The sequence below is a fragment of the Saimiri boliviensis genome, chromosome 8 (genome assembly GCF_048565385.1).
Source record: "Saimiri boliviensis isolate mSaiBol1 chromosome 8, mSaiBol1.pri, whole genome shotgun sequence".
Classification (NCBI taxonomy): Eukaryota; Metazoa; Chordata; class Mammalia; order Primates; family Cebidae; genus Saimiri; species Saimiri boliviensis.
In genome coordinates, this window is record NC_133456.1 from 54218741 (window position 1) to 55372173 (window position 1153433).

At 40.3% G+C, this 1153433-nt stretch overlaps 2 protein-coding genes, 3 long non-coding RNA genes, 2 other non-coding genes and 3 pseudogenes across 17 annotated transcripts; 4 read left to right on the forward strand and 6 right to left on the reverse strand.

The window, feature by feature from the left end:
* Positions 1-44451: 44451 nt before the first annotated feature.
* On the reverse strand, positions 44452-44666 carry LOC120367296 (small nucleolar RNA U3). The gene has a single exon (XR_005581706.1). It is a non-coding gene; the product is annotated as a small nucleolar RNA U3 (small nucleolar RNA).
* Positions 44667-64873: 20207 nt separating this feature from the next.
* On the reverse strand, positions 64874-460169 carry PRICKLE2 (prickle planar cell polarity protein 2). Of its 7 annotated transcripts, none has more exons than XM_074404501.1 (9): positions 460093-460169; positions 439053-439109; positions 183626-183809; positions 142021-142134; positions 138997-139134; positions 135642-135845; positions 131564-131750; positions 125245-126117; positions 64874-71050 (listed from the first exon to the last, which is right to left on the reverse strand). In XM_074404501.1, the coding sequence occupies exons 2-9, from the start codon at positions 439082-439084 to the stop codon at positions 70176-70178; spliced, it is 2607 nt and encodes an 868-aa protein (XP_074260602.1). In that variant the 5' UTR covers positions 439085-439109; positions 460093-460169; the 3' UTR covers positions 64874-70175. The 7 variants fall into 7 exon arrangements, with proteins under 7 accessions (XP_074260602.1, XP_010349218.1, XP_010349217.1 ...); XM_010350916.3 differs by lacking the exons at positions 439053-439109; positions 460093-460169 and adding exons at positions 435889-435974; positions 436743-436912; XM_010350915.3 differs by lacking the exons at positions 439053-439109; positions 460093-460169 and adding exons at positions 435889-435974; positions 436635-436912.
* Positions 142412-154341, forward strand: LOC141585293 (thioredoxin-dependent peroxide reductase, mitochondrial pseudogene; annotated as a pseudogene).
* On the forward strand, positions 436669-446635 carry LOC141585384 (uncharacterized). 2 transcript variants are annotated; one of them, XR_012518809.1, is made up of 4 exons: positions 436669-436819; positions 439817-439990; positions 441820-441936; positions 445663-446635. It is a non-coding gene; the product is annotated as an uncharacterized LOC141585384 (long non-coding RNA). The 2 variants fall into 2 exon arrangements; XR_012518810.1 differs by having other exon boundaries at positions 439817-439892.
* On the reverse strand, positions 460126-667971 carry ADAMTS9 (ADAM metallopeptidase with thrombospondin type 1 motif 9). Of its 4 annotated transcripts, none has more exons than XM_074404499.1 (40): positions 667824-667971; positions 666837-667237; positions 661647-661809; positions 639329-639618; positions 636682-636765; positions 636466-636581; positions 635467-635507; positions 635250-635355; positions 631595-631741; positions 630171-630312; positions 628023-628127; positions 621376-621521; positions 613568-613749; positions 613343-613479; positions 611657-611774; positions 611304-611399; positions 602452-602618; positions 602230-602359; positions 601165-601291; positions 597090-597300; positions 596453-596617; positions 594204-594368; positions 581598-581717; positions 578866-578970; positions 578561-578728; positions 576479-576748; positions 571368-571529; positions 568922-569098; positions 543264-543431; positions 536424-536597; positions 525784-525954; positions 521211-521405; positions 519769-519901; positions 519458-519552; positions 519252-519346; positions 519027-519160; positions 517111-517202; positions 511070-511174; positions 506470-506564; positions 460126-460210 (listed from the first exon to the last, which is right to left on the reverse strand). In XM_074404499.1, the coding sequence occupies exons 1-39, from the start codon at positions 667936-667938 to the stop codon at positions 506475-506477; spliced, it is 5808 nt and encodes a 1935-aa protein (XP_074260600.1). In that variant the 5' UTR covers positions 667939-667971; the 3' UTR covers positions 460126-460210; positions 506470-506474. The 4 variants fall into 4 exon arrangements, with proteins under 4 accessions (XP_074260600.1, XP_010349214.3, XP_074260601.1 ...); XM_010350912.3 differs by lacking the exon at positions 460126-460210 and adding an exon at positions 496384-500344; XM_074404500.1 differs by lacking the exons at positions 460126-460210; positions 636682-636765 and adding an exon at positions 496384-500344.
* Positions 495184-495290, forward strand: LOC120367245 (U6 spliceosomal RNA). The gene has a single exon (XR_005581668.1). It is a non-coding gene; the product is annotated as a U6 spliceosomal RNA (small nuclear RNA).
* Positions 502190-502308, reverse strand: LOC120367313 (5S ribosomal RNA; annotated as a pseudogene).
* LOC141585383 (uncharacterized) lies at positions 515909-521217 on the forward strand. Its single transcript, XR_012518808.1, has 4 exons — positions 515909-516308; positions 517033-517190; positions 518247-518363; positions 520256-521217. It is a non-coding gene; the product is annotated as an uncharacterized LOC141585383 (long non-coding RNA).
* A 34021-nt stretch (positions 667972-701992) lies between the features above and the next one.
* LOC101033645 (developmental pluripotency-associated protein 2 pseudogene) lies at positions 701993-703023 on the reverse strand (annotated as a pseudogene).
* Positions 703024-1068373: 365350 nt separating this feature from the next.
* On the reverse strand, positions 1068374-1080121 carry LOC141585256 (uncharacterized). Its single transcript, XR_012518652.1, has 3 exons — positions 1079986-1080121; positions 1079518-1079601; positions 1068374-1068422 (listed from the first exon to the last, which is right to left on the reverse strand). It is a non-coding gene; the product is annotated as an uncharacterized LOC141585256 (long non-coding RNA).
* Between the last annotated feature and the right edge of the window lie 73312 nt (positions 1080122-1153433).

Genomic DNA, 1153433 nt, shown 5'->3' on the forward strand with positions numbered 1-1153433 from the left:
AATTACTCTCCTTTGTGTACAAAATAAGTGTTTTTTTAGCTTCTTTACCTCTTGTGGTTTGAAAATGAGCACACAGCCATCTGTAGGGGGCTAAGGATAAAATCCTGGAAACATGATGTAAAAAATCCAGAACTGGCAACTGAACCATTGCAGCCATTGAGAAGTGGCCATGCTGCCATTTCTGGTAAATTGCCTAAAATTTGCATATCAATCATTTAACCTGTCATACCTCTAGTTCCACCCGCAGTCCTTCTGCAGGGCCGATCCTGGGTAGAAACAGGACAACCCCGGAAGCAGTGTGAACGGCAAGGGGACAACACCTGAAGCTTACGAAGGGTCCTGGCCTGAAAAGCTTTGTCCCAAAGGGAAGATCTGGGACACTCAGACTTTTACTTTTCAGAATTTGAATTAGAAACTGTAGTTAGAAACACCAGCTAGTAGTGGGTGTAGACACTATAGGGTTGTGAAATAGAGGGGAGGCCGCTGGAGGAGAGCAACCGGGGTAAGCCAGGGAATGATAGCAGGCTGAAGCCATGGGCAAGGAGGGGCAGGAGAAACACAGTTACATCCTACTGAGCAAAGGAGCTCGGAGGGGAACCAGGGAGAAGCAGACAGACAGAAAAGTGCCTAGTCCCAGAAAATGATGGCACATGGGTGGATCATCATCAGCCTATGCGGCAAAGGGACTCAGGTCAACCTTAGATGCAAATCTCGCGGTGAAACCATCCTTACAACACCAATTCGTCCTTCTATTCCTGCTCTTCCCAATGCTTTGAATTTATGCCTCTCGCCTTCGCTGACTGCCCTATTTTCTTGAGTCCTAATATTCAACTATTTTTAATCGCCTTTAAATTATCCTCACAATCAATACTAGTCACTTGCAGTCTCATCGGGAGTCTCTGCTCCTAAGAGGAACAATTTGTTGCAATTTAACAACAGTACCCAGGCATTCACCCTTTGAGCCAGCAATTCTGCTTCTGAGAACTTATCCTGAAGCTATGCCTCCAAAAATACAAAAATACACACGCACAGGGTTATTCATTGCATCATTATTTCAAACTGTAAAATACTGGAAACAGCTTAAATGCCCCAATACAGGCAAATAGTGTATAGATGGTGGTACATAACACACAATGGAGTATTACGCAGCTGTAAAAAAAAAAAAGAAAAAAAGAAAGAAAAAAATCTTTATAAGCCAATAAGGAGCAATTTCCAGAAATCAAATGCAATTATTTAACAACAAATAATGTTAAAGGGGACTAGAGAAGAGACACTAGAAAAGACATAAATTCAAAATTAACCACTGGAATATGGAATATAAAAAGAAAATTGAGTCTCTGAATGTAAGCAAACAAGTGAAACGAAGACACAGAGCACTATGGCAACACGGGCAGCAAGTACATTGCAATTTCTTAAGATAAACTTGAAGAAACTACCCCGGACACATTGAAACAGCATTGTCTGTACCACTTGCTGATGCAGCAATGCACACGAGCAAGAAAGTGAACACTGGGAAAGAATTGACTGGTAAACATTTAAGCAAGAGGTGTGGTCTAATAATGGGACAAGTCAGAACTGTATTGGACATCTTATCACTCATCTGTACTACTTACTACTGTTTTAATTTTAATTAATTAAATAATTAATACTTTTTTGGAGATAGAGTCTTGCTGTGTCACCCAGGCTGGAGTGCAGTGGTGTGATCTTGGCTCACTGCAGCGTTGACCTCCTGGGCTCAAGTGATTCTTCCACCTCAGCTCCCTAGTAACTGAGATTACAGGCGCTGCCACCACACCCGGCTTTTTTTTCTTTTCTTTTTTTTTTTTTTTTTTTTTTTTTTGGTAGTTTTTGTGGAGACTAAATTGCCTAGGCTGGTCTGGAACTCCCAGGCCCAAGCAATCCACCTGCCTCTGCCTCCCAACATTCCGGGATTACAGGTGTGAACCACTGCATCTGGCTTATGTTTACTTTGAAAAAAAAAATTTTTTTTTTCTTTTTCTTTCTTTTTTTCTTATCTTTTCTTTCTTTTTTTTTTTTTTTTTGCAAGGCACGCAGGAGGTTGGTGGGTGGGTGAGCTCGAGGGTTTCGGGTTACGGAAGTTTCGAAACCATCCCTTTTCTCGCGCTGCGATTTTTGCGTGTTCACAGCCCTTTACTCGGAAAAGGCCGCAAGTGTTTCAAGTGCTGACCAGCAGAGGGCAGCAGTGACCGCCGCTTTCCGCAGAGCACGGCGAGCGGGTGTAGACTGGCTCTCGTGCCCACTGAGCGATCGAGAATTCTAGGCTAGGTTGGGGCGGCGACGCGCAGCCCTAGCAGAGGGCAGGGGTGCACGACGGAGGTACTGGATGGTAACCACAGCATTTTCTAAATCTCACAGGAGAAAAAACTCAGAAAAAACACTGTCTGTCAGAAAAAACTCAGAAAAAAAGCTGTCTGTCCTTTGAACTCCTGCCCTGGTTTTAGTTACAAATGAAGCAAAAAATCCTTAAAGACAGATATTCCTAAATTTAGACATCGACCTCGATGATTGCCTTGGAAAACTTACAAATCATTATTTCCTTCATTTAGTCAACTACCTATTGATTTAACCCCCTCAACTCAGCATCCCTTGTCATGGGCAAAAAAGTGAATGGACCCCGACCCTTGAAAGAAACACATTTAAACTTGGCTGGAAAAAATTCCAAGTCAATGAATTTTAAAAAGTGAGTTAGCATCATAGCAATTTAGGTATTTTTAAAGTAATGTTTAATAAGCACGTGAATTTCTTAAACCACAGAAAACAGACTTTCCAGCTGTGGCTGTACATAGCACTTTGTGATTCCTTTATTTCTGATTTCCTTACTAAGTCAGTCAACCTTAAAGGGAAACTTTTTAAATTTTACTTTGCTATTTTAAATTAGCCTAATAATAATAATGGTGCCAAAATCTTGTATAGCACTTGTTATGTGCCGGGTACTTAAGCTTTCCATATATATTAAGTCACTTAATCAATTCAACATCTCTATCAGATAGATATTATATTACTCCATATTACAGAGGTTCAGAGAGGTTAAACAATTTGACCAAGGTCACACAGCTAGTTCATGACAGAGTAAGATTTGAACACAAAAAGCCTAGATTCAGGCTCCATGCTTCCAGCCACACTATCATACTTCTTATTATTAAATATTAACCACAGCATACTCTCCAGGAATAATGGCCTTCCATATAGAGCGAGTTCATGCTCCCTCCCTTGAATTCCCACTTTGAGCATTCTAGATTGATTTAATGCCCTGGTCTTCCCCACCCCCTTCCTTCCCTATGAAATGCCATGCCATGCCACATGAACCTTGACATTTAGAAGATAGAATTCTTTTGTTTGATTCAGGTTTTTTTTTTTCCTAAAAGAACATCACTCTTGATTCTGATCTTTTTTTGGAACTCTTTGTTGATAACTTAAATGACTGTTTTGTGACTTTTTATAGAAGCCTAATTAAAAATGCATATTTTAAAAATTAATCATCCAAGTACCCGGACTCAAAACATCTGTCATCCTCCCTCCCTTTTTCCCCCAAGGTAATTTTCCCAGGTCCTGTGGCTGCTTCCTCCTGTATATTCCATAAAATGTCTCCTAAATCTTCTTTCCCATTTCAGTAGCAGCTCCAAGTGTTCCTTACCCCCAGCCTGAGCTTTTATAACAACCTCCAGCTGGTCTCCAGACCCCGATCCATCCCGCAAACCACTGCCAGATGAAGCTTCTGAAAGCAATGCTCTGGCTGGGTTGTATTCATTGCTCTGAAACTTTGCGTAGCTTCACTTGTCTACGGAATTCAGCACTGAATCAATTAAGAGGTAGTCTTTTCACTGAGTTAGTTATACTGCTCCCTGGTACACAAAAATACTTCCTTCTATAGGTACATTCACGAAGACACACAAAAAAGTAGAACAGAAGTTACCAGGGGCTGGGGAAAGGAGAACGAGGAGTTAGTGCTTAATGGATACAGAGTTTCTGTTGGGAGTGATGAAAATGTTTTGGAAACAGAGAGTAGTGATGGTTGCAATTAATCCCTCTGAATTATACCCTTGAAAATGGTAAAAATAAAATTAGCCAGGTGTGGTGGCATGCACCTGTAGTCCTAGCTACACTGGAGGCAAGGCAGACGGCAGGAGGATGGCTTGAACCCAGAAGGCTGACGCTGCAGTGAGCCATGATTGCATCACTACACTCCAGCCTGGGTGACAGAGCAAGACACTGTCTCTAAAAGCTAAGAAATAAGAAAATGGTTAAAATGCCAAATTTTATGCATATTTTACCATAATAAAAAATTTAAAAAGTATACTTTATTCTAGCCCAAGTAGATCAATTTTTCCTTTCTTTCCGAACCCCACTGCCCTGCTTTATATGAAGCAGAAAAATATGGTCTCTCTTTATTGCTGACAACTATTTCTTGAACCTTGCAAGGCTTCTTGCTTCTTTCTTCTGGTCAGTGAAATATTAGAATAAAAATTTCAGAACATCTCTGGAGGCTTTCATTGCTTTTCCATCACAAGTTTATAGGAACATTCTTTTCTTTCTTCTCTGTGAGCATAGGCTTCCTAAAAGCATACAGAAATAGCAAGACAAGGCTATTTCATGGACTTCGCTTTCTAATCAAATGGTCTCTTGTGGAATATTGTCTCTGGGGAGGTCATAAATGGTAGTCACGCCATGCACTGTGGAGGCTTACCTTCTCCTTTCCAAGAGCAGGCTGCCTGGTAGGTTTCCTAGACCATCTACAAGCCACATTTTTGTTTGAAAATTTTAATAATCCTCCTTGTTAATAGAGAACACTGATTCCCACACCTTCAGCTTTATTTCAGGAAGAAATAATTTAGTGCCTAGCCTGTTATTTTTATTTCATTTATTTACTTATTTATTTAGAGACAGAGTCTTGCTCTGTGGCCCAGGCTGGAGTGCAGTGGTGCAATCTTGGCTCACTGTGACCTCTGCCTCCAGGTTTGAGTCATTCTCCTGCCTCAGCTTCCCAAGTAGCAGGGATTACAGGCACACACCACCATGTATGGCTAGTTTTTGTATTTGTAGTAGAGACAGAATTTCACCATGTTGGCTAGGTTGGTCTTGAATGCCTGACCTCAAGTGATCCACCCACCTCAGCTTCACCAAGTGCTGGGATTACAGGTGTGAGCCACAGTGTCCAGCCTAATTTAGCACCTAATCTGTTTAAAATGATGCTACAGTTATTGTACAACCACTTCATTGTCACTGAGAGAACTCTCAATTTGAGGAGCTCACCTCTCCAGAGGAAAAGTCATAAGCAAGCCCTGCTTAAAGAATTCTAGTCTAAGAGGGGGATGAGGGGCATTCTGGGGCCATGGCTACCCAAAAGCAACCCTCTTTGTTTCCATGCTCAGTTTTGTCTCTGCGTCTCATGAAGTCTTCCTACTGAGGCCCAAGAGAAGTGACGTTCAGGGGAGACCTTTAGCTTTCTGGAAGCCCAGGAGGAGAAAACTGCTGGAAGTATTTTTCCCTATAGGCTGGGCAAGTACCTGGAGACTAGGTTTCAGATAGCCTAGGATGAAGACAAGACAGTGGCAGATGCTGGAAAGAATTTGACCTGCAGTCATCCGTGACTCTTACGATAAAAGTTGATGTGCATCGTGCCTTCTGAAATTGTGCTTGGTGACACCTGGTTGACATTATTTTCCTCTCCTTCAAACCACTCCTCTCATCCCTAACACATGTATCCATACAGTGAAAAACTCATCAGAGTGACCTAAGACTTCTCAGCCATAACACTGACAGTTAAAACATGGTGGAGTCACATCAAAGAGAAGGACAGCAATCTAGAAATCCTATACCCAGCTAAGATATCTTCTGTCTGTCAGACTGAAAGAAAGATATTTGAAGATAAGCAAATAGAAATTACAGCATCCCAAAACCCCTTTCTGAGGGAATAATTAAGACTAAAAAACAATCACAGGTGAACAGGAAGAGGCATCTGAAGATGGAAGAAGATGAACAGGAGAGGTAAAAGCACTCAACAGGATGTAGAGGCCATTTTGGAACCACAGCACTGACAAAATATTTATGCACCAAACTGTAGAAGCCCAATGCCTCAAGCAAAAATATTACACATCCAAGGATAACTTGATACAATTACTCTTGTAATCAGGCTATGTATTTTCCTTAGCATATCAAGCAGAAAAAAAATGTAAGCAAGAATATAGAGGATTTAAAAATATAATCAGTAAACTAATGTAACTTGTACTATAGAAACTTACACCTATTAAATAGGAGAAATATACATTATTTTAAACGTCCAGGAATGTCTATAAAATGTGATCATAGGAAGTGATACAAATCCATAATTAAAACCTTAAAAACTCAAAAACATTCAGATTTTGTAAGTCATGATTTTCTAATATACAATCTAACAAAATAAGACACAGTAATTTGAAAAAGGCCAAAAATTTTACCCGTTTGGAAACTAAAAGGCAGCTATTGATAACCTTTGGATTAAAGAGAAAATCAAAAGAAAAAAATCACCAGCTTTCTAGAAAGCAATGAAAAGGTGTACACAGCATACAAAGCCCATAAGACACAATGAGACCCCGCCTTGAGAAGAGTTTACATCTTTGAATGCCTTCACTGCCAAAGAACAACCAAAAAGGTGCTAAAGACTCACTTTTATAGTTTTCTAGAAAGAACAACATAATGAACCCAAATAAACTAAGAAGAGGGATGAAATAAAAATAAAATACAAAAGTAATACAATAGCATATTTACAGAGAGATAAAATAAACCCAAATACTGCTTCTTGGTGAAGACCAGTGACCTCTACAGGTAAGTCCCTTCAAATCCTGATTAAGGAAAGAGTGAGCAAGAGAGATAAAGACAGTGTGTACAAACCAAACAGGTTAGGTTAGAAATGTGAAAGGAGAAATAACCATGGATATCAGAGTGATTAAAATAATTAAAATAATATAATAAGCAATTCTATGTAACAGTTTTCAAAACTTGAAAGGATGAATTTCTAACAATTATAAATTATGAAAATTGACCCAAGGAAAAAAAGTTTAAAATTCTAAATCTTCAAAGACAAGCTAGAGATATTAATAAAAGATCTCTCCTATATATTTTTAAAAACAGCCATAGATGTTTTGGAGACATTAGCAATATGAATATGGACTGTATATTAAATGATATTTTACATATTTGGGGATTATCCCTAATTTTCTTTGCTGTGACAAGTTAAGAATGACAAAGCCCTTGTTTTTAAAACTTGCATCTAAAGTATTTAAAGAAGAAATGTCCTGATGACTGCAACTTTCTCCTCCCACACACCCACATATCCACACACACACCCAAATATGACAATATCACTATAAAACTGTAGTGATCAAAACAGCATAATATTGGTGTAAAGACAAAGCATTCCATGAGACAGACTAGAGAATTCAGAAAGAAACCAAGACAGATATAGACAACTGGGTTTTGACAAGGGTACAAAGCCAACAAATGAAGGATGAATCACTTTTCAATAAATGGTACTGGGACAAACGATGTCAAAATGAGTGACTCGAAATCTCAACAAACAGCAGGCTATTGCCTTTCCAAAAGAGTGAGGATCAATATACCATATTTGCTACTTCTACTGTAGTTTTCAGAGTCTGATTCCACAGGCATTATATTAACGAGGGCTCTTCTGTGGTTGAAAGCCACAGAAATGGACTACTCTGGCAGGCTAAGCCAAAAGGAAATTAATTCAAGGGAGATATGGATGTTTACAGGATGTAAGTCAAGCCTGGAGAACCAGTTTTATTATGGTATGTCCAAGGAACTCCAGCCATTCTGCCACTTCCTTCAGGGAGCCAAAGCTGAGATGAATTAATTCTAGCATGTGTTCTTCCTTATACCACGTCTTTCAACATACAGAGTGGGGAGAGAGAATCCAATTGGTCCAGCTGGTTCCCATGCTTGTCCTTGGCAATGCAAGCCCCCTGAGTGACAATCCTCCAGGAGCATGAACTTTAGGGAGGAAAGTCACTGCTCCAAAAGGCATCAGGGTGTGTTGCCAGGAAAAGACGGGATTATTCTGGGCAGGGAAGAACAAATGTGATCACCACCGTCAGTGTTCTGCTTGGAGTCTTTACATGACTGAGTGATTAATTCTTCCATAGGGTGTGATCCTACTCGAGTTCCATTGAACAAGCTTGGATGTGAAGGCAGTATTAAAATATTATTAATTCAAATGATTTTGTGAATTAATAATAATAGTCAAATTATAAAATATCTTTCTTGGAATCTCTATCTCACTGACCTGGCAGGAACTCAGCTAAGTCATTATTGCACCCAGGGTTCAGGAGGTGACAAGGCTGGAGCCCTATGTCCAGGACTGGCCCTTCTCATGCCTGGAACAACGCTCTTCCAGAGCACTGAGAGGAAACAGTGAGAAGCCTGCACTCACTGAGCCCCAACAGCCCTTCTAGTCTTGAAGAATCTTCTCCACACCTCTGCCTTCTTCATTTCTGCCTCATCCCATCCTTGAAGAAACTAAACTTCCTTCCCTCTCCTTGAGCTAATCTTTTCAGTGAACTTAAGATTTGGGAGAAAAGTCAGGGAGGGAGGTTGTTTGCAAGTGGCTTCTACGTAAAGCCCTGAACACCAATCTCTTTGGTCAGTGTATGTGGGTCTGCTCAGGCTGCCTAACAAAATACCACAGGTTAAGTGGCTTAGACAACAGAAATGCATTTCTTCCCAGTTCTGAAGACTGGAAGTCCAAGATGAAGGTGTCAGCAGGGTTTTCTTCTGAGGCCTCTCTCCTTCACTTGCGGATGGTCACCTTTTCCCTCTGGTTTTAGAGGATCCCTCTTCTGTGTATGTCTATGTCCTAAACTCTTCTTCTTATAAGGACACTAGTCATTATTGGAACAGTGCCAGCTGATGACTTCATTTTACCCTAACTTATTTTGAGACAGTTATTCATTTTTTTGAGACTCTGTCGCCCAGGCTGGAGTGCAATGGCACGATCTTGACTCACTGCAACCTCTGCCTCCCAGGTTCAGGCGGTTCTTCTGCCTCAGCCTCCCAAGTAGCTGGGACTATAGGTGCACGCCACCACACTTGGCTAGTTTTTGTATTTTTAGCTGAGACAGGGTTCAGCATGTTAACCAGGCTGGTCTCGAACTCCTGACCACGAGTGATCCACCCACCTTGGCCTCCCAAAATGCTGGGATTATAGGTGTGAGCCACTGTGCCCCCCTACCAATTGCCTCTTTAAAGGGTTTATTATTAAGTATAGTCACATTCCGAGGTAACTGAGGGTCAGGACTTTAACATTTGAATTTGGAGTTGGGGGTGACACAGTTCAGCCCAAAACACAATAGGAACACATCATGAGAGCTTTACTGGAGCAGGAAAGGAAGAAATATGGCAAGAATCACACAAATTTATATGTCTTTATGAATTAACTAACTTGAATGTATTCTATGAGTGAGTCAGCAGTCACCAGCCTCCTGCCCCCCAACTTTTGAACGATTCTATATCCTCGTGGTCTTTTTCTGCAGCTTTAGCTAAGTTAGGGAACTGAGAGTGTGCCTGGCATGGTGGATGTGTATATATCTTGACCTTAGGGGTAGGTGGGGTTGCGGGAGGTCAGCCTGGAGGGTGTTACTAACCAATGTCAATCTCTATGCCCTAAGAACTCACAGAAATAATGTGCAAGTTAGTTCTTAGCCCCATTCAGTTACTGAGCCAGAGAAACTTGCCTTGGCAGCCCTCCACCTATGGGCGAACAACATAGCAAAGTGTCAGGAACACAGGCTGTGGGGTTAGACTGTCTGCTTTTTTTTCTCCCTCTCTCCCTCCTCCCTCCCTCCCTCTGTTCCTTCTTTCCTTCATTTTCTTTTTTTCAATGAGACAGAGTCTCACTCTATCACAAGGCTTGAGTGCAGGGCATGATCTCAGCTCACTACAACCTCCACCTCCAGAGTTCAAGCAATCCTCCTGCCTCAACCTGAGTAACTAGAATTACAAGCATGCACCACCATGTCTGGCTACTTTCTGTATTTTTAGTAGAGATGGAGTTTCGCCATGTTGTCCAGACTGGTCTCGAACTTCTGACTTCAAGTGATCCCCACACTTCGGCCTCCCCAAGTGCTAGAATTACAGGCATGAGCCCCCACGCCTAGCCCTGCTTTTGAATCTGGCTCTGCTGCTTATGGCCACTCTGTGGTCTTGGAAAAATGAACCTTTTTATGCCTCAGATTTCCTATCTGTAAAGTGGGTAATTATAATACTGCCCAATCCTCAGGGTTCCTGTGCTGGTTGCAGGTGCAGGTGATATTACATGAAAAGTTCTTAGAACAGGTTCTGACAATTACCAACTGCCCAATAAGTGATGATAGCTATTATTTATTATGTAGCAGCCAATTTAAAATCTTGCCTCAAAAATTAAGAATTTTCAGACGACTTGAAGAACAATTTTATCCTCAAAGTCACTACACAAATAGAAATCAATACCTCCCCAGCTATCTGAGTGCCAGGTCTCTGAAGACCTAATCCATTTAAATTGAACAGTTGAAACAGCAATCACGAAGCCCTGTACTTTATAATAGTCAATGGTCCTTGGACCATTACTTAGCTTCCATAGACTCTTGCTTTACCTACATTTCTAGCAGCCTTGCCTCTCAGGCTTTCCAGAAGCAGCAAATTAGGAAGTAAAGGAGGAAGGTGCTTAGAAGCAGGCACACTGACAGTAGCAAGAAGTGACAGCTGACAGCTTGACAGCCAAGGAAGAAGAGAGAAAATTAAAAAGCAGAGCAAACAGTCCCATGTGGTCCAGTTCCCTCCAAGGGCCTCCCAGCCAGGCACATGATTGATGCTCTTCAGGATGACCTACAGACCTGTGTCCCCAGCCAGTAATGGTCCTTCCAACCACTTGTCCGCCCGACCTAGAGAAATCAGCCTCGTCTTCAGATACTTCTCTTTCCTCCTTAAATTTAAGTGGTCACTAAGTGCTACGAATTCACTCTTAAATGTATGTGGAGGTTGCGGTGCCTGAACTCTCAACACACATTTTCCAACACTCTGCTATGAACTCTCTAGTAACGCCTGATGGGCAGTTGTACGAGGGACCGCTACCTGGTCTTCCTACCTTAAGTCTCAGTGTCTAAGGAAAGTATAATCATGGCAAGGATGGAGGTAAGAGACATACAGTAAGGGTTGCTGAGTGTCTGCTGTGTGTAAAGTAATAATATCCAGTGTTCTGTTCAAATAAAAAAAAAACAGCACCTCTTGACATGTGCCATTAAGACTATTAAAAGCTGCTATTTTAGGTTACTTTAGAAAATAAGACTAAGTGTATGTATTCAGAATGAATTAGAGAAAGCAAAGTGATAGCTCAATAATTCAGATGACGAATACCTGCCTCACTTCTTCCTTACCTCCTCTTCTTCAACCAACTGTACAGATAATTGAAGGAAACTAAGGGGTGAGAGTGTGTCACAGAGTATCCCTTGATTCTTCACTTTGGATAGCACAAGGTTTGGTTTTCCTTTTTCCGTTTCTGTATCTCATGTTATTCTTCTGTTCATACACTATCATGAGCTTGATGGAAGATTCATCTTGTTTTTTGTTTACCTACAGGCATAAAGCCTCGACACTGGCTCTCTTAATCCTTCCCATTCTGATTTGCAAATACAGATTTGCCTCCACAGTGGCACTGTGCCTACAACAGCTGGCCATGTTGCTGTGCTGGGTGTTCGCATGCGTGTGGGTTTGCTGGTGAGAGAAGGCTTGCAGGCGATAAACTGCTACTGCAGGAATCATTTGGTTCTCTGTACAGTAGGATGCAGTGTCCAGCACATATTTGGGGTTATTATTTTCCACTCACTTTATGTGAATCTGGACTCCAGAAGAGGCATTAACACAAATGCAGTAAAGAACTTAAGATCTGTATCTTAAGAGAATTCTTATTATTTTCCCTCTACCCCAAATCTGAGCTGAATGCAAATATGCTTTCCTGTCTTTAATGCAGGCGTTTCTAATAATCAGCATCCTCCTGATCATTAGGTAGATAAAGTGCCTTCCAATTATGAATCTTAAATGGAGCAGTTTGCCTGCTCTGAAGCAATTTGCCATTTAGCTCGAAAACCTTTTAGTAAGGATATTAGTTGACTCCATTTAGGCAGGTACTTGTTCTGGTTGCTCCAGGGAGCACACTTTATTAACAACTGTCAGATATTAACAAAATATTGCTATCAACACACTGTCATCATCTCCATTGCCAGCACATAGACAACTGTCCTAGATTTTCCTTTGTCATCTGTGTATGCACTGTAATTCCCCATTCTGGTTCAGAATCTCACTGATCTCTGCCATGCCTTGTCCTGAAATCAATAGCACTCAGTGTCTGTATTCTGATGAATCACTCGACCACCAAGCAGTGCCTCAGATGGCCATGTTGCATTGCCCTGGGACAGATTGCCCTTACACAGTGACATTTTCCCCGTGATGTCTCACAGCTCTGAGGTGTATGTCATGGAATGTCACAGAACCAAGTTGGAACAAAGGGTGGGCACACAAGTCATGCAACCAAGAGGAGATTTAATTCTTAATATCTATTCACCGCCCACCCACTCTCAGTCTTCCCTTGATTTCTCAGGATAATGCCTATTGAAACTCCAACCTTATTCTATGTTATTTTAATCTCTGATGTGTGCACACTCTGAGCAAGAGACTGAGAGGATGAGAACACTTCTGTTTTTTATTTTCTAACCCTTTGGACCAATTTTACATTCATGGAGAGTAGAAACTGATACAAATAAGATAGTTTTGGTTTGAATTGACAGGCATTGCTTTTATTTTCAAGTGTGGCTTTTGACCCAAATTGTTCAAATGATTGTATAAAACCAGCTTAAGATGCTCTCAATATTTTCAGACCTGCTTATATAATGACTTTTTGTACATCTCCATACGAAATTTAATTTTGATTTTTTTTTTTTTGAAATGGAGTCTCATTCTGTTACCCAGGCTGGAGTGCAGTAGCACAATTTCAGCTCACTACAACCTCCGCCTCCCAAGTTCAAGTGATTATCCTGCCTCACCCTCCAGAATAGCTAGAATTACAGGTGTGCGCCACCATGCTTAGCTAATTTTTGTATTCTTAGTAAAGACAAGGTTTCACCATGTTGACCATGCTGGTCTCAAACTCCTGACTTCAAGTGATCTCCCATCTCAGTCTCCAAAAAAAAAAAAAAAAAAAAAAAATCCTGTTGCCACTGTGCCCAGCCACCATTCACAATTTCTTTTCATCCTCATCCTTTTCTCTTTTTGTTGAATTTTCTCTTCTAATCCTTTAATAAACAATCTAGAACATATGTAATTGATGCCAGAGAAATATGTACTCCACCTCCTCTGAAAGCCTAGGAATACTAAGAAAATGGTTTCTGTGTATTCTTTATTAAAGAAATATTTTAAAAATAACATTTAACTTTTTCCTCATTAGACTTCTTGCTGTTGTACAAGATAAGAAAATTAAAACGGTCTGTAGTTCTACTTCTCTGATACAAATAATTACTGTTGACAACATGCATAGCCACCTAGTCTCTTACAAACAGAGAAAACATGGTAAATACTTTCTGCACATTTTAAAAGTTACATTTAATGGTCAAATGAAGTGAAGATTTGGTAGCAAATTGAAATAGCCTCAATGTCCGATAATAAATTAACTCAAAATGAACTTTTTTCTGAAAAGCTGAGGCCAGTCTAATGGAGCTGCCTGAGATTACCCTAAATACACAACTCTAAACTTCTAATTACGGTATGTGTGGTAAATGTTTTTTAACAAAGGTGAAAAGCTTAGTCACAAAAGGGCAGGGAGCCCAGAAACCTACAAGGAAATTGGATTTGTACATCAGAAGCAGAAACTTGTGTCCTCTAAAAAATGGCCCACTAGGGAATTATTTTTGAAGATCCTTCTTCCTTGTATTACCATAAAGCAATTTTTCTGTAGTTTTGGCTGATGTGTTTTTAAAAGTGGTTATGATTTTCTATTGGGAAGCATGTATACATCACCTTTCCTTTCAAAAACTAGAGAATGTCAAGTTTTCTTTCTAGCTATAATTTAAGCAACAACTTGAAATACGAGCACGTGGCCAAAATTAGATAGGAATGGCTGATTCTTTTTTTATTTTTACAGTTAGAGGAGGTGGAGAATGATATATATTTCTTTACAGCTGGGGGCTTTTCCAAGGATAAGCAAAGGTTTCAGCAGAGGTTCATTGACAAAGCAGTTTACATATACATATATATATGTTTGTTTGGTTTGTTTGTTTTGACAGAGTCTAGCTCTGTCACCCAGGCTGGAGGGCAGTGGTACGATCTCTGCTCACTACAACCTCCACCTCCTGGGTTCAAGTGATTCTCCTGCCTCAGCCTCCTGAGCAGCTGGGACTACAGGCGCCAGCCATCACACCCAGCTAGGTTTTGTATTTTTAGTAGATACAGAGTTTCACCATGTTGGCCAGGCTCGTCTCTAACTCCTGACCTTGTGATCCACCCACCTTGGCCTCCCAAAGTGCTGGGATTACAGACGTGAGCCACCGCACTTGGCCCCCAAATGTATTTCTTAAAATAATTTTAATTTCAATAATTTTGAGGGTACAGGTGGTTTTCGGTTACATGGATAAGTCCTTTAGTGGCGATTTCTGAGATTTTGGTGCACCCGTCACCTGAGCAGTGTACACTGTACCCAATATGGAGTATTTTATCCCTCATCCTTCTCCCATCCTTCCTCTTGAGTCCCCAAAGTCTGTTGTATTATTCTTATGCCTTTGCATCCTCATAGCTTAGCTCCCACATATAAGTGAGAACATTTGCTATCAGGTTTTCCATTCCTGTGTTAGAATAATGGCCTCTAGCTCCAGCCAAGTTGTTGCAAAGGTCATTATTTCATTCTGTTTTAGGGCTGAGTAGTATTCAATGGTGTCTATATACCACATTTTCTTTATCCACTCGCTGGTTGATATGCATTTACGTTGGTAATTTTTTTTTTTTTTTTTTTTTGAGACAGGTTCTTTTTTCATTCTTGTTGCCCAGGCTGGCGTGCAGTGGCTGCTATCCTGGCTCACTGCAACCTCTGCCTCTTGGGTTCAAGCAATTCTCCTGCCTTAGCCCCCAGGTAGCTCAGATTACAGGCACCTGCCACCACACCCAGCTAACTTTTTGTGTTTTGGCAGAAACAGGGTTTCACCACGTTGGCCATGCTGGTCTTAAACTCCTGACCTCAGGTGATCCACCCGCCTCAGCCTCTGAAAGTGCTGGGATTACAGGCATGAGCCACCTTGCTGGGCCAGGTTGGTAATATTTTTGCAATTGCAAATTGTGCTGCTATAAAGATGCGTGTGCAAGTGTCTTTTTCACAAAATGACATCTCTTCCTTTGCTTAGATACCCAATAGTGGGATTGCTGGATTGAATGGTAGTTCTATTTTTAGTTCTTTAAGGAATCTCCACAGTTTCCCATAGTGGTTGCACCAGTTTGCATCCCCACCAGCAGTGTAGAAGTGTTCTGGTTACACCATATCCACACCAACATCTATTATTTTTTGACTTTTTAATTATGGCCATTCTTACAGGAGTAAGGTAGTATCTCATTGCGGTTTTAACTTGCATTTCCCTGATAATTACTGAGGTTGAGCATTTTTTCATAGGTTTGATAGCTATTTGTCTGTCTTCTTTTGAGAATACTCAAATGTCCTTTGCTCATTTTTGATGGGTTTATTTTGTTTGTTTGTTACTGATTTGTTTGAGTTGCTTGCAGATTCTGGATATTATTCATTTGTCAGATGCATAGTTTGCAAATCAAATATCTTTTTAATGGGAATCATTAGCCCAGCCTGGAAAAGAATGCTGACATTTTATATAAATGTTATATCCCAGGTAACATTTATACCATTGGTCTATAGAAAAAAAATAAAGGCAAGGAATGTATTCCTCTGAATAATTTGCTCTTTCCCTAAAATAATTTGCTCTTTAGATCAGTGTCTAGGTAGAGACTGTGACTAAGTATTGGTTAAGTTTGGGAAGCTAGGAGAAAATAGTCTGTGTTTATCCAAAGAGGAAGTTTTAAGAGACTTACGGGTTTCTTTGACCTGCACCCATGTTTATTTCACACATTTATACACTTTGCGGCCTCTATGTAATGGCTATGCTCTTACTTAGGGCTACGTGGCTATGGCAATACCTCCCTCACCGTCCTGCAGAACAAGAGCATCCATAGATTTTATCACAAAATCCACCAGCTGATGCAGAACATGACCCATATACAACTGGGATCCCACATGGCTGAAGCTTGAGGTTATGCCACATTCAAAGAAATAGCAGTCTGATAGAAAATGAACATCAAAAGCCATTTAAATCTTTACTCAGTCTCACAAGAAAACCCTAAAAAGAAGAGATGATTTTTAGCGCAAAGTAAATTTCCTTTACAAAGTCTCCCAAGGTGACTCTCCACTTTCAAACTCTTTCACACTCTTAAGAGTGACTTCTTCCAAAACACTGTCTTCTCTCTCTACTCTTCTAAGACCTTCTGCCCAAATCCAGACCCAAAGGGCCCGTCCACCTCTGCCCCCATCTTCTCTCCCTTCCTTGTTCTTGACTCTGTGGATTGATGCACTCTTGCCTGCTTCTCTGTCTTTTGCTTTTGATTTCTTCCATTAACAGGATTCTGTGCAACAAAGTCTAAGAGCTGACCAAGCAATCAAAAAGTAAGAATTCAAGAAACTTTCCCTTTTTGATGGCATTAACAGGGACAAATATGATCAGCTAATGGAATTATAGGTATACCTGTTTCCCAAGAGCATGCCTATAATTTTTGATTATTTGCTTTTTTTGTGTGTGAGAAAGCCAACTTTCTTCCCATCCACCTCTTTGCTCCAAAGACCCTGTTCTCCAAGGGAAATTTTAAATGCCTTTGAAGAAGGCATTTGCTTTATGCCTACCCATCTTCTCCTGATTTCTACCTAATTCATTCAACACATATTTTCGAAACACAGTGCTATGCTGGACCTCATGTGAATGAAGTGTGTGTTACAATATGTATAAGCAATATGCCAAAATGGTTGACACATACACACACATTCTTGAGAACCTATACTATGTCCTTTATTTTATAATTATATTCAGAGAATATGGGTGATATGGTATGGATCTGGGGATCCCCACTAATTTTATGTTCAAATGCAATTTCTGTGGTTGGAGGTGGGGCTGGGTGGGGTGAGAGTTGTTTGGATCATAGGGGCAGATCCTTCATGAATGGCTTACTGCCATGCCCTTGGTGACGAGTGAGTTCACATGATATCTGGTTGTATAAAAGTATGTTGCACTTCCCACACACAGACTCTCTCTCGTCTGGCCATGTGAGTGCCTGCTCCCTTTTCAACTTCTACCATGAGTAAAGGCTCCCTGAACTCTCCCCAGAAGCAAAGCAGATGGTGGTGCCATAGTTCCTATACAGTCTTCAGAACGGTGAGCCAATTGAACCTCTTTTCTTTGTAAGTTACCCAGTGTCAGATATTTCTTTATGGAAAGCAAAAACCACCTAACACAATAGGCAAGTAATGTGTCAGGTACTCAGAGAGAAGGTGTATTGAAGGAGATGGAGTCTGAGTCAGAACATGAAGAACATGGGAAGGAAAGGTCTTGCAAGCAGAAGAAACAACATTTGCAAGAACTCTTCTTTAGAATATAAGGGAGAAATGCACAGAAGGTCACAGTTATTAGCTTCAAATACTTGGAGGGGACCCAGTGGAAGGCGCTTAAGGCTTGGTCTGAATGATTTCAGGGCTGAGAAATGGGAAAAACAGGTAGGAAAAAGAGAGGCCAGATTTACTCAGTCTGAAAATGAACTTTCTTATTCATGGAACAACCTGAATGATAGTGATGATAATACTAGCAATTACTTATATGCCACTTATTACATGCCAAGTACTAACTGATACATGCACTTTGTGAATAAATATATAAATGTATACTTCATATAATTTGTATATATGTCTATGTGTATATATGTATAAATATACAATTAATACTCATAACGCACCCTGCTACTATTATTCCTAACTTATAGGTACAGAAACCAAGGTATCAGGTAACATATCCAAGATGCAATCAGCAGTTGGTAGCCCCTGGATTTGAACCTTGGTAGTCTGGCTCTAGAATTTGTGTTCTTAACTACCCTTCTACACTGCCAATGGACTAGCACATTTCCTATCACTGAAGGCATCCAAGTAAAGGTTGGGTGGCCCTTTGGTAAGAATGTCTTCAAAGGGCTTCCCACATTGAATGGAAGGCTGAGCCATATCACTTCTAAGGCTCCTTTCCCCTTTGACCCTGTAAGACTGGTAACTTAATTCAAATTGTCTTCATACTTTTTTTTTTTTTGACAGCAAAAATTTCCTTTACTGAATATTTTTAAAAAGTAGACAATTATCTTTCAGAGAATTAGTCTTGAGAATCTTTCAAAATGGACCAGGCTGTTCTTGCCTGTGAGCTGTTTGTTCATCTGTGTGCCTCATCTTCAAGGAGAGTTGGTGGAAACAAAGCAACAGGCTTGTCTTCATACTTTTAAGGTTCATAACTCACAACTCATAATCACATGTCTTCCAGTCTCCTTTCTTCCTTCTTCCACTCAAACTGTGAAACTCTCCCAGTCCTAGCTGCACAATGTTCCCTCCACACACTCTTCCTGCTCTCTCCCAATTCTTGGTTATATAGGCTGGTCCAGCCTTTTTGGAAATGCCTGTCCATCCTCCCCTCCTGCCTCTCAGCTTCCTTCATCTGTTTTCTCTCCCTGTTCCCCTCCCGTAACTACATTACCAGGTCCAGCAGTTCATCCAGCAAAGATAGCATTTACCTCTGAGAGCGTGCAGAGGAGATGCCCAGGGAGGAAGCAGGTGGGGAGACGGCTGGTCAGACATTGCCTTTCCCATGGCAGTATGGCTTTGAGGCCACTTTATTCTTGTGACTAAGAACTTCTCAGGCTTAAAGAGCAAAACAAGAGGACAGAGGAAAAGGAAAAAAGTGAGCGTCTGTGTGCCAAGCCTGGCCACTCAGGCTGGAGGGTTTTCAGCTGAAGGGTCTCTCAGACTTGGCATGAAAAGAAGGTGCCATTCTCCCTGTCTCTATAGCACTGGGGAGACCTCAGACATTTCTGTTTGTCTTGTGAACAGCTGGTGACTCCTATGTGAATCTAATTAAGCATCTTCCTGGCTGCAAACACTACAAGTTCTATTTTTAAGATTAAGAACATTTTCCTAAAATGTATCTCATAAAAGATTGGCTTCAGACATTTTATCCCCAACATACCATTTTGTGGTGCAGGCTAAATCTCATTATAGAAATTACTCCAACTTGAAGCTTGGCCAAATCAATAATATTGATTGATGAGCTCAGGATGTCAACTGTCTCAATACAATGCTTCAGACCAGACCCGTTGTTCTTTAACCTTGTCATATTTGTGGTTAATGCCCCTTCCCCTGGCAGCCCCTCCTTAAAATAGTAAATGTCAGAGGAAATGCAAACCGACTGCATTTGCTTCAGTCAAATGAAGCAAGATGAAGCGGCATTTCAGTCTGGAATCTGTGCTACCAATGGAACTTGGAGGGGTTCATCTGGTCTATTCTGAGCTCTCCTTTAAACGTATTTGTGGCATGCTCTGTTCTGTCCCAGGCACTAAGACCTTCCAAACTTGACATTCCAAGCAAAGAGACATGCAGATACCGGGATGCCCAATTTGGGAAAGTAAAAGCCAGAGTCAAAGAAAGACAGTCACTGTGAGGTAAATTTCAGAGTTCCTGTTGAATCTGCCTTGATTCCCATAAATACATACTTATATCAAGCGGTCCCTCTTAGAACTCTGAGTCCCCTCCTGTTTGCTGCCACCATCATGAAAGCGTATAATCAGGTGACAGCCTCTGTAAAAGGGAGCAGAAATCAAAAACAGATTGCTACCTACCAATAATGTATTCTACCTTAAAAAACAATAGTAAAAAATAAAATAGAAAAGCAAGGGCTATAGAGTGAAATCACACACACACACACACACACACACACACACACACTGCCTAACGAAAAAGAGAGAGAAAAAAAGTTCAACGAATTCAGAGAGGAAGGTTGTATATCAGGGACCTCACATTTACCCAAATAGAGGATGGTGGGGTAAGGGGTTGCGGGGCGAGGAAAGCCTTGCAGAAATAGCATGGAGAAAAGAAAGCGACAGGATGACAACTCAGAGCCAGACTGTGAAAAGGGGGAAAGAGCAAAAGAGCCTGAAATTCTTCTTCAAGAAGTCTTTCTTTTCAGCTGAGTGGAGCCATGGTTTCCTGCAATTATCCAGTCATGTGGCCGGCATGGATATAAGTGGGGCTTCTCTTTAGAAAAAGGAGAGAAAGAGAAGGGTGTTGGGCCATAGCTGGGTCCTGTCTTGACAGTGGGGTAATTTCAGCAGACCTCAGTCGACAGCTCACCCAAGCCACAGCGTGAACTGGCCTCAGAATTCAAAGTTTGTTTTCAAAGAAAAATTCGAAGATACTGAGACATCCTCAGGGATTGCCAAAAGGCTTTTGGATGGGCAAAACAGTTTCCCAGCACCCAACCAGTCCATAAAGCAGAAAGGTTAGCATGTCATGCTGAAACATTGGCTCCGCCTTGGTCCTTGGTTGACCTAACAATACAGCCTCAGCTTCCTTCTGTTTTCCAAGTTTCTCTGCTTGTCTGTGAAAAGGAGCAGCCCCTGTACACAGAAAAAAGTGCAAAATGGAGCAAACCCTTCTTCCGGTGTAACGGCAGCTGAGTCCAAGAGGAGGAAGAGATCAACCAAAATGAGCCAAACAACAGGCGATCGAAATAAAACCCAGGGCCTAGGGAGGGCACTTCAAGGAGGCAGCAAGAAATACAAACATTGCTGGAAAAGAAAGGATGGTGGCCACTGAAAACTGCAGGCAAGAGCAGTGGTGGTGAGGAATTGGCTTTGGCTAGTGTAATAATCATTTTTGATACGTAACGGATGATTTGGCATCTTGAAATCATGGGCCAAACTAATGGCCAAAGTCGTTTGCATTCCTATTTCCCTGTGTCTTTTGCAAGCACTTGGAAATTGTATTACAAATTCCCTGGTCACATATTCCAACATCTGTGTTTTGCATTTTGCCCTGTGAGGGACATCCTCACCTAACAACTTCCCACCGCTATAGTAATAAATGGCATGGCCCAGGCGTTCTTATTGTTCCTTCTGACTCTTGACTAATCCTGGCTGTTCTTGTGGTCCCTGCATGGCACTGTGTGCCCCCTCCTCTTGGAACTGTGAGTAATACTTTCAAAAGCAATTGTCTCTGTGCCTGTCATCTTGAGGATGTGAACAGACACTTCTCAATAGAAGACATTTATGCGCCCAACAAACATATGAAAAAAAGCTCATCATCACTGGTCATTAGAGAAATGCAAATCAAAACCAAAATGAGATACCATCTCATGTCAGTTAGAATAGCGATCATTAAAAAGCCAGGAAACAACAGATGCTGGAGAGGATGTGAAGAAATAGGAATGCTTTTACACTGTCGGTGGGAGTGTAAATTAGTTCAACCATTGTGGAAGACAGTGTGATAATTCCTGAAGGATCTAGAACCAGAAATACCATCTTACCCAGCAATCCCATTACTGGGTATATACCCAAAGGATTACAAATCGTTCTACTATAAAGACACATGCACACATATGTTCATTGCAGCACTGTTCACAATAGCAAGGACTTGGAACCAACCCAAATGCCCATCAATGATAGACTGAATAAAGAAAATGTGGCACATGTACACCATGGAATACTATGCAGCTATTAATAAGGATGAGTTCATGTCCTTTGCAGGGACACAGATGAAGCTAGAAACCATTATTCTCAGCAAACTGACGAAGGAACAGAACTACCAAACACCATATGTTCTCACTCATAAATGGGAGTTGAAGAATGAGAACACATGGACGCGGGGAGGGGAACATCACACACTGGGGCCTGTAAGGGGTTAGGGAGGCTAGGGGAGGGATGCCATTAGGAGAAATACCTAATGTAGGTGACAGGTTGATGGGTGCAGCACACCACCATGGCATGTGTATACCTATGTAACAAAGCTGCACGTTCGGCACATGTATCCCAGAACTTAAAGTATAATAACAAAAACAAAAACAAAAAGCTGGCATATAGTAGATTTCTAACAACTTGGATTTCTAACACAACATGCTAGTGTTATAATTGCCAGTAAATCTTTTGCTTTAGGTCATTTCCTTTTAATTTTTAGGTAAGTAGAAAGTTATTAAAGAAAACAGAAATTTTAGATATTAAAAAGGAATATTCTAAATTACATGTAATCCTACCAGCTGGAGATAATAAAAGTACTTTTTTTTTTTGTATTAACTAACCTGTCAGACATTATAAATGTTATATATACAAATGTGTGTGTTTACATAATATAATTTTTTATAAAGAAACAATCAAAACTAGGCATATGGTTGTAAAATTTGCTTTAATTTATTCATAGCATACTATTACTGTATTTCCATGCCAGTAATTTTATATAGAGATAGCTGGGCACAGTAGCATGAGATTGTAGTCTCAGTTTCTTGGGAGGCTGAGGCTGGAGGACTGCTTAGGTTTAGGAGTTTTAGTCCAGCCTGGGCAACACAGCAAGACCCCATATCTTAAAAATAATTATACAAAAATATATACACACACATATAAAAATTATGTTTCTATATGTTTTTGACCTAACAGTTACATAAAAGTGCCATGATTTGTTTGACTATTTTACTTGCTTTCTTTTTTTTTAAGTATTATACATAATGTAGCACTAGATATTTTTGGATATTACTTCTGAGTACTTGGTTGACCATATAGGTAATTCTCAAAAATAGATGAGAAATGTGACTTCTCAGAGTTTCTCCTTTGTTGATTTCAATATTTTCTCTTCTTCCCTACACATCTGTTGACCATAATTTTCTCTTTGGTCAATTTCCTTTTATATAGTCTCACTTGAAAAATGACTACACAAATCTTTCATGGCAAAGAATTCCAAATAATGTATGTAGCTACTCTGTCTTCAAGGAGGGGGAACAGACATTCCTACTCCACAAATGTGCGCTATCCATAGTGATTTCCTTCCAAGGAATATGACATTAAAGGAGGAACAAAAGAAAAGTAACTTTACAGAGGAGCAACGTGACAACACCACCTCGTCCAGGTGATCAAGGTCAACATACAGCCATAAATCATGTTGATGTTACGTACTCCTGATAAGATGTGATGAAAATGACACTTTACTCCTGTGGCCTTCCCCCTTACTGCGCCCCTCACCCCCAGCAACCCAAAACAACAGTCTTATCATGAGAGAAACACCAGACAACATTTTAATAGGACATCCTACAAACATCTAACCAATACTCTTCTAAACCGTCCAAGTCATTAAAACAAGGGAAGTCTGAGAAACTATCACAGCCAAAAGGAGCAAAGGAGACATGACCAACTCACTGTAACGTGGTATCTGGATGGAATCCTGGAACAGAAAAGGGACAGCAGGTACAAACTAAGGCAATCAGAATAAAGTATGTACTCTAGTGAATAACAGTGTATCACTATTGGTTCATTGATGGTAACACATGCACCATACTACCAGGTAATGCGATATTAATATCCCTCTCAGATATTAATATCAAGGAAACTTGGCATTGGGTATATTAGAACCCTCTGTACTATCTGCTTGATTTTTCTGTGAATCTACAACTACTCTAAAAATAAAGCCTATTAAAAATGAGGATAAGAGCATCCTAAACGTGGGTAGAGTCCACTGTTTGCTCAGTGCTGTCTGAATGCCCGGCTGTAGACATATGCACTGGACTTCAGGCTACTGAAGTCAGGCCTAGTCTGTGCCTCTCCTGAATGGTGAGAGGATGGTCCACAGAGCAGAGTGCAGTCTCCGGCCAGATGGTGAGTTCCACGTGGAGGAGCCACCCTTATTATTTCTTCCTGTTGGAATATGTGTACCCATCCTAGAAGCCACACGTTCTTTCACTCCAGCAACACGAACAACAGCAAGAAGAAGAATTCTCAAAATCGAGTGAAACACTGCTACCACCAATCATATCAAGAAACAACACATCAGCAACGGCTTTGTCCGCATCTATTTAATTTGCTCTCAGACAAGCTGAAGGTTTCATAGGATGGAAAGTCCACCTGCATGACTAACTCTGCTGGAGGAAGCCTTGGACCTGGCCGGGTATGGTGGCTCACGCCTGTAATCCCAGCACTTTAGGAAGCTGAGGCGGGCAGATCACCTGAGGTTGGGAGTTCGAGACCAGCCTGACCAACATGGAGAAACCCCGTCTCTACTAAAAATACAAAATAATCCAGGTGTGGTGGCACATGAATGTAATCCCAGCTACTCTGGAGGCTGAGGCAGGAGGATTGCCTGATCCTGGGAGATGGAGTTTGCCATGAGCCAAGATGACGCCATTGCACTCCAGCCTGGGCAACAAGAGCAAAACTCCATCTCAAACAAGAAAAAAAAAAAAAAAAAAAAAAAAAGCCTTGGACCTTTAAGTTTCCCAGAGAGTTAGAAAAGCTGAGAGGGTGGCAGCAGGGTGCCACCAAGAATTCACTCTCTCCAAGAAGAACAAACAGTAGCAATAACGCTATTACCATTGCTAACTATGTAAAACACATATAAAACACAACAATAACTTAGAAATTTCTTGTTCACCAGTAATTCAGTTTTTTAAAATATGAATTACTTAGACTATTATTTGCTAATATTAATAAAATAGCTAATATTTGCTAAGCTGAGCATTTACTACCTGCAAGGTCTGTTTCAACCACCAAATACGTATTAGTTCATGTAGTCATCACAACTCTGTGAGGTGGTTATTATTATTGCCATTTTACAGACGAAGCTGAAAGGCAGAGGGGTTAAGTAGCTTACACAAGATCTTACAGGAGGGAGAGTTCACATCATAATAGTTTGACTCTAGAACCCAAACTCTTAATCTCTATACCATATAATAAGTAGCCTTACATACATATGTACACATTCATATAGGTATATATGCACATATGTTTGTGTGAATGTACATAGGCACATATCCTTAAGACACTCTAAAATTGGTAAATTCTTCATGATGTAAAGTTCTGTTTCAACTGAAATACAGAATAGAAAAACTATTAACTGTTTAAACGTTCAGAACATTTGTAGATGATACTGTACACAAATGAAACAGATACTTGATATTTGGAGATGAATTGGTAAATAAAATGCCATTTTTCATATCAGTTTTAGCAGATGAAACCTTTGAAGATTACTTGAATGCTACACAGAAGAAAGAGCTCTCTCTTAGGAGAACTGTTACCAGAGAGATAATACTTAAGTACAATTGGAAAATTCTAAATCCCCTTGGAGTTGGAGGGAAGTGGATTTCTCTAATGAGTGCTGCTTCCAATTCTCCTAAGAAAAATATTAAATGCCAGATTGATTTTCTCTTGGAGAGACTGAATAGGCATTTCTTAAATCTCACTCATAGGTAGCTGATCTCTGACTTGGTATTTTGAATCTGTAGGTCACAGATAGGTCATTTTCATGCATGCTTACATATGTAACTCTAGAAATAGATGATGCTGACATTTTGAAGCCTGGTTTTTTAATTATCATTTTTAAAATATATAATTTCAAATAACTTTAAGGTAGAGCAGAATTGTTTATTTCTGCACCAATGTCCTCTAAGTAGGGAAAGCCCCCATTCACAATAGCCAAAGAAAACTTGCCGAGAAGCATTTTTCAGTAGCAAGGATAGGGATGAGAACTGAAGCTCTGTGATCCTGAGGGAAGGCAGATTGAAACAGCAGATAGGAGGAAGATTAGAAGCAGCCAAAGATAAACAGAACCCATGAGATTATTCTGAGCATCCCGTGCTGCTGTGGTACACATGGTGGTTGAAATTCTCCCCAGGGGCGCGTATCATAAAGCTGCAGGTTTTCCCTCCATGATTAGGAGTACTGCTTCTGTTCACGTTACCATGGTGATACCAAGACCGATTAAAGGAAGTTCTCTGAGGCAGTGTGGTTCCTGGAACATGTATTCCTGTATGTGCATATGCTAGGGGTAACACACACACACACATACACACACACACACGCGTGCACAAGTCAAATCTAATTCTGATTCTTTTGTTGGGTGGGAATTTGATGCCAATATTTACTTATTTGGAATCTTAGTCCTCATAAGTAGGTCATCAGTTAGAGTTAAGAGAACATCCTGTTAAACAGAAATGATCATTCTAGCTATGAACCTTCCTGAGGCAAAGTTTTTCCTCTCAAGACCAAAGGTAAAATACAGTTTGGAGAGAGGTGCTAGAGGAAAGGTAAATATGAAGACAGTCTTAATAATTTTCTTCTTCTTCTTTTTTTTTTTTTTTTTTTTGGTAAAGTCTGTTGGAACCTTCTTGGGCAAATCAGGGGCAGCCTTTATGGTGTATTTAGGTGTCATGAATTCCTAAAAGGCAATAGTGTGATGTAGTAAGACAAATTCAAGCACTCTTACTTTGCATTTGGTTAATGATGTCTCCTGGGGGCCCAAGTTGACATCCTCACGTACCTGTGTCTTTGTCTTTTCTCTTGTTCCCAACACCCAGCCTCCAAATCCATCTCGTAGCCTCTTAAATCTAAGCTCTTTCCTCTCTCCTCACAATCTCAGCATTAATTCAAGCCTTCAGCATCTTTACTAAGACTACTGCAGTAGCCTCTGAGTGACACTCTCCAGCCCTGATGTTCCCTAGGCCACCACCCACGTGACCACCAGAAAGATCTTTCTAAAATGGTTGTAGTTTTGTTACTGTTTCATCAATACCTGTGCCCCCACACCCTACTCCAGCAGAGCATTCAAGGCAGTAATTACATTCCCAGGAATTTCTCCCATTAAAATCCTGAGGCCGGCTGAGGTCAGTATGCCCTTTGAGACTTAACCAAAATTTAGCTCACACTTGAATTCTGAGGAAGGTCTGAGATTCTCCCCAAAATTTTTCTTAATTCCTAGGGTTTATGTTCTCTTGGTCTAGCTTACTAAGTTGATTATGACCCTGCTGTTCTGTAGAGATGTAACATATTCTATGCTTATTTTATGGGTGGCATTATGGGAAATGTCTTACATATATTATTTCATTTAACCCTCACAATGGCCCAAGAAAGCTGACACTATTATTAATTCTATTTGCTGTATAAGGAAACTGAGGTTTAGGGAGACACACGTCTGCAGACACCCAGACTGTAAAATGGAAAGTTGAGTATTCAGTCATGAGGGTCTGAGTCTACACTACAGTGTAGTCTACCGTTCTACACTCCCTCCCTTTCTCGTCCCTCATTTCCCAGTCATTCATTTATACATTTACTCATTCATCTTGGAATGAATGCCTTTTGCGTGCTAGGTACTGTTCTAAGAATGAAGGTGGGTATCAGGAAGAATAGGAAATGATCCCTGCTCTTAAAAAGAAACAGAAGCATGCAGTATGTGGCGACAGCATTTCAGGAGCAAGGGCAGACCCAATGCAGAGTGCTCTGCACCAACCATGGCCCAGCTCAAGATTTTAAAGCTCCTCATTGCTCTTCAACTAACATGCAGGATCCTCCGTAACTTGCCTTCTTCTACCCACCTACATCCATCCTGTTTCTCCTCTCTCTTCCTCCCTACTCAGCCCAGGTTTTCTCTGCAAACATGCCAGATCATTCCTACCCTCTGGCCATAATCACCCCCAATGTTTACCTGATTAGAATGTTTTCTGCCTCCCTCAGTCCTATCTATTCTTCAGCATGTATCTCAAGTCCCACCTGCTCAAGGAAGGCTTCCCAGATGCCCCCCGGTGACAATGATTTCTTCGGCTCGTGCATTTACGTAACACCTTGTCTGTTTGGATCACTTTTTCTTCTTGTGATTTTGTTCCACTCCCAACCCACTGGTTTATTATCACGACCCTTTTTCTCCTCTTGGGATCCTTTGCAACATTTCCCTCCTTTTCAGTAAGAAGATGGCATGGCACAAGGCTTAACAATTTTGGCTGTCAGCTGAAGAAGTACGGTTTGAATCCTGACGCTCCTGTTTGTTACATAAATGTCTCAAGACACACAGCTAAGTCTTGGTTTCTTCCTCTGTAAAATAATGGCAGTAGTAGTATGTTATGACTGCATGTTTGTGTCCCTCCAAAATTCATATGTTGAAATCTCCAGTGTGATGGTACTTAGAGGTGGGGCCTTTGGGAGGTAATCAGGTCATGAGAGTAGAGCACACATGCTGAGCTTAGTGCCATTTTTAGAAGAGACGTGAGAAAGCTTGCTTCCTCTCTCTGTCTGCTCTCCACTAAGTGTGGAGATGGTTATCTGTAATAGGAATAGGGTTTTCACCAAGAACCTGGCCATGCTGGCACACTGATCTCACACTTCCAGTCTCCAGAACTGTGAGAAATAAATGTTTAAGCCACTCAGTCTATGGTATTCTGATATATCGGCTGGAACTAACTAAAACATACTGTCTACCTTATAGAGTTGTCATACATGCTAAAGATTATAACACTTTAGAAAAAGCCAAGAAACACACAAACATACACACACACACACACACACACACACACACACAAACACACACGCACACCACAACCAGGGAGTCATCTATAATGAGCTGTATTTACCATGTATATGTTTCAGATGAAGTCTAGTTAACATCACAGTCTAGAGAAATAGAACAAAGAAAAAGTCTAGGTAACATCATAATCTGGAGAGAGAACTCTGAACATAAAAACAAAGGATAAATGTACATAATTCAGATGTCAGCTGGGTCACCTTGCTTGATCCAGACATGCTTTTCATAGATATTTGAGAAGCCTAATGTTGTCTCCAAGATTTCTTTAAATTTCTTGCGGTCTTTAGGTGTTTGTGAATTACTCATGGCCTTGAGCTTTTTATTCTGCCAAGTAACTCCTCTGTGGTCTCAGTTTCCACACCTTGCCAGCCCTTTCTTCCCAATTTCCATTAAATGAATGACTCACACAAGCAGAGCATTTTCCTGAAAGTCTTGGGATTTCTGTTGCAGAAATGTAAACTGCTCAATATTTAATGCTGATAATTTCTGTTTCTTAAACACCCCCAGCCATTTCCTTCTCAGTCACCTAGTCCTTCTCTCACTTTTTCCCACCACCACGTTCACTGTTGTGATGTAATTCTTTCCAGTACACCAGCCTCTGCCAAATCTATGCTCTTATGACCTTATCTTCTTTCTTGGAATCTCATTAAGGTGATTTTCCAAGACAGTGTGTCTTCCTAAGAGGAATTCGTCTGTGCTATTAATACGTTTTAAAACTCTGCCACATTAAAATTATTACAATCATTCATCCTAATCGAAACACTGGCATCTCTGCCACTGACTATGGGCACAGCTAGGCCACTTTAGATCTACAGAACGAGGAGATGAACAAGGTGATTTCAACTGCCAAACCGTGTGTGACAACCGCATAGCTGAAAGACGTAAAACTCATTAAATTGGTCTGAAAGCAGTTAGGGAATAAGATGTTAGCTCAGAACACAAGTTCGAGGTTTAAATGTTAGTTATCAAGTTGCTCAAGAGGAAAGGTGAATGTGTTGTCTATCACTGTGTATAACACACTACCTGAAAACTTAACACTAAAAATTTAACAGTTAAATCAATGAACATTTATTAGGCCAGAGTTTTGTATAGTTGGAAAGATGGGAGTGGCTGAGCCGAGAGGCTTTAGCTCAGAGTCTTTAAGGATGCAGCAAAGCTGCTGACTGGGCTTGACATCAGGAGTAACTGAGGATGTCAACTTGGGCCTCCAGGAGATTCCATTAACCAAAGAGAAAAGAAGAGGGGTTGAATTTGTCTTGCCCCATCATAATATTTCCTTTTAGAAATTCATGACACCTAGACACACCATAAAGGCTCCCCCAATTTGCTCAAGAAGGTTCCAGTGGACTTTACAAAGCAAACAAACCATCCATAATATTTAAAACAGTCCTCATATTTATTTTTCCCCTGCCACCTCTTTCCAACCTGTATTTCACCTTTGAGGTTAAGAAAGGAAAATGTTGCCTCTGGAAGGCCCATAGTTACAACGAACATTTCTGTATAACAAGATGTTCTCCTGCCTCCAACTGATGACCTGCTTATGAGGACTAAGACTGACTGAGGCTGGAGGATGTGCTCCCAAAACAGCTCACTCATGTGGCTATTCGCAGGGGGCCTCAGTTCCCGGCTATTGGCAGTTCCTAGCTACACAGGCTTGTCCACAAAACTGCTTGAGTGTCCTCACATCACGGCAGGTGGCTTCCCTGAAAGTGAGCAATCCAAGAAAGAGCAAAGAGGAAAGCATGATGCCTTTTATGGCTTAGTTTCAGAAGTCCCACACAGCCATTTCTGCCATATTTTATTAGAAATGAGTCCATACCTCCAACTCACACTTAAGGCAATGGGAACTAGGCTCCAGGTTTGAAAGGGCGTGTCAAGGAGCATGGGCCTATTTAAACTATCACTGTGAGAACAACTTTAATCTCTTTGGACCACCTCAGGTGGAATGGTTTTGAACTTCGGGTGAAAACTGAATCGAGTATTGGAAAGTTTAGGGAGGACTCTTACTCTTTTCTGCTCTCTCCACAAGTCCTTGGGGAGTCCTATTTCCATTCTGCAGGGAAAATCTGACAGAGATGGATGGGAGGCAGCATGGAGCGGAAGAATATGAATGTGGAGCATGCCAATTTTTAATATTCGTTGCCATCCAGAATTATGTCAGAAGCAGAGTGAGATTAATTGGGGAATTAAGTTTCCTCTTTCCTTATTCTATGCCTTTCCCTCCCAAACTCTTCTCCTCAGCCAGGGAAGTTATCAAATGACACACAGAGTTTTTTCCTCCATTATTCTTAGCACTAAGGACCCATTAAGTAGCACCAATGTTTCCTGGGATCAAGCAATCAATCATTTCTTTCTCTGAAACGGGGACACAGTGATTACACATTTTGTTCTGCTTTTTAAAAGCTATGGCTAGGGAGCTAGCAGCCACATGATAAAAATACTTTCCAATTGATACACAGCTATTATTAGAGCTGGTATTTACTTAAATGGTTTGGCACCATATTGCATTTACTGTATTGTGTCAATGGAGGAATTTTTAACTCCACAAACAGATTTCTTTTTTTGATGCTACTTAACTGCTCTGATTTACATTTGCAATTTCTAGTCATGGTTTTCACCTCCTAGAAAATATACTCTTCTCCCCTTTTTAAATTAAAGTTTTCACTTAAGGCAAACAATTCCAGTTTTAAACGAAGTCCTAAATTCGGAACTCTTTATATGTCTAAAAAACTGGTCTGGCATAATTGATTAATTCATAGTTTTGCTAAAGACCTTTATTTAGTGTAACAATGTCTCAAATTACATGCAGCTGGCCAGAGGAGTATTCTTTTAAGTAATGGCTACTGTATAAAATTCAGTCATAATTTTGATGATGAACAAAACAGATGACTAACAGAATCAGGAAGCTAATGCTCGTATTCCAATTCCTCTTTTAGGTCTCCTCTTTCATCTCCAAGTACTGCATTTAACGCCATCTTACAACGGAGTTCGATGGTGACTTGCTAAGTCAAAAGATCATCATGTTGTCTCAGATGTGAAATCTCATTTATGATAATAGGGACTGACCCAGTAAAAATAACTCTGGATCACAGAAAAAGGAAAAAAAAAATTAAAGGAAAGAGCAAAGGACTTGTGTCTGTCTGGATCCCTTTAGTGAAATGTACCTGAGACGAGCATCTGCAGGGGAAATGAGAGTGCTGTGGGGACACCAGTAAAAGGAGATGACCTGAAGATGACAGCATGCTTCAAGCAGCCTTGAGCAGGATACCTGGCATGGTGTAGAGGCTCCTGAGATATTTTATGAGGCTCATTAGATAACTAGAGGGTCATTCGATATTTTGAAATAACTTAGGTCAATTTAGGAGAAATTAGAGTATTTGGGACCCAGATCTTGAAAGATGGATATATTGTTCTCCAAGTATAAATTAGCCATTTTGGAGAAATCTGTATTTCAGGAATTAAGGGTATATGTCATTACTACAGGAACAGTAACAACAATGTGGAATTTCACAGATTCTCCCCTTCTCACACTCCTCCTTCAATTTCAAGCTTTTAAAAATACGTTCATTATTTAAGGTTATAAATCTTCTGTTGACTCTTCAGAAAGAATTTGAAACACACATTATATATAATGTGTGTTTCAAATTCTTTCTATATATATGTGACCACCATAATGCCCTTATATAGGAACAGACATTGTAAACATTGTGGCTTATTTCTTCCCAGTAATTTTGTAAGCACATGGTTAGAGAACTAGGATGATACTGCATGTAAAGCTTCTTGCATCATGCTCTTCAGAATTTAAAAAATAATCACATTTTATTTGTGATGAAAAAGTGAATACATGTTTGTTGTAGAATATCTGAAAAAAAAAATCAGAAATGTATAAAGCAAGAACTAAAAAAAGCACTCTGATCTTGTCACTTCACAAAAGCACAGTTAATATTTTGGTGACCTTCCCTTCTCGGATTTGGTCCTTAACAAACCTGTAGAATTACTTGAGAGAGTTGAGGTCATTTCTTGAGTGTCCAATTACCATTTAACCAAGATATAAGTTAAGGACCCCTGGAGAAGTCAAGTAGCTTAATAAAAATTAAGTGGATTTCTTTTCCCATTTGACGTTTTTTACTATGACCCTTGAGGATGGAGGGAAGGTGCAGTACCATTTGGGAACAAAGATGCTTCATGAATTGTAACCTATCTGATCCTCCCAAGATGAAAGCCTTCAGCCTCCCTGCATTTAGAGGTGGGCTGGGCCAAGGGAAAGAACCATGGGAGACAAGAATGTATGAATGAACATTTTGGGGTTAAGAGGCAGCTTGAGATGTTGTGAAAGCCTCAATCATCAACTCTACCCCAAAATGTCTCTGCTACCAAAAATTATATTTAGCTCATAAAATTTATATTGAATAAAATCATACAAATCAATGGCCCCTCTTTTCCTCCTAGGGGACTTCTTTATTGTGATAAGCTAGGATCATATAGATTATTGCCAAGAGGAATGAAACTCAATGGTCTCATAAAAACAGAAGTAAAAACACACAAAAAAATCATTATCCTGAATCTTATGTTTCACTGAAAAATGATTTTATCAAGCAGGCTTCCAGGAGGCATGGTGGTATGGAACAGGCACTAATGCAGCTCTGCCACATATTTGTGTACGAACTTTGCCTCCTCTACATAGGTAGTGAGTGGCTCAAATTGGCTATCATGGGAAAGTGTCTCGCACCTACAAAGGAGACAATGTTTGTTAGTTCCTTGTTTTAAGTTCATGGACTGCCTCTCATGACAGCAAGTATGGTTGGTATATTATGGGGCCCCGGTTATGTGCGTCACTGTTTATTGTCATGGATTCATTTGAACATGGAGAATAACAATATTCTTTTTGCTTTTCACAGGTCTGCAGAATCAGAGACAGCAAAAAAGATTTGAGATATGAAGGATCTGTCAGTTATATACCTTGAGTAAAAGGAAAGTTTATGACAAACATAGCATACCCTTGCCATGAAAAAGTTAAACAATACATGAGTATATGAAGTAAATAATGAAGGCACTTCACCCCCATTGTATATACCACTATGGAAGTAACCACTGCCACCAATTGTATGTGCACACTTCCAGAACTCCTTCTATTCATCACATGTACATGAATACACATACTTGTGGTTTCACAGTATTTGCTCAGTTTTGTGGCAACTTCCTCGCGTTAGTGTACCGGGAGGCATCTCGTTTTTTAAAAACAGCTGCAACAGTTTCCCAAAACTTGGATGGACCATAATGTAACTGACCAGCCTTAGAAGAGGAAGAGGTGTAAATGCTGGTTCTTTGCATATTGTTGGAGCAACTTTGAACAAATACCTTAAGCGTTATTGAGGCTCGCTATCATCTGCATAATGGGCAAAAGAATAGCATTGCCACCCATGGGGTTATTGTGGCATTATCACATATCTCAAAGGGTTTGACAGACTATAAAGCAAAACCTGATGCTGCCTTTTATTTACTCCTGATTGGCGGAGGAAAGAGGAAGACTAGGGCCCACAGTAAAAGCAGACACATTTCAGCTGTTTATGTATTAATGTTTAATGCCAGAGCTTTGGGAAAGTCAGTGATGAAACATTTATGACAACTTGCTTGACAGCAAAACTACTTGCCTTGGAATTTTAATTTTAGTCAGTTATATATTGCTACAACTCCAAAGACCTTTGTTCTCTTCCTTTTTAGGGTGGTCCATTGTTCACTTAGGCAGAAACTATTGGATGTAGAGGGCTCTTTTTACTAATTTAAAGGAAACAGCAAGAGGGTATTTTCCTGTCTGCCTTATGAAGATAATACAGAAATGAAGCTGGGCTCTTTTTCAGTGCCCTTCATAAAGGTGGGCTGGCTGGGCATCTGGATTACTAATGAAAGTGGTTGATGCCACTAGGCAGTGGGAAGATAAGAGGCTGAAGGAACCATCACTATGGGTCAGATGAATAAAAGCCCTTTCTGTGCGCTTGCTCTCTCTCTCTCTCTCTCTCTCTCTCTCTCTCTCTCTCTCTCTCTCCTCTCTCCTCTCTCTTCTCTCCTCTCTCTCTCTCATACTGTGACATCTTGCTTCTTATTAAGATGAGGCTATTCCATCCTCTTGACAATAAGATAGTCTTGACTTCACCTCTAGAATGGCCAGCAGCCCTATCTCTAGGTCACCAGCTCTTTTGCAAATGACACCAGCTTATGCCATGCTGATGTTTCCTTCAACTTTTTTTCTTGGATGTGGCATTAAAAAAAAGATCAAGACACAAAATCAAGGCCTTTGATTTTTAGGAGAGAGGAATGGAAGTAGGGTGGGTGCTAGTTCCCCAAGTTACTAAGGAAACACATCCCCCCAGGATGCTGAAGATCCAGGATGGTAAGAAAGGATATTTACTGAGACTAGCTAAGACTGAGGCATTAATGAAACTCAGCATGAATCTCCACAACCACCCTCTATAAACTAAAGGTCAGAGTCAAGTGTACTTTTTGCTGAGCAGAAGGAATTTGGTTCTCAGACAGATCGCTCAGTAAATCAGTTGTCCTCTCAGTTCATTCAGAAATTTGCAATTTCTTTGATTCTACCTTGGATAATAAACCTTATTGCATAATTCATTGGCTCTTAATCAAAACACTGTGGATCTTCAGAATTAACCAAGTGATTCCCTTAACTCAAAGTCCCTTTTTTCCTCTACTCTGTTAACTAATGAGTGTTTTCTACTTAATAGTTGCTGACACTTGGGAAATATTTTGGAAATATATTTGGGTTTCTTTTAGAAAAATGTTTCCATGAGGAAAAAAACAGACCTTCTCATTTTGTCAGGAACAAAAATCCAGTTACCAGTGTTGTGCTAGCAGTGATGATATGCTCCTGCTGCTGCCCATAGACCTGGCTCTACTCCATGGTGTGTATTTTTTTAAACCAGGAAAGTTTTCCTTAACTGGAGGACTACACTGTTATCACAAATTTCAAGACTTTTCTCTGCTTTAATTCTCAGGTATGGTATTGTTTGCTCTGCCTCCTGGGAAGCAGCTTTCAAACTCATTATTCAAGTTCCCTTGGAATGAAGAAGACAAACCATCCCATCAAGGGAACAATAGTTTCTACTTAGGGGGAAAGTACATCTTGCCAATTTCAGTTTGCATTGTCCCAAACATGTTGTAAAACTCTACCCTGAATAATCTGTGATGCATACAGTATAAAGTTAAAACCCCACATGGAGTGACTAACAAAAGCAAATGCAAAACAGCTAACAAGAAATGCAAACATGAAGATACAACAGCATGGGTCAAATCCTATGTCAATCATAAGAAAATGTTGTTCACATCTAATCATCGAAGATTAAAGGCTGAATATTTAAGAAATGCAAAAGAGGATGCCCTCGACAAACAATTTAAATAAGGTGAGAAGGCCATGTGGTGGGTGGAACAGGAAAAAGAAATTGAAAGGCAGACTTGGGGTTCGAGGTTCTATCTCTTTGAAGTAGTTGGGTCAGGAGAAGTTAATCTAACTAGTTTCCAAGACTCATTGTCACCATCTGTAGAAGGCGACAATAGCAGCAACAACTCTCATCCCTACCTTGTCAGGGATGAGAAAGAATCCAATGAGATAAGGTACATGAAGTCATTATACAGTGCCATATAAATGCTTGCTTTTTTTTTTTTTTTTTTTTTTTTTTTTTTTTTTTTTTTTGAGGCAGAGTCTCGCTCTTGTCCCCCAGGCTGGAGTGCAATTGCATGATCTCAGCTCTCTGCAACCTCTGCCTCCTGGGTTCAAGGGATTCTCCTGCCTCAGCCTCCTGAGTAGCTGGGATTATAGGCACCTGCCACCACGCCTGGCTAATTTTTGTATTTTTAGTAGAGACAAGGCTTCACCATGTTGGCCAGGCTGCTCTAAAACTCCTGACCTCAGGTGATTCACGCACTTTGGCCTCCCAAAGTGCTGGGATTACAGGTGTGAGCCACCGTGCCCAGCCATAAATGCCTGCATTTCTAAAACAAAAAGTTGTCAGTGGAAAGAGCAATGGCAAGTGAGTGGATATGACCACAGAGTTGTGGAAGCAGAGAATGGCCTGCACCTGTCTGATCTCCCCTGTTTCCCTGTCCTTTAGGAAGGCCAGATCACCAGACTTTCTCAGGGGGTGTAGGAGGTACTTAGGGACAGGCCACTCAGCTATGGGGCTAAGCAAGGCTCTGGGACTTCTCTCCTGTTCACACTGGTGGTCCCCCCTTCACTAATTGTTTCCAGGGAAAAAATCAAGTGTGTCCTAGCTTGAAATAGTAATGATTGAATTAGCAGTAGTAGTTCACAAACTCAGTGATGCATCACGATTACTCCTGGGGCCTTTATTTTAAACGTACTGATGATTCTCACACTCCCAGCTCCCTGCTCAACTTAAAAATTTGAATTGTTGGGGCTCATACCCAGGAATATATATTTTTTAATTATTGTAATATTGAAGTATCAGATATTCAAGAAAAACAGTGTCCCCATATCCCAATCCAAAAACAATCCAAACAATTCAAAAATTTTTCTATTTTAACTTCGAATCCCAGCCTATAGGCATATTTAGTACTTTTCCTACTTTTAATAATATTGGAATATTTAATATTCTATAATTTTCATCAACATTATCTGATGAATATTTTCATATTTCAATTGTTTCCTTTTACCTCCCTAGACCCCTTCCAGACAACCACTGTTAAAACTTGTCATATTTTCTTTCCTATCTTTCTCTGTGCCAATATACACATGCACATTTTTGGCCACTGCTTCTCTTACAACATGTATCTTTATATCTTGCTTTTTCCACTTAATAATGCATCATATAAATCCCTCCAGGTTCCTAGATGTAGAGCCAACTCATAGGTGCATAATCATCCATGGTGCATTAGTCAGGGTTCTCCAGAGAAACAGAACCAACAGGAAGTGCACATAAATAGACAGAGAGGTGGATTTATAAAGGAATTGACTCATGCAACTGTGAAGGCTTGTTAAGTCTGAAATCTACAGGACTGGCCACAGGCTAGAGACCTAGGGAAGAGTTGCAGTCAGAGTCCAAAGATGGTCAGCTGGCAGAATTTCTTCTTGCTCAAGAGAGGTCAGTATTTGTTCTATTAAGGCTTGTGATTGAATGAGGCCCACAGACATGGAGGGTAATCTGCTGTTCTCAGTCTATGAATTTAAATATTAATCTCATCTGAAAACGCCTTTACAGAAATAGCCAGAATAATATTTGACCAAATATCCGGACATGTGGTCCTGTCAAGTTGACATATAATATTAACTGTCACACATCGTAGGGACATACCCCAATTCATTCATTTCCCAATTTGATTTCTCTATTAATGAACTTTTAGGTTTTGTTTTTTCCTGTATTTTTTTCTTCTATAAACAATGTTCACATATCAAAATCTTTTTATTTCCACTGCATAGAATCTAAGGAAAAGAGATTTAGGGGTTCAGCAGAATGGTTATTTGTAATTTTAATGATGCTGTGGGACCACTTCTGTAAGGAGTTTTTATTCTCAGGGTGACTCTGGCACAGATGGGTCAGCTCTAATTATTAAGAGTACAAATATGAAACTTTTTATTCTCTTTATTTTTTTGAGATAGAGTATCACTCTTGTTGCCCAAGATGGAGTGCAATGGCATGATCTCAGCTCACTGCAACCTCCACCTCCTGAGTTCAAGTGATTCTCCTGCCTCAGCTCCCCAAGTAGCTGGGATTACAGGTGCCTGCCACCATGTCCGGCTAATTTTTTAAAATTTTTAGTAGAGATGGGGTTTCACCATGTTGGGCAAGCTGGTCTTGAACTCCTGACCTCAAGTGATCTGCCCATCTCGGCCTCCCAAAGTGGTGGGATTACCAGCAAGAGCCATCACACCCAGTTGAAACTTTTTATTCTTATGCCGGTGTGAAAATGTTGGCATGAAAACTTCTCTAGGGCTGAGACCTTAAAATCTTTCTCACTGGAGTATGATGATAACTTAGGTGAACATATATGATAACCAATGTTAATAACTTCCCACCACCCATAGGCATGAAAGGCATAGCTGTGGGAAGAAGGCTTGGGGACTCCTGAATGGCCCACAGCAAGGATGGCACAAACTCCTTAACATGACTTCACAGCTGCTTTTGTAACCGCTGAATATTTTGAACATTAATTTATGTGATTTTTTTCCCTCCCTACTCTGTCCTACTTTCCCTATTCTTTAGTCAAGCAAGGCTCTCGGGAGGTTTATGGCAAAGAAGAAAGTAGAGGTGGCTTGAGAAATTTCTTCTCTCAGGACATTTCCTAAGTACCGAGAAGAAGAAGAGGTTGAGAAGAGGCAGAGTGGCAGAAAGCAGGGAATAGAGACTAGATGAAGGGATTCTCCCAGGCTAGGACAAAAGAGGAGAAAGTGCTATGGAACTCTGCTGAATGGAAAAGGAAGGACAAAGGGTCTCAGGCAGATGAGGCCTTGACCACCTCCCAGAAGATTCCATGCTTTCTCTCCTCTCCTCTCCTCTCCTCTCCCTCTCCTCCCTTCCGTCCCCTCCCCTCTCCCCTCCCCCCTCCCCTCCCCCCTCCCCTCCCCTCCCCTCTCCCCTCTCCCCTCCCCTTCTCTCTCTCTCTCTCTCTCTCTCTCTCTCTCTCTCTCTCTCCTGCCTCTCTCTTTCTCTTTCTTTCTTTTTGAGACAGTCTCACTCCATCACTCAGGCTGGAGTGCAATGGCACAATCTCAGCTCACTGCAACCTCCGCCTTCTAGGTAGGGTTCAAATGATTCTCCTGCCTCACCCTCCTCAGTAGCTAGAATTATAGACATGCACCACCACACCCAGCTAATTTGTATATTTTTAGTAGAGATGGGGTTTCATGTTGGCCAGGGTGGTCTCGAACTCCTGATCTCAAGTGATCTGCCCGCCTCAGTCTCCCAAAGTGACAGGATTACAGGTGTGAGCCACCACGACTGCCTAAAATTCCATGTTTTCTAAGCATAACACCCCTCATCTAACCTTGGCTCAGCCTAAGACCACAGAAGTGTGGCACAGCTCTGGGTCCAAACAAAACCAGCAATAATAACAGACATGAATCATTTTGTCAGAAGAATGGGAAGCTAGAAGTAGAAATCATGTTGATTTAAGGCAGGGTTTTTCAACCTTAGCACAATTGACATTTTGGTATGGATAAGTCTTTGTCTGGTGCATTGATCCATGCACTGCAGGTTGTTTAGCAGCATCCCTGGACTCTGCTCACTAGATGCTAGTGGCATCCCGTTCCCAGTTGTGACAACCAAAAAAGTCTCCAGACACTGACAAATGTCCCTTGGAGGGTAAAATTGCACTTGACTGAGAACCACTGATTTAAGGAATGTAAAGAAAGGTTATGTGTCTTGAGTTTATGGACAGATTCTTACCAGCTGGATGTACTGACTTCAATTTTATTATGTACTAAGGGAGACCAGCAAGACATTGTGTTTGTCCCAGATTTGCCACCCCGACAATATTTTGCTTGGGCTAATTGGTAAACATTAGCTTTCATTCTCTGAGCAACTTGTCAACAAAGGGATGGCATCCAGAAACAGAGGGACATGCATCTTAATTATACCTGCAGTGGTTAATGTGCCAGTGAGGCATTCCGGGTATTCTAAAACCTTGCTGACTTCTCCCAAGCTGGGGCCTGTCAGCTCTATCACTGTGCCAGACTGCAACGAATGCCAGTCCTGGAAACTCTGGCTGCCCTTCAGGGCCTTTTAATTTGACACTAATAAGCCTGATTCGGGCTTTGTATTATGGAGCAGTAATCAAATATTATTGCCAGAAGGGGCAAATAGCTGATGTCAGTGGTCTTTTCTAGGTAAGAAATGAACGTGATATTTTTCTCCGCCTCCTCTCTTCTCACTGAGAAGATGATTCCTGGAGATAATCCACTTGGTTATCTGTGGGCGTGAACATAATTTGGAGGCAGCAGTCATGCCAGATGGCCAGCTGAAGCTGGGAGTCCTGAGTTAATTTCTGATCCAAATTTCTCACTCCCTGGAGGAGCAGAGTGGAGGGTGTGTGTGAGTCCACGCTTTTCATATCTGGAAAAGAAGACTGGGAGAGGCCGGCATGAATGGCCACCGTCCTTGCCAAATCTGCATGGTATGACTTAGGTGAGTTGTTAAGAAAACTTCCTGACTGCCGATGTGGATGATCTTGGAACAGGCTGCTGAGGGCAACTGCAGGATGACTTTCCCTGGAGTTCACAGCTGCCTGGGTGGTTCCAATGCTTTTGCCCGACTCTGCTAGTCCAGACATCCTGAGTGATCTCTGAAGGTGTGCCCCAACTCACTGAGCCCTAGATCTGTGTGGGCTTCTGAGGGTTGGGGAAGACATGGGGCCAGTAACATAGAACTATGATGAACTGGTAGCTTCAATGAGTACATAAGGAATTACAGAGAAACTTAGATATTTGGGTGTACACCCCTGCTCACTGGAATAAAAGAGAAAAAAAAAAGAGAAGCAAAGAGAGGGAGAGAGAAGCAGAGAAAACCAAAGGGAGGATTTTCACAGAGCATTACTCACAGACAGTCTAGCAAAAGATAAATGAAAGCCATAAAGATGATTGCAGTGACATTTGATTTAATAGAGTAGGAAGGACAAAAGGTAGATTTCAGGATGATGGAATGGGACTGTTTCATCATATAAATTTTTAAAATGTGTATTTCTTTTTGATTGCTAATTTATTACTAAAATATATCAGATTTTCATCTTTTGTCTTGCAACTTGGGTCTTGGGGAAAACTCACTTGGGCTTTGGTCTTAGGAACATGTTTCTATTTTTTTCAATAGTTTGAGGAGAATTGGTATTAGTTCCTCTTTGAAAGTTTGGTAGAATTGGGCAGTGAAGCCATCCAGTCCTCAGCTTTTCTTTGTTAGGAGATTTTTTTTTTTTTACTGATTCAATCTCTGTATTCATTTTTGGTCTGTTCAGGTTTTTATATCTCTTTCTGGTTCAATCTTAGTAGGTTGTATGTGTCCAGGAATTTATCTGTTTCCTCTAGGTTTTTCAGTTTGTTAGTATATAACTGTTCATAATAGTTTCTCATGATCTTTTGTATTCTGTCATACGAGCTGTAACGTCTCCTTTTCCATTTCTGATTTTGTTTATTTGGGTCTTCTCTCTTTTTTCTTGGTTAATCTAGCTAGTGGTGTATAGATTTTGTTTATCTTTTCGAAAAGCCAACTTTTCATTTTGTTGATCGTTGTATTTTATTTTTAGTTTCTATTTCATTTAGTTCTGCTCTGATCTTTGTTATTTCTTTTCTACTACTATTTTTGGTTTTTGTTTATTCTTACTTTTGTAGTTCTATGAGGTACATTATTAGGTTGTTTGAAATCTTTCTTCCTTTTTGATGGAGGAATTTATTGCTATAAACTTCCCTCTTAGTGGTGCTTTGGCTGTCTTCCATAGGTTTTGGTATGTTGTGTTTCTGTTTTTATTTCTCTGTATTTTTTATTTCTTCCTTAATTTCTCCATTGACCCAATGGTTGTTTAGGAGCATGCTGTTTAATTTTCAAGTATTTATGTAGTTTCTAAAATTCTTCTTGGTATTGATTTCTACTTTTATTCCACTGTGGTTTGGGAAGATACTTTATATGATTTTGAGTTTTTAAAATTTGTTGAGACTTGTTTTGTGGCCTAATGTATGATCTATTCTGGAGCATGTTCCATCTATTGATGAGAAGAATGTGTAATCTGTAGCTGTTGGATAAAATGTTCTGTAATTGTCTGTTAGGTCCATTTGGTCTAAAGTACAAACAATTCAATGTTTCTTTGTTGATATTCTGTCTGATCTGTCCAGTGCTGAGAAAGGGGTATCAAAGTTCCCAACTATTGTGTTGGAGTCTTTATCTCCCTTTAAATAATATTTGCTCTATATATGTAGGGACCTTAGTGTTGGGTGCATATATATTTAGGATTGGTATATCCTCTTGATGAATTTATCCCTTTATCATTATATGACTTTCTTTGTCTCTTTTTACTGTTTTTGACTTAAAGTCTGTTTTATCTGGTATCTGTTCATTTTTGGTTTTCATTTACATGGAATATCTTTTTTTCATCCCATGTGTTTTTATATGTGAAGTTAGTTTCTTGTAAGCAGCATATAGTTGGGCATTTAAAAAAATCCAGTAAACCAGTCTATACTATTTAAGTGGAGAATTTAATCTGTTTACATTCAATGTTATTTATGATAGGTAAGGGCTCATTCCTGTCATTTTAAAAATTGACTTTTGGTTATGTTTCATAATCTTTGTTCCTTTCTTTCTCTCTTGTTTTCCATTGCTTATGGTGATTTTTTTTTTTTTTGTATTGGTAACATTAGAGTTCTTTATCTTTCTCATTTATGTGTCTGTTCTACCAGTGAGTTTATATTTTTGTGTATTTTCATGATGGTGGATATTGCTCTTTTGCTTCCAGATGTAGGAATTCCTGAAGCCTTTTTCTTAGGGCTAGCCTAGTAATAAATCTCCTCAGGTTTAGCTTGTCTAGGAAAGATTATATTTCTCCTTGATTTTTGAAGGATAGATTTGCGGTGTATAGTATTTTTGACTAACAGTTTTTTTTCCTTTATTACTTTCTCACATTTTTCCTTTCATCACAATCTCTCCTGAACTATAGGTTTCTGCTGATAAATCCACTGTTATTCTGATGGAAGTTCCCTTAAGTGTGACTTGATGTTTTTCTCTTGCTGTTTTCAGAGTTTTCTCTGCCCTAGTCTTTTAAACTTTCCTGATTTAAAATTTTAAGGATTTCAAAAAATGTGAAACCAACTGGTGTCCAAATAAAATATGTGATAGGGCTGGATATGACTGTGAGCTACCATTTTCAATCTCTGGCTTTATTTATCATATATGCTGAAATAAAAATAAAACTAGATAAATATATAAAAGCAGCAAGAACTATTAATAGTTGCTCCAATGTTTATTTTTTCTTTCTTTATTTTTTTGAAATGGACTCCTGCTCTACCACCAAGGATGTAGTATAGTGGCATGATCTTTACTCACTGCAACCTCTGCCTCCTCAGTTCAAGCAATTCTCTGCCTCAGCCTCCCAAGTAGCTGGGATTATAGGTGCCCACCACCATGCCCAGCTAATTTTTGTATTTTTAGTAGGGATAGGGTTTCACCATCTTGGCCAGGCTGGTGTTGATCTCCTGACCTCATGATCCACCTGCCTCAGCCTCCCAGAGTGTTGAGATTACAGGTATGAACCACTGCGCCCAGCCCCAATGTTTATTTACTTGATCAAATCATTCTGGTTCTTTAAAATGCAATATAATTACAACCTATTACTAAAAGCCTTCCTAGACATGCCCTTCAGTTTCCACTCCATCATTCCATCCCATCTACCACCTCTGTGATCCAAGCCATCATAATATCTTCTAATTATGACATGAGATAAGACAACTGCTAGATCTCCAGCCATCACATCTGCACTCCAAGAAGCAGGTTAGGGGAGGGAGGTGAAGTACAAAAGAGCCTCCTTCCAGATGAGGTAGTCCTTCTCAGATGGCTTTCAGAAGCCATACCCAAGAACTTCACTTACTTATATCTCATTGTCTAGTCCTTGCTGAAAGGGAGTTTGGGAAATATAATCACATCATCAACTGAAATAAAATCAGAGATCTGTGTAGAGAGGAAGACGGTTATTAGGTGGGCAATTAGCATTCTCTTCCATGACTTGTTTTCTTGTTTTTATTTTTAAAAAAATATGGAACCACTCAGACTGCAGTCTCCCCCTCTTACTCTCCCAGAGGAAGAGAAGAATGATTATCAATGGCAAATAACAGTTACAGCAGAGCAACACCAAGAGCTGGCTTTTCAGCCAGGAGCAGACCCTGTGTCTCCTTGTGGTTTTTCATGCTTTACACTTTCAGAGAAACTTCTCCTGAACAACAAATTATAGAAATGGTTCCTGAAAGTATAATCTTCCCCCACTTTTACCATTGTTCCCTACAATTCGTTCTGTAAACAACCATTGTTTCTAAATAGATTATGCTGTGTTTCCCAATTTAAACATCTTTAATGGCGTTTATTGTCCTTTGGACAAGGCTACTAATTTTAGTAAGACCTAGAATGCCTGTGCAACGCAGCACTGCCAACCTCCTTCCTCCTCCAAGTCCCATACCTCTCGCTCTCATTCTTGGCTTCACCTATGCTGGCATTACTTCAGTTGTTTGAATGTGCCAGGCTCTTTTTGTCCTTTGCACTGGCTGTTCCCTCTGTCTTGAACTGTCTGCCCCCAGCTGACTGCTACTGCCGAGTGTTAGCTGACATGCTGCCAGGTGTCAACTGAAATGTCATATCCTGAGAGGCCTTTCTTCATCATTTCAGTCAGAGCACCTTCTTACTGCCATTCTTCTTGGGCTCTACATTCTCACTCATAACCTTCCCACAGTTCAGGACACTGCATTGAAGCGTGTGATCACTTCTGATGGCCGGTATCCCTCACTAGACTCCATCTAAGGTAAGGACAGATGCTCCGTTTGGTGTACATAGCATGCAATCTAGTACCTGACAAATTAGAAACCATGAATATTTATTGCCTGAATCTCTAAAATAAATTACTATGTTTGTTTGTTGCTATGGTACTTAAACAGGTAAAGGGTATATGAGACCCAGTTAAATGTTTACAGGCCACCTTCTCTCCCCAGACCCAGCATAAAAACTTATGAAGCTAGGATTAGATCAAATCCTGCACAACTGACAACTTACTGATGACTAAAGCCACCCCTCCTTTTTTTTCCTCCTCCATTCTTACACAGAATAAATTTCTAGGCCTTCCTAGTTCAGTTGTTCTATGCTGGGTGATGAATGTGAAGTGTCTGCTCCTTTATCCTCAATTCAGTTATGTGCACTAATTAAGCATAAATAATTGAGCATTGGGTGGGGGAGAGGGTGCCCACTTGTTTACATCTTGGGAAGCCAGCTGTATTGCTCTAAAAAACAAAAATAAACTAATACAACCTCATGAAAGTATTTTCCTTTAAATCTTTGCCTCCGAAATGCAGGACAAAAAAAATTTTAAAAAATGAAAAACAAAACAAAACAAAAAAAAACCAGGAAGAAAATTCTTCTCAAGAGATGTATCACGCAACTTTATCCGAGAATGCAAACTGAAGGTGAATGGGGAATACAGAAACCAAAGAGCTGGCAATGTTTGCAGCTTGAACAGGGAGAGGCATATCAATTATTGATACTTTTCCATCTCTAGATGTGTGTGATTCATTCCATGCTGGCTCTAACATATGCAGGGGAGAAGAAGAGAGAAAAATATTAAGATTTTCTTTTTGGCCAAAGTGCTGACACTGGTTTTCTGCTCCAATTAAAGTGGGATCTTGAGAGTATGGGGATGATACTCTTTGTCCAGATGAACTTTGGCAAAATTGGAGGATGGGAGGCCCAGATGTGTGACCCAACAGCAGATGTCAACACTGGGATGGTCCAGCTGAGTGCACGTTTATGCCTTTCCTTCTCCAAGGGAGACCTCAGGAGATAGATAGTACCTCACAGGCTTACACCAGATGCTAATCAGATTATATCCAGATGCTCTATAAACATATGTCAGCAGTTGAAAAGACCTACCCTAATTGAGACAAAATTACTTTTTCCAATGCTGTAGGTAAAATGCACAAGTAAAAATATAACTCTGTGGTTGTTTAAATACACCCTAAGGTGCTTTATTTTTTTTAGCTCACAGAAAACCCAGGTTGAACAAATATTATATGTGCTTGCAAGAAGTCTGTTGAAGAGAGAAAAGTGGAGAGAGAAAGGAAGTAGGCAGCCTCTTCAGCTCCCTGTGCTTACAGATGCAATTTCTTAATGGTTTAGGATTCTATCATGCAATCTGAAAACTGTGCTTTAGTAAATTCTCTTTCTTCCTGCTGACTGAGGAGCTCCTAATGTTAACAAGTATAATTTATTACCTACTGAAGAATATCCAAAGTATCTTCTTATGTATTTAGTACAGAGCTTGTGTTTTTCAACAAACGCATCAACCACCTTTTGTTGAGGGCCCACTTTAGGCACTGGCCAGTGAGGAGACATCAGTGAACAGTGTTGTAGACAGCTGTGAGCTTTTAAGGAACTCAGAGTGTCATAGAGGAGGCAGACAAGTAAACAGGAAATTACGACACATGTGGAAACACCATGATGGGGAAAGCTTAAGATGCTATGGGAGCACAGAGGAAGCTTGCCAGATGCAGCCTTGCTGTGGAGATGGCTGAGAAAGCTTGAGAAAGAACAGACTGAAGGGGCTGGATGAAGCAGAATTAAGGGAATGGAACACTTAAGTCATGAAACATGCCATGCAAGACTATATCAGTGGCTATAAATTACACAAGTTCTGATTAGAAGATAAATAACTAAAACTGTAAAAATGAAATGGGCTTCCAGACAAAGCAGCAAGTTCCATATTATTTGGGTTGTGCAAAGACTAGATTAACAGTTAGGGAAATCGCAAAAATAGATTTCTGTCCTGGGTGGGAGGCCATACCAGCCGGGTCCATAGTCTCAACCTCAGAGCCAAGCCAAATTTCCAAAGGCAAAGTTAAGAAATGTGCATTTGTTTAAAAGCTTCCAAGTTAGTCCTCAGGCAAATCAAAATTACAATAAGATACCAGTTCAATACCATTAGGTGGGAGAAGCCATTACGCTCGTTATTTTTTTTTAAAAAAGAGATAACAAATATTGGTGAGGATGTGGAGAAACTGGAACCTTTGTGTATTGCTGATAAAAATGCAAAATGTTATTGCTGCTGTGGAAACTGTATGGTAGTTCCACAAAAGTGAAACAGAATTACCAAATGATCTAACCATTCCATTTCTAGGTATATGCCCGAAGGTATCGAAAACGGGAATTCAAACATATATTTGTGCATCCATGTTCATAGCAGTATTATTCATATATCCCAGAGGGGAAAAAACCCACAATTCCATCAACAGATTAATAGATAACCAATATGGTAGTATATCCATACAACGGAGTATGAGTTAGACATAAAAAAGAAGGAAGTTCTGTAATATGCTATGACATGGATGAAACTTGCAGACATTCTGTTAAATGAAACAAAGTCATGAAAGGACAACTATGTGATTCCATTTATATATGGCATCAGAAAAGGCAACAGAAAGTGGATTAGAGATCACCAGGGGCTGGAGGTGGGGAATAGTTGCTTCATTGGTTACAGAGCTTCTGTTGGGGTAAGAAATGGGTTTGGAAAAAGACAGTGGTGATACAACAATGTGAATGTACTTAATGTCACTTAATGGCACACTTAACAATGGTTAAAATGGTAAATTTTATGTTATGTATATTTGACCACCATTTTCTTTTAGAAGGCAAAAAGCTCTCTCACTGATCTTAAAGCAGTCTACAGAGCTTTTATTTTTTATTTTTTAATTTTTGTGGATATATTGTAGGTATATATATTTATGGGGTATAGAACATATTTTGGGACAGGCATGCAATGGAATAATCACATCATGGAAAATGAGGTATCCATCCCCAGGAATTTATCTTTTGTGTAGCAAACAATCCAGTTATACTCTTTTATTTTAAAATGTGCAATTAAATTACTGTTGACTCTAGTCCTCACGTTGTGCTATCAAATACTAAGGCTTATTCAGTCTTTCTATATTTTTGTTCCCGTTAACCATCCCCACCTCTCTCTCCCTACCCTTCCCAGCCTCTGGTAACCATCCTTCTATTCTCTGTCTCCATGAATTTAAATGCTTCGATTTTTAGACCCCACAATTAAGTGAGAACATGGGATGTTTGTCTTTCTGTGCCTGCATTATTTCACATAGTATAATGACCTCCAGTTCCATCCATGTTGTTACAAATGACAGAATCTAATTTTTATGGCTGAATAGTACTCCATTGTACCACATTTTCTTTATCCATTTATCTATTGATGGACACGAGTTGCTTTCAGTTCTTGGCTATTGTGAACAGTGCTGCAATAATAAACATGGGAGTGCATATAGCCCCTTGATAGGCTGATTTCCTTTCTTTTGGGTATATACCCAGCAGCAGGAATGCTGAATCATATGGCAGCTCTGTTTTTGCTTTTTGAGGAACTTCCAAACTGTTCTCCATGATGGTTGTATTAATTTACATTCCCACCAACAGTGTACAAGGGTTCTTGTTTCTTCACATCTTTATCAGCATTTCTTATTACCTGACTTTTGAATAAAAGTCATTTTAACTGGGGTGAGATGACACCTCATTGTAGTTTGTATTTGCATTTCTCTGATCATCAACGATGTTGAGTACTTGTCATATACCTGTTTGCCATTTGTATGTCTTCTTTTGAGAAGTATCTATTCCCACAGGGCAGTTTTGGGGAACCTCTGTACTAGCTAATCATACAGCTGTAGATGTTTCACAGGCTAAAAAAGCCAAAGTGTTTGCATGGTTTCTCCTGTACAGAGCAAAGCCAGGTGCAGATGATGTCAACCAGGAAGAACCTGAGCTGTGTTGTATAAATATCTGTGTCTTAAACAAAAAGACACTGTAGGATATACTTTCAGGATATAACTACTTGTGAGCACAGATAAGCTCCAAGCCTTTTTGATATCTGCCTGAGCCAATAAGAGGCTTCCCTCTGATAAAAAAAAAAAAACAAAACAAAACAAAAAAAAAAAAACAAAACAAAACAAACAAACAAACAAACAAAAACAAAACAGTGAAATCCAAGGTCTTTCTCCAGGGCAGGTGACAGACAAGGGTATAATTCAGCTCCTGTTGCCCACTTCCATGGATTGCTTACGGGTAATTTCATTTATTAGGGTCAGATAAAAGCCAACATATGCCAGCATTCGCTTCAGCAGATACTCCAAATTTCATATGCATATATGCACCTTGAATCTTCAGATTTGCACCAATCTCCCAAAAGTGAGAAAGGAGGAAGGTGGGTAGAGGTCAGTGTACTCAGTGTCCTACCCTGAGTTCTCTAAGAAGCAGAGCATTAGACAAAGGCTTGAGTGCCAGTAGGTTTATTTGGAAAGTCATTCCAGGGAGAAGTTGGGGAAGGGGATGGGAATGAGTTTAACAGGGAAGGAGAAAAGACTAGGTATACTAAGAGTTGTTACTTAGTTGGACATCTCAGTAGGCAATAAATAACCCCATAGGATATTTTGAGAAGCTGTATAACTAAGAATCCAGAATGATTCACTTAGGAATTGAATAGGGAAACTATTTATCCATCAGTTCAGTTGCCTACTGGTAGGAATGGCTTTGTGGGCATTCCATGTTTTGCCTTGAGTGTGAAAGGAGTCAGAGCTGACTCAGGACAGGAAGCAAGAAGGAAGTAGTCCAGGGCCAAGACCCAAGAGAATGCATTGTCAGGCACATCTACATGAAACTGAGGGCTGGGTTGACCGCAGGGGTGTAGCAGCAGGTGCAGTAAGAGGTAGGGCCAAGATGATGTGAAGTGATGTACAAAAGGGGTGTAATGTGGTAAGAAATAATCCTGCAATTCTAAGCAAGTGTGACACTACTGTATGGATCCAGGCTCTTCCCAGGGAGCTCCAAAGGACTGCCCACGAAGCTCCAGATCAGTGTACAGACATGTCTACACTCAGGGGGAAAAAAAAAACGGGTTTGACTGGGAGAAGAAGCAATACTGCTCATAAGGGGATCATTTTTGCTTGTTTCATTTATAACTTCAATTCCTGCAAACCACAGCAAATTAAACAAAAATAAGTTTTATTCTTTTCATTATTCACTTATCCCAGAAGGGATTCCTTTCCCAGAATTTCTGCTTAGTTTCTAAAATTAGAAGCACTCATTTGCTCGAGGTGGTTGCAAATTTAGTTCAATGGTTCTCAAAGTGTGGTCCCAAACTAACAGCATCGTCACCTGGGAACTTCTCAGAAATTTACATTATCAGACCCTACCCTGGACTCTTTGAAACACAAACTCGAGGGGGTGGAGCCTAGTAATCCAGTTTAGTGAGACCCCCAGGTGATTCTGATGCATACTCAAGTTTGAGAATTGCTATCTAGAACATTAAATAAAACTAAATAAAACTATCACATGCTTTCAGCCAGGTTTTTAGGACTTTGCATTAGAAATAGGGGCATGAAGTCATAAATCAATCTTCACTTTTATATCAGCAAACACTAAATATGCTTGTATTACATTTCTAGGGCTGCTAGAACAGATGATCACAAACTGGCTGGCTTAAAACAACAGAAGTTTAGTCTCACTCAGTTTGGGAGACCAGATGTCCAGAATCAGTGTCAACAGGGCCACAGTCCCTTTGGGCTCTAGGGGAGAATCCTTCCTTGACTCCTCCAGCTTCTGTTGGCTTTGACATCCCTTGGCTGTGGCTGCCTAAGTACAATAGCTGCCTTGTCTTCTCATGGCCTTCCCCTCTGTGCGTCTCTGTGTCTGTCTGTCTTTCTCCTACACCACCACCAGTCATTGGATTTAGGGCCCACACAGAATCCAGGTTTATCTCATCTGGAGATGCTTAACTTAATGCATCTGCAAAGATCCTATATAAGGTCACATTCACAGCTACTGCGAGGTTAAGACTCGGGACATACCTTTTTGAGGATCAAAACTCAACACACTACAATGTCCAACATGCTGGAATCCAACATCTTTATAAAATTTGTTATTAGCCTTTTTTTTAGACTAGTAAGCAAACAACATCCACAACCACTTGATCACTTTTTTGTCCTTTGTAGGCAACATAATCATATGTAACCAGAATGTCTATTCACAAGCTTGGTGTATAAACATTAGCACTCCACACTGATGTTCCAAAGTACAATGACTCCTCGTCCCTGACTGCTCAAATGAGCCCCTGTTCCTCCTTCACCCCATATGCTAAAGAAGCGTATTAATCACTCACACCAATGCCTGGTTGCTCACAGGTGATACTGGCCCCAGTGAAGCCGAAGATCACAACTACTGCCTCAAATACTCACTGCTGTGGAAACTGGCCACCTCTGCCCCAAACCAAGGGCTTGTTGTGTGCTGACCTTGTGTCCCAGGCTTGACTCCTGCTGCTTGTTCCACTGTCTTGCTCTCTGTCTTCCTTCAGGCTGCATTAGGGCTGGTAGGGGTTGGGGTGGGGGTGGGGGTGGGGATGGAGGTGGGGGTGGGGGTCTTTCCTCTACCACATCACCTAAGCATGGCTACAGGCTTTCTCAATTTATGCATAAGCCCAGACATACTCTAGCTCCTCCCGCTGAGCCACTTCCTTATCTCTGTGTGGCACAGGGCCACCCTGCTGTACAATTCCAAGGGGTGCCATTCACGTTGTATTCTCTGAGAATGATACCGTCACATACCATGCACAACTATGGCCCTGACACAGCCAGAAATCCAGTTCCTCCCATAGAACCCTGTAATGCCTCTTGGCTTGACTCACCTCCAGCCTGACTGTGGAAACAGATCTCTCTTACCCCAAGAGGGACTTACAGTCCAAGTTCACCAGCAACGGGGCCATCCATTCCCTTCAGGAAAAGGTCCACCCCAGAAAGGCAATTCCCCGAAGCTCTGACATTCTAAGAGGTCCCAAACTCAATGCTATTCAAGCTTTCCCAATCTTATTATCCTTGTCACAAGTATAATAATTAAGAGACATTTTTAGACATTAGACATTACAGTGTTGAGAACAAATATAGCTTTTTAAAAAAGGAAAGTAAACTTACTCATGTGCTTGCCAAGTCTCAATCAAAAGGTGCCATATGGAAATGGTATAAATACGATCGGCCTCCAGCACTGGCCAACTTCGAACCTCCCTGAGGCTCACAGATGGGATGCCACGTGGATTAGATCCAAAGGCTTGATAATTTGGTCCCCGTCCTTTCCTAGACAGTTCTCGCTGGAAGAGAGTGAGAGGAAACAATATGGTTTTCCACTGGAAAATAAATGGAAGCTTGTCCGTCTGCAGTGCAACGAGTGTTTCAAAAAAGACCTCCTCTTCTCCTTTCACACTTCTAAACTACCCCCAGCAGAGCTGGCTCCCAGTTGTAGAAGCAGGGTGGTGAATGTCACCTGAAAATGAAGAAGCTGACTAGGAGTGAGGACAGGAAGGAGAAGTAATCGGAGTCAACCACACCGACCCGTTTTCTTTCTTTCCTTAGCTCAGCCTTCTAGAGCTTCATTTGTATCCACTCACCTCTTAATAAAGGAACGCTTCTCTTTGCCTCTCAGGTGTCATATATTTTTCTATCTGGGGCCTAAAGAGATCAACAAAGCGTTCACGTGCACACAGTTGTCAAGAGGCGGAGCTAAGATCTGTAATGAACAGTCAGAATCTGTGGCAAGGTTCCCTTGAAAGTGACCCCGGGCTCCCTGAAAGCCCACAGCTACTGAAAGAGGCATCCCATTGAATGCCAGCAAAATACTTTCCGTCCTGGTTGGTTCCAGATTGTTCTTCCCTTTGCCCATCTTCAATGGTTTCGCCACCCCACCTCTTTTCACCACTCTTCCCAGCTTTTCTTCCCACATCTTCCCGTCTGATGGCAATTGTACTGGGCAAACGGAACACAAAACACTTCAGGATCTCAACTCTTGCTCAGATTGAAGTCACAGTCTCTCTGACCTCAGTATTCAGTTTTTTTTTTTTTTTCTACACGAAAATTATACTGCATATTGCTGCCAGGGTAAGCTTTCTGCAAAACGCATTGAATCCATGTGTGCTCCTGTGTAAGAACCGTTGAGGTTCCTCACTGCCCAGAAAATGAAGCTCAAGCTCCTTTCTATGACACCCAAGACCTTTTGCTTTCTACTCATCTTTCTCTTCAAGCTTATCTCCTAGAACCCGGGATCCAAGCCACACTCAAGTCACAGTCTTTCCTGAACACATCACAGCATTTTATGCCACTGAGCTCTGTCTTTTCACTCCATCGCCTCCCGCTGAACTCTTACACATCCTTCAAAAGAAACTCAAGGAGTTCCTTCAAGAAAGCATTATGTCTATTTCTCTTGTTAGATTGACTCATCAAGACTAGAGCTATATCCTTTTAAATTTGTCTGCTCTCCAACGCAATTGCTGGCACACAGCAGGCTCTTCATGAGATTTTATTAAAGATGTTTTACTGAGCACCTACTGTGGATCAGGCTCCCCACTAGGCCCCAAAGGTATAGAAATTTAATAACCAACACTCTTAGGATGCTCTCTGGGGCAAAATGAGGAATGTCCTCTCATATCACAGAACCCTTGCTTCTTTATAATTTACTCACAGCACCTAAGATATATTAGTGGTGGATGATACTTGCCTGTTTTTCTAGTCATATATTGCTCATTCTAGCCACAAGCTTGTTTCTAAGAAATGGGTAAGTGAGACCTGGTGCAGTGGTTCGTGCCTGTAATCCCAGCTCTTTGGGAGGCCGAGTTGAGTGGATTGCTTAAGCCCAGGAGTTTGAGACTAACCTAGACAATAATGGCAAAACCACCTCTCTGCAAAAAGTCCAGAAAAGTTAGCCAGGTGTGGTGGCACACATCTGTAGTCTCAACTACTCCAGAGGCTGAGGTGGGAAAATCACTTAAGCCAGGAGGCAAAAGTTGCAGTGAGCTGAGACAGTACCACTGCACTACAGCCGGGGTGACAGAGTGAGACCCTGTCTTAAAAAACAAACCACCACCAAAAATAAACCAACAAATAAACAAAACCCCAGAAATAGTAAATAAGTGAACTTTTTATAAAACTTTCACATAACAAGCCCTTAAACCAAAAATCTTGTTGGTGAACTTATTATAACACATTAAATCTATCTGCTTTGGTAGATATATACAACTCCTGAACAAAACAGATCCTTACAAATCTATAGCGAGCATATCGTGTGTGTGTATCCATGCATGCATGCAGACATGTTATTAACATTCTTTGGTGTACAGTGGGGCAGGCCTTGGGTCCAATTATGTTTCCAGGATCCAGGTGCAGCTGAATGCAGAACCTCTACTACACAGGTGTGATGCTTGGCTACTTAATTGTTAGACTGCTCTCCTTTGTGAACATCAGATGATGGATACGAGAGAGAAGGTCTATTCACAGCCAATGTTTCTTTCTTATGATACAGCCTCAGAGAAGAGTAAGAGGAGCAAAATCAAATATTCAATAGAAAGAATAAAATAGAATTGATCTCCCTACACATAGATTATTCCCTTATTTTCACTCCATTGAACATGATCCATACAAAAATTAACAAATGCCTACTGCTTAGAAGTCTGCCTCTTAGTGAAATCATCTGAGAAGGTTATAGAATATACTTGACCCAAACTGGAAATGTTTTTTTCCCATGCTGCAGTCATAATTGTTGAAAAAGACCCATTTGGAGGAGGCAGGAAGGTATGTCCTTTTCGGATTTCAGACTTGCAGACCCGTTGGTGTTGGGAACTGGAGGAGGCTATGTCCTCCCTCTTCTGTCTTTTCCCTCTTCCCTGTAGCTGACTCACACTCTCAGCTGAAATCTGGGTTCAGAAAGTTCTGCATGCTTGCCTTGCTGAAGGTAACACAAAGGCTCCTTCTCTAACACACTGTCAACATTTTGGAAGTGTTTTCACTCATTATTATACCTGTTATTTACCTGGATGGCCCAGCAGACAGAAAGAAGAACCCTTTGCCACTGTCCCCTGTGTGTCACCAGCACACGTTCAAGGCAGGGGAGGAGGAAGCAAGAAGAGGAAGAGGCCCCAGTAAAAGAACATACAAAGACATGGAGATCCCCCACCTCCCTGCTCTTTGGGATCCTATTTCTTTCCAAGCTTATACTGCTTGTTCTTTGCAGGGCACTTTACTACCCACTCTAAGGACTTTATCTGCAGCCGTCAGCATGCAAAGCTGAAATCTTGTTTGTGCTCTGGGTTGGTGTGCCCTGGGTTATTGTGCCCAGCTCTCAGCCTCAGCCTTTTAAAAAACAATTCACTTACAGGTTAGTTTGAATGACATTCATTTTCAGAACAAAGAGCTGGAAGAGGAAGAGGTGGAGGAGGACTGCCCTGATGATGTCAGGAAGACTTCTCTCTGGAGAGCACATGTTTCTAGGTGACACATATCTCCTGGGTGAGGCTGGGGCCACTCAAAATACTGGCTGAGCATTTAAGAGACCACAGGAGGTGCAAAGGCAGGAGTAAAGACTGGAGAACATCTCCTTCCATCCCAGCTCCTTGAGGGTGGTCAGCTTGTGTTTACAGCTGTTTGGTGACCCTAGAGGGGGCTGAGGGAGGAAAGCATTAGCAGGAGAGGGAGGTCATTAGTAACTGCATTTTTCCTGCTGCCCTTCTGAGCATTGCTCAATGCTTGGATACTGCTCTGTGTGGTCTCACACAGGGCTCTGAGCAACAGATCGAGGAGGAAGAAAACTTTTCTTGAGTCCTTTAGCCTGTTCAGTGCTGACTTAGGACTGTTGGGAGCATTTCTCTGGAGATGCGGTGACCATTTTGAAAATACTCAAAAGTTCTGAGCTCCTGGCTGAGGACGCTGAACACAGGGCAGGTTAGCAGTTCATCTCCAAACCACCCATGACAGAAAACAGCAGGGAGTGGACCTAGAAAAGATCAAGAGAGCTCTCAGAAGGAAGCAGTACAAATGCTCATTTCTTAAAAATGAGATTGGGCAAGGCAGGAGGGTGGGAGCCATTTGCTCAGTCAAACAAGAACTAGGGAGATGGGAGTGTCCAAGGGGAAGCAGCGGAAGGGTAAAGTGAGGCAGGCAGGTGCATCATCAAGGGTTCTGGGGAAGTGGGATTTGTTGAGGTGAAACATAGCTGCACTATGGACCCTCTGCCATGCCTTAACTTTTATGCCAGGTAAGTAGATATCTGGAAATTTTTTTTAGAGACCAAACTCTGGCTTTTTAAAAAGATATGTAAGAGAAGCAAAGCAGGGCTCTGCAAAGACAGATATATCTGACTTACTGTTTTATCTTCAAACTTAGAATAACGCATGCAGTGGGTTCTCCATAAATATCTGAGGAATGAGCAGGCCATCCAATGCATTCATTGCAGTGATTTTCTTTTACAGCCTCTGTTTTTCTATGAAAGGGGAAAGTCTTCCCCATCTTTCAAAGGGAGCGCTTGTGGTGACTAAGGGCTCTATGTAACCTACATAATCTTTGTATGGGTCATTTAAATTGTTTAATTAGTTATTTTATTCATTTCATTCAGCAAATATTTATTGAGCAGTTAGCTACTTGTATAGGTACTAAGCTTAGCATATGTGAATACAATGGTAAGCAAAATAGACTGTGAGCACCACACAGTCTCATAGACTGTAGTTCTCCAAGACCATCATTAGAATTCCAAGTTTAAATAACTGATCAGTTTATCCAAGCCCAAACAACCTACCAAACCAACACACAACAAGAAAAAGCTACATCCAAAGCACTGGCCCCTTTGACCTTCAGAACTTCTCATGAACATCAGGTGATACACATGACTCAGTCCTCTAGGTTAGAAAGAAACTTGAGAGGACATTTTAGGCTGGCCCTCATGTATTAGTCACAATAGGCTGGGTTATGCTGCAGTAACAAATTAACCCTGAAATTTCTCCAATTTAAGACAGCAAAGGTGTATTTCTTGTTTAAGCAAATCTCCTTATGGATGACTGCTTCCACACAGTGACTCAGAGATCTAATCTGCTTCTATCTAATGATTCAGCATCTAAACAAGTGGCATCCATGTCTCCATGACTGGAGATTAAAGATTGTAGGCAAATGCCTACAGGCTGTCCACTGTCTTAGTCTGGAAGTGACACCTTCACTTCCCCTCACAGTTCTTTGGCTAGCATTAGTCACATGACCCCATGCAGCTGCAAGGAGGTAGGAGGTGGGTAGGAACACATGGATATTTGATGAGTAGTAAATGTCTCAGCCACATGCATTCTTTAGACGAAATTCCCCCTGAATCATCATTCTGAAGAATTGAGAAACAACCTTGAAACAATTGATAGATGAGATTTAGAAAACAGATTTTTCAAATAAATGAGTCAATTTCTTTTCTAGGCTCTTTATCTGGGACTAATTTTGAAATTAAAGGAATATAGTAAGTTCTTCCTCTTTCTAGGTCAGAGGAATTCACTACTGACTTTTTTGTACATCCATCATTCTTCTATTTCTTTCCTAGGTAAGGAAAACTTTGTCTTATGCTGCATATTTTCAGGTGATAAGGTTTATTTTTTCATCCTGGTAAATAGAGATAGCACTCTAGATTGTAGAACAAGTATATTTGTTTTATTGTCTCTCAAAACTCTATGTTAGTAGCATTACCTGCCTTCTAAATGTTTCCTTTGCAGCCCTTTGTCTACTAGACTCCTAATTATAAGACATATTCACCTGATTGTGTCTGAAATATTAACATAACATTTGCTTTTTCTAGATTCACTTTTGTTACTGGATAGAAAGCACCAACTTATTTCTTTATGCTTCTTCTGCCATTGGGGCTTTATTAAATTACGTGTTGTAGCATCTCATTTATTTCTAATTTAGCTGCAGATTTCTGCCTAAGTGTACCCTGATTGTGTCCTTGCTTGCTCAGGCACATTCTTCAATAATCTACAGTCCTATAATTAGCACTAGACCTATGAAAGAACTATATTGATATATGATAATGTATTCCATTTGCTAATATAAGTTTATTCCTCGGTAGCATTTTTCAGAGCCACATGAATTTGATTATTCTTAAATCTTCACTTCCTAGTGATGGTTCTTTCATTATATTATATATCATCTGATTATAATTCAGTGGCATAAACTCTTGACTTTGTGTTTTCTTTTTTCTTTTAACTGGTAGTTGATAGTACTTGAAATGTTGGTAGCTTCATTATGGAATCCAAAGGCACTATTACTCCTTGAAATTGGAAAACGCTATTGCCTAACTGGAGTTTATTAGAAAAGAAACCAATTTGGGGGAAATTCAGTAATGCAAACTTGATCTCAGATGTAGCCACTAATAGGAACTTTAAGTGAAATTTTGCCTTGCAGCAACTTACCCGGAGAGAAGAAGCTTTCTCCTTGGAAGGAAGGCTGGAACTTTTTTTTTAGTGTTTCTCTCTCAAAGGTGTGTGAGGTTAAAGCCATACTCTCTCCACTCTCTCTGTTGCCTTTTAATTTACTGAACCAGAATTTTTATGAATTTTCCTTTTGACACTCATGCAAAATTTTTGGAGCATCTACTATGTGTTAGGCCCCAGAGGAAAAGACACCTGGGCTCCCTACCCCTATGGAGTACCGGTTCTAAGGAGGGGGAAAAGGAAACTCAGAATTACAAGATGTTGCTAGTAGATAATGCAGAGTCCCACAGGAGCTCAAGGCAGAGATCCTTTTTCTAACTTGTTGAGACTTTTCATCCTAGAAGCATGTCTACATGGAGACCTGAAGGATGAGAAGTAGTCAGCCAGGTGATCTACAGGTGGAAAGGGGAAAGTAGAAATGTGAATACTTTAAGCGGATGGAACAGCAAGTCCAAAGGTCTAGGTGCAAGGGAGAGACCATGGTGAGAAACTGAAAGATGGAGTTGGCTGGACATTCATGGCGTTTGTTCATTTTGTGCACATCAGCACATCACACAATGCTTTCCACCAATTGTGGTTTGTGTGAGAGGGGTGAAAACACAGAGAGAAGGTGCCAGACTTGTGACCTCATCTACCATAAAGGATCTTAGAGGGTTTTGACTATGACAACAGACACAACTTCCCCACAGACATCCTCTTACCTGCCACGATGTCACCAGCTGGATGCAATTCATACAGTCCGTGAAGTAATAGGAAGAAGACCTCTGTGGTCCCTGCAGCCTGGGAGAAAAGAACTAAAAGTCAGAAGCAACACAGTTCTGAGGGAGTCTAGGTATTGAGTGAAGAGGAGATGAAGACAAAACAGGACAGAGCGGTGAACTTGATTTACATAAGAGCAGGCAAGGAAGACTGGTAAGCGTGACACAAAAGACCTATGCACTGGGTGTTTGGGGGTGGAAGCTGAGAATAGGCAAGAGACAACTCAAGGGAGAAGCTGGTATCCACACGCAGGGTAGGGACAGGGGCAGCAATGGTGAGAGAGATGTTTTAAATGTCTGCTATGTATTAAGAATTTACCTCCTCCTTCAGTGTTTCCTTGATAGACAGGATAGATTTAAAATGCTGAATATAGACTTAGAATTCTTACTGGCTGTATTTGTATTTCTTTGAATGAAGTACTTGGCTGTGACCGGACCAGTTGGAGCCCTGGGGCTCCCAGGGTTGTAGAAACCTTCTCATGAGACTGTAGCTCCAACTAGTTAAGTAGAGTGCAGATGACTGCTTAGAAATAGAGCCAATCAATCATCTCAGTTCTTCCTCTTGGGTTATTACTAGGATAGTTCCTAAAGGAGATACATTTGGGGATATCTGCCCAGCCCATGACTTTCTGCATCCAGAAACTGTTCCCTCACCCATAAGAACTAGCACTCTCCCTGCATGCGTGCTAGCACCTAGCACTTCACCTCTGTTCCACCATTGGTTGATCCGACCAGGAATGAGTACCTGACCCAAACTGGACCAATCGGAGTATTTTCCGAGAATAAGAAATTAAATGAAGAAGATGGCAACTTGGAGCTGTGCAGAACTGCATATGTCCATGAGTTCCCCAAAGCTGAAAAAGTAAAGTAACAAAGGGAAAAGATTAAGCAGACTATGGAAGAGAGGCTGAGCTTTAAAATGTAGGGTAGAAACTTTCTGATGTCTTGGTGGCTTCCTATTTCGGGTTCCAGGCCCTCATGAGGCTGTTTCCCTTAGCTTCTTGCAGGATATGCGGGATCTTTCAAACAAACTTTCCTTTTTTTGTGGTCCAAGTTAGTTGGAAGTATGTTTTGATTACTTAAAATCCAAAGAACCTAGCCTTAAAAAATTACCCTTTATGACCCAAATTCCTTAGGTTATTCAGTTTACTTTCTAGTATTTCTAGACTCATCTGTTTGCGAACTTCTTGTATCTTAAGGACACAAGGCCGTCCATCAGCCCTGATGATCTGTTTTATCTTCAGAATCAGCCAGCAAAGCAGGGGAAATAAGTATCTGCTAGTATTTTGCCGAGAAAGCCCTTACATTATCTCATCTCCGGCTGGGTATAATTGTGTCATTTAATAGCTTAACCATTTTCCCCTAAACTTCAGCCTGTGTTTGCCTTTATTTATCTGTTGCATCTTCTGATGAGCTTTCCTTCTTGGGTTCATGTCTGGATGTCTGTCTCAGTCAAAATTAGCTATATTTCGAATTTAGGCTAGGATGGGTTTTCCAAAGGGGCTGATGTTTCTCATTCTAAGGTAAAAGTAAAACCAGTGTCAACTTTACGCATAGGGTAGATGAGTATTTGAGAAGCAGACCCTTCAACTCCAAAGCTCTATAATACAAACAGGACTGAGCCCTTAGCACACAAGGGCTCACCTAAGATAAAGAATTTCCCATGGTGAGAGGGGTGGCCTTAGATCCCCAAATGTTTATGAAAAATATGGTGACCCAGGCACCTGGTGAATCAGACTCTCTAGGAATGGGGCTAGGGATCCTGAATCTTACATAATCTATCCAGTTAATTTTGATATGTGAAAACCATTGGCTATGAGCCCAAGTTACAATTTTCAAATCTAAACATAATTGTTAGACTGTGTTCTACAGTTCTCACTCTCTTCTTCAGTGTAGCAGTGGTATACATCTATCATAAAAATTAAAGTCAATTGAAGGACATTCCTTTATTGAAGACTGCCACTCCTGAAAAAAAAGTGAACCCACCCCAGATCCTCCAAAATTGGATTAGAAACCACTGGCTCAAGTCTCTGTTCAGACCAGTGGGCTTGCTAGGTTGTCCTGAAGCATCAGGGACTAGGAGATGTTTTTGTTTGTTTGTGATTGGGGCAAGAAGCAGACAAATGTCTATCTAGGCAGATAGGTGTGAGTCTCCAGTGAAACCACACCTTCAAGCTGGAAACAATCCTGGGTAAATCTTTGAACTGGATTGAGAACCCACCTTTCACTTGGTAAGCTTTCTTCTGATTTTTTTTTTTTTTTTTTTTTTTTTGAGATGGCATCTTGCTCTGTTGCCCAGACTGGAGTGATCTCAGCTCACTGCAACCTCCACCTCCAGGTTTCAAGGGATTCTCCTGTCTTAGCCTCCAGAGTAGCTGGGATTACAAGCATGTGCCACCACACCTGGCTAATTTTTGTATATTTAGTAGAGATGAGATTTCGCCATGTTGGCCAGGCTGGTCTCGAACTCCTGACCTCAGGTTGTCCACCTGCCTTGGCCTCCCAAAGTGCTGGGATTACAGGCATGAGCCACCGTGCCTGGCCGCTTTCCTCTGATTGATTCCCCACCCTTCACCTATTTCACATATACCTACCCTTTCCTAACTGGTTTTCTACACTGTCATGCCCATCTTTGAGTGGTGCCTTCGCGTTAACTTTTTTTTTTTGCATACTCACAAACCAATCAGCATGCACTCCCTATTCTGAGCCCATACAAAACCTCAGATCCACTGAACCAGAACCTCTCTGAGGAGGACGAGGAGTTTTCAGTAAGTTCTGTGGGCATTTTTTATACATCGTAAAGATTCAGGCCTTCCTCAAATGTCTCTAAATCCTATTTAATGCTTACATTTAAAAAAGATAAGGGCATTCTTAGATTAGATATGGCTCAGTTATATTGAGAACTCTCCTGCCTTCGGGTACGGGGACCACCCCTGCGTCCCCTACCAGCTAAAAGCTGTTTCATTACTCAGTCGAACTTCTTGCCTCACTGACTCTTCGAGTGTCTGAATGCCTAATCCTTCTGATGGTGAGACAAGAACCGGGGCCTATGATATGGAGCAAAAATCCCGTATCATTTGTTTATTTGTTTGAGAGACTTGGAAGAAAACAAGAAATACCAAGGCAGAATTTCTTGAGCTGTGATTCTCAAACCACCTAGATCATAAAGATATAAAGGGCCTTGCTATAAAAGCAGATTCTGGGGCTCTACCTCAGATCCACTGAGCCAGATAGTGGTAAAAAATTCAGGCCTTCCTTGAATGTCTCTAAATCCTATCATTAAATAGGATTTATATTTAAAAAAGATAAGAGCATTCTTAGTTTAGTTACAGCCTCTCTCTTTGGGTAGAAGAGAAATAGTAATAGCAATAGCTAATGTGTTTTGAGCTCATATAATGACAGTTAGCACTAATGGCTTTACACGTATTATTTCAGCAAATCCACACAATAACCCAATAATGACTCTTCTGTTATTATCTCATTTAATAAATTAAGAATTGAGGCTCAAAGAGGATACAGACATTTCCCAAGATCAACAACTAGCAAGTGGTTGAGGTGAGATTTAAAATGTTAAAGGAACATGGGGCCAAAATAAAAGGTGCAAAACTGGTATTTAGTGCATATGGCATCCTTCATATGTTTTAATTGGGATTGCAAGGGAAGGGTAAGACTACTTACTGTTGCCGAGGTCTTGCCTAGTTTAAGTTTGTAAGCTCCTTTAAGGTAGGGATTTTTGTTTGTTTTGCATATTATTGTATTCCAAGCACCTAGAAGGGTTCCTGGCATGGAGGAAGCCTTTGACAAATATTTGTTGAATGAATGAATAGATGATATTGTAGCATCCAGCAACTCCCTAATGTTGTGGATCAGACATGGGGAAATTGAATTTACGTGCTGCCGTCGTCCTGGCTCCCAGTCAACGTTAATGCTACCCTAATCAGAACACAGACATGGATATAATTCTCCAGACAGACCATCTATTACTTGCTTAAAAGCAAACACAAATATTTTTGGGTCATCTGCTGGTTTCAATTCTTAATAATAACTGAAAATTAAGTGTGTGGCTTGGGTAGGAATCAGTTTCAAGAGTCCTCAAAGAACAAAGATTCCAAGAAGGCAATGCATTGAAACCAGTGGTTCTCCACAAGAGGCAATTCTGCCCTCAGGAGACATTGGCAATGTGTGGAGACATTTTTTCATTGTGGTTAAATAAACAATATAAAATTTACTATCGTAACCACTTTTAAGTTTTTTAGTTCAGTCGTATTAAGTTCATCTACATTGTTCTGCAACCCATCTCCAGAACTCTTCATCTTGCCAAAATGAAACTCTATACACATTAAATAATAACTCCCCATTCCCTCCTCCCTTCAGCCCCTGACAACCCAGTGACTCTTCTATCTTCTGTCTCTATGAATTTGACTCTAGGTGCTTCAGATAAATGGAATCATACACTTGCCTATTGTAGCGTGTGTTAGAATTTCCTTCCTTTTTAAGGCTGAATAATATTCCATTGTATGTATACACCACACCTTGTTTACACATTCATCCATCAGTGGACATTTGGGTTGCTCGCACTTTTTGGATATTGTGAATGCTGTTGCTATGAATATGGGTGTACAAATATATACATATATATATATTTGAGACAGAGTTTCAAAAGGCTGGAGTGCAATGGCACCATCTTGGTTCACTGCAACCTCTGCCTCCTGGGTTCAAATGATTCTTCTGCCTCAGCCTCTTGAGTAGCTGGGATGACAGGCACCTGCCACCATGCCTAGCTAATTTTTGTATTTTTAGTAGAGACGGCATTTCACCATGTTGGCCAGGCTGGTCTTGAACTCCTGACTTCATGATTCACCCACCTTGGCCCCCCAAAGTGCTGGGATTACAGGCGTGAGCCACCCTGCCTGGCCACAAATATCTGAGACCCTGCTATCTTTTGCATATAGCCCAGAAGTAGCATATGGTAGTAATTTTATTTTTAATTTTTTTGAGGAACTGCCCTGTTTTCCACAGCACTGCATGATTTTACATTCCCACCGACAGTGTACAAGGGTTCTTCACCCACACTTGTTATTATTTTTAATAGTTGCCATCCTAATGGGTGTGATGGGAGACATTTTTAGTTGTTGCAGTTTCCAGGGGCTGCTACTGGCGCCTAGTGACCAGAGGTCAGCGGTGTTGCAAAACATTCTATAATGCACAGGACAGCCCTCTGCAACCAAGAATTAACTAGCACAAGATGTCAACATTGCCGAGGTTTAGAAACCCCGATTTAAACAATCAGGTTCATCTTTCACAGTAAAACTCATCACTCCATGCCTGTGTCCTTTCTTTTCTTTGTTGAAATGCTCGAAGGCAGAGACCACCCCTAAAATCTGGAAAGCGAGGGAGGACTGAGAAGAATGGCAACATTTCTTTTATTCAAATTTTATTGGAAGTTTACAAATGTATTACAGACATCAGTAAAACATCATATCCATTTTACAGGGCACGGATCTCAAGCAAAGTGTTCAGAACAGTCTCTGGCAGAGCCCACACCAAAGGCCTGTAGCAGACCTTCTTCACAAATAGCTGGACACTCAACACGGAACACAGACTCTGGCCTGCCTCGCCTTCCCAGGCCCTTTGAGGTTTTGTTTATGCACTTGAAATGAAAGCTGGAGATGGGCAAAGCAATCCTGTGGAGGAAAGAATGAGTTTAGGAGAGGAAAGCCTGCCGAAGTCCTGATTTGCTGAAAAAAAAAAAATTAATTAAAAAAAAATGAAGGACTCATTGTCCTTAGAATGTCAAGTCAGGGTCCATAATAGAATCGTAACACTTTATGGAAAGGTACGAAAATCTATTAGGTAGGTTTGAGAACAGACCTTATTGGTAAGTAACTCTCTCTGAAAATTTCAGAAAAGCTTGGTCAGAGACCTGTTGAACATCAATGTCCAAATGCCGAGCAGAGTGAAGGGATATCTCAGAGAACTCTCAGAATAGAACAAGACGATTTTTCTCTATCCTATTGATTCATCATATTCAAAGCACAGAAATGTTTTCCTAACACTACGTGACTTTCCCCTCCTTTATATTCCCTTGAGGAAAGCTAGTTTTGTCAGCAGAAAGAGAGCTTATAAAATAATATGGCTCCCAACAGTGAGTCATGTTTCATGGGAGTCTTGTGTTGACTAGGCTACTACTATGAGACAATGGAAAAAGAATCCAATTTTTTCTTCATCTTAACCTTGAAGACTACTTCCAAATGGTCCTACAAATTAGCTCTGGTATCTGCTGAGGCCCCAGAGGGACAAACCACTGGAGACAAGGCAAAGGCCGTTTCCACTTCTCTTGTGCTTAAAGAAATGTACCTCAAAAGGTGGTGATCTGAAACTGCCTTCAAAAACTGGCAGTGGAGGCTGGGCTACTGAGTCCTGCATAAGCAATGCTGTCTGAAGAGCCCATTTTAAAGCCCTGAAGGTGCAAAACAGTTGCTAATAGCAACTGTCCTGGCATGAAGTATTCAGATAACTGGTTCAGTTTTCCACTTCCCTTTGTCATGGGTGGATCTTCCTTCTTAGGCTTAAGCATCTGTTTTCTGTTAGAAATACACAAAGAGCACTTCTCCTTGGAATATATATATATATATATATATATATATATATATATATATATATATATATATTTGTTAGAGGGTGGGATTAGATGAAGAATAAGATGAAGTCTTACCTGACCTCTGCAAAATGAAGACTGTCTATAGTAATTGGTAGAGAACATGAAAATGGCATAGGAGGTGAATGAGATTTGTTGTCTTTTAGCCTAAGAAGTCAGCTTCCTCCAGCCTCCACAACCTGGGGTGGGTGGGTGGTGGTGGTCGTGGTGGGGCAGGTGAATTGGAGTCTCTGAATTATTTATAAATATTGCTTCCTAAATGTTCCCAATTATGCTTCCTAAAATGTTTTTGTTCCAAGGCAAGAGAACCAAGGGTTGAAAGACAGATATAAATCAGTTTACAAATAAGATTTGTCATCAGACCAATAAGCTTAGTTCTGATCATCTCTGGTCCTGGCTGGTTGGAGTGTTGCAAAGATTTCTCAGGCTGCATCCACATTCTCAGCGAGAGTATACAGTGATGCATTGGTTATATCTGCTCAGCTTGTGGGGAGCGCAGAGCAAGTGCCACATATATGTCATCACGGGCCCCACCTGAACTCAACAGTAGCTAGTGGTACCCAAGAAGCAAAAAGCTGCAGCAGAAGGAAGAAAAAATGTTGTTATAGTGCAGGAGCATCCTACAGGAAACAAGGATTATGAAGCACTGCTTCCAGATCCTGTATTAGGAACATAAAATTGCTCATTCGCTCAGCTGGTTGGGATTAGAAAGCAAGGACTGAAAAATAAAAGGGGAAAGTGGAAAGAAGGTGTCAAACAACCAACAGCAGGACTTCTTCCTCGGACGTATGAAAAACCAGGAAACATGGTTCTGCTCTCCCTTAGCACATTCACCTTCACACTTGGTAGAGATCCTACAACTGTATGACGGAAGGAAAGGTCCCTGAATACCATGCTCAATGCCACCTGGCTGCCAAGAAGCCTTTTCACAGTACCAAGGGTGGTATGGATTGGCACAGCCACTCAGGAAACTGTCAATGACTTACACTTCCTGGGCCTGGGAACAAGCCAGCTATGTTGCTACTGAACTGAGCAGCAATAGGAAATGAACTGAACTCTGAAGTTGCAGTTGTAACCAAAAGACAGGAAGATCAATATTAGGGGTGGGAAAAAGAAGAACCAGGGAGAAGAGAGAACACTGGGAAAAGATTACTCTTCTGGAAACCAGTCTGAAGAGTAATCTTCCTCTTAGACCATAATTCCATCTTCAATTACGGAATCGAAGATGGAATTATGGTCTAAGAGGAAGTGAGTACAGGCCCCATTCACAGGAGGAACCTGGCCGATAAGAGTTAAAGGTTGTGATGGAGGAATTAGGGGAGGACCCTAAGTTGTTGCCTCAGGAAAGAACGCACTGGGAATGGGATTCTGGGATGTGACGTGTGAGCTATCACTAGCAGGTGGAACTCCAATACAATGATGTCCTGCCCTCAACAGGGCATTCACTTGGAGGTTCTGCCATCATTGGAAGAAACTGGCCTTCCTCATTCAGCATTCTCTGTAAGATGCCTGGCTGCATTTGGGTAAGAAGAAATCTGCAGTGGTAGAATAGAGGGAGGTCATCTTGCTAGTAGACGGTTTGACCCTGAAGCTTGAATCTCATTACATCCCAAGTTCTGAGTTCAGTCCCTGGATGCTTTCTGGGCATCTAGACTAATGCCTCCAGACCCCTTTGGGCACTGGTCATGTGGCAGTTTCTAGGCCACCTTCTTTCTGCTGATGGTGGTTGAAGCCTTCTTTGAGAAATGTAAGAGGTATTCTGAGAAAAACAGTTAGGAAGCAACTTCTACTGGGAGAATTTCTTTCACTGGCTTTGGGGCCACAGAGGACAGACATGTTTTCAGCCGTTTGCTAAGTTAAGTTGATCTACTTTTCCCCTTCTCTTTTCTTTTTCCCAAACTGCCTTTTTTAGTTTCATCAATCAAGGAACTTAAAACTCCAAATTGGACTCGCCCGATTTCTACCAGAAACCTGCCACTTTAGTAGCACGGTGTTGCAAATTATTTCTTAATCAGTTTGCCAAGCAGTTTACAAACTTACTATACAAACGTAATAGAGTTAATTCTCCGGAGGCTCGGATAATTAATGAAGCATTTAGATATGAAGATAGCATGCGGAAAACAGCCACAACCAACATGTGCATTGCTTTTTTAAAAAAAAATCAGTGACAATGACAAATGTCATATTAATACCTGAAAAGCAAATTATTTTAATACATCCCTAATGGAGTGCCATTGCCATGTCCTTTACAACCTTCCTTTCCTCAGACCCATCTAGGATGGTGTCTGAAATGCCGCTTTTGACGTACTCTCCATAAGAAATACTAGAAAATGTTAACTACTATACTGAAAAGAGATCACGCTCACCTCACCATGGCAGATGGCCACTGAGATACACCGGGCACTACATCGACAGTACATCTCACTACAGGTGGGTCCTCCGATGGATTATTTCAACTGCCACAATCCATTAAGGGGAGGAGGAGGATGGAAGAAAGAAACCAAGTGCTTCATTTTTAACTGAAGCAAGGTAGGGAGTTTTATTTTACTATAAACAGCACAACCGTTAAATGTCTTCATTAAGCAAACTCACTTTTGAGCCCATTTTCTGTCTGACCAACAGTCCTCAAAGTTCAAAATGGAAGTCCCCTCCCAACAAAGTCTGATTTTTAAAGCCATTGCACCACTGAAATCTCAGTAGCTCAACCTTCCTGGGTAACCCAGATACTCTGGTTACTGAGCTGGTTACACTGGATTCTTTCTACATGCACTGGGAGCTCTTCAAGGTGGTTGTCACCTGTCCTCTGTTTCACTTCCAGTTCTTCTTTTCCCTCACCTGTCTTCAGATTCTCCTTTAACTTCTACCCTTGACCTGCTTTCTGTTTTCAAACTGCCTTTCTCCTTCTCCAGGCATGACATGCTACACACCGTTCCTCCCAGAGCCCCCTCAGAATCCTTCCGTCCCTCAATCCCAAATGCGTAAGTTCATTTGCTTTGAGGACACCGGTTGTCAGGCTAAGGCAGCAGTTCTGTCTGCCTTGGTAAAGGAAAGCAGATAATACAATCCAGGAAACATGAGCACCAGAACATAATGCCACACTCAAAACAACGTCATGCTGACATCACACAACAGCACCACTCACAGTCACTTTTACTTTCCCCAAGGGATAGATCAACATTAAGTAACTTTAACATTCCCAGCAGGGATGGCATTTCTCACAGAACTTTACTGACACTGGTTGGTTTCTCTAATTGGCAAAAATTACATTTGCAATTAAAAAAAAAATTACTACCACTTTGTAGAAAGTAAATTCTACTGAGCGTGGGAACAGACTTAAGGATAGCTCCTTAAGATGGAATGGAGCATAAAAAGCTTTGGGTCTAATTATGATTATTATTTTTTAGCCACAAAAAGCCAAATTGAATATATTCCTTTGAAAAAGATCTCACTGACATGTAACAAATTTGTATAGAAAAAAAAAAAAAAAAAAAAAAAGGCGGTACCGGGCCACCTTTTAATACTACTCAAAGACAACGGTGAATGTGCATGCAAGTCCCCACTGAGTCCTACGATATAGAAATTCCTTTGATATTACAAAATACAAAAATATTTTATCAGAACTCTCATTTACATTGCATTTACAATGGACATGTAAATAACTTAGTCTTGGGTCCTGGCTAATAAACAAATTACTTACTGAAAAAAGGGTCCTAAAAGTAAGAGAACTAGAGAGGATAAAAGCGAGCGGGAGACAATTTGCCATCTTGTGAGACGGCAACTCAACACAGAACTGATGGGAAGGAAGTGACCAACCCTGGCCTCGATAGAGTCTACTGTGTTTCCAAAGTGAAATGTGCAAATAATATTCAACATGCCAAGAACGTGACTACCTATTGAGTCAATCTGTAACCTTGCCTCCATCCACTGACAGCATTTTCCCTTTTCTCCCCCATAAGCCACCCCCAAAAGCGCTTTAACATTTAAAACAGTGCAAGTTTCTGAATTTACATTCTTAGCTCCCAACTTCTCCCATTCCCTGATCCCAATCGTATTAAGAAATGATACAGTTTTTGCTCTTCTGTCTTTTCCTGCTGTGCAACTGTCCTCTGCCACCTAACGTGGAAGATTTGGGGAGGCCGTAGGAGCTGTATTTGTGCAGCAGCTCATCGCTCGTCACGTATCGCAGGCGCGCTGGCTGGGGGATGGGTTCTCCTAGGAAATAGCCCTCGTTGTCAGACTCTGAAGAGGAGGAGCAGGTGGAACACCAATCATACTCGGCAAAGTAGGGTCCCCATCGGTCCCCAAAGGCATTCTGCAAAGCCAGGTCCGACACAGTCCGCGGGCACTGGCCGTACAGGTCCCTCCGGGACCCATGCCCCATGCTCTCCTGGAAGCTCCGCTGGCGCATGAATTGGTCATAGTCCTCCCTGGCTCTCAGAGGGGGCCTATCTTTTAACCGAGAGATGGCCTCGCGTTCGCTGGCCAGGTGGAGGGCGTTGTCCGAGCGAGAGCGTCGGGAACGCCTGGACCTGTGAGGTCGGAAACGGCGGTTGTCGTCGCGCGAAGTAGCTCTTCTCCGGGTGCGTTCGCTCATGGGCTGGATCCTCACGCCCTCCTGCCCTGGCAGCTTGCTGCCCGGCATCCCTCCGTCGAAATCAAAGCTCTGATGCATCCTTCCGTGGGACTGCAGGTCTCTGTAGCCGATGGGGTTGCTGAGCTGGTGGAGGTTTCCCTCCATCTCCTGGTACTGCTGGGCAGAGAGTAGGCTGCGAACCGACTCTGCGCTCCGAAACTGCATGGACGAGTTAAGAGTGCCCATGTTGCTCAGCTTCTCAGACACATTCATTCCAGAGTCTTTGCTGAGGTCAGGCATGGAAAATCGGGAGAGGTGCTCCTGGCGCTTGGCACCACCATCGGCAGAGAGACCTGGGGGAGAGAGGAGGGGACCACTGAGATTAATACAAAAGTGCAGCAATGGGGATCACTGTCACTGCTGGTCATCTACCCAGGGTCATTACATACTGTTGTGCAGTTGTGTACTGTACAAGGGCTCTCTCAGGGCACATGTGCTTGTGAGGGGGCTCTCTCCACTCCACAGCAGAGCACTATCTACCTAGAGGGGGCACTTGCTTAAAATGCATCCGGAGATGTATTTTACCAGTTACTAATTCCTCCAAAGGCTCATCAAAGTTACTAAGAGCCCACTGTGCATCTTATGCATCATGCTTCCTCTATTTAGAGTTTCACTTTGCAAAGCACATTAATTACGTTTTTGATTCTAATGATGCACTCACTCTAAGCTCTGTAGGACAGATTTTTTGGATGAGGAAACTTTAAGCTATAGAGGCTGGAAAATGCCCAGGCTGTTTCTGGCAACCCTGAACACTGGTTCCACAATACTGGACCAGTTCACTTCTCTGTTAGCCTGCAGCAGTTTCCTGCTTTGCCTGCTGTCCCTAAGTGGCAGGTGGCTTCCTACCTAAAGTGTCTTGGATACTAAGAAACTCCCTAGGTATAGATGGAGAAATATTTACTCTCTCAGACCATTCAGTGAATGCTCTAGGGTAAATGGGTCCCTAGCAGCCAGAAGATGTGAGTGGGACCCCAGTGTACCCCTCTGTCTCATGAGGAGGGACGTTTAAGAGTAAAGCAGTGGCTCTGACGCTATGTAACAGCAGGTGCCCCGGCAATGGATCTCCATTTCCTAAGTGCTGTCAAATGATCTCCTGGCATCCCAGAGACAGAAACCATTTTGAAGGTAGTGAGAGATACTGACTTCAGTAACTTCCATTTTGCTCATCTTCAAGCAAAGCTCTCAAGGAGATGTTTAAGAATGGGCCAGGTGACGAAGTTTCAGCATTTTCCACTCATTATACATTGCAAGGATCAGCAATTTTGCCATTTCTGGTCATAGACAATATGTCTTTGAATTGCAATGGTCCATTATTGCCTCTGCCACTGATTATTCCTGCTCCTACTGGGGCCTCCAGCTTCCTCTTCCCCGACAAAACCTAAAGCCATGTTATGAGCCATGTTATTTGTAAAATTACTTGGCAATATCTATTAAAGCTAAATGTAAATACGCATACATGTATATGAATTATGAAGCTGCTCTGAATATCCTCATCCATTTTTTGTGGACTTATCCATTTCTGTTGGGTGTATGGCTGAGAGTAGAAACCCTGCACAATTCACCATCTTCACTCTTGGTTTTATAATGAACAGAAGTTAGTAAGAAGGTCCAAGAAATGGACAAGGGTATTCAGAGAAGCTTTCTTGTAAGAGCCCTGAAATGAAAAAAACTCAAATGTCAAATATCAGGAAAATGGAAAATACATTGTGGTTTTTCTGTCATTCCCCACTAAAGGCACCCAGGCTTTTTAGAAAAGTGGCCAACTCCAGGATAAAGGTAAGGACATTAAAAGAAACAGCATCTTGTTACGCCATAAGGAAAGAATTAAAAATAAGATAAGGTGGGGGTTTGTCAGAACACAGGGCCTAACTTGAAGGGGCCCCCACTGGCCAAATCTGAATAATTTGAGCATTAAAATCCTTAAGGGAAGTAATGATTTTTAAACTGCCAAAACAAATAAGAATTCCCGAATGCTGGGAAGATGGCCGCCTAAGAACAGCTCAGGACTTCAGCTCCCAGTGAAAGTGCAGAGGGTGAGTGGATGCCGCATTTCCAGATGAATTTTTATTGCCCACAGACCAGGAGATACCCAGGCAGAGGGGTCGCCAGCGCTGCAGTCCCGGCCGGTGCGGCTGTTTTGGCTCCCGCGGGGGGCCTGCGCGGCTGCTGTGACCACGCCCTGTCGCGGCAGTTCTCCGTACAAAAGCCACTGGTCTGGGAGCCTCTTAGCTGGCGATCGGAGCCCTGAGACGGCAGAGTTGCCCATTCATCTGAAATAGCGAGCCAGGCCAGGAGATTCCTAGGCAAAAAATCCGCCAGGAGCCGGCTCTGGTGTTTGAGCCGACTCAGTGAGTCGCAGCACAGGAGATCCCCACGCCTTTTCAACGAGTGACTGGAACGCGGGGTCGTTCAACTTAAAAGACTCTGAGTCAGGGAGCCAGGTGATCAGGCTCGGTTGGTCCCACCCCCACCCCAAACAACAAGGAAAACAAAAACAGTAATTGGAAACCCTCTGGGTTGAGCCCTTCAAATCAAGCACAGCTGAACCTGGGATGATCCGGCTTGGTGGGGGAGGGGTGTCCGCCATTACTGAGACTCTCCACCACTAGGGAGGCAGGCCACCATCGCAGAGGCAACCCGCTGTTGCCGATGCAACCTGCCACAACAGAGAGAGTCTGCCATAACAGAGGCGGGGCCACCGTTGCTGAGACAGTTCTAACTATGCCCATATAAACAGGACTGCAGGGAAGAGCACAGGGCAGCTGGGCGGAGCCCACAGCAGCTCAGCAAAGCCTCTGCAGGCAGAGAGTGGCTAGGCGTGCTGCTATCTGGGTGAGTCAGACCTGAAAGAAAAATCAAAAAAGGCAGTAGTACAAGGGAAACTCATAAAGCCCCAACCCCCGCCCCGGGACAGAGCACCTGGGAACAAAAAGTGCTTTATGAGTTCAGCTGCAGCAGACCTAAATGTACCTGCCCAGCAGCTCTGAACGAACAACGGAGCTCACAACTCAGGACTTAAGCCCCAATAAAAGATAGACTGTCTCCACAAGTAGCTCCCTGACCCCCATAGATCCAAAGAATCGCCTCATAAAGGAGAGAATGGACTGACAGTAGGCGAGCATCCTTCTGGGACAAAGATAGTGGAAGAGGAAACTGGTAGCAACCCTTATTGTTCTGCAGCTGCTGCACGTGATCCCCAGGCAAGCAGGGCCTGGAGAGGACCTCAGCAATCCTACAGCAGAGGGGCCAGACTGCTAGAAGGAAAGCTTAAAAAAGAAAAGAAAAGAAAAAAAAAAGAAGTAACTTCAGCATCCACGAACTAGAAGCTCACTCAGAGACCTAATCTGAAAGACAGTAACTACAAAGACAACAGGTGGATAAACCCACAAAAATGGGAAGAAACCAGCGCAAAAAGGATGAAAACTCCCGAAACCAGAACACCTCTCCTCCTAAAAGGGATCACAACTCCTCACCAGCAAGGGAACCAGACTGGATGGAGAAGGAGGGTGATGAAATGACAGAATCAGACTTCAGAAGGTGGGTAGTAAGAAACTACAGTGAGCTAAAAGAACATGTTCTAACCCAACGCAAAGAAACTAGGAACCTTGAAAAATGATTGGATGAAATGCTAACGAGAATGGATAGCATAGAGAGGAATATAAGTGAATTGATGGAGCTGAAAAACACAACACGAGAACTTCGTGAAGCATGCACAAGCTTCAACAGCCGAATTGACCAAGCAGAAGAAAGGATATCAGAGGTCGAAGATCAACTCAATGAAATAAAAAGAGTAGGCAAGAACAGAGAAAAATGCACAAAAAGGAATGAACAAAATCTTCAAGAAATGTGGGACTATGTGAAAAGACCTAATCTACGTTTGATAGGGGTACCTGAATGTGATGAAGAGAATGAATCCAAGCTTGAAAATACTCTTCAGGATATTATCCAGGAAAACTTCCCCAACCTAGCAAGGCAGACCAATATTCAAATACAGGAAATACAGAGAACACCACAAAGATATTCCTCAAGAAGAGCAATCCCAAGGCACATAATCATCAGATTCACCAGGGTTGAAATGAAAGAGAAAATGCTAAGGGCAGCCAGAGAGAAAGGTCGGGTTGCCCACAAAGGGAAGCCCATTAGACTCACAGCAGATCTCTCAGCAGAAACCCTACAAACCAGAAGAGATTGGGGGCCAATATTCAACATCCTTAAAGAAAAGAACTTTCAACCCAGAATCTCCTATCCAGCCAAACTAAGCTTCATAAGTGAAGGAAAAATAAAATCCTTTGCGAACAAGCAAGCACTCAGAGATTTCATCACCACCAAACCTGCTTTACAAGAACTCCTGAAAGAGGCTCTACATATATAAAGGAACAACCAGTACCACCCACTCCAAAAACACACCAAATGGTAAAAGAGCATCAACACAATCAAGAATCTGCATCAACTAACCAACAAAACAGCCAGGTAGCGTCAAAACGACAGCATCAAATTCACACATAACAATACTATCCCTAAATGTCAATGGACTAAATGCCCCAATCAAAAGACACAGACTGGCAAATTGGATAAAAAGCCAAAACCCATCAGTGTGCTGTTTCCAGGAAACCCATCTCACATGCAAGGATACACAAAGGCTCAAAATAAAGGGATGGAGGAAGATCTACCAAGCAAATGGAGAGCAAAAAAAAAAAGCAAGAGTTGCAATTCTCATCTCTGATAAAATAGACTTTAAAGCAACAAAGATCAAAAGAGACAAAGAAGGACATTACATAATGGTAAAAGGATCACTGCAACAAGAAGAGCTAACGATCCTAAATATATACGCACCCAATACAGGAGCACCCAGATACATAAGGCAAGTTCTTAATGACTTACAAAGAGACTTAGACTCCCACACAATAATAGTGGGAGACTTTAACACCCCATTGTCAATATTAGACAGATCAACCAGACAGAAAATCAACAAGGATATCCAGGACCTGAACTCAGACCTGGAACAAGCAAACCTAATAGACATTTACAGAACTCTCCACCCCAAATCCACAGAATATACATTCTTCTCAGCACCACATCACACCTACTCTAAAATCGACCACATAATTGGCAATAAATCACTCCTCAGCAAATGCAAAAGAACGGAAATCATAACAAACAGTCTCTCAGACCACAGTGCAATCGAGTTAGAACTCAAAATGCAGAAACTAACTCAGAACCGCACAGCTTCATGGAAACTGAACAACTTGCTCTTGAATGTTGACTGGATAAACAATGAAATGAAGGCAGAAATAAAGATGTTCTTCGAAACCAACGAGAATGAAGACACAACATACCAGAATCTCTGGGAAACATTTAAAGCAGTCTCTAGAGGAAAATATATAGCAATGAGTGCCCACATGAGAAGAAAGGAGAGATCTAAAATTGACACCCTATCATCAAAATTGAAAGAGCTAGAGGAGCAAGATAAAAAAAAACTCAAAACCTCGCAGAAGACAGGAAATAACTAAGATCAGAGCAGAACTGAAGGAAATAGAGACACAAAAAACTCTTCAAAAAATCAATAAATCCAGGAGCTGTTTTTTCGAAAAGATCAACAAAATAGACAGACCACTAGCCAGATTAATTAAAAAGAAAAGACAGAATAACCAAATCGATGCAATAAAAAACAATAATGGGGATATCACCACAGATTCCACAGAAATCCAAACCATCATCAGAGATTATTACAAACAACTCTATGCACATAAACTAGTAAACCTGGAAGAAATGGATAAATTCCTGGACACCTGCATCCTCCCAAGCCTAAACCCGGGAGAAGCCGAAACCCTGAATAGACCAATAACAAAGTCTGAAGTCGAGGCAGCAATTAAGAGCGTACCACCCAAAAAAAGCCCAGGTCCAGATGGGTTCACAGCCGAATTCTACCAGATATACAAAGAGGAGCTGATACCATTCCTTCTGAAACTATTCCAGACAATCCAAAAAGTGGGAATCCTTCCCAAATCATTTTATGAGACAAACATCATCCTGATACCAAAACCGGGCAGAGACTCAACAAGAAAAGAAAATTTCAGGCCAATATCCATGAAGAACATAGATGCAAAAATCTTCAATAAAATACTGGCAAACAGACTGCAACAGCATATCAAAAAGCTCATCCACCATAATCAAGTAGGATTCATCCCAGGGATGCAAGGCTGGTTCAACATAGGCAAGTCCATAAATGTAATTCACCACATAAACAGAACCACAGACAAAAACCACATGATTATCTCAATTGATGCAGAGAAGGCCTTTGACAAAATTCAACAGCCCTTTATGCTAAAAACCCTCAATAAACTAGGTATTGATGGAACGTATCTCAAAACAATAAAAGCTATTTATGACAAACCAACAGCGAATATCATACTGAATGGGCAAAAACTGGAAGCATTCCCTTTGAAATCTGGCACTAGACAAGGATGCCCTCTCTCACCACTCCTATTCAATATAGTACTGGAAGTTCTAGCCAGAGCAATCAGGCAAGAAAAAGAAATAAGGCGTATTCAAATTGGAAAGGAGGAAATCAAATTGTCTCTATTTGCAGATGACATGATTGTATATCTAGAAGACCCCATCATCTCAGCCCAAAATCTCCTGAAACTGATAAACAACTTCAGCAAAGTCTCAGGATACAAAATCAACGTGCAAAAATCACAAGCATTCCTATACACCAGTAACAGACTTAAAGACAGCCAAATCAAGAACGAACTGCCATTCACAATTGCTACAAAGAGAATAAAATACCTAGGAATAGAACTAACAAGGAACATAAAGGACCTCTTCAAGGAGAACTACAAGCCATTGCTCAACGAAATAAGAGAGGACAGAAACAGATGGAGAAACATTCCATGTTCATGGTTAGGAAGAATCAACATAGTGAAAATGGCCATACTGCCCAAGGTAATTTACAGATTCAACGCTATTCCCATCAAACTACCAATGACCTTCTTCACAGAACTGGAAAAAAAACACCTCAAACTTCATATGGAACCAAAAGAGAGCCCGCATAGCCAGGTCAATTCTAAGCAAAAAGAACAAAGCAGGAGGCATCACACTACCAGACTTCAAACTATACTACAAGGCTACAGTAATCAAAACAGCATGGTACTGGTACCAAAACAGAGATATAGACCAATGGAACAGAACAGAGGCCTCAGAGGAAATACAACATACCCACAACCATCTGATCTTCGACAAACCTGACAAAAACAAGCAATGGGGAAAGGATTCCCTGTTCAATAAATGGTGTTGGGAAAACTGGCTAGCCATGTGCAGAAAGCAGAAACAGGACCCCTTCCTGACACCTTACACCAAAATTAACTCCAGATGGATTAAAGACTTAAACATCAGACCTAACACCATAAAAACCCTAGAAGAAAATCTAGGCAAAACCATTCAGGACATAGGCGTAGGCAAGGACTTCATGACCAAAACGCCAAAAGCAATGGCAACAAAAGCCAAAATAGACAAATGGGACCTAATGAAACTCCATAGCTTCTGTACGGCAAAAGAAACAGTCATTAGAGTGAATCGGCAACCAACAGAATGGGAAAAAATTTTTGCAGTCTACCCATCTGACAAGGGGCTGATATCCAGAATTTACAAGAACTAAAACAGATCTACAAGAAAAAAACAAACAAGCCCATTCAAAAATGGGCAAAGGATATGAACAGATACTTTACAAAAGAAGACATACAGGAGGCCAACAAACATATGAAAAAATGCTCATCATCACTGGTCATTAGAGAAATGCAAATCAAAACCACATCGAGATACCATCTCACACCAGTTAGAATGGCGATCATTAAAAAATCTGGAGACAACAGATGCTGGAGAGGATGTGGAGAAATAAGAACACTTTTATACTCTTGGTGGGAATGTAAATTAATTCAACCATTGTGGAAGACAGTGTGGCGATTCCTCAAGGACCTAAAAATAGAAATCCCATTTGACCCAGCAATCCCATTACTGGGTATATATCCAAAGGATTATAAATCATTCTACTATAAGGACACATGCACACGAATGTTCATTGCAGCACTGTTTACAATAGCGAAGGCCTGGAACCAACCCAAATGCCCAACGATGATAGACTGGATAGGGAAAATGTGGTACATATACACCATGGAATATTACGCAGCCATCAAAACGATGAGTTCACATCCTTTGTAGGGACATGGATGAACCTGCAAACCATCATTCTCAGCAAACTGACACAAGAGCAGAAAATCAAACACCGCATACTCTCACTCATAGGCGGGTGTTGAACAATGAGAACACATGGACACAGGGAGGGGAGCACTACACACTGGGGTCCCTTGGGGGGAAATGGGGGAGGGATGGGGGGGTGGGGAGGTGGGAAGAGATAGCATGGGGAGAAATGACAGATACAGGCGAAGGGACGGAAGGCAAAAAACCACACTGCCATGTGTGTACCTATGCAACAATCTTGCATGTTCTTCACATGTACCCTAAAACCTAAAATGCAATAAATATATATATATATATATATATATATATATATATATATATACACATATATGAAGTTTAAAAAAAAAGAATTCCCAAGTCTCTACTGATAACAGATAAAACAAAATAAAAAAAATAAATGGGAGAAAAGAGAGAGCTCTGTGTATAGTGGAATGCTATTGGCAGAGAGAGTTCACAAGGAGGAAAGGGGTGCCCGATTTGCAAAATCATTTTATAACCATTGGAGGGAGAGTGCTTCATGCAAGAATCAAAGAGTATGCTAAATTTAGGGGGTAAAATTTGATGGGAGAGAGCGTTGTTTTAAAGTGTTTCCCTACACATTGCTTATTAGTTGCAAGGGAAGAATTAGTAACTAAACAACAGTAAAATCAGGCAACACCTTGACCTGGAGTTCAAACTTAATATCCCCGGTGAGATGCAACTACACCCTGCATGCCTCCAGGTGAGAGGTACTGAAAAGGGCACAGTATCCCTTAGGTAGTATTTTGGTCAAGAATGCATTTCCTGATTCAGGAGGAAGCATTAGACAGATCCCAAAAGGAGGAACACTTGTTAGAAAAAAAGGGACTGTAGTCTTAAGACAAGGCTGAGAGAATGTTTCAGATTAAAGGGTACAAAGGAAACATGACAATTACAAATAATACCTGATCCTGGACTGGAACCTTCTCTGTAGGGAAAATCAATGCTATAAATCAGGGGTTCCCAAACCGCAGGCTACAGACCACTTAGGAACTAGGCCACACAGCAGGAGGTAAGTGGCCCTCCTCACCTCCTGCTTCATCTGTATTTACAACCGCTCCCCATTGCTCCAATGACTGCCTGACCTCTACCTCCTGACAAATCAGCGTCAGCATTAGATTCTCATAGGGGTGCAAACCATACTGTGAACTGCTCGTGCAGGATTTAGGTTGTGTGCTCCTTATGAGAATCTCATGCCTGATGATCCATCACTGTCTCCCATTACCCCGGATGGGATCGTCCAGTTGCAGGAAAACAAGCTCAGGTCTCCCACTAATTCTACATTATAGTGAGTTCTGTCATTATTTCATATATATTACAATGTAATATGGAAATAAAGTATGCAATAAATGTAATGCACTTGAATCATCCTGAAGCTATCCCCAACCCCTGGCCCTGGTCTGTAGAAAATCTGTCTTCCACAAAACTGGTCCCTGGTGCCAGAAAGGCTGGGGACTGCAGCTATAAAGGATAATTTTTGGTCAACTGAAAAAAAAAAAAAAATGGAACATGGGTAATAGATAAAAGTATTCTAAATTTACTGTGGTTAATTAATAACTGTGTAACTATGGGAGAAGATCTTTATTCTTGGGAACTAGATATGGAAGGACACGGTGGTAATGGCCCAAATGGATGCAGCTTGCTTTCAAATGGTTTATAAATAAAACGTGTGTGTGTGCGTGCTCATGTGTGTGCATGTGAACGTGAGAGAACAAACGTGGCAAAAGGTTAACAATGGATCAATCTACGTAAAGAGTACATTGTAGATGTTTTTGTTGCATTTTTGTAACTTTTTGATGTCACATTATTTGCAAATAAAAAGTTTACATATATTCATGTGATATGATGGTTTTTAATTCTGAGGGAAATACGGAAACATCTGGACCCATTTTTGGTTGTCACTATTAGGATGGGATACTACTGGTGTCTAGTAGGTAGAGGTAAAGAGATGCTACTAAACATCCTACAATGTGCAGGATGGCTTCCTCCACTCCACACAGAAGCTTCCAAACCAAAATGTCAGCAGTGTCAAAACTGAGAAAACCTGATATAATGGAATATTACGCAATAATGAGAAGGAATAACTACACCCAATTACATGGATGTATCTCGTAGAAAATGCGTGGAGATGCAGAAGGAATATGTGCTGTATGATTCTGTTTATATGAAGTTCAAGAACAGGCTGAGGCTATCTATAGTGATACAGGTCAGGGAAGTGGGAGGGCATATGAAGAAGGCTCCTAGGGCATTGCATTCGTTCTATACCTCAATCTGGATGGTGGTTGTAAAACAATACACATGTATACAAATTATCTGAAGTGTAGTGTTAATATTGGTTTACTTTGTGTAAGTTATATCTCAATAAAATGGAGTAAAAGTAAAGCAACTTTTGGCCAGATGTGGTGGCTCATGCCTGTAATCCCAGCACTTTGGGAGGCCAAGGAGGGTGGATTACTTGAGCTCAGGAGTTTGAGACAAACCTGGGCAACATGGTGAAACCCTGTCTCTACCAAAAATACAAAAATTAGCTGGGCATGGTGGTGCATGCCTGTAATCTCAGTTACTCGGGAGACTGAGGTAGGAGGATCACCTGAGCCCAGGAGGTTGAGGCTGCAGTGAGCCGAGATCTGTACTGTACTCCAGCGTGGGCAACGGGAGTGAGCCACTATCTCCAAAAAATAAACAAATAAATAAATATAAATAAAGCAATATTTGTTAAAGGGCCCGTTTTAACATGGGATATGCCTATAAAGGGTAAAAAGGAAACATGGCAATTACATATAATACCTCATCATAGACTGGAAACTGTTCTCCAGGGAAAATAAATGCTACAAAGCAGGGGTCCCCAAACCCCAGGCTACAGACCAGTTAGGAACCAGACCACACAGCTGGAGGATATCTACAGTGATACAGGTCAGGGCAGTGAGCGGGGTAGGATGAAGGCTTCTAGGGCACTGCATTTGTTCTATAGCTAAATCAGGATGGCAGTTGTAAAAGAAATTATTCTGCCAAATATCATATACTCCAATAATTTTTAAATTTCATTCCTGGGGTAACTGTCAGGGCAATAGCAGCTGGGTCCGCCTACCTCTTGCTTACTCTGCTGCTTCTCTCTGACATCCAAATCACAAAAGCTGATTTACAACCACCTAATCACTTCCAGAGCCTCCCAATATGAAAGCAGAGAGGAGAGGATAACAATCTAAGATGATGAATGAGTGGTCTGAGTGGACGAACTCTAACAAGAAAGCAAAGAAAACATCTTCAAACTCAGGTCTAGAAACAAAGGTAGAAGCAATGATCTTGGCAAGGCTTTCCGCACTAGCTCTTGAGTAGAATTAGGGTCAGCACAAATAACTCAGCAAATACTATTAATTCCCCAGCATGCTGTTTTCTGGAACGTGTCTTTTATAAGCCCAGAAGTGAAATGTTTTTGAGAGCATCCTGCTTGTGAACAGATTCCTATTTCTGTGAGGAGGGGACCTTGAAGAAGAGCAGCTTCTATTCTGCTGGGAGGTGTACTGCCCTCTGGTATCATGCTTCTGCATCCTAGGAAAGCTCAGGATACCCTGAGGTGTCCCCTTGGAAAAAGAAAAGTGCTTGGTCAGAGTAGAAGGGCGCTGTTACACAAGTCTACTATCACTTTTACCTAAATGTAAGCTATTCATTCCGCTGGAGTATGTGCGGGTGGGACTGGAAATACTACCTGCTCACTCTAGAGAGGAGAAATGCTTCCCTTCTGATTCGTTAACTCAGATTTTCCCCTAGGGTCTTTTTGTATTCAGGGCATGAACAGAAAGGCCAATATTGACCAAAGATGAGCAATAATTGTGTACTTGCCTCTAAAAAGGGTGGTTCTGTTGTTAATTTCGTTACTGGCAAAATCCAGAGTCCTTATGCAGACCTGAAGGCCCTACGTGACTTGGCTCCCTTCTCTCTCTCCAAGATCATCAACTAAAACACTCCTCCTCTCTTAAGTCTGCTTCAGCTGTGCTTACATTCCTCCCCCTCTCCCCAAACCCAACAACAAGTTCATTCCAGCAGGCCTTGGAAAACTCTCTGGTTTGCATGCCTGACTGTTCGTTAATGTCCTGGTGTAGCTGTCGCCTCCTCAGTGGTGTCTACCCTGAACACTCCTTCTCGAGTAGCAAAGTTAGTTGTCAACCACTCACTCTTGCACTTGAGCTTTTTTAAAACTACCCACCCTGACTTATGAAGGTCATATGTAAGTTTGTAGCTGCATGAATCCCCTGGGAGCAGGGATCTTCTCCTGACTTTTCAATGCATTCTTGCAGAGCTGGCAGTGGCCAGCACCCTTTGGTACTCAATGCACACTTATGAAATAAAGGTAAATGGATTCTCATGTTATCCATAGCTTGGAAAGAAACAATCAGCCTCTGACCTGGAGGGGGTCAGTGCTATGATCTACATCAGTGAGATTCCAAACATCAGGAACAAAATACTGTGATTGCACCTGTCAATCTCCATCTCTGGTATTCATTATATAGCCCACCATCTGAGGTTTCTCCAATTTTAAAGTCAGAGGACATGTAACTTACGATGAGCTCCCTGCACTGCAGAAACGTTTTCTCCTTGTTAACCACAGCTCTGGTGATCTGTTCAAATTAGCAGCTGATAACGTCCTCAAGATGAAGCTGTACTGTCACAGGCCACACTCCAACTTGAGAAACACTCCTTCCCTCTAACTATGGACAGAACTGGAGAGCTACTTTCTGGCTGGGTAACTTGGGAAGTTTTTTGAACCTCTTGAGATGCATTAGTAAGAAGGGCATACTGACAGGGTGTGAGTACTGAAGCAGCAGTGTTGATTAGATGAGGAAAAATATACTTTTCCTTTTTAAGGTTCATCACGACTATGATCCTTTTGTGTAGTTTTTGTTTCATCTCTGTCTTCTTGATGGATCAGCAGCTCCAAGAGGGCAGAAACCGTGCTCCTGTTTGCTCACCCTGACCTCAGTACCTGGTATTCAGTATGCAGGAAGGAGGTTTAGTGAGGCCTACAAGTCTCCAAGGAAAGAAAGCATGCCTTGAGACCGTAAATGCCCTCCAGACATTTACAACTCATATCGATGATTTAGCTCCCTTTCAGTAGAGTCTTTCCTATATTATTTATTATTTATGTGCTGAGGCAGAGATGTGAAGAAAATGGAATTGTTTAGAACAGGAGTTTGCAAACTATAATGGCCAATGGGTCAAGTCCAGCTCCCTGCTCCCTGCTTGTTTTTGTAAATAAAATTGTATTGGAGCACAACCACACCTATTTATTTGCGTATTGCCAAGGGTTGTTTTCCAGAGGTGGGGAGTTGTGACAGACTGCATGACCTGAAAAGACTCAACTATGTAAAAGGCAAACAAATACTTGTTGGATGCATGATTATATGGATGAATGAATTTGAGAAACAGGGCCCGACACAGTGATGTTCACTTAAACACCAGCCGCTGTCTCTGTGCCTCCAAACCGTGGCTGGGATTCCTCCTCTACACAGATGAAGTTTGACTCTTCATTCCATTTGTCTGTGCTGAACAAGACACAGTGTCGAAATATTGCAAATCAATAGAGTCCAACCTAATGGGGCTCTAACATGCCTTTACTCTTGTGTTACAAACACATTTTTCTTTTCTTGTTGCTCAAGCCATGGTGTGTGTGTGTGTGTGTGTCTGTGTGTGTGCACAAGCGCATGCGTGATAGGGGAGGTGGGAGCTGCAAGCTAAATTTGCCAGAGAGATCTGGCTGAAGCGCATAGTCTGGGGCAGTATCAGTGCCCCCGCATCCTCTGGAGGACCTGGCAGAATAATCCCACCTAATGCTCAGGAGACACAGATGCCAGGTCATTTCCCCCTCAAGCAGAGTTCTGTTTTCTTAATTAACAGAGAGGGTTGTTTTTCCCTGCCAAAGAATGCAGGCTTTATGAGAGGTGCTCAGGGTGATGATAGAGTTAAAGGCAGTAATTTATCCATATCCGAAGGGTCAGTGTGACTGGGAGCTATGCAATCGTCCATGCACTGCAGGGGTACAAGTTCCCACAAGATCCTTGGCTGGGCTTCTGCAAAGAGAGGTCAGTATCCAATTCAGCCTGCAGTTCTCCACAGTTTATCTGCCAACATGAAGGTGCAGCAGGGGCATTCTATGATATGCTGGCATTTCTGACTGAGCAATGTTCCCGTCTCTACAAATAGGAGGTCTCATAGAAACTGGCGTCTGCAAGAAAATCAATGCCCTTCAAAAAATGCTCAAGGTCTGATGGAAGAGAAAGAAAATCTTTGCTGGCTCCCTTCCCCCATGTCTTCTGTGGGAGAAGGTATGCACACAAGTCCAGAAAGCAGAAAAAGCAGACTAAGATTGAACGGCAGACCTTTAGACACATCTTTCTGTTCCTTATTTATTGTCCTGTCTCATTCTACTCTGCACAAGAAGACAGAGAGCTATGTTTCTGCCAACTTCAAAGATACATTACCAGGCACGGTGGTTCACTCCTATAAGCTCAGTGCTTTGGTAAGCGGAGGTGGGAGGAGTTTCTGAGCCCAGGAGTATGAGACCAGCCTCGGCAACATAGTAAGACCCCCTCTCTACAAAAAACAACAAAAAAAATTAGCCAGGCATACTCATATGCACCTGTAGTCCCAGCTATAGGAGAGGCTAAAGCAGTGGAATCACAGGGAACTATGGTGACACCACTGCATTCCAGAACCTTTAAAAACTTTTTTTTAAAGCATTCACATTTCACATTTCTGTGCAGTAAAGTAAATAGCATCTACTCATCCATGCCCTGCAGACATTTACAACTCATATGATGATATAATTCCCTTTCATTAGAGTTTTTCCTACATGATTTTTGTTTTCATTTTCATTGGGACAGAAACATGAAGAAAATGGAATTGTTTAGAACAGGGGTTTGCAAACTACAGTGGACAATGGGCCAAATCAGCTTACTGTCTATTTCTGTAACTAAAGTTGTATTCGAACACAACTGTACCTATTCAATTTGGATGTTGTTGGTGGTTGCTTTCCAGAGCTGAGGAGTTGTGACAGACTGTATGACCTGCAAAGCCTCAGATACTCACTTTCTGGTCCTTTATAGACACAAATTGTCAACCTGTCGTTTAGCATGCAGCAGCGAGCCTGAACAGCCCCGAAGTCATGGTTGCTACACAGTCTAAGCCTCTCAGATCATGCAAAAAGTGTCCCAAGGTACATTTTTGTTTGTTTGAAGCCCGTGTGGGGTAGCTTGATCAAGTCCCTTGGGATCCTTTTTCCAACTAAGTCAATCGATTTCATCAACACCCTGAACTTCAAATTGGTAACAGCTGGAGAGATACTGTCATCTGGGCAGTGAAGCTTAAACGCTACCACATGTTTCTTGGTGACAGGGCATGGAATGGCTCAAACAGAGTATGACAAAGAAGGCTGGGGGTGGGGACAGAAAGAGGAGAGTGAGACAATATGAAGGCACTGAAAAGTGTGATCTGTGGACTGGCCAGAATGACAGCCCCTTGGGAGCTGGTTGAAACTGCACTCTCAGGCCCTCGTCAGACTTGCAGAATTCAAATCCGCATTTGAACAAGATCCCTAGTGATTCCCATGTCCGTGAGAGTTAGAGGAACACCAAGATGGTGGGAGTTTCAAGGACGATTTTCTTTGCAACACAAGGGTGCTTCTTTCTACTCCAGGAAAGAAGATCGTCATACTCTCAGAGACTCTAATTCAGGGTTTCCCAAAGTCAGTACTATTGACAGTTAGGGCTGGATAATTCTTTGTTTGGTGGGCTGTCCTGTGCACTTCAGGACGTTCAGCAGTATCACTGGCCTCTACCCACTAGATGCCAGTCACACATCCCTCTGGTTGTGACAACCTGAAATGTCTCCAAACATTGTCAAATGTCCCTGGGGGGCAATATTGACCCCAACTGAGGACTGCTGCTCTAACAGATCCTGTCCTTGACCTGCTGCTTGACCGTCAGCCAAAGGGAGGTCTGTTCCTGTCCACCTGTGTTGCAGTGAGTTAAACCTGCTCCATCCTCCCTGCAGACAGAAGCCTCATTACAATGGGGGGTTGCCGCCCTGTTCCTTCTTTCTAGAGCAGGATTAACAGGGCTCTGCCTGGTTAGGTGTAGTATGTCCCTGAAATTGGGGAACTTTACAAGTTATTTTCTCTTTTAACTCTTCTCAGAAAACTCACGCGCCTTTCTTTCAGTGGGTATCGAGAATTCCCCAGAGTTAAGTCCTTCACTGTCTAATTGCCCTGGCAGGTTTGAAGCTTTTGAAATCCTGAGTTTTCGATGCCTCTTTTTTAGGTCCTTACTCTAGTCACTGGCCCATCTAGCAAGTCTTAGGTGACCAGCAGGTCACAAGTTGGCTTTCAGTCAGTCACACATCTGCCATCTGCTCCGGTGCTATCAGAAGCAGAGCTGGTAGTCTAGGGAATGATTTCCTCTGCCAGCTGCACCGGGGAAGGGGGAGGAAAGGAGGAAGCCAAGCCCTGGGGCAGGAGTGGGGGGTGGGGGAGTGTGCAGAACGTCTTACTTCACACCCCCACCCTCCAGGCTTGCCTGCCTTCCCTTGGGCTGTTTAGGCCCAAGCTCAAGAACAGCCTCTTCACAACCAGCTGCTTCCAAAGAGGGCCGTGACTGATTTTGGTTTTCCCAGCAACAGCGGCTTTGTTTTATAGCAGCTTTCATTCTAGGGACTTGCCTTTGAACTAGAGGTTGGAGAGTGACAAGCATTATAATGGGACTAGAATCTCTTACAGACCCGTACGGTTACAAGGGCAAGTCGGATAAAAACTTGAATGTGGACTGGAAGATTCTTACCTTCTATCTCTTTACTTGCTCATCCTATTAACTTCCTGATAAACCAGTGACCCCAATAAAGATGGAGTCCATTTTAACGACTCCACTGGAAAAAGTGAAGGAGGAAACCAAGAAGGCACATCTTCCAGAATCACGTAGAGTCAATTTTAACTGCTGCCACTCAGCTCCACGGAGGAGTCTGGTTGTATTGCCACAAGGCGTATTGCTGATTGAAAGGGTGCACAACAAATTCAGACCAGTGGAAGACTGTTTGCCAGAGTTTGCTCTGGGTTTACACCGACCCCATGCTGCTTTCTAAATCCATTAGTCTGGGTCAACAAGCAGACCACGCTGTATTTACTTGGGAAACACTTGACTACACGGGAACAAAAGCAGTGGTAGAGAGTGGGCAGCCAAGAACCTGGAGACCCACTGAGTTGCTTCAAAGATCTTTGACAAAGCCCTGCTATTGCCAGACACTGTGAGCACGACTGTGAACAAGGCCCTTTAAGAGGACATCGTAGGAGGATATGACCTAGAGCAGGGAAAACAGGTAACTAAGTCAGCATAGCAACACCACCATTACAGACAATAACCACCAGGAAGGAAGTCAAAGGAATGCTTTGCAAGAGAATAAAGACTGGACCTACTTCGAGTACTGGAAAAGAACTCTGTATCGGTGATGATTGGGGGGAGACCTAAAGGATGAGAAGGAGCCCGCCGAGCCAAGGGCAGGGAAGAGTGTCTAAGCAGAGGGAGCAATAGTATTTTGTACTGGAGAAGGTGCCATGTGTTCTAAGACGTAGCAGAAGGGCAGTGACACTGGAGCGTTGGGAGCAAGGAAGACAGCAGCAGGAACCAGGCTCAGAAGGTGCACAGGAGTTGCAAGAAGATTCCTCCTACTCTGGGTTTCGAAAGTGTCTTTCATGTGCTGCTGGCAAAACTAAAAAAAAGCCACTGAGAGGTGGCCCAGGGGACTGGTGAAAGCACTGGCTTTGGAGTTCACCTTCCAGGTCTCTTGAAGCTGTGCCTTCTCAGGCAGGCCTGGACTGTTTTGTGCTCAGTTCCCTCATCTGTGAAATGGGAATAATCATACAACCTAAGGGAGAAGGTATTCAATGTGTTAATACACAAATTACTTAGAACAGCGCTGGTGCCAGGGCACCAGATGAAATGCTCAATCTGCTTACGGTCCTTCACTCCACATTTATTTCTCACTTTTAAAGCGTTTTTTATGCATGTTGTCATATATGAAATTGCTGGGCATTGTTGTTATGCAATCTTTCCAAGTGGGTAAAAGAGATCCAAGTGGGATAATTTGCCAAAGATCACACAGAAGCTACTTGAGAACTCTTCTCACAACTCCTACCTTTTACTATTGTGAATAGAAAAAGTAAAAGGAATGTGGCCAGAGTGCTAGCAGTCAGAGATCTGAGGGCAGGAGGCAGAGAAAGAAATACAGATCCAGTGACACTCCCCAGCTTCTAACCAGCAGCTGCTATTAAAAAAAAAATCCTTTTTATTAATGTATACTGTTCTACTGTATAAATATGAATTATATGCAAGAACATGGATGAATCTCATAAAGTAAAAGATACCAGACATAAAAAAACACGTACAGTATAATCCCATTTATATAAAGTTAAAATCCACCCCAAATCATCTATGCTATCGCATGTCAGAACAGTGCTTACTTTGGAGAGGAGGGAAGAGCAGTGACTGAGAGGGGCATGAGGGAGCTTCCAGGGTGCCGGTCACTGTCTATTGCTTTACTGGGGAGATGGTACCATGAATGCAATAATTCACTGAGCTGTCACTTAGGATTTTTGCATATTTCTACTTGTTATGCAGCTATATAATGTTCATGAGATTTTATCACTGAGAGGCAGGAATGCACTCATGATAATGTAAAAGGTAAATATGCAGCACTTAGGATCCCCTACCCCAATACACACACACACGTCCTCACAGCATGTCACTTACTCTAGACTTGGATGGCTAGCACACATGGCTACACTGGTGGCCAACACACTAAGCTTTATTTTTGGTCTCAAGGGTTAAATTTCCTTTTTGCCTTTTCTTCCCGCCCCCACCCCGCCCCGCTTTTTTTTGAGATGGAGTCTTGCTCTGTCGCCCAGGCTAAAGTGCAGTGGTGCAATCTCAGCTCACTGCAACCTCCGCTTCCCAGGTTCAAGCAATTCTCTTGCTTCAGCCTCCCAAGTAGCTGGGATTACAGGTGCCTGCCACCACACCTGGATAATTTTTTTTGTATTTTTAGTAGAGATGAGGTTTCACAGTGTTAGCCAGGATGGCCTCAATCTCCTGACCTTGTGATCCACTCACCTCAGCCTCCCAAAGTGCTGTAGGCATGAGCCACTGCACCTGGCTTCTTTTCCTTTTAAGTTGGGATACACCAGGACCTTTATCACCTATGCTCTTACCCCTGGCCAAATTTACACATTTATTTGCCTGTCCACACCCCGCCTTTCTCCATTAGACATATGCATTTCCCACTGGTGTCAGCCAACTTGATGGGGGAGGTGAGACGTTTGGATAAAAGTGGTTTATGGATTTAAGAGGCAAAATGCGATGTACTCTTTTTAGCTTGGGATATTTGCTTCTCAAGATCTCCCTTCTCTATAGCTGGGGGTTGACAAAGTGCCGTTTGTGACTTCATGTACAATAGAACCAATTACTAGATTGGCTGACAGATGAATGGGTACAACAGACAAGAAGATGGAATAATTTTTAAATGGAGAGTGTATGGTATGAAGGATAATAAAGGGTGGGGATCAACAAATGGAAGGATAACTGAATTAATCAGTGAATGGGTGTGACGGTGATGTATGTACAGGAGAGACAATGTTTTTGGCTCTTAAAAAAGGTTAACTTCCAAGTGGGACCTAACTGAACTAAAGAGCTTCTGCACAAAAAACCAAACTATCAACAGAGTAAACATTCTGCACAGAATGGGAGAAAATATTTCCAAACTATGGCCTGACAAGGTCTAATATACAGAATCTATAAAGAACTTACCTGAATAAGCAAAAAACAACCCCATTAAAAAGTGAGCAAAGGGGGAGAAGGCAAGATGACCAACTCGATGCAGACGAGTGGAAAAACTCCCACCGAGGGACTGAGAGGACTGGCACACTTTTAACAGATCTTCAGAAGGAGGGCACTGAGAATGGATAAGACAAGACACAGAAGCTTGGGCTAAAGGGGGAGAAAGCTGGAAACCGTGATGGGCTACCCTGCAGCAGGACTTACTTTTGAACCACAACAACTCAGGGGGAATGGGTGAGATGAACTGTCAAGGAGCAACTCATTCTCTCCGCAGGCCTCTGGACCCCCAGAAGGAGGGGACCCTCTGACTACCATGGACACTTGAGTTGGCAGGGAGAGCTTCTTAGACAAGTGGTAGGGCAACAAGCCAGCTGATGTGGGGTCCAGAGGGTTTTGGTGTGGGGGTGTCTGCAGTGCAGCACTGCCAGGGATGGCCATCCCCCTAGACTCAACTTGCTCTCTTAAGAGACTTTAGCCCTAGGAGAACTGTTGGATCTGATCTCTGCAGGGTAGTCTTGCACATCAGATGGAGCTGGTCTGATCTGAGCACCCCTTAGTCTGCTGGCCTCTCCTGGGGCTCCAGCCTGGCCACATCTGCTTAGAGGGCAGTCTTGGGTACCCTGGGTGTCTACACCATAGCTTCTGTGCCAGTGAACCTTGCCTGACTGGTGGAGAATTCCAGTGAGGTGGCCTATACAGCCATGCACCAGCCCATATGCTCACTCCCCTCACTGCAGCTTCTCCAAGGCCCACGGCAATGCTCTACATCACTTTGCTGACTCATGTCTGCCCAGGTAGGTTTTGCTTTCCTTGCCCCACCAGTACACTGGAATGCAGTTTGCAATCCCCAACCCCCAGCCACAATTGCAGAAGGAGCTTTGATGGGCACAGAGCAAGCAAATCTCGCCCCTGCCAGCATCCTGCCCTTGCACTAATACTTAGGAGAACAGCAGATCATCCCACACCCTGAGGGATCACTCCTGCTTGCAGAACACAAAGAAGGCACCCAGACCTACCCCAGACAGCACCCTGCCCCAAGCCAATACCACCTCCAGTACAACCAGGCAATAATCTCCAGCAGGGGCCCCCCACTCCACCCAGATGTGAACACCCACAAAGAGGTAGGCACCCCTGCATCTGTTAGCACTCTGTTACAGCTGCCACAACTTGGCATCCCCAGTGTAGTGGACTCCAAACATTGAGGTACCAGATAACAAAGCTGGGGCCCAATACAAGTCCCCCAGAGTAACAGCATATAATCTAGAGTTGGGACCTGGGTATTGGTCCCCTAAAATCTCCCCAAAATGAAGCCAGCCAGCTGAATCCACCTTATACCACAATCAAACCCTCAAAGTCATCAAACAGGATAAAAGAAAAAAAAAAACAAACCCATCCAAAGGTCAGCAACCTCAAAGATTAAAGGTAGGTAAGCCCACAAATATGAAAAAGAATCAGCACAAGAATGCTGAGAATTCAAAAGGCCAGAGTGCCTTCTTTCCTCCAAACAACCACATCACCTTTCCAGCAAGGGTTCATAATTGGGCTGATTGGTGTCCTTGAAAGGGATGGAGAGAATGGCACCAACTTAGAAAACATATTTCAAGATATCATTCATGAGAACTTCCCAGCCTAGCTAGAGAGGCCAGCATTCATAAGATATTTCAAAAGAATATCATCCCCAAGACACATAATCATCAAATTCTCTGAGGTCAAAATTAAAAAAAAAAACATGTCAAAGGCAGCTAGAGGGAAAGATCAGGTCATCTAGAAAAGGAAACCCATAAGACTGACAGTAGATTTCTCAGTTAAAAGCCTCTAAGCCAGAAAAGATTGGGGGCCAATATTCAACATTCTTAAAGAAAAGAAATTCCAACCCAGAATTTCATATCTGGCCCAACTAAGATTCATAAGCAAAGTATAAATAAGATCCTTTTCAGACAAGAAAATGCTGAGAGAATTTGTTACCACTAGATCTGCCTTATAAGAGCTCCTGAAGGAAGCACTTAATATGGAAAGGAAAGACCACTGCTAGCCTCTATAAAAACACACTGAAGTACATAGAAAAGTGACACTATAAAGAAACCAAATAAACAAGTTTGTGAAATACCCAGCTAACATAATAATGACAGGATCAAATCTACACAGATCAGTACTAACGTTAAATGTAAATGGGATGAATGCCACCATGAAAAGATACAGAGTGGCAAGCTGGATGAAGAACCAAGACCCATTACTATGCTGTCTTCAAGAGACCCATCTCGCATGCAATGACACACACTGGCTCAAAATAAAGAGATGGAGAAAAATCTACCAAGCAAATGGAAAACAGAAAAAAGGAGTTGCAATCTGAGTTTCTGACAAAACAGACTTTAAGCCAACAAAGATAAAAAAAAAAAAAAAGACAAAGAAGGGCATTACGTAATGGTAAAGGGTACAAATCAATAAGTAGATCTAACTGTCCTATATATATATGCACCCAATACAGGGGCATCCAGATTAATAAAGCAAGTTCTTAGAGACCTTCAAAGAGATTTAGACTCCCATACAATAATAGTGGCAGAATTTAAGGCCCCATTGACAATATTAGACAGATCATCAAGAAAAACTAACAAAGATATTCAGGACCTGAACTCAGCTCTGGATCAAGCAGACCTGATAGATACCACAGAACTCTCTACCCAAAAGCAACAGAATATACATTCTTTTCATTGCCACATGGCATATACTCTAAAACAGATCACATAATCAGAAGTAAAATTCTCCTCATCAAATGCAAAAGAACTGAAATCATATCAAACAATCTCTCAGACCATAGCACAATCGAATTAGAAATCAAGACTAAGAAATTCACTAAAAACCATACAATTACATGTAACTTGGATGAGCTGCTACTGAATGACTTTTGGGTAAATAATGAAATTAAGGCAGAAACTAAGAAGTACTTTGAAACTAATGACAACGAAGATACACCATACCAGAATCTTTGGGATGCAGCTAAGGCAGTGTTAAGCAGGAAATTTAAGCACTAAATGCTCACATCAAAAAGTTAGAAAGATCTCAAGTTAGCAACCTAATATAATAACTAAAAGAACTAGAGAAGCAAGTGCAAAGAAATCCAAAAGCTAGCAGAAGACACACACACACACACACACACACACACACACACAAAAAAAAAAAAAAAAAAAAGAACAAACAAACAAAAAAAACTAGGGCTGAATTGAAGGAGACTGAGACAGAAAAAAAAAACTATTCAAAACATCAATGAATCCGGGAGCTGGTTTTCTTGAAAAAAATTAATAAAATAGACCACTAGCTAGACTAATAAAGAAGAAAAGAAAGAAGATTAAAATAAACACAATCTGAAATGACAAGGAGGATATTACCATTGACCCTATAGAAATGCAAACCACCAGCAGAGAATATTATGAACATCTCTGTGTACATAAACTAGAAAATCTAGAAGAAATGGGTAAATTGCAGGACACATATATCCTTCTGAGACTGAACCCAGAAGAAACTGAACCTCTGAACAGACCAATAATTAGCTCTGAAATTGAGGCAGTAATAAATAGCCAACCAACCCCCCAAAAATCCCAGGATCAGACAGATTCACAGCTGAACTCTATCCAGTGACCAAAGAAGAGCTGGTATCATTCCTACTGAACCCATTCCAGACACTGAGGAGTAGGGGCTCCTTCGAGGCCAGCATCATCCTGACACAAAACCTGGCAGAGATACAACAATAAAAACTTTCAATATCCTTGATGAACAATGATATAAAAATTCTCAACAAATTACTGGCAAACTGAATCCAGCAGCACACCAAAAAGCTTAACCACCACAAGCAATTAGGCTTTATTCTTAGGAAAGAAGTTTGGTTCATCATACACAAATCAAGGAATGTGATTTCTCACATAAACAGAACTAAAGATGAAAACTATATGATTATCTCAATAGATATGGAAAAGATTTTGATAAAATTCAACATATTTTCATGTAAAAAACTTTCAGCAAACCGGGTACTTAAGGAACATTCCTCAAAATAATAAGAGCCATCCATGACAAACACATAGCCACCATCATACTGAATGGGCAAAAGCTGAAAGCTTTCACCTTGAAAACCAGCAAAAGATAAGGATGTCCTCTAACACCACTCCTATTTAACATAGTATTGGAAGTCCTGGCCAGGGCAATCAGGCAAGAGAAAGAAATAAAAGGCATTCCAAATAGGAAGAGGGGAAGTCAAACCATCCCTGTTTGCAGATGACATGATCCTATATATAAAAAAACCCCACAGTCTTAGCCCAAAAGCTTCTTCAATTGATAAACAATTTCAGCAAAGTCTCAGAATACAAAATCAATGTGCAAAGGTCACTAGCATTCCTATATACCAATAATAGTCAAGCCAAAAGTCAAATCAGGAATGAACTCCCATTCACAATTACCTTAAAAAGAATACATTACCCAGAAATACAGCTAACTAGGGAGGTGAAAGATCTCTAAAAGGAGAACTTCAAACCACTGTTCAAATAAATCAGAGATGACACAAACAAATGAAAACACATCCTATGCTCACTAATAGGAAGAATCAGTATCATGAAAATGGCCATACTGCCCAAAGTAATTTATAGTTTCAATGCAATTTCTATTAAGCTACCATTGATATTCTTCACAGAACTAGAAAATACTATTTGAAAATTCATATGGAAACAAAAAAGAGCCCAAATAGCTAAGGCAATTCTAAGCAAAAGGAACAAAGCTGAAGGCATCATGCTTCCCAACTTCAAACTATACTACAGGGCTACGGTAACCAAAGCAGGATGGTACTGGTAGAAAAACAGACACATAGACCAACGGAACAGAATAGAAAATACCTATCACTATCTGATCTTAGACAAAACTGACAAAAACAAGTTATGGGGAAAGGATTGTTTATTCAATAAATGGTGCTGTGATAACTGGCTAGTCATATGCTGATAATTGGAACTGGACTCTTTTCTTACACAAAAATTAACTCAAGAAGGATTAAAGACTTAAATGTAAAAACTCAAACTATAAAAACCTCGAAGACAACCTTGGCAATATCATTTAGAACATGGGCATGGGGAAAGATTTCATGAGGAAGACACCAAAAGCAATTGGGACAAAAGCAAAAATTGACAAATGGCACCTAATTAACTAAAGAGCTTCTGCACAGCAAAAAAGAAACCATCAACAGAGTTAACAGACAACCTACAGAATGGGAGAAAACTTCTGCAAACTAACTATCTGACAAAGGTCTAATATCCAGCATCTAAAAGGAACTTAAACAAATATAAAAGAAAAAAACCAAACCACCCCACTGAAAAGTGGGCAAAGAACATAAACAGACATTTTTCAAAAGAAGACATACATATCGCCAATAATCATGCAAAAAACTCAGTATCACTGATAATTAGAGAAATTCAAATCAAAACCACAATGAGATACTATCTCATACCTGTCAGAATAGCTATTATTAAAAAGGCAAAAATTACAGATGCTGGCTATTATTAAAAAGGGAAAATATTACAGATTAAGGTTGTAGAGGAACAAGAAACACTTCTACACTGTTGGTGAGGGTGTAAATTAGTTCAGCCATTGTAGAAGGCAGTGTGGCAATTCCTCAGAGACCTAGTAACAGCAATAACATTCAACCTAGCAATCCCGTTATTCGGTATATACCCAAAGGAATATAAATTGTTCTATTATAAAGACGCAGGTTTGTATGTTTATTGAGCACTATTCACAATAGCAAAAACATGGAATCTACCTAAATAACCATCAATGATAGACTGGATAAAGAAAATGTGGTACATATACACATGGAATACTATGCAGCCATAACAAAGAATGAGATCACATCCCTTACAGAAACATGGATGGAGCTGGAGGCCATTATCCTTAGCAAACTAAGGCAGAAACAGGAAACCAAATACTACATGTTTTTACTTGTAAGTGGGAACTAAATGATGAAAACACACGGACACATACAGGGGAACAATATACACTGAGGTCTATTGGAGGGTGGAGGGTAGAAGGAGAAGATCAGGAAAAATAACTCATGGGTACTAGACTTAATATCTGGGTGATGAAATAATCTGTAAAACAAACCCCTACAACACAAGTTTACTTACATAACAAATGTTTGCATGTAACCTTGTGAACCTAAAAGAAATGGGCAAAAACCATGAAAAGACACTTCTCAAAAGAACACATATGAGCAGCCAACATACACAGGAAAAAATGCTCATGTCACTAATCGTCGCAGAAATGCAATTGAAAAGCACAAAGAGATACCATCTCATACCAGTCAGAATGGCTATTATTAAAAAGTCAAAAAACTACAGATGCTAATGAGGCTATGGAGAAAAGATAATGCTTGTGTACTCTTGGTTGGTGGGAATGTAAATGAGTTCAACCACTGTGAAAAGCAGCTTGGACATTCTCACAGAACATAAACCAGCCAGGTGTGGTGGCTCATGCCTGTAATCTCAGCATTTTGGGGGGCTGGGGTGGGTGGATCATGAGGTCAGGAGATCAAGATCGTCCTGGCTAAGACAGTGAAACCCCATCTCTAGTAAAAATACAAAAAATAAGCCATGCATGGTGGCACACACCTGTAGTCCCAGCTACTCGGAGGCTGAGGCAGGAGAATCTCTTGAACCCAGGAGGCAAAGGTTGCAGTGAACCGAGATCTCACCACTGCACTCCAGCCTGGGCAACAGAGTGTGACTCCATCTCAAAACAAACAAACAAACAAACAAACAGGAACTTAAACTGAACTACCTTTCAACCCAGCAACCCCATTACTGGGTATATATCCAAAAGAAAATGAAGCATTCTGCCAAAAAGACACATGCACTCATGTTCATCACAGCACTGTTCACATAGCAAAGACATGGAATCAACCTAGATGCTCATCAATGGTGGATTGGATAAAGAAAATGTGGGGCATGTACACCATGGAATATTATGCAGCCATAAAAAAGAATGAGATCATGTCCTTTGTGACAACATGGATGCAGCTGGAAGCCATTTTCCCAAGTGAACTAAGGTAGAAACAAAAAACCAATTGCCACATGTTCTCACTTATAAGTGGGAGATAAACATCGGGTACTCATGGATGTGAAGACGGCAACAGGGCACATGGGGGCATTTAGAGGGAAAGGACTGAAGGGAGCAAGATTTGAATGCTCAGTACCTGGGTGACAGAAGCAATCATACCCTACACCTCAGTACTACACCCAGGTAACAAACCTGCACATGTACCCCCTGAATGTAAAATCAAAGTTGAAATTATTTAAAAAGTTAACCTCTAATAAAATACAAGCCATGGGATAAAGGTCTTAGGTAACAATTAAGTTTTCAGATAATCATAACTGTTTCTATTATTAACTTGCATTTATAGAGCTCTTCATACTTTTCAAGAGCATAAAATACACAGATGCTTCCAGAAATCTGGAAAGGACAGCAGATGGACCTTCGTTTGGCAGATAAGGAACTGAAAACAGAAAAAAGATGAGCACCTTGCCCAAGGTCATGGGTGAGGGTGGGAGAGAGTGATGGAAGCAAGAATATAACCAGATCTCCAGACTCTTAGGCAGCCTCTTCTCAAACTTCAGAAGGCATGCAAATCACCCCGGGATCTTCTTAAAATTAAAATCTGAATCCACTAAGTCTGGGATTCTGTATCTCTGACAAGCTTTCAGAAGATGCTAATATTACAAGTCCACAGACCACATTTGAACAGCAAGGGTCTAGGTGCTTTCCTTTAACTCATGAGTGTGGAAAGCAAGCCTGGCTCCCTTGTTTCTTGTAACACATCCAGGAAGGCGTGTATCATAGAGACGAACCTGAGAATGCCACACTCCTGGGCTTCTGGCCATGGAGCTAGGAAACCTCAGGAATAGGGAGAGAAAGTGTGGCCTTGCTCTATGCTGTGTCCTACTTCCGTCTTAAGGAAAAGTGAAGCTGCCACCAACCCATTATACTGTCTCTGCCAACAAATAGCAAAGCCAGGACTGGATTCTTGGAGAGCATAAAGACCTTGAACAGGCCCATGCTAACTTATTTTCCTGCTCTTGGTCTCCAATTTCTGTCTCGGCCAGCCTGTGCCCTTCGTCTGGCTTCCTGAGGCAACACACGTTTGGCTGGGCTCCCCCTCTGCACAGATGGAAAAAGCAGCTGCTTACCTGGCAGGAGCTGAGTACCTGGAGAGTCCTCCAGGGCCCTCAAATCTCTTTCCTCCCACCTTGCAAATCTTTATATCGATACAGGTCATGAGCTAAGGAAGCCTTTCCAAACTATCCTCTCTGGATTATGCAGAAACGATTGGGTTGGCAATTAGGTTTGGGAATTTCTACAGCACTTCTCAAAAACAGGCTTCAGTGCAGTAGGAATCTTCAGAAAGAAGATAGAAAATGCATTGTTTTCTATACTTTGGAAACAGAACTCCTTCTCTACCCAGCCCCACCATGACTCAAAAACATGTTTTGGGAAATACTGGTTTACCAACTTTGATTCCTGTTAAAATCCATAAATATCTGCTTACAATTTTTGTCTCAGTTATTGTAACTTGGCTGTGTTCAGCCAAACTGAAGCCTAAGGCAAAATAAAAAAAATAATCAGTAAAACAGATTCTGTCTTTATTTACAAATTGTATTTTGTTTGTTGGTCACAAATTTCTTGATTGAATTTTGATGCTTAAAATATTTCATTAAAATATGTTTTATCTTGGCTGGGTGTGGTGGCTCACGCCTGTAATCCCAGCACTTTGGGAGGCTGGGGCAGGCAGATCACAAGGTCAAGAGATCAAGACCATCCTGGTCAACATGGTGAAACCCCGTCTCTACTAAAAATACAAAAATTAGCTGGGCGCGGTGGCATGCACCTGTAGTCCCAGCTACTCGGGAGACTGAGGCAGGAGAATTGCTTGAACCCAAGAGGTGGAGGTAGCAGTGAGCAGAGATCACACCACTGCACTCCAGCCTGGGCAACGAGAGAGAAACTCCATCTCAAAAAATATACATATGCCTTATCTTGATGGCTGAGTTTTTTGGCACCCTTTTAAATTATGTAGCCATGGGGAGGGTGTTGCTTGCCTGCCCTGGTCCCAGCCTGGCCAGACAGGCCACTCCCCTTTCACCTTAGTCAAATCTTGGATTTTCATTTGTAAAGTTCCATGCATTGTATATTTGCTAAAAAATGTACTTTCTAGGATAGCAGAAAAGAATGACTGGCTTGGAAAGCAGAGCACACTAACGTAAATACCAGTGAGATCCTGAACAAATCAATTCTCTCCTCTGAACCTTGGTTTTCTTCTGAACCTACTGTAGATATGCTCCAAGCTCCTCCCAGCTGAGGGTCTGTGATTTTGACTCCAGATACAATCCCTTGTTAGATCAGTCTGGATTATGGTTCAGGAATATCCACAGAGTATCTTTGCAGAGGGAATGTTACCTGGCAGAGTAAGTTTTCATAAAGCGGGTAAAAGGGAGGGAAAGAAGAGCTGTGGAATGCTGACAGAGAAATCAGAACTGCAAACACTTAGGAGGTTCCTAGATAGCCAGGAAACATTTTGGTGAAGGCAGTTTGCTGACGGAAAGGAAAGTAAACGAGAGAAAGAGAAACCTAACCCTGAGATTTGTCTACCTCATCATCTGTCATCAGTCAAAACCTGCCACCAGGTCTCAAGTAGATATCCCTGCTAGTCCACACTTTGCCCCAGAAATTCATAACCCAATGGCCAGTGTTCACTTTGGGGTACAGTCTGGGAATCACTGCTGTGTCAGAATCACAGAATCACCTGGCATGCTTATTCAAATGCAAGTTCCTCAGCCCTGTCCCGGACCTAGTGAACCAGAACTTTTGGGAGCGAGCCCCGAGAATCTCCATTTTCAGCCAATTTTTCGGTTGATTTCCATGCCTTTAAAGATCCAAAATCACTGCTTTGAAGTCAGTCATGTGGGTGTGAACAAATGATCAGGTTTCCCAGCACAGCCTGCCCTCACTTGTGAGTGACCTTAGAATTCAGACTCTGAAAAACTGCCTGTTAGGTAACTCTGCCTTGGCAGTGCCAAGCAAAGTGTGAGGATTCTGTGACCTGCCAAAGCCCCAGGCCGCTGTCAGACGCAGGCTTTCCAGGACAATTTGTGTTTCTCCTCCCGCCAAATCCTGGCTGGTGAAGATTGATGACTTAATTCGCTACTCCTGTCACTAAGTGTGGTCCCTTTGCCAACCCAGCCAGGGAGGATGGTGACATAGCTCCCCTGGAAACTGTTCAGATGGTCGACACCTGAGAATCCCAACAGGATGCTAGAGACCTAGAAGAGAGGGAGGAACTTTGCTTGGTCTGCCTCCAACTCTTGGCCATCAGAGCTGTTCTCTGCTCTATGAGCACTTAAAACCCCAAAATATCAGAGCAGGTGTGTGAACACTCTGGGAATGCCCTGTGGCTCCTGTCCTCAGCAAGATCTGTGGTTCTGTCAAGCACCCAACTCAGAACTCCTACCCTTTTGATGGAAGGGCAACTGAGAGAGCCTTCAGAAGGACCATTTGCTATTATCTGTACAAATTTATAATGTGCATATTCCTTGATCCAGCAGTCTTCTTTCTAGGAATTTATGCTATGGAAAAATCGGAATATCCCACAAGAAGAGGTGGGTTAAAGGAATGGATACAATGGGATATTGTACAACTTCAGATGACTTAGAGCTATATTGACAAGCAGAGAAGGATGAACAAGGTACAAGCTGAGTATCTCTAATCTGAAATTCAAAATATTCCAAAATCTAAAACCTTTTGGGTGCTAATACGATACTCAAATGCTCATTGGAGCATTTCGAGTTTTGGGTTTTTGTATTAGTGATGCTCAATTGGTAAGTAATATGCAAATATGGATACCATGTTTTATTGTCACTTTATTGCATCTTCAGATACTGTTGTGATGCTTACGAATTGCAGGTTTATAGCAACCCTGCATTGGGCAAGACTATCAGCACCATTTTCCAACAGGCTGTGCTTACTTTCTGCCTCTGTCACATTGTGGTAATTCTCTCAATATTTCAAACTCTTTCATTATTATTCTATCTATTATGGTCATCTAAGATCAGTAATCTTTGATATTACTATTATAATTGTTTTGGGGTATCATGAATTGTACCCATATACGATGGCAAATAATATCAATAAATGATGTGTGTGTGTGTGTTCTAACTGCTCCACCGACCCACCGTTCCCCTATCTTTCTCCCTTTTCTAAAGCCTCCCTATTTCCTGAGATACAGCAACATTCAAATTAGGCCATTTAAAAACCCTATAACGTCTTCTAAATGTTCAAGTGAAAGAAAGATTTGTGCACCTCTCACTTTGGATCAAAAGTTGGAGTTAACGAAGCTTAGTGAGGAATATGTGCTGAAAGTAAAGACAGGCCAAAATTGCAGCCTCTTGTATCCGTTAGCCAAATTGTGAATGCAAATAAAAAGTACTTGAAGGAATTTAACAGACACTCCAACACATGCATGAAAATAAAGTGATCTAGCCTTATGGCTGATGCAGAGAAAGTTTTAATGTGCTGGATAGAGGATCAAAGCAGCCACAAGATTCCTTTATGTCAAAGCCTAATTCAGAGGAAGGCCCTAACTCTTCAGGTCTATGAAGGCTGAATGAGGTGAGGAAATTGCAGAAGAAAAGTTAGAAATGAATAGAAGTTAGTTCATGAGGAAATAAGACATCTCTATAACATAAAAGTGCAAGGTGAAGCAGCAAGTGCTGATGGAAAAGCTGCAAGTTATCCAGAAGGTCTAGATAAGATCATTGATGATGGCAGCTACACTAAACAGATTGTCATTGTAGACAAAACAGTCTTCTATGGAGAAGTTACAATGTGGCACCTTACTAGCTAGAGAGGAGTACTCAATGCCTGACTTCAAAGCTTCAAAGGACAGGCTGACTCTAGTTAAAGGCTCATGCAGCTGATGACGTTAAGTTGAAGCTAATGTTCATTGACCATTAAAAAAATCGTAGGGCCCTTAATAATAATGCTAAGTCCACTCTGATTGTGCTCTATATATGGAACAACAAAGCCTGGATGACAGCAAATAAGCTTAGAACATGGTTTACTAAATATTATAAGCCCATTGTTGAGATCTACTGTTCAAAAAAAAATTCATTTCAAAATGTTACCACTTACTGACAATGCACCTGGTCACTCGAGAGGTCTGATGGAGCTGTACAAGGTGATAAATGTAGTTTTCAAGTCTGCTAACACAGCATCCCTTCTTTAGCCCATGGATCAATGAATGATTTCTACTTTCAAGTCTTATTAATTAAGAAATAAATCTCATAAGGCTGCATCAATAGTGATTCCTCTGATGGATCTGGGCAAAGTAAACTGAAAACCTTCTGGAAAGAATTCACCATTCTAGACGCCATTAAGAACATTCATGATTCATGAGAGGAGGTTAAAATACACATAATAATAGGAGTTTGGACGAAGTTGATTCCAACCCTCATGGATAACTTTGAGGGGTTCAAGACTGAAGATGTAGTGGAAAGAGCAAGAAAACTAGAATTAGGAGAGGAGCCTGAGGATGTGACTGCACTGGGGCCATCTCACCATCAAACTTGAATGGATGAATTGTTGCTTTTTTATGGATGAGCAAAGATAGTGATTTCTTTCAATAGAATCTACTCCTGGTGAAGATGCTGTGAACATTGTTGAAATGACAACAAAAGATGTAGAATATTACATAAACTTGGTGGATAAAGCAATGGCAGGATTGCAGAGGATTCAGTCTAATTTTGAAATAAGTTCTACTGTGGTTAAAATGCCATCAAAGAGCATCACGCACTACAGATAAATCTTTTGTGAAAGGAAGAGTCGATCAATGTGTCAGACTTCATTGTTCTCTTATCTTTAGAAATTGCCACAGCCACGCCAACCTGCAGTAATGGTACCCTGATCAGTCAGCAGCCATCAATATAAAGACAAGACTCCTCGCTAGCAAAAACATTGATTCACTGAAGGCTTAGAGGATCATCAGCACTTTCTGGCAATAAAGTATTTTTAAATTAATGTACACTTGTTAGATAGAATGCTATTGCACACATAATAGACAAGAGTATAATATAAACAAAACTTTTATATGCATTGGGAAACCAAAAATTTGCATGACTCACTTTATTGTGATATCTGCTCTAATGAGGCATTTTGGAACTGAACCGCAATATCTCTGAGGTATGCATGTATTCCAAAATCTGAGGACAAAATCTGAAATACAAAACACTTCTGGCCCCTAGAATTTCAGATAAGGAATATCTAACCTGTATAATGTTAAGTGAAAAAACAAATTATAAAATATTATCATGAGTCTTTTTATTGGTTTTTAATTATATACCTGTCAGCATATGCCTAGAGACAAATACCAAAGGAATACTCAATGGAAGGAGAGTAATTGTGGACAATTTCGATTTATACATTATATATTTCTGTTATACATATATATGTATATATATGTATATATGTATATATATGTATATATGTATATATGTATATATATGTATATATGTATATATGTATATATATGTATATATGTATATATGTATATATGTGTGTGTGTATATATATATATAGTTTTTGTTGTTATTTGTTTGTTTGAGATGGAGTCTTGCTCTGTCACCCAGGCTAGAGTGCAATGGTGCAATCCAGGCTCACTGTAACCTCTGCCTCCCAGGTTCAAGCGATTCTCCTGTTACAGCCTCCTGAGTAGCTGGGATTACAGGTAACTACCCCTATGCTCGGCTAAATTTTGTATTTTTAGTAGAGACAAGGTTTCACCATGGTAGTCAGGCTGGTCTCAAACACCTGACCTCAGGTGATCTGCCCGCCTTCTCCTACCAAAGTGCTGGGGTTACATGTGTAAGCCACTGCACCTGGCCTGTAGTTTGCAATTTTTTAAAAGCTATTTTTGTTTGTAATTAGAAAAAACAATAAAATTTTATGAAAAAATTGGGGGCCCTACCCTTTTCCATCTTGTCCTATTTCCCAACAGAATTTGAAGCTTTCTCTGGGGCGAAACAGTCTGCAACAAGAATGTTTAGCCCAAATGTCTGTAATTTCTGAAACACTAGGAAATGCAGCAAAGAAAAATTCCTCCCCAAATCTTCTGCAAAGTTATTCATAGCTGTTTTGAACTGAAATGTATAAGTTATGGCAAGTATGAGGAACCAGGGCAGGTAGTTTTCAGATCTTGCAGGCTTCTTAAACTATCCCATCTTGACTCATACCTCTACCTCAAAGCTCAAAACCCAAAGTAAGGATCTACTTCCTCTGTAGCTGGTTTTAAGTGGTCATGGAGACTGGTGGAAACGACTCTGTATGATGATTAAAGGCTTTGGAGTCGGGCTGCCTCTCATTAGCCATGTGACTGTGGGTAGGTTTATTTATTTATTTATTTATTTTTCTTGAGACAGAGTCTTGCTCTGTTGTTTAGATTGGAGCGCAGTGGCGTGATCTTGCTCACTGTAACCTTTGTCTCCTGGGATCAAGTGATTCTCCTGCCTCAGCCTCCCGAGTAGCTGGGACTACAGGTATGCACCACCATGCCCAGCTAATTTTTGTATTTTTAGTAGAGATGGGGTTTCACCATGTTGGCCACACTGGTGTCGAACTCTTGACCTCATGATCCGCCCACCTCAGCCTCCCAAAGTGCTGAGATTATAGGTGTGAGTCACCACACCCAGCCTTGTGGGCAGGTTTCTTAACCTCTCTAAGCCTCTGTTTTATCCTGTAAAATGGAGGCTCACTCATTCGCAAATAGTTCTCATCTGTCACGTTTATCAAACGCCTACTGTGTCTCAGGCAGTACTCCAGCTGCCAGGGCAACAGCAGCAAAATAAAACCAGATAAAGCTCCTGCCCTTAAGAAGCACTTATTCCAGTAGGGGAGATAGGCAGTAAACAGAATAAGCAAAATATGCACTATGTCAAATAGTACTGAGTGTTACAGAGAAAATAAGGCAGGAAAGAAGTAAGGGGAGCAGTCCACGGAGGACTACATCCATGAGACTATGTGCAACATAATGCTCTAGGGAGAGCCTCCGTCCTAGAGTCACTACTCTGTAACTCATGCCATGACTACCACTACTATTACTACCACCTTTGTCTACCTTTGTCTCCCTTCTGCAGCCAGGGCTGGTCCTCTGTAAGTTTTCCTCTGTTGGTATTTAATGAGAGATACCATTGCAAATATCTTCCATGGTGGATGGAAGGCATGGTGCTGAGCAATTTTACATTGCTTGACCTCAGCTGTTCAATAAATCCACCCTGCTTAAGCCCCACTCTCTTGTCAAGGGTTCTGGTTTAATCAGTGCCTGCTGCCCTCTTCCTGTAAGGAAAAATGTTGAAGATAGACAGCTGACTCTTTAATTGGGAGATCCAAAATCACAAAATGGGACCAAGAGAGAGAAAACAAATCGGAATTTCACGTTTGCCTTTACAGGTTGTTTTGAGCATCGGGGCCCAGTGTAGCTCACCAAGCAGGAGGTGGCACCAGAGGGCACCGTGGACTGAAGGTGAGGCCAAGCAACCAGAGGATGTCCTCCCATTTTAAATGATCAGAAAGTTCTACTCTTTTTCACTGCCCTTTGCAGCAGTTGGGAGTTGTTCCCATGGAAGGAGCTCCCAGGCTTAAGGAGAGGATGTGGCCTTGGGGGCACTGGAGGTGGCACGAGGAGTCACGGTGTGGGCAGGAAGGGCTGCTCTGTTCTGAGAGTGCCCACAGTGGATTCAGAGGGTGACAGGCTCCCATCGCTTTCTCTACACTCAGAACAACTGAATTCCTGGAGCTGGGACAACATAGCAACTGAGTGTCTCTGAAGGCAAAAAGAAACTTCTGAAAACAGATTCAACTTTAGCTGTTAACAGGAAGCAGTGATTTTGACAAAGCCAAAGCCAGGGATTCTCAAAGTGGGGAGTGGAAAGGCTAAAGCTTCCCTGCCTAGAAGAGAACTGGAGAGCAAGTGGAGGGGCATGGGCATTTTAAAAAGCATATTGTGCCTGGCGCGGTGGCTCACGCCTGTAATCCCAGCACTTGGGGAGGTTGAGGCGGGTGGACCATGAGGTCAGGAGCTTGACACCACTCTGGCCAACACAGTGAAACACCGTCTCTACTAAAAATATGAAAAATTAGCTGGGTGTGGTGGTATGCGCCTGTAATCCCAGCTACTTGGGAGGCTGAGGCAGAAGAATTGCATGAATCTGGGAGGCGGAGGTTGCAGTGAGCCAAGATTGCACCATTGCACTTCAGCCCAGGTGACACTGTGAGACTGTCTCATAAAATAAAATAAAAATTAAGGCTGGGCGCGGTGGCTCATGCCTGTAATCCCAGCACTCTGGGAGGCCGAGGCGGGTGGATCACTTGAAGTCAGGAGTTCGAGATCAGCCTAGCCAGCATGGTGAAACCCTGTCTCTATTTAAAAAAAAAAAAAAAAAAAAAAAAAGTATATTCAATGTTAGGATACCATATTACATTTTAAAAGAAAAAATAACTGTTATTTTTATAATATAATATCCACCAAAAAAATTAGCTTAGTAGTTTGGGGCTATGGCAGGGATTTATTTATTTATTTATTTATTTTTAACCTCAACACTGTTGATATTTGGGGCAGGAGAATTTCTTGCTGTGGAGGCTGTCCTGTGCATTGTGGGATATTTAGCAGTATCCTTGGCCTCTACCCATCAGATCATAAGCCAGTAGCATCCTATTCTCTCTTGTGACAACCAACAATGTCTACAGACATTGTCAAAAGTCCCTTGGGGCCGGGGTTGAGGGTAAAATCACCCAGGTGGAGAACCACCGGATTATGGTTAAAAACGCAGGACTCAAGTGTTGAGATGCCTGGTTTAACCACTTGCTGGCCTGTGATCCAAACATGTTACTCATGCTCGACCAGTCTTGGTTTTCTTATCCATAAAATGGAGATGGTATCATGTATGTGCTTCACAGCATTAATGTAAAGATAAACCTAGATAATGATATATTAGTAGTTAACACAGTGTCCCACTTGGAAGGCTTCACAGCTGTTAGCTCTATGTATGACAGTAGATCTTTACCACTTTTGGGATGAAAAGAGGATGGTCTCTGGACAAGAGATTGGGAATGCAAAGAATCAGAAACTCCCTTCCACACTCTCTTGCAGAAGCCTGTCTTCCCTGCTAAACTCCATCTCTCTTTCTATTCCTTCCATTCAGTGGGGAAGCTGCTTTCCTCTCCTGGATTCCACCTGTCTGGATTCTCTCACTCAGTGTGAGAGTCAGTTGTTTCTTTCTCACTCCTTCTCCTGTTTCTCTCTCTAAATAAATCGCTTTCTACAACAAACAAACAAAAGAATCAGAAACTCTGGTAGGAATATCATTTTTAGTTAAAAAGAAGGCATTAGCCGGGCGCGGTGGCTCAAGCCTGTAATCCCAGCACTTTGGGAGGCTGAGGCGGGTGGATCACGAGGTCAAGAGATCGAGACCATCCTGGTCAACATGGTGAAACCCCGTCTCTACTAAAAATATAAAAAATTAGCTGGGCATGGTGGCACATGCCTGTAATCCCAGCTACTCAGGAGGCTGAGGCAGGAGAATTGCTTGAACCCAGGAGGCGGAGGTTGCGGTGAGCTGAGATCACGCCATTGCAATCCAGCCTGGGTAACAAGAGCGAAACTCTGTCTCAAACAACAACAACAACAACAAAAAACAAACAAACAAACAAACAAACAAACAAAAAACAAAAAACAAACAAACAAAAAAAGAAGGCATTAAAAAAAAAAAAAAAAAAAGACTTGAGAAACACCGGTCTCCACCACAGCTGTTGAAAGCAGAATTGCAGAGAATCTTGCTCCTACTTAGAGTGACAAAAGGAACAAGGAGAGGAGAGACCCACTGAGCCTTGGAGTTTAATCCTGCACTGGCAGCTACTGAGGTTGTTTGGGCTGAGCCTCAGCTTTAATATATAATCAGATTTATGTATTAGCTGAGGGCTTGTGTCCCGGCTGCTCGGGTGCTATAGGGGCTGGAGAGGTGTGAGAAAAGGAAGCAAACAAGGAAAGGGAGAGAAGATGATTTCTGAGGCATCTGTGGCAATCAGTGGACCCAGCTCATTTTGGCTTCATCTGCTCATCTCTTCCTGAGGATCCCCTTCCCATCAGAAAGACTTGAGCTTTGTGTCAAGCCCCTTTTATCAGACCAGATTAAGGGCTGATGTCACCAAGAGTTTTTGTTTTATGAAAGAAATGTGGAGTTCAAACTACAGGCGGGCAAACTGCTCTGATCCTCACTCATCCATTCACTAGCTGTGTGACCTTGAACTCTGTGATCCTTCGTTCCCTCATCTCCAAGATGGGGATAATCGCTGTCATTGTGGTTGACGTTTATTGTAGTTCACTTGACTTTTCCACTTCAGCCCTTAGCTATCGCAATATTAACATCTGGATGTCCTGAGAGTATTCCACATCACTGTTGACAATAATAACAGCTAATGTTTTTGAGTGTTTACTGTGATCTAGGTGTTAAGTGTTTTCTCATTTAATCCTATAAAAGAGATTTTATAGGTGGGAAAATTCAGGTTCAGAGTTTAGATAACTTGCCAATGGCCACAGAGCTGGTAAGGGACAGAGCCAAAAGTGAACAGTGGTCTATCTAACTCTTAAGATCCTCTTGAGAGTGGCAATGTAATGCTGCACCCTCTGCAATTTCTAGGTGTTTTGGGTGGATTTGGGTAGAACAAAGGTTACTAGAGGAGAGCATTTTGTATGTTCATAAATGAGCTCTCTTTTTCTTAGGATGAGTGTTAATTCTCTCTCATACACATATACACAGAACCAAACTAGGGCACTAGGAGCAGAACTACCCACAATTTACCTCAGAAGCTGGAAACACAGGCACTTGATGAAGAATTTGGTTTGGCCTTAATACCATGGTTCGATATCTTGTCTGACTAGTAGAATTATTGGACAATTTTTTAATAGTCCCTTACCCAGGCCAAATACCAGACAAGCTAAATTGGCATCTTGGGGGTGGGATCTAGGTATCAATATTTTTTTAACATTCTCCAGATGACTCCAATTGTGGCCAAAGTTGAGAACCAGTGCCTTAGTATTTTAGCCTCTGCCTTACATCTTTCCAGTAGCTACCCAATCCAACTCTTTCTTACAAAAGACGGAGAAGTCCTATTGACTGTTTAGAGTGTGAAGTATTCACTCTGAGGTTGGAGTTCCAATGAGATACTGTCTCCCTCTTCCATGTGAACCAGAGCAAAGCTGAGCATGGTGAAAGGCCTCAAACCTGAGATGGCTCTTGAGATTTGTAAGGTTGGGTCTTGGTCCCAGTCACTGAATTTGCTCCAAATTGTGAGCCTATTTGGTCTCATCTCCTGTTTTATCACAAGCGATAAGATTGTAGGAGGACAATATTCCATATGATTTCCCCCCAATAACGGAAACTCTTCCTGCTGAACTGCTGGACCTCAGCCTTAGAAAGGGATTTTGAGGTAGGATGGAAGGATCCAGATCTTTGAGAGACAGGTGAAATCTTTCTGTAACTATGGCAACACCCACCTGGAAAAAATGACGACTGTTCAGTCTTTCTTCTTAATGACCAACAGATACATCCAAAGAGCCCTGATAACAATCTGGCATGACTAATACTGAGTAATTGGTACAAGAGAAAAAGAAAAATAAGGGGATTTGTGAATCGACTTCTGTTTAGCCATATGTTTTCAAGGCTTACTGTTTACTTAAGGAATGGTTTTGTGCTTTAATCCGATTTACATATTAGTTGCTTGACTAAGCCAGGATACCTGGGGTAAAATTCAAATGTACAGGATATACCAAGATAGAAATCCAGGATATAACCAAGAGAGAAATCAGCCCTGAAAGGAAAAATAACCCAAAGCAATTAAAGATCAGTAGAAAGAGTTTGGAGATTTTTTTCTTCTGTTATAAACGGCACGTTCTCCGCCCTGTACTTCTCAATACACGTGATATTTCCTACCTACAGCCTTTTTGCAGTCTTGCATTTGCTTTCTCAATCCCCTCTGCAAGTCATCTGACTTTTTCTACTTTAAGACATCCCACTAAAAAAGGGGACCAGGGCAGTGTTCTCAGAGGGATACCAGGAGGCGGAATTTGAGCCAGCAATAAAATGTGAGTGCATTACCACTCCAAATATAGCTCTTTCCTCTGGACAACTATACTCTCAACACACTGGCCTCCTTTAAGCTCCTGGAACTGGACACACTCTCTCCTGCCTCAGGGCCTTTGCATGTCAGATAACTTTCCCTTCACATTCCTTTCCTTTGCAAGGCCAAGTCCTTCCCATCCAGGTTTTAGCTCACACATCACTTCAGGGAGCTTCCTTGACCATCCTTTCAATGCAGTTAACCCTCAATATTCGCTCTTTTCTTTGCTCATTTCTTTCTTTGCACCTTATCACAATCTGTCCTTCTCTCTGTGTTTGTATGTCCTCTCCTAGATTATAAGCCATTCCACCCTGCTCTGCCCTGAATGGCTCCCTTGCTCTCTGGCTGCCAGTTGGGTTTGACCCATGGGAAAAGATCAGGGGGCAGAAAGTGAGAGAGGTCAACATGTTTATTGCCCTGGCTCCCTCCTGCCAGGCTGCAGCTTGGCTGCAGCTTTCTACCTAAGGCCTCAGTTTCTATCTAGTGGTCCTCTCCTTCATTAGGCTTTCTTTAATTACCCCTTGAATATGCCATCTGTTTCCTGCTGGGGCCTGACCCACAGAAGGACTAGGTCTGATTTATTCACCAGTGTACACTTGGCAACTAGCGGAGTGCCTGGCACATGGTGGATACTCAATAAATATTTGTTGAATACATGAATACAAAACAATTCAGAATAAAAATTTTAAAAATATCTTTCTCTTCTCCATTCTTTTTGTTTCCAAGATCTTGATCAAACTCTGGTATAGAGAACAGATAAAACAGAGTGGCTGGGGTTGTGGGTGGATGGGGTAGCCCACCAGCACAGCCCCCTCTTAAATTATTATTCTAGAAACACAGCACATTAGAGACATATTTTGGGCAGATGCCGTGTGGGAGGATGTGGCATCTTACACAGTTTCTGTAATTGAGGTACACAGTATTAGGGGCTGAGTTCAGACTGAATGATATTTACAACTCCATATTTCCAGGAAGACTTTGAGTTCATCTTTGGAAGACAGTGGGGTTTCCATTCTCTGAAAGAATGGAAATGGTGACTTATGAACCCACTAAGAGGATTTAAAATTCTTTTGGAGCATTCCCTGGGCTCAGAGGAAGCTGGAATAAAAGATGTCCTCTGATTTGATGTGCTTCATCCAGTATTGCCAGATAAAGGTGTGTCATCCAGATTCCCCTACCCTAATGTGCCCCCATATTTAACAGCTTCAGAAGGCAGAAAGTGACAGAGGAAGCCACCTGCTTCTTAGGTAGTCCTAACTCCTGAGTAGAAAGAGAGGCACAATGGGTGACGGAGAACTTGGACATCTATGGCTCATGGTTCACTCAGGGATGCTGAGCCTTCGGTTGTATAAAGGGGAGCTTGATGGGAAGATCAGGCCAGGTTTGAATTTTTCTCCCGGCAGAGGAGCCAGAGCTTGAAACAGATCTGCAGCCAAAGGCCTGGCTGGGCTCGGTCCAGGAGCTCATAATGATCTCAGTGGAAAACTCCTATTGTTGTACTCTCCACATTGTCTTCCTCACTGAGGGCCCAAAGCTGGGCCAGTTCTCATCCACAGACTCAAAGAACAAATTAACTCCTCTAAGCTGTGGCAAATGGGAATTCTCTGTGAAGTTAATTGATACTGGGGTGGGGGGCCAGAGAGATCAGCGAGGAAGGCTGAGCTCTGTGAGCTGACAGTCTACTTTCTCACATGAGAAGGCTGGGCTCTATTAGCATTAATAGGTGCAATATGGGCATAATTAGGCCACAGATTCTGATAGCCTGTTTTAACTCAGACAAGTTTGGAAATCAGATTTCACGGAGACAAGGCTCATCCTTCTGGCTGCAAGCATTCCTGGAAATGCAAGCAACAGAGCTCCTCAGTTGTGGGGGTCAACATAGGTCTGGATCATTGACATGTACAAAATGGCCAAATCTCACGCTCATTCACTGATGCTGGTTCTTGCCTTCAATCTCTTTCTGTTTGAATGATTCCTGAGTTCTGGTCAATTTTCCTTCTCCCTGTTAAGCGAGCAATGGGCCGAGATAGAGTTAAGAGGAAGGTGGCAGGAGGTCGGGGTATCAAATAATACAAGTTACTCTCAAATAATAAGTTGTCCACATACCAAGCAGGTGGAGAAGTCTTCCAAGCATGTTACCCCACACCATCAACAGCCTCACTGCAGCAGACATTACATTTGCTCAGGAAGCTGAGGGATTGGGAATTTTCACCTGCTTGCCTAAGTCACACAGCTAGAGAGGTGGTACGGTTTCAACCATGTCAACTGGGCCTTCAAACACTAAGCGTGAATGTGTGTTGCAGCTAGGGTCAGATCAAGAAGCAAAAAAGGCTCTTTCAGCTGCAGACAGCGCTTCTGAAGCACCCAGCTGGGGAGGTCCCTTCCTGTGACATCATGCTTTCCTCAGATGTGGTTCAGAAAGACTTAGATGGGGACTAATGATTTCCAGTGGAATTCCCGGTTTCTAGACCAGGCTTTCTCAGTCTTGGCACTGCTGGTTTACGGGGCCGGATAATTCTTTCTTGACTGTGTAGGGAGATGACATTTTGTGCACTGTAGGAGGTTTAGCAGCACCCCTGATCTCTACCTATCAGAAGCCTGTAGTGTCCTGCACCCCCAGTTATTACAACCAAAAATGTCTCCAAACTTTGAAATGTTCCCTGGGCAGGAAAATCACCACCCCTAGTAGCCACCTCCACCTATTTCTGCTGAGAATCACTCATCTAGATCACTGTTTCCCCTGGAGTAATGTTTGTGTATGTGTGCATACCTTAGGCAAAGGGAATATCCCCCCTGATCTTTTTACGTAGGACCCATTATTCAAGTATAAAGAAAAAAAAAAGGGTGAGTTATTCTAGTCTGTTTTCCTCTCCTCTCTCATTTCAAGCTATGAGCTCAACCTGTTCCCCAAAGCAAAGACTGAACTGGACTTTGCTGCCTTTTAAAGTTGGCACCTTTGATTTCAGAGGCAGCCATTGGGAAGTCTGCTGCTGCCAGGACGAGAAACCCTAGCAAGGTATGAGCCGCTCACTGCTAGGCAGTAGAGTCACTGCCAGGAATGCTCTCACCAAAAGGACAAGGTCAGAATCAGAAACAATTCCCTACAGGTGTCCTTGGACTGATAACACCCTGAGTCGGGGGGCGGGGGGCAGATTTGAGTGGGTTGGATAAATGACTCGAAGAAGCAAGAATATGTAAGAATCTCTCAGACTTAGCATAGCTGAGAGTCAAGGATTTATTCCAAGGAAAGATCCAGAGAACAGAAATGCACAGAGGTACAGTCTCTAAACTCTGCTGGGCAAGAAGCAAAACGAACAAGTATTTTCCTCCATTGCTTGTGCATGGGAAAAAGAGAGAAAAGAGGAGACAGGGTCTGAATAATCTGCAAAGTAGAACACTAAGTCCTTGGGTAACCAAGTTGAGAAAGGCTATTTTCTAGGAGAGAGAGAAAGAATGGGAGAAATATGCCTGCTTTAGCTAAATGGATGGGGGAATTCTGCATGACATTTTTAAGCCAGTATAAGTTTTTGCAACTAGGAAAACTCTAGGTGTTTTCTTAATGACTTTGTAGTGGAAGACCCAGACTTTGTCTTCTGAACGGTGCCCCGCCTGTTTGCTCAGCCTGATTTGTGATAGCTGCCTTCCAGAGATGTGTCATGGTCTCATTTTGATTTGGGGTGGGCAGGCTAGAGGAGATTCCTGGCAGAGCAGGGCTGGTATTGATCACACACATACACACACACACACACACACACACACACACACACACACACACACACGGCTACCCGGGTGCTCAAGGTGATGCTGGTAGAAAACTGGGGAGAGTGAAACTTACTGGTAAAAATTATTCTAAGTTGAACAATCAAACTTCACCCTGTTTACTATACCAAGAGCTATTTGCCGTCGGGGACATTTCTGGAAATTTTGAGAGGAGATATAATTCACTTTTTATTTTGTCTCAGCAAGAGGCTAGACTCAGAGCTAAGAGAAGAGGCAGTGTAGGACAGAGCCAAGCTCTAAATACAGGTGAGCTCACGAGTATGGGACCTCACCCAGATTTAAGATGAAGAGTCTGGGTTTCCTAAGCTCAGTGGCCCTCAAACTTAGTGAACCTATGAGTTCTCTGGGAGAATGTTTTCAGAATGTTGATTCCTGAGTCTGAGCCCTGAGAGATTCTGTTTGTGGGTGTGGGATGGTGGCCAAGAATCTGCATAATTGACGAGCATCCCAGGTAAACGTAGTGTAAGTGATCCCTGGAATATGTGAATTGATGGAGTGGATAGTTTACTGTTTACATGGAGAAACAGACTCCCAATGCTAGCTTTAGGCTGCTTGTCCTAGGAAAAGGGGGTTTAGTCATGTTAGTTTTCCACTACTTTGGGAGGCACTTTACGTACAGGCAGACGAGGGGAAGTTAAGGCAGGTGATGGTCAGTATAGAACTGCTCATAAGTCTCATAAGAGCACTAGAACACTGCAAGGCAGATACTAAAGATGTTTTACCAAGTGGCTAGGTAGGAAGGTCAAGCATCTAGCCAGCCTTGACACAAGATATCTAGCAGGTTTATGTTTATAAAAAAGGAAGAGGTCAAAACTGTATTTTGTTGATGATAAACAAAGGAAATCAGGATTTAAATACAGATCATTTTTTAAAAATGCCTAAATGTCCAATTCTGGAGGTGTGGTAACATCCATTCAATTGAATATTAATGCAGTCATTAAAAAAGATGGTGACAAAAGCCACAAAAACAAGCTAAGGATACAATGCGAGTGAAGAAATGCAGGCCACAAACTATTCGGTATGTTTACAACCAAGTTAGGAAAAAATAATGAACTAATACATAGAGAAGAAACTTGAAAATTTATGAAAATATGAACACTGGTCAAGTGGTGACATTTGGGGTGTTTTTCCCTTTTCCTGTGTCCAGAATTTTTCTTTTCTATGTTTCCGTTACTCTCTATGTTTTAAAAAATAAATGGCTTGAGTTTTAAAGCCATTTCCAAGTGGATAAGAGCTTTCTCATTTCCCTTTGTGAGATTAACAAATTCAAAAGTTCCAAGAGAAATGTTCATACATTCTTTAAAAAATTCACTCTTTAAAATCCTGCACCAGTCTGAGGAATCCATCACGACGCACCACGCCCCAACCCCACCCCTGCCGGTCTCCACCCTGGAACCTATTTTCCAGTGTTGCCTTTTCAGTAATAAAGTGAATAAAATCAGCAATCTTTTCTCTCTGTCAGCAGCCATGGTTACTGACTGTGGGTATAGATGACTGCTCACACCCAAGGAGGTTATAAATAAGCCTTTTGAACGATTATCAAAAACCAGGACACTGGAAAAATTTCTCTGGACCCAGAAAATGTCAGCAAGACCATGATGATGTAGCAGGGGTCTATCGCCTGCTCTGGGCTGAGCTCTCTTCCAACTGCCCACTGATTCCCTGTTCTCCCATCTTGCTCTGACAATGTCCTCAGCTTCTCACATGCCAGGAAAGCAAAGCAGAAAAAGAAACAAGGGACAGATTCTTTCCGGACTTTCACTCTGCTGGTTTTCATCTGGCCCCTGGTCTGTGAGCTAGTGGGTCATGTTCAGAGTCATGAAATGCCAGCAGCAGGTCACAGCTTCCTTAGGGATGCATGGGACCAGGCAGAAGGTGCTCCTTACAATGTACTAACCATTGAGTGAGAAGGCTGGGCTCCATCCAATCTCCCCCTCCTAAATATCTCCTCATGGCCTGAAACCCCTACATTAAAATCACCACAGGCCACACCGCAAACGCCAGAGCTTTGTCTCCAGAAAACCATAGCTGAAATACATAATGGGCATTTGACGTTAAATTCAAATATGGTGGGGCTTCTGGAGGAAGGGATCAGGTAAGAATGTCAGTCCTGGATGGATGGGACACCAATGGTGCAGGAACAGACGTCTGTGGTTTTACCTCCTTGTAGCGTAACCCCTCTTCCTTTGAAAGCATGGTCTTGATTTCTCTTTCAACATCTACCTTTTCCATTGTCAGTCATGCAATTTTGATGGGTTTGACCTCATTACCTAGTTCCTGGGATGGGACATGACTCAGACCTGACATATCAGAGCTATCATTCTCCTGGCCATAATGGTTAGTTTAAGAATTGTTGGATGACCCAAGTCAGGCAAATGAGACTCAATTCTGGTACTTTGGGTGACACTAGTAGGGAACAGCAAGTCTTTTTCCTCTTCATCTGATGCTGATGGATGTTGGCCTGCAGCGTCTGACTGCCATCCCTGCTATCCCTGGGAAGAGGCTGCTTGAGAATGAAGCCAGTGTGCAGGGGACAAGAACTGAGAGATGGAAAGAAGCCGAGTCCTGATGCCATCATTTGGGCCTCTGGAACTAAAGATCTGTGAAGTTTGTAGTTACTTGATAAAAAAAAATTTTGTTTACACCCATTGGAGCTGGAATTCTGACACTTCCAAACAAAACAGTCCTGCAATACCAATGAACAAAGGCAATCTCCACGCATTTCCCCAGTATATCCCAGGCTGGCCCTGTGGTCAATGGGTAGGACTCAAGGTGAGTTCTAGGTTTTAAAATCTGTAATTCCAGACTGGACCACACATCTTCCCTACCGACAGGAACAAACAAAAAGATCTGGGCCACACAATTCATGAACACATCTGAGGTGTGGCCAATCAAGTCATGGGCACCAGCTGGTTAGGAGGTTTTACCCAATTATTTAAATAAAGAAATTGGGTTAGAGGATGGCTATCCAAGTTATGCAGAACAGTAGACCTGTCCCTTCCTTAAATTAAATATAGAAATGTTTTGCATTACAAGGATTAAACAACATTTCAGACATTCTCGGTAAAGTGAGTGATTGCAGTTGTTGCTTTACATCCTCATGTTGTTGTTTTCTGATGCTTTCCCAGTTTGCCAGCAATGCTGAAAAATTACGCTGTTACCTTGTGGCATTGCACAACTAAGTCTCCCTTGCCAAGGTGTGTAGATATGTGTTAAAGGCGTGGTCTTGACACAACAATGTGACACTCATCAAAGAAGGCAGGAAGCCCGTTCAGATTCCTGCTCCATGTCTCTGCTGATTCAGACCAGTGACACGTGCACTTGCAGCTGATGCTGGCCTGAGTAAAAAAATCACCGAGTAGGCAAACCTTTGTCTACTGCTAATGTTTTCACATCTATTTTCCTCTGTCTCTTAGGACCCACTCCCCTCGGGACATTGTAAACATCTGCCAATTTCCTCTCCTAAGTCACTGCCATATCCATCCTCTTAGTTTGGATTTTGCTGTTGACCTTCACCTCTAGACTGGGCTACAAAGCCCCAGCTTGCCTCCTAACAGGTCTCCCTGCATCAGCGCTTGCCCTTTTCCAATCAATTCCTCACACAGCAGCTGAAGCCATCTTTTCAAAATGCAAATTGGATCATGTCACTTCCCTCACTGCAGGGCCTGACATTTTAAGGGCTTTCCATTGCCCTTATTAGAAAGGCTACCCTTAATATAGCCCTAAATGGCTCCGCACCATCTGGCCCTTGCCTTCCTTCCCAGTCTTATTACTCTATGTGCTCACCCAGCCATGGGACCTTCTGTCAGTTCTTCATATATTCCTACCACAGGGCCTTTGCACATGCTACTCCTGCTGCCTGGAATGCCCCTTGCCTTATCCTTTAAGCATCACTTTCTCAGGATGCCCTTTGACTCAGCCACATCCCTCTTCGTAAGCCCTCCTAGCCTCACACTTAACCATAAATGAAATTTTATGTCATACAGTTGGATGGTTACTATCGACTTCACTAGACTAAGAGGTACAACAGGGCAAGGCCAATGTCCAATTCAACTCAGCATTGCATTCCCAGCACCTTGCAGAGGTGGCATCTACAAATACTAATACCAAACAGTATTCAGTGAGCACTTCGAGGGTGTTAGACACTGTTCTAAATTCTTTACATGAACTCACTCATTTAATTCACACTACAACCCTGAAAAGTAGGGTCATTCCATTTCAAAGATGAGGATAACGAGGTGCAGAATAGATAAGTTAGTTCTCCACAGTCGCAGAGCTATTAAACTGTAAGTCCAGTTTCCAGCCCTGGTATATTGGTCTACAGCCCATGCTCTCATACTATTCTGCAGTAACTCACATGGTAGGCACTCATGTCATGTTTGCTGAATGAATCAAAAACCAAACAGAAATGATTTTCCCCTTCCCTCACTCCGATCCTTACCTGAGGGGTCTTCCCATAGGACCCAGCTCTCTATGACCAACCGCCCCTTACAGATAAGCCCGCTGTGGAATGACAAGTCATGACCCTCAAGTCATGTTCCCAGGCTTGTCATTCCACAGTAGCATCCTTCACCAGGAACCAGCTCACAGTCTCCAGTTGTCCTGTGGTGTCGCCTCAGCCAGTTCCAATTCTAACTCTACTATGTACCTGGTCCCAGTGTGGGACTTGAGCCCTGACCTCTAACTGGCAACTAAAGCCTTGGTCCCCTCTGCCCTTGGTGCCTCTTGCCCAGGCACCAGCCCCTGGCCCATCTTTACCTGTCTGCCTGTCTTTCCTACTTCTGACCTCGGAGCATCATCCTGGACTGCCACTTCTGACTCCCATCATTCACACCTGTGCTTCTCTCTAGCACCATCAGAGTCAAACGAACAAATCACCAAGACAGCTGCCACAGGAGAGGAATGCTTATCCCTTCAGCTAGAGCCACTGTGCAAATCTTCTGACTGTAACTATGACCCTTCTGGTTAGGAGGTATATTAGACCAGTTAAGTGCATGGCTTTGCAGTTGCTCACACCTGGGTTCAAGTCCATCTGTAGTGACCATAAAAAGGTTACTTCTAGGAACCTAGTGTACCCATCTGTAAAATGGGTATAATGACCAGATTTATCTTGCAGCATTTAAAGAGGCATTTTACGTGAAGTCATTAGCACATCAGGTCATAGTCAGTGGTCTGTTACGATTATCGCCAGTTACAGTCACCATCAGCAGCAGCATTACATTTACCATGGTCATTCACATCGGCCACGGTATAATGTTGAAGGGCACAAGCTCTGGAGCTAGAATGTCCAAATTTAAATCCTGCTCTTCTACTTCCAAGCAACGCAGGCTTGGGCAACTCAGCCTCTCAGTGCCTCATGTATACCATTTGTAAAATGAGAATAACAACTTTGTCTACCTCATAGGGTTGCTGTGAGGACTGAGCGTGTTTCGTTCACGGAGAGTGCTTATAACAATATTCAGTCCATATAAACACTCAATAATGTTAGTTGTTTTTGATGTCATTATTTCTACTTCTAATGCTATGACTATGCAGGCTGCAAGCTGCTTTAGAGGCATGTTTAGGGACTGGCAGGGTTAAAGCGCTTTTGCAAGGCTCCTACATTGCAGTGGTAGAAATGGTGGCTATGCCTGCCTGACTCACTCTGTGAGAGCATAAGGGATGAATTGTCTTTTCCAAGGAGAAGGGACTGCACACTCCCAGTTCTAAACACATTGGGAGGAGCCAAAGCCCAGATCTGAGGCTGACAAGCCCCTGGAGCTATCTGTTTTTTCAGATCTGTTCTAAGGAAAAATGCTGTCCACAGAAAGATCACACTTCATGCCAGATTAAGCACTACAGACTTATTCAATAACATAAGTTACTGACCATGGAAGAAAAAAGAAACTATCATCTTGAAATCTAGCTTTATCTGAAGGATCAAGGTGTTTCACTAAAGCCTTTTGTGGCACATATCTGGTATTCAGACTGTGATTCTAGGATTTAAAGATATGCAGATAGCTTAGAATGCTATTAAAAAAAAAACAAAAAAACAAAAAAACTACTGAATTCTAGCAAAATTCAAATTTAACAGTGGGGTACGGCAGCAAAAACAGCAACTTTCCAAGTCTAGTCCTTGGTGTATGTGTGTGCAGCGTAGGATGTGAAAGGCTGTTTAGGGGCTGCTCCAATGACAAATGATGAAGCTGTGCTTAGAATATTAGCCACCATCTTTCTTCAACACTGTCGTATCTGACAGAACCATAGAAACACATGTAAAATGTCCCTGTTTTTCACGGCCTTATGTTAGTTAGGAAAAAAGGAATCTGCAGGAGTATTTTCCTTTTCTTTTTTTAAATACAGAGTCTTGCTCTGTCGAAAACCTGGAGTGCAGTGGTATGATCCTGGCTCACTGTAACCTCTGCCTCCTGGGTTCAAGTGACTCTTGTGTCTCAGCCTCCCAAGAAGCTGAAACTACAGTCATGCACCATCATGCCTTGCTAATTTTTGTATTTTTAGTAGAGATGGGGTTTTGCCATGTTGGCGAAGCTGGTCTTTACTTCTGGCCTCAAGTGATCTGCCTGCCTCGGCTTCCCAAAGTGTTGGGATTGTAGGTGAGAGCCACCAAGCCCGGCCCTTGCAGGGGTATTTTCAAATCTAAAATATAAACCTGCACAGCTGGTGGATGGTAGGAGAAGTTAGCAGCCACAACAGGTGTAGGGGCCAAAACTATGGATCAGTGTGTTTGGGAGGAGAAAGAATTAATAATAATAAAAAGTAGCAGGTAACTACTGCAGAGGGTCATATGTGTCAAAGACTATGTTAGTGATTTTAAGTGCATGTATCATTTGATCCTCATCAAAGCTATATGAAAAAAGTACTACAGGCACACCTTCATCCATTTATTCACCAAATGCCATGGATGAGGAAACTGAGTCTTGCAGAGTTTAAGTGACTTATTCAAGGCCACGCAACTCCTAAATGATGAAGGCTCGATCTCACCCCGGCAAGTGTGACTCCAGAACCAGGACTCCTAGCCATTAATTAATTAGGAAGCCAAAAAAAATCAGGGCTCATGTAAGAACTTCAGAGACTCATGATGGCTTAACGTCATGCCCATCTCCTCAGTTCACTTCTGTCATCTGCACCTTCTGTCAGGGTCATCACTAGCCATAGGAGGCTACAGAAATGTAAATGAATTAAAATTAAATAAAATATAAACTTCAGGCCATTGCTGTTGAGTACTTAAAATCTGTCTAGTGAGACTGATGGCCTGAAATTTTAATTTCATTTAATTTTAATTCATTTAAATTTCTACAGCCCCGGATGGCTGCCATATTAGACAGTGTTGATCTCAGGAATTTTTCCCCCTCAGTTGTATCAGACATGGTCAGGGTTGTTTCCCAAAAATCTGAGGCAAAGGGGCATTAGTTGCTTTGCCCAAGGATCCTAGAGAATTGGGAATAAATCTCCCATGTCGTCTTCTTTAGGAGTAGAAACTGAGTGTCTCCCTCACTCATCCTTTCCAACATTCCTCAACCTCTAGCCCTCCTGATTTCCTCATGAGCCACAATGTGAGGACAATACAGTCAGAGCAGACAAACCCAGGCACATCTGCTCTCAGACAATGGTGCACATCAGTCTAAGCAGAGATCTGCTTAACATGCAGCTTGCCGGGCCCCACCTCTGTAGAGTTCTGATGCAGGGGGCTGGGGGAGGTCCAGGAGCCTATGTTTGAATCAAGCACCCCCATGATTCTAGTGCAGGTGGTCTAGCTTTGAGAAACTCTGCTTCAGAGGCCGAAGTATATATTTATCTGCTGCCCTCTTAAATAATTATAGCACATAAATCTTTCGAGAATAACGTAACCTGGGCTGGAAGCCAGGCAGTCATCACTCAGCACTAATTGCTCACTTTTAAGACATCAAGCAAGGTGCTTAGTCACCAAGGCCTCATTGATTTTTTTTCATCTGAAACATGGGGATGAGGATATCTGTTTGTTCTGGGACAAATGGGAACACAGATCTGGACATATTTGATGGGGATCGAAGGTAAAACCCATTGCATGGACAACCTACAACTCAGAGCCTCGTTTTGTTTGTCCAACAGGGTTGAAATAGATTTCACATTTTTAACAGTCCAAATTTTTAACTTGTATGAAAAAAATGGGACAATCTGAAAGGATGGGGCTCGTATTAGATTGGCAGCCTGGTGTGATTAAGAGCAAGGTCCTGGAATCCTATGCACAGGTTCAAATCTCTGTTCTACCACTCTAAAAGCTGAGTGACTTTGGGTGAGTCCCTCAACTTCTCTATTTCTCAGTTTCTTCAACTCTGAAATGAGAATTCTAACAATATTCCTCCCTCACAGTGTTATGACAATGTAATTAAGCAAGCTAATATTTATAACTGCTTAGAACAATATTTGACACATTGCAAGAGCAATATGAGGGTTAGGTGGTTACATATATATCCCAGCACATGCCAACAAGCAGCTGGAGCTGAGCAGTGGCTGTCCCCTTCAGATGGGGCTGACATTATCACAGTCTCCATCCAGACACCATTGACTATGGAATCCTTGATGTAAGGGGCAGACGTACGTCTCCCTCCTCGGGTACCTTGCCCACAAAGGGGCAGATATACTTAGCGCATCTTAGAGCACTACTTCTCAACCTATCAGTGGTGAAGAAACAGTTTGTTTTTATTTTCAATCCCTAGTGACCCTGCTGAGATTGTCTGATACAGCACAAAGCACAAAGAGCTCAGCGTGTAAGTTATACAACACCCCGATTGGTCTATACACCCTGATCAATAGGACAAGCCCACTAAACGTGCACTTGGATGTCACTGCAACATCGAACTGCTGTAAGAGTTTCTAGACACTCTCAGTTTCAGTACTAATCTCGCTGCTGATGGGTGATAGTTTTCAGCCACCGTGATCCTCAGATTCTGCTTTAAGTAGCACCATCACAGAGAAGATTTACATTGGTCTATTTTTTTTCCTCATTAATTTTTTTTTTTTTTTTTTTTTTTTAGAGACAGGTTCTCACTCTGCCACTGAGGCTGGAGTGCAGAGGGGATCATTACTTATTGCAGCCTCAACATCCTGGGCTCAAGTGATCCTCCTGTTTCAGCCTCCTAACTAGCTGGGACTATATGGGCATGTGCCACCAAGTCCAGCTAACTTTAATTTGTGTGTGTGTGTGTGTGTGTGTGTGTGTGTGTGTGTGTGTGTGTGTATTTGTAGAGAGAATCTAACTATGTTGCCCAGGCTGGTCTCAAACTCCTGCCCTCAAGTGATCCTCCTGCCTTGTCCTCCCAAAATGTTGGGATTACAGGTGTGAGCCACCATCAGTCTTCCCATGCACAGAAAACCAGCTAGACAATGTCATTGGAGAGAGAAGCATGCAACAAGTCTCTCTGTCCACTTCTGTTCTTTTCAGCCTACCTGTCTTCTCCTTGTCTAGCCAGACATTTCTTATATCTTTAATTGCATTTTGAAGCCAGTTCCCTGGTGAGACACAGGTTCAGAACAGTCTCAGAAGCTGTCATAAATGCTTTGGTGACCCAAGCAGCACGAGGCTGGGGAAACTGGGCTCCAGGTGCTACAACTACTGCTATCAGCTCAGATACACCTTCTCCACCTTCACATTGTACAAGAGGCAACCAAGTTCCCTTGGGCCTTTTTTATAAGGGCACTAATCCCATTCATGAGGTCTTCACTCTCAGGACCTAGTCACCTCCCAAAAGGCCCAATTTCCTAACGCCATCACCTTGGGATTCAGGATCTCAGTGTAGGAATTTGGCGGAAAACATTCTGACCATAGTGTCTTCTCTCTTTAGTGCTGCCTTTGGCCAACAGGAGCTGCCTTGCCCCAAGCCCATATCCACAGTCTTACCCCCTCATCACTCCTCAGCAGCCCAAAGCTGATGACCAACTAATATGATGGTACAAACCATCAGACCCTTTGTTACAAGAAGCAATCGACTCTATAGTGCCACTCATCTATCAGAGCCCTCTATGGGATCAGGCGGAAGCCAGACCTCGATGGAGACACCAATCCTCACTTGGCTCCTCCCCCTGCCCTGTCCTCTTTCTCTCACTCCCCTTTTCCTGGGAGCACTCCCTCAGTACATCACAGGCATCCGGACCCCTGTCTCAGGCTTTGTTTACAGGGAATCCCACCAAAGATAGAAGCCATCCCAAACTTGGGTTTACCTTCCTTTGCAGCCTATTGGAAAGGGGAACATGGCAGAAACATTAAAATCCTGAGAACCGGGATCCAGTCACCCAGAGATTACCCCTTGCTATCTGTTTTTGAGATGAACAGAACCTACCTGTTGCATTAGACAGGGCCAGGGATTCCATGGAGCCCCGAGGCGTCTGCTCTGTGGGCGTCATGTCCTCTGTGTATTTCAGGGAACTGATTGGATGACGGGTCCGACACTGCTGACTGGACATGCCTCCTTCCTCCTCCTCCTCCTCCTCATATTTGGGGACTTGGATGCTGCTTCGGGTCTCATTGAAACTCTGACTAGACATATCGCTGTAGCTCTCCTGAGATCTCAGCCTCCCCGGGTAATAGTCTTCTCGGCATTCCTTGATGAAGCTGCCAGCATGCCCTGTCATGGCCAGTGATGCGCTCCTTTTAGGGTTGCTGAAGTGCTTGCCCCACATTTCAGGCTGGGCCCCAGCCCCCTGCCCTCCTGGACTGTAGGAAGTTCTGATGTTGCACTGGCTGAGGAGCTGCAGAGGGGTCTGGGACTGGTTCTGCTCCATCTTGTTCCCATAATGGTAGGGCTCTTCCCGGCTCCTCCAGATGGGGTCCCGGTTGAGGCTGGGCGTCTGGCTGGTCAGGCTGAGCATGTCCATCTGCAGTGACAGGGGGTCCACGTCGGCTGACAGCCGGTTGGAACTCACTTGCAGCTGGCTGTGCTGGTTCAGCATGGACTCCTCTGTCTTGCCTTTGTTCTTGCCGATTTTGGCACTGCGCCGGGACTCCTTGGCCCTGGCATTCTGGAAGGCGGAATCAGAGGAATCAGAACCATTGGGGTCTTCCCCTGCACTACAGGCCCGTGAGCAGAAAATCTGGCCCTGCTTTGGGAGGAATGGCCGCCCCAGGAGGGATTTCTTGCAGTGAGCACAGCAGAAACAGGTCTCGGTGGCATGCCAGTGTTGGCCATCATAGGTCATTTGACCTTGGTCGATACCTAAGGAAACGAGAGACATGGGAGAGGCTGATTAGCTGCTCAGAGCCCTGCACTGGGACGTGAAACACACAGCACCTTGGTTAGTCTCAGGATTCCAGGTGCGGCAGAATAAATTGCCAAAAAATCAACCATCAGACCCCTATCTAAATGGTATTCATGTCCTACCACAAGAACTCCTTCCTGTACCAGTAAGCACCTTCTTCACTCATTTGCTCCAAGCACAGAGACTCTACGTTAAAATGGCTTATCTATGAATCCTGCCTGGGACACATTTGCCCCTGACAAACAGCAACAGTAATGCTAACAAATGACCACGCACTGCTTTAAGAGCTTTATACATGTAAACTCATTTAATCACTCAGCTCCTTGAGCTAGGTTTCTAATATTATTTGCAGTTTTCACATGAGAAAATGGAGGCACATGAGGCTAAGTAACTTGCCTAGGATAACATAACTAGGAACCAGAGACGATATCAGTACCCAAGAAGTCTTAGTATCAACCATGACATTGATACTATCTCCTTCACTCCAGTTAGCCATCTGCTCAAAAGCCAGCTCCTCTGAGAAGTCTTCCTGTCCATACTAAAAGTGATTCTCCATTACTCTCCACCCTTACCTGCTAGAGTTTTCTTGACAGCACCAAAATTGCTTTATATTGCAACACTATACATGTGCATCTGTGTATTATCTCTCCCTTGTTGAAAATGAAACTCTATGAGGATAGACTCATTAAGTTTCTACAGCATCTCCAGGACCTGGAACATGGCCTGGGGTATGACAGGGGCTCTCTGTACATGGATGGATCAAGTGAATCCTATCACTAGCATGTGCTATTCCAATAGGTAAGTCATAGTAGCAACTCAGTGGATGCTATGGTGAATGTTTTCTCTCAAACTCCTAAGTCGAAGCCCTAATCCTAAAGTGTTGGCATTAGGAGATGGGGCTTTTTGAGAGGTGACTAGGTCATGAGAGTGGGGACCTCATGAACGAGATTAGTGCCCTTATAGGAGAGGCCCAAGGGAGCTTGTTTGCCCCTTCCACCATGTGAGGACTCTGCAAGAAGGAACCATCTAGGAAACAGAAGACAGACCCTCAGCAGACACTGCATTTGCTGATGCCTTGAGTTTGGACTTCGTGGCCTTCAGAACTGTCAGCAATACATTTATGTTCAATACGATACTATTCAGAAGCCACACAGTCTGTGCTATTCTGTTAAAGCAGTCTCAACAGACTTAGACAATGGGAAATAAAAATGTGGATTTCAACTTTTGTTAAGGAAAAATCTGCTTTTGGTAAAGAAAAATCTAGACATGGCATTGCCAAAGCTAATGCCCCTCTGGGAGCATGCGTACACTTTGCTTACTTTCATCAGGAAAGGAAGAGGTGCAATTCCCCCTGTCACAGGACTGTGCCAGGTTTATATAGCCTGGCCACAGTGCATACCAAGGGAGCCTCCCACAGCCCCCGGGGTTCTGCCATCTCATCATCCCTGCCCTCTTCTGGTTATAGGACTTCATTTCCCTGTGGAATACCATTTCCCTGCCATCTTCAGGCCATGAGCCTGAAGATGGGACAAAAGGTAACCCAGGACCCAACAGAGACCAGCCAAAAAAATCTGCTTTCCTGGCACCCAGGGACTGTTTCAGGAGTGGGCAAGTGACCTGCACTAAGCCAACACCTCTCCTTGCTTTTGCTAAGGCAGGACTTTTGCTAAGGCAGTCACACAGCAGGCTCTTTTTATAGCTGTTGTTAAACTGGCAGAATGGAAGCTGGGAGCTGCTGGGGCCCCCTCCTGTGGGGAGAGCCTGCTGGGAATGTCGCCTCAAGCTATGACTGCAGGGTGGACCAGGATGCTTGCAATCTCCTGATGCATAACGATACAAGGCTTCCCAGAAAGGAGGACTGATGTGGACCTTCATCTTCAGTGGCTGAGAGTTCCTGAGCCTGGACTTTCAAGGAAGAACTTCTGGAGACTTGTCTAAGGAGGTGGTGAACAAGAAACTAGGGAGAAGAGAATTGTAAGAACAAAAGGCCAGGGCCCAAGCAGCCTCTCTTTCTCCTCTGCTGTCTATCTCCTGGCTCACTTTTGTGTCTATGGAGCCCAGGGAGAGAGAGCCATGAGGTCAGTTCTTCTCTTATTAGCCCTTTCCCAAACTACTGGGCTCTCTTTTCATTTTAGAACCTGGCCTTAGGGACTAAGAGGGGATTTTTTTTTACAGGGATAGGAATAGCCACAAAGGTCACCCCAAGTGAGAAAGAGGAACACTATGTGAATCAACTGAATCAACTGCATCTCTTGATTGCATCTCAGCATCAGTGCTCTCCAGTAGACTGAGAAACAACCAGCTGGGGCGGGGCTCGAACCAGACAACCCTGGTTGTCTGTTTAGCTTCACAGACACTTCTTTCCCAGGTCCTTGGGAGAAAGCTGGGGCAGAGAGCACAGGGACACAGGACTCTGTAGTAGCTAAGCGTGAGGCTTCAGGACCCTGACAAACACAGGTTCAAATCCCAGCTCCATCCCATGGCAGTTGGTTATAAAGATGCTGAAAGCCATCTGCTTGGGTTCAAGTCTTGGCTCTGCTGCATTCCAGCTGTGTGACCCTAGGCAAATGGCTGCATCTCTCTGTGCTTTGGTTTCCCTAGCAGTATAATGGGGATAATCATAGTACTTGGTAACTGAGTTAATATGCATGGAGTGCTGAGAACTGGGACTGCTGACCACTCTTCTTTTATTTGGATTAGGTCACTGCCCAGATGCAGTCCAAGAAAGAACTATGAGGCTGCTGTGTCTCCCCTCCCCTCTCCCACCTTCCTTCTCCTCTTCCTCATTCCCTTTCTCAAATGCCAAGAGTGCAGGGAGCTCAGGATGGCATCCCTTTAAGGTGAGGTCTACTCAGCGCAGCATCCAGAGCAGCCACAGCTATCCCCATTCCCTGTTAGAGGTACACAGGAAGTCCAGTCCCTCTGGCCTATCTGCCACCAGCTGCTTCTCCATGTTTTGGCAAGGACACAGGCTCAGATGCAGCAGCAAGGGCCTCGTTCCTGGGAATGGGGGCCTCATGGAAGGATGGGCTCCGGTTGGGGGAGAGGAGGGGAGGATGTCATAAAGCGGCCTGGCAGGCAGCAGAACATGGTCCCCGATAAACATCAACGATGTCAGATGGTCCTCTGAACTGCTCCTGAACTCTAAACATCTGGAAAAGGGCTCTGCTGTTCAACATCTAAGCGTTCCTTTTTTATTCCTTCTCTAAGCCCTTTAAGTACTTATCGGAGGGTGTGTGTGTCTACTGCTGCCACAGCCTCGGTCTGTTTATAGGACTGTTTACTCTGCTGTGCGCAGGCAAAAGTACCGTTGCCCTAGCAACGGCTGCCTGACGCAGGGTCTGCTCTGAGTGGCTGTATAAATATGGAATATTTGTACAGTATGGTCAGAGGTAAAGCACCCAGTGACTGAGGTATGCATGCTATATAGAGCGTGCTCTTTCACTGTCACAGGAAAATTACGTCTTAGAGAAAAGTGAATTTAAAGCAAACCTTAGGGACAACATTTTAACTACAGCAGCAATAATACTGCAGGCCACCGTGGTCCCATTTTCTGATAAAGCACTGACACCTTTTTATGGATTTAGGAGGAAAGGAGGAAGCAATGCCAATAAATGTGCTGGACAGCCAAAGGGAGACAGTCAGAGAGGAAAGCTGAGGGGCCATCCGAGGTGTACCTGCTTCAGCAACAGAGAGATTTTTTTTTCTCTCTCAAGTACTGAGCCAAAATTTGAAGGGGCAGTTTCTGGAGAGGCTCTAGCCTCCATGGAAAGAAACAGAAAAAAAAACAGAAATACAGATGGAAAGGGGGTATTGTTGTGATGGGCCTGTATTCTACACATGGAATACGTGCTCTCACCTGAGCAAGCACGCGCTTGCAGACTTGAGTCCTCAGTTGGGCAATACTGGGTCAGGACATTGCACCATTTTCCCTGACACTGTCTTGCCTCTCCCCTTCCTCACACGTCATGCCACGTGTCGCAATTGAACTTCCCATTTCCTAACTCTTAGCAAAAAGGTTAATCTGTTTGACCACTTTGGTCTGGTGAGACATGAAAGCTCCTGGGTACTGAAGTGAGGCAACAGGCTGTGAGAGGGGTGAGGTTTTCAGGGGTTAGGGGGTGGAGAATTTGCCATCACCCAAGCCCCCAGCAGGGAATGCAGCTGAACAAAGGTCCTCACAGCAGAGCTTAAGCCTGGCCTGAGTATGTGGGACAAGAATGCCCAATGACAAAGCACTGTTGGGCACACAGTAGGTGTCTTGTTCACAGAGCCAGGATTTTTATCAGCACACAGGGCTCTCTAAACACTGGTCAATTTTTTATTTGAATACATCACTTCTTATGAACCAGGAAGACAAAGTTACTTTTCGTGGGTCCTAATGAAACCTTTGAGTGGGGCAAAAGGGGCTCAAAAATGGCTTATCTCGGCATCTCCTCACTCTAGGAAAGAAATTGCCAGCTTCTGAACAGACTTCTTAGGATTGCACAAGCCACTGGGTGATCTGGCTGTGATCTCACAGACATTCGGCCACTGCCAACATTTTTTTCCCCCAAGGTTGGCTCCTTCCCAAGGTGCCAGAAGAGGCAAGTTGAATGAAGAAGCCACAATAGAGTATGATCTGGAACAGCATTGCAGGGTTGAACAAACTGGTTATTTGCAAAGGGAAAATGACTTTCACCATCTCAGATCTGCCATTTATTGGGGAGTTAATAGTTTCCAAACTATTTAAGGTTTGTTTGCTTTGCATTTGGCTGGAGTAGCTTTTGCTAGTATTTTTTTTAAAGACATACTTGACAGAAGCCACTGGGTCTTCTTGACTGTCCCTCCCTCCCAAGAGGACCAATTTGGTTCCTCCCTCTATGGATTACCAACTTGTCCCAAGGAGGCTATGGAAAATATCTGTTTATATTTTGCATCTGAGCTTCCCCCACTGCCCTGACCCTTGGCTATGGGACTGTATGGCACATAGTCCCAGCTTGGAGGTAGGCCCTTGACCAAAGCAAGGCTGATAAAATTCTTATTTGGAAGGACTGACCTGAAAACTGAAAGAGACACAGTTCTTCTTCTTTTGAGAATGCAAATACTAAGACTAGTATCACTAGTGAATCATCTTGACCATTAGGTGGAGACAGCTTCTCCCAAATTATGTTAACAGAAGGCAAAGTAAGCTGAGATACAGAGAGAAAAAAACTGATTTTGTTTAAACCCTTGATCCACCCCTACTTGAAGTCAGTGTACTCCTTGGCCTTTCTAGTGTTGTGAATCAAGAAATTCCCTTTTTCAGTTAAGTTAGCATGAGTTGGATTTCTATCACTTGCAACTAAAGATATTTTAACTACACCCAAAACAAAGGTGGCCCAGTCACAGAAGGACCAAGCTGAGTGCCAAGTATTGCCTCACCTATATGTTGGGCACAGGTGTCACAATATTCTGCATACAACGACTCGAAGCAGTGGCAACAGTAGGGCCTTCCCTCCTTCATGATGTAGCGCTGGCCACCCAGCACTGTCTCACACTCGAAGCAGCAAAAGTGTTTCATGTGCCAGTGCCGCCCCTCAGCTTCTGTGCATTCGTCTGCAAAGATGATCTGGAGATGGGGAAGCCAAATGGTCAGTGTGTGAGACACAGCCAGGGGAACATACTTTAAAGGAAGAAAGCTATGGGGGTCCTGAACTAGAAAGGGTAAGAAAGCAGATCCCACTTATAAATAATTAAACAAAAATCCATAAGTTCATTCTATATTTTTACATATACATGTGCATATGTAAATATGTGGATTTACCAAAAGCATAATTAAACAGGATTTCTGGCCTGGCCAGTGATTAACTTAACCACATTTAATAAGAGAAAGAACATTATACTCTGGCGAATATAAGGCAGGATAAAAAACTGACAGCTCACAGGCACATTGGACACACATATCTGCTTCATTTGGCCCGTACAAATTTTTTTAAAGGAAAACATCATGTTAACACTTGAAATCCTGGTTTCTCTTTCACAAACACAACATTTGCAATGCTGAGTGCACATTCCTACATGGAAATAATAAAATAGAGCTGAGAAGAGGGGCTGCTGCTTTTAAATGAGCGGCAAGTTCTCCAGCTTGTCCTTTTCTTCGACCTTCCCTATTGCCTTAAAATAAGTCACCTTCATTTACAATACCTGCCAGGCCCTCACAAGCTTTTGCATTTCCCCCTCAAAAAGAATTTAAAATTTCAAAGCACAGATTTCAAAACTTACTATAAAGCTACAGTAATCAAGCCAGTGTGGCACTGGCATAAGGCTGCGCATACACATGAATAGGAATCCAGATTTAAACTCATACATGCATGGTCAATTAATTGTTGAAAAGGGGGCCAAGATCATTCCATGGGGAAAAGAATAGTCTTCTCAACAAACGGGGCTGGTACAACAGGAGAGCCTCATGTAAAATAATGAATTCAAATCCCTACCTCACATCATACATAAAAATTAACTCAAAAGGGATTAAAGAACAAGGGGCAATAAATAAATAAATAAATAAATAAATAAATAAATAAAACTTTTAGAGGAAAACACAGCTGTAAATCTTTATGACCTTGAAGTAGGCAATGGTTTCTTAGACATGATGCTAAAAGTATAAACAAAAAATAAAGTGAACTTCATAAAAATTAAAAACTTTATGCTTCAAAGGAGCATAAAGTTTTTAAGTGAAAATACAGCTATAGAATGAGAGAAAATATTTGCCAAACACTGAGTAAGTGAAAATATAGCTATAGAATGAGAGAAAATATTTGCCAATCATCTATCTGATAAGGGACTAGTATACAGAATATATACAAATCACTCTTACAACTCAATAATAAAAATAGGCCAGGACAGTAGCTCACACTTGTAATCCCAGAGCTTTGAGAGGCTGAGGTGGGCAGATCACATGAGGCCAGAAGTTTGAGACCAGCCTCGCTAACATGGTGAAGCTTCATCTCTACAAGAAATACAAAAATCAGCTAGGCATGGTGGTGCATGCCTGTAATCCCAGCGCCTCAGGATGCTCAGGCAGGAGAATCGCTTGAACCCAGGAGGTGGAGGCTACAGTGAGCCAAGATCATGCCACTGCACTCCAGCCTGGGTGACAGAGTGAGACTCTGTCTCAAAAAAAAAAAAAAAAAAAAAAAAGAGAGAGAAAGAGAGAGAAAACCCAATTGATTAAAAAGGTAGTCAAAAATTTCAAATTAAAAACAATTTCAGACATTTCTCTGAAAAACAAGATAGAAAAACATCAAACACATGAAAAGATGCTAAACATTATTAGCTGTTGGGGAAATGTGAATCAAAATCTCAATATGATGTTACTTCATACCCATTACGATAATGATAATGGAAAAAAAAAAAACAGATAATAACAAGTATTAGTGAGAATGTGGAGAAACTGGAATCCTCATTCATTGATAGCAGGAATGTAAAATGTCGTATTTGTTTTGGAAGACAATTTGGCATGCCCTCAAAAAGTTAAACTTTATTATTTATAAATTATCATATGACCCAGCAATTCTATTCCTGGGTATACACTTAAGAGAGCTAAAAATATGTGTACACGGTAAAACTTGTATGTCTATGTTTAGTGCAGCATTGTTTAGTGTAGCCAAAAAGCGGAAACAACTTAAATGTTCATCAACTGATAAATGACTAGACAAAATGTGATATATATACACACAATTGAATGTTATTCAGCCATGAAAAGGAATGAAGTACTTACATATACTACATTATGATTGACATTGAAAACATGCTAAATAAAAAAAAAACAGACTCGAAAGGTCACATATTCTATGATTTCATTTACGTGAAATATCCAGAACATGTAAATCCACCGAGATAGAGAATAGATTAGTAGTTGCCCGGGGCTAAGGAAACGGGGAAATGAGGAGTGACTGCTACTGGACACAAGAGTTTCTCTTTGGTTGATGAAAATGGTCTGGAATCAGCAGTGATGGCTGCACAGCTTTGTGAATATACTAAAATCCACAGAATTATATACTTTTTTTTTTTTTGAGATGGAGTTTTGCTCTTGTTACCCAGGTTGGAGTGCAATGGCGCCATCTTGGCTCACCGCAACCTCCGCCTCCTGGGTTCAGGCAATTCTCCTGCCTCAGCCTCCTGAGTAGCTGGGATTACAGGCACGCGCCACCATGCCCAGCTACTTTTTGTATTTTTAGTAGAGACGGGGTTTCACTATGTTGACCAGGACGGTCTCGATCTCTTGACCTCGTGATCCACCCACCTCGGCCTCCCAAAGTGCTGGGATTACAGGCGTGAGCCACTGCGCCCGGCTAGAATTACATACTTTAAAAGGGTGAACCTTAATGCTATATACATTATATCTCAATAAACAAAAATTTCAAAGTGTGTACTTCAATCATCATATCCTGTTTGCCATTAGACAATACACAGTTGTATTCTGAACACCAATTTTCAGATGTGGAAACTGAGGCACAAAGGTCAAAAGGTGGCCTAGAACCACAGGGTTGGACCTGAATTTAGTTTTCCAGCTATCTTTTTAGAGGGTCTCTCCAGAACATCACTATTAGCGTCAGAATCCAAATTAGTTAAGTCTGATCAGCTTCCTCCTAGAGAGTCCCTTGTAGGTAGTTTGTAAGAAAGAAATAACCATGTAACAGTAGGTTCTCTGGCTGAAACAGGGGAGTGTTACTCACCTCCCACGCTGCTATTTACAGGGAAAGATAGACCCAAAAAACTCCTTTGCACAGGAGGAAACCTCTGTCTAGGACTTTTACCAAAATGATTCCCATAAAAGTGGTCAGATTTAGAACATTCTTCTTTCTGCTCCCAACTTATAAAGCTAAACCAGGCTTTCTATTCTGTCAGCTTACACGATAGGGTGTGCTTCTAGCAGGGACAGAATGCCAGGCAGGGCCTTGTGTTCTATCCTGATTTCTTACACAGGGTACTTGTCAGAGCATGGGGCATCCAGATGAGGTATCCATCTACCTCCTGAATTTTCACTCAGAACTTCCATAAACTGTAGACAAATCAAATAATACTACCCATTTTCTTCTCTTTTCTAAATTTGCAGCACTGAATTTTGGAAAATGGAACAATTTTAAGATATAAGTGTTACTCCATTACTGATTATTCCATGAGATTAGGGTTAATACCTAAAGCTGCACAATGCATTTCTGTTTTGTTTTGTTTTTAAAGTACTGAACTTACTTAGGGCCAGTTATATGTCACTTGGGGATCTTCACAGATAAAGAAACTACCTTCCCAACAGGAGGCTATGAGACGCTCCAGGCTCAGTAAAGTGGGCCACAACCCCAGACATTCTAGTAATGGATGGGGCTTCTCTCCTTCAAGGGTTAATGCAAGAGAATGAAGTTGCCTATGGCTTTCTTCAGTGCAGAAAGCCAGAAGACCATGTGTTGGCTATGATGCAACCATGGGATGATGGGCAGGTAAACCTGCTGGAGTTTGCTCTAACCTCATCGCAGGCTGCACAGCGCGGCTTCAGGCACTCAGCGTGGTGCCTGCCACAGTATATCTTCCCATCTTGGTAAAAGTAGATCAGATCCACCAGGAGCTCATTGCAGACAGTGCACACGAAGCACGGCGGGTGCCAGCAAACGCCGTGGCCAGCCCGTGACGCAAACACAGCGATGTCTCCACCATTGATCTGGCCTCCGCACTGCAAGGCAAACAGAAACATCAGCAGTCACACCAGCCCCCATCTTCCAGTGCTGTGCATAAATGATCAAGGACAACCACCATTAGCTGGCTACTGAGTGCTTATGTTCAAAGTAGTCACTGTGCCTCCTGCTTTACATAGGCAGCAGGGCAGGTTTTTCTTGTCCTCCCTGAACTCTCCTTTCCTACAGCCTACAAATAATATAGAGATAAAGTCACTGGGAGAATGAGGAATCACAAAGACAGGAAGAAAGAAAAGCTCTTTTAGCACAGTAATGTACAGGAGCTCTGCAGGCAGGAGGCAAACCCGCACAGAGAAAAGCCTCATTATCTTTTAGATACTTGAAATTCCGTGTGGAGACACAGCCAGGTTTAACACCAGGAGGAGTGTCTGGGGAGGGTGGAGGGGGGAGAGGGGGGAGGACGGAGTTGGGAGGGGGTGGGGCCTACACTTTTAGATGGGAGAGAGGGTGGGTACATAATAGCATGTTCACCTTTAACTACCTTCTCTGTGTGCCTTTCAGGCACACTTTTAACCTGCTTCCTCTAATACCTTTTTACGTAGTCTTGACTGACAAAGCACCACTTCTTTTTTTTTTTTTTTTTTTTTTTTTTTTGAGACCAAGTTTCGCTCTTGTTACCCAGGCTGGAGTGCAATGGCGCGATCTCGGCTCACCGCAACCTCCGCCTTCTGGGTTCAGGCAATTCTCCTGCCTCAGCCTCCTGAGTAGCTGGGATTACAGGCACGCGCCACCATGCCCAGCTAATTTTTTGTATTTTTAGTAGAGACGGGGTTTCACCATGTTGACCAGGATGGTCTCGATCTCTTGACCTCATGATCCACCCGCCTCGGCCTCCCAAAGTGCTGGGATTACAGGCTTGAGCCACCGCGCCCGGCCTACACAGCACCACTTCTAAGGCGAAACTACGGAAAGGGTTTCTTCCTATCCCTTCCCTACCTTCTTACTTATTTTCTCAAGTTCCCTCTTGATCTTGAATGAAACAAGGCAGAATCACTGGCCACCTATGCTTACAGTGAGGTTGGGACAAAAAGAATGTGGTTTGAGGGCCTCTGAGGGAAGAATAAAGTGTGGCAAGTGGGTCTAGGGAGATGCTCTTGCTGACCACGGCATGGGCCATGAGGTTCACAGGGTGAGGCTAGTATGAGGATCCATAAGAGTGGCTGAGCGCAGGGGACAATGTCTAAAAAGCAGAGAAGCTCCCTCCAAATCTTTCCCATGCTATGGGTTGAAATGCATCTTAGAAAATGAAGTGAAGACCTCATCAATAGTCTCTGGGAGGTCATCCATGTGTGTGACTGGACAAAAGAAAGGCCATCATGTTATCCTTACCTTCTGTGATCATGTTAGCAGAGCTAAAGCATGCATACGTAATCCTATTTAACCCTCGCATAAGTCATCATTCATCCATTCTACAGATGACAAAACCAAGGAAAAGTATCACGATCAAGGTTGTCTGGAAGAAACATGACTCACACTTACGAAAGCTCCTTCTGCCTCCACACTCTTGGCACCATTCTATACAATTCTTCGGACCTGCCCACAAAATGCCCAACCTTCCTTTTTCCTTAACTGAACTTAGCTTGTCCGGTTCCAGGAGACTGATCTGAGAGTGGCAAGGATTCTAGCTTGCCTGGACTGATCACAGTGAATCTCACACCACAACCATTGACCACCTGAACCTTAAAGGTGGGCTCCTGATATGCTTTCAGGAATGAAGATCCCACAGCCAAATCGCCAGTCAAGTCGCTCCCCCATCTTACATAACTGAACTTTCTCACTCTGCCCTTCTGAAATCTCAAAAAAGGGCCTCAAATGACATCTGCTTCCCTTGGGCCGCATCTCACCTCCTCTTTGTCAATCCCGTTAACATATCTTCAGCACTCAAGGGGTCTAGGCAGAGCTTAAGGAGTTAGATAGGAATGTTCAAAAAGCTGTAGGACTCAGAGAAGTGCCAGGAATGACAATCAGCACTGGAAAGCCTGTGGTAGCTGAGAGGTGGGGAAAGGTGTTTTCCCACCCTGCAGTCTCTAAAATTCCTCTTCACCACAGCCTGAGCACTCAGCAGGAGCAGAGGAGACAAGGAAATCCAGAATCTTGAGCTCAGTGAGGTCCCAGGGAGAATGCCTCTTTACTCCCCTAAACCCATTCTCACCTGTTCACAAACAGCTCCTGTCCACAAGACTGGGAATGGCTTTATGCACTTCAATAAGGAACCCTCAAATCCTGGGAGAAGATCATTTACCTCCCCTTTAAATGGTTCTGGTTCTGGGATGATCCTGGGAGGGAGGCTGACCCTGGCCTGGGTCAACTCCATTTTCTTTTTTTTTTTTTGAGACGGAGTTTCGCTCTTGTTACCCAGGCTGGAGTGCAATGGCGCGATCTCGGCTCACCGCAACCTCCGCCTCCTGGGTTCAGGCAATTCTCCTGCCTCAGCCTCCTGAGTAGCTCGGATTTTTTTGTATTTTTAGTAGAGACGGGGTTTCACCATGTTGACCAGGATGGTCTCGATCTCTTGACCTCGTGATCCACCCGCCTCGGCCTCCCAAAGTGCTGGGATTACAGGCTTGAGCCACCGCGCCCAGCCATTTTCTTAAGGTCTACTTTTAAAATATGCATCCATCATGTCGCTGCTCTGCTCAATCCTTCCAATGGCTCACCCGGAACTCTGACTTTATCTGCTGAATTCTCTCCCTTCACTCCCTCTGCCTCAGTCCATCAGCCAACTCACTGTTCCTTGAACATAACAGACATCCTCCTGTCTCAGGGTCTCTGAGCTGGCCATTCCTTCTGCCTTACATTCCCTCCAACCTAAAGGCTGCATGACTCACTCCCTCTTGCACATCTGGTGCACATCTTTGCTCAGATGTTCTGAGTGGGGTCTTCCCTATCAACCTTCCTTAAAACTGCAGCCTCGCCACACATCCAGTACCTCCAAGTCCCCTTCATTGCTGTTTTTTGTTTTTTTTTTTTTTTTTTTCTATTTTGTTGATTACATTTATTGTCTGACTTCCTCCCCTAGACTCCGACTCCTTAGAAGGGTAAGATAACGCTTTCCCATGTTTTGTTCACTGCTGTATCTCAGGCACACAGCAGGCACAAGCCTCTTCACTCCCCTGAATCCACGCTCACCTGTTCACAAATAGCTCCTGTCATGGTGACTGGGAAAGGCCTGACATTCCCACGGCCCAAGTTTTCGCGTTTCCTCTGGCTGCTGAAAAGCTTCAGCTCCCTCTTCTCTTCTTCATCCAGGGAGTTGCAGTATCGAACCTGAATACACAGAGACAGCATGGAAGAAGTCACCCTTGCTCCTTAAGATTCCTGAAGCCCACGTCTGAGTTTTCTCGTTAAATGTGCTCTCGTTTGGTTTTATAGTCCTCACCTGAACTTTAACCGCAACAGCCTTGGAATGATTTAAGGTGAGTCTCTACTAAGATTGCTGACAGCCAAAAGAGCTTACCAAAGGCTCTGAATTCTGGAGCCCAAGCCTTGGGCAGGCTAAAGGTTCCGTGACTATTCCTTATCCTGACTGCCTCACTCCGCTCACCATACTAAGATCAAATCATCTGGGGTGGCTCAGCTGCCAGGAAAGAGCTGAGAAGTTCTTCTCAACTGTAGGTATGATACTTTCATCTCCATGTGCCCATGCAAGTGATCCCTGACATCAAGAATGACTCTAAGTAGGTGAGCCAAAACTGGTGTCCACGTTCTGGTGTCTCACAGCTTCCATTCTCCCGTTTCGTTTTGGAAAAAATAGGGAAACAAAGATGTGAGCGTCAGGAGTTGGTCCAGGCATCTTTGGTGCTACACAGAAGTCTCTACATGTTTATCTGTGTAGAGGAGGGAGCAGCCTGCCTCCTAGGCTTCAGCTGAGTTGACTTGCAAGAGACATTTTCCTATTTGTTAAATACAGACACAGAATTAAGGGAGGAACATTAAAGATATTTGGATCCAGTATCTCCCCTTATTTATGCACACCTTGGGAATTGTGCCATCTTCTTGTACTGTTATCTACTTAATGCTGTTTTTCATACTGACTCAGTTTTTTTGAAACTTAGATGCATTTATTTCAAAAGAAAGCATATTATGACTATAAATGGAAAACTAATATCACCTGTAAAAAAACAGAAGAAACCTAAATAAAAGGGGAACAGAACCATGTTGTTAGATTCTAGCTGGCCATTTTGCTTAGAGGAAATCCTAAAACAGAGATCCCTGATGCTCCTGCTTAAAAGTGGAGGCCAGTGTGAGTTAGAGAGACATGAGACACCTGCTAGCACTAAATTGAAATTTCCTCCTTGATGATTCAACCACTCTATCACATGGAATGAAATACAATTTAAAAGACAGTAACTCTCTCAATATGTGGTTTTACTTCATTTACTGCCACGTCCACATAACACTCAGGGTCATGCATATAACACATTTTGGGGAACACGGTCCCAATCCCATCTCCTGTCATACTTTGGAGTAATCTGGACATCAGAAAGGTTAACTGAATTGCTCAGATGATTTGTCATACAGATGGTTGAAGGGAAACCTTTGAACTAGGACTGTCACATCCTAATTTGAAAAGCAGTACAGCTGTGTATATCAAAATTGTCTTATCTGTGCAGGAAAAAAAAGGTCAAATATTTACTTTAGAATCACAATCACCCTTTGTCCTCAAAAGGGCCATTTCAAATAGGCTAAATCTGCCCATTGGGTCACACACACTTAGTTCCCACCAACAGGACGTTGTAATTTGAATGGTGTGTCTTTTCATAGAAGCACAGTTAACCATAAACACAACAAACCACTAAAATCAGAGAAGAGCCAATCACTTCCCTCTATCAAATAAAAAGAGTAAATGAAAAAAAAAAGAAGACTTCAGGTAAATGTACCAGAGAAAACTGCAGTGACCTGAACAGCCTAGAATATACGGTTACACCACTGACATTTTAGGGACATGCTTTCAAAGGAAGGCACACCCTTCCTGCTTGTAAAAACCCACATTTTCACTTCTAAATCAGTTAATGGGCATCAGGTTACAATGCTTGCTTTCAGCTTTAAAGGAAAACACATTGTTTATATTTGTTTTATGAAGTCTGAAAAAAAGCAGCAGGAAAGAGAATCATAGCTCTCTTTCTAGGGAATTACTTCAGTTTTAAAGTTTTTGTCCTGCTTACTCAAATGTATTTCTGAAGCTCTCAAATTATCCTCTTTTCTTCTAATGTGGGAAGATAAGACTGAAAAGCACTCACTCATTTCCCCTGGGATGGAGCTGCTAGGATCCAGCTTGTGGGTGGGAGAGTTGGTAGAAAGCTGGTGTCCAGCTCTCTAAAGGGGCCATTTCTCCTATCAATTTAGAATTATATTTTTATTTTAAAATGCAGTCAGAGTCAAGTAGACAGTTCAGTTCTGTAGGATTACTATCTTTAAAAACCAGATACCTGAAAATGAATTTTTAGCTTATAAACTGAGTCCCTTCCAGCACGATGATCTTTTAAAATCATGTTTACAAATTTCTCTTTATGATCAATCAGATTTCAAGCATAAGAAATGCCCACTTACAGTGCCACGTTTCTGGGTTCAGAAAAAAGGACCGTCTGCTAGTCTACACTTTCAAGAGTACAAAGAACGACCCTGGCAAGTCAGACTTCACCAAGACAAAACCACAGATGTTCAGAGCTACAAATCTGGACACGCAACCTCTCCTGCAGTGTAGTGTCGAAAACATGCACACTCATTTAATATGAAATGATGCTGAAAATTCAAGAGAGTCACAAAGTTTTTGTAGGGCTTGAAGTGGTCCGGGGGATCTCAATCATCTCCCCAACATACACAAGGCAACCCACGTGGCATATTCTTCTTCAAGTAAGAAAACTTGGAATCATAGCTTTCGAATTTTAGTGCTCCCTGGTTACCCCCACATAGCTAGTAGTGCCAGGCACAGAGGCCAATCCCATTCATAATGAGATTTTGCTTTTTTTAATAATACTCGCTAGAAGTAAATAGTTGGCCAGTTTATGTTGGCTTTAATTAAGGAAGCTAAAACCTAAAATAAGTTGCCAGAATTCTTCTTTGGCTATCTCATTGATCACAGATTATAAAAAAGGTAATAATTCATAGAAAATTCTAAGAAAATTCTGCATAAGCCCCCCTCTAGCCCCTCACCTCATTGTCATGTGGCGGCAGCTGGTGTAGTAGCTGCTTGATTCGCAGTTTCTCTCCAGGACTGTTGACATAAGGGACTTTCTCTTCTGGGAGGCAGCTATAGTACTGGTGAACCTGAAGGACAGAATGCATACAGATGACTTGCCCGTTACTCAAACCATGTGCCTATTCCCACTTCCTGGGAAGATGATGCCCCCAGCAGGATGCAACTGACTTCTGAAGTCCTGACCCTTTATGAAAGTCAACAGCAGATGAGTTTCCTATGGTAAGCAGAGAAATTCATCCTTAAAGCAAGGGTCAGGCAAATCATCCACATCTGGGAATTTTCCCTCTCTCTGTGAGGGAAAAACAAAGCCAGTCAATTTTCCTAGAAGCAGAGAATTCAGCAAACATGCTGGTGAACCAGAGGGTAGGGCTTTCTCGGCAGACTCCCCTGAGAGCTGGCTTTACCATTTTCTCTGTTAGTCTCCAGCATGTGACGAGCCTCTCTAGCCGAAGGGATATGTCAGCACCTGCCTTGGCAATGGAGTCAAAGCCCGTCTTTGGCACTCGGCAAACTCCTAGGTACCTCAGCCTCCACCTACATTTAAAGCCCTCCAGGTTTCAAGTCTTTTGTAAGGCAGGCAGCAGCTGACATCGGTCAGAAATAGACTCACTAAATCTGGGATACAGAGCGTGTAATTAAAAATTGTCATTAACATGAGGATTTTTGCACACCCTGGAACATTCCTATTTATGACTGTTAGGACATATTCTTGTACTTTATGAGGCTCATTGAACCTTAACAACAACTGGGGAAAGCACCAAGCAGCTAATTTTGCCTGAGAAAAGGAAACAGACATTCTACCATTCAGCCACGTGCAAAACTAGGGAAAGAAACAACTGGCTAATACAGAAGGTATGTCATATGGGAGCGGCACACACACACAAAATCCCACAAGCCCAGATGACATCATGGAAAATATTCTCAAGTATCTCTTATTTAGCAACATAATCACCTTTTGTGAAACAAGGCATTCATTCATCAAATGGAGAAGATGGAAGACTGGGGGTTCCAAATTCATCATATTTGGTCAGGCATGGTGGCTCATACCTGTAATCCCAGCACCTTGGGAGGCTGAGGTGGGTGGTTCACCTGAGGGCAAGAGTTTGGGACCAGCCTGGCCAACAAAGTGAAACCTTGTCTCTACTAAAAATACAAAAATTAGCTCAGCCTGGTAGTGCATGCCTGTAATCCCAGCTACTCTGAAGGCTACGGCAGAAGAACTGCTTGAACTTGGGAGGCAGAGGTTGCAGTGAGCTGAAATCGTACCACTGCACTCCAGCCTGGGCTACAGAGTTAAACTCTGTCTCACCAAAAAAAATAAAAACAAAATCAAAGACAAAACAAAACATACAAAAAACCCACCAACCAGATAAAAACAAATTCATCATATTTGTTACATTCTACAAAGTTGGTCTAATTTCCTTTGCATTTAAGGATCTGTGGGTATGAACACATGTTTTGGGAATGCTGGGGTGAAGAGTTGCGAAAGCTCTACTTTAATCTCCAGAAACTAAGTCATAAATGTTAGAAGAAGGGGTAAAAAGGCTTTGTAATGACGAGGCCTTAAAAAATGTGAAAGTTATCTTTATTTTCGTAACCAATGATGGTAAGGATTCACCATCATGAGCCTATCATCCTTTTAATCAAATCCCTGAGGCAACTATAAAAAGAATTCTTGTCCTAGACTAGCTAGATTTGCAAAGGCAGGGGCTACATGGCCCCTCCCTGTAGGCAGCTGGCAGAGAGCTATGTGCAGGGACAGGAATGAATGGCTCCGGGTTTTGAAGGCACCTCACCAGTACTGTCTGAGAAGAAGCAAAAGCCCAGATCACTAGTTAGTTTGGGATTAGAAGCTGGCAATTTGCCTATCAGAGACTGGCATAGCAATCCATCCTCAGAAGAGTCCCTGTGCCATACGCCTCATCAGACAAAGGCCAGGTTTAAAAAAGCAGGCCTAGTCTTGTGTCTTGGGGAATGGGCTTTGACTCCCAAGTCAGAAGATCGCTTGTAGAAAGGACTGGTTCCAACATTATCTTGTCATTCTCACATCCCATTGTCATTATAGAACATTAGGGAGAACTGCTAATATGAGATAAATTACTGTGGATGCTTGAAAGTGCAGAGTCTAGTTGCAGTTCCACTGACCCTCCTCTTAATCACCTCTAATTACTCACACACTCTCTGTCCATTGCCTAGAGCAGTCAGGCCTGAGAGCCCTTTTGAACCCGTACTTTGAACCAAGCCTTTCTGATACTAAGGCTGGCCCAAGTTGGAATTATCCTTGCACCCTTTTCAGCATGGCTGGTGGATCTGAACCCTGAGTCAAGACTCTGTTGTCTCCTCTCTCTGGGTTCCTGAGCAAGTTATGTGGCTCTTCAAAATACTCATAAGAGTGTGATGGATTAAATGAGAGTGTAGGCAAAGCATGCAGCTCTCAGTGACAATAAATAACATGAATACATGTCAATGGTTACACTATCAAGCCTGGCCTACTCTATATGGAACAATCCAGATGCTTCTTGGACAAGGTCTTGCTCTGCCACTTAGGCTGGAGTGCAGTGGAGTGATCATAGCTCCCTGTAGCCTTGACCTCCTGAGCTTAAGCGATCTTCCCACCTCAGACTAGCTAGAACTACCGGGACATGCCACATGCCTGGCTAATTTTGAAAATTTTTTTGTAGAGGCAGGAGGGTCTTGCAATGTTGACCAGGCTGGTCTCGAACTCCTGGGCTCAAGTGATTCTCCTGCCTTGGCCTTCCAAAGTGCTGGGATTACTGGTGTGAGCCACTGCATCAGGCCTACTTTTGGATGTGTAGCAACATTGCTGGCTTATAGAGTGAGACCAAACCCTGAAGCCACTTAGATTAGTCAAAGCAAGAAAAATAGGCTGCAAGGAATACAATGGTATTAAAGCTAGTTTGACTTCATGGGGAAAATGGCAAATTGTGCTTTTCTTTTTTTTAATGAAACCTTGCCCTGTATATAATAGGGTCTCATGAAGAAAGAGAATGTGCCACTGGAAGGTGATTGTACCAAGTTTCTGTTCTCTCTGAGCCCAGTGTCCTTTTACCTCTGCTTTCTTCCTGCAGATAACGCTTTTCACCTTCTGAAAGGTTAAGGTTTCCCAAAACACTTGAGTTTGCGCGGCATCAGTTCAACAGCCTGCCCTAGAGTGACTTGCTTTTCTCGATTCCAAGTTCCCCAGAGAAGGTTCCTGATTACCCCGTCTTAGGCAGTGTCCAGATTCAGAAATGAGATTAAAGACATTCAAAATACTTTGAAGACTGGAGAATAAATGAACCCCGATGTAACATGATTGAGTGAAGGTGAAGTGATAGAGAACTCTGGAGAAAGGAGTAAATAAGTTCCTTGGTATGCTGAGATCCATCCTAAAGACTGAACTCTGAAGTCAACAGAGGCAGTGATTACTCTTTGGGAACACAGCTCTGTCTTTCCTGGACATCTTTTGTCACCTTTTATAATTCAAGCCTACTGATAACTATTCAAAATTATTCCAGTAATTCCTCAAATATAGAATGTGCTAGCATAGCTTCTCACAAGGCTACTAATAATTTGATGGATGACTTAAGAACTTACCTACATAGCAAGACGCTCCATTTCTAAAATAAATCAGTTAATATTAATTAACAGCCTACCAAATCGCTCCCACGCCACATGGTAGGTCATGTGGCTTGCTCTGAGGAAGGAGAATGAGTTAGTCCTTTCAGGACTTTCAATCTTCTTCAAAGCCCATAGAAGTCCAGGTAAAACACGCATTCCTCTAATGTTAGCTTTGCATCTCCTCCTGGTGTTTAGATGCTGGACTTTCCAAGGTTTCATCAAGCAAAGAGGATTAACAGATGGACAGGAGTGAGGGAGAAACAGCTCTCCTCAATTCTCGGGCTGGATACAGGAACGCTGCCTGCATTTTTCTCTGGCATCCTCCACAATAAAACTACTGCATAGCCCAAAACAAACACCATGCAAACCAAGGGTAATGGGAAAATACTGAGTATACTTTCTGGCAATACAAAAATTGAATTTGGCACAATTCCTGAAAATCCTGCAGATTGTTCATTTTAGTCCAAACATGTTTCACTAGTTCATTTTTTTTTGAGAAAATAAGCAAATCCAATAGAACTTTGTCAATGATGATCATTACCAAGCTATTACCCATTATGCTGATAACTGTATTTTTCATCCTGTGTGTACTGAGCATGTTTCTTCAAAAGCACGTCTGTTGGATGTGCTAGAAACTTTGTTCCATTTAGATATTCCCAGATAAAGGCATCCTGTGATTCCACCCTGGCTCTACCTTTCCCCTAAACAAAAGCATTTTGAACACAATAAACTGGCTTATTAAAATGAAATCGCTGAAGGCTTTTATTTAAGGTGTAACTCTGCAACAGGGAAGGTTTGGCAGTAACTTCAGTGTATGTCAGACAGATCGCAAGCGTTTTCGTCAGTGCGCAAATAAAGTCTACAAAGCAAAGCCTCACCCAGCTGGAAAGATGAGGCGTGTTGGAAGGAACTGCACATTTGATAGCATTTCTGCCTGGGCAGAAAGATGGGGACTGGAGAATCAACGACTCTGTATTTGGGAGACAAGCATACTAAAAGTAAGCTCATTTTTTAAAAAGAAGTGTGCAAAACACTTTATTTAGAGCAATGGTTCAAACTATAGTTTGCATCAGAATCACCTGGAAGGCTTGTTAAAAGAGAGATGTCTAATTTAGTAGGCCTGGGGTGGAGACCTATAATCTGCATTTCTAACTCCTCTTCAGGTCCTGCCGTTAGTCCAGAGACCACACTTTCAGTTTTAGAACTGTCTACTGTTTGCCATCAACAAACAACTTTATGCAATTGCCAGGCCAATGGTAGGATTCCCATTTTCTTCAAGAAATCTAGGAAGCCCAGAAAAGGAGAGAGAACTTGTTGGAACTCATCCTTTTTTTTTTGAGACAGAGTCCCGCTCTATCACTAGGCTGGAGTGCAGTGGCATAATTCCGGCTCACTGCAACTTCCGTTTTCTGGTTTCAAGCAATTGTCCTGCCTCAGCCTCCTGAGTAGCTGGGACTACAGGCAGGCACCAACACACGTGGCTAATTTTTTGTACTTTTAGTAGAGATGGGGTTTCACCATGTTGGCCAGGATGGTCTTGATCTCTTGACCTCGTGATCCGCCTGCCTCAGCCTCCCAAAGTGCTGGGATTACAGGTGTGAGACACCGCGTCCCGCCGACCTCACCCAATTTTTCAGGTGTCTCCTTCCATATCTAGATATAAGATTCAGCAGGGGATTCCACCAGCTCTGGCAAGAACAAGAAATCCTAAGGGCAAAGTGCTCACATTTTTGGGTGGCAACATATTCCGTATCAAAAGCATCCTTATATTTTTAGAGCAGGAATCCACAAAGAAGTAGTTAGATTTTCTTGACCAATTTCAGAATCAATTGTTCTTTACCATCTAGATGGGGACGGGAGTCCAATCTTTTGGCTTCCTTGGGCCACACTGGAAGAAGAAGAACTGTCTTGGGCTACACATAAAATACACTAACACTAATGATAGCTGCTGAGCTTAAAAAAAAAATCCCCCCAAAAATCTCATGATATTTTAAGAAAGTTTATGAATTTGTGTTGGGGTGCATTCAAAGCTGTCCTGGATTGAATGGGGCTTGTGGAGCATGGGTTGGACAAGGCTAATCTGAATGAAGGAAGGGACCAAAGAACTCCTGACTTATTGAGTGACCCTAAGGCTTGAAGTATTTTAATATACAGTATTTCATAAACTTTTCCCACACCATGGAGGTGGGTATTTCACACTCAACAGACTGAAAATCACATAGTTAAAAAGTGACAGAGCCACCTTTGAGCTTGACTTCCCCATCCTCTCCTTCTGTTCTCTTTTATCAAGAAATAAAGAGACTGAAGAGAATGGCAGATCGATGGGAAAGACGGAAGAAAAAACCAAACCATACCCAGACACAGTAGATTCCCAATAGGTCTGCATGGCTGACCACAGAAAACGATGAACATATTTGCCTTTGGTATTCTTCATAACCAACATACATCTCCCAAATAAAGCCAAAATGAACAGACAATAAGTGAAAAATCTTCAAATGACACAGTTTTTCCACAACACCATGGCATGATGGTATAAGGGAGTTTTGGCAGAGAAGGTTTCCCACCTATATCTATTTTTTTTCTTCCTTAATAAGAATACCTCCATTTTACTGACAGCATCAATATACTCAGCTAAGAATGATATTTCTGCACCTCCTTAGTGGCTACATGTGGCCATATATATTCTGGCCGATGACATGGAAGGGTGTGATTTCTGGGAGAGCTCTGTTAAAGTAGGCCAGGCAATTGTCAGCCAGGACCATTTTTTTTTTTTTGCCCACTCCCCCATCTTTCATCTTCTTGTCTAGAATATAAACACCATGGCTAGACTTCCAGCAGCCATCTTGTGCCATGAAGTACCTTACAAATGGGAATGGAAGCTGTAACCTGAGAAAAGGACAGAAAGTTATGAGCCTGAACTTTAAAATTCTTTTATTTTTATACTATGGAGCCACCAGACCAACCCCGGATTGCCTCTTTCTGAACTTCTTTTATGAGTAAGAGAAATAAACTGTTTCTTTATATACAGTCTCTGTTGCTAGGAATGAATGCAATTCCTAAATGATACAGCACTGGTTTTCAAACAGTAGCATACTTTATAATCATCTGAGGCCTTTTAAAAGATAACTGCCATTTTCATCCCTCTGGGTTGAAAAGGGGGCCAGAACTGTGCACTCTTGACAAACACCTGACGCCACACCGGAAGAAACACTAGTTTAAGGAAAAGACAACCACAACCACAAAGTAAAGGCCAACCCTCCTGAAGTGTAATCTCAGATATGAACTGACACATTCAGAAGATTATATGAAAATCCAACTTAACCAAGGGACTAATTTGAATACTGGGCCTTTATATCATGATTCCCCCTCACCTGCAGTTTGAGAAGCTTGGAATCGTGTTTAATCTACCTCAATTTGGGGAGGTAATATCTAAAATGCACCTGAGCATCTCAGAAGGCAGGTTGTACAGAGAAGGGAAAGACGTTGTCTGAATTTGCTGCACGTGGTGGTTTTTAAAAAAGCACACAGTGGTTCCCAAATGGGGACCTGGGGGACCATCAGGTAGCATTACAGCTGTGAGTAAATAGGGATGGGCTGCTCGTGAGGGTCCCTGTGTTCATTTTGCACCTACTCGCCAGAATTTCATTACCCAAGCAATAGGAGAAAAGTGTCATTAAGTGGCATTTAAGAGGTGAAATTGTACCAAGTTTGGCTTCTTCCTTTTTCTCCTGGAGCCCACATTATAATTTTAATTGGTTTACTCAGGAAGCAATTTAGAAAACAACAGTCTAATGCCTAATGCCTAAACAATGTCTCCATCATGTTAAACTCCCCTAGGATTAGGATCAAAATAAGAAATAAAAGCTCATTTGCAGTATTTTCAAAGAAGAATCTTTCAAAGACGCCTTTCTTTTGTTCACTTGATGTCTAATTCAACAGCAATTCTTGTTGAATGTAGGTTCAAAACATGCAGAAGCCAGTCATTTTCTACCACCCCTGCCCGACCAGTCTAGCCATGACTTAAGTGCTCGCCTGAGCTCCTGCTGCGGCTGCTTCTGGACCCAGCTTTCATCTTTGTGCCTCTGTAGCCGAGTCTCCATTTAGCAGCAATAACAACTCTATTGGAATATAAACGAGGGTGTGTCACTGCTCTGCTCAAAACCCTGGATGGTTTGGGTGCAGTGGCTCATGCCTGTAATCCCAGCACATTGGGAGGCTGAGGCAGGATGATTGCCTGAGCCCAGCAATTTGAGACTGGCCTGGGAAACATAGGTAGACCATGCCTCTACAAACATTAAAAAAAAAAAAAAAAAAAAAGCCAGGCTATGGTGGTACACACCTGTGGTCCCAGTTACTCTGGAGGCTGAGCTGGAGGATCACTTGAGCCTGGGAGGTTGAGACTGCAGTGAGTGGCAATTGCGCCATTGCACTCCAGCCTGGGTAACAGAGATTCTATCTCAAAAACAAAAAAACGCCCCAAAAACTCAAAACCCCAAAAAACAACCTTGGACGATCTCCCACACCTCTATGATGCAAAGCCAGTCTTCACTGTAACACTATGACCCTGCCTCCTTATAATCTGGCTGACTGTGTCTCTTACCATAACCCTTTTGATCAGATCTTTTGCCCACAATGACCTCCTTGCTGTTTGTGTCACCTCATGGCCTTTATACCAGACATTCCCTCTGCCTGAGAGGTTCTTCCCTCGGGTATTTACATGGTGTCATCCTCTTTTCTTCTGGTCTTTGCTCAGTGGTCACCTTAGTTGCCTTCCCTGACTAGCCTAATAAATTAGCACTTCTATCCCTGAATCTCCAGCCTATTGCTTCTCAACTGGGGGTAACAATACCCTCCAAGAGATATTTGACAACATCTGTATCTAAAGATATTTTTGTTCTTTCAACTTGGGGAGGGGGCTGCTCTTGGCATATATAGTTGGTAGAGGCCAGGGACGCTGATAAACGTCCTACAGTGCATGGATCAGCCCCCACAGCAAAGGATGATCCCCGTCAAAATGCCAACAGTGCTAACACCGTCAAACTCTTAATCTGCGTTTTGTCAAAGAACTTACCAGGGCTGACAAATGATCTACTTGTTCATTGTCTTTCTCTTCCCTCTAGAATGCGAGTATTTGGGACTGTGTTTGCCATATACCCCTAGAAGAGGGTCTGGCATGTACTAGGTACTGAGTAAGTGTTTGTTGAATGGATGCATGCTGTATTCAAAAAACCTTATCTTTCTAGCGGTCTGGCTTATTAGAGGCTCTAGATGAACACGTACAGCAAGAGAATACATAAGTGAGGTTTCAAGAGGAACCAGAGTAAAACTCATTAAGCTTCTCTTTCATTTCATCAAAGCACTTGCTTTTTCACCAAAGATTAGTGCTGTGGGGTGGGTGGAGGAGATGCTAAGTGTAGGATGTCTGGAAAAACTGTCAAGGTACTGTTTATTTCAGAGGAAGTGGCAAAAGCAACACCCATTTGCATTTGAAGCCAGAGAATTTCTTTCAAGTTGAGTTAACTTTGTTTGAACAAATTAAGGAAAATAATTATGTTATGCCCTAAGCCGGTACTATAATTCGAAATCACATGAGTTGCTTTGCTTCTGTGCCTGTTAGCTCTCACGTGCCCACTCTTTCCAATCCTCTTAGTTTATTATTTAGAATATTAAACTTTAATGTTTAGTTAGAAAATACTTTCCGTTAAGTGCGGAGCATTATCTGACATTTATTTTATCTTGTCTCAAAGAAAAGGTTGCAGAAATGGAAGAACTTGGGGTTTGAACATTTTCTACTTAAGCTACACTTAAATTTAACACTCCCTCACCCTGATTTTACCAAGACATCCTTTGCAGATTGTGTACACATTTGCATATATGCCCTATTAAAAATTCCCCCAACAGTTGCTTATGCTTTTTGACAACAGTTTTTTCAGGATTGCCTTTTATTAAAAAAACAGGATGGCAGTTTCCTATACGGGTCATGTGTTTGGACTCGGGAGTCAGATTGTTTGGGTTCAAATACTGGATCTAACACCATCCGCATGTAGTTGGGCAAGTGATTTCATATCTTGTAGAAAGTTAATATCTCCATCCGTAAAATGGGGACAATAATATCTATCTTGAAGCATTAATAAGAGGCTCAAATGATACCGTGTAACTAGCACAGAGAGAGGCACAGGCTGAAGCCTCTATATTTCTTGGCTTTGAAGCAGTCTAATGCATAATTCATAAATGTCTATGTTATAAACAGAATCGTATACCCTCTGTGATTCACATGTCAAATCCCTAACCCCATATGTGATTATATTTGTGATAATATGTGATTATATTTGCAGACAGGGTCTTTAAGGAGGTAATTAAGGTTCAATGAGGTCATAAGCCTGGGGCCTATTCAAATAAGACTGTGGTCCTTGTACGAAGAGGAAGAGAGGAAGAGATAACCAGCAGCAGGCACAGAGAAAAGGCCATCTGCAAGCCAGGAAGAAAAAGCCTCAGCAGAAATCAGCGTTCCTGACACCTTGATCTTGAGCTTTTGGACTCCAGAACTGTGAGAAAATAAATTTCTGTTGTTTAAGCCACCTAGTCTGTGGATTCTTGTCTGTTATCTGTGACACATAAGCCTAAGGAACTGTTGAGTGCTTGTGGGGAAAGAACATACACATGAATAAGAAACCACTCTTAAGTGGAAAGAGGTTATGTTTGGCAGAGGGTATAAGATAAGTGTAAGTCAGGTACTGATTTGCAGCATTCGCCAATTTCCACAGGGTATGTGATCCCAATGTGATCCACATTCAAGCTACCAATGTGATGCCACTGGATTTGGAATTGGGAAGAGATACACATAACATCCCATGACACAGTACTCCCACCATACAGCTATATAGGCAAAACCATCTCAAGGGCATAGATAATAGTGGAATATGATAAAGTAATTAGGAAGTGATGAATTTCAAGTATTTATCATCTTTAAAAATTATAATGCATCTAACTAAGTTTATATAACTACATTTTCATAATGGCTATATTTAACAACTGATTTACAAAATTCCTGAAAATGGACCAAATGGCTCTTGCAAGGCAGTACGAGGCTGGCTCTAGCACATCACTGTCAGAAGCTTAAATGGTCAGTATCCTTGGCAAATTCTCTTTTAAAAAGTAAAAAGAGCAGTAGAAGAGCTGTAAAGGAGATTAAACTGCTAAAGAGCACTTCAAAGAGTCTGACGACCACTTATCTGTGGCCCAACTCTGTCCATCTGCAATAGTCCCAGCGGATCACACATTAAGCCAAGTTGTCTATCTCAGCTGACACATACTTCAGAGTAGTCACAGCTCTTCTGTCTCCAGGCTTTCTCAAATATCCAGAATTCTGCCCTTTCTCTACACTACGCTTTTCTTTTCCCTCTTCCTGTTTTCCTTCTAAACTCCCAGGCATAGTACAGAACTGATGAACACTCACAATCATTTATGTATTGGCAGGTGTTTTGTTTTCTCAAAGTAAAGACAATGTGAGTTAAACACAGTGTAGTTCCCCATGAAGAAGAAAAACAACAACAAAATCCCGACCCAAACCTTAATAAAACTCCTATTTTATGCTAGCATGTTGTTATCAAACTGTGTTCTGGAAGGTCAGTGGTTCTTAATAGAGAAAAAAAGATTCTCCACTTTTGGGGTAACTACTCCAGTATCAACTAATATTTACCTACAGCGTAGGAGAAAGAAAGTGCATTCGATGTTTAATGTTTGAGTCCTAACAATGACAAATTCTAAGTGTGCATCTTTGGCCAAGTTATCTACCTTCTCTGGGCTTCAGTGTCCTTATCTCTAGGGCTAGATTAATTGTATTCATCTCATAGAGTTATTGTGAGGATTAAAAGTGAGGAAAATATGACTCCTGCATGCACTGAAGACGGTGGCTGTTGCGGGAAGGTTGTTCCTGGCTCCAGTTGCCTGACATGTGCATACTATCCCGTCTCTGCAGTCCTTAGGCCTGCGGCTTCTGAGGAAAAATACGCTTGAGAAACACACTGCGGTCTGGTTCTGGTCGAGCGGAATTCGCCTTTGGCACCACTTATTCATATCATGCACTTGCTGTCACTCTATTTTAAAGGGACAGCCTGTCAATGGAGAGGTCAAAGATCGATGCCTTGATGATTATAAGGGGGAAATACTTGGCTCTTTTCTTCTGTCCTTTGGATTTCACCTTGTGCGTCCACAACAATTTCTTGCTTTTAGTGATAAAGACAATGAACTTTACAAAGTGAACTGTGAAGTTGTTGCAGACTCAGTGGATTCCCACTTTAGCCACCTTGCCTGGATACATGTACCAAGAAAGAATGGTGGTTTGGGCCACATGAACATCACACTTGTCAGATTTAACTCAACACATTTCCCAAGACTATGGTGTGCTATTAGAAGGTCATTGTCTTGTACTAAGAGGAGTCTTCATAATTGACCCCCAGGAAGTTACCAAGCATTTGAGTGTCAATGACCTACCAGTGGGCTAAAGCATGAGAGAGACCCTCTGCCTGGTGAAGGCATTCAGTTTGTAAAAAACCCATGGAGAAGTCTGCTCAGCAAACTGGACACTGAAGTCTCCTACAATCAAGCCAAATCCAACTCTTTCCAAAGAATATTTTGAGAAGGTAAATCAGTAGATCACCCCATGTGTATCTGCACCTTCTCACCCCAGAGAGGAACCCCAGTTAGAACCTGATTTTAGCATTTCAAAGATGATTATTTGTAGAAGGCAAGCAAGCTATTATGTGTATATTCATAAATATTACTCTAAATGTTTTATTTTTGTAATACTGACTAAGGTTTTTTAAACATGGTTAGTTGCTAGTATAAGGAGTCCTTTATTGAAAATATCTTGAGGGCTAGCTAGTTAGTTTCTGTAGAACACTAGTTAACCTATTTCTCAGATCATGTCTTCAATGAGAATACTCTTCTTTCTTAGCCTTACTTGAATCTTTGTCTACACCGAAGTGGTACAACAAGCATTAAAAGCTTCTGATCAAGGGTCTTGAAATTCTCTTCTTGAATTTTTTTTTTATGAAACTGAATTTTTTTAAGTTAACAGAGATCACAGCTTTAAGTTCCCTTAGATTCATAGTTTAGCCATATTGTTCATTACATCTACATACATTTCTAGATATTGATTGGTGTAATTGATTATACAGGATATTTAGCGAATTCAGGGATTGCATTTTGAATTATTACAATTTTTTTTTGCTGAAGTGTTTAAAATATAATAAAAATAAACACATTTTAAAATAAAGTGACAAAAGAATGACAATACACTGTGAACCATAAGGCTGTATATAATTGTCAGATCAGTTTTATTATTATTAAAAATAACAATAAAACTAGAAATTAAAATTGCTTCGGGCTACTAGTAATCATGACCTGAGAACAGTGGTCCAGGACTGGGTTGGCATTTTATAAAAACTATGAAGCATCTTGTCTCTTCCTATCTTTCTGTACCCACCATCCCATGTGTTAGTGATATCTATTCTCCAAATTGCAAAAGAGCTACTGGAGTCCCAACCATCACATTCATGTTCCAGGTAAGAAGGTGGGTAAGGTAAGAGGCAGTTGGATCAACAACATTTAAAGAGAATTACTAGCAGTTCTAATCTCCTATTTATAATCCCTTGGATAGGATTAACTGCAAGGGAAGCTAGGAAACACAGCCCTTAGCAGGACATACTGTTGCCCAGAATACGATCAGGTTCTGTTAGTCAGAAAGAAGGAGATGCTAATACTGGGTGATACCTAGCAATCTGTGTCTCCAAAGAACATCTGAATTTTGAGTTATCTCTACCTTATATGGAGTCCTTAGGAGTGTCCTACATGGTATCTTTTATGCATGTTTTAAATCATTGTTTTTGATTCTGCACTTCACATATAACATAATTAGTCCATTATCCCTCTCTATTATTAGTATTACTTTCACAGGGTTAGGCAAAGCCAGTTTGAATAGAATTTAGAAGGCAAACACAGAAGAAATTCTAGGACCAGTTCAAGTTTTCAAGTGTCAAAGGGATTCATAATGAAACATACTATAATCCAAAGAAAGAATTCTTTTTTCAAGAGACCAGAGCTTGCTGATCACAGGACATTGTTGGAAACCCATTTTAAAATACAGGTGACCTTTGTTTCAAGTCAGTTCATTTAAGGCAGTTTCATTTCTGCACATTAAATAAATGATTAATCACCAGAAAATATGAAAATCAAGGAACTCACTTATACATTACAAAGGATATGTTTCTTACTACCATGGCTACTTTCAGCCTGAGTAACTTGCCTTGCCTACTAACTTTCAAATGAAACAGAAATAATTGTGAGAGTTTGGTCTTTCCTGTTCCAAAACGTCAAAAGATCAGTGAAGGTAATACCTTGGACTGCGGGTTATAGATTACATATAGCCATAAATCCCTCAAGGGATTATATTATGCCACAGAGAAACAGACAGGAAAGAAGGTTTGGTATGGATGAGCTAGATTATGCCATAATATCTCAAACACCACCAAAATATCACTAGTTTCATACCGCATTGTTTTTTAATTAAAATTTTTATTGTTATATATGTAATGGTTAAAATGGCAAATCTAACACCATATAAATAATAATTCTCCATTTCTCCTTCCCTCAGCCCCTGGTAACCTCTAATTTACTGTCTGTCTCTATGAATGTGCCTAGTCTAGATACTTCATATACATGGAATCACGCAACATTCGTCCTTTGCGTCTGCTTATTTTACCTAGTGTAATGTTTCCAAGGCTAATTTCTGTTGTAGCTTGTGTCAGAACTTTGCTTGTGGCTATTATTTCACTGCATGTATATACCACATTTTGTTTATCTGTTTTATCTGTTGATAGAACTTGGGTTGTTTTTACCTTTTGAATACTGAGAATAATGCTTCAGTGAACACTGGTGTACAATTATATTCGAGTCTTTGCTTTCAATTACACTGCATATATACCTAGGAGTGAAATTGCTAGATGACATAGTAATTCTCTTTATCTTTTAGAGGAACTGCCAAACAGTGTTCCAAAGTGGCTGCATCGTTTTCTATTACCACCAGCAAGACACAGAAATTCCAGTTTTTCCACATCCTTACCAACATTTATCTTCCAATTGTTAAAATTATAACCATCTTCACAGGTGTGAAGCAGTATCTGACCGTGGTTTGGGTTGGCGTTATATTCATGACTAATGATGTTCGACATCTTTTCATGTGCTTATCAGCTGACTGCATATCACCTTTGGAGAAATGTTTACTGAAGTCCTTTGGTCATCTTTTAATTGAGTTGTCTTTTTGTTGAACTGTAGGCGTTCTTTATGTCTTCTGTATCTTAAACCCTTATCTATACCATGTCTTTTTTTTTTTTTCTGTCTCATGCTGTATCCTCCTATAGGTAGGCAGAGACCCAGGTAATGGGGGCTCCACATGGAGATTATGCCTCCATCATGATGGCAGCAGAGAAAAGGAAGGCTGGAGCTCAACACTGGCAGTGAAAAGCTTTTTCCTTGATACAATGCATCTGAGTTCAGTTCACATTTCATTGGTGAAAGCAAGTCTCATGGACATGCCTAACTTTAAAGGGACTGAGAAAGCACATTCCCACTTTGTGCCTGGAAGAAGAGGGAATGAACCTTTTGTAAATAGCCTTAATCCCTGCCACAGCAGGGAAAGAATGGAGGACTATGTGAGCAGGATATTACATTTTGCAAAGGTAAATACAAGGGATTCTCTCTATTCATGGCAGTTATGTGCTACAAAGTCACAGCACTGAATTTCTGACTACTGAACATTCCTTCTAGGAGAAATATAGGGCTAGGTTCCTATGAGCCTCTGGTCCCAACATTGTTGTTAACCAATGAATCCGTAACCTTGTTTCATGTGTGTTTCTGTTTAAGGGCAACTTACTTAATATGTATTGTTGATTCATTAATACTGAACTCATGGCCAACAGCACTATAACTCATGCCTGAAGATTATCCAACATACATATGTTCTCTATAAAGCACATCACAGCCTTCTTGCTTTCAGAAACGCTAGATGGCACTTCACTATGCTTAGGGCTATTTTAAACAGTGAAATCACCAACACAAAGCATAAGATGCAAAAATGTGGCCCTAAATAGACTACTTGTTGATTCAGTTTGTGAGCTGGAGTGAGAAGGCATAGAGTTAGCTATTCCACCTCAGCTGGTCATGTATGTACCGGGCAACTCAAATTTTTTATCACTCTGTGTATGCCTGTTAATGACAGTGAATGTTGCAAGTGCTTATTTTGAGATTATAAGCAAAGCCTGCAAATGACGATGAAAGTACTCCTGCAAGTATTGATTTTGGGGTTACAAATAAATTTTGGCAAGTAGGCACATTTGCAAATACAAAATCATGAAAAATGGGTATCAGCAGAATTATAAACTATTTGATCGCCGAGGAGTAAAGGGCTGAGCCAAGATTTACATTTAGGTCTGACTTCAAAGCTCATTCTCTATCCATTTCACCCCACTGTCTCCACAAACTAGTCAAAGGATTACACTCTGTCCTATGTGTTCGATGAAGCAATGAGCAGTGTGGTCACAGTTCAGTCTTTGAGCTTGCAATTCCTGATAAAACCTTAAATACTAAATAGGCCAGAGTGGCTGCTTAATCGTGAAAGTCACATGGATCAGTTCGAACTCCAAAGAAGGCAAAAATCAACTACATTATTGAGTAATGTGCATACATTGAATGCTTTGAATGTTATGTGCATATGTTATGCAATGAGGATTATGGGAACTAACTCAGGCCTGGTGAATTTCTTTCCCCTTGGGTCTGTGCAAGAGAAGTTAATGTGCCCACGTTCGTCCCCAGCCAAGGAAAGGCTATGTGGTCTTTGAAGGGACTGCTCCAATTCCTGAGAGCTATTTTATGTATGTAGGTGTTTATTTATTTTGTGGTAAAATATACAGAATATAAAATGTATCATTTTTACCATTTTCAGCAGCATTAAATACATTCACAGTGTTATGCAACTACAAGCACTGTCCATCTCCAGAACTTCTTTCATCTTCCTGTACTAAAACTCTGTACTCATTAACCACTTACTTCCCATTCTCCTTCCCCTCAGCCCTTGGAAACAACCATTTTCCTTTCTGTATTCTATGAACTGGATAATTTGAGAGTAATTTTTTTTTTTTTTTTTTTTTTTTTTTGAGATAGAGTCTCATTTTGTCACTCTGGCTGGAGTGCAGTAGCACTATCTCTGCTCACTGAGACCTTTATCTCCTGGGTTCAAGTTATTCTCCTGCTTCAGCCTCCTGAGTAGCTGGGATTACAGACACGTGCCATCATGCCTGGCTAATTTTTGGTAGGGACAGGGTTTCATCATGTTGGCCAGGCTGGTCTCAAACTCCTGCCCACGTTGGCTTCCCAAAATGCTTGGATTACACGCGTGAGCCACCATGCCCAGCCAAGTGTTTGGGATCAAATGTTTTTCTGTGGTAAACTTCTCTGAAATTATGGTGAAATCAAGGGGGTAAAAAAAATGAGTCAGATAATGTATCTATACATTTAGGTCCTTTCATAAGCAACTTTCCGTCTGTTTTTAATAAGACAATTAAGGATCACAGGGAAGATGCTGGCCCCAGCCATTAGAATCCATAACAAATGAAACAATTTGGGAACTCAGTTGTGTGTAGAATTTCCATTGAGAAGAACTAGGAAATAAATCACCACTGATAACCGGGCGAATTACAGCTTCTGAATTACAGGCCGTTCACTTTATTGTATTTTATAGATCAAGGAATTCCCTTTATATAGTACCTCTTCCTAGCTCATGAAAGAGTCTCCTGATTGCTCTACAAGATGGCATGAGAAGCAACTAAAGGTGCTATCCAGCAAAGAGACAAGAACTCAGTATCAATGAGGCTCAGACTTGAATAAGCAATTCTGGCAGGCACCCTTCCGCATTCCCACAGTCCTGACATCCAGTCTAAAACAAGGCTCATCCTCATACTGTTACAGGCTTCATCCTAAACCAGAAATACTGTTAGTTGGTTAGCCAAGAACAGTGCCCCACTCTATTAGTGCCCTTTAGTTTTGGTTTTCTATTATAATTATCTCTTTCTCTTTGTTGCCTGTAGAACGCTTTAGCCTTGTTTTGGTTATCCTACTGACAGCTCTTCTAGACCCTTTGTGAAACTAGGCAGAAAATTGATTGGGAAAAAAAAATCTTAACTTTCCTACCACACGTTTAGGAAGTAACCCTTGAAAATGGGAGTTTCAGAAACTGTTGTTATGTGTTAAGTGAAGGGAGCAAAGATGTGTGAAAAATAACAGGCGTAAAATGATCTTAAAATTCTTAGTATTCATAAGATTTTGTTTTAAAGAGAAAGTGTCCAAATTATACTTTACTTTGGTTTGAGTGAATACAAACCCAAGGTCTGGCGAATTGGTTCAGAAGTATACTGAGATGTAGGCTACTCCTCAAAATGGGAAGAAAGATCTTTTATGGGTAACCTAAGATGTGGTACCAAAGAGTACGTCTCAGATCACTAACATATTAAGAAGGATGACAGAAACACTGAATAACTGAAGCTTTGTTAAAAGTGAATGAGGGAGGAAAACAACACATTAAGTAGAGCAAGTGTAAAGGCATGAGGCAGGAGGAAGGCTGGGGTTCCTGAAGAGTGGCCCTATGGTTTGAATGTGTCCCCCTAGATTCAGGTATTGGAAACTTAATCCCCAGTGCAACAATGTTGCAAAATGGGGCCTTTTGGAAGTTGCTTGGAATTTGACGGCTCTAGTCTAATGAATAGATTAATGCTGCCATGAGAGGATTTGTGGCCAGTCGTGGCCACTCACACCTGTAATCTTAGCAATTTGGGAGGACAAGGTGGGAAGATCCTTTAAGTCCAGGAGTTAGAGACCAGCCTGGGCGCAACACAGTGAAACTCTGTCTCTACAAAAAATACAAAAAATTAGCTGGGAGTGGTTATGTTTATCCATAATCCCAGCTACCTGGGAGGCTGAGGTGGGAAGATCACTGGAACACAGGGAGGCTGAAGCTGCAGTGAGCTGTGATTGGACCACTGCACTCTGGCCTGGGTGACAGAGTGAAATCTTGTCTAAAAAAAAAAAAAAAAAAAAAAAAAAATATTTGCTGGGTTGGGTTCATCTCCTCTGCTCTTGTGTCATGTGAGACATAGCATTCATTCCCTTTCTTGCCCTTCCACCTTTTATCACATGAGGATGCATCAAGAAAGCCCTCACCAGATGCTGGTGTCTTGATCCTGGATGTCCCAGCCTATGGAATTGTGAGAGAATACATTTCTGTTCTTTATAAATCACCCAGTTTCAGGTATTCTGTTACAGCAGCACAAAACAGACTAAGACAAGTGGCAAAGGAGCCAACGTGGCTGGATGTTAAGAAATGGTGGATAATCACTACAAAAATAGAAATATATTCTATAGCTTTCCACCAAGCAAAGGAAAATGAAGAAAACTGGGAAGGCTTCATTAAAAAAACAGAACTCAGGTAAACAGAATGAAGCAGAGGAAAAAAGATGACAAATAGAAAAGAAAGTGGTAGGAATGATTATATGAGTTATCGTAATAAATTTAAATGTATTATACTCATCAATTAAAAGATGGATTATCAGTTTGGAATAACAGAAATGCAATATCCATCATGTGCTGCCTACAGAGTCCCAGTTAAAATCATAAGACAGAAAGAAAAATAAATGGGGAAGAGCTGGGCATCAAGATGGCCGAGAGGAGGGAACACCGGAATGCAGCTCCTAGTGAATGAGATGCAGAGGGCTAGAGGACTTCACAATTCCAAGTGAGGCACTGGGTTCCTTTCGGTGGGACTGGTAGGACATGAAAATAGCCCAGAGAAGGCCAGCCGAAGCAGGGTGAGAGCCACCCAGGGAAGGCAAACTGACACAGGGCGGGGCGCATCCCCACCTGGAACGTGCAGCCAGCTCGGACTGTCAGGAACTTCACCCCCTTGGTGCTCTGATTTGGATCCTGTGCTTCCCTCTTCCCTCCTGTAACCCACAGTCCATGGGAGCTCCGCTGGACTGACGGGTGCCATGGACTGTCAATGGAAATCTGAGCAATGGCTCCTGCCTGGTGCTGCAAGGTGTTGGCACAAACCTGGGAGGAAGTCTGGATTAACACCAGCAAGACGGAGCTACCCATCCCACAGAAAGAGGCAGAGTTGAAAGCAGAGAAACAGGCCATAAGGCTTGGCAGGCCCTACCCCCACAAAACTCAAACTGAAGCCACGCAATAGAGAACTTCACAGCGAATACACCAGTTTGACTCTAACCGGTAGATTGAGCTCAGGGAAGGAGAGATGCCATTGGGAAGGCAGGACTAAACTCACCTGTAAATAAACTCCAGGGGAAGACCAGAGAGAAAGGTTGAGTAACCCACCAAGGAAAGACCATCAGATTTCTAGCAGCTCTTTCAGCAGAAGCCCTGCAAGCTAGAAGGGAGTGGGGGCCAATATTCAACATCCTTACAGAAAAGAACTTTCAACACAGAATTTCATATCCAGCCAAACTAAGCTTCATAAGTGAAGGAGAAATAAAATCCTTTATGGACAAGCAATTGCTGAGATTTCATTGCTACAAGACCTGCCTTACAAGAGCTCCTGAAGGAAGTATTAAAATGGAAAGGAACAATCAGTACCAGCCACTGCAAAAATGTACCAAATGATAAACAATGATGCAATGAAGAAACCGTGTCAATTAACAGGCAAAACCAACAGCCAGTAGCAAAATGGCAGGATCAAATTCAAACATAACAATATTAATGTTCAATGTAAATGGCCTAAATGCCCCAGTCAAAAGACAAAGACTGGCAAATTGGATGAAAAGTCAAGACCCATCAATGTGCTGTATTCAGGAGACCCATCTCATGTGCAAAGACTCACACAAGCTCAAAATATAGGGATGAAAGAAGATTTACCAAGCAAATGGAGAGCAAAAAAACAAAAAAAGCAGGGGTAGCAATCCTAGTCTCTGATAAAATGGACTTTAAATCAACAAAGATCAAAAGATACAAAGAAGGGCATTACTTAATGGTAAAAGGATCAATGCAACAAGAAGAGCTAACTATCCTAAATATATATGCACCCAATGCAGGAGCACCCAGATACATAAAGCAAGTTCTTAATGACCAACAAGGAGACTTAGACTCTCACATAATAATAGTGGGAGACTTTAACACTCCACTGACAATATTGGACAGATCAATGAGACAGAAAGTCAACAAGGATATCCAGGACTTGAATGCAGACCTGGACCAAGCAGACCTAATAGACATTTACAGGACACTCCACCCCAAATCCACAGAATACACATTCTTCTCAGCACCACATCACATTTACTCTAAAATTGGCCACATAATTGGAAGTAAATCACTCCTCAGCAAATGCAAAAGAATGGAAATCATAACAACCAGTCTCTCAGACCACAACGCAATCAAATCAGAACTCAGGATTAAGAAAATCATTCAACTGCACAACTGCACAATCACATGGAAACTGAACAACTTGCTCCTGAATGATGAGTGGATAAACAATGAAATGAAGGCAGAAATACAATATACAATGTACCAAAATCTATGGGACATATTTAAAGCAGTGTCTAGAGGGAAATTTGTAACAATAAATTCCCACATGAGAAACAAGGAAAGGTCTAAAATCAACACCCTATCATCAAAATTGAAAGAGCTAGAGGAGCAAGATCAAAAAAACTCAAAAGCAAGTAGAAGACAAAAAATAACTAAGATCAGAGCAGAACTAAAGGAAACAGAGACATGAAGAACCCTTCAAAAAATTAAATAAATCCAGCAGCTGGTTTTTTGAAAAGATCAACAAAATAGACAAACTGTTAGCTAGAATAATATAAAAGAAAAAACAGAACAATAGAATAGATGCAATAAAAAATAATAAAGGGAAGATCACCACCAATTCCTCAGAAATGCAAACTACCATCAGAGATTACTACAAACAGCTCTATGCACAAAAACCAGTAAATCTAGAAGAAATGGATAAATTCCTGGATACTTGCACACTCTCAAGACTAAGCCAGGAATAAGTTGAAACCCTGAATAGACCAATAACAAGAGCTGAAGTAGAGGCAGCAATTAATAGCCTACCAATCAAAAAAAGTCCAGGTCCAGAAGGGTTCACAGAAGAATTCTACCAGATGTACAAAGAGGAGCTGGTACCATTCCTATTAAAACTATTCCAAACAACACAGAAAGAGGGAATCTTTCCCAAATCATTTTATGAGACTAACATCATCCTGATACCAAAACCTGGCAGAGACACAGCTAAAAAAGAAAACTTCAGGCCAATATCCATGATGAACATTGGTGCAAAAATCTTCAATAAAATACTGGCAAACCAAATCCAACAGCACATCAAGAAGCTTATCCATCACGATCAAGTAGGCTTCATCCCAGGGATGCAAGGCTGGTTCAACAGACACAAATCTATAAATGTAATTCACTACATAAACAGAACCAAAGACAAAAACCACAAGATTATCTCAAAAGATGCAGAGAAGGCCTTAGACAAAATTCAGCATCTCTTTATGCTAAAAACTCTCAATAAACTAGGTATTGATGCAATGTATCTCAAAATAATAAAAGTTATTTATGACAAACCCACAGCCAATATCACATCAAATGGACAAAAACCAAAAGTATTCCCTTTAAAAACTGGTACGAGACAAGGATACTCTCTCTCACCACTCCTATTCAATATAGTATTCGAAGTTCTAGCCAGAGCAATTAGGCAAGAAAAAGTAATAAAGGGCATTCAAGTAGGAAAAGAAGAAGTCAAATTGTCCTGATTTTCAGAGGACATGATCATATATTTAGAAGACCCCATTGTCTCAGTTCTAAACCTCCTTAAGCTGATAAGCAACTTCGGCAAAGTCTCAGGATACAAAATCAACATGCAGAAATCACAAGCATTCCTATACACCAACAACAAACAGCCAAATCATGAGTTAAATCCCATTTACAATTACTACAAAGATAATAAAATACTTGGGAATACACCTAACAAAGGATGTAAAAGACCTGTTCAAGAAAAACTACAAATCATTGATCAAGGAAATAAGAGAGGACACAGATAGAAAAACATTCCATGCTCATGGTTAGGAAGAATCAATATTGTAAAAATGGCCATACTGCCCAAAGTAATTTATAGATTCAATGCTATCCCCACCAAGCTACCAGTGACCTTCTTCACAGAACTGGAAAAAAACCACTCTAAACTTCACATGGAATCCAAAGAGAGCCTGTATAGCCAAGACAATCCTAAGCAAAAAGAACAAAGCTGGAAGCATCATGCTACCTGACTTCAAACTATACTATAAGGCTACAGTAATCAAAACATCATGATACTGGTACCAAAACAGAGATATAGACCAATGGAACAGAACAAAAGCCTCGGAAGCAATGCCACACATCTACAACCATTTGATCTTTGATAAACTGTACAAAAGCAAGCAATGAGGAAAGGATTCCCTGTTTAATAAACGGTGTTGGGAAAACTGGCTGGCCATATGCAGGAAGCTGAAACTGGATCCCTTCCTTACACCTTATACAAAAATTAACTCCACATAGATTAAAGTTTGAAACATAAGACCTAACACCATAAAAACCCTAGAAGAAAATCAAGGCAACACCATTTGGGATATAGGCATAGGCAAGGACTTCATGACTAACACCAAAAGCAATGGAACAAAAGCCAAAACAGACAAATGGGATCTAATTAAAGTTAAGAGCTTCTGCACAGCAAAAGAAACAATCATTAGAGTGAACCAGCAACCAACAGAATAGGAAAAAATTTTTCTAATCTACCCATGTGACAAAGGGCTAATATCCAGAATCTACAAAGAACTAAAGCAGATTTACGAGGAAAAAAAAAAAAAACCCATTCAAAAGTGGGCAAAGGATATGAACAGACACTTTTCAAAAGAAGACATTTATGTGGCAAACAAACTTATGAAAAAGTGCCCATCATCACTGGTCATTAGAGAAATGCAAATCAAAACCACATTGAGATAACATCTCACACCAGTTAGAATGGCGATCATTAAAAAATCTGGAGACAACAGATGCTGAAGAGGATGTGGAGGAAAAGGAATACTTTTACACTGTTGGTGGGAGTGTAAATTAGTTCAACCATTATGGAAGACAATGTGGTTATTCCTCAAGGATCTAGAAATAGAAATTCCATTTCACCCAGCAATCCCATTACTGGGTATAAACTCAAAGGATTATAAATTATTCTATTATAAAGACACATGCACACGTATGTTGTTGCGGTTCTGTTTATGACAGCAAAGACCTGGAACTAACCCAAATACCCATCAGTGACAGACTGGACAAAGAAAATGTGGCACATATACACCACAAAATACTATGCAGCCATAAGAAACGACGAGTATGTGTCCTTTGTAGAGACATAGATGAATCTAGAAACCATCATTCTCAGCAAACTGACACAGGAACAGAAAACCAAACATTGCATGTTTTCACTCATAGGTGGGTGATGAACAACACTTGGGCACAGGGAAGGGAACAACCTCACTGGGCTAGGTGGGGGAGTAGAGGGAAGGGGAGGGGAGGGACAGCAGGCAGTAGGGAGGGATAACACCTGAAGAAAAGCCTGATGTAGGGCGATGTGGGGGGGCGGGGCATGGAAACAGCAAACCACCATGGCATGTATGTACCTATGCAACAATTCTGCAGGATGAAGGATGTACACATGTACCCCAGAATCCAAAGTACAAAAAAAAAAAAACTGTAAGAAAAGGCTTAAAAGAATGGAAAAGCATAGTCTTGCAATTACTCACCAAAAGAAAGCTAGTGTGCAATGTTAATATGAAACAAACCAGAATTTGAACAAATATAATTTAGGCAGGATAGATAAAAAAGGGATGTTTTAATTAATAGATCCTTGGTCATTCCAAAATTATTAGTGATATAATTTATTGACCACTTTTATAATAGCCACAAGTTTGCTGCTCCTATTCCTGAAAGATATTATGTAGCTGTTCATAAACTTTTTAAAAGTTATTTCATGTTAAAATAAATTAAAAATAAGTAACACTTTTTTTATAAGGAATGTTACAAAGGAATAATCTATCAAAACTACAGTATAACCCTAGGTTATGTTATATACTATAACTTGTAGACACCCAAAAACATAGCCTCAAATGCATAAAGCAAAAACAAAAATATAAGGAAAAACAAATCTATAATTACAGTAAAAGATTTTAAGTTGCCTTCATTAGGCATTGATAGACCAGAAAAACAAAAATTATGAAAGCTATAGAGTAAATCAAAGCAATAGTAATGATTGTTCATGAACTCTATCATTTTTCTTCTAAGCATTTGGATATATTGCCATTTTTATTTTTACTTTATAATGGAACTAAAATATTTCACATCTTTACATTCCAAATGGGAAATAGAAGCTAGAAGATGCAAAGAAACTTGGTCAAGGCCACCTGACCTCTGTCTGAAACCAATTTTCTGATTCATGGATCTTTCTGCACTTGAATGTTCTCTGTTCTCCTATCTTCCCAGTCTACATTCCTTAGGTATTCCCCTCTGATGTCTTAAGAAGAGTGGTATATTAACTGCTCCGTAAGCACTGGCCCTATGACAATGAGCAAATCATGAATGTTTTCTGAGACTGTTTTCTTAAATATTAAATCCAAGGTTTGGGCTTAATGATTTATGTTCTGTCTTGTTTTGCCTATATCTTAGAATGCTACAGTCCTTACTCCCAATATCTACAGACAAGAACTTCAGACTTAGATCTCAGTCTTGTTTCCCCAGACAGGCCTTACCAAGAAAAGTGTTTTCAAAATAATTGGCCATTGTAGTCTGGAAAAACATACATTTCTCGAAATGCCAGATTAAGTGCTCTGTAAGGCAGGATGCATTACTGTCCTCATTTTATAGATGAGAAAAAAATGACCTTAACAAGGTAACACAACTTGCTCCAATCATAAGTATAGCTGGAGAGTGGCAGGGCCGGATCAGGTCCCAGCTGCATTTAATACCACAGTCATGGCTTTTTTTTTTTTTTTTTTTTTTGAGAAGGAGTTTCGCTCTTGTTACCCAGGCTGGAGTGCAATGGCACGATCTCGGTTCACTGCAACCTCCGCCTCCTGAGTTCAGGCAATTCTCCGGCCTCAGCCTCCTGAGTAGCTGGGATTACAGGCACATGCCACCATGCCCAGCTGACTTTTTATATTTTTAGTAGAGATGGGGTTTCACCATGTTGACCAGGATGGTCTCGATCTCTTGACCTCGTGATCCACCCATCTCGGCCTCCTAAAGTGCTGGGATTACAGGCTTGAGCCACCGCGCCCGGCAGTCATGGCTTTTAATTACTGTGCTTGAGAAAGACCATAGCAGGCGTCCCCAAACTACGGCCTGCGGGCCGCATGCGGCCCCCTGAGGCCATTTATCCGGCCCCCCACCGCACTTCAGGAAGGGGCACCTCTTTCTCTGGTGGTCAGTGAGAGGAGCACAGTATGTGGCGGCCCTCCAATGGTCTGAGGGACAGTGAACTAGTTCCCAGTGTAAAAAGTCTGGGGACGCCTGGATCATAGTAAATGGTCCTACTGACCGTGTTTCAGCAGAACTGTTTCTTTTACTTATGTTTAATTTTATTTTTTTAAGAGACAGGGCCTTGCTCTGCCACCCAGGCTGGAATGCAATGGTGCTATCACAGCTCATTGTAATCTTGAACTCCTGGGCTCAAGCAATCTGCCTGTTTCAGCCTCCTGAATGGCTGGGGCTACAGACCCACACCATTGACTGGCTGATTGAAAAAAATTTTTGAGATGGAATCTTGCTATGCTGCCCAGGCTGGTTTCAAACTTGTAGACTCAAGCAATTACTCAAGCGATCCTCCTGTCTCAGGCTCTAAGAAGCTAGGATTACAGGTGTGAATCACTGTTCCAAGCCAGAAGAGCTGTTTCTCATGCCATATTCACCATGCAGATGAATTCTTGACTATCTACACAGCAATGGGGCCTAAAAGGTGATGGATGTTTCAAAACTATGCTCAAGCCCAACCTCAAATTTATCCACATCATTTGACCTCTCTCAACACACGTAAATAGAGTTGCCAAGTAGTTGGCAAGCTTAGTTGGTTGGTATTGCAGCTTTTTTTCCTGGTTGCCTTTTTTTTTTTTTTTTTTTTGGAGACGGAGTTTCGCTCTTGTTATCCAGGCTGGAGTGCAATGGCGCGATCTCGGCTCACCGCAGCCTCCGCCTCCTGGGTTCAGGCAATTTTCCTGCCTCAGTCTCCTGAGTAGCTGGGATTACAGGACCTCGTGATCCATCCGCCTCAGCCTCCCAAAGTGCTGGGATTATAGGCGTGAGCCACCGCGCCTGGCCCCTGGTTGCCTTTCTAAGGCTATGATACTTGAAATAATTTACAGAATGATGGAAGAAAAAGGAGATTAGAAAAAAGGCCCAAATGTTAGGGCCTACATGTTAGGCAGAGATTAATTGTTCACAATCTTGATCATCAATCCTGAGAAAATAATTATCCTCTCACTGGATCTAGGGAGGATGGAGACACCACCTCTTTTTCCTAACACCCTTTAGCAAGAGACAGAAAGGTTTCTCCGGACCCCAGGACTGTAGGGAAGTTAATGTTTACCTACACCCCTAGGCTGCTGCTAAAATTTTTGGTATCTTTCAGTAAGTTAGGAAAAGATAGCCTCCCAACTAAGAATTAGAAACAATCAGTCCCCAAGATAGATTATCTGATAAAAGTAATGGCAAAAACATCAATTGCTTTTGTACCACTCTAATAAACTGCCATAGCAATAACAATTACAACCACCATTTACTGGGTGCCAACTACATGTTAGACACTGTCCTTGGGAGCTTAGAGATTATAAAATAAGCCAGTCTGTGGAACTGATTTTGTTAATGCTATATATCTGGATGTTGATGCATTTCTACCCCAAATGTCCTTTTCATTGTGGATGATTAATACTGAGCAGTTCTTTCTGACAAATGTCTTGGCAAAAGACTTAGTTACTTCCTGAGGCAACTGATGAGACCTTAAGAAGCCTCCACCATTGGCATGGGAGGAAGCCTGCCTTCCTGTTTGCTAAAGAGCAACTTCATTCATTCATTTATTCAATCACTTTATTGAGGCATCAACATATAATAAATCACATGTAATAAGTTTCAGTGTATTTATATACCCATGACAGCATCAACGTAATCATGACAGCAAATGTACCTATCACTCCCAGAACTCTCCTCGGTCCTTTTGCCATTCCTGCTACTCATTTCCCCATCCCAAAGTAACCAGTGATCTGCTTTCTGTCACTATAGATTAGTTTGCATCTTCTAGAGTTTTATATGATTGGAATTGTACAGTGTGTACTATTTTGCTTGGCTTTTTTCATTTAGAATAATGATTCTGAGATTCTGATTCATGTTGCATAGATCAATAGTTCACTCACTTTTATTGTAAAGTGGTAGTATACTACATGGATATAAGATGTTTATCCATTCACCTGTTGATAGAATTTGAGTTATTTCCAATTTTTGACTATGGAAAAGAAAACTAAAGACAGCCACTTTAAAACCCCAAATGCTTAAGGCATTGTTTCATTTAATTCTCACAGCTATGCTATAGTTAAGTACTGACATGCTTATTTTTCAGAAGATGAGATGAAATCTCAGGGAGGTGAATTAACTTGGCCAATGTTGGAAAGCAGAATAGCTAAAATTTGAACACAGAGCTAGTTATCATCAAAGCCTGGACCCTCAAACACTTATGAGCCCAGACAGATAGGTACTCAAAAGACAGAGGCCATTGGAGATCAGCACAAAGCCTGATGTCTGCATGGGTCTTCCATGAGACACTTTCTACGTCTACCTGTGTGTGGCTCCAGGCTACACCAAGCAACATATAAAGACTAGTGTTAGAAAGCTCCAGTTTTTTATCGGACCTGGAAAACTGCCATACTGAAATCACACCCATACTAGCAGCTTGCACATATGGGTACTTGATAAACAACTGTTGAACGAATAAATGGCTGAATGAACAAAAGAATGGATGAATGCACAGGCAGACAAATAGACTGAGGAAGGAAGTTAGATACTTGTTGATTTGGTGGTGGATTAATTCCAATTTTCCCATGATATTCCTAAATTATCTCCTGTGTTATAAGGCAGAGGAGATCATCTTGATAGTACATAGACTCTCACACCAGGTTATGGTGTAGACTGCCCAGTCAGCAGAAAGGGTGTGCAGCTGTGAACTTAATGCAGGAAGTCTAAGTCAGAGGCCAAGTCCCAAACTTTAGGACCCCAGAGTGAATTTACTGTAAAGTTTGGAGACATCTGTCTTGAAAGCTAGAACTCCAACTGCAGGTCTCTCCTCCCACATTTGCAAATGAGCGTTGGCCTCTCCAGTTCTCATATTCTGCGAGCCTTGACAAGTTCCTGCTGGTGGAATCTGGCCACAGTGCTGCTGACTTCATCTGGCACAGGCTCTAAAGCCTGGGAACCCAGGTTCTAGTCCCAACTCTGACAGGTCCATTGAAAACAAGTTTATTAACAGGCAGTTTTACTGAAAGCTACACACACAGGCATATTTCCCATTGTCATCCTATGACATCAGCGTATTTCTGGAGCCAAGATAAACACAGAATTATTCATGTGACTGGCTTTCCGAGAACAGTGAGGTGGACTCCTTTGAAGCCTCCTCCTGCCTCCTTCTTCCCTCCCTTCCCAACTCATCTCTTAAACTGCATCGAAAACATTGAGAGGAGTGACAGTGAAGGCTAACTAGGAGATGCAGCTTAGGGGGAATTTAATCCAATTCAGTTGGAGAGGCATGCATCTCCCTGCACCATGAAAAATTCCATTTTGATCTCAGCATGTGCTGATGGAGTAATGAAATAAAGACAAGACTCTGCAAATGGCTGGTGAGTCTAATGATGGTTTTTATGGGGGTTTTAGAAGGGCTATTAGATTGTGCATTCCTCCCCTATAAGCCAAAACCACCCAGCAGACCTTGAGAGATGAACCATTTTGTCATTCTTCTCTCCCTTCCCCAGCATCTGCCAGCCTCTGTCCCTCTCGGTATAAATAGCTTCTCACATAAAAGAGCACACTGTCAGTAGGCTGAAAGCTAACGGTAAAGCTGGACGCCTGGCACTGTGGCCCTAGCTGGGTGGCAGTGAGTCACAGCTGTATAATTCATGGTCCTGCAGTAAAGGAGACCAGCACATACTCTAGGTTAACAGGCCAGAAAGGGAGCTGAAGAAACAGGGCCAGTCAAAGACTTGTAAAAGCATCTTGAGTTTTCCTTTAACAATCAGCCTTGTATTTGGGGGATATCCAGGGCATGTCAGTCAAAGGCAAGAAGCCAGGAATGGGATGGGGTAGCTTCTGGGGCACACCCTCCATTACTATCTGCATGCAAAGCTGCTTCATTGTCATAGAGATTCAAATAATGATTCTGATGAGAACAGCAGCTACCATTTGCTGAGGACCTATTTTGCGTCTGCCTTCTCCTAGGATCCTTACAGAAATGAATTCACTTCTTCTGTGTTAGCTACTTTGGACTTTGGCAGAAGCATCTCTGTTTAATAGTGGAGAAAACTGATACTCAAGATGCTCGAGGTTATAGAATTAATAAGTGACAGAGTCAAAATGTGGCATCATCTATTTCCAGCAATGTGACTTTTCCATTAGCCAACGGTAATGGTTCTTAAACTTTGTCATTCATGCGAAACACCTAAAAAGCTTTGTTGAAACAGATTGCTGGGCCCCAGAACTAAAAAGTTCTGTTTTTTTAGGTCTAGGGCAAGTCCCAAAGGTCTACATTTATCAAGTTCCCAGGTGATACTAGTGCTGCTGGTATGGGGACCTCATTTTGAAAACCACTGGATAAGGCAGACCAAATCTGGGTAATCAAACCATCATCCTATACAATGACTCAGCTCAAATGTCACTTTTGCAGAGAAGCTTTTCTTAGCCATCCAATGTAAAATAGATAGATTCTCTAAACCAGGGGTCTGTGTTTCAAATCAGGGCCCCTTCCTGTTTTCGTAGGTAAACTTTCATTGTCACATGGCCACGCCCATTTGTTCACCTATTGTCCATGACTGCTTTCGCATTACAACATCAGAGCTGGGTATCTGCCACTGAGACTGTGTAATCCATGAAGCCTATATTTACTATCTAGATATTTACAAAGTCCATCAACTTCTTGCTCTAGATCACATCACCCTTTTGTATTGCTTTGCTAATAGACATCACTCTCTGAATGTGTCTTGTTATTCTTCTATTAAGTTGTTCTCATACTTCACAAAACCATCAGCTCCACAAAGGCAGCAGTACTTGTTTGCCTGTTCACAGTTGTCCCCTAGTGCCTAGGAAAGTGCTTGGCATATAGTTGGCACTTAATAAGTATTTGCTGAATGAATGTCACTATTGAGTTCCCAGGTATGTGACGCTGTCTGTACCAGGAACATGAAAGCCCCTGGAGGAAGTACAGTAAAGCCAGGCTAAGATAGTGAGAAGAGACAAAGATAAACAGAGATTGTTGATGGGGGAAAGAAATCCTGAAGGCAGGGCCATGCTGCTTCCTGCAGTGTGGGGAAACTGGAGGTGGGGAAAAGATGAATTCCTTAGTCACCAAGGTTGACCTCAGATTAGGAGCAATTCCCCACCCCGAAGAATGAAAGAGCCTGTATGACTCATGATGCTCCCCTCCTCCAACTCATACCAAGTCTGCTTTCTTGGATCTGATTCCCTGAGTGGAGCAATGTGCAAGCTCTTCACTGTGGATCAGGAAGGGGTGGAGAAGGAAGAGCCTACCTGGATATTGCAGTCAGACAGATAGCTGGTGTAAGTCCTGGCTCTGTCCCTCACTGACTGTGGCATCTTGGTCAAGTTTCTGATCCTGTGACCCTCCACGATTTCAATGGAGAAACAGGATTTTGTACCAAGGATTAAATGAGATTGTTTATTCATGTAAACCCTGTTTATTAAATGGCTAGTATGTGCCCAGCATTATTTCTGGCACTGAGCATAGAGTGGCGAATAAGGCAACGTCCGTCTCTATCTAACAGACTCTCATTTTGGAAGGTAGTATGGACACAAATAAATGTATGTAGAGTACTTGCTATGAATTTAACATATGGAAGATGTTACTTCTGTACGCAAACGGGGTCTCTCTGTTGCCCTATCTGCACCTGGGGCAGAAACATCAAGGGGTTGGGTGATCGAGCCCCTCCAATTTCCCAGGGGCAAGGAAGGTAGTGGGACTGTTCCACCTTCACATCCAGGGATGCCTTGGCAAGCACTGAGTACGGCATGGGCTCCATTCATTCTCCCCAAATAGTCTTCCAACACTCTCCCCAAATTCTTTGTACACAAAGTTGGTACTGATTTTATTTCACTTCTGAGTTTCAGTCCAACAAATACGTTAACTTCTGTAACAAATGAGATCTCCGCATAGTAGGCTCCTTCAGCAGCAGCTCAAATACTGCCTCCCCAGAGATGCCGTACCTGCCCCATCAGGCTAAATAAGCCAATCCTCCCAGCACCCTGGTCCACATCCATGATCTCAGAAGCACCCAGGAAAATGTCTGACACATGTAAGAGTTTTCTAAATATTTACATCCCTGTTCTTAACATCGCTGTGCTTTTTCTTTTTTTTTTTTTTTTTTGAAAAATCACAACCTAAAATTATCTTACTTGTTTTCTAATTATTTGCCTTTACTCTTCAGCTAAAACCTTAAGTCTCTTGTTTATGGTTTTGTTCCCAGTGACCAGAGCACTGCCTGACACATAGTAGGTATACAATATCCTTAAATAGGTGAATGAGTTGACAAAAAAGCCTGGTGGTCATCTCCTTTTCACCCAACTTTCTAGCGTGCTCTCAGATTCATTCCTTGGACGCTCATAGGGAAAATCAAGTGAAATCCTGCCAAGTAGCCTATAGCCCAGCAATTAGAGACAGGTACTAACAAGGTTCCGACCGGCACAGAGGCCAAATCAAGGAGCCTCTGCTGACCTGTTGATCCCCCAAGGGAGATGTGTAGAATATTCTTCTTTGAGGGAAGACTCCCTTTGCACTCTGAGAAGCCTACAGAAAATTCCCCAAGGACTCATTCATCCCAGGCCTGAGGACTGTGATGATGCAGGAGATCTCAGGCACCAAGGAAGGTGGGTGGCAGAGCTCAGTACTTCAGCAGATAGCCCCAAAGCCTGCTTGGGGCATTAGAGAATTCAGAATCAAGAGGCTCCATCTGGGGCCCTGAATAACTTCCTCAGGTTTGTAGAGCCAGAGAACTTCACTGGGACACACTTGTATCTTTATAACAATCCCACAGCAGAAGGCCTGGGCAACAGAAAGGTTCCCATATTGGCAGAATTCAAACTTACTTTATGAAAAGCTTCCGAGAAGGCTGAGAAGGACTCTAGGATTCCTACAAACCCTATGCTTAACTCACCTTCTCCATCTCCACCTAACTTCCCTCTTTTCCAGAAGCCAAACGTTCCTTCTGCTGCTCTTTGTGCTGGCTCAGGGCAAAAGTAATTAGTTAGTCACATACTACTGTTTCACAAGAAAGGTGAGAAGAAAACAACTGACTTATTGAGCAACTTCTATGTGCAGACAGAGGGCCAGGAGCATTACAAGCAGTCTCTCATCCATGGCCAGATCAGCCCTATGATCTCCAGGTCTAATAGTATTGGCTTCAAAGTCAGGTTGTCTGAGATTGTATCTGTTTCTGCTACTCATTAGCTGTGTGATCTTGGGCAAGTTATTTAAATTCTCTGAGCCTTGCTTTTTACTCACTCTACAATGGAGACAGGAAGAGTAATCAACAAATAAGGTGGGTTGAGTATTAAATGGGATAATGCATGCAAAGTGTTAAAAATGATGGTGGACCCATGGCAAGTGTTCAATGAAAGTTTAATAATTTTTCCGTCATCATCGTCATCTCCATCAAGAGGAAACTGAGGGTCCCAGAGACTGAATAACTTTATTGTGGTCAGAAAGTGATGGAGCAGCAGACAGATTTGCCTGACTCCAGAAGCAAAGGTCCTCCCACTGGGCCATGCTGTTTCCTCCTCACGCCATGGATCCTGCTGGGCTCCCCAGGTTTGGATTGGGACACAAATGATACCTGGGTTTGGATACACAGTGGGCTTCTGCCAGACCCACTGCTTCTCCCACCCTGCTCCAGACCCAGAGACTTGGAGTTGGAGCTGCCTCAGATTTGTTAAGTGCAGCCCTTGGCAAGATGTCACCCTCTCTGGCCTTTTTGCAACCTAAGAAAACTCTGGGGCCAGGTGCAGTGGCTCATGGCTGTAATCCCAGCACTTTGGGAGGCTGAGGTTGGTGGATCATGAGGTCGGGCATTCGAGACCAGTCTGGCCAACATAGTGAAACCCTGTCTCTACTAAAAATATAAAAAATTAGCTGGGCGTGGGGGTAGGAGCCTGTAATCCCAGCTACTCAGGAGTTGAGGCAGGATAATCGCTTGATCCTGGGAGGCAGAGGTTGCAGTGAGCCAAAGGTTGCAGTGAGCCGATATCGTGCCACTGCACTCCAGCCCGGGCAACAGTGTGAGACTCTGACTCAAAAAATAAATAAATAAATAAAAACCCAAAAAACTCTATAGCAGTTGGTTGGTTAGGGGAATCTGCTTAGAATACAAATCTTTAGGAGCAGCTGAGGGAATGGAAATAATTGATATGGAATAATCCTTTATGTTGAAAATAATGCCACAGGCTTTCATCTCTTCGGTGTGATGTGACCCTGAACATTTCTGGTTCTGCAGAGGACCCCTGTTATTGGCCTGTCTCTTAACAAATGTTTGCTGGGTGCTGGCCATGTGTCAGGCACTGTGCTAGGTGCTGGGAGGATTCCTAAAGAACAAAGCAGGCAAGATTCCTGCCCTCTTGGACCTTAACGCAAAGTAGGGAAGCCAAATATTAAACAAATAATTATACCAATAAGTATCTAATTACATTTTATAAGTATTAATAACAAAAATTGCAGGGTTTGCTACAAAGCCTGTAACTGAGGACTTAATCTTGTATTAGGGGCTACCCAAAGTTGTTCTTTGAGGAGATTCATTTAATCTGACATCTGATGGAGAATAATAGTCACTAAAGTAAAAGCCAAATAAAATTCTTTAATTCTATATACTCCCAATAGAGATATTCTAGAGTTTCACAGGGCTCAAATCCAACTAATTCACCCCTATCTCTGGGTAGTACTGGATGTCCTATTTTACCACTTAGGAGACAATGCTTTGGAAAGCCAACAACTAGGCAATTACACTTGGTATCTATTCTTTATCCTTCCTGCGACAGTTTGAAGCAAAAGTTCAGTGTTCTTCATGAGTGATCTAATTGCAACTTATTCTGTGCTAAAACACAGTTAAGGTCAAATTACTAACCTTTGGAGATATTCATATTTGAGAACCCTCCATGAACACTTGGGAGTATCCAAAACATCAATGAAAAACACATCCACTCGAGAGAAGCAATCTGATGGCCTCTTTCAGAATTTCAGCGATGAGGAGAACTAATACAAAATCCATGCACCCAATGAAAGCTATTCACCCACAAGGCATGCCCATTATGACCTTCTTGGAGGATAGTGAAGCATCATCAATCTAAAGCCTTAGAGAAGTGTACACATGACCACCACACCTCCAGAAATTGTGCTTACGGAGAGGAGCAGGCACATGTGTAAAACGCATAAGGGTAGCTGCTGCTGTCTTATAATACAGAGGAAAACTGCCAATAGTTACAAGTGGTCAAAACTAAACCCTCAGCTCCATGGTGCTCAATGATGGTACTCTTGGCATTTGGGAGGGGCCCATTCTCCTTTGCGTGGGATCATACTGTACTTTTTGGGATGCTTAGCATCTCGAAGCCCCGCCCATAGGTTAGTAGAGTCCCCCAATCATTTAGATAGTAATTGCTGCCTCCCAAACATACATTTCCAAATGCCCTGTAGAGGTAGTGATACCACTCCAGGTTAGAACCTACCAATAGAAAACTACTTAACCATTATAAAGGATAATCCAGATCAAAATATACTGATGCAGAAAAGTGTTCACAATACATGACCTAGAAAAAACAAGTCACTATAAGTGGAGAGCATCATCATATTTTTGTTTAAAAGCAAAAATGTACTCCTCCATACCTAGAAATTTGAATATAGAGGCCAATACACTTTGGGTGTGTCCCCAAACCAAATCTCATCTTGAATTCCCCTGTGCTGTGGGAGGGACCTGGTGAGAGATAACTGAATCATGGGGGCAGGTTTTTCCCATGCTAGTCTCGTGATAGAAAGTCTTACGAGATCTGATGGTTATTATAAGGGGGAGTTTTTCTGCAAAAGCTCTGTTTGCCTGTTGACACCCATGTAAGATGGGACTTGCTCCCCCTTGCCTTCCAGCATGAGTGTGAGCCTTCCCCAGTCACATGGAACTATAAGTCCAATTAAACCTCTTTCTTTTGTAAATTGCCCAGTCTTGGGTATGTCTTTATCATAAGTGTGACAGTGGACTAACACACAGGTAAAAAGGTTGAAACACAACTTTCCTTGGTTGATGGAATTATAAGTGATATTTATTTGCTTTCCTAGATGTCTCACGTTTTCTTTTCCTTTTTAACGAACAAGTTTTCCTTTTATAAAAGAGGAAAAAGTTGTTTTGGGTTTGGAGAACAAAAAGATGACCCTCCATGGCCAGCTGGTTATGCAACTCCAATTCTCACTATGATTTAGCAAAGATGGCAGGATCTGCCTCAGGGAGCCCCAGCCTCTGCTCAAGCAGCGTGAGAGCCCCACCTTTTCACTTTGCTCAGTACCTGACCATGTACCAAGGGAGCCGCTGTTCCAAGCTGGAACTAGAGCATGGTAGGTGCTCAACAACTATTTGCTAAATTGAGTCATCCTTTTTTTGTTTTTGTCTTGATTGGGCCAGAATTCTGCTAAGATAGGCTCCAGCTTTTAACATCACTTTCACCAGTGGTTCTCCTGTTCCGCAAGAACATTGGGTAATATCTGGAGACATGTTTGATCACCTCAAGTGGGAAGTGCTTTTGGTAGATAGTGGGTAGAGGCCACGGATGCTGCTAAGCACCCTACACAATGCAGAGGACAGTCACCACAGCAAAGAATTATCCTGTCCAGAATGTCAATAGTGCTGAAGCTGAGAAAAGCTGAGAAATCCTCTTCACCATTTGGCCTTCTTATAGCTTCTTAATTATTTTCTAAGTTCTTACTTTAATATTATCTACTGTAAATATATCATCCTAGCATCTCAAAGAGAAAGGGTATACACTATTCACTGTTGGAATTTGAAATTGAAGCCTTAAAAATGGCTTCAGACCAGGCACAGTAGCCCACACCTGTAATCTCAGCACTTTGGGAGAATTGCTTGAAGTCAGGACTTCAAGACCAGCCTGGGCAACATAATGAGACCCCCAACTCTCCAAAAAAAGAAAAGAAAAAAAAAAACTTTACAAAAATTAGCTGGGTGTGGTAGTGTGTGCCTGTAGTTTCAGCTACTTAGGATTGAAGCTAGAGGGTTCCCTTAAGCCCAGGAATTCAAGGTTGCAGTGAGCTGTGATCTCACAACTGCACTCCAGCCTGAGTGGCAGCAAAAGCCTGTCTCTTAAAAAAAATGACTTCAGAAGGTCAACTAGGGGCAGATTCCAGCCCTCTGTTCTGCTACCATGAGCTCTCCGGATGACATTAAACGCCTTATTTGGAGTGAGCAGAGGCAAAAGATCTGAATAACTTCTCTGATTAGTTTTCAGTTCAGTCATTAGAGATTACAAGATAAATGCCTTTCCTTTCTGGCATCATCTGTTATATCTATTTTCACACTGTTTTTAAAAGGTCGGGTTTTACAGCTAGTGAATTTTTATGAAATTAAATGCCCATATTCAAGAACACTTCCCAAAAAGCGAGGTGACTATAGTTTGCGTTATATTCAATTGAAGGCATTTCTCAGAAGAAATAGAGTAAGTAAGAATATCACCTGAAGGTATATTACCAGCCCACGACCTGGGAGGGAAATGAAAGGTTTCTAACAAAAATGAAAGTACATTACTCTCAACTCTAACTAGTCTGTAATATTTTGCTTCCAGGACAAAGCATTATTATATTCACTGTAACTTCTCTTGATAGAAAAATAGACTTTCTCAGACAACTAATAGAATATTAAACATCAGAATTTTTATTAGTGATTAGGGCATTTAGGAACTCAAATTTTTCTTACAGAATGGTAAACAGCTTTCTAAAAAAACCTTTAAATTCAAAAGCAGTGCTGTATGTAATAGACTTTAAAAGACCTAATTTAAAAATTTGAAGCCTATTTCTTCCATGCAATATGATCCCTTCGAACACTGTTAATATAGACTCATTTTATTAGGCAGCTATAGAATTCTTCAAATGACTTGAGAAGATTTTTCTCTCTCTGTAGAGCTATTTCCTTTTCTAATCATCTGTGTCATAAAGATTTGAGTAAGTGTAAGAAATAGGGAAAACGACCCAAAGAACAACAGAATTATTAGCGATGGGACTACCCTTTCATTTGACAGAATTCAAATGGCTTGTTTAATGGCACTATTAAGTTTCTTTCAAAACAAATCAAAGAAATTTAAGATTTAGGCTTCCTAAAGACAGTCATTTTTGGATGAGTCAAGGGACCTCCAAAAATACTATTAGTACTCACTTTTGAAATCATAAATTTAATCAAAACCCTAGCTTCTGCAATTGTCAGTTTTCTTGGGTCAATATGAGTTGAAAGTTTCCTCTGAATATCCATTTCATAGAATGATGTTTAATGGTCTTAGAGAAGGCTCTATGTAAGCAGGAAACTGACAAAACCTTAACCTTGGAAAATTCAGAGCCCAATTGAGCAGGAAGCAATGTCCTTCAGGTGAACAAAAGAACAATGGGCAGCTTAGAAGTTGTTGGAAATTAGGTTAGCAAGAAAATGAAACAAGCTCACAGGTGTACCTAAGTATGAAAATGCATTGTTCAACTGTAGAGTGGCAATGTCAAACAAAGTTATTCAGTCAGCCACTACCTGAGTGTCTAAACAAACTCAAACACTCTCATTCTTCTTAATCTAATTATATAATAATAAAATCTTTACTAAAACAGAAGAAACATGTAACTTCAACTCACAAATGGAAAAAAGCACTTCTTTCTTCTTGTTAATAACCCAACAGAGAATTACCTTCAATTCTCATGGAGATTATTTTCTGAGAGTGTTTCTATTCTAAGACATTTTCTCCCCTGTAGTGAGAATTAGAAGAGAGATCACAAAACTCAAGTGCCTGTAGGGTTTAGGAAGGTAACACAAAAGGATAAAACGGACTTTGTAGGGACTGGGATGATTTGGTATGATCAGATTTTGTCTAAAAGAGATGGCCATCACTCAACTCCAGCCAATTGTATCCTTCCACGAATGAGATTCCAGATCTTCAAATTTTTAAGACATACATATAAACTTTTACATGAAAAATCTCTAACTTTGAAATACTAGTAACGAATTAAATTTTAAAACAGTACCTTGCTGGCTAAACAAATCCTGTGTCCCTGATCTCATCTGTCAATTTGCAACTTCAAAATTAGATGAAAATGAGCAATTGTTAATCAATGACATTATATTAGTATCACTACTCTTAAGTTGTTGGTGAATTCTTGGGTTCTCCTTAATTATGAAGAATTCTCTCTATCCAGTCTGTCACTGATGGGGATTTAGGTTGATGCCATGTCTTTACTATATGAATAGTGCTTCAATGAATATAACATGTGCATGTGTCTTTATAATAGAAAGATTTATATTCCTTTGGGTCTATAACCAGTAATGGGATTGCTGGGTCAAATGGTATTAATGTTTTTAAATCTTTGAGGAATTGTCACACTGTCTTCCACAGTGGCTGAACTCATTTATGCGTTTACCAACAATGTATAAGCATTCTTTTATCTCCGCAACCTCATTAGCATCTGCTATTTTTTTGACTCTTTAATAATGGCCATTCTGACTGGTGTGGGATGGTATCTCACTGTGGTTTTGATTTCCATTTCTCTAATGATCAGTGATGTTGAGCTTTTTTTCATATGCTTGTTGGCCTCATGCATACCTTCTTTTGAAAAGCATCTGTTCATGTCATTTGCCCACTTTTGATGTTTTTTTTTTTTCTTGTAAATTTAAGTTCCTTATAGCATCTAGATATTTGACTCATATACACAATGGAATACTACGTAGTCACAAAAAAAGCACAAGATCATATCCTTTGCAGGAATATGTATAGAGTTGGAGGCCATTGCCCTTAGCAAATGAAAGGAGAAACAAAACCAAATACTCCATGTTCTCATGCAGTGGGAGCTAAATGATGAGAACACAGGGACACAGAGTGGGGAACGACACACACTGGGCCCTATCAGAAAGTACAGGCTGGGAGGAGGGAGAGGGTCGGGAAAAATAACTAATGGGTACTAGGCTTAATATCTGGGTGATGAAATAATCTGTACAATAAACTCCCATGACAAAAGTTTATCTGTGTGACAAACCTGCACATGTACCCATGAACTGAAAATAAAAGTTAAAAAAAATCTTAACAAAAAAGAATTTTCTCTAAAAGCATTATCACACCTAAAGTTCCTGAGTTAAAATTTCAATGGCTGTTTAAGCTCTAAAACGTGTTGACAGACACAGAGAAGATGTCCTGAGAAAGAAATTTTATGTGTCAGAGGAAGTCAACAGTGTTCAAACACTTAAGATTCTGGCACTTCAGATTCTCACAGGAAAGATAATGGAAATACCGAGTTTATAAAAGAGCTTCTTAAATGACATGGGGCTGGTAGAGGAGAAAATTTTAAGTACCAACAAATACAAAAAAAGAGGCTGTATGTCACTGAGAAAAATGTGGTATACCTTCCTTTACATGAAAAATACCTAATTTAAAAGTATTAGTAGTTAATTTTTTTTTTTTTTTTAGTCTTGCTCAGTTGTATAGGCTGGAGTGCAGTGGTGAGACCTTGACTCACTACAACCTCTGCCTCCCAGGCTTAATCAGTTCTCTGCCCCAGCCTCCCGAGTAACTGGGATTATACGCATGTGCTACCATGCCCAGTTAATTTTTGTAGTTTTAGTCGAGATGGGGTTTCACCATCTTGGCCAGGCTGGTCTTGAACTCCTGACCTTGTGACTCAGCCTCCCAAAGTGTTGGGATTATAGGTGTGAGCCACCATGCCTAGCGTAATCAAAAATTTAAATACTATCTTGCTGGTTAAACAAATAATACTTGGGTGGCTGATTTCATCTGCCACAAAGGTCTTTTCTTCAAGTCAACAATGTTTACAGCCTTTGGGTGGTGGTGAGACATTTTGGGAAATGCCAGCATCTTTCTTTGTAAAGTAAGGCCAAAAGCTTAATATTTGAACACAGCATAATCGCTAGGAAGAATAAGGAAAATTCGCCCTTCCTCACTCTTTTTTCTAAACAATCTTACTGTAAAGACTCAGAGCCAATGTAGAACTCTTCTTCTCCACCCTCAAAACCAAGGTTCACTCTCTAATGTTTTAAGGCCAATGTTTCTGAGACGTTTCTAGAGAATCCTGGTAACAGTTAATAATGACAGTACAGAATGAATTAGCAATGAATCACTCCTGGCTCAATTTTATTTCCCTTCATCATTTTCCATTGGGTCCCTGTCATCTTCAACTTGTTTATCTCCACTTCTCTGAATCAGCAAAGTCTACTCTTCCTACAGAACTGAAATGAGGAAAGGCCAGCAAGACAAAGTGAAACACCTAAACTGCCAGCATGCTCCAGTCCAGAATGGTACCTGTTCAGGCTTCAGACCCGGCGGGACCCAGGCATACTCTTCCAAGGCGCAGCCTGAGTCATCATCTGAGGTCGAGTTCCTCTGAAAGTCAAACATGAGTTTGCTGATGGTCTTCTCCATCTCCAGTGGCATCACTGTCACCATGTGCTCCTCCTGGGGACACTTGCAGTGCAGGCAGATCTTCCTGCAGTCAGTAAAGGTGGCAGGTTAGAAAGAAGGAAAAAGAAACCCTTTTTTTTTTTTTTTTCCAAGAGCCCGCCAGTCACCAGCCCTTGGATCCCAAACCGTAAACACATTTCTTGGCAATGGGCTTCAGACAAAGGCATCATGGGCAGTGTTCCAGAACATGCCTGTCTTTGCAGAAGGTGTGGCACACGCATGTGAAAACAGCATGAAAGGTCAGAGGCCACCAGGTAAGCAAGCTAAGGGTGTTTACATGTGGACCCCAGCCTTCTCTTCTAAATCAATACCCCAAGTGGAATGGTAATATAGTTTTTATTTTACTAAGTAGACCATTGGATATGGCCCATTACGACAATTTCCTTGATGGAAACACCAACTAAATATACAAAATACATATGCTAACCAGAAACATTACTTGTATATTTAACAAGTACTGATAACATACTGTTTTTATAAAAGGTTCCTAAGCCCTGGAAAATGGGGAAAAAATGGTTTAAAAATGCAGGTAAAATTTTCTTTAAAGAGAAGAGCAAACATACATATTTTTTTTTTTCTCATGAAACAAATCTGGCCCTAAGATCTCATAGGAAAGACAATTTCACCTCCACTAAAGATCCCTGTGGGTTTGGAATTCTAATTAGAAACCCAAATTTTCCCTATGTTGGTGGGTTTTTTTATATACAAGAAGATCATGCATGTGAATTATTTCAAAGGTAGCAGCCAAAGATAAAAATCTCCCAAACAACATTTCTCTTTTAAGGTTACCATCTGTTCTCTTATCCATAGATACAGAAATGATGAAGCAATAAATATGTTGATGTCAGCAACACAAAAGCATTTCTAGCTTCCACCAATAAAATAGATTAAAAAGAACAGAGGAGGAAAATTTTAAGGAAATAAAATATTTCATGTGTACTCTTTTTTAAATTATTAATTTCAGTAGCACCTTATAAAGGTGATATAAGAACCCAGAATTTTAATCCCCAGATATACCTGAATGTTTTGATAACAGCTTTGTTAAGATACAATGTACATACCATAAAACTCACCATTTTGAAGTGTACAATTCACAGACTTTTAATCCATTTAGAATTATAAATCACCACTGTTTAATTTTATAGCATTTTCATCCTCCAGAAAAAGAAACCCCAGGAGCATTGGCAATTACTTCCCATATCCCCTTGCCCCACAGGCTCTGACAACCATCTATTTTCTGTCTCTATAGTTTTGCCTATTTTGGACATTTCATATAAATGAAATCATATAATATGTGGTCTTTTGAAGTTGGCTTCTTTCATACAGAATGATATTTCAAGGTTCATTCAAGTTGTAGCATGTACCAATCCTTCATTCCCTTTTATTGCTGCATAATATGCCATTATATAGATATACCACATTTTTCATTGATCAGTTGGTAGTCCAAAATAGATTTGGACTATACTAACCTATGGCTTTTGTAATACTGCTCTGATTACTTACATAGAAATTTCTGTGTGGATACATGTTTTGTTTTGTTTTTTGAGACAGGGTCTCATTGTCTGCCAGGATGGCATGGAGTGATGCAATCATGGCTCACTGCAGTCTTGACCTCCTGGGCTCAAGTGATCCTCCTGCCTCAGCCTCTCAAGTAGCTGGGACCACACAGATGCATGCTACCATGCTTGGCTAGTTTTTTTGTTTGCTTGCTTGTTTGTTTGAGACAGAGTTTTGCTCTGTCACCCAGCTGGAATGCAGTGGTGCGATCTCGGCTCACTGTTTCCTCTGCCTCCCAGGTTCAAGCATTTCTCCTGCCTCCGCCTCCCACGTAGCTGGGACTACAGATGTGTGCCACCATGCCCGGTATATTTTTGTATTTATAGTAGGGATGGGGTTTCACCATGTTGGCCAGGCTGGTCTTAAACTCCTGACCTCGTGATCCACCCGTCTTGGCCTCCCAAAGTGCTGGGATTACAGGTGTGAGCCACTGCTCAGTCGTATATATGTTTTTAATTCTCTTGGATATATTCCTAGAAATGAAATTGCTAGGTCATATAGCAACTTCAGATTTAACATTTTGAGGAACTGCCAAACTGCTTTCCAAAATCTCTGCACCTTTGTACATTCCTACCATTAATGAATGAGTATTCCATTTTCTCCACATTCTTGTCACATTCGTTATTGTCTGTCTTCTTTTATTTTAGCTACTATAGTGGGTATAAAACAGTATTTAATTGTGGTTCTGATCTGCATTTCCCTAATGGCTAATGACGTTGAATAGCTTTTTATGTGTTTATTATGTATCTTCTTAGAATAGAGAAATGTCTATTCAGGTCCTTAGTCCATTTTTTTTTCATTGGGTTATGTTCTAATTGTGGGTAATAAGTATTCTTCACATATTTTCTGATACGAGTCCTTTATCAGATATATGATAGGAACATGTTTTTCTTCCATTTTGTGGGCTGTCTTTTCACTTTCTTGATGAGCACAAAAGTTTTTTTATTTTCATGAAGTCTAATTTATTTTTGTTGTTGCTTTTGTTTTTTTAAATAATTTCTAAGAAGCCATTGCATAACCCATGGTCATAAAGATATATTCTTACATTTTAATTTGAGATGTATGGTTTTGGCTCTTACATTTAGGTCTATGATTCATTTTGGGTTAGTTTTTGCATATGGCATGAAGTAGGAGTCCACCTTCATTCTCATGTGGCTATCCAGTTGTTTCAGCAGTATTTATTGAAAAGGATAATGTTTCCCCATTAAATTGCCTTGGTACTCTTGTCAAAAAATCAACTGACCAGAACTGTAAGAGTTTCTTCTGGATATTCAGTTCTATTCCAGTGGTCTGCAGGTCCATCCTTGTGCCGGTACCACACTGTCTTAATGACTGCAATTCTGTAGTAAGTTTTAAAATCATCAAGTATGTATGAGTCGTGCAATTTTGTTCTTCTCTTAAAAAACTGTTTTGGCTCTTCCTGCTCCCTTGCATTTGAATTCATAATATATGAATTTTAGGATTAGTTTGTCAATTTGTGGAAAAAAAAATTAAAAAGCCAGTGACAGTTTTGATAGAGATATGCTTTGTAGATCAATTTATCAATTTGAAGAGTATTGCCATTTTAATATTAAGTCTGCCAATGTATGAACACAGGATATCCTTCCATTTATTACAATCTAATTTCTTTCAATGATATTTTGTGGTTTTTAGGCACAAGGCTTGCACTTCTTGTAAGTTTATTCGTAAGTATTTTAGGTTTTTGATGCTATTATAATTAGAATTGTCAATTTCATTTTCAGATTGCTATTGATTAGAAACATAAATGATTTTTATATTGAGGTTGAATCATACAATCTTGATGAAATCATTTATTAGTTGTATTAGTTTAGGCACGTGTGTGTGTGTCTGTGTGTCCTTTCCTTTAGAATTTTCTATATATAAGACCACGTCACATGCAAATAGAGATAGTTTTACTTTTTTCCTTTTCAATCTGATGTCTTTTACTTCTTTGTCATGTCTTATTGCCAAGGTTAGAACCTCTAGTACAATGTTCATTAGAAGCAGCAACGGTGAACATCTTTGTCTTGTTCTTGATCTTAAGGGAAAGCACCCAGTCTTTCAGCATTAAGTATTACGTTAGCCGTGAGTTACTTGTAGATGCTCTTTATCAGGTAGAGGAAGTTCTCTTCTATGCTAGCTTGTTGTTTTTACCACAAAAGGGTGTTTGATTTTGTCAAATGCATTTTCTGCATCTATCAAGATAATTAGTTGTTTTATGTCCTTATTATATTAGTGTGTTGTGTGTGAATTTTGACATAAAAATGTACTTGAAACCAAATCAGTTTAGTCTAGCCAAGTTAGGCTTGTCAGATTCCCCCATTTCCTGCTTCTCATCAGGTCAGAAATATACATAGACAGAATACACACCTTGGTTTTGGCATCTCCATACTCAAAGAAGTTCCATCCAAACCCTGCTCGTCGCTTTTAAAAATAGTCAGAACTCATTTGCACAGTAAGTCTTTAATTAACCAGCTACTGTACAGCGGTCAGGTCTGTTGGGAAGCAGTCAGTTTATTTCCCCCAAGAAATTTTTATGCCAGTTTATGACTCAAGGAAAAAAAGTTTAAATGTATTTAAGGAAATTGAGTAAGCTTTTTGGTGACTAATGCTTTTTACTAGAAAGTCATACTTGAACACTGAAATGTAGAAAACCTTTACCAAATTCAGTCCCAATATATCCACCAATGAAACTCATTTATTCAGGGAATAATTATAGAGGGAAGAGCATGCTAATGCTAGATGGACATGATCTAATGAACTTAGACTCCAGGAGAAGAAATAAAAACAAGAAGAAAGCAAAGGAGGAATGCAGAATCATATCCAGAATGAGCATCAACAAGTAGAAAGATAAACAGAAAAGAGAAGGGGGTAGGAGTTGAAGCTGTATATGGTCATTCAACAAATAACTTGAGGTGGATGGATCACTTGAGGCCAGGTGCTCAAGATTAGCCTGGCCAAATGGTGAAACACTGTCTCCACTAAAAATACACACACACACACACACACACACACACACACACACACACACACAAAATCAGCTGGGCATGGTGGCGGGCACCTGTATTCCCAGCTACTCGGGAGGTTGAGGCATGAGAATTGCTTGAACCCAGGAGGTAGAGGTTGCAGTGAGCCCAGATCATATCACTGCACTGGGTGACAGAGCGAAACCCTGTCTCAAAACACACGCACACACACAACAACAACAAACCCAAATAACTGCCAAGCACTAACTAGGTACCAACGCCTGCTCTAGGTACTCGGGTACCTAACCAAGACAAAGATCCCTGCCCTATCAGCCTGCGTTCTCAGAGGGGAGAAAAATGCAATACATATAACAAGCCATTCAATCACATAGTATATTAAAGGCAGCAAGTGCTACAGAAAATCAAAAAGAAGAAGAGGATAGGGAGGGGGCACACGCAGAGCCATGTGAGTTGATTTATACCTTGCATACATGATCCCAGACTCTCCTATCAGTCCTCCAAGAAAGGAAATACTATCTCCACTTCCCACAGAAGAAAACAAAGGCACAGAGTGGTTAAGCGGCTTGTAAGCAGTTAAGCAACTGAACTGCTCAGAGCAGTTAATCGACCCTAAATAGTGAGCAGAACAGGGACTCAAAGTCGGCTCTATCTGACCACTGAACCAAAAAGTTACTTATAGAAAATCTATCTGATTCCAACCACAGAATACTCTTTTACTTCTGAACAACAACCACCACCACCACCACCACTACCACCACCTCACACACAAAAGCAAAACCAAGGAGGGGGAACAAAAGGAAAAAAAAAAAAACAAAACCCTAAATGCTAAATAGTAAATCAAAGCCACAAGGACCTTATCTGTTTTCCATGCTAGCTGCCTGCCTTCCACTCGTTTATAATTAACTGGCACTCCATGGCAAGCCATTTTTCTTTGTAAAGAATTTTCAACCTTTGAGTGATTCCATGACAGCCTTTGAAAATGGCTAATTTAATAACCTCCATCTAAAAATTGGAAACCCAAGGCCCAGACTCTCAGAAAGGGCAGAGGGTTAGAGGTAACACTAAGAAGATTTCTCTTCATTCCTGTTTATCTCCCTCTTTGGCAAAACGCACACAGCAACACCCAACAGCTCTCTTTCAACACACTGATTAAAGCTTTTCACCTGAATGAAACATATTCAGAGGTGTGTGGGGAAATATATGATTTGGAATTTTTTTTAAATAGACATTTATGAAAATAGAACCTGCTAGTAAAGCAGGATTTCATTAAAAAAAAAAAAAAAAAACATGCAAAGAGTGCATTGGTTTCATTCTGTCAGAGTTGACATTCTACCTGCACATAATTAGGTCTGTGAATGACAGGTTTCCGAGGAATAAGCCATGATTCAGAGAAGGGAGATTCTGCATTCTCCTCTACCCCAAAACAAACCCTGCAAATCCTCCACCCCAATGTTGTGGCATGAAATCATGGCTTCCTTATCTCAGAAGCCATAGTCGGCCCTTCCAAGGTACACACAGTATCGTTAGGTGAAGGCTCTCTGTTTAACTATTTCGAAGTAGCTTGGTCATCTGCACCAGTGACCATTATCATTTGGAAAATGACTAACAATTTATACCAATTAACTTGCCTGCCATTACATGAAAGGATTCATCATGAGTAGACTAGTGGCAGTGTTGGTGGCGGGAATACTTATCCGTGAGATTTTGACAGGTTATTTACAACACTGAATCCTGAACCACAAGGTCTTATTTTATGTGAGAAGTGATAGAATGAAGGGAAAAAAGGGATCTTCCTTTAGAACATGATTTTTGACAAGCTCAAGTAGCAAACTGTAGAAATTGAGATTCGAATGAGATTGCAAACATCATTAAGTCTTTTTTACTTTCCTTCTGTCTCTTTCATTCCCCTCCCACCCTTTTTTAATGAAAGGAAAATACATTTCGTAAAAGAACTTATATGTGGCAACTCAAAACAGAAAACAGGGCTGCCTGAGTTGCTATGGGAGAAGGCCATGAGTCCAGCTTCTCCCAAGCTCGACCTCCTCCCCCAACACCAGGCACATTCACAGCCTTGAAGTCCTCTAGGTTCCAAAGCCACAAGACTGAAAACCACCATACTTCCCAGACTCCACTAAATCGTTTCCAGCATGTGCCAAAATATAAATTAGGGTGCTTGATAATTTGCTAGATGGAAAGAAGAAAAAATACAGAGGCTGTTAATAGCTTTTAAGAGGTCATTCCTAATCATGAAATTCTTATATAAATAGTAATTTTAGTTGTGGGAAATGGAATGTCTGGTTGCCAAGACATTACATGGAGTTGCATGGGGAATAGTAGGATGTCCCAGTGACTCTAATTGGATCGGTCTGAGGCAGGCTCAGGAATCTGCATTTTCACCAGTGTGCCTGGTGATTGCGATGCAGCTGGTTCTCCAAGCACAGCTGAAGGCCACTCTTCTGTAGTAGCCTCCTAGTTAGAGAGGGGTGCCTCAGACTGTGGTTTAAAAACAGGTGTGGGTTTTACCAATACATTTGATGGTCTCAGCAACTCTGGGCAATGTACATTTTCAACTGTCCCAAAGAACCTATACCAGCCCTTCCTTACCACCATGTCTTAACCTCTTGCATGACTAGGCCCTCCTGACACTCAGCTGGGTACCCATTAGGGTGTGAAAGGGCACTGGTGAAAGGCAAGACTACATCAGACATGAGAATGGTGCCTCTTGTTGCTAGCCCTGCCATCTCTCTTGACTTCTGCCTCCCCTTGTGGTTTGGGCTCCTCTGTCCCAAGTCCATGGCCAGATCAGGTTCAGGGACAAGGGGCAAACTGCTTAAAGAGTGGTTCAGCCCCAATACAAACCAAGTGACTGAGAAGCTTGGGCAACAGGCTAACCCTAACCCTAATCTAGTGGATTCAACATGGCTAAGCCCAGGGCAGGCAAAGTCAGACATGGGAAAATACACTTTTGTTAAAAACAAAGAGCTGAAATAACCCAAAGCTCTCCATTACTTTCTGCTAAATAACAGATGTATCCTAGGTATGTAAATTATTCCATGACTCTAGCTCACTAAAGGCAAAAGAACAGGTTTTTTTTTTTTTTTGAGACAGGGTCTCTCTCTGTCACTCAGGCTGGAGTGGAGTGGTATGATCATGGCTTACTGCAGCCTCAACCTCCTGGGCTCAAGTAATTCTCCCATCTCAGCCTCTTGAGAAGCCGCAACTAAAGGGGTGTGCCATGATGCCCAGGTAATTTTTGTATTTTTCTGTAGATCGAGGTTTCACCATGTTGCCCAGGCTGTTCTTGAACTCCTGCACTCAAGCAATCCTCCTGCCTCAGCCTCCCAAGGTGCTGGGATTACAGGCATGAGCCATCGTGCCTAGCTCTCTTTTTATTCTTAGAAAAAAAAAGAGAGAAAAACATTTTCCTCCTTAATATACTGTCCTCCTTATTACAATGTAAAGTCATTGCTTCCTTACCCTTAAAAAGCAATATGCAACTAACGGCAGATAAGCAGTAAGAGCAAAAAATTTTCAAAACACTCACAATCCCAAAGATAATCACCATTAAACAGAAACAGCTGCTGGTCTTCTTCTCCCTTAGTGTTAAGAAACTAGAGACCATACTTTATTCTATGCATTCCCCATCAGCCAGAGCCAGGGGACAAGACTTTGGCCGGCAATGACAAGACACGAGCCAGAGCCACCCACACACGCACACATAACACTCTCAGCAAATAGATGTGCATTATCCAATCCAGATAAGTGGGTCTGTTCTGAACTGGTGTCCTGTAGCAGGATCAATAATCCACTTATGTAAAAGATATGCAATGTAAAAGATACCTCCAGCGTGGGAATTACATAAAACATATATTTAACGGGTATCACAGAGTTTAAAGTTAGGTCCTTTCGATAAAAAAAAAATCTGACAAGCAGATTTCACTAGCTATCAACTTGCAATTTTCTGTGCAAGTGGAGAGAGATGGAGCAGGGACAATTTAAAACCACTAAGACTTGGCTTTGACTGGTGTCTTTGTACACTAGTATAACCTTCAGTGCTGCAACAACTTACATCCCTTCAAACCATATAACAGATCTCTGGGAAAGGGTGACACAGGAGTTGCAGGTCAGGGGCTCGACTTACTCCATCTGCTCTGTGGCCCATGTTCCCTGAGTTTCCAATAAAAGCATCAACTCTTCACATGCATGCATGGCACCAGCCTAAAACGAACCAAATGCTCTTTTCAAGTGTACTGCCCTTTAGTAACACCTCCCTCAGGTTTTAGGAGGCATTCAGGTGTTTGGGTAAAAAGAGTTTTTCCTAGACTGCAGGCTGCCTAGAAAAGGAAACAAATGAAGAGACAGTGGTTGTTCTCAGCAAGAAAGTCGTTCCCCTGTGGTGTTTCACTGAGTCTGTAAGAACTGGAAGCAAGATCTGCCTGCCTCAAGATATTGCTGAGATAATCCTGCCTTGAACAGGTCAGAGTTGTTAAAACTGAGCTATCACAAAGAACACAAGCTACCCTCCTCAAAAACTGCATGGATCATGTGACCCACACACAGGGCTTCAGCTCTTACCTTATACATCCCTTGCAAAAGGGGTAGGTGGAGAGTCAGAAAGTCAGAAAGGAAGAAAATGTATTTGTAGAGGCTAGCCTGAAATCAACTGGGAATGTTCCAAGAGGTAAAAATCTGCTCCAAAGGATCAAGGGCTCCAGACGGCAGGTGTGACCTCCAGACCCCGAATCCTGTTGCTCTAGCCCAACCTGTGCTTTCATGGAGGATGGCAGGTGAGGGGTGAACACTGCAGTGATGTTCTGCTCTTAACATAATTGCTCATACTTACGAAGGTTTATCATATTCAATATTTTTCACTTAGTTTATCTCATTTCTCTCTCAGAAGTCCTATAAAGTTGGCATTTTTATCCATTTCAAAGATACACAAATTTAGGCCATAAACTCCTAAGTGACTTCACTGAAGTTAAAGGAGTATGACATCTGACTCTAAAACTGGTGCTTTCTCACTTTCTCCTACCTTGTTTTAGGTAGAGTGTCCAAATATTCCTTGTTTTATTCCATCTATATCCATCCATCTACCTGTCTATCCATCCACCCATCTATCCATCCATTCATATCCAAACATACATCTATATCTATCCATCCATCCACTCATCTCATCTGTCCATTCATTCATATCCATAAATATATACATATTCATCCATCCACCCATCTATCCAGCCATTGATATCCATATATACATCTATATATATCCATCCATCTATCCACCCATTTATATCTGTACGTATATCCATATCTATCCATCCATCCACCCATCTATCCATCCGTTCATAACCATAAATACATCCACATATATCCATCCATCTATCCATCCATTCATATCTGTAAGTACATCTGTATCTATCTATCCATCATCCATTCATATCCATACATACATCTGTATCTATCCATTCGCCAGCCAACCTACCAACCAACCAAACTACCCACCCAGCCACCCACCAACACTGACTGAGCAGCTACTACATGTTAGGCACTGCACTAAGATGCTGGGTACACAACAGTCATTAAGACAGACAACATGCCTGCCTGCGAGGAGCTTTGAGCCGAGTGAGGAAGAGAGTCAACAGCTAAGTAAACAAACAGATAAGCCTGCCATTTATAGATGGTGATAAGTGTTATGACAGAAATAGGGAAGTAAGAAAGAGAGGAATTGAGGACGGGTCAGGACAGGCCTCCCACTGAAGTAACATTAGAGTTGTGATGAGAACACTGGCTACGAGGCAGATATGAGAAAAACCAGAGTAGGAGTTTTCCAGGAGGAGGAGAAGTGAGCACACCAGTCCTGAGGTGGGGAAGAGCACTTCGTGAGCCATTCTCAGAAGGTGATATTGTGGCCTCCCTCCTCCCCGACCGCTGTCTGCATTAATGACAGTGACCAAACTGGCTGGGCCACTGCCTGTCCCAAAGCCCAAGCACAGATGTGAAATTGAGGGGATGGTGCCATTTTAGTGGGTGTAGGAAAGTTCTCCCATCCTCCATAACCCGTTTCTCCTTGGAATTTCTATATTCCTCTGTCTTGATACCCAGACGTCAGCATATCCTGTTATTTGCAGCCTTACTGGCTCCTTAAATCCCTGCCCCTAGCCACAATACTTTGTTTTCCCCCTTTTTTGGCAAACGCTCAGTCTGAATGAGGGACCCAGGCATGAACCTTGACACTTGCCATGTCTGGGAGCGAGATCTCTATCTCTGTGAGAAAGGAAAAATGGTTTCCTAATAAACACAGACGCTCAAGGGCGGAGACTGTGACGGGGCCAGCTGGGTATGAGGCTGGTGTGTGCTGAGTGCCAAGACCACACTGCCTGGTCCTATCCAACTCCCTCCCTTCCGGCTGGGCTCCAGCGGCTCTGGCCATCTGCACCAAGAAGCGCTTCTCTCTCCCAGGGGTTGCTGAAGTTGGTGCAGGGTAATTTTCAGGGGCAGTTGTCTCCTCTTCTTAATATGCCAATTAATGCTTCAATGAATTATATGTAGTGCCCTACTTTAGACTAATTTATCTTGTAAGTTCTGAGCAGTGGAAACGCCTTCCCTTTTTAAAAATAAGTACCCTGGCTGACTCTACTTGGAAACACATAATTTCAAGATCCCTTAAGGTACTTTGATTTGCAGGAATGATGCCTCTATCATTGAGGGGCAGCATTTTAGACTGGGTTTCCCCAGAATCAGACTCTCGGAAGGTGTCTGAATCTTGTGGGAGATGATCCCCAAAAGGCCTGAAAGGGAATGGAAGAAAGAAAGTGGGGAAAGGGTAGGATGCCAGTAGAGGGTAACTTAATGAACAGGTAGCAGCTTTGAGCAACCAGAACTCATTTCAGCTGAGGACCTGTGGGAGGCAGTACAGAACATTCCTCAGATACACTCCCCTTGAGAGTCAAGGAAGGAGGGGTACTTATCCACCAATTCTCAACAGCCATTGGTTGAAGACCACTCCTTGGGGCTCTCCTCTCCCACAGGCCAGACAAGCAGGCTCAAGCAACAAGGTAAGAGTTTCTACTGCAGTGGGAACCATGAGTCAAAAAGGGGCAACAGAGGCAATGCCGAAATACTTGTGGCAGTCAACTTCATTCATTCAACAATAATTCGTTGAACATTTACTATGTACCATGTATTGTGGTAGGTGTTGCAAGGGATCAAAAAATAAAAAATAAATCGGAGTTTCTGTCTGACACAAAGATATAGCCAGAAAGAGCTAGACCATAAATTTCAAAGTGGAAAGTACTTATAAAAAAGATTTATTTTATTACATTTTAGGTTTTGGGGTACATGCGAAGAACAGGTGAGACTGTTTCATAGGTACACACATGGCAGTGTGATTTGCTGCCTTCCTCCCCATCACCTATATGAAAAAGATATTTAAAAAAATGTTCTTGTTCTGAAGAGAAAGACACAGAAATATGTACAGATAAGGGACGAAGTTTGCAATTTATTCTCAGATGGTTCAACAAAAATTATTTTGTCTGTATGCATGTGTATGTGGAGAGAGAGAGAGAGAGAGAGGAAAAGAGAGAACAAGCAGCACAAATGTGGCAAAATATTAACCGAAAAATCTAGGAGGGTGTTTGGGACTTTGTTATACTATTCTTGTAACTTTGATCTAACCTTGCAATTTTACAAAATGAAAAGCTTTAATACAAAGAAAGTGGTTGGTACTGCATCTCGGTTGTCAGGCCATCATTAATGTGTCAGCCATGGTGCTACAGAAGGTTCCTGGTGAACAACAAATCAGGGAAGGCCTCTTTGAGGAAGCTGGGCCCAAAGATTGCTGTGTAGGGGAGGTTTCTAGTCAAAAAGATAATGAAAGAGTATTCCTAACAGGTGAATAAAGTCACGGGAGCGGGAGAGAACATGGTGTCATTGAGATATTGACAGGAGTCTAGGATGGTAACAAGATGGCAGCTGGTGAGCTCCACATACAATGCATGTTAAGGAGTTTTGCTTTTATTTTAAAAGCATGCACAAGCCAGTGAGGGAATATGTCTACCAAGCACACAGAGAGCTAATCTAAGTTCGTGATGAGCAGACGGAGTGAGGCCTCAAAGGAGAAAAGCTTAGCCACTGATGGTGTCTCCATGGCAACACAGCTACCTGCATCCCCACATCACTGTATCCCTATGCAAGGCTGTGGGATATCTAGAAAAGCTCTTATTTCCTTGGCTGCCTGTCAGCCCTGCTGCTCTGCAAAGAATAAACCAAGGTAGATAGAGCTGGTTACGCCTTCTAGATTTATTTCTCCATTTTACTTTGTCTACATGCCACCTATGATTTTATAGCATGTACATTTTTGCTTCATTGGACATGTATCAGAGCAAGTTCTAAGCGCCCTTCCTTTCAGGATAAATTCCTTCTGGGAACAGTTTGAGGAAAAGCATGAAAACTGAATTCTAACACACTTCACCTCCAAACTTCAAGGCAAGGATCAGAAGACACCACAAAACATCTCTGTTTGCTATTCTGTTCCAGGCCACCTGCTCTAACTTCATTGTGGACGGGATTGGTTAAACTTGGATAGACAAGATCTGAGGCATAAAATATTCTTAAGTACTTAAAGGCAGTACACTGCAGTGGGTTAGGACCTTAGATTCTGTGGTTACACTGATTTGGGTTCAAATCCTAACTTCACTGAGTTGCCATTAGGATTTAACAGCTTAACATATACAACACGCATAGTATAATGAAATTTGACTACATGTCAGTGTGGCTAGGTCCTAACCTATGTCTAGGGATACAAAGTCAAACAAACAAACAAACAAAAGTAGTTAGGGTTCTTGTTCTACAAAATTGAATCTAGACCCTACTAATCTATTCTAGTTAGGATGGAAAGAGATCAATGGAAAACAGATGGGTAGTGAACAGTTCATTTTGAGAAGTCTTACCAAATATAAGCATTTATATTAAGTGTATGCTTACAGGTATGCTGGACTGAGCAAGGTAATTTTATTATTATTCCTATCAAAGGATTATGTATCCTTGACCAAGTTTTAAATTCTTCAAGGTCATACTAATGACTTTTTTTTTTTTTTTTTTTTTTTGAAACAGAGTTGTGTTCTCATTGCCCAGGCTGGAGCGCAATGGCACAATTTCGGCTCAGTGCAACTTTCACCTCCTAGGTTCAAGCGATTCTCCTGCCTCAGTCTCCCAAGTAGCTGAGATTACAGGCATGTGCTACCACACCCAGCTAACTGTTTATATGTTGTAGAGATGGAGTTTCACCATGTTTGCCTGGCTGGTCTTGAACTCGTGACCTCAGATGATCCACCCGCTTTGGCCTCTTAAAGTGTTAGGATTAAAGGCATGAGCCACCTCGTCCAGCCATGACTTTTTATTCATACCAAGACGCAATAAGGCAGGCAGGTTAGACAGTAAATTAACGACCCGTTGGATGAATCAAGGAGTTTACAGTTGCCAAGACCTTTCATTTCAGGTAACTTTTAAATTGCCAATAATCTCTAAAATGTTAGTCAAGTGAGCAGGGGCTCTTTATAGATCAAGAAAGTGAAGTTCAGGAAAGCCAAGTATACTGTGCTTACTACCAAACGTTGGAGGTATCTGGAACTCCAAGCTTACTCTTTTTCCCCTGAGCCCAGGGGCATAAGGTCAGTTTGGCTTCATTTTGGGGGTATGATTTTTCTAATTTTTTTCAGAAAACACTTTCTGAATATGTGCCAAGCTCTGTGTCAAGCACTTTCCATGTCTTCCTTAGTTTAATCCTCAAACCACACCATGAGAAGGGAATTACTGTCATCCTTATCCTTTTACAGATAGGACAACTAAGGCTCAAAGATTTTATGGAACTTACCCAAAGCCCTTCACCAAACACCTGAATACCTTTTGGCGGCCCCTCTGGACTGACTGCACTGGTCCCTTAATCCATGTAAAACAAGTTGTGCTTTTTTCCCTGTTCACATAGAGGCCCCCAAATCACTGGCAAGTCATAGGAAATTCTTAAGTGGCTGCTTATTAATAACATTTTCAGTTTATATTAGGCCGCCTTTCATCCAGGGGAACTGGGCCAGCTCCATGCACAGGGAACCACAGAAATTCAGCCATCTCTGGTATGGATGAGAGCCAGCTGGCAGCGGAATCCCTCAGGGGCTTGGCTTGTGGGGATTCTGGCAATGGTCACACCCTTCGAAACTTGACAGGGGTCCTTTAATATCTGTGCTGAAGGGCTGGAGGCAAAAACTTCCCAGAAATCCATGTTGCTCAGCAAATGAGGCCAGAGGCTCCGGACGACCCCAGTGGACTTGCGAAACAAGAGAATCGAGTAACTGGAGGTTTACCAGACACCAATGCTGGATGTAAAGCCCCTCAATTCAGATTGAGTTAGACACAACAGGGAAAGACATTGTTTTCAGGAGAGACCTGGCTTTAGTCAAGTCCAAAGAAAGAAACAAACAAAACGAAGCAAAATTCTCGGAGTTTTCTATAGGAGGGACAGGCAGAACCAGTGAGATGCTGATTTCCCTGATTCGAGCTGGATTTAGGAAGAGGTTTTTGTGGTTTTGTTCTGAGCTACAACTCGCTTCCTCATTCTTGCAGCAGTGAAAGGAAGGAGGGAAGTACACAGAAAGAAAATAACATTTCCTGGTTTCCTGATTTTTTGGAAAGAAGCCCTCTATGAATTGGATTCACATGGTCTACGGGAGTAAGGTTTTGAAAATATTAAAAAATTTATTATACTCCGATTTGACAAGGTGCTGGTTGAAGGATGTATCCCTCCTCCATCCCGGCCCCCACACTGTGTCCCAAGCCTACTAGATGTAGCAACGCCCACACACTTTCAGCAGAGTTGATGAAATGAACAGCGAGGAGCACGGACTGTGGACTTCCTTGGTGGATGGGATGAGTCTTAGTCATTTATTCATTATATCTTTTTACCCCCTCTGTCTTTACTATCCTCGTCCAATTCACCATTACCTCCTGCTTGGGCTACTATAATAGCCTACTTCTTAATTTCCTGCTTCCACCTCTGCCCTTCTAGAATTTAATTTCCACCGCTGTTTGTTTCTTAAACAAAGATGATAACAGTCAGCTCTCTTGCTTAAAATGCACGATTAACTTCTCATAACAATGAGAATGAAGCACAAACTCCTTAACCATGGCCTACCAGACCCTAGATAACCTGGTCTGCTCCTCTCTCTCCAAATTCATTTTGTTCTATTCCATTTTCCCTCATGTTCAGCCTCAGCAGCCTTTATCTGTCCTTCGAATTTGCCAAGGCTATCCTTCTCCTAGGATCTTTGCAGTGACTGCTCCTCATCCCAGAATACCCTTCCCTCAGTGCTTCAGGAGCTGGCCTGCTTCTCACTATTCCCATCATCAACCAAAGACATCTCCACCAAGGATCCTATAAAAAACAGCCCACCTGCCTTTCTCATTTACTCTCTGTTTTAGTATCCTTTAAATGTTTTTTTTTTTTTTCTTAACATTTATCACTCTCAGAAACCCTTTAATTTGCTTTTGTGTCTATAATACACTTTTCCCATTATAATGTAAATTTCAAAATCCTGTATCTAGAACAATACACATTCAATAAATAGCTCTTTGAAATTTTGACTCTCTAATGTCCAAAATCTAGCTGCAAACAGTAGGCTACAAACAAGATCTGACCAATGTTTCAATTTTATTTTTTATATATATTTTTTACAATAACTGAAAATGCATATTGCTAAAATTATGTCAAAAATGCAGAGTGTGATTCAACTACATGATGAGTTGTGTTTAACCAGTATCACATTAAAGGCCTTTGTCTTCAATTAAATAAAAGTATACAAAAGCTTAAGATTAGGTAGAGAAAGAAAATATTATTGTTGAGAATGTACCGTAACTATAGTGGAGTAATCTAATTCTGTTACTGTACTGCAAAATGTAAAGTATTTGAAAGAATGCCTCAAGTACAGAAACACTGAAAAACTGGCCTAGCCCAAAGCAAATGTTCAAAAAGTTGTTGGACTGTTGAGTGAATAATAAAAAGCATGTGAGAGATAGAAGGAACAAGAACTCCTGTGGCCTTGGCATCTGAGACCTTGACCCTCAATTTATTCATCTATAAGATGGAAGAAAATCAGGTAACTCTCTCCTTCTCACTCCACAGGGTTTAACTTTAGATCCTAGGTGATCATGTAGAAAAATGTTGCATTTCTCTGGGGCAGAATAATTTTTTTTTTTTTTTTTTGCAGTCACACATTAACCTGTAGAGACTTCTCTGGATGAGTTTACAACAACCTACCCCCCAGCTTAGCAGTTCTTAACCTTTTGGGTGACTGGATGCCTTTAAGAATCTGATAAAAGCTGGATCCTCTCCCTTAAAACTGGACATATACACACAGAAAATTCTGCATTAAATTTCAGAAAGTTCATCAATTCTGTCTGGTCGTTTGCTGTCCAGGGATCTCAAGCTAAAAACATCTGGTTTGGAAAACTGGTTAAACGCAAAAGACCGGCTGTGATATTTTAAACTACCCACAGGGCCAAAGTCAGTGCCTTGCAACTCACAGATGCTCAATTGCTATTTCTCACTCTCTGTAACATTCTTTTAAAAATTCAAAATAGCACATGATATCATAGTTACCATTTAGGATGCTGCATCTTAGCAATTCAGTGGTGCAGGATTTAAAACCATTTTTAAGCATTACAAGGGCAAACAACATGAGTGTTTAGGCAGCTGGTTAGGCAGCCAAATTGACACAGTGAAAAGAAGGCAGGTTAAAGCTTTCCGATCAATCAAGCCCCATGATTATGCTGTTTTCTAGCTATTCCCCCTTCAGAAGCCAGTCTAGCAAGAATCAAAGCTCCTCTTGTTGAGAGAGGAGCCTGTGAATTATTTGCTGTGCATTTTGACCCTCCTTCCTAATAGGCACTTCGGAGTGGCCCAACCTGCACAGGACGCAAGGGTAGGGGTGTCATCCGTCCAGTCCGTGGCAAGCTTCTAGCCTTGACAGGCTTTCCTGGCAACTTCTGGGATGATGCACTAAAATGCAAGTAATAGACTCAGGCAGCAATTTAAATGAAGTTCTGACTTCTGATGGATAAGCTGTCAGGGGAAAGGGAGAGCTTTAGCTGAGGGCTCTATGTAGTTGCTGAGCCAGGAACAGACACTTCATGTGCACTGACTACCTAACCAATGGCTTGACTGCCGGGAGGATGCCTACAGGAAACAGCCCTTGTAAAGGAGGTATTCCTCTGACAACATCACAGCAGGCGACCTGGAGAAAGACCCTACATCATTGGTAATGAAAAGGGACAGGAGCGCTAAGAATGGCCAACATATTAATCAGAACAACAGGATGTCCTACAGAGAAAGAAAGGAAAAAGACTATTAAAACCTTAATTTACCAAAAAATAAAACTTTCTTTTAAATTAGTATAAATTTAGCGGATACAAGTGCAGTTTTGATACATGGATATACTGTGTAGTGGTGAAGTCTGGGCTTTTAGTATATCCATCACCTGAATACTGCACATTGTACCCATTAAGTAATTAACTGAAACTTTCAGTAAGTCTGCAGAACATCCACATTCCTAAGAACAAATAAAATACAGAGTAAATGGAAAACAGAGTTTCATTTCAGCACACATAGGCTATTGTTAGGTATTCAATATATATTTACTAAACTGAAAAGAGAACCAACTTCCAGGAAGTATCCAAGGGTAGAGTTAGCATGTAGGATAAATCTCCTGGGCCACCTGTAACTCATGGGTACAGGCTGCCTCCAGCACTGTGTTGAGAAGGACTCTGAGGATGCATTGGGGCTTGACAGAAAAAAATGTGTTGATCATCTCTGAGGTCTGAAGTGGCCAAAGGAGACGTGGGCATAGTGATATAGGTGCCAGGTATTTGCCATACTAATCATATGGTCAGGACATTTATTACAGTGAAGTCCTAACAGCCTGGTGTCTAGTGAGGTGACAAATATCAGACTGAGATAATGTACACCATCGACCTCTTTTGGCTTCCTTATAAAATAGGATCACTGGGAATTTATTTTCAGGACAATAATTTGCATGGTTGCCATAGCCTGAATCACAAGATAAACTCAGTTGAGCTAACCCTGCTCTTCCTATTAAGGCAGAAAAGGGATCTGTCATACTGTCCAAATTTATAAAACCAAGATGGATAATGAACTGGGATTTAATTTAAAATAGCCAAAAACTCAGTTAACCAGAACCTTCAATTCCTCAGAATGTTCCTCTCATGTACCACTTCCTCCCCACCCCAGGTGACAACGGAGCGAACACCTGTGCTCTTTGAAACTTCATAATGCATTTTACTTTGATTTATATAAATCAGAACTTTTTTTTACTTAAAAACAATACAACCTCATCTGGGAAACATCTACTTCTTACAATCTCAAGTACTCAACATATTTGTAATTGTACATATATAAATAAATTACACATACACTCACACAGTAAGTCCCAAGATGTTTCACATCTATCATATCTATAAGTTGTGAAGGTTCCAAAGTCAGATGATACAAATTCAAATCCCAAGTTGGCCGCTTATCAGCTGTGTGACCTTGGTCAAGTTATTCAATCTCTCTGTGCTTAGTTACTGCAGAATGCAAATGGTAACAAAGCCTGCCTCCTAAGGCGAGGATCAAATAAAATACAGCACATAAAACAGTGAACACAATGCCTGGCACCCAGTAAGTAATCATCAAATATTAGCTATTGTTTTATTACTCTGCAGATGGAGATACTGAGTCATGGAGCAGCTGAATGATTTGAGGTTTACTCAAGCAGTAACTGGAACTAGACTCTAGACCAGGCGTCCCCAAACTTTTTACACAGGGGGCCAGTTCACTGTCCCTCAGACTGTTGGAGGGCCACCACATACTGTGCTCCTCTCACTGATCACCAATGAAAGAGGGGCCCCTTCCTGAAGTGCGGCGGGCGGTAGGGGGGAGGCGGATAAATGGCCTCAGGGGGCCGCATGTGGCCCGTGGGCCGTAGTTTGGGGACACCTGCTCTAGACCTTCTGAATTTAGTCAAATTTTCTTTCTTCTACTCCTATTATAAATGTAGTTTAGAAGGAGTAGCATCAGCATCACAGGGGAGCTTGTTAACAATTCAGAATCTGCATTTCAGCAACATCCCCCCCGCCGGTAGATGCACATTAAACTTGAGAAGCCTTGGTCTCTGGCACTCTGTAGGATGCTTATTAAGCCCTGGAGAGCTTCTGAAAGTGAATGACCACCATCAACACACTGCCCACTGCCACTCCTCTTCACTAGTGCAAAGCATCCAAAGGTCAGACGTTCTTCCAGGAAGCTTCCCGTCATTCTCTGGGGGTCTACCACTTCTCATCTTCCAGCACATATTCACAACACAGATAAGTCAGATTCTGATATAAAACCTGACCTTTTAGTTCCCCACCAAGAGTGGCCGATGGAGCAAATTACGCTCCTTCCCTGACGAGGGTGAATTCATTCTGAAAGTTTGCACTCATCAAGGTCATGGCTGGACGACAATATACTGATCACCTGATTTAGGACCCTCATGTTCAAGATGAAAGAATTGAGGCTCGGAAACATACATTTTAGTTAGAACCTGATGTGCATACAACTGGGGATCAAGAGCAACAAGCTTGGGCTTCCCTCTCTCCAAACTCCCATCAGTCTGCCCACAGACACAAGTTTAGACCAGAATTCCCTATGTTCTCTGTAGTCCAGCAAAGGACTCCTTCCATCTGCCTGCAGTTTTTACTTCTTATCTCAGTGTGTTTTCTGACTTTCCAACCAATCACACTTTCATTCTAAAAGCTACATTAAAAGTGGAAGGTGAAGACACCACTATGTTCTGTTTCATGTCTGACATACTCTCTTGGGTGTTTCCAGCTTTAGTGAAGATCAGCCAAAGAGATTTTAATTCAATGGCTAAATAATGACGTGTTTCTTAAATGAGGGATTCATAAAGGAGCTATATAAGAAAAAAAAAAAAAAAAACAACAAGATCCCCCAGGGACATTATAGTGAAAAGTATAAAGAAGCCTAGTATGGTAGACAAGGTTTGGACTCTGATTATCCTGGGTTCAAATCCCAGCATTATTCCTTACTGTCTGTGTGAGCTTGAGCAAATTACTTAACTTCCGGGAGACCTGGTTTCTCAATTATTAAACAGAACCAATAATAGCTAGCTGCAAGATTGCTGTAAGAATTTACAAGCAAGGTACGTACAGCATCTTTCAAGTTAGCAAGCACTCAGTAGGCGCTCAATCTGACAGTTATTATACATCCACATCAACATTAACCACAGACTATACACAGACACATAGACACCCAAAACATACATTGCCTTTATATAACAGTTACCTTAAAACCATGCCAGATTTTGTGACCACAGAAAATATGGCTGTTTCTTCGTTAAGTCTTGGAACTTTCACGAGCAGGCATCTCAAAGGACTCATAACGGATGAATGGATGCCAAGAAAAGAGCTGGAAAAATGGCATCTTGCCCAGTTGAAATGAAATGCTAAAAATTTCTGCCCTGGCTACCTTTAACCCTGGATGGGGCTGAAAAATATTTACAAGGTTTGATTTGAAGGTGTCAAGGAGAGGAGGGTGACTTGAGGCCAATAGCACTCCTAGCGTGAGAGGAATGGAGGCACTCAAGTCAGCTTCCCATCATCCGAGGAAGGCTGGGTGCTGGGTAGGAAAATGTCCTAATAGGAAGTGATTCTTGCTCAATGTGCTAAGAGATAAAGAAAGGGCTCCCGTGTTGCCTCAGTGCCCCAGGCCGGTTTACAGACAGCAGCTCAAACACTAGCACCAGGAAGAAGGAGCTATCAGAGACCCCCCGCTATTGCTTCCTCCTGCAGGTTCGCTCTGCTGTTCTCAGTGAGCATGACTCTGGTAATGCTTTGTTAAATGATGCCAGTCCCGATTTTCTTCATGCCCCCAGTTCCAACAAGTAATGTCTCTGGATTCTGTGCCCCCTGGAGTGCTAGGTTTCCTCTTCCAAGTCAGCACTCATAGCTGAGTGCTTAGTTCAGCCAGTTTGATCTTTACAGACTTCATGGCCAAACATGCGCTGAAGTTTACCCTCTACACCCATCAGGGAAAGGCAGGCTCATATTGTAGTTGAAAATCTGCTCCTTTTAATTAATGTACTTTTAAAAACGGTCCATGGTGCTCTAGTGGAAAACATGTGCTGTGCTTAGTCATAAGGAGGGTTTTAAGATTGAAAATGGCTTCACTGTGAGTTTTGTAGGACAGATGGGGAGAGGAGTTTTTAGCTAAAGGAGAACAGAGTTGCCTTCTGAGTTGCAACTTCACCCAAAGGGAACCTTCAGCTTTGCACTTTCATGGTGGATTGGCAATTGCTCTGATATTCTCCCAGCTGCTTCCCCATTCTGTCTTCCTTTCCCTCCCCTCCTTTTAACGCTCCATCCAAACTCACACACTCACTCTCCTCTCTCCAGCCTTGCTTTTTTCTCCTCTGCCTTATCCCCAGGGAAATAACACAACAAGCAAGCTTATGGTTTTCAGACGCCAAATAATAAACTGCTTAGACAACAGGCCAAGGAAAAAAGAAAACCAAGTCTCCAAACTCAACTGACTCAATCCCCAAAAGAGATCTTTGCCCCTGCTTGATTCAAACACACACACACACACACACACACACACACACACACACACACACAGACACACACGGTATAAAAACCAGGGCATTTCATTTAAAATGTTTACAGGTTAAGACACAGCAAAGGGGCAAACGTCACTCAAAAGCATCAACAAAGAAAGCAGATTTAGCCAATACCTCATCCCTAGGCTTCTTAGTTTGCAAATAGCTCATGGTCACCAGAAGTACCACAATCAAGAAGGGATTGAACAGAGAAAAGTTTCAGTGGGTCTCTAAGCACAGAAGAGGTCTTTATCCAAATGCCACCCAGAATTCCTGTCTGAGGGACAGAGTCTTTTGACTTCCGTGTGTTTAGGGAGAGCAGAGAAGAAATGACCACAGCTTGGGGGTTACTCAATAAAAAGGTTTCTGCTAATTCGACGCAGACAGTACAGTTTGGTTATTGAGTCCTTCTCAAACTCAGAGCGTTTGGAACCTATGTTTAGTGAAAGCAGCACTAGATGGGGTACTGACAGACACTTGTCACCTGCTGTGTCATTTTATTTGGATTTCTCAAATACCTTGTTGTTACTGATTTATAATTCAATTCTATTGGCCTTCAGTTTCTCTGTTAAATAAATATTAAAACTACGGCGCCCTATCGTTCACAGATTGGGATTAAGTGGGAAACATGCTCAACATCTGGTGTGTACCAGGAATTGGGCAAGGGCATTACAACCAACTTCCCAGCAACCCCATGTGTTTTTCAGGGGACCTTATTTCCAATATTCATATGAGGAAGCCAAAGTTCAGAGAGGTCAGGCAACTCTCCTGAGATCACACATCCCATCAGGAGGTAAAAGAGGTGGCCTATGGTCAAGATATAAATATTATTCTCCGTGCAAAACCCAACTCTACTAAAGATCATTAGCAACCAGGAATGACCGACTGCCAGTTCTGAGTTTTTTGAGAAAGAATTTTACGGCAGACTCCTCTGACTCTTCCAATTCACTTTTGTCTTTCAGACCCCTGCATCAGAGTTCCAATTCTCCTAAAATAAATAGACACTGGGAGGAAAGGGACAGCAGTCCAGTTGTGTGACTGAAGTAGGCCCACCAGCATGAAGGAGTCAGACCACGAGCCTGGCAAAATTGTGCCAAGGCAGTGACACAAAACAAAGGCAGACAGACTAGGTCAAGGGCAGGCAGGCAGGGAAGGCCTATTCCTTTCCCTTAGCAGCCAACCCATAAGCTGAAGCCACCCAGATGGTGGCAAAAATTCAGTCTTGGAACTTCTGAGGAGTCGACCAGCAGGTTAAGCATATATTCAATGGCCTCCCTGGATAAAGAAGAAAACGCTCAATATCTGCACCAAAAAGAATGAAGAAAGAAAAGGACTGTCTCTCACATGCATAGCTGGAGCAGAAGAGAAATCCAGAAATGTACTGATTCCAACTGGGACCCCACAGCTTTCTACATGTGATGTGCCAGCTGCCAAAACAGGATGCCTTCTTTAAGCCTGCCTGAGCCCCAGCTAGTTCTAAATGATTTTCATGATACCAGCCGGTCACTTTCAGTTCTGCAAAATACAGTAGTTTTGGATAATATGCTTTATTCTGTCAAGTCAATCGATAGGGAGGAAAGTTTCTTTGAGTGGGAATCATTTGAATATAACAGTACCAGAGATGGCATCTTTTTTGCTAGCAAAACCTCTCTGCAGGCAAATGGATGTGAACGTGTTGCCTTTTTCATAGACTATTATGTTTTTAGCAACAACACTGATGATGATAATGTCAAAATGGTAACAATGACAACAACAACGACAACAACAACAATAATAGCTAATATTTACCGAGTATTTACTGTGTGGCTGCCACAGTGCTTTTCAAAGGTCATCTCATTAAATCCTTGAACCTATCACCCTACCTACAGATTCCATTGCCCTCTCCACTTCACTGGCAGGAATGGGGAGCTTTAAGTATCTTCAGCTCTTTCTGACTACAGAGTCTGAGCCCTGGATAAAGATCATTTCATTCTGTCTAACCTCTAAGTTCCCTTCTCATTCCTTAAGCTTCCATAAATCCATCTTTCTTCCTGTATTTCTATTTTTTCCCTCACATTGCATGGGTAAATTTTTATAAACACGCCATTTCGAACAATGCTATTTTACTATTTCTGGCTGCCCCATGACTCTTTATAGACTGCGATGCCCGACGGAGCCAGTATGTTTTAATTTTCACATTAAAAACAGAATTCCCGAGGGGAAAGTGCAGTTGATGGAAAGGCAAAACCTTTACAAGCACTCAAGGAGGCATTAAAATCCAAATTTCCAAAATATGGTAATTACGTCAAAGTTGTGACTTACTCTGGAGCCCTTGGGGACACTCATCCTGACCCATCTGTGAAAGCCATCAGCAGGCAGTAAGCCTTCTGAGGAGTGGGATTATAGCAGCCAATTTGGCCTCTAGCAAATAGGTAAGGCTGCTTCATTTAGTCTAAGTCTTCACTGAGACGGTTTAAAACACTCTTTGGGAAGAGATGTGCAGGCAAAGCAAATCACAGCCTTACCAGCTGCAGATCCAGTACACGGCAGCCTATGTCTACATATTCATGGCACACTGGAGCCCTCCCCTGACTGTGCTCATACATGCATTGATATGGGAAGCAGAACTCTCTCACTGGGGAAATGATCTATGTGCCTAAGTTAGACAAGAGCCACATTCAGACCAGTGGTTGGCATCACATCTGGTACGGATAGCTAACCTCGGTGCAATTTGGCCAAGCCCGGATTATTTATGGTTCATAAAAGTCCCACTGGACCCCCGCATAGTCCAAGACCATGTAACAAAAAAACACGGGATTAAAAATCTGTCTTTCATCGCAAGACCTCCAGGGCAAATTAGTAATGCTATGATTGGTTTTCAAGAAGCCAAGAGTGAGGATAACTAACTATGAACACTCCTTCAAGAAATCCAGCATAGAGGGCAAACCAAATCATGTGTTTCAGCCAGGCTATGCAGTCGTATTCTGAAGCTCTGTCACCATTTTTATTCTGAAAGCAGTGTCTAAAATTAAACCTAAATAATTTGAGAGCCATTTCTTTACCTGGAAGTCTCAGCTAAGTCCTTGTTCCTCAGATCCCCTAATGGTTTCTGACATCATGTGCTGAAATGACAACTGTGTATAAACACAATCAGGTATTTGGTCTGTTATCCCCCTTCCCCATATTATTATTGTTTTTTGAAGAAAGATGCACTTTTAGACAAACACTGCTTCTTAAGTACCAAGGTTTAAGCGTTTCTTCAGGACTGCCTAGAGCTGTGACATAACACTTTGCAATCGAGCTTTCTAATAAGCATAGAAAAGGCAAAAGGGGTCGGAGGACTACCAAAAATTCTACCTGGCCAAGAAAATGAAGCCCCAATATCCTCCCCCAATGCAAAGTCCCTAGATCTGGCTTTCTAATCAACCTTAGAAAAATACACTGCTGTTTAATTTGTGAATTAGAGCAAATTTCTTACCCACCTCCAGGGAGGATGAAATGCCCAGTCTCCGAGGAAGCTTCTGCCAGACCCTTGGAGCTTGTCAATTGTCACAGTTCACTTTCTCCCTGGGTCTGACTTCTAAGAACGTAAGCAGGACCTCAGGCAGGCAAAGCATCGTCTCAAACCCCCTTTTCAGTCTGAACCCTTCCTATAGCTGGCAGCAGACTCTAGCCGAGCTACTCTGCATTCCCTCGGGGAAAACAGCACTGCTGGACCCAGACCCTGCTGGGGAATTCACCAAGCAGGGAAAAAAAAAAGTCTGACTTCTACTCTTCCTCTGGACCAGCCTGAGTGCTCGGGTCGCCTTCCCGAGAACCCCCCGTTTCCTCTTAACTCCCCTTCTTCACGACAGTCTGAAGGAAGAAGTCACAGACCCCAGCCTCAGCGTCACCAGCTGATCCTGAGCCAGACCCGGGGCGACTAGTCAGCTGCTCGCAAAGCCCAAGCCACTGAACCAGGAAATGTGCTGCTCCGTCAAAAAATAATAATAACTGTCGGCGGCGCTGCTGGTGGTGCCTGAGAAGTCGCTGTTGCAGTGCTTGCATCCTCCGCATGCTAATGAAGCTGTGATGTCAGCAAGTCAGTCACGGCATCTGGACGTCCCTTCCCGCTGCCCAGCACTGAGATTTATTTACATGTAAATTAGCCTTGCCTTCCAAATCAATAATCCCCAAGCCAGGGAGAGGGGAAGAAAGCCTTTGCTGGATGCAGAGGCCCAGCTATGCAACGTCCAAATGAGCACGAAAAATATCACATATAAGAAGAGAGGCTTTAAAGACACATGTCTATTTTTTCCTTCTTAAAAGCTGTGCTCTTACGTGCCAGGGATCAAATCCGGGCACAATTATCAACCTGAGTGCCTGTTTCAGATTATATGCTGTGCTAACCTAGGAGTGGAATCAGAGCGCTTTTTAAATTAAAAGCTGTGTCGAGCCTTCAAATGCGTCTCTCTCTCTCTCTCTCTCTCTCTCTCTCTCTCTCTCTCTCTCCTCTCTCTTCGACTTTCACTTTGGGGTGTTGACTGTTTTTTTTGGCCTGAGACTATGTCACCTTTGAGTTTTTGTGCACCTTGAAATAAAGCACAAATGAACCCTTTCCTCACGTCCTTGGGTGGTGAGTTAGTCACCTGCCCTCTAACCCCTACCCCAAATCCAAGTGCATGCAGAAGAAGACAAAGCATAAACCTTCCCAGGGGCACTGAAGACCCTTAGACCCTCAGAGAGCGTTGCTTCCATCTCCTCATTTTACAGATAAGAAAATGGAGATGTAAGTGGAGAAAGGACTTTTCTAAAGTCACACGAGGATTTCAGCAAGGATGGGTCAGAACCCACATTTTCTAGACCTCAGATACAGTTTTTGTTGAATACCTTTGGGGTCTCCAATCTCCATTTTTTCTACACCACTAGGCAGCTCAACCAAGCAATCTGAAAGAAAGAAATCTATACATCTGGAGAGGCCTGGGTTGAAATCCTACCTTTCCTTCCTGCTAGCAATGTGATCTTAGGCAAGTAACTTAACTTGTAGGATCTTCAATAACCTCATCTGTACCATTAAATATTTACTGAGCACATACTCTATGCCATGCACAGCTCTAATGACTGAGTGGAAAAGTGTCTGCTTTCAAGGACCTTATGGGCTACTGCAACTAAAGAAAGTAAAATATTGAAGATTAACACAATGTCACATACCCAATAGCTATTTCTGATATTTTGAATGAACTCAGAAAAATTCACCGAGGCATTCCAACCACTAGGCTGATCACTGTTTCTATCATCTGAGTATTTCCATGGTCATCTTTAATTGTTTAAAATCAATATTCCTTCAATGCTACCTGAGCAGTATCCTGAGTCAGGTGAGAGGTAAGAGCCAGCCAATATTCTGGACTCTATGCCTGTGATAGGAAGCACTGCAGGTGAAAGTGAAGGGTGAGGGAAAGGTTGGGGAGGCTGGGAGGGAGGAATATTCCATCATACACGGAAGCGTCCCCAAGGACAAAGCAGCTAGCACGGCTCCTTGCCCACATTCCCCCGCCTGGGGAACCCACTCTGATGAGCTCTGCCCTTCCAGCTGGAGTTCCTGAAGCTTCAAATGAATTTCTTTGTTGGATGTAGGGAAGTTAAATTATGTCTTTTGTTGTATGTAATTGTATTAATAATGCTTAATAACTTCTTTCAGAATGCTTCTCTCTAGTTCCCAGAAGATCTTTCATGGTGAAAATCATGAGACCTAGAATAACTTCCCACTAAGAGAAACAGAATATAAGCAAATGAATAATATTCAGCCTTCGTTTCCATCACACAGAACTCAGAGCATGTGGGGAGGCAGATGGTTTCCCCAGACCTCAATATCCTTCAAAAAGTGCATTAAGAAATCTAAGAGTTTGGGGCCCCCAATGGCCAAGCGAAAGCAGTGACATTCTAACCCAGCGTAGCCACAAACAAGTCACTTCAACTTTCCATGCCTATTTCTTCCTCTAAAAATGGGTATACTACTCTCTCAGCTACTCATGATCAGCATGGTCATTTGAGAGGCAATTCACAAGTGATCAATGATGACACAAGAAGACAGCTGGAACACAGCAAGAGATTAATCTTCACCTGGAACAGATGAGACACATGACTACCAACTTCATAAGAATCAACAACATAATATGGAATCTAAATGGACTGCCTGGAGTCAGACTCTGGCTCTGACCCTTGCTAGCTCTATGACTTGAGGCCTGTGGTCCCTACCTATAACACAGGGCATAATGATAGTGCCTACCTTCGTGGGGCTGTTAGGGGATTCCAATGAGAATTAATGTGAAACATTTAACACTGAGCCTAGCACATAGCAAACACTCAATAAATGTTAGCTATTGGTAATATTAATAGAAGCAATCATGCTTCCACCATTAACTTCAACACAAATTAGTTAACTGACTAGTTAAAATTCAAAAGGTGGGTGAAAGCAGGAAAGGGAAGACTGCAACATCATCTTTACTCCTAGGGCACATCTCAAAGTTCCATCTAATGTGGGTGAGCCACCGATAAGCCATTTTCCACATGGTACAACACAAATGCTCCAAACTGCTTGAATCTAGGAAAGCAAGCAGTAAAAATGACCAAAAGGTGGGCCTCCTCTTCTGAAATTATACACCAGGACCAAACAACTATATTTTCTGGATGAATACAGGCTTCATCCATTCATTCATATATCCATTCACTCATTAAATGAGCTCCTACTCTTTGCCAGTCACTATGCTAGGGTCTGGGGACAACATGGTGACCAAGATACACATGGATCCTGCCTTAAAAGAGCTTGGCAAAGACAGAGAAAATAATTAAGTAGGCAATTAGAATAGAATGGGATGTGTGTTACAGTAGGGGGCACGCAGAGTCCTCAAAGGCCTAATTGCATTCAAGAGAGGGAAGGCACAAAAGCACACTGCCCGAGTCCCCCTGCCAGCACATGCTCTGTGAGCTCAGCTTGGTGATGAGAAAGCTGGATATCTACGCGTCACACTTACGCACAATATTAAAATTATAAAATCCACAGATCGTTAATTCCTTGCGATTATTATGTTCATTCTAATCAGGATTTTTAGAAAATATCCTGTTAGGTATTAGACAAGGTGAGACAAAAACTACTTTGGAAATTTCAGAGACCTGATAAATAGGAACAAAATTCATACTGTTTTTCTAAAACACAGTGAAATTTCACATTCATAACAGTAAACTTCGTGGTGGTAAGAGCAGGCAAAAACAGGCAATACGTGTGAGAAATTCAACCAAGTATTTATTAGGGATTTGTGAAGTGGAGGACACTTGTCAGGAGACAAGGATGCAACTGCTGACCTTCGGAACTTTCTATTTAGGTGGAACGATAAGAGAGTTACAAAAACGACTGTAATTGCATACAGTATACAGGAGAAAGGACAAAAAAGACAAAATTAATTGTGGCAGAGGGGAGCCAGAATCAAGAGAAGTATGATCTCGGTCAGGCCCACGGTCAAAAATGCTTTTGCTTTTTTTGGAATTAAAAAACAATTTGATAGCAGGGGGAAGGCCTCACTAAGCATGACACAAAATCCAGAGTACAAAAAAAATTTGACTAAGGTCACATTTTAGCTGCTAGAGAAGGTATTCCAGGGAAGAAGAAAAACATAAATAGGAAGGAAAATTATAAACACAAATGCAGAGTTAAAAGACATCTACATGGACACAAGACAGCAAAGCAGCACCAACATGACACTGGCAGGTAATAACAAAGAGGCAGCTTCATACATGCTGGAAAATCAGATTGTCTATCCATTCTAGCCAGCTTTCGGCAGGATCTTGTTAGAGGATTAAGGGGAAAGGTCAAGTGCATCTCTACTGGTCAGGTTACAGAAGGGAAGGGTAAGTGACAGCAAGGATGGTGGCCTCCTAGATGAAGGGCTATAATGAGGAAGGCTGCAAGAAACAAGTTTTGAATCTCTGTTTCTATGGGTGTAAAACAAGAAGGAAAACAAGGCCCTCCCAAAAAGGGTCCGAAATCTCTCTTTAGGTCATTTAAAATCTTCCTGGAACCTAAGGAAGATTTTTGAATACTGAGAAAAGAACTGACATGGGTCACTCAGGGAAATGACAGTGTTTCAGTTTTTGGAGAATTTTAAAAAGGTAGACATCACTCATCCTAGCTCATTTAGATTACTACCTTCTGGTCCTTCTATTGAGAAATTCTAATTGCTGTAAGGGATATTAACAAAGTTTCAAACCACTTATCTAATAAGGTTTATTTAAGTTTACTTTTTCAAATGTATACATTTGTATGTGTGCATGCTTTTAAATATTTTATTCAAGAGTAATCCAGACATTTAGATTTCAAAGTCCAATAAGGTAAATGTGGGAGAGGAGGTTGAAAAAGAATTGTCACGTCAGTCAGTCTAGCATAGATGATGATGGAGTAACATACGATCCTGAATGTCAATGGCTCACCACAAGAAAGTTTGATTTCTCTCTTCGGCAAAGTTGGTTGGAAGCCCAGAGGCTTTCCAGATACTCCATTCTAAGTAGTGACTCGGGGATCTACTCTGCTTCCTTCTTGTGCCTCTGTGATCTCAGCCAATAATTTCCCAGTTACCACAACACAGAAGAGAGAACTGAGGAGGCTTTTAGGCACCTCAGCTTAGGGATGAATGGTATCATTTCTAGTGGTCAAACTAGTCCCATGACTTCGCCCAGCGGCAAGGAGGCTGGGAACTGTATGCTCACAAAGAACAGCGAAAACAATGGAGAACTCCAGGAATGTCTGCCACAGATGTCCATTTTAATTTGTGCTATGTAAAGATATTAAACAAAACAAAATGCAATCTACTAAACCCTAATGTCTTTAAACAAAGAGATGCTTAAGATTTAAAAAACTGATAGTCCTAACTGAATATGAGAGATCAAAGTTGCATCTGTTTTTTCTTAGAAGGGAGAAAAAGAAAATATTGCATATTTTAATTAACTTTCAAGCAACAACATGTAACCTGAGTAACCACATAGAAAATAAATGTTTGAAATATGTGAAGCTTCTGTAATGTAGGTAAAGATGCAGGAGGCACACACAAAGGTGGAGCTGCATTCGTAAAAAAGAAATGCTCAAAAGAGTTATCCTCAACAGTTTCTACCCACTTTCTAATCCATACTTATAATCTGCCTCCGATTGTCATTGAATAAGTCCAGCAACAAGACCTGAATTCAAATCTTGTTCTATTACCTCCTAGCAGCATGACCTAGCAGATGACAGCTACCTCACCTCTAAGCCTCAGTTTCACCATCTGTAAAATGGAGATATCGCTTTATCAAAGACTTTGGTAAGGTTAGATGAACTGAGGTATAGAAAGTACTTTGTAGAGTACCTAGCATACAGTACGTGTTAAATCAATATTATTCTCCACTTGCTTCCAAAGAAGGCAACAGGAAGGAGAGCTACAAACATAAATGATAAAATTGCTCATGATAACATAAGGACAAGCACCCCCTCAAGCCTTCTGTCTTGTCCATTTGTGAAGATTCCATATCATAAACACTTCTTATCCATGGACATTTCTAAATATTGTGAAAAAATCATTTGGAACACTTTAAATTCAGAAAAGGGGTCTTCCTTTTTCCCTATCATCTTAGGAATCTGTCACATTTCATACATTTTAATTATTCTTGATCCCAATAATCTAACACACAAAATTTTAACACAGCCTTTTATCCTCTTTTAATTACATTAATTAAAATGAGAAATACGGACAGGCTAGACTGTGCACATCAAAATGAAAGAGTGCTAAAGGTTTTGCTCCCTCTCCCCAAAAAGATTAAGGATTGCATCAATGATTTCACCAGGCATGCCATTGCACATTTCTATGAAAATATTGCGAAACTGCCATGATGTGCTAGCAAATGGTTTTTCTCAGACAAAGAAAGCTGCACTTATTATGGCAGGTTTTGGGAACTACCAATTTTCATTAAACAGCTGAATTGAAACCTGAATTTTCTTTACGTAAAGGACTAGGAAGGAAAACAACAAAGAATTGTACAGGGATGCTTTGGTTTTTCAGTATTTCCTAAATACAGACACTCAGGTTCCTACACATTTCTCTTGGAAGAGAACATTGGCAAAATGAATGATGTCCTAGAAAAAGGCTAAAAACTCTCCGCCTCATAAAGTAGCAAACTGGCAACAAAGATCTGCTCAAGAAAAATTATTATTACAAAATGTCACAGATGTACAAACTCACATATTGCTTTTCTAAGAAAATGAGGAGGACTGGATATACCAGACATTTTGCATACTTCATCTCATTTGGTCCTCACCAAAATCCAAAAATGTAGCATTTATTAACCCCTAACATACGAAGGAAGACACAGAGGTTCAAAGAGGATTAAAGAATGATATTGGGGTCTATAGCTGAAGTTTGGTCTTCAGTATGATGACAATGCCTATATTCCTTCCTCTAATTCAGAGGATCACAACTTTCCTCTAAAAAAAAAAAAAAAAAAAAAAAAAACAGGCATGTTCCCATTAGGGTATGAAGTGTGCAAAATAACATATTATTAAAAACAGAAAAATACAGAAGTTTCTCTGGGCTACCAGATTAGATCAATTCCTTTGTACAGAGGAAGAATACCTAGTATTTCTCTCTTAGATGTATGTCCTTTCCTTAGAACTCTCATTTTGGTTCACAGTTCTACATCCTGGGTTAATTATTATGAGCCATCCTTGGTCAACGTTAATGATAATCAACTTCTTTCTCTTACTAACCGGACTCTATGTGGCCTATGAGCAGAGACCACACCTTTTGTGGCTCACCATTCTATTCAAAGGACCTACCGCTTTGTGCCTGACAGCTAATGAACATTTCTTGAATGAATAAAAAGGTTGACAATGATTCTTCTAATGTAGACGTTAGAGAAAATTCAGGATTATTCCTGTAAGAATATCTCTCTGTTCATTTGCATTTCAACATACTGTTGTGAGTGGGAAAGGAAAGAATGAAGTTCAGCTTGCTGAAACACTTCTTAGCTTTGTTTCAGGATGTCACATTCTCCTGCTTTCCCTCCAACCCTCTGGCTACTCCTTCTCAGGCTCTTTTGCTGGCTCCTGCTCATCTCATCTCCTTGACAGCTTAATGCTGGAGAACCTGCAGCTCAGTCCTGGGACTCCAGGATATCTGCATTTGCTTCTCTGGTCTGGGGAAGGCTCTTAAACACACCTTTAGGCTGGTGACTCAAGGCCAGACCTTTTCCATGATCTCAAGACCACCTGCCTATGCCACATCTCCATCTCTTAATTCTCAGTTGAGTCCACACCATATCCCCCATGATCTGCTCCATCTGTAATCTTTGCTGTCTCAGTGAATGGCAACTTCGTATTTCCAATGGATGAGAACAAATATCTTTGAGCCATCCTTCACCCCTGACATCTAATCCAGAGGAGGTTGGCAAACTACATCTCACAGGCCAAATTTGGTTTGCTTCAGGTTTATGCAAATAGTTTCATTGAAACACAATCATGACCATTCGTTACGTGCTATCTATAAGAGCATTCATAACAGAGAATATAGAGCCTGCAAAGCCTAATACATTTACTCTCTAGTCCTTGACTGAAAATGTTCCATCCCTTGGCAAATCCTGTTAGCTCTACTGTCAAAATATACACAGGATCCAAGATCTTTCCCCCATCTTCACTATTATCACACTGGTCCACGCCACTGCCATCTCTCTCCTGGATGAAGTTCCAAGTCACCATCAACTTTTACCTCCTACCTGGCCTAGTATTCCTCCCCTTCAGTCTATTCACAAAACTGCAGTCATGATGATTCCCTGAAAACAAACATTAGAGCATGCCACGCTTCTGCTCAAGACTACATTGGTGATGCTGCTCATCTCAGAATAAGTCCCTGGAGATCTAGGTCCTATTGCTTCTCTGACACTATCTCCTGCTACTCTCTCCCTTCCTGTCACATGAAAACTGGCCCTCAAACATGCCAGGCACATGTGTGCCTCCTGGTCTTTGCACTTGTCTATTTCCTCCTGCAGACAGTCATGTGGCTTGCTCTGTTACCATTTCAAATCTAATGTCATCTTGGTGAGGTCTAGGTCTTTCAATCCCATCTGAGATTGTCATCCCTCCTGCATCTTCCTAACATGACCAAACCATTCCCTACTTTATTTTTCTCCTTAGATTCTTTTAAGAAGAGTTATATTGAGGCATAACTAATATACCATACAGTTCACCCATTTAAGTATATTCATACGGTTGTACGACCATCACCACAATCTAACTTTAAAACTTTCTTCAACCCAAAAAGAAACCCTCTAGTAAGCAGTAGTTACTCCCCACTTGCCCCACTGCTCCAGGCCTAGGCAAACACTCTATTTTTTGTCTCTACAGAGTTGTCTGTTATTGACATTTTATATTAGCAGAATCATATAATGTGTGGCCCTTGGTGCCTGGCTTTTTGCTTACTATATTTTTGGTTCATCCTGTAGCTTATATCAGAATTTCATTTTTTAATGGTTATTTCACTGTACTGATATACATCATATTCATCTATTCGTCAATTGATGAATATTTGGTTTGTTTCTACTCTCTGTTATGAATAATGCTGCTATGAACATTCATGTATAAGTTTTTGAAGGGGTGCATATTTTTTATGTTTTCCTGAATACATACCTAGTAGTGGGATTGCTGGGTCATATAACTCTACGTTTAACATTTCATAGAAAAACCGAGCAGTTTTTCAATGTGCTACCACAATTTCGTATTCTCACTAGTGATATCTGAAGGTTCCCATGTCTTTATATCTTCACCAAAACTTGATATTGTCTTTTTAATTACAGTCATCCTATCAGGTATGAAGTAGTATCTCATAGTGGTTTTGATGTGCATTTGCTTATTGGCTAATAATGTTAAACGTCTTTTCATATGTGTGTTGTCTATCTGCATACCTTCTTTGGAGAAATGTATATTCAATTTTTTTAAAAATTGGGCATGTATATTTTTAAATTAGTGAGTTGTAAAAGTTCCTTGTATATTCTGGGAACATGTCCCTTATTAGATATGTGATTTATAACTATTTTCTCCCATCATGTGGGGTATATTCTCACAAAGAAAGAGAATATACCCCACATGATGGGAGAAAATAGTTATAAATCACATATCTAATAAGGGACATGTGTCTTCAAACATAAAGGTTTTTTAACTCTGATAAAGTTTATTTATCTATTTTTTTTCCCTTGTACTTCAGTTCTGCTTTTTAAGAGCATTCTTCTAGATCTCTGCCAGAACTACAAAATCAACTGTGGTTCCCTTGTATGTGATGAGTTGTTTTCTCTTGCTGTTTTCTAGATTTTCTGTTTGTCTTTCAACATTTTGATTGTGAGGTGTTTGAGTATGAATCTCTTAGAGCTTACCCACTTGGAGTACTTTGGCTTCTTTGATGTGTAGACTAATATTTTTCATGAGATTTGAGAAGTCTTCTACCATTATTTCCTCAAATATTTTTCCAGCTCCTTTTTCTCTCTTCTCTCCTACTGGTACCAGTAAGTGTATGCATATGCAGGTGTGTTTAATGGTATCTCACATTTCTCAGAAGCTCTGTTCATTTATTTCGCTCTCTTTTCTCTGTTCTTCAGAGTACACAATGTTTACTGACCTATCTTCAAATTTGCCAATTTTTTCTTCTACTAGATTAAATCTACTGTTGAATCCCTCTAGTGAATTTTTCATTTCGGTTATTATACTTTTGACCCCAAATTTTCATTTTTATAATTCTTGTCTAACAATTTCTCTTCATTGATATTCTTTACTTGATGAGATGCTTTCATCATTCCTTCCTTTAATTGTTCAGAGAGTTTCATGTAGTTCTTTGAACACATTTATAATTGTTGCCTTAAAGTCTTTGCCTGATAGCTCCAACATTTGGACCCTCTCACAGGCAGTTTTCTTCCTGTGTATAGGTCACACTTTTTGTTTCTTTGCATGTCTCAAAATATTTTGTTGAAAACCGGACATTGTAGATACTGTATTACAGCAATTCTGGATACTGACTGTGCCTCATCACCCTGCCCCTTTTCTGGAGCTTTTTGTTGTTGTTTGCTTATTTGTCTAGTGACTGGGTAGGTGAGTTGAGTAAAGTCTTTCCCTAGCAGTGTGCAGCTCTGATGTTGCTCCCGGGAGAGCCTGAGCCCAGTTTTCCTATTGGTATCACACCCAACTGTTAACCTCTACTGATTGCTAGCTGATTGTTCTATTGTTTCCACAATTCCTTCTGGCATCAATTATTCCACAGTCTAATATGATGAAAGCTGGGCTCCTTTGCAAGGGTTGGGTGTTGCCAGTCTTTCAGGCTGCCCCTCCCAGGGTGAAAGCATAGCCCTGGACTAGGAGCTAGGTGGAGAAAGAGCCCCATCTGTTTGGCTGAACACACTTAGAGTAGAGTTTTCGTCATACTGCTCTGTGTGGTGTGCGGTGGGGAGTGAGGGGCAGCATGTGGCAGGGATACATGGAGATGAGAGAGTCATGGTTAAAATGCCACAGACTCGCAGTGTTCTTACTAAGATTTTGATTTTGTGTTTTTCCATTTGCTGTATACCCTTGGGACAATTTCCAGAAACCTGAAATGGTGGCTTATATTTTAAAATAATTTTCAGCAAATGATTGTTTTGCTGATTAAAGAGTCTACCATGCTCCTCACACTGCCATACTGGAAGTTGATGCCTAACACTTAGCACACTTAGATCACTCTATGTTTTACTTGTTTATTCTGCTTTATGTCAGTTTTCTTCATCCCTCTGTCCCCAGGGCCCAGAAAAATGCCTGGAACATAGTAGGCCCTCAATAAAAAGGCCTACTATTCATTGAATAAAGAAATGAATGAAGAAATGCCATGACCCACAGTCTATCCTAGGTACACGATAGCCAACCATAAACTGCCACAGGTGATGCTCTTTATTCACGGTTATGACAATTACTAACCCAAGCTAATCACAGCACAGGGACACTGTTACACCTGTGAATATCATCAGCCAGGTGACTGACAGAAAAAAAGAGAATGAGGAATGCAGCTACAGCACACATATCCCTCAAACTATTGAACTGGATTCTAGCTCTGTTCCTTCTAATCTTAAATATTCCACAAGACCTATAAATAACTTGCTATAAAGGACATCTTATTTACATTGCTTTGAAAGAAAGTCCTGCTAAAATGGAACTCACCCTGGTATTAGAATTAAGAAGTCTGTATTTGATTCTTGGGCTATGGCTCTTGCTGTCTGTGTGATAATGGACAAGTTATTTAACCTCTCTGCTCTTCAGAATCCTCCTCTGAAAAACGTGAATGATGGTGACAACTGCAATATCTTTGCAAAGCACTTTGTATGGTATCAAATACTCCAGGAGCACTCAGTAAGCGTAAGGTACTATTATTATCTGCCAAAGAGTAATCATAGATCTGCCCACTTATCATGCTAGGGTGATCTCTGCAGCTAGTGAAACGGGATAGTTCCCTTAACTCCTTTGCGGGACTCATGAAGGGATTGACTCATTTACTCAGCCCACAGCTCTCAACCCCTCACAGGAAGGGGAGCACACAGGTGAGTGGGTTCAGAGGCCAGGACAAGCATTTCTGGGCAACCAGCAGGAGCAGAACTCTGTGTAGGCCTGTGGCAATGTTTGGGTATCGTCTATGAGCCTCAGAGCTGCAGAGGGCATGTGTTACAGTGTGCTCTTGTGGTTTTGCCATTTGTGGATGGCTTAAGTGGTAGCTCAGTGGATGATCAGTGTGACAGCCTCTTGCGCCTGCACCCGGGTCCTTGTCTGGTGTCCAGGAGGAATCAGGTTGCACAAATGAATTGAAGATAGTAAATGTGGAAGATTTTATTGCCAATGAAAGTGGCTCTTAATGGGAAAGGAGATTGAGTGGGAAGGTAGTCTTCCCCTGGAGTTTGGCTGTTCCTGGCCAAACTCTTCTCTGAGGTCCCACCAAAAAGCCATCCCTCTGAAATCAAGCAGATTATCTCTGACATTCAGCTCATTCTCTTCTCTCTTTCCCTGCCTCTCTGCCACTCCACCTCTCTGCCCTGCTCCTCTGCCAGTGGAGTCTGGGTTTTTATGGGTATAGGATGAGGGGTGGGGCAGGCCAGGTTAGTTTTGGAAAAGGCAACATTTGGGCGGGAAAACAGGAATACATATTCTCACTTTGGGCCATGCGTCCAGGCTTGGGCGCAGGGCTTCACCAGGGACCACACCCTTTTCTGCCTAGCATTTCCCTGCCTCCTGTCCATACCATAAGGAGACAGTGGCCATGAAGGTAAATTCTGTGTGACGGATTGTACAAAAGTTACCTTCCTAGAACTGCAGAACTAAGTCCTCCTGGCTTGCCAGGTTGAGAAAAAGCCTCTTTCTTGTTTGTCTGTCCATCATTCTCCTCCTGCAAGTCTGTCTTTCACTCTTCCACCCCTAGGCCAACTCAAACCCTATGAGAGGTGACTGGGAATTCTGCCTGAAGACTGTCACTTTTCCTCAGGGCAGGAAGTTCAGTGGACAAGACCATCATTTTTAAAATGGCCTTGCAGCCACCATCTTGATCAGTGGATGACCCAGACCAAAGCAGAGTTCAAACTGTAAGAAGCAGGTATCGGAACCTGAAACAGTTGAAATGAGCAGCAAAAGACAGTTAGTTATGTGCCACAATGTACTTCCTTTTAGAAAACTTGGTAGTATTAGGACTAACATGTAAGGGTCTGAACCACCAAGACAGCCATTGTCTGGAAGAGGGAGAAAGGGTCCCCTGTTGCCAGGGACCTCTGGATATCAGGCACTGTGTCAGGCAGGAGGCGGGCTAAGGCAAATTCTGTCCCTGCTTCTTCTTATTAGCTGTGCGAATTGGGACAAGTCACTTTCTTTCTCTGAGTCTCATCTATGAATCTCTGCCACATGCGTTTTCTGAATTATATGAGGTAATGCAGGTAAAATTGCCAAGTACACAGCAGATGCTTAATAAATGTTCATCAAGTCTGAGAGTAAGCACACCATCAATTGTGTTCTGTACAGTCAGGGCCTCTGAAGCCCTCTGATTTGAGTGGCCAGCAGCAGACACTAATCAGGCCATCCAAACCAAGGCCCATGGAGACCCTGACAGCCAGGGCAGTTTTCAGGCTGCCTGTTTATTCTTCTAGCTCCCTGAGATGCCACAGCAAGCAGGAGCCCCGCTGGTGCATCCTCAGGGTCACCAGGGGACAGCCCCAGATGGATGTCAGAGCAGACTGCCTTGGTGAATTATTTAGCACCCCTCCTCTGAGGGGGCCAGGCAGCACCTCACAGCCGGCTCCACACACCGCGAGGTAGCAGCCTCTGACTCATCCGTCAGGCACCACATTCCTCTTCCCTTAAATGGAGCACACAGAGCCTTGCTGGGGGGGTGGGGAGCTGGCGGCATCTTCTCTGCTCTACTCATTACAGCTGGGGCAGCTGTGGAAGGAAGAGCTGTTAGGAGTGTGGCCAAAATGAAGATACACAGAGGAGGTTCAGCTAGCTGGGATGAGGGGAAGACATATTCTGGCAATAAGAAACACCAGGAATGAAAGAAAGTTACAGTCAGCCAGTGGCTGAAGATAGCTGCCCAGGGAACATGGAGATGCTTCCTGAAGGGATCCTGTGGCAGAGCCAAATCTGAGCCACCAGGTGCTATCCACAGACACTGGGAAGACTGTGAAGGCTGCAATCCTTCGGGAATCTCTAACTAAGATAATTGCTATCAGGCGCTCCCAGCCACAGAGACAAGGAAAGGGAGATGATTTATAAGCCAGATTTGTAGGTGACATTTACTGCATACACAAATCAATTTCAATCCTTACAGGAACCCTTCAAGGTTATAACTATAGTCCCTTATCATAGATAAGAAAACTGAGGCTCAGAGAAATCAAAAGAATTATTGAGTGTAAGCATCCATCTAATTTCTGAACCTATTTCCTTTTTCTTTTATTTATTACTGTTCTTAAATTTTCCAGTTAGGGCTGAGTGCTGTGGCTCATGCCTGTAATCCCAGTACATTGGGAGGCCAAGGCAGGTAGATTGCTTGAGCCCAGGAGTTTGAGACCAGACTGGGCAACATGGCAAAACCCCATCTCTACCAAAAAAAAAAAAAAAAAATTAGCCCAGTATAGTGGCATGTGCCTGCCACCTATTTGTGGGGCTAAGACAAGAGGACTGCTTGAGCCTGGGGGGTCAAGGCTGCAGCAAGCTGTGTTCACACTATGGCACTCCAGCCTGTGCGACAGAGACCCCATCGCAATAAATAAATAAAATTTCCATTGAACCTGCTGAATCTGTTCTTTCCATTCCATCCTAGGTTTGAGTCACACCTGATATAAGGGACACTTGGGTTTGGCCAGTTACATGGCGAGGCCATGATGCCACCCAGAGATTGACCAGGCCAAGGGAAACAGTTGGAAGAACAGGTACTTCAGGACTCATCAAGTTTCTTGTGCTTGTCAGAGAATGAAGAATTAACCAGCTATAGCCCCTTTGCATAGCCACACCAACAATAGGAAATACTGAATATTTTATGCACAGTTAATGCCTCTTTGCAAGCTAAATGAAGTTGGGCCTGAATGGAGCCCAAGGGATACTCTTCAAATTTAGGAAATATAGGAACTCTGCAGGACTCTGGGGATCCACCGAATTCTTTGCTTAAAGTCCCTGTACGGGCTATGAAATGCCTCAGTGGATCGGTCCCTGGCGCCTACAGAATTAATTCCTCTCCTCTGGCCAACTTAGTCACTTGCTTGGTAGGCCAGGTGCTTTGACATATCCCCCACAGCATGGAGTGTCTGAGCCAGCAGTTCTCACAACGTGATCCTGGACCAGCAGCCTCAGTATCACCAGGGAACTCGTTTAAAGTGTGGATTCTCAGGCCCTACCCAAACCTACCAAATCTGTAACTCTGAGCATGGAGTCTGGTCATCTTATTTTTCACAGGCTCTCCAGGAGATCAGGCATGCATGTTTCATTTAGAGAAGCAATGGTCTAAATAATACCCAACAACTGCTTTTGAGAGCCAAGAGGAGGAAGGCGTGAGCAATGGCAGAGGCTAGAGGAGCCTGTGAGGGTCCAGGATGGCCAGGTGGTGGCCTGCAGCTGAAATTTGGCCCACATATGTGTACTACTGGGTCTACATCAGAGGTCGAGAAATGCTGTAAAGGGCCAAGTGGTATATATGTTAAGTTCTGAAGGCCCTTCAGTCTCTCTTATGACTACTCAACTCTGCTGTCATAGTGTGACAGTTGTCACAGACAGTACATAAACAAATGGGTGGGGCTATACTCCAATAAAACTTTATCAAAACAGGCGCCTGGAAGTTTGTAGGTTCCCAACTCTATACCTATACAACGTTTCCTCTTAAGACAATGACAGCAACAACAACTACCTCTGGATACACTGACCTTGAGCTCCTAGGTGGCAGCCACTAGCTGGGGCTGACTGGTACAACCCTCTTTTAGTGGGGACACATTCTACACTTTTCCATAGTCCCCAGTGCTTCTCTCTGAAACACCAGGGCAGAGAGTCAGTTCACATTTATTATCCTGCTCATTTCTTATTCATCTATGTATATGGACATAAATGCACATGTGCATACACAGACATGTATATATGTGACATGTTTATGTACTTATGTGTTCATGTATGTATATTTTAACACCTACCGGCTTTCGGTATTTTATACTATATGGATCCCCACCCTCTCGCCTCAATTATTTCTAAAGTGTTTTAATATCACCATGGTATGGAGCCTGGTTTAGAATTCAGGGATGAGGGCCACAGCTCTTGATCTGTCCTTACTTTGCAACTTGAGTAAGACCTTGACCATCTCAGAAGCTGTTTCTTCCTGTGTCCAGCTGTAGAAATCATCCCTCTCCTGCCTCCTTCACAGGACTGCTGTGAGAGCACATCAGAAGTACTGTCTGGGAAGGCAACACAAAAGGGCCTGATTGTCAGCGGCCCCAATTATGCCTTCAGCATTGGCCAAAGCAAGGGGAAAGGTTTTATTGTGTTTTGTTTTCTTACACCAGCTATCTAAACACATCCTGAAATTAAAATGGATAATAGTCTACCACATTAGTCCTCTCATTCTCCACCTCATACCCTGCAAATGAGAGATCGTGGAGAGAAATCCCTCCATGTACATTATTTTGCTCAGATTAGCTGAAGGGTTCTTTGGGAAGCTCGGGATGTCAGGTGTGCCTTCTAATTATCTTTTCTCTTCTGCAAGCAACTTAAGGGATCAGAGGTCTTATTTGGAGCCTTCCACCTTCATCCTGTTCTTCTTTCCTCTTCTTCTGTTCCCACACTAACCCAAATAAATAAATAATGTGCATATAATAATAATGATCTTTTTCTCAAAGAAGGAAAGGGCATATTTAATGTCACCTTCTTAACAGTCTAGCTGGAACCTTGCATTTTAACTTACATCTCATGAACTAAGTGCAGCATATCCAACTGCACATTTTCTTGAGAGTCTTTCCATGAAGGAAATTCCTCCACCTAATCACTTCCCAACCCCCTTTCTTCAACTTACACCCTCTTTCCCACCCTGTATATCCTAGAAAAGGTATTTTAAAGGAAAACAGATAAATCTTCAGCTTATCTGGGTGGTATGCTCCACAAAGAATCACAAAGATTGTTTGATTGGTTACACAAGTTAATTTTCCATTTACATTATAGAGCAACAATTTATTCTACAATAAAACTAGCCAACCCTGAGAGTCCACTTCAGTGGATGCCTGGGCCAGGGGCCAAGATTTCTGGATTCTTTTGCTTCTACTGCTCCTCCCCCCACACTCGCATTGGGCCATCATTGCTTTACAGCTGCTTCTCTTTGGGTACACTTCACCTACTCCAGCTCCTGTGTGTCTGAGACACTGAGCATCTATCTGTGAATGACAATCTATGCACCCTGCCAGCCTTAATGTTGGGGCCAAGAGCATACCTGGGCATCTGTAAGAGGAGCACAGACTGACTGAGATATTTACAAAAAGAAAGAGAGTCACTGCTGAAAGAAGATAACTATTTATTGAGCACTTACTATAGCTTAGTCATCCCAAGATAGGGAATAATAATTTCTATTTGAGAGATAAGAAACAGGAGGCCTAAGAGTTTAGGTGATGACCCCAAAGAAAAACAGAAACTGAGAGAACAGGGATTTGGATTTAGGTCTGTCTTATACCAAAACCTGTGGCTCTTAAATAAAACCATGTACTGAGAGTAGGACTATGATGTGCACGTGTGCAAAAACTCTTAAAACAGGAATGTTATCCCTTGAAGACAGCTTTTAAAAAAATCATCTTTGGATAGTAGAAAGCAGAAAGTTTCAATGATGTACCCATTTTTTTTTTACTGGGCCTAGAGCAGCAGTTCTCAACCTTGACATGATGGACAATTTGTGCCATTTCTTTGTTGTTCAAGGCTGTGCCATGCATTGTATGGTGTTCAGCAGTACCCATGACCTCTATCCACAAGATGCCACTAGCCACCCTCTCCCCAGCCATGAAAATCAAGTATGTCTCCAGAAATGGCCAAATGTTCTCAACAGACAAAACTGCCCCCCTTGGGAACCAGTGCTCTAGAATCATTTTAGAAATCCTATCTTGTCACATGCTACTTTGGGGTTCATATAAGGTAGAGAATGAGAACAAAGATTCTGGTATCAATCACAGCTGAGTAGAAATCTCAGCTCTGTCACTTACTCGCTGTGTGAATTATTCAACCTCTTTGAGCCTTTCAGTGTAAAACGGGGACAGATAATAGTATTCTGAGGATTAAAAGAGATTATGCAGATGAAGCCCTTAGCAGAGTGCCTGACACACAGTAATAGTGCTATAATAATGTCAGTTATGATTATTAAGAAAAACAGATGTTAGAAGGTGTCAGATTTAATCACTTCATCTCAGAGATGAGTAAACTGAGGCTCAGAAACAAGATTAATTTTGGTTAGGACCCAGTCTCCTTCTTCAGGAAATATACATATTTGATCACTGTTCTCAATGCCCTGTCTCATTTCACCTAAAAAAATGTATCTGTGAGCCTCCTAGTATGTTATTTCTATACTACTCATGCTCTTTCATCTCATAATTGTTAGTATTCTAATTTGTGGCAGCCAAATTATGGAATGGGAAGAGTTGTATCTTTCAGGGAAAACCTATCACCCATTTGATGCCATGATGAAACAAAGACAATAGAAAAACTAACAGGATGAATAGAAATGTGAACTTGCATGGAATCAAAGCAGTGGCTCACAGCAACCCTTACAGCATTTGGGAAGTTACAGTATTTTGGCCTTGATAGTCTGCCGAAATCAACCACAGTCCTGGAACACCTTATGTTTAATTTTGCTCAGTGAAAATGTCTGTGCTGCCACTGGTAACCAAGGCTGGACATCCTGGAATCTCAGTTCAAATGCAAAAACACCATCTTGACATGCTCCAGTCTGTATACTTATTTGTGTCTTATCATTTTCAGGGAGGGTATAAGATGGGCTAACTGGCAGAGGGAGTTACATAGTAACTGATGCAATAATTAGTCTCTCACTTGAAAATGTTGGGGTAATTATCAAGTTATATTTTAAAAAAGGAGCTCTCCCTGGCCAGGGCTGACGTTCATTTACCCTGGATTTAGTGGAAATATACTAGACATTCTGATGTTGGCCACTAGGTGATGATGATAAAGGAGAAACTATAGACCTAGAGGAGAAACAGTAAATGACTGGTGCGTGCGTGCGTGCGTGTGTATGTGTGTGCACACTTGTGCGTGACAGCGAGAGGGAGGGAGAAAGAGAAAGAAAGAGACAGAAAACAGGAATGGCTGTATTCATACATGTCACAAAACAACTTAGCATGAACTAGGCTTCATTTGGTCATCAAGATACAGCAGAAATATAACACAGCAATTGGTTCAAATGCCTCATAGCTCAAAAAAGAACAGTATTATTACGTATACAATACATAGGTATGAGTCTACTGTGGTTGTGGGTAGACCAATGGTTCAATCGGTGTGTCATAGCACACAAGGTTGTACCCTGAATCTTTCAACCAGGCTGCCAAGTTTTGATCTGTGTGTGTAAATTATTTTTTCAATCACAGATGTGTGCCATGACATTGCTACCAACCTAAAAAAATGTGGAAATAAGTTACTTAGCCACTTGGTGTCAATAGGGTAAATTATTACTCATAAGAGATAAGAGGCTCAGAAAATTTCAAGTCAATTTTTCTAAGAGAAAAAAATGTGTGTTCACTGGATAATGCTAGATTTTTTTTCCCATTTTTCCAAAGCTTGATTTAAAAAGAAAAAATAAAGCTCAACTCCAATCCCTTAAAATGTCCTGCCAAAAATTGTAGTGTTTGAAAGTCTTCCACAACAAAAAAGGTTAGACGGATTAGATCAGGAAGAAATGGAAAGCTATCTCTGGGAGAATATGAGGTTTTTCAGGCTGGGAAAACTGGAAATACTGGATTAGAGGTCTTTTTTTTGGTAGTCATGGCTATCTCAATGCTAGTGGCCCTCACCTCTCACTCTCATCTTTCCACTTTTACATGGAGCATTCAGAGTACTCTGAAACCCATATTCTACACGTAGATTGCTGCTTTTATTTAGAATCCATGTCCACCCTCATATGAACAGAAGATCTTAAAGGAAAATGATAACCTTGAAGAGGTAACATATGTTCCAACATACTTTTAGGAGGTTGCACTGAGCACTTCTGGGGCTTCTGATCAGGCAATGTAAGTATTCCTATCTGGGCTAGCCATTCAAATCCAGAGAGGTGTGGGGGAGGATTCCTTTGTTGGTAGCAATGGATGATTCCTGAGAAAGTTTTAAATCCAATGTAACGGGCAGCTAAGCATTGTTCAGCTGAAGATTCAGGGTTTGAAGTCCACATTTAGTCTCAGAGCTTTTAGGTTTAAAAGAAGGCAGGAGTGAAAGGACCAGATATCTGAATAACAATTTGTGCTCTCAATTTGCCAATAACCTAGTTATTTCTGCAAAGATGGGGTTCTCTCTTATTAAATGATAGTTCACTGAGACTCTTCTAATTGGTTTGAGTTCTCCTGAGTATCACTTAAAAACTACCGGTATGGTGGCTCGCACATATAATCGCAGCACTTTGGGAGGCCGAGGCAGGTGGATCACTTGAGGCCAGGAGTTCGAGACCAGCCTGGTCAACACAGCAAAACCCTGTCTCTCCAAAAAATACAAAAATTAGCCCCGTGTGGTAGTGCATGTCTGTAGTCCCAGCTACTTGAGAGGCAGAAGCAGGAGAATAGCTTGAACCTGGGAGGTGGATGTTGCAGCAAGATCATGCCACTGTACTTCAGCCTGGGTGACAAAGCAAGACTATGTCTCAAAAAAAAAAAAAAAAAAAAAAGTCCATTCTATGTACACCTCTCTTCCTTGGAAAACTTCATTGCTATAGTTATCATTTCAAAACATTGTCCAAGGGATCTTGATGATGCTATTAAAAACAAAGACCTGAAGCTGGAAAAAACTTTAGTGATCTTCTCAGATAACCCTGATCCAAACTATAGCACCCCCCTACCCCTACCTTCCAACATAAGAATAAAATTCTCTTTTCTTTCTTTTTGATCTTCGTATTTCCCTATTTGATAATGCCTGTGGTCTGGGTTCAGTTAGATCAGTGTTTCTAAAATTTTAGAAGTTTTAAAAACTGTAATGTGCAACAGAATCATCTGGAGGGCTTATTAAATACAGACACTGGGCCCGGGGCCCAAATCCCAGTGGGTTTTTCAGTGGATCTGAGGTGGGTGGAGCTGCCATTTTGCATTTCTAATGAGTTTCCAGGTGCTGGTAAAACTGATGGGGCTGATATGGGGATCGCACTTTGAAGAACACTAAATTAGATGCTTAAGCATGAAAGGTCAAGATATGTCTGAAGCCCGAGGTGCGGTTCACAGCCAGTTTTAGTTTCCTACGCTACACATCTGCCTTCATTTCAAAAGTTCTTGGTAGAAAGTACCGTCATAAAGGTCTCTGGTTCCCTGGACTATCCAGCCTTCCAGTATACTGAGGAATCCTAGAGAAGGAGGGGGCATGATAAGGACACATTCATTCGTTCCAGGGTTCAGCAACACTTACTCACAGGAAGCTCTGAAATACAGCCTCCATGGTTCAATCTGAAGTTCATTTTGTAAAAATCACATTTAAGCATTTCATTTTGTAGATGAAAATCCTGCACCAAAACAGGTCATGAGACTTGTCCAAAGTCACGATGCTGGTAGCGACTGGCAGAGCTGCCCCTAGAATCCAGGCTTCTTGCCTGGTCAGCTTCTCGTAAAGAGTCCTCTATCAGGCCAGGCTCCCTGATTAGATGTCACATTTTAATAATCTATATCATACATTTTCCTCATTTGAACAGAAGACTCCTAAAATAAAGCTTGATAATAGCAGCTATTACAATGCATGCATTTTAATGTGAACAAAAGATATCAGTGAGGTTTTTTTTTTTTTTTTTAAGCATCACCATCCTATTTATACTACCTTTCCATGTATTTATAGGTTACAGATTATCCTTAAGCATTCTGATCTTAAAAGAGTAACCAACACTCTAAATGACTATTATTCTCAGGGGATAAAGACAATTCATTTTGTAATCTTTTTGTCTTACATCATACATAACCTCCTGTATCTTACTGAATCAGGCTTTAATTGTAGGTGGATTCTTTTGAATCTATTGTTTAGCTATGCAAAATTTTTTTAGCAATTAGGAGCAAGGCAAAATGTTCCTTCCCCTTACTTAATAAGACATTATTTCAAAAGAAGAAGTGCAAAGATTGAAGTACTATAGATCCTAACTTAACCTGGGCTATGACTATGACATATGAGAATGTTAACTACCCCCACCCCCCACCAAAGTTTCCTTAGCAATGCACTGAGATACAAAGACTTCATGACAACTTAAATTGTTTCTTAATGAAGAAATTAATTTAATTAGAAGTTATAACATGGAATTTCATTTTCTAATGGGCCTCAAACACAAGTGGTTGTAAGAAGTCATCTTGAGATCAAAATGACTTTGGGTCTGGACTGGTTTTCGCCAGCTTGTTACCAGCTAAGAAATCAGCCATTTATTCCTTAGATGGGTCAGAAAAACTAACATTCTCCCCATGCTGGGCTCGTCCCAATCCACAAAACGTCAAAACCCAACCATCCTCTATAAAACTTATGTAACTGAAACTTTACTTGCTGAAAATTTTTGCAGGAGAAAGTTGAATATGTAAGGTTTCAGTTGTAAAAAGGCAGCCCACTAACTCACCAGATGAAAATGTAAATGCATATTAGAAATAATTCACTCAACATTAGTTAATTTTTGTGAGTCATTCTCACTAACTTCTTGCTAATGATCTGTCTTGGCAGCAAATGGTTCCATCTAAACTCCTCTTCAATGCTCCTTTATTCATTTCAAGGAAAGCATTTAATAATGGGCAAATGGCAAATAATTAGGCAAAACACCAAAAACTTGCCAGTCAACTCCACAGAGAAATTGCCTCCTTTCCCCAATAAGTTTCCAACGAGAAAAGGATCAGAGAGTTCATTAATGTGTAACCAGCCTGCAGATTCCGGGACACCCGCACATGCAGTAAGTTGCAGGCTAATGATTAAAGTCCACCTCATAAACCAAAAAAGGTCAGCCTTTCTAGCTGTCGAGAAGGTGGTGACCTGAACCACAGATCAATCACCATTCACATCAAAGAAGACGTGAAGCCAGTAAGACAAACCCAGCTGGAAAAACCTTGTCCCTTCATTTGATATCACCCATTAAAAACAACAACAACAACAACAACAACAACAACAAAACCCATTACTTCCTTTCGCACCTCATTCCATATTGCAAAATGTAGCAAATATTTTACCCTAATGAACTTTCTTTGGAAACCAAATCAAACAATACCAGACTTTATACAAACCATGATAACATACTACCTGTGCTAGTAATGGATCTGAAATGAAGCTGAAAATGGGACGAGAACTTGACTCTTAAAGGAAATTCTTTAATTCCTCACCCAAAGCTGTAATTTAAGCCTGTGATTTAAATATCTTTGATTTATTAAGTTATTTTCACTAGTAATTACTACTTTTAAAACTCTGACAATCTTTTCATATTACATAATGTAAAATAAATACATTAACAATCTGTATTAGTCCATACACTGCTATAAAGATCTACCTGAGACTGGGTAACTTATGAAGAAAAGAGGTTTAATTGACTCACAGCTCTGCAGGCTTAACTGGAAGTGCAACTGGGAAGCCTTAGGAAACTTATAATCACGGCAGAAGATTAAGGGGAAGCATGAACCTCTTACCATGGCACAGGAGGAAAGAGAGCGAAGGGGCAAGTGCCATACACTTTTTAACTATCAGATTTTGTGAGAACTCACTATCACAAGAACAGCAAGGGGGAAATCTGCCCCCATGATCTAATCACCTCCCACCAAGCCCTTCCCCCAACATGGGGGGATAACAATTCTACATGAGATTTGGGTGGGGCACAGAGCCAAACCACATCATAATCCAATTTGGATGATAGCTGCCACAGTAACTATAGTAGACTTGCAAGATAGTAACAATCATTGTCTTGTCAAATGGAGGCTCAGTGCAAAAGATTAATATGTGCCAATGAGTGAACCACACAGCCAACCATTCATTACCACATTGCTCAACCCCTAAGTGGAAGAAAGTTACAAAATAAATGATGTGAAGACTCCACAGCCCTTTTCCTTGAACTCTACTGGTCATCTGTTCTATTTCACTTCCAGAACATTCTGTCATCCAGGTCTGAATCCCTCCCACCTTTTAAAGGCACTTTTCTACTTGCCGTCTTGTACTTCATGTATGTTCCTATCTCCCAGACTATAATAAATGCTCCTTGAAGGCAGAGACTCTTTTGTGGAACAAACATTGCCTAGCATAGCACACTGTATGTAATACATTTACTAGGGAGCATGCCTCGTGTAGCATATCAATATTGCTTTCACATGGAGTTTCTAATTCAACCCTCCCAGAGACTTGGTGACATGGTTTGACAAAAGCTTAATGATTTCCTCATGGCCTGAAAACTCTTACAGAGCAGAGGTAGAACTGAATGTAGGACTTCAAATGTCACACTCATATTCACTGACTTTCCATTTACCACCAAAGCAAGCACTGGTCTTACCTCTCAAGCACAGCATCACCTATCAGCAAGCTTCATGGAAGGCTATGAGAATCAGCCTGTTATCAGGTCTGCACCACACTCTCTTTTGTGGACCAATATTCTCATGGTGTTAGATCTGAGTCTCTCAACCTCAGCACTCTTGACATTTTCCCTGGATAATTCTTCGTTGGAGGGGGCTGCCTTGTGTACTGCAGGATATTTAGCAGCATCTGTGACTTCTACCTATTAGATTCAGGTAGTGGCCTCATCTCCCAAATTGTGACAATCAAAAGTGTCTCCAGACATTACCTAACATCTAGGGGAATGGGGCAGGTGGGGAGTTCAAACCAGCTAGGAACCACTGGGCTGTTGCAGAGGCCAGGTTTACCTATCATGGGGGTGGGCAAACAACCCAAATTGTCACTCGGAGCATCCAACACTCTTCCCCACTCCCTGATTAGTCCATGAGTATATGATATCAAGGCAGGGCTAATCAGTAGGTGTTTTGGTGGAGAGGGCATTGATAAGAACATTGGAAGAGTGAGAAAGCCTCACTCATGAGATCATGGCACTTTGTAGTTTGGTTTATACTGGTTTGACTAAAGATGTTGAATCTTGCAACCCAGAGAAGCCTGATAATCTATGCACTGCATCACTGTAACACACAAGGTCCAACATGGGCTTCCTTTCCCATGAGTGAAGCACAGAGTGAAAGCCCAAGTCCTTTTCCAGATCAGCATGATCTTATATACACTGGCATTTCCTGCCTCGTGCTAATATAAGTGCTGGCCTCTCTGCCAGAGATCCTCCCCCAATGCCAGCATGCCTCACTTTCTCCAGTTCTAAATTCAATGTGGCCCTTCCTGACATTCTCTTTGCAGGAACACTCCCAGCCCACCTCCAGTAACACAGTAGTCACCATCTGACATGCTACATATTTCCTTGTAGTCTATCTTCACCCATTAGACATTATCAGATCATGAGGGCAGGGACTTTGTCTCCATTGTGCACATGTTGGGCGTGCAAACAGATGCGCAATAAATATATTTTGATTACATGAATGAATGAATCTATCAATCCAAGATGTGGTTTGAAGCTGGTTATCTTCATTTCCATGAGCATAAGGCTTAGCAATTTCAAATATTTAAAGACGAGTCAAAACCATCTCTGTTCCAGGTAGTTCCTCCCGTAGGCAAACACAAAAGGATCGCAGTCCACCTTGAATCAGGAGAGCATGTGAGTGTCAAAACACCAGGAGCTCACAGTTCCTGCTCTGTAACCATTTCTGCATGTCCCCTCCCCCCTCCCACTCCCCACCACAGTAGACTCCTCACTGGTTCTTCATCAGTGGGACAAGGAGGCAAGAAATCCAAGTTCCAACGAAGCAATCATACTACACCTAATCAGTATGCACAAGATGACAAATCCTGATGCAGCCAAATTTGACAGAAAAGGGAAAATTTCAGTATGGTGGGAGAGAGCCAGCCATGAGACTCCCCATCACATATCGGTTGAGAAGCACACGGTTCATTTTGCATTCAGGGTACAAGAGAAGCATGGACAGACATCAGAGTTTGGGTCTAGCTCACGTCTCTTATTCAGTGCCTTTCATCTGGATTTGCCAGTCTTGAGTTTTCCATTTCTGAATCTGCATCTGGGCCCCTTCATCCAGGCTGGGTTTTCCCTTGCTGCACAGTTATCTAGTTATATTTGGTGACTTAAGCTAAGAACATTTCAGATCATGACTCCTTGTTCATCAAATACTCAAAAAATATTTACTTAGCTCCTACTACAGGCCAGGTTCTGTTCTAGGCTTTGAGGAAACATCAATGCACATGGGAGATAAATGCCCTGATATACCACCTAAGAATGGGGGTCTCTCACCATTTTGCATGTGGACATCATTTACTGCCTGTCTGGTCAGACCTTCCTATGAGTGAGTTAACATTTTAGTGGAACAGACTGGAGGAAAAGTGATTAAGAATGCATTTCAATCAACCCAACATGGTCTAAAAAAAAAGTAATAAGCATAATCTACACCCATACTTTAGTACCTGATAAGGTTGTTGGGAAGATTAAATGAAGTGCTTCAAATAGGAAACTAAAAATGAAAAATTTGAGGCAATCACCATGATTAGATGCTCTGAAGCAAAAAAGTTTATGCAAATCACCCCACAACCCCATAACGGCTCCTGTACCAACTCTCGTTTCTCCCAGGAGAGTTCAAACTTGGTCACCACTGAATATGTCCGCTCAGGTCAACCACCTGCTACAGGAGCCAGTTGGAAGCATAGCCCCTCTACATCCCTTGGGTGAACTGTTGGAGAAAACTGAACATAAAATCAGAAGCTCTTAGCTGATGTAGTAACAGAGTGGTGGGCATGAGCCAGCATCATCCCAACATTAATTCTTTACCTCTAAAAAGTGGTTTTCTCCAAAGCAAAACTGGTTATTTGGGGTCGATAGCACTTTTGCCATGGTTTTCAACACACAAGCAGCAAGAGCTTTCCCCTATGCTTCGTATAACTTCTCCCTACTAAACCAGGACCCAGGAAGCATGATGGTGGAAAGAGGCATGGGAGTCAGAAACTTTTGTGAAAGACTTGGTTATGTATTCTGGCAAGTCATTTCCGTTCTCTGGATCTTGGTTTCCTCAGGGGTAAAACCCCACTGGATAAGATCAGGGGTCAAGAAATGTTTTTCTATTAAGCGTCAGACTAAATATTTTAGGCTCTGTGGGCCATATTAGTCTCTGCCATGACTATTCAACTCTGTCCTTGTACTGTGACAACAACTGAAGACAAGACAAAGTAAATGGGCACGGTTATATTGCAGTGAAACTTTATTTACAAAAACAGGATGCAGGCTGGATTCAGCCAGAGTCATAATTTGCATACCATTGGATTAGATGATCTGTGAGTACCTTCCAGTTCCAATTTTCCATAACTCGATTGTATAAATTCATTTCCCACTTGACCTTATAGAAAGTCTTAAAGGCTAGAAATCCTAGGTTAAAATTAAAAGCTCTGGAAGTAACAGCTATCGTTTATTAATTGATTGCTGGGTACCAACTATTATACTAATGGCTTTAATGTGGTTTATCTCATTTCATTCTCAGGGCAATTTGTTGAGGTAGATATCATACTTAATCCATTTTATGGGTAAAGAAGCTGAGACTTCAGCAGTCGAAATCCATTCTACATCATCTAACTGATAAGTAGCAGAGCTAAAACTGGAACGGATGCCTGACTGCTGAGTCCTTGTTCAAAAGTATTAAACTAAGGGACTATCACACAGCTGTTCAGACACCTACCTCTGCTGGTCACCCTACCCCCTTCTCCAGTTACGCTCTCATGAACCCTCAACAAGTTCACATGAGAAATCCTTTTTCTGCATGTCACACACATTAAAAGGCTGGCCTAAAAATAATACCCAAGTTCACTACTCCAGATGATGAATTGTTTTTTAAAGCATAATAACTGGTTCTTTGACTGGCTCAAGACCTTATGGTGGCTAGAATACCTTCAACATGCCTTATTTGGAAGGCATCCACCAGACAAGAAGTGCTGGATCTGCTGATGGAATCTGCAATCTCTCATCCAGGCAATCACAGCCCTATTTAAAGAATTCTTTAAACTAAGAAGGCCTGGGGGAGAATCAAGGACTTACTTTTTACCACAGTTTATCACAGTTAAACTAATCATAAACAAAACTCTCAAGAGACAGTGACCTTGAAAAAAAAAATCAAAGGGCAGCATGGAATGTGCATGAGATTCTCTGGCCAGTGTCATGGGAGGCATTTCAAGGTGAGGCGCCTGCTGGAGCTCCATCAACGCCTGTGCACTGTCTCACTCTCTGAAACCTCAACAGAGTTTCCCCGTGAGATGAGTGATTACTAATGCCGTCTCTTTGGGGCCTTCAGATGGATGGAGGTTTGTAATAATACAGGTATATATTTCGGCGCAGCCACAGCTCCCTTCCTCTTGCTTGGTGGCAGACGCTGCAATCTCCAGAGAGTTGTAGTGTCCACAGCAAGCACAGTGAAAATGTTAATGCAACAATTTGATAAATATTTAATGGCTCTCTCCTTAGCTTGCTGATGTGATTAAGCAGGAGCCTCATTACTAAAACCTACTTTTGCCTCCTCTTTTATTTATGAGCTTGATTCCTTTACACTAACACACAGACAGGTTTGGACAAATCGAAGTGAAGAATACGGTGGGAAGAGGAACCAACAACTCAATACCAGACCATCAAAGCTCAGTGCAAGTCAGCTTCTGGCAAGAGGCATTGTTCCTGTCTCCCAAGGCGACAGACAAGACTGAAAGGGAGCTAGACAAGAAACCTCCTAGATGAGAAGCAGCCCCAGGAATACAGATGAGCTGTTTTCCTGGTGATGGTGATATCTGGAAGGTGAGCAAAAGGACAGGGACCCTCAATCTATTTCTCACTTCCTAAGACCGGGACTATTTATTATTAGGGTATATTATATATTTGACCAACAATAATTTCTCTTCATGAATTTTTGTACTTCCCACCCAAGTGGTCCTAGTCATTTTTCCAGTGCAGCTCAAATGTCATCACCTCTTGGAAGCTTTCTCAATCCCTCTCAAGTCAAATTAATCATTCCTTCTCTTGTAAACCCATGTGTTTTGCTGATAAGATTATCAGCTTTTCTCTCACAGTCAGAAATAATACAGCTGAAAACGAAGACTTGAGTCCAACTACCTGGGTTTACCACTTACCAGCTGTGTGGTCTTAGGCATGTTGTAAAACCTCTCAACACCATATTTACTTATCTTTAAAAATGGAATGATGATGATGCTCCTACAGGACTATAGTGAAATCACCTGAGATAAATCCTTCAGTACCTAGCAAGCATTTAGATACTCTCCCTAACAGTTAGATACATACATGCAAATACATATGTAGAAAGAACCTGAAAACTCCTATCTACCTCCTGCATCTTCCCATTTAGGATAAAAAACTGTGAGCCATGTTGGCCAAATTTCAGGCCAGAGTAATGAGTAGGGTCACTTTAAAAGGTCACATACCCAGATACTGCGTTCTTTCCATGTCTCATGTCTTCCCTCCATGCACAAGTTTTCTCTCTGTGTACATGCCTGAGCTTGTTGGTCACTGCACTTACTTCTCAGTCCACGTGACTAGAGAAAAAATCTGGTAGAATCTCAAAATTTGCATTTATATTTAGGAGAGATTAGGAGGCCGTATGTAGGTTTCAACCTCAGCCACGTGTCCTGATCCAGCTTTTGCAGGGCCCTCCACTAAAGGGGAATGTTGTCATTCTTCCTTATAGGTTCTTTGGAAGCATCTTTGGAGGGAGCAAGGGTTTACAAAATCAAACGCACACTTCATTCTTAACATGATGCATGTGGAACTCCTCATAGCGCTAGAGGGCAGATGCAGGGAGAGGGAGAGGAGTTTGGAGTTGAGCTGGCCTCAGTTCAAATCTGTTTGCTGGCATAAGGCCTCAGGGGAGATGGAAATCTCTCTGGCGCTCGTTTTCTACCTTACTGAGTATGACAGAGAACTCTAGTTACTTATCTCAGTATCTCTTCTTCCTCCTCAGTAGCAGGATTCCAGTTTTTACCTAAGCACACTCACAACTTGAGTAAACAACTATATTTCTCAGCCTCTATTGCGGGGATGGGTGGTACTATGTCCAAGTTCTGGCCAAGGAGATGGTAGTAGTATTGGATGTGGCAAGGTGAAGTCTCCTTAAAAGAAAGTATCTGTGTACTGCTTGCCTGCTTTTTTTCTTCTTGCTGCCTGGAATACAAACATGGCGGCAGCAGCTGAACTATGGAGCAACTCTGAGGAAAGGAGCCACATGCTGAGGTTGGCAGGGTAGGAAAAAAGCAAGCTGAGTCTCTGTGACATAGTGAAGCTGCTAAACTAGCCCTAGACAGACACCTTTAAACTTCTTTTACAGAGAGACACATAAAGGCTTGACTCACTTATGCCACTATGGAGGTTTTCACTATTCTGTGCAGTCCAACTCAATCATTACTTATATATAAGCCTCAGCCAGAATGTAACTAGAACTATGACCTGCAAGCGAAGTCCAGCCCACAGCCTGTTTCTGTATGGCCCATGAGCTAAGAGTGATTTTTATAGATGAACATTTGCAATCAATTTGATAATAGACAGTAACTATAAATCTCGCTTCCTCAAAAATGAATTCAATTCTTCTCATTAGTAGATCTGTATTTTGGAAAGATTATACTCAATTACTATTATTAAATTTTGAATTTTGTCAAAAAATCTGTGGAAATTTGTTTTCTCATTATACAAGTACCTACATACTAGTCTTTATTTCACCTCTTGACTTGCATAACCTAAAACATTTACTATCTGGCTCTATACAGAAAAGGTTTGTTAACCCATGATGTAGAAAAGTCTCCAACATGCTGCTGATCATAAAGAAAATACTCAACGAATGACACCTACTACTATAATTAAATCTCCAAAAGAGCCTGGCATGAAGCTGCTCAACTATTTATTCATTTTTGTGAGATATTATAATCCTATAGAAAAGTATGGCTTAACTCTTTGTTGAACTTAGAGATAAAAAGTTTCCAGAGTTGACCTCACCCCTTCCGGGCATCTCCACTTTCTTTCCTACTTCATGGTCACTAGGCAAGAAAACACAAACAGGACAGCATAACAAAGACACTTAGAATGCACTGTCTCCCATGTCTCCCTCCCCACCCCATCTGTCACATGAGCATTTTAAAGGCCACTTAACACAAAGGGACAAAATGGATATGACAAAGGGGTTTTTGGCACCAAGCCTAATTTCATTTAAATTTCTCTGGAATGGTTTGGTAACTGAGCCTAATATCCATCATATATTTTCCCAATAATTCCAGAATTGACATGTGTAAGTTGCCAACCTGGTACCCATTAATGGAACCCTGGGCAAAGGCACATACATGATTCTACCATTCAACACATCATAGCAATGCTTCATCCAGGACCAAACTAAATTTTATGATCCAGAAAAAGTCTCTCACACATGTAATCACTAGGAGCTGTTGAAACATGAGTTTCAGCCTTCCCCCATTTAAGAAAAATTATTTGGCTGAGTTAAAGCAGTGGTTCCCAACCTTTTTGGGCAATGGTGCCAAGATTCTAGCTCATATTCATATTACTCTGCCAGTCTTTGCCAACTCCTCCTTTCTCCACCCTTCTGTTCCCAACCCTCAGTTGGACATGCTCTAATCTATAAGACAGTTTGGGCTGCTCCAAATACCAGGGCTGGGAGTATGAAAGAGGAGTATAGGATCAGTTCAGTGAAGGCCAGATGAAGAAGAAAAGGGTTATGTGCAGGCCATCACGTCTCTCCTTAAGGCAGCCAGGGAAGAAAAGGCTGACTTGGCACCGGCAGTGGGGGTGTGAGCAAGTGAGTGAGGTGGCCCTGAGTGGGATGCAGAAAGGTGGAGTTGTGTCTCTAGCGGGGCGTTTACTCCTTCAAAATTTCCACATACAGTCCCAGCCCACTGGAAGGCAAGCCAAGGGGAAAGTCTTACAGAAAGAGTGGTGGCTCAAAAGATTGCAATACATCAAGAGAATGGAGGCATGGCCAATGGCTTGAGAAGGCAGTGGGTGGCCCAGGGGATGAGAACCATCCCTATTAATCAACTATTATCCTTTGCCATGATTTGAATGTTTGTGTCCTTCTTTCTCAAATTCACAGGTTTAAATCCTAACCCCTAAGGTGACAGTATTAGAAGATGGAGCTTCTGGGAGGTGATTAGGTCATGAGGACAGAGCCCTCATGAATGGGATTAGTGCTCTTATAAAAGAGACCCCAAAGTGCTAGCTCTTCCCTTCTGCTGTGTGAGGACACAGCAAGAAGGCACCATCTATGAGCTGGAAAGCAGGCTCTCATCAAACACTGAACCTGCAGGCACCTTGATCTTGGACCTCAAGATCCAGAACTGTAAAAAAATCTGTTGTTTATTAGCTACTTAGCTTGTGGTATTTTGTCACAGCAGCCCAAACAGACACTAAGGTACCCTTGGTTATAAAAAGCTCTCATGTTGCAAAGCATCTGAAGCAATTAGCGGGTGGGGGTGGAAGAGGTCTTGGATGAAAGTATTGTGGATTTTGTCCCAGCATTGCATGCACTCCCAAAGGATATGTATTGGAATGCCTGGAACAGGACTTTTTATAATAGTCTCTAACTAGAAACTAACAAAACTCCCAGCAACAACTGAATGAATACATTTTGATCTATTTAACAATAGAACCCCATAAAACAACTAAAATGAAGGATCTACATCTATACACAAGAGAACAACTGGATCTTAGAAACAATGTCGAGTGAAAAAACCCAGGCATGTAAGAGTACAGATTGTATAATTCTCTTTATGTAAGGTATAAAAACTGGTAAAATCTATGATGTTAGAAATCAGGAGAGTGGTTAGAATTAAGGAGATGGAAGGGTGAGTGCAAAAAGGGCTTGTGGGGCACTGGTAATATTTTATTTCTTGATTCTGTGTGCTGGTAACATTGGTATATTTAGTTTATGAAATTTCACTGACTTGAACACCTATGATATGTTTACTCTCGTGTACGGATATAATATACTTCGGTGAAAAAATCTAGAAGATATAATGTGGCCTTTGAGAGACCTGGAACCCTCAGTATGCTAATTTTGAAAGGACCCCTGACTATTCTTGGCCAGAGTTAGGCTTCATCACTTCATTTGACAATAAGACTCAAAGAAGGAACATGAAAACAGTGGTAGCAACACAGCAGTACTAAAAATATACAACAATAAGCCAATATTTACTCGATAGTCACTTGTGATAAGCACGTCACAAGTTTTATCTCATTTAATTTTATAATACACCTATAAAGTATTCAGGTATATCCTGCTTCATAGCTGAAGACACTGGTTCAGAAGGGTGAGGAAATAGGCCTGACTCCTGATTTAAATACCCTTTCTGCCTCTTTATGGGACTGACGAGTTCATGGCTAAGCCAGAACTTCATCCAAGTCTCTTGATGTTTGAGTCAATATGCCTCTGTGGTACGCTGCAAAATGGCCTCCCAAAAAATATGTCCATGTCCTAATCCCCAGAATCTCAAAATTATAACATATTTGGGGAGGAAGCCCTTGCAGATATAATCAAATTGAGGATTTTGAAATGAACAGATTATGTGGATTATGCAAGCGGGCCCTCGATGTCATCTTAAGCATCCTTGGAGAGGCAGAGGGAAATGTGACACAGGCACAGAGGAGAAAGCAATGTGAAGATGGAGACAGATACTGGAGCGACGCAGCTGTAACCACGGAATGCCAAGGATGGTTTGCTGGCAGCTACAAGAAGCAGGGACAGACTCTTGCCCAGAGACAGCCAACACCCTGTCTTTCAAACTTCTGGCTTCCAGAACAGTAAGAGAATAAATTTCTGTGGTTTTAAGCCACCAAGATTGTGGTAATTTGGTACAGCAGCCCTAGGAAATGAACACTCTCCCCATTATCTAAGCATCACACAGCAGCATCTGAAGAGCGCTCTACAAAATGACAACAGGTGTCCTTGAAAAACATCACAGATTCACACAGGTTTGGGAAACAATGTTAAGTGAGTTTCTTTATGATTGGACTTTTCAGGCCTTTTGTCATGCTTATCGTCCTTACATATCTTTGAGAGGGAGATATGGTACCACAAGACTTTTCCAAACTTGACCAGCCTCAGAACTCACTTGTGAGGCTCCCCTGGCAGGTTCTCAGAAGTGCTGCACTACACTACGCTGAATGCACTGACAGGACCCAAGAGGGAACAAATGCCTGAAAAGCTAAGAGTTATGACTTTGCAATGCTCATGATTATTCTTCTAAAGCCCCCTAACACAGTGCAGTAGCTATGAGAGCAACAGTTGGACTAGATAATCTCCATAGTGCATTCCAAATTGAACATTCTCTCCTTCCTTATGTACAGCAACAGTTCTTGCCCATGGCAGACAGTGCTAATCAATCGCAGCACTATTTCCCTAAGGTCTGAAGGGGCCGCTTTAATCTATTAAACCAGAGCTGCAGGCAAATAAAACCTCTGTTCTATTCCTGTCTTGGTAACTCAATGTACAGTCCAAATAAATAAACCATGGCTTGTGGGTTTTCAGAAATGCCCGTATTATTCTCTTCTTGTCCAGGGAAGGACATCCTCTTCCCCACCAATATTTGTTGATGTTTTTTTCCACTTTTAGAACATGCAACACTTTGCTCTAATTTTTAAATTAGTACTCCACCAATAACATTCAGTGAGAGGTTGTGGTTTTTGGGGCTAGAGAGAAGAGCAAGTTTGGGGCACTAAACATACAGTTCAACTTTTGTTCTCTGGGAAAGATTCTCTCTGACAGATTAAAAATATATATTTATTTACTGCATTCTGAGTTCCAAAGCCATTTGTGGGAGTTGTAGTGGATCTTAAAAACTTTTGGATCTCAAATCAGTTCCCAGAACAGCTGCATATGATCAGACTTCCTAGACAGGAGAGTTCAGAAGCTTGGGATCTTCAGAGAAAACCATTAGCTGGGGGGTGCAATTTTTAAAAGGTGATGAGACGCTCAGGCCTCGCTTGTACTCAGTGCTGAAATAACGCTTCCCTCCAAGGGGTTTACAGACCTCCACAAGGGGCAACTATCATTGACCTGGTTTACGATTTAAAAAAAAAAGGAAGGCTCAGAAATGTGAAGCTCATGGACTTAGCAGCGTTGGGAAGCACATTAATCTTTACATCCCTCAGGAAGTACGAGGGAGATGAGAAAAGGAGAAGAGTAATAAAAATCATTTTAAAATGTTTAATTTGCTAATAATTTTCTTGCAGTTGCTTTGTTAGACACTGGCCGAGGTACCAGTTAATCAGTCGGCCAAAATTTATTTAGGGAACCCCTCCTAGAAGGAAGATACTGTCAGATGGGATTTAAATGATGCAGTCTTTGCCTTTAAGGGACAAGGAGGAATAGGGACAGGCTTGCCATACTGAAAATAAAATATTTTTGATTTTGAAAAGTGCTTTGGAGAACAGTTAGTATGACAATGTAGTCAAGAAGAATGTGGGCTGTGAAGTGTAGACACGGAGCAAGGCTAGGCAGGAAGCACTCTTGACAGAAGGACATTTAAGCAAAGACCTCAATGATAAGAAGATGTTAGGCAGTCAAAGACCTACGGAAGAGCATTCCAAGTAGAAAGAACAGTAAGTACAAAGTCCCAGAGGCAGACAGAAACTTGGGCTGGTCTGCGGCTGAAGCACGGGTGCTAGTAGCCAGGTAGGGAGATGCCCTGGAGGGCCAGCGAAGGGCTAGAACTTGCTAAGGTGTGACAATCTCACAGGCCATGGATAAGTGTTTGAGTTTTGTCCTTATTGCAATGTGAAGCCGTCTAAAGCTGTTAGATAGGGTACTGTTATGATGTGATTTAAGCTTCAGAATCACTAGGTGTTTGGGAAGGTTGTCTAGTAATCAAGGTGAAAAATGATGGCAGCATGGACTAAAGTTGTACCTGTGGAGATTGGAGATACATATATTTTCTATTATATTTTTTTACAGAGTTATAATTTACATATGGCAAAATGCATAGACCTCATATGTAGGGTCTCATCAATTTTGAAAAATGCCTATATCCATGTAACCCATATTCTATCAAGACATCAAACATGTTCAGCACCCCAGCAAGTTACCTCAAGCTCCTTCCTAGTCAGTCCTTCCTCCCTCTCACCGTCACCTGCTACAATTTGGGGTGTATTTTTGAAGTGGCACTAAAAGGACTTATTCCCATTGGATTGGATATGGGAGAGTAAGAGAAAGAGAAAAATCACAGGTGCCAAAAGTTTTTAGCTCAAACAACTGGGTACCTGGAGGTGCCATTTGTTGACACAGTCAAGGTTTGAGGAAAGGAAAAAAGCTAGCACTATGTTTTGACACAACAAGTCTGAGAAGCCAATAGGAGATCTAATGAAGATGCTGAGAAGAGATGTGTACATACGTCTGGAGCTCGGGAGAGAGGTCCAGGCTGGAGATGTGGCTCCACTAGTCAAGAAGTACAGTGTCACATGAAGCCATGGGCAGGACGATGTCAACGAGGGAGCAATAAAGTTGAAAAGGACATGAGCAAGCAGGAAGGAGGCAGAAGCGGCTGACCTGGAAAAAACAAAAACTAGAAGACGAGAAGGAGCAGCAAAGGGAATGGGGAGATAGGAGGAAGATAAAGCCAGGAGGAAACCCAAAGTTACAGAAGGAAGCAAGAGGAGGGAATGATCCACTGAGGCAAACCATGCTGACAGGCAGAGGGTGACCTTGACATCTCTTAGCATATTTAACCCTCACTAACACTCTGTACGGTAGGAGTCCCAATTATTTCCATTTTACAGACAAGGAAACTGAGGTTCAGAGATGAAAGTGACTTGTCACATGACTAATAAGTGGTGGAGCCACCATTTTGAAGATCAACAGCTTCCCCCAAGGGTGTTCTGCAGCACATTAAGAGGTGAGGCTGAAAGGAGGTTCCAGGGTCACATTAGCACAGAACATGCAACATCAAGGCTAAACAGGTTTCTCTACTCCAGGCCTTCTTAGAGCCTTTGAATTGTGATTGCTCAAGAGGGAGATGTAAAATATCATATGTTGCACACACAAAGCACCTTTTTTTGTTTTCTTTTTTAGACGAGCAATTAACCAAACAGGTGTTCCCAAGATCACAGTTAGAGAACCACTGCTAGAGACCACATGAACAAGTTTTCAAAACGTTTTTAAACCAAGTCCAAAGCGCCTCTCTAACATTGCATCACTTGTAACCAAAGGAGAAAGGGTCAACATGAGCATACCATTTTACGGATAATGAAGGCAAAGCTCATGAGGTTAAGTGGTCTGTCCTGTATCCACGATCCTGCAGCAATTAAGCAAGAAAAATCAGTCCTGGTCCATGTGCCGCAAAGAGTGAGAGAAATCAGGTCAGGCCAAGGGAGAATCGGGAAAGCAACTTAAATCAGGCTTCTTTCAGTCTCTGTCTCTCCTCTTTACAGTATTACCTTTACATTCACTTTCCATAGGATTCTACCCAGAATATGGGGGTATACAGAGAACAGAGGAAGGGCTGTAAATGGGCTCAGCCCATGAGCATTAGGAAATGGTTTCAACTTTCTTGGGCTGTGTAGGGTGAGGTCTTGTGAAAGGATCTTATGAGAGGCATCATGGATTAGAGGAAAGAAAGCGGCACCTATATCCAGGTGGAAGGGGCCCTGGATGGCAACAGAACTGTCTTAAGAATTCCAAAAGCTGGGGAGATTAAAAGCACTTCACAGCCAACCAGCCTTGCCTTGGGTCATCTTGGTTCAGCACCTAAAGAACCCAAGGCAAATCAGCTGGACACTCCTCAAGTTGTTGCCACAAGGACTTCCACCCCACGTGGTCTCCCTCAATTCTGTCGTGGTGGATTGTCTAAATGGGAACCTCGTGGACTGCTGTCTACAGAGGGCCAGCATCCTAGAAAAGCAGCCTTTGGCAGAGTGGCACCAGGGCAGTGGCAAGGTGGATATTAGGTACAAATCATAAAAAGAAGACCGCCCTCCCTCTAATTCACCAAGAGCAAATGCTTGAGAGCACAGACTGCATTTAAGAAGCATCGCAGCACTGTTTACAATAGCAAAGACCTGGAACCAACCCAAATGCCCAACGATGATAGACTGGATAGGGAAAATGTGGTACATATACACCATGGAATATTACGCAGCCATCAAAAACGATGAGTTCACGTCCTTTGTAGGGACATGGATGAACCTGGAAACCATCATTCTCAGCAAACTGACACAAGAGCAGAAAATCAAACACCGTATATTCTCACTCATAGGTGGGTGTTGAACAATGAGAACACATGGACACAGGGAGGGGAGCACTACACACTGGGGTCCGTTGGGGGGAAATGGGGGCGGGGCGGGGGGTGGGGAGGTGGGAAGAGATAGCATGGGGAGAAATGACAGATACAGGTGAGGGGACGGAAGGCAGCAAAGCACACTGCCATGTGTGTACCTATGCAACAATCTTGCATGTTCATCACATGTACCCCAAAACCTAAGATGCAATTAAAAAAAAAAAAAGAAGCATCCCACGCAGATGCTTGGAGTTGGACAGTTGTAGGTGCAAGTCCCCTGCATGGCCACTTGGGAGCCTTGTGTCCTAGGGGAGTTACTGAACCTCTTTGACCTTATCCTTCCTCATCTGTGAAATAGGCTGGCTAATGGCACCAACCCACATAGGGTTGTTGTAAGGATTTTTCAATAATAAAGAACAAACAGCAAAGCGCTTCTCAAGAAAGAGTCCACGGTTCCGCCTCGGTATTTCTTAAATGCAGATTTCAAGTCATGCTACAGACCTGTGAAACAGACTCCCTGAAGGATACCCCTATGCACCGTAAAGTCTGAGAAAGACTGGTAACACATTTAGTCTGTGCTTGGCAAAAGCTCAGTAAGTTAACAGGCATCATTCTGTTTATTGCTGTTATCATTTATAATATGTCAAGATGAGATCTCTTCTGCAGCCTGGACAACTTAGTGTTTAAAATTAGAATTTATCCAACATCCAACTCAACAGATGTTTGCTCATCCCCAGAAGCCTGAACAAAGCCTCAGTCATCAGAAAATATAAAATAAAATCAGTGACTAATTACAGCAGCCTGGGTGAATGCAGAGTAATCTTTTGCAAATGTTTCCAAGAGATCAAATAGTAGTTGTTTTAAAGAAAAAGGAGTAAGAAGCAAACTTCCAAAGATGTGATAAGCAATGTCACGTACACAATCCCTGTGGATTGGCATCTTGCCTGGGAAGGTGCTTTGTGAAGAGGGAGACCCTAGTGATAGGTACAAAGATTTCTCTACACAGGTTGGCTGTTAAAAGTCAAATGTGAAGCAATTCTCAAAGGCCTCTGGGCTAATCTTACGGGGAGATCACTAATGAGTTTTCCCAGACATTGAGTCCCATAGTACCTGCGTCTGTTACCTCTGCTACCCCTACATCTTCCATTCTTCTGGCAGTTGTCCAGATTACAATCTTTGCAAAAATGAACCTTCCTCTGTTGGTCACACAGAAGAGCAGGATATGAAAAAAGAAATCACCAACCAACAAAACAAAACGAAGCAAAAAGAAAACCAAAAAACTGCATGGTAATCAAATGCTAAGTATCCCAGAAAAGAATCCCTTGCCATTCAGATTTTGAGAAAACAAAAAATATCAAAGAAACTTTTTTGGAACATCACATTTAAACTCTCAATACAATTTCCATAAAGTCTCATTTATATTCAACTAGGATTACCATTCTGTGTTTTAGTAGCTAAAAAAAATTATTCCCTCTGCTTCCTTTCATTGACATCAGAATATCACACTGGATTTATATTCACCCAGTGCTCTCCTATTTTATGATAGTGCTAGGAAGTGCTTAATGTGACTGAATACTTTTCAGGAAAGCTTAAGAAAAATAGCTTGGGGAGCATAGCATCTCTGAGATTTGGTTTTCCAAATTATTTTTAAAAACCCACAGATCTCTGCACACAGAACACAAAGCAGCATGAGTGTCCCTCGATTGCCCCTTACCATCTTTTCATTGCCCATTTTCTGTACTGTTGATGCACTTGAGGGCAAACCCAACACAGAACCACTTAGCCTGCTCTGCAAATAGCTCTACAAAGACCATAAATGTCACCACCAAATTGGTGAGTGCTAGTTCAAACCTTTGCATCTTTCTCATTCCTTGAGACATCTGTGTCCCTAAGGATAACAATTCTGGCTTAAAAGAAATCTTGGGAAAAGGAGCCAAGAGTTTTTCCTGTTGAAGCTAAGTAGGAGGAGGCTAGCGGGGAAGTGGGCTTGACAAAACTGTCTCGAAAATAAGTTCCATCTTAAGAAGCTCACAAAGGGAATGAGAGAGTTATTTCAGTTTCTTAAATGGAAGTACAACCCCAAACATAAAAAATAAAAGGCTTGTTGATGGAGAGGCTTGAAAACCTCTGTGAGACTGAGGCTATCACTGAGGAAAGACTGCCTTGTAACAGAGCTTTCTTGTATTACACCCAAAGCTGTGTACCATCTGAGGCTGATTCAGGAAAATACTCAAATCTCCTGGTAATTTCCTGCAGACAGGACATTTAATCATCTCGAAGCCTCCACCGCAAAAGGAAAAAAAAAAAAAATCGCTAAACCAAATGATTCACACTCTTAAAACGAATCTGCCTTCGGAACAAGAACCGTTTTCTCGTCTTGAAAAGCAGCCACGATTTGTTATTCTAACAAAGTGTTCCTTTCCTCCAAACAGAAATAAAAGTTGCTCAAGGAGGGCTTGTCCTGATTTCTGTTCTGCATTTCTTGAAACTTCCATCCAGTCAACAGTTTCTCCTGGCAGGTTCTCAGAAATCCAGGGAGAGCTGGGTAGGCAGTGACTAAGAACACAGGATCATTTTTTATATGCCTCCCTAACCCCCACTTTTTGGCTCCATGGGAAGATGTTTTATTGTAGGATGAGCAGAATTAGCTGCACATATAAATTCTTCACTGGCCAGCTCACTTGACACCTTTATCTGAATTGCCCAATGGGCTGGGAAGATTTGGCAATTGATGATTTGAAATGGAAAGGCCAGATCTTCCCCAAGCGGTATTTGTTCTGTCTGTACAGACAGGGCCATGTCCATCTCTGTAATTACTCAACTAGCTGCACAGATAAAAACATCTGTGTACAGAAAACAGGGAACTCAAAGTATACAAATGATTCACACCACCTAAACAACTGCAAATGAAGGCCAGCCCAGCAAAATAAGGGCTTCTAGAAGCCAAATAATTTAATTTGGGCGGAAATGGAATTTGGCAATCCACACATCAGACTCTGCACAAATTTTGGAAGGCATGTCTTCCAGCTGCCTCATCTTACAGGAAAAAAAAAAAAAAAAAAAAAAAAAAGGTAAACTCTCATCTTCTGCATTCGATTCTCGACCTCTTGCTTAGGTACACACAAGTGAACAGATGGGTGGGGGGAGCTGAAACCACGTCTTTTAAATCTTACCCAGCACCTTCCCACAATCTTTCCTGATTATTTTTGTTTTAACGTTTCCCAGGGCATGGCTCCCCAGGCACTCCAGATTTGTGTAATCCCAACCTTCACCAAGTCCTAACTCTTTCAGCATCTGAGAGGGTGCATTTGGTAATCTGGAGAGTAAGAATTAACCCTCTCATCACCAAACTACACACTCCCTCATGTAGAGCTAAGAAGGGCCTGGAGAGGGGACCTCTCCACCTATCCCAATTCAGAGAGAACACGTTAACAAATCCAGAGGTGCTTCCATTACTGAAGTCCACCAAAAAGCAAAGAAATTAATTTTTAAAGTTCTGGGAAAATAAACAACTTTTCTCTTTTCGGGGATATAAGCTCAAAATATAAAAGTATGTGGGAAGAAGTAAATAATGTTTTAAAGTAGATCTTTCTGGAGACTTTAAGAAATATTTTGAATAGAAAACTAAGTCATTAACAGTAAATACCTTTTAAATATTTAAGGGAAAATGAATTCTAAGAGAATAAAGGGTATTTAAAAAGCAAATCCAGGGATGTTTTCAGGTTCCCCCTTAAGAAGTCCTAATACAATAACACCACCATCCCCTCGTGATATTATGATTACCACCATTGGTTAATACAGTGGCTGCGCGAAAGGTGACCGGCAGTCAGACCCTCGACACTCAGTTCACCAGGTCCCCACCGCGGGGCTCCTGACTCCCCAGTGTCTGGGTGGCAAAGCGCATCTCTCCCAGAGCTTAGTTTCCAGCTGCAAGGACCCTTTTTTCAGAGGAGTTCCTGAAACCTGGAGCAAATGTGCCCCTGCGCCCCTCTCCGCGCTCCCCGGCTATGCGGGGGTGGGGGGGGGCACTTACCCAGCTTAGCCTTGCATTGCTCCAACGACGCTGCGGAGCCTCCGCCGGCCCGGGAAACTGGGGCGGGGGTGAGGGGGAAGGCGGGGGAAAAGGGGGCTGGAGACTCAGGGGCAGGAGTAGCCTCAGCTAAGGAGCCCAGCGGGGCGTCGGCCGCCAACTGCCCGGAGCAGGAGGGGGCCCTGCAGGGGCTCCGCACCAGGGGGCTGACATTCCCGGAGGCTTCTGCTCTCTGCGCAGCTCCGGATCCTGCAAAATCACTCAGGTCCTGGGGAGAGGAGCTCCAAGCTCTCTGGGCTGCCTCCCGGCTGCTTAAAGGGACACCTCCCCAACTCCCACTCCGCTTATTGGTGAAAATCTCGAGCCACAGGCCAATCCTAGGCCTGTTCCCAAATTGAGATTTCAATCAAGGGAGCTACTACTTTAAAATTAGAAAGGGCTGATGGAGTGCTGAGCCACCTTTCAAAAGCAGAAGGACAGAGGCCCTCTGGCCCTCAGACCAGAGGTCCTGAGAGCTGGCAGTGGCTGGAAGAGAGATTAGACTGCAGTGCACACAAGGAACAGGGTGCACACTGGTCTCCTAGGCTTCACCCATCCTGTGGTCCTCCCCATCCAATGCTGTCCTTCAGTGAGGCTCACCCAGTTTATCACAGACACTGGAGGCCTTCTCTGCTCTTGGTGCTCCTAAAGCCTTTGCTTATCTCTTCTCAGTCACTCATCACATTTTCACGTTTTTGCTTAATCTGTCACTCCCTTTACACTGTAAATTTTACCGAGGTAGGGATATTTTTATCAAGACCTATCACTCCCTACCTGGAACGTGTTGAGCTCTCAGTAAATATTTGTTGATTGATTGAATGAATGAATACACCAAAGAACGAACAACGGAAATATGTCCACTGTTGGCTGTGACAGTACACTGTTAATTAAGAGAGCAGTCAAAAGGCCAGTCACTGATTTCACACCAAGCTGTGTTCAATTACTAACTCTGCCTCTTACAGGTAGGTAACCTGCATTTTAGTTTCCCTGTCTGTAAAGCATGATCATGAAATCTACCATCTCATAGGGTTGTAGTAAAGATTGCATGAGCTCATGTTTAGACTACAGGAGGTACTCGGTCAATAACCCTGGACAAATGAATAGTCAATAGCTGTTATTACTGCAATTAAAATACATTTGCTGGAGATTTGGACTGAGTCTGACTGCTGATTTGACTTTGTAGTGAGCAGTTATTAATGAAACAAATGTGAATTTAGTGCCAACTCAGTGCTAGGCCCCATGCCAGGTATTAGGATCATCAAGTCATTGACCACAAGGAACCCACGAGTGGGGGATGGGGGTGGGAGGATGGGAGACAAGGAAATAGACAAAGTGAATTATGCTAAATGACATATAAGCAAAGACATATGTAAGGGAATGTTTATTGTAGGAGAGTTTATAATATCAAAATAACTGAAAACATAATTATCCAATAGTGGGGGCATAGTTAGTAAATTATGGTACATCCATATAATGGACTACTATACAGTCATGAGAAAGAATCAGAACTAAGTGCAGCAGTATGCAGTGAGTGCCACAATGCATTGCTAAGTACAGTGCAGACAGTAAAAAATTCTGCTTGCACAAAACATCTTCATGTATTATGTGCACATATGTATGCTGTATATGCAAAAATTACTTCAAGAACTATGATTAAGAAAATGGTAAAGGCCACTACTACTGACAAGGTGATTTGAGGTCTAGGCAGATCTTAAGAGGGTAAGGACACTAACATTTCATCATATGTCCTTGTATATTATTTGAAATGTTTTACCATGAGCTTGTATAAGGTCCTGGTTCTGGAAAAATGGCAAATGATGACAACCTGAAAAATCCAACCCTTCAAATATCCAGACATGCTAGATAAAATATAACACAATGCTTAGCTGACTTTTGAATGCTTAGCTGACTCACAATAAAGGAAGGCAGGCCGGGTACAATGGCTCACACCTGTAATCCCACCTTGCAGGGCCATGGCAGGAGGATCACTTGAGACCATTAGTTCAAAATCAGCTTGAGCAACACTGCAAGACCCAGGAGGCTGAGGTGATTTGTTTGGCCCAGGAATTCAGGGCTGCACTGAGCCATGATGGCACCAATGTTCTTCAACCTGGGTGACAGCCTGAGACTTTATTAAAAACAAAACAAAACAAAACAGGAAAATACCAAGAAATAAAGAGGGAATTAAAAACAAGAGTAAGAAGCATGCAGTCATGCTGTGGTTATGAGAGAGAGGGAAGAGTGGCTGGTGGCAGACAAAAGGCTTGTCTTGGTTCCCTAGGGGCTAGGATTGTACTGTCCACACAGGAGAGAGACAGGGCCTTGGAACAAAGAAGAGCAGGAAGTTCTTATTTGTAGAAAGCCAAGAATATTCACTGAGGGCTGCACCTTCAAATGAACAGATAGACTGGAAAAATTGACAGCCAGCTAGGTAAAACTTGTCTGCCTCTACCTATATTCTGGGTGAGAGGGAAATGTTTTAACTGAGAGTGAGAAACCCTAAGACTGTGCCTTTCTTGAGATATTAGGAATAACAAAAGTCAAAATCAAGAAGCTCTGACTGAAAAATTAATATTAAAATCCGTCCTGTTCATGACATGTCAGGAATGCCTGATAGAAACAAATGAAGATTTCCCTGGCCACTTCCACAGCCCAGACCATAACCAATATGACAAGTATGTGTTCCCAACAGTAAATTATACAACATCTAAGAAACTGATTTTACATGTCAACAAATAAAAAGAATAAGAGGCTCAAGAATTACAGGTCATAAAACAACTGAAATTCTGAAAAGGAACATGGAATGAGAAAGTTTATAAGGATTGAAAACACTGAAGCTAGAATTGAAACCCTAAAAGGAACGACATGATGACTATTTCTCTCCATAGATCCACTAAAATTAAAAACTCAATGGATAGATTAAGTAGACACTACTGAAGAGAGAAATGCAGATCTCACGACATTACAGAATTAAAGCACAAAAGGACAAAGAGTTGAAAAATATCTTAGAGATAAAGAGATATGGAGACTAGACTGAGAAGTCCCAATCTATGTATAGTAGGACTCTCATAGGGAGAGACCAGAGAAATCAGGAAGAGGCGATTACTGAAGATATATTGGCTGAGAATTTTCCAAAATTTATAAAAATCATGAATCCTCCCATTCAAGAAGCACGAGCCATCTCAAACAGGGTAAGCATAGAACATTTGCAAGTATTAATTATTCAGAAACAGCAGTTAATAAAAAACAGAAGTGGGGAAAAATGAAGCAGTGTGATAACGTAATGACAGTGGTAAGCAGCAGATGGCAATTTGTAGTCCAGAAGAGAGGCAGCTTCTGCCACCCCACATATGAAGATGGACTCTATTTTCCTGAATCATCTTGAAGACTTAGCTGTATATTTTCTATAGCGTCCAGGTGTGCAGGGCAAAGTGGCAGAGCTCTCCTGGGAAAGATGCAGCCATCAAACAAAAGCAGCAAAACCCAGAAAACAAAACAAAAAAACCCAAGTCCTTGTCACCAGGGATCTTACTCTGGTAGTAGAAGCAGCTATCACAGAATAGAGAGCATCATAACAAGGGAATAGAAACTATGGAAACTCAGAGGAAGAATGTTTCAACTAGCACGGCAGGGAGAGGTGGTGGCTCAGGGAAGGCTTCTTGCAGCAAGTCACATCTGCCATGAGGGACCTGTTGTCTTTAGGGGAAAAGACTTTAGAATCAGGCCTGCCTTTACGTCACAGTACTGCCACTTACTATCTTGTGACTCTGGCTGGGTTGGGTATATTCTCCAAGCTTCACTTATCTCATCTGTAATGGAATTCATATCACTAGTCCTGGGGCTGTTTTGAGAATATTTATTAATCATGTAGCAGAGTGCCTAGCCCATAATTAATTTCTACTAAACAGGTATACAATATTATTATTAGATAAAATTCAGTGCCTGGGTAGAAAAAAAAAAATCCCTTCTGTTTCCAAAGATGATTCTCTTCTAACAGTTAGAGACTTCAGTCTGTTTTCATAAAACTACCCTGAGAAATATAAATTGTTTACTGAGTATCTACCATATGAAAGACATATCATTGTCAAAATAAAGTTATCACACCTGGTCTTTTCCATATAAGAATTTAAAATCTACTTCCAAAAATACAACTAGTAAGGGCTACATATGTTAAGTGTCAAATAAATAATTTTCTCCAGTGTTAAATATTGAATCTGTGACAGAATTCTTGTTCGTATCATTAAACCTTCAGATTTCCAATTACACAACAAGTTGAAATAATTCAGAGTCAAGCAGGAGAAGTATTAAATGGACCCTCCTCAGAATTTTTCAGTATGTTTGTGAATGATTGGGATGACAGATGGAGAGGAAACTTGTTAAGTCCAGCCAATCATTGATGGGCAGTGCCAATGCTTGGTGGAGAACTCAAAGCTATGTAGCTAACCTGAAGGAATGGCCTGAACTAAAGTGAATGAAACTCGGTAGTGGCAAAAGTCATCCCTGCCCTTTGGAAGAAGCACTAAACTGTACAGTCTTAGAGAAGAAAGAATTGGACAAGGACATGCTCTTTCATTAATTTCTTCATATACCATTTAACAAACATTTATGTAGTATCTACTATGAGAACTAATTTACCATGTAGGCTGGGTAGACATAGAAAAACAAGACTAAAACACAATCCCTGCCTTCAAGGAGCATAAAATGTAGTAATCTAAGATCCTCTTTACTTGAAACAACAAGGGCCTCTGCCATTCTTCCTTCTGCTGTTCAATGAGTACCTAACTTTTGTAACCCTCTTGAGTATACTCCAGGGAGTAAACACCACTTGTTTCACAATAGAAATAAATCTCACGTCGTGGGCTAGCGTCAATTGATTAGTAGTGGCTTCCTGGAGTGCTGACTTGACAAGAAGTCATCCTGCATTGGCAGGAAAGCACGCTATGATTGGTTAGTGATGTCTGTCATGTGGATAGATGAGGAATGACAGTATTAATGCTATAAATTTGACATCTTCCATCTAGTCCAACCCCCTCATTCCACAGATGAAAAAACAGAACAGATCTTTCCTTTTTCCTGTGGCATTTAAATTCAGCAACACTAGCAAGGGCAACCGAGGAGAACCTCCATATCTGAAATGTTGCTGAGAGAGAAAAAAATCTATAGCTTAGAATATTTCTGATGAGCTTTTAAGATATGAACTCAAATCCTTGAGCAGCCTTTGTATTCTGTAACAAGCTGACTAAATGGAGAAAGCTAGCAACTTTGATCTCCCTATTAGCTACAAAGTGCATCTCCCTCCACATATATGAGATTATATTAAATATACATAATTTGAGGATGCTTGAGAATTAAAAATGCATTGAGGGACAGAAATGTCTATAAACTGAATATATTTCAGAAACACAAAATGAATAAATACATAAAACAGCAATTAACATGTTATGTAGCAAAGGACAAAGATTTTTATCATTTTATTCTATTAAATGTTATAGATATCATCAGTCAAACAAAGGGAAAGAAAAGCTCTTATTTCTTTTCATACAGACACTTTATATCCTGGGGACTCTGTAACAGTAACTAAGGAGATAGGGTTTGTCCCCATTCAGCAGGTCTACGCCCAATATATCAACACTTACAACCATCACCCAGTCCAATCACAAAGAATCCAGGCTCCTTGGCTGCAAAGGACAGAATGGTACAAATGGACAACAGATAAGCAGTAAGTCCAACCTCAGCCTCACTCAGATACAAAGAACAAATTGTAGCATTTGATTAATATGCCAGCTCTTCTTTCATGCCAATTACAAAGCGAATTTTCTGGAAAACCAACTCCTTGAGAAATAGATCTAATTAATTCAGTTATATAAACTCCAATGAAATATTAGGGGGAAGGGACAGGAGAGAGAAAGTGAGAGAGAAGGCTAGGAAGGAAGAGAAAAAGGAAGGAAGCAAGGAAGGAGGGAATGCATCAAAATAAGTGAGGAGGTTATGAAAAAGGATGCTCTGGAGATCCTGGGTTATTTTAGGAACCTGAAAGGTATATTCTGACTTAAGATAATAGAAATTATACTTATATTTCAATCAAATGCCCTATTGAAGGTATGGATAAGAAATTAGAAGATGGCCTACTCAAACAACTCTGTAATGCATACATTTGTTAGACTAGTTTTTATCCCCCTCAAAACTCAGCCATTAGCATATCACTTTCAATGTATTTGCTAAATCTGTGTTCACTAAGTACCATGTTTGTCATTTGTCTTATTGACTATACCTTATATTATTATTTACAATAAACAAATTGTGGCTCATTCACACAATGAAATAGTACTCAGCACTTAAAAGGAAATGAATACGGATGGGCGTGATGGCCCACGCCTATATCCTAGCACTTTGGGAGGCCAAGGGAGGTGGATCACCTGAGGTCAGGAGATCGAGACCAGCATGCCCAACATGGCAAAACCCTGTCTCTCTCTACTAAAAATACAAAAAAATTAACCAGGCGTGGTGGTATGTGCCTGCAATCCCAGCTACTCAGGAGGGCTGAGGCAAGACAATCACTTGAATCTGGGAGGCCAAGGTTGCAGTGAGCTGAGATCATGCCACTGCACTCCAGCTGAGATCATGCCATTGCACTCCAGCTGAGATCATGCCACTGCACTCCAGCTGAGATCATGCCACTGCACTCCCAGCCTGGTGGACAGAGTGGGACTCTGTCTCAAGAAAAAATAAATAAATAAACAAAGAAACAAAGAAAGGAAATGAATAGATGCAATGAGACAGATGAAATTCAAATATTTTACACTATGTGAAATAAGACAGACTGAAATGGCTATATACTGTATGACTGTACTATGTGACATTCCAGAAAAGGCAAAATTATCAAAACAGAAAGCAGATCCGTAGTTGCCAAGGGTTGGGGATGGCAGGTGAGGATACTTGAGAATTTAAAATGCACTGTGGGGTGGGGGTAGGGGGCAGAAATTTCTGTAAACATACAGGTAGCATGAGAAAATCTTGGAAGGTGGTAAAACTGATTCGTACTCTGAGTGTAGGAGTGGTTACATGACAGTTTATTACCCTATGCATACAGTATATTACTGCATGCATAAAGTATTTGCAAGTATAAACCTAAGAATACATTTTATTGTATGCAAATATAAAAAGTGGAAAACAAAAACAAACAGACAAACCCCCAAAACTTAAAATCATCCCTTGTAACATTTTGGTTTTAATTATTCCTGTATAAAGTATTTGCCTGTTATCTTTTGTTTTTGTTTTTGTTTTATTGCATTTTAGGTTTTGGGGTACATGTGAAGAACATGCAAGATTGTTGCATAGGTACACACATGGCAGTGTGGTTTGCTGCCTTCCTTCCCCTCACCTGTATCTGTCATTTCTCCCCATGCTATCTCTTCCTATCTCCCCACCCCCCATCCTGCCCCCATTTCCCCCCGACAGACCCCAGTGTGTAGTGTTCCCCTCCCTGTGTCCATGTGTTCTCATTTTTCAACACCCGCCTATGAGTGAGAACACGCGGTGTTTGATTTTCTGCTCTTGTGTCAGTTTGCTGAGAATGATGGTTTCCAGGTTCATCCATGTCCCTATAAAGGACACGAACTCATCGTTTTTGATGGCTGCGTAATATTCCATGGTGTATATGTACCACATTTTCCCTATCCAGTCTATCATCGATGGGCATTTGGGTTGGTTCCAAGTCTTTGCTATTGTAAACAGTGCTGCAATGAACATTCGTGTGCAAGTGTCCTTATAATAGAATGATTTATAATCCTTTGGATATATACCCAGTAATGGGATTGCTGGGTCAAATGGGATTTCTATTTTTAGGTCATTGAGTATTTGCCTGTTATCTTACTTGCTTTTATAAAGATGTTTAATGAATTGATCAAAAAATAGTTCACAAGATACTGTTGCTTGCTAAAAACTGTGAACCTCAAGTTGCTCTTGCTTCATTAGAAAGGGAGATGATGAAATTTTAGAGGTGTGGCAACCCTAACTCTCAAATGAGACCTCCTCCTTGATGCCTTACAAGGTTTGGAAGACTGAAAGAGAATGTTTGTAACTACATGTAACTCAATGTTAGTTACTGAATTGACCCTGCATTCCCTCACCCATCTCACCCTTTGGGAAACAGTGCTATAGATCGGAAAATCCATGAGGGAAGGGATGGCACCCGTCTTACTGTTCACATCATCCTCAGCATCTACCATAGCAGGCACTTGATAAATATTCATAAAATGAGCATGTGACACCTCTCCGCAGTGTCTCACATCCACCCTCCAGGTGAGAAAACTCCTGAGGTAGCAAGTTTCATCACCAGCCAGCATTCCTCCACTGCCGGTCACAGAAAGCAAGTCCAGCCCCTCTTCCACTCACTATCCTTCCAATCCTGAGCCTTGTCTTCTAGCAACTCAGTTCTGTTAACTGCTGCTTGTGGGACGTGGTTTCAAACCTTTTCACCACCTCAGTCACTCAAGATGTGACATCCAATTAAACAAGAACAAGGACTTAGTGTCAATAATGTCAGGTGAGATGTGGTTAGGTAAGAAAAGCACATCCATGCTTTCCAGAAAATCATGTTTAAATATGTAAGGCTAAAATAACACAACATCTGAAATGTGCTTTAAAACATTTAGGAAGGAAGCAGGAAGGTAGGATGGAGGGAAGAAAGTCAAGCAAAAGGAAATTGGAACATACGAATAAAATGTAACCAGATTTCGATAATCATTAAATCTGTTATGCGGAGATGCATTGTACAGGTCTCTCTTTTTAATTTATTTTAGAGACAGGGTGCCACTCTGTTGCCCAGGCTAGTTAGAATACAGTGGCATAATGATAGCTCACTGTAGCCTCGAACCTCTGGGCTTAAGCCATCTTCCCACCTCAGCCTCTGAAGTAGCTCAGACCACAGGCACATGCAACCATGACTGGCGAATTTTTAAAATTTTTTGAGAAACGGGGTCTGGCTATGTTGCCCATGCTGGTATCAAACTCATGGCCTCACGTGACCCTCCACCTCAGCCTCCCAAAGTACTTTGTTTACAGATGTGACCCATGTGCACCTGGCCTGTATTGTTCTTTTGATTTTTCATTATGTTTGAAAATGGTCTTAGCAATAAAAAACCTTCAAGCATGATTTGTCCAAGGCAGCGTGGAGTGGGTTTATGCTCTCCTCATTCCCAACACATGATTTCAATACCATATTAATTTGATAAACACTGAACTGTTGACCAAAACCTGTTAAAGATTAGTTGTTTTTAATTTGTGTGGTTTTTTTTTTGTTTTTGTTTTTGTTTTTTCTTTTTTCTTTTTCCTCTACATATCTCTCACTACATTCTGGCTATTCTACAGGGTAATTGGGCATCTGACTTCAAGTGTAGTTCTGTTCATTTTTAAATTTTTCATTCAGTCTTTCAATAAACAGATCAGTACCAAGGACAAGTACCTAGATCATCCCTATTTGTGCAGATATTAGGGATTTGCATTCTGCTTCTTACTGCCATATACCAGCCATTTCATTCATTTCTAAATGTTTGACTATGACTGTCTACATAAGAACCACCCAGGGAATTTGACAATTCTGTAGATTTCTGGGCCTCACTCTGGGAAATTCGAATTTATTATATTTGAAACAGGATCTAGGAATTGTATTTTTAAAGCTTTCTCAAAACCAAACTAACGTATTTATTACTTTTCCACTACATGATCAAGTAGGTTAGTAAATTGATAATGAATTCTAAAAACTGAATAGAATCTCTTGGCTACATTTGAGGGAGGGAGGGAGGGAGGAAATTGAAATATTTATATTATCTAAGTTTCACTGCCCCTAAATTGAAAAAGCAAGCGTTCCAGGACAGAGGGGAAACAGATGCCTCTTAAGCTCTTATAGTATTTCAAGAAGAGATAACTTTTATGTATAGGGAATCTAGGTATCAGTATTTGCATTTGCTGGGCCTAAATATTGATACCTCTTTTCTTGGTAGTTGAGGAGAGAGTTTTTGGCCCTCTGTGTTAGGCACATTACTCTGGAAGTGTACACCACATTTGGTCAGGCTGATGGGCATCCACTGGCTCTCTCTTGTGTGCGTGCTCGCGCTCGCTCTCTCGCTCTCTCGCTCTCTCTCTCTCTTTCTCTCTCTCTCTTCTCCCATTCTCTCACTCTCATAACCTGCTGCCCCAAACACTCTCCTTTATGTAATGTCTCATGTTGGTAAACTACTATCTGGTCTACCATTTGAATATCTCCTGAATGGTTGCATGACTTTTTGTTTTGTGGGGGCTTTTGTTTTTAGGATCTTTCTCCTCCCCTCCCCCTGCAAAAAGCAGCACTAGGAAGATAAAGGTCATATCTTCAAGGCTCTCTAGAATTTCTCACAATGCCTGTAAAAATGCTAAGCTAATTATAGACACTTAGTCAATTTTACTAATTGATGGCCATAGATTCCCCACTTACACTCTGAATAAGGGAAGAAGAGGTATTGCATGTTACTGTCAAAATTCACCTTCAGATTGAATGACTTTGAACAACCTGCTAGCATTCAAGAACTATTAATATATCAGTAGCTACTTACTGGAGAGTACTCTCTCTCAGGGTCAAGTGATGATCAATTACCACAAGCTGCCAATCACAAAGTCTCAAAGCTCTTCGCATTTTATACTCGTTGCTGCTCCTCCCCTCTGGATATAAAATTTGAGGTTTTCACTTACTTAACTCCTAGTTAGGAGACCGAATTTGGGAGGTTTCCAAAAGAAAGCCTTCCATTACCATTGCCCACTGAACATTCTGCCCTCTGGAAGAGCAATAAAATAATTTCAAGAATTTGCCTTTCCGAGAAAAATGATCAGCAGAGATAGAGGAATGCAGAGCAACTAATAACTAAAATATGTTAAATCCAAAGACATCATTTATCCCTACTGACCTGATTGATCTTATCCATGGAATTGAAAATTTATAATTGAACACTTTTAAAAAATCTATTTATAATATGAAGGTTTTACCTTCAGATTTATTGTCCAAGATGAATTCTAGAATTGGTGCTTGTAAGACCTGAATTTACCAGCTTATGTACAATTTCTTTTCATTTCTGTGATTATCAGCAGGTCAATTTATATGACTGATAATTGCAAGGTGTGGGGTTATTTCTCAGAATTATCTATTCTAAATAATAAATAATTACGAACAAAATTGAAAGCCTGAACAAAATTGAAAGCTATGGAGTCACAGCTTTCCTGGGGTGGCATAAAAATTATCAGGCTATAAAAAGTCAACCTTCAGTCTGGCCTAGTTTAACTCCCTAATGAGTTATGCATGCCAATGAGACCAAACAGAGGTCCACAAGTTACCAAGCAGAGTATCAGAGTCTTGGGAAGGCAGAAGTCACATCTGGTAAACATACACTGTAAGAGACAGAATACACATGTTTCTGGAAAATTGTTACTCATAGTAACTCATTTTCTTGATGAGGATGGCAAAGGTTATGACACCACCCAGGTCCAGCTTCCACAACAAATACCACTACATGATCACAGAACTCTTTCCAGCTGTGCCTAGAATCAGCCTCAGAATGTTTCTCAATGCAACTCTCCTATAAAGGAAGCCCTTATTTGGAACGGGGTGCAGTGGCTGAAGCCTGCAATCCCAGTACTTTGGGAGTCTGGAGGCAGGCAGATTGCTTGAGTACAGGAGTTTGAGACCAGCCTGGGCAACATAGGGAGAACCCATGTCTACAAAAAATACAATAAATTAGCCAGGTGTGGTGGTGTACATGCATCTGTGATCTCAGCTACTTGTGTAGCTGGGGTGGGAGGATCTCTTGAGTCCAAGAGGCTGAGGCTGCAGTGAACCATGACTGTGCCACTGCACTTCAGCTGGGGCAATGGAGTAAGACCCTGTCCCTAAATAAATAAATAAAACCCTGGTAAATTGATCCCAACAGGCCTGCAAGATGAACTCCATTTGCCTCCTGCTGAATTAAATGTGGTAATAGTCATCCCTCTTTTCCTGTGCTCTAAAGCCACACTTGCAGTTGGCTGAAAATTTCTTTAAAAGCAGGGGGGAAAAAAGAGAAAGAAAAAAGAACAAAAAAACCTGAAGAATATGTATATGCTTAACTCTGTCCTGCCCACTGATTTTAGAAATCATTAGGTCCTCAAGAGCTACTCTGTTTCGGGTCCCTGAAAGCTCTAAATGTTTTGTCATTCAACCTCCCCATTTGCTCTGAAGATTCTCTCAGAGCAAAGAGAGGAGGCTTCTTCTCAGTTTTCTTTGATGGCTCCTCTTTCTCTGTCCTTCCTTTTCAAAGAAGTTTCTGCCATGGGCCTGTATCTTCTCAGAGCCTCCACTCTCCAAGGGCAAGCTAATTTTGGCTCCTTCTCTGCAGTGGCATCTATCAGATTCTGTCTGCTGATTTAAGTGCCAGGCAATCACTGTTCTAAGTGTTGAGGATGTGGCTGTGAACCAAACAGACACATTCCTTGTTTGCATGGAACTTAAATTCTGTTGTGGTGTAGAAAGAGAATAAGCAAATAAGATAAATACTAAGGGTAAATGAATCTCAATGAGGAGACAGAGATGATGGGGAATGCAAACGGGTGCTAGAGGAGAGAGTGTTACTGAGCTCAAATTTCATCTCCAGCCCAAAAATCTCTCCTAAGGTCCAGACTCATGTGTCCTAATTATCTTCTGGGTATATCTGCTTGGACGCTCCACAGGTGCAAAGTCAACTTGTCCACAGCTGATATGTCATCTTCTTCCCTCAAAGTTCTCTTCATCAGGGGAACCATCTACTGAGGCTCCCATGTCAGACACCAGATGCCATCTTCAACTCTTCTCATTCCCTCCGCATCCAAACAGCTTCCATGTATCCTCAATGTTCTTCGTTTCTCTATTGCCCTTCTCTGTTCTTGACGCCATGCCCTGCTCCAGGTACCATCATCTCTCTCCAGCACTGCTGCATCGGTTTTACTAACTGGACTCCCTGCCAGAGATCTTGCCTCTCCTCCCTTCACCCCCATCTCAATCCTATTTTATATACTGTGGCTGCAGTGATACTGCTATATGACCCATCTGATCATGTCATTCCCCACTCAGTCTTTTCTGTGACTCCCTTGTGCTCTCGAGTAAAGAAACCCAACTCACAAAGCTCTTTGAGATATGACTCTTGCTTACGATGCCAACTTTCTTTATCAAAATTGTCCTGCAGATCCTGGTCTCTACACTCTTGCTAAACTGAGCTGTTTGCAGGTCCTCTGGGTTCTTGCTGTTACTATGACTGCTTCCTGAAACACAGATAAGTTCTTACCCTTGAGAAATGCCTTCTTATATGCCAAGTCCTACCTTGCACATGTGGGAAACCTTCCTGTCTGTGGACTAACATGGCAATTAGCATGCTGTCTAGCAAACAGTAGGCATATAATGAGTATCTGTTGAATAAATGAATAATTCAATTGACAAAAGCAATGAAAATGTCCCCAAAATAGAGTCTTTTGGAAATTGAATCAACTCATGTAATTGTGGCCAACTTATTTTTGGTCTCACAATTCTGATTCATGGGTCCTCAGTGATCTAAGCCTTTGAGAGAAAGACTTCCCATGTTTGGGGCAAGTCATTTATTCTCTCTGTGCCTCAGTTTCCTCATTTATAAAAGCAGAAAAATAATTTCCGCTTCAGGCACATGTCATGATGAGGAATTGAGTGTGTAGAAACACCCAGCTCACTGCCTGGTTCACAGTAAATAGCTCTGCAAATGATAGCTCTTATTATTTAAAAAAAAAAATTCTGCCTTCAAGTCAGGCTGGGAGCAGAAACACTCTGAGACTGGTGTCATTTTTCAGAAGTCATCACACCAAGGGGAAAATAAAGAGGATGAGGGAAAATGTATCCTCTTTATCAAATGCCCTCCTTTCCTTTGAAGATCTCCCCAGCACTTTGGACTTGCTATTCTGTTTTTATTCTGAGTTCATTTAGCTTTAAGCTCACAGTCTTTATTTTAATACACACTGCATTTTAACAAGTAGGTCAAAGCCATTTTATATTTGCAATATTATTACCATAGTAATCGCTGTATTTTATAACCTGCAAAATGCTCCCAGGGAGACCAGTAGGGACAGCTACAGTTTGTAACAAAAATAATAATTTCAGCACTGCAGAATAAGCTCCTCTTAAAAACTCTCTTGTCGCAAGTATTAATTTTTGAAGCTCCCAGAATATGTGGAAACAGCAAACGCTAATGACTAAAGACTTAGTCAAGAGCAGTTAATTTCAGTAGCTTTATGTTTGGAAAGATGATAATAATAGTAATAGTAATAATAATAATAGCAGCTAATGCTTCTATAGTGTTTGAAGTAGATTATCTGCAAAAATTGTCTAAGTCCCCCACCTGTATGTGCGCTCTTGAATAGTTCCCTTCCATAAGGAATGTGGACTTGGCTATGTAACTTGCTTAGACCAGTGGAATATCTGCAAATGTGAAGAAGCAGAGGATTCAGAAGCAATTGTGCATTTCAGTTTGCTCTTTTGCTGCTATTGAGAATCCTATGACCACAGACATGGGAACAAGCCCATTTGCTATTAGCCTACCTGCCATTATATTAATCATGTAAGCAAAGCCATGTTGGACTATCTGGCCCCAGCCAAGGCAGCCCAGATGAGAACAACTGCCCAGCCAACCAAATCATGAGAAATAATAGATGTATGCTTTTTAAAGCTACTAAATTTGGGATGTTTTGTTATTCAACATAAGCTAACTCATAATAGTATTTATGTCATATAAGGTATTCCTCGAAGGGCTGTAAACAAAGTCATTCATCTCTCTACAACAAAACTTTGGGGGCAGTACTATTACCTCTTTCATAGATGAAGGAACTGAAGCACACAGATTTGGTACTTTGACCAAGGTCATACACAATTAGAATGTGACGGAGCCAGAATTTGAACCCAGTTAGTCTGACTCCTAAACTACACAACATTGACTCTTAACATATTCATTTTTATCCTATAGAAATATTATTTTATACAATAGTTATAAAAAACATTGCTTAATGTCAACAGTTATGTCAATAATCAAGAGCACAAAATCCTGTTGTGCCCTATGAAAATCTCACAGGAATACAGTTTGGACTTTGAACACAGACCAAAAGTGTGCCCAGCCATCCACACACCAAATTTCATTAAAAGATTTCTCACTGATACATGTGACTTTCAGAATTAACTTCAAAAGATAAAGTGAGTAAGGTTCAATCGGACTTTATTAAGTTTTTTAGGTCATACACTTCTTGAATTCTTTATACATTTTATTTCAGTCAATTAAATTACAAAACAATACAAGCTTTTTAAATTCAAGGTCTAAAAATATATAAAGTAATAGTGATTCCCTCTCCTTCTGTTCCCCTTCAACTTCACCTTGCTAATGTAACAAACTTAATATTTTAATGTGTATCTTTTTATACTTTTCCTCTAATTATGCAAACACTTATTAAAGGCCTATGAAGTTACTGTACTTTAACATTGAAAATTAAAAAAAAACAAAAAACAAAAAAAAACAAAAAACCAGTTGGCTACAAACTCAAGAGCTTATTTAACAATCTTGTCATCCAAAGAAATTTTATAAAAGCCTTAGTTCATTATAATCAAGTATCTATATTAACTGTATTTTAATTCTCAAAAGCAACAATTGTTCTTTCACTTTATACCATCAACAGAAAGGTTAGCTTTCACAACACAAACAAAAAGCCAGTTTTATGCTCTATTTGGTCTAAAATCAAATTCTTAACTGAAAGTTCACTAATATGCCTTTCAAAACTGAAGTCTGATTCTCAGAAACGGCCATGCTAGAAGGCATCACAGGAGGTCCAAAACAAGTCACTGAAATCACAAATAACAATAGAAAACCCAGCACATGCACAAATAAAAAATGGGAGACTATCCCACTTCAGGACAAGAAAGTGTAGCTGAATGGAATAAATTCGCTTAGAAGACAAGAGTATCAATATATACTGCATTTAGATAATAACTATGAGATGTCAGCTTCTATCAAATGATAGCATCCCAAAAAATCCCATTGTAATTTTTTAAAAATCCAACTTATTTTTATTTGGATCAAAAGGTTTTACCCCAGTGACAAATAGTCTGTATTAGTCTGTTTTTTTATACTGCTGATAAAGACATAATTGAGACTGGGTAATTTATAAAGAAAAAGAGGTTTAATGGACTCACAGTTCCATGTGGCTGGGGAGGCCTCACAATTATGACAGAAGGCAAAAGGCACATCTTAGATGGCAGCAGGCAAAAGACAATGAGAGCCAAGCAAAAGGGGAAAACACTTATAAACCATCAGATCTCATGAGACTTATTCACTATCACAAGAACGGTATGGAGGAAACTGTCCCAATGATTCACTTATCTCCCACCAGGTCCCTCCCACAACATGTGGGAATTATGGGAGCTACAAGTTAAGATGAGATTTGGGTGGGGTCATAGCCAACTCATATAATAACCTTTCTAAGGAACATATAAAAAGTCAACAGTAACATAGGAAATGTTATCTTTGTGTCTGCTTTGCTCCATTTTCCTTCTTCTTAAATAACATGCTATTTTAACAGTCTATGGATAAAGAATGTGTTCAGGGCGATGGTGAAGATTCAATGCAGATTTCCCAAGTATCTGTGTAGATTAAGAAAGAGAGGCATCCTGACTCTTCTATTTGAATAAGATAAACATGAAAGTGATACATCCCAGTCTTTCCATAATGGAATATACACTCCATCTTTAAGGGCACTAGAGCCCCATTAGAATTGAGGGTAGAGCTAGTGAGCGCTCTGTTAGAATATATGTACATATACATAATATATATGATAGGTTTTTTTTTTTTTCACTAAGTCCGTGATTAAGCCAGGAGTCTCTAACTTGAATAGGTAATTAAAGGATCATAATGAGAGAGGCACTAATTTAACACAGGAGCCACCACTGAACTCTTTGCTTTTACTAGTTCATCCATTCAATATCAAATGTATCTTACTGAGCATCTACTATATGCCAGGACATGGGACAAGTCCTAGGAATTTAAGACCGAGGGGGACATGCAATGGAACAGAAGATATACCCCAAAGGTATGGACAAGAAGCTAAGAAGATGGTACAGCCGCAGTGGAGCTACAGAAGGAATTTTCCTCCTAACAAGTCTAATTAGAGTCTTCAAGTTAACATGAAATGTTTAATAATTGCAAATATGGAATTTCTCAGAATTAATTCATTCATTGAACACTCCTACGTGACAGGCACTCTGACAGTGCTGGAAATAATAAAATAATAAGACATGGCTTTGCCTTCACAGGGTCTTCAAGTCAACAGATGAATATGACTAAGAGCATGGTGGTACGAAGTCACAGAGGAAGAACACATAACCTAGTTTTAGGGAGGTCTCCCCACATAAGGTACATCTAAGCTAATATTTTAAGCCTGAAGTTCTCTTTGGACTTTAAAATGGAATTCCATTAAAAATATTTCTAGCCAATGATGAAAAAAAAAAAAGCTGCTTCTTATATTGAGTGAGCGAGTACCTCCGTAAGACCTCCAGTACTGTAATTCTCAAATTTTAATGTGCATAGGAATTCCCTGGGATCTCATTAAAATGCAGATTCGGACCCAGTAGGTCCTGGGTGAGACCTGAGATTCTGTATTTTCAACTAGCATCAGGTGATGCTGAGGCTGAGGACCACACTTGGAGCAGCCAGGCTCTAGCACAAAACAGCCCATTAGCCAACAGATGTGTTGTGTTTGGCCCAAGCAGTGTTCCATAACATCTCTATTAGTCGCCAACTTTTTTAAATTAAGAGATTTCATGTAAAAAGCAGAATTTCCAGCTTCTTTTGAGAAATTCAAGGTCAGACAAACTGGGCCCTAAATTTCCACAAGGTGATAGTAAGCCAGACACAGGGGAGGAGTCCTGTGATCTTTGGTTTCTACAGTTGCTTCTACTTTCACGGGAGCTCTTGCCTCTATGGACTTTGCTCCTAATGCCTTCTTCCCTCTTAGGTATCTGCATTTGTAACTCAGGTTCTAGCATCTTGAAAGTGTTAACAACCCACCAAACCACCCAAACATTCTTCCACAAGTAGTCTGCTCACCTGGCAGAAATTGGCACCATTAATTTATACTAAGAATGCACCTATAATCTTGTACAAAAACAGCACAGCTCTCTCTTGCCAAATTCACTTGGCTTGGCAAATGCCGGAACTGCTCCAAGGTGGTATTTCAGGATACCCCATAAAGGAGATAACGGCATTTATGGAAGGACCTGTGTGGACAGTGAGATTGCACAGCCAGATCCTAAGGGCCCACTCTCATTCTTTAAGATGTCAGCAACTGAATGCATCTAGAAACACTTCTCAAACATGAGTCTTGGCTAGAGGTAGGGGAGGGACTCCACCTGGAGAGGATGTGTTTGTCAGCAAATGTGTGAGTGGGCACTGGCAGACAGAGTGCACATCTTTTCATCGTGGAATATTAATCTGTGCACTGGCACTTGGCTATTTTTGCATTTGAATGATGTCTCTTCATTTGGACAAGATAGAAATGCTCCGCTTCGTGGTTCTGGCTTCTACAATTGCCAGACACCCTCAAGAGACATCCCTGCCATCCACATATTAACAGACAAAGTGAAATGGACTGATAAGATTTTCAGTATCAATTGATGAAAAGTATACCAGAAATCACTTATTCTCCTATGCTTCTGATGCCTGATGTGTCTGTCATGTCCTATGATGAGCAAGATCTATTATTACAGTGGTAGGACTGGAATTAGGGCTTGTAAAAAAGAAAATCAGATCAGTTTCTTCTGTTTGTGCCTGCCACCATATATCTTGTTCATCATTAGTTTTCTTTACTGGGGCCATATTTATGAGCCTTTCTAGGGCTTGAATCTATCTTTACCTGTCACTGCTGAATTGTTAGACTGAAACAGCATTTTCACAGAGTCAGTGGTATGAGGTAGAGTGAAGTTTTTTTATAAAAAAAGAAATCATTGACAAGAAATAAATGCTTAAACCTGAGCCAAAAAAAAAAAAAAAAAGGAGTTTAGGGCACATGAATATTAATGTATACACATGATCGTGCCACACAAAGACACATTGATTTTGTGACACTAATAAGAATAAATAGGGAGAACTCATATCCCCTTGACACAAACAGAGGTGGGGAATATTAGGATAACTCATAGTACTTGTGTTTGTTGGCTGATAGTGTTTAAATTTTAACTTCTAAAAACTTTCCGGGACTGAACATTGGCCTAAGTGAAAAACGTTTAAGAAACTGCTCTAAAAACCCATTAGCAAACAATGCAGAGAAGCCTAAATGGAACTAAGTGGATCTCAGAAGTTCCTCTTCAATGACTACCAACAATTGTGAAACATACAATTTGTAAGTGAATGCCATTGTACTAAGCACAATACAGTATTTGCACATCACAGCTGTGGCTAAATGATCCCATGGTTATCTGTTCCATGCTGGTCTTCCCTTCTAGAATATAAAACCACAGGATAGCAGGGCACACACTGATCCATCACACCAACCCTAGATCCAGCACAGCACCTGGAACATAGAAAGTACTCAACTGAATGAACAGAGGTGAAATTAGTGGATTAAACGAAGCTAGGAAACTGTTACTGCTGAAGGAGTTCAGAAGATACTATTGTAAATACGTCACTTTGGTACGCTGATGATTTCAAACTGAAGGCACTTGGGAGACAGTAAATATGAAGGGACTTGCTCTGGGCTCCTCTTAGCTGTCTGAAGACAGATACTGCAAAAAGGAGTCAATTGTCATGAATCCCCTCCCAGGGAATCTCACCAACCAGGGAACATTGGCTTACAGGAGAAGACACCGCTAGGTGACACCATACCCAGACAGATTTTTGTCACAGTCTGTGCTTTGGAAGGCCCATTCATCTTTCCCAAGAATCACTTACTTTCCTAAGTTGCCCACCTCCTCTGATCCTCTTCCCTAAGGAAAGGGTAGATAAGCTTCCAAATATCACTGGGTTTGGGATATTCACTTTTCTTTCACGTGGTGCCCTCACTCACACGCATATCTTTATTTTTGTTAATCTGCCTATTGTCAGTTTATTTTATAAACTCAATTATTGGACCCTCAAAGGGTAGAAGAAAGACTTCCCTCCCTGACACTGTTCTTAGGAAAGTATCCTCAGAATGGGAACTTACTCAGAAAAATACAGATTTACTATTATTACCTAAAATATTAAACGGTGGCACTGATGACACAGCATAGAAGATAGATCAGAGCAAGTAGATCAGAGAGGATTCTGAGAGACCGTAGCTAATAGGAAAGTCATTTCTAGTCTAGGATCTAAGAACTAGAGTGAGATCCTAATTATCACCTTTGTGCTTTTAAGTACCAAATGCTAACTTGGGAACTTGAGTTTGAAACTCAAGTCAAAATGAAAAGGTTGACCTCTTTTTAACATTTACTAAATCATTCCTCTTTATTTTTTTTCCAGCTGCACTTCAATTGTTTTTTAAAGCTCCCAGAGCTAGAGAACATTCAGACACTCTGAGCAGCAATGATTGTATCTAGAACCTTAATGAAAATTTTAAAGGTTGGTTTTGTTCTCAAGGGCTTCAGTAACAACAAGAACAACACTGAGGCCCAAACAAGAACTCAGGTAGGGTAGAACAAAATTCAAATGCAATTCAAATGCAATTCAAATTAAAGGTAGATGGATTCCTGAGAAAGGGAGAAAGTCAAGTGTCTTGGCATTCTACACAAATTTACAAGATGTGCAAAACAACTCTGCCTATATGATTTGAAAGAATCTTTCACTGCATAAAATTATCAATTGTGGATAAATGTGTTGCACAAAAAGATAAAGAGATTGACCAAATCACAGCAGTTATAATCCTAACCATGAACAGAAGATAATGGCTTCATTTCTTTATTCTTTCAAGGAAATAGGGTTGTTTTTATTACCCATAACATTGACAGGTTTAACTTCTGGAACCACCAAACACAAATGGCTAAAAACTTTCTTTTACTCTTAGCTACAGAATAAATCCATACCCAGCAGGGAAAGCTCTGTTAGGCAAGAGATACCTAAGGGTGAATTCCACACAAAATTTGGCTTGCTTTTGGTTGCAGAGATGGGCCCTTCTTAGGTAAACATCATGGCAAGACACAATCAAAGTATTATTTCATTGGAAAGACTTAGCTTATAAAATTATGTATCCGTGAAGTAAATTTTTATAACAAAACTGAACAAATGTTACAATGTGTACCTGAAGTTCAACTCAATTCCAGAAAAGCAGTTTTCAGTGGTAATATCTAAGTCAGGTACCCAATCCAGGCATTTTTCAAACGGCCAAAACTGGAATAAAACCATCTTTTACATAAATATCTTTCAAATGAATTATGGCAATATAATCTAAGACCTGCTCACATTTTCAAATAATAAAATATAGGCAGCAATTTAAATAATTATCTTGCATCATTGCTCTCATAGAAATTATGACAATTGTCTACAGAAAATTAGGATGAAAAAAGGAGGTTGTAGAAGGGATTAGTCTCCCAAGCCAAGATTCAACCACTTCATCTAATACAAACCTGGGCATATGTTAGGTCTTTTCTGACTTTGACCCTGAACTGTGAACATCTGTCTTTTGTCTTCTTTAAAATGAAAGAGTTAGATGACATAATCTAGACAGTTTCAAACAACTGTAACTATAATACTTTTCCACTGTATAATTAGGACAGACTAAGACACCACATGGATAATAATGAACTGTTGTGACAGTCGTCAATACCAAAGGAGTTTAACAATCTGGGTCAACTCCACTGGCAGAAAAATCTTAAAACTTGTGACCACATGTGAGTCAAGATATCCAAAGTTAAACAGGTTCTCGCTTTAATATCTAGAAAATGTGTGGCCCTAAGAGAGAAAGTTTTTGAAAAGATGCCATTTTCCAATAATCTAAAAGATCCTTAGAGTTAGCTGGCATGACATTTAGATACCTTACAAGACAAAGAAATGCAAATCCCATGCAGGAAATACAGAACAGCCTGCAGTGTGCCAGACATCTACAACGTCTAACTTAAATCAAAGAGTCACAGGATTTATGTGACCACTCACTTTATTAATTTATGAAGTCAACAACATAGTAACTATAAATAGGACACGGGGCATTCCAACAGCATCAAGGACAAGAATCCAGTTTGTACTGCACCTGAAGTTTTCAATCATCATGCAATCTCAATCGGCTGACAAGGTATCCTTAGAAGACAAGTGTTTCCTTAGTGAGCAAGCACCTTTTGACCTTGGACAGATTTACAATGAGGTACAGACATGTTTAAGAGAAACAAACCTGCCGCAAAACTTTATATTGTTTGTGTTATGAAACCTTTAAATATTTGGCATTTTAATCATTTTAAAATTTAAAGGAATTTGGCCCACCCAAATTACCAGTTGTTCTTGTTATTTCAACTTAAAACATCTTGTTATTCCAATTACTTGAGTAATGAGTACAGGCTTATTTAAAACTAAAAGAAATCTCATAAAATTTCCATAGAGTCTTAGGATATTTAGGTCAATGTTCACCACATTTATAAGTTTGAATTATGAGAATTTTAAGAATTATTAAGAGAGACAGGAAAAGGTGTTTTCCTTGGGATAGGAAGGAACCAAGCCAGATGATTTAAAAAGAAACCAATTACTTTGTGTTTATGAAAGCATCTCAAAATACAAAGAATTACTTACATTTGTAAACACATACTGAAGACTTACAAACATGATAGAATGGTAAGACTGAATGCTGAACTTGAGAATACTTAAATGAAGGTTAATTTTTAAAAACAAAGCCACCTGTAAACAACCTTTCCTTTAAATAAAAACTGTCCTCCAGGGGCTCAGAAAACTCACAGAAAACTCTGCCTGGTGGCCTCCAAGGGCTGATGTGAAGGCCACAGTAGGGATTGGGGCTGATTTCTATATAGTAATATAACATGTCTGAGAGTAGCCCCAGTATATTAGCTACCAGAAACTACTAAATCCATGCTGTAGGCCAGGCCCTGTGCTAAGCACTTTGTAGAGAGCACCTGTCAGCAGCAATCCAAAGCTTAGGGACATTAGATAACCTGCCACAGTGACAGGAATGGGACTTGAACCCAGTGCTCACAACCAACACCCATTTGCCTCCTATAAGAAAATTATCGCATCAGTCCAATGAATTTCTAGAACCTTGCTACTCAAAGTATGGTCCAGGGAATTGGCAATGCCTGGGAGCTTTTAGAAATGCAGATCCTCAGCCCTACTGAATGAGAATCTGCAGGTGATCATGGGCACATTAGAGTCTGAGAAGCACTCTTCTGGAGCAGTGATTGGTAGAGTTTTTCTGTGAAGCCACAAAGGAAAAGCATGTTTGGCTTTGTGGGCCATGTGGTCTCTTGCAATCACTCAACTTTGACATGGAAGCAGGCATGGACAACACACAAATGACTAAGAATGGCTGCGTTTCAGAGAATCATTTTTACAATAATAGGATGAGGGTCAGATTTGGCCCATGGGCCACACTTTGCCAACCCATGATCTAGAGTACAGTGGCTACACTGCTGACATGGATATGTTTTCTGATTTTCTAGAAGAAAACTGAATACCTTTCCACCTTGGAAGGGAAACCCAGCCAATTCCTCTTTCATTGGTAGCAAGCAGCAGATTCACAGTAATACCATTTGCCAACCTCGTCCAATACTCCTTTTTTCTTGAGGTCAGAAGACTGTGTCTCAATTTTAACATCATTTTTAAATGGTGGCCCCAATATCGAAGGGAACAGTGGAAATTCATGCCCTTCCCCAAAAAAGAAAAGAAAAATCCTTTTGGTATGAAGAGATTGAATGTAAAAGATATAAATGCAATAAGATCTTTGGGGAGTTAAAAAAATTGGCCTTGTTTTTCAGTAAACACAACTGCATAAATGTAACCGGATTTAGCACATTAACAGACCAGAATGCCTCAATATCTCAAGAACTTCTGAGCCAATTCCTACATGATGATTAAATGTGCTGGACAGCCGTTCTGTAACTGGACTATTTTGCTCCACAGATGAGCCCAGTCTTGCATTAGGGGGCACCACATTTATTGCTCAACTCTGAGTAAAGACCATGTATCCCATTGCAAAATCTCAACTTTTCCATTAGATGTTCCCACAGAAAAATCTGAATACAAGAATTAAATCAACAGGAATTGCATTATTTGCTTCTCTTTCACTTTTCCTATTATAAGCAGGAAAGGGGCTTCTCACAATTGGCAGGGAACTCGACAAAAGAGGTTTAAGAACTGGTTTTGTGAAGATGCTGTAGCCAAGCAGTTTCATGTCCTCTGCTTATTCAGGAGAATTTGGAGAATATAAAAATGATGTAAACCAGGCAACTGAGGAAAACGGTGTCGGTCATCGACATTCACAGAGTGATTACTATGTTCAAGGTGCCATGTGCTCAAGCCTTCATGAGAAGTATCTACCCTCATCTCCTCACATTTCTACATGTGTTCTGAAGGAGAACCAATATAGAGAGGAAGAAATCAGGGCATGGTGAGATCCAAGGTCACAGAGCTAGTGGAGACAGTGCATGGATTTGAACCCATGGACCCCAGAACCTAACTTAATCTGCATTAAACGAACTCAAGTACTGTTCAACAGTTTTGCAGTGCCCCCTTCAACTTATGCTTAGAGAAGAAGCCTCCAAAGTCTCCCCTTCTGCCCCAGCCAAGGCAGCATTAAGTGCCTTCTTGTGCTCCCAGAAGGCATTTGACCTCAACATGCCTTATTCTACACTGCACTGTCTGCTCCTCTGCCTTCCTATCCAATGGATAAACTATGGCTCCTCCACCTCGGCACTATCAATCTTTGGGGCCAGAACATGCCTTGTTGAAGGGTGCTGTCTTGCAGGATGTTTAGCAGCCTCCCTGGCTTCTACCCACTAGATGCCAGCCAGCAGAAACCTTCCCTCTAACCCACCACCCTCTAATTGTGACAAACAAGTGTATCTCCAGACAGTTGCCAAATGTTCTCAGTGCAGGGAAGTATGGAGGAGGCAAAATTGCCCCTGGTTGGAACCACTGTTAGAAAACCTTTGAGGACAGGATATTTGTCTATGTCATTGTTTCTTTACCACCTAACAAAGGAGATGGCACACAGAACTCTTTAATATTTTATCTCCAGAATAGCTCTCAGCCCTATCCTACTGTTCCAGTGCCAGCCACCTTCATCTTTCATCTGGACTAGCAGAGAAGCCTCCTGACTGGTTTCCTGGTGCCCTCCCTGGTGCCCCTTCCATCTGTTCTGTGGAGATACAAGAGAGAAGTTTTCAAGGCCCAAATCTATTCATCTACTATCTTGCTTAAGGCTTTTCAATAGTCTTCAATTGCTTATCAGACAAGACTTCTCGACATGACCTATGGAGCCCTCAATGGTCTGCCAGTGTCTGCAGCCTCCTCCTCTACTTGTGCTACAGTTCCTTGAAAGGTCCACATATCACTGCCCTTTGGCCTTTGCATATGCTGTTCCACATGTGGGGAACACCACTTTCCCTCCATTTTCCTGTACTGCCTATGGACCTCAGCATGGGTGTTCCTTCTTCCTGGTCTAATTTAGGTTCCTTTGTTCAAGGTCTCCATGGAACCAAGTTTCATTCTTTCCTGGCCTTCCTCAACATGACCATTTATCACAAAAGAAAGAAGTCACCTTGTCAACTTTTCTTTACCATTGTAATTTCAGTGCCTAGTGTCTGGCCTCTAGCGAGTATTCAGTGAATGTTTATTGAATACACACGGATAATCAGTAGCTTAACCGAGAGACACCCTCTCACAATATAGAGGTTTTTGCCGATGAGGTGCCCTGAAGGAAAATGGCTAAGTATATGAATTCTGGAATTAAATTGCTTGGGTTCAATTCCAGCTCTGCTATTTCATAGTTGTGAGACCTTGGATAAAATACTTAGTCCTGTCCCTCAGTTTCCTCATTTGTAAAGTGAGGAAAGCAGTACCTACTCTCATGGTATCTCTGTCTATAAGGTATATAAAAATGTATAAAGTCTTCATTCCGTGCTTGGAACAGAAAAAGTGCTATGTAAGAATTTACTGCTAATATCATTAATAGTAGCAGTAATATTTTTATTTATGCATGATGGCTAAGGTAATGGGGTCATTTTTTTTTTCCTGATCTCAGCACAGGTGACAACAGTAGATACAACTGATTTCTTCCAAGTCCTATGGGAGGAGATCCAATTTTGTATTCTACAGACTCCCAGGCCATCCTTAAGGTCCTTATAGGTCTGAAAGCAGCTTTGCAAATGGTCCCTTGATCAGGTTTCATAGAATCACTTCCTGAGTTTATGACAATAGCCCTGCTCCATCAGCTGGGCACCTCTGGAGTGGAGTGGAGGGTGCTAAGGGACTATCAGAACCTTGGCCAGTAGACTAATAAAAGATTGGACTTGTTTGCACTGCTGATTAAAATCCAGACTTCCTGGAAAGTCAAATCCACTCTGTGGTCCTTTTTTCATTCAGAAACTATGGAAAAGCAAATCAAAGTTGTTTTTAGTCTCTTCTTCATTCAACAGATATTTCCAAAATGCAAATTGGGTGCCAGGGGCAGAGATTGGCAGCTACCATTTATTATAGGAGCCTGAGCCATTGATCATATTTTGATGAGTGGCTTTTACTAATCTCCTATATACTTACAAGGATTCATCATGTTATTATATGGCTGCTCCAGTTCACTGAAAGCATATTTCAGAGAAACTCAAATAAGGCCTTTTACTACTTGCATTCATGTGCAAAATCACCATTCTCAAAGCATAATTTCTGATTCCAAATATAACTGCAGGTCAAATTCCATTATGAAAAACTTCTGATGCATATGTAGGCATAAGATTTTGTTGCCTGCAATAAGCAGACTATTGTTTGGCTGAGATTTGGAAACCCTGTTGTCATGCAAAGATTCTACTGCGTTAAGATTTGTTGTAATGGAATTTAGCCTATAACATAACAGGAAATTAGCAAATGGACACTATTATTTTGTGAATCCTGGTGCCAGAAGGTACTGGTGTAAGAACCAGTTTTCTCCTAATGAGGCAATTAATACCTCAACATGGTTCTTCTAAAACATATTTCACTGTTTTGCTCCTCAGGAGGTAAGATAAGTAATAAAATATCCAAAGATGGTGAGATAAACATTAGGGTAATGAGGAGTAAGCTTGCTGACAAGAGGTCATTTTCATTCTCCCTTTATTTAATGAGAAAAAGTACATCACAACTCAAAACACTTCTTAACAAAAGCACTAAAAACACTCAGATTCTCCTTATACATCAAGACGTCCATCACGCTCTAATCTAACCCAACTAGGGAGCATGCATGCTATAATTTAGGATGCCAAGTCCTTTGGCTAACAAATCCAGAAAGGTAAGTCATCCTGCTACAACTCACTGGAAAAAGAAAAATATTCAAAAGGAACAGTTGAAAAACGAGCCTTTCAAATACAAAGAAAGGCCATAGCCATTCAAGTTGATACCTGGTATAGATGTCATGTGTCAAATGACATAAAACTTCTGTTTGCTCATCTACAAGCTATCCAAAAAGTTTAGACACTTTGGCAGGGTGGTGGGGAGATAGCATATTCATCATCATCTTTCAAATCAGCAGTTTGCCTTACTGCTTACAAGTTAGGGTTACACCATCTAAAAAGATGTCAGGAAGGTACAGAAAAACACATTTAAAAATATAATTAACACACAGTTTTAAAATTAGTTTATCTTGTTTCCCAACTATTCAGATACTTTGTGAATATTTAGAGCCCTTTAAACTAAAGAAGGACAAAGAATGAACCATAAAGAAAAACACTTCCAACACCAGCATGAGAAAAAAAGCATAAGTTCTTAAGATTTAAAAATAAATACACTATGCTAGCTATCAACATAAACCTTTGAGCTAGTAAGTATACTTCAACAGATTTAACTGCCCAGCTGATTTATATACACTAAGAACTGTGTCCAGTAATAAGTCCTGGACCACTACTGGTAGTAGTGAAAGCTTGAGGGAAAAACCCTAAATTTCCATCAACAATAAATCAGGAGTTTTTCAGACAAAAGGAACACTATACATTCATGAAAATTTAACTCACAGAAAAATGTTTCTTGAAGTGTGGTAAGTACATATTGGCTACAAATGTTCTCTTGATGATCTTGAACCAGTAGGGAAAATATTAAAGCACTTCTTGAATTCTTTTACACAAATTACTTGCAATCCTATAGCCTTCCGCCTTCATTCAAAACTAGGTCTTCAGAGTACTTATTAAGGATTTACTAAAATCTGTGCTCATAACTTAAAATTGGATTGCCTGAGGAAGCAATTCCAGAATGGCAGAGTGAATACCTCCCAAAATGCATTCCTCTATAAAAGCAACAGGAACACTGGCAAAATTGTCAAAATTAACTTTTTCAGAACTTGGAAAATTAAAGGCTTGCAACAAGCAGAGGATCATTTATTTGAGAAAAACAGCTGAATCTCAGCAAGAATAGCAAGCTTTGTGGCATTTTAACTTGCACTATTTTCATCCTCCTCTCCTCAGCTCAGCAACAGCCCTGAAAACCAGCAGTCTGGCAAGAATGGTAGCTGTTAAAAAAAAAAAAAAAAAAAAAGAAAAGAAAAGAAAAGAAAAGAAAAGAAAAGAAAAAAACAGTAGCCTAGCAACCTCTGCAAGGGGACAGAATGGGCTGAGTCCCCAGAGAGTCCCATTCCCAGATAATTGTCACTATTAGACTAGTCTGGCAGTTCCCTGGAAATGCCCCATGAACAGAACTTATTTCAGTTGGCCTGACTCAGAGCAGCTCAGGAGGAAAGGCTCTATCCCCAGGTGTTTGCTGAAAACAATTAGCAGCAGTTGTTTAACATTGCAGGTACCTGAGGCAACAATACCATTTGGGGGCAAACCTAAGGCTGGCCAAATTAAAAAAGAAAAAAAAGAAAACTTAGAAGTCTAGAGAATGAGATGACTAGAGAGAGCTTTGTAAAGTTCCAATATACTCCTAGGGACTTAGAAAGTCATGAGTATGTGAAAGACTGTGCACATGCCCATCAAAAGACCTAAGGTTCAAATCTCTTACCTCAAATCTGCACAAGCAGGAAGTGGAAGGCAATGTAGAGTTGTAAACTGCTTGAGCTGAACACTGAAGATGTGTACCAGCACACATGCACACATACACACACATGCAGGCATGCACATGTGCACGTGTGTTCACACACACACACACACACACACACACCCCTGGCAAAGGGAAGACTGACTTACTTGTCTTATGTATTTAAGAATATATCTGTCCAATTACTAGCTGACCTCTATGGCAACTAAACAAAGACCTCAGTGGATGTACATGACAAAGAATATACACGTAATAGAATTCATCCAAGTAAGTCACTAAGCAAACAGACAACAAAATCACAACAACAGATCCTTGGCTGGGGAGTAGATATAGTTTCCAGGGTTGTAATATTATATTTTTTCCAACATCTAGATTTCATTCCAAATAATGAGACAGGAAAACAAATAGAAAAGTATGGTCAATACACTAAGAAAAAAGCACTCAATATAAAGTGTGCTTGAGGAAGCACAAATGTTGGATTTATAAGACAAAGGCTTTATTTTAATTTTTTAAACTTTTAAGTTCAGGGCTACATGTATAGATTAGTTACATTAGTAAACTAGTGTTATGGAGATTTGTCATATAGATTATTTTGTTACCCAGGTATTAAGCCTAGTACCCGTTAGTTATGCTTCCTTATCCTCTCCCTCTTCCCACCCTTTACCCTCAGGTAGGTCCCAATGTGTGTCATTCTCTTATATGTATCTATGATTTCTCATCATTTAGCTTCCACTGATAAGTGGGAATGTGGTTATTTGTTTTTCTGTTCCTGTGCTAGTTTGCTAAGGATAATGGCCTCCAGCTCCATTCATGTCCCTGCAAAGGACATGATCTCATTCCTTTTTAATGATTGCTTAGCATTCCATAGTATATATGTACGACATTTTCTTTATCTAGTCTATCAGTGATAGGCAAGTAGGTTGGTTCCATGTTCTTACTATTGTGAATAGTGCTGCAGTGAACATACACATGCGTGTGTCTTTATGATAGAATGACTTATATTTCTTTGAGTATATACCCAGTAATGGGATCTCTGGGTCAAATGATATTTCTGTCTTTAGAGGTTTTTGAGGAATCATTACACTGTCTTCCACAATGAGTAAACTAATTTACACTCTAACCAACCATGTACAAATGTTTATTTTTCACCACAACCTTGCCAGCATCTATTATTTGTTGACCTTTAAATAATAGCCATTCTGATTTGTGTTAGGTGATATCTCATTGTGGTTTTGATTTGCATTTCTCTAACGATAAGTGATATTTAGCTTATGTTTTTCATATGATTGTTGGCCACATGTACAGGACAAAGACTGTAAATCAACTACTATAAATATGTTCAAAGAACTAAAGAAAACCACATCTAAAGAACTAAAGGAAAGTTCTCATGAACTCATTGTTTTCATGAACAATGAAATAGATGGAGAATATAAATGAAAAGATAAAAACTATAAAAAACAAAACAAGCAAAAAAATCCAAATAAATTAAAACCCTTGAGTTGAAAAGCATAATAACAGAAAGAAACATTATACCAGAAGGTTGAAGAACAAATAAGAACTGGCAAGCTGCAGATAGACTAGATCATCTCAACTGGTCTAAGAAACAACAAGGAGGAAAAAATACAGAAAAATGAACAAAGCCTCAGAGACATGTAGAACACTATTAAGTACACCAACACATACGTAATGGGAATCCCGGAAGGAGAGGTGAGAAAGAAAGGAGCATAAAAAATACATGAAGAAGTAATAGCCAAGAACTTCCCACATTTAATGAGGAACTTTAATTAATCTACACATCCAAGTAGCTCTGCAAAATCCAAATGGGATGGATGAAAAATACCTATTTCTAGGCATAACATAAACTGTCAAAAGACAAAGACAAGGGTGGAAACATGAAAGCAGCAAGAAAGAAATAACTCATCATGTACAAGGGATCTTCTATAATAAGAAGAGCTTCTTTCTTCCTTTTTTTTTTTTTTTTTGGAGACAGAGTCTCATTCTGTCACTAGGTGCCAGGCTGGATTGCAGTGGTGTGACCTTGGCTCACTGCAACCTTCGCCTCCTGGGTTCAAGCATTTCTCCTGCCTCAGCCTCCTGAGTAGCTGGGACTACAGCCATGTGCCACCAAGCCCAGCTATTTTTTTTTATTTTTATTTTTAGTAGAGACAGGGTTTCACCATGTGATAGTCAGGATGGTCTCGATCTCTTGACCTCGTGATCCACCTGCCTTGGCCTCCCAAAGTGCTGGGATTACAGGTGTGAGCCACCGCGCCCGGCTGAAGAGTTTATTTCTTATCAGATATCATGAAGGCCAGAAAGGAGTGGGATGTCATTTTTAAAGTGCTGAAGGAATAGACTGTCAACCAAGAATCTGGCAAAACTATCCTCATGAACAAAGAAGAAATTAGGAAATCCCCAGATAAACCAATATTGAGAGAATTTATTGCTAGCAGATATGCCCTACAAAGTGTCCTGAAATTCACATGCAAAAGAATGAAGCTGAATCCTTTCCTTATACTGTATGAAAAAAATTAACTCAAAATGAATTACAGACCTAAATATAAGAGCTGAAACTATGAAACTCTTAGAAGAAAACATAGGAGTGAGTCTTCATGATCTGGCATTAGACAATTTCTTAGATGTAAAATTAAAATCATGAACAACAAAAGAAAAAATAGACAAACTGGATTTCATCAAAGTTAAAAAACTTCTGTGCTTCAAGAAAGTAAGAAGACAACCAAAGAACAAGAGAAAAATATTTATAAATCATGTATCTGATAAGGGACTTGTATCTAGAATATAAAAAGAACTCTTACAACTAAACAACAGAAAGAAAAATAATCCGATTAAAAATGGGAAAAGATTTTAATGTGTATTTCTACAAATGAGATATACGATTGGCCAATAAACATATGAAAAGATGCACAACATCATTAGTCATTAGAGAAGCATAAACAAAAACCATGAGATACCACTTCACACATACTAGCATGAGATAATGAAAAGACAAGAGTTGCTGAGGATATGAAAAAATTTGAACTGTCACACATTCTTGGTGGAATTTAAAATGGTAGAACTGCTTTGGAAACCATTTGACAGTTCCTCAAAATGTTAAATCTGTTGTTACCATGTGACCCAGCAATTTCATTCCTAAGCATACTCAAGAAAAATGAGAACATACATATACACAAAAATTTGGACGTGATATTAACAGCAGCATCTTCATTATAGCCAAAAGTAAAAGGAATCCTAATGTCCATCAGGTGATAAATAAAATATTATCTATCCATACAAGAGTATATTATTCAGCAATAAAAACAGATGAAATACTGATAACTGCTACAACACAGATGATCCTTGAAAACATTATGCTAAGAAAAAGAAGTCAGTCACAAAGAGACACATAACATTCCATTTATATGAAATGCCCAGAAGAGGCAAATAGAGAGTCAGGAAGTGGGTTAGTGGTTATCGGGGGCTGGAGGCATGGGACAATGGAAGAATGACTGTTATTAGACACAAATTTTCTTCTGAGGTGATGAAAATATTTTGGAATTAGATACTGTTGGTTGCACAACTCTATGAATATCCACTAAATTGTACATTTTAAAAGGGAGAATTTTATGACATGTGAATCACAGCTCAACAAAACTCTTTTCAAAAAAATCTGGTAGAAATGTAGGGGAAAAAAAACAGATTGCCTGGATTCTGCAGCCAGACTACTGGATTAAATCCCATCTGTGTGAACTTTGTAAATTATTTAATTATTGTGTGGTTAACTGTATGTGACTCAGTTTCTTCATCTGTAAAATGGACATAATGATAGTACCTACTTTAAGGAGTTGTGGATATTAAATCAATTAGCTTTTTTTTTTTATTTTTTATTTTTTATTTTTTTTTTATTATTATTATGGGTGGTTGTTTTCAGGCTTTCTCAGACCTTATGAGAAAGAAGCAAAAGGGGAGCAAGGTGGGGAAATGAAGAGGCAGGTATGTCTAGAATTGGAAGAAAATGAAGTTGAGGATATCACCCATGAGTACTTCTAATTTTTTATGCTTAAGGAAGGATTGAGTGGGAAAGAAGGACCCATTTGAAGACTCAGCATGGCAAAGCTGACAAGTAGAAGGGAGAATCAGCTAAAATAGGAAACCACATATGTGTAGGAATGTTGTCCACATGGCTGAGAGTCTTCCCTTAGAAAACATGGCAACACAAGATCAATAGCATAAAACAGATGGAAGGACTTTTCCAGGGCTGTTGATTGATTGAGGCTGCGGGCAAAGAAAAATGGAGTGAGAGAAAAATGAATATGCCCAGAAATGTCACTGAGGGATTGGCAATGGAGTCACAGCTGAGAAGAGAGGAAGACTGTGTTAATGGAGCCAAGAATGAAACAATTCCATTAAATTTCTCAAAGGAGATGGTTAGTCTGAAACAAAACTTGGCTACACAGTAAAAAAACTATGAATCTTTAGCCTGGAAATTAGAAAAATCAATCATGACATGTGTTAATTGTTTCATTGATTTTATTTCTTTCAACATTTTCTCCCAGATCCTACCACTGGCAGATTCTCCTGTTGAAAACTGATTTTATTCCCAGGCTCCCAAGGTGATGTAGATTTTAGTGGAGGTGATCTGTTTGAAACAGATCTTATTAAAGAGAAGTCTTCAGTAAAAATGAAAAAATAATCCATGAACTTATTTTTTTTTTTTTTTTTTTTTTTTTTTTTTTTTTTTGAGACGGAGTTTCGCTCTTGTTACCCAGGCTGGAGTGCAATGGCGCGATCTCGGCTCACCGCAACCTCCGCCTCCTGGGTTCAGGCAATTCTCCTGCCTCAGCCTCCTGAGTAGCTGGGATTACAGGCATGCGCCACCATGCCCAGCTAATTTTTTTTGTATTTTTAGTAGAGACGGGGTTTCACCATGTTGACCAGGATGGTCTCGATCTTTTGACCTTGTGATCCACCCGCCTCGGCCTCCCAAAGTGCTGGGATTACAGGCTTGAGCCACCGCGCCCGGCCCCATGAACTTATTTAACACTTTGGCCCAAAACCCAGAATAATTTGTTATAATTTATCCTATATATTCCCTAGGGCAGCATTTGCTGCCTTATCATCTGCAGATTTGGCATTCCTTGAAATAAAATTTCTAGTAAAAAGTATACTTTAAAAATCAGTATAAACTATTTCCCTTTTCAGATATCTACAGTGAACATTAGCATGTTAAATGCTCTGAAAAGATCTGCAGTGAGGATAACTATTGTATTTCTTTCCCAAATTCATTTGACCATAGAATCTTCCCTCCTAGAGAGCCTTTCACAACATAATTCAAAACTGGGGGCCTGTGAAACATACTTCGAGAAATATTACTCAGTGATAAGGCAGAATTATCTATTAAGAACAGATTGGCAACTAGAATCTAACACACACACACACACACACACACACACACACAGAGAGAGAGAGAGAGAGAGAGAGAGAGAGAGAGAGAGAGAGAGAGAGAGAGACAGAGGAGAAGCTACTTCTTACAGTAGAGTAACGGCAAGACTTCCTAGAGTTTTCTTCCTTTTTGTTCTGCCAACTCAGTGAATTTCCCCAGGTACAACCCATGTGAAATGTACTTATAACCAGCCACCAGACAAAAGATCTACTAAAACATTTCCCTCAATGACATCAAAGCAAGCAGATATAACAGATTACCAAGGGGTCTTGGGTACATGGAGGCACAAACATGAAATGGCATCATTGTCACAAATCTCAGTATTCAACTGTGCTGTGTCAAACTACCCTCTCCTGTTGGGTGAATGGCTGTCTCAACAAACATCTTAATTCAAGTCTATTATTTTTTAGTAACTTCCAGTTATTGGAAGTGGCTAATTCTGGTTTTGCAAAGCTAAGCCCTGGTCTTTGTAAAACTTCTTTTTGCACTTTGATCAACATTACTTCCCTCACCCCACCATTATGGATGGCCCAAAAGCTTAGAGTAGACTCTGGTCTTCCTTCATGCATACCCCTAAAATTCCTGCTTCCTGCTCTGATATTAGAGACAAGGAAGATGATGAGATGTGCCTCTTTCTTGGCCCCTGTGGCAGATTAGATGATTGATCAAGAATATACGTTCTTGGCCAAGCACAGTAGCTCATGCCTCTAATCCCAGGAGTTTAGGAGGCCAAGGTGGTCAGATCACTTGAGACCAGGAGTTCAAGATCAGCCTGGCCAACATAGTGAAATCCTGTCTTTACTGAAAATACAAAAATTAGCTGGGTGTGGTGCCTATAATCCCAGCTACTCTGGAGACTGAGGACTGAGAATCACTTGAACCCAGGAGGCAGAGTTTGCAGTGAGTCAAAATCACACCACTGTACTCTAGCCTGGGTGGCAGAGCTAGAGTCTGTCTTAAAAAAAAAAAAAATGTTCATTCTCTCCAGGATACCTCCTTAGGAAGATTACTCTCTACCTCACTGATGTTGGGCTTGACCATGTGACTCATTTGGCTAATAGGATGTTAGTAGCCCTGACAGAAGCTGAGTCTTAGAGCACGCATCAGGAGTGCAGTTTGCTCTCTTATACTTCATTCCCTGCTATGAGGAAAAATGTCCCTAGGTAGTTGCTGCCCTTGCAGCTTGGGCAGTTTAATCTGCCCTTGCAGATTAAACACACAGGAGCAGATCAGAAGCCAACCTACATTGTGAACAAGCGTACCTCAATTCACACCTTCAGACAGAGCCCATCGGCCAATCCATCCTAGAGAGGCTGACATAAAAAAGAAGAAAGGATCATCATTACAGGCCACTTAGGAGTGGATTGTTAGGCTGTATTATTATAGAAAAAGCTAATCCACATTTGAATTACACTTATAACAGGGAAAGCTAATATGGTTCTCTTCTCTGCATTTGGTATAAATAGATGGCACCCAGCTGCCTCAGTCACTGATGGTTCTCTTGAGAGATGTCAGCCACATCTCCTGGCTGACGCCCACCTGGTGGTCATGGGCCATTCCTCTAATGCATGTGCATTCTGCCCTATGCAGCATTCCCGAACAAGTCTACAGTCTCCATCTCATCTGCTCGCTCTGTTTTCCAACTCCAGTGCCTATAGGCAGAGGGGGGCAATGTCTATACTCTCCAGAACCAGAAGGCACCCTGGCCCTTTGTGCCTGGCCATCCACTGCTCAGCTATCATCTGCCATTTTGCCACATCTTTTTGCTATGCTTCCATCAGGTTGAAATCCTCAGGCCCTGACTTGGCTGGGGGTGGAGAGGAATGATTGACAGTTGGGATATGTTCAGACTACCAAGAACTCTCTTTACAAACAATACTCTTCCTTTGGCTTTGGGAAGATGCAATGTTATTATGACTGTAATTTACTTAAAAAAAATCTGTATAATAATTATGATATCATGTATATGCCAGTTAGGTTAGCCTTGATTTTAGGGGTTGTCAGCTAACATATTACCAAGAATACACAGACCTGGCAAGGTCAGTTACCACCCCACTGGAAAGGGCTACAATCCAGGGACAGCTACCATATGCACACTTCTTTTAGCCTAGCTTCATCAATGACCAGCTGTTGTTAATTAGCATCAAGGTTCTTATTGGTGAAACTGACTTCTTAATTAGCATGATGTTAGAGATAGGGTCTGTCTGGTGAATTGCAAGGTATTTAGGACGTGTGAAGCAGCTCAAATAGTCTGGAGACACCTCTTGCCCTTGCATGAACTGGAAATAAGAATCTATATGAACCAGTACCTTGTACCCCTTATGATGATACCCATGACTTAATTCCCAACACTATGTCCAGGTAAAACCAGTCGGTTTAGGTGGTTTTCTGACTGAAGACTCCTGAATAGAGGACTGTGATGTTGCTGGGTTGGCCTTAAATGAACTCTTCCTATAGGGTGTGGTTGCAGCCTCTAAAATAAGAGTTCTCAACCTTGGGTGAATATGAGCATGGCATGCAGAGCTTTTAGATGAACAGCCAGACCTCACCCAGGCAGGTGAAGTGGAAATCTCTCAAAGTGGGACCGGTATCGGTGTTGGTTTCTTTTTAAAGCTCCCCTGACGATTCCAGCATGCAGCCCGGGATGAGCATCACTACTCTACAGGACAGTGAGCTGGGATGGCATCAGGCTTGCAGAGCGGGCTTACGAGCTGTTTTGAGCCCGCTCTGCTAATGAATATTCATTTAGTAAATGTCTGTATGTGTAGGAGAATTTGGTCCGAGGCCTGCTTTCATTAAAATTGGAGCAAGGTTAGAGAAGAACAGCGAACACTCACCAGCTCTAACTTCTTCAGCAGCTTCCAAAAGAATCTAAGAGGGATGGGGTCAGATTGGCTTTGGTCAGCCCACAGCAAGTGGGCATCTCACTCACTTCTCTTATAGGAGGATAAGAGAGATAAGAGATTTTGATAAACACTCTTCTCTCTAAGAAGACTACCTTTCTTTTCCCCCTGTTTGGTTCTAATATCAGCTTGAGTTGGGGGTGAGGATAGCAAGGCCCATTCTCCCTAAATAGCACAATGTGGTAAGTCCTGGATGGCCCCAGCTTCCAAACTTAGAATGGGATACTTGTGCTCTCTGTCCCTACTTTGGGCCCTGGCCCAAATTCTAGAGCAACAGAAGATAACTTTCAGCAGGTCCCTAACACCATTCTATCAGAAGTGCATAAACAAGTAGGTATATACAGGAATATATAGAATTAGAGGCCAAGGCCAACTAATTACCTAGGAAAATGCCTTGACATACTTAACTCAATGGTAAAATAATGCTGGTGGCCTTTTCTCCCCAGCTTCTGGATAAGGACTAGATTGCTGAACACAAGGCTAATTTCCACACTAAGCAAACCTCCTCACCCTGGGAATTCGCCTCTGCTATTACCACTTCAGGGCCCGATCTACTTTAATAATAAGCATCTATCAGAAGAGGTCTGTGAAATAAACAGGCAGTTACAAATAGGACAGGCTACATTTACAGAGAAAGAGAACAAGAAGGATGATATTCCATTTTTTGTGTGTTTTTAATCTTGCATGTCATTCTCACCAGCTGAAATAGTTTACTGTATCCTTTTTCCACCCACAGCATGCTTGCTGAGTTCTCATAGCAGAGATCGTGGTAGACAAGAATGCCACATATATTGGAAGCACAGAAAAGACGTTTATTTTAGCCTTATTGAAACAAAAAAATATATGTAATAATTGTTATGGACTAAACTGTGTTGCCTCCAATTTCATACGTTAAAGCCCTCACCTCTAATGTAACTGTATTTGGAGATAGAGCCTATAAGAAGGTAGTAAAGGTTAAGTGAGGTCACAGGGGTGGGGCCTTAATCCAATAGGACTAAGGTCTTTATGAAAAAAGGGGACAATCAAGATCCCTCTCTGTGTATGTGCATGGCCAGAGGAGAGACCCTGTGAGGACCCAGCAAGACACTGGCTGTCTACAAACCAGGAAGAAAGCTCTCACTAGAAACCAGTGTTGCTGGCCCCTTGATCTTCGACTTTTGGCCTTCAGAGCTGTGAAAAATTAAATCTCTGTTGTTTAAGTCACCAATTCTGTAGTATTTTCTTATGGCAGCCCAAGCTGACTAATATGATATTAAAATTACTTTTTTTTTTTTTTTTTTTTTTTGAGACAGAGTCTCACTCTGTCACTAAAAGTACTTTCTAAGCAATGAAGAAAATAGGTCTCCATTTTATCAGGTGGAGTTCTAGCAGCTACAGTGTGGGTACTTTAACAAAATTGGTGGTGGTGAAGTGGCGGGCAGTGGGTGATAGAAGCTGAGGGGGAAAAGCTCCTAGTACGTGCCATCAGGAGGCAAGTTGTGAATGAAAAGTCCAAGTCAGTTCTTTTTGCTGACCTCATTCGGGACTCAGAGTGAAAGTGGAGCTCGGGCCAATGCATGTAGCATAGTTGTTAAGCACCAGACTCAAAAACCTGGAAATAAAATCTTCCAACTTGTTGTAGAAATGCCAGTTTCCTCTGTTGTTTGCACTGGAGCAAGTATTACAATTGTTAAGCAAGAAATTTCGATCTGTGTATGTTTGGGTTGGAAAAGGGAGCTTTGGAGGAAACAACCCCTGGAAATTTCAAAGCAAAATCTTTAAAGACTAACTATTGTCTGAATAGTTACCTGGACACCAGTTGCTGAGAAAGGTACACATTGATTCAAAATGAGTCGTTTTTGACTCTTGAAGATATCTGATTTCCTGAAGCTAGGTTAACAGCTGAACAGTTTTCAATAAATATAAGATACACATTTTTTCTTTCCTCCTTAAAGCAAATGCATCCCAGCAGGTCACAACATATGAAATGCTTAAAATATTTTAAAAATGCCTTTTAAAAAGAAATACTACATTGTTAATTAGCATCTTGGTTTAATAAGAGTTTTCTTTTAATGCTGCTTTTCCTGCAATTTACCTGCATGTAGTCACAAATTCGAGCCTGTGGCAGTTTGTCGGTGTAAGCATTCCTGGGTTCCCTGATTCCAACCACAATCAACCATCCAGTCTTCTGGATTATACCTCTTTCTAGTGAAAACAAACACCACCCCAACAAGTTGCTCTCTTTTCCCATTCACCAAGGGGCAATGTCTGAAGAGTTACCTGGACGCCAGTTGCTGAGAAAGGTACATGCTCATGTGTGAGGGCAGAAAAGGGGAAACAACAGGGATGGCATGCTTCTCGGGTTCTCTTTGGACCTGAAAACCCTGTCTAGAAAGTCAACACCAGCACCGGGTGATGTGGGAAGGAGGAAGCGATTAGTTTTGTTGAGTTTCTGACTGCCAACTCATATCCTATCAACTTCAACACATTATCTCCCAGGAAGAGTGAAAAAGACTTCAGAATGCTATTTTGCAAAGGATAGACAAGTGTATCTATTACCATGTAATTTATACATCAAAGATGCTTCTCTGCCCCTAATTTCTGTCTTGTGATGCTCTATACAATCCCTTGGCTCACAGACATTTAACCTGTGCTATGATTTCATTTCCATATTCTAATCCATTGCTTGGTACTTATTTTTACAGCATTTTGTGTGCATGTCTGATTTGTCTTCAAAAGAATACTATAGGCCAGGTGTGGTGACCCACACCTGTAATCCCAGCACTTTGGAAAGCCAAAGCAGGTAGATTGCTTGAGGTTGGGAGTTCGAGACCAGCCTGGTCAACGTGATGAAACCCCATCTCTACTAAAAAATTACGGAAAATTAGCTGGGCATGATGATGGGTGCCTATAATCCCAGATACTCATGAGGCTGAGGCAGGAGAATTGCTTGAATCTGGGAGGCAGAGGTTGCAGTGAGCTGAAATAGTGTCACTGCACTCCAACCTGGGCAACGAGAGTGAAACTTCATCTTAAAACAACAACAACAACAACAACAACAACAACAGAATACTATAAATTTCTTTACAGCAGGAGAACAAAGAACATTCTGATATAACCACAGCATTCTGTAATAGCCATATAGAATGAGAAATGAGAAGAAAAAAGTCAACAAATTCCATTTATGGTATAAGCTCAAAGGGTATGCATGAAAAAATGGGACCCACTGTGGACATTTATGGGGTTTTGCCTGCTGAAAATCCATTGTCCTATTTTTTTGTAATGAGTACCCCAGTTTTCATTTGGGAACTGCCCCCTGTACTACTCTTAAAGGAGGTAATTGTGTCTAAGATAGGAGTAGATAAATTTGATCCTACTACTCCCTCAGGCTCCAAGGACTGGCCCCTGGCCCTAAACCTTGCCAGTTGCAGCCCTCTACCTCTTTGGCCGAGGAATTGGTCCAATAAAGACTTATACCCTAAGTGGCCCAATGAGAGTCTTCCCCAGAAAGATTTCAGAAAATCTGAAAACAACAGATTTTCTTTTTGCAAAATCAAACAGATTCTGCTATGGTGTATCTCCAAAATTCATATGTTGGAACCTACTGTCCAATGTGATAAGATCAAGATGTGGGGGCTTAAGAAGTAATTAGGTTGGGAAGGCTTCTCTCTCAAGAATCAGATGAAGGCCCTTTTAAATGAAGCTTCCCACAGCATTCAGTTCTTTTCTCCTTCTGTATCCCACCATGTGAGGACACAGCATTACTCCCCTCTGGAGGATGCAGCAACATGATCCCATCTTGAAAGCAGACAGCAGCCTTCACCAGACACTAAACCTGCAGGCACCTTAATCTTGAACTCCCAGCCCCAGACTGTGAGAAATAAATTTCTGTTCTTTATAAAGTACCCAGTCTCAGGTATTTTGTTATAGCAGAACAAAAAAACTCAAACACAGGGGTTTCTAAACAAGTCAGATAAAGCCTAGAATTGCTAGGGTCAAATCTTGCCTGAGAATAATGCCAACTGAGAGGGAAGTCAAGCCCAAGGGATAAAGAGAGAAAATATGAGCTCTGAATTAGTTAGTTGAGCCCATAGATCTAGTTGTGCCTGAACTTAATCTACCACTTGCTTTTGCTGGCAAATGTCCTTTTTTTTTTTTTTTTTTTTTTTTTTTTTTTTTTTGGTTTAAACAAGGTTACACTGAAGTGTTGTCACTTACAACCCAAAGTCCCAATTAATACTGGCCCCACTCTCATAGTGGTCTACATAATGATGTAGTACATCAACTACTTCCTGGGAAATGGCAGGATGAGCAGGCAACTGTGGATTCAGAAGATATGGGTTCAAATCTTAACTCTACTGGGTGTCTTTGAGTAAGGCTTAACCTTTTAGTCTCATTGTTCTTAACTATAAAATAGATATAAAAATATCCCTTGGGCCAATTAGGTAAATTAAATTAGAAGCAGTAGGTGAAATTTGACTGTACCAGTCATTTCTGTATTTCATTTAGTGGCTTAGAAATAGCTCCTCATACCGATCCCCTTCCCTTCTTTAACTAGATCATAACCTTACTAGAAAAGCAGGACAGAGTAGACAGCGATCTTCAAAGTACAGTCTGGAGAACCCCAGGAATCCCCAAAGTCCTTCCAGGGAGTCCATGAAGTAAAAAATAGTTTTATGACAAAACCAAGATGGTATTTGTCATTCTCATTCATTCTCCAATGAATGTACAGTGGAGTTTTGTAGAGGCTAAATGACTTGCAATATCATAACAAATTTAATGCAGAAGCAGATATGATTACTCTATCTTTTATTAAGCTAGACATCAATATTTTAAACAGCCTGTAATCCCAGCACTTTGAGAGGCTGAGGCGGGCAGGCCACTTCAGGTTAGTAGTAGTTTGAGACCAGCATGGCCAACATGGTGACACCCCATTTCTACAAAAATACAAAACTTAGCTGGGCATAGTGGTGCATGGCTGTAATCCCAGCTATTTGGGAGGCTGAGGCAAGAGAATTGCTTGAACCTGGGAGGCAGAGGTTGCAGTAAGCCAAGATGGCGCCACTGTGCTCTAGCCTACGCAACAGAGTGAGATTCCCTCTCAAAACAAAAAACAAACAACAACAACAACAAAGTCATTGTTCACACTATTTTTTTGGGGGGGGGGGCTTTGGAAAATATGTATGTTAACAAGCAATGAATTTCTTACTTTTACATATTAAATATTTTTAAAATTAGGTTGAATGAAAGATCCAAAGGAAAATGAACATATGTCCTCAGTTCAAAAAGGCCTGGAGAAATCACAATACACCCACCTTTAAAGATCTCCTTTCAATATTGGAGGCTGTAGAGACATGAAGAATATAACTATTCCTGGCATGGTGTGGGGTACAGAATAGTACTGTAAATGTGAGAGGTAAGGCCAGTAATCCATTATTCAAACACACACACACACACACACACACACACACACACACACACACACAGAAATGAGCCATATTGTACCTCTTTATAGTAGGAGGGGCATGCTTGTTTGGGAGGGGCATTACCTGCTTCAAACAATGCCTGTGAAAGAAAAAGCTATTCTTAGATAACACTAGAGAAAAGCACCAAATAAGATACTGAAATGTCACACACAATTTGTAGCCCAAATTATAAGCTGCTTATCCTTACTATACAATCTTTCAGAGAAAACGAAATGTGCCCCATGGGAATAAATAATAGCCAAAGCCAGCCAAAAATATGGCCTTTAGAAAGAGAAACAATAAAGCATCTATTATTTTTAGTAATTCCTCATTGTTTGTCTTGGGAGGGTGGCTTTTTGCTTTTTTCCCCCTTCTTTTTCTCAAAAGATTCATTTTCAGATTAGTCATAGAGGGCTGGCAAAATGCTGAGAAGTTGAAGGTATTTCACAGCCGTCTTCTGGAGCAATGCTCCAAAGCTTTTCAGGGAAAACGATGCCACCCTAGCCTAGAAATCAGTGGGAGCAGCAGAGCCTGAGTGAGGCACAGAGCAGATACCTTGGGTTATTGACCGTTGCCATTTGGCTGAACTTGGAAGGGAGGAGTTTCCCTAGTAATGATGAAAAACCTGACACAAATTAAATTCTCTAGGACAATAAATGCACATGGAAACAGAAAGGAAGAAATCTTTTAAAAGAAAGTAAAGAAAAAAATGTGCATTAGAATATGTTTCAGCAGGGAAAAATCCCATAAAAGTGGTAAACAGAGCTATATTGTAATACTGTGGATTGTTAAATAGAGCCCCCTCTCTATAAAATGGTGCAGCTGCTGTGGAAAACAGTATGGCAGTTCCTTAAAATAATAAACATAGAATTACCATGTAATCCAGCAATTCCACTTCTGGGTATATACTCAATAGAATTGAAAGCAGGAACATTTGAATGAAGAGATATTTGAATACTCACATTCATAGCAGCATTATTCATGGTAGCCAAAGGACAAAGTTGTCCAAGAGTACACAGGCAGACAAATGGATACACAAAATGTAAGGTGCCTAGGTAGGTTTTACTGATAGCAGTCAAATTCATAGAGACAGAAGGTAGAATGACGGTTGCTAGGGACTAGGTGTAGGGGAGAGGAGAATGGAGAGACATTGTACAACAAGGATTGAGTTTCAGTTTCAGAAGAAAAGAGGTCTGCAGATGGATGGTGATGGTTGTACAATGACGTAAATACACTTAATGCCACCAAATTGTTAGGCCAGTTGTGTTGGCTCACACATGTAATCCCAGCACTTTGAAAGGCTTTATTAGTCTGTTCTCACGTTGCTATGAAGAAATACCCAAGACTGGGTATTTCATAAAGCAAAGAGGTTTAATTGACTCACAGTTCCACATAGCTGAGGAGGCCTCAGGAAACTCACCAGCAGGAGAGAGAATGAGTGCCGAGCAAAGGGAAGCCCCTTATAAAATAGTCAGATCTCGTGAGAACTCATTCATTATCACAAGAACAGCATGAGGGAACCCACCCCTCTGATTCAATTATCTCCACCAGGTCTTGTCCTTGATGCATGGCAATTATTACAATTCAAGATGAGATTTTGGGTGGGGACACAGCCAAACCATATCAGAGACTGAGGAAAGAGGATCTCTTGAGGCCTGGAGTTTGAGAACAGCCTGGGAAACAAGGGAGACCCCATCTCTACAAATAATTTTTAAAATTAGCTGGGCATGGTAGTGCCTGCCTCTTTTCCCAGCTATTTGGGAGGCTAAGATTGGAGGATCACCCGAGCCTGGGAGGTCGAAGGTGCAGTGAGCTGTGATCATGCCACTGCACTTCAACCTGGGTGATAGAGCGAGACCCTATCTCAAACAAACAAACAAAAAATGGTAAAATGGTAAATTTTTTTATGTATGTTCTACCCCCCCCCCCCAAAAAAAAAAAAAAAAGTACACTGAAAAAGAAAAACAACAGTCCTCTCTAGCCCTTCCCCTGAATTGGGGCACTTTCTGCAATGTGACATTGCTGAGCCATACACTAAGAGGCAGAGTCCATCTCCCTGGCCCTCAGATCTGGGTTGGCTCTGGGACTGGCTTTGACCCACAGACTAGGTTGAAAGTGACATTCTGGGATGTGGGAGTTGAGGTCTTAAAAGGGCTTTGAACTGTTACCTGCATTCTGGGAACCAGATACATGTAACTAAGCCCAGCCTAGCTGGCTGGAAAGAGAGGCCATATGAAAGAAAGGCCTTTTCAGGATGAGAGGCCATGTGGAGGAAAACCAAGGTACCTCAGCTACCAGCCAGCACCAGGAACCCAGTCACGTGAGTGAGGCCACCATGGATTCTCCAGAATGGTGGAGCTGCCCCAATCAACAGCAAATGGAGCTTTCATTTGCCTCAATTTCTGATGGTAAGCACTGGTTCAGTTGTTGTTCTAGGTTATTACATTTTGAGGAGGTTTGTTTCACAAGAATAGATAACAGAAACAATCATGCAAATATATGTCCCTGAATAGAGATTTTTCTCTCATCTTATTCTACTCCTACTGTTTATTACAAAATATGAGAAAGCTCATATTTTAAAAGGAGGGGATGGCAGTAAATAATGAAGTAGACAATGTATGACAAAGGAAGTGCAACAGGAAAGGAAACAGTAGAGCAATATTAAGGACTGGCATCAGAAGGAATAGAGATACATGCATTTCTACTTAGTGGGCTTGTACCAGGTCTCTTCTGCAAAAAGATAATTCATCTTTTCTTTCTTACAGTTTTTGTTATCTGACCTTTTCTGATGATGCTTTAGTTTTAATTATATGTAATCACTGTGCTGATGGAAATAAATATTGGCAACTCAGTTCATTATCTTGATTACAGAAAAAGAACTACGTGTTCTCTCACACTGCTAATGCTATTTTAAAGAAACTTCATCTGCAAGCAAAACCTTGAGGAAAGACCTGAAGATCCAAAAACTGCAGGATTCCCATCTCAAATCAAAAAGGGCTTCTGTGGATGTTCTATAGTCTTCGTGCTGAACTTGTATCTAACATTGGCATTTATCATGCTTAATGATTTAACTGCTCACAGTCTATGCGTTTTACAAAAATTTGTGGTTAAGAACACAAGCTTTGGCATTAGGCATGCTTTGGTTTGAGTTCAAGTTCTATCAACCGCAACCTGGTTGACCTGCTCTGTAAGCCTCAGTTTCTTGATTTATAAAATAGGAATAATTGGGGAACTTCTGCCAAGATGACGGAATAGGAACAGTTCTGGGGTACAGTTCCCAGCAAGAGTGACACAGAAGATGAGTGATCTCCGCATTTCCAACTGAGGTGTGAGGTTCATCTCAATGGAACTGGTTGGACAGTGGGTGTAGCCCAAGGAGGGCAAACCAAGGCAGGCTGGGGTGCTGCCTCACCCAGGAAGTGCAACAGGCCAGAGGTCCCCCCTCCTACCCAACGGAGGCCACTGCAGACTTTTCCAACCACTCCGGTTAACAATATTAACCTTAAATGAAAACAGACTAAATGCCCCAATCAAAGGACACAGACTGGCAAATTGGATAAAATTTAAGTTTCAATAGCCAAATCAATCAATCATGCTGTATTCAGGAGACCGAACTCCTGTGCAAAGACACGCATAGACTCAAAATAAATACATGGAGGAAGATTTACCAAGCAAATAGAGAGAAATAATAATAATAATAATAAATAAAAAAATAGCAGGGGTTGCAATTCTAGTCTCTGATAAAACAGAATTTAAACCAACAAAGATCAAAAGAGACAAAGAAGGGCACTACAAAATGGTAAAGGATCAATGCAACAAGAAGAGCTAACTATCCTATATATGAACCCAATGCAGGAGCACCCAGATACATAAAGCAAGTTCTTAATGACCTACAAATAGACTTACATTCCCACACAACAACAGTGGGAGTCTTTAACACTCCACTGTCAATATTAGACAGATCAACAAGACAGAAAATTAACAAGGATATCCAGGACTTGAACTCAGAACCTAACAGACATCTACAGAACTCTCCACCCCAAATCAATAGAATATACATTCTTCTCAGCACCACACCACACTTACTCTTAGATTGACTACATATTTGAAAGTAAATCACTCCTCAGCAAGTGCAAAAGAATGGAAATCATAACAACCAGCCTTTCAGACCACAGTGCAATCAAATGAGAACTCAGGATTAAGAAACTCACTCAAAACCGCACAACTACATGAAAACTGAACAACCTGCTTCTGAATGACTACTGGATAAGTAATGAAGGCAGAAATAAAGATGCTCTTCAAAACCAATGAGAACAAAGACACAACATACCAGAATCTCTGGAACACATTTAAAGCAGTGTCTAGAACGAAATTTATAGCACTAAATGCCCACATGAGAAGTGAGGAAAGATCTAAAACTGACATCCTATTATCACAATTAAAAGAACTAGAGGAGCAAGATCAAATAAATTCAAAAGCTACCAGATTACAAGAAATAACTAAGATCAAAGCAGAACTGAAAGAGATAGAGACACAAAAAGCCCTTCAAAAAATCAACAAATCCAGGAGATTGTTTTTTGAAAAGATCGACAAAATAGATAGACCACTAGCCAGACTAACAAAAAAGAAAAGACAGAAGAATCAAATAGCTGCAATAAAAATGATAAAAGGGATATCACCAGCGATTCCACAGAAATGCAAACTACCATCAGTGATTATTACAAACAACTCCAAGCACATAAACCAGTAAATCTAGAAGAAATGGATAAATTCTTGGACACTTACACCCTCCCAAGACCAAACCAGGCAGAAGTTGAATCCCTGAATAGACCAATAACAAGCTGAAGTCAAGGCAGCAACTAATAGCCTATCAACCAAAAAAAGTCCAGGTCCAGATGGGTTTACAGCTGAATTCTACCAAACATACAAAGAGTTGTTGGTACCATTCCTTCTGAAACTATTCCAAACAATACAAAAAGAGGGAATCCTTCCTAACTCATTGTATGAAACCAACATCATCCTGATACCAAAACCCGGCAGAGATTCAACAAAAAAAGATAATTTTAGGCCAACACCCATGATGAACATCGATGCAAAAATCTTCAATAAAATACTGCCAAACTGAAGGTAACAGCATATCAAAAAGCATACCATTACAATCAAGTAGGCTGCATCCTGGGGATGCAAGGCTAATTCAACATATACAAATCTGTAAACGTAATCCATCACATAAACAGAACCAAAGACAAAAACCACATGATTATCTAAACAGTTGCAGAGAAGGCCTTCAACAAATTCAATACCCCTTATGGTAAAAACTCTCAATAAACTAGGTATCAATGGAATGTATCTCAAAATAGTAAAAGCTATTTATGACAAACCCACCGCCAATATAATACTGAATCAGCAAAAATTGGAAGCAATCCCTTTGAAAACTGGCACTAGACAAGGATGCCCTCTCTCAGCATTCCTATTCAACATAGCATTGGAAGTTCTAGCCAGAGCAATCAGGCAAGAAAAACAAAGTTTATTCAATAAGGAAAAGAGGAAGTCAAATTGTCTCTATTTGCAGACAACATGATTGTATATTTAGAAGACCCCATTGTCTCAGCCCAAAATCTCCTTAAACTGAGAAGCAACTTTGCCAAAATCTCAGGATACAAAATTAATTTGGAAAAATCACAAGCATTCCTATACACCAATAACAGACAAACAGCCAAATCATGAGAAAACTCCCATTCACAATTGCTACAAAGAGAATAAAATACCTAGGAATACAAATAACAAAGGATGTGAAGGACCTCTTCAAGGAGAACTACAAACCGCTGCTCAAGGAGATAAGAGAGGACCCAAACAGATGGAAAAACATTCCATGCTCATGGTTAGGAAGAATCAATATCACAAAACCCATCATATGGCCCAAAGTAATTTAAATATTCAATACTATTTCCATCAAGCTACCATTGACCTTCTTCACAGAACTGGAAGAAAAAACACCTTAAATTTCATATGGAACCAAAAAAGAGCCTTCATAGCCAAGACAATCCTAAACAAAAAGAACATAGCTGGAGGCATCATGCTACCTGACTTCAAACTATACTACAAGGCTGCTATAATCAAAACAGCATGGAACTGGTATCAAAGCAGAGATATTGACCAATGGAACAAAACAGAGGCCTTGGAAGTAATACCACACTTGTACAACCATCTGATCTTTGACAAACCTGACAAAAACAAGCAATGTGGAAAGGATTCCCTGTTTAATGAATGGTGTTGGGAAAACTGGCTAGCCATAAGCAGAAAGCTGAAACTGGATCCCTTCCTTACACGTTATAGAAAAATTAACTCCAGATGGATTAAAGATTTAAATGTAAGACCCACCATAAAAACCCTAGAAGAAAACCTAAGCAATATCATTAAAGACATAGGCATAGGAAAGGACTTCATAACTAAAACACCAAAAGCAATGGCAACAAAAGCCAAAATAGACAAAAGGGATCTAATTAAACTTAAGAACTTCTGCACAGCAAAAGAAACGATCATTAGAGCTAACTGGCAACCAACAGAATGGGAAAAATGTTTTGTAAGCTACCAATCTGACAAAGGGCTAATATCCAAAATCTACAAAGAACTAAAACAAATTTACAGAAAAAAAAAATCAGAAAGTGGGCAAAGGATATAAACAGGTACTTTTCAAAACAAAAGACATTTATGAGGCCAACAAACACATAAAAAAATGTTTATTATCACTGGTCATTAGAGAAATGCAAATCAAAATCACATTGAGATACCATCTCACACCAGTTAGAATGGTGATCATTAAAAAATCTGGAGACAACAGATGCTGGAGAGGATGTGGAGAAATAGGAATGCTTTTACACTGTTGGTGAGAGTGCAAATTAGTGCAACCATTGTGGAAGACAGTGTGGCGATTCCTCACATATCTAGAAATAGAAATGTCATTTGACCCAGGAACCCCATTACTGGTATATACCCAAAGGATTATAAATTGTTCTATTATAAAGACACATGCACACATATGTTCATTGTGACACTGTTTACAATAGCAAAGAGTTGGAACTAATCCAAATGCTCATCAAGGATAGACTGGATGAAGAAACTGTGGCACATATACACCACGGAATACTATGCAGCCATAAAAAAGGATGAGTTCATGTCCTTTGCAGGAACATGGATGAATCTGGAAACCATCATTCTCAGCAAACTGACACATAACAGAAAATAAAACACCACATGTTCTCACTCATAAGTAGGTGTTGAACAATGAGAACACATGGACACAGGGAGGGGAACGTTACACACTGGGGTCCATTGTTGGGTGGGGGACTAGGAAAGGGATAGCAGGGTGTGGGGAGATTGGGGAGGGATAACATTAGAAGAAATATCTAATGTAGATGACAGGGTGATGGAGGCAGCAAACTACCACGGCATGTATATACCTATGTAACAATCCTGCAAGATCTGCTTTTTGCCAACTTCCTTGGTACCTGGGGCACAGGCATGATCAACTGTGTGAACATGCAGTCTAGAGTCTGGGTCTAATGGTAAAGAGGTCAGGGATGGGGGTAGATACTGTGGGTCTTTCAACTGATCATCACATGGGCTTCCAGAACCAACAAGGTAGAGTCCAGGACAGCACACCAAGGTATGTGAGCTGAAGCCTCCACCATTGCATAGTGCAGCGGCGTCCATGTGGACCCATTCTTGGGCATGATTCTGGCTGTCTGACTCAGTCGAGTGATTTTTTCTTTAACTGGTCTTCACTCAGAGCCTGGTTCCCCAGGCTTCCTAGAGATTCAGTGAGCTTCACAATATCCTTTGAATAATTATCTTCCTGCTTAAATCAGTCTGACTTTGTGACTGTACTGTTGCTTGCAGCTAAGAAACTTAAAACAGCTACCACTGGGTGAATGCTGACCACATGCCAGAAAGTGGACTTGGCATCTCATGTATGGTACCTTAATTAATTCTTACAACCACACTGCAAAGAAACCACGCTTGTCTCTATCTGAGATGAGGAAACTGTTACATGGTGGAAATAGAATTTGACTTCAGGGCCCTCTAGTACAAAGGCACACTCAGCTAACTTCTAGGTCATCTTCTAACTCCAATCCCTTGTCATCCAGGTCTTCAGATCAAGAACTTCTATTGTACCTACTATATGCCAGGAACTGTTCTAGGCACTGATGAAAAAGCAGTGATCAAAACAAGCAAAATTTCATGCCCTGATTTATGCTTACATTACTGACTGGTTTTCTTTGATGATCCTATGATCTGTTTCTGACCCCAGCCTAACAACTTAATCTAACTCCATATAACCTCACAATCCTAGCTCAGTAGAAAGAGCCCAGACCAGCAATGATATGTATATGTTGTGGCAAACACGAAGTTGCTCCAGACATGGTTGACCCATCACAGAGCTTGGATGCAGTCAGAGTCCTTCTCAACACAGCTCCAGGCACTCCAGAATGATCAAATTTGCCATGAGAGATGAATTATATCTGACATCTCTATTAGATTTTAATCGCTATACAACAAATTATCACAAATTTAGCTGCTTAAGGCAATACCATTTAGCATCTCACAGTTCTGTGAGTCAGAAGTCCAATGGGCTTGGCTGGGCTTTCTGCTTAGGGTCTCAGAGGACAAACCAAGCACTGGCAGGCTGGCCTCTTACCTAGAGGCTCTGGGGAAGAACCTTTGAGGCTTTTGGAAGAATTGACTTCTTTGGAGTTGTGAGACGAAGTCCCATTTTCTTGCCGGTTGTCAGTCAGAGGTCACTCTCAGCCCTGACAGGCCACCCTCAGGTCACTGCATGTGGCCCCTCTATTTAGAAAGCTGGCAACAGCATGTCAACTTCTTGTACTTTGATTCTTTCTGACTTGCCCTTGTCCTGACAAGCAGACACATCTCTTTGCTGGTTACTCTTTGCTTTCATGATTGGATCAGGCCAACCCGAATGATCTCCCTTGTGCTTTTTGCCATGTAACATAACATAATCATGGGACTAACACCAGGGATGAAGGTCACAGCAGTCACTTAACATTCTGCCTACCACATTACCCTTAGCCTAGGCCTATTATATAGCTATAAATTTAAATGGTTTGGACACAGCCAACCTCACTGAGTTGGGTTTTATGTGTTCACTTAAAAGCAGGGCTATTCTCAAAGTGACATGAGAGCAATGGCTTGAAGGACACAAGCAAACAAGTGACATAGGTGTGAGGGGGAAGGGCATTGCAAGGAGAGGGAGAGGGAGCTACGAGAGCAAAGTCCTGAGGCATGAAGTCAGCTTCCATGCTTGAGGAGCAGCAAGGAGGCCAGGCGTCTGAGGCAGAGTGAGTGAGGCAGGCAGTGGACAGTAGGAGACACTGTTGCTGAATCCATTGGGGTTCTGAATCACACAGGCCCTACGAGGGCCTTGCAAGACAGAGCAAGGAACTTCAGTTTTAAATCTGAGAAAAGTGGGAGGCTCTGTGGGACTGTGTTCTGAATTGCAATCGGGAGCATCACTCTGGCTACCACGTTGACACGAGACTGCCGACAGGCAAGGTAATAGCTGAGAGAGCAGTTATGGGGTTGTGGGAATAATTCAGACAAGAAATGATGGTGGCTCAGATCAGGGTGGGTAGCAGAGGGGCTAACTTAAAGTGGTCACATTCTGAAAATATTTTAAAGGTGACACCCACAGGATGACAGAAAGACAAAACAAAAGCAGAAAGGATTTTGGAGTCAGTATGTTCTGTTTTAAATCCTGGCTTTAGCATCTGTAAGCTATGTATCTTTGGCCAAACCATTAGAACGTTCCATACTTAGGTTTATTGGGTGGTAAAATAAAACAGGGCATTCATATAGACCTCATGGGTTTTTGTGAGAATTGAATATGCTAATATGTTCTGGAAGTTAGCAGGTGCTGGAAAATTGTGTTTTGTTTTCCTAGTGACTTTACAGAGCATGCTTGCTGTTAAATGCCAGATCCCTCCGCCTCTTATGATAACCTTGTTTCTCTTTTTTTCCTAGCCCTGCTCTTAAGCAAATACATAAAAACAACTCAGGTTACAGTTATAAATGGGGAGGGGAGGACCAATACAGATAATCTGTCGCACTCTACAATTGTTTTTCTTGAACTTTGAAGTTCAGTGGTATATGTGCAAAATGTGAAGGTCTGTTACATAGGTAAACGTTTGCTGCACAGATTATCCCATCACCTTCGTATTAAGTTCTGCATCCATTAACTATTCTTCCTGATGTTCTCCCTTCTCCAACACCTCCCCAACAGCTCCCAGTGTGTGTTGTTCCCTCCAATACATCCATGTGTTCTCATCATTTAGCTCCTGCTTATAAATGAGAACATGAAGTGTTTGGTTTTCTGTTCTGTCGTTACTTTGCTGATAATAATGGTTTCCAACTCTTTCCATGTTTCTGCAAAGGACATGATCTCATTCTTTTTTATGGCTGCATAGTATTCCACACACACCCTACGAATTAATCAAGGGGTAAATAAGGGTGTGAAAGGCTCAAAGAAGCTCCCAAGCAGGAAAAACATCTTAAAGCTTCGGACCAGTGGGTGTAAAAATTGAATTAAAAAGTTGGTCTTGTGTAGGTGCAGTGGCTTGCACATCTAATCTCAGCACTTTGGGAGGCTAAGGAGGATTGCTTGGGTCTAGGAGCTTGAGACCAGTCTGAGCAACACAGCAAGACCCTTGTCTTTACAAAAACATTTTTTTAGTATACCTTAAATTCTGGGGTACATGTGCAAAATGTGCAGGTTTGTTACATAGATATACACATGGCACGGTGGTTTGCTGCATCCATCACCTGGTCATCTACATTAGGCATTTCTCCTAATGCTATCCCTCCCCCAGACTTCCATTCCCTGATAGACACAATATGCGACATTCTCCTACCTGTTTTCATGTGTTCTCATTGTTCAGCTCTCCCTTATGAGAACATGCAGTCTATTCTTGTGTTAGTTTGCTGAGAACGGTGGTTTCCAATCAAAAAGTCAAGAGACAACAGATGCTGGAGAGGATGTGGAGAAACAGGAAAGCTTTTACACTGTCAGTGGGAGTGTAAATTAGTTCAACCATTGTGGAAGACAGTGTGGCGATTCCCCAAGGATCTAGAACTAGAAATACCATTTGACCCAGCAAGCCCATTACTGGGTATATACCCAAGGATTTTAAATCATTCTATTATAAAGACAATTGCGAGAGATCCAAGATGGCTGATTAACAGCAGCTCAGGATTACAGCTCCCAGTGAAGGTGCAGGGAGTGAGTGGATGCCAGACTTCCAGATGAATTTTTGTTGCCTACAGACCAGGAGATTCCCGGCGAGGAGCCCCATGGGTTGCCAGTGAGACCCTTTTGGCCGGCACAGCTGTTTTGCTGGCATCCCAGGATGTTGATTTTCAGTGCAGAGTACGCGGGACTGGGTGCTCTTTTAGTTGGTGTTTGGAGCTCCAGGAAGGCAGAGTTGCCCATTCAGCTGATTGAAAAGGGGACTGAAGCTGGTAGTCAGACAGGGAGATTCCCAGGCAGAAAGCGCCACAAATCTCAGAGCTGCTGTTTCAGCCTGCAGGGTCACCACATGGGAAATTGCGTAGATTCCAGTGCCTTTTCAGTGGGTGACTGGGGCACCTGGGAGAGAATCAACCATTCAATTAGGAAAAGAAAAAAAGGGGGCTCCAAGGCAGGGAGCCAGGTGATCGGACTCGGCTGGTCCCACCCCAACAACAACAACAAAAAAAAAACCAGCATTGGAAAGGCTGAAGGTTTAGAGTTTCACAGCAAGCACAGCTGAACCTGGGAAAGTCCAGCTGTGTGGGGGAGGGGTGACTGCCGAAGGAAAACAAACAAACAGAAATAACATCACCACCACCAAGCCGTACGTCCACTCAGAGACCCAATCTGACATTTACAAAGACGACAGGTGGATAAATCCACAAAGATGGGAAGAAACCAGCGCAAAAAGGCTGAAAACATCCAAAATCAGAATGCCTCTCCTCCTTCAGGAGATCACGGCTCCTCATCAGCAAGGGAACAAGGCCTAATGGAGAATGAGTGTGATGAACTGACAGAATCAGGCTTCAGAAGGTGGATAATAAACTTCTGTGAGCTAAAAGAACATGTTCTAACCCAATGCAAAGAAACTAAGAACCTTGAAAAAAGGTTTGACAAAATGCTAACAAGAATAGACAATTTAGAGAATAAGTGAATTAATGGAGCTGAAAACACAATACAAGAACTTCGCGAAGTATGCACAAGTTTTAGCAGTCGAATTGATCAAGCAGAAGAAAGGATATCAGAGATCAAAGACCAACTCAATGAAATAAAACAAGAAGACAAGATTAGAGAACAAAGGGTAAAAAGGAATGAGCAAAGTCTCCAAGAAATATGGGACTATGTGAAAAGACCTAATCTACATTTGATAGGTGTACCTGAATGTGACAAAGAGAATGAATCCAAGCTGGAAAATATTCTTCAGGATATTATTCAGGAAAACGTTCCCAATCTAGCTAGGCAGGACAATATTCAACTCCAGGTAATATAGAGAACACCACAAAGATATCCCTCAAGAAGAGCAACCCCAAGGCACATAATTGTCAGATTCACCAGGGTTGAAATGAAGAAGAAAATGCTAAGGGAAGCCAGAGAGAAAGGTGAGGTTGCCCACAAAGGGAAGCCTATCAGACTCACAGCAGATCTCTCAGCAGAAACCCTACAAGCCAGAAGAGAGTGGGGGCCAATACTCATCATCCTTAAAGAAAAGAACTTGCAACCCAGAATTTCATATCCAGCCAAACTAAGCTTCATAAGTGAAGGAAAAATAAAACGTTCTGTGAACAAGCAAGTACTCAGAGATTTCATCACCACCAGGCCTGCTTTACAAGAGCTTCTGAAAGAAGCACTACACATAGAAAGAAACAACCAGTATCAGCCATTCCGAAAATATACCAAAAGGTAAAGAGCATCAACATAATGAAGAATCTACATCAACTAATGGGCAAAACAGCCAGCTAGCATCAAATGGTATTATTAAACTCACATATATTATTATTAATCCTAAATTTAAATTGACTAAATGCCCCAATCAAAAGACACAGACTGGCAAATTGGATAAAGCCAAAACCCATTGGTATGCTGCATCCAGACCCATCTCACATGCAAGAATACAGAAAGACTCAAAACAAAGGGATGGAGGAAGATTTACCAACCAAATGGAGAGAGAGAAAAAAAAAAGCGGGAATTGCAATTCTCACCTCTGATAAATAGACTTTAAAGCAACAAAGATCAAAAGAGGCAAAGGAGGACATTACATAATGGTAAAAAGATCAGTGCAACAAGAAGAGCTAATGATCCTAAATATATATGCACCCAAAACAGGAGCACCCAGATACATAAGGCAAGTTCTTAATGACTTATAAGGAGACTTAGACTCCCACACAATAATAGTGGGAGACTTTAACGTCATATTGTCAATATTAGACAGATCAACGAGACAGAAAACTAACAACGATATCCAGGACTTGAACTCAGACCTGGAACAAGTAAACTTAATAGACATTTATAGAATTCTCCACCCCAAATCCACAAAACATACATTCTTATCAGTACCACATCACACCTACTCTAAAAGTGACTACATAGTCGGAAGTAAATCACTCCTCAGTAATTGCATAGGATTTTACAGGTTTAAATGAAATATTGGCTGGCTGCTTGTTTGTTATTTTCCCCCCTTATTTCTTCCTGTCTCCACTGTTAAGCACAATTATTGGCATAAAGAGGTTTTCAATATCCATTTTTAGACTGCATTCTAGCCTGGGCAATAAAGCAAGACTCCCGTTCTCTCGCCCTCTTTTTCTTCCTCTTTCTCTTTTTTTTTCTTCTCTCTTCTTCCCCACCCCCCCCCCCAAAAAAGTCATAGTATGTTGAAAAAATGAGAAAATAGGTAGAGGAACAAAACAGCAGATATGAGCTCTAAAGCTGTTCATAATTTAGTAAAACATTTTGGCTAAATAATGTATAGAATGAATTCATAATAGAGAATATGTCTGTTCTTTCTTATTGAAATAGCAGAGGACACTATTCAGCTATAACCTAATAATTGCTAAAATGACATCTGTTAATCAGCATTCCAACATATAAGCCAGATTTAACTAAGAAAAAAAGACAACTGCACATGTATATTTATTGCAGCACTGTTCACAATAGCAAAGACTTGAAACCAATCCAAATGCCCATCAATAATAGACTGGATAAAGAAAATGTGGCACATATACACCATGGAATACTATACAGCTATACAAAAATTTTAAAAAATTAGCCGGGCATGGTGGCACATACCTGCTGTCCTAGCTACTTAGGGAGCCGAGTTGGGGGAGAATTGCTTGAACATGAGAGATTACGGTGATTTGTGATTGTGCCACTGCACTCCAGCCTGGGCAACAAAGCAAGACCCTGTCTCAAAAAAAAAAAAAAAAAAAAGCTGTTTTTCCTGATGGGACACTCTCCGTCTATTAGAGTATATCTGTAACATGGAGTAACAGCTCAATTTAAATGAACTGTTTGTTAAATGTGAACAAATTGAACACTTGTTAAATGAAAATATTAAAAGATCCTTAAATCTTACGTGTGGGGCTTTGATATTGGGGTCTTTATCACAGATTTTCTGGGTTCCAATAGAATGAATCCTACTAATATAGTAGGAGGCATTAAGAAATCAGGCACCTGCTACTGATGTGGCAGAAGTGTTAAGGTCTTTATTATTACATTTTTCTTACCACTTAACTAGTTGTGGCACTTTGGACAATTAGCTTGTTCCTCATGTAATTACTGAGCAGATAAGTGATATATGTAAGATGTTGTATAACAGTGCCCAGTACCTAGTAACTAATCAATAAATGGTTAACTATAATTATTATCAACACTTATATTAATAAAAATTGTTTCTGGGCATGGGGCTTTCACTCGGAGCCTCGCTCACAGATGCACAGCTCTATTTTTTCCTTTTTCTTCTCTCTCTCTGTTTCTGACATACGAAGTATCAAATTTAGTACACAGATCCAAGAAAAAACTTGAGACCATTTCATAGAAGGCCATTTAATAACACTGCTACCCCCAAGTTTGACTTCTTTCTGGTTCTAAATATACGAATTCCTTTTTCTTTCCCTACCCACTGCCACCAGCAGGCACACTCTCCGTTGACCCGTCTGAGTGACTCACAGTTTGCTGTGATGCATCTGGAGCTTTTCAGATTCCTGCCTGCTCCCAAACCAGCACAGATTTGTGTCATCAGCAAATTCCACCAACTTGCCAGTGAGAGAGCTGACATTTACGTAGCCACAGCTTCAGGCAGCAGTGACCAAGCTGGTGAATTTCTAATGAGAAAGGTGTGGGTCTTCAGGAATAAATATTTGACAAGTGAAAGTTTCCAGAGGAGAATTAATCATTTTAACCCATTCTCAGTCATTTTCCTTTGTTCTTTGTGTTTCTTTTACCTTCCACTTCCTTTTTCCTGGCCTATAGAGCTATAATTTTTCTTCTAAGGGACTAAACAGGGTGGAGGAGGGGAAATGGAAGGGGGTAAGTAAATGGTTTATCAGACAAGGCTTGTTGTAAGATGGGTGTCTGTAGAGGGAAAATGGCAGAATGCCTTGCTATTCAAATTACTGAGCATCACAGACAATAATTTACAAAGATGCAGGGTGATGCTAAATGAACAGCAATACTATATATGCTGTCCGACCTCCTTTGCCTCTTCTGGAAGGAGCAGCCAAAGTTTCCCTTGGGAACATGCTCCTTCCCCAGTTATTGGTGGGAATATCAGTCAACTTCCATCCCTCCTCGCAACAAGGCACATAGCCCCAGTGAAGCCCATTTAGTTATTTCTTGTGTGATTAAGAATTCTAGGCAGAGGCACGAGATGGAAGAAGTTGGACCAACAAATAGTAGTTCCTACTTCCTTGATCCTTAAGCCCTGTTCTTCTGAAGTCTGCATTTTCTGCTTTGCCTTTGAAACTGCGAGGCACTGTTTCCTTTTTACTGAAGTTAGCAGAATCCGTTTCCTTATTTGCAATCAAAGAATCCAAAATGGTATAAGCTCTGAACTAGCCTTTCCAAAGACAGCATATCAGTTCAGAAAAGGAATAAAATGAGCATGATGGTATTTACCAGGTGTGCACTATTATTTATGGCAGGCAAGGAGCTATTTTCAAGACAGTAGGAAAATTGGCACTTAGGCTCTCTGAGGGTTAATAACTCTCATTCCTTCTGCCAGTTACTAGGGAAGAGTGGAGATGAGAGGGAAGCAGAAGGGCACAGATGTAACTGATAGACCAGGACTCTAGTGGGATTAATTAAGCAAAGCTTGTGGGTTTTTATCAGCATACAAGAAAGGAACAATTTGAAAGAAAAAGGGATGTATGTCAGAACTATATAGATATGGATTTGCAAGTGTAACATAATAGATATCTTAGTCAAGGATTAGGTTCTGAAGTCGGACTATAAAGCAAAAATAATGTAGACTTAAAATTAACTTACACTATCTCTTGAATCTTTAATAAGGTACAATAAAACTGATGATTCCACACAGGATATATTATTATAATAGTATTACATAGACCAAAATATACAGTGTGTATAGGAGTACATATGCAGAGTATAACTTTACATTATTGTTAATTACATAAGACAGACAGAATCTGAAACACATGAAATCACTTTGAGAAGCAAACTGGTTCCATTAGACTCCACGCACCTCTCCTGTCTCACACCCAATGTGGGTACAAACCTTTTGCATAGAATGGTGGGCTGAATCACCCAAAGTACTGTGTTATTTTTATTTTGGGAGGCAAGTGAATGGCCAAGTATCTAGATAATGCAAGTTAAAAGAGTATCTAACATAATGGCTATGATTTTAAGAAGCAATTTATTTTATCAAGGAGACTTGGCTGCAGTTAGGTAAGCTACCACTGGTTTGCATAACATTGGAAATTTCATGAGGTCTTCACAAAGTTAGACTTCCTGCAGGCCTTGAACACTAAGAGATAGATTATTCTGAAATTCTTTGCTTGTTTCTGCCTCCCTTAATAAAAAACAAATATAATTCTATGAAAATAGTTTGACAAAATGCTAAGAGAAAATTCTGAACGGGATTAAAAACACAATTTGAAGAAAGAGATGTACTGGCAAAACGTAGATACAATAATGTGAATTACTAGTTGTAGCATCAAAAATAACTTAGGCCTGAAAGAAACCTTAAAGATAATGTAATTTAATTTTTTAAACCAAAATGCCTAGTGCACAGAAGGTACTCAGAAAAGGCCTGTTGAGTGAATAACTTGCCTTTTTTTTCCTTCGAATTAGGAAACAACAATGACTAAAATAATTCTTGAGTCTGCAGGCATAATAAAAAAAAAAAAAAGAAAAAGGCAAGAAAAAATAGGGAGACAAAAATATGAGAAAATAAATAGTAATGCTCCTCTCAACAGATAAATGTTGGTTAAGAAATATAGAATGAATTTGTATTCATTATTTTTGGAAAATTACCATTTTGCAAGTCCCAAAGTAATATTTTACTTAAGCTAGAATTATCAATGAATACTACAAAAATTGGGTGGAAGGTTTTTAGAGAACAAGATTTTTTTCCCACACAGATTATTTGTTAACTATAATTGATAAAAGTTACCTCTGCAGTGGAGAGATCTGGCAGAAATCCCCATAATCAAGTGATGAAACTAAGCATTACCAATTACAGGACAAACAGATATTATGTACTTGCAGCGACAATGTAAGGGCAGTACACAGCATCACCCATGCCATATTCTTGCCCCAAAATATTTATCCAGATTCTAATCATAAGGCAAACAGACAAATCTAGAATGCAAGTCATTCTATAAGGTAACCAGCCTGCACCCTTTAAAAAGTGTCAATGTTACAAAAGAGAAAAAACGGGAAATTTTTCTGGTTTACAGGAGATTAAAACATGACAACCACATGTAATATGTGAGCCTTGAATGAATCATGAGGTGGCTTTTTTTTTTTTTTTTTTTTTTTTTTTTTTTTTTTTTTTGCACGAAAAGAAATTGGAGGACTACTGGGGAGATTTGGATATACACTAAATTAGATATTATAGGATATAAAATTTCTTGGGTGTGAAAATGGTATTGTGGCCACCTAGAGAATATTCTGGTTCATAGCTTAGAAATGCTAAAATTCCTCATGCTAATGAGTCAAAATGTCTGCATATTACTTTTAAACAATTAAGCTCTGAGAAAGTGTATACATACATACATACACACACACACACACACACACACACACAGAGAGAGAGAGAGAGAGAGAGAGAGAGAGAGAGGGAGAAAGAGAACAAGAAGGCAAATACAGCAAAATGTTAATGATTACTGAATCTAGGGGAAGAGTATAAGGGTATTCTTATCAGGTTGTTTCATTTAAGTAATTTTGACACTTTTTTAAAATTAAAATTTGAGGAAAAATAATCAAGTTCAGAGACATCTTTAAATGATACAACCAAGTTGCTGTTTATATTGTCAATTTGTAGCTTAACCTATCCTTTGGTCTTCCCTCAGATTTTAATAAGAGATATCCTCATTAACTCAGAAGCTGTTGAAAATGAAGGCCTAATAAAATTCCAAGTACCTATTTCAAAAGTGTTTGTATCCAGAATATACGGAAAAGGTATAAAACTCAATAATAGAAAGACAAGGAATACAATTTTTTTTAATTGGCAAAAGACATTTCTCCAAAGAAGATATACAAATGCCAATAGACACATTAATAAAATGTTCAATATCATTAGGCATGCCAGTCAAAACCACAAAAGATATCATTTTCCACACACTAGAATGGCTGTAATTAAAAAGATAATAACTAGGGCTGATGAGGATATGGAGAAAATGGAACTCTTATTCATACATAATGGGAATGTAAAATGGTATATTTGCTTTGGAAAACAGTTGGGCAGTTTCTTAAAAATTAAGCATAAAGTTACCATTTGACCTAGCAATTCCACTCCTAAAAATACCCAAGAGAAATGAAAATAGTTGTACATACAAAAACTTGTACATCATAGTCACAGTGGCATTTCTTCATAATAATAAAACAGTGGAAGCAGTCCAAACATCTGTTGGCTGTGACATATTTCACCAATGGAAGATTATCTGGCTTAGATAATAAAAATGAATGACCTACTGATATATACTTGATATGGTTTGGCTATGTCCCCACTCAAATCTCATCTTGAATTCCCACGTGTTGTGGAAAGGACCTGATGGGAGATGATTATGCAGCAGGTCTTTCCTGGGCTGTTCTTTTTTTTTTTTTTTTTCCTTCAATTGTAGTTTAGGTTCTGGGGTACATGTGCAGATCATGCAGGATTGTTCCCTAGGTACTTAAATGGCAAGGTGGTTTGCTGCCTCCATCAACCCATCACCTATACCTGGCATTTCTCCCCACATTATCCCTCCCCAACTTCCCCACTACCCACTGTCCCTCCCCTAAGCCGCCCAACGGACCCCAGTGTGTGGTGCTCCCCTCCCTGTGCCCATGTGTTCTCATTGTTCAACACACACCTATGAGTGGGAACCTACAGTGTTTGATTTTCTGTTCTTGTGTCAGTTTGCTGAGAATGTTGGTTTCCAGATTCATCTATGTCTCTACAAAGAACACAACTCACTGTTTTTCATGACTGCATAATATTCGATGGTGTATATGTGCCACCTTTTCTTTGTCAGTCTATTGTTGATGGGCATTTGGGTTGGTTTCAGGTCTTTGCTATTGTAAACAGAGCGCAATGAACATACATGTGCATGTGTCCTTATAATGGAATGATTTATAATCCTTTGGGTATATACCTAGCAGTGGGATTGCTGGGTCAAATGGAATTTCTATTTCTAGATCCTTGAAGAATCACCACACTGTCTTCCACAATGGTTGCACTAATTTACACTCCCACTAACAGTTTAACAGTGTTCCTATTTCCCCACATCCTCTGCAGCATCTGCTGTCTCTAGATTTTTTAATGATTACCATTCTAACTGGAGTGAGATATCTCAATGTGGTTTTGATAAGTCTCACGAGATCTGATGGCCTTATAAGGTACAGTTTCCCTACACACGCTCTCTCATATTTTGCCTGCCATCATTCACAGAAGATGTGATTTGTTCCTCCTTGCCTTCCACCATAATTGTGAGGCTTCCCTAGCCATTTGGAACTGTAAGTCCAATTATATGCAGATTTTTTACTGTCTAGGGGTCACCTCTTTCTTTTGAAAATTGCTTAATCTCAGGTATGTCTTTATTAGCAGCCTGAAAATTGAGTAATACAGTAAATTGGTACAGTAGAGTGGGGCGCTGCTAAAAGGATACCTGAAAATGTGGAAGTGACTTTGGAACTGGGTAACCTGCAGAGGTTGGAACAGTTTGGAGGGCTCAAGAAGAAGACAGGAAAATGTGGGAAAGCTTGGAACTTCCTAGAGACTTGTTGAATGGCTTTGCCCAAAATGCTGATAGTGATATAAACAATAAGGTCCAAGCTGAGGTGGTCTTAGAGGGTGCTTGTTGGGAATTGGAGTAAAGGTGACTCTTTCTATGTTTTATCATAAAGACTGGTGGCATTTTGCCCCTGCACTAGAGATTTGTGGAACCTTGAACTTGAGAGAGATGATTTAGAGTATCTGGTGGAAGAAATTTCTAAGCAGCTAGGCATTCAGTTTTATAAGGGAGGCAGAGCCTAAAGGTTGCAAAATTTTGCAGCCTGACAATTTGATAGAAAAGAAAAATCTATTTTGTGAGGAGAAATCCAAGCAGGCTGCAGAAATTTGCATAAGTAATGAGGAGCTGCATGTTAATCCTCAAGACAATGGGAAAAAAGTCTCCAGGGAATGTCAGAGGTGGCAGCTCCTCCTATCACAGGCCTGGAAGCCTAGTAGAAAAAGTAGTTTCAGGGGCCTGGCCCAGAGTCCCTGTCCTGTGTGCAGCCTAGGAACTGGGTGCCCTGTGTCCCAGCCACTCCCGCCATGGCTGGAGGGGCCAACGTAGAGCTCAGACTGTGGTTTCAAAGGGTAGAAGCCCCAAGCCTTGGTAGCTTCCACATGGTATTGAGCCTGTGAATGCACAGAAATCAAGAATTGAGATTTGGGACCCGCTACCCAGATTTCAGAAGATGTATGAAAACACCTAGATGCCCAGGCAAAGCTTTTCTGCAGGGTTGGGGCCCTCATGGAGAAGCTGTGCTAGGGCAGTGCAAAAGGGAAATGTGGGATCAGAGCCTACACGCCGAATCCCTACTAGGATACTGCCTAGTGGATCTGTGAGAAGAGGGCCACCATCATCCAGATCCCAGAGTGGTAGATCCACCAACAGCTGTAGACATGCAATGCCAGCCCATGAAAGCAGCCAAGAGGGATCCTGTTCGCTGCAGAGCCACAGGGGTGGAGCTGCCCAAGACTGTGGGAATCCACCTCTTGCATCAGTGTAACTTGATGTTAGACATGGAATCAAAGTAGATAATTTTGGAGCTTTAAAATTAGACTGTCTTGCTGGATTCTGGACTTGCATGGGGCCTGTAGCCACTTTGTTTTGGCCAGTTTCTCTCATTTGGAATGACTATATTTATTCAATGCCTGAACCTACACTGTATCTAGGAAGTAACTAACTTGCTTTTGATTTTACAGGCTCAAAGGTGGAAGGGACTCACCTTGTCTCGGATGAGATACTAGACTTTGAACTGTGTATTTCTGAGTAAATGCTGAAATGAGTTAAGACTTTGGGAGACTGTTGAGAAGGCATGATTAATTTTGAAATAGAAGGACATGAGAATTGGAGGGGCCGGGGTGGAATGAGATGGTTTGGCTGTGTCCTCACCCAAATTTCTTCTTGAATTCCCAAGTGTTGTGGGAGGGACCTGGTGGGAGGTAACTGAATTATGGGACAGGTCTTTCCTGCACTGTTCCTGTGATAGTGAATAAGTCTCATGAAATCTGATGGCTTTACAAGGCAGTGTTTCCCTACACACACTCTCTCATTTTCAGCCTGACAACATTCACATAAGATGTTACTTGTTTCTCCTTGCCTTCCACCAGGATTGTGAGCGCTCCCCAGCCACTTCGAACTGTAAGTACAATTACACCTCTTTCTTTTGTAAATTTGTCAGTCTCAGTTATGTCTTTATCAGCAGTATGAAAACGGACTAATACAATACTACAATATGGATGAATCTGGAAAACATTATGCTAAGTGAAAGAAACAGATAATAAAAGACCACAGATTGTATAATTCCACTTACATGAAATGTCCGTAACACACAAATCTATGAAGATAGAAAGTAAATTAGTAGTTGTCAAGAGTTTGGAGGAGGAGGAAAGTGATTGCAAATAGATATGAGGTTTCTTTTTGGGGTGATGAAAATATTCTAAAATTAGATTTGTAGTGATGTTATTCACAACCCTGTGAAGATGCTTAAAAAACAGAAGTGTATACTTCAAGTGTGTAACTTTTATAAGTGAATTTTATCTAAATAAGGCTGCCTTAAAAATAGATACAGTTGACCCTTCAACATCACAGGGTTTAAGGAGGCTGACCCCTAGACAGTAAAAAATCTGCATATAACTTTTGACTCCTCGAAAATTTAACAATTACCTATTATAGGCTGGAAAGTTTATAGATAACAAACAGTTGATTACCACACATTTTATAGTTATATGTATTATAAACTATATTCTTACAATAAAGAAAGCTAGAGAAAAAATGTTATTAGAAACTCATAATGGAGGGAAAATATATTTACTATTCATTAAGTGGAAGTGGATCATCCTAAAGGTCTTCATTTCCTTTGTCTTCACAGTTGAGCAGGCTGAGGAGGAAGTGGAGGGGTTAGTCTTGTCTGAGGGGTGGAGGAGGCAGGAGAAAATTTTCCCATAATGTGCACAGTTCAAGCCCATTTTGTTCAAGGGTCAAGTGAATGTGTGAATGTGTGTGTGTGTGTGTGTGTGTGTGTGTGTGTGTGTGTGCACATGTATACAATTACATCCAAAGTGTTTGCAGGAAGCTTTTCTCCTAATTTTTTATCTTTCTAGCATGAGATTTCTATGTGCTGCAATTCAGAGATAAGTCTCCATTTTCCCTTCTAACCTTTCTACTCTAGACCTCTGGCTTAGTAGATAGACAAAGAAAGGAGATAAGAAGCATCACTCTCCTTCCTCCCAGCATCAGTTAGCATCAAGTCACTCTGAGTTCCTTCCTCCCACACTGGGAACATAAGCGCAAGGCACTGACTGATCAGCCAGGACCAAATTGTCCCTGGGCAATGATCACACGTACAGAATCAGGCTTGAAACTGCTCTCAGAGGCAGCCTGCCTCTGAAGCATCTGCTTTCTTAGACGAATTGGGAGTTTCAGATGAGGAAAGAAGACACCAGGTTTTTAAAGGGATAGAAAGGGGTTTATGTGCTGCTGAGGAAAAAGGGGGAAAGAAGAGAAAAAGGAGAGAACTAGAACAGGCAGGGAGGAGAAAAGGGATATGTACAGGAGGCAGGAGTAGTCGCATGATGATTTAGCCTGTCTAGCATCCTGTCCTATTCCTGGAAATAGCTCTTTGATTTTCCAAGGGAAAATGCTCTTTCTCTCTCTATCAGTACACTTGGCTTGGGTGGGGCTGAAGCTCAGCTCCAGGGGAGGTCCCATGACCCTGGTCTCAGCCAATCAGCGCACTCATTCTCTTTGACACAGTGATAAGTTCAGGGCTGAGCACATGACCCAAGAGGCCAGTGAGATTCAGGCTCAGGATTTCTGCTGGAAGTTCAAAGAAGAAGAATCTACCACGATTTTAAACCCAGAGCAGCTATCAGCAATCTAGCTAGCACAACAAATTACATGCCTGATAATGCAGATAAAACAGAGGTTTTTATCCCATGGTATCACATGGGGCCCTGAATCTAGAAGCTAGAACCCCTGACAGTTTGAGCTACTGAGTTCGTAACTCCTCCTGTCCTTCCCTTTGGCTTAAACCAGTTTGTATGAGTGTTCTGCCCCTTGCAATACAAATAATTCTGACGAACATGGAAGGCAATCAATAGCGTTCTGCCAGTGCTTCCCTTAATGGTCACCCAGTGATGGCAACACAATCTGTGATGGTTAATTTTATGTGTCAACTTGCCTTGTACTTGTCAACCACAGTATCCGGATATTTGGTCAAATATTATGCTACACGTCTCTGTGAAAGTATTTTCTTTAGATGAGTTAACACTTACATCAGTGGACTTTGAGTAAAGCATACTATTTTCCATAATGTGTATTGGCCTCATCCAATCAGTTGGAGCCCTTAACAAGAGAAAAGACTGATCTCTTAAGAAGAGGGAATTCTGCCAGTACTACTTTCAGACTCAAACTACACCTCTTCCCTGGTTCTCCAGCCTGCTAGCTAATTCTGCAGACTTTTTACTTGCCAACCTCCATAATCACATGAGCCATGGGTATCCTTCCCCCTCATGACAGCAGCAGCAGTTGTTACCACACACATGGCATTGCCATCCCATCTTTATGACATATGCCATATCTGCAGACCACACTTAATATTATGTATTGAGCACAGTTTTAACTGGCTTGTTTTATTAAAATAAATCTATTTGAATAGAAAGTTTTATGTAATAAGTTATTACATATGAAAACTATTTTTACTTGCCATATATAAAAAAATATATATATATAATAACTTGCAAAAATTAAATTTTGATAACATATTCAATTTTTCTAGACACCCCTGGTTATCAAAGGCTTTGGGCCTGTGGTTCTCATTTCGTTTTTTTACAAAAGGAGATTACAAGTAACAGAGAGTTGTTAACAATCTTGTAATTCTAAATCAAGATCAAACTAAAGGATGCATTATTTGAAAAGGCTCAAGAGTATATGAATCACTTTAGTTCAGGAACCCTCTATTGAACACTTACTTTATGCCATACCCTGTGCTAGTTACTGTTGACAAACTATTATAGCCCAAGTTCCATCAGAAATGGTTAAATAAAAATATTTGGCATTTAATTCAATTATGTTTCCAAATAAAGGAAAACCTTTCTAGATGCTCCTATTTTTAAGTGCCAATTTAAACATGGAATTTCTTTTCCTAGTTTGTTTACACCAGTCTCTTAAAAAGACACCTTCAATTAATGTAACTAAAATGAATAATCTTAAATATTATGATTGCACTGGAATTTATGTAAAAAGAAAAAAAAAAACAACTATCAGCACCAACTCAGACTTTCCTCTCAGGTTTGTGGGAAAACTGAAAGTATATTAACTTTTTGCTATGTACTTTGTTTGATTTAATGCAAAGTTTTTATACCAACTACAACCACCTTCTTCACCATCTAAAATCATCTCAATGCCATATAAAATCACCTGGGAGCTGCTGTGACATGTGTTCCATATTTTGGAAACACAGATGAAAAGAAAACAAAACAGAGTTTGATTCTTGCTCTGCCATGTACCAGCTGTGTGGGTTTAAACAAATTATTTAACCTCTCTGAGTCTTTAGTTCTTCATGTTTGTGAAGTGAGCATAACAATATTAACCACGTTGAGCTGTTGGAAAACAGAAATGAATAAAGTATGCTAAGGGCCTTGTGCAGTATTCACAGTAGGCACACAATATATGTTACTACTCTACAATGGGTGGATATGGGAGTCATTGCTGACAACTGAGCATCCCAGCTCACATCAGGGATGACAGCAGGGATAGGAGGAAGGGAAAGTGTAACATACCTCTATCACAGATGAAAAGTAGACAAAAAGGCGGGTCACATCAAAAAGGGAAGCATGCTGGATGGTGTCCTAACAAAGTGGCAATCCAGCAAAGGCTCCATCTTAAAGAGGCACCTGCTTGCTAAGGAAGCCTCAGCTGACGTTAACAGAAAACAACCTTTGCTATTACTCTAAGGGTCTAGGGATTTTACACGTATAAACTCATTTAATCCTCATAACCCAAGCAGGAATGTCCTATTATCATTCCCAGGCTATAAATAAGCAAACAGAGTCAGAGTGAGATTAAGCACTTTGTCTGACCCCACACACCTATGAAGTGACAAAACCAGAACTGAAACCCCGACATTCTATTTCCAAAGCCAATCAGCCCTCTTTATCCACTAAGGCCAATGAGTGGTTTTCAAGCTTTAGGGTGCATCAGAATCACTTCAAACGATTCTGAAGTGATTGTTAAAATAAAATTTTTGTGTGGAGGGTTTGTTAAAATAAAAATTGTCAGGGCCACTTCAGTAAGTCAGTAGAGGAGGAAGGACTGAGAATATGCATCTTTAAAAAGTTCCCAGGTGATCCAGGGACATTCTGAAAATCACCATTCTAGGCTATTCTTCCTCTCCTAAGGCTGGTCCAGTGTTCTAGATCTTCTGACTGAATTACAAGAGGAGCCAGAAATGTAGTCTTTTGTATGAGGGCTCACTATATTTAAACGCTGGCCACTAATTCAGTATTTTTTAAAATACTATGCAAGTCCAGAAAAAAAAAAAACCAAAAACCAAAAAACACACAAAGAAAAGAAGTTAGCAAGCCAAATTTGGTCCCTAGGCTGTTGATTTGTGATTTCTGCTTTGTGTGTCAAAAGTATTTTTAACACATTTTTGCAACAAATGTTTATTGAGCACGTGCTACTTGCCAGGGGGACATACTGGGAGCTGGGCATACAGAACTGGAACAAGACAGATGAGAACATCTCTTTTTGTGGAAGTTACATTTGGGATGATGGAATGGAGGAGCAGGGAGAAGACCAAAAAAAAAAAAAAAAAAAAATCACTAAACAAATCACGAAGATCTTTCCAGCTATGATAAGCTCTCTAGAAAACAAATGACAGAGTAATAGGCTTGCTGACTTCCTTGGTTATTTACAGCTCTAGGAGGAGGAAGGGAAAGTGTAACGTGCCTCTATCACAGATGAAAAGTAGACAAACAGGAATTGAATTATGCACCAGAGCCGAAGTCCCTCAGGCTGTGAAGGTCAGAACAATACTACTGCCTGATTTACCCACCAATACCAATTCTGTGACATCATTCCACCACCCATCAATTATTTACCTCATCCCCAAGTGTGGAAGGTCAAAATCCCGGTATTTTGCAGTCTGCCTCTGTAGGTGAAATTTAGCTTTAATTGTCTAATTGCTACTCTGGCAACGGGTGCCACAGACTCATTTTTGAACTCAGCACAGGTGCGCTCTGTGGCTGATGTTCTATTTTCAAGGACGAAAGGAAGGAATTAGAGAACCTGATGTCTTCTGCTTGAAGAGTTAAGAGGAAGTTATTTTCTTCCCCCAATCAAGTCATGTTATCTCATTTCAATTTTCCAGAGTGTCTTCTCATCATAAATTAAACTGGGTTGCCAAATCCCAGAGCAACAAAAATGGAAAGGTAGTTGGGAGGAAGAGAAAAAAAGTTTGGAGCTTATTAAAGTAAAACGTTTCTGTGTCCTTGAAGTACGGTCATGATGTAAAGAAGCTGTATGTGATGATAATAACTAAAATGAAGAGGATGATGATGGTGACAACGATGATGCTACTGCTGACCATGTCTGCAACTTACCAAATACAGTATTCCCTAATTAAAGCCATTGGATTCTAGTCTGAGGTAAGCAGCTGTAGGCCTATCTTATATATTAAAAAACAGATTCAAGAAAGTCTAGGTGAATTTCTTAAAATAGTTACTGCATGCTTGATTCCATCAGCCAATTCAATTTCAAGAAAACACCTCCCCCAACGCTTTTTTTTAAATACTTGAAAGACAGATACACTGATTTTACATGTGCTTTAATTATTTTCAAGCCAGCACTAAGGAGATGAGCTGTAGCCAGTGGTATGTGCTTTTACAAACTTGACGTGTAATGGAATGAAAATGCCAAGGCACAGAGAGTTCAAAAAAGAATGTCAATAAGTAAATTCCAGAGCCCTCTACTACATCAGGGTCCATTTTAGAAATCGGTCAAACTTTGCACCTGAAAACAAAACAGCCTAGGGTACTGGGTGTAAGAGATGCAATCCATCAAAATGCAAGGTGCACACTTGGCCATTAACAACATGGCTTTGGGTTTTCTGATTGTTTTGAGGTGGATGAAGGCAGCATGGGAAAAATTTAAGATTTGGGCATTAGTTGCACCGGTCAAGGTAGAAGCCTTCAGCGCCGCCGTCTCTTTGCCTATGGAATGGAGGTGATAATGAGAATCACAGCTCTGTCTGCTCTCCTCAGGCTGCAGGAGGATAACATATCATAAACCACACTGAAAACTAGAAGGTGACAATTCCAAAGACAAACTAAAGAAAGGCTATTATTATCACAGTCTTCTTCCCAGCTGGACTTATGAGCTACTATGTAAAAAGAAGACGTCATCTTATGTTTCTTTCTACCTCTTACCACATTGTAACCACATAATAGTGTCAAACAGAATACAGGCTTTGTGGGTGTTGTCAGTTTGTAAAAATATTTGTCCTTCTACACAAGAGTTCACCTAAGGTTTTCTTTAGTCAACTCAGACAATACATTTAAAATATTATCTGATTGCTCAATAAATAGAAAAGCAGCATTTCAGTTCCAGAATAGAAACAGCATCCCTTTTATTGAAATCTTTGCATTTATTTTCGAATCTAATCTTCGCAGTAGTGCTTCAAGGTGGATATAACTAGCCCCATTTTTGGATGAGGAAACCAAGACTCAGAGAATTTAACTTGTCCAATTTTTCACAATAAGTAGCAGAGACAAGACTGGACCAAATCCAAAGCTCCCCCATTTCCCTCTAAGTGATGCAAAGCTTGATTGGTTGATGGTCATGGCTGTGGATCTAAGTGTCCATTATAGTTTAAGTAACTTTTTAACTTACTTGTACATATTGTAAAAAGACTCAGTTCTTTCTATAACTATTTCTTACAAAAGTATTCCTCTTGCTGGGCGTGGTGGCACACGCCTATAATCCCAAATACTTGAGAGGTTGAGGTGGGGGGGATGACTTGACGCCAGGAGTTCAAGACCAGCCTGGGCAACATAATAAGACCTTATATCTAATAATAATAATAATAATAATAATAAAATTAGAAAAACAAAGTATTCCTCTTGCCAAAGAGGCATGGCAATTCTTTTGGTTCAGTATTCAAAATATAAGTCCAATTTTCAATCCTGTAAGAATGCCAGAAACACTTCCTATTCATTTTTCAAATTCTAGAACTTGACTGGGGAGATGTATTCAGGGGTGGAATATTATTGCACAGTGGCAGCTAAGTCAGACCATGATTCTCCAACTCTAACTTGCTTTATGTGCATATGCCTTGGAAACCTGTTAAAAATGGATTCCCAGCCTCCCTAGCAGCTCGTTCTGATTCAGCATGCTTAAGGCAGAGCCCAAGAGTCTAAGTCTGAACCAGACTCCGTGGTTATTCAGATGCAGGTGAGTCTCAGATCATATTCTGCATTAAACATGTCCAGGAGAATAGGCAGGGAATCGGGAACCAAGAGCTTAGCTTTGCAGCGCATTTGAAGGCTTAGACAACTTCACCAAAGTCTTCAAATGTTTACATATGGAAAGCAATTCTACCTTTCTTGGATATCCCTGGCCCCCATTTAGGGGTAGTTGACTGTATTTCATTTTGCTTCAGACCTTCGTGATGTATAACACTGTCTTTTGTTGTGTGATCATTGCACCAACTCTTATTCGCTGGGATTGCCATGTGCTTTAGATTTTGATTGTAGAACAAACTTCAGATAAAAGACTAAAGCTCAACACTGTAAGGAGGACTAGGCCCATTCCAGCATTTCCCTGGCTCTACTATAATCAAAGCCATCCTTGAAGGGCAGAGCCACCAGAAATGACTAGACATGTAGCTAACTTCCTTCTACTAGTGTTTAAGTGTCACCCTCCCTGACAAATATATATCAATAATAAGGCATTACAAAACCTGCTTCTTAAAGGGGGATGCCTAACATCTAACAAGTAGGGTCCTTCAATATTGGCAGTACAGGGAAGACTTTGCTAGAGACTGACCTGCTCCCCCATGGGGCTGTAGTTCCCAACACTATCTGTGCATTAGAATCAACCATGGACTTTAAAAATCCAAATACACTCTTGGGCCCCATACCCAGAGATTTTTATTTAAAGGGTCTGGGGAGTTTCAGTATCAGTATGTTTAAAAATCTCCCCGGGTGAATCTATTGTGAAACTTCAAAGACCCCCAAGTGCCAATCATCAGGCCAGCATTAGGAAGGTACACAGCCCTTCCTCCTTCCGGCAAAGGATCCTTCCATTAGCTGGAGCACAACTCAAGTATAACTCAAATGTTTAGGATAGTGGTCTCCAGGGTGGACTAAGTAGCAACATTAGAGTTTTTCTTTAATTTTTACCTAAAACTTAATGATTAGACTTTAATCCATGGCTTGATGCTGAGGTCTTCACTTGATTTTGCTGTCAGATGGCCATGTAGCACGCCTTGACAAAGGGTGGGAGTCCCACATTATGGGCTAGGCAAAGTGGCGACACTGAGGATTAGATTTTAGTGCTCTGTGACATACTGTTGAGTATGCCAAGCTAAGTGGATTTATGCATTTGGAACTATCTGATATCACTTGGAACTTTTAGAAATAACCTAAACAGATTGCTACAAAAAAAAAAAAATCTTTAGACAGGGCATTTTTTTATAATAACACAAGCACTAGAAAATGAGAGGGGGTTGACTTGATGCATTTTTTACTCCTAATATAAGCTCTTTGAATGACACATTATGAAGTAAAAACAATATCAAGAAGTAGTAACCATAATTTGGCAAAAAGAAAAACTCGAAATTTTCAAGATGGCTCTTAAAGTATAGATTTTACATACGATTACTGACTATGAACCTTGACTTAGTATTATGTCACGCTTTGGAAAAGAGACAGTCCTCACTGTGCACAGTTCCTATATGTACAAATTTTAGTTACCCTAGTTTAGTTAAATAACACCAGTCTCCTAGCCTGATTCAAATTTCAGTTTCCATGCTATTTTAACTGGGAGTAATTTGCATAAAATACAACCTTCACTGCTTCGGTACACAAATTGTTTTGTAAATAACAAATGTGGCTGGGTGTGGTGGCTCACATCTGTAATCCCAGCACTTTGGGAGGCCAAGGTGGGCAAATCATGAGGTCAGGAGTTCAAGACCAGCCTAGCCAATATGATGAAACCCTATCTCTACTAAAAATAGACAAGCCATGTGTGGTGGTGGGTGCCTGTAATTTCAGCTACTTGTGAGGCTGAGGCAGAAGAATTGCCTGAACCCAGGAGGCTGCTGTTGCAGTGAGCCAAGATCACACTGCTGCACTCCAGCCTGGGACAGAGCAAGACTCCGTCTCAAACAAACAAACAAATGTATATTGTGACCAGTGACCCGTCACATTCCCTTTCTTCAAAGTCTGTCAGTGATTGGTCACTGCATATCTGTTATTTGGTTCGCTCTTGGACAGCAAAGCATGTAGCTGTGCTGCATCTCCCAGTGATATACCTATGTGACATTTTTTAAAAGTAAGTGAAATTTAAAGTACAGCCAAAAAACAGAAAGTGATCATGTTGGGAGTGAGAGTCAAATAGTAGATAGAATTATAGAATTCTATTTATCTACTAAGTAGAACATAACTATTCTATTTAAATAAACTAATAACTATTCTATTTAAATAGAACATAATAAACATATCTTTGTTACATTACTAGTCAACAGGGTCTGTATATGCATGCAGAGGAATGTAATAAAGCAAACTTATCGATATAAATAGGAAAGTGATTGTGACAAGCAGTCACATTTCAATATCTTGAAATTTCTCTGGACGTTTCATAATGTAGAGTTTTTGGTTTTTGGTCAGTGTCACTCCCTCTGGTAAATTCTTAGAGGAATTTCAAGATACTGAAACTACAAAACATAAAATGTTGGAAGCTAATCTCAACTTAAAAAAAAGTATGACAATTTACCAAGTTACAGAAAATATGCCTGCTCTGTATCATAAATACATGACAAAGAGAAAGATAAGCACTATTTAACTAGTCTTCATACCTCTTTTAAACAAAGAAATAAAACATTCTAATTTTCAGTGTTTTGAATTTTAAATTGCAGTATACTAAATATTCATTTCACTATTTTTTAAATTTCCTTATGCATGTATAACCAACAGTAAGAAAATTTTTAATGGTTTGAAAAAATTTTTAAAGGTCACAGTACAAATTTAATTTTTCTCCACAGCTTATTAAGTTTCTTTTTTTTTTTTTTTGGCAAAGTTTTGGCTTGCAAGGTTATTTTTGTGGTTCCATACTGCCATGCAAAGCAAGTATTGCTTATATTAGCTAATAATAGGAAATATATATATATATATATAATTTTATATATATATAAAATTTATGGATAAATAAATACACATGGATTGGTAGTCTATGTTCAAGCATTTTCTACTGAGAGAGAGTATAATTTAAAGAGTTTGGGACCTCAGACTCAGGCAATGCTTATCAAAAAATGCAGGAGGGCAAAAGGAAAACTATGTCAATCACAAGGAACTGAAAAATCCAAGTCTCAAGGTATTGCTTTCTCACCTTCCATTTGACTCAAGCCTTTCTCTCATGGCCTCTAGTCCGTGACAATGGCAGAGGCCAGCTGGAACACATCTTACCTGGGTGTACCACCAGGACCTCTACCACCTGACTGCTCAAAGGGTAGTCCTCAGACTGGCATCACTCAGCAGCTTGTCAGGGACATAGGATCTCAGGCCCCACTCTAGAATCTGCATTTTTTTAAGTTTCCCAAGTTATTCTTATGCTCTAACATTTGAGAAATGCTACTCTCGATTTCTTAATGTCTGAGCTTAAAAGGAAATTCAAGGGCAGGCAGAGAGAAGGATTTCTATGTCATACAACCAAAGACTATCAACTGAAGTCCATATTTTGTATAAGGACTTACTGCTTCTCAAGATGACTGATACCACTCATGAAAACAATGATAACAGCAACAATTAACATGTATCAACTGCTTACTATATGCCAGACAGTGTGACAAACTATTGACATCAACTCACTTAAGACATATGGTCTGTAAAATGGGAACAATGATACTACTCCCCCACATCTGCAATACCAGGGTTGTGTGTTCCTGGTGTTACCCAGGTGACAGAGAAGATAGATGAAAATTTGGACCTACCTGCATGCAGGAGGCTGAGAGGTATGTGTGCGTGTGTGCGTGCATGTTTATGTGTGCATGTGCAAGCATTAATCTTAGCAAGAAAAGGCAGTTGCTTATCGTGAATCTTCCATTTTCTTTAGGCTTTCTCTGGACAACCTGCCCAAGTTCCCACCCTACAGAAACAAATTTGGGACCATCTTAAATTTGGGGCATAGGTGAAAATACAAACTGATTTTTTTTTTTTTTGGCAGAAATTGACCAAATTCATATGGACATTCAAAGGACCCAGAATAGCCAAAACAATCTTCAAATAGAAGAGCAAGACAGGAAGAGTCACATTTCTTTATTTCAAAGCTTCCTACAAATCTAAAAACAGACAGTGTGATACTGACATAAGAATAGACATATAAATCAATGGAATAGAATTGATAGGCCAGAAATGAACCCATATATCTGTTGTCCATTGAAGGTGCCTAGATAATTCAATGGCAGAAATAATAATCTTTTCAACAAATGGTTTTTAGATAACTGAACATCTACATGCAAAATAAAAAAGTTGAACCCCTTTCTCACACCATACATAAAAACTCAAAATGCTTTACAGATCTAAATATAAGAGCTAAAATTTGAACATTTCTAGAAAAAAAAAAGGACTAAATCTTTCTAATTTGGGGAAAGACACTGGTTCCTTAGATATGACCCTAAATCACAATTGACAAAAAAATGTAGATCACTTGGACTTCATAATAATTAAAAACATCTGTCCTTTAAAGGATACCATCAAGAAAGTGAAAAGATAATCCACAGAAGGGGATAAAATATTTGCAAAGCATATATCTCATATGGGACTTGAATCTACAATATACAAAGAAACTTTAAAACTTAGCAATACAAAGATAAATGAGCCAGTTAAAAATGTACAAAGAATCTAAACAGACCTTTCTCAGAAGAATAAGATATATAATGGCCAATAAGTACGTAAAAAGATGCTCAATATCATTAGTCATCAGGGAAATGCAAATCCAAATCACAATGAGATGTGACTTCACACCTACTAGGATGGTTACAATCAAAAGAGAAAGAAACAAGTATTAGTGACAAGACAGAGAACTGGTAGCCTTTATACATTGCAGATGGGAGTATAAAATGGTACATTCACTTTGGACCAGTTTGACCCCAAAATGTTATAAATGGAGTTAATATATGACCCAGCAATTTTACTCTTAAGAATATATCCAAGAGAAAGGAAAATGTACGTTCACGCCAAAACCTATACATGAATGTTTATGGCACCATTATTCATTACAGCTAAAAAGCAGAAACAACCCAAATGCCCACTAACACTTGAATAAACAAAATGCAATATATCCATCCAATGAATTATTATTCAGCAGTAGAAAGGAATGACATATCAATATATGCTCCAACACAGTTGAACCTTGAAAACTATGCTAAATGAAAGAAGCCAGCCATAAAAGACTGAATACTGAATGACTCCATTTATACAAAATGTCCAGAATAGGCAAATCCATAGAGAAAGAAAGCAGACTGGGGATTGCCTAGGGCTCAGGGGAACAGAGGCAGAAGGAAAAGTGAATGCTAATCTTTTTTATTTTTTCTTTGAGATGGAGTCTTGCTCTGTCACCCAGGCTAAAGTGTACTGGCACGATTTTGGCTCACTGCAGCCTCTGCCTCCCAGATTCAAGCGATTCTCCTGCCTCAGCCTCCTGAGTAGCTTGGATTACAGCGCCTGCCACCACACCCGGTTAATTTTTGTATTTTAGGTAGAGATGGGGTTCACCATGTTAGCCAGGCTGATCTTGAACTCCTGATCTTGAGTGATCCACCTGCTTAGGCCTCCTGAAGTGTTGGGATTACAGGTGTGAGCCACTGAACCTGGCTGTGAGTGCTAACCACTGAGTGATAAAAATGTTCTGGAGTTAGTGGTAACAGTTTGAAAAATCATGTGAATATATCAAAAAACGATGAGTTGTTTACTTTACCTGGGTGAGTTGTATGGTATGTGAAATATATAATATCTCAATAAAGCTGCTGTATAAAAATAAGGGCCTAGGGCCACTTCCATTATTGACCCATCCTAAACACAGTTCTGATGAGTCAGGTCAGAGGTTGGAGCTCAGTGGCTCCCTGTAAGCCTGGCCCAGCCCCACTTCTGTACCCGCCTGCTGTTAAAGACAGAAATATTTTTATTCTTGAGGAATAATGAACATAACGATGAGTAGCCAGGCAATGAGGTCCCTCCAGGCCCTGGATTATAATTAACACAGACACCAGCTCAGAAGCCAGTTCTCTCTGGCATTTTCTAATACTCTCTGGAAGAGTCAAGCTTCTAATCTGGTTCCCGTTCCCCAAGGGGGCAGGGAAGCCAGAAAGGAAACTGAGCTTCTGTCTTGGTCTCTAAATAAGAACAATTCAGCCAAAGGAATATGGTTGGGAGAGAAGTGACTGTTAATGTGGTAAAAGTGTGACACTGAATTTCTCTCTTTCTCCTCAACTAATTAGATTTTCATTTTAATTAGGCTGACTCCATCTACCATCTCTTCCTAAATCCATATACTAACAGAACATGAGATTGCATCCCAATCCAAACTTTCTATCCGGATGGGTTTGAGCAGCAAATAATTTAGAGAAGTTAGACTGTGAAAGGATCTTACGTGTCTAATTAATAACTTAATTAGCCAAGATAATACGGTCAATTTACATTTCACTGATGACATTCCCCCTGCATGAGTTAATGAAGGAGAAGAGTGCTTTAGCAAAACACTAGGAATGACGTTTTCATATACCCCTGAGATTCCAAGGACATCAGCTCACCAGGAAAAGCCAGACAGAAATCTACATGCATGACTCAAAAGTACTCAATTCCCACTGGTAGTTACTCATGTTGCTTCGGAGGAAAGAAGACTCTCAAATATCGAGTTTAACATAAATACGTCTGTTCCCTGCGTACTTTCCAAACTTTAAATGCTTCAAGTTCTTTCCAAACCTCTAGCTAAAAGGAAAAACAAGGTTAATTGTTCCGACCCCCGCAAAAGACTGGTGCAGACTAGCAAATACGTACATACACAAACAGGCACACACAGAGCACCTTGCTCTAATTGTTTTGAGGGGTGCAGATTTCTCATGCACAATCTGGCAAGCTCACCTGCTGGGTTCCATAGCCACTTCCAACCCCATAGACTTCCCCTCTCATTCTTTCAGTCAGTACGTAATTTAGACCTGCATGGATTTAAACTGCAGGGCTATAATTTGTTATAATGTGCGTTTCTTTACTTTCTCTTCCTCTTTTTCCTTTTTTTTTAAAGACAGTTCTAAACTTCCATGGCTCTTATGAATTAAATGAAGATGTAGTAAAGACCTTAAAATGAGGCCTAAAGAAAAAAAAATTCTTCCTCCTCCAGCTCCAGTTGGAGTTCCGAATGACTTCCTAATCCTGCTGTTTCTGGGCCAACCACCCCCACCTTTCTCTATTCCCTTCCTAAGAACCAACTGCATCTCAGCCTGTTCTCTCTTGGCTCTGCCAGAACGGAGCCCTCCTGCATGCCTGGGACCACCCACAGACTGCTGGCTCTGTTTGGACAGGAGGACCCAACTGCAAAGAGGGAACATCTTGCCTGTTTCCAAAAGGGGCGGGAGGTGAGTCACCTTGGTTCAAGCAGTCAGCTCTTAGCAGCAGTTACACACCCCTGCCCTCACCCTGATGGCCTTACATGGCCAGAATCTGGGTGGCATCTAGAATAGGGGTGTCCAAGTGACAGCTGACAGACCAATGCTTGGCTGACCAGAACATAACTACCTACTGAGGTTTGTGACATACACAGATTTCCAGGGCCTGCCCCCAGAGGTTTTGACACAGATGGTCCTGGCATGGCAAAGGACAATCTGTCCTAGGTGGCTCTGATGGACAGCAAGGCTTGAGATCCACTGGTTTGGAACCAACATACTCAACGTAAAGTTCTCAGGAAAGTGAGATGAGGTGGAAATGTGGGAGAAGATATGTCTCTTAATACCAATATCATAGGAGCCTTTCTGGGTACCTTTTGAAAGAGAACCCACATCCTGGGGTGTGTAGAGTTGGTCAGAATAGGGTTTTTTAAAAGGTGAAAACTTTGAAACTGGACAGACTTGGCTTCCACTTTCTCTGAAGCTGACAGACCCAACTTCCAGTTCTTCCTCTCCTACTGGAGTGCTGGGAAATCTTGAACAAGTCCAAGTCTCAGTTTCCTCAAATGATAAATGGGGATGGTGAGGCTGAGAATGCTAAAAGGTCACTAACAATTACATCGTGCATACTTTGTGCTGGCCACTCTTCTAATATTATAGACACCCATTTGCTGTGATGTTGATCATGAAGTCAGCTATTTCATATGACATGCTCAGCATACTGCCTTACACATTGTTAAAGAGAAGCTACTGTTATGGTTTTATAGCCTGATTACGGTTTTATAGCCAGAAAGATAACTGCCCTTACTGTCTCTTTAAGCAGGACCCAAACTTCCACACCACTCCAGCCAACACCTTCCTGGCCATGCAGCCCCCTCTCCCACCCCTCCGTTCTCCAGTTTCTCATGCCATTCCTATAACATACATCTTAAGGTTCTAGCATGAAAGGCCCTGGTTAAAACTATTCTTATGGAATAAAATACTTTCCTCTTAGACTTCAGATATAAGACTTCAGATATAATTTATTTTTTAGACCAATTACTTAGCAGGATCCTAAAGAGTTTAGGATAAAAAAAGAATACAAGGGAAAGCAGAAGTCAAGAGTGTAAACTGGGGTAAAATTTGCATATCCTTTCAAGTTAAGGATCTTCATCTTAGGATCACAGACACCTTGGAAAACCTATTATAATCCATGCATTCTCTCGCCAGAAAATCGTATGTGGGCATGTGCAGACATAAAATATTCTGCATATAATTTCAGAGCATTCATTACACTGATGGCCATCAATGAATACCCTTGGGAAATTGTGGCCTATACATTAAAAATCCATTCTTTCAGTTCAAGGGTTAGCAAACTCTTTCTGTTCAGGGTCAGATAGTAAACATTTTTAACTCTGGAGGTCATACTCAGTCCTGCCACTGAAACATAATAGCTGCCACATGTCATAATGATACAAATCACATGGCTGTTTTCCAACAGAACTTTATGTACAAAAATAGGGGCTACAGTTTGCTGACCCTTGCTTTGAGTTTTGGTATGCCACCACAAGTCGTTACCCATTCAGGGAACATGTAGGGCCCCAGGCTTCCACAGAGTACAGTCTGACAGGAATGCTTTCTTCCCTGCAAGCTCCCCCCACAACCCCTTCCCACCACCCCAGGCTTGGCTAAATACCTTCACAGCGTAGTAGTCTAGATTTCCAGGACCCTGGCAGCTTCAAGGAGGTCTTGCTTCTCTATCATTCAGCTCTCTCCCAAGACTCTCAAAGTATCATGCCCTCTAAGCTGTTATCATCAAAATCTCCTTCCATATAAATAAAGCAAACGGTCTAAAGAGTAATGTTTTCATTCCTTGAAAATGCAGCTGCACATACATTTACAAGATTCAAGTGGAAGTGATTAACCTAGGGGTACTGGTTCATCCCAAGTAGGTCTTGAAGGGAATAAAAAAAAAGAATAACATGGCCTAAAAACCTAGAGCAGGCCTGGGTTGCCCTAAGTAATTACATAAATTACTTAAGTGGGGTTACCATAGGTTAGAAAATTGCCTTATTAGTTTTGACAAATTTCATCAGAAAACACTGCATCTTTAGATGCGGCATGATTAAAACATAATCTGCAGATGGCAGGAAGAGAACAGCCACTCCATTTTCCCCTGTGGTCATGTTTTTTTAAAGAACCTTTTAAATAATAGACACGGCTGTAATCAGATGCTATCCAAAGATAGATATGACATTATTAACCACGGAGAAGAGCCTGTTTCTCATCCCTCCTCTGCTAGAATGCACAGGATATACATCTGGGCTGATAATTAAACATGTTTAATGTTCATCGTAGCTGTTCTATGGAACGTGTTGCCACAGACTGCCTTTTGTATCCTGAGCTTGGACTTACTCTCGGATGAATGTGTCAGTGGGATGCAGGTGACGCCACCTTGCCAACCAGACAGAAAGACAAAAAAATCACTCGATTCAAGAACCGTCTGCAGTTTTTCAGCCCAACTCCCAGCTCTTTCTTCATTTCCTAGGAATCTTTTCTTAATGTAAAATATCTTCCTGTTGACATGAGAGGGAGGGTGGGGGGAAGGCTGGTTTTCATCCAGAGAAAAGTGTTAGCTAAAGAAGAGTAACTTGAAGTAGAGGAGTCTGAACCCAAACCACAGATGTCAGGATGAGCACATTCAGTGTCCCGTTTAGTCTGTGATTCAGACGTCTGAGTTACTCTTACAGATATCTTCTCAGCTACATCATACAATCAAAAAATTCCTCTATGACCTAACAATGATAAATTCTCGAGTTCACTCAATTTTAAAACCTTCCAGGGAGCTTCATTGTGAACAAGAGGCTATTTTTATGGCACCCTCAGGCATGCAAAGTGTTAGAAAAGAGCATCATCCACCGTGGGTCCTTTAATTTAGAGGTCAGCTATCTCACCACCTGAAAAAAAGTATATTTGTCTGTCCTGCAAGCATTTACATTTACAGGCAGGCATTGCCCAAACAATGCTAAACAAAGGAAACTCTTTACCTGATAAATATTTGGTCTTGATAAAGGAAGTTCTCTTTTCCCAGTGGAAGCAAATCAAAATGCCACTATTAAATGTTTTCACAGGAGATGAGCCTAAGAGATGCCTTTGAGACACCAGCAATCTCCGTGCAGCAGGCTTTGGTATTTAACAGAAGGGAAAGGCTCTTTGCCCTGCAATGGGAACCCATGTTTGGTTTTGTTCTTAGAGATCTGTCCGAGTTTCCTAATTAGGAAGACGCCTGGAGAACATCAACAGGTCAAATATTTATTCTCAAAGAAGAGGCCAGGCTCGCCTAACATGCTCTCCCGAAGTGTAGGTGAGTCACTTCCAAAGGCAGGCAGGATTATAAGCTGCTGAGCTCACAAATGGCTGCCAACCTCAGGAGTTGGGCCTGCTTCCTCAACTGTGTATGCACTGCAGCTCACCAACCTACCTGGGGGCTGAGCATGGCACATAGGCAGGGCTCCTGCTCCTGGGGAGGTCAGCTCCAATCACTGCCATTTCAGAAAACCCACGAATGTTTCTCCTCCAAAGAGCAGATGCATAAGACCAGTTGACCTGGAAAGGTTATTACCTTGAAGAATACTAGGAATCAGGAAGACAAATAACTGCACCTATGATGCTAAATCCTCATTTCCTTGGTTCCAGAATGTTATTCCATCACCCACAATCTGCTCCTTTTCTATTCTCTGCCTCTCCTTCCCTCTTCCTCTCCACCCCACCCCTACACTTTTACATCAAATCCTTAAGTTCCTTTGAATAAAGTAACATAGCCTTTCCTTCTTGGTCTTTCATCTGTCACTAATTGGGATCAGTATTTCCCAGTTACATAAAGAGTGTCTGTGTGGCTTTATAACATATGCTGACCAATCATTTGGCAAACACTTTCTTTTGTTGCAACAAACTACACTGTGGAGGACCGTAGCATTGGCAACCAAATATGTACACTCTTAATGAAGCAACAGAGATAAGAAATCCATCTTGACGCTGACTGCAGGCTCTGGGGAGCCAGAGTCATATGAAAAAGGAAAATAGTGATCTATTATATAGGATGGATGTTTTTTGGAATGATTTCCAGATGGATCCAGGAGGCTCACGAAGAGAGGTTACTAAAGAATTATGTGAGGTTCACATGGAAGGTGCTGTTAAGTCACAATTTATTTAGGAGGAATTCGCCCCAGCCTCATCAATGTAATTAAAACCTTATAGAGTGCTTCCTAAAGCAGGACAGTGTGCCAGGTTAAATGAGAGTAAGAGAGTAGAATCACTCCATCTTGAGAAGATGTGATGCTTCACTCATTAATTCAACAAAGATTACTGAGAACCCACTATGTGCCAAACAATGTTCTAGGTCCTTGGGATACATCAGTGAATACAAAAGATTCCTGACCTTGTGTATAGGGAGGGAGGGAGTGACTACATTTAGCAGGGGCAGACACACAAAAAATAAATCAGTAAATGAAATATTAGAAAGTAATAAGTGCTTTTCATAAAGAAAAGCAGTACACTGGGGAAGAACTGAGCGCACCAGGGTAGGAATGTTAAATTTTAAATAGATCGTCAAAGTAGACCAAGGAATGACTTGAAGGAAGTAAAGGCATTCTAGGCAAAAGGAACAGCTGGTGCAAAGGTCCTGAGGCAGGGGCATGCTCCAGGAACTACGAACAGCCCAGTGTGGCTGGAGCAGAGTGGGCCTGAGAGAGTACAATACTAGATGAGAAATGAAAGCAACTGGGGGTGAGGAAAGGAGCTGTTGATCACATGGTGAGTGAGGAAGATGGGTGAACCACTGAAGGGTTCTGATTAGAGACCTGACATGCATTCCAAGGACCCTGCTGGGGGCTGGGATAGAAGGGATGCCGTTGATGGAATCTAGCAAGAGATGACAGCGACTACAACCAGGGTGGTAGCAATGGAAGTGATGGGAGATGGTCAGGGTCTGTGTATATTTTAAGAGTAGAGGCGGGGTGTGGTGGCTCACGCCTGTAATCCCAGCACTTTTGGAGGCCAAGGTGGGCAGATCACGAGGTCAGGAGTTTGAGACCAGCTTGGCCAACATGGTGAAACCCTGTCTCTACTAAAAACACAAAAATTAGCTTGGCGTGGCAGCACGCAACTGTAGTCCCAGCTACTCAGGAGGCTGAGGCAGGGCAATTGCTTGAATCTGGGAGGCAGAGGTTGCAGTGAACTGAGATTGCACCACTGTACTCCAGACTGGCCAACACAGTGAGACTCCGTCTCAAAAAAAAAAAAAAAGTAGAGCCAACAGCACTTCCTGGTGAACTGAATGTGAGGTGTAAGAGCAAGAAAAGAGTCAAAAGTGACTCCAAAGTTTTTGGCCTGAGAAAAATGAGATAAATGGAATTGTCATCAATTGCTATGGATGGAATGGGATTTGGGAAGAAGACCGGGAGTCCAATTTTGGCCCTGTTAAGCTTGAGAAGTCTGGTAGCCAAACAAAAGGAGACACTGGGGCAGCCATTGATTATGCAAGTCTGAGTTCAGGGAGATGCCAATCTGGGAGTTTGGGGCACATGGAGGATTCAGAGCCATGAGAAGGGTGAGGTCACCATCATAACAAGCATTTGTGCACGAAGCTCTCTGAATCCAGAAAAGGCTTTAGATTCTCCTAACTACCCACTTCTGAATCAGAATGTCCCTTAAACCAATGCAACAACAGACAGAAGAGGAGAACCAGCAAACCCTGGCCCACATCCATCACAGCCTTGGTCAGCTGAGAATTCAGTAAGATACAGAGTTATGTGAAAGCTTGTGAGAGCCTTTCAGAAAAAGTAGGGTGGATGACTCGCAATTATTTTGAAAATTATACGGTACTCCTAGAGAAAGAAAATAATGAGAAAAAACAGCATGAAGTCTAGAGCTCCAGTGTGCGGTCAAAACAGGCAAAATAACCAGTAACCAGAATTAAATTCTCAGTTGAATTCATATTTCCTGTGCCTACTAAGTGTTTGGATCTCCCTTGGAGAAGGCTCTCACCTCTCCTCCCTGCTCCCTAGGGTTACAGAAGCTGTGGGAAATACCTCCATCTTTCATGCAAGAAGCACTTTATTTATACCTCTCACAAAGCTCTTCTCTTCACATTTTAATATATTGATTGATTGATACTTTGTCTTGTTTCAGGGAGAATTTAAGGAAGCTTATAAGGATATAAAAAATACAAGATGGCATAAATTAAAAATAGGAACAAAAGGGAAAGAAAAATGAGGACGGGAACATGAAATGGGTCCAAGAATGAGGCTAAATTGCATACCAAGAAGACGTATGGGCCACAAATTTGGTTCTAAGTTTGTAGCAGCCAATGTGGAAAAGGAAAAATTATACAATTATACAACTTACTGTGTCCAAAAAGTAAAATCAGTCCAAGTGCTCTGGGAAAATTAAAACACTCAAATGCATCCTAAATAACATCATCCCTTCTCCTCTTTGGGTTCTCAGCTTATGTCCTGTCTACAGGAGCTATTCAACAAATGTCTGTGGATAAGTGAATGGATAATAAAAAACATAAACTCAGTCACCCATTCATTTGTCATTCATTCATTCTCATCCCATAAATATTTCCTGAGCATAAACCATGTTGTTAGGCACTGAACTAGCTGCTGGAGACAGGTTGGTGAATAAAACAAAGATGGTCTCTGCCTGCATGTTTTTTACATCGTGGCAAGAGAGTGTGACAAAACACAAGTACGCCAACAAACAAAATTATTACAAAGCACTATGAAAGAATAAGATATTGATAGAAAGTAATACACGTACTTGGATGGGTGTGGTCAGGAAAGGCCTCTCTTAAGAGGTAATAATGCTTGAGACCTCAAGTAAGAAGCTGTTGCCTAAACAAAGAGCTGGGGATTCTTAGAAGGAGCACTGTACAAAGGTCTAGAGGCAGAAAAGAACCCAGCCTAACTGAAGTACAGCCCAATATGGCCAGAGATCACTGTGGCTCAAACACAGTGGGCAGGGCAGAAAGTGGCATGAGGTGATGCCTTTGGGATCACAGCAGGCAGGGCCATGTAAACCATGGGAAGAAGATGGTTTACCCTAAATGCAGTAAAGCATTTTAAGCCAGGGAGTAGTACCCATTGTACGTTTGAAAGATCACTCTGACTGGGTCTTGGAGAAAAGTCAGGAAGGGGAGACGCAACAAGATCAGTGAAGAGGCCGATTGTTGTCTACACAAGATGGAGAGTGGCATGAACCAGAGAGGTGAGCCTGGAAAAAAGGAGGGGATAGGTTATAGAAAAACTGAAGATTTGAAATCATCTGGATTTGGCCAGTAGATTGGATAATTAGGAAATAAAACAGGGAGTCAAGAACAGCCCAAAGTTTCTAGGACAGAGGTGGCAACAATGCAAATGTCAACACCAGCTAATGGAAACCGAAGCCACGTCTATGCTGGGCTCTGTGCTAAGCATAAGGTTTGAATTATGCCACCATCTCAACAGCTCTGTGTGGTTGGTACTATTATTATCATCATTTTACAGATGGGGAGATACACAGATCTGAAGCACACAGAATCACAAAGCTCCAAAGTCCCTAAGTATCATGTCTGAGATGAGAAGAGAGAGAGAGAGACAGACAGAGCATGTGTGTGTGTGTGTGTGTGTGTGTGTGTGTGTGTCTGTCTGTGTGTGTTAGTCACAGTTACCTGGCACTTCCTCAGACTTCCTGAATTCACAATCCAGAGTTAGGACCCAAGTACTCATCTTTCTTAAGATGCTGCAGGGGTAATTCAGGTGTGCTCTGGCTGATGAAGTACCATAGACCTCTGTCCAGCCAGGTGCTCAGTAATTAAAAACTTACACTCAAAATAGTCTTAATTTGCTGACAACTAAGAAATCATTATTTCTTGCTTTTGTTTTTGCCTCTGTTGAGGTCTTAAGTGCGAAAATTTAGCCAACTGTTTCTCAGATTCTGCTTTTAGCATGTGATGAGAGGAGAGAGGGAGGAGGGGTAGAACCATTGAATCGTTCCAGAATCTTTCTTAGAATCTGAGAAGGCTTGGCACATCACAGATTATTCAAGGGTAAAAGGGCAAGGTTTAGCATGCTTCCCAAATTTAGAAGTCTTACTCCAGATGGTCCAGATGAATGGCTTTCTAGGTTTTACCAGTCTCTAAGAGAGGCGATTCTCTCATCTGCCCTGGCAATGAACTCTCACTGTTTGATAGCTTTGTGTGAAAGTTCCTTCTTATATCTAACTTAAATCCCAGGGGCTGCTATTTAAACTCATTTCCTCTTCAACTGCTAGTGGATATTCAAAAGAGTTGGCCTTGATCTTTGAGGCAATCCTTCATATTGAATAATATGAAAGACTTTTCTGTAGTTGTTAGAAGAAAAAGAAAGGAATATATAAATTCAGCAAAAAAAGAAAAAGGAGAGAATTACTCTAAATTTCATTCCCAGGAGTTGTCTTCCAGAGAAACATAAATTGATTTATCACATACATATGTTAGCATCTGGAGTGAAACTAAGAACTATAATTGTGATTTGAATTGTTGAATTTTGGACTTGGAAGGAAATGAACTGTAAAATATCTACACTTACATATAACATCCACTGTAATTTAATTAGGCATTCTCATTTCATTCTCTCAGTCATCCTACAGGAAGGGGTTACCATGCCCTTCTGAACACAGATGAGGAAACCAAAGCGCAGAGGAGTTATAAGATGTCCAAGGTCACATTGGCCTGCTGTGGCAGTGACAGGACCCAGAAGTTCTAAAAGAGACCTAGTGGGACATTAGTGTGGTGGTTCTCAACCTGGTACAATTTTGCACCCCACGGGACATTTAGGGGTATCTAAAGATATTTTTGGTTGTTGCATGAGGAAAGTGCGTGGTGCTGTCACCTAGAGGTTAGAAGTCAGAGATGCTGCTACCTTTACTGCAACCTACAGGAGGGGCCCCACAACAAAGAATTCTCTAGCCCAAAAGGTCAAAAGTGCTGAGGTTGAGGAATCTTGCTTTAGGAAATTCCCAGTGGAAGCCTTCATTACTGATAGACTAAGAAATAGAAGCACAAAGATTTAGGTACAGAAAGATATTAATTCTTCTCAACTTAATAACTCATTTAATTATTCTCTTGAGCTACCTAGAGAGAGTTAAAGCATATATCGGATTCACTTTGTTTGGCATTTCACAGAGCTAGTGAAACTTTAAAAAAAAAAAAAAAAAAAAAAAAAGGCCTGGTGCAGTGGCTCATGCCTGTAATCTCAGTACTTTGGGAGGCCCAGGCAGAAGGATCACCTGGGGTCAGGAGTTTGAGATCAGCCTGGACAACATGAAGAAACCCCTACTAAAAATACAAAATTCGCTTGGCATGGCATTGTAGCAGATGCATGTAATCCCAGCTACTCTGGAGGCTGAGGCAGGAGAATTGCTATAACCTGGGAGGTTGTGGTGAGTTGAGATGGTGCCATTGCACTCCAGTCTGGGCAACAGGAGCAAAAAACTCCATCTAAAAAAAAAAAAGCATTCAAGGAATAAGCATGATTCATTTCATTCCAAGGCCAGAGTGAAACCTTGCTTTGAATGTGCACAACTATTACTGTCTATGTCTTCTTAAACGGCAGGCTAGACTAAACTGTGGAAATGATAAAAGGATTGCTACTTGGGAAATTCTTCAGCTAGTGGTTAAGAGCGAGGGGTCCAGAACCAGACAGTCTGAGTTTCAATTCCAACTCTATCATTTTTCAGCTGTATAACCTTGGGCAAGTTACTTAAACTCTTTGTACCTCATTTTCTTAATCTACCAAATGGGGACAAAAGTTTGAACTTCATAGGGTTAATTGATAATGAGTAAAATAGCATGGTTTTAAGTATTTGCTGCTGCTGTTGGTATTATTGTTGTTCTATTAATAAAATAGGAGAATGGTAGGAACTTTTGGGTTTAAGAAAGATTTTACTGGTAAGAAGAAAAAAAAAGCTGTAAGTTGTACTCAAGTTCAACTTTGGGCATGACAGTTTTTGAAACTTAGAAAGCATGCAATGTTCAGATGGATGACTGATACATGGAACTTTTGCAACTGTTCTAAGGGCTATATGTGCCAAAGGATGTCTTAATAGATGAACGCTCAACTCCTGATTACTTACTGTGTGCCCCACGCTATGCTAAGCATCACGTTACAACACCTCATTATTGTCCCAATGTCATGATGTAGGTACTTTTAAATATCTTCCTCTTACCAATGAGGAAATAAAGGCTTCCCAAGGCCAAGGATCATGCCCAGGGGCACTCAGCCAGTTTATGACAGCACCAGGACTAAAAGGCAGGTGCACTTGACTCTGGTCTGACTGCTTAACCACTGAGTTATATTGCCTCTGACTTTTATCTTAAGAACAAAAACACAGTATGAGCTGAGGATGTATGATGGTGAATGAGTTTCCCTCTAATGAAGTTGAACAACACTCACTATTCTTGAATTTTCTTTTTTGGCTGCTGCCTTTTCCATCTAGGCTGTCCACTAAGACCTATAGCTTGAGGAAGCCTAAATAAAGCACACACATCCAAGGACACCTGCTGAGATGCCTTCTGGAGAGCATTTGGTCTGCCCAGACCCTGGAGAACAAAGGAGAAATTGTTTAAACCCCATTCATCTTAGAGGTTCCAAAACAACACATTCATACAAAGGGTGGCTCCTGACAGACTGAGCAGGCTGCCTGCATGGGAGTGGTAAGTCCAGGACTGAGTGAGGTGGCGCCCACAACTGGAACTCCTTCTCTCCAAGACCAGGCATGCCCACCAGTAGGGAAGCCTCGCTTAAGCCAGCCTATTCCACCCCTATTTTCAGCTCTGTATGCAACACCCCAATGGATGGACATCTGACGTTCAAAGCCAGTGGCTGTGGGGACCTGGCAGTCCTGTTCCTAGGTCCTAGATGGATGCTCTTAAAAAGTGGAACTGGCCAGGAGCCATTTTACAAGTGGATACGGGTGTGTCTGCTGCTCACTGTTGAGCACAGAGGTCCTACATCATCTGAGAGCTCTGTGGGGTTCTAAGGAATTCGCAAATCCTCAGCACAATCTCCAAAGCCCAGACAGGTGATGCCAGGCTCAAGTGCCAAGACGGAAAAACTATGGAAAGAGCAGTATGTCTCTCTGTTTCCAGGTAGCACATAAAACACTGCGATGTGGTTTGCATGAGACACTCTCTGGCATGGAATCTTTTCTTTCTTTTCAGCACAACATAGAATGGGGGCTAAAGAGGCCCAAGACACTGTTAAATTAGGTTATTCCTGCTCCCTCTATCTTTATATCATGCTCTTATTCTTTTATTACTCTAAAATAACTTCTCTAATAATATGTCAATGCATAAAACTCTGAAAAAAATGCCAAAGAAACAGAATTATATAACAGAAAAATCATCCATAATCCCACTACCCCTGCATCACCTGTCTTTAGAGTTTACTTTACATATTTTTCTATTAATTTTTCCAGAAACATATTAAAACAAAGAATGGTTTCAAATGGCACCTATTGTTATATAGGCTAGGTTTTCCTCACTTAGCAATGTATTGTAAACCTGTGTTCTTTTCAGTGCACTGTCATAGTCTCTTCAGATTCTTAAAGTAATCCTATGGAATAGAGAGATTAGAAAATTGAAACCAAGTGTAAAGTAAAATGGCTAAGGAAATAAGCAAGTTTGGTAGCAGAGTTAGAACCAGAGTCATGTTCCCATATGAAAACCTACCTTGAATTTACCGACAACCAGAATCAGCCCTTTCTCATAAAGGGCCAAGAAGAAAATATTTTAGGCTTTGCAAGCTGTACAGTAACTGTTGCCAACTGCAGGCATGAGCTTTGTAAGGCCACTTTGGTTGACAGTTTACTTGTTCAACGGTGGTCTCATGAGATTATAATATCATGTTTTTACTATACTTTTTCCATGTTTAAATACACAAATACCATTGTGTTAACAATTGGGGTTGGCATATATTTGCAAAGTAAGAGGCTACAACACCAACTTATTTTATCCTCCTAACAATCCCTTGAGACTTAAATCATTTTCCTCATTTTACACATAGAGAAACTGAGGCTCAGAGTGTTAAGAAACATGCTGATGTCACAAAGCTAATAAGTATAGAGCTGAAATGTAACCTCAGATAGTCTAACTACAGAATTTGTATCCAAATCCCTAGCCTCTCCTGCTTTTCACAAACACTACACAGATGTAAAATCTGAACGTTACCTATGAATAGTTATTTATTACTACCACCATACTGACCAAAATAACGTAACTATGATCCCATTAAGTCAAATATCAAAGATTATCTAAGCTATATCTAGACATACGCATATAACACACTGAAGGATGTGCCAGAGATAGGCGCCTTTCTGAAAGTAAAAATATTTAACTTACCCATATAAGCAAGACTTGGAAAATTATAATTTTACAAAGTGCAATCCATGAGATAGAATTCAAATATGTTTGAATTTTGTTTTTTTAGAAAAGTACTTCCTAACTTCTAGCATAACAGAAGAGCTTTGGTATGACAAGAGGAATGTGTAAAGGAATTCATAATTTAACGTAATGACTTTGGGGAGATGTTCACATGAAGCAAACATCGGATGAAAGAGAAAGGAAGAACACAAACAGCCATTTGTAGAGTTGCTCCAGACCTGTGGCTGGGGGTTTCACGCCTCTGTCTATCACAACAATTGAATCAAAGAATGCCTGATGACTCATTATGACAACAAATACTCAAAACCCTACAGCCATCCAAATTTTTTTTTGGTCATCAAAGACCACCTCTGTCTTCTTTGCTAAGGATAGCCCCATCAGATACATGTATCTACCCATTTTGATTATTCACTTATGCTAGGTAGGCAACTGGCTAAGTGCCTCACAAAAATGCTCACAACTCTGAGTTAGGCATTACTGTTCCATTTTACCAATGGGAAAACTGAGGCTTAGAAATGTTAATTAATTTGCTCAGGGTCACACAGCTAATAAGAAGCAGAGCCAAACTCGAATCCAGGTTGCTCTAATTCCAAATTCTGTCTTTTACAGTGCCTTAGGAATCAAGCCAAAAGCTCCTGTGATATAGCAGCAGCAACTTCTGGCCATGAGTTACAGATCCAAACAAAACCTTTAATCACAAAGAGATGGCATTATCTTTGTGTGTGTCTAAGTTTCTAGATCTTCAGTCATCACAAAGACAAAAGTAACAGTGGCTTAAAGAGGAAAAAGCTAATTTATTTGTTGTATAGCTGTCTGAGTATACACATACCAGGGCTGATGTGAAAATTTCACAGTTTCAGGAACCTAGTCTCCTTCATCTTCAATGCACCACACCAGTACAGTGTTACCATCATCCACAGGTCAGTGGTGGCTCCCCGGCACCATAGCCACATTCCGGCTGCCATGAAAATGGAAAGAAAGGAGGAGGGAGGGCTTGCTTCTCCTTCTGAGTGCACGAAACAGCAGCTTCAGTCATCCACCCTTGAGAACTGATGGACGAAGCCTCCCTAGCTGCAAGGGAAGCTGGGAAATACAGTCTTTGTCCTGTGCCCTCCTAAATTTCAGCATAAAAAAAGACAGGAAGAAAAGATATTGGAAGAAGATAACCAGTGTGTGCCACAGTGGGGGAAGAAATAAGGTCCTGAAAGTCTTATCACGTAAGACAAAAAGAGAATTAGTTCTGCCACTTTTTCTTGCTGAGTGTCTTCTTTCCAGCAGCCCAGAGCACAAGGAGAAAGGAAAAGGTCAGAGTGACAGGGAACACTCAAAGAACTGCAGAGTAAAAGGTGTGAAAGTCACAAGAGAAGGGACAGAATGGAGTTCCACTGTTTGTCCACCTATTTCCAAGTAACAACACTGGACACCAATCTCCTGCACAGAAGTGGGATGTGCAGAGTTAACAGGATGATGGCTTAGAAGGAAGTGAGCCCTGCTGAAGGTGGAGGGGAGGGGCTCTCACTCAGAGCAACCACAGCTGAACTGGGTCTTGTGGTATCCCAGGCTCTCCACAGGATTTCAGCCCCAATCCACTTCACCGGAGCGCTGGCTTTATTGCCAAATATCATCACTACCATACTGCTAACAAGTGATTCCTTCTTTCTAAGTACAGGCTGTTATTCCTGCTCTTACTTTCACTAGAGGTGAAAAGTTACCTACCATAGGGCACTGTTTAATCAAATGTTCAAAAGCTTTTCAATAAATGCTAGGAAGTGGTCAGATCAGAATTGAGAGGAATTTCAAAAAGGGTTTCTTAGGGAATCCCATAAAGAGAAAAACAATGGTAGCCATAATAAGGTGTGTTATTTCAACGTGCCAGGCACCATGTTAAAGTAACATAGATAATCATTATATAAACATATAAATTATTAAGTACGTATGTGTGTATGTATTCTTTCCTACTCAAATATACTTTCCTACTCACACAAGTCCATTTTACCAAAAACAAAACAAAATAAAAACTCAGGCCCAGAGAGGTTGTGCAGGTATCCCAAAAATGCACAGCTAGAATATGTAAGAGCCAGGGTTTGAACTCAGGCTTCTAAGGCTCCAAAAACATTAAGCAATTCTAACACCTACATGCACTGCTACCATTTCACCCTCCCCAGCATTGCCATGCTAGTCATGGTGCCTTGAGCAACAGAAACTATTTAAAAGCAGGAGGACCACAGCCTGTGTTATCAGAGGCATTTCTAAGAAATTGCACTAAATTCAAGCCTTTATAAAAGAACAATAATTTAAATGAGCTCATCATTTTAGGGATATTCTGGTAAAGCCTTTTGCAAATATGAGAATTCTTTTGCACAGTGTGTCCTTGATAACGTTTTGTACATTTTTTTTTAATTTTCAGACATAATATTCCATTACTTTTAAAGAGGGAATGGGGGAAAGGAGGAGTTATTTACATGTGTAGCACTTTTAATTCTATTGTCACTGTGGTTGCATCACTATTATTATATTTAGTGTTTTATTTTTATTTTATTATTTCTTAAATACATATTTTATTGCGTTTTAGGTTTTGGGGTACATGTGAAGAACATGCAAGACTGTTGCATAGGTACATACATGGCAATGTAGTTTGCTGCCTTCCTCCCCATCACCTATATCTGGCATTTCTCCCCATGTTATCCCTCCCCAACTCCCCACACCCCGCACTGTCCCTCTCCTAGTTCCCCCCACAGACCCCAGTGTGTGATGCTCCCCTCCCTGTGTCCATGCGTTCTCACTGTTCAACATCCGTCTGTGAGTGAGAACATGCAGTGTTTGATTTTCCGTTCTTGTGTCCGTTTGCTGAGAATGGTTTCCAGGTTCATCCATGTCCCTGCAAAGGACACGAACTCATTGTTTTTTATGGCTGCATAGTATTCCATGGTGTATATGTGCCACATTTTCCCTATCCAGTCTATCATCAATGGGCATTTGGGTTGGTTCCCAGTCTTTGCTATTGCAAACAGTGCTGCAATGAACATTTGTGCGCATGTGACCTTATAATAGAGTGATTTATAGTCCTTTGGATATATAATCATTTGATAACTGACTGTCCCATTTATTTCATTATCCAAAAGGTTGAATTTTCCTTTCAAACTGAGAATTAACATTAATAAGGGAGGAAGGTCAGAGGCAAATGCTCTAACTGAAAGGGGCAACAGGTACTGAGCTCCAACCAGCCTTGTAGTGCTGTAGGCCAAATGTGAAATTGCCAATTTCTAAACATTAGCAACTGACTCTATTCTTTAAGAAAATTTCTATGGGCCAAACAAACACATTTGCAGGCATACTGTTGTTTGTGACCGCCATTTTGGTACCATTGTTTGAGTTAACCAAGGCTTGGGTATTTTGTGAATTTCATTGATCCTGGTAGGAAAACAGTAGAGAGAAAGAATGTAAATGATGATTCAATACACAGATATTAGAGTTTACTAGAGCTGGACTCTACTCTTGGCTCTAACACTTGCCATTGATGTGACTTTCCAACACTTCTTCACCTATTTAGAGCTCTGTAAGATGGATATAATGGTATACCTACCTCACAGTATCCCTGTGAGAATGAATGATGACAAAGCATGGCATTTAATTTACCAGAGTCCATGTAGTAAATATACTTAATTTGAGCTCCAACTATTTGTGGAGGTATTAAAAGCTCATGACATCTAAAAAAAAGATTCTCATGAGGTGACTCTGCTTGATCCGGCACCCAACCACAGTTATGGAAGTTTTACTTATACCAGGAGAAACATGTTAATTCAAGGGCTACTGGCAGAATAAGATCTGGTTCCTTCTCTTGGAAAGTTGAGAAGATCTCCAGATAACTCATATTGTACCACAAAAACACTGGAAGTTAAGAAGCTCAAAGATCACTTTCCAAATCCCTTACATTATGGATGAGGAAACTGAGGCCAAAGCAGCTGAGGATCACCCAAAGTTAGAACAAGGCCCATACCCCAAATGTATATTCACAGAAAAACTCTTTCCAGGTGACATGGTGATTTCCCCAGATCCCAACCAGGTGATATCTACAATCTACAAAATCATGAACTCACCTAACCCTTGAAAAATTGTAAACTCACCTAACTTTCAGTTTCAAAACCACACTTGCCTAGCAGGTCTGAAGCAACTTCCTGAAACCAGAGTGTGACACTGAGAGTCCACTGGAAAAGCACTTTCTTCTTTTTGTCTGTCCATTTCCTTCCCTTTCTTCCTCTCCCTTTCCCTCCAACCCCTTCTTTCTCTCTCTCTCCTTGTCTCCTTCCCTGTCTCCTTCCCTTCCATTCTTCCTTCTTCTGTTCTTCCCTTGTTTTGAAAGTATGTAACCCCGCTCCTCAATAGAAAAGTCATGTGCATAGCCAGTTTTAGCAAATTTGGGGTGTGTGTGTGTGTGTGTGTGTGTGTGTGTGTGTGTGTGTATATATATATACTCACCATGTTTGGAACAATGCATTCCTTTTCCAAACTAAGCAACTTATACTGGTTCCTTATAGCTCAGGATTTATGGAGACACAGCCACTTATACTGGATCGTTATAGCTCAGGATTCATGGAGACAGAGTTCTGCATCAGCACACTGGCAACCCTCCTCTGCATATTCCAAGCCCTCAAAGCCATGTCATTTCTCTAGGTATATTTTCTCATGCTCTCCACTCAATTTTCTACACAATGATTCGTTAATCCTTCCAGTTGTGATGTTCATGGTACACAACTCTCCCCACACCCCTATCACCAGTTGATTTTCATACTGCATCCCTGGCCACTTCCTAAAGAGCAGTTTCCTGTAAATTTCGCATTTTTGACATCTATCATTTATAGGTTTCCTTGGCTTCTTCAAGGCACCTTTATCACTATTTTTTGCAGGCCCTTTCCTGATACCACAGGGCCACATTGTCATGAGACCATGCAGCAATAGCAGAGGAGGAGGATAGAGAAGTCACAGACTGACAGCACATTCGTACTGTGGAAAGCGTAGAAGGGCTGTACTGAATGCATATAATTTTATGTTGCCTTGGCATCCATTCTAAATATAAGTTTAACTCTCTCATGCCAGAAACAGAGCTCAGTGTCACTTCTGACAGTTTCCAATTCTGTATCACACCCAAATGACTCAAGTAGCCAGAGGTAAGAACTTAGCAGAGATAAGAACTTAGCCCACCTAGCAGACTGGGCTCCCAGCTTTCCCTGCCGTTTCATTTACATGGACCATTCAGGGATTTGCCTGTAAACTTAAAGTGACCCACATCTATTTCCAAATATGTATAATTGGTTGCCACATTCTCTTCTCCCTCTCTGCCTGGGCTCCCTGAATTCCCTGTGTGTGGCCTGCAGGCTAGCCACGTGCCCCTAGGGTCTGTAAGTGATAAAACCTCTTAAACTTTCACATTGTGATTGTGTCATTGAAGCCATGCAGCAATCAGACCCCTGAAAGTCAGGCCACCGACAGGGACCCATGCAGGTGGATCTCCTGCTGGTGAGCTTTTGTCCCCAGGCTGCTGGGGACAGTAGCTACCAGCTAAGTTGATAGAGAAACTCAGTTTCATTCAAAACAAGAGCATATTAGTCCTCATCAGCTGAAACACACTCCACTGAGCAGTCATGAGAAAGCAACTGGCAGTGCTATAACCAGTTTATGAACATACAAAACCTAAAAAACTTCTAACACAAATAGAGCTATAATAAATCAATGCTGACACGTAATTGGCATTTAATCAATATTAATTTTTGAAAAACTGCTGAATAGAGCAGAATTAAAGAAACAAAGCATGCACAGAAACAAAAAAAATAAAAGGCGGGGGTGGAGAGTTTCTACCCGCCAGACTCGACCATCATTAGAATTTTGGTATATTTTCTTCCTGTGTTTTTCTAAATTTTTTTAAATAATGGGAACAAACTAAATACACAATTTTCATTTATCAATATATCATGAACTTCCCCATTTCATAAAACTCTTTGTAAACATTACTGTTAATCACTATATTAATATTCTAGTCCCCATTGCTAGACTATTTCATAACCTCATTGCTAAGTATTTTTGTTGTTTCTAATTCATAATTATGAAAAATAACATTGCTATAAATACCTGAGTGATACAGTTTTTTTCTTTTTCCTTTTTTTTGGATTATTTCCTTATCAAGAATTCCTGGAAATGACAAGGTGGAGTCAAAGGACATGAATATATTTTTCAGGTTTTTGATAATGCCTTGCCAGAAATTTTTAACCAATGTATATACCCAGCATCAAATGTAGGAAGCTGTCCACTGCCTGCACCTCATCGGCACTGAGCATAATTGTTAGCAAATCAAAAACCAAAAAAAAAAAATCTTGCTCACTCGAAAAACCTTTGCTGGCTTAATAGGTAAAACGTCGTCTCACTTTTTCTTGAATTTGGACTGCACTTAATTGCTCATGAGCTGAACTTTTCGAATCCCTATTTATATGTGGACTCAGCTTCTCTACATTTTATTTCTGTTCATTCATGTCCTTTGCCCATCTGGAAGGCACTTTGAAAGCACACAACCATCATTTATGAAAGAGAAAATAGGTTCTGCTCCCGCCTTTCAATCTTTGAAAAAATTTTACATCTTTTTTACTACTGACCTAGCACTTTAAAGTGAACTTTAATGCCAGATAATCCACTTCTACTTACAGAAGAGAGACTTGGCACTTCCTCCCCAGGTTAGAATACAATTATTGCTGGACTGCTCATCCTGTGCCCTAACGTCCTTCTCATCCCTTAGTACCCAGAGTCCACAGATACCAGTAGCAAAAGAAAACTGCAAGGGCTCAAAAGGGGACGGAAACTCAATTCCCACAAGATGCACCACTGAGAACTACCTCCAACGACAGCTTCCAATTAGAGAGAAAAAATTAGAGATCTGTCAAAACCGATCTCAGCATTCATCACTTCCCCTAATCTGCTTCCCAAGATGCATGGAGACTGGTGCTGCCAGACGCTGGCCCCCACCATGCTGATTTGCCCACTGAGCAAGACACCTCAGGAAGCTGCTGTAGAACAGAATGGAAACACAGCACTGAGGAGCTCAGTGGCCTGAGGAAACAGCCGCCTGTCAATTCTATAAGTCAGTGATAGCCTTTCCGAAAAATTCTTGGGGTGTGTGTGTGTGTGTGTGTGTAAGGAGTAAAGTATTTCTAAACTTGTCCATGAACTATTATTGTAAATGGGTAAGAAATATGTACACGTGTGAAGAGAAACAGGAAAAGACGATGGAAGAAATATATTTGGCATATGACCACACAACATGACATCTGAGTAAAAGCACTAAAGAGAATGTATGTATTAAATTCCAGTCACGGTCATTAAGCAACCAAGCAAAAATCACCAGTGAAGTCTAAACTGGGTGGGCAGAAGTATGATGAGAAACAGGATATTTGCAGTCTTACAAGTATCTCCCCACAAGATACATATTAATTACAAAGAGAAAAAGAGTTTTGCAGGGGAGGAGCCTAGTAGACAGTACCTTCAACCAGTGATCAAAGTGAGTGTCACAGTAACAAGGCACGCCATGTCACCTACCCCCAACATGCTGCACTGAGAAGAGCACAACATTGCTTCCGTGGTTTTGTCAAAAAAGGTACAGTGGCTCATGCCTGCAACCCCAGCACTTTGGGAGGCCAAGGTGGGTGGATCATTTGAGGTCAGGAGTTCGAGATCAGCCTGGCCAACATGGTGAAAACCCATCTCTACTAGAAATACAATAGTTAGCCTGGCGTGGTGGCACATGTCTGTAATCCCAGCTATTTGGGAGGCTGAGGCAGGAGTATCACAACTGGGGAGGCAGAGGTTGCAATGAGCCAAGATTGTACCACTGCACTCCAGAGCCTGGACAACAGAGTGAGACCCTGTCTCAAAAAAAAAAAAAAAAAAAAAAGGCCAACCTCAGTATAATCATGCAAACATATCAGAAAAACTCAGATCAAAGGAAATCTAGGAAAGACAATGACAGGAACTGCAGCAGACTGGAGGACGAGACTAGCGGAGACAGGACAACTAAATGCAATGTGAGTTTCTGGCCAGGATCCAGGTCCATGAAAAAACATGCATGGGAAAGCTGCTGGATTTTGAATAAGGTCTATAGTTTTGCGAATAGCCTGCATTAATGTTTATTTCCTAGTTTTGATATTATACAATGATTTTGTAAGATTGTAACCCTAGGGGAAGCAGGGAGAAGGGTGTATGGGAGCTTTCAGTATTATTTTTGCATTTTTCCAAAAGTTATTTCAAAATAAAAGTATTTACAGACTAGTGAAGTTTAGTTATCTAAAAATAAAAGTGAACAAAAGAGTTAATATTTTCTTTCCTCTTACACTGAACCATTGTAAGTATGTGCGTTGGAGATGAAAGAATGGGGTCAAGGATGGCTGGGGAAGATGACTAAGTCTCCTATGGATAGAGAGGTGAGCCAAGCCTTGAATGTACACAGTTTAATTATGGAGCCTGACATAGAAAGAAATGCATCACTTTAATAACCGAGGAGGACTACTGGGCAAGTGATTATAAAATGGCAGAAACAATCCTGGATTTTGAGTCAAAGGCATGGATACTAATCCTCAAGCGTTGGCCCCAACACAATAAAGCTTTGAGATTTGGAGTCAGCCACTCAGGATCTATGGAAATGGGAATAAACGTTATTGCACAGGACTATTTCGAGGGTAAAGAGAACAGAGGTGTCTGAAAGCGTTAGGTAAATGGGAGAGCCCTGCCATGACAAGGTTGTTAAATTTACCAAGAGTAACAATAATATACATGTAGCCAAAATAATACTGCAGTTTCACTCCTAAGCCACAGCATCCTAGCATCTAATGGTACCTATCCCATATGGAAGCAAATCTGTCTTGCCTTCTGCCTGACCTTGGAGCCTGGGGCCACCAGTCTTCATGTGTGGTCAGTATTAAGCACCATCTGTCCTGAGTTAACACAACTCCTCCTAGTTTAAGCAATGAACACAGGCTGCAATGGCTAAAGTCTAAATAACTTCAATATGAAGAAACCCTTTCTCACCCTGTTTATCACTGGGGATGTGTAGCGTTCACCTCCCAGGTGTTTACCCCTCTAAATTGTGTGGCAAAATGTCTTTTGAACACTTTTACAAGCAATTAGATGCAATCAAGTTCTCTTCTTGCTTAAGACTCCTCAGCAAAGAAGATATTTAAAAGAACAGTAAGTGGCTGGGCTGCTTTGCAAATCTTTTCCTGCTGTACTTAATTCCTTGCAGTCGCCCTACCTCGCTCCTCCATAAAAAGCCCTGATGATTATGACATTCATGATCTCTAGTGGGGTCGTTTTTCTCATTGCTCATCCGTATGATAATATGAGATGAAAAGGAAGCTGCATGCTAGGGCCATCTGTTCTTTAAGTCTCTTCAAGATCCATTCCCCCTTCTGGTAATAGCATCTAGGTTTTCCTCTGGGGGGACGGGGGTCTGCCTGCCTCTTACTCTCAGTCCATAGAGATTTGAGTAAATTCGGTAGCTCCCATGGCAGTACAAATTAAGCCAGAATTGGCCAATCAGCATAGTCTATCCTTCTACGATCAGAAAGTTCAAGGATTGGTGTCTGCCTCACTTCAGAGCAGGAAAATCTCATGAGGCTTGCAGGAGTGTCTGGAAATGGAAATCTCTCCTTTCCTGGGGTACTATGTTAACAGAATGTAAGCTTAGGGCTGCTGAAGGTCCTCCTGTAAGCAAAAGAAGGGGGCCTATCAGAAAAGGTAAGACCAGGGAGAACAGGAGAGAGAGGAAAGAGCCCTGATGGGTGGGGAGAACTCTACCAGTAGGTCTAAAGCCAGTGCTATGCCTGCCGTGTCTCCCCAACCACTGACTGCTCAGTTAAATGACCTAATATTCCTTTTTGAATCTGTCCCTTTAAGTTAGGTTTCTGTCCCTTGTGACCTAAAGTGATCTGACCGTGAAACCAGGGAAATAAAAACACTACCTTCTGTGAACACGGAAGATGTTACCAGCATACATATGCAGTTTTTTGGGCTACCGGGGCTGGCTGCCCAAAGTGACCCACATCATCTTACACACCTCACCTTAGGGTCATGGGAAGTAAGTATTATTTGCAACCAGCAGGTTTAAGGAGCCATCTGAAATAAGGGAACAGAGATTTTCTGTGTTGAGCTAGCTCATATCACATACGGCCCACAAAAACCCAGTCCAGCCTCATGTATCTTCTTCTTCCCAAATCTCTGACATTCCAGTCACACCGGATGCCTTCCTCTTCCCTAATTCACAGTGTGCTGCTTCATGCTGCCACACTAATGCACTGGCCCTCAACTCCAAGTTCCAAGCTCAAGACCTCCAGTGGGAAGTTTCTCAGGACTTTTCCAGATGGAGTTGGTGGCCATTACTATGCAATCCCACAGCATCTTGTAAGGTCATACTGCAGCATTAGGTTCAGGTGACTATGTGAGGAAACAAATATTGATACACAAATGTTCTCACCCTTCCTCACCCTATGGATGCAAGTCCTGGATTTGCCCAGCTGGTGTCTTCCCTCCCTGTTCCCCGACGATGAAATCTGAGGACTGAGCAAGGGCTGCATTCTCCAGAGGACTTTGTTTAGGTCTCCAAAAAACTGAAAGGAGAGAAAGTGGGAATAAAGGAAGAGAAACCGGGAGAGATTGAAGGCTAGGGCTGAGGGAAGAGTGTTTTCTGAGGAACTTGCAAGAGAAAGATAGACAGGAACCAACGACAGGTGAGGGAAGTAGACAGGTGGGGAAAACAGTGTTTCTGAGTATCCCTTCATTATGTTTGAGAAGAGCGAGAAAGAATGGATGTTACTTTGCAGTTACCTTCAGTTGTCACGTGTGCTTCTTTGATCACAACACCTCTCTTAAACACTCCAGTTTCTGACATACATGCACCAAATATACACACAGACCAAAATGCATTGCCTTCATTGCAACATAATTTTACAAAGTTCAGGGGGCATTTCCTGAACTATTAAAACATGGCTTTTAGTGTTCAGTACACAGTACCTCCATGTAAGTTCTTTTTATGGCCATAAATGCATCATTTCATTGCCAAAATACTGTGAGGAAAAGGATTTTATAGATGAGGGAATAAGGATTCAAAATCAGCAAGGACTTGGAAAAGGCCAAAGAGCCAGGAAATAGCAGGGACTACAAACCATTTGACATTATCTTTCCAGCAAACCATTCTGTGACCTTCTACAAATATTCCTAGAACCTGGATAGTACTAAACACCGTGTAGAACCCAGCGAGGTCTCTATCCAAGGCTTTCTCAGATACCGTAGCCGGGCAATTCTTTATAGGTTAATCACAGAGGTGGTTAAAAGTCTGTATACTTTCTTTGTTTTAAAACGGAAGCTGGGGGCTGGGCATGGTGGCTCATGACTGTAATCCCAGCTCTTTGGGTGGCCGAGGTGGGAGAATCACTTGAAGCCAGAAGTTCAAGACAAACCTGAGCAACATAGTAAGACTTTGTATTTACCATTTTTTTTAAACAAAATTAATTGAGTGTAGTGGTGTGCCTGTGGTCCTAGCTACTTAGGAGGCTGAGGCAGGACTATCATCTGAGCATTAGAGGTTACAGTGAGCTATGATCCTTGCACTCCAGCCTGAACACAGAGTGAGACTCTGTCTCTAAAATAAATAATATAAAATAAAACCTGGGGCCAATTTTGATATTAAAGATACAGCTTCTTTCCTTTGCTCCTGCTGGTAGTAAGACAGCAAGCACATCAAAAGTATGGACCAGCAGACCCCCAAAGCCCAGCACAATTACTGGTACAGAGTAGGCATTCAAGAAAGACCAAATCTTTCAAGTCCAATGTAGACTTAGGTCCCAGTCTGTCCTATATAATGTCTCCATCCTTCTAAGAGTTTTTGTCCAGAAATGACTGCTTAGATGTTTTTCCCGCCATCCCTCAGCCAGGGCAGGGCCCACTCTTCAAGGTCATAGCAAAAACTGAACCAGGAGAAAGGAACCATTAGCTTCTCTAGTAAAAAACCATAAAATAGACACAAATTGAGTCATGGACAGCAGCTGGGACAAGAACCAGAGCTCATCTGAGGACTGGCTGTTATTTTCATGTGGTTTCTGGCTAGCCCTTAATAAAACTCAGTACCTAGCTGACCACCACCAAGCTGTCTTCTTCCAAAACACACACTCAGACAGAAGGCCAAGGAGGGTGCCTAGGTTTTTGAAAGCCCTAGTCACACGGGCACTATCTTCCCCCGTGATTCAGCTGGGCACTTTGCGACACAATACAAAGTACTCAGTGTACTGGCCTGCCTCCCCACTGCTTTCCATAAGCCTGGCAACATAGCAAGACCCTGTCCTTATGAAAGTCAGGTTACAAAGTGTGCTCACCTTCCCACAGTACATTGGAGCTGAAACTCTATGTTGGCATGGAGCAAATCCAGAACCCTCAATGTTTCTGCCACACTCATCTCACTAACCAGGACCAGGCAGGGGCTGCCCAATATGCAAATGGCTACATACGACACACCTGTGAACTGTAAGTTGGAATGTGTTTCCCATAGTGTCGAGGACTTAACAATTAAAACCACCAAAATATTTCAATTCACTTTATATATCAGTTAGTGTTCTCCAGGGAAACAGAACCAATATGATATATAAATATTATATATATATATATATGTGTGTGTGTGTATGTATATATACATACATACATAAAATATGCTAATATACACACAGAGAAAGAGAGAGAGAGAGACAGACAGACACTGATTTTAAGGAGCTGGCTCATGTAACTGTTAGGAATGGTAAGACTGAAATCTGTAGGGCAGGCCAGAAGCCTGGAAACTCAGGAGCAGGAATTCCAGGTTGTAGTCTGGAGGTAATTCCTTCTTTCTCAGGGAACCTCAGTTTTTCCTCTTAAAGCCTCTAACTGATTGGATGAGACACACTCGCATTATAGAAGGTAATATGCTTTACTTAAAGTGAAATCACTGTAAATGTCAATCATATCTAAAATAACTTCACAGCAACATATAGACCAGTCATTGACAACTAAAGCCACTGTACACCATGGTCTGAGTTGACACGTTAAATTAACCATCATACCTTAATTCAACACATATAATTTAGCGGTTTTTAATCTTCTTTGGACTCTGGGGACATGCAAAATTCACCCATTTGAAGTGTATAAATTGGAGATTTTAGTAAGTTTACTGAGTTTTGCAGCCACCCCCACAATTCAGTTTTAAAATACTATTACCATTCTACTAAGGTCACTCATGTATGTAGATCCTTTTGAAAATCCGATCATTCCGGCTGTAACAAACAGGCACAATCCTATAGGTTGTTTACACCCAGCACCCAAGTCTTACCATTATAAAAACTTGGAATAATATTTTGCGTATTGCATAATTTTAGATGAAATTTTAGGGATATACTCCTGCAGGCTTAGCTCCAGATCTAGATTGAAGCTCCAAATTTAGACATCCTTCCATTCAGCCCTTCCATTCTATTTGACCACTGCCTGTGTTCAGACCTCTATCATCTCACACCTGGAAAACTGCACCCTCCTTCCATCATGTCTCCATCTCCAACATTATCTCCCATCCAACCATCCTCCATCCTCTGATAAGAGGGGATCTTCTAAAATACAAATCACCCTTCACTCAGAGCCTGTCCAGGTCCCCTCATAACCTGTGGTATCAAATTCAGAGGTAGGCCCTACTATTCTCAATAATATACACCAGGCTGGCCTTCTCTGATCGGTCTTTGCTCTGATATTCTCCAGCTCCATCTCTGGCCACTTTGTGCCTAGGACACCTCACTTGATAAGCATCTCTTCATCTGGTTAACTCCATAGGAGCACCTGAGGCTTACATGGAGTTAAGTAGTTGCAACTTCTCTCTGTCCCACATATTGAGCATATTTCTATTGTTGAACCTGCCATGTCACGTAACACCAGGCTTCAGGTTCTTTCTATCCCAGTGGCTCCTTGGAAGCAGCCAGCCAACCGGCATTTACTAATCCGGGGAAGCAGAAAGCCAGGTTAAATGCTAATTGCAACTGTATTCTTCCAAGGTATGATTGTTATGGCCATGTAAATATTCTGAAATGCTTTTCGTGGTAAGTGGTTGATACTACACTACAAATTACTCTACAGAAGTAACAACCCAAGTTCAAAAGGGCACATGTACAAAGACACCCATTGCAGTTGTTTCAGATAGTAAACAAGGGTACCACAAGATGCTTATTCAAGTCATCTTGGAGGGAAGAAAGAGTAAGTGTCCAGTACAAGGGATGTGGTGAGATAAATCACAGTAAATCATGCATAGAATATAAGGCTGTTATTAAAACAGCAATGTGGATACATATTGATCTTGGGAGTTATTATTTGCTATTTATTTAAAAAGTGACAAGTTATAATAACATGTTTATAGAGAGGTACGTGCATTAGATATTTTATATAAGCAGATATGCATGTATACACACATATAAATATACACACCCACACAGAGTTTAGAAACCAAAAATTTCCCAGTGGTTAGAATTATGAGTGGGTAGGTAGTAGAATTATGAGTGATCTACAGGTATATTTTTAAATTTCTTTTCCCCATCCCTAGTTTCTAGTTATTTACAATGAACATGTGGCACTGGTCAGGGAAGACAGAACACTGTGGTTAAGAGAAAGGGCTGTGTAGTGCAGGTCTGGACTCAGCTGCTTCCTAGCCATGTGACCCTGGGTAAAAGAATCTCTGTCAGCATCAATCTCCCCATTTGAAAAAGGAGTCTCAAAATCATGCTTTTCTCTTGGCACTGTTGTGAGGTTGACGTGAGCCAACGAACATTAAGTGCTTAACCCAGATACTGACTCACAGTCCTCCAATAAATCGATAACTTTTAAACAGAAGCAGATTTAAGGAAATGAATGTATCAGTAAACAGATATGCACACAATGTTCTTTCAGATGACATTGCCAGAACATATGTGCACTGGTTGCTCTCCAATATCTGAACAGTAAGAAAGCCCCAGCTGCGTGGAGTGAATGAGATGGAGAAGGGATAGCCACTTGCCAAAACATCTGTGCGATTCCAAACAGCACTAGGATCTGCTCTGGAGGCATCTGAAACACCACATGTAAGCTTGTGCCCTGCCAAGCACATGACCCAGAAGCCACCGCTGTCCTCCCTCCTTCCCAAGAGAATGTGGGTTTGTCATTAATGGGCCCCAGCAGACCCAAGGCTCCTGTGTGGCTTTGGACCTCATAAAAGCTCATTCCTATAAGTTGGGGAGGGTGGTAGGGAGGGAGAGGAAAACTGGAGCAAGAAGAGAACTCAGCTTCTACTCTGAGTCTGAAAAGGAGAGAAATTAACTCAGAGCTTAAAGAATTGATGTTTTCCCTTCTGCCCTGTGCCAACAATGGAGAAGGAGAAATCTGGTGTAACGCCAGAAATCTAGTTGTCAGGCCAAAATACAGGAAACAATACTGACTTTCTCCAAGGAATTCATTCATTTATTTTGATCATTTAACCTAAAATGGGTCTTCTCCAATAATTAGTTCTCTTCTAGAAACCACAGTTTTGCTGTACTTTCCCTCCATGATATTTATTGAAATAAGCAATTAATAATATGTATATTTATTAGTTTACTTCCTTATCTCCATCTGTAATGATTTGGGAAAACTAGAAATGGAACACCACAGACCTTATGACAATCACGCCCCTAAAGAACATTCTTCCCCTTTAAATGTCTGTCATTGAGGCACTATAAAATTTACATTATAACCATTCTAATGGCTCCCTTGAAATATCTACTAACTAGCCAAAAAGATGATAACACGGTCCATCTCCTCATCTGCATTTTGCCCAAGGTGAAATATGCCTTCCTATATTTTAGCATGAAAGTCAGATCCTTTGATAGCCTTTAAGCCGGTGCTAATTGCTTTTATCAATATCAATTAGCTATTGATAAAAGCTCATCCTCTCATCCTCATACTCTCATCCTCCCTGCCTTCCTTCTGATGGTGTCAAGTTGTATCAGGGAGAGAGCTCGGGGAGATGGAACACTGGAAAGTTCAGCACACAGGCTTTTGAAGTATTTAAGCAGCCTTTCTAGCTTGAGACTAATTTTAAAGCTTCATATCTTATCTCATTACTTATAAAACTTTGTATTTGAAGTCCAAGTTATACATTAGAATTCAGCAGATATTTAAGGAATGCCTACTATTTACTAGGTACTGAGCTGAGTGTTGCCCATATGACCTTATGTAAGATAGATGAAGACCCTGACTTCATGGAGCTTCCATTCTATGGGGGAGATGGACAACAGACATGGAAACAATAAATGAGCAAGGTAATTTCAGGTTGGGGGCAAGTACAATAAAGGAAACTGAGATGGCAGAGCACTTGAGGTGGGGTAGGGGTATAGCAAGAGACCTGAAGGTTTAAAAACAGCTGCCATGTGAAGAGCCAGCGGAATGGTCATTGGGGCAAGAGAATCAGCAAGTACAAGGGCTCTGAGGCTGGAACAAGCTTGGTGCTCCAGAAACAGAGAAGAGGTCAGTGTGGCAATTACATGCAATTAGATGGACCAATATCCATGGGCATTCTACATGTGCCCAAAGGAGTGCTTCTCCAGAGCCTAGCTTAAGTCCTGCAGAAATAGCGATCTGGCTTAGCCCATCCACAAACCAGGCAAAAATCAACCCATCTTAGATCAACAAGGCAGAAAGACAAAAGCCATTAGTCCCGATTTTCTAGCAGCTCTGCACAAGGTTCTGCTTACCACCCACATACTCTTTTATTAAGCTAAAATAAGCCTCAGATGAAAACTGTTGCCATAGGTGAAGCTTACTTTAACATATGGTTCATCCAACTGAAGAAAAACACTTTACAAATGCATTTTTTAAATCCCAATTTGCTTGTAGAATGGTTTTGTAAAAAAACGTTTATCATGTGTCTGGTCTACTGATGTGTTCCAAATTCTGGGGTACACAGACACGTGTACTTGTTGAAGGGTTTTGGTACACTGATAATGAAGGTGCTCTGTCCCCAGTGCCTTGGCTTTCAGGTTTTGATTTGATGCAGTTTGCCAAAACATAAAGCGGTAACCTGTGGTTTTGTAAACTTGCTAAGGGCAACGTGTTTCTGGCTTGGAAGCTGGCTAGGATGTTTCGGCAGGAGAATGCAGCTACTCAAATACTCTCCACTGAAGAAAGCTTTTCCTCTCTCTCAGAAGGGGGTACTTTTCTAGCAGAACTCTCTGCTTGGAAAGGTGAGCACCATGGGCAGAGAGAAGACAGCAGCTGCGAGATCAAATTGGGATGGGATGGAACATGGGGAGGGATCAGAGCTTCCTCTTAGCCGTGATTGAAATTGGCTAGCAGCTAACACACAATGAGCACTTGGTTTGTGTCAGGCAGTATGCTAAATGCTTTTCACATGCCTATCACCTATTCCTCATGACAGCTCTATGAAGTAGATCTTGCTAGTAACCATCCCCATTTGGCTAAATTAGCAAACTGAGGCACTGATGCCTCAGATCACAAAGCTCCCGAGAGGTAGATGTTCTTTGGCAATGCAGCTGTGTGGGCCTAGTAGGCACTCAAGGTTCCCTCCATTCTACTCTGATGATGAAGTCTTTCTCTTGATCAGTCTAGACCAAGGATATCTACCAACTACCATTTCTCAAATGATGGCCATTTGCATTCAGCCATGAGGCTATCTCCTTTCTTTGTAGCCCATCACCAATCACTGTAGCAATGTCAACCTTTTCTATACACATCACCTTTATTATTTGTATTTACTATTAAGCTTATTAAATTTTTATTGTAATACTTTTATTTTTCAAGACAGAGTCTTGCTCTGTCACCCAGGCTGGAGTGCTATGACACAATCTTGGCTCACTGCAGCCTCCGCCTCCTGGGTTTGAGCAATTCTCCTGCCTCAGCCTCCAGAATAGCTGGGATTACAGGTGCTTGCCGCCACACCTGGCTAATTTTTGTATTTTTAGTAGAGAAGGGATTTCACCATGTTGACCAGGCTAGTCTCAAACACCTGACCTTGTGATCTGCCCGCCTCAGCCTCCCAAAGTGCTGGGATTACAGGCATGAGCCACCATGCTTGATGAAATACATTGATTTTAAAAGGAAACTTTATATTCCCATAGAAAAAACAACACACATTGTTATAAATGGAAACTGACCATTTACAAAAACTACATGAAATATGCAGAACAGGCAAATCTATAGATAGAAAGTAGATTACTGGTTGCCTAGGGCTATGGAGGAGAGGGATTGGGGGAATGATGGTTAAAGGTTACAGGGTTTTCTCCTGAGGTAACAAAAATACTTGAGAATTACCATGAGGGATGTATAACTCTGAATATACTAAGAGCCACTGAATTATACATTTTAAATGAATGAATTATGTAGAATGTAAATTATATCTCAAAGAAGTTTTTTTTTTTAAAGTTAATATAAATGCCCTCAATTTAAAATGGAGAAGAGGAAAGTGACTTGTTATTAAAAAATGTAAATACATTAAAAGTCAAAATTCTCCTTAGACCCTATAATCTCTCTGCTGACATCTGTGAGGGTCCACCTTCTCTGTTAAAAATGGAAATACAAAAATGAACTCACTTTCACATACACTCAAAGGGCTACAGTAAAAAAAAAAAAGACAGATAATAACAAGTGTTGAAAAGGATGTGGGGAAACTGTAATCCTCATCACATTGCTGGTAAGAATACAAAATGGTGCAGCAACTTTGGCAAACAGTTTGGTGCTTCCTTTATATTACAGATTGAATTTTATGATCCAGCAACTCTTTTTTTTTTTTTTTTTTTTTTTTTTTTTCCCAGATGGAGTCTTACTCTGTCACCCAGGCTGGAGTGCAGTGGCACGATCTTGGCTCACAGCAACCTCTGCCTCCCGGGTCCAAGTGATTCTTGTGTCCCAGATGCCCGAGTAGCTGGGACTATGAGCACATTCCACCATGCCTGGCTATTTTTTGTATTTTTGGTTGAGATAGGTTTTCACCATGTTTGCCAGGCTGGTTTTGAACTCCTGACCTCAAGTGATCTGCTCACCTTGGCCACCCAAAGTGCTAGGATTACATGTGTGAGCCACTGTGTCTGGCCAGATCTAGCAATGCTACTCCTAGGTATATATCTAGGGGAATGAAAAACATGTCCACACAAAAATATGTACACAAATATTCATAACAACATTACTCAATAGCCAAAAAGTGAAACCAATCTAAATGTTCATCAATGATGAATGAATAAACAAAATGTGGTGTATCTATATAATAGAGTATTATTCAACCACAAACAGGAATGGACTACTGATACCTGCTACAAAGAAGAATCCTGAACATATTTTGCTAAAGCAAAAGTAAGCAGACACAAAAAAACCAGACACTGTATTATTCCATTTGTAAGATATGATCAGAAAAGGCAAATTTATAAGAGACAGAAAGTAGTTTGTCTAGGGCAGGGCTCTGAGATAGGGGGAAATGGAAAGCAGCTGCTACTGTGTATGAGGTTTCTTTCAGCAGTAATAAGATTGCAGTGATAGTTGCACAACTGTGTGAATATACTAAAAAATATTGAATTACATAATTTAAATTGGTAAACTATATAACATGAGTTACATCTCAACAAAATGGTTAAAAATACAATGAAAACTTAAAACATGCCATTGCCAAAAAAAAAAAAAAAAGTATCCCAATAAATTCACTGTGACTTAATAGTAATTGCTGGGTTGTACACAGTGGCTCACACATGTAATCCCAGCACTCTGGGAAGCCAAAGCAAAAGGATCACTTGAGGCCAGGAGTTCTGGACCTCATCTCTACAAAAAATAAAAATAAAGAATAGTAATTGCTATAGTTTGAACTTGCACCCAAAAAATATGCATTGGAAACTTAATCCTCAATGAAACACTGTGGCAGGGTGGGGGAGGGGGCGGCTAATGAGAGTTGATTAGCTTGTGATGGTAAAGTGAATAATGAATGCCAATATTGCAGGAGCGGGCTCATTAGAAAAGGGGGAGTTTGGCACCTTTTATCTCTTCTTTCTCTGTCTCTCTCTTGTTTGGTACCCTTCTGTCATTCCACCCTCCATCATTGAAAAGCAAACAAAGAAGGCCCTTGCCAGACACTGTTTACTTGATCTTAAACTTCCCAGCTCCAGAAATGGGAGCCAATAAATTTCTGTTCATTATTATAAATTACCCAGTTTCTGTCATTCTGTTATTGAAGCAAAAAACATACTGAGACAGAAATGTCTCATCAATTAATTATCTAAAATATCTTGCACACAACAAATAGCAATTATATATTTTATAGTTGGACAAACATTATATTAGACCTGCCAGGGTTGGAGCTTTGAATGAGAAGTTCGAATAAGTTAAAAACCCAAGATTCTATATAGTAAGCTTCACAGAAAAAACGGAAGTCCTTAGCTTTTTTCTCAGAAGTCTAGGGCATGATTTATCTCTCTAAACTTCAGTTTCCTCATCTGTTATAGGAAACCATAACTCTTAGAATTATTTTTTATTCTATAAACTGCCATTTGTTAATTCCTGCCATTAATACTTATGATGGAAGGCCATAATATGAGCCAGACACTAAACCAAAATTATACAAAGGTGAATAATTCAGCAAGGTCCCTGTCCTTACAAAGTTTATATTCTAGAAAGGAAACCTTTTCTGCTAGAGCTAATATATTATTAAACATTACAATATGATGACTGAGGGCTGTGAAATATTAATGGGGTAAATGGGATAAACTGAAGGTGAGGGATGAGGGAGGGCAGGCTGCTATTTAACAGAGGACGATCAGGGAAGTCCTCTTTGAGGAAGTTAATTTGAGGAAAGCCTAAATGAAACAAGAGAACACATCATGCTAAGATCAGAACGGCAGGAGCCAAGACTGGAGGATGTGGTATACTCAAGGACTGGGTCAGATGAGAGCAGAATACACAATGGGGAGAGTGGAAGGACATAAGGCTCATAAAACGGGAATCTGGGGACCAAAGGCCATGGTCATGAGGTCTTAGATTTTATTGTCAGCCTGAAGGGAAGGAATCAAAGCATTCAACAATGAACAAGTAGATTTTTTAAATATAACATATACACGCACACAATGAAATACGAGTCTTTAAAAAGCAGGAAATTCTGTCATTTGTGACAACACAGATGAACCTAAAGGGCATTAGGCTAAGTGAAATTAGCCAGGCACAAAAAGACAAATCATGTGTGGTCTCATTAATATGTGGAATCCAAAAGAGTCAAACTTCCGGAAGTAGAAAGCAGAATGGTGGTGACCAGAAGCTGGGGGCAGAGAGGAGCAGACACAGAAAGCGGGAGACATTGGTCAAACGGTATAAAGTTTCACTTTTACAGGAAGAATAAATTTTGGTGGTCTATTGCACAGCATGGTGACTACAGTGAATAATAATGCAATACAATATTATTTCAAAATATGTAAGAAAGATTTGTAAATGTTCTTACAACCAAAAAATAATATTTGAGGTGACAGCTATGTTAATTTCCATGATTTGATCACTGCACAACCTACACATGTATCAAAACATCACATTGTACCCCATGAATACATAGTTATCATTTGTCAGTTAAAAACAAAATGAATTTTTTTTTTTACAAAGAGACGTCTGAACAACATAGCAAGACCCTGTCTCAATCACTCAATCAACTGATCTATATAAACATACAGACAGACCAGGAGAGAAGGGGCAGGAAGAGCAGAGAGAACCACACAAGAAACAAGTATGATGCTGGGTATGATGGCTCATGCCTGTAATCTCAGCACTTTGGGAGGCCAAAGCAGGATGATCACTTGAACCTAGTTCAAGACCAGCCTGGGCAACACAGCAAGACCTTGTCTATACAAAAAATGTAAAAATCAGCCAGCCATGGTGGCATGAGTTTGTGGCCCCAGCTACCTGGGAGGCTGAGGCAAGAGGACTGCTTGAGGCCAGGGGGCTGAGGTTACAGTGAGCTGTGTTTGCGCTACTGCACTCCAGCTTGGGTGACAGAGCAAGACCCTGTTGCCAAAAAAAAAAAAAAAAAAAAGATAGCAGAGGGGAAGGGAAGGGAGGGAGAGGAGCAGAAAGGAGGAAATTGGAGGGAAGGGGAGTGAAGTGTAGCGGAGGGGAATGAAAGGAAGGAGAGAGGAGAGGAGAGGACGGGAGGGGAGGAAAGGGGAGGGGAGAGGAGGGGAGGAAGAAACAAGTACATGTAAAGGAAAGCTGCATCCAAATTAGATCTGCTCTGGAGGTGCATAAAGTAAAACGTTGACACCAGGCATGGTGGCCCAAGCCTGTAACCCCAGCACTTTGGGAGGCTGAGGCAGATGGGTCATGAGGTCAGGAGTTCGAGACCAGCCTGACCAACATGGTGAAACCCCATCTCTACTAAAAATACAAAAATTAGCCAGGCGTGGTGGCAGATGCCTGTAATCTCAGCTACTTGGGAGGCTGAGGCAGAAGAATCGCTTGAACCCAGGAGGCAGAGGCTGCCATGAGCTGAGATCATGCCACTGCACTCCAGCCTGGGTGACAGAGTAAGACTTCGTCTCCCAAAAAAAAAAAAAAAAAAAAAAAAAAGTAAAATATTGATCTATCATGGGATGTTAACCAAGTTACCGGGCCAAACTCATTTCTTCCACCACTTCTCCCACCCATCCTCCTCCACACATATTTATGTAAGCCTCTTTTCATGCTTACAAACTCTTCAGAGACCCCTGTCTTCCAGACTTTTGCCTGGCCACGTCCTAGTCCAATCCTTCTCTAAAACATGTCCCTCTGTCCCCCAGTCCCACAGAGCCTGATGCATCTTTCCAAACTCCTGGTATGTACGTACAGAACATTCAAGTCTCAAATGAGTATTTCAGTATCTACAAAACTGAAGTGATATACCCAACACCAGCATTAACCTACAGCGGGTACATTCTATAAAATGAATCCCTCCCCCAACCAAAATAAGAGAGAAGCATGCACAAGAAACCTCCACTTTCTTTGGACTGAGCCTTGATGGTGAGATACAACTATTTACTATTCTAGCAAGTTCTAAACATATATCCAGCTGCCTGTAAGCTTTTAGAAACCCATGGTTTAGCATTTATTCTCTAAACACTGCAATGTTATATAATATGATTAACCTTAGAGTCCCAGTAAAAAATCCTAGAACAGAAAGATCACAGAGCGAGAATGGACATTAAAATGGAAGAGTCCATCCTTCTATCCCCAGACAAAAAAGGTTACGTCTACCTAGTGGTAGGATAGATCAAGAGCATCTTCCTTTGCACTTTATTTATAAAACACTAACTTGCTCTCATGAAATGCTCACGACTTGTTTTCGAAGTAGAAGACAAGCTGCAGACACTATTTCTCTGTCTCTGGTCAGTGCCATTTGCTTAGTTTCCTATGTTAGTGGTCAATGCACTGTAATCATTTTTAAAAAGAGAGCAAATCCCTTTATCTAGGATCAAATCCATGCCAATATTTTGGGGACCTGTCTGAGTGTGGGGAGGAAAGAGAAATGATGACTTTTATCCAGTGAACAAAACTCCTTATAATTAGGTTGGTGGTTACTATGGTAACGAGGAGCTGACTCTTTTATTTGAAATAAAAAATAGCAACACTCCAGCTGTCCTTGCCGTCCGGATGCTCCAAAGCAAATGAGAGATTTGATTTCACATTTGCTAGGACTGTTGAGGACTTAAAACCACGTATTTTACTTGTTGTCAAGTTTTGGCGAGACACTAAGTCCCATTCCTCTGAGAAAACAGGTGTGAAAAACAAAGTAAAAAACGACCAAAACAAAGTAATTTTCCCTCTCTGCAACCAATATGCTGTTTGTTTTTTCTTCCTAATTGTCATTTTTGAAAAATCAAGCCCCTTCCTTGAAGAAAACTATTGGTGGCTCATCATGAAAAACTATTGGCAATCTCCAAAATATATTTCTACATTTACAACAATAGCATCCTTTCTTACTGGAGGCTTTACCAGGTGCTAAGTACTCTGCCAAGGGCTGTCTCTGCATCACCTCATAAAATGCTCATAGTGACCCATGACGGGTCCTCTCATCATGTCCATTTTAGTGATGAGATTTAAAAGGTTAAGTAAATTGCTCATCGCCAGTAGGAGCTAGAAGTCCATTCCAATTCTAACTGATGGCAAAGCCTATGCTATATAGTGGTTGGACTAAACTACTCTGCTTTTACTTCCGCTATATAATCTAGACCAGATATCACTATTTATTCATTACCGGCAGAGACTACCTTAGAAATGCCCCACAGATGACTGTCAAACTTAGAGGACTCCTTGGATGGTTTCTGGGAAAAGCCACTTTCCTTCTTTCCTCCCTCCATTTCACATGGTGCTAGAGTGCCAAGAAATACAGGAAATCATGACGTCCTCTCAGGAGGATCAGCCTGTGTGTAATTCACACACAGCAGTCAAGAAGGGCAAGGGGGATGCAGACAGTTACATCACCCGAAGGTTAAACAATGTCATGGTGGTCTGCATAGGGTGCTGGGGGAATGAGGAGGAAAAGCGAGGTATTAACAAGATTAGTAAGGTCTGTCAAGAAGGTGACACTTCAGCTAAGTCTTAAAGGAAAATTAGATGTTAGTCAGGTTACAGTGAGATAGAGAGAGCCTTTTGGGCACAGGAGAATGGCTATAGAGAATTTGAAAGAAGAAACAGAATGGCACCTTCAGAGCATCTTGGCAGGAGGGCATGGCTCAGGTGGGTCAGAAGAGTCCAGCAAGGCCCATGATATAAAGTGACTTGCATGTCTGAGTGGGCTAAGGGTGGTTGATGAGAGAAAAAAGAAGATGGTAAGTATTGGTAGAACATACGCTTCTCCTTCATAGTCTCCTAGAAATGTGAACTAGTTTGAAATTGCTTTGGTTGTACACAGCTCTGGGGACCACATGATCCCATGGACCGCATGGGATTATAACCATTATCTTTGATTGTCTGTTTCCGTGACTGTCTCCACCAAAAAACCACAAATTTCTTTAATACAGGTATTTTATCTTACTCATCTATATGCCATGTCTACCAAGGGGCCTAGCATATAGAAAACATTTAAAAGCTGCTAAATGAATGAACGTACATAGTCAACAAATGCTTGCTCTTTTAAATATATAAATATCAATATTAATTGCTGTGTATCAGCCCTAACTATTAGCCAGCTGCTGTGCAGAGCACTGTACATCCATCATCTCATTTAATCATCACACCTGCTCTGTGTGGGAGGTGCTATGTTAGCCTGATTTTATAAACGAAGAAAAGTAAGGCCTAGAGGGGCTGAAAACTTACCCACATCTACAGGGCTAGTAAATGGCAGAGTCATATTTGGAGCTGTGTTTCCCTCATCTCAAAGCTCATGTTCTTAGCAGGCTATGGTGTAAAAACCAATTTGACCAATTATTGCAAGAACAGATGCTTCATTGATTGAACAGTCCTGACACACAGTAGGTACACAATCAAATTCTATTGATTGGAACAATTATTTAAAAGCTGCTGTGTGCAATAAAGTAGGCTATGTTCAAAAATCAATACGGTGTGCCCTCTGCCTATAAGGAGACCCACCCCCCCCCCCACCTCTACCGCCATCTACACTTTGGAAGTAGGGGAAGGGCTGTGTTTCTCTGGCAAGATTCAATCTCAAATAGAAACAGAAAAATGATTCCTTTGTAGGTTTTAAAAATGCCCCTTTGAAGTATTCTGCTGAGTCAGCACCCTTCTTTTCCTTTCAGTTATAAATTGACCTTAAATTAGTTTTGGGATGCCTTCTCTCTCCCTTCTCTCAATGCAAGCAGTTTGGATAAGGCTGCTCGCATATCCTGATCCGGGAGGATCTGTGACCCAGATATGGCAAATCAGAGCATTAAATCTCCTTGGCCACACTTCACGGGGAAGTTCAGAATCCCAGAAATTTTTCCTGGAGCTATCTGGAGAGCCAGGGTCTTCTGATACCTCGGAGTGCTGAGAAGACATTTAACAATGACTAGCCATCTGACCTACAAGGGTGCAGACAGCATGAGTGTGGAGTTAATGTGAATGAGAGAGCTGTGTCCTAACAATGCTACTTGAGACTATGGATGCAGCCTTGCCTGGATATCTCAAAAACCTCAATCAAAACATTCTCATTGTTTTACTTAAGCCCCTCTGAGATTTCTTTACCTGCAACACAGAGTCAGCAAATACAGTTCCACTGTAAGGGAGAGATGGAGAATGGGTACATGTGTTGCACCAAGACAGGTTAGAGAAAAACATGAGAGTAGAGGGTATATTCAGTTACTCCTGATTATTTGGGACATTACGGCACATTCCACAATGTGACATTAAAGCTCACACTCACTTCCTCCACATACAGCATTTGCTTAATACTTAATTACTGCCTTAGTGAACTAGAGCCAGTCCCCTGGTGATCAGGAGGGGTTAACGCAGCTTCCAAGGAAGACAAACAGGAAAGAAATTCATTCATTCAATAAATATTTATAGAGTACCTTCTATGTGCCAAGTACTAAGGCTGAACATTTGCTGAAAAATTTTATCTCATCTACGTCAAAGGGGACCTCAGATATCTTTCAAGTTAAATAAACTTCACTGATCCATAAGATAATCAAGAGGAAAAAGAACAAAGACACCCTCCCCTCCATCTCCGGCCTTCCATGCACTTAAAGGAATAGCTTTCAAGTATAAGCTAAGAGTTGCCCATATCTATTTGGAAGTACATTAGACCCTATATAGTGTGTGGAAAAAAAGGAGAGTGGGAAACGAATTGTATTACTGAGGAATGCTTTCTGGAAAGAGCAAAGATATGCCCAAGACAGTAGAAAGAGGTCCTGAATACCGATGTCAAAATGGAGAGGAAAGGTGGTAGAGGGAGACTGTGAGAACTATAATAGCTAACGCGTTTGGTGCAGAGAAGCTATACCAGATGCTCTACTTCAAGGAGCAACCCCTAGGAATCTGCATGTTCGTCAGGGTCACCAGGTGATTCTTCTGCCAACTACAGTTTGAGAGCCACTATTGTAGTAATAATGTCCCCTGTCCCCCAATACATATGTTGAAATTTAATTTCTACTGTGACAGCAATAATAGGTGGGACCTTTAGGAAAGTGACTGAGTCATAAGGGCTCTGTCCTCAAAAATGAGATTAATACCTTTATAAAAGAGATGGAGGGAGGATGAGTTTCGCCATGTGAAGATGCAGTAGGAAGACACTATCTTTAAGGCAGACAGCAAGTCCTCACAAGACCTTCAATCTGCTGGTGCCTTGCTCTTGCACTTCCCAGCCTCCAGAACTGCAAGAAATAAATTTCTGTTGCTTATAAATTACTTAGTCCAAGGTGTTTTGTTATAGCAGCCTAAAAGGACTAAACAAGAGTCAAGATACCAGGCCCTAAGGCCCAGACAACCATTCTGCTTTCTGGCTTTGTGGAAGAGGCAGCAGAACCCTGAACCTGACAAACACAGGCAGTGCTATCAATATACCATGCCTAAGTGGGCACCTGAACACTATGTAGAGTCATTTAAAAACAGCTGATCTGAAAAACAGACTGGGCTGTTTACAAACCTCTTGGCATATAAGTGAATGCTATTGTCTAAAGAATTCAAATATCTGCAAAGGTGGCACCGACCCCTATCTATTGGGTAAGAGTCTTAAGCTCCAAAAAGGTTCTTTTCTGGGGTGTGTGTGTGTGTGTGTGCGTGTGTGTGTGTGTGTGTGTGTGTGTGTGTTTTGAGACAGAGTCTTGCTCTGTCACCAGGCTGGAGTGCAGTGATTGTGATCTTGGCTCATTACAACCTTCAGCTCCTGGGTTCAAGTGGTTCTCCTGCATCAGCCTCCCGAGTAGCTGGGATTACAGGGATGTGCCACCATGCCTAGCTAATTTTTGTATTTTTAGTACAGACAGGATTTCACCACATTGGCCAGGATGGTCTCGACTTCCTGACCTCATGATCTGCCTGCCTCAGCCTCCCAAAACGCTAGGATTACACATGTGAGCCACTGCACTCAGCCTTTCTGGTGTGTTTTTTTGACAAATTCTACTTGTTTCTGTGATGGTTACAAATAAAACACATAAACCTTTTGCCTCACAAATGTAACATCTGAGAGGCAATATTTTATAAAAGTGCTGTCCAACAGAAATAAAATGTGAGCCACATATGTAATTTTAAATTTCTACTGGCCATATGGGAAATAAAAACAAATGGCATTAATTTTGACAATACATTTTATTTAAACTAGCAGATCCAAAATGTCATTGTAATATGTAATCAACAAGAACAATTATTAATGAAATAGTTTAGATTCCTTTGATCACATAAAGCCTTCTAACTCCAGTGTGTTTGCTAAGAAGAGCACACCTCAATTAGAATAAACCACGTTTTGAGTGTTCTATAACCAAATGAAGAGAGTGACTACTGTGTCAGACAATACAGATCTATAGAAAGGGGTGCTAAAATTTCAAGTCAAGATCTAAATGTCCTAACAAGAATTCCAAGATGAACATATTAGAGGAAAAAGCCAGGGAAGGCAAGGAAACCGTGTTGCAATATTGCTGAAGAGCCAGCCAGTACTCACACAGATATTTTCTATTACATATTTTTAAAAGAGCTATAAAAACCATTTTTTATAAAAATCACCTCCATTACAAGTGGAAGGAAACTGGGCTAACACCCACCTACCCTCTCTCTATGGATTAACAGAATCAAGGACTTGCACATACTTTCGTCATACCTTATATTTCAGGTTCCACTTGACTTTCATGCATTATTTCCTGAGCAAAACTCAAGGCAAGACATTTCCTCCTTGAGGAACACCTCAAGTTGTTGAACAGATGAAACAGGCCATTAACCTCCACGGGTGAAAAACATTCAGTCCCTCAGAGACAGCCTAGATTAGAAGAGATTCAAAGCCAGACATACCAAGGCTAGAATCTTGTGTCTACCCCTCCAACCTGGCAAATAAGTGAATTTAAGCAAATAAGTTCTCAGTGCCTTGATTTCTTCATTTCTGCAGTAGGAGTAATCACTGTACCTACTTCGGGCAGATTTCATGAGTCAGTGCTCGTAAATGTTTCCCATGGTACCTGGCATAGGAGCTCACTATAGGATAAATGACATGAGCAACATTATTAATTATAATAATTTTATGAAAAGCACTCGTGTAGAATTTATTACCAGGCCTGGGACCGGAGGAAGCAAGTGAGACACTAATCTTGGGTGCGAAATTTAAGAAACACCAAAAAACTTGGTGACCGAGAAAAATACTATTTTATGCAGTGTTTTTAAAGATCCAAATTAATGATAAAAAAAAAAGTCTACAATGAACAAAATATCAAACATCTTAAATAAATCAGGGTTAGTATGACTTTTTCTTTTCTTTTGGCTTGGGCTCCGATAATGGCACTGAACTGCACTGTTAATGTCCTGTCTTTATTTAGAATTGATTTAATTTATGTAAACCTTTGATATGTTGTTCCTCTGCCAGAAGGGCGGCGAGAGATTCTTGCTTGCACTCATGGGAAACTGGGAGGCTCTTCATCACCCAGCCTCTCATGTCACCCTGAGGTGTGACAAAGGAGACCAGAGCCCCAGGACAGGAGCCTGCGGAACCAAATGAAAGGCCCAGCTGGGAGGGAAACAATGAACGTTGTGTATTTCATATGATAAGAACAGTCCTGAAGGCGCACCCATCCATCAACCCCCAGAAGAGTGAGAGGCACCAGACAAAGATTGGAGTGCACAGCTAACCCCTCCTCCTCATTTTGAATTTCATCTGCCCCTCATTCCCATGAGGCCTCCTCACACAATAGGCCTCTCTGAAGGGACCTGCCTCCCCTTTGCCTTTCCTTAATTCACAACAGCCGAGATCAGATGCTGCAGAAACTGAATCTCCTCCAGACAACGATGATTTAAATGGCAAATAAATACAGTATGTGGGAGTAATCAAAATCAGCGAGACGCAAGCCTCATTTCAGGCCCAGATTATTTTAAAGCATGAGCAGAATTGTCAATGAACTGTAAAAGAAAGAAGGATGGAAAAAGCAAAACCAAAAACCCACCACCAGCCTGGCACTGTTGAGATGGAAAGATATTTCACATTTTTTCTAACCGGAGCTGAATTGTTGACCATCAGGGAGACGGCCGCCTTGCTTCCCTAGCCTTCTGTGCGGTCTTACGTTTCAACAACGTAACTGTGCTACAGTCATGCTTCAGAGGTCAAGTAGAATCAAAGAGCTGCTAAACACATAACCTCGCTGAGGATAAATGCACTCTTCTTTCCACACATCTGTTTCTCTTAGAGTTCATTTCAGAAGACTCCACTACACTTTCACGTGTGGTGTTAGGGAAATGTCTGACTTCTGCTGGCTCCGCATCTGATACAACAAAAGAAAAGACAAGAAAAACGCATGCAACACTCCAGGGTGAGTTTCTGCATGACGGCTCCCTTGCTCTGTGGATGCCGAATTCCATCCAGGTTCTTTTGACCTATGGGATTTTGAGAGTCGTGACCTTTTCTTCTTTGACTGCCCTTGGTCTAGTTGCCTGCTCTCCAGCTATATCTCGCTTGGGTTCAAGCATCACGGCAAGCCCTAAAGCCCAAGAACTGACCACAGTTTTGGAGGACTCCACCTCAAAACTGAGGGTTCTTCTTTTATGATTACTTCTTTTAACTTTGAGTTTCTCTTTCCTTAAGTAGATCACCTTCCATCTGAAGCTTTCAGCTGATTCAATGCCAGCACATACATGTCAGGATTTGATTGTCTCATTTTTTTTTAATGCTCTTTCCAACTTCCCAAGCATAAAGAAAAACAATTGATTTCAATAGTTCAGATCATTAAACTCTTAGGTGATGAAAGAAAATTCAAATTCCTTTTTCTATGGGGCCAAGATTTAAAATATGACAACATATTTTGAGGACACTTTTCAAAATGCTTTCCTACCAGGTAGTGTCCACCATGAGCTATGTTCTGATACTCATTAAATTATTCACAATAATACATTTCTATAACATAGCACAAGAGATGCTCACATTCTAAGCTGTGGAGGAAAACCTTTGGCAGAGAAAAGTGAAATTTGTTCCCGCATCATGGAGAGTCAACAGGTGAGACTAGGTAGAAGCTAAGCCTGTTTTCCTTCTAGCCCCACATTCTATGCTTTCATCTATGCTTCTTAAAAGGTGCTTCATCTATTTTCATTTTTGAGAAGTCAAGAGACAGTCCCTAAAAAAAAAAAGAGAAAGAACAAAGCGGTTCTATGGCCAAGTAAGTTTGGGAAAATATACATTAGATCCCCTTCTAGAAAATGTGTGACACATATGAATATATTTAAAACTCTAAGTCCTATAATAAAAAATAAAGCAAGCAAACAAATTGATAAATTCTGACCTCTCTTTGACTCAGTATAATGTAATATTTTCCAAATAGTGGAAGTCCACCTCACGGTATTTTCCACTTTGACATTAGCCACATCTCTGTCACATCTAGATGATAATTTTCCCATAGAGATGGTTTCAAATGGGCACCCAAAGATACCTCATGTAGGGGAGGGACAGTGAGGGATGGGGAGTTAGGAGTGATTACATGGGACGAAATGCCAGATACAGCTGATGGGGATGGAGGTGGCAAACCACACTGCCATGTGTGTACCTATGCAACAATCTTACATGTTCTTCACATGTACCCCAGAACCTAAAATGCAATTTTATATATATATATATATATATATATATATATATATATATACACACACATATATAAAATACAAAAAATAAAATAAAAAATGGTGATAATTTAAAAAAAGATACCTCATGTAAAATGAAAAAGGTATAGATTACACATCCCCTTTTCGAATTTAATGATTGCTTCTATTGCTTCTTTTAACTTTGAGTTTCTTTCCTTAAGCCTCTGTTTCCTCAATACGAAAATGAGGATAATGAATTTCATCGTGTTAAAGTTATGAGGATTAAATGAGATAAACCAGTTAAAACACAGCATGTTAAAGGGTGATAGCACCCAATAGTAAGTTAGTCACCATTTCTACTACTATTACTACTACTACTTTTTATGAACTTCTACGATGGTTCAACAAAAAAATGCTCATTGTGCCAGGCTTATTGTACACTGTGCTTAGAGCTGTCCGCAGAAATTCTGCTACATATAGAACTGCTCCCTCATTCTCTACCTTCTTCCTTCCCCAACCTCTCACTCTGCCCTCCCTTCTCCATACTGAATTATGCCTCCTTTCCCAACCAATACCATTTTTTGTGTTCAATCCGCCAATAACCCCTACTTTCTTCTATCTAGTCCTCAGAAGCCTTCAATACGGACTTTGAGAATAGAAATCAAGAAGTGGCTCAGAACCACAAGAGACCAAATAGGATCCAGAAAGGGTCTCTCCCACTTTCAGAAGAGGAGCACACTGAGCTATATTACTTGTCAAAGGCAACACTCTCCATTTTGCTCAGTTGACATGTTTCTTTTACTGAGGCTTTGATTTGTGACTGAACAATTATTTGTTTAAAAGTTATTCATGGGCAAGCCCAGGCACAGTGGCTCTCCTGTAATCCCAGCACTTTGAGAGGCAGAGGAGGGCGGATCACTTGAGCCCAAAGAGTTCAAGACCAACCTGGCCAACATGGCAAAACCCTGCCTCTATAAAAAATACAAAAATTAGCCCAGTGCAGTGGCGTGTGCTTATGGTCCCAATTACTCTGGAGGTCAAGGCATGAGAATCACTTGAACCTGGGAGGCAGAAGTTACAGTGAGCTGAAGTCATGACACTGCATTCCAGCCTGGGCAACAGAGTGAGACCTTGTCTCAAAAATAAAATAAAATAATTTTTTGGGCAGAGTTTCAGCAATACATATCAATAAAGACTTGATTTTACTAAAATCACCAAGTTGTAGAGGCACAAATTTCTGTAAGGCAGATAACAAACTAAGTTCTTTCCCCTAAAGTCATGAACAAAAATGTCTTAATGATTTACCACTCGGCAAATGTTTGCTAAACAGTCCATTTTGTAGTTCTGTCATCTCAGGCACATTTTTCTTTCAAATGCTAATGTGCATTTAGGGGCTATGATTGCGATCAATACTCCTTTTCGGGTTCTCATTTGAGTTGTTGATGATTATTAAATAGACCGAAAGGCATCCATTTCTACTATGCTGTACTAAGAAGCCATCTTAAAACAAACCAGTGAACATAAATCAAACACATTTATGGATTTACAGTATCCTTTTTGCACACCCAAGGCACTGGGCAAAAACACTCCTACCAAGCTGGAGTAAGAAGAACAGATATCAAAGCAATTATAGTATTAAACACACAAGAGCCAAACAGACATCTGATGTTGCGAAGATTCTCAAGACCGAAATTATTTTGCTGAAGAAAACCAAAAGAAAATCTCAAAGGTAGTAATTTGTAAAACAAGAGTGTCAATCAACTTCAATAAGCTCTGTGCATGCATGTATGTGACCACAAAATGCTACATTGGACAAATGTTAGGGGCTTGCCTTGAAACCACAGAAACAAAAACACTAAGCAGCAGGACTGGGAGTAGATTCCCAGACAGTCAGCTCCCTGTAAGTGATCTGGCCCTGGGGAGGGTGGAGCCACTTTTTAAAAGATACGCATGAGCTTGCATAAAAAGGGAAAGACTAGCACTGGTGCTCGATGGGAGAGAAGCCACTTTGTTTAGGTCTAAAACTCCTTACATCCTCATTAAACGTGTATGTGATGTTTGTCCTGAGATACACGGACCCATTCTTTCCAAATGCAGTTCCATGTAGCTCGTGTGTCGCTAACAGCACCTAATGAGGCCATCTCGCTGACGGGCTGAAAATGGCAAGCCACCTGGCAGGACAGGAGTCTTAAACAGGGCTCAGAATTTAATGACCTGGGCAACCTTTTCATCCCTGAAAAGGGAAGGTCACAGGGACCCACTGCCTTTCCATGGTGAGCATGAATAACCATACCAGTTGTTAAAATATTAAAATACTTATTGACAAATAGCCATTTCTCTGGCACCTTCCCTGAGGCAACCCCACCATCACCAAAGCGTTAATTCATGGCTTCCAAAATCCGTTTGCAGTGTTATGGCCAGTACTGGTTGCTAATTTCAGGTATCTGTACCACAGTATTTATTAAATAGCCTGAATATTAAAATATGTTGAATATTTACCTGACTATGAAATAACTTCAAGTCTCCTTTTCATTCCCCATCTTACTTCGAGGGTGAGAGGAAGATAAACCCATCAACTAAGATCTTATAGAAGTAAATGTTGCTTTATAAGATCCCAGATAAAGGAGATCACGTTCTATTTCTTCTAGGAGGGGACGGAAAGGTAAGTGGGAGTTCCCTGCCCAGGCCTCTGAAGCGGAAGTGTTTATACACCCTGGTCTGCCTACAAATGCGAGCTCCTCAAGGGCAAAAACTGCATCCTCTTCCCTGTCATGCCCCTAGCACCTATCCCAGTCCCCAGAACAGTGCAATTATTATGCTAAATGAAATCATTCAGGGCTGCTGTGAGTCTTAAAAGGCAAAGGTTAGGCTGGGTGGCAAGTTAAATGTTCAATCATTATTTTTTTTTAAGTAGCCCTTTATACTTTAAATTTATATTTGTAAGATGTTCACTATTTCTGTTCAGCTAATCTCACCGGGCTTCTCCACCAAGGACATTACTGTGTACCCCTCTCCTACCACCCTTCCACCAAGAACATCCGGAAATGTATGGGGGCATTTTTTGGTGCTATGTGTATTTAGTGAGTGAAGGACAAGGGTTTTCTATGTGTGATTCAGTTGTGTACCACAGAGAACTGATCCAACTCAGATCCCTCAGAAACACAGATTCTCTAATTAACTTTTCTAGAAAATGAATTTCTTAACGGAAACTCTCTCCAATTTTCTCACTCTCTTTTACCTGTATCTGGACATCTGGTCACAGGCTAGGTGTTTCTAGCCTCTAAGTTATATTCCTCATAGATAGGCATGGATTAGTCACCTCTGAATCATTCCTCTTGCAAATCCATGCCTGTGAAGTTGGCAGCCAGGGGTGATAATTACAACATTTAGTAACAAGCACCAAGCAATCAGAAGAGAAGTCTACCTAGACTAAGGGGCTAGACTTTCTTCCTGCATACTGGCTATCAACTATAGGAGTGGTATCCTTTGGTTAAAAGGTAAGAGGTGGAATGTGGAGTCACTTGACAGTGGTAGGCAAGGGCTCAGGGAAGTCACATGTTCAAAGGAGGCATCCATGGGCATATGATGGCATATTATGGTAACCAACTCACTGTCCCACGGGAAGACCACTCAGCTGAAGAGGGAGGTCACTAAGCCACAAAATAAAGTTCAGTCATTTGGAAGTTTGGGGTCTATACTGATTTATCAAAAGCATCTCAGGTAGGATGAACAGGAACCCTTTTCCTTGAGTGGCAGAAGAAATAAAAATTTAATGATGATGGTCACTGTAATTCATTAAGAACACTTAAACCTAACCCTTATAATATACTACCTTAAATGACCATCCCCCAAACCTTCTAAAGTAGGAATTATTTTTCCATATCACAGATGAGAAAGTTAAGATCCAGAGAGCAAAATATCTTTCCTGAAGCTGCAATATAACTAAGCAGCAGTGTCTGAAATTAGAGTCCAGACACAGTCCATGATCTTTTATGAGTGGTGGCAATAAAGGAAAGAAGTGGAGAAAGAAATAGAAGGAGAAAGCAGGAAAAGGAACCAAGAAGGTATTCTGTAACGTGCTCTATCTATTTGGAAAGTAAGAGTAAAATCATAAGGAGTATAAGAAATAAAGCAAGGCTTTCTCTTCTATATTCATCATTAGGGGAACTGTCTTCTTTTTTCTGCAAAGCCAATGGCAGCTCCACTTTCCTTACCAAGTTCTTCCAGATCTAGGTCCACAAAGCAAGGCAGATCTGTACCTTCTCAGAATTCCTTGAAGACCCAGAGTCTGTGTCACATAATTCAGATTTTGTCAAAATCTCACCCACTATTCAAATGCCACCTACTTCTTAGTGTCTCTCCTTAGATGTCCTCTTTTCTGCCCACTCTCTGCCATTTTATGGCCCCCTCCGCCTTTCCCAGCTGCAGTACCTTCACTCCCACTGGGACTTTGTCTTTCTCGTGGTGATGTTTCCACTCGATGCTGGCAGATGGATTCTCTTTGGAGGAAATTACGTCTATAAGCATAATTTATAGTATCAAAGTATAAATGCCATCAGCATCATCACCACCACCACCGACTTAGTATTAGCCTTCTACAGTGTACCAGGCACTATGCTACATCCTTTAGACCTCGTTGAATAACCTTCATTCCAACCCTGTGAAGCAATGACTATTATTATCACCGTTTACACATGTGAAAACTAAGGCTTCAAAAGATTATATAGCTTGTTTGGTATCACACATGTCTCTTTCACTTTTTGCAGTCATAGAGAGCAAACTAGCAACCTGTAAATACTAAGTGGTACATAATTCATTTATCCATTTGCTCATTTGTTGGTTCATCCATCCATTACATGCCAGACAGTTCATAAACAGAAAAATAAGACCCACTCGCTGCCCTCAAAGTAATCATAGTCAAATGAGAGATGCTCCCTTTCCCCCAAATAAGCGCTTAGTAGAAGGTACAATAATGGTCAGGCTCAGGTCCCTAAATAGCTCAGAAAGCAGGCATCCCAAAGGAGGTAGATCAGATGGTCATGAGTGTCTTCCCCTGCTAAAGACCCTGGCAATGGGGTCTTCTGGTGAATGTCCCCAGTCTGTAGAATAATCAGGGCAAGAATGACTTGTCCTTCAGTGCTCCCCTGTATCCTCAGCAGCAGAGCACACAAAAAGTCCACATCGCTCCCCTGCCATGTAGAGTCACCTCCAAGAGTTTCCTTTGTAGTGATTTGAGGGTCTGAGCTCTCACTACTCTGAGCAGTTATAAGTAGAATCCTGCAGAGAAACAAAGTCCCCTTCCTCATTTTTACAGAGGATTGTTTGTGGCACTTACAAGCAGCTTCAAATGAGTACACAGGTTTTATTTCCCTGCAGACTCTAACGACATCCTGCCATGAGCTGAAAATCTGGTAGGCATTCCTGAAAATGTGCCAGCTTGCAGCTACATTCCCTTTAAGGCTTAAACATATTTGGAAAACAAAAATTTTTAAAGATTTTTTGAAAAACCCAATACTTTTGCCATGGAAAATACTGACCACCACAAAACAAGCCTTCACGCCTGGTGTTTAAGTTACCTATGACAATAACCACGCCAAATGCAAGACTTTTGCAGCAATTATTTTCCATGCATCTACAGAATTCAGCCTATCTAGGCTGCACGCCCTCACACACCTGGGGGTTGGCTGACTAAGCCTCCGTCTGGCCGGTCTACTCTGCTCTACTTTCTGTGCCTCTCATTCTGTCCCTGGACTGGTCAGCTCACTAGGCATGTCTTTCTGGTGATGATGGGGGAGTAGAAGAGTGAGAGTAGAAATATGTCTGCATTTCCTCAAGCCTCTGTTTGTCTCAGGTTTGCTGATATCCCATTGACCAAAGCAGTCCCATGGTCATGGGTGAGCTCAGAGTCAGAGTGGGAGGGCAACACAAATAGCAGGAACAGGAGGAGCAGGGAAGAATCAGGGTGACTGATAAAAGAGCACACTGGCCTTGGTAAATTAGACAGTAGCCATATGTTCTAAAGCCTACAGTAGGCTCAACTAGGATTTTTATGTTCTTCTGAGTGAAAAACACATCCTGGGAAGAGTAATCTAGATGACAAAGGATGGACATTCTGAGATGTGTTGCTGGTGTATTTGAGGTGATACATGAGTTACGTGGAAGAATACAGTCAGCCATTCGTATCCGTGGGTTCCATATCTATGATTTCAACCAACTGAGGATAAAAATATGTTTAAAAAAAACAATAAAGTCCGGGCACAGTGGCTCACACTTGTAATCTCAGCACTTTGGGAGGCCGAGGTGGACGGATTACCTGAAGTCAAGAGTTTGAGACCAGCTTGGCTAACATGGTGAAACCCCGCCTCTACTAAAAATACAAAAATTAGCTGGGCACAGTGGTAGGTGCCTGTAATCCCAACTACTCTGGAGGCTGAGGCAGGAGAATTGCTTGAACCCTGGAGGTAGAGGTTGCAGTGAGCCTCAATAATGAGAGTGTAACTTTGTCTCCAAGAAAAAAAGCAATAGAAATAACAATACAGTAATAAAAAAAAAAAACAATTTAAAACAATGCAGTGTAACAGCTATTTACACAGTATTTACATCATATTAGATATTATAAATACTCCAGAGATGATTTAGAGTATGTGGGAGGATAAGTATAGGTTATTTGCAAATACAATACCATTTTATTCCATGGAATTTAACATCCTCAGATTTTGGTATCCCCAGGGGTCCTGGAACCAATCCTTTACAGACAATGAGGAACAACTACATTTATAAACTGGGACTGCACTGAGAACAAAGAGGGATATCACCAATAAATGAAATTATTAAAGTACCTCCAAACAAAGGTTGTACATTTCTCACAAAGCTAGTTTCTTTACTGTCTGTAACTGCTTAAAAACAGCAATAGCAACAATAATTACATTTATTCAGCAATTAGTATGTCTTCAGCATTGTGCTAAGCACATTCTATGCATTATTCCTCTTAATTTTCCAATAAAACTATGTACACATACTCTATCTCTCTTATATATAATGATTATATCAATTTGACAAGTGAGAAGACTAAAGCCAGTGGTTAAACAAGTGGGCCAACAACTCAGAAACAGTAAAAGGAAGTGTGAGGACTTGAACCCACGTCTCTCTGATTCCATGAGTTTTACTGCTCTGCTATATTATCCCTTTTTTTATTCACATGAGCCTCAATGGGCTTGTCATGCTGCTTTCTTTATTTATAGACAATTCCAGAGCTTCTGAATCCTCTTCAGTTACTGACAGAAACTCTATTCTGTCTAAAAACGCCTACATTTTACCCAATGCCTGACTAGTCTAATTTAGTGTTTCTTCCATTTGTACATTAACTAAGACAGTTTCTAGGGAGAAGTTAGGACAAGACTCAAGACATGAGGTCTGACTGGCTACTGCCAATCTGTGAATATAAATTGTGCAGAGAGGAAATCAACAAAGCTTCAAGGAGCAAAATGGAAGGGAAAACAGCCCAGCATTTGGCATCAGACATCCTCGGTTCCTTTTCTGTAAAATGAGATTATTCATTGATTATATTCCAAATATTAAACTTAATATAAATTGGTATATAAACACATACCAAAATGTAAAATGGGTTCTCTTTAATTTTGTATGTAATATATGTGTGTACATTAAAGTGAGCTGTTGCCAGAAACTGTCATTTGATATAAGCTGTACCACATATTCTGTATCAAATACTTCTAAGATTTTCCGAATCATTTGTTGACTTTGAGATGTGCTGGCACCTTCTTTTGTTTGGTACAGTTGTCACTGGTAAATGATGCCCTTTTTTTTTTTTTTTTTTTTTTTTTGAGACGGAATTTCGCTTTTGTTACCCAGGCTGGAGTGCAATGGCACGATCTCGGCTCACCGCAACCTCCGCCTCCTGGGTTCAAGCAATTCTCCTGCCTCAGCCTCCTGAGTAGCTGGGATTACAGGCACACGCCACCATGCCCAGATAATGTTTGGATTTTTAGTAGAGACGGGGTTTCACCATGTTCACCAGGATGGTCTCGATCTCTCGACCTCGTGATCCACCCGCCTCGGCCTCCCAAAGTGCCGGGATTACAGGACTGAGCCACCGCGCCCGGCCGCGAAGCCCCTTTCTGAACCATAGCTGGCATAGGGAACCACACTAAATTCTTTCAAGGACATTCCATCACTAGTCATTAGGACCTGGATCCTGGCACTTTGTTGTGACCAGATGCTACTGTCGCATCTTGGCCAATGACTGGGTATCAGCTCTTCTCGCATGACCTGGATGTAGGGACCCAACCTTGGGCTCTAGTGACATGCACACCACCAACTGCTCCACTGCTTCCTTCTCGGAAGCCCCACCCAGTACTGGCCACTCTGAAACAGAGGGCAGGTGCAGCATTGGCCCCACCTCAGTCCACTCAGCTGCCGCTATCTGAGACCTATCAACCTCTCTGTTGGTGCTACTCCCAGGATGTCTTCACCACCACATTGCTTTGGTACCAATGTCAATCAACAGTGTAACCATAGTACAGCTATTCTGGGACCCAGTGACTAAATCACAACTCTGAGAAATTCTTGTTTTTGCATACTGTATAGATTCCTGTGCTGTTTAAATGAGCTAATGTATGAGAAGATGTCTTCTAAAACAAACAGTAAATATTGCCTTAAACATGATTTTTAACCACCAAATGTACATTTGATAAAGCAAAGAAAATTTTGAAATGTTAGTCCTTCATTCTTCTCTTGGTGCAGCAGTGGGCAGCTATAATCCCAGCCAGTGGGGAGGCTGCGGTGGGAGGACTGCTTGAGCCCAAGAGTTCAAGGGCAGCCTAAGCAACATAGTAAGACCCCATCTCTAAGAATCTGCAAAACATGTAAAATAAATCAAAAGGGCTAAGGTGGTTAGCGCACTGCTACTATGCAAGGCAGAGTTTAAGTAGTTAATAGAATGGCGTGAAAATAGTCCTTCATGGCCTGCATGTATCATCTGATAAGGACACCACTCCCAGGATAGAGGTCTGTGTAGTAAATGTGAATATTTTCACTGGATATGACAGTCCCAAGACTTCCTCTCCTGTTGACGCTGTCCCAGGACAAATGGGCATCTCCTGTGTGCAACAGATAGATCATATCAGGACAAGGCCTTTGAAGTTCATAGGAACAGAAAGGCAGATGGTATAGAAGAACAGCAGAAAGCATTTATTCATCAGGATCCTCTACAGAAACAGAACCAACAGGCAATACAGACTTAACTTAGAGAGATGGAGATAGAAACAGAAGTAGAGATACATAGAGAAATGTAAGAAATAAGCTCACACAATAATGGAAGCTGGTAAATCCAACATCAGCAGGGTGGTTCAGGAGACCCAGGGAGAGCCGATGGTCCCGTCAAAGGCCAGCAAGAGGCAATATTGCAACTGAAGTCCAAAGGCAGTCACAGCAGCAGAATTCTCTCTTACCGAGGAGAGGGTCAGTCTTTTTGTTCTAATCAGGCCTTCAACTGATGGGATGAGACCCACCCACATGCTGGAGGGCCATCTACTTCACTCAAGTTCCAGTGGTTTACATGTTCAACTCATCCAGGAGCAACCACAATAATATAGGACCAAATATCTGGGCACCTCAAGGCTCCCAAGATGACATAAAAAATTAACCATCATAAGTCACCCCAAATCAGGCATAGCTTAACTGTCATTGTTTCCAGATTAGTGTAGAAGTTTCCATGTTCCATGGGTCAAGAAAAGTCCAGAAGACTTAAGAATTCTGGAGATTTTACAGAGATGGATTTTCTAGCACAAAGAAAACTCCACTAAAAGGGGTAGGGGGTTGAGGAATAGAGAAAAACCACAGGGGGAAACCATTAACAGATAATCATCATCTCAGCCTAGCAGCTCCTGCTGCTTCCTCTCACAAAATAGCATCTTCACCAGGCAAGGTTATCTGGGGGGGGAGGATTCACTCATAAGAAACGCTGGAACCAGGACTTCTAACTGTGTGTAACTGTGTGTGTGTGTGTGTGTGTGTGTGTGTGTGTGTGTGTGTGTGTGTGTATACGCGTGCACGCACACATGCGCGCCTGTATGTGTATATTAATCCTCCCTAGCAGAATATTTAACCAAGGACACCTTTTCCCCTTCTCTAATTCCTTAGCCCTTCCTCCTCTGTAAATCCTCTAAATATTGCAAAGCCTCAAGCTTTGAGCCGGCCCTCAGTGCTATCTCCATTCTCTCCTTAAATGATCTCACTCACAGATTTAAATACCATCAATATGCTGATGATTCCTGAATTTATTTTTCCCAGCCCAGACCTTCCCTACCAAAGAGCAATTTCATATGGTATGGCTTAATATAGCAACCAATAAAAAACCTCTCGCTCATACCCATTTTTTTTTTTTTTTTGCTCTCTTTAGAATTCCTTCTGGTCATATGATTTGTAAACCCCCTCAAATCATTTAATAATCACCCACTGCCATGTTATAACCTGTGTGGATCAGTGATCAGTTTAGATGCAATCAAAGTACACCCACTGGTATTTCAGAACCACTTGTGTGGCTTTCTCACTCCTGCCTCTATCCTACTTGTGCTAAATAGCACCCAGAATCCAGGGCCAGGCTGGGGATGTATGAAGGAATATAAAAAGATTAGAAACCCGGCTCAGAATAAGTCTTCTGACAGTTGGTTCTTGCTTGGGAGAATAAAACTTCCATCTAACAAGACTGGCCACCAAAAGTTCTTTTGTTTCCTTTTTGGACTTTTTTTTTTTTTTTTTTTAAGAATAAGGGACAAGTCAGGTCATTTTGGTAAGTTTCATTGGGAAGAACAAAACGAGATTAATCTCCTTGGTATAATTCAGTACATTCACAATTCGCCTCTGCATTTCATGGAAGAGCAGAAGCATACGCTAAGTGGCCAGGCTTTCAGAGCCACTAACGCAGTTCCCATTTTAACATGCCTAGGGAACTGAAGCAGGTTACTGCTAAAATTGGACAAGGCTCAGCATCTTAACGTTTATGGATGTTAAACCAAGCCAGTGCTGGGTTTCCAACATGCCAAAGGCTCTGCTCAAGGAATTTTAAACCAATGACAAAGCATGGGACTGGTTCTTTGTCAGTAACATCAACACTCCACCCCCAGATAATCCCACTGCCATGGTAAGTCTGGCTTTAGTGTTTTTGATTTTATTTTGTCCCAAGCCTAGAGAAAATAGGGATGGTGGAAGCTACTTAATCTCAATGTGTTTGTTTTACAGATAAACAAGGCCCAGAGGAGTCCAGTGACTTGCTCATGGTCACATAGCAAGTTTCTCAATCTCGCTGTCTCAGTCTCCCCATCTGTAAATGACAATCACAAGCCAATCTACCTTGGAAGGTTTCTATAACTATTAAATATTGTGTCAGACAGGCTCAGCAAAATCCTGACACAAAAAAAGCAAAACATATGTTTGGCAGTAATAATCCTCTCCAGGCTTATCCTTTGTAAGCGGGGAGGCTGTCAAGATTGTCTGAGAAGGTTGGGCATGGTGGCTCATGTCTATAATCCTAGCACTTTGGGAGGTCAGGAGTTCAAGACTGGCCTGGCCAACATGGCGAAACCCCATCTCTATCAAAAATATAAATATTAGCCAGACGTGGTGGCGCGTGCCTGTAATCCCAGCTACTTGAGAGGGTGAGAAAGGAGAATCATTTGAAACTAGGAGGTAGAGGTTGCAGTGAGCCGAGATCACACCACTGCACTCCTGCCTGGGTGACAGGGTGAGACTCTGTCTCAGAAAGCAAACAAACAAAAAAAGACTGAGAAATCAGCAAGTCTGGCTGCAGTGTTCAAATGTCTCTACCATTATGCATATTTAGTTTTTTTAAAAAAATCAGAAAGGCTGCTCTAAAATTAACCCCCTTCTATCTTTGAACTTCACAAATGAGACCCAACAGTGGGGAAATAAGGAGAAGAGGGAAATCTCTCCTTCAAAAACAAAATGGCCCTTCCTACAGACAAAAGATGGCTTCTAGGATGGCAAGGGATTTGTATCCCCTTTATGAAGCCAGCCTAATTAAAGAAACTTTTCTATCGGTTCTTCCATTAAATACACATCTCCACAAAGGAAGCCTTGTTATGCATGAGAGACTGCCCTCTACTGTAGATTTTCATTAGTGCAGTAGGTGTTGGTTTGGAGACCTGGGCCAGGCAGAGGATCTAAGGACCATGAATCTGGAAAGACCTGTGTTAGGACACGGACTTGTTCTTCAAGCCCTGCCCCACCAAAATGGAAAAGGGCAACCCTAACGGTTCTCAACCAAATGAAGAATTCTAGGGGTGCAGCTGAGATTGAGAGGATGTTGCTACAAACTGACAACACATATCCCTGCTCTCTCAACCATAAGGGCAGTTAAGGACTCACAAGTAGAATAAAGGCTAATCAGCCCCTGAAGCATCTCTAAGTTTCAGAGAGCGAGCGAGTTGTTACAAACTACAAAGTGGAGGGCTTAAGGAAACAGCCATAGGCATATGAAAGTAAGTCTGCTCTTTCCATATTTAAAAGCGCTTGGAAAATTCTAAGACAGCCGCTGGTCTGATGTGTCTTATGCCACAGCCACGGGCGGAGGATTTCAGACTGACATAAGAAAGAATGATCCAGTGGTCACAGCTGACCAATGATGATGAGCTTCCATCTGTCAAGGTAATCAGACAGAATCTGGATGATTCCTTAGGGGTGGAGAGAAATCTCAAGATTCCAGCTCCAGAAGGAGAGTTGGTCTGCACCAGTGGTTCTCAGAGTTTGAGATTTCACAGATGAGAAAAACATCCAAAATAATTTTTGGAAATTACATAGGGTTTAAAAACATTTATAAAATGATTATTTAATGTGACTATGTCTTATTAGAATAAAAGAATGTTTAAAACAAATTTAATGGCCAGGCATGGTGGCTCATGCCTTAATCCCAGCACTTTGGGAGGCTGAGGCGGGTGGATCACTTGAGCTCAGGAGTTTGACACCAGCCTGGCCAACATGGCAAAAACCTGTCTTTACCAAAAATACCGCCCCCCCCCCAAAAAAAAAAAATCAGCCAGATATGGTGGCGGGTGCCTGTAATCCCAGCTACCTGTGAGGCTGAGTCAGGAGAATTGTTTGAACCAGGGAGGCAGAGGTTGCAGTGAGCCAAGATCACACCACTGCACTCTGGCCTGAGCAACAGAGAAAGACTACATCTCAAAACAAAACAAAACAAAAACAAATAAATACAGGCATCATTATTCTTTACATTGAATGAATGGAATTGAATGCACTTTGAAACACTTAATCTTCACATTTTGATAAAATGATCAAAGAAAATATTATAACGGAGCAGCGCTTACTTATCCATTACCTTTGCAGAAACTTTCTTCAATAGTCAAAAATGTTGATAAAGCTACTTTCATGTGGGAAAAAAAAATAACAGGTGCTGATTCCAGCAGAGCAGGTTTCGAGAAGGGGGCAGAAACCGCACCGCTGTCTTACCTTCCTGCTCTTCAAGAAGACAGTGCTCCACCCAGGGCAGCACTCCCCTGCAGGATATCTTAACTTGGGCCCTGTGTTTTAACTTGAGACTCCCTGAAAACTGAAGGCCAAATTAGGGGCAGACCACATTTCCTTGAGCATGTGCAGAACTTTCATCAGGTTCACAAAAGGGGCCATGAACTCAGAAATGGAAAACCACTGATATGAAAGGATGAATGCCAAAATACCTGTTATTGGAACCTGTAGTAGATTGCAATATTGGTCCCAGTTTTCACATCTCCCTGTATCCACACCTTTACTCATCATGGCTGTCGTTCACTGAGTATAATTTCCACTCCTTCCTTACCTTTAACTTGGCCTCTTGACTTGCTTTGGCCAACAGCAAATGGGTGGAAATGACCATGTGCCAGTTCCAAATTTAGGCCTTCAGAGAGGCCTCCTGTTGTCTGGCTTGCTCTCTTGTGCCTCTCTGTTCCTGCCAAGAAGGTGAGCATGCCCAGGCCAGTCCCAGGAGGAGGATGAAAGAGACAAGAAGCAGAGCCACTGGGCCAGTCCACAAACTCTCAAGTGAGAAATAAGTGCTTAGTTTTGCACACCACGGATATTCTGAGATCAGTTGTTACACATCCTTATGGTAGCAAGAGCTAAATGATACAAGACCCAAATTCCAGAAGTTTCCTAGAGTAGAAGAGGGTGAACTGATGCCATTATGGCAGAGTAGAAGATGGTGATAGGAGATGCAATGCAGCTTCTTTCTCCATCTCATTCCCACCCACTTTAATGTAAGTTCTCTGGATCTTTTCCTACTCACTGGTTCTAACAGAAAGTTAAGTCCTTTCCTCAAGCAAAGGAAAACAAATGAGCTGGGTCCTCATATTCAGTTATTTTGGTCACTGAACTCCAATAGATGTGTGCATTTTTCAAATATTTGCAGATTATCTTTTTGAAATCCACCTTTAATCATTTTTACTTATAATTGTTCCAGATATTTTATAGCCTTGCCTACCTCAGCAAACAGAGCATATAGTACACAGTTCTAATTTTATTTTAGAAGGGAACGTGGAGCATAGGCTGTTAAAATAAATCTAAACTATACAACTGAATAACTTTTGGCCTTGTACAAGACACTTTGCCTCTCTGATCCCATTTTTTATCCACAAAATGGGACTCTTACTTAGAGAGTGACAAAGAAGATTAAATGAAGTAACGTATACATTACTTGGTTATGGAGGGTGCCCAGAAAATCCCATGTTGCTGTGCTTTTCAATATGGACTTGTGTTGCAGTATAGAGACATCAGATGGGGCAGGGACAAGAGCTCGGGTTTCAGAGTCGGAACTGGATTCTTATCCTGGCTCTGCCATCTACCAGTTACACTGAACAAGCCACTCACCCTTCTGAGCTTTGGTTTCATCTTTTGAAAGTGGTAATTTTAATAACCAAAACCAAAACCAAAAAATTCCAAGGTGTTAGCATCATAAAATAATATATATAAAAATTTTTAAACTGTAAAGAACCAAGAAAATACAAGGTTATTCTTATTCCTGGATAGGCCACCTGGACATGTTCAGGGGGCACTTCTGTCTTAATGGTGCTTTAAAAATTATATATATATACATATATACACATGTACATAGATATATCTATGTATGTGTATGTATGTGTATATATATATATACACACACACACACACACGGTGGGGGGAGAGAGGAGGGAGGGAGGGAGGGAGGGATCTTGCTCAGTTGCCCCGGTTGTAATGTAATGGTGTGATCTTAGCTCACTGCAACCTCCACCTTCCAGGCTCAAGTGATCCTCCTGCCTGAGCCTCCCAAGTAGCTGGGAATACAGGTGTGTGCCACCACACCTAGCTAATTTCATATTTTTTGTAAAGATCAGATTTTGCCATGTTGCCCAGGCTGGTCTCCAATTTCTGGGCTCAATCGATCAGCCTGCCTCAGCCTCCAAAAGTGCTGGAAGCGTGAGCCAACATGCCCAGCCAATGGTGCTTAATAACTGAAATTTAACTAATGGTGCTTAATAAAGGATACTTAATAAATACAACTCAAGTCTATTTATGAAAACCCCTATAAACTTAAATGAGATCCATTTATTAAGAACTGGCCAATAAAAAGAGAAAATGCAATTTAAAGAAGTATTATAAGAGAGTGAAAAAGTATATAGCTCTATTATTTGCAATATTATGATTAACATTCCTTTTGATGTGAGAAGATGATGTCTACAAATGCACATCCTAGAACATAAAAGAGTGAATACAGGATTCAAAGTTTCCTCATTATATGGGCACACAGAATGAGTGAACAGTAGCAGGGAGAGCAGCTGCCCCACAGAGAATCAAGCTCAGTGAATCCCCACTCTGAAAACTAAGAACCACAATCTCAGTGAAGCCTTTATGTGGCTTGTAATCAATCCTGTCTCTGGTTCACATACTGAAATTTGTTAAATATATGGGTCATCTTTTCGAAAAAATGCTCAACTTTATTATTTCTGCATAGCTGTGAGCTGATGTTGCAACCTCTCCAACTGGGCATTGGCAGAGGTGGGATTCAAAAACATCTTTGCAGCATGGACTCTGAGGTCTGTGTGCAGAAACTGGGCTCTAGGATGAATGTCACAATTAGTTCCATGTGGGAGAAAGGGTGAGCTATTATACATCTCTGCATTGTTCCTGCTACATTTCTTGTTCTTTTCATCGACACATAGTTTTAAATAGCACTTTTGTATCCCTGCTGTGGGATTCAGATTCCCAAGGATAAACGAAGGGGCTAGAAACAAAATATGTAGACACACTGAGTTTATCAGGACCTTGGTATCAAGAAGTAAGAAATAGCCTAAAATCAGAGGATTCATCTGAATATGGACACAGGAGACTTTAGGGGGAAAAAAGTTAACACGTAACTAACAAATATCATCTTTTCCTGTGGTAAGAATAGTCTGATTCAGTCAGGGTGAGAGAGATCAGGGGGGAAAAAAAGGAAAAAAAAAAAATTCAGCCAGCTAGAAGAACTTCTTCATATTACAGGGAAGTTGCAAGGGCCTTCTGTGTTAGCATGGACTCAATTTCAAGAGCAGCAATCAGGCACCAATCATAATAGCTAATAATACTTTCAGCTACTGCCAGACACCATGCTAACGCCTTTACATATACCACACATAATTTAACCTTCACAATAACCTCATGAAATAAGTATAATGAACTTCAGCATACTGAGAGGGAAATGGGCCTTAATGAGTTTCAGTGTCTTGCTCACAAACAGGTATCAGAAGTACCAGAAATTAAACCCAAGCCTGTCTAAAACCAAAACCTCCCCCAGATAATATCCACAAAGAGATTTGAAACATCAATCTCTGTTCATCCGGAATCAGATATCCTAAGTACAAAATCCATTTTTGTGAGAGAAACCAAACTCTTAAAGGAGAAAGGTCTCACACGGCGCCCTCATCTGCTCAGCCCTCTCACTACCACCTGCCAGTCTCCGCCGGCTAGAGCTTACTTTGAGAGAAACGTAAGCGACTGATACCTTATGCAGTGAAAACACGGATCAGCTCTGAACTGCCCATTATACAACACAAGTTTTATATGCAGAACTGGTAAAATAATTTTTACAATATTAATATTTTAAAATGATCTCTTCTTAATTTTCAGATGACTTACACTCTTAGTTTGAAAAATACATTAGACCCAGATTCTGGTCTCAGCTATGCCACGAAATATGTTTCCCTTAGGAAGAGTCACTTACTTTCCCTAAAATTCAGTTTTCTTTACTGGGTACACCAGGTACTTCCCAAGAGTATTCTAATACCTAAGATTCTAGTTAAGTCAAAGAAAAGAAAGGTTGTTTTCTCCGAAATTATTTAAGTCATATGTTTTGCTTATCACAAATTGAGCAACAGGGTCTGGGAAGAAAGGAGGTCGTAAATCTAGAAATTTCTCGAAGTACTCTTGAAAGATGATGCATAGTCAAAGAAATTTTAATGAGCCAAAATAGAGTCTAAAGGTAACAGGGGCAATTGTTATTTAAAGACTAATGACTTTCTCACCAGGAATAGCATGTTCATGAAGGCTGACTATGGTAAAGTGAGTTTTCTAAGCTTGAGGCACCAGTATCTCAGGTGGTGACAGTCAACCTCAGAGGCCTCAAGGAGGCCCCAGCATGCTAGCCAGGTGAGCTGTCTCAGAGTCACACTGGTGACTGCTTTGAGAGAAGGGCAGCATTCAGCTAACTAGCTTAACTGCAAGCAGGCAAGAGATGAAAGAAACTATTAGTACCATCCTGTCTCTTGATTTGACTATATCCCACATCCTTCACTGAAAACTAAAGCTGTGGAAGATATACCAACATGTCACCCCTCAGATGCTTCACTTAGACTCAATTGTCTTCTCTTCAGATCAACCTTATAAAAGTTTAACAAGAGATATGAACTGACATTTATGGAGCGCAGGTGAGGCACACTGTACAGGTCACCTTAGTTAAGTTTTACACATGGGTGTCCATAGGAAAGCTCTGGAAGACCAGGCCAAGCTCTTAAGCCAGAAGGAATCTCTTAAATGCCAGCCTCACGATTCTGACTGATGGCCAGGTTCTCAGCCCCTTTTTTGAAAACCTTAACCCAAACATACAACAATGAAGATAAGTACGACCCAACAATAGTTGTTATTTCTTTTTATACAGTGAGTTCCGGAGACAAAAGGATGCTGCCCTGTTAGGATAAGGATGTTGCATAAAGGAAATTCCCCTCGTTTTCTATAATACACAGAGATCTTGGAGAAATTACCCTGCTATCTGGTGACCCAGGAAATCGCTGAACACAAAAGCTGCTGGCAGCTGGTTTAACTCATGCACTGCATTTCTCGACATGGTTCTCAAACATTGTGGAAACGAGAATGCACGTAACAGATTTGCCTGACCTTCATATTTCCCTTCTCAGTTTTCCTCAGGAGCCTCTCCCAGTGGCCTGGCTAAATTCCAGAAGCAAACAGTATCCTCAAAGTTTCCCATCTCTTTATTAACTTCTACAGCAGCAACTTCAGATTCCTTGTCATGCCCCCATGTCATTAAAATCTGTCCATCAAGAGAAACACGGAGTCGCCCACATTTGCCCTGTGCCCATCAGAGGTTTTTGAACTAGGCCAGAAATTCAGCTCACATATTGTGATGATTTTTTCCAACAGAAACTCTCCAAAGGGGAATTACATGTTTCTGGAAAAATTGTGAGCATCTCTCTGAACTGACTATGAAATGGCTCATTACCAAAAGCATGTGAGAGCAGAATGGAAAGGAAACTGATGAAAACCACTTTTAAGTGTCTCTGGAAAAACAAACAAACAAACAAACACACAAACAAAAAAAAAAAAACACCTTGATCTTTATATGTCTCAAAGATGATGTACTTGGTCCTATCACGTGACCTGGGAAGAAACAAACAGCAGGAAAAGAAACCTGAGATCTCATCTTCTAAATCAACATTCCGCTTGAGTTCCTCTATTTTATGAACAAATGAAGATATCCTAGAAGCTTCTCTTTTCTTTGCCTCCCCAAGTATGCCATCCTTCGATTCTCAAGCTACGGTAAGATGGATGTAGAAGTGAAAAGAAGATTCTCATCTACACATATTTGGACAAAAAGAAGAAGACCAACAATGCCAGCCCTCATTTCTAGTCAACCAATAGAGAGGGGAAAGGAGCAGAGTGGAATATAGAAACGGAAGCTATTTTGAAGGTTTCCCATGGTTACAGCTGCTATGGAAATCATTTTCTTCTCTGGGGTTTTCAAAGATATCCAAGCCCAGCTTCAATCACGGTTTAAAGAAGGAGAACAAAGGTATAACACGGACAGAAATTACTTATTTTATTCAAAGTTTTAAAAGGTTCCAAATTGGGATGGTTGAAGGATGGGTACAGACACTAATGGTAGTGGTAACCTCAAAAGACTCCGTATCAGATTTTGTCGCAGCAGGGGACAAATCAATCCCTCATGGTCTGGAGAGAAACCTGCACTTTCTGGACCTAGGCAGGGACAGATGGATCTTTTTAAAGCACAAATCAAATCATGTCACTCCCTTGTGTAAAAGTGTTCGACAGCTTCCCGCTGTTCTTAGGATAAAATCCTTAATCTCCATGGCAGTCTGGTCCAGGCATCCTGTTCAATCTCATCTCTTTCTCTGCCTTGGTTCCTGCATAGCAGCCACCCTGGCTTTCAGCTCCTCAAATGTGGCAAGAGGCTTCCTGCCTCAGGGCCTTCCTGACTGTTGTGACCTCTGCCAGGAACACTCACACTCTGCCCATGCCATACCTGGTTACCTTTCAGTTCTCACATTCAATGGCACTTTCTCTGGTCCCCCCCGCCCTCACTACGGGCTTGCTCAGCCCATCCTGTCCTTCTCTGTAGAGCACCTGTTGCAATTTATTAAATCTATAATTAGATGCTTCAAGAGCACAAAGAAGTGGATTGGAAGCTTCATGAGGGTAGGGACTGTATCTCTGCCTTCCCCTGCTGCACCCAGGGCTCTTTCAGTGCCTTACACATGCACTCAGCAAATATTTAATGAATGAATGCTTTAAGAGAATGTCACAGGTAGATTCTACCTGTCTCTCCCTCCCCAATGGCAAGACATAGTATCTTTGTGAGCCCCAAACATCACATCTACGGCAGCTTTAGAGGAGCCTCATAAATATGGACTAGTGCTACAGCGTAGGTAGGTAGGGCTTAGATTTTAAAGTTAGCACACAACATCAGATCAAGTAGAGAGTGATCAACCAGGGGCAAATTGCCCCCGAGGAACATGTGGCAATATCTGGAGATATTTTTAGTTGTCACAACCAGCATCTAGTGAATAGAGATCCAGGAAGCTGCTAAATGTTGTACAATGCACAAGTGAGTTCCCACAATAAGAATGATCTGTCTCAAAGTGTCAATAGTACTGAGGTTCAGAAACTCTGGTGTAGAGTGAACATTCCTCTTAATAATCCATTCCAGAAATGATTTGGTAAATATTCCTCATGATCCATTCATGCCATCTTGAAGAGTGATAACCACTTCTTCTTGTCTACCCCAGCTGATTTTTCTCTGATGTTGAAACAGATACTACTGCCTCTCTAGTTGAAAACTAGAGAAAGTTGCTGGCTTGCACTAAAGAGCTATAGTTCATCAAAAAAATATGTATCTTCAAACACTAAAATCTCACTCAGTATGACAAGAAGCCCACACCACCAGAGGCATTAAAAAACTGAAACCAACTAGAACTTGGAGAGTCATGTACCTTCTGTCCTGCTCACTGGGGATAGGCGCCTTGAGTAGAATGCCAGGCAAAAATGTCCATACATATCTAAATTATTAATTCTCTCTCACTGTCCTTCCCACAAGGATGAGTTGATTCAATGAAAACTCTCCTGTCACAATCTTGCAAAAAGAGCCAGCTTTCTCTCCACTGGATTCCCTCTATCCACATCTCCTAAATGCTTCCCACTTTCATGTAGGTGAAAATTCCACTATTAGAGATGCACTCCTTTGGATCCACCATTTCTCATATAAAATGAGCCTGTTCAAATGCAAATTTTCTTAGGAAATATAAATCTGAAGTAATTTTTATTTTAAAAAGGGTGAGCAGTACCTTACCTTTAAGTAGAGAGGAGCTTCTTTCAACTTGAGCAATGAATTGGTATAAGAAAACTGGGCACCAAAAAATGAGGGACTTTATAGAAGGTGGGAGGTTGGGTTGTGTATGTGGGGCACAAAAAGAAGTAAAGAGTATTGAAAATAGTATCACTAGCTGTGTGACACAAGGCAAGTGACTTAACCTCTCTGTGTCTCAGTTTCCCCACCTATAAAACGGATATAGCAGTGCCAGCCTCCGAAGGTTTTAGGTGAAGATCAAATGCAGTAATGCAGTAATACAGAACAGTTCTTGACCAATAGTATTCAATGAGTAGTTAATAATTTTATTCAGGGCTGGCTATGATCCAGTTGAAAGAAGACTTCAAAATAAGGAGAAGAAGCCTGTTGGAGGAAGAACTATACATTGTGGGTACAGGTGGCATTCAATAAGTATGTGCCTAATGTGTCATCCATTCATTTATTCATTGCTTTGACCCAAATGCCTTAAACGGAACGCTAATTTTATACTCAGGATGGCAATAAATGTAGCTCAACTTCATTTCCTGATCTCCCACACAGATGGTCACGTGACCACATTCTGGCCAGTGAGGTATATATAGAAGACATGGGTGGATCTCTGTGAAAGGATGATGACTCAATTGAAACACTGCTTTCCCCTTTCCTTCCTCCTTTCTTTCTGCCTCAAACACAGTATAGTGATTGCACAGGGTGGGGGGATGGGGGATGGGCAGGAAGAAACCATCTTGTCCCCTTGAGAATGAGAGGACACACTGAGGATGGATGAACTGAGAGAGAGAAGCGTGGGTTCCAGGGGAGGCATCATCAAGTTGGCATACAATTCCTGAATGCTCAACGGGCTGGGTGTGGTGGTTCACACCTGCAATCCGAGCATGTTGGGAGGCTGAAGCTGGTGGATCACTTGAGCCCCAGAGTTCAAGACCAGCCTGGGCAATATCGCAAAATCTTGTCTACAAAAAATACAAAAATTAGCCTGGTGTGGTGGCACACACCTGTAGTCCCAGCTATTAATTCTTGGAAGGCTGAGGTGAGAGGATCACCTGAGACCAGGAAGTCGAGGCTGCAGTCACACCACTGCAGCCAGCCTGAGTGACAGAGTGAGACCTTGTCTCAACACACACACACACACACACACACTCTCTCTCTCTCTCTCTCTCTCTCTCTCTCTCTCTCTCTCTCTCTCTCTCTCTGTCATTTCAGCTACCCTTCGTTTTGAGGAGGTGGGGGTCTGTGCCACTTGTAACCTGTAGCCAATAACTATACTCTTTTTACTTTACAATAGTCTATACCATTTTCTGGTCATGTTTTTCTCACGACTTCAACTACCAATCCTATGTTGTCTTAGTCTGGCTTTTGGTGTCAGAATACCTGAGGTGGTAAAGATAAAGAACAGAAATTTCATTCCTTACAGAAATTTCATTCCTTACAGTTCTGGAGGGTAGGTTAGAAGTCTAAGATCAAGGCACTGGCATGTGGTGAGGGAAAGACAGGGAGAAAGAGAGGAAGAGGGAGCACACGTGAGCAGCAGGGGGCCCAACAACTGTCTCTATAAAAAATGCTCTTCTGCGAGATGGTATTAATCCATTCACAGGGCAGCAGAGCAGAGCCCTCATGGCCAAATGATCTCTCATTAGGTCCCACTCCCAGCACCACTGCATTGGGGATTAAGTTTCCAACACAGGCTTTCTCGGGGGAACACATTCAAACCACAGCAACTACCCAAACACGAAGGACTCTAATACTTTTATCTCAGGTCCTATCCATATTCCTTTTTTTTTTTTTTTTTTTTTTTTGAGATGGAGTCTCACGCCATTGACCAGGCTGGAGTGCAGTGACATGATCTCGGCTCACTACAACCTCCATCTCCCAAGTTCAAGCGATTCTCCCATCTCAGCCTCCCTAATAACTGGGACTATAGGCACCTGCCACCACACCTGGCTAGTTGGCCAGGCTGGTCTCAAACTCCTGACCTCAGGTAATCCACCCACCTTGGCCTCCAAAAGTGCTGGATTACAGGTGTGAGCCACTGCGCCGGGCTGCCATGTTTTTAAACTGATCTAAGATATGCCTCCAGAATATCTCAATCAGAATGTCTATAAGCCACTCAACCCCATCTTATTCAAAATAAACTTTTTCTCCCCTCTCCCTATCCACTTTCCTCCTCTTCCTAGCTTTTCTGTTTCAGGCATTCAGTATCATTCAGCTTCCTAATGTAGAATCTTTTCCTCTCATTCAATCCCTCGATCTTGAATCAGTCACCGAAATTTCAGGATTCTTATCCTGAAGTGGCTCACAGATTCAAGCCTCACACTGCCCCAGACTCAGCTATAAAAGGAGACAAGGGGTCAGAGGAAAGGGCAGATTCCAACAAAGGCCTTCACAATGCTGTATTTTCCAACAAGAGCTTCAGGATCATCATTTTCTGGAGCTGACATTGGTGCCTGAGGCATGACTTTCAATGAAGGGCAGTACAACTGCCATGTTTCACATCATTCAGCCTTTACAGTCAAAGCAAAGTAGGTAATTAGTACAATTATCCAGTCCATTGAGTCTAATATATTTTTCTATTCTAAATTCCTTGGGTACTTGATGGTGGCCTTGAGGTGTGACCACATATTTTGGGGAGTATTTTGGAGACACTTACATCCTCCGCTACCCAACCAGAGGACCTCATTTAACTGGTAAATTAACGCTATAATTTGAAAATATAGTTTTTCTGTTTCTCAATTCATACTTTTTTTTTGAGACGGAATCTTACTCACTCTGTCACTTAGGCATGATCTTGGCTCACAGCAACCTCCACCTCTTGAGTTCAAGCTATCCTCCCACCTTAGTTGTCCAAGGAGCTGGGATTACAGGCATGTGCCACCATGCTCAGCTAATTTTTGTATTTTTAGTAGAGACAGGGTTTTACCACATTGGCCAGGCAGGTCTTGAACTCCTGACCTCAAGTGATCCACCTGCCTTGGCCTCCCAAAGTGCTAGTATTACAGGCATGAGCCACCATATCCAGCCTTAATTCATACTTTATTCCACCAGGATGAAATAAAAATTCACAAGGTTTGTCTAAGGTCCAGTTAGGTTAGCCATCAAGAGAACCACTAACAGCACAGTTTATCAGTCAATGAAGAGGGACTTTCCATGATGCAGATAATACTGCTTCTGCTGCCATCTTTCCGAAATACCAACTGGCTTCTGGTACTAGACTTGCATTTGGGAATAACATCAATCCATCTCAGCTAATTTCCTCGTGATAACTTCATGACTATTTATGTGAAACTTCAAAGGCTAAGAAATGCCAAATAAACATGGAGACAAGTTGCTGAAATGTTAAACATTGGCCCTGACTGACCTCACAAGATTTTGCTTGGGGAATTCTTCTAAGTCCATGTAAATTATCACTGGAAACCAAATGTGATAACATCTTTTTTAAAAAAACAGTTTCATCCTAGGCCAGACTGAGGAAGCTTACAAACCAACACAAGATTATTTTTAGAATGTTGGCTACTGCAGAAAGAGAGAGAGAAGAAAAAAAACAAGAATATGATTAGAAAATAGAAAAATAAAACGTAGATCACTTTTTCCTCCAAAAACTGTCTTGACTTTTTCTATTCTAGCTTGGGAACTTTGGGAGTTATAAAAAAAAAAAATCTAATTAAAAATCACTGCTGCTATTTCAGTTTAAGTGAAAGTAATATGCTTTCAAATTTTTTAGATGAATACATTTCATTTTTCAGGACTAATCTTTCATAGTAGTTTAAATTGAATGTCTTACTGTTAGTTTTTCTTTTTCTATGTGGATGATGTTAAAATGGCTTTCTCAAATACCACTTTTTTTCTTTTAATTTTAAGTAGCTAGGACAGGTGTGAGCACCAGAACAAGAAAAAAGAAATCACAACCTTTAAGAAATGAAATACGCAGGGCCCTTTTCACGGAATCCATACCTACTGTGGCGAAAAACAAAAGCTGAAAGTGAACTAATGGTTCAGTGAAAGGGTAGATGGGTAAAAAGAGGTTCCATTCTTATCAGGCATCACCATTAAAAAAAAATTCCCTTTGGGAAGCCAAGGCAGGTGGATCACGAGGTCAAGAGATCGAGACCATCCTGGTCAACATGGTGAAACCCTGTCTCTACTAAAGTTACAAAAAATTAGCTGGGCATAGTGGCGCGTGCCTGTAATCCCAGCTACTCAGGAGACTAAGGCAGGAGAATTGCCTGAACCCAGGAGGCGGAGGTTGCGGTGAGCCGAGATCGCGCCATTGCACTCCAGCCTGGGTAACAAGAGCGAAACTCTGTCTCAAAAAAAAAAAAAAAAAAAAAAAAATCCCTGTGCAATTAGATGTTTTATTAGATGTTTTAGGCCCAAGGAGTGGCCATTACCAAATAACATTAAAGACATACACTCAATAATGAGATTGAACAAAAAGCTCTGAGCCTACAAGGTTGACAACAAAAGTTAATGTTTATTAAATATCTCTATTTGTCAGGTGTCATAATAAGCATTTCTGGAAAAATTTAATATGTGCAAGATACTTTTCCAAGCTTAATAATGTGTATTATCTCACTTACTCCTTGCAAAACTCCATGAACCTCATAGCGTTCCTCCTGCATTAGATCCGATAACAATGTTTTTGAGGAAGGTATCTTTGTCTTCATGTATAGGAGAAGCAATAATCATCAGGAAAGTTAATCGACTTGTCCCAGCTTTTTAAGACCAGACAGACCTGGGTTTGAATGCAGGTTCTGTAACTCACCAGCAGCATGAGTGAAGCCGATACCGAGACTCTGAGACTCAGTTTTACCCTCTGTAAAATGGCAATCTACCTTGTAAAGTAGTTGTTAGCACTTAAGGGAAGGCATATTAATAAGCACCTACCACAGTAGCTGCCACAAAGTAGGAGTACAGCAAACATTCGTTCTTATCCCTTTCCTTTATGTTTGGTTGTGTTTCTTTCTTTGCCTAATGGGGAAATTTGGGGCATACACTTGGCCAACTGTCCTTACTTATTTCTGGGCACTTCTGAGGAAAGAGCTATTCAACCCTTCTCGTTGCTACAACTGTCCTAAAAGATTCAGAGAAATAGACACTCACAAAACACTTGAGCGAGGAGGACAAGCCTCTGACCAGCAAAACACTTTTCTTTGTAAAAAGCAAAGTTTGATTTAAAAATAAAGACTACTCAATAGCGTGGTTGAGAAAAGCCAAAACCTGCCTGTAATCCCAGTACTTTGGGAGGTCAAGACAGGCAGATCACTTCAGTTGAGGAGTTCAAGACCAGTCTGGACAACATGGTGAAACCCCAAGTTTCATGATTCCAGCATAAAAAGAAAGTCCCTACTAAGTGGATTATGCCCACCCAATCTATTCTTCTGAGTGTCTTCTGAAGTGTGGCACACATATCGTTGAAGAGAGCACCATGTAGCAAGGCTGGTAATGTTTCTTAATCCAAGCCCTGAGTATTCAATTGGGGGGAAAAAATTCATCTTGTACACTTATGACTTGTATACTTTTATCTATGCATGTTGTATTTCAGTGCAAAATTTGTGAAAAGGATGCCCATGCTTACACATCCCTTGGAAGAGTCTTTATTATATGCCATTGGATCCAATCTCCTAATCAAATATTAATACCATGCCTTAAAGCCCCCAATCTCAGCCCCTGCCTCTTCTGGGCTTCCATTCCTTTAGGCTCTTTCTTAAAGCTTGTCCTTAGGCTTCAACTCACCTCTCCCTCTTCCCATGACCCTTTACCTTGGCACCCCACCCCAGTTATAGACCCTGTATTGCTCGACTTCTGCCCCTACCCTCTCTAACTCTTCATCCAACTTGTCCTTCCCCAGCCTCAAACCCCAGATCTCTATGTAGCGTCAGACACCCCAGGTCCTGCCAGGCCTCCTCGCTCCCACTGCCTCTCTCACCACAGGCACTATATCCAAGCCCACCCTTTCTAACTGGCTCAGGAATTTCTACTTCCTGCCCTTGGAGTTCAACCCTTTCTCCCTGAAACATTGCTGCTTCCTATTCTTGTACTTGTCTTTTTTTTCCTACTATTTTCCTACTATTAGGCACTAGTTCCCTATCTAAATTAAGCTCATCTTGATTTTTAAGCGCCAGTTTTAAAGAAAATGCTAAGTCAGGAATCACTAATTTTGATAGCCAATGCTTACTGAGTACTTATTATGTGTCACCCACTGCTCTCAACCAGGTTCGTGTATTGACTCACTCAGTCCTCCTAGCAACCCCCTAAGGAAGGTACTATTCCAGTCCCTGCTTTGTAGGTAGGAAAACTGACAGTGAAGCCTGGAGAGGTGAAACAACTTTCCCAAAAACATACAGGGGCCCAGGAGCAGATCTGGGCGAGAAATCCATGCAGTCTGAGCCCCAAGCCAGAGCTCTTAACAGAAGCATAACACAGACGCTCCTCTCTGCGAACAGTCCTTAGACATGGCAAGAGGAATGGAGAGGGCCATGAGTGACTAGGCTTGGGAAGAAATGTTCTAAGCAATACAGCCTGGGAGAAAAAGATGGAGATGCCAGGCCTGGTTTCTTTCCAAATGGTACACGGCAGTTTTTTCTTAATGAGGAAGGTGTTTGTGGACGGTTCTGGTGATGTCCTGGTTTTGCCTTCTCCTCTCTTGGAACACTGATTAGGAGGAGGTTTGGCAAGACAATGCTCATTATGCAGTGAAGGGAAGAGGAAGGGAATCCTTAGGGCACGCGTGTGTATATTACGTGGTTGTTAGTGAACAGGAGGAATGGGTTGGTTATTGGAAAAGGTGGAAACACACAAACGTCCTTTAAGAAGCTCCAACTCCCCTCTGGACATTCTCATTTTCACTGTCCTAAAAGATATGGAGAAACAGATGCTTCACAAAACACTTGTGTGAGGAGGACCAGTCTCTGACCAGAAAAAGGCTTTTTCTTTTTGTAAAAAACAAAGTTTGATTTAAAAAATAAAGACTCCTCAATTGTGTGGTTGAGAAAAGCCAAAATCTGCCTGTAATCTCAGCACTTTGGGAAGTCAAGGCAGGCAGATCACTTCAGCTCAGGAGTTCAAGACCAGTCTGGACAACATGGTAAAACCCAATCTCCACTAAAAATATACAAATTAGCTAAGCATGGTAGTATGGGAGGCTGAGGTAGGAGAATCCATTGAGATGGGAAGGTTAAGGCTGCAGTGAGCCAAGATTGCGCCATTGCACTGTAGCCTGGATGACAGAGTGAAACCCTGTCTCAAAAATAAAAATAAAAATAAAAATTAAAAATTAAATAATAATAATAATAATAATAATAATAAAGGAAAAGCCAAAACAATGGCAAATCATCCATTCAACTGTGTTCACAGACTTCTAAGGAGAGGCAACAAGAAAAATACCAAAGGCCTATCCTCCCACTCCCCCCTCCCACCCCTGAACTCCTCTCAGCATTCATCTTTTCTGATCCTTAGATGCCTTTAGGCACCTGGTAAAGCCTGGGAATACCTTATCAAAGTAAAATGACTGAATAAAATATATCAGATTATAAAGAAAACCAATTGCACTAAAACATGATTATTCAGTTCTTTAAAAAATGTGATGCAGCAGAAGTCCTGGCAGGAGCAATCAGGAAAGAGAAAGAAAGGCATTCAAACAGGAAAAGAGATCAACGTGTCTCTCTTCACTGATGCTGATGCTGTATCTAGAAAAATCATAAATACTCCACCCAAAGGCTCCTAGAACTGATAAATGATGTCTGTAAAGTTTCAGAATACAAAATCAAGGTACAAAAATCAGTAGCATTTCTATACCAATAATGTTTAAGTTTAGAGCCAAATCAAGAATGCAATCCAGAACTCCTGACCTCACCAACATGGTGAAACTCCATCTCTACTAAAAATATCAAAAAAAAAAAAAAAATCTGGCTGGGCATGGTGGCATGCACCTGTAAACCCAGCTACTTGGGAGGCTGAGGCAGGAGAATCACCTGAACCCAGGAGGCAGAGGTTGTAGTGAGCTGAGACTGCATTATTGCACTCCAGATTGGGCAATAAGAATAAAACTCCATCTCCACAAAACACACACACACACACACACACACACACACACACACACACACACACAAAGAATGTAATCCCATTTACAATAGCCACCCCCCCCCCATGCACACACCCCCTAGGAATACATCTAACCAAGCAGGTGAAAGAGCTTTACAAGGGCAACCAAAAAACACTGCTAAAAGAAATTATAGATGACATAAACAAATGAAAAAACATTCTGTACTCATGGATTAGAAGAATCAACATCTTTAAAATGGCCATACTGTCCAAAGTAATCTAGAAGATCAATGCTATTCTTACCAAACTATGAACGTTGTTTTTCAAAGAATTAGAAAAAAATATACACCATGGAATACTATACAGCCATAAAAAATGATGAGTTTGTGTCCTTTGTAGGGACATGGATGAATCTGGAAACCATAATTCTCAGCAAACTGACCAAGAACAGAAAATCATACACACATGTTCTCACTCATAGGTGAGTATTGAACAATGAGAACACGTGGACACAGGAAGGGGAGCATCACACACTGGGGTCTGTTGGGGGGGTTCCAAGGGATGGACAGTGGGGGGGTGGGGAGTTTGGGGAGGGATAACATGGGGAGAAATGCCAGATGTAGTTGACGGGGGGATGGAGGCAGCAAACCACATTGCCACGTGTGTACCTATGCAACAACCCTGCATGATCTACACATGTACCCTATAACCTAAAGTACAATTTTTAAAAAAAGAAAGAAAAGCTATTCTAAAATTCACATGGAACCAAAAAAAAAGAGGTTGAATAGCCAAAGCAATCCTAAGCAAAAAGAACGAAGCAGGAGGCATCACATTACCCAGCTTCAAAGTATACTATAAAGGCTACAGTAACCTGAAGAACATGGTACTAGTACAAAAATAGACACATAGACCAATGAGATAGAATAGAGAACCCAGAAATAAAGTCACACACCTACAGCCATCTGATCTTGGACAAAGTTGACAAAAAATAAGCAATTGGAGAAAGGAATCCCTATCAATAAATGATGTTGGGATAGTTGGTTGGCCACATGCAGAAGAATAAAAATGGACCCATACCTTTCACCATATAGAAAAACTAACTCAAGATGGATTAAAACCTTAAATATAAGACCGCAAACTATAATAATCCTAGAAGAAAACCAAGGAAACACCATCTGGACATCAGCCTTGGTAAAGAATTTATGACTATGTCCTCAAAAGCAATTGCAACAGAAACAAAATTTGACAAGTGGGACCTAATTAAAGAGCTTCTGCACAGCAAAACAAACTATCAAAGGGTAAACAGACAATCTACAGAATGGGAGAAAATATTTGCAAACTATGCATCCAACAAAGGACTAACATTCAGTCTCTATAAGATCTTAAACAATTAAACAAGCAAAAAACAAATAACCCATTTAAAAAGTGGGCAAAAGACATGAACAGACACTTCCGTAAAGAAGACATACAAGTAGCCAACAAACATATGAAAAAATTCTCAACATTATCGATCATTAGAGAAATGCAAATCAAAAACACAATGACATAGCATCTCACACCAGTCAGAATGGCTATTCTTAAAAAGTCAAAAAAAAAAAACAAACAAAAAAACCAACACCACATGCTGGCGAGGCTGCAAAGAAAAGGAAACACATATACACTGCTGGTCAGAATGTAAATTAGTTCAGCTATGTGGAAAGCAGTTTCAGAATTCTCGAAGAAATTAAAAGAGAACTACCATTTGGCCCATCAATTAAATGCTACAGAAAACAAATCATTCTACCAAAAAGACACCTGCATCCACACGTTCAATGCAACACTATTCACAATAGCAAAGACCTGGAATCAAACTAGGTGCCCATCAGTGGTGGACTAGATAAGGAAATGTGGCACATATATACTATGAAATACTGCACAGCCATAAAAAAGAATAAAATCATGTGCTTTGCAGTAATATAGATGCAGGGGGAGGCCATTATTCTAAGTGAATTAACACAGGAACAGAAAAGCAAATATTTCATGTTCTTATTTATAAGTGGGAGCTAAACATTGGGTACTCATGTAAAAATGGGGGGAATTAAAACTGAGCAATTGGTAGCAGCCTATAGGTACAAATGACCTACGGGGGTCAAAATAGACACAGGGGAATACCGGAAGTGGGAGAAAGGTAAGACCTAAAAAACTACTTATTGGATATTAAGCTCATAACCTGGGTGGACAGGATCATTCATGCCCCAAATATTAGCATCAGGCAATATAATCATGTAACAAACCTGCGCATGCACCCTATGAATCTAAAAGTTGAAATTGTATGTAAAAATGAGCATAGGATGTAGTAATATATGTCCTTCTTATACATTAATATAAAGGGTAAATGCATGTACATGCACACTATATAACTTGGTATATTGTATATCAGTTGTATGTATTATAAAACATTATATAACATATAACTCAGCACATATGGTAATAATATATACTATTATATATATTATATATATATATATAAAAATAATGTAACTTAGTATAAATGGTTACATTTGTTAGGCCATGATATACAGAGATCTACTCACAAGTCTAGTAACTACCATAATTTCCAAGTGGTAATGGGCATAAACAATATTTCAAGGTAACTGCCACAACGTTATGTGTTAGGAAAACATCCAGGGTTTTTGTTGGTGATGAAGCCACAGGTATTGCTGATGCAATTACTGTGATCTGTTGTCTTCTTCCTTATTTGAGGGAAATGCTAAAGTTCACACAGAGGTTAGTAGAAACAAAGATAGAATTATTTTCCCATCCCAGTCTAGGGGTACTCTGAGTTTTATCTGTCGACTCTCAGATTAAGAAACCCTGTTCTAGAAGGATGCCAAGAAAAGGTCAGGTCTGAAGTGGGAGGTGTGGTGGTTATGGGGGTAAGCAGCCTGAGAACAGATTTTTTGCTTCGTTGGGTCACTAATTACAAGGCAGCCTGCCCGTCCTTTCACACTAAGCTGACTTTTCACAAAAAGGCACTTCCTCCTAGCTACAGTCTTCAAGAGAACCCACCAGGTCAGCAGGGAAGCAAGGCCACGGAGAGCCCCCTGAAGCCTCTCCTCCTGCCGGCTTGCAGTCTGGTGACTGATGCTGGGACAGCTCTACTCACTTTTTGCTACTTCTTGCTTCATTTTCTTTTTCTCTTTCTCTCTTTTTTTTTAATTGCATTTTAGGTTTGGGGGTACATGTGAAGAACATGCAAGATTGTTGCATAGGTACACACATAGCAGTGTGGTTTGCTGCCTTCCTTCCCCTCACCTGTATCTGTCATTTCTCCCCATGCTATCTCTTCCCACCTCCCCACCCACCCTCCCTCCCCCATTTCCCCCCAACGGACCCCAGTGTGTAGTGCTCCTCTCCCTGTGTCCATGTGTTCTCATTGTTCAGCACCCGCCTATGAGTGAGAACATGCGGTGTTTGATTTTCTGCTCTTGTGTCAGTTTGCTGAGAATGATGGTTTCCAGGTTCATCCATGTCCCTACAAAGGACGCCAACTCATCGTTTTTGATGGCTGCATAATATTCCATGGTGTATATGTACCACATTTTCCCTATCCAGTCTATCATTGATGGGCATTTGGGTTGGTTCCAGGTCTTTGCTTCAATGCCATCTGTACCTACAGACTGCTACCAATTGCTCAGTTTTAATCCTCCCATTTTAAATTATAAGTGATTAAGAATGTAATAAAACAACAAAAATGACTTGTACAACTTTTTTAAAGAGCTGCCGCTTTACAAAGAGTTTAATTACGAGAGGTTTAAGATATCTGAGTTATTCTCACAGTGAGAAGTAATGGGTCTAAAAAACACTAGGAAAAAGTTCCAAGATCTGGTTCTGAGCCCAGTTCCAAGTAAATAACTCTGGTAAGTCAACTTCCTCATGTATAAAATAAGGATAAGTCAACCTTTACTCACTCATGTATTGAATAAGGATAACAGTTCTTTAAAGGGGAAAAACAGATTTGAGAACTTCTCATGTGCTAGATACTATGCCCAGGGTTTCATTTTCAGTACCACCATTTCTCCAAAAGAAACCTGTTAGGTTTTTATACTCCCATTTTACAGATGAGAAAACTGAGGCACAGAGAAGCTACGTGACTTGCCCAAGTTTACAGAGCTAGTGGATGAGCAAATAGACTCCAGCCTGAGCCTATTATATACCCTTTGTATGGCATTACTGCTGCTGAGATTTCATAGAAATACTGGGCACCAATCAATTTTCTTCCAAATCAATTTGATAAAATTATATGTAAGAAAATGATTTGCTGGCTGTGAGAGACTATGTAATGTAACTATGTAATCGTTTATGCCTTGTACATTTCATTCTTTATGACAGCAGTCTGGGTACCTCCTTGCCTCAATTCCTGGTACCTCAAACGGTGGTACAGCATCTCCATGCAGTCTGTTGAATAATGCAGCTGTACTGACCAGCTTCAAACATGCTCTGCCCTCAGCCAATGTGTTCCCGCCAAGGACTTAAAGAATCCACTTCCCACCAGCACAGGCAGGAAAACAGAAACACCCATAAGCAAATTTGGATGTCCACAATGGGAATATGGGCTCTTGAGTAAAATGTTGTCGGGCCTCCCATCTAGGCTCAATTACTTTTTATGTTTTTCCACATTTTGATGCCTGGAATATAGGTTAATTCTATGCTCTGAAAGCATCCTCACTCACCTCCTTTCTTTGGAGACTATCAAATCTACAAGTCCTGCTTATTTATGCTCTATTTATTCATTTATTTCATCTAAATATCACCTTTAGTACTTAGTATTGGAGGTGAAGGTGTGATGTACTTTGCTCCATCAAAGTAGATTAGCATCTGCACACCTTCAAAGAAGCCTTCAGATACCAGCTCCATCATGAAACTGCCTTGAAGCCAGGGGCAAACATGGAGTGAGTTTCCTTTAACTTTCTCGTGTCCTTCTTTCCTTTCACTGGACCGGGGGACTTCAGGCTGGAAAGGACCTGACTCACAGCCACTTATTCATTTCACCAATTATGTCTTGAGCATCTATCAGGTGCCTGCTGCAGCTCTGGGCCCTGGGGGATACAACAGTGGGGATACAATACAAACAGACAAGCCTCTGCCCTCCTGGAGCTTACAGTCTTGGGGCAAGGAGGACGTGGGTCAGATAAATGTTCCAAGAAGGTGGCATTTAATCTGAAATCTGGAGGATGGGAGGATAAGTAGCTGCTACTGGGAATAGATGGAGAAAGGACATTCCAGACAGAGAAAGCCATGTGTACAAAAAATTGAAGGGAGATTTGACAAAATTAAGTGCAAGTGAGAATGAGAAGCAAAGAGAATCTTGCCTGCTGTTGGGACTACAGACTAACATAGCCCCTCTGGAAAACAATGAACCCTTATCTAGTAAAGTTACAGGTACACGAAGCATAGCCTGGCAAATCCACTCCTAGGTACATGCTCCAGAAAAGCTCTTGCATGTAAGTCCCGAAAGAACACGTGCAAAACCAAACAAAATACCGTTAGGGAGAGATACTTTTGGCAAAGCTATTAAGCAAAGCAAGGACATAATAAATTTGTAACTCAAGATGAGTGGCACACCTCCAGTGGAGGGTAGGGAGGTGAGAAGAGAATGGAACCAGAAAAGATAATAACAAGGTTATTTTTCCTAAAGCCAGGTGGTAGGCTCAGGGGTGTTCATTATATCAATATTGTTTATGCCTTATACATATTTTATCAACATTTTTGTATCTGCTCAATATTTCATAAGAACCACTTCTTTGAATCTGACTGCTTTATGGGGAATGGATTCGAGGAAGAGAAGGGCAGAAGTGGAGAGAACTCTTTAGGAATTGAGGGCCGTTGTTCAGGCAAGATGTAATGGAGATTACAGCAGTGTTTTGGTGGGAGTGGAGAGAAATGGATGCTTCCAGACACATTTATTCTGTGATTTCCCAACTGGGTGCAAGGTTTAATTTAAAGAAACATTTCTGGAGGGTGTGATGGGAAAAGTGAGGGAGAAGGGTTTTATTTCCTAATCCACTTAACCCCATGACTTTTACAAATGTGTAAATCAAGACCCAGAGATGAGATGAAAAAACGAGGGGGCAGAACAGACCAGTACCGAAATCCTTAATACCCAGCCCTCTACCTCATTCCACATGACCTTGTGGCAGAACACAAACACACTGAACACAAACTCACAGTCTGCTAACACCAAAATTCAGTAGCTGATTACATTAACAAGAGTTAAATGTTGACAGCGTGTTGGTCACTATCTACGATAAGAATGTTAGGTCTTATTTCCTTAGAGACTCTACCAGGATAAAATTATTTAATAGTTTCTATCTTAAGTACAAGGGGGTGAAATCCAATTTAGTGGTTTTGCAAGAATGTGAAATTGGCAAAAGAAAATAATGAATAAAAATGACATTCCAGTTATGTAAATTTTACTGAAATAAAAAAATACATTTTAAAATGCATTCCAAAAAGTTTGAAGTTAAGTGCTCAGCCATTTAAAAGTATCCAGTCATGTACTGAAATCCAAATTGATAGGTCCATACATTTTTAAAAACTATTTTTTTTTCCATTTAGCAATATTCACCTAATTAAAATGCATATACCCTTTCATTCCATGATTCTACTTCAACAAATTTATCCTACATATATTTTCACACATAGAGACACGATGATGTGCAGACAAGAATGTATACTGAAGCACCATTTGTAATCTCCAGTAACTTGAAACATCTTAAATGATCATCAGCGGAGAACTGGCAAAAATTAATTATAATAAAGCTATAGAAAGGGATATTATATGGATGTTTTAAATTTTTTATTAAGAATACTTATGTTGGCCAAGAGCAGTAGCTCACACCCATAATCCCAGTACTCTGGGAAGCAAAGGCAGGCGGATCACTTGAGGCTAGGCGTTCAAGACCAGCCTGGCTAACATGGCGAAATCGCGTCTTTAAAAAAAAATACAGAAATTAGCCGGGCATGGTGGTGCATGCCTGTAATCCCAGCTAGTCTAGAGGCTGAGACACGAGAATTACTTGAAAGCTGGAGGTGAAGGTTGCAGTGAGCCAAGGTTGCACCTCTGCACTCCAACCTGGGCAACAGAGGGACACTCTGTCTCACAAAGAAAAAAAAAAAAAGTTATGTATGCTGATATTGACATCTCTACAAGATCTACTGTTAAAGATCAAAAAAAGGGGAAGTATCTGGGTATACCAACATGTGTTTAAAAAACCAAGTATATGTATTAATACATAGACACATACATACATACTGATACTGGCATTAGTATTATATATATATATACACACATATATATATATACACACACTATATATGTATCAAGAAAGGCCATCTACCTTTAGATATATAAATTTACTATATCAATATTACAGGATTTTCATGGTATATGAGACCATAGTAGGCAAACAGTACATTTTCTTGAATAAATCAATTCCCTCTAAACTCCTTATAAATTTCTCAATGTGTTCCCCTTAACTTGTGAAAACTTGACCCCAAAATGTCATTGAACTTTTCTCAGATATTTTTTTATTACCAATTTAACACTCTTCAGATAACCTGAGAAAGCTGTCGGTAACAACCATCAGAAAGATAATTCCAGCTTAAAGACTTTCACACAAAACTACCCAGGGACACAACCAACGAGATCGACTTTCTAGCAAGAACATTTTTTGGATGGTGATTATTTAATTAAGAGGTTAAAAAGGCACATGCCGTTTTGTGTTTGCACAAAGGCTATAAGCTTTCAGCCCTCACCCACGCTCACATACAGTAGCACTGTGGCATACTTCTCCACATATGTAATGTGAACTCAATCTCTCTGCTTAGTCTGCTGGTAAAATGATAGGGGCTATCAAAGGAATTAATCATATTCCTTCATTCTCTACCCTTTAATCCTAAAATAAGCAGTTCTAAATGCATTACAAAACAGCATATGTGCTTTCTCAGATGGTGAAATCAGCTTTACATCATGGCATTCTTGAAATGTTCCAGGTTATTCCTCGATAGATAATGACAAATTTACAAAGAAGTTGAGCAATAAAAAAAATTCTTCAATATCTATTGTATCTAGTAACTTATGAAAAGTCCAAGTTTCTGATGAAGTCATTGTGCTTCAAAACAGTGTATTCTACAATAGCACACTTGCCCTTAGCAAGTACTCTGAAAATGAAAAGAATGATTTGGAATTTTCAACCATTGAGAACATATTGTGTGTCCTATTGTTAGAAATGACTGTTCTAGCAAATCTTTTGAAGTAGTCAAAATTAATTCTTGACCCTTGGGCAGTACCTGGTATGACAGATCTTCTTATCTAATATAAGCAACATCTGTAGTCAGTCAGTTAATTTAAAAAATCCAGTTGGGATAAAATTCAGCTGTGAACAATTGAAAACAGAAAATAATAGTGGCTTATACAAGATAGAAAAGAATTTTCTTCCCATGTAAATATAGTCTGGAATTACACAGTTCAAGGCTACTATGGTACCTCTAAGTATGGTCATCAGAAACCCAAGAACTGCCTATTTTGTTATGCTTTCCTCAACACAGGGCTTCCAATGATCACATGCATATTCTTGGGGGCAGGAAGCAGGGAAAGAAAGGTACATGCTTTCCCTTGAAGAGCACTTCCCAGAAGTTGTACATACCACTCACATTTATATTCTTTTGGTTAGAAGCTAGTCAAATGGCAAGCCCTAGGAGCAACAAGGGCTGGGAAATATTGTCTTAATTCTCAGGTTATGTGCCAGACTATAATTTGAAAGTTATATTTCTTTTCTTTTCTTTTCTTTTCTTTTTTTTTTAATGAGATAGAGTTTCGCTCTTGTTACCCAGGCTGGAGTGCAATGGCTTGATCTTGGCTCACTGCAATCTCCGCCTCCTGGGTTCAGGCAATTCTCCTGCCTCAGCCTCCTGAGTAGCTGGGATTACAGGCACGCACCACCATGCCCAGCTAATTTTTTGTATTTTTAGTCGAGACGGGGTTTCACCATGTTGACCAGGATGGTCTCGATCTCTTGACCTTGTGATCCACCGCCTCGGCCTCCCAAAGTGCTGGGATTACAGGCATGAGCCACCGCGCCCAGCTGAAAGTTATATTTCTAAGGAAAAAATAAACAATGGATGTGGCAACAACTAGCAGATCTGTCACATTTAGGACTGAAAAAATATACACATGTTAAATCTTATATATCTTTCTTGAAATACATAACCATACATTCATTTTATAGTAGGGAAGGAGCTTTTGCCCTTGAGTTTACAGATTAGAGTACCTTACGTTTCATGCATGAAACACACATATAATAATGCATTCTTTTTAATATTCAAGTCTAAAAGATTTCTAAGAGCAGTGTCAGAACTTAAAGGCACTTTTTTTTTAAATCCAGGTTCTTTTATAATTTCTGCCCCATTCCTAATCTTTTATAGTTGTTTTTCTCAAAACCTAATTCAACTGTTTGTTTAGCATGTATTTTTGAGACATTTCCAAACATTCAGCTGAGTTTCCAGAGAAACAACAATTCTTTCTTTTCACATTCATATTTCATGGGTTTACAAAGGTAACCTATGTAATTACAGCAGCAGGTATAACAGCATACACAGATTTAAGAACAAACACAACTCACTCTTGGTAAAAATACAGCTCTACAACTATAACTGCGTATTTTACAAAGGGAATGGAGATTTCCTTGTTTCTCTAGCAAGGGGGTTAAGTAAAGAAGTTCTGTTCTCTTGAATTTCTTCTTGCCAAAGTCTTTTTGGTCAGCTATCTCAATATTAAAGCCCAGCAATGCTACCACTATGTGCTAATGATGTGGGAGCCCATCCTGATTGTACAATCTAAGTCCCTCAATTTACAGATGAAGAAAACTGAGGTCTAAAGAAGTTAAGCTAGTTTCTACCACCACAGGCGTACTGTGCGCTTCCCAAGGGATTTGCTGCCGGAAAGAGCTTCCAATGCATCTCCATGAATGGGGAGTTGCCACTGGCATTTGGGGCAGGACTACCTTTATTGTGGTGGCTCTCTCTCAGATTACAGAATGTTTGCTATCAATACCCAGCCCACTGAATGCCAGTAGCACCATTCTAAAGTAACATGAAAAACAGAAATGTACCTCTGGGTGTCCAAATGCCCAGGTCTCTAGATATAGAAGTGATTTTTTTATGTTGTAGATGTTCTTGTTTTATAGTTATTTTCCTGTCTTCTCTTGGGTTTCACTCTCACAGCTGTCGATCTTGTTTACACCCAAGGGAAATTCCAAATCCTAAGGAAACTTAAGAGGTCTTTTAATCTTCTTGACAGAAGTGAAACAAGCTCAACCAAAACAGGAGGGTATGCCTACTATTCCAATAATTTCTAGAAAAAAACCAGGTGAGGTAGCTAAGGCCAGACGAGATGGCTCACACCTGTAATCCCAGCACTTTTGGAGGCTGAGGTGGGAGGACTGCTTGATCCCAAAACCTTAAGACCAGCCTAGGCAACATAGCAAGATCCCAACTTAAAAATAAATAATTTCTAGGAAAAAGATGCTATCATCCACAGAACACAGAGTTCATCGTTCTATACATATTATCTAATGGATATTTAGATTGGCCTTGTAAATAAATAGAAACATTAGAAATGGTTACATCTTTGTTAAAAACAACAAATGATAATTTCTCATACATCTGCCTGCTAGGATACTTTCTCAATTTTCCAATGAGCCGTTCAATGTTTATTTTCATTTTTATTAGAGTTGTTTTTATATTTTTAAAATATTGGGTCTCTCCATATCAAAAGTTTCCCAAATAATTTTCTCAATATGTTTTTTTTACTTTTGACAATTTTCAAGTTATTCACGTTAAAATAATTCATCTTCCTTTATGATTTCCTGGTTTCGTGTCATCCATTCATCTACTCATTCATTAAAAAAATTCAGGATTTTTGCTAAACAGCAGGAGGTTTTCTGGGTGTTAGGGAGCTGAATCAAAGAGACAGGGAACTAAACATGCTTATGAGATTTAAATTCTTGTGTAGGTTAGATTCATTAATTTTAAGGCAGAATGAAAAGCAATCCACCAAAAGTATAATGTCAGGCATAAGTGGTGTTACGAAAAAACAGAAAAGATGGGCCGGGTGCGGTGGCTCAAGCCTGTAATCCCAGCACTTTGGGAGGCCAAGGCGTGTGGATCACAAGGTCAAGAGATCGAGACCAACCTGGTCAACATGGTGATACCCCGTCTCTACTAAAAATACAAAAAATTAGCTGGGCATGGTGGCGCGTGCCTGCAATCCCAGCTACTCAGGAGGCTGAGGCAGGAGAATTGCCTGAACCTAGGAGGCGGAGGTTGCGGTGAGCCGAGATCGCGCCATTGCACTCCAGCCTGGGTAACAAGAGCGAAACTCAGTCTCAAAAAAAAAAAAAAAAAAAAAAAAAAAAAAAAAAAAACAAAAAAAACAGAAAAGAGAAGAAGAGTAAAGGCAGTGAGTAATTAAAGCATTACGCTACAGGCCTAGGGGGCAGTGAGGGAGCAAACTTTGTGGATATCTGTGGCAGGTGCTCATTAGAGCAAATGCCCTGAGATAGGGCTGTGCCTTCTGTCTGGGGCACAGCAAGGTGGCCAGTGTGGCCAGAGGGTAGGAATGTTAAAAGGAAGAAAAAGTAAGAGAAAATATCTGAATTTAAACATGCCTTTTACTTACTAAATTTGTAAAGGCATTCATCCATAACACAATTTCAATTTTTTATTTAAAAATTTTTTATTCATCTCTTAATTACTTCAACCATTTATTGTACTTTTTTCCAGGGCTTAGTTTTTTTAATAGGTTCAGGAGGTACACATGCAGGTCTGTTACATGCATATACTGCACCATGGTGAGATTTGGGCTTCTAAGCTGCCATCACCTGAATAATGAGTGTTATACCGAACAGGTATTTCTTCAACCCTCCCCTCCTCCAACCCTCCGAGTTTTAGGATCCCTTAGTGTTTATTATTATATTTCCATCTCCCCAGGGCTTTTAAACATCATCTTTCTCATCTACCATTGTCCCATAATGACTTGGATCTAGTTTTGAAGATGTTCTAGTCTGTCACAGGGATCTCTCCTGATGCAGTACCACACCATTTTGATTTGAGTAGGCTTGCCCTGTATTTTACAATTAACTCTCATAACTCTAGCCATTTTCATATACCTTGGCTGGTTCTATTATATTATCCATCTGATGAAAGATCCTAAAGATCATTTACTAAACTCCATGATCTCTAAGTGATAGTGAAGGAGAAGAGTTGAAGAACATACTCAAGCTCAAGGCAAATAAATTCTCCTTCCAATGCAAACTCCTAGCCTTCAACATCTACCTATTGTTTAACTGTAATCTAAATGATTTTGTGATAAGAAAGCTTCTGGATTGCTGAACTGAATAGTCATTTAAATCATTTAAGCCATTTATGTTTATCTGTTTATTTGGTCTCTCTGATGTGACTATTAAGTATTGGAGGGCGGGGCTCAGTTTTGGACCAGTGGTTCTCAATCAGGACCAGCAGCAACACCTGGGAACTTAGAGAGATACAAATTCTAAGCCCCAACTAAGAATTAATAAATGGGAAACTCTGACGATGGCAAGCAACCCTTCAGGTACTTCTATTGTATATAAAAGTGTTAAAAACCACTGATTTAGTGTCTATGCCATCCCTGAAAAGCCAGGTGTATTACATGAGCCGGAAGTCTGTAGTCAGAGTCCTAAGATCTAATGTTAGTTTCAACACCAACTAGCTGTGTGACCACAGCAACACAGGGAAGTACAGGTGTGCCACAGTTTATCCCACTTTCCTTTACTGCAGTTCACAAAAACTGCATTTTTTACAAACTGAGGATTTGTGGCAACTCTTTGTCAACTAAGTCTATCAGTGCTGTTTTTCAAACAGCATGTGTTCACTTCATGTCTGGGTCACATTTTGCTAATTCTTGAAATATCTCAGGCCTTTTCATTAATATTATATCTGTTAAGGTGATTTTCGATCATTAATCTTTGATGTTACTATTGTAGTTGTTTGAGAGAGGCACAAACTCTGCCCATATAAGATGGCAAATACAATTGAAAAATGTGTGTATTTCAACCACTCCACAGACCAGCCATTCTCCGTCTCACTCCCTTCTCCTCAGACCTCCGTATACAAGACAAAAATTAGGCCAGTTAAAAACCCTCCAATGGCCTCCATGTGTTCAAGTGAAAGGAAGAGTTGTACTTCTCTTACTTTAAATCAAAAACCAGAAACGCTTAAGCTTAGTAAGAAAGGCATGTCAAAAGTTGAGGCAAATCAAAAGGTACGCCTCTTATTCCAAAGAGCCAAGTGGTGAATACAAAGAAAAAGTTCTTAAAAGAAATGTAAAATGCTACTCCAGGGAACACACAAATGATGAGAAAGCAACACAGCCTTATGGCTGATATAAAGAAAGTGTGAATGGTTTGGATAGAACAGCAAAGCAGTCATAACATTCTTTCAGGCCAAAGCCTAATCCAGAACAAGGTGCCAATTCTCTTCAAATCTATGAAGGATCGGAGAGGTGAAAAAGGTGCAGAAGAAAGGTTTGAAGGTAGCAGAGACTGGTTCATGAGGCTTGCAGAAAGAAGCCATCTCTATAACATAAAGATGTAAGGTGAAGCAGAAAGTGCTGATGAAGAAGCTGCAGGAAGTTATCCAGAAGATCTAGCTATGATCTTTGATGAAGTTGGCAATACCAAACAACAGATTTTCAATGTAGATGAAATGTTCTTCTATTGGAAGAAGATGCCATCTAAGACTTTCCTAACTAGAGAGGAGAAATCAATAACTGACTTCAAAGCTTCCAAGGACCAGCTAACTCTCTTGTTAGTGGCTAATGCAACTGATGACTTTAAATTGAAGCCAACTCTCACAGACCATTCCAAAAATCTTAGGGCTCTTAAGAATTCTATTCTGCCTGTGCTCTATGAATAGAACAAGAAAGCCTCAATGATGGCACATCTGTTTACAGCATGGTTGACTGAATATTTTAAGCCCACTGTTGAGACCAATTGCTCAGAACAAAAGATTCCTTTCAAAATATTACTGCTTATTGACAATGCACCTGGTCATCCAAGAGCTCTGATGAAGATGTACAAGGAGATGAATGTTTTCTTGCCTGTTAACACAGCACCCATTCTGCAGCCCATGGATCAAGGAGTCATTCTGACTTTCAAGTCTATTATTTAAGAACTAGGCTGGGCATGATGGCTCTCACCTGCAATCCCAGCACTATGGGAAGCTAAGGAGGGCAGATCAGGAGGTTGGAGGTTGGAGATGGAGACCACCCTGGCTAACGTGGTGAAACCCTTTCTCTACTAAAAATACAAAAAATTAGCCAGGCATGGTGGCAGGCACCTGTAGTCCCAGCTACTCAGGAGGCTGAGGCAGGAGAATCACTTTTACCTGGGAGGTGGAGGTTACAGTAAGTTGAGATTGCGCCACTGCACTCCAGCCTGGACGACAGAGACTCCATCTCAAAAAAAAAAAAAAAAAAGGACTACATCTCATACGACTGCCATTGCTATAGTGATTCTTCTGAAGGAAAAGATTCACCATTCTAGTCGACATTAAGAACATTTGTTATTCATGGGAGAAGGTCAAAATATAAACACTAAAAGGAATTTGGAAGAAGCTGAGTCCAACCATGACTTTGAGAGTTTCAAGACTTCAGTGGAGGAAGGAACTGCAGATGTGGTAGAAATAGCAAGAGAAACAGAATTAAGAGGGGGGCCTAAAGATGTGAATGAATTGCCGCAATCTCATGATCAAACTTGATGGATGAGGATTTGCTTATTATAGATAAGCAAAACAAAAGTGGTTTCTTGAGATGGAATCTACTCTTGTGAAGATGCCATGAACACTGTTGCACTGACAATGAGGGATTCAGAATATTATACAAACGTCACAGATAAAGCAGCAGCAGGGTTAGAGATGACTGACTCCACTCTGAAAGAAGTTCTACTGTGGGTAAAATGCTATCAAACTGCACTGTATGCTACAGAGAAAACTTTTGCAAAAAAAAAGTCAGTTGCTGTGGCAAACTTCATTGTTGTCTTATTTTCAGAACTTGCCACCACTACCCCAGACTTCAGCAACTACCACTCAGGTCAGCCAGCAGTCATCAACATCCAAGCAAGAACTTCCACTAGCAAAAAGATTACAATCTGCTGAAGGTGCAAATGATTATTAACATTTTTAGCAATAAAATTTTTATTTTATTTGTTTGAGATAGGGTCTCACTTGGTCACCCAGGCTAGAGTGCAGTGGTGCCATCTTGACTCACTGCAATCTCCACCCAGGCTCAAGTGATTCTTCCATCTCAGCTTCCTGAGTAGCTGGGACTACAGGCGCACACCATGGCTCCTGGTTAGTGGTTTTTTTGTTGTTTTTTTTGTTTGTTTGTTTTTTGTATTTTTTGTAGAGATGGGGTTTGGCCATGTTGCCCAGGCTGGTCTCAAACTCCTGAGCTCAAGTGATCCTCCTGCCTCAGCCTCCCAAAATGCTGGGATTACAGGCATGAGCCACTACACCCAGCCATATTTTAAAATTAAGGTATGCACATTGTTTTTTCAGATACAATGCTACTGCACACTTAATAGACTACAATATACTGTAAACAGAACTTTTATCCATACTGGAAAACCAAAATATGTGTATAATTCACTTTATTGCAATATTGCCTTTATTGCAGTGGTCTAAAACCAAGCCCTCAATATCTCTGAGGTATGCCTGTCACTGAAACTTGCAGTATCCTTTCCTCATGAGGACAATGTGAATACTGGTGTCCATCTCATAAATGGTGTTAAAAATTACATAGAATATAATATTCTTGGCACACTGTAAATGTTCAGTTAATGATACCTAATATGACAATAAACTCATAATTTACTTTTATTTTGTTTCAGATAATTTACTCTCCTAAATCTAGATCCTTTCACATTGGATCTAAAATAAATCAGAGAATAGGATGGTACAATTAACATTTTTTTCTGGTTGTGTTGGCAGAGAAGTAAGGGGTGGAGACAAAATCTCTGGTAGGATTTTGTGGAGATGGGACCCATTTCTAAAATTGCTAAGAACTTCCTTTTCTAAGGATGCCTATTTTTTCCTTTGAAAATGAATTATATAATAGACAATAATTAAAAGTCCCAAGGGCCAAAAGCTCTTCCCATAAATAACTGTCCACACACCATTAGTTCATTTCCTATACACTCCCCTGGCAAGGCCCAACAAAAGCTAAAAGAAGATGGATGGACTTTGTAGGGTGACCTGAGGGTCAACTGATCCAGGGAGCTGAACCCATCAATGCAGGCAGCAAATTCCATCACAGAATTCCATCTACTATTAGTAGCATGTATTAGGTTGGTTAAAAAAAAAAAAAAAAAAAGTAGTTGTAGCTTTCGCCATTACTTTTAATGGCAAAAACAAACATACTTTTGCACCAACCAATACAAATCTTTCCTGTTCCAAGCATTCAATTGTGCCTTAAAAAGTCAAGCATAATGTATTTCTCACAAACCTTCCCCAAAGTCAAGACCCAGCCCTTCCTTGCCACTGTCGTTTTACAAATAACATATTTAGAACACAAATACCTAATGCATGCGGGGCTCAAAACCTGGATGACAGGTTGATGGATGCAACAAACCACCATGGCACATGTATACCTATGGAACAAACCTGCACGTTCTGCACATGTATGCCAGAACTTAAAATATAATACACTTTTTAAAAAAGAACATAAAACTGCATATGCTTTATTACCATAACTATGATGGTGGATTAAATGGTGTTCTCTCAAAAGGTAGGTCTACCTCTAAACGTAACTTTACTTGGAAAAAGAATCTTTGCAGATGTAATTAAGAATCTTAAGGTGAGATCATCCTGGATTAAATCCAACAACAATAGGTCCTTGTAAAATAAGGGAAAGGAAATGGAATACACAGGCAGAATGTCATGTGATGATGGAGGCAGAGATAGAAGTGACGCACCCGCAAGCCAAGAACACCCAGGATTGCCAGCAGCCACTGGAGGCTCAGACGGAGGCTTAAAACAGTCTCCCTCAGAGCCTTCAGAGGAAACCAACCCTGACACCTTGATTTTGGACTTGTAACTTCCAGAAAAATTGACTAATCACAGATTAGTGCTAAATTTACTAGTGATTGGATTATAAAGTTGTGCTCCTTTTTTTTCATAAATCACTTGACATTGCTGCATTTTTAAAATTGTCCAAATTGTCAAACTGCATATTATCATCCAACAATTTGATCAAAATTAATTTAGAATAAGAAATAAACCTGCCTTAAAAATGTTATTTTCAAGGAGACACTGAGGACTACTAGAGGGTGGAGGAGAAAAAGGAGGACAAGGGCTGAAAATCTACCTATTGGGTACTATGCCCACTACCTGGATGATGGGATCATTTGTATTCCATTCAGCGTCATGTAATATACCCATGTAAGAAACCTACACATGTACCCCTTGAATCTAAAATAAAAGTTGAATTTTTTGGGGAAAAAACCAAACTTCTAAATAAAGACCCAAAACACTTCTAATATTAAACATTGAAATAAAATGGAAGCTATGGGTACACTTAAGAAAGGCTAATTTAAAAACAAGATAATTAAAGAAAGACAATTATTTACCTAGTTTGTGGTAAGTCAGTTGAATGATGGTGGTCACAATGGCGATGGGTTAAATCAAGGAATAAATGTTTGCAAATCAAAGGTTGTAAAGAGCACCTCCTACCTCGAAGCTCAAAAACAATTAAAAAATACACAGCAGTCTAGCAGGAAAAAAAAATGCTGTTACTACCAAAAATATACAAAAAAAAAACAAAAAAAAACAAAAAAAAAAAACCATACTTCCACCTTCCAGAACCCAGGAAAACATACGTATGTAGCCTTCTCTGTGGCTACAAATATGCAAAGCCCAAAAATGAAGAATGCATTCCTCAGTTATCTATTGTCTCCAAATTTTTGGCTTCATAAAGATGATAGGAGCTTGTCATTGTGATTTCCAAACAACTCACTAAGTTGCTGGAGGAGTTTCAAAGGCCCAGTCACCAAGGATGCAAATAACAGGGAGTGCTCCTGGGTGCCTGACTGTGGAGTAAAAGACTTTGGAAAATTATATTATTGGAGTGATTTTATAGTGTTGTTGAAGAAAGCAAACACGTGCATTTTTTTAATAAGTCCCCTGGAGGCCTAATTCCTCAGCACTCAAAGTAGAAGAAGCCATTCTGGGTGTTATAGGTACATATAATGAGCCAGTTTTTAAGAATTGTGAAAGCAGTTTTTGCATCACCAAGTAGCTTACCAAACTTAAAATCAAATAATGCTCTCATTAAATGCCTTCCAACAGTCAAATGTGCTTGTGTCCGTTTTGCCAGCGTGACACCAAAGGTCGCTACATATATTCAAAAGCCTAGGTCCAAAAACTGGATAACAACCATCTTGTTTTATTTTGATGCTTGTTGACTTATAGTTGGCTGCTGAAAGGATGTACTGTACATTCCCTCCCTTGACTGATCCTTTTTGTAGAGTTTTCCCCTAGGAACCATTACGCAGATGGAATTTTTAAAGATGCCCTTCCCCCACAAAAACTCTCCCAGACAGGCCAATTTACACCAAAGTTTTTAACAAGCTGAATGGAGCCCCATTTCATGTAGTCAGATTTGATTAGAAAACTGCAGGTGCCCTCCTATGGAACTGGAAGTCACATTGCATTCAATTCCACTTTTCTCAAGGTGGCACCTTTCAGACACCTCAGTAAGCTCAACCCCACAGTCTCTAATTTGAAGGAGTTTCCCTCTTAAGACTCTCACCCCAAATAAACCAACTAGTCCAGGGTTCTTCAAATATTTTATTCTATCATAGACACTAGTCACATCTCATCCCCAGGACATAGAGAATATAAAACTGTTTTCCCCAAGGTACAGGTATCTATTTAGACCAGAAGAATCAAATGCCAGAGCTAAACACTCTCTGGATTCAAAAACTTTTAATCTGGAGCCTCAAAGACCTGGCTTCAAATCCTGATTCCATTACTTATTTATCAGTATGAACAAGTACATGCTACCTACCTAACCTCCCGGCATCCTCATATTTAAAAAGTGGAAGATAAAAGACATGCCTCAGGAAACTGTTTTGAGTATGGAATTAAGTGATTCATGAAAGAAGCCAAGCACACAGCAGGCCCTCAATAATGTTTGCTCCTCCACAACTCCATTTCCCAGGAAGGGAGGGTGTAGCTGCAGAGATGATGTGCTTTGCACAGCTGCCCCTGCCAGGTAGTGGCTTTATGCCACCCACCATTCATTTCATCCTTCCCGTCATGTACACTCACTCACCAGTTTCCTTCAAATCAGTAGTCACAAAATCTGATGCCTGCAGTGGCCAACCAGCAACGTAAATGAGCAAGGCAGGCCAGGTGTAAGACAATGGGGAATGGTGGAAACTGTGAAAAAGTTAAACACATGTTTCATCTTAAAGTAAAAGGAGAGATACTAGACTAGTGTTGCCAGACATTTTCATCTTTCCAGAGAAAGCCAAAATCTGAATTTTTATACAATATCTTAAATGTTGGCAATTAATTTAAAATTTAAATCCTGTGCAATGCTAACAAAATATACCTACAGGCTAGATCTAATCTCAGGAGTTTCCGGAGTGTGATCTCAGGTTCAAATTTTACATAAATATCCTTGTTTCTTATGCTTCAGAAGAGGGAGCTTCTACTTAAGGACTTGTGAGCATGTAAATGGAAATGTTTAATGTGGCACAACAGGAGCCAAAAAAATTCATACTTATTAAGCAGGCTAGGGGGAAACTGACTAAGTATTGCCTTGATGATGTGTGGTTTTCATCATGGACATGAATTTTCATTGTTCAATTGGTGGGACACAGGGTCTAAGAAAGGCACCCTATTATGTACTGACCCCAGGGGCAGAGTTTGAAAATTATCTTTGTTATAGTTTGCAAACTGTTTTTATAAATATCATATTCATAATTCACTTAGGCAAAGTGATTGTGAGGGGGTAGGGTCCAATTCTATCAAACTCCATTTTACACAAAGTGAGTGTATAATATGCAATATGAATCTACTATTTTATCAGAAGTCTCATTCCTTTGGAAACTAAAATCCTACATAAGGGGGCCTTCCATTCTATTTCTTCTAAGCTTAGCCCATGAGACAAGAATCATCACTCCTGTTCACCAAATGAAAAGCTTTTACTCATAGTGGGTGATACGGTTTGTCTGTGTTCCCACCCAAATCTCATCCTGAATTCCCACATGTTGTGGGAGGGATCCAGTGGCAGGTAATTGAATCATGGTGGCAGGACTTTCCTGTGCTGTTCTGTTGATAATGAGTAAGTCTCCTGAGATCTGATGGATTAAAAAGAGAAGTTTCCCTGCATATGCTCTCTTCTGTTGTCTGCTGCCATGTGAGACGTGCCTTTTATCATCTACCATGATTGTGAGTCTTCCCCAGCCACGTGGAACTGTAAGGTCATTAAACCTCTTTCTTTTGTAAATTGCCCAGTCTCTGCCAGGCACAGTGGCTCACATCTATAATCCCAGCACTTTGATAGGCTAAGGTGAGTGGATCACTTGTGTCAGGAGTTTGAGACCAGCCTGGTCAACATGGTGAAACTCATCTCTATTAAAAATACAAAAATTAGCTGGGCATGGTGGCATGCACCTGTAATCCCAGTTACTCAGGAGGCTGAGGCAGGAGAATCGCTTGAACCCAGGAAGCAGAGGCTGCAGTGAGACGAGATCATGCCACTGCACTCCAGCCTGGATGACAGAGCAAGACTCAGTCTCAAAAAATAAGAAAACAAAGGCCAGTCTCAGGTATGTCTGTATACGCAGTGTGAAAACAGAATAATACAGCAAACTGGTACCAGTAGAGTGGGACACTGCTGAAAAGATACCTGGAAAAGTAGAAGTGACTTTGGAAGTCGGTAACAGGCAAAGGTTTTAACAGTTTGAAGGAAGAGAGAAAAATGTGGGAAAATTTGGAATTTCCTAGCGACTTGATGAATGACTTCACCCAAAATGATGACAGCAATATGGACAATAAGGTCCAGGCTGAGGTGGTCTCAGATGTAAATGAGGAACTTTCTGGGAACTGGAGCAAAGGTGACCCTTGTTATGTTTTAGCAAAGAGACGCATCATTTTGCCTCTGTCCTAGAGTTACGTAAAACTTTCAACTTGAGAGAGATGATTTAAGGTATCTGACAGAAGAAATTTCCAAGCAGCAAGGCATTCAAGAGGCAACTTGGGTGCTATTAAAGGCATTCAGTTTTAAAAGGGAAACAGCATAAAAGGAAAATTTGCAGCCTGATAAAGCAATAGAAAATAAAATCCCATTTTCTAAGAGAAAGTCAAGCAGTCAGCAGAAATTTGCATAATTAACAAGGACTTGAACGTTAATCACCAGTACAAAGGGGAAAACATCTCCAGGGCATGTCAGAGACCTTTGCGGCAGCCCCTCCCATTACAGGTCTGGAGGTTTTGGAGGAAAAAATGAGTTTGTGTGCCGGGCCCAGAGTTCCTGTACTGTGTGCAGTCTAGAGACTTGGTGCCCTGAGTCCCTAGCCATGACTAAAAGAGGCTAAGGTACAGCTTGGGCTGTGGCTTCAGAGGCTGGAAGCCCTAAGCCTTGGCAGCTTCCATGTGGTATTGAGCCTGTGGGTACACAGAAGTCAAAATTGAGGTTTGGGAACCTCTGCCTAGATTTCCGAGGATGTGATGGAAAGGCCTGGATGCCCAGGCAGAAGTTTGCTGCAGGGGCAGGGCTCTTATGGAGAACCCCTGCAGGGGCAGTGCAGAAGGGAAATGTGGGGTTGGAGCCCCCACACAGAGTCCCTACTGGGGCACTGCATAGTGGAAATGCTCCAGACCCCAGAATGGTAGATCCACTGATAGCATGCACCGTGTGCCTGGAAAAGGTGCAGACACTCGATGCCAGTCTGTGCAAGCAGCCAGGGGTAGGGCTATACCCTGCAAAGCTACAAGGGCAGAGCTGTCCAAGGCCATGAGAGCCTACCTCTTGCATCAGCTTGACCCAGATGTGATACATGGAGTCAAAGGAGATCATTTAGGAGCTTTAAAGTTTTACTGCCCCCCAAGGATTTCAGACTTGCATGGGGCCTGCAGCCCCTTTGTTTTAACCAATGTCTCCCATTGGGAATGGGTGTATTTACCCAATGCCTGTACTCCCATTGTATCTAGGAAGTAACTAATTTGTTTTTGATTTTACAGGTTCACAGGCAGAAGGGACTTGCCTTGTCTCAGATGAGACTTTGGACTGTGGACTTTTGAGTTATTGTTGAAATAAGTTAAGACTATGGGGAACTGGTGGGAAGGCATGATTGCTTTTGAAACGTGAGGGCATGAGATTTGAGAGGGGCCATGGTTGGGAATGATATGGTTTGGCTGTGTCCCTACCCAAATCTCATCTTGAATTCCCATGTGTTGTGGAAGGGACCCAGTGGGAGGTAACTGAATCATGGTAGCAGATCTTTTCCATGCTGTTCTCATATTAGTGAATAACTCTCACAAGATCTAAGGGTTTAAAAAGGGACATTTCCCTGCACAATCTCTCTTGTCTGCTCCCATGTGAGATGTGACTTTCACCTTCCACCATGATTATGAGGCTTCCCCAGCCACATAGAACTGTAAGGCCACTGAATCTCTTTCTTTCATTAATTGCCTACTCTGAGGTATGTCTTTATCAGCAGCATAAAAATGGACTAATACAATGGGGAAGTAACCTCTTATCTCTTATATAACCTACATTTTCCAGGGACTTGAACCCAGATATTCTTCCTCCTCATGTACTCTATCTTCATTAAACCCTTTTGAAACCACAAACATATATCAAACCCAGGTTACAGACTATGAACAGTGAGAGGCACATTATATGCATTCCCCCAACCGCAACCTCACCAGACAAGTAACAGTATCCCATTTTTCTGATGAGAAAAATCAAGGCTCAAAAATATCAAGTCTCTTGCCCAAGGCTATTTACCTAGTAAGAGACAAAGCCAAATCTACAATTCCAACAATGTCTTCAAAGTCAGTCCCTTTAACCACTCAGATATAATCCTTTCATATAACCCCTTACAAGCTTCATAGGAGTTTAAGTGAAACTGTCTAGAAATACTCATCCCCCCCCTCCCAGATTGGTCCCCATGACCCTTCTATACACAGGCAGGTTCAATCCCTTTGATCTCAAAAAGCTCAAGATCTGGAAGTCATTCCCATTAGGGAATGCTTCCTCTCTCCACAGGGAAATCCCTCTGGGATACTTATTAACAACTGGGTTAAAGGATAACCTTTGAGTTTTTTGAACCAAGAGACCACAAAATAACAAATTTATTAGGTTCTCCCTCATCCCAACAACCTTAAACTACACAGGCATCAGGAGGAATGACAACCTTTCAACCGAATGTGGGTATTACTTTCATGGTTAAAAACAAAATTTATTTTGAACAAAAGATGACTGACATCAGTGCTCTGTGTTTTCTCAGTAGACATCAAGCACAAATTGTCACTCAGGGTGATTAAACAAGGATTAATTACCAGGTTGCTATACAAGCTGAGATGTTTCAAAGTTTCAGCCCAAAGAGCACATAAATGTACTCAAGTTTTTAAAAGAATGGGGGTGGAAATTGGCACCATCTTTTCAGAGGACAGTTTGGCAAGAGTTCTTAAAATTTGAAATGTTAACCTCCTCTCACCTAGCAAATTCCAATTATACCACAGAAACATAAAACTGAGTAAAAACACACAAGCATGTCTGTAGCATGAGAAAAGCTGTTGTTACGTGGCATTTAATTAGGAACAATGGAAAACAACCACAGTGGCCATGAAGAGAGCAATTTTGACTCACTGATAATCCAAACAATGGATTCTGAAAACTAATAAATATATTAGATGTTTTTGACTTTTATATACTGACACGGAAAGATGTCCAGAAAGTATTTCTAAGTACGAAGAAAGTAAGCTATAAAAGACAATATGTAGAATGTGTATTTTCTGTTAAAGTAATATTAATAACCTGGATGAACCTAAGGAAATAAATACCAGATAATAAACAATATACATGTTTAGCTTAGAGGTAAGCAAACTGATTCTGTATAGGGCCAGAGAGTAAACACTTTCAGTTTCGCAGGCCATAAGGGCTGTCTCAACTACTCAGCTACTGCAAAAGCAGCCTCAGATGTTACTAAATGAACAGGCATGGCTGTATTCCAATGAAACTTTATTTATGGACTCTGAAATCAAAATTTTGTATAATTTTTACATGCCACAAAATGTTATTCTTCTTTTGATTTTTTTCAACGTTTAAAAAAGTAAAAACCATTCTTAGACAGTAGGCCATACGAAACAGGTAACAAGCTAATTTTGTCCCAGAGGCTGCAGTTCGCCAACCCTGGGTCCAGAAGGTATGATTAAGAAGGGATTTCCCCTCCGTGATATGTATTTTTTATGTGTGTACATATGTGAGATATTTTAACATCTTTTAAAATAGTTATATCTATTTCCAAAAACAGATAATACAAATATATTGGCATAAATTGATATTTTCCTGGAAAGAATAACCCTGTAAGGTATTTCAACTTCCATCAGGTGTATTATTATATACCAGTGACATAAAGTGAGCCAACTTGCAACCTTCTTATCAGCTAAGTAGCTTTCCCTGCCTTGGTGTTAGGCATAACTCAATCTATGCTTCCCCCCTCCCTCCACGCACCTTTCCTTGCTTTCCCATTTCTTGGCACAACAGCGACTGAAGGAAGTGTTTTCCCTCTGCAAGCAAAATAATCAGTGGGAACCTATTTCTTAGCCAAATTACAATCCATTAACGGAAACCAGACCGGCATCACCCCAAATTGCTGCTTCAATCAACACAATCGCCCAGGCAACTAAGGAGAGATGCTTTTCAAGGCGCAGTCTTGGCTGGCACAGCAAGTGCTGCCTCTGGAGCAACTGCATCCAGGCCAAAGCATCCTGGCTGGAAAGGCAGCCGTTGTCTGGAGACAAACAGCTCTGCATAATTATAATGATCTCACAACACTCCCCCTGTATTGGGCATTCCATGTCAGTTACCCATGAAAGTGGGACTCCAGGAGGCTTGTTAGGAAAGCCCGTCTTTTAATGCTGAAGTCGAATCTACATTTATCAGCAAAGCTGAAACGTTAAAGGGATTACAAGGGGCTTAGAATCCACTGGAGGTTCATTGATCTTGTCTTGCAAGCCTCATCTCCACATGCCCTTTAGAAAATGCTTTGGTCTGTTCCCTAGTTCTTTGGTTGCCTTTGATTTTACCATGATTCTCATCTAGGTTGGAAGGGATGTTTCCCCTAGCCCTGATTCCAAAAGATTCTCAGGTTCCTTTATTCTAAATTAAGAGACGCTATGTGCATGTTCCCCTCGATAGTGATATAGATGAGGGGTCAGCAAATATTTTCTGTAGAGCTCCAGATACTAAATATTTTAGGTTTTCTGGGCCGTACAAGCTCAGCTGCAGCTACTCAAGTCTGCCGTTGTAGCACAAAATCTTGCTCATTCAGGATTTGCAAGCTCCAATCACTTCCAGTCCCTGACAGGTAACCTAAATATTTGAGCCATAGATAAGATGTAAGTAAATGTGTATGACTTTGTTCAGATAACACATTTTTCTGGGTACCAAAATCTGAATTTCATGTAATTTTCATACGTCATGAAATATATTCTTTTGATTTTTTTCCCCCCAACCATCTAAAAAGTAATTCATGAGGCATACAAAACAGGTAAAGGGCCACATTTGTCCAGTGGACTGTATTTTCACTAACGCCAACCTAGCCCTTTGCTATTCAAAGTGTGGTCCCTCAATCAGCTTCACGGCATCATCTTAAAGCTTAGTAGAAATATAAAATCTTGGGCCTCACCTGAAACCTACAGAATCAGAATCTGAATTTTGAGCAAGAGCTCTCAGTAATTTGTATGCAAGTTTGAAAAGTCCTGGCCCAGAACACAGCCTTTTGATGTCAGATAGGGACAAAATACCATTAAGCAGTTGGCTGTGTAACCACAGGCAAATTATTTAATTTCTCTAAGACTCGGTTTCCTTACTATTATAAGGCATGTAAATAACTGCCCTTACCTTCTAGGGCTATCATGAATGATAAGGTAGAAAAGATGTAAAACACTTTCCTGGCATTGTCACACTTTAAAATGGTAGCAGATAGAGCAGCTTACTTTCCTTTTGGGGAGATGAGATTGCTCCTTCAGGATTTGCAAGCTTCAGTCACCTCCAGTCCCTGACAGATCACTAAATATTTGAAGAGTTCCCTGAACTCAGCTAGATTGTTGGAGATAGTGAACTGAGGTCACACCCATCTAAGAGACAACTACTCAGCTCCTGCCGGTTACTGTCGGAAATGCAGACGAGCAGCCCTGATGTTACTTGATCTTTGGATTTTTCAACAGAAGCTGGAAACCTGGGCTTTAATGTTAGAAAAAAGCGTCCTTATTTAATATGTTGTATGGATCAAACAAAACATATCTGCAAGCTGGATTTGACTCAAGGCTTCCAGTTTGTGAGCGCTGCCTTAGAACAAGTAACAAGAGGCCGTGAATCCCAAGAAAACGAGCCAAATTTGGTTTTGGAGCCAAATTCCAGCAGCATTCTCCCTAGCCAGGTGACCTTGGGTTAAGTTACTTAACAATCCTCAGCCTCAGTTTTCTCACCAGGAAAATAATCACATCTACTTTATAGGGTTTAGTAAGGATTAAATTAAAATGTATGTAAAACACAGAAGCATGATCCTGGACAAAGCAAGCACGCGTTCTTTTGCTGATGCGGTTTTCTTATGACTGTAATTATTACTATTATTATTCATCAGTTCTTGGCATGTAGATAAGCAAATCTTCACTGTAAAAATGACTATTTTTCTCTCCCTGTTCAAACTGGTTGCAAACAAGCAAGGCCAATTAACCCCTACACAGAAAGCTATCTTGTAGCAGGGTAAGCTAAGTGCTTAGTTATTAATGATTTTGTTCTGGCTGCAGTCCATGAAGATGCCCTCATCTTCCTTAATGAAAATTCCCTCGGCAGCCCAGCCCTGCAGAGTCTCCCCTAGGCCACGCTGAGGTGATGTTTCTTCCAGGATAGGTCACCTGCAGGGAGCACCATGAAGTAGCCACCTTTGCTCCCCAGCTGCCTTACATCAGGTGGAGCAGAGAGGCCCCGCTGACCATTGCGAGACCTTTGTACTCTAAGACCCATAAATCCCTGTTTCTTGGAGGTTTTTTCTGTTTTCTTAGAAATTCTAAAAAAAAAAAAAAGCCCCACATTTGCTACCTCAAGGTGTGGGTGATAACAAAAATGGAAAGAGCGTATGATCACTCAGGATAATCCCCATAAATATGCAAGACTTCAACAGGAGCCTGGGCATCTTTCCTGACACAGAGGAAGACTCAATGTAGGAAAAGCAATTTGCCATACACAGTGCTGGATGTTTTAACTCAGTGCTTCACAATCTTTAATGCGTACAAGCAGCAGCCAGGGATCTTGTTCAAGCTCAGGTTTGGATTGAGGAGATCTGGGGCAGGGCCAGAGACTTTGCATTTTTAACAACCTCCCATGAGATGCTGATGTTGCTGGTACCTGTACCAGGTGCGAATAAGCACCATCCTCTTCCCTTGCTTCATTTAGGTCTCTGCTCAGATGTCTCTACTCAGAGAATCCTTTCCTGACTACCTCATCTAAAATGCGATGATTAGTAGAGTAAGGGCAAGAATCTTGTTTTGTTCTTTACTGTGTCACCAGAGCACCTGGCACAGAGCAAGCCCTCAAATATTTGTTCAGTAGAGACCTGCCAATTTGACAGGTGAGGAAAATGAAACTGGGGGAACCTAAGTCATTTGCTCAAGGTCACACAGACTGCCAAAGCCATTGCAAATGCCAACCCTGCCCTGTCTGGACTTCAAAGTCCCACCATGTCAGAGGGAAGCAAAGTTTGTTTACTTCCTCCCTAGAACTTTAGCGCCGTCATGCTGGGAGGCAGTAACACAATTCTATCCTGTTTTTAAGAGATGCCTGCTGTGTGGACATAGTACCGGAAGGGGACCAGGATGGAAGCAGGGGGACCAGGGTGGAAGCAGAGGGACTAATGAAGAGGACGATGCAGAGAACAAAGGCAACAAGCAATCATCTTAGGGTTCTTTGGTATTTGGGGTAAGGAGAGTTCCTTCTCCCTGGGTCAGACCAAAGCCAGCATTCAGCCTCTTTGCCAGGCCAGCCTTTTCTTCCTAGCCTGGTCCAACTCTCTCTTCCAGGGGCTCAAGCTTGCGCCAGTGAGAGGTATGTAAAGTGGATTTCAAACTGCCAAAAAGAAGACCGTGTTGTGTAACCCAGAAATAGTTATCTCCTCCAAAAGGCCACCCAAAAGTATGCCCATGGGGAAAAGGAGGGGGTAAGAGCAAGGAGCTGGTGGTGCCTTTCCCACAATAGGTGAAAGTGCCATAAAAATCCTGTTCACAGAGCCAAGGTGAAGTCTTTCTGCTGGGGGTAGGGAAATTGCTTCAGCACGAAAATCTAAGTCTGTGGAAAGGGTCTCTTTCCAAAAGAGTAGTAGAATAGTTCAATAACGGGCTAAAAATAAAATACCTGTTTTCCCTTTGCAAAATCAGCTAGATTCAAACAGCTTAAAATTCTTCATAAAGCTGTGATCATGAAGGTCTAGAGTGGCCCTGGACCCCTAGCATCCCCAGATGCACTAGTTCTATAACTCCTCCTGAGCAGCGGTTGAGGGGAAGCTAAAAATCATTAACAAAACTAGCAGATATTTATGATATACCTGGGACTGGATGAAGCATGTGTTTTCAAGATGTAATTTAATCCCCACAATCATGTTCTGCATTAAGTGTCCTTATTATGCCCACTTACCAGTAGAGAAACTGGGAACTAGGGAGAGTCAGTGACAGGTGACAGGGATCACACAGGAGAGGAGAGGAGTCAGGCTACACACCCACCCTGCACCACTGCCACACAAAGGCCCTGTTGAGAAGTTGACACAAGGGCTGCAGAGTAGGGGAGGAAAGTTGGAAATCACTTACTCTGCTGTTCATTACTCTGCCTCTCCCACCCCCATTAGAGCACAAGATGAATAAAAAGGAAGCGCTCAGTAGTTTTATCATTCTGGATTTGGTTAACAAAATCAGGCTTCTACACCTATTTTCATGTTTTCCTCCATGTTCATATTTGGGATGCTCAAGGGGCTGGCCTATACTTGGGCTACCACATCGGTACCACTGATTAATGCCTATGGTCGCCAATTACATATTTATAAGGTCGCCTGCCTTGACTCTGACACAGAAGTTATTAAATGCTCAGGAGCTGTAAGGGTTGCGTTCAGTGCCCTGAAACAAAGGCAAAGAGGCTGCCAGACCCATCTGAAGCAGGAACAAAAGCATTTAATTTCTGAAGGAGCGGGTTGGGAGTTTTCTTATAACTGGGGAAAAGTGTAGATGCACTAATGGGGGTGAGGGGATCAAAGCAGGCTTTTCTGCCTAGTATCCAGAAATAGCCCTCTTCAAAAGCAGCTTGGGTGGTAGAGAAAGGGGGAAAGATGCACTAATCCAAGAGAGAACGTGTTATGATATTGCACAACTCTCTCCTGTCACCAGTTTTTTTCTTCTTATGAAGATGCCAGGGAGGATTCATCTCTTGCTTGAAATCAGCAAACTGACAGCTTGTAAGCCTGCACCCCAACTTTTTCCAACCAGAGCCCCAGCAGACAGATGCATTGGGAGGGCACCCAGATCCCTTGTCTCCCAAACGTAATCATTCCAATCCAAGCTGGGGCTGCCTGGAAGTCAACATTCAAGGCACATTTAATAAGAAACATCTGGCCACCGAAGAGGGCTGACACGGCGCAGTCGGGCAGCGATGGATTTGTGGTTGGGACCCAGAGTTACAGGCGCTGAATTAAAAACACAATTGGAAAACACCAGCTAGTCCAGGGGATCCTACACACACAGCACTGTGGCACTTGGCAACACCGCCAGGCCCAGGGTGAATTGTTTTGGAGTGAGTTACCTAGACACATAGTGCCGGTGCTAGGGATCCACAGCTCTCACATCAGGGAAACGCAGTCTGAGCTTGGCTCTCCTGCAGCCCCCGGTGTCTGGCCACCACTTCCACCTCCAATATTTGTAGCAGATGTAGCTCCGCTCTTAAAGGAGCAGCCTTTGCATTCTTTCCATGTGACTTACAAGTGAGATTTAAGGCGGGGGGAGGGGGGAGTATATATATATATATATATATATATGTATATTACATATTGCATATTTTTTCTCGCTGTAGTGTTGTGCATTTAAGGCTTCCTACCTCCATTTATGCAAGGCGAACCCAGGGCACTGGTCACCACAGGCGTTACATGGCTGGCCTCGCTCTATCCGCCCCAGTCCGGTCAACTTCAAAACAAAAAGACAACACACGCATGTCTCCACCACGGGGCCTCCCTCCTCCACAGCCCCACTCATGTCCCAGGCAGGATGACCTGCCCCTCCCACCCCACCTTCTGTGATTTGAGTCAACTGTTCCTCTTCTGTGTAGGGGACACGGGGCGGGGCGCTGCCGGTGCCCCAGGGGTGATTTCCCTCCTGCCTGGGGAAGGGTGCGCGGACTCAGGCAGGCTGCCTCGGGCTCGGGCACCAAAGCACCGAGAAATGGCCACGGCTGGGGCTTTGTCTCCCCCAGACACCTTGGTCACGGGTTTCTAAGAAACAAAAGCAAGACCCTTCAGTTCCCTGGAGTCCGCAAGAAGCTAACCTCGCACGCCCTGGACCGGGCTGGTGCTCCCGGAAAGAGGGCAGCAGAGGACACCCCAAAAGACAGCCCCAAAGTCCAAGTCCCCTCTAGAGCTCCAAGTGGCTGGACGCTGGAGCTTTAATGCTGGGATTCCGGTCTGCCTGGAGGGAGGGGAGCTTTCCAGGGAACCCCCAGACCCTGACACTGAGGGCCAAGGTTCAGGTCACACTGTCGCCCAGCCTGGGGGTCGGAACTTAATCCCTCCCGCGCCTTGGAGCGCTCTCTTGCGCCCCGGACGCGCCCCGCCCGTGGGGCCGGCTTACCTGGGGCCACAGGTGTGCGGCCGCGGGACGCAGTGGGGCTGCGCGCGGGCGCTCACGGCCGGCTGGAGGTGCCCGGCGATCGGCCCCGCTGGAGCGGGGGACACTCACCGAGCGGCTGGAGAGTCTTTTCCGGGAGCTCCGGCTGAACATGGCCGGGCGCCTCCTGCTCTTAGAGCTGTCCGTCGGTCCGACCGCGCCGCGGCCGGGAGGGCGGGTCGCCTGGGCGGGCAGCCTCGGCGGCCGCTACCCTGGGTGTCTCCGCCTCGCAGCCCCCGGCTCGCTCCGGAGCGCACGGCTACCCCTCCTCCCTTCCCTCTGCCTTTCCCTCCCCGCCCCAGGTCCCTCCCTCTCTCCCGGCATCCCCCCGCCCTCCCGTGTTCGCCCCGCGGTCCACGAGCTCTTCCCATCCCTCCCCCGCCCAGCTGGGGCCACTTTCTCCCTTTCCCTGGCTTCCCGGCCCACTGGGCACAACCACCGGCGCTCACCTGATCCCACCCCTGCAGGCTCTTCCCTCACCCTTGTCCCCAAGCAAGGGACAGGGACCGTTTCACACCCCCCTGCCACTGTAGCTGGGGTAAGGGAGTGGAGATGGAAGGATGAGGGTTGAGTTTTTTTAAAAGTTATAATCCACATACAGTAAATTCACCCTTTTTTAGTATACAAATTCTGCCAGTTTGGCCAAATTAGTACAGACCCGAAACCACCACCACAACCAAGATATAGAATAGCCATATCACCCCCCGAAAATGGATTATTTTAAAAGATTTGTACCATCCCTAGAATCTGGCGTTCATTAGGTGTTGGGAGAGTAAGAGGCAGTGGAGGAGGAGGAGAAGGAATTACGCCCCTATCTAATTGCGCCTATCTAATTACAGTGCCTAGAATATAGTAGATGCTCATTAAGTAACTGATGAATCATTGCATTCAAGCTTTGAAGCCATTGCACCTTTAGTTTCTTTCTTCCCATTACCTTTTCCACTAATTACTAACTGGTGATCTCCCCAAATTAATTAACCTCTTTGTGCCTCTGTCTCTTTATCAACAATAATTTTTTAAATGATATAACAAGAGTCCTTATCTCACAACATCCTTGAGAGAGCTGAGTTGGGACATGTATAGTTATTAAAATAGGCACAAACTAAGGCTCATTAAAGATTAGCTGTCATGGCCTTGGCATGGCTCACACCTGGAGTCCTAACACTTTCAGAGGGTGAGGCAGGACAGCCTCTTGAGGCCAAGAGCTCCAGACCAGCTTGGGCAATCTGACAAGACCCCATCTCTATTAAAAGTAAAAAATTAGCTAGTCATGGTGGTGCACACCTGTAGTCCTAGCTATTTGGTAAGCTGAAGCAAGAAGATTGCTAGAGCTCAGGAGTTTGAAGTTACAGTAAGCTATCATGGACCCACTGCCCTCCAGCCTGGGTGTTAGAGCAAGACCCCGCCCCTTAATCTTAAAAATAAAGATTAGCTGTCAAAGAGTGAAAAAGGTAGTAAGTATGAGAAGTTCAGGCCACATGCCTGCTTATCATTATGTTTCTACTCAAATATCATCTTCCCTGAGATACGTTTCCTGGCCCCCTGTGGTAACATCTCTCGCACTGATAGGATCTTGCACACACTAATATGATGTGTAGCATTCGTTAAAGTGATCTTATTTGCTTATTTATTTGTCCTCACCCAAACCCAAGTTGTACAACAGAAAGAACATTGTCTTCTTGACCTCAGTTGCCCTATAGCCCGTAACAATGCCTGCCTCTGGTAGGTTCTCTGTAAATATTTCTTGAAAGAAGACATTCTTCTCATTGTCAAAAAAGATAATTGTCCAAACTTAGTGTTTTACAGATAAGACACTGAACTTTGATGAAGAAAAGGTGTTTGTCTGGAGTGGCACAGCAAATGAGTGGCAAGCCCAAACCACCTACACCCCAAATCCAGAAGAATAGGGTGACACAACTCAGACACATCCAGTGTATCAGTGTCAGCTGATTGTCTTCACTGCTCAGACAGTACAGTTTGGTTTGGTTTCTGGGCTGGAATTAGGGTTAGGTAAGGAAAGGCTTTACCTTGAAAGCAAAATGTATTGGGATGCTAATAAACTCAGTAACCAAAATAAACTATGTTTTTACACAATATTCTAAAGAATTAAAGTTAACACCAAACAACAACAACAACTCCATGACGAACAGAATATCATTTTAAATAAAGACAAGATTCTACCCTATACTTATATAACCCTGTCTCACTCACCTCACTGTAATCCTGGCCCTGGTAAAAATGTTCTAAAACTAAGGAACATTAAGGATAGACTTCTTTATATTGCTTTATCTATGTTACTCAACACCCACTATCGCCATTCGATGATATACTCACAGAGGGTAAACGCCCCTGGGTATAGTCAGTTCCAGGGCTGGTTCTTACCTGGCTTTCTCTGCAGGGCACCACACACTCATCTCTGTACTGCCTGTGGCCTCGAATCTGAAGGAAAAGGCCAGAAGGTTAGGGAAGTGCTCACATTTTGATTGTGGATATCACCTATTAGTATTTTAATTATGAGCATTTTTAGCAAAGATCAGTAACAAAATTAGCACAAGTTTCCAACAGATGGAGGGTGAATAGCTTGAAGAAGCGGTGCCTTATTCAAATTCCCTCAAAGGAGCGCCAAGAGCTAGGAGCAGGTGTCTTGCCTCAGGTGTGGCTGGTGGAGGGTGCAATGATAACGTCATTGGGAACATGGGTCGAGTGTTTCTGGTCTTTAACTTTCGTTGCGTGGTCAAAGAGGAGATGCCAAGAAGATGTCAGTGGACTTTAAATGTTGTATGAATAAGCCATGCGCATGTGACCCAATCCCACCCCACACACAGAGCTCCATGGGTTTCTCCTGATGCTTGCCATAAAAAGAACCCACTCCTAAACCCATTCCCCATTGCTCTATTTTCTCTGAGTTTGAACCAGTAGTCTACGGACTTATTTACACCTGCGGTTCACGTATGAGAGGTAGTATCTTCTTTATCTATTCAACAACCACTTTATCTTGTTTAGGAAGACAAAGTTTAGTAACCCAGGAAGGAAATAACATTCTTGCTGTCAGCTGCAGGTGAATAGTAGACAATTTTCTTTTGCTTTATCACTGCATTTGCTGCTCATAGACATCTTTGATGTATGTTCTTTCTTCATTTCTCAAGGCAATACAGTTACAAAAGGAACTTGAAGAGATCCTCATACACAATTGTCAACATGGGAAGACGCCTTTGCTATAACGTAAGGTGGAAAAACAAAACCCGAACAGACTGTTTGCCTGTAATTGGTCCTAAAATATGCATCAAGAAACTGGAAGGAAATACATAACACATTAAAATGTATTAATCATGAAATTATAAGTTTTTGTTTCCTTTCTCCCTCTTAAATCTCTTTCCTATAATGAACATGTGTTCTTTTAATAACCAGAAATGTAAAAGTATTTATCTAAAATTAAGAATTGTGCTCTTGTTGCCTGAGGCCTTTTTACATCAAATATGGATCAACTGCAGTGAGAAGCTCTGTGTCTCCCCCTCTCTTGACCTATATATAGGTTCCCATCTTGTGCAGCTTGGCTTTTCTATTTTTTCTTATATAAATCTGTGACTTTTAAGCGAGGCGAAGCTTCTGGCCCGCTGTTCTTACATACCTGCGGGAAACCTCAGCAATGTGTCCAAAAAGTGCTTTCTAAACTGGGGAAGAACACAGCCGCTCAGAGCAGCCTCACCCAGGTGCACACTTATTTCTGTGACCTACCAGAAACAATTCTGAATGTGGCAAAAGGGGTAAAATCTCCCTGAATAGTAGTCAACGCTTCGCAGCTCTATCAAAGCGTCCTCTGAGTCAGAAGTCTACAAATGGTAATTTTAAAAAGAGTATTTAAAGCCATGAGTGGTGGGGGAGTTGAGGATGACTAGAAACATGATTTTCTCTTAGTGGTGGGATTATAGAGGGGCTTTCCTCCTCCTTCCCAGTGAGCAGTCTTCTGTAGTCCATACGATTTCTTGTCTTGGCATGAATTAGACATGTCATCAGGAAGAACTAAATCAGGAGTTAATAGGAATAAAGAGAGTGCAGGTGGGCTATTTCACAGGATGTAAATAATCCTAAATTTACAAATACATCCTAATATGTTTAAAGCAAAAATATCTGAAAAGATACAAAGTACTACACTAAACAGCATAAATCTTTCTCTTTGAAAAGCCTTGGAAACTTTCCAGTTTCTTGGAATTTTTCAATGCCATGGGCTCAGCTTATCCTGAAAAGTAAATTAGAAAAAAAGCACAAATGTAGTTTGAGGGACACTCCCCACAGTGTTGTTTCTAAGACAAAAAGAAAAATCACATGTGATCTAAATACCTAACATTAAAGGATCCGTTAAGTAAAAATAAATAATGGTACACTCTTCCAGTGGTATTCTGCCTAGATGTTAAAAATGATGTTGGATATGAGAAAATTTGAGTGAATATTGTTCCATTTGAAAACCAGGTTACAAAATAACAATATGAATTTACAATTGCAAAAGATCTAGGGTACCTCTTATGCTTTCAAAAATACACACATATTTGGAAAAAAGAAGTCCAGCAACTATAACAAAATATGTTACTGGTTAAGATTATTTGTTTTAGGGGATTGAATTTCAAGTGATTTAATAGTTTCTCTTTTATCTAATTTTTTTAAATGAATGTGTTTTCCTTCTATTAAAAGTGAAAATATAAAATAATTACTTAACTTTTTAAAGTTCTTGAAGACTAAGAGGTATCTTTAGATGATAGAATATAGTGGGGTTTTGGTTACTTTTCTTACCTATATATTCTCAATTTCTGTAGGAAGCAAGTATTGTTTTGAATTAAGAAACACTTTGAAACTGTTAATATATATGGGTTCCAAATATTCATAATTATCTTGTAAGACAAATACTAGTTTTCTTTAGAAAGAAAACGATTATTTTACTTTCTTGTAATTTTCTAGAGTTGTTTTCCCCATGAACCCATGTCTTTTGTAATAATAATAAAAGAGGTATATTTTTGGCACAGCTCTTCTGTCACTCCCTTTAACCAGGGATTTGAGGACTTTTGAGCACTGTGCTCCCTGTTCTCCACCAATACCCCTAAACAAGCACAAATATGCGAAGCTGACTTTTTGATAATCCCTTTCACTTGTGTTCCAGTCTACTGTTTGCAGAGCACATTCAAAAGTATTATATTGGGACTCAAACCTCACAGTGAGGTCAGAAAAGGAAACGAACATTCGCTGAAGCTGTGTGACTTCCCTGACATGTATGCTGGTAAGAGAAGGAGCTTTTGGAAGGCATGAAGCCTAGGTTTGTTTTCCCAGGGTTTCATGATCCGTTCCTGCCTTTGGGGATAGCTTTCTATGAAGATACTCTCTCTTTCTCCCACACATGCAGACACACACACGCACACACACACACACACACACACACACACACACACACACACACGACTGCCCTGCTGTGCATCTGCTGGGTGCACCCAGTACCCCTTCACACAAAAATGCATTTGAAGGACCAGTATGGGTCCGAGGTAACAGCATGTTTTGGGGCAGCTGAGTGGACTTTCTCTTGCTCTTGGGGCAGCTGAGTGGACTTTCTCTTGCTCTTTCTCCCTTGACTGCATTTGTTTCCCCTTAATCCCCGACCACTCTCTCCAGCTCACTTGGCAAAGCTGCTCCTTTCCCCGAGCTCTTCTCTAGCCTTTGTATCTTGTTTTTGCATTGGCTGAGTTCATCATAGCTTCCATCAATTAAATAGAGACTATGAAAAGAGAGGAGAGGGAGTTTCCACGCACACTATTTCCCCTATTTCCCTAGTCTATCCTTGAGCATCATCGAGAAACCAAGGTTATTGGTTTGCCATACAGAGCTGATTTTTCTCCTCAATGTTAACTTAAAAATAATTTTTTTGACACACATGCGCGCTTGCACACACACACACACACACACACACACACAGAGAGAGAGAGAGAGAGAGAGAGAGAGAGAGAGAGAGACATTTAATGGCCTCTTTGTCTCACTGAGATTCAGAATTACTGAGTAGTTCCCAACCTTTCTGTGCTTATACTTTCCAATGGCAGAATTTTGGAGAGTTCAACTGAAGGGATTAGAAGACTCAAAACAAAACTAAACAGATCAGCAATAAGGACAAAGCAATTGCAATGGCAATGTAGGACTGGGTGTCCTTTTCATTTGCCCTTTAGCACTAAGCCTCTTTAGAACAATGTCTCTCAAATTTGGCTGTGTATCATGAATGACTTGGGAAACTTTAAGAGAATTCTAATGCCCAGGCCAATTAAATCAGAATCTCTGGGGAGTACAGCCCAGCCATCGGCATTCTAACAACTCCCCGTGTGATTCCAGGCTGCAGTTGTGCAGCAGAACTGTGGACTGCATGACCTTTTAGGCAAAGGCTTCCCATGGCCCTGTTCTTTGGCTGAGATTTCCACCTGCTATACTTTCTTCTTCTTACCAGAAACTGTCCAGCTTGACACCCACTGGAAGAACCTCATCGGCCCCAACAGTTTATAACATATTTCTAAAGAGGGTGGGCCTGGGTTTCTGAAGGGCTTTGTGTTTGCCATGCTCCACAAATATGGAGCCCCTACAACAGAGCTAAACTCAGCTCTGTCTTGTAAAGGAATAAAAGAATGGGTAAGGGCTAAGTGGGTGACAAAGGAGAATCACCTTATTGGCTGTGCAGACAGGGAATCAGGGGAGAGATGTGTCCAATGGGGATTGCTCAAACAAAATGTTCAGTGCCTAAGCTGGCCCCATCCCAGGGCGTAGGGAATCTTCTGTAAAACCATACTATTTTCAGATGCTTGGCATGCCTAGATCTTAGGGAATCCTGGAAGAGGGCTGAATTGTGTATTGACGTTGGCAAAGGGCCATGTCTGAGCTGGCTTCTGGTAACAAGAAGGAGGTCTACACATGGGCTTCAAGAGTGTAAAGTCAATTACAACAAATTAATTATGTTCATTGGTCAGAATGTGTTGGTCTCTACAGGGGCTCACGGCCCCTTTCTGATTCTTTCCATCTGGGAAAGTTGTCCCTTTTGTCTAGCCCAGCAGTTCTTAACCCTGGCCACACACTAGAATAATCCGGGGAGCTATTTTCTTTAATATGTCATGTCTGGCCCCATCCTAATCAATTAAATCAGTATTCCTGGGGTGGGATCAGACAATGGACAGTTTTCTTCAAGCTCTCCAGGTGAATTTAAAATCTAGTCAGGATTGAATGCCTCTATTCCATCTCTTTTCCCATGATTTCTTTACTCATCCGCCTAGATTTTCCTTCTGTATGCTCATGCTACATTATCCTCATCCTTCCTTTGTACCTGCCTTCTCACTACGCAAAGTGGACAGTATATCTCTTTTACATAGATAACAGAAGAAGGAGATAGATCAGGTCTAATTCCTTGCTTCTCAAAGGTGATGCTGGAGACCGGCAGCCATGAAATTATCTGCAAGCTAATTTGAATTGCATAATCTAGTAACTCAGGATACGCATTTAAACAATATCCCTAAGTGATATGAATGCACATTGGAGCTTGAGAAGCACTGTTCCCCATAACATATCCTTCTTAAAGAACCATCCTGCAGCCCGTCTGTGATTTACCAGAGTGGAACTCTGTGGTTCAAACCCTCAGTCTCGCCAGGTATTGGCTCTATATGAAGGCCTATTTTAAATGCTTCTATAGGCCACCATTCATTTTGACCTTGCTACAGCTCTGTGGGGCAGGCTTACTATTAATCCTAATTGGAAGAAAACAAGGCCCAGAGAAGAGCAGTGACTTGTCCAAGCTAGTGACGAATTCAGGATTTTAATATAGAGGTTCCATTTGATTCCAAAGTTGGTTCTCTTTACAGTAAAATGTACGTCAGAGTGCCTCATCCAGAAACAGGTGGGCACAGAGTAGGTGAGATAGCTGGTACAGTCCTAGCTCTTCTTGCCTTGGATTGAAACTTGCAAGACCTTTACTCTGCTTCTACCAATGAAAGAGAGACCAGTTGTCCTGCTTCAGCAGCAAGTCAATATCTCACCTTGGAAATGACTTAAAAAAAAAAAAGAGTGGTTCTCATCACCACTGAGAACTCCCCCAAGAAAGCATAGTCTGTTTGGCCTCTTGGCAGGATCATTTTAGATATGTAGTTCATTTCCTCTTCAGCAGAGAATCGGGTCTCTTGAGTATTAAAACGTATGCTTTTCTTTTGTGTTCTCTTCTTCCAAGCCGAAAATCATCCAACCAGATGACCCTTTCCCTGTCATGTATGGGACATGTACAATTTTAAATGGTTGTAAAACAACAACTGGAACTTCAGTTTAAATGGGACCAAAACTTCCTACATAGCATGCAGCTGGGGCCAGTAAGGCCAAGATGTTAAGTGCCCATGAAGTCACCTTTTTTGTCTTTTAGACAGGATAATCAATGCCATAGAGTAGGTTGAAAAGTAGATCCAAGCAGAGGCCCCTCACATTCCTTGGGCATATAAAATAGACAAGTAGTAGACTGAATTGTCATTTCTTCATAAAAGTCATTGCCAGGATTTGGGTCTGTATGAGTCAGAGCAGCCTAGCTAGTCCAATGAACAGCAAGTCTCACAGGCCTATCAAAAGACCGCTTCATGCTTTTGCTCAAATCACAGTCTGATACAAGGGAAGCGGCGATCAGGGTCGGGGCGGGGGGGGGGGTGGGGTGGGAGGAGGGGAAGAGTGAGTGAGAAGGTGGTGCTCTGCTGTGCCCAGACATTCAGGCCTATGTTTCTTCTAAGGGCTACATCTGCCATCTTCCAGACCTGAGATGTCCAATATGGCAATCATAAGTCATATGTGACCATTAACATTTAAATGAATCAAAAGTAAAATTCACTTTCTCAGTTGCATTAGCCACATTTCCAGTGCTCAATAGCCACATGTGACTAGATACTGGATACAAAAAATAGAAGATTTCTGTAATTCCAGAAAATTCTATTGGACAACTTTCTTTAAATTTCAGAGTGCTCTACTGGATTGTCTGAATCTGACCTGCAGACAAGAGAAGGTAAAGAGTCAGTGAGGAGTGGTAGACATATTTTCCCCCAGTTTCATTGGCACAAGCTTGAGACATGGCCTCCTTTACTGCAAGAGAACTGCGAAGCATCAACTAGCTTTGTGCCTGAGAAGAGGAGAAGCACAGACATGTATGAGCCCTTGGGCATCTTTGTCCCAGTGGCCTTATCAGAACTGCAATACTATCTCACACTGCATTCCTTGTATTCCTAGTAGAACTAGCCAGGCTTCTAAAGAACATAATCTTACTTTTGATTAGGCCTCAGAGATGTTAACTCTTGCTCTTGGTAAGGGTTGACTTAGATGCAGAAACTCTGACAATAGATAACTACTTCACTTGAAAGAGAAAGTCTCATATGACATTCATCTCGTCAATGGCAAACTATGAAAAAGTGATTCTGTTTTTATATTCTAAATCAGGAGTTGGCATTTTTTTCTATACAGGGTCAGACAGGAAATATTTAAGGCTTTGTGGCTCACACAGTCTTTATTGCAACAACTCAACTCTGCAATTGTAGTACAAAAGTGCCATAGATGAAGGAGCGTGACAGTGTTTCAACAAAGCTTTATTTACAAAAGCAGGTGATAGGTCCAGTTTGATCCAGCATAGTTTGCTGGCTCTTGCTCTAAGTCTTTCACCAGGTTCTCTTCACTTCCTAGCAGACTCACCCTTCTCTTCTTCCTGTCCTCTCCACAAAAGGAATTGTATAAAGAAAAATGGAAATGTTGGTGTATGTAGAGAGCCAACATTTTGCAGTGCTAAGCACTTTACTCAAGTTAATTTAATTCTCACAACCCCTTGAGTAAGATTTTTATGGTTGCCCATTTACAGATAAGGGAGCTGACAGAGAGATTATGTGATCAGGTTTAGCTCATTCAGAGGCTAAGATTCTAAGTGTGATGGTATAATTCACTATAAGAGAGCTTAAAAGACCAAGTGGGCTACTCTTGGAGAGGTTTAGGGTTGGGGCTGGGGTGGTTAATGAGCAGCTCTGGTATAACTGAGAAAATCAAGAAGAAAAGGGAAAAATATTTGAGAAACAACACTACCATGGGTTATCAATTGGGCCCCTTATAACATTCTCTGAGTATTGTAATTGTAGTTGCCATTGTAATTATTTTCATTTTGGAAGATGTGACTCTATGCAGAGATTGGACCACATGGGGCGTCAGGATTTATTTGGATTACACTAGCAAAATGCCTCTATTTTTTGCTCCCTGAATTATTGGAGGAATACAGATTATATGCAAAAAAAAAAAAAAAAAAAAAAAAAAGAGAGAGAGAAAGAAAGAAAGAAAGAAAGAAAGAAAGAAAGAAAGAAAGAAAGAAAGAATTACAATGGCACAGCAGTCCAAGAATGAAAAAGGCTAGCTCTTGAGGTAGAAAATTCTCCATCTCTACAAGTGTTCAGGTAACCACCTATTGTGATATTGAGGAAGGAATGCAGGAACCACAGGGAAGTGGGTTCCTCAAACTGGCTGAGCATCAAAAGAATCACAGCTTTCACAATCCACAGCCCCAGGCCCCTTCTATTTCTGTCACGTTGTGGAGTGCTGACCTTTTACAAAAGCTCTCCAGGGGATTCAGAGCTTTGGGAACCAATGATGCCAAGAGCTGGGCAATGTGATCTCCACTGCCGCTTCCAAACCTGACAGCATTATCCTCCACAAACCTCTCCTTTGTAAAAACATAACATCATAGCATTATTTAGCCAATCAAAGCACATTCTATTAAAAGGGAAGTGTGCTTAAAGGATGTCTCAAATAAGTAAAGAGAAACAGAAGGAACAAAGTCACTGTGAAGTTACATCCTGCTTCTTTTTGGGTCTCCTTAGATGATATTTTAAACACATTAAACTAGTTCACTGATTTATTTATTTTTAGGGTTTTTTTTTTTTTTTTTCCTGGTCTGTGGGACTCCACCCATTCTCTGCGTTCACTCCTAAAACTTCTTTATCGAGAAAATAGAGCCAGGTGGAAAAACAAAAATAGAGAAGAGGTTCTCAGGCCAGTCACAAAAATTATTCTAGAATCCAGGTAATTGTAGCTAAGAGCTGTATCTGGAAAATGGTGAGTAAATTACATTTTTGTAAATATAGCCCTATGTGAAAAGATGTGAGGCAGCTCCTTACGAAAAAGGCTAAGTTAGAGGAAACTTTCTATAAACTGAGTGGATTTCTTAAATCTTAAAGATTTTTATCTTTAAGATTTTCCCCTGAATTGCAAAAGTAATACGTCTATTTTAGAATATATGAGACACACACTTAGAAATACCGAAGAAAAAAAATTAAAGGCCACATAATTCCATCACTGCAAGAAAACAATTTTACATATTTTGGAGTATACCCTTCCAGATGAACACACATATACACACACATAATATACATAGGAATATGTACCTGTAATAAACCTTTTTTGAAAAATTGGGATCAAACTATACCTGTTTATTTGCAACCTGCTTCTCCCCTCACTTCAGCTGTCATGATTATTTTCTCACACCAGAAATACTTTCCACAGCAGTTTCCAAAGGCTGCACACCATTCTATCCTATTAAACCCTATTGTTGGACACTGAGGTTGTTTCTAATTTTTGACATGATAAATAATGCTTCTCGTCTACATCAGTATTATTTTAGATGAAGACACACAGATATAGTCAGTGATGCCAAATAAAACGGTGCCATTGCTAAATGTGATCTCATGTTTTATGCATTCTGAAACATTGAAGCTGTAGTTTGGGAACTGGTTAACTGTGGCTGCAGTGTGCAAATACACCACCTTCTTCAGGGGCTGAGCTGCAGCCAGCCAGGTCACCTTGAGGGGTGGGGGTCAGGAGATAAGCACCTCCCCTCAGGTGTTCCAATTCCCTGGGCTCAGGAAACCCCTCCCTGTCCTTCCAATAATAATAATATGAAAGGACAAGAAGTGAGGGGAAAAATTTGATGGCTTCTGTTGCAGGGTGAATTATGCCCTCAACACCCCAAATTCGTATGTTGAAGTCCTAATCCCCAACACCTCAGAATGTGACTGTAACTGGAAATACAATCTTTAAAGAGGTAAGTAAGGTAAAAATAGATCATTCAGGTGGCTCCTTACCCAATATAACTGGTGTCCTTATAAGATCAGGGAACACACACACACACACACACACACACACACGCACACACACACGACCGTATGAAGACGCAGGGAGAAGACAGCTATCTGCAAGCCAGGGGGAGAGGCCTCAGAAGAAATCAGCCTTGATCTTGGACTTCCAGCCTGCAGAATTAGGAGAAAATAAATGTCTGTTGTTTAAGCCACCCAGTCTGTGGTACTTGGTTATGACAGCCCTAGCAAACTAAGACAGCTTCCTAACACATCTTCAGAGAAATGTTGCAGGTGAGTCAGACTCCTAAGAGCAGGCAGCTGGAGAGTTAGAGTCAGAGAGATGAGACTTGAAATGGAGGGTCAAGGACTAAGGAGCTACCTGATCTTCAGCATGCCCTTGTGGGATCCCAGCCTCAGCATCCTCATCTTTATACTATAGACCAAACTCCTGTGATAAATAACACCCACTGTATTAGTCCATTTTCACACTGCTGAGAAAGAAATGCCTGAGACTGGGAAGATGAAGAGGTTTAAACGACTCACAGTTTCCTGCATGTGGGGAGGCCTCACAATCATGGCGGAAGACCAAAGGCACTTTGTACAGGGCGGCAGCAAGAGACAACGAGAGCCAAGTCACAGCAGAAACCCCTTATAAAAACATCAGGTCTCATGAGACTTATTCACTATCACGAGAATAGTATGTGAGGAACTGTCCCATGATTCATTTACCTCCCACTGACTTCCTCCCACAACACGTGGGAATTATGGGAGCTACAATTCAAGATGAGATTTGGGTAGGGACACAGCCAAAAGGTATCACCCACCTTTCAGAGGATTCTGAGAATGCCAGATGTGAAAAGTCCATGGCACCGTGCTTGGTATGTGGGAGGCATGGGATAAACTGTGTTAGCCAGTGGCCTGCACAAGCTCATCTTCACTCCATCAAATAAAGTGAGTCTTAATTAACTATATAATATGTACAAAGAGAATTATACGTTTGGAACTTTTGCTTTAAGGCAGAGTCACTTTGTTTAGCCCACACAGTGCTTTTTAAAAACACTTCAAATTAGTTGTCAATGTTTTAACAATAGGAGATTCTATACAAATTCTGGATTTCCGGCTATTTGAAAAATCAACAGATCTGGAAGCCCTAGGACCCCATTCTCAGGCTCACTGTGGTCCCAGACAAGGGATGTAGCTGCTGGGCCATGTAGTGTTGAATCTGTAACCTACACCCTCATGTATAAACTGATTTTTATAAATAAAAATACATACATACATACACCAGAGAATAAATGTATATGTGTGTGTGTGTGTGTATTCCTTAAGTCCCATGTCTCTTCACTTCATTATTTCAACACCTTTTCTTTTTTAAAAAATTCACTTGGATTCCAGATTCATGCCTTTGGTGTCTGATTCAACAAAACTGATCTAAAAGCCCTATTCCCCCATACACCCTAGAAATGTGGATGAAACTATAATTCCCCTAGTTTGACCTCTCATTTTACTCATGAGGCAATACACCTAATATATGGCCAAAAATTTTAGCCTTGAAAAAAACCTCAGAAATTAGCTTGTCTTGGTAAAAGTTTCATTGTTGCTAGAAGCCTTAGAGATTTAGAGAAGGTTTTTGTTATTTGATTTAATTTTTACTAAAAACAAACAAACAAAAAAACCCAGGAACAAAAACAAAAAAAACAGAGAAATTCAGACATTTAATTAGTCATGTGAATTTGTTTTCCTCTCTCTCCCAGTAATCTCCAGGCATTACAAAAATGCTTCCAGGTATTTCCTAAAACAGGTTTACCTCCACCCAGCCCTGTGAACTTCAGTGTCCTCTTGTATCGGTTGCTAGGTAACTGAGGAAGATTTATGCACATCTATTGTTAATTTTAAAGACAATTTTCAGCTCTGCCATAAACATCACTAGAAGCAGACACCACACTTGCACTGAGACATTCCTCTAGCCTTCCCTGAGATGGGGCATTCCAGGGCATGTCTACAAAATCCAAAATATTCTGGTTAAAAAAAAAAAAAAAAAAAGGATAATACTGGTGAATTCCCAGCTGTCTATAAAAACAGTTCAGCAAATTTGAGACATTTGGGCCCATCTCCAGTACCCTCTTGTGCCAAATCTATTATAAGTTTTATTCAAAGAGTATCATCTGCCCTCCCAGTTTGCATGCATTTAATCGTGCATTTCAAATTTGCCCAAAATTTAATCTTGTGCTTCTCTCCCCCTTTCTTTCCAGCAGCACCAAAATTTAGTCCTCTGTATCCCAGAAGCATCTGCAAAATTATTTCTCAAGCCAGTGGTTTCATTGCTTTTTAAAAGATACTTGTTAAATACAACTATCATTTATACTGGTTTTGATGCAATGTATGGATTTTACTGCCACTGTTTGAGTAAGTGATGGGGGGACCCAGTTTATATGATGGGCACCCAAACCAGTATTTTATAGAGTGATCATAATTATAATGACCCTTGGCTTGTGGGAAGCAGTTCATGTTTTACTACAAGCTTCCTGGGGCATCCCCTCATCAGATTCTCACCACAACCCCGTAAGAAGCCTGGTTTGTGGCATCGTCATTCTGACTTAGATGACTTCCTGACTTCAACACTGCTAGCTGGTGCTCTGGTCTTGCCATCTCCTCACTCATCCTCTACACAGTCTTCAGAGAGATCATTCCAAGTGGAAACCCAACCATGCCAGTCTCCTACTTAAAATCAGCCATTGACGTTTCATGGCTTACATTTGTAGCATGGAAGACAAGGACCTCTGTGATCTAGCCCCTGTCTGCCTCTTCAGCCTCATCTCCCATCATTTTTCCCTCACATTTTGCATTCTAGCTGTGCTGCCTTTTATATAGTTCCCCCGCGCACCATGCTGTCTTCTTGTCCATGGGTCTTTGTTCACATGGCTTCCTCTGCCAGAGATACCCCAACATCTAAATATATTACACCAATGCCCAGTACCAAAGCATTCTCTGACCCCATCTCTGCCTCACACCTGAAGAGTTACGTGCCACCTCCCTGTGCTTCCAGAATACTCAGTGCATACCTCTATCAGTGCATCCATGGAATTGCTTTAAAATTCCATAGATGCTGTCCATCTGTCTGTCTCCTTCTAAACCTAAAATTAAATGTTTGAGTTTTTTCTTTCCAGGGAGTGCTTATATCGTCTTCTTCCTCTGAGTATCTCCCCAGCCTAGCACAGTGCCCAGCACATCATGAGCATTAGTTTGTGGCAGGGAGGGAGTACAAGGGAAAGGGAGGGAGATCATAAAAGGGAGGCCAATAGCACCACTGGCCTGATTCACAGATAAAGCATCCTAGTCTCCAAGAGATTCAGTGACCCAGGCAACACAATTAGCAAGTGGAAGAGCCAGCATTTGAACAGGGAGAAAGATCCTTAGAAATAAATGAATACATCTTTTCTTATAGTGGAGAGAGCTTCCGCTTGCATACCTACAGGGGTGGGCTGCTCACTGCCTCTCTAGGCAGCCATTTCCATGGCTGATCAGCTAGGCTATGAGACAGTTCATTCTCTGGAGGTGCCAAAGCTAGTTTCCCCATGGTTCCCATTAGCCCAGTTTCCTTGTCTCCTGCTGTTAGACATTTCCTCTTGTCAGAGCAGAAACCTCAGACTTCATATTCTGTGGCTCAATCACCCTCAAATTGCTCCCGCCTTCCTCAATCACCGTCAAAAAATGCAAAAATAACCAGATTCTTAGCCTAAACGTAAGTAGTTTCCTTTTCCTATCTAATCCAAACATCCCCAAAACACAAGTTTAAAAACATGCTGGAGATCACATAGCTAAAAAGTCACAAATCAAGCCTGGACCACAAGAGGTCTAACTCCAAGTTCATGGACTTAACCACCTCACAATACTCTTGCCTGTCTGAGCCCTTTAGCTATTCGGCAGTGAAAAGCTAAGCAGATTAAAGGCACATAATTCTCTCTCTCTTTCCCTCTCTCTCTCTCTCTTTTCCTCCCCTCCCCCTTCCTCTCTCTAATACTGGGTTTATGAAGACCTAGCAGACCTCTCTCCTCTGAGGATTATTTTTCAAAATGAGTTTCTTTCTCTTCCCCTCCTCCCACCCCAACCTCCATCTGAGGAAGAAAGATTGCTGGGTTTCTGGCTGTGCACATACTGTGTTATTCACGGCGTACACACCAGGATGGGCAAGCTCATTAGTTTCAAAGCCTCAAATTAATTTTACATTACTGTCCCTGGAGGTGAAAGGTCATTTTTTATCTTCTTAGCCTTATCCACCACCCGGGACGAAATTGGATCTTTAGGAAGGAGGGGACCGGGTTCCCTATTGTACCAGCTGTGGATGCTTCCCTTCTTTGTTGTGAGTGAAATTGTAAACACAGAGCTGAGATTTTTAAAAAACCAACAAAACAAAACAAACACAATAAAAACAGACACCAGAGGTGGTTTCTGTTTTTTTTGTTGTTGTTGTTGTTGTTTTGAGACAGGGTCTCACTCTGTTGCCCAGGCTGGTGTACAGTGTACAATCATAGCTCACTGCAGCCTCAAACTCCTGGGCTCAAATTATCCTCCCACCTCAGCCTCCTGAAGAGCCGGGACTAGAGATGTGCACCACCACAACTGGCCTACTTTCCATTTTTTTGTAGGGATGGGGTCTCACTATATTGCCCAGTCTGGTCAACATGGTGAAACCCCGTCTCTACTAAAAATACAAAAAATTAGCTGGGCATGGTGGCGTGTGCCTGTAATCCCAGCTACTCAGGAGGCTGAGGCAGGAGAATTTCCTGAACCCAGGAGGCGGAGGTTGTGGTGAGCCGAGATCGAGCCATTGCACTCCAGCCTGGGTAACAAGAGAGGAACTCTGTCTCAAAAAAAAAAAAAAAAAAGCCTCAAGCAATCCTGATACCTCTCCCTCCCAACGTATTGACATTACACATGTGAGCCATTGCATCTGGCTGGCTTTTTTTAAGTAGGAAAATTATGTAAATCGTGGAGCAGAGTAATGATTAAGAGGCTGGTACTGAGTATGCTGAGAAAGCTAGAGACTGACACAAACTGCTATTGCCAGGATGAAGCTGATGGGAACGAGAAGGTGAGAGGCCCTCTTACAGCCTCCAACTTTGCCATCTCCCTCTGGTGCCTCCTAGAGGCAGAACCAAATGTGGCACCAGCTGGTGGGGAGAAATGGCAACCCCAGCCATTGCATCACAAAACAGCGGTTGGTGGGTTTGGGTAAAGGACAACAGCCTAGTAATTGGTTCTTGCAATCATGCCTATATCAAAGATGTGTCTTAATAATAGTCAAGCTGGTGTGTGGAAGCTATGGTGGGGTGGGAGTGGCCCACGATCATGGGATGTTCTAAGCTCGGTCCCAATAACCTCCCAAATGATTAGAGGAGCCACCCCCGACAGAGAGAGGCTTGGTTTCCAGGTTGGGCTGTCCCAGTTAGACTGAAATTCCTCCAGGGTAGCCCTGGCTGGATCAAAATTACATTGAGGAGGGGAAGAAAGCAGCATTGAACTCTGACTGCTCGTATTCACAGTAGCTATTGTCTCACCCAAAACAGTGTAATCAGAGTGAACACACTGACCAGTGTTTGCTTTCCCCCTCCCCAGCGTTCCCCTAATATTGTCTCCCAGCTCCCTAAAGAGGGTTGGGATTCAAACGGGGGAGGGTGTGGAGTACAGCAAGAGTGATGGGCGACCCCTGGGAGTAGAGGAAACAGAGCCTTCTCTTCATAGCTCCAAATGCTTCCACACGATGGACGCCCTGCAGAAGGGATGAGTTGCCATGCAGCTTTGGAAGATGATACTGTTACAAAGAGGCAGAATCATGCCCTTTCCCAAAGCAATGCCATCAGAAATGCCCCATGAATATCTTGGAGCCAAGCGGCATTCCTTAAAGACAGCAGCTGCCTAACAGCAGGAAAAGGTCAAGGTAGAAAGGTGGGATTTGGGAGAAGAAAGCAAAATAGAGCCACTGCAGTTTTAAAAATAAGTTTAATTTTCAATGATATTCACTAGGAAGTTTAATGACCCTATGGAGCAGGGCAAAAGGGTTCTATTTATTGCATGTCATGCTTTCAATTCAGGTCTGTTCTTTCTCAAGGACAGACTTGGTGGGACACCCACCCCACTAGAGATTAAAGCCCCAGAGTACAGCTAAAGCCCAGAGGTGGCAAAGAAAAGACTGCTCTAAATCAGGACCCAGCAACCATTCTGCCCACAATGTTTCTGAGTTGAACTGGCCTTGCAGAGAAGGGCAGTGACTTACTAAATAGCAGCATGCTAGCCTAACAAACCCCGCTTATCCATTCTGGCCTGGAAAGGGAGAAAAGTTAGGGGTTAGGTCTTTCTGATTTTGGTGGAGCACCAATCACTATGTATTGGGCATCCCTAGCTGGCCAATTGGTGACTGGTTCTTAGCTCTGGTTGAGCTCTGCCCTATACACCTGGGTATAGATGTAAAAAGGCTGCTTGCTGGCTTAATATGGGATACAGGTTCCAACAGCCCCTTCAAGGATGACGTAATGAGAACCTGTCATTTTGGCTTCTCAACATTTTTTATATCATCTTCTGGTAAGCGCAACATGAATTCCTGTGGGGAACCATCTCTTCTTCACTTTCAGTTCTATAACTAAGTTTGGTGCATTGAATTGGATTTTAGGATTTTGATTCAAACCATTAGGAAGAAAATAAAACTCTTTTGGTGGCAATGGAAATAGTTTATGCAACACTCCACTATGGTCACAACAATGCTATATAATGAATGCTCACATAGCTCACCCCATATATGAGAAAGTATTTATGATCATGCTAACAATTCTTCAGATTAACTGGCATGCCTCTGCTTCCAGCTGCACGTCTGCATTCAACTGAGGCAGCTTCCCTCAAAAGCCTTTTTTTTTTTTTTTTTTTTTTTTTTAAGAGGCTACCTACAGGGTATCCTCATGGTAATTCCAGAAGCACAAGAGAAAGCATATGGAAATAGGCAATTCCTCTCAACACCTAGGCTCAGAACTGGCACAGTCATTTACAACCACATTTCTTTGGCCAAAATAGAGTACATGGCTACACCCAACATCAGTGAGATGGCAAACGCACTCTAGTGGTGGAAGAGACTACAAAGTCACTGGCAAAAGGCAGGCATGCAGGATGGGTGATGAGTCGGGAAAAATCATGCAGTCACCCCCACTGTGTAAGCTGCCTTTGCTGGTAGTCGTTTTGCTATGGGATGGGAAAAGTCTCCCTGAATGAGGCCAACAGGAAGGAAAGCAGAGGCAAGAGATGGAGACCGAGACTTAATAATATTGCTTGAGTCTTTGAATCCTGCTATGTTCTGACTTTTCAATTAAATCATTAAGTCTGTTTCAACTGGTGTCTGTCATTTGCTACAAAAAGACACCTGATCTACTGTATCAGCCAGGAAACAAGGAAAGTCTAGAGGGGCAAGTCTGAGTGCCACAGCAGGATTCAAAGGGAAGGCAAGACAGAGAAGCGGGTCATGCACGAAGAGTCTAGAAAGGTGGCCAGAGGCTACTGGACATGGGTTATGGAAATGTTGCTGTGAAAGTAGCCCTTAGAAAAACCAGGTCATGTGAGGGAAACATGGAAAAGACACTGCATCATTTGAATACTCCAGATCAAAGGAATATAAAGGCTCTTATTTCTCCAACATCTAATAGATACAAAGAACACCAGAATAGTCCATTCTGACATGGCCCATGTTTCACAACCCCAAAGTCAAAGCATAAGTTCTGGAAAAGTGACAAAAGACTTCTAGAAACATAAATTCTAGAATAAGTCCTTGATCTTGGGATCATTAAAAAAGAACCAGAGGCTGGGCACAGTGGCTCATGCCTGTAATCCCAGCACTTTGGAAGGCCGAGGCAGGTGGTTAACTTCAGGTCAGGAGTTCAAGACCACCATGGTCAATGTGGTGGTCATCTCTACTAAAAATAGAAAAAAAAAATGGCTGGACATGGTGGCATATGCCTATAGTCCTAGCTACTCAGGAGGGTGAGGCAGGAGAATCACTTGAACCCAACAGGTGGAGGTTGCAGTGAGCAGAGACCACGCCCCTGCACTCCAGCCTGGGTGACAGAGTGAGATTCTGTCTCAAAAAGAAAAGAGCCGGAGTTGGGCATGGTTGGCTCACACTTGTTAACCAGCATTTTGGGAGGCTGAGGTGGGAAGATCACTTCAGCTCAAGAGTTTGAGACCAGCCTGGGAGCATAGCAAGACCCCGTCTCTACAGAATTACGTATTAAAAAAAAAAATTAAACTTGGCCTGATTGTGTGCACCTTGTAGTCGTAGCTATTCAAGAGCCTGAGTTGGGAGAACCACTTGATCCTATGAGTTGGCGTCTGCAGTGAGATATGATCATACCATTACACTCTAGAATGAGACCTTGTCTCTAAATAAATAAATAAATAAATAAAAAGAAAGAACCAAAGATTTAAGAGGAGCCAAGGAGACTTTTGGACTAAGAGGAAGAATCTCCAGGACTCAAACATTTGAGTAGCCTCAGCAGCATTCCTACAGCCATTACCATGTAGTGAGAACAAGCTATGAGCCAAGCACCAGCTTGAAGATTCGCCATGTGTTAAAGCATGCAATCCTGCCAATAAACCACGGAAGTAGGTATTTCACGTACATTTTACAAATGAGAAAAATGAAGTCAAGGAGGTTTCAGCCATCTAAGGGCCCTGAGCGGAACCTCTCTCCTGCCCGAAAGGCTTTGCAGTTGTCAGGCTAGTAGCTCCCTTAATGGATAATTCTTTGTTCTGTCTGACCCTAGAGCCTGGCAGAGACCTTTTAATTAGTACTTCCTTCCTTTGCCCTTTTAATAGCCTTCTGTTCTTTGAAATTTGGGGCCAGCATCAGACTGGAGAGAAAAATATCCTCTCTGTCCAAAACTTTTCTACAGTCTCATTGTGGAGAGCAGTTGTGGCTTCCCCTGCCCGGCACCCCATCTCCCTTCTTCCGGTAAGAGCAGCCAGGTTTCCTTTGAAAAGTCACTGCCCACAACCATCAGTCTAGGTGACTGAGGAGGGGCTGACCCTGCAGAGCTGATCCTACACCCCTGCTTCTCATCCCAGGGGTAGAGATCTGAGCCACAGCTGCTGATCAGTGCAGTCCATGACCTCAGACAGGTAAACAGTGTAGTGGTTTGGGGCTGAGTGTCCTCAGATGCACACCTTATCATTTCTGTGCCTCAGTCTCTTCACATGGGCATACGGCATGCCTGTCCATGGGACTCTTTGCTAGGATTCTATTGTGACTACTGATAACTTTCTCTGTTGGGGGTGGTGCACTGTGGAATATTGGCTTGGACCTCTTAGTAGAAGGAAGATCTGACGAGTCCAGAGACAGATTTTTCTCAGCACTGTGTGAAGGCCTGGACCTGGCTGTGCCTATGGTTACCACTCGCCTGGGCTTTTCAGTAGCATGCACCGGTCATTCCCTTTTGAGGGAAGATCGGTTTTTAATGGGGTCAGGACAGGGGCGGGGCAGCAGAGTAAAAAGAGTGAGAATTGTTGGAACGTCTTCAGACTTCAGCATCTGGCTTTTCTTTCCTCTTCTAACCTATGAGACACGCTAAGTAGTAAACTAGGACACGGAAAGAGAAAAGGACGAACCTTTATGGTGTGATTTTCTTCCTCCTTCCCTCACTTGCATTCATCACGCAAAAGAACACAGCTACTGGGGTACTATACACACCTGGGCGTGAAGCTCAGCTCAGCCACTCCCCGATTATAAAAACATGGACAATTTTTGTAAGCCCCTGGGCCCCTGGGAAATAATAACATTGTCTTTCAACCTTATGAAATGGACATTTTAGTAGACCAAACAAATTGTTGAATATTGTGAATTTCACATCACTCTAACAGGGCCAACCTTATCTAATTTTATCAGCATTAAATGAGATGATACACAGGCAGTTCTGATCACGATGCCTGGCTGTGAGCTAATGACCAGTATTAATTGCTAGTGCTACTGTGAGGATGATGATGACCATGATTGCTAAGAAGCCAAAGCACAAACCGAAAGGAAGAGAAAGGGCAGCCAGAGGCTTTCAGCGCTGGGTTTTGGACTTCATTGCCAAATCTGTGTGTTTCCTCTCAAATCTTGCCTTTCAGGTTTTTAGTTGTTATTGCCTCCCCCAAGACAGGGAAGCCAAAAGTTCATAAAGGTAAAACAGAAAACGTAATGCCCCAGTGGCTCTATTTTCCTTCTGAAAAGGTGCGGTGGGATCCCTGAGCTGTCTAGAGTTCTGATGACTGGGGAGGAGGAAGAGGGGAGGGAAGGAGGAAGGGATGACGTTAGAATTCCCATGCATATTTTTAAAGATCTTGATGTCAGTAAAACAGTTGCCAATTCAGGGAACAACTGGGGCACTTGTTGTGGTCATGAAGGTTTCTCACCCACCAGCCAGTTATTTTGGTTAAAACAGAAGAGCATGTGTTTTCTGAAATTAGGCAATTTGACGAGTATTCTCCTCCTTTCCCAAGGCTTCAAAGTGTGCCCCTGAGTTATTCCCACTATTCCTCAGAAGCATTTGGAAATGTTCTTCCCTGAACCCAAACATTCGCCCCTCTTTTCTTCACCTGGTTCACCCCTCAGTGTGCTGAGCTCCAGTGTGACTTTATGATAACTTTTTAGACACTCAGCATTCACCAACCCTTCGGTTACATGAACTCATATCACTTGGCCATTTTTCTTCACAGCGTGTATCACATTTGCAGTCTTACTGTTTTGTGTGAACTACTTATGGAACATCCATTGTCCCCACTGGACTCTAAGCTCCAGGCTGGCAGGTACCAACTGGGTCTTCTTTATTTTCCACTGTCCCCAGGACCCAGCCTGATGCATACCACATGGTTAGTACTCAAAAAACATATTATGTTTATAAATCCATCATCCAGTCATTCATAATGATTAAGCGAAAGCCTGCATCAGTGATAGAGGCTTGGACCTTCCCCATTGGAGATGAGTATTTGAACTGGGGTACAGAAGATACCTGGTTCACTCTATAAAGGAGAACAAAAGGAAGGAAAAATCCCTTGACTGTGAACATAATTCAACTTATTGTGAAGTCTGGAAAAGGCGAATGAAAGACATACTAGCATTTCATTAAAAATCCTGCACATGCAAACATAGACTACTGAACTTCAGACACGACCAACATCCCAGGATGAATGAGACATGTTGGTGATTAGTTTGATGTGAACAACAATACAGAATGGAAGGAATTCCAATCAGAATTAAATGGGGGGACACTTACCCTGTCGCCGTGAGATGGCACTCCTGATCACAGATCCTTAGCTGGTGGCAGTGCTGGTGTTTACCGTCAGGTTTTCCAGAGTCATTGTGGTTTGCGAAAAGGAACAATCACAGCAGATCTAAGGAGAGAATGTTTTGTTTGGGTTACGCTTGTCAATCAAATAGTAATTCATCTATTGTCATTACTATCTCCCCTGATAGAGAAGGAACCTCCTAACTAAGAAACTGGGCCTTATTTTACCACTCAATTTTATCTGGAATAAATGCCTTTGCATAAACAAATGAATGATTACTATTATTGGCATATAGCCTCTATCACTCACAAAAAACTACAATCCAAATTCACAGATCAAGATAATTCTCACTCCATAAAACATGAATTAACATGAAATATTTATTGAATACCTACAATGTACCAGGCAGTATAATACCCATTGAAAGGCACACAGCAACTACGTCCTCAAAGAGTTTAATTGTCTGGTTACAAAGTAGCCAGTGAAACCCTCTCTGGATCCATGTAACAGAAACTCACTCAATTTAACTCAAGTAAAAAAACAAACAAAGGAAAAAACAAAAAAAAAAGGAGGTGGAATCCAAGACATAGAAAACATAGGTACTGGAACTAGAAAACCAAAAGTAGGGGCCACGTCACTGTCTCGCTTAGGCTTGTACGTCCACTTCCTTACCTTTCACTTGACCCGAGATGGTGGTCAGTCCTAATACAACACCATGACCTCAAAGATCAAGTGCTCATCATAACTGATCTACCGTAGCTGGGGAAGGTATGGGGTGGATCATGTGATTTGCTGCCTACTTACTTGGGCTAAATGCAGATTGCCCTTAGAAGACACGGCAAATGATGGCTGGCATTTAAAATACAGGCAAAAAAACATTCACATACATGAAAAAATAACAGAGGAAGGGGCAAACTGCAGAGGGCATAGAAGTCCCTGGAAAGGAAGAAATAATGACAGGTTTGATCAGTAAAAAGATGGCAAAATAAAATATAATGGGGCCAAGGAGTTGGTCTCAAATTCCAAACTTCAGTACCAAGAAAGAGTTTGAAATCTCCTCTCCCATGAGTCCTGGCTGTGATTGTTCTATTGCTAGAATATCCCAGATGGTTTTGTTAGCAAACTCAGATCCTCTAACTGCTTGGAGGTGACATTTCAGAAAAGTCTTTTAAAATTGTCTTAATAGTACCATAGACTCCCATGACCTGCGACTCTGGACAAGAAGTGTCTTGCCTTCTGTGGTATTTGCACAGCATAAATGACACAAGTAGGCATAAACATTAATAGTACGTAATAGGCACTTAGACCTTAGTGGGTGCCAGACCCTGTTCTAGCTTCTTAATGCATATTAACTCATTTAGTCTTCAGAGCGTTTTATTTAGGTGTCAAACATTCATTGAGTTCCTATTGTTTACAGGGCGGTTTGCTAAAACCTATTGGAAGTCTCTAGCCTGCTTCTCCTCATTCTCACTGAATATTTCCTCTTGTTTGTTGTAAAAGACAAGATGTGGCAGAACCGAATGGAATCAAGAGTGCGAGCTGCAGAGTCAAGAGGCAGGTAGAGTTTGATCTTCGTGTTGACACTTCCTGCTTAGAGACGGTAGCTAAGTTTCCCATCCTCCCTGAGCCTCAGTTTTCTCGTGCAAGGGTAAGAACAGTGCCAACCTCAAATAGTGTTCTGTGAGGATAAAGTAGAAAATGTACTGAAAGCATGTAGTATAATCCTCTGCAGAATAAGCACAGTCAACATTAGCAGTCAGCTTTTGCTGTTAAGAAATCCAAAGCAGAATGTCATTGAATAGCTGAGGTGGATTTACAAAGGAGAATGCGGCTAAGAAAGACTGGCTTGGAGGAGTGGAATGGGATAAGGAGAAAGGAGGCACGTGGAAAAAAATGTTTCATTACAATCTGAAGGTGAGTACAGGGCAGAGTCTGACCTCCTCCTCCTGTTGCTCCTTATTTAAATACAGAGGACCCAGGCCCGCTGCATTTCCAAATGCTGCATTCCCCCTGTGGAACCCATTTCTTGATGTGTTAAATAGATAACTATCTAAGATCTTACCAGCATACAAATTCTATGAACATGGTTTTAGAGAGATTTTCCCCAATTTTCTCTTAACAGTCAACAAATTATAAAATGGAAATGAAAATAAAGTATTCCCAACCACATATTAAGTTATTATCAATGATTCATCATACAAAGACAATGGACTTAAGTCAGCTCCCTACTCCCAAGGGAAGAACGAGACACAACCAGCCCACGGAGTTTTTCAGTTTGGTCTTGGGTGTTTTCCAAGAGCAGGAGTCCAGGAAAAACTACTATAGATTGTAAGAAATCAAGGAAAAAAATAAGCATACAATAATCCTACTCACTTGCAATGTGGACATGTATATAGATTTTAGGAAAATGCAAAGTAAAAGTTCTATAAAGACACACCCCAAATTTGTAACTTTCAGTAAAGAAGGTCATGATAAAAGGAGTAGCCCAAGGGCACTTTAGCTTCATCTGTGATGTGTTGTCTTTTTTTTTTTTTTTTTTTTTTTTTTAATAAGATAATGTATTTATCTCTTGCTTAGGTAATTAATTAAATAGGGGACCTTGTTTAGGAAATGGTTGTCCAGGGAACTTCAAGAAAAAGAACCTTAGGTGGCTGACTTCCCCAGGCCCGGTCAGTGTTTGGACACCCGCTATGTTGTCCCAGAACTTAAGAGGTGAGTTTGCCAACCTAATTATTAATTGAATTGAACGGATGTCAACACGTAGATGCCTTTTTATAAAAAAAAAAAAAAAACAAAAAAAAACAGCTGGTTGTGTTTTCTTAACTATTATTAAAGCAAAATTAGATGGGAAGACAAATGTGTATGAATTGCTATTTTGGGGGACTCTTGAGAAAATAAAAATATGAAATAAATGAAGCATTAAGAAAATTCATTCAGCTGTGGATATCACTGCATCCTCAACTCTTTCTCTGTGAATTGAACACCCACACACACATCTCCTTCGTAATCCCTTTCCTATAGTTCTCAGGAGTTTAGAAGTGAAAAATCATATAATCGACACATTTTAAAATGATTAATAGATCAGACATGTAATGGAGAATTTATAGGCAGAGAGTTTCCTAAATCTTCAAGCTAACCTTTGTTCTCAACTACTTTCTCTATAATCTTGATCAAATCCACTGGAAACCCACAAATACATCCATAGTCTCCACATGCAAAGCATTTTGTACTTTTCTTTCCCAGTGCCTATTAGGACTGGTGTCAAATTCTCCCTCCTGCTCTGCCCATCACCTCTGTAAGAAGAGCATTCCTCTTCGTGCCGTTCTCTATGGCATTCTGAATATCCAGTACTTCATAGGAGATACTAAAAGGAATAAGACAATTTAAAGCTCCTTTTCTTTTTATGTACCAGTAACTGTGGTGGTGGCGGGCGGTGGGGAGCAAATAAAAGTATAAGAATAGGTTAAGAGTTTGCTCTCTGTACTGGGCCTATGGAAATTAAGGATGCCTTTAAAAATCAGGGCTCAAAAGATCACTTCAGGACCATGAGAAGTATTGCAGGAAGATGCCATCCACCAGTTAGAGGTGCAAGAAAGAGAGTCTTTAGAAATCTAGATTATGATATTGGAGATTAGAGAGTAGCTTGGCACACAGAAATAATCAGTCCAGACTGTGCAGACACCTTTTTTTTTTTTTTTTTTTTTTGGAGACAGGGTCTCCCTCTGTTGCCCAGGCTGGAGTACAGTGGTGCAATCTAGGCTTGCTGTAACCTTTGCCTCCCAGGATCAAGTGATTCTCCTGCTTCAGCCTCCCATATACCTGAGATAACAAGCACCTACCACCACCTACCACCACACCCACCTAATTTTTGTATTTTTAGTAGACATGGGGTTTTGTCATGTTGGCCAGGCTGGTCTCAAACCCTTGGCTTCAGGCAATCCACCCTCCTCAGCCTCCCACAGTGCTGGGATTATACATATGAGACACCACGTTTCTGGCCCAGACGTTATCTTAAGATCTTGTTTAATCTCCATGACAATGCAATCATTGTCCCCATTTGCCAGATAAGAAACCTTAAGCTTAAAGGGGTGAGGTTGCCTAAGAAGCTGAGAATTTAACTAAAGCACAGTAAGTCACTAACGCTAGTGCTCTCTGGCACCACTATCTAGTAGGAAGGGAAGGCAGGGAGGGAAGGAGGCAAGAAGAAAAAGAGGGCAGAAAAGAAAAAGAACAGGTATTTGTTTAGTTCAAAGAGAGTGAAATTGAGAAATTCAGGTTTAAGAACAGCAAATATCTTGAATCCAAGTGATGTTTGGAAGGGGAGGTAAATCTTTGTTGTGAAGTTCACAGAGCAACCAGGAATAGAAACATAGCAGAACCAGAATGCGCTTGTATGCCAAAGGAAAGTATGTCAATCAGAGACCCGGTGGAAACAGCTGTCACATTTGAGTTAGACAAAATAGAGGAAGATTTATTTAGAAAGGGGGCATTTAGAGAGGTGCATGTGCAGGAGAACATGAAGGCAAGCAATATAACCCAGTGTTAGAAGCTGCAAAGGGGTCACCATCTTCAGGTCTAAGGGACGAGGGAAGGAAGCTGTTAGCAGAATCTTAGAGAGTTGCGCAGCTTGAGAGGAACAGAGACCTTAGTCTGGGGACACAGCCTGGCTGAGGAGACCTTGAAAGGAAAGGCATCCATGCTTTCTTCTCCCATCTTGCAATCTCCTGTGGGGGTTCTGCGTTAGTTGAACTCAGCTAAATGCCAAAGAGCAAGGGTCCTCTAGGCTAGATGGTCAGTCACTAAGGGCAGAGGGAGGATCTGGAGGGGGATCCAAGATACCCAGCCCAGAAGATGAGGGCAGCACTCTTACCTGGAGACAGGTGTGAAGTGGGTTGAGTAGATAAAGACTGAGGAAGGGGAAGGAGAGAGCCGAGGTTGCACTTTTGCTCTGATATTAACCAGTGATAATGTAACATGAAAACACATTCAGCCACTGGTGGGAACTGCTGTTTTAATAGTGGGTTAGCTATCACCTGGGTGGGGCTTCTTTGAGTCATGCAGATGTTTACCTAGTTGATACCATGAAACACACTGCCTTATGGGAGTGTATTAAGGGTTACCCAGGTTGCTAGAACATTGGAAAATGGCTATTTGGGAAGAGAGTGCCCAACCATTTCAGGAGCTGGGAAGATACACAGAGGTGAGAAGAGCCATGGAGAAGACATCAGATCCAATGGTCCCTTTACCACCACTCAAAGGTAGAATCATGGAGGGAGCCTCTTTATCCATACTTGGACCCTATTCGCAAGGGACCTTGATGGCAGAGTTGGGAATGAGCTATGTTAAGAAACAAAGAGCCATAAAAGACAGAAGAACATGTCATTCTGGCAGAAGACTCTCTGTGTTCCTGTAGGGCTTTGAGGCCTACTGAAGGAAAAAGTCAAAAATACAAAAAGCAAAAGAAGCTCCTTTCATGAGGCTGTTTGTTGTCAGAGCCATAGGTCTTGTTCAAGGACCTATGATCACTGGCTACATCAACTTGGTAGCTAGGGCACCCAGAGAGAGTGCAAGTCTTCAGGATGGTGAGGAACGAAGAATGGCCCTGCCCTGTACAGGTAGGAAAGGTTCTGCCTGGTATAGGTAAGAACTTCTGCCCTGTGAGCAGACCAGGATACTCTGGATGAGAGGGGCTTGTCTTAATTGAGAGAGGAAATGGACCAGCAGCCCAGGGTGCCAGTCCACAAGGTCCATTGAACATCACTGGGATACTTCAGAAATAAGGTGCCCATTAACTCAGATTTTCTTAAACCACAGGTGGAATGCAAATTGGTCCCAATACTGACAGCATAGAAATTGTCTTCAGGTAGAAGCAAACGCAGACCTATGCAGACCTACCTCTGGAGAATATTTTTGCCACTAGCTTTTATAAAATGCAAGATTCAACCACGCAATATGTGAGAATTGCCAACTGATCATCACTTAAAAACAAAATTTGGATAGATAAAATTATGGAAGTGAGAAATGCATAACATAGTGCTGCTTCCTGGGGCCCAGTTGTTTTGTTATATACATTTTGAGCCTTTAAAATCTTTTGGCCCAGCATGGTGGTTCATGTCTGTAATCCCAGCACTTTGGGAGGCCAAGATAAGCAAATAACTTGAGCCCAGAAGCTTAAGACTCCTGGGCAACAAGGTGAAACCTTGTCTCTAGAAAAAACACAAAAATAGGCTGGGCATGGTGGTACATGCCTATAGTTCCAGCTACTTGGGAGGCTGAGGTGGGAGGATCATCTGAGCTCCAGGAAGTTGAGGCTGCAGTGAGCTGAGATCTCACCATTGCACTCCAGCCTAAACAACAGAGTGAGACCCTGTGTTTTGTTGTTGTTGTTGTTGTTGTTTTTTAAAAAAGAGAGAGCGAGAATAAACTTTCTAAGAAGTTGTCTGATTTGTGAAATAGTTAAAAATTTTTGAAGAGAGGGGCACAGAAAAGGAGGAAGAGTTCTTTAGTCAGTGACTGAAGGAGGGGAATTTGTTTTGAACACACACTTTATTAACTAGAACACATTTCTTCTCTGTCCCCATTGAATACAGATTGAAGAAATATTTAGAGAATCTGGCTTGAAAGGATAAAAAACTAACAACCTTCCCCCCAGTCAGCACCACCATGGGTATTGAACTCTGGAAGATTTTGTTGGAAAAGTCTGAGAGTCCAGTCCCACAATTGTACACAATTTGTTAAATGCAAAACACTGCTTTGGCTTTGCTTACCAATTTTCCTTTCTCTTCCATTTCTGACAAACTCAGATTTACTGAGTACCTGCTATATGCTAGCTTCCAAATGTTGAACATAGCTTCTTTTGTTTCATACCCAAGGGGCTGTCAAGGACACACAGACTGTGAGCTCAGACACATTTTAAACTTGCACTGTCCAGTACGGTAGCCACTGGCCACATATGGTCATTGAAATTTAAATGTATTATAATGAAGTAAAATTTGAAATTCAACTTCTCAGTTGCACTAGCTAGGTATCAAGCATTCAGTAGCCACATGTGGTTATGACTATGCTACTGGACAGCACAGATATAGAACATTTCTATCACTGCAGAAAGCACCGTTCAATAGCACAGTTCTAGACCTTTCAGAGTTGTCTCTACCTCCTGTGAAGTCGTTTTTAAGCAGAAATGCTGCCATTCATTGAGTACCTCCTCTGGGCCAAGCAAGCAAGCAAGATTCTGGGTCAGTTACCTAAGATCATCTCACCACAGTTCACTGCCTCAGTTCTCATCCCATTTTAATTGTCTTTCTTTCTTTCTTTTTCTTTCTTTCTTTCTTTCTCTTTCTTTCTTTTTCTTCTTTTTTTTGTAGAGCTGAGGTCTCACTTTGTTGCCCAGACTGGTCTCGAACTCCTGGCTTCAAGCAATCCTTCTGCCTCAGCCTCCCAAAGTGCTGGGATTACAGGAGTGAGCCACTGAGCCCAGCCTCACCCCATTTTAGAGATGAGGAAACTTGAGCATAGAGAGTCCAAGCAGCTTTCCCACCATCACACAGCAGGTGAGAGGCAAAACCAAGGGGGTTTGACTTCAAAGGCTTGGCTCATTCTGGTGACCCCACCTTCTAAGGATGTTGCCCCCAAGCATGAGTGAAAGCACCACTGTGGACAAGAAAGAGCTGCTGGGGATCCTGGCCCTTTTGACAGGAAAAGTGGCCATGGGTCAGACAGGCTACAGGACCGAGTCTGGTTCTGCTAATAACCATGTCAGTGACATCGGACAAGTCACTTAGATCGCTGAATTTATGCGAAGCGATGGAGAGCTCAACTTGTAGAGCTATGAGGATTAAATGAGAATATACACATAAGCACTTGGCACAGTCTCTGGCACACAGGAGCCATTTAGTAAATGAACACGTGAGTATCACTTCCGGAGTGAATTCTGCTTAAGCAGCAAACACCATGAGTTGTCTTGCTCCCTGCAATGCACATTTCTGAGTCTGGAACGCCACCTGCTGGACACTCCTGGCTACATTATTCAGCCCCCCGTTCTCCCCAGAAGGGATGGTGCCCCTAGTGTTCCCAGGAGAACCGGCTTTAAAACAGGAACATCCTATCTGCGTATCCAGATACATATATTTATATATATACATACATATATATTTTGTAAAGTCTCGTTCACATTACAGGAGAATTTAGGATAAGCTTATATCTTGCTAACTTTGAGAAGATAGACTTCTTTGGGATCCTGTGCTCATGTTAGTCCAGGTTCCAAGGGTCTTGCAGCTGCAGGCTATCTTTAAGCACAGGGTCTTTACTATTATGGCTGACATTCCCTTTGATCTGATGCTGAGCAAAACTCCCACTTCCCACACCATATCCAATCAATCTAAAAGTCTTGTTGGGTTTTTCCCTCTTAAGTACATTTAAAATCTGTCTAAGCACCTTTGTATTCTCTGCCACCATCATCCCTCACCCGGACCGCTGCATTAGCCTCCTGGCCTTCTTGCATCTCCCTCCTCTCCCCTGCTGTCTATTCTCCACACAGCTGTGGTCCTAGCTGCTGTAGCCCTGGGGAACATTCAAAACCTACCGACACCCAGGGGCCAAACCCTGACTAATTATATCAGAATCTAGGGATCGGAGGTGGGAGTTCCGTCAACATTTGTAGTTCATGAAAGCTCATAGATTATTCTTTTTATTTTACTTTTTTGAGACAGAGACTCGCTCTGTCACCCAGGCTGGAGTACAGTGGTGCCATCTCGGCTCACTGCAACCTCCACCTCCCAGGTTCTAGTGGCTCTCCTGCCTCAGTCTTCTGAGCCGCTGGGACTATGTGTGTGCCACCACACCCAGATTTTTTTGTTGTTGTATTTTTAGTAGAGATGAGGTTTCATCCCATTGCCCAGGCTGGTCTTGAACTCCTGACCTCAAGCAATCTACCTGCTTTGGCCTCCCAAAGTTGTATGATTCTTTTGCGTAGCCAGGATTGAGAATCACTGAGCTTCCAGTCCAGACCAGCAGTAGCAGCATCTTCTGGAGGGCTTGTTAATACATGGACCGCTGAGGTCCACTCCCAGAGTCTGTGACTCATTAGACCAGAAGTGGGCTAGTAAATTCCCATTCCTCACAAATTCCCAGGTGGTGCTCCTGCGCTGAGGATCACACTTTGAGAACTACTGTTGTAAAAATACAAGGTGGGCCATGAAACTCCTGTTTAAGTGACTTATTACACTTATATATGCATATTTTAAAAATTCACCTTCTGTACCGTGGCCTGTCAGGCAGGGTGAGACCCTCCTAGCTCCAGGCCTCTGACTCGCTCTGCTAACCACCCACTGGCCTCCTATCTGCCTCTTGACCACCACAGGTAGTCACCTGAAGACCTTTGCGCCAGCTCCTCTCTCTGCTCAGATGGCGCCCCCTTTAACTCTTCTGTTGTCTGACTGCCTCTCGGCCTTCAGGACCCATAGAAATGCCACCGCCTCAGGGAAACCTCCCTGAATGTCACATCCAACTCGTGCTTCACCTTCCCCTCACCCCTTGTTCTCTATTTCAGCAACCTGTTTATTTCCTTCATAGCATCTATTACAATTTGCAATTATTTTGTGTCTGTGCACATTTACCTCTCTGCCAGAATGCAAGCTTTATGAGGGTAGAAGCTCCATCTTCTTGTTCACTGCCCGGCACATAGTAGGTACGCAACAAATTATTACCAAATGGAGGGTTGAATAGAAGCACAGAATCAGGGAGCACAAAGGCTAGAAGCAATAGTACTAACAGAAGGAAGAGCCGTGTCCTGCTGCCGTTAAGAACCCCGAGGGCTTCCTGTGTGCTCCTCTGTTGAAATTACATCTCTAATTCACACAACCGGGCAAGGTAAGGTCACATGCTCTTCAATTTACATATGTGGAAATGGAGACCTAGAAAGGCAGGGACCCCCTGGCTGAGGTCACACAGCTAAAAGTGGCAGAGCCGGCCGTGAATCCAGGCTGCCTGTATCCACATTCGTCCTAAGATACGGGAAGGAAGGAGAAAAGAGGCCGCAGAAGGAGAACTGGGAAAGTTCTTCCCTCAGGGCGTTTTTGATTTTGCTCTTAACTCTTAGCCAAAGTAAAAATATTAAAATGGAGCTGAAATCAAAGAACCCTTGCCCTACTTTCCAGCTCTCTGATTCTCCCAGAATCTCTTCAGAAAAGGGGGATCAAGCAATGATGGGTGTCTCAACTTTTAAGACTTTTCAAATAGCTGGCTCAGGGGCTTTGAAAGAACAGCACAGGTGGGAAATGGCGAGGCAGGACCTGAACCCAGCCCAGCTTCCCACACAGCTGCCCATGCTTCAGCACACAGCACAGAGAGCATCTCACTCCACTTCTTTTCCGGTGGCCCGCCTCCTTCCTGTACTGGTTAAGGTAATACTCTAGTTGCTGTAGCAGATAACCCGCCTCCTCCTTAAACTCAATGGTGTCACATAATAAAAGTTTCTCTTTCTCCCCCCCGGAAAGGCCAAAATCAGGGCTCCTAGAAAGCAGCCAGAGTTGTCTGCTCCAAGCAGTGTTTCAGAGACCAGCGTTCGTCCGTTGGGTGGCTTTCATACCTAGCAGGTGGCCTCCCATTGTGGCTAGGGAAGGGGAAGGAGGCGTATGGGATGGGCCAGGCCTGGAAGCAGTGCACGTCATTTCCACCCACAGGCACCACATGCAGAACTCAGTGGCATGGTCATACTTAACTGCGAAAAATGCTTGGAAATGTAACCTAGTGGTCGAGGCTATCTCACGGCCAATTATATTCTCATTTCTGGAGAATCTGATGAATTCCTACAGCGCCCACCCCTGGACAGCTCCTCTTACTGATAAACGAATTTCCAAAATTTTAGAGAATACTTCACATGCAACCAGGAGAGGGGCCACCTTGATCTTAAATGCAGATCATACAGAGGTAATGACAAGTCTCCAGGGTTCCCCAGAGAGGAGGCTGAAGGTTTAGAGAAGAGCAGGGGAAAGAATAGGTGGTTAAATGTACAATTTGCTCAATCCAGGTCTGGCTAAGAAAGGAAGATGCCTCTGTCCACCATTCTGGTATTGTTTACAAAGTCTACCTTGAGTTCAATTCTAGATATTTTAGAATTTCACCAATTAAACAAATATTTATTGAGCATCCAAAGGTTTGCCGACATAGTCCTAGGGATACTCCTTTGGGATATGAAATAGAATGAATGAATATGAGGTGAGGTCAGCTCTATTCCTTATCTGGTTGGGATTTTGAAGATACCTGTAATAAAAGTTTGACACAATTATGATAATACCCAATTATTATATTCACTGTATTCAACACTTGATATAAATTATCTCATTCAATCTTCCCAATAATTCTATGAAGTAAATACTATTATTACCCCCATTTTACAGAAGAGGAAACAAACCCAAAAAGATGAAACAGTTGTCCCAAATTTCAATGGCTCCCAAGAAGAGGCAAGAATGGTTTTTACTTTAACTACATGGCACTGCCTATATTATGAAATTACAATACTATCTGCACATGGACAGAGACAGGCATAATTCAGTTGACTTCAGATAGTAGAAGGAGGTTTAGCGTTCTAAACAGTTACTGGGCTGGGCACAGTGGCTCACGCCTGTAATCTCAACACTTTGAGAACCTGAGGCAAGAGGACTGATTGAGGCCAGGAGTTCAAGATCAGCCTGGGCAACATAGTGAAACTCTAGCTCTACATTAAAAAAAAAAAAAAAAAAAAATTAGCCAGGCATGGTGGCACATGCATGTAGTTCTAGCTACTGGGGTGGCTGAGGAGGAAGGATCCCTTGAGCCCAGGAGTGCAAGGCTGCAAAGAGCTATGGTTGCACCACTGCTGTCCAGTCTGGGCAACAGAGCAAGACCCTGTCTCAAATGAAACAAAATGAAACAAAAACCGAACCCAAGAACAGGTCACAACTGGGGTTAAGAGTCCCCTAAGTAATTCAGAAAGTGACTTTGGGGCCAAACAAGCTGTGTGACCCTGAGGAGGAGACATTTTGTCTCCCTAGTCTTCGGTTTCCTCTTCTGTAAAGTAGGGGGGCTGGTCTAGATGCACTTGAAGTTCCCTTCTTCCTCTGTAAAAGCAGCATGGCTAATGGGAAGGGCTGATATTTTCATCAACCAGATTCAGAGAAACTCTTTCTGCCTATCTGAGCCTCCATTTTCCCATCTATGAAACTGGAATTAGGTCGGATTTGCTAATTCTTCTCTCCCTAGTGTCTGGCTTAGGGAAGACAACAGGAGCTTAATAAATCTTGGTCACCCCCTTAATGTCCCACCTGATTGGAGATGGCAGCAATCCATTGCATGCCCAGAAGGCAGAACTGCATGAATAGAGGTCTACTTCTGAGCTCCCAGCTGCTTCTGAGAGCACAGGGTGTCAACCTCCTTCCTGTCAACCACAATGGCATTGTGGCCATTTTGGGAGCAGCTGGCTCCTGGCCCAGAGAAATGGCCTGCAGCTGAGGAGGCAGAGTGTAACATTTCACAAAGCCTCGCTTGCCACCTCTGCCCATACCCCACACCCCCTCCATCATGCGCACGGCAAACTCTGGCTCCAATGAATCTGGATTTCCACCATTCCCTCAGAATCCCCAACAGGCAGGTTCAGGACTTTGGGGCACAGAGTTCAGAAAGTGAGAATATTAGATGTCCCTACAGGCCTCCCCAGCAAGCCTTATTTCTTGCGATTACTTCAGGGATGCTCCCAGGAGCCTTGTCTGCCTGGCGGATATTGAATAAGGCAGAAGCCAGGGTGGACGAAACGCAGCGTCTTGGAACGGTTGCCAGGTTACTGGTGGCCTGGGTCACGTGGCCTCCTCCCTTCAGAGCGCGCCCAGGGCGAGCTGGGGAGGAGCTGGAGTGCAGAGGAGGAGCACGAGCTCCCGGGGAAGGCGGGGAGGGGCGGAGAGGCGGCGAAATCCAGCTCCTCTACACTGCGCTTTCCTTCCCTGGCAGCCCGACTGCCCACACGTCCGACAGGACAGGAGCACCGGGACACCTGGGTAGGGAACTGGCTCTCCTGCTTCTCAGGTGGAGGATGTGGCCAAGTTAACTCTGCCTATGGGCACCTGTCTTTCCTCACCTGTAAAATGAGTCTAAAAATAGTGCATGCCTCACTGGGTTATATATGACAAGGCTGCAAACAAGAACACAGGGGAAAAGGGCCCAGCATAGGGCCGGGAACGCAGCAGACTGAAGGTGAATACACTGGTGTTGCCCAGCGGGGCTGGGGGCTCCTGGCCAGAGCAACAGAAGTCCTGAGTCAGGACGGCTACCTAATGTGACAGCCCAGGGCACCGTGCAAACACACGCCTGCTGTTCCACAGGCGGGAGAGAGGAACTCCGGCCTAAAGCACCATCCCACTTCTGTGGCCCCTCCTGTGCTCTGTGTTTGCTATTTAATGTTATGCTCCTTTGGGCATGGAGCTACTGGAGAGGTGCCTGCAGCTCCCAGGCACCCAGAAGCCAAGGCACCCAGGAGCCTTCTCCAGCAGTGTGGCCCACCAGTGCCCATCTGCTGCCAGGTCCCCTACACTGAGGCAAGAGGAACCAGGGAAGGGGAGCCAGGCATCCGCCTTTCCCACGGACCCTTCTCCCCAGTCCATGGTGGACAGGTACCCCCACATCTTGCAACCTCCATGTCAGACACTCTAGCATAGGGGAAAAGCTTGCCCCACCAGTTGCCGCATGAAGGCACCATGATACCACCAACCTCTAGGGCAGGCGTGGGGGCAGTCATGCCCTACCCAAATTCTGTGGGCTGTGCACATCCACCCTCCCGTGCCAGTGCCCTGTAGAGAGCAGAGTGGCAGCTGTTGGGGCAAGAGAGGGAAGAAGGGATGTGAGGAGGGGACAGCAGGGAGTGGGGGAAGCTGGCACTGAGAACCCACCTGGTGGGAGAGGGGCCACACTGCACTTGAACTGAGGCTGCTAGTCTGTTATCCCACAGACTTCATTTACAAAGCACACATTTAGGGACAAGATTATGAGGAATTTCGAGATACCATAGTAGAACATTAAATCCCCAGCACAGGCTTTTGTGTAACTGAGCTGGTCGTGTACCATCTGACCCTGTCCTGAGTTCTTGCTGTGGCTCTGTCACTAACTCTCCCTCTCCAGACCTCAGTTTCTCCTTCTCTAAATGAAGTGGTAGAGCTGGATGGTTTTTAGACCCTCTTCCCACTTTTATGTTTCATACTGTGTCCCACTGATATGGGCAAGTCTCTTCCCTTCTCTGGGGATCAGTTTCCCTGTCTATAAATTGGGAATTTGGGAATCCTGATGGACCCTGTCAGCGTTAATGCTTAGAGAGATGCCTTTCCCCATCATCTCCTGTGTTTGGGAGACTTCTTTTGTGGAAGGAAAGACAAAGTTGCCTAGCAGGTGCTGGAGTGTGGGGCTGGATAGAACATTCCTTTTCTCCTTCTGATCACCCTGGTGAGCTTGGCCTTAGAGCAAGAAAGAAGGGAGAGAAAGCTCATTAAGAAACAGAGAGGCAAAGAATGATCACATGAGAAGGTAAGAAAGCAGGCAGCCCTGGGAGATGCTTTCATTCACTCATTCGTTCAGTAACAGTGAAACAGCAAAGGAACAGTCACCGTTTTTGTGTAACAGGCTTTTACCCATTCCTGTATGTAGGCTAGGATGATTTTAGAGCATTGAAATAATACACACAAACAGCAATCATGTAGTTTTAAAAGCTAACTCTGGGATTACAGGGAAAGTATGTAAACAATTATGTTTTGTTAAAGATCCATATAGATAATACACAAAAATAGCAATCACGTAGTTTTTAAAACTAACTCTGGGGTTGAAGGGAAAGTATGTAAACAACTATGTTTTGTTAAAGATTTATAGGAGCATTGTGACCTGACCAAGGACAAAGTCTTTCCCACCCTCCTCAGGCCCTCACTGGCACCCAGATGTCTGCAGTCCTCAGTTACCTCTTTGTCCCAACTCCCTCTTCTTCCCCTGCCCTTAACATAAAAAAGAGCCTGAAATTTTTACTGACTTAAGATGGCATTTTAGTACGCTAGTCTACCATCTTCTTGATTTGTTGGCTTTCCGAATAACCTGCTTTTCCTCCCACCAAGTCTCGTTTCTTGAGTTTTGACTTTCAAGCAGGGAACAGCTGAACCTGGGTCCGGTTACAATTCATTCATTTATTCTTTTTACTCAGGCTGGAGTGCAATGGTGCGCTCTCAGCTCACTGCAACCTCCACCTCCTGGGTTCAGACAATTCTCCTGCCTCAGCCTCCTGAGTAGCTGGGATTAGAGGCACGCGCCACCATGCCCAGCTAATTTTTTGTATTTTTTTGTAGAGACGGGGTTTCACCATGTTGACCAGGATGGTCTCGATCCCTTGACCTTGTGATCCACCCACCTCGGCCTCCCAAAGTGCTGGGATTGCAGGCGTGAGCCACTGCGCCCGGCCTCATTTATTCATTTATTCATTTGCCTGGACTGTTGCAGCAGCCTCTGCCCCCATCTCCCTGCTCTGTATTCATTCCCTTGCAATCTTATGCTCCTCACAGGGCCTAAGGGAGCTTCTGATGTGATAAACAGAACCATGTCATTCCTTCTGAAAGCCTCTATCAGTTAGAATTAGGTTTAGCTGTGACAGCAAATGCAACTAACAGTGGCTTCAGCAAGACAGATGCTTTTCTCTCCCTCCCTGAAGCATCTAGCAGCTGGCTACCTGAGACTATGGCAGTTCAGCAGAGTTAGGAATCCAGGCTCTGTCTAGATCAGGCGTCCCCAAACTGCGGCCCCCTGAGGCCATTTATCCGGCCCCCTGCCGCACTTCAGGAAGGGGCACCTCTTTCATTGGTGGTCAGTGAGAGGAGCACAGTATGTGGCGGCCCTCCAACGGTCTGAGGGACAGTGAACTGGCCCCCTGTGTAAAAAGTTTGGGAACACCTGGTCTAGATCATGGAACCTCCAATCCTGGTTTTTATTTCCAAGATCACTTTAGAGTCTGAGATGGTGCTGGGGTTCCAGCCATTTAATCTATACCACATATAGCAGCAAGGAGGGGTAGGGTCACACGACCCCCTTTCAAAGATACTACTCAGAAGTTGCCTGTGCCACCTTGGCTTAGATGCTAGCAGCCAGAGCTTAAATCACATGATCACACCTGCAAAAGAGGCTGGGAAAGTTGTTCTTCTAGGCAGGCACATGCCCAGTTCAACTTTGTAGATTTTATTCATGACGACAAAGGGGAGAATGGATAGTTGTGGACAATTGTTGATCTTTGACATACAGTCCTTCCACAGCTCCCTACTGCACTTGAAGTACAACCCAGACTCTTTCCTATGCCTAAAGGCCTTGGCTGTTTCCCCACCCTCTCTCTTCCCTCGTCCTGCTTCAGGCCGGCTGGCCTCTTCCTGGATTCTCAAAGGCCATGGTTGTTTCCCGTCTGGGGCCATCTGTCCACGCTGTTTCCTGGTTGGAATGCCTGCACTTCACTCTATGACAGTCTGTCTCTTCTCCTCTTTAGGCCTCAGCTTGCATATCTCCTCTCACAGAGCTTTCCCCAACCACCATACTTCTCATCATCATTCTTTCTTGGCTCTTTTTGTTTCTTTATAGCATCAAAGAGGCCTGGGAACTAGTTATTAAATTATCTGGCAAGCAAAGCAAAGCACAAATGCCCACATCAATGGTTGCTTGCCTTTTTGGGTTGTCTCTCCCATTCAAAAGGAAGTTCCATGGGGGAGGCTTTGTGTCTTGCTCACAACCCCATCCCTGGAGATTCTCTCTGCAAGTGTGTATTGTTCTCCCAGTGCGTGCCAGGAGCCCAAAAGACAGTAAGCACAATCGGTTTTCATCTCAGCTGCTGGGCAGCCAAGAGGTAAGCACTGGGGTTCACCTCCCGGAGAGGCGGCAGAGAGCTTCGCAGAGACAGGGATAAAGGAGACCAGTAAGATTGTAAGAAGAGGCCTGCAGTCACCTGGAATGGGATCAGGGTTTCTTTTAGCCCCATTGCTGGCACCATCCTATGTCTCCACCCTGATGTGAATGTGTTCCTTTTACCTACTTTGAATTTACATCAGACTATTGCGTGTTCCTTATCCTTCTAAGCAGCTTTGCATCCTTTCTGGAAGAGGGTGGGGGTATAAACAAACAAACAAATACAAGATAAAAATACAGAAGGTATTTGGGTGTATCTAGTTGCCAGGAATAGAAACATCCTCCAAGCAGTGACAGACCTCTCTGTGTTACAGAGCAGAGTGAGCATCCAGCAGTCTACTTGCCCTATATTCCTGGGTGTTCTAAAGGAGCTCAACTGGATATATCCAGAAAGCAACTCAGTCTCTTTCTGATCTTCCCCTAGTATTGGTAAACCAGTTCTCTAAGAAGCCTAGTGGCTACCCTCAGTAGGTAGTATTAATATAATGCAGCAATTTACAACAGGGTTTCTCAACCTGAGCACTACTGACATTTTGGCCTGGGTAATTTCTTGTCATGGGGACTGTCCTGGGCATTGTAGGATAGTTAGCAGCATCTCTGGCATCGATCCCTAGATATTAGTTGCACTTCAGCCCCAGCTGTGACAACCAAAAATGTCTCCTTCTAGAATCACTGGTTTAGAACTAGGACTTAAGCCTCAGACTGTGTTCACATCTCAGCTCAGACTGTGCGCTGTGGAACTCTGGACAAGGTATTTAAACTTGTTGTGCCTCAAGTTACTCCTGTATAAAGTGAGGAGAATCATAGTTCCTCCTTCACAGATTAAATGAGCTAATATATGTACAGCACTTAGGATGGTGCCTGGTACCATATTAGCTATTATTATTACTTTTGAATTACTCCTTACCTTCCCCTCATTCCTTAATCAAATCCATCATCATTTCTAGATAACTTTAATTCATGAGATAATTTTACTCCAAAATCCACCCACCTTTCTCCAACATCACCCTTGTCCAAACCGCCAGCATCTCTTACCTCTGAATAAGGCTTCCTACAACTCTCACTCAGCAGGGAAGCCAGTTTGATCTATTTAAACCCTTCTGTACTTAAAACCAGCCTGCCAAGTCCCATTGTTCTTAGGAAAATACCCTTCACCAATGGCCTAGAGATTAAAAAAAAAAAAAAAAAAAAAAAATGACCCAGGTCCATCTCTACAGCCTGTCTCCTGACTTCGTCTTGTTTGCTGTTTTCTACCATAATGGTCTCTCTCTCCATTTCTCAAAGATAGCATCCCCTCTCCTAATTCCAAGGCCCTTCAGTGTTTCAGATCCTCTGCTTGCAACCTCAGAGAAGGCTATTTTCAAAGCAGTGATTAAGGGCTTTTTTCAAAGCAAAGACCAGCCACTTCCTTGGAGAAGCAGAAAGAATGTAAGCGATTGAGCCAGGCAGGACTGCCTTGTCCACTGGGGTATTGTATGCACCGCACGGACAAGCTCAGCTAAGGAAAAAAGTGAGAACTGCAACTCATCCCTAGCTCCACTTTTCAAAACACACCCTGGTGCAGAGCCATCTGCTTCCCAAGCTGTTTTTGTGCAGAGCTGCGTTCTTTGAAAAAGGGTTACTTTTGCTAATTTGCAACAAAAGTGCCACACAGGCTAGTGGCAACCCTATAGTCAGAACACACGGTAGATTGATAGTAATGAAGCTATGTTTTAACATGTACATTTCTTGTCTGTTGTAGAGACATTAAAGATAAGAGACCCATTATGCAAACTGATTAGCTCTCCTGCACTCTTTCTTTCATAGTTAGAAAGTAAAGCTTGGTGTAGGGGTAGGCACTATTAATCCCAGATAGTCAGGAGGCTGAGGCAGGAGCATCACTTGTGCCCAGCAGTTCAGCTTCAGCCTGGGCAACGTGATGAGTCCGCATCTCTAAAAACTTTTTTTTTTTTTTTTTTTAAAGAGAGCTGTTCTGGCATCACTGGTATTAGTACAGAGCTGAGGCAGGCTTGAGAAAAACTGTCCCTTACTTAGAACACCGAGCAACTGGACAAATTTCAAGTCTTGGAGTGAAGCAATTAGCATTTTTCATAATTAAATTCATAATAAAATACCTTCTGGGAATTCAGTATCTTTTTAAATTAACTGTTCTTATTAACTTCATTCATCTGTCTCATAAAAAATGTAAACTAAGCCTAGCCATAAAGAACACACATCTCAGCAAATATAATTAGCACTAAATATTTAGCCTCACAGTTAATATACTTCTGAGCCAAAAGGGACCTCAAAGATCACCTCGTATAAATATTCACCTTAGCGGTAAGAAGCTTGAGGCTCAGAGGCTGAAAGCAATGTGCCCTGGATCACTGGGCTCAGAACTGGCATTGCTAAGGGTATACCCAGGTCTGCTGTTTACTGGGCCACACTAGAAAAAGAAAAAGAAAATAAAACAAAACCTCACTTCCTTACCAGGTAAGAATTATGCATGAAATCCGTGTTTCTGATTACTTGGTCTTTATACAAGGGATACATTTCCAGGGTATTGGTTGGTGAATCTGTGTCCAATCTAGTTATAATCAATTACAAAAACACTATTGATTATAATCAATAGTAGTTTTTTGACACAACATATTTAAGAGTCTCTCTCTCAGATGAAATACAGAGCCTGGGTTGCCAAAGCCCAGGCAAAGACAAGTTTTATCATTTTCATGTCCTTTAATAGGATTGAGGCTTCTGAGACTACCATATTTCAAGCAAACCTAAGACCGGCACGTGTAGATTTGCAGAATATAAAAGTGAGTGTTTCCCATATGTTTCCCAAAAAGTGTTGACCAGAAGATTCCAAGAATATTTTTCCTTGCATATTTAAATGAGAGTCAATTTTTTAAATCCATTTACACCCATTTTGAACTCTGCGTCACAGAATTATGCGCATGTGTGATGTCCCAGTGGGTACAATTGAGGAGTTGATGTTGAAGTGCACAGAACAGGGTATGCTGCAGGTGGGCAGACCCAGGTTTAAATCCTGACTGTGCCACCTACCAACCATCATCCCGTGCAAGTCACTTCACTCCTCTGAGGCACGGTGTATATATCCAGAAATGAGTACACTAATAGCTACCTTCCAGAGTCGGGGGGATTAAGTAATATAAGAATACCATATTATTTTTAATATGTTTTATTAGGGGAATGGGATCAAAAAGGCTCAGCTCACCTAGGTATGCTGAGCCTTTTTGATCCCTTTCCCCTAATAAAACTGTGAGGTCTTTGTTAGGCCTTCACCTATTATTTTCATCTTGGTGTCTATAATGCCAAATATGAGGTCTTATATAAAGCATGTACTCAATAAACGTTTATTGAATTAACAGAGGAGTGTGGAAATGGGTTATATCTTTCCGGTATCTTTCCTGCCACTAACCAGCAGTAGTGGGTTCAATAGTCCCCCTCTGCCCCCAAATACATCCACATCCTAACCCCTATAACCTATGAATGTGATCTTATTTGGAAAAAGGGTCTTTGGAGATGTAATTAATGTAGGATCTCCTGAATTATCTGGGTGGGATCCAAATCCAATGGTCCTTATGAGAGACAGAGGCAAAGACACAGACACAGAGAAGTCCCTGCAAAAATGGAGGCAGAGATGGCAGTGATGTAGCCACAGGAACACCTGGAGCCACCAGAATCTGGAAGATTAAAAGGAGAGACTGATCCTCCCTTAGGGCCTCCAGAGACAGCGTGGCCCTACACACTGGGTCTGACTTCTGCCCCGACTTCTGGCCCCCACCACTGTGACAGAATACATTTCTGTTGCTTTAAGCCATGCAGTTTGTGGTCATTGGTTGTGGCAGCCTTAGTAAATGAATACACCAGCACGTGAAAGGCGCTCATGCTTAACACTGGAACTTAATGTTTGAACACTGGGAGCAGTGAAGCCAAGGGATTCGGACACATGTTTTGACATCAAATCATTAGACTCTGTTGTACCCCCAAAGCATGTTACCCAAGGTGGCTCAAGTATGAACTAGAAATTTGGAGGTACAGTACATTAATCTTTGAAACTCCATTACAAAAGGAGCCAGAAATTCTGATAAGCCACTCAGACGACACTACTTATTTTCCTGGAAGAATACACCAGGGACTTCCTCTAGCCTGACCCGGACCAGCCACCTATGGCAGATAGTGCTAATCGGCAGTAACTGCTTCTTGCTGAGCATCAGAGATGCACGTAGACATCCTGATGGGGGCACCAAAAAGCAGCTGGACATTGGGTCTAGAGCTTAGGACAGATCAGAGTCAGCCCACAGCGTGGCTCCTCCCTCCAGCCTGAGTTCCAGGTGCATGTGTCCAGCTGCTCCTTGACTCTCCCCGGATGTCTCCCACCTGACATGTGTCTGACTGAACCCCTGATCTTCCTGACCCCAGTGTCCTCCATCGCAGAAACAAGTCACACTGTATTCTTCCAGTTACACTGTTCCCTTAGATTCCTCTCTTGGTCTCACATCCCTCAGCCAATCATGGTGGTACAGCCTTGAGAAGGCATCTGGAAGCCAGCCACTTGGCACAATTTCCATTGGCGCTGCAGACTGCTGTGCCTTCTGGACTTTCCTGTTTTTTATTTTTTTATTTTTTTTTTATTTTTTTTTTTGAAAGAGTCTCACTCTGTCACCCAGGCTGAAGTGCAGTGGTGGGATCTTAGCTCACTGCACCTTCACCTCCTAGGTTCTAGCAGTTATCCTGCCTCAGTTTCCCAAGCAGCTGGGATTATAAGCATACACTGCCATGCCTGGCTAATTTTTGTACTTTTTTTTTTTTTTGAGACAGAGTCTCATACTGTCACCCAGGCTGTAGTACAGTGGCATGATCTAGGCTCACTGCAATCTCAGCCTCCTGGGTTCAAGCAATTCCCTTGCTTCAGCCTCCTGAGTAGCTGGGACTACAGGCATGTGCCACCATGCCTAGCTAATCTTTTTTTTTTTTTTGCATTTTTAGTAGAGATGGGGTTTCACCTTGCTGGCCAGGATGGTCTTGATCTCCTGACCTCATGATCTGCCCGCCTCAGCCTCCCAAAGTGCTGGGATTACAGGCATGAGCCACTGCACCCAGCCAATTTTTGTATTTTTAGTAGATATGAGGTTTACCATATTGGCCAAGCTGGTCTTGAACTCCTGGCCTCAAGTGATCCACCTACGTTGGCCTCCCAAAGTGCTAGGATTATAGGTATCAGCCACTGCACCTGGCTTGGACTGGCCTATAGTTTTTCTGCTTTTGCCCAGCCTGACAACATTCTATTCACCAATAGGCAGACAGAGAATGCTTTTTAAAACCTAAGTCAAGTCAAATGGCTTCCTACATCATTCAGAAAGGAATTCAGGCCCCTTATCCTGGTTCCTAAGGAAATGTGTCAACCACCCCCATCCCAATATCCTGCCCCATTCTCCTCTGCTTTCATCTTTTACTACTTCCCCCTCACTCCTAACTCAAGCCCCTTGGCCTCCCTGATGCTCCTTGAAAATGCCAAGCCTGGGCTTGGCAAGGTAGTTCATGTCTGTAATCCCAGCAGTTTAGGAGGCCAAGGCAAGTGAATCACTTGAGGTCAGGAGTTTGAGAGCAGCCTGGCCAACATGGTGAAACCCTGTCTCTCCAAAAAGTACAAAAATTAGCCAGGCATGGTGGCCGGCACCTGTAATCCCAGCTTCTTGGGAGGCTGAGGCAGGAGGATTGCTTGAGCCCAAGAGGCGGATGATGCAGTGAACTGAGATGGCACCACTGCACTTCAGCCTGGGTGACAGAGTAAGACTCCGTCTCAAAAAAAAAAAAAAAAAAAAAAAAAGCAAAGCACACTCCCTCCAAAAGGCCTTTGCAGCTGCATCTCCTGTTTCCTCTACCTGGAGCACTATTCCCCCAGGCACCAGCATAGGCTCATCACTTCCATCATTCAGGATCTGACCCCATGGTCACCCTTGAGCACCCTATATAACAATGCCTTTTCTGTCACTCTCTGATCCCTCTGCTTTAGTTTTCTTTTCATACTGCATGGCTTGTCCATAGAATGACCTGGGACATTAGCCTTAAAAATTCCACACCTTCCTGAGAGATATCCACAATTTAATCTGAAATTTCCAAGAGCTCTGTGGCCTTTAGATTCTGAAGGGGGAAAAAAGCCAAATTCTGGTCAAGTTCATGTGTTCTGCATTAGTCAGGCTTCTCTAGAGGGACAGGACTAATAGGATAGATGTACATATGAAAGGGGAGTTTATTAAGGAATACTGACTCACACGATCACAAGCTGAAGTCCAACAATAGACTGTCTGCAAGCTGAGGAGCAAGGAAGCCGGTCCTAGTCCCCAAAATCTCAAAAGTAGGGACTCTGACAGTGCAAACTTCAGTCTGTGGCGAAAGGCCTGAGAGCCCCTGGCAAACCACTGATGAAAGTCCAAGAGACAAAGGAGAAGAAGAACTTCAAGTCTGATGTTCAAGGGCAGGAAGCATCCGGCACGGGAGAAAGACGGAGCCCAGAAGACTGAAACAGTCCCGTCTTTCCATGTCTCTCTACCTGCTTTTATCCTAGCCACACTGGCAGCTGACTAGATGGTGGCCACCCAGATGGAGGGGGGCGTCTGCCTCTGCCAGCCCACTGACTCAAATATTAATTAATCTCCTCTGGCAACACCCTCACAGACAGACCCAGGAACGATATTTTGCATCCTTCAATCTAATCAAGTTGACACTCAATATTAACCATAACATGCCTTTATCTAAGAGTGAAAGAAATGCAAAAACTAACAGCATGTGGCCATCTGACTGAGAAGTTATGAGTTACATGAATATAAAGAATGTAGGTGAAGCCATCACCACCTTCTTTAGGCTTCTCTCCATGCGTAGTCACAATGGGGAAAGAAGTAGACAAGGGCAAGACTATGGTAAGGACCTAGAGTTTTATTCTATTTTTGATGGAGTTTACAGAGTTTTAAGCAGGGTGGTGATATGAATAGTTAAGAAGGAATTCAGCTGGCCGATTAGACCCTCCAAGATCTAGCCATACCTTAGTCATTAAACTCAGTAAACCCCAAATCTGAAAGTGCTGATATAATTGCTTTTTTTTAAGATTAAGCATGTTTTAACCCTGGGGAAATTTATGATTATTAGAATATTTAGGATAATCAAGTCATAATATTAATATGTATATAAATATTTCATGTTAAAATGCATATTTTATGTACTTATTATATTTACAAGAATTTGGTCTATTAGAATGAACACATCAGCCAAGTAATACTCATTTCAAATATGTAATTGAGTAATAATTGATCTTGGCTTAGAATTTTAATTTGAGATCTTATTAAGTTTATCTATCTATTGTTAGAATATTTAAGACATTTAAAAAATTACATTTATTCTCTTATTTTAATAGACTTATGTAAATTACTTAGGCACCTAGGAAGATTTATCCATAACACAAATGAGCTACTAAACAGTGAAACTGAATACACACAGAATTTATAAATGTAGCTTAAAATGTTTGATAGTGTTGGAATTAATTGAGTTTGCAAATGAACTCAAACATTCAATCTTTAAAAATAACGGCTCACATTTTTGAGAATTACCAGTAGACATATAAGTTGAGCTTAAACCCTTGCTTTTTAAAAACATGTGCCTTTAATAAATTAATCATTAATTTCTAAAACCAAGATACATTTTGCAATGGTCTTTTCTGTACACCAAAACCATTGAGGATTTCAAACATTACTTATCTCTTTTATGCCTCATTAGAAAATAAGCCCCACAAGAATGGGGTATTTTGCCTGTTATTTTATTGTGGGACTCCCAGTTCTTAGGGCTGTTCCTGGCATGTAGTAAGTGATTAGGAAAATTTTGTTGCATGAAGGCATACACCCTTTATCCTGGGTCCTACAGGATTACTGGGCACATCCTAAAGAAACTAAAGCCCTGTGATTTCCTAGAAGACACCCAAGATTCTGAATCAAGTTAGATCTAAGGGCTTGGGGACAGTCCTAGGACACTGATTTCCTAGGCCTTCTGCTCCTCAAAAGCACCTGTGCCTGCTGCCTCCTCCATGAAGTCCTCTACCGTACCCAGTGTATGTTACACCATTTACATGACTCAACGTTGTAAGGTTACTTTTGTGCTTGTTTCATCTCCTCTCTTGGTGGGCTGAAGAATTCTACATTTCTTTATCACCCAACACGCTCACGTGCCTTTTGAATGGACACACAAACGGTGCTTTCATAAAGCATACTTTTATGCCTATTGCTCCATAGAGGTTAGCAGCCCAGGCTTCAGAATCAGGCAGAATGAGCTCAAAGCCCATTTCCGTGGCTGGTGGTATGTGACTTCAACCCCTGTTTATGAAACGTTGTGAATATTGCATGTTTTTAAAATAAACATTAACCTCAATCTGCTTACCAGGCAAGATAAAGGGAAAAGCTCAACTCAGGGCACCAGCGGAATCATTTAAAATTGTTTGCTCAAGATATGTCAATAGATACCTGCAGATGTGAAGGCTTACCAGGACACGCAGGCCTTTTGGAGAAGAGCTTCAACATGGTTTACATTTCAGCCTCAGTATTTATAAACAGAACAAAATCCAGAGGGAAGAATCCTGAGAAGATAAGCCGTTAGGTAAATAGTTCAAGAGGCACCAGAAGCTTCTTCCTGGGATGGGCCAGTAAGGCTTAACAATGGGGACCTGGGTGCAATTGGAGAGTAGGGTGAGGAGAATAAGTGGAATAGACCAGGATTTAGATCAGCCCTTCTTAATTTTTAAAATGTACTCAAATCACCTGGGGATCTTGTTAAGTACAGCTTTGCTAACAAGATCTCAGGTGATATTGATGCTGCTGGTCTGTGGACCACATTTTGAATAACAACGTTCTTTGGTATGAAAGCATTATACTTCCCTCCAAAAAGAGAAGTGAAGACAGAGCACAAACAATCTCCTCCCCAAAATACAAATAGTGGCCAGTGCTATGTTTTTATTCTCATCAGATTTGGTGTCTTAGAAACTATATCTTAACATAAACCATCTTGAAAAGATGCTGGTAAGATTCCTTTATTTGCTTAAAAATACTTAAATACCTGGGCGGCTTGTGTCAAATTTTTAGGGTACAATGGTGAGCACCCTGCCCTTAAGGAGTTTACATTCCAGTATGGGAGGACAAACTCATAAGCACATTTTGACATACACAAGCATAACTCATAAGCACCTAAAGACATACATAAGCAAAAAATAAAACTGCTTCAACTTGTGATAAATGCCAAAGAAAATAAAACAGGACTATGAGTCAGAGAGTGGCTTGGGAAGAAGGGCTTTGGGAAAGAGCTGAGAAGTAGCCAGCCACAAAAAGTTCTAGGGGGCGAGTGTCCCAAGCATAAGTGCAGAGTCTAAGTTGAGCGAGAGCTTGGCAAATTTGGGGGATAGTAACAGTGTAGTTGACGTGTAGTCACCAACGGGGAAAGAAGTAGACAAGGGCAAGACTATATGGTGGGAGCTAGGGTTTTATTCTATTTGTGATGGAGTTTACAGGGTTTTAAGCAGGTTTTTATATGAATAGTTAAAAAGATCATTCTGATCAATTTAAATATTATCAGTAGTGGCACAACCAGACATTATGTGCCTCCTAAAATTTGGAGGACACACTTATGAAATAGTCTTGCTAAATGTACTTAAGCCTTTAGACCTAACATCTAGTTTATGAGAAATACAGGAGTTAGTGGAACAAGTTAAAGTATATCACGAAAAAGTACACAGATAAATCCACAAGATGGGATCACTGGCCTCCTTTCTTTTCACCAAATTCATAGCCTGAAATCAGAGGGGGTGCTTAAGATTAGAAGAGAGCTAAGAGATACAACAATCGAATGTATGCAACATGTGGATCTTAATTGGCCCGTGGTTCTAAGAAACCATCTGTAAGAGACATCTGGGGACAACTGGAAACATTTTAGGATGGAAACAAGGACTTAGGAATTATCTTAATTGCTTCAGATGGCATAATGGCATTGTGGTTAAGTAGAAGAATGTCCTTATTTTTTACAGATGAATATTGAAGAATTTAGGAGTGAAAACTCATGATGTTTGCACTTCTTAATGACTTGCTTCTAATGACTAGAATGTGGCAAAAGGGGTAGAATGTCACTGATATGGTTTGGCTGTGTCCCTGCCCAAATCTCACCTTGAACTGTACTAATCCTCACGTGTCAAGGATGGGGCCAGGTGAAGGTAACTGAATTGTGGGGATGTATTCTTCCATACTGTTCTTGTGGTAGTGAATAAGTCTCACAAGATCTGATGGTTTATAAATGGGAGTTCCCCTGCGCAAGCCCTCTTGCCTGCCACCACGTAAAACGTGACTTTGCTCCCCATTCACCTTCTGCCATGATTTTGAGGCCTCCACATCCATATGGGACTGTGAGTCAATTAAACCACTTTCATTTTTAAAGTACCCAGTCTCAGGTATGTCTTTATTAGCAGTGTGAGAACAGACTAACACAGTCACTTCTGAGATTAGGTTATAAAAGGCTGTGACTTTTATATTGCTGTCATTGTCTTTCAGGCTCTTTCCCTTGCTCACTTTGAGGAAGCAAGTTGCCATGCCATGAAATGCCCTATATAGAGATCCAAGGGACTGAGGGCAGGTTCCTGGCCAACAGCCTGCAAAGAACTGAATTCTGCCAACAACCATGGGCTGAGCTTGGAAGCCAATCCCTCTCCAGTCAGCCTAGAAATGACTACAATTGCTGGCCAATGTCAGACTGTAGTCTCTAAGCCATACTTGGATTCCTGATCCATAGATACCGCGAGATGATAAATGTGTGTTGCTGAAAGCTGCTACGTTTCAGGGTGATTCGCTATGCAGTAGTAGATGATAAATACAACGTTATATAGGTAATTCATTTAACTAATCTACTATTAAGGGGCATTAGGTTATTTCCAAGACTTCATTATTGCAAAGAATGCTACAATACACTTCTGTTAGTCCTATTATATTTTAAGGAAATTATTCTTAAATTACACTTAAAAAATTATGATTTTGAGAATTACCAAATTGCCCATTGCAGAGGTGGAAAACACTTTTTTATTTTTATTTTTTAAGTTGGAGTCTTGCTGTTATCACCCAGGCTGGAGTGCAGTGGTGCTATCTTGGCTCACTGCAAACTTAGCCTCCTGGATTCAAGCCATTCCCCTGCCTCAGCCTCCTGACTAGCTGGGATTGCAGATATGCACCACCACACCTGGCTAATTTTTTTTATTTTCAGTAGAGATGGGTTTTGTCATGTTGGTCAGGCTGGTCTTGAACTCCTGACCTCAAGTAATCTGCCTGTCTTGGCCTCCCAAAATACTGTATGAGCCACCACACCTGGCCCCAGAGGTGGAGAACGCTTTTGCAAATACTGAGTACTACCAATTTTTCTCCTCATTTGATAGATGAAAAAAATTCTCACTGATCTTTTAATTAGTAGTTCATTGATTATAAAATAAATTGGGTATAATTCATTTCCTTGTCATTTCCTTCACATTTTCTAAAAACTATCTCTTTTCACATTTCTTTCTTTTATTCTCATTCTTTCTCTTTCTCCTTTGACTGTTCATTTTCTTCAGCCTTTTTTTTTTTTTTTTTAAAGCAGGTTGTTTATATTTGTAAATGGAAATAATGCCTTAATCTGGCAAATGCGTGGAGAACATTTTTCTCCCAGTTTAGAATTTATCTTTGGACTGTGTTTATGGATTTATTTTTTTCATATATACATTTTTTATTTTTATGTGGTTAAACTTTTAATTTTTCTTCTTTATAACTTTGGAGTTTTGCATCATTTCTAAAAAGATGTTCTTACTCAAAGATGCTGGCAATGAGAATGATGATGGTGATGCTAGAGGGAAGAAGAGAGGAGGATCATAAATACTTGTTTTGTATAATATATTATGTGCCAGTTTCTGTTCTATGAAGTTTTTGTGCATATTTCACTTAAACCCTGAATTACCCTATAAGGGAAGTACCATTATAACCCCAGTTGACAAATGTGGAAACTGAGGTCTAGAGAGAAATAAGTTAACTTGTCTAGATTTTAGAGGCTGTGCTCTATACTAGCATGAAATTGCAAAGGCTATTTTTGATGCTGTTCTTCCTTGATTTTATGCCAACACAGAGCACTTTGCTCTTTGTGACCGCAAAGCCAACTCCATTTCTTGGGTGCCAGGGATGATAATAATGCTTTTTCATGACCAAAGAAGTCTTTTATTTCATAAAAAAAATGGAGCCATAAATGATTTAGCACACGCAAGGAGGCAGAAATGGAAATCGTTGCTGAAAACCAGCTCTTATCTGAGCGACAAATTGAGGCTAGAACAAGAAGCGTGGCCTTTCAGAACTGCTCACATCCTATACCAATTAAGTGTTTGGGGACGCCGACAATGGCTTCCTGATGTGGAAATCACTTTGAAACATGTAGGCTGGGAGTTAAAGCCATTAGTTCCTCTTGGGCTTCAAGGACAACTACAAAGAAAATATTTTGTAAATTGTGCAAGCATGGATTTGGCAACTCCTGGGTTAGCTTGAACTGGTCAAGCAATTGCTTTTAATGCTTTATTTCCTAAGGGACTAATACCTGGTGGGGACATAGAAAACAAACCTCACTTCAGAAAGACAACATAGAGTTTCTTAAAAGCTACAGGTCTCTCCGCCTCAGACAACCATTAAGAGAAGAGCTAGGTTCTTTCCTTGGACAAAGAGTTTTTATTTCACTCTCAAGACAGGGGATGCAAATAAGCCCAGCACTTCCTGCCTGACCTTCCCTTGTTGAAAAGCTCCAGCAGAAAGCCCAGAAGGACACCTAGGTAGGCATTTCTACGTGCCTCGAAGTCATATTGAAAGTTGAGCTACAAAAAGCAAGAGGATAGGAGGCAAGTTGAAGTCACAAACTGGAAAATTGCCTTATCTTGAGTTCTCAGGGGTCTATGGCTCTTAACCAGTGGTAGCTAATACAAAATATCGTTGAGCACTCACCGGAAATGTTCCAGTCGGGACTAATTTTCTTTCTTTCTCTGCTTGCTCTTGTGAAGCAAGGTTCTAAATGTTCTCTGCGTTATGTGAGGAAGCTTGTTGGTGTGAAAAGGCAGCCTGACAAGAATGGAGGTGTTGGCTCTAGTCTCGGCACTGCTCTTTAACTAATTTAATGTCCTGGACACAGCTGCTTTGAGTCTCACCTACACTGAGCTATTAGAGACCCTGGGTTTGGGAGCTGATTCTCTTACCCCTTGATTTTCTCATCTTTAAAATGGTAATAAAAATAGCAGCTCCCTCAAAGAGCTGTCATGAGGGTTCCAGAAGAGGCCACATGCAAAGCATTTATACTACTCCTGGCATGTTTCAGCTCAGAGTGAATGGTGCCCTCTGGAGTTGCGCAAAGGATCAGCGCTGGACTGTCACATACTGCATTAGTCTAGGTCAGGGTTCTCCAGAGAAACAGACCTCCTAGAAGAGAAATAGAGATAGGTCTCTCTCTAGATTGACCTATCTATCTCTCCAAGAATCTATCAATCACTGTCTTTATCTAGCTGATCTATGTTATCTCTATCTATTATATCTATGGGGAGAGAGAAAAAAAACAGAGACTTTGAAGAATTGGCTCATGTGATTGTGGGGGCTGGCAAGTCCAAAATCTGCATGGCAGATGAGCAGGCTGGCACCCCAGGGAATAATTGGCATTGCAGCTAGAGTCTAAAAGCAGTCTGAAGACAGAACTTCTTTCTTGGGGGGTATCCATCTTTCTTTCTTAAGACTTTCAATTGTCTTAACACGATGAGGCCCACCCACATGATGGAGGGTAATATGATTTCCTCAGAGAGTACAGATTTAAATGTTAATCACGTCTAAAAAATGCCTTCACAGCAACACCTAGACTGGTGTTTGACCTAAAACTGGATACGATGGCCTAATCAAGTTGACACACAAAATTAACCACCACACATAGTAAATGGTCTTCTATGATCTAAATGTTCATGTCCTACAAGATTTGTATGTTGAAATACTTATACCCTGAGGTGATAAGATTAGAAGATTGGGTTTTTGGAAGGTGATTAAGTCATAGTGGTGGAGCCCTCATGAATGAGATTAACGTTCTTATGCATGATGCTTGAAAGAGACCTCTCACTCCTTATGCTGTTGAGGTTAGAATAAGACAGCTGTCCATCAGAAAGCAGGTCCTCACCTGACACTGAAATTGCTGACACATTGATCTTGGATTTTCCAGCCTCCATAACTGTGAGAAATAAAATCCTATCATTTATAAGCTACCCTATCTTGTTATAGTAGCCTGAATAGACTAAGGCATGGTCAATAAATGTAGTTACTATTTTTCTTATGATATAGTGATTATTTCTGTTGCTGTTGGTCTATCTATATGCCCTTTCCAGCCCCTTCTAGTCTTGATATCTTCTATGGTACAACATGCATCTACGTTTGGGGAAAGGAAACAGAAAGAACTGCAGTATTGTGCAAGCAAATGGAATCTGAGAAGGATACATACAGGAAAATCCAGTTTTCTCAACACTTGGTTATGAAGTTGAGATGAAAGTTGGGCCAACATCTTCTCCATAATAGCCTTTCCCAAACTAAAACACAGATTATAGGCAGCATTTGTATATTACATAACTCTTCAAATAGCCAAGAATTATTGAGTACTTACCATGTGCCAGCCAGTGTTCTGAATATTTCAAATGTCTTAACACAATGAGCTTCACAGCAACCATATGATGTGGGTGCCAGTGCCAATAATATGTTCCATCTCATTGCTGAGGACGGTGAGGCCAGGGAGTGTAAGGATTCTTGTCCAAGATCACACAACTAGGGAGTGGAGGGACCCAAAAAAGCCACTCTGTCCTGTTCTAGAGCCTGTAGTTTCTAAACACATGTCTAGCATGCAAAAAATTGTAGTGCTAGAGTAATGGGAATGAGAGACATTGCCACTGCCTAGAGACTCCACTGCTGTGTGGAAAGGACGCCATAAAGGTGGATCTCCCTCGTGTGCATAAAGGTCTCTTGGAGAGCCTGTTAAAAAGATGGATTCTCAGGTCCCATCCCTAGAGACACTGATTGAGTAAGGCTGGGGTATGTTCAGGATCCACACGGGATCCTACTAAGGTCTCCTGCTTTTTCCCTGGTCATGCCAGGGCTCAGAAGGCTCTCAGATATACATCCATTCTGTGGTATTGTGAAGCTGAGCAGTAAACACCACAGAAGTATCCCGGCTCACCAAGAAAGATGAAGATAGCACTGCTCTCAGGTATGCCCATGGAGGTTTCTAAACTTGATAATGGCTCATGTACTAAAAGGCTGTCATAAGAGAAGTCCTGTGAGCCTTGACAAAGCCACAAGAGACATCCAGAATTATGTATACCATCACCCAGCACTATAAGAATTCTATGTTCTAAGAAGTATGTGTAAGAATGCAGAATTCTTGTCAAGTTCAAAAGTCTTTGGATCAAAGCAGAAAGATTTGTATACGAGAGCCACATGCAAAATCAAGCAAGCAATAAAATGGCTGCAGACTTTGGAATGTAGACAGAAAAACTAGCCAATACATGGAATTTGAATCCAGGAACATGGGCTATGGGGAACATCCCCCAGTTGAAGTTAAGGGTCACTGATGTAAAGCCCAGTGTGGCTTGTTGGGGATTTGGACAGTCAGATCAGCATCTGGTCCTTACATGTTTGCAGAAGGAGAGTAGACAGAGTAACGGCCTCCCAAAAATATCCATGTCCTAATCTCCAAAACCTGTATATATGCCTTTATATTACCTTACATGGCAAAAGAGATTTTGCAGATGTGGTTAAGAATCTTGAGATGGGAAAATGATCCTGGGGTACCCGGCAGGCCCAATGGAATCACAATGGTCCTTACAAGAGAAAGACACATCGGTTAAAGCCAGAAACAGGTGGCATATGATGGAAACAGAGGTCAGGGAGACATATTTGAAGATACTATGCTGCTGGCTTTGCAGACAGAGGAAGGGGTCATGAGTTAAAGAATGCAGGTAGCCTTTAGAAGCTGGGAAGGGCAAGAAAACACATTCTCCACCTAGAGCCTCCAGAGAGAACGTAGCCCTGCTGACCCATTTTAGATGTCTGGCCTCCAAAACTATAAGATAATAAATGTGTGTTTTTTTAAACCACATAGGTTTGAAGTAATCTACTGCAGCAACATAAGAAACTGATATAGAAGGCTTCCCTCAAATTTACGTGGGATAATCTCATACTTTCCTTAGTTGGAGTAGAAAGAATTCCCCTGATTATCTTCTATTCCAGACCTGTGCCCAGGTGAACCTCTGGCTCTACAATAGCTTTATGAGCACACAACTTTTCTTCATGCCGAGGGTGAGATCTGAGACCTAAAAATCTTCAAAGACATCAGAAACATTAAGATGTTTGTGTTGAAGAACATGTTAAAACTTAGCAGTTTATATGTCATGATGTTAAAAATTTAAACTCTTAGAGTGGCAGCTTATAATGTCAATTTAAAATGTATCATTGAGTACTTGATTTAGATTTGTGATTTTAAATCAAAACCATATTACATTAATTTTCTATTCTGGAATATTTTAAAGAACTTTAAACCCACCGATTTACATAATATTCATTATATATATATAAATATATATTTGTGTATATATAATATATATTTGTGTGTGTGTATATATATATATATATATATATATTTTTTTTTTCTTTTTCTTTTTTTGAGATGGAGTTTTACTCTGTCAACCAGGCTGGAGTACAGTGGCACAATCTCGGCTCACTGCAACCTCCATCTCCCGGGTTCAAGCAATGCTTCTGCCTCAGCCTCCCAAGTAGCTGGGATTACAGGTGCCCACCACCATGCCTGGCTAATTTTTGTATTTTTAATAGAGATGGGGTTTCACCATGTTGGCCAGGCTGGTCTTGAACTCCTGACCTCAGGCAATCCACCCACTTCGGCCTCCCAAAGTGCTGGGATTACAAGCATGAGCCACCACGCCCAGCCTAAATCACTTAAGTATTCAGAAAAGTTGGTTAAGTGAGATAACTGAAGAACCTAAGACAGAAGTACAATCTATTAAATGTACAAATGTGGTATAAAATATTTCAAGCTTTTTAATTAAGTCACAAATGAGACAAACATTAGTCAAAAGGTTTCTTAAAGTAATTGAAAAAAACTAGGGTTTTTAAAAATAATTGAAAAAAACTAGGATAGTAAATAAAATGATAAAATTTGTAAGTTTGAATCAAAACTTAAGGAACAACTAGGCTTCTGGACTTATAAATGTAATAAACTGAGTATCAATTCTTTTTTACACCCAACACCATTTTTGACCATGCTGTGACATCTCATAGCAGTGGCCTATAAGGCATTTGATCCCAAGTCCAAACCAAGTGGCAGGATGCAAGTTACATATGAAGATGTACATTTCTGTACAAAGTCACTTCTTTTTTTCTTTCCCATTGTAATTGGATGCCTTTCTTATTAGCACTTTGAATATTTGTTCCTTTTATCCCTACCGGAAATCACTGAGGTGAATAATGTTGTAAAACTAGTTGATCGCCTACCTGGCAGATAAAACATGCACTCAGAGCTAAAGCAAAAATTGCCTTCAAAATTTTGTTTTGGAAAAATCAATATTTGATATTTAAAATAACAAGTAATAGTCATGGAAAAAAATTAACTTCCTGGTCTGGAGTTCTTGTTTAAAAGATGGGGTCTCGTTATGTCACCCAGGCTGCAGTGCAGTGGCACCATCATGGCCCACTATAGCCTCCAAATCCTGAGCTCAAGCAATTCTCCCAGTTTAACCTCCCAAGTAGCTAGGACTACAGGGATGTGCCACCATACCTGGCTAATTGTTCAACCTGTTTGTACAGACAGGCGCTTGCTATCTTGCCCAGACTGGTCTCAAACTCCTGGCCTCAAGCAATCCTCCTACCTTGGCCTCCAGAGTAGCTCGGATTAGAAGTCTGAGCCACTGCATCTGGCCTTGGAGTTATTTTTCATTTTGAGGTACATATTCGAGGGGAGCCATATTATCTTTTTAGGGCTGAGGACTTCTAAAGATCATAGGCACACTTCGCAAAATCACCTCTAAAGTGAGCAGAGCACTTGCATGGGCAGCACATATACTAAAACTGGGGTTGTACAGGGAAGATTAGTGGGGTCCTTGTGCAAGGATGACACATTAATTCATGAAGTATTCCATATTTAAAAATTTTTTAAAAACCAAAATAAGCAGATTATCAGTGCAATGGCCCAGACATAACAAAGCAAGACCTCTCCCGCCATCTATTGGTGATAGGTGGTTTCCCAAGCCCGCTGAGGTTAGTGGCAGGCTTTGATGGTGACCCACAGCTTTGCTCACAGCTATCAAGTTTGTAAACAAGCAATTTCTGACCACCCTATTTAAAACAGCAACATGCTTACCCCATGACACCTGGCATTCCCAATTCTTTTTCCCTGTTTTATTTCTGATACCTTTTACCTTCTGACACACAAGGTTTTGCGCGCTACATATTACTTCTGTACCAACTGAAGCATAAAGAAAAATCAACATGCCAAGGCAAGGCGAATCATGGCGTGTTGGCAAGCTCTGGGGTATGGAAGTTCTTGGTGCCTAGGGAATGCCATCCCATGCCATGATGGTAGAGGAGTGGCCATCACGGACAATATGGTCAGATTTATTACTGGAAAATAACTGTAGGGTGGTTTAGTTGTTGATTTGTTCATCTTCTCTTTTGTCACTGCCAAAATGTAAGCTCCAAAGGGAAAGAGATTTCTGTAGCTTTTGTTCACTGTTTGTGACAGAAGCAATAAATTTCCTCAGTAACAATTCTCCCCTTCTTCCTTATAGTAACAGACTGCCCACCTCCACTTGGCATGAGCTGGGCATGTGGTTGCCAGCTGGAAAGTACATTTCCCAGCCTCATTTGCAGCTAGGTGTGGCTATGCCAATAAAATATCGCCAATACGTTGTAAATAACAATTATGCTTTATCTTCCCTGTCTTGCCTTCAAACAATTGCTCCTTTCCTGCAGGCTAGATGCAGACATTGTGAACCATATGAGAACAATGCTTTTGAGAATGGCCAAGATACAAAACAGAAGGATCTTAGTCCTCTGATATTACGGAGTTGTTACCTACCAGGCCCAGAGTGCCTGCTACCTCTGGAAAGCAAGTAAGAGAAATAAATGTCTACCTTATTTTGGGTTCCCTTTGTTATAGCCTCTGCTGTGGACTGAATTCTGTCCTCAAGTCTTACCCCCAAATTCCTATATTGAAGCCCTAACCCTAATGTGACTGTATTTGGAGATGCCTATAAGAAGGTAATGAAGGTTAAGTCCTGCCCAGAAGGGCAGGACTCGAATCTGATAGAAATGGTAAGCTCGTTAAGAGGAGGAAGAGACACCAGAAATCTTTTTCTCTGTTCATACACACAAGAGGAGAGGCAATGTGAGGACACAGGGAGAAGAGGCCCGTTTACAAGCCAGAAAGAAAGGCCTCCTCAGAAACCAACCCTGACAGCACCTTGATCTTGGACTTCCAGCCTCCAGAGAGCTGTGAGAGAATACATTTCTGATGTTGATACCACCCTGTCTGTGGTATTCTGCAAAGGCAGCCCGAGCAAACTCACGCTATCTCTTAGCCTTGACCTTAACTGAAACACTGCTGCACCCAGACCCTAGGACAGTGCCTAAAAATTAGTAGATATGCAACGAATATTACTTGGTTAAATAAATGAAATGCAAAGACAATATTTAATTTGTGCAGTGCTATACAAATATAAATATACAAATACAAATGATTACTGGACTCTTATAGATTGTACATCTGTCTATTTGTCTACCCATCCATTCATCTTTTTGTCTCCCTGGTTGTATTTACAATGAAAATAAAATCTCACCTGTGAACTCTTACTGGTTCCTTTACTCCCACAGCCCATCCCAAATCTGTCAGTTGTCTGCTCCTATTAATTTTACCACCTGCATCTCTCTATAGTTGTTTTTTTTTCTACCATTAGAATGATCACCACTCTAGGTCCCATTTATCTTTTACTTACTCTGTAAATGCTTCCAAAACTTTCTCCAGTCTCTGCACTTGATCTGTTGCAGAGACTTTTAATTGCATCTTTCAAATTCATTTTGCTTTCTTTACTAGGAACAGATCCATCATTTTATTTTCTATGGCAATGTAGCACTGTGTGAAACAAACCCATTTCCCCACTAGTCCTACAACCACATAACTCAATTCTGGCTAAGGAGATAGAAGTAAAATTTGTTAGGTGAGGTTTCTGAAAAATTTACTTAAAAGAATAATAGAGAACTGAGACTATGCCACTTTCTATCCTTTCCCCAACTCTTTTTTTTTTTTCCTCCTGTCATCTGGAGTTTGGGAGTGATTGCTGGAGCTCTAGCAGCCATATCGAAATATGGAGGACTGAAGAAAGAAGGAGACAAAGAAATGAACTCTGTCCCTGATGAAGCTGTAGAGCTGCCATGCTAGTTCCAAATTGCTTACCTCCTACATAACAATGAAATACACTTTTACATAACAGTAAAATATACTTTTAAATATGTAAAAATATATTTTACATTGCAGTCAGATCTCTGTAATTAGCTGCTGAACACAATCCCTAAGTGATCCAGAGCCCGTGCCTTCACTGCTGTCAGCTTAAGCCTGCTGATGCACATTTTGATGGCAGCTATTTTGCCAGCACTGATGCAAGGCTTAAAGGGATATGTGAAACACTTTATCCTGGAAGGTAAGTGGGAGGACTATGAATAGCCTCATTTTACACATGAAAAAACTAAGGCTCAAGGTCATACAGTTAGTAAACACTAGAGAAGGGTGAGAACTGAGGCCTCACATAATGCTGAGTGATAGCAAGGGACAGGACTTTGGTGTAAACTCTGGGATTTGGAGATTGTGCACAGGCACATGCATGTGTTCTCACACACACACACACACACACACACACACACACACACACACAATGGGAATTTAGAGTGGATGCCCACTTTTTTCATGTCTCCATCCCATCTCCTCTTTTCTGATAACAACAAAACTTCTCTCCTGGGAACCAACTCTTTTTCAATTGAAGCTGTTGGTCACCTGACTCTAGATAGCCACTGGCACAGGATCCCAGCCCCCTTGATATTGTGATTGGTCTAGAAGTGGTCACTTGATGCAAACAGAGCCAAACAGAGTTCTTCTTTGGGAGACGACCACTTATTCAGTGTGTGTGAATGTGAGGTGATTTGCAACTCTAAGGCTCTGTCTCCTTACCATCAAATGAAGGCTAGTCTATTACCTGCTGTATTTTATGGTTGTGAGGATGAGGTGAAACAATATAAGTAAAAGGCCTGGCATATGGTGAATTTTCGGTTATAATTTGCTTTTAGTAGACTGACTTAGAAAGCTCTCATTTTTCCCTGGACACCACACAGGGTAGGAACTACTGCCATATAAAATGAACAATTAAATGCTCAAATCCCACCTAAATATTTTGTTTTGTTTTCTCATTTGGTTCCCAAGAGGGGTAGTTCCCAGTTTCCAGAAAAAACACTTTAACTGATTTTTGCATGATGAAAAGACAGATCTTATGGACAACCCCCATTCCTATCTGTCTCTAGAATGGTAATTGTAATAGATGAAATAAAAAAAATCTTCACTTCTTCTCAATCTGGAAACTAGAGACATTTTTACTTCAACTTGAATCAAGAGTCCAGAAACTATGCAAAACACAAATGGTTCCGGTGTGGTGATGTATTTATTCATAATATATTTTAAGAACATATTAATAATGGAGAATAACACTTATTCATATACTGAATATAAAATTTCCTGGACCACTCTAGAGCTTGCTTGGAGCTGGAGAATACTGCCAGGCTTTTCTTAATCTCTTTGGTCTTTGGAAGCGGGCAGGGTTTTTCAAACCAAGTGTCTTCCATGCGCCATTGGCAAAGGCTTCCTTTCATCAGTTTGGAAGGACAGAAAGACCATGGCTTCAGCACTTCCATTTTGCAAAGAAGTAACAAAAAAGGTGAATTAATGAACAATCAGAAAGACTCAAAGCATTTTGTACTCCACAGTTCATTTCTTCACACAAACATCCATTACTGCAGTGCCCATGAAAACTGGCAGGGTGTTAGGCTCACAGCCTGACAAGCAGTCACGTCACCAGCCAATGCTTTCATGCAAAAGGGGATCCTGATGATTCAGAACCTGATTCTAAACTTCTCCAGGTGTGCTAGTGAGCTGAAGGTCACACCCATTCTGTGCATCCTCTGTCTTGCTACTGGTAAACTTGGATGTCATTTTAGAGTATCTTGGCAAAATGGTGAGAGGATCTCACTTTCCCAATGTCACTCTGTAAGGAAACTGCTTGTGGGATCCTCCATTTGATTGTAGAGAGACCAAGGCACCGTGGGCTGAAGCAAAGAATATTAACACTAACAACAATAAGGACAAAGTCCAAGTCTCTTCTAAAAAAGGCATGTCCAAAAATAAGGGTAAAGAGCTGGTCTTATTTCATCCAAGTGATTCTGTGCACTGGAAATTGTCCTTCTGTTCCTCCCTTTCATTAAAAGTGTTTATATTTCTGAGTCTGAAGATCATTTAAATACATACAATATTAGCACCAAGGCAGCATATTTTTTTTCCCAGAGATCACATGAAACTGAATAGATATTTAACATAGTTAATAGTTGGTACAATCTGTGATATCATGAAATTACTTATTGGGTGATACTTGCCTAGAAAAGACAAAAATACTTTTTACATAACTCTCATAGCACCTTGATGATGGGTAGGTTGTTTTAAAAAAAATTCGTTTTAAAAAAGTAAAAACAGAACATTTACAGATGAAAAGTAAACAATAGTGTACCGTGATAATGAAGGATCACTTTGTCATAGTACTACATGCAAAGGCAGTCATAATAGAATCATTTTACGTACAAAAATATTACATCACAATAAATAATTTCAAACATAAATATTAAACTTTACATCATTAGGATATTCCACATATACACACACACACATATATATGTGTATATATGTATGTGTATATATGTATATATATGTATATGTATACACATTTACACACGCAAGCATACAAGTCTCTCTCACACACATAGACACACACATGCACACACACACACACACACACACTCACACACACACACACACATGCACCCAAATTAAGGTGGAGGTATTGCATTACTATCCTTCATCCATCCCATAATGGCTTCCTCTTCAGAGCACCTGAAATAAATAGACCAGAAAATATAAACCTTCTGCCTCAAAAGTCATAAGTTAAGAATGGGCAGCGGATACATTTTTACACACAGAATTTAAAATTAACACTTATTTTCTCTGGATTTTATTTTTATTTTTTCTAAGTCACAGTATCATTCTGTTACCCAGGCTGGAGTGCAATGGCATAACCATGGCTCACTGCAGCCTTGACCTTGTGCAAGCAATCGTCCCATCTCAGCCTCCCAGCTAGCTGGGTCTACAGGTGTATACCATTATGCTTATTTATTTATTTATTTATTTATTTATTTATTTGCAGAAATGGGAGTCTCACTATGTTTCCCAGGATGGTTTCAACAACCTGGACTCAAGAAATTCTCCTGTCTTAGCCTCCCAGAGTGCTGGGATTATATGCATGAACCACCACAGCTGGCCCTAGATTTTAAAAGTAATGTTTGTTCGCTGTAAAAAACATACAAGTTTCTGGGAAGTAATAAAGAATAAAATTTTAAAACCCACTAGCCTGAAATCTCCCCACCTGAGATAACTGCTCTTTATATGTGGGTAGTTTGGTATTTCCTTCTAGTCTTTTTTCTATAAATATATGTTTATATGTGTAAATATTGTATATATGTACTTATGCATAAAATTTACTGCATATAACATATATACAAAATTTATCTTCTTAGACATAAAATATATAAAGTACATATATAATGGTGATCTCTAGTGGATACCTGCTGACTTTTGCATACCTCCATCCCATTTCCCCATTTCTGATAACACAACGCCTTCTTGTACTTTGGAAACCATCCGTCTTCTAACTGAAACTGTCAATCATCTGACTCTAGGCGGGTACATGATCTCCAATCCTTAGATGCTGTGATTGGTTAAAAAATGATGATGTGACCTAACCAGAGCTCAACAGAGTTATTTTGCAGAATGTATGGTAGGAGATGAATATTTACTTGAATCATGCATTGTAAGGATGATATAATCCTTGAGCTGCCCAGGACCATGGTGTGGGGATGATGATCTGCCTCAGAATAAAGCCATTTAAGAGGCAATCATTGCTGATTAATAAAGAAAGAAAGAACATTGATGACTGTTTGAACTTCTGGATCTAGCCATGCCTGAAGCTAGCATACTTCTTGGATATCTCAGTTACTTAAGACATAAATTTCTTAGCTCTTTGCAACAGAAATAATCCTAAATGTCAAATAGGCACTCTTGTATCAGGATGTTCGAGAGCCTTACATGGTAATGGGCTACTGGAAGCTTGAGGGAAGATGCAGGAGGGTCATAAGAATTGGTTGAGCTCGGCCGGGCGCGGTGGCTCAAGCTTGTAATCCCAGCACTTTGGGAGGCCGAGGTGGGTGGATCACGAGGTCAAGAGATCGAGACCATCCTGGTCAACATGGTGAAACCCCGTCTCTACTAAAAATACAAAAAATTAGCTGGGCATGGTGGCACGTGCCTGTAATCCCAGCCACTCAGGAGGCTGAGGCAGGAGAATTGCCTGAACCCAGGAGGCGGAGGTTGCAGTGAGCCGAGATCGCGCCATAGCACTCCAGCCTGGGTAACAAGAGCGAAACTCCGTCTCAAAAAAAAAAAAAAAAAAAAAATGGTTGAGCTCATCCCTTGTAGCTGAAGGCACTGGGATGATAAAAAGAGTGACCCATTCAGTCCTTTACTCGGCAGAAGAATCACTTTCTGGCATTATGTACTTAGGTCAGGGACTGCCGAACTTTAACATGCATGATGCCTGCAGACTTTGTTAAAATGCAGATTCTGATTTCACAGGTATAGAGTTAGGCCTGACACTGTGCATTTTATTTATTTTTATTTTTTAAAAGCCTACGGCACCCAGTATTCCCAGACGGTCTCCCATCCAAGTACTAACCAGGCCCCACCCTGCTTAGCAGCGAAGATCAGATGAGATTAGGTATGCTCAGGGTGGTATGGCCATGGATGAACATGGCATTTCTAACAAGTTCCTAGGTGAAGCTGATCACAGTGGTCCTTGGAACACAGTATGAGTAACAGAGGGTGTGGCACATTGCAGAGATTAGGAACACCGGCTTTAGTATAGATCACTCTGGGTTCTCACGAGGGAATTTACGATTACCTTTTTATCTTTTTAATGTTTTTGAGACAGAGTCTCACTCTGTCATCGAGGCTGCAGTGCAGTGGCATGATCTTGGCTGACTGCAACCTCTGCCCCACAGGTTCAAGTGATTCTTCTGCCTCAGCCTCCTGAGCAGCTAGGACTACAGGCATGCACCAACACACCCAGCTAAATTTTGAATTTGTAGTAGAGATGGGGTTTCATCATGTTGGCCAGGCTGGTCTTGAACTCCTGACCTCAAGTGATCTGCCTGCCACAGGCGTGAGCCACCATACCCAGCTTCAGCATGATCTTAAGCAAGTTACTTAACTGTTTTGGGGTTCAGCTTCCTCATACGTAAAATAGCAGCCCCTCCACACAGTTTTGTTGTGAGGATTCAATGAAATATTACTCAACAAATGCCATTGTGGTTATTACTATTACATTCTTGGGAAGTATTTCTCAAAGAATGAGCTGTGATTCACTTGTATCAGAATTCCCTGTATTAAAATTACAGATCCCTGAATCTACCAGAGACCTAATGAAGTGGGACCCGTAGAGATGCAGCCCAATAAATAGCATTTTAAATAAGCTCTGCAAAGAGCTGGTACAAATCCTACTAAAACAATTAAAAAATAATCGAAGAGGAGATATTCCTTCCTAACTCATTCTTTGTAACCTGTATCATCCTGATACCAATATCTGGCAAAGACACAACAACAACAAAAAAGAAAACTACAGACTAATATGCCTGATGAATACTGAAGTGAAAATCCTCAATGAAATACCAGCAAACTGAATCCAGCAACATACAATAAAGATAATCTACCATGATCAAGTGGGCTTTATTCTTGAGAGGCAAGGATCATTCAACATACGCAAATCTGTAAATGTGATTCACTATGCAAACAATTAAAAACAAAAACGCTATGATCATATAAATAGATGCAGAAAAAGCATTTCATAAAATCCAACATCCCTTCATGATAAAAACCTACAAGGAACAAGATGTCAAAGGAACATATCTCAAAATAATAATAGCCATCTATAACAAACCCACAGCCAATATAATACTGCAGAGGCAAAAGTTGGAAGCATTCTTCCTCCTAAGAACTGGAACAAGACAAGAATGTGTACTCTCACCACTGGTTTGTTTTTTTTTTTTTTTTTTTTTTTTTTTGGTTGGGGGGGAAGGAGTTTCGCTCTTGTTACCCAGGCTGGAGTGCAATGACGCGATCTCGGCTCACCGCAACCTCCGCCTCCTGGGTTCAAGCAATTCTCCTGCCTCAGCCTCCTGAGTAGCTGGGATTACAGGCACGCGCCACCAGGCCCAGCTAATTTTTGCATTTTTTAGTAGAGACGGGGTTTCACCTTGTTGACCAGGATGGTCTCGATCTCTTGACCTCGTGATCCACCCGCCTCGGCCTCCCAAAGTGCTGGGATTACAGGCGTGAGCCACCGCGCCCGCTCTTATTCAACATAGTATTGGAAATCTTAGAGCAATCAGGCAAGAGAAAGAGAGAAAAGACATCCAAATCAGAAAAGAGGAAGTTAAATTACGTTCCTTCACCGACCATATGATTCTATACGGAGAAAACCCTAAAGGTTCCACCAAAAGATTCCTAGACCTGACAAATGACTTTGGCAAATTTTCAGGATGCGAAATAAATGTACAAAAATCAGAAGCATTTCTATACACAAATAAAATTCAAATTGAGAACAAAATCAAGAATGCAATCCATTTATAATCACTAAAAAAAAGAATAAAATACTTAGGAATACATCTAACCAAGCAGGTAAAATATCTCTAAAAGAACTATAAACATTGCTTAAGGAAATCACAGATGACACAAATAGAAAAACGTTCCATGCTCATCGACTGGAAGAATCAATAGCATTAAAATGTCCATACTGCCCAAAGAAATCTACAGATTCAACAAAATTTCTATCAAATTACCAATGTTATTCTTCACAGAGTTAGGAGAACTATTCTAAAATTGATATAAAACCAAAGCAGAGTCTAAATAGCAAAAGCAATCCTAGGAAAAGAGCGAAGCCAGAGATATCATCTTACTGGACTTCAAACTGTACTCGATGGCAACAAACTATACTTACTATAAGGTAACCAAAACAACATGGGGCTGGTACAGAAACAGACACATAAACCAATGGAACAGAATAAAGAACCCAGAAATAAAGCTATACATCTATAACCAACTGGTTATATATGCTGGGAAAGCTGGCTAACCATACATAGAAGAATGAAATTGAATCTCTATCTCTCACCATATACAAAAAGTAACTCAGGATAGATTGAAGACTTAAATTTAAGACTTCAAATCATAAAAATTCTAGAAGAAAATCCAGGAAACAGTCTTCCAGACATTGGCCTAGGCAAATAATTTATGACTAAGTCCTCAAAAGCAAATGCAACAAAACAAAAATTGATAATGGAGACCTAACTAAACTAAAGAGCTTCTGCACAGCAAAATAAACTATCAACAGAATAGACAGACAACCTAGAGAATAGGAGAAAACATTTTTAAACTATACATTTGATAAAGTACTAATATCCAGAATCTATAAGGAACTTAAGCAACTCAACAAGAAAAAAAACCAATCAACCCTATTAAAAAGTAGGCAAAGGACATGGGCAGATACTTCTCAAAAAAAGACACACAAGCGGGCAACAAATATATGAAAAAAATGCTGAACATCACTAATCATCACAGAAATGCAAGTCAAAACCACAATGAGATAACATCTCATTGTGACTATTCTTAAAATGACTATTCTTAAAAAGTAGAATGACTTTTCTTAAAAAGTAGAAAGATAACAGCTATTGGTGAGATTGCAGAGAAAAATGGACTACACTGTTGGTGGGATCCTAAATTAGTTTAACCTCTGTGAAAAACAGTTTGGAGATTTCTTTTTCTTTCTTTCTTTCTTTCTTTTTTCTTTTTTTTTTTTTTTTTTTGAGACAGAGTCTCACTCTGCTGCCCAGGCTGGAGGGGAATGTTGTGATCTCGGCTCACTGCAACCTCTGCCTCCCAGGTTCAAGCGATTCTCCTGCCTCGGTCACGCAAGTAGCTAGGACTACAGGCACATGCCGCCACACCTATCTAATTTTTGTATTTTTAGTAAAGATGGGATTTCACCATATTGGGGCAAGCTGGTCTCAAACTCCTGACCTCACAATTCGCCCACCGTGGCCTCCCAAAGTCCTGGGATTACAGGTGTGAGCCACCATGCCCAGCCCTGGTGATTTCTGAAAGAACTGGAAACAGAATTACCATTTGACCCAGCAATCCATTACTGAGTATATATCAAAAAGAAAATAAATCATTCAACCAAAAACACCTGCACTAACATGTTTATTGCAGCACTATTAACAATAGCAAAGATGGAATCAGGTGCCCATTAATGGTGGATTGGATTTTAAAAATATGGTCTGGATACATGATGGGATATTATGCAACCACAAAAAAGAATGTAACTATGTCCTTTGCAGCAATACAGATGCAGCTGGAGGCCATTTTCCTAAGTGAATTAACACAGAAACAAAAACCAAATACCATATGCTCTTGCTTATAATTGGGAGTGGAACATTGGATACACGTGGACATAAAGACAGAAATAATGGACACTGGCGACTCCAAACGGGAGGAGGGAGGGAAGGAAAATCTATTTATTGAATACCACGTTCACTGTTGGGGTGATGGGTTCAAGCGAAGCCTACAACTCAACACAATATATCAGTGTAACAAATTTGCACATGTACCTCCTGAATCTAAAATTTCAAAGTAAATAAATAAAAAGGCCAGCTCTGCAGAGGGGAACCCATATCTAATGGCAGAGAACTGATGGCTTCAGTCATGTCAGAACAGAGGAGCATAAGATAAAAAAGTAGAGCAGTATTGGGTCAGCTTCAAGATCCTTAACTATAACCCTGCCTGATCCACCCACATTTGCTCATCTGTGCTACATAAAGAATAAAAGACAGACAGACAGACACAGGACTACTTACCTTAGCTATAAAACTCGCACTTCCAGGCCAGTACCAGAGGATGGAGTGCATTTCCCACAGTAACCACCGCATTTCCCTATGACTCGGGTACCATCCTGCAAGGAGATGCATCATCTTAGGCTACCTGCTTGGTTAGTGTTTTCAAGGCCTGCACTAGCTTTTTGGGAAAATGTTCTTATACACACAGTAAGTGGGCCTTCTGAACTGACATGAAGCCCACCATACTCACCATGGTCTAAAGCAGGGGCTGGCAAACTTCAGCCTGGGAGCCAAATCCAGCCCACCACCTGTTTTTGTGTGGCTTGCAAGTTAAGGATGATTTTTATATTTTTAAATAATTGAGAAAAAGTAAACTAAAAATAATATTTCTTGACACATAAAATCATATGAAATCCAAATTTCAGTGTCTATTAATAAAGTTTCATTGGAACATAGCCACATTCATTTATTTACTTGATGTCTATAGCTGCTTCCATGCTGTAAAAATAGAATTGAGTCTCAGCTTCATACTGCTTCTTGGTGCAGAGCAAATCACACTGACATTGTTTTAATGTGAAAGTGTTTTGAGTGCTATGTGTATTACTAGATCATTATACTTTATGTGCTTATTACCAGTGTATACCATTATGACAAATCAAGAAAAGAAGAGAAATGTTGACTTTGAATGTTACACTTTTAAGGTATGATGGCACGTGGATTATTTTATCAAATTCAGATGACAAAGTATTGTGATTATTATGAAATGACACTATAGCTGTGCTAAAAGAATGCCATATTACCATCACCAATCTAAATACTCATCACGATATTCCCAACTCACAGGAAAGCAATAGTCAAAAATTTAGAAAATTTAAAATGGAATATCTCACCATAGCAGCCTCGATCACCAGGCGCCTCCTGACCTCAGCCTCCTGAGTAGCTAAGACTACAGGTGCACACCACCACACCCAGCTATTTTTTTTTTTTTTTTTTCTGTAGAAATTGGTTCTCCCTATGTTGCCCAAGCTGGTCTTGAACTCCTGGGCTCAAGCAATCCTCCTGCCTCAGCCTTTCAAAGTGCTGAGATTCTGGGCACAAGCTACTGCATCTGGCCACCTGCTTGTGTTTTAACAAGTCCTGCAGGTGATGGTGAGGTACTTGCAAATTTGAGAACCACTGCTTTAGAGGAACGCTGGTTCAAATAAAGTCACACAGGTTTCTTTCCTGTATGCTTTATTCCCCCTCACAAGCTAATGCCTACTGTGACTCTTCAGGAAGGACATACAACATACTAGCATTTTTTCCCAAATGTGTTGGGTGGTGGAAGTCTGTTTTCAGGAATCATCGCTAGGAGATGTTTTTCTATGAAACCACACAGGGGAAGCCAGGCATAGAGCAGTGTTTTTCCAGATTGCCGGGATCCAGACAGGGCTCAGTCACAGTTCCCAGACACTCATAAGGAGTACCTGACAGGCCCTGGAGATTAATTTTAAGCTCAGACTCTCTGAGCTGCCAAAATACACCAACATTAAAAAAAAAAAAAAAAAAAAAAAAAAAAAAAAAAAAAAAAAAAAAAAAGCCTGCAGGCAATTATACCCAGCTCCCTCCAGCCTAGGCATCTCCCAGAAGCCTTGGGGAACAGCCAATGTAGTGATCATTCTTTCCATAAGGTGGCGCTCCTGGCTTTAATTATTTTTAGTTTCCGGCTGAAACAATAATAACCAGCTAACAAATAGAATTATACTTCATGTTACGTAGTTTACCTAGATGGGTTTCCTACAATCACAGTTTTATTTATTTATTTCCCTATTTTTTTAACAGAGTCTCACTCTATCACCCAGGCTGCAGTGCAGTGGCACTAGACAGGCACATTTTTTGGTTCTGGGTCACTGAAACATACAGTATATTCCAAAACAGCATGTTGTACACAATAAAAATATACAACTTTTATTTGTCCATAGAAAAGAAACATAATGTATATATTTTGGAGGGAAGGAATTGGGGAAGAAAATTATAATTTCGGGGCACATTCTAAAGCTCATGCACTCTCTCTCAGCTATCTTTATTCCTTTCAGTGTAAGGAAAAATATTTAATGACTAATTTTTGCAAGTAATCAATATGGCTATTTAATCGGATCTGAGGTCACTGATTGGCTTCGATGGAGAAAAGACAGAGTGAGATAGTTTTTTTCACAGACACAAATTTACTTAATCCTGGTAACTAGAAAAAGAGCAGGTTTTCAAATCTGGGATGTCACAATTGGACATTTCTCCCATTTCTCAGGTGAGAAAGGCAGGTTGAACTGCTTTTTTACATTCTTATTTTGAGAATAAGTGGAAGTATTTGTGATAGCATTTCCAGATTTAGAAAATAAAAATACAGGATGCTTGATTAAATATGAATATCAGATAAACAACATATACATGTTTAGTATAAGTATGTCCCATGTAATAACAGTACACTTATAGTAAATAATGTTCATTGTGTACATGTTTGGTTTTGTTTCTGAGATGGTGTCTCACTTTGCAGTCAAACCTGGAATGCAGTGGCACAATCATGGCTCACTGCCCCCTCGACATCCTGGGCTCAAGGGATCCTCCCACCTCAGCCTCCAAGTAGCTGGGATTACAGGCGAGCACACCATGTCTAGCTAATTTTTAAAGGTTTTGCAAAACCAGGGTCTCACCACCTTGCCCAGACTGGTCTCGAACTCTTAGGATCAAGCGATCCTTATTGTGTATTTGAAATTCTAATTTAACCAGGTGTCCTGTATTTTATCTGGCAGTTTTGCCTTGTAATAATACGCTACTTTCCCAGCTCTCTTCTTTGTCTTCCCTTACCTACATTTCTGAGGCAACCCCAGGCAGGGCTCCTGGCTGAGGTGGGACTGGGGAAACAGGCCATGCTTTGGTAAACTTAGGCATATTTTTCCATGAGTCAGGTTTCTGCCCCAAGTTCTCAGGACTTCAGAGGGAAGGCTGTCAAGTGGCAGCGGTTTCTGACATGGCTGTACATTTGAATCACCGGGGAGTTTTGAATTCTACTTCTGCCAGGGCCGCCCACTCTCAGAGATTCCGATTCGGTTCACCTGTGTGGGAAGGACCTGGGCACATGCATTTTTTTTTTTTTTTTTTTTTTTTTTTGAGACTGAGTTTCGCTCTTGTTACCCAGGCTGGAGTGCAATGGCGCGATCTCGGCTCACCGCAACCTCCGCCTCCTGGGTTCAGGCAATTCTCCTGCCTCAGCCTCCTGAGTAGCTGGGATTATAGGCACGCGCCACCATGCCCAGCTAATTTTTTGTATTTTTAGTAGAGACGGGGTTTCACCATGTTGACCAGGATGGTCTCGATCTCTCGACCTCGTGATCCACCCGCCTCGGCCTCCCAAAGTGCTGGGATTACAGGCTTGAGCCACCGCGCCCGGCCGGCACATGCATTTTAAAATTGCTCAGGTGATTCTACTATACACCCAAGGTGAGAAACAGTACACAGTCAACATGCTTTTTGGTTCACAACGGGGTTATGTCTCAATAAACATTGCAAGTTGAAAATATCGTGAAGTCAAAAACACATTTAATATATCTCACCTTCTGAACATTACAGTCTAGCCTAGCCTACCTTAAATGTACTCAGAACATCTGCATTAGCTTATATATAGCAGGGCAAAATCATGTAAAACAAAGCCTATTTTATAATAGGGTGTTGCATATTTCATGTAATTTATTGAATACTGTACAGAGTGAAAAACAGAACAGTTGTATGGGTATTCAAAGTAGAGTTTCTACCGAGCGTGTTTTGCTTTGGAACCATGGTGAAGTTGAAAACTCAAGTGGAACCCTCGAAAGTTGAGGACTATCCGTACAGCATGGCGTTTCTCAAGCTGTACTGTGCCCATCACCACCTGAAACCTTGTTCTGCTGTAGACTCTGACTCACTTGGGTCTGGGCCCCAGAATCTGCATTTCCAACGGGCCCCGAGGTGACGCTGATGCACTTCATAGACCACACCTTAAGCAGCCAGATTTTAGAGTGTGAAAAATGATTACTGTGGGCTCTGTGGGGGTATCTCTAACTCTCCAGATAGATCACTTAATAAGTTATTTGTCTTCCAGCTCCATCTGTATTTCAATTTTTCTAAATAAAAAGAAGAGGGCATTTCCCCTCGGTTTACAGAATGAACCACAAGCTGGCTAACTGCAAGATGTTTGAGCCACATACTCGACAGAGGTTTCTTCCTGCTTTTACCTTCCTGGCTACGTGGTTTTTCTAATTACTAGGATGGTTCATGTCTCAAGAAAGAATTCACCAGGTGTGAAGAAGACTCTCACATCTTAATCACATGTAAACACTGCACCCTAGGTATATTTCCTAAATGGTCTTCCTGACACTGCAAAACACCTTAAGTAGGAAAGCACATTTGCTTGTTACTTCAGCACAACTACCACAGTTATAAAGACAGAAAGAAAGAAAGAGAGAGAGAAAGAAAGAAGGAAGGAAGAAAGGAAGGAAGGGAAAAAAAGAAAGGAAAGAGAGAGAAGGAAAGGAAAGAAGGAAGGAAGGAAAGACAGACAGAAAGAAAGAAAGATCAAAATTCATCTCCCAACCAATCTGTAGAACCTTACCGGTGACTTCTTGATATCAGAGACAGCATAATTCCCTTGTGATATCCATCTGGCAGATTCAGCTAAAGACAGGCCAGTTCCATAAAGGTTGATGCTGAAACGACCCTGGAATACACGGCCAACAAAAGAGATTTTCAGTCCACGTGATGTCCCCAATAAAAGCAAAGGCAAAGGTGATACAATAAAAGGTACTTCGGAAAACAGAAGGATGTTATTAATTGTGATAGCTACTAATTATTGATGGCGTTTTGTTTGTTCGGGGCCGGCCATTCTTCATGCATCATCTTAATCATCCTCAAAAGAGCTCTATGAAGGAGGTTTTCTTTTCAGGGAAACTGAGGCTTAGCAGAGGTGATTAACTTTTCCAGGATACGGTAAGAGTCCAACTCACATCCTCCTGACTTCAAAGTCCTTGCTCCATTCGGCCTCCCTAACACAGCAGTCCTGATGTTGCTCACAATTATCAGATTCCTTCAGGAACAAAATGTCACAGTGTAATTTTTCTAACAAGATCTTGGTGCCAAGCTTCCTGGGCTTTCAGCTCCCTGGGGTGATTAGCACACTGCATACTAAAGCACAGCAGGGCGGGACTTCAAAGACGACGCGCTTTCCCCAGGATGGTCAGCAGAGGGCAGGGTTGGCTTGCTCAAGACCACCTGGGCCTGTGGGATGTGGCTTCAGGAGTAAGGGATCTTCCAAACCCCGCCAAGGGTGCCTCGCAGAACATGGCGTCTGGTGCCTCAACATTATTTATAAAGAGACGGTGCAGCAGAAAGACCCTCTCACTACTTTCTCCAATTGTCTCTCTCACTCTGTTTCAAAAATGACTTCGCAAAGGCAACTGAAATACTTTGTTCTTGAGACTTCCTATTCCACAATGAGCAGTTTCAGAGCTAAAAATATTCCACATGAGCACTCCTGATGGCTTTCTGTCTCAACCTGATGAGCCAGTACTTTATCAAAACAGTCTTTTATAAAGCAAGAAGGGAGGCAAGGAGGTGCTCACAGCTGGTCAGACCCACTTGTAAATAAAGTTCTTTCACCTGTGATTAGATCCTGGACAGATTTTTTTTCACCTCTTGGAACCTCAGTTTGTTCATCTGTAAAATGGAAGGTACTAAAACTCTCTCCTCTCAGAGCACCGTACAGAGGACTAAATGAAAACAGCCATGTAGCATACGGCTGGCACTTAGTAGGCATGCAAAGAGATGGCATCTACCCTACATTTTCTAACTGTTTTCTAAGTATTCGTGTGATCTCTCCAATATAACAGTAAGCTTATTGAGAGCAGGGGTTTAGTATTGCTTTGTTTATTGAATCAGCTATGGTTTGTAACATATGACTCGTTACTTAAATATTATATTCTAGCTCCTCAATTTAGATTTCCAGGGCTAAGCGTAGCTTCGAGCCCTCTCAGTGCCAGTTCCATAAATATTGACTAACAAGAGTTTATAAACACCTCGGGAGCGCTAGATTCCACAAGATAGAGGTGACCAGAGGACTTAGTTTGGACTAAATCAGTGGTTCTCAACAGGGGATGATTTTGACCTGAGGAGAAATCTGGCAATGTCTGGAAACATTTTTGTTTGTCACAACTGTGGGGGACAAGGAGTGCTGTTGCTATTAGCATCTGGTGGGTAGAGACCAAGGACATTGCTGTGATGCACAGGATCGTCCACAACAGAGAATTCTGCAGCCTGAAATGTCAACAGCGCTGAGGCTGAAAAAATGTGTGCAAAGGGTGGATTCACCCTAGAATCTTGCTCCCCTCTTTACTTTCAGTGTGATCTCAGGCAAGGTACCTATTTGTAAAATGGATTAGTAAGACTTAAGCTGTGAATAGGCGGTGATTAGACAGAAGGCACAATGCATGTCACTCATTACCTAGCAGAGAGCAGGTAATATTTTAAAAATATTTTTGGGCCAGGTGCAGTGGCTGACACCTGTAATCCTAGCCTTTTGGGAGGCCGAAGTGGGTGGATCACCTGATGTCGGGAGTTTGAGACCACCCTGGCCCAACATGGTGAAACCCTGTCTCTACTAAATACAAAAATTAGCTGGGCACGGTGGTGAGTGTCTGTAGTCCCAGCTACTCAGGAGACTGAGGCAGGAGAATCGCTTGAGCCCAGAAGGTGGAGATTGAAGTGAGCAGAGATTGTGCCACTGGACTCCAGCTTGGGTGACATAGTGAAACTCTCTCTCTCTCTCTCTCTCTCTCTCTCTATATATATATATATATATATGACATTATTTTTATGACAATACAGAGATTTATGGCTATTGTGTGGCGTGGCCGCAATGCTCAGATGTTTCTGATTGTAGCTGCACTGAAGCCTCCTCAGACACTGAATTCTGTGTGTTGCATTATTTCACTGGCCATTTTCTTTCTCTTTTTCTTTCTTTTTTATTTTTTTGTTTTTGAGACAGAGTCTCACTCAGTCACCCAGGCTGGAGTACAGTGTTGCGATCTTGGCTCACTGCAACCTCTGCCTCCTGGGTTCAAGCGATTCTGCTACCTCAGCCTTCTGAGTAGCTGGGACTACAGGGGTGCACCACCACACCCAGCTAATTTTTTCTCTGGTAGAGACAAATTTTCACCAAGTTGGCCAGGCTGGTCTTGACCTCAAGTGATCCAACCTGCCTCAGCCTCCCAAAGTGTTGGGATTACAGGTGTGAGCCACTGTGCCTGGGACCCCATTTTCTTATCTTATTACAATTCCTGCCCCCAGGAGTGGGTCCCCAAGAGGGGCATTCTTGGCACTAGGATGGCCTGGGCATAATTCATAATGCCCCTCTTTTCTTCCTCCATTCTACTTCCCACTCAGACTGCCTATCCCACCTGTAATGCAGGAGCAAGGAGACCTGATCTTTGGCACTGAAGTTTTCAGGAGGTCCAGGCTGCTGACCTAGCTTCTTTCTGGACAATGCTCCCAGCTGATCTGGACGTCCAGTGCCTGAGCATGCTCAATACACATGTCTACATGGTCTGTCTTCCCAGAGGGGTTGGTGAACCCAGAAGCAAGAGGGGATCGTCCTCCTCATTCTCCTTCTGCCTTTTCCAGTTCAGGGATCCACATTTGCAGTAAATGTCCTAGCTGATTATTCGCACTCTAAAAGTTGAGTTCCACCAGAGAAGTAAAGACCTAATGTTCTTTCTGGCTCTATTCTGGTACATCGTTGCCGGCAAAGGCTTTATCTCCAGGGTCTAAAGGGCACACATATTGTAACTACTACCTCCTATTGCTGATTCTAAAGAACGGTGTTTAAGAGTTATACGTGTACTAGATAGTCCCTAAAGGTTTGCAAAAGATGTGCTTAGACCAAAGGGGAATCCTATTCTCTGTAGTACAAGAGCAAACATTGCAGAAATTTTGCTTGAAAACAGAATCAAGAAGATACTTCTACTATCATGGATATGAATTCAGATACACTTAGGATCAAATCCAGACTCTACTGAGCAGCAGCTGTGTAGGTTTGGGTGAATCTTCCCAATTTCTACTCCTCACTCTCCTCTTTATAAAGAAGGAATTCTCTTAGAATATTGTGGTGATTTTTAAATATATTAAAATATACATATATATTTATTTAAATGCTACATTGAGTAGACAACGCTGAGTACAGTGACTAATGTATAAATGCCTAATAAATACTAGCTATTGATACCATCAATAGTAACAGTGTCACATCTACTGTCATAAGGATAAGAAATATTCTGGGTATGTTTTGAGGTGAGGGCTGTCAGGGAACCCACTCTTATTAATAAATCCATACACAAAGCAATAGTGGTCAATGAGGTAAAAGAAACAAATTCTGAAACACAGCATCATTCTGCTTTGATTTCTGTGCAATCACTAGGTCAAAGGCTGAACCATCCCCTCTGAAGCAGTCTGCACAATCATACTTTCTACAAACCTTTTCCTGGAAAACTGATTTGAAAAACTCGTATCTTGTAACACTATAGCTGGTGCTCAACACATGTCTAAGTAGAGTTGAATTCTAAAAGTACTCAATATGGTTTGAAGAATGAGCTGGGAAAAAATACAAATTAACCTCTCACAAGCTTTAGGTTTTCCCATTTAGGAATTGCTTCATTGTCAGGAGTTAACAAATCAATCAGTTCATTTGTCTCTGAATTATTAAAATAAATGAATGCAAATTACTTTTCATTTGCTTAAGCTTCCCAAAGGATGTGCATATAGAAACAGGAAAATCCTGAGACATTTGAAAAAGGCAGGACAGGGCCAACCTATTAGCCACTAAAATGCAACAGATGCCAATGGGATTTTTGAAGCCATCAATTGCCCTAAAAAAACTGCACTTCAAAAGTTTTCGATTCCTGGGTAATGGAAGAAAGGCTCTCTTTACCATTATGTACTTTGTTTATTTTCTTTCTCCCCTGAGAGCTTCCTCTCCACTTCTCTAAAATGTTTAGCAAGGCTCTTCTAAAGCTTGAGGCTGAAAATACACTTCGTTAAAAGAACATTCAGATGTGTTTGTCTTTGGACGTTCTCTGTAGTTAGGGGTAAATCCATCCTATGGACACAGGCCTTGGGATTCTGAATGTATCATGGAGTCCCAGACATTTGAAAAAGGCAGGACTTTTGAAGTCTCACACGCAAAGTGAGAAACTCTTGACAGAGTTTAACAACAACTTTGCGAAGACCTCCTTCAAACTGAAGAGCAAACTGGCCAAATTCTCCTGTCCAGAATCACTGAATTCATTGTCCTGCCTACCAAGGGCAGAAGCTTCTTGCAAGGACCAACACCTGCTTTGCAAAATTAGCCTGGGCTGATTATGACAGCATGTTTCAAAAGGCAAGTTAAAACTTGCCACGCCTTTCTCAGGCAAGAAAGTGTAAAACCACAGAATGGGCAGAAAGATTGCTGCTGGGCAGCTCTGCTGAAAAGCCATCCAGGCAGAAGATGATGACTTTGCACTTCTGGCCGGAACATTTGCAAACTTTGTAGATCTGAAGAAGGGGTAACAGGTTGAGTCAATGACATCCACAGAGACCCAAGCCTCGGTCCCGGAGGATTTCTAGAATATATTATTATCTCATTGGTATTCATTGTCATGCTCTCCAATCGGCTATAAATTCCTAAAGGGATGAATGTGAGTCTCCAGTGAAAAGGATGATGCTGGGCACAAAGTGAGCACTCAAGAAATGTCAGCTGATTTATCACAAAGACGATTCTAGAGCCATTTCTGACTACTATTAAGGAATCAAAGGAAACCCAGGTAAGTGTTCAAAATTTTGAGATCTCTAGGTCCAACATTTAATTCTTTAAAAAAATTGGTTTCATGCTTATTTTGAAAAACTTAGGAAACCTGGCAAAGTTAAACTTACCAATACACCCCACTAATATTTTGAAAAAGTTCTTGCAGACTTTTTTTCTATTTATATGTTAAAAGAAAACACACATGGGATCATACTGCATGTACTGTTTTGTATCTTTTTTTCTGCCTAATCTCATAAGCATTTTTATATACCATGCAATATTCAGATTCATAAATGGCACTCACTTGAACTGGCTTTTGAGAGTCAATTGTCTGCATTCTTCCTAGCCCTCCATTTAGCGACATAATGGCGACAGCTTGAAATCAACTACGGGGAGAATATTTACACCATGGCAATTGACAAATGTAACAAAATAGGGCCTTTTTTTTTTTTTTTTGGAAGAGTCAGTCATTAAATATTTGCTAGCACTCTGCTGACTGTATAATAGTCATTTTTTATAACCATCATAATTTGTTTAACCAAGCCCTTGCCACCCAAAATCTAATTTGTTTTTAAGTTGATGCATTTCGTTGAATGCAGAAGTTAGGCATGTAGCTGCGATCATTTCCTTAGGACCCACTTTCAGGAGCTGAATTACGAGATTAGACTTTAGAGCATTCGTGAGGCTCTTGATAGAGGTGGCCAAATTGCCCTCCAGAGCAACTGTTCTAATCACATTCCCAGGAGCAGATGCAAATGAGGGTGTCCCTGGGGAAGGTAGGAGATGAATCCCTGGCAAGAGGAAAGGCACCAAGGACATACCTGTGGGCACCTGGCAGCGCTGTAGCAGTCTCCGGCTGTGGCAAAAGGGACAGGGTGTCCTTCGCTTGTCCTTGCAAACTGTAAGTCAGTGGCTGTGGGGTGGAGAAGGGGGTAAGGGCAGGGGAGGGTAAGAGCGGGAGAAAGGCAAGGAAGGAACAGGACATTAACAAGGAGACAGGAGGGAAGAAGAAGAAGAGGAAATGAGAGAGAAAGGAGCAATATGAAGTATTAGTGAGCAAATGGGTCCAGATGTTCGCTTGCTTTTTCCTCATTATATTTGTGGTTCTGAGAGCTTCGTTCCCTGGGCTTCATCAGCCCTGCCTGTCTGTCTCCCCCTAGTACGGAAGTCAAAAAGGGGGTTTCAAATGACTTTGGAATTGATTCCTACATAAATAAATAAGTGAATCACCTCGCTTAAATGTAGTGTAATTGGCTGGTTGAGAACCTCCTGTTATCCTGCATCGCAGGCTTCAGGCCAGGGGGAAATAAGCCAGAAGAGCAAGCATTTTCAGCTACTTAGGAGCAATTCCCTGAGGTTTCCTCTGTCCTCCCATGGCCTAGGCACTATTATTGCCAAAATGTGGAGCAATTAGAACCCCCATCTTGAAATTATTAATGGCAGTTTCTCAAGTTTGGGGCTAGCCTATAATTTTTTATTTTTTAAAGAGCCAATAAATACAAGGCCAACCCTAAGTGCATGTTGTTAACCCCTATGGTAGCTCCTGAGGTGAGCCCTGCACATGGAAAGGGAGGAGTTAAACTGAGAATCCTGCAAAAGCTGTCTGCCAGGGAGACTGGAGACCAGAGGCAGGTTTCATCTTTCTGCCTCGTCTTTCAGGAATGGCCTTAATCTTTCTGCAGTTCACTACATTTTGGTGAGAGGGAAATCGCAGTGCTCCATTCTGCAAGGAAAGGGGCCCTTGCCTGCTTCAGCATGTAGAACCCTTGAGTCTTAGCTGGGGTTTTTTTTTTTAAGTGGAGAAACTGCAGACCCTTATCAGTCTAGTTGAAGGAAATGTAAAGTATCTTGGTACAAATCACGTTTAAACCATCTCAAAAGAAAAGCAAAGCAATACTATGGGTAAAATGTTAATGAGGAAAAATTAATGATTATTTCTGTTTTTCCTTTATTCAAGGGAACATGTTGAGGTATTTTAGCTGTCCTTAACCACTCCTATGATTAATGTCCCCAAGAGAGGTGCAGTGTTGGTGAGAGTATGAAATCAGCCCACGCACAGGCTAGTTTAGAAAAGGTAATTCTGTGTTCCATTTTTCTTCTGCAAATTGACAATTGGCTAAAATTAGTTTTACGCCCGTGTAAGCATGTACACTGCACTGCTGACAGCTGGGGTGGGGGGTGGTGAATGTTGCCCATGAATTTCTTAGCTTTGGGGTTTTGTATCTGCTGTTTATTCTACTTTGAAAACTTCTGCTACCACCTCTGCCTTTCCTACACTGACCCCTGTGCCTGACCAACCTTAACTTGACCTTGAGGTCTCCATTTCGATGTCATATTTTCTGGAATGCTGCCCTGACCTTTCACATTTCAATGGTGCTTTTTTCATCTACTCCATTCATTCATTCCATTCATTCATTACAAATCAGAGAGAGCACCTCCCACATTTCAATGGTGCTTCTTCCATGTACTTTATGTACTTCATTCATTCATTTAATTCATTCATTACAAATCAGAGCGAGCGCCTGCCTTGTGCCAGCCACTCTCCAGACACTGGGAATACAGCATCGAACAAAAAGGACAAACTCTGCTCAGTATTGTCCGTATTGCAGTGTCAGCTCCCAGTCTTCTTCCTCTCCATACCCTCGGCACCTCCCCATCAGCCAACATGCAAGACGTGCTGGCTGTCTGAATGCAGAGAAAAATGCACACGTTCCCACAGGACACCTCGCTAACTTACTTATTATCTGCATACTAGTCAGGTCTATTCTGATTTTCTGAAAACTGGAAAATCCAGCCGCCGTATAATCCTTCCGACATTGGCAGTCATCGCGTCGGCTCCCGTTATAGGGACATTCCGTTGGGTTGTGTAACCTAAATTACAGAGAGAATGTTCTGGTAAAGATGGGAAAGCATTTGCAGGGATCTCCAGGCCTCTGGAATCTTCTGAGCGTGGCTCTCCTACCTGTGCCCATACACCTCGGAGAAATTCTCAGAGTCCCCATGCACCAGTGTCACATATTCTTTGGGGTGGTCAGAGTGCATCCCTGCGCAGAATATCTGAAAGACCAGAAATAACCCATGAAGAGTGGTTCAGAAATGAGGTGATGAGAGCAGTGATCACTCACTCTAAAAATATTCTTGAAATAATGCCTGGTATCTGACATTCACCTTCAGAAGCTTTCCTCTAATGATCAGGAAATATTCACCATCTTCACTGGCACCTTTGAGCCTTTTTACCTCCTTGCAATTCTGGGGTAACTCACCTAGAAAACAGAAATCACAAAAAATAGGGTGTGACACTCTGAGATGTGAATTATCTACCTACAGAATGAATGACATTGTTCACACTAAAACTTTTTAGCAAAGGGAATGATTTCTTCATTAAAAATTCTATATTTCTAAAAAGGGCAGCCAATCAAATGAACAAAGAGAGCCTGTTCTTCATGCTAAAGAAAGATAACTTCAGTTGGCCAACTTACAGTTATAGGTATTACGGCAGGTTTTTCGTTCTTCTGGCTTCAGATCAGTGTGGCATAGGTGGCTGGGTTGGTCCTCATTGGTTAAACATTGCACGGATCTCTGCATTACTCCAACGCCACAAGACACTGAGCACTGTAAGACAAATCAGAGTCAGTGGTATACCTATGGAATGTGGGAGGCACAGGCTTCTGGTGGAGCTCAGCACTGACATCATCATGTACAGGGTGTCACTTCAGACCCTGCGTCGCTGAATATAAATAGCTGCATTTACTGAGCACTTACTTTGGGCCAGTCTCTTTGCTAAGCCTTATAGATTCATATTCATGTATTTATAAAAACATATATATGTATAAAACACTTATATGTATGTATAAAACTATGTGTAATTTTATAAATATCTACACACACATACACACACAGACAATTTTTTCATTTAAGCCTCACAGTAGCCCTATGAGATAGTATTATCATTATCCTATTTTACAGGTGGGAGATTGGGGCTCGAATATTAAGGAATTTGTTCAAGGTCACAGCGGAGCCAGGATTGAAATCCTAACTGCTTTCAACTCTTCGCACACATTTTGCCTGCTCACTTTTCAAGACTGAGAGCTGCCTGGTCCAGAGCCAGGGAGTTGTGACAATCTTCCAGGGCAGTCCCAATTCAAAATATTCTGCCTTGTTGTACCCCAATGCAATGAAGTATTTCTTACATAGAACATGAAGATGTCTTAACAACATAAGCAACAATAACTAGTCCTTCTATAACTCTGATGAAGTGTCAGATTTTAAGTACTTAAAAAAAATTATTTGCAATAAAATATTAAATAAAACAGTTGCCATTATAACCTAAGTGCTTTGTATATACAGGCTGAATATCCCTTCTGAGTATTCCTTATTGGAAGTGCTGGGGACCGGAAGTATTTTACATTCCAGATATTTTTCAGATTTCGGAATATCTGCATTGTTACTAGTTGGATATCCCTAATCTGAACATCTGAAACCTGAGATGCTCCAAGAAGTATTTCATTAGAGTGTCAAATTAGCACTAAAAGTGTTTGGATTTTATAACATTTTGGATTTATGGATTAGGGATGCTCAGCCTGCATAAACTCATTTCATCTTCACAACTACCTGTTCGGCAGATGAGGAAACTGAGAAACAAAACTTATGCAAACTTGCCCAAGGTTGTTCACTTGGGAAGTGGCGGAACCAGGGTTCAGATCCAGACTGTGTGGCTTCAGAGCCCACGTTTCAAGCACCAAGCCACATGTCTGAACAGAAAGAGGTCCCTTTGATCCCTGTCAAACCATTTCAGCTTGCTAACTCCAGGGTGTCTCCTGGAAGTAGAGTTACTCAGGAGAGCGGGTTAGGCAGGACACGTTTAAGTCACGGGGTTGAGATCCAAGGGCTTTCAGATTTGAGCACTCAGCCTTCTACTTACGCTCCCCCAGTTTCCAACTCTCCAGGTGGCCGAGACAGGGCACTCCCTCAGGTAGCAGGGGTGGACACTGGGGGGCTGTGTGCCTGGGCAGTTGACAGTGGTTTGGTAGCTGTACTCATAATTCTCCTTCCCGGTGTAAATCTCGCTGCACGAGACAAGCCTTTGTTTGTAGCCTTTTCCACAGGTCACTGAGCACTGTGAAGACAGGGGTTGAGAGGAGAGGTTCGAGGAGTTCCTGGGGGCAGCCCACAATAGGCCCCTGACCTCCACACCAAGCACTGACCGTATGACTATGCTGCAGAAAGCTGCCACTTCATTAGCTTATTTATTCATTTCAAGTGGCAGGCCCTGAGCACACAGGAGACAGGCAACCCTACAGGGTGCCTCCGGGATCTGATGCTTCCACTGGCATCTTCTGGGCCCCTACTGCAGGTGGGGGTGCCTCAAGCCCCTTCTGGGGGTTTCGAGGGGAGGAGGAGGGGGAGGTGCTCCAGCTGTCATTCATTCAGTTTGCATCTTCAGCCCAACTTCGCAGGTTGGCAAAGTGCCCTTTTCTAAACCTACGATGACCAACAAATTGGGAGGGGAAGAGGATCCAGCAGCTGACCCATGAGTCAGCAATTTGAGTGTGAAATACAAGCACTGAGCCAAAGGGGACTCTGGGACTGTTTTCCTCCCTACTTGGTGCTGTTTGCTTTCCTACCTGCCCTCCACTTAATTTCCTTCTCTCTTCTCTCTCCCTGACCATAGATTTTTTTTTTTTTTTTTTTTTTTTTTTTTTTTTTTTTTTTTTTTTTTAAAGACAGTGCCTTACTCTGTTGTCCAGGCTGGAGTGCAGTGGCATGATCTTGGCTCACTGCAACCTCCACCTCCCAGGATCAAGTGATTCTAGTGCCTCAGCCTCCCAAGTAGTTGGGATTACAGGTGTGTGCCACCACACCCGGCTAGGTTATAGATCTTGACTGGCATGTTTCCTTTCTTCTTTCCTATCTCTTGCTCTGTATCATGCCCTCATCTATATTCTTTTATCCTAACTCTACAGCAGTTAAACATACTCAACCAACACAGAAATGGAGAAGAAATAAACATCTTACTAGTGTCCCAACTTTCAACCTCCTTAGCTAAGTTTTTTTTTTCTTTTTATCATTTTCTATTTAAAAAATAAAACTGAGTTACAATTAATTTAGTTTTGATGGTATTTTTAGCAGCAGCATCAAATAACTGGTCATCTTTTGTAAACATGCTTCATAAAATTGGGGTAGAGTGCCAGTTATTCTCTAGACTTAGGGTTCTTGGGCAAGGGTGGGATAAACTGCCCAAAACAGTATGCCACATGGGGTATATTATGCTTTTTCTGGGATGAGGGACCACAGCTTTCACCAATTATCAAGGGCAGTTAGAAGCCACAGTGTCCGCTCTGCCCTAATGTTTCCTGTTGCTTTTAGTCACATGGTTTTTATCTACTACAACTCTTCCAGGGAAAAGTTTCTCCTTGAAGAAACCCCAGAGATAGGAGAGAACAAGCCCAGCCAGAGGCATGCAGAGCATCCCTGGGCCTTCTCTTCCAGTTGGCTCGAGACATAGAAATGCTCTGCGTACATTTCTTCCTTCTTTGGCTGCTGCTGTTCAAATGTCTGAAGGCCAAGTTGACACTAGGCCAGGGAAATGTAAGGCCAGCCCGGAGTGTTTCATGCAGATGGCTAATAAACTCTGTCCAAGCTGTGGGTATCTCAGTTTCTTTTCTTTTCTTTTTTTTTTTTTTTAAGTAAATTTCTTTTTTATTTATTATTATTATTATTTTGAGACGGAGTTTCGCTCTTGTTACCCAGGCTGGAGTGCAATGGCGTGGTCTCGGCTCACCGCAACCTCCGCCTCCTGGGTTAAGGCAATTCTCCTGCCTCAGCCTCCTGAGTGGCTGGGATTACAGGCACGCGCCACCATGCCCATCTAATTTTTTGTATTTTTAGTAGAGACAGGGTTTCACCATGTTGACCAGAATGGTCTCGATCTCTTGACCTTGTGATCCACCCGCCTCAGCCTCCTAAAGTGCTGGGATTACAGGCGTGAGCCACCACACCCGGCGGTATCTCAGTTTCTAACCCAGTGCTTGCATGCATTGACATCAGTCCATACTAACTTAAACAAGACTGTGTGTTTGAGAGAGGCAAGGAATGATACCCTTGAACCCCACAAACCGGGAGCAAAAGCAGCCCCCTGGTTATTTGTGTGGGGATTCCAGTGGGAGTCAGGCATTTGCTGATGGAACTGAGCCCCAAATATGGTCAGGCTAAATGCAGATGCCATCACATCTCTAAAAAGAAGCTGGCAAGAACAGATGCTCTCAGCTAGCTGATATCAGCATTGTGAAAATGTTGACTGCTGCTGTTTTCCTTAAACCATTTCAGAGCAGAGCTATGAAGTATTAAGAAGCTTCTCTCTGGAGAGAGAAGCTCATACTGTAGACTCTGCATGCCTTGGTGTATGTGCTTGGTTCCACATGAGCATGTATTACTTTTCTAAATTGAAAATAGCAGCAAAGCAAAATAAAACAATAAGAATGTGGGCTCCCTGCATGAGCTGTACACTTCAGGCCCTGCTAGGAAAATGCATGTGTCAATCAAGACTGACAGAGCTCTTCTTTGCCAGTCTAGCTTGGGCTTCCTCAAATTCAGGTGGAGCAGAGCTCAGGGAAAAACATAAAGAACGCTCCAGGTAATAGAGGTCCCAGAGAGAAGGCATGTCTTCTTTTCTAGAGAGAATGCTGGTGCCAGTCCCTTTTGGCACCTCTTCCCTTCATGCAGGCTCCCTTCCCTGTGGTCCTTCTCTCTGTGCTAAGCACTGTTTCCAACCCTCTAGCTGTTGCCCATAAATTTACTGACTTTTCAATTCATAATGCACCTGCGAATTTACAGAAATATGGAAGGCTTCCTTTTTTTTTTTCAATCTTCTCCCTGTCTCATCTTTTGGGAGTTACAGTTATATGAAAGCTATAGGAGTTGTATGATTCAAGTCCTAGAAAAAGATCAAAACTCTGTTAGCATAATAAAAGTGCTACATAAGAGATAAGCTAAGATAAAATGTCAGCTTGGCCCGGTGAATGGTGAGATCCCCCTGCGTTGGGTTCTGGATGGGTTGGAACCTGTGCCTCAAACCCAACGGCAAGAACTATTCTGAACACTCATTTGGATTTCACATGTTCCTAACTGGCCAAGAGCAAATCAATTTCCTAAAGACCAGAACCATGTCTCCTCTTCACTCTCTAAGGGTGTATAGTACTATTCAGGGCATACCCAGAAGATGCAGGGTCGGGGGTCGAACAGGGTTTCTGAACCTCAGCACCACTGACATTTGGGCCAGATAATTCTGTATTGTGAAGGTTTCCCTGTTCAATGTAGGATATTGAGCCCCGCCCTGGTCTCCACCTTCCAACTCTGGCCAGTAGAATCCCCTTTCCCCAGTTGTCACAACCAAAAAAGTCTCCAGAGACTGCCAAATGTCCCCTCGAAGGACAAAACTCCCAGGAATAAAGGCTAGGGAGAGATAATAGAAAAGACTCTGGGATCAGCTTTAGTGCAGGAAGCAATTCAACACCTAACACACACATCATCTAAATGCAAATATTCATCTAATTAACATATAAAATTGCTGCCCTGTCAAACTTTGAAGAGACCCAGCGGCAGCAATCATATTACCTAACAATGTTCAGTACTTTCACCATGAGTCCAGATGCCTCCCTTTCAAATCTCTAAATTATCTGGGCAAATGACAACTGGTTTGAATGCTACAGATCTCTCATACAGATATGAACATACTGTGATGTTTGAAAATAATATAATCATGCTATTATTACTATTGGTTTATTACCAATAAAAAGGGTCTGGATAAACATTGTGTACAGAAGGATATATGAAACAAATGGTACTTGAGATACTTTGGATATTATAGAAAATTATTTCATTCCTCGGAAGCTGTTTGTTAAACAGGCAAAATATATCTGGTTCATGAAAGTGCTTTGTTTACCCCTTACAGTGTTTTAAAACCAAAAATTTGAGCCCCCGTTTTCAAGTTAGGAAATCTCACAAGCTAATCAGAGTTTTAGCCTCTCTTGAAACATCAGGTCTGGTAACACTAGACCACATTTCTGCATGGCCTCAGCTGGAGGAAAGAGATTCTGCTTCCTTCACACAGCATGTGCCCGTTTGTCACAGTCCCCACCTCTCCCTGTTGTCTCCCTGGCACTACAAAATTTTCTTGTATTTAACTGTCTTCAGGCACCTAAAAGCATCCCATGAGTTTGCAGCCCCTGCCGTAATTCCTTCTTTATGCCAATAGGACATCAAGGTGAATTGCAGAATGTGGACCTGAAGGGGCCTAGAGGCCATCTTATACATCTCTCCCACTTTGCATGAAGGAACTTGAGTTTGGGCAGGCTGAGGACTTGTCAGAGAACACACAGTTCACCGTGGCAGAACTGGGGGGTAGGCTCAAGTCTCCTACATTCCCGCACTCATCCCTCTGCCGCTCCCAGGCCATGGCTGAGCTGAAGACGGTTACGGGGTCCCCAGGATGGTACCTCTGACCATTCTCCTGTGATCCAGACGTACTCGCAGGGTTGCAAACTGCAGCTCTCTCGGTCCGCAGGCCGCTTGCTCACGTCACAGCGCACACTGTGCACCTCGCTCTTGTTGTCATCCATGCACACCACCTTGCGGAACCGGGAGCCTTCGCCGCAGGTCTTGGTGCACTGTTAAAGTCAAGCAAAAGGGAAGAATAAACGATGGTTCCTCATCTCCTATGACTGCAATTATGTGTTTACCTGTGTACATAGCCTTTAAGATCATGAGAGCCCTGAAGGCAGAGATAGCCAGAGAACCCCTCATTTTACCCCAGTTATCTAACAACACTGTTCCTGTCGTTCACCACCTGGCTCTCTGAAGGGAGGAAGGAAAGTATAAATGAGTCGGCCTCAGTTTAGAAAGGACCTTAAATCCTATTTACTACAAGCACCTACTCACAAGTGACTTGCTTTAACACTTACAGGCAAATGGTTACCGAACTGGTGTCTAAATGCCTCCAGGGTCGGGGACATCGGTACCTGCCCAGGCAACCATCTCATCTCATAACACAGAACTAAGTAAATCTCTTTGTATGTTCCAGGCCCTTCTCCTCATTTTCTATTCCAGAGAAGCATAAAGAAAAGTTTCAGCTCTCACAAGAAATCTCCTCCAGCTCCTTGAACAGGGCTTTCCTGCAGCCCCAGGAGCCTTTTCTTCTCCAGGGGAACTGCCCTCATCCCACATCATCCTGCAAACGTTCACCAAGTTCCTACTAGGTGTCAGACCCTGCGATCGGTCCTGAGTGAACAAGAGTGGACACAGATGGCACATTCCCTGTTCTCAGAGAGGATCTAATATGTTGGTAGCAAAGGCAGACAATAAAGAAGCTAGCTAGGTAGCGAGATTGAACAATTACTGTAATTCCATTTTCCAGATGAAGAAACCGGGACTTGGAGAGCCTAAGTAACTTGTCCCAAGTCACATATCTCTTTGTGAGGGAAATGGGACAGATATGTTTATTCTCATAAGCCAAAGGATGATTACAGAGCAAGTGGTAGGTTTCATTGTGGGATAATCTCTATACTGTCCACAGATTCTTACTTGTTTTGCTTTAACCCATAGCAAACCCATCCCTGAAGTTTAACCTTAGTGCTCTGCGTTGCTAAAAGTCACCCAAAGCATATTTTATCTAAAGCCTCTGTGTCACTCAACATTTCAAGATCTAGACTACATCGGGAAGCCCCAGTGAGCTAACTGAAACCTCTGCCAAGGACGGCTATGGTTTCTTTTAGGGCAGGGCAAATTGAATACCCTGTTGGCAACAAGCTTATCTAACAACTGTGTTTTTTTGCGGTGTTGCTAGCATGCTGTCTTTCCTTTTCTTCTTTGTTTTTTCTTTGAGACAAAGTCTCCCTCTGTTACTCAGGCTGGAGTACAGTGGTGTGATCACAGTTTGCTATAGCCTCAACTTCCCTGGCTCAACCCATCCTCTCACATTTTAGTCCCAAGTAGCTGGGACTACAGGCATGAGCCGCCATGCCCAGCTAATTTTTTTTTTTTTTTTTTTTTTTTTTTTTTTTTTTTGCAGAGATGAGTCTCACTATGTATGTTGCCCAGGTTGGTCTTGAACTCCTGGTTCAAGGGATCCATCTTCCTTGGCCTCCCAAAGTGCTGGGATTACAGGCATGAGCCTTCATGCCCAGCTAGCACACTGTCTTTTAAAATGTCTGATTTTAATCTCTTTACAGAGAACCATAGAAACCACCTCTCTTTTCCTTTTATCACCTGCCTTACCTCAAAGGTATTCGTGTTTGGGATTCAGCTTCACTCAGAAATGTCTTCTATGATATGCCCCATATCTTTTTTTTTTTTTTTTTGGTGATAAAATACACATAATATAAAATTCACCATTTTATCGATAATAAGTGTACAATTCAGTGGCATTTGGTACATTGCAATGTTATGCAATCTTCACCCCATCTGATTTTAGAATATTTCATCACTGCAAAAGGAAGCCCTGTACCTGTTAAGCAGTCACCCCCCATTTATTCCTTCCCACAGCCCCTAGCAGCCATCAATTTGCTTTTTGTCTCTGTAGATTTGCCTATTCTGGGTATTTCATATTTATGGAATCATCCAATATGTGGCCTTTATTACCTGACTTCTCTCCCTTAATGTTTTCAAGGTTCTTTTGCATTGCAGCATGTTATCAGTAGTTCATTCCTTTTTAAGGCTGAATAATATTCCATTGTATGCATATACCACATGCTGTTTATCCATCCCTCAGTTGATGGACATATGGGTTGTTTCTATTTTGGCTATTGTGAATACTCCCACTATGAACATTTGTGTACACATTTGAACACCTATTTTCCATTCTTTGGGGTATATATAACTGGGAGTGGAATTGCTGGGTCATATAGTATGCCCCGTGTCTTTCATGAGCTGTCCTGTTCCTTTTGGAAGCAGAGGGATATGCTGGCATGTCTTGGTAACCCCCTGTCACTTGCAAACTTAACTTAAAATCGCTGCTGCTTGGGAGCAAACCTCCGTATCTAGAATGTGAAGTCACTCCTCATTTTTCTGGAGCATAAGCATAACTTGAAACCACTGTGAGGTGAGCACAGAGGAGCAGAATCACTTCAAATTAGTGTAGGAGGCTGGCTGAGCTTAGGTCCCTAGCTCAACCCTTGCTCAGTGGTTTTGGGGTTTTCTATTTCCCTAGAGTATGCCTGGAACTACTGCAAAGTGATAACATTTTTTTTTTCATCATTGAAAAATTGAGTTAGAGAGCCACTGAATGTTCAAAAAAAAAGAAAAAGTTAATCTTCGAAGTGTCAATATATGCAGATACTTAACTACTCATAGAAAAAGCAATTCCTTAGAAAATTAGGACTTAGGTGACTCAGAGAAGATCCTAATTATTGCACAGCTAAACCTGGACTAAACCTTTCAGTATCCCAGTATCCTCTCTTGTTTTCACTAATCCACAAGGCTTTAATCTGCGTCAATAAGTAACAGTTCAGAGCAGAAATACAATGATTTCTAAATACTTTATGCTTGTTAAGCGTTTCTCTCTGAGTCTTGAAGAATGGTTAACTACCATAAAACTATTTTGCCAGCAGTGGAAAAGAGAGCTGGGAAAATTTACTTTGAACATAACTTTTACAAAATTAAAAATTAAACTAAGTAAATAAGTGACTTGCCCAGTGCTTCCTAATTAGTCAACAGCAGTTCTGAAAATCACATGGCAAGAGTTTTTTTTTCCTGGAATCTTAAATCCTAACTAGGGTATGGGGGCTGGGCAATAATAAAACAAATCTAGCCCAGGCTATCAGGTTTTATCAGCTTTTTGTAATTTGGCTTCCTCCGCAACCCTCCATGACTTATGACTCTTTTTCCCTGTCCTGGAATGTGATCTAGAACTTTCTAAAAAAAACTGTTGGAAAGATCAATCTGCCTCATTTTAATTTATAAAAGGTTTTCTCTAATTTCAGTATGGCTTTTAGAAAATTATCTATCAAAAGTAATACCACCAGCCTCCTTGCATTTCATCACATACTATAATTCAGAAAGAAAATAATCACAGTGCTGGACTAAATTGGGCAGCGTGCCTGTTGCTGTGCAAGCTCCATGTACCTTTAAATGTGCTGAAATTAACAGGGGGAAAAGAACTTTTCCAAATTGGCAGGTGAGGAAAACCTAAGGTAAACCCTGAAGGTGGTATTTTATTCAGCCAGGTAGGTTGGCCCCAGAGTGATGATCTAAAAAGGATCATTTAATGCAATGGGTAGAAATTGTCCTTAAAGATTATAATCATTTACTTTCAAATGTATCTTTTGCATTGCACGGAGGGAAGAAAATCACCTGATGTTCACAGGCCCTATCTTTTAAGGTTGTTGATTTTCTCCATGGATGAAAGACCTTGTCAGCTCTAGTGCCAGGTTACCACTGTTGCACAGTGTATGGACGGCAACTCACAGAACCACAGGGTTCCAGGGTTTTTATGTCATGAGAAGCAGCAATGACAAATCAGTTTATCTACCATTGCTTTAACCGGCAACAACAAAAAAAGCAAAGCAGTCCTTACTTCAAAGCTCATTTTAAAGTCAGGTGTATAGAATTTAGACATTTTTGCTCCCAAATAGTATATATCTGCTGAGGGTGGGGGTGGGGGTGGGGAGAAGGAGGGAGAAATAATGCGATGGAGACACTTTGTAACTTTGAAGTCATTCATTCATTCATTCTGTCAGTATTTTACAATGAACCAAGGTCTATGCTAGGCACTGGGAAGCAACCCCCATGGCTTCCTATTGTGCTTCTCTCCCTGTTAGGGCACCCAGGGTGGCAGCTATTCTCAGCTTGAGGTCTCATGCTTTAGCTCAGCTGGCTAACTGGTGACCCCTGGGGTTTAACACGTAGGGCTACCTTATGCAGTTTTGTAAGCAGATGTGGTTTTTGTAACAGAGTTTATTATTGAGTAAGAAGCCACCAGGGAGAGAAGAGGAAAAACAATGGAGCAATTCCTGTGATGCTGCAAAGCGGGGGCCCAGGTAGCAGCAGATGAGCAGGAGGAATAACGGAGGACATCAGTTCACTGGGCAGGGAAGGGAAGAGGACATTTTCAGGAGGGGCTCAGCATGCATGGTGGTTGGAGGTGCGAAACACCATGGGTGAAGAAGCAGGGGAGGAGAATGACCACAGCAGTTTGGGGTTTTCAGAGCAGATGACTTGTGCTTTGAGATTTTTAGACCATCCCTAATGTCTAATGCCTGTAACTTTCCAAGAGATTGATAAACGTTGGTTAAATAAATTAATAAAATGAGCAATAAAAAGTTTGTATCTGGCTCTGTGCACACATCAAAACCTGCTCATTCCCTACTGTTAACTTCAGAAAAATCTTTTAAATCAACTGACCAAGGACCTGCTGCTCATTTCTAACTTCTGTGTTAAGGAGATGAACTTGGGAATCATTCTACAGCTGATCTCAGTAAAAGTCCTCAGAATCCAATATGTGTCAGAGTGGCCCAAGCCCCTATATTGGACCAAATAGCAATGAGGTGAGCAGTTCTGCAGGGTTCAGACATACCTGAACACAGCTTGTCCGTGGCATTGTGACAAGAAACTAAAACAGCTGTTCTTACAGAAAAAACAGATTTGCTTGACTGTGCTTTTTTTTTTAAATTTTTTTTTGAGATAGGGTCTTACTCTGTCACCCAGACTGGAGCAGTGGCCTGATCATGGCTCACTGCAGCCTTGACCTCCTGAGCTTAAGCAATCCTCCCACCTCAGCCTCCCAAGTAGCTGGGGCTACAGGTGCATGCCACCATACCCGGCTAATTTTTTCTATTTTTTTGTAGATATACAGTCTCACTATGTTGCTCAGGCTGGTCTCAAACTCTGGGGCTCAATGATCCTCACATATTTGGCCTCCCAAAGTTCTGGGATTACAGGCATGAGCCACTGGGTCTAGCCTGCTGACTGTTCTAAAAGTCTTTTTAGAATGTCTTTATTCTACAGAGTGAAAGATGAAAGTCCATCAATTAGCAGGCACTGCCCTATGTCTCCATCTTTCTTTCTTTCCTTCCTTCCTTCCTTTCTCTCTCGCTCCCTCCTTCCCTCTTTGCTTCCATTATTCCCTCATTCCTTTCTCCCTCCCTTCCTTTATTTTCTTCCACCCATCCATTTTTTTGTCCCTCCATTTATTCACAGATTCATTCATTCAACAGGTGTCTTTGATGTTGTATGTACCATGTTAAATGATAGAGAAGATTCTGGTGAACAAGCTTCCTGACCTTAAATAACTGATAACATAGATGAGGAAAACAGGCAACGAGGATTCTGGATGCTAACTACCGGAGTACAGTAATTTGAGGGTACTGTAAAGAGCTGAGTGGAGGAGCATCTGACTCAGATTTAGTGGGGCGGTGTGATTGGCAGAGGCTTCTGAGAGGAAGTGACATCTTGGTTGAGACCTGAAGAATGAGAAAGGGTGACTGAGGTGAGGGTGGGAGCAAGGTGGCCTTATGATGAAGAGGTACCACAGGGGAAGAAAGTATTCCAGGTAAAGGGGACTAGGAACACGTGCAGGACCTGTGAGATCATTTCCTCAATGCTGCAGATTCAGAGCCCCATACAATCACAACTCAACTTTGATCAAAAGGACCTCTGCTGCTCTAAGTGCATTTCTTATGTCAGATTGTAATATTACGAACAGGTAAATCCTTTGTGATAATAATTTTCAAAAGAATTAAAAATGCTTAAAATTTTTTTTTCTCCCAAACAGCCTCATTATAATTCTAAAGTGGCTAAAGCTGACCACTACGAGGACAAATTACTCATCTGAAGCTAATGGTGGTATTAGAAGCCCAATGTCAAAAAGCGCAGGCCGAGTTGAACTGCTGTCATCACCACAAGCCTCCATCCGAAGGCCACTGTACTCAAGAGACGTCTATTTTGGGAAGGCCTAAAATGTGCTAGGCACTGTGTCGAATCCCTCTTGCCATCTCACCAAATCCTCACTGTGACCCTTGAGCAAAGTCTGCCATATAATTCCCATTTTGCAGATGAGCTAAGTGAACTCTAGAAATTCAAAGTCAACTTTTCAGAGCCACTTGCTGAACAGAATTTTGCTTACAACATGTTGTTTCTAGAGTGTAAACAAAATGAGACATGGAAGTGTGGACAGAGCATTTTTCTCTTGTCCAATTATTTTGCCCTATACCTGAAAGTCTAGGCTCTGCTCTCATGGCATTGGAAAGGTACCCTAATGCCCCTCTCCCCTGCACAATCAATGGGCTTCATGATGAATAGGGGAAGTCCACTGAGAGGCCCCAACATCATCAATACTCTGCCAGTAACATGGCTTAAGGTCTGATAGCCAACTGGACTGAGAATCTCATTCTTAAAAGGGGCTGGTATTATAACCCAGGAAAGGGAATGCACTTTGATAGCAACTCTCCAGTAAGAGACTTGGCAAGTCATTGAGAGGAAAATAAAGTAATTCGCTTTAGGCAAATTATTTTATGTTGGCATGGGATTAGTGAAGATAATGATTCAAAGTACAGGTGCCAGAGGTCAAGCTTCTGGCCTTTAAATTCCAGCCATATTATTTACTGAACACATGATCATTGATAAATTAAGCTACCTAAGCCCCAAGTTGCCCCTATTAAATGATGATAAAAATATAGATACTACATCAGAGAGTTATGGAAAGGGCTAGGTGAGGTACTTCATGTGAAAACATTCAACATAGTGCCTGGTTTGTAGCTTAGTAAAGAACAAACTTTATTATTTTTTGTATCGTCAGTATCAGGGCCATTGTACTCTACAACTCTAGGGGATGCTCCTCACATTATAGCCTATAAAAATGGCACCCCTCAGGGTTGTGCAGTGTACAACCTGTGTGGCTGTACAGAACATCCCTGATGACCATGCCATGGTAAGGGTGCAGAAACTGTGCTTCCCAATGCAGATGCCTGGATTATTTCTCAAAAAGAGGACAGTGCCATATGCCACAGGCCTAACATGAAATACACCTTGCCAACAAACTGGGAGATTTAATGGTCCGCAGAGGGGAAGCAAAAGGGAAAGTGTGCATTCAAGAAGCAGACAAGCTCTGAGGTGACGGCCAACCACTGCTAAGAAAGAAGGGTGTTTCCTGTAATGGGGGGCTCCCGCACATCCCATTCAGTGGGCGGAGAGGCTGCCCTGTGGCACACCTCTGACCTCAGGTCAAGGCATCACTGATGTGGGAGAAAAGTGGAAACGTGTACCTGCATCAGTGGATAGCAGGCAAAATGGTAGCCGAATAAATGGATGCGAGAGGAGGTGGGAGCAAGGAAGGAGGTGAGGGCCGTGACTTTGGGGAGCCTGAAGGATGCTGTATTAACAAGTGACCACCCACTTGTTACTGCTGAACAAAGGCACTTTTGATCACAAAAGTAGGAATAATTAATAATTACCTGAGGACTACCCCAGGCAAACAGGAGGCATGGTCACCCTTTTCCTGATTTGATCAATTAAGATAATTGCCCAGTTACTGTCATCCTTCACTCTCAGCCTTGCTGCTGCTGTGGAGACATTCTGAGCAGGCTGTCAGTAGGCCTTGCATACTTAGAAAACATAAAAACTTTTGGTGGGGCTTCTCCCAGCCTCCAGCTGCCCTGGGCCTCACTCTGCCAATGACAGGCCTTCTGTAGAATACCATAGGAATATCACAGGAGTATCTCATATTCCATCCACTCTCACCACCCCGGTATTCCTTCCTTAGACTCTCCACTTTGGGTGAAGGCAGATGAGAAAGCGTGTTCCCAGGAGGATGACTATTAGAGTCTACTTTTCTCATGACTCACAGAGTCTTTTCTCTTTGTGAAAATGGCAAACCTCTAGTAAACTTCTTAAATAGAGGCCCAGGCCAGACTATCTCCTGAAGCCTTCTATTCTTATACAGAATTTAACCACAATATTTGAGTGAAGTATAAAAAAGTTCCATCTGCGCAGCACATGCAAAGAAGTAAATTGTAGGCATATTTTGCGAGATCGGAGAAGCAGCATTTCCTTAGTGCATATGTGGCAAGGTTTTTCCATTCTTTGGGATGCAGAAGGAATTGTAAACAGAGCGTACATTTTCGTGATTGGCTCTAGCATTTTCAAAAGCTGGCTAAAGTGCGAGCAGTCAGCTTATATTCATTTTTGAACACTCTCACTTTCTGCTCCTGAGAGCAGGGTTGAGTTAGCATGACACAAAAGACGGAGAGGGAGAGAGCAAGTCACGGTAAGTCTGAAACAGGATCACAAAGAGAATCAAGAGGTCACACTGTGGGGGAGAGAGAGAGATGAGGGAGTCTCCTCTTCCTTCTATATCTGACATGGCCAATCCCCAAACCATAATTGATCATAGATAACACTATTATCTCCAGTTTTCTCAGAACAGCTCTGCAAAGTTACTTTATCCCCATTCTACAGATGGATAATCCGGGGCTCACAGAAACCAAGAATCCTTGTTCTAAGTCCCTTGGCTAATGTGTGGTGCTGGGATATGAACCAAGTTTGTAGAATTTTATAGTCTCTAGGGTTCCAAATAACTCGTGTGGCTCAAGTGCTGTTAAGCTGAAATATAACTGCTTTAGGCATTCTTCCCTGCCACTGTCTGGTGGGAATAAAAAAGTAAAGAAAGAAAACAACAAGACTGAGTAGATGGAGAGGGTGAGTTTCCTAAGAAAAGAAATTACTGCAAACAATGGAAGTAATCCATGAGGAGGCAAGGGAAGGGGGAAGACCGGGCTGGGTGGCTGAATCCCAACAGGGTAAAGAATGCAGCTCTACAACGAGAACACGCGGACACAGGGAGGGGAGCATCACACATGGGGCCTGTCCAGGGGTGGGCGTGCTAAGGAGGGATAGCAGAGAGACGGGAGGATGAGGGGGGACAGCATTAGCAGAAATACCTAATGTAGATGATGGGGAGATGGACGCAGTAAACCATAGCACATGTATATGTATGTAACAAACCCGCACATTCTGCACATATAACCGAGAACTTAAAGGATAAAAAAAAAAGAATGTCATTCTAGTACTTTACACTGGTTTAAGAGAATAAATTTAGCATCAACTCTTGCTTCTTCTACTAGCTAGGTGCTAGGTATGTGACACTTGGACAAATGATATAGACTCTCTGAACCTCAGTTTTTTCACCTGCAAAATGGGATGACGATAATAATAACACTCACCTCACCTGGTGGTTAAAAAGATGAAGTGAAGTGAACTAAAAGTACCCAGCACAGTGTCAGGGGTACAGTCTAACTTTTCCCCAAACCATACCCTTTCCTTATGTTCTGGAAAGCTCTTTCTGGTGGGGAATTTTCTGTCTTATTTTTCATTATCTCTGCACCTCAAACAGCACACATTGTGTTTTTCATGCCAGCATCAATGGATATGCTTTTCTTTCTAATTCCTTCCTTCTTTTCTACAATTTAATCTTCTGTTCTGGAAACAGAGGTTACCTCCTACAAAACCTCCCTGGCCAAACTTTTCTCCATGGACATAGTGTTTTCTTTAAGCAAACATTAACTTGAAGCCAGGAAAACAGCAAGTCTTGTCCATTTCTGCATCAACCATCAACAGAGCAGTTTCTTCAGATACCATCCTTTTTTTTTTTTTTTTCTAATGTTAGAAATCTTTCACTAATTAATCAAGGTTGCACATGAATGCCCATCTTCTACCTGACAGCCAAAGTCACAGAAAGAGGAAAAATATAGAGTACGTTCTACCTGAAGTCTGCCCTGTGGCTATTTAAAGGAATACAGAATGACCAACCCTGGAGACACATATTTAAAATATTCCTTCTATCTCCCCCCTCCTTCTGTCAAAGTTATCTGTATGCATTTGGCCCATGGCTTTTTTTTTTCCCCCCCCCCGAGGCGGCCAGACTGGGAACACTCAGGAACACAGACAGACTTGGAAATTGCTTAAAAACGAAAAGTTCTCCCACCTTTGCTGGAGCAAACGCTCGAGTCTGACAGTGAACCTTTTGGGAAAGAGCCAGCACTGTAACTGTGCTCGATGACTTCTCTGGCTTTATAGGGACCGAAAGTGATCATAGCAAGGGGCGCGCACGTAAAATGCCTGACAGGTACCCCTTTGTGGCTCTACTTACTTCTTGCCATTCCTCTGCCCTCCAAGTATAGAGAGGACACCGTGGGCCTTGGCAGTCGCGTTCCGACTCTGGTCTGGTGTACGGGTTGCACCCGGTCTCTCTGGCTATTTTGTGTGTTCCAATCTGACAGCCCACATGCCTCTGCTGTACGCCTCGGCCACAGGACACAGAGCACTAAGAAGACAGAGGACGTAAGTGGGAGCTTCGGCTCATTTATTTTTGGGGGGCGGGGGGTGTCGAGGGTCACAGAGGAGGGGAATGCCCTCCTAATCCAATGACTTTCATAGCTATCACATCGCTTTCTAATTTGCAATGAAAGGGATCCCAGAGCATGTCCTAAACCTGGAAACTCACTGCTTATCTTATCCACGCTAGAGAGTGAGGAAATTGCTCGAGTTTGGAGGAATCCCTCAAGTTAATGAAATTCTTGAAGGACTGAAGAGGTTGATAGAAATCATTATGAAACATTTAGCACAACCTAGAAATGGTGCTGCCATGAGAAATGAAAGTTGCAATGATTTCTATCCTGGAGGACTTCAGATTCATGAAAACTGGAGAGACAGTGTTGTACAGGAAGAATTTCTTGGCAGATTAAAAATACAACCCAAGGAGAGCAAACCACTGAATATTTTAGGACCTTCTAAGTAGAATTATTTTCTCCAGTCTCTTCCTTTTCTTGTTCCTATTCCTGGAGATAAGAAATATTTTTTTAACCACGGAATTCACTAAAGAATTTGTATCTATTTACAACCTCAGATGAATATATGAAGAATAAAAAGCTGACAGGAAAAAACATTTCCTCGAGTTTAATGTTTTCAGCCCTTGAAAAATATTGTTAATCATGTTGACCATTTTGTTGACCAAGTTGCAAAACACCGTATTAAATCTGCAATTAACTTTCCTCTAAATTAATTTTTAATGGTTTCCTCATTTCTAGGTTTCATAATCTCAATTATGGCCAACCCAAGAATTATTTTCTTAATTAAGATTTTGACAGTCAGAAACTAAAGGCAACATTTGGAAAGAATGGCATATTATTACTCTTAGCTATTAAAAATTGTTTTCAAATTTCTGTGATACTCAGCCTCCATTTATTGGTCTGGTGTTGAGAAAACAAGCTTAACATACATTAAAGCCACACTCCTAAGAGGAATTCTTCTTAAAGAATAGAATCATGCTCTTTCAAACTTGAAAAAAAGTATTTTCCAAATAACCTGTAGATGCATTCAACTTTCTCTGAGGCTAATAACGGAAATTTACTATCAAGAATCATACCCAAATGGATTCTGCTGAATGTTAATTTTCCTCCATTTCAGATTTTAAGAAAACAGGTAATGATATTTAGAAGGTAGCTTGGGAAATCATATTGTTTCAGATAAATCTATGCCAGAGAAGAGGACCATATGTTCACATTGAAGCTAGTTGAACAGAAGAAAACTTTTTGGATCAACACAGCTACTATTGTTTGGGTTCAATTGTATTAATTGGATTGAATGAATTTGTGACCCACAAGAAACCAGACTTTTAAAGTCATTATGTCCTGGGTGTAATGGGAGGGTTCCTGAACACAAGTGATGATCATATCTAGAGAGAATGGCTATTTAATGCTCATTAGAGCTACATGAATAATATTTCACATTGCTTACACTAGAAAAGAATGAACTGTAACATGGTAGAGTTACCCCATAAATGACAAAAATGTTCAAACATTATCATCATCATCAACAAACTAAAACCAAAAAGTCTTTTGACTATTTCAAATTGGGGTCTTAAACATAAAAGAGCACATTTCTGGAAAAATATATCCAAATGGAAATATAGGAAGAATATTATAAACAAATTGGAGTTTGGTATAGGGCTTAAAAATATGCAAAATCTTACAATGTTTTAATAACCTAAGGAAAAATGAAAACATATTAAAGACTTTTAGAATGTATAAAACTCTTCAGGCTACTAAATAAAGAAAACCTCTTTTTGATGCTATTGTCATTGAATAAATTACTTACGGTTCAACGAAGGCACGGTACAAAGAGCCTTAAGTATCCAACATTTAAAAAATCACTTTCTATAATGTTTGATAATTTTTCAAAAGACAGATTAAGATAGAGGAAGGTTCTATTACACAGTATGTCATTCTGGCTTCTGATTTTCATAATGTCGAAGCCAGATTTGAAATAACACATTCAGAAGTTTCTACATGACTTAAATGCTCACAGCAAGGTACAAACCTGCCTTTCTAAATAATACATTCACAGTAATCTTTGCTGACAATGAGGTGCACTGCACCAGAGTTGGTTTTCTGTGCTCAACTTTTCTTCCCGTGCTGTCTCAAGGGAGGCAACAGTTCGCATACAGAGCCAGCCAGGCTTGATTGGAACTGAGAGATTTGTGCAGACACCCCATGAATAAAACAGCATCAGAAAGACCTCTGTGTGACCCTGGAGGCAGGGATGGTGGTGGTATGTGTATATGTGTGTAAAAAGTTTTTTTTTTTTTTTTATTTGTCATGTTCAGTACACTCTTTAGTTAGTTTGCAGATAAAAACATCTGAATGGCCTCTATTAATGTGTTCCCCCCACAGCCATCTTCCCACCGTCACAGTCTATTCGTGAAGGTTTGAAAGTAGATGTTTTTCATCCGAACTGCTGAGCTGGGAGCTATGTTTCATCTCTGTCTACTCCCCACTGTGCAATGCTAGTATGCAGAACTCACCAGCTTAAAAGTGGAACCGGATGCTTATTTCCATAGAGGAAAAGAATCTCCATGGAACTTTTGATGTTTAGGAAATCATAATATATACTTGAAAACACAGAAAGAGTTTTATATACTTTCTTCCGGTATTGCTGCTGAAATTATGGTGATGACATTAAAGCAGCAATCAGTTTGAAAAATAACTATGTAAACCAACTTTTATAAGTAATAATAATAACAATAATAATACAAACTTTTACTAAGCACTTACTATATGCTACGATTTCTATACTACCATGCAGTATATGCTAGTATACTGGGGTTTCTCAATTAAATAATTCATTTTTTTTGTGGGGGCTGTTCTGTGCATTGTAGAAATTTTAGCAGTATCTCTAGTTTGTACTCACTAGATACTAGTTGCGGTCCCCCTTATCCCCCAAGTTGTGACAAACAAAACTGTCTCTAGATATTCCCAAATGTCCCATGGGGTACAAAATCACCCCCAGTTGAAAGCTTAGCTCTTGGCTAAGCATTTTACACAAAATACCTCTGATATGTCCCAATAAATCTTTTAGGCAGATACTCATAAATAAAGAAACAGAGATAATTACCCTAACTCAAGCAAAACCAAAACCAAAACCACAAAGTAGAATTTCTCTTAGACAATGTAGCATAGCTACTGTGAATGTGAATTTGTGATCCCAGTTTTAAATATGGTACTAATATGATGCAGTCTTTTGTACTAGGTCAGTGAGGGTGTGGGTGAGAAGTCTGTCTTCAAACAATACAATATCAATGCTCATGCTTCAAATAAAAACAAAATACAAGGAAAGCATAAAAGACGACAGTGACTCTAGTTCTCCTCACTGACCACATTTGGCTTCCTTAATTTCTCAGAGAACACAAGCTACACATTTGCCACATTTCTCCATTAAACACTTGAAGGACACTTCAGAATGACACCACAACCCTGCTGCTCTAATTGTAATTATAAGAAAAGTCTTAATCAAGAGGGGATGGTAGATTCCTAATGCAATTTGCCAGTTTCCATTTCAGCATTAGCACTGAAGAGCTTTTAAAAATTAATGCTCATTTCATCGACTGTAAGACAGCACTGATTGCAAGACACACCATCATATTTTGTAGTACTGAGAAAGACAATAAGGTCTGTTAAAGAAATCGTGACATTCCAGTTTGTGAAGCCCATCCTGATCTCAAAGGTATTGAACTGTGAAAAAGACCTGCATCTCAGAACAGATGAATGAATTGCCTGAATGAATTCATGATTGATGAATGTGTTGGTGTGTTACTTTCATTCTAATCTGATAATTTATTCCTTTTTTTAAAATCTTTATTTTAAAAACTCTACACAGATAAGTTTTAAAAAAGTTTTACTGTGCAATGCTTTTGTATCATGGGAATACAGAGTCTTCACATTTGTCAGTCTGATCCAAGACTTTGAGGCTGATTTTTGTCTTAAAAGTTCATAGGCATTCCTTAGCTCTTGATTTAAAATATCTAAACAAATTAAACATAACCTTTTCAGAGAGAGAAAAACCCTTTGAGACTTTAGTAAGGATATTCCCCTCCTTCAAGAAAAGCTGATTTTCTTTACAAAAAGATTTCAGAAGATGCAGAAATGAAATTTTCCACTTTAAAACTCAAAATATCAATACTGGGGGAGAAACTGTAAAGATTAGCATGGCTACAGTAGTTTCTATCCCAATATTCTATATATCACATTATCATCAGACCTTCGGATATGATGAGAAATTATACCAATTACTTTTTCCTACCTTGAAGACAGGATGACTAGGCTGTAACTACCAGCAGAAAACAGAAAGAGCAGATATAAAATCTTCTAAATATGGCTGCAAGTGGACAATCATTACTCTTGTTTAATATCACAGCCTTAGGGATATTCTTGTTTACTAGTGGATCATTAGGAAACCAATAACCTTTAATCATGCAGACCATCTTTCTCCGTCAACCACTGGGTCTGATTATTTTCAGGTACACTTCTAAATTGCCCAAATTTAATTTTACCCATGCAGGACTTTGTGTTGCCCGCTTTTATAATTCATTTCTACAAATCAAATTAGGGCATTATAAAGCTGGCCACAGACCATTATATAACTGTGTTTACTTGCATTTTCTAAAAAGGTGACTTGACTTTTCCAAGCAATCATTTTGAACAGGTGCAGTTTTTTTTCTGGGGAAGCATTCTGATAATCCTATTACCTTATGTTGGCAAAAAACCCCGGGGTTTAAACCTAATCATTCCAGCTTTGTAAGCAATTTCTGGCTTCCCATCAAGATCACGCGATGCTGGATTAAAACTCACTCTGTGTTTACCAATAAAGTCCAAAATATTCTTTTAATTATCCTTTGTGAATATTGGCCTTTAACATGAGCATCATTTCTATGCTCTGAACTTAATATTCAGAGATAAATACAAATAGATAAGTAGTAGCTAGGGAACATTAAAAAAAAGTAACAGGTCATGAAAGTCCACAAGAGGACAAGCTAATTAGCATGGTATCTTAAATAATGCTAGCTGCAAGCTTTCACATGGATTAAATAGCTCCAAACAATAAAAGGGCTGGAAGTTAACAGATGGCAAGGATCACTTAGAAAAACATTAAGAAGGATGACTGGTATGAAATACTACCTTGAATGTGATCCCTTAAGGAAGGCAAAGGAAGAACTAGCTATGGCTGGGTACAGATTTTTTGACTGCTAAATTAAAACAAACAACCCCCCCACACACACACCAACCCGTGTTTCATTATGATAAAGGCCTTGAGAGGGCTGAGGCCACTGCCCTAGGCAATGACGGCTGGAAGATATGGGGGGCAGTGATGCCAGATCAGGGCATTTAGAATACGTTTAGGTTTCTTGAGGAATTTTCCATTAGTCATATTGAAATGGAGGATTCTCAAATCCTCTCCATGTTAGTGCAACTATGTTCATATCTGCTTTGGGGCCTTAAGAATCAAGATCCTAGGCCCTGGCAGAATCCATTCTAGAGTCTGCCAACCTTGAACTTAGCTTCTCATCGATTCTCTACAGTCATCTGCATGATTGTTCACTGCATGGAAGTGCCAGACATGCAGTAAAACCTCATTGACTCAGATCAGTGGAGAGAAGGATCAGCATGAAATACAAAATATTTTAAAAGACGTTGAGCCCTATTAAAGTTAGCATCGTCAACCAAACTAAGAAAATGTGCAAGTGTGGAGTTACCAGATCTATTTCAAGGATTTGATGTGAATGGCTTTAGTTCACATATCCAGTGTTTATAGATTAAACAGAAGCTTCTAAAGTTCCTGTTTCAAGTTCAACAGAGAAACTCACACCCGGTTCCTGACTAGCTTATGAAATGTTTAGAATTAGTGAAGTCTAACCGTAATCAGTGTCTTGGGTACTCACCCACTTCTCCATCCCATACACACATCACACTCATCCAAACAAAATATTACTCTTGAGAGCCTACTAGATTCAAGACCCCTGCAAAGTATTCATGATTGCACTAAATCTTCATAAGAGCCTAAGTGTAGTAGGCTCAGGAAAGTTAAACAAATTACTCAAGGTCATATAGCTAGAAAATAACAGAGAACTCCCTGTCCTGTCCTTTACCTTTTGTAAATGAGCAAACAGGCAGAGATGTATTTTCTAATACTTTCGGTCAATAGCCCTTTCTTCAAGAACCTCCACAATATACTGAGACTCAGTTTCTGCCAGGTGACCACAGTCAGCTTCAGTGCAGTCTGAATTAGTAGTTTTCTATGTGCTGATAATTCAGTGCCATCCGTGAAGTTTTGAGGGACTGCTCTGTGCTCCACCTGACCCTTATTTCCACTTAGAATTCATCCTCACAACCACCCCTAATTATATGTATTATTCAAAGCTCCAGAGTCTGAAGCCCAACATCACACAGCTAATAAGTATCCTGACTCTCTAGGTAATAGCTAGTAAGAATCACAGCTAGTTAGTATCCTGACTATCAAGGTAACGATTCTTCCCTCCCAGTCCCTGAGCTCTCCTCAGTAAAACCAAAACAGTGCACAGAAACACAAGTGAACACACGGGTGTCAGCCATGTGGCCAAATGTAAGGAAGTAGTTGGTAGAGGAGAAGCATTGCTCACCTGACTCCAAGCGCCAGCTTTCCATTTGGGGCATCTTCCTCCTCGGCACTTTCTGTGCCCATGTGGCTTAGCCAGGTGTTTACAGTAATCACTTTCTAAAAGGCTTCCATCTTTTGCCATGCAGTAAACATTTCGTTGTTTATGCCCTCGACCACAAGAGACAGAACACTGCAATATAAAGCAATGGCAAGGTTGTTGTTGTTTTTTAGTCACATGGAGTTTGAGAAAAAACCTGCGTCGTGAGATGTTAAAACCATGCCTAACAAGAGTTACCATTCCCCTCTTTTGCAGCGCCAGTTCGGATAGTATCTCAAGGCTCGATAGGGAAGGAAAGTGGCATTGAAAAAAAAAAAAGTCCATAGCATTACAGCAGCAATCCTGTGTGGCATTTTGGCTCACTCAAGAGTGTGGGTAAATCCTGATAATTGAGGCCAAAAATAAAGCTCATGAACCTGAAATTACCATGAAATTCTGATTTTAAGAAGTTCTACTATGAAATAGTGAGCTATTTCTTCAACAAAATGAATTGTGATTCACTGATTGGGATAAAGGTACATTTCCAAAATATAACTATGTTCAATTTCTTAATTAAATGATTTAAGAATAAAACTCTTCAACCATTCTCCAGAGGATACGCTCTCATTTTCCCAGTCTGTTGGGAAGAGGTGAAAAAGGCATGTTAGAAACTGAAAGGTAAGCTAGCAGGTAAGTCTGTGCCAATTTCGGGAGGGAGGCATTACCTTTCAACTTTGATCTGCAGATTCACTGGACTGTTTTAAATGTGACCTTGTCTGACCACATCTGAGAAACTTGACTTTGATTTCAGATTAGGTTTCTCAGAAAGGTTTAAGAATCAAAGTGCCCATGGAGTTGGGACAAAAATTTGATATGACAGCTTCTTGTAAAACAGGCAAGAGGCTGGCCCCAGTGAGTGTGCTGAGATATGCAATGTCCATTGCCTCATTAGTGATTACAGAAGTCATTACCACTCGGATCATAAGCTGCTGGCTCAGGTTTTCAAGACACATTATTTCCCAATATAATGGTCTTGCTTTTTAGAGGGAAATGAGTTTAAGAATGAAGAACAAAATGTGAAAACACAATGAAAACAGATTTCAAGTGTCACTTCCTTCTATTCAATATTTCTTATTTCTCCCACTAACTTTGTGATTTTGTTAAATTACCAACATGCCCTTTTAGGCCTAATAAATAGCACCACATGAAATACGTAGCCTAATATTAATTCAACCACTGTTACCAAGCATGCTCACAGTTATACCATTCATAAATGTAGCAGACATGTTTTTCTAGTAAATGCAAACCACTATAAAAATTTCAGTAGTTCCTGATAGAGAAATGTAAGGCATGGGTATTAATACATTTGGCTTTATTTTTTTTAACTTTAGGAGGTAAAAATATTGCTGTCTTCATTTGAGCTCTAATCTTATATTATGATTTGAAGTAGTCATTCTGAAAACCTTAATAGAGAAGACAGGATGGCAGGAAGGCACCCAACTTGAAATATCTATACCAAAATAATAATATTCATCATTCAACCTACAGTGTTTGATTTATATAAAGACTTTGCAATATAATTCTAGAAGGCTTTTAGCATGAAATTCCTAGAAGTATCCCCACAAATCTCTAAAAGTGGACTGATGACTTGCACACAGAGAATCCCTATTAGTAGTGACCAATTTTAACATTTTAAAATGTCACTCCAACAAGAAAATAATATAAAGGGTTCAATTAGATTTGGAACGAATTAATGTATTTATTTAACAAATATTTATTGAGCACCTACTATGTTCTAGCAATTATGCAAAGTACTAGGAATACAGTGATAAAATTGACAGTCTCTGCCTTCATGGAGCTTACAGACGAGTGAGGGAAACTGACATTAATTAAGTGATGACAAAAATAAATATATGACTATTCATTGAGATGAGTACCATGAAACAAACAGGCTGGAGTGGTTGGAAGAGGGCTCCCTGAGGCACTTACTGGGGTCAGGCCAGGAAAGCTATGAGCTATAATTACGAGTTTGGATTTTTTTTCTACACAAGATGAAAAATCACTGGAGATTCAAGTCAGAGTAAGACATAGTCTGATTTTTGTTTCAAAAAATTTACTTTGCTGAATAGAGACCAAATTGGAATACAGTGTGAGTGGAAATGAGAAACTCATTCAGGAATGCTTGGGTAGGGGAAGTTGGTGGATTTAAGATGTATTTTTTTGAGGAAGAAATGATAGATGTTCTCTAGGTGGAGAGGAAAGGGCAGTATCAGGGATAACTTTCAGGTTTCTGGTTTGGGCAACTCAACAGACAGTGATGACACTTACAGAAATGGGGAAAATTGGGAGATACAGCATTGGGAGTCAAGGATATATTTATTTCTAGAAAATGAATTGAACTTAAAGGATGTAGAATTATGAGTGGTAAAATTTGTTTGCTTAGGGTGAAGAAACTTAGTTGTGTTAGGGTAATCAAATGAACATGGTGACCTTAACACAAAGTCTATCTGTAGGGATAGTCATTTCAATATACAAATAGTCCAAACAAGCTATCTTTTCATATAGAGGGGAAAAGAGAGTTGATGGAAATATTAATTTAGTAATCTGCTGTGATCATCAGATTATACAGCCTAAAAGTTGACAACAATCTGTAGAGGAAGAATTGGAAAAGGTACAACTCTCTCACATTTATAAGTCAGGCACTGCCCTATGACTTTATATACATCATCTAATTTAATCATCCCAATAACCCAGTGAAACTCAGTAATAGAGATAGGTATTATTACTGGAGACAACTGGTGTTTTCAGAATGGCATAACGAAAATGCTTTATATAGTGCTTCCCACATGACTTCAACACGAATGAATATATTTCTGTTGGAAACAATAACAGCACAATGAAAAATAGTTAAATTATAACCAACCTTACTGACAAAAATTCATCTGAGGTGTAACTGACATCTACTGCTAATGGAATGAAGGTGGATGAAGTAGCTTCTAAATTCAATAGCTTAAAAATCTTTTCACTATCTGAACTAGTTGCAACGTACCCATTCCAGTGTTTTGTTTTGTTTTGTTTTGTTTTGTTTTAAATTTGGGGACTTGAATGGAATTGACTTGGAAAAAAAACAATGCAGTACTCAGTACACATATTATTTACCTAATACTGTTAAGATCTAAAGGCAATTAGGAAATTCTCAAGGTATCTAATCTGATAGCAAACACTCTTCTTTTAATGTTTTCTAACTTACCAATGAAGAAAAGCAGCTGCTCATGGAAATGTTCAAATCTAACAGGTTTATTATTAGGTCTACTAGGACTTGATAGAGGAACTGCCATTTTGATAATCAAATAAACACAAGTTTCAGCTCTTCCATTCAGAGGGAAATTTCCATCTGATCATTTCCAGTCCTTTGCCAGGCATTGAATTTTACATCAACATGTGTCACTGAGACATAATAGTTAAATTTAGTGCATCACCTACTACATGCTATTTATTGGTTACCCATCTGACAGTTCTTGCTCTAGGGAATGTTTAATTTCTGAAATTTGCAGCCCAAAAGCCTCCTACTTTGCCAATAGGGTTCTAACATTTTTGTCTTGGGAAACAACCCAACTTTGTGTAACAGAATGATTTTCCTCCCAACTTTGAGCAAGATTCTCAGACAATGTCATCTCTGCTTGTTACTTAGCAGCACCAAGGTCAGCATCCCAAGTGTTTGAGCATTCAGGCTTTTGTTTCTGTGAGGTGGTTTGAAGGGGATGTTGAAAAGTGGAGCTTTGTTCAGATGGCATGTTAACACTTTTCACTAATTAAGGTCTAAGAGCTTGAAATCCTTGCATTCCAATTTATCTGGTGGAAAGGAAACTCAAGACATGGGCTGTCTGTTCTTAACCTCTATCAAGGGCTCTCTCTCAAGCAGTAGCACTGGATATAGTGCAGACAAATTTGGGTTTGGAGTGCTGTCTCTGGTTTTAGAGTGCTGTCTCTGGTTTTAGGGATGCCCTGCATTGGTCCTTTCACTTATACTGAGGAACATGGTTTCTTAGTTATTGAGAAGCCAGAAAACTGCCCAGGTATGTCTGCCTGAATGAGAAGGGCTGGAGAACTGAAGAGAATGGGATCCCTGGGGTTGCCAAGGTTGTCAAGGACCTGGACATCCAAAAGAAGATGGATTTCTATACAGAGTTGCTAAAGATACCATAGGGAACCAACAAGGAATAAGGTGGAGGTCAGAGGTGTACACAGGATCCAGTAAGAAGGAAGCTTCTCGGTGGGGCTGGAAGATGCTGGGGCTTAGAAAAAGCATTGGAAGGGGATCAGATAATGACCAGGACTGCCTGAGCTATAGCAGATGCCCGCTATGCAAGGACTAATGGATGGGACAGGCGGACAGCCCTAGCACAGTGTCTGGGCATAGTTCTATGCATCTAGGTGATTCCCATCTCCAAGCAGTCTGGATCAATGAGATTCTGTACATATGAAATATGAAATGGGGGATGCTGATCAACTAGTCCATATTTCCAACCACAGGACTGGCTGACAGCAGGTGAGAAATAGCAAGCACTGAAAGGCCAAGAGAACCATCATATACTAGAACCTATTACCAGGTTGTCTAGGCTCTTCTGATCTAAGGATTTTTGACAACAGATGGCTAACCATCCCACAGATAGGTGTTTTGAGACAGGAGACTGAATGAATTACTATTCGAGGTCCTTCCCCTGTGAGTCTACAGACTATGAAAATAACACCTAAATCACTTCATTTAAAAAATGTTCAGTTGTATCTTTTCATACAACAAGCTCTTCTTGATCCTACTCTCCTTTTAACTTTGCTTAACAAAACATAAAATCACACCTCATCTGGAAATTATGTCATCAGAAAGGATGCAACGCACGTGCCCCAGGTTCAGGACTGTCTCTGCCCATTACAGTGACAAATGACGTGAACACTGTATGAGCATTACATTGTTGTGGGAGGCAAAGGAGATGCCAGCCTGTACCTCCTGTTCCACTGAAGAAAGCATAAGCACAAGGATACAAATTTAGGGATCAAAGTTTCAAACACTGCTCAGTGGAAGGTCTGGAAAACCATGTAGGCTTGCCATATGGAAAAAAGATAGTAGCTGCAACTCACACGTTTCCTTGCTGTTTTCTACACTGTAGCCAATCAGTAAATACGGAAATGAATGAACATAGAAAAGCTATAGCCATCACAGAAGTGTACTATAAACCAAATGCCATGATTTTATAAAGGTCAGAAAGAAAGAACCACCTGGAATCTGACTCATGTTGCTAATGCTGAACTCATTTGGCACAAGTTATTTAGATTCAAAAAGGCCATCCTGAGAGCACTCTCTTTCAGTTTGAGCAGAACTCCTGAAAATCATACTAGCTACCTTTCATTGAGTTCTTACTATGAGCAGGATACTGGGCTAACAAACATTGGTTTCTCTCATTTAATTCTAACAACACTCTGGTGGCTCTGGCACTATTAGGATTTCTTTTATACCAATAAAGGGACTGAGGGTCAAAGAGGTGACATCACTTGCTCAGGGTCACAGCACCAGGAAGCAGGAGAGTTAGACTTTAAATATAGCATGGGCTGGTCACTCTGGCTCATGACTTTAATCCCAGAATTTTGGGAAGCAGGGGTGGGAGGATTACTTGAACCCAAGAGTTCGAGACTACCCTGGGCAACGTGACAAGACCTCATCTCTACGAAAAAAAGAAATGCATGGTGCACAGCTGTTGTTTCAGCTGCTTGGGTGACTAAGGCAGGAGCATGGATCAAACCTAGGAGTCTGGGGTTACAGTGAACTATGATTGCGCTACTGCCCTCCAGCCTGGTTGACAGGGCAAGATCTTCTCTCTAAATACGCACGCACACACAGACACACACACACACACACCCCAACCACTTTAATGCTTAAGTTACACTGGAAAAAGGGCCTGGTTAAGACAACCAGTTGCACCTCTGCTTAACCCATGATAACAACAGAAAGGAAGAACCTCAAGAAATGTCTCTTAAGGCTATTTCAGAGTCACCTGATTCCTCAGTCTCCCAGGCAGAGAGTAACTATGGAATGTTAATAGTTCTGACTTTAATACCTTTCTCACAACACCGTTAGTGCCAGTGAAGAAAGACACTACAAAAAGCAAACATACAATCCCATAAATAAAGGTCCACATTTTCCCATGGCTAAAGCCACGCTACTTTTCTCTTGGCCATTTTTCAAGGTTTATTAACTCTTTGAGGCCTGCCAGATGCCACACAGTAAATTACCATCACCATTGATAGGTGAATGGCTCTTTACATGGTGAAGAAAGGAAGGCTGCAGGTTGTAAATTTTGGCCCCCGCCAATTCTCCAAGGAAAAAATCTTTCGAATGTTCGATCTGCAGGCCATCTCAATGAGTATTCAGTCCATCTATTTATTTTACAAATTCAAGACTAGAGAGAAAGAGATACGTTGTGCCCAAGGGCACATAGCAGGGAAAGAGAAGACATAGGCTGAAGAAGCTTCTATCCTAGCACAGAAAGCTGTTTGGCTCCAGTTGCAACAGGGGCCTGGGGCTAGGTTCTGGTGTTGTTCAGGAACCACAGCTAACCACACACTCTGATTCTTTCTCATTCCCAAACAAGAGTGCAACAACCTCTTGTTCCAAAGCACCAAGGAAGAGCAAATTCCAAGGGGTGGCTGTGCTTGGGTGCTGGCAACACAGGAAATGGCAGCTAGGGTGGTGGCGAGGGTGCTTGTCTTCATTTTGCTCTAAAATGCAGCAAAGGTTTGGAAGTCAGACAGGCTTCGGCTGGAATCCTACCTGTCATTTGACCACGGTGCCACTGGGGCCAAGTGACTTAACCTTTCTCAGCTCAAATTTGTTCTCTGTAAGATGGGAGAATAGTACTATCTATACCCAATATTGTTGTGTTACAATTAAACGAGACAATGCTACAAAGTTCTTTGTGTTTCAACCAGACAACATACAAAGGACACATTTTTTTTTTTTTTTTTCATCACCACTACTATTATTTCTATTCAGTGGACTCTTTTAGAATATCTCTTAACATGAAATTTAACAGGTGAGTTTTAAAAACATACGTTTTTTAACTAACAGAGTCTAACATTCTAACAGAGGCATTGATAGGTAAAAGGGAGACTTTGGCAAGATCTCATCCCTGTGAATGGGCAAAGTGCTTTTCTTTCCAAAGGTCACAGAGAAATCAATCCACAGAGCAGTAACACATGTTGAAGGTTCCTTCTGTAGTGCCCTTTTCTCTCTTAGAGAGTATTACTTACCAATGGTGTCTCTTCTTACCAGAGTAAGGAGAGAAAAGATGCTATATCTGAATTTCACATCCCTCTTTTACTCCACCATTCCCTGCTCACACTTTTTTTTTTTCTCTCAAGAACTCCTGCATTTCCCTCGTCTTTTGTTATGTCATTTCTTTAAATGTCCTGAGACACAGAATCAGTGTCAATGATAACCATTATGGAATTCATAGTCACTCACTTCCCTGCCACGCCCTGCTCTGCTATCAGAGTTGTCACAGTCTTTTGTCAAAAACATATCTCCTTATTGGCAATGAACCCATTTAGGGGAGGTCTTACAGGGCTTCTCACACAACAAGAATGGCTTTGAACAGTGGCAGCGACAACCAAAATTTTGAGGAAGAAGGGAGAGAAAGCTTTATCAGGAAACAAGGGCTGTGACTTCAGGGCGTAAAGCCAGTGTTGACAAGGCCTGCCTGATGGCCGTTTATGTCTGGGACCACCCTGGTACTTATTACCATGAAAAGGAGCTGAGACCGCCTGAGATTGGCAGGGAACACCAAGGAAGAAAGCGGATGTGGGAGTCACGGTCATCCCAGCCAGATGGGGCATTAGGCCATCCTCCTGCAATGCTACAAAGGTCTAAGAAAAGGAACCAAGATTCACATGTCAACTCTTGGAGCACAGTCGAAGGCCGCTGTCAATATGACAGCCAAGTAGGTGGCCCTGCATATGCTTAGCAAGGGAGACGGCAGGGCCGAGCAAACAGAGGGAGACGACGAGGGGCTCACACCTTCCACTCCCACCCCGTCACCCCAGGAATATGGGGCACAGGGCTCCCCAGTCCCACAACCTTTGATCTCACAAAGTAACAACTTCATATTAGGGAGGAAAATAAATTTTAACATTAAGTAGAGCAGTATATGATATTAGTTATGCACACTATGAAATCCAAATTAGGGCTCTTTTTGTTCTGCAAGAGTGGAAATATTACAGTTCCCCATCACGAAAGAAATGAAAACCAAGGGCATCTGCAAATGTAGCGCCTGGCGAATTCTATCATGGCTGTATCCAGGGGTGCAAATGGGGACGTGAAGACAATAATCCCCAGGCGGTGTCATCCCTTGCATGGGTAACAGGGCTGTATGGCCCCTTTGATTCCTCATTCTCAAACACATCGCTTGTTTTTGTAGGGATTATTTTCCTTTTCAAGGTTTACCTGATGATTATTTGTAACCTGACATCAGCAGAATAATCATGTTCACATTTTTCAGGAAAGAGGTGAAGGTGACACACGGACCCCCTCTACGCCTACCATGGGATTATTTCTGAGAGCCATCTGGAAGACAGGGAGGGCAGTGGGTGAGAGATTTGTTCCAGAGGTGAATGAAGTTGTGTCTGAGTAAGTAATCGATGGGAAAGCTATGACTGGTGAGAACAGCGACCAGAGTTTCTTGGTGCTCTGAAAGTGGCCTGTGATTGAAGGCCTGGACTGGAGAGTTCAAGGCTACCTGGAGACGTCAGTCCGCTAGGAGATGCCAGTGCCGGGGCAGACCCACCTGACATCACTCATGCTACTGTCAAAAGCAGTCAGGGGACAGAGCTGGGAAGCTTAAACCACTTTCAGAAATGCTTCTGTAGAAAAGCAATCCATGTACCTAACCAATATCTTCCCCCTGGACCTTGTCCTCTTCCCAAAGAACTATCTATATGTCAACAAGTCATTTAGAAGACACCAGGACACAGTTCATTCAATTGCCTCCTCCAGTCTTGTTTTCTCTATCTGGCCCTTCTTCTGTGAGCTCGATGTGAAAGGAGCATCTTTGCAGGCCAATACGTCAGGTAGACTATACTGAAAATTTTAGGTTTTTGGGAAGCAGCTTATATAATTAATTTGCTTGTGGGTAGATATTAATGCCAACCCAAAACCAAGATATGCATACATATCTGAGCCTGTGTCCAGAGAAATGTATCTCAGCAGCAGGGATAAAGGTCATTTTAACCATTATTGAATTAGATGCTCATCCTCCAATTTTGCATTGCTCTACTGGGAATTTGTACAGCACATAGTCACTGTCAATATGCATTATTCAAGTCCTTTGTGGCTTTTCTTGTCTCCTCTTCCTGCCTTCCCTTTGGTTTAAAAAAAAAAAAAAGGCTCAAAAGTAGCACCATGAAATGATGAGACAAGAAGTAATAACTAGATAAAATATAAATGGCTCACAACACAGAAGACTTGGCATTGAAAAAGGCTGAAATTATGTTAGATGGTTTTCTGCAGATTCAAATGATTCTTACCCTACTCTGAGGTGTATTCAGATGGAAATGGAAAGATTGAGGCAGAAGAGTGTAGTAGTTATGAACACAGTGTTAGAACAGTCAGACCTGGTCTGACTGGAGAGATCTTTCTTCGTTATTTTTTGCAAGATGCTTCACCACTTCCAGCATCTATATCCAATTCTGTTTAACAGAGATATGAAATGATGACACATACACATCTCAAACTTAACATGTTCAAAACAGAAGTCCTGATCTTCCTCCGCAAATCTGTTCTTCCTATAGGCTTCCTCATTTTAATTGATAGCAGCTCCATCCTTTCACTTGTCCAGTCCAATAAACTTGGGAATCATTTTGACCCCTTTCTGACTCTTGTACCCCACAGTCAAACTCTCAGCTAATCCTTTGGCACTATCTCAAAAATTAATCAGAATCCTACCACTTCTCACCACTTCCTTTGGGACCATTATCATCCGAGCAATGCTTTCTCTCATCTGAGTTACTACAATGGTCTTAACATTCCCATCTCTGTTCCTCTTGTAGCTTCTGCTAAATTCAGAAGCCAAAGTCAACCTCCACCTACCCTTTCACTGCCAGTGCCTTCCTACGTCACTCAAAGTGAAAACAAAACTCCTTCCAATAGGCTAACCCTCTTCTTGCTCTCCTCGCCTGACAGTCTGCCTCCATGTTCGTTTCCCTCAGTTTCATCTCTCATTTCCTATCCTATGATTCACACCCTCTGTTCTAGATGCACTAGTCTCTCTTCTATCACTAAGAGATACCTGGCTCACTCTTACTTTCAGGCCATAACCTGTAATACTCTTCTCCCAGATACTGACAAGGCTTGCTTTTGTATTTTCCCCATCTTTGCTCAAACGTCACTTTCTTAATGGAGACTTCCCTAAACCTTCTTTAATTTAATTAGGCTCTAATTTAATTTGATCTAATTCTCACCTACTCTTCCATGCTATTTCTTATCCTTCTTTCCTAATTTACTTTTATCTATGGTACTTGTCGTCTTCATTCATAATATATATCTGACTTTTTTGTTTTGTGATTTGTAGCTTGCCTCCACACCTCACTAGAATGTAAGTGTAATGAGTTCAAACGTTTCTGTGTATTTTGTTCACTCCTATGTCCAAAATGCCTAGAATGGTGCCCGGCTTATGAAAAACACTCAAACATGTATGGAATGTACAAATGAATGCATGAAACAAGTGAATAAATAGTATCTAATAAAACCTGGAACCACTTATCTCACAAGAATAAAGATTAAGTAAACATTCTGCACAATGCTCAGTTTATTGTCAGAACCAAATAAATAACAATTGCTGTCTCCTGTGTCTTATATCCATTCAGTCCAAAACTAGCCATGTATTCTTGTGATTTAAATCATATCTACAGAACTAAATGTACAGGGGACATCTAGAGGGAAAATTATCTGAGATTATCATATAAAACAAGCAGACAACAGGCAGAAGCTAGGAATTCAGAATACTACACTGCCCTGCAAATGCAAGAAACAGCGACAGCTCATTCTTAGCCACTGATCCCACCACATATTCTGAGTGTCATATGATGGTGTTTCCCCTCCCTAAAGATGTCATCTTAGAGTGACATTTTTTCCAGATGGGTGGGAAAATGTACATATATAGACTAAAAACAGAATACAATGAAATGCAATACAGAAGAATGAGTTTTATCAAGGCCAGGCATTTTCTTTCTTCTGGCTGGAAACATCTATAAGCATAAAACTGCAGGTTCACTCTTCGGTTCTCAATGAGTCTCAGTGATCCTGATCAATTTTTTTTTAAGTTTTCTTTCATTTACAAAAAGGCTTTCAAAGTATAAGATATCCAGGACTCTAGAACCAACATTAAGCCCAAGATTTTATAACTGTAGAGTAAATTTGATAGAATGAAATCATGGCCACTCTTCTGCAAACTCTCTAGAGCCAGTCACCACCAAGTCAATCTCTTATGGAGAGTACCTGTTATCCAAATATTAGGATCAGGCCACGTCCAGAAAGACGAAATTTTCTTAGCTCAGTAGGACTTTTTCTTACAGATGTACTAATTTTCATCATTTTAGGATGCTGTAAAAGTCCAGCATTTTTGAAATGGATCAACCTCAGGCTGATCAATTTCAAAATTCTGGCCTGAGGTTGCTAGCTGACCCAGTCCAATTTTTGAGTTTCTTTCTTTCTTTGAAAGCCATTCAAAATCAAGTGAAATATAAAAAAGGTCCTATTCAGAAATGCAAATATTCAGCTATCTCTGACTTGTGATAAGAAAAATAAACAAAATCAGGAGTCCGGCTGAAAACCCTTGGGAAACATTCAGATCCCAAGGACTCAGCTTCAGGGACTTTTACAAAGCAAAAGAGGGCTGAACTGGTTTCTACTCAGGCTTGGTTCTTTTATGTGTCACAAACAAAAATTTATGTTTCTAGAAGTTTTGAAAGCCTCCCAAGAAAGGCAGTGGAAAAATATAGAGTTTTGGAGTCTATCAGGTCTGGATCAAATAATTACTAATTGTATGATTATTGGGAACCTTTCTTAACTTCTCTGAATCTCAGTTTTCCTATCTGCACAATGGACATCATAAGACCTATTTTGCAAAGATTATATGAGGATTAGCAATAATGCATGCAAAGGACCTGGTAAGGCCATGGCTCACATCAGATGTTTAATAAATGAGGGATTTTCTTAATATTTTCTGCTTCTAGTCAAATCCATTTGGTCAACTGCAAGTGGGTGCCTTTATGTGCCACATCAGGAAATGTAAGACAATTAATTGTCCATCAGCTGGTAACTACTAAAGTGGAGAAAATCATTCATTTAGAGCAGTGAACTTTTTTGATGGTGGTGGTGTGTCCTTGATTGTTTAGGAGAGATTTCTCTTTTTAAACATTTAAAAAAAAATTTAAAATTTTAATCAATTAGTTAATCAATTCAGAGAGCAGGCTATGAGACTGGATATATATTTTTGGTGGAGATGTGATTTCACCATGTTGCCAAAGCTAGTCTCGAACTCCTGGGCTCAAGCAATCCACCCACCCTGGCCTTCCAAACTGCTAGAACTGCAGGCATGATTCACCATCCCTGGCTGAGATTTCTCATTTTTTAGGGATTCTTTCCTAAAAAATTTCCCAAAAGATTCACATGTGCTCAATTTGTAGCCTAGAATTATATGTAGATTATATGCAGTCAAAAGTCAAAATTAAGTTTCTAATTATAAAGGGCTTTTCATAGCCAATCGGTAATTTAAGATTTCAATTAATTCTGAAAGGTAGCATCCACTTTCCTTATGGAAAATCAAGATCTCTTCCACATTAGGCACCAGTGCATAAGTCTGTTATTAAGTCTTAATAAACATTTCTTTGGTCTTCCATCAAATAAAGTTTGAACATTGCAGGGAAAATTGAATGTTTCATTAGAGCTTAGGTCCAACCATGAAATTTCTGAGGTTGATGATAGTGTCTTGGGTTTATTTTCTTTGCCTTCCCTCTACCAATAGATTTCTTCTCCAGTCTCAAAGCTTTGGAGTCACTACTAGTGTTTACAGCCATTGTTAATGATCTTTTTAAAGGAAAAGAACTGAGATTGATTTTCCTTCTGATACCAAGACATATCATCTAAAATGTTTTCTGACCCTCTGATCTCTGAGTTGCACCTTCCATTTTGAGTGTGTTTGTGTGGCATGGGGGTTGGGGTTGGCAAATATATAGCATTTGCCATCTACTAGAGGAGGAAAGATTTGAGGAGTGGAAAAGAAGAGGAATGGAGAGGTAGAACTGCAGAAACCTGCTTTCTCAGAAGTTAATGTACAGGAAAGCCCAGTTAATGCCACATATTTACAAAAGGTGCTCACTGCAACCTCCATCTCCCAAGTTCAAGCGATTCTTCTGCCTCAGCCTCCCAAGTAGTTGGGACTACAGGCGCATGCCACCATGCTCCACTAATTTTTGTATTTATTTGTAGAGATGGAGTTTTACCATATTGGCCAGGCTGGTCTCAAACTCCTGACCTCATGATTTGCCCGCCTCGGCCTCCCAAAGTGCTGGAATTACAGGTGTTAGCCACCGTGTCCAGCCCCTCTGATGGTTTTTTTAAAAAAAAAAAAAAAAAAAAACCCAGATAGAGTGGAAATGACTGTCTGTGAAAACCTGGTGATCTCTACAACACAAGGATTTCACTTCCCTGAGAGGAGGAAAGGAACAATTTTATAATCTCAAGGAATTCTCTGATTTAACAAATAGGGACTTGGTATCAAATATGTCTGGAAAATGCTGATAACTCTACCCATCTAATGCCCACAGGAATACGGAAAGATAAATTCTGCTGTGAGAAATTCATAGAACTACCTAGCGGAAGAGGAAGGGTGATATTGCCTCTCAGAGAACATTTGGCAATGTCGAAAGACATTTTTCATTGTCACGACCGAGGGCGTATGCTATCGGTATTCAGTAGGCAGATGCCAGGGATGCTGATAAGCATCTACAATGTCCCAAACAGTCCCCACAACAAAAAATTATCTGACCCCAAATGTCGACATTGCCAATGCTGGGAAACCCTGCTTCATACCTATTCACAATCCATGGAACACTTTACATACTGCCGTCTTAGTCCCTAACCAGAAATTCTCAGGTAAAATGCTCACTAGAATTAATCCTGCTTCTAGAAGAGTTCCCAAAAGGGAAACCTATATACTCAACTCTGACACTCAAATCTGACCATTCCTAGATACTGCTGGCCTATTACATATATGTAAATTCTATCATTGACATGGGAAGCTCTGTTTGAAACCTAAAGTTAAAAAGGAATCTCTGTATATGAACTATCAGTGCTATCAGACAATGCTGGCATTATGAACATCATGATAATATTACCCTTGTTTTCTTAGAAATGCCCACCCACATTTATGCCATTCTTTCAAAGTTTATTCTTCTTGCCAAAGTTGCCATGCAGAATGTCTGTTGATCAATTGGGCATATCTGTACATATTTACAGTATCTGCCACCTCTTTCAACCCTCGACCCCTCCCCCAAAATGAGTGATGGTGCTTGTTGACTTGTAGATTTACAGTTTGGTGAGACAAGTTTGTGACCTCATATTTTCAGCACATCCTTGAAAACCTTGCTTGCTTAGTTTTGACTGACCTTGATGGCTCCCTGGAATCTCCCCTGCATTTTATGGGAAATTCAACTTTCCAGAGAAAAGAGCTTTCGGATAGCTATGGGCTTGCAACTATGACTTTCAGCTTTCACTTTTGAATGTGGCTCCAAATGTCTCAATGGTGGCACTATTTCCAGATTTGGGGTAAGCCAATTATTTGTTGTTGCGGTTATGCTGTGCACTGTAGGCTATTAAGCAGCATTCCTGGCCCCTACCCACTAGAGACCCATGGCACCTGCATCTGCATCATAACTACCAAAACTGTCTCCAGACATTGCCAAATGTCCACTGGAGGCGAAAATCACCTCCCAATTGCGAACCATTGAATTACACTAAGGTTCTCAGAAAGACCTTCAGCAAGGTCTCAAAACTAAATTGATTCAAATTGACTTGGTGAGCTCAGGGCACACAGAGATTCTTTGTTGATGGGGGTTGCAAAGGGCCTGCTGAACATCCGTTCAATGAAGTCAGGGGCTACAGCTAAAAGGGTTGGGAAGACCCCATCCATAGAAAACATGCTGTGTACAACGTGAAATCAATTACCATGCACAACAATGAAGATCCCAATTACAATGAACAAACAGGTTCTTCTGAACAGCACTTCCTCCCTGACATCACGTCCATGACCCTGCACCCTGTGGGGTTCTCAGATATGTTACGTCTGATTCAAAGACAACCAGAAAGAAGGAAATAATGATTTCACCATGAAAGAACACATACCAAGATAGGAATAGGTAAGTGGGCTAGGTGGGGCTTTTATTAATCTCAAGGAAAACAAACAAAACAAAACACATTTTTGGGAAAATGCTTTCATTTTCAAAGGAATCCGAACATGGACTGGGTAGCAGTCGATAAAAAAGGGGGGAGTCTGCATATGGCCAGATATTTACTGGAATTTATTAGGAAGAGATGCAATGAAAGTCTAGATTTCCCTGGGAAAAGTGAAGCAAAAAAAATGTACCATTCCCAGAGGCCTTTCAATTTGGCTGCATAGGTAGGATGGGGAGGAGTGCGGAGGAGAAAAGACTTAGGAAAGAGAAAATTACGGGAAAAAGCCAATAGAAAAAGTAGGAAAGATTCTATTTCTGCTGAGCTCTGACTGCCACACCCACTTCCTTTTTTTATCAGGTTACGGTGCAGGTCTGAGATTAAAAACAGCTTCCTAGAATGTGTTAGAATTTTTAAAGTTGTGAAATAAATCCAGATCTTCTCTTTATTTCCTTATGAAGGAAAATACACATTCTGAACATATTTTTAAAGAAATTTGATAAAGTAACTTATTATGAAAATTTTCTAACTTGCAGAAAGATTGCAAGAATATCACAAAGATCTCCCTTATACCCCATCCTGAGGCCCCAATTGCCAACATTTCACCATATTTGCTCCTCCCATCTCTCTGTATATGTGCTATTATCATTTTGTCTTTAACTGAGCAATTTGAGAGTAATTTACAGACATAATGCACCATCATCTCTAAAACTGTTTCCTCAAATCAAGGACACTCTTTTACATAAATACCATACAAATCTCTAAGTCAGGATATCACTATAAATACTACAGCACTAAACAATCCTATGTCTTTTTTTTAATGATCCCCTTCTACGAGTTAGCTCTTTATTTCCATATTTCCGGACTAATGTGATAAGGAGTTCAGCTCTTGAGCAGCTAAGCTCAGTCATTCATTTCAACATTGTTTATAGTATGCCCAGTTTGAAAGAGGCACCCAGTTTGAACTGTGGGCTTCATTAGGCAGAAGGAAATTAAGGATTGGGGCAATTAAATGATTTGGGAAACAGGTTTCTCACTTAAAATGTGTTGGCTCTGTCTATATTTCTTCCTCTGTCCTAGCTAAGAAAAAGGAAGAAAACCCATTCTGCTTTTTCCATTATATTTCCCCTTGGTTCATCTTACCAAGTTGCCAAAACATAACTGTTTTATTATTCACCTGCCACAGGGACTAAGGAATACAAAGGTAGTTGTGAGAATGAGGGGTGATGAGAGGAAGAGGATGCAAGAGCAGGGTTCAAAGTGGTTGATTGTCCTACCAATGGAAATGAACAAGACTCAGCATTGCTAAAAGAGAATTCAGCTCCTGTAGCTTAATTTTAGCTCAAGAAATAGTTTGGAAGACATTTTGATTATCTTTCATGTCAACCAGAGACTTATTACTGTGAAATCACATTTTAGTAAATTTTATCATTTTTCTTAATTCATTTGTAAGTGCTAAGACATCTTACTTTCTACAAGGAACCTCATCACCATGAACATCTGTAAAATCACCTACCTGGCTCTAAGAAAATCTATCATCCTCACTATCTATATACCTACTAAGTAAAGAAAATACGTAGACTTGTCTATGGCCATACCATCCTGAACAAGCCCGATGTCATCTGATTTCAGAAAAATATTTAGATTTATTACCTCAGGTTATTCCATTTCTATAAAAAATGCCAGAGATCTCATCGAATATGTGCTTAATACTTGTTAGCTTTTTCTTAAAATCTTCTGAAAACCCCAAATCTTGCTCTTTTACTTGGTATAAGACAATTTTCTCGTGTTCTGTTCCAATTTTCTTTGCTTATCCACTAAGCAAAACTTGTAAATAGCTCAATTAATTCCAGAACATTTCAATTATTAATAGTTACACTCTGGTATAATACAAAATCTTACATTGTAGCCATACTTTTTCCACACAGGTTACGTTTTACCATTTCATCAACTAAACAATGATACGAGGGGATTAAATCTTGGCTTACACCAGTAGCTTGAAATTTAGAAAATCCTAAATTCAAATTCTGGTTCAGCCACTTCCCAAGAGTGAGACCTAGAGACCACTTCTGAGCAGTGAGATCAACTAAATAACTTCTCCAATGGTGCGGACTTCATCAAGTAGAAAAGATTAAGTTAGACAACATGGGTGAATTGTTCAGCATAATTCTGAGCACAAAGTAAACATTCCAAAATGTAAGTAGTTGTTATAATTTAAAAAAAATCAAAGTCTTCCCTATAATTATGGGAGGAAATACATAGTGTGAAAAATGAAGTGGGAAAAAATCTGCTTTCTCATGGGTAACTGAAGCTATCAATTCATTCACTTTCTGAGATATTTCTGATGAAAATGACTTAGGAAAGATTATTTGAACTATTTTTCATTTTAGTGCATAGAAAACCTGAGACTGAGCATAACTGATTAATCAAAACAGACCAACTGTTGTATTATCGTTTAATTCAGAATGTTGCCCTAAAGGCGGGGGGAACACTCTATCTCGCCATTGAGAAAAAAAACTGATGAAAATTATCAGTCAATTTGTAGTCAATGTTGTACATAAATTTAAATTTCTTGGGGCCTTCAGTATAGAGTAAAAATGTGAATGAATAAGAGGTTTTTTGTTTGTTTGTTTGTTTTTTGCACTATGGACATTAAGTTTTACAAAAATAAATGACTACAATTACAATCATGGAGGAGACATTGCCTCAACTCAGTTTCTTCTGATGTGTCTTTGAAACGGAGCCCTGCAAACCTAATGTGCTCAGCTTTCACCTACTAGGTTCAATGAATATGAAAAGCTGCCTTCCTGAAACTTTTCCTTCAAAGAGGGAATGATTTCTTGGAATTAAAGCTTCTACAACGTGTCTACCTGGTGTTTTCCACTTTTGCCTTCTCCTAAAAAGCACCAATCAAGCCTTGCCCTTTTAACCCACTGACCACTTAAACATGCTTTCTCCTTAACTGAACTTACTGCCACGATGAACTTGAACTCTGAGATGCACAAGAGGAGACTTTGTTTTAACAGCTGCTTTTACAATGAAGCCCTGGAGTTACTATTCTCAAGACCCCTGGTTCTGATAGGCTGTCTTTTTACTGTCCTCTGCATTTTCTAATCCCCAGCTGTCAGGGAACACCAACTGAAGTTTTCCAAACCAAAAGCACAAAACCCAAGAAAGGCAAGAGAATGCTAATAATTGGATGCATGGGCATCCTACGGTGGGACCCCTTACCTATGGAATAAGGTCTTTTTCTCCCCAATTTGTTTCATTAAATTTGATTTCTTTGCTAGTTTATTATTAATTATTAGAGATGTCCTATTGCCTGAGGTTGCCCTGTCCAACATCGTAGCCATTAGCAACAGGTAGCTATTTAAAGTAGTTAAAATAACATTAAAAATACAGTTTCCTTGTCACTTAACCACATTTCAAGTGCTCAGTATTAACCACATGTGGCTAGTGGCTTCCATAATAGAAGGCAAAAATAAAGAACATTTACATCGCTGCAGAAAGCTACTCGATTCTGCTGGCCAAGGCATAAGCTCTTCTTCATAGGAGAAAGGGGATGCAGATCTTGCTAAGAATGATGGATTTCTGCGTTCAGCCTACGTAAGTCATCTTCTATACCACCCCCCGGACATGCTTTTCTTGGCTGCAATTTTCTATTTTATAAATTTCTGGAAAGCGAGGTTACGGTCATTAAAACCAGTCACGACAATGATCCCACTTTTGAGAAAACAACAGCAACGAGCGAAGAAGATGGTGTGGAGATCCACATATTCCACATCTTTTAATTGGTACCCATTAAATAACAAAGGGAAAAAGTATCCTCAGACCACAACTCTCCACCTTATGAGGAGGCCAAAGACCTAGCAGGGAAAAGGCAGAAAGTCAGGTTCTCCGCTGATCCTGGCTCTTAGACCACTGAACTCACATTTGGTTCTAACGTAATGGTAATTGAAAACATATTCTCTGACAGGGGATTTTTATAAAGTTCCATGCCATCAGTCAGGCAGCATCTATCACTGAAAATGGCCAATTGCACATTTAAAAACAAAGATAAAACTACTAATATATACTTACTGAATAAACATCATCAGCAACCATTAAGGTACACACCCCAATAGCAACTTGTATTTTTATTTTTATGGTGGTGGTGAAACTGCCAGGAAAACCAAGCATCCGTTCTTTAATTACATGTGTTTAATATTCATTTAATACTAAAATTTCTCTTACTCCCTTAGAATGAAGAGCTATATCCTTAGCACCCAGAACAGTTCCCAGTAACCCCTTAAAAAGTATTTGCTGAAAATTGAATGATTTTTTTTTTAAAAGAAATGACCCAGAGTTTTTTTTTTTTTTTTTTTTTTTTTTATCCTTCTCCCACCTCCAACCCCTGGTATTAAAATAAATCTTCCTCAACTGCCATCACTAATTGCCAGGATTCCCTCCTAGCCCATTATGCTTGGACTCAACCTCTACCTCCCACTCCACATTCCAAAGTTTCTATTCCTTTCCATTCCTGAAGGGCAACTCCACAACAGGAGTCACTGGGAGGAGCTGGACTCCTCCTCAGAGCCCAATAACCCTCCTACCCTGGCTCCCCCCACCTCTGGATTTTTTAAATCCATGAAAATAGAATCTGTCAAGCTACCACAAAATAGTATCAGAAGGCAGGATCAGTCTTTCATAGGCATATAATCTCCATAAATAGTGAAAAAAAAAAAAAAGATTAAAAGCCTGCTAAGTTTCGTCTCTAGTGAAAGAGATACCGGCAAGCATTTTGGTCGTTCTGAACACATTAGAGATGAGTGCTATACAGAACTCAGGTAAACTTTGTAAATTCACATATTATAATATTTTGTTCCCCAAAAATCTATCTTATTTTTTATACTTCACAGTGATAGAGCCAAATAATGTGGCTACTTCTTCTTTAAAAATGCTAGCAATATGTTTAAATATGTCTTCATTGTAGTAAAAAATATATTTATAAAAATACATATGCATTTAACATGATATTCCTTAGAGTCGAAATCTTGATAACATCCTCCTAATCTGGCTAAAAACATATTTGTAAAATGAAAGAGGAATATTTTGCCATTCCCTAAACGACAGTCATTTGTAATCGCTGGTTGGGAATTTACCAATAACAAGAATGAATTTGGATTTTCTGTTGCTGGAGTCAAATGGACAATGCCACAATTAGCTAAATAATGTTAAGTCTGAATGAAGTTTGAGTTTTAGGCATATCCTTTATGCAATATAAACAGGAATCTAAAAGTTTATTCTGAACATAGGCTATTCTTTTCTACCAAAATGAGATTAATAGGCAATACCATAACAATGAGGTAGAATCACTCAAGTAGATTATCCCCTAGTCAAATGAGCTCCTAACAGCACCTCCCTCATGGGTTACAATGAGAGAGTTGATGTGATGTGTATTTGCTTAATTTGGCTTGTTACACAGTAAACACTCAGCAAACGTTACCTATTGTTATCTTCATTTCCTTTGGAGACATTAGCTTACTTCTTACCTTATTAAAAATAAAGTCTAACTTATATAGGGACCTCGCCCTTACCTTGCTCCTTTCATCCATGAATACCATGACAACCTATATAGCAAAATGGAGACTCAGAAGGAGGATGAGGTATCAATAGGCCTCCGGGTCATTTTTATGATTTAGACTTTTTTGAAAACGGTAGGATCTCTTGAAACTTCCAAGGTAATTGTTATAGTATTTTATTTTCCTTCAATAAGAAATGCTGTCTGAAATGTATTGCAAGTGAACAAATAACAAAATTGACAAATGTTGTAAGCCTTTTACAGTTATCTGAACACACAGAATGAAGTGTAATCAAATTTATGCACATTAGGTTTGGTTTTTCCTGTACCTAGTCGTCTCTTATGTGTTCAGAACCATGTCTTCCAATCACCATTTTTTTTTTTTTTTTGGTCTTGTGGCTATATTTTATCATTATCTACAAATTCAATAAATGGAACATGCATATTTCATAGTTGAGACTCAATAACTTAGGACAACAGTATTACAAAAGAAAAAAATACCCAACAAAATATTAAGCCTCATGTATTTTTGTTTACATATCTAAGCATCGTTTCCAACTCAGAAATTTTTTTTAAGTATCCCTTTAAAATACATACTTGAAGCTATCTAATTACACAAAGCTAGATACTTGGCTACTCAGATTTGAGGGAGGGGTTGTACAGGTTGAAGGGAATTTACAAAATTAAAATTGAATCTTTTTAAAACCAGAAGAAACATATACATTCATTTCTAATTCACAGAGCCTACTTGCCTTTACAGTCTGCTGACAAGCACTGAGTTATTCAACATTGTATATAAAATTAAATAACATGAAAAAATAAATATGCTTTATTATATAACACATAGAAATCTGTACTGCTCAAAATATTCAGAAAATTCTAGGCGTGGCTGCTTAAAACTGTGTTTAGAAAATATGGCAGTGATATTTACAATCTTTATTTCTTCTAGAGAAAGAAGCAGTGAGGTGATAAAATACTGATATCAAACATTTTCTCTTCCTACCTAAGAAGCTGCAAACTTTAATACAAAAATGAGGTAGACACAAATTCATAAGTTAGCCAGGCAGAAACAAAAGCACAGTTCCTTCATGAGCTCATAAATTCTCATTATTCGGGTCGACAAGCATTATTCCAATGCACCTAAAGCAAGGCTCAGAGAACATTTTTAGGTTTGTCATGAAAAACCCAAACAAGCAATTTCTCCTAAGGAGAAGCACAGTTTCCAAGGTGATCAGCAAGCAGGTTGACAGGGCAATGCACAAAGGAACATCAGAGACCCATCTTGGATATACGGTATCACCTAGCATACTTTTAATCTGTATCCTAGATGAATTAGCTTTCTCTAGAATGCTCTGGATTTTTAGCCTACTTTCTGCTGAAGTTTGACAGTATAGAGCTCTCTTTCCAATTTATTCCTCTATTCACAGGATGTGTGCATTGACTACTTAATGTCCTCCTGGGACTGACTGCAGGAGTTGACTGAAAGGCACGGGAGTTTAAGAACCTTATCTCAGGCTGGGCATGGTAGCTTACGCCTGTAATCTAAGCACTTTGGGAGACCAAGGTAGGCAGATCACCTGAGGTTAGGAGTTTGAAACCAGCCTGGCCAACATGGTAAAATTCCATCTTTACTAAAAATACAAAAATCAGCCAGGCATGCTGATGGGCACCTGTAATCCCAGCTACTCTGGAGGCTGAGGCATGAGAATTGCTTGAACCCTGGAGGAGGAGGTTGCAGTGAGCTGAGATCATGTCTACTGAACTCCAGCCTGGGTGACACAGCAAGACTCCATCTCAAAAAAAGAACATTATTCAAAAACAAACATTAGCAATAAAGAGTCCAAAGGCCCATTTTAAAAAGGATAGAAAAGGTTGAATTTCTGGAGGATATTTCTCACCAACATGATTCTTAAATCTGTAATGACTTGAGCCAGAACCAATGGCTGATCTAAGATGGGTACTTAAACCCTAGGTTCACAAAAGCTTCATTTTAGGGACTCTGGAAGGTATATATATAGCGATTTGGGGTTTCTTTCCTAAATACTGCTCTTTAGTAACAAGTGTTGCAGTAGGCTATCTCCATTTTGACCTTGGAGAAGGCTAATTCACACAACAGCAATTACTTCTTGACATTATCTACTGCATGGGAGTACTTGGAGAGAAAAGCAACCAGGCAGAAGGACTAATTGCTACCCTTGGTCTCTAATAAATCTAATTTGCTTTCTGTTGAAAGCAACATGTTAGCACCTCCAACATACTTTTTATTGTTGTTAGTTTCACTGTCAGTTACAATGATGAAGCACCATGGAAGTGGCTTTATGGCTATTAACACAATTACTGAGGTATGCTCACATTTGGACTTACTAAGATATTATACCAAAGCATCCACAGAAATAAACATACAATTAAAATCAAAATCCTACAGTAAGAATCTGAAAGACTGCCCTCTCACACATATATTTAGGAAAAGTAATATATTACAAAGATATCTATTTATAGAAAATGCTTTTGATTTAATTTTTTTAAATCACAAAAGCCTTGCAGAAGTGGTCTTGCTCTTTAGTAGAGGCTTTAAACAGATATTTGAATAATGATCACTTTATAAAGAAAGCACCGAAATCATGTAGGCAGCAAAATGATTTTAAAAATCCATGCACTTGCTTCTGTGCATACTAGAGCATTATAATTTGTCTCTCTTTCTTCCTGTTTCGGAAATCTTTGTGCAGACCCAAGGAGAACAACTACATGAAATAAACCTTATGTCTTCACTTACAATAATTAGCGATTCATGTTTTAAAATTTAAACACCTGTGCTCTTAAAATATCTGCAGGGGAGGGTAGTGATCCTGTGTAAAAAATTGAAGTGTATTTAGAAAGTGTTTAAGGAAGAGGATACCATGGAAAATAATTTATAATTCTCCAGGACTATAGGTTTTCCCCTCCATTTTCTCAAATAATTATTCCTGGAGAGATAAATATAGAATGATCAATGGAATTGATATGATCAATGGAATTGAGTGTGAGAAGGAAAATGCACAAGGAAAAAAATTCTTTTTTTTCACCAAACCACAAGAACATGCAACAAATAGGCTTGTGTATTCCTTCTTTAGGGTTAAAAGTTTTTTTCTTTCCTTTTTTTTTTTTTTTGGTCAAAATTAATGAAATACCTCTTTGTGGAGAGCTAGCCGACTTTCTGAAACATAACTCTGGCACTGGTGTTACTGTTGGTCAAGTAAACTGGGTGAAAATATAATGAGCTCAAGAGGGAATTTCATGAAAAATAATATGTAATAGGTGATGAGGGAAGTTGAGAATGTCAGAAAATGTTCCTGACATTCAAAAGTTGTTTCTGATCTTCAAAAATGTTCATGTGGGAAAGGTGCCATTTTATAGGCAAAATACTCCTAGTGAATTGACTAGAGGTACAACAAACCAGAGCTCTCTGACTCAGAGTGGCATTTCTTAAACTCTGGAAGACAATACTTACAGTCCAGCTAAATAGTACCAGTAGAGATAATGCTCCAAATTCTACTAGATTTCTACTTAATATGAAGTACAGTGATTATATAGTTAGTGTTATACCTGCAGACACGACCCCAGCCATTGAAACCCTTGACTCTTAGAAATGTCAATAGGTATTAACCATGTCACTTTACTTAATCTGCTCCTTAGCTGGTTTCAGAGATGGTTAAGACTTGTCAGAACCATACTGAATAAAAAACATTCTGGGTATGACTTAATATAATACTAAATTCAGCTTCAGTGCAATTAACGTATTTACAGGACCATTTTTACTCTATTTACATGAAACAGCCCTAACGGCTCCACAGCTTATGGGCACAACTCAGCCAAAGTATTGTTTCGACACAGCTGATCCTTCTGTTTGCCAAGAGCTGCCCCAAAGTTTGCATCGTATTTACAGTGGCAAACCTGTCTCACCATGTCAGCTGCTGGCTAAGCAGATAGCAAAGGAAGACTAGGACCAAAGCAAAAAATGGTCTCAAAGGAGCCTCCTGTCTCTGTGCAAGAGAGAGAACATTTCCGACATCATAACAGGCACCAGGTCACCTGTTTCATTTTTGGTCTTTTGTATTTTCAAAATGATGTTAGTATATTTTGTGGGCACAGCCTTTGTACAGATTATGTTGAGAGCCATACCCGAGTCACACAGGAAAATCAGTCACTGAAGAAAAATTGCTTTGGCCTCAATAAGCAGGTGTCTTTCCCAAAAAGTCAAAACTACCATAGCTTAGAAAAGGAAAGAATGTCTGCTATTGAGTTGTCTGCTAAAATCACTACATGTGTATGTGTCTGTGCGTATGTGTCTGTGCGTATTTCTGCTAAGAAAAGGCAGCTACTTCTTGGCACCAGGTCCTGTATGAGGTACACATATTCTGTAAAGTCACTTTGGCAATATCATAAAAAGTTAATTCTATTTTATGTCAATACGGAGAAAATAATAGACTATTTCTAGCAGAGTTTCTGGGATGCCCTTGTCAGGGTGATAATTATCTGCCGCAGAGGAGTGCCCAGAATACCTTGCAATTAGATAGTTTGTTTAACAAACATGAATAGTTAGGGCCGTACCGAGCTCCAAGGGCCAGTACTCCATGCAGCGTCGTGTGGACAAGCATGTGTGTTACACTGCTCACGATCGGGAGGTTTATCAAGAATTTCACAGCTCAAATCTGGAAACCGTTCACCATTGGACCGCTGACAGACCACCAGTCTTGTTCTCATGCCTCCACCGCACAGTTTTGTGCACTAGAAGAAGGAAGAGGAAGGTTGAAGTTATTTTGTCTGAAAGACCAATGACAAATTTTCTTTCTCCCTAATTTCTTAGCCAAAGTCAGTTATGGCATTGAGCAAGGTAAGCCTCTGACAGATGGAACCAGGGTGAATTACCAGTAGTGATACGTGAAACAGACCTAAGGCTCTCCCACCTTAATGGCAGGTATTAGTTATTGAGTGCTTTCTCTTCACTTGCACTGAGGGCTTTTGCATATATTATCTAATCAAGAGGAGTATAATTATCCCATCTTACATATGAAGCAATTAAGATGAAGGGAGGTTAATTAACTTGATCAAGGCCAATCTGTTAGCAAGTGTCAAAGATTCTTTGAGAAATACAAAACCAAACCAAACCAAATCAAGCCAAACTAAACCAAAACAAAAATAAACAAACAAAAACTACCTAATACCAAACAAAGGAGATAATAACCGGCTCAATTTTCTGGCAACTTCTAAGAAGCTGTCACCAATCCCTGGCTGTTCTCTGATTTCAGTCTCTATAGCCTTTTATGACACTAAACTATTTTACTGTATTTCTGAATCTGAGGACAACTATGACTTTCCCCTTGGATGAATAAACAGGATGGGTAAGGTTCTGACTCCTGGCTAGATCTAAACTTCTGAGGCAGGAACACGTTGTATTTCTTGGACAGTGCTGCTGTGCTCAAATCCAGCAACACTGACATTTGCTTTCCCTGCTGTGCCAAGGCCAGATCTCCCACAGAATTTGGAATGATCTGGTCTGTGCTGACAGCAAAGCATCTCAGCAAGTTCATGTATCCTTCTGGCCTAAATCCAATTACAGAAGCTTAATCACAGGCCCCACAGGACAGAACTTTGCGAGGAGGTTTTGGGAAATCCACAATACATGAGTCACAAAGGCTCATTCCCCTTTCTTTCCCTTCAACAAAGCTCTCCAGAATGACGCAACTGTCAATGAAAGTCAACAAAAACCCTGTTATGACTCCCTATGACTACTAGGTTACGTGGATGCAACCATGAAATGTGGACACGTGATTTCAGTTAGCCAAGGATGTGGACTAACATGCCCATCAGTCTCATTTGTCTTTTTCCCCCTCTTGGCACTGGGGCCTCCAAGGTGTTATTTCTTGTGTTTTATTTGATAAATGTTATAGTCAAGACAGAACAACTCGACAAACTTTAAATATGCGCTCTCCCTGTGGATTCAAGAATAGAGAGATATATTCTTAGTTAATTAAACACAAAACAATAAGCATCTAAGCCCTATGTATAATAGGGGCTAAAAACTCCAGTTAATCACAGTATTCTTAATGATAATACTTATTCTTAACATTAATTATTATTACATTGTAGTACCAGTTACTTGATGAAAGGCTACGGCCTAGGCATTTGACAGGTACTATCTCATATCACAGTCATAAATACTAAGAAGTTGGTGCTACTATTATCCTTAGTTACAGATGAAAATATAAGCATTTGGCAGATAGTACATTATTTGCTAAGGTAACAAAACTTTTAAGAGCCATAGCTGGGAACAGAACATAGTTTTCTCAGCTTCTAATACTGAGAAATATTATTATTTATTTTTTAAGAAATTTAAAATTTTATTTTATTTAATAATACATTTTTTATAAATAAAATTTCTTTATTAATTTATACATAAACAAAAATTTATAAATAAAGTTAATTTATAAATAAACTTAGTTGTTATCCCTTAGCAGTTGTCAGAGACAACTCTGAAAAGGTAGCAGCTAAAGAATTCCATATTTGAGAATACACAGCTAACTACTCACTTCCACAATAAAAACACATTATCTTTCACAGGAGTTATAACACCTATTCAATCTGGTTTCATTAGGGATTTGGAATATTGGGAGACATTATGCCATGGGAACAGGTCATAACACAAACACCACAAAACTATGAAGAGGGCAAGACTTCCATGGACTGATTTAATATATATTTTCAATCACTTTAAAAGCATCTGCTTTTATTCATCAGAGGTAAGCAAACAATTTATACTAGTATTGATCTGTATTCTCTTCTAATTTTCCTCACCTATATATCCAAGCTGTCTCTTAGTGGTAATAGAAGCACTTTAAAATAGTCCAGAATGTAATAAGACAGGTTTCCTAGTTAATCCCCACTCCAGAAGCTTCTATTAGAGCTAGTTCTTCTTCCTTAAAATAAAATCTGAATGACAGATCCAGTTTGGTTAACACAGTTCCTCTGTGTTTACAGACGGATAGTTCACTCTCACCTCTCCCCAGCTGCCGTAAGCCCACTGAGGGCAAGGGCCGGATTCACAGGCTCTTTGCTCATCGGGTTTTATTCTCTCCACGCAGTCGTTTGCGGTGTATCCATTTTCATCCTGACATACAACAACACGCCTCTGGGATCCGCCAGCACAGGTACTAGAACACTAAACACATCAGTTGACAAGTTAATCCCCACCTCAATCTCCATCTTAGGAACACAAAAGCAGCTAGTTGAAAGGTTAAGACAACTGTGCTGAAAAGCAATCTCAAGTCATCCACAAAGGACAAAAAGCAATCAGAACCCGAGAACTTCCCCATTGTGGGGTTGTTTCATGTACACATCTTATAGACACATCTGGAGGCAGCAATGTGGCTCCTCCTCTGGTGTGCCTCAGGCCCTCCGCAGGGGTTCCATAAATGCCTAATATGACTTCCAAAGCAGGCCACTTGACTTTCTTTATCCCCTCTGCACCTCTAAGAGGTACAGAGGTGTTGATGGACAACCACAGTTTATTTGGAAATTCTTTTCTTTTCAAAACTCCAAGTGCCTATTTAGAACCAATATTTGATTTCCCTTTCAACACAGAGGTCAACTCACATGCTTAATGAATTGCTACTTGTTGACATTAAGCTTCTATATGAACTCATTCAGTTACTCCAGGAAAACATCATGAAATGTCATTTAGACATCATTTCCTAGCCAATAAAATGTTCCTTTCTCTCTGTTTAAAACAGCCTGAACTTTGGTGGCTAATGGTAGCAAGATCTGTTTTATTTATTTTTTTACTTCCCCAATGAACTTAATTGAATTTCATCTTGCAGCCAAACCTTGGCTGCACTTTTCAGTCTAACATACTCTCTCTCATGGTTTGTCATGCTGTTATGTTTGCATTTCAGTTCATTTCCCAAGCGAGCTTCTCATAGCTCACTTATTTATTTACACCTGAAGTGTTTTCTTCTTTCTATAATTTCCTTATCTTTTTAAGGCCAAAATGTTTGCTAGTGTCCTTTACTCTGACCCTTGTGAAATCGGTTTGCCTATAAAATAACCATCTGGTCCTCAAAGCAATGTATTTCTCAAGATTTATCAAGACTCAAACTGCATTTGCAAGCATGTTATTAGTTTCAGGTTCTGAAGCTGATTTTTGCTTTCTAGCTAATCGTAGCTCACGTCAGCGTTACTTCAAAATAGGCTCCATCAGACATTGCTTCTTGCTGGTCATCTTCTTCTGTATCAAGATGTGAATATATTTTGTTGCCCATTGAACTGGACCACTATTAACTTCCCTGCCCATGCTGGCCAAATCATAAGTGTTTTAAAATCGGTACCTACATTTTCATTTTATATTGGGTTTAATTTTTTAATGTGGAGCCAGATAATAGATTTATTAGTTCCTCTTGAGAAACTACTTAGGTATTTTTCAAGTTACAAAAATTTTACCTTTATTCTTTGAGGATTCTGGTATACTTACTCTCAACCTTAAAATATTCATTTTCTACTCTTTTTTTTTTTTTTTTTTTTTTTTTTTGAGATGGGGTTTTCTCTGTCACTCTGTCACCTAGGGTGGGACACAGTTGTATGATCATAGCTTACTATGGCCTCAACCTCTCAGCTCAAGCCATCTTCACATCTCAGTCTCCCATGTAGCTAGGACCACCAGTGCACACTATCATGCCTAGATAATTTTCTAAAAATTTTTTGTAGAGACAAGGTCTCACTATGTTGCCCCAACTGATCTCAAACCCCTAGCTTCAAGCAATCCTCCTGTCTTAGCATCCCAAAGTGCTGGGATTACAGGAGTAAGCCACCATGCCTGGCATTACTTCCTACCTTCCTACTTTTAGACAGCTTAGTATAATTAAAAAAACAGAGAACTATTATTTTAATTAGCTTTGTTTGAGGACCAGAATTTAGGAAGGGCCTTTCATGGTATAAATGGATTTGTAATCTGTATCTTGGTCCTTGGGCTTTCCCCTTCATAATTTAATCTTGTATCATTCCTTTATTATGTCAGGGGCCAGCTTTATTGCCCCAGTAAAGTGGTAGGCTCCTTGAGGAAGGGCTTAATGTTATAACTGGTATCCCTATTATCTCCTATAGTGCTGGTCACAGGATTTGCTACCCGGTCCAGTTAAAGATTCTGGAAGGAACAGCTCTAGAAAGTACATGGTATTGTCTCTCCAATATGGCTGATGGGTGCAAGGAGGAATACCCGATCTAAGGTCAACCAATCCACTGGCCACCCAGGGAGCAACTGGATTTTTCCTACTGAGAATCCAACTGAAGTACTGGTGATAGTTCTCAGCTTGGGCCAGGCAGCGGCACTGCACGTTTTGAGCCTGCTTGGGTCTTTATACTCCCACAGACAGATGAAGTATTGTATTGTACATAACCCTTTTCCAGGTCTAATTTTGCCATTATTTAACAGGGATTCTTAGTTCCATTCCTCCATGTTGCAGACTTTCAGTCTGGACTTTTGTTAACAAAGTCCCTGACCTCTTTAAATGACAACATTTTCCTAGGTAAACATTTATTTAAACAAACCTTATATCTATTAGTGAAACGTTCATGAGATTTGTCATCCACAATGGAGAAAATAAAGGAGAACGGCCTTTAGAGAAGCGAAGAGTGATAGACATTTGTTTTTTTCTACCTGCTCAAATTAACATCCTTTCCCTTACTTCCGGCAGCACAATTTCCTTTAAGAAACCATTCCTCTCTACTGTAGGTGCCATCTTAGTCTGTCCATTAAGATGCTCTGTCCTATTGTGGTCAGAGGTGGGCAACCAGAGTTTCCTGGGAATCTGAATCCTCGGCAGAATAACTCAAGAGTGGCATACGCTTAAAAGAGATTCATTAAGACAGAAACTCTCTAAAGAAATTATCCCTTAGTTACTCCTCTATCTAGATCAAGGGTTGGCCAGCCACAACCCAAAGAGCAAATGTAGGCTACCAGCTGTTTTTAGAAATAAGGTTTTATTGGAACAGAGGCAGGCCCACTTATTTACACATTGTCTATGCCTGCTTTTGTGCTGCAACACACAGCTGATTAGCTGCGACAGAGACTATATGGTTCACACAGCTGAAAAGATTTACTATCTGGCCCTCGGCAGACAAAACTTTCCAGCCCCTGAGCTACAGCCCTGAAGATGCTCTGGTCCCTGTCCCTCCTGGGGCTAAACGAACAGCTTTGTTTTTCTTTCACTTGAAAGAGTCAATTTCTTTTCTTTTGTTTGCAAAATCCCTAATTGGTCACACACCCTGCTCAAGTGTATGGAGAAATGTATTGTAAAATGAAGTTCTTACTCCAGAAATCACTGAATAACTTGATTCCCATTCTCCAATGTTTGTAACGCTTTGCTGCCTTTTCTGCCATGGAAGGCAGGAAGACCACGTACAGATTGTGTACCACGCAATGCAGTGCAAAGATGATGCACATCCTTCATCCTCCTGAGAGGAGGTCAGACACATCAAGCTAAGACTGAAAATCACATTGTCCAGCTTCAGCCTCACTTAACTTAGGGGGAAAAAAAAAATCTCCAAACAAAAAACAAGCACAATGAGGAAAAGAATGGTATTACCCATCGCTACAAAAAGCTTACCTAATCCTCCCTAATTGGGAGCTCTGCCCAAGGCCAGAATCATTCAATCTTAAAGGAATGTATCATCCCCAAATGTAGTCCTAAATAAGCATGGCACTAAAATGCTCTCTTCAAATCCTAGTGCTATCACTAGACTACACATGTGTGAGTTCTGAATTCTGTCAACAAGGAAAAACCATGACACACTCAATGATTATTTCCCTGGATCACCCTTTACTTTCTCAGAACTGAAATCTCTTCTAACCCAGGCAAAGGCAGCCCAAAAGTAGAAAGCAGAAGAGGGGGATTGGATGGCTAGGGTCTTGGGCAACTTGGCAGCTGTTCTGCACACAGCCAGCACAGACAGTGGGCGCAAATGCTCATTGGCTAATTAGTATTCATCGGAGAGTACATCTAATTTACTGAAACATAACCACGGTGGGAAACAGACAGCTTCCTTCTAATTCTTTTTAGCCGAGAAACAATTAAACAGAATTAGCAGTACTAGAAGGAAACTAATAGTAAACAATTAAAAAGAAGACCCCTGAATAATTACTAAACACCTAACTACATCCCTACCCGGGAACCTTTAAAATCCTCCCCTTCCTGCAATTCCATTCAACATGTCTGTTATTCCACAGCATACTGTTTTTTTTTTTTTTTTTAATTATTTAGTAAAAACATTAAAACATCCCAAAGCATACTTTTCTTTTGATAGCAGGTATTTGTCAAGACCTTCCTAACTTGAAGGACAATGATAACGATAATAATAAAGACAACTGTTGACATTTATTAAGTTCTCACTCTGTGGCACACAGGGCGCAAAGCACTTTATTTGCAGCATCTCATTTAATTCTTACAACAACCCAAGAAAGCAAGAATTATTATTATCCTCATTTTAAAGATGAGGGAACTGAGGCTCAAAGAGGAGAAGGGACCTGCAGAAGGTACCCAGATTTGAAAGTGTGGATCAAACCAAGGCATCTTCCCTCAGGGCTTCTGTTGATAACTATTAGGGTATCTATCTTCTAAACACAAATCTTACCTAGACTATAATTTCCCCCTAATCCAGGACAATGATCTACCACTACAAATTATATAGCAACCATGCTTTGAGATTGTACTCTTCTGGAAAATAGTAGAAAGGAAAATTACTTTCATTAAGAATTCCCTTTCAGAAAAGTTTCTCTGTCTTCTTAATTCCCCTACTGTTATGAACTGCCTGTGGCCTCCAGGATAAATCATGATGGTATTCATGATACCTTCCAGGAGGCCACGTGATCACATCACCTAGCCGTGACATCCCCTTTCTCCACCCAATCAAGACAGCTTATAGGTACATGCAGGCAGTATCATCAGGGGCTATAATTAACACATTATGGGTTACTCAAAGCAAATGAAAATGCACAATGTCAATCCCTTGTAAAGAAAAAAATATGTTCTAAAGGTGTTTCTAGTCTGTTTTTCCCCAAACCAACCTCAAGTGAAAGAGAAGCAAGCAAACTATGGAAAGACTTCAGGGAATACTCACTGCTCCCCAGGGGCCAGTTCTCCACTGGTTTCCACCGAGCACGTGGGTGCGGCCAGGGCTGGCGCTCCGGGGACGATAGTCCTCATTTTGGAAGGGGTGCTGAGCTAAGCCACTGTCTGGGGTCCTCTGAGGACACGGTGACATGGAACAGTCCTGGTCGGTTTCCGGGATATAATCCTGGTCACACTCGCTCCGATCAATCACGTGGTCACTGTAGTTGACACACACTACTTGCCGGGTGGCCCTACCTTGCCCACAGGTCACAGAGCACTAGGTTGAATGTTCAGAAAGAGAAAGGGTCAGTCATTTGGTGGAGGGGTTGAAAATTCCTGAATGTGCATTTCTGTAAATGGCCTACCACTTTCCCAAATTGCTCAGGCCAAAAACCTTGGGACCAACCTTGTTTCCTCTCTTTTTCGCCCACCCCATTTCCATTTCAGTGAGAAATCTGTCAGCTCAGTATTCAAAATATATCCCCCAAATTCAGCCACTTCTTACAGCCTACATTATCACCTCCCTAGTCCAAGACATCACATTCCCTTGCCAGGACCATGCAATGGGCTTTCAGCTGAGGTTTGCTTCAGATCTGGACACTCCTCACCTTAGTCTGCTGTCTATGCATCACAGAACATAGCCCATTAAAACAAAAGTCAAATCCTATCCTACTTCCAGTGATTTTTCAATTCATTTAAATAATATCCCAAATCTTTATACTGATCTGCTAGGCCCTTTATGATGTAGCCACTGACTACCTCTTTGACCCATCTAATATTCAACACTCACTGCACTCCAGCTATGCTGGCCTTACTGATGCTTCTTGAACATGCCAAGAACACTTTCATCTGAGGGGCTTCATACCTACTGCCTCTTTTGCTATACCACTTAGATACCCATGTGGGTCACTCCCTCACTTCACTCAGGTCCTGCTGAATGTCAGGTCTTTTTTGACCACCCTGTCTAAAAGCACATCCCATCTTTCTCTATTCCATTTCTCCTCTTGACTTCTTTCTAGGATTTATCAGCACCTGTTGCTATATTATATACTTCCTTATTTGTTCATTGACTGGATCCTCCATTAGAATAATCTCCATGAGGGTAGAGACTTTATTATTCATTCTTCACTGCTCTTTCTCTAGTAAACTTTCACAAACTTCTGGTGACTGGACAGATGGATCTTAGAGAAGACGAACTGACAGATGGATGGACAGATGGATGAATGGATGCATGGATCAGTGTTTGAAAGCTCAAGGCGTGAGAGTGAGATTATCTACTATTTATTGAGTAGTACTTTTTTCTAGGCATTTAACATACATCATAATCTAAATCCTCACAACAACCCTGTATTCTTTTTTGTCTTCTTTCCCAAACCAGATTGCTCAAGGCCATGCAACAAGTAAATGACAAGGTCTGGGTTTTTACACAGGTCTATTTTATTGCACCTTTCAGATTTCTTTATGTATATTATCATATTTATTGAGATATGAATCTCCATTCTCCTTATGCCTTCTCCTCAACTATTCTAATCTATTTCCTGAACTCTGGGCTTTTTGTAGAGCAGAAAACAGAAGCTGCCTAAAGATAAAAGTTTTACTTTTATAAAAACTAATCGATGGTGCTTAGTGTACACAGCAGGCAGGTTCACAGCACTGGATGAGGATTCCCACTTCCCACTCTTGGCAGGGAAAACCAAGAGCCACTTGACTTTTAGGGATCACAGGATACAGGAGGAATCCAGACTCGAAGTAAGTGCCTCTCTCCTGATACTTTTGGTTCTCTACAAATATATTGCATACTAATGTGACTCAATGAAGACTGGGATTTCTGACCAGCCCAACAGGACGGGCACTCAAGCAGATTGTAAACAGATTCATCCATTTTTTTGAAAATATGCATTCCTTATACACTTAGCTAAGAGTCCTTGCACACTTGGCTAACTGCACATCAGTGGAGCAGAACAATTTAAATCATAAAACAAGTCTAGCTCTGAAATATTACCCATTGACATTTGCGAGTGGGATCCCCCCCACTCCACCGACTCCTTATCCCCCCCACTCCCTGATTCCAAATAATCCACCCGCTTACAGAGCTCCAGTCCAAGGCCTTCCACTGCCCACAGGGTGTCACAGAGCATTCTTCCTTTGCCACTGGTCTAGGCAGGGTAGCACAGGCACTCTCATCAGCCACAGAGCCGTCCTGATCTCGGCAGCTGACGTATCGCATCCGGGTGCCTTTCCCACAAGTGGCTGAGCACTGAGTGTTGGAGTAAAATCATGCGGTTACATTACTCGGAATGGCTGCATACTGGACAGTATCCCACTTTCTACAGTCATGTCAGAGAACATTAGCCCCCGTCCTGCCCTCCCCATTTCTCCCAGTCTATTTCTTACTGGAGTCCAAGACCCAAATCGCCATTGGGTTCTTGGTGCACTGTATGTGCTTCTCCTCGTTTCCGGGGCAGCTGGGGGAGGATGACAGGATGGTAATTCACAGTCCTACATGTAATGGGGGGGAAAAAAAAACAAAGTCACTTTCAAGTCAACGCACTTTCAAGTTAATGGTCATGGTGGATAAAAATGTAAAGGCTAAGAATTCTAAGGCTTAAGATTTCTATGTGAATCTGGGCAAGTCACATGATGTCTCTCAGTCCCAGTGTCTTCTACAGCAAAATGAGATATAATCTTCGTCCCTTTGTGAGTACCTTAATACAGGGCAGGGGTCAGTTTGATAATTTTTAAAGCCATATTTGCTCACCCATTTGTGTAAAAAGAGAAAAAATATTGTAAAAGGACACATAAGTCATGAAACAGCAGGATATCATTTTAAAATCATTAATTGTTGATGTTGTAAAAATCCGAAGGCCAAACTCTGTTCTCACATTTGAATTAATTTCTTAATCAGAATTTGCTAATCATGAACTTGCTTTCCCAGTTTGCCTAAAGATAACATCAGAATCCCAGCATGTCAAATGTAGATATAAAAGGTGTATCAATTGGCCAATGCCTGGAATTTATATAACATATCTCAATCATTCAGACGAAGTCCCTGTTATGAACTGAGGTCATCTGTATACAGGTAATATTCCAAGATATACAAACAGGAATAAAAGTACACACCTGTTTATATCACTCTCAGCCTCAGTGGTTAGCAACTACCCAGTGATTTAATGCATATTCATCACAAGCCTAAGAGTGCTGTGCACAGTGCAAAAGTGCTGGGGGTTGGTGTCAAATATGACTGAGACATCTTTACGTTAGAAAACTTAGGCGTGGAGTGTGAAATTTTGTTAACTTGGCTCCAGACTTTGCCTATTCCTTTGCACTTGGTCCAAAGAAAGCCAAAGATAACATTTTACAAAGTGAAGAAATTTTTCACATACTGCAACAGTAGGAGCCATCCCATAGTCAAATGGATATTATAGAATAACTTAAAGAGAAATCATATTTTGAATCTGAAAGGGAGCTGCTAAGTCCTCAATTCATGATTACTTAGATGTCATAGCTAATATCTTCCAGGCATTTATCATACTGTGGTTTGGAACATTTCAATAAAATATTTTTATTATAAGGCACGTGTTGGCTGGTTAATTTATTGATGATAACATGCACAGCACTGCCATATTAATTTCCTTTGTTAACACTTTTTATCCATCAACAACACTTTGAAAGGCAGCAGATTGAGGATGTTCAGAAGAGAGACAGTACATCAGCCATATGGGGCCTCACTCAAGAGTGCGAGTTCTGGGAATAGCCTGGATTCAAATGCCATTTTCAGCAATTAGCAAAGCTGCTATGCAAACCCAAGTGTTCTCTTTATATATTCTCTTTACATACATGATGCCAAAATCAAGGCCCATATAGAATAGTGTGCTGGCGAGTGGTTATCCACCAGCTTCTTGAGAAAAAAGATCTGTGTGTTTACAGATATTATACGTATACAAACACACATATTACATGCACGTACATATACATACATATGTATAAATATGTGCTTATTTATTGTAAATTTTACTGATATAAAGGATGTATAGCAATTTTGAAATAACAATAAAATTCCAGTTCTTTATTTTAAATTCCATACAGCAAATTAATTCTCACAGAATACATTTGATGATTTTTGCTGAACTTTTGAACCTGTTGCCCTCCTACATTTATTATTGCCAAATGAATGTAGTTCAGGCATGAATGTTAGTTGATATTTTGTTTATGTTTAAGGGTAGGATGAAAGTGGAATAATGAAGACACACAGTCAGAATTTGACCCACTGACCAATGATGTGGAAGATGTGTTTGCTGAATCAGATATTTTTCAGATATTGGAAGAATATTTCCACATCCTTTTGTTCTATTCATAGTGTAACTGCTACAGACACAAGACTCTTTTAAATTTAATCTGCATCATTAACATTTTCTCCATTACTTTCTTAAGTCTAAACAATCAACAAAATAATAAATTAAGCCCTGAATTGTAGCCCTTGCTGATTCCTGTGGTGTAAATACTCTCACCATGATCAATTTCAAGCTATGAATTTGATCTCAATGCACATAGAGTTGGGGAGAGATGTGTGGTAGCACACTCTTATATTGCACATCCACCATACAGACACATATGTACATTGTATAAGTTAAATTCTGAGTCTTTATCAACTTCATTTTTAATACCACATATTTAATTACAGGTTTATAGTTTTGGTTTTTAATAATAGTTGTACTTAATAATCAGTTTGCAAAACTCCTGCAAAATTTGTCAATTGGCTCTGTGAGCTGGTACAAGTTAGCTCCAGTAAATCACTGTCTGAATATGTGACACTAGTTACTGCATAGTACACTGAAATAATTTTAGAAACATAAGTTTAAAAAAAGAGCCCAAAATCCAACATTTATCATCCAATAAAAATCAGAAGAAAACTTACATATACTTCAAATAACTAAAGAACAACAAAACTGACACATCAAAATATTTGATTATAAATATAACATACAGGTAAATCTGGACAAGTTAATCTACTGATTGCTCTACTGACATACTTATCTATGAAAGGATTTCAGTTTTGTCCAAATAGCTGGGAAGTTTGGTATCTTAGTGCCCAAAGTCAATAACTGAGTTGGACAAAGGAAACTTACCTGGGTATCAGTTGGCCTAGTTGCTGCATTACAGTCATTGTCATCTACCACTGACATGTAAGTCCCAATGATGCATTTCACTGCTCTTAGCTGATATCCCTGTCCACAAGTGACACTGCACTGGAAGAAGGAGGACATAAGGTATATATTATTCAGCAAATCATCTCTTTCCCTTACTTTCCCTATAGCATTCTCTAAGAGAGAAATATTTCCATCATAGCAGGCCAGAGGGCTGGCACTCAACTAAATTAGGTCGAAGTGGGCAATCCTGCTCTGTACAAATTATACTGATTCATCATTATGATGACCCTTGGAGTTATTTCAGCTTCCCATTGAAATCATATTTATATCAGTTCAACTCATTAACTATGAACTCCTAGAAGGAGCAGACTGCATCTTCATCATTTTTACATCTTTCACACTACCTAGCAGAGTGCTGTGGCTAAAATAGGTACTTAATAGAGAGCTCTGTGACTTTATTTGACTTCTAGGAAACTATCCTGAAGAAATAACTGGAGTTTACTTTAATATTTTTGTACAGAATGGTCTTTGCAATATTACTTATAAGAGACAAAAATATTGGACACTATCAAAGTATGCAACAACAAAAAGTTCAATATCACAGCATATAGGTAGTTAGGAAAATAATGTAGCCACTAAAAAGCAATTTGTTAATTATAAAAAGCTGTCTAAAAACAGTAAGTAGCACGAGTGATGTCACAGACATGGCATATAGGTAGTTAGGAAAATAACGTAGCCACTAAAAAGCAATTTGTTAATTATAAAAAGCTGTCTAAAAACGGTAAGTAGCATGAGTGATGTCACAGACATGGCAAAGTAGGGAGCTCCAAGAATTGGTCCCTCCACTGAACCAACCATAAAGCTGGCAAAAACTGGAGCCAACATTTTCAGAACTCTGAAATTTAAACACAACCTTACAGAAACTAGGTGAGTGCTTAATAAAAAAAAAAAAAGAAGCCACTAAATTTTGATGAAAAAGTGTCACAGAATTTCTGATTACTCACCTAACACACTACACAATCCTCTCAAATGTATAGGGATCTTTCTTTAAGAAAGACCATATATTAGGCTGCAAAACAAGTCTCAATATGTTTGAAAAGAGTGAGATCCCACAACCGCAATGGAGTGAGGCAAGAAATCAGTAACAGAAGAAAAACTAAAAAATTCAAAAATACGTGAAAACCAAACTACATACTCTTAACCAATAGGTAAAAGCAGAAATCATAAGGGATACTAGAAAATACTTCAAGATGAATTAAAATGAAAGCAGAGTATAAGAAAATTTATGAGATGCAATGGAAGCAATGTTCACAGGAAATCTATAGCTGCAAATGCCTATACTAATAAAGAAAAAAATGAATGAAGAAAGATCTCAAATACTTTACTTTTTAAAGAACTAGAAAAATAAGAGCAAACTAAAACAAACAAACAAACAAACAAAAAACAGGAAAAAGAAGGAAAATAAAGATTAGAGTGGATATAAATGAAATAGAGAGTAGAAAAACAATAGAAAAAAATCAACAGAACCAGAAATTGATTATTTGAAAAGATCAAGAAATTGGACAACTCTTTAGCTAGAATGACTAAGACAAAATGAGACAAGACTCCAATTACTAAACATCAGAAATGAGGAGGGAACACGTCTACTGACCTTATAGTAATAAAAAAGATTATATGCGAGTACTATGAACAATTGTAAGCCAATATATTAGAGAATTCAGATAAAACATGCAAACTTATACAAATTGCCTAGAAACAAACAAATCACAAAAATTGACTCAAGAAGAAATAAAAATACGAGCAGACATATCAGAAGTAAAATGATTGAATCATTAATCAAAGGCTTCCTCAAAAACAAAAGTTTGTACAAATTCACTCATGAATTTTACCAAACATTTAAACAAACATTAATACCAATGCTTTTCAAATCTTCCAGAAAAAAATGAAGGAGGACACTTCCTAACTCATTCTATGAGGCCAGTATTACCCTATCACCAAAGCCAAAGACAACACACACCCATACCAGATTAATATTGCTTATATAGATGTAAAAATCCCCAACAAAGTACTAATGAATTGAATCCAATAGTATACTAACAGGATAATAATACATCATGGCCAAGTAGGATTTAGTCCAGGAATGTAAAGGTGGTCCAACATAGAAAGTCATTTAATGGAACAAAGGAAAAAAATGTGATTATCTCAACTGAAGAAAAAGCACTTGACAAAATTCAACACCTTTTCATGATAAAAAATATTCAGAAAGTTAGCAATAAAAGGAAACTTATTCAACATCATAAATGACACTTGGGAAAAAAAAAAAACCCACAGCTAACACCATATTCAATGATAAAAGAGCAAAAACTTTCCCCCACAAGATCAGGAACATGGTAAGGATGCCCACTTTCACCACTGCTACTCATCATGTACTGGAAGTTCTAGTCAGAGAAATTAGGAAAGAAAAAGAAATATTAACAAAAGACGTGCAAAGAAAGTGGGAAGGAAGAAGTACAACTAATTCTCTTTGCAGATGTCATCATGCAGTACATTGGAATCCCAAGAATCCATTAAAACTATTACTAGAGCTAATAAACAAATTTAGCCAACATTGAAGGATACGAGATAAACAGAAAAACCCATTGTATTTCTATACAACAGCAATGAACAATCCCAAAAGGAAATTTTAAAATAATTCAATTTACAACAACATCTAAACGAATGAAATACCTAGGAACAAGTTTAAACAAGGAGTTGAAAGGCTTTCTACATTAAAAACTATAAAACTTTGCTCAAGAAATTAAAGAAAACCTATATAAATAAATAGACATTACATATCTATGAATTAAAAGATTTAGTATTGCTAAGGTGACAACATTCTCCAAATTAACCCACAGATTCAGCAAAATTCCAATCAAAATCCCAATAGTGTTTTTGCAGAAATGGAAAAGCTGATCCTCAAATGCATGTGGAATGGCAAGAGACCCCAAATAGCCAAAATAATATTGAGAAAGAAGAACACAGCTGGGGGAATCATACTTCACAATTTCAAAACATACTATAGTGATCAAAACAGAGTACTGGCATAAGAATAGATGTATAGACTACTGACATAAAATTCTGAGTTTAGAAATAAACCCATATACCCATGGCCATGGCCAAGTGACTTTCAACAAGGGTGCCAAGACCACTCAATGGAGAAAGAACAGTCTCTTCAGCAAGTGGTGCTGAGACAATGGGATATCTACATGCAACAGCATCATGTTGGAGTCCTGTCTCATGCTATATACAGTAATTAGCCCAAAATAGATCAGTGGCCTAAACATAAGAGCTACAACTAGAAAACTCTTTTTTAAAAAATGGCAGAAAAGCTTCATGACATCAGATTCGGCAATGACTTCTTTGATATGACATCTCAAACAAAGGCAACAAAAAAACAGACAAATTGTACTACAGCATAATTTAAAACCTTGTGCATTAAAGGATGCTATCAACAAAGTAAAAGAGCAACGCAAGGGATGGGAGAAATGTTTGCAAATCACATCTCTGATAAGGAATTGACATCTAGAATCTGCAACTCAACAACAACAAGAAAAATAAATAGATAAAAAAATAAGAAAAGGAACATTATTGAACCATACATTTAAATAGTTGAGACAAATTCTACGATGAGTTTATTTTACTATTTATGCCATTTATATTTTTCAAAAAAATTGGCAAAGAACTTGAATGACACGTCTCCAAGGAAGATATATTCAACAAACACATGAAAAGATTCTCGATATCTTTTGTTATTAGGGAAACACAAATCAAAACCATAGTAAGATAAATTTATCTTATCAGGAGGGCTCTAATTTAAAAAAGCGAAAATAACAATTTTGGCGAAGATGTGGAGAAAATGGCACCCTTGTATATTGTATTAAAAATGCAAAATTATGCAGTTGCTATAGAACATCATTTGGTAGTTAAAAAGTTAAACCCAGAATTGCTCCATGATTCAGTAACTTCAATCTTAGATACACATCCAAAAGAAGTGAAATTAGGTACTGGAATAAATGCCTGAAGTAAATATTCATAGCAGTACTATTCACAATAGCCAAAGTTGGAAACAACCCAAATGCTCATTGAGGGATAAATGGGTAAACAAATTTTGGTATATCCATACAACGTAATATTCTTCAGCCAAGTACTGATACATGCTACAATAGAGATGAATCTTGAAAAAAATTACAGTACATGAAAGAAGCTAGACAGAAAAGGCCATAAATTTGATTTCTATTAAATGTCCAGAATAGATAAATCCATAAAGATAATGGAAATTGATGGTTGCCAGGGACTGAGGGAAGAGTTGAGTGGGGACCAACTTTTTAGTTCAGCGGTCCCAACCTTTTTGGCACCTGGGACCAGTTTCATGGAAGACATTTTCCACGGATAGGGTGGGTGGGGGTGGTTTGGGGATGAAACTATTACACCTCAGATCATCAGACATTAGAGTCTCATAAGGAATGCACAACCTAGATCCCTCGCATGTACAGTTCACTGTAGGGTTTGCGTTCCTATGAAAATCCAATGCTGCAACTGATTTGACAGGAGGTAGAGCTCAGGCAGTGATGCTTGTCTACCACTCACCTCTTGCTGTGCAGCCTGGTTCCTTACAGGCCATGGACCAAAACCCAAAAGTTGGGGACCCCTGGCTTAATGTATACAGGGTTTCCTTTTGAGGTGATGAAGTTTCGTAACCAGACAAAGGTGGTAGTTGTAAAACATTAATATACTAAATGCCACTGATTTGTTCACTTTAAAATGGTTATTTTATATGATATGAGTTTCACTTCAACTAAAAAAAAAAAACAACTGGTAGAGTACAATCACAATATTACTTTAAAAAATATTCGAAGAAAATCGTAAACATGTTAGCAACAACTAATCTCAGTGTAGAGGTTGGACTGGGTTTGGTTTTTGTTTTGCTGGATTCCATTTTGCAAAATTTCTCTTACAGATATTTCTGACGCTTAAACAACACCTTTAAAAACCTGTTCCCGGACTTTCAAGATGGCCACCTAAGAACAGCTCAGGACTTCAGCTCCCAGTGAAAGTGCAGAGGGTGAGTGGACGCCGCATTTCCAGACGAACTCTTATTGCCCACAGACCAGGAGATACCCAGGCAGAGGGGTCGCCAGCGTCGCAGTCCCAGCCGGTGCGGCTGTTTTGGCCCCCGCGGGGCTGATTCCGCCCGCGCGGCTGCTGTGACCACTCCCTGTTGCTGCGGTTCTCCGTACAAAAGCCACTGGTCTGGGAGCCCTCTTAGCTGGCGAGCAGAGCCTTGAGACGGCAGAATAGCCCATTCATCTGAAATAGCGAGCCAGGCCAGGAGATTCCTAGGCAGAAAATCCGCCAGGAGCCGGCGCCGCGGTTCCAGCCGACTCCGTGAGTCGCAGCACGGGAGATCCCGGCGCCTTTTCAACAAGCGACCGGAACCCGGGGTCGTTCAACTTAAAAGAAAAGACTCTGAGTCAGGGAGCCAGGTGATCAGGCTCGGTTGGTCCCACCCCTCCACCCCCAACAACAACAAAAACAAAAACAGTAATTGGAAACCCTCTGGGTTGAGCCCTTCAAACCAAGCACAGCTGAACCTGGACGGTCCGGCTCCGTGGGGGAGGGGCTTCCGCCATTACTGAGACTCTCCACCGCTACGGAGGCAGGCTGCCGTTGCCGAGGCAACCCGCCGTTGCCGAGGCAACCTGCCACAACAGAGAGAGTCCGCCATAACAGAGGCGGGGCCACCATTGCCCAGACAGTTCTAACTACGCCCATATAAAAAGGACTACAGGGAAGAGCTCAGGGCAGCTGGGCGGAGCCCACAGCAGCTCAGCAAAGCCCCTGCGGGCAGGCAGAGGCTAGGCCTGCTGCTAGCTGGGCGGGTCCGACCTGAAAAAAAAAAATCAAAAAAGGCAGTAGTGCAACGGAAACTCATAAAGCTCCAACTCCCTGGGACAGAGACAGACAACAGGTGGATAAACCCACAAAAATGGGTAGAAACCAGCGTAAAAAGGATGAAAACTCCCGAAACCAGAACACCTCTCCTCCTAAAAGTGATCACAACTCCTCACCAGCAAGGGAACCAGACCGGATGGAGAAGGAGGGTGATGAAATGACAGAATCAGACTTCAGAAGATGGGTAGTAAGAAACTACAATGAGCTAAAAGAACATGTTCTAACCCATCGCAAAGAAAACAGGAACCTTGAAAAAAGATTGGACGAACTGCTGACGAGAATGGACAGCATAGAGAGGAGAATAAGTGAATTGATGGAGCTGAAAAACGCAACACGAGAACTTCGTGAAGCATGCACAAGCTTCAACAGCCGAATTGACCAAGCAGAAGAAAGGATATCAGAGGTCGAAGACCAACTCAATGAAATAAAAAGAGAAGGCAAGAACAGAGAAAAAAGCGCAAAAAGGAATGAACAAAATCTTCAAGAAATGTGGGACTATGTGAAAAGACCTAATCTACGTCTGATAGGTGTACCTGAATGTGATGAAGAGAATGAATCCAAGCTGGAAAATACTCTTCAGGATATTATCCAGGAAAACTTCCCCAACCTAGCAAGGCAGACCAATATTCAAATCCAGGAAATACAGAGAACACCACAGAGATATTCCTCAAGAAGAGCAACCCCAAGGCACATAATCGTCAGATTCACCAGGGTTGAAATGAAAGAGAAAATGCTAAGGGCAGCCAGAGAGAAAGGTCGGGTTACCCACAAAGGGAAGCCCATTAGACTCACAGCAGATCTCTCAGCAGAAACCCTACAAGCCAGAAGAGACTGGGGGCCAATATTCAACATCCTTAAAGAAAAGAACTTTCAACCCAGAATCTCCTATCCAGCCAAACTCAGCTTCATAAGTGAAGGAAAAATAAAATCCTTTGTGAACAAGCAAGCACTCAGAGATTTCATCACCACCAAACCTGCTCTACAAGAACTCCTGAAAGAGGCTCTACACATATAAAGGAACAACCAGTACCAGCCACTCCAAAAACACACCAAATGGTAAAAAAGCAGCAACACAATCAAGAATCTGCATCAACTAACCAACAAAACAGCCAGGTAGCATCAAAATGACAGCATCAAATTCACACATAACAATACTATCCCTAAATGTCAATGGACTAAATGCCCCAATCAAAAGACACAGACTGGCAAATTGGATAAAAAGCCAAAACCCATCAGTGTGCTGTATCCAGGAAACCCATCTTACATGCAAGGATACACAAAGGCTCAAAATAAAGGGATGGAGGAAGATCTACCAAGCAAATGGAGAGCAAAAAAAGGCAGGAGTTGCAATTCTCATCTCTGATAAAATAGACTTTAAAGCAACAAAGATCAAAAGAGACAAAGAAGGACATTACATAATGGTAAAAGGATCACTGCAACAAGAAGAGCTAACGATCCTAAATATATATGCACCCAATACAGGAGCACCCAGATACATAAGGCAAGTTCTTAATGACTTACAAAGAGACTTAGACTCCCACACAATAATAGTGGGAGACTTTAACACCCCATTGTCAATATTAGACAGATCAACCAGACAGAAAATCAACAAGGATATCCAGGACCTGAACACAGACCTGGAACGAGCAAACCTAATAGACATTTACAGAACTCTCCACCCCAAATCCACAGAATATACATTCTTCTCAGCACCACATCACACCTACTCTAAAATTGACCACATAATTGGCAATAAATCACTCCTCAGCAAATGCAAAAGAACAGAAATCATAACAAACAGTCTCTCAGACCACAGTGCAATCGAGTTAGAACTCAGAATGCAGAAACTAACTCAGAACCGCACAGCTTCATGGAAACTGAACAACTTGCTCTTGAATGTTGACTGGATAAACAATGAAATGAAGGCAGAAATAAAGATGTTCTTCGAAACCAATGAGAACGAAGACACAACATACCAGAATCTCTGGGACACATTTAAAGCAGTCTCTAGAGGAAAATATATAGCAATGAGTGCCCACATGAGAAGAAAGGAGAGATCGAAAATTGACACCCTATCATCAAAATTGAAAGAGCTAGAGGAGCAAGATCAAAAAAACTCAAAACCTAGCAGAAGACAGGAAATAACTAAGATCAGAGCAGAACTGAAGGAAATAGAGACACAAAAAACTCTTCAAAAAATCAATAAATCCAGGAGCTGGTTTTTTGAAAAGATCAACAAAATAGACAGACCACTAGCCAGATTAATAAAAAAGAAAAGAGAGAATAACCAAATTGATGCAATAAAAAACGATAAAGGGGATATCACCACAGATTCCACAGAAATCCAAACCATCATCAGAGATTATTACAAACAACTCTATGCACATAAACTAGTAAACCTGGAAGAAATGGATAAATTCCTGGACACCTGCAACCTCCCAAGCCTAAACCTGGAAGAAGCCGAAACCCTGAATAGACCAATAACATGGTCTGAAGTCGAGGCAGCAATAAAGAGCCTACCACCCAAAAAAAGCCCAGGTCCAGATGGGTTCACAGCTGAATTCTACCAGACATACAAGGAGGAGCTGATACCATTCCTTCTGAAACTATTCCAGACAATCCAAAAAGAGGGAATCCTTCCCAAATCATTTTACGAGACAAACATCATCCTGATACCAAAACCCGGCAGAGACTCAACAAGAAAAGAAAATTTCAGGCCAATATCCATGATGAACATAGATGCAAAAATCTTCAATAAAATACTGGCAAACCGATTGCAACAGCATATCAAAAAGCTCATCCACCATGATCAAGTAGGATTCATCCCGGGGATGCAAGGCTGGTTCAACATACGCAAGTCCATAAACGTAATTCACCACATAAACAGAACCAAAGACAAAAACCACATGATTATCTCGATTGATGCAGAGAAGGCTTTTGACAAAATTCAACAACCCTTTATGCTAAAAACCCTCAATAAACTAGGTATTGACGGAACGTATCTCAAAACAATAAAAGCTATTTACGACAAACCAACAGCCAATATCATACTGAATGGGCAAAAACTGGAAGCATTCCCTTTGAAATCTGGCACTAGACAAGGATGCCCTCTCTCACCACTCCTATTCAATATAGTACTGGAAGTTCTAGCCAGAGCAATCAGGCAAGAAAAAGAAATAAAGGGTATCCAAATTGGAAAGGAGGAAATCAAATTGTCTCTATTTGCAGATGACATGATTGTATATCTGGAAGACCCCATCATCTCAGCCCAAAATCTCCTGAAACTGATAAACAACTTCAGCAAAGTCTCAGGATACAAAATCAACGTGCAAAAATCACAAGCATTCCTATACACCAGTAATAGACTTCAAGAGAGCCAAATCAAGAACGAACTGCCATTCACAATTGCTACAAAGAGAATAAAGTACCTAGGAATACAACTAACAAGGAACGTAAAGGACCTCTTCAAGGAGAACTACAAGCCATTGCTCAACGAAATAAGAGAGGATACAAACAGATGGAGAAACATTCCATGTTCATGGTTAGGAAGAATCAACATCGTGAAAATGGCCATACTGCCCAAAGTAATTTACAGATTCAACGCTATTCCCATCAAGCTACCAATGACCTTCTTCACAGAACTGGAAAAAAACACCTTAAACTTCATATGGAACCAAAAGAGAGCCCGCATAGCCAAGTCAATTCTAAGCAAAAAGAACAAAGCGGGAGGCATCACACTACCGGACTTCAAACTATACTACAAGGCTACAGTAATCAAAACAGCATGGTACTGGTACCAAAACAGAGATATAGACCAATGGAACAGAACAGAGGCCTCACAGGAAATACAACATACCCACAACCATCTGATCTTCGACAAACCTGACAAAAACAAGCAATGGGGAAAGGACTCCCTGTTTAATAAATGGTGTTGGGAAAACTGGCTAGCCATGTGCAGAAAGCAGAAACAGGACCCCTTCCTGACACCTTACACCAAAATTAACTCCAGATGGATTAAAGACTTAAACATCAGACCTAATACCATAAAAACCTTAGAAGAAAATCTAGGCAAAACCATTCAGGACATAGGTGTAGGCAAGGACTTCATGACCAAAACGCCAAAAGCAATGGCAACAAAAGCCAAAATAGACAAATGGGACCTAATCAAACTCCACAGCTTCTGCACGGCAAAAGAAACAGTCAGTAGAGTGAATCGGCAACCAACAGAATGGGAAAAAATTTTTGCAGTCTACCCATCTGACAAGGGGCTGATATCCAGAATTTACAAAGAACTAAAGCAGATCTACAAGAAAAAAACAAACAAGCCCATTCAAAAATGGGCAAAGGATATGAACAGATACTTTACAAAAGAAGACATACAGGAGGCCAACAAACATATGAAAAAATGCTCATCATCACTGGTCATCAGAGAAATGCAAATCAAAACCACATTGAGATACCATCTCACACCAGTTAGAATGGCGATCATTAAAAAATCGGGAAACAACAGATGCTGGAGAGGATGTGGAGAAATAGGAACACTTTTACACTGTTGGTGGGAATGTAAATTAATTCAACCATTGTGGAAGACAGTGTGGCGATTCCTCAAGGACTTAAAAATAGAAATCCCATTTGACCCAGCAATCCCATTACTGGGTATATATCCAAAGGATTATAAATCATTCTACTACAAGGACACGTGCACACGAATGTTCATTGCAGCACTGTTTACAATAGCAAAGACCTGGAACCAACCCAAATGCCCAACGATGATAGACTGGATAGGGAAAATGTGGTACATATACACCATGGAATATTATGCAGCCATCAAAAACGATGAGTTCACGTCCTTTATAGGGACATGGATGAACCTGGAAACCATCATTCTCAGCAAACTGACACAAGAGCAGAAAATCAAACACCGTATATTCTCGCTCATAGGCGGGTGTTGAACAATGAGAACACATGGACACAGGGAGGGGAGCACTACACACTGGGGTCTGTTGGGGGGAAATGGGGGAGGGGCGGGGGGTGGGGAGGTGGGAAGAGATAGCATGGGGAGAAATGACAGATACAGGTGAGGGGACGGAAGGCAGCAAAGCACACTGCCATGTGTGTACCTATGCAACAATCTTGCATGTTCATCACATGTACCCCAAAACCTAAAATGCAATAAAAAAAAAAAAAAAAAAAACTAAACCAAAGTAAAACATTAAAAAAAAAAAAAAGAAAAAAAAAAAAAAAAAAAAAGAAAATACCCAGTAAATTTTTTTATCATTATCATCATTATTGTCATCATCATTATTAGTGCAAAATGGCAACTTGGGATCAGATTACAGAGAACCTAAAATTGTTGTACTAAGAGAAAAGGTTTATTATTCAGAAGATAATAAAAAGCCATTCATTTTTCAGAAAAAAAAAAAAACAAAAAAAAAAAAACCTGTTCCCCTGAACTGCATGTTCAGTTAAAGGAAAAAAAGATCTTTGATTGTAAGATGTGTTAGGAATGGCCTGGTGTAAAAAACAGGACTGTCAGTTCCAATAGATGTTATATTCAGATCTTGACAGTGACCCTAAGCTGTGTTCTCCTCCTCTTATTATTCTCTAAAAGTTATACAGATATAGATAAAAAGAAGATGAGATTAGAAGTATAAGTGAACTCTCCCTATTAATTCAGACCTGATTGGCTATTTGGACTGTGGATGCTATGAAATGGGGGAAAATTCAGAAGAGTGTCCATTTCAGTGATAGAAATTGTAAGGGTGTGATAATAAAGCTGCTTCCATTTGTTGCATGCATATTTGGAGATCAAGATAGAGGCTAAAAGACTGAAGTGGCTGTGGCTGGTCAGGGTGATGGTAGGGTCATTCTTCAAGGGATTACATAAGTGACAGCAGACAGCTGTTCTACTTCTATGGAAACTCAGAGTGCTACTTAAATAGTACCCTGAACGCTTCTGCTTCTATATTAAGAAGGACTTAATTCCAAGAGTAGTGCTTCTCAGATGCAAGCCCAAGGGAGACATTTACTGTACTTTAAGAATGGCTCAAGTTAAAGCTGTGGAACCTAAAGATCAGGGGACCCGGAAAAGATTCTTTCCAAGCATGAGGGTTTTGCAACTTTTGATTTAATTAATTATGTTTGAAGAGTCTGGCTTATTTATGAGAGAAGAGCTTTGTAATTGTGACGCTGGGAGTCAAAACGTCTTTTCCAAATCTCATTCCAGAGCTTCTTGCCAGACACTCTGGTGCTGGATGATCTTCTGTAACACCCACAGGGGCACACTAGAAGATAACATCAACCAGACATGAAATCTGTAGTGAATTTGTTCAAATACTCCTGTGCTCAAACAAAAGGGCAAAGATAGGCACGTGGGTCTGTAAAAAGGGTAATCAGCTCCAGGAGGGCAGGCAACAATCCTTGAAAGCCGGGCAAAATCACCACCGAGTTACATGTGCTTGATCCAGTGCCACAGAGGTGTCCTGCATGCCACCTGGCACAGCAGTTAAATCCCTACCACTGGAATGCTCCTTTGTAAGCCCTCTCCAGATAAGAAGGAAAGAATGTAGTTAAGAACCTTATCGTTCAAAATACCTGTCCCCAGGGACCCGCCTGCCAGGATGCGCATTCCGGTTGCTGACAAGTCTGCATAGATGTTGGCTTGGTCTCAGGGTCACACATTCTATCGTTTAATCGATCTTCACCAAACTGACACCAGACCTGGCGGTGCTTATGCCCTTTTCCACAGGTGACCAAGCACTGTAATGAAAAGCAGATCGAGTCAGGGTCATTTCTGATCAATGTGTTGTGGTTTCTGGGGGATATTTATTGATGAGTAGGAACAGGTTTGTCCTTTTCCCACACCAATCCCTCTTCCATAGCAATTTGTAAATATACCAAGCTTCATTTTTCCTGTTGTTCGTTCATACATTCATTCATTCTATATTTATAGTCGCTGGGTCAGTTTCAAGCACAAAATAAACTCAACATAGCACCATGCTATGAAATTTAAAAAACAATATTCATGATTTTCTAGCATAGGAGTTAAATGTGGGGAACTATAAATCAGATCAACCTGGGTTTTAACCCTTATACAACCAGGTCACAAGATCAATTTTCTGATCTGTAAAATGAGAATTAGTGTCTACTGCAAAGGGTTGTGAAAACTAAATGAAACAAATCCAAGTTAAGCTCTGAGCATAATGTTCATTTAATAAATGTTAAAAATAATCATTTTATTCATACTTTTTGTAGAAAATTTGAAAACTACAGAAAAACATAGAAGAAAAAAATAATGATTCAAAATCTCATTACCCAAGGATAAGCATTATCGATATTTTGTTATTTTCTTTCCAGTCTTTTTTAGCAACTTTGGATTGTAGTGAATTTACAGTTTGATTTCCCTATCCCCGTTTTATCACCTATTGTTGCAAAGGTTTTTTACTTAGTTTGAAATGATACTTTAACTAGTATTAGCTATGGAAGTAAAATTTAAGCCCACTACTTCTTTTATCATTTTTAACCAAATACTAGAGATTTTTAAGCAAAGATAACTTGTTAATCTAGAACTAAAGCACTAGGTTTGTAGTTCATTTGTCCAGGAATCAGATACTGTTAATCAAATACACTGTTAATTGACTACCGTTTCAGAGCCTTTAATAGTATCCTCTTCAGATTCACATTTTATTTGATGGTGAAAATAAAATTGCACTCACAAGGATGGGATAAGAGCATGGATGTATGAGCTGTAGCAGGGAAACTTTTTCTTTTCCCATGTTCCTGACTTAGCCCATAAAAAAGGGCCAGACATGGTGGCTTACACCTGTAATCCCAGCACTTCAGGGGGCCTAGGTGGGAGGATTGTCTGAGCTCAGGGGTTCGCCACTAGCCTGGGCAACATGGTGAAACCCCGCCTCTACTAAAATACAAAAAATTAGCCAGGCACGGTGGTGTACGCCTGTAGTATCAGCTACTCGGGAGGCTGAGGCAGGAGAATTGCTTGAACCTGGGAGACGGAGAATGCAGTTAGTTGAGATCACACCATTGCACTCCAGCCTGGGCAACAGCAAGACTCCATCTCAAAAAAGAAAAAAAAAAAAAGGAGCTTCTGTTTTGTGTTTCTTATTTCTCTTCTTCCCTTTAAGGAAGGTGGAGTGAGTCCCTGCTTGATAAGAATCTCCTTGGGCTGTGTTAACCCTGGGCTGTGTTAATAGTGAGTGATAATACTATGCCATAAAAACAAGAAAGAGGCTACATCTTCTTTCTCTTGTTGTCCTTAGGGATCACTTGCACTAAGCACTGGAGGGTTTGTCTTGTGCTTCATAAAGTAAGAGATGAGAAAGGCATAAATCTGGTACTCAGTCTGGTCCATTTCTTTTTCCAGGTTTTTTTGTTTGTTTGTTTTTTACTTGCAGTTGGATGGGTAAGTCAGACAGGTCACTCCCTGGAGTCTAATTCTCTTATTTCAAAGTCAAGGAAATAGGAAACTAGATGTGAGCTAGTATAGCTTTATGATTAATAAATCCATTATTTCCTTTCAGTGACTTAGCTAGGGCTCAAAGAGAAGGGAAGGTGATGGACTGAAACTTCAAAATCACAATAGAAGCTACCAAAGTGAGTAATCCAGCTGGCCCAAAGTGCCTCTGAGGTCACTGGCAGACTAGTCACATCCAGTACTAGAGTCATAGTGCAGGCAGAGAACTGGAGCTGTTTTCTCAAGGGAGATAAAGGAGAAAGGGAGAGGTGGGAGAAAGGTGCCCAAGATTTAGCCTTAAACAGATAAGGAGCACCAGAACTAGAATATGAGAGATGACCTAGGGGAAACAATAGCCCTCCCATCTCACCTCTGACCAGTCTCCAGATTTCCACTGTGGACAAGGGAACTCATTGCACCTCTGAATGGTAACTTTCTCTTGATGCGTGCATTTGCTGTCATCCAGTACATCATTTCGGGTATTGACACAAATAGCCCTTCTCCTCTGGGTCCCACCATCACAGGTTTTAGAACACTGTAGGGGCAAAATATTAAATAAAACTGTTACTAAGTTTCTTATAAAGTATGCTCAAGATCCTGGCTATGTCATCTCTTCTAGCTCTTAAGAAATAAACACACAAGCTGGCCAATGCTAGTTGTTATTTTGGTGGAGATCTTTTCATGTTATGTTTGCTTATCAGGTTTAAAATTAAAGTCAATATTAGCTCATTGGCATGCAAAAATAAAATTGAAAATGGCTTGCGGAGTATGCAAAATAGATCAGTTGAGTTGTTCTACTTCTTCCAATTTACCGTATGTCATACCCATGTCAGACATTACAAATCAATTATGCTATTCTATTCTGCAAAGCTTGAATGGGGTCAGGCATTACAAGTCAATCATGGTCCTCTCTTCCACTAAGCCTAAATGAGGCTTACACACCTGCAAGGAGTCACCAACTAATCAAACAGCATCTGAGGAGACTCTTTGAGTGAAAGCCAACTTACTTCAGTCCAGGAAGAATAGCGCCAGCCGCCTGTGCTACATTCCCCTGAGCATTTTTCACGGTTGCTTGGTTTGGGATGACTGCTGCAAAAACTGTCATCAACCTTCTCGGTCTTCCCATCCAGCCTGCTATATTTGGCACAGTAGATGTCTAATGTGCGGTAACCCAAACCACACTGGGCACTACATTCACTCCTGCTGGCAACATGCCACCTATGCAAAAAAAAAATGGAGCAAAATCAACATTTCTGTTAAAACAAATATGCCTTATCTACAGTCAGCTAGTATTCATAGAAGAGTTGAGTTCTTTTCCCTTTCTTAACTTGAATATCATGAAGCCCAAAGCCACAGTCAGTTACTAAAATCTAATTTTAAACCAACATATCCATGTATTTTTCATGGCCGCCAATATACATGGAAGTCACGGAATGACAGCCAGAAGTCTTATCTTTGTGATGAATTTACCCAATACAGTCAATCTGAAATTCAAGCTATCAAAAGAAAAATAAATAAATAAAAACAAAACAAAACATTGAAACTCAACAGAGCAAATAAAGCAATTTTATATTTCAAAGGTTCATGCAATCCAGTACTTCATTTGGCTTTTCCCAACAGAAAACTGTTCTTGGAATCTCACCCTAAGATTCTTCCTTTATGTGGGTCTATACTAGAAGGTGTTCAATGAACATTCCATGAACTAATTAAAGAATGGATAATTTGGACTACAATTGTGAATTTCAAGTATATTATAATCTGTGTACATTATTATCTATAAATAAAGCCTCTTAAATTCCTTGAAGACATGGACTATATTTTACACAATTCAATTATATCCTTTAAAATTAGATTTGAACCTATAAATCTCTGTCACCTTTGTATCCATAGTACCTATAACGAGATTTTGGGGGGACACAGTGGGTTTTCAGTATGTGCTGGCCGACTGTCTAGTTCTTTTAATGCCCCAGGAATATGATCAGCAGTGCTTAAATTAAAAAAGAAAACAAATAATGTACTTAAACTAAATATTCTAAATAAATGATCTTAAAATGTATTTTGTTGATTACATTTAGAAATCCAAAAAGGGTGATTTCTTTATACTCTTCATTGGATTTTACTCTTGACTGTTCACTCTCTACTGCTCAGAAATTGAGTGGTTTGCTGGTTACCAATGTCCTGAGACTACTTCCAGGCATACCTGTTTAGGGTAGAACTTGGGGTGGCGGGCGGGAAGAGTTCTGGCCACATGCTTGTCTTGGAATTTCTCGTGAATACCCAAAAGTAGGTCAGAGTTGACCATCTAGCAAGTAAAGTGGGCTATGGAGATTTTCCGATAGAGTGACACTGTATTTGGAGAATTTTGTTCTAACCTGGAACATGTTCAATGAGGAATTGTAAAATAATGCTTTATCTCATCCTGTCACAGTCTAGTAGGGCAAATGCTCACTTCCTTCAGGAAGTGTGGCAAAAATGTGGCCCAATTCAACAGAAAGCATCTGGAACTTTCATCTGCCCTTTGATTCTTGGCTACCTTCTCTTTGCCTTCGTCACCATTTCCTTGTGGAAAGGTTATTTTCCATCCTGGATGAAGCAGGAAGGTATCCTGCCTCCACAAGAAAACATGCCAGCAGCTTAGCATGGCAGAGTGGCTTGAGTGCCCCCAACAGTAACATCATCCCCAGAATCTGAGCAGAGAACCTTGAAGAGTCTATGGAAAAGGCATAGCATTGCCTTAGAAAAGTTCTCAAGATGCTACCCCTTGCTGGCTAGGCACGGTGGCTCACGCCTGTAATCCCAGCACTCTGGGAAGCCAAGGCAGGTGGATCACCTGAGATTAGGAGTTGGAGACCAGCCTCACCAACATGGAGAAACCCTGTCTCGACTAAAAATACAAAATTAGCCAGGTGTGGTGGTATGTGCCTGTAATCCCAGATACTCGGGAGGCTGAGGCAGGAGAACTGCTTGAACCCAGGAGCAGAGATTGTGGTGAGCTGAGATCGTGCCATTGTATTCCAGCCTGGGCAACAAGAGCAAAACTCCATCTCAAAAAAAAAAAAAAAAAAAAATGCTACCCCCTGCTCCGTAGTCTCTCTCTGGATGGTGGTCTTCACTTCAGTGTTTCAAATTCATTTAGTTCATTTCAAAGGACATAAAATAAAATTGCATTTTACTATAATATTTCAGAAAATCGTATTCCAATGGGTGTGAATAAGTAGAAACCGTTCTGATTCAACCAGTGGAGAAAAGACAAGTAAGGGGCTCCAAGCAAGGAAGAGAACAGGGATGGGGCAGAAGGCTCATGGGAATTCTTTCTTTTCACAAAGGAAGAGAAGCTACACAGAAGAGAATCCGTAAGTAGCACTCATCATCATAACTGAATTAAGAATAAAAACAGCTCTCTCCTAAGGCTTAAGCATAGGATCTAGGTGCAGACAGACCACATTTATATCTTTGTCACTCCACTAACTAGTTGTGTGAGCTTGGGGACTTTGCTTAAAGACTCTCAGCCTCTATTTTTCCTTATTTGTACAATGGTAATAATATATATGTCATAATGTTGTTTGAAGAATTCGTAGGGCATTAATTATATTAATAGGTTAATAGATAATGGGATAATGTAAGAACTATAAGTAAAATAATATTAATGGGATAATATATAACTGTTAAAAAATAGTTCTTAATAAATGGTTGACTCTATTACCATAACCATTACAGAGTACTGGGGAATATAGCGATAATTCAATATAAGGCTACTCTGAAAATGTCGCCATTCCCAATTTATTAAGTTTGTGCCTCAAGGCACCTATCCACCAATTCAATTTTTTTCTCAAACTTTAGTGATTAATTCATTTTGGCAGTTAGCTAATTGTTTTTTCCTGAGGACTTGAACTTTAATTTAATTCAATTGACTGAAACAATGGGTTTGTATGGACAGTATCTACAACAATATTACTGCCTAGTATAAATGTCTTTTAATGTCTTCTTGTTTTTTCTTTTTTTACAATGACTTTTGTCAATATATTTTGGCAAGCCAATTTCACTAGAGCAATGAGCTAGAAAGTCAGTGACATTGGGTAGAGACTAGAAAGATCCTGGACTTTGAAGTCAGAGCCTTCAGTCAGGACTGGCAAAGATATGACACTCTTACCAGAACTGCCTCTCTCACTCACGTGGCAGACTTTACTACTCAATCTCATAACTCCTCTATTTTCTCAGAGCCTCAAGAAGGCCTTGTAATCTGCACTAAAGTACTATAGGCAGCCAATATCCTTTGATAGGATTTGGCATTGTAATGTGAAGCCTTCAAAATGCGTTAAGTATTCACTTTTCTGCTTACAAATGGCAAGACCTTAACACATCACCATACACTCTCCACTGAATTTCCTTCTTAAAAGGAGGACAAAAGAGCAACACACCTTAACGGCAGTTAACTGTCATGCAGACTATACAATGCAAGCTGGACTACTTAAATTTCAATATGACACAGTCAACATTGTCGGCAAGTGGAAAGGCTTCAGAATGCTCTACCCACTCAGTATTTCCTGCCTCAGATTTTATACTTTTCTTAAATAAAGAATTGTTGGAATGCTCAGACATCTGTATATACATTTTCTTGTTTCTTCCATGACACTATGTTAGTACACTGCAACTTCCATGTGTGTAGGAGTTCTTCTACTGGATGGTATACACTCTAGGTAGATACAGAACCTTATAGGGTACTCTGAGGGATGAGGTTCTCCCCTTCTCTTTTGACTTTCAAAACAAAATTTTACATATAATGTGACTCAATCATAATGCTAATACCTGCCCAGCAAGTTGTGAGGATCAACTGAGAATGTTTTTTGGCAAGTGCCATATTCTATTAGCTCTTTTTAATTCTTAGGTGAACAAGAAATCTGCTCATGTATGTCCTGGATAATCATTTACAGAGGGACGGGGAAATTGATTAAAGCTTATTTCACTGAAACACAAGAAAGGGGAACTAAAGACCAGCATCCCCTCCTTCCACTTCTCCTGCTGGGACCTCCTGCAAGACTCTCACAATTCAGTGGTAAAGACCTTGAGGAAACAGTAGCCCACCTCAGGTCACAGTCCGTGCCACAGGGTTCAGTAATGGGTCCAGGCTGGGGCAGCCGATCACATCTTTGATCAGAAACAGTAAGCTGATCAGATTCCCTGGTGCAAACAGGTTTTCGTTTCCGCTCCCCTAAGCAGAGAGGAGAAAAAAAAAATTATTCAGAAAAAGTAATCTATTCCATAAACAATTTAGACCCTAGATTGGCAAACATTTTCTCTAAAGAGCTAGACAGTAAATATCTTCAGGGTGTATGATCTCTGTTACACTATTCAACCCTGATGTTACAGGGCAAAAGCAGTCACTTACAGGCAATAAATAAACAAAATCGACATGGCTGTGTTCCAATAAAACTTTATTTATAAAAGTAGGTAGGCCGTGTGCAGTGGCTCACACCTGTAATCTCAACACTTCGGGAGAGTGAGTTAGGTGGATCATCTGAGGTGAAATCCCTTCTCTACTAAAAATACAAAAACCAGCTGGGCATGGTGGCATGTGCCTGTACTCCCAGCTACTTGGGAGACTGAGGCATGAGAATCCTTTGAACCCGGGAGGCAGAGATTGCAGGGTGCTAGGATTGCACCAGTGCACTCCAGTTTGGGCAGCAGAGCGAGACTATCTCAAAAAAAAAAAAAAAAAAAAAGGAGAGAGAGAAAAAAGAAAGAGAGAAAAGAAAAAGAAAAAAAAAAAGGTAGCGGGCTGGATTTGGCCTACTAACTATGGTTTGCTGACTCCTAATTTAGACAAAAGAAAACAAAATAAACAACATATGATATGACTACTAAAACCATGCCTCTGGAAAATTACAATGGCAGAAGTGATTTCTGCTTGGTTTTACAAATGTGTACAAAAATCTCTTAGGGTGAAGAAACCTAAAATTTCCTGAAGCCCTTAAAAAGTTCATCTTCCCAGCCAAAAATGACAACCAGACACATTCAAAGAAAAGAGATTAGAAAATGTATGCAGATAGAAGGGTTTACAGTTTGCATACATTTGGCTGTTATTAAAAAAAAAAAAAAAAGATAAAAAACTTCTCTCACATCCCCAGAATGCAAATTCAAAGCAGATACCTTGGCAGGGTTTGCTGCATGCTTGCCATGGCCCGTGACTGTTCCAGTAAAACTGCTGAGGTTTATCTTCAATCGGAATATTGAAAGAATAGCGTACGTCAGGGTTGTATAACTTTCCCACCGACAAAACCTAGAACGTGTGGACACAACAGAAAGGTCATGTGTGGGCTTGGTGATGCCCAGCAGAAGAAAAGGGTGGTGGGCTCACAGTCAAGTTTTTACCTGAAGCAAAAGTTCTTGCTCAATGCGATCTGTTGCATTTATTCTTTCTACGACAGTCTCGGATCCGCTGTACTCTACCACAGCATTCCCAATGCGGATTTCCCTTTTGGCCATTGTGACAACGAAGTTTCCATTTAGCAAGAATTCACCTTTACTGCTTGATAAAGCTGTGGGTAAGGAAAGACAACAATACGCTGATCTTCTGCCAATGACTAGCTGTTTGAACTATGAAGTAACATCTGGATAGGTAGAGAGTCGCCGTGCACAGAATAGGAACTTTTGAGCCAGACAGGCATGGCTTCAAATCCCAGCTTTGCCACTTGCCAGCTGTGTGGCCTTGGGAATCATTTTCCATCCATCTCCATTTCTTTATCTCCAAAGTGGAGAAAAAAGCACCTACTCACTTGTGGTATCTGTGAAAAAATAAAATGTAACCTAGGTGTCCTAATAAAAACTTATGAAATTGGTTCCTCCACAAATCTGAATATACTAGAATTAGTCAAGCCAGGTGAATCTTTGTTAAGTCTTCTTTGACGGATGTTGGAATCTGAAAATCCATGGTTAATATGATGCTCAAAGGTCTCCTTTTCAATGTGGCTTACTGTGGTAGCCAGCCTCAAATATGACCCCAGTGATCCTTGCCGCATGGTATTCACACTGTGTGTCATTCCCTCCCACGTTCAATAGGAATGACTGCAATCACTAGGATAATGCAGAAGCAACAGAGCATGACTTCTGAGGCAAGACCAGAGGGACTGTGGCTCTGTCTTGCTCTTCCTTAGACTTCTGGTTCTGGAAGAAGCCAGCTGCCATATTGTGAGGATACCAAAGAAGCCCACAGAGAGGCCTGCAAACAGCAAGGAAGTACTGATTCCTTCTGCCAACAGCCTCTGAGTGAGTCATCTTGGAAGTAGATTCTTAAGCCCTAGTTGAGTCTTCAGATAATACCACATTCCTAACTGCCATCTTGACTGCAACCTTGTGAGAGACTTCAAACCAGAAACACCCAGATACACTGTTCCCTAATTCCTTACATGAGACACTGAGAGATAGTATATATTTGTTGTTCTAAGCCACTATGTCCTGAGATAATTTGTCACACAGTAAAAGATTAATACAACTATACAGACTATTACTTCTAAACCTGCAACTGCTTCCCATTGTCAGCACGGATTACACACTTCCTATCTCCTTTCTCACCTTGATTTTTCTCCATAGCACTTTGTTTATACTCTCTTCCCAAACAAAAATGTAAGACCCATGATGGCAAGAATGGTGGGATCATTTTATTCACTACTATATCCCAGCTTCTGAAAAAGCACATGGCAGGTGCTCAGTAAATAGTTCCTTTGGGGAAGAATGAATGAATCTACTCCAGATCTCGCAAAAGATTAAAAAAAAAAATCAGTGATGCTGAAAAAGTGATATTGGAAAACTGCTTGAATTGAATGTCAAAATGTTGGCCAAATGAGAACCTGACAGAGTTCAAAACAGTCAAACCTACAGAAGCAGAGAGTAGAGTGGTAAATGCTCAGGAGCAAGAGGAAGGGGGAATGGGGAGATGTTGGTCAAAGATACAAAGATTTAGTTATGCAAGATGAATACATTCTAGAGATTTAGTGTACAGCAATGTGACTATAGTTAACCAACTATACATACTTGAAATTTGCTTACAGGGCAGATCATAATTGTTGAAAGAAACAGAGTAGGAGAGAGAAAGAGAGAAAGAAAGAAAAGGTAAGAGGAAGGAGGAAAGGAAAGAAAAAAGAAACAAAAGGAAATGGTAACTATGTAGATGATGGATTCATTAATTAGACTGGTTTTGGTGATTATTTCACAATGTATAGGAGTATAAAATCATTAAGTTGAACACCTTAAATAAATGCAATTTTTATTTGTCAAGTATCCCTCACTGAAGCTGAAAAATGAAACAAGAAAGAACGCTGACAAGGAAGATGAGACAACAGCTGCTTCAGAAGAAATTATTTATGAAAAGGTCAAGAGAGATTACTGGGAAAGTTAATAAATCTCTAGAGAACTTTTCTAAAATTAACTCTCTTTCAGATTTTACTGTTAAATTTAGACTTTCAGTCAAGAAGAGACTACTGTGCTATTATGTGGCTTGATATGAAAAAGTATGCAAAAATATTTGTCAATTGATTTATTCTTTCCAAAACCCTGGCATGATTGAAATGAAGATGTAATTTTGTTGATGGTCAAATAAAAATAAATTTATTTTCATCATTTTGGATTAATTTCTCAAGATAAAATCTCAATCATATCTTTTCCCTCTAGTATTTAATATAAATTTTTAATGGTACTGCTTTTTTCTGCCCTGGTACCACTGTTCCTTGAATATTAAGTCCTCCTGAGTATTGGGCTTGACATGAACCAGGTATTTGATAAATCAGAGCTATTACAAATTTGGGGTCTGAACAAATACTAGAGAAAGGTCCTCTTACCTTGTGTAATTTGTGCATGAGTAGCAAATTTTAGTAGTGAGGATGCCCTTGAAAGGTACAGGCTATGTATTTAGGTGAATAAAAGGAACAAGGAAATTTAACTCATGGATGGCAAATAATTTTCCTCCCCTGTGCCAGTGTCAATCAGTTGGTACCAGCTGCCTGACAAACCATGCTGAACATGATTCACTGACAGCATCATGTCTTAGCACCATATTGATGACATCCATCTTGGTTGTGGAATGAGGAGTGATGAAGATGTCTTAGGTATTAGCCAGATCCTAACTCATCTTTCATTGATGCAGGTCATCATCAATGTAGGTGACACATTATCTTTCACCACTCAGGAGAGAAGCAATGTGTACATAAAGAGGTTCCAAGGATTTGGGTTAAGTAGGTATTACACCCTCATGTGGAGATTAAAGAGGGCTGAGATGAAGCTCTGAATATTTGTGGTTCAGCAGCAGTAGGATCCCTATTTTCTTAGGCATGGGAACCTCACAGAGTTCATGCAATTGGACACTTTACTGGCTCAGGGCTACTGGTTCCAGGATTAGGAATTAACTGCATTGAATTCTGTTCCTAATCCAGTATTTCATTTACCAGAATTCTTACTCATGTAAACAAATTTAGCCCCAAGAGAAGAATAAGGTGCCTTTATTTGAAATGACTGGGAAGAATGTGGTGACACAGGGAAAAGTCAAGATTAGCTTTTCAAAGGATAAAATACCCTCCACCTTCTCGGCTCAAAATCCTTTGATAATCACCACTACCTACAGAAGACAGTTAAACCTCCTGAGTATAACCTCCCTGTAACTTTACAAATCTTACCCACCTATCTTTCCAGTCTCGCCATTCACTCCCACCAATAAACCTAGATTTCAAGTCCTGTATATGTCCAGGTAAGCCATATATCATTCTACATGGAGGCAGTAAAGTGAAGAGGTTGAGTGTGCAGCATCTGAAGTTAGGCTAATAAGGATTCCAGTTATTCCCATTTTCTATTTGTATCACCTTAAATAAATTACTTAGCCTCTCTAAGCCTCAGTTTCTTCCTGAGTCATAGGATTTTTATATGGATTAAATAATAATCCATATAAGCTTTAGTTCTAGGAAGATCAAAATACCGTTTTATGTACTGCCTTTTTACCATACCTCTCTAAGGTAGTGTCTATTTTAGGTGCCTAATTTATGGGTGAGAAAAGCGTAACTTAGAAATAGTTAATTTCCCAAGGCCCCATGGCTCCTAATCATGGAAATCTGTCTCCAGAGCCTATAAACTACCAAAATTTTCCAAGAAGGGAGCTAACAAACGTTTGTTAAATGACTAAATGAGTTCATTTGTCATTTGTTCTCTTGTATACAAATAGAAATGTTTGTGTTATAGATTTTCTTTCATGCAAATTGTTCATTTTGTTAGACTGCATGAGCCCTTGAGCAAAGCAGTAATCTAAAAATCCACTTTCTTGAATAATAGACATTGGAGACTACCAAAGGTGGGAGGGTAAAAGGGGGATAACGGTTGAAAAATTACCTGTTGGGTACAATGTTTATTATTTGTGTGATGGATATACAAAAAGCCCAGACTTCACCACTACCCAATATATGCTTGCAAGAAACCTGTACTCCTACCCTTTAAATACATAAAATAAAAATAAAATTTACTTTTATAGGCCAAGAAAGATCCCAACCCATAGTAGGTGCTCAAGCGATGATGCTGAAAGAATAAGTGATGGATGGAATCTGACACTCATGACGAGGATAGAGTACTTCCAGCCAAATGACTCTTTCTCAGTCAGTGTAAACCTCTGACAACCTTGTCTTGCCTGCAGCTCCTGCAGTGTGAGACCCCCCAGCCATGCAAGAGGCAGGAGTTTCAACGGGTCACTGACTGAAGCCGGTTGTTTCCGAGGCACCTCGGGCATCCTGAGGCTGCTCCCTAATGCGGGTCACTCACATGGTGATAGTGTGATATGCTGTCAACAAAATCACCCAATTCTTTCAGATGAAGTTGCATGCTAGCTACCCAGCCGATGTCTTGCTAAAAAGGAGGAAATAAAATGTCACATGCAGGTTCTGTAAATCAAGTGATAATCCAGTGTGGTCATATGCAAAGAGTGATGGTCTACTCTGGGTTAATCTGGGGGGTCTTTTCCAAAGTCTCCAAGCTTTCCTTTCATGCTTTGCTGACTCAGGGTATTTCACCCTTCAGTGCATATTCGTTATCCCAGTAGATGCGAGGAGGGAGAAAAAAAGAGCACAAATGATATAAGATTCCTCTTAAGATCTGCCCTGATAAGTGGTTTGGCCCCAGACATCCTTAAAATCATCAGATGAAAAAAAATATTTTATCTTGCCCAGCATCGATTCCCGTCTTCTCATTGCCACAATTGATCAAGAGCAAAGTGTGCTGGAGACAAATAAGTATCATAGAAATGGCCACTTTTTCTTCTAAAGAGATATGAATATGGTGGCCCTGGGTACAACTTGGCTTTAGCTCAACAGGAAGAAGGGGTCCATGTGAAAGGATGACCTTTGACAGGGAGGCTTTCTGCTTTGGTACTTTGTGAAACAAATAGTTTCCTGAAAACAAGAGCCTAATGCCCAAGCTCCCACTAATGCGATTAGGGGAGCTAATTTCCTGGGCTGGTTTCCCTCCCATTGCACCCATCAGAGCTGGGTTGCTACAAAAGGCCCTCTCTCCTGGAAATCGCTCCCTCCCTCCCAGAATACACAGAAAAGTATGGCTTGGCTGACATTGAAAAAAATATAAGGGATAAAGATGAAGATTGCTAAGCAATGGAACAGCTGTGACTGTACTCAACACAAGACTAAGTGTGGTTGTAAAACCTTCTCAGTGAATTTGCTCCATCTTCCCTCAAGCCAAGAGTAAACATTTACACATGCCAGACTTGATGACAACATCAAATTCTTCCTAACTTGTTGAGTAACCACCGTGAGGTTCAAAGGCTCTGAGGTCTCAACTTTCACACTCAGTGGACTGTGACGTGCAATGTAGGCTTGCACACTTTTCATTTGCTTCTAGAGAGACTTTTTTTATGCCAACAGGTGACTTTCCCATTCTATTCCATTAAAGGGCCATAACTGACTCAGACTGCCTGTCCCAGATGACAAATCTTCTTTAATTTTGTTTGCATTCTTTGCAAGGAGATTAAGAAACCTCCAGAGAATAATAAAAGGTTATCATGAGGTCCTCCCTGAATTCAGGCGCTTGATGTGCACTGATTAAGTTGAACTGAATTGAGGCCACTACTTGAAGGGAGATTATTTTTCCAAGAAAGGGAAGAATAGAAGAGAATCCTTCTCTCTTTCGAAGAGAAGAATGGAGCAACTCAACATGGCCTTCAGGTCTCAGGAAATTAATTTATAAAGTAGGCTGCATGCATATGATTTAATTAGGAAGTAGAAAGGACACAGCAGCCACATGCTTAAATTTATAACCAAATGTATGAAGAAAAACGCTTGCCCTATTCTGCAGCTGTGCAAGGAGAAATGAAGTATTTCCCCCTGCCAAATATTTTGAGAACAGTCCCCTGACAACTTTATTAATTGTTTTTTAAAGTTGCCACTCATTTGGATATTTAGGGTAGTGAAAAGCTGATGTAGTCATTGAGTAATTAATTCCAAGTAGGGCTTTATGGCCATTGAAAAAAGAGATGAATGTACATTTCCAAGGTAACCCCATTCTCCATCAAGTGCACAGTAGGTATTCAGTAAAAACAGTATGGACAATGGCTGTTCGACAATTCGGCAATCATTTGCTTTGTGTGTATCATGTGTGGGCTTCCTATTAGTAGCTGAAGATGTAAAGACCCTGCTCTACTTTAAAACACTAGTGGTTGTAAGGATAATTATGTAACTTGTCTTGTCATCTCAGTTGATGACAACTCCATCCATCCCATTGCCTAGGTTTTGACCTTGGAGTTTTGAGATTCCTTTGTACCTTTAACTCCTTTCTTTCTCTCACACACTACATTCAATCCATCAACAAATCATAATGGTTCCAAATTTAAAAGATATCCAGAATCTAACCACATATTGTCACTTTCACTGCTCCCATTGGGGCCAAGCCACCAGCATCTCTGTCTTGGATTACTGCAATGATTTCCTAATCAATGTCATTGCTTCTGTCCTGTACACACTTCCTCTATCGTCTCTTCTCAATATACCAGCCAGAGTGCTCCTTTGAAAACATAAATGCAATAAGATGTCATTCCTCAGCTCAAAACCTCCAGTGGCTTCCCATGTCTCTCAGGGTCCAACCAAAGTTCTTATAACGGGTATACCATCCTATAGGTCCTATATGATCTAGTCCTGTTCAACCTTACCTAGGAGTGTCTTCTGTGCTCATTTGGTGACAGCCACACCGCCTCCCTCTGTTTTTCCCTACTTCAAGGATTTTGCAATGGCTATTCCCTTTGCCTGGAATGCTCTTCCCCTAAATAGCCTGTTATCTTGCTCTATGATTCAAACATTTCAGCTCAACTGTCCACATCTAACCCTTGGTATCCCAATTGCCCTTAGGCTGCTCTGATTTCTAGCAGCACTTATCAGCTAAAGCAGTGTGGAGTTTGCTTATCTATCAGGTTACTGTTTATTGCCTTTTGTTTATTGTCCCTCTAAAAAGTAATATCCAAGAAGACGCAATACTTTTTTTGATCTGTTTTGTTCATTGTGCCTAGAACAGTGACTGGCATATATTAAATAAGTGAGTGAGTGAATGAATGGTGATAGCAGCAAATACCTTAATGGAGTCAGGTGTAAATATCATACTTGATTAGCATGCTTAGCTAAAGGCTCACTGTCTATCTATGCAGCTTCATAGAGACATTTCAAAATAGAGATAAAGGCTTTAATTTAGTTCAACAAATACTCATTTACTGGTTCAATATGTCCAAACGCTTAGATTAAGGGCCTCTACACAGGTTGAATTCAGATAGATAAATAGAGTTCCTGCCTGATTATTACAAGAAAGAAAGTACATTCATTTTTTTTTTAAAGATTGACTGCCCAGCAAGACTGCTCTAATGTATTCTAGATCTGAGTGTAAGGCATGCTGCTCTTCACAGCTGGGAGGACTTTTGTGTAGGGTGACCAGTTAAATCCCTTTCAGTCATGACTCTCCTCTCCAAGTCCTCTTTCTTTTAAATGGCAGTTAGGCAAATTTCACAATCACTTATAGCAATTTACAGAAAAATAAATTAAAGTGAGACTGGGCCAGGCATGGTGACTCATGTCTGTAATTTCAGCATTTTCGGAGGCCAAGGCAGGAAGATTGCTTTAGGCCAGGAGTCCAAACCCAGCCTAGGTAACATAGTGAGACATCATCTCTATAAATAAGAAATAAAAATAAAAAAACAACTAGCTGTGCATAGTGGTGAGTGCATATAGTCCCAGCTACTCAGGCTGAGGTGGGAGGATCTCTTGAGCCTAGGAAGTTGAAGCTGCAGTGAGCTGTTACATCACACCACTGCACTCCAGCCTGGGTGACAGAGTGAGATCCTGGCTCAAAAATACAGAGAAGGGAACAACACACAATGGGGCTTGTGCGATGCAGGATGTGCAGGGAAGGGAGAGAATTAAGAAAAATAGCTAATCCATGTGGGCTTGTATCTAGATGATGGGTTGACAGGTACAGCAAATCACCATGGCACATGTTTACCTATGTAACACAACTGCACATCTTGCACATGTACCCCAGAACTTAAAATTAAGAAAGAAAGAAATAATAAGATGGGACTAGGCTGAGAAAACTGTTGAAAATCAACACAGGGTCATCAGTATGTTGCGGTTTAAATATAGGGAATAGATACGAATTAATCACGCACCTAGGTTCAGTGAGAGGATAAAAAATCTGCATAGTATTGCTGTTCTAGTAATAATTGGAGAAAAATACATGTCACCATAGAAACTTTTGCAATGAGCAAAAACATACTGAACAAGTCTACCAGTGGTCTGCTACTGGTTAGAGCTGATAACATAAAAATTAAGTCAAGTAATGACTCTAATAAAACATTTGCAAGTCAGTTCCCCACAGGACAGCTTTTTAAGAAGACTCAATGAGAACAAGGATTTTATGCTAAACTTAGAGGATAAATACTTTCAAATTTTGACTTGGGGCCTTTCTATTTTTTAAGATCCAGTGTAACTCCCTTGATATCAAATAGTGCAGCTACATTACTTCAATCAATACTCTGAGGGCACATGTATGAGGGAGAAATACAATGATGAATTTTGAGATCCACTTATTTTATGAAAATCCATGCCATCTGAAAGCCCTCCCTCTACATGCAGAGCAGGAAGGAAGATACTAATCTGACCACTGCTTCATAGAACCAGAACTTGCAAGCGGTGGGTATCCCATCTCACCTAAATAGTTGTCATCGTCTTTTTCCCCTGAGAAACTGTGCTGCCGCACATCAATATTGGTAGCACCAGCTGGAATTCGGACCACAGTATTGTAACCTGAAAAGAATTTAGCAGAAATTCAGTACTCCATGGAATGGTTCACTTTTTCCAAGTATGGAATAAAAAATGGACAACAAAGGAATAGAATATAATTCTCATATAATTCTATTAGGTACCTTCTAGTTGATGGATAATCCACCATAACAAGACTGATTTTTATGCTTGACATTAATATTTTTACATATTTCATGTGGTTAACAATTTTCAAACTTGGACCATATTCCTTCTCATGGTTCTTAGGAGCAGATTCTTACCATAATGTACTGTATTAAATGTTCCTGCCACTGTCTTGCATGAAGAATTATCACCACCACAAACTCCACATTTATCTCTCCGGGCTTTTGAGTTTAAAACATGATCGCATCCAGCTTGCTTTTAAAAAGAAAAGATTTGAAATAAATGTAAGTATTAAAGAAATTATAAAATGGCAAATAATGTGTTTCTTTTAATCGTGTGCCCTGAAAATGACAAGAAAGTCAAGTCCCTTTAAACTTGCAAAGGTAGAGAACTGAAATTGATTACTGCCTTGCTACTTAAAATATGGTCCTTGGACCAGCAGCAATGGGTATCTTTGACGCGATCAGGAATGCAGAATTTCAGGACCTACCCAGATCTACTGATCAGAGTTGGCATTTAAATAGAATTCCACAGGTGCTGCATCTACAGATAAATGTGTGAAAAGCGTCAGTATGTAAGTAAGCACAGTAGTTTAAAAAAAAAATTGCTTAGGAATTTAAAAAAGAGGGCATAGGTGAGGACTGTATCTAATTAAAGAGCTCATCCCCCATCTTAAGGGAGCTGCTGCTGTGCACTCTAGACTATTGCTGCCATGGGAAAATGGGAGCCCTGTGTTGATATTTTTTCCCAATTTTCCAAGAAAAGCTGGAAAATTTAATTTTATGCAAAATTTCATGTTTAAATACTGGCTACAAATGCCAGCCAAAGTATGACATGAGCCTCCAGTGTGAGGCCTGAAGCTCCATTAAGTGGCCTCCTGAATTTCCCCCCATATTAACACAATGCAGTCGTGGACACTGAACTCTTGAAATACACACTGATGATGATGAGAACACCAGGAGAACAGAGTCCACACTCTTGCCCATTTTGTTTACTTGTGTGAACTAATCTTTGAGGAAAAATTCAACATGTTGCTGTGAAATGGACAGACAAGGAAATCTGCAGTATAAGCTGTTAGTCAGGAAGTGGGTGATGCCGTTGGGAGCTTTTTCAGTCAAATCCTTCCAACCAGGAACTCCAACTTGCCTTTGGACCACAGGCAAAAAGAAAAAAAAGAAAAAAAAGAAAAAAAAAAAAGAAAGAAAAAAAAAGAAAGAAAAAAAAAGGTATTATCTCAGAGCCCCACTGGGTTAGGAATAATTTTTGACTAACAACAACAGTGAAATGGTATCTGGCCCCTAGAAATCACTGCTCTGATGCGTTGCTGTTTGCCAGAAGTTTCTCAATTTCCCTTTCAAGAATAATTAATTAACAGGCATGTCTCAAGTAGACATGATCATGATTGAAAATGCAAAAAGGAACTTGAGAGAGGCCAGTTCTTCTTCCTAACGCATTTCTGGAACTCAGCTATGCAATCTAGAAAATTTGCTGTGAGGAACCATTTGCTTAAGCATTGAGGTTATAGCAAAGGAGTACGTGTGTAAATTGTTACAATAAATTCTTAAGGAGAGGTTTCGTGCAAGACCCCCACAAAGACTGAAAACGTCAAAGAAAATCCAAGGCAATGGTTCCCAAATTTTGGCACAACATGCATTAGAAAAAAGTGATATTGATGCTGTTGCTGATCCTGGGGACCACACTTTGAGAACCACTGTCCTGGCAATACTGCACAGATATTAGCAGTTGGTATTCAATCTAGGAAGCCACAAACCACAGCTTGGCAGTGGGAAAACACAGTGAAGAAAACACCATCTGGGACTTACCCGGCAAAGGCCCTGGACACAGATATCATTTGTGTCCTGGCCACAGGGAGTTCCGTCTATCACTCTGTCTCGGAGCTGATAGTAGGCTGTGTTCCCTGCCACTCTGCAGAACAACTTACACCGATCCTTCATCAGAACTAGAGAGAGAAGCAATACAACTTGACTTTTGTACCCAGCCTCGGTGCTGGTCTGCCAACAGTGAACACATACACCAGACATACTTACTTCCACTGTACTTAGGGACCCAGCGCACATTGGGAAGCAGGCCATTGATGTTAAAATGCTTCCCGTCAAAGTGAGCACACTGTTCATCTCGGAAGTCTCGCTTCTGCTTCAGGCATGGCTCCGTGTTGCAGGACTTAAATTTCATTCTACGTCCTACACAGTATTTTCCACCATTTTTTGGCCTGAAGAAAATGGAAGAGCACACACCCTGTATTATCACATATTCCTCCAAACATCAATCCCTCATTTGTGACTTCCTGTCTTCTAGAGAAGTAAATCTGTGGTAGCAAATGACAGAGGAATGGGCAAGAACTCTGAATCCTGGTTTTGCATCCTGTCTTCAATGCCATGATGTATATAACCTTGGGTAAGTCACTCGACCTCCACAAGCCTCCTTTACATTTGCAAAATGGGATCTAGCTATCTTGTAGGCTGTTGTAAGGATAAATGTTAGAATATACAGCTTAAAGTCTGAGATACAAAGCCTGACTCTGAATCTATGAGGCCACTTTTTGTTCCTTTTCTACTCAACATTCGCAGCGCTTCAATGTTAAAGATACAGAAGGTGAAAAGTACCCATGATAGTTGGGAATAATCCCTATCTTCCTTTTGTACCTTGATATATTTACAGGAGACCATCATAAACTTGTTCCCTCACACTCTATTCATCCTGTCTCTGTACACCCTGTCCTGACAACCATTGTTTTTGTTTGCTTTGTTTGTCAAATAAAGTGAAATAAAGGGAATGTGTTCATACTTTAAGTTAGAGGAGAAGCAGGAAAGAGCATATTGTTTTCATTAGTTTTTGTGGATGAGCGTATGCCATATGCCTTGCAAAGCATCACAGTGCAAATTTAATCTCGGCATGCAACCCCATACATGTATATTCCAGATGTGATCCAGAGAGTAAATTATACAACATATCTACCAGCAGTCAGCAGCGTTCTTCATGGAAATGGGAAGATCACAGAATCATAGGAAGTTGGGGCTCGTCAACCCAGGACTGAAACAGCTTGGGCTTCACAATTGCCCTAGAACACCCCCGAAACTGAAAGGATATTTTTTATCTTTTTTTCTTTAGAATGAATCTTTCAGAGTAATCCAGACTGTATGGGTTTTTTTGGTTGGTTTGTGTCAAACAGGAGTTTTGGGCAATGAGAAATATATCCCCACTCATGAAATATAGAATGAGAGGCAGAAGGAGCTCCAGGGTTGGATTGCAGTTCCAATCTGTCCCTATCCTCACTGTGTGGCCCTAGACTAAGTTCTCAGTCTTCTGGAGCTTCAATTTTCCCCTTCTCTAAAATGAGTGCACATGATAGATGCCAGAAAATGTTAGGTACTCTGATACTACAGTTAGCACTGCCCAATCTAATCTGATCCTGTTCTGCAGTTGGCCTGAGAACCCACTCAGAGTACTGAGTCACGACTCAGTGCTCCTGCAGGGTGTCCAAGTCCCATCAAGGCCCACCTAGGGAAGCTTGTCCTGCTACTGTTATAAATGTACTCATCTGATCAAATATTTGTAACATAAAGTAAGAGCGCAGGCTTTGCAGTTACAAGCTGGGGGTGACTTTGTGTAAGCTGTCTTGCCTCCCTGGGCTCTATCTTCACATGTAAAACAAAGATGATACTGTGTACCTAAAAGGCTTGCTGTGACTCTGAGGAATTTAGCCAGAAGTCTGATCAACATTCACCATTATTTATCATAAGAAAGACTGCATCTAGAGATGCAAAATGGCACAAAACACAATCATGTCTACACCTGTCTGTTTCTGCATTAAGCACAATCAACTATATACTGTATATCTGCACTATCCATTCAACTGGCAAAGCTCCTTCACATCTTGTCCAAGGCTATGGAAGATGAGGTGCTTTTATACCAAGTGACAGAACGTTTAGAGAAGTACTTTGCCCAAAGGTCAAACAGCTAATAAAAAAGCAGGGTCAGGACTGGAATCCTAGTCTCCCAGGCTCTTGCTCTGTGAGCATCTGCTACATTATCCACGTGCTATGGTTCAGTCTTCGTTTTCTTTTTAGGTGCCATTTAGAGATGCAGACTGGGTTTCCTGGATCCAAGCCCTTTTCTCAGTATCAAGGCACCCCAGTCTCATGCATAAAATATCACAGATTACCCATGAATAATACATCAGGACTGTCTACCTGTTCAGGTGTAACTTGTTTTAAATGTGCTACAAGGAAGACCCCCTTCAATTTTTTCCTCCAGTTGAAATTATCTTTATGGAGTCTTTGTAGATGTCCCAGCTGACTATGATGGATCAATCATTTATTTATTGCCTGAAAGTAACTCATATTTCTTTCCCTTTGAACACAAATTTTTAAAATTGATTTTTTTTTTTGGTTCTCTTATATAACAAGTCTTAGCTGATTCTTGAAATTTATCAAACGCAGTAGTTCTTTGGACTGCAAATAGTTATTACTTGTAGGTGGCTCCCCTTCAGATGGTAACAGCTTCCACCTTTGCTTGCTTTGACCAGTATAATATTACGGCAAATAATATTGTGGGATTTATGTTTATAAAAAACATTTTTTATAAACACACAAAAAATGCTATATGTGAGAGGCAATATTGCTGATGGTTAGAAACATGGACTCTGGAAACAAAGGGTTTGAATCTCAGCCATGCCTCTTAATGATGTAATCTTAGATGAGTTGCTTAATCTTGCCAAGCCTCTGTTTGCTTATCTGTAAAAGGGAGATGATACTAATATAGAGCTATCATGAGGCTTAACAAGGTTAATACATTCAAAGCACTTGAACAAAGTGTGGCTCACAGTAAGTACTTAATAAAAGTTTAGCTGTTACAGGATTTGGCAAGCTACCACTCTGTGGGCCAAATCCAGCCTGCCACTTATTTTTGCACGCTTGTAAGCTAAGAATAAGTTTTACATTTTAAAGTAATTGAATTAAAAAAAGAAAAAAAAAAACAGAAGAAGATTTTGGGATACATGTGAACTATGGGAAATTCAAATTTCAGTGTCCATAAATAAAGTTTTATCGGAAAATAGCCACACCCACATTGTCTATGTATGTTTCTCCCTGTATAGGGAACGTTAATTGTGAAAAATATTAACTATCTGGCCCCGATGGCAAAAGTTTGCTGATCCCTGGACTATTCTTGTGTCACTGTGCTACATTCCAAATTCTGTCACTGACTTTGCTGAGAGAGGAGGCCAGCACAGCTCTCTCTGATGAGAAGATCAAGACCTGGCCTCTCTTCCAGGCTGTCTCCCTTGAGACAGGCCTCTTTCCGTATCAAAATTTGGTCTGGAACTTGATTTGCTTGGAACTTTGATCTGCTTATGTAAAGGCAGGTTACAATTTCTTCCTTAATTATTAATATGACTTTAACAAATGTAAATTGCCCTTCTGAACTATATAGTGTTTCCTCTATCCTAGACAATGTGATTGCTGCCTGATTTACATGGACTATGTAATAGAGAAAGCTTTAGCCAATCAAACTCACCTTTCAGCATGAAAAATAATCATTTTATAATTTAATTATTTAGCTGAATAAGAGTATTTTTTTCTAGGTAGGCAAATATTGAAAATAATAGGAAATGCAACTTAAAAAAAATAGTAACCACATTTCCCAACTATTAAGATCCTTTTAAAGTATTGGAAGGGTTTAAGGAAATTGCTAGATGAATTACTATTTTGCATAGCCAAATTGGATCTCTCTTTCAAGCGCATATTAAACAGCCATGCCTGTTAACACATGGAAAGGAAGTTCAAGACGATGCATGACCAAAGTTATAAAGACATTTTTGCAGAGGTTATCACAGGTGCAGTCTATCCTCAAGGAAAGCTAAACTTTGGTCTACAAATGGATTTGAACAGAAATCTTAGCTTCTATGCTTATGTACAGTGAATTAGGGTAGGCAGATTTAGGGCTGGCACAAGACATTTCTAAAGATGCAACAGACAGCCCCAGAAGGTAGTGGGATTCCTGTGCTTAGAGGCTTTTAAGAAGGGGCCCGATAGCCAATTATAGAGAATGCAGAAAGGCTATTCAAGGATTAGATGAGATGGGGCGGGAGCTGGGCTAGTCCATCTTTAATGATCCTTCCAAATGGGGCAGTCTATGAAACTGGATTCTTTTATTTATTCATTAGTTAATGACTCTACCACAGTAACCAATTCTCAACATTTCGAAACAAATTCATCTAAACTGAGTACCTCAAAAAAAAAAAAACAAAAAAAAAAAACCCTTGGTGCAATTCCTTACAGCTAAATGAGAAATTCTTTCTCTCTTTTTTTGCATGAAATAGACATATGTTTTGAATATGTTTTTAAAGCAACATTTCATAAAAGGTTGCTATGGAGAGAGCCTAATGGGGAAATATCTAGTTCACAATCTTTTTCTTTTCTCAAATCCATGAGTTTATTATTTTTAAATTTTAATCTGTCTCCTAATTTAAAAGCAATACAAGCATTAGTAAAAGAAAATGCCGTGCCTTTCCTAAGGAACTGATATGATTTTTGTTTTTGATGGACTGTGACAATTCTACATACCATTTTGTTTTAGCCACCAAGAAGCCCAGAGCCAAATGTTGGGCACAAAACAAGCATAGGGACCAAAGGCCTGAAAATATATCTTCTAGTTCCAAAGCTCAGGTTGTTTTCTGGGTACTCTTATGCTTTGGTGGTTCTGATTTTAAATTTTACTCTATTACACATTTCTTACAGGCCAGGTGACCATATAATTAATTGCCCAATCAAGAACACTCTGAGAGTGAAAACGGAAGCTATTAATAACTTCTTCAGGGCAACAGATAGAAAGTGGGACTGTCCTTGCAAACCAGAACTATGATCGTCTTATCTGTAGAGCTGAAATAAAAATTGAGTTTAAAGCACTTCAAGACAAAATATGAGGGCCCCACCTGTAGCACCATATATAACAGTTGAGACCAAAAAAATCTTGTAACCAAAATTAGAAAGCATATGGTCTCTACAGCTTGCACATGGACTAGAGCATAATCTCGTGTACGTAACCAGGCTACTTCTCTTTTTTGAGTTTTATGCTTTTGGGGGAAAATAACTCCTAAGAATATACTATAAAGTCTCTGGATGCTAAATAAATACATTCTTGAATCAGACGAATACAGTGAAAAAAAAAAATCTGGTGTCCTTAATAGAGACATACCTTGTACCTTGGATTCCAAAAACAGCTCTCCATAATATTGTAAGGGTTCATGGAACTGACAAAAGGCATATTCCCGGTGAGAGGGCAGCTGTTCCCCTCCAACTCCTTGAGAAACAAGACGGCAACCACTTCTACGTTCTACATAATGAACCATCTGCTCTGTGAATTTCTCTGAACAAGCTTTTAAACTGAGATTTGGATCTGATTTTCCCTTTTCTATGCTCCTTTCTCTTTTCAAATTGACTCCCCCGGAGCCATTGTAACCTCCGTATTCAGAGGCAGTCTCCTTCCTCAATTAACAGGGACATCCTAAAGTGCAAAGAACTTGGAGGAGTTTTAATGAAATGATGTCAGTGCTGACACTCAACTAGGTGGATTGTTTTTCTTAAAAACACACACACACACACACACACACACACACACACACACACACAACCTCCCATAGCAAACAGCAGGGACAAGGACCTCTAATTAAGGTCTTTAATGATCGGTTCTTAATTTCTGAATGTGAGGATCTTTGTTGCACTTTGAAGCTCAAGATCCCTTTCTGCTGAGATCTTTACACTGGGCGATTTTCTTTGTGTCGCCCATTCCAATTATGGAGTGATTTATCTCCACTTTTCACATTACTTCTAGAATTGCTCTAAGACTTAAAAAAGCAATATTTTTTAAAAAGGCCAAACACTTCTTCTGAATGGAATATTCTTAAATCAAAAATGTTTAAAGTGCTTATAAAGTGGTCACTGTTTGCAGATCTATACCCTCATGATAGCATTTACTAAAAACTAATAACTTTGCTCAATGTAGCCACCAAGTCATTTTTAATTTGTAAAGAATTAATTAGTTGTTATGATACAAAGTTTTATTTAAAGCTTTAACAATACAAGCAGCAAGGATGTATAGCTGAGTTTAAAAAGCAGCATGAGCCTTCTTTTACATTATATGATACTCATCTCATATAATACATATTTGCAGCCACAATCTTTTCTAAAAGTCTGAAATGACACACATAGAATTATTTTTCAGTGATTATTTCTCACAGGGAGTTGGTAGGAAGTAGGAAAAGTGTGACAACTTCCAGAATACCTTATATGTTTGTGTCTGAGTTTTTTTAAAGTATGATTTAATATTTTAAAAATAAATTCAAAATATAGGCTATGTAGAAAATTTAAGGCTTATTCATTTTTATCCACAGCTACAGCATTGGTTTAATGGACCAGAATCTATATCTCACAGCCCTTTAGTTATCTTCCTTAGTGACCACTACATGAACATGAAATAAGGTTGAGTTATGAACAAAAATGAGTTAAAGTAAATTAATCATCATTTGTGATTTGTAGTACAGAGTATTTATTTAGACCAGGGCTTGCAAATCAGTTGTCTACAGCTATGTCCGTTTTGATTCACACAATTCAGATTTTTCATAGAAAAGATTTGGAAGCTTTGCCAACATTAGACTCTTTTCTTACCTCCAAACAATCAGCCAGACCTGAGTAGTGCCCTGAACTTGGTCTCTACAATACAACTATTGTACTACTCTAGCCTACTTAGTTCCTTTACTTCACCTGTTTGCTTCTCAGTACAATAGAGTCTGCTATCCATAATCTAAGCTGTTAAAAATAAATGAGACTGCTAGGGGAAATCATTTTACAAAATCCCAAAGCAGCAGAGCCTTAAAAACTGTTGTTGGTTTTTACATCAAAAAACTGTCCCTATAGATTTCTTGGTTCCCCAGCCTAAAGAGGTTTCATGGCAAGTCTGAGGAAGTGCCATACAAACTATTACTTACTTTTACTTACCTATTATTTTCTATTTCTTTTCAACTATATATATCTTAGATCTATGTAAAGTTGAATCTCATTTTTCATAATGAAGATCGTAATTTATTATCTATAAACTGCCTTCCCCATCCTCCACCCCACCCCACCCCACCTACGCCTGCTATGACAAATGCTGGGAAAAAAGTCCATGGACTTTAAACATGTCAGTCCTAACAGTGTTAGGCTGATATAAGTTGCCATGGTCACACAATGAGAATCATTCTGAAAGGCCAGAGACTCCCAATCTGTAAAATATCAGGTCGTAGAAAGGGGACCTCAGGTGTCTTAATGGTAATACAACTAGATTGATTTAAAAAGTAATTCCTTATCACAGAATACATTATTGGGGAAAAAAAATAATTCCTGATTTGGGGTCCCGGGTCCTATGAGGTCTGTGAGCCCTTCAGTGGCTAACTAAAAGGAAGATATTAGTCTACAAACTGGATGAAAATGTCCAATTTCTTTGTTTCCATGTGAAAATCTATCTAGTCACTCTATGAGTGTGCTATCTCAAGCTCTGAGTGTAGCAGGGAGAGTGAGATCTGCCTGATTGTCAACAGTGGGAAACAGACCAACCAAAAAACCATCAACTGTTTAGAAGATGGAATTTTGAATAACAAAGGATCTGGAGAGAAAAACAATATTATAAGCAGAAGTGCCTGGGAATAGAGTGGGTACCATGGGTCTAAGTAACCCTTGAAGTTTACATTCTTTCTAGCTCTCTCACTTGGACCGTACTCTTTATCCACCAAAATTACTCCCTTTAGGAATTTCTTGTTCTTGCCATGCCAATAATAACAGTTATACGTTCTAGTACTTACTCTGGTCTGTTGCACTCTCGAATGGCTGTTTTGATGCCCCCTCCACATGTTCTGGAGCAAGTTCCAAAGGGACTCCAGCTTCCCCAGGATCCATCAGTCACAGGGACCTCCATTTCTTTGGGAACACAAAATCCATACTTGCAGTGCTGTATTTAATAAGGGGAATAGTGAGGGAGACTTGACACTGTGAGCTGTTACAGGACTGGGTGTCCTTTTAAACACAACATACATTAATTCTTTTCCATGTGTGGGTTTGAAATGCTGCAGATTCATCATCCAGAGGAATAATGGAAATGATAGGGATTTTAATCTCACACTTACTGATTTTAGGCTGGGTCTTCCTTTACAGCTTGCTTGAATTAAACTGGCCAGTGACTGGCTCCAGGCTAACAGCGTAGTTCCAATGACAAGCAAGCTTCGAACTGCTCGATTAGTTTACTTGGAAAAACCAGGAGTGGAAATGGGAAGAGTGGTTATAGACAGGCCCAAAATGAGTTACAGGATTTGCATAGTGAATCCCCATCAACAAGGCCTAGAGAAGTTACAAGTCTGGTAAACGATAATGCTTTATTGCTCCCAATTTTAATTACACTGGAGAGGGGAAAAAAAAGCACATTACGTGATTCCTATCAACACTCTCTAGGAAAGCTGTCAGGATGAGACTAAAGCAAAACGAACACACTACAGAGAGCCCTAAACTTTATTACTTGTTTGTTACTACTGATTTCAGATTCTCCAGCCTGGAGCAAGAAGGCCATGATGTTTAAAAAGTAATAGTAAAACGAAATAAAACTCCTCAGCAGGACAAGGGAGGAGAGAAGCCCATTTCAACCCTGTACCATTGTTGGGGTGTGAAGCCCTGACACAAAGCCGAGGTCACCAAGCAGTGGACAAAGGAACAGTGGTGGCAGTGGCCACAGGAGGGTGATGCCCCGCAGCTCGCTCAGATCTCTGAAGCAGAGCTGGTGGCGGCTGTCGCCATTTATCCCCAGGGAGGACACAGCCGCCCAGAGGGGAGAGGCAGAGAGGTTTGAAGGCCAGGGGGTGGGGCAGTATGCAGGGAAAGTGGAAAAATAAGAGGTAGGCGAAGGTCTCAGTGGAAACAGCAGGCCCTACCCCCACACAAGGCTTGGTAAACAATTATTTAAACAGTGCAATTAAGCTTTCTCCAGTCTGCCTGGCCTCCTCCCTTGTAATTATCCTCTTACAGTATCTGAGGACACATCCCTTTCCCTGGGCTGTTTGGCTGAGGCTTAAAACATTCTGCATCTGAACCCTGGGTGACTCAGGATATGTGAAATCTACACCAAGGCAGTGGGGACCACATCACTCTCTGGAAATCATTTTATATTTGTCTCTACAGTGATTATGAACACTTCTTAGAAAATATACATATAAAAATAAATGAACAGAGGGGCAGCTTGGTCTAGAGTACCTCTGCCCAGTAGACACAAAACATGAGCCACATATATAATTTAAAAATTTCTAAAGTCACATTAAAAAAAAACTAAAATAAAACCTTAAATTAATTTTAATATATTTTATTTAGCCCAATCTATCTAAAACATTGTTATTTCTATGTGTAATCAATGTAACGTTACTAATGATACTTTTTTAACTTTTGAGACTTGGTCTTGCTCTGTCACCCAGGCTAAAGTGCAGTGGTGCAATCATGGCTCACTGAAGCCTCGACCTCCCAGGCTCAAGTGATCCTCCTACCTCAGCCTCCTGAGTAGCTGGGACCATAGGCATACGCCACTCTGCTCGGCTAATATTTTTATTTTTTGTAGAGACAGTTGGGGGTGAGGGTTTCAACATGTTGCCCAGGCTAATTTCAAACTCCTAGGCTCAAGCAATCTGCCCTCCTCAGCTCCCAAAGTGCTGGGCTTATAGGCATGAGCCATCATACCTGACCTACTAAAGAAATTTCTAAAATACTCACTTTTTTTTTTCCATATTAAGTCTTCAAATCCTAGGGTGTATTTTATACCTAAGCACATCTCAGTTTATGTTGACATGTTAACATAGCCACATGTGGCTAGTGGCTACCATATTGGACACAGTAGGTCTGAATGGACAAAACTTAACAAAACATAACAGGTCTCGCTGGGTGCAGTGGCTCATGCCTGTAATCCCAGCACTTTGGGAGGCCAAGATGGGTGGATCATGAGGGAGGTCAAGAGATCGACACCATCCTGGCCAATGTGGTTAAATCCCATCTCTACTAAAAATACAAACATTAGCTGGGCGTGGTGGCACATGCCTGTAGTCCCAGCTACTTGGGAGGCTGAGGCAGAAGAACTGCTTGAACCGGGGAAGCGGAGGTTGCAGTGAGCTGAGATCGCACCACTGCACTCCAGCCTGGTACCTGGTGACAGAGCTTGACTCTGTCTCAAACAACAACAGCAACAACAAAAAACAGGTTTCACCGAGACTGGTAACTCTTCAACAAAATAACTCTTTGGCCTTGGGTGTATCCCTGAAGTCTGTTTCCACAGCCGAAAAATGGGGACCCTCTGGTCAAAATTATTTGGAGTGTAACATGAGACAAAGTATGTAACACACTTAGTATACAACTTAGCACACAGGGGACCCCACTTAAATAATAGTAGCGATGATAATGGCAAACATGTACATGCACTTAATATTCATCAGATGCTGTTCTAAGCATCCTGTACACACACTTAGTCCTCACAACACACTATCAAGTAGATACTATTATTATTTCCATTTGTACAGAAAAGCAAATGAAGGGACAGAGGGATTGATGCCAGACATCAGTAAGAGGCAGAACTGGTAATGAAACACAGACAAGATTGAAGAGTACATATTCTTAACTGAGACACATGCTGCCTCTCAACTGTGAGCAAAGGGGGACAATTTCTGTCATCTACGTAAGGACTGAAATTTTCACCAAAACTTAAGACTAATGAGATGGCTAGGTGAGACTGAGACTCCAGATTATTTACTCAATATTCATCCTTCCCTTTATTCTTTGGTAGTAGAACCTATATTTTCCCAAGTTTCCCTATGGATAGAGGAGGTCAAAGAGATGTAAGCAGAATTCACTGGGTAGGATTACAGAAGAGGCCCTTTGAACTCTTTGGCTTCATTATGCTGGGAAGTCAAACTCCATGGCTGGAGCTGCCACAGCCATTTTGTACCTTGAGGACAAAATTTTCTGGAAATATATCTATTTTTCCCTCTTAACATTTCAGACTTCAGTTTCTGGATCTCTTTATTCTATAAATTTTACTTCCACACAAGAGCAAAGTCTAAATGACCACTCTTCTCATTAAGCATTACTATAAACCTCAGAATGAAACAAAGAGGTAGGTTTATCAAGAGTGCTACCATTTAGCCCTGCACTTAAATGTCCTCATAGTTGCTTTCTAAAAGAAAACTTCTAATTCAAAACTGATGTGGAAATTAAATATTTCTTAGTCAAATGACCATTAATAGGTGTCCAAAAGAGAGGAAGAACTTCAGAGGAATAGGAAAAGTATCTGATATGACAAAGGCTGTGAATGGAGGCTGTTTGGGAAACATGCCCTGAGATAATCTCTTTTACCAGGCAAAATTCTACAAATCATAATCACATAGTAAAATAACGATTACATCATAACAAAGCACTAAGTGGCTGGTGAAATAAGAGCCAAAATAAAGTCAGCCTTTATTACAAATGTCCAAAACCATCCAAATAACATTTTATACAAATGTATCTTTCTGAGAAGCTGGAATGGGGACTTGGAGATTGATTTTTTCCAAAGGAAACTTGAAACAAAAGAGTTTCAAACCTCAGACTCACAAATAAGATTAAAATGAAAATGTTAATGGACTTAAGAGAGTGGAGAAAATAGAGACATTAGTGAGTAATTCATCAAAATAGCATTGTGTCAGCAGCCCAAGATAGATTACTGCTGCAAGAGCAGAACAGGAAGACGAGAAAGAAAAAACATTAACCCAGCGGCCAAGGGAGGCAGAATGTGCTAGCATATAGAGAAAAGGCACATACTGCCAATTCTATGAAAAAGAAACAAAGGAAAAAACTCAAAGAATGTCTATGCCAACATATTCACCTTCTTTGGCATTTCTAGAATGTGTAAATACTCTTCAGGGTATTTAAATATACCCACATCTTTAATGAAAGCTGCTAGACATGACACTTTTCTGAAACAACTAAAAATGGACCTATCATTTTCTCTGCACAGTTCCTTCTCCAAAAGCATCCTGAGCCTGCCTTGGGAATGCTTTGGAGGCCCTTGCTCTTGCTAAATACAAGCATACCCACTTGCTTCTGTTTATTAAAAGCAGGGGCTGCTGAGAGCTCTCCCAAAGCTTCCCATCCCTCAGAAGATATAAGATTACCCTACAATCCCTCCTCTTCTGCTTCTGAAAATAAAACCAGAAGATTGGGAAAAGACACATCTGACATCCTCCAAGTTATTCTGGATTACAGAACTGGTTGGGTAACTATACTGCTATATGGAGCTTGATAGAACATTTATGACAATTTTACTAAATACAAGTCATTTTATCACGATTGAAAATTTTCTTTGCTCTGTGTGTGTGTGTTTTTTTTCCCAGCAATAACATGTGTCAGAAATAGACACAGTGGGTGGATCTATTGGGTTGAGAACCGCAACACAATACCAGCAATTTCACCGAGATCAAACAGATTCAACTGAAGTACAGGCATTGATCGACTTACGACCTATGCAACTTACGACCATTCGACTTTACAACCACAATCGCTAGCCACGACTGCTCCGCGTCTGGCAGCGCAAACGTTGTCCAGCTGGGCGTACAACAGTGCGGACCAGCTTCTGGCAGCACTACCATCTCCGTGTGCACCATTTCAACTGTACATATAGCCGACTCAACTTACGACCAAATCATGTTACGACCGTCCTGCGTTCCCGACCGTAGTCGTGAAGTCGAGCACTGCCTGTAATATAATAGGCTGGTTCTAACCCAAGCCAGCTAACCAAGTTGTCAAATAGGATCCCCCACCAGCTGGTAGCAGTTGTTTGGGTCTTTCTGTTTAGCAGGACTCTGAGGCCACATCTTAATTTTTTAAGAATGAGTGCCATATTCAATTTTTAATGGCTGCCATAGATTCTCAGACAAAACTATGACTTTGTAGCCACCAATGCACTAAGTTGCATGTCTTGCAAAGATTCACTCTTTGGCCAAAGAGCTATATTTCTCTTTAAACTAGTGAAAGCTCTAGAAGCTATTATACATGTATTTGTATAAACTTTTTGTTAGGTGTTATTGAGGAAAGCTGTATTCTCAATTGATGAGGTCCCAGCTATGAAGAAATGAGAACATGAGCTGACTTTGTTGCCCATTTAAGTCAAATACAAAAGCATCTTCATTATAATTTTTTATTTTTGCATTAGACCTTATATTTTTACAATAACTTTCATGTCCTGTCCACTGAAGAAACCACTAGGCTTCCTCTTTGCCCACCAGAAACGGGAGGAGCTTGAGTTAGGGTCACTCCAGTAGACCCTGCTGCCCCTTCAGACAAAGCAGTGGAGGAAATGAGTGTGCAGAGGGACTGCCCCACATGATCTGAGTGACCTTGGACAGATCACTCATTGTTCTCAGTTTCTTGTCTATAAGATCAGGAAACAGGGAGTTAAGTTTCATCCTCTCTTAGGACTTCCTCCACAGAAGCATTCTGGGTGGTACTGATTCTGTACAGTAAAGTGGAAGAAGAGGAACTGAGATGAGAATAAATTACTAAAAGTAAGTAAAAGTAAGTAAAATGGGCAATGGAAAGAAGAGAGAAAAAAAGGAAAAACATATAAGGATAACAAAACACTCAGAAATATTCAGGGATTGTATCCTTGGTAAGTGACAGGATGCCATTTTTCATGTGTATTTTTTTTAAATCAGGATTTATATGCAAAACTTTTGTATCTTAATTTTTGGGGTGAATATCACTAACATGCTACCATTTTTTAGAAGCACACTAGGTACAGAAGGTTAGGTTAATCATACTCCCAGGTGCGTGAGATACAGTTACATTGGACCGCATAAATAGCAGATTTTGTTTAGCTATTAACAAATAAGTAGGAACCATTATAACCAGCTCATGAGAACTTGGATTTGGATATATCCTGGATGACACTATAGCTCCGTAAAGGGAATAACAGCGGTTGCTAAAAGCCTGGTATCATAGCAGTACGTGTAATAACTGTACTCTATTTCTGTATTTCCTCGATTCTAAACTGTTCCATCAACTTACCAATAGCTTTCCAATACCACCCCCAAAAGAGAGAGAAGAAAAAGAAATACAATCTCACATTAGGTGTTCCCATAACTTGAAAAGCACACTGGGATTTTAGAAATGTTTAAATGAGAGAAAGTCTTAAGTTGAGAGAGAGTCTTAAGTTGAGAGAATGTCTTAATATTGAAGCAATAATGATAGGTATATTCCCTGGTATCAGCATTATGCTATAATGTTAAGTTTTTCAATTTTTAATAGTAAGCTAAACGTCTATCCTCTAAAAAGTATTATGCATGCTAAAATAGACTGCATTATCTTATATTCTAAATATCAGTGTCTGATCATACAGCCCAAATCATGCACATTTCTGCCTTAGGACAGAAGGACAGAGCAGGGCGTTACTTGCCTTTCCAGGCTCGCACTCCGTCCCGTCGGCCCAGGGTGTGTGCTGAGTCCGGCAACCTTTGTGTACTCCATCGACATTATTGCACCAGAGCCGTCTACACTGCATCTGCTCAATTCAATGGAATGACAACTGAGTGGCAAGTGATTTACTTGACAGTATCAAACAAGGAAAATCTTGCTTTCAGCTAATTTTTCACCAATGACATAGGGTAAGTGGGAAAGGACATTCTTTTCTTGGTATGATAAATGCTAAAATATTTCAAGAGCTGTAGACAGCAGCCCATATAACACATTTCTATGCCTGGTAATGGATACCCAGGTACTCACCACCAAGCTAAGGAAAGAAAACTTCACCAGCACAGCTGAAGGCCCTATGTACTCATCTGAGGTCCCTTTCCCTTCTCTTTCTTACCAGAAGTGACCACAGTCCTGAGGAGTTAATCACTTCATCATTCCCAACACTTTTATTACAAATGCATATAAATCTCCAGTAATGGACAGCATTTAAGCTTTGCAACTTACTACCTCACCGCTTTCCAGGCCAAAATTACTAAATTAGAAGTGCATAAATACTTGTGAACTTGGTCAACTTCATCAACAACTGTAACATACTGACATATCCTACAACTTGCTTTCTTCCTCCTGTAAACACTATGTTTTTTTAAAGATTTATTCCAGTTGATATATTTAGCTCTATTTCAGGGCATACTTTTAAAAGATTTTTTTTTTTTTTTTTTTTTTTTTTTTTTTTTTTTTGGCTGGGCATGGTGGATCACACCTGTAATCCCAGCACTTTGGGAGGCCGAGGCAGGTATATCATGAGGTGAAGAGATCGAGACCATCCTGGCCAACATGGTGAAACCCCATCTCTACTAAAAATACAAAAAAAATTAGCCGGGTGTGGTGGCATGTGCCTATGGTCCTAGCTACTCTGGAGGCTGAGGCAGAAGAATCACTTGAACCCAGGAGGCAGAAGTTACAGTGAGCTAAGATTGCTCGCCTGGCGAAAGAGCAAGACTCCATCTCAAAAAAAAAAAAAAAAAAAAAAGATTTCTTAAAATCTTTTTTTTTTATCTAGAGCCCTTGATAAATCATTTTTTTTTTTTACTTTTTGTGATTATTAAAATAAACCATACTTATAATAGAAAAGTTGTGAAAGTATTAAAAGTTTATTTTTTTTTAAATAGAAAAAAGTTTCAAACTACCCAGTCTTTTCTGTAGTTTTTTTCTCCCCTTTTAGAGTTGAGATCATACTTTATAAAATTGTTTATCTTGTTATCTTAGAATTGTATCAGGAGCATGTTCCCAGATGTAGATCACTTTCAATTGCTGTAAGAGGGAGACACTATAATTTGCTTAACCTTTCTTTTGCTTGGCATTTCAATGACTCCTAATCCTTCCTATCATGAATAACACAGAAACAAATATCACCAGGAATCAAGTTTACTCAAAATTTTGTTACTATTTCCATGGAATACTATTGTACTTCTCAATTCACCAGGCAATCTCTGAAGACGCTTCCAGCAAAAGAAACACACGCTGCCCCAAAGAGACAGAATGGGCCGCCCCATAGAAGCACAGTTCTGCTCATCTGCCACCTCATCTGCTGTATTCTATCACTGGCCCAAATATCCACAACACATGCATCAAATTATCACACAGCCACCCCAGCTGAGGCTCGACCAGAAATGATTTCAAGCCCCAGGTGGTCCCAGGACGCTACCTTGACAAGCTAAAAGACAGAAATATGTTTGTCTCATGAATTACTTCTGAGTCTAAAAGAGTTCCTATAATTCAGGACACCTGGACAAGTCATAGGGCATTAAAGGCCACAAGGAGAGAAAAAAGCTGAGCTCTGTAACCGTGCTGCCTCTGAGCTTCACTTTCACTTCTGAAATGAAAGTGATGATGGCATCTCCCTTTTGGGCTGCTGTGAGAGTGAAATGAGAACATTCAGATAAAGCACCATTTAGCACTGAGCAATAGTACTGTTGTGCCATCTTCATCATTATTATGATCATTAATAGTCAACTTTACTCACACTTTTCCTTGGGTAGTTTATATTAGAGTGAGAATCCAGTGGAAAACTATGAATAAAAAGAAGTGCAGAATTAACAGATGAGGGCGGAAGTGGCCCTTATACACTTACCATATATGGGCACACCTGAGAACCTGGTCCAAAAATCAATTCACATTGTTTATTCACGTTGTAAAGGATGCCTGGCAGCTGGACAGGCAAAGGATAGGGTCTGGATTCAGGTTCGTTCAGCAAACACTCGCCATAACCAGTGCTATGGAAACACACAGAAACACACAAATGGTGAGAACGGTGGCTGTCAAGGGCTCCGGATAACAATCAAGGCCTCCCCACCATTGTAACGGTAGAGATGACAGTTACTTTTTAACATGTGCTTTATTCTTTACATCTAAGATTAAATCCAGATGCTGAAGTTGTTTTTGCTGTCTACTTTGTAGAACCACATGTAATGAATACAACATTGCCAGTAGGAAATACACATCTGTCACAAAGTTGATCACACTTCACAGCAATTATCTGTTTATATTTTACTATCTTTCCCAATAGACTGTAAGCTTCTTAGGGGCAAAGACAGTGTGTTTTTCATCCAAGCACAGGGCCCTGTCCATGACTACAGGTGCTTAGTAAATGTTTGCTGAAGGGATGCATGAGCGAATCAATGACTCACAGAAAGAAAACACCTTACACCATCTGGCTAAAAAGAAAAACAGCAACCTTCTAGTTCTTTCGCTTTTCAGCAAACACCTCTCCTGGAAAATTCACACCCGGTGAGTTCTGATTAATAAAGCCTCCTCTTCCCTGTGGTTGCAGAAATATACACCCAGTAACTCTGGGACAATCACTTAACCTTTCATACTTCTGAGAGAGAAGAGCAATAAATCTGTGACACAGGGGCATTGTATAATGTAATTGGATCTTTGAGCAACCTCGCAGGAAGCTTAAAAAAAAAAAAAAAAAAAAAAAACCAAGAAAAGAAAGGAAATGGGAAAAATAGAGAAAAGGGGGAGGGAAGAGAGAGGGAAGAAGGGTGAGGCAGAGAGAGAATATCCTCAATTCAACAATGTGGCAGCCGCTACAATTTCCACTTATCCACAGAACCTGCTTTGGGATCATCTCACTACCCTACCCCTTTCCAGGCCAAAGTTACTAAATTAGAAGTGCATAAATACTTGTGGCCTTCGTCAAGAAATCACATTCATAGTCCCTCACCCAATGTTTGAACAAATCTCAAAACTTAACCCAAAAAAGCAGCAACATTTCCACATTCTCTTTAAGATTCCAACCTTTCTTTAGCTCAGTCTATAATCTTCTAAACTCTGGCAAGGATATAAACGACAGAGATATCAGAGAGGTGTTGTTTTTTTTCTTTTCTTTTCTTTTTCTTTTTTTTTTTTTTTTTTTTTGCCTCCTCTAAGGAATGTCAACAAAAATAACTCAAAAGGAATGTTTGACTTGGTATTGCCTTTCCCACAATTAGTTCACTACACGTAGGCCAGGCACTAGAATTTTGTGCTAAAAGAATGATCAAGTCTTACTCTAAAAACTCAGTGATGTATTTTCGACTACACTTTGACCACATCCAGGGGTTGGTGTAGAAGTTCAGTGTTGGAGCCATGACATGCTGGGGACTCTTAACTCCTTCTTCTTTGCATTTGTTGTTGTCATCATGAGGCATGTTAAACCTGAAGTCAATGAGACAATGATGAGAATGTCAATAAACACCAAGGGATCATACTGTTCTAATTGCTTCAAGAATGCATCTATCTAAGAGAAAAATAATTAACTGCATTTTGGATAAGAACCTGAATCCTGGTAAGCAGAACAAAACTTAAGACAATTCAAGATAGTGTGTAGATTAAAATATAATTCTCACCCAACTTAACACAAAGTGTAAATGTATAAAATGTATTTTAAAAGATGTGAGTCGGGCCATGTATTTGGTTTAAGTGTACTTTCTGGAATTGCAGAGGCTCTGAATATGCTGTAGTTGGTGCTAGAATACAGTAGCTGGAATTCCTAATACACTGTTAAAGAGCAATTTATAGAGTCAAGAATTTGGCAGGTTATGATAATATGAATATAAAGAGTCAGGAAAGAGTCAAAAATTGAAGCCAAGAGCTTTCTAATAAGAGGCTAACTATGGGTCTTGGTATCTCCTCCTTTTTGGATCAGGCTGACAAATGATATACCTGTGTAGGTATATCATTCTAAAGGCATGCAAAGTTTGTGTACAATAAAACCCATGAAAGGTACTGGTATGAATGGAAACCAGAGGCATGCCAGTTCAGCTGGCTTAACTCAGAGATGGCAAATCGTTTCATGCTTCATGCCAACAGCAATTGATTGGTATTAGCTTCCTGAAAAGCCAGGCACAAAAGGATTCTTAAATTAATCTAGATTCCACCTGTGAGAAGGCTGTGAAGGATTGCCAGTGTCCTCATGGGCCTGGAAGGGAACGCAGCAGCATGAACACATACTTGCCATTCTTGGCTTAGCCAGAAGAAGTGGGGAAAAAATAGGAAGTATTTCCTAAATCAAGAAACATCAATTCTGTGACCCACATGCCATTCTCAGCTCAGGCAATTGTTCACTGGGTGACAACCCCAGAAGGGTCACCTTCCCTGTTTCTGATGTCTATCCCCAATCACAGAATTGATGCATGTGATTAATTTAGCATTGAGAGAGAATTCTCTTCACTAGTTCACCTTGATTACAGAAATAAGTGAGTCAGACAGAAGCATGTAGATTTGCATCACGTAAAAGTTGGAGTAAAAGCTTACGGAGTCTATTCCATTGATTTATCACATTTTCCCCTTTTTCTTTAACGTTTATATCTCTTAATACTTGCCAATAGAGACAGAAAAACTCAATCTTAGTTGAAGTTAGAAATAGTTCTTAATACGTGAGACTCTTATGCTTAAGAGTCTATTTTCTTAAAAGAATGAATGCCTTGGTTTCTAGTTCCCCTGATGCATAATCGATGCAATACCTGCATCAGCAAACCCAAAACAAGTAAGGCATTCAAATTTTAGTGGTTTCTCGATAGTGGTGTTTATTTCCCATCCCCAGATGATGTTTATTCCCACCCCCACAGTAACTTGATAAAGTCAACTTTATTTCATGTAAATAAACTGAAAAATTATTTTCATTCAAATGTCACTCGCATTTGCTCACTGCAGAAGTTAAATAGTAATAAATACTTACTGGACACTTACAAACAATAATTACCAAGACTTTTCAGCCTTCACAGTACACCAGAAAATGTGCTAAATGCTTTAGAGGCTTTATTTTGTTTAATCACTTACTTCAACCAGTGAATACTACAAGTTGAGCATCCTTAATCTCAAAATGAAAAACTCTCCAAAATCAGAAACTTTTGATTGCCAACATAACACCAGTGGAAAATTCCACACGTGAATGCTTAACACAAACTTTGTTTCATGCATAAAATTATTTAAAAGTATCATATAAAATTACCTCTAGGCTATATGCATAAGGTATATATAAAACATAAAGCTCTTGTTTAAATTTGAGTCTCATTCCCAAGATATCTCATTATGTACATACAAATATTGCAAACATTGGAGACAATCCAAAACCCAAAACACTTCCGATCCCATGCATTTTGGATAAGAAATTCTATACCTGTAATCTTACTATCTGCATTTTGAAGATGAGGAAACTGAGCCATAGCGAGGTTTAATTATTTGATCAAGTCCCACAGCTACTAAGTTGGGCAAGCTGGAACTGGAATTCCCTTCAAAGCTTCCTTGAGTTTCACAAAGGTGCCTCAGAAACCACAAGGATAGAAAGGATACTGACTCAGCAGATTGGGCCTGCCACAAATGCTTAATGGAAAACTATACCTCTTTTGTGTTCTAAATATGGGGCGTCTGACTGTATTTCCTTCATAGAAAAGAAAAGGGGTATGCTCTTAAAATATGTTTGAAAGGTACTAGTTTAAAAACGTACTTATTATATATTGAACTAAATTGAAAACACCTGTGTACACACATCTTGCTCTGTGCCTGGTACACTACACTGCACATAAGGGACCTTAAATGTATGAATTGAAAAGCTTGCTTAATAGATGATGTTAGCTCTAAGTAAAGTTATAATCTGCCACACAAATTGATCTACAGCTATATTATATTAATAATATCCTTTTACTAGCTGGGTGTGCTGGCTCATGCCTGCAATCTCAGCACTTTGGGAGGCTGAGGTGGGCAAATCACCTGAGGTAAGGAGTTCAAGACCATCCTGTCCAACATGGTGAAACCCCGTCTCTACAAAAATACAAAAATTAGCTGGCCATGGTGTTAGGTGCCTGCAATTCCAGCTACTCAGAATGCTGAAGCAGGAGAATTACTTGAATCCAGAAGATGGAGGTTGCAGTGAGCCAAGACTGAGCCATTGCACTCCAGCATGGGCAACAAGAGTGAAACTTAATCTCAAATAAAAATAATATTTTTCAGAAAATTATTTAAAAATAGATAGTATAAGTAATTTAATCATTCCAGAAAGAAAATAATGCAGGTCAAAACTTAGAGTAATTTCTAGTAAATTTGCAGTGTTTTGCCCCATGTTCTAAGCATGCTCTGTGTCTCTAAAAAACAAAAAGGGAAAGCCATTTCATAATGGCCACTTAGTGACCATAATTAGGAAACGATTTCTTTTTTTGTTCATTTTCTTTCCTGAAAAAGGGATATTACTGTTCCCCGATGCTAAACATCAGAATTAGAGCTGTATATCATAGAATGAGGAATTGTCTGGATTTGTAAGAATCTTGGGGGCCAGAGTAATGATGGGGGATCCTCCTAGACAAAGGTGTTAAATCAGGAAAGTTCTCTAGGCAAATATATCCTCTGCTTCACTGGAAGAAATAGAATGACTCAATTTCTCCAGTTCACAGTAGGAAAGGAGACTATTAGACCTTATGTATTAAACTTGAGCAGTTAAACCAAAGACACACACAAGCTATGGCTGAAGAGAATGCACTGCATTTACTCAACTTTCGGAAGTCAAAGTCATTTCACCCAATTAGGTTCAAAGCTCTTCAACCCTGCAAATGCTACTATGACTCGGGAAGTGTCTTACACCCTCTAAAGTCAAGTAAATGCTCACTGATGCGAAGTAACGAAAGGTTTTAGGTCACTCTGAATTAAATGAAATTACTGAAAGGAAACTCACACATGGCCCAGCTCATGGGCGATTGTAAAAGCTGTACTCAATCCACTATCTTCACTAATAGAACAACTTCTGTAGGGATCACAAATGGTTCCCAGCTCAGCCAGACCTATTAGAAGAAAAAAACCAACAAGGATTTACTCTGAAAAGCAACTGTGGCTTGAAATAAAAACATGTAGCAAACTGTTTTAGCAACAGAGGTTATGCACAGAGGACTCACCTAAGGTATCACATTTGTCGTGAGCTCTGCAGATATCCTGCCTGAAAGCAAAGCAGACTTAGGCCTTGATGACATCAAAGATAAATGTCAATACAAGTAAATAGTTACGGATCTTCTAGGCATTCACAACAGCACACACTTCGGGGTGGGGGTTACAAAAAGCAAATTCCTAAGGCCAGAGTTTCAAAACTCAAAAACATTTCGAAATCGTTGATTTAAGAATTATAAATTACTATATTAAAAAGTCTTCTTCTGTGGCAAAGGTGGCCACAGAGCCATAAGAAACCTCTCCAACCAGTACTTTTCCCGGTGCCCTGGGATAAATGATTTTAGTTTTGCAAAGATTCTTTGAAAACATTCCTCAGAAGGTGCAAGATACCTTTCACTTACTTTCATTTAAGAGGATGTGCTCATGACCCACAACAGAGATGGCAGGGAGGCAGGAGACACAATTAAGACAGCACGCCTCTTTGTTGCTACAGTGTTTTAACATTTCGCGATGATAACTACCATAGAAGAACTGGGAGGTTTCACATTTTTAAAAGATTCATTTTTCTGGCTTTTGCAAAATCACAAAAGGGGGCAACACTGAACTCACACACTATGTGGCAACGCCTGGTCCATCTGAATAGCAGCTGCCCTTTCCTGTTACATAAGACATTTATTTTCAGGTCTGCCTAACACATTTATTCCTCACTTGGCATCTATGGGTTAGTGGCTCTCAACAAGGTGGTTCTATCATCCCCCGGGGGCAGTAGCAATGTCTGGAGACACTGTTGGTTGCCACAGCTGAGGAAGGGAATACTACTGATAGGTAGTGAGCAGAGGCCAGAGATGCTGCTAAACATCTTGCAATGTACAGAAAGAATTACCCAGCCCAAAATGCCAACAATGCCCAAGCTGAGAAACCCTCTACTAGCAGCTGACTATTAGTAATGTGTGACCATATCCCAACTTGACCTGAGGCTGAAAGATCTGAAGAGTAAGAAATCCAAATACCTGGTTAAGAGAACAGCAGTATCATGATGGATTCCACCTGGATGGTTCTTCGAATGCTGCCACTGGCAAAAGTTTTTTAATGTTGTCTGAGCATTAAAAGATATGGAAGGCCCATCCTAAATACAGAGAAGGATTATGGTTAATCTGTTGTGCCAATACCAATTAGATATGCCATTTCGGATACAGTTAGAAGAAAAAAGAAAAAAACTTCATTACCTGTTCATTATGAATCACAATTAAGTTCACAATAACAATATTAATTAAATTTCCAATACTTGGGTCTTTATAGATAGAGGCTACCTGCAACCGAGATAAATTTTTCAAAGTTAATTGTGAACTCTGTGTAAGCAATAAGCAAGTCACGTCTTACGTTGGGCTCCACCTCTTTACGTTTCTGGCAACATATGCATTTTGTGGTTGTGAATCTTTCATTCATTCAACAATGCTTTTTGCAAAGTCCCTTCATAAAATTCATAGATCAAGTTTTAGATAACAGTGAATTCAAACAAGTTTAAATTCCTCTGAAAATTGCATTGCCACGTGACTTAATGGTTCTCTGTACCAGAACAATGGATATTAATTTTCCATCAAGTTCTTTCCTCTCATTTGAAGTCCTATATTGCCAACTTATAGAATCTCACATTGGGTACACATTAGCCAACACTGCTGTTCTTTAATGTTTACTACCCATTTGTGTCCTTGACAACCTTGTTAACCTGGTGGGGTTTTAACTTTGCATTATTATAATTAATTATAAGAGCTAAGATTTACTAAATGCTTATTGTGAACTAGATACTGGCTGAAAACTATATACACACATGTATTTAGTCACTATACAGCAAAATTCTGGGCTGGGTACTGTTACAATCTCTGTTCAACAGATAAGGAAACTAAATCACTCAAAGAAATTAAGTCACTTGTCTGTGGCCACACACTGGTGAGTAGCAGAGTCAGAACTCTCAACCTAGAGAAATTTGATTCATAGTCTCTGTTCATAATCAAAATTCTTATGAGAGATAGGAAATTAAATGGTGAACACGAGGAGGTGCATGGGCAGGGCCTGATTAGATGTTCGCTTCTCTCCTGGACATGAGAAGGCTGGGGTATCTGGGACTGAGCATCATACGGGGGTGAGAGGGGCATGGATGCCAGGCAGGATTGGGGGGCAGAGTGGACCGGGTCACAGCAGTAAACGAAAAGGCAAGGAGTACCATAGGCCACAAGGGAGGAAGAAGAAACCCTAAAGCTATCCCCAAACAGGACTGCTTTTCACGTTCATCTGGGGGATTTATTAAAAATAAGTTTTAGTTCATGTCAATTAGGGCTCATCCCTTAAAAGGAATGTCATGCTATGGCTGAAAATGAGTAAGAGGAGGTCTATATGGGCTTTTCTGGAAACATCTTGAATTGTCAAATAAAATAGTAATATTTAATACAGGATGTGAAAATGTCTTCTGTGTGAAAAGGAGTTGTATATGCACACGTGTTTGCATAAGAAATACCTGGATGCTGCACTGCCCAACAGTGGCCACTCATCACGTGTGGCTACTGAGCCCTGGTGAGTGGCTTGCCCAAATTGAGATATGCTGAGAGTGTAAAACACACTGGATTTTGAAGGCTTAGTATAAAAATAGTCTTATTAATAATTTTTGAAATAATATTTGGATATAAAATAAATATATTGCTAAAATTCATTTTACCTGTTTATTTTTTACTTTTTTTTTTTTTTTTTTTTTTTGAGATAGGGTCTCACTCTGTCACCAAGGCTGATGTGCTGTGGCACAATCAAGGCTCGCTGAAGCCTCGAACTCCTGGGCTCAAGATATTCTCTCGCCTCAGCTCCCGAGTACCTAAGCCTACTATAGGCATATATAGGTATATGCCACCACACCTGGCTAATTTTTATAGAGACCAGGTCTTGCTCTGATGCCCAGGCTGGTCTTGAACTCTGAACTTCAAGAGATTATTCCCCATTGGCCTTCTCAAGTGTTGGGATTACAGGCATGAGTGACTGCACCTGGTCATTTTGTTTAAACTTTTAAATGAGGCTACTTGAAAATTTAAAATTAGGAAAAAAAATTAAAATACATTTGAAATTAAATATGTGGTTTGTATTGTATTTCTATTGCGCAGTGCTTGTTAGAAACACATACAAAAACTTTCAACAGTGGCTGCCTCTGGGAAGGGATCTGGAAGTCTGCAGAGAGAAGGATGCTTATTTTTTAGCAATAGTCTTTGGTTCTGGTTTTTTTAAAATCATGCAAATACATTGTGTTTTCAATTCAAAATGGGAGTAGAAAAATAGAATGAAAACCTTCTAGGCCTCACTGCCGAGGCTACTTAATTAGAAGCCTGGGGAAGAGGCTATTTTTAGGAGTTCCGCAGGTGACTATGGTTCACAACCAGCATCCCTACAAATTACTGAATCTCCACACCTGGCTGTGCCAAGTTCCTAAGTGAGGCAAAAAGCATTGGTTTTGGGAACTGGACAAGCTAAAGGTCACAGGCAGTAGTCCGAGTGATTTATTAGCTTTACCTGACCATGGGCAAGTGACCTAACTCCTCTGAGACTCAGTTTTCTTGTCTATAAAATGGGCATGACAATCTCACCTGGCAGAGTTGCCAGGAGGATTCAAATTATACCTTTTAAGTAAGAAGCACGTTGTCTAACAAAACATTTCACACTGATAACCATTGTCAGTTTAAAAAGGCAACCAAGAAGTAATCTTACGTTCTCTTCCGTCACTTGCCTGAATGGCTGAAATGCCAGCTCGGAACGGTCCTCCAAATCACTGAGTGGAAACCCATTCCCCAATGGCACATTTAGAGACCTCATAAATCACCTTCGTTTGAATGTACTTACAATTGACATTAAAGTTAAAATATAGTGCTGAAGGTTTTCTCCATGGTATGAAACCATTCTGTTGTCTGCCACCACCAACAACTCTACAAACCGTGGATAGGATAAAAAACGTTTTGTCCTTCTGTGGGTCCTCTTTTCCCTTGTGTTGTCTGTCTTATTACCATAGGCAGAAAATGCCTCTGTTGCTAAGCCATTGTTTAATGCTGCCACGTCATCAGCCAGGTTAATTCTTTCTCCCCATTTTCTTCTTCCGGTTTTCCTCTTGTCTTTCCTGTGACTATTTTTGTGTTCTGTAACAAATCAGATGGTAAGCATTACATTTCAAACCACATCTATTTTATATTAAGAATTCAATTTGACACATCATAAATGGATGCCTCTGTGGTCAATTTACATACAAAAGCAAGTCCTGCGTACTGTAGACTCTACAGATGCACCTCTTCTCTTACCTAAGGGACTAACGATTTAAGATTAGCTTCTCTGGGAAGTTTTCATACTTGCTCACTTAGGGTATTAGTAAATCAGGCCTGAGCTTACGGGAAACAATTGCATGTGATTCTTATTCTTTTCATTTGGTAACAAAACTCTTGTTGGGATTGAATCAAAGGATTCCACTCTTACTGTTATTTGTCATAGATATAGTAAGGGCCAATAACATAGCTAGAGCACTAAAAAATTAAAATAGAGGCTGGGCACAGTAGCTCATGCCTATAATCCCAGCACTTTGGGAGACCGAAACAGGTGGATTACAAGAGGCCAGCCTGACCAACGTGGTGAAACCCTGTCTCTACCCAAAATAAAAAAATTAGCCAGGCATGGTGGTCCTCGTCTGTAATCCCGGCTACTCAGGAAGCTGAGGCATGAGAATTGCTTGAACCTGGGAGTCAGAGCCTACGGTAAGCTGAGATTGCGCCACTGCACTCCAATCCAGCCTGGGTGAGACAAAGAGAAATTTTGTTTAAAAATAAAACAAAATAAATAAAAGAAAAGGAAAAAATATGGAAATAGAAATGTTTCATATATACACCACTTAGGTTATTCAATGAGATCTAATACAAAGAGGTCTGAGAGGTGGCCAGGCTAACGGATGGTACAAAGAAACTGTGGAAAATTCATAACCAGGTGTTCTATTGCCTTATTAGATCATTTCAATACTTAAAAGAATAGGATCACAGCAATCCCCTGTCTCTGAATTTTTAATTAAGTTGCTCCAGGGTTCAGTTAAGGAAATAAATTAAACTCAGAGAATTTGGGCAGGCAGCTGGGACCATGCTTTATAATGTCAGATTAGCTCTACTCATTTCCAACTCATGCCTAGGCCTCTTTTCTTGGGTTCTCCACAGTCTTGCTGCTCAAAGTAGGGTCCGTGGACCAGCAAAATTGACACCTAGAAGCTTGTTAAAATGCAGATTATTTGGCCCTAGCCTAGGCTTAAATCTATACTTAACAAGACTCACAGGTGATTGATATTAACAGTGAAATTTTGAGAAGCACTAGTCTCCAGCTTGGCTTGAAGTTTATATCGCTGATGAAAACACTGCATTTTCACACCATCAACTATATAATAAACAGAATAAGCATTAAAGTCCTTGCCAAAATACACTTTGAGTAAAAACAGGATTTAATCAGTTATCTTGACTATTAGATCATAAATGTGCTTTAACGCTACCAGCTTGTAGTAGAAATAGGCAACAGAATTGTACAATGCAGAAGTATGCTTACTTAACACATAATAGAATTTGTCATGTCAATACCAAAAGTAAAAATTAAAATTAAAAATAGTTAAATTGTAAGTGGTTTCATATTTGAAGGGCCTAAATATTTGATCATTATAATAAACTTCTAAAAGAATCAAATGAGGTCAGGATATGCATTTTGCCCAAGTTGAGTGTTTTGTCATTATTAAAATACAGTGGGCCCCCCTTTTCCATGGTTTCGGTTCCCTTGTACCTGCGGTCACCTCAGTCCTAAAATATTAAATGGAAAATTCCAGAAATAAACAATTCATAACCTTTAAATTGCATATTGTTCTGAGCAGTATGATGGACTCTGGCACCATATTGCCCCATCCTGCCTGGGGTGGGAACTCATCCCTTAGGCTCGCTATCTACCCTATATACACCTCCCACCTATTAGTCACCTAGTAGCCATTTTGGCGCTCAGACCAACTGTCAAGGTATTGCAATGCTGTGTTTAAGGAATCCTTATTTTACTTAATCATGGCCCCAGAGTGCAAGAGTAGTGATGCTGGTAATTCAGAATAAGCCAAAGAGAAGCCTTAAAGTGCTTCCTTTAAGCAAAAAGGTGAAAGTTCTCTACTTAATAAGGAAAAAAAAAAAAAAAAAAAAAAAAAAAAAAAAAAAAAAAAAACCTGCATGCCGAGGTTAAGATCTATGGTAAGAACAAATCTTTCCTCTTTGAAAGTGTGAAGAATGAAAAGAAACTGGTGCTAGTTTTGCTCTCACACCTCAAACTGCAAAAGCGCATAATAAGTTTATTTAAGGTGCAAAGACATTAAGTTTGTGGTTGGAAGACAGGAACAGAAACTTTCAGACTGATGGCAATTGGGTTTGGTACTATCTGTGGTTTCAGGCATTCACTGTGGGTCTTGGAACATATACTCCAAGGATAAGGGAGGACTAACGCAGCAAAATCTGTCCAAACTGTCAAACAAGTTATATGCTGTCCTGTTATAGATAATATCACTAGCCAAAAACCTGGTACATAAGATGTAACATTAGACGACTCTTCTAGTTTTTCTTTCAAGAACACTCATATGTATAACAATGCCAATGGGTATTGCCTTTTTACCAACTGGCATTGGTATACATATATGAGTTTTCAATATATGCATAACAGGGCCAATCAAGTTTTAAATCATCAAATGAATATAGACTAGATATTAATCAAACACCTATTACGTACCAGGCATTGAATTAGGCTCTTTATGTATGTTATCTTACTTAATCCTTTCAACCTAAGAAAATTAACCCTATTTTTCCAATGAGGAAAATTAGTCTCAAAGAAATCAGAAGCTTATCTAAAGTCACGTTGCAGGAAGTCGAAGTATGAGGGATCAGTAGATTTGCTCAGCTCCCTAAACTGTGCTCTTTCTGTCAGGCGAGCTTTCTCAACAGCTGCAGTTTGAAATGAGTTCACGGTTTGGTTGATAGCTTCCAAAAGAAATACGAATTGAGAAAAAGACAGTGCCTGGTGGATATTTTCCACGAAGATTTTTGTTTTTTACAACAGGTGTATGGGAAGCTATGTTGAAAATTAAATGTTTTTTAATACATTAAGAAAATATGTCACTTATACTGTGAAAAATACATAATCCTTGCTTAATGTCTTCTGTAAATATTATAATTTGCTTTATTATAGTAAGTAAAATTTTAGACATTTTAGAAGATTTAAAGTCTCTATTTGTTTTCTATTTCTTATTTGTTGATTTCTGCTCTAATCTCAATTTCTTTTCTTCTGCTTGCTTTACTTTTAACTTGCTTTTTTCTTTCTTTCTGATAACATAGAAGATTAGGTTATTGATTTGAGACCTTTCTTCTTTCTTCATAGAAGTATTTATTTCTATGCCATAAATTTTCTTCTAGAAGCCCTGCTTTAGCAGCATCCTGTGTTTTGATACATTGAATCTTCATTTTCATTCATCTTGAAGTATTTTCTGATTTCTCCTTTGAATCATTGTTCATTTAGGAGTGTGCTGTTTAATTTTCACATACTTTTGACCTTCTCATTTTTGTCTGTAATTGATTTCTAATTTTGTTACATTGTGATCAGCAATGTAACAAAATTAGAAACAAATGTAACCCAAACAGCATTACTGTTATCCTTTTAAATGTATTTAAATTTGTTTTATGTTCTTGCATCTGGTGCATGCTGGAGAATGTATCATGTGCACTTCAGAATACTCTGCTGTTTGGGGAGTAACGTGTCCTATAGATATGTTAGTAGCTGATTTATAGTGTTGGACAACTTTTCTACTTTCTTGTCATTCTTCTGCCTGGCTGCTCTATCCATTATTGAAAGTGAGGTACTGAAGTTTCCAATTATTGTTGTTGGATTGTCTTTTTGTCCCTCCATTTCTGTCCGTTTTTGCTTCATGTATTTTGGTGTTCTGTTATCAGGTGCATACATGTTTAAAATTATTATATCTTCCTGATAAATTGACCTTTTATCATATAAAACACTTTGATGGAGTTTATTCTACCAGAAAAGTAAAAGAAGCCAGTCACAAAAGACCACACATCAAATGACTCCAGTCATAGGCAATGTCTAGAACAGGTAAATCTACAGAAACAGAAAGTAGAGTAGTACAAGTTGGGCATCCCTAATCTGAAAATCCCAAATCCAAAATGCTCCAAAATTCAAAACTTTTTAAATTGCTGACATGACACCACCAAGCAGAAGATTCCACACATAAGTATTTAACAGACGTTATTTCATGCACACAATTAATAAAACTGTTGAATAAAATTGCCTTCAGCCTACGTGTATCAGGTGTATATGAAAGATATATGTTTTAGACTTGGGTCCTATACTCAGGATGTCTCACTATGTATATGCAAGCATCCCAAAATAAAAAAAAAAAAATACAAAATCTGAAAGACTTCTAGTCTCAAGCATTTTGCATACAGATGGAGTGGAGAGATGGGAGTGTGGTTAACTATAAAGTACAATCCTTTTCTCAAGTGATAAAAATGTCCTAGAATTGACTGAAATGATTATTATACATATCTGTGGATATACCAGAAAATAATTAAATTGTACAGTTTAAATGGGTGAATAATATGTATGAGACATACACTTCAATAAAGCTATTTAAAAAAGAGAGACTATATCACTGAGTTTGTGAAAAGTAATTCTTATTTAATGTTTTCTGTAAATATTATGATTTTATCTATTGGATTTACTTAAAGTGCTGCAGTGAGAAAAACACTCAGGAAATGTTGTATGTAATTCTTTTTTTTTTCTTTCTTTTCTTTTCTTTTCTTTTTTTTTTTTTTTTTTTTTGACCACTAAGGGGAGAAACAAGTGTACTATCAGAATCATCAGAGAGCACTTGGGCACAAGAAAAGCTGCTGATGAATCAAGGCCATGATTAGAAACAAAGTATATTAATCAGGTTGATGAAGGAATTAATCAGAAAAAGGCTACAATTTCTAACAGTGAACAACTCACAAACTGTACTATTTCTGGAGGACATTTCAGCCACAAGTAAGCTACGTATCAAAGAAATAATTCAGCACACATTAGGTGGCATGCAAATGCAAAACCCAAGTTGTTTCTTCAGGATTAAAAGCAGTATCTTCTAAAACAGAATGCTCCTCAGTCTTTTATCAATCTGACCTTTTCTCCTAATGAGTTAGAATCATATTTATTGACCTAATTAGCCCAACTAATGTCTATCTTATTAACCATTTTAGCAAGCAACTCTGAATTTCTCATTAAAAATTAGCATTAAAAATAAACACTATATCTTATATACCCACTCAACTTTCTTGCTTCTGAAGAGAATCGTGATAACAGAATAGTTTTCACCAATACAGTACACACCGTTCGGATAAATAGAAAGTCATCCACACTTCTCTTCTGTGAGCGTTTAGCATAAATGCTAAAGGAGGAACAGAGGCTAGGGTTTCAGGAATCTGCAGAGTCACTTTGCTTACAGTTTAATCAGAATGGGCTGCGTAATAAAATTTCACGATCCTGGAAAGCACTGTAAAAATGGTCTGTGTATTCTTGCTCTTCTTTTTTTCCTCATACAGAGTTTTACATTTATGATTACTTTTTAATAATAGTTTAAGATTATTTATATACCATACAATTTTCAAAGTATAAAGTTCAGTGGTTTTCAGGATATTCATAGAGTTCCACAATCATGGCCGCCGTCTAACCTTAGAATAGTTTCATGATTCCAAGGAGAAATCCCATACCTCTTGGCAGTCATTTCCATTCTCCCCTTTCCTCAACCCTGGCAATCACTAACCTATATTTTTGTATTTATGAATTTGCCTATTCTGACATGTCATGTAAGTAGAGTCATATAATATGTGGCCTTCTGTGACTGGCTTCTTTCACCTAACATAGTGTTTTCAAGGTTTATCTATGTTGTAGCATGCATCAGTATTCCATTACTTGTTACTGTTAAATATTCCACTGTATGGATATACCACATAATGTTTACCCATTCAACAATCAGTGGACATTTGGGTGGCCATTCAACCCAATTGAATAAGAATATTGCTGCTATCAACATTCACGTACAAGGTTTTGGGTGATATATTTTTCTTTCTCTTGTTTTGGGTGAATACATTTTTGTTTGTCTTGGGTGTGTACATAGCAGTAGAGTTGTCAGGTCACACACTAACTCTTCATGTAACATTTTGAGGAACTGCCAGATTGTTTTCCAAAGTGGCTGCACTATTTTCTTACTTTTTCTTGAAGTTCAAATAAGACACTTGGAAACAGGACATCATTTTTTCTTCTTTGAGGATTCCTCAAAAATGAATTATGTTTACTTAATTAACTAGATTATGAAAAACCTGGCCAAGTTCAAATCCTAAAACAGCATGTTGATACTTCCAAGTAGTAAATGCATGTTTGCATTTGGAGGCAAGTGTGATATTTAGCAATCCAAATCCCCATATGTGCATGTAAACAAATTTAGACATGTTATAAAAATCTCTAACTGGCAATTGCGCTTTTCCTATCACCACATCATAGATATTACAGTGCTCACAATTTTATTACAAGGACATGAGTTAATATTGGCTTTTGCAACTACTTTGGTGTTGATGCTCACAAGTGCTTACACTGCCACAAACAGCCAATGTTTGAAGAACGCGTGCAACGAAGGGAGTGCAGCCCAATTTAAGTCCTGTTTGACCTGGGGCAAATAACTGACTCTTTCTCACCTTCCATCCTCCCACTTACAATGTGGAGTAAGACCAGTACCTATTTCATAGAGTGGCTTTTAGGAATAACTGGAGATCATGCATGCAAAGTGCCAACACAGTGCCTAGTGCGTAGGAAGGAATGAATAAATATTATCACCTTTGGGCTATTTTTTACCAGTCATAAAGTCAGAAAGTGAGTTAGAACTACAAGGAACCATTTAAGGTAAAGTGACTAAGTGTTCTTAAAAACAATTTTTTGGCTTACAGTAACAATTTTAAACACATGAGCTATATATTCCTAGTGAGGCAAATCAGCACAGAGTGTGCCCGATTGCATTCCTGACACCCAACTGTACGATACTGTGAAAGAGTAGGAATTATAAAACCGGAAGTGCTGAGGGCTGGTCTTCACCCTACTATCTCATCTGAAGGCTCTTTCCTGAGTCACTTCTCTGGGCCTCAGTTTCCTTACCTCTAAATGGGCATATAAATACTTCCTTCTATCTTATGGCTATTTTGAGAATTAAATAAGAAAGACAAAATTCCTCATAAATTTATAAGTTAAATTTTTTAAAAATTCACTCCTTGGGCTTTGATTTTTGTGCCAAGTACTCGACTAGATAAGTTGAAATAAACAACAGTGATGACAAAACAAGAATAAAACGTGGGTCCAGTCTTTTAAAAAACAGTATTCTAAAAATGTAAGATGCTATCCTTATTGAAAAAAAAAAAAAAAACTCACAGCATAAAACTTTTTGCTGATTCGTTGGTAAAAATATTTTAAATGAGCCTCATTTCACATTGCAATACAATAAAATGCACAGTATGTTACTAAATAACTGAGATTATTTCAGCAAATACCAGCCAGGCCTTGTTATTCAGTGGTTACTCACTGAAGTGTTTCCCACCAACTGGGGTTGGGTGGAGGATATTCGAATGTTAACATTAACAGTTGGGAAGTTAATCATTGCTCTGTATTTTATAAGGTTTATCAAAATTTAACTGAATTTCCTCAAGGTGCTGGGCTACCTTGTGACTTCACACAGCACAGGACCAAAGGGAGGATTCAGGAGCAAGGCAGAACCCCTTTCTGCTTCACCCAAGCTCAACAGAGAGAAAGAAGTCTGGACAGGAATCAACTGTGGTTTTCCACTTGGATTCTGGAGCCAGGCCAACCCTGGTTCCCATTACTGCCCTAAAGCTACTCTAGTTGCCCTTTCCTGGGCTATTTCCTGCTTTAAAGCCTCAGTTTCCTCATCTGTAAAATGATGGTAGTAACAGCATTCCGCAAAAAGTAACTGTGGAGATTAAAAGATATAAGACACAAAATGCCCTTAGAGCAGGGCATGACACAGAGAACGGGTCCATTAAACATTTAACGTAAAAATAATTACTAGTGGTTATTGTTTTACTCGTAGCATGCAAAACATCTGCTCTTTATAAATTAGTATATTGACATTCTAAAACTAACCTATATTGACATTCTAAAACTAACAATTCTATTGAGAAAGAATTTTTGGTGGGGTGTAGTGGCTCCTCCTATAATCTCAAAAATTTAGGAGGCAAAGGCAGGAGGAATGCTTGAGGTCAGGAGTTCAAGGCCAGGGGTTCAAGACCAGCGTGGGCAACATAGGGAGTCCCTGTCACTGCAAAAATCAACCAAACAAACAATACTGTGAGCTGTCATTTTTTTTTGTTTTTTTTTTATTACTTTTTTAACTCATGTGCCCACTGTCAAGTAGTGCTACATGCACAGTGCTGACAGTAAATAAATACAGAGTGGTGGCAGAAGAGATTATGGCTAAGACTCATTTCGGGCTGGCCTGAACCTTTATAAACAATGTTTCCAAGAGAGCAGTTCATGGAACATTAGTCCCATAAGATAGTTCCAAAAACAAATCAATTAAGTTTGCAAAATATTTAACACAGCATTCAATTCTGGCACTTTCTCCATGCACATAAGCATTTTAAGAGCCCTGAGAAGTCTTGCAGAAAAGAAACCAGTTTACATGTGTTTAATCATGATTGCCAAACTTATGGATCTTTGCCTATTTAAGAGGCAGGTGATAGGGACAGCCCCATCACTGGGACTAAAACAAGATGCAGGTGGGATGTGTGGCTGGGCTTCCCTCTCAGGGAGAGACCGAGGTGCTAGTGGAAGGCAACAACTGAGAAGCTTCTTGGCTTTGAAGGGGCAGTGGGAGGCATCTGAAGGTCCCCTCACTACCTTCTAAGGGAGTGGGTGACTCCAGCTACCTGGGGAGTTAAATTTGCTGACTTGGGCATGAGAGCTGGGTACACTACCCCCAAAAGCCCTTCTGTGTCCTTTTCATTTTCCAATCCCACAGCTCCTTCAACTAAATGTGGTAACAATGATGACTACAGGCTATAATCGTACTGGCTAACGTTTGTTGAATGCTTTTCTCTGTGTTAGGCTAATGTTTGTTGAATGCTTTTCTCTGTGTTAGACACTCTTCTAAGCACTTTATATGGATTAACTTGACTAGTCCTCAAAGCAACCCGATAAGGTAGGAACTCTTACCTTCATTTCATAAATGAGGAAACTGAGGGACACTTGAAAGTACTTGAGAAAACATTTAAATTATCTCTCTGAAGTAGTAAAAGACGCTGAACATCCCAAGGCCTGTACTTTACTAAGAGACTATTTCGTTTTGCTATTACCATCCTGCAAAATACTCATTGGGAAATGTTGGTTTCAACTCACTCTGTCTCTTAGCAGTAGGGGGAGAGGAACCTTTCTGCCTGGCATGGTGCCAACTGCCCACAGCCACCCTGTCCTGGCTGCAGCGTGCTTGCCATGGCTGTCTCTCAGCCTGCCTCGTGCCACGGTTTGGGATCTCCCAGGTTTGCACTCTCCAGCAGAAATAAAATGCAAGGCACATGTAGAAGTTAGGAATTTCTAGTAGCCACATTTTTTTTTTAAAGTCAAAAGGAAAAGATGAAATTAATTTTAATAATAGAGTCTATTGAACCCAATTATGCAAAATATTATCGTTTTGACATGTGACACTAGCCACATCTCCAGGGCCTCCTGGTGACCATATAGAATGGTGCATTCTAGGTCGGAAGTGTTTGCAGAGCGGATACAGGGGACAATGTGGTGTGGGAGATAAGAGTGTGGGCTCAGGAATCAGAGAGACCCGAGTGTAAATCCCAGCTGCTCTGCATTCAATCTGTGTGACCGCTGGTGAGTCACTTCAGCCCTCTGTGCCTCAGTTTCCTCATCTGTGAAAACGGGATAATGACAGTTCATGCCTAACAGGGCAGTAGGAAGGATGAAATTCCTTTGTCTACATAAAGTGTCGCAAGAGGGTCTGGCGAGTAGGAAGTGCTTTGGAGGCACAGGCCGCGCTGACTCTCGTTACTTAGAATGAGCAGCCACTTAAGGCTGCTGGAATAAAGTGGCTCTCGGGCCTGCTGCTGGGATCTGCCTGCTATCTGACATTTCACTGCAGCGCGTGGGTGGCCCCGAAGCTGAATGTGGTGCCTGTGGTGGGTCTAGATATCATTCTCATATCAGAGATTAAAGCACAGTTGGGCTGGAACTCCTTAAAAAGGCATCTAAGCAACTCATAGGGAGTGTATCTCCCACATTCTTTTGATACACAGGTCTCCCAGTTTATAGGCACTGAGAACTGGTTTATACACCAGGGCCTGCAACTGAGACCCTTTCCCATCCCAATGTCCATGTCCCATGACTACGGAAGTGAGTGACCACAGGGCCATGCTGTACTCCAGTGACAGGTGGACCCCACTGGGCTTCCTCCCCAGCCACAGGCCACCTTCCCCTGTACCCTGGCCCAGCTCAAAAAGGCTTGATTTATTTATTTTAAAATCATATTTTGTTGCTGTATACTCAGTTCTAGATGTGACAACTTAGTCCCTTAGATGAATTAAAAGCTTTCTATCTTTCTCTATAAGCTTGAGACAACTTCTTGAGCATCTCACCAGTCATTCCTAATTATCCTTACACTTAAAATAATTCCAGTGGCACTTCCCAAAGTTCATTTGAGTCATACTTTTGAACATCCCCTTTCCAGGTACCCTTTTCCTTGTGTTACAGCCTAGAAAGAACACAGGACAGGGAAGTAAGAGGGCTGTGTTCAGGGCCCAATCTTGCCATTCATTCTAGCTCCAAGATTAGAGGTCCCTTCAAAGTTCTGGGCCTTGATCCTCTTATCCATAGAGAGAAGGCCTGGGATAGAAGTTCTCTCTAAACTTTCTTCCAGTATTAAAAATTTATGAATTCTTATATTTTATAAGATAAAAGTGAATAATGATTAAAAATAAAGTCCTGAGTTTCAAAAGGGGCAAAATCCAACAGAGATTCCCTCTGAGCCACTGTCACTCTCAGAAAGGGCATGGATGAAACAGTCAGCAGGGTAGCAGGGTAGAAGGAGACAGAATCACTCCAAAAGAGAGAGACCAACACAAAAGAAGTAGACTTTTGCTGATGTTAAATAATATTAAGGGGAGTACAGTCTACACAGCTCCATTACTCAATGGGAAAATTTTACTTTAGACCTGCTAAAACAGATAATAGTTTCTGAAAAACCACTTCCATTTTTTCCATTCTGACTCATTACAGTGAACTAATATCAAATGTGAGAATTAAGAAACTGGCTTGAAAGAAAGAAAAAAAAGTATACAATCAAAGATACCTCTGGAAAAACCTTTAAATTGTCCACAAAGCACAGAATGGAAACTTACAGGATTAATGGATTTCTCTCTCTTATCCCTCAGAGCATGTGGACATAAGGGCTGAATCTCACACTCATACCAAACGCTTCTACCTCTGCCTTTGTCTCATTGTCCTCTGGCTCCTTCTCTGCGGTCTGCGCACACGCACACGTGCAGCATACATACAAAACAACACTGTTGGATTCTCACCTATGCAGAGGTTCCTCTGGACCTGTTTTCGCCCATGAGCTAAGACAACACATTCCCATCACAGAGGACGCTGTTTGGACATGGAGAGTTGTGTTTCTGGGTACAGAATGGCAATAAAAATAACAACGTGCCTTTTCGCTTGGCCTAGACCATGGCTTTGAATAATAAATCCTAAACAAGCCTCTCCTATTCCATTTTTCAGACAAGCTCTATACTGTACTCTGCACTATACTTTCTTGCTGTGTAGTTCTGGGACTGCATGAAATCTACGGTACATGAAGTGTTGGCAATAAGATAAAGAAGCTATGTATGAAATAAGTATTTGCAAATTAAGATACCTTTTGAAAGACAAGCCACAACGTGGGAGATAACATTTGCAAACTATATCTGACAAAGGGCTTATATACAGAATAAAGAATTTTCAGACTTCAGGAACAAGAAAACAACATTCCAAGTTTTAAAAAATGGCTGAAAGATTTGAGCAGACACTTCACCATAGAAGATACATGGATAGCAAACATACATGTGAAGAAATGCTCAACATCATTAATCTTTAGGTAAATGTAAATTAAAGCTACAATGAAATTCCACTAAACACCTATTAGAATAGCTAAATTTCAAAAAACAAAAGTAGAACAACAAAATGTTGACAATATCAAGTGCTAGAGAAAATGCAGAGGAACCGAAACTTTCATACCCCGTAGGTGGGGCTACAAAAGGGCACAACCACTTTGAAAAATATATTGCGGCCGGGCGCGGTGGCTCAAGCCTGTAATCCCAGCACTTTGGGAGGCCGAGGTGGGTGGATCACAAGGTCGAGAGATCGAGACCAACCTGGTCAACATGGTGAAACCCCGTCTCTACTAAAAATACAAAAAATTAGCTGGGCATGGTGACGCGTGCCTATAATCCCAGCTACTCAGGAGGCTGAGGCAGGAGAATTGCCTGAACCCAGGAGGCGGAGGTTGCAGTGAGCCGAGATCGTGCCATTGCACTCCAGCCTGGGTAACAAGAGCGAAACTCCGTCTCAAAAAAAAAAAAAAAAAGAAAAAAGAAAAATATATTGGCAGTTTCTTATAGAGTGAAAGATAAATTAATCACGTAAGCCAGAGATCTTCCTCCTAGGTATTTATCCAAATGAAGTAGAACTTATATTCACACAAAAATCTGTATGCAAATGTTTATAGTGGCTTTATTTGTAATGGCCAAAAACTGTTGCTCAAGTAGGTAATGGATAAAGAAATGGTGGTATATCCATTCAATGGAATACTACTCACCAATAAAAAGGGATGAATTACTGATACAGGCTACAATGTGGATGAACTTTAAACACACTGTACTTAGTGATTATTTATAAATTCTGCAAAAGGCAAAACTATAGAGACGGAAAACAGGGGTGGGAGAGGGGCTGATTACAAAGGACACGAAAAACTGTTTTATAACTTGATGGTCCCATGATTGTATACATTTGCCAAAACCTGCAGAAAGCTATACACTAGGAAGGGTAAATGCTATAGCATGTAAATTATACCTTCACAGAAAAATGAAAGGAAAACACTAGGAAACACTAATGAAAAAAAGAGTTATCAAAAAAAAAAAAAGACAGAAAAATCTTAGCAGAAAAATTCTGAAGCCAATCACATTAACTTGAATTTTTTCCACACACCAACTGCATTTTTAACACTCTAATTTTAATGTCATATGAGAATTGGGAATCAATAAAAGGAAGACTTGTGACAATATTTGCCCCTTGTTTGACTCTGCTCCTTCTCAAAGCCCACCCAGTCACATGTGAGCACATCAGATCTTGCATTTGCCCATGCTCTTTTTTGTGATCTTCAGATTATTTATTAATGATTTTCAGTTGCACAGAACATCCATGCGGATATCTGGTCCAGAGGTAAAAAGTCAAATGAGAAAACTTACCCATAAATGGCTATAATAAAGACTTGTTAATGGTACAATTATAAAGAAACCAACTTTGGCAGATACAAAGGTACAAATGTGAAACCTCAATGCATGATAAAATAGCACTTTATTAAGCAAAGTTACCAAAGTACATGATAAAATAGCACTTTATTAACCAAGTGGGCTTAGTCCCTCATATGAAGAAACTCAAGAAACTTTGCCATGTCTTACTTTAAAAAGACAGCCCACTGAAGTCAAAGGTCTAAAGGGTCCTCAGATTGAGCAAGAAACAGGGCAAAATCCTAACATGGCACAGAAGGTGTAAAGCAGGCAGCCCTTCTGGCTGGGTTTGAATCCTGAAGCATGGTGGCTCCTGCCTGTAATCTCAGCACTTTGGGAGGTGGCAGCAGATGAACCACTTGAGGTCAGGAGTCTGAGACAAGCCTGGCCAACATGGCAAAACCCCATCTCTACAAAAAATATACAAATTAGCCGGGTGTGGTGGCGTACACCTGTAATCCCAGTTGCTCGGGAGGCTGAAGCACGATAATCACTTGAACCTGGAAGGTGTACATTGCAGTGAACCAAGCTCATGCCACCGCACTCCAGCCTAGACGACAGAGCAAGACTCTCAAACAACAACGACAAAAAGCTTTTGGGGAATAAACATATTTTGTAGGTCAATGAGTCCTAACCTCAGGTCCAAACCTAACTTGCCACTTTACATTCCTAATTGCAAACTGGCCCTTCTGGGCTTCAAAACACGGGTGAGGAAGATCCTTTAAAAACAGAAAAAGTAGCTTAAGTTAATATTTCAGTCAATGATGGAATGAAGATATGACAGTGGTCTTCTGAGATCATAATACTAAACTTTTACTGTACCTTTTCTATGTTTAGATACATAGGTACTTAACTTCATGTTACAATTACCTATATTATTCAGTATAGTCACAACTGTACAGGTCTGTAGCCTAGGAGCAATAGGCTATATACCACCTAGCCTAGGTGTGTGGTAGGCTATCCCATCTAGGTTTGTGTCAGTGCACTCTGTGATGTTCACAAAATGACAAAATGGCCTAAGAAGAATGCATGGGTCACACACACCCTATGCATGACAGTACTGTAAATTGAGGATCTTCCTACTGAGAGGAAAATCACAATAAGAGCTATCAAGGCACTTCAGACAAGGGGTCAAAAAAACCTCCCAAAGACACTGCCTTTTGTAATCAACTAAATCACTCTGAGAAGTGGCTTAATGTCCCAGAGGCTTTGCTCTGGCCTTGGAGGCTGGCCTTGCTCTTCAAATCCTTGCAACTGCAGCCTGACCTTATGACAATAAAAATGAAGCAAAGACGAAGAGCAATGGAAGGGAAATGGGGGCTATATGGGGCAAAGCTAAAACTAGAATGAAAATAGCAATTTTTTCTTTCTTTTTTTTGTTTTTTTTTTTCAGACAGAGTCTTGCACTGTTACTGGGCAGGGGTGCAATGGTGTGATCTTGGCTCACTGTAACCTCTGCCTCCTGGGTTCAAGTGATTCTCCTGCCTCAGCCTCCTGAGTAGCTGGTATTACAGGTGCCTGCCACCACGCTCAGCTAATTTTTCGTATTTTTAATAGAGATGGGGTTTCACCATGTTGGTCAGGCTGGTCTTGAACTCCTGACCTCATGATCCACCCACCTCGGCCTCCCAAAGTGCTGGGATTACAGATGTGAGCCACCGGGGGTGGCAGAAAATAGCAATTTTAACAATAGCAATGACGACAACAAAGTGAAAAGTTACTGAAGAGATAACAGTAAGCTGCATGCAATATGTGGATCTTGTTTAGATCACAATCTAACCAATGACTGTAAAAAGGCATTTAATATAGGTACTGTGTAGGTGATATGAAGGAATTATTGCTAATTTTGCTGAAATGTTATTTGTAATATTACTTGATACATGTTATGTATCAAATACGAATCATATTACAGTTACATAGGAAAAGATCTCTATTTTTCAAAGATTTATCATGAAATATTTAGAGATGGGTTTGCTTTAAAATACTCAGCCTAAAGAGAAATAAGCAAATGTAGAAAAATCTAAGTCATTATTAGGATTCACAGTGTTCACAGTGGTTCATTTTATTATTGACTTTACCTTTATGTATACTTGAAGATGTTCATAATAAAACGGTTTTTAGAAACAAAATGAAAATTTTAAAAAAATTAAATGAGTGAGTGGGAACAAATGAAAGAAGGTACAATTCCTGTGTTCGAAGTTTCTTTTTTACTACCCCCACGACTTTATTGAAGTACTGCACTATTAGTATCAAAGTTAAAAAAAAGGAAAGCAAAATTTTTATCTAAGTACCATTCAGGATATCAAGTTAAGGAAATAAAGAATTCATGTATTTAAAACTGATTTTCTAATAATTTACCAAGATTTTAGAGGTCCTTGTTTTTATTGACTGTTTATTAGACATAAAGTCATGGAAGACTATAAAAAAAAAAAGAGAAAAAAAAGTATAAACACTAACGAAGAACAAAAAGGGAAAAATGAAAGGAAATCAGGCTCAGACCATATATCCCAAATGGGAGTAACTATCTTTAAAACTTCATCATCAGTCTTGAGTTGCAATTCCAGCTTTTTCCTTTTCTACATGCTACAGACAAGTTCGTTCACTTCTCTGAATTCAGCTTTCTTATTTGTAAGATGGGAATAATCAGAGCATCTTCATCTTCCTCCAGTGAACTATTACAGGAATAAATGAAATAATCATAACCTGCCTCCATATTGCCGAGTACAAAGTTCCTTAAATGCTGCCTGTTCTTGATCTTTACGGGGCTGAAAGGGTCTAAGAATGCAGAAGGTGTGTGGTTAAAGTGCAGGCAGACCAGTTCCTAGCATAAGTCACTAATTAGCCACCAACCACTGACCTGCTTGGGGCCCAGGCTGGATTCTGAAGTCAGCCAAAGCTTTCGTCACTGCCTGGAACCCACAGGCTGTCCCAGAATGTTTTACTGAAAGCCCCCTCAGGGGTCTGCTCCCCAGCTCTGTCTCTCACTCCATTTGGGCGCCACTCTAAGGACAGCTAATCTAATCAGCTAATCTATGCTAAATTATTAATGGTATCCAAGAGGTTAATGTGTAACAAGTATATACTCCATCAAAGGCCTGCTGGAGACAGACATAAGGCCTCTGTGAGTCATTAGAGTCTTGGTGGGAATTTCAGGCACCAGGCAGTCTTCCTCAAATCAAATCAAATTTCAGACAGGCATTTAAAAATTCCTGCCCGCAAAAATAATTCATATATGAATGCAGTCAAATCAATAGAGAGGCCAAAAAAATATCCCCAGCTAGACCAGGACATAGGAGCTGAAGAAAATGGTATGTTTATGAGCTTTTTAACCTTGGGCAAGTCAACATTATGGACTTCTTGTGTCTCAGTTTTCTCATCAGCAAAACGGAATTTGAGGTTAAAATTGAAATATATAATCCATGTAAAGTGTCTGGAACAGAGCCTACCACATGATACACGCTCAGCAAATGTCAATTCTTATTAGCGTCATCTAGGGATTGGAAATTAGATGATAGTCAAAGAAGATGCTCTGAAAACTGAAGTTAAAAAGGGGTTTCTAGGCCAGGCATGATGGCTCAGGCCTGTAATCCCAGGGAGATCCTGTCTCTATAATTTTTGTTTGTTTTAATTAGCTGTGCATGGTGGCATATGTCTCTAGTTCTAGCTACTTGGGAGGCTGATGTGTAAGGATCCCTTGAGCCTCAGAAGTGAAGGCTGTAGTAAGCTATGATCATGCCACTGCACTCTAGCCTGGGCAACAGAGTGAGACTGTCTCTGAAAACCAAGGAAACCAAAAAAGGGGTTTCTAGATGGCAGTTTCCATTTGTGTTTTCAATGCAATTTGTCCCACAGTATAGCACACTGGAATCAAATCAGCCCCTCTTCTTCCTGGCTGTGTGACTTTTTGGATAAGTTTCTCAACCTCTCTGAGATAATTTTCTCAACTGCAAAGTAGGGGTAATAATACCTACCCTACAGTATTGATGAATGTATTACATATGATAATGTGTATAAAGCATGTAGCATACTGATACCATATGCACATAAAAGCCTAACAGATGATGACTTTAATTATCATCTTTCTTATGTTTTCCAGCCTTTGTAACTGCAGCCTTGAAATCCCAGTTAGAAAGTGATAGTACCTTCTAATGGGAGTGATAAATAGAGTCCCTAGTGCCTAATGGAGATTAAATCTTAATAATACCAGGGTCAGTACAATAGGCACAAGGCAATTTAGCTGCGTTGAATGAGAGATTCAACTTTAACCAGCCACAGATGTCCCAAAGAAATAGACACAAGGCAGGATTTTTATCTGTCTGGTTATTGAGACTGCCTCATTCCAAAAAAAAAAAAAGGCCTGTTAATCTCCAGTTCTAAGTTCCTAAGATCCTAAGAGACCAAAATTTGGCTTGGCTGTTGGTCTCCAGTGACAAGTTAAATGGGTCTAGCAAAATAAATCCATGCCACTATCCCCCACTATCCCCATTTCATTTTTTCTGTATTTTCTGATTATGAAACTATTATAAAAACATGGCAAAGGAGTCACACAATATAAGGATACAAAATTTCAAAAGTAAAGATTGCCTATGTTCCCAGTAACCATAAATAATCATTAATATTTCCATGTCTTTACATCAGATTTTCTGTTTACACGTGTCCCAAACATAGTTTATCATTAAAGAAAAAAGAGATCCTACCAAACATACTAGATTATCACTTAATATATATTTCTATGTTGGTAACATAAATCCAGGCCATCATTTTTAATGGCCACATAGGAATCCATTATATGCCTGCCCCATAATGTATTGATCTATCTCCCTCCTGAAGAGTGCTTAGGTTGTTTCTAGTCTTTTGCTATAACAACACTTTCAGTTTCCTTATCTGCACAGAATTAGAGTGTTGGCCTAGACTAGACTGCTACTGGATCTCGTTCATAAACACCTTTACAAAAGTGCCCAATTTTTTTTTTTTAGGCATAGCATTGATGGGTCACAGAGTATAATACAGTTCTTAAATGCCTTAAGAAACAAAAATCACCTGGCTTTGCTGAGACAGGAAAGTGAGGGAGAAGTTTTGGTTAGAGAAAAACACTTGTCTTTCAGGCCCAGGTAAACAAAACAGCCTTCTTCCCGGCCTTTCTCTTACCTACCTACCGGGAAGCACTGATAAGAACAACTAAATCCTGTTGTGCAAAATTCGGGGTCAAATAGCGAGTGTCTGTGAAACAGAACTTGGTATGTTATCCGGAAACAAGCAATGGGAAGGATCCACAGGAAGTGGCTTATAAAAGCAACCTACTGTCGGAGGGGCTCCCATAAGCCTTTCTAAACTCAGAGTTTTCACTGCAGTAGACTCCTTCTACACTTGCCTTTTTAACATAAGTAATCTCAGAATCCGTTTTTGAAAGTTAGGCATACCTCAAGAGTCAGAAATGACCAAGACATATTCCATCTGCACATGGAAGTGTCACAGCCATTGTGTCCTGCCCTGCTCCGACTCCCATGATCAGCAACTAAAGGGTTACCACTAGCTCAGCAGGAGGTCTCTCTCCCAAGGCTGGGGAAAGTTTGGTTGAGTTGGTGTTGAATATATAGGGTATCACTCCTGGGAGGAAGTATCTTAACTTCCTGTAACTTCAGTTTCTTTCTCTGCACAGAATTAGAGCATTGGACTAGACTGGGCTGCTAAGGACTCCTCCAGCTCAAATATTCTATCATCCTGTGAGAAGAGGAGATATGGAAAGCACAGATACGGAAAGTCAAGTTCACAGCAATGCCAACAGCAAGTGACAGATAATGACTACTGCCTTAAACCCAACTTTAGCAGGGACTCTCAAATTTAGCTAAACATCTGAACCACTTGGAGCACTATTAAAAACACTGATTTTTGCTTCATCACTTTTGCCTGGGAGAGGGGTTTGTTTGTTCAAGAATCTGCATTTGTATGAAGCTCCCAGGGTACTTCTAAGGTCACTCTTGGTTACCAACCTCTACTCTAGATTGGGAATTGGAAGGGAAGGTGAATCACTGAATCTGAATGGATTGCTATTGCTAGGCAACCCATTTTCTCTCTGGGAAAAGGAACTACTCTCACCCCAACCTACTTCTACTCCCTGTGCAAAGGCTACCTGGCTTCAGAAGTTTCCTTGACCTGTTGGTGCATTCCTCTGATACCTGCTGGTGAATCCTGCCATATTCCAAACGGTTCTGAGCCTCCTGCATCTAAATTAAAAGAAGGGATGCAGAAGTAGCTGGAAGAGGGTGGCACAGCCCACCAGCAACTTTTGGAAGAGCTGATCAAAAACTGCTGGGCTCCTGGTTCATCACAGAGGATGAACAGTGCACTGTATTGGTCAGCGGGAAGCAAATACTAGGAGAAAAACTAAAAATATTGGCACTGGTTATTTGGAAGGTGGTGCTTAAAGGGCCCAATCTTAATAATGACTGGAATCCAAATAAGCTTTAGGCATCTGCCATCATCCTTGAGCTTGACACTTTTAAGATTCACTCTGCTTTGTGTTTTTAACAGGATTTCACAATGACATTTTCTCCAGCCCAGAAAATCCAATGTCCATTGACTTGGACAATTAATATTTTAAACAAACCTTGAAGATTTCTTAAATGACAGTACTCATTAAGACTTTCTCTTTCTGCCGCCTCTCTCTTTTCCACACAGACTCCTGCACAGAGAAAATGGACCATGGAATAAAACAGACAAGCATGGGTCATCACTGTGGACTAGCTGTGAGATCTTGGGCAAACTACTTCATCTCTGTAAATCTCAGCTCCTTTTCCGGGTATTATACAATGGAGTTAGGAATGGTACCTACCTCATAGGTTTGTGATAAGGATTAAGCAAGGTAGTGCAGGTAAAGTGCTTTGCATAATGCATATGCAGAATAAAACCATAATAAATAGTCATTTTAAAAAAATGTTGACCTGTAGCCACTTTAGGGGAGAAGAAGATCATGAAGGGTCATTGGTCAATGAATTTATCAGTGAAAAAAATATTCCAAATGTGTCTTCTGAACATATACTAATAAGATCAAAGGGGGGAATCACAAATTTCATTTCTGTTTCATGTTATGTATACATTTATACAAACATCTAAAATGCGTGCTTGCTAATAAAGGTTTAGGAAGTCAACAAGTTTAGGCCAATGGTTTTACTACCACAGTCGAAAATGTGAATGTCCTATCCATTAAACTGGCTGATGGCTGGCAGTCTTGACTCTATACCGGCTGCTGAAACTATTGTTTTTGATGTATCTGAGTATACTTGCCCCTCTGCTCCTAACATCTCTTTGCTCTTTATAGTGTAATTGACAGAATGGTTCAATTATATTCCATCTTGTTCTGGTGGTAAAACACAGAACTGGATGGAATAAAGCCAAAAGACATATAATGCTATGACCTTAAATTTGGCTACTTCTAGGTTTTAAATGGTCAATGTTATCTTTTATTAAAAGATTCACTTTAGAAATAATAATTCCAGGAGAGAATAGGACACTGCATACTGTCCCACTGGAACAACGTGGTACAGGTACAAGGTGACGTAAGTGATGCCCTGAGGAACATCTGTTGGAAATCCCCTGTTGGTCTTGACTTTTGGCCTTGTTTGGAGATACCAGAAAGACCTGAGATGCTATTTAATTTGGAGAAGCAATTTTAAAAATAAAGAATAGAAAGAAGGGTAAAGTTTTAGAGACAGGAAGTCCAAGAATTTTTTTAAGTATTTTGTCAGACATCCTAAGACACAGGACCAAATTGAGGAATTATTTCATAGGATAACCTATCATCAGGCGGAAAGTAACCAGGCTTCTGAGACAGTAAAGTGTTGCCACAAGACTGCAGATGAAGAAACACAGACCAGGGTGCCCAGAATGACATATCCCCGACAATGGCCAAAGATGTCAGCATATAACCTCCAAGAATCTCGCTGGGATGGAAGGAGACTAGCAGAGGGCACATAGAATTTGACTGGTTGATTGATACTTCACAGTCTAACCCACAGGTACCTTCCTACAGTTCCTGAAGTCACAGAACATGAGCAAACCTGAAGTTTATAGGAAACATTCAATGAACACATACATTATGACGAGTTTCCTTTATAAGACATTTCTGTGAAACAAGAAAAACACCCAAATGAACAGAAGACGCCAAGAAAATACAAGCATTTGCTGCTGAGGGTACTACTATCATGACCTCAATGCTACTCAAGCTTAATTTTAAAAATCAGCAATTTCAACAGAAGAGGCAGCTCTGCCCATAGAGGGCATGGAGTCACTGCTTTGAGTTCAAATCCTGACTTTGTAACTTCTTAGCTGTGCACCTTGGACAAGGTACTAAACCTCTCTTTAGTCTCCACATCTCTACAATGGGGTATGTATCCCTACCTCATTTGAGGACTGAATAAAGAACAATGCACAGCATAGCACTTTGTAGACTGAAAGAGCTACATCTTCATAGTATAGTAATTTAGCCATCTCCAAGATCTGGGCTCTCTAATTTAGCAAGAAGCAAATACCTGAGGTGTCACATGCATGTCTTCCCATTGAGGGTTCTCTCTGGGGGGTGCTGCGCCTATAAATGATGTGGGGTTTGTTTTGTCCCTCTTCATCTTCTTGTTCATCCATGGACTGTAGTGGTTCAATAAAATAATCCCCATCATGGGACCGGAATGTGCCCAGCTGCAAATAAAGAGAGATGAGAGGTTGATTTAACATAACTCAGCCATTGGGGGAAGAAAAAAACCAAAAGAACATTTCTGAGTAAAGATGGCGTTATTTTACCCAGTCTCTTTTTCAGGAGGGTTGTTTAAACTGAAAATGTTGCAATATATGCAGAGAAGTGGTTTATTTTCACTCTGTCATACCAGAACATTTTCTAAAAATTATTTATTATTTACTATTCTTATTATTTTAGAAATAGGATCTTGCTCTCTCACCCAGCCTTGAACTCCTGGGCTCAAGCAATCCCCCACCTCAGCCTCCTGAGTAGCTGGGATTATAGGGGCGTGTGACGATGTCCAGCTAAATATTTAACTTTTTGTAGAGATGGGGTCTCAATATGTTGCTCAGGCTGGTCTTCAACTCCTGGCTTAGCCTCCCAAAGTGTCATATCAGTACCTTATTATTGATGTGACTCCAGTTGATTGCACCTGCTATCCAAATCTGTCTCTAAGAAATAATTCTTTAGGGCTCAAGTTCCAATCATTCCTACAGGCTGTTAAAAGAGTCTTGGAAACTTAGAGAGCCTGGAAACTTAGGGACAAGTATGCACTCCATCAGGAAAAGCTGGCCTATTGAAGTCTTCCCATTGATTCAAAATCAGGAAGCAAATGTTGGCCACAATGCATTCAAGGTGGTACCACCTGTAACACTGGCACATGGTCCTCTCATCAACCCTTTCGTTTGCAAAATAGGGGAGTGATGTCCTGCAAAGGTTTGAAGCCAGACTATCCTGAAAGTTCCAGTTTCAGCACCACAACCTACATATCCACGTTGGGCAAGTTTCTTAACCACTCTGAGCTTAAGCTTCCTTGTTTGTCAGTTGGGGATAAAGATACTTAACGTAAAGAGTTACTGTGCAGAGTAAATGAGATCATGATAATTAAGTGCTACACTTTGCAAAGGGTTAGAACTAATGAACGGTTTTTGTGTTGGTATTGCCAGTGTTAGCCTCTATCCATTAGGATAAAATTTGCTCTTACTAATCATTTGAAGCATCTTGCAAGTCACTTTTTCTCCTTTACCCTACACACCCAAGTTTTTGCAAGTGATAAATGATACCTCAAGATTGAACCATCCAAACCAAAAATTACAAGAACACCGAAAAATTCCTCATGCCATGCTGGTAAGTGGTGTTTACGAGGAGAAATCAAGCTCCTCTCTTCTCTTCCACTTTACCATTTCCCATGCTGGAAACAAAATCTGAAGCCTTCGATCCTTCTATTGACAGGAGAAATGAATCCCTGAATATCAGCAGCTGCATCCACATCAGCATCATCCAGGAGCTTATTAGAAATTCAAATAATTGTGCTCCACTCCAAATCTGATCTAGCGAATCAAAATCTCTAAGGGTAGGGCCCAATAATTGAAATGTTAATGAGCTCCCAGGGTATTCTTATGCATGATAAAGTATGAGTAGCACTAGGCTAAGACATTGGTTCCCCAAAACAGGTAGATTCAAAGTTGCCTGGGAAGCTTTTATTTGTTGTTGTTTTTAAATTAGATTTGGGGCATTACCCCTAATAGCAGATTCAGAATTTCTAAGGATGGATCTCGAACATTTATGTTTTAAAAGCTCTCCACGTGATTTCTGAGCCCCTGGTTTAAGAAGAGGGCAGCCCCGGTGTGGTCAGACTAAGAGACAGAGTAGCTGGTTGCCAGAGAAGAAGTGATTTAATAAATTTATTCTCTGCCTGTTTTCAATACACAAGTTGGGTGTTCTCTGAGCACAAATCAGAGGGCATATCATAACATGTGAAGCGTACCAGAGACAAATCCTGGGAAAGAGCCAGGGAGCTCAGCTGGTGAAGATTTGCCACCTTTGATTGGTAAATGGGGAAACCAAGACACAGAGGGAGGAAGTCTAACCTGACTTTAGTTCTGCGCCTTTTAGAAAAGAACCCTGAAGTTCTCTTTAGGAGCACAAGATCAGTCTCTGGCCTATGGTTAAGTGCACAGATCGGAAAGACTGGGATGAAATCCCAACCCTGCCACTTAATAGCGGTGAGACTTTGGGCAAGTATCCAGCTCAGCTCTCAAAGCCTCAGATTTTTTGTCAGTAAAATTCATTGTTTTGAGGATTGGATTCTTGGTGGATTTGAATGCGATAATACATACATAAAAGTACTTATTATAGTGCAAGGCACATATTAAGAGCTCAATAAATCAATATGATGCCAAAATTAATAGTGCTGTTGATTCACAAAGGTGGGCCTAAGAGTTATCTTTTCTTGGTTAAGGTGACTATTTATTCAAACATATTTACTAAGTTTATACAACATATAAAGCTCCAATACGGGAGAAAAATGAGTTGATGCTGACCCTGGTGCCAAGGAGAAAGGGAGAAGACATGTATGCCAAGAACCTTGATGTAAGGGAGAACAAACCAAAAATCATAAGAGAGAATCTCAGACGTGTCTATGAAGGTGGAGGGGAAGAGATGACTTCAGCCTTGGGGACTATGAAAAGGTCTTCTGGGGAAGAAGAGCTGTAAATTACACCTGCAAAGAAAGGGTAGGGTTTGAGCATGTGAAGCTGAGTGAGAAGACCAAGTAAATTCAAAGTCACAAAGGCAACGAAGACTAGGATTGGGGGTGGGATAGAGAGAAAGCAGTGTAAAATCCATGACCTGAAGCTGAGACTGGACATGTGGATATGAATGAGTACGCTGTAAATAGTCTTAAATGCCAAATGGAGTTAGCAGTGTGTGGCAAGCATCGAGGAGAAAGACTGGTGAAGCAGCCCCGTGTAATATTTCTTAGACATCAGTCCTAAGGAGAGAGGGGGAGAGAAGTGAAGGGGGATAGAATTAGGGTAGAGATGTTGAGAGGTGAGTGACACATCTCAGATGAAATTCAGAAAAACTGACAACTGACTAGGGGCAGAAGGATGGCACAGCCCACTCCACAGAGTGAGAAATTTCCTGGAAGACTCCTAGGCGAAGGACTAGCGACAAGACTAGGAAGACAAAGGGGCAAGGGTTTTGGAGCTAGATTAATGACTGAAGATACAAAGAGCCAGAGCCCATATCTTTAAGACGTAGGAGGGCCCCTTTCCCCAAAATAGGCAGATTGCAAATTAAATGCAATATAAATGAAGGGATCACAGTCCAAGTAGTTGTTTCTGAAACCCCAGTCCTCAGCTCCCTAAGAAACCACGTGCACGTTACCACCTAAAACTGCCAATGAAAATGAAGGTCCTGCGCAGTAAAATATTTATACAACTGCTGGGGCCACTCGGCTGCAGCGGGTGTGGAGGCGGGGAGAGAGGAGGAGTAAAGACTGTTTACAAACTTGACGTACACACGCAGCCCTATCCCTATGATCCTGGAACTGGGGGTTACCATCTTGGAATCCGGGGGCACTCCAGGCTATGGGCTCAGACTGCAGACTTCTGCCTACTCCGGCCTTAACCTTTCAAAGACCCGAAGGATTCCTGAGCTTTTTGCCCTAGGTGCTGGGGCAGCGATGACTCACCGCAGCACCCCCTCCCACTTCGCCAAGCTGCCGTCTCCGCCCACCCCCAAACAATCTCAACACTGCACTTCGGACGCCAGGGCTCCAGGCGCTTTGCTGGGGGCTAAAGGGATTTATCCCTTTCCTAGAATCCCAGCAGGAATTCCTAGAACTACCCCCTCCCAGGCTTCAAGCTTGCCACGCTCCCCACCCGATCCTTCCATTGCGAGGCAGAGAAGGATGCGCTTGGGAACTTGAAGACCCACGAACGACAGCGCAAGGAGAGAGCAGCCCAGTGTCCGGGGGGTGAGTATCCAAAGCTGCACTTAGAAAAAGGGAGGGAGGGACTGTGGGGGCTCCGGGAAGAGTAAAGGCATCACGGGGAACAGTGCCTAGGAGCCTATTGCGCTTATGGCGCCATGCGCTGGGAGAGACTGACCCGGGAAAGTTTCTGCGTCACACGCGCGTAGCAGAAACGCACGCCTTTTGGGAAAGTCAAGGACCACCCTCGCTTGGGCCAGAAAGGTACAGCAGCGAGTTCTCAAACGTCGTGGAGAAGTGGGGGACAGATGCCTTGTAAGACCCACTGGAGGGCACATGCAGGGGTCGGCAGGGAGTCGGGGAACCAATGTGGATTCCTTGCTAAATGCCTATTTGACAGCGCGAGAAGGTGGCCTCCCCGCCCTGCCTTGGTCCCTAGGGGAACGTGAGCCGCAGGCTCCCTCTCTCCAGTCACTGGAACTCGTGAGTGTTAGAAACCCCAGAGGAATCCAAATCACGTCCGGACAGCCTTTCCAGGCGGTCTCCCACTATTCCGCTTTTCCTGGCCACCCCGCCAGTAGGGTGCAGAGTCGGACTGTGCTGCACCCCCACTCTCGGTTCCACACCAATTCAAAGCGTCTGGAGTAGACTCCGCCTTCTCCCCCCGCCTCCAGAGCCCTCGGCCCACCCTTCCGTTCCTGGGACAGGACCTGCTCTCTGTCAATCCAGTTCAGCCTCAGGGTTCTTGGCGCGTGAATAAAGGCCCTGAGAGAAAGCGGGGACTCTAGATTACGCACCGCCCTCCACAACACACACAGAAGGAATTCTCTGTGCCTTGGGCCGGGGATCCTCAGCCCCACATTCCCGATGCAAGGCGCACCAATAAAGAGTCTGGTCCGCCCTGATCTCAGCTGCTTCGCTCCGAGGTGGCCAAGTTTGCTGCAAGGAATCTCAACTCCAGAAACTTTCTCCGAGTTTGGAAACTGACTTCCAGGCCGCCTCGCAGCGTTGGGCAACGCGCCGCTGAACCAAGTCCAAACTCCAGAAAGCTCTGAAACATCCAGAAGGTCCTGGGGGCGGGTGTGTGCTCTCCACGCCAGTGTACGCGCACGCACAGAGCTAGCTACCCAAACCATACGAGTTTCTAACTGATACTTAACGCAGGAGCCTCGTCTCGCCACAGTGAGGGTCTCTAGGCTTAGAGGGCAATTAAGTCTTCCAGAAGTGGGCGAGGAGGAGGAAGGGGAGAGGAGGTGGCGCGCGCGCACTTACCATTCCCGAGCAGAGGCTGATGACGGCCGTGTGCTCGGACTTGGTATTGACATAGCCTTTGTAGAAACAGTGCTTGAGTTCCGTTTCCTCTTCGGAATAAAACTTGGTCTCGTTCACCCCGGGCGTCCCGAGGAGGGTGACAGTGAACAGTGGAGCGATAAATCCGGCATTTGCGGTGAGATTAAATAGAAACTGCTGGCCGAAGGCGGAGAGGCGGTAATGTGCATGGGAGGAGGTAGAGGAAGAAGAGGAGGAGGCGAAGGCAGGCCAGGGGTCAGTGGCAGAGTTAATGCTCCGTCGCCTTCTTTTGAAGTGCACGTTCGTGGGAAAGGGTTCTCCGAGAGCGTTCACTCGGATGGGAGACACGATTTCGTATTCACTCAGGGTCTCTAATAATTTCACTGCGGAGAAAAGCAGAGGTATATGAACCAATAATTCATTTTCCCCCAAACTTTAATTTAAAAGGAAGGCGAGGACTTTGTCCTGACCTTATTTTCCAGCCCATTCGAGTCAATCCCTTCACCCTTAATCAGTGGACAAATATTTGCTAAGCACCTACTGTGTGTCAGTAACAGGACCTGTGCTAGGTGCTTAGGATACGCTATTCCCAGCCAGAAAATGAACAAGTCAAAACATATGTGATTTCAGATATTGATAAATAACCTGAATAAAATAAAACATGATGCTATCTGGTGACCCCAATTACTAAGTTACTTTAGTTTGCGACATGGGAGTGGGGACTGGGAAATATCCCGGCTAACAGCAAGATGGGTGGGTTGCCTAAATTCTTTTCCATAGTGTCCCTCCCTAGCAATTGGTTGGGGATGACCCAAAGAAGGGAGAGGCTGCAAAGCTGGAGATGATTCTTTCTAGGAAAAGGAGAGAGGCCTTAGCTGCGCTGTGTCTCCTCCCGGGAGCCAGGACCGGGAGGCAGCGACAGGGGCGGCAGGGTCCCGGGGGCCGAAGCCAGGGCCGGAGCCTCATTACCTTGCCTTGGGTGCAGCCTGTCCTTGCGCACGGCCGCCGCGGCGTCTGGGCTCCCCATCTCGGCCAGGTCCCGCACCAGGAGCGTTAGCAGTGTGGCCCAGGATACAAACTGCATGGTGCTCTACACCCCTCCCCCCGCTGCCCCCACCTCCTCCCTCCTGCCCTTCTTGGCTGCGGCGGCAACGCAAGGCAGCGGCCGTGGAGAGCGCGGAGCCCGGCGCCCGCCGCCAACTTTTGACTTTAGGAGTCGCTGAGGTCTCGCTGCGAGGGTCCCGTCTGCGCTCGGCTGAGCAACGCCGCCGCCTGCCGAGAGCTGAGCTGCTCGGGCCGCAGGAGGAGCCGGAGAAGCAGGAGGAGGAGGACTGGGGCTCGGCTGCTTGGCCGCATAATGTCCAGCGAGCGGGCAGGAGAAGGCGAGGAACGTGCGCTCCGAGGCGCGCCGGGCGCCCTGTGCTGGCCGGGATAGCGGGGCTGCTTCTTGAATGGGGGGCTGGGGGGGCGGGGGCGGGGGGGGGCCGCGGGTCCACAGCCTCTCAAATGCCCCCGGTGCACGCCTCTAAGAGGTGGAGAGGGGAGGAGAAAGAGAGGCGAACGGGGACCGCCTCCTTCCAGATCAAGTCCCCTCCTCGGCGGGCCCGTTCGGGACTCGCAGCCTGAGGCCCTGCGGGTTGCAAGAGGCGGAGGCCAGAGGCTTGGCCAGCGCCGGGCAGCTGGTCGTGGTCCCCGCCACCTCGCGGAAGTGGGGTTTTCTGAGACTCCCTGCCCCGGGGAGGGAAAGCAGGGAAAGTTCTCTCCCTTTCCTGGCGCGCGTGCAGCCACTTCCCCTCTCGTCTTTTTCTTCTCTCCTCTCTCCTCCCTTCCGAGTCTCTTTCTTCTTCTCCCCCTGGTCTCTGCTGCTGTGCCTCTCGGTCTCTGTTCTCTCTTCCCATTTTTCCTGTGAGGTCTGTCTTCTCCCATCTCACCGGGTCCCTCTCTGTTTCTCCCATTTCTCCTTTTCCTTTCCTTTCTCTTCTGTCCCCATCTCTTGCCACCAGTCCCCTTCTTTTGGTTTCTTACACGTGAAAGTGTCCCAGCGCAGGAATGCCTTCCCTTCTACATTTTTTCACTCGGAAGGAGATTTGGCACCTGAACTCCACTCTCGATTTAATCGCCCCAGGTCAAGAGTTTAAGAAATGGGGTTCTTAATCCTGCAGGTCAGAATGTGTTTCGAATACGTGGTCTCTTGAAAATTTCGCAAAATAGTTAAGCTATGCTTTCCACCAACCTCTGTCACCATTCACAGTGGGGTCCATAGTATTCTCTGGGTGCCTGCCCGCCCCCCCCAAAAGGTTTAGACTGAGCTTTGGCACTGAGAAGGGGCGGGGACTTCGGCGCCCCAGACTACCCGGGGATTTAGAGATGGGAGGGGAAGGGGGATTGGAGTGCAAAGTTGTAGATCCCTGGGGGAAGCACCAGTCCCTGGAGGGATTTCTCAATCACTTCCGCTTGCTTTCAGCCTGAGATGCTTGGAAAGACTGGAAAGGCTGATAGCCGATGCTTCAAGCTACACCTTCGCGCGCACGCGCGCGCGTGTGTGCGTGTGTGTGTGTGTGTGTGTGTGTGTGAGACAATTGTTCAATCCTGGGTGGTTCAGTAGTGCTTTTTCTTTAACCAGCCCTCAGGAAGTTAGAATGTGTTAATTTCAAGAGAAAGGACATGACATTATCAGTAACAAAAATATGACTAATTAATATGTATTTGTCCAAGTATCCTAGAGCCGGGATTGCAGTTCTGTTGCGTGGTAGGCTAGCACTCAGGACTAGAAATACCAAATCTTGCCAAACCAGGAACCAAATCGCAATATGCTAGTAATGTTAACTATTCTTGAAATATTAATTCGTATATTTCTTCTGACGAAGGGTAAAAATGACTTGGCAAGATGAATTTGCTCAATAATTGTTAACCCAAATTGATAATGTTACCATAGTCTAATTGTATTACTGGAATTTCATAATGGGTATGTAACATGTAAAGATGGTAAAATAACACCTGTACTATGCACAATTCGAGATTTCTAGAGAATGGCATTTAAACCTTGAACCTCCAAAATAATTCACTAAAATACACTTCTTCTAATACACAATCTTTCTTTTCATTATATAATAAAACTCCCCACAATCACAGTGTCTGGGAGTTGCTCAGAATTTAGTAAGGAACAGAAAAATATCAAGAAATCAATCTATTGGCTGATCCCTATGGAAAATATTCCAGTACTTCCGTTGTAAAATTACTAAAAAATATAGAACTTTTCAGTATTTTCCATTTTTTTTCTTTTTCAGTTCAAATCCTTCCTGATAGAGAGAAGTTAACTAACAGTATAGAAGTTATGATATGTAGGGACAGAAATCTCCTTTGTGTACTCTCCTTTGCTTTCTTTCTAGGACTTGGCTTGAAGAATTAACTTTGTCTACAGTTTTAAAACATTGATCCGCAAGAGCTGATAGGACAAGAAGATAAAAAATATCTCTTGGAGAGCTTCTGAGTGACCAAGAGCCTAAGTTTCTGAATTTCTCATCCTTAGTGAGTCTGCTCATCCTTTCCTCAATGTATTAGCTGACTTCGAATTTACATCTGTTAAAAAAAAGTCTTAACGAATCAGGAAGGCCAGTGCGGTGGCTCACACCTGTAATCCCAGCACTTTTGAAGGCCAAGGTAGTTAGATCCTGAGATGGGGAGTTCGAAACCAGGCTGACCAATGTCTCTACTAAAAATACAAAATTAGGCAGATGTGGTGGCACATGGCTGTAATTCCAGCTACTCCGGAGACTATGGCAGGAGAATTACCTGAACCCAGGAGGTGGAGGTTGTAGTAAGCCAAGATTGTGCCATGCACTCACTCCAGCCTAGGCAACAAGAGTGAAACTGTCTCAAAAAAAAAAAAAAAAAAAAAAAAAAAAAAAAAAAAAAAAGGAATCTTAGGAAAATGTCTTTTAAATCATGAGAAATGAAAAGGACAGTTGAGTTAACTAAATAATTCAAGGAAAAATCTTTTCTCTGAATAATTACTTTTTATCTGAATAAGTACTCTTATTGAGTACTTACCATGGGCTAACCTGTAGCATTTAATTTAATTCTCAAAACAGCTCTTTCAGGAAGGCAGTGTCAGTAATCTCATTTTATCGATAAGCATACCTAGATCTGAAAAAGTGAAATAATTTGACCCCCACTCCACCCATGAATCTAGTAAGTGAGAAACATGATTCAAATCCTGTTTCAGTCATTCAAGTTCATAACTATTATCATATGTCATGAATAAGTGATTAATCAGAAGCATTGTAGATGTTTGGAGAGTTGCGTTGCGGGAAAATGGCTGAAGTCAGTCATTCAGAAAATTGCCTCAAGCTTTTATTCTATGTATAACTTTTCTTTTGCTCTCTCTTTTTCTTCTGATGCTAAGTATTTAACAATAATCATGTCAGCTATTTCACTGATATTTCACGACTTTCTCCTAAGTAGTTAGAAGGGATCTGGCACATAGTAGGTATTCAGGAAATACTTCTTAAGACTAGGCATGCTGGCTCATGCCTGTAATCCTAGCACTTTGGAAGGCTGAGGTGGGAGGATTGCATGAGGTCAATGGTTCAAGATCAGCCTTGGCAACATAGCAAGTCCTTGTCTCTACAAAAGAAAAGAAATAATAAAATAAAATAAAATAAATTGGCCCCTCATAAGAATTTGCTCTGAAAGAAGCAAACCTTTTCAAGGTCACCTGGAGTTAATAGAGAGACAGTTATTAGCCCATTTTCTTCTCCTGGGGCTTTACTGGAATTGAATGTTATTGTAGGTTAAGTGGAAGTCTTCATTGGCTGATTCTTCACAAAAATTGGATCCCAGAGGAGTAATGATTGATATTAGTCACTGGGGAGAGATAATCTGCCAATGGAAATGAGAGTGATGACATCACAAATGACTCTGTTTGCCGAATGCCACTGAAACAGCAGGAAGGAGACTTGAAGCAAAGCCATCAATTTCCACAGAAAGGGGAAACTCACACCCAAATGGTAGGGAGGGCACAGGAGCCAGAATTCAAGTGAATAGTTTCCTGAGTGGTCAGCAGCATCAGGTGATTTGGGAAACAGATAAGCCCCTGGTACTTGGTAGCACTGCATTCTGGTGAGTGAATCACCAAACTGGGACCTGGTGGTGGCTGAGCTCTGTGAACTGGGCCGAAATAATCTTAGGGAGATGTATTTTATATCACAAGAAATGAAAAGGACAATTGTGCTAAATAATTTGGGTTCAAATATTTTGTCTGAATAATAATAATGAGAAACTTTTCTTGAGTACTTACTAAGTACCAGACCATGTATATTATGTCCTCTCTGGTCCAGTTTCCTATCTGCAGACTCTGGGGGTTAGAAACTGTGTTGTCTTTGCTTACTCTGTGAGTGAATGACCTTAGCGTATTTTTAAAAAGACTTCTAACTACTGACCTCAAGCAACAGGTAGTGTAGAGAAGGTAGTTTAGATCATTTTTGATAATAACAGATTCCCTTCATTGAGTTACTTGTGCTTATTGTTTAATCCTTACAGCTGTCCTGCCATCTGGGTTTTACACTCCCTGTTTTACTTATGATTAAAATAAGACTCAGCAAAATTAACTGACTTTGCCTGGCATTACAGAGCCAGAAAGTGCAGTTGGGATCTGCACTGGGACCCAGTTACCTCCAAAGCTTGTGATCTCCATTAACCAGAGGAGCCTAGTAACATAAAAACTTTTACCTAATTGATCTTGATCATTCAGCATTTATATTTGGCCTGATGAATACCATCTGTGAGAACATTATTTTTTCTTCTAATGCTAAATCTAGAGTTCTAACTAGCTTCTCTTGACCCTACTCTGAAAGTCAAAGTTTCATTCTGGAGGTGGCCAGTATATCTCATGACCAGCTTATAGTGGTTCTATGAAGGTGATCCCATCTTCAGCCTGTTCACTCACCAGGGGCTCAGCGTTTACTTGTCATTCTTGAAGACCATACTCACATTATTGCTCAGACTTCAAAACCCCATATGAATCCCACTAATATTTCCTCTGACTCTATTCTCAGGGCTTCAAATTCCTTTTCTCCTCCCTCTACTATCCTTGAAATGAGAGCTTCGCACCTGGGGTTCAACATCTTAACTACAAACAAAATTCAGAAATGCTAGGCTTTTAGCTTTGATCCAAACTCCTTCTAAACTGCAACCAAATTAGCAACACAATGTGTGGAAATACAATTTTATTGTTCTCTAAAAGTGATCATTTGATATAGACAATTGTTAAATATACGGCATCTTTAACTAGCAAGGAATCTGATAACTCTCTGAGTACTTTGAGACGTGCCACCGTGCTCTATGCTCCCTGAGTCTAGAACTTTTCCTGCCCTAGTTTGGTTCACACGTGTTGTGTTTTGGTGTCCTTTGTTAGGATTTAAGGTGCATTAGGGCAAAGGACAAATCTATTTCCTCCATGGTAACATTCTAGGCACTTCACAAATACGCCTTAAATGAGTGAGTTTACTATTGCCACTAATTTGGCTCTAGTTTTCAGAGCCAGGTTTTGTTTTTAATTTAGAAAAACCATTCTTTTACACACACACACAAATACACATACACACACACACACACACACACACACACACACACACCAGGAATGACTGACGTAATTTCTGTTTCTTACTGTGTTATTATTACTCTCGGGAGGCAAGTCCTGCTTTAATCAGAATCATCATGATTCCTTTTTTTTCTGGAATGAGACATTTCTAGAGCTAGACTTTCCTCAGTGGCTACTTCAGGATCAAGAGTAGCAAGGCACAGGGCCCCGGCTTAATTGCTCAGCACAGCAAGTGAGAGTTTCGCCTATGCTGTGGGCAGTTTCCATACCCTCTACATGCCCTAAAGAGGAGGTAATAATGGTTTCCTGCCTCATAGGGTTGTTATGAAACTGACTTGATCAATGAAAGTGTTGGCTCAGTGCCTGGCATAGAGAAAGTAGGAATGTTCAAATCAGCGGGCTCACTTGAACCCACCCGCTATTCATGGAAGGGTGGTTCCTGATTCCCTACCCAGAGGGGCACTGGCAGCCTAGCTTTCCTTTCTCAGTTAACTTCCCCCGACTCCATAACCAGTTTATGGGCCTTTCTCCTCTAAGAAATAATAGTAATAATAAAAACCCCAGCCATTTGTGTGCAAATGGCTATGTATTTTTTTCATCTTAACTCATTGTTACTGTTAGCCCTTCATCCCTTTTTAAAAATTTTAATTTTTTTTTAACAGATTTACTTCCTACAGTTTGCATGGATGACTAGTTTATATAGATTTAATTCAGCATTTTCTCAAGCACTGGACTTTTTTTTTTTTTTTTTCTGGCAGAATTTTTCAAAGGGCCAAAACGTAATTTTGTCTGAATATTTAAAAAAATTAAAAAAATGATTTTTACATGACAAATAATTTTTACACATACAAAAAAGTAATTTTTAAAAGTAAGCACTTCTGCCAGATGATGCTTGATAAGTATGTCCGAATGGTATTTATCTTAATGCTTACTTTCAAGAACAGTGGATAATACTGTATTCAGTTCTTCTGACAACCCCATGAAACAGGTAATGTCATTAGTCCCACTTTCCAGAGGAAATGAAGACACAGAGAAGATAAGTAACTTGCCTGAGGCTGCACAGCCAATATGTAGCTTAGTGGGAGTTTAGTGCTAGGCTGTTGAGTTTCACAGCCTGTCCTCCTAAACTGCTACATTATACTGACTCTCATATGTATTTATGTTTTATCAAGCTTAATATAAATTAGGATAAATTGTCATGCTTAGGGATGCAGCCTCAAAGAGTAGAAATTCAGACATTTCTACTCTTCAGATATCAGGACAATTGGGGACCAGGAGGCCAAAAGGGGGTATGGTTTAGGGAGTCATTCGCAGATGTGGGATTCTGGATATCAGGCCAACTGGAGTTGAGGAGAATGTCTTCCCAGCACCCCAAACCACCCATTTGCCTAACGATTAGACTGGCGCTTGGGAGCACTGTTCTTCATCGGTCTCAACTGTTGTCACAACTATTGTCACTAGCTCCCATTGCTCTCAGCTCAGCCCAAGTCTTTGTATTGTTCAGGCTGTGCTGTGGGCCCTGCTCTAAAAATAGCACATGGCAAAGAGGCCTGCCTTGTAGTTGCAAAAGTGTTGTAGGGTTTGAATTCCCCATGATGAGCTAATTTGGGGCCCACTATAAAGAAGATTTTCGGAAAACTTTTCAAAATATCTCAACTGCTGTGACTATCAAGCATAATGGCAAGGGGATGGGGGCAGAGAAGAATACCTTCGTGATACAAACTAATGTGCATACGTCTGAAATGCACAAAAATGTAGTTGTGTCACATGTGACGACTTGACCTGGTAATGAGATTCTGGGGCATCAAATCCATGCTAGTTGTAAATGGTGTATTTGCCATGTACTGCCTTTGGATTAATTGGCACCCATAACATAAAATAAGTTGTTTCCTGAAATGTAAACCTAGCAATTAGCGCTTCATCAAGTCCCTATCAGATGTTGGCAAAATAATTGGTTTTGCAGTTTTTTTTTGTTTGTTTGTTTTTGTTTTTTTACTCAAAACAGGTCTGACCATACATATTGGTGGCATTCACAGCAACATAACTGCAATAAACTTCAGCTGCTGTTGTGCTCTTTGTAAGTGGTTAGTTACTAAATCGAGAGTCTGGAATTACCAATTTCTTTTAAGCACCCTCTCCCGGGTGGCGAGCGTGCCTAAGAGGGTGCCTAAATCCTGGTTATAGTCAGTAACACAAATTATCTCATGTAAATGTTTTTAATCAGCATTTCTTATAGCTGATTATTCAGCTCATTAACTCTGAACATAAATCTGTACCTTGGAAAACTTAACATTTGTTTTACGTTACCTTTTTGAACAAAATGGTGGTTGAGGTAGAGAAACGACTTGTTCTCTGACTGGTGACTTTGGTCCCTGCATAAAGGAGTGGTAGAGGTCTTAAAAAAAAAAAAAGAAAGAAAGAAAAGAAAAGAAAAAGAAACCTGATGAAATTCAAGACCTTTCTCCCCACTGACCAGTTGAAAGGGAAAGGAACTATCTGGACACCGTAAATGAATACAATATTAGGTAATTGTTAAAAAAAAAAAAAAGAAGAAGAAGGAAAGAAAGAGAAGGAAAGAGCCATGTATTTAGCATGTAAATATGTCTAAAATCTATTATTCAGCAAGGAAGTCATAGTGTTGTTAGTCTAATTGTGTCCTACTGGAGTAAAAATGAAATGAAACTGCAAGAACAAAATCTCAGCCTGTGCTTAAAATATGATATATAGAGAAAAAATGTCTAGGAGGGTGAATATACATTAAACTGTCACCAGTGTTTCTCTCTGGAGTAAGAATTTTGGAGCGCTTTTACACTTTCTACATTTCAGTGACACCCACTTTTATATTGTTTGGTATTTTTACAACAAGAATATAGTAAATTTTAATGAGAAAAACTAAGTTCGTCAATATACAGATAATACATAAAAAATATATATGATGGTATCACCACCCTTAGGGAAAACTTTTCTCATAAATTATATACAGCCCTAACTTTTTCTGTAACATTTAACATGTGTTTCATTATTTGAAAATAACCTTATATATTTTGCATATATGAGAACAAATACAAGGAAGATATTTATGATGGTTGAGTCAGGCTTTTGAGGGAAACTTGTGACTTAGAAATATAAGCATTGGATATATAGTAACCCTGGATTTAAGACATAAATGGAGAATAATAGCTGATTAACAGGGAAAAATATAAGCTTTCCCAGCCCTTGACTAGTAAACAAGAAAGACATTTGTTTATTCATTCAATAAATACATTATTCAGACGCTTACCGCGTGCTATGCACTTTGCAGATAGCGGAGGCGTTCGCAGTCTGGTGGGGAAAAGCAGCACAAAATAAGCTAATATGTGAACAAGTATGTAATTAAATATTGTTCTAAGTATTATAAAAGAGATTAAAAGAGAGATAGTGTAGATCATATGAACAGAGAAAATCTCTTTGACAAGTAATAAGCAAATGGCAACCTAGAGAATAAGAAGGAGCCAGGCCCGAAAAGCACAGCAGGAAAAATATTCCTGACGAAGAGAACAGCAGGGCCAGGTCTGAGCTAGGAAAGAAGGTGGAGTTTTTTTGGAACCCAAGAAGCCCTTGTACCTACAGTTCTATGAATGAGGAGGAAATAATTTAGAATGGGGTTGGGCTATATTTCAAAATAACTAGAAGAGTGGAATTGGAATGTTCCTAACACAAAGAAATGATAAATGTTTCAGGTGACAGATACTACAATTACCATGATTTGATCATTACAGTGTATGGTTATTTCAAAACATCACATGTACCCCATAAATATGTACAACTGTTATATAGCCACATATTTTTTTTTAAGTTTTTAAATTTACAAAATAAAGAAACAGACAAACAAAAGAATGGGATTGAGAGAGCCAGCAGTCAGCTGATACAGGGCCTTTAAGGTGAGGAGTTTGATTTTATTTAGAGTAGGAGTGGCCATGGAAATATTTTAGGCAGGGTCGTAGCAAGATGTCCTTTACGTTTTTAAAAGATCGTTCTGGCTGCTGTGTGGAGAAGGGAGTCAAGGAGGCTATTCTGCTGTTCAGATGAGAAATCGAGGTGGCTTGAACTTAGGGTGGTGTTTGTTAGTAGCGGTGGCAAGAATCAGACACATGTAAAGTGTATTTTAAAGGTAGGATTAATAGAACATGATGAGGGACATTATGATGGGGATGAGAGTAAGGGAGTATCAGAAATGAATTCAAAAATTATAATACAGATATTGCTGTCTCCTGTATACAAATAACACCCAGATAAAGAATATAAGATAATAAAATCTCCATAAATAACAACAACAAAATCACTGGGAATAGAAATGACAAGAAACCCACATAGCCTATATGAATTATGTTTTAAAACACTAATGAAGACCTCAGAGGAGATGTGAGTAAGTGGAAAGACACTGTATACTTAGGATGACTGGATATGACAAAGATGCCTGTTCTTTCTAAGATGGTTTATAAAATGACTAGAAATAAATATACCAACAATTTATTTCTGTTATTTCATTTTGTTTGAATGAGACTAATTAATTCAAAATTTTATTTGGGAAGATAAAGAAAAACATCTCAAAAAACTTTGAAGAACAATATAGAAAATCTACTATTAATGCCAGATACTAATAGGGAATTTAGAGCCACAATAAATAAGTAGGGTGATACTGGATTGTAAATGGACAGAAAACCCAATGGAACAGAGTAGAAAATCCAGAAAGAGATATAACTGTGAGAATTTAGTTTCTGATAGGGATGGCTTCTCAAACTGACTGGGAAACTATAGACTACCCAATATATGCTATCAGAAATGAGTTGGTAGCCATCTGGTAAAACACATACCCACACAAATAATCATAAATTTGAATCTGTACTTCATACTTTAAGTACATAATTGACCCATAGCAAATGGATCAATAAATAAATGTAAAAAATTAAACCAAAACTGACTTAGAAGGAAATAGGAAGAAATAATTACTTTACATCTGTGGCATAAGGAAGATCTTCTAACTATGACTCAAAATTCACAAGCCATAAAAGAAAAAAAAATGTTATATTTAACTGCATTATAAAACAAACACATTCTGCATGATAAGAAACATGATGTCTTGGTCCATTTGGGGTTGCTATCACAGAATACATAGACTGGGTAATGTATAGTGATGGAAATTTATTGGCTTATGGTTCTGGAGGCTGGAAAGTCCAACATTAAGGTGCCAGCATCTTGAGAAGGTCTTCTTGTTGTGTCCTAACATGGCAAAAGGCCAAGAGAAGGGAGGAGGGAGAAAGAGAAGGGAGATTAAACCGCTTCCTTTTATAATGAACCCACTCCCTTGAAAACAGCATTAACTGATTCTCTCTGTCCTCATGACCTAATCCCCTCTCATGAGTCCCCACCTCCCAGTGCTTTTGCATTAGAGATTAAGTTTCCAACATATGCTTTTTGACAGACACATTCAAACGAGAGCACATCATAATCAAAATTGAGAGTTAAATGACAAGCTGAGGGAAAAATATTTTCAGTTCACAACACAAAGAGAGATTTTTCCTTCAATTTACAATAAAAACCTGCAAGAGATACTAATTGACAACTCACAAGAAAGGAAATACAGACAGTACACACTTGTGAAAAGGTACTCATGAAACTGTATCAATGTGAGCTTTTCAGGAACCAAATAGGCAACCTATAAAGTTTGAGAAACACAGTCAATTACTAAGGCTGTGGGGGAACTTACGCGTTGTTGAGTAAGTTGATATAACTTCTAAGGAGGCAATTTGACATTTATCAAAACTGCAAAATCATATACCCCTTGACCCAGCAGTCTGTATTATATATATCACATATAATTGCATGTGTGGAAAGTGGCATGCACAAGGTTCTTTACTGCAGTATCATTTCTAATGTCAAAAACAATGAAAATCTAAACTATAGCAGACTGATTGAACAAATCAAGAGTTAAGCAGACAATAAAATATAATGCATCTGCAAAAAGAATGTACATGTAAAAACTGGAGAAAAATAGTATTACATAATTTTATTTGTGTATGTATTCTAAAGAAACTCTGAAAGGATATGTAAGAAACTAAGGATGGTGGTTACTGTATGAGGAAGATGGGGAACTGGGAAGATGGGGTATGCATTAATTTGCGAAGGTTGTATATTAGGGATTAGTTAGGGTCCTCCAAAGAAACAGCCAACAGAGTGTGTGTTGTGTACTCACACACATTTATACACTTATATGTGTATGTGTGTGTGTATATATGTATATATGTTTTATTCTAAGCAATTGACTTACATGATTATGGTGGATAGAAAGTCCCTAAATCTGCTGGGTGAATTGGCAAGCTAGAGACCCAGGAGAGCTGATTGTATAACACCAGTTTAGGTCAAAAGGGCTGAGATCCAGGAGAGCCAAAGGTGGATTTCCCATCTGAAGGCTGGCATGCTGGAGACCCAGGAAGAAATGATGTTTCAGTTGAGTCCTAAGGTATGAAAAAGCCAATGTTTCAGTTTGAAAGCTGTCAGGCAGGAAGAATTCTCTTACTTGCAGAAGGCATAGCTTTTTCGTTCTATTCAGGCCTCATTAGGTGAGGCTCATCTACATTAAGGAGTGCAATCTGATTTATTCAGTCTACTTATTTAAATGTTAATTTCACCAAAAATATTCTTACAGAAACACCCATGACGGTGTTTGAGCAAATATCTGGGTACTCTGTGGCCCAGTCAAGTTGACACATAAAATTAACCATCACAGGCTACTATAACAGAAAAGCACTGACTAAGTGGCTTAAGCAACAGAAATGTATTTTCTCATAGTTCTGGTGGCCAACTCTACTATCAAAGTATTGGCAGAACTGGTTTCCTCTGAGGCCTCTCTCTTTAGCTTGCACACAGACACCTTTTTGTGTGCCCTCATATGGCCTTTCCTCTCTGGCTCTTCATCTGGTTATAAGGACACTAATATTGGATTGGAGCCCCACTCTTATGATCTAATTTAATCTCATTACCTCCTCAAAGGCCCTATCACCACATGCAGTCACATTGGAGGTTAGGGGTTAGAATTTATCGCAACATATGAACGCTGTGGGAAACACAGTTCAGTCCACAGTAGGGCATAAGAGTGGGAGAGAGACTGTCATTGTTCAGCTTTTTATACCTTCTTGGTTTTAAGCTTCCTGAATGCATTACGTATTTTAAAAGATCTTAAAAATGAACTCCAAGTTTCTGCTTCTAGCAGCTTGGAGGATGGTGCCATTCACTGGGATGGAGAAGACTGAGGAAAAAAAAGTTTGGTAAGGCAGGAATAGGGTGGAGATATTGTAGAGACACTGCGGTGGAATGTCAGTGAGGCAGCTGGTGTCAGGAGAGGAGTCTAGGTTGGAGGTGAGAAAAAAAGGACTTTTCTGCATGGTTACTAAGTCGGAGGAATGCATCAGATCACCCTAGGCAGTGGTTCTCAAACTTTATTTGGCATGCATCAGAATTATCTGAAGGGCTTGTTATAACATAAGTTGTACAGCCCCATCCTCCAGAATTTTTCATTCAGGAAGTCTGGGGCAGGGCCCAAGAGTCTGTACTTCTAACAAGTTCCAGGAGATATGAATACTGCTGGCTGGGGAGCTCTACTAGGAGAACCACCAGCCTAAGTCAATGATTCTCCGTTCTAGCCTCACTTTAATGTGACACAAAGAGTCTTGAGGAAAACAAAATATGATTATGTGCAATCCACTCCATTGCAGACCAGCTAATCAAGAGCCTCTGAAGAGCGGGTCTGGGCACTAGTTATATTCAAAAGCTCTCCCATTAATTCTGATATGTAGCTTGGGCTGAGAGCTTCAGACTGAGGGAAAGATGCCAGAGAAATGAGAGAAGGCCCAGAATAAAGACTTTAGGATGTCTGCCTTCTAAATCACTAGTAGGCAGAAAGGAACCAACCAAGAGATTGAGAAGTGGAAAGATATTGGGAAACCCAGGACCTATACTCTAGTGTCATGGGAGGCAGTAATTAACTCCCACCCACCTACGCTGGATTCTGGTGACACAGATACAAATGAGATCTACATAGCCTTCAAGAGCTTCCTTAGCGTTAAGGGCCAAGATGCTCTTTTAAAGAAGTGATGGCATAATCAATTCACTTCTTGATGTATGCCCTAGAGGGATACTTTCTTATGTGCTCAAGGACTCATGTCAAGGATGTTCATAGCAGCATTGCTTATAAGAGTGAAAACTTCGAGTCTGCCTGTCCTCATTCAAAGAATGGCTACATTATATAAAATGGCACGATCATATATTGAAACACTATACAGCAGTTCAAAAGAGTGAACCAGTTAGACATTAACTTTCAAGATCTCAAAAAATATTGTCAATGGTAAAAAAGAAAATTGCATTTTGATATGTATATCGTTTGTAGGCAAAATAACTTATACATACACGTGATTGTGTATAAAGATATAAAAAAGGTCTAGAAGGAAGTACTCCAGATTCTTAGCTGGTGAGCAGAAGAGAGGACACGTTTGCAAATGATAGGTAAAAGGCACTTTAGATTTATTTGTATAATGCTCTTAAATTGTTAAGCCTTTAGGATTAATGTACATATTTAATTAACTCAATTAAATATGTACATTATGTTGTACATAAATATGTTGTACTAATTTTAACTTTTAAACATTGCTTACAAATGTGAATAATACCTATCAACTCTAAAGTTAATGTATATATACACTAGAATTTTTGACTTTCTGTGGGTTTCTGAAATAATGTCATCTATATCCTCTTCTGATTTCTGGGTTATTTCCAAATCTTCACTGACCAGATGGAATGTATCTCCCAATCCCTTTCCTAAACTGAAAAAAGGGGCAAAAACTATAATTTAAAGAAAGAAGAAGAAAATGAAAACATTGCTTAGCCATTACTATTCTGTGAATTTGTCTGCAAAAAAAAAGTGTGTTTAAAATAGCATTTCAAAGATACAGACATCACCCTTTCCCCAGAGTCTTGACTGGCAGACATATTATAGTTATTTAGTCCAGGGGCTGCACTGAATTCAGCTCTGAAAATGTAACCAAGATTTATATGTTGAAGGCCTCTGCCTTTATACAGCAGGTAAATGATTCTGTAAGTAAAGATAAAGATATTCACTGAAGCTCACTTTATTCTGACCATACCTTTGCCTTTCTAGAAAGATAAATAACTTGGAGCTACCTGTATTGACAAACCTCAGTTGTCTCCTTGGAAAGCAATGACTTTTTAATTCTAATATTCATTTTCAGTGTGGAAAGACAATCTCCCCATGTACAAGTTCTAGATGAGCAAGGACCTTATCTGTATCACTGGTATTGTCTCCAGTGGCTAGCATAGCACCCAGCATATAGTATCTGCTCAGTAAATATTTGTGGAATGAATGCAGCCACACAAAAGAAAGAAAAAAATAAAATCATGAATGAATTCTGTATAATGCTGAATAAAAGAAATCAGACAGAAAAATACATCCTACGCTTTCCCTTTATGTGATGTTATAAAACAGACAGAATTAATTGATAGTGATAGAAAGTGGTTACTTCTGGGGGGTAGTGTTTGGGCGGGAATAATGGAGGCTAATGGGATGCTGGTCATATTCTGTTACTTGATTGGAGTGGCGGTTGCATGTATGTGTTCACTTTGTGAAAAGTCATTAAGCTAGACAATTTTGATTTCTGTACTTTGCATGTTATTTTTAAGGCTTATGTAACATAAATCAACTTTTTCTAGGAAAAATGATCACTGTCAAATAAAGGCAAGTAACTGAGGTTTAGAAATTTTGATCCTTTATGTTGCGGATGATCATATCTCTGGAAAATTATTTTCCATCTCTAAACATATTTTTATTTCATATTTCTGAAGATGTAAAGTGTGTAATCTCACCTCCAGGGCTTAAAGGCTTAGCTCTCTGTTCAGAGGCCTTTGCTCTTTTTTATCAGAATTCAGCTGATGGTAAAACAGCTCGTATAGGATTGGAGGCAGGTCTGCTATTAGGTTTTTAGCACCCATTCCTTTTCATGCCCCTAATCTTTTGAAATTTCCAAACACTTAAACAGACAAGAGAGAATAGTGAAAGAAAACCAGAAACTTCAGAGCTGTGCAATTTAGGAAAAATATGTGACATCTCCCACCATTTAAAAACCACCAGACTCACTAAATTTTCAAATTTTTTCTCTTTTGTCTCCTTTCTTGCTCACCCTCATTCCCTTTTTGATAAAATGAACAAAAACATTTTTAAAAGTCTTAAACCTAGTAACTCAGAAATTCAACACAGATACATGTGCAGGTATGCAGGTGTGCATTCACACACACACATACACACATGCACACCTGTCAGTGGATGAAGTGATATATTTAGAAGGTAATTCACAGCTGCAGTGTATGAATAGCAAAAGGTTAAAGGCAATCTAAATGCCTTACCCAGTCAAAAGGGGACTGGTTAAGTACATAACATTTAACAACAGAAAAGTGTACATCTATAAAAAAGAATGAAGAAGCTGTCTGTGTTCAAGATGTATGGATAAGTGGAATATATCTTAGATAAATGGAAAATACCAGGTTCAGAACACTGTATTTAGACTACTGTACATATGAATGCACAAATTATTCTAGGAGGATATATAAGAAATTGAGTATTTGTTTGTCTTCAGAGGGGGATTGTATATGTGGGCAGGAGAGACTTTCTCCTGTATACCCAGTGGTTCCTTTGATATGTGAACCATATTATGTATTGTCACACCAAAAGTAAAATTTTAAATATATATTAAATAATACTTTGGGCAAGAAACCCCAATTTTGCCAAGGATGTGGAATAATGCTGGCATAAACTCACGGAGTGCTATTGGAAGGGTAAATTCAGACAACATAACAAGAAGGTAGTTTGTCAAAACATGTCAAAAGCTTCCAGATTTTCCTTTTGAATACATATTTCTGGTTCTAATAATTTATTTTTAATAATATAACTTTGCAGTGAAGGTATGGCTATAATGGAGCACACTGAAGGCCTGGATTTCAGAAATACTGGGAAAAAACTAGACATATAAAATAAAGGTTCTACAGTGAGAACACATGGACACAGGGAGGGGAACACCACACACTGGGGCCTGCTGGGGGGAGGGCGTTGGGAGGGAGAGCATCAGGAAAAAATAGCTAATGCATATGGGGCTTAATACTTAGGTGATGGGTTAATAGGTGCAGCAAACCACCATGGCATAGGTTTATCTGTGTAATAAACCTGCACATCCTGTACTTGTATCCTGGAAGTTAAAATGAAAATAAAATTAACTTTAAAAATTAAAAATTAAAAAAAGTAAAATAGATGTTCTGCATAAATTATGGTACAGCTCTATATTAAAAATGCAATTTTTGAATATTTAATGACAAAATTGTCTATAATATTAAGTGAAACGTATACAGCATGTACATCATAATACTATTTGTTGCCAAAATGCATCTATATAACTGTTTGTGTAGGGCTCAATGTATAAAACCAAAATTTAACACTTTTATTCTAGGTAATAGAATAACAGACTTTGTTTTTAAATTTTCATTCTTATATGGATTTCCAAAAGGAATTATACTAGGCTTATGTTTTATGCTAGAAAATTTATAGTAAAAGAATTAGGCCAGGTGCAGTGGCTCACACTTGTAATCCCAGCACTTTGGGAGGCCAAGGCAGGCAGATCACCTGAGTTCAGGAGTTCAAGACCAGCCTGGCCAACATGGTGAACCTGTCGCTACTAAAAATACAAAAATTAGTTGAGCATGGTGGTGTGTGCCTGTAGTCCCAGCCACTATAGAGGCTAAGGCAGGAGAATCATGTGAACCCAGCTGGTGGAGGCTGCAATGAGCCGAGATCATGCCATTGCATTCCAGCCTGGGCAACAGAGACTGTCTCAAAAAAAAAAAAAAAAAAAAAAGAATTAATGAGGATATTTTCTAAAGATACTACAAGTAAATCCTGCCAAACTGTCCTAAGTGTGGTCCAGAAAATTCAGCTGCATAAAGAGCAGTACGGCATTAAATTGAGGTTGATAAAACGACAGAAATGAGACTTCGGAGATGAACAAGAGCCAGTCACTTTATATGCAAAGTGGTATTGTCAAGGGATGCGTTATCACGGGCACTGTCTCCATACGGAATGTGTTAACACTTTCTGAAAATTGTTACTTTCAGCCTGAATTATTTTCATTCTTTTTAGGAAGCATGTAAATATTTACCCCAAATCAAAAATAATACACGCACACATAATACATATATAACACCCACATATATATATATATATATATATATATATATTAGTGGTGACATGCTTTTAGAAACTGCTTCTAATCAAATTACCCCCACAATATTATCTTTTCTTTTTTATTACTTTTTTATGAAGATGAGATTCCCATAGCATAACATTTATCATTTTCAAGTGAACCATTTTTTAAGTGAATCAATAGCATTTAGCACATTCACAATGTTGTAAAACCATCATCTCTGCCTAGTTCCAAAACATCTTAATTATTCCAAAAAGACACTCTGCACACATTAAGCAGTGGCTTACTATTTCTCTCTTTCCCTAGCCCCCAGCAAACGCCAATCTGATGCTGCTTCTAGGGACTTACCTATTCTGGACATTCCATAGAAATGGAATCATACAGTATGTGGCCTTCTGTGTCTAGCTTCTTTAACATAGCATGTTTTCAAGGTTGATCTATATCGTAGCATGTACCAGAACTTCACTACTTTTGATGGCTGAATAATATTCCATTATATGAATATACCATAATTTGTTTCTCCATTCCTCCAAGATGGACATTTGGGCTATTATTTTGGCTGCTGTGAATAGTGCTGCAATGAACATTTGTGTATACATATCTGTTTAACTCCTTGATTTCAATTCTTTTGTGTGCGTGTGTCAAGGAGTGGAATTACTGGGTGATGCGGTAATTCTAAGTTTAACTGTCTAATGAACCACCAAACTGTTTTCCATATGGCTGATCAATTTAAAATTCCCACCATGAATGGTAAGTGTCCCAATAGTTCTACATTCTCTCCAACACTTATTTTCAATTTTCAAAAAATAGCAATCCTAGTAGGTGTGAAATGGTATCTCACTTCGGTTTTGATATGCATTTTTCTAAATGGCAAATGACGTTAACCATAATGGCTTATTGGCCATTTGCATATCTTTAGAGAAAGAGTTATTCAAGTTTTTTCCTAACTTTTTAGATGAGTTGTCTTTTTGTTGTTGAGTTGTAGGAATTCTTTATATATTCTGGATATTAGACCCTTATCAGACATATGATTTGCAAATACTTTCTCTCATCTCCAGGGTGAAAAAGGTTCTATGGATTATCTTTTCAGTTTCTTGGGAATGTCCTTTGATGTATTTGTTACTCATTTTTATAGAGAAATAATTCTTATTTTCTGTACTAATTTCAGCTAAAATAGTATATTGGACACATTTTTATGTTTCTACACATTATTATTTTATTAATGGGATTAGGAAGAATAGGAACCAGGTGGCTTTCAGGATTGCCTGAGTTTGTAGACTGCCTCAAACACTTTGATAAACTTGCCTCCTCACTTCTGGTTTCTTCATCTCTCATTTCAAGCTCTCATACAACATTTCAAGCCAGTAAGTCTCTTACTGGCTCAGCATGGGGCATACCCCTGGAGGGCCACAGTACTACACAGCCCAGATCCTCACTTCAGGACTGAGGTGCTCATTCTTCCATGGTTCATCAAGCTGTTCTTACAAATGGAAGGGATGGCTCATGGTCTACTGTAAAATATCAAGACTTTACAATTGTACTCCCCCAGGTAACACTTCAATGAACGGCTTCTCCTTTTGTGTTATTTCATTTGGATAAATCCTTAAGAGTCAAATTATAATAACTCCTTATTTGTATGGTGCTTTCTGGAGGATTTTGCCAATTAACAAAGTTACCAGCAATGAGCAAATGCCACTCAGAATTTTCAATATACCTGTAACTAAAAAGGAGACAGAAAGAGGTAATGTCACTGTGCTGGAAAATCTGTCCAGTAATTTAAATAAATCCTATGTTGTCTACTAACAACCATGTTCTCCTTCATCTCTAGTAATAATGATACTTTAAAAACCCATAATACTATTTGAGGCATTGCTGCTGAGAAAGAAGACTATATTTCTTAACTTCTCCCATAGATAGATATGGTCATCTATTAGACACATGATTACATTCTGTCCAATAAAATGGGAACAATCAATATGGAAAACGCTTCATGCCTTTAAAAGAAAGGAGCTTGCTTTTCGCTTTGCCTTTCCTCTTTCTATTGGTTGGAATAAGAGCACGGTGGGAAGCCATCTTGGACAATTAAAGATGAGAATAATCAAGGACAGCTGGCAGAACCAGAAGATAGAAGGAGACTGGGCCCATGACACTGTGGAACCACCACACCAGCTCCAGACCACCATGCCTTTATTTGTTACATAGAAGATAAAGAAAAATCTTTTTGGCCGGGCGCGGTGGCTCAAGCCTGTAATCCCAGCACTTTGGGAGGCCGAGGCAGGTGGATCACGAGGTCGAGAGATCGAGACCATCCTGGTCAACATGGTGAAACCCCGTCTCTACTAAAAATACAAAACATTAGCTGGGCATGGTGGTGCGTGCCTGTAATCCCAGCTACTCAGGAGGCTGAGGCAGGAGAATTGCCTGAACCCAGGAGGCGGAGGTTGCGGTGAGCCGAGATCGTGCCATTGCACTCCAGCCTGGGTAACAAGAGCGAAACTCCGTCTCAAAAAAAAAAAAAAAAAAAAAAAAAAAAAAGAAAAATCTTTTTTATTTAAACCATCAATATTATGGTCTCTGTGACAGCAGCTGGACCTGTATCCTAACTCATACACAGTATTTGTCTTCTCACTCCATCCTTTAGTGCTAGTTATTTTTGCTATTTTAGAAATTAAGAATTGGAGGATTGCATGTATTAAGGAATTCACCCCAGGGCTTCACATAGCAGGGAGGTCCAGATCAAATCCAGGTGCCTGATTGCAAAGTCCATGTTTTCTCAGTGTTCTTTTCCTGAAGCATTTATAGTCCTTTTCTGGAATATTTTCTAATACCTATAAGCAATTCTCTGATTCTATGGTCACCAACTGGGTGTACGACAATTCAGTTTAATTCTGACACTGTACTTGGAGTTAGTGTTAGATCCCATAAGTTAAAGGGACAGTCCTGTAAGACCATCCCCACTTCAGATGACAATTCCAAGTGCCAAACCTCCCTTACTAAGGACAGACCAGCTACGCATTGAGAGTTCCTTCAAATCCCGACTTGAGTTTGACAATTTGCTAGAATGGCTCACAGAACTCAAGAAAGAAACTTACCATTACAGGTTTATTATAACAGCCAAATGGAAGAGATGCTTAGGGCAAGGTATTGGGGAAGGGGCACAGACTCTCTCTACCCTCTTTAGTCGTACCACCTTCCTAGTATCTGGTTGATGTCATCACCAACCTGGAAGCTCATCAGATTTTCTTGTTCAAGTATTTTTTTTTTTTTTTTTTTTTTTTTTTTTTTTTGCTATTCATCCTTGTCTGATGGTTCAAGAGTTTGTATAAAGCTATCTCAACCCTCCCAGACGTCTGTGGGTGGAGGTGAAAGGTCTAATCCTCTAATCGCTTGGTCTTTGTGGTGATCAGTTCCATCCTGAGACTACCGAGGAAACACCATAAATCACCTCATTAGCATAAATTCAGGTGTGATTACCTGGGGCTCCTTAGGAATAATAAAAGACACTCCTGTTGCTCAGGAAAGGATTTTAGGAGCTGTGTACCAGGAATCACGGACCAAGACCAAATATATTTTTTCTTATACTTCACCTTTGTAGGAACCTAATTTTCAAATCTTTACCTTGCTGACTATATAGTGAGATTTTTATACGCATTATAAATCATTAGATTCACATTGTTGAAGATATACAAATAAATGTCCAAGGTTATATCTTTTCTACCTTTCCTGACTTGATTTTTTCTGACTTCTAAATGATATTGATATGAAAGCTATTCTTGGGTGATCAAAGTCACCCTTCTTTTGAGGCCAGGAAAACTTTAGAAATTTGGTGACCTTTAAGATGAATCCATAACTATGGGTAGAGTTTTACAAAATCAAGATTTTTACTTTCCAGTTTTTAGTGACAGAATCATAACTCAAACTAGTTTAAGCAAAAATGGAAAAATGTGTTGGCTTAGCTAATCGAAAAAGGGGTATCTGGTTTCAGGCACGGTTGGATCCAGGATACTAATGATGCCATTAAACACTGGTCTCTCTCCATCTCTTGACTTTTTTTACTCTGAGTTGGTTTTGTTTTTAGATAGACTTGTACTTGGTGGAAGAAAGAATGGATACTAATTCTACCAGGCTGACTTTGTTAGCAGATTTATGACTCCAGCAACAAACAAACCAACAACCAGTGCCTTTCTCCTGATAAATCCAGCAAAATATACAAACAGTGCTCCCGTTTGGCCAGGTCTGAGTCTCATGCCCACCTTGTCAAAGACAGGCCCAGCTACATCAAACCCATAGACTTAGCTTGGGCTGGAGTGGTTTTCCAAAAGAACAAAAGGGTGCTATAAAACAGAAAACGGGGAGAAATGGAACAACAGATGTCCCTTACAAGTTTTACAGGTGGTGCTGAAGAATGGAGAAGTTCCAAGTGAAAGCAACAGCCTGAATGAAGACCTGGAGATATACTAGTACAGAAAGTTCAGATGGGCAGAAAAACTGGGGAAAAGAGAAAAATCAAGCTGGAAATGTGCTGTAGAAAGTCTTGAGAGGTATGGTGTCTGTGGCCAATTTTAAAAACAATAGGGAGTTAAAGATGTGTCTAAAAATATCATCACATATTAAAAGTATAAAATATTATCAAGTATAATTTAAAATCAATTCATTTTCTTTATTTTCTTCAGGGTCTAGTATGTAGTTATGTGCTTCATTTAGAAGGCATTTATTTTCAATTAAAGTATATAATCCTGTATAACATACTATTGGGAAAAGTTTTATTACATTTGTTGAATGCATCTATCTCCACCAGTTTATTAAATTTCCTCTTGCCTGTAAACTTCAGGGTTTAGCTAAACTGAAAAATACATGTTTATATGGGCAATTCCAGGTGGCATACCAGGGGACTCTCAGAGATAAATAAAAAGAATTCAGCCAACCATGAATCCTTAGACCTGATGGGCAATTTACAACCTCACCACTTCAAGGCACTCATTTATTCTTCAGTTAAAGTTGCTCTCTCAACCTTAGTACAGACTTTGGAAAAAGAAATGTGTTTCGTTATAATAATGATTAAAAAGTCCCTTTGGAGGAAATAACTTGCTGATGAAGATTGATTTCCCCCTCCTTTCCTCTCCTATTTTATGTGTGTCTTCTCTAAAAACAAAAGCAAGAAAATGGTTGACCAGAGTCCAGAGTAATGGGCCATGAAATTCCCAATGGAGGTCAACTGGGGTTGACTATCACTTGGCTCTGGTGTCCTCTCTTCACTGTTGGCTTGAATGAGGAAAAGTCTTGCAGTTAGTAAAATGCCTCTTATGAGTTTCCTATCATTATCTCAATAGCCAGGTGAGATCCATAACTGCATTGCTTTGGTTCCCATTTTTACTGATAAGAGGCCATGATGACTGGCCCTTGACTTCTCCAACAAGACAGTCCCGGGTTTTTGTTATTTAACATGACTGAGTGTCCATAGCCTGATCTGTAAAATGGGATAATAAAAGTATCCCCTACTTAATAGGCTTTGGTGAGGATTAGATGAAATTAAAAGGATGAAAAAGCATTTAGTTCAGTGTTGCCACATGACCAACTCGTTCTAGTTTTCCTGGAGCTTTCCCAGTTTTAGTACCCTGAATCCCACATCTTAGGAACTTTCAATCCCAGGCAAACTAGGATGATTGGTCAGCCAAGAATCAGGAACTCGGACAAATCTCTCAGAAAGTATTAGCTATTTTTATTTCAGAGGAGAAAAGTGAAGATTAAAATACTTAGCATGATGTGAAGAACACATTTTAAAAACCATCTTTTATAATGAAATAATTATACCTTTTTTTTTTTTTTTTTTTTTTTTTTTTGAGATGAGATCTTGCTATGTTGCCCAGGCTGGTCTCAAACTCCAGAGCTCAAGCTATCTTTCTGCTTTAGCCTCCGAAGTAGCTGGGATTAACAGGATTAACAGGCACACATCACTGTGCTAGCTGCAGAATTAAACCTTTAAGTTTCACACATAAACCTTCAATATCCAAATCCTGTCATGTGCTTTTATTTGTTCTTTCATCGACTTCTTTGTTCATTCACTCATCTCTTCTCTCATAGAACTTACAGTTTAGAAAAGAACACATTTAATAAATAGTTATCTTACAAATGATTCAGTTTGCCATTATACTAAATAGATTTGATGGTAGTGGCAGGCAATCACTCATGAGTCAATTGATTTAGGGGTTTTCCTAAATCTGTTCACTGTCAAATGTTTCCACTTACGATCATGTTTTCTTGCCAAGTGGACACCTTGGGCTGTATAGTTGGGCAAGGGAGAGGAGAAAGCTAACTGGCCTGAAATGACCACATTTGGTCTGGTGATTGGCACTTCTCATTTTGTGTTTTAACATGATGAGCAGAATAGATGGCTCCTGATAGAAGGGGAGGCCACTCATGATCCATACAGATGAACCAGGTCTGCCTTTGCCTGCCCAGCTAACAAAATGTGGAAAGACCCAACAGTCTTACATTCCAGCCCTTTCTATCACCAACTGCAAGAAAAGGAAAATGGGCTTTCCAAATGTGTTTCCATTGCAGGATTGAGTAGTCTTTTATTTTCATTTCAGTAATGCCAGGAAATTCAGAATCAGTCACCTCATCCAAAATATAATAATCTTTTGGTATTATATTTATGATAACATATCATAGGGAAAGTGGATATTTCACCTGGGAACCAAGGCGGTCCCAGGGAAACTGATTTTCTTCAGCAGCACCATGTTATTATAATAAGTTTGAGAGAGCTCTATGCTGGGTTAAATGCAACTTTTCACCCCCACTGGCATCACGAACTAAACTGAACAGAGAAGCCAACCTCTAGCAAAACAGAATTAGATTTCACAAAAAGATATGGAAAGGAATACAAAACCTCTCACCGTGTCTCCTGCAAAAATAGAAGCACCTTCGCTGCACTGTTTCAATTTAAAAGTGACTGATTTCTTACACTGAAGTTTAGGTGGCTTCTTATTTAAGAAAATCTTAAGGAAGTTAGGTGTTTTATTTTCTGTTTTCTATTTAGGATGCATTTCAGAAAGGATTTTTGGTTGTTTAGATTTGGTAGGAAATCCTGTGGTTAGATTCCAGGAAGAAAACAGTGGTTAATTTTGGTCTGGGGCCCCACTGGGTCAGGCAGGCAATTAGGAGATTGTCAAGGTGGCAGCAAGTACTGGGGGGCTTGTTTAAAAGAATGGCCTTGAGTATGTCAGCAGCAGCATTTTCATTAGAATTTTATATTTCTTCATTTTTCTTTTTCTTTTTTCTGTGATTGCAACAAGTCTGTGGCTATTTCTTAAAATAATTTAGTGCAAAAGTTGTGCCCCTTGCTACTCTGAGATCTTGCCCAAGATTTGAAAACATGCCCAATGCAGATGAGATCTGATACTTCAAATGAAGAAAATAACTTCAAAAAAATATTTTTCTTGGTGGTGTAGGCTGGGGGAGTGTTAGAGAGAAGCCACATCTGTTTTTCTCCTCTCTCACTCTCTTTTTTTTTTTTTTTTTTTTTTTTTGGAAGATTCCTTGTTAAACATCCTAGCAGGAAAGAAAAAAGAAGAGATCTTGTCATTGTAATCTTGCAGAAGTAGTATAGGCTTGATTGTGTTCCTTTAAAGTTTGTCCTAACCCCTAGAACCTCGGAATGTAATTGTATTTGTACATAGGGCCTTTAAAAAAAGTATCAAGGTAAAATGAGGTCAAATGGGTGGGCCTGCATCCAGTATGACCGGTGTCCTCATGAGAAGAGGAAATTTAGATACAGACATGTGCATGCACAGAGGAAAGACCATATGAGGACACAGCAAGAAGGCACCTATCTGTAAACCAGAGAGAGGACACAGAAGAAACCAAACCTGCTGACACCTTCATCTTGGACTTTAGCCTCTGGATCTGTGAGAGAATACATTCCTGTTGTTTAAGCGACCCAGTCTGTAATTTTCTATTATGGCAGCTCTTGCAATCTAATATTCTAGGTCAGATTACTATTTTCATCAAAGGGTGTTTCCAGTGAGCCATGGTCACTCTTTGAGGAGAGAACAGCAGCTTGCTTTCTGTAGCTATTATCTGTACTTTCTTAGCTGTATTCTAAAGGTGCATAGGGAACTCAGGGAATTCAGGTTTCAGTAGAGTTATTTTTTGGTGAGAAGGGAAGCAAGAATGTTTGTCAGTCATATTTATTAATTTGAATGCATTTTAATATGCTTAATAAAATTCTGAATTGTGCATAGACTACAGGATAATTTAAAAATGAATATTAATATATTTTTAAAAAGGTTTTGACTTCTTTGCATGTCTTTTTATTTTTAACATAAAAAGACAGGGTTTTGTTTGTTTTTTGTTTGTTTAATTTTTCCCTCAACTGTGTAAGTTGCTTAAAATTTCCAGGCTCAAGCCCAGTGTTATTAAGACTAATACAGCCATAGATGGAATAAAATTCAATTTTGTTTAAAGTAACGTGTCATATCAAAAAGCATTTTTATGCCTTCTAATCAATGGTGAATTTTTTAAAAGCATTTTTAGTGTTTAGTGAAAAAATAATTTAAAATTATTGTACAGGTATGTATATTATTGCAATTATGCATAACTATGTAGAGTATATCTATTACAATTGTGCAAATAGGTTTTTAAAAAGCCTAATTCATAGAAAAATTAATGTAAGAAAATATACTGAGTAGTGACTACTTTTGGGGAATTGGATTATAACTGTCCTCTTCCCATTAGCTCATTTTCATCTTTGCTTTCATTTGTTTAATAAGCTTGAATTACTTTTATAATTAAAGAAAATTATCCACCACCAGTGTGAAAATATCTATGAGTTCTTTATACATTACTTAATAAATGACCTAACCACCAGGTATAAACACCTGGCCTAAAGCTATGTCCAGAGTATGAACTCAGTCAAGGCAAATTATTTCTCTATGCATAGGTCAGACTGGTTTCCAACCATACAGCAGGAGACAGGTGTCCCAGAGTTAGCTAATGATGGTACTACCAGACACAAAACTGGGACTCAACACAATTTTAAAATTTGGGTTAGGAGGTAGAAGAAGAGGGAATGTAGGTTTTAAAATTAGTAGAATTCAATTGTTGTCATGAATTATATTTTGTATTCCTCAGTGGTAGACTGGCAGTTTTATTAAGAATTTATCAGTTATATATTTTTGTGGAATTGCAAATGCCATGAATGTACCCCTTCCCTGCAAAAGATACTCTCCTCTGGAAAGATGGGTAGAAACGTAAATAATATGTTGCAAGTCAGAATACTATACAACCTTGAAGTTTCAATCAAAAAATATTCTAGGCTGGGTACAGTGGGGCACCCCTGTAATCCCAGCACTTTGGTACTGAGGTGAGTGGATCACTTAAGGTCATGAGTTTCTACTCTACTAAAAATACAAAAATTAGCCACATGTGGTGATGGGCACCTGTAATCCCAACTACTCTGGAGGCTGAGGCAGGAGAATTGCTTGAACCCAGGCGGTGGAGATTGCAGTGAGCCGAGATCACACTACTGCACTCCGGCTTGGGTGACAGAGCCAGATGGTCTTTAAAAAAAAAAAATTATAAAGGCATTGTAGGGTCTTAGTGTAAAATACATTTGGGACCATGGAGATAAGTAAGAGAATTGTTTCTTGGACCAAGCGGCCCTTGTAAGTTGACACAAGCACTGGAAGAATAGCTAGGTGCTATGAAATTGTTCAGCACATGTGGCTAATTTTGGTAGTAAGATTGAAACTAGGGCCAGTTTCAATGTTTTTTTAATCTTGCATCCCTGTTTCCTGATCCTCTTCCTTCCCTAGTGAGGAAAAATCCTTAAGCCACTTTTAGAACAGCTTAGGAAGTTGTGTAATGATGGGCAGGAAAGGCTGTTAACTCTAAGGAAGGAGTTTTCACTATGAGCTAACCGACTGCAGAATTCAGAAATTCTAGATTTTGTTTTTCTGAAATACTGTTGGGCCTAGAACCCTAGCAAAACATAAAATATATGGTAGTATGCAATTTGAAGTCTTATTTGTCATCCCTGCAGATGGATTAGTAGCTTGGTGATGATGAGGAAGGTCCCATGCTTGTCAGAGCTGTTTCTCTTCTTTTTCTTTGTTTTTTTTCTAAACAGGGTCTCCCTCTGTCACCCAGGCTGCAGTGCAGAGGTGTGATCATGGCTCACTGCAGCCTCAGCTTTGTAAGCTCAAGCCATCCTCCTACTTCAGTCCCCCAGTAGCTGGAACAATACACACACACCACCACACCCAGATAATGTTTAAATTTTATAGAGACAGGATCTCCCTATGTTAGCCGTGCTAGTCTCAAACTCCTGGCCTCAAGCGATCATTCTGTCTCGACTTCCCAAAGTTCTGAGATTATAGGCATGAGCCACTGCACCGAGCCTATCGGCATTGTTTCTTGTGTGACATAATTCTATCAGGTTCTCCGTGGAGTGGAGAAATGAGTAACGAGAAAAATCTCTGATAGTCTTGCCCTGAGACATGGGAGCATCGCAAATCTTTGATTTCCTAAATTCTGAGCTAGATTCTTAACCGAACAAAGTATTTTATTTTCTATTTTAATGTGAGTGGACCTAAAACTTTTCGGCCAGGGCCAAGTTACAAATATGCCCTACTAGGACTTGGCCTTGTTCACAGATTCCTAACTGGAGTCCCATTTGACTAAGGTCTAGCTGAACCTTACAACTGCAGGAGGATTTGCTGTAACAATATGAGCTTTCATAGCCCTGCTATTTAAGATTCTTTCTCTCAGACTAAATAAGCAAAACTGCTCCCAGACATCCATCATGAGTATCACAGACCAACCTGCATATCATGTAACTTCGAACTGGGTCGTTCGATTCCTTAGGCTTCCTGAGTTTAGTTAGCGGCATCTGCTAACGCTAGAAATGCGTTTTGAAGATACTGTATCATTTGGCCAAGAAAATGGAGGGCCAGATGGCTTTGAAAGAATATTAAATGGCAGAAGGCTTTTTTGTTTTGTTTTGTTTTGGAATAGTTCGTTGTTTCTGGAGTTCAAGCTTATATTTCTTAGTATCCTCTTTGGGGTAAAATTTTGCTATTTTTATCCAAACTAGAAACAATAAAGAACATGTATAATTTCAGGATAATTCCTAAGATAAAAACAATGAAAGCCATTTGCACAATGGTAAATTTAATTTTTAATATTTTGATGGCATGGTGGTTAGGATTTTTTTTCTTACTGACATATTCTGTTTTATTAGGGATGGCATATTTACTATTAGCTTTCAGTAATGTATTCCTATGTGGAAGGAAAATTTTTGAAAACTGGAATGATAGCCTTTGCTCTGTAACATGGAAACTTAAGTGTGTCATGAGAGGATTCAAAGAATGAATGCTGATATTTAATGTCCATAAAATTAATGTTGTGATGTACAAAAAATTCTTAGAATCATTCCTGGCTTATTATAACTGTTCAATAAGTTAAATTGCTCTTAAAAGTGAGCTCTAGACTCAGAAAGTCAGTTTCTTATTAGATGTCTCAACTTGGCCCTCTCACAGGTATTTCAAATTTTATACATTCAAAGTTGAGTTATTTAATTATTCTCTGTTCCAAATCTGGCTCTACCCAAAGCCCTCTTCATCTTAGTAAATGATATCCCACATTATTCAAGCCAGAAACCTGAAGCACCATACCTAATACCTTTCACTCTCTCAAGATTATATTCATCTATCACTAAGTCCTCTTTAGTTCTCATTTTTTAAAAAAAGTATAATAGAGATGAGATTTTGCTATGTTGCCTAGGCTGGTCTTGAACTTCTGACCTAAAGTGATCATCCTACCTCAACCTCCCAAAGTGCTGGGATTATAGGCTTGAACAACTACATCCAACCCTCTTCATTTCATAGTTCAAAAAATATTAAAATTATCTACTGATCTCTATCCCTATTGCCAAACCTCTATCCCAGGGCCGCTAACCTCTGTACTATTGACGTTTTGAAGCCAGACAGTGCTTTGCTGTGAGAGGCTGACCCAAACATTGTAGGATTGTTAGCAGAATTCTGTTCTCTCCCCACTGGATGCCAGTAATATTCATCCCAGCCAAAAATATCCTCAGAAATTGCCAAATGTTCCATGAGGGCAAAATCTCTTCCAGTTGGGAATCCTTTGTTCCAGTACAAATTACTGTCATTTTCTCCTTCAACTCCTACAAAGCTTTCTTACTGGTCTCTCCCCAGTAAGAATAAGACACTTCCTTTTTTTTTTATTGCATTTTAGGTTTTGGGGTACATGTGAAGAACATGCAAGATTGTTGCATAGGTACACACATGGCAGTGTGGTTTGCTGCCTTCTGTCCCCTCACCTGTATCTGTCATTTCTCCCCATGCTATCTCTTCCCACCTCCCCCCCCGCCCCAGTTCCCCCCAACAGAGTAAGAGTACCACTGAAGTCTTCGTAACATGTGAATTGCATCAGTTCATCTCTCAGTCTAAACACTTTACCTGCCTCCCTTCGTACTTAGGAAAAATACTTTCCACTGCTTTCATCTTCATGGAGTCCTGGTCCTTTCTTGTGCACCTCCTTCACTGTGCACCAGCCATGGTGGAATTCTTCCCGCCTATACCAAGCATCTGTGCACTTCAGCACCTTCCTACGTGCTGCTGGCTGCCCAGAGTGCTCTGTAGTCTGACTCAGAACTCATCCATGTAGGAGCCTCCTATTACTTTTTAATCAAAAGGCTGATTGTTTCCAACAATGCCCTAATCACAATTTTCAGTTGCTCATTTTGAACCTTAGTTTTTTTGTTTGTCTCACACGAGACTATAAGTTCCTTAAAAGCACAAGCAAATCTCTTTTATCCCTTATTCGATATCAGCACCCATCAAGTGTCTTGCACATAAGGGAAAATCAATGCATATTTGTAGAATGAATGAGTGATGAATGAATGAAACATATAAGTAGTTTGGGTTGGTAACTGCTTTCCCCATTTCTTGCACTAGGGGGTGCCAAGTGAAATAAGTAATACATATATTTAAAAATTTTTTAAACAGTATTTGGGAGATTTGGATGTTCCTTTCCCATGACACCATTTAAACTCGGTAGCTCAGAGAATTGTTCTTCTCATTCCACAGTAGTTACCAAGCTCAAAGAGTTGTGATAATTAAATGAAATATGCCTGCCAAGTGCTTAGTACAACTGTGCCAGGCAGTTAGAAATACTAAATGCTAATTCTTACTTTAATCTATTAAATTATGATAGAAAAATTCAGTTTATATCATCCTTATCACCCAAATGGTTAGAGGAAGTAGTTCAAAGCTGAGAAGTGCTACTAACTTACATTTCCCTTGAGTGACTCTATTTGCATTGCCCAGGTTTTCTTTATTTGCATTGAAACATATAACTTCTGACCCTTACCAAAATGTAATCACATGCAAAATAAAATAAGATTTGAAGAATATAGTGTTTAATGGAAATATTAGATTGACTTTAAGTTAATCCTTGATATTCTAATTCCTAAATAAAAATGTCATATAATGAGATACTTATCTGAAAATTGTCCAGACTCCATTTAAATTTATTAGGGTTTCTCAAAAGCCCCATTACTTTGAAGATATTGTGACACATTTCACTAAGTTGGAATGGCTACAGGTTCAGTGTATCCTTTTGCCAGGATAGAAGCCAAATCTTGAGTAGTGGTGTCAAAAGCGAACATGTTGCTTCGATTCTTTTCAGCGTATTTCAAGCTGCAAGCTATTTACAACCTTCACTTCATCCAGTATGCTGAAATTCTACCATGTAAGGGCATTAAAACCTCTTAGATGAAGTATATGAACAATAATGGGTGCCTTGAAGATATCCATTTCTTATGTACAGAGCAAGAGATACTGCAAAGAAGTTGTAGTTACAAAGCGGAGTAGTTTACCATTTGCTGTTCTCCCTTTAGATATTCAAATTGCCCTGACTTCTTTATTTTTCTGTGACATTTATATCTTTGTGCCCATTAGATCATCACACTGAAATGTAGTGTTTATTCTTAAGTCCCAAGAAGGTATGTTACTACCTTCCCAAGCCTTTGCCCAAGGAACTATTATAATTGGAAGAAAAATATTCCAAAGGAAAGTTTACTGAGGACAAAAAAAAGGACCCAAATAATAAAAATATTTTTGGCAGTCACTTCTATGGTAGAACCAAATAAAATAACCCAGAGACTAGTTTGGGATTTCATTCATCCCTCATGTCAGACTAGTTAGCTCAGTTGGGTATGAGATGATACCAGGAAGACACCATGTTATCCAAGATGTAGCACTTTTTGGGCCTTTTAGATTTGTGGAAGCAAATAACCATCTTGCAAGCAAAAGCTCTTGTTCAAAGGGCAGCCTGGCCTAGGGACTCTAGAGAAATAATTTCAAGTTTCTGTAGGAGTCAAAACACACTATTCAAGAGTTTTGTCCTGTAATAATAGGGTTCTATTATTTTTCAAGGCAATATATTTCTGTATACCTTTGTCTCCCTATGCATATATTAAACCAGACTTCAGGATAGCATCATATATGAGTTTGGTGCAAGAGTAATCGCAGTTCTTGCCGTTAAGTGTAAAACTGCAATTACTTTTGCACCAACCTAATAGTCTGGAGGGGTTGGGTGGGAGAGAAGGAGAATCGGGAGCTTATCAATATGCTCATCAACATATCATCTTGGTTGTCCTGTCCATCATCATTATCATCACCATCATCATCAATATCATCACTGCTCTCATGTTCTTATAAGGCAGGCACTAGATGATATTTTTAATGTAATCTTCCCAATCATTGTTCAGGTAGGCTTTATTATCCACATCTTATAGTTCATAAAATCATGGCTCTGAGAGACTATCCAAACTCATGCAAGAACACCCAGTTAGTAAATTCGAGAGCAAGGATTCAAAGCCAGGTCTCTCTGATGCCCAAGTTTATGATCTGAATGGGCACCTACAAGCGTATGCCAACCTCAGAGTGATGGGCCTGCCAGCTTCTGTTCTATGCTATCTGTGTGTCCAAAGATTGAATTATTTTTTTCTAACAAACACTTTATTGTGGAAAAGTTTAAAATTCTTTCTGAGGGGAAACTTACAGTATCCCGATTTCTCATGACCTAGATTCTCCCAGTTAGCTTATAACTAATACCCTAAAAAATACATTATGAAACACATTTCTCAATTCCCCTAATGAGTACACAGTGCTCTATGTCCAGGTACAAATGAAATGAAAGCTACCTCTTAGACATCTGACACTCAGCAATGCAGTAAAGATAAATTCTGCCTTTCTACGAGAAAAACCAAAAAACATAAGTCTTTAGGAATTTTCTCCCTCCCTCCTTCCTTCCTTCCTTCCTTCCTTTTTTTTTCCTCCTTCCCTCCTTCCTTCCTTTCTTTCCTTCTTTCCTTCTCTTTCTCTCTCTCTCTTGAAATTTATTAGGGTTTCTCAAAAGCCATACTGCTTGCCTGTCTGCCTGCCTTCTTTCCTTCCTTCATTCCTTCCTTTTTCTTTTTCTTTTTCTTTCTTTTTTCTTTTCCTGAGCTGGAATGCAGCAGCATGATCTGTACTCACTACAGTCTCTGCCTCCCACGTTCAGGCAATCCTCCCACTTCAGCTTCCCTAGTAGCTGGGACTATAGACACACACCATCATGCCTGGCTACTTTTTGTATTTTTAGTAGAGACGAGGTTTTCCCATGTTGCCCAGACTGGTCTTGAACTTCTGAGCTCAAGTGATCTACCTGCCTTGACCTCCCAAAGTGCTGGGATTATAGGTGTTAGCTACTGAACCCAGCCAGATTATTTTTCTAAGAGTATGTCCCTTATTTTTGCATGTAAGGAGGGGAGGTGAAGATTCAGTGGCTCTATTTCAGGGATGCTGTGAAGGTGTACTTAATAATAACAGTAGCTAACATTATTGAGAATTTGTACATGCTCTTAAGAGAATATCAGTCAATGATTTAATTCTTTTTCTTCACAGCTAAATATTTAATAAGTCAGTACTCAAGGCATCAGAAGACACTAAGGATGGTCAAGACACAGCACAGCAATGATTGGGATGCAAATCATCTACAGGCTCACCACCATTTGTCTTTCCTGGTAAAGAGTGGACAAGAGACTACTATAAATGTACTTCCTGCTTTTGAGCAAATAGTAGGAAGGCAGAGAGTTTCTCTTGTATATGACTCTTTTCAGTTGCCTCAAATCAGAATAATACTTATTTTGAGGTGGCATATTCTAGTGTCTTACATTGTATTCAAACAGGTTGTGGCTACTTCTCTATTGTCATTAATCTTTTCATCATCTTCTTAGTCCTCTTAGCACCGTTGGGGCATAACATATTATCTTCTGTGCCTGTGGATAGGAAAATGCAGGCAGCTAACAAGAAGGGGGAAATCATCCTCCTGTGAGTGGTAGGCATCTGGGCCTGGCCTGCATGAAACTGCAGGCATAACCAACCCTTTGTGTCTGCCGAAAAAAGTCTGTCATGGACCACGTACCACCTGACACCAGAGGCCTGCATCAAAAAGGCTTCAACAGCAGCAGGAACGGAACATGAATTCACAGCCTTAGGCTGAACAGCTCTTACAGCAATTCTTCCCCATGATGCCGACATGACTTGCTGTGCTGAAGTTATCACTTCAACTATATTAGTCTCTTCTGCCCTCTCATTCATCTCATAACTTTTCTGAAGCTTTGCTCTCGGTCACTGCCTTGCCTCTTTCCTCAAACATTGCTGTAATCTGGTCTCTTGTGGCATTTCAGGCATATCTTGCTTTTGTTCAGGGTAAGCATGCCAATGGAGCCTCAGATAAACTTCTATTTTCTTGCCATTGGTACCCAAACCGAGTTGTTGACACCAATCCCGCCAAGTGTCCTGAGACACCTTATTAATGGAAGGCAAAATGGTCAGCAAGGGAAGGGCTGGTATTTTGCATGTAGCTTTTTGTGGAGCTGTAAATTGTTCGTTTGTTTAAAGTAGATGACCTTGATTGTATTTCTTAGGCTTCTCCAGTTTGACATCAGAAGTTGAAGAAACACTTGGTTCAATTTTTTCCATATTTGGGTCATCTTTAACTGGCACCAATGTCAAAATCATACTTTCCTCATCATCTACTTCTGTTTCAAAGAGATTCTTGCTGCTATCCAAATTTGAGTCTGACATTTTCAGTAACACCTGTGTCTTGTCCATTTGGTGGTAAATTTTTTTCAAAAATTAGGCCGGTGCAATGGCTCACGCTTGTAATCCCAGCACTTTGGAAAACCCAGGAAGGCAGATTGCTTGAGTCCAGGAGTTTGAAACATGGTGAGACCCCCATCTCTACCAAAAAATACAGAAATTAAGTGGGTGTTCTGATGCACTCCTATAATCCCAGCTACTCAGGAGGAAGTGGTGGAAGGATTGATTTAAATGTTTTATGAACACATGCATATGATATAATTTTTGAGTTGACCTGTTTTTTATTTTATATGTGGGGATTCTAAGGGCAGCAATGATATTTGGTCCTCACAGCTCCTGTAGTCCTTTGTACATAACTACTTAGCCAATGATATTGACTTACTACTATAGCAGCAGACTAACTATAGTTTCTAGTTTACGCTCTTTACAGGTAATATCTTCTTTGATTCTTGCTATATGCATAGAACCCAGCACAGTGCCAAGAATACAGTAGTGACTCATTACTAATAGTTGATTGAGTTAGGACTAAAACTTACTTTGTAAGTATTTACTGTGTTCTGCACTGTATCAGATGCCTAGCATGTACTCAAACATATTTCATACATTCCAATGGAAATAAAATAAATTTCCGCTGGAAATTTCTAGACTGTCCTTTAGCTAAAAGAGTAAAGATTTGATCTTATTTGACTACTTGCTGTTCAGCTCCCTGGTAATGGATTTGCACTGATCCATCCACCCAGTTCCACTCTGTTACTTGAAATGGGGCTGCCCATGGAGTGGGGCTAATCATAGTAATAACATCTTAGACCTTGAGTAAAGGGAACTTCCCCCTACACAGATCAAAACCATCACCTTCACTTCTTTAGTTATTGCTATAGTAATATCAAAAAACAGTCTTGCAATAATAGAAGGATAAGTTCAGGAGCAAGTGAATACCATCTTGTCAGAAACTTTATATGAAAATGCTGGATGCGTCCCAAACCTGCCTCTTTGCACTCCATCAAATTAAGTTGTATTTCCTAAAATGAGGTCTGAGCTGCCAGGTGATATGTAGGGCCACTTTGTAGGCAAAGGCATTTTTTACTTCTCAGAAGCTAGTCTCAAAATATTCAGGTCTTGGGCTAAAACAAAAACAAAAAAAAAAAAAAATCACCCTTTTAAGTGAAGCTTAAAAAAGAAATTTCAGTATAGAATGACTTTGAATAGCAAAGCAGCCAGTAAAAGGAAGCAGAAAAATGAGCCTGTTATATTCAGGAATGTTGTTTTGCAGGCTTGTATCATAGACAGACTTGTATAGGAGAAAGACTAACAACTTGCTATTGGAAGACCTAAGTGTAAGGAGCAGTTTGGATCCTCCCTGTGTTGACCTTGAACAAGTGATAACCTTCCTGAGGCTGAGTTTCCCCATCTGTAAATCAGGGATAAATCTCTTGATCCAGCACAGCCATTGAACAAGTCTCATGTTTGCAAAGCATCTCAAATGTAGATATTTCACACAATCAGCAAATGAGGTTTTGTTTAATGTTCCTTAGAAAAACTAACAAGACAGAAAGAAGTTAATTATATTGCTTTAGATTTTTGTTCCATTGCTAGACCACACTTTTAATGTATGGTATACTAAAAACATATATATTTTCATAAATTCTATAATTATCTTGCTTTAGCATAAGTATGGTGCATGGCACTTTCCTTCTGTTTAAAGCATTAATCTGCTTAATGTAAATATTTAAGTATGTAGCTCAATTTTTTAGTCTGAGGCAGCTCTAGAAGGTCTTTAACTGATTTAGAAGGAGTGCAATGGGAAGCCTGGGCTGGGGGACTTCCTTCAGGTAGCATTTATGTAGAAGCTTGCTGTTTTTACTTGCATCATAATTTACTTGGAGGGGCTTTGGGCACACTGGTAGGTGTCATAAGAGTTAAAGCTATTGACTTCCACCCTGGCTGCAAGGTGTGTGCCTCATCCATATTTGGCATTTCTTCATTTAAAAAATGCTAGAGACCTCAAAACAGGAAAATGGCCTGGGCCCTTTTTGACTTCTGAGATGCTCTGTGGAATTCCTGTAGTGACTGAATATGACCAGAATGAGGTTTCTTTTAGAAACACAAAAAGCTCATTAGAAATGTAAGAGATGGTAATTAGCAATTCAAGTGTTCATCAACAGATGAATATACAAACAATGTGTGGAAGATACATAAAATGAAATATTATTTGGCCTTGAAAAAAAAGAAAATTCTGACATGTACTACAACATGGGTGAGCCTGGAGAATATTACACTAAGTGAAATAAGCCAGTTACAAACAGACAAAAATTGTATGACACCACTTATATGAGGTATCTAGAGTAATCAAATTTACAGAGTCAGAAAGTAGTATGGTGGTTGCCAGGGGCTGAGAAGCAAGGAATGAGGAGTTATCCTGTAGTGGGGTTTAAAGTTTCAGTTTTTTTACAAGATGGAAAAGTTCTGGAGGATGATGCTGATGGTTGCATACCAATGTGAACATACTTAATGCTACTGAACTGTACTCTTGAAAACTGTTAAGACGATAAATTCTGTGTTATGCATATTTTACCATAAACAAAAATTTAAAAAATTTTAAAAGGAAGTAATTGTTATTACTTATTTTAATCAATTAATTACCCAATATAGACCAGCCAATGGAAATAATGTAGAACTATAACTCCAGTTTGGAAACTTAGAAGAAAAAAAAAAAATGGAGCATCGAGATTTCCTTCCCTCCCTCCCTCCTTTCTTCCCTTCTACAATTATTTATTGAGCTTCCACTTGTTTATTGCCACTCTTTGAAGATCTGGGGAATTGGGACAAGAACAAAGTTCTGGCACTCACAGATTTTACATTCTAGTGGGAGTGTACAATAAACAGGAAAATAAATCAGGTCAGGTAGAGATAAATGCTGTGAAGAAAAACAGGCAGGGAAGGTCAGATAGACAGTTAAGGGGTAGCAGATGCTTCTTAGGGACCAAGGAAAGGCTTCTTTCAGAAAGGCCATTTGAGCAGAAACTTAAAAGAAATGAAGGAGTAAGCTTGCACATACTTGAGGGAACAGCTGTTTCGAGGCAGTGAAGACAGCATGTGCAAAGGCCCTGAGTTTGGAGAGTGCTTGGTATGTCCAGGAGACATTCAGGTCTCCCTAGTAGTAGAGAATGAGTGAGTAAGAGGAAGGATGGCAAGAACAAAGCTTGGAGATACAGCTAGGGGCCAGATTAGTTAGAGCCTTGTGGGCCATGTTATAATGTAGGATCTCAGGCCTAGAAAAAATATAAGTGACCAATTCTAATCACCAAACACACTGCTCTTCCACTCTGGAAGCTCCACCTGGAATTTCTCTTGACTATATAGAGTCATGTTACAAACCTGGCCCAATTCTTTTCTGGTTCATCTTGCTGAAACCCAAAGTTCAACATGTTAATTATACTGTATATTAAAGATGTTTCATTCTCTCTTTCTCTAAGTCTGTGACTATATAGATAGGAATGCTTTGGAGGAAGTACAGAGTCAGTGAGCTGAAGCTGAAGGACATTCTTTTGTTGTGATGGTTAATTTTAATGTGTCAACTTGGCTGGGCTCAGGGATGCCCAGAGTGCTGGTAAAATATTATTTCGGATTGTGTCTGTGAGAGTGTTTCTGGTAAGAGGTTAGCATTTGAATCAGTAAACTGAATACAGCATTTGAATCAGTAGGAATTACAGAAGAGCACTCTCACCAATACAGGTGGGCATCATCCAATCCACTTGAGGGCTCAAATAGAACAAGAAGGTGCAGAAAGGGCAAATTTGATCTTTGTTTGAGCTGGAACATCCATCTTCTCCTGTCTTGGGATGCTGGCATTCTTGGTGTGGACTCAACTGATACCATCAGCTCCCCTGGGGCTCAGATCTTCAAACAAACTGAATGACACCACTTCACTTGTAATTCATTTTGGAATGGTTTTTAAGCGATGTCTAAGAAGAATTTGATGAGTTATAATGTATACACTAAGGCAAGCTTAAGTTCTATATTTGAACATATTTTTAAAAGCTTTGCATATTAGATGCACAGAATTATACTTTCCATCAAATGTTTTTACATTTGCAAAACAGATCCCTAGCTAGCAGACTTTTGGTTTTCAGGTATGCTGTGTGTGTCTTTGTGCTAGTTACTTTGTTTTTTGAAACCAATGTTTTTAAGGTTATTATTTAGTATTGATTTCTACTTATGGACATTAAGGGCTTTTTTCCCCCCAGAGTTTTAAACATGCTTTATTTTCTAGCCACACAAATCAAATTCCAATCTTAAATGGGGCAGAGCTAGCATGCAATTACTCTAACTGGAAATTGCTCTGTGGTTCTGTAGCTATTTACAGATGCTTCCCCATCTGTGAATAGTGGACAATTCACTTGGCCCACCTCCCCACATTGTTGTTTGGTGAACTGAGAGTTTTAGAAGTAAAAGGGCCTGCGCAAATGCCAGGCATAGTTATTTCTGACCTGCATTCAATGGAAGAAGTCCTCAGCTCTAAAAAGCTCTTTGTGGCTGCCAAAAGTGCTGGGATCATGGTCTTCAAACACAGTTGTATGACAGCCTTCTCTCTGACTTCTACCCCATTGCCAGAGCAATCTTTTGAAAGCAAATCTTGATCCTGCCACTTCTGTTTTGAAATCTCTTCATTGACTCTTTAGAGCTTACAGGACAAAACCCAAGCTTTCCTTAGCATGACTGAAAGGGCTCTTTGCTGTCTCTTACCTCCCCTCCATGCACACCAGCCCTGGCTAGTGACTAAATGCAGCAGACCTTACACAGCTCAGTTCTTTGCTGTATAGCTTTTGGCCCCTTGGTCAGTATCTTGAAAAGGATTGGCCAAACACACAAGATCTCCTTCTTGGCTCCCTGTTTCTGCCTCCACTTTTTACATCCTGCTCTTATTGATCCTACAAATTACCAAACCCTCAGTACTAGTAGGTAGAGTAACTGGTGTTGAACAAATGTCTGCTGGGGTAGCAATGTTATTTTTTAAAGTGGGTATTTAAAAAACATTGCTGCTAGATGACTTTCGAATGTATTATACATCATGATTCCTCAGGCCCAGCACGGTTCTCAACTTGAGTTTACTTAGGTTATTGGTGATGCTGTTTTAGATGTCCTTGGTACACACCAAGAGAGTATCAGAAAGAGCTGCTCAGCAGTGTGCAGGAAACCCAGTGACTTCTTTGAAATGAAGTGTTTCTTCTCGCTAACTTTCAACATTGTGTTACAGGCATACAGTTAATGGGCAATCAAGGTCCTTTAAAATCATTTCTTCTTAAAAAATTGATACGGTCAGTGTAACTGTGCTATTTGGTGAATCAATATGCATTTATCACATTTGCAAAGTTATTGGTTGAATAATCATTCAAATGTAACTTATGCATATTAGAGTTTCTAAGCTGTTTTCTTCCTTGCCTGTTCTGTTTGTGTCTCCAGTGGCTTTATGTTCATTTTTGAAGGTATCAATGAGAGGACATAGATAAAACTCTTTGCAAAGTGCAAATCCCTATGCAAAAGTGAGAGTTTACAATTGCTGTTTAAACACTGGTTGTACAGTATCCTCTGCCCATTAAACTGCTTTTTGGTTGTTATGGATCAAGGAAATGACTTACTAATCTACTGACTTCTCAGCACCTTCCAGCTTCTTTAGAAGTTTTCTGGGAAAGGAAGCAAACCACGAATGAGGTCCACTCTTTACAAATCTGTCTCCTCACTCCATGCCCTGCCAGTCAGGGAATACTCAAAATATGGGCTTTAGCACAGATAAAACTTGAGACTCCTATTTCTTTCAGGGTGGAGTTGGGATCCCCATTTGTCACAGATCAGTGTGTGAACATGCACATGTTACTTCAACTCAATGAGCTTTAGTCATCTTAACTGTAAAATAAGGACAATAAGAATATCTTCCCTGCTTGTATCAAGTGAGATAGACTTGGTGCTGCATTTGTGTGATTTTCCATAGCAATCTTATAAGTTGAGTCCTTGTACTGCCTCATAGTTGAAGAAACTGAGGTAGGAAAAGATGAAATAAAGTGTTCATGATAATACAAATAGGATGTAGAAAATCTAGCATTTGAACCCAGGTAGTCTAACTTCAGAGTCTGTGCTCAGCCAATAGTCTATGTTTGATTTGCCATTTTCCCCACCCCACTCCATATTCTTTCTCCTACAAGTTGAAGAACCACCAGGGATGCTCTAATTATAGGAACTGACATTCCTGGGGCACATAGCATGTGGTGGGAATTTTTTTTTTTTTTGCCCCCTTTCTCCTTTTACATTTCTTTTTTTATGTTCCCATAAAACTTTATTTATGGATACATAAATTCCTCTTTTACATTTCTAAAAGTCCTAGGAGGGGAGGGAAGGCATTGACAGTGTTAACAGATAAGGGAACGGAGGCTCTGAGAGGCTCTGAGAGGTTGGATTGCCTAAAGTTTTCAAGGAGTTCTCTAGCTGCATAACCTAGACACATTCTATTTTCCACCACAGATATTCTCCAAGCATCTAACAGTTATAAGGTCTTGAAATAGATGTGTGGCTTTGCCAAGATACATGGCAAAGACTTTCTGTTCTATGATCGGAGAGCCCATGGCCAAAAACCATCCTAATTTCGTTGACTCAATGAACACTAGAATGAGTGAAAATATTTCCTTCTGAAAAGAATCAGTAATAACATTTGTAGCCAGAGTCAAGACTTTTACATCATGGCACCCTCCTAAGCTTCTCAAAGTGCCATACAGAGCCCTTGATGGTTTTCTGGTAGGAAATGTCCCCGACATTGACATCCTATTGCATGACAACAAGACAACAGTGGTAAGAAGGGGCTTTACTCCAAGATGTCATTGAGACATTGTCAGGTTCTAAAATAGTCACTTCCATCCAAAGTCTTCTAGGGTAATTATAGCTTTGTCATTATTCCTGGCCTGGCTATGATCCACGACTTTCCTCTCATTACCTCCTGCTGCTTCATCTTGGGTCTGATAGAGCCCTTTCATATGGATATGGGGACCAGCTGAACATTTGAGCAGGTTCTGCAGACCAGCTCTCCTTTAGACACCTCTGAATGTCTTAGGGCAAGAGCAAAGAGAGTTAAGGAGCTAAGAGAGTTAAGATGTCAAGAGCAAAGAGAGTTAAGGAACCAACCTTTAAACAAGAACAAAGGAACCAGAGCAAATGGAACATAATCTATGGGGCAGAAGTGTGCTGCTATTTTTTTCTCCAGGTTTGAGTATGTATTTATAGGCTGTTAGGAGGACTACTGGGTTTTAGGTCGATAAACTTCTCTATTGAAAGAGAAAGGAAAAGCATCCTCCCTGCCTTCCCCGCATTTCTTTTTAAGGCCACAGTTGAAGTTATGCTCACCTTCCACAGCGAGGCACAGTAATGTTTTTCTAATTGTCTGGAGTCAGGTCTGTCACACTTCCTTGACTGTATTCCTTCTTCCTGTCAGAGACAGGATCCTGTGGTCAGGCACGCAGCAGGCTCCAGACCAGCGTGCCAATTCAGAAGTCAGGAGCCACAGTGTCCCCCAGACATTGATCTGTGGCACGGGGCTCAGGCTTCTGAACTGGGACGTAACTGGGGAGACAGAATAAGCCCACACACGCCGTGGCTGAATTCACGGAGTCCTCTGCCTCTCTGCCGCCCTACAATGGTACAGTCACATGGCTCTAATGACAGGGACACGTTCTGAGAAATGTGTCATTAGGCAATTTTGAGATTGTGCCAACATCAAAGAGTGTACTTAACAAACCTAGATGAGGTAGCCTACTATGCTAATGCTGTAGCCTAATGTTACTAGGCTACAAACCTCTACAACATGCTACTCTCCCGGATACTGTAGGCAGTTGTAACACAATGGTAATTACCTGTGTATCTAAATGTATCTAATCATAGAAAAGGTGCAGTAAAAAAATGGTATTATAATTTTATGAGACTACCATCATATACATAGTCCATCGTGAACTGAACATCGTTATGTGGTGCGTGACTGTATTTGATTGCCCTTAAACAGTATTCTGGATCTTTAAAAGGGGCTTGGCCATGAGTCCACACAGAGAGCGGAGGCTGAGCTTTATCTCCCAGAACCTTAGTTTCCTAATCTGTAAAATGGGAATAATTATATCATGGGAAATGGTTGTGAGGCATTATTTGAAATAATGCTAGTAAAGCAGCCAGCACTGCTCATGGTAGTGCTGATGTACAGGTTAAGTATTCCTTATTCAAAGTACTTCGGACCAGAACTGTTGCAAATTTCTGATGTTTTCAGATTTTAGAATATTGTATATACATAATGATATATTTTGGGGATGGTAGTCAAGTCTAAACATGATTTTTAAAAATGTTTTATATGCACCTTATACTTTTTGCCCAAAGGTAATTTTATATAATATTCTTTATTGTTTTGTGCATAAAATAAAGTTTTGACTATATTTTAACTGAAGTCAGTTGTGGAATTTTCCACTGTGGCATCATATTGGTGCTCAAAAATGTTCAGGTTTTAGAGTATTTTGGATCTTAAATTTTAGATTATAGATGTTGAATCTGTACATCATCACTATCGTGAGCAGTGCTGACTGCTTTACTGGCATTATCTTAAATAAATTCTCAGTACTACTTCCTATAATATAATAGTTCTCATTATTCCCATTTTACAGATAAGGAAGCTAACATTCATGGAGATAAAGAAACTTGTCTCAGGTTACATGATATCTTGGTTTATATTCTGCCTTGAAGCAGATCTCATGACAAGGATTCAAGTGAAAAGAGTTTGAGATGTTCAGGAAGTACCAGTAGGCCCATGGGAAAGTTAGACATGGAAGAGAAGTTTGCTAATACAGGACATAATATACCAGTGAGCGTCCAGAGTGTCACCCCTCAGGGAAACTCTGGAAAACAGTGTAAGAACAGATACCCCAGAGACACCCCCTTATAAAGGATGAGGAATCTGGAATATATTTTTACACCAGCTTCTGCCAGTCATTGGTTAAGGGTGAGTGGTGTGGAAATGGTGTGTTCATTCTTCAGTTTGGACAAAGTTCCTACCAGGGCTTCCTAGAAAGCCCCCAGGCTGAGAGATCCAGATACTGGTAGTTGGAAGCCAGCTAGCCTGCACCAAAGTAGTGAGCCTCAAAGAATTTATTAAGAACGAGCCCTTCCTACTACATACACTTAATAGAAAAGCCAAGGCCACAGTACTCTTGGTGACCTCTTGTCACAGAATAACCCAACCCAAAACTTAGGGGCGTAAAAAAACCATTATATTTACTCATGAGTCTATGAGCAAGTCGGGCTGAGTTCAGCTGGACTGTTCTTCTTCTGGTCTCACTTGGGGTCACTCATGGGACTGTACTCATCTTGTAGCCTAACAGCTGCTACTTATTCTAAGGAGACCTCAGCTAGTACAGCTCCTCTGTTCATGTGGTCTCATCCTCCAGCAGCTAGACCAGGGGTTAGCAAACTTTTCCTGTAAAGTGCCAGATAGTATTTTCAGTCTTGCAGGGCATTCAATCTCTGATGGAACTACTAAACCCTGTTGTTGTAGCATACAATAAATAATAGAAAATGCATAAACAAATGGGCATGGCTGGGCTCCAATAAAACTATATTTACAGACAGGAGATATGCCAGGTTGGGCTCATGGGCCATATTCTGCTGATCCCTAAGCTAGACAAAACTTTATCACATGAGGCTGCACACTGAGAGAGAGTCAAAGCAGAGGCTACAAGACCTCTTAAAGCCTAAGCTCAGAAGTCAGACAGCATTCTGTTGGTCAAAGCAAATCACCACACCAGCCCAGACCCAAGGGTGGGGGGCAGTAGACTTTGCCTCCTGATGGAAAACTCTGCAACATCTTTGCAAAGGGATGCACATTCAAGGATGCGAGAAATATTTGTGTCCAACTTTACCAATAATGTACCCTCCACCCCAGGTCTGTTTTGGATTCCAGAGTCCTCTAAACTTAACTACCACATTCTCCTCCCTCTTTATTTTGTCTCACGTAACTCGTTGAGGGATGAGTTCAGGAAGCCCAGCAGATCCTGACAGCTTTATATCATATTCAGTCCAAAATTTAAACAAGGTTCTTGCTGCTCCAGGTAATGAACATTGCATCTTTGATGTGTTAAATCTCAACCTTAGAAATGTAGCTTCAAGGACCTAGCGACTTTTCTAGTCTAGTCAGTTGCCTCTTACAGGAAGGAGTCCACCCAGCAAAAGATCATTGAGAATCTGCTTGATGACCACATCGGACAGAATCTCATTACTCCAGTCTTTTTCTCTTCAGTTACCCATATGTCTCAGCCATCCCTCCATTAATTGAGTCATTCAGCAAGTATTTATTGAGCACCACCTGTGTACTAGGTCCTGCTTTAAGAGAGGTACAAGTAAACCTAGTAGCTTCCCTCCTGGAGATTATAGTCTGTTCATTTCCAGTGTGACATCTGTTTTCAAGTTTCTTCCTTAATCATATGATTCTTACTTTGTCCTTTATAGTCTTTGTTCTACTAGGTCTAGAAGAGTTGTTCTTAACTCACTGAGAATATTTAGAAACACTCTCCCCACCCCACCTTTACTGCCCTGAGATGAATTTCACATATACAGAGAAATCTACACAATTGCAAGGAAAAAAGGCTCATAATGTACTAGCTATAACAAAAGACGAACTTAAAGGAGAAGTAACTTATATTAGTACCATGCATATTTAATAAGTAAATTTTCTAAGATTAAACTAGATTAGGAACAGGAATAATTGGATGTTAGTATGTAGAATCACTGTTTATACAAGAGGTAGGCAGACATTTCTGCAAAGGATCAGATAGTAAATATTTTAGGCTTCGTCGCCATACTCAATTCTGCTGGTATAGTGTGAAATCAGCCGTAGGTAATGTGTAAATGAGTGATCATAGTGTGTTCTAATAAAACTTTATTTACAAAAAAAGATGATAGGCTGCATTTGGCCAGCTCACCATAGTTTGACTCCTACTGTATACAATAGCTACAGATGAAGACTGATAAGGATACATTATGTTATGTGGACATTCAAACATCATTGGGGCATTACAGTCAGTCATATGGTTTTTCAAAATGGAACCTTTTGGCAAAGTTCTGAAGAACACAAAGTAAAATCTTCTCAATCTACAGAGTACTTTCTTTTCTGGAAAATTTAACGTATATCACCCAGCCCCCTTTTAGGTAGCTTTAGATAATTATAAACAGGCTTCCCCCCTATATAAGTGTCCCATATGATATTTTCAAGGCATTTGGGAGACAGAACTATTTTTCATTGTGAGGACTAAACTGGGCACTGAGAGAGGTTTTGCCTCCTTGATTCCTGCTCACTAAATGGCTCTTCTGCTCCCAGTCTTTGTGCCACCAAAAAATACCTCCATCCCCAATTTCCTAACGCTTCCCTCATTGCACAGGAACATCTCCTACTGAGAAGCGTAGTCCTAGGCATGCCCCTCGATTAGACTGCTAGGGCTGCCATACTGATTACGACAGGCTGGGTAGCTTAAACAACAGAAATATATATTATCACAGCTCTGGAGGCTGGAAGACCAGGATCAAGGTGTTAGAGGTTTGGTTTCTTTTGTGACCTCCCCGCTTGGCTTGCAGATTGCCACCTTCTTGCTGCATCCCCACATGGTCTTTTCTCTGTGTGCATATGCTCCTGGTATCCTTTTCTCATCTTATAAGAATATCAGTTCTGTTGGATGAAGAGCCCATTTTTAGGACTTCATTTAATCTTAGTTACTTCCTTAAAGGCTCTATCTCCAAACACCGTAACACTGAGGGTTAGGAATTCCACATATGCATTTTGAGAAGCCACAATTTAGTTCATAACATGCCCCAACATCATTGCCTAGCCATCTTCTCATTCTCCCTTTTCTTCATGGTCCAAGGGAATTTCACTCTTCAATGCAACTTTCTTGGTCAATGGTAACGATAATAATAAAAATCCTACTTTATAGGTTACCTTACATTTGGCAAAGTACATTTTCCTAAATAGCCAACTGGCTTTTGAAATAGTCTGTTTCTTTTTTCATTTGATTTTTAAAAATTGTAAAGCATTTTACATAGATAGAAAAATGCAGAGAATCATTAAGCAAATACTCACATAGCCACCACCCAAATTTAACAACTGATAAGATTTTTGGCATATTTGATTCCGATTACTCTTATGAAATAAAATACTACAGGTTCAGCTGAAGTGACTTCTATACCATTTCCCAATTTCATCCCCTTCCTCATTCCCTGAAGTGGATGTGTTTCCTCCATATCACTGTTTTTATACTTTCAGTCTATATGCATGTATCCATAAAATATATAGAGTCCAAGTCTATGTATCTTAAAAATATTTTAGGTGGTATTATACTAAACACATGTCATTCCACAATTTCACTTTTCCACTTTATGGTTTCAAGAATTATCTATGTAGATCTAATTCACTCTTTTTCTTTTAATTTTTAATTTTTTTGGAGACAGGTTCTGGCTCTGTCACCCAGGCTGCAGTGCCGTGGTGCAATTTTGGCTCACTGCAACCTCTGCCTCCCAGGTTCTAGTGATTCTCCTGCCTCAGCCACTGGAATAGCTGGGATTACAGGGATGCGCCACCACACCCAGCTAATTTTTGTACTTTTAGTAGAGATGGGGTTTTACCATGTTGCCCATGCTAATCTCAAACTCCTGACTTCAGGTGATCCACCTGCCCTCGCCTTCCACAGTGTTGTGTTTATAGGTGTGAGCTTCCACGCCTGGCCAAGTCAACTTCTCATTAGTTGTTACATGATGTTTCATTGCATGAATATGCCACAGCTTATGTTTCCATTTCCCTATTAATGGGCATTAAGCTTAAGCTTATTTGCAAGTTTTCACATCATAACTATTTGTGTATGTCACCTTGTGACCATGCACAAAAAGAACTCTATGAGTGGATTAATGGCACATACTCTTCCTGACATAGCAATAGGTATCTCAGGACTGTCACAGCACTTGAGTGATACCAGAAGGATCCAGGTTTATTCCTTCTGTCTTCTCTGCCTTCTTTAACAGGTGCACTTTTATCATCAGGTTTGTTTTTTTCTTGGTCACAAAATAGTTCCAGCACCTCCAGGCATCATGTCCGTGTTCTCGTCAGGAATAAGGGAAAGGAGCAAAAGGCCAATGGAAAAGCCAGTCATATTGTCCTCGCAAACAAGTTTTCTTAGAAACCCCACTCAGTGAAGCAGAGTGATATTCACTTACACACCATTGGCCAGCACAGTGTCACATCATTCACCCCTCAGCCAATTATAGGAAACTTTCTAGAAGCCAGGATGGTGTACAAGAAAGCTGATTCAGTTGACCAGTTGTATCTGCCATACTACCCAAGGAATATTGGCTGGACTGCAGGATATTCACATCCCCAGGACTGCTAGATAATGCCAACATGATAGCCAATGTGGTTGACCCATCTTATAATGCTACTAAGTATGAAGTATAAAAGTTCCGGCTGGGCATGGTGGCTCACACTTGTAATCCTAGCACTTTGGGAGACCGAGATGGGAAAATCACTTGAGGTCAGGAGTTTGAGACCAGCCTGGGCAACAAGGTGAGACCTTCCTGCTATTAAAAAAACAAACAAACAAAGTTCTGCTTCCTCAGGTCAGAATCAAATAATTATGATTAATCTATTATTTGCATGATGCCAGATGAGGGCACGTGCAAAAAAAACCCAAATAAACAAAACCCTGAAGTGAATGCTTCCAGAGCCTTTAGCAGAGTGCCTAGAGCTTAGAGCCCACGCTAAGCCAGGCTTGTTGGATCCCTGTCCTGCCATTTACTGATGGGCGATTCTATGTAAGTTTTTCTGAGTCTTGATTTTCTCATCTGTAAATGGGGATACAAGCAGCATCTATCTCTATCTCCTAAAAATGTTAACGATTAAAGGGATAATGCCTATGAAATGGCTAACTTAGCACCAGCCATAAATGGAGGCTGCAGTCACTGTTTCATATTGAGATAAATGTCATTACCTGGAGATTGTATGCCATCTGTAGACCCACAGTATATATTTTTTTGAGTCTCAAATTAGGAAATGAATATGATACTTTTGAGTTTACTCATGGAAAAACAGAACATTTTAAATATGACCATTCTGAAGAATATAGAATGATTTCTAATATCTTAATATCTAACATTAAGATTTCTAATATCTCAACAGAATGTCATCTCTGCCTTCTATAACTTTGGTGAAAGTAGAGCTTGTTTCAAAATATAAGCCTCAAATAGGAAAAAAGAAATTGGGTAGACTAACTGAGACAAATGACCATTAACTGAATCCTTATCTTACTCCTCACTTTGTAGACAAACAGATGAGGACTTTTGTTGTTATATATATATATATATATATATATATATATATATATATATATAAAACATTCAACAGTAAGAGTTAAGAGATGAATAATAAGGAGAAGTGGGGAAGCAATGGAAATTTTTGATAGATTTTTATAAGGAAAAGATTAAGAAGCTGGTGTTATTAAATCCAGAAGAGTGAAAGTTAATGAGAAGTATCACAATTAGGCCCCTGAACATTATCCTCACAGGGAACCAAATGAAGTGGAATAATTTTAACTAATGGAAGAAAGAATTTTGGGGGTCTTTTTGGAGAAAAAATGTTCCAGAAACAAATACTGTTAAACTTCCATTATGGTAGTTGGTGACCTAAAAAAACAACTGCTGGTACTTTTCTGCAATTGTCTATATCTCTTTCAGATCAAGAAAAAATTGATCTTTAAGATTTTTATTACACAGTTCTGAATCTTAAAAGAAGTGGCATGCTTTGTAGTTGGCAAAGGTACCATTCAACGTATATTACCTGAAGTGTCTAATTATCTGTCAGGCACAAAGGTAGACTCTGGGACATAGAAGAATGCCTGCTGGATGTAGAACCTGCTGTCATGAAGCTTATAGACCATTAAAAGGCCCAGAAAAGGCAATAGGAACTGATAAAACATGATTGATACTACAGAAGCACAGGAGAAGCCACTACATCTTGAGAGTGGAGTGTGCATGGCGGGGGGTTGGGGGGGGTGTCCAGGAAGGCTTCCTGGAAGAAGTGGTATCTAAGTTGAAATTTGGTGAGTGAGTAGGAATCAGCTGTGTAAAACTGGAGGCTTGGGAAAGTTGGTGGTTGGAGGTGAGGAGCGGGTGGAGGCAAAGGTATAGCAGGTCTCTCATGGGGAGAGTGAGCCAGGGAGATGGGTTAAACTGGAGAAATGCAGGGCCCACACCACTGTTCCTTGTGTTTAACACTTTTAATCACGCTTCTCTATGGTTTTTCATTGTTGTCTTGGCAACTGTGATATCATCATACTATCCTAAAAAACTGTTGAGGAGGCTCCACTTTTGAGAATAAGCTCTGGTGGGACAAACCTCCCTTCAATTTTCTCTTTACCTACATGTAGGCCAACAAATCATTTAGTTGGGTAGGGGAGGGGAGGAAGAGCAGGAATGGAGACATATGGGCCTATCTTAAGGCATCTTGCCCCTTCTATTTAGTAGTTTATCCATTGGATTTATGACTGTCTCTCTCCTTCCTATGAAGCATTGTGGTTAAGAGAGGGCATCCTGCATGGGAATACTATGCAGCCACAAAAAATGATGAGTTCGTGTCCTTTGTAGGGACATGAATGAATCTGGAAACCATCATTCTCAGCAAACTGACACACAAACAGAAAATCAAACACTGCATGTTCTCACTCATAGGCGGGTGTTGAACAATGAGAACACATGGACACAGGGAGGGGAGCATCACACACTGGGGTCTGTTTGGGGGGACTAGGGGAGGGACAGCAGGGAGTAGGGAGGTTGGGGAGGGATAACATGGGGAGAAATGCCACATATAGGTGACGGTGGGATGGAGGCAGCAAACCACATTACCATGTATGTACCTATGCAACAATCCTACATGATCTGCACATGTACCCCAGAACCTAAAGTGCAAATATACATGTGTATGTATATAAAGAGAGGGCGTCTTGAAGCTAAAGTGTCTGTTCCCAAAGGAAGCACTGAGAAAGACTGAAAGATTGGCAATGTGACCTTGGGAAAGTAAGTTAACTTCTCTGGACCTTAGTATACTTACCTGTAAAATGGGAATAATAGCACTTCCTCATAGAGCTGTCATGAGGATTACATGAATTAAGGTAGTAAAGGTACTTAGAACAGCACCTGGCACATAGTTAACCTTCAATAGATGGCTAGCCATGATCACCATTTATTATTTATGTTGCATGGAAATAATAATCATTCTCACTGATGGAGCATGTACTGTGAGATATTCATTGTACTTCTTGTCTTGCCTTCATTATCTCATTTAGTATTCTAAACTACCTTATAAGTTAGCCACCTCTTTTTACAGATAAAGGAACTGAGGGTCAAAGAAGGTAATGAGCCCGCCCCCAGGACAGTGGTGGGTTGGGGATCTGAATCCAAGCCTTCCCTTCAAACCCAGCCTTGCATTACCTTCCTGAGGAAGATTAGATCCTGATTCTTTTTACTTCTACTCAGTGTCTTGCTTTCTTTGGAGCTGTGTTGGTAGACCTGTTTTAGAACTGTGTGGTCAGTCTGGAAGTATGATCGGCTCTTTAAAAAAAACCTCCTAAAAGTTATGTTAATAAACATGGCTTAGATAAAGTCTGAGAGTTGGCCACCATAGCCAAAGACCAGCCAAAGGAAAATTACTATAGTAATGTGTGTTCTAACAATCAACAAATGTGTCTGGATACATGATGAGTGTGCACGTGCCTCTCCTAGGGGCACAGATGGGAAGAAAGTATTCCCAGTCCTCCACTGTTCACAATGGAGCCCCAGAGGCCTACCCCAGAGAAGCAGAACTGACTGACTCAACGTGGCATTTGTGAGACAATACAACCCAGCAACCAAGAGCACTCCAACTCAGTCAGGTGTGAGACCTGATTCCCTCCCTTCTAGCTAGGTGAAAAAAGCCAATATTTTCCCTTTCTACGAACCCCAGTTTACCTCACCCGTGAGATGGGGCTATGAATACTTACATTCCAGACTCATTGCAGACATACTGTGAATATTAATTGATATAAAGGACACAAGGTATACAGCATGCTATGCTGCTCATGGTTAGCCATTATTCTTTAGGTCTATGACATCAGCATTTAACCAATGCTTTGTTTTTGGAAAGGGTACATTACTTCCCAAATGGGTTTTGGAAAATGTGCCTTGATGCAGAGACAGTGTAAATAGGGAGAAATAAATTCAGAGAGGGCAGAGACCTTGTGCAGAGTACTAATGGGATAGGCAGTGGGCTAAGAGTGGGATGCAGTGCGTTCTCCATACACTGTGATATACTGATTCCTTCCCAAGCTTAAGGGAGCCTCAAAATTTGGGGAAAGAATGCTAGTATTGGAAAGTGAGAGAAGATGGTTCCTTGGATGGGGAGTTGGGTGGTCTTGTCTCTCCTTCCAGACATAGATTAACAATGACTTAATTCCAGAAATATTGTCAGCAAGTAAAATAAATAGACTAATGACTGTGGGCAAATTGTGTGTTAATGTATCTAGGCATTGTTTCCAGTCTGACCCTTAAATATATGTTTAATCAATCTAGATGGATGAGCCATGCTGCTCTTAATTAATCTTTCTGGACATTTATAGAGAAACGGCAAAGTCTTTACAAAGACCTTATAAATGTGTTTAAGCTTAGTATGGATTTTTATTTATGTGCATAGCACGAGCAGTTGTTACTTCTAAATGATGGCTTGTTTTGAATGTTCTCAGACCGTCAAAATGTTTTATTTCCACCCTTGGGGAGGGAACGGGGGACGAGTTGAAAGAAAACACGTGATAGCCATTTTCCATGGCACAAGCTGGTTAACCTTTCTGGATTGTGCATGTTTGTTTGGTTTTTAGAGCATTACAAGTAAAAAGGCAAGAAGAAAGCGTCGGGTGCCCTGTCTTCAGGAGGGCTTTGTTGGGAAATGGTGCCACATTCTGAGATTCATCTCAGTTGGGGTAACCATGTGCTCAATCTTCTCTGCCACAGAAATCGTATTTCCCTGGGGCTTGAATGTCAGTGCTTACAACAAACACCATGGCAGTATTCAACTGCATTTGTTGTCATGGACTTGCAAATTCCACAGACATTGTTGGGGATGAATCATCTACTGTGAGTTTGGGAGTTTGGTTCTGGCGCTGTTTGCTGTAGGGATTGACTTAAATTGGAGTCGGTTGTCTAGGATGCTATGCTGTGTGTGTGTTGCAGATAAAGGCATTAGCATTCAGTCTTCAAGCTCCTTTTGTCCATTACATTTTTGTGCCCTAGGATCAATTACTTTCACTATTTTTGTGATCTAACCTTTAGCTTCTGACATTCATTTCTATTGAATGGTCACTCTGTAGCTGGCACTGTGCTAGGTATTGAGAATACAATGGTACATGCTATAGACTAAATTTCAGGACTTTATATCCTACAGGTTTAGAGTAAGCTGGAATTCCAGATATTGATAAATACCCTTTCAAAAAAAATGAAACAAGGTGCTGAGAGAAGGATGGCATGTAGAGCAAGAAGTAAATCCAGTGTGGCTAGAGGAGTGTGGACAAGGCAGGAAGGGCGTAGAAATGAGGCCAGTGATTTGAGCTAGGACCAGGTCCAGCTAAACTACTGATTTTTCTTTTGGTGTCCCATTTATTTATCTTGCTATTGATTCTATAAGTCCCTAGCACCCCAAGATATGACCACTATTTCCGTCACAATTCTAAGTAGCAATTATGGGTCTCCTGGGCCCAAAAAAGAGCTTGTGTTTTATTCTAATTGCAGTGGAAGCCAATGGAGGCTTTTAGGCAGGGCGTGACATGATCCAATTTAGTTTTCAAAGAAATCTTGTTGGCAGTTGTGTAGCGTTTCTACTCAAAGCTTGGTCTGCAGATGGATTCACAGCATGAGCATCATCTTTGAGCTTTTTAGAAAGGCAGACTTTTGGGACACCCCTCAGGTTGCCTGAAGCAGCATCTGCATTTTAAATAAAATTCCCAGTTTGAGAATTGCCCTTGTAGAGAACAGATGGGGTCAGGTGGGAAAAATAGCTTTACAAGCCCCCACTTTTACTCTTTTCTCAGGTGTAGGAAGTGGATTGTTCTAGACAGATTTCCAGACTTATCTTAAAGGGCTGGCACAAGCTTGCTTCCAAATTCCACCTTTTTTTTTTTTTTTTTTTTTTTTTTTAAAGAGAGGGTCTCACTCTGTTGCCCAGGCTGCGGTACAGTGATGCAATCTTGGCTTGCTATACCCTCGAACTCCTGGGCTCAATTGATTGACCCATCTCAGCCTCCTGAGTAGCTCAGACCATAGGTGTGCACCGTCATGCCCAGCTAAGTTTTAAATTTCTTTGTAGAGACAGGGTCCTGCTATGTTGTCTAAGCTGGTCTCCAACTCCTGGGCTGAAGCAGTCCTCCCACCTTGACCTTCCAAAGAAAGTACTGGGGTTACAGGTGTGAGCCACTGCACCCAGCACCAAATTCCACTTCCAACTGGACTAACATCGTTTTTTATTTGTTTGTGTATTTCCCCAATTCTTTGTTGACTCTCCTTCTTGCCTTTTATTCAGCAGCTGAACTACTGATTTTTCTTTCGGTATTCCATTTATGTACCTTTCTATTGATTCTGTAACTCCCCAGCCCCACAAGAAATGACCACTATTTTCATCATAATTCCAAGTAGCAATTGCATAAAATATCCATATCTTAAAAGAAAGGTAACAGGATCCCATTATAAGGGTGGTATAAGTTTGACACTCATATTTGTAGGCAGGCTGTGATTACTTAGTTGGTATTACTACCACATTGCCATGAAGGGCTTTCTGAATGCTGTTGGCATGTGTGTCCATTAAGATTAGGTTTGCCTTAAACTTTTAAACAGTTAATAATAGTTTACGCAAAATAGAAGCTTATTTCTCTCTCATGTCAAAATCTTGAGGTAGATTGGAATTGTTATAAAAGTCCTGCTTCACAAAGACCTCAGGTACCCAGACTTTTTCTATTTCTTTTCACTGTGTATAGCCTCCATTCTCAAGCTGACCTCAGGATCCAGGATGGCTGCTTTACTTCCTGCCATCTCATATAACATTCCAGCCATCAGAAGAGATAAAGAGATGATGCAAAACAAGCACTGTTGCACACCTTTTGGAAAGGCTCTTAGAGCTGGCACATGACGCTTTCACTTATAGACTGTTGGCCAGAATTCAGATGCCTGGCCCCAACCATGTGGTCTCCAGCCCTGAGAAGTCTAGTTTTCGTTTTGGGTGGTCAGGAATCCAGCTAAAAATCAGATGTCTCCGACTACAGAGGCAGTACTAGGGAACAACCAGCAGTTCGTAGCAGCATATTTCAGGGAATGTGATTTGGCATATGCTCTAAATACATATTGGTATCTCCCCATTAAATTTAATCTAGGCTGCATATTTTGTACCATCATCTCATTATGGTGCCTTGTAATTCTTTCCACTTTTCTTTCCAAAGGAAAAGGGGTGTCTGATTTGGCAAGGATGCATTTCTGCATTCAGAGTTGAAATATGAAGATAAAACTCACCCACTTGGAATAGGATAAAAGAAAATCCCCTGGATGGAGGGAAATATGCAAACAGTTCTATTACCATATGTATCTTTTTCTGAGCTGGGTCTTTATGCAACAAAGGAATTGGAGGTAATCCATGCCTCACCATGGAGTGTTTCTGAATCAGCAACCAGATTCCATCATCACTTGTACTATCAGAAGAATGGAAAAAGGTGCAAAGACTGGACTTTCAGAGGAATCTGGTTTTTTTTTTTTTTTTTTCCTTTCAAAGCTTGTGTTTTAAATGGATGTATTTTAAATACTTCAGCACAGTGACTAAGAGGAGAGGCTGTGGAGTCAGCTAGGCTCAAGTTGAGAAATGGCATTTCCACTTAAAGCTGGCTATTTTGGGGCAAATAATCACTGATCTCAGTATATATGCTAGTAAGTGCAAAAAAAAATGATACTATTGGTTGAGAATTTAAAAAAAATGATACTATCGTTTGAGACATTGCATACACAGCACCTAGCACAGTGCTTGTTTTACTGTAACTACTAAAAAAGTCTGGGTATTTCAGATTCAGCCCACATTTCAGAGAAAAAGAAATCTATATTTTTTCAAGAGACTTTTAAAGGATATTCTCGAATCATATTTATGATATTATTTATCACTTAGTTCACCCATTTACTCAGAAAATATTTGATACCTACTATGTGTCAGGTAGTAGCCAGTACTACTTGTTGGAGGGGACAGGAAATATACCAGAATGAGTAACACAGTGTCTGTCCTTAAAGGAGCTCATTGTTCAGTGGAAGAGAAAAGAACTAAAGAGGCAGATTAGTCAGAAAAATGGGCAGTGTAACATGTTATTAAAATGAGAAGAGAGAGTTAAACAATCAACATCATTAACTCTGTGGCATTTCCTTAAGATATCATGAATGATGAGACATCTTTTATTTAACATCAGGCAAAGGAAAACCTTTCATTAAAGGTATATAATGATTCTAAGTCCCATGTTAGTTTTAGAAACATGAATATGTAAAGAAAAACAAAAATGGAGGAAATCGTTATTGGAGGTAGTAAATTACTGGTATGTCAGATGAAACAACATTGGTTTGGTGAGCTAGCTACAGGCGTGGACTAGAGCCCCAGCAGGAAAATTTCAGCCGGGAATGTCTTTTTTTATCAGATGGGGAGCAATTCATTGCTATGGCAGGGTATGGTGCCAAGGAGGACTAGTCTCAAATTTTAAGGTGGTTTGTCTGTTTGGGGCTTCCTGTACCTGGAAGCTAACTTGTCTCTATTTTCCTCAAACCTGTAGTCAGCCTGGAGGATCATCATAGCCATTGCAGAAACTCTTTGGACTCGTGCTAAGGGTGTGAGATGGTGTAAAGTCTTCACACCTTTTCCAACAGTCTGTGATTGAGTGATGAGAACTAGGCATTTCACTTGTATCCCTCCAAACTGATCCTAATACTACACCTACCCTTCAATTTGTTGCTTCCTGTTACTCTTAAGATAAAGACCAAAACATGGCCTAGCCTGTGTAATCTAGCCCTTGAACATCTCTTGAGCAATTATCACTTCAACAGGGGATATCAGTTCCATAATCATTTTTCATGTCTATGTACCATGTGTCCTATACCACGCTTCTCACTCTCTCTGTTCCAGTTTCTGTTTTTTGTTTTTTTGTTTTGTTTTGTTTTGTTGTGTAATGTTCCAGTAATTACCTTATCATCTTTTTATTTGCTTCAGGAGCTCTGACTGCCAGAAGGGTCTTTCCTTCCATTCTGCCTTATTACTCAGATTTCACCTCAAGAGCTTCACCATTTTCTGAGAGCTTGCCTAAAGACTCCCATCCCTCCCATGGGTAATTAATATCTCAAGGTTTTTTATTGTTAAATGTTATATTACCAACCAGGTCAATAGACAATTTTCCAATCATTTTTCTTCTTGATTCTTTTTCTTGGAAATTCTTGAGTATTTATTTCTCTCTATTCTCTGTGGCAAGTTATTTTTCTTACTAGATTGCCCTGCTCATAAGCTCTTATAGACATCTTATTCTCTGCAAGAATCAGGTAGGTGAGGAGAAGAAAGATATTGTTAATAGTTAGCAGCTGACGTTTAGGGTCCCATGTCAACTTTGTCAGCAGGTAGCCATCCTGCCTGCCGGCTGGACAGCTCCCCACCTCCATACACTGTTAACATGGAGGTTCTGTTTCCAAATTCTAGCAATATCCCCTACCCTCACCCCCATCTTGGACTGCTCTAATCTGGTGGCTACAGGAATACCTGTTTTAATTGGCCGGGTTGAGTTTCCTGGCCAAGCACTATGGTAAGGGAGAGAGGATTACCGTATATTCAGTTCAATTGGGGGCCCATCCTGGGAGCCAGGCATGGATCACATCTGATTCTATGGCTGGTACCCATTAACACTTTGCATTTCTGCATCTTTTCCTCTTGGTGACAGTGTTGCAGGGATTAAAAGCCTACCCTCTACTAATTCCTAGTGCTAATCTCTAGTAAACAAAGCATACCGTAGTGAATAAACATACTATTAAGTTGGTTAAACTGCATTTAGCACCCGTATGTAGAAAGCCTTTTACAAGAGGTCTGATTATTTAGATTTAATTCCTCCTCAGAAAAACCAATCACTTCTGGCACACAGACATGTAAAACTCTGCTGGCTTATATCTATTCTAAAATCTTTCTTTCAAGGATGGCTCAATCTCATCCTACCAGCTTTCAGATTAGAAAAGTGAGGATTTTTTTCTTAACTTAGGAATTTAGTGAAAGAGGAAAAGAAAAGGTCGATGTTTCTCTAAGGTTTATTGCATTTACCTAGAGGGTTTGTTAACACAGATTTGGGGGTTCCACGCACATAACTTCTGATTTATTAGGTCAGGGGTCAGGCTTAGGAATTCATATTTCTGACAAGCCCCTCAGTGCTGCTGCTGCAAGGGCTGAACTTTGAGAATCACTGAGCTATAATGATCCTGTCTGATAATCTGGGGATGAGAATAGAATTTGTCCATAGTTTATCATGCTTGTTTTTGAAAAATCTGACCCCAAATTTGTAAACATTGAGAAAAGAAAAATAGCTCAGAGGAGTCTGAGTTATGTGAGCTATGCAAAATGTATTAGGCTCAGAGAGACATGAGTATGGGACTTCATTCACAACCCCCTCCCACACACATGCCTGAGAACAACTGTTTATAGGCATTTTGTTCCTTACTATTTAATAGCTGCCTCACCCATTATCTTCTTGTTCTTGTAATTTGCGATGCAAACAACAATGTATGTAGCCAACCAATGGCTTATGTTATTTTAATGTAAATTCTTCGTGAACAACTTAGGAACTGCCTCTTCATTTTTTCCTTAAAAACCCACTTATACCTAATGTTGCTAATGAGAGTGTATCTTCAGCGCAACTTGAGTCTATGCTCTGGGATTATTGTTCTCCATTAAGGGCTGAAGTAAACTCTGTACTAATTACATTTACTGAATCTCATTATTTAAGGATGACAACACTATTATCAGTTCAATCTAGGAAAGTAATTCCATTATCACTTTTAGTGCCTATGCACCTGTATTAGTCTGTTCTCATGCTAGTAATAAAGACATACCTGAGACTGGGTAATCTGAAATTACCCAGTGAATAAATCTGGGTAATTTACTCACACAGTTCCATATGGCTGGGGAGGCCTCACAATCATGGTGGAAGGTGAATGAGGAGCAAAGGCCTGTCTTACACCGCAGCAAGCAAGAGAATTGTGCAGGGGAACTCCCATTTATAAAACCATCAGCTCTCATGAGACTTATTCACTACCATGTGAACCGTATGGGGAAATTCACCCCCATGATTCAATTATCTCCCCCTGGTTCTGCCCTTGATAAGTGGGGATTATTACAATTCAAGGTGAGATTTGGGTGGGGACAGAGCTAAACCATATCAGCACCCAAGTTTTCTCTAAATCGTTCTCTGTATTAAAACCTAGAAATGCCCTCTCCTTCCTTCAGCAATTGGCAGCTCTTCTTTGCCCTCCTTTCAGCATCCAGTTAACCACAGCTGGACTGAAGGGCTCACTTTATGAACTGACCTGGCTCCCAGGGATTCTGAAGGGCACAGAGGTGTATAGGCAGCAGGTACTTGGCTAATGGCTTTCTGGCATTAAGGCATTTAGACCTTTCTGGCATTACGGCATTTAGACATTCCTGTGAGGGAAGGACTAATTTCCTACCTCCCAGAGAGGAAACTGAGGCTGAGAAGAGGTTACGTGGCTTTTTGTGGAGCAAGAACTCAACACAGCTCAGTCTGATTTCAAGTCCATGTTCTCCATAGCCCAGAGGTACTCTTAGGTGAAATTGTAAGAAGAAAGTAAACTACAGCAACTCCTTCCATCATAATCCAAAAGGCTTCTCTTTGCCCCTCAGACTCTGACCCTATGTACCCAGCTTTCCTCCTAATCTAAAGAAAACAGTGAAAGGGCTATGATTCCTGAATACCTATTAATCAGAGAAAAGCAAAAAATCCCAACCACAGCATGTTACTATTCATACCAGCATTGCTAGTAAGAAGTTATGCCATCCATTATTTTGATGGGTGCTAGAGGGAGGATAAGGATGAGATCAGCTCCAAACAGATCCAGAAATTATTGGCAAGTACAGTTGTGGGGTGTGTTTTGTACCATTATCAACCTTTCACAAGGATAAATAGCATATGACAGTAAGCAGTTATCTGTTTGAAAATGCAACCAAAAGTAAAAAGTCTTACAGGGGGAAAAATGAAGACGATCAGGAATGAGGAAGGAAGATGATAAGGAGTGTTGTATTTTTCTCCTTATCACAAAAATTCAATATTGCACCATATTTCTAGCCCACAAAATGACTGCCCCTCAACTTATTTCCAAACTTCTGACCCCAGGTTTTTTACTGAGTGGAAAAAAAATTTTTTGAAAAAACAACCCTAGGTTTGTCTGAATGCATTGCTAAAGGTAATCTTTTATTTTTAATTCCAGATAACTGTAGAAATCCTGCACCAAAGTTAGCTAAAACTGAAGCCTGGCTAAAAGATTGTTTATAAACAGTTGGGATGGAAAGACAAGAGCATGGTGGTTTTTCTTTACATTTGCTCCTGGAGAAGGTTGTGTGTTTAGATTTGCTCTGCAACCTGCCAGGTGGTTTTGGACTTGACTCTGTGTCTTTTGTATTTATTGTTTTAGAATCACTGGCTCCAGTAAATCTTCCTGTTCAACATGGGTTTTCAGTAAATGGGAAAGGCCCCTTAAATCTGTCCCAAACAGACTGGCCCAAAACCTTCACAATAACCATGGGTGGGCATTCATTGAAGGTCTCACTGTCATGTTTATTTACTCATTTCAGAGGTAGAAGGTTGCCCCTTACCTCTCTGGGGATGAATGTAGATGCTACGAGGATTAGCAGTTGAAAGCTAGTGCAAGCTAACTGGTTGGGCTTGCAGGAAGCTGGCTGGAAACATAACCCAGCCAAGGTCAGAGTGGAATGCTATTATTGCTGCATTAGCATTTTCATCATCACCGTTGCTTCCCAAATTATCCTTTAATGGGTCCAATTTACTTCAAGTCTGTAACTAAGACACAGATCACTTATCTTCTGTGCAGCAGCCATTAGAATTGTCTAGGGCAGATTCCAGCCTTTCCAGCTCTAAATACAATTTTGATCTTTCCCAGTGGTTACTCTGCTCCTATTTGTCTTCTTAAGATTGGCCATTAAACTTTGACTCATAGACTGTAAAGCTGCAATTGGTGTTTATATGCACTCAGGTTGCACGCAGCTTTTATGCTAATGAATGGTGCCTTTAAAAATACATTTTTTCAGTGATTCTATGCCTAGATATAAGGTAAAAATGAAATCAACAGAAATTTCCAAAATATCACTGCTGCGGGAATTGATTTTTCTCCCTTGATTTTAGCTCTAGGACTTGGCTTTTCTTAGACAAATTCTGCCTGGAATAATTATGAGTATTAAAAAAGGATGGAAGTAAACTATCTGATATCTGTCATCAATACAATTTAGTTTCCTTCCCACTATGCCCCTGTAACTGCAGGACCAGCCTAAACTGGCCATACTCTGTTGATAACAGAATGTTAAGTTACCTTGCCGGTATAAAAGCCAAGGCTGTAAGTCATGTAGTCAGAGCACATGCAGTAGAAAAAGCTTTAACCTCTAACAATACCCAGAACTGAGGAATCTCTTCCTGGAACCAAGAAGACGTCATGGAATCAACATAACTGGTACTTGAACTCTGGAACTCTTTCAAAAGTGAGGGCTCCATTGGCCCAGAAGACCCAGGGCTAAAATCTGCCTCAACAAATCTCACTGCAGATGATCAAATTTGAAGCCCTCCAATCAGACCCTGCCAAGCCAACATTTCTAAGTCCTTTCTCTTGTCCTCCAACTCCTTAAAACATTGTGAGGGATAGATTTGAGCTGTGCTTCCTGTCTCCTTGGCAACTGGCTTTGCAATACACCCTTTCTTTTCTCAAAAGCTGGTGCCATTGTTTTGGCTTCTGTGCACATTGGGCAGTGAACACGATTTGCTCGGTAACACCACCTTCACAGCTTTCATTCTTCTGATCTTAGAAGGTTTAAAATCCTTCCAAATTTGTGCTCTGACCTTAGAGTAAAAAGGAGAGTTAGTATTTACCCAGTTCTCACAATTAATGTGTTGACTTTCTTTCATTTGCCAACTTAAAAATCTGACACACAGAGTCCCCCTTCTTTTGTTGTTGTTGTTTTAAGACAAGGTCTCTCTCTCTCTCCAGGGTAATTTTTAAATTTTTTGTAGAGACAGGGTCTCATGATATCACCCAGGCTGGTCTTAAACTCCTGAACTCCAGTGATCCTCCTGCCCTGGCTTCCCAAAGTGCTGAGATCTCAAAGCAGGCAATAGGATATCTCTCTTGTATTAAATTCTTCTTACACTGTGAATCTGTCTAACTTCTGCCACCAGCTGGAGAAAACCCTGCTTGGAAAGAATTTATATGATTGAATTAGGCCCACCCAGACAATCTCCCTATTTCAAGGTCAACTGATTAGGAACCTCAATGACATCCACAAAATCCCTTTTACCATGTAACCACAGGAGTAACACCAATGGGTGAGCATCATGGGTTCATCTTATAATTTTGCCCATCATACCCTGTTATGCAACCTAAGGCGAAACAGCAAGAAAGAGAGAAGCTGAAGTTGGTAAGTCATTCATTTGCAGGTGATGGAAGAATTCAAAAGGGGGTTGGAATTTTACATTCAGGGACACGGTCCCAAAAAAGAGATGTTAATGTAAGGAAAGACCATGCTCTCTGATCCAAGTTATTTACCAGTTATAATTGTAAGAGCAGCTATCATTTATTAAGGGCCTATTATGAGTCAGTCACTTTTGAAGGTGGCAGTGCACTGCTGGCATTATTCTGAGTTTTAACAAAAGTATCCCAAAGTAAGTTGCACAAAAGAAGAAACCGAGACATGTAGAAGTTAAATAACTTGCACAGAGAGTAGTGATAGCCAAAATTCAAACCCACATCTGGGGAGTGCAAGGCCTGTGTTCTTTCCAGAGCCACAAGCTTTTTCCCTGGCAGGAGAGCCCACAGATGATGCATGACGTTATCTGCTGAAAGAACACCATTGTAAACGCAAGCTGTTCAATGAGATGATTCAGACAGCATTTTCTGATACAATTCAGTGGTTCCATAGAGGCTACTATGAAGTAGGCCTGCTAGGTTCTGTGATTGGGGAAATTATATAATCTTCTGAAAGTGGCACTGAAATGAGGAAGGCTGATAATAAACTCAAAATCAAATAGGAGAATAAATTTTTTTTAAGGAGGCTTAGAGTGGCATTCTGTGTTTAGATAGATAGAAAATATTTTGGACTATAGAAGTATAATAAAAAAAATGTGTACTACGTTCTGAGAGAGCAACACTGTCTCTAATGTCCATTACCATTGCTTAAACTCTGACTTATCGTTTGATGTCTATCCTTTAATAAGATGATACTTTGTCTAGAATAGTAAATTTACTTCTGACATGAGATACTTTCTTTTTTATTCCTTTCTTATTAAATCGGTAAATCAGTCAATAAACATTCAGTGAAAGCTGATTATGTTTAGGTATTGTGTTAGGTGTGGTAGATGGGACATCATCTCTGCTCCTCGAGAGCTTCCAGTTAGTCAAGTGATTGCTGTTCATATTCTTTCACCAGGAGATGTGCAAGACATAAAAATAAGATAGGGGTAATTAGTAGTGGTATTCAGAAAATATGGATGGAACTTGTGGAAATTGAGCAGGTCAAACAAGAGTTTTTGAGAATTAGTTTCAAAGTCTGATCTAATGTTGTCCAATAGAACCTGCTATGAAAAGAATGTTCTAGATCTACACTGTTCAATAGTCAGTAGCCACATATAGCTGTTGAGCACTTGTCATATGAGTCGTGTGACTGAGGAACTGAATTTTTAATTTAATTACTTGATAAACAGCCACATGTAACTAGTGGCTCCTATATTGGGCAGCACAGAAAATGTACACACACATCCAAAGCTTTTCATTCTATCAGTTATTTTGAAAACCCTCTACTGCTCCCTGACTCCGACTTCTCAGTGTATTTAATCTAATATCTGAGTTATTTCCTCGTGTAACTTAATCTTCTCAGATTAGTTTCTGGTATCAGTGTAAACATTCTGCAAACCAAACAATTTTTAGAGGTGGAATCACAAAGCAAACAATATATTTTTAAACAGGCTAAAAAAGATTATCAGCCTAAGAGGCATACCAAGGAGTGGAAAATAATTAGTTGGATCACGTTATTTTAATCCCATGTCTGGGTGTTCTCAGCAAACTCCTCTTGCCATTTGAAGAAAGTTGCCAACATTTGCCCTCCTGTCTTTTGAGGGAACATGCCAAATATGCTTTCGTTTCATCCTGTTTAGACAGTTGTTTTAATGCCCTTTTCTGATGTTATCCCTGAACACACAATGAACAGATTTCTGCTAAGATCCCAGCTGCAATGAGAATTGTCTGTCTGTCACTTGTGTGTTGCTTCAACCCTGGCTCATTTACATTGCTTAGCAATCAGATTTGATAACTTTAAGCTGTTCTGCCTGAACAAATGAAGGTCTATGGCATTTCAGTCCAACTTTTTTTTTTTTCATTTCCAAGCAACTTTACCTCTTCTGTTCTTAGTCTCCACCAAGCCTGCCATGCCACTCTTAATAGGCTGTGAAAGTTTTAAGGGTTTTTGATCAGTTTGCCTCTCTTAGGGCAATTTGATGCCAAAGACATCAGCAGTTCCTTCCCAATTCCTCCAGCCAACAGCTTGTCTTTCCTGGCTGCTTTATTAAATGGGTGCACATCCTTGGTAAGGAGCCCTGAGATTTTCTGGCATGATAAGATGGACTCTATATTGAGGCTTTTGTTTCAGATTCCAGCCGTCATCCACTCACGTTTGGCAACCCGATAAGAATGTGTCTTTTAGGTGTGGTTCTACATCTCCAGCACATGGGCTCTTCTCTCCCAGTGTCAAAGGAGCAATCATTTAGCCAAGCGAGGATTTTTGAAAGAACTGTCATTTTCTTCAATAGCATTTTAAAGTAACTTTTTTTTGAAAAATGTGTCATATATCATGTAACTGTTCACATATGAAATGTAGGAATGTGAAACAAAGCTAATAATGCATATATCCTGTGACCTAGCAATTTCATATTTGGGTAACCATCATTGAAAAATATTTATACATGTGCCGAAAGAGGCATATTAAAGAAAGACAATGACAACATTTGAGATTTGCAAAAGAGTTAAAACTGTCTAAGTGTTCATTCATAGAAAGATTGGTTAAATGAATTATAGGACATCCCTACAATGAAATAATTTGCAATCATTTGAAGATGACAATTTATAAGTGTTGATATTAAATGATAGTTAAGATGAATTAAGAAACAGAATCAAGTTACAGAATATTTAATTTGCTTCTGTTTGTGTACCCAAGAGGCTTATTTACATCAAGAAAGCCCCAGATGCCCACATATGTGTTTGTATGCACATAGAAAATACCTAAGGAACTGTAAGAAAATAAAATGGTTATTTCAAAGAGCTGGAGTTGTTTTATTTTGTACTTATTTGTACTATGATTTGTTTTTGAAACCAGGAACATGATTTAATTTTTTTAGTAAAAAGTTACTGAATGAAAAAGACAATAAAAATCATCTGTAAGCCCACTAGCCAGATTTTTTAATATTTTGGAGTATATCCTTCTAGACTTTGCTTTAACCTATATGTGACATATATTAGATAACATAGTGCATCCATTTTGTAATTTTTTTTCCCAAATAAAAGTCTCTCATGTAAGTAAGTACTTCTATCATTATACTTTTTTTTGTTGTTTTGAATAAACTTTATTGACCAAATGGTCACTTTGTAAAAAATGTGTCATACAGCATGTAACTGTAGCACATATGAAATATAGGAATGTAAAATGAAGCTAGTAATGTATATATCCTATGACCTAGCAGTTTCATTTTTGGGCATCCTATCATTGAGAAATACTTATATATGTGTCAAAAGAGTGATATTAGAAAAAGATGACAACATTTGAGATTTGCAAAAGAGTACAAACTAAGTGTTCATTCATAGGAAGATTGGTTAAATGAATTAATAAATTCTTAATAACTTATTAAAAATAAATGAACATATAATAAAATCAATACTTCTATAGTTTTACCTTTTTTGTTTTGACAAACTTTATTGAGCATAAAATGCACAGACAGCAAAATGCACCCATATTTAAGTGCATAATGTGAAGACAAATACAGAAAAATGTCTACGATATCATTTCTAGTGGCTGCATAGAACTGCTTCTTACCAAGCAGTAATTTCTGTTTTCCTGGACCTAGAGACTACTTTAGGGATGGGTCCATAAACCAAGTCAGCCCAAACTGAGCCATTCCTGAAATTTCTAGTGAAAATAACATGTTCGATTGACAATTCCACAAAGATGGATGCTTAAGATGTTTCAAATGTTGAATTGTTATAAATAATGCTGAGATAATGAACACTTTTGTAGCCAAGTCATTGCACACAGTTTTGAAAGAACTGTGGACTCTCTGGGGCCATTTTAAAGTAATTACTTTTAAAAAAAATCATGTAACATGTAATTATGTTATTTTCTTAGTCCAAGTGCCTAGAAGTAGAAATTCTGGAAGAATATAAATAATCTATTGCTAAATTTCCCCTCAATAAAGAATATGCCAATATATACTCTCCCATGCTCCAAACTGTATTATTTTATTTACCTCTACTTTTATTATTATTATTATTGCTACTCAGTAAGTACAACCAGACATATATTTGGGCAAAGCTTACTACTATTTGACCAAGTAGTTATAAGAATTTAGAATTCTAAGAAATTATGACTTCACAGAAGGAAGGCACGTTTTACAGCTTCTTCCATTTGTAGGACTGGTTCTCTCTCCTTCCTTAAGTAGGACATACTCCACTATCATCTTCTCAGTGAGGCTTCCCTTCCCAGCCTAGTTACATCTGTATCCCTTGTACCTCCTTCTTTGCTTTATTTTTCTTCATAATATAGCCTATCTGACTTAACATTTTCTGCTCTGTCTATTCTGTCTCCCTGTGCTAAAATATAAGCTTCACATGAGCATACTTCATGCATTGTTGTCTCTTATATGTAACCAAGCACAGAGCAGAACTCCAATCATTTGTTGGCTGAATGCAAAAATCCTACTTTCGAGATTATAAAGCACTGTTATCTGTAACTTATTACTTATTCATCACAACATCCCTGTGAGATGCAAAGAGCTAATTCCATTCCTTATCTTCCCAATAAGGAACTGGGTCTTCAAAGGATCAAGCAACTTGTCTAAGGTCATGCACACCTTTTCTGACTCCAAATGCATCTTCCTTTTTACCTCCCGTGGTACCTTTCTAAGCCTGAACACAGTGCACGATTCTTATCAAGGGACATAGTTGCAGGATTCTTATCAAGGGATGAGTCTGGACACCTAAATTCTAATGCTGGGTTAGCCACTAAAGGATACACCAGCTTTAGTAAACATTCTCTCCAGGGGTGTAAGTTTCCTTCTCTGTCAAATGAGGAGGCCAGACAAGATAGTCTGAGGCCTCTTCCAGTTTTACTATCCAATGACTTTAAAGGGAAATATTCATGATAAATCAGTGGAGGCCATTTCTGTCATATTCATTTTATTTTGAAATATGGTCTTACTATGTGGCCCAGGCTGGTCTGAAACTCCTGGTCTCAAGTGATCCTTCCACCTCATCCTTCTAAGTAGCTGGGATCACAAATTATATGACTATACCTGGCTCTAATTTCATGGACCCAAATTATCTTTGGCATGCAAGATAATGCGTCATCACTTATATGTTTGCTTATCACAGGAGGAGGTGTCAAAATGAAGTACTAGCCAACCTGATTGCAGAAAATTCTATTCTTAGAATGGGGAATCCCAAGCTTTTATAAGTTAGAACATTCCATCTTAAGTGTTTTGAGTATATAAACACTCCTTCTAGTAGTAATGATTGTTTTAATCACAAGTGCTGGAAGCCTGACTCTAACTGAAGCAAACATGGTAGTTTATTAGCTCACAATCTTGAAAAGTTCAGGGGGGATGTCAAGCTTCAGGTAAGGCTGGATCAGGGGCTCAGATGCCATTAGAACTGACTCTCTTTGTCTCTCAACCCTACATCCACCTATTTTGACCGAGTGGCTGCTGGTTACTCCTGACTTACATCGTATCCCCCTTCGTTCACTTAAGTTTTTCCAGTAGTCCCACTGAAAGTACCAAAAGCAGTTTAATGAGCCTGATGTGGGCCACAGGCCCATCCCTCTGAAATAGCTTCTCTGGTCAGGGAGATAGGACACACACTGATGAGGCCTGAATCATGGACCAACCCCTGGATCATAGTGTTAGTTTATCTTCTACAGACCTCATGAACTGTGAGAGAGAAGTAAAGCAGTGATTTCCTACATGGAAACAGAGGTACTTAAAGCAGAAAAAAAGGGGATGTGAACTGGACAGGGAAAAAGAGCAAAAATTCACCATCCTTTTGCCATTTTTTCTGCTCTTTCCCTCTACCTCTCCAAAGAGCTTTGGGAGGCGGTTTCTGTTATGGTGGTGGTAGTGTTGGTTGCTGAAGAAAGGGCATTTTAAAATTCATTTGGTTGTGAGCTATTGAGGGACAGACAGGAATCCTTTATTCCCTTTAAGGTCCCTGGAGATACCCAGGCATGTCCAAATACCATAGCTGGTTGTCACTGCTATAGAGAAACAGCCAGAAATGCCTGCCCAGAAGCTACCCAGGTTTGCCGGAAATTCAACAGGGTGCAATGGACAAAAATGTGTCTCAGCAAGATATTGGAGGGGTCAGACCATTGACAGCCCTGATGTGTAGGCCCAAAGAATGATACTTAGCAGATCCTGCCAGCAACCTGGGAGCTGGCAGGCCTACCAAGTAGAATCTGGAATCTTTTGAAGAGCCAGTTATTCAGGGCCTGGAAATTTGAAAGGAAGAAATTTCCTGTGCCCTTGCTTCCCCTTCAGAGATCACAAAACAGGCAGCTTCTTGCTAATCGATCTACTTCTCTTGTCTCTTCCCCAAATTCAAAGATTTTAGAATTTTAGAAAATACTAAGAGAAAGGACTGATTGTGGAAGAGGTAAGTAGTCATAGAAGATCAATTGACTGTAACTTCCCGTTTCTTCATCCACACCTGTGTGCACTCAACTGCCATTGAACATCATGCATGCGTTGGGTCGTCTGGGAGTGCAGAGATGACTTACTTAGTCCTTGTCCCCAAGATGACCCTGGTCTCTGATTAAGGTCATAATAGATTAAATCTTAAGAAACTATGAAAACCTAAAGTAGGGATTGGCAAACTACAGCCCATGGACCTAATTCAGCCTACCATCTGTTTTTGTTGATGAAGTTCTAACAAAACAAGGATATACGCATTTGCATAGGCTCTTGTACTTTAATGGCAGAACTGAGTAGTTGCAAGGCAAAGCCTAAAATATTTACTCTCTGGATCTCTAGAGAAAGTTTTCCTATTCCTGATACAGACCATAGGGCATATCCCAGAATAGGAATATGGTGGTGGGATCTGAGGAGGTACCCCAGAGGAGGCAATACTAAAGCTGAGACATGAGGGATGCATGAGAATTAACCAAACAAGGCCGAGAAGTCAGGGGAGGCCAAGGCAGAGGGGACTGCCTGTACCAAAACAGGGAGATAAAAGAGAGCGCAGTGAGTCCTCGGAACTGCAGGAACGGCCAGACTGGAGATGTGGTATGTGGCCATATTATGATTCTTCAGAAGTCAAGAGGATCCTTGAAAGTTTTAAGCAGAGGCAGGTCTGATTGCGTTTGCTTTCTTGAAAGTTCACTCTGCAGTGGAGTACAGTGGAGGATGGGTTGAAAGTGGACTGCTTCCTTTCCCTTCCATTTTCCCCTCCTCCACCTCTCAAAATATTTAGCTTCTTGGAAGCAGGCCAGTGTAAGTGTCCAAAACTGCCTGACCTTGCCCTGGTGGCCGGGGGATACCCACATGACCTTGTGGCCCTCCACTCTGCCACTGTCTGGTCCTTCCCCACTCAGGGCTGCCTTGTCCTATGCATAATGTAGGAGCAGGGGGAGTGGGGGCTTAGGATCCGATTTCTCCACTTGACACTTGCAGCCCCTTCAGCCTTCAGACAGAAATTTGAGTGGCAGTAATGGGATAAACAGTTTAATTTAATAGTAACAGAAGAACTGGGCCCAGTGCAAGGAATCTCATTGCTCTTTTCTCAGAGTGACTTTCCTTTCAATGCGTGATATAGCAGGGCCATTGAGTATGCAAAGAAATATAAGGGATTGATTTTGCCTGGCAAGGGGTCAGGTTGCAAGAAGCAAGTTTAATAGTCACGCAATGAAAGGGACATGGAAAAGGATAGAGATAGATCACACCTGGGGTAAGGGAAGTTAAGGAAGAGGCAAAAGGGAAAAAATATATTTTGTATTTCTGAATGTGACCTACCGTATACCTTTACAAAATAATTAATAGCTATCCCCTATGTTCAACGTATTTGGGGCTTTATTTTTGTTTCTTTATTCAAAGGAACAAAACTTTCTTGTTAGAGGCATATTTTTGGTTTCTTCACTTACAAAGTTACTAAATGTTAAGACTTGCTAAAATGTTTCCAACTTAAATTCATGAAAGTTACTTCTTTGAGATTTTTAACATTCTCATCTCCCCAGACAGAGACCTCAAAAGTTGGAGATTTTAATAACAGGCAGGCCACTGCAGCAAAGGCTGGTACAGGCAGGTATGTAGTACTTTCCCATGCCTCCTTTGCTCCCTCTTGGTCATAAGCCAGGCCTCTATTCAGCTGAATAATAGACAGAGTTCTGGTAATCCCTGTCAAGTGTTCAATGATAACTAAGGTATTAACCAATTGGATTTGAATTTTGTCTGGAAGATAGAATATGGTCCAAGTTTCAAGAAACAGGCATTCAGAGTGGATGGAGAAGGCAAAGATTTCTCTATGGTAAAGTTTCATAGACAGCTGTACACCTGGCTGACACTTGAGGCCAAATCCTGTTTTTCACAGTGCTGTTGGGAGTACCTCTGCCCTGTCAGAAGCTGAGAGAAGGTATATTAGGTCATTATTGCTGTAAAGAAAAACCTGAGGCTGGACAGTTTATACAGAAAAGAGATTTAATTGGCTCATGGTTCTGTAGGTGGTACAGGAAGCTTGGCACCAGCATCTGCTCTGCTTCTGGGGAAGCCTCAGGGAAATTTTACTCATGGTGCAAAGCAAAGCAGGAGTTTGTACTTCACATGGCAAAAGCAGGAGCAAGAGGGAGAAAGAGAGAGTGTGGGGGTAAGTGGGAGCGAGCCAGACTTTACAACCAAATCTCATGAGGACTCACTGTCTCTAGGACAACACCTAAGGGATCCACCCCCAAGGCTCAAACCCTTCCCACAAAGCCCTACCTTCAACAACAGAAATTCAACATGAGATTTGGGCAGGGACAAATATTCAAGCCATTCAAGCTATATCAGAAGAGATTTACAGATAGCTCTCAATTATACACTCAGAAATCACAGCAGTGGCAGGAAAAACCGTATGTAACACATCTGCAAATGGGGATGTGTTGCATGTGGTTGTTGCATGGAGATTACTCTGTAATACATTCTCCAGCACCTTTTGCCTTCCCACTTAGATTTCACGTGACAAACTTCAATTTTCTGCACTATTTTATTCACTAAGCAGCTGGAAGTGTATGGCAGCAATGCACGTAGGAACAAAACTGTCTGGAGAAAATGTGTGCATATGTGAGCCAGCTCTGGCACTTGCCTGAGGCTGATACTCCATCCCCCCTCTTTCCTTCTACCTTTGCTATTATCTGAATGTCTGTGTCTCCCTAAAATTCTTACGCTGAAACATAACCCCCAAAGTGATGATACTAAAAGTTGTGGCCTTTGGGAGCTCTTTTGGTCATCAGGGCTGCTCCCTCATAAAAGGGATTAGTGCTCTTATAAAGATACTTGAGGGAACCCTTTACCCTTCCACCATGTGAAGACATACACAGGTGTCACTTATGAGGAACAGGCCCTCCCTGACACCAAATCTGTTGGCACTCTGATCTTGGACTTTGTGTAGACTTCAGAACTGTGAGGAATAAATTTCTATTGCTTGTAAATTACGAAGTTTATGGCATTTTTGTTATAGCAGCCCAAATGGTCTGAGACAATCTTTCTTCCTCTGCTTCTGCTCTTTTTTTTTTTTTTTTTTTTTTGAGACAGAGTCTTGTTCTGTCCCCCAGGCTGGAGTACAATAGCATGAGCTTGGCTCACTGCAACCTCTGCCTCCTGGATTCAAGCGATTCTCCTGCTTCAGCCTCCTGAGTAGGTGGGACTACAGGTGTGCCACCACACCAAGCTAATTTTCATATTTTTAGTAGAGACAGGGTTTCACCATGTTGGTCAGGCTGGTCTCAAACTCCTGACCTAGTAATGCACCCACCTTGGCCTCCCAAAGTGCTTGGACTACAGGCATGAGCCACCATGCCTGGCCTGCTCTTCTTCTTATATACTACATGGGCGTAGGGGGTTCTTTAAGGACGGATCTAATTAGTACTTTGTTTGCTATGGAATAAAATATAATCTTGAAATAAAGCCATTATTTTAAGATTACAAGAACTCTGGACCAGAAGTGAGGTGTGCATAAGTACAGCTCCTGACTCCCTTGTGTATGATCTTAGAGAACTTGAGAAAATGATTTTCCCTCTTATAGCCTTATTTTCTTTTCACCTGAAACACCAAGAGGATTGTTCTTATTTCATAATGTTGTTGAGATTACTCAATGAAATTACAAACAGCAAAGCTTCAGCCTGTGGCTGGGTATTAGAATTCTGTTCCAAGAACCAAACATCGTACACAGTACTTAACAAGGTGGTCATGTTTACAGATCTGTGGGCACTGTTTCCTAATATCAGTGTCACCAAGTTGCTCCATCCATGTTTTCCTCAAATGTTTGTGGATCACTTCTTATGTCTAAACCATGGTAAGTGACAGCAGTTAGGAAGCAACCACGAATAGTTCATAACGTGGAAATGGAAAGGAAGGGAAGAGAAGTAGACTGTAGACAATTTTAATTCAATAAATGTTTACTAAACTCCTATCATGCGCCAGGGCATAATGATCTTGTGTACAGAGTCATAGAGGACACAAATATGATCCTTACCCACAAGGATGGACTTCCTATAATTAGAGTTTGGGGAAAATAAGAAAGTTTAGAAAGGATATTAGGATATCAAAAGAAAAGTCAGACCAAAACTAAGAAGTACACAGATAGAGAAGCAGGTGTATAAATTACACGCAGACATCCAAAACTTTTCTTTAAAAATCATGTTGCAGGTACATGTATGTCCTCTCTATTGTGTGAAATACCACACAATATCTACCTCCAATGCCGCATCCACCAAGGAGTCTTTCCAAATTATCAAAGGGTCACAGGAGGAACCTCAGTCTCTTTTTCCTTCTTTCTCTTCCCTAAATGTTAATATGTTATCTGTATATATGTATTTCTGTTCAATTATTTAGATTGGCTATCTATATGGGTTAGATTTTTGCTTCCAGTTTGTCTGCATGGACTCAGTGCTTTCTGGGTGATGGCAGCCACATAATTCAACCAAAGCATCTCAAATAGCATTCACTTACCAAATCAAACAAACACGTGTTTACAAACACAGCTGTAAAAAAAAAATTAGGAAGTCCAGAGCTGTTTACCTTTTCTTCTCAGCACATTACTGCTACATGGTTTTGATAGAGACCAAACAAGGGAACTTCAACAAGACACCGGGAGGTGCAGCTGTGTTTCTAAAAGCCACACGGGGTTTTAATAATTCAGAGTTTACGTTAAATACCTCTTAGTATTAACAAGGTGCAGAATAAACTATTTGCTGAGGATGCCCGAGCCTTCAGATAGGATGAACTCTTCTCAGTAGCTTATGTTTTACACTGGCAAAGCAGGCAGTTATAGTCAACACCCTTGGGGGCCTGAAATCACTTTATCTTTCTAAGAAACCGGGTAAAACCAGGCGTCTGAAGCTATTTAAATACAGTCTAGAAACAGGCCAAGTGCTTGACTTCCACCAGAGAAACTAGAATCTCTGCTCTCAATATGCAAACACTAAGGATGTTTGTTTTCACCTCTTTACTGGGAAGATAAATGTAGTTTACTCTTAGAAAAGGATCATCTGGGGCCATTTATTTCCTTTAACTTCAAATAGAAGCTACAGAGAGGGACCCACGGTGTTTAAAGGCTGGGTCCTTTTGTTAGTAAGCAGGCCTAATGCCATGTGCTAATGTTGTGAGGCCTTAATGAGAATTCCCAAGCTCTAGTCTAGGAGCCAAGCTGGGTCACCAGAGGCTGGCCACATTTACTGAAGAAAGATCATCACTGTGGATTTATTTCTGGGTCCAGAAAAGGGCATTTTGTTGTGATCTTCCTTGAAGTTTTCCCTGTAGACTTGGGTGGACTAGTAACTAATTTAGAGACAGCTAAGAATCCTCTTAGGTTGTGTAAGTTTCACTTCTCCTGCGTCTTTGTTTTTATTTTTATTTTTCCCTTTTGATACAGCAAGATAAAGACAACAGGTTCTAGAATTAATGCCTCATCTCTTAAGCTACGCTGGTGATATTTACATATAACTGAAAATTGCTATAAATCCTTCTTATTCTTTTTGTTGGTGAATTGTTAGAAAATGCTGGAATACTTTGTTTTGGCCTGGCCCCAGCTCCATTTAAAATGCCAGACACAGCAGGGCTGAATTTGTTCATGTTCCCTTGAGGATAGGAAAGCAGAGGAAGTTGTGTAAGGGGTTTGGAAATGGATGGAGTGAAGGAGTAGGGTATACAGAAGGCCACACCACAAATCTCCAACAAAAGAGTTAATTTGTGCTACCAAATTTGCCTTTCAGGAAAAGGCCATTTCTAACCTGCAGCAAATCACAACTGAGGGGAGACTGCAAAATAGAGAATTGCTTTGAATTTCAAATTCAGTGAACTTGGAGCATCTCATCTCATTGTTAAATTCAGCAAGGAAAAAGTCACTTATCCAAAGTTAAGATAAGTGAAGGGGAAAAAATAGGATGACCTAAAAATTGTATTCAAAAGGGAGTATTCAAAATAAATAGAGAACATTTAAGTGAAATTCATGTGTGTGTGCATGTGTGTGTGCATGTGTGTGTGCATGTGTGTGCATGTGTGTGCATATGTGAAATTTTAAGGCCTAGATTCAGTTCTTCAGTCTACTACCTACTAGCTGTGTGATTTGAGTAAGTTATAGCATATCTCTTAACTTTACTTTCCAAATCTATAATAGTGCCAACTTCATCAAGATGTTGTGAGAATGCAATTAAATACTACATGTAGCATGCCTGGCATATACTATGTGCCCATCAAAAGTCAACAGCTTTAAAAATTGTATTTAGCATTTTAATATCATGAATGGCAAATAGCTTTATTTCTACTGTTAATTTGGAGTAATTCATTATGGCTGCCTGATCGATTAATGGGAAAGTGTTTTTGCCATCCTGAATCTAGCATAAAGATCACAAAATGTCAGGAGGACTGGTCTCTTTGCCTCCAATTAGCTGGACAACATGAGAATATTTTTTATTCCCTCTGGGTCTCCTTTTCCCCAATATAAAGTAAATGAGCAAAAGTTTCTGATCTCTAAGGTCTCTTTGAACCTGAAAATTCTGATTCTAATCTCAAAAACAGTACCAGTGTTTTATAGGTTTGGAATGTTGATACATTCTTTTAAAAAACGTTTTTCATTAAGTTCATTTGTTTATGTGAAGTTGTTCTATGGTTGTGTTTTCATTAGCATTCATCATAACATAAAATGAAAGAGTGGACTGGTAAATGAAGTTATATTGGAAGCTTCCTGCTCACTGGCTGTGTGCCCCTATTTCAGTCAAAACCTCTCTGGGCCTCGGCTTCATCACCTGCAAAATGGAAGAAAAATGATTTCTGTCCCCTCCTACATCTCTGAGATGTGGAGTAAATTAATGAAGTCACGTTTCTACAGTGCTTTGAACTTGTCAGAAGACAGCTCTTATATGATGCTAAAGTATGAGTATTCAGATAAAAATGTGGCCCAGAAATTGCTCCCTGGATATGAAGCGTATTAATATCCATTTGATATACTACAGCTTTATTACAACACAGTAACACTTACAGAAGGAAAAAGAGATGGGTTAAAAAAAAATCCAGAGTCCATCATTTTTCTTTTAAGTTGAGTCTTGTCTTTCCTTAGTGTAAATCGCATGGTCTCCACTAACCTTAAAAACATAGAGCCGAAAGATGCTTGGTGTTGAAGTAGTTCACTTGGCAAAAATGGCCTCCACAGGGGTAGATACACGTTTGCTACTTAAATATGCTTAAAACCAACCTGCTCTTGAAAACCCACAAAAACAAGTCCACATAGAACAGAAATATCTTGGTCCCGTAAAGAGTGATGACAATTGATTATAGTGCCACAGTCTGTTCTGGGGGATGATATCAAAACTTGAAAGATGTCACACTATTTTCCAAAGCCAACATTCCAAGGATGACTGTATCAACAACAGGTGGACAAAGTGCCCTCAAATCTCACCCTGGACAGACTTACAGGAGAGAAGAGAAGATACACCGAGATAGGTAAATAGAATAATTTTGCTTCTTCCTGGTCACTTTTAGTCAACAACTTCAGCTATATCTACCTAAAGCAAGGAAATGGAAGACAATGGAAAGTGCCATCACTGGCCCCATTTGATCTTTCTTTACCACTTACCCATAGAGTCTAGACAGCAGTGACGAGAGTGGCAGCCACGGCTACATGATTTTGGAATGGAACGCTGTCTGAGTTTCAACTGAGGTGTGTCAGGAAGACAGATTCAAAATAACAAGGCGAGTAAGACAAATCCATAAAGATTTTTAAAGAGAATGTACAACAACAAACTGATCCAGTACTCTTGACAGACCACCCTTCACCCCCACTGCCTACCCTCCTAAGGTCTCTTTGAATCTAAAAATACTGATTCTAATCTGAAAAGTAGTGCCACCTTTGTAAAATAGCACTCAAGCTCCACCTTTGAGGATATCAAAAGAAGCCAAATTATGGAGAGTTGGATTCTGTAAACAGATTGGCAAAGCGACTTTGTATGCAAGCAGATATGTGCTGTGTTATCTTCCATTTTGCTTTTTGAAAGAGGGGTGAGAATACTATCATTCCTAGGGTTAGGAAACTACAGTACGCAGGTCAACTCCAGCCCTCGGCCTGTTGTAGACTCAGAATGACTTTTACACTTTTAAACAATTGGAGTGGGGTGAGAGGAATCAAAAAATATTTTGTGATGTGAAAATTAACTTTAATTCAAATTTCAGCATCCAAGAATACAATGTTATTTGATATAGCCACACTCATTGATGAACATATCATTTATGCCCACTTTGATGCTACAGAGGCAGAGTTGAGTGGTAGCGAGGGAGACTGTCTGGCCTGAGATATTGATCATCTTGATGTTTATAGAGGAAGTTTGCCAACTCCTGTTCTTATCACTAGCCTAGTGAAGAGGGGCTTTAAGGGGCCCCTAGAGAGCTTTGAATTGTACCCTCTGTGCTCAGAAGACTTACGTGACTGCTGTCCAACTCAGGCCTGAAAAGTCTGTGACTAAAAGAACTGTGGCCCAGGGACCTCCTCCTTCCAGGGAATTAAAGGATAAAGAAGGGTTGACCGGTTCCTCTGGTGCTAGCATGGGGAGAATGTTGGCATAGCTTGCATTTCCAGAATATGCTAGGGAAGGGATACATGAGCGTTTCCCAAGGATCAGATATAAGACAGGTGAGAGAAAGTTGGTGTGGGCTCCTCTTGGTTGCCTGGAGAGGTCTTCAGCAGGAAGAGGTTCCCACTAAAGACCTAGAAGTTGAGAAAGGGGTCACAGGGATCACCTGGAATAGCTGATGCTTTGCTTTCCTGCTAGCCCAGAATTTGCCCAGCCATGTACAAACCTTTTTATCCAGATAGCAGTTAACACAGAGAAGGTAATAAGGAAGGTAAGAGATATTGAGAGCCAGCCATGCTCTATCTATTCTCTCCAGCTTTTCCAAGACTACTTTCACTGATTCAAGTTGAAAGAGATGGTGAAACCAGAAATAGATCATATTTATTAATGTCAGGAGCCGTGTTCATCTAACATACGGCTTATACCATTCATCCAGCAGTTCCAATTACACCAGAGCTCTACATCCATGTTCTCATGTAAGTGTTCTGAAAACTTTATGAGATTGATATTAATTCACCCATTTTATAGGTGAAGAAATGAAGGTTTAAATAGTTTAAATGACATGTCCAAGATCTCGTACCAGTGAGTGGCAGAGCCAAGATTCAGCCTTTGTGATTCACAAATGCATGCCCTTTCCTGATACATTGGGCAGTTCTCATCTTTGGAGTGATACTTTTGGTGCCACATTTGTATCCAGATCCCATCCACCTCATAATGGTAGTGTTTATGAGGTGCTTTTGTTAAGGAACAAACATTATACAGATTATCGTATGATATGGGGGTTTAGAACAAGGACACACATTTCCCTAAGTCACCCAGGAGTGGAATTCACACCCTAGTGTGGTTGTTCCAAAATTCCAAGTTCTTATCCTGTCTGGATTGCTTCACAGTAATACTAAGTGTGTGGCAGTGGGGCAGTTCAGAGTTATCCAAATAATTTTGCACACATTATTTCATTAGATCCTTAGAGCAGCCTGCAAATGCAGGCAAGGAAACTATTATACTTATTTTTCAGATGAATAAACACAGGCTTAAATGGTCAAAAAGTAGCACTCGAGGAATATTTGTTGAGTAAATGAAAGAATGACTATACCACCCCCCCTCCGGTGTGTATATATGTAGATATCTAGTCACCAGTCTATGATAATTTACTTTTTAATTAGATGATAACCCATGGAGCCCCCATCTCCGTATCCTATATTTCCCAGCATAGTTTCCCATCCATTACCTTGTGTATAATGGATACTCTATGGATGTTAGTATAGAGTCTTGATACTCTGTAACAGAAGAGTCTTGTTCTGGGCACATGTTTTATACTAAGCAGCATCTCAGTGGAGGTCAGTGTAGCTGAGATACTTATTTACTTCAGGGCCAAACTTTGGAGTAAAAATACATAGATATATTCCTGTTGCTTTTATCTACTCTTGCTTTATTTTATTTACTTTAGAGACAGGGTAAGGGTCACACTGTCACCTAAGCTAGGGTACAGTGGCATGATCATAACTCATTGCACCCTCAAACTCCTGAGCTTAAAGTGATCCTCCTGCCTCAGTCTTTCAACTAGCTGAGAATACAGGCATGATCCAGGTAATTTTACCTCACTAATGTTTAAATATTTTGTAAAAATGGGGTCTCACTACGTTGCCCAGGCTAGTCTCAAACTCCAGGCTCAAGCAATTTTCTTTCCTTGAACTCCTAAAGTGCTGAGATTATAGATGTGAGCCACTGTACCTTCCCTGCTTTCATCTAGTTGACTATATTTCCATGAAGTTAGCAGACTCAGTTTTTAATTCCATTCTACCATTTATTAGCCATCTGACTTTGTATAAGGTATGACATAAAAACTGTAAAATGGACCTAATGATACTACCATATAGCTTTACTCTGAGCAGTAAATTATGTTTATTTATTTTTATTTTTGAAACAGGGTCTCACTCTGTCACCCAGGCTACAGTGCAGTGACATGATCTCAGCTCACTGCTACCTCTGCTTCCCAGGTTCAGACAATTCTCATATCTCAGCCTCTCGAGTAGCTGGGATTATAGGCATGCACCACTAGGCCTGGATAATTTTTGTATGTTTAGTGAAGACGAAGTTTCACCATGTTGGCCAGGCTGGTCTCAAACTCTTTAACTCAAGTGCTCTGCCTGCCTTGGCCTCCCAAAGTGTGGGATTACAGGTGTGAGCCATGGCGCCTGGCCTGTATTATTTAAATGGAGAAGCTAAACACCACATCTGGCTTACTTTAGGTACTCAATAAATGATAATCATTTTTATTGAAAGTGCCCAGCTGATGGTTTGATTTCCTGGGGTTTGCTATAATCTTGTCAGATCACAAAGTATAACATTTTGTTCATAGGGAAGGAACTGGGTTCTGCTATTATAGCCAGACAACAGAAGGCAATATCTGAGAATGTGCAGATAAACTATTTTGAGGGCCATAATTCAGGGCAACAGGTTGTCCACAAAACAGGCCAAATCAGTGAAATTCCCGTGATAGACACGACAGAATGATGTTTTGAGTTCCTTGTCTAACCTTGGAATTGGTAGATTTATTTTAAAATGTCCAATCCTGTCTTTTCTGCTGGATTAGTCTTTAAAATGTCAGGCATATTAAACTGAAAGGATAACCTTTCCTTTACCCAGGTCTGAACTCAGCCACTTTTGCCATTCTTATTTGAAAGCGGTGATTACTTTTGAAGGATGAAAGGACTGGATGATTGGAAAATAAGATTGCGAAAAAAGATTTTTTAGAATGCTCTATCCGGACACATTTCCTCCCAGATAAATTGAGCTCACTAAAGAAATTAGATCCAACTAAAGCATGATTTTCTTATTCATCAACTAATTAATCACGGATGCAATGGCTAAGGCAAAGTGATTTTACCACGTAGATATAAAGTGCTGTTTTGCAAGCAAAAACCACAACTTCTTTCAAAACACTTGATGAACATCTTTCATGGAAATGCCTCAAATATCTTTTTCCTGAACAAACAGGGTTCTGCTTTGGTCCACAATTTCTTTGTGCATCAGTTTCTAATTTTAATATAACAATAAATTGGGAATCCATATTTTCTTTTCTTTTTTGCTGCCCATCACTCTGGAAGAACCATGTTGTCATCACCATTCATACTTAAATTTTGCAAGCATTTCTTTCCCTGTTGATTGTCTGAATGGACAGAGTGCTCCTTGAAGGAGAATCTGCTTCTTTTTATTTTTGTCCTATTTCCACCCGTTTACCTAGCACATAATAGGTAAGTGATAAACGTTCTTTGAAATGGAATTGAATGGCTTGGGTATTTCCTGCTGAGAAAGGCCAACCTTGCCAGTATTTGAGTAACAGCAAATTAGGTGAGCAGGAAGGAGAAGTGAGCAGCAGTATCATTTCATGTGTGGTTAATCTGGGAAATTCACTTTCCACTAGTTGGAAGTATTTGATCTTCTCTAAGTAGGAAGCCCAGTTAGAATCTCCCACACTAATATAATTTCTCAGAGACTGCTTTTACTTCCTTAAATGTCACATTCTGCTTGGAGTGTCTCATGCCATAAAACACATGGCTAGGAAGCCTGTAGCAAATTGAACATTCTCCAGACTCTTCTTCCTCAACTTGTCCCTCTTTTCAAATTGTTTTCATGTCACACGTCTTCAGCATGAATGAAAGCATCCCCCAGTTACGAAACACTCACAGCCTACATGCTGAAGGGCAGGTACTTGCTTCTAGCCCAGGCAGACAGAGCTGCTCTCCTCTGGGCAGCAGTCTTTGCAATAACAGCAGCATGTTGCTCTTAGTATCATCCCAATCTGAACAGCCAATATTTAAAATGACTTAAACTTTTTCTTTGGGAGCCTGAAAGTCTGCAGAAGACCTTACATGGCCCCTTTTGAATGCTACAGTTTTATATTCCCTTTCGTTTTGGTCACCAATGCTGTTCCTTTTCAAGCACTGGCTTGGGAGATCATTTGGGTTTGATCTTGCTGGCCGGATACTGCATACTTGGCTGGCTTGGACTTCCTGGCTCTGATGATGATACTATACAGCAGGAACAGAGAATGAACCTTGGTAAATCAGTCACCATGTTCTTTGGCAATTTATAAGGTTCACTGTATAAAATATATATGTTAATTATATATAATTATATTATTAATATAATTAATTATAATATATATTTATAATATATAATTAAATGTAATATAATTAATGAGAATATATTATACCTAATTATATATTAATATAATTAAATATAATAATGTATAATTATATATAATATATTTTTAATATGTAGTGGTTCTTTATTATTCAGTGAACATGTTCCCAGACCACTAGCAGACACCTGAAACCACAGATAGTTCAAAAGTCTATCTATACTATGATCTTCTGATACATACAGTATCTATGACAAAGTTTAATTTATAAATTAGTTACAGTAGAGATTAACAACAATAATAGACTATTAACAGAACAATTATAACAAGATATGTCAATGTGCTTTTCCTCTCTCCGAGTGTCTTACTGTATTGTACTCTCCTATTTTCAGATTGTGGTAGCAGGTAACTGAAACTACACTGCAGTCCCTACAGACACGCAGACACTGTAGTATTATGTAATCCATATACAATTGACTTTTGAAAAACACAGGTTTGTACTGCCCTGGTTCACTTATACATGGATTTTTTTCTTCCAATAAATACAGTCAGCTCTCTGTATCCTTGAGTTTCATATCCACAACCAAATGCGGCTCAAAAATACAGTAATTGTGGAATGTGAAGCCTGCGGATACAGAAGGCTGACTTTATATACGTGGGTTCTGCAGGGCTGACTTCAGGACTGGAGTATGTTGAAGATTCGGTGTATCTGCAAGGATTCTAGGACCAATCCCCTGCCAACACCGAGGAGTGACTGCACATAGATATTTTTATTTATGTGTCTATCCATCTAACTATCATTTCCTACCTATCCCACTTCCAGGGGCCATCCTTCACATCATAGTTAGATTTGCCACCCCTGGAGCTATGTAGTATAGCTCATACAACTGTACACAACATCCCTGATCACTATTACCTGATGTTCATTGAACACATATTATATTGCAGACACTGTGCCAAGCACTTTCCACAGTGATTCCAGGAATTTTCCTAACAACTTTTTCAAGTTTTGCTCTGTGTCTTTTACATGGAAGGAACTGAGGTTCAGAAAGTATCTTGAGGAAGTTTACATAAAAGGTAATACATCAGGGGAAAGTAGAGTCTATAATCAACAAGCATTATTAATAAGCCCACTACCTGTGCTCCTCAGTGAGGGGATATTTCTTCCTAGGGGGGCATATCAGGCCCTCCTTTCCATGGGTGGGACAATGGAGTGAACAGAGAGGTTGTAAGAGCATCAATATTGTAGTTTAATAGTTGGAAACTTAAAAACAACTTGTAATTTTATAATATAATTGAGGGAAAGTAAAGGTTGTCAAATCTTGCAGTGTAGTGACAACCCTTACTTTCCCTCAATTATGTTATAATTGAGGGAAGATGAGTCTATATTCAGAGTTACGGTGACTTAACGGAGGAAGGGAGAAGAGGTGAGCCCCTCCCCACAAGAAGTATATATCAGAAAAGCTGAAGGTTTATATGGGATATTTAGGCTTATCTCAAAAAGGGCATGGGATGCCAAAGGCTAAGAACAGTCCATCTACACTGATTAAATGAACTCAATTATAACCCAGTTTCTATTACTTTGAAGTTATGTTGACCCAGCAAAAGCTAAACGTTGTATTTTCACTCCAGTTTCCATTATACAGGTTCAATTCACTCAGCAATGACTGAGTTTTTCATTTCCCTCTGTGAAGTTCTGGCTGAGATAAGCTGGGCATTACAATGGAATATATACATTCCCTGCTACGGCTGTGAAAATCAGGCCTTAAAACTAGAAGATTTATGTTCCTACCAGCAAAACCAGCACAGCAAGGCCAAAGAAATATTAGAAAAGAGGAATTTGGGCTGAAAATAGCAGTAAAATGCTGCTCTTTTCCTATGCATGGCTATATGGAATTTTTCTCCAAAATTGAGGATTAGATCTAGAAAGCCTTTAGAAACTACCTATGACAATTGCTGCATTTATAGGTAGAAAACCAAGCCTTAGACTGGGCATACCTGAGGATGCAGAGATAGATAGATAGATATATAGAGAGAGACAGAGAGAGAAAGAGAGAGAAAGAGAGAGAGAGAGAGACAGAGAGAGAGAGAGAGAGACAGAGATAGAGAGAGAGAGAGAGAGAGGGAGGGAGAGAGAGAGACAGAGAGGGAGAGAGAGAGACAGAGAGGGGGAGAGAGAGAGAGAGACAGAGAGAGAGAGAAAGAGAGACAGAGACAGAGAGAGACAGAGACAGAGAGAGAGACTGAGCCAGTACAGCCTGACCTCCAGTCTATTCTATCGTGTTGTCTGCCATGCTGACTGGAGCCCTCTCATCACAGTAGCATCGACCAACAAACTGAATGCTTATTTTACTGTGTTTTAAATGAATGGTGTCATTTGGCAAATGTCCTTTAAATTATGGCCTGCCTCAAATATGGGACGGGGGAATGTTTGTGTTTGTGTTAGATGCCTCAAACAGTCTTCACTTTATTTTAAGAGAGTATACAATCATAGTGCTTTGACCTTGGGTTTGAGGTTGGCGTGTAACCCACACAAGTCCAGTCAGAGACCTCTCCTAATATTTGTTGGAACCCGAAGTCTTTTTGATTCTGATCAGGGGACCTTGATGTAAGAAGTAGGGCTGCTGATTACAACAAACTCCACTTTGTGAAGAAGCACCGTGGCAAAAAATAGAATAAAGCCAGCATTCAGGGTTTAAGTGTCTTAAGTTCAAATGTTTGCACTGCCTCTTCCTGTGTGACCCTAGGGTACTTACGTAACTTCTATGAATTGTAGTTTCTTCATCTAAAAATAGAAATACCGAGATGAAAGTTAAGGTGTATTATGTATTAAAAGTACCACTTCAAGATTCCTGGGCAAGACGGCCGAATAGGAATGGCTTTGGTCTGCATCTTCCAGCGAGACCAACACAGAAGGTAGGTCATTTCTTCATTTCCAACTGAGATACCCAGTTCATCTCACTGGGACTGGTTAGACAATGGGTGCAGCCCACAGAGGGTGAGCAGAAGCAGGGTGGGGCATTGCCTTACCCAGGAAGCGCAAGGGGTCAGGGAATCCCTCCTGTAGCCAAGGGAAGCTATGAGACACTGTGCCATGAGGGATGGTGCTATCCGGCCAGATACTATGCTTTTCCCCTAGTCTTCATAACCTGCAGACCAGGAGATTCCCTCAGGTACCTACACCACCAGGGCCCCAGGTTTCAAGCACAAAACTGGGTGGCTGTTTGGGCAGACATTGAGCTAACTGCAGGAGGGTTTTTCTTCCCCATATTCCAGTGGTGCCAGGAATGCCAGCAAGACAGAACTGTTCACTCCCCTGGAAAGGGCACTGAATCCAGGGAGCCAAGTGGTTTTGCTCACTGGAACCTACCCCCACAGAGCCCAGCAAGCTAAGATCCACTGGCTTGAAATTCTCGCTGCCAGCACAGCAGTCTGAAGTTGACCTGTGACGCTCAAGCTTGGTGTGGGGAGGGGCACCCACCATTACTAAGGCTTGAGTAGGTGGTTTTCACCTCACAAGGTAAACAAAGGTACCAGGATGTTTGGACTGGGCGGAGCCCACTGCAACACCTCAAAGTCTCTATAGTCAGACTGCCTCTCTAATTCCTTCTCTCTGAGCAGGACATCTCTGAAAGAAAGGCAGCAGCCCTAGTCAGAGGCTTATAGATAAAACTCCTATCTTCCTATGACAGAGCACCCCAGAGAGGGGCATCTGTGGACACAGCTTCAGGAGATTTAAACGTTCCTGTCTGTCAGCTCTGAAGAGAGCAGTGGATCTCCCAGCACAGCACTCGAGCTCTGCTAATTGATAGACTGCCTCCTCAAGTGGGTCCCTGACCCCTGTGCCTCCTAACAGGGAGACACCTCCCAGCAAGGGTTGACAGACACCTCACAGAGGAGAGTTTTGGCTGGCATTTGGTGGGTGCCCCTCTGGGACAAAGCTCCCAGAGGAACAGGCAGTAATCTTTGCTGTTCTGCAGCCTCTTCTGCTGATACCCAGGAAAACAGGGTCTGGAGTGGACCCCCAGCAAACTCCAACAGACCTGAAGAAGAGGGGTCTGACTGGTAGAAGAAAATAAACAAACAGAAAGCAATAGCATCAACATCAATGAAAAGTATGACCATGCAAAAACTCCATCCAAAGGTCACCAATAGGAAAGACCAAAGGTAGATAAATCCACAAAGATGAGGAAATACCAGCTCAAAGGGCTAAAAATTCCAAAAACCAGAACACCTCTTCTCCTCCAAAGGACCAAAACTCCTCGTCAGGAAGGGAACAAAACTGGATGGAGAATGTGTGTGATGAATTGACAGAAGTAGGCTTCAGTAGGTGGGTAATAACAAACTACTCCTAGCTAAAGGAGTGTGTTCTAACTCAATGCAAGGAAGCTAACAACTTTGATAAAGGGTTAGATGAATTGATAACTAGAATAACCAGTTTAGGGAAAAATATAAATGACCTGATGGAACTAAGAGACACAGCACGAGAACTTTGTGAACCCTACACAAGTATTGATAGCCAAATCGATCAAGCAGAAGCAAGCATATTGGAGATTGAAGATCAACTTGATGAAATAAAGTGTGAAGACCAGATCAGAGAAAAAAGAATGAAAAGGAATGAATGAAGACGCCAAGAATTATGGGACTTTGTGAAAAGACCAAATCTACATTTGATTGGTGTACCTGAAAATGAGGGGGAGAATGGAACCAGGTTGGAAAACACACTTTGGGATATTTCCCAGGAGAACATCCCCAACCTAGCAAGACAGACCAACATTCAAATTCAGGAAATATAGAGAGCACCACAAAGATACTCCTTGAGAAGAGCAACCCAAGATACATAATCAGATTCACCAAAGTTGAAGTGAAGAAAAAAATGCTAAGCACAGTCAGAGAGAAAGGTTGGGTTACACACAAAGTGAAGCCCATCAGACTAACATCAGATATCTCTGCAGAAACTCTATGAGTTAGAAGAGAGTGGAGGCCAATATTTAACATTCTTAAAGTAAAGAATTTTCATGCCAGAATTTCATATCCAGCTTCATAAGTGAAGGAGAAATAAAATCCTTTACAGACAAGCAAATGCTGAGCAGTGTTGTCACCACTAGGCCTGCCTTACAACAGCTCCTGGAGGAAGCATTGAATTAGGGAAGGAACAACTGGTACCAGCCACTGCAAAAGCAAAGCAAAATGTAAAGGCCATTGACACCATAAAGAAACTGCATCAACTAATGGGCGAAATAACCAGCTAGCATCATAATAATAGGATTAAATTCACACATACCAATATTACCCTTAAATGTAAATGGGCTAAAGGCCTCAATTAAAAGGCACAACTGGCAAATTGGATAAAGAGTCAAGAACCATTGGTGTGCTATATTCAGGAGACCCATTTCACATGCAAAGACACACATAGGCTCAAAATAAAGGGATGGAGGAAGATTTACCAAGTAAATGGAAAACAAACAAACAAACAAAAAGCAGGGGTTGTAATTCTAGTCTCTGATAAAACAGATTTTAAACCAAGAAACATCAAAGAAGACAAAGAAGGACACTACGTAATGGTAAAGAGATCAATGCAACAAGAAGAGCTAACTATCCCAAATATATATGCACCCAATACAGGAGCACCTAGATTCATAAAGCAAGTTCTTAGAGACCTACAAAGAGACTTAGATTCCCACATAATAACAGTGGGAGACTTTAACACCCCACTGTCAATATTAGATCAATAAGACAGAAAATTAACAAAGATATTCAGGACTTGAACTCTGCTCTGGACCAAGTAGACCTAATAGACATCTACACAACTCTCCACCCAAATTAAACACAATATACATTCTTCTCATCACCGTGAAGCACTTATTCTAAAATTGACTACATCATTGGAAGTAAAACACACCTCAGCAAATGTAAAAGGACAGAAATCATAACAATCTCTCAGACCACAGTGCAATCAAAATAGAGTTTAGGATTAAGAAACTCCCTCAAAACTGCACAGCTACATGGAAACTGAACAACCTGCTCCTGAATGACTGCTGGGTAAGTAACAAAATTAAGACATTAATAAAAAAGTTCTTTGAAACCAGTGAAGACAAAGACACTATGTACCAGAATCTCTGAGATACAGTGAAAGTAGTGTTTAGAGAGAAATTTATGCCCACAAGAGAAAGTGGGAAAGATCTAAAATTGACACCCTAACATCACAATTAAAAGAACTAGAGAAGCAAGAGCAAACAGATTCAAAAGCTAGCAGAAGACAAGAAATAACTAAGATCAGAGCAGAAATGAAGGAGATAGAGTCATGAAAAACCCTTCAAAAAAATCAATGAACCCAGAAGCTGGTTTTTTGAAAAGATTAACAAAATAAATAGACTGCTAGCCAGACTAACAAAGAAGAAAATAGAGAAGAATCAAATAGACACGATAGATAATGATAAAGGGGTATCACCACTGATCCTACGGGAATACAAACTACCATCAAAGAATACTATAAACCACTCTATCCAAATAAACTAGAAAATCTAGAAGAAATGGATAAATTCCTGGACACATACTCCATGCAAGCCTAAACCAGGAAGAAGTCAAATCCCTGAATAGACCAATAACAAATTCTGAATTTGAGGCAGTAATTAATAGCCTACCAACAGAAAAATGCCCAGGGCCAGAGGGATTCACAGCTGAATGCTACCAGAGATACAAAACATTGCTGGTACCATTCCTTCTGAAACTATTCCTAACAGTAGAAAAACAAGGCCTCCTCCCTAACTCATTTTATGAGGCCAGCATCATCCTGATACCAAAAACTGAAAGAGACACCACAAAAAAAAGAAAATTTCAGACCAATATTCCTGATGAACATTGATGGGAAAATCCTCGATAAAATACTGGCAAACTGAATCCAGCAGCGCATCAAAAAGCTTATCCACCATGATCAAGTTGGCTTCATCATGCGATGCAAGGCTGTTTCAACATATGCAAATCAATGAACCTAATCCATCACATAAACAGAATCAATGACAAAAGCCACATGATTATCTCAATAGATGCAGCAAAGGCCTTTGATAAAATCCAACACCTATTCACGCGAAAAGCACTCAGGAAACTAGGTATTGATGGAATGTGTCTCAAAAATAACAAGTGCTATTTATGACAAACCCAGAGCCAATATCATACTGAATGGACAGAAGCTGGAAGCAGTCCCTTTGAAAACTGGCACAAGACAAAGTTGCCCTTTCTCAACACTCTTAGTCAACGTAGTATTGGAAGTTCTGGCCAGGGCAATCAGGCAAGAGAAAGAAATAAAAGGTATTCAAATCATCATAAAAAAAGAAGTCAAATTATCTCTATTAGCTGATGACATGATTATATGTTTAGAAAACCCTGTTGTCTCAGGCCAAAAACTTAAGCTGATAAGCAACTTCAGTAAAGTCTGAGGATATAAAATCAATGTGCAAAAATCACAAGCATTCCTATATACCAATAATAGAGAGCCAAATCATGAGTGAACTTCCATTCATAATTGCTACAAAGAGAATAAAATACCTAGGAATACAACTTACAAGAGATGTGAAGGACTTCTTTAAGGAGAACTATGAACCACTACTCAAGGAAATAAGAGAGGACACAAACAAATGGAAAAACATTCCATACTCATGGATAAGAAGAATCAATATTTTGAAAATGGCCATACCGCCCAAAGTAATTTATAGATTCAATGCTATTGCCATCAAGCTACCATTGATCTTTTTTACAGAACTGGAAAAAACCACCTTAAACTTCATATGGAACCAAAAAAGAGCCCACATAGCCAAGAAAATACTAAGGAAAAAGATAAAATCTGGAGGCATCATGCTACCTGACTTCGAACTATACTACAAGGCTACAGTAACCAAAACAGCATGGTACTGGTATCAAAACAGATATATAGACCAGTGGAACAGAAGAGAGGCCTCAAAAATAACACCACACATTTACAACAATCAAATGTTTGACAAACCTGACAAAAACAAGAAATGGGGAAAGGATGCCCTATTTAATAGATGGTGTTGGGAAAACTGGCTAGCCATATGCAGAAAGCAGAAACTGGACCCCTTGCTTATGCCTTATACAAAAATCAATTCAAGATGGATTTAAGATTTAAATGTAAGACTTAAAACCATAAAAGCCCTAGAAGAAAACCTAGGAAGTACCATTCAGTACGTAGGCATAGACAAAGGCTTCAAGACTAAAACATTAAAAGCAATGGCAGCAAAAGCTAAAACTGACCAACAAGATCTAAGTAAATTAAAGAGCTTCTATACAGCAAAATAATCTATCATCAGAGTGAACAGGCATCCTACAGAATTGTAGAAAATTTTTGCAATCTATCCATATGACAAAGGGCTAATATCCAGAATCTACAAGGAACTTAAACAAATTTACAAGTAAAAAACAACCCCATCAAAAAGTAGGCAAAAGATATGAACAGGCATTTATCAAAATAAGACATTTATGTGGCCAAAAACCATGAAAAAATGATCATCATCACTGGTCATTAGAGAAATGCAAATAAAAAACCCAAGAGATAACATCTCATGGGATATAGAATATCAAACATTTAAAAGTCAGGAAACAACAGATGTTGGAGTGGCTGTGGAGAAATAGGAACACTTTTACACTGTTGGTGGAAGTGAAAATTAGTTCAACCATTGTGGAAGACAGTGTAATGATTCCTCAATGATCTAGAACTAGAAATACCATTTGACCCTGCAATCCCATTATGGGTATATGCTCAAAGGATTAGAAAACATTCTGCTATAAAGACACATCATGTATGTTTATTGAACTACTATTCACAATAGCAAAGACTTGGAACTAATTCAAATGTCCATCAATGTTAGACTGGATAAAGAAAATGTGACACACATATACCATGGAATATTACGCAGCAATAAAAAAGGATGAGTTCATGTCCTTTGCCAGGACACGGACGAAGCTGGAAACCAACATTCTCAGCAAACTAACACAGGAACGGTAAGCCAAACACCACATGTTCTCATGCAGCACAGGGAGGGCAGCATCACACACTGGGGCCTGTCCAGGGTTGGGGGATAGCATTGGGAGAAATACCTAACGTAGATGACAGGTTAATGGGTGCAGCAAACCCACCATGGCACATGTATACCTATGTAACAAACCAGCACATTCTGCGTATGTATTCCAGAACTTAAAGTATAATAAAAAAATAAAATAATAAAAGTATCAGGCATGCTTTGAGTGCCTGATACATCGTAAGTGCTAAAAATAAAATGGAGGCTAAATAAGACTTCTGCTGTATTTATCTCTATATATTTTGAACAACTACCTTGCTCTGTGTTCTGCCTTATTTTATTTATGTAGTTCTTGGCAAAACTAATCCACAGTACTCATAATAGCTTATACAACAGCTCAGCTTTGCTACTCCACAGTGGACTGAAACTCGTTTCCCCCAGATTGGTATGTTGAAGCCCTAACACCAATGTGATGGTATTTGGGGAGAGTGCCTTTCGGAGATAATTAGATTTAGATGACATCATAAAGATGATAATTTCACCATGAGATTAGTGCCCTTATAAAAAGATACCCTAAAGAGGCCCCATTCCTCATCCCTTCCCATTATATGAGGATACAATGGAAGGGGTGAGGAGTGGGGATCTCTTTAGGGTATCTTTTTATAAGGGCACTAATCTGCATGTTAGGAAGAGTACCTCCCCTGGGAAACCAAGTCAGGCAACACCTTGATCTTTAACTTCCCAGCTTCCAGAACTGTAAGAAATAAATTCCTGTTGTTTAACCTACTCAGTCTATGGTATTTTGTTATGACAGCCTGAGCTAACACAAGCACATAGAGTTTCGTTTGCAGTAAATATAGCAAATAAAGTTTATATTTGTTAGGGCATACTGGGTAGGAAGACAGTGGAATGTCAGTAGTTTTAGTTAGCCATGGTCTGCAATTTCAGCTCTCCAAAAAAAGCAGGGGAAATAAAATAAAAAATTTAAAAAATAAAGAAAAGCAAAAGAAAGCAGGAATGGCAGGGGATGGAGAATGTTGTTTTCCAGCATCTGGCCTATCTTCTGTCTTTCTGGGAAATTGCAGCTGCTGAATTTTCAATACAACCCATGTCTGGGTTTAGAAATTTTTTATAGAGGTAAATTTAGACTTTTTTTTTTTTAAGCTATAGCTATGCAATACAACTCCTAAGCTTAAAAATCATGTGCTGTATTGCATTCATTCAGTAGTATTTATCGAGAGCCGTCTGCATGCTAGGTACTCTTAAAGTAGCTAGAGATATAGCAGTGACCAAATAGACAAACATCTCTACCATTATTTGTCTTTTCTTCATTGAGGTGAAATTTATGTAGCATAAAATTAGTCATTTGAAAGTGCATATAATTCAGTGGCATTTAGTACATTAATAATGGTGTACAACCATCACCTCTATCTGTTCCAAAACATTTGCATACTCCAAAATGAAAACTTGTGCTTGGGAAGCAGTCACTGTCTACTCCCCAAATCTGATCCCTGGTAACCACAATTTATGTTCGTCCTCTATAGGTTTTTCCCATAAATGGAATCATGTAGTAGGTGACCTTTTCATGTCTGGCTTTTTTCACATGGCAGAATTATTTTCACGGTTCATCTACATTGTAGCATGTATCAATACTTCATTCTTTTTTTAAGGCTTAATAATGTTCCATTGTATGTATCTATCACAGTTGGCTTATCCATTCATCTGTTGATGGACGTGTGGGTTGTTTCCACCTTTTGGCTATTGTGAACAGTGCTGCTATGAACATGCATGTACATGTACTTATCTTTTTCAGTTCTTGTAGGTACATACCTAGCAAAAGAATTGCTGGATCACATGGTAATGCTATGTTTAACATTTTGAAGAACTGCCAATTGTTTTCGATGGTGTCTGCACCACTTTACATTCATATCAAAAATGTATGTGGGTTTCAATTTCTCCACATCCTCATCAGTACTTTCATTTTCCATTTTTTGATTGTAGCCATCATAGTAGGTGTGAAGTAGCTCTCACTGTGTATCTGATTTACATTTTCCTTAGGCTTGGTGATGTCAAACATCTTTTCATGTGCTTGTTTGCCATTTCTTGGTTGGTATATTTTCTTTGGAAAAGTGTCTATTCAAGGCATTTGTGCACTTTTAAATTGGTTTGTTTTTATTGTTGAGTCGTAAGAGCTCTTTATTTACTCTCAATGCCAGATCCTTATCAATCTATGATTTACAAATATCCTATCATGTTTCATAGGCTGTCTGAATTTTCTTGACAATGGGCTTTTAAATTACAAAAACGTTTTTATTTTGGTGAAGTCTAGTTTATCTACTTTTAATTTTGTTGTATCATGTCTAAGAACCTATGGCCAAATCCAAGATCATGAAGATTTAGTCTTATGGTTTTTTCCTAAGAGTTTTATGGTTTAGCTTTTATATTTAGGTCACTGATACATTTAATGTTAATTTTTATATATTGTATGAGGTTAGGGTCCAGTTTCACTCTTGTACATATGGATATTCAGTATCCCCACCATTTTGGAGAAAAATTATATCGTGAAGATAATAAAAAGTAAATTGACATTGTTACAGCCAAGAGGAACCTAAGAACACACAAGAACTAAATGTAATATGGTACTGTGGATGAGATCCTGGAACAGGAAAAGGATGCTAGATAAAAACTAAGGAAGTGTGAATAAAGTATAGACTTCACTTTATAATAGTTTATCAATCTTGGTTAATTAGTTGTGACAAATGTAGTACCACACAAAGGTAAGATATTAATGTTGGGGGAAACTGGTTATATATTGGTTCCCATTTAGTATATGGGAATGCTCTGTGCTAGCCTCACAATTTTTTTGTAAATCTGAAACTATTCCAAAATAAAAAGGTTATCTTAAAGGTAAACCAAAAATTCCAGAATCTAGGAAGAAACCAAATGAAACAAATTCAAGATGTCTGCACTGAAAACCATTAAGCATTGCTGAGTGAAATTTAAAAAGACTCAAATAAGTAATGAGATATACTGTGTTCATGGATTGGTAGACTATCGTTTAGACATCAGTTGTATTAAATTTGTTTACAGATTTAGTGCTATCCTCGTCAAAATACCAGGAAATGTTTTTAAAGAAATTGACAAGTTGATTTTATAATTTATATAGAGACACAAGTGACCAAGAATAGCCAAAACAATTTTCAAAAACAACGAAGTTGGGAGACTTACATTACCTAACTTTTAGGCTTATTAAAAAGCTCTGCTCATCATAACAATGCGGTCTTGAAATAAAATGACATCTAGAGAAACGAAACAGAAGAAAATTCAGAAATAGACCTGCATACCCACCACTGATTTTTTGGAAAGATTTTAAAGTAATTAAATTGAGAAAATAAAGTGTTTTTAAAATATATATAATAAGTGATGTGGGAACAACTGGACATTTGTATTAAAAAGTTAATTTTGATGTTTTCCTCATGCCATAAACCAAAATTAATTCAAAATAGATTTTAGAGCTAAATATAAAAGCCAAAACTATAATATTTATAGAATACAAGATTCTTTTTTAACTTTAGAGGAGGCAAAGATTTCTTAAACATAAAAGATAAAAACAAATTAGACTTTATCAGAATAAAAACTTTCTACTCTTCAAAGGATATTATTAGGAAAATCAAAAGACAAGCCATAGACTTGAGGAAAATATTCTGAATACAGAACCATGACAGGGGACTTGTATCTGGAATACGTAGTTCAAAATATATAAAGAACTTCCAAACTCAATAATAAATGACAAACAATTCAATTTTTTTAAAAAGGTAAAAGTCTTGAAAAGGCACTTTATGAAAGAAGATATAAAGTTAATAAACACATGGGATACCCAATGTTACTAATCTTCTGGAAAATGCGCATTGAACCACAACAAGACGCCATTTCACAGTATTAGAATGTCTAGAACTAAAATGACTAATAACAAGTAGTACTGGCAAGGATGTGGAACAACTGGGACCCCCATACATTGCAACTAGATGTGTAAAACGGTACAGCTTTTTTTTTTGGAAAACATTTTGGCCGTTTTTTATAAAGTTAAACGTGCATTTACCTTATGACACTTCAATTTCACTCCTAGGCATTTAAGAAAGAGATTTCAAAATGTATATCCACTAAAAGACTAATGTTCACAACAGCTTTATTCATAATATGTAACAACTGAGAACAACCCACATGTCTATCAATAGCACAATGGAGAAACATGTGGTATACAGTTGACCCTTGAGCAACACGGGCTTAAACTGCATGGGTCCACTTATATGCACATTTCTTCAATACATATACTGGAAATTTTTTTGGAGATTTGTAACACTTTGAAAAAACTTACGGACAAACCATGTAGCCTAGAAATGTTGCAAAAATTAAGACAAAGGTATGTCCTGAATGCGTAAAATATATGTAGATGCTAGTGTATTTATATGTTAATTGACTGTTTATGATACTAGTAAGACTCCTCTGGCCAACTGTAGGCTATTGGGAATGAAGTTTTAGGGAAATCAAAAGCTATGCCTGGATTTTTTACTGCAATAGGGGTGGCCACTGACTCCTGTGTTTGTCAAGGGTTACCTGTATTCAAATGGTTGATACCATTTCCTAGGAGTATTGTTTGCAATAGTGAAACTAAAGATAATCCAAATATCTATAAAGAGGAAAATGAATAAACTATGAAATATTTACATAATGGAATACCATGAAAACTGAACATAAATGAACTTGAACTTCATGCACAAAAATATAAGTGAAAGAAACAAAATTTCGAAGAACAGATACAGTGTAATAGTAAAAGTACATAAATTGTTTAGAAATTCTCATATACATAGGAAAACTATGAGAAAGAAAAAGAGAATGAGGAACCCAAAATTCAGAATAATAGATTTTTTTTTCATAAAAGCTCCATGAGTTAGGGCTTCTTGTCTGATTTATTTTTAATTTTACTGTTTTCCAGTGCCCAGCACATTACTTAACACATAATAACATAATAATCACTCAAATAAATATTTTTTAAGAAATAAATAAGAGGAAAGGAAGACTAATATGGGCAGTTGCAGCAGGACTGGAAAGGTTTTATTACTTGAGCTGGATGATGGGTATACAAGATGTATGTAACAGTAGTCTGTATACTGCATGGATGTGAGTATGTAGACTTTTATATTATAAAATGCCTTCTTTTTTTTTTAGATAGTGTCTCACTCTGCCACCCAGGCTGAAGTGCAGTGGTACAATCATGGCTCACTGCAGCCTTGACCTCTTTGAGCTCAGGTGATCCTCTCACCTCAGCCTCCTGAGTAGCTGGGCCTACAGGTGTGAACCACCACACCTGGCTAAATTTTGTATTTTTTTTTTTTTTTTTTTTTTTGTAGAGACAGGGTTTCACCATGTTGCCCAGGTTGGTCTCAAACTCCTGGGCTCAAGCGATCCTCCAATCTTGGCATCCCAAAGTGCTAGGATTACAGGCATGAGCCACTGCATCCAGCCATAAAATGTGATAAATTTTAAAATTAAAAAATACATTGTTGAACTTTCCTATTGAACATATTGTCAAAGTGAGGGGAAAAAAAACAGACCTCCTTACTCCATTCCTCAGACCCAACTTCCTGTTGCCTCTGCCTTTGGTCTTATATTTGCTCTCATAGGAAGAGGGTAGAAGCCATGGGTATACAGTGGGTGAGTCACAAGGTGAGCCTCAGAGAAGTTGGTTATTTCCATGTTTTAGGAAAAAGTAAATCAAAAAGAGCATTTTACATTACAATTTAATCAAAATGACCATGTTTCTGTGTCCCGCCTTGCACCTGCATCAGAGCTAAAGAGAGAAAAAGAAACAGAGATGGGTAGGTCCATTTGGGTTGGACTTGAGGTCATGGAGTGCTTTTAAGATAGAGAAGCATTTGATTCTATTTCTTTCCTTTCTTTAGCTCCAGACATGTTTACAATATATATATGTCTCTTTCAAATGAGTCAGGAAAGAAATGCCAGTACCAAGATGTCCTCAAAATATAATCTTAGAAAAAGGGGGAAAAATGGCTCAATCTAATTACATGACAGCCCGCCAAAAACATCATTTTCCTAGCACCATGAGGATCAACTGAGATCAATCCTATTTTTTAGTTTCTTTTACACATTTTTTTTTTTGTCTTTCAAAAACAAGCCATCTGTTTAAACAACTTGGAGGGTGAATGTTCTTATTAGTTTGCCTGTTTCCATAGAGTATTTTAGTTCATTCCAGCAAGTTCTGGCTGAATGCCAATGATGTGCCTAGCACCTTAAGGAAGTGTGGACAGTAGTAGGTTCTAATTCAAAAGCAGCTCAAATACAGAAACCTCTACCAAAACCTACTTCATGAGTTAAGGAGCTGGGTAATTTCACTTACTGCCATATTATGCAAAAGTCTATTTAGGTATTGATGAATGCCATATATGAGGTATGGAGTTTTTAATATAAAGGATTAGGAATTGCATGTTTTTTGATTTGGAAAGAGAAAAAAAAAAAAAAACAAGCGAACTAAGCCTTCAGTGCTGATAAATGCAAAGATTTACTGCTAACTCTGAGATGCATAGCCTTATGATTGAAGTTCACCAAGGGAGGAGCTTGGAGCCAATGACTAAGCAATACTCTAATCCCACTCTGGTGAAACCTGTTCCTGAACTTTGACAAGCCTAGGTTTGGTTTTAGCATATGTACCATAAAATGAGCATCCTTAAGCTTTTACCTAGATCTCATATACTCTTTGCTTCTCTATTATTTTGTATCTTCTATACATATGCACAGTTCACACATACACACACACACACACACACACACACCCTCTTAGATGAGTGTCTTCAAATAGGGTTAGCAAACATTTCTAGAGGATCCACCTGAGATCCCAAACATAGAAACTCTGAGAGAATCATTTGAAATATAGGCTAATTGAATTATTGCATCAATAACTGAACTCATTCATTCAATATAAATTTATACTGTATGTGAAGACATGATTAGTATCTCCCAAACTTCAGTCATTTACATATCAGTATTATGAATTGTGCTATATACTGTGTATAATTTGTAGCAATTTAGCTTTTCTTTAAAATGTCTCATTTTTACTCAAATATAGTTTTAAAGCAAATGTTATATTACTCTTATAAAAAGAAAACCAATACTAGTTGGGAAATATTTCTTTAGGGAGATACAGTTAACTATAGAAGAACACATTGATAAATATGTATAGTAAGAACTTTCATTCATTAGGACAACTTAAAGATACTGAAAGGTAAATTACAGACTAGAATAAGATAATCTCCAATAGATACACACAATCTACAAATAATTAACATCAAAATATGTTAAAGTTACTAAAAATCAGTAAGAGTAGCACAAACAAGCCAAAAGAAAAATGGGCACAAAACAGAAATAGGCATTTCACAGAAGAGGTAAACACGTGTATGCAATAGATGCATGAAGAAATTTTTGGTATTATTATTGATCAGGAAAATAAAATCAAGATCAGATGAGAGACCATTTTATAGGTACTTGAGAGACCCAAATGTAAAAGGTTGACAATACCACGTACTGGAAAGGATGTAGAACCACAGGATTTCATGTTCGTTATTCATAGGAGTATGAATTGGTGCCATCCCACTGGATTCAGGTTTGGCAGTATCCATGCCCATTATCCCCTCTCCATATCCATTATCCGTTATTCCTATACTCTCTGACCCAGCAGTTCTACCCCAATGAAAAGCTTGCAAACACTCAGGAGACATGCACACAAGTATTCAGAGCACTGCTGCTTACAATGACCAAAGTCTGCCAACAACCCAGGTGCCCATCAATGGGTGAGTGGATGCATAAATTGTGGTATATTCATAAATGGAATGAAATATGGCAGTTAAACCAAATGACCTGCAGCAACATCAACAGTAAGGATACTATCAGCAACATATTACATGAAAAAAGTTCCTAAATATTGTATAAGCATGATACCCTTTTTACAAAGTATAAAACAAACATAAGGAAAAAAAAGCTTAGAGATAAATATAGAGGCAATTAACAATTTTAAAAGAAGGCAAGATAATGGTGAGCACACAGGGTCAGATAGAGGGATACAAAAGAATAGAACAGGTGTGGTATTGCTAGATGAATAGATGTCCGCTACTGTGATGATCTTAGTTTTTGTTTTGCATGGTGACTTTAGGGGTACTCATTATGGTATAAAATAACTAGCAAAATAAATACAAGTGAGTCATGCAAAGACCAATAATGGCTGTGTCATGGAACAAGTATTGTAGTTAATTCAATTCTGTGCATCTGAGGTTCTTGAAGAAAACAAACACCACTTGTTATAAAGAGAGTATGTATTTTTAAAAGTAGAACAATTCTTAAAATCTTTAAAGAGAGCATCTGTGAAATCATTCTCTGTACCATTAGTGCTGTACATTGCATGGAAATCACTGCCCTGTCATATGACAGTGAGTAAGAGACTGCTTCTTCTCTTAAGAAATTTATGGCTGGTAGGAGAGGCACAAAAGTGGGTAATTATAATAGAATCCATGAATTGATAGGATACTCATAAAGAAGTAAGAGCACAGGGCACGGGGGCATGAAACCAGCCTGGGCATGGCAGAAGTCATCCAAAGGGGATGTAAAATCTAAACTTACACTTCAAACAGACAGATATTTTAGGCAGGGAAACCCCATGTGTAAGAACCTGAAGGTAGAATATTTGAGTTGCTAAAAGTTGCTCCATTTGACTGAAGCATGGGAAACAGGGGAGTGAGAAGGGAGAGAAATGGGGCTTGGGAATTTGAAAGGGGCCTCATCATTAGGAGCCTTGAATGATGTATGATAGTCTTGGGGTGTTATTTTGAGAGCTGCGGGAAGTCACTGAAAAATTTAAGACAGGGAGTGATATAATTAGATGTAATCAGATATTTCACTTCACAAAAAGCAGGACCAGAGGCAGAAGCATCAGTTAGATGAGGTAGAAGCTGGGTCAGTTGTTCAGGTGAGCCATGGTGGTGACTCCAGTTATTGACAGTCAGGATGGAGAGAAGTAGGCAGATTAGGAAGTTATTGAGGAGGTAGAAATAGTAACTCAAAGACTGATTGGAAATAGGAATCAAATAAGAGGGGAATATCAAGAATAATTTTCTTTGTGGGCAGCTAAGGAGACAGTAGTGACAGACACTGAGACTTGGGCACATGGGAGAAAGATGCAAATGTTCTTAGATGACACAACCCATTTGGCTAGACATTGGTTCACAGTATCTCAAAGCCTTCACAGATGAAGCTGACATCTCTCCAGTCAAGTCTGGTTTATAAGCTCTAGAAATGACAGATATCCTATTCTTGTTTCTAAATGCCTGGACTGAATTGTTGAAAGACACTCCTCACAGCTACCATGTGAGAAGCCTTTAAATAAAGGTTTCCCAGATCCATGAGCTAACATTATAAAAGCTGTTTCACTTGATTTTCAAAGTAGTTCCCAGAGAATCATTACTTCCATGGCAAAAAGTTTAGGAGTATTGCTAATATTTGTGCTATTGACTTTCAGATTACAAAATATAAATATAAAAGGTCAGAGTTCCTCTGAAATTATTTTTCTTCTTTTTAAAAGCAAAATAATGACCTAAGTATGGCTATGTTGCACAGCAGCTAAGCAATGAAATCTTTTGCTTTGGGTGCAATATAAAACAACTGCACACTTTCCTTTCATATTATAGGCCATAAACATGTAAAGAAACCAACATGAATTTCCTATAAAATGATTGCCAAAATGAAATTTTCTGATCATTTGTTTAAAAAAGGGGAGTGCAAAGACCTATCTCTCCTGTAAGAGTACTATAAAACAGCCAGGACTAGGTTCATTTTTATAGATAATTCCAAGAAACCTTTAAAGCAAGATGGGCATGGAAGTGATACAATGCCAGGATGCAGGAAATACTGGCCCATTACCTCCACATCAGTCCCTGAGGGTTACTGTTCATATTTGGCCTTGGGGATAGGAGTCAATAAAAATTCTTGTTCAGAGTACTTTATATACTTACATGCAGGCAGAAGGAAGGCTAAGGGAAGTAGAAAGAGCTTATTACATGGCACATAATAAAGACCATTAATATCAGCTGCCAATTCTGACACTATCGATGTGTGTGTGTATGTGGATTGTAGTGTCATGTAGTTAGTAGGATGGAGTTTGGTGTTAGATTGAAGTCAAACTGTGGCTTTGCCACTTAAGAAGCAATGTAACTTTGAACATGTTATCAAAACTCTCTGACCTTACTTTCTTCAATGGGACAAGGTACCTCTTCCTTGAGTTTAAATGAGTTAATACGTGCAAAGACTCTAGACCAATATATTGTAAGCATTCAATAAATGGAGATAATGTAAGTAAAGGAACATAAATGCATTCTAATGGTTCCTGGCAGGCTAAAATCTGATATTAGATCTAGGTGCCCAGTGTAACCAAAACATTGTAAAAACACGCCTTACATTTGTGAATGGTTGATTTTTTTTTTAACATTGTCTGCAGTAAGAATAATAATATCATTTTTCATTGACTCCAAGATGTGTGTCTTGTATTGTTTAAGTGAGAAGTGTTGATTTTGCCTGCACATACATATCAAAACCTGTGGAAAGAATGACAGCAGGTTGGAAGAAAACTTTAGATCCAATAATAGAACACTCTTTTAAGAAATGCTACATCATCAATGATCTTGTTAACATGAAGAATGATGCTGTGAAGAGACAGACACTTGACTTAAAAAATGATTCAGAAATCCAGACTCCTCTACTTTTCTTTTCTTGTGCATAGCAGTAATGTTATATATATATCATATATAAAAACATATATACATATCATATATATCATATATCATACATATATTTATATATCACTAGAACAGTTTATTAGAGTACTTTTGATCAATATGAAATAAAACTTCTAGTGATAAAGCTCAGTGTTATAGTTTGCCAGCCTGTGTTTGTTGTACTAGCACATACACAATGGGCTGTTTTAAAATTGATGACAACTTAGCTTTATGGAAATATTGTAAAGCAAGAAAGTAAGGACACCAAGAGAATTTAAAGAAGTTAGAAAACTGAGTTGATAAAGGAAGACATACCTGGGTCTCATCTCAGCTCCTTCATTTCCAGTGATGTTAACTTTGGACAAATGACCATCCTTCCTAGTCTCTGTAAAATGATGATTTTACTTAAGTCATTGGGTAAATTGTGTAGATTAAATGAAATAATACACATAAAATGTTTAACATCATATTTGTGAAAGTATTTCAAGACCGCAATAAATGATTGTATTACAGGCTGAGTATCCCTTATCCAAAATTCTTCTGAAGAAAGGTGTTGTGGCTTTTGATTTTGGAATATAGGTATATATATATATATATTCATATTTGTATGAATTTGTATTTCATGCATGCTTCATATATACAGCAGTTAATTTTATATAATACTTTAAATAATTTTGTGCATGAAACAAAGCTTTGACTTCGTTTTGATTGGGACCCATCACATGAGGTCATGTGTGGAATTTTCCATTTGTGGTATCATGATGGTGCTCAAAATGCTTTGGATTTTGGAGCATTTCAAATTTTAGATTTTTAGATTAGGGATGCATAACAGATGATTATTATGGTGATAGATAATCAACTGTCTTATTTTTTAAAATCAAACCACTTTTAGATATTTTTCACAGCATCTAATGTTAGGAAAACTGTTAACATCTATCAACCGTCCACATAAAGCAAAATGATACGTTTAAACATATTAACATAAGACATTAATCAGTGTTTATGTTTTTGTTTAATCATAATATAAAATGAAACAATGGACATTCACCATATTTGAAAGGTACATTTATAATGGACTGATTTAAAATATAATTTAAGTACCCTGCTCAAAAATTTAAGGAGGGAGGCTGGGAGCACTGCAATGACAGGTGGGTATCTTCTGGTTCATACTGGTAAACAGGAGGAATAAATGACTGTCAATCAAAAAAGTAGGGCTCTATGTACTAGCATTCTTAGAAAATCATTGCCATTAACAGGGATTTCAAACAAGGCTTAACCTGGGAGACTTAAATGCACATACACTAAGCCCAAAATGTACAACTGAACTGCTTCATATGTGGGCACTTAATGAAGAAAGCTCTAGGGTGAATAGTGCTTAATTTAACAGTGGTTAATGAGATGCCAGTGTGTTACAGATACCCATGTCTTTCTTAAGACTCCCCTGCCCCCTTACTGATTTTCAAATCGGTAAGGTATCACAAACTTCTGGGATTACAGGTGTGAGCCACTGCACCCGGCATGAGCATGGTTTTGACTGAGCAAAAATTCCTTTGAAGGTAGAGAGTAGCGTGACAGATACCAGACACTGGGAAGTGTGTGGTTGAGGGAGGAATGAAGAGAGACTGGTTAATGGGTACAAACATACAGTTAGATAGAAGGAATATGACCTAATGTTCAATAGCAGAGTAGGGTGACTATAGTTAATAACAATCTATTGTATATTTTAAAATATCTAGAAGAGAGGACTTGAAATATTCCCAATGCAAAGAAGTGGTAATTACTTGAGTTGATGGATACTGCTAAATATCCTGATTTGATCATTACACACTATATGCTTGTAACAAAATATCACTTGTAGCTCATAAACATGTACAAATATCATGTATCAATTTTTAAAAATAAAGATGCTCACTTAGAAAAAAAAAAAAAGATTCACTTGAGTTCAGCCCATCTGAGACACTAAGTTGGGTGTGATGAACCATTTTCCTATCACGTTTTTTTTTTTTTAAAGTACTGGAAAAGTTATTCCCTCGCTTGACATACATATATTAAGTCTGCCTTGATTCTATTCTCATTATCCTGTAATAAATACCATGTAGTTCCAATGCAATCATAAACCTAAATGCAAATAAAGACATCACCATATCCATTGCTGTGTAACATTATCCATTGCTTTGTAACACCACAGTACTCAGGGGCTTAAGACATCAATCATCATTTGTTCTCTCATGGTTTCAGTGGATCAGGAATCCAGGAGTGACTTAGCCGGGTGGTTCTGGCTTGGGGTCTTTCATTAGGTAAGGGTCAGATGGCAGGTGAAGCCGAAATCACCTCGAAGTCCTTACCACTCACATGCCTGGAAGCTGGGGTGGGAAGATTTGGACAGCTGGAGCTCCTCTGGCTGTCTCTCTATGCAGTCTGTCCTGGTGGTCTGTGCAGCACAGCTGCTTCAGGAAATATTGATTTCTTATATAGTGGCTTGGGGCTCCCCAGGTGCATGCCCCCTGGGAAAACCAGGTAGAAACCGTGTCACTATTTCTAATCTGGTCTTGGAAGTTACGCAACACCATGTCTGCCTCATTTTATTCATTAGAAGCAAATCAGGAAGTCCTGCCTGCATTCAAGGGATGGGAAATTAGACCCCACCTTTTGAGCAGAGAAGTAGGAGAGAATTTGCAATATGTTTAAAAACTGTCATGCATTTTCAAATCAGGTGGCTATGTTCAATTTTAGGATGTCCTTCTGCATGATTCAGTATATGCTTATATCTCTTTACAAATGTCATAGGGAACTCACAGAACCCTAAGGAAAGGTAAGACAGACTCCAATGTTATGAGGACTCCAGTCTGAGAAAAAATCAGTTATATACCTATTACAATAACTAGTCTTTCTATAACATAGAATAGAGGTTTTAAATCATGGTGTAGGAGACAATGGGCTTAAGAAATAGGAAGAGAAGACAAGTCAAACTGGAAAAGAGTATTCTGTGAATTGGTAAAGCAGAAGAACCTGATGTGTATGTATAGTTGCCTTTATGCTTTTTCGGAATCAGACGCCTTGTCCCTTAGGCTACGCGGCCCCACGGGACTTTATGCTTTTTCAAGTGCCTTTTCCATATATTCTAATGATAGTGAAGAGATCTACTCCATAAACAGTCAGGGCTTGATGCTAAAATCTTGCAGAGTTCACTGATTACTCAGGAAATAATCACTCTGAAACAAAACACTCTGCTAGGCACAGAGGCTATAAGTAAGAGTGATGGAGTCTCAGCCCTCATGGGTATTACGGGACTAGATGGAGAACCAGGCATTAACCGAATAATCACAAATGTAATAAAACCTATAAAAGAGAAGCCACAATGTGCTGAGGGAATGCTCATTTAGTCTGGAAGGAGGGGCTGGAACAGGGAATGATATGTAAGCTAACATCCAGAGAATGAGAAGGAGATCACCAGATGGAGATGACGTAGGTGAGTTTTCTGGCTTTTCCTGTATTTGCATTTGACCATTGTACATTAAATATCTCTTGCTTTAAATGTTGTACAAGAAAGTGTGACTACCATGGAAATAGATTTCTGATTCATAAAAGAATGTCGTTGATGGTTGGTATACAAATATTGGTTTATATATGAGGATTAGTTGGTGATCTATAAAACCTGGTAAATTCATCTCCCCTGGTGAGACGTAGTGTAATGGGAACACATACTGAGATGGCCTGAGTCGGGCCTCTGCAAACTGTCTGATATGATTTGGCTCTGTGTCTCCACCCCAATCTCATGCCGAATTGTAATTCTCAGTGTTTGGGGAGGGACCTGGTGGGAGGTGATTGGATCATGGGGGTGCATTTCCCCTTCACTGTTCTCATGATAGTGAGTTCCCATAAGATCTGACGGTTTAAAAGTGTGTGACACTTCCCTCTTCACTCTTTCTCCTGCCACTATGGTAAGATGGTAAGATGTATTTCCTTCCCCTTTGCCCTCAGCCATGATTGTAAGTTTCCTAAGACCTCCCAGTCATGCTTCCTGTTCATTCTGCAGTACTGTGAGTCAATTAAACCTCTTTCTTTACACACTGGGGGCAGTGGGGGGTGAGCTAGGGGAGGGACAGCAGGGGGTGGGGAGGGTGGGGAAGGATAAATGAGGAGAAATGCCGGATATAGACGAAGGGGGAATAGAGGCAGCAAATCACCTGGTTATGTGTGCACCTACGCAACAACCCTGCGTGACCTGCACATGTACCCCAGAACCTAAAGCAAAATAAATTTAAAAAATAAAACCTCTTTCTTTATAAATTACCCAGTCTCAGATAGTTCTTCATAGCAGTGTGAAAACTGACCAATATACTATCATCTTATGAAGGCAAACCATTAGGCTCTAGTTGGTTTCAGACTGGCTGTCAGAACACTTGACTCACAGTGGGCAGTTTATGCATTAGGGCTTCTCTTCCACAAGCAATTCATTTCTTCATCTCTGCAGCTGGTCCTTGTCACTGGCAGAGCTGATATGTGTTTCTACTTCGCACTGACTTTGAAAGAAGCCTTGCCCTGCATGTCCCTGTGGCGTGCAAGCTTGGCTGTCCTTGTATTTCCCACTTGTCAGTTGAGCTCCCGTGACTTGAGGGATGGTTCTGCCATCCAGAAAGAAACAAGGAAGGTGAGAGAGACGAGACCTATCTTGCCTCCCATAGACAATTCAGACACCCTGAACTTTTCCTTTCTGCAGGGAGGGCATCTTTTAACCTAACACCTTTGAACGCTGCCTGGAAAAGGGTGGAAAGGCCTCCAGAGTCCCTGAAAGTCAGAGATGAACTTTCCCCACTCTGGCCTTCCCCTGTTGTCTTAGGCACGGTTAGCATGTTCAGCCTTTGTCTGCCTCTCGTATTTGAGATAACAATGTTAATGACTGAGATGTGGCCTGCAATTCACCCGTGATATTCCCATAATCTGTGCTGGCTTTTGAACTAATGAAGGACTCATATTAAAAATACTTAACTGAAACAGCAGAAGTGTTGACTACTTAGAGTGGCTGCTGGCCATGGGGAAGGAGCAGGGTCCTGGGGGCCCCTGGCGATGCTAAACATTACCCTTTAATTGATAAAGTGTGGAAAAGTCAGGAGTCCTGAGGGGAGAGGGAGATAGTCTCAGGACAGTGCAGTTTGCTAACTGGTCTGGAAATATTTTAGAACTTTAATACCTATGCATCTTAACTGGGGATGCCTGTTGAATAACTGGGTATGTGGTGTGGTGTGCATATATCCTAACACAATAGGCTGTGTGCAGAGAAAGAATTGGGGGACCAGGACCAGATTTTATCACCCAGTACCTTAACTTGCTGTGTGACTTTGGGGAAGTCATGTCATTCCCTGTCCTTCAGCTTTCCCATCATGCAAAGTGATGTTGAGGCTTCTTCCCAGCTGTAACATTAATTTTCACAATTCTAAAGCCATGATCCAGGCACTGTTTTTATTCTTTACTACAAAGAACAGTCAATATTGTGACTGAGCACCTGGGTCCTGCTACTTGGTCTAAGCCCTGCTGAGTGATCCAGGGCAATCTCTAAGTTTTCTAGGCCTCATTTGACCTACCACACAGGGTTGTGATGGGGGTTAGAGGGGCTAAGGCCAGAAAAGTACTCAGTACCTTGCTCGGTCTACTGACACATAATAGGTGTTAGTTCTTACTAGATTTAATGGCTAGAGTGGAATCAAGAGATGCAGAACATTGCTCTTCATCTTTCAAACCCATCCATGAATGCTGAGGTTATTTTTCCAGTGCAAGCAGCCCTAGCTCCTGAGTTTCACTCCAGGTGTTAATGGAGCATTGAGAGTGAGGGGGAGCCATGGCATTGGGCCGTGTCCTCAGAGCATGTGCCAGGCATGGCCCAAGGACCTATTCTCTGATGTCTCAATCTGTTCAGCAGGACTCTACCCCATGCCAACTCTGTCTAAGCCACAAAATGTTTTTGAATTCATGGTGTAGTAAGGTGTTTAACAAAGAATTCTATTCTGCCTTTTATTGGAATTTGGAAGTGGTATTTCTAGGGTTCTCCCTTTCACATGTTCTCTTTGTCCAATGGGAAGTGTGATTAGACCAGGAAGTGGTTGAGGCTCTTGACAGACCATCTCCCAGTTAGAATTTTCCTACTAAGTTCAAATCTGAAGGACATCAGCATGTAAAAGAACAGTGGAAACTTCAGAATTTCAATATAAGGGAGAATAAATGGACACATTGGTAAACTATAATTTGTTGTAAGGTAGTTGAAGGCCTAGGAATTTAGTGGCTCACATTGTTCAAGGGCCCAGGAAATGTGCTGACTTTAGACTTGGCCGGTTTCAGAACTCTAGGCTCATGTTTTACCAGTTTATTAATCCCAGCCAAAAAAGAACACTTCACATCATTCCATCAAAATCTCAGGGGGAATTGTCATGGGTCCAACTTGACTTATGTGTCCTTTTCTGATCCTACTGAGAGCAACGGGAAACAGTGCTCTGAGTGGCTGAGCTGAGGCCACAGACCATCTCCCTGGGATGATATGGCTGAACAGATGCAAATCCAGCAGCTCTCCAGGGAAAAAAGGAAGTTTTAAAAGGAATTATTAAATTCTGACTTCTCATACTGAGAATAGGGGAAAGGCTGGTTGCCCCAAAGAAAATTGGAGGGTTTGTTCCTAAAGAAGCCAGTCTAAATGAACAGATCCCATTACAAGCAAGGGTTGAGAACGAAGGAAGCCATCAACACACACAGTCCCACCGAGAAAATGGGTATCTGGAAACTCTAGCGAAAGAGCTGGATAAATCTGGTGTTGATTTTAACAAATAACCTTTCTGTGTTCTTTTTCTTACAGCAAAGTCCTCAAGGTTCATTCATTCAGCAAGCCTCTGTCCAGCCTTTACTGTGTGCTGAGTGAGAAGCTGAGGATAAGGAAAGAGCAAGACTCCCAAGAAACATGTCTGGCTGAAAGCCAAAACATGTCACAACTTTGCTATATTTCTCTCCAGCAATGATTTGTATATGTTCGCCTTCTCCTCAAGTAGCACCTGGACCTGCTCCTTTCCTTTCGATCACTAAGGGCTCAGTCTTCAAGTTTCGTTATGAAACAGGGTGTACCATCAGAAACGCAGGTAAGAAACCTGAACTGCATGGCCTCACATAAACCCCACCACACCTCTGTCCTGGGCTCCTTCCCTGCAACAGGTGTAGAGACAAAAGGCTCATTGTCCTTTGGAGCCTATAGGATAAACAGAAAGAACATGTCCTTGCCGATTAATCTGCCCATGATAAAGAGTATTGTTTTATCTCTTGCCATCTTCACGTTCCAAGGGATGAATTCTATTGTGACACAAACTCTACTTTGTCTTTCCAGCCCACTGAGATGTTTAAGTTGGCCTTTTGTATATTCCTTGGTTGTCACAGTCACAGCAATGAGTTGTTATAATGTGTTGAGAGAATCCTTCCCCCTCAGTAAGGAGATCATCATCTACAGAGAGGCTGTGATGTTGAGAAATAATGTGCTTCTCTTCTGCTTTAATTTTTTAAATTAAGAATTTTATTATTTGAGCAGTTATAGGTTTAGAGAAAAATTGAGGGGAAAGTACAGAGGACTCCCATCTACTCTTTCACCCCTTCCATCTCTGTTTCCATACATTTGTTTCAGTGGATGAGCCAACAGTCATACATAGGTTATTAACTAAAGTTCACAGTTGATACTACGTTTTACTCTTTGCTTCTACATTCTATGGGTTTTGTCAAATATATAATAACCTGTATTCTCCATTATACTACAATCACTGCCCTGAGAATCTCCTGTGCTCCTCCTATTAGTCCCTCTCTCTCACCCCACAGAGAACCACTGATTTATTTTTACTGTCTCCAGTTTTGCCTTTTTCAGAATGTGAGGAGTTGGGAGTCATATAGTATGTAGACTTTTCGGATGGATGTCTTTCACATAGCAGTATGCATTGAACTTTCTTCCATGTCTTTGTGTGGCTCAATAGCTCATTTCTTTTTGTTGCTTAAGTGCTTCTGCTTAATTTTTAAAGTGTTTAAGAAAGCGGTACAGTTCAGGTGCAGTGGCTCAAAGCCTGTAGTCTCAGCACTCTGGGAGGCTGAGGTGGGTGCATAACTTGAGCTTAGGAGTTTGAGACCAGCCTGGGTAACATGGCAAAACCCTTCTCTATAAAAAATACAAAAATTAGCTGGAAATATTAGTGCATGCCTGTTGTCCCAGTTACTCAGGAGGCTGCAGTGGGAGGACTCCTTGAGCCCAGGAGCTAGAGGCTGTAGTGAGCCATGATTGTGCCACTGCACTCCAGCCTAGGTGACAGAGTAAGATCCTGTCTCAGAAAAAAAAAAAAGGTGGTATAGTTGTCCCCACCCCTCATCTCCTCCTTTATGTGTATTTTCCTAACTATGAGATTACCTATGTTTTAAAAGGTGGCTTACTTTATGCATTGAGAGAACTAAATGACATTTCAGACCAGTTCCAAGTACCTTTTACAAAGCTAGAGGAAAAAAAGTGAATTCTAATATCTCAATCACAGTCTAAACGAGAAGGTCTGTTTGGGCTGCAGGCAACACTGGTGTTCTTGCCAATTTTACCCAGAAGAATTTATATTCCTATAATTAGTGTTGCCTCCAAAATTAATGATCTCCTGATTGATTCATTTTTTTTTTTTTTTTCCTAGCAGCACTGGAGGTCCCACTTACCTAGTTAGCAAGAACATTTGCTCTTAATACATGAGTCGAATGTTTTTCTTTCTTTTTTTTACATTTCCAAAACAGAATGCCCTGCAGGAAGAATGGGATGGCAGTGGGGGAGTTCCCACCTTACGTATGGTGTAATGTGGGAGGCAGGGATATGTGATAGTCATAAAGGGTGCAGGCTTCAGAATTAAAGGAGTGAAGTCACTGTCCCTGCATATGCTCTACTAGCTGAGTGTCCTTCAGGTTATTTCTCCTCTCTCAGACTCAGTGGACTGTTTCCTAAAGCGCAACTCATAACAGGCTCCACCTGGTAAGACCGTCAGGAATTCGGAAGATCTGTCACCTAGAGAGCAGTAAGCACGGTCTCAGCCACAAAACACTTCCTCAAACACAATGCAAGCCACACAGGGCATTTGTCCTGCATATAAAGGAGATGCTGAGGACAGTGTAGATGCTCATTAAATTAGTCCTGACTAATCAAGGGGTGAAAAAGCAGGTCAGTCTTACCATATGTGGGCTCTCAGAGAACACAGAGCTGTAGAAGGAAGCTGACTTAATTAGGGTCAAGTATGACGGAGGAGATTAGGAACCATGTGCAATGTAATGGACACAGATAGCACTTCTAGCACCTTTCCCTTTTGGCCCTGTCCCTGCTGAGACAGCGCCACTGCGAGTAACTCACATTCTTCTCTTCACCACTCTCAAAATGCCCATTTCCTGAGCAAGTATATGCTTTGATAAGGTCATTAGTGGTCAACAGGATTCCCAAGTTTAGTGAACAATTACTTTTGCATAAAACTGAAGAGTACAGAATCACTCTCTCTCATCCTGTCCTTATCCTACTTCTCACTTCCAATAAAACTTATCTACTAATTACAAAGACCTCAATTATGGACGAAATCCATAGCCTACCTAACATGAGAGCTAGCTGTATACCCTTGGCCTCACTTTTTATCCTACTTTTACTTTTTACTGATTTTCATTTACTGAACAAAGCCTCCTTTGCCAACGGCAGGGTAAATAAACTCAGTCACATCCTGTCTTCCTTACATCTTTGTTTATCCATAAACTGTCGAAGGTAGAGATGAAAATCCACTAAAGCATGTTTGAAGCGGTTACAGGAAGGCCAAATAAAATGGGAATGGAAAAGCTTGATGTTAAGGGAAGATGTCACCTAAAATGATACTGAGCTGACCCATGTAATGACATGAAAAAAAATTAAAAGATAAACAAAAGATGACTAACTACTGCAGATAGGAATGGACTCATTTGTGTAAAGAAGCAGTAATGAAAAAGACATTAACAGCAATATAAGAATGTGTCTGTATAGCCAATGGGAAGAAGATAAAGCTTAGTGGTTAAGAGCACAGATTGGGAATGAGAATAAATTTCCAAACTGGCTCCACCTTTTGCCTTTTTACCTTTAACTGGACAACTCACTTAACCATGCCAAACCTCAATTTCCACATGTGTAAAATGGGATAAATTTTACTTTATCTTTCTCAGAGTATTCTTTTTTGAAGATTTCATGACACGAAACATCTAAAAAGTACTTAGTGTTTGGCTCAGGTAGATTTTCATTGAGAGTTAGCTCTTATCTTTAATATATTGGTAAGGATCTTGAGCCAAGAGGAGAGCGTAGAGCACTATGCAAAATTAACCTCCATTATTATTATTTTTTTTCCTCCAGAGCACCCTGGGCGGTTAAGGTTCTGCTGAAAACAGTTTGGGAAATGCTGCTTTAAAGAAACAGAACTAAAGACTTTGGGGGAAAGGGGCTGTCTTGAATAGAAAATTAGGAGTTTGAAAGTGGTGCTCATGGCTATTCCTGTAATTGTGGGGCATGACATTTGGGGATAAGATTGATTGCAGCATCAGTACAGTCCTCATTTCTCTGGAGAATCAGATTACATTTATATCATTGCTACATAACAGCAGCTTTTCTGGGACCCAACTAAAACAAAGACTCCCTGCCCAAGTTGGTTGCAAACTTTGCAAAGGAAAAGTCTTCTTTTTTGACCTGTATCCAGGTGTGAGTCAAAATAGCAAGTATAAGAATGCAGGTTTTCTCATTCTGCTTTCTAGCATAATTTCACAAAGTCCTTGATTCTGACAACATGAAGCTCTCTGGAGGGATGATCTGAAGACAAAGCAGGATAGCGCACACACCCGCAACGTCTTTTGCCTAAGTCACCATACTCTTTGCGAAGTAAAGGGCCCTAGTCTTTGCTATTTTTTTTTTTAACACTCAAGATAATGTCCAGCTGAGTTAGTAATTATAATTCTGTTATCTATACCCGGATGTCCTCTCACACACAAGCCTTGCCATAATTTTGCACGTACTGAATATTTACCACCCATATGTGAACTACGAATCGAAATACTGTCCTATTATGAACTGAATTAATACCCAGGCTCAGTCTACAGTCCTCGTAAGACTTCTGAATAAATCTAACTCAAATTCTTTAAAAGCTTGACTTTCTTCTTTTGACCACAGGCAGCAGACCTCTGTCTTCTCTACCCTACTGCTGGGTCAGACTTTCCCCTTGTGTCCCATGAACATAGAATCCATCGCCTTTCCCCTGGGGAGGAACTATGAGCCTGGAAGAAACATTTTGAGCTTCTCTGGGGAAGAGTAAGCTGAATGTGAGGTTATGGGTATTTTATGATCTGTTACAGATGGATAATTCAAGGTGCAGGCTCACAGCTTGATTTTTTTTTTTTTAATCGAAGGTAGCTTAGCAGTGAAACTCATTTTCCACAGCTCCCAAAGTGGTATTGCAATAAATCTGTAAATTTAATCAGCCTCCTCTGTTGAGACAATCTCTGCTAATTGGGTTCTTGTGAGGGATAATGGACATGATGACAAAAATACTTCATCTATGGAAAGGAAGCCAGAGTTTCATGAATAATACTGATAATAAAGATTTCATCCTCCAAAGAAATGGAGCACAGGCCTCCAGTGCAACCCCCAGCACCGGCTCACCCTGTGTTAGGGAATATTTGCCTTTCAGATGATGATTCTGCCTCTCTGCTTCCTGCTGAGTAGCAGGAAAATTAAATCCTTGAAATGCAACTGTCTCCAGGTCCATATTGGCCAAGCAATTCTGCGAACTACTAACTGGGTTTCTAGAAGTATTCCAGAGGATTGCAACGGAGTCATGGGGAACTGCATCATGAAGATAACAAAGCTGGAACACCGAATTCAAACTCCATGATTTTGTTTCCTTTCCCTGTCTCCGGTAGGCAATTCCCACTCTCCTCTGTCATTCCTGGCAGTTACAGTGGGGCTTAGAGGGCCCCCTGTCAGGAATGTTACACACACAGCTGACGGCTGTCAGCTGACAACACAACCTGGTGAGGACAGGGGGTATTGGAGCTAGATGCCACCTGCTCCTCAACTGTTGGACAAATATGACCTCCAGATCTGGCTTTGCGTGTCCTAGGTGGGTGAGGTGGAGAGAGACAAACAGACAGCATCCTTGGAGGCTGACCTTTCCAAGCTGCTTATCCTAGTTAAAGGGTTTGGAGAGCGCTGACAGATACATCCTAGGTTTTTCTATCCTGGAAAATAAGAGAAGCAAAGCATAGTAACTGAATTAGAAGAAGGGAAAAAAAGAATTTTACAAGGCTGTCATCTGTCCCAGCCCCACTCAACTTAGCCTGACATTTTTTCTACCCTCTCTATTCTCTGTACAAAAACATTCTTGACACATCCTCTCATCCCTCATGGTCAGGCGCTGATGGTCAACAGATCACTTTGGTGATTAACACAGAAACTCACCTGTGGTTAGCAGCCGCCAGACCAAAAATGGAGGAAGAACTGTGAAAAATGTCATCTTTTCTGCAAAAAGCGCCACAAACACTCCCTGGTACAACAAAGAGCTAGTGTGTTTCAGCTCCTTAGCCTCAGGCCTGCACCAGCCTGTGAATAGGGGCACTGATGGGGCAGAAACGCAATAAAATCCCAGCTTCCCTTGTTTCAGTCCCAAGTTGTGGTTTTTCCGTTTCCTCCCACTGGACAGCTTCAGTATGAACTGCTCCCAAAACCAACAGTAAAATTTAACCTCCACTCCTTGCAGGAAAAGAAGATCCTCATCTCTTCGGGGAATTTGCTTTTGGTGCAAGTCTTACTGACCTTCTTGGCACGCCTCTCATGTACACAGAAGCTGTGGGGCTTTCCAGATGATGCTCTTATATACACCAGAGGCTCCCAACAAAGTGGGTCACTGGACAAGAAGCATCAGCTGCACCTGAGAATTTCACTAGAAATGCAAACTCCCAGTCTCACACAGCCCTACTAAATCCAAAGCCTCAGGGATTTGGCCCAGCAACCTGTGTTTATAACAAGCCTCCCGGCAATTCCAATGTACACTTAGTTTTGAGAACCACTGATACAGGCTGATCACTTCTCCTGTGGGCCTCACACTTTCTTTCTTGTGTATTTGGTCTTTTTGTTCTTTCCATTCAGCATGCTTCCTCCTTCTGTATCTGGCAGACTCCTATTCAGTCTTTAAAGCCTTCCAAAAAATATCCTCCTATTTGAAAGCATCCTCTGACACCATCCTCTCCACTTAAGCAGAATTAACTGCCCATTTATTTCTGCTCTGACAGTATTTTGGGAATCCATTGATACATTATGTTATAATCATCATGTATGAATCTGTTTTTCATACTAGGCTGAGAGGGTGAGAAAATATTTAATTCAGCAAATATTTTATATAAATTATCACAGGAAACCATCATTTTCAGCAAACTGATACAGAAACAGAAAATCAAACTCCGCATGTTCTCACTCATAGGCAGGTGTTGAACAATGAGAACACATGGACACAGGGAGGGGAGCATCACACACTGGGGTCTGTCAGGGGGAATAGGGGAGGGACAGTGGAAGGTGGAGAGTTGGGGAGAGATAGCATGGGGAGAAATGCCAGATATAGGTGATGGGGAGAAATGCCAGATATAGGTGATGGGGAGGAAGGCAGCAAATCACACTGCCATGTGTGTACCTATGCAACAATGTTGCATGTTCTTCACATGTACCCCAAAACCTAAAATGCAATAAAAAAAATAAAATTAAAAAAAAAATTATCACCGGTCTACCATTGGGTTAGTTCTGATGATGTCAAAATAGAATAATAAACTCTTATTAAAAGGTGGGACAGTCCCTTATTTGCCTAATTCATCATTATATGCCAAGTGAGATTTCAAATCCCTGACTTAAAGCTTCCCTCCTGACATATACTAGCTGTGTAACCTGAGGCAATTGAACCTCTTTAAATCTAATGCATAGCAAAGAAATGGTGATAATATTTCCATGTTCCATCATCATCATCACATCCTTAGCAACTTGCACTGTGCCTGATACAGAGAACATGCACGTAAAAGTAAACATTTTTTAAAAGATCGGAGTTCTGGACTGATCTACTATACTTGCATAAATTCACTCACCTTAAGCAAATCTGACTTTACATGAAATGTTTCATAGACATACAAAAAGCTGCAGAGAACTTTTGTATTGCCTCCCTAATTTGCCCAGTGCGAGGGTGATCAATATTGAGAATGCTGCCCGAGTTAATTTTGGTTGTGTTAGGTCTGTTTACTCCCCCATCTACTCTCACCACCTTTAAACTATGACTCTGGTTTGCAAACTTGGTTTCACATGAGATTCACCTGGGAAGCTTGAAAAACAAATCCTGATGCCTGTGTCTTGTCCCCAGTCAGATTTATTAACAATTAACAAGGGGAATGGCTTGGGGGTTAGCATCCCCAGGTGATTCCAATGTCCAGTCTTAGATTTTAACTATTGGGTTAGAAAACCTACAGGGAGACTCAACTGTGGCTCAGGATGAAAAGTTACATAAATCAACAGGTCTTGCTATTTTTGATAAAATTAAAGTATGATGAGCCTGCTGGTGGTGGTGTGATCATACTAAAACAACTGAAGTGTTCACAGAAATGTTTTAACTAGTGTAACATTCCAGATGGTTAGGACTTCTGGAATAGAATGATGCCTAAGTCAGCTAGCATCTACGTTAGTGTGTGGATGATTTTTGTAGCTGCTAAACTATCCTTAACTTTCCATTTTGTTTTACAGTCTACATAGCTCACCCCTCTTGCCCTCACCAAGCAAACTAACTTCATTCATCAACAATGCACTAAAGGACTGGAGGAGGATTCCCTTCCTGTCAGCTTAGACTTTTAGTTTCTGAAACTCCACTGTCTGTAGAAGCAAGGCCGACAGACATCTTGAGACTGGTATTCTCTCTTGGCTGCAATTTAGAGACTGTCTGTGATGACTGGCGCCAAGAACTCCATGGATTAAGCCTCCTTTTCTGGCTCCCCATCAATCTCTCCAAGTGTTTCCCCCTTTTTGACCTTGCTTCCCTGATAAAGCAGCCTGAGTATGATGGCAAGGAGGTGGCTTACTGGGATGGGGCTCCAGTGCCACCAGAGCAAGGCTCAAACCTTTGACTGTGAGCTACAGTCATTCTTTTCCTGAACTCTGGTTAGGACCATTAATGACATGTCTGGATAGCAGAAAAGAGTTTATTTCAATAGTAATTATGTAGGAGAGACCATCCTGGCTTTTAAAATGTGAATAATGCTCAAATTATTGGGGAGCAAATAAATAAATAATAAACAAGTCTATGGTAGACTTTATGTTGAAAAGAAAATTCCCTTTAAACACTACTTCAAGGACAACAGCTGCTTTGACTGTCAAACTGTTTTAAGTCATGCTTTCAGATAAGTACTAGCTCAGTCTTTTTTCTTTCTTTCTTTCTTTTCTGCTTTTTTCCTGTGCTCTTTCCCCATTTCTTCTTTTCTTTTCCAATCAGCATTTTCAGGGGCAAGGAAAATATATCATGGGACCCTCAGCAGAGAAGTGAAAAGGGGAGCGGAAGGACAACCAACGTTCCTTGACAGTTGCCTGCATGCCAGGTGCAGCATGTCACAGAATCTTCTTCAATCCACACAAAACCCCATGAAGGGATATTATATACCTACCTTTTTTTTTTTTTTTTTTTTGAGGAAAACTTGACTCAGATTATACAATACAGTTTTGCTAAGGAAGCATAGCTAGCCAGCATGAGAGCCAGGATTCAGATTCTGAGGTATGTAATTCCAAAGTCCAATTTCTTTACATGACACTAAGCTGGCTGGTAACTGCCCTCTTCCAACCAATGAGTGATGTATCTACAGATGGGGCAAAGGCCACTTGGGCCCCTTGGCTCACTAGCTTAGACTAGACCAGGCGTCCCCAAACTTTTTACACAGGGGGCCAGTTCGCTGTCCCTCAGACCATTGGAGGGCCACCACATACTGTGCTCCTCTCACTGACCACCAATGAAAGAGGTACCCCTTCCTGAAGTGTGGTGGGGGGCCGGATAAATGGCCTCGGGGGCCACATGCGGCCCGTGGGCCATAGTTTGGGGACGCCTGGACTAGACCATCAGGACAGCTCTAATTTCAGTTTTGATCTCTATCTTGTAACCTAACTCCCATCATCATCTTCTCAACAAGTGTCCATGCCTGTAACGCTGGGAGAACGAGAATGCATATGAAAGGTTATGGGTGGGATCTCCATGACCACATGGGAAGACCCACATAGGGGTTGAGGCTAATTCTATAGATTTAACAGCTCCTTTATTTCTCAAAGCAGGCATTTCCCACATCTGTAGGAGATGGAAGGGAGAGATTCAGAGAAAGAGGAGTCCCAGGCAAGCAAGAAGCTGTGGGACAATGTACAGCAATCAACTCAAGTGCCATTTGCTCATCATCAACTCTCCAACTCAGATCTTACCAGGCCAATGCAGGGATGAGAACCAATACCCAGTCCAGGGAAGTGTTTTGCTTCTGGCCAGGCACATTTCTACCCCTGGGAGGAGAGGACATTGCAGCAAAGGGAATTTTGAAGTCAGGCCCCACAGATAGGTATAAGATAGAACACAGGAAAATGAACAATTCTTCAGAACCCTTGAAGTTCTTGTGTATCATTACACAGTGATAGATGTGCTCTACCATTCACACATGGGAATAAATCCTAAAAATAATAACCTTTTCATTAGAAAGATAGACTATAATTTTTCCAAGGGTCAAACGGATACCATGCATATTTTTGTAAATCTCTGTGGGCTGTTGGACCACTGGTTTGGTGTTATAATAGGGGAAGGGTTTTTGCTGTATTTTTTTCTCTTCTTTCTGAGGTTGTAGTGGGCAAACAGGAATTCAATTTTTGCAACTCTAAAATGATACCCCTACTTCATGGTTTGGGGCTGTATTTCTGGGATCGGGAACAGATGGTGTTTCTGTCTCCTCCAGAGAATATTTTTGGATGTAAACTTTCTGAAATAAATTATTCATCTGAGGCCAAAATAGTCTCTGGAAAATAATCATATGTGAATACAAAATAAGAGCAGCCTGGAAGGGGCTGAGAAAAAAATGCAGCTGGTTTTTTGAAATGGTAATATTTGTATTAGGAATAGAATGAGACCTGGAATTGTGGAAGCAAGTGCTGTTTTACTCCAAAAATTTTATTCAGAAAAATATTTTCTTTCTTTTCCTTTCTTTCCTCTCTCTCTCTCTCTCTCTCTCTCTCTCTCATTAAGATTAGTGAAGAGTAATTAGTACTTCTGAAACTCTAATGAGCATATGAACTAACTGTGGATTTTGTTAAAATGCGCTTTGACTCCAGAGGTCTATAGATTCTTCATTTCCAACAAGCTTCTGTGTTTGGCTACTGTTACTGGTCTGCAGATCACACTTTGAGTGTCAAGTGCTGGAGGAATTTTAGATAAAGTATGTAATGGAGTAAAGCTATGCTTTGCCAATCTAGTAAATTAATTATCTCATTTTTCTTTTAATAGGTATTTACTGAAATCTGTTTTGTGCTGGACAACGTGCCAGGTGTTGGGGATTAAATGATGAGCAGACAGACCTTGTGCTTGTCTTTATTGAGCTTAGAGCCTAGTACATATGACAAACTTTAATCAAATCATCATATATTTAAATATTGAAACTGTAGGAAATCCAGTGAAGGAGTACAGGTGCTATGAGATCTTAAAATAGGTGTCTTCATTAGAGGGCTGGTAAAGGTTTCCCTGAGGAAGGGGCATTAAGCTATGAAGAAAATAACAGGAATCATTATTATCATCATAATGAGCAGCAAGTCATAATCCGAACGTTTCCTTTGGGCCAGTACTAGGTATGTATCTGTCCATTAGCTCATTTAATTCTCACAGCAACCCCGTAAGGTAGGTGCTGCTGTTATCCAATGTTACAGTAGACAAACCTGAGACTCAGAGAGCTTACACAAGGTCACACGGCTAGCACACAGCAAATTCATGACCCAAACACAGATCCACTTAGCTGCTTCCAGTTATCGTTCAGAACTTTAACCAGAAAGACTGCTGAATCAACTGTATCCACTACTTAGTTTCCTGTTCTAATAGCAGCCATACTGGGGTGTGTTCCACTCCTGCTGCTGTGATGTAGCAGTGAAGGCTCTGGGCAGGAATCAGGAAACATGACTTTGGGCCCTACCTTCGCCAGTGACTTGCTGGGGGATTGGACAGTGGTCATGATTGTGAATACTTTTCAAGTACTTTCTGTCTGCCAGATACTTTGCTAAGGCTTAACAAATGATTATCTCAAATTTTTAAGATAAGTTTGCAAGACCAGAGTTATATCTTAATATCTGCATTTTACTGGTGGGGCAATGAAACTTGGAGAAGGTAAAGTGGCAAAACTCGTAAGAGGTAGGGCATGGGTTTGAGAGGTTGTTTAGCGTGGTGCACCAGTTCTCAAAGTGCGGTCTGCAGGCCTTTTCAAGGGCAGGTCGTCAAAACTATTCTCATAGTAACATTAAAATGTTATTTACTTTTTTCTATTTTATTGACACTTGTAGTGATGACTCAAAAGCAATGGTGAGTAAAGCTGTCAATCTCTTAGCAAAATAATTTTTTGTTAGTGATGTTAATTGTGCACATTGAACTAGCTTTTTCCCTAGGTTTCTTTGTTTTGTTTTGTTTTGTTTTGTTTTGTTTTGTTTTGTTTTGTTTTGTTTTGAGACAGGGTCTCAGTCTGTTACCCAGGCTAGAGTGCAGCACTGCATTCTCGGCTCACTGCAACCTCTGCCTCCCAAGCTCAGGTGATCCTCTCACCTCTCAGACTACTGAGTAGCTGGGACTACAGGAGTGCACCATCACACCTGGCTAATTTGCTTTTGTATTGTTGTTGCTGTTGTTGCGACAGGGTTTCTTCATGTTGCCTAGATTGGTCTCTAACTCCTGGGCTCCAGTGATCCTCTAGCCTTGACCTCCCAAAGTGCTGAGATTACAGGTATGAGCCGCCAGGCCTGGCCAAGGATTTCTTATAAATACACTCACACAGAGAAAGTTTCAGAAGATAAAAACATAACTGCAACTGGAAAATATTGCCTGGAAATATATGATAGATCAATTACCATAAAGGCCTCTGGGACTGGGATGACACCCCAGAAGTAATTGTTGCCAATAATATCATGAGAGCTTTCAAGCAAAAATTAGAATTTTGGAAAACTTTAATCTGGTACCATGAGCTTGTCAACTTCCTAGTTCTTGATGCCCCTTTAAAATTAGAGTAGTGGTGACATTAACAGACTAGTTTTAAAAAAAATTAGGGGAAGGGAGAAGATCTATAAATCTCAGTAAACCAAGTGCTTCCAAATGTCCATTGTATAATGCTTAAAAATCATGCATGGGCAAAAGAACTGCTGAAAATAAAAAATGGTCCCATGGATTTTGGGTTTGGAAAGTTCATTGATATGGTTTTAGATTCCACATTACAACTAACTGTTAGGAAATATCACTTTTCAAGTTTTGTGAACAATTAAAGAAGAACAGCTACAATGATCTAAAAAAAAGCTATTAAACAGTTTCCCTCTTTTCCAATTATGTCTCTATGTGAAGCTGGATATTCTTCATCTACTTCAATGAAAACCATGTATCACAACAGAATGAAGGCAGTGCGGATATGATAATCAAGCTGTCTTCTAATTAAACGTAAAACAGTGCTGCTTTTTGTTTTTTACTTTCAAAAATATATTCTCTTAAAAATGTCCTCTTTATGTTAATATAGCTTACTGTTATTTTTAAATAAGTGAATGAAGAAATATTTTTAAACTTCTTAGTTTTAAGTTTGAATACAGTAAATATTAATAGTTATAATACATATAAATAAAGCTCTTTGGGGTCCTCAATATTTCTTAAGAGTGTAAGGGGTTCCTCAACCCAAACACACATCAATGACAGACTGGATAAAGAAAATGTAGCACATATACATCATGGAATACTATTCAGCCATAAAAAAGGATGAGTTCATGTCCTTTACAGGGATATGGATGAAGCTGGAAACCATCATTCTCACCAAACTTAACCCAGGAACAGAAAGCCAAACACTGCATGCTCTCACTCATAAGTGGGAGTTAAACAATGAGAACACATGGACACAGGGAGGGGAACATCACACATGGGGGGCTGGCAGGGAGTGGAGGACTAGGGGAGGGATAGTGTTAGAAAAAATACCTAATGTAGATGATGGGGTGATGGATGCAGCCAACCACCATGGCACATGTATACCTATGTAACAAAACTGCATGTTCTGCACATGTATTCCAGAACTTAAAGTACAATAGAAAAAAAAAAAATAGTGTAAGGGTTTCCTGAGACCAAAACGTTTGAGGATCCTACCTAGTGCATGAGAACATGGGCTCTGGAGCCAGGTCTGCCTGGGTGTATTCTATTATCTATATATTTTTTAAAACTTTTATTTTACATTTAGGGGTACATGTGCAGGTTTGTTATGTAGATAACAAAGTCATGTCATGTTGTACAGATTATTTTGTCACACAGGTACTAAGCCTATTAACCAATAGTTATTTTTTCTGTTCCTCTCCCTTCTCCCACCCTCCACCCTCAAGTAGGCTCCAGTGTCTATTGTTTCCTTCTTTCTATTCATGCGTATTTGGTTTTCTGTTCCTGGATTAGTTTGCTAAGGATAACGACATCCAGCTCCATCTATGTTCCTGCAAAAGACATGATCTCATTCTTCTTTATGGCTGCATAGCGTTCCACGGTGTATGTGTACTATATTTTCTTTATCCAATCTGTTGTTGATGGGCAATTAGGAAGATATGTTGGACCTTGAGCAAATTATCCCCACTTTGTCTGCATTAGTTTTATGAGTACAATAAAAGCAATAGTTCCTATATCCTAGGGGTTTTATGAATGATAAACAAGTGGTCACAGATCAGTTAGCTCTTGTCTAATTTGCGACTCAGTGTTCTTTCCACTAGATTCACTTTTCCAAGCTTTGCTTTCTATATGTCTGAGATTTTTGTTTTTTGAGACTAAGTCTCCATTGCCCAGGCTGGAGTGCAGTGGCATGGTCTTGGCTCTGCCTCCTCTGCAACCTCTGCCTCCCGGGTTCAAGCAATTCTACCTCAGCATCCCGAGTAGCTGGGATTACATGTGTGCACCATCACATGCAGCTAATTTTTGTACTTTTAGTAGAGACAGGGTTTTGCCACGTTTGTCAGGCTGGTCTTAAACTCCTGACCTTAGGTGATCCAACTGCCTTAGCCTCTCAAAGTGTTGGGATTACAGTATTGAGACATCATACCTGGCCATTTCTGAGATTTTTAAAAGCCTATTTACCTTAGCTATTACATGCTTTTGCAAATATATTCCCTCTGATTAAAGAAATTTCAGATAAATATTCTAGCTAGAGAAGGTGCCAGTATAGAAAACTCTATTTAGCCTCTGAAAGGAGTTTACTTGCACTGTATGGACAAAGGAAGTTACTTTGAAATTATCCCTAGTCTGCCATAGATTTGCTCTTTTGATTTGAACTTTGGTGTTTTTTAGAATTTGTTCTAATCAAGTATTTTGATTATGAAAGTTAGCAACAACCATCCAGTTGCATTCAGCTTTCCAAGCAAACATTTACGGAGCCCCTTTTATGCAACTGGCATGGTTCTAGGTGTGAGAATGAAACAGACAAAAGCAAACCACAGGAATGTATATTCTAGTGTGTGTATCATGAGAGAGACAAACAATGAACAAATAAGCAAAATATATAGTGTGTTGGCTGAGAAGAAGGACAATGAAGAAAAATAAAGCAGGGAGAGGGGAGAAGGCCCGGACATGAATGTGGGCTGCAGTTTCCCTTAGGACAGTCAGGAAATGCCTCACTACAGAGGTGATTTTGGAGTAAAGACCTGAGAGAGTGAACCATGTGGATATCTGGGTAAGAGAATTCCAAGAACAGGAAATCACATCTATAAAGACATAACCAGTTCTGCCTGGCATGTTAGAGGAACAGCAAGGAGGCCAGTGTATGGCTGAGTTGAGTGGGCAAAGCAGGTGTAGAAGATGTGATCTAAGGTGTGAAGGGCCACACTACATCATATCGGCCTGGACACTCTGATTTAAAAGCCACTGGAGACTTTTGAGAAGTGATGTGATCAGAGGGATCCTGGCGGTCAGTGTGATAGCAGTGCAGATTGTGAGACATAGTCAGATTCTGGATCTGTTTTGAAACTACAGTCACCAATATTTGCTAACATATGGGATTTGGGGTTTGAGAAAACAATGAAGTCTAGGATTATTCAAAAGCCTGGGTAACTGGAGGAATGAAATTCCAAGAACTGAAACCAGGAAGACTGAGGAAGGGGCAGGTTTCAGTGGAAGTATCAGGGAGGGGACTAGGGTTTAGATTTAAATATGTTCATTTTGGGGTGCTTACTAGGCATCCAGTTTTTTTCGTACTCTCAAGGATGAACTAAATAAAAACAGCCAGAATACTGCTAAAATTACTAAAAAAAAAAAAAAAAAAAAAAAAAAAAAAAAAAAAAAAAGTAGCTACATTACTTTCTAGAAAAAGAAAGCCTGAAATCTTACATTAAAGAATTTGTGTGTGTGTGTGTGTGTGCATCATTGTGGTGCTGCTGCAGAACTGAGCACCCTATGCCAGGTGCGGTCTTATTAAAGTTTTGGAAGAAAAGACTATCTGTTCTGAAACACAATGCCTCTACTTGTGGAACTAAAAATAGCTCAGCTCTAAGTCCCCAGGGCACGCAGCTCTCTAAGTGTCTATCCCCTGCATGTCCACATTGGTTTGACAAGCTTCCAAGGCTCACCTGTCCACTACTCACACCACATCTGGGTTTTTAGATCCGTTTTAATTTTACATAGCTCCTTTTGCCTTTGTCACAAATGTGACTTTCTCTCCTTCATCCTTCCCTCTCACAGATGCTATTGTTGGGCTTGGCTGCCTGATATATTGTTGTCCTTAACAATAAAAACAGCATTTCCCAATTTAGTATCATCTGTAGAATTCATTAACATGTTGTTTGCACTTTTATCTAGATATTTCAAAAGGATGTCAAATAATATGGATAATCACCTTACAAATCAAGTAAGGGAAAGGTCATCTTTATTTGGAGGAGAAAAAGGGGACATGTGTTCTGTTGTTTTCAATAGCTTATTTGCTCAGCAAACAGATAAGAAAAGGGGAGAAGGGATAGATTTTTTGATAAGAACGTCAATTCATTCATGGGTTGGGAAGAATTGTCCAGAAGCTTAACTGACATTCCTCTTCCACATCGTCCCACATATAATTTCAAAACAAAGACAAGCAGGAAATGCAGATTTCATAACCTAAAATCTCTTTAGTTTCGTCAAATGCCAATAAGCAACTGCAATGGCAGAATAAAATACACTAATGTGTTTTGACACAATCGTCTTGCCTGTTTCTCCTCAATGAGCCAGGCTGGGGATTTCCAACTTATAGAGGCAGAGAAAGGCTTTCAAATCAACCAGACATGCCCAGTGTGGATATCTGGGTATTTACTTAATGGGCCATCTGAATACTTGTCTACATGTCAGTGATGATGCAAACATGACATCTCTCAGCTTGAGAGTTGCTTTTGCATGCAGACAACTTTGTGAAGTTATGGGCTAACACTTGGAAAAGAATTTTAAACTGGGAATACATTTCATGGCTCAGCTGCAAGGCTGAAGACTGTGGAAGGAATTCACTTTCAGCAACTATGTGAATTCATGGAGTAGGTTCATGCTATTTCAGTTCTGCACAGCTGGCTGACTGTGAAGCTTTATTTTTCTCTTCTTAGAGCTGAGTGACATCTCTTTAATGGTTTTGAAATGACTGTTGCCAACTCTTCTTGATAATATTTGTTTTGTTTCTCTCAACTGGGATATTTCTTCTCACCTGGGTGATTTTCCATCTGAAGAATGTTTTGGCTAATTTATGAGGGGTTTTTGTTTGTTTTGTTCTTGTTGTTGTTGTTGTTTTTAATTGCCTAGAACAGACATCAACTTGTGTGAGCTTACTCACAAAATGTGGATCTGGCGTAAAGATACAAAGGTATTGCAATGGAAATGTAAGCAGAAATACAGTGAGGGTTCAGGAAATACTAGAATGGCCAACTCGAGGGATACAGAAGCAGGGAGTACACGTTCTTCATCTCTGCTTCTATCTGCACATCTACTTTATTTCTTTGTCTCAGCAGACTCACAATCTCTGCTCCTCATTCCGCATGGTGGGGAAAGATGCCCACCCACAGCTCCCCAGGCCATCTGTTAGGCATCCAACTACATGGAATGACAGAATCCATTCTGTTCTCTATCTCTGCTCTAATTTCAAATTCCAGGGGAAAAATGACCCAACTCACTTCAGGCTCCCACCCTTGGTCCAGTGGATTGGGAAAACTTCCAAGCGTAGCTTCTGTTAGTTTATTGCTTTACATTAGATGAAAACAAAAAGAATAATTATGAGCTGTTCAGATTCATCAAAAAGTATCTACTATTGTTGGGGGAGAATGCCCAGGGACAGATGAATTTGGGTAAGGGACAATAACAGGACATTAGAAAGGGAAATCCCAATTTTATTTTTCCTACAGAGTCAGTCTCCCAAACATTTTCTTCCACAGAAACTGACAAATAATCCATGGGAGCAGCTTAGCAGATGGGTTGAGAAAAGCAGCAGGTTCATCATCAGTTTTCAGCACCTTGATACATCAGGCTTGACCCTTGCTACCTCATGTATTATTAAAGCACAACACATCTCCCTCTGTGTCATAGGCTGGAAGAGAATGTGAAGTTCTGCCTGTCTTTAGCAAACATGTTTCAAGTACTGTCTGTCTGAAAACCAAATGGAAAAGGGTAAACCTGATCATCCACTTGATTTTAGTTTTAGGACCTTGATGCATGGGCAGATAGATGTCAGTTTGCAAGAATTCTGTGTAATTAAGGGACATTTTTTGAGCATGTCCAGTATAATAGACACTCTGTTAGGTAGTTGTAGTTAGGATTTTTTGGTTGTAAGTATCTGAAGGTGGAAATGTATCAGCTCATGTACTCAGAAAATCTGGGATAGTGCTGGACAAACCAAATGGTTCAAGCAAATGTCATTAGCATTTGGCCTCTTCCAGTCTTTTTATTCCTCTGTCTTCTGTGTCTGCTTCACTTCTACATAGGCTTTCTCTATGTGGTGGCTCCAGATTTTATATCATCTAGTTGACATTAAAAAAGAAAAAGAACTGATCTTTGACAAACCTGGCAAAAACAAGCAATGGGGAAAGGACTCCATGTTTAATAAATGGTGTTGGGAAAACTGGCTAGCAATGTGTAGAAAGCACTGGACCCCTACCTGTCACCTTACACTAAAATTAACTCCAGATGGATTAAAGATTTAGACATAAAACCTAACACCATAAAAACACTAGAAGAAAACATATGCAAAACTATCCAGGACATAGGCATATGCAAGGACTTCATGACTAAAACACCAAAAGCAATGGCAATAAAAGCCAAGATAGACAAGTGGTATCTAATTAAAATTCAGAGCTTCTGTATAGCAAAAGAAACCATCATTAGAGTGAATCGGCAACCAACAGAATGGGAAAAAATTTTTTGCAATCTACCCATCTGACAAAGGGCTAATAACCAGAATCTACAAATAACTAAAACAGATATACAAGAAAAAACAAACAACCCCATTCAAAAGTGGGCAAAGGATATGAACAGATACTTCTCGAAAGAAGACATATATGAGACCAACAAACATATGAAAAGATGCTCATCATCACTGGTCATTAAAGAAATGCAAATCAAAACCACATTAAGATATCACCTCACTCCAGTTAGAATGGCGATCATTAAAAATCTGGAGACAACAGATGCTGGAAAGGATGCGGAGAAATAGGAACATTCTTACATGGTTGGTGGGAGTGTAAATTAGTTCAACCACTGTGGAAGACAGTGTGGCAATTTCTAAAGGATCTAGAAATAGAAATTCCATTTGACCCAGCAATCCCATTACTGGGCATATACCCAAAGAACTATAAATCGTTCTACTATAAAGACACATGCACACATATAAAGACCTGGAACCAACCCAAATGCCCATCAATGATAGACTGGACAAAGAAAATGTGGTACATATACACCACGGACTACCATGTAGCCATAAAAAATGATGAGTTCATGTCCTTTGTAGGGACTTGGATGAATCTGGAAACCATCATTCTCAGCAAACTGACAGAAGAACAGAAAATCAAACACCGCATGTTCTCACTCATAGGTGGGTATTCAACAATGAGAACACGTGGACACAGGGAGGGGAGCATCACACACTGGGGGCAGTTGGGGGGGTAGGGGAGAGAGAGTGGGGGGTGGGGAGGGATAACATGGGGAGAAATGCCAGATATGGTATGCACCTAAAGTTAAATAAATTAAAAAAATAAAAATAATCAAAGAAAAAGAAAAAAACACCCCCTGCCCCCTCCCCAAGTTCCTTTCTCTTGTTCATTCTAGTAGAAGTCCAGGGTTCTCCTTGATTGGCTGTCATTAGGTCATGGACCCAGTACTGAGCTGATCACTGAGTCCAGAATGAGGTGGTGCTCTGATTGGCTGAGCTTGGGTCTCACGCCCAGTCCTGGAGCTGGAGTAGAGACAGCTCCAATCTAACCACAGGGATGGAGCATGGGGGGAAGGGTGGTTCCCCAAAGGAAACCCAGGATACTGACACCCAAAGAAGGAGGAATAGAGGCTGTGAAAGCAGAACTCATAAATGTCTACTACCTAGGCTAAGGAAAGAGAAACATACACAATTCACTCTCATAAAAACCTAATGGCACGAGGTGTTCTAAGTGAGATATTTGGAAAGTACAGATGAAAAGGCATCAATTCTGAGAAACGTAGGCATCAATGAGCGTTTTTAGAAAAGGCAACATCTATGTTGGGCCTTGAAGGATAAGCGGGGAGGCTGGGACAGAGCATTCTAGGCAGAAGGAGCAATGTGCAAATATACTCAGAGATTTCTAAGGGGGTGGTACATTCCGGAGAACATTAGACCAGCGTGTATTGAGGACTTGTAGGTTGATATAAATATGATATTTCTGACCTTTGAGGCCTGAAATGTTTCCCTGTCACTGATGTATATATGCATTTACTGAACATTCACAGATATAAGCCTTTAGGTCTCAAATTATATACAAGCATGGACACATTACATGCAATAGTGAAATCAGCAGGGATTTTGAATTCAGTCAGACCTGGTATGAATCCCAGCTCAGCCATCTACTGGCTGTATGACCATAGATAAGTAATTTAAGTATTTTAGCCTTCATGTATTTATCTGTAGGAGGGTGACTTATCCACTGCATAATATTTTTGTGAGAATTAATGAAGTTCACACATGAAAATTACCCAAAAATGGTGTCTGGGATATAACAGACACTCACTAAATACTACTTTCTCTCTCTCCCCTCCTCCTTTGTATATACCCATAGTGTTTCTAATAAGAACATGAAATTGATTTGTTTTATTACACACGTACTGACCACTTGTTGACCACAGCATTAGAAGCTCTGATTGGGCTGCATGCAACTATTCTCTTCTGTGCCCAGAACCTTAGGAGGCTGGCCATTTAGGATTTCAGTGACTGATTTCCATGCCCTTTACCTAACAGTAGGTTCAAAGAAATAGGTAGCCAGCAAGAGACGCAGGGAAGAAAGAGAGGCAATTTGGAGTTCATATGCCAAAAAATCCCTTCCTGTAAAGTTATCAGAGTTGTCAGACAGCCTTCTCCTTCCACCTCCCATTCTTTTCTTCTCTCCCCTTATCTCTCCTGATAACCTTCCTTCCATTGTTTCTTCAGGCTTAGAAGGATACACAGCACCCTGACCATTATTAGCTTCATGTCATGGCTCTATCCCTTGTGCTGTCCATATCCCCCACCCTCACCTTTGCTAGTTACTCCTTTATTAATTTCTCCTTAAATCACCCAATTTGACTATACCATTGTTTTCCTATTGGGTCCCCAACTAGTCCTGACATCAAGGATAACTTGATATCATCATTAATTTGATGAGGGCCCCTCAAAAAATCAACTGAGATAAATAAACCCTTAGTTCTATAGATAAGGGGGGAAAATCCCCAGATTGCATGGAGATGCTTTGTTTAAATGTAGCTAATGTTTAAGACACTTATCTTCTTAAAAAGACCTGTACTTTCTTCTGGAGTATGGTGGTGTGTCCTTCATTTGGGTTTCATGGATTATAAATGACCTGATAGTGAGCCCAGTACAAGAAACAGGTAAAGATTTTTTACCCCTGGGTTGGATTGGAGGTGGGGTAAATGGGCTTTTGATCGTTTTTGAGTCTCAAAATTGTTCCACGTAGGCCAGCCTTTTCAAAAGCAAAAAAAAAAAAAAAAAAAAAAAAAAATCTTTTTTAATAAATAATATCCAGTAAATAACCCTCCACTTTTCTCTTTAAATACTTAAATACTGATATCAAATCCTATAAGAAAAACTCTGTTACTTGTAAATGAAAGGTACATTGGTTCAGTGGATCAAAATGGAGAAACAGATCATAATGAGTCAAATGTCTGTGGCATAACTTTGAATAAGATCACTTTTATACCATCTAAAGCCATTGGATTTCAAGCAGACTACTAAACTAAACCACAAGGAATTGCTAAGAGTCTAACATTTTTTGACCTACGAAATGACAATTTCCTAGCATTCAAATAACAGATGATTCTTGCTCTTCTTTAAGAAGAGAGCATAACCTTCATTTCCTCCCCATTTCCTTGTGAGTATTTTCTCCTTACTTTAGTGGATGGATGCCAGACTTTCCTCTGACGGTTTCTCTGATGAAATATCTAACGGATGAGTAGACAAACTTTATCACAATATTTAGTTTTTTTATTTGTGAGTTAATTTTTTAAGTTGTATTGACTTTGTTCTCTATATTTTCCATATGGGACTTTGGGTAAACATACACAAATCAATATAATTCCAGAAGATTAAATCTGATTGCCACTGGAAGCTAATGCCTGGAAGTATGTGAACTACTAATAATCACAAAGCCTTTGCTCCAATACCCTGTTGGCTATTTAAAAACTATTCTCAGTTTAAAGTTTCTTTTAAAAAACACATCTAGTCTTAGTAATAAATACCCTTTTATTCTGACATTTACTTTAAATAACTGTGCTTTCTTATAAAACTAAGAGGTAGCCTAGAAATCTTCAACCAATACTACCACATTCTTTGCAATGCTGGGTTGCATATGTTTAAGATTTAAGCTTAAAAAGCTTTTTTTTCCTTAAGGTTAAAAAAAAATTCATCCAATTACATACAAGCCGAGATTATGCAATGCATTTGAATCTGTGCATGGGGAGAGTTATGAGAGACTCTTGCTATGGAGATTATTTGGGGTGTGGTTCCTCCAAAGGGAGTAAGCCTAGGTTTTAGAGAAAGTTAAAAAAAAAATCATTCTCTGAAACTAAAGCTACTAATGTCAACATAATATCACAAAATTAGTTCTTTGCAAAAGAAACATACTAAATAATAATCTATTTATATATTGCTTGTAAGACAAGTGTGTCCCCTAAAGGCATCTAAAAAAAAACTTATCAGCAAAAATTCCCTCTAAATATTTGTACAATACAATACAAAATATAGTCCACTTAACTGAAACATTATGCTACAAAAGGTGATTTTTAGACAGAGAATTGTGTGAACGCTCCAGGACTGTCTGTGTATGAAATCTTTTGTCCTGTAGTCATATCATGTGCCTAGGATTTTTCATTTTTATTTTATTTTTATCGATTTCTATTTATTTATTTAGAGACAGAGTCTCATTCTGTTGCCCAGGTTGGAGTGCAGTTGCCTAAGCTGGTCTTGAACTCCTGACCTCAAGTGATACTCCCACCTCAGCCTCCTATAGTACTGGGGTTACATGTGTGAGCCATTGTGCCTGATCTATAATTTTTTAAATAGGAAAATATAACTCCTGTTTTTATAAGTATATGAGTTTCCTGTGGCTGATTTAACAGATTGCCACAAACTTGGTGGCTTAAAACAGCAAGAAATGTATCCTCTCATAGTTCTTGAGGCCAAAAATCTGAAATCAGGGCTGAAATCACTGTGTTGGTAGGGCCTTGCTCCCCTAGGCACCCTTGGGAAGAATCTGTTCCTTGCCTCTTTCAGCTTCTGGTGGCTCCTGCACTGCATTCTTTGATGGTGGCCATGTCATGTCGATCTTCAACAACAGCATCGTCAAATCTCTCTCTACTTCATCTTCATGTCACCCTTTCTTTGATGTATTTCTGATCTCCCTTTGCCTACCTTTTTTAAACGTACATGTGACTGCATTTAAAGTCCACTTTGATAATACAGGTTAATCTCCCCATCTCAGGATACATATTTTAACCATGTCTGAACGTACTTTTCCCATATAGGGTGCCATTTACAAATTCCAGGGATTAGTTCATTAATAATATTGGGGGAGTGTGCATTTTTAACACTACTACAATAGGGAAGGTTAGATAAAGCAGAATAATGAGTTGGAAGGACTAGAAGTTATGAAACCAAGCTCATGTCCTTGAATTTGTCCAGGTTTCCTTGAGAAAAGTCAATTATTTGAGACTCACTTTCATTATCTATAAAATGGGTATTAGGTATAAGGAAACAGATGATATCCCTAAGTTTTTGTTTCAAAATTATATTAGGCATAAATAAGACAGAATGCCAGTATTTATCTTTCATTCTCTAAGGAAAGAGAGAGAGTTCAGGTATTTGGTGGCTACAAACTTTTTAACCACCAGAAAAATACAGATGATAGTGGAATCAGGTTAAGTCTCTAGTCTATATCATATATCCTGCAAGAACATTCAGAGATCACAAGCAACCTTCTGACTGTTAATTCTGGGCATCAAGTACCTTGATTTCAGGAAGTCCTGACATCTAGAAAAAATATATATCTTTTATTATAAATTGACAAATTGCCCTTCTGGCTCAGAAACCAGACTTTAGTGATTTCATTGGACCTGACCACTGCAAATTGAATTAATAAAGTGTAGTTCCTTAGTCCTCCAAATTTGAGTTGCATGGTGAGCCTTATTCTGAAAGGGCCTGACATTTATTAATGCATTTAACAGACACTTACATAATGCCAATAATATTAATAATAATACTGGTATTTCACATGCATTGAAGACTTACTCTGTGAAGCCACAGAGATAAACACTCTACATTGTTTCCTTTGCTGTCCACAATTTTCCAAAGAAGCCAAGTGTTATTCAACAAATCACTGAATACCTACTAAGTGCCAGGCATGTAATGGTGCTGTGGAATATAAAGATGAATAGGGGCCTTCACTCAAAGGAACATAATATCTAAAGGAGGAGACAAAAATTAAGCAAAGAGCCAACAGAAGCAAACATAACGTTTACAACTGCATTAAATGCTGCCAACCAACAGGAGGTACATGATGCTATTAAACTTGCTGCAGAGGAAAGGTAAATCATTTTGAGAGAAATTTTATGATTTGTTCCAGGTCACAACCTAAATAAGAAGAGTCTGACTTTTGATCCAGGACTGCTGACTTGGAAGCCCCATTGGTAACTACTATGCCATATTCCATGTCTGTTTTCTCCATCACTGTTTGAAGTTTAACATGCCCGTCTTTTCTGTTGGCAGTCTCTAAGCGGTCATTTTCCCACCATGACTGCTTGGCTCCACAGTTCAGTTTTATTGACTCTTTTGAACATTCCCAGTGTGTGGAAATTTTTAAAAGAGCCCTCAAGCCATTTCTGGAGTCTACGACACAGAGTTTAGATCTCATTCTATTAAGAGTTTGATTCCAAGCCCACTTCTGAAAAGTGAAAGTATGTACTCAGTAAATTCCTGAATTTGACAAGAACTCTTTGGCTATTATTCAAAAATGTCTAATACCATGAGCTAAAGTGGTGGGTTATTTCCGCACTTCACACACAACCCCTCCAACCCTTGAAAGTAGAGTGTTAAACTATGTTTATCACTGGGTGCAAAACCATTTCCCCTTGAAGATAATCTGAAACAATTTGATAATGATGGTGGATTAGAAGGCAGTGTTGATTCAAAATATTTAAATCCACTTTGCTTACATTTTTTAAAAGTGAACACATTTTGTATACAATAAACTATTCATATGAGATTTTTCAATTAAACTTCACATGCTGCTAACTAGTTATGACATTAGTAAATACAGCTATTTCCTCTTATATTAACATAGCTACCTTGAGTGTGAACTCATTTTTAGTTCTTTTCCCTGAAACTATAGTCAGTTTTTCATATATGAGCAATATATTTTTATGTGGGCAGGCCCAGAAAAAGCCAATATTCACCATGTATTTTACAGTTTCTGTAGATAAATACCAGTAGAGGTGTTGGCTTTCTATCCAGTTTAATTAAAAAAATTAATTTGGTTTAAAATATTTTTCCCTACTTATACACAATATTATCATATAATAGAAATTAGTCATTTAAAAAACTTTAGACATTTAATTTTTTATGGTTTTATGATTTGAATTAATGGCAAAAAACCCAAAAACTTAAAAGAGTTTCCCCCCCCCTGCTTTGGAATACACAATTAATTCTGAAGACCATTCCCTTGAGCTGCTAAGAGGCAAACTTGTTAGCAAATCAAGAAGTGACCCCATGGACTTACATAAACACCATGACACACCCAACAGGAAGGGTTGTGACCAAGTAAACTGCACAATTCAAACTTAAACACCAGCTATACAATTGTTCAGACCCATTTAAGTTGGTGACAAATGCTATTTAATCCCAAGTAACCGCTCTTTCATCCATCACGGTTCCCATGTATCTCTATAATCTATTGTAGCAGAAGATTCCTAAGAAATCATTTTCATTCTCCCTAGAACTGGTCAGGACTATTTTAGAAATCCTAAAGTAAATACTTATAATCCCTGTACTCTTTAAGTGATCACTCAAAGAGGACATGACATGTTCTTTTAAGGACCAAACAGCTGGTTCATTTCTCAATTAGGGGAGAGCACTGTAAATGGTAGTTCTAAATAAGTATATAATCTTCTGATAAAGACAATGTAAATATTTATGACAATTAGGGAAATGAACGTACATGTATTTGAATATTCTCCAGAAGATGAAATCTATCCATTGTAACATTTGTCAGAGTCACTTTGGTGGATTCTTCTCAGGAAGTTGTGTCACTTGGCTGTTTTGCTATTAAGCTGCCTCAGGCTCTAGAAGGGTTGTACAGGAGGGAGAGTCTTAAGAACCTTCTCAAGGATTATAAAAATGATTTTATGAAACTTACTGGTGTTTGTAAAATAATCTCAGGATGTGGATTAAAAAAAAAAAAAAAAAAGGAGCCATTTTCAGCAAATTGCCTTCCAAAATGGAAGCTGGATTCCTTGCTCTCATTATTTCCAATATTGGATGGGGTGAAACTGGATGGCCCTTGCCCTCAACCATTTGGTGAAATGCACTAAAGGACTGCAGAGGGAAGGACAAAAGACAGAATTTGCAGGGGCCTGGGCAATCTGTCATTCTAATTACATCCCTGTATTAGTTTTCACATACACATGGTAACCACAAACACTCAGAACAATGCTTCAGTTCAAGAATATTTTTTTTTTCCAACTAAGGTTGTATTCCTCCATAAGACCCACAAAATGGAAAAATAGAACACTGTACTACATATTACAATATTGCAACCAATTTTATGCAAGCCCTTGTTGAAATTTAGGTGACTTGCTTGGGCCTTAGTTTTCCCATCATTGAAAAGGGATAGTGCTATAGTCCTTTTCAGCTGCCTTAAGAAAATAGTTGGAACCACTGCATGTCCTCTCATAAGTGAGTATGAGAGCACATGGACACAGGGAAGGGAACATCACACACCCGGGCTTGTTGGGAGGTGAGGGACAGAGGAGGGATACATTAGGAGAAATACCTAATGTAGATGATGGGGTGATGGATACAGCAAACCACTATGGCACGTGTATACCTATGTAAACCTGTATGTTCTGTGCATGTACCCCAGAACTTAAAGTATAATAAAAAAAAATAGTTTGAGCATCCAAGCATTATATTTCAACTTAATAAAATGATGGACTATTCTCTAATTATAAAAAGAATAAGTGGTTATTGCCATACAAGGATGAATGAATAAGAAAACAAAAATAACTTCCATTGTCAAAGTTTTCCTCATGGGTGGGTGGGTATGCATGTGTGTGTGTGCACACATGTGTATAGACACACGTTACATGTATGGTTATGTACCACATAATGACATTTCGGTCAAAGAGAGACTGCATATATGATGATGCCATAAGATTATAATGGAGCTGAAAAATTCCTATTGCCTAGTGACACAGTAGCCATCATAACACTGTAGCGCAGCACATTACCTTTTCTATGTTTACATATGTTTAGACACATGGATACTTAGCATTGTGTTACAGTTGTCTACAGTATTCCCTACAGTACAAACATGCTGTACAAGTTTGTAGCCTGGGAGAAACAGGCTATTCCGTATAGCCTCGCTGTGTAGCAGGCTATCCCATCTGGGTTTGTGGAAGGACGTTCTATGATGCTCACACAACGTTTCATATCTCACATTTCTCAGAATGTATCCCTGTTGCTAAGTGACGTGTCACTGTGTAGACTATGCTGAATATTCACATGTAAATATTACTCTGTGATCTAGCTATTGCGAACATTGCTCCGTGTCATTAAATGCTTTGCAAACATATGACTTTTAGGGCTGCACAATACCCCATTAAATAGATGAGTCATGATAATATTTTGAGGTAACTATTGTTGAATAATTAGGTAGTTTATAATATAAATTGTCTCTTATAAAAAAGCATGTCCCTGTTGTGTTTTAGTCTTTCAATCTCTCTTTTATCTTTCATGGTAGATTCAAAGGCTTAGACTGTGAAGACAGGAAGACGCAGTTATAAATCACTGCCTAATACCTATTGGCTGTGTGATCTCTGTAGATATTTAACTTCTTGGGGAAATTCGGTTTCGTTATCTGCCAAATGGGGACCACAGCTCCGTCTTTCAAAGCCACTGTGAAGATGTGTTGATATGTATGTCATGTGCCTGCCACACAGAAGGCTCCTTGTAAGAATCAGCCTCCCTCTTTTTCTTTTTCTCTTTTTCTTAATCCAGGATTCCAAGATGCCCATAATTAGGTTTCCTTCTCTGTGAGAACCCTGGAAATTGTGTGCAAAATTTTGTATCTTCAGATATTTTTGGGAAAAAGACTTTTCACAATATAAGAATCACTACAAATCTGCTTTCTGCCTCTTGGCTTTCCATTTTGCTATAAAATGATGGGAGTGATATTTGTCCAGTCCCTAATGGCTGCTTTATTGGCTTGTATTTCTCTGTTAATATCTCCCTTATCCGTTGGTGAGTTTACTGTTCCATATGAACTGAGCCTGACATACAATCTCTGTGCCGAAATCCCAAATTCCAAGGCACACTTTGCACTTCCTGATACACAATAAGCACCCAATAAATGTTACTTGTTGCTCCTGTTATTATATACATGAGGAAATTTTTAGAAGAAGGCACATACATCTTAAATTAAATGCTATTTTGATTATGGAAGATATATTGCATATGAATGGATCACTCACTCTCTTTTTCGGTCTTTTATGACAAGACCTGTGTGGATTTGGCCCCATTCTAAAACATGTACAGGTTCCATTTTTCTTGTATAGGTTTATAAACACATCAAGCAGCCAGAGATTACTATTTCTTTTATATCGTAACAAAAGGATGTGTGGTGGGGGAGAGGAATTTGGCAATAGCCAAATATTAGTTTAAGACTTTAAAATGGGATGAGGGTCCATCTGTCTTGAGTAACTTAGACCACAAGTTGACTACCAAAGGGGAAACTGCTGAAATTCTTCCCAAGTTTGCAATTCTCTGATCTTACACATGTTCCCTTTGACAAATCTCTCTAAAGCAAGTACATTTTAGAATGTCCATTACATAGCTGGACTGCTGAGGTTAGTGGACATACCAAGGAAATTTCTCCATCTTGATCTCCCAGGAGTGGGTCACTGATGCCACTGCTTGCTGTTTAAATAACTGACTCCTAAAACATTTGACTTAACATCTTTCTTCTCACACCAATAGCACTCTAGACCTCACCCAAGAAAAAAGAAAGTTTTCTTTTGTTTTACTATGCCTCACAGGTGCTTTTGGAAATATCTGGAAACGAATTCAGACCCATCAGAAATGAATACTTATGGAAAATAGAGCCTGGACTCAGAAAAAAATGGCTGCATTATTCTCCTTTGTATTTTCAGAAGCCAAAACCAGGAGCAGTATCACAAGTCTTAGAGTCTGTTTCCTCTCTTCCACTACCCATGCTACATAGGTCAATTATAGAAAGTTTGTTTCAGGCCAGGTGTGGTGTCTCACGTCTGTAATCCCAGCACTTTGGGAGGCCGAGGCAGGTGGATCACGAGGTCAAGAGATCGAGACCACCGTGGTCAACATGCTGAAACCCTGTCTCTATTAAAAATACAAAAAATAGCTGGCCATGGTGGTGAATGCCTGTAGTCCCAGCTACTCAGGAGGCTAAGGCAGGAGAATTGCTTGAACCCAGGAGGCCGAGGTTGCGTTGTGCTGAGATTGTGCCACTGCACTCCAGACTGGGTAACAAGAGCAAAACTACATCTCAAAAAAAAAAAAAAAAAAAAAAAAAAAGAAAGAAAGAAAGTTTGTTTCTGCCATCTACTCTTGCCTACTATGGCAGGTTATTCATTATAGCCCCAAAAGAAACATGGCTATCTGCCTCCACGCTGTCATCTCTCACACTGAGCTTTGGCCACTGGGCAATCGGAACATGTAATGCAAGCAGAGGCTTATGCATTGGAACTTGTGTCTCAAAATGCTGTTACCATATGAAGAAGCCAGGGTATCTTTCTGGAGATATGTAGGCCAAGCTACAGCCTGCATCAAACGCCATACACATCAGTGGGGTCACCATGGATCTTCTAGCCTAAGAGATAACTGCAGTTGTGTGTGTGGTGCCAGAAGAACCACCCAGCTGACCCCAGCCCCAAATGCTGACCCAAATTAAGAGCAATTAAAATGGTTGCTTTAAGCTCAGAAGCTTTGGATGCAGCAATAGGTAACTGAGACACCTATGTTGACTTGGTAAAGACTGACAAATCCCATAACTGCTGACTGTTCACCTAATATATTCATGCAGCTGACTTTTGCCTATATATCATGAGGGGCTAATAGATTAAAAGACAGGACAAATGGATAAAGGAAGAAAAAGATAAGGTAGCATGAAAGAAAGAGATGGCTTTCCCTTTCGCAGATCTTTCTGTTCTCTGTTCAACTCATTTTTGGATGGCTATGGTGGGTTCTCCTTGACTGAGTAGCAGAGCAGAATGTTAAGATTAAGGAAATAAAACTTGCTTCTCAGCTATTCAAAAAATATATTTTTTTGAAAAACTATTTTTCAAAAGTTTTCTTTTCTCCTTCCTTCCTTCCTTCCTTTCCTTTCTTTCCTTCCTTCTCTGTTTTTCTGTCTTTTTGTTTTTAGAGACAGGGTCTTGCTTTGTCACCCAGGCTGGAGTGCAGTGACACAATTATAGCTCACTGTAGCCTCAAAATCATGGGCTCCAGGGATCCTCCCACCTCAGTCTTCCAAGTAATAAGTAACTGGGACTATAGGCATGTGTCACCATGCCTTGATAATTTTTTTTTTTTTTTTTTTTTTTTTTTTTTTTTTTTTTTTGTAGTGACAAAGTCTTGCTGTGTTGACCAGGCTGGTCTTGAACTCCTGGTTCCACCTCAGTCTCTCCTTACAGATATGAGCCACGGCATCTAGCTCAAAAGGTTTCTTGAGGGAGCCAAACTTACAGCTAATTGAGGTACTATATTTTAATGGAATGCCACTGTGTTCTGAGGCATGACATTAATATTATCATAAGCCAGCCTGTTTCTCACACTTGACATTCTGAAACATGAACTGCTGTCCTTGGCACAAGTATCAATGCCTGGCTTTACCAAAGCACATTTTGGGGTTTTTCTTTCCCACTTCAATGAGGATGTAAATAGTTACCCACTAAGTAATGTAAATTCCTTCCTTCTAACCTACAAAATTTAATATTAAGCTTAGAAAGTTATAGCTTTTAAAACCTTTTTTTCTTTAACCCATGGAACTGCTGTTTCAGGTCAAATGTAAATATGCATCGAAATTATGCCAAATCAATAAAATAAAATGATATCCTCTAGATCTTTCGGTTTTAATGTGTTTTCCAACACAGTTTAACTAAGGAATAATATCTAGGATATTCATCTAAAAAAAATAAATGTACCTCCTGCTTCCACATATCAAATGCCCTTGTATTTGTTTAAAATGGTATTCTGGAAAGAATAGAAAAAATGGAACTAGAAGAGTCCCCTGCCATCTTCTAGCCTAACTTTTATGTGATGAAGAAAAATCTGGAATTAAAAAGCTATTGTTTGTTAGGATTAACGGCTGTCGGATTGCTCGAAAGAATACTCCTAAAATTACGTGGATGGACAAACAGCCTGAATAAAGAAATGAGTAAACTTTCCCAAGAGTTTTCTTGGCTGGCTTGGTCAATGACTGGCAGCTGACAAGGTTTTCAATAATGTCGACTCAGCTGGTTCTATAATGCTGTGTGCTTCAAACATAATTAAAAGTGTTAAGACTTTTGTAGCCTTTATCAGAACATGTTCTCCCCACATGCCTTCAGTGACCTGGTCACAACTACTAGAGACAAGTAACTCTTTCATTTTACTCTGTGTACTAAGATCATTGTACCCTAGGCAACTTTCCTGACTGTATCTTCTCTAGACCTGGGAGACTCCAAAAGCTACCCAGACGAACTGTGTAGGGTCACTTCAGCAGCATCCCTTTTCTTTCTCAAGATGACAGCAAAAAATTAGGCCTCTTGGATATTTATGGAGAGGAGAAATGCATATGGTTTTGGTCATTTTATGTCAGCAACTTTTGTTAAGTCCATCCATACATTAAGGAAATGAGATAGGACTTGCAGAGTTGGAAGGGACTTCAGAAATCATCACGTTGCCCCTAACATTTTACATTTTGAAAGCCAGGGGCTGTAAATGTCAAATGGTTTATGAGCATCTGAGTCTTTTAATTGCTAGTGCACTTTTCCTGTGCCACACTATAAAAATGTAAGAGTCTGTATGTTTGCATCCAGAGCTGGAATAACCATGAAGACCACGCACATCAAATTTAGGGTATAAAAATAGTTATTAGTGACCAAGATGAGGCAATGCCAAGTATTCTTAAGAGATAAGAGTAAATGCTTATTAAGCACCAACATAACTTCTTGCATATATTTGGTACAAAGTAAATTGTAGTGATTATTTTCTCTGTCTTGCACGTGATTATAGATGAGTGGGTGATTTTAAGAGTGCCGTCTCTATCATTAGGCTGTTGGTCAGGGAGGATACTCTGCCATCCACCCTTACTGTGCCAGAGTAGACATCATGACATGATCTCAGCATTCTCTCCCCCTGATTCTCATTGGTGCCTTAGAACTCTTCTGATTTCCTTCCATCCTCCACTATCAGGTCAGCTCCAAATGAAACTTACCATGCTCAAAGATGAGGATCTGTATCTCATTCATCTTTATATCCCCCACCAGGACTTTCATAGTGCTTTGTGCATAATAGGTACTCAGTAAGTATACCAAAAACGTACAATCAGCTCAACACCAATAGGATAATTACAAGACTGCAGCAAGGGGAAAATTAGAGGTTGGGGATTGCTGTTTATTCTGAAAACCCCAATGCTTTCTAAAACCTCTTGCAGGGTGGCTGAGAGGAGTGACTCAAAAGGCCAGGTTTACACGAGGTCCTGAATCCTCAGAGCTCCTTTCATAGCTAACACAAGAGTGCTGTCTAGTGGGTCAAGGGGCACCTGGGCTTGAACTGAAGTCATGTGGTTCCACTTGGGGCTTCCAAGTCAGTGGCGCCAGTGGTGGTTTCTGCAATTATTTCAGACCAGCGTCTCGCTCTTGGCCTTGGTTCTGGATGTCTGTGGCTGGACAATCACCAACTCTGGCTTCACTTGAATAATCCAGGGAGGTGGCCTGAAGCTATAAGCTACTCCAGTGCCCCAGATCCCATCCCCTGCTCTCAAGTGGGCTTCATTTAATGGCACGAAGACTTAGGGGGAACACGGACTCTTTGAGATGAGTCACCATCTCATCCCTGAAATGAGGGAAGGAAAAGCAGTCCAAGGGAAGGGATGAGGACTTGTCTGCCCTGAAGTTAAGGAGACTTAAAGTAATCATCAAAATATGCTCACTGGTAATAAAATTAGAGATTAATCAAATCTAATTAGATCTGTGTAAGTCTGGTGAAATGGTTAATTAATCTTAATTGGCTACCTCTGCATGTCGCCTTGCACATCCATTTCTTAACACCAAATAAAAGCATCACAGCACAAGTCACAGACTATCTGCTGGGTGTCAGCCTGCATGGAAGGGTAAACACTACCAGAACTGATATAGCATTATATGTATTTAGAACAGGCATTTAAAACAAGGAACAAGATGGAATTCCACATGTCCAGGTGAGGAGTAGGACAAAATAAAAGCGTAGGCAGAAGTAGTGATAAATGCATTTCTTTTGGCTTAATCAGTGAATTCAATATTTGTACACTCTCCCGACCACTCAAAAAACTCATCTGCCAGCTAAATTTGGCTAGTTTGCATGTGACTTTTTAACACTGGATTAAGAGACTTCATATAAATGAATTTAAACTATTTTAAATATATATATCCCTATACTCCAATAATAGATGAATTGTTGGGCAGAGTGAGGTTATTTTCCAATTCTTCACTTTCTTCTGTAATCCCTAATCTGTCAATATAAAAATGGGCCAGTGAAATCTCAGGCAAATTCTATAGCTATAGAACGAGAATCAGGAAGGGGAAATACTGAAAATATTTAATAGGCAGCATAGTAGAGGAACTGGTCACTGAGAATAGATGCCAGCTGAAGAACTAGACCCTTCTTAGGAAGTCAGACACTTCATTCCTGAAATATGTGAAGGTTTGGAGGACACAGAGAAGGAGCAAGGGAAGCTAATGTGGTAGAGAGGGCAGTTTGGAGGGTTTGGGCAGTGGCTGTTCACCTTCTGCTAAAGACATATTTAATAGTTAAATTTAAGAATGCAGCCATACTAATAACCGGTGTGGCTGTATTCACCATACTTGCATATTATGAATAATAATAGTAACTGATTGGGTAGTTGGGGCATACACCCAGTGATTTTCATGTTCATACATGACAAGAGATAAACTCAATCATAGGCTCAGAGTTAGAGGTCTTAGATGATGACACTCAGCTTCCACTTCTGCTAAGGACTTTAGAGGAAAAAAAAAATAGGCTTGGATCATTCCATCTACCTCCACTAATACTATACGATTAACATTAAATTCAGAAAGAAGGGAAGTCTGTTGAGGGGTGAGCTTAAGCAAAGTTGACTCTAAAATCTGCTAAGGAATCTGTCCACATTTGTCATAACCCAAATGGCTAAAATGACAGAAAATACAGCTTGGTAGTTAAGATGATGATTTTTAAGATAAGATGAATGAATGTGGATCCCAAAGCTACTGTGGGATCCTTGAACATAGTAATCAACTCTAAAATGGGCATATAGTAACACAATTTATTAGAGATACTGTGAATATTCAGTAGGATAGTATATGTAGTGCTGCCCTTGGCATGAAGAAAATGCAGACCTGTGTAGTTCTGTAATATGAATGAGGCTATCTGTTACTATAATAGGGGAATGCCTTTCATATAATGCAGAAGTCATTGGTTCACATGTGGTGTTTTTCTCCTAGCAAGGGGAATTGGCCTAGCAGAAGTCCAGTTGAAAGCTTTAGCAAAAAAAGAAAACGTACTCAGTTTGGCCTGCTGTATTGACAGCAGGAGACCATTCAGTTGGTTTTGAAGAATATTTTAACACATGTCCCCACACCTGGGGCTCCTTCTCCAGAGATGGGCACCCACAGCCTTGCTCAACTCTCAGCTCATGGCAGGTTGTACTTCCTCCCATGCCCACCTCAATGGCATTACTTAGAGCTCCACCTCCATTTGCAATGGCTAGCCCTGCTGTAGCCAAGGCACTACCAGAATTCCCACTTTATTTGTGAGTGTATGCATGTATGTGAGTGTATTTTTAGGATCTGTTGCAGCAGCCTACAGCCACGATAAGTTGCCTGCCTGGGTTGGTCCCCAAAGAGTTTTTATAGTGGTCTGCTTACAAAGGTGGGTTTTAGTGGTCTGTCCTTAACCTTATAAAACATGATATTGGTTATTGTAAGGGCTTACTTTTGTCCAACAGAGGATTTTTAGGAAAGGATATGCCACATTATGAGGTGATGTGCCTGTGGACAATAGGAAAGGGAGGTTCTGAAATGACTGCCATTGATATGGGGTAGACCTGAGCTCATTCTCCAAAGTCCCCAGAAAGGAGAACACATTTACTGATGAAGCTTTCAGATAAGTGGAATGCTATTGAGCCTTTTGGGTTGTTTCCCAGGCATTTGCAAAATAGCTAGGTCTCAATAAAAATAGAAGGCCCAGCTTTCGTCTACAGTGGCAATGAGGGCATCTATTCAGTAGCACCTCCTGTGTTTCTACCGCTCACTCTATATACATTCTCTTATCAAAACCCTAAACTTAAACTGAAAACAACAACCCTTAAAATAACCCTAAACTTAAAATGACAAGGAATGTTTTTATGATCCCCAATTTGCAGATGAGGAAACTGAGGTTGTCAGAGACTCTGGGATTGACTAAGGTTTTTTAGCCATCAGAACTCAAACCCTAAGGCCTTCTAACCCCAAAGGCTGAACTCCTAAACACTACCAGAATCTCAGATGGAAGGGCAGGTTTGCCTGGCTCTTTGTTAAGCTCTGGAGCAGCTTTATCCAATAGAAATATAATGTGAGCCACACATGTGAGCCACATATGAATTTTTTAAAATTGTGATAAAATATGCATGGCATGAATTTTACCGTTTTAACTATCTCTAAGCGTATAATTCAGTGGCATTAAGTACGCTTTACAATGTACTACTACCATCTCCACTATTCATTTCCATAACTTTTTCATTACCCCAAACAGAAACTCTGTACCAATTAAACAATAATTCTCCATTCCCTTCTCCCCCAGCACACTGGGCACATCTGTTCTTTCTCTTTCTATGGATTTTGCCTATTCCAGGCACCTCGCATAATGGAGTCATATAATATTTGTGCTTTTGCATCTGACTTATTTTACTTAGCTTAAGCTTTTTGAGAGATGATCCATGTTGTAAAGTATTTCAGAATTTCATTCCTTTTTAGGCTAACATTCCCTTGCATGTATATTCTACATTGTTTATTCATTCATCTGTTGATGGACATTTGGGTTGTCTCACAAATGAATTTTTTTTTTGGGGGGGGGGATCTGATGAGTCTTTTAATAGAAGAAAATCATCATTATTTCCCAAGAGCTCACATTCCCATAACATTTGTATTAGCAGCCTCTCTTCTTCTTCTTCTTTTTATTGCATTTTAGGTTTTGGGGTAACAAATGAATTTTTAAATGCTTTAGTAGCCACAGTTAATAAAACCAAAAGAAAAAGGTGAAGTTTAATCAATCTGTTTCAATATTTTTAGATATATTCTAGATTTATAATGAAGGTGGATATAATTAATACAGCATGTCAAAATTATTTCAGTGTTATCTCTGAACCCAGGAGGCGGAGGTTGCAGTGAACCGAGATCACACCATTGCACTCCAGCCTGGGTAACAAGAGTAAAACTCTGTCTCAAAAAATAATAATAATAATAATGACATTTTACATCCTTTATTTACTACTAAGTGTGTATTTTACACTTACAGCACATCTTCATTCAGCCTAACTGCTTTCCAGGTGCCCAATAACCACCTGAAGCTAGGATCCCCATGCTGGGCAGTGCCACTCCAGAGATTTAGTTGGGGGCCTTCTTTTCTTATTTGTTTCAGACAGGGTCTTGCTTTGTTGCACAGGCTGGAGTGCAGTGGCCTGATCATGGCTCATGGCTCACTGTAGCCTCGACCTCCTGAGCTCAAGCAATCCTCCCAGCTCATCTTCCTGAGTAGCTGGGACCACAGGCATGCCTCCACCATGCCCAGCTAGTTTCCTGATTTTCCGTAGAGACAAAGGTTTACTATGTTGCCCAGGGTCTCAGGCAACCCTATTCACTTCCAGACCAATACTCAGTCTCCCAAGTGCTAGGATTATAGGCGTGAGCAACCATACCTGTCTGGGAGAGGTGAGGTGAGTGGGGCCTCTTAATGTTACTTTGAACCCCAAACAGCAGCTATATACATTTTCCATGTAGTCTCTGTGACATTTAAAGTCCCACTTTCAATAAGCCACAATTAATATATTTCTTTCTAACATTGGATATTGTGAAAGATATAGGAGAATATTACATGGCCAAGATTATGCCCAAGATATATGCACATAAGATAATTAAAGAATAATACAAAGTGGTATAGTATTCATTGCCAAAAAGCAAGCAAGGGATATATATGCAAGGGCTACTGTCTCCTGAGCAAATACAGTTGCAAAATTAAAGAACTCTTTCCTGATGTGTGAATTTTTAAATGCAGTTTATGACACATTAAAAATTTTACTTAAGCATTTAACATATTATCTTAATTGGAAAGAACTGGTTGAACTGTGTGATGTTATCAGTATTTGACTGTTTTTGTCCTATAAAACAGTCAGTTTCTTATGATTCAACCTAAAACACTGTTTCATCAAGGCACACGATTTTAGCAAGTCCTTATGAAAAAGAGGACTTTCAGAGGGATCTTCAAGACTGCATGCAATTTACATGGGCATAAAGGAAGGTGAGGTTGTTCCTAGGGGATGGACTCCAGCACAGAGAAGGAAGTCGATAAAACAGCAGCAGCAGCAATGATACTAGTAGCCACTGTTTATTGAATGCTTATAATGTGACAAACTCTGTGCTGAGGATTTTGTAAATTTAACCTCAGTTAACCCTTATTAGAAACCTTGTGGGAAAGTTCTTCTTGTTCCCATTTCAAGATTAAGATGCTGAGGTTCAGACAGATAAGTAAGTTGACCAAGATGGCACTGTTATATCTGACTCCAAAGCACCTACCTGTCATCCAGGTTTACTGGCAACTGAGGGGTTCCTGAAGCATGTGGCTTCCTGTTTTAAACAGAGGACAGTTCTGGGCAAATCAGGACAAGTTGATCACTCCAGTGCCAGAACTCTTTCTTATTCTATTATGGCAATTTGGGGCCCTTTGCCTGCCAGTCTAAAGAGGCCTTTTCATTAAGCATAAAGCAGACATAGCAGGTACTGATATTTTTCCAACTTTTCAAGCTTTCTCATTGTTGACCTAAGCCAGCAAGAACACTTTCTTACTGGACTAGGAATAGTTAGAACAAATGTTGGCAAGCACAGGCATCTCACAGTGAAGCTGGATATGCTGCTTAGAGCAGCGGCTTCATGGACTCTGTCACTCCAACCTCTATGTCAGGAATTCTCAACCTGGGAAAGAAGTTGGAGGATGTCCATGAACTTGAATGGGAAGAAAAAATTACATCATTATTTGCATTCATGTCTAACTGAAATCTAGCATTTCTTTCAATGATGAATGCAGGCAATAAACCACAGTAGTATTAGCTGTACCTGTGACTTAGCACTTCTATAATTTGTAGATATTCCCATATCACATTCTAACTGTTGCAGTCCTTCAAACTACCGTTTAAACTCATCGACACTTCAAAATTAGTGTTTCAGTCCTACTACTAGCCCTTAATATTTAATGTGTTAATAAATACGTGTATACTGACCTTTTCTTAAAATATATTTTTACAAATGTATTTCAGTCTAATTAGCTTCTTGGCAATATTTTGCTGCCTATTTTACGCAATTTAAAGCATTATTCTGAGGAATCTATGGCCCATAAGAGATTAAGAAATCTTGCTCCAGACCAAGGTGTGACAGACTAACTTCTTTAGATACATATTAACACTGTTTCTCCACCTGATGTCACTTTGCCAATCTAATGCTTCTTTAGAGGAACTAACCACTGTGCCTGGCTTACAAAATCTAATCTAAGACTTGCACTGAGTTCAGTGAAAAGGTATTGGGCCAAACCAACTCCATTTAGAAACTAAACACATCCACCATCTAGAAGTAAGGGACAGGGCCTTACTTTCAACCCTAGAAAAAAGAAGCCTCCCCTAACTCAATCCAGCCCACACATCCCTCCACAGCCATTTTAATTCCCTGACCAATTCCAAGTCCCTTTTGTGAGTAACATGTCTGGATTAGTTTGCTGAACAATTGAACAGCTGAACAATTCTCAGCCTCTATCCTTGCTTTTCTGAGTCAAAAATCCTTAATCTTATTTGAATGCAACTTAATTCCCTAGAGAGTTGAGTCTTTAGTCTCTTTGTTTTATAAAGTGAGTGCTTGGAGAAAATGCATGAGAGCCGACAAGGTGCTCCTTAAAAGCTAGGTCAATCTACCAAGGAAATAATTAGATAAATGTACCCTCCAATCAGGGAGAGGAAGAAGAAAACAATTTTGCCACAAATTACTTTTAGGACACTAGAGTAGAATTGAATTAGAATGTCTAGGGCCAGACGGCTCTCAGGAGGTCATTTGATCTAGTCCCCTGTTGCCAGACAAGAGCACAGATGTGAAAATCTAGCCCATACTTTAAAAACTTTAGAGAGGGGAACATTTTATTTCAGCAGGTCTTGCAAGGTGAGTCAGAGAACTTTATGGATTTATAGAAATATTTGTAAGGAATTAAATAATAGCATGTAGCTCATTAATTAGTCAATGAATTGGACATATTTTATTGAGCCCCTGCCATGCGTCAGAGACTGTCCTAGGCATTTAAGATATATCATTGAGCTTCCATTCCAGTGGAGGGAAATAGACATGTAATAAACCTAGTAAGAAAATTATATAGTATGTTGGAAAGAAATCAATGCGTTGAAAAACCAGAAATCAAAATGGAAGTGCTGAAGTGTGTGTAGAGAGGGATATCACCATAAACTTGTAAGCATAAAAGAATAAATACATGCTAAGAGCTTAGAATGGTGGCTGGCATGATACATTCTCAATAAAAAATATATATACACATAATATGTAGTCGTATGTTATATATGCAATGTATATATGACATTTTGCTTACTTGTTTATATGACATGGGGTTGTTTGAGTACAAGAGACAGACATCAATTTTGAGTAATTTAAGCAAAATATGATTTCACTATAGGGGCGGGGTAGGTAGCTCTGAAGGTCTAGAACAATAGAACTAAGCTCTCTGAAGAACATTCAAGAAGTGTATGCCTGCCAAGAACACCTCATGGTCTCACCTGCCCAGTCCAAGGCAGGTGCAAAGAGCAAAGAAGAAGACCGTCTTAGAAAGAAAAATGCTGAAAAGATGCTGCAGTGGAACTGAGGGATGAACTCCTTCTAATTAGTTATTATCTTCTGGTTAATAATGAATATTATTCACTAGTTATGGAATAATGTCAGTAAGATGGGTTTGGTTTCAAAATGAAGATATAGGAAGAGGGTGTTATACACTCTAAATTCCACCAGCCATGATCCCAGATAATGCCAAATTTAATTGGATGGGCTTTCATTTAGTAGCATATAATATGTACTATAATTTCCCTATCTAAAAAATTACCACATGTTGTTAGAAACAAACAGTCTACAACTTCAACAGTGGTTGTGGAAAGCACATAAGTGGATTCTGGAGAATAAGGTAATCTCTGATGAGGTAATAATTGTCCCAAAGGTAGTCGGCTAGGTAACAGATGAAGTTAAACCCAATGACATACATTCTCTTGACCTTGGAGCAGCTCTTCAAGCTGAACAAAACCAACATTGGATAAGACAGTGTGCCCAGCACTTGGCTCCATTCTGAATAATTCCTTTTTGCTGCCTTAGAATCGATTTGTCCACCCACTTACAATTCTGACACAGGAACTCATGTGTTCCCCAAGAGCAAAACCTGACCACATTCAGGCTGAGAGGTATAGGGGTTCAGTGGTCTATTAAAACTTGCTGCAGTGTGTCTGAGAGTGTAATTACCAGTTCACTGTGATTTGCAAAAACTTCCTCATGTGAGACATAATAATTAAGAACATAGTAATTGTCCTTGAATATTTTAAACACTTGACTTGTCATATCTCTCAACACACACTAAGCTGGAATCTATTTGCCACATCTCTTGTCTGCATGTTTTACTTTCAATCTCCAGGCACATCGGTTCTCTTATCCCGTGAAGCTTACTTTTGTCAGAAATCTCCCCTGTTTCAATGAATCATGCTTATTTTGGATGTCAACGTGATGCAGGTGTGTGAAGATTTAGAGAAAGGATTTGAGTCTCAGATATATGTGATTTGGTTTCAAATATGGTAGGTCAGAGATATTTTTTTTTATGACCAAATGGGATAGTAATATATTTGGACATATGGAATTCACATTATGTCGAATTTTCTTCAGTTTTCTTGGCGGAAAAGCCATAGTGAGAGAAACGGCTTTCTTTTCCCTTGTGGTTTTGCTTAAGCAGTGGAGAACCACCAACCAACATTTGCTATCACGTTGATCCTCTGCTCAGAATGAAGAATCACGAGACCATAACAATAAGATTATCTACTGTCAGGTGTTGGGGGTGTGAAAGGTGTGAAAGCTGTTCAAATACAGACCCATAAGGGACCTTACCATACTTAGGAAATACCTAGAGGGAGACAGTATTACAGTAATTTTATAGGAGGAAAAATCAAAGCTGGACACATCAAATATCTACTCCATGTATACAGAATTAGGACCTACATCTGTCTCAACTCCTAAAACACTTCAGATTCAAAATGGAATATGGATATGATTCAAGATGATGTGAAAGTGTGATATATTCACCCAAGTGGGTTGGCATGGCTTGCTTACTAGGTGCTATACTTTACATCTACTATCTCATTCAAAATCTCACAATAACACTCTAAGTAGATACTCACATTGTCTGGATGTTGCAGATGAGGAAACTGGGGCAAAGAGATGTTAAATGGCATGCTTATCATCACAAAGCTAGCAAGTAACAGAACTGGGATTTGGAGGCAGGCTGATTGGCTCTAGGTCTGTACTCTCAGCTCCTACGATTACTCTTGGTTTCACATGTGTTTATGTTGATGTGTATCTGAAGCAAAAAGATAACTAGCTATGACTGCTTCAGATAAGCCCAAAGTAAGCAGGATACTGATCTATCTGATACAGACATGGTGCCCAGATGTGCCCACGAATGGGTCAATCCTCCAGTGACAAGATCTTCAGAATGGGGACTATAATGTTTTATCCGACTAAAGTAAAGCCAACGAACCTATGTTAAATTACAGATTGATTTTAAATTGACAGATTTACACAGGTATACTGAATATCTGTGTGTATGATTTTATTCTTTTCAAAGCTATATTGAGGGAATATTTTCCCCCCAAAATGGAAAAAAAAATTTGAAGGCTGTGTAAGAAAGATTACATTTGGGAAACCAATTCTAGTCCAAATCTTCTATTTTACAAATGAAGAATTAAAATCCAGGTGGTAAAGTAAGCTGCTAAAAGCAGCACAGTCAATTGATGTGAACAATGGTTAATGCTTTTTTGAACACTTATTATATACCAGGTTCCATTTTTTTTTTTTTTCTCGCTCTGTCATGTGGCCTGGAGTGCAGTGGTACAATCTTGGCTCACTATAACCTTCGCCTCCTAGGTTCAAGTGATTCTCCTGCCTCAGCCTCCAGAGCAGCTGGGATTACAGGCTTATGCCACCATACCTGGCTAATTTTTTGTATTTTTAGTAGAGATGGGGTTTCACCATGTTGGTCAGACTGGTCTCGAACTTCTGACCTCAAATGATCTGCCTGCTTAGGCCTCCCAAAGTGCTGGGGTTACAGGCATGAGCCACTGCACCATGGCCTTGGGTTCTATTCTAAGTATTGTTGAGCCTTATACTTTTTAAATTAATTAAATGTAAATGTAAATATTTAAGGTAAATACGATTACCCTATTGTTTTTATACTCATTGTACAGATAAGAAAACTGAGGCTTAGCAATAACATGCAATTTGTCCTAAGGTTAAAGAGCTTGGAAGGGGTGGATCTGGGGCTCGGACCACAGTCTTCCTAATTCCAGAGCCCAAGATGTCAGCTATGCAACTCTACTTCCAAATCTTGTGAAGCATTAGCAGTAACTGCAAAGCAGCTTCCCATCTACATTTCTTCCAATGTCATACAGCATCCCACTGCCCTGTTTACTGAGATTAGCTACCATGAAATGCAACTTTTTATTTTATTTATTTATTTATATGAGATGGAGTCTTGCTCTGTCGCCCAGGCTAGAGTGCAATGGCCTGATCTCAGCTCACTGCAACTTTTGCCTCCTGGGTTCAAGCAATTCTCCTGCCTCAGCTTCCTGACTAGCTGGGATTACAGGTTCCTGCCACCATGCCTGGCTAATTTTTGTACTTTTAGTAAAGATGGGGTTTCAGCATGTTGGCCAGGCTGGTCTCAAACTCCTGACCTTGTGATCCACCCACCTCAGCCTCCCAAAGTTCTGCGATTACAGGCATGAGCCACCGCATCTGGCCAAAATGCAACTTTAGAAGGAAAAGGTGGAAGGTTTAATAGTGAAGTTTACCCTGGCCCTGAAAAACCAACTCTTTGAAGTTCCAAGCAGAAAGCTATTAACCTATTTGCCACTGTAGCCAACGTTCTTGATTTTCATGTGATGAAATAATGCCATTGGAATACACAAAATATAATTATAATAGTACATTCACAAACATTTTGTAATACCATGATGTTTTCATAACAGTACGATGTAACTTGTTAGAGATGAGCCTGATATAATTGAACTTCTCTAAGAATTCTTCCTCTCCACCTCCTCCTACTCCACCCCTCCACCTTGTTTTATGCTTTTAAATTTTACTAGACACTGATAGGACTTTAGCAACAAACAATAGCCTTTAGGTAAGTCTTTCATCAGAAAGAGAATCTCAAGGTTCCCTTTATAAACAGTGCTTTGATGAACCACCACCCTTTGGTGATGATCAAATGAAGCGAAGTTAATAGCATTCCACTCTCATTTCCCCTTGAGGACAGTGGCTGCACAAGAAATATCAGTGTTTTATTTGGAGACTGTCAAGTCCAATATTCTGCTGAAAAAGTGGAACCCAGTAGAGCAGAGCTGCTATGTAAGTATGAGAAAACATACTCCATGGAGGGCATGATCATACTTTCCTGGGCTTTCTCTCATTATAGTTGTACTCATGTTATTATCTTCATTTTATAGACTGGGAAAACTGAGCTGAGAGATGTTAAGCTTTGTTCCTGAGGCCACACAACCAGTGGGGAGTGGAACCCAGATGACACCCACATAGGTCTGCCTGTAAATGCATGCTCTTGCCATCATTCCACGCTGGGGCAGGAGGGTTGGCAACACACGAGGGGGTCCTTGGAACATAGGCATTCCGGTGGATGATCTCCTCCTCATTACTGCATTGCCTAAACATTTTGGGTGTGATTACAGAACTGAATTAATTACTGACAAGGCAGCTGGCCAGCACATAGAAAAGTCCTGCTTGGATTGGGTATGTTCCCTCTAAGCAGAGGGTTGGGTGGACTGTGGAACATGGTTTTGCTCTTCCTAGGAGAAATAGCCTGGACAATGGGCCAGTGCCCAGCAGCCTGGGATTTGGTTACAAATGATCATTGCCCCAATTAAGAGCTGTTAATCAGACCATCTAGCCTTCTCTCCCCATGAAATACATTGCACCAAGAGGTTTATCATCTGGAGGTAAAAAGTAAAAATCCCTAATAAAACATTTTTGTTATTGAATACCAGGATGTGTCACAGCTCAAAGAACTTTATTTTTTCCATCCATTGGAATGGGTTTAATAATGCCTAATCATAAAAAGGTATTGACTCTAAGACTTAAAACTACCCTCAGAATAGTGTCTGAATGCCGTACCATGGCCCAGAAGGACTTCCATGGTGTGCCCATCAGTTCTCTCTTCCCCCAAAGAGTCATGATCATTCCCATCTCAAAGCATTTGCTGTCCCCTCCACTGGAATACTCTTCCTATCATCTCCTCAGGGTTGGCTCCTCTTTGATCCTGTCTTAGCTAAAATGTCACCTTTTCAGAGTCTTTACTCCACGCTGGGCATGACCTTTCACATGCCCTTATAATTTCTTTCTTTTCTTTTCTTTTCTTTTTTTGAGACAGTGTCTTGCTCTCCTACCCAGGCTGGAGTGCAGTGGCATACTCACAGCTCACTGCAGTGTTGATCTCCCAGGCTCAAGTGATCGTTACACTCAGACCCCCAAGTAGCTGGGACTACAGGCATGTGCTACCATGATGGCTAAATTTTGTTTGTATTTTTTGTAGAGATGAGGTTTCATCATGTTGTCCAGGCTGGTCTTAAGCTCCTAGGCTCAAGTGATCCACCTGCCTCTGCCTCCCAAAGTGCTAGGATTACAGGTGTGAGCCACCACTCCCCGTTGACCTAATTAATTTCTCTTTATAGCACGGACTGCTGTCTGGATACCTGCACTTTGTTTTTCTGTGACATATCCATTGTCTTCATGATTAAAAGAAAAGCTCCTGGAAAGCAGGAATGTTCTCTGATCAGCACCTAGAACAGCGCCAGACATGTAGTAGGTGCTCAACAAATACTTGGCAGTTTAAAGCAATGAAACCAAGAACAGAAATACAGATTATGATTACTGTCTTTTGGGGACTTGGGGGCATTTTTTACAATAGAAGTACCCAAGTTAAAAGGGAAAGGAACACCTATAATGGAGGAGGTTATAAGTAAATTTATTATTAACTCAATCTCTTTTAGTCTGAACTAAATTCTCTTATTTCCGTTACACATCATAGACAAGCTACTTTTTTCCAGTTCTTGAACTCACTAATGGAAGCCATGTACCAACCTCCCTGCACCAATCCCCTCCCCATTTCTCCCACAGCTGCTTTGCCTTCTTCCTATTTGTTTTCACCAACCTGACCATGTTATTCCTTAGTTTCATCACATGCCAGTGACTTTAAGATAATTCAAATTCAATCCTGCCTGTGCTCACATCTCTAGCTTCACTGCTTGTCCCATATTCTCTTCTTCTCCAGGTTCCAGCCACTTTTCCTTCCATTTCCTGAAGTCACCATGTTCCCTCTTGATTCTGGGCCTTTGCACATGCTCTTCCCTCTGCCTGGAACACCCCCATTCCCACCCACACCCCCAGTTCAACACACGGACACCGATTCATGTTTCAGCTTTGAAGCAGAGGTCACTTCCTTCTGGAAACTTTCCATCCATCACCTGGTCTCCAGTCTGAGCTCCTCCTGCACCTTCACCCACTACAGTACTCAGACTACACAGTCGTTTCCAGCTTCCTAGCTTGCCTCTCCCATTAGACTGCATTTGTCTGATATACCACTAGTGTTGAGCATAATGTTGGAACTTGGTTGTCACTCAGTCATATTTTTTTAAGAGAGAAAGTCTCACTGTGTTGCCCAGGCTGGAGTGCAGTGGCATGATCATGCCTCATTGCAACCTCAAACTCCTGGGCTCAAGCGATCTATCCTCTTTCTTCAGCCTCCCGAGTAGTTAGGACTACAGTTATGTGCCACCACATCTGGCTAATGTTTTACGCTTTTTGATAGAGTCTTGCTATGTTGCCCAGGCTGGTCTCAAACTCCTGGGCTCAAGTGATCCTCCCACCTTGGCCTCCCAAATTGCTGGAATTACAAGTGTGAACTACTGCGTCTGATTTCAGTAATTTAAAAATAAAATAAAATAAAGGGATGCTTTATTTCGGAAATCTCTAAGTTTCCACTTCGAGACATTTCACTAGCTGTTGAGTGTCTGCTAGGCCCACCATGCCCAGATGTCACTTGGGCCCCCTTTCCTTGTTGCACGATCACCAGGAGACATTGTAACCCCCTGGGGAGTCTTAGCTCACAGACCCTGCCATTTAGAGTGTAACATAAGAAGGTCAGTTCTGGAAGCAACATTGTGCATGGTGGTACCTTTCAACCCAGCAAAAACTCAAAAAATAGGGTGGTCTCAGCCAAGGGTCAAATTGCAGATTCGATGCTTTATGTGTCTGGCAGCGCTCTAGAGACAAATACATTAATCATGGAGGTATGCAATCCGGTCGGAGAATTCAGGCCAGATAGAATGACACGGGGTAAAATGCACACACAAACACACACAACCATGAGCTCTCTTATTTGTAAAAACCACATTAATGGATGGCAGCTCCCTACCTCTGAAGTGATTTATAAATTAAAATAATTGCTTCTTTGAACTGTTCAGATATTAATTGACCTATCACTAATGTACGCACAGTCTCCAAACCATCCAAACATTACCTAAACATTTTTATTCTCTTTATTCTGGAAATCCAAAAAAACCACAAAATAGGCTCTTTGTTCTGGTGCCAAGGGTCATAAAGAAAAGCCATCATCTTTGATGACTTTGCAATTCTTATTCTGTTTCTTCATCAGATTAATTCTATGTGAAATAGTGAGTACTCTGAACTCAAATGAGTCTTCCCACTCCCCTCACTTCTTAACAATCTCATCACCAAGCACATGGATTCAGTTCTAGTTCAGATTTCTGGTAACAAGAGCATGGCAATTCATTTTTTTAATTAACCCTTGAGTTCATATCCCAAACCACCCCAGACTGTGGGCACCTCTAGGTAAAATGAGGCCGAAACTAAATTGGCTGAGGCTCAGATGTGCATAGGCTATGACAAGCTTGCCAGGGGTCCATTCTGCTAGGGTGATCTTGACCTGTATTGAAAGGCAGGCAGAAAAACGCAGCACTTAAGACAGGAGCTCTAAGGCCGGGGCTCTAAACCAGGAGTGACTTTGTCCCCTAGGAGAATTTAGTAATGTCTGGAGACATTTTTGGTTGTTAGAGCTTGGGGTAAGAGGAGAAGGTGTTATTGGCATCAAATGAGTAGGGGCAAGGGATGCTGCTAAACATCTTACAATGAATGCATAGTACCCCTCAAAAGACCACAAGATATCCAGTCCAAATGTCAGTGGAGCGGAGGTTGAGAAAAACCCTACCCTGAAGTCTGATATTCTTGAATTTACATATAGGTTTGCTCCTTAGTGGCTGTGTGACCTTGGGCAAGTTTCTTGATCTCTCTGAGTCTTAGTCATCTCTTATGGAAAAAGAAAATAGTGATAAAGCACCTACTTTGTTGGCATTTTGTCAAGCCTGGTGGTTGTGAAGGTTTAAACATATTTTCTATTTATATTAATCTATTAATATTAATGTACTTTAAATGAAAATGCCTATTGCTGTGAGTTGAGGGGAAACTCTAAGATTTCCATTTCCATTCCAAACCCAAATTTTATTTTCTTTTTAAATTAATGCATAATAGGATATAAAATAAATAATTCTCTCTATAAGATAGAAGGGATTTGAAAACTTTTCACTTAGTATGGCTAAGTAATATTAATTTCAAAATGTCAAAAACCCATTCTGTTACTAGGAAAAGATCAATACTTAATAATATGTACATTTACTAGCATCTACACGGAATCATGGTTGTTAAACTGGAAATATGATGATATTTACTTTAATTCAAATTGTAAAACAAAAGCAAAAACCCAGTTCCCAGTGGGCAAAAACGTATCACTCAAAAATGCCTAAGAGAATGGAAGAAAATGGAAATATAAGTCATATTCTGATATTTTTTATATGATGTTAATATGTAATGTCAGGTTAAGTGTGGGAATCAGCAAATATGACTTCTATATAAAACTATATAAAATTTAATATTTGAGTAAAGAAATCATGTTTATACCAAGAAGTTTCCTGAAATTGTTATTTAAAATAAGCATTTTGGCATCATATAGAATGAGTCTGCTAGTGTTGTCACATAAACTTAAAAAAATACTGTCCCAAAGTAATCTGATAAGTGAAGATCATGATCTCCCAATACTTCTTTTTAAAATTATTTTTATTTTTTTTATTGCATTTTAGGTCTGGGGGTACATGTGAAGAACATGCAGGATCTCCCAATACTTCTTATTGCCACAGCTCCCACTTCCTTGTGCTAGTTGTTATTTAATGGGTTAAAGAGCACAGTCTTTTGGTTATTATGCAAATATTTTTGAGTGCCAACTATCTCTTTCTAAAGAGATGGGTGTTAGGATGACAACTATGCTGTGGAACATGCAAATGGTCAGGAGGCAGGGCAGCTAGTGAATGAGGACTCGGAGAGAGGTGCCTTGACTTCTGGCTGAGCCACATCTTAGCTGGTGGCCCTTTGACCACCTTCTCAACCTGCCTCAAGCTTGGTATCCTAAGCTGTAAAAAAAAAATGGGTGGATAGAATCTTTCTCATCATTTTGTTGAGAGGATGCTGGTACAAAGTACCTAGCTTAGGCCTTGCTGCGCCCAAGGCTGGGCGCAGTGCCTTATGCTTGTGATCCTAGCACTTTGGGTAGCTGAAGTGGGAGGATTGCTTGAGGCCAGGTGTTCAAGATTAGCCTGGGCAATGTGGCAAGACCCTGTCTCTACAAATAATAATAATAATGAAAATGACATTTTAAAAATAAAAATTTAAAAAAATAATAAAAAAGAAAATTGCTCAAAAATAGTCAGCTGTATTAGTATGACCACTGTGTTATTTTTATAGTATAGAAATGTTCTGGCTTTGGAAAATGGAGGCTGTTTTTTTCTACTGGGAAATTTAAAAAGCATTAGAAACCAGACGCTGAATAACCCATATTTCCTTGCATAGTGTATATAAGCTTACCAAATGGAGCCAGCTGTCACAAAAACAATGCCGGGTTGCTATTGTTTTTTTCCTAAACTTCTGATAACCAACTGGCTGCTTAATCCAGTAGCCGGCTGACTTCTCTACATTGCATTGTTTACATATTTTCCTCAGACACAAGGTAGTGTTGGGAAACAAATCCCTCAGCATTCGCCAATTCAGAGCTGCTACACACACAGCTAGCCAATAGGAAATCTTAAATGTTGGGAAGAAAAAACACTCAAGAAGGTAAAAAAATTTTTTAAAAAAAGAGTAATACTTCATCTGAGTGGGGGACAAGGACCTTCTCTGTTGCCCAAGCTTGAGTGAAATGGTGTGATCTTGGCTCACCACAACTTCCACCTCTGGAGCTCAAGCCATCCTCCCACCTCAGCCTCCTTAGTACCTGGACCGACAGGCGCATGCCACCATGCCCAGATAAATTGCGTGTGTGTGTGTGTGTGTGTGTGTGTGTGTACGTGTGTGTGTATACACACATATATTGTGTGTATACACACACACACACACACACACACACACACACATATATATATATATATATATATATATATATATATATATACATACATACATATGTTTTAGAGACAGGGTCTTGCCATGTTTCCTAGGCTGGCCTCAATCTCCTAGGCTCAAGCAATCCTAGACTCTGGAGATCCTTCTTCCAAAGTGCTGGGATTACAGGCACAAGCCACCATGCTCAGCCTCCTCTTTTTTTTTTTTTTTAATACAGGTAGTATTTATTGGTTTTCTTATTACAAAAGCAGGGTATATTTCTCATTGAAAATACAAAAACACAAAAAGAAAAAAAGACAAAGATTTGCCTCTAATCTCAGTGTCCAGAGATGAGAATTCTTTGGTTTTGTTTTTCTTTTTGCATGTATATGTAAAGTTACTTTCCCTTCAACAAAACTTTCTTATTTCATTTAATACTCTTATCAGGATCACTAAATGTTAACATACTAAAGGTCAGCACATTTTTTCTGTGAAAGGCCATAATTTCATAAGGATTTTAGGCTTTGGGGGCCATATAGACTCTGCCACAATTACTGGACTATGCCATGTTAGCATGAAAGAAGCCATTGACAATCTGTAAATGATTGGATGCGGCTGGATTCTGCCCATGGTGGCCTGAATTTCTCCCCTGGCCTGTAGTTTGCTGATTTCTATACAATAGCACCATTAGTTGTTATAATATTAATAGTTTATTCAATATAATTATATTAGTGTTATCAGTAGTTGCATTTCATTATAATAGTTATAATGACTTTTTAATCCTTTGCATCTTGGAGACTTCTAGAAGAGTTGTCTTGTTCGTGCATATTTTGGGGAATTAGAGCTAAAAGGACAACAACCAAGCATTAAAGGAGAATGATTTTCTGGAGGTTAATTAAGAAACATAAGAACTCTGAGACTGCCCATGATTAAGTGTGTGCTTTTGTCCACCACCATAATTTCCTAAATTCCTAATGTGGTCTTGAGAGCAGCATTCTCATGCATTGTAGGAAAACGCTGCCTGGTACTCCTGGCTCTGAAAGAGCCGTTCTATTGTATTACGTGAAGAGTGTGACTCCAACCCTCCACTGCAGCTGCTACCAAGATCCCTTGCTTTCTCAAATTATAATGTTGGTTATTACTAGATTGTTCTAATGGGGAAAAGACACTCCTTGAATTTATTCCTTTTTGTTTAAGTCTCCTGAAACACAGAGGCATGGGTTACAGGTTATGTTCCTTAGGAAGTGAACTTTAGGACAAATATTAGCATTTAGGAAACTTATTAGGGAGTGCTCTGGGTCAACACTTGTGGATTGGAGTGGGATGGAGGTAAGATGGACAATGGGAGAAAATGGCCTGTGTTGCAGTCTCAACAAAGGCTTCAGCTGATCCTACAAAGCTCTAGAGCAGGGTGGCCCTTCAGACCTATCCAGAGTTGGAGAGAGGAAGCCTGGCCTTTATATACTGGTGTTTACTAGTTTTGGCTGAGGCTACCCCAAGAAGGGCAAGTCAGTTCTTTTCAGCAGTCTTTCTGCAAAGAGGGTCAACAACCAAGTGTTGGCTTCTGGTAACACTCTCAGTAGCTGGGAGAGTAAGCCCTTCATTCCTGCAGGGGTTTCTGGTTGGGGTGGCATGTCTACTATCTCATGGGTTAAGACTAGATGAGAAACTTGCTCTAGTCAATGCTCTGTTCTTAGTTTCAAAAAAAAAAAAAATCTGTGTAGTGATGTTTTGAAGCAGTGTGAAATTTTAAGCCTGGTTTAATTAAGACATTTGGGTTAATAATTTCATTCAACCGCCTTATGATTATCAAGACCTGCAAACCCTCTATATGTAAGATGCTGTTGTATGTGTGAGTTAGATATAAAGACAAATTCAAGGCACAAGTCTTGTAAGTCTTGTCCTCAGAGAGCTTATAGCATTTTGGGAAAATGCAGGAATATGAGTTATAAGGTAAAATGAAAGGTGACAGTGGGATGATACAGTGATGCCTGGTCCTAAGAAACCATGGTTCAGCAAACTCAAATGCATACAGAATTCTCATTTTATTTTTAAGCTGTTGCTCTTTAAAATAATTTATTAATAAATGGTATTAGTAATAATCATGGTCCAAATTCTGCTGCATGGAAGCCTGGAGTCCAAAACAGAATGTAGCTCTGTGGCAAAAGTTGGAGACTGGCTCCATGGCCAAAATTTGTTGTTACCAATAGACACAGAGTCATCTGAAGTCCCTTGCCTCAGTGAAGCCAGCTCTTGTACCATGATCTAGTACGTTCTTCTGGATGTCACTTCACCCCCCAACCCTGTGACTGTGTATAATTTACCACCTTATTGTAATACATTTCAGATATTACTCACGGGTCCCATGGAATAAAAATAGCACGTTAAAAAATGTACTTTGGCTCACAAAGGGAATGCAGCTTCAGCTTTTTCACCTACAAGTAAAAAATGAGGTCCTCATACAATTAAAAAGCCAAAGTGGAACTTTTTACTGGTGTCTGGAGGACTGTGAACCAAGTTCTAGTACATGAAAAAGTCTATTTAAAATTCAAATGGGGATAAAAGAGATCTCATTCAGAACACATAAAACACCAAGATAATTGCTTCTGTGAGACATAATGGGAGATACATACATGATGGCATAGACAACTGCCCAGGATTTTGTAGCTTTTAAGAAATACTGGACATCAAGTTTGGTTTTCCCCAGTGAGGCAATTCTGTACCAACGACCAATGGTTTGTTGTCATTCACTTATCCATTTATTTATTTATTTGTTCCTTCACTCAATACAGGACTGCTGTGTTATGCATCTCCCGGTAGAACAGTTCACATCATTGTCTATGTGGATGATGCCCCTGGAGGTGAGCAGTGCACAGCCTGCACAACCATATTCAATGACCTTGACTAAACAATATTTACTGGATGAATGTGTTCCAGGTGCTGTTCCAAGCTAGCCATTGAGAACAGAGCAGTGAACAACACAGACTTGATCTTGCCCTCATGGAGATTTATTTTAGATAAAGGCCTACAAAAAAATGAGTAATTACAAAAACCACACAAATATGAATTGAAATAAGTGCTATGAAGTATAGGGACAGATCGTCTATGAACCTCTGACAGTGAAACCTACTATTCTGGACTAGCAGGAAAGAAATTCTGAGGAAAAGTATTTAAGTTGAAGCCTGAAGAGTAAGTATTTATTTTTATGAGATGGAGCCTCACTCTATCACCAGGCTGGAGTGCAGTGGCGCAATCTCAGCTCACTGCAACCTCCGCCTCTCGGGTTCAAGTGATTCTTCTGCCTCAGCCTCCCAAGCAGCTGGGACTACAGGTATGTGCCACCAAGCCCAGCTAATTTTTGTATTTTCAGTAGAGATGGGGTTTCACCATGTTGTCCAGGATGGTGTCAATCTCTTGACCACATGATCTACCCACCTTGGCCTCCCAAAGTGCTGGGATTACAGGTGTGAGCCACTGCACCTGGCCATATTTATATTATGTGAATGCTGGGTTCAGGGAGAATGTTTCAGAGAGAGAGAACCATAAGCAGTCAGGTTGGAGCACAGGAGAGCCGAGGAATTCTGCTGGGGTGCAGAAATGAGAGAGGGAAGAGATAAAGCTAGAAGGACAGTCAGGCACCAGACGTTTCAGGGTTTTAGATAATGTTTTGACAATTTTGGTCTTCAACCTTAGAAAAATTCCAACACACTCGATGTCCTATGCAAGAGGATGCTTTTTAGCTAGGTTGCCACTGTCCGCATTACAGAGAGGGCATTTGGCATGTACAAGAACATACATGGTTGACAAGATGGAGGCTGTTACACTAACACAAGTGAGAGGTAGTGGTGGCTTTCTTGGGGAAATGTCAATAAATACGGTAAGTAGACAGATCAGAGAGATTTTCAAATGGAATGCCATTCCCTAATCTCACTCTGGTATTTATTGTCCAGTACCTCTGAGTTGTTTTGACCTTTGAGTGCTCTCAGGCAATATTAATTATCGAGTGTGAGTGACTCTGTGTAAGGCAGAATTGTATCAGTAAACATCAAAGACCATTGAAATCAAGTGTTGCATTTGCCTATTAATATACTACGCAGCCAATAAAACAGTCATTACTCTTTTATGTATCAAAAACCCATTTGTTAAACTCAAATTTAAGCCCTCTTTCCTCTTCCATAACATGTAGTACCTACCTAGATAGGATTGCTGTGAAGATTCCAAGAGAGAATACATTTAAAGTATTTTGCACAATGCCTGCAAGATCATACTTATTATTAACTGCTTTTTACTACAGCTATTATTACTCATATTCCTCTCTCCAAGGGAAGAGCCAATGAGGTGGCCGGAAGAGAAACATTGCTCCCATGCTTCTCCTTCCTGAGGAGTGGGGTGTGAAGTCTTCCCTCTCTGCTGAACATTGAGCAGAGGGAAGGAAAGGTTTACTTTCCCCATATTCTATCACTTAACATAGTCAGTCTCCACTGATCTGATCTCTGCAGCTCCCTGTCTCTACCTGGAGAGAAGGAGCTTTGTCATATTAATCAGTATATCCCTCCATTATATAAAGCCACACACTGCGCTTTGCAACCACTTGGCGCTCAAGCAGCACTTGACAGGCTTGAAGATGAGCAACTTTCTCTGATAGATTGTGTTCTAATCAGGTTAAATAGTGATGGGCAGCTGCCTGGTAGCAATATACTGGCCCTGAGTAGGAAGTGTGAATGCGGTTCCCCAATCTGCCCCCTTTCTCTGGACCCTCTAGCCATCTGCATCCTGATTGACACCCTGAAACTGCAGGAAAATGGAAACTAAAACTTTCTTAGTGCAGAGCAAACACTTCATACATTGGCTTTCCTCACTTGTACCTTTTTCTAGATCTAGAATGTTGGGCTTCTCTGGCAGGAGCAGAAACAAATAACTGAGGAAAAAGTTCATCATCAGATGAACACATTACGCATTGATTTATTTGTTCCTGCACGTGTATGCTCATAAGTTAGGTTTAATAAAATGTACAATATAGTGGAAGGATTGAGTGAAATATGGGATAGTGACTAGCCAAGATACTAGGAGTCCAAAGACATTAGTAGATAGGAAGATGAGTAGCTGAACAGAAAGCATTCACAAAATCATATTGAGTAAAGCCTAGCACTGAACTGTAGTAATAGTAATACTACAATCCTAACGTGAGTCATACATGTTTCCCTCATTGTACTTGTTATCCCCAAAATTATCATTATTTGTCTGTTACATATTATTCACCTCCTCCAATTGAAACATCTGTTCAATGAGACTTGAGCTATTTCATTGGTCTCTATAGCCTCCTGGCCTTGTGGCAGGGTTTGGCAAACTATGGCCAGCCAGCCAAATTTGACCCATTACCTGTTTTTGTAAATAGAGTTTTATTGGAACACTTCCAAACCCATTGGCTTACAAATTGTCTGTGGCTGCTTATGTGACAAAACAGTGAAGCTAGGTAGTTGTGTCAGAGACTACATGGCCCTCAAAGCCTATACCTTTTACTATCTGGCCTAATATGGAAAATATTTGCTCATCATCCTTGGCCTAAACCACTGACTGACAAATATTACATGCTTAATAAGCACTGACAGAATGAATGAGTGGAAGAAGAAATGAATACACGTGGATACGAAGTGTAAGAAAATGTAGATAAATCAAAACCATGAAAGGGATAAGACTGGGCTTATAAACATTTTTTTCTTTTTAAAGCCTGTTATATTATGTTTAACAATATAGGGTGAGTATCCCTGATCTGAAAATCCAAAATCTGAAATGCTGCAAAATCTGAAGCTTTGTGAGCACCACTCATTGGAGCATTTTGGATTTTGGATTTTCAGATTAGGGATGTTCAGCCCATAAGTATAACGTAAATATTGCAAAATCCAAAAATATTCGAAATCCAAAACACTTCTGAAACAAGCATTTTTGAAAAGGGATACTCAAACTGTGTGTGTGTGTGTGTGTGTGTGTGTGTGTATTTAAAAAGCAGAAACAAAATTTGAAAAGTAATACTACCACCTATGTAGATTACTGAGAATATAATTTGGAGGTCTTGTGGTTTAAGAATTGCTGCAACTCTAGATTACTGTGTGGTTTGTTCATGTTTTTGCTTTTAGTTCAAAAGCAAAGTGCCCTCATCACTAATTACCCTTCTAATTGTGAGTTAACAGTGGGGAAAGCAAGCCTGTGGGGATTACTTGCAAAGCTATTTTACAGCAGACTATGTGGGTTGTCCACACATGAATGGAACAGACCCAACTTGCGTAGTAATGTAAATAATATTTACGAACCTGGTCATTCATCAAAATTAAGTTGATATGGGGCCCCGTGAGGCTTGGTTGTCTTAGTCTTTCCTCCACACATAATATTTATCTGATAACTCACAGAGCTTCCAGACCAGTTCCATTCTCCTTAGCTTAGCTCTTCTTACTTTAGTCTTCAAAATAAGCCTTCTTTATTTAAAACCCCACCTATTAGTCAAGAAAAGAGCAATGAGCCTTTACGTTTTTAAAAGATGAAAAAAAGAAAATAGAAGAGACATTTTATTTGTTTCACACAAGGACAAAAATTGGTCTCACTCATTGGCTTCGTCTATCTTTATGCTCCTGTGAATCTGATTGGCTCTTTTGTACCTATTTGTTCATTTGCTTAACGGTCCTTTAGGGGCCTCTCCAACTAGTAGCATAAGCCATAGGGTAGAAGCAATCTATTCGCCAAAAGGGTGGATTTTAAAAAGACATTTTGCATATGCCATTTCACAAAGAAACAATGGTTATAAGAGTTCTGGGACATTAATTTTTCAGGCAAAATATTCATCTTAATGCATACGGCCATAGGTTCAAAAAGTAATGTTAAGCTTGTGTATGTTGGCCACAGTGGTGCTATTCAGAACTTCCTCCTAGTTCCCTGTTGCAAAAGACTTTTACCCCACTGTATGTGGTGTTTTTCTTTGCATTTCAAAGCCCTGGAATCAAATGCAATTGAGGTTGCATGCTGGATTTTGGGGGCATGTGTATGAATTTACATGCATCCATGTCTTTAATAAATATTAAAGTGGTGGTATTTTTCTAAAGCAACTCAAAACAGGGTGGAAAATTTGACTTTTCTTTGTTTTAACCAGAAGTTGGTAAAACAGATGAAACACCCCAGAAAGAGACATGGCCACTTGAGTGATTTTATTAAATATGACTACCCCATCCCTCTCAGAACTCTCTTTTTGTAGTTAGTCACTGACATGGCTAGGTTAACTAGCATCCAATTATGATGAAGGCACAACTTGCTCTTTTATTTGGAAGAGGAAATAAAAATGACTCTGAAGCTCAGGATGATACAGCTCTCTGTAAGGTCCACCTCATAACAGATCTTTCTTGAGTGAGAGGTAAAATGTCTTGGACGGAACAAGACGAGGCAGCAGCCCTGATAAAATGGCACTGATGTATATGAACATATAGAGAACAAAGAGGCCAACTGCAACAAAATGCCAACAGACACAAAAGTCACGCCGCCAGGAATAGAACAGAAATGCTGTTGATTAATCTGCTTCATAAAAGACATTTTTAAGGCCAATAACATATCTTTCTATATAATTTCACATGTACAATATCACTTAAGCCTCTTTTTGCTCCATATCTAAAGCTACAGGAAGTCCAGCAGCCGTGCACTGTGCTTTTGTTAGATTGAGTATATCCAGATGATTTTAATAAACTTTTAAAAGAACATTAGTTTCCTGCTATTTCAATGAAAGCCACTTGCAAGATGAATTTAAAGCAATAGATCTATTTCTTGTCAACACATGCCCTCTCTTTATGCAAATATGCCACCCTTTCTAACAGCCAACAAAACTACACAAAAACACAGTTATCAGCTGCATGTGACATGGGAGAAAAATACCATCCTCATAAATATTTAAGGATGAAGAGATGGTAAGAGTGACAGATGCCACAGTGTGCTGCTCAGATTCCTCCTAAATGACTGGGGTTCCTCTGACCCCCCCAACTACTGGAAGCTCAGAGTCTTGGCTACTGGAGTCTCTCTCTGGGAATTAGCATCAGCCAAATGGTGGCTTGTCCCAGGCCATGTGCACTCTCTAGAGTTCACAATTCAGTAACTTGCCAAAATGTGTACAGGGGTGGAAGGGAAAGGAGAGGTGTATAAAGACCTGGTCCCCTGATGTCAGTTGACCTGAGGGACCACCCTAGTTTCAGATCTTCCCTTGGGAGCAACTGAAGTCCTTGATGTGACTGGATCATAATTCAGCATCTCCTTTTGCCCAGTTCTCCTTCCTGCAATCTCCCATTGGGCTCCATCTCAAAAGAAGTCCTCCTCTCACCCCCATGCCCTCCCCATGCAAATCTCCACCTCAGAGCCAGAAACGTTTTGGATTTCAAATATTTTTGGATTTTGGAATATTTGCATTCTACTTATGGGTTAAGCATCCCTAATCTGAAAATTCAGAACCCCAAATGCTCCAGTGAGCATTGCCTTTGAGCACCATGTTGGTGCTCACAACGTTTCAGATTTTGCAGTATTTCAGATTTTGGATTTTCAGATTGGGGATAGTCAACCTGTATTGTTAAACAAAATATAACAGAATTTTAAAAGAAAAAAAAATTCTCAGCACAGCCCTATCCCTTTCACAGTTTTGATTTATCTGCATTTTCTTATACTCTGTATCCATGTGTATTCATTTCTTCTTCCACTCATTCATTCTATCAAATATTAAGTGTTATAAGTACTTAATATTTGTCACTCAGTGGTTTAGGCCAGGGATGGGCAAATGTTACCTATAATGGGCCAGATAGTAAAAGGTGTAGGCTTTGAGGGCCACACAGTGTCTGACACAACTACTTAGCTTCATTTTTTGTCACATAAGCAGCCGTGGACAATATGTAAATCAATGGGTGTGGAAGTGCTTTAGCAAAATTTTGTTTACAAAAATCGGCAGTGGGTCAGACTTGGCTTGTTGGCCATAGTTTGCCAAACCCTGCCACAAGGCCAGGGGCTATAGAGACCAATGAAATAGTTCAAGTCCCATTGAACACATGTTGCAATTAGGGGATGTGAATAATATATGGCAGACAACGATAATTTGGGGGAGTAAGAAGTACAATGAGGGAAATGTATATGACTCACATTAGAATCATTCCTTTATGGGGAGGAATATTCTTTACCATCTTAGGTTGGGTTTCCTGCTCAGACTTATCATGTCTTGGTGGACACTTTTCCCCTGGACTTTCTAAAATATTGAACCACAGTACTCAGACATGCATTATGGCTATCATTGACCCCTGAAATATAAAGAGCATAAGTTGGCAACCACTTCTCTAAATAATTTTTATGGTCCTTTTTTGCTTAAAAATTCTATGATGCTCTGAGATAAATCAAACTGTTCAATACTCAGTTCTTATATGGTTTATTCACCTTTTCTGTATGTGCTTATGCAGCCCATGCTATTGTTATGAAAGGATCGAAGACGTGAGACCCAATTTAGAGGAGCACACATTTCAGTCAGAGTGATGAGAAGGCAATAGGAGAGGAGGGTAGGAGCAATTATCTTGGCAGAAGGAACTGGCATATGGGACAAATTCAAGAATGATCCAAGAGGGTGTGATACTTTGGAGAACTCTGTATGTGTGTATGTGTTATGGGAAAGGCAAGGGCAGAGATGGAGTAGAAGAGTTAAAGCTGGAAAGGCTGAGCAGTAATTATGTACCAATAAGCCTTAAGGCATGTATCCTAAGGACAAAGAAGAACCAGTGAAGAGTTATAATTAGAAGAAATACATGATACATTTTACACGTTGAAAACATCACTCTGAAGCTTGGGTAGAGAATGGTTTGGTTTGGGGACAGAGAGATGAAATCAGACCTTAGACCAATCATCATTAGTATTACTAAAAATTGTATTAAAAGGTCAGCAGCAATTTTTTCAAAGTGGGTCATGAAATTAGTGTAATGGGGCATAACTAGTACTTTAAAAAAAGAAGAAGACAGGCCAGGTGCGGTGGCTCATGCCTGTAATCCCAGCACTTTGGGAGGCTGAGGTGGGCAGATTACCTGAGGTCAGGAGTTTAAGACCAGCCTGACCAACATGGTGAAACTCTGTCTCTACTAAAAATATATAAATTGGCTGGGCATGGGGTGGGCACCTGTAATCCCAGCTATTTGGAAGGCTGGCACTGGAGAACCGCTTGAACCTGGGAGGTAGAGGTTGCAGTGAGCCAAGATTGAGCCACTGCACTCCAGCCTGGGTGACAGAGCCAGACTCTGTCTCAAAATAAAAGGAACAAGAAAAATAAAAGAGCATAAACATTAGAGCACATTGCACAGGTAAGGGTATTGGTTCATGAAAATCTTGAGTATGTAGATTACTGTCTGAGTTTGTGTGGTTGTGTGTGCATTTTTACTCGGTAATGACTTAAAATGTATTTCTATATGTTGAGGTCAAAGAAGTTTGCCCAGCATGACTCCAGACCTCATGAAGCCTTACAAATGCCTGCTACAAGTCACCATGGGAACCAGGTGTCGGCCGTCAACAAAACAGCCCAAAGCCATCTCTCTCACTAGAAAAATGGGCTCACAAGAACAGGTCCTATTGCTGATACCTAAGAACCTATGGACAAGTTCAAATTTAAAAGATTTGCCTCAAATGACCCAGAAAATGGACTGCTATGAAAAGATGCATTGGTTTAATGTATTTCATGTTCTTCAATGGCAGTTCTGGGCCATCTCTGTGGTGTTTGATGTTTGTGGTCTCCTTGGCTTCCTGTGGTTCAGTCACTTTTTTGCTTAGCATTTACCATGGGAGAGCAGGGACAAGCCATCTGTGCAAAACTTCAAAGATGTGTTTTGGTTTACATTCTGTTACAATGAAGTCAATGCAAATTGTTTTTATGTTGTTTTTAAAAAATTTGTTATTTTCCTTGTTTTTGGAAGGGGGATTATAATAAGGGGAGTGAACAAGCACTGACCATGGTTTATAATATGGTGTGGCCTGACCTTAAAAAAAAAAAATGTCCAACAGATGTTAGTGTTGATTCATTGTTTTCAGGAGGCATCTACATTTTACTATTTTTCAAATTCTACTTGGATTCAGAGTTATCTTAGCAGGGGAAAATGTTAAATTTCCATTTAGATCTATTTGCTTTGCCAGTGGCAAGTTGCCATACTCTTCTCCATTTCTTTCCTAATTTTTTCAGAAATAGCACAAACACTTCCTTGAACTTGAGGCTGACCTGAGCTTTATTTGATGCCCTTTCAAAGGCCAACTGAGAGGCGGTATTCTTCATGGAGAAGGCACTCAACTAGAGTTTAGAGTGAACCAGAAGGAACCTTAGGGTGAACATAATCCAATTCCTATGAATTTTGCAGACGAGGCAGTTGAACTTCAGAGAAGTAATGTGACTTGCCCAAGGACATGAGCTCGCTGTGGGGCAGAGCTGGGCCTAGAAACAAGCTCAGGACTAGACAAGGCTCTGTCCCTCTGGCCTCACTACCACTTCAAATGCTTGGCAGCATCTCCTTCAGATGGCAATTTTGTGGAAAACACCAGCCATGCAAACCAGATGAAGGTCAGCATGAATTTTGTTACTGGCAAGAAAATTTCCAAACTAATTGATATTGTAGAATTAGATTTTTTAATATTCATTGGTTATTTCATTATCATAGTAGGAGTCTCCAGACAAAATTGGTAGTTGATTCCTGATACTTACTAGGCAGATAAGGTGGAAGAAAAATTTTCCTAAGAATAGTTAACGTTTCTTATCTAATCTGATATATAGAATATTTCCCCTTAGAATTATGATTATTGAAAGCGCATAAATTATATCCAGAGGAATTATTCAGATCACACACTAGAGTTGGAATCAAGGAGGGAACATTTCTAATAATTTAGAACAGGGTCCTCAAACTCAGCACTACTGACATTTGGGACCAGACAATTCTTTGTTATGGGGCTGTCCTGTGATTATAGGATGTTTAACAGCATTCCTAGCCTCTATCTGCCAGAAGCCACTAACACACCCCTAGTTGAGACAACCAAAACTGTCTCTAGTCCTTGCCAAATGTTCCTTGGGAAGGTGAAATAGTCCCAGTTGAGATTCACTAATTTAGAGAAGTTTGGATGTTTAAAATGCAAGGGATAATTCTTTTATTAAAGGTGGGAATATTTTTTTCTGATCATAAATATAACAAATGCTTGTATTTTTTAAATGGGGAAACACATTACTGAAATAATACCAGAATGCTAAGGTATTATTTTGCAATTTGGTACTTTTGAAAATGACTGTAAAGTCAGTCTCCACATGTTGTCACACTCAACAGAAGCACAAGTCTGACACCCAAAAGTCAATGAAAATAAATTTAACTTTCCTCTAAAATCTCCCTAAGAGATATGGAAACAGGAAATGTAGTTCATGACCACCCAAATGCCCTAAATTCCTTCTTTCCCTCTTCACTGTCTATTAATTGCTTTCATCACAGCAGACAGCAGTTGCTTTTTCACAGTCTCTCTTCTCCCTCAAACTTGATCCCACATTCTGATCCCTGCTAGCTGTCCTGTCTCCTCTGCCTCCCTATGCTTTAGCACCTGTCAACTCATTTCTTCTTCACATGGTTCTCTGGCCTTTCCAGCTAGATCCCTGTAACCTCTTTCTAGGTGGCTACCTTACCCATTACCTAGATCCACACAAGAAAAGGCCTGGAATCTCCCTTGGAATATTCTGAGATGAGGCAAATTGTTGACCTTTATATAAGACTATTTTTATCCCAATCATACTATAAGGAAAGAAATAAGAATCAGCAACAATTCTACTAACCAACCACACAATTAACAATTTAGTGATACCTAGGTAGGTGGTTTTGACACATGGAGACATAAGAAGGGAATCAAGGTGAAAGTAGGTAGTTTGCATTCCCGAGAAATGAAGGAAAAATAAGATAATGTGACCTTTTCTTCCAATCCCCCCCCCCTTTTTTTTTGAGACAGGGTCTTGCTGTGTTGCCCAGGCTACAGTGGCATATGTTACATGGCTCTCTGTAGCCTCGACCTCTCGAGCTCAAGCAATCCTCTTCACTTGGCCTCCAGAGTAGCTGGGACTACAGGCATGCACCACCACATCTGGCTAATTTTTTAACTTCTAAAGAGGCAATGTCTCACCATGTTGGCCAGGCTGGTCTCAGACTCCTGGGCTCAAGCAATCCCCGCAGTTTGGTCTCACGAAGTGCTGGAATTATAGGCATAAGCCACTGTGCCTGGCCAACATCCTTTGTTCCATAGAATTATGAGGCTGACTTTAGAATATCTCAGTTTAATGCATTTGTCATCATTATCATATAAATATTTACTATGTACCACATTATAAGCATTTTATAAGAATGTCATAGGTAACTTTGAATACAACTGCCAACACAGGTGCCATTAATAGTTACAATTGACAGATGAGGAGCTTGAGTCTCTCAAGAGTTAGGTAAGCTGCCCAAGACCACATAGCTACTAATTTTTACTTGCAAGGGCGAGAAACATTCCCATACTCAAGAATGTCTGGCCTTACCACTTCCTTTCCTGTGTGTTTGTCTTTGGTGTGGCCAGGTGAGGAGCATCCAGTTGCCATTTCCACTCATCTTTCATCAAACGTACACAGAGAGGGGAAAAAGGGCTGGTCCAATTGGCCATAGGAGACACTTAGCCCATAGTTTCTATGGTAAGAACGTATCTAAGTAGTCTTCCCCATGCATGTCCACCATGCCTGTGCTAGCTTGGCAGTGTCTCCAGGCCATGCCACTCACAGTGTGCTCCACTGTCCTGAGGCATCAACATCACCTGAGAATTTGTGAGAAATGCAGAATCTCAGGCCATACCCCAGACCTACTGAAAAGTTCCTGAGATGATTTGAATACAATGGTTCTGATACCTGAAAAGCTGGTCCCAATACAAGGATTCCACATTCCAATAATTCTCAAACTTGAGCATATATCAAAATCACTTGGAGGACTTCTGAAAACAGATTGCAGAGTCAACCCTTCCCTGTAGTTTTGGATTCTGTAAGTCTGGAGTGGTGCCCAATTATCTGCATTTTTAACAAGTTTCCAGGTGGTAAGGGTACCAAAGTTTGTGAACCATTGCTACAGTCAAATAAATGAAGGAACCCCTAAAAGCTAAACAAAATTAAGCTAGGGGATTTTCTAACAGATATCAGAGCTTGAATATGCAAATACTCAGTTTCTCAAACTCTTTGTCTCATTGAAACTATTTTTATCAAAATACCACTATAGATTAGTCTTCCACAAAATGATTTCTTGGAGACCATTGGTCTACAAACAATAGAGTCTGGCAATTTTGATTTAAAAAAAAAAAAGCTGGATGTAATAAAATGACCTCTTTGGTTGGGGGAGAGAGGGTTCTGGTTTTGGTGTCAGGTCAACACAGCTGTTGTGTCTTTTAGCAAATGAATAGCACATTTCTTCAACGGATTTGTACAGATTGAAAATAAATTCTAAATTATTGAGATTCACATAACATAAACCAGGAATGAAAAAGGGACAAAAATATATCTACAATGACATTTGAATTGCTGTTTCATCCTCCCTACTGAAATACAAGCCAAGAATAAAACATTGATTAAATAGAGAGCATTGACATTTTACTCCTGTGGTGCTGGATACCAGCCTAGACAAAGAGCCGGTTAAATTCAAAAGACAAAGAGTCCTTTTGTGAGGCAGTGAGTTCATCTGGGAGAAATATTAAGTGAAGTCTCTAAGGATAGAGTTCTCTAACGTCTTTACCTACAACACTCGTTGAGAGACAGTGGGTAAAATCACACTCAAAATATATGGGGAAGGAAGTTACAGGCATTTATTAAAGGATGGTTAGGATCCACAGAAAACTCAACTTTTGTCTCCAGTGAGGCCAATTTATAATAGGAAATGAAACTCAAAATGGCCAGTGAGAGATGAACAAGAAAACACGTTCTTCCAAACAAAGAAAACGTCAAGTGTCTCTTTTAGCACATTACGGGTAGGAGATACTGCAATGGATAAGATGGATATTTTCTCTACCCTCAAAGATCATACACTGGAATAATGAGTACAGGTCTAAAAATAATAAAAGAATATATCAAGTAAGTGTTATGTTTGAAGATAAACTAGGAGAGGAGATGGAGAATAACAGGTTTGGGTAGATGTTTTTTAGAAAGTGTGCTCAGGAAAAGCTGCTCTGATTTATTTGAGCTGAAAAATAAAGACAGAAAATGTGAGCCATATAATGTTTGGGTAAAGAGAGTTCTAGAAATCCAAAATACTGTGTAAAAAGACTACATCCACAAAGAAATAGAGATATTTACAGAACTGAAATGAGACTACATTTATTGAACATTTGCTTTGTACAAGTGATCATGCTGAGTCATTTGTGAGTGTGAGTGTGTGTAGTTGTGTGTGTGTCAGGATGGAGTATAGGTATATGATAGTTTTCAAGGACCAGTTAGACTTGGCCTTCTGTTTTGGGCCATTTCATTTCCTGTGATTCATTCACTCAGCCCCCAAATGGTACATGATGGTTTCTGCCATGTTAATACAGAACAAATAAGCCATTTGGCTATGTCCAGTTCTGCATGTGAAGTCATGTATTGTGTTCTAACCATTGTTCTTGCTAAAGGTTTCTTTTTGATCTCCTGCCTGTGGTTAAGAGCTCTTTCTTGACATTCAGTCTAAATTCAGTTTTTCACAAACAACTTTAACAAGTTGAAGGTCCTCAACAACTTTAAACATTTAAGGAGGCTTATCACTCTCTTCATTGTGGCGCTACAATGAGATGAAAGAGGACTTGGACCAAAATTGGAGCATGATGGTCCAAATTAATTCTCCTTGTATATTAGCGTAAAAGAGTGTCAAACAGATACTTTAGATTTTAAATATAAAGAGATAATTGAAGTCTTTATTATGGTACAGGTAAAGATTTTTTATTTTTTATTTTTTGAGACAGGGTCTCACACTGTCACTGAGGCTGGAGGACAATCACAGCTCATTGCATCTTTGACCTCCCCAGGCTTAGATGATCCTCTCACCTCAGCCTCCTGAGTAGATGGGACTATAGGTGCATACTCCCACACCCAGATAATTTTTTTGTATTTTTGATAAAGACAGATTTTTATTATGTTGCCAAGGCTGGTCTCAGACTCCAGGGCTCATGCAATCCTCCCACCTTGGCCTCCCCAAATGCTGGGATTACAGGCGTATGAGCCATTGTGCCCAGCCAGATAAAGACTTCTTAAGCCAATACTTAAAAAATGAGTATGCAGAGGCTACAAATATATGTAGAAATGATTTGGGCAAAGAATATTTTAGAAAGTGAGTATGTAGAAGATTATTTTTACATTATTTATTATTATATTATTATAACTAAAGTGAAAATGAAACACATGCAGAAAGACCCTAAAAGCTTGGGGTTAATTATCAAATCCTTTTCCTCAGTCACACAGGGCAGGGCATTTCTTCCTGAAAGATAGAAGGGACTGGCAAATAAATTTAAGAAAAACAAGATACCTTTCTTTATACAGCTCACACTGGTAGAAAGAATGCATTTATCTTTTCCTCTTTGATTTCTAATATTTTAAATCTGAGCATTTGCCTTCTAAGAAATTCCAATCTCTGATACAGAAACTTCCCCACTGTCATAGCAGAGCAGAGGCCATGTAATTGCTTCATCACTCCAAACTCCCAGGTCCTATATTGGCTTTGTGTTTCTAAGTGTCATCAAGTTAATCAAGGCTGGCTGAAATTATTCGAAGACAAGGTAAAAAATCTGCTTTGCTTTGCTTTTCTGCAATGTGGCCTGATTTTGTAATCATACCCACAAAAATCTGGCCTGTGTTGTTAGAAAAATTGTCTCCTCATTAAAAACAAATCTTAACAGGCCTAATTTGGAGCCTGCTTTTGTCTGTAACTTGATCAAGAGAGTAATGACTGAACCATGCTAAACAGAGGGAGAGTCAAAGGAAGTCACAAACATTCAACAATGCAGATTATAGTCACATCAGCATGATTTTGGTATGCAAATAAGGCACACTGGGCAACAAAATAAAATATAAACGGTTTGCTTCTATTTCAGTTCTTACACTCTTAGGGCATGTGGGAAAACCTAAGTCTCAATGAAAGGATTCACTTTGAGAAACATATAATTGCTCTTTTTGGGGCCTCTCTTTAGTTTCCTTAGTTGTAAAATGGGGATAATAATGTCTATAATTATTATAATAGGGTCGTTATAAGGATTAAGTTAGTATATGTAAAGCGTTTAGAATAGTGTCTGGGTTTCTAGTCCAGCACATGGTTAATGATAGCATGTACCATAAGGCCTAGCTGTTATTATTGTTTTTGTTATTATTTTTGGCTCCCCGCTCCACACCACATTCTGTATGAGCAGGAACACCAGGAATAGACTCACAGAATTTCAGAACTTTAGAGAATTGCTTCCAAAAATGTGTTCCGTGAACATCCACTGTTATTTAATATATCAGTTGTATGAAAAAGGGTTTCTTTGATCAATAACTTTTGGGAAATGCTAGGTTTAATAAAATCAAAACCTTTTTTTACCTTAGGGTCTTTCAGAGGACAGGGGTTAAAGAAAAGAATTATTTTTTCCTTGTACATCACTAGGCTCTTGACCAAGACACTTATAACAAGACAGATTAACAGAAGAAAAGTAAATGTAGCTAATGTCATGTATTTAACATGAATACATTTATATTTGTATTAATATAAATACAGGTTTATTCAATATAAATTTTATGTGACACAGGAGCCTTCAGAAATGAAGATCCAAAGAAACAGGGGAAAACCATGTATGTTTACGGACAGTCATGTCAAAATATGATTGGAGGACAAAAAGGTACAGTCTAATGGTAATAAATGGGGTAGGGGATCTCAGCAAGGCCTGTGTGTTCGTTTTGGCATCCCTGTGTGACTTCTCTTTCCTCTGGGTATAGGGCAGGATGCTCCTGTCACAGGGCCTTTAGGTAAGAAGGGAGGAAGAAGGCCAGAGAGTAACCTCCCTGGGTTTTATGGCCTGCTTTAGGGAATAAGAGCATCAGGAATTCAAGTTTATGTCCTGCTTGGAAGGGAGGGGAAGAACGTGGGGAGAAGGTCAGAGAGACCTTCCTGCTTCTGGGTTTTTTTTTTTTTTTTTTTTTTTTTCCAGTTTCTTTCAGCTTAAACTTCTTATATGCCAGGGGACTGTCTTTTGCGTTATTGTGCTCTGAGCCCCGTAAAGATCTTTTAATATGCAGTCCATATCAATCTCAAAGTGGGTGATATTCTATTCAGTCTTTCCTAAATTTGACCACAGAATGCATTTGTTCTAGAACGTCTTGTAACCCTTCAAGGAGCATTAGTTCTTGAAGAAAATTATAGATGAGAATTCAATGGTGCCCAAAGAAGAAAATAACTTCTAGGCTTTTAGCTAGTTGTAGGCAGAGTCCTGACTTAAGCTTGGGTCTCCTGCTTCCTCGCCAAACTTCTTTGCACAAAGTGCACAGCTTGCTCCGTCCTAGATTTCTGTAGAAAAGGATCTTGGGTAACATGAGAAGTCAACCCTACAGGTTAAAAACATAGTCCCTGAAGACATATGGGACTTGGGTGTAAGTGTCCACTTCCCACTGTATGATCTCATGTAAACTGTTTTACTTTCTGGGCTCCCCTTCTCTCCCCTCTGTAAATGAATATGATGATTATACTTGCCTTGTGAAGTTGTTGAAAACTAAAAAAAGAGAAAATGCCTGTAAAGCCCATACATTAATTATTAGCAATTTATTATTGTTCCTGTCACATAGCAAGTACTCAAAATATGTTGCCAATTATTGGTCAGTAGTGCTTTAAAAGTGAAGAAGATCAGGCTGGTAAGATGGCCAAATAGGAACAGCTCCGGTATACAGATTACAGCAGCATCAACTCAGAATGTGGGTGATTCCTGCATTTCCAACTCAGGTACTTGAGGTATTTCATTGGGACTGGTTAGACAGTGGGTGCAGCTCATGGAGGGTGAGCAGAAGCAGGGTGGTGTGTCACCTCACCCAGAAAGCACAAGGTGTCAGGGAACTCCCTCCCCGAGCTAGGGAAGCCGTGAGGGACTGCTGTGAGGAATGGTTCATCCCAGCGAAGATACTATGCTTTTCCCACAGTCTTTGCAACCTGCAGACCAAGAGATTCCCAGGGTGCCTACGCCACCAGGGCCCTGGTTTTCAAGCACAAAACTGGGTGGCCATTTGGGCAGACACTGAGCTAGTTGTAGGAGTTTGTTTTTATACCCCAGTGGCACCTGGAACACCAGCGAGACAGAACTGTTCACTTCCCTGGAAAGTAAACTAAAGCCAGAAAGCCAAATGGTCTAGCTCAGCAGATCCTACTCCCATGGATCCCAGCAAACTAAGATCCACTGGTCTGAAATTCTCACTGCCAGCACAGTCTGAAGTAGACTTGGGATGCTCAAGCTTGGTGTGGGGAGGGGCATTCATCATTACTGAGGCTTGAGTAGACAGTTTTTCCTTCACAGTGTAAACAAAGCTGTGCAGAAGTTTGAACTGGCAGAGTTCCCTGTAGCTCTACAAAACCACTGTAGCCAAACTGCTTCTCTAGATCTCCCCTCTCTGGGCAGGGGCATCTCTGAAAGAAAGGCAGAAGCCCCAGTCAGGGGCTTGTAGATAAAACTCCCATCTTCCTGGAACAGAGAACCTGGGGAAAATGGCAGCTGTGGGCACAGCTACAGCAGACTTAAATGTTCCTGCCTGCCAGCTCTGAAGAGAGCAGTGGTTCTCCCAGCAAAGTGCTCAAGCTCTGCTAAGGGACAAACTGCCTCCTCAAGGGGGTCTCTGACCCCTGTGCCTTCTGACTAAGAGACCCCTCCCAACAGGAGTAGACATACACCTTATAGAGTAGAGCTCTGGCTGGCATCTGACTGGTGCCCCTCTGGGACAAAGATTCCAGAGGAAAGAACAGGCAGCAATCTTTGCTGTTTTGCAGCTTCCACTGGTGATACCCAGGCAAACAGGGTCTGGAGTGGATTCTCAGCAAATCCAGCAGAACTGTAGCAGAGGAGCCTGACTAATAGAAAGAAAACTAGCAAACAGAAAGGAATAGCATCACCATTAACAAAAAGGATGTCTGCAAAAAAAGAAGAAAAAAAAATCAGAAGGTCAACAATATCAATGACCAAAGGTAGATAAATCCACAAAGAGGAAGAAAAACCAGCACAAAAAGGCCGAAAGTTCCAAAAACCAGAATACCTCTTCTCCTTCAAAGGATCACAACTCCTCACTTGTAAAGGAATAAAATTGAACAGAGAATGAGTTTGACAAATTGACAGAAGTAGTCTTCAAAAAGTGGGTAATAACAAACTCCTTTCAGCTAAAGGAGCATGTTCTAATTCAATACAAGGAAGCTAAGAACCTTGATAAAATGTTAGAGGAATTGCTAACCAGAATGAATAGCCAGTTTAGAGAAGAACATAAATGACCTGATGGAGCTGAAAAATACAGTACAAATACAGCACAAGATACTTGTGAAGCATACACAAGTATCAATAGCTGAATCAATCAAGCAGAAGAAAGGTTATCAGAGAGTGAAGATCAATTTAATGAAATCAAGTATAAAGATTAGAGAAAAAAGAATGAAAAGGAATGAACAAAGCCTCCAAGAAATATTGGACTAATGAAAAGACCACATCCACATTTGATTGGTGTGCCTGAAAGTGATGGGGAGAATGGAACCAAGTTGGAAACACTCTTCAGGATATTATCCAGGAGAACTTCCCCATCCTAGCAAGACAGGCCAACATTCAAATTCAGGAAAAACAGAGAACACCACAAAGATTCTCCTTGAGAAGAGCAACCCCAAGACACATAATTATCAGAACCAGAAAGGTTGAAATGATGGAAAAAATGTTAAGGGCAGCCAGAGAGAAAGGTCAGGTTAACCACAAAGGTAAGACCATCAGAATAACAGATCTCTCTACAGAAGCCCTACAAGACAGAAAAGAGTAGGGGCCAATAGTCACCATTCTTAAGGAAAGAATTTTTAACCCAGAATTTCATATCCAGCCAAACTAAGCTTCATAAGCAAAGGAGAACTAAAATCCTTTACAGACAAGCAAATGCTAAGGGATTTTGTGATGACCAGTCCTGCCTTACAAGAGCTCCTGAAGGAAGCACTGCATATGGAAAGGAAAAATCAGTACCCACCACTCCAAAACATATCAAATTGTAAAGACCATCAACACTATGAAGAAACTGCATCAACTAATGGGCATAATTACCAGCTAGCATCATAATGACTAGATAAAATTCACACATAACAATATCAACCTTAATTGTAAATGGGCTAAATGCCCCAATTAAAATGCACAGACTGGCAAATTGGATAAAGAGTCAAGACTCATTGGTGTGCTGTATTCAGGAGACCCATCTCACATGGAAAGACACACATAGGCTTAGAATAAAAAGATGGAGGAATATGTACCAAGCAAATGGAAAGCAAAAAATAGCAGGAGTTGCAATCCTAGTCTCTGATAAAACAGACTTTAAACCAACAAAGATTTTAAAAAAGATACAGAAGGACATTACATAATGGTACAGGGATCAATGCAACAAGAAAAGCTAACTATCATAAATATATATGCACCCAATACATGAGCACACAGATTCATAAAGCATGTTCTTAGAGACCTACAGAGACTTAGACTCCCATATAATAATAGTGTGAAACTTTAACACCCCACTGTCAATATTAGACAGATCAATGAGTCAGAAAATTAAAAAGGATTTCTAGGATTTGAATTCAGGTATGGACCAAGCAGACCTAATAGACATCTACAGCACTCTCCATCTCAAATCAACAGAATATAGATTCTTCTCAGCACCACATAGTACTTATTCTAAAGTGTACCACATAATTAGAAGTAAAACACTCCTCAGCAAATGCAAAAGAATGAAAATTATAACCAACAGTCTCTCAGACCACATTGCAATCAAATCAGAACTCAAGATTTAAAAATTCGCTCAAATCTGCACAACTACATGGGAACTGAACAACTTGCTCCTGAATGACTACTGTATAAATAACGAAATTAAGGCAAAAATGTAAGTTTTTTGAAACCAATGAGGACAAGGAAACAATGTACCAGAATCTCTGGGACACAGCTAAAGCAGTGTTTAGAGGGAAATTAATAGCACTAAATGCTCACAAGAGAAAGCAGGAAAGATCTAAAGTCAACACCCTAACATCACAATTAGTAGAATTAGAGAAGCAAGAGCAAACAAATTCAAAAGCTAGCAGAAGACAAGAAATAACTAAGATCGGAGCAGAACTGAAAGAGATAGAGACATGAAAAAAAAAAAACTTTAAAAATCAATGAATCCAGGAGACGGTTTTTGAAAAGATTAACAAAATAGATAGATGGCTAGGCAGACTAATAAAGAAGAAAAGAGAGAAAAATCAAATAGACACAATAAAAAATGATAAGGGGGAGATCACCACTGGTCTTAAAGAAATACAAACTGCCATCAGAGAATGCTATAAACACCTCTACGCAAATAAACTAGAAAATCCAGAAGAAATGAATAAATTTCTGGACACATACACCCTCCCAAGACTAAACCAGGAAGAAGTCAAATTCCTGAACAGACCGGTAGTTCTGAAATTGAGGCAGTAATTAATGGCCTATCAACCAAAACCAGCCCAGGACCAGGGGGATTCACTGCCAAATTCTACCAGAGGTACAAAGAGGAGCTGTTAGCATTTCTTCTGAAATTATTCCAAACAATAGAAAAAGAAGGACTCCTCCCTAACTTATTTTATGAGGGCAGCCTCATCCTGATACCAAAACCTGGCAGAGATCCAACAAAAAAGAAAATTTTAGGTCAATATCCCTGATGAACATCGATGGGAAAATCTTCAATAAAATACTGGCAAACTGAACCCAGTAGCACATCAAGAAGCTTATCTACCATGATCAAATCAGCTTCATCCTAGGATATAAGATTGGTTCAACATAGACAAATCAATAAACCTAACCCATCACATAAACAGAATCAATGACAAAAACCACGATTATCTCAACAGAGGTAGAAAAGGCCTTCGATAAAATTCAACAGCTTCTTATGCTAAAAACTCTCAATAAACTAGGTATTGTATTGATAGAGCATATCTCAAAATAACAAGAGCTATTTATGACAAACCCAAAACAAATATCATACTAGATGGGCAAAAGCTGGAAGCATTCCCTCTGAAAATTGGCACAGACAAAGATGCCCTCTCTCACCACTCCTATTAAACACAGTACTGGAAGTTCTGGCCAGGGCAATCAGGCAAGAGAAAGAAATAAATGGTAGTCAAATAGAAAGAGAGGATTCAAATTGTTCTGTTTGCAGATTACATGACTATACATTTAGAAAAGCCCATTGTCTCAGCCCAAAATCTCCTTAAGCTGATAAACAACTTCAGTAAAGTCTCAGGATACAAAATCAATGTGCAAAAATCACAAACATTCCTATAAATCAATAATAGACAAATAGAGAGCCAAATCATGAGTGAACTCCCATTTGCAATTGCTACAAAGAGAATAGAATACCTAGGGATACAACTTACAAGGGATGTAAAGGACCTCTTCTGGGAGAATTAAAAACCACTGGTCAAGGAAATAAGAGAGGACATAAACAAATGGAAAAACAAAACAAAACAAAACAAAACAAAAAAACATTCCACGCTCATGGATAGGAATAATCAATATTTTTTAAATGGCCATACGGTCCAAAGTATTTTATAGATTCAATGCTATTCCCATCAAGCTATCATTGACTTTCTTCACAGAATTAGAAAAAAAAAAGTTTGAATTTCATATGAAACAAAAAATAGTCCATATAGCCAGAATAACCCAAATCAAAAAGAACAAAGCTGGAGGCATCATGCTATCTGATTCCAAACTATGCTATAAGGCTACAGACACCGAATCAGTATGGTACTGGTACCAAACAGATATATAGACCAGTGGAACAGAACAGAGACCTCAAAAATAACGTCACCCATCTTCACCCATCTGATCTTTGACAAACTTGACAGAAACAAGCAATGGGGAAAGATTTCCTATTTAATAAATGGCGTTGGGAAAACTGGCTAACCAAATGTAGAAAACTGAAACTGGACCCCTTCCTTATGCCTTATACAAAATTAATTCAGGATGGATTAAAGGCTTAAAGATAAGATCTAAAACCATAAAAGCCCTAAAAGAAAACCTGGACAATACCATTCAGGACATAGGCATGGGCAAAGACTTCATGACTAAAACTCCAAGCAATGGCAGCAAAACCCAAAACTGACAAATGGGATCTAATTAAAGAGTTTCTGCAGAGCAAAAGAAACTATCATCAGAGTGAACAGGCAGCCTGCAGAATGGGAGGAAATTTTTGCAATCTTTCCATCTGACAAAGGGTTAATAGCAAGAATCTACAAGGAACTTAAACAAATTTACAAGGAAAAAACAAACAACTCCATCGAAAATTGGGTGAAGGATAAAAACAGACTCTTCTCAAAAGAAGGCATTTATGGGGGCAACAAACATGAAAAAAAGCTCATCATCACTGGTCATTAGAGAAATACAAATCAAAATCACAATGAGATACTATCTCACGCCAGTTAGAATGGCTATCATTTAAAAGTCCGGAAACAACAGATGCTGGAGAGGGTGTGGAGAAATAGGAACACTTTCACACTGTTGGAGGGAGTGTAAATTAGTTCAACCATTGTGGAAGACAGTGTGGTAATTCCTGAGGGATCTAGAACCAGATATACCTTTTGATTCAGCAATCCCAGTACTGGATATATACCCAAAGGATTATAAATCATTTTACTGTAAAGACACATACACATGTATGTTTACTGCAGCAATATTCACAACAGCAAAGACTTGGAACCAACCCAAAAGCCCATCAATGATAGAATGGATAAAGAAAATGTGGCACATATATACCATAGAACACTATGCAGCCATAAAAATGGATGGATTCATGTCATTTACTGGGACATGGATGAAGTTGGAAACCATCATTCTCAGCAAACTAACACAGAAATAGAAAAACCAAGCACCACATGTTCTTACTCACAAGTAGGGGTTGAACAATGAGGACACATGGATACAGGGAGGGGAATATTACACACCAGGGCCTGCTGTGGGGTGGGAGCTAGAGGAAGGATAGCATTAGGAGAAACACCTAATGTAACTGACGGTTGATGGGTGCAGCAAACCACCATGTCACATGTATACCTATGTAACAAACATGCACATTCTGCACATTTATCCCCAAACTTAAAATATAATTAAAATAAATAAAATTTTTAAAATTTTATTTAAAATGGGATGGAGATTGGATAACAACTGCTTGTTTGCTGAGATATTCCTTTGAAGGTTTGTCAGTGGAGGCTGCTCTAGAATGCTCTAAGAGAAAAGGAAGCTCTCTGTATTACTGAACCAGCCCTCAAACAAATCACCATCTCCCCTTTTATATCAGTGACATCAAGTAAAAAAAAAAGCTAATGATTACTGGTCAGGGTAGATGATTTTGGCCCAGGCTTGAGGTCTGCGGATTCTACTCCAGAAATTTCAAGACAGGAAGAATTAGAAGGGCCTCTAAACTAATACTTCTCAATCAGGCAGGAAGTGCTATATTGAGTCAGGGATCTGGGGCCCATCTGTCTACCTTCTGAAACCAGTCCAAGATCAGGTCAGCATAAACATTGAGAGTCTGCTTTTGGAAGCCTTTATAGTAATTTGCAGAGTAATTTTATGTCTGCTAGATCCAAATGATAATTTTTAAAATAGAGCCTATATTTGTATTACCTTTACATTATTTCACTTTTCTAGTAATTTATTTTTCTTGTATTTTACAAAAGCATCAGTTCAGGTCAGATTGAAAAATAAAATAAAACTTGTCCTTTATTTCAGAGTTTGAGAATTGATCTAGAAAAACGGTTCTCAAAACTATGTCCTGGGCCAGCAGTATCAGCATCACCTGGGAACTGGCTAGAAATGCAGTTCTCATCCCCACCAAGATATACTGCATTAGAAATTGCAGGCTAGGGCCCATCAATGTGTATTTTAACAAGCTGCACATGTGATTCTTATGCATACTGAAGTTTTAGATGTACTGACACCATCTTCAGGGTAAGTATACCTTCTAAATTTATTAGAACAAGAACAGGTATTATATCCCAAGCTCTGTTGTGCAAAAAAAAATTTAATACCATTTGTTTAAAATTAAATTTACTTTGAACTACCATCTATTCTGGTTGATAGTAATTTTAATCTCATTTATTAATAGAATTAGGTTCAACTACAAGTAATGGAGACCCAAAATAATAGTGGTCTAATCAATAAGCAGACTTTTGTAAAAAAACAAACAAACAACACACACACACACAACAACAACAACAACAACAACAACAACAAAAACAGGCAGCAAGGGTTCTCTTGAGGAAAATTCTGTTTTCTGCACTACAACTCAAACCCCATGAAGGAAGAGAACATAGACGCCTGCACATCTTCTTTAATAGTAAGAAAACTCAAGGAGGACCCAAAGCAAGTTTCCAAAGTACTTTTCTGCCCTGTCAACAATGGTATTTCATCATCCCCTATGATAATCCTGCAGCTAAATCAATACCTAGAAGGTTTAAAGAGGTCTGTTTTGAATAGCTTGGAATTTACACATTAGATAGGTTTATTTTCTCCTTTTCTCCTTTAACCATTGTCTAATGAAGTCTTTAAGACTTTCTTTATGGGTTTTGGAACACAAACGATTTCCTTCTTATCTTCACTGGTCTGTCAAGGATTCTCTCTTCTGTCATAGATTTTTATTTTCTTGGTACATTTCCTTGTAACTGAAACCCTCAAGGAAAAACAAAAAAAGTGGGTGGAAGCACATTTTGCAAATTCATTCTCATGTCTCTGGCATTGATTCAAATCTCTAATTGAAAAACTAGTTTCCAAGGGGCACTAATTCGTTCTTGATGCTGATGCTTTGGGCAACGTTTAGACTTTTTCCAATCTACCACATTGTGTAGGTTCCTTTTTTCATCATTTCTAGTTTGTAGCTAAGGGATTTTATATTTCTATTGGTCTGGGCTATGGGCAACAATTCTTATGCAGTGATTTCTTTTTATGTAAGTGAAAACGTTGGCACGTTAGCGTAAATGTTGACGCACTTCCAATACCTACTACTGTGTCTAATGAATTACGTAGCATTTTTCTTAGTGTGCTTGAGAACCAATTATATATTTGTTGTATATTCATTGGGTCATCAAATCCTCAAAAGGAAATATTCAGAAGACCAAATTTGATTTACTCCTGTTTATAGTCTCCAGTGTTATGTCTGTCCCATGATATGAATCTCCACTTTTTTTACTCTTCAAAGTCAAAAATCCTCAGAAGACATAAGCTTCTGAATTTAGATAAACTTGAAGTTGATCTTTCTTCACCCTTATTTACTTTTTTAGCAAATACTTTTAGAAACAAAAACAGGAAAAGGTAGAATCTTATCAAATGAAATATTATGTCACATTAATTTTATAGTAACAACTTGTGATAAAATATGGATATCAACCTCATTCTTTACTTTCTTTTGGTTTCATATTCTACTCTACATTTTCTATCATTTTTCTTAATTTTAAAGAGGAACAAAATACTTGCAATTCCATCTAAAAACATTGATGTTTGAATACTTTGGTTCATTTTGTTCTAACCTCAGAGAAAGGTCTCTTTTTAGAAACACTGTCTTTTAAAATATATTCATATGGATTTTATTTATATCTATATGAATTCTTTTTTCCCCATTTATAAAGTAACACATACTTGTTATCACAAATTCAAACCAAAGTGTATAAAGAAAAAAGTTAGCTGTGTTTTGTTGCCACGTTTTTGGGTCTAATTGCCTAAAGATCAGGCAAACTGGCATGGCTTCTGTAACTAGAGGTTAGCTGTTAGTGAAACTTTTTGCCAAATTACTGGCACAGTGGCACTCCCCTAGGGCTCTGGGTCAGTTGGATAGACCATTTTATGTATTTCAAGACAACATCTAAAATATATGTTGTTTTGCAACATCTTCTCCCTGTAAGTAGTACCAAAACTTGCTCCTCTGGCTTTGATAAAGTGAATTGCAACAGAGAAGCCTAGTTAGTTGACAGTGAGATTTAAATTTTTATGTTTTGATGTGTTTTTTTTTATTTATTTAACAAGATGCAGTGAACACTACAGTAGCTGTGAAACAGAATTTCCTTCAGCAGTCTCTTTGAATCACTCAAACCCCAATATATTTGCTCTTCTCTCCTGAGTGGAGAAAGAATGATGGATTCAGAATAGACAGGGGCCATGACTACAGAAGATTTTTATTTCTGATTAGATCCTGACAGCCACCTAGCTTGTTTCAAAAATTGAAGGAGAAGAAAGATTTTGTTTTTTGTTTTAAAGATATGGTTGAGAGGGAGGGTAAGAGTAGCTATATCATTTATGTTTAGCCCCAAAAGGGTGAATATATCACACACTTGATTTTACCCCTCTCCTGCCCTTGACTGACACTGCTAATCAATCAGGTCACATTTCCCACTGAGTTTAAATATAGCCTCAGGATTTTTCTTGGCACAGGCTTCTGGGCAGCTGCTACCAATCTATCTGGGTTGGCTTATGAGACTGATTTATGGAGTACATTATTTATTCATTTATTCAACGTTTATTGAACATCTAAACTGTGCCAGGCATGTTAAAGGCATTCAGGAGCAAGACATGAAACTTAAATTCCAATGAAAATCACATATTTTTATTGCCTTTTTTGGTCCTGAACATTGCTTGCCATGCAGTAGGTGCTCAACTTTCTTTTTCTTTTTTTCTTTTTCTTTTGGTCACATTGCATTTAATTGGCACGTGAAGAGCATTCAGGTATGAGTTGACCCAGCTGAAAGGTGAAGAGTGGCTATGGTTCTTCCTCAAATAATAAGAACATTTGTTCCACCTCAGTGCACTTCCTGCTCAGGGGCTATTAAAAACAAACTCATCGTCAAGATTAGTTCTCAACTCAGGCGGCTTTGAGGGGCAGAGGGAAGTAGCCATGAGAAGAATCAGACATAGAATCTCATGTCATCCCTTAAATCTGACCTCTGAATGTCTTTTGGATTTGCTGATTGGATTCTTGCTAGAACATAGTATCAGACTTCATCCTCAAAGGAAATAAATGATGCTGCACCACACGAGGACAAATGGTTGACATTGTGCTCTTGCTAACATCTTGTGTGCAGCTGTGAACAGCTGTGTTAGTGCCAGTTAAGCTGTGATAGCATCACTGGGGAGAGAGAGAAAGGGCAATTCATTCACAAAGCGCTATTTAAAGGGTCTCACAGGTGTCTTCTAAGGACCAGCTTTCTGCTCTCTCTCTTCTATCTTTCTAAACTGTATACTGACTTAAGGTGATTGGGTAATATAATTCTGACAAAATTATCGGTCATCTCCCTCCAGGAATGGTGTTTTAGGAATACATGCTCTGAAATTCATAAGCAAATAGGAAATAGAAAAAAGCATGTCCCACTTGAAAAGAGGATTAGCATCTGACTCTGCAGTGAGTCTGACCATTTATTCATTCCCTTATGAATAAGCCCCAGTTTTCTCCTTCTCTGGTATAGGGAAGTGCAAAATGTGCCAAGAAAGTGGCTGTTTTAGAAAACAGCCTTAACACCCTGATTTGCAATTTCACTCCAAAAAAAAAAAAAAAAAAAAAAAAAGAGGCTACCAGCTGTTTGTCCACTGACCACAAATGGTCAGCTCTTTTAGTGAACAAGAACAGGGTAAGCTACCAACTACCAGAGAAGGGGATGAAATGAGGTGAGAAAAGGCATATCTTGTGAAAATAGGTTGAAATGGCGTTTGTATGTTTTAAATAGACTTCAGTTTGTCAAACGAAGGGGAAATTGTGTGTATGGGATGTCCACTTGAAAATCTAAGCAAGAAGATAAAGCAGTAGCATTTAAATGGGATAGAAATTCTATGTCAATGTTCTAAATGCTGGCCCCATCCCTGGACCACATCCCCAGCTTTGCTGAGTGAACTTGTTAACGCTTGGGGTTCCCTGGTATCACTTTATGCAGAATCACTGGAAGCAGTGCCTGAGCTTTTCCAATGACTTCCCCAGATGAGGTTAGAGTATACAGCTAGATTTGGGGACTACTGGTAGATCCCGGGCTAAACAAACAAAAATATAGCAGATTAAATACCTAGGAGGAGAACACTGCAGACAGAACAAGAAAAAGAGATGGAAGGCGTGCCCCTCTGTCTGGAGCCAAACAGCTACAATTTTGTAATCAATAAACGGTAATTAATTGAAGATTTCTTACGCATTCAGTGCGGATCCAAATGCTTTCTATTCCTTCAAGCTTTTAATCTTTGAAGCATAACAAACTTTATAAGTGAGGTAGTATCCAAGAAGCCTCTTTCACATGTAAGACACACATAGTTTAAGGCAGATGGAAGATTGCACAGTTGGTAGGTAGCAGAGCCAAGCTTCAAACTCAGGCAGTCGGGGTCCAGAACCTGTGCTCTCAACTTCTGCCTCTACCTGATCCTGTCTTTCCTGTGCAAATGGAAAGCCCTTGGAGGAGAATATTATTAACAAGTCAGTGCCCTCCCTCTGGGAGCTCACAGAAATTCACAACATAATGGAGGCAGTGTGGTGTGCAATGTACAAAAAGAAACTCATAAGCCACTGGAGGATCACACAGGAGGCCTGACCCAGGATGGGGAGTGGACTTTCTGGAGGTGGTCATACCAGATCTGAGATCTTAAAGAATGAGTAAGAGTGAGTCATAAAAAGATTGGTGGATGGGAAGGGCGTTGCAGGAGGAACAAAGATAAAGTAGTTCCAGCCATCTCTCAGGAGAAGGGTGAGTGAATACAAGGTGGCAAGAATCAATCTACTCCATTACTGACTATAATTATTAGTGATTATGGTATAACTGGGACTACTTTTAATAATTATCACAATTGTTTGTAACATTGAGTGAATAGTGATTGTAGTGTCCCACAGCCTATTGCTGGGTAATGACTTATTCCAAAACCTAGCGGCATAAAACAATTTCTTATTATACTCCTGGAATTTATGGATCAGAAATTCTGACTACAAAGGTTGGATGGATTGAGTCTGCTTCTCTGCGTTTGGGGCCTCAGCTGGCATTAACTTGACTAGCTAGGGGAATGAACAATTGGCGCTGGAATGCCCACTTCCAAGCAGCATGGTCTATCCCCCTGGTGGCAATAATTGGAAGACTGGACTAAGATGGGACTGTTAACCAGAGGTCCTCCATGTGCCCTCCTCAGCATGGTGGCACTGGGGAAGTGGAACTTCTTCCAAGGTAGATCAGTGCTTCTAGCAAGCAAAGTGGGGGCTGATGTCTTTTTGACCTAGCTTTGGATGACACCTTGTCGTCTCCACCACACAGTGTTGTTAAAGCACTCACAAGCACTTCCAGATTCAAGCGGAGGAGACATAGCTCCAGTTTTCAGTGGGAAGAACACCAAAGAGTTTGGAGCCAAGTTTTAAAATTATCACATAGGATTAGCATGTATGGAGTACTTCCTATGTGCTGGACATTGTGCTAGATGCCCAAGAATTAATGATAGTCACTGAAAGCTCATCGCAACAGTAGGAAATATGCGCTATGATCACCCCAGTTTACAGACGAGGGATCACAGGGATAGGGGTATGTGTAACTTAACCAAGGTCCCCAGTGAGTGCCCAGCTTTGGAATTCAACCCAGATCTGTAGGATTTAAAAGCTTAAGCTTAAGATGTATTACTTGGTATTCTTTGTAACTCAGCCCCGACTTCTAGCTCAATGTGCATAGTAGGCTTATTGTGAGTGTTTGTGGGAAAAAAAGAATGTCTCAGAAACTATGTCTAAGGGACTCAAATGGGAACTTTGGTGGGAGGCAATATCACAATTAGCAACTCCCACATTCTCTTTTGCTCTTGGCAGACATGAAATCCTTAGGAACCAAGGGCTGTGTGGACTTTTGGCTTAATCTTTACATGTATAATATAATTGCTCAAATAATTATTTCTATAGTGGCCTCATCCCCAGAGACCTTGTGCCAGGATCCTGGAACTAGGTCAACTACAATTTGGTAAATATTTCTTTCAAAGTTCTCTGAGATTCAGATAAAATAAACACAAGTTGGAAGCATTATTTTCCAGGAACATGGAACGATTTATGAATATGGTGACTGCTTTTTACAGCTTATTCCAATCAGAAGAGTCATCAGTGGCATTTAAACCCAAATTAATTTCGTTTTCATTTTTCTGCTCATTCAAAATTCATTTGTCCACTCATTGTAGTGTGTTCCAGAAACTGTACGGAATTATGAAGACACCGTGGTGAACAAGACAGACATAGTCTTCTCCCTCACAGAGCTTATACTCTGGTTAGGGAGACAGATAAACTAGATAACTCTACAAATATATAATTATTAATTCTCAAAAGTGCTATGAAGGAAACTAATAAGGAGATAAAATAACAACAGGGCAGAGGGTGAGGTTGGAAGTCTCTAGAGGGGTGATAGCTAAGCTGAAACTCAAAGGAAGAGAAGAAAAGAAAGGCCATGATCCTATTTATCTTTATTCTGATTTCTTCTTTGGTCCGAACCTTTTTTCGAGTTCAAACCCTGCGTTCCAAAGGGAATTATGCTCAAAGAGTATTAGATAGAACATTGATGCCAGAAGACTCTAACTGGTCCTTACTCCCACATCAGGTTTGTACCCAGACTCATTATAGGCTGAGCCCCTTCCCTGACAAATACAAGCCTTGGGATGTAAAGATCGAGCTTATTTCCCAGCAGCAGAGATCTGAGTCCAGCTCCAAGTGCCAGCCTCAAAGTGCTCAATCAGTGGTGTGCCCACCAAGATCCTTTTGTCCTCATGGAAACGGTGTTGGTGGGCCATTCTGCCTGTCTTCCAGAGACACCTTCAAACTGCGAAACTGGGCTAGGCCTTCAGACTAGAAGCCATTGAAAGGTGGGCTGCCAGGCCAGGAGCGGTGGCTCACGCCTGTAATCCCAACACTTTGGAAGGCTAAGGTGGGCAGATCACAAGGTCAGGAGATGGAGACCATTCTGGCTAATATGGTGAAACCCTATTTCTACTAAAGCACAAAAAATTAGCCAGGTGTGGTGGCATGTGCCTGTAGTCCCAGCTACTTGGGAGGCTGAGGCAGGGGAGTCACTTGAACCCAGAAGGCAGAGATTGCAGTGAGCCGAAATCATGCCACTGGTCTCTAGCCTGACAACAGAGTGAGACGCCAATTCAAAAAAAAAAAAAAAAAAAAAAAAAAAGAAAAAAAAGTGGGCTTCTAGGAAGTTCACACAAGTGTTGCTTTTCAAAATCAAACCATATTTATATTTACCAAGGTATTGACATTTAAGGAAACCTGGTCTTGGTAAGATCCGGGGGGTGGGGGGCAGGGGGCAGACTAGCTAATAATTACCCCTTAATTTGTTAAAGTTTAGATACTCATTGACCTAGCGAAGAAGGTCCCCAGTATTTGAGCTCCAACTGTGGTAGTTGCAGGTGACACAGGGGGACTCAGCAGGAATGGAGACCTTGGGCTGGTGCATTTTAATAGTCTGTGGAATACCAAAACATGCAATTATTTTTTGAGACCATCCTTCAGAAATTGTTTCATTCATGTGTGTGTGTACATATAATATAAATATGTAACAGCATAATTGGTATGCACACGTGGACTTATCTAATTTTTAAAATAGCAGCTAATAACTTATTGCATGCCTACTGATCTCAGTTCTTAGAACAACCCAATAAAATTGTTATGATTATAATAACATTGCATAGGTGAGGAAGTAATAATATATCAAGTAAGACTTATCGTCCAACAGAATGCCCACTGGGTACATGGGGCTATTTAAATTTAAGTTATTTAAAATTAAATAAAATTACAGTTCTTCAGTCATAATAGCCACATCTCAAATGTCTAGTAGAACATTTCCATCATCACAGAAAGTTCTGGTAGACAGTGCTGGAACTCTAGTTTCTCGACTCTGGCACTAGACGTTTTGGGCTGACTGTTTGCTATAGGGACTTAGCCTGTGCATTCATTGTAGGGTGTTTAGGAGTCACCACTCAGTCACCAGCAGCACCTTCCTCTACTGTGGAAACCAAGAATGTCTCCAGACAGTGTCAAGCGTCCCCTAGAAAGAGGGAGCAAAATCATGCCTGGCTGAGACCCAGTGTTCGAGACTCAGCCTAGGAGTTATGAGCTCAGTGGGAACTCCAGGAAGGTGCTTTAAATACTTTTCTCCGTGGTAAAAGCAGCTTACAAAAAATAGAACATGTTCTCATGAAATTTTGTGAGGGTTAAACTACTGCAGGTTAAGAATTTAGTAGATAATAAAAGTGCATTTAAAAAAATTTTCTGACTCAAATGTCTTTACTCTGCCCTTAACTGACGTACAGATTAGCTGATGTGGCGATCTGAAGCCTGGAAACCAAGATTTCTGCTTGCCCTATCCATGAACTGTGGTTTCCATGGTTAGATAACTCAAGGTCTGGAGACAATGACAAATTTGATTGACATTTTAAGACAACAAACCCTGGGAACTTAGAAACTCTTTAGAAACAAACAAGACTCTAACTTAAAACCAAGTATCATTCTGCTTCACTGCTCAGGTTTTGTCGGAGTGACCTTGAGAGTGTATGTAACAATGAGGCAAGCAATTAATAAGGGAGGATTTTACATGTCTCTATAAATATAGGATGAAAAACTTAGATCAATTACAATGAAAATAACTAAAACAATAATTTGAACAACTGTCAGTAAATTATTTGAATTTCTCATCTCAACTGTCTAAATAGGCATTTGGACCTATTATATTCAGACTACCATGTTAGTAAGCTAGAAAGATAAGAAAATGAGTATTTTTAAAGTTGGTACTTATGTTTTCTTTAAAAAAACCAAATATAGTGGTTTATTGGGCTTACAGAGGAAACCACAATCAACTTATTTTTATCCTTGCTATTTTCCATGGTTTGTAGGATTGAGTTGGATGTAACTTTTTGAGTATAAAATTATCAGTCGATTGAACTATGTGAATTAATCTTTGACCTTTTTTACCTATTAGAAAGGAAATTCCATAAGATTTAAACTAATGCATTGAGCATAGGAGTAAAATAGTTTATTTCTTCAATTTATCTTTCATGATTGACACCTGAAAAGACATCTGTCACCTGGTCATTCACCACCCATTACAGTGTATCAAGCCCTAGGCTAAGAATTAAGTATTACATCATTTATCCCATCTAAACTTCATAACAGTATTACAGGGGAATTATTTTCTTTCATTCTGAAGATGCGAAAATAGGCAGAGAGGCTTTGCTAATAAGGGGTACAGCCAAGTTTCAGACTCAGGTCTACAAACTGTCAAAGCTTTCGGTCACCTGTCCAGATGCAGGTGAGCTGCAGATCAGTAGAGAAGAAGATATTCTTTCTGACACATAAATCCACACCTAGCTCTCCTCCACACTAGTATCTCTACCTGTTGCCTTTAAACAAGGGACATAGTATTATCCATGTATTTTGGCCTTGTTGATTCATTAAGCCAGATTATGAAAGAGTCATTCTTCACAGCCCTGTTACACAAAATAGATATTTTTAATATGATGAATCAGCCAAGTATCTCTAGGTAAATATATTCTAGGTTTCTTGTTCATCACAGAAAAATTTTGAGTAGCCATTTAAAAAATGGAAACAGGTCCTCCACAAATTGATCAAACCAGTACAACACCACCAGGCCCAAGAAAAGAAAAATTTTAAAAATGGTCTCAAAGAACGAACTCACTAATCTAGTTACTGAAGGGAATGAGAATTCTGAATTAATAAAATATCTTAATTAAAATATGAGTTAAAAAAAGAAAGTCATTATCTTTTTGATATTTGATGAATGAATGAATGAATCAAACTGGAGTGTGGAAAGTATAAGATGATATCAACTGGACAAAAATAGAACCATGTGGAGAACTCATTGGGCCTAGTTTGATGAACAGATGAGGGCTTTTTGAATATAGTTTTTCATTGACTTACAGGTCAAGTGGCTACTATAGTTTTTGGGGAAAATACTGTTCCTATAAGCTGGTGGACATTCCCCTTGCAATCTTTTTATGCTGTACTTTTCTTAACTAATTCTTTAAAATGCAAAGGTAATGAACTCCCCAGACTCTACCAAATAATAAGAAATGTTGAATCGTTGGGAGTGGAATTCATGAAGTCTTCTTATATAGTCAGATGTTTACAGCAGCACAATTCACAATTGCAAAAACATGGAACTAGCCAAAATGCCCATCAACCAATGAGTGGATAAAGAAAATGTGGTACATATATGCTATGGAATACTACTCAGCCAGGAAGAGGAATGAAATAATGGCATTTGCAGTAACCTGGATGGAACTGGAAACCATTCTTCTTTTTTTTTTTTTTTTTTTTTTTTTTTTGAGAAAGAGCCTCACTCTGTCACCAGGCTAGAGTGCAGTGGAGCAATCTTGGCTCACTACAATCTTCACCTTGTGGGTTCAAGCAATTTGGAGACCATTATTCTAATTGAAGTAACTCAGGAATGGAAATCAAAACATCATACATTCACTCTTACAAGTGAGAGCTAAACTCTTAGGATGCATACACATAAGAATGAATAATGGACTCTGAAGACTTAGGGGGGAAAGTGGGAGGAGGGTGGGAGATAAAAGACTCTATACGTTGGGTGCAGTGTACACTGCTTGGGTGGTAGGTACACCAAAATCTCAGAAATCACCACTAAAGAACTTATCCATGTAACCAAACACCACCTTTCCCCCAAAAACTATTGAAATAATAATAAAAATATATAACTTTATAAAGGACAACCAAGTATGGCTACTTCTATTTGAACTAGTCACATTTTGTTTCACCAGATTTATCACTTTTCTCATACCAGTAACATGGGAAACTAATTCCAATTTGATGTGCTGATATTTATTTTTGCTTTGGTAAAGCATTTAGTCCTATCTCCAATGTCTAAAAGAAAAAGACATCTAACTAATACAAAACAGGCAGACTAGCTTTATTATTCCATTCTTACACTGCTAACAAAGACATGCCTGAGACTGCACAATTTATAAAGGAAAGATGTTTAATTGATTCACAGTTCAGCACGGCTGGGGAGGCCTCAGTAAACTTACAGTCATGGCAGAAAGGGAAGCAAACACATCCTTTTTCACATGCTTACAGGAAGGGGAATAATGAGTACCCGGTGAAGAAGCAAACCCCTTATAAAACCATCAGATCTCAAGAGAACTAACTCGCTATCATGAGAACAGGATGGGTGAAACTGCCCCTATGATTCAATTATCTCCACCTGGTCCCTCCCACAACACATGGGGATTACGGGAACTACAATTCAAGATGAGATTTGGATGGGGACACAGACAAACCATGTCACTAGCTAATGAATGACAATAAATAATCTTGGAGAAAAGAAAAAAATATAGAAATTAATTTGAATGTATTAGATATCTATTGCTGATAACAATTTTTTTTCAAATCTTAGGGGCTTAAAACAACACACATAAACTATTTCACACTTTATGTGGGTCAGAGATCTGAAAGGACTTAGCTTGATGATTATGGCTCAGGGTCTTCTTATGAGGCTGCAAGGAAGGTATCAGCCAGAGGACGGTCATACAAGGCATGACACAGGCAGAAGAAGCTGCTTAAAAGTTCCTTCACAGGGCTGTTGGTCAGAGGCTTCAGTTACACACTGTGTGGGCATCCAGGGCACTATTCATAATATGGAAGCTGGCTTCCTCAAGAGTGTGTGATTTAAGAAACAGAGGAAAAAGGAGAATCCAAAGTAGATGTCACGGTCTTTTTATAACCTAATTTTGGAAGTGACATCCATCTGTATAAGTCCATTCTAACATTGCTATAAAGAAATGCCTGAGACTGGGTAAGTTTTAAAGAAAGAAAGTTTAATTGGCTGAGTTCTGCAGAAAGCACAGTTATACAGGAAGCATGGCTCAAGGAGATTTAGGGGCTTAATTGGCTCATGGTCCTGCAGGAAGCACAGTTCCACAGGAAGCGTGGCTCAAGGAGATTTTACTCATAGCAGAAGGCAGAGTGGGAGCAGGCATCTTCACATGGCCAGAGCAGGAGGAATAAAGAGAGGTCAGAGATACTACACGCTCACACCATGACAGCACCAAGGGGAATGATGCTAACCATGAGAAACCACCCCCCATGATCTAGTTACCTCCCACCAAAACCCACTCCAGCAATGGACATGAGATTTGGATGGGGACACAAATCCCAAACATATCACCATCAGTTCTGTAAAACTGAGTGTTAGAAACTAGTCAAGTAAGTCTGGCCCATGTACAAGAAGGAGGAAATAATTAAACAAGGTCACGAATACCAAAAGGAAAAAAATCACTGGGGCCATCTTAGAGGCTGCCTACCACCCGTAAGTTTTTATATGCTGATAGCTACATGCTATGGATTATCTAGAAGAAGTCATTACTGTAAAGCACGTCCTGGGGACACCAGAGGAGAATTAAAACAAAGAGAAAATATTTCTAAACCATGTTTTGGTGCTTGGATTTTTCCCCTGTGAATTTTCCCCCTAAGCCATTTAAGAAAAAAGACTTTATTCACATATATGATAACCTATCACCCAGAGTTGACAATGCAGAGGGGCAGAAATATTGATAACTTCCATGGTATAACTTGAGAAGAGTCAGAGAACCTCTCCTTTAAGAGCATCTTCTAAAAGAAGCTCTGTGATCCTTGGGGTGTAAGACATTATCAAGAGAAGAAGCACCATTCCTAAGGGGAAAAAATTGACTCATGGAGACAAAAAGTCCTTACTCTTAGGGTGTGATGATGAAAAGAAGGTGGATAAAAGCTGGTGTAGACAAGCCAGTAAAGAGAGCTCTAAGACAAGGAAGGCTTCGAGGAGGGAAGGCCTGGAAGACAGATTCAGCTCTGGATGAAGAGGGGAAGATGGAGTTTGGTAGAGTGTAAATGGACTGCCCCAGACATGTGTTGGGCTGTAGGTTTACTTCTCAATCTGACTTTACCTAACTTCTACCTTTTAGGGCTTCCTCACAGTTTATGGCCTATGGAGAGTTCCTTTCTAGTCTTGTAGCATACTTATGTACAAACTCACTTAAAATATGTTTTCTGGCATATCTGGAAGATTTGAGGTTGGTGGAACAGGTTGCAGCTTGTGTTTAGTTTGCCATCTTGGTATGAGAAATGTTCATTACAGAGCCAGGAAAAATTGCTCCATTTCCCCCTATTCCTCTTTCTTCCCACTGCTTCTGAATAGAGGTAGAATCTGCAATTTGCAGTGATGAAGAGAAAAGGACTAGATAATAGGCACAGGGTGTTTGCAAGAGAGTTAAGGAGAGTGAAGCAGCAATGAAACTTGCACCATCAGCCGCTCTATGAGGATCTGGTCCTAATACTCCTGGTGTATCTAGATTTGGGTTTTCTCATTTTTAAAATGAAGGGTTTGTATAAAATGATACTCAAGGATGACTCTAGCTTCAACAATATATAATCCCATAAAACATCATCTCTAGCTTCAAATATAGCTGTTAGAATTGTATGTTTGGGTTTAGGGCTTTGATTCTCCTCTTGCAATTCAAATACTTAGCAGACTAGTAAAAGTATAGCTGTTAACTTATAATTGTCACCTTTAAGTGAACTGCATATCATCACAACATAAGGAGAAAAGACTCCAAGTCTGAGGACTCTTAATGGATTCAGTATAAGAGTCAAGGATCAAGTCCTTTGAGGCCCTAGTCTAGGACTTGGAAGACCTTGAAGACATTTAGCCCAAATCATCATTTTACCTGAAGTCAGCCTATTACATTGAATCTCATGAAATTCTCATTTTTGTAAATCAGAACTTGTTGAATTTGGCAATGTTATATAGTCAAAATTAGAGTTTAGCTAGTAGAGTGATGTCCTTTAATGAGAAATACTGCTTTTACTAAATCACATTTTTATTTCTTTTAGGACATTTATGAAATAGTTGCCACTGATTATTTTTTGCCATATTCTAAATGCAAGGTGTAACTGAATTCACCTATTTATAATGAATTAGTCTGAAAAACGGAAAGTTATTTTTCTGGTTCGAGAGAAAGTTTGTTCATTAATAAATACAGTCAACCCATTTGCAGTTTTAAGACTATGCTTTCTCTTTCACTTTTTTCTTGTAGAGTTTGTAACAATTTCTAGTGGAAATGGCCCCCCAAAAGAACAAACTCCAGCTTACTGATCATGGAGAAAGCCATGGAGGCAGGAATAGAAAGAGTGATGGTGCACAGACTCCTCTGTTTCAGCCTGGTTTTCCCTAGGCCTCTCTGGGATTCTGTGAAAATCTATAGCAGATTCCATTTCTAACCGAGCAAATGAGTAAACTAGACATGGAGGTTAAGGCTTAAAGGGAATAAGAGAAGAAAGAAGAAGGGGAAGGAGAAGAATTAGGAGAATTAGAAGAAAATGGAGGAGAGTTAGAAAAATTGAGAGCATACAAAGAACTTTGAGAGGAAGAGAAGTGGAAAACAAGAAGAACTGAGAGAGAAGAAGGGAAAGAAGTGAAGAGCATTGTAGAAGAAAAACAAATGGAAGAGGAGGAGGATGAGATGGAAGAGGACATTCATGGTTTCTAATTCATGAACACTAGCTTGGTCACTATAAGAGAGAAAGGAAGTAAATGTTCTTTCTTTAATCCTGATTTTATTCCCCACCTCTTTCCAAAAGGATTTACAGTAACTAGGACAGCAAAGGAGCAACAGCATTCTAGAACTGCTTTGAAAGAGAGTTTATAGCTTTAACTTCTATTTCTTGTTCTTAATCCAGTGCTATACGGTGGTCCAGACAACCTTAATTAGCCAATTGAGAGTGAAAAAAAAAAAAAGTGACCGGCATTCTCTGGAATCCCTTTCTCATCCTCTACAGCCTACCCTTTGGGTACTTCTAGGTTTCTGGGAATTTTGACGTTTCTGGTAATCAATACGAATAGGCCATATTTTGAAAACAGATCGGAAATGTTGTTTGACATGTGGATTAGGCTGTGTTAACAAATAGTGTGGTCTGTCAGATATTCCACAAAACACTGCCACCTGTAGAAAATAAGTGGCTGTGTCTCATCTCCTGGCCTTCGTGGGACTGTCTCATATCACTTTCCATCACTTCTCATATGTACTCAGAGGTCTTACATATCACTTTTCAAGTTGTTTCCTTATTTACATATCACTGTGATCAACAATTCCCAGGACAACATAATAAGCTATCTTAACCAAGCCAATAAACAAGTCCAGTAAATAAATAAAAAATCCCGCTCTAGAGTCCCTCCTTAAGGTCTTTCTCTCAGAACTTACTTCTCTTCACAAGCAAACTCTAAGGCTGAAGATGTTATTTGTACATACTCTGGTTCATTGGCAGTATATATTTTCAATCTGCCAAAAATGTGGAAAGGAAGCATGCTGAATTTAGCTTCCCCCAGAGCTGAATTCAGCTGGATGCCAAACTTCCAGTAGGACTTGTAAAAGCTCCACTGTTGCTGGCATCTGCAGTGAGAGCAAAGAGACAGCTGTAAAAAGCATCTTCTCGCCAAAACGTGATTTGGGAAAGGTCATTTTATTACATGATTTATTTATATTGCTTCTCCATGGTACACAGCGTTCTGATAGGGATGCAGATTGTTTCTATGTAGACATAGAGCCTGGAAAAGGAGGGGAAGTATTTAAAGAAATCCTCAAACCCACAACTCAGAGGCACAATATGGGGCAAGGAGATGTTTGATGCATTTTCTGAAGGCTGTTTTCAGCCTCCAACAGGCTTCAGCTTTTCTGTGTCAATCAAATCAAAAAGGAAGTTCTATCATAAGATCGATCTCCTCCACTGTCCTCTGAGACTTCATCAGTAAGAAACATGATTAGAAGTAAGTCTAGTTTCTGTAGTCAGCAAAAATAATCAAGACATTCTTACCCTTTCAGAAAAGAAAAAAATAGCAGTCAGCTTAATCAAATTTCTAATGGTTTATCTTCTTTACATGGTATGTTGTCATTTTAAAAGGCTTGCATTTTCTCTTCTGGATTTTTTTCCCCAAAGAGGCATGTGTTAGTTACATTCTAAACAGACCTACAGTATTTAATATGGGAAGCTGAATATCTTTTTAAATGAAAACAGATGGACAGTTTTGTTTATCTTCACTTGGCTCTATCATTGTGTCCTAAACACGCGGGTGGGATTTTTAATACCAAGTTTGTAATGGTAACGACTGGATTTATTGGATACATACTTCTCTGACCGTATATTTTGTTTAACCTGACATGCAGTCCAAGCTAAATGTTTCTGGATTTTGTTTTTTTTGTTTAACCATTATTTCTGTTGGTTTACTGCTAGTATGTCTCAGACATGAAGGTCAGGTGATTGAATATAAGAACCAAACAGAGTTTTTATTCTTGCCTTTAGAGCATAGATAGTGTTGAGACTTTGTTAAAGCTCTTGCTTCACTTGCCTGAAAGTACTTTATATAAAAGAAGCAAAATGAGCCAAATCTGTTGAGAAAGTAGAGAATCTGACTTGGCTTGTAATGGTTCCCCTCAACCCAAACAGTCACAGGCATCTCTCCTTTTTTGTTTCTACAAATGTTTATATAGGTAGCAACTCTCAGTATCCTCTTGCTCATTTTAAGTTATTTGATAGTGCAGACTCTCACCTTATCGTCAAAAGTGGCTCACTAGGGAATGCACACAGTATGGATCATATTCTCTGATAATGTCTGTGGGTATGTTTGACTGATTTGCCTCTTAGATGATGAAGTCTGATTCTCTGTGGAATTCCATTTGAAAGCGATTTAAAAATTAAACATCATCAATATTCAGCAGTGCTTCCTGGAAGTTCAACTCCAAGTGACTTAATCACTTTCTCTGCAGTTTTCCTTAAAGAAGCCATTGTTTGAACTAGGAAGGCATGTTTTTTTCTAAATAGAAAAAAGTAAAAGCTAAATATCAATATTGCATAAAATAATCTCTTGACATGTTGAATTATAATGTCCTTAAAAAAATTTTCACCCTACCAAGGCCACTTTAAGAAAACAAGGTTATTTCTTAGTGACGTCTCTCTGCCTTCAGGAACATTGCATTAGAGTTTCCAAAGAATTCAGGGCCATGCAGAATTGATCTGCATTAAGTCTATTTTGCTCTTCTTTGCTGTTTGTCAGAAAGAAGAATCATAGGTCATAAAAATATCCCATTCAAAATTAGGAAGACCATTCCAACAATTGGGATAAAAATAATAATCTAGGAGGGGCAAATATATTAAGAAAAATTATCCCAAAATTAGATATAAAACAAAAAGATGACTGTGAGCCCTTTCAAAGTCATATACTAACTATTCTAATTAGCCCACCTAAACAGGTACAAAACAAACACCATAATAGACAATCTCAAAGGCTAGTGAAAAATTTATTTGGATTACTGAGTATTTGCATACTTTGTAATACAAGTAAGACAGAAAATCTCAAAGGCTAATGAAAATATTATTTGGATTACTTAATATTCACAAACTTTGTAAAAATAAGTAAGGGAGTCAAAACTGGGACCGGTACTAGAAGCTGTGAGTTGCCTATTTTATTAGCCAGACCACTTTTAATTGAGCTCCTTGTGGTAATTCAATAACTAGGCCGTGTTGGATCAAGTCCAAAGCCAAGAGGTCTTGTACCAATTTCTGTTCTATGGTAGATAGTGAGGCTTCCCGTCTATTATCTAAGCATAATATATTAATTAGTTAGAATGTAATTAACTACACCATGGAATATTACGCAGCCATCAAAAACGATGAGTTCACGTCCTTTGTAGGGACATGGATGAACCTGGAAACCATCATTCTCAGCAAACTGACACAAGAGCAGAAAATCAAACACCGTATATTCTCACTCATAGGAGGGTGTTGAACAATGAGAACATATGGACACAGGGAGGGAAGCACTACACACTGGGGTCCGTTGGGGGGAAATGGGGGAGGGGCGGGGGGGTGGGGAGGTGGGAAGAGATAGCATGGGGAGAAATGACAGATATAGGTGAGGGGACGGAAGGCAGGAAACCACACTGCTATGTGTGTACCTATGCAACAATCTTGCATGTTCATCACATGTACCCCAAAACCTAAAATGCAATAAAAAAAAAGACTCTGAGACCAACAACAACAACAAAAAAAGAATGTAATTAACTAAAGATGTCACTAGCTAATAAACATATAAAAGCAATAACATATTACATTTATTTAGCATTTTAGAGTTTGGAAATAATTTCTCACAATTCTCAGTACCCCACCTTTGGAAGGGAAGTACTATCACCCTCATTTGATAAATAAGGATGTAGATGCCTGGGAGGTCAAAAACTAGTTGGTCTGTAAAAATTCAAAGCTGGGAATGGAACTCAAGTCTTTTGTGAGTTGTGAGCAAGGCCATGTGGCCAAACATGTCTAGAATTCAGTTATGATTTCAACACTTACTGGTTGAGTAACCTTGTTAAGTCACTTAACTTTTGTGCACTCACTTTCTTCATCTTTAATAAAGGGAAACACTATTATCAAGTCAGTGTTGTTTTTGAAAAAAGGCATTAAAATAGATAATTCATTTAAAACATTTAACACATTGTCTGGGCCACAGTAAGCACTCAATAAATCTTAGCTGTATAGGAAAAGAAAATGAAACAACAGCACAAAGTTGATTTCAAAAGATTCCCCCAACATATTCAAGGGGAGATATTGGAACTACTTAGTGTATTTCAACCTCCAATTCCCAAAAAGGTAAATTATATTAAGAACTCAAGTGAAATTGATGAGTATGGTAATATGATGTTATTAAAAAAACATACTGTTCATCATGTTTACTGTAATTATAAGGCAGGAAGGTGAGTGAACACATCAGAAAGCTTCTGAACAACAGCACCGGACAATAAACTTATTTCTAGTTAGTCTTCAGTTAGCCTGAAAAAAAAAAATGAGTGGACATTGTGGTTTATATATGTTACATATGTTTCTATAGGCCCTTTTTAAGGACAGGGTCTTAAAAAATAATTAAAAGAGTGAAATTTCAAGATTATTTGAGAGCAACCAGGATTCCCTTTTCTGGAGCTTCTACTCCTAGTGATTTACAGCAATGTTTATTTGACCTTCCAGTAAAAGCTTCAGTTTATTTAGGGGAATGAGAAAGACGGGAAGATTAAAGAAATCATAGAGTCACCAAGGCTGCCAGAGTTGGCAAAGTGATTCCAAACTCAGCAGCCTTGTGCTTTAAGCCCCTTTCAGAGACAGGCTACTGGCAAATCCAGGGCAGACCACCAAGCTATTTGCAGGCAAGTTTCAGTGCAAAGCCAGCCAAACTTAACTGCTTGAATTGTGATGCTCAAGTGGCATTGAAAAGGGGGCATCGAAAGGAGTCCTTAGAAGTTAGCAGTGAACGGCTTTTAATTTAGGGAAGATAAAAATGCACTGATACAGCTGGAAACACAATAGTAGTACATTTTCCTAAAACAGAATTCACTTATGTCACTTTCTGAGTATGATAGAACAGGGACTAGCAGAGGGTTCTCAACTCTTTTTCTTTTTCTTTTTATGTTTTTTATATTTTAGACAGAGTCTTGCTCTGTCACCCAAGCTAGAGTGCAGTGGTACAATCACAGCTCACTGCAGCCCCGACCTCCTGGGCTCAAGCAATTCTCCCATCTCAGTCTCCCAAGCAGCTGGGACCACAGCCATGTGCCACAATGCCTGGCTATTTTAATTTTATTTTTTGCAGAGGCAAGTTCTCACTGTGTTGCCTAGCCTGGTCTCGTACTTCTGGGCTCGTGATTCTTCTGCCTTGGCCTCTCAAAGTACTCGGATTACATTCGCAAGCCACCATGCCCAGCCTTTTTTTATTTTTAAAAATCTTCATCATTCTATAGAAAGTTCTTCCAAAACGAATCAACAAAAATCCCTCTTGCATTGCCTTATTATAAAGACAACACATTTTCTTTAAAAAAATAGTTTGCATGAACCTATTTCCTTAATAAAGATGTTTTTGGGAACTTCATTGATAAGCAATTAAAACCTACTGACCTATTTATCCTGGAATCTCCTTCCCAGAAGCTCTTCCCAGCCATTACTAATATTAATATTATTAAACATCAACATTTCAGAACAGTTTATTCTGGGTTGTCCGCGAGGGAGAAAGGGGATGAGAACCATTTTCAAGGGCTTTTCTCGTGACATTTGCTCCTTTGCTCCTGGGGAGAACACGTCAGCTCCCTCCATCCACAGCTGCACATGTGTCCACCCTGATTGCAGTGCCCGGGAAATACGTCCTCAGCCCTCAGAGGGACCATCAGTGTTATCTAAGAGCTGGCAAGGAGCTGCCAGTAGGCAACAGTTAGTAAACAGATTGGTTCCTTCCTGGTCCTCACAGAAAAGAAAAATAAGAGTTGACGGAAGAAACTGTAAGAAAATGAAAGGGGTCAGGAAAAGGCCCCTAAACTTGGAAATCAGGCAGAAAGATTACTGTGAGTCTTTCAAAGTCATACTAACTATTCTAACAAGTCACATAAGGGTCATATGATGCTCTGGGCTGCACTGTTCATTATGCTAGCTACTAGTCATGCATGACTCTTTAAACCTGAATCAATTACAATTAAATAAAATTAATGCAGTTCCTCAATCACTCTAGCCACACATCAAGGGCTCAATGTACATGAAGCTAGTGGCTATCATATTAGGAAGCACAGCTAGAGAACATTTCCATCAATGCATAAAGTTCTGTTGGACAGCTGCTCTAATGAGAAGAAAGGTTCCTTTAAAATTGACTATTAATTAGAGCTCAGACTCTGTAAAGTTAGACTAACTGGTAGAAGACTGTTAATTGCAAATGACTTTTGTTCTCTAGAGATACAAATCATTTTTACCCAGAAGGAAAGATTACTTCTGGATAAAAGGTTACTCTTTTTCATTTTTTGCCTTAAAGGAAATTTACCAGTTTTATATCTAAATTTGCAATCTTGTTCCAGGATTTTCAACTGACTAAATATATTTATCAGTTTATTATGTCCTCCTTTGAACCACCTTTGTCATCCTGCTATGTTCTCTGTTCCTTGCTACTGAGTTAAAGAAATCCGGCTGGGTGCAGTGGCTCACGCCTGTAATCCCAGCATTTTGGGAGGCTGAGGCGGGGGGATCATGAGGTCAAGAGATAGATGGTGTAAAAATACAAAAACAAAAAATTTGCTGGGTGTGGTGGTGCATGCCTGTAGTCCCAGCTGCTCGAGAGGTTGAGGCAGGAGAACTGCTTGAACCTGGGAGGCAGAGGTTGCAGTGAGCCAAGGTCACACCACTGCACTCCAGCCTGACACCTGGCAACGGAGCGAGACTCTGTCTCAAAAAAAAAAAAAAAAAAAAAAAAAAAAAAAGAAATCTTTGACATGTGCTCACCATATATGTGAGAGTATCATGTTTCTAACTTTTTAAAAATTAGACTCTGACAAAGGGATTGAACAGATGCACACAGTAGGAATTTGATTTCAATAGGGTCTAAATTAAATATTGGACAGATTGTTCTCTTAGCAAAATTTATGTAAGTGCTTCTTGGCTTTTCCAACAACTCAGCAGTATGGCACAGAGACTGAGTCCAGACTTTGAAGAGCCATGTCAAGGTCCACAGAGGCTACTGCCAGGATGACACACGAGGAAGGAGTAGAAACGAACTAAAGGAGAAAGACTGGGAAAGGGTGAAAACGTTTCTCTATTTTGTATAATATTATATAGCTTCATTTTTTTAAAGTAACGAGCCCATAGAAATACATAACTAAAAATAAAAGAAAAGTTGCATATACATGGAGGCAATTTAGTATTGTGACTAAAAAGATTTTGACATCACACGTAACAAGATTAAAGTCAACACTCTACCACTTACTAGCTGCGGGATCTTGGGTAAGTTATCTGATTTCTTTGAATCCCAGTTTCCTCATCTATAAAATAAAATTCATAACAACTAGATTATAGAGCACTTGTGATGGTAAAATTAGATCATGTCTGGCACATAGTAAGGACTCTATATACACTAGTTCTTCTTGTTATCACTTCAGGGGAGCTCAAATTCCACAAAGTAATTCATTGAAAAGACAACATCTAACATCTCCCACCTGATCTTTAAAATTCATAAGAATTCTGCATTCTCCTCCATGCTTTATTTCATTTTAATTTGTTCATAATTTCCTCCAAAATGTATCCAGTAAAGATGTGCCATATTTATACTGACTTTGCCTATCCTTGGTAAGCTCAGGGTATCATCAGAAGTACACATATTCTAGACGGGAATGTATGGCATCTGTGATAGATGGTAGGCTATGGGTTCAATTTTTCTGAAATGGAATTTATTTAACTTTGAAGAATCAGGAGTATCAAATAAGATACACACACACACTCACAGAAACATATACATACCACTACCACCACCACCACCCAAACAATGACCAAACACTCCCCCAAACTTACCAGTAATTGCCATTTTGGACAATTATTGTTGGCGAAAGAAAGAAGAGAAAGGATTTCAAGAGAAACTGAAAGATGCTAGGATGGGAGCAGGGGAGCTGTTTTCTCTGCCTTCTAGTAGAATGCATAATTTAAATCAATTTTCCTGTTAGTATACAGAGAATCCCAGAGAAGGGAACTTCATAAGCAAACACCTCACCAAAGAACCCAAAATAGCCCTGAGAGGCTCCCTAGGAGAACCCCTCTCCCAGGCCCAGACCCCAAGGGACACATAACCAAGGTTCTGCTCCTTTGCCAGTGGTAGTGTGGAGATAACATTATGTGTGCCTGCAGGTTCCTCAAGAAGTTAGGAGAGGAGGAGAAACAGGCACATAGTAAATCTTTTAGTCCCATATAATTGTCACTGACTCCATTACTCAGAAAGAAGTCCAAGCTCAACAGGTCTGACAAGTCCCAGCTGGACTCTGGCATTCAAATGTCATAAGTGCTCTACCTTGTTGTCTCTGGACTCTGGCATTCAAATGATATCATAGTGCTCTACATCTTTTGAGCAGGCCCTCTTCCGGTCAGGGGAGGCTTGCATTGGACATAGCTACCACACAGAAAGAGCTGACCTGCTACCTGTGTCTATGCAGCCATATCCATCTAGCAAAGGACACTGATTGGCTCACCTTGAAACACACCCCAAACAATGAGCCAATCACCACAATCAGGAGAATCAAATACTTTCATTGGCCAGTATGGGTCACATGACCACCCCTGGGGCCAATAGTTGAAATCAAGCACCTCTGAACCAAAAGGACTGACCATGATTTCCAGAGTATGAAGGAGGAATCTAAAAGATGCTGAGCAGTCAAAAACACATGGTTCCCAAGAGAATGGAAAAAAACTATTTTGTACGAATGTACATAGCAGCATTATTCACAGTGGCTAAAAGGTGAAACAGTGCAAAAGGCCATCAATTAATGAATAAATAAACAAATTATGACATATTTATACAATGGAATATTGTTCAACCATTAAAAGGAATGAAGTACTGAATCTACAACATGGATGAACCTTGAAAACATTATGCTATGTGAAAGAAGTCAGTCACAAAAGGCTACATATACTTTGTCCACTTATATGAAATGTTAGATTAGACTAATCCATAGAGACAGGAAATAGATTGTGAGGGGCTGGGAGGAGAGAGAATGAAGAGTAATGCTTAAGGGGCATGGAGCTGCTTTTTGGGATGATGAAAACGTTCTGGAATTTGATAGTAGTGACAGTTGCACAATTTGGCAAATATCCTAAAAACCACTGAACTTCTATTTAAAAGGGTGAATTTTATGGCATGTGAATGATATCTCAATAAAATAAAAACACCATTATCCAACACTAACGTCTTCACCAAGTGAAGTGGTAGGGGGAATAGTGCTGGCATTGCCACAAGATGAAATGAGAGTAAATTCATAGCAAGTATCAAGTGAACGAATTTTTGCTAAAATAGTCCTCTTGTTCACATTTACCCAGTGCCCTTAAAGGATCCTTTCATATTACTTTTATTAGTCTCTATCCAGGCGTCCCCAAACTACGGCCCGCGGGCCGCATGTGGCCCCCTGAGGTAATTTATCCGCCCCCCCCCCCACCCGCCGCCGCACTTCAGGAAGGGGCACCTCTTTCATTGGTGGTCAGTGAAAGGAGCACAGTATGTGGCAGCCCTCCAACGGTCTGAGGGACAGTGAACTGGCCCCCTGTGTAAAAAGTCTGGGGATGCCTGCATACTATATTACTCAAAAGAGTATTACTATATTACTCAAGATTCCTTCCTTTGGACATAAAAAGGCTTTGGCTGTCAGTGCCCTTTAAATGGGATTCCCTATAGCCCATTATTTTAAGAAACTTGTTCAGCCTCTACTTCCTGAGATTCTTCCCATACATTGCTTAGCATACTGCGTGGGAACATGGAAGGCCACAGTAACTGCTAACTCCCAGTGCTATTATTACTGATCCAACTCTGGGGTTATCATAAAGAGGCCAATCCCTAGTATTGCTTAGGCTCCTTGGAGAAAAGCCAGTTGAGTCAGATCCCAGCAGTCAACAGGATGTATCACTACCTCCTTAGTTGGTTCAAATGGTCACTTGTTAAATTGAGGTAAGGGTCTGGCTTAGGAAACATACAGAAGGTTGCAAGGCACCCAGAGACTAACAAACGCAAGTACTCATGACTATTCCTTGGGCCGAAGATAAGGGAGGAAGTATTGTTACAGAATTTGAGGGAAGAAGGCAGAAATCCTCTGACTTATCTCTCTTTCTCCCACCCTTTGACTTCCTTGTCAGGGTCATTTTCTAGCTGAACTCAACTTGAAGCTAGCTGGCCAAGTCACTCCTGGGATGCGGTCTACAGGCGTCAGTCTCCTAGGGCAAGAGATAGGTTCACCGTTACTCTAGAGGATGAGTGAGAGAGAGAGAATAACTATGTTTTAAAAATATGGAGTCAAATATATGGTTAACTGTCTATTCACTCCTGATGGTTGAAATTCTCTTTATATAGGAGGCCTGTCATGGTTCTGAGTTCCGGCAACATCCTTCCCTCCATTAGTAAATGCTGCCATTAAAACAACAACCTAAGCAAGTCACAGGATAGGCAAAGGCAACTTGAGCTACTTAATTGCAAAGCTCCAGCTTTTTGAAAAGCATTAAAGTCTGTTTCTCATAGAAGGCAAATTAGTTCATTTCAAATGTGCTCTGTGAATATCAACAGACCACCCAAATGTTTACACATTTTAGACCGTCTTCCTAGTGCGTTTCAAAAAAATAATTTAAAACCCAGTTTGTTTGAGAGAAAAGGGGGGGACTCATGCATATAAATTGTCTGCATTAAGGGCCAGTTTCATATTAAAACAACATTAATTATTCATTTAGTGAAGGAGAAATATTTGCCTATCATAGAAAAGCCCCTAGGGTGGTATTGTTTTCCACAAACCTGATTCTAAGACCAATAACATCCCTAATGTCCCTCTTACTCAAACTCTCTCTCTATAAATGAGAAAAGGCTATGGAAAGAAAAACAACTGAGCACTTTATTGTTACACCGTGTCTTGGAGGTTGGTATATTCAAGTTCTCTCAAACCCGAAGGTCAGATCCAGAATTCCAGAGCTGAAGGGCTATGCATGGAAAAAAAAAAAAAAAAAAAAAAAAATCCCTTGCCTCTGGCTCTTTAATAAAGTCGAAACTTTGGAAAAAGTCAGCAGGGTCTGTTTCGGGGCTGGGATTTCGGGGCCTGGCAGAAGAGGACCCCCTGAGGAGGTGTCTAACACCTGGCTGAGTTTCCAAGTCCCCCTTCCCCACTCCCCGGTGACTTTCTGGAAAGAGAACAATCATTGTCCAAACTCAACTCACAGTAGTCCACCAAGAGAAAAGTCTCTTGTTCTGCCAACTGGAATGCTTTAGATTTTCAACAGCAGATTGAGGGCATGTCCTAGGGACGCGAGGAAGAAGAGTTTCCAAAGAATACATTTTTATTTGCTAGAAAACAACAACCTTGTTCATTTAATCATAACAAAGTCAGGGATCTGAATCTTTCTACTCTACTGAAAAAAACCTGCCCTTGCCACTCCCCTCAAAATACTATGGAATCATAGAACGGTCTTAAATAATTTTCATTGTTGTTCTGGTTTTGATGAACTGGAAAGTTTGATGTGTAACCTATTGTCACAAATCTTGTGTGTAAACTTTACATACATTATAGACATTGCTAAGGGTGCAGGGTTGTCAACATTTTGAGAATGGCACCTATCTACCTGGAGTCACCGAAGAAGCCTTGGGGAGGTCCAACAACCTACAAAGACCCTCCTGTCACTTGTCGGCATGGGCTAACACTTGACTTTCAGAGGTTGTTTATTTGCATCTTTCAACTTTGTTTTTTAAGAAACTCATATTCAAATGCAAACACCACTAAGGAAGTACACTTTTGGAACTGTTGGGATCCTTAGCCGCTTGGGGAAAGGTGGTAGAGGGCAGTAGAGTGTTGACGTGGCTTGAAAAGAGGGTATTGAAAGAGTGCTAAAAATACTTTTACCTGCTTTATAATTTTTCTGAAGATTTATCACTGTAGCCCTAATTTTTTTTTTCAAAAGAGAGAGGCTTAATGTTAGACAGTCCCACTTATTACCTGTGTAGCCTTTGTCAAGTCGCTTAAACTTCCTAAACCTCAGTTTCACCATCAGTAAAATGGGACAATAATGCATTATTAATTTTGTGAAGATGACATGAGGTAATTTATAGAAAGTTACTAACATGGTGATTAGGACATGGTAGGTGTTCAGTAAATGTAATATGGCGATGATGATGATGATGATTCCATCTGCTCTCTACAAATAGATAAACAAGGAAGAACATTTAAATGTGTACAGAGAAGGGGAAAAATAAGGAAGAAGCAGATGGCTGGAACATTTCAATGGCAGCTGTCTTTCTGTTTCACTACTTCTGTCCCTTGCTGGGAATAGTGAAGCTTAATAAAGGAACCCTCATTGCTTTCTGTACAGCTGATTGAATTTGGAGGAGAGAGGGAAACACAGGGGAAACCATAAATAGATGCAGCTGTCTTAGTCCTCAGGTCTGTCTTTGGGAGAATATTTATTTAGCTCCAAGGAAACAGTTTTATTTGGCAAAGTATGATTTTAAAATTTCTTCTATCTGAATGCTAACATGTCCTCTCTCCAACTAACTGCTTTGTAACTTTACTAATGTGGCCTTGTAGACAGCCTTTTCTGTAGCTACTAGTCTATCTAAAATTTAACTTGCTTGACAGGGACCTATCTCAGAACACATGCATCATGTAGTGATGTAATGAGAGAGAAGTTGAGAAGATCGTGGAAAACAGAACAAAAATACTATTAATAGATTGGGGTCAAACTGAGGCATGTGGGTTTGATGATAATCCTAATTTTCTCACCAGCAGGGTTTGCAATGGAAGGAAACTTGTGTGGATAGGGTTTAGGCCTCATGAAGAAGATTCAAAAGCCATTCCACTATTTTTAAGTGATGAAAATAATTTCTCAGGCACAGAGTTGTGAAAATCATGTATTCTTAATTATTATTATTTTTCAATGTTTATCTAATGGTTGATTTTGTGGTGGCATGTTTAGCATCTTTAAAGAGAAAACTTGTTTCATTAAATCAGTAATATATGTTTGCCATGGGCATGTGTGCGATCATCTAGGGAGAAAAGAATGAGAGAGGAGAAAGTGGTGTAGGACTGAGCTCTGAGGTTCACCAAACTGCCACCTCTGCAATTACCAATGGGGCACTAGGATGTTCTAGCTTTTCTGTCATTTTCATTCAATTTCTAACTATAGGAGCAAGCCCATCTTTCAAGCACTTTATCAGCTGGGCCCTAATGCAACACTCTGGGTCCACCATATCTCAGAGAAGGTCTGAAATGGACTCGAGACTTCAACTACAAGGTGTGACGCTGGACCACTGGCTGCCTCGTATCTGTCTATCTGTGAATGTTGTTTTAAGATCCACTTTACAGTTTCCTCTCCACCCAAATCCAGATCAAAGTATCCTTGTCTCTTCTTTCTCTTATATTTTCCCAGACATGTTAGAAATCCTCTCAGGCTTATCTAGGCTTCCAATGTACGTGGACCTTCAGGGCTACCAATTGCCACATGCATATCTCCCAGGAATGGAAATTCCTACAGACACTCTATACAAACACTAGTAACTTTCAGGCCAACAACCCCACTTGCTTGCTGCTATTGTTAGTGTTACTCTCTATCGTTCCTCCCAGTTCTGGTAATAAGAATCCGAAACCAAGTAAAATGTCTTCTTAGAAAAAGTTTGAGGTTGTTTTAGATAGGAAGACTAATTTACTCCTATTGTCTCAGCATTATTTCTTTTTAGCATTTGCATTATTTTTTTGATACCTAATAGGTGTACATATTTGGGGGATACATGTGGTATTTTGGTACATTCATGTAATGTGTAAAGATTGCATCCAGGTAATTGGGATGTCTGCCGCTTTCCACTTCATGGAAGTCTCCAGGTTAGATCTAAAATTCTGGGTCTCAAAGCAAGAGTATGTGTCCTTTAAGGAGATAAGAAGGTAGAAGGGCTGTAACACAAGTATCCCAGTGACTTAGTTCAGTTGTCTGCTACCTCCCAAGTATCTGGAACAGTATTCTACACATAGTAAACATTCAGTAAATATTTCTCAAATGAATGATTGAGTTTCCACCAAAGGGCACAACAGCCTATGTAAATGCAGGTCACTTGGTTCACATTACCTTCCCTGATAGATGGCCTCTTTTTCGGATGTTAGAGAAATTATTCAGCTGCTATTCATGGAGGCCTCTGCAGAAATTATGACATGATTTTAAAATTTCCAGTTGTCCAGTGGCCACCCTCTCCATGCTAAGCCCTGGGAGTCAAGAGCCTTTATCTCCTACAAGCCCTATTCAACAAACCAGGCCTTGGCCTCTGTGAACCCCTCATGAAGTGCAGACAAACGAAAGGGAGATGTGAAACTCCGGAGGCAGGCTTATCTCTCAGGGCTCTGCCCTCTCCCTGCATGTCATGGATTCTGTTCCTTGTCTCTAAGGCACCTGCTCAAGTTCTTGCCAAAGTAGGCTAAAGCCCCATGGAGTGGCAGGTCCCAGGGGAGAGAAAAGGGAAGGACAAGCTATTGTTCAAGAAGCTCTCCTGAAAGGGGGATCTTAGTGGTTGCACTGGGGTGTCAGAAAGGTGGGCAGAATGCCACCTGGCCTTTTCCTTTCCTTACTCTAAATGTAGTATTTACTAGTATAGAAATTTTACAAATACTATAAAACAGAAGAATCTAAAATTATCTTCATTCCAACATTGAAAGAGTAGTTTATTTATTTATTTATTTATTTTGAGACGGAGTTTCGCTCTTGTTACCCAGGCTGGAGTGCAATGGCGCGATCTCGGCTCACCGCAACCTCCGCCTCCTGGGTTCAGGCAATTCTCCTGCCTCAGCCTCCTGAGTAGCTGGGATCACAGGCACGTGCCACCATGCCCAGCTAATTTTCTGTATCTTTAGTAGAGATGGGGTTTCACCATGTTGACCAGGATGGTCTCGATCTCTTGACCTCGTGATCCACCTGCCTCGGCCTCCCAAAGTGCTAGGATTACAGGCGTGAGCCATTGCGCCCGGCCGAGTAGTTTTTAAATATTAGAATTGATACTTTAATGCTTAGAAGCATGCCTAGGCCCACAGACACATAAAACAGAATGATTCCTGTAGCCTACTTTTCTACATAATCAAATATTAGGAATATTTTGCATGTCATTAACTATGAGTCAACCAACTCAATTTAAATAGCTAGGTTTTGTTTGAAAACCGGTTTAAACAATTATCAGGATATAGTTACCTGTAAATAGTTTATTGTTTGAGGGGAAAAACTCTCATGCGGTGGCTTTGGTGTGAGTTTTAGGTTTAAGTCTTACCTTCTGGCATTTTCAGGCTGCATAAATTTGAGCAAGGAACTTAAGTATGTTGCCTAATCAGTTAAAAGAAGATGATGATAATATCTACCTCATCTATCTCTTGCAAGGATCCAATATAACTATAGTATTCCATTGATGCAAATATGCCAGGATATATTATTGACAAAGAAGAAAATAAAGTTAAGTCCAGTAGAGCACATGTCCTGGGTTATAAGCCTGACCAAACCCTCGTTGTGTACATTTCATAACACCAGCTAAGAATAATCTTGCTGCAGACTCAAGCTCTGCAGAGTCAGGAAGGATCTGAGAGCTGTGTCCCAATTTCCAAATCAGAGCTGACCTTGATTGTTCCAGGACATCACCCTTCACCTGCATACTCTGCTACTGGCACTCAGAAGAATTAAAATGGAAAACAGTCACGTTGCCCTGGTTGCTCCTGCTGACTCAGCAAGCAGGGGACTTCCCCAGAGAGCTCATGGTGGTTTGGCAGCCTGGGGCTCAGACTCTGCTGAGGCTCCAGCCTCCTGGGGGCCAGATGAGGGGAGGGCTTGTTTACACTGCATCCCAGACCAAACAGCTGAGGAAACCGTAACCCCTTTAATTTTGCCCGGCTGCCTTAAAGAGGAATTTGATTATACCACACAAGAAAGAAGTGTCTTTTTCTCCTTCTTTGTTTCTCTCTCCTTCCTTTCTTCCCTTTGACTTTTTTTTTTTCTTTCCCTCATTCTCTCCCCGCCTTCCTAGGTTTTTTTTACCCCTTCCTCTTCTTCTCTTTCTCTCACTTTCTTTTCCTCTTTTATTCCTTCTACCTTCTATAACAAAGAATTTTGGGGAAAAGTTCTAAAAAGAGAGAAATTCTTTATTTTTAGAGCCAGATTTTTTTTTTTTTTTTTTTTTTTTTGGCCAAAGATCTATTTGCAGCTGAAAAAACTAGTGAAATAAATAGGCCAAAGGCCTCTTTCTTATTCAGGCAAAATGTCCATGGAAAGTACTAAAAAGGCCAAACCTCATGGTGACCTTAGAGATTATATTCTTGAAAAAAGAAGATTGGAGTTTGTTTTCTACCCCCGCCTTGACCAGGCCTCCTTCCAGCACTCTGACACAGCCCCTCCAGTGAGGAGTTCATTCCTTCAAACAAAGGAAACAGTGGAATTCAAGAGAAGGGCAGCCCAACTCACAGCTCTATGTCAATCTGATAAATCTAAGTTCTACATTCTCTTCCAAGGCATTGATCAACATATTGCATGGGGTGAAGACCTGTGGCCTGCAATTAGAGCCCTCAGTTCAATCCCTATTTATTTATTGGAAAGGCAATTGAGGGTAGTGTAGTTAAACACACGAATCCTAACTCTTTTATTTACATGTTTTTGGTCTTCAAGAATATGACTCAACCTCTCCAAACCTCCATTTATCCATCTATAAAGGTGGGAGTAACAATGGCACCCACCTGGCAAGGTGGCACATTTAAAAGTCTTAGTGCAGTACCTGGCTTAGGCAGTTTGCAGTCATTGGTAGTAATTATTAATAATTCAGTTAGCTGTGAAGCCAACTCATCAAATTATCATCTAGCCCACGCTTTCCACAAGGAAAAGCACACATCTGTTTATCAAATGCTCCTGTAGGACTTAAAGTGCATGCTGTCTGGAATATTATATTGATCTATCAAAAATAAACTATTGAGAGAGGAAATAAAATTATCCCAGAATGACTTGAACCTCTGCACACTCCCAGCTGTCTCTGGCTGAACTCTTTTTCGTAAATGTTCATAGAATGTGTATAATAATCAAATTCTGAATGCTAGATGCATTGCCTTCTAGTTTTTAGAATCCACATTTTTCTCATTTTTGAAAACTGGAATAACATATTCCTGTCTCCAATTCCCTGGCCTTGCTCCCAGTCTCTGATTTCTCTAAGATTGCTGACAGTGGTTTTGTAATCACATCTGCAAGTTCTTTCTGTATTCTAGAATGTAATCCAACTTGAACTCATTAAATGTCTAGTTCCCCTTTTATTATCTCTTGTGCTATCTTGAGCTTCAATTCTCTCTTTAAAAACATTTTTTATAAAAGAATATGTATACATAAAAGTAATACATATTCATGGCTAAAAATTTCAGATACATGGTTAAACAAAATGAAGAAGTAGAAAATCATCAGTAATCGTAGCTTGCTGAGATAACAGTGCTTCCTGATTTGAAATAAAGGCTTCTAGTATTTTTCTTTGTAGATACAGATACACAGGCTGTTGCATAAATAAAGCATGAACATATTTCCATATAATTAGTTCTTTTTTTCCCAACCATATTTTTAATGTTAGCATACCATTTCGGTGTAGTAATGTGAGATAATTTTTACTGAGCTCAGCCCATTTGGTTGAGCATTTTGGCTTTTTGGTTATGAGCTGTATTATTAGTGTTACAGCGACTACTTTGATAAAAGAAGTAGGCATTCAGTAAATAGTTGTTGATATTCTTAAGTAAGGAGGCTCCAGAGGCATGAGAATGTAGACTTCACAAGCAGAGACACTGTGCCCTGATGCCTGTTGTTCACATGCTAGATGGCTGACCTCAGGCAAGTCACTCCACTCTTCAGGGAAACAGTTTTCCTTTTGAGAATTATCTTCTGTTAAGGGGTGGGGCTGACAAATAGTGGCTTCCAGAATGGGCTCTTATAAAAGTAAAGTATAACACTGAATATAGATGCCTGTAACACAGTGCTTGGCTCTTAGGAAGCACCCAATAAATGATAGCTGTTGTTACTAATATTATTTTTGTTATAAGATGTTATATGGTGCAAGGTCTATGTAGTTTGAAAATAAAGATGTTGTTAGAAGTCAATGAGTCTCTTAACTCAGGGATTTCTATTTCGAGCTCAATGCAAAGTATGTGGAATCTAATAGCACACAGTAAATAATATTAATATGAAGACTCATGCAGAGGCACTCTAATGAGTCTTCATATTAGAGTATAATATGTAGAATTAGCTCTGCTCTAACAAGATAAATGGATTCCTAAAAACCATCATGCTATGCAAAACAGTGCAATAAACACCACAGTTCTCATGGGAGATGAGATGTAGCAGTGATTTTCAACCACTCACAATCCTCCATTATTTTCTCCCTCTCCCAGGCTATATTTGGCAATGTCTAGAATCATTTTGGGTTGTTACACTGGGGAATAGCGGAATCAGGGCTATTGGCATCTACCTGATTGTAGATGCCAGGCCAGGGTGGCTTCTAAATATCCTACAATGCCCAAGACAGCCCCACTCCACTCCCTCAGCAAAGAATTATCCAGCCCAAAGTATCAGCATTGCTGAGGTTGAGAAACCCCAGGTTTGAAGGCACAAAACCCCAAAAATTGTCAATGACACATTAATAGAACTAACAGGAATAAACAACAGCAAAGAAAATGGTAGCACCATTTACCCATGTTAAATGGTTAAGAGATGCATAGATACAGTAACTATTACACTTTTCCTTATAAAAGACCTGGCATCTGCCTGTGAAAGTGAAGGTGGGAAGGGTTGCTGCTTTCCAGCTACTGTAAAGTGGTGGGAGGGGGTTATCTAGAATCAGAGAGAAGGTTGCAGCACTGGATGTGGACTGAGGTGGATTGTAGACGGTGGAGGTGTATGCATTTTGTATATTCCTATCAGGTGCAGTTCAGCTGGGTGCAGTTGCCTGCATTAATCTCGTGTTTCTGGTGGTTGAAATTGTGTGTAAACGAATGTGAAATCTAGTTATGTTCAAATTGTTCCCTAATATATCAATGCCTTTGAAACAAATTCATGATTTCAAAAGGAGCCTTATAGCAGAATAACTTTACATACTTAATTGCGCTAAATGGACTTGACTAAAACTATAATTTACAGCACCAGTGATTCTTAAAAGTATGGCAGACATTATTACCAAAGAGATTTTTAACCCATAGAAATTACCAAACAGAAATGTTTTAGGAAAATGAGTAGGGCCGTTTTTACACAAACTCTTTCACATGCCACTGTCACAAGATTTTTCCAGGACCCGACAAGTGGCCATACTATTTATAACCAAGTCTGCTTAAAATCTTGTATAATGCTGAACTAGTTAAGGGTAAAATTACATGATATGTAGCATTTGCTTCAGTATATGAGAGGTGCTAATATGAAACAAGATTGGCCATGAGTTGAATGAAATTAGGAAATTAAAACATGAGGCTTGGTTATCATCTTCTACTTCTGTGTAATAAAGATAAAAGAAAGAGTAGTCCACTTAAAATCATGTATAAGCAGTGAATTTGCAAGCAGGTTCATATAAATACTGATTTAAAAATAAAGATGCCATTTTTGAACATAGTGTTTGTGTGTCACCACCATAATGAAATATGCTAAAAACATGGGCTGTGCTGAAAGTATTTAAATCATGCTTACTTTCTTCAGGTTCTAAAGGATGGAATATGCTGAGTAGAGCATGATGTTTAGCAAAGGCAGTTGTCAAAGGGAAAAAATTAACATTCAAGTTAATCCTGACTGAGTCAGGATGTATGTTGATTCTTTCCATGGGAAACTTGACTAAGCAGAGAATCCTGTAGTTATGAGCATTAGAGCTTGACCTTGCTGGGGAGGCCTGGTTTCATTAAGTGGCCTTGGGCACTAATCTATTCACTATGAGAAACTTTGTTTCCCTTCGGGTTTGTAAAAACTGGATTCTCTTTGTAATGAAAAAAAGTGCAATGTAAATAAACAACATAATGTATGCTTGTGATAATAAAGGCATAAATTGGAATAGACTCATGAAAACTCCTAAGTGAATTTGAGTCACTCTGTAGAGGATCTGATGAAAACTAGAAATACTCTCTCCAGAAAAAATAAGTATGTTAATTCACAGAAAGTTTGCCTGTCTATGAATTCACAGACCCCTTAGTATCCATTCAGGACACTGGGTTGAGAACTGGAATTAGAAGCTGTGATTGGTCCAATCCAGAAGCCAAAGTTGCAGTGCAGGGCAAACAGGTTACATGTGCAGCTGCTTCTTCTGATGTATTTCTCCAGCCTGAACTATTTCTTCCACTCTCTGAATTCTGCTCCATTCTTTAAAGCCCCCCTACTTTGGGGATGCCTTTCTCAGCCTGTGCTATCTACAGAAGTTTTTCCTCTGAACTCACAGTAACTCTCAGTGTTGCTATTTTGGTCCTTAAGCACGCATTCTCTTAGAATGCTTATCTCTGGATGCCTGTGTGCGTGTGCGTGTGTGTGTGTGTGTGTGTGTGTGTGTGTGTGTGTGTGTTGCCTAACTTGACTGAAAGCAACTTGAGAGCAAGACCATTTATCATACTTCCTGCTCTATCTCCCCAGTATCATGTAGAGAACTAACAGATGGACAGACATGTGGTTATAAAGTAGGTTCCCATAAGATACGAAACAAATTGATCCATCTTCTACTCCTTTCCTTACTCCTTCCCCTAGCACTTTAAGCTTATGCTCTCTATCGCTTTTGTCTGGAGTACCTTCCTCTACCAGAAATCGGTAGGAAACTCCCATGGGAGTCCTGGGGATGAAAGCTAGAGCTCTCAGGGAAGTCCTCCGTCTTCCACTTTCTTCTCTCTGCCTCTGCCCTGCTTCCTGGGTCCATCCCATCAGCCTCTGGAAGACCTCTGTCAGGTATTTATGTGCAGCACACCGCATGGCAATGATTCCCTACGACACTGCTAGAATACATAAGGTGCATTGAGTACGGGGTGCACAGATGAACAGATTTACTGGCTTATTTATTTTAAATGTGCATGTGTAGCATTGTAACCATATATCCTGCTCATAATTTTCCAGAGAATATTGATTAGGATGAGTCTAAATTTTAAAATGAGAGAATAGATTAAAGAAAAATAGTAAGTAAATAATAGTTCACTTACTATAGTTTTACAGCAGAATTTGTGCAGGTGTGGTGAATACTGATGTTTTCTCAGCACCAGGCTGGCCATTAACAGGCATACATGTCTTTATGTCCTTCTCCCTTCTGGGAAGCAGCTCTAGGATGGCAGGGGCAGGGTATGAACCAGCCCTGTAACTCCTAGCACTGGTGCGCAGTAATGGTTGGCTGAATTGAGTCATGCTCTACTGAATTTTAAAATTATGTCTCAGCATTAGCTTTGCCCTCCTCAAAGCACTGTTTTGTCTATTCCCTGGAACAGAGAAATGCAGGAAGATGGAAAGGAAAATCACAGCTCTGCGTCTCTTCAATAGATGTCCAAGTGGTTCAGACAGACCACTACAGAAGCCTATCCTAATTAAATCCCACTGGATGCCCTTGTTTGGTTACGTTTCTTCCTTATTTTTCTATCCAGCTCTAAAGCCTACTTATGGATGTGTAAAGAGCTTTCTTTGACTTTCATACAATTAGCCAAGGACTCTCAGAGACTCTTCACCAAGAGGACAGGTTTCACCCACCCAAGCATTTGCTAATGTCAGAGAACAATGATGATTACCTAGCTAATGGTGGAGGGGCAGGGGTTACAGAAAAAAGCAAAACATCAAACTCGTACACAGGGAAAACTTAGCCAACTAACACCTGCCAGACAAGACTAGAGGGTGTAGCTGGAGTGAGCAGGTTCCCCGGGTTTTTCCCTAGGGGAGGCTGCTGAAACTTCCCAACTCTGAAGGTCTTTGTGTGAGAGGTGAGGGGTGGATGTGAGTGAGTCCTGCCTGGGAAGCGAACAAAGAAAGGAAAAGGGAAAGGCAAGGGTGCTTCCACTTCTCAAGGTAACAGACTTGAATGAATCCAACATTGAAAATTAGCCCTAATCACTGGTGATTCATTTTGAACAAATCACAAAGGGCCTTTCCCTCCCCCCACCCCTCTGTTTCCGTTTTAGGGATTTCCCAGGCTAAAAGGGCAGCCCAGTTTGAGTCACTGGTTTTAAGAATCCAAGAAATGATAACATGAAACAGATCAACTGCACTCCTGAGGGTTGTTAACCCTGCGTTTACAAAAATTATTTAAAAAATTATTTATCTACAATCAAATCTGAATTCCTGTAAGTCCATGTGCTAATGTGTCCCTGCCTTCTTTTTTGCACTTCACAAGTTTGAATAGTCAGAGGCTCCACCTAGAAAAAGTGACAAGTTCAAATCGTAACCAATTCTGTCTGTTACTTGTTACTGAGTATAATAAAGGTCAGTTGTCCTTTATGGGGTATGGTTAGGTGTCTTTAATGGAGAGATTTCACTAGAGCATCAATACAATTTCACCTTTATTAGACTAAAAAATTACAATGACCATTTTTGAGTGCCTAATATAATCTAGGCACTTAACATATATCATTTCCTTTATTTCTGACAAGAATCCAATGAACTAAGTAACACTTCCTTGCTGAAAAACTAAGACCTAGTTAATAAGTGGCAGAACCAAGATATGAACTTCAAGTTTCACCTGTTGTAAGCTACGTGTCTTTCCACTTCCCTTATTGCATTTCTAGAAACTTGATAGAAAAGACTTAGGAAAAGCAAGAAGGGGTGGGACTCAGCACAGCAGTCAAGGGAAACATGACTTATCACACATATCTGTAACATATGACTCATCTTTTGCTACAAGATAACTGACAAAACTTATGTCTGAATTCACATGTGCCAGTTAGTCTCCACCAATCTCCTTGGACATGAGCTCCAGTGTCCCCTCTGCATTCCCTAGTCAGACACCCTCCACCCACACTTGCATCACTGTATTTATATTTATCATCTTGTTAATAATCGGGAAGAGGGGAAGCAGCCATTTGGGGGCCATGCTTTTTCAACAATTTAATTCCTAGTATTTGTGAGCACCAAGAGCATAATGCTCAGCAATCGCTCATGAGGATCTGAGGTTCTGAAAAGAAAGTCCCATCATCATTGTGGGTTCTCTTTTATCATTTCCAATTCCAGGAGTTTCTCCTCTCACTGTGAAATAACTGAACTGCCAAAGTCAGTATGGGTAGAGAGAGAGAAAAAAAAAAAAAAAAAAGGAGCTGACAGGCTCAAAAGCAGGCAGAAGATTAGCATGGGAGAGGAAAGATGAGTCTTCCATGGGGGACCATTTTAAACATTCCTGCCATTGTGTTGCTTTATTTTCTAAGCATCAGTTTCAGTGCTTAATGATAATCTATGGGGATCATCTTTCCAGAAGCAACCTCCTTATTCATGGACTGTCTGAAATTGATTGCTCAATTTAGCTGTGATAAAAATAAAGTACAAGTGCTTCATGTTCCATAATTACCAGAAAGGAAAATAGCTTGGAGTCCTGAGGGCCAAGTCAGGTCCTGATGATGTCGCCTAACAAGTCCAAATCACATTTATTACTGATTGCCCCTTGGAGAGCCAGTTCCAGGAGAAACTTTCAACTTTCTAATATGCTGCCACACATGAACTTCTGAGCTCCATCTATTCCCAGGCCAAATACCAGGGCTAATGACTGCCCTTTGGTGATGTTGTCCAGACCCTCTTCAGCCCACTCTCACACTGCAGCACTCCTGGAGGCTGGTGGAAAACTGGAGTTGGGCAGACTCAGAAAAACAATGAATTTGCCGCCTCCTTAAAAATCCCATCCCCTCAGCATACTCTTCCTGGGAGGTTTCACATTCTTGGCATCTCCCAATTCCCCAGGCTTAGTACTGACCCTATGGTTTTTGTATGAGTGGAACTGAATTGAGCTAGAAAGGACACATATTGACATCATTTCCATTTACAGATGGTGAAATCAAGACCCTTAGGTTAAAGTCATTTGCCTGGTGTCACAAACGTAATTGAACATAATTGGTCAGGCTGGCAGCAGATGGAGTTCAAGGCTTAAGTAAAGAGTATGATAGTGGTCACTGGAGATACATTTTGAAGACATGGATAAGATTGGATGCTAGGTACCTAATGTATCAGGAGCCTCAAAAGATAAGGGATAGAGTGGCAAGAGGGGTGGTGATGTGAAGGAGCTGCGGATAGGACCTCTTAGAGCCATAGGCTATCAATGACCAAGTAAGTGAAGTCTGTCTTTGCCAAGCTCAGTTGAATGTGAGCTTTTAAGAATGTGGCTCAAATCATCACTAAATGTGGGAAGGCCGGAGAAAAGATATTAAATTTCTCTTTGTCCGACTCTCTGCATTTCTAGATAATCAGATCATCTAGATCAACGTTTCCAACAGTGGCACTATTGATATTTGGGACTGAGTAATTTGTTGGGGGAGGGTGGCATCTTGTGCATGGCAGGATGCTGAACAGCATCCCTGGACTCTACTTGCTACATCCTAGCACTGTACTCCACACTCTCAATTATGACAATCAGAAATGTCTCCAGATATTGCCAAGTGTCTCCTGGCAGCAAAATTGTCCCCAGTTGAAAATGATGGCTCTAGATAAAGGCCTTAGTACAGTGTTAGGCATGTAGCAAATGCTTAATAAGTCTTTTTATTTTTCACTTTCCTTTTTGCTCTTCTTTTCCTAGATGGTTTCATCCCTTTCCAGATAACTCTTACGTCCTTTGTTTCATCGGTTGCATTTAAAACTACCTCTGCAGAAGAAACCTGACAAGTGCGTTTACACTGAGAGCATTTTTATTTTAATATGGGAACATTACCCTAAGCCATGGATACCAACTCTAATGAGTTTGGTTTAGACACCAGTGACCTGGGTGAGGCATATATTATAGACACGTTTCCTTCCTAACCTCTAGGAAGACAGTCTATGCAAATGGTTCGTATGCTGCCCACTCTTAAGACATAAATGAGTCTTTCCCAAAGTATATTAGGATGTGAGTGTTATATACTAAAAGAGTTTTGTGGTTAAATAAATTCGAGAAAGTCTGAGTTAGTCAAAATTAAACAAGTCTCTCTACTTCTCAGGTTCTTCTCAGAACCTTTGAGATGCTAACATACACCATGAATATTCATGAAGGGATATGGTTTGTAGCTTTTTACAAGCTTATTTTTACAGGCAAGGGTCAACTACTGTCTGTGGGCCAAATCTAATTTTGTCTACTTTTATAAACAGAATTTTACTGGAACACTACCACGTCCGCTCATTTACATATTGTCTATAGTTCTTTCAAGCTATTAATACAATAGTAAGTTGAGTGATTGTTACAAAAACCCACAAAGCTTAAAGTCTTCATTATTTGGCTTTTAAAAGAAGAAATCTGTCAATGCTGTTAGAGGCAGAGTATTCCATTGAATACATACTAGGAAACACAAATTTAGAGAACCTCAATACTGGAAAAGATTTTGAAGTTCATCTAGCCCTCTGTGACTGTGTGACTTCACAATGACCATGTATGTTATGGTTTGACTCTGTCCCCACTCAAATTTATCTTGAATTGTTGATCCCATAATTCCCATGTGTTGTGGGCAAGAAGCCAGTAGTAGACAATTGAATCATGGGACAGTTTCCCCCATAGTGTTTTCATGGTAGTAAATAAATCTCCCAAGAGCTGACATTTTTATATGGGGAAACCCCTTTCACTTGGTTCTCATTTTCTCTTGTTTGCTGCCACGTAAGACGTGCCTTTTGCCTTCTGCCATGATTGTGAGGCCCTCCCATCCTCGTGGAACTGTGAGTCCACTAAACTTTTTCTCCTTTATAAATTACCCAGTCTCAGGCATGTCTTTATCAGCAGCATGAAAATGGACTAATACAGTGTCCTTAAGAATCACCTGGGGATCTTGTTACAAATGCAGATTCCTGGGATCCTGTCCTGACCTGCTGACTCAGAATGTCTAGTGGAAAAGCCCAGGAACTGGTATTTAACCAAATCACCCACCCATTCATATGCACAGCTAAATTGGTTACGCCTGATCTAATCCAGCTACTAACCCTGTACCTCAATTTCTCAGGTATCCTCGGCATGATCGTTCAGTTTCCCTCTTCATACCTCTAATGGTGGAAAACTCACTACTTACCAAACAGCCCCTTCTAATCTTACTCTACAATAATTATCAAAAAGTTATAATGTTGAACACAAATACGTCCTCTAAAAATGTCCGCACATTGGCTTTTATTTTCCTCTACTCCCATCTCTTGCCAGCTGTGAAGTGTATTTAAACAGGAAGGTAGAGGGCAAAGTTACTTAAACATCTACAAAGGAAGTCTTCTCTGGCTCTTTCAGACAGAGCTAAGCTTGTCCTGCCCTGTACTTTCAAAGTGCACTGGAGGTTCTCCTGTTTGTATATTCTCCACACTTCTGCTAGTTAGTGTGGTGGTAGAAAGTACAGGCATCTGACAAAGTCAGAGAAACTTGAGGCTCCATCCTAGCCAGCTGCTTCCTGGTTCTGGTCCTTGGATAGGTTATTTTACCTGATGCCTCCATTTTCTTATCTCGAAACAGGGTGTGATATTAACATCTACCTAGAGATAAGAGTTCTGAGGCTTAAATAAGATATCTCAGGTACAGGGCTTGGCACAGAGCCTGGTTCACAGGAAGTGCTCAGTGGGTGTCAGCAAGAAAGAGGATTTTGGTGATTTGCCCCCTAAGTGGTGGTAAACTTCTCCAGGGAAGGGGCCATCTCGAAGTAACCTTCCTTTGGATCCCCAGTGCCTGTTATACAGTAAATGCCTAATCTCGAAGTTACCTTCCTTTGGATCCCCAGTGCCTGTTACACAATAAATGCCTAACAAGAAAAGATTTATTAAAGGAATCATTAAAGACTGAAAGAGGGCAGATAAAACAGTGGTCAAGAGCAAGGGGACAGGAAGATCACTTGCCTAATTTCAAAGCCCTTTACCACCTGTTGCTTCCTGTGTGGTCTGGAGGGAAGAGTTTGGCTTCTCTAAGTTTTAGTCTACTCCTGAGTAAATGCAGACCCTCCTAGGATGGCTGTGAATATTAAATAAGAAAATTCAGGCAAAACAGTACATTTAAAAAAGTCCATTGTTATAATAATGATTATGAAGACTACTATTTATTATTAATAGTATTTTTCTCAGCAGGGTCTACTGGTAGCTGGGATAAGAGGCCTGCCTGGAAAAGATGTCTTTCTTTGCTCATGGAGGGGAGAAGTCTTATCTCTGTTTTTTCCTACTTCCTGTCCTTAGATTTCCTTGGGAGATACATAAGCAAGGGAGCAGCTTGAAATGTGAGACTAGGCTAATGGAGACCCATGCAAAGCACCCCGAAGTTATACACACAGAAAATTTGGTGGCCACATCAATCTGTACACAGTGAACATTTCTCTCAGTACCATAAACCAGATACCCTTCTACCCCCAGCTGTTTGTAGCAGACTTCATTAAACTCCTACAAAAGGAAACGACAGTACTCAAAGGAGATAGAGGAATGTCTTGTGTCCAAACCAAATAAAGGAGAAACCATAAATATGAGGGCTCTGAGACATTAACATTTATACTCAGAAGGCTCTTCCTACTACTAAATCCGGCTCCTTAATCCCTCAGAGATTTGCCCTTGATCTTCTTCCTCTGATTTGCTTATGGCCAAACCTGAGCACCTGGAGCTTCTACAGAGGTCAGATAAGTTCAATGTTGAATGCCTTACTCTCTGCTCTATGAGCTGAACACTATTCTAGGCCCTGGGAGTAAAAGGTAGACATGCACAATTTTTGCCCTTATGGAGCTCATAGTTTAGTAGGGGAGATAGACCTCAACCAAAGAATCACATGAATGAATGTAAAATTACAGTGAACAGTGCAATGAAGCAAAGATTCAGGAGTGCCTTGAGATCATGTCATAAGTTATTTGTCCTCAGGGAAAACAGGAAATTCTTCTATCAAGACCTGATAAAATCACTGGGCAGGAGATATGTAGATGAAGGGAACAAGGGACTGGTTTGGAGAATAATGTCAACAGAAGTAACAGCATATGTGAAGGCCCTGTGGCAGAAGGGAACGAGCTTGTCAGAGCAACTGAAAGAAGTCCTGCTTGATTACAAAAGCAAAGAGCCTGATACACAATGAGGCTGGTAAGGAAAGGGAGGTCAGACAGTGGAGACACACAGCCACCTGGCAAATATGGTCTTTACAGCAAGAGCAAAGAAAAGCCACTGAAATATTACAAGCAGCAGCTTTACAGAGTTTGTACTGCAAAAAGTACAGAAGAGACTAGATGGAAGAGACCAGGTGAGAGTCTGTTAGGCTGGCAAGAGATTGATGGTGGCATGGACCAGTGTTACGGGGACTGAAGGTAAAGAGAAGTGGATGATGAATCTGAGATATGGAACTGAGATGAGATACCAACATTTTGGGAAATGCATAATTTCTTTCTTCTCAGAAATAACTTGGAATTTACAGGCCTCCAAACAAAAAACAGAAGGTTATTCAGTCTTACTGGGCTATAATAATGGCATTTACAAATCTGTACTGCTACGTCATAAACTCAGCTTAATGATTATTGGGGGCTTTACACTAGCATCAGAGTCAGAAAGAAGGGACTTCAAATCTCAGCTGTCTCATTTCCTAGCAAGTGATTAGCAATGACCTTCATCCTGTCCCTCAGTGTTCTTATCAGTGCAATGGAAGGGATGAACCATGCTTTGTAAGGTCATTATGGGGTTAGAAAAAGATGAGGTGAGGATTACATGTGGGTCACGTGTATAAATTGCCTAGTACTGATGTACATATGTATTATCCCTTATCTTCATTAATAAAACACCCTCCAGTAGGAATGGACACAACAGAAATATGAAGGGTGGTGATTTTTGAAGATGAGAAAGTTGTACCATATCTCCACTTTTGAGCAGAATAAAAGATCATGGTTCACAGGGGCTGGTGTATTTAAAATCACAGGAGTAGAGCAATTTCTCAGAAGCTGAAACATAGGGCAATATGTTTCCTACTTTTTTGTACCACAACTCTCAGAAGGAAATACATTTTATGATGTGAGCTAGTAATATATTCAGCCTCAAATCTACTTATTTAGTTTCGTTCAGAAAAAAATCTCTGTTCATGACTCACCAAAATGATTTCCTCACCCTAAGGTCACAACCCACAGTCTGGAGAACATCAGGTTAGGGAGTTCAAATGCAAGTCCTTCCAGGAAGCCTTCCTGGAACACCCCTGCCAGCTGGAGGTTATTCCCACACTTCGATTTCCTTGGCTCTTAGGAATTCAGGCTCTGCCTCACCATGTATTCATAACTCTTCTCTTCCTACCCCAGAGGCATTCACTGTTGGTGTACCCTTCCCCTACTACTTCGTTACTTTATGTGCAAGAGACTTGCTTTGAGAAGCTGGGAGAGTTTTATATTTGTGCTGGGGGAGGTAGGGGCAGGCAGGGAGGAAAACTAATATCTCTTCAAATTAACCTGCCTTGGCTGAGTGGCTGCTCTGTGCCTTGCACTGTGCAAAGCTTATGAGGAGGATGGGACTTTTCCATACTCCCAAAGCCTTGGAGGCTGTGCAAAATCTCAGAGTGTGGGAACAGAGCCCACAGCCTTCAGCATGAAGCCTCTAAGGGCTCCTGGATGGAGGTGTGGCACTGTCAGACCTCTGCCCTGTACCAAAAAAGCATTCTTAGTAATGGAACAAGACTCCATCTGCATAAGGAGAGGAAGAGCACGGCTGTCCTTGCTTCGCTTTATGAAATAAATAATGTGTTTACACTCAAAGTTCATTCTCCAGTGTGAAGTGCACAGAGAATCAGGTAGCAATTCTATGCAGGTGCTTCATTCTAGCTGGCTGGAAAGGGAATTGATCTGTTTTCTGTTTAACTGTTTAAGCTTAGAGTGGACATCCAGGACAGAAGCAGCTGAGAAACTAGCCATGGGTTTTTTCCAACCATGATACTGTAGAGAACTACGACCACAGACTTGAGGCAGACAGTGCCAGATTTCAGTTTTCTTCTACTGTTTACTAGTTGTTGATTGGGAGTATGTTTCTTTACTTCTCTGAGCTTGTTTTCTGGCTAATAACACTTATAGAAGAGGGTTGCCAGGGGCATTAAATGAGATAAAGCCCCCACTACAGTCCCAAGAACCTCATAAGCCCTTAATAAATTAAATATGAACCAGAGTTCTCGTTTTTAACACTCAACACAGCGTAATTGAGGGGTTGGGGAGGGCAAACTCCCCAAAACAGCTTTTCCTCCACAAAGCCAAAAGGACATAGTTTCCTAGTGAGAAAGTTAAGCCCTGACAGCTCCTGGTACAGTAGGAGATGTTATCTCAGGAGGACCCATGTTAAGCTAATGAGCAGACACTACTTAGCCAGGGTTCACCTATTAGCACATCTGAGAACTCTATTTCAAGATTCATGTTGCCTGTGAGCACAGGCTGGAAAACATGGAAGGAAAATACCCAGGAGATTTATGCTCTCAATTGTACATAGAGTTCTGGTTTCCTTAGGCAATCCATTTGCCACTACTTACTTTTCAGAGTTCTCCAAACTTCTATGCATTTTGTCCATGGTTTTTGGTTATAATCAATGGGAGAAACTGCATGAAACGTGTTTATTCCATCTTAAATAGAATCAGAGTCTTCAGTGTTGGATACAGTGAGTTCTAAATTTCTCTTCAAAGAATCAGTATGTCAGTACGTTCAGTCCTTTGTCCTCCATTTAAAATTTTAACTATCTTGTAGTTTCAATAAACAACCTTCTCCACCAGTTCTAATCGATAGTTCCCATCTGCTCCCCTGGCCCCCTGCTCCATCCTGACTCATCCTGGTCACCTGCTCTGGTCACCTGCTTTGACCTAGGTCAACCCTGGCTATCTGGCTATCTGCTCTAACCTGCCTGTAACCATCCTTCCCACCAAACTACCTACCCCGCCACTCTGCTCATTACCCCTGCTATCTTTAAAATAGCCAAGTGGAATTCACTTAGCCTGTGTGGTCTAACACCAGCCAATAGGGGAACACAGCAGTAGGAGCAACCTCTGTCAGGAATAAGTACCCCTTATTCTCCCTTGTCCAGGTGTGAGCTTGCCACTGTTCCATCTGTGAGCCACACCCCTCTAAAGAAGTAAAATGCCTTGCTGAGGAAATTTACATTCAAGTGCTGCTTCTTTTGCCACACTGAAAATTTTACCTATAACATCAGGAAACAGTTTTTCACGGTGTTGTATTGCATTCAACCTCTATGGCATGTGATCATCCACAAATAGTATGTACAGAAACTTTAGAGTGGATTAACTAAAATACCATATTCCCTAAGCATGCCCAATATCCATTATTTTCACATTCATTCACTTTGATACAATGGAACAGAGCTACTTTTCGCATTGAGAGCATACACAAAGGGATTTCAATGCCTGTCCTTGAATCAGGCATGAATTGGGAATAATGACTGAATATTTCTTCATGAAAAGTGCAAACATCTATTAGCTCACATTATGGACTCAGTCACATAGTGTTTAACTGGGCAATGTATATTGCCTCCATGTTTTCAGGCTGCAATTTTTCAAGCATCCAACTTGACAAAGCAGCTGTGGGTTGTATTTTTGTGGAATCACTGATATTCACAAGAACAGTCTCAAGTTTACTTTTTATGGTAGAAAATCGATTTTGAAATTCAGTAATTAAGGGTATATTGTCAAGAAGTCTGTCCATTTATATGGATCAACTAATTTCTCAAAGTAGTGTCCATTTAACCAAAAAGGAAGTGATACACACTTCTAAAAATATCATTAGAGGGCCAGTCATAACTTCAGACACAGTATGTGCTCAAATTCACAGAGCTGACAATGTGCTGATAAAGATAAGCTAAATTCCAGAAACACTTGTGAAATAATTTGGTGGTTAAGAACATCAGAAAACAACAGAGTGATTGGAAATGATAATGTAGATATTTGCATAGTAATAGGTACTGAACAAAATGTTTTTATTCAGTTGATTATTCATTTTTTTTTTTTTTTTTTTTTTTTGAGACGGAGTCTCGCTCTTGTTACCCAGGCTGGAGTGCAATGGCGCGATCTCGGCTCACCGCAACCTCCGCCTCCTGGGTTCAGGCAATTCTCCTGCCTCAGCCTCCTGAGGAGCTGGGATTACAGGCACGTGCCACCATGCCCAGCTAATTTTTTGTATTTTTAGTAGAGACGGGGTTTCACCATGTTGACCAGGATGGTCTCGATCTCTCGACCTCGTGATCCACCCGCCTCGGCCTCCCAAAGTGCTGGGATTACAGGCTTGAGCCACCGCGCCCGGCTGATTATTCATTCTTGAAGTCATCATTTATTAAGTGTGTATAATATGTCATCACTTTACTAGATGTCCTCATAGTCATAATTTGCTAGTTACCCTAGCTGTACTTCAGCCAAATCTTATAGGTAAAATTCTGAATTAACAGAATTGATACAGTGAGACTTGGGCAAAAATTCATTGTTGAATTCTTAAAATAATACTCCTTAGGTATTTTCCATTTAATGTTCTGCAAACATTAAAAATATACACACATCTTTGGAGGACTATGGACCCCAAGTGTAAGGGGCAAGGGGCATGGGCTTTGGAGTCAGAAGCATCTAGCATCAAATCCTTGAAATGAATTTAAACCTGAGTTTTGTTATCTGTAACCTTTAGAAGATAACAGTACCTATGACAAAGGATCATGACCAACTATTACATGGTCTAACGCAGTTTTTGTTTTCAGTGAAACCAGACACATGGTAAACCCTCAATATCTCTATCTCCCAGTATCTAACCACCATATAACACAGGATTTATTTGCATGGCATATAAAATGAATTATTTCTCATTGGTTGATATTAGTATCAAATATATGAGTTTCTCCTATTACCTATGATATTTAAGACGAATAATTATATAGAGGAAAAAATTGCTAGGCAATATGCCAGCATTAACTATTTGAACTTTTGTGTTTTCACAACTTCTATTCCCTAAATGAAATAATTTTAATGTTCATCATATTTTCTTGGGCTATTTTAATCTTTAACACTGACTAAGCACCCACAATCTGTGGCTGAGGATATACAAAACTCATGTAAGACATAATCCCTGCTTTCACAGAGTTTACCTGCTAAAAAGACAAGATGCACTTTAAAATGGGGTCTTTGGGAATGGGGACTATTTTTGTGTTGCTAAACTGCCAGAAAGAAAGCAGTTCATTCTCTTATCACTTCCTGTCTTGTCCATTGAGCTTGTGGTTTTAATGAGATAAAACTTTAACCATTTTCTTGCACTTTCAAATGCCAATGAATCTTTCACTTGAGAGAGCAGAAAGCAAAGCTGAGATATTATCATACCAAGGAAGTTTAGGAAATCCATAATCATTGTAGCAGTAATTACTATTATTTGTTAAGCATCTTCTGAGAGCTGGGCTTTTTACTAGGTGTTTTCCCATTTCATCTACACAATAAAGATGTATTATTGCCTCCACTTCACTTTGGTGGCCAATGAGGCTTAGGAATGCTTAGTAACTTGTAGAAAGCAAAGCCTGGATTTAAATTTAAGGCTGTCTGCTTTTTCGATATGACCTTTGTTAAAGCAAATTTAAAATGGGGACCAGGCCTGAAGAATCCCTGAGCAGACAATGGCCTCAACCTTGCTTGATTTGCAAGCATACCTAAAACTTAATTTGAATTATTTCTTGTAAATGCCTATATTAGAAAAAAAATAGAACTTAAGTTCAACCAGTAAGAAGCAGCAAACAAACTTATGGTTATATAATTACAGATTTTTCAGGGGATTGATCAAATAAGGCAACTATATAACTGTAGCCAGTGAAGTATTTTCTCTGCTTTACTTCCATGTTCATCCTATAAAAGCTTCCCCCTTATATTCCCTTGGTGGAGTTTCTGAACCACTTCTGGTTTGGAGTTCCTGGATTCATTAATCACTATTTGTTCATACAAACTCTTAAAAAAAAATTGTATTGTGCCTCAGTTTACCCTCTTAATACTCTTTACTTCAATTTAAGAATATGGGATGCTATAGAATGCAATTGCCTGCTCCTCCTGGATGTCTTCTCTGTGATCATTTCTTCTACAGGTAAAGTTCTGATGATTAACACGTGGCACTTGAGCCACAAATCCCCTCACTTTCATTTCTGGTGGACATTACAAATTAATCACAGCTCTGTTTTTCAATGAAACTCAAGGACAGGAGAATCTGCAACACAGCATTCCAAGGCAGTCAGTCTCAACCAACTGACTACAGTTCACAGCCAACATCTATTTGCCATCTCTGCTACAGTACCATTTTTATGACTCTATTAATAGCACACATGACATTATATTTTAGGTATTTACCTCTCTTTTAGTTTTGACTGTGAGACTTCAGTGGCAGGCCCATTCATCTTCCTCAATCCAGCACCCTGTATGCAGTCTACCATGTAACACAATGGGCACCTAGTGAAAGTTTTGTTGGATCAAACGTAAGTACTTTTAGTTTAAACCAGTTTGACCACCGAAAGCCATACATCCATATGACTGTACCACTGCCTAAAACTAGCTTTCAAGAATTTTTCCAGTTGATCCCTGAGGTTTATTCCAAAGCTTTTCCAGGTAGTCATCAAGTGTCTCTCATTGTGTCTCTTTGGGTACACACACACACACAAATGAGAAATGAATTAATGATTAATATCCTGGAGAAATCTCTCCCTTTTTCTAGTTTATTTCAGCCAGAACCATCTTATGCTATATTCTGTGCAGCCTCTGTGAGAGGTGCTATGTGGTACAGAGAGGAATAAGACTTGTTGCCTACTCACAGGTATGTGGGGCGTCAGCCACATAATGACAGTGGGGTTGCCATGGAGAAAAGCAGGTGATACCTTGGGTCAATGAGGCTTTGTCCAAGAGAATCTTGAAGAGTGAAAAAGATTTATCCATGAGGGAATAGAAAGAAGAATGCACCACTAGGCAACTTAGTACTTTTGAGTCAAAATCCAGGCATTCCAGAGATGTGACTGTTGACTTCAAAGTTCTCAAGATACACCTTTTATCTGTCTCTCAAAATGCTTTGGAACCTTCCAAACAGAACTTCAGTAGATCTGCCCTGAATCTTCGGAGCCTGCCATTGGACATATGCTTTCTACACCGACACATGGAAACAGTCTTTCACTTATTTATTATTTTAATGCAGTGATTGATCATGGTTGTGGAGGGGGATCATGCATTTTTGAGGATTTCAGCACACCTTTTACATACCCTGAGGGTCCACCTTCTGAAATCAATGAATGCCTCATGAGCATATTCTTTCAGAACTGAAAGCTTCAAAAAGAGGCACATAATTTCCCCAGTTTCCTATGAAAGACATTATTCAAATGTCCTCAAGTGACGGATGGTCTAATAATCTGCAAAAACGTGCTCCTTACACTCTGAGGTCAGTCCTGTTTTACTTAAAAGTTTGCACTCATACAAGTACCATCTGGAGCCCACATCCTCTGTCTTAAGCTTCCAATAAATCCTGATTTACCTCAGAAACATTTGCTAAGAGTCTGTTTGCTAGAAAAATTACCAGTTTCTTCCCCTTTGAGACACGCAATTGCAATAAATGACACATAGTAGGCACTTAATAAAAGACTGCCTGTCGGGATGCTCTTTAGGATGCTAAAAAAGTTACCTGCTGGGGAACAAAGGTTGGGGAACTGCAGCTACACCTTTCTGTGGAGCGGAGGAGGGCGGATCTGGCAAGACTACACAATTTTTTTTTTTTTTTTTTTTTAAATCTGGGTCATCCTAATCCAAATTAAAGTTGCATGTGCTGCCTTGATGTCTGACTCAATACCACTGCAGTTTTCTTACCAAACATTTTTTAGGTCTCGGTCTGGGACACATTTTGATCTGATGTTGTATGTGTGTAGAAGAATGGATGGATGCTCGAAGATGGACTTCAAATCCCAAAGGGATCATGTGCTATTGTGTTCCTTGAAAAGCCTGAGGAATGCTTTATGTTTAGTCTAAACCACAGTCTACTAGTGGCATGCTTGCGGCTAACACCTTGCAAAAGGGAAATGGGGCCTTGGTGCTCATGTTTTCTCTCTAGGACAAAAACCAAGGTGCATGTATGAGTTCTTTAATAATTCTAAGGTGTTATCCAAGCCCAGTCCTGGGTCCAATACACTCTGAAAAATGCCTTAAGCATTTGAACTAAGCCACTGAGTAAGATGATGAAGCTAATCTAGCTGCTCTGTTTTTGTGCCAGCCAGTTAATCCACAGATGCTCTGAGCACTGGTCTGCTTGCCAGTACTGGAAATGGGCCACTCCTGTACTTTTGCATTGAATTCCCTTAAAAGTGGAAAAGTATCCCTTTCCTTTTAAAACAGACCCGGAAGCACAGTCAACTAGCCTTAACTCTTTTTCAAGCTTGATTCATAGTCTTTTAAATCAATTCCTGGTAGGAAGTGGGTCCTACATACACGTTTTTTTTTTTTTCTTCAGAAATGGGGAAATGATTAATTCCTAAGTAATGGGCCAAGAAGCTAAACCTGGAACTTCAGCAGGCTTTTCACCTTTGGGTGAAAAATCATGAAAGCTTTATTAAAGATTATTTTTTAAAAATCACCCACAATTCCATGATCTAACAACATTTTTAGCATTTTTATTTTTAAAAATCTAGTCTTACTCTAAACATTTTTAAAAATAAAACTGTGATTCACAGCATATAAACCTTTGCAGAATACATTTTGTTACTAAAAATCTTCTGACCATTTTTGTATATGCTTAACTCCTAAATATTTTTTAAAACTTAGGCTGTTTGAGGGTCACCAATAAACCACAGAATCTTCTTTGAGAAATTACATAAAATCAACCCAGTATATACAACATGGTAGTTAATAGGGGAACTCAAATTAGAAAGACCTGAGTTTAAATCCTGGTTCTCCCAGTTAATAAGCATGAACAACTTATAAGTTAATAATATACAGAAATAACATTTATTGAGCATCTGCTATGTAGCAGGCAATTTGCTAAGGGCCCTACATGTATTAATTTCACTTAACCCCCATAACCCTATGAGGTCAGTACTATTGTTATTCCTACTTTGCAGACAAGGGTATGAACAGAGACTAGGGAATGTTTAATACTGAACCTCACCAAGTAAGTACATTCACTTGATCTGGCCATGCCCACGTTACCAGACTGAGGTCCCACACTTTTCAACTAGCCTTTGGAAGTCAGGTCCCACTGGTCACTTCCCTGGAAGTCTCAATCCTTCCCATCCCCAGCCTTAGTGCTGCCTCACCACATTCACTCCTTCTCCTGAATGCCTCTTGCTTCAGGAACCCTTCCTAGTGCTCTTGACATATACTCTCTTGGCAACCTGCACTTTCATTTAGAGCACTTCTCAGATGGGGATTAGTTCATTTTGAAACTACGAGTTCAACACCCACCCAATCTTGCTGGAGGAAGACACCATGATACCATGATTCCCTCACATCCGTATCCCCCCTCCACAGTGTGAATGACTGACTTAATAGTGAATATTCTTGTCAATTCTTTATCCATTAATATGGTCTGTTCCCCTCAGCTCATTTCTAATTCTGTGGCTTTCAGCGTAACAAAGGGAAAGAACAAGAGATGAGCAAAATTTCTCAATTAAATTGTGAGTAACTTCGGGAAGGAAGGAGCTTTGAAAGCCTTGTCCATTCTGTGTTTCTTCTGAACAGAAGCTTGGATCTGTACATGTCATTTTTGCCAGGATAATCTGTGGATGGCTGTGGAAATAATGCTGTTGCATTCAAACTACTTTTTTTGACAACATGAAGCATCAAGTCCACAGAACTGTCCCCAAGTATACATTTTGGTGGAGAAATGGAATAAGTACTTCCTAAAGTGTGTTTTTCTAAGGCTCACCGATTCCACACACTTCCTTGTGAAAAAGGATACCATTGCTTCGATCTCCACGGAAAAATAAATAAAGGAAATGGAATTTCACAATGCATATTAGCACATTAGAGAAGTGTAGAGGTCCTGCAGGGGTAAAAAAGAAAAGAAAAGAATGTGACTTTGCTTGATTCTTTCTAAGTTTATTTGGCCGTGTTTGGCCGTAGAATGCTGTCTTATTCTTAGATTGTGCCAGAAGCAGATTCTGAGATACAGATTTAAGTGGAAGGAGTTTTATTTGGGAGGTGAATTTGTAGGAAGCACTATAAGGGGAGACAGAAAGTTAAATTGGAAGGGGCAGGACACCAACCTAGGATATCTTAATAAGTAGATTTACTTCTGTGGACATCTGGTACTCAATCTTGCTAGGGATGGTTGGGAAGAACACGCCTTAGAGGTGTTCAAAGGAGGAGTGAGGACACTGAGTATCCAACAGCCTTTATCAGTCATAAACTGAGGGCTGCTTCCAGGGGGGCTAACTCACTGACACTTCCAGTCTGCCCTCCTTGGCACCCCAAGAACAACTTTAAGCTGACACTAGCAGGTGTCAGCAGAGCAGCCTTTGAGTCATCATGCACAGGAACTGTGAGTGCTGAGGAGAGACTAATGGGACAATGTCTGTTGCACAGATGTCCTCCTCTGCCTTTTTGTTTTTCATGGGGGACACTCAATAATACCTGAGGAAGCAGTACTTGAGGAACGTAATTTGGAAAACAGAATGCCCAAGACATCTGAGCGGTTCCATGAATTTCAAGAAGCTATCATTTAGTTAAACACACAGAGCCAACATTATGCTATAGCTGGTCAAACTCCAAAAGGAATTCCTGTAAATGCCACCAAATAACAAACAAATAAATCTCAACGCTCAGCAGAAATAGCCTTGGAAAATCGTAACTTGTAGGATGCTACATCGAAAAGCCTTCTGAGGCTCCAAACTAAGAGTCAGGCTCCAGCTTGACCTGTGAAAGAGAAATGCTATCTTTCCCACAGCCAGAGGCAGAGAGAATGGCATAGTATCTGAGCCCTATGGATGGTGACGTTGACATCAAGCTACAAGGATCTTGCTCTTAAGGAACGTACATGTTAGTGAAGTCAGATAATGTCAACAAACCAATAGAGAAAATCATTGTAGCTGGTGGGAAGGATTATGAAGGATTATGGAGAAGATAATGAGGGAGAATGCGCCTGGGAGAGAATTACATTAGGTTGAATGATCTAGAATGGCATCTTTGAGGAGGTGAAATATGAGCTGGCACTTCCCTGATGCAATGGGTCGGAATGAAAGGCATCTCAGGAGGAGGAAACAGGAAGTGCAAAGGCCCTGCGATGGGAACAAGACCAGAATATTTGAGGAATCAAGAGAAGAACCTGCAGTATTATAAATGAAGGACAGGGTGGGATTAGAAAAGATTAGCAAGGAAGGCTGCAGCCAGAAATTATTGGGTGGAAAATGGACGTATTTTGTCTTTCATTTCCTTGATCTTCAAAAGAACAGCTTTAAAAAGCATCCAAGAACATTTGGTGAGCACCCAGTGATGCTCCCACATTCCTAGATGTCTCAGCAACCCTCGGAAGGAAATTCATCAAGGTCTTTCTCCGAGTGGTCATGCCAGTGGTCTCATCCTGTTCTTCAGCGTCTCCCACCAAGATCTCCAGTGGACTCACAAATTACAATCAGTCTATAAAAGCTGAATGTCAACCTGCTCTTCAAAGGCCTTGTGTCCCAGTTTCGAAAGGCATTAGTTTAAAGAAACAGGGCACAGTCTTGCTGGGGCCTACTTCTCTTTGGAAGAATAGCACAAAATCTGACCTTGCCAGGGGTGGCCTCTCTCCAGCCCCTCAAGGCATCCTCCAGGAGGTTCTCCTGTGCACTGCTGGTCAGGGATTGGAGGCAGGATTCTCACTGGTGCAGACACAGGCATCACCCGGGCCTGGCCCCTGAGGACAGTATTGAACGATTTGTGTTGGGAGTGCAATTAGTTCTGTATGGAAAAGAAAGCTGATTCTTCACTATCTGGCAAGATCAATGTCAGGAGAAGAGAGGAAGGAGAGGCCAACTCTCGGTCTTTGGAGAGACAGACATCCTTGTAGAGAGATCTGTCATCTATGGGATCACCATTGGGGACCTAGACAAACCTCAGTTTTATGTCACAAGAGGTTATTGGACCCCTGCTGTGTGTTGAGAACTGAGCTCATATAGGAATGAGTAAAGCACAGGTCCTATCCTGAAAATGATGTCTTGCAGGAGGAGGAAACATCTGACCACCTGGTAATACCAGGTAGAATGAAATCTGTGTCAGAAGAGACATCCAAACAGGGAACTTCAGGAGAGCAAGGAAAAAGCAATGAAAAGGCTCATTGGCTTTCTCTTACTTGATGGCAGTTAGGCCAACCAGAGGCATGTGGCACTGCATGTGTCCCTTGTCATGCTCACGAGTTGGGCTTTTCCAGGCTACAAGGAAGAGACTGCACTATGTCAGATGATGGAGTATTATGAAGAGGGACAGGGAAGTGAACAGGACAGGAAAACAGCTCATGAGGCACTGAAACAATGGGCCCTTGTCCCTCAGGCTGCAATAACAGTTCTGAGGGCTAGGTGTTTTGAAATCCTCTCCAAAGAAGCTTTGTTCTCCCATCTTCATTACCTTTGCCTTTGGCTTCAGCTGTTCCCTCTACTTCTAGGCTCTTCTCTTGGTATCTTTTCAACAACCCCCTAGACAGAAGCTCTATTTGAGTGTGAGCATCACCTCTCACTTAGGCTTATCGTGGGCAGATTGCTTCATTTCTGTGGGCCTCAGTTTTCTCATCTGAAAAAGGTGGAAACCAATGGTTCCTACCAGTGATGGATTTCATGAGAATCAAATGAGTTAACCCAAGTAGACAGGACAGTGCTGTTTTCATTAGGTTAGGGTGATTATCTCCCCTCCAACTGCAGCCAGGGTAGTAGGCTCTCTTGGGCAAACTCTGGTGGTTTATGCTGTAAGTAAACTGCTGTTCATTTTCTTGAAAGGCATTGTAGGCATTAGAAGTACTGTATCTCCTGGTGCTTGGAATCTCCTAGATCATTTCTTTCATATCAAAGCATCTCTCAAAATAAATTTTAAAATGTTTAGACCTTATAAAATAATATATGTTCATTAAAAATTATATTAAAATAGTCTAGCAAAAAGCAGATGAAAGTCACAGAATAGAGAACGTATGATCTCTATGTGCCTGCCTCCGTCTCTTGGGAAAAAATTTTGGTTACATAGCAATCCTGCTCAACCCACATAGTTTTTGTGGAGATGACTCAGATGCATGCATGGACCAATGGACCAGACTCTCCTCTGGGACTTTTGTTGGAGCTCCTGAAAGATGATCTCTTCTTTTGGAACCAGGAAGACATATGATTAACAAATTTGAAGCTTCTGATAGTGAAGAATAGAGAATAGTTTTCTGGATGGAGACAAAGAAGGGTGAGGAGTGAGAGATCCCCAAAGACAATTTGAAGAGCTGGATCTCATCATATGTGAAATTAGTAGCTTCTGTATATGAGCAAAAACTTACATAAGTGAATATACTTTCTCTTATTTTATTTCTGCTTAAACTAGTTCCAGTTGGCATTCTATTACTTGCAAATAAAGCAATTTTGGCCAGCCATCCAGAAAGAACGCCCCTTTCATTTGTGTACACATCCTTCCAGTCTTTCTTTCCTCTTATTTTCTTGTACAGTTGTTGTTTTTTTTTTTTACAATAAAAAGGGCCTTGATCTGCACATTTCAACACTTTTTTCCTTCCTGATTCTGTTATAAAATTTACTGCCTATGATTAGCATGCAAGGCTTCTGAGAGAGGAAAGAGAACTTCCTCTGCCTCCCACCCCCACCTCCACCATCCTCTGCCCCACAGGAAGAATTTCACCGGGCGAAGGTAAAATGCTTATGGAAAAAGCTGATTTTGGGGACTTTAAGAGGAAAGAGCTGTTTCACAGGGCAAGAAACTATCCCGTGACATTTGACAATTGTCAGCTCTTCCCTGCTCAGCTCCAGGCTGCTGGGCTGGACACCTTTAGCTTTGATAGACTTTGATCTTAGGACTCCTGCCTCGGAGCAGCCTAAGGGTCTTCAGCCCAGCAGCACGGAGCTGAGGCAGGGAAGAGGGCAAATGTCACGGGATAGTTTCTTGCCCTGTGAAACAGCCCTTTGCTCTTAAAGTCTCCCAAATCAGCTTTTTCCATAAGCATCTTACCAACTTTCTCTTTCTTCTTTTTTTAGATGGAGTCTCACTCTGGTGCCCAAGCTAGAGCGCAATGGCACTATCTCTGCTCACTGCAACCTCCGCTTCTGGGGCTCAAGAGATTTTCTGCTTCAGTCTCCCAGGTAGCTGGGATTACAGGAGCCCACTATTGTGCCCAGCTAATTTTTGTATTTTTAGTAGAGATGGGGTTTCACCATGTTGGCCAGGCTGGTTTCTAACTCCTGACCTCATATGATCCACCAGCCTCAGCTTCCCAAAGTCTTGGGATTACAGGTGTGAACCACTGAATTTGGCCCCCTTTTTCTTAAGTGAAAAGAAATTCAAGGATGGACTTATTATATTGATAGTGATCTAGAGACACACTTCATGGACAATAGTTTCGGGAATCCAAAAACAGATTCACAGAGCATGTTCAGCTGCCAAATGACCATTTGGAGTATGGTTGAACATTTAAGATACTGTAAGAACATGGTAGGAATTATACTTGTGATTTCTGAAGAAAATCGGAGGTGAAGTGGCTTTTGCTTTATAATTACCATGATGAGATAATGCAGGCTGTAGAACATTTGCTAACAATCATGGTGCTTACTTGCTCCCCTTATAGCTCAAAAATAACAGCAAAGTTTGTTTTGCTAATTCCTCCCCTGGATTTGCAAATTATTTGTTTTTATTAATTTGTAGATAAACTGGGTGGTGGGGGGGGGAATCCAACATGGGAGAATTTTTCTAAGACAGAACACTCAAGTTGTCTTTGGATGTGGATGCCACACTTAATTTAATAACAACCAAACCAGACCATGTGGAAGCTCTAACAGAGGAATGTGTTTATAATGAAGGAAGTGACACAGGTCAGAAAACAAACATGGGCTTTGAAGCCAAGGATGTTGGTCATACCCGCTACTCCTTATTCTGCTGGGTGACTCGGAGCAAGTCACTTCGCCTTCCTGGGTTCCGACTTCCTCACTGCTGCCTAGGGGTGACAATAATCCTTGTGTTGTCCACCTCAAGCATGAAGAAGAAAGGTGATAAAATGCTTTAGAATATTTAGATTTTTTGATAAACATGATGAACTATAATTCTAATATCCAGAAAGCATTCTCCAGAATTTACTAAATGCTCACACATCTAATAGATGCTATTATTGTTTACAACTCTTAGCCACTTTTCCTACCTCATAGATCACAGATCTCAGCTGCCCAGAAGAGTGGAAAGAGATTCCGTCTTAGAGTCAGATAGTCAGGGATTTGAACCTGAGCTTTGGCCATGTGACCTTAGGCAAGTTAGTCGCCTCTCTGGTTTTGCTTATGTCCTCTGTGAATTGGGGATAAGGTAACACTTTCCTAGTTGCCCAAAACTTTTCTGTTAAACAGCAGGTATGGATTCCTTTATTACAATACTCCTTTATTGTAATAAATCAAGGAGTATTATTCATTACACTTTATTACAATATTCCTTTATTACTAATACTCAAAGCTTAGGGCCAGCTAAACACAAGAATAACAATGACAGTAATATCGTAAGAGCTGTCATTTTTGGAGCCTTTCACTCTCTCAGGTGCTTTTCTAAAAACCTTCACACATATTAACTCAGTGGCGCTCACAATAGCCCTATGAGGAAGGGAATGTCATTCTTCCCACCTTCTAGATAAGGAAACTCAAGCATGGAGGGGTAAAGTATCTTGTCCTAGGTCACCCGGATAGTAAGTGGTCCCGCTGGGGTTTGGTGCAGGCTGTTTGACTCCAGAGCCTATCCTTGTAACCTTGATATGAGGCTGTCTCTCTAATTGCTAACATTTATCACATGCTTACTACGTGAATGTCACTCTTCTAAGCAGTTTATGTTTACAATCTCTTAATACTCTCACAAGTCCTAGACTACAGCTGCCACTTACTACTACTTTTTTTAAAAGGTTGCCTAGTTGAGTTTGATTTTCAAATAAATGACAATTAGTTTTAAAAATATAAACATGTCCCACTGATTATTTATCTGAAATTAAAATTAAAACTAACTGGACATCCTATATATTTTTTGGCAATCCTACCCTTAAATGATAAGGTAGGAACTAATCTAGTGCCTAGTCCTGAGTGGGCCTTAGTGAGTAAGTAAATGGTAACTTCTACCACTATTGTTATTTTCAGGTCTGGACATTTGTTTTCAGCTGCTCCTCTAGCCCAAGTAAATTCAGAAGTTACATGCATAAATAGAATAACAATTATGAAAATGTTGATGCCTTAGAATAATAGCATCTCTGTAGCTTTTTCACAAAGATTAGATTATCTCAGTGTAATTTCATGACAATCCTGTAAATTAAATATACTCATTTAATTAATGAGAAAACTGAGTTGCAAAGCCCGTACACAGTTTGCCCAAAGGGTACACACAACTAAAACAAAGTGGGTCTTCATCTGTATTGGGTGTGTGAGCCATGTTACTGCATACCAGGTTTTATAATGAAGAATGTGTTTGTCAAGGTAGGTGTTTGGAGCCTAGCCCCAACTTCTGTTAATAGCACATCCTAAAATTTAAGGCACAGTCACCTAGATCAGGAAAAGCAGTCTGTATCAAAAAAAGGAAAAAGCATCTTCAAAATCACTATTACATTTAGCAACAGGATCATCAACATACTTGTTTATTCTTTGGCCCTGGTAATATTATATGGTGCTATAACCCTCAGTGATATGTCTGTATAATTCCCATTTACTGAGAAGTTTTAATGTTCCAGACACCTTGGGAAGATCTTTACAATTCCACAACCTATTCTTACGACACATACATGCTACCATGCTCTTCACCCATGGCTGTTGCAGACGTTGCTAGTTGATTATGGAGCTGCTTCCCCTTGAGTCTGGAAATGACTGCAGGATCCTTCTATACACACCTTCTTTGGGCAACCACTACCCGTTGACTGCAGCTAATGTTCAATGTCATACCTAGTAGCTACTTGTAGCTAGGTATCTCCTCCAGCTCAATACCTTTATCTTTATAGCTACAGTGAAAAAATAGTCAACTCTGAATGCTGTGTGATTAATGCTACTCTATAAGGACCACTTGGTAACTCCCAGAAACGGAATCCATCCGAGATGTGATGGGTCAGAGGCTGCAGCCTAACTGCAACTTATAAAAAAAGAGGATACACTGTAAGGAGCCTGGAGCTCTCCGCCACCAAGCCAGTTGCAAAGCCACCATTACCAACATCTTGTGGTTGCTGTGATGGTCTGTTACTTCCCACAGGAGAAAAACTGCACACTATTCTGTACCAGCAGTGAGGCCTTAAGTCCTGCCTTTTCTTTGAGGCTTTAGGTTTCATTCTCAGACGGTGTTCTCAGAGGCAAAACGACTGGGTTGAGGCTGGGAATGCCCTTGGATCATGACACAGTACAGATTTAGGAGGGCCGTTACCCTGGCTTCCCAGTCTGTAAACCAAGCCCAGTGGGTTCACCTCTTTGTGCCCCCACTTCCCCTACCATCCCCCCACACACTCTAGCCCACACATAATGATGCTTTTCTTCTTTCTCTTTCTCAGGGAGAGGATTTAAGAGCTTCATGGACACACCCAAGGCATTGTTAGTGAAAGTTCAGGAGGAGACAATGACCTGGGTTAGGAATGAGCAGAATCAAAATTAGAGTAGGAGGGAAAAAAGGAAACATTATTCATTAAATCTACTGATTCCTAAGATAATAGGGCTTGTAGGCCTCATGAATAGGATCCCCAAATTGTATAAAGTCCTCAACTTCTACCCATCACTGTTGAAACCAGCCTAGCACCAGTTTATTAAGGTCAAAACACACTCCGAGAGAAGGGAAATACTATTCAGAGTACAAAAATAAAGCAAAAATGTAACAAGCTTGGGAAGGTAGACAAAGGGGACAGTAGATTGGAGGGGTACACAGGAGAGGAAAGGGAAACAAGTCAAGGGTCTAGAGCAGAGGCCAGAGAAGGTACGCGCAACTGTGAAAGGCATTAGTGCTATGTACTACTCTCAAGAGCAGGAGTTGGATTTGTAAATACTGACATACGTAGCAGCTAAGAGTTTAGACCCTGACATCTAATTGCCGGATACTGAATTCCAGCTCCCTCCTGTGAGTTTTGTGGCATCAGACAAGTCACTTAAATTCTCTAAGATTCGACTGCTCCACTTATAAAATGGGACCATTAATACTAATTGTCTCATGGTGTTCTTTTGAGAATTTGTCTAGCACCTAAATAAGGCAACAAAGTATGATGGTGCTATTATGTAAGTATATTCCCAATATATTGCTAAAAATTTGTAATTTATACAATATGATTAAATGATTCCATATATGAAAACATTTTCCTTATGCGTAAATACATACTCACACACACACAAAGATATAAAAGTCTAAACTCAAACTATTAACCATAGGAAACAGAAGTGATTTTTTTCTACCTTATATCTTTCTGTATTGTTTGGTATTTATCTTCATAATCATCAGGTATTATTATTATAATAAAATAAAGATACAACTATAAAAGGAACAAATCAAATGGCTACTGACCCTGAAGCATGGGCATAATGTGGGGTCTCTAGGAGCACAGGCTGGCTGACAAATAAACAGGTGCTCCCTGCCAAGGCAAGCCTAAAGGACAAAAAGGAAAATAAGGCTTCTTGCTAGAAGAATGAAAAATGAAAATAAAAAGGAGGCAGAAGTGTTTAGTGGTACAAAATGGGACAAAAGGTACAAGGGATGAGGCATCCACACAACACCCAACATTTTTCATGCCAAGAGAAGATGAGAGCCACCTTCCACTATTTTTAATGGAATAAGGTACTTTGTGTTGGCTTCCACAAAGATCACATTTATTCCTGTGTCCATGGCTGTGTCTGGCCTGTATTTGAGGTGATTAAAGTTTGGGAAAATAGAAATTTCTCTTGAAAGAAAGTACAGAGTCTATTTGCCAAGTGAAGAACAATTTATAGGGCCACCTTTGACTGAAGTGTTCTCAGCATTAGAAAATAATTGTGAAACATATAAAGACAAGCTTGCTGAATGGATTGAAGCTTTTGAACCTATAATTAATCCAAGAAGCTGGTTTTAACTGAATAGAGTGGGAAAAGAGAATTTATTGCATTATTCTGGTTGTAATGAATATTCATTGTATGATTTCTCAACCAATATTTGATGAGCAAAAAATAACTTTCTTGCCTTTCTGTCTTCTGAAGAGGATATTGACAAGATTTGAAGCATCTAAAACTACCTCCACTGTATTTCTACTTCTACCTGGGTCAATGAAACTATGAGCTTAGTGTTCTTAGGTAACTCTGGGGCTGGAGGATCCACTTTCTAGGTGGCTTGCTCACATGGCAACAAGATGGTTCTGGTGGAAGCCTCAGTTCCTTTCCACATGGGACTTTCCACAGGGCTGCTCATGTGTCTCCCAGCACAGTAACTGGACTTTGGCAAAGCTGGTTGTCTAAAAGACTGAGCTCTTGCTGCAATTCCTTCTTTAATGACCTAGCCCTGAAGTCATGTAATAGCTTCAGAAGTTAGCGTAGACCAGTCCTAATTAATTGGGGAGGGAAATGTACAAGGTCGTAACTAAGAAGAGGTGAGAATTATTGGGGGCCATCTTGAAGGCTGGCTCCCTTAGGCACCAGTACATGCTGACAGTTTTTAGAACCTACATTAGAAGCAGTGTTGGGCAGAGATGGTACTCTTGGCAGAAGCTATCAAAGCCTGAATTGTGGGTTGGAAGTTTTGAATAATCTCAAGACCAGATACAGCCTTGTCTGGAGGCAAAGGATGGACAGAATTTAATCTCTAAGGGGAGTCTGGGATCTAGCGAAAATCTACTTCTGAGTTATTTCTAAGCTTGGGGTCCTTTGCCCCAGAACTAAATGGAACATCAGTGAATTGATTAATTCCATCAATAAAACTTTTATAGAGTAGCTACTATGTGTGAGACACACTACTTGGCACCGTAGTTACCCCTGCTTAATAGTAACTGTCCCAACATTCAACAGACCCAATGAATAGTTACTGTTCCAACAGTAACTTCCGATGAAGTGACAAAGGAAAGATGAGCTCTTAGACATCAGAGATGGTGATAAGATGACAATAAGGCTGACAGCTTTATATCATGAGGCTGAAAACAGGGGATTTGAATCGTGACTGAAGAGGAAGCACTTTCTCTACTATAAATACTTACCTTATCAATGAATTGTAAATTTTCATAAGAAAAATTACAGTATGCCATCAGGACTAAAATCAGCTAGTCAATGTCATGGAAGTGATATTAAACTGAGAAGTGATGAGCAGGAGATATTCAAAGAAATGAGAGTTGGGAGGGAGTTGTAGTAAGAGGGAACAGCATGTGCAAAGCCATGAGGTGGGAATATGATGGCGAACTCCAAATTCTGAACTGCCTGCCCCATACTTTGGGACTTAATGAAAACTGTGATCCACTTGGCTCAGTCTTATTATTGAAAGAAAAGACTTACTCATTTAATAACAAATTATTTCTTCTTTCCGTTCTGGATAAAGACAAGTACATTATTTGTTTTCCAGATTTCCAGAATATCAAGGCATAGTTACAGAGCACATCTTAGAAGAAATCTTCTCTTAAATCTGATATAATAGGAAAAATATCTGAATTAAAACAGAAAAGGTTTTCCAGAGAATTTTATTACTAATAGCTCCGTGGGTATTCCTATCTTCTGACAAGTAGCATCATAGTTGTCATCTCACTCAGGCAAGTTAATAATTACAAGGGATAGTCAGCTATTTCTATGAACAATCAATTCCATTCTTTTCTTATGATCTGGAATAATCTCAAATATAAAAATCATAAATAAATACAAGCAAGACCATGTAATGGTCCCTTTAAGATAAACCTGGCAACTAGAAATTACTGACTGCTCCAAAAATGACATTCTGCATTCTGCAGTAAGACGGAGAACTTTTGTGTGTGTTCTTTCTTCCCTCCCACTTGGTTATAACAATGAGTCACCACTACCTGCAAAGCTAGACATGTAGACTCGCATCTTGTGCCAGAAAGCCCAGGTACCTGTTGGCCGGGGTTTAAAATGAGAAGGGTAAAAAAGTTTAATTTACAGATTTAATTAAACATGAAAGTTTCCATGGAGGAAAACACATCTCCTAAGCAACATCTCCCACTTTTAAAAATGTCCCTATTGATCATTCCAAAGACATTATATACATTAGATAATGAATTTTTAATAATTTGTATAAAGCATTCATTTGCCACAAATCAGAAAAACTGTAATGAGGACTGATACAAACCAAACACCCAAGTTTTCTCTGACCACAGCACACCTCTAAAGGAAACTTATTTCACCCTATTTCTGTGGAGGCTGACTCTTGTGCTCACCTGTCCTTGGCTTCCCTGAAGCACAGGGAAGGTGAGGTAGTGGAAATATGGGCTCAGAGACTCCTACGAAGATGATGATTAGGTACAATGCAGAGCAGTCCTGAGTTACCTCTTCAGACAACTCCCCTCCACGCCCTTTTTCCCCCAGATGAGATCTTCCCAGCCAAGAAACCTGACTCTTATTTTCATAATGCTTCAGGCATGCATAGCAAAAAAAGCACTTCTTTCTACCCCTCCAGTTTAGGCAAAACCTCATCATCTCAGCTGAAAAGTTAGACTTTCACATCTTCGTCTTTGTGCAACTGAGTAGCCAAACAGAAAGAAAATAAGAGGGTAAACTCATATTATGTCTTTCCAGAATCAAAGAAAAAAAGCAAAAAATGAATATGAACACACACTTTTAAAAATATCTCTATGAAGCTAGCATAGATATAGATGTGAATGTATTTCAAGATACCCATTGGGTTCCTCAGGCACGGATGGATTGGCTTGTAAATTATTCCAAGATCTCTTCAGTGTCTGAATATTCAATGTGAATTCCATTTCAAGTCCTGAAGCCCTCTTTTTCTCAGTTTTAATGAAATGTGTCCAAACAGGACTCCTATGACTAAGTGACAAAGGAAAGATAAGCTCCTGGACATTGAAGGTGGTGATAAGATGACAAGAAGGCTGACAGCTTTATATAATGAGGCTGAAAATGGGGGATTTGTATCCTGAATGAAGAGGAAGCACTTTTTCTTCTATAAGAACCAACAAGTCTCTTTTCTGAGACAAAGGGAGACATTTTGACTGTGAGTGGGAGTTTTTAGTTCCTGTGAAAGGGATTCTTCAGGGCCACATTGTTCGACAGAAAATATTACCTAGATGAGATTGTTCACCCACTAGACCAGAACTGTTTTTAATACTATGTTCTGCACTGTTAATACTCAATAAATTGTTAGCAGCAATATTCCAACAATGATAAGAAGTCAAGTACATTCATTGGTCTGGTATCTGCATTCAGTAGTTGCTGTCTTGGATATAGTCATAATGGACAAACGCAGCCAAGCACTTTCTTTTTTAGACAGGGTCCCACTCTGTCACTTATGCTGGTGCGTGTTTTCTTCCCATAATGAAATGGCATGATCATGGCTGACTTCAGCCTCAACTTCCTGAGCTCAAGCCCCCTTCCACTTCAGCCCATTTCAGGCACTACAGGTTCCTGCCACCATGCCTGGGTAATGTTTTAATTTTTTTTGTAGAGAGGAAGTCTCACTATGTTGCCCAGGCTGGTCTTTAACTCCTGGCCTCAAGTAGCCCTCCCACCTTGGCCTCCCAGAATGCCGACATTATAGGCTTGACTTACTGCTCCCAGCTAAGGCAGGCACGTTTGCAGAGATCTTCATGTTTGAGTATTCTTATTTATTTCTGCATGCCATCTACAAAAAGATTTTCATGCTCTTTTTATTTTTCTAATGAATTTCTCTAGTATCTTAGGAGCCTCAGCAAAAATGTCTTTGTTTTTGCTTTTAACAAAGACTTTTATAATTTCTCAGATTCATTCCCACAAAGAAGACAATGGTATCTAAAAAGACTTTGAGAATCCATCACTCTGTCTGTTCGGCCTATCTCTTTTCATCAAGAATCCCTTTTGAGTTGGGAAATATTCTTTCCTTGGCTTAAATCCTTTGGTTTTAATGGGAGTTGCCTATCAGTTTAAAACAACCACATGTTTACATGGGTGAGGATGTAACCCAGCTGGGCCCAGTCATCATGCCCCATGTGGGACTGGCCCAACAGACCCACACATGATCAACATAGGCCAATGTGAGTCCTGTCTGAAGTTGAAACTAGAGGTACTCCTTTGACTCTGGTGATGAGACTGGAAAGAAGTGAGCCTGGAAGCTGCCATCAAGCCTCCCTCGGGCCATGGAAAAAAGGTGGTATAAGGAAATGGAGCCAACACCCAGAAAGATGTAGAATAGAGAGAGGGAGAGAGTGTATTTTGAGTCCCATTTCTGTCATTGCCCATCCAGCTCATCCTTGAAATATATGAGCTACTCCAAGACTCTTACAACTAATTATTATTCTTTTCCTTAAGGTAGTTCAGTTTGGGTTTCTGTCCCTTCCTGATTAATTCAGTTTCTAACCGTATTAAGAAGCACCTTGCATAGTGGTCTGCATAGAGTAGACACCTAATGTACGTGGGTTAAAGAATAACTGCTCTTATTTTTTAACTGGTGAACTTTAGAAAGCAGAAGAGAGACTTACAAATTGAATGGCTGTCTGAATTTTATTGTACAAATTGGATGGCTGTCTGAATTTTATTGTTATCATTAGCACTAATAGAGACACTATTTCAGGTCTACTGACATTTCAGGTCGTACTCTGTGAAGTGATCAAAGGTATAGGCCAATGTTGTCCAGTGGAAATACAACTTGAACCACATATGTAATTTTAAGACTTCTAGTAAACACATTTTAGAAAGTAAAAATAAATGAGATTAATTTTAATATTCTGTTTAACCCAGTATGTGAAAAATTATCATTTAATCAATATAAAACATCAATAATGAGATATTTTTAAAAATTTATTATACTGAGTTTTCCAAATCCAGTATGTTTTCCATACTGAACCCAGTAGGTAGCACATCTCAATTTGGAGTAGCTACAGTTCAAGTGCTCAATAGCCATAAGTGGCTAGTGGCTACCATATTGGACAGTATAGCCATATTTCCTGATCTCAATCCTGGTTCTACCACTAACTAGTTCTATGAACTTGGGAAACCTATTTGATTTATTTGAGCCTGAGTTCCCTCATCTGTAAAATGGGGAGAATAATAATCATTCCTTCACCATAGGGTAGATGAGGATATAGAAATGAGTAGGTTGGATGAAGTTGCTTTCCACACTGAGCTATATTCTAGTGGGAGCAAGGACAACTTACTGCTGTAAGTATAGACAAATAATGTCAGAGAATACAAAGACAACGATATATAACAGGTTATTGAGATAGCAAGTAACCATGAAGAGAATTGGGAAAAGAGCTTAGATAGGGTTAACGGGGGGGGCCTCTCTGAAGAGGCAATCAGTTAGGTACCCACAAACTCAACAGTGAAACGGAGCCAGCCACATCACAGTCCAGAGCAGGAGGCCAGAATCTATGTTCTGGGAACTCAGTAACTATCTCTAAGAAAGCAAACACAAAAATAAGTATCCCAGGGAAGAATCCTGGATGGCAACTCATATGCCAGCAGCCAGCATCAAGTCATTTTCTAAGTTTTACTGCCATGAAGTGTTGGCGACAGCTGTTTAGTGTCCTGCATACTTTTCTTAGGCAGCCCTTGCATCTGTTCCACACCCCTCCGGAGAGAATTAGAGAGAGAAAACAAACTCTGTTGACAGAAGGAGGTTCAGGCCTTCATGGCATTAAAAAAAAAAAAAATCAAATTAGAGGAAGGTAATTCTAAGCGACTCTAGTTTTAAAATAGGTCAGTTCAGATACCATGGGTAACCCTGACAGATCTTTTCCACAAGCACGTAGAGAAGCCAGGTTTTGGGATGGTCCTGAGCTTGTGAGGTCCTGCAGAGACATACTTTCTGGGCGGTGCACATCTTGCTGTTGCTACTGCCAAGTGCCAAATTTGCCCTGGCTCGGGGCTGGACCCACTGCTCACGTGCTTGTTTTGACTCCTTATGTCTATTTCTCTTTGAAAACAAATTGCCTCCCCTGGCTGTTTATGACATGTCTCAGGCAGCTGGCCTGGCAGCCTCTAGAATGTTTGAATTTGCCATGCAGGTAAGCAAACTCAAGATTAGCTGCTGGATCACAGCAGCAAGGGGCTCAGAAAGGGGTTTGTGCTAAGCTCTTGCTCAGCTCCTTACACATGTCAGCTCCTTTCATTCTCCTCAAAACAACCCCAAGAGAAAGGTATATTACTAGCAACATTTTGCAGTAGAGGAAATTGATGCTCAGAAAGGTAAAGTCATTTCCTCAAAGCCACACAGCAATTATGTGGCTCCAAATCCCCTGCTCTTAGCTGAATGAGAACAGTCAAGGCTAGAGAGAGGGAAAATACCTGGGGTGTCATTTGACAGTCCATGAAGTTTCTCCTAGGTAACAAATTCAAGCAACTTGAACTTGATTCTCTATCAAGACCACACTCCCAGGTCACCGTGAATAGATTTTCCACATTGTTCCCAAGTTGGCTCCAAAGACAACAGATCATGCGTAGAAAAGATGCATTGGGGGCACAGGAAATGTATCACTGGGAACAGAATCCAGAGAAAGAGAATGGAGAATTTGGATCAGCACTGCAAAGCCAGATGCTAAATTCATTAATAGATGCCTTTAGGAGAGTTTTTAGAAGCTCAGGATCATAAGATTTAAGCAAGAATTTGAACAGCAAATAGAAAGCAAAAACAGATCTTATTATTTATCCTGAAAAGATCATACTTCCGCCTGCAGCAGTAATGGTACTTTAAATTTGGTTGCATTACATAGGATATAAACATAAACCCATGGATGACTTGCCTCCTATCTTTTCTACCCCAGCCCACCCAGGATACTCTGCTTCCTTGCAAATTGTGGTACCTACCTACTTGCCAGACTCAATGGGTTACCTTTGATCTCCCTATCACATTTGACGAAGCTAGTCACTTTCTCTTCTCAATACTGTATCTCTCTTGCCTTCTGTGACATCGTATAATAGTGTCTTAGTTCTACGTTGCTGTGTAACAGATTACCCTAAAACAACACACATTTCTTATCTCACAGTTTCTGTGGGTCAGGAAGCCAGGCACAGCTTACCTGTATCCTGTTCCAGGGTCTTGCCCAGGCTACAGGGGAGGTGCCAGCTGGAGCCATACTCCTCTCGACTGGGGCTGAATCCATTTCTTGGCTCAGTCAATGATTGCTGGCAGGATTCAGTTTCTCATAGGTTGTTGGTCTAAAGCCTTCAGTAGTCACTGGCTGATCAGTGGAGGCTGCCCTCAACTCCTTGCTATGTGGGCTTCTCCACAGAGAGCTTCATCAGACAGCAATAGAGAGAATGCCACAAGGTTGAGGGCTCAGCCTTTTTTAATGCAAGCATGGAAGAGACATCTCATTACTTTTGCTGTATTCTGCTCACTAGAAGGAAGTCACTAGATCCAGTCTACCCTCAAGGAGAGTGGATTATGTAAGAGTGTGAATAGCAGGAGGTGGGGACTGTTGGCCCACCACAAAACACACATGTAATATCTATTGAGTACCATACCACTTATTTCTCAATGCCAGCAAGTGATGGCCATATTTGATGTTATATTCTCCTGCTCTCCTACCTCCCCAACTAGCCTTGGGTTCAACCCAAGAGGATGGAGCAATTATTGTGCCATCAGACACAAGAAAACTTAAGTATCATTCCTCTATCCCACTCCATACAAACCATTTTTCCCTCATAAGGCAGCCAGAGTAGTTTTTCTAAATCCCAAATCTGATTATGCCACCTTCTGCTCAAAAACTTGCAATGTGTCCTCAATGTCCTTTGCTTTGGAGGCCCTGAATATGGGACCTACATTTACCTCTTCAATCTCTTCTCTCCATATCCCCTCTCTCCTGTCACACTTCTACCACACTTACTTTCTTTCAGTTTTTTATACACGTTATTTTCACTCGCCTGTCTGACCTCTGCCAAATATGCTCTTTAACTTTCAGCCTCTGCACTCTAAGAAAAGGGGAGTCCTTTCTCTTACCTAGAACCTCCATGAGGGGAGGGATCATGCCTGTTAGTTTCTCACTCTGTCCTTAGTATCTAGCATGGTGCACAGTGGTAGTCAACCATGGGTGAAAGAACATACCTTACAGAAGATGCTGGCAGAAGGTCCATAGACAAAGGGGCTTTGGGACTTGATGGGTGCAGGGTTTGCTTCCCATCTGCCTCTTTGAATCTGCCTTCTCCTGGGATGCCCTCTTAAGAGCAGAAGAAGGTAACATCATACATTCAAGGCACTCTGTTTTTAGGGTGGCCAAAAGCATGAAGAAGAATTTATATCAAGTACTTTCCTTCATATTGGAGGTTTCTGACACGTGTTCTCAAATGAATGAATGACTTAAGAGACTCAAGTATAAAGAACACCTGTCAGTCTTGCAAATAATACCAGCTAGCATTTGTTTAATGCTTTTGGTACATTAAGCATGGTGCTAGGTGTTTTACATGTAGTAATCACTCATTTAATGTTTACAACAACACTGTGGTTTGGTATCATTGTTCCTATTTCCCAAATAAGGAAAATGACACACAAGAAGGCAGAGTGATTTGTCCACAGTCATACAGATAATAAGTCAACTGAATATGGACAAAATGATAATGACTGCAATGGTTTACTAAGCCTTTATTATGTGCCAGGCCTTTAACCAGTACTTGATTTAGTTTCTCTCACTTAATCCTTCTAGAAACCTATTAAAATTGGGTACATAGTTATTCTTGAATTAGAGATGAAGAAACTAAGGTTCAGAGAGTTTAAGAATATTGCCTCGCCAGGCACGGCGGCTCACGCCTATAATCCCAGCACTTTGGGAGGCTGAGGTGGGCACATCACCTGAGGTCAGAAGTTCGAGACCAGCCTGACCAATACGGTGAAACCCCATCTTTAAAAAAAAAAAAAAAAAAAAAAAAAGAATATTGCCTCTGATGGCACAGCCAGCAAGAGGAAGCACTGAGATTAATTTTTTTCAGAACGTACTTTATTACAGCAACATTTTAATGATGAATTTAATTTCCAAGTATGAAATATTTCAAGGAGTAAGTTACGATAAGCTGACAACAGTGGCCAAGGTTAGCCCTCCACCTTTCCCCCTAAGAAGAAAGGGCTGGTATAAATATTTAGGAGGGTTGAAATCATCACTTTAAGAAAACAATTTAATATCTTAGTAAATTTCAGTCTATTCAATAATGAAATCAAGATTAATTTAAAGCCAGCCCCTAAAATACTACTCACTTGCATTTTATTCAAGGAAAGAAAATATGTCAATATATAAAAACACAGAAATGTTTTTATTTCCTGTTGTCTTCAAACAGTTACTAAACTATAATTCAAGATATTTTTGGGCTTCTCACTTGTATCATAAAGGTGACAGCACACAGACTAACAACTTATAACCTTATGGCTTTCCAGGGTGGCATGCACCCACTACATTCCTTATGCTATTGTCACTGTGCCAACTGAATAGTGGCCTATCTTCTTCCCTTACCCAGTGCTGGGATTTGAACCCAGGCTATATGGTGCCCAAGACTATGCTATTATCATTAATGAACCACCTCTTACACAATCCTTTATCTCACCTACTCAGGCCACTGTACTGACCACAAAGCATAGAGAATATTTGTTCCTCAATTGCCGTGATATTGGATTCTTGCTCAGGGAAAGGCCACAGACTCTCTGGACTCCAAAAATAACCATAGCAGGCTCCTCTGCGTCCTTGAAGGGTAACTGAGCAAGAAGGTTTCCCAAGTCTTCATCAGGTCCAGTGGTTTTAAAAGCAGGCTGATATTCAGAATCAACTGGAAGTTCTCACTAACACCATATTCCCGGGAGCTGTTACAGACCTGCAGACTCAGTCAGAAGCGCCAGGGCCGGGGCTTAGGAATCTGTTTTAAGAGGTTCCTCAAGGACGCTGATGGCCAGCCAGATAGGAACCAACAATTCCTCCCCAAACCGCTGGTTCCAATCACGACTCCGCCCCACGTGGCCCCCAAGCCTGCCGCATCCCCTTTATATGCCCCAAGGGAGGATGCTTCGATGCCAACTGGTTGAGAAGAAGCAGGTTTGGTCCCCAAAAGAGCAAGAGTGTTTTCTATTTCTTTGGAAGGGTTTATCATTTACCCACCCTGATACATATCTAATTCTATGGCTGATTTTTTTTTTATATTATTTAACCAAAACATATATTCTTTTCTGGACACCATTATAAACTTCCTTTTTGAGCATTAAATAAAAGATGACAATGATAATATCTATAACCATTTATGGGGTATTTACTATATGTTTTATCTCCAACTACAGCAACTCTGCAAGGTACATTTTATTCTCTCCACTTTGCAGTTAGGAAACCAAGGCTCAGAGAGGTTAACTTCCCCAAACATGCCCCTCCAGCAAATGGCAGGACCAAGATTTGAATCTAGATCCTGATTCAACTCCAGAGTCCAACTTTCCTCCGTGTCCGCTACCTGTGTCATCTGGGGCAAGTTACTTAACCTTTCAATGCCTTCATTTCTCCCTCTGTGCAAAGAAGGAAACAAAAGTACCTAACTCAGAGGGTTGTTATTTAGGTTAAATGAAGTAATTCATGTCAAATAATTAGCACCATAATATTAAATATTATATTAGTTGTTATTATATATCTTGGAAAACATTTGACCCCTCTAAATAAAAAAGATTGTAAATTATTTCAGCATGTGTGCAAATTCCGACTTACTCTCAGTGACTCTCAATGTTTATTAGCATATTAAAGATCCAGAGAAATTGCACAGTGAAAAATCCAGTTTACCCCAAGCTAGAAGATATAATTTTTTAAACAAATCTCTTAATTTTCACTCAACATTTTGGGCCTGCCCAAGAAGGATAAGGGACCTTTTACGCCCGATTTGGAATGGAATTACTTTGATAATCTCACCCTCTGCTCGTGCTTGGAAAAGGCCCTACTGGAAGAACATACCATTAAGCACTTGCTTTGATACTGGCTGTTAATCCCATGGCCCAGCTTGACATTGTCTCTTAGCAACGTCCTGTCCTTTTCCCCTTTTCATTCTTGTGCCTCTAACAACACTTCCTCTCCTCTGATTTCTCTTCGGCCTCCGGCTTTCAAGGCCCCTTAAGCCTCCTCTACACAGAGAGTAGCGGGAGCTGAAGGCCCCATGCACATATTTATGTTAATAGCACTGAGGGGAGGAACAGGCTGTTCTGGGGACTGCTTTCCAACTGTCACATAAATCAGTCAGAAAAAAAGGTTACTACTTTCACAAAGACACTGCCAGCGTGGAGCAGCAGGTCTTGGCAATGCATCGCTCCCTTATTCCCCGCCCCCTAAGCTGAGCTTCCGTCATGCCTCCCTCCTTCTCGATTCTCCAGGCAGGAGGGGAGGAAGGATTTCGTAGATGCAGAGGATTTCCAAGTCAGAAGGGACCTTTGAGATCATCTAGTGCTAAATCGGATGGAAACTTCCAGTAAATACCTCTGCCTGGGTCCTTTCCCCAGAGATTCTGGAGCCATCCTTTGGAAGTGGGAAACAGGAATGTTTTTTAAGTTTTCCAGGTGATTCTAATGTATAGTCAGGACTGAGAAGTATTAATGGACTCATATTCTTGTGGAGAGACTGAGGACCAGAGAATGTGAAACTTCCTTTAGATCGCACAGCCATTACTGATAGGACAGAATCTTAATTCCCAGTGGTATTTTCTTCCAAAATGTTATGCTGTCCCTAAGTTCCGAGGTAGAGACGCAGAAAGATCTAGACAGGGGTATTATTAGTTTTGAATCCCAATCACTTGGGAAGCTCTTTTCAATATGCCTTCACTTTCTTTGTTTCCCTGGACCCACCGAGTCAGAATCTTTCTGTTTTTAAATAGAGACAAGATTTCATTGTGTTGCCCAGGCAGGAGTGCAGTGGCATGCACATAGCTTCCTGCAGACTCCAACTCCTGCGCTCAAGTAATCTTCCCATCCCTGCCTCCTGCGTAGCTGGGATTACAGGTGTGTGCCACCATGCCCTGCTATTTAAAAAATAAAACTGTAGAGAGAGGGTCTTGCTATGTTGCCCAGACCAGTCTCAAACTCCTATCCTCCAGTGATCCTCCCACTTCAGCCTCTCAAAGTACTGGGATTACAGGCAAGAGCTACTACCCTCAACTTGAATCAGAGTTTCTTGAAGGAACCCTATCATATAGATTTTGCAGAAGCCCTTGGTGTTAATTTTGACATATGCTTCAGTCTAAGAACACTAGCGTGATAGAAAAGACCACAGATTTGAATTAGAAAAAACGGGGTCCAAATGTGAAGTCCATCAAATGCTAACTGTGGTTTTTTGAACAAGTAATGTGACTTCTCTGACCTTCAGTTTCTTCATCTGCAAAACGGGACTACAAAGCTAACCCTCTTCATCCTTCAATTTTATAATTAAGATGTCATTTCTACTGAGACACCTTGACTGAGTTTTCAGACCAGTCCAGCCACCCACCCTCCCAGGACACATTCCCAGGGAACACCCTATACACTTCTACTTTATGACACTGATCACAATTCAATGATCAAGTAGTATGAGGCTTGATACATATTTTAATGAATATCTAATTATGATTAAAGAGATGTGCAGTGGATTACTTGCTTTGTGTCTCCACTACCAGTCTCAAAGTTTAATGAGATAGGAAGATGGGCTGTTCTGTTCACTGCAGTATCCACAGCACTTGGTGTGAAGCTGGCACTTCATAAACATTGAACAAATGGCTGAACAAATGACTGATATGTGTAGAGCATCTGGCACATAGTAAGTATGCAACATATGTTGCCTGTTACAATTATTTTTGGACCAGGTGCTGTGGCTGATGTCTGTAATTCCAGCCACTCTGTAGGCTAAGGTAGGAGGATCACTTGAGGCCAGAAGTTCAGCACCAGCCTTGCTAACGTAATAAGACTCCATCTCTAAAAAGCAAAAAATAATTACCCAGGCTTTGGTGATGCATGCCTGCAGTCCCAACTATTTGGGAGGCTGAGGTAGGAGGATCACTTGAGCCCAGGAGTTTGAGGCTGCAGTGAACTATGATCATGCCAGTGTACTCCAGCCAGGGTCACAGAGTGAGATCCTGTCTCTAATTTATTAACTAAATTATTTTCAGAGAAACCAGGTGTTATGCCCAAAGATACGCAACAGAGCTGAGATCTGAACTTAGTCTACAGGACTTGTTTGTAATTCATTGTATATTTCTGCCTTAAAGTTTTTATATTAGGGAGCAGGATCTAGGAAGAAATGGCAGGCTGCCTCTGTCAGCTAGAATGAGCTGGAGACATGTCTGGCTCTTGCACACCCTGTTTCCACTGATGTAATCCATACACATGCGCGCGCGCACACACACACACACACACACACAGAGAGAGAGACACACACAGAATCTGCAGACTAACATGGCTATTGGCCTTGTTCTACACTTGAGAAAATTTTGGTTGATAAACTCCTTGAAGCCAGTCACTATGGTTTGGCTTCCACTGCAAGATGGATCCATAGGAGTCCTACGATTTGTTGCTGATAAACTGGTGAGCAGTAACACTCTCTAGATCCCAGCACTAGTCAAACACGATGGAGCCAAATGTCTGTGATAATCTGTGGATTTTCTCACTAGCCATCATTCTGTCTGTGAGTCTCGGGAAATTGGTAACTGAAGGGGCAGAGAAGGGGGTGGAATTCACATTATTGGCTGCTTAACACACATGAGGTAGGGAGTTTAGAATAAGACTAGAGGTGGATGCTTCTGGGAATGACTGGATGAGAGCTTGTATGTCTACACTAGCATGAAAATAAAGAAATAAGAAAGTTTTCATTTTAATAGCTTTCATTTAGTTAGCAGTTATTAGGCCCCAGATGCTATTTCTAGTGCTTTACAGACATTATCTCATTTAGTTCTCTGGACTCCAAGGGATTGAAATCATCATCATCACTATCACTGGGGAGAAAAGTAGGCTAAGAGTGATGTGCCAAACGTTATAAACATCTGCATGAGGCAGGACCAGCATTGAAACCAGATCTAATCAATGACTGTAGAGCCTTTCTTAGCTCATTCAACCAATATTAGTTGGGCACCTTATATGTATCATTTATTTTTTCTTTTTCCTTTTGCAAAGCATATATTATAGATGAAGACACATGTTCCTGTGGGACTTATATTCTGTCAGGAGGAGACAGGCCAGATCTGTTAGAAAAGTGATGGTGCTGTGGGAAAAAAAGGGGTCAGTGCAACAAGGAAGGGGAGTGGGTGGGAGACTGTGGACATGGCATCTGTGATACAAGTTTGAAATTTAAATAAAATGGTCTGAGCAGGTTCGTTTGTTGATAAAGTCACCTTTGCAGACAGAAGGAAAAACTTGTAAGAAGGCTTTATGCTATGTTATGCTATGATCATACGGCCTCCTTGAAATGACTGGATAGACGAGTGAGTGAATCAAACTACTATTGATTAAACACCTACTATGTCTCAGGGACTGTGCTAAGCACTTTATCCATAATTTCTAATTGAAATCTATAAGAATAATATAGTCTTCATTTTTCAGACAAGGAAATTGAGACTCAGGAAGGATAAAATAGATCTTCCAAGCTGGGCACAGACCATGGCTCATGCCTGTAATCCCAGCACTTTGGGAGGCTAAGGCAGGGGTATAATTTGAAGCCAGGAGATTGAGACCAGCCTGGGTAACATAGCAAGACCCTCATCTTTACAAAAAATTAAAATATTGGCCAAGCATGGTGCCATGCACCATGCCACCATAGTTCTAGCTACTCTGGAGGCCAAGGCAGGGTAGTTGCTTGAGCCCAGCAGTTTGAGATTATAGTGAGCTATGACTGTCACTGCTCCCAAGCTTGGGTACTAAGGGAGACCCTGTGTCTATAAAAATAATTTTTAAAAAACTGAGATTGCCCAAGATCAGTTAGTATGTGATGGGACTGTGATTTAAACTCCATTCCTCCAGCTGCACTGTCCCCATTCTTTTGGCTACCATGATGCTTTCATTCTTTCTTGGACTGACAAAGAGTATGGGGAGGCTGAAGGCTGCTGAGTGGAGATGTTCAGCCCCCAAGCCAACCCCAAAAGCATAGATTATATTTCTTGCACCCTTACACAAAGCCAGCCAGCCCTGACTTGGAGAAATCACCCTGCCTCACTCTCTGAGGCAAGGATGCTGAGTCTGGGTGCTCATAGCTGTAGGCAGTATGGTTGACTTGCTCAGTTCTCCCCATGTTGCATTGTCTTACACATCCTCAATTTTTTTTTACATGGTTTTGACATTTCTTTCTTTAGTGGTGATAGCAGACAGATGTGGAGACGCAGTTCCTAAGAGCTATACCATTGGCAAATGTCAGAAAAATGCAAGGCTTCTGGAAGTTCATTGCCCTCAGCTCCCCAAGAAGGTTGCTCTTTCACCAAGGAATGGTGGAGTCACAGGTGTTACAGGCTTAGCATCTTCCTAGCGTGCTTTTGAAGGAACTGTTCATAAACTTGTTGGAGTCTCATTCTTGACTTGGCCAGTGTGGCTCTCATCAATGGTCTCCCCCAAGTCTCATCTCATTCCCTCATGCTGCAGTTCCTCCTTCTTGCAGCCATTAGGAGCCTATGATCTAGGGGACATGCTGAATGCAATTCTATCCAGCCTCCTCTTGTATTCTGTCTCCCTCCAGCTTCATGAGCAGTGAATTTATGAATTATATATATTTTTATATATATATATATATATATATAGCAATAAAAAAATTGTAACCAAATGATATCCACTTAGAAGTCTGCAAGGAAAAGAGATGGGTTGTTTGAGTGAATTTGGTATGACATTCCTAAGACATTTAGGCATGAATGTGAAATGACATGAGTGCTTTGAAAGTTAAGAGCACCACAGAAATATCCTTTGGAAATAATGAAGCAGCAGCAGTTGGGAAGAAGGATGGTAGAATCCTCTCTGGGCAGCCCAGAGTTTCACAGCCTCAGTCTTCCCTATGACCCTAAGCCAACCCCAAGGGCATAGATTTTGTTCCTTGCAATCACTGTACATACATATATTAAATACTTATATAGAATGAGGACAGCTTGTATTCGTGAAAAACAGTTTCATGTTTTGAAAGCACTGTTCATGGTCATTAATTTATTTAATCTCATTCAAGCATCAAAACAACCCAGTTAATGGGATGTGGTGATTTAAATCCCTATTTTGAAAATGAGGAAACAGAGACCACAGAAGCTCAGCAACTTGTCCAAGGTCAAAGCTGGTGAATGATGAGAATATGATTCATGCCCAGGTGTCTAGAGTCAAACTCCCGTGTTTTCTCCCTGACAAGGAAAGGATGTTTGTACCAGATTTATTTATAGGTATAGGATGCTCACACCCTACCCTACCTCTGTCTGTCTCGTACCTGTGTCTCTATTGTTCTCTTTCCTCTCTCTCACCTTCTTTCTCTGTGTCTCACCTTGGATTTAAATTTACTCCAAGATGAACATGCAGAAAAACTTTCTTATACCATGATTTCACCTACAATGTGATCCTATGACAGGGACCCCAAGAGTGACCTTGTAATGAAACTTTATTTAATAAATTGTTCTGGAGTCCAGAGCTGGCTGCATGCCCTGGTGCCCTATAGCACATAAAATCCTCATTAGGGGAATGCTGTATGATAACATCCATGACAGCATAGACTCACATAGTGGGAGAGAAGATCGAGGTTGCTTAAGAGTCAAACCTCCAGATCTTTGGGGCCCTTCCTGGTCCCTCCCCTACATTCATCACACTTTGATGTATCTGTATGTCCAGTGTCTGTCTCCCCATTAGATGGAGCTACACAGGGCAGGAACTGTGTGTGCCTTGTTAACTGTCGTCCCCTCGGTCTATAGCATTGTGTCAGTCATTAGGTGAGTCCTCACAAAGAGAGGGGGCATAACTGCACGAATAAATACGTGAAGTATTGATGGAATAACAATAATTTCACGTCACTCTTCCCAGAAGCACATTTTGCAAGATTCTCATTGAAGATGCAGCTTAACCTCTTCAGGGTTCTCACAGGGAAGGAGTACCACATGAACAGCCTGTTCTGGAATGAGTGGTGATAAGATGATATGAGAGCATTTTCCCAGTGTTTCTCAAATGGTTCCATGCAGACCCTTGGGTATTAACTCAGACCCATCACCAAAATCAAGAGTCGTTGGACCTCAAGGAAAAGGAACCTTTGGGAAACTGAGAAAAAGGGCAGCTGGGGCCTGACTTCATTCTATCAGGATTCCCTCCCTGTGAGCCTCCAGTTATTCTATCCTGAATACAAGGCAGATATGGAGAGGTTCTGAGATAGGGCCTAGAAGGTGAGGTTCCTATGAAACAATAAAAATTGAAACTAACTTCTGGCCTTGCTGGGTCTGTTATTGGAATTAATGCTCATCTTTTTTCATTTATTCAAACTGAAGACACTTTTTGGTGTTAGATTGACAACGAAATGTCAGCCAAGAGTGTACAAAGTCAAGGTCTGAGAAACTTGTGTCAGTTTAGGCTCTGGGTAAAAATTCATATGAGATTTAGCAGTCTCGCAGGTTCATTTGTTAAATAGTCTTTTGCATGTCCTAGACTAAAAACCTGCAAGAAACTGTGTATAACGTTAACAACAAAGGCCAACTGGCCTCTTCTATCCCAAGTAAGGACAGACTGATGGATGAACTGTGGGAGGCACACTAGAGTGATCTTCTTCCCCAGTATAAGAGCAGAAAAGAACTGAACATTTTCTAAGTTTCAGTTCAAACCTTGATCAAAGATACAATCAAAATGAACCTTATCAATAACAACCTGTATGGAATGTTGAATATGTACCAGGCTTTGTGCTAAGCACCTTTCATTTATATTGATCAATTAGTCTTCTCAATGATTTCATGAAATGGATTTTATTATTTGCTCTATTTGATTGAAAACAAAAGAGAGGAACAGAAGTTCCCAAACTTCATTCAACATGCCCAAGCTTGCAAACTAGCAAAGACCAGGATTAAAGCCTGGGCAATTAGCTTCTGGAACTCCTGCCCTTAACGTTGGTTAGGTAATGAATCCAACATTCAGGAATATAGTCAATATGCTCATTACAGGTTTATTTGCAGTTTCAGACTCCTTATGGTTGGCAGATAGTTAAGCCTCATAGTACAACATTTTTTCTTCTTCTAGTTCCCAGTACAAAGAGAAAGCACTAGAATAACTGGAAAATTCATTCTTCAAATGCTTTGCTTTATACCAACAAACTGGACAGGTCAAGATGTCCTCCTGTCACCTGGGATTCTAAAGAAACATGTGAGTCACTATTGTATACGCTTAGCATCTGGGTGGAGAAACATCTAGGGATTATCTAGGATTCTTAACAGCAGTGACAATCAGGGTAAAGAACATGGTCCTAAAGAGATGCCCTGATAAGGGAATGGCAGGCCTCACCCACTCCTATGCATTTGATCTTTGCAGCAAACTTGAATCGAACTTGAACTTCATTCATAAATACGTGAAAAGATGCCCAACATCAGTTGTAAGGAAGGGGATGAAAATTAAATGACATATTTTACATATCATTTTGGCAAAAACTTCTGAGTTTTAATAATATTGATCATTGTGAGAAGCAGGTAATTCCATAGATTGCCAATGAAAACATGAATTGGAATGGCTATTTTGGAAGGAGATTTGAAAGTATTAAAAATGTATAACACTTGTGAGCCAGCAATTCTAGTTCTTGGTATCTACCATCAGAAAACACTTATATTCATAAAAGTATTCACTCCAGCATCATTTATATAGCCAAAAATAGGAAACAGTAGAAATGTAGTATGTCCATACCGTGAACTATTATATAGCTCATGGAAAGGTAAATCTCTATGTACTGACAACAAATAAAATTCATAAGGCATACTGTTAATTTAGAAAACCCACATAGCATTGCATCATCCTATTATACACATACACACACACACACCATTATGTAGAAAAAAAGAGTGCAGAGGTACACAAAAGACTCAAGGATGAGACTACTTCTGGGGAAGTTCTAGGGATGGAGGGCAATAGTCAAGAGAACCATCCATCATGCAATCATTCAGCAAATATTATTTAGCACCTTCTTCACCAGGCACTGATGCTACCCTGTGATGAATAGACCAAAATCCTTGCGATCATAATGCCAATATTCTAGCATTAGTATTATTGTTAAGCATGTGTATGAAACAAGAATTTATATATTGCTTATAATTAAAAAGAAGTAAAAATAAAAGCTAATAATGAAATCACTTACAATTTGAGATAAACAAAATGTCAAGTGATAATTTTGGATTTTAAGAGTAGTTGCAAATAGTCCCAACCGTAAATGTTGTATTGGTGACTGTCACGAGGCTACTGTAATTCCTCAAATGGTTCCCTTTGGATGGTTGGCACAGACAGGAATGCAGAGACAACCTCATGCAGTTCAAAGAACTGCACATAATTTTGACAACTGCTTCTATTAACATTTTGGGGGAGCATCATTAGACACAAAGTAGGAGTAAAACCTAATCCAATTATATATATATATTCACAAAAGATATGTACAGGAATAATCTTAGTGGCATTATTAAGAGGCCTAAACTGAAAGCTACCTAAATATCCATCAGTGGTTGAAAGTATGAATAGTTGACTATATTCACACAAAAGAATGACGTACAGCAATGAAAAGCAACACATTAAAACTAACTGTAACAATGGATGAATCTCACTGACAGTGGTGAATGAAAGAAGCCTAGCTCAAGAGTAACACACTCTAATACCATTTATAGAAAGTTTAATAACAGACAAAAATAACACATGATACTAGAAGGTGAAATAGTTGTTACCCTTAGGAGGCAGCAGTAGCTCGGGTGCATTATGAAGTCTTTGTAGGGACTAGGATTGTTCTGCTTCTTAATCTGGGTGATGGTTGCCTGGATGTATTTATGAATTGTGTTGAGTTTTACAGTTGCTACTTGTAACCTTTTAGTAGGTATATTCTACTTGCATCACAAGCTTACAAAAATAAAAGTAAAAACATAAAGCCCCAAAATCCAATATGTATTTTGGAAACTCATCTGTATGTATTTTGGAAACCCAAATCACATGCCTTTTCTGGGGTTCAGTTTTACCATCCAAAAAATGGAAGAGAAATTTGTTAGCTGGTCACTAAGGGCTCTTCCAAATTTATGGCTCTGTGTATCACCTTCTCCATTCCAACAATTCATTCCTGAAGCAATGAAAAAACATAGAGAATGAGGCTTGTAGAAGGCTTATAATGTCACATGTGCCCCATTTTCAAGGCATTTGTTATGAAGACACAATTAATGAGCAAGGGAAATTATGTCGTTCCAGGAAAATACACAGTTAATTCTTTCCCAAGGTGTTTGTGGGATAAGTGGGAATATGCCAAATGCTACCCCTAGCACACATCCTACGATCATGCCAATCTAAACAGCCTGTGAGGGAGAATCAGCAATTTAGGAGGCAGGGCTGTTCCTGGTAGGAAGGAGGCAGCCACTATGTTCATGACCAACAACCTATTTGAAAAGGCACTTCCTCTCTGAGGGGAGTTGGTTCATTATTTTCCTCTTACTGCTACTGAAGTCCTTGAATGGCAATATCACAACTTGTACCTATTCGCAACAGGAAAGTGTGACATCCGCAGATAATCTTGGCACGCGAGGAGGAAAGGTCCAGTACCGCCTGTCAGCTTCTATATAAAAACCAGGAAGATAATTTCTATAGAGTATACCATGATGTAATAATCATTAAAATCAAAGTTGGCCTTCAGCCAGGTAATCTCTTCCTAGTTGTATCCAAGCCCCACTGATATTTGCAAGGCAGGGACCCCAAGGAAATCAACTCAAGGCCCTAAACAGACTTACTGTGTTAACTCTGTTTAAGCCCAAAGATGTGGACTCCTGGGAGAGTGAGACAGCCTCCAGCGAGTAGGGGTGTTATCCTGACTGTTTAGAGAGCTGGGCCTCATGTGAAGGGTTGGTTCTCACAGGAAAGCTCAAATTAGCAGCTGAAAATAACCAGACACAAAATCTGATAGGGGTTCTCAGGTCATCTAGACCAGTTCTTCTCAAATGATCAGAGTCGAAGGACTAGTTTTGTTTCATTTTCTTTGGTTATTTATTTGTAACCATTCACAAGCCAATACATGTTTTTAATTCAAGAAAATAGAATGATTACAAATGAAATAGACAAAATATAAGCCTCATTTTTAAAAATTAGTTTCAATAGACATTATTCTGTTCAGTGGCTACAAAAGCTCAGAAGTTCTCCTTGATCTAGGTGCTGTTTAAATAGATAGGTTTAGTTTGCAAAAATCTGTGGAGCAGTAAGCAATGTCTGCAGGTACCCATTGTGAAATGGTGGTAGTCTGTGGATTTCAGGAGCGGTACTCATTGGAGATCTTCATACTCTCTCACGAGTACACTTGTTCGGGAATAACATAATGTTGAAAGTAAGGAAAAGGGCAGGGGGACAGATATTGTAATGAAGTTGGGGCTCAAGATAAGACAATGGAGGAACAGATAGAAAAGTATTAAAAGTAATGGCAAAAATCACAATTACTTGTGTGCCAACCTAATAAGAATCTCAGAAATCAAGACTTCAGTAAGGAAGTAATTTTTGGTGATAATGAAGGAATCTGCTGTTTTCGGAAGAGTGAGGTTGAGGGACATCAGTAAATAACCATATTAATTACGGAGAATGAGGCACAAAGATCTCTGCTCATTGAGTTCAGCAAATCTAGAGGCTAAACAACCAATATACAGTACATGAGGTATTGATGTTCTGGTTTAGATCAACCTGAGAACACCAGGCAGGTAATGCATTATTTCTTTCCACCCATTTCCTACTCACAAATTGCAGATGGAGAACAGATTTTTACAAAATCAATTTTCTTGTTTTATCAAATACCAAATATAAAAGCTCATGTCTATATAATCACAGTTAATGATTCTTTAAAGCAAATTTAGAATTAGGGACAATTACAACAAAACCTTAGGAGAGTAAGTTGTAAAACAATTTATTTTAAGTTATAGGAATCATTTCCCACTGAAGGCAGTTAGACTTTTATTTATTTTTTTAGTATTTTTGGAAAAGGAACACATTTAAGTAAGACAAAAAAAAAAAACACTGAAGTTCTACAAGCATTTTAGTTTACAGTCCAAGACAGCTGTTGGGTGATATCACCCATTGTGAAAACAGCCATGCGTGGAGGGAACTGGCAGATGAAAAGCAAGAACACTCGATATGGGGTGTGTAAACGTGCTTTCTCTGTCTCTTTTGATTTTCCTTATAGATAGATACACCTAAAAGTGAAGTTACATATGTGGATGTTTATATGAAGAATAAAGGACACAAGAAAGGATTCAAGACATGAAAAACGGTGGAGGAAGATAAACATTTCAAGATTCAGATCATGTTGCTGCCCAAATTCAGAGTGTCTCTAAGGAAATAGCTAGAAGGGGTTTTCAACTCTCAGCTTCCTTCCAAGGAATAAAGAGTTTGCTGTGAGCAAAGAACACGCCAAGAAAATGCCAATTTGTGTCACACTAACGTCTTTCTTAAGGCTGAAGGTGGACTTCGGAAATGTGAACCTTTGGCTCCGGTGAACAGAGTCAGCCTTGAGGGTTTGAAATTAAGTTCTTTAGAAGGACAGAGGGAAATCTGAGAGATCAACTTAGACACCCACTAATTAGAAAATGCACCGACACCAGAGACTCATTTGCGATGAGTGGCGGGGTCAACCTTTCCATGGCACCTGACGTGAACTTAGAAAAATGGAATCCCTGAAAACACGTTTGGAAATGATTTCATCGGAGACAGAGAGAGACAGCAGCTGCTGGAGGGAGGAAGAGAGGACAAAAGGCAAACCAAACTGAGACGCTGTAATCGAGAAGACTTGGCGAGAACAAATGGAAGAACATTCGAACTTTTTTGTTGCAGACAAAACAACCTTCAAAGGCTACCTTCTTCCTAGTTGATAGGGTAAAATTGATTCCACCAATGCATTATACATATTTAAAACTCTTCTTTCTGCATTTATAATTTTCATAGATGCAGCTTCCTGCAAATTTAAGTAATGAATGTAAGATGATGCTCCCTTGGGGGTTGTAAAGACAATCTAAGAACAAGTCATTTCGGAGTAACAAACTTCACAGGCGGGGATAATTTCCATTGCATAAGCCACTTAACCCTAAAGCTTTCATTGTTTCACTCTTAGGCAGTTATGTCATTATTTTACTTACCTCTTTGGGGAAATCACTGTTTAACAACTGAATATAAACGGGGAAATAGTCTTCTACTTTATCTTCTCCAGGTTAGTAGCTTCCCTCCCCCACTTCCCTACACAGAAGGATTAGTCCCAAATGGGTGATGAATTGCTCCAAACAGTCTGACAGTCCCAGAGAGAGAAATGGGAGGAAAAATAACTAGCTGATTACCAATATGGAACAAACTGGCCACTTGAGAATTCAGTGGCTAGAATGACAAATGAGAAAATGAAAATCCTCATCAAGGTACTAGACTTGTTGATGAGTTCAAGTGCGGATGACCGCTTTCCATCCCTCTCCTGCCCTGCTGTGCAATGATTTACATCTGATTGAACATTATTTTGTATTTGGGGCAGTCATTTCTAAAAGGGTGTTTGGAAAACTTTGAAGTACTTAATTATAACCAGGAGGTATTGGGGGCTGAGTAGCGAAATGGAAGATGCTCTGCATTGGGCTTATGGAATGCTCATTTAGAGAAGAAACCCATGTCTGGTTGCTTTGGTCTGGTTTTTCATTCCATCACCCCTTAAAGCAGCTTTCCAAGTTTTTCTGGACTCTGGAAGAAAATAAAAATGAGCTGAGTATTCTTGGCCAAGGGATCCACACTCAAGGCAGACTCTAGGATTTCAGCATGTGGATAGACTGGGCTGTTAATCATCAGTTATTAAAAATAGAAATAATTTGGGACTGCTTTGAAGGGAGGCCATTTTTTACTAGACTTCATTTGAATCAACCTATCAAGGGAAGTTGGGCATATAATGAACAATAGACATGTTTAGTGGTGCTAAGTCATATGCATGAAGAAATAAGGCAAGGCTATCAACCATTAGCTTTCAAGTAGACATAGCCATATGAGCCATAGGAATTATGAGGAAAAGGGAAGGTGGAGATTTTAAGTCAGGTGATCAGGATAGGATTCAGAGAAAGGGAGAAAGGACTCAGGCCTGGAAGGAGGGATAGAGCTATAGTAATTTCTGGGTGGGAATCACTTGAAAGAAGAATAGTACTGTTTTGTTTTGTTTTTTGTTTTTGTTTGTTTTTTTTTTTAATGATTTGGTACAGAGTAGAATGGTGTGTCTTGAGCAAAGTGGTTTTGAGTACAGGGGTCTGGAAAGATGGGACAGAACATAAAATTTTATATATATGAATGGGTCTTCAACACCAGGCAGAGAATTGGGTTTGATTCTAAAAGTACCAGAGCAAACATTAAGGATTCTAAGGCAGTTAGATCTGTTTTAGAGGTCTATTTCCTCATCTGACAAAAAGAATCCGCTAAACAGCGTTCTCTGAACTTTTCCAACAGATAAAATCAACATGTAAGACTGCCATTTTGATTCTTCTTTGGTTTGTGGGACCAGTGCTATGGAAGGTAAGAATGAACAAGCACAGTGCCTGGCTCTAGGACTCAATACATACTGTTAAATGCATGAACAAAGCTGAACTATATGGAACCAGAGTACTGTTTCCTAGAATGGATGAAGACCTGATCACCTCAGAACTCTCATGAGGTATCAATAGAGAATTTGACAGGGGCCTGAGTTAGAAGTTATGTGAACTTGGGCATGTAACTTCACGTTGCTGAGTCTGTATTTCATCACCTGAAAAAGCAAAGGTGAGTTTCATGAGTGAGCTTTAATTACAGGAAGATTTTATGTGTATTTTTGGGGAAAGAGATTTCATATATGGTTTGTGTTGGATTCACAGAAGACCATGATGCAAGATACAGTTAAGAACCACTGGATATTTCTTTTAAACTATAAGAGTCTGTGACTCTGAGACTCCAGGGATGATTTTTCTCCCTGGAAGGACAATTGGAATATCAGACCCCACAGCTCTGCCAATTTTGTTACCTTGTAGGAGGCCTGTGGCTGACTGATTTGACTGAAATGAGGAAGAGAGGATGTTGTTCCTGACAACGCAGCCTCAGATTCCTCAGCAATTTAAGAAGCATTATTGATCTGATCAGCCACTCTAGAGTGTAATTGACCACTGAAAAAAAAGCAAATCACTGAAAGGCAGCTGCTCCTATCAGAAAATGACACTGGCAACATGTAACCCCTGACACAGCTCTTTCTGTAGAATGTTTCCTCTTTTTTCTTCCTTTCTTTAAGTGGGCATGTTCACAGTGGACTCTGTCACAAGGTTATTAGAATTACTAGTTAATGATAGGGGAAAGCATTGGGAAAGATGAGATACACTCCTGCTCTTAAGGCTATTCTTCAGAACAATATGCAATGATATTTTTGTTGAATGGACACACTCAGCAGTCACTCTGATTTGGAGACTTGTCAACAATGATGTAATGGCTGGCCAGTTATCATAAGCAGTTAAAGAAAATATTACAACCTAGAAGCTATTGTCAGTGTAAAACTCTGGCACAGAAACCTTGTCCCAGCAATTTATAATGAGGCAGTACTCTTAATGATTTTTTGCTTCATGCATTAATGAATAGATTTAAAGGATAAAGGACTTACAATGTAATAAGGAAAACTCAAGAAAAGATTCGGCTCCAATCAAAATAAATTGTGTTTTTCGATTTATTTTCATAAATTCAGCTGTTTCCCTTCATTTATACCAAAAAGAAATGCATCATGCTAAGCTGATTTTTATAATTCAGAAAAAAGAATGGATATTATATTTTAATATAATATCCACAAATTACAAATGTCAACTTAAAAGAAAAAAACATACAAAGGCAAGAATAGAGCATCTATTCTTGCTAGGAAGAAAAAAAAATTCCTATATAGGTCAGTAAATTCATTTCCCCTTTCTAAATAGTACCTGTTCTTTAATTGAGGAGTTGATTAGCACCATTAAAAAACCCATCTAAAATAGCAATTCTATGAATAATAGCAATGACACGTATTATGATTACCTATGCTTTCTATTCTTTCTCCTCCCTCCCAGTTTCTTATAAATAAATGATGCTCCTTACTCCTCATCAGGCATCCAAAACCAAGAGGAGACAGTTTCTTCCAAGAATGTGCATTGAGAACTCCAGTTTACTTCACCAGCAAAGTCCTATAGGCAGTACTACCAAATAATGAGTCAAGATCACTCTATTTAGCACCTAACTATTCTAGACTTGTCTGTATCTTTAAGTTCTGTCTTTTCAGCATGAAAGCAGAAACTTCTACTCTACCTGCAATTTTCTTCCTTCCACTGGCAACAATAATTTTTAAACAGTACTTGGCATTGGCCAAGCATGGTGGCTTTGGAAGGCTGAGACTGGCAGATCACAAGGTCAGGAGTTCGAGACCAGCCTGGTCAGTATGGTTAAACTCTGTCTCTACTAAAAATTTAAAAAAAAAAAAATGTTAGCCAGGCATGGTGCCACATGCCTGTAATCCCAGCTACCTGGGAGGCTGAGGCAGAAGAACTGATTGAACCAAGGAGGCTGAGGTTGCAATGAGCTGAGATCACGCCATTGTACTCCAGCCTGGGCAACTGAGAAAAAAAAAGTACTTAGCATCATCCAAACCTGTCTTCCAGTGAGCATCAGAATCTTTCTGAACATAGTGATTGCTCCCAATCGCCTAGAATTGGAACAGAATAAAATCTATGAGTTAACTCTGGAGCTTAGGCCAATGCCACAACATGTGGTAGGTTGCAAGTTACAAAATGTTTAGCTCAGTCTTCCATGATATCTGGCAATAGGATGTTACCAATAAAAACTCCTTAAGCTGAAAATTGGCCCAAGTTGCAGTCATTCTACATTTGCAAGTTGCATCAGACTCTATGGTATACTCCCAGTGGGAGTCCTATGGTTCCCAAACTGTTTAATCTCTGCCCATATCATCGCTCATTTTCTCAGGAGAGCTGGCTTAATTTGTGTTTATGATGATACTGATCTGTTATTCTACAAATAATTATTGTTTGGTTTTTGTTGTTGTTAACAAACTAACCTGATTCTGCTCTGGTAGAATCTACAGTAGCACTGGGGTAGGATTCTTATTACAGTGAACACCAAGGGGCAAATGGGTTATGAGAGATAAAAACTGGGCTTATCTCTATTGGAACTCATTGCTTCTGAGGATGAGAGACCCTGATTATACAGATAGTTTACACAAACAAAAAATACACAAGGGCATTTATTAGATATCTTTAGCCATTTAGGTTAAAACACACTTAAATGCCAAAAATCACTTGCATTTTCTGGCATTTTCATGGCAAGATTGGCTGTATATTCATTCTGTAGATGCTAATAAATCCTGCATTATGGTTAGCTGTCAAAATTTTATGGTAGTTATTCTTCGGCATCTGAAACACAGCACAGTATTTTCACTGGACTCTTCCAAACAGTTTCTTTCTATTTGTGAAAATAAGTTCTCACTGCTGAAGAATTACCTCTTGAAAGGTTCATGCTACCCTTAAAGGGCTGGAGAGAGTGACTGGTTTTCAAATCTTTTTGGGTCCTGGAATGTAGGCTGAACTCTAAGGAATCCTGTGCTCTTCATTCCTTCTTCATAATCATACCTCCCTCACAGGGTGGTTCTTTCCACATCACAGATAAGGAAACTAAGATTCACAAAAGTTAACCAGTCATCCACAATGACACACCTAATGTGTGGTCAACTCAAGTTTTGTTTTTTTGTTTTTTTGTTTGTTTTTTTTCCCCCGAGGCAGACTCTCAGTCTGTTGCCCAGGCTGGAGTGCAGTGGCATCATCTCTGCTCACTGCAACTTCCACCTCCCAGGTTTAAGCGATTCTCCTGTCTCAGCATAACCCAGTAGCTGGGATTACAGGCACCTTCCACCATGCCCAACTAATTTTTTTTGTATTTTTAGTGCAAATGGGGTTTCACCATATTGGGCAGGCTGGTCTCAAACTCCTGACCTCAAATGATCCACCCACATCGGCCTCCCAAACTGCGGGGATTACAGACCTCAGCCACCGCACCCAGCCTAACTCAAATTTACTCCATTGATTCAAACCTTTCAACCAGGGTCCTTCGTGGCTGCACCTCTATAAGTCTAAAGTTGGGGGGCTCCTAAAACAGTGACAGAGAGTTGGTGAGTGTGAAAGAAGGAAATGTAAGACAGTGCATCGGTATCACTGCTGTGTATGAGCATGTGTGAGGTGAGAGAAGAAACCACAGTTTCTAAGTTCAGCTCTGTTACTGTATTTCTCTGGCTTTGGGAAGTCACTGTTCACATCTTTCATTGACTCTTTAGTCAAATAAGAGTACGTAAATGTGTGAGCAGAGTAGTTCAACTGCTGCATTCTTCAGGCTGAAACTGAAGGATTCTCTTGTGTGCTTATATCATAGTCTGGGAAAAGGTAGTTTGGAGGTCTCCTTTTTAAGATCCTACCTCTCCATCCTGTCTTTAAATTTGAGAATTCCCAGAGTTCCACACCAAATCTTCTGCTCTTCTCCAGCGCTAACTTCTCTGTGAGTGATCTCACCCTTTCTTGATTCTTGTTTAAATGCCTCTGTCTGATATTAATATTGCCACTCCGTCTTGCTTACGGTTGCTGTTTGCACAGCATCGTTTTCTGTCCTGTGGCTTGCATCCTATTCGTATCTTTGAATCTAAAGTGTGTTTGCTGTAGACAGCATAGAGTTGGACCTCTTTTTTTTTTTTTTTTCAATTCAATCCAATTAACTACAACTTTAAAATGGCTTATGTACTGTAATTATTAGTGAATGCACTAATCAACGGCACATATCAACGGCACATATCAACGGCATCGTTGATATGGCTAGATTTACCTCTGCCACTTTACTTTTGGGTTTCTATGCCTCGATTCTTTTTTGTTCCTCTGTTTTTTCTTTAATGCTTTCCTTTATGATTAACCAATGTTTTCTAGTATAACATTTTAAGTTATTTAATAATATTTCATATTTAAAGAATTATTTTCTTAGTGTTTTATCTTGGGCTTACATATACATGTTACCAAAATCTACTTCATATTTACACTAACTTAATTCCAGTGAAACACAGAAACTTTACTCCTATTATATAACTCTTATTTTCTCCCCATATTATATTATTGTTCGATATATTAGATTTCTATGCTATAAATCCAACAGTGCATTATAATAATTATTACTTTATATATGTATTTTACAGAACCTGGAAGGAGGAGGACATCAAGTACATATTTATAGAGTTTATTATGTAGATCTTCTTAACCATTTGTAATTCACTTCATTTCTTCCTATCAACTCAAGTCATCATTCTGGTATCATTTCCCAAAGCTGCTTTGTTCACACCCACCTCCTTTGTGCTGTTGTTTTCAGATGTGTTACATTTCTATATACTGTAAGTCTAACAATACAGTTATATGCAAATTGTTTTATATAAACACATTTCTTCTGAAATCAGTTAGGAGAAAAAGGGGGAAGGAATGTGCAGTTTTCTCCTTCCCTTTCCTTCCCCTTCCCCTTTCTCCTCCCTCTCCCTCTCCCCCTCTCTTCTTCCTCTTCTTCTTCTGTCTCACTCTCTGCAACACCCCCACCCCAACAGGGTCTCTGTCGCCCAGAGTGCAATGACATGATCTCAGCTAACTGCAACCTTCACCTCCCAGGTTGAAGTGATGCTCCTTCCTCAGTCTCCCAACTAGCTGGGATTACAGGGGTCCATCACTAATTTTTGTATTTTTTGTAGAGATGGGATTTTACCATGTTGGCCAAGCTGCTCTCAAATGACTTGCCTTCCTAGGCCTCCCAAAGTGCTAGGATTACAAGTGTGAGACACCATACCCAGTCTGCATTGACTTTTGAATCTTTGTGTGTGTGTGAGGTGAAGTTCATATAACATATAATTTAACATATCAAAGTGTAGAATTCAATACCATTTAGTGCATTCACAATGTTTTGCAACCACCACCTTCTTTAGTTTTAAAACTTTTTGCGGCCAACATGGAGAAACCTCATCTCTACTAAAAATACAAAAATTAGCTGTTTGTCATTGGGGGCATCTGTAATCTCAGCTACGTGGGAGGCTGAAGCAGGAAAATCGCTTGAACCCAGGAGATGGAGGTTGCAGTGAGCTGAGATCTCACCACTGCACTCCAGCCGGGGTGACAGAGGGGGACTCCATCTCAAAAAAACAAAAAACAAAACAAAACAAAACAAAACAAAACAAAACCCAAAAAACTGTAATCCCAGCAGTTTAGGAAGCTAAGGTGGGAGGATTTCCTGAACTCAGGCATTTGAGAGCAGCCTGAGAAACTTAGTGAGACTCCATCTGTACCAAAAAATTAAAATGTATTTTAAATTTTTTTCATCATGCTTCATATTCATTAAGTAATCACTTCCCATACTCACCTTCTCCCATCCCCTAGTGATAACTAATCTGAGTCTCTACAGGTGTATCTATTCTAGATATTTCATATAAAAGGAATACACAATATATGACCTATGTCTGGTTTATTTCATTAGTATAATGTTGGCATGGTCCATTTGTGTTTTAGGACATCTCAGTACTTCTTTCCTTCTTTTGACTGAATGTATATTCACTGTCTCTGTCTCTCTCTCTCTCTCTCTCTCTCTCTCTCTATATATATATATATATATATATATATATATACACACACACACATATAATCTGTTTATCCATTTACCTATTGGACATTTGCATTGTTTACATTTCTATAATACCTTTTGGCCATAATGAATACTGCTGTTATAAACATTTGTGTACAAGTTTCTGTGCAGATCAGTATTTTCATTTTTCTTGGATGTATACCTAGCAACAGATTTGTGGGTCATATAGTAATTCTATGTTTTGCTTTTTAAGGAAACCCAACTCTTCCCCAGCAGCTGGACCATTTTACGTTTTGATTAGCAATATACAAGGTTTTATATTTCTCCACATCCTGCCAACATTATTTTCTGTTTTTGTTTGTTTGTTTGTTTGTTCTTATAGCCAGCCTAGTAGATATAAAGTGGTATCTCACTGTGGTTTTTATTTATGTTTGTTTAATGACCAATGATGTTTAATATCTCTGCATGTGTGTTTGGCCATTGGTGTATCTTCTTTAGAGAGATATTTATTCAAGTCCTTTGCCCATTATTTTTTCTTTTGAGATAGGGTCTCACTCTGTTACCCAGGTTGGAGTTCTATGGCATGACCAAGGCTTATTGCAGCCTCAACCTTCTAGGCTTACTCAAGCCTCCTACCTCAGCCTCCAGAGTTGTTGGGACTACAAGCACAAGCCACCATGCTTGGCTAATTTTTCTATTTTTTTATTTTGTGGAGATGGGGTCTCATTATGTTGGCCAGACTTGTTTCGAACTCCTGGGCTCAAGCGATCCTCCTGCCTCTTCCTGCCAAATTGCTTAGATTACAGCATGAACCACTGCACCCTGCCCTTTGCTCATTTTTGAATTGGATTGTCTTTCTGTTTTTGAGTTGTAAGAGTTCTTTATGTATTCTGATTACTAAATACACACTTTTCAGATGCATGATTTGCAAATATTTTCTTCCACTCTGTAGATTGTCTTTTCACTCTCTTGGTTATGTCCTTTGATGCCCCAAAGTTTCCAATTTTTCTAAAATCAAATTTTTCTATTTTTTCTTTTGACACTCATGTTTTTAATGTCAAATCTAATAATCTGCTGCTGCCAAATGAGTTCATGAAGATGTATCCCTAAGCTTTACAACTCTAATTGCTTTATATTCTTTATTTATTCACGGTTCTTAAAATCAGTTTGTTGATCCACTTTCATATATAGTGAGATGGGGCCCAATTTCATTCTTTTCCATGTTTTCTAGTACCATTTGTTGAAGAGACTATTCTTACCCCATTGCATTGTGTTAGTACCTTTGTTGAAAATCAATTGACAGTAGATACTTGGGTTTATTTCTGAAACCTTAGTTTTCTTCCATTGGCCTATATGTCTGCTGTCCTGTTGATCCCATAGTGTTTTAATTACTGTAGCTCTGTAGTAAGTTTTGAAATCAGAAAGTAGAAGTTGTTCAACTTTTAAAATACTGTTTTGTCTACTTGTGGCTCCTCACATTTCCATATAAAAATAAGGATTGGTATTTCCATTCCTGCAAGAAGATCATTGGAATTCTGATAGGGATGCATTGAATCTGTAGGCCACTTTGGAGAATACTGGTATGTTAACAGCACTGAATCTTTCAATCCTTTAACATGGCACATCTTTCCATTTAATCAGGTCTTCTTTAATTTTTTTTTCAGCAATGTTTTATAGTTTTATGTATACAAGTCTTTTACCTTGTTGGATAGATGTATTCCTAAATATTTTATATTTTTGCATACTTTCATTAAAAAGAATTTTTTCCTTTTTAAATTGTTCATTTCCAGCTTATAGAAACACAACAAATTTTTCTGTGTTAAGTACGTATCCCACAACTTGTTCAGACGTTGTTCTCCTGATATCAGTTAGTTCTTTATCCATGGATTCTTTCTGCTCTTTGAAAATATTAATGCTGCTAATTTAAAGTCTTGTGTCTGGTATGTCCAATATTTGAGTTTCCTCATGGATGTTTCCTCTCATTTGTTTCTTCCCTGTGAGTCATGCATTTCTAATTCCTTTTATGCTTTGTCCTTTTTGATTAAAAACTGGACATTGTGAACATTGTGATGGGGTAACTCTCGGAGTCAGATTATCTTCCTTTTCCAGAAGCTGCTGATGCTGTTTGTTGAGAAGTGCAGTCATCTGTTTGTTTAGTGACTTTTCCAAACTATGTTGCAAAGACTGTATCTCTCGTCCTATATGGCACTGATAACTCTGTTCTGTTACCTCAGCAGTCAGCCAATGGCCTGACAGAGACTTTCTTGGACATTTTAACCCAATAAAGAAAGAGTAAAAAAGATGTTTTGTTCTTTTAAATTCCCCCTGACAGATACTGCCTGGAAGGCCATTTCAGTTCAAGGGGGCTGAAACAATGGAAAAATCCTGCATTAGTCCCTCAGTGATCCACCAGGCAAATCAAAACATACGACCCTTAAAAAAAAAAAAAAAAATAGAACCCTGATCTTTGAAGCACACGGTTCTTATCTCCAACCTGAAAAAAGCAAGTCACACCAGGAACATGGACTGTCATTCACACAGATACCAGTTACGCCAGGGAACAAGAGATGGCACCTGCTCCATGAAATGCTAAAATTGAAAAAAAAAATGTACCAGCCTCTTACTTCTTCAAGCACTTCCCTGGACATTTCAAGTGTTTGACCAGGCTCTAGATTTTAAAAATAGTTAATTCTGACAATTAACTCTTTCTCAATAGTTGTTTTTGTTTTATTTCCCCAGTGGAGGGACTGATTTTTGGAGCTTCCTACTTTGTCACCTACACAAAGACATCACTCTAGATTGTCTTTTACAACTTTACTGCTGTTCCTTGTTTCTTTGTGTGGATTCAAATTATTGTCTGATGTCACTTGGTTTTCAGCCTACAAAAATTTTTGTAGCATTTCTTGTAAGGCAAGTCTTCTATAAACAAATTCCTTCAGATTTTATCTAGGAAATTATTTATTTTGCATTTCATTTTAAAAGGTAATTTGGTCAATTCTTTGTTGACAGTTTTTTTCCCCCTTCAGCATTTTAAATATGTCATTCTATTGCCTTCTGGCCTCTACCGTTTGTGATCAAAAGTCAGCCATGTATCTCATTAGAGTTTCTTTGTGCTGAGTGATTTGCCTTTTACTACTTTCAAGACATTCTCTTTCTCTTTGACTTACAAATATTTACTTATTATATGTCTGAGTATGGTCTATTTGTATTTATTCAACTTGGAATTTGTTGAGATTCTTGCCTATATACATTTTTTTTTCATTAAATGTGGGATGTTTTCAGTCATTATTTTTTGAATGTTTTTCTACCTTCTCTCTTTGCTTTTCTTCTGGTACTTCTATTACTTGTATGTTGACATATTTTTAATTGTGTTCCACATTCCTCTGATGCTGTGTTCATTTCATTATTTTTTTTTTATGTTGGGTAATCTCTATTATGTTCAGATTTGCCCATCCTTTCTTCTTCCAGCTAAAATCTACTTCTGAGCCCATCTAGTGTTTTTTAAATTTTGTTATACTTAACTCCAGAATTTCTATTTTGCTCTTTAAAAAAAAATAAGTTTGTCTTTTTTTTGATATATTTTATTGGAAAAGACATTGTCCTTACACCTTTCTTTAATTCTTTAAACATGTTCTCCTTTAGTTCTTTGAACATAATTATAGCGGCTGTGTTGAAGTCTTTGTCTGTTAATTCCAACATCTAAGTTTCTTTAAATGGTTACTATTGACTGCTTTTTTTTCTTTTAATGAATCACACTTTTCTCCTTCATTAAATGTCTTATAAATTTTTGTTGAAAACTGAACATATTAGATAATATACTGTAGCAACTCTAGATATTGATTCCAGCTCCTGTCCAACCACCAGCCCTCTGCACCTAAGGGGTTGATACTGCTACTGTTTGCCATGTCATTGATTTGTGTGTTTAATGACTTAGTTAACTAACCCTGTAAAGTATTTTCCCCTCTAGAGTGCAGCTGCAGGCTCTGATGTTCTTCCTCATATTATTTACTTTTTTTTTTAACCTTTTTTGCTGAATGCTATAGGATCATTCATGAATTGGCATGTAAGCCACCTATTGATCAAAAGTTACCACCTTGGCAGTTAAATTTTTGCTCTTTACCACTGGTTGTATAAGTAGCTTGGAAGCTGCTCTAACAGACGAAGAAGTTTACACTTTTTCTTCCTGCTTACCTTACTTGCTAGGTGGCAAGGTGGAGGGAGCAGCAGTCCTCTGAACAGAGCTTCTGCAACATGAGGCTTGTAGGGTAGGATGGAAAATGTTGGCAGTCCACTCCTTCCCAGATGATTCCATAAGATGAACCTGTTTACTCAAGAACTAGTAGCTTTGTTTCTCCCCCCTCTATTTACTCCTAGGAGGGTTCAGCTTTGGGCATACACACAATCTTTCAGATTGTTAGGAACACATGTGGTTTTATTTTTAAGTGTAGCTTCTTACAAGTTGCTCCTAGGTAGAGTAGGTTACTATTCAGCCAGTGTTGAGTTGGAGTTTATCCTTGAGCCCTAGCACCAGTGCCAGCTCGCATTTTTTTGTGATAGATCTGTGGGCAGCATGGGAAATGTTTCAGATTTGCTTCATGTCCTGCTCTGATGCTCCGGAGTAGGTGCAACCACTCACTCACGTATAGCCTTTTCAACCCCAAAGGCTTGCTGTGCTCCCAGGAGGACTCTTCTTGGTTGTCTCTTCCCATGATTCAGTCTATTAAACCTCTAATTGCTCTGCTCTTGTGCTTGCATTATGGAGCTATGAGCACCCTCTTAATTGTTCTCTACCAAGATTTCCCTTGTATTTGACAACACTCTAGACGTGGAATTTTCCATGCTCTGCTCCAAATGAAGTCAATCCCCTCAGGCAGAGCTACAGAAACCTGCTTTTCCCCTGGGATAAAGCTCTATGCCACTGCCCAAGAGCTCAGGGTGGGAAGAGAAGCCTACTCCTAAAGTGACAAACCTATTCTATGAGTAGGCATTAGGGAATGGTAGTGGTGCATGGTTTTCTTAGCTTGACCCTTCTAATATGGGACTCCTGCCCTATCAGCAAGCTGGTCAAGAATGATTGGAGTGCACAATTCTTGGCCACCATGTCTGACCTATAACTTCTATCCTCAAAACGGGGGCTAGGTAGAGGGAGCACCAGTCCTCTCTGAATGGAGCTTCTGAATAGGGCTTGTGGGGGAGGATGGAAAATGTTGGCAGTCCACTTCTTCCTAGACAATTACATAAGATGGACCTGGCAGAGAAGTGTCAGGTCTCAAATGTTGTCACTGTTCTTATTGAGATTTAGTAAAAATACTCCAGTGAATATTTCTCAATTTATTGTATGACCCTAGGACAATTTCCAGAAGCTTTAAATGATTTTTTTAAATCTAAAATTTTCTTTAATTCAATGTTTGCTTTACTGGGGAGAAAATCTGCAGGTCTCTCCGTTCCACACCAGAAGTTGGTCTTCTGTCCTATCTTTTAAATGTCATCGATGAGCTCATAATGCCCATGTGCCTGCCTCTAACCTAGCCTTTCACCTGGACACCAGACTTTCATATGTAGCAGACTACTTGTCATCAAGTAGTTTTGGTTTTTCTTCCTCAAAAATGTTCTCTTGGGCCTTGTTTATCTCAGTAAATGAAATCACTGTCTACCCAGTTAATCAGTTCAGAAATCTGAGGATCAGCCTCAATGCCTCCCTCTTGTCAACCTCATGTAATCCATCAGAAAGTTTTATTGGGTCTATCTCTCAAACATATCTAGAAACTGCTCATTTTTCTCCAGTTCCATGACTTACTGACTCTGAATCATTCCCCTTCACTTGATCTATTAAAATAGCCTTCTAATGGCCTTTCTGCTTTCACTATCCCTGCCCCTCTAATCCTTGCCTCATACAACCCGCCGAGTGATTACCGTGTGTATATTTTCCCTGTGCAGATGCTTTAGCCCTGGCTACAGCCCTGTAGGAGCTGGCTGCTCTTTACAAGTCCTTCCAGTCTCATCTGAAGCCCCTTCCTTGACTACTGTATTATAATCACATGATCCTCTTTGCTAGTGTGCTTTCCTTTGCCTACGACTCTCTCTCCTCCTCCCTTTGCATGGCTGGTATTTCTCTTCTCCTCTTGTTTTAGCTTAAATGTCACCTCCTCTAAGATGCTTTCTAGGTGGCGTTTCCTCTGTTGTTTCAGCCCATTAATTTCCTTTACAATTCTTGTCACGGTTTGTCATTATTAATTTGTTTAATGATTTATTCCCTGCTGCTTCTACTAGATGGCAAACTCCGGGACAGCAAGAACTGAATAGTTGTTTTGTTAAGAACTCTGAAATAAACACTTACACATAGTAAGAGCTCCCACTTACCAAGCACTGAGTATGTACCAGAAATGTTTTAAAACACCTATGAATATATATGTACATGCATGCACATATTTACACAAAATATGCATACACATATACACACATATACATTTATATACACAGACATACATGCAAAAACACACAGTCATTTAATCTTCACAACAACCCTATGAGGTGGCTAATTTTAATATCTTCATTTTATAGCTGATTAAATTAGAGCACAGGGAAGATGGGTGACCTGGCCCAGTGTCACACCGTGAATGAACGGCTGAACTAGGTTGCTCCAGGGTCTATGCTTTTAAGCATTTCAGCCACTTCTCAGTACAGTGACAGGAACAAAGTAGGTGCTCAGTTAATATCTGTAGAATAAATAAACAAGGGGTGAAATGAAATGGAGATGTTATCATCCCTAAGAGCAGTGCTGTTCAGCAGAGCTTTCTGAGTTGATGGAAATGTTCTACATCTGTGCTGTCCGATACAGCAGTCACAAGACACATATGGCTACTGAGCACTTGGGCTGTGGCTAGTATGACTCAGGAACTGAATTTTTATTTTGTTTAATTTTAATTAGTTTAAATTTAAATTGCCACATTGTGGCTCCTGACAACTATAGTAGACAGTGCAGTCTAAGGTTTTCGAGATGGTATTACTTTCGATGACTTGAGGTTGACCAACAGTCTTGATAAATTGAACTCCAAAGACAAATCACAGAATTCTCCAAAGCATTTCTTCCCTATTGTCCTCTGCCTCAGATTCTTCAAACATCTTTTATCCTCCCACTTTACTTCAATCCAGTCTGAAGAACCAAGCATCCTTTCTCACACGTGATTCCAAAGCTATTTTCCCCACTCTTTCAGCAGTGCCCTGACCAGAAGTACTGAAGTAGTCAACAAATATCTAGTGTCTACTTGGGATGGAACACTAGCTCAGGTCCTGGGGAGAAGCGGATGGGGACACAAAGACAAGACAAGGTCCCTGTCTAATGGTGAAGTGAGGGAGTTAGACTTACACACTAACTCATATTAAGGGCTCAGGAAAAGGATGGTGTTGAGGGAGGACTGAGTGTCCAGGTCTATAGCCTCAGAGTTCAAAACTGGGGTTCTGAAGTGCCCACTCTGCAGAAATTGCTGTAACATGGCACCAATTTTACTCACACTTGGACCAAAAGAATAAATGAAGTCATGGCTTACTTTTAAAACTGAGCTTATGACAGACGTAAAACAGTCTTACTGACATTTAGAAAGAAACAGCTGGCCTGGATAGAGGGAACTTTTACTTCAATGGCCACAATACCCTTTACAGAAAAAGAATCAAAGAAACAGTAAATAAAAATCAGACAGATTCAAATATCTGAAAACAAAAAAAAAGCAGTAGTGCACGTTAATCCTCCAATTCAAGGGCAATTACTATTCATATTTTCAAGCATATGCAATAATTGGGATAGTGAAAATGCATTTCTTTCCTCCCACTATTTGCATACTTGGAATCTCACTTACATTGCATGTAGGTTAGAGCAAAAGATGTTGCTTTGTTTGGATTTTGCTTTTGCTGTGGAATCCATTAGAAAGCAACGTGCTTTGTATGTCAAAGAGCAGAAAGGCCCCACTTCCTCTCTTCAAAACATTTTTAGCAGAAGTCAACTACTGTATTTATTCTATACAGTCCTTCATTTGATCACTCAATGTGTGCTAGCCACAGAAGAGCAGTGATTTTTTTTTTTTTAACCTCAAAGGACTTTCTGTCTTAGGATGAGTCTTATGGCACCATACCTTTGAAAGTAAAATTTTTAGGCAGTTATCTAAATGCCATTGTATAAATAAGAAGCATTTAGACACATAGCAAGAAATACCCAGTTGATGTCTAAGTGCTTCATTTTCCACACAGGTAGATTATTAGCACACAGGTAGAGTGACTGCGTCTTTGATTTCCCCAAACTTCCTCAAGTTTACTCTTTCCAATAAAAGTAGCTCCTTATGTGCAAAATCAAACGAGATTTCATTTTGATGCCTAAGACTTTTCTTATCAATTACAAGTTAGAAATTACAAGTTAGAAAGAAAAAGAAAACCTAAATAGCAAAGAACTAGATCAACTGTTCCAGTCTACTCTAGACTGATGAAAAGAGCTCCTAAGAGATTAACTCTGTGCTTTTGTGTTAAAGTCACACTTTTCCAAAGTGTGTTCCTAAGAACACTAGCTCCATGGACATGGGTTGTAACATAAAGCATTCCATGGTGAGTTCCCTAAGCCCATTTAGCTGTGTAAAACAGTTGGGTTGTTTTCATAAATATTTCCAGCCTTCAGATGTACCCCCCACCTCTCGATCCTCCTGCCAGATAAGAAGCCATAACGCAAGCATGTCTCGGATCAAAATTCTAGCACACACACATATATTAATAGCCATTAAGCACAATACAACAGTAATGCATAGATGTTCTTCTAAGCTCAGGGAAGTCCACTAATGTCTGTAGGATCTTGCATAAGCCCCTGCAGAAAATGTTCACTCTGCCTAAGACTGAGACCGTGACTCTCTGGTGGCTGGACCATGTCAAGTGATAGAGTCTTCCGTGAAGTGGGAGTGCAGGACTTCAAAGAGATTAGGGTTTTCTGATTTACACACTTTGTTTGTAAAAGGGGTGGGGGCTATGCAATTGTTCTAGCCTACAATATAATTAACCATCATCTATTTTAACAATAAAAAAATTCTAATTTTCCTTGTGCAAATTAACAAAATCTATGGTCTCTGTTATGATGACATTCAAAATGTCTGAGTAACTACCTCTGCAGTTAGATTCTTGCTAAGTGTGCTTCAAATGCTTTCTCAATTTACCTGCTGTGTAGGCTAATGGTAGTTAATGCATGCATGTGTCCATATACAAAACGCTACCCTGTTTATGTTAAATGCTAATTAAATTTAATCACCATATTGATTCTATAACACAGTCTTAGGTAAGTTTGAAAATTCTCTTGGGAATTCAGATAACTCATAAACATGCCTAAGGCTCTGACAAGTCCTGCAAAAAGAAAAAGCACCTTGACTAAATCCAAGGGATTTCAACTTATTTGGCCTTGGAAACCTCAGGACACATGCATCTGAGGAAAATAAGGATTCTGTATTAAGACACCAGCCTACTAATCTAAACAATATTTCCAAAGTCAAGACAACTCCTTACATAAGAATAAATGAACACTGCAATTTATAAATCATTCTCTTGTGAATTCAGTGTTTGAGAATCTGTTCCTGTCTAACATGGTACAATGAGTTTTTGAGTCAGGAAAAATAAGGTCACAGCAGCCCTTCCTTGAGGGTTCAGTATAGTATCTATTAGGCATATGCTATGATTAAAAAAAAAAGCCTCTATCATTTAATTTATTCTTCTCAATAATATATAGCAGAGATATTTCTATCATCTTTTTAAAAGAGAGGGAATGGAAGTTCTTTTAAGAGACAAGGTCTTGGCTGTCACCCAGGCTGGAGTGCAGTGGCATAATCATAGCTTACTGCAGCATCAACCTGAGTTCCAGTAATTCTCCCACCTCAGCCTCCTGAGTAGATAAGAACTACAGGTGTGCACCACCACTCCCAGCTAATTTTTATATTTTTTGGTAGGCCCAGGATCTTACTTTGTTGCCTAAGCTGGTCTACAACTCCTGGCCTCAAGGCCTGTCTTGACTTTCACAGTGCTGGGATTACAAATATGAGCCACTGTACCCAGCCAGGAAATATAAATTTTTGAAAGACTAAACAAGCTTCTAAAATCACTGCACAATTAAGTAGCAGAATTAGAATTAGAATACAGAGTGGGCCTGTTTGAAAACATCAATTATTAACCACCATGCCATACTTTTGAGGAGCAGACCCCTTCACTTGTAACCAAGCACTTGAGTTTGTCACTCCTGCAAGTCAAGACTTCACCTATGAACCAGCTGCCCTCTGACAGCCCAGCTTCATGGATGTGCAGTCTCTACACTTGCACAGGGCCCCATGTTTGATTTAGTACTTTGCTTTTGCCATCTTTAAATACCCAATAATTTTTGAACAAGAGCTCGCAAGGTGTTATTTTGCACTGAGCTTCATGAATTACAAAGTTGGTGGGATTTCCAGCAAGCTGGCTGCCTAGGAACAGCTCCAGTGCGTAGATGCCAGTGAGAGCAACGCAGAAGGTGGGTGATGTCGCGTTTCCAACTCAGGCACCTGGTTCATCGCATTGGGACTAGTTAGGCAGTGGTGTAGCCCAAGGAGGGTGAGCCGAAGCAGGGTGGGGCGTTGCCTCACCTGGAAGTGCAAGGGGCCAGGAAACTGCCTCTCCTAGCCAAGGGAAGCCATTAGAGACTTCTGCGGCACTCTGGCACAAATTACAAAGTCAGTGCTATCCACAGTACCTAAGCTATAATTAACACAAAGCTCTAAAAACTGCATAGAGTTTAGCTGAAATTGCTGCACAGTCTGAAGGAAAGTTCTAGAAGCTAATTTTGGAAGCTGTTCAGTCCTAGGTTATGAAAAAAGGTTCTGCTCCTTTACAACTCTAGCAGGAACAGCTAAGCCCCCAATATTCAGTCTATTAATGTCCCCAGTGAGAGACTTCAAAACTCATGAGCAACAGTGCAAGAATTTCCCAGCCTCTAACATGTGACCCACTTCTATGTTATTAACTCTAATAAACTGACAAATGTTTTTGTCATCACAGAACTTATAATTATGTGGTTAAAGACGCTTCAGATATACCACATTCTTTCACACTGTGGCAGGAACTACTGGTTAAATAGCCCAGCCATATCTATTTCCCTTGTCCACCCTGCACAAAAGAGACTGGAAAAAAGCTGGACACTTGCTCCTTTCCCATCCTCCTCCTTTGCAGGTAAGCATCACTGTGTGACTCAGTTCTGGCCAATTAGATAGGAAGAAAGCCTTCTGGGATGGAGAAAGCTTTTTTCTTGGTTAATGAAAAGGAGAATGCTTCTACAAGAAAAGATCTTTTTCAATACCACTCTGTTGCCCACTTCCTACCTTGATGTTGTTTGGCGCCCATTCCAAGATAATGAGGTAAAACACATCACTGTGAAAAAACAATGGTTACATTTAGGGTAGACAAGAGACATGAAGGACCTCTTCAAGGAGAACTTCAAACCACTGCTCAAGGAAATAAGAGAGGACACAAACAGATGGAAAAACATTCCATGATCGTGGTTAGAAAGAATCAATATCGTGAAAATAGCCATAGTGCCCAAAGTAACTTATAGATTTGATGGTATCCCCATCTTCACAGAACTAGAAAAAACAACCTCAAACTTCCTATGGAATCAAAAAAGAGCCCACATAGCCAAGACAATCATAAGCAAAAAAAAAAAAAAAAAAAAAAAAAAAAGAGAGAAACAAAGCTGGAGGCATCACGCTACCTGAGTTCAAACTATACTGCAAGGCTACACTAATCAAAACAGCATGGTACTGGTACCAAAACAGAGATATAGAACAATGGAACAGAACAGAGGTCTTGGAAGTAACACCACACATCTACAACCATCTGATCTTAGACAAACCTAACAAAAACAAGAAATGAGGAAAGGAGTGTTTAATAAAAGGTGTTGCGAAAACTGGTTAGCCATGTGCAGAAAGTTGAAACTGGACCCCTTCCTTACAGCTTATACAAAAATTAACTCCAGATACACTAAATATTTAAACATAAGACCCAACATCATAAAAACCCTCGAAGAAAACCTAGGCAATGCCATTCAGGACACAGGCATAGGCAAGGACTTCATGACTAGAGTAGACAGAAGGGAAGGACCTGGCGATATTGTGGGGCAACTGAATCAATGCTGTCAACTGCCTAGATAACCCATTATTTGTTTAAATCTCTGATAGACTACATTTTTAAAATTTTGCCACCAGAGTTCTTCTTAATCTAAGCACATAACTTTGAAAACTGTGATCCCTTTGACAAGATAACATGCCTTCCATTACCTGCTGCAGGTCACCCAGTTTGCTGCCTGTTGCAGATAGTTCAGAACAGGCCTCTAAGCCACCTTGGCCCTTCCTCTGCTTTAAAACTCAGCACCAAAGTGTATGCATTCCTGTGGTACTGCCTGGCACAGAGCCTGGCACTAGTAACCTCTTAGGAAGTTTGTTAAGTGAACTGATACTGTAGCATTGTGTCACTTTCCTCAGTGACAAAAGTCTCACTCTTAGAAAAATTTTTCATTTTGCAGCTGAATTTAAAAATGAAATACCTACCACCTACCACTTGAAGTTTTGCCTGGTGATGACTTTCAGAAAAAAAAAGGAAAAATACTCTTGCATGATGATTGAGGAATACTGAGTGGAAAGCTGATTGGGTTCTACAAGACATCATTGGTCCTTGTCAGTGGCCAGTAGGATGTGGTGGGTGTGGTGGCGTGTGGAGTGGAACAGAAGTCAAAAGCAAAGGCTAAGGTGCCAAAATACTTGGGTTTAACTCCCAGCTCTGCCACTTACTTACTGGGTGCCTTCAGCAGGTTTTCTCTCCTCTCTGAGCCTTGGTTTCCTTATTCTAAAATGGAGGGAGTATCTAAGAAAGATCATAGGAGGATTAAATACATGAGAGAATAAAAACCTGTAAAGTGCTTACTTAACACATGCATGACACTTAATAAAGTATTCAATAAGGTTTTAGTTATTGCTTTTCATCTCAAGTGCTACCTGGGATTTCTCAAAAATTTTCAGAGCACTGAACACATCTAATATCTAGCTTAGAGAAGGCATACAATAAATATTTTACAAAAATTTAAATTAAAAAAAAGTAGGTAATCATAGATCATCTCTGCATAAAGATGATCAACCTATCAGACCTACATAGTATACTAGAGCTTGGGGTCTGGAGTCTGATGGCCTGAATCTTCCTCACAGTCCAGCTTTCAGTTAACCCCATAGTGCCTTAGTTTCCTTAATTGAAAAACAAGAATAGTACTAGTACCTTCCCTATAGGGTTTTGGAGAAGTGAGTGGGTTCTGCCTAGTGTCTGACACAACAAGTAGTCCATAAATGTTTGCTGTTTAATCCATCCTACAGGAAGCTCTGACGTGCTGTGCTGGGTAGAAACATATATTTTATATAAAGGTCCCTGTTTTGCTCTCTGAAACCCTGTTGAAACCTTTTGATATTCAACTACATGTTATGTACTGGGCAATCTTGGAGTTCCTCCACCATCTGTGTAACTGTGAATCTTAACGTGCTAAGTATATAACATACACATATCACCTCTCATTTAATAAAGCAAATTGTTCCACACAAGGGTAGCAGAGGTCTCATTTGCAAATTCAGATCCAATTAGCTCTCTGAATGTAATTTGCAAGTTGGATCTGGGCAAATCATTTGGGAATACTTGCTCTGGTGAGCTAAGAGTAACTGTAGGCCCATTCTGCAGTTTGCCAGAGATATCACATATGGTAGCAAAATTGTGTCTATTTTTCCCCCATGAAATCCTAAAAGCAGGTCTTCCCAGCTGCCTGCAGCTACAGGCATCTTCCTTCCTTCCACAGTTAGAAAAGGATTGCGGGAGTTTAGTGACAAACTTTCATGGAGACTGAGGAGGCAAAAGGGAGCCGATGCGAAAGAACATCTTACACAAGGGGAGAGACAGTCAACAGGCAGAACCAAGACCTCACTGAGGTTCCTGTAGCACAGACAGAGAAATTAGAGGGAGCTCAAATGAATATTCTTTGTGGGGAAGAGGTAGATCTCTTGCAGGCAGATGACAATGGTGTGTGGAGGAACTTTATTCTAGAACAACTAAGCATAAAGAAATAATGGGAAGCAGAATCCCAACTCAGAGGGAAAGGATGAGGAACATTTATTACATTCCTCTACTCAGTGTTCATGCTGTCCCTGTTTTGATATCAAAACCTCGGTGTCCTTTGGGGAATCTTCTAAGTCGTGTGTTAAGGTGTTGCAGAAACTATTCCCTCGACAGGTGGGGGTGGGAGGGACAAATGACCCAGGTCCAGCCAGAGGGAATTTTTGGAGCTTTTGCTGAAGTCATTTAGAAAGTCACTTTCATTCTCTGTGGAAGCTAAGCTGACAGGATATGAGCCCAGGGCTGCTGGGGACACCCCAAAAGGAATCTGCTTGAGAAGAAAACCAATGCAGAGGAAGGAGCGAAGAGGTAAAGAGAGGCACGTCAGCTGGATCGTTGTTTGAGAATCTGCATCCAACCAGCTGTGCATCCCCCCGAATTTTCAGTCACAAGGCTGGTAAATTCCCTTTTTGCCAAACCCAGTTGGAGTTAGTTTCTGTCACTTGCAAGTGAAAAATAATCTGACTCATCACTGAGGTAAAGGGGATGACACCTATTTATAGCATGTGGTAGTTTTTCCTTAACCACCAAGTCTTTCAGCGGATCTCTGTATTTTCCCAACCACTTCTCTATAGAATCAGGATATCTGTTCAAACAGAATTTTACTCATAGAATGATGGAACAGAATATTTGAAAATCAGAACTATTCTGAAAATCCAACATGTGAAGGAAACACACATCCTGAGAGTCATAATCACAGTCTCGTTACCCAAGTGAACTCCTGAAGCATGCATTTCAAACTCACATTCCTCCATTTAGTAATTGGGCTAAAAATACCTTGCCTCTACTCTCTGGCTACAGAGTGAAACACATTGCCCAAGAAGCCCTTGCCTCACCTCTCTGCAGTAGCTTCTAAGCTAGCTAGTCAATATTTGGACCCTCCAAAGAGTCCCACGTGGAGAATTCAGCCCTCCTGCTATCTTGGCCATTTAGGAGTGACTCAGCTCAGTAACTGGGTTCCTCAGAATCTCAGTGACCACTTCATCCTGTAGAGGTGACAAGCTGTGCTTTTGAAAGGTACTGGTAGGAAGCTGTGCAAACATTTGTTTTCTGCCATCCTAGGGTGTACACATTGTACATGACCACTTCGGAGATGATCTATCTTCAGTTCTTACAGGTAGGCAGTTGGCAAGGGGAGCATAATACTTTAGCTTCTGGTATAACTGACGGAATCATTATCTTGCCTTTGTAATCAACAGGACTATTGCTAGATTAAGCACCTACTGTGTACCAGGCACCCCATTAAACATTTTACATTAACCAGTTAAATATTCATAAAATCCCATGACATAGGATCTATTGATGTCTCCAATCTACACATGAGGAAACCAAGACTCAGAGTAGTTGAGCAAATTTACACACCTAGCAAATACTGGAGCTAGAGCTAAATTCTAGAGTCATCCCCTCTGCTTCACATAGACGACGTTCTTACTGCCTACTATTATATGTTCAGACCCTTATAAGAACTTCCCTATTTTACTTGGGAACATACGTTTTAAATTTTTTTTTTGAATTTTGTCTGTTTTCCCTGAGCTGTAGAATTTTTATTCTTCTAACTTGAGAACTTTTAATGAGAAATGTTGGAAGTAACTGATTAGGTACAAGCATAGCAGGAGTATACAACAATAATATTTACCTCCCTCTGGCTGGCACTGTGCTGGACTTTGAGAATACAGCAGAAAACAGGTCTCTGGCCTCATAAGCAGCACAGATAGAGAAGCAATGACAAACACAGGCCAATTGTGTTCTAGGGAAACTGAGGATTAGAAAGTCAGATGCTTTCCTTCTGGTGTCTGCTTGCTGTAAAGCCAGGTGGTGATGGGCACTTGGCAGAATTGTCTGCCCTTTGGGACCTTAGCTTTCTAATCAACCAAGGTAACCTGGATGATCTCCAAGGCCCACTCCAGCAGTAGCATTTGTCGAATCTCAGATTCTCTTCCTGGGTTTTTCAAGAGTAAGCTATGTAGGTAAACACACGCTAGAATACAGTTGTAAAATACAGTAAATATCAGAAAAACCTGGGAGCCTGTTAAAAACAAAAACCTCCAGCCCCATAATCAAAGGACTGGATCCAGAAACTCTGGGATGGGGCCAAAAATCTGCATTTTTAATAAGTCTCACAAGAGATTCTGATGCACCAATTCTGGTTTGAAACCCTAGTTTTCAAAGCAATGGCAGCACAAGGGACCTTATCAGGAATGCAGAGCTGGGGCCCCATCCCAGGTCCACTGAATCAGAATCTGCATTTTAGTTTTTTCTGTATGGATGCTAAGCTGGTAGGATATGTGCCCAGGGCTGCTGGGGACATTCTATGGGAATGATGCTCATGTGCAATGAAATGCCTTTGGAAAGGGCCCAATCTGGTTAATCTCAATACCATGGATCAACACTGATACCGAAGAAACCACACTACCCCTTATCTATTGGTCCTTAGTTTAGCTTTTCTCATGGGAAGCTTTCTGAACAAGGAGAAATGTGAAATTGTGCCTCTGGAAAGCATGGTCTGGAACAGTGTTTTTCAAATTACATTTGGCAGCGCCTTAGGCTTCAGTCTTACAGGGCCACCTGGGGATAGGGATTGTGTGAGGCAGCCTGGACTGAGCTGGCCTCCAGGCTACAAACTCCACTTCAAACAGAACTGCTCCACTTTGATCAGTTTTAGAAATTGGGATTATGGTTTGATTTCCTTTGAAAAGAGAGTTTTGCTGCTTTACTATTTTTCTCCATCAGCATGGAGCTCCACAGGTTCCATCAACGCCAGTGGTACTTTTCCCATACAAACTAAGAGATGGGCTTAGGGCATGAACCTGGTTTCCTCTTCCTCTGTGCTTCCCTTGGGGACAGAGATGTGACCTTCAAAATGTCAAAACCCACTCCTATTCCCAGGAGGACTGTTAAGTTACTCTCCATATTCTATTTTAATGTTCAATGGCCAAGGCAGACACTAATGTGGAAAATTCTGAATTTGTCTCATTTGCCATTCCTAGTTTGTCCTCCAACAAAAGTTCCATATAACTTTTCTTATAAACCAAAAAGTTCTCACCAGTCATTGGAACTTGGGTATTTAAGGTAAACAGCAGTAGTCTGAATCTTTCATTTCAGACAAAGTGTTTTGGGGATATCTTCAGTGATTAGTATTGCTCAGTGGCTCTAGATTCAGAGGTTCAGAATTCACTTATGTGAAGAGCTGCTAGAGACACAGTGAAATATTGGGAGTGGGATCCAGATATCAATGCTTTTTAAGGTCCCTAGATGATTCCAATGTGTAAATGAGGTTGAGGGCCATTGCCCACTAGACCACTTTTGGAAGTACTGGAAATGCAGTACTGTGAGACACATGTTCACCAGTTCTCCTTCTCCCTTCTTGGTCCCCTCTCTCCTATGTCAGGAGACCATTTGCTAATTCACTTTCTCATTAATTCACTCATTCATTCACTCAACACAGTTACTTATTAGTCATCCGCTTTGCACTAATTTGGGACTAGGAATTAGAAATTCAGAAGTCTTGTCCTTGTAGACATAGAAGTACTACAAACAAAATGATAATTTGAAAAAAGGTTTTAGCTATTAAAAATGTAGCTATAAAGAAGGCAAAATAGAGTGGCAGTATAGCATGTAGACATAGTCTCTCTAAGAAAGTGCTGTCTGGATTTGGGGTTGACACCCAAATTCTAAGACAGAAGGGGTTACAGGAAGATCTGGGGTAGGTAAATCTTAAACAGTAAGAATAATAAGTGCAAATGTCTCCAAATAGGAATGAGTCATGTATATTCAAAGGACAGACAGAAAGGTCAGGGTGGCTAGAGCAAAGGGAATGTGTGAGGAGTAAAGCACAGAAGGAAATGACATCCTGTGATAGCTGAGAACCAGACTGCATAGGACCTTACAGACCATAAAAAAGAAAGCAGAAGAGATAAGGTCTTAGATAACTTTAACAGTGGGAAGATATCTACATGAAAGACCATGTCAGTCACATGAACCATAGCCTATATTCTAATGCAATTGTTTTCAGTTACATTTTACTTGAGTTTTTGGAGGGGGAGGAACAGAGCTGGTACTGTTTTGGGGGACACATATGAGAATTGCCTGGAAGAGTTCTTTTTAGTTGTATGGCACACATCATCCGTCTTCCCCATAGATGTGATTTTTTCACACTGCTCTAGTGGTGGGACCCCTGTCCATGGTGAGCAACTACTCCTCACAGGAATGGGATATATCTAGCAGCATCCAAAACCAACCATATTCACGCTCAGGATTTTCATTCACCTTAAACTGCTGTCCAGTTCATTCACTCTAAACCTTAGACATCTGTACTCTCTGAATCTCTCTACCAGGAGGTCCCACAGCACCTCAAACAAAACACAACAAAAACTCAACTCATCTTTATCCATAAAATGACTGCTTTCTCCTCCTATAATCTTTTATGTCAGTTGGTATCAATATGGCCCCAAGTTATCACATAGCGAATGTTCACTAAATAACTGTCACATGAATAAATGAGTCAGTTTCTGGACCCAAGAGAGAAGACTGAGATCGGAAGAAGGAAGGCTGAAGAGCATGTGTCTTACAGGACTGTATTTGCAGTGCTCCCAAATCTAGTCTACTGGGCATTGACCCTCCACCTCAGCAGCACATCGGAATCAACTAGGGGTGTTAAAATAAATATTGAAGCCTGGGTCCCACTCCCAGAGACTCCTGTGTAATTTGTTGGGGTGCAGCCAAGGCATCACAATTTTTCAGAGCTCTCCAGGTGATTATCATGTGCATCCCAGCTGAGACACACTTATTAGTTGTTACTAAACCTGAAGTAATCTTTTCCTGGGCTTCTTTTATCTTCTTTCTTAATTGAATTCAGTGATACTCTAAACCTAGAGCTACCAAACAATGTTGGTCTCTAAAGATAACCCTAAAATACCTGGTCCAAAGAAAGATCCAGATTGTTGATATTACCTTAAGTATCAAAATTCCCCATTGACTGATGGGAGCACTTTGATTTCTAAGAAAAGGCACATGGGGCTTAGGAGAAAAACTAGCATGGTATATGAGCTTTCCCTTACTGCCTGTCCCTCACAACCTTGTAAGTTTTCACAGAAGTCTCCCTCACTAGATTCAGTCTTAGAATAGGACCACAGTTCATTTTTGTTAAATCAATCAAATTCACCAAATACTTTCTCATTTACTATCATTATTGTCATTTTTATCTCAGCAGGCAGCAAATGTCCTATGAGCACAAACCAATACTGCTTTTATATCTGTTAAAGGAAGGATCAAAACTACTACACCATGCCTGCTAAGCACCTGCAGGCCTTGGTATCACATAGTCTGGAGTTCAAATCTCAGCTGTATTATAAATTTAAATGGACTGGAGCAAATCACTTAATCTCTGTTTGCTTATCTGTAAAGTACAATGATAGTCCCTATCACAGAGATTTAATGAAAATGAATTAACAAATATCCTCATTTTCTATTGAGACATAAAAATCACCCCAACATTTAGTGGTTTAAAACAACTGACTATTTATTATCTTATATAGCTCTGGGAGTTGATAGAGTTGGCTAGGTAGTTCTCCCTTAGAGTCCTTTACATGGTTGCAGGAAGTTGGCATCTAAGCCTGGATCTTCTGATGTCTTCCTCACTCATATGTCTGATGCCTGGGCTGGGATGGCTAGAATAGCTGATGGTGTCTAGCTAGGTCTCTCTATTCTCTTGTGTCTACCTTGGGCTTCTCACAGCATGGTGGGCTCAAGGTTGCTGACTTCTGATATGGCAGCTGGCTTTTCTTTGAATCAGTGTTACAAAAGACAGGAAATAGAAGCTGCTAGTCTATTAAGCCCTGGAAACAGTCACAGCATCACTTCCTCTGTATCCTTGGGTTCACTGCTGTTACAGTACTCAACTGGCTCCAAGGGGAAAGGTCAGAGACTCACCTCTCAATGGCAGAAGTGTTGATAAATTTCTGGCCATGCTTTTTCCACCACAATGTATAAAGCATATGGTGCAATGTCTGGCACATCTTAAGTTATAGTATTTCAAATGGAACCTACTATAATAGTAACTAAATACTATCCTTATCACCTTATAGTAGTGTCCCTTAATATTTTTATAAACATAATGGAAGATAATATCAGCAGTTGTAGGGAGGAGGGGACAGAAAAGAGTGATAATTATAATCATGGAAAATAAACATTTACCTTCTTGTCTGAGGCATTGAGTCACCCTCTATTTGTTGGGGACCATGGTACTGTAGGGAGTTGCTGTCATAATCCTTCCAATGCAATCATTGTGAGGTCACATAGAAGAAGGGGCAGTCAGGGAGACTCATCTCATTGCTAATGCAGGATATGTAGAGTGCTTTTGTGTAAAAGGCGGCACCATCAACAGGGAACAGGATGTGCCAATGTGACAGTGAGTGACCAAGTGAAATCTTGGCTTCTGAGGTTCTGATACCTGCCAGGCTGGGAGCAATGAGATTGGCCCAGTGTCCTGTCCCCTCCATGGAGAGACGAAAGACCTTTTGTCTCAGAACATACATTCAGAGAAAAGAAAACTTGCTGCTTCAACTACTTTCATCATATAAGGGTATTGTATTGGTCCCTTTTTAACGCTGCCATCAAGAACTGCCTGAGACTAGGTAATTTATAATGGAAAGAGGCTTAATTGACTCACAGTTCTGCATGGCTGGGGAGGCCTCAGGAAACTTACAATAATGGCAGAAGGGGAAGCAAACATATATTTCTTCACATGGCAGCCAGAAATAGAAGTGCAGAGGAAAGTGGGGGAAAACCCATTACAAAATTATCAGATCTCCTGAGAATTCACTATCATGAGAACAGCATGTGGGAACCACCCCCAATATCTAATCAACTCCCATGAAGGGGCTTCCCCAACACACGGAGATTGAAATTCAAATTACAATTCAAGATGAGATTTGGGTAGAGACACAGAGCCAAACCATATCAAGTATTTTATTGGCTTTTATTTAGGCCAAAGATGATCCATAATTTTAACTGAAATGTATTATGAGAAAAAAATCAAAATGAGACAAGCCAAGTAAGTAATATATTAGACTTAAAAATAATTCAGTGTAATGACCAAGTTGGGGTTTTCCCAAGTATGTAAGGTTAATAGACATTAGATAATCCAACTGATGTAATTCACCACATTGATATATTGTAATAATCTCTAAAGGTGACCTTTGGCATCATATCCGTATAAAGTTCCTCCCTCACTGAATATGGGCTGGCCTGTGACTTCTGTAGCAATTGAATATAGTAGAAGAGATGCTGTGCCTATTCCAGAAACATGTCTCAAGAAGGCTTGGCCGTCCTGGCTTTTGCACTTTGAGGTCCCTTAGCCACCATGTAAGAAGTTCACCTATCAAGCTGCGAAGACCTTGTAGAGACCACACAGAGAAAAAAAGAGGCCTGAGACTACATGGGAAGGACAGCTTCAGTCATTTCATTATGCCAGCTATATTGAGACTTCCAGCCATCCCTACCAAGGTACCAGAAATGTAATGAGCCATCTTGGACGGTACCACATCCAAATTAAACTTCCAGATGTTTGCAGGCCCAGACATTGTCTCACTGCAATGGCAAGAGAACACCAAAAGCTAAAGAACCATCTTGCTGAACCCTCTCACTCACAGGTTCGTGAAAGGTAGTAAAAATGGTAATTATTTCAATCCACTCACTACTTGCATAGTTTGTTGTAAAACAATAGATAACATATTAAAAGAAAATATGTATAAGGTTGTCTTTAAGCTTACAGAGAACCCATTTGGAAAAAAAAAAGAACAAATTTACCCATAATTTTAAAAAATCCTGAAGCAACACTTGGGATCAGAGAGTTAATTTTCTTAATCTTATAAAAGGGATCTACAAAATATCCACAACAACAATTATTCTTGATAGCAAATCCTCATTTTGAGATCAAGATAATGACAAAAATGTTCACTATTACCACCTTTTTATCAGAATTATACTGTAGGTTCCAGTCAGTGTAGTGAGGCAAAGAAAAGAAAAAGAATAAGGATTAGAAAGGAAAAACCAGAAATGTCGTTTTAAAATGATAGGACTTTATATGTATGAAATCCCAAAGAAACTTCAGATACATTATTTTAACTAAGAGATAAAATTTGGATAGAAAATCAATGCACAAAAATTAATTATAGTACTATATACTAGAAACCAGAAAATAAACAATTAAAAAGACAGCATTCATAATAGCATTAAAAATATGTAAGAATAAGTCTAACAAAGGAGTTGCAAGAGATGAGTAAAATTATAAAATGTATTAATAGATATCAAAGAATTCCTAGGTAAATGATCATAGATTGGGAGCCTCAATAATGTAAATACATAAATTGTCCTCTGTTGCAATCACAATGAAATTCGCCAATTTTTTTTTGCACCCACCAACTGATTTTTTTGAATCACAATAAAATTCGCCAATTTTTTTTTCACCCAACTGATTCTAAAATGCATATGAAGTTTCAAAGGATAAGATACAAGAACAACAAGGGAACATCCTCTATCAGGTATCAAGAGTGACTATTAAGTTAGAATTAACTGGGGTAAGAGATTGGCCAAAATACCAGTGGAACAATGCAAGTTCAGAAACCTGTATATAGGTATTTGCTGTATGACAGCGGTTACATGGCAGTTTGGCAGAGAAAGAACAGACTTTAATAAGTACTGCCAGGAAAATTGAATATTCATAAGAAAAAAAATCACAGATCAATTTTACACAATATACAAAATTGTTTTCACACAATTTTATTCTCAAAAGATAAGAAAAAAATTGCACATTTCACACAGTATACAAAATAATCCAACGAGTTTATGATCTTAATAGAAGAGGATAAACTATAGAACTTAGAAAATAATATAGAAAAACATTTTCATGAGTGAAAGGTAGTAAAGAAGGTCTTAAAACACAAAAAGTGTTGACTCTAAGGAAAAGGTTATAGATTTTGCTACATTTTTTAACTGTTCGTCAGAGAGATACTGTTAAAAGATTGAAAAGATGAGCCATCGACTGGGAGAAGATATTTGAAACCTGCATAACCAACAAAGGGTCCCTTTCTAGAAGATATGAAGAACTCTTCTAAATCACAAGAAGGACAACACAGTAGAAAAATGTCTGCAAATGACTCCAGTCTCTTTATAAAAGAAGAAATTCAAATGACCAATAAATGCTCTACATGAAAATGTGCTCAACATCGCTGTGAACACGGAATACGTAAGTTAAAACAAAATTAAATACTCTTGCTCATCTACCAGCTGACAAGCCACTTTAAATTGAAAATACCAAATGTTGAGAGAATGTAAAATACTGGGAACCCTCATACACGACTGGTGTAAATGGTACTTTTTTTTTTTTTTATTGTCTACTCAAGCTGAAGACAACTTATCCTCAATGACTTCAATCTTGGGGGCATACTTTAGAAAAATAGGTACACACATGCCCCAGGATTATTGCAGCCTGTAATCATACAAATCTGAGATACCCATCCTGCATAGAATGGAAAAATTATGGCATATTCATACAGTAGTATGCTATGCAATAATGAAAATGAGCAAGCCACATAGATAAGTTTAACAAACACATACTGAGCCAAAGAAGCCAGACAAAAAATATGAATCCATATACATAAAAGTTCAAAAATGAACATTTTGGGGGATTCATTTGTAAGAGGTAAAATTAAAAAGGAACAAGGAAATCACAATAGTACTCCCTCTAGAAGAACAGGAGGGAGTTTTGATGGAGAGAGGCTCACGAACTGCTGGCCATAATCTTTTGTCAGCTGGAGTTGGTAATCATATTGGGCTTTATTTTTATAATTGTTTCACCTAACGATAAAAATGTATGTATGTGTACTTTCCTGTGTGTTATATTTTATAGTAAATGAAGCAAAAATACTATAAAATCAAGGATATGTGCCCAAAGATTTAGTAATAAAGTATTAGCTATAACCATGATTATTATAGGGGGAAACCTCAAACTGAGTCACAGCTTTGGATTATGTAAAAGAATGGATCAAACACATCACCACACACAGAATAGAGTTTACTCACTCTCTAGAAATTGTATTAGAGAAGAATATCTCATGGCTTCCAAAGATAATTGAGATGTTTATTTAAGTGGGAGATGATGTCTATCATACATTATGCACGGATATTTCAATGTTTTAAAATAAACTTTGAATGCTAATACACAGAAAGAGATTGGGAGAAACACATTATAATGTTAACTAAGATTTTATTTGGGTGGTGACTTTATGAGCAATTTTTCTTTGTTTTGCTCATTTTTATAGTTTTAATTTTGAGCAATGAATATGGATTACTTTTGAAGGAAATAAAAGGAGACAATATTCTATTGGGAAACAATAATGAAAAAAGAGCCTAGAGAACTCAAAATGGAAATAAGAAATGTGGTATTCGTTAATATTTGTATTTGGAAAACACCTGGAATCCTACCAGCTCCGATGAGCCCATTTGAATATAACTTTTCCCTACCAGTGGCCACCCACCTGGTTCCCCTTTCTCAGCATGCAAAGCTCTGATAGTAAAATCAAATACTGGCTGTCTGCTTTGGAAGTAAGTAGGGCAGTGGGGTGGGGGAAGGTGACGGGACCCTCTCAGAACAGCCTGTTCCTAATTGAAAGGAAGTGAAAATCCTCCACATGTTGCAGGGAGAGCTGATAGATCATCCCCCAGTTCTCCTCCATCTGTTCTGCTGCCTCTTATAGAAACCAAGACAGGAAAAATAATATGTACTTAACACAGGAAATGAGGGTAGTCATTTGAATGATATAGTACCAGAACCTCTTAAAATGTTTTGGGTGGAGTGGGCAGTGAAACGAAAGGCACCAACTAGTGCTCAGATCTGATTTCAAACTGAGAAAATGTAGGTACCTGAAGACACCAAACGATGGTGAGCAGAGAGGACTCCACCGTCCCCACACACACATTCCCAACAGCCAGGTGGATTCAACCGCTGTATACTTGTTAGCCCCTCAGGTTGGAATCTCCCAACTGCTGAGCTGTGGTACATTGGTTTTCCCCATGCTATTGATCCCCTCAGCCCTAGAGGTATGGTCTCACCTCTGGGCCAGCAATTCTGACAGCAAGCACTTTATAAATTTGTAAATTAGAGGAATTCACAGAATATTTTTATGGCAAGTAAAGAAAGTAAGAAAACATTAAGTGAAAAAAAATGTTAATAGCCATTGGCATGCAACTACTGTGATTTTTATCCTTTTCCATGTGTGTCATGACATATGAAGAACTGGGAAGCATTAGAACTACCATAGGTCATCCTCTCATTAAATAAAGTCCAAACGAAAGGAAGGGCCAGGGGATAGGAGTTGGAGAGGGGCTTTTAAGTCAAGCTACAATTTTTCAATGGAAGGCCAGTGACTGTTAATAGGTGTGCTGTAAACTAAAGAGGGATCAGATGAATTTGGGGAAAACCAAGTTTTCTTAAAAAGATATATGTCATTTCAGGAATTCCTAGGGCCTTTAACTGACAAAAATATATTGTAACTGTCCAGAAGTAGAAACAGCATAGAGTTATTAGGCAAAAGCTTTTTGACATAGAATATCGTCTGAAGAATATGTTTTGCAACTTGCTACAGTAATCTTTCTCTCATGGCTAAACCCACACTTCACTGAATGTGTGATGTAGAATGGATTTTGATCCTCTCCCACCTGATGATACGGTTGTCCCCACACTGGCTTTTTAATTTTTTATTTACAGCAAGTGATCTACCTGATAAAGCTGAAACTCCTAATGGGCTAATAAAACTACTCAGGGGCTTTCATCCACCTGAGTCCAAAGCCTTTGCAAAATGACTTCGCGGAACTCAGGGGCAGTCTGCCGCTGGAGCAGTTAGCACTTTGCCAGGAAATAGTTTGTCTTTGTTTTCAGTGTATTTTTCTTTTCTCAGAAGAAAGAAAACAAATCGTCTTGAGTAAATGAATAGAGGAAGATGCAGAATTCTCTTTAAAAGGGCATCTCTATGATTTTGTCAAATAAATGAAGAGATAATTTAGACATGTACACTTGCTTTACATATAACTGTGATTCCGTGTTACTCTGCTGATTTTCTTTGAAAATAATTAATATAAATATTCAGTCAGAGGGATTTATGTTGATGAAATCCAGTTAAGTTGTAGTAAGAACTAAATTGATTAAGAACAAAGGGCTAAGAATCATGTATCTTCTTTACCTCACTTTTTCTAAGCTTCCAGGTAGCCCTTTATTTGCAGTAATGGAAACTCCATCCATCTGAGCAGAATTCACATGAAGTCTGCATGCCAAAAGAAATATAATTTTGCATTTATTTTGTTTCTACTTCCACTTGGAAAGTATCTTTTTTCCCCAAGAAACACATTTAAAAGGATATAAAAGGGGCTTTCTGTTTATGGCCAGAACCAGAAAAAGAAAGACAATGGAGAAAAAATATTAGCTCAGCTTTTCCAGACTTGAAATAATGTGTGATTTTTGCAGTTTCTCCAACTTTTGAGACCAGGTCTGGTAGAAAGCTTAATTCTTTCAGCTGGCCAATCACCTTTCCCGTGTGGGGATATTAATGCCAAGTTAAAATTTCTTCATGTGAATAAGGAAAAAAGCATTTGAGTACAGCAGAGCTGGAACTAGATTGATAAATAAAATCATTCTGTCCCTACCCCAGTAATTCTCCCTTTCACCATTTGGAGGTCCTGTGGGCTGAAGCAGTACATCATTTAAATAGTACCTTCAGGTGTTTCACTGAGACCTAATTAAAATTGATGTTGTCATCTGGTGTTTCCTTGTGCAATTTGTCTAGCTCCATGCAAATGGCAAAACAGAGCTCTCCATTAGGACTTTGTCCTTCTTCAAGAAATTACCCAAGATTTTCTTCAGGTGCTCCAGAAAATGATTTGGCTAATTGGGGGGAGGGGGGATCTTGCAAGTCACCAAGTTAACTGTTTTCCTTGGCAAGATATTCAAGTGGTCCCTTTGAATGGATCTGCCATGACAGGTAAGTCCGTGTCCCTCAAGACTTTCCATTCCATAATTGAATTTTTTTAAAAAAATCTTTCTTATGATTATTTATTCTCACAAAAGATATATATGAGTTTCATACTATGAACCTTGGAAATAAGGCTATGTATAGGCAACAAGACCCCATCCTCTGATGGAGCTCAGACTGGCAGGAAGACAGACATCAACTATTAATTAACTATTAATTAGGAAGACTATTAATTAGAAGACAATTAACAACAACATGTAATGAAGGCATCAGGAAGAAGAAACTGGCGCTGTGTATTTAATATAGGGGTCAGGAAGGCCACCTCCCTGAAGAAAGGAAATTAAGGCACCTCAGAAGGATACTGAGTGGAGATAGGGCTGGAGAGCGCACCATGCTTTCCAGGTATGTGCTATAGATCATTGAAATAACAGAGCTAGACATTTGCTTTCTGTCTTTCACGCTTTCATTCAAGTTTTGCCTCTAGATTTATATAAACTGAAGACCACTTTCCCCTCATAGAAGACTATTAATGTTTGTAGCTATGGTTCCTTTGTGTTTCTTTAGAAAACAATGATTTAAAAATTAAAGCTACCATTTATTAAATGTTCACATTGTGTCAAGCCCATTGAAGTGAAAACAAACGTTTTCATTTTATCAGCTTTTGAGAAAAACTGGAGTTCAGAAGTTTTACTCATTTAGGCAATGGCTGAGCTAGGAATCAAAGCCAGATCTGAGACATTCGAGAGTCTGATTTTAACCACTTTACTGGGGTTTTCTTCATGTTTGTATCTACAAACCACTTCATCGAAATGATAGGGGGGATTGTTTGTGAAACAGAGTTCTGGCTGGGCTCAGTGGCTCACATCTGTAATCCCAGCACTTTGGGAGGCTCAGGCGGGTGGATCGCAAGGTCAGGAGTTTGAGACCAGCCTGATCAACATAGCAAAACCCCGTCTCTATTAAAAATACAAAAATGAGCCAGGCGTGGTGGTTTGTGCCTATAATCCCAAATGCTCAGGAGACTGAGGCAGGGTAATGGCTTGAACCTGGGAGGAGGAGGTTGCAGTGATCTGAGATCATGCCATTGCACTCGCTGAGTGACAGAGAGACTCCATATCAAAAAAAAAAAAAATGCAGAGTTCCAGGCCCCCCTCTGCAGCTGTTTTGAGTCTGAATCTCTGAGGATGTGGTCTGGGAATTTGCATTTCAACAAGTTCCCCTGGTGCTTCCCATGCATTTAAGAATCAGCAAACTCCATCACATGTCTATGCACTTGTAAGACAGGGGTGTGGGAGAGGCAAACAGATCACTGCTGGGGCAGTTGACTGTACACTTGTCCATGTTATTGGATTGCTCTCTTTGTCATTTGATGGAAATACTGCAATGCAGAATGTTTATGATTTTCCAACTGCAAATAGTTCAACCTCACATTTTGGCAAGATATCTAGGCAGGGCTCACAGAAAAGTTGCTTATTCAGGCTTCAGCCAAGCTGTGAAAAGTGAGGCCGTTTCAGAGGAAGTGAGATAAGACAAAAACTTAAAAAAACAAACATTCTGAGGCCGGTGTTTAAAAGGCCACCAGCAAAATCTATAGCCTAACTAGAAGTGCGCTAAACAAACACATTACTGGATCATCCAGGAAACATGAAGCAGATGCCTGGAAGTGGGATGTGTGTTTTCAACCTGGGTAGAACTATCCCAGTAAGTGATGATATGGAATCAGACACAAAGTTCAGATCAAAACAACAAGGGAGATTTGCAAAGGGCAGTGCACCCAGGATGGACAGGAGATGTTCCAGTCAAGTGGTTCAGAGCAAGTTCAGGATGGAAGGGAGACCTGTGTCCAATCTCACTTAAAGTTATATGCCTTCATTTGCTCCTCCTCGTGAAATTATCTCTTGGCCGCTATTTTAAAAAGGAATGGCAGTGGAAACCTAGTGGCTAGGGCCAAAGCTTCAGAGCTTTTGAATAACGAAAAAACTGCTGTGCTGCCTACTCTTTCCCGTTACATAATATAAGATAAAAACAATACCGATTCAGCAACATTTTGAATTTTCCTCTGAGACTCATTCAATGCTTTTTTAGACATGCAAAATATCAATTTCTTGCAAAAAAAATTTTTAAAAAAAGGATGTTGTGTGCTTTGCTAGTGCCCTCAATACAAGCTTAATTCGTTGAGATAGACAGTGTTCAGTAAAGTGCTCACCAAACTCCCAGGCACAGAGGAGGCACTCATGCAGTGCTAGTTATTGTTATTTTTAATAATAGTAACGTATGTTGCCAATTAAATGTACTATGGTTTCCTTCCCTTTAAAGGGACACGAAAGCTCCCCTCTGTGGAGGCATTTCTGCTAGAGTTTTACTAGTTGGCATTGTTGAACCTGGCTCTGCAGCAGCAGAAGTTGCCCTTAACTTTCCATGTAGGCCTCTGTCCTCAAATTCAGACTCCAGTTCTCTGGTACAGTTTCCTACAGAGCTCTTTCTTTCCCACATTTTCCTGTTGTGTCATGACACTTAATTAGCTATCATTTTTGCTTGCTTTTAATTAAAGAAACACTGTGCTCATCTGGGAATCATTCACTGAATGCCATCTAAACTCCTGACATTTATTTAGGAACTTGCATTTTGCAGAGTTTTTATAGCATAAATATTTGATGATTAGAGTAATCCAAGGCCCTTTGTAAACAGAAGCTCGTAGCTCTTCTTTTTAAGATGGTATCAGTCCGGCCAACCTGTAAATTTGTTGTGACTCCATCACATTGAAATTTCTAGTGCTTTAAATTTTTTATTTTGAGACAGTCTCACTCCATCGCCCAGGCTGGAGTCCAATGGCCTGATCTTGGCTCACTGCAACCTCTACCTCCTGAGTTCAAGCAATTATCCTGCCTCAGCCTTCCCAGTAGCTGAAATTACATGTGTGTATCAATATGCCTGGCAAATTTTATTTATTTATTTATTTTTTAAGAGATTGGGTTTCACCAGGTTGGCCAGACTGATCTCAAATTCCTGACCTCAAGCAACCCACCTGCCTCAGCCTCCCAAAGGACTGGAATACAGGTGTGAGCCACCACGCCTGGCTTCTGCTGAATTATTGATTTATATTATCAGTAATAATTGCAAAGGTTTTAGGATATTTTAAGGAAACCATATATGTTTTTGTATACTTTGAAAAATTACATGTATTTTTTTCAACAAAAATTTTACTTGGGAAGTGACTTCTTTTGCTACTAGCAATTTTTAAACATTGCCGTTGTCATGGTAATGTCTAATTATTATTATACGTAAATTCTCCAGACCTAAATCTGAGAACATGCAAGACATTCTCCAGGGGAAAAAAAATCACTGATAAAAAGTCTTAGCTATTATTTCTTTTGTTGCATAGTTGCATTCGGGTCATTTAATTCTGCCCATGACATCAAGAATGCCTATTTTTATGAAAAGCAGGTTTTACAGCAGGGAAATTGGCCTACCTCTTGGTTATGATGCCTAATGATTCAAGGTTGTTAGATAACTCTTTCAGAACACAAGAGATTTGATTCACCGGTGGAGTTTACATTCTGCAGCATCTCCTAGGATCTTTATGGGTAGTCACGGATTTAGATCTTTCATTGTGTGTGAATTCCAAGATGTTCACTCCTACTTTCTGCAGTCACTGAGGGGAACTGTAGAAGTGACAAAGACGCAACAATGTGAGTTGAGGCAAGATGGTACTACCAATAGAAAGAACCAGGGGCCACAGAGGGTCTCAGCAATTTGTAATGGGGGCAGAGATTGCCCCTGAGAAGGGAAAGAAACACATGCCATAGAGAAAGGTGGCCATACTAGGGGTCACCAAAATGCACACAGAATGGCTTAAACTTTCTAAAATCACATAGGCATATTCTCCATGTCTGTTCTCCGATAGGCAAGGTTTTCTGATCTCAAGAGTGTCTCAGTGAGGGCTGCTAGAAAATTCTCTCCTGCATACAGCTCACCTGCGTTCCTGATTCTTTCATTTAGATCTGTACCTAACAGCTAGTTTTTGGTCGTCATAAGGCAGATCACATTTTAACAAACTGATTTTGTGCATCTGCTACATTCTTTATTTCCCAACTTCTACAAGATGCCATTCATCAAACTGAGGTGCAGGGAAAACACTCAACTAGGAAATACATTGTGAGATGGATCCCCAGCTCAGAAACTTAAAAATGTAGAGGGAAAAAGTTTGTCTTATGATAAGGTCCTTGTGGACTACTGAAGACAGTTATATTAAGGATATGGCTTTAAATTTGACTGCCTTGGGTTTAAGTCCTGGTTCTGCCATGGATGGATAAACTTGAGCAAGTTATTTAACCTCCCTATGCTTCAGATTCCTCGTCTTTAAGTCAGGATGATATACCTATAAGTGGAATCATGCACTATTAGTTTTTTTTGTGGCTAGCTTGTTTCCCTTGGCATAATATTTCCAAGGTTCTTCCATTCTGTAGCATGTGCACAATTTCATTCAGAGCTAAATAATACTCCATTGAATGAATGTGCCACATTTTGTTTATCCATTCACTTGTTGATAGGCATTGGGTTGTCTCCACCTTTTGGCTATTGTGAATGGGCTGCTATGAACATTGATGTACACTATCCTTACTAGAGCATCAGAGAGTGTGAGAGAGAGGGAACCCCAACAACACTGAAAGGGCAGGCAAAGAGACATGCTCTTTTAGAGGAAGTGAGAGCCTTTGAAGGCTTGTAAGTACAGATGGGGATTTGATCACATTCACAAAACCTGTCAAGGGTCCGATTGAGGACAGGGGTATTGGGCACAGGGAAGAGAGAATATGTATGTATACTGAAGAAGTACCACAAAAAGAGATCATACCAGCAAGAAGGGCCATAAATCAGAACTTCACAGCCCCTTCGAGGATTTCAAATTCCATGCTAAGCCTATTATATCACATCTTTAATTTTCACTGCTGCCCCAAGAAGTATCATCTCCACTTAGCAGATGAGGGAGCAGCATCATACTGTAACTTCAACAATTTCCAATACCTAGCAAGCAGTGAAACCAACGTTTCACCCCAAGTCTGTCTCCTCCTAAAGTCAGGGTTTGAAAAGCAGTGTGTTTAGTGCCAGTCCTGGACGAGGCAAGAACTCCTTTCACATTCAGCAAAGACTCTTCTGAAGCCCTGTCTCTGGCCTGATTATCTCTCAGCGATTTCTGCCCTTAAGGCATTTCTAGAATCAAAGGGAGCCCTTTGAGTGTCTAATGAACTTGACACATTTATATTCATATATTTTTAGTTTGCCAAGGGGACCTGAACAACAGCTCAGCATCTGATTTCCCTGATCTTTTCTTAACTAAATTTTCAAGTTATGCTCTGTGGATCACAGCATAGTAAACGCCACACAAAGAATAGATTAGAGGCCAGGAATTTTCATGACCATCACCCCCTCAGTATCAGTTTCTATAAAACAAGGTAATTCAAGAAAGAAAATCACTCCCAATTCATTCTTTGCCTTTCAAAAATATGGATGTTTATAAACCAGGCATGTGGCACAATTGTGACACATACCATATAATTTACCACTTGCAAGTCGATCTCTAAAATTCCATTTCATCCTGGGTAAGTTCATTCATTCACTCATGACCAGTGAGAGAGACACATGAGTAGCCCACACCCTGCCTTTATTTCCTTCTAGAAATACTTGACACATGACGGATTTGTTGGTGACTCCTCAGTAATTAAGGTGTTATAACAAGTTGAAAAGCCATTTCAAGGGATACAATAGGTAAGAATAATTTTCTTTCTATAAAATGGTTATGATGCCAGGTATAACTCTTTAATGTGATTGAAGTGATGTTCAAATACAGTGATTTGTGACTGTTTTTGCATACTATAAAATACCTTATATACATAAAAGATATCATTCATATTGTAAATGGACCATGTTTTACATTTGATTTTACAAACTAGAAAGCACTTTGCTTTAGAAAGCTATTGGTATACCCTATTAAAATCTAAATTAATTTTTTAGCTTTTTTTTTTTTTTTTTGAAATAGGATTTCTCTCTATTACCCTGGCTGGAATGTAATGGCATGGTCTCAGCTCACCACAATCTCTGCCTCCTAGACTCAAGCAATCCTCCTGCCTCAGCCTCCCAAGTAGCTGGGACCACAGGCCCAGCTAAATTTTTGTATTTTTAATAGAGATGGGGTTTTGCCATGTTGTCAAGACTGGTCTTGAACTCCTAGGCTCAAGTGATCTGCCCTCTTTGGCCTCCCAAAGAGCTGGAATTACAGGTGTAAGCCCCCACGCCCAGCCAGCTTTTTCTTTTAGCATGCTTATAATCCCAAGAAACAGACATATTTGATTATGGGGTTAAAGGGGCAATTCAGCATGAGTTTCTCAACTTCAGCACTATCACTAATGACATTTTAGTTCAGATAATTATTTGTTGTGAGAGACTCTCCTGTGCATTTTTGGATGTTTAGCAGCAGTTCTGGCCTCAACCTACCTCCACCTCCCAATGATGACAATTAAAATGTATCTAGACATTATATGTGTAAACTGAGAGACAAAGTTGCCTCTGATCAAGAACCACAGCTCTTGATAATGGAGTTGAAAAGGTTGGTGCGTCATCATCGATGACAGGAAGTTCTACATTATTTCAAGTCCTTCAGTGTGGTTTCTACTTTATAGGGTGAACATACTTTTATCCTTCTCCTTGAAAAATCTGAAAAATTAAATTGAGAGTTCTACAGAGTGGCGCGAAATTACCTGGCTGACTGCTGAGGCTTCTAGAGGATTAGCCATACTTGACTAAATTAGCACTTGGGATTATGTCAGCATGGAGACTCAAAAAGTAAAAGCCAGTGAGGTGGGCTTTGATTCCTTTGTTCTAACTGCTTTTTAATTTTGGTGTTAAAAAAAAGGCAAATGGCTAAGATTGCCCACATTTAACTCAACGTCTGTCTGTCTGTCTCTCTCTCTCTCACTCACACACACACACACACACACACACACACACACACAGTCTCTCTCTCTCTCTCTCTCTCTCTCTCTCTCTCTCTCTCTCAAGTTCCCACGTTTCTACACCCATCTTCTAGGTGAGACAGCAAAAATTCAGAGCAAGTAAGCCCATCAACAGCAATTTCTTTTTTTTCTTTTGGAAACAAAAACCCTCACCAAGTTCTCAACCTCTAGGGAGAACTTTATCAAAGTTATTGGCTGTGGCTACCTATTAAATAAGACCGAGATCCTTGGAGATCACCTGTTTCAAATATATTTGGAATATATGTGTCATACCTAGCATTTTGATTACAACTTTCCCTTAAAGGCCACTAAAGACTCTGCAGTTTAATTAAGCCTTCAAATTTAAAATGATCAACAAAAGCATAGATGAAGTGACTCATCTAAGGTCATGTAGCCGGAAAATGAAAGACTGGGAAGTGAATTCTGAGGGAATTTTAAAGTTCCATTTCCTGAGTTACTTTTTAACCCTAAGTTCTATCTTCTGTCCTTTTTATTTCTTCATTCTGCTCCCGTTAGTTTATTCCATCCACATAGCGTTTGGCTCAAAATAGATGCTCAAAAAATATAACTCAATGAAAGAAAAACTCAAATCACAGATACCATGGAAAATAAAATCAATTCCTATTCGAGATACTATTTGCCTTAGAAAAATATGACAATGTGACTATTTAAAAGCAAAAGTGCTTATTGGTATCACTTTAAATTCATGGCTACAGAATTCAAATATACTTTCAACCAGTGCCTGGCAATCCTACTGCACAGGACTTCCAATTCCCTACTTTCTCCAAAACAGTCCACACATAAACATTAGAAACTCCATGGACGTCTTTGGTGGACAAATACTAAAATAAAACAAAGTTTGGTCCAATACAGCTTTCAAAATGTCTGCTTGTGATGGAGCACATCCACAAACAGAGGGATATGTAAAAGCCAGTCAAAAATCTCCACTGGAGCTTTAAAATAAACAGCTCCTAAGCCCCACACACTGCCATTTGAAAAAAATAGATGTCATGCCTTTCTTTTCAGATATTCTATGAGCAAAAACATAGAAAAATCAAAATCTCCTTAAACTTGTTACTCTCTGACTTCTCCGTTCAACCTCTTGTCAAGGAAACAGAAACGAGAACTGGGCAAGTATACCTCCTAATATCCTTGCTGGAGGAGCTCACTGCCATGGCAACCTCATGCACCACATGTCACATGGGAACACTTGCAAAATCTCAGAAGTTCTGCCCATTGCTATCATCACAGATCTAGGCACTTTGGATACTCTGTCTCAGACAATCAACAGAGCTTAAAGTCAAAGGAATGGACTTCCAGCTTGCCTGATTATTCTTTCCTGAGAAAGCTTAATGGGATTCCTACAGACAGATTCATACAGTATTTCACTTTCATGGCAGCTTTGACAGAGGTCCAAATGAGTACAGCCAATAACAAAGCACAGATATATAAATACATCTCACTTTTGCTACTCTGCCTTGCAGTACTTCAGCTATTGCAGTCACCCATTATGTCATTTCCCTACTTCCATCGTACTCTCTCAACCCTCTTTTCCTTCAAATAGAGTGTGAGCATTGCAGTTGGTGAGAGGTTTTTAAAATATGAATTTGACTATGTCATCTCTTTGCTTAAGACTCTCCGGGATCATTCCACTGTCTGGAACTCCCTGGCCCCTGCTTCCCTCTCCATCTCCTGCTTGAGCCACTGTCCCAGTATGTTTTTGGCTCCAGTTGGTTATCCCAAGCTCTTCCCTGTCCTAGAGTCTTCATGTGAGCAGCCTCTCAGCCTGAGAGATTTCACCCCTGACTCATTCTGCATCTGTCTCCATTCAAACTGTCTCTGCAGACACATCTCCTTTAAGGATTTTATCTACATAGGTCTCTCCTTTCATTCTGAATCGATGTACCCCAATTAATTTTTTCATAGCAACTCGGTTTGCAAACACTTACTTAACAATAATTGTACTGACTTATATATTTTGTGTCCTCTCCACTCAAAGACTGTGTGTGTTTATTTCATACACACACACACCCCTGCAGAACAAGTGTCTAACTGTGCCTGACATGTAGTAAGCACAATAGATGTTGGCTAAATGAATGAATGTACATCATTATAGAAAGAGGATAACAGCATTAAGGGATACATTTGCTTAAGGAGAGACCAAGTTTAAGCTTTCTGCCCAGTAATTACACATACCCATTTAGCCCTTTTCATCTTTTTCTCCTCTGCCCTCTTGCCCCCTTAACAAATTGGGAATTTATAGGAACTCAGGGATTTTCAACATGGTAAGACCCAAGGAAATCCCAAATCAGTCCATTGCTTGTTTCATGCCCAGATTTTTGACCCCTGCATATTTTAAGAAAAATCTAACTTTGATTCATTTACAGTTAGCGAAACTATTTTGTAAATCAAAACCTTCTTTCACTGACACAGGAAGTCATATTTTGTCAAAACTAGATGAACATGAACCCAGAGAGACTTGAATTCTATTGTAACCTCAAAAACCACAAAAATGGAAGGAATTCAGGAAGTCAAATGTGTGCCTGTGCCTCGTCTCTAAGGCCTAACGTTTTGTTCATCTTGTGAAGATTTGTGTGTTACCAGTTTCATCCCTGCCGTAGTTCTTGGTACAGACACATGATACGATGGGGAGATTCCCACTAAGCAGTTTTCACAGTAACCCGCTTTAGCCTTTGATTTTCTAATGTAACCTTTGAAAACAGCTGGTCCAAATTCCATCTTGTCCCAGACCCACACAGACCTCCTCTGCATTATTTTCAATTCGAGGACAAAGGAAGTTCAGGGAAGAACACTAAGCAAGATGTGATTTGGCCAAGTAATTACAGCCGCTTTGCAAGCAGTCACCGAGAATGCAGATTTTATTAGCTTTTGTTTTATTTAATTTTTAGGAAAAAAAACCTTTTAAATGACTTATAGATCTGAATACTTTCATACTTTTTTTCCAAAGCTGAGATACAAGGCTTAAAAGACTCCTGCATACTGTTTGAGCCATGAAAATAGACCCTTGACATTTATGAATGATCCCTCCTCATGACCAATTAATCCCCATACACAAAGACCACTATAGTCTTTAATTCTCCCCAATGAAGTATAATAAAATTTAATTAATTTACCTGACAGCTTCTGACTTTGAATGAGAATTGTATATAAGCAATATAATGTAAGAGAAAAGAAATCTAGCCCTAAATCTGGAGTCCGACAACCCTAGGTTTATATTGTAGTTCTTTCAGCTGTAAATTATCCACCTCAGTTTTCTCATCTGAAAAGCAGAGCTAAGCAACATAAATTTACACTTCAGAGAGTTACTTTGAGGCTGAAGTACTTCACTGAAGGTAAAATACTTAGGAGAGTGCCTGGCATAGTCCCACATTTGAAAGCTATGAGAAAGAGATATTTCCATGCACTCTTAGTAGGAATACAAATTGGTATAACCGCTTTGGGCAATGGTACAAAAATAGTGATTGAATTTTAAAGCTTGTGTATTTCAAGACCTAGCAAGTCCACTTCTGTTTTTACTATTTACACCAGGGAAACACTTGCACCCAAGGAGATAATGTACAAAATTTTCAGAACAATGTGTTTGGTAATCGTGAGAAGCTGGAAACAGACAAAGAGTTCTTTCATTTTTAAGTAGGAGAGGTTAATGCCTGTAATAAATGCCCTTATGTATTTCAGCAGGTTAACAAATTGATGTGGAGGTTCAAGGTTAGCCTTCAGTGTGCTGACTCAGTGACTGAGCCTTCTGTGGCTCTGATGTCCTTAGGACCTTAGAAACTTCTGCTTGATTCTTTGCATCTAGTTAGCACGTGGAGGATGACAAAGGATGTGGAAAATGTCATGAAGTTTCAACAGACTGGGCATGGGAATACCATGTATCACTTCTCTTCACAGAAGAGAATTCTATTCTATTGGATAGAATACACTAGTTTAGTCATAGATATTCATGGTGTAGTCTAGATGCAGGTTCAGGAAGACAGGAAACCAGGGCTTGGATGAACAACATCCCAGTTCTGACACAAATATAATAATAAAATAATGAGGTAGGTCTATGTTCACTAGCAAATGGGCCTTCCAGGACATAACATTCTGTGAAAAATTAAGCAAGTGACATATCATAGGGTGGTTTCCTGGGAAGCAGATTATGAGATAGAGGTTACTGTTCTGGAAGTTTATTAGGAAAATTCTTGGCATCAGCATCTAATGAAGCAGGATTGGGAAAAGAGAGAAGTTGAGCTATGACATGGGATCCACAGCAGCCTCAGCCACCCCACAGGCAGCTCTGAGGCTAGGAAGATCTTTCTGAGTTGCCTCAGTTTGGGCCAACATGACATTTTTGTCTTAACAATGAACTTGCATGGGAACTAGTACATTGGTACCAAATGGAACTGGATCAGTCACTGACCATTGCCTGTCTCTGCAGGGGTGAGCCTGGGGGTGAGCCTGAGGGTGAGGGGGCTGTTGCAGCCCAAGTGGTCCCAGCAGGGGCTGAGAGATGCAGGAAGTCTGCTGACATTACTCCCTGATGAGGCAATGAGTCCTTCATTGAAGGGGGATTTGTACAATGCAGAACAATGTCACCCCACATAGCTAAACCATTAGGTAGGCTATTATTACTGTAAAAGCAAAAGAACATGCTTATTTTCTCAGACTAAATTCCTATGTAAATTCATAGAAAAAAAACCTGTACAAAAATCTGGACATTTTGTATAATAATTAGTAGATATCACAGTGATGAGGCTCCTTTAGAGTAAGGAGGCAGGTCTGAGATTGAAAATAAATGTCAAAAGAAACTTCAACCATATCTGTGACTTTTAATATTTTTGAACAAAGAAAATGAATTGCTATTTTGCTCACCTATAGTAATTTTTAAAAACTATTATTTGAGATAGGTTTATCATACAAGTATGTATAAGAATATTAACCCAGACAATATTCTGTGTGTCAGGACCTTCCACTGCAGAAGCATCACATAAAAATGGCTTTTATTTATTCAAAGATTGATTGACTTCCCTTCTTTATTCTTCCTCCCACAGCTTGTTGGCCAATTCACTGCTTGCTAACATCGCCATCAAAGGGTGACTGGGTTGGGGCGCCCGGTGTGGGGAGGAGAGGAAGGAAACAAGAATGGGCAGTTTCCATTACTTGCTAGCAACTCTGGTAAATAGGTTTAGTAGGGGGAAATGTTGAAAATCAGTTATTCAGATTTTCTGAGCCTGTCAACCATGCATGTTACACCCTCCTCACATTAGCATAGACTCAGGAGAATTGGTCCTAATTGCATTTGCAGTGATAGCGACTGAAACAAGATTGTTTAGTGATTATGCAGCTCCTTAAACTGATTTTTTTTTCTTTCAAATGGAACATCCTAACAGAATACTATGAGGAAAATGGCATTTTCTATTTTATTCTCACCTATTAAACATCTATAGATCTTTCAGGATCATGGTTAGTCTAGATAGACCAAAAACAACTTCTTTGAATTTAAAAAAAAAAAAAAAGATAGTTTATCTTTTATTTTGGTCTTGCAATAGAATAGTTTATTTGAAATATCCAGGTAGCAATAAAAAAGCATAATATAATCAATAAAAGACATTCAAATATTTGAGTAAATGTTTGTTTAATTTAGAGGATTTTAAGAGCAGAGTTTTAATACTGGATTATAAAAAAAAATCTGTTATAACTGTAAAAACACTGAGTTTTAACCAAACAATTCTAGCCAATTTGAATCATTTTTTCTTGGAATTAAAATGCTGTGTTGAAAAGAAGCTTGGAATAACATTCAAAAGACTAGGATTCTAATTCAGACCACCACTTTAGTGATTTGGGGACAAATTTCAGTTTCTGACTCAGTTGGTTCAGCTATAAGATGATTGTATGAGGAAAAACCCTACACTTAATGTGTTTTACACATATTTTTGTATTTATAATTTTTACCTCAACACTGATACTAATGAGTTATATTGTAGAAGAGTTTCACTGGCAGCAAATGGAAATGGATCTTGACCCAATCACATATTGGTTATTTGATGTTAGTTAAACTATGTGGCCTCTCCAAGATTCTACTTCGTTATTTGTAGCATGAGGTCGCTTATAATTCATATATCACTGGATTGTTGAGAAGATGAAAATGATAAAGTGCATAACATTGTGCCTGCAATCCCATAATAAAAGGGAGTTATCCTTAAATCTTAGCTATCCCACTAACAAGAGGCACTCTGTTTTTCTCCTTTTCTAAGGAAAAACACACACTGTAAAATAAGAATTCTTCAAAGACAACTTGAAGACGTCTGGGAATTCCAAAGGCTGAAAATTCCATGAGTTCATAGCAGTGTTCACTAATTCCACTGATCTAAAGACAAAAAGTAGAGTCAACTGCATGCCCAAACTCATTCTGATGATTTCTTCCATCCTACCTTTTCTGCCTCTCTGGGGGTGGTAATGCCTGTGAAAAACATCGAAGCTGTCAGGAACAGAGTTGGCTTTCAAGATTGGAATGTCAGAGTCGATTCTTCTTTTCCTCAGACCAGAGGGGGCTTGGTTGGGTAAGAGTTTTCAAATCTAAACAGAGACGGGGCTGGGATATAGCAGCTTGTACAGATAAACAGCACAAACACCTTGGGTAAGTGATACACCAAGAGAGACCAAAATAGGGCAAGAACTCAATCCTAAAGCTAAAGGAGATAAGAAGCAAGAGACCCTGTCTACAGGCACTGATGTGTGTAGGAACCAGAGACCACCTACACTCAATAAAATTCTAAATGATGTCATTGGTCATTGGCACTTTGTTGTAAAAATGAGAGACATTTTCCTTTATAGGGATAAAGCTTAAAAGCATGGAAACTAGCCCCATTAGGAAATATGAAGTGAGCTGGCATATTTCAGGTAGGTTAGACTGAAATTACAACACTGGACTGATTTTACATCGAGAAGAACTTGACTCCTAAGTGTTGAAGGACAAGATGGGGACAGTTACTAAAGTGCTCAGGTGCTGTCCTCTGCAGTCTTTAGCTCATTAAAATAACACACGACTGAACACAGCAAGGAAAAGGGTTCTACTCATCACTGGAACATAAACTCTAAGAAGATATGGATTTTTGTCTGCTTTATTTCCTACTGTATTCCCAGCTCCTAGAATAGTGTCCGGCACTTAGTATCTGTTAGTAAGTGCCTGTTGAATTAACTAGCCAATGGTGAGACTTTGGAAAGCAGCTAGTGCATCTGTAAGACTGTTTTCTCATCTGTGAGATGAGTTGGTTAGATTAGATGTTTTCTAAGCTTATTCTAGTTTTTAAATTGTATGTTTCTATCAGAAACTATAAATGAAAAATGTCCATTCCCTTTTCATCTCCATCACCCATCTCACATCTTCCTTCAGTGCCTGTGTGATCTGTTTGAGTATAATCACATGTAGAAAAGTATTAAGTGATACAAGATGACTTCAGTAGTTCAGGGAATCTTATTTTCCCCTTCTGTAAAGAATCATTTGCTTTGTTTAGTGTCCATTTGACCCAGCAATCCTATTACTGGGTATATACCCAAAGGATTATAAATCATTGTATTATAAAGACACATGCAGACATATGTTCATTGTGGCACTGTTTACAATAGCAAAGACCTGGAACCAACCCAAATGCCCTTCGATGATAGACTGGACAAGGAAAATGTGGCACATATATACCATGAAATACTATACAGCCATATAAAACGATGACTTCATGTCTTTTGTAGGGACATGGATGAATCTAGAAACCAGCATTCTCAGCAAACTGACACAAGAACAGAAAATCAAACACCGCATGTTCTCACTCATAGGCGGATGTTGAACAATGAGAACACATGGAACACAGGGAGGGGAGCACCACACACTGGGGTCTGTTGGAGGGGAGTAGAGGAGGTACAACGGGGGTAGGGAGGTTGAGGAAGGATAACATGGGGAGAAATGCCAGATATAGGTGACGAGGGGGACGGAGGCAGCAAACCACATTGCTGTGTATGTACCTATGCAACAATCCTGCATGATCTGCACATGTACCCCAGAATCTAAAGTGCAATAAAATATACATTATATATATATATATATATATGAAAAACAGAATTAATTTCTCAATTCCATTTACAGTGATGCTGCAGTTCACTATTCACATAAATTTAAGGTACAAGGAAGTCGACTTAAAAAATACTTTAAGTACATTATAGTACAAGGCCCACACAGATGTAGCAGAAAGCACAATGGTAGGACACAGGCAATCACTACTTGAGAAATAGGCCTCTTCATCAGTACTTAATGGCACATATCTTAAAACCTGATTTTTACTAGTACTCTCAAAGGGACTAAATCACAATTCAAGTGACCACACCATTTAGCAGAGGGCTCTTTATTCCTGTTTGGTAAAATAATTCCCTTGCTTGTACATTTAAACAATATACTTTTTCAGCCGGGCGCAGTGGCTGACATCTGTAATCCCAACACTTCAGAAGGCCAACACGGGCAGATCACCTCAGGCCAGGAGTTTGAGACCAGCCTGGCTAACATTATAAAACCCTGTCTCTACTAAAAATACAAAACAATTAGCCAGATGTGGTAGCACTTGCCTGTAATCCCAGCTACTCAAGAGGCTGAGGCTGGAGAATCTCTTGAACCTGAGAGGTAGAGGTTGCAGTGAGCCAAGAAGATACTACTGCACTCCAGCCTAGGCAACTGAGTGAGACTCCATCTCAAAAAAATTATATATATATATATATATATATATATGTGTGTGTGTGTGTATGTGTGTGTATACACACACACACACACACAGACACCTATGTACACATACATACACATACTTATTCTGCTTCTGGCCATAACGGGCTAACTGGCATTAAAAAGCTCATCTATCATAAACAATTAGATAACTGGATGGAATGTATGGAAGCCACTGTTTTTGGACAACAGGCAGCACAAAACTATGGCCCCTGAGAAAAAGGGAGGAAATTAGGTGATGTCTACAATCGGCCTGATTTTTGCCTAGAGATGCTGTCTGGACTGCTACTCTGGGAAGGAAAACCTAGGTGAAACATGTTGCTTCACCTAATAGAGGAGACAGGGACTGATATTGGGAAAGCTGAAATGACTGGAATTTGTAGGCAGAGTAAAAGAAAGCAAGGAGATATGTAGAAAAAGAGCTCAAGAAATACACAAAAGGGAGGCAGTTGCCATGGCTCACCCCTGTAATCCCAGCACTTTGAGAGGCCAAGGTGGGTGGATTACTTGAGGTCAGGAGTTTAAGGCCAGCCTGGCCAAACTGGTGAAACCCTGTCTCTACTAAAAATACAGAAATTAGCCAGGCATGGTGGAAGATACCTATAATCCTAGCTACTCAGAAGCCTGAGGCACAAAAATCACTTGAACCCGGGAGGGCAGAGGTTACGGCAAGCCAAGATCGCACCACAGCATTCTAGCCTGAGTGACAAAGCGAGACTCTGTCTCAAAAATAAAAATGAAAGAGTATGCACAAGGATGTTCTTGAGATTCTGGCTGATTATGAAACTATACAGGGTAAGACTTCACAAGCCAAAGAACAGCTACTTGGAAAGATAATTACTAAAAAACTATAAACTGAACAACTACCAGATCTCCTTCTGAACTTAAATCTATTCAAGCTCCAGCCAAAGTTGAGACACATTATTGAATTCATGCATCATTTAGCAGAGACTCCAAAATATCCATGCGTTAGTAGTAATGCAAAATTGTCCCTACGATAAAAACTACAGTACCTCCCCCTTATCCACAGTCTTACTTCCTGCAACTTCAGTTATCCTCAGTCAACTTCAGTCCAAAAATACTCCATGGAAAATCTCAGAAATAAACAATTCATAAATTTTAAATTGTACACTGTTCTGAGTAGCCTAACCAAATTTCAAGCCATCCCACTTTGGCCCACCCAGAGCATGAATCATTCCTTTGTCCGGTATGTCCATGATGTGTATGCTCCCCTCCCATTGGCCACTTAGGTTATCAGAATGACTGGCAGTATCACAGTGCTTATACACAAGTAACCCTTGTTTCCTTTAATAACAGCCCCCACTTGCAAGAACAGTGATGCTGGCAATTTGGATATGCCAAAGAGAAGCCACAAAGTACTTCCTTTAAGTGAAAATGTGAAAGTTCTTGACTTAATAAGGGAAAAACAGTCATATGCTGAGGCTGCTGACATCTACAGTAAGAACACATCTTCTATCCATGGAATTGTGAAGAAGGAAAAAGATATTTGCTAGTTTTGCTGTCACACATTAAACTGCAAAAGTTACCACCACAGTTCCTGAAAAGCACTTAGTTAAGATAGAAAAGGCATTACATTTGTGGGTGTAAGACATGTACAGGGAGGCACTCCAATCAATAGCAATCAGATTCTGTACTGTTATCAGTTTCAGGCATCCACAGGGGATCTTGAAAAGTATTCCCTATAGATAAGGGGGGACTGCCACACTCTGTACCTGTTCTAATAAAACTTTTTAGAAATATCAAATGATTAAGCTAATCCACGTGAAATTTACATGCTTGCTAGAAGAAAGCATGATGCTCTTTAAAGGAGCACAGCTAAATCCAGATAATCAATACTGTAACACTCACAATGTGCAGCAACATCCAATTTAAAAATTACTAGACACATAAGGAATTAAGGAAAAACCACCTTTCCATAACCAGGAGAAAAATGCATCAACAGAAAGAGGCCCAGAAGTGACAGAGATGATGGAATTAGTTGACAAGAACTTTAAAACAGCTATCAGTAGTTTACGTATGTGTACAAAGCATAAATGCAATGAGAGAAATGGGAACTGTAAAAAAAAGAATCTAGTGAAACTTCTAAAGCAGAAAAATATAATATATGAAGTGAAAAATTCACAAGATAATTGCAATAACAGTTCAATATTGCAGAAGAAAAAGGTCAGTAAACTTGAATAGAAAAGAAAGGAAAGTATAGTCTTTTCAACCATTAGTGCTATAACGATGAGACTGTATTGGAAAAGATTAACTTTGGTTCCTACCTCTTAACACACACAAAAAGTAAACTAGACACAGATCATGGAACCAAATGTAAACAACCTAAACCTATAAAACTTTATGACTTGCCATAATGGATTTCTTAGAACATAAGAAGTACTAACCAAAAAAGACCAAATTGATGAATTGGACTTCCTCAAAAGCAAAAACTTTTGCTACTGACAAAGCACAATTAAAAAATAAGATGTCAAGTCAAAGATTGAAAGAAAATATTCACAATGCACATTATAGAGTTGTATCTGGACTATAAGAAGAACTTTTATAACTCAATAATAAAAAAAGACAACCAAATTTTTAAGATAAGTAAAATATTTGAACATATACTTCACAAAAGAATATAAGGGTCAGTAAACACAAAAAGATACTCAACATCATAGTCACCATAGAAATGCATTGTAAATCACAATGAGATACCACAACACACCCACTAAAATAGCTAAAACAAAAAAAGATATTACCAAGATTTGGAGAGGATTTAGGACTCCTGGAAATGTCGTATGTGGGTAATGAGAGGGTAAAATAGTATAAACATCTTAAGAATACAATTTGGTAGTTTCTTATACGTATCATATAACCCATCAACTCCTTTTCTAGGTATGAGCCCAAGAAAAATAAAAATGTATGTCTGCTATACAGACTGCTTGTCTACTTATGTATGAACAATTGTGGAACACAATATGAATGAATCTTAAAAATATTTTGCTGAGTAAAAATGATCAATCTCAAAAAAAGTACATATCACATGACTCAATTTGTTTGAAGATCTAAAACAGGTAATTCTAGTCTTTATTGATAGAAAATATAATGGCAGCTGGGGTTGGGGTGGAAGGTTGCCTGGGCAGAAACAAAAGATAATAGTTTAGTGAATTGGGAATTTTATGTGTCTTGATTTTAGTGATCATTACACATATGTATACATACATCAAAACTTAAGCTGGACACTTAAAATAGGTACGTTGATTTTGTCCAATGTAAATTATTCTTCAATAAATTAATAATGTGTGCATATTTATACCCTTCTAGGGAAAAGATACTATAGATTTCTACCCATACATCTTTGATGTCATACATCTTTTAAATTTTTATTTTGTTTCAGATTTGAGCCATTCTGTGTCTCTCCTTTCCTACTCCCAGTTTCAGCTTCACCACCACCACCATGCTGCATGAGCATGCTGCATGACCAGCTCAAACATAATTAGTGACAGTTGTCACGACAGCAAATAACCTCAGTGGTATGAAAAGAAAACCGCACAGACTGTTCCCAATTAGGTGCCAAACCTGTGAAAAGTTTGCAGCATATCAGCTGAGATCTACGAATCTATAATCTTCTAGCTCATATTAATGCCATGGTGTTTCATTTAATTTTTCCTTATACAGATTTTTTTTTTTTTTTGAGACAGAGTCTTACTCTGTCACCCAGGCTAGAGTGCAATGGCAGTCTCCACTCACTGCAACCTCTGGCTCCCCGGTTCAAGTGATTCTCCTGCCTCAGCCTCCTGAGTAGCTGGGATTACATGTGCATGCCACCACACCCAGCTGATTTTTGTATTTTTAGTAGAGATGGGGTTTTACTATGATAACCAGGCTGATCTTGAACTCCTGACCTCATGATTCACCTGCCTCGGCTTCCCAAAGTGCTGGGATTACAGGCGTGAGCCACTGCACCTGGCTCCCTTATACAGATCTTTAACAACCCTTCTTTTTATTTCTGAATAAAAACTAAGAATGTTATCCCAAGTCTATGCATCTGAATGTCATGGGTGCATGGGTGAAGGAAAGCAGAAAGAAATTTGGAATAAGATTCAACAGCTGTAGTCATGCTTTCATTATTTGAAAGCCTCTTTGGACAAAAGATAATACACTGTAGGTTTTGTTGCCAAAAACGTCAGATTTTTGGTTTCAGCTCATGGTCCAGAAGCTGAAAGTGTGTCAAATTGGTGATAGTATCCAGTAATAATTCAGTTCTACAGTCTCTGTAGAATGACAGGCAAAATGAATGTCAACAATATTAAGCAGCCAGAAAGCAAAGGTACGTTGTGAGCTAGCAGCAAGGAATAAGAGAATCTTAACAGATGTAATTTATAGCATTACTGTTGATGAAGTTAGTAACCTTTAGCAAGGAGACAGAATCAATAGCAGCCTGACAGTTTGCAGCTGCAGAATTTAAGTGGGGGAATTGACCAGGAAGTAAGGTGCAAGAGGTGTTGGCAGAATATTTAAACCAGATGAAAATATTCCAGGTTAATTATAGTGTCCAAAATGTGGAATTAGAATGATTTCTTCAATTTCCTACAAAGAAATGGATCAATGTTTATGAAAAGCAACCCAAATGTAAAGAATTATATGTTGATGAAATCACAGAAAGAACATTTTGGTGTTTAAACTGTGGCATTGGAAGTGCAGAAAGAGAAGATATATTTCAGTAGTTCAGCACATGCACTTAAGTTTATCAGTGCACCATCTCTTTCTCTGCTTAATTTTTTTTTTTTTTTTTGAGACGGAGTTTCGCTCTTGTTGCCCAGGCTGGAGTGCAATGGTGCAATCTCGGCTCACCGCAACCTCCGCCTCCTGGGTTCAGGCAATTCTCCTGCCTCAGCCTCCTGAGTAGCTGGGATTACAGGCACAAGCCACCATGCCAAGCTAATTTTTTGTATTTTTTTTAGTAGAGACGGGGTTTCACCATGTTGACCAGGATGGTCTCGATCTCTCGACCTCGTTATCCACCCGCCTCAGCCTCCCAAAGTGCTGGGATTACAGGCTTGAGCCACCGCACCCGGCCTCTGCTTAGATTTTTATGGTGTCGAGATGCTTATAATACAGACTACTCAACTGAACAATGGTATATTGATATACAGAGTTAATCAACAGACTAGATAAGTAATAAGAGAAGAGAATATTAAAGCTCAGATCCAGCACAATGAGTCGTTAACACCCTTGGAAATGTATAGCTGTTAAACAAAACAAGGAAACCATATTGCCCTGTGAATTCAATGGGATCTAATGGGAATTTCAGAGTAAATTTATTTTAAGATGTGTAGGAAGCTTAATCATTCAAAGTGCTTTTTCTATTCTGAAGCAATTCATCCCACCACATCTTTTCATTTAGTACTGATCAGTTTGCTTAAAAGATTAGAAGGTGAAAGCATGCACTCCCAGAAGAGTGATCCTTCTTAATATTTTACATTTAAAACTCTTTTCACAGCCTCCTACAAATCTGTATTAGTGCTGCTGTCACAGCTTAATGTATATCTTTTGGCCTCAGGAAATTTTGGGGTGTTTAGGATGCTTATGTTTTACACTAGTAAAACAAGCAAAGGGCTCACTAAAAACAGAAGATACCATCAAAGTGACAAAAAAGTCAGGTAACTGTGGGCAACTTAGATGCTCAAGTCAGCAAGAGACAGGTTTATATCCTCAAACCTTGCATACTGCTGTTCAAAATATTCATTTAAAAAGTGATAGTAAATAAATCCAACTTTTTATAACTTTCTACTGTTTATTCCCTTACAAGTGTATCAACTTGAGGTCAGTGATTAATTTTAGAGTCAAGGTCCAAATGCAATTGGACCTGCCTGTAGAAATAACAGTAATATTTCATACAAGTCTTTCTCACTTTTCACTGTCATATTCAGCAACCACAAATAGAACTTTGCATTAAAACTAAATGAAACTAAAAATGACTTTTATGAAAGAGGATAACATTTTTAGCAGTGGCTTTTTTGACTTGGGAAGACTGGGAGATTGAATGCTGTGCTGAGCACACTAGCTCTTTCCATAAGACCAACTCATTAGCTGCCAACATTTGTCTCAATAATAATGGCAACCACAACTACAACTAACATTTATTTGTTACTGTCAATGTTGACATGGATATGGAGAAAAGGTCACACATATACATTGCTGGTGGGAATGTAAATTAGTTCAACTTCTATGGAAAATAGCTTGGAGATTTCTCAAAGAACTAAAAACAGAACTAGCATTTGATGCAGCAGTCCCACTACTGGGTATCTGCCCAAAGGTGAATAAATTATCAAAAAGATAAAGAAATTATCAAAGATAATTATTATCAAAAGATAAACACATTGTCAAAAAGACACCCGTATTTTTATATTCATCACAGCATTATTCACAATGGCAAACAACCTAAGTGTTCATCAATGGTTGACTAAAGAAAATATGGTATACATATTTATGCAATTTATTGTTGCATAGAACACTATGCAACAATAAGAAAGAATGAAATCGTGCTCTTTGCAGCAACATAGATGGTTATGGAGACTGTTATCCTAACTGAACTAACTCGGAAACAAAACCAAATATCACATGTTCTCACTTATAAATGGGAGCTAAACAATGGGTATATATGGACAGAAAGATGGAAATAACGAACACTGGGACTCCAAAAGTGAGGAGGGTTAGGGGTGAGAGTTGAAAAATTACCTACTAGATACAATATTCACCATTTGGGTAATGGTTCTAGTAGAAGCCCAATCCCCACCAATATGCAATATACTCATGTAACAAACAAGCACATATGTACCCCTGAATCCAAAGTGTAAAAATAAATAAAATTATTGACTATTGTCTCTGTTCAAATCACTATTCTAAGTCCTTTACACATAACCCACTGAATTCTCTGAATAATCCTACCCATTAGTTATTCCCATTTCTATTTTGCAGTTGAAGAAATCGAAGCACAAAGAATAACTTGTCCAAGATCACAGAGTTTAGAAAGTAACGAAGCGGGCCTTTAACCTTTGCGTGAAGTGATGCCCCATAAATGCAAAAGGAATACCACAGCAGTGGTCCATAAAGTCCCACCCAAGGAACACCCTTCTGCCAAAAATTTTCAGATTGAAACAGCAAAAACCTAAGCAATTGATAGTCAGGTAGGGTTAGTATTTTTCTATGTCCAAAAATAGAACTGAAAAGATCTTTTCTATGTTTAGTCGACAGGAATTTCTATTAAAGAAGGAACAAATGCCAAAAGTAGAGCAGAGTACTATTTGACAGAAAAGAAGGAAATTTTAGAATGGCTTTCTGGCAGTATCACTTACTGCTAACTGTTCTCCACCGAAAAGCAACTTTAAAAAATCACCAATGATTTAAGACTGTGGCTCGCTGAAGAGGACAGATTTTCTGGTCTATTATTCTGAAGTAGGAGCAGAATGGATGTCTGCTTAGCAGGCAGAGAGCTCAGCACTTTATATGTGACATGGCATGGTAGATATGGTTAGGAATTAAATATATATATATATATATATATATATATATATATACACACACACACACACACACACACACACACACACATTTTTTTTAACCAGATTTGGAACCTAGACTCAAAATGTGCTAAAGGTCACATAGCTACTAGGTGGTAAAGGGATGATTCAAATCCCTGGTTTATCTGACTACAAAGCTCTTGCTCTTTCCATGATCCTACCCTTGGAATCCCACCACAGAAGTCCTAAATACAATTTAAGGACAGATATCATTGTCTAAAATGAGTTTCAATTGTGAGTTTATCTGTTGAGTTCTGCATTTTGACTGAAAAAGAAAATTACTAGTTAGTGTTTCACCCTATTTCAACCTCTTTCAGCTTACACATGAGATGATTCCCTTAAAATTTTAATGCTTGCAAACAAACCAAATCTAGAGATATTAGATTAGCCACATTTTCCAAACAAACAAGGTGTAGGAAGGGTGGGAAAATAACCTGACCTTGTTCTTGAGATCAGAAATGCTTAAAGGGATGTGTAAAAAGCCCGAGGGAGAAATATTCAGTATTTTTCACGAGTTCAGCTCAGGCTTCATTGCCTGATCATTTTCTTATCGCCAAGTATTACATATTTACACAGGTGCTTCTCTGATTTAATTGTTTTAAAGCAGTCACAGGAAGCAAAGCTATGTGACTCAGCTTTGGTGATGCACTCCAGCTGGGATCTGACAGGTAAATAATTACCACTAATCAAAGCTTAGATGAATTCAGGTTCTTCAAAGTCAAATGGGGGAGAGGGGGACAGGGATTATTAATGAACTGTTAGAAATATCAGGAGAAATAAGAGCTGGACAGTCTAGTCTCAGATGAAAACAACAAAGAGAACAGTTAACATCAGTAAGATCTTGGGTGCCATGTTTATTACAGCACAAAGATCTTTGGCTGGGTTCCGTTATTCCTCATTCAGGCATAATTAGTCTGAGTATCTTAGGAGCCTCTCTGCATCTATGAAACAGTTGGCTGATGAGCTATGTCCTTTTCAGTTCTCATGGGGTGTAACTGCATGATTTCCTTATGCAGAATTAGGAGGGGAAAATCATTTTCTTGCTTCTACACGAGTAAATATTGTTTGAAATAAAAATTAAGAATCAACATATTTGCTCCTTAAAAGAAAATCATATGAGATGAGTGCATATTAAGTGAACAAACTTAGATGGGAAGGGGGTCTAACTATCCCTAGAGGGGCCATGGATTTCAACAGAAATTTCCACGGAGTTACTATGAAGGATAACTTCCCTGAGGCTTTAGCCCCAGAATGATAGATGCAAGAGCTTTATTTAAAAGTCAGCCTGTACTGGCTTGTAGAAAGCTTTCAGCCTCTGTTTACAAGTCATTTTTCAGCTTTCTGATAATGAACAAAACAGGTCTAATAATTTTCAATAATATTCTCAGGAAATGTGTGGTGCAGGACTGCAGCTTTCAAGCAGTTGACACAGAAATCTAGTTCAGTCAGTGTGGAGTGTGGTGCCTGAAGACGCCTTCTGTGTTTTGGAATCAGCCAGGAGCACTGTATCGCCACAACAAGGACATATTTTGACTGGTTTTCATCAGTTTGACTTGAGCCGTTTTTTTTCTTTTTTTTTTCTGCCTCTTGTAAAAGCATTTGGCTCTGAAGCAGAAAAGGAACTTTTTAGTTGTAATTCAAAGTACTCTTATTGTCTCATAAAATGTGAGTTGGAAGATTTACCTTATGGTTTGGCTGCTAGCTGGAAGTAAGCAAGAGTCCAGTGCATCAGGGGAAAATATTAAATGACCCCTTAAGATTCTCTTTAGCCTGAAAATTATGGTGTGTACCCTTTTCACCCTGACCAGAATTCCCAACAGGGCCTTGAATGAGGAGATCTGGGAGAAACATGCCCTCTTTGGTCAGAATGCGCACCCCAAATATAACAATCCAGAAGAAAAATACCAACGTCTTAAGGAAATGGTTTTGAGAGAAGTCTTCCAAGACACAATATACTATGTGCTGACTCAGGGAAACAGGGCGATGTGCTGAAAACATTTGCAGGCCTGGAAAATAACTGGTTTAATAATTCAAGATGCTTTTAAGTTACACAAAAATAAATAAACCTCCATTCCCAAAGTGATGTTATATGGTGAGCCACTCCTGAAATGAAAGAAACAGAGCTTAGAGTCTGATGCAAATTCAGCTTCGTGAAACCCTTAAACAACTGACAAAGAAGTTTACCACCCCACACCACATCCCAAATGGACTAATGGAAATATTCTTTTCATGACTTCAAAATATTTAGATGAAAAGTGAAATATTTAGTCAACACCCTAGATGTATTTTCATCTGGGTATCGTGAATCTGTGTTTCCAAGGGGATTTTTCCAAGCATTCCTAGGATATACATCAGGGTGTCTCAACCTGGCACTAGTGATGCTTTGGACTGGATAATTCTTTGTTGAGGGGGTTGTCTTCTGCAATGCGGTAATATTTAGCAGCATCTTCAGTTTCTGCTCACTAGACACCAGCAGCATTCCCCAAGTAGTGACAATCAAAAATGTCTCCAGACATTGCTAAATGCAAAATTGCCACAAGAATATACTTCATTTTTACTCATTAAATCCCAAATACATTCTATGAGATAGTTTCTGTTATAATCCTATTTGTTCCAACTTTATAAATACCTAAACGTGGTTTAGAATGCATTAAGTGACTTGCTCAATTTCACAGTCTCCTAAAGACAGGACTTCAACAGAGCCTACACTCTTTGTCCTAACATTGTAGGCACTCAGAATTTGACTTGAACAATACTGTAGATGCTCTATGACAGGCGTCCCCAAACTACCGCCTGCGGGTCGCATGCGGCCCCCTGAGGCCATTTATCCGGCCCCCTGCCGCACTTCAGGAAGGGGCACCTCTTTCATTGGTGGTCAGTGAGAGGAGCACAGTATGCGGCGGCCCTCCAACGGTCTGAGGGACAGTGAACTGGCCCCCTGTGTAAAAAGTTTGGGGACGCCTGCTCTATGGTATAAGAGTTCCAAAAATACAGAAATAAACACTTTGCTCAAAGAGTCACTAAATGACTATTTAAATGTCATCTCAGTTCAAAGATACACGTTGGAAATCAGAAAAAAAACCATACAGTTGTCCATGCCTGGATGTGGATAGTTGAGCCATATGTAATTGCTTCCATTTGCTCCTTATTACCTGAATGTTCTGTCAGTTACCTGAATGGATAGCTAAGTTTAAAGAGCCCATCAGATCCACCATAAAGCAGATGGTCAAAACACTGGTTGACAGCAACCATATTGTGACAATGGAAAGGGAAGACGATTTGTGAGATAAGCACAGCTAAGGTTTTCTGTTTACTAGGGCTGGAAATTTTTGAAAATTAACTTCTTTCAGCTTCTGATTCCTTATCTGAAAAAGGATTGCTGTAACTATTTTCAAAAGTGGTTTTAAGAATATAGTACAGGCAAAGCCCATGATATAGAACTCGGTATGCAATAGGCGCTTGATATATGGCAGCCATTATTGTGATTGGCTATGAGACACAACAGGAGATCCCCTTATTTTCATGAGAGGATTGGTGGAGGAGAGGAACCTGATAGTATTTACTAAGCTTTTAGTACATGCCAAGCACTGTACCAAGTGATTTACATGAATTATTGAATTTCATTCATGAAGTTGATTCCTTGATTATATTAAGCACTCTTTCTTCTGGTTTGTTTACTTATCCATTATCTGTCTTCCTTACTTACAGGAGGGCAAGGAGCATGTCTGTTTTATTCTCTGCTATACACCAGTGCCATCTACTTCAATCAGTGTTTGTTGAATTAATAAAATCAATGAACCTGTGAAAGAAAGGATGATCCCCCTAGGAATGATCTTTGACTCTCTTCTATCAAGTGCTCTTGATTCTTTCACAAGCAACAGTTCTAGGATGAATTCCTTTCTTTATCATATCTGCAGCCATAGGCCTGCTCCTGACCACCGTGGCCTTAAGTCTGAACTGTGGCAGCCACATCATAATTCTCATGTGGTTTCTAGCTTCTTCTCACTCCCAGCCAAGCTCCTCACTGCTGCCAGGGTCATATTCCTCCCACGCTCTCACCAAGACACCTCAGATGGATCACTGTCATGGACTAGGTCTAGGCAGCATCTTCCACTCACAACCAAAACCTTTCATGATGGACCCCAGCTTGCCCTAACCCATCTCACCTTCTACCATTTACCAATGTTACCATCCATTTCAGGCAGACTATTATCTGCTCGAACATTTTGGCATGTGAACTTCAAGATCATGCCACCATGTAATTGGTGTATAGTTTATTAGGTGCCTCCTGGGTTCTGTACTCTGGGTACACTTCAATCAAACATGCTTCCTATCCTAAAGAGCATCAAATATACTTGGGGAGAAAAGCACGAAAACAATTGCAACACGATATCAATCGATTTGAAAGCAGTTGCACAGGGTGGAAGGGAGATTCCTGGGAATGTCTGTACCTGCACTTGGGAGGTCAGAGAAAGCTTCCCAGAGGAGAAAGGATATCACCCGACATCCAAAAGAGCTTTGTTAGAAAAACAGTGCAGAGAGAATACACGTGTTAACCATTGAGAGGAACAAATATGACTTTCTTGAACTGAAAAAAAGTTATTATCTAGAAAGTAGATTATCAAGTAAGTGGAGGGGAGGAGAGGAATGACAGATGCTTTGGAGACATGAGTGTGAATCACAGAGAGGGGGTACCCACTTGAACCCCAATATAAAAACAATGAGAGATCACAAAGCAATTTAAAATAGATTAATTGAGATGTTACTGCTTCAGACTAAAGGGGGATGGTACTGCGATGGGCACTTAAATAAGTTACTGTTTCTTCCTTATAAAATACAGGCTTGTAAAACAAATTCATACTCTGGTTCCAGAGCTGTAAAGGAAATGTCAACTACAGTGTAGCAAGGTGATTTTGGCCTTGGAGCCTGGGAGAGATCTGAAGAGCCCACACTCAGGTCTTGCCTGAGCTCTGTCAACAATTCTGGATCTGCTCTGTGCCTCAACTTCCTTAACTGTCAAGTAACAGGGATTAACTGACTATATGACCTCCCAGGCCTTGTCCTGCTCCTCCCTTCTCTGAATCTTGGCCAGTGGTCATAAGGCTGAAGATTTGCTAAGAAGAGTCATGCTTGAGGAGCTTGTTAAAGTTCTAAACTCACTTTCCAAAATGCAGGTATTGTAAATGGGGACATTAAACAAAAAGAAAGTACTCCAGGTGAATCTCAGGCAGGGACTCCTCAGACGAAGTTTTGAGAAACTCTGAAAAGAATGAGTCTCTTCATTTAAATAGGAATGAAGCCCACTCCTTCAGGCACTGGCTTGAATAATCAAAAGGAGACTTGAACCCCCAATTAAATCTTTAGAACGTAGAAGCCAAAAAAGAATAGATCATTTTAAGGAATTGAAATGAACAGAGTAACACCCCCACCCCTTAGTGCTGTGCCCTGCTCCCTGCTAAGCATTTGATACTCATTAGTGCCTGTCGGTCAGAGTCAGCTGCACAGGCAGACGGGATGCATGGTCGGGTTCGGAAGCTAGGGGGCACTAGCAGGAAGGAAGGACGCTTTGGCCTTTGTGGTGAGAAGCATGCATCCCAAATGATGACAGGCTTTGGCTATCTTTTCTAACTTCCCATCATCTGGTTATTGATGTTTCTACCACGTATCAAAGTAGGCTTGCAAAAGGCTTGCCCTTTGCCTTCGTGTTGCTTCCCTAACATCTTTTCATTTTAACCTAAGAAACTAACATGTCAAGATACTGCCATAATATATGATTGAAAATGTAACACTTTTTGAGAATGTGCTCAAGGGAATCAATCTCCCACGTCCCCTTTGTCTTCCAGCTATGCCATGAAGTAGGTAAGATCAAAATCAAATGCTTCTAAGGATTCATCTGTGGAAATCTTTGCAGGAGACAATCTATCAACCTTTGAGATAGGCAGGTCTTTAAAACCAGGGTGACTCCCTGCATACAAAACCATAACTTATGCCAAATTAGAATAAGCCTAACACAGTTACTCTCAATCAATGAAAAAGAAAAAAAAAATGAAACCTAAGGGGAATTAGATTTCAAAGGCTAAGTGCAGATTCGGAATTAACCAAGGAAATAGGTGTTCTGGCATTAAGAACTATTTCCTGTCACCAACAGAATGTTTTTGGCATTGAGGAAGATGACACAAAAGCCTAAAGGGGATGAGAGTATAGAGCTTTTAAGTAGCATTTGCCTTGATTTTTACTTTAAGTTCACTGCACCCTTCTGCTGCAAAGATTAATTTCCAGAGGGAACTTACTCACCAATATCCAGTACCAATTATTTATCAGTGTAACTCCCACGAAGAAGAAAGCTCATATCTTAGAGAACAGGACAGTGTAAGTGGGTCAAAATGGACTTTGGAGGCAGACAGACCTGGATGTGAATGCTTGCTCCACGGCTCCCTGGCTGTGTGTTTTTGTCAAGTTGCAAAACTCGAAGCCTGTGCTTCCTCAGCTATAATGGGAATAACAACCAGGATTTTAAAGATGTATTATAAGAATGAGAGAGAGGCTGGACTCAGTGGCTCAAGCCTGTAATCCCAGCACTTTGGGGAGCTGAGGTGGGCGGATCACTTGAAGCCTGGAGTTTGAGACCAGCCTGGCCAACATGGTGAAACCCCATCTCTATTAAAAATACAAAAATTAGCCAGGCATGGTGGCATGCAACTGTAATCCCAGCTACTTGGGAGGTTGAGACACAAGAATCACTTGAACCTGGGAGGCAGAGGTTGCAGTGAGCTGAGATCACACCATTGCACACCTCACCACGTCCAACTCAGAGGCCTGTTAAAAAATGAGTTTCTGAACGTGCAAAGCTGTGCACTGTTCTATAGACTCAGCCAAAAACAGGCCATCATCTCTCAATCTTCACAGTAGTACAAAGTTTTCCTTATAGTTTAGTAGCAGGCATTGTTTAATGTAGGGATTTTTCAACACTCTATTGCCAAAAATTCCATTAAACCATGTTTTTAATCTCTTGCAGACCACATAGGTAATACTTACTCAACAAATTATTGTCCCACTTCTTATTAATCTAAGGTATAAATAATTTTCCCATAAAGGTTTTGAATACCATTCATTAGTCAGTAAATGTCTATGCAGTACTACATCTGATGTGCCAGGGTCACAATACTGACAGAGACCTGGCTCCTGCTCACAGTTTGTTGGGAAGACGGACAAGCGAAAGACATGACAGTGAGAAAGAGAAGTGACAAAGCAAGTGCAGTGTTAAGGGAGTCTATGAAAGAGGCATTGCCTGTGGCTTGGAGAGTTAGGACTGACTTTTTGGAGGAAATAGATCAGTCCCAGGACCTGAAGGATGAGTAAGAGACAGCCAAGAAAGACAACACAGGGAGAATGATTTGGGCAAAGGGCCGATGTGTGCAAGGCTTTGGGATGAGTGAACAAGGTGAATTCCATAAAGGAAACATTTTTGGTCTGGCTGAAGTGTGATCTTCCCAACACGTTTAGTTCTGTGCTGCCTCAGTTCGGTCAAGGGGTTGAGTTCAGTTAGGCTTACTGCAAGTATCTTCCAGATCACCGCTGCCTTCCAGGGTTTGTAGAATCCCAGCTGAGAACAGTAAAGGGCTTTGGTCCAAACAAGCCAAGCTAAATTTCCAACTCCACAGCTGAGTGTCTACATTGCCTTGGGCAGTGCGCTTATTTTCTTTGAGTGTCAATTTCCACATCTATGACTGAAAGAATAATATCTAGCTTGCCTAGTAGTCAGGAACATTAAATATATTGATGACTCTCTACTTGGCTACCGAATGGATTCCCTGACACACAGTAGGCACTCAATAAATCACAACCATTCCATTAGCCACCAGTGAGAGCTGAAATCTATAAACTTCCAACTGGCAAACCTTGATAATGGTTAATGTCTGTGGTCAAAACTCAGATGTATCAAATTTAGTTTTTTGTTTTTAAAAACAAAAATCTTTGTTAATAATAATTATACACCGATAATTCTCACTACTATTGACTGCTATAACTCAGATATTGTGGAAAGCATTTATATTAAATTTTTATTTAACCCTTACAACCATGCTATGAGATAATTTGTATTTCTACAAAACAAAAAGCCTCCTGACCTTAACTGCATTTTCACATTTTGGGTTAAACAGCTTCAATTCCTGCACAAGTTCCCAGGGACTTTAATCTGAAAATATGCATTATCAAATCAAAGAGGAAAACAGTCTAAAGAGTTTTCCAGATGTATTTGACCATAAATCTCATTTTGAATGGATATATATTAAAATTTCATTGACATATACTTTGTGAAATGCTAAAATATTATCAGCTCTATTTTATACCTGAGAAAACTGGGCCTCAGAGAAGTTAATCAACTTGCCTGTTGTCAAGCAGCTAATAAGCGTGAGGGACCATGACACGAAACCAGGTTTTTCAAGCTCCAAAAACACACACTTGGCCACTAGACAATTATTTTTAACACAGCTCCAATTCTTAGGAAACAGGTAGGGCACAAAAACATAGGCCACCCTACTACAACCATAACAATTATGGGTAAAACGGTCTGAACGAAAACCAAAAAAAACACCTTTGCATACCAAGTCAGAAGCCTTAGTCTTAAGGAACACCCCCAACTCCTAGTACTGTAAAAAGGCACCAAAAAAAAAAGCCACTCTGGATCCACAAGACAATCACTTCCCTGCTGTCGAACGACGAAACGCTTCACTCAGCCATACACCTACCTTAGCGATTCTCCCCGTAGCCTGGGCCGTTCTTCCTCACACCTCGGAACTCGAGCTCCACCCCCAGTGGCCCAGTTTTTCAACATACCTCTCACTATTTTAGTAGTGCTTAGTGACAGCTCACATCTGGTTGTTCCCTCAGCAAAGGCAACTGCAGCCCACTACTGAGCATATTACCAAAGCAAATAATTCAGTTAGCCCAAGCCTAATAATCCCTCCTCAAAACTCAGAGAATATGAAAAAGAATTGCCCCATCTAGTTCCCTCAGCATTATGGGAACAGGCAAGACTTTCATTTACTTCAGCAGTCCATATGTTTGAAGGTCAAACAACACCTGGGTATTTCTTTGAAATAAACTAATTGAACCTGGATGATTTAGAGTCAGTCTTGCTGAAAGACTCACTGGATCTCCAATGGTAAAGCAAGACCTGCTTTTAAAAACTCTGGATTCCTCCAACCCCAGCTTTATCAAATGGCAAAGAATATTTGATGCTGTTTAAAGATTAAGGCCTGGATCAGAGTAAAAAGAAAGCAAAAGGATTGCTTTCAAACGGCTATGAAAAAGAGCCTTGGCCCCAGGTGTTCAGCATGGTAAAGAAATCAGAGCCAGCCAGAGGGAAATCAGGCAGAGGGCCTAGAAAGGAATCGTTTTCAAACTCTAAGTGTACATAGAAAGCAGCTGGGAGGCATCTTAACAATGCAGGCTTCCCACCTGGCTGTTCCCTTATATTCCTTCCCACTTTCTTGGTCTTTTTTCTTTTTTGGGGACAGGGTCTTGTTTGTCACTCAGGCTGCAGTGCAGTGGCACAACCACAGATCACTGCAGCCTCAACCTCTTGGGCTCAAACAATCCTCCCATCTCAGCCTCCCAAATAGCTGGGACTACAGGTGCATGCCACTATGCCCAGTTAATTTTTTGTAGAGATGGGATTTCTCTTTTCTCGGCCTGGTCTCAAACTCCTGAGCTCAAGCAATCCATTGGCCTTGGCTTCTCAAGGTGCTGGGATTACAGGTGTGATGTGGTTTTGTTGTGTCCCCACCCAAATCTTATGTTGAATTGTAGCTCTCATAATTCCGTGATGTTCTCATGGTAGTGAATAAGTTTCATGTGATCTGATGGTTTTATAAGGGGAAAACCCCATTTCCTCACCTCTCTCTTCTCTGTTACCATGTAAGACATGCCTTTCACCTTCTGCCATGATTGTGAGGTCTCCCCAGCCACATAGAACTAGAAGTCCATTAAACCTCTTTTTCTTTATAAATTACCCAGTCTCAGATATGTCTTTATCAGCAGCATGAAGATGGACTAATAAAAGGTGTGAGCCACTGATCCCAGCTGTGTTCCCCTTTTGGCTGGTTTTCATGGAAACCTCATTCATAGGAAGAACACATACTGAGACCAGTTTGATTCAGATTGGGAGAAATGCATGGACTTCACCTATTTGGTTTGCATCACATGCCGCCATGAACATCAATTGGTTGGTTTGTTTTATGTCAGACAGCTTCTATTTGAGAGCCAAAGGTGGCCTCAAGGTAGAAACTCCCCACTCCGCCTCATGGTCTTCCAGTTTCACAAACACATAGGACCTTGTACTTGTCTCTATCATTTTCACTGGCATTGTGGTGAAGTATTTCCCCCACTGGACTGTTAATATCTTTTTCTGTACTTGACCATGAATTCCATGTGGATTCATGCCCATCTTGGTCACAACTGCATCCCTAGAACCCAGCACGATACATCCAGGTATACCCTAATTATTTGCTGAATTAATAAATGAATGGCATTGGAAACCAGTGACAAGGCTAACAAGAACTTTCTGGGACAAATACATTGAATGATACATAATTTTTTTTAAAAAATGGAAAAAATGCACAACCATTTATTTTCATCTTACAATTTTAAAATGTCCATACTTATCAGAAGTTATACTGTTTGGTTTCAATCACACTCAACCATTATGATTGAGGGAGAGTATGCAAACGGAAATAATAACAATATAATATAATAATGATCAGAGCTAAGATTTATGAAAGACTTGTGTGCCTGGCCCTATGCTAGGTTTTGTTTATGTATTACCTCATATAATTGCCTCAACCAGTCTATGAGGTAGGTGTCTCCATTTTATAAAATGAGGGGACTGGGACCCCTCATGAGCGGCCCATGAGGATTCCTGTATGCCTGCCCTATCAAACAGTAATGCAGAGACTATACAGGAAAGTTCATTCATTCATTCAACAAATATCTGAGTATATACTATTACTATCCTAGAACTAAATAGTGCAGATAATAATAAGCAAAAACACATGCCATCTCAATTCTTTTGAAGTTTATAGTATAGCAGGGGAGACAGATATTAATCAATAACCATGCTAAAATGACAAATATATAGCTGCTTTAAGTTTTATAAAGGAGCAACATATAGCATTAGGAGAAATTGGTCCTAGGCAGCTTTATTGAGCTAGGATCTAAGGGAGGAGTAGACATTAACCAGGGAAGGAGATGACGGAGAAGTGTTCCAGGAAAAAGGAAGAGCTGTGCAAAGGCCCTGTGGTAGGAGGAAACATATGCTAGATGAGGGAATGAAAGCAAGCTATGAGAGGCTGGAAGGGTGAGATCAAGAGGCTGTATATAGCCAGAAAGGTATGTGGGGCCTAGAGCAGTGGTTTTCAGACTTGAGTATATACATCAGAATCACTTGGAGGGCTTGTGAAAACACAATCTGTTGGTCCCCTTCCCCAGAGTTTCTGATTCAGCGGATATAAAGTGAGACGTAAGATGTTGAATTTCAAAACACACTATTGGGTGATGCTAATGTGTTCCAAGACTACACTTTGAGAACCACTGCCCTAGACTATGTAGCACCTGGTGAACTATGGGACAGATTTCTGACTATGTCCTAAGAAGAATGAAAAATAATGAAAAGATTCTAAGCTTGAGAGTGACATGATGCAGTTGACATTTTGAAAAATGCAGGGTAGAGGCAAGATGGTAGAGAGGCCAGGGTGACTGCAAGTAGATCAGTCAGAAGGTAAGCTGCAGTGTTCAGAAAAGATACCAATGTGGCTTGGCCTAAAGTGATGCCAAGGAGGTAGACAAAGGTAGATAGATTCAAGAGAGATTTAGTGGGTGAAATCAGTAGAACTTGGTGATGAATAAGGGGGTTAAGGGAGAGATTAGATGTTTGGCTTCTGCTTGAGCAAGTAGACAAAACGGTGGTGGCGTTCAGTGAGAGAGACTCTGGAAGAGGACCAGGCCTTGGACAGAAGATCATGAGCTCATTCTTGGACATGCTGAGTGCATGGTACCTTCAAGGCATTCAAAAGATAGTAAGTAGACAGTTAATATATGGGTCTGGAGTTAAGGGAAAGATCAAGACAGGAGATAAAATCATGAGTCATCTGAGTATACATGCAACATGAAAACCACGGGGGTGGATGAGATCACTAGGCAGAGAAATTTGAGTAAGAGAGGGCCTAGGACCTCCAATAGCTAATGGTAAAAGAAGAACCCACAACGGACAAGAAACGCTAGGACAAAAACCGGAGAGGACTGTGCCCAGAAGTCAGGGGAAGGGAAGAAACAGTAGGCAACAGTACCAGTGATGCTTGGACACCAACTAAGATGATGAAGAGTAATGAATGTCTGTTGGATTTAGGAATGTGAAGGATGTAGAGGTAAGCACGGTGAGAGGTAATTTGTTGAAGGGGGAGAGAAGTTGGGAGTAGGCTAACACTGACATTGGGGGAACAGAATGTTTCATCTCCAACCTTCACTTAGTATTATTTTCAATATCCTTCCCTCCCAGTTATAGCTCAAACATGTTATTTTCCCTCCCCATTCACTGCCAAATGAGTCAGGAGTTCACTGTCCTTTCTTTACCTCCCATTTACTCTTCCTGAAACTCTAATTTGAATTGCGGCCTATGAATATTTTTACTAAATATTACAACTTATCTTTTTTATTATTTGCTTCACCACACAGAATAGTTGCAAAAACTTACCTCCTCTTAAAGAGAGATATCATCTCTGATTTGTCACTAAAGGAAATCTCAAGAATATGAGGCTGAGGTCCTGATCTTATTTCTTTAATTGGCCAATTAACTTTGGAGAATGGGCAATCATGAGACTATTTACCGACTAGACCAGTGCAAGGTAAAGGCAATATAAAGTTAAAGATCTCACAAGTCCTTTACTTATGCGAGAAGTCTGCCTATGTGGGAAAACAATTTACTTTTCTAGTGCAAATCACTCTCTGCTGGACAGCAAATTTAGAGCCTGGAATTCAGAGCCTGTTAAATCAGGACAGAAACCTTGGATTTGTAACTTTCCACTGTTGCGAACTTGGGACAAGATGTTCAACCTCTCTGAGCCTCATTTTTAAATTTATGATTTAAAAAACTAACAATACATACCTTAAAAATATAGTTGTAAAGTATTATCTGTTCAGCATACTTTGTGTTAAGCAATCCCATTATAATACAGTCAGTATAGTGGTGCCCAAGCAACCACAAAGGACAAAAGTAAGAAACAATCATACAAGAAAACATGTTTTCTAAATAATGTCCTTAACTCCCAGATATTTTTTGGACTTTTCTATACTAGCCTCTTTAAAACATTTTTAAATCTATTACACTTTCAAATTCATTTACCATAGACTGTGCCCTCTTCAACCATTATTGTGCTCTTCTAAAAAATGGCTTGTTGAAGTTGCTTTTTAAAATTCAATACGTCTTTCAGATGAATGTTTAATAAATATTTTTTAATTAAATAAAATTAAATACTCCAAAGTTTTTACTATTTAACTTCTGTTTAAATAAAAACAAGGAATTAGGTGGTTATAAAACAAGAGAGAAATACATAAATGGAACTAGTGGTTTAATCTAGGGTTGTGCAGCTAAAGCAAACATAAGAAAAAAACAACAAGGAAATCACAGCCTAACGCAGTTCCCTAGGGAAAAGAAGCAGAATAGACAATGGAAATGTATATCATTCATTCATTAAACAAATCAGTTCTGAATACTTAGTAAAATGCCCAGGGCTAAGATCAAAACCAAAATAAATAGCTTTTGTTGTTGATTTTGTACTCCCATCTTGCCAGGTATGGTCTTGACTCATCGTTGAAAGAGGATGTAGAGACAACAGGTTGGACACCAAGGAGAAGAGAAGAGGTACGCTTTATGCATAGATTCCACGGAGCTCCAGTGGCGCAATCGGTCAGTGCATAGTACTTACATGTATGGATTCTCTGCAATTTGGTACAAGAAAAACAAATAATTACCGCATCAACTTTTCCACATTGAGTTTACCTGCCTATGTCCAAGCTAACGGCAAGAGAAATGCCACTCAGAAAAAGTTTTCATCCAGTAGCATCATTGATCAACTCACCAAAATAGTAATAACACTAATGATAACAATGATGATGACTATGATGATGATGATAAGTCTTTATCTAGTATTTAAAAGCAATGTACATGTATTTACCTGTATTTTCTCTTTCTCCTGGGCAAAAACCTCAGGGGAGGGAGGCTACTCTAATCTCCATTTTGTAGACAAGGAAACTGAAGTTAGGATGGGCGAAGGAATTTGTTCAAGTTCACATCAGTACACACCAGTATAAGTAGCAGGATCAAGACCTAAAAGTATTTCTTCTATGCTATTGCTCCCATTTTAAAATTACTTGCTTTTGGCTCCAAAATAAATAACCCAAGTTGTGGATTTTTTAAATTCTATATCCTATTTGCCCTACCAATGGACTCTTTGAAGGTCATAATAATCACTACAAATTAAGGATAAAACTGCATTTCTCCCCCTAGCACCCTCTATGTTGATCTGCTTGGCAAAGCAGCTCAGTTTTCATCCTAGAAAACTAGCCTTCCCCAACATCTCTCCTGGCAGGGGAACCCCATCTAATAGGCCCTGGAGAGTTTTCTGAAAATTAATCACTCTGGATCCTGAAGCTCAGCAAAACTTTCTCAGTCTAACCCAAGAGCAGTAACTATTTCTGGCACCAAAAGAATTCTCTCCCTCGCTGCCATAAAGGCCTCTGAGAATAGCCGAAAGGAAATGGCAAGATTGCTGTTCACTCTGAGGTCATCTACAGCACTGGTGGCCTGCAGAACTGAGCAAAAATGGATATTCTTTACTTAGGGTAAGATTTTCTAGCCGCAAACTTTTTGTTTTATTGTAATAATTTTTTTTTTTTTCAAGGACAGTGTCATCTTTAGGGAAGTTTTTGCCTTTCAAAGGTCATCTGGAATTTTTGCTCAGAGCAGCCTTAGCTAGCTCAGCATCAGATTCCTGTACTATCTGGGGGGTTATTTTTTAAATATAAGATCTAATCATTTTGTGCTAAGGGCCTGCATTCTTTGTGAAATTCCAAAGGCCAATAAAAGCACAAAGATCCTACTTTTCATTCAGCATAGGTTGCTGTGTCTTTAAAGCTAAGGTATTCCTAGTTCAAAATGGAATAAACTTTTGAGAGCATTTATTATACACTAGCCTCTGTGCTAAAAGGTTATGTATGCTTTTGCTTTTATACTATTGCTTTTCTAATCCCTGCAAGAACTCTTGAATGTAAGAATCATTATGAATCCCATTTTACTGATGAGAACATGGTTAGGTAACTTGCTCCAAATATTGACAACTTTTGAAGCTACTGATAGGTACACAGGGACCACTGAGTTATTTTCTCTAATTTTATTTATGTTTAAAATTGTTCATAACACAATGCTGTTATTGTTGCTTTTATAATAACTTCCCAGAAGACCCCTAGCTCATGAGTAGAGCCTAGGGTCTTAAACCCAAATCTATTAGCCTGCAAAGCCCAAACTCTTAAACATGACCATAGTATTGAATATTGCCCAGTTGACAGTTTTAGCCAGCATCTAGTTGATGCCAAAACAATTTCTTTGAAAACCAAAACCCAAATCAAAATCAGTCTATTTGATGTACTCAGCAGCAGGCAACCATCCTGAAATGATTCTTGGATCAGAATTCTTGGGTGTATCCCATTACAAAAAGCATTTTCTTGGTCAAAATGGCCGTTGTTTTCAGACCCATCAAAGCTGTATCCTTACCACCAATAAGCTTTATTTATCTAGCATACTATTTGTGGTCTAAACAACCTCTCCTTAATGGGTATGTCAGGTCCAAGAACAGCAAAGATGGCATCTGGCTGCAATCTCAGCACAAAATGAGCACCACATTTGCTGTTTCCTGGTTATTTAGCCCTCAACATGGAAACCCATCTCAAACAATGACTTGGGGATCTTTGAGCCTGGGTCTACATGATCTTTTTATTAAACACATAACCAGCAATATGCAGCTCATGTTTCTATAACCGATCACTATTGATTTTATGACTTCATTCTCTTGTTTATTAAAGTGACACATAACATATACTTGTTTTCTAAGTGAAAGCAACACGTTTATTTTCTAAGTGAAAGCAACACGATACATCCTGCCATACTTGGATATTGGGAAATCAGGCTTAGGGTTTATCTTGATACCACATCTCTCACCATAATTATGAACAATTTCTAGTCTCAGCTATTGGAGATGTTATCCCCATGTCTTGCCATGTCATTATACCTTTGAGGAAACACGAGATTTCTCCCTCTTGCTGGAATTTGGTTTAAGTGGACCTCAGAGTTGCCTGAGGGATAGTTCCTGGAGAAGCATGGAGTTCTGGCAAGCCTCAGCCATCTGTCAGGGGAAAAGCATTGCTTAGTTTGTAAAAAGAAAAAAAGAGAAGGTTCTCTGTAGAGATTAAGCATATAAAGTGAAGGGGGGGGAAAGGCTGTTGGGGTGTGTTCTTATCACAAAAATGGCTGATTCAGATAATCCTTCTCAGCAGAGACCCCTCTGCAGCTATGGTATTTAAACAGAAGGAAAGTATTTTGATACACTGAAGATGCTGATAAAGAAGCCATACGACAGCCATTTCCTTGGCCAAATCCATTATTTCATAAACATCCATATCAGATATAAATAATTTAAATACTGAAAAAAAATATAAAAGCCTATTTATCTTGCTAAAATAAATTACTAAAAATTGATGTATTTGAGCAAATCAGTTATCTCGGCACTAGGGAGAAAGATGTAAAACTGAACAAACGTTCACTCGCTCCATGCCCACCCCAGCTCCTACTACAGTGAATTTAAGCAAATATGTCCCTGTAATTCTCAGATTTGACTTTTTAATACGGAGTTTTTATGCTTATCAAGCCCTACATCTGCTTTCTATTATGAATATTTGACACCATAATCAACAGTTTGAAAAATATTAACATGATGACTTCATAATTAACTTAATGAAATAACATTTTAAAATATAAGTGCTCAGGCATGATCACACTAGAAGACATACTGATCTGTGCATCCATTTAGATAAAATCATTGTGGATTTTTAAAGTTACAATACTCATAGAATATTGCTCATTCTTTCACTTGCCATTTGACAGTTTGAAAAAGAACTAAGGACAACCATACATGCATGCATAGAATTATCATGAGTCTGACAGCTACAAACTTAAATCAATTCTCAAAGTGAAATTTCCAAGAGTGGTACTGTCATCATTGATTGGTGGTATGATATTCTGAAATGGTGAACAATGCTTGGTATAAGACTGAAGGTTATCAACTATAACCTATCCTCTGTAGTTGCAGTCCTGGAAAATATAATACTACTAAAGCATTACCTATCTATATCTATCAATCTATAGTCTAGGTTATACATAAAATAATTATATGCAGGTTTTCAACCCCATGAATGTCCAGCAGGACATCTGAAAGTCATCTAGGACTCAGGAAAATTTACCATTTTGTGTGTCTACTTCACACCTTGTAGGATGCCTATAACTTTCAGACTCAACCCATTAAATGATGGTAGTATTTCCCCAGTTGTGACAACCTAAATCATTCCTGAAGATTTCTGAAAAGTTTTCTGATGGTCGTGTTCCCTTTGAGAACCAATGTCTGATGGAAACATCAAGCCAACACTCTCCAATGCTTTCCCACAGAATTTGTGCTGTGGTCCCCACAAGGGATGCCCTAGTCTCACTCTTCCCAGATACTCCCTTTAACACTTACAGAGCTCATACAGTCCCTCATCTTCAACATGGCCTGCAGTTAGCCTGCTAGTTGGACCAGAACTCTCCTACTTCTGAATTCCCATTACATTGATTATTTCTAGGGTTCACATCAACAACTAATTATCTGCTAATCCATGCTGATATTTAAAAGCATTATGAACATGGCTTATTCTCCCAAATCAACAGAAAACCCCTTGAAAGCATTCTTTTTAGTATTTTCTACCTACACAGTTCTATGGAGGCACTTGTGGACCAAGGTTGAGTTAATCAAGATTAAAGTTTGAAGAAATGGATTTCATCCTTTTTGGTCATACAAAAATGTAAATGTGGAGCAATCCAGACTGCAACTCAAGCTTCCAAGTAATTTCTCCAGCTGGATGTAATTTTCACAGTACAAATTTACACTTATTCTCATTCAAAGTGCCTACTGTCTTCTTCACACCCATTTTGACCATATTTTCATGGCTCTCAGGAAGTAAATCCACCTACCTTTCCTAAAGCAATATTTCTCAAACTATACTCTGTGTATACTACCTGTGCAGAATTGACTAGAGATACCTGTTAAAAATAAAACAAAACAAAAACAATACTGGATGCTGTCCCCCCGAACCCATACTTTGAGAAAGACTGCTGTCTAAAGTGTATCCAACCAATTAAGCTAATTCCTTCATCTTAAAACCATTCGCTAATATTTACTGAATGTGAGTAGACCTTTTCCATTAAATGGGGAATCCAATCAAAATGATAAGGCAGCCTCTAAGTCCAACCTTATAATCCTACAGACCACAAATCTCATGAAAACCAGCCAGGCCACAAGGAGTGGAATTATTCTGGTGGCTGGCATTTAATGATGCTGCCTAATTGATTTCAGGACTTTGGCATTTAGCATTTGCCCATTAGTTCACCAATATTTCAACTATGTCATCATTAATCATTTTGCTAGACAAGTTCTTTATTTTATTCCCTGTATGCTCAAATACTGTGTGTTTATGTATATATTTTTTAAGTAAATTTACGCCAAAATTCTATCAGGAGACAACTGCACAGGGGAAAAACATCAAGAATGTGAAATTCCCTGAATTATATTTCTTCTGTTGGATTTGAAACTCCAGGGGACAATGATTATCCATTCCCTTTACTCTTATATCCTCTTTCCCTTCTCGAGTCTGGCACATATTAAATGAATTCTAAGAATGCAGAACTATTATTTGATCCAACAATCCCACTGCTGGGCAGCTACCCAAAGGAAAAAAATCATTACATTCAAAAGATACACATATATATATTTATCACAGCACTAAGTGCTGCAATATGGAACCAACATAGTGTCAATCAATGGATAACTGAATAAAGAAAATGTGGTGTGTGTAAATAAATACATAAATATGTGTATATGTGTGTGTGTGTGTATATACACACACACACACACGCACACACACATATATATATATATATATACACAGGGATAGGGGTGTGTGTGTGTGTATACACACACACTATTGAATCATTTTCAGCTATAAAAATGAATGAAATCATGTCTTTGCAGAATCATGGATGGAACTGGAGATTGTTATCTAAGTGAAACAAGTCAGACACAGAAAGACAAATATCACCTGTTCTTACTTATAAGTGGGAGCTCAGTAATGTGTACACATAGATGTAGAATGTGGAGTGATAGGCAATGAAGACTCAGAAGGGTGAGGGAGTGGATGATGAGAAATTATTTAATGAGTAGAATGTACATTATTCGAGTAATGAATATCCATTATAAAATTGTTGATTTCACCACTATGCAATCTATGCAAGCAACAAAATTGTACTTGTACCCCATAAATTTATTGAAATTAAAAAATAAAAGGCAAATATAAGTATAGTTTGCTAAAAATATATGGAATGAGTGCATCATTTATATAAAAATACATGGACTGAACACTCAACATTAATAGTAAGTGATAATCCATTCATTGGATAAATATTTGTAAATTTCCTACTGCGTAGATTTGGCTCTGCAAAGCCACCTCACTGTTCATAAGAAGTTAACTATCTTAATAATAAAAACAGCCACATTAACAGAATATTCAATCTGTCAGATGCTATGCTGTGTTTCACAGACATTATTCATTTAATCCTCAGAAACCCCAAGAAGGCAGGCACTACTAGTCCAGTTTTGCAGATAAGAAAGCCAATTCTTAGATAAATGAAGTATCTTTCCCCTTACAAGCATAAAAGGCAGAATTCCAGCCTAGATTTGTCTGCCTCCAAAGCCCATGCTCTTAACTGCACCACCCTTCTATTCCTAGTTGGGTGATAGGAGGTGGAGATACAATAAAATGCAATCATCAGAGAACTGGGGGTCCCAGAGACATGCAGAATGAGTGGCAAAAAGATATTGGTAACTATATAAGGAATGAATTCAGAACCAGGAGTGATGATAGAATGTGGCAATGGAAGCGTGAGGGTTGAGGTCACTCTTGGAAGGAGAGCGGGGTATGTCCTGTAAAAGGAGGCATTCTGGGGATGGAGGCTAAGGAGGAGGCAGCACTCTATCCTCCAAGCACCCAGGTGGGAGTAGAAACCCATGGAGAAGAAACAGAGAGACTCAGGAGTATATGACTCCTTGTAGGAGATTTAGCTGGAAGCAAGCCACACCAGAGAAGCCCACACAGCCACCTGCACTGATACCTCGGGAGTGTCCTGCAAACAACTCTCATGTTCCTCTTACAAAACAGTCTCCTTTGTTCTCTAGTTCAGCCATCCAAACCCTGTGAGTCATGCCCTAGCCTTCTCATATCTGTTCTTAGCCAGTTGTCTGCAGACACCTAGGAAGGAGGACAGATAAAAGATGAAATTACCTATCTGGGTTTCAGGGCAGGTGGGGCCAACTGTGATAACTGATAGGGAAACCTCTGGAATTCAGGTTCAGTTTGGAGAGTCACCAGTAAGTGGACTACAGCTGATGAGAGCTTAGATGACTAAACTCCAGCACCATGTGCAGGAACAGCTGGAACGGAGGCCATGGCTAATACAGGACTATTCTCTTGGTGGGCTGGGAACATTTACCTATGGTCCTCATCTCTTCCGTGAGTCTAGGGAGCTATGGCTGCATTTCTTCTCCATGCCTCCTCCCCAGGAAGAAATGGTCTCTAGCCTCCCCTCTCAGGCTCATTTGAGAAACAGGAATAGGAGACCCTGCATAGGTATTACGACTGTGTAGGTTTGTGAGCCTTTGTCAGGCTCTGAGCAACAAGTTGAATTCCTTGCTCACCGAGAAGTAACACTTATCCTCTAGCAAAAACTTTTTTTAAGAGATAGTCTTACTCTGTCGCTTACTGGTGTGATCTCAACTCACTGCAACCTCCACCTCCTGTGTTCCAGTGATTCTCTTGCCTCAGCCTCCTGAGTAGCTGTAATTACAAGCGCCCACCACCATACCGAGTCAATTTTTGTATTTTTAGTAGAGGCAGGGTTTCACCATGTTGGCCAGGCTGGTCTTGAACTCCTTACTTCAAGTAATCCACCCACCTTGGCCTCCAAAAGTGCTGGGATTACAGGTGTGAGCCACCACACCCAGCCCTCTAGTAAAATTCTTTAAGTCAAATTTAACATAACACAGAATGATAAATGCCCAGGAGAAAAGCACCAAACCTATATGCCAGGTCCAGTGCTAAACAATTTACCTGGAACCATTCAGTTTAATCATGATTATAACAACTCTACAAGGTAGGCACCATGATCTTTTTTATTTACAGATGAGATAACTGAGGCAGCACAAGGATAAGCACATCTGATTCTGCTACAATGCATGCTTGCTCCAACATGGTTGATGCATATTATGATCCGTGGCCTTTACATCTGGTGCTACAATTTTCTCTAGGATTCCAGATAAACGGCTCCTGCCACTTCACAGCAGTTCACAAGTTGCAACCCTTTCCACCCCACTTCCATAGGCAAACACTAGGTCTTTTTCAAGGTGGAGTGCCATATTTATTTTTGTATTTTATGGTTTTTTTTTTTTTTTTTTTTTTTTTTAGCTATTAAGTGGAAAGATGTCTACTTTCTTGTGTGTTTTTAATTTGGCCTAAAGCTGTCTCCATATCTTGAGTCCATATGTATCAACATGCAACCTAACTTAGAAGTATATTCTTGTAACAAAGAGCTGAGTCTCGGCCAATCATAGCAGCTGAGCTTCAGTAAATCACAGGCTGCCAAATGATCAGACCATGTCAAATAAGGCAAACTACCAAACCCTAACCAATAAGGCTATTGTTATACCACTCTTCCTTACTCTGTCTATAAATACTGACTGCCCACGTTGCTACATGACGCTCTCTCAAGCTCTCCTGTGCAACACGTCGAATGCCTTGCTCACCAAAAGGTAACACTCATCCTCCAGTAAAATTCTTTAAGTCAAATTCTGAGGGTGGCCCAATTCATGAATTGTTTTTTTCTGAAATAAACTCTACTAAATCTAATTTGTCTAAACTTTTTCTTTTGACATTAGGTTTCTATCTTTTTTTAACATGTCACTGAAAAAGTTGTCGTCTGTTGTGCACTGAGCCCCATTTTCCTCATAAGCCCTGTGGTTTGTATTGCCCCATTTAGCATAACGCAGTGATTTTATGGAACATATATGTTGTGTTAAAGAAGAGCTATTTCCTAGGGTTACATAGCTAGGTAGTGGCCCAGCAGGGATCCAAACGAAACTTGCTAGGGAATCCATCCTATCTTTTTAATCCCTGTATCTTTCTGTATTGGTAAATATGTTCTCTTTTAATCTTCAAAGCAGCCTTAAGTCTTAATATTCCTATTATACAGTTGAAGAAATTGAGATTCAGAAATTAATACTAAAAGTTTCAATGGAATTAACCATACGTGGTAACTGACATTTACACTCAAGTCTGTTAACTTCTGAAGCACTTACCCAAACCAGGACTCCAGCAGTCTGCATAAATAGTAGGGTTTGTGCTTAAGGGATAATGCCACAGGTCTATATACAAGTCTTCATGGACAGTTACCAATTCAACTCTTCTTGACTGGGTAAAGAATGAGTCCTCGACATTTAGAGCCATTATCTGAACTATTTATCCATTGCCTTGGTTCCTTGTTGTTGTTTTTGTTACTTCATCCAGTCTTTTATCAAGTATTGAGTGAACAGATATGACATACTTAACATTTAGATCTTACCTTAAGTATCACTCGAGATGCTGCCTTCTATAATTCATGTCCCGCCAGATCAAGTAGGAGGTTCTCTTATGAGTGGCACCCGTTGTCTCCCCTCCCCAGTACTTACCACTCATAGTGATGGTATGAATATTTGTAAAGAGTTCTTGATCATCTTCCCCCATGTGATGGTACACCCAGCGAGAATAGAACATGTCAGCATCCAATGCCATAACCTGACAAATAGGAGGTGCTCAATAAATCCTTGACTGTTATACTAATGACCTTAGATCTGGCACTGATATAAAAAGAAGCCCACAGAACATCTTCAACCCAGACAGGTGCCACTTCAACAAATAAGGTTTTAAAGGTTACTGAAATTCTTGAGCTAGAAGGATGTATTTCTGCAGTGTGTTCGCGAAAGGACTGTAAAGAAAAAGTAGCTGACAGATGGAAAACTGATCCACAACAGCTTCTATAAACAGACCATGAAATAATCAGGTTCCTTGGTTTTTTGTTTCTGAAGTCCCAGGCAGGGAAGATAACCTTCGCCTCAGAACAATGTGGCGCATCATCTGTAAATGTAATGAGATGATGAATTATTCCAGTGTCATTATGCCCATGATTTATAGAGAGACATTATCTGCTAAAAGCCCAGGCTGAAAGAATATTGATTTCACTTTTACTGAGACAGCCATTTAAAACTTTTTAAAGACAGCAAACGATTGTTTAAAAGACCAACTTCAAAAAGGCCAGTTTCAAACAGTTTGGTGGGGGAGCAGTGGGGAAGCAGAAATGGTGATGCACCTCCTTTAAGACCCAGGTGGGCAAAGTTAGGTCCTCCTGCTCTGTATTCTCCAGCAATACCTTGTACTTCTCCTTTGCACCACTTGGCTGCATGCACAGGATTTTATACCAGATTACTCCTTAGGAACCTTACCAGTTCAAAGCTGAATTTTATTTTGTTTGGGGAAATAATTTTCTGTTCTTTATCTTAATTTATTTTGAAATCTAGGGCAGGTGGGATGGCTCACACCTATAATCCCAGCACTTTGTCAGGCAGAGGCAGGTGAATCACCTGAGGTCAGGAGTTTGAGACCAACCTTGCCAACAAGTTGAAACCCCATCTCTACTAAAACTATAAAAATGAGCCAGGTGTGTTGGTAGGTGCCTGTAATCCCAGCTACTTGGGAGTCTGAGACAGGAGAATCACTTGAACCCAGGAGACAGAGGTTGTAGTGAGAGCCAAGATTGCACCACTGCACTCCAACCTGGGTGACAGAGTGAAATTCCATCTCAATAAATAAATAAATAAATAAAATAAAAATCTAAAGGCAGCAGGTTGGTGCTACTTGGTAGTAGTAGTAGTGGTGATAGAGAATTCTTCTTTCTCCCTTAAATGAAGTAACACAATTTTCTAAGTCACACACTCTTAAACTGGTAATAGGCTCCCCTAGAATATAGAAAGACAGTATATTCTGAATTTTTTAAAAGGAAGAAATGACAATATGGAACAGTATGGTAGAATTGGATCCATGCTAGTGAATTGGAAGAAATATTTTCTCTGTAGCATCTTATACTCTATGGCTTGGTTTTCTACCACATAAAAGGATGGATGGAAATGAATACGTCAGGCACTTAGTAACCATATTTATTTAATTCTACCAACAAGTTTTCAGGATAGCAATGATTGTTTTCACTTACAGATAAGGAAACAGGCCTGGGAATGGTAAGTCCAGGTTTATAGTAATGGCTGGCAGTACCTGTATTTGAACCAAGGACTCCTATTGCTAAACTGCTTGCTCTTCCCAAGACCCCTGCTTGTCTTTCTGTTCACAAGATCAGGTGTTCTCAACCACGGAGAAAATTTTAGTCTTCCGACCATGTTGTTTTAAGTTTGGGATTAGAAGCCAATTCTCTTTTCCTCTACTTGGTCAATTATGCATAGCTTTTATTCCTTTTTTTTTTTTTTTTTTTTTAATGTAAGGCTACTCAGTTGAATACATATAATCCCTTCTTGGTCTGGATACCAAATATTAATTCCTTTTTTCCTAGGTCAGGATTCTCTGACGTAAAATGAACATCCCGAAGTTTAAGGGGATCTTAAGACTATCTTAGGCACCATAATTTGGTTGTGCATGGGCTGAATATAACCCCAGGTGTGTTTTTTATTATTATAGTTTATTTAGTTTTCTTTTACCTAACATATTCTCTTATATATATATAATCATACATATAATTCAAAAATGATATAATTCATCCTTTTACAGTGTAAAATTCAATGGTTTTTAGTATATATACAAAGTTGTGTAACCATCACTACAGTTCGTTTTAGAACATTTTAATCACCCCCAAAAGAAACTCTATGTCAATGAATAGTTACTCCCCATCTACCTTAACTAAATCCCACAGGTCTAGGACATGACTGATTTCTGTCTCCACATATTTGCCTATTCTGGATATTTTACATAAATAAAATCTTACAACGTGTGAGCATTTTTGATTGGTTTCTTTCACTTAATAGCATGTTTTCAAGGTTTATGCTGTAACATGTTATCATTTTTAATGGCCTAATATTTTATCATAAATATACCATATTTTATTTGGCCATTCTTCAATTAATGGACATTTGGGGGTCCCCCCAACTTTTTGGCCATTATAAATAATGCTGCTATAAACATTTATATGTATACAACTTTTTGGGTGAATATGTTTGCATTAGTCTTGGGTATACATCCAGGAGTGAAATTATTTGATCATATAGTAACTCTAAGTTTAAACTTTTGAGGAACTGCCAGACTACTTTTCAAAGTGGCTTCAAAATGTTTAAGTCCCTTTAGCAGTGTATGAGAATCCTGATTCCTCCACATCATCAACACGTTATTATTTGTAATTTGTATTATACCTATCTTAATGGGTGTTAAGGGATAGCTTATTATAATTTTCATTTGCATTTTCCTGATAACTAATCATATTGAGCATTCTTGCATGTGCTTATTGACAATTTGTATATCTTTCTTGGAGAAATGTCTATTTGCATTTTTACCCATTGTTTAATTGGGTTGCCATTGTATTGTTGAGTTGTAAGAGCTCTCTGTATGATCTAGGTACAAGTCACTTGTCAGACATATGATATGTAAATATTTTCTTCCATTTTGTGGGTTGTCTTTTTACTTTCTTAATGGTATCCTTTAAGTGAAACAGCTTTTAATCGTGATTAAGTCCAAGTTACGTGATTTTTGTTGCTGTGACTTGTGCTTTTGGTGCCACACCTAAGAATTCATGCCTAGTAAAGTCATAAAGATATTATTGCATTCTAAGAGTTTTATAGATATAACTCTTACCTTTAGATCTATGACCATTTTGAGTTAATTTTTATGTCAGATGTGAGGGAGAGGGCCAAATTAATTCTTTTGCACGCGGACATCAAGTTGCCCAGCATCATTTGTGCAAAAAACTGTTCTTACTACCATTTAATTCTTCTGATGCCTTTGTAGAAAATCAGTTGACTATAAATGTCAACTTTCAGTTATTTCCAGACTCTCATTTCAACTCCACTCATCTATATGCTTATCCTTATGCCAGTACCAGACTGCCTTGATTACTGGCTTTGTAGTAAGTTTTAAAATTGATGTGAGTCCACCAACAGTTTTCTCCTTTTTTTCTAGATTGTTTTAGCTATTCTGGGTCCCTTGAATTTTTATATAATCATTAGGATCAACTTGTCAATGTCTGCAAGGAAAAAAGCTACTTTGGATCTTGAAAAGGATTACGTTGAATCTACAGATCATTTTGGGGAGTAACGACATCTTAACAATATTAAGTAATTCAATCCATGAACATGAGATGAATCTCCATTTAATTAAATTACCTGTAGTTTCTTTCAACAGCGTTTTATAGTTTTCAGGGTATAAGTTTTGTCTTTCTTTCATAAATTATTTCTTAATATTTTATTATTTTGATGCTACTATAAATGGATTTAATCTGTTAATGCCATTTTCAGTTCGTTCACTGATAAAGTGTGCAAATACAGTTGATTTTTGAATATTTATCTGTGTCTTGCAAACTTGCTCAACTCATTTATTAGTTTTAATAGTTTTTTAAGAGTTTTCTATATACAAATCATGTTATCTGGTAATACAAGTAGTTTTACTTTTCTTTTTTAATTTGGAAGTCTTTTATTTCTTTTTCTTGCCTAATTTCCCTGACTAGAACCTCAAGTATAATGTTGAGTTAAAATAGCATAAGTAGATATTCTTGTCTTCTTTTTTCTTCTTCTTCTATTTATTTATTTATTTTTTTTTGAGATGGAGTTTCTCTCTTGCTACCCAGGCTGGAGTGCAATGGCATGCTCTCGGCTCACCGCAACCTCCGCCTCCTGGTTTCAAGCAATTCTCCTGCCTCAGCCTCCCAAGTAGCTGGGACTACAGGCTTGCACAACCATGCCCAGCTAATTTTTGTATTTTTAGTAGAAACGGGGTTTCACCATGTTGACCAGGATGGTCTCGATCTCTTGACCTTGTGATCCACAGGTCTCGACCTCCCTAAGTGCTGGGATTATAGGCATGAGCCACCACACCCGGCTCTTGTCTTCCTTCTGATCTCAGGGGGAAAGTATTCCATCTTCTACCTTTAAATATATTATTAGCGGCTGGGCGTGGTGGCTCACACCTATAATCCCAGCACTTTGGGAGGCCGAGGTAGGCAGATCACTTGAGGTCAGGAGTTTGAGATCAGGCTGGCCAACACAACAAAACCCCATCTCTACTAAAAATAGAAAAAACAGCCAGGCATGGTGGCATGTGCCTGTAATCACAGCTACTCAAGTGGCTGATGCAGGAGAATCACTTGAACCTGGGGTGGGGGGAGATTGCAATGAGCCAAGATGACACCATTGCACTCCAGCCTAGGTGACAGAGTGAGACTCTTTCTCAAAAAAATAAAATAAAATAAAATAAAATAAAATAAAATAAAATAAAATAAACATATTGTTAGCTATGGAGTTTTGTACATGCCCTTAGGTTGAGGAAATTCCCGTCTATCCTTACTGCTTTTATCATGAAGGAATTTGGAATTCTGTCAAATACTTTTTCTGTATCTATCAAAATGCTTATTTTTTTTTTGTTCTTGATTCTACTGATACAGTATATTATATTAATTTTTAGATATCAATCCAAACTTGCATTCTTGGGATAAATCTCACATTGTTATGGGATATAACCCCTTTTATATATTACTGAATTCAGTTTGTTAGTAATTGATTGAAGACTTTGTGTCTATATTCATTAGAAATATTGGTCTGTAGTTTTCTTGTGATGTCTTTGTCAGATTTTAGTATCAGAGTAATATTCCCTTCATAGACTGAGCTGGGAAGTGTTTCCTTCTGTTCTATTTTTTGGAAAAGTTTGGTGAATAATTGATATTAATTATATAAGTTTTGGTAAAATTCACTAGTGAATCCATCTGGTTCTTGCCTTTTCTTTGTGGGAACTTTATTACTCCCGAATTCAATCTCTTTGTGTTTTATTGACATAATCAGCTCTCCTATTTCTTTTTGAGTCATTTTTGGTAGTTTGCATATTTCTAGGAATTTTTCCATTTCATCTGGGTTATCTAAGTTGCTGACATACCACTGTTCATAATATATGTTTGTTGTCATTTTTATTCTGTGTAATAGCAATATCCCCTCTTCCAATCCTTAATTTAGTAACCTGTGTCTTCTCTCTTTCTTTTTTATTCTCGATCAGACTCGCCAAAGGCTTGTCAACGTTTTTGCTCTTTACTAAGAAGTTTGGGCATGTGCACAGTCAAACTGGGAGGTTAGTGTTTTTAGTAGGTCTCTCTTTCACTGTCTCTTTTTCTGAACTTTCTGTTAGCTATCTGCTTCTGTTGGTATCACACTGAGATGTTAGGCTCCACTAATTGCTGGTTTATTGCTCTATTATTTTTTGGCAATGTCCTGGAATATAAATTGCCCCATAGTCTGATGCAAATAAATTCAGGCCCCTTTGCAAGGGTAGGCTTTAAATCCAGTCTTTGAGGTTTGTTCGACCCATGTAAGGCTCTTTGCAGCTTTTACCCTGGCTCTCTCCGATAAACTAGCTGGTCTGTGGTTTAGCTTGTTGCTCTTGTGTTGCAAACAGCCTCCTTATCACTAAAAATATCCATGTTTTTGAGACCACCCTTAGGCTTAAACTTTCTTTCTTATACTCTCTTCCAAATAAAGTCAATTCCTATGAGGAAAACTTCAGAACTCTTGTTATGGCCTATCCCACTTGGAAAAACATCTGCACCTATTTCTATGGAGCTAGAGTTGGGAACAGTGGCTCACTTCTTTTGAAGAGGCACCCTGCTTTATGAGCAGGACACTGGGTGAGGGAAGTAGCCTCTTGTCTTCTTGACTAGCCTCTGCTGGCAGTTGGCATAAAACCTCTGCTTATGAGTGATCTGGCATGAGTGTCATATGAGCTAAACCTCTCATTCACATTTGCCTGGAATTTAGCCTCTGTAACACAGAGCACAGGAGAATTAGAAATGCTAAAAATCTGCCCCTCCTGGGAATATTCCATACCCCTTGACTTGGAGCTTAGAGAGGAAGGTACCCTATCTTCTTGGCCACATCTATTTTGAAGTGGAGTTTCTACCACACTGAACTGTGGGGCAGGGGAGGGAGGATAGAGAGATCAAATGCTACAGATGCTCACTGTTCTTAGTAAGATTTAGTCGATATTTTAAAAATAGCTATTTCATCATCTGCTGCATGCCATTAGAACAATTTTCAAAGACTTCAGCTTCTTGAAAAATAGTTTTTATCAATTATGGTTATTCTACTGGGCAGAGAGCCACAGAGCTCCTCACATTGTCATTTAGGAAGCAGATTCTAAGTTTGATTTCAAATACCTTTAGGCACAGTGGGTACTATCCAGTTGACCACCTGGTTTAAGACACCCTATTAACTTATGACAGGATGCTTCTCATATTCTTTTGTAAAATCCTTTCCAAAATAGCCATGCACGTCCAAACTCTATACTCAGCTCCTGCTTTATTCCTTTAATAGCATACATCACCATTTTACATTATATGTTTATAGTTTTGTTCATTTTCTGTCTTCCCTCTCCAGAATGTGAGCTACATGAGAGCAGGAATTTTGCCTGTATTGTTCACCATTGTATAACCAGAACCCAGAATGTACTGACATTTGTTAAATGTTCAGTAAATATATATTGAATGTACTTTGATTACTATTTCTCCACCTGTGGCAGACATGATGAGTTGTTTTCCAACAGCATTTGCTGCTTCTTTAGGAGGTACTAATGACATCCAGAAAAGAAAAGAAAAAAAAAAAAGCCTTTCCCAGGCACCCTTGCAGCTATATGTAGCCATGTGACCAAATTTTGACCAATGAGTTAAAATGGAAGTATTATATGGATCATCTAATGAACTTCTGCTTTAGTTTCCTGTGGCTGCTATAACAAATCACCACGAATTTGGTGGTTTAAAACCACACAGATTCTCTTACAGTTGTAGAGTACAGAAGTCCAAAATTAGTTTCACTGGGCTGAAATGAAAGTATCAGCAGAGCATGCTCCCTTTGGAGACTAGAGAGAAATTCATTTCCTTGCATTTTCTAGTTTCTACAGCTGCGTTACTTGTCTCCTTTCTCCATTATCAAAGCCAACAGTGTCATATCTTAACATCAGTCATCATGTTGCCTACTGTCTCTGCAACAATCAATTCTCCCTCTGCCTCCCTCTTACAAGGACACTTGTAGCTGCATTATGCTTACCTGTGTAATTGAGGATAATCTCTCAATTTGAAGATCCTTAATTTAATCACACCTTCAAAGTCCCTTTTGCCATCTAAGGTAACATTCACAGGTTGAAAAGGTTAAGACATGGATGTCTTGAAGAACCATTATCCATCCTCTCGCAGCCTCTTATTGTTCAAACTCAGAATGTAATGGTTAGAACTCCATCAACTAGTTGGACCATAAGGATGTGGACCACAGCCTAGGGATGTCCTGGTGGAAAACTAGGAGGAATATAAAACCCTCATGAGTTTTGGACCCCACTATAACCACTCTGAGTTGGCACTGTAATTTTGCTTAGCCAGTAAAATGTGAGAGAAGCTAGATGTTCTATTTCTAAGCCTAGTCCTCCAAAGGCCTTGCATTTCTGCTTTCTCTTAGAATCCTATAGTCTATTGAAAGATGAATGACATATGATCTAGTCACTGCACTGCCCTAAAGCAAGAGCTGGACAAGCACCAGGTATGTGACTGAGGCCATCCAATATCAGTCAGCCCCAGCCAATCTGCCAACTGATCACAGACACATGACCAAGGCCAGCCAAGATCAACCAAACCTGGCTCAGAGCAGCAGAACTGCCCAGCCAACCCAACAAACACTGAGATAATAATAAATGATCATTAGTCTAAGCTTCTGTAGTTTGTTACACTACAATAGCTCATTAATAAAGCTGCCAAAAAGAATAGCATCAAAATGTGTTATATATATAAAATATAAATCATCTAGAGATTATATGCAATTTTGAATAATTTTTACTTTTTACTTCACCTAAATGTGATATGCATAAATTATTGATATGCAAGCTTATTTTAAAATAACACGAATAAACTTTTAAAATTTTGAATGGCTATGTACTTAAACTACTGTATATAAGAAAACACCTATTTTCTTTTCTTTTTGTTAACTTTTATTTTAGGTTCAGGGATACAGGTGTAGGTTTGTCATACAGGTAAACATCTGTCACAGAGGTTTGTTGTATACATTATTTTGTTACCCAGGTACTAAGCCTGATATTTAAGAGTTATTTTTTCTGATTGTCTCCTTCCTCCCACCTTCTACCCTTATGTTGGCCTCAATGTCTGTTGTTCCTCTCTTTGTGTCCATGTGTTCTAATCATTTAGCTCCCACATATAAGCCAGGACATGTGGTATTTGGTTTTCTGTTCCTGCATTAGTTTGCTAATAATAATGGCCTCCAGCTCCATTTATGTTCCCGCAAAGGACATGATCTTGTTCTTGCAAGGTTCTCTGAACTGACTGCACCATGGACTACACCATAGTGACCCTGTGACCCACACATACACCTCCAGATGGCCTGCTGGAGCCAGACTGCAAAAGGAGAATAGCTAGCTCTTGCAGTGCCTCATTAACTGACCCTGTGACATTCCATCATTGCTCCTGCCTCAACTGTTCCTGCCTCAACTGATAAGCCACCCTTGTGACACTGGACCTTGGACCTTGTGAAACCCCCACCAGCAACACTCCCCAGATCAGAAAAAACTGCCCTAAACTATAATTTTCCACTACCTGCCCCAAACCTATAAAACCAACTCCGATCACACCACCATCTGCTGACTCTCTTTTTGGACTCAGCCTGCCTGCACCCAGGTAAATAAACAGGCTTATTGCTCACACAAAGCCTATTTAGGTGGTCTCTTCATTCAGAGCACGCTTAACATTTGGTGCCAAAATCCAGGTCAGGGTACTCCTTTGGGAGACTGACCCCCTGTACCTGCTCTTCCTCTGTGAGGAGACCCACCTGTGACCTCAGAGCATCAGGCCAGCCCAACAACCCTCTCGCCACCTTCAGATTGGGTAAGCAGTCTCTCCCTCTCTCTCTCTTTTCCTTTAAATCCTTCTCCTTTAAAGTAGAGGTAAAGGAGACAAGTCTTTCTCTTTCTTCCTTTAAACCCTTCTCCTTCTAAGCAGAGACAAAGGAGATACTCTCTATCCATGAGCTCAAAAATTCCAACGTTGGTCACAAACTCGGAAGATCGTCTTCCCTTGGTGTCCGGTCAATAGCGGGGATCCCTGCCTTGACCACTCACCCACAGTACAGCCCAGGACTCAGGGATGCCTACTGAAAACCCTGGTAGCTGCTCTTCTCTCATTCTCCTCATCTCTACTCCTTTCCTTCAAACTTATCTTCTTCACCATGGGCAAAACCTCTATTCCTCTGTCTTCGCCTCTAGCCTGCATCCTAAAAAACATAAAACTTCAACTGTCACCTGATATGAAACCGAAATGCGTCATTTTTTTTCTGCAATATGGCCTAGCCCCATTACAAATTAGACAATGGTTCACAGTGGCCAGAAAACAGCACTTTCATTTTTTCTATTCTGCATGACCTAGACAATTTTTATCAACAAATGGGCAAATGGTCTGAAGTGTCATACAACCAATCCCTCCCTAATCTCTGCTCTCAATACAACCTGTCCCAAATTGCTCTACTCTCCCTTCCTTCCACCCCTCCTGCCTCCAGCAGTAACTCAGAATCCTTCCTGTCCATCAACCTGTTTGAACTTCCTCCTCCCCACCTGTCCGAACCAGACCCTAGTCCAGGCCCTAACCCCCACAGAGCCTCCCTCCTCTTCCTCTGCCCGCAACCCACCTCCTATGACCTTCGTATCACCTCTCCACCTCATACCTGGTCCGGCTTACAGTTTAGTCTCCTGGCTAACTCCGCCACCCCTGCCCAACAATCTCCTTCAAGAGGTGGCTGGAGCCGAAGGCATAGTCAGGTTACATGTTCCTTTCTCTTTATCCAACGTTTCCCAAATCGGCCAACAATTAGACTTCTTTTCATCAGATCCCACTAAATATATACAACAATTCCAACATTTAATTCAGTCCTATAACTTAATCTGGAGTGACTAAAAAGTCATCCATACTTCTACTTTCACCCCTGAAAAATGCTTAATATGCATTTTGTCATCCCCCTCCCTCGACATTACAAAAATCTGCATAGATTAGAATTCGGCCCTCAAACCCCACAACAGAAATCAATCAACCTCACCTTCAGGGTGTTCAAGAATAGGGAAGAAGCTGCCCGGCAGCAGCACATCTCAGAACTACAGATGCTTGCCTCTGCCGTAAGACAACCCCCAGCCTCACCACTGGCTCACAAAGACTTCAGAGCGCCAAGACTGCAGTGTCCAGCTGCCCCTCCCAGACCTTGCTTCAAGTGTCAGAAACCTGGCCAGTGGGTCAAGGAATGCCTGCAGCCTGGGATTCCTCCTAAGCCCTGGCGCATCTGTACGGGGACCCTACTGGAAGTGGAACTGCCCGACTCATGTTGCTGCTCCCGGAGCTCCTGGAGCTCTAACCCGAAGCTCTCAGAATGGATCCTTCCCAGATCTCCTTGGCTTGGCGGCTGAAGACTGATGCTGCCCAAACCTCTCAGAGGCTCCCTGGACCATCATGGACACTGAGCTTCGGGTAACTCTTATGGTGGAGGGTAAGTCCACCCCTTTCTTAATCAGCATGAGGGCCACCCACTCCACGCTGCCTTCTTTTCCAAGACCTGTCTCCTTGGCCTCCATAACTGTTGTGGGAATTGATGGCAAGGCCTCCAAGCCTCTCAAAACCCCCCAAGTCTAGGGTCAATTAGGCCAGCACTCCTTTCCACATTCTTTCCTAATCATCCCCACCTGTCCAGTTCCCCTGTTAGGCTGAGATGTCCTACCAAAATTATCTGCCTCCTTAACTATTCCTGGGCTACAGCCGCACCTCACTGACATCCTCCTCCCCAAACTCGTACCTTCAATAGCTCCCCTTATGTCACACTACCTTAACCTCACGGTGTGGGACACCACCTCCCCATCCCTTGCTGCAAGTCATTCACTCCCTATCATCCCCTTAAAACCTAAGCACCCCTATCCCGCCCAGCGCCAGTACCCCATCCCAGCACAAGCCTTAAAAGGCCTAAAGCCTGTTACTACTGGCTTACTACAACATGAGCTTTTAGTTCCCACTAACTCTCCTTACAATATTTTTATCCTACCTGTCCAAAAACCAGACAAATCTTACAGGCTAGTCCAAGACCTCTGCCTCATTAATCAGACTGTCCTTCCCATCCATCCTGTTGTACCAAACCCGTATACCTTCCTATCTCCCATACCCACTTCCACAATTCACTGTTCGATTCTTGATCAGAAAGATGTCTTTTTCACCATCCCCTTACACCCCTCCTCTTAGCCTCTTTTTGCCTTCACTTGGACTGATCCCAACACCCACCAGTCTCAACAACTCACCCGGACTGTTCTGCCCCGAGGTTTCCGGGATAGCCCACACTACTTCAGTCGAGCCCTTTCCATGACCTACTCTCCTTCAGTCCATCTGCTTCCCACCTCATTCAATATGTGGACGATCTTCCTTGCAGACCCTGTTATGAATCCTCCTGGCAAGACACGCTCCTGCTTCTTCAACTTCTATATTGTAAGGGGTACCCTGTATCACCTTCTAAAGCCCAAATTTCTTCCCCATCCATTACTTATCTTGATATAATCCTTCATCAACATCCACGCGCTTTCCCTGCCAACCGTATCCAGTTAATTTCCCAAACCCCAACCACATCCACTAATCAACAGCTTCTCTCCTTCCTAGGCATGGTAGGATATTTTTGCCCTGGATACCAGGTTTAGCCCTCCTAATTAAACCACTTTACAAACTTACAAAAGGAAACTTAGCTGACCCCATAGTCCCCAAATTCTTCCCCCATTCTTCCTTTCGTTCACTAAAGAAGGCCTCAGAAACAGCCCCTACACTAGCACTCCCCAGCTCCTCCCAACCCTTCTCCCTTCACATGGCAGAAGTAAAAAGCTGTGCGTCAGGTCTAAACAACTTGACCTCACAGTCCTAGGCTGGCCGTCGTGTTTACACGCCACAGACACTGCAGCTGTAATATTCCTAGAATCCCTTAAAATTATGGTCTATGCTCCACTTATTCTCTAAAGCTCTCACAACCTCCAAAGTCTAGTTTCCTCTTCAGACCTCACACACTTTCAGCCCCTCACCACCTCTAGCTTTAGGCACCCTTTATTGAAATACCCACAGTAACCATTGCTCTTGGACGTGACTTCAACCCAGCTTCTCACTTCACACCCAGCACAAGTCCCTGATCCGCACAATTACATCTCACGAATCCATACAGCATCCTCCCCCTTTCCCCATATTTCCCTCTTCCCAGTCCCAGACCCAGACCGCACATGGTTTATTGATGGCAGTTCTTCAAAGGCCAGTCGACTGACACCGGCCAAAGCTGGTTATGCTGTTGTATCCCACTCACGTATTATGGAGGCTGCTGTACTACCCCACCACCACTTCCCAACAAGCTGAACTTATTGCCTTAACCCGGGCTCTCACACTTGCAAAAGAGTTATCCGTCAATATTTACACTGATTCTAAATGCACCTTCCACATCCTTCACCACCATGGGCAGAAAGAGGTCTTCTCACTACACAAGGGTCCTCTATTATCAATGCCCCCTTAATAAAGGCCCTCTTTAAGGCCACTCTCCTCCCAGCCAAGGCCAGGGTTATCCACTGCAGGGATACCAAAAACCACCAGACTCCATTACCCAAGGAAACGCCTATGCCGATAAAACAGCTAAAGAAACAGCTAACCCTCCATTACCTGCCCCTCATGGTCAGAATTTCTCCTTCTCATCTGTTATTCCTACCTACTCTCCCTCCAATCCTTAACCTACCAGTCATTTCCTACTCAAGGCAAGTGGTTCTTAGACCATGGAAAATTCCTTCTCCCTGCCTCACAAGCCCACTCTATCCTCACATCCTTTCATCATCATTTTCACGTAGGATACAAGCCTCTAGCCTGTCTTTGAGAACCCCTCATTTCTTTTCCATCATGGAAATCCATCCTGAAAACAATCACGTCTTAATGTTCTATCTGCCACTATACTACTCCCCAAGGCTTCCTTAAGCCCCCTCCTTTTCTTACACATCAAGCCAGGGGATTTACCCCCACACAAGACTGGCAGATAAATTTTACTCATATGTCCCGTGTCCACAGATTTAAATGCCATCTAGTCTGGATTAACACCGTTACTGGATGTGTTGAAGCCTTTCCTACCGGGTCCGAAAAAGCTACCGCAGTTATCTCTTCTCTCCTAATTGATATAACCCCTGATTTGGTCTTCCTACTTCCATACAATCTGACAATGGACCAGCCTTCATTAGCCAAATTTCCCAAGCAGTGTCCCAGGCCCTTGGCATCCGGTGGAATCTCCACACCCCATACCACCCTCAGTCCTCAGGAAAAGTAGAAAGAGCCAACAGCCTTTTAAAAACACATCTCACAAGACTCAGCCTCCAACTAAAAAAAGACTGGATAGTTCTTCTACCCCTTGCTCTTCTTGGGATTCAAGCCACTCCTAAAAAACCCACAGGGTATAGCCCCTTTGAGCTCCTATATGGCCACACCTTTCTGCTTGGGCCTAACCTTATTGCAGACACCAGTCCTCTTGGTGACTATCTTCCAGTCCTTCAACAGGCCAGACATGAGATCCACCAGGCTGCTAATTTCCTCTTACCTACTCGAGATACCCGGCCGTATGAAGACACCCTAGCTGGAAAATCAATTCTAGTTAAAGGCCTAACCCTGGTTAAAAGTCTCTGCAACCTCAGTGGATAGGACCCTTCCTGGTCGTCTATAGCGCCCCAACCACTGTCCATCTGCAAGACCCTCCCCAGTGAGTTCATCATTCCAGGATAAAGCTGTGTCCATCAGACAATAGGCCTAACTCCTCTGCCTCCTCCTGGAAGTCGAAAGTACTCTCCCCCACTTCTGTTAAACTCACCCATATCCCCAAAGTGGAAGAACAACCCTATATAATCCTAACATATCTTTCACTTCGGCATCTTTTCCGTAACACCACTATTTAATGTAGTGGCCCCTACTACTTAAACCACACCTCAGAAAGTCTCTGTCTCTATTATTTGACATGTCCTGCTCTTGTTTACATCACTAGTATGCACTTTTCCTCCAAGCAATTACAGCTGACATTGCATGGTTTTACCCTCGAGTTGCCATGCTTAACTCTCTCTTAGAGTGGATAGACGATCTTCGGTGGCAGGGAACTCTCCAATTCTTCCACCCCAATGAAGTCCTGTTCTTTTCCCTTATACTCACTCAACCTCGTTCCCGCTCTCCTGTTACCCTCTACCCCTACCTAATTACATCCAACACGCCGTCAACCTAATCCTTTCTCTCGTAACCATTTCAAACCCTTCCTTAGCCAGTGATCGTTGGCTACACATAGCCCTCTCCTCTTCCTCCTACACAGCCGTCCCCGCCCTACCAGTAGACTGGACAAACTCTCCCATCTCTTTACACCTCCAGACTTCCTTCAACAACCCCCAACTGCATCCCGCGGAAGAACTCTACTTCCTGGAAAGATTCAACAAAAACATCCTAGATATCTCATACCAACAGGCTGCTGCTCTTCTTCACACCTACCTACATAATCTTTCCCCTTAGGTCAACTCCGTAGCCCCTGTTTTTGGACCATTAACCACACAAACAACTATCCCTACTGCCTGCCACTCCCTTATGCATTTCCCAGCAATCACCTAATGGAATTCCCCTAGGAGACCTCCCACCCTCTTTGTGTTCCTTACACCTCACCTCCAAAGCCCTGTCACCCACGTTAACCAAGAAATAGAAACATACCAGCTTAGCATTACGGAAAGGCCCTCCCTCATTACTAGCTCTCTTAAGAATGTCAGTAGCAAGTTTTGCCTAAGCAGGCATTTACCCTGTCTCTCACTCCATCCTTGGCTGCCCTCCCTTGTTCATCAGATTCTCCCCCAGGCCCCTCTTCCTGCCTGCTCATACCTGACCTTGTTAATGAAAGTAAATGGTTACTCATAGATACCAAACCTTTCTCATACATCATGAAAACAAGACGTCTCTTTCCATACAATTGCTCTATCAAACCCCACTACAACTTTAACAGCCATGGCCCTTGCTGGTTCCCTTGGTATCTGGGCACAAGACCCCAGCCCCCGCAGAACACTTTCTCTTCAGTCTACACTTCCAGTTCTGCCTCAGCCAAGGACTTTTATCCTCTGTGGCTCTTCCACCTACCTCTGCCTTCCTACCAACTGGACATTTTCCTTACTCCCCAAATCCAGTTTGCCAACGGAAATGAACCCCTCCCTGTCCCCCTCGTAACTCCTACCTAACAAAAAAGAGTCATTCCATTAATCCCCTTGCTTGTAGGATTAGGAGTCTCCACTGCTACAATCAGGGCAGGCATAGCAGGCCTTACTACACCCATCACCACATTCCACAGTCTCTCTAATGATTTCTCTGCCAGCATTACAGATCTAACTCAAACAACTCTCTGTGTTTCAAGCCCAAGTTAATTCCTTGGTGGCAGTTGTTCTCCAAAATTCCCAAGGCCTTGATCTACTAACTGCTGAAAAAGAGGGACTCTGCCTACTCCTAAATAGAGAATGCTGCTTTTTATCTAAACCAATCTGGCCTTGCATATGACACCATCAAAAAACTTAAAGACGGGGCCCAAAAGCTCGCTAATCAGGCAAATAATTATTCTGGACCTAGCTGGCCACTCGCTAACTGGGTATCATGGCTCTTTCCATTAGCAGGCCCTCTTATACCAATTTTTCTCCTTCTCTTACTTGGACCTTGCCTTTTCTGTCTAATTTCTCAATTCCTGCAAAATTGTATCCAAGCCATAACTAAGCACTTATTTACCTAATACAGCAAATACTCCTTCTAACAACCCTACACTATCATCCCTTGCCCCCAGATCTCTCGGAAGTCTAAATTATTTCCCATTTTTGGTTTACCCACCACCCCCAATCCCGCTCAAAGAAGCCCTGAGAAATGCCACCCTTCACCCCTCTGTACCACCTCCAAAATTTCACTACCCCCCAACTTGCTCTAGTTTTTACTTTTTCCTTTATATTATTAATCTAAAAAGGCAAGAATGCAGGTTCTTAGAACTGACTACACCGTGGACTATACCATGGTGACCCCTTGACCCACACGTACACCTCCAGATGGCCTCCTAGAGCTAGACTGCAAAAGGAGAAGAACAGCTAGTTCCTGCAGTGACTCATGAACTGACCTTGTGACATGCCACCATTGCTCCTGCCTCAACTGATAAGCCAACCTTGTGACACTGGAGACACCCTCCAGCTTGCCAAAAACAGCCCTGAATTGTAACTTTCCACTGCCTGCACCAAACCTATAAAACCAACTCCTACCACCATCTGCTGACTCTCTTTTCGGACTCAGCCCACTCACACCTGGTTGAATAAACAGCCTTGTTGCTCACACAAAGTCTGTTTAGGTGGTATCTTCATTCAGAGTGCACCTAACAATTCTTTTTCTATGGTTGCCTAGTATTCCATGGTGTGTATGTACCACATATTCTTTATCCAGTCTAACACTGATCGGCATTTAGGTTGATTCTATGTCTTTGCTATTGGAAAACATTTGTTTTCTACGAACAATAGTCATATGGATTTATTTTGCCTTAAATAAACTTTTTGAAGCAAGTAAGTATCCCATTTAGAAAATATTAAGTAAACAAGGGTACAGGTGGTAAGTAGAAATAGTATAAATCTATGAAGTTGTGAAACAAATGCCTGAGGTTTGGGTAAACATTGTAAGAAGGTAGGTGACCTAAAGTTGGCTAGGACACTTAAAGCTTTACTAAGGCACCTCACCTAATCATTTGGCAATTCTTAGAGAATACTGGCCTGAAGGAATTTTTGTTCTAAGTCTGGGGCAACACAACTAGCCCGAGGCATGTTGATGGGATGAAAAAGAAAAATTGTCAGATAAATTCAATTTTGCAGGCCTAGCTTATATCTGTATATATGCAGACATGCATTACTTAGTGTTTACAAAGTCTTATCTGAGGATCTTAGTACCCTTCACGGGCTTTAATTAAACCCCACAATACCCCTGATGAAACAGTTATTATTTTAGATGGGTAAATTGAGACACTCTTAATCAAGGCTCCTGAAACTGATGAGGCAATCTGCCTAAGGACAAACAGGAAATGATTATCTAAGCTGTGAACAGAAGCTGCTAGTCTTTCTCTTTGGTTCCGACTCAAACCACCTAACCACAGAGCCTGAGGGAGGAGAAAATTGCCTGCTTTTAACTGTTTCTCAGAGTGTGAGACTGTCTATCTCCCTGGACCCTACACTCTAAACAAGAAAAGAACTTGCTTGCTTGCCCTTTTTTTTTTTTTTTTTTCTTTTTTGAGCCACAGATAAATAAGCTCCTTGTTCCTTTCCAGGGAGAGTAACCCAAACAAAGACCTTTTTCAAAAATGTTTTGGAATGATCTACCTGTTGTATTGAGGCAGACACCACGAGTTTCTGCTCTTAGGGAGCATTTTAATTCCTTATCTTAAAAAGCTTTGTCAGTGTCAACAGACTTGAAGCTGTGTGTTTTCCCTGCCAGGGGGGCGCGATTCTCTGCCAAACATAATCTTGGGCTCATTTAGACTTCCCGGAACCCTGCGTTCAAATCCTGCCAGGTTTCATTCTGGACCTTCATCTCTCCATATTAGATAAATGGAGCAGAAGACAGTTTACCATGTCAGATTTGTCGGCCAAGATTTTGGAAGCCAACAATCTAATTTAAAAGTCTTGGTTCTTTGAGAAACGTTGTTGAGTTTACTTTGGATCATAAGATCAAAGCTAAATACTGCTAGTTAAGCACCTCTTTGAAAGGACTAATAATATTTTCTTTTGGAAGTTTTTGCCAGGTTTTAAGAAAATGGCAGCTGTACCTGAATGTTATCTAGATTATCAGATACATTTTTTTGGTATTGTTTATCTTACACATTCTCTCTCTCTCTCTCTTTGTCTTGAATTATTCTTAATATACATTATTTACTTGTATCTTTTGTTAGATGGTCATAGCAACCTAGAACCACAGATTCATAGCCTCATAGCAAAAGGTCATTAGGAGCGAATGGGAGTGGTAGGAGGAAGATGGGCTGGGTTTTGATGACAACTGTTCACATCACTTTCACTGACTTTGAAGAAGTGTTTGGATGAAGATGTGTCTTCAGCTGAGACTGACAATCGTTGCCCATCTTATAAAGCAACTGTGAACAGACTGTACGTAAAAGAATTCTAGAAACTATGGAGACATACGAAGCTATGAAGGGTTATTTATGCAATGATTCTTAGTACATTCATTACTTACATGTTAATATCTGCTGTCAGTTATATTGAAAAAAAAATGTGTACTCCTAAATAATTCAAACTCTTTCTATTGCATTTTATTCAACTCACTACTTGGTTGCTAGCAACAGAAACTTTATCGTAAACCATCTTAAAAAGAAAAAGAAAATTGGTTGGCTTGTGACAGGGCCAGATTCAGTAGTCAAGAAGATATCATTAAGGTAATGCAATTATTACTAATGTCACTTTCCTCAATGTCATCTAAAATTATTCTCCTAGATGTCTCAGAGATCTTAAAACAGAACTACCATTTGACCCAGCAATGCCATTACTAGGTATACATTCAAAAAAAAATAATCAGTCTACCGAAAAGACACACACAGTCATATGTTCATCACAGCACTATTCACAATAGCAAAGAAAGGGAATCAACCCAGGTATCCATTAACAGTTGATTGGATAAAGAAAATGTGCTACATATACACCATAAGGTAGTACACAGCTATAAAAAGAAGGAAATCATGTTTTCTGCAGCAACATGGATACAGCTCGAGATAATTATCTTAAGTAAAAAAAATGCAAGAACAAAAAACCAAATACTACATGTTCTCATTTATAATTGGGAGCTAAACATTGGGTACTTATGGACATAAAGAGCGCAACAGCAGACACTGCAGACTACTAGAGGGGGTAAGGGTTGAAAAACTAGCAAATGGCCCTAGTACTATGAGTATTATACTATGCTCATTACCTGGGTGATGAGATCATTTATATCCCAAACCTCAGCATCATGCAATAGACCCACGTAACAAACCTGCACATATATCTAACTGTATCTAAAATAAGCTGAAATTATTTTTAAAAATAAAAATTTAAAATAAATAAAACTCTCCTTCTAGGAATATTCATTTACATGCAGATAAAGCATTTATTAGCATTAGTTTTATCTATTATGAAAGTGGGCTTGATAAGATTTTAACTTGGTAGAATCTTAACTACTGGCTATACAATTCTTGACTTAGGAAATTAAAGCTTTAAGTCTTCCAAAAAGCCCTTTAATTCAGTAATTTCATTAATGCTGATAGTTCTGTACCATCATCTACTGAAAAACCTATCCTAGATTATAAGCAATTTGAGGGTGAGGACTGCCTTATACATCTTTTTTTTTTTTTTAACTTTAGTACATCTTACACAAAGTATTGATTCATTCAAGAAACGTTAATCAGCTCTATGCCTGGCCCTGGGAATACACTTGTAAATGAGATGGATACAGCTTATGCCTTCATAATATATTTAGTAAACAAAAGAACAATATTAAATACAGAAAAATAACATAGGCTACAAGAATTCCAGAGAGATGTGAGGGAATCTACCTTAGTCTGGGAGTCAGCAATACTCTCCTATGGAGAAAAGGTGAGTGGAAATTTGAAGAAATTGGTCTGGGGAGACAGATGCGGAAGACTCAATTCAAGCAGAAGGAATGCATGTGTTTAGGAACACATGAGTAAGAGCCTGGAGATAGGGAAAACACCCATAACATACAATGCAGGAAATAGAATGATCAAAAATATTTTATAAGATTCCTCTAAAGTAACAATTATTTTACCCTATCAGTCATGAAACACTGTTTGGATTCAGCTCATGGCATAAGCAACCCTGTTTTTTCCAAGTCCAGGAGAGCTTAGGTCTAACCCGGATGTGCTGGCCATGTACCTCTCAGATCGCCTACTTCATGGAGCACAGACATCACTGATCACCAGACATAGCTTCTAAGTCAACTACTGCATATTTGCACTGAGGCCGTTCTTCCCACTGGCTCCTAGCCCATGACTGGGCACAACACAGATACTCAGACAGACTCATTCCTGGGATATGAGAGCTCTTCTAATGGGCAACATTAGCTGGAGGATCCCTCTTCAGCCTTGCAGAAGAGCAGTACAGTCTAGACTTTTCCCAGCCAGCCTCTTTCCTTCCCTCTCTTCTCACAGGGTCAGCCCTGCATGCAGTTCCACAGTTCCTTCTGCCTCCTCCAGCTCCTCGCCATTTTTCTTAACAGGTATTTCCCCCAATAAAATGTTTGCACATCTAATCCTATCACAGTGTCTGCTTCTCAGAGAACCCAAACTAACAATTTCAGACAATCATATACGTATTTTATCCTGTACGGGGAGATGGCACACTTACGAATTTTTTTTTTTTGTTAGTTAGCCATAGACATGGAATCCCAAAGGATATTTAACAAAATTTTTTCTTTAAACAGAAGAAATAATCATGGGCTAAGTAGTAGAAGGTTTTCAATCAAAGAACTAGCAAGAGAAAGAGGGAAAGAGAAAAGAAAAAGGTGAAAGTGAAAGGGGGAAAATGACAGGGAGGCTGGGACTAGCGAGGCGAACTTAAAAGAATGTTGGTGGAAGAGGAGGAAAGAAAAATATAATCCCTCACTCATTCTGTTGGAATTACAATCTCTCATTCCTGGAAGACCCAATCTTCTCTTTAAAGAACCAGGTTCCATCACTCTAATGGAAGGGTAGTCATATCATCACTTAAGTCTAAGACAGAGAGAGAAACTCTTTTAGCAAACTACTTATAGAAGGTAAGACTATATATCATATAGATTTGTAAATTTTAAAAGTCTAATGTTGGGAGTTCAAAATATCTGATTTTTTTTGGAAAATATTTCTTTGGAGGCCAAGTCACGTGGGAAATTCTTTGTCCACCTTCCCTCTCAGGGCCCAAATGTCCTTCTCCAAAGATTCAGAAGCAAAATGGGAGGAAGTTGACAATGATGACAATCTATGCCTGACTTCAGCCCCAAGAAAGGTTTGACCTACAGAGGTCTGAATATGTCAGTCCTGCACTGTCCAATATGGTAGCCAGTAGCACCTGTGGCTCTTTACATTGACGTTTCAATGGACTGCAATTAAATAAAATTTAAAAATCCATTTCACAGGCATACCAGCCATATTTCAAGTATGTCATTGCTGCATGCAGCTAATGGCTACTATATTGGAAAGCACCCATAGAAAACATTTCCATCATCACATAAAGTTCTGTCAAATTCAGCTTTGTTGAATTGACAGAGGCACAGTGGGAAAGGAGACTAGTGAGGCTCTTAGGGATATCCTGCCCTCTAAAAAATAAAGGGCTCATTCTATGTTTGGCCTCGATGCCATGACCAAAGATCATGGACAGGTTAAATCGAAGAGGAAAGCCCTCCTCACATATCTAACCTTCCCAACCATGGGTTTAAGTTATGTGGTACATTGAACAATGTAACTTGAATCTTAGATTCAAATGTATTAAATATTCTTGGTACTCCATGTATATACTAACAAAGAAAAAAGGGTTAACTGATCATGCCATGCTTTCCTTCCACAGCAGTGTTTCTTGACCTTGGCACTACTGACGATTTGGGCCAGACAAATCTTTGCTGTGGGGGCCTGTCCCATGTCCTGCAGGATGTTTAGCAGCTTCCCTGGTCTCCACCCACTAGATGCTAGAAGCACTCCCCACCCCCAACAAGGTCACAACTAAAAATGTTGCCAGACAGTGCCCAGTGTCTGCTGGAGGAAAAAAATCACTCCAGGGTGAGAGCCACTGATCTAGAATATGATATATGGCCCCTGTGATACAAGAATATGATCTTGGGCCTGGTCATAAAAGTATGTGTCACCTTTTGACCTGAGACACAACCAAGCAGTGGCCTGTGACTGACCTGGCAAAACAACACGTCCTTCAGAGGAAGCTCATAAAACAGCTTTAGCCTGGAGGATGAGCTAACCTCATAACAGGTACTTGAGAGAAGCCACCCGCAGATGCATGATGTGTACCGTGACCGGGATTGACTTAACTAGAGTGAAGTCATCATATAATTTGCTGTGCCTACAGATGTGTCAGTAACCCAAATCTGTGTTTCTTTTTTTGGTATCAAAGGATAATTCTAGAATAAAATTCATAGTCACAGTTATTTTGAAAAACATCCACATTATCAAAAGTCTAAATAACTACATTTTTCACTCTCCTCTAAAAATGGAAGGCACTAAATAATACAACGCTATGTTCTAACCTGAAGATTTTCATACTTAGTTCTAACTCAAAACTGTATCGGCTGACACCCATGCTTCATAAATAATTCTCGTGTGATAATTACGTACCTTGAACAGAATTACCAATGCATTTGTCTTGAATGCTTAAATATATTCAATGGGAAATGTCTCCGGATTTACAGTTCTGTCACTGCCAAGAGAAGGAAGTATCAACCATTCAGAATAAGATACTCACATTAAATTTTGGGCATGAAGAAAGTCACAATTAAGGCTGTAAGACTTAAAAATGGATGTTTCTCCAGAGAAACAATAGTCACTAGTACACCCTCTTTCCTCCCTTAAGAGGCTGTCCGTTCCTAAAGGATAGGAACTATACATTCTTTCAGTATCTCCATTAGTGTCCTGCACATATTAGGCACTTAACAAATTTTTTTGTGCATGAGTAGACTGACTCAGAACTAACTCTCTGAGTACATTGCTATGCAGCTTGGATGAGGATATAAAATCTCCTAATCCCCAACTTATCTTGTTTTCTAACACAAGCAATGTATGGGGAATTATGCTTAAGAGGCTGTGCCACTTTATATTTAAAAACCCAACTCTGTCTTTTGGACTCTTTGTTCCTTACATTGATTATGTGCTGGGTGACCTTGCTAGTTCCCTAATTTTTCCAAGTTTCCCTTTTCTCACCAATAAATTGAGACTAATTAAGAATGGCATGTTAGTTTGAGTCTAAATGAGAAAATCTACGCAAGGGTTTTAGCACACTGCCTGACACAGAGAAAGTGCTTTCTAAATGCTAGCTATTATTTTTACAGCATAATTCGCTCATAGATCCAAAAAGACTTTTTTATTTTTAAAAAATGATAGTTGCATTTTTTTTAACTACTACTTTTCTTCTCTTTGAAGTCAATCTTCTCAATACATCTTGAGAACGACAACAAATTTGGGGATCTGAGAAACAATCTTTTCTAAATATTTGCATGTTATTTGGAAACAATTACAGTGGCAACAAAAGGCTACTTTTTAGTGTCAATCTATCTGTGCCCTTTTAAAAAAACTAACAAAAAAAATCAACCCATGACAAGTACATGCTGATTTTTAAGAAGAGGTGAGGTAATAATATAGCCTTATTAAGTACAGGAACTTAACAATCCCATTTATTTATTTATTTATTTATTTATTTATTTATTTATTTATTTATTTGAGACGGAGTTTCGCTCCTGTTACCCAGGCTGGAGTGCAATGGCGCGATCTCGGCTCACCGCAACCTCCGCCTACTGGGTTCAGGCAATTCTCCTGCCTCAGCCTCCTGAGTAGCTGGGATTACAGGCACGCGCCACCATGCCCAGCTAATTTTTTGTATTTTTAGTAGAGACGGGGTTTCACAATGTTGTCCAGGATGGTCTCGATCTCTCGACCTCGTGATCCACCCACCTTGGCCTCCCAAAGTGCTGGGATTACAGGCTTGAGCCACCGCGCCCGGCCAACAATCCCTTTTATTAAATAGATCTTGAATTTGTATTACACTGAATTTATAGATCAATTTGAGGAGGATTGATATGGGTATGATATTGAGTCTTGTTATTTAATACTGTGATTTCTCACTTAGGATTGTCTTATGTCCTTCAATAATTTTAGAATTCTTTTTTAAAAGGGTTCACATATCTTTTCTCAGGTTTGCTTCAAAGGGCTCTACAGATTTTTGAATGGGATATTATTAAGCGTTCTAATTGGTTAAAGCAAGGATGCTATTGCTTTTGTATATTGATCCTTTTTCCGGAAAATTTACTGAACTCTCTAACTACTGCTAGTATGAAGATTCTCTTGGATTTGCAAAGTTAAAAATCATATGCAAATAAACAATTTTGTATTTTCCATTTTACTTTTGAAACATTTTATTTTTCTTGTCTTATTTAGTTGACTAGAATGTCCAATTAATATTAAATGTGGATAATGTCCAAGGGCAATATTTGTTTACACTTTCCTTAAAAGGAATGCTTCTAATGTTTAACCATTAACTATAATGTTAGCTATAAATTTAGTACTGACTAAGAACATTTATTTTTTCTACTGGAAGTTTTATTACACAATTCAGTTCCTTTATTAAAAATTTTAAAAATAATAATAAAGTACAGATATCTAAGGACTCGTATACAAACTTAAATGACAGTTTCACTTTAATAGTAGAAAAAAGGACAAAATGATAGAAGAGAAAGTGGAAGCGATAGAAATGGCTACCTTAATTGACAAAAGAATATTTAGTTTATGTTGCTTTTTTAAAGGTTAGCCTGAACCAGTTGCTCCTCACTGAGTCACTCCAGGGTGATGAGCAAAGGTTCTCCAGGAATTGGGAGCTGGGCCTGTGGTACTCTTTTGCTATTTTCAGTTCTGTGAGATGACAGCGGTCCTAAAATGCAGCAGTATACAATGGATTTCTTGCTTGGGTGGCTGCTTTCTTGGCTTTGTTTCTACTTGCAGCATGGAATTACCCACTAGACATTGGTAAATAAGTCTGCTTATCAAAGGATACAGCAAAGAATATTTAATAAGTTATCTCCCATGACTTCTTTCCTTCCCATTTGGCCCTAACTACTATATTGTTCCTTAAGTGTGGGCCATGCTCACACCTGCTTTCACCACTCCTGTCTACCAAGCCCCAGAGTGCTGCAGTCTAACCTATATGTTGCAAATTTGGTTCCCTTCTCACATTCAGCCTCAAGGTGATCCACAGGGCTTCCTAGATATTCCTTAATTTATCACTTTATCACTTCCTATCATGCTTTAATCATTGCCATTCCAGACATTTTTCTCTTCTGAATCCCTCAGCATCCCTGTACCCTCCAGCCTCAGAAGACTTAGTGCCTGACACCATGAAGATGGTGCTAGTCTTAGGAGTAAAATCAACCTCCACATTGACCCCTAGGAAGAATGAATTCCTCCAAAATCCTTCAAATACAGAATTACCTCAAGAAAGGCTAGACCTTCCGGGAGCACTCACACAATAGGAAATCCTCCCATTATCATTTGCGAAGACACTGGCTTCTGGAATTGACACGCAACGTGAGATTTCCAAGAGCAGTTCCATGTGCAATTGAATTGTCTCACTCTCAGTTTTAGGACATATCAGGTAGTGTCCTTGGAGTTGTTCTTCTTTGAAAAAAAATTTCTGATGCAATACTTGTTTATGATAAAAATTTTGACATAAAAAGGTATAAAGAAGATATTATAATCAATAACAGGTCACATTAATAGGTTTACTGAATGCTCACTATATGTCAGGTTCTGTGCTAGGCACTTTATAAGCATTACCTTTTTTTTTTTTTTTTTTTTTAAGGTGGAGTCTCACTCTGTCACCAAGGCTGGAGTGCAGTGGTAGGATCTCAGCTCACTGTAACCTCTGCCTCCCTGGTTCAAGCAATTCTCCTGTCTCAGTCTCCCAAGTAGCTGGGATTACAGGCGCCTGCCACCATGCCCAGCTAAGTTTTGTATTTTTATTACGGGGTTTCACCATGTTGGCCAGGCTGGTCTCAAACTGCTGACCTCAGGTGATCCACCTGCTTTAGCCTCCCAAAGTGCTGGGATTACAGGCGTGAGACTCTGCACCCAGCCCTATAAGCATTATCTTATCTTCACAACAAACCAGAAAAAAAAAGCCATTAATATTGGTATAATCCCCTTCAATCTTTTTTGAAAACAGATTTTGTTAGGACATTATAAATTTACCAAAAAAATTGAAAAATTTGTACAGAGAGTTAGTTCCCTTGTACCCTACCACCAAGCTCCCCTATTATTACCATATTACGGTAGCATGAAATATTTGTTACTATTAATGAATCAATGCTGATACATTATGATTAACTATGATCCATGGTTCATTTAGACTTCCTTAGTTTTGCCAAAGTCCATTTTTTTTTTCCGGGCTCCTCTTCAGGATCCCACATTCGATTTTTCATCACGTCTCCTTAGGCTCTTCTCAGCCATGGGTTTTTTAGACTTTCCTTGTTGTTCATAACCTTGACAGTTTAGAGGAGTGCTGGTGAAGTTTAGTGAAGAATGCTCTTTGATTAGAATTTGCCAGGCTTTTCTCATAAGATGGGAGTATGATTTTTTTTTTAAATTCTGACTAATTGAAGCTGAATTGTAATAATTCTTTATCTACTAGTGAGACAAACAGCCAGTCTTTCTCTTTAATTTGCTTTTGCCGTTGAAGTCCATTACTAGATTTCAAATGTTACATTGTCTAGAGTCCTGAGATAAACCAACTTCATCACAATGTGTTTGTTAAACCAGCCTATAACCTTCCTTTCTCCTATTATCCTTGTTCAGTTTTGTTACTGTCTTTAGTCATGTTTCCCAGGAAGCAAACTCTGGGTCAGACATGTAAGTGCAGGAAGTCTACACGGGAAGCTAAGCTTAGTATCACTCCCTGTCAGGGCAAGAGTAAAACTGTGATGTAGGTGCAGCGGAAGTCTCAGTGATAGAACTAGGATGGTCCTTCAAAGTTGTCTCAAGTTGATTCAAGGGGGCCAGGCCCTTGTGCCGTTGCTTCTACCAGTAATTGGAAGTTGGCTCTCTTCAGGGAAAGAACATAATCTTAGACAAGATAGATCCTTCCAGCAACAGGTAATTCCTATAAAGAGACTAGCCGTGCATGGCCACCAGCCACCAGCCACCATTCCCAGCAGCTGGGGGAATGTATGCCCTGTTCATAAAGGGTAAATCTAGGCAATTTGCCACAGCATCGACTATAGCAACCAAGAAAATTGTTTTCTCAAAATCAGAATTGGGGAAGTTTTTTTGTAGTCAAACAATTTGTAGAAGCTAGAAGTTACCTATTCTGTTGATTGTGTGATAAAATTCAAGTTACAAATGGTCTGGGCCATGAGTTGCAGGGGACTAGGTGTAGTCAGAAGTGAGGATGGGTAGATGTTTGACTCCTAAATCAAGTTCTTTGACAGCTTCATAAATCTTTTTTATTCACTTATGTCATATTGATAACTTAAATTTTTTTCTAAAAAAATGTCAATTTTACATAACTTTTCAGATTTGTTAGCATCGAATTGTAATTAACCTTTCAATATTTTAAGGCACTGTTTTATATTTAATTACACCCTGTTTTTTTCTGTGCCTTCTCTCTTTGTTTCTAAGTCTTGCCAAATGTTTGTTATCCTTCTCTTTATTCTTCTTTTCACCTTTTCAAAGAACTGGGCTTTGTTTTTGTTGACCATCTTTATTGTTTGTTTTCTGTTTCACTATGTTTGGTCTTTATTGGTTTCTTCCTTCAACTTTCTTAGGGAATAAACTTCTTTTTCTAAATTGAGTTGAGTTCTGGGCTCACTACTTTTCTGTTTTCTTTTTGAATAGATATATTTATGCTTAAAAAGTTCACCCTGGAGTATTGCTCTAGCTGTATTACACATGTTTGATTAAGAGATTGTTAGTCGTCCTCCAATTTGCATCCTGATCTTTTTTTTCTATTAAAAAAACATACAAAATGTTAGATGAACGTATGCTTTCCAACTAAGGATAATATTTCTCAGCCTCCCTTGCAGCTAGGGTGGCCATATGCTGAGAATACACAGAGGCCTGGGCCGCCTAGCTGTTTGTTACAGAAATTTCTGAGGATGAGGTCTAATTTGCAAGCAGTAAAGTGTTACAGAAACTCCAATGTGTTAGCTGCATAGTCTGCCTGGTCAGCTTTGAAACCTACTTGTCAGGCCAGAGAAAGGTACCAGCTAGATTCTACTACTGCAGCAAGGAAGGCTGGGGACGGAGACTGTCACCTGGAAGCCATTTATCTGTCAAGCCCAAATTGGAAAATCCACTATTGAAAAGGTAAAGGAAGAATGGATCTGGGAAACTATTAGCATTATCTACCATAACTGTACAGCAACACACAAGGGACAGAATCAAGTAATTTAGCTTCGGGTGGTAGAGATTCGAGCAGAAGTCATACATTTACCCTTTAGTTTGCATCTTTAAAGAACGTGAACCTGCCCTCTCATTCCCTTGTTCTCATTCCCTACTGGCTGAACATCATCAAGATGGCAGGAGCTGGAAATTATCAGGTCATGACATGAAAGCAGCACAGTGAAGATGGTAGAACAAACAGTTATGGGGCTCCGAGTAAGACAGGACCTAGTTAGAGTCCTCCTGGAGCGCTTCTCTAGACTTTCCGAGTCTGAGAGAAGGGTATCAAGCATGGCCAAGACGAATCTTAGTGGCTAGTGAGGATGAAGGTCCAGCAAAAAGGCAGTGAGGGAACAAGGTAGAGACGGTAGGCAAAGCAAACTCAATATGTGCTTGTAGGGTTCTATGTTATTTTCACAAAAATAATGTATTTAATTGCTAACAAAATAAACATTGGTTTTCAGTATCTAAAAGAAATCAAGGCAGAAAGACTTGAAAACATGAAGCTACTCCAAAGCCCACCTGACAAACTTTGGTTACACAAGAGGAAAACACAGCATCCTGGCTTGTGGCATAACAAGTGTTATAGGATGACATTTGAGGATACTGAAACTGTATCAGAGCATTTAAGAGCCATCATATACCTGAACAGATTCTGTCCCATCTCTTTCCAGCTTTGAAACCTTAAGGAGGCCTCTATTTTTCTCCAACCCATGAGGTTATTCTGAGCTCTTAATGATTTTATAACTATAAAGTGCTTTATTGTACCTAGCACACAGTACATACTCAATTTGTGACAGTGATCATTATTTCCAGTATTTTATAGCACTTTCCCAACTCTAGAACCTTCTCTTTGCTATTTTCTCAAACTCCTTAGCACTTTTCTCCCTCTCAACATAGAAATGATTGACCTATCAGTGCCACTGAATTCTAACACTGTCAGAAGGTTTATTAAGTTCAAGGATTCAGCATCTATAAAAATAAATCAGTACCCTGTTTTATGGAAGCTCAGGGCTCAAAATTCTATAAAACAGGTTTACATTTAATGACAAGTACCTATGCCATGAACATGTCATTGTTAATATTTCTGTGGCAAACTGCACTGAGCAATAAGGCATTTCAGACAAATAACCTGATGTCATGCAGTGGGGAAAGCCTTCTTTACTTACTAATTCTTAACTCCAAATGCCCTTTGTGCCTCTTGGCTCACTATTACATCAGGGTAGTTATTATCACTGAAACATAAGGTTAACATTTCCATCATCACTGGGGTTACAGTTTGCATACTGCTGCATAATTCTTGTGCACAGCTGCTGGTACGCTTCATCTTTCATCTTGGTTTGTACAATTCATCTGGAGTTTCTTAAAACTGAACTATTCATAATAACAGTCTTGAAAGAACTTCAGGGGGAATGTTGAGTTCAACATTTTAGCAGCATCCTTCACTTAAATAAAAAAGCTTCAGAGCCTCTTGAGGACATGAACAGTTTTGACTAAAAAGTTTAATATCAACCACATGGGCTAAATGATTGCAGAACAAATTTTTTTATTGCATTATAAATCTGCTGGAAACAACAACAAAAAAAGATCATCAATCGCTTCCTTACTTCTTGTTGGTTTTTAAAAATTACTCTGTTTGCCTTTCTTGTTTCCAGAACTAAACTAGAGAATTCAATGTTGTCACAGCTTCTATTTGTCAATAATTTTTTTTTTTTTTTTTTGCAAACTGTTGAAACTTGCAGGCTAGATCACATAAAAACTCAAGCCATCTTTAAAAATCAAAAGTGCAATCAAAAGAAATTGGTCAACAGCCATTATGTGAAATGAAGGAAAAGGCAAAATAGAGTGGTATAAAGAAGACATGAATTCTTGCCTTGACTTTACTTAAAACTTGACATTGTTTCTTGAGCACATCATTTCACTTTTCAGGAGATGGGTTCCTTGCTTACAAGTCTCAGAATCCAATCCAACTGGCAAAAGAACAAGTGAAACAATGGTGGGGCTGAGCCATTTACTGGCTCACATACAAACATAGGGGTATATTTGGTTCAGGTGTGGTTAGATCTAGGCACCTAAATGAGGAACATGTTCTCCCTTACCCCTGTTCCTCAGCTCCTCTTTTTTTGTAGGTTGACTTCACTTTTAGGCAAGCTTTTCACATCCCATGAGAAGATAGTTACTAGCACTTCCAGTTTATGTCTATCAGTTTAGCTATCCCAGTGGAAAGACAGCACCCCATTCCCAGTAATTCCCATAAAAGACCCATGGTCTTTGGAAAACCCCTTTATATCTCAAACTCAGATCTGAACCAATGCAAAATTCAAATTGTCCAGGTTTAGGTTACATGCACCACATACTACATGAACTACAATTTGGGAGGGGGTATTTGCCTGAAGGAAAATCAGAATACTGTAACCAGAAAAAGTGGGGAATGAATAATAAATGGTGGGCAGATAAAAGCAATTAACTTTCACTCCAACCTCTCTTGGAGCTCAAAGTACTCAATGAAATGCAGAACTTGGAGTTGATGATGGGAAGTTTTTTACTCTACAATTCAAACTACAATGCCTTTGAGAAATGTCTGAGAAAGAAAATTGAAACCCAATATTTATTCTCCTTCTCTATCTTTAGTAAAAGAATCCCCTAACCCAGGCGTCCCCAAACTTTTTACACAGGGGGCCAGTTCACTGTCCCTCAGACCGTTGGAGGTCTGCCACATACTGTGCTACTCTCACTGACCACCAATGAAAGAGGTGCCCCTTCCTGAAGTGTGGTGGGGAGCCAGATAAATAGCCTCAGGGGGCTGCATGCGGCCCGAGGGCCATAGTTTGGGGACGCCTGCCCTAACCTGTAACAGAAGCACAGCTGCCCAGCAGAAGACTCTTAGTCCCAAGCTCCCATGTACCTAAGTGCAGCCAAATGACTCTCTGAAGGCTGAATTATGACCTCTGTATTAGTCCGTTCTCACGCTGCTAACAAAGATGTACCCAAGACTGGGTCATTTGTAGAAGAAAAAGTTTTAACTGACTTGCAGTTCGGCATGGCTGCAGAGGCCTCAGGAAACTTAAAATCATGACAGAGGGGGAGGCAAACATATCCTCCTTCACATGGTGGCAGGAAGGAGAGGTACCAAGCAAAAGGAGGAAAAGCTCCTCATAAAACTGTCAGATCTCATGAGAATTCAACTCACTATCATGAGAACAGCATGAGAGTAACTACCCCCATGATTAAATTGCCTCCCACTGGGTCCCTCCCATGACACACGGCGATTATGGGAACTACAATTCAAGATGAGATCTGGATGAGGACACAGCCAAACCATAACAGCGTCCAAAGATAGCCAGATCTTAATTCTTGGAAACTAAGACTGTTACCTTATAAGGTAACATGGTCTTTTCAGGTATAATTGAATTAAGGATCGTGAGATGTTCTAAATTATCCAGGGAGGCACTAACTGCAACTGTAAATATCCTTATAAGAAGGAAGCAGAGAAAAATTACATACAGCAGAGGAGAAGGCAATATGACCACCAATGTAGAGTCTGGAGTGATGCAAAATGCAATAACTACCCGAAGCTGAAAGAGGCAAAGAGGGGGTTCCCTTCTACAGTCTCCAGAAGGAGCAGTCCTGCTGACACCTTGAGTTCAGTCACTAAAAAAGAGAACTGTGACTCCACAGCTTCTGCACGGCAAAAGAAACTGTCAGTAGAGTGAATCGGCAACCAACAGAATGGGAAAAAATTTTTGCAATCTACCCATCTGACAAGGTGCTGATATCCAGAATTTACAAAGAACTAAAACAGATCTACAAGAAAAAAACAAACAAGCCCATTCAAAAATGGGCGAAGGATATGAACAGACATTTTACAAAAGAAGACATACAGGAGGCCAACAAACATATGAAAAAATGCTCATCATCACTGGTCATTAGAGAAATGCAAATCAAAACCACATTGAGATACTATCTCACGCCAGTTAGAATGGCGATTATTAAAAAATCTGGTGACAACAGATGCTGGAGAGGATGTGGAGAAATAGGAACACTTTTACACTGTTGGTGGGAGTGTAAATTAATTCAACCATTGTGGAAGACAGTGTGGCGATTCCTCAATGACCTAAAAATAGAAATCCCATTTGACCCAGCAATCCCATTACCAGGTATATATCCAAAGGATTATAAATCATTCTACTATAAGGACACATGCACGTGAATGCTCATTGCAGCACTGTTTACAATAGCAAAGACCTGGAACCATCCCAAATGCCCATCGATGATAGACTGGATAGGGAAAATGTGGTAAATATACACCATGGAATATTACGCAGCCATCAAAAACGATGAGTTCGCATCCTTTGCAGGGACGTGGATGAACCTGGAAACCATCATTCTCAGCAAACTGACACAAGAGCAGAAAATAAAACACCACATGTTCTCACTCATAGGCGGGTGTTGAACAATGAGAACACATGGACACAGGGAGTGGAGCACTACACACTGGGGTCCATTGGGGGAAAATGGGGGAGGGGCGGTGGGGTGGGGAGGTGGGAAGAGATAGCATGGGGAGAAATGACAGATACAGGTGAGGGGAAGGAAGGCAGCAAACCACACTGCCATGTGTGCACCTATGCAACAATCTTGCATGTTCTTCATGTGTACCCCAAAACCTAAAATGCAATTTAAAAAAAAAAGAGAACTGTGAAAGAATAAACTTCTGTTGATTTAAGTCACTAAATTTTTTTAAATTGTACTTTAGTTTCTAGGGTACATGTGCAGATCATGCAGGACTGTTGCATAGGTACACACATGGCAATGTAGTTTGCTGCCTCCATCCCCCTCCATCACCCACATCTGGCATTTCTCCCCATGTTATCCCTCCCTGACCTTCCCACCCCACTCTGCTGTCCCTCTGTTGGTCCCCCTCCAACAGACCCCAATGTGTGATGCTTCCCTCCCTGTGTCCCTATGTTCTCATTGTTCAACACCTGTCTATGAGTAAGAACATGTGGTGTTTGATTTTCTGTTCTTGTGTCAGTTTGCTGAGAATGATGGTTGCCAGATTCATCCATGTCCCTACAAAGGACACTAACTCATTATTTTTTATGGTTGCATAGTATTCCATGGTGTATTAAATTTATGGTAGTTTGTTACAGCAGCCATAGGAAACTAATACAACTTAGCACGAGTTTTGGCAAATAAAATATGAGCAGAAAGGAGACACCCAACTACTAGCTCATGCCCTTCAAGAGAAAGGCAATAGCCTCCCTTCCGCTCTCTCTTTCATTCAGTGGGCTGGAAGGCAGACATGATGGTGAGCTGTCTTGGGCCACCACTCATTATATGAATAATGGTAACAACCCTACAATGGCAGAGCAGCAAGATAGAAGGACCCCAGGTCCCCAGTATTCAGCTTGAGATTCCAAGTTGAGAAATAAATAAAATTTTCCTTTGCTTATGCCATAGTATTTTGGGGTCTCTTGTGACAGCTAATCTGTATCCTAATGAAATCACCATTTTTGTCTGCTACAAGATGCACTTTGCAGACTTTCTACTACAAGGAGTATAATACACCAACAGTCAGTGGCCACAATCTGAAATCCCCCACTACGTTTGCACCCAGCCCATGCTTTCACAAGCTGTTCCTGGATAGTGACTGGGCATGGTAGAGATACTGAAGGAGTCCTATTGCTGGGAGACATGGTACTCCTATAACAGCCAGCTTTTGCTCAAACATTACCCAACGTCCTTGCCAAAACTTCCTTAGACAGCACAGCAGTCTAAGAAACTTAGACTCAACCTTCCTTTGCTCTGCAATTACTTTACCAGCTCCTGCCCCATTTTGCCTCACAGATGCTTCGGCTAATTAGATTCTTGCTCATTTAATGTCATCGTGGCATCTGCATCTCAGATTAGCATACCACCTTTTCTGAGAAATTCAAGAACAATAGGTCTTCTGCAAAAGTAAGAAAATACAAGAATCTTATTGAGCAGTAAAAATAACCTGCTATAAACATATTTTGTAAATACCCAGGGTACCTCTCTATGAAACCAAGAAGGAAGCCTTGACCATCTTATACAACTTTATGTTCCCCTACCAACCTCCTGGTTACTTCCAGATTCTCCTCTGCCACTTGGAAACAAATTAGGAGGGCAATAGAGTTCTCTCTCAAGATTTAGCAACTGTATGTTATTGGCTATTCTGAACAACTGAATGAAAAGTTAAATTCCATCAATTACTCAATTGCTTATTTAAATATAAAACATGTAGTTGGTTGATGCTAAACAGGTAAACATTCAGAATGATCAAATGTTTTCATTAATCTCCGACCTGATTTAACATAGTGTAGATGTAGCCCATTAGCTCTAGGTCTCCATGTGTTTGCATGTTTTTGTCCTGGTGAGTGTGAATCTGTCATCCTGGATGTGTGGATGTCCACGTAACGTGAAGACTTGCTTAACTTTCCTGATTGGAAGTTACTACTCTATTCCACTAAGTCCACTATTTGCACTTTTAGTCATAACTTATTTCTTTATGCTTAGTATATTTGTCTACTGAATTGTCATGCTTTTTATTTATTTGAGGAGTCCCATAACTATTTCCCACACCATGTCTGTCTTCATCACACATTTGTTGAATTGAATCAAACATGAAAGAGTTGAGAAATGGGAGCTTTCATTGCTGGACACTAACAGTTCTGAAACAGTTTCCACTATAGGCGTTAAGAACTTCCCTCTATGAGTAGTGACTGGAATGAGGAAATATGCCATTGAGAGGATCTCAGGGAAGGGTATGTCTGCTCTTGACAAAGGCTTCGAACACAAGACACAGCAGAAAAAAACTGAGAATGATGAATTCTAATCTTTCACCTGTAGTTTATTTAAAGTCATGCCAACTGAAGGAAGACTCTAAGAAGCATGCTTTGTTGTTGACAGGAGGGTGTGTGTGTGTGTGTGTGTGTGTGTGTGTGCGTGTGTCCTACAGGGGAGAGCTGTATTTTTGTTTTGTGCACTTCTTTATTGTTTATTTTTGGAAAGCAAAGCTTTTCTACACATTTATAAAAACAAGTTAATATCTTCTTTTTAATGATGACAGTGGAGAGCTGTGACTGTCATAACTCCAAATAAACATATTTCTTTAGGTCTGAAAGGTTTTTGGTTGTTTTATATTAAGAGAAAACACTAACTATAGTCCGGGTAATAAAAAAAAATGAGGAAATTGTGAATTCTTAGAATGTTGGCATATTAGTCATGTGAAAATATGTGGTAGTAACTAACTAGGGAACCTAGTTAGCTAGTCACCTAAATCCTCTGAGGCCTGACAACCTTATCTATACAATGAAAGAGTTGAAGCATATCAGAGATCAAAAACTGGTGGTTTATGGGCCAAGTGTAGCCTAAAGGTGTGCTTCCTTTGGCCAGTTGGTAATTTTAAAACAGAACTAATTGCTTACATATAAAATCAGATGCTTTTGCCAAAATATTGAATTAAATTTCTGGCTTTAAAAAGAAATCAGAAGATATAATCATCCTTATCCTGTATTCCTATCAGGCAACCATTGAGTGAAGTCAGTTCTCCACAAGCATACCTGGCCCACTTCATTCATTTATGTCATCTGCCTCAATGCCCTTGACAATCATTTGAGTGTGTGATTCCTACACTCCATGACTGAAATACAATTGAGAGTCTAGAAACGTATACATATAATCAGTTGATTTTCAACAAGGGTGCCCAAAAACTCGATGGAGAAAAAACAGTATTTTCAACAAATGGTACTTTAAATGGACACCTTGGATATCAAATGGACAACTTGACACCCACATGCAATAGGATGAAGCTGGATCCCTTTCTCACACCATACACAAAAATTAACTCAAAATGGATCACAGACTTAAATATAAGAGATGAAACTATAAAACTATTAGAAGAACCTTTAAGATCTTAGGTTAGGCAATATTGTTTTATAAACAACATAAAAATATAAGTGACAAAAGAAAATAGAGAAATGAGACTTCAAAATTAATAATGTTTGTGCTTCAAAGAGTACCGCTGAAGAAGTAAAAAGACAACCTACAAAAATGATAGCAAATATTTACAAATTATATAGCTGATAAAGAACTTGTATCTATGTTACATTAACAATTATTTTAATACAACAATAAAATGACAACCGAAATTTAAAAATGTGTAAAGGATCTGAATAGACATTTCTCCAAAGAGGATATACAAATAGCCAACAGGCACTTAAAACAATGCTGAATGTTATTAGCCATTGTGGAAATGCAAATAAAAATCACAGTGAAATTTGACTTCACACTCACTAAAATGGTTATAATAAAAAAGACAGACACTGACAAATGTTGGCAAGAATATGGTGAAACTGGAACCCTCATATACTATTGGGAACATAAGATTTTGCATCCACTTTGGAAGACAGGCTGGCAGGTAATCAAAAGGGTAAACATAACATTATCATATGGCCCCCAAATTGGACTACTAGATATATTCATCCAAGAGAAATGAAAATGTGTGTCTATACAAAAACTTATACATAAATGTTTATAGCAGCATTATTCATAATAGCTTATAACTAGAACCAAGTTTTCATCAACTAAATAATAGATAGACAAAATGTCGTATATTCACCAGTGGAATATTACTTGGCAATTAAAACAGAATGAAATGCTGAAACATTATAGAAAATAGATGAACTCTTCGAGTAGTATGCTATGTGAAAGAAGTCAGACACAAAAGGCCATATATGGCAAGATTCAATGTATATGAAATGTCCAGAATAAGCAAATTCACGGAGACAGAAAGTAGATTGATGGTTGCCAGGGGGTTGGGGTACGGAGAAGGAAGAGTGACTGCTTAAAGGTATTGGGTTTCTTTTGGGGGGGCGTGAAGACTATGTTGTAAAATTAGATAGTGGGGATGGTTGTACAACTTTGCGAACATGCTAAAAAAACTGAATTGTATACTAAAAAGGTGGATTTCATGATATATGAGCTATATCTCAACTTATAAAAGTCTATGAGCCTCTCATAGCATGTAAACATTCATCACCATTATCCCTATTAATATTGCCAATATCCTTAAATCATTTTCCCCAGTCATCAGTTAACCGATATGAGCTTCCCAGTTCACTTTAGCATATGACATAGCGAATTAAGGCTAACGTTGGAATAAATTTTACTTATGAAAAAATAAGACATGAGCCTCTTCTTTCAAAAAAAGGAAACTGAGGGAGATTTTTAAAATATATATTTTACTCGTCTTTTGACGATTAAAGTTTTTGTGTTTTTTCCCCATAAACATCTCAGCTCCCTGTGACTATATGAAATCTCTCTTCTTTTGTTGACAGGCTTGTTGCAGGATAGAGAAGACAAATCCTAATCAATTACAAACCGGTTTCTTTAAGTTTTCACATCCTTTTGTATATTCACCTTTAAGATTGAGCTCATGGTCTCTTCTGAATTCCAGATAAAGCTAGGGCAACTGATAAATTGGCAGCCCCTACAGGGACTCATTCTAAGCCACTTCCCTCATACTCCAGTACTTGAAGATTAGATGAAAACGGCAATTGTCTTGTGACCATTAAAAAATTAAACCCTTTATTCAAGGAGAGCTGTGCAGGCAAGTGAATTCTCCCAGTTCTTCTGTATTTCTATTTCAAACCTCGGCATAAGTAAAGAAGAGACATACATTACCAAAAGAACAACATACCAAAAATGTTCCCCTGAAACATTATTTTCATAGCTGTAAATACAGTTGAAGTTTCAGAAATATCTTCTCACTATATTGACCAAGCATGAAATGTAATAAATTATTTAACATTAACCAGTCAATCTAGGAGAATTCTGCATGTTTCATCACTATTCCAGCATTAAAGATGAAAACATATTTGCCTTTAGAGAGCGGTTCCTATGGAAATGACCATAAATACAGACAAAGGTGAATATATAACAAGAAGTGGGAAAAATATGTTCATTTTAAGTTGGCTAGTTTGAATTGGCTGACTTGAGAAGAGTGCAGTTTCTCTTCTTTGGCAGAAAATTTTCCTTTGTTTAGAAAAAGACATCAATGAGTTTCCCTGTACTGTATACATTTTTTTATGTTCTATATATTATGATGTTTTGACATCTTAAAAAAAAAAATCTTTCTAGCTGGGGAGGGACTGCCCCTTCCAGGAATAGCCAGCTCTTAGAGATAGGGAGAGCTCAGCCAGGCATGCCTTTGATATGCAAACTAACCAATCTGCAGCCCAGAGCCCAGGCTTCTCTATTTGGCCCAGACATCCCAGGAGACTATATTCCTCTGTCCTAAACATCCTAAAGCCAGATGCCAGGCAACTAGGGACCACCCCTATAATTTAGAATCCACCCCAAATTACACAAACCAGCCAGTCCTAAATTGTTCAGCTTACCCTACCTTGTCTTTCCCACAGGTGGAATGGTCCCAATCCACCCCATTTTCTGTTTCTTTTTTTTTGCCTCCTGACCACCCTGCTGTCTTGCCGCTATGTCCCTGCATGGTATGCCCCATCTTTAGGACCTGTGAGTATAACACACTTGGCTTTCCGGGGCCTTTCCTGCGTCTCCTATTGTGGTTGCATCTTAATGAACATCATATAAAAGAATTCAAAATACCCCTCAATCCTCTGGACCAGATAAGAGAGATCTAGGAAAAGAAAAATAAAGCTAATCTACATAATAAATAATTAAAATTTCTCCAGTGGTATTGGGCAAGAGGATCCTCCATATCCATTCCCCCTCCCTGCTCTGCCCTGCCTTTCATCTGACCACAGAGGACAGCATCAACGACTCCCTAGCCCACTGGCTCCCAGAGGGGTTGTGCCAACATGTGATAACTTCCAATGACAGGATAGTGAGGTCTGGGTGTTTATTCCCCAGGCTCTCCATCTGCTGCTTCACAAGCTAGCAGCACTTGGCATTTGTGGAAGCAAGGCATCCTTTTCCTGCAGGGGCCCTCTCCCCTTCGGGATTCCCATGACATCTCTGCTCTCTTCCTTCAGACCTAAGAGTGGTAATAGCTCCCTGCTGTTGCCAGCCACAGGGTGCTTCAACATAAAGTCGGTTCTGCTGTAATGCGACACAGACATTGCTGAAAATCATCATACTATGTAAAATTGTGCAATGAAAACCGTGGGACTTAGGGCAAAATGGGGGTAGAGGCAAACACACAAAAGCGACACCTGTGATGTGTTTTAAAAAGATAGGAAGCTAATAAAAATGGTATACAGCATTACACTTTTTGAGTTATTAAGAAAGACATAAATACTAGAAGAAATATGGCACTCAGCCTTGAGAAAGACCTGGCATTTCCTTATGGAAATGGGTGTGGGGAGAGGTACAGCTTGCAGGTGATTGTGAAGTGGTGGAAACGGGTTATCTGGAATCTCAGGGAAAGTTGTAACATAGGATGTGGGTGGATGTGGTTCACAAGAATGTGATGAACTGAATATGGATGCTGGTGGGCGCTCGAAGCACTTGCATTTTGTATATTCCTACACTGCTTGGCTCGCCTGGGTGTAGTTTTCTGTGTTTACTTAATGTTTCTCATGGATGAAATCACACATAAGCAAATATAAAATTCTGGTCAAATTTTTCCTGAGTACATCAATGACTTTGGAACAAATCTGTGTTTTCAAAACAAGTGCTATGAAAAGAAATGACTGTAAGTAATGTGTTCCCCTATATTTGGCCTATGATCTTTACCAAATTCTCCTCAGTTTTCAAACTCAAGTGTGTTCTCTGTTTCCTCTCAAAACACCTACAAAGAGAATTAGGGAAGCCTGGGAAAGCTCAGGAGCTCCACTGGGAGCTCTAGGAATGTAGTGGGAATTTAGAACCTAAGACTCGAACAGCCTCTGTAAGAAATTCCTGTTAGGAGCTTGAGCCAAGGGAACTATGGCATGGGCAATGTCCCATCAACCTGAAGTTGTCACCCTGTGGGTCTGAAAGGCAGAACATCAAAGCAAAGGAGATTATTCTCAAGCCTTTAAGATATCACAGGCTTGGCTGGCTGGGTTTTAGACTTGCTTGGTACTAACACTCCTTTCTTCTTTCCTGTTTTTCCCTTTGGAATGAGAGTGCATATTCTATCCCTGCCCTACCATTGGATTTTGGAAGCACATAACTTGTTTGGTTTCACAGGTTCACAGGTGGAGAATGGTTTTGCCTCAGGATGAATTACACCTCAAGTCTCACCCATATCTGATTTAGATATTTAGATGAGACTTTGCATTTTAGAGATGATGCTGGAATGAGTTTAAACTTTTGGGGCTGTTGGGATGGAATGAACATGTTTTGCATGTAGAGGAGCATGAATTTGGGGTGGGCGGGTAAGGTTGGAATGCAATGGAATGAATGTTTGTGTTCCACACGAAAAACATCTGTTGAAATCCAAACCCATGAAATGATGGCATTTGGAGATAAGGCTTTGGAAAGTCATTAGGTGATGAGGGTAGTCTCCATGAATGGAATTAGTGCCCTTATCAAAGAGGCCCCCCGAGAACTCCCTTGCACCTTCCCCCAGTGAGAATACAAGCAGATTGGCAGTCTACAACCTGGAACAGGACCCTCATCAGAACCCAACCATGCTGGCAACCTGCTCTAGGATTTCCAGCCTCTGAAACAGTAAGAAATAAATTTCTGTTGTGTATAAGCCACCATAAGTCAATGATCTCTATTACAGCAGCCGAAACTAAGACAAATCAATTGCCAAGGAACTTCGAAAGATGGTGATGTCTCTTTATGAAATTCTAGTTGCTTCATGTTCTGTATGAACTTGCAATCTCTACCACAGCCTGTCCCATCTTCCAGCCTGCAACAGTTGTGGCTTTGTGAAGATGTGGGAAAGGAAAGAGGAGGAGAGTGACATGTGGGAGACAAAGATAGGCAGAAAAGACAGGGACCACAGTTGCCAACAAAAAAATAATAATTGAGACACAAACCTCCTTCCCCAGGATCAATCAAAGAAAGGGACATTTGAAGGGAACCAGGCAGTTCACACTGTGTTAGTATGTGACTAGGGCCTATATTCCCATGGCTAGAGAATTGCACTCTACATGCAGAGAAAGTGAATGACTTTTACTTCCACCTTTTTCACCACAAAAGCTTCTCAGCTATATTTTCCATTCCAAAAGCACTTGTTCTGCAAGTAACAAACTTTTAGAGTGAAAATATTCCATTATTTTTTCCTTCAACAAGTCATTTTCTTTACCTGAGCCAGAACATAAATATGACCTAGACTTTGCTTAACAATATTACATTAGCCACAGAAACACACCCATGCGAAGGAGTTATTAATCCTCAAAAAAACCATGGCAGAATTTGATGAAAGCTGAAATGTATTTTTACAGATGGTTGTGCTGTGATGTATTTGATTTGAAAAATATTAAACAAAGCAGTACTCCATTTCTGTTTTACTCCCTGAAAGCAATTACTACATGAAAAGGTAGACAGGCAGGACACAGTTAACAAACAAAGACTAAAGAGTTGTCATCGGGTTCGAAATGGTCTGGAAAATAAATGAGGGCCACTCGCCAATAATATGACTATAAAATACAACAATGAAAAATCTATATTGTGAACATACGCATACTTACATCCCACATCACAGCTTGATGGAGCAGGAGATAAATGACCCAACATTGATTGTTTTTACAGGAATATGACAATCCCCCTCCCCAAAAGAAGAGAAGCAGAATGTCTCCCCCTTCACATAAAAAGCAAATTACAGATGGAAAAAAAAATCACTACTCTCAAAGCAAGATTCAATTAAAAAAATATGTCTGGCTTTGACAGGGCAAATTCCAGGCGAAATGTGTTTTCATAGAAGTTGGTCCTAAAGGAAAGATTTGAGTGCAACAAAAACCTGTGGAACTTTTCACAGCTTATCATAATTTCTCCGTAATACTAAGCAAGGATTTCCACCTCCTAAGCTCATATTTTTCTTAACTGATCCTGCAAGGTGGTGTTATGCTTGTGATAGTGTATTTCCTTTCTGAAATTCACATTGTATAATATCTGCACTGCAGACACTGAATAATAACTAATACTCCCTTACAGCAATACCATAACGGGGAATGCTTTACTGAGGTGTGTATATGTGTGTGTGTGTGTGTGTGTGTGTGTGTGTAAATACTTGTGGTTCTATGGCAGGATGAAACTACAGGAAGGAAGGGCAGAGGCAGCTCATCCTGTCCTATGCAATGCTGCAAGGACATCACAATGGCATTATTTAACTACAAGGCAATCCTAACTCTGGGACATCCACTTCTATCTTCAGAAACATTAAACAGGAACTATACTGTCTTTGTGTTGTGCAAAGGTTCAAGCCAACCTCTGAAAGAACCTCTGAACGTCGCATGATTTTTGAGCCAACACTTCTGCACACATTCCCTTCTGCCTTGTCACCTTTCATCCACTTTGTCCAGTGCATCATTAGGGTTTCTAGACACCTTGTTCTGGATCTTGTTATAATGCTCAGAATGGCTGTCAGTGGACAGGAAAAGAGCTCCAGTAGTCAGGTTTGAGCTGTGTGAATAAATACTCCCATTTGGGTGTTATCAAGCTGTTTCATTTGTCTTATCATTTCGTTCTTCATTTGACACTGTGACCCTTGGAAAGCCAAAGAAGGCGTTCCTCTGGTTCTTTACCCTCAACCTCAAGGCACCACAGCCTTTATTCTCTGTCCCCTATTGCCCTTTGGAGATAATTGCCTACACTTTGGTGCCTATATTACATATGTTTCAACCTGTTCTCCAAACGTTAACTGTTTGGGATTAAAATAGCTTCTAAGAAGTATTTTCAGCCTTTCCTTGAGCTTCTGCCAAATCTGTGGCTCTCCACAGAAAGGAAAATGCTGAGCATCAAAAAACAAAATGAGGATTAGTCAGAAAGAGATAATAAATAGCACATTACTACATGTAGCAAAAGCCAAAAACAACCAACTTGTTTGTACTTTAATGGTTTAACCATGGCAACAGTTTGAGGTCTTAGTAAAGATAATAGGAATATAGGTTTCTCACTTCCATCAAGAACTGAGAAAAGATTGGAAAGGCTTTACCATGGAAGTCATATCAGATCATTGATATTGTTTATGCAACCAGAGTAAAAGATTTCACTTAAATATTTCCACAATGCATTATTTGCAATGTAAATAGTAATAGCAGCAATAAATGATGGAATGAATTGCGATGTGGTTAATTACAGAATAGGAGTTGGACTGAGGTCTGCAGGACTCTAGTGCCCTCAATGTTACCCTAATAAAGGGGCAGGGCAAACTCTATTGAGACCTTTGTCAGAGTCTCTGCGGGTGTGGGTGGACAGTGGCTACCACTTGGGAAAGAGAACCATGGTGGTAAAATCATAACAAACACTACTACCACAACTCATTTAATCTTACAAAAAGAAAAAAAGCCAACTGTATGAGGTTAAGGCGCTATTATCATCCCCATGTTGCAGATGAGGAAATCAACACCTCAAGAGAGGTGGGGTTTACCAAAGGTTAGAGAGTTGATAGATGAAGCAAAGATGTAAACCCAAGCAGTAGAGCTCATACGAATCCCTACTTAGCCCCACAGTATCGTGCCTGCATAATGGACTAGGAATGTTACAGTGTGTATGTGCCATGTCTCACTATAGGATTAGACATTTAGCCAATCACTCATGTATTTATTTGTTTCTACATTCAACAAACATACATTGAGCATCTACTATGTGCCAGGCATAAATGCTAGAGACTGGGGTTTAAGGATAAACAAGTAGGTGAGCCCCTTTCTTTTGGAATTTACAACTTGGCTGGAGAGATTGGTGGAAAAAATAGGTTACCTGCAGAACTATGGAGGGAAATACTCGCAAGTAGTTCTGGAAGGTTAATATGCCTCAGAATTGCGTAGAGGGCTTATGAAAACATGGATTGTGCACCCCCACTCTCTGCCCCCACCACTGCCACCTGCAGTTTCTGACTTAGTAGGTCTATGTTTGGGCTTAACAATTTACATTTCTAACCAGTTCCCAGATGATGCTGATACCGCTAGGCTGGAGTCCATACTTGGAGCATTGTTGCTCTAAGGGGTATTTGGTTGAGGGAGAAAGATTTCTTTATGTTGTACTTTACATCTCTTGGAGATAATCCTGTGCTTAAGAAAAGTAGTTACTAACTTATGTAGATACAATATGAGGCCTGCCAGAAAGTCTCTCTCATCCTCCTTAAAATATCAGCATGCTCTCTAGGATGAGTAATATTCAGCCATCCACAACATTCACATGTGGGATCTGGTAAAATGGGACAGAGGACAGGTAAGTTGTTTGTTTGTTTGTTTTGTTTTGTTTTGCTTTTAAATAGCCTTCATTTTGTAGAGCAGATTTAGGTTCACAGCAATATTGAGCACAAATACACAGTTCCTGTATACCTCTTACCCCCACCTCACTCCAACAGCTCTCACTGTCAACATCCCCCACTGGACTGGTACATTTGCTGCAATTGATGAACCTCCATTGACTCATGATATCACCCAAAGTTCATAGCATATATTAGTGTTCATTTATGTTGTACATTCTATGGGTTTGAACAAATGTATAGCAACATGTATTTACCATTATAGTATCATACAGAATAGTTTCACTCCCCTAAAATCCTCTGTGCTTTGTTGATTCATCCCTTCCTTCCCCCCAACCCATGGTTTTGCCTTTTCCAGAGTTTCATATAGTTGGAATTCTACAGTATATAGTCTTTTCAAATTGGTTTCTTTCATTTAGCAATATGCATTGAAGACTCCCTGATGGTTTTTACTGGCTTGATAGCTCATTTCTCCTTGTTGCTGAATAATATTCTGTTTCTTGGATGTACCATTGTTTTCATCAGTTTACTTACTGAAGGACATCTTGGTTGTTTCCAAGTTTTGGCAATCATGAATAAAGCTGCTATAAACATTTTTGAGCAGGTTTTTGTGTGGATACAGATATTTACTTTTTAACCATTTGGTAAAATGTGCCTATAACCTGTATTTTTGTGTATTTCACAATGAAACATCATTATATGGGATTTTTTTTTTTTTTTTTTTGAGACGGAGTTTCACTCTTGTTGCCCAGGCTGGAGTGCAATGGCGCAATCTCGGCTCACCGCAACCTCCGCCTCCTGGGTTCAGCCAATTCTCCTGCCTCAGCCTCCTGAGTAGCTGGGATTACAGGCGGCACGCGCCACCATGCCCAGCTAATTTTTAGTATTTTTAGTAGAGACGGGGTTTCACCATGTTGACCAGGATGGTCTCGATCTCTTGACCTCATTATCCACCCGCCTCGGCCTCCCAAAGTGCTGGGATTACAGGCTTGAGCCACCGCGCCCGGCCTTATATGGGATTTTTATTTTTATTTATTTATTTTTTTATTAACTATTTAAACTTTTTTTAAGTTGGCAAAATGATATATGATTACCACGTACACCATGATGTTTTGAAGAATACGTACATTGTGGAATGACTGATTCTAGCTAATTAACACATTTTATTGGCTCTCAGTTATTATTATTATTTTTTTTTTTGGTGAGAACACAATATTCACCCTCATAGCAATTTTCAAGAATGCAATATATTGTGATTAACTGTAGTCACCATGTTGTACAATAGATCTCTTGAACATATTTCTATATAACTAAATTGTGACATTTTAAAATGAGCTAATATATGTAAAGCATGATGTGTGGCACATATCAAAGCCTAATAATGCTACCAGACAGGTAAGTTTTGATAACACATACTTGAAAGGAAAAGCAAAATGTAAAGCCAGGGTGTGCTACCTTGAGTATATTACTGAGGAATCAGAGGTAATATACAAAATATTGACACTCTAAGGGATGGAGATGCTAATGGCAAGATGAGAACCACTACAGAGGAATTTTTTACTCATCAATTCAAGAAGCACATATCATTCTTATAGACAATGATACCTTACCATTTAATTGACATGACGATTAAAGTTGCTTCCAGTTTCCTGGGTCTGGTTCCAACACATGTTTTTTTTTGTTTTTTTGTTTTTTTGTTTTTTTTAAAAAAAAGCATGAATACATTTCTTGTCTATGAAAGGGCATTTTTCCAGATTCATGACCTTTTTGTCTACTAGAGATATACATGGCAAGGGTAAAAGGAAGTATTGGGAAAGAGACAATTTCTTTGAAATCTGTATGTAGATAGAAAGTGCAGCATTATCTGTAAGAACAGTAATAGATGAATATGTACACATACATGTGATTTTTTTCCCATGGTTTGAGCTGTCAGGCTGAATGCTGCAGAACAAGAAGGCTTGTGGAGCTATTTTATAAAACTGTGAGACACAGAAAGGAGTAAGCCATGGGCTGGCATTTGGATAGCTTTCCTCCTAGATCAAGTAGAATAAATTTGACATCAAGAGGCCATTTTCCTCTGCTCTGCAAATAGTCTTATACTGATGCCAAGTAAGAGCATAACAAGTTGTACAAGTACATATCCCTCCTTAAAAGCAAATGCAAGTGATTTGGAAAGTCATTTAGGAGTTGGTTATCTATAATATCAGCTATCTAAATGGCCTATTCCTTAACCTGGTCCAGATAATTAAAAGTTAGCTAATTTTCTAAGCGAATGGCCCACAGGCCAAACCTGATGTACAGATATGATTTGTTCAGTCTGTGTATCTTGCTGCTTATTGATGTACCTTTAAATGTTGAACCTGAATGAGTTAAATGGAGCACTCAGTCTCCTTGTGCATCCTTGCCCACTAGTCTCTGATATCTTTTACCTGGACTGGGTGAAACCTCCAAGTTATTGGCCAATCCCTTGGAAAGATTTGAGTTTTGACCCTTGTTATATAATTTACAAAGTTTCTCTTCAACTACAGCATCATTTTTCTATTCCTGTAACTGCTTCTTATTTTTTCCTCATCTCACTAGTGAAAGGGCAGGTTTTTCCATAAGAATTTAATTGTTCCTGGGTGGGTGATATAATACTATGTGAAACTTAGGGAGGAAATGTTTCTCAATGAAAATACAGAATTACTTTCTGGCATGATTCATAGTACAGTCCATATTATTGACCTATTTGAGATGGGCTTGAAAATTTTGAGCTGAATAAATAAATAAATTTTGAGCTGAAAAATGGGTCAAATCTGTGAAGTATCTTGATTTTTAGCAATAGAAGCGTATTACTACCAGACACAAATTAGCTCGGAGAATACATTAAATTTTAGGAGGTACAGAAAGGGCTTTGTGTGTGTGTGTGTGTGTGTGTGTGTGTGTGTGTGTGTGTGTGTTTGTGTGTGTGTGTGAGAAAGAGAGAGAGAGAGAAAGAGAGAGAGAGAGAGAGAGACAGAGAGAGAGACAAAAGAAGGCTGGGAGAATGTGAAATGCCCCAGGCATGTTCATTTTTATTCTGTAATGAATAGGAAATCTACTGCAGCAAAAGCAGAATTAATGATTCAAAAACAGCTGGAGATATTGAAACAGAAATTAATCCTACTTACCTAACTCTTAAAACTGGCGAAAGGACAAAGCAGGCTGAAAGCCAGCACCTGAAAGGAAATGGAATGTGGATGTTAAAAATCTGTGACCAGTCATTTGTAGGACATTCACATACAGCTACAGTAAAACTCACGAGTAGCAAATCTCACTAATTAGGAATAACAGGGTGATGGCCACTTGAAATCACTATAAAACCTGAAGTGTGGATACTTTTTAAGGCATTGCTTTCAAGGCAGAGACTAACACAAATGGCTTTCAAAGGACTGCAAGGGCCCACTGGAGCTGCTAAGAGATAAAAATCATTTGCACTTAGCACATTCTTTACAGACCAGGGACTGATGCTTGGGTTATACGAATCACTTTAAAACAGTTGATTTTAAAAAGCTATGCATATCTCTTCCTTATCTATGCTGTTCATTTGACCATTTTTTTCTAAAAATGGTAGAGAGGTTTACTTTAGTCCAAGCGCTTTCCTGAGTGACAAATTCATGTTTGTAGTATATGTCGTATTGATATGGTCCCACTGATCTTGGAAATTCTTACTGTTACAGTTGGAGAGAGGCTGAAGCTCGGAACATATGTATGTATGTATATACACGTGTGTGCATGGGCGCATGTGTATAAGGCCCATATTTGCCATCTTCTATGTTGCTCTAAGTTTTTAAAAATTGAACTCTAGGAGGCAAGTATGCAAACTTAAGCCTCAAACAATTCGTTTTGTAGTTTTTGTTTTTCAGGGTATTATGAAGATATAGGAATCATGACCAGGGCTTTTCTTTACTAGTAAATTTGCTGGTGGATTTTAAGCAAATAGAAAATTCATCTGGCAGCTCTATTTTACCACCATGTATATATCTTCAAACCTATTCTGGATGGAAAAACAGCATTTATGTCCAAATCTATTTCAACATCAGCTCTTAACCAAAAGAGGTCTTTACAAAATTTCTAAGGCTAAAGTACTTGCTTATTTCCACACTCTGACTTTTAAGAGAGAGGAGCCTATGAATAAGACACCAATTCCAGGATGTTTGTGAATGTCTTTACGCATTTGAGGGTCAAGGCACAAACGGTTTGTATATTTGCTGGATGAAACTGCCTGAGATTTCTCTAAGGAGGAAGGAAAGGAACTTATATCAAGTGTGTTCTCAGTGTCAGTCCCTGAATGATAAGCTGCATGTTTGTAATATATTAAATGACATCCCTATTTAAAATTAGGCCATGCCCCCTCCTACTGAATTTCTCTCCTTAGCATTTGTCATTTTCCACTATAATATAACATTTACTTATTTTGTCTATTTTCTGTCTCCTTCCACCAAAATATAAGTTTCATGAGGATAGAGATTTTACCTGTTTCACATTACTCTGTCTCCAGTGTCAAGAATTCTGTCTTGCCGATAATACGTACTCAATGAATAAATCATTGTGGAGTGACCGAGTGAATGACTGAGTAAAAACAACTATGGATATCATCTCATTATCTTGTGTTCTAATGGACACAACAGGAAGACCTAGCTGGAACCTAGCTCTGCCACTTGCAAACTGGAAGGCCTTAGATAAGGGACAGTCTCTCTGAGCGTCAGTTTTCCACAGCCCTGAAAAGCAGATAATGATAGCTCCTTCTCCATAGGGTTTTAACAACAAAAAAGGAACAAGCCAGGACACTGTGTAGCATGGTTCTTGGTATACTGTAGGTGGTTCAAACATGTTGGCTATTACTACTGCTTTTGTCTTTCAAAACCATTAATGAATGCAGGATAATACTGAATATAACATAATTCTGCACCTACATATTTCATCACTCATCTTAGAATGCTGACACAGGACTAGGAAGAAACTGATGGGTGAAGAAGCTGCCTTACTCTTGCTGAGTTCTGCAGAACCATTTGTGGGGCTTGGGGAGTGGAAAGGGCCTTCTAGACCTGACCCCGCAAAGGATCGTGTGCGGCAGCTGGCTTGCCTGCCTCCAAGTCACATGCTTAGAACATCAGTAGGGCATTTGGGTCTCACGCTATTACCTTCCTGAAGCCCTAAATACATTTGAAAAGCAATTGTTTTCTTTCTAGCTTTGGAAAGGAAAATGTGAAGAGACGCCTGGTGGAGGCAAAGCTCATATTTCAAGGCACGTCAAGGACCAAGATGGATGATGTGCAGATAGCAGTGGAAACGGATATAAAACATAATGACCAGACCCACACAGATGCCCACACTGCCCCTCCAACCCACCACTTCGGATCAAGATGAAATGGAGTCATAACATTCAAAAACAGAGACACTGGCTTTCAGAGTAAAGGAAGGCTTCATAACACCTGATATTCAGGTCACCATTGTCTGCACTGGGATTTTGAATGCATAGATGCTTCCAGATAATGTCTATTTTTCTACCTCTTTGTTCTGTGATTCCTAGTTCTACTTGCCTTATTAGAATTATCAGTAAAGGATACTTTTCAAAAGCACTTATTCTGTGTATAAGTGCTTGTTTCACCCTTGCAATAAGCCATCGAAATAGAAAATATTTATTTGTGTGCCCATTTCACAGATGAGATCTTATCACAACACCAGTAAGTAGCACAGTCAGATCTGTCCCCAGGCCTGTCTAAATCAAGCTTACATGCTGCTCTAATATCACAACAACACAAAACAAATTAGATTTCTTATGATTCTCTCACAGCTTCTTCTACTTTTTCTTCATAGCATTGAACTTAATTTATAGAAATATATGCACATAATTACTTGCCTAATTCTTGACTCAGCAATAAATAACTTCTTAATATATATAACTGTATTTGTAAAGCAGAGCCCAAACCTAATTCATAAGAGAGGGTCAGAAAATACCTGTCAAATGTGTCAATACAAAGTGGACATAAATTAATATTTCACATTAAGATTGAAATTTAGTTCATTTTTCAAATGAATAAAGAACATTCAAAACTCTTGTATTCAGTGATCATTCCTCTTCTAAGGATAAAATCAATGTGTAAAAGTTTCTAATAATTGATAGTATAATTATTCCATACTCATAGGGAAATTCAAACAATTGTGCAATTTATTCATTTATTATTTCACTCTTCCACTAAACAATTGCCAGTATGTACCTACCCTCTACATTCTTTTCTCCTTTTGATTCTAGTTCTTAGTAGGTGCTCAACAAATATTTGTGGGACAAACTAACTAAAAATACTGCTGATCAGCAGTTGCTGATATTTTAATAAAAGTAAAAATGCTGACACCTGGCCGGGCACGGTGGCTCAAGCCTGTAATCCCAGCACTTTGGGAGGCCGAGGCGGGTGGATCACAAGGTCGAGAGATCGAGACCATTCTGGTCAACATGGTGAAACCCCATCTCTACTAAAGATACAAAAAATTAGCTGGGCATGGTGGCGCGTGCCTGTAATCCCAGCTACTCAGGAGGCTGAGGCAGGAGAATTGCCTGAACCCAGGAGGCAGAGGTTGCGGTGAGCCGAAATTGCGCCATTGCACTCCAGCCTGGGTAACAAGAGAGAAACTCCGTCTCAAAAAAAAAAAAAAATGCTGACACCTTTATAACCATGCATAAATCTTTCCTGAGTGATGTGAACTTAGAGATTTTCAGACTGAGTTACTTTGTGACTTTACAACATTCAAGATAACAGCAGAATGATGAAAATCTGATTCAAGGGAGAAACTCTGTGGCCATGAACCAAGGCTAAAGAGAGAAAGCTCTGCTGTTTTAGTTTCTTTTTACCAAACAAAGTTGGGAGGTAAACCACAGCTTCTGACCATGTATTTAAACATTTAAAAACTCTCTGAAATCACTTACATGTAAACAGCAAGAGAGTAATACTGTGTTTTTGAAACTGGCTTGAGTGAGGGCTGTGAGATTTCACCACAGAAAATGAGAAAATGTTTGTTCCCAGAAATAAAAACAATGTAAGAATTTATATTTTTTCTTTAACTTTCTGTTAACCAAAAGCAAAACACAACAGACAATGCAAACAAAAAGCAAATGAACAAAAGAATCTTGAAAGGAAAGAAGTGGTGATAAAGTCTAAGGAAGGGGAAATGTGCTATGAAGCAAGAAGCGAAGTATTCCAGTGAAATGTAAGGGAAATGCTAAATGAAAGATGGGTATGCAGCATGAGGCAGAATCAAGAAATGGTAAGAGGCTGGACAGAGAAGAAGAATCAAGCTGCCGGGTGGTGAGTCCAAACACTACTAAAATCCAGTTCTAATTACACACGAGCCTCTTCTCTGCATTTGTTTAATTTTATTCTTCTCTGCAAACACAGATACAGCTGCTTCCCTTTTGACACAATTATCTAAGTCCAGAAGCTTTTGAAACGTCCCTTTGAAAGGTTTGCAGACCTTACAAGGAGCCTAAACATATTAAGTAACAGATCTTTTGGATTTTAGACAAGCAAAGCATTTTACTCAAGGCCTTGAATCTACAGGCCAGAGGACCTAGGGTGATGGAAGGAACCATGATGAGTTTCAAAGCCAGGATGAATGGCAACTTATCTGACCTTAAAAGTCAACAACTTGACAATTAGCTTGATTACATTATGAGCAAAAAATTGACCCAGAGTATTCTTCCATTGACTGATCAGTAGCTAATCAGATTATCTTTAATGACCTTAGTTTAAACTAAGATAATTGAGAATCCATAGTCAATTGTTGATGGGCACCAGAATGTAAAGCCAAGGAGATGCAGGATTAGTGGTTCCATTGGGCCATGTCCATGTCAGTCAAGAGACACAAAGAAAACTGAGTAGTTCCATCAAGAGAGAGAAAAGACTAAAGGGAAAAAAGGGAAAGACTGCAGAGGAGACACAAATAATGAACCTGTGGCCCTGAAGAGATGGAAGTATTTTCCATTCCTAACAACTTTTCATTTCCGGTCTTCATGAAGACTCAATATTCAAACTCAGTATCCAATAAACAAATAATGATCAATCTTACTGAACACATAACCACAGCATTGTGCATATATCGTTTCATTTCATCCTCAAAAAACTCTCTAAAGAGCCATTACGATTCTACTTTTACAGCTGAGAATCTGAGACCTGGAGAGCTTAAGCAACACACTCACGGAAGTCCCATTGTTAATGACTGGTAGAGAAAACTCATTTCTGTCTTATTCCAAAGTCCATGTTCTTCTTAAACCCACTGCTTCTTGCACCCTGAAATGATCTTCCTCTTTATTTGAGCAAGTTTGAGAATTTCTTTTTTAAACATCAGTCATCCCTGATGAAGACATAAATGAAAAAGTTCAACATGTTGGCAAAGAGGGCACCCTTGCTAAGCGCTGAAGTTGTGACATAGAGGCAATTCTGTGACTGAAAACTCCGTTTCCTTTGGGTATAAAGATTCATCATTAAATGTTTTTGCCCCCCCTTTACTTTCCTCCTCTCTGGTTTTTACATTAGGCAAGTTGACTGATGTAAAACTCACTTCTTGCTCAACTTAATGTCCTGTCATTCTCCCTAGTGTTCTGACATTTTTAAAAAGATATAAAGTAATTTAATGGATTTTTTTAACTGGGTAAGAGAAAGACAGAGGAAAGAGTATACTTTGAGTAATGAAGCAAACGAAGCTGAGGAAGTTGGATGCTTATGTTTACTACCAAGTAAATGTCAGAGGACATTTACATTTGCCAAATTCTTTGCGTGTGTATCTTTAAAGCTATCCAGATGCATCAGATGAACACATCATGATAATGGTCATACCCTGCTCTACGCTTCACTTCTGCACATTAAATCGCCTGAATATAAATGAAGGCCACAATGTTCATTTACATGCAATACTAGGCCTATTTTTTGAACAAGCTGTCTAAAGGAATATTCTCTCACATGGTAGGTTTTCACCTCTTTTCTTTGGCTATTTTGGTTTTATGTTAAAAAGAAGTGAAGAGATATGTGAAGGAATTTTTCAGAATATTGGATTTGGGCCTGGGCTAGCCACTGGCTAGCTGCGTGACCTTAAACTAGGCATTTGCCTGATGACATTGAAACCATATTTTTTATGTCACTGGGTAAATAGGGTCATAATAAGATTATAACTGTAATAGAGCTAGAAAAGATTATCAATGTTTATGGAATTTATTGTATGATTATCACGAATTGTTTTAAGGAAGAGCCACTCGAAACTCCATTTTAGTTGAAGGAACACATGTGGGTACTTACTGTGTGGCACTGGGTTGTAGCACATGCTTTCACATGAAATGATCTCCCCAGCTCTGCAAAAGGACTTTCAGTTTGAGTCTTTTGAGTTGCAAAATGGCAGAAGGTGCTGGACCATCAAGATCTGAAGCTGATCTCAAGAAAAGATGCTCCCTGCCATCCCTGCCTCCAAATCTTTAGCCCCAGGCCACGGGGCACATGTGGATTGGGTTCACTCCACAAAGGGGTGGGGTCAGTTGAGAGGCTGCCGTTGCCTTGCAGCGACGTTCAATGGGGGAGCAGGAGGGACAACGGGGTGCCAACCAAGAGCAAAGAACTCCCGATTTTACCCCTTAAACAGGGTAAAAATTACAGGCTCATTGGTTTAATCTCACATTCTTTTGTTTGTAACATCAGAGGCAAGTATTTTATAACCTATTCATAGACACATACACATTTATGTGAAACAAGTATTTTGCACAAGAATAATTTTTAAACAAGTGACAGTTTCAACAGAGAATATGTAGATTTTCAATATTCTCCTTCCTCCTAGAGAGGGAACAGCCTCTTTCTAAGGAGGGGCACACAGCTGGAGAACATTTGTCATAATTTGCAATCACCAGCCTCTCATGAAAAGAAACATAGTCACAAAGCCAACCCAGGCTGCTTCAAAACCACAGTAGAGAATTTTCTGGAATTGGGGGCATATGGGTGCATGGAACTGAGGAACAAATGCCAGATCCAAAGTGGATGCTGAGATCATTTCCAAGCTAAGACCACCATGTGAGTAGAGGGAATCAAGGCATACTGTCAGAGTGGGCAGAGAAGCCCAAAGATGAGTGAAGAGTACCATGGGGAGAAGAGGGGTAGCAATAGCATCTGCCGGAGCTAAGGCAGTTCTGCTGACGTTTGTAGCCATCTGGCCTTAAAAGGCATCCGCACAGAGGAGTGGAAGCAGCTCAGGGAATCATAAGGCCATGGGGGCCTTCAGGAATGTGATAAATCGAGGTATGAGGCCCAATGAGAGATGCGGATAGAGAGTAATCAAGGACTAGGAAGACCATAACATGTATTGTCCAAACGAGGTCAGGACAATTTGGAAAGTGGAAGGAGGTGCTGTTAATAACTATGCCAGGCACACACTGGACTGTTTCAGGCAACTTGAGACATATGGACTCTCTATCAAAAGCAAATAATGCTTTGGCTTATTGTTGGCCCTGATCAAGCCATTGCGGTTAAGAGTTAGGGCTCTGGAGTCTTTGCCCAGTTCAAACACAAATACAAACACTGCTGCTTATTGACTGTGTGATCTTGGGTGGATTATTTAACTTCTCTGGGTAGAGTTTTCCTGCATATTCCCATTTCACAGGGAAAGCCCTGGGGCCCTAGAGAAGTTTAGTAAGTCACCCTAGGTCATGGTGTTAGGAATCAAACATAATCCAGTCTTAATCCAAACTCACATTCTGAAGCTCTACCGTAGTAACTGTGCATACAGTCAGTGGCAGCCTTTGGGTTCTCAAATTTTTCATCATGAACAGTATTGAAAAGATCTATGCAGGTTTTTAACTATTTTCCTCCTTGACCAGCATTTTTAGAATCACAGTATATATCTGTCCCCAACTTTGTAATGCCCTCAAACAGTACCCGCTCCCCACCAAATGTCTAGTTCAATGTCATTTTGGAAGGTTTTACTTAAAATCTGGTGTTCCTTCTACCAGTAATTCCTCTTGCCTTACAGAATATTCTCTCCCTGGCCACAGAAGAAGGCATATGTTTGATTTTAATCACTCTCCTTAGAATCCCAGCTTAAGGGGATACAGGTAAAAACAAGAAAAAGAATCAGCTGAAAAGACAAAGTTCTTGGCTCGAAATTAAAAACAATCCTGAATACTCCATATCTGAAAAAAGTGCAAATGATTCCTGGGAGGGACTTGGGCAAGAGCTTGGCTCTTACAGTCATCTGTCAACTGTCAGCCTTTTAACACTAGAAGTTTAAAGACACACACTGTTCTTGTTACAGAGGACACGTTCTTGTGGATACATCCACAGCAACTTATGACGACTTCAAAATCAGTTGCAAGTTCATGTATGTTTGAAATCCAGCATTTATATGTGCTTTAGGAGACATTGAAAATAATCTTAAATGAGATAATATATGTAAAAGGCAGTAAAAAGTTAAAAGTAGCTTATAAATACAAGGTATTGTTATTATTGGAAAAACATTAGTTATGCAATGCCTGTCAGTCTCTTCTACAGTATTCTCCTGGATAAATGTGTTATTCCTTTAAAACTACTCCAGTAAAACTGACTTTAGATAAAATGCAGGCATACATTATTTTCATATCTCCTGTTTTCATTCTGTGAGTGTTGACATATTTCAAATCAGTGAGTGAATCCATAAGGTACTCAAAGAGGCAGTGTGGTCTTCTCACCCCAGAACACCATCGCTAATTACCTATAATACAGCTGACCAGTACAAGAAACACAGAACGTAACTCTTTATTATTAGGTACAATCATTTTAGCTCAGATCCCACTAATTTGAACATTTCAATTATTCAACTGAGCCTATACTGAATTTTTTCTTTTTCTTTGCTTTGCCCTGAATTTTTTTCTTTCTGCTTTCTTTGATAAAACTAGTTGTGAAGCAAATGGAAGCATAAATATAATGAGTTTGGAGGAGAAAGTTAAAAATATTTTTAAAGTTTTGAATACATCTTTATATAAAAGAATGAGAAATGTAATAATTCAAAATAGGTGCTCCTGTATTACCTAAATTTTATACCTCTTTAAAACAATCTCTAGTGGTTGCCCTAGGGTTACATCTTTAATTAACCAATCTACTTTCAAGTAATGTTATACTGCTTCACATGGCATGCAAGATGCATTTGAATCACTTTCCTTATTTAATAGATGGAAATTAAAATATAATTTAAGCTGTAATTTTCTATGTTTTAGTCTATTTTCACTAATTCAGACTGACCAGTCAATTTTCTTCTCTTTGCTATATCTTGATTTGGAGGTATATAGGTGGATACATGTGTAAAAAATTTATCAGGTACTTAATTGTGTATGTATTATACTTAGATTTTTTTTCAATGTGATACACAGGTTAAGCCTTCCTCATTGTTCACCCAGGAGATATTTCTGTAATGGCATTGAGTATGTCACAGAAAATATGGACAGGGCATATTCTGAAGGCTGTCTGAATGCCTTGTGTTAGCATTCAGAGCTCAAGAAGCTGGAATCTCTACTAATCAATTATCATTACTCTAATCCTAGAATGCCTTTTCATCCCAACTAGCCATCTTTCAGATACTACCTGTTGCCTAGAAAAGCTAGAGTCACATCAAGGAAGATATTTCTCAACCAATAAAACATTAATTTACAGCCCACATGCAAGTGGTGGTGATAGTGGGTTTTTTTGCATGTCAGTGAGGTATAAAGAATGGCATCATTAATGACGGCAAACTCCAGCAAATTAAGAATTGTTCATATTCATTTATTCATCAAGAATTCATGAATGATTATTCATGCAGTCATTTATTGCATGCCCATATGTACCAGACCCTGTGCAGGAATATGCAGTTATTGTTTTTAGGCACTCATTGTGTTGAGGGATATAATGGCAATTACAGGCTGCATAGTAAGCATACTATAGCGGGAACTGCACTGTGTCATAGCAGAGCAGAGGTGGGCTCTCTGCCAGCTGAAGAGTCACAAGGAGTAATGGGTATGAAAGTCTTCCTGGAGGATATGAAGCATAACCGTTGGAAATAGCCTATCAATCTAAGGCCAACATTCTCAATTGCCATCTACTTTCCTCTTCTAAATATATTCCTTCCTTAATGGATGCACCTTGGAAATGTACACCATTATTTTTTTCAGTTGCTAAAGTTAAAAAAATCTAGGAGCTTCTGCAAAGGAGCACAAAGAACTGTTTTAGATTGGTAAAAAAAAAAAAGATTCTATTTCTGTACTACAGTGGTGTGGTTTCACAAGCATGTATATCTTTCTATACTCATCTTGGTGTATGTTTTAAATGGATGAAGTTTTGTCAATAGATGAAAAATCTAGGCATTTCCCTTGACTGATGTTTTTCCATCATCCACAGGTCATTTATAAATGCAATCCCTTCAATATCTAAAAATCATCCTAATCCATCCACTGCTCTGCATCACCATTGCCACCACTTTTGTACAAGCCCCAGCCACACAGGGCTGGGATGACTATGGCAGCCTCCTGACTTGTCTTCCCCCTCCATTCTTGCTCTCCACAACACATTCTCTATATCTGTTCATAATGCAAAGATGGTTCTGTTATACCCTTGCTTAAAACTCAAAGGGCTTCCAATTGCATTTATTATAAAACTGAAATTCTTTACCAGGACCTTCAAGGTGCTATATTAAAACTTATAAAACTTTTTGGCCTCAGGACTCTCTCACACTTTTAGAAATTAGTGAGGAAATCAAAGAGCTTGGTTATATCTATTGATATTTATCAGATTAAAAACTAAAGCTGGGATATTTTTATGCCTCTTTTAAATAAACTTTTAGCGATTGCTCTTCCAGGGTTTTATATATACATCTGTGTGTGTGTGTGTGTGTGTGTGTGTGTGTATGTGTGTGTGTATATATATACACACACACACATCTATGTATATAGATGTTTTATATATACATCTGTGTGTGTGTGTATATAGATATATATGTGTGTGTGTGTATATATATATATATATATATATATATATATATGTATGAAACACACATATATATCTTTCCTTTTTAAGTTCTGGGGTACATGTGCAGATCTTGCAGGATTGTTACATACATATACACATGCCATGGTGGTTTGCTGCCTCTATCCCCCCATTACCTACATTGGGTATTTCTCCCAATGTTATCCCTCCCCAATCTCCCCATCCCCCACTATCCCTCCTCTAGCCACCCACCCCAGAACAGACCCCAGTGTGTGATGTTCCCCTCGCTATGTTCTCATTGTTCAACACTCACCTGTGAGTGAGAATATGCGGTGTTTGGTTTTCTGTTCTTGTGTCAGTTTGCTGAGAATGATGGTTTCCAGATTCATCCATGTCCCTGCAAAAGACATGAACGCATCCCTTTTTATGGCTGCATAGTATTCCATAGTGTATATGTGCCACATTTTCTTTACCCAGTCTATCATTGATGGACATTTGGGTTGGTTCCAGGTCTTTGCTATCGTAAACAGTGCCACAATGAACATACGCAACATACATATGTATCTTTAATTAATCAGTTTACCTTCAAATATTATATAGCTTCATTTGGCAGGCAAGAAATTCTGGAACAATATTCTTTTGATTCCTCTCTCTGCTCTTTTTACTATTGTTTTATACCTTTTGCTCATATATATGCCATAAAGATCCAATACTACATACTCTAGACAGGAAGTTATTTTTAGAGCAATTTAAAATGAGGAAAAAATACTTCTATACTTACCTTCATTAATGCCATTTCCAGTGCTTTTCATTTCTTCAAGTAGTTCCAAGTTTCTTTAATCTGGTATTACATTCTCTCTGAAGAACTTTAACATTTTTTCCACAGAACAGGTCTGCTTGTAATGAGTTCACCAAGTTTTTGCCTGAAAAAAGTATTTTTGAAAGATATTTTTGCTGGATATAGATTTCTGGATGGACAGTTGGGTTTTAAAAATTTTGTTAATACATAATAGATATACATATTTTCAGGATACATGTAATAATTTTGTACAATTTGTTTCTTTCAGCACTTTAAAGATGTCACTTTTGTCTTCTAGCTTGCAGAGATTTAAGGGGAAGTGGCTCATAATTTTTTATCTTTGCTTCTCTTTATGCAGTTTTTTTTTTTATTCACGGCCTTCGAGATTTTCTCTTTATCTTTGGTTTTCAGAGGATTGGTCTAGGGTTTTAAACATCTTTATTATTGTTCTCTAAGCTTCTTAGAGCTGTAGTTTGTTATCCGTCATTAATTTTAGAAAATTCTCAGCCATACATTTCAAATATTGCTTCTTTCACATTTTTCTTTCTAGAATTTCAATCATATGACATATTAGACCATTTGATATTGTTCCACAACTCTAAGACACTCAGTTCCTCTTTTTATTTGTATTTCAGGTTGGTTAATTTCTGTTGGTCTATTTTCAATCGCAGTGATTCTTTCCTCGGCTGTATTGAGTTTACTGATAAGTTTGTCAAAGGTTATTTTGAATCTGTTTTTCACTTCTAGAATTTTTATTGTTTCTTATAATTGTCCATCATCTGACATTGCATGTTATTCATTTTTCTAGTAGAGCCATTAACATAATAACTAATTGAATTATTTGTCTGATAGTTCCACCTGAAGGACTTGTTTGGGGCTTCACACCCTTCCCAGGCAGGTTGCTGCTCCCCTCTTCCATGCTCTGCACCACCAGGGAGTTTTCCCCTCGACTCTCAGCTGCCTCTCGTCTTTCTCATGAATACCCATAAAGTTCACAAAAAAAGAGCCTGAGACTAAGTGTCAAGTCCCTTGTGTCTGCAGCTCCCAAAGTTTCTATACTCTAATATTAGCCACCTTCTGTTTTAACTCACTAAAATTTTTAGCTGAAACTTTTCTGATCAACTTTTATGGCTAGTAGACCATCTCTCTTTTAACATACTACCTTTGCTTAAGTTTTAGATGAGTTGATTTCCCTAAGATCTCAGCAATCTGAGAGATTTAGGAATGATTGTATGCAGACTCTGGAAAACTCTATTGTGTGCTCCTCAGAGAACCAACGTGAAAAAGGAAAGCAGTATTTAGTATTGTTATGACAATTGTTTTAGCTCTGTGGACTCTCCGAAATGTTTTGGTGACTTCCAGTGGAGTCTTTGAGCCCCACTGTACTCCATGATTCAAGCTCCACTCATCTAACATTACCACCAAACACTACCCCCACTTCCACACTATACTCAGCCACACTGGTTCTATAGTTCTGCCACACACCAAGCTGTCTAACGGCCTAAGTCTTTGGCCTCATGTCTCCCACATAGAATGCTGTTTCCTTGGTTTTTGAATGACTAGCTCCCTGTAATTCTCCAATTTCAACCTGGATGTGCCTTCTCAAAGAGGTCCTCCATGATCACCTTGGCCTAAAGAACATATACACATACACCTACTCTAAGATGTTTTCAATCACATCACATTCTTTATTTGAAATTGTATTTATACTCTCAGCCATGCTTCTATGTCTCTTGTGGCTAAGTCTATCCTTGGTGTGACTGACTGGGCCTAGACAGAAAACCAATTAGTTCAAAGAGCATTTGAACCTCTATATGAGCTATACTTGGCCAGTGAAACAATCCCATAGAAGTCTTCTTATTAAGTGATTTTTAAAACCATAGTCAGCTTGTTAATAACTGATAGAATTTAGTCATTCTTTTGTCAGAAAATATGACTAAATTGTACTAATCATTATCAAGCTAATTGTGACTTTGACATCACTTAAATTTAAAAAAATAATAATAAACTCTCCCATAGGGCTGTTTCACTGGCTAAGAATAATTAGTATCTAGATTCAAATGCTCTTTGAACTGAATTGGTTTTTAATCTAGGCCCAGTTGAACTCATATCAGAGACAGGCTCAGCCACAAGAGACATGGAAGAATAGCCAAGAGTCTAAAATATGATTTTAACACATGATAAAGCAAGGCTGTTTCAACAGGGAGGTGTAATTCTTTGAACAGTGAGCCCTGGCTTTCCATATCACAGTACCTGGCAAAGCTTTGTTTTCTTTTCAATAATCTTTAGCTTATCTTCCTTAGACAATGTGAAAAACTAAAAAGGAAATTTCAAACCAGGAAGCTGTCAGAAATCCCCTGGTTTTCACGTCTGCTCTACTTGGTTCCCCAAAATAATATTTCCTCAAATAAAGATGTCAGGAGTTAATGTGGACTCCAGAGCTAGGCAAGAACTCATAATCAGGTGGTGCTTGATCAGTCTAATGATTTGGTTTCTCCCTTATGGAAGAGCACAGAAAATTAAACAAGAAGAGCCATGGTTCTTTTCTACTTTGGGATTTGGGGCAAGAAATTAAGTGCTGGTAGTTTTGAGCTTGTTTTTCACAAATTGAAAGGATGTTTTAGAAACAAGCTCTTACTCAACACAGCTCCCCTAATAAAATTGATGACTTTTTTCCTTAGCTGTCTGATTTTTTAAATGTATGTTACTCTCTGGATGAATCTTTTCTCTAAAGTCTTATTATTAAGGGCACGTATCTGGGGTGGGGAATAAAACAAGGGCAGTGACCTATGTGAGTCATCAAGAGCTGAAGAGTCCTTAATTCAGTCCTAGAGAAAGGGCCTGATGTGGTGGAGAATGAAGAATATGGGACCAAAATCTAAGTCATATTCGTGTGTGTGTGTGTGTGTGTGTGTGTGTGTGTGCGCGCGCGTGTGTATTCATTAATCCAGTATATGTTTGATGTGGTTTGGCGGAGGTTGCTGTGAGCCAAGATCATGCCACTGCACTCCAGCCTGAGTAACAGAGCAAGACTCCATCTCAAAAAAAAAAAAAAAAGGTATTAATGAGTATATGTTTATTCAATTTGTTACAAGTATCAAAAATGACCTAGGGATGCAGATAAACACAAAAATTATCATGAGAAGTAGGAGAGAAAATTACATAATCATGAATTTCAAAAAGTAGCAAGGGTACCAAGCTTACAGAGCAGAGACCTTAACTCTGGACCAGATTTTGTCTAAAAATGCCTATGTGATATGAGCAAGACTTTTCATTTCTCTGAGCCTCAGCTTCTACATTGAAGAATAAGGGAGATGGACTGGGTCATTGTGGACTTCTTTCTGGTATAATAAGAATGATATTTTGAGTATATTTTTCTTTCTTCCCATTTATTTGAATCAAATAATAATGTGCCCCATATTTCTCTGAGATAGCCACAATATATCATCTTGAACAGTGCTAATAATCAGATTCATGATGAAATGCACAAGGAAATGCTCAAAGCTGACTTTAAAGAGCACCATCTAATATAACCCTGAAGTTTCCTCCCTCCACTTTAACTGATTCTTCTTAGTGGCTTGCTATTCATCACAGAAACTGATCACACAAACCACAAGGGCGTTGATCATATTTCTTGAGTCTATGCATTTGTATAACCTCATTGTCTCTATAGAGTGGACAGAATAAGAATTTCTGACAACTTCTTTTTCTCTGCTGAAAAATAATAGATGCCTGTATAATACCAATGATACTGGTCTGAAGGCCATCTAGCAGTTTACAGTTTACCGTAGAATTTGTCTTTATGTGTTGTTTTCCTAACAGTACTGTTACTATAAATTATAAGAGAAGAGTATACTGGGGAGAAGGGCGGTGGTAGGGAAGGAATAAGAGAAAGAAGGTAGAGGCCACAGTTGAGGGAGCTGCAAGGTGCTTGAAGCTATTTGGCCTTTTGTGCACAATTGACATAATCATCTAAATTGTGGTGAGTTGTGCTGCTCCAGCTAAAATTCAGTTGAGAGGATTAAAAAAATATATTAAAATTAGATACAGAGAACTAAGCAAAGCAATTAGTATGTACAGAAGTTGGAGGTTCTAGGACCAGCTTTTGATGGAAATCTTTGGGCAGATGACATAATTTGGGCACAGTATACATCTTTCACAGCCAAACAATATGACCTGTGATGAACAGAGTGTCCAGACAAAGAGAAACCCTGGCAGTCACATGTAATTCTTTTCTCAGCAAATAATAGAATTACATCCATCTTGGTTGGTGCAAAAGTCAGCCAAGGCATTTTTCCTTTCTTTGAGCATCTTAATATAATGAAGAGATAACATATGAGAGGGGACATAGAGAAGGAAAAACTTTATTAGAGAAGGAAACGTTGTCAGATGACTAGACAGAAAAAGGACATAGGGTAACAGATTTCCTAAGATACATTCCTTGGGTACCAAAGAAAGCATAGGCTTAGAAGAAAAAGAAAGACCAAGATGAAAAGTTAAGAGAGAGTGTAAAAAGGGAGAAGAAAGCTTATGAAGAGAAAGAAAAATGGAAATAGGAAAACAATGGGAAGAGAGAAAAGAAAATACAACAAGAGGAGGAGGTGGCAGCCTGCTTTGTCCTTCTTTCATTGGTGCACATCAGTACAGGTCTGTCTTTGCACATCTGCTTTATCATTACCTCCACTTTCACTTCTTTCTCACTTTTTCCCCACTTCAGAATGCAAATAGAAAGGAACTGCCAGAGATGCTTCTGGGCTCCCCTTTACTGCCATGTACAACTTGGATTTTCTGTCCTGCCAAGACAGCATAAAATTGGGTCCCCCCAAAAGAAAACCAGGGTGCTGTTAGGAAAGGACCATGATGCTGAGGAACCAAAGCACAACAATACCTACACAGAATAGATTCTGTGAGCTAGTTTTATCTGACATTGAGCTCCAACCATTCACAACTTAATGAAGGAGAGCTGAAAAGCAAAGATGCTAAAAAGTGAAAGAGAAAAAGAAAAAGTGTACATATTCAACGTTGTATAAAAGATGAAGCTTTCCCTAACCTCATAGATCAGAAATAGAAATAAAAGCTCAATGTAGCTTTTCTATCCTGTGAGTCTGCTGCAACGATAAGATCGCTAGGTTAAATGAACTCTGACCTCTTAACATTTTCACCAAAAATGTAAAAATATCTCTTGAAAACTAAAATGAGGCATATTTTCAGTCATTTTTTTCATTGTCATATGTATGTTCATGTTTTATGATACCCCTGACTTTAAGATTTAGGTATACTAAATTTTATCCACTAGAAACAAATTGGTGCTTTTCTGTGACATTTCCTAAAAGACAAGTGGCTGGTTTTTTTTTTCTTTTGGCTCTATCTTTGCTGCATTCTTAATTGTTTTTAATCTTGAGAAAATGTCTTTCAACTTTTTTTCTTCATGAGAATGCTCTTCAGGTCTCTAGAACCTGTCATGTTATACTACTTCACATACAAAATTATACATAATTATTTTAAATGCATTTACAAATGACTAAATGGCAAATGCTTACAGATGCATACTTAACTGACATGTATATATTCAATATTTACCTTATACATAAATTTAGTCAGACTCTGTGTTAAGTGGATGGTTATTAACATGTCAAAATATCATTCTGAGATTAAGATTTTATAACATCAGGATAGGTGTTATGTACTGACAAGGACTGATGTCTAGAAATGTCAAGTGAAAAAAAATGAGCTGCAGGTCAATATACATACTATAATCCTCTGAATTTTTTTAAAAACATCATAAGTACAGATTCATGTATCAGGTTATAATTGGTTTTGCTATGGTAACTAGCTAATCCTGAAATCTTAGTAATTAAACACAATGAAGATATAGTTTGCTTATGGTACATATATAACACATATTTGCAAGACGAGGGAAGAATGCTAATCCATACAGTCATTCAGGGACCCAGGCTTCCATCACATTTTATGTGTAATATTTAGAAGATGGAGCCTCATCTGTCTTTGCAAGAAAGAAAGAAGGCTCATGAAGAACTCATTCTTACCATTATGTATCAGCCCAGCAATGACAAATGTTACTTCTTTCTTGCTCTGTTGCGTAGGTTGGGATGCAGTGGTATAATCATTGCTCACTGTAACCTTGAACTCCTGGACTCAAGCAATCCTCCCACCTCAGCCTCCCAGGTAGCTATGACTACAGGTGAATGCTACCACACTCAGCTAATATTAAAACTTATTTTTATAGAGACAGGGTCTTGCTATGTTGCCCAGGCTGATTTTGACTTCCTGATCTCAAGCAATCCTCCTCCCTCAGTTTTCCAAAGTAATGGAATTTCTGGCATGAACCACTGTGCCTGGCCTCACTCTGTTTATAGCATATGGGCCTAAGGTAGTCCTAAAGCCAATCTGAGCTGCAAGGAAACTGAAATTGGGAAGAGCACATGAATATCGACTTAACAATAAATATTTCTAACAGTATGTACACACACACACACACACACACACACACACACACACACAGAGAAAGAGAGAGAGAGAGAGAGATGAAAAATGCAAATTTAAAAGCTCCAGAAAGAAAAAATAAATCTATCTAGTGAGCACTTTTGAGGAGAAAAGTGAAATTAAGGAAAGAATGAAGAAGAAAAATTCTATTCTTCTGTATTATGTTTCCAAACTCTTTGCATTTTTAAAATAAAAGTCAGGTCTTATATTTGTTATTAAATAAAAATATTTTAAAAACTGTTAATTGTGAGTTATTCTGAGATAATCCAGTTGAAATAAAACTGGTAAACAAGTGGTTAAAAAGCAATACAAAACAGTTTCCATCAATGGCTCAGCATTAAGCACGGGCATGGTTTTCAGGGATCTGCCAGGCCTCTCTGTGATTTAGTGGCTGTTGTTTGATCAATGGCTGAAATGATAGAGTGGATAGCTTGCTGATTAAGTTCACGGATAAAGCTATGTTAACTAAAACTTTGGGAGCTGTGATTAAGATCCAAACTGGCCTGTCAGAAGTGAGCTATGGCCAAGTGTGGGGTGTGAGTATACTTGGGAGTGAAGAATGAATCTCTGAAGACTGCAAGGGTCAGACAAAAATACTTGAGTGCCTCTGGATTCAGTGTAAATCACATGCCAGATGGACGGCTGCAATAAATGAGGTTGCTTTAAGAAATGTAGCACTGCTCAGGCATTTCAAGCATTAAGACAAGAAAGGAACCTATCTTCAGAACTTGTGGTATTTAAGATCACCAGGCAAAAAAATAAATAAATTCCTGAACAGGGTGGACTGTGTATCAGAGCATATGCTACAGTGGTAAATAATGCAGACATTGTCATCATCTTTGTGGAGATCATGTCTAGCTGCCCTCTTTACATCCGAGACTTATCTCTCTTGGTCTCTAGGTTGACTTGTTCAGGGACAAGAGACTCTCTTGGGAACTTATTAGAAATGCAGAATATGAGCTCAATCCCAGACCTAAGGAATCAGAATCTGCTTTCTAACCAGGTCCCTCCGGTGGTTCACATGCACATTCATTTTTGGAAAGCACAGATCTAGGTTATATCTGCCTCCTCCTACTTACCCAACCTATTAAGGAGAAAGCCTCCTTACTTCCCAATTGCCTTGTCTTTGATTTTATCTACACCTAGATAGGCAAGAGAATGGAAAGGGATAGGAGAGGCAAAGCAGACATACATAATGAAGAGATGAATAGAAAGGGGAAATGTAAAGAGAAATATTCAGGCAAGGGGAGTTTATAGGTGAAGTTCAGGGAAATGTAGAGAGAGCAGGAGGGAGAAATGGAGGACAATTGCAAATAAATAAAGAGACGCAGGAAAGCAGATTTAAAGTCTTGCTATACAATGTCTCCATCAGTCATTCTTTGAAAAACTTCCTAAGAGATTTAAATTTCTTTTTAACTATCTTTGGGTGTCACTACTGATATCTTTTATGTAAAATCAGATGAGAAGGAGCTACTACAAACCCTAGCTTTATATTAGTTATATATTAGTTGTCATTTCTTAGATAGGAAGGTGGAAAAGGCAATAAACATGTAAGACGAGTTCTATAATCTAGGAATATGCAGTTCCCATTCTATACCATTTCCAAAAAAAAAGGATTTTTTTTCATTATTTAACAATGTTTCTGTTGACTTTCATGGATCTCTGCACTAAATTATTTCATGATGCTAAATTAACACTAAATCCCCAAATAGTTGTCATTTACCCATTACACTAAAAAGGGATGCACCATATAGCTCCTTTTAGCTGATTTCAGCTCTGTATTTCTGTATCTAGTATGAATGGGAAAAACATGAAAATAATCTCCAACTCGTGGAATTAAACTAGCAGAAAGAATGTTCCAGCCTTGGTTTTTAGCTAAATGAATCGCTTGAGCATAAACTATCTTTATCCTTTCTATGTACATAACAAAGAGGATCAATTTTGGAGGCCAAATGAATGATAGTGATAGTAAAAAAAGGAATTCATAAACCCAAGTTGATAGACTATAATAACCCCAACACTTATGGCTAATCTTTATAATCTACATATCAAACAAAAATCACAAAACAAAAAATAATATGTTGTGAAAAATCTTGAATGGTTATGAGAGATTAAGTGATGGTACTTTTTGGAAAACAACTCTTATAAACAATTATTTTAAAAATGGTTTTTAGATCAGGAGAAAGCATCAGAAAGAAACTCTACCTGACTCTTTTGCTCTTTTTCGTGTTTGATTTGAACTCAATGTTGGGGATTCTTATGACAACAAAAACAAAAATTGTGTTTTAATTTAAGCATAGTCTTTGATGCTGCATTGCCTACATGTGGTAACATGCAACCTTGCTTGACTTAGATATATTACCATGCATTCAACTTCAGAACTATTTCAAAGACTTTCAAGAGACTAGGTGCCCTTTCTTTTCAAGGTAGTATCTAATTAGCCCATGGTAAGAGGACTTTAAAACGCACACACACACAAACACACACAGATGGTGAGAAAACTGCTAAACTTTATCAAAATATAGTACCTTTAATCAATTTGTGTATGATTTACCTCTCATTGCTGTTGCAAATATCATGAAGTCTTCCACATTTAAAAAAGAGAGAAAGAAAGAAAAGTTGCTGATCTACACGTGCATTACAAACACTTTATCAAGGCTGCAACATTTCAAGTGTTTCACAGACTATAATATAAACATGATGGCAAGAAATTATGTAGAGTTGATTGCTGCCCTGAAAGCTCACCATGTATACCTCCAGAACACAGACACCACATCTTCTAGTAGACTTGCAAGTCCTTGGGCCATGCTCCAGGGTCAGTGTGCCTTTCTGACTTGGGGCATCAGTGTATGAACCTTAATTACAGTTAATACACTATTCTTAGGTACTGATCTCCAATCCCATAGCTGCCAAATCCATTGGAGAAATTGGCCGAAAGTCAAGTCCAGGGAGTTTTAAGGGAAAGCAAAATGCTGAAACATACAGGATGCTGTCTATCTCCTGCTTAAATATTTTCTCATGGCTCTTGAAATTAAGGTCAAGATCCACAGGATGAATTACACAGTCCTGCACAGCCTGGCAGCTCCCTAGCTCCTGCTTAGCATTTTTCTCTTGGCCAACTATTCTTTAGCCATGCTGGTTTTTCCCCCATCCCGGGCCTTTACCCACCTCCCTGCCCTTTGCCCACTGCATTTCTAACCTCTCTCTTCCCTTCATCCATCAAGTCACAGTGCAAATGTCAAGGTATCAGGAGAAGCCCAACTTCAGCATTCAAACTAGGTAGTTAGTTCCCTGTTATGCAATCCCACATGACCTGCAGCTTTTCCATGGCAACATCTACCACAATTGCAGTTTTACTGTTATATATGCAATTGTTTTTTTACTGCCTTTTCTCTTTGGCTTTAAACTCCATATTTCTAAGTACTATCTGTCTGGCACATAGAGACTCCATAAATATTTGTTAACTGAATGAATGAATAAAAGGGAGAAGAATGGGAGGAAGACATGGAGACAGAAGATGACTGATAAGAAATAAGAAGAAAGGGTGGCAGAGAGAGAAAAAGAAGACAGAGGAAGGGTTAGTAAGTCCTTAAGCATGTCAGATGAAATACAAGAGAAAATCCCTGATTAAAACCTTCCTCTGGAAGAAGAAAAGGCTTATATAACCTTTCTGGAGGATATACCAAACAAATGTGGCACATTGACAGCGTATTATAAATAATACTGATTTTAAAATTGTTTTTATAAAGACAAACAGAACACTAAATTTCCTGTTGGCAATATTCAAACCATTAATAATTTTGATTTCAGGTTAATAGATTTTGGGGTCAAGAATAGAAGACTTTGGGGGGTATTTAGAATCATTAGAAGCTGGTATATTACCACTGACATTAAAATCTTTGGGAAAACCCATGATGTCATTCGCTTTGAACAATATGAGGACCAGCTGTAAGTGGTACAAAATGAAGACTAATGACTAAAACTGTTCACATGCAAAACTCAGACTTGTAGAAGAGGAACTCTTCAGCAGCACCAGGCTATTAGGCTAAATTATTAGCTCATTTTAATTGAAAATGTGAAAAGACATTACACTTTGCAAGATGGTACTCAAGACAGCCATGATTTTAGCTGAAAGAATCTCATTCAGAGAATCCCCACGGTGCCACGCTGTCAACTATATATTACATTTATGTTACTGTTGATAGTCCCTATTTTTATAGATCTGGTCAAAACGCATTTGGCTCTGAAATGATTTCAATAAATATTCTACGTCAGAAAGTCTTTAGTCATCTTGTATTTTAGACCTTTTAGTTACATTTCAGTTATTCAAGACAATGTATTTTTTCACCATCCCCTTCTAAAGGAGATGAGTATTATTAACATGTCACAGCTCACTTGTTTTTTTATTCCAAATCCATAAACTCTCATTGACAATCTTGTGATCCATTCACTTTCAAGAAAAGCTGTTGAACATCTTGGTTTGAAAGAGTCTCTTAAGCCAAGCCCAATATTTCCTGACATGGCGAGTCGGATTTTTGCCAAAAACAGGCAAAAGCTAAACTCTGCGTGTTAGCAGCAGATGAAACCAACAAGTTGGCTTTGGAAATTATTCTCCAAGTAGCCACATTTGCATCCTGGATAATAAGAAAAGATAACTCACACAGAAGCTGGTAAGCATAAATCAACCAAGGTTTCTCTGTCCCTCATTTCACCCCATGTCCAGTCTAACACTTAACCCCATTAATTTTACTTCCAATCTTCCCCACACCACCTGAGCTACTCCAGTGGTCTCATCCCTGGACTTCTGGCTTATGTCCTTGGCCTCTTCAATGCATTCTCCACATGGAGACCCAAGTGATCTGATAAACACAAATCGGGTAAGTTTGGATACCTGTTGTATAGGATAGTGACTATAGTTGATAATAATGTATTGAAAACTCATAAATTGTTAATAGATTAAATCTTAAATGTTCTCACAACAAAAAAAAAGTATGTGAGGTGACGGATATGTTAATTAGTTCTATTATATCATTGTATGATGTATACCTATATCAATATATCACCTTGTATGCCATCAATATATGTGGTTTTTGTCAACTGTACCTTAGTTTTAAAAGGATAAAATTAAAAAGAAGCACTCTCCCAAAAAATAAAACAAAACAAAAACAAGAAATATAATCATATTATCCACCTGCATGAACCCTTCAGTGATTTTCTTTGCACTTAGGATAAAGCAAAAACTCTTTACACTTCCTTAAAATGCCTTGCCATCCTCTCCAAACTCATCCTATATTACTTTGCATCAGTCTCTTTTATATTTATTTTCTTAAAAGTTAAGGTGCAGTAACACCAACAGACACTTTCACCCTCATCCTGGCTCACTCATCAGGTAAGTTGGACCCCATTCAGGAGTTCTGCATCATGGAGACGTGCACAGAGGCGCCCTCACACCTTTTCATTGGTCCACATATCACAGGTGATGTGTGCCTTTTATAGTCAAACCACAGTCATATTATCTCCTGATAAATAAATTGCCAAAAATGAATGATGGACTATGTAAGCTAACGCCTACCAAGAAATTCAGTTTGAAGATAATACCAAAAAAGGAGACACAAGCAACCACAAGTAAAAGGCAGAATGGACACTTCTCATATTCCAAATCCATACTTCTTTCATGTTAAAAACAATGACCGAATCAGATTTGCCATGATGCCAGGAAGAAAGTGATAATAAAAAAGAAAAGCATTTGAACTCATATGCTTGGTTAGTATTGTTGATAATAATCCTTGACTTTCATATACTGAAACTTGACCTATGGATATGAAAATATAATTAGTAACAACATTTCAACACTAAGCATACAATTGATCTACCTAAGAATATAAGAAATTTTATTTAAAATGGCTTTTAAATATATCTTTTAAAATATTTTTTGTAATAGTGATATACATACATAATTTGTAAATAAGTAAATACATATATTTTTATATTTCTTCCTTAAAATGTTTCTATCGCTGGAGTGGTCAAAAAGCTTAGAGACAACTAGACTCGTGCATTAGAATCATTTGTGGAACTGCTGAAAGCAAAGATGCCTGAGATTCACCTAAGGGTCTCCAAGGGTGGGATGTGGGAATCTGCATTTTTAGACAGAGGCTTTAGAGATCTTGAAGTGTTTCTAGGATTCATTAATTCCATGCATACTGAATAAATCCTCCTGTGTACCACACACTTTGCAATGCTGAGGGAACGGAAGCGAAATATTTAGACAAGGCTACTGCTCTCCTGGTGCTTACATTTTAATTTGAGACAAAGAAAAGTAAATAAACAAGAGGGTAAATATTTGACATCATTCCATGCTACAAAGCAAACAAAATGGGGTATTAAGATAGAAAGTCAGCGACTGGACCCAGTGGCTCATTCCTGTAATCCCAGCACTTTGGGAGACCAAGGTGGGACGATTACTTGAGCCCAGAAGTTTGAGATCAGCCTGTGCAACGTAGGAAGATCCTGTCACTACAAAATAATTAAAACATTAGTCGGTATGGTGGAGAGCACCTGTAGTCCCAACTCCTTGGGAGGTTGAGGTGGGAGGATCACTTGAACCCAAGAGGTTGAGGCTTCAGTGAGTCATGATTGTACCACTGAATTCCAGTCTGGGCAACAGAGTGAGACATAGCCTCTCAAGAATAAAAAAGAAAGAAAGTCCTACAGGTGTCAGGAAGTCCTCTTGTGGAGATAATGTTTAAGCTGAAGTTGAATGACAAACAGCCAGTCATGCAAAAATATGGGACCAAAGGGAACATCAGTGCAAAATCCCTAGGTGGCAACAGACTTGGAAATTTCGAGAAAAAGGAAAATATCATACAGCAAGCACTGGGGACAAGGATGAGATGCAAGCGGGGTGAAGCCCCACTCCTGTCAGCTTTGAAAGGCAGGGGAAGGAGTTCAGATGTTCTTTTAAATTAGATGGGGAGCCATTGAAGGGCCTTGGTAAAGGTACCATCTGATTTGAAGTATATTTTTAAAGCATGCATGCTGGCTCTGTGTGGGGAATGGAATGTAAGAGAGCTGGAAGGATATCAGGTGCGACCCACTGTGACGGTCAAGTCTTTCAAACCTAAGGCCAAGCTCAGAACTAAAAAAAAAAAAAGTAGAATTTGGCTGTTGAGTGAACAAATCAACAATGAAGAATTAACAAACAGTAGAACCAAAGAAGGAGTCAAAGACGGGGTGAATTATAGTCCTAGAAACTCACCCCATATTCATTGGTGACCCTTACAGTTAGAGGTCAGGACCACTGACCACTCCTGTTCTGGGTGCCAGCCAGCCCTCTGCTCATATTTCAGACAGAGTGCATTTTATGATTAATCTTAATCCTCCTACCTCCCGTAGAAATAAATCATCTAAATTCCTTCCTCAGGGGAGGAGAGAAGGTAAATGATCTCTCCAAACGTACCCTTAAAAGTTTTTTTGATGAAAGCAAATTTTTAAACCCACACATTGGAGTGGGAACTGAATGGTGGCAAACCAATACCTGACTTCTACCTGTGGGATCTTTGAGATGACCCTATGTCTGTCATCACAGAATGAAGTCGGTAACCACAGCCAAGATATCTACCCTCATCCTTGCCCCTACTTCCAACTAACAGGAGCCAGAAGTTGCCTCAGTTAAGACATGATACGGTGGTGATCTTTTTCACTTGAGTCCTCATGCACCTTCTTTTTCTTTCAGGCGCCTTGCTCTTTTACTCTCAACATGAATGCCTCTCTCTGATTTGCAAATCTCTTTCCAGAGCCTGTCTAAATGGAAAGTTTTTTTGATCTACAGCCCAGACAAAGGTAGAATCTGTATTTCCAACATCTAGTGCAGGCTGCCTCCCTGCTGACATTAATCTTCTACTTTTGCCAGGTCTAGACAATAGAGGTTGCAGAGTGTTAATCTAAAGATTCACCAGCCATAAATCTGCCAGGGGGTAGATAGACTTGTGGCATTTTCTATTTGCTCCTAAGAAGATTCTACGTCTGTTTGGTCCTCCATTGCCTCTGCCCTAAGAAATTGAATTGCTCATAACATCAAAATTCACTTCCTCCAGAGCATCTCACACCCAGCAAAGCTGAGAAGAACACGGCACCATCCATTTACTTCAGGAATCAAGTCAGAAAATCCAAGGGGAGATATTGGAAAGACACAATATATTTAGCTGTGTGAGACATTTTGTTTCCCAACTGAGTAAAGCAAGGGAGATGTTTCTCATTATATAGTCATGTTTCCTAGTGAGTATCACTGAGATTTTTCTAATGGCCATAGCTAGTTTTTCTTACCTGGCTCAAGGTGAAAGTTCCCAACTAAGACCAAAACTAGAAGGTGTTCACAAGAGAATACTACCAGCAAGCTAGATATTTGCTGTATATTTTCATAAAATCCAAATATTAAACAGCAAATCTGAAAAAGTGTGCCTAATGACAGATTAGGCAATCATGTCTGCAAAATTAAAGGCATCATTATATCTTGTCCGAATGCACAACTGATAAATGATTTCCCTTGAAAAGTCATTTTGAATTTTTGTTTTGACTTTTGTTTCCCCTGACATTAACTGGACTGTCAATTATGTGGGTATACACTTAAAGATTAGTGTGTGTGTGTGTGTGTGTGTGTGCGCGCACGCATGCACACACACACACACAAACACACACACACACACACACACACAATCTGCCTCCCTCTGTGTCTCTCTCTGTTACAGTCTCTGTCTCCACTTTCCTCGACCTCCCTTTCTCTTTCTCCCTCCCCCTGCATTTGTGTCCATCTGTCTGTCTGTCTCTCCCTAAAAAATCCTAGCCCCTACTAAATAAGTTGCATCCCTTAACCCTTCCTACTTGTTCTGGCTCAAGAGAACACCTATTTTAGGACACTCATCCTATGGACACGAGCTGACTACTTGAGATAACTTGTAATCCAAGAACTCCATAATTAGTAGGCAATCCCTCGCTTCGGTTAAAGAAATGATTTTCATGCACAACTGCAGAATGAGCTTAGGCTCCATTATACTCCTGGAATCATTCATATGCTGACATCACTTAAAATAGGCACTCCAGTGTGTGTAGAAAGATAAGCATCATTTCATGTGTCAAGAATGAGATAGACTGGATAAAGAAAATGTAGTACATTTACACTATGGAATACAATGTAGCCATAAACAGGAATGAGATCATGTCCTTTGCCAATACTAGAAGCAGTTATCCTTAGCAAACTAATGCAGGAGCAGAAAACCAAACACCTAATGTTCTTACTTATAAGTGGGAGCTGAATGATGAGAACACACGGACCTATAGGGGGAACAACACACACTGGAGCCTGTTAGGGTGGTGTCCGTGGAGGGACAGCATCAGGAAGAATAGCTAATGGATGTGGGGCTTAATACCTAGGTCATGGGTTGATCTGTACAGCATACCGCCATGGCATCTGTTTACCTATGTAACAAACCTGCACATTTTTTTTTTTATTTTGGCGTACTTTCTTCTAACTTTTTTTTTTATTGCATTTTAGGTTTTGAGGTACATGTGAAGACCATGCAAGATTGTTGCATAGGTACACACACAACAGGGTGATTTGCTGCCTTCCTCCCCTTCACCTATATCTGGCATTTCTCCCCATGCTATCTCTCCCCAACTCCCCACCCCCCCACTGTCCCTCCCCTATTTCCCCCCAACAGTCCCCAGTGTGTGGTGCTCCCCTCCCTGTGTCCATGTGTTCTCATTGTTCAACACCCACCTATGAGTGAGAACGTGCAAACCTGCATATCTTACACGTGTACCCCAGAACTTAAAAGTTGAAGAAAAATAAAAACAGATTGAGTTGGTAATGGCTTCTTGGAGCTCTGTGTTTAGAAGGATTCTGAGGCTATCTCCTTCCTTAACAGGAAAGAGTGCCAAAATCATCATGTCTGATTTCTACAGGAAAGGGAAGTTGAACAAGGATGTAAGTTACCTTTCTCCAATCTGTTCCTTCACGTGTTTTCTATTGAAAGGCTTCATCTTGAACACATGCTTCACCCCATCACTTGCTAGACCCTCTTACCCAAATATTTTGCTCCCACTTTTTTCAGCTTACCTTTACAAGAGGGGCTAGACTCTAGAGTGTCCCTTCAACCTCAATTGACCTGTGACATGTCTCATGATATGGCTCATTCTTTATGTTCCAGTTTCCAGGCTAATTCTGTAAGTACTTTGTTTTAGAGTAAGACTAAGTGAGAATGTCATAATGAATTACACTTTAAGAATACTATGTTTACATTTTAACTCAAGTTGTGGGCTTTAAGAAGCATGATGAATAAACTTTCTCATACACATCTGCACTCACAGACATTGGTGGTTCATTGCATCATACCCAAATACCAGGCCCACTTTATGATGTCAGCTCAGGAACTGCATTCTAACTTTCTATGTGTATGAAAACAATGATCAAAAAGTCTGGTTACCTCAAGATTAAGGTGCTACAAAAAAATGAGCGATTGACCTGTGAATAGAATGGGCCAGCATCTTATGAGCACACAAAAGAGATCTGGGTTGCAATTTTTACTATAGTACAATTTGCCCATTTAAACTAGCTCAACATTCCCCATTAATTACTCATGTACATTTCAGCTCTTTTGAAAACTGGTAACAGGCACGGCTTAAGAAATAAACTACCTATACAAAAATAACCTGGGAGGAAAGAGAGTCACATGTGGCAAATACACATTTGTAATCAGTACTATAAACTATGAAAAAGATTAATTATCCAGAAACATACAAATCATCCTCTAAATTGTTCTCCTAATATACCAGCTCTCCACTGACTCATTACTAAGTTATTTGCTAGTGAATGAATTTTCTTTTCTTCAAATGCTTTTTGAGCTGGGAGGAGTTGGCACAGACAAAATGCTTTCTGCAAAGAGTGAGATTATATCCCCACAACTCTGAATCAACTGGTTATAAAAATCAAGGAGTTTTGTTGAACCATAGGAAGTTTTCTCTTACGGTTATCAGCTATTTATTTTGCCACATCTTCTTTACATTCTGAAATAAAATTCACAGATAATATAACCTACTGACATATAATTTAAATAAACAAAGAAATAGATATTAATATAAAGGAAGGAAAAAAGAAAGTCATGTATTATAATATGCATTTAATGTTTACATGTTTGGGCTCTAAACTGGAAATCATATTAAAGCAGTCAGATGATTTCATTTGTACACAGAAACACAAAAGCTACAGATATTCCCTGATCCTTACAGGAACCAAAAATTGCATCCAGATATTTGCTACACAACTCCTAGAGAGAAGCCCTTTTACTGAGACCCCAGATTTCCACAACACTAAATGGTTGGTTTGATAGCCTGTTTTTGATATATTTATTTTTCAGACTGAATTCATTTTTGGTCTGGCTAGGATTGTCACAGCCATTGATGAGAACTTGAGCCCACACACCCTAAGTTTTTATATCTCTGTTTTTACTTTTTAGAAATATTGTCTTACTCTGTCACCCAGGCTGGAGTAGAGCAGCATGATATGGCTCACTGCAGCTTCAAACTCCTGGGTTTAAGCAATTCTCCTATTTCAGCCTTTCAGGTAGCTAGGACCACAGGCATATGCCACCATGCTTCCCTAATCTTTAATTTTTTTGTGGAAATAGAGTCTCGCTCTGTTGCCCAGGGTGGCCTCAAACTCCTGGCCTCAAGCGATCCTCCCACCTCAGCCTCCCAAAGTGCTGTGATTACAGACATGCGCCGTTGTGTCCAGCCTCACCTCTGTTTCTAGACATGATTCTCTGAAACTCTGATTCTAATGAAATAAGCATAGCAACTTGCTCAGTCTTATGGCCTGCCACGTGACTGTACCTGTAGAGACAAACGGCAAACATTTCGGGAAAAAAACAGCCCACTCCACAGGTATAGTGAGATTTGTCTTTTAGGCAGAATTTATAAAATTTTCTCAACTCCCCTTGAAATGGGTCACCGAAACTCCAAAAGACATTTTCCTTGTGATGTCTGAATCAGGAGAGTGGCTTACTTACAACCAAAAATGATCATTCGTGAGCTTCCACGCTGGATTCCGTTTCTCACCAGGGAGAAAAGTAAACTTCTCCTTATCTGGCCTGTGAAATGGGAACCTGAGCTTGGGTGAGTGCCCTCACCTGTTGTTAAAGGGGATGAGTAAGTTTTCCTTTTTACTGGTTCATACTTCTAACAGAAAGAGGCACACATTACTCATTCTGTGTTGTCCTTCTTCAATTACACTGGAACAAAGGTTAGTTTGAATTTCTCTTCTGGTGAATCACAGAGATAAAAAGAAAACAGTGAAGGCACTTCAAAACGTCAACAGTATGCTTCCCCCTGAGCTGTAGACCTGTGATGAGCTATCATAATTGCTATCGGTATCACTGATGTTTTGCATTCCTGTATCATTGTAGAAGCGTCATTGTACATTCTATGCACACGGTTCTACTTGATCTTTTACAGCAAGGGAAATAAGAAAGTCAGTGTTATTACCATCATTTTAAAGATGATGACTCTGAGGCTGAGAGAAAAATAATTTGCCTAAAGCCCCATGGTTACCAAGTGGCAGTTCAAAGAGGATTCATGTATTGGACTAAGAATAGTTTGCTCTTTTTATTCCACCACTGAATTACCAGAAGATACCCCTTTGCCCTTGAATAATTTGCCTGCTGAAGAGAATAGATCACTTTCATGATTGGCCCTCAAGTAGGCAATAGCTAAAAATAATATTGTAAACCAAGTTCTACACTTTTAACATTGGGAGAACAGGACAAGGACATACTTGGGTAATGTCAAGAGCCAAGTTCACACAAAAGCATATTTCAAGAGAATTAGTCACTGCCCGAAAGTGTTGCCTGCATTAGAAAAAATAATTATCTCAGCTCTCAGACTCCACCATCCTCAATGTAAGAGTTTTACTTCTGGATAACTGTCCTCATGGTGGCAAGATGGCTGCCAAACAGCTCCAGGCTTTCTATGGGGAGGAAACAAGACCTGGCAATAAAGAGATGGTCTCTTCCCGAGTTTAAGAGTGAAATAAAATTTTCTTCTGGAAAAATTCTGAGAAGTCCCCCAGCCAGTCTCATTATGTTCATCAGCCAGAACTAGGTCTCTTGTCCACCTTTAAAATAATGTCTTGACAAGAGGAATTACTCAATTGGCTGAAACAAATCAAATTGACCCTTTGGTTAGAGAGAGGGCCCTCTTCCCTGAAAGGAAATAGGGAGATATTTTGGGGTGAAGGGCGAGGAATGGGGTTCTATTGACAAGGAAAGTGTGGGGGTGGTGGCTCATGCCTGTAATCCCAGCACTTTGGGAAGCCAAGGCGGGCGGATCACGAGGTCAGGAGCTCAAACCAGCCTGGCCAATATGGCATTACCTCATCTCTACTAAAAATACAAAATTTAGTTGGGCATGGTGGTGTGCACCTCTAGTCCCACCTACTTGAAAGCCCGAGGCAGAAGAATCACTTGAACCCGGGAGGCGGAGGTTGCAGTGAGCTGAGATCATAATGCCACTGCACTCCAGCCTGGGCGACAGAGCAAGACTCTATCTCAAAAAAAAAAAAAAGAAAAGAAACACACACACACACACACACACACACACACACACACACACACACACCACTCTCTCTCTCTGTGTGGTGGTTTTTTCATGGCAACAAGACAAGTTAGAGGTAATGAATAGGTACCATAGCCATGAAAGGTATTCAAATGCCCCCCACAAACCCTAGTTATACAAGCCTTTCTTATCATTCCTGGTGGCTTGGAGAAGAGATCAGTAAAGTATTTGGTTATGCTTAATCCCACAGGACAAGATTGCTGATGCCACATCTTTTCCCCAATCATTCAAAAGAGCATCTTTGTCAGCCTGTCAGCCCCACTGAATCAAAGCGATGCTAGGGAAAGGAGAGAACAAAAGTCAGGAGAGAGAAACCACATATAACAACTGCGCTGAACATGACCTCTAGTCCAGTAACAAATGTCCTAATTTCAGAGTGCTAAGGAAAGTGTCCTCACTGGTGGGTGAAGTACAGCTTCTCTGTAGGAGAAGGACCCATGCAAATCTTTGCTTTTTCTTCCTAAGTATCTATTAGATATTTTCCAAAGGATTAATCAGCTTTAACATGGATTGATGCCACTGTGCTAGTCTAAAATCTAGCAGATGGAGGTTGGCAGGATGAACCACAAAGTCTGTCATCAAAAAAAAACACAAATGCATTCACCTCTGGTCACTGGTTCAGATTCAGGGCAGCCTGCCACTTTGGCTGGAGGTAGAACATTCTGATAACTGTTGAGTGTGGTGGTGCAAGCTGAATAATTTGATGCCCCCTTGGACTTCTATTTGAGATTCCTCCTCTGGTATTGTATGGTAGAGATGAGCATTTGTAGGAACTGCTCTTAGCAAACCAACATAAGGCTGGGCGCAGTGGCTCACACCTGTATTTCCAACACTTTGGGAGGTCAAGGAGGGCAGATCTCTCGAGGTCGGGAGTTTGAGACCAGACTGGCCAACATAGTGAAACTCTGTCTCTACTAAAAATACAAAAATTAGCCAGGTGTGGTGGTATGCTCCTGTAATCCCAGCTGCTCTGGAGGCTGAGGCAGGCAAATCACTTGAAACCAGGAGACAGAGATGGCAGTGGGCTGAAATGTGCCACTGTACTCCAGCCTGCGTGAAAGAGTGAGACTCCGCCTCAAGGAAAAAAAAAAAGAAAAGAAAATCAACATAAAAAAAGAAAATCGGAGTAGCCTTCTATCCCTTTTTCCTGTCGACACAGGGGGAGAATGCCCCCTCTTATAAGCCACTTGCTACACCTCTGCCAGCAATCTTTCAAACACCTGTCATGAAGCAGTTCAATTGTCACTTCTTCAAAGACATCTCCTTGACCATTAATCTGACCATCCAGCGTTACATTCTTCGCAATGCTGAGCTCCAAGTGATCTTTTCCTTCCATTGTTTAGTATCAGTTTCCCCCAAATAGAACATAAATTTCATGAAAACCTGAACCTGACGTGTTATACCAGTTAAGAAGAGCTTCCTCTGCTGGCCATGGAAAATCAAACTAACAGTGACTTAAACAAGATCAAAACTTATTTCTCTCTTATGTCCAGAGGTAAGCAGTCCAGGGTTGGTAAGGTGGCTCCAAGATCTCTAAGGGGCTCAGGCTCTCTCTCTTTTTTATTCTCTTCCCTACAAGACTTTTCTCACTAGGCCCAGTTATGCCATCTGTTTTCTAACCAGGAGGAAGACTAGGTAAAAAGAGGCAAGGCTCTCTGTCTTTTAAATATTCTTCTGTTTGCATGTTATTGGTCTAACATAGTCACATGGCCATGCCTTCTGCAAGGAAGGGCTGGGAAATGTAGCCTTTATTTCTGCACGAGCTCAGACAAAAAACAGGAGTTTTATTATTACAGAACAAGAGGAAAACTGATACCAGAAAGCATTTAATCTCAAATAAGACTTCTGTCTTATTTGCTGCTCTATACCTACTACCTGACCAATCTATGGCATAAAGCCCCCTAAAATACTTGTGAAATGAAAATGAATGCTTCCAGTTTTTGCCCATTCAGTATGATATTGGCTGTGGGCTTGTCATAAATAGCTTTTATTATTTTGAGATATATTCCATCAATACCTAGTTTATTGAGAGTTTTTAGTGTAACGGGCTATTGAATTTTGTCAAAGACCTTCTCTGCACCTATTGAGATGATCACATGGTTTTTGTCTTTGGTTCTGTTTATGTGATGGATTACATTTATAGATTTGCATATGTTGAACTAGCCTTGCTTCCCCGGGATGAAGCCTACTTCATCACGATGGATAAGATTTTTGATGTGCTATTGCATTCCGTTTGCCAGTATCTTATTAAAGATTTTTACATTGGTGTTCTTTATGGATATTGGCCTGAAGTTTTCTTTTTTAGCTGAGTCTCTGCCAGGTTTGGTATCAGGATGATGTTGGTCTCATAAAATGAGTTAGGGAGGATTCCCTCTTCCTGTATTGTTAGGAATAGTTTCAGAAGGAATGATACCAGCTCCTCTTTGTATGTCTGGTAGAATTCGGCTATAAACCCATCTGGACCTGGACTTTTTTTGGTTGGTAGGCTATTAATTGCTGCCTTGACTTCAGACCTTGATATTGGACTATTCAGGGATTCAACTTCTTCCTGGTTTAGTCTTAGGAGGGTACCAATGTGCAGAAAGCTAAAACTAGACCCCTTCCTTACATCTTACACTAAAATTAACTCCATATGGATTAAAGATTTAAACATAAAACCTAACGCCATAAAAACCCTAGAAGACAACCTAGGCAAAACCATTCAGGACACAGGCATAGGCAAGGACTTCATGATTAAAACACCAAAAGCAATGACAACAAAGCCAAAACAGACAAATGGGATCTAATTAAACTTAAGAGTTTCTGCACAGCAAAAGAAACAATTATTAGAGTTAACCGGCAACCAACAGAATGAGAAAAAATTTTTGCAATCTACCCATCTACCAAAGGGCTAATATCCAGAATCTACAAAGAACTAAAGCAGATTTACAAGAAAAAAACAAACAAACCCATTCAAAAGTGGGCAAAAGATATAAACAGACATTTTTCAAAAAAAGGCATTTGCGAAACCAATAAACACATTAAAAAAATGCTCGTCAGGGGCCGGGCGCGGTGGCTCAAGCCTGTAATCCTAGCACTTTGGGAGGCCGAGGCGGGTGGATCACGAGGTCGAGAGATCGAGACCATCCTGGTCAACATGGTGAAATCCCGTCTCTACTAAAAATACAAAAAATTAGCTGGGCGTGGTGGCGCGTGCCTGTAATCCCAGCTACTCAGGAGGCTGAGGCAGGAGAATTGCCTGAGCACAGGAGGCGGAGGTTGCGGTGAGCCGAGATCGCGCCATTGCACTCCAGCCTGGGTAACAAGAGCGAAACTCCGTCTCAAAAAAAAAAAAAAAAAAAAAAAAAAAAAAAAAAAAAGCTCGTCATCACTGGTCATTACAGAAATGCAAATCAAAACCACATTGAGATACCATCTCATGCCAGTTAGAATGGCAATCATTAAAAAATCAGAAGACAACAGATGCTGGAGAGGATGTGGAGAAATAGGAAGACTTTTGCACTGTTGGTGGAAGTGTAAATTAGTTCAACCATGTGGAAGACAGTGTGGCTACTCCTCAAGGATCTAGAAATAGAATTTACATTTGACCCAGCAATCCCATTACTGGGTATATACCCAAAGGATTCTAAATATTCTGTTATAAAGATATATGCACACATATGTTCACTGCGGCACTGTTTACAATAGCAAAGACCTGGAACCAACCCAAATGTCCATCAATGATAGACTGGACAAAGAAAATGTGGCACATATAGACCATGGAATACTATGCAGCCATAAAAAAGGATGAGTTCATATTCTTTGCAGGGACATGGATGAATCTGGAAACCATCATTCTCAGCAAACAGAAGAACAGAAAACCAAATGCTGCATGTTCTCACTCATAGGTGGGTGTTGAACATATGGACACGGGGAGGGGAGCATCACACACGGGGGTCTGTTGGTGAGGGCTAAGGGAGGGACAGCAGGGGGTGGAGATTTTGGGGAGGGATAACATGGGGAGAATGCCAGATATAGGTGACAGGGAGTGGAGGGAGGAAACTACCTTGCCATGTATGTACCTGTGCAACAATCCTGCATAATCTGCACATGTACCCCAGAACCTAAAGTACAATTTTAAAAAAAGAAAAAGTAGGAAAAAAAAAGAAAACCAAAAAATAAATAGAAAAGGCAAGCAAATCAATAGAGTATGTTAAGTATAACAATAATGGAAGTATAGAGGTATAGCCTAATCTTATCAAGACAGTAGTGTCTAAAGAAGAAAATTGGGCATAATCTAAATTTCCTCTAAGTCATCTAGAAAGCACAGTAATAGTCAGTGTTTCTCATGACCCTTAAATGATTCTTCCATTTATTCCTGCAGAAGGGTGAGGAAGTCATAACTGCCTCCTAAGCAAGGTATCTGATGTCGCTGTGTTGACAAAACCCCTGAAAGTATTCACTCATTCTTCCTCTGTGTTTTATCTTCCCACCCAGCTAAATTTCATCCACTGTCTGTTTATGGGTAAAGCATTAGGGGTCTCACCGAGTATGTATGCTTGAAGTCAGTTAAGACAGATGGGCATATGATAGTCCTCCCACAGAGGTAGCCTAGAAGACTGAGTGTTTCACTCTGTGTGTAATGAGTGGGACATGGAAAGTTTCAAAAATGAGCTTTGCAGGATTTCACATCAAAGGTGAAAATGAGTTGTTCATATCTATAACATGGCATGAGATTGAGGATTTTTAACTTCCTGGATTTACTAAGGCTCCTATGTCATCCCATCATGGATGACATTGTGTATGCCATCAATAATGAGATCCTTTTCAGAAGTCATGATAAATTTCAGTAAGCAAGGTCAAGGGAGCACTGGCACTAAAAGGGTCCATGTATTTATGGTGCGTAACACACTGTGACATGGGTATTGTCAAAAGCACTGGACAGGAACGATTGCATATTGCCTATAATAACCACTTACAAGAAAAACCTTCATAAATTTCTGGTTAGTCAAGCAAGTAGACGTTATGGCAAATAACAAATTCATTTCTGTAATAATAATTTTGTTAAACCCTCATGGAAATTGAATTATAATTTAGGTAATTATGAGAGAATGAGCTGCTTGGAAAACTTAGCACATCCTTGCTTTTGAAGGAAACAAAACGTCACCTAACTGATAGATGTTTTAATTTCTCACTTTAGCACATCCACTTGCTTATAATGAGGGTTACTGCCAGTAAATTCACACCCTGTTCCAAATCTGCTCTGGTGCATGTTTCATCTCAAAATAGAACCCCACAGTCTATAACTCATTATACTTTTCTCTTGATAACTCTTAAAGCTGTGGTCAGAATTAAGTAAGTCAGTAATGTAAACTACCTTTACCAATAACCCAGTTAGGAAAGATCCTTTATCCTCCCTGTAGATTATCTGCAAAAATGGCCTCCCACAATTCCATTCATCTTTAACACACATTCCATTTTTCCCATCAAGAGGTATAGTCTATTTCTCCAGCCTGTAAGCCTAAGCTGGCCTCACAATGCTCTTCAGAAGGGATGTTATGTGACATCTATTAGTATTTCTGTACCTGTACCTTAAGAGACGTGGCAGGTTCTGCATTTGGCCTCCTGGGACCCAGCCTTCATGTCAAGAAGCTTGGGCTAGATTGTTGAATGTTTAAAGAACACATGGAGAGACAGAGAGGGTCATCGAGTCCCCTGCAGGTCCATCTACCCCAACCAAAGCCCCAGGCATGTGAGCAAAGGCATCTTGCATCCTCCAGCTTGAATCAAGCTCTCCCTACTCCTCTTTTCCACCCCCAACCCACCTGCCTGCCAACAGCACATGGGGCAGAGAGAAGCCTCCCATGCTAAGCCACCCATTCCAAGCCCTGACCAACTTGCAGAATTGTGAACAACTAAGTTGTTGGGGTTTTTTTTTAAGCCTCTAAGTTATGGGGCATTTTGTTATACAGTCATAGATAACTTAAAAAGATGGTGAAACTGAATCACAAAAGGCCACTAGCTTAGCTAATCAAGTAGCAAAGCTAGAATTTGAACCCAGCAGCAGAAGCCACACCTTTAACCACCATTCTGTGCTGACTGCTTAGATATAAACAAAGAGCAACACAGAATGAGAAGGCAGATCGAAACCGCAGTCTAAGTGGTGGGTACAAATAAAGCAAGGGAAAAGAACAATAAACAAAACAAAAAAAGATCAGTCCAGAGATCTGAGGTAATGGTGTCAAAAAAGTGCATAGGAACCATCATGATTTCCAACCTGTATTTTTGCCCTTTAGTTGCTGCCTAAGTCAGAATACATGCCTACCTTGATCTTCATGCACATATTCTGTCTTTTAGGTGTCTCTTAGGAAAGGCAGCAGTTCAGAGTTGAAACTCTGCATGATGAGGCTTAAGAGTTGAGATACCGAATACCTAGCTGGCATCAGGTATCACAAATCTTAATCCACCTCATCTTAGCTGGGTGCTTTCCTCTGAGCCTTAGTCCATATATCTGTAAAATGGGCACAATACTTTGATCTAACTCATAAATTGTTACAAGGATTAAATCAAACAATATACTTACAGTTTAATCTCAATAAATAGAAACTATTACTTTGGTGGAAACTTGCTCTGGCCCAGAGACCACCCTCCTTACATTTTTGGCATTGTCTTTTGACTTGGTTTCGTATCTTCTATATTATATTTCTAAATCCATGTGGCCATAACAGACACCAGATGTCTGCCATCCTCCGAAACTGCTGTAGGCTAATTCTGAGGCACATACACAGCTAAACTGCCATACCTGTTTGGACTACAGGTTCAGGAAACTCTATTTTAAGCCTCTGACTGATTGCCAAATATGAACCCCCCCTTTCCAACTCAGGAATCTCATTTTGCATCTCTTGCCATGTTAAACAGTAAATAAATTACCTCCTGATCAAGGCAAAAGCACTTTTGAAAGGTCCTTCCCTTTTCTTTCTTCTCTTCACATTAATCTTTGTTGCTAGCCAGGTCATTTTTTTTTTTAATGACATCTAAGCTCTCTGCTCCCATGGGCATCTGATACAGTCTGCTTTCTCTTAGCCTGTTATACCCCAGTCCTCCCTCTCTTTTCCCATTATCTTAAATTCCCAGACCACTAGAGTGATATCAATAAGCTGACAACTCACTTGCCTGCCAGACCCCTTCCAAGCACTCATTAATTCAGTTGGGTCAAGTGTAACATGCCTTTCCCCCGATGCAATTCCTTTCCCTCAATTTTCATTTTCCAGGCAAGGTGCCTGCATCGTGGAATGGCCATGATGAATTAGTTTTACCTTAATTTATTGCAGCATGTATAAAGCAAGCATGAGGATTCCAATTTCCTTGATTAATGTATCATTCCACTCTACAAGAGCCTTCATTTTTAGCTCCTAATCACTCTCAGAAACGTGTGATATTGTTAGCTACCACATTCCACCCAGGAATGCTATTCTTTCCCTAAGTTCCCTCAAATTCAACTTAGAGCTTCACTGTCTGAGCTGGGATGTGTTGAAAAACATCCTTCACTTTAAGTTTCACAATAAATTTTGCATTTTTGTCCCCTTCTTGGGATATCATGAAAAACATACATTTAGAAGAAATATAGAATACACTTTAGAGAATCTGGCCATATCCAATGGAAATGCCTCACTTTTACAGCAGGGAGAAAAAATTCCTACAGCATAAAGAATCCATGGCTTCTACCAAAAATAATGGTAGCACTTCCAGAGGGTTTCCATAGAAATAGAAAGGATATTTCCCTCAGAAAAGGGGAACAAAGGCCAATGACATGTGTTCACTCTCTGAAAACGCGAAAAACAACAGATGAAAAGACAAATCAAAGGTCTCCTCACCAACCTCTCTTCCTTAAATAGATGAGAGAGATGGAGGCCCACACTGAGCTAACCCAACCGTGACGGCTATTAGAGAGTAACAGGGAGATTAGATGAAAGTGTCAGGAAAAAAATACAAAGACGGTATTTTTGTTTCAAAGCCAATTTTCCATATTTTTATCACAAAGTATATATAAAGAAAGAGTAGATGGGGAGACTGGGAAAGGCTGTCTTTGTTCACTAAATATCAGAGTCCATCAAAAATGTGAGCTCCCTCCTTTCTTTGGGATCTGGCACATTGAAAGTGGGAGGAGCAAAAAGGGAGAGCCCAATGGGGACAGAACCTGGTGATAAATGGACTGCACCATCAGTCTAGTTGAAGTCAACCTTTTTTTTTTAAAAAAAAACAGATTAATACTTGAGATACTCCCCTCACGAAAATTCTCATGTCTGCCTCTATCCCTTTTTCCTGGTCTGGCCAAATGCAATTGCTTCCCTTCACACATGATATTTGATGTTCTTTGGGAACATTGCTCGCATTAATCCTCTTCTTTGATTCCCCACATCTTCCCTTCTGGCTTTCTCTACCCTTTGAAATCCTATTTGACCTGCATAGCCAGTTCAAATGCATTCAGTATCTCCATGAAGACTTCTTGGTGTATTTAGCCGCAATGTGTTGCTCCTTCATTGGAATCCCATCATCCTCCTCATCATTGAAGCTATCATTTATTGAATGCTGCTGTTTTTTCCCCCTTGTGTTCTGTTATTCAGCAGACATTTAGAGAGTATTAAACATGTACTGATTACTACCTGTTTGTTTGTGGAGGAGGAGGAAGAGGTGAGGGATAAGGAGAAGGAAACATCTCTCAGAACATCATCATCATCATCAAATATTGAATCATGACACTTACACCATGGCTGATTCACTTCCTACCCATGTGTGCTCTCACACATGGTCCTGCCCTCTTGCAGTTAGGTAAGGCCACGTGACTAGTTTTGACCAATGGGCGGTGTGTGGCTGTGACATCTGTCCCTTCCTATATGAAGCACTTAAGAGCTGGGGGGGAATGATGATCCCCCTTTCTCCAAGCTCTCTCTTGCTTTTCTGAAAGCCATGCATTAAAGTGGCAATGTCACAAGTTTCAGGTGACCTAGATCACTGGTAAGTCAGTGAATGGGTAGTAGTTGCCCTGGGGTGTCACCTGACTAAGCAGATTTTGTATTGATGAGAAAACATTTGTGGTGTTGAGCACCTGTATTTTAGGAAGATTTGTTAGTGCAGCTTGACCTGTTCAAACCAATACATATCTCAAAGACAGGTTCCCCTACTATCCCTATCTCTAAATAAGAAAATTCACACATGGAGTGTAAATACATTTGTGCAGGTAGAAACCGAAGGATTCTCTCATTTCCATGAACAACTCTGCCCTCCTGAATGGATTCACGTCATTATCACTCAGGTGAGTTAGTTACTTCAGGATGGGACTCCTGATAAAAGAATCAGCCTGATTTCCTTTCTCTGTCTGGCATGCCAACTTGCCCTTCTATCTTTCACCATGAGTTGATCCAGATGCCAGCGCCATGGTCTTGGACTTCCCAGCATCCAGAACTGTGAGCCAAATAAAGTTCCATTGTCTATAAATTATCCCGTCTGTGGTATTCCGTCATGGCAGAAGATAAACGAAGACAACTAGTACGCAAACTGATTAGTAAAAGAAAATTACTCTCACTAATATGGAGACTGAAGTGACTGTGGAGCTAATAGCAGCCTATTGATGCATTCATTCATTCTTTTTACATACATTATTAACTGTTCATCATATGCTGAGCACTGATAGACACAATAGGTTTGGCAGTGAAAACACAGGCATCATCTCTACATTCAAGAAACTTACAGTCTAGTGGAGAAAAGAGATGGTCATCAGATAATGATATGAATGAGCATATAACTGAAGACAGTGACCAATGCTCTAAAGAAAAAGAACATGGTTTTATGAGAGTATGTGACTACAGATCCTCACACAGAATGAGACCAGGGAAGAGTTCCCTGAGCAAGCAGAACTCAAACTAAGATCTGCAAGAAAAGTCCTCCCTTTCTTTTCCTATTATCTTAAATTCCCAGACCACTAGAGTGATATCAACTCCCCATCTGACTTGAATATGAAGTCAGGTGGGGAATTGGAAAAGAGGAGAGAATTCTAGACCAAACAAATAGCGCAGTTGAAGGTTCAATGCCAAGAAAGAACAGTCTGAGGAACTAAAAGTTCAGTGTATTTAAGATTAGAGTATTTCTGAAAATAAAAGATGAGGCTCAAATGATAAGTAGAGATCAGAGAATGGAGGAAATTTTCGGCTGGGTTGAGGCAGTCCTATACTTACTTAGCATCCCAGTTGGCTTGAGAGGTGACGCTTAAGCAAAGACTACTCATTGTCCTTTTCTATCCTTCTCTTCCATTAAAAAAAAAGATGTTTTTCAGCTATGCATAAGGCAACCTTGAACAAAATAAATATTTCCTAGACCTCTTTACAACTAGTTATGACCTTGGCATTAAGTGGCTTAGGAAATACAGGCAGAAATGGTGCACGTAACTTTTGAGACTGAGTTCTGCTCTGTCACTCAGGCCGCAGTGCAGTGGCATGATCTTGGCTCACTGCAACCGTGGCCTCCTGGGTTCAAGTGATTCTTCTGCCTCAGCCTCCTGAGTAGCTAGAACTATAGGCACACACTGCCACGCCTGGCTAATTTTTGTATTTTTAGTAGAGATAGCGTTTCACCATATTGGCCAGGCTGCTCTCGAACTCATGACCTCGTGATCTACCCACCTAAGCCTCTCAAAGTGCAGGGATTATAGGTGTGAGCCACTGCCGCTGCCATGTAACTTTTAGGAAGTTCACTTAAAGGATGGGGGAGTGCCCTTTGCCACTCCTTGATGTTTACTGCTGGCTAGAATGTAAATGTACTGGCAGGAAGTAAGCAGCCATTCTAGACTGTGACACATATATGGGAAAGGAAAACACATGTGACAATAGTATCGAAGAAATCTTGTTCTCTGGTTGCCATAGACCATGCCATTCCCAGAGAGATTGCCTTTAGCTTCTTAAATGTATGAAAAAAATTCACTTCCACCTTCTCTAACCCACTGTTATTTGGGGATTTTTCTGTTATTCCCATGGAAATGTAATCTAATCCAATGCTGAATATTAAAAAAACACTCACTAAACTCCTCTGTGAAGTTATTGCACATTTTTAGAAAATTGGCATATTCATAATTGGAAGATAAATTTTCCCTTCACGATTCTAAGCAAGGAGGAAAGCTAAGATATACCTCAAGCAATTTTGTTTTTAATTTTTAAGTTCTGGGGTATATGTGCAGGATTTGCAGGTTTGTTATATAGGTAAACATGTGCCATGGTGGTTTGCCGCACCCATCAACCCATCACACCTAGGTACTGAACCTAGCACGCATTAGCTATTTTTTCTAATGCTCTCCCTCCCTCCACCCTGTCAACAGGCTCCAGTGTTCCTCTTCCTGAGTCCATGAGTTCACACTGTTCAGCTCCCACTTATGAGTTCAACCATTGTGGAAGACGTTGTGGCAAGTCCTCAAAGATCTAGAACCAGAAATGCCATTTGACCCAGCAATCTCATTACTGGGTATGTACCCAAAGGAACATAAATCATTCTATTACAAAGATGCATGTATGCATATGTTCATTGCAGCACTATTCACAGTAGCAAAGACAAAGAGGGAGCCTGTCTGTCCCTTCCAACATGTGAGGACACAACAAGGTGCCATCTTGAAAGGAAAGTGCAAACCTTCAACACACACTGAATCTGTTGGCACCATGATCTTGGACCTCCAGGCTCCAAAACTGTGAGAATAAATTTCTATTGTTTATAAATGACCCAGCTGGTTGTACTTTGTAATGGCAGCCCAAACTGACTGAGACACTGTTAGAGAGATAAAAGCACCCATATGGGGTCTCTTGGCCCCAGGCTATAACTCCAACTCCCTGTGTAACCTTGGGCAAGTTCCTTCCCTTGTCTTTGTTTCCATTTTAACAACAATGAAGTAGTAGCTCCCTTGTAGTCTGAAATGAAGATTCAATGAAATAATGCATGTTAAAACATGTAGCACAGATAGCGCATAATAAGGACTCAAAATGTCATAACTATTATTAATTTTTCAGGGCAAACTAAAACACAAGAGAGAACCAGGGGAAAGTTTACAAACTTAATAGAAGCCTCAATAATCAACTTTCTCTTGTTCACGATTATACCTAGTCCAAGAAGATAGCTACTAGATAAATATGAGTATTTAAATTCAAAATGAAATGAAAACTTGAGTTTTCCAGGCACACTAGCCAAATTTTAATAGCCACATGTGGCTAGTAGCTATGTATTGGATGGTGCAGAATAGAACAATTTCAGGATTGCAGAAAGTCCTGTTGGAGAGCAATGTTGCTACTCTTGCTGCTTGAAGGCCTTAGGTAGAGACTTTCCAGACACAGGAGCCAAGATGCCAAGGTGGTGTTATTTTCCTTTTGGCTTATAAAGGATTTCCAACGCTGCATCAGTAAATAGACATCTTAAAAAATAGCTTTATCAGCAGTAAACATAAAAGTCAGTTCTTACCACAACTTCAAATAGAATGCATAGCTACCAAGAATTTTTCATCTATAGGTGGAGATGCTAGAAGCCACAAAATGGAGTGTGTATTAATCATGGCAATACCAGTGTATGAATAACTTATTTAGCAATAGCCACAAAAATGGAAAGGGCTTTGAGTTTTAGAAACAAAAATTGGTACAAACCACATAAACCAAGTCCCACATTTCCTACATATGAAAAGAGACCATTCTCGTATAACATGTTGACCACACAAACACATTTTTAAGTTTCAGAACCTGGGCTGAATTAAAAACCACCCGGAGGATTATAGCCAAAGTAGGGAAAAATACAATAATAAGTGATAGAACAGAAATCAAAGTGACAATGTAGTTTACAAGTTTCCAATGAGATGTCACCTAAAATGTTTTGTTCACTGCAATTGACCTATCAAGAAGACATTACGCAAGAAACAGCTCAAGAGACAGCCCAGGCTATCTCTCATTTTGATACTTCTGGAAGGGGAAGAATATAATCAAGTCACTTCTGCTCCAATCAAAAGGGGGAAATCATGGTTCAAGAAAAAGAAAATCAAAATAGAGAAAGAAAATTTATGTTCTACTAATCAGAGATGAAATTCAGAAGGATAATTGGATTTTTAGAAGAGATTTCAAAAAACCCATTTAACCTCAAGCATAAGAGAGCAATAAAGTCATGATGCCACTAAGCAGAAGTGTAGATAAATGGAGTTTAGGTCCCCCTAATCCTTTTATGGCAAGAGTAAGGCTTAGGCAAAAGAAAGGCCTGACCAAGAAACAAGAGTGGTAAGACATAGATGGTGTTGGAAGTAAACCCGAAAGGGTCAGCATGGACAACCTTATCTTACACAGCCCACCACTAAACAGGTTTCTAAGAACAGGTAGTGGAGATCAGCTATGGGTATCTGTCACAGATTGCTCCTATCAAGATTTTCTCTACCCCAGGAAATGATCACATCCCTTTCATCATTTGTACATCAACTAGACTCTCTCGGTCATCTTCTTTCTTTCTCATAAATGTCTGTCTGAAAGGTGGGAGGGTGTGGAGAACAGGCCCCAGCAAATTTCTGACACCACCCTCGATAGAGTCCTCTCCCTAAAAAGGAAAAGAAGAACAAGAAAGAAAGAGTAATGAAAGAGAACCCTTCTTAAAGAGGAGGAGCTCTCTCAGTACAAATGCACCATTACCTCTCCAGCAGCTCAAAGAGAAACTGCAGTGATTTCCACATCACAGAAACTCAATGTTAAGTCTCCACATTCCTTTCCTATTACACCTGCCTGCCACCTGCAGAGAGGTACTCATCTCATTTCCTGAGCGGGTTTTTGCACATAGTAAAGTGGCCTCAAGTCAAAGGAATGATGCAGGTCAGGAGACACATAGTTCAACTCTTTGAACTCTTTACAAAATCAGATCCTGAACTTGTCCTCCCACCATTATGTTGCAGGACAGCTATCATACCCCTGCAATTTGCATTGCTGAGAGGCCAACAAGAAACTACATGATTTGTTTCTGGATACCTCCCTGTCTACATAGAAAGAGTTTGTTTTTCCACCTTCACAGGAGGTTCCAGCCTGGTCCATCAGCTAGAAAACATACGCTTTAAGATTATATATATGTATTATAAGATAATGACTGACATAATGACTAAATTCAATAATGCAGTTTATGTTAATAAAAAAAACTGTAGCATTAGAATAGACACCAAGGATATTAAAACCTAGTAGAAATTCTAAGAATACTGAATAGCCAATAGCCAATCCAAGCAACAAAGTTTGCTGGTTTTAATGGCATATCAGTCTAGCTTAAGAGAGATCTCAGTTTTAAACCATCCTAAACGCTATGTCAGAACTTCAGAAGCCACCTCAACAGGTTCTCAATGCCCCGCCCCCGCCCCCAGCAATTCTATTCCTTGTATTTTGCTTCCTGATCCCCACAAGAGGATATCCAAAAGAAAAAACCAGGGGATTATGTTTAACTACTCTCAGCCTCTATCTGCTTACATGTTGTAAAAAGCAGTGCATACATCTGTTCAGCTATTATCCACATGAAGGACACAATCCATGGATAGATCCAAGGAAAAGCACAATTCACTAGCAATACTAAAAAACTCATCTAAATAACAGCAAAAATCACTGGGTTCTTCCTAGGTACTAACTGGCACTATTCCAATACAATTTATGTATAGTTCAGTTCCTCCCATGACAACACTCAGCAAGTAGGTACTACTGTTATTATCTTCATTTGACACATAAAGAAATGGAGGCATGGAGAGATTGAGTAACTTGCTTAAGTTCACATACCCGGGCACAAAGTTTCCAGAGATTCTGTTCCTGACCACTAACTCTGCAGCTTGCTAAGGCACATAAATGTAACTGCATCTTTTCCTGAGGAATACCTTAAATACCTTAATATATATATATATTATATATATAATATATATATAAATACCTTAATATATATATTATATATAGATACCTTTATATATAAAGGTATCTATATACACACACACACACACACACACACACACACACACACACACACATATATATATATATATATATATATATATATATATATACGGAGATTGGGAAAATGGGGATATAGGTGTATATATATCTAGGTATATACATCTAGGTATATATGTCTCCATATATATATGTGTGTCTGTGTGTGTATATATATCTATATATCTCCATATATGTATATGTGGAGATTGGGGAAATGGGGATGTAGGTAGAGAATAGGATATATATATATATATATATATATATATATATATGGAGATGGGGAATACATACAGACACACACACACACACACACACACACACACACACACACACACACACACATATATATATATATATATATATATGGAGATTGGGAAAATGGGGATATAGGTGTATATATATCTAGGTATATACATCTAGGTATATATGTCTCCATATATATGTGTGTGTCTGTGTGTGTATATATATCTATATATCTCCATATATGTATATGTGGAGATTGGGGAAATGGGGATGTAGGTAGAGAATAGGATATATATATATATATATATATATATGGAGATGGGGAATACATACAGACACACACACACACACACACACACACACACATATATATATATCCTATTTGCTCTGTCTTTCTGGGGAACTCTGTCATTGTGGGGAACTCAGAGACGGATATGTCTCTGAGTAATGCAGAGACATATCCGTCTCATGCTCAGCCCCATTCCACACATAGGAAGTGCTCACCTCCATTCCACTTCAGAGGGTCCCTTTAAATCTGTAGTAGCTTGGGGATAATGCAGGAAGGCACCTGTACCTTCATCTATGTCCTCCGATGAAGGTAGAAAAAGGCTTTGTGGCTTGGGTCCATTTGTTTTTCTTGCTAGAAAGTCATTGCTAAGAGTACTGTCATTGCTAAGAGTACTGGTGTGAAAATTGGATGCAGGTCTTGGCAGAGGTCATGTTTATTGTCTAAATTTGTCTGAGTGTATTGATAAATTATCTGACCCAGTGCTCCTTCTCAGGTCCACTTCACCAAGCACCTTCTAAGCATCTCAAATCCTTCTTCCCAGAGCCACAGGCTTTTGTTTCCTTTCTTTGTGCTTCCCTGCCACCTTCCCCAAAACACACACACAGACTACCATTCAACTCACCACCACCCCCTAATCCTATTTTCTTTGTTTGGCCTACTAGAAATCTTCAGAGCCTCATTTAAAACGGAATCCAAATGTGTCAAGGAAAATATTGGTTGTCATTTCCTTGAGGACAGGGAAGTCTTGATCTTTAGATTTTTTTTTATTTCTAGCTCTTGCCAGTGAGAGGAAGTATTTACTTGGCATATCAGGAAGGTGCCTCATTTCCAGATGGGCTAAGTCAACTCCTCCAAAGCAGCAACAACAAAAGACCTTCCATATTAAAATAGGTTAATCTTTTACCTATGATTGCATTTGTACTTTGTCACTTTACCCTCTGGTTAGCAGACTGAATTAGGAGAAGATGTTCCTTTTTGAAGTTATTTACTTTGCTAGAACCCAATGAAAACTCCAATAGAGACCAACAGGACTTCCTTATAGACTGGCCTAAGTTCACAAGTCAGGAAACAATCAAAGGGGTAGTACATTTTAAATGTTGTATTTCCCCAAAATTCATATGTTAAAAGGGCTCTGCTCTCATGAATGGGATTAATGTTCTTATATATATTTTTTTTTTTTTGAGACGGAGTTTCGCTCTTGTTAACCCAGGCTGGAGTGCAATGGCACGATCTCGGCTCACTGCAACCTCCGCCTCCTGGGTTCAGGCAATTCTCCTGCCTCAGCCTCCTGAGTAGCTGGGATTACAGGCACACGCCACCATGCCCAGCTAATTTTTTGTATTTTTAGTAGAGACGGGGTTTCACCATGTTGACCAGGCTGGTCTCGATCTCTTGACCTCGTGATCCACCCGCCTCGGCCTCCCAAAGTGCTGGGATTACAGGCTTGAGCCACCGCGCCCGGCCGGGATTAATGTTCTTATAAAAGAAGCTCCAGAGAGCTACCTTGCCCCTTCCACCATGTGAGGACACGGCAAGAAGGAACCACCTAGAAATAAGAAAACCCTCACTAGACCCTGAATCTGCAGGTGTCTTGATCTTGAACTTTCTAGCCTCCAGAACTATGAAAAATAAATTTCCATTGGTTATAAGCCACCCAGTTTATGGCATGTTGTTATAGCAACCTGAATGGGGAAAAAAAAAAAAAAAACAAGAATTACAGTGAAACCTTGAATTCAGAAACATCTGAATCCCCGTTCATATCTCACTTTAGATGCTTGACAGTTGGGTGTCCTTGGGTAAGTTACTTAACTTCCACAAGGCTCCAATTTCTAATGCAGAAAATGAGAACGATAAAGCCTCCCTGTTCTGCATAGCCCTAGACAATACACCAGAGCTGGTGTGTAGACGAGCACCCAGCACAGTGCCTGGCACAGAGAAGGGGATACAAAAATAATATTACTGCCTTGGCATGGAAGAGACAACAATTGAGGAGAGAAGGCTCTCACATGCTGCACAAATTGTTTAACAGAACATCCAGAGCACAACCAACCTTCCAACAGTTGGCACAAACTATGGTTTTTAAAAAAAAAAATTAAGGAAAATAAGACAAAAGAAATATATTGAAAAATTCAGTGGTTGAACAACACTGATTCATTCAGCCAGTCTACACTGAGTAACTATATCAGATGAGGGTTAAGCACTTGCAGTAATAATGGAGAAAACAATTCAAGTAGTCATTTCTTATCAGGGAGCTACAGAGGCGAAATAGGTAAATAAACCAGTAACAATACCAACTTGTAGTAAATGCTCAGGAAAGGAGAAGATACTTTGGGAGCATGTGTCTATCAGAGCCCCTGTTGGCACAGGAGCCAACTCAGCAGAGACCTGCAACTCAAGGAGGAACCAGCAAGAGGTAGAAGGTGGGAATAGGAGATACAAAGTCTAGTGGTAAAAGCAAGAGAGTCCTTTCAATGGACTAAAAGAAGTCAGAGAAGACATTAAATGCACAAGGGGAAATGGACAAGGATTGTGACTAGGGTGTTAAGCCCAGTCCAGGCCAGGGGGAGGTATTGGGTAAGCCCCAGGCAAGGAGATTTGATCCCAAAGGCTGTGGAAAACTATCAGGGAGATTTCAGTAGAAAACTGGCTTGTCTTTGGATAATGAGACAATGGATTTTTTTTTCTGCTTAATTTTCTGATTTTTAAAAATCTCTATAAGAGCAAGTACTACTGATATAATTTTTAAATTGTGTAAACAATTCATCTTAAAAAGAAGCAAATGCAACACACTGTTCATCAAATATGCTTTTTGGGGAAAGGAGGTCAGGGATTTAAATATCCTTAGAATTACCAAAAAAACAAACCCACCATTTAAAAAAGGAAAAAGGGTAATACAATGCCTTTGGCTCATTGCATCAATAGGGCCTGAGGATACATCAAGAGGCTTAGCTCAGCCCAGGAGCAGACCAGGCTCTTACTCCATCAACATAATGTTCTCAGGGATTAGTATCTTGATGATGTCAGAGAGACAAGCTGAAAGCAAGGTAAGAGACTTCTTCAGTGGTTTTCAAACATTTTTTAAAAAGGGCTTTTTTTTTTCTTTTCCAAGTGCAATCTTAAACATAAAATAGGTAAAAGATTACATGCAGGTTGAACAGATAGGGAAACATGGTAAAGAGCCAGAATTGGGATGACTTGATCTCTATTTCCCGAGGTGAATTCCTTCCACAAATGCGAGGGTGCCTCAGAAGAGTTTGAACGTTACCAACCTAGGTTCAACATTAAAGAAACTGCAATCCACAGAGGGGAAGCCAATGGCTTTAGCACTGGAAGGAATTTGCACAAGGTCATGGGTTAGTGCAGAGCAGGGACAAGAACCCAAGTACCTGTCCAGCATTCATGTTGGCTTTCTCTACCCCTAAAAATGGGCCAAAAAAACTGCCTAAAATCAGGATATTCAAGCCAAAAAATTGGAGTGACAGCCAGAGCAGGGCATGTCTTTGTGGATCCCCCTGCCTCACCTCCCAGGACCCTGTCACATCGCAGGAGGTCACACTCCATCCACCCTGTCAAGGATCTCCAAGGTAGTTCTGTATATTAGTTTGGATTCCAACTCCTAGAGCTAAATTAATAACAAGAAAAGGAGGACTTTTCACTCATACAGCAGAGAAGGCTAAGATCAGTTGTTCCTCAAAAGAACTCTCTCTTACCTTTCCTTAGCGCCTCTCTCCTCTGGATTTCTTAATTTTGACGCTGGGTTCTCTCCCTCTGGTGCCAAAAGTGGCCACTTAGAATTCCAAGAAAAGTTTCTTAGAAGACAAGTGGAATTCTTGTCTGATAATTCCAGCAAAAGTCCTCAGAAAGCTCTTGATTGGCCTAATTTAATACAGGTGCCCATCCCTGAACCAGTCACTGCAATCAAAGAAATTTGATCCTGAATTGGCTTGGCCTGAGTCTTGAGCCCACTCCAGAACCCTCAAAATTGAATCATCCCCACCTGGGGCTTCAGGTAGGGAGGGTGAAAATTGGAAATGGATGGTTCTCCAAGGAAAGGAGATGGGATGCTTGACCAACAAATACTAGACATATCCTTGACATTTCAGGCCTATAATAGGTCATTTTCTAATTGGTGAAAGCAGGATTATTTGTGTAAAAGGCATCCTCAGAGATAGACACTGCTTTTCTGCTGTGAATAGCCAGAAATTGTTTACAATCCCAATTTAATCAGACCCCAGCAAAATTCAATTGTGCCGCTAGAGCTGAAGTGAAATGAAATCAGCTGAATTAAAAGATTTCTATTTTACTTGCAGTTAGATGAGTACCAAACCACTTGTAATAATATAAATCCTGAGCCTGATACTGGCATTCAGTCTTTGTCTTCACTACAGGTAACTATAAGAAGAAAGAGCATTTGGACGCGTATTATTAGATTTATTATGTACACCTTTAGGAAAAATAAAAGCATTCAAAAGTTACAGTCATTATTATAATCCAAACATGGTATAAATCTTTTTAGCACCCAAATTTAAGGATTTCTACAAAGACCACCATGGAAACTATTGTGTATAGATCATTATAATAGAATTAATGGTAAATTTGTTAATGAATATGATATTTCAGAGCACAGAAAAATACTTAGCATCTGCTTTTGCCTTCCCTGCCCCACAGACATGGAGAACAAGGTCACACGCATATTTCAGAGCTATAGACGTTTCATGTTTTCTACTTCTTGGGTTTCCAAAATAGCTCTCAAGTTTCTTCAAAGGTTTAGTTCACAAAACAGAGTTAAAATGTAATGAGAAAAGGCTGAAAGAAAACCTCTAACCAAGGGACATCAGGTGGCTTTTGAGAAGCATTTTAATGACAAAGCTGAAATCGACATCTGTTAGCACCTTTCATAATGCCCCCTGGACATTGCACTGAATCCATTTAACTCTTGGCATCTGAGAACAAGGGATTCTCCAGGTCCAGCAACTGTTCAATGCTCTCAACATAAACCATAGAATGGCTCAGAGGAGGTAAAAACAAAACAAAATGAGCCAAAATGAAACTTCTCTCTGCTCGTTCTGCCCTGAGGGAAAGATGACTTCATCCACGCTGGCTAAATCACAAGTGAACCATGGGTAAGGGCCACGGGTCAATCCGGGGCAAGAGAATGACATTTGTTAATGTTTGGGGATGGGATTGTTCCCTGGGCACTTTTAGAAACAATGGGAGCTCTGAAATTCTCTGGTCATTTTTTCCCTTCAGATGTAAACTTTATTCTTCTAACTTTAATAATAGGAACCAAATCTCATGCCCCACACTTAACATGGCAACATACCCATTTTGTGCTTTTGCATTGGAGAATCTTTTTTTTTTTTTTTTTTTTTTTGTAAGTGCAAAAGTTTCTCTACCAAGATGATAAGATAGAACAGATTGAAAAGCACATATGGTAAATCAGTTTGGGTATTGGATGGCCTGAAGCTTAACATTACATCTTCCCAAACTGGTCAGTTTGGCAGAACCTTTATTCTTAATTGGCTTACTGTTGTACAGATAAGTCCAGGTAATCCTGAAGTGTTTAAATAGTTTACTTTTAACCATAATAAAACATCTATGCATACCTCTGTAGGGAAAAACACTGTGGTTTAGACATTTCCCCAACTCCTCTAGTTTTGCTTTCAGCTGACATTTTTTTCTTTCTTAATTTTTTTTCTTCTGTTTAATTGGCATATAATATTTACACAAATTTATGGGATACATAATGATGCTTCAATTCATATAATGTGTAGTGATCAGATCAGGGTAATTAGTATATCCATCATCTCCAATATTTATCCTATCTTTATGTTAGAAACATTTAATATCCTCCTTTCAGATATTTGAAACTATACATTATTTTTAACTATAGTGATTCTACAGTGCTCTAGAACGCCAGAACTTATTCCTCCTAGCTAGCTGTCATTTTGCCACTGTAGCAAATTGCTCCCTATCCCTCCTTTCCCCTACCCTTCCCAGCCTCCAGTATTCTCTGTTCTACTGTTTACTTATATAAGATCAACTTTTCTTAGCTTCCACCTATGAGTAGCACCTGACATTTTTTTGAGTGCCTAATACATACCAGACATTGAGAATACAAAGATGAGCAAAAGCTCACACACTGGTGAGAGACAAACACATCAAGAAACGGTGATAATCCATGTATCTATTGAAAACAGGGAATCAGAATAAAGGGAAGCTAAGTTAGCCAGGCTAAGGAGGCATGATTAGGTTAGGTTCACAGAGTAGGCAGCCTTACACCTTTGCAAGTTAAACAAGAATTCACCAGGTGGAAAGTGGTGTTGAGTGCAGGGGCCAGAACAAAGAGCTGGGAGTACATTCTCGACTGAAGCAGACGAGTGGACGCTATCTCAAATCCCAACTCTGGTTGATTGGGAGTGCTTTCTCAAAGTGTGGTGATGACAAAGTCTATGAAGTTACATAGCAGGCATTATCCAAGTCCCACCCATCATCCAACCCATCCTTCACTCAGTCCAGCTTCACTCCTGAGCTTACTTCTGGGTTCTGTGGACAGCTTCTTTGCATTAGGGCAGCTTTCTCCTCCTCTGGTTGAGGATTTTCTGATTCCTTGGGAACCCAAGGGCAAGGCAGCCTGCAGGTACTGAGGCTTTAATGCTTCCAGAGGAAACCTTTAACCAGTGAGAAATGGGAGTCACTGGGAAAATAAGCAAGCGTTCCCTTCCCTCAGGGACACAGTTCTCAGATGTATCCTATACAACCATTGCAGGATCCTCGGTGGGATTGAACTCATTTGCCTAAAGCAGTAACTCACTCATCAGCCTATTGACTCTGTCTTCCCTGACTCATTTTCCTCACTCATTTAAACTTTCGGGAATCACCATTCAAACATTACACATTAGATATCTATTGTGATATAACAAATTATCTTCAAATTTAGCAGCTTAAAACAAGTCATAAAAGACATCATGATGACTGCCTTGCTCTTGTGGATCATGTCCTCTGGGGGAAGACAGTTGCCATATCAGGAAGACCTTTAAGCAACCCTGTGGAGAAACCCACATGGTAAGGCCAACAGCTAACAGCCAATATCAGCTTACCAGTCACCTGAGTGAACCATCATGGAAGTAGATTCGAGGATCCAAATGTATCCAAACATACATTTATAACCTCTTGTAGTTTCTATAGGTCAGGAAATCAGGAGAAGCTTGGCTGAGTGGCTCTGGCTCTCGGACCCTCAGGAAGTTGCCATCAATTGAAGGCATGATTAGGGCTGACGGATCTACTTCCAAGACGGTTCACTCAGGTGACTCATAAGTTGGTATTGGCTGTTAGCAGTTGGCCTTACCATGTGGGTTTCTTCACAGGGTTGCTTAAAGGTCTTCCTGACATGACAACTGGCTTCCCCCAGAAGACACGACCCACAAGAGCAAGGCAGTCATCATGATGTCTTTTATGACTTAGCCTTGGAAGTGACACACAGTCATTTCTGCAGGACTCTATTGGTCAAGCAGGCCAGCCTCATACAATATGGGATAGAACTACTCAAGGTTATGGATACACAGGAGAGGCTAGGATCATTTGGGAACATCTTGGAGACTGGCTATCATACTTTGTCTTAGAGTTTTGCAGGAAAGTTCATCCTGTTTCATTCATGATGTCCACCTTATGTGGGACATGAGGGTACTGCCATGCATGCTAGCATGCTAAAGGTCTATTACCTTGAAATTTCTGGAATTAATTCCCAAAACTTTCAGAGATTAAGTAGATTCTAACCCAGACCTAAAAACTCACTTCTATTTTGGATGCAACTCTTCCAACATTAAGCCAGACCCAATTTCCTACTAATTTATTCTTCTTTTTAGGAGTCATGTCACTGAGAAGGACTGGGACAATAGCTTCCCACTTTATTTGGAAATATTTTCAGATACTTCAATTGTTTTTAACAATGCCAGACTGCTTCCATCACTAATATAGGTACAAAATTCTAAAGACATGGTTCCTTCTAATTTGTAATTTATATACACTGTTTTGCAAAACTAGTCTCTAGGAAATAGCAGCAGAAAATCTAAATTACCTTTCAAGATTACCATATTCATATCCACATGGGAATTCCACAGTATAAATCAGATCTAAACAAACAAGTTCTGCCCCCAGATTGCATAAGATGTATAAATGACATCAGATAATTCAGTTTGCAGATGACAGTTCAAAGCCTTCCTCTTTGCCCCTTTGTGACAAACCTATGATAAATATGTCCAAGGTAGAGAAATTGTCAAATGGCCAAAAGAGGTTCACCAAGGGGAAGAGTTTTGCTTGATCTATGTTTCAACCTCTCCCTAAAATAACTTGTCAATCCATAAAATGAATAATATCCTTAGTTTGCTTCCATGGAACATTTAAATTACAATCAAATTTTACAATTACATTTCCTCAGGTGTACCACCTTGGTTAGATCAAGATCATATAAGCATGCAAGATTTAAGTTAGTAAATGCAGAGCAAAATATTTTTATGCCTATGAACACATTACAAACTAAAATATTGAAACTCAAATTTGAAATTTCTTATGTGCCTCCTTTTCAGTTATGAAAATACAAAAATTAACTCTTCATGGTGGCTTGCACCTGTAGTCCCAGCTACTCCAGAGGCTGAGGCAAAACAATCTCTTGAACCCGGGAGGATGAGGTTGCAGTGAGCCAGGATCATACCACTCCAGTCTGGCGACAGAGTGAGACTCCCTCTCACTAACCACAACAACCAAAAAAAACCATCTTGGCATCTTGGCAGGAATGTATTCTTGGGCCCAGGGGGATAGAAATAAAACATTAGCATTAGAATGTGAGAATAAAATGTATGCATTAATAAACAAAATCTCTATCTGGAAAGGAACAGACCAGATCAACAAAAACCTCAATAGAATTGTTCAGGTTTAAAGCCACCTCCATTGCCAAAAGGCTCAATCTTTTGTTGATTGTCATCTTTTATTGTGACACTAACTAGAAGAGTCTGAGGGGGTTTGTGTGTGTGTGTGTGTGTGTGTGTGTGTGTGTGTATGTGTGTGTTTGGAGGGGGCAGTTGTTTTTTACAAGGAGACATCAATCTCCTTTTAACTATTCTCTATCTTAAGAAAAAAAATGCTTAAACTCTGAGAGGTATAGGCTTCATTTAGGATGCCAGGGAGACAGATTTTAACTCACTTAATCACAGTGAAATCTCACAATCTAAAATAATTACCAGTACTTGGCAGACAAACTATTATCTGTTGAAGATAATCAGTAGAGAGAACCAGGCTAGACAGTTAAGAATCTAAGAAAAGGCTTTTTATTGCTGATGAAGAGGAGAATCATCAGGCCTGAATTATTCTGCCTAACTTCTTCTTTTTGTCTTTGCCAACCCAAGCTCATGTGAAATGACCACAGTATTTTGACTATATCTGTGGGTGAATCCCGTCTCCATATGGTGTCTGTGAGGAAGTCTGTTTATCTAGTTTATAACAGTGATATGTGATGAATATATTTTGTTTAATATATGTTTTCTGTGTTGCAAAATAGTCTTGCTTTTTAAAAAATGAAAGAAATGGCTGAGTGAGGTGGCTCATACCTATAATCCCAGTACTTTGGAAGGCCAAGGCAGGATCATCACCTGAGGTCTGGAATTCCAGACCAGCATGGCTAGCATGGCAAAACCCCTTCTCTACTAAACATACAAAAATTATCCAGGTGTAGTGGTGGGTGCCTATAATTCCAGCTACTCAGGAGGCTGAGGGAGGAGAATCACTTGAACCCGGGAGGCCAAGGTTGCAGGGAGCTGAGATTGCAACAATGTACTCCAGCCTGGGCAACAGAGTGAGACTTGACCTCGAAATAAATAAAGTAAAACAATGTACTGAGTTCTGCTGAATCATTCACCCACAAAGTCCTGAGAACAGCAACTGAGAACAGCTGGGGCAATTTCTTCATTTTTTTTTTTCATTTAATAAAAGCTTTGTTGAGATATAATTCACATATCATAAAATCTATCCTGTTGAAGTATACAATACTGTGTTTTCAGCATATTCACAAAGGTGTGCAACCATCACCACTATCTAATTCTAGAACATTGCCATTATCCCAAAAAGAATCTCCATTCCTGTTAGCAGCCATTCCCTCCTCCTCCTTCATCCAGCCCCTAGCAACAACTAACCCACCTCTGTCTTTATAAATTTGCCAATCTGGACAGTTCGTATAAATGGAATGCTACAATATGCAGCCTTTTATGAAGGACTCCTTTCCCTTATTCAAGGTTCACCCATGGTGTAGAATAGGCGTCCCCAAACTTTTTACACAGGGGGCCAGTGCACTGTCCCTCAGACTGTTGGAGGGCCACCACATACTGTGCTCCTCTCACTGACCACCAGTGAAAGAGGTGCCCCTTCCTGAAGTGCAGCGGGGGGCCAGATAAATGGCCTCAGGGGGTCGCATGCGGCCCGTGGGTCGTAGTTTGGGGATGCCTGGTGTAGAAGATAACAGTATTCACTGCTCTCTTTGACTAAATGATACTACTGTATATTCAAACTATATTTTGTGTATCCATTTATCAATTGATGGACATTTGTGTTGTTTTTACATTTTGGCTATTATTAATTCTATGAACATTCATGCAAAAGGTTTTATGTGGACATGTGTTTTTAATTCTTTACGATATATACCTCAGTTTGGAATTTCTGGGTCATATGGTACCTCTATCTTGAATTTTTGAGGAACTTCCAAACAGTCTTCCCACCAGCAATGTATGGGGGTTCTGAAGACATGGTTCCTTCTAATTTGTAATTTCTCCACATCCTCACAACACTTGTTATTTTTGTGTTTTAGATATAGTCATCCTAATAAATGTGAAATGATATCTCATGTGGTATTGACTTACATTTCCCTAATGACTAATGATGTGTAACACGTTTTCATGTGCTTATTGGCTATTTGTATATCTTTTTTTTGAAGGAAGATCTGTTCAAATCCTTTGTCAATTTTTAAATTAGGTATTCTTTTTTATTGTTGAGTTGTAAGAAGTTATTTAAATATTCTGGATACTAGATTCTTATCAAATATGTGATTTGAAAATATATTCTCCCATTATCTGTGTTGTCTTTTACTTTACTGATGATATCCTCTGAAGCACAACAGTTTTACTTTTGATGATGTTCAATTTTTTTTCTGTTGTTATGCCATTGGTGTTATTTCTAAGAAACCATATCTAATCCAATGTCACAAAAAATAATTTTGGTTAAATTTAGATCTATGATCTGTTGCCAGTTAATTTTTGTATATATGTGAGGTAGGGAGTACAACTTCATTCTATTGCATGTGGATATCTAGTTGTCCCAGCATGATTTGACAAAAAGACTGTGTTTTCCTTACTAAACTGTCTTGGCATTCTTGGCAAAAATCAATTAATTATAAACGGTAGGGTTTTTTCCTTAGACTTTTGATTCTATATTATTCATGTACTTGTCTTCTTTATCTATCTTTGTGCCAGTACTATATCATCTTGATTACTATAAATTCATAGGAAGATTTGAACTTAAAAAGTGTAAAGCCTACAACTTCGTTCTGCTTTTTCAAGATTGTTTTGGTTATTCTGGGCCCCTTGCGTTTCCACATGAACTTCAGGATTTACTTTTCCATTTATGCAAAGAAAGGCAGCTTGGATTTGAAAGAGATTGCATTGACACTTGAGATCAATTTGGGAAGTATTGCCATTTTAACAATATTAATTCTTCCAATCCATAAACACAGAATGTCTTCCCACTTATTTAGGTATGTCTTAACTTCAATGAAATGGTTTTTCATTTTCAGTGCCAAATCTTGAAATTATTTTCTGAAATTTATTCTTCTTAAGTATTTTGTTCTTTTTTATGCTATTGTAGACAGAATTTCTTTCTTGATTTCATTTCCAGTATTGTTCATTGCTAGTGTATAGCAATACAGCTAAGTTTTGTGCATTAATCTTGTGTCCTACGACCTTACTGAGTTTATTAACTTCAATACTTCCTTTTTGGATTCATTATGATTTTTTATATAGAACTTCTGTGGCTTTCCAGAGTCCCAGGAATACGTCAGAGCCCTTCAAAGAGCCCCGCAAATGGCTCATTCCTCAGTTTTTCCTTTTAAGTTTTTTTGTCAACCTCTTGTTAGCCCCTACTGGTGACGGTACCTCAGACAGCGATGATATCAAACATTTGTTGTCAGTGATTTTCAATAAATACCTCGGAGATGATTCTATTCATACAGAGTGAGTTCTGAATGAAGTCAAATAAAAACAAGCCCTGAAAATGGAGCTTTTCAGCAAGGTTTCAGACAAGCCAAATAGTGGAAATTCTCTGAAGATCAGGTTTTAGGAAAATTCCAAACCTATTTTGTCTTTTCCAGTGGCTGGAAGGCTACGGTTTTCCCAGCAATTATAACTGTAAGCCTGCTGGTTTTCAAGGCTACTATGGCTGTGGAAGAGAAAAGAATTATGAATTTAAAAATGCTATAAATCTAATTTTTCTACCAAGTTTTAATTATTTTTCTTGAATAGATTGTTTTTATTCAAATTGCTGTAAGCCTTTAGTTACTTCCAGCGTTCTTCAAAAGTTGATTTTGACAAGCTTTTTGTTTGGTTGGTTGGTTTTGTTTGTTTATTTGTTTGTTCGCTTGTAATTTTTCTTATTTCCTCATTTCTTTTCTTTCTTTTTTTTTTTTTTTTTCTTTTCTGAGATGGAGTTTCGCTCTTGTTGCCCAGGCTGGAGTGCAATGGCGCGATCTCGGCTCACCGCAACCTCCGCCTCCTGGGTTCAGGCAATTCTCCTGCCTCAGCCTCCTGAGTAGCTGGGATTACAGGCACACGCCACCATGCCCAGCTAATTTTTTGTATTTTTTTTTAGTAGAGACGGGGTTTCACCATGTTCACCAGGTTGGTCTCGATCTCTCGACCTTGTGATCCACCCACCTCGGCCTCCCAAAGTGCTGGGATTACAGGCTTGAGCCACCGCGCCCGGCCTATTTCCTCATTTCTTATATAAACAAGTGAATTTTCAGAGATCCTTACTCCACCATTCTAAAAGTTGGCCCAGTGCATATGTTTATTTATTTATTTAGATTCCTACTGCAGAATTCTAAAAAGAGCAACCAAAGATAGGACTTGAGTCAGTAGAAAATGCACTTAATAAGAATTGGGCATCGATGAAGCAGTTTTCAATTCCAAAAAAATGAAGAAAATTTAATTTGCCAATTTAAAGTACTTGAAATATTTTTTAAGTAACACATTACATTCTTTGTAAGTTTCTTTTCTAGTTGCTTACTATCAATTAAGATCAAAACAGTATTGGAAATAATGTCCTTAGTATACTAAGCATGCAAATCCATTATTATATTTCTTCATGGTACTCACTAGTGAGAGTGAGAAGGGAAGAGTCCCTAATTTTACTACGTTTTCCACTCCCAAAGGATGTCTTTGTAGCTGTGCTACCAAAGTGAGGCATGTTGTGGCAACTTCTAGAGACAAGCAAAGTGCTGAGAAAAATTAAACTCTTTCAGACTTGCTCTAAAAACTTAACCATTTAGTGTGATAGCAGTATCTCAGAGATTCCCTCTAATTCACTGGAAGAAGAAAACCTCCCATCAATAATATCAATATATACACTATGCAGTACGGATTTCGTAGGGTTTAAGCTTTTTTTTTTTTTTTTTTTATTTGACAGCCCTTTCTGTCCAACTTTCAAGGTTAAATCTAAAAATTTGTGTAAAGTGCTGCATGAAATAGCAATGTTTCAATATAGTTCTTATATTTCAAGATGTGTTACACAGCAGCTGATGGCCCCCAGGAAATCTATCCTTATCACTTTCAAAATTGATTGGTGCTGTAAGTAGAAGGTAGCAGAAGTTATTCTGCTTCAGATATCTCCAAAGAACAGCACTTGTTCCTTCTATATTTATAACCTAGGCACCCTAACCAACAGCTGCTTCAGTGTGATGGGAACAAACCGAGATTCTCAGCTTAGATATGGGCAAGCTTTGAGACACAATAAAAGCATACTATGTTCCTTTTCTTGATGCAGCTAATTGCTGAATGACATTTTAATAAGCACCTGAAGTAGGACAAACCTGCCATTTATATTAAGATCAGCCTTGAGCTGTCGACAAGAATTTGAACTATAGAATTCAGCAGGAACGCCCAGATACCAAAGCTGGGCAAATGACAAAAAAAAAAAAAAAAAAAAAAAAAAAAACCGATTCTTGCATAACTTCCAAGTCCATAACCAAGGAATAGAAGAATTTTATCTACTTCCTATAAGAAAAGGTAGTTTCCAAGGCTGGAGCAAGGATAATTTTATGATGTTAAAATTCTAATTAGAATATTAGCTGATATTGAAACTTAGCTCAGAATCTCCCTATTCTTCTGATCATGCCCTTTCTACATCCCTAACAATGTTTGTTCCTCAGCACTCAGTAAACTCAGATTCCGCCCCCAGATAGAAATAGAATATCACAGCTTAATTAGTTTAAATGTCTGCAATTTAAAGAAGACTACAAGAAAACAATGAAGAAAGTACTCAGCAGGGTGAGTTTAGGTGCTGGAACATATCTCCAGAACAACTTTTTGTGGGTAGCCAGGGAGGAAGAAATAAATGAGACCAAGTTAAAGTAGAAGAAACAGAGCTCAATTCAAAGCCCACCTGGATAGATGGCTTTGTGAGGTTGATTTCTGGATATCACTACAATGAACACCTTTGTTGGAAGAGCTGAGCCACGGAGACTTCTGCTAATGTTGTGTGATTAGATTACCACACAAAGCAGCACAGAAGGCAGTCTTCCCTCCTTCCCCTTTGCCCTACTCCTCTTAATTGTATAGATTGATTTAACCACTCATCAGTTAATCAAGATTTTCTTCCCTGCACTAGGGTTAGCCTACTTACTAGATGATAATAAAACTCATTTGAAAATTAAAGAGAAACATTTAATTCCAATTTATATACAAAAGTGCATTAATAGATAGATATCATGAGGAAAAGCAAGATCTGAACTTTTAAAATTTAAATTCCAAGGCTTTAGGGCTGGAGGGGTTATTTCTACTGTATTTCAAAGATGCAGGCATTCATGATTGAATTTTTTTTTTTTTTCTGATTAATATAAAAAGGACCAACCTGTTAGGGGAGTAATCACACAGAAGTTGAAGTCCAAAGTTCTAAATTCAAATTCTGACTCCAATGAGCTGTGTTACCATGAGAAAGTCATTTAATTTCTCCATGCTCCATTCTCTCACTCGTAAAATGAAAGTGCTTGATAACCTGTTTTCTTTTGTGCATGTACCTTTTACAATCTTCATACGTGCGCACAATTTTTTTTTGCATGGATATGTCAAGGTAGCAGCAAAGTCCTCCCTACTCATTACCCAACAGTCTGACTGCTCAGAGGTAACTATAGTTAACAGTTTATATACATGTATACATGAAGACATATATTTTACAGAAAAATTGTTCTACTATATCAAATGTTGTGCTATTGCTTTTTTACTCCTAATAATGTTTTCCTGAGCTTCATTTTAAGTTAGTTCAGGTAAATCCACTTTAAGTACTGCATAATATTACATGATGTCATGGTTTATTTAACTTTTCATTGATTTATAAATGTAGGTTATTTCTGTTTTTACATTTTTTAGCTGACACAAATAAGGTAACAATGAATTTTCTTGGGCAACTCTCATGTGCACTTAGGCTCATATACCAGTTGACTGGATGCTTCTAAGAAATCGACTTTTTCTTCTTTCCAAGACCATATTTTTTGGTCTAAAAATGTGTACAGAAAGCTTCAGCAAGTGATTCTGGATACCATTTTGCTTGTCCTCTCTTTCTCTCTCTCTCAAAAAAATATGCAAATATAATGACATTTTACGGCAAATCTTACAGAAACCCACACTAAAGCCTGCAGTAGGGTTTTCAGAAGGTTGTATTTAATATTGTCAATAATGGGATACAGTTTAAACTGTCAAATCCCTCAGAACTTTAGAGAAATATTTAGAAATTGATGAATGTTATTAATAACAACGTAATGACATAGTGTGTGTTCGGGGGGAAGATGTTAATTTGCTAGAGAAACATGCAGAGCTCAGCTGAGAAAAAAAAATTCCCCTTTCTGACTGACACAACTAAGCAAAGAGAATCATTCAATTTCAAAGCCAAAACAAAAAAAATTAACTACTTGCCATAATTTAGGAGTAAAGTTTGACCATTTGTTGCGAAAGTTAATCTCCTGATTCATGTTCAAGATATTGACTCAATAGAGTATCATCATGTAAAGTATTGCCTATGAGTTAATAAAATTGGCTGTTAGAGAGTTTACAACTTCCTGTGTTTAAGAATAAAGGTTTCTTTTAAAAAAAGATGTAATTTTAGTTATTCATGCCTCTTTCAACTCAAACACTGCACATTACAAGTGAACAACATATGGCAATTCAAACCAATAAAAGTTACTACAAAGAAAAATATGATGGCTGGCATGTTTACCTGCTTCTGAAGGTAGAGTATCAAGCTGGAGAAAAGAAAGTTGGGTAGAAATTGCGTAACTACCACCTTATTTCTTCCATCACTGCATTTATCCATCAATGCCTGTTTACCTTCCATGTGCTCACTTTTTATTATAACCAGCCATCTTCATCTCAGAATGAGATGCATTTCCTAGGTGTGAGGGAAGATTTCCAAATTAATAAGTTATTTCTGTATCAAAATTCTCTGAAAGGATTTTAAAAAGGTGTGACGAGAAAAATCACACTTTCAACCCAAGTCTGAACACAATATATACTTTTTTTTTTTTTTTTTTTTAAAGAAACCTCTTGTGAGGGGTCAAAACTATTCAGGAAACCATTCTGGTAGGGTCGACTAGTCACCCCAAGTAGTGTCTTCTTTCTTTATAGCTGCATCTTTGAGAGAGTTCCTAAATATGACATATTCAAAGAGCCCAGGGCTGATAGTTTCACAAAAATTATAGTTTCATAAAAATTATTAATGTAAAAAATTCTGAAATTAGTTACTTTAATGAACTCCAAGGGAAATCCTGAGTCCTTTGGAGTTCATTAAAGTAACTAATTTCAGAATTTTGTCTGAAATAAGGCCACATAACAAAAAAACAGAAACTGAAATTTTCACAATCTCGTAATATTTAATCCTTACTTTCTTGGTATTATTACGGTATTCTATAGGTTTCTAAGTTTTCAGTGTTTCAGAACTATTCCTGTTAGTGTGAAAATGCTAACATAGAGAAACAGCCATATTTTTCATAAATCTTACAGAAATGCTTATCTTAGGCAAAAATGTTTCACTTAGAAATATGTCATTAAAGGATTTTGGATTCTACATAGTGGCTACTTTCGAGGGAACTCTAGTCTGGATATTGTCTCTTGTTATCTGCCTAATTTCCATTCACTTGTGTTTTGCATTCTGATTTCCACATGGAACTGCCCCTTCTGTAATCTCAGTAGGATGGTGTTTATCATTTTCAGAGCACCACAGCTGGTCAGGTGATCCAAGCCTAATCAATTACAGCATCACATCCCTGGAGCCATAGTGATTAGTTTAGGGATAAACAAAGGAGCTTAGTCAAAGTTGATTGTACCAATGAGTTTCAATGCCAGGACACTTCCTTGAAAGAGAGAGATGCTCTGTTTCCATGTGTACTGCTTTTAATTCATGTCTTTCTTCCTAAGCCAGCCTTTCCTTATTGTGCTTTTGGTCATTTTCTCAATTTGCTAGAAGCTTTTGGAAAGTGAAACTTGGATATTTCACTTTTACTCACCTTCAATTTTTGTTTTGTTTTGCTTAATCATTTCTACTCTCTTCAAGTTGTTAAAGTGTGTGTGTGTGTGTGTTTATCCCCCAATCTGGCCAACTCTTTCCATGTCTTATTCTTCTAGAACCACAGTACCCCAGGAACTACCCAGAGAGAAAAACATTTTTTGGCTTCAGAAGGATTAGGATTGGGGCACCACGTGGAATTCAGTTGAAGAGTTTCTTACATGTTCTTTACAAAAACAACAAAACAGAAAGTAATAAATGAAACAACTGCTATCAAAAAGCAGCTGACCCAGCACTTCTTTTCCTTTTTTCTTGGAGTTTGGCTGGGCAGCCTGCAAAACAAAGAAATATATTGGCAATGTGAAGTTTATATGTCAGAACTCTTTATCAGCTGGGCACAGTGGCTCATGCCTGTAATCCCAGCATTTTGGGAGGCCAAGGTGAGCAGTTCACACGGTCAAGAGTTTGAGAGCAGCCTGGCCAACATGGTGAATCTCCGTGTCTACTAAAAATACAAAAATTATCCCAGGCATCTTGGCAGGAGCCTGTAATCCCAGGTATTGGGGAGGCTGAGGCAGAAGAATAGCATGAACCCAGGAGGCAGAGGTTGCAGTGAGCTGAGATTGTGCCACTGCACTCCAGCCTGGGCAAAAGAGCAAGACTTGTCTCAAAACAAACAAAAAAACTCTTTATCTTTTGTTGGGCTGAAAACTTAACTTGAATTGACTTGAGAGAAAGAGAGAGAAGATATTGTCCCCTCTATCAGAAACGTTTAGGGTAGAGGCTGGCTTAGGGCACAAATGAATTCAGGATCCAAATGATGTCACTGGACTCATTTTCACTCCTTATCTCCACTCTGTCTTCTTCTGTTGATTTTATGGTCAGGACCTGAAAAATAAAAGCTTGTAGTGACACCTGAAAAATGAAGGCTGAAGTACTTTTTATATGTGAGGGAAGAGGAAGTATATGCAAGATTTTCCTTGTGCCTCATTGGATTTGACTGAACCCATTCATTCATCTATTCCTATTTCTCTCTACGCAGTTGTTTTCTGATTACAAACACATCAATGACCATGACATCCCTGAGATGGTTGGTGACTTCCAATCACAAGTCTATATGACTTTCGAACTCATCTCTTCAAAGGAAGCTAATTTCAAAAACCATGGAGAGAGAGTCTGATAGAAGTCATTTTGTGTCTACCCCTAGTCCAATCAGAGGAACTGTAAAGTTTACCTCTTTGGGATATTAAGCAGAGTCTCTAAGAAAGCAGAGAGATAGAAGGGGAAGCAGTTCCAGCATAACACAGTCCCCACCATAATACACATATATTTCAAAACTCTTTAGGATCTTTCTGTTATGCCAACTTATTCACCCATGTGATACAAGAATGGAGACAAAATTGGATAATTCTTTCCATTCAGGCTAGGCACAGTTCCCAATCTCAGCCTTCCCATGTCCTTTCAAAGTACAAGCTTCATCATAGACTAGTGAAGTAGGATCAGTAAACCACAAGGAATAACATAAATGCCTATAGGCAACTCCAGCTTAATTTCCAACTTGTACCAGGTATGCCAGATACAAGGAGTTCAAATCCTGGCTCCTATGTTGCCTTGGGCAAGTCACTCAACTTCTCTTTGCCACATTTTCTTTGACTATAAAATGTAACCCTCATGATTTTTGTATAACCCTCATGATATCCCCCTGCCATAAACTTCTGTGTGACATGATTTTCCACAGTGGAACTATTTGGTGATATTCTCTTATACTTAACCCCCTGTTAACACTCTAAGTTTTCTATTACCCACCGACCCATAAATGATGAGATGGTAGAGTCAGACAGCATCAGTGTGGAAATATAAATCTCAGTCCAGTCCTGAGCCCAGTCATAGTGTTGCCTTGAGAGGGCACTACACACGGGCCCCCAGATTGTTACCTATAAAATGAGGGAATCAGAGTAATTGTTTTTGTTTCCTTCCGGCTTTATTCTAAGAATACCCATTAAGCGTAACAATTATTTTAAGACTGAACTTATGGTAACTTAAACGTTACCGTCATGGAAAATTAAGATGCCTTTGTTAAACAAGGGAAGTACCTGTGTGCTGTCAAATATGGAATTCTCTCATATAAATGTGACTGGAGGAAAAAAAAAATGTAAGAGAGCAACCTCTGGGCAAGGCTCCTGATAGTCTCTGAGGTAATATCCTGAGAGGATATGGCTACTCATTAAGACACCCCGGCCCAGCACAGCAGAAGGAAGAAGCAGCAAAATGTTTTCCTTTGCGTTATGTTACTGGTCTTTCACAGATCTGTATTTTTTTCCTACCTTGTTTCCATTTATTAGTTAACCACTGATATTAATAGTTTCCTTGGCCTGGTATTATATGACTTAGAAAACAGATTCCAAGGTAATCCTTATTTCAGTGGAAGCTGAGATTTTGGCTTGCTGTACCTCGAGGCCTTCGGGATTCTGACGGAGGCTTAACCTGACTAGAACGGTATGTCTGGGTAAGGAACAGAGCAGTCCCTGAGCTGCCACAGCTATAGATCCTTGGTATGCCAGGAAATATCCTTTAGTTCCAGAATCATTTTCAAGTCACTGCCTGGGCCTTGCCAAAGAAGCAAATGCCATTCTGTCTTGAGTTTCCTCCTGACATGTGCTTGTGCGCAAACACATTGCCCAGCATCATTAAGCACTGTTCTGCAGAGACTTCATCCTCAAAGCATCTTATCAAAGATATAACTGCAGGATGCTCAGCCTCATGGTAGAACTCATTGTGACTACAAGCGAGCCCTGTTTTATAAACCTAATCACATTGTACATTGCCCATATATAAAGCAGGAAGCCAATCAGAGAAGCAAAATTATTTCTTTTGTTTTGTTCTGTGTGAGATAGGGTCTCATTCTGTTACCCAGGCTGGAGTGAAATTCTGCAACCATAGCTCACTGCAGCCTTAAACGTCTTGTCTCACATGATCGTCTCTCCTTGGCCTCCCAAAGCACTGGGATTACAGGCATGAGCCATCACACCTAACCAAAATTAATAGAAAAATACGAATGGGTATGACGTCTCACACTCTAGAAAAATAAGGGAGGTGGAAAAAATCATTTTTTGATCACTTGCTGCTAGTCAAGCTTTAAATGCATTGAAAAATTAAATCCAAATAAGAACCCTGGGTATGGCAGGGCAGTCTTTCCTATTTCCATAGTACAGGACTATGAAGCAATTTGCTCAAGGTTACTTAGCTAGTAAGCAGCTGATCTGGGATCCAAACCCAGGTCTGTTTGTCTTCAAAGCCTACACATTTTTTTTTTACCCCTGCTACCACCAAATTCTCAAATATCACTTGAAATAACTGGGGGAACATGTTCCTCATTTTCTAATTTAGATTCATATTGATGCCTATTGTATGGTATTTCCTATCTTGTGAACAAAGCTTATTTCTATGGCATTTTCATGAGACCCCAGAAAGTAAATTTTTGCTCTAAAAGAGATTCTTAGAATTTTAGTAATTTGCTTACTCAAAAAAGCAGATTACATTCTGCATTCAAAACAAAATAGCTCCCCCTACAGTTTTTGTTCTGTTCTCATCCTTGGCTTTGGCAGACAACACAGACAACCCCTAGGTCAGATACTAGAAGGCAGAGCTGCGCATTTGCCCCTTACTGATGGGAATAATTATTGGTCCATCTGCTTAGAGAGGATCAGCGTTGCTACTCAGGACAAGGAGACAGCCCTTTAACGTTTCCTCACTTTCTTCAGTGTTGGCAACAATTAACAGAATGACTGTAGCTGCTAAGAGTCTCGTGTTGATTTTGACAGGCTCCAGGCTAGAGTAAAAATGTGCTTTCTGGAGGCCAAATTCCCTTCCGACTTCCAGTGCATAGCTGGCAAAGGCAGACACTGTCAGCCATTCAAGTGCTGAGACTCCTGTGATGTCATGAGTCCCAGCTTGGCCCAGCGCCCACTGCCTGCCGGTAACTGGTTGGAACCTTGCAAAGCTGTGCGTCAGCATCACGTTAGGAACATGACACCTACGTGCTCTCCCGTGGGTCTGCAATGAGGGAACACCACTGATGATGCAAGGGCTGGTGGGAACTTCACTATAGTTCTGGGTGCTCAGTGCCCCTGGGACGTCAATAATTTGACCTGGCCTAATGTCATTTGCCCTCACTATCCCTTACAACAACCAGCCGTCTCTCTTTTCGATTTGGCTCCTTCTTTTAGATAATTTCCCAAGGAATTTTTAGGTGTAGGGAGGTGGAAGATCCTTTATGTCATTTTGGTTCCTTCTCCTACATCATTTCCCAAGGAATTTTTAGGTGGAGGAAGGTGGAAAACCCTTCATGTAGTCAATTCAAAACCTACCTAACTGGATAAATGAAGGAAGATAGACAGATAATAATCAGTCCCCCATTGATAATGTTAAGAAAAATTAAATTAGAAAATGGAGGTAGAAAGTATCGTAAAACCTTTAAAAGACATAGAAATAATAATAATTTAACATGTGATGGGCTCTTAACATGGGCTAATGACTGTATTAACAACTTTACATGTAATATTTATTATCATCCTCAAACCAGGCTTAAAAGTTTCATTCAACTAATAGACCCATTTTGCAGATGAGAAAACTGAGTTGGATAAGTTAAATATTAAAAAGATGTCAAGTGTCAGAGCAGAAAATTAAATCTGTGTCTGTATGACTCTAAAGTTCATGTTCTTAACACTGGATAGTACTGCCTTCTCAAAACAGAAGCACAAGTTACGTAGCAATTTATAATGGAAACTATAATCAGATACTAGGAAGGATACTCAGATCCCTGAAAAAACTGAGATTTTAAAACTTGAGCATACTTTCTCAGTAAAGTTGCCCTTTGCACCCATAAAGTGCCTCTCACCTCGATGACTGAACATGACAGTTGGTGTGTATAGAATGATTTGTGACTTTTTAAGCATTTCCATATGTGCCATTTAATTGAATCCTCCCAGGAATCCTTTAAGAAACACAGGGCAGGAATCTACTTTCTAGATAGTAGAGGAAGTTAAGTGACATGGTCAAGGTCCCACAGATTAAAAAGAGTTTCCTGATTCTCAGTTCATAGATTTTTCTACTTTTCTGAGATGCCTGACTTGCGAACAAATGGTAACTTCAATTCTCCCACCTCTTCCCTAAAGCAACAAACCTAGTCCTTGGTGTCTGCCTTTCTCCATCTTCTTTAAAGAGAGAACCATCCTCTCACCCACAAACCTGTGCATTCAAGGGCAGGGTCAAATAAATCACTTATTTGCCCTAATCCTTCCTGCCTATCAATATTTGATGAATGGCTTCTTTAGAAACTGCCACACATTTTCTTGACCAGCTGAAAGTGATGAGCAATGGAGAGAATTTACAAGGCAGGAGGAATGAATGGGGGTTTGGCAGACTAGACATTTGGGGATAATATTGTTTAAATTGGTTAATTTGTTTTAATCAAGTGGCTTAGTTCAAGCCATCATTAGCTCTCCCATGTCAATGGTACAAGTGGAATGACCTCCTAAAAGGTCCTGCTGCACACAGCCAACCCATTTGGATCCATTTTTTAAAGTGAAGTCAGTTTAATCTTACAAAAATGCAAGTCCCTCTTGGTTTTAAGCCTTTCAAATGCTTCCCAAGGCCTTTAGGATTAAGACAACAAATCCTTATAATAACATATGACCCCAGCTTACTTGTCCAACCTCTGCTCAAGACACTCCCCTACATGGCGCATTTCCCCTCACAGTCTACACCCAGTTCTCTTTACCCAATGTATGACAATTCCCTTCACAACTTCCATGACAATAGCCCTCCAACCTATGCTTGAGCATGCCCAGGAATAGCCTGGCAGAATAGCCATTCTCTTGACAGACACATCAAATTATTCCCTAGTTGAGTCCCAATCAGCTCCTTTATAACTTGGGTTCAGGAGTCATGGAGATTTGGATCCATGTCCTATTCCATTGCACACTAGCTGTGTGAGTCAATGTCAAAGCCTCAGTTTCCTCATCTGAGACATGGGTAACCTCATGAAGTTGTAGCAATTAAGTGGGAACAGGGGTAGAATACTCCTAACAGTGCCCTACATGTAGTAAGTGTTCAGTAAGTATTAGCCATTATTATCATCACTTTTACCACATACCTTTTCATTCACTTGGCTACACATCCTGAGTTTCTTCAACCAATGTAGAGTAGTATTAACTAATTAAAAATCAGTTAACATTTAATAGTCCCCAGTGGACATATAGCCTAACACCCTTTTACATAGGGAGAAGTCTTGGACTATCATAAGAGGTTCCCTAGCTGTGCTGCCAAGTTATGGGGTTTTATTGACCAGAACCACAAGTCGATTGCCACATCTCCTCCCACCAGCCCAGGCCCACACCTAATGCCCATGTACACACATCAAAGACTAAGTGAATTTCTCAGTTCAGTTACCTTTACAATTGGATTTCTAATCCAGCTTAAGTCTATACGACATCAACACTACAGGAATAGAAGAGGAAGGTGATGATGGTCTAAGACCCAGGACAGCTGCAAAAGGACTTTCTGTTTAACAAAAAAGAAAAAATATAAAAATAAGAAAAAAAAACATGTAGTGCTCTTATTTGTGCTTTTGGTTCACAGTGGTCTCTGTCTTTTCTTTCAAGAATTCAAATGCTTCCTGCTTAGAAGTCTATCATCTACTAAGTTACTGCCTTTCATAAAGACACAAAATGAGACACTAGTTTGTGCAGCATGAATTGAATTTCTGAAGGAAATACACGGGGAGTGTGTTTCAGGAGAAACTATAGAGGCTACTGTAGTAAAACACACATCCCTGCATTGGTGTTGTGAATAATCACACTCAGCCGATGTGGGTAGACTGTGCCACATATCATCATGTCTGCACACCATGTCAGATGACCATAAAGAAGCATCATGTTTCTTTGCACATACAGCCTCATCTAACCATAAAGAAATAATTGAAACAAGCAACCAATAAAAATTATGGACATGTATTCTTTTTAACTCAAATGTAGCATAGCGACGATAGCGATGAAACAGATAAGAGGGAAATCAGATCAATATTTAGAGCATAAATTTTGGTAACTCAAAATCAAATTATGATTCAAGGAACCCAGATTTTCTTGCCACATCACCCCAGGAAGGCAGCCAACTTAAGGCAAAAGAAGACATTAATGTCTCAGTTCTCTCCTATACGATTTTCACTCTCTTCTTTAGACCATCAGGACCTGCTCTAAGCAAATGGGACTCACGCGAAGTTGACAGCAACACCTCCTCACCCCATCAGCATGGTCTTTCTCCCTCATTGCAGCCACCAACAGCTTTCTGTCCTCAAGACACTCAGAACATTGATTCACCCGGATTCCTTTGGTTACAAGTGTCAGAAACTAAACTTACTGAGTTAAGTCAAACTGGAACGATGGGTTCAAATAGCAGGGAAGTCGAGGAGTAAACTAGCCCCAGGATGTCCAGTGACTTAGACAATATGACTGCATTTTACCATCTCCCTCCATCTCCAAGCTCAGGTTCTACCTGTTGTCCTCTTTCTTTTCTATAGATTGGCTTCTTCTTCATGGTTAGGTTGAATGAGGAAATAATAAAAGAGGTGTGGTTGCAGACAACTCTAGGCTTTCATTTCCTGCTTAGTAACACCAGAGCATCTCCATTCCATTGCCTCTCTCTGTGAAACTGCAGGGAAGGACTCTGATTGGCCTGAACTGGGTCATGTGCTCATCCCTGTGACCATGGAAACCACTTACTATGATTGGCCAGGCCTACTTTCTATATCCATTCCTGAGGCTGTTAGGGCCATGTCCTATGATTGGCTGCTCCTCAGAACCACATGGAGTGGAAGAGCAGTTCCTAGAAATAAGGTGCTTGTTATTCTGAAAGTAAATGGAAAAGACAAAAAAGACAGTTATTTACTGTATGATCCCATTCTGTCTTTATTACCAGGATACACAAGTCCTCTGACTCTCTTTCACTTTAATCCATGACCTCTGCTTCCCATTAAATATTTTCTGGAATAATTCTTATAAACACAGACCTTTTGAATCCGCCTTAAAATCCACTTGATCTCATTTTCACATTTAAAGAAATCCATCCTAGAATTCATAAGTAAATAAAAAACACTTTGTGTTTACTACAGTTTGATTTAAAAAGAAAAACTTCAGAATCACTTTCATGGAACTAAAAAATAAATAAATAAATAAATAAAATTTTATTACCAAGCATTCCTTCTTTCAGAAGTTTCAAGATACATGAAGGCTGCTCTCAAGGCCACACACCTGCCTGCTCAGATACTGACAACAGTACCCCAAACAGTCCCGCTTTTTATTTCCCCTTTAATAGTTCTATTTCTTTTCTCCTATCCTTTACTCTTTGACCTTGCTAGAGTAACAAGCTTGAATCTCTAGACCTCATCACTTACAGTGTTTGTAAATAAAAACCAAGAAGTTGGTGATCAAGCCAACAACCTATGAGGTGGAGCAGAAGTGCTGGGCCGAACAGGTAAAGTCAGGTTTTTCATAGCAGATGAGGGAGGGAGGGGTTTGTGAATACTCACATGCTGATTTATTTTCCCTGCCATCCCCCTATTCACTGAAAGTTCAGACAGTTGGTAAAAAACACTCATTTCACAGACTCATTCTTAACAAGGCAGGGTTACAAAAGCACAGATGCTACACAATGAAACAGCTTTGTAGTCAAATAAATCTGGGAACGGCTTCCCATCATATCCCTCGATTTGACGTTTATAGTATACCTGAAAGACTGACAGTTTTTACAGTGAAGGCGTATGTTTCTCTTGTTTTACCTGTCATTCCAAAAACACACTTGTTAACAGAACTTTTCAAGATAACACCCATTAAAACTCTTAGGAATATACTTTGAGAATTGTACCACCAAGAGATTTGTGAATACCAATGCCATCTCTAGGAGAATTTTTGCTTTTTTCAGAAGGCTGGCTCAAACATCAAAGCTCTACTGATGGAGACGTTGGGCAGGCAACCCGCCTGTGGTAGGTACTAGGAAAGAGGACCTTTAATATCTTATCTTCCGTGGCCTCTGTTTGGCTTGGACTTGATCTCCATATACCACTGATGAGTTCCTGAGCACTATACATTGGATAAGAATCATTTTGGTTCCACTGAAAGTCCTCTCCTTTCATCAAACCAGTGTGGTGCTTTTACAGCTCTCACTGCTCCATGGGGCTATGAGCCATTTTCCTAGCAAAGGGACCAGGTTCTGTCTGTGCTGCCTGCATCTTGCTACTTCTGATTGATAACCATGGGCTTCAGGCTGGGTTTTTATCTCTCTCTGCCTTGCCCTATTAAACTTAATGTTATATTCTGAAGTTTCGGTCCCAACCCAAAATCTACTTTCATATGCTCAAACTACAGGTCAACCTCACCCTATTAAATTCAGCTCAGGATTGAGCTTTTAACCCACCACTTGTCTGCAAGAGAAAAACAGAAGTTTCTCTTTTTTACTACATCTCAGAAAATGTTAGCTCTTTAGTGAAACTTGGTGCTTTCTATTTGCATTACAGTTATGTGTACAAATGACCTACATTCCCATCCCATTGCCTGATATCTCAAGCTTCTTCAGGACAAAAAAAAAATCTATATCTATTTTTCTCCTTATCTCCTTAATACCTGGGTAATGTCTTTTGCAGGTAGTAAGCACTTAACAAATGCCTATTAATTGAATCAATAAGATAATTAATAATCTTTTATAGCATCTGGATGCTTTGGGGGACTAACAGAAAAGCCAACATATTTATAAATTCAATGTATAAAAGTAAGATAACATTAAATCCTGTTAATTTAGAATTCCTTCATTCAAAAGTGTATTACTCCATTCTCACACAGCTATAAAGAACTTCCTGAGATTGAGTAATTTATAAAGAAAAGAGGTTTTACCTACTCAGAGTACCACATGGCTGAGGAAACCTCAAGAAACTTACAGGCATGATGGAGGGGAAGCAAGGAACGTCATCACATGATGGCAGGAGAAAGAAAAGCATGTCAGAGCACAGGAAAAACTACCATTTATAAAATCATCAGATCTCGTGAGAATCTACTCACTATCACTAGAACAGCATGGAAGCAACTGCCCTCATAATCCAATCACTTCCTACCAGCTCTCTCCTTTAACACCTGGAAATTACAAATTCAGGATGAGATATGGATGGGGACACAAAGCCAAACCATATCAAAAAGCTATGTTGATTCCCATAGCAGGGTGATTTTCCCTTTTTCTCTCTACCTTTGAGTATGTCTGGCATTGTCTGGAAATATATGTAGTTGTTAAAACTGGGGTAGGGTGGGGAAGAACAGAGCCACTGGCATCCAGAGGTTTGAAGCCAGAATGCTGCTAAACAGCTTACAATGCAAAGGACAGACCTCCCACCCCTAACAAAGAATCGCATGACCCCAAAGTCAATTGTGCCACTAGTAAGAAACCCCGCCACAGAGTTGAGAAAAAACCCACCTGTTCACTGCCCGGTAACAAAAGCTTGGTAAAGAATAGCCTAAAAAGATTGCAAAATAAAATTCAAGCTTTTTCAAATGCTTCAAGTCAGCTGGTTTGCTTTCATCAGAGTGGTCTTTATTATTATCATTATTCCACTGTAATCACCCAGAATGCTTTGCTCATGTCTTATGCTGGACCAGTTGGCAAATTGAATTGCTTCAATGCATTCTCTTCTTAGAGGTGCTTTTGTCTATATTACAGGGTAGAAACCAAATTTAATTCCCTAGTCATAGGACAAATATTTACCACAAACAATAGCATTCCAACAGTTTGAATCCTTAACTGTCAGAGTGGCTGCTATAAAAGGGATTGTAAGCACAAATGCTCAACTAGCATTTAAAGACCCAATTGCTCATAAGCCAGACAGCACATCCACAAATTACCGTTTTCTTCACTTGACAACTGCTGTTTTTATCTTGACATATCCACTTAAAAATTATTTCTGACAAGAATCTTAACAGCTTTAAATCAGTCTAATTAAAGGTAATACATTTTTGCTAGAAAGGCATTTGAAATTATACAGTATTGCACAGTTTGCTTTTCAAATCAAGTTACTGAGTGCATTAGTAAATGACAGAAATACCTCCGCTGACATATGGTCTTCTATTGGAGGAAAACATTTCCAATACTTTATGGAAGTTCCTAATGGCAAAGTAAGAGGAGGCAAAAAATGCTTAGAGAGTTTTTCTGTAGTGAATAAGCACCATGTCCTAGAATATTACTTTATGTAGATGTGGTTGGAGGCTCTGACAGGGCTCCCAGTGACCCCTGCCTCCTGGTATGCAGGCATTTGTGGAATCCCCTTCCTTTGTGCACAGAACCTACTGGCTCAGTTTTAACAAACGGAATATAACACAGGTGATGAGATGTCATTTCCATGATGTGATTGCAGTCTGACCTGCATCTCACTGACTTTCTGTCTGTGTTGCTGGCATTCTCTCTTACCCTCTTGCTCGCTTGCTGCCATGTTGTGAGCTGCCTGATGGAGATGCCCCAGTGGCAGGAAACTGAGGGTGGTTCACAGCTTATGAGGAGCTGAAACTCACTCCAACAACCCACAAGGACTGGAAGCCTGCCAACAAAGACATGACTGTTCTTAGAAGGGAATCCTCCCCATGCAAGCCTTGAGATGACTGCAGCCCTGTGAGAACCAAAGCTAGAGGTCCCAGCTATACATGGCACCTGGTTCCTTGTCCCACAACATCTGTGAAATCATAAATACATAGTCATTTTAAGTTGCTGCATTTGGGGATAATTGGTTGTGCAGCAATATATAATTAATATAAGACATAACCCTGCTACCCCAATCTCTATCACTTTTTTTAATTCCTTCATTACGCAAAAGGCCCACATCTCCTACTCTTTCACGTATCCTTTTTTTCTTTATCATTCCACCAGCTCTAAAACTGAAATCTGTGTCTCCTTACCTGCACACCAGTATTTCCTCCTGACATCTATATTTTTCAAAAGTCTGCTCCTTTATACCCTTTTCTTCTTCCCCAAAGCTCAAATGAATGGAATGAGAAATGCCTCACTGGCCATCTGGATTCAGAGCATTGGTGTCATCATTAACTTCTCCAATTTCTGCATTGACAATTCTACACACAGCCACAGTGCCCTCAACCTGTTCCTCCTCTCTCCACAAAGGCGCTCACATCCCTTCCTTCTTATTGTTTTCTTATGTCGGAACGATGATACTTGTCTGAAAGGTTTCTTCTCCAATTCATTTTGTATGTTCAAAACCAGATTATATCTAACACACCACTTTTCTCATTTTACATGAAATGTTTGCCTAAAAACCTACAGAATGTTCATTCATGTTCGGAAAATCACTTTTGATTATGACATTCAATCCGACAGTGCACCTAGCATGCCAGTTTTTATGTCTTTTGTGTTCAGGGCCTTACAAAAACTTGACTTGTCAGGTTCAGAATTTCCAAATCTTAGAGCAAAGCAAAACGGCATAGCCAATTTGATATAATAAATCCATCAGGGCTGTTGCTTTAGGTCGGGTCAGTAAGTAGACTGTGAGATGGAGATTATTTGCATGAGAAAAGATTATTAGGGAGTTCTTCAAGATGGACAGTGGTGGGGAAAGGGAAGGCCAGTGGGAGAAGTTGGGAGAAGATACAATCACAGCAAAGTCGTAGAACGCCATTCTTATTCATAAGAGCCTAACATGGGAAACAATTCAAATCTCCATTAACAAAAGAAATCGCAGTATACTGAGACAAAGAATACTATGTAGTAATTTTTAAAAAGGACTAACATTAAGCTCAACAACATGGGTGACTTTCACAGATACAATATTAAGTAAAAGCAATCAGACACAAAAGAATAATTACTGTGTGATTCCATGTACATGGAGTTCAAGCACTAACAAAACTAATCTATTGTGATAGAAGTTGTAATGGTGGTTTCCTTTTAGGGAAAAGGTGTTATCGACTGGGAAGGGTCATGCACTAACCTTCTAGGGATAAGCCCTGAATATATTTGATATCTTGATCTTGGCTGTGGTTATATAGGTATGTATACTTACGTAGGAATTTCTCAAATTCTACACTCTAAGTATTTGTATACTATAATGCATATATATTATAAGTTTTTATCAATGGAAACGTAAGTGTTGGCCTGAATGTAACAACAATGATCTCAAACAGAGATGTATTCATCTTCCTTGGAAGACCAGCTAAAACCACAGCCAGTTTGGGGGATTTTTTTTTTTTTTTGAGAGACAGGGTCTTGCTATGTCACCCAGCCTCGAGTGTAGTATATAATCATTGCTCACTATAGCCTGCAATCCTTCCTTCTCAGCCTCCTGATTTGCTGGGACCACAGGTGCATACCACGACATCCAGCTAATTTTTTAATATTTTGTAGACACAGAGTCTTCCTATGTTGCCCAAGCTGATCTCAAGCTCCTGACCTCAAGCAATTTTCCCACCTAGGCCTCCCAATGTGCTGGGATTATAGGTGTGAGCCACCATGCCTGGCCAAATTTTTAAAAATATGTTGTGTTTCTTCCCAAATTTTCAAAATTTAATGTTCTCGACTACATAGCTGTATGTGTACCTCTACCCATAAAATAAAGAACACATGCCAACAGGAAGAGAAGACACCTGCATGTTGACACTAGTAATCTCTGGCCACTTTAATTGTAGGCAATTTTAGTTTTTTCCCTGTTTGATTTTCTAAAATTAACATTGATTATTATTTCTGTTAAGAAAAAGAATTATTGTTTTTTAAATGCATTATTATTCATTGAGGAAGAAACTAAAAGAGAAATGCAGTGTTGAAAGTGAGGTTGTAAACATGGTAATCCCTGAGATTGTGTGTTAAACATCAGAGTGAAAAAGGGCATCTTTTTCAGGATCAACATGAGAGTGGCAGGGGTCTAGAAGTCCCATGGAGAAAAGATGCCATGTTAAAAGCCAGCTGCAAACGACCTTGGCTGCAGTGACGATACGTTTAAATGGGAATATCTAGTTGGAAGGAACACAGCACAACTGCTGACAACCAGTTAGGAATTTCTGGCAAGACACAGACAAAGACAGAGGGGCTATCCCAGTAACATGGCTCTGATGTCTTACAAGGCCAAAAAAGAGCCCAATCCTCTAGCAAAGACTAGCTTTTCCTGTGGTGGTAGCTGCCGATGCTGCACAAAGGACAGGCTAGAGAGATAAAAAGCAATAAAGCCTCTCAGTTTCTCACAGATGCCAGAGTAACTGGTACATCAGCCATGTTGCCTGGGAATACCCAAATACGTCACAGTGGCAGGTAAATAAAAAAGGGTGTGAATTTGTCAGATTCCAGAGTCTTCCAGGCACTCTGACTCAGTGACTACTGAAATCATTTCACAATGATCAGACTACTCCCAGAGTCCCTTGTGGAGAAACATTACGTTCTCTCCCAGTCCAACTCAGGAACATGAATCCCCAGGGGCAGCTGAAAGAACACAGACATTTCAATGAAGAGTTTTTATAACAGGAGGGAAAAGGTTCTTTCTCTCCAAAGGATGCTGAAAGCCCATGAAAAGAAAAATGCCTAATTTCTTTATCACCTAGTAGAAGTAAAATAGTAATTGAAATAATAATTTAAGGCTTTATATTTGAGGAAGGAACAGAGACATGCTAGTGGCTATGAAAGATGCCATTTGCCATTGCAGAGGCAAAAATAGCTTTGTGATCAGAAACACTAGTAGTAGCTGCATGACTGTGGACAATTTACCTCTCTGTATACCAGCTTCCTCATGCATAAAGTGGGGAGAATAATACCCATCTCATAGACAATTGTGAGGAGTAAATGCAAATAACATATATTATGTGTACTTGGTGCAATACCTGGCAAGTACCAAGCAAGCAATAATATATGTCACATGACCCATGCTGTTGTCATGGTTATGGACAATTCTTACTACAGCCTCTTTCTAAATTTCATTCCAGTCTCATCCCAGTGCAGTCTTCTTTTCATGCCTTATATTGCATGCTCTTATTCCAAGGAGAGAGTCTGGATCTATAAAAAGTGTACATAACAAGAGCTAACACAAGATTTAACAAGATCTGGTACATTGCAAACCCAGATAGAATGAAGCCCAGCTAAGTCAGAATTATGTAAAGTCAGCTTATCTGACTTTTCCCACTGTAGAGACATCAGAATCTTAACTCATAAAGTCTGGTATGATTCACTTGTCCAAGGACCGACATATGAGAATACCCTGATGTGTTCTTTAATCATAAAACCTGAGAGGCTCATAGAAAACAATGGAATCTGAATTCTTTAAGGAAATCCACATTCTATAAAATTTGTAATAAATGACACACAGTCTCTAGCCATTCCTCACTGAGGAATTGGTGATAATCTCTAAACAATGATTTTTTGAGCAAACAGTTCTCATACCATCTGGTAACAGAGGGACTTTTAACTTTCCGCTTAAGCATTTACTATTAACGGAAGTATAATGTCACCACTGAAGGGGTGGACGGTGTTGTCAGACTGCCGGCAGTGCTAAACCCAGTGCCGATATTTGATAGGTGTGCAACTTGGGTACATTGTTAACATCTTAATTTTGCTTCAATCTTGTCAAAAGTAAATGGAAATAATATTAGTACCTGTGTCCAAAAATGGTTGTAATCATTTATTGTAAATAAGTTTATTGATGGTAAGGTAAAGCACTTAATGCCTGGCATACAGCAGGCAAATATTTAGCTATTTTTACTAATTTTTAATCACTGGATTAATTATATTAATTTTGTGCTTACATTCACTTTAGAAATTTCAGGGAAAAAAATGAAAGGAAGAACGTTTTAAAATTTCTGCTATGAAGTATTTTGAAAATGGCCACTTGTAACATTTTGGAAAAGTTTTATTCTAAAATATACAATTTCACAATTAATATGAAAGTGTGTATAATATTTTATAACCTAGTTTTTTCCCATCTAACTACCAATTATTGGCTAAGGGGGAATGTCATATTTTTCACTTAATCATGCTTTATGGGAACAATAATCATTGTCATTATATATTCTTCTAAACAATATTAAGCCTTATGCAGAATACTACATTGCATATGAGTATTTCTTTAACCATTTTCCTATTACTTTCTATGTAGATTTCCAAATTTTACTATTTAAAAAAAATGGTTGAATGTCCTTGAAACTAAATGTTTGTGCATTTTCTTAAAATAAAATAAAATTTTCTTTTATTTCTTTTCTTAAAAATAAATTTTATTTCTTTTCTTAAAAATAAATTTCTGGGAGTGGAATTTTATATGATACCCAAAAGGAATAAACATTGTTGAAGTTTTTGATCTATTTAATGGATTTCTATTGGGATGCACCGCTTCCTCCAAAATGCTCTTTCAAATTCTGGTTAGAAATATGTGATGCTACAGTTCTTTGTCTCTCTAAGCAATGAGATCTCTCATCAGTTCCCTTATAAGATGTGCATTCTTGGCTGGGTGTGGTGGCTCACATTTGTAATCCCAGCACTTTGGGAGGCTGAGGCAGGGAGATCATGAGCTCAGGAGATCAAGAGCATCGTGGCCAACATGGTGAAACCCCTTCTCTACTAAAAATACAAAAATTAGCTGGTCATGTTGGTGTGTGTTTGTAGTCCCAGCTACTCAGGGGGCTGAGGCAGGAAAATCACTTGACCCCAGGAGGCGGAGACTGCAGTGAGATGAGATCAGCACCTCAGCATGGCAATACAACAAGACTCCATATAAAAAAAAAAAAGAAAAAAAAAAAAGGAAAAAGTACATTCTCTTCTGTGCAGCACTGAGAAGGCTTTTAAAGCTATCCTTGATTTAAAAAAAATCCTTTCCTGTTGTCTTTAAGCTAGACTTGAATTATGCAAAAATATGAAATCCACAATACTTATTGTGCTACCTCTGGCAATAGCATCCCTAGGGGTTGTCTTTTGTTCATTTGAAGATCAATATTTTGTGTATTTCATTTCAGATCCTTAGCTAGAGTAAACAGCTTCATTTCTCCTCTTGCCCATTTCTCCACTTTTTTTTTCCACTTTCTGGACTGGTGTATTTATTTATAGGCAAAGAAAAAAAAAAAGTAAACACATGAAATTACTAAACTCCAACCCATTTAAAGACTGATGCAAGTGTCAAATTTCTTCTTATGGTGTCCCCTTGCAATTAAAAGCAATCTCAGTGCCTTACCCAAACATTTAAACGTAAGATCCAGCCTCTGCCTAACTCTTCAACTGTCCCTATGACTTTCTCTCTCCTTTGCCTTCCAAACTACAGTTACGCTAAACATTATGCAGCTCATTGAACACTGCAAGTGCCTTCTGATACTAGGCTATTCCTGAGATGTTCCCTCTGCCAGAAATGCTTTTGTGCTCCTCCTTGTCATTCAGATCACATTCAAATGCCATCTCCTCCCCATCCTTGCCGGACCACTCAAACTTAAGCTGCCTCTCATTCGTCCTTTCTCATATCACCCAGTTTAAGTCTTTACAGTGCACTTGTCATGCTCTGATCTTATATATTATCAAAGTCCTTAGACTGTTTTCTTCCTACCTGTATTCCTAGGAATTAGTACCTGGCATATAATAAGTGCTCCATAAATACTTATTGAAAATCTTTGTTGAGGCCGGGCGCGGTGGCTCAAGCCTGTAATCCCAGCACTTAGGGAGGCCGAGGCGGGTGGATCACAAGGTCAAGAGATCGAGACCATCCTGGTCAACATGGTGAAACCCCGTCTCTACTAAAAATACAAAAAATTAGCTGGGCATGGTGGCGCGTGCCTGTAATCCCAGCTACTCAGGAGGCTGAGGCAGGAGAATTGCCTGAGCACAGGAGGCGGAGGTTGCGGTGAGCCGAGATTGCGCCATTGCACTCCAGCCTGGGTAACAAGAGCGAAACTCCGTCTCAAAAAAGAAAAGAAAAGAAAAGAAAATCTTTGTTGAATGGATTATAAAGAATTTATTTATTATATCCTGCTGAAATTTTCCAGTAGAATTTAAGTTCTGTAAGGAGGAAGGGAACTGTTGTAATGAGAATAAGATGAACCTCTGTAAGAGGAATGAATGTCGATTATACATATAGCCTTACTTGGGAAACCAATGGTGAACAGAACTATGGATACTGGATAACAGGAGAGAAGTTTATAGACTTTAAAGTGGTATACTTCTTTCAGTTGTTAAATATGAGTGGATGGAGACAGAGACAGGAGCTAGAGAAAAGGAGAGAAAGTGAAGCAAGAAAGATAAAAGGGAGGAAGGGAGGGAGATAGAGAAAGAGAACTCAAAGCGAGTCTTTGAAATGCTATGTGGCTGAGATCTTGCAAAGGCACAACCCACATGTCAAGGGCTTACAGAAAAAGAGAATGATATATTATAGGGCCAGGCAACCTAGGAGAGTTTCAAGGAGGAAGCTGAACTAAGCTTGTAGAACTGGTGATATGTTTTTTCCTACTAGACAGAGAAAGAAAAGAAAACATAGCCACACCTCAGCAAAGGCAAGTAGGAAAAAAGCACACGGCTGGCTCAGAGAAATGCCAGATCATTTTGTGGGGCTGGTAGATGAGGCACAGAAGGCAATATGGAGAGCGTCCTGGCTGCTAGTACTTATGTATTTGGCACATTCATTCCCCCAAGAGCAGCTCCATGGCCTGGCTGGTTCTGACTCGTGGCAAGAAGAGAGGGCAGTCATGTAACACACGTTCCCACTAGTCTCCCCTCTTATTTATCTTTCTCTTTTTCTCAACATTTGTAGTGAGATATAATTCCCATGCCATCCAGTTTATTCACTTAAATATACAATTCATTTTAGTATATTCACAGTTTTGTACCCACCAACACTAATTCCAGAACATTGTTATCACCCCCCAGAAAAACCCACACCCATTGTCAGTCATTCCTCATCCCTATCCCTCAAGGCCCAGACAAGCTCTACTCAACCTTTTGTTTCTATGGATTTGCGTATTCTGGACATTTCATATAAAAGGAGTCCTATACAGTCCTATACTATGTGGTCTTTTCTGACTTCTTTTAGTTAGCCTAATTCTTAAGGTTCACCTAAACTGTAATATATACCAGAATTTTATTTCTTTTTATAACTGAATAATATTCCATTGTATAGATATACCATATTTTATTTATCCATTTATCAGCTGATAAACATTTAGTTTACTTCTACTTTTTAGTTGCTTTGAATAATGCTGCTATTAGCATTCATGTGCAAGTATTTCTGTGGACATACATTTTTAATTGTCCTTGGTATAGGCATAGGAATAGAATTGATAAGTCATGTGGTTAACTCTATGTTTAACATTTTGAGGAACTACCTATTTTCCAAAGGGGCTGCACTATTTAACATTCTCACTAGCAATTCCTCCACACCCTTGCCAACACAGACTATATCTGTAATTTTGATTACAGTCTTCCTAGTGGATGTAAAGTGTTATCTCACTATGATATCTCATTATAATTTTGATATGCATTCTCTAATGACCAATGATGTTGAATCTGTTGTATTGTACTTACTGGCTATTCTATTCTGCCCAATCTATTCTTTACCAGGCAGCAAAATTTTAATCTTTAATCTATACCTGGTCTCAATACCCCCTTGCCCAGAACTTTACAAAACCTACCCATCATACTCAGACTAAAGCCCAAATCCCTCTCACACATACAGGCCCAGCATAATTTTACAACTTGCAGTTATTTGACTAATTGGCATGTTTCATTTTGGGGTGTGTGTCAGTCTTCCCATTCAGAAGGGCAGAAATAATATCTGCCTGTCCTCTATGAATTTCCATGCCTAGAACAATGTCTCCCATATGGTACAACAAATGCTTACCAAATGCAAGAATAATTAGAAAATTTAAAAAATATTTTCCCCCAAATATAGCTAGATTTTATACAAT

Excerpts from the sequence above, each read along its gene's own strand:
- ADAMTS9 (XM_074404499.1), bottom strand. The coding sequence starts at position 667,938 with ATGCAGTTTGTATCCTGGGCCACACTGCTAACGCTCCTGGTGCGGGAC. Across the intron at positions 519,902-521,210 it reads GAGTTGGAAACTGGGGGAGC|TGCTCAGTGTCTTGTGGCGT; the intron begins GTAAGTAGAAGG and ends TTTGTCTTACAG. Across the intron at positions 519,347-519,457 it reads TTAGAGGAAAGCTTCTGAAG|ATATTCTGCGCAGGGATGCA; the intron begins GTGAATGTCAGA and ends CTGGTCTTTCAG.
- PRICKLE2 (XM_010350915.3), bottom strand. The coding sequence starts at position 436,784 with ATGTTCAGCCGGAGCTCCCGGAAAAGACTCTCCAGCCGCTCGGTGAGT. Across the intron at positions 183,810-435,888 it reads TTCGCCTTGCATAAATGGAG|GAAGATCTGCCTGCACTGCA; the intron begins GTAGGAAGCCTT and ends TACTGACTGCAG. Across the intron at positions 135,846-138,996 it reads CAGGAGCTATTTGTGAACAG|TGCGGAGGCCAGATCAATGG; the intron begins GTGAGCGTGGAT and ends TTTGCCTTGCAG.